This window comes from Schistocerca gregaria, chromosome 8 (genome assembly GCF_023897955.1).
Source record: "Schistocerca gregaria isolate iqSchGreg1 chromosome 8, iqSchGreg1.2, whole genome shotgun sequence".
NCBI classification, from domain to species: domain Eukaryota; kingdom Metazoa; phylum Arthropoda; class Insecta; order Orthoptera; family Acrididae; genus Schistocerca; species Schistocerca gregaria.
In genome coordinates this window covers 455,043,861-456,197,293 of record NC_064927.1, presented here as the reverse complement: position 1 = coordinate 456,197,293, position 1,153,433 = coordinate 455,043,861, and the positions used below count along the sequence as shown (strand labels likewise).

The 1,153,433-nt window shown below is 42.8% G+C and overlaps 7 protein-coding genes, 3 non-coding genes and 1 pseudogene across 12 annotated transcripts in view; 2 read left to right on the top strand and 9 right to left on the bottom strand.

Annotated features, from left to right (window-relative positions):
- Window positions 1–32,287: 32,287 nt before the first annotated feature.
- On the bottom strand, window positions 32,288–32,394 carry LOC126285648 (U6 spliceosomal RNA). The gene has a single exon (XR_007551661.1). It is a non-coding gene; the product is annotated as a U6 spliceosomal RNA (small nuclear RNA).
- A 16,150-nt stretch (window positions 32,395–48,544) lies between these two features.
- LOC126285647 (U6 spliceosomal RNA) lies at window positions 48,545–48,651 on the bottom strand. Its single transcript, XR_007551660.1, has one exon. It is a non-coding gene; the product is annotated as a U6 spliceosomal RNA (small nuclear RNA).
- A 2,006-nt stretch (window positions 48,652–50,657) lies between these two features.
- Window positions 50,658–51,188, top strand: LOC126285241 (uncharacterized). Its single transcript, XM_049984538.1, has 2 exons — window positions 50,658–50,815; window positions 50,948–51,188. The coding sequence occupies exons 1-2, from the start codon at window positions 50,658–50,660 to the stop codon at window positions 51,186–51,188; spliced, it is 399 nt and encodes a 132-aa protein (XP_049840495.1).
- A 51,583-nt stretch (window positions 51,189–102,771) lies between these two features.
- On the bottom strand, window positions 102,772–105,654 carry LOC126284801 (protein lethal(2)essential for life-like). The gene is made up of 4 exons (XM_049983963.1): window positions 105,540–105,654; window positions 104,890–105,108; window positions 104,515–104,736; window positions 102,772–103,174 (listed from the first exon to the last, which is right to left on the bottom strand). Exons 2-4 carry the CDS (start codon window positions 105,106–105,108, stop codon window positions 103,067–103,069), a joined length of 549 nt encoding a protein of 182 aa, XP_049839920.1. The 5' UTR covers window positions 105,540–105,654; the 3' UTR covers window positions 102,772–103,066.
- A 24,988-nt stretch (window positions 105,655–130,642) lies between these two features.
- Window positions 130,643–132,915, bottom strand: LOC126284817 (protein lethal(2)essential for life-like). The gene is made up of 4 exons (XM_049984027.1): window positions 132,829–132,915; window positions 132,231–132,449; window positions 131,853–132,074; window positions 130,643–131,056 (listed from the first exon to the last, which is right to left on the bottom strand). The coding sequence occupies exons 2-4, from the start codon at window positions 132,447–132,449 to the stop codon at window positions 130,952–130,954; spliced, it is 546 nt and encodes a 181-aa protein (XP_049839984.1). The 5' UTR covers window positions 132,829–132,915; the 3' UTR covers window positions 130,643–130,951.
- Window positions 132,916–214,087: 81,172 nt separating this feature from the next.
- Window positions 214,088–214,205, bottom strand: LOC126285636 (5S ribosomal RNA; annotated as a pseudogene).
- A 366,319-nt stretch (window positions 214,206–580,524) lies between these two features.
- LOC126284942 (protein lethal(2)essential for life-like) lies at window positions 580,525–582,399 on the bottom strand. The gene is made up of 4 exons (XM_049984205.1): window positions 582,216–582,399; window positions 581,846–582,004; window positions 581,468–581,689; window positions 580,525–581,050 (listed from the first exon to the last, which is right to left on the bottom strand). The coding sequence occupies exons 2-4, from the start codon at window positions 582,002–582,004 to the stop codon at window positions 580,910–580,912; spliced, it is 522 nt and encodes a 173-aa protein (XP_049840162.1). The 5' UTR covers window positions 582,216–582,399; the 3' UTR covers window positions 580,525–580,909.
- A 23-nt stretch (window positions 582,400–582,422) lies between these two features.
- On the top strand, window positions 582,423–1,104,107 carry LOC126284937 (HIV Tat-specific factor 1 homolog). Its single transcript, XM_049984199.1, has 8 exons — window positions 582,423–583,421; window positions 591,762–592,012; window positions 595,654–595,813; window positions 602,911–603,116; window positions 1,096,144–1,096,313; window positions 1,098,241–1,098,427; window positions 1,099,127–1,099,263; window positions 1,103,559–1,104,107. The coding sequence occupies exons 1-8, from the start codon at window positions 583,064–583,066 to the stop codon at window positions 1,103,890–1,103,892; spliced, it is 1,803 nt and encodes a 600-aa protein (XP_049840156.1). The 5' UTR covers window positions 582,423–583,063; the 3' UTR covers window positions 1,103,893–1,104,107.
- On the bottom strand, window positions 624,819–699,369 carry LOC126284941 (lithostathine-1-like). Its single transcript, XM_049984204.1, has 3 exons — window positions 699,292–699,369; window positions 628,962–629,177; window positions 624,819–627,817 (listed from the first exon to the last, which is right to left on the bottom strand). Exons 1-3 carry the CDS (start codon window positions 699,344–699,346, stop codon window positions 627,369–627,371), a joined length of 720 nt encoding a protein of 239 aa, XP_049840161.1. The 5' UTR covers window positions 699,347–699,369; the 3' UTR covers window positions 624,819–627,368.
- On the bottom strand, window positions 880,518–880,592 carry Trnat-ugu (transfer RNA threonine (anticodon UGU)). Its single transcript has one exon. It is a non-coding gene; the product is annotated as a tRNA-Thr (tRNA).
- A 15,226-nt stretch (window positions 1,104,108–1,119,333) lies between the features above and the next one.
- The window catches only part of LOC126284939 (GDP-L-fucose synthase), a 42,487-nt gene continuing 8,387 nt past the window's right edge, over window positions 1,119,334–1,153,433 (bottom strand). For all 3 annotated transcript variants that reach the window (XM_049984203.1, XM_049984201.1, XM_049984202.1), the window contains exons 3-7: window positions 1,146,636–1,146,750; window positions 1,146,419–1,146,547; window positions 1,140,308–1,140,521; window positions 1,133,516–1,133,653; window positions 1,119,334–1,120,267 (exon numbers count right to left, since the gene is read on the bottom strand). In XM_049984203.1, coding sequence (XP_049840160.1) covers window positions 1,120,029–1,120,267; window positions 1,133,516–1,133,653; window positions 1,140,308–1,140,521; window positions 1,146,419–1,146,547; window positions 1,146,636–1,146,750 — 835 coding nt within the window. In that variant the 3' untranslated portion in view covers window positions 1,119,334–1,120,028. The remainder of the gene's footprint in view (window positions 1,120,268–1,133,515; window positions 1,133,654–1,140,307; window positions 1,140,522–1,146,418; window positions 1,146,548–1,146,635; window positions 1,146,751–1,153,433) is intronic.

The window sequence follows — 1,153,433 nt, the reverse complement described above, 5'->3', positions numbered from 1 at the left end:
AGGTCCCGAGTTCGAGTCCCGGTCCGGTACACAGTTTTAATCTGCCAGGAAGTTTCAGGATACTGATCGTCCATACGCTGCCTGTGAAACCTGATGTGCTCTGCAACGCATGCAACAACCTTCCCCCAGCACGATCTCTGGACTTGTCTCCAATAGCGCATCTGTGGGATGTCATGGGATGAGTAGGGACTCTTGCAACACGACAACCAACAATCCTTACAGAACTCAGTGAATAGATCGAGCGGGAGTGGAATAGCGTATCCCAGGACAATATTCGCCATCTGTACGATCGACTGGATGTCAGAGAGGATGCTTCATCACATACTATTACTGATGCTTCAGAATGGTTCGATATCTGGTACCTAGAACCGCTTGTGCTCTTGATATGTAAAAGTAATCACTTCATACACTTCATATGCCCTGTTGCAACAATAAATCTTGAGTGAATTGGAAACCTGTAAAAGCGTGTATTAATTTCCTTCCAGCAGTGTAGATAGAGCTGTAACCTGGTGCCACCAGGGTATTTAGGCCTTCGTCAAGCTGCACCAGGCAAGTTATGTCCTTTCATGCCTTTGAGAAAGACTTCAGCCACAGTTGTGGTTCGTCAATCAGAAGTCTCGTTAAAGAATCCATCAGTATCTCCGATTCCATGCCACTGAAAGTCACCACCTTACATGTGGTTGCCAGAGACTACCGCAGGCTCCCATAGGAAGCGGCTTCTACACTGGAGACTGCAGAGGACTTTGGTGTCAGCCGTCGGCGTTACGTTATGTTCAAACTTTGCAATTCCATAGTGAACTCATACCTTGACTTTGTCCATTCTTGGGGCTATTTCCCCACTTAGGAACTTGCATGAAGTCAGTGATAATCACGACGACAGCAAATAGTTCTTGTTAATAACTTTCTTCAAAACGAAGCTTTTGTTTATGTATTTTTAGCAAAGTTATTCTGCATCATTTACCTGAGCTTTGTTCTCATTGCGCCTCCTATGGTGCATGACATATCAGGTGGCGACGAGGTATTTGCCTGTAAACCTAATTCTTCAGGTGTGTTCTGCACCCCGTAGACAAGTGTTTTCTTGCATGTAACATCTACACCACGAGTATGCTGATATTGACTTTCCACTAGAGTAAGTCTAACCCACCAGACGCTGTGCCCAAGTACTGCTGCTGCTCCAGAACATGCAACAGGCCATGCAAGTGATGGTCGAGAAGGTGATGGCCATCAGCACAATGCGACCAGAACTCTCCAACCGCCTGTAATGCATCGATTCCGTTGTGAAATTATTCCACACAGTGTAATCAGCAAAATAATACAGCAATGGACAAACCACATGGCCAGAATGAAACAACATTTTCTGGCCCACGTTATCACAGGTGAGCTTCAGCAGCATGCATTAGTTTTAGCATATGCAGTCCGTGAAATTTACCACTTACTGCCGTAGCTCAATTGTAAAGTGGAGCCTCACGCCCACCCGTATGAACATTTGAAGTCTTGCCTCCTCGAATATTCTGATTCCCAAGTATACATCGTGGTAGCCCGTCACGAGTTTTTCAGCTGGTACATGCTCAGTGCACAATCTTGTTGGGAGATGATAGCCAGGTTGCAGGGTTTGGCCAGAGACTGCTGGTTCCAATGCGCAAATCCTCACTGTGCAGAATCTTATGTAACATCCCTAGTCCAGGAGATTACTCTCGGCCACTCATCACATGAAGGACTTCACAATGACCTCTTCAGACTCGAAGATCTTACTTGGGAAACATTCCTCCCCATCATTAGGGCCTATGAACAATCAGTTCAGTCTTTAGCAGCTTTACAGCCACCCCCCCCCCCTCCCCCCTCCCTCCAAAAAATGGTTCAAATGGCTCTGAGCACTATGGGACTTAACATCTCAGATCATCAGTCCCCTTGAACTTAGAACTACTTAAACCGAACTAACTTAAGAACATCACACACATCCACGTGCCCCCCCCCCTCCCCCCACAAGTTTTTGTTTCCTGCCCAACTGTCTGTTCCAGCCCAAATCTCATCCCCACATTGGAGTGAGTCACCTTTCATGGGCAAACCTTTGGCAGGTGTGCGATGCTCATAACGGCTGTCCTCTTGCAGCAGTTGTTTCATAAAGCATGAAAGGCAAAAATGTTACAGCATGTGTAACACAACTGCAATAAGACAGAGAAGAAAGCCCTGACCATTGTTTTTACCCTGTAGAAGTTCCACAATTACATGTATGGCTGACAGTTTACACTCTTAATTGACCATAAACCTCTTTTACCAATGTTCAAGGCTGATGCAAAAACTTCATCCAGGACAGCACATTGTCTCCAGTAGTGGGCATCGTTTCTGTCCAGATACCATTACAACAACAAGCATCATTCCAGGGGTCAACAAGCCAACACATATATCTTCTCCCGACTACCACTGGGACAGGACCCAGAATTCGACTCGGCACTGGAGGTCTGTTTCTGTATGGATAGCAAAGCAGAAGAAGCACTGACCACCTTTCCTTTAGATGTAGCAGTCATCCCCCACCTCTCCTCTGAGGACCTAGTCATCTCATAAGTACTCTGGCTAGTGAACAACAGTTGGCTGACAGATCGCCAACAACTGGACCACCCAGAAGTACAAGCTTTTTGGTACCGTCGCAATGAATTATCCCTGCCTAAAGAAATCCCACCGCTGCAGGGAACACCAATTGCACTCGTGTAGCAGTCCCACATGGCCTCCAGCATTTCATACTGTCAGCACTCCACAAGAGACAGTGAGGATCGTTCTGGTCAATCAGCTGTCTCAGCAATATGTGTATTGGCGTGGGTTTGACACTAACATTCCCAAAGTGGGAGCATCATGCAGCACCTGTCAGAGTAAACAGGCAGATACTGGAAATGTAATCATTATTTCAGGATTTCCTTCAAACACACATTTTTTATTATTAAAATGTTTACTGGTGTCATTTTTTTAAGTTGATGATCTGAAATGTTATCCTTATATGATTAAATTTGATGTGTATCCAACAAAATAACCAATAAATTAGAAAATAAGACAATAAATTCTGTACTCCTGAAATCAGTAAGGAGGAAACGGCAATTGTCCCCCCCCCCCCTCCCCCCTCACCCTACATGCAGACGCTTACACTAATAACCAGACTCTACCGTCAGAGCACAGGTGCCTGAAAATTACAAAAACGAAACTAGACGAAGCATTGCGCTTGTGGTTCCAGAAGAAGAGAAACAAGAAATCAGGAGTTCCTGCAACAAGTCAGGTGTTACCAGAGAAAGCAGAAGGTCTCCATATACTCTGAAGAATGAAGGGAAACTTAATGTTTCAGTAGAATGGCTGACTCGATTTAGACATCGCAACGGCATTGGAGAAATTAGTCTGCAGGGCGAGAGACTTAATTCTAGTAAAAACGCAGGTGATATTTTTTGCAATCATCTCTTCAGTTACTAACACTTCTCTACCGAAACTTTTTACAGTGACGATGAAACTGGACAGTGCTGGAATGGCATGACGTCACAAACTTTGCGTCTCGCAACTGAAATGCATGCTACCATCCATAAGCCTAGTAGAGAAAAGTTAACCGTTCTTTACTGTGCAAATTACACGGGTCAGCACAAGCTGAAGTCATTCGTTATTCGAAAAAACTGACTACCAAACTTAGCACTTAATTACGTGCGTCAGGAAAGAGCCTGGATAGACAGCACAATCTTCAGAGTCTGCTTCCCTTCTGTGGTATAAGAAGGCTGAGACATCCTCAGGTCCGGAATCCCTGAATATGCTCGTGCAATCCACGGTGACGTGGGGTAACGTGAAGATACTAGCAACGGCTCCTTCGCAGAAGAAAACTGCAGCACCTTGCTCTGAAAATAGTCACGCGTGGCGATTGGTTGCAGGATGGCGTGTAACTTGCCATTCGCGGAAAAGCCTGTTTTTATCCGAAATGGCCAGCAATATCTCGAGGGTGGGGGGAGGGGGGGGGGAGGTACGATATCGTTTGACCTCCAGTGGGAGACTACAAAAATTAGCGAGCATGGAGGACACGAACATGCGGATAGGTAGCGCTGTGAAGTCATATGAGTGACCGGGAGTATGCCGAAATAGTCCGCGCATTTGCAATAAACACTGCCAGATGGCTCGATGGTTAACGTAACTGCCTAGTAAGCAGGAAATCCCAGGTACGACTCCCAATCCAGCACACACTCACCAATGATTCTACATAAAGGCCTGATGCGGCTAATACCATGTTCCTTCCTTTTCCTTTCCTATCTCCCCCCTCCACTTGCAATTTAAATAATATGTATCACAATTCCGGATTCTGCCTGGCGTCTGTTCTTTCATGACAGACACCACTCATTGATAGAAATAATCAGATTGTTGGGCGTCGTTATTTGTAGAGCTAATACCCCCGAAGTTCCTCGAAAATATTTACGGTTTGTAAACTCATGTGACAGTAGCTACTTCCGACATTTCTTTAAGTAACACAGTGTAAGGAAATGACAACTTTGTTGGAAGAAACTTATTGTGTTGCTGCAGTTATTACTGTGAGCTACTGTCTCATCCCGTACACAACACGTAACGTTGCAGCAACTCCGATTCCTTCAGGGGGAATCGAAACTCAATAAAGCAAAAAAAAAAAAAAAAATTCTTTTGCCTATCTGCTTCATATGTACTTAATTAGCATCAGCAACCCTTTGACAGACATTTTCTGCTTGTGTCTGTGTATGTGCGGATGGATATGTGCGTGTGTGCTGTCCTTTTTTCTCCCTAAGGTAAGTCTTTCCGCTCCCGGAATTGGAATGACTCCTTACCCTCTCCCTTAAAACCCACATCCTTCCGTCTTTCCCTCTCCTTCCCTCTTTCCTGATGAAGCAACCGTTGGTTGCGAAAGCGTGAATTTTGTGTGTATGTTTGTGTTTGTTTGTGTGTCTATCGATCTGCCAGCGCTTTCATTTAATATAAATATATATATACACTCCTGGAAATGGAAAAAAGAACACATTGACACCGGTGTGTCAGACCCACCATACTTGCTCCGGACACTGCGAGAGGGCTGTACAAGCAATGATCACACGCACGGCACAGCGGACACACCAGGAACCGCGGTGTTGGCCGTCGAATGGCGCTAGCTGCGCAGCATTTGTGCACCGCCGCCGTCAGTGTCAGCCAGTTTGCCGTGGCATACGGAGCTCCATCGCAGTCTTTAACACTGGTAGCATGCCGCGACAGCGTGGACGTGAACCGTATGTGCAGTTGACGGACTTTGAGCGAGGGCGTATAGTGGGCATGCGGGAGGCCGGGTGGACGTACCGCCGAATTGCTCAACACGTGGGGCGTGAGGTCTCCACAGTACATCGATGTTGTCGCCAGTGGTCGGCGGAAGGTGCACGTGCCCGTCGACCTGGGACCGGACCGCAGCGACGCACGGATGCACGCCAAGACCGTAGGATCCTACGCAGTGCCGTAGGGGACCGCACCGCCACTTCCCAGCAAATTAGGGACACTGTTGCTCCTGGGGTATCGGCGAGGACCATTCGCAACCGTCTCCATGAAGCTGGGCTACGGTCCCGCACACCGTTAGGCCGTCTTCCGCTTACGCCCCAACATCGTGCAGCCCGCCTCCAGTGGTGTCGCGACAGGCGTGAATGGAGGGACGAATGGAGACGTGTCGTCTTCAGCGATGAGAGTCGCTTCTGCCTTGGTGCCAATGATGGTCGTATGCGTGTTTGGCGCCGTGCAGGTGAGCGCCACAATGAGGACTGCATACGACCGAGGCACACAGGGCCAACACCCGACATCATGGTGAGGGGAGCGATCGCCTACACTGGCCGTACACCTCTGGTGATCGTCGAGGGGACACTGAATAGTGCACGGTACATCCAAACCGTCATCGAACCCATCGTTCTACCATTCCTAGACCGGCAAGGGAAACTGCTGTTCCAACAGGACAATGCACGTCCGCATGTATCCCGTGCCACCCAACGTGCTCTAGAAGGTGTAAGTCAACTACCCTGGCCAGCAAGATCTCCGGATCTGTCCCTCATTGAGCATGTTCGGGACTGGATGAAGCGTCGTCTCACGCGGTCTGCACGTCCAGCACGAACGCTGGTCCAACTGAGGCGACAGGTGGAAATGGCATGGCAAGCCGTTCCACAGGACTACATCCAGCATCTCTATGATCGTCTCCATGGGAGAATAGCAGCCTGCATTGCTGCGAAAGGTGCATATACACTGTACTAGTGCCCACATTGTGCATGCTCTGTTGCCTGTGTCTATGTGCCTGTGGTTCTGTCAGTGTGATCATGTGATGTATCTGACCCCAGGAATGCGTCAAAAAAGTTTCCCCTTCCTGGGACAATGAATTCACGGTGTTCTTATTTCAATTTCCAGGAGTATATATATATATATATATATATATATATATATATATATATATATATACTAAAAGCTTACTATATTAGCCTTGAAAATATCAGAAAGAACATAACATTATTTCCAAAATAATAGCATAATTTCTGTTGTCACTGGTTTGAGATGATAATTTCATCGTTGTGACATGTATGGACAAACTTCCCTCAATATTTCAGAGAAATATAGGTTGAAAACGAATTAAAAATACATTTTTGGCAGTACATAAAATCACAGTACTTAATTATAGTTATGTTGGTGTTAAATAAATTAAAAACGGTACGTTTTAACTGAAACTAAGAAACAACTCATTTTTAACTGAAACACCCTCTTAGTTCTTCAGCATATTACATAATATGAAGAATGAAGCAATGTCATTTTCAAAAAATTAAAGGATTGAATACTTCATAAAATAAAGAAATATACAGTACACAGAAATACATATTTAAATATCTTTTCTACAAAAATAATAGAAAACTCAATTCCTTTGCATTTGAATTGCAGGAGGATTCAAAATTTTAACAATGTTCTTTTGTGAAGAAACAACTGATGTATCATTTTCAGTAGGACAAAAGAGTTCCTTTTCTTTGTCACACGGTTTTAAAAACATGACCTTAAGTTTATCAGCCACAAACTCTGATTGTCTTGATTGCGTGTGCTTTATTTTCTGATGTTGCTTGATTATCTTCAAAATTAGACACTTCAGAAACTGAATAAACATCAGAAAATTTCAGCTGTTTCTTGAATTTAGTGATCTCCTAAAGGATTTCATATCATGGCATTTCATTGACAGATGTTCCTGCAGCTAAAATATGACGACTGTCATAGTTTCTAAAAAAACTGTTGGAATTTGCTGTAGGAACTGGAGTGACATCTTCCTAAAGCATTGACTGTCTTTTCTTTGTCTTGTCTACGTTACTGCTTGAAATATAGAGAACATGAACTCCATTCAATTTATCACTAGCATAATCATAAAATTCCTTTGCATTATTTACCACCACTTTCCAACTTCTGATACCTCACCAAATGGTTCTCTTCATTGTTCCCTCCTCTCCCATCAACAGCCCCTTTGCCATGTAAAGCGACAAAGAAGTTCCACTCCATTTTAACTCCCAGATGTGATTTGGTGCAGCAGAGGTAGGACAATGTAAATTTACTTTTAAACTGTGCATTGCACTTTTCAGAAAACATATGAATTTTTGTTAAATTTGGATTCTACTGTTTCAGATGCACTACTATTTTTTCAGGAAATCACCAAACTGCAAAACTGTCAGATGAAATGTAACCAGTTGTAGTTGCATTAGAATAAAGCCTTAGACTATCCTATACAGAGCATGTAAATAACGTTACTTGTTTATGGCTTCAATGTGTAGCCTGAATTTCATCTCATGAAATTAAGGAAACATTCTTTGCATGGAATCATCATTCCTTGTAAGCTCTTGCTTACAAGATTCAAGATATTTGACTTATTTCTCCTATACCCAGAAATTCCTTTTAAATGTTGACAACTAGCCCTATAACTCCTCAGTAACTGTTTTCAGTGTTGATATATTTTCCATTAATTTTGGCACTTCACAGTCTTCCCGATGCTTCCATGAAAGAATTTGATCTAGATTTTTGTTAATGAACTACAGTGAGAGGTCATGCTTATACTATCTGCAGTTTCCTTTCATACAATCTCATTCTGTACATCACAAGTAATTTTCTGAAGGAACTCTTTAGTAGAATTAGGAAAATCTGGAATTACATGTGAAGTGCTTTCAGTTAAAAAATTTAAATTTGCGTAGAATTTGCATACGCACACATTATGAGGTGTTCCTGTTCCAGGTACTATGTTATGACTTGGCCTTAGTTGATAAAATGTCTTTCCTAATGGAGTATCAGGATTTGTTTTCTTAAATTCCTCATAGGCTTCACCAAAAGTCATAATTCTGAGGGTTGGAATTTAAATAGTGGAAACTATTTACATGTTTGCACCTGTTACTGTCCTCCAAAGTAGTCACAAGCTTAGTGTAGAACCCACTGCCACCGATGTGAAGAGCATAGTATACCGTTAGCAGAGCCTGTACTGTTGATGGTGCAAATGGGGCGATCTACTGCCTGTCAAATCTGTGGAACAGTTCTGAAGCAAATGCCATGAGGTGGTTCCCTCTTCTTCGGAATCAAATCAAAGTCACAAGGACTTAAGTCCGGGGAGTATGGTCGATGGTACAGTACTCCCCAGTCCCATCGACCGAACAGAGTAGCCAAAGCTTGCACTGTATGCACCCCCGTATTGTTGTGCAAAATGATGGGTGGGTTGCGCAGAAGGTGTCACTGCTTCTTTTGCAAAGCTGGTTGCAGGTTATTTATTAGTCATTATTTGTTGATTGCAGACTTTACAGAAGTGCTTCAAAGTGGGTCCTTTTGTTGTTAACGTATAAGTTGACTCTTTTCAGATCTCTGAAAGCTCTGCTTCAAAGGGGTTTTATGAAACACAATGTGTAAATTAATCCATTAGTTTTTCACATAGTTTGATCACTTGCAAGATAACAAGCATTAAATATTTTTATTTAATTTTATTTATTTGTTGTGAAGCTGAGTAAAGGAATATCAACAGAGAAAATAGTAAATCATGTTTTTATGAAAGTTACTGAATGGTTCACCATAAGAATGATTGCTAACTGTAGATCTATAGATGTCAGTAAGTTAACACATTTTGCAGGTTTCCATTCATTGATATCTTGTGGGATAATCTTCTGTGGTAATTCCTCACTTAAGCAAAAGGTATTCATTGCATCAAAGAAAGTAATTAGAATTATGTGTGGAGTTCACACACGTACATCTTGCAGATATCTCTTAAATAGCTGGAAATACTAACCACAGCCTCACAATACATTTGTTATAAACAATCCACCTGATGTTGGGAGCAACAGAGGTATTCACAACACTAAAAGGAAAACTCATCTGTATTACTCTCTAAGGATTCTAGCTTGGGCACAGAAAGGGGTGAAATATGCAGCTACAAAGTCTTTGACAATCTACGCATGGAAAAAAAATGTCTGACAGATAGCAGCAGTGATTTCTTCCATTGCAATTGCAACAATGAATCCGTTAGTTTCTCACACAGTTCGTTCACTTGCAAAATGGAAACTATTTATTCCACATTGTTCTATTGAATATGTTCATTTAATATTGTTTTGAGATCACTGGAAAAAAACTGAAGCACTAAGTTTCATAACTGCACAAGCCCCATTTAGTAAGTATGAGGTAATTTAAGTAAAAACTTAATAACTTTTCAAAATGGGTGGTTAGTACTTTAACTTTTTCTGTAGAAACTGTTTCCTATTATAAATTAAACACAATTGACTAAACTTAATGACAGTATGTACTTTTTGGTACAATAAATTAATGAACGTGGTGGACTTGTACTGTTATGAAATGCAACTACACAACGTTTGGGTTCCAGTGATACAAGTAGTGAATTAAGTACATTGTTGGTACATACAATAAGTAAACAACACAATAAACCCGAAGACTACAATCTGACAATACTTTTTGATGAATAAAGAACAACAGGTTGAGCATCAGTCACACCTTACAGTAAAACACATCCACATTTTAATCTGAGGCCCAGACTTTGCTTCCTGATGCTTCAACATTAACACTACGAATCTGCCTATATTTTTTCATACGATTTTGAAAGTAAGGACGAAGTTCAGGGTGAACAGAGGAGATATATTTACCAATATATTTCACTTCATGAACTTAGATTGACTCCTTGATTTTGTAAAAAACATTCTTGAAGTCCTTTTTCATACTCTTTTCTACAGCAACAATGTTAACATTATTGGAAGAGTTCATCATCACCGTAATCCTTTTGAGGGAATAGGATATAGTTGTAGGTAAACAATTAGGATTCTCTAAGGTACAGATTTATTAGCACTTCGCTTCTACACAGATACGAGCCCGGAGGCTAACTGCCATTAGTGGCCAACATCCTCCCAAAGCCTTCTCCTAAAGATAGCACACTTACACACTGAACAGATAACAGATATCGATATTTATGGCGCTCTATGCCACACAGCCCCCTACCCCCCTCCATCTGCCCCCCTTCCCCCCCGCACAGTATGGAGTACGTCCCTGTGAATGGGGGGGGGGGGGGGGGGGGAGAAGTTAGGAAGGTAACATACAGTTCTTCCATGTCAGGCAGAAGCGGTCGACTGGTAGGAGACCGGGAGATGAAACCTGGTACGTCGACAGCAAAGTCAGCAAGCGACGCCAGTAGCTGAAAACGACGTCCCGTCCCAGAGAATCACCTTGCCAGAAGGCCTAACAAAGGCACGTAAATTGCCACATGCAGCACTTGTGCTCAATTTAAAGCGGCACACCATACGAGTTTCTGCACTTCCTCCCTCAACATTGTCACATGTGAGTACCACACATACCGTATCGCCATCTACGACAACAGATAATTAGATAATTTATGTATGTCATCAGGGTGTACATTTGTTGTGAATTCCTGGGTGGCACCTGTACGAGCAATGGTAGGGAGGCAAGGAAGTGTGGGAAAGCCATGGCAGGAGGAAGCATATGCAAAGAGGGGGTGGCTGGTGCACTGGACTGCGCAGGCAACAACCTTGGGCGACCAGCTGATGGATGAGGGAGCGTGACCAAAGGCAATGAGGAGCCACCGTGGATTGAACAGCATGACAAAGAGCTGTGGTAACACAATAGTAGAATCCGAGTGTTTGACAGTTCGACGGCGAGGGCTGTGAGGAGTGAAACCTCGAAAATATTAGCCACTTGAATTAGATGAACGTGGAGAAGAAGCAGTGCTCGGCAGAGAAGCATGCTGTGGAGATTCAATACCCGAATGTATGGTATGAGAAGATGGATGGCCGCTTGACGCAGTAGTGGGAGAAATAGGGGCAGAATCAGGGAGGTTCACCTGAGGCTCAATGAAAGCTGGTTTCACTCAGTTGAGTGAGACCGTGGTTACAGAGTCTTTTATGAGGAGATCCATGTTATTCTCAGAGTGTTTGACAACCTTGTAGGGACCAGTGTAGGGCGACTGAAGCAAGGCTTTGATTGAGTCGTCTCTGAGAAACACGTACTCAGAAGAGCCTAGCGTGCGCGGTACGTACACGTGCGGAGGTGTATGAGTAGCCGGAGGTGGCGGCTGAAGTTCCCTGCAGTGCAAGTGCACTCGCTCGAGAAGTAAAGGGAGTTCAGAGGGCCGTGGAAGTGAGGTGGGAGTGACTAATTCTCCAGGCAAAGCCAGAGGTTGGCGATACACAAACTCAGCTACGGAACCCTTGAGGTCTTCCTTGAAAGTCGCGCGAAGGGCAGTGCTTCTGTCCATAGTGAGTCATGGTAATGCAAGGCAGACTTTAAGGTGTGATGCCATAGCTCAACAAGCCCATTGCTTTGGGAGTGGTATGCAGAAGTATGAATTTTGACAATACCACACATTTTACATAAGTCGGAGAAAACTGAGGACTCGAATTGTCGTCCCTGGTCAGTGGTGATGTAAACAGGTGAGCCAAATCTAGAGATCCACGAATCTAAGAATGCTCGACTTACTGTCTCAGAGGTAATGGTTGGAATAGGCACAGCCTCAGCCCACGGAGTCATCCTGTCAATAGCTGTAAACAAGTAACGGAAACCCTCAGAAGGGGGCAAAGGGCCTACGAGGTCCACATGAACATGGTGAAACCGACGTGGCAGTTGGGCAAAACAGCCAAGGGGTGGGGAAGTGCGCCTGGAAACTTTGTTCTGTTGACACAACACGCATGCCCTGGCCCAAGACACAGTCGCAGCGCATGTCTCTCCAGACAAACCATTCAGCTACCAGATGGGTGGAAGCTTTAACACCGGGGTGTGCTAATGTGTGTAATTTGTCAAAGACCTGACGTTGAAGGGGCTTAGGAATGAATGACCACAATGTAACAGTCGATTCATCACACCACACTAAGTCAGATATGCCAGGGAAAGTAGAGCAAACCGGTTGGAGAGAGGAGCTGTGGTCCGAAATTAACTGCATGGTATTGGGGTCTGCCGATTGCAACCGAGGTAGGTCCGTTAAGTAAATTAATGTTGTGACAGCACCAACGCGTGAGAGAAATTCAGCAACCACATTGTCCGCTCCTCAGATGTAGCGAATGTCATTTGTAAATTGCAAGATGTAATCAATGTGACGAAAGCGTCGTGGGGGCGGATCAGCCGCAGGATTTTTTATCGCAGGAACCAACGGCTTGTGATCAGTGAGCACATACACTCCTGGAAATGGAAAAAAGAACACATTGACACCGGTGTGTCAGACCCACCACAGTTGCTCCAGACACTGCGAGAGGGCTGTACAAGCAATGATCACATGCACGGCACAGCAGACACACCAGGAACCGCGATGTTGGCCGTCGAATGGCGCTAGCTGCGCAGCATTTGTGCACCGCCGCCGTCAGTGTCAGCCAGTTTGCCGTGGCATACGGAGCTCCATCGCAGTCTTTAACACTGGAAGCATGCCGCGAAAGCGTGGACGTGAACCGTATGTGTAGTTGACGGACTTTGAGCGAGGGCGTATAGTGGGCATGCGGGAGGCCGGGTGGACGTACCGACGAATTGCTCAACACGTGGGGCGTGAGGTCTCCACAGTACATCGATGTTATCACCAGTGGTCGGCGGAAGGTGCACGTGCCCGTCGACCTGGGACCGGACCGCAGCGACGCACGGATGCACGCCAAGACCGTAGGATCCTACGCAGTGCCGTAGGGGACCGCACCGCCACTTCCCAGCAAATTAGGGACACTGTTGCTCCTGGGGTATCGGCGAGGACCATTCGCAACCGTCTCCATGAAGCTGGGCTACGGTTCCGCACACCGTTAGGCCGTCTTCCGCTCACGCCCCAACATCGTGCAGCCCGCCTCCAGTGGTGTCGCGACAGGCGTGAATGGAGGGACGAATGGAGACGTGTCGTCTTCAGCGATGAGAGTCGCTTCTGCCTTGGTGCCAATGATGGTCGTATGCGTGTTTGGCGCCGTGCTGGTGAGCGCCACAATGAGGACTGCATACGACCGAGGCACACAGGGCCAACACGCGGCATCATGGTGTGGGGAGCGATCTCCTACACTGGCCGTACACCTCTGGTGATCATCGAGGGGACACTGAATAGTGCACGGTACATCCAAACCGTCATCGAACCCATCGTTCTACCATTCCTAGACCGGCAAGGGAACTTGCTGTTCCAACAGGACAATGCACGTCCGCATGTATCCCGTGCCACCCAACGTGCTCTACAAGGTGTAAGTCAACTACCCTGGCCAGCAAGATCTCCGGATCTGTCCCCCATTGAGCATGTTTGGGACTGGATGAAGCGTCGTCTCACGCGGTCTGCACGTCCAGCACGAACGCTGGTCCAACTGAGGCGCCAGGTGGAAATGGCATGGCAAGCCGTTCCACAGGACTACATCCAGCATCTCTATGATCGTCTCCATGGGAAAATAGCAGCCTGCATTGCTGCGAAAGGTGGATATCCACTGTACTAGTGCCGACATTGTGCATGCTCTGTTTCATGTGTCTATGTGCCTGTGGTTCTGTCAGTGTGATCATGTGATGTACCTGACCCCAGGAATGTGTCAATAAAGTTTCCCCTTCCTGGGACAATGAATTCTCGGTGTTCTTATTTCCATTTCCAGGAGTGTAGAAATCTCGTCTCTCAACATCAGTTCTGAAGTGTCTTATGGCCTCGTAAACTGCAAGTAGTTCTCTGTCGAATGCTAAGTATTTCCTCTGTGCGTTGTTTAGCTTTTTTGAGAAAAACTGCAAGGGAGTCGTAACATCATTGTCACTAGTGTCAGTAATGATAAACATTGGGGCATCCGCACATGGGTGAGCAATAGTGGCAGCGCAGGCCAACAGCTGTTTGAGTTCGTTAAATGCCTTGTCCATGTCTGGTGTCCATGGGACCTGGCGGGTGCCAGACGTTTGTGGGCCAGCGAGAGCATCTGTGAGAGGAGACTTCATCTGTGAGAGGAGACTGCACCGCAGAAGCGGCTGGCAAATGTTTACGGTAATAATTAACTGTTCCGATGAACCTGCGTAATTCCCTATAGGTCTGGGGGTGTGTCATCTCAAGAACAGGCTTGATCTTGTCCTGCACTGGTGTCAGACCGTCCAACGACAAAACTTAGGAATGTGATGGATGACTGGTGCAATTGAGTCTTTTTATCGTTCAGTTCAATACCAGCGGCTGCTAAAATATCTGCGCCACTTGAAAATGTTCCTCACTCTGTTCCAAAGTAGAAGCGAAAACAAATATGTCATCCATGTATATGAAACAAAAGTCTAGATGGGATAATGTTTGATTGATGAAATGCTGCCACGTTTGGGGGGCGTTTTTCAACCGAAACGGCATAAATTTGTATTGAAACAGCCTGAAGGGAGTGGTTACGGCAGTCTTTTCAATATCCTCCGGAGCTATAGGAATCTGATGAAATGCGTGCTTACAGTCCAAAACAGAGAAGTACTTTGCACCTACGAGTGCATGATTGAAGTCCGCAATGTGTGGGACTGGGTATTTATCAGTGATGTTGCGGGCATTTAAACGCCTATAGTCTCCGACCATACGCCAAGTACCATCTTTCTTTTTGTCAAACGGGATAGGACTAGCCCAGCAACTGGAAGAAGGTTCAATTATTCCCTTTTGTAATTGCTCATCTAATTGTTCTTTTGCAATTTTCATAAATTCCGGCTTGAGGCGGCGTGGGCGTTGCGATACGGGCGGCCCATCGGTTAGACGTAACCGATGAACTGTGCCATTAGTGACTACTGCAATAGATGGCGCGGCACGACAGTCAGATGTCCGTGAAGCGGAGCAGGTGGCGGCGGACGGGCAAAGCTGTGGTGCTGAGGGCGTGGAAGTACATGTGTGCCAACCGCTCATAGGCTGCGTAAAGGCCGCACGATTGTTAACATGGGTGAGGTTGGTACACTGGTTCTTGGTAGCGGGCTGCACCGCTACGAGTGCTGTAGGCACGAGTGGGCATGGACGAACAGCAGATGGCTGTAGTTCATTGTCACAAGCTTGGGAAGTTAATTGTCCATTCGGAACGCACAGAACATGAGCACTCAGGCATACACTTCATTACAAGAGAGGATGCTGACACATTTTACAGAGTTCACAACATTGTCGTTAAAGTGCGCGGGCACGGGAACACCGGATTGGCACGGACTGACCTTGTCTGTAGCCAACGAGTCGTCTGATGGTAGTGTCGCCAGGCGTTGTTGTGTGGAGGCCAACTCGTGGTGTATGTTGCAGAGGTGCAGCAGCGTTGCCATACATTCCATCCGCAACTTCGAAGACTTGGCGCACTCCACTAGCCACTTGTTTGTCCAAGATTGCAGCTCCAAGGATAGGTTTAAACACTTCTTAGCACATCACACACGTTTGGTGTTAGCCGAACTGTCACTCGGCGGAGCAAAAGGATTATGTTTGTTTAGTGGGGGGTAAAACACAGTATTTTGCACAAAATCTAGTGACAACTGATAGTGCTTGAGGAAATCAATTCCGAGAATAGGTTCTTCAATTGGAGACACTAAAAACGTCCACTCCATCTTGCACTCAGGCGAAAGTTTCACTGTATACAGAGTAGAACCCGAACACTGTAGGGTAGACAAGTTCACTGCACGAAGTACTGTTTTGTGTGATTGCATTTTATTGGTTGCTAGATGAACCGGCAGCAAAGAGACATCTGCGCCAGTGTCTACCAGAAAACATACACCTGATTGTAAATTGCGAACATAGACTCGACCACACTTACTGTTGTTGTCCAAGACTGAATGCGACGTTGGATGATGCCCGTTGTTTACATCGCAGAAGGTGGCACAGCAGCCTACCTGTGGTTGGAGTTTGTGTAAGAACGCTGTGACTGGCATTTGCGAACTTGCTCCCCGAATCTTGCATGGAAGAAACAGTAAGGTTGGGCGGGCCTGTGCTCCTGTGGGTAATTGCTAGGTGACGGAGTATGTGACCCTGAGTCTTCCACAGAGGCCGATGCACTGTCGTTGCGGGGAGTTGAAGGTGCAGGCAGGGCGGCTTGTTTAACAAACTTGTTGTTAGCAGCACCAGACAAGGGCGCGGTGTCAGAAAGCTTCTTAGTGCGGTCACGTCCAGAATGCAGTGCACAGAGCTGACGTTGCCTGGCGGAGTATGCTCTGTCGGCGGCGCATAAACATTCATTTACTGGCCTATCTTCATACTCAAAGATTGCAGTCTGGACAGGCAAAGGCAGCTTTTCTGTCCAGATTTCTGCAAGCGTGTCATCAGGCATAACTTGCTCATCGATGAGAAGACGGTTGCACCGCCACAGCTGGAACGGAGACCTGTCGCCGAGACGCTTTTCGTAGATGAGCTGTCCCACATTTTCTCTCCTGGTTTTCGAGACGCACTCCAGTATCGTCTGTTTCGCCACAGCATACTTCCCTGCACAAGGGGGGGGGGGGGGGGGGGAGGGGGGGTGCTTTGACCAGATTGTAAATTAAATCTACGCGGTCGTGAAGATGGTTCATGAGGCAGGCGAAGTGTGTGTCATCGCCCAAAGCACAGACATTGAATGTTTGCTGAACCAGGTTAAACCAGAACTACGGGAGAGCAGGTTTGAAGTCTGGTAGTTTCGGCAGATTCGGCACTGCAGTCACTGCGGAGGTGCGCCTATTTCTTCGGGCGGAAGTAGAGCATGCAGAAGATAGCGAGTCCGAATTATTCGCATTCTGTAATACGGGTATCACGAAATTCACTTGACGTCGAGGGGGGGGGGGGGAGGAGGGGGGCGGCTGAGAACCAACGGACGCTCGCACAGTGTGAGGATCGTAGTCAAAATGTACATTCTCACTGACGTGGTAGCTCGGAAAGAAGCCACAAATACTTAAGTACGCCGGTGAATGTCCATTATTCACACTGTATCACTCGACCATGAGTGGTGGGGCTGGTTGTAGATGTCCTGGTAATTACTGTCCAGCACAGAATTGTTGACTTGATTAGAAGCAACACAAGGATCCCACAGATGTCCACTAGGATTTACACTTGGTGTGATATTTGCTGTTTGGCGATCATTGAGCACCTGTTGAGTAGCCGGCGCAGAAGGATACACATGTGGCGTGAACTGACTCGAGTTTGAATTTACTACTGGATTTTCCAAAGTAGCAAAACTTTGCTCAATGCCACAAACTGTATTCAATTGTGCGCTCAACACAGGAGTAGGAATGTTCCGAACATTCTGTGGAGAACACGTGCAAAGGTCTAGGCTAACAAAACCAGAGTCTGCGACCGTTGGCGGTTGGAAGAATCTGGTGGCACTCGATGAATTCCACTGCATGTTCGGGCTGAAGGATTCCGAAGAGTCTTGTGGCATGTCCACTACGACGGCAGGAGTGCTGGAGAGATGTTGCTGAAATCCGGGCAGCAGTGAGTGCTGAAAGACCATTGTCTGAAGCTGATCAACGGCCCTCGCGATCGCGAAGAAACCCAACGCAGTAGGCGCGTAAATAACCTTCGGGCGGTAATACAGATTTATTAGCACTTCGCTTCTACACAGATACAATTCCGGAGGCTAACTGCCGTTAGCGGTCAATATCCTCCCAAAGATAGCGCACGTATACACTGAATAAATATTGATATTTATGGTGCTCTACGCCACACTTTCATCTGCATTGTAAACAACATCCTGTTTTTGTTTCTTGTGTTCAATTTGTGCATAGGATCTATCACATGCCATGTAAGAATGCCCTCATATTGGGTACATGTGACAAATATAGTTGAATTAACCCTTTTGTGTCAAATGACTGAAATATTTCACAACAGTGTTATTTCTCTTTTGTGCCACACATACATCTGTAAACACATAGTCTTTTGATATTGAAGTCAATGACATTCATAATGAAGTGGTCCAAGAAGGAGATAACTGTGTGCAATGGAACCTTTCTTTCCAACTAACTCTGTATATGGAAACATTGTAGTTGTTCCATCAGAAAAGCAGTGTATTCCACAAGTGAAGAGTCACTAATGCCTTGCGTAGAACATCTCCATAATAGAGATGTGAGGATAAGGAATATTCTACATAAAATCAAAGACTATAGCTTCTGACATATAATGTTCATTCCATATTTCCCTTAAAACATTTCACATTCCTTCATTGCATAAAAAAATACTTACCTTTAGCTTTATGTACTTGAAGTTCAATTTTTAATTTTTGCCTCAATGCTGATACTTTTTTTTGAATTTCCAAATGAAGTTTTTCACACACAGGACACACATCAACTTTTGGTCTTCCAAATGGATAATTACAATTTTCTTTATAAACTTTTGAAAAATGTCCATACTTCAGTTTTGGTATCACATTTACATTGTTCCCTTTTAAAGCTAGACAGGCTTTCGGCTCATAGATTTGAAGGTGTATCTGCCAGATCTTTTTACACATTCTATTCAAATTTCTCTTAGTTTTCTCATAATAAGCAACTCTTTAGTGAAAATATTTAATATGATTCAACATTTGAATGTTTAGTTCAGCAGGTAAGCCTCTCGCTTCCCATCGACCACCACATCTATCATGTTGGGATGATATTCCTTGCAGAAGTAAGTCAGTAATGCACCATACTCTTCTGTTACAATGCATGTAAAGAGAGAAAAGCAAGCACAGTGGATATACAAAATAGTGAATACAACACACTGTAAAACTATCACAGACATAAAATATAACACTACTTACTCGGTAATGAAGCACAGCAGAATGAATCTTTATTGCTCTGACTTTTCTGTTCCAGCACCTTTGTGGAACTGATGCAGAAATCAAACCAGCTAGGTATGTATCCTGCAAATCTGTTGTAGACATAGTGTAGGAATTCTGAAATATATCTGTTTTAAAGGCTTCAGAGAATGTTGACATACATGTACATCTACACCTGAAAACAACAGAAAATTTACAACAAGCTTTGTAATATTTATCTCATACTAAACAGAATTCCAGCCCAACAATCACAATTTACATTTCTGTGTCGGGAATGGAACCCATTGTGTTATTACATTATTCAGAATTACATGCAGTCTCATGCTGTAATACTCTTTGGCATTTCCTTGCCTACATTGTTCATTACTCATTCACCATAATAAATATTCTTCTTATGTGTATTTGCCTCCCATTCACTTGGCCGTGATTTCTTTCATGGCAGTGTGACATCACTGGCTGAATCTTCCACTGCATCAGGCATCTGATCAACTGCCATCAAACAGAGACGACTGCTTAGTTTTGGCTCCGACTATAATATACAAGGTCTTTGCCTGCCAACACCAGACAATTGCCGTTCAGAGCTCCACTCATGTGCTATTAAGATACACAGATACGCAGCAGTTTTGTATGGCTGGGTGACTTCTGTAACAACACAAGTCCTGCACTTCTGTAGTTTTGTGACTAACTAACACCATAACATATGCTTAATGTTTTAAACTTTTGTTGATTTGATCATCAGTTGTTAGAGCTCAGTGAGACAAATACAGTGTCAAAATGTGGACTTGTGCAGTTACGATACTCAGGGCTTCATTTCTTCCATTGCAATTACAGCACTACTTAGAATACTCCAGTAAGTCTCCAAGCTGACATGGAGTTCTGCTAAATTCAGTTCCAGATGGACTGAGTGATGGCTGCAGCACCATTGTTGAACATGTACTCACTCCACAAATGGTGCAGTATAATTCAGCAGAACAGCGAGGCATCACAGCATCATAGCTCATATCAAATTTTCATATCTTTCTAAAATTCTGTACTGTCACACCATTTTGAACAACTATTCGTAAAATGAATGCCATATAATGCAATCAGTCTGTATAATTTAAGGCTTGTTCTTATTTTGTGTTTCTACTAAAAGGTAGAAGTTTCCCTTGAAGAACTGCATTGAAACTTAACAGTTCTTGCAAACACGAAGAGTGTTTAAAAAGTAAGCAGAAATTTATAAATTTGTATGTTGTATTAGTCCAATTTGCACTACTTTTTTATCACTGTCTTCGTAAACATGCCTCAAAAGTATGTGTACAATGTTATGCATGTTTGGTATTTACTCTTTTGTCAGCTGTCAGAAAGGTTACATGTGTTTTAGTACCATCAATGATTATTTGTTTTGCATAAAAATAAATTACAGAATCTGTATTAAATTTTGTTATAAGAATGGAATAAAGTGTGCGAAATTTTTAGAAATGGTAAATATTGCTTTAGGTGAGTCTGTTATGAGTAAACCAAGGGCAAAGAAGTGGTATAAACATTTCAAAGCAAGCCTTAAGGGACAGCAGTTTTACAAGAATGTATAAGATTAAAAATGCATAGTTAAGAGACCTATGAACTATCCCGAAGAAACAGTTCCTAAAGTGTTTTGGGAATTGGAAAAAGCACTGGCATAAGTGTATACTATGTAATAGAGAATATTTGGAAGAGGATACTATTACTGTAGATTAACAAATGAAGTTCTTACCAAAAAATAAAAAGTAATATGTGAACGCACCTTGTATGTCAAGCTTTTTACTTTGAAGTTCAGAATCAGTCTACATGTTTCGAAGGAAATTCCAACAGTGTTTAGAATAGCTATTGTGCACATGTTTTAAGCAATATGTCTTAGAATCAGGTGAACAGTGACCGAGATAGAGATTTAGTGTTCAATAAGCATCAAAGATTTTATGTGATTTTGAAATTGTCTATAACGTTGGGTTTCCTCCCAAAATTATTAGTTTTCCTTCGTGGCGATTCCAGTAAACCATGCAGCTTATTTTCACGTTCCTTCCTTATGCACCCTATTGGGTGAGGCTGACGTTTGCATAAATTGCAGCCCTTTGATTGGGACTGGTAATATTAGCCGACAGTTCTTTTTCGATTGCCTCTTTAATACATGCTGTAATAACATTAGAGACGATCGATCGCTCGTTACTCCACAAATACCTCCTCTTCTTCATATTCTGCACATTTTCTTGCAATGCTAGACGATTATCCATCACTTCCAGATATTGAACTATATCGGTAAGTACACAAAGTTAACTCACTGACACTGGGAACTAAGATCCCATGGACAGAAACGACTTATATCACTGCAAGCCAATATACACCTGTAGACAGGTAATGGGCAACAAATTTTGGGTATCCCTGTAGGCCGGTGGCAGAGTTCTTCCTGGAAAGGCCACTTCCCCCACCACAAGAGCTGTTCGCTCTTGAGTTTACAGACAGACTATATTACCCAACTGTTCAGGAAACAATGTGTGTTCTTTTTCATGCCATTATCCTGTGGTCATGGTGTTTACCTTGTGGATTAACATTCACTATTTATTTCAATCACATGTGCCTTTTGGATGTAGGTCTGCAGTGCGCATGTCTTTATTGAGTGTATTTCTGCACTATTTCTTTGGTGTTCCCCAGTGTCTTGTTTCTCAACATTCAGTTTGCATATAGACTTTATCATTGTGCACTCTACTGCTCTCTTTAAAATCCCTTACCCCAGAAACTCCAACCCCTCCCAGTTCATTCTGACCTGCTTATAGTTTTATTTCTTATTCAGTCACTCGACGTCAATCCTGTTATCTGACATAATGCAGTTAGGAGATTAAGTACCAGGAAGTATGAATAACTGAAAGAACATGGTCTGCTAAATGGAAAAGAAGTCTTACTCCTCCACCAAGGACCAGGACAATGTCCCATAAAACTTGATGTTCTTTTGTTGTGCTGAAAGAATTCTCCAGCATAATACATTTTGTAAGATGACAGTCCAACATTTGTGGACCTTCCCTCCATTTTAAGTCAGCACAATATCTGTACTTATAAGCCAAAACGAATAGTAGGTGAGCGTCATATTGAATGACTTGTTCATTCATTTTTATTTATTTATTGCACTAACATGTGTTGTTAACTCATATATATTTCACATTATGGAAGGAAAATGTGCTGCTGTCAATAATATTGTGTGACATCCCCAAACCTAATAAAAAACAACAAAATACAAAAACCAGCAAAGAAACTGGCTTTGGTATGAACTTTTTCAATCCACTTTTTGAAGCCAACATATGAGAATTGCAATTGTCAAGCTGTACAGTACTGTGCCCCACATGAAACCAGAAGGTACTTTGTTTTACTCAGATGCTACATTGAGCAATTTAATAAATGTATATCACTCACTAATCCATTATTATTATTTATTTATCAGTCAGCAGTTTTACTGTTTGTTCTACCTTCTTTGGATGTAACACGGGATATCTTGTTGTGTTCACTTTCTAAGTATAACACTACCATCCTTATACCCATCTTCTCTTGTCACCTAATTTTCAATCACAGGGTTGACAATATCATCTTGATCACTCCCCATTGCCAACCTCCATCTTAACATCAGTGTATCATGGTTCCCTCAGAAGCTTCTTATGCTGTCTGAATAGTTTGTTGTTAATTGAAGCCTAGTCTGCCTCAAAGTTTTAATTTTAATATTACAGCATTTTCATTAAACAGTCTGTTTTGATGATGCACTGTTGGGGTACAATTGCAGCCAGACCTTCTGTGCAAATGTAGGGTCAATTATCAGTGTAGTCATGCTACATAGAGAGCATGTAGTGCACTCACAAAGTGAAAGAAGAATTCTAAACAAAACTTACAGTACTTTCGCAGCCACAACACAGTAAGGAGATGATATACCAGACATATCATACACCAATTTTGTTCTTCACTATCAAAACTTGGATCTTGGAAGAAAGGGGAATAAGTAAGGTGCATGCAAGCAAAATGAAGTTTTTGAGAAATTAGATGGGAGTAACAAAAATTGAAGAGATGTTAAATGGATGAAGGCAGCTAACTCATGAGAATGCCTACAAAAAAGGAGTGATGAAAACTGGTTAGAAAGGTATAGGCGCATAAAGAGAACTGGTGAGACTAGGATGTCTTGAAAGATGCACAAGATGAAGGTGGAGAGAGAGAGAGAGAGAGAGAGAGAGAGCAAGAGGAAGGTCAAGTGGAAAGTGATTGAAAGGAAGGTAACAAAGGATTTGGAAAGAGAGAGAAGACTGGGTGAGAGAAGCGACAGAGAAGTAAGGGGTGATGGGGAGCAGAAGGGTATAGAAGAGGATGGAAAGATCTGTACTCCAAGCAGGCCCTGCCAGTGGTGGGAAACTGCACGAGATGATGATGTTGGATCTTTCTAAATAGGGAACCATGTTCCAAGGCTCGTCTCATCTGTACAACAGCAACAAGCTAGTAAAATGGCATATTCTACTCTATCTGGTCATAGAAATGTTTTTGTTTACTAATTACCCCATTTTTGACAAACTAACTAGTGTAAAACTATTGTTCATTGCTCCTACTGTAACTCTGATTTTACAATAATTAACCAAAAAGCTTCATGAATCCTTGCCATATTGGAGCTGAAAATATGCTTCTTCAAGGTCAGACTTGGAGAAATATTGACTATATGTGAGAAACTCTTCAGCACAAGACTATATGTTCAGGCTTATTCAAATGTACCTCCAGGATGTCAGTAGATCACTATGTGAGAACTACAACACGTACAGAAAATAAGACGCATATCAGTTAATCATAGAGGCATATCTCTCCAAATTTTTAACTCACATTACACATGCTCAATATAGGCACAATTTGTGATGTCAGTATGTGCTTTCAATTCTTTGAAGTCGCTGCTGCTGCAGCGAGGTAAGGTGCAAAGATAACAGCCCACTTTGGAAATCTGTTAGTTGGTTGCCTGTCTACAGGCACAAACTAATTTGATGCAGCACTAAAGAGTGAAAGCTTTGTCTACATGCTCTGATACATTGGTGTACTCTGCGACTACACCATAGTGTGTATTACTAATCAAACCATTGAGGGCTGCTCTATCCACTGATACATGTAATTTTACAGTACGTCTTGTAGTTTCCCTTCAGTCATCTTCTGAACTCCCAGAAATACTGAGATAACCCTGTATGTTTTGACAGTAGCGCTTTGACTGTTGCCTTGCAATTTCTGCATATGCAGAATGATCCTTTCTGTTTGTAGATTGTGACGAAAGGGGCAGCCCATTGACTACATGTAATACACTGCAGAGTGCTGATTGAATCTCAGCAATGGAATTTTACTAACACTATATCATGTAGGATGAGCAGACTTATACTATGCTTAGGAGATATCAGAATGAAAAGCAACTTTTTACAACAGCCTAAACTCTGTTCAATCATAGAAGGGAATACCACACAAATGAATACCACCCACAATGAATATTTGATAGAAAAGTAGAGGAAATTGTCAAAATTAAGACCAAAACTGTTCAGCACATCATTATGATCAACACCACTAACCTCAGACAGAATGATTTTTGTAGGTGGATAGTGGAACAGCAGCTGATGAATGTATGTAAAGTAATGAACATCACCGTCAGCTCCATGTCGGTGTTTATTATTTATTTAATTGTGACCAGTTTCAGTGTGGTCTGATTCACTGTCAACAGGTCCCTCTGTGGCAGATACTGGTCATAAAACCAACAGTAACCAACACCACAAAATATTTGAAAATATTGGTGTCTGCAAGCCAGCTCAGGTGTGGTGTATGTAGCACAACCCGTTCGTTTCGATTAGTGTTGGTTTTATGATCATTATTTTCCATATTTTCCATATTTCCATTATTTTCCAAAACCAGTTTCAATTAGATAAATAATGAGTTCAGACACACAGCTGATGTTATTATTCACTGCTTCACATTACACAGAATGTAACAGACTAGCACACAGTTGAGGTACATCACACACTTGGGATGAATAAATTACTTTCGCCTGTCAGAACCATATTGGTTTTTCGAAGAAGAGTGGAGCTAAAGTATGTGCAGATCTCTACAGATACAAACATTGTTATGTGTCCAATGTTGAGTTGAAAAGGGCCTAGGCAACCAGTGAGAGTGGAGTGAAGTTATATAGCATAGGCAAGTCAGGGCTTGGCTCCCACTGATGAGCCTCATGGGTGGCTTCCATCGCTATGGTGTTGATGGCGAAATGCTGCAGTGATTTATGGATGCAAGGCTGAGTCCTAATGATGAAAGGTAGAACTTAGGTACACTGGTGGGGTAAGCTGCTCAAGCATGCTGCTGGAAGCAAGACACATACAGCAGGCAAACAGGCTGCAGGGCTCCTGGTGATGACTCCAGGCAAACTGAGCCAGCTTGAAGGACTGTGTAATGATGAGCTTATTGTCAGGAGAGGTTTTGTTAACTCACATGAATCAGCCTGAATTACTAAAAAAAAATGGTTCAAATGGCTCTGAGCACTATGGGACTTAACTACTGTGGTCATCAGTCCCCTAGAACCTAGAACTATTTAAACCTAACTAACCTAAGGACATCACACACATCCATGCCCGAGGCAGGATTCGAACCTGCGACCGTAGCAGTCGCCTGAATTACTAATCTGGCATGTTGTGCACCAAGAAGTTCCTTATGAGAGAGGCAATATTAAGTTGAACTCGACCAGAATGAATGCAGACAGTTGAGCAATCCTTGCTAGGGCTTTGCAGCTTGGTGGTTAATGGTAAATGTGACTGGGAAGATTATTTTGCACACAAGAAGAACCACAACCACTCTGAGACAACATGCACTCAGTGATCATACAAGTTATGCCATGCAGAGTGAAGTTGGAGAGCTGATTCTGAGTTGTCAGGTTTTGCAGTTGCTGGAAGCCTTGAGGACCATGCCACACTAACTAGTAGTCACAATGATGCTCCGTAATTTGTCCTGCATCAAGCTCATCATGAATCATCACCATTTTCTCCTCCAACTACACTGATCGCTTTAAGTTGCTGTTGTTCATTAACTTCTCCTGCTGTGCCAGTTTGCCTTATCGCATTTTAAAACTGACTATGAACAGAAAATCAAGGGTTGAAACAAAATAAAAGAAAATTTAATTCACTGATTAGCCACTGTGAAGAACAAGGCAGAAGGTGCATCATGTAGAACATGAGAAGAATGACTTTAAATGCTTGTGTGTTGTGTAATTAATCTAATCTTTGCATTGCAGTTGTGGTACTCTTACTTGAAAGGGTATCAATTTTTCCAGAAAGCCAGAAATTCATGGGGTATTATATGTTACCTGGAAAAATTAGGTAAATCTCAAGGAATTCTGTGTTTTAATATAGCATTGTAATTTAATTTTACTGAGATTTATAAGTCACAAATTTTAAAATATTTACTATTTCAGAATGTGTTAATTATATGAATATTATTCCATATAAATTATTGATACTTGAAAACCACAGTTGAACTACTGCTTATTGGCTAGTATATCTCAGCCATGAGGAAAGAAAACTCGTTATTGTAATGTGAGATCTCTCTCTCCTCCAGCCCCTGTTAATTTGTCAGGAGCTTCATATGACGTCATCAGCCTGCAACCTGTAGATCTCAAATTTTGTGTGTGTGTGTGTGTGTGTGTGTGTGTGTGTGTGTGAGAGAGAGAGAGAGGGGGGGGGGGGGTGAGAGAGGGAGGGAGAGGGGGAGGGAGAGGGCTAGTAGCTGTCCTTTTTTATAAGTATTCAGTATTCCCTGCTAGTCCTAGAATTTGGTATGAGTCCCACAGATGTGAACAATCTGTAGGTTAGAACACGCAAGAGTTTTGTAAGCATTCTCCTTTGCAGACTGACTGCATCTCCAAATACTCTACCCATAAATTTAAATATGCCACCTGCTTAACCTACAATATTGAGCCTAAATGATCAGCCTATGTCATATTGTTGCATGCAGATATTTGTATGAGTTGATTGCTTCTAATTATGATTCACTGATATTTTACTCATAAGATACTACATTTTTCTCACATAGCACTTCATTATAGACAATTGCAACTCCTCCATATGGAGTTGAGGTTATTATTAACATTGTCCACCACAAACAGCAAGGTTCCCAGCACACTTCCCTGGGGCACTCCTGCAGTTATATTTTCACATGTCTACTTGTTGGTGTAGAAAAGACATGCTGTTTGAGATACTGTACCATGTTACACTTGAGCTCAGACTCTATGACAGAGGGCTTAGTGATATACAATGATAGTGCTTTGATTACTTCTGCCTCCTTCTTCTAAACACCCGTGACCTATGTTTTCTTCCAAACCCAAAGCATAGTTTTTGTATGAGGAATATATGGTGCATTATTGTTAGAGGGGAGAACTAACTCAGTTGCAAAATCTGACATGCATTCTATAGAGGCCCTGGAGCCTTGTTCGGTTTTAGCAATTTCTATGTCTACATCCAGTGTGAAGTGCAGGGCAGAAAGAGTTTCCCATTGTTCCAGCTATTAGAGCTTCTTCCTATCTATTGACAAATGGAGCACAGGAAGAATGACTGTTTAAATGTCTTTGTGTACATAGTAATTAATCTAATCTTTTCCTCACAACCTATGGGTCCCATACATATGGTGCTGTAGAATATTCCTAGAGTCATTATTTAAAACAATCAGTCAGTGTCACTGATACTATTATCTATATCACTCATCTTTACAGTAGTGTGAGAATTAATGTTGGGGAGTATTCCACTAACTTACCTTGTAATGGAACATTTGAAAATGGAGTTTGCATTTTTACTGTTGCCTTACTACGTTCTGTTTCAGTTCCTGTTTCACAGATTGTCAGTACAGGTGGCCAGAATTTCTTTTAGTATTATGAGAGAACTTTTGATAAGATTCTGCTACACTAGTCACTGATAATGGCTTCACACATTGCCATTTTGACAGCCAAACATGTTTCATTCAGTATCTCCCTATCTAAGCTTTGTTTTACAAGTCTATTTTCCAGTAGTTGCTGTTGCCTTGGACATTCTTGTACAGAGACCTTATGCTTGAACTGTTCTACTAGGTTCATATTTATCAAGCACTTCATCAATAAATCTTTGAAACATAAGCTGTAGTTTCTTTTGACTGTTATTCAGGGAAAAATTCCATGGGGTGTATCACTGGCAGTTAACAACTCTTACATGACACTGAGCCCTGTGAGGTCACACTAGATGAATATGTTGCAGCATTTAAAATGTTGGTTTTCTGGTAGGTAAACGGTGGCTTGCTGTCACTTATCAGTTCATTAGGCTTCTTGTACTTCATAGAGCCATTCAGTGAGATCTGTTCAGTACAGCTTTGGGCTCAGATGGTAGCAATCAAGCTATGTGTGAAATGTTGCACTTGGCTGGTAGACAAGGAACATTGTTGACATTGAGGTTCGAAGTCATCTCATCCATGGGCAACAGGTTTAAATAAGAATATTAATCATGGGAAACACACAAGAACAGAACATTAGAATCATGGGGAATTTGCACTCTTGTCAAGTCTGGTTACGCTGTGCACCGTCAGCATTTTGTTGTGCATTTCACTGTTGCCATGCGATGTGCCATTGCTTGTTTATACGTATTATCAACCGTTCCAGTGGATAGTACGGCTGTTGTAAGCACCAGGTTACTATGTAGAGTTAATCACAGACGACTTGGCTCATGCAGTGGCAGAGTACACAAATGCAGAGATGGCAGATGCGCATTTGATGTATGAATTAGTTGACGGCACTGGCGCTCGCGCTCAGCGTTTGTACCGGGAGAGATTTCCAGGATGAAGGTGCCCTGACAGGAAAACTTTTGAAGCCATTGATCATCAGCTTAGGTTTACATGGGGCATTTCAGCCTGATACTAGTAGACGAGGAGGAGAGACCTCAAAGGACGAGGACACCGCAATGGGAGGCGGCAATTTTTCATGCAGAATGAGATTTTCACTCTGCAGCGAAGTGTTCACTGATATGAAACTTCCTGGCAGATTAAAACTGTGTGCCGGACCGAGACTCGAACTCGGTACCTTTGCCTTTCGCAGGCAAGCCCTTGCCCACAAAAGGCTAAGGTCCCGAGTTTGAGTCTCGGTCCAGCAAACAGTTTTAAACTGCCAGGAAGTTTCATATCAGCGCAAACTCCGCTGCAGAGTGAAAATCTCATTCTGGAAACATCCCCCAGGCTGTGGCTAAGCCATGTCTCCGCAATATCCTTTCTTTCAGGAGTGCTAGTTCTGCATGGTTCTTAGGAGAGCTTCTGCAAAGTTTGGAAAGTAGGAGACGAGGTATGGCAGAAGTAAAGCTGTGAGGACGGGGCATGGGTCGTTCTTGGGTAGCTGAGATGGTAGAGCACTTGCCCACGAAAGGCAAAGGTCCCCAGTTTGAGTCTCGGTCGGGCACACAGTTTTAATCTGCCAGGAAGTTTCATTTTTCATGCAGCTGATGACGACCATAGTGTCAGTACGAGGCATGAACCTGCAACACTGAATGTTGACCACAGGATTGTCTGGCGAGTGTTACACGAGGACCAGCTGCATCCATCCCATTTACAGTGTGTGCAGGCACCACCAGCAGTTGATTTTCCTGCATGAGTAGTACTCTTCTGCAAATGGTTTATTCAACAAAATGTCAACCCTAATTCTAGTGCAACGGTGCTGTTCACAGATGAGGCGTCATTCCAACGAAATCAGATTGTAAATATTCACTATCGGCGTGTATGGGAGAGGTCAGTCCTCACACAACTATTGAAGCAAGTCATCATCAAAGACTTTTTGTCAATGCTTGGGCACGTATTGTTAGTGATGTGTTCGGTGGGGCCACACTACCTTTCACACGGGCTCAATGGACAAAGTTATCATAATTTCTTAGAAAATATTCTACCTGATCTCTTAGCAGATGCCTGTAGCTGTGCGACAAAATACGTACTTTATGCACGTTGAAGCATGTTATTGACTATCGGGCTCTAAATAACAGATTCGGAGACGGATGGATAGGTAGAGATGGACCAACTGCCTGGCCTCCATGCTCTCCGGACCTAAACCTACTGGACTTTTTACTTTTTTGAAAGCTGGTACCTGTGGAACCACGGTACCCGTATTATGGAAGGCAGCAAAACCATACGCAATACCCCAGGGATGCACCAGCACATCCCAGAAACACTACGACAGAGGACTGATACGTAATCAGTGCCTGCGAAGGTCATATTGAACACCCCTTGTGAGGAATTGCATGTGGTAAGCTGGAACGTTCTGTTCGTGCGTGTTTCCCGTGATTAATGAGTTGTAAGATGGAAATGAAGCGTTTCCGGACCAATATTAATATAATTTCTTTGTCTTCGTGTGAGGAATGTGTCCTGCAATTTGTTCCATCCTTTGTTGTTACACCTATTTACACTAGTTTAATCTTTGAATGTGTTGGCCCTTTAATATTACCTTCTTGTTAATGCCTTGACCCCCACCCCTCCTGTATCTGGAGTTGCAGAATTCTCATACAGTTCTAGAAGTAATTTCGTGGTTCCGCAAAACCTCTCGTTTATCCCGTTGTGGCTGGTCGCAGTAAGATAATGTTAGGGCATTTACCATCTTATCTTCAGAAAATGTAATACCAGATTGAACCGCGTATCAGAAGAATGTGGAAAAACTGTCGCTCTTACGTGTCCTGCCCACTTCCTTTATTGCCATCTTCAGAATATTGATACGTTAGCTATGAGGTCTTTCCCGACTGTTGGGGTATCAAATTCGAGTCACAATCTTCTTAACGTAATAAATAATAGCTAAACGCAGCGCTTCCTGGAGCATTGTTTGGTTACATAGAACCGCACGTGCGGTACCGTTGCAGTCCGCTATGCCTTACAACTTTTGCTCTGCATTATCACTTTCGAGGAAGATTACTAAAAGGCTTTTTTTAAAAAAAAGCAACAGTATTCTCATTTATCTCATTTCGTACCACAGACTTTCCACATACAGTGCGGTGTCACTTTAACATTATAGGTATATGAATAAAAATATCTTTTCTAAATGTTTTACTGCTTTATTTCCTAACTTATTGATCATCTTGTTGGATAAAGTCAAGTTTAGATCGTCAAATTCAAAAAATGTGTCACATCCGTAATCATCTTAATAATGCAAAACGGTCAACTTTGAAGATAAACATGAAATATGCTTATCTTTAAAGTATCAAAGTAACCTACCTACCGCGTAACAAATACAGATATTGAGTGGACTACCGTCGATTCCTTGGGCACAAAAACTACCTACAAAATTTAGTTCTTCTGGCACGACTCGCAGAAAAACTGCCCAACTAATTAACATAAGAGCTGGTAATTTTAGAGCCTACCCCCCCCCCCCCCCCCCCTCCACCTCCAATCACACAACCGCCACCCTGAAAAAGTTTTTGCGGATGCCCATGTGTACAATCATTATTTACTATGGAGAAAAACTAACTGCATAAAAACACTCTACGAGAGAAAAATGTGACCTTCTTATGGTATTAGCTCCACAGTCTTGCCACAGTTTCGACTAGGAGTCACGATTTGATAAAAGCATTTTTTCTGAAAAACATGAGGCATTACGGCTGACAAAATCAGTTGTCCGTGGATAAGTGTGGTAGTGCAGGTGACTCCTAGTCGAAACTGTGGCAAGACTGTGGAGCTAATACCATAAGAAGGTCACATTTTTCTTTCATAGTGTGTTTTTATGCTGTTATACAAACTGTGTGAGCCCTTATTCAGCAGTTTGGAGCGAGAATTTCGGCTTTATTTAATGCACTTTATTGTGTTTGCTAATGCAGTATGTGGTACAGAACTGGCAGAGAAGCAGAAAAATTTGCTGTTAGAAAATGAAGGTAACAGGCTTACAAGCGATAAACGTAAGGGATTGTAGCAGAGTATAAATACCTTATTCCTCCAATGTTTCACTGTTTTCGCCATCAAAATGAAGAAAACTCTGTAGTTACTACTGAATACCGCATCCGATGAGTCATACAGTACAATCAACCAGTAAAAGATAGGTAAAAAAGACGTTTCAGGAAACGTACGGACTGTTTTAACATACCCGAATTGACAAATTAGAGTTGTCAAAAAATGTGGAACGCTTCACGATTTTGCGTGTCATCCTTGCGCAGGGGCCATGCTAATCTTCTCTGTATCGTTCCAATTTTAGTATATGTACTGCCGAAGCAAGTACATTTCGGTTATGCAAGCATTTTGTATATATACTACGGCGGACAGTTTCAAATTACATTCTACTCGCTATGTAAATTTTGTTCCATTAAACTCCTTTTAAACTGATGATTAGCTTTGAAATATTGTGTGGTTTCATGGGACGTACTTTTAGGTGTCTATTTTACAGGTCATTAAGCCTATACATAAACACTGTCTAAAGCTATAAGTTAAATTTCTTTTTGTACTGCCCGTACTCACAGGCTATGTCTCGCATCTCCTGCCATCTCGTGACGACCACGTGAACTACAGCCTGTACACAGGCAGGGCATGCCAAATCGCGTGCGCACGCAGTCTGCCGTTCCGTCATTAGGATTGCGGGAAGCGATAACACGTACATCGTTAATGCAAGCAAATTCCCAAATCCCTGTGTTGAAATAAAAAGAACGCAGTTGCTTATTGGCTATTCTTCTTGCTGGTGATTTTGTAGTATTATGAGCAAAAGCTGAAATCATCGTGCTATTGCTGAAAGCAAAAGTGCTTCATATGAAACAGCAGATGTCGTTCACTACCGATTTCCAAAAGATGAGAGAACTACCCACAAATGAGTTTCATGTTGGAAAAGAACTATTTTGTTAATGTGAATAACGCAAGGATTTGTTGAGATCATTTCCTTTCCAAATGTTATGAATGGGACTTTAAAAAAAATGATCTCTTCGGGTTACCTTTGAAAAGGTAATAAAGGGTGATTTTTTGCCATCACAAAAAGTTCCAAATAGACATGGAGGTGCCTCCGAAGTTTCAAGTACCAGCGAGGACCACTTGGCAGACATTTATCCTCTTTAGAAAAACGTTTTAATGTATTATCGCCTTTGGAATTATTCGCGCATTGTTTTTTTCTATGGCTTTGACAAACGTTTCATTTTTGCAACAACAATCATGCTTTTGTAAAATAGATTTGCTTTTATTAATAAGCAAGAAATCGCCGATTTGAAAAGAAAAGAATACGCTGTCTGCGATAAAAGCTTTATCTCCGAAGAAGATTAAATTAGATCAGTCGAACGTAGACGAACAGTCTTGACCTAGACGATACAGATAAACACGGAACAGACGGTTAAAAACTAAAATACAACTGCTGAGGAGAGAAAACCACCTTTTTGAAAAGAAGTAACAGGGTCGTTTAAGTATTCGAAGTATGATGTGGAAGTAAATAAATGTGCTTCTTCTACATCAACAGGATTAGTCTGCAATTTCGCAATTAAGTGCCCGGCAGAGGGTCCATCTAGCTGTTTCTCCCAAACAGAGATCGGGTAAAAGGAACAGTTAAATTTTTCCGTGCGAGCTGTAATTTCTCTTACTTTATTACGACGATCATTTTTCCATGTGTAGGTGGGTGCCAAAAAAATATTATCTTAATCGGAGGAGAAAGTTTGTGGTTGAAATTTCATGAGAAGGTGCTGCTGCAACAAAAACGCCTTTGTTTGAATGATTGCCACTCCAATTCGCGTATCATATCCGTTGCACTCTCTCCGCTATTTTTCGATAATACAAAACGAGCTGCCCGCCTTTGGACTTTTTCGATGCCTTCCGTCAATCCTCTCCGATGCTGCTACCACACAGCAGTACTCCAGAAGAGGGCCCACAAGCGTAGTGTAAGCAGTCTGTTGCATCTTCTAAGCGTTCTTCCAGTAAATCGCAGCTTTTGGTATACTTTCCCGACAACACTATTATGTAATCATTCCAGCATACGTTATTCGTAATCACTGGCATAGGCGGAGGACAGGTGAGTTCAAACTCCTCCCGAAATGTTGGCGAAGTTAAAAAAAATGTGGGGGGGGGGGGGGGGGGAAGTGATTTTGAAGTATATTGCTACATAATCTTGATTTAAAAATTGCGTCGTTTTCAAACCTCCGCTTTTACCAGCATGACGTAGTGCGCAAGGGGATTATGGTCCAGCGTTGGCAACAATATTGGCACCAATGTCGGACTGAACGTAAAAGGAGTACGGTATGTCTGGAGTCCTGGGAAATCCAGTAGCGCTGTCCCTGCGTGGGGTAACCTTAATTGTTGCTGTTACTGATAGTGAGGAGACATTCGTTCGTGGCCGGCCAGAGTGGCCGAGCGGTTCTAGGCACTACAGACTGGAAGGGCGTGACCGCAGCGCGGTTCCGGACTGAAGCGCCTAGAACCGCTCGGCCACATCGGCCGACCGCAACGAAATATAACATGGTACGTGAGGTAGGTTACTTTAGTATCAGTGTCACCTGCTTCCCCGCGGTTCCATTCACGGACAGTAACCGAAAAATAAGACTGCTTTTATGTCTCTGTATTTGCTCTAATTTCTTTTATCTCTTTATAATGTTCCTCAGTCGATTTACAGAGTGGACCACTTTAATCCATAATAAGGAATAACTCGGATAAAGATGAGATACAGCAAAACGTTTCAGATAAAATTTGTAAGTGGCAAGAAGAGTCACGCATTGCTAGTAATGGCGGTGATCTTGAACGTGATTTGCAAGTTGATTTGGAGGTTAAAACGAATTTTCAAGTGGGAATCCCAATATTTTGTTGAAGATTTGAAAAGAGCAGTAAATTTTACGTATAAAATGATACATTATTCAAGGTCATGGGAAGATTCAAATAAGATCAAATAATAAAATATGTTTATAGTACTAGTACGGATTATCTCGGGATAGAGCAAAATACAATGTTAGATACATATTCGAAGGGGCATACCGAGGAACGAGAGGCGAGGGAACTCACTCAGCGAGTTGCAAATTAATTATCTTCTTTTTATTTATTTTTGTTCAGTCTTGCAAATGTGAAAATAACATTATTCGTTGTGCCAATAAATACGTTAATTAAACTTTCAAATTCTGAAGGTGGCAGGGGTAAAATACAGGGAGCGAAAGGCTATTTACAATTTGTACAGAAACCAGATGGCAGTTATAAGAGTCGAGGGACATGAAAGGGAAGCAGTGGTTGGGAAGGGAGTGAGACAGGGCTGTAGTCTATCCCCGATGTTATTCAATCTGTATATTGAGCAAGCAGTGAAGGAAACAAAAGAAAAATTCGGAGTAGGTATTAAAGTCCATGGAGAAGAAATAAAAACTTTGAGGTTCGCCGATGACATCGTAATTCTGTCAGAGACAGCAAAGGACTTGGAAGAGCAGTTGAATGGAATGGACAGTGTCTTGAGAGGAGTATATAAGATGAACATCAACAAAAGCAAAACGAGGATAATGGAATGTAGTCGAATTAAGTCGGGTGATGCTGAGGGAATTAGATTAGGAAGTGAGACACTTAAAGTAGTAAAGGAGTTTTGCTATTTGGGGAGCAAAATAACTGATGATGGGTGAAGTAGAGAGGATATAAAATGTAGACTGGCAATGGCAAGGAAAGCGTTTCTGAAGAAGAGAAGTTTGTTAACATCGAGTATAGATTTAAGTGTCAGGAAGTCATTTCTGAAAGTATTTGTATGGAGTGTAGTCATGTATGGAAGTGAATCATGGACGATAAATAGTTTGGACAAGAAGAGAATAGAAGCTTTCTAAATGTGGTGCTACAGAAGAACGCTGAAGATTAGATGGGTAGATCACATAACTAATGGGGAAGTATTGAATCGGATTGGGGAGAAGAGAAGTTTAGGCACAACTTGACCAGAAGAAGGGATCGGTTGGTAGGACATGTTCTGAGACATCAAGGGATCACCAATTTAGTATTGGAGGGCAGTGTGGAGGGTAAAAATCGTAGAGGGAGACCAAGAGATGACTACACTAAGCAGATTCAGAAGGATGTAGGTTGCAGTAGGTACTGGGAGATGAAGAAGCTTGCACAGGATAGAGTAGCATGGAGAGCTGCACCAAACCAGTCTCAGGACTGAAGACAACAACAACAACAACAACATGCCTTTTTGCACTCTGTTGACCAATTAAATGTGGCTCCTTTCTTCAGTAGCTGTATCATTTGACGCTATATATTCGCATAACCGGCTATAAATCGTCTATAGAAATTTGACAATCCCAAGAATGATTGTGGTTCTTTCAAATTCTGTGGTTCAGGAAAATTCTTTACATCTTCAGTTAATTTTGGATCAGGTCGAACACCTTCACTGGTTATAACATAAGCAAGATAGTTAACTTTACTTTGTGCAAAATGACATTTATATATTGATAAACACAGGTTTGCGCTCCTTATATGCTCAAACACAGCTCAGAAACAGCTGCATCATGTTTTCAACAAAAATTATTATATCATCAAGGTAAACAATGCTTGTATTTGGGTGAGCCCTCATAAAACTGAATCCATCAGGCGCTGAAATGTAGCTGGAGCATTACAAAGTCCAAACAGCATACGAAGATACTTGTATACTCCTGTTGCTGTTACAGATGAAGTTTTTGCTTGATCATCTGGATGCACTGTTAACTGGTGATAACCACTTGTTAAATCACATACTGAAAAAATTCGACATCTGCCCAAGTAATCCAAGGTTTCCACTAAATTTGGTAAGGGGTAAATGTCGGGTGTGGTCACAACTTTCAAAGATCGGTAATCAACACAAAAATGGAACTGTGGTTCTTCAGAAATTGATTTCTTCTTTATAATTACAACAGGCTAACACCACGGTGGGTCTGAAGGATCTCCTGGTTTTATAATTCCAGCTTGTAATTGTTCTTTAACTGCGTCTTCTACCAACTATCTTTGACTGAATGGTATTCGGTAAGGTTTCTGTATGAAAACGATGCTGAACTAAATAAGTGACAGGTAAATTTGCACGTTCTCGAAATAAGTCTGCATACTCCATCAAAACAGGCGCTAAAATCTTCTGTTCGTCAGCTGTCAAATGTTCTATCTTCTTCCAAATCTTGCACTTCAGTTCATTATTACCTTCGTCTTCTCGTTGTAATTTTGCGGTACTGTTACAAAAATCTGTGTTTATAACTGCAGCATTTGTTACCTCATGTGGAATCTGTATTACGTCACTTTTACTTACGCCTGACACTTCAGCAACTTTCGTTCCTCATGTCAAAACAACATCCTCATTGCTCATATTCGTTATTGTAGCCGGGACTTTTGCGACAGTCTGTCTCACAACTGTAGCGACACCTACACTTCTAGCAACATACCAATGCATTGTATCAAGTAACTCACTTTTCTCGGATCGCTCAATTAATAACAAAGTTCCTTCCTTGCATCCTTGTCTTTCCTGCTCCCTTGGGAATTTGCTGAGGCTGATCAATCTGAACATCAACTCGGATGGTTTGATCTGATGCATCGTTTGGGCGGTCCCTTCTCACGATAAGAGTATTAGTGCTCCTTTGAGTACGATCTGAAGAACGATTTCATAGGTTGTAGTTGCTACGGCGAAGTCTGATCTTTCTTTCTGCGACAAATATCTCTGCCTCGTTAGCGGACAAGAAATCAAATAAAAAGAAATGGCTCTGAGCGCTATGGGACTTAACATCTATGGTCATCAGTCCCCTAGAACTTAGAACTACTTAAACATAACTAACGTAAGGACATCACGAGGCAGAAAAAATCCCTAACCTCGCCGAGAATCGAACCCGGGACCCGGGCGTGGGAAGCGAGAACGCTACCGCACGACCACGAGCTGCGGGCAGAAATCAAATCCAAGCACACCGTCATAACGCGTTTTGTTATTTGAAACTACTTGCACCCTTCCTGTGTATTTATCTTTATCTTTGTTTTCACCTACATCTTGGCCTTGGCCAAGAATTAATTCTACGTCAACTTCTCCATAGCTACGTAGTTTTGCTCCGTTTAGCCCTCGCACTTCTAATAGCGGCGGTTTCAATTTATCCCGTTTATCTATGCGACACCATATTAATGATGTCTGTGCTCCTATGTCAATAAGTAGTCTGATGTTTCTCCCATGATATACAGCACCTATCTTGAAGTCATTTTCCGTCTGATTTTCGCTGGAACCAACAGGAATCTCTGTCTGTGGCAAGGGGCGGACTAAGTGGTGGCCCATACGTCCCCGTACTAGTTTAAAGATCTGACATTGTCTGTCGTTCGCATTACCTTTCTTCTCGTTGCGACAATCTCTCGAAACATGGCCCTGCATCCCTCAATGATAGCAGATTCGATTCTCTTTGCAATCCTTATGCATGTGACCCAGCTTATTGCATCTGTAGCATTGTATAGTTGTGTTGAAAACTCTGCGTTCTTGTTTCTGCATCTCATTCAATCGTCTTAGTGCTTCAACGAAACCAACAGATGATTCTACTGCTTACTGAAACGTTTTACATGGTGCCAATCGAACAGCTTTGCTTACTTCCTCTCCGTGAATTTGTCCAAGGCTCTCTGGTCGGCTTCGATCAACTGAATCCGATTTTCCTTTTCATCTTCTGTTAACTCGTACGTTTGAGCGTTGATGTTTCGAATCCTGTTGGCAAACTGCTCGATAGATTCTTCTCGTCGCATTCGCAGACTACAAAGCTGCTCTCTGTAAAATCTGATCGCGTTTTTACGTTTAAACCTCTGAACAACAATCGTTCTAAACTCATTGTAATCTTCTGTTTTCACGCAAGTAGGCTCCGCGTTAATGAAATCTTGTGCCCCTCCTGAATTCTTGATTTGGCAACCACTAGCTTATCAGAATCTGTCCATGATCCTAACAGGCCGGCACCTTGCTGTTTACGAAAAAACACTTTCACGTCGTCTTCGGTTTTCCCACTAAACACTGGTACTGATGGCAATAATGAAAAATTATTTATTGTAGTTGTACCAGTACTGTATGAACTATTATTTGACAGGTCTTTTGGAATGTCACACTGGCTACCTTCTGCTTCTAACTTCCGAATCTCTTCTTACAGTTCACTGATAACAGTTTGTAGATCGACAACGTTACTCTGATTGGATTGCGTCATTTCGTCTAATTTAACACCAATGAGTCACTCAAATGAAAATAAAACTCCATCACTGTCTTTCGTATTCTAGCCAAACTAGAGTAGGCCAACCTGCATTAGAGCGTTGGGTGTCCCCACATAGTCAAAGTTCACGCAGTGCTGCACCTCTTCAGGACTGTAGATTTTCCCTAATTATTCCACTTCTGACACCACTTCTATAAGGAGGTTGTTTGTGTTGTTGCCCCGGATGACAATTAGTCGAAATACACTCCTGGAAAGTGAAATAAGAACACCGTGAATTCATTGTCCCAGGAAGGGGAAACTTTATTGACACATTCCTGGGGTCAGATACATCACATGATCACATTGACAGAACCACAGGCACATAGACACAGGCAACAGAGCATGCACAATGTCGGCACTAGTACAGTGTATATCCACCTTTCGCAGCAATGCAGGCTGCTATTCTCCCATGGAGACGATCGTAGTGATGCTGGATGTAGTCCTGTGGAACGGCTTGCCATGCCATTTCCACCTCGCGCCTCAGTTGGACCAGCGTTCGTGCTGGACGTGCAGACCGCGTGAGACGACGCTTCATCCAGTCCCAAACATGCTCAATGGGGGACGGATCCGGAGATCTTGCTGGCCAGGGTAGTTGACTTACACCTTCTAGAGCACGTTGGGTGGGACGGGATACATGTGGACGTGCATTGTCCTGTTGGAACAGCAAGTTCCCTTGCCGGTCTAGGAATGGTAGAATGATGGGTTCGATGACGGTTTGGATGTACCGTGCACTATTCAGTGTCCCCTCGACGATCACCAGAGGTGTACGGCCAGTGTAGAAGATCGCTCCCCACACCATGATGTCGGATGTTGGCCCTGTGTGCCTCGGTCGTATGCAGTCCTGATTGTGGCGCTCACCTGCACGGCGCCAAACACGCATACGACCATCATTGGCACCAAGGCAGAAGCGACTCTCATCGCTGAAGACGACACGTCTCCATTCGTCCCTTCATTCACGCCTGTCGCGACACCACTGGAGGCGGGCTGCACGATTTGGGGCGTGAGCGGAAGACAGCCTAACGGTGTGCGGGACCGTAGCCCAGCTTCATGGAGACGGTTGCGAATGGTCCTCGCCGATACCCCAGGAGCAACAGTGTCCCTAATTTGCTGGGAAGTGGCGGTGCGGTCCCCTACGGCACTGCGTAGGATCCTACGGTCTTGGCGTGCATCCGTGCGTCGCTGCGGTCCGGTCCCAGGTCGACGGGCACGTGCACCTTCCGCCGACCACTGGCGACAGCATCGATGTACTGTGGAGACCTCACGCCCCACGTGTTGAGCAATTCGGCGGTACGTCCACCTGGCCTCCCGCATGCCCACTTTACGCCCTCGCTCAAAGTCCGTCAACTGCACATACGGTTCACGTCCACGCTGTCGCGGCATGCTACCAGTGTTAAAGACTGCGATGGAGCTCCGTATGCCACGGCAAACTGGCTGACACTGACGGCGGCGGTGCACAAATGCTGCGCAGCTAGCGCCATTCGACGGTCAACACCGCGGTTCCTGGTGTGTCCGCTGTGCCGTGCGTGTGATCATTGCTTGTACAGCCCTCTCGCAGTGTCCGGAGCAAGTATGGTGGGTCTGACACACCGGTGTCAATGTGTTCTTTTTTCCATTTCCAGGAGTGTATTTGTCAGTATTTGTAAGTGGTGGGTTCTTGACGTACGGCAATACGTGAACATGAGAAGTAAGTTTAAACAATTTTATTAACAAAGGCTGATTGTGAAACACTCACACTCTGCGCACCCATCATCACAGTGTCTGACATCCTAATTACGGTCTATCGAAAGGCTCCATGGTGAGCTAAGGAAAGAGACATATTCGCGCCTGAGGCCATGCTAGTTAACGTCACGGCGGCCAATGGCTTACTTACTCCCTGCGCTGCACTGCGGCCGGTCGCTCGTGTACTAACCAAGCAAATTGTCAGCATTCCAGATAAGTCGGCTGGTGAGCGCGTGTTACGTACCATATGGCTGCGTGGAAACCGTAGACCCTTACATAAATAATATTCTATATATTGTCTAATGTATTTATACAATATTCCACACACTTCAACTGAATTCCCTCCAAATGACCGATCAACTGAGTCTTTTTCCTGCCAGTTTCTGGGAAGGAGAGTGGGAGGGAGGGGGTCTACCAGACGGGGAGAGGTCAATTAATTGATCAATTTAAATAAGTAGTCAATCAAACGGATAAGAGTGAGAGGGGCTATTCCAATAACTCAGACCTGAAAGAGTACCTGTAGCAGTGAGGGGGAGGTTTCCTGAGGGATATGAGGAAGGGGAGGGGTGTGGGAACGATAGGTTAAGTGCCTGTCAATCAAGAAGAAGGACCCTTTTAGCAGAACAATAGGTTAAGTATCTGTCAATCTAAGGAGAACACGGGTTAAGTACCTGTGAATCAAAAGAGAACGATAGGTTTGCCCCCGAGTGCTCACCTGCGCCTGATGTAGGTAACCCCCAATAACAAAATGCACCTGTATGAAGATTGTTCCACTACTTGTGTGTAATCCACTTAGGGCTATGACAACTACACAGAGAAAATTTTACAAGAGGATTTCACAAGGGAAATGTGAATGAGCTCCTTTACAAGATCCTCTAGTAGTACTTTTGCTATCATAACCTTGTCCATGGCATTCATTGATGGAAACTGAGTGTTCCACAAGCATTCATTGTATTAAATGTGTAATGTTTCAAAAGTGTTGATCGAACTAAATGTGCAACAGCAACTCTCGTTTTCTGATTACAATTTACGAATTCCAAAAACCGTTCATTTATTTCATATTTAGTAAGTATAAGACAGGATAAATGACGTTTCTTCAATATGACTGGAATCAGGAGTTGCATCGACGAGAATTGAAGAGAACGTCTCATTTTCTCTTGGTTCCAAGACGGCACTCTGACGTGATTGGCTAATATTCCAAGGAAATAGTATTGGATTTCCAGTTTTGTGTGATGAATCTCTTTTACCATGAAATAACGGCACATCAAGTAACAACAGAGTTCCCGTGTAAGCTGGCTGTTCTGCAGACGAACAAATAAGAACATACCTCTTTATTTCCCATCATCAGCATGGCCAGTGCACGTCTTGCATGTTGTTTCATTTCTTCACTTTTACATTTCTTCCAGGACGACTATATACAAATAGAAATATTTTAATTTGAGTTCACTCCTGATTGCAAAATATTTTCTGTGTACTGTATATGGCAAATCTACCAGATTATAACGACATTTCACAGGTGATGGCGTGTACATTTGTTGTGGAAATGTTTTGGTAGGATTTCCAATACCATTTAAAGAAAGCGCATCTTCGGCTCCATCACAAGGTTGTCTCCGTGTACTACATCTAAAGAAAATATTGTGCATTGAAGGTTAAACGCGAAATAGAACTGCATGCAATTGTCCTGTACGATTCATAAAACTGAAGAACGGGAGTGGAAAGGAAAAGATAGTTTAGTTATGCTGGTGCTGGGGTACTGTTCTTTTATTTATTGTGTGATGAAAAATTTGTTTTTCTGAAGCAGTCTGATATTTAACCCTGGGGGATGTGAACTTTGAAACACTTGGGCCCCCCATGAGGCTTAGGCTCCGGGGATTTTGCCCCTGCCCCACCCTCTCGTCGGGGCTGACAGTAGCTGCTTCACTACCCGTGCAATGTGCAGAGGAGCGCCATCGTGCATAAAAATGATCCTTCCCACACATCCACGCTGTTGAAGAGTGGGAATGATGCTTGTGTGCAAAAGACTCTCATAGCGTTTCCCAGGTCTCAACTTCTCAAAACAATATGCTCCTACAATTAACGATGCCGGCAACCTGCACCACACAGTCACCTTTTAAGCGTGAAGTGGTATTGGTTGATGTCCGCGCGGATTTTCCGTTGCGCATATTCTGCAGTTCTGAATTTTGACGTGTCCTTGGAGATGGAAATAGACTTCGTCTCTCGACAGAGTGTTCCATGGCCATTCATTGTCCACTTCAATGCGAGTAAGAAATACAAGAGCGAAGTTTGTGTTGCTAGCAGGTCAGCAGGAAGCAACTCCTAAACATGGGTGATTTTGTATGGACAGCGATGTAGGATGTTTCGTATCATTTTATGCACCGTGCTTGCGGGCATGTCCAACTGAATGTTTACACACAAATGCTCGATCTCTCCTGTAATACTGTGGCCATACTTCGACAGACGTCGGGTAAACTGCTTTCCTCCCTCTGTGGCGCTGCACTTCAAAAGAACCTGTCTTTTCGAATTCAGTAATCATTTACTCTACAGCCTTAGCAGACATCGGACCAATGCCTTTTTTCATACCCTTGAGTGTCTGGAACTTCTGAAGGGCTGCTGGCGCACTATCTCCTTTCTTGTAAAAGAGTGCACGATCCTCCATAGAGACCGTCGTGTTGCGAGCCTCCAAACTGAGGAACAGACATGTGCTGCCTTTCTGTTGGTGCGCATATTTCTGGCGCTTAAAGCGGCATCTCTTGGTCAGTATTTCGTCTTTATTTTTCGCCACACTTTCCCCTGCGTCAATAATTAAGTGTTCAAATTTTCTATCGTGCTTAGCAGTGGTTCTCTTTCTACAGTGTTTTGAGACTGGAACTTAAATAACGAACACCCTTTATGTCCACTAGTTTCTGAGAGCCGTACTTATAGATGTATATAAGAAGGGCGGGAGAGAGTTCGTTTAACACATGCCACCATTCTATGTGCTGAGGCCAAACCTTTGGTCCACCATTTATCCAAGTTCCCTCGTTTCTGCTTCATCACTAGTCATTTAAAGAACTTGAACTCGTTATGTACGACAATTTCATACATTTAAACTGAATTTACCGACCGCATATGCGCTCTAAGCAACCTTCCAAGGGAGAGTTCGTAAACGACTAAACAACTACCGGTGGAGTACACCAGTGCAAGGGACCGGTCTTCCCTCATCAAGAATTTGAGGTCATGGGGTTCTCGCTTCCCGCGCCCGGGTTCTCGGGTTCGATTCCTGGAGGGGTCAGGGATTTTCTCTGCCTCGTGATGACTGGGTGTTGTGTGATGTCCTTAGGTTAGTTAGGTTTAAGTAGTTCTAAGTTCTAGGGGACTGATGACCAAATATGTTAAGTCACATAGTGCTCAGAGCTATTTTTTTGGAGGTCATTGGCGTCTCACAAACATCTTACCCATCCAGCTCGATAACTATTAACCATTCTAGTAACATCGTGAGACTAATGGATGATGGAATTCGTGCAATGGATGTGCAACAAAGTACAGTTATGGCGCGCAAGGGGGGAGTAAATCCTGAGAAGGCCCCTCTCCTCAGCTTTGAAATCGCGTTAGCTTCAACACGCGCTACGCGCCGCGCTGTTCGTCTGACGAAAAACGTCACTCAGACCTATTTTGTGGAAAATTTCTTTCTCTTTGTTTTCATAAATAGTCAGCATTCTGAAAATTGTGTCGTTTCCGAGTTATAAGCGAAAAACAAAAACAAACAATTTTTCGAGTTTTCTGTTTTTGACCCACTTCTGTGCCGATCAATTTTTCGTGTTTTTTTCCATTTTTGACTCATTTCCTTGCCGAAATTTGAAAATTGGGTCTCAACATCCTCGAAAATATAAAGAAAGCTTGTCAAAAAAACTTCTTCAAAACTTCCCGCTATTTGGCCTTTTTGAGCATCATTTTACTGGAATATGAATCCGACAGTTGGAAATGGGCTTGTCCGATTTTGTTTCTCAGTTTCTTTTATGAGAGTATCTTTAGCTGAAATTAGTTATTTAATACGTGTCAAAAACGGGAAATTTTTTGTTTTGAGTTCGCACGAGTTTTCATACCGCTACATATTTTCTCATTCAGTTTGACAGAAGTATTCGTTAAAACACTTGCTCCACAAATACTATAACGAAAAATTATGATAGCAAATAACTTACTGTTGATTACGTGTCTGGCCACATCTACAAATACATGGATACTCTGCAAATCACATTTAAATGCCTGGCAGAGGGTTCATCGAACCACCTTCCAATTCTCTATTATTCCAGTCTCGTAAAGCGCGGAAAGAATGAACACCCATATCTTTCCGTACGAGCTCTGATTCCCATATTTTATCGTGGTGATCGTTCCTCCCTATGTAGGTCGGTGTCAACAAAATATTTTCACATTCGGAGAAGAAAGTTGGTGATTGCAATTTCGTGAGAAGGTTCCGTCGCAACGAAAAACGCCTTTCTTTTAATTATTTCCAGCCCAAATCCTGTATCATTCCTGTGACACTCTCTCCCATATTTCGCGATAATACACAACGTGCTGTATTTCTTTGAACTTTTTCGATGTACTCCGTGAGTCCTATCTGGTAAGGATCCCACACGTACACCGCGCAGCAGTATTCTAAAAGAGGGCGGACAAGTGTAGTGTAGGCAGTCTCCTTAGTAAGTCTGTTGTTAGATTTTCTTTCTAAGTGTCCTACCAATAAAACGCAGCCTTTGGTTAGCCTTCCCCACAACATTTTCTGTGTGTTCTTTCCAATTTAGGTTGTTCGTAATTGTAATACCTAGGTATTTAGTTGAATTTACGGCTTTTGGATTAGACTGGTTTATCGTGTAACCGAAGTTTAACGAGTTCCTTTTAGCACTCCTGTGGATGACCTCACACTTTTCGTTATTTAGGGCCAACTGCCACTTTTCGCACCATTCAGATATCTTTTCCAAATCGTTTCGCAGTTTGTTTTGATCTTCTGATGACTTTATTAATCGATAAACGACAGCGTCATCTGCAAACAACCGAAGACGGCTGCCCAGATTGTCTCCCAAATCGTTTATATAGATAAGGAACAACAAAGGGCCTATAACACTACCTTGGGGAACGCCTGAAATCACTTCTGTTTTACTCGATGCCTTTCCGTTAATTACTACGAACTATGACCGCTCTGACAGGAAATCGCAAATCCAGTCACATACCGGTAACTGAGACGATATTCCATAAGCACGCAATTTCACTACGAGCCGCTTCTGTGGTACAGTGTCAAAAGCCTTCCGGAAATCCAGGAATACGGAATCGATCTGAAATCCCTTGTCAATAGCACTCAACACTTCAGGTGAATAAAATGAGCTAATTGTGTTTCACAGGAACGGTGTTTTCTAAACCCATGTTGACTGTGTGTCAATAGACCGTTTCCTTCGAGGTAATTCATAATGTTCGAACGCAGTATATGTTCTAAAATCCTGCTGCATATCGACGTTAACGGTATGGGCCTGTAATTTAATGGATTACTCCTACCACCTTTCTTGAATATTGGTGTGACCTGTGCAACTTTCCAGTCTTTGGGTAGGGATCTTTCGTCTAGCGAACGGTTGTATATGATTGTTAAGTATGGAGCTAATGCATCAGCATACTCGGAAAGGAGTAAACTGTTCGAATTGTAGCATGAAGGTTCAAAACATTGTTACTTTGTAACATAGTTCAAGTTTTTATTGCATTGGACAGTGAGCTCTAAACGTTAAAAAAAATGGTTGAAATGGCTCTGAGCACTATGGGACTCAACTGCTGAGGTCATAAGTCCCCTAGAACTTAGAACTACTTAAACCTAACTAACCTAAGGACAACACACACATCCATGCCCGAGGCAGGATTCGAACCTGCGACCGTAGAGGTCGCTCGGTTCCAGATTGTAGCGCCAGAACCGCTTATATATATAATATATATATATATAGATATATATATATCATTTTGTTCGCTTTTGTTCTTCGTAAGACATCCGTTTAAGTTCGTTGTTGATCGATTAACTCAGTTATTTTCATTACAGAGGGCAGCTAACCCTCTGACCGAACACGCTGAGCTACCGTGCCGCCATTAAACTTAACTAACCAAAGGACATTACACACATCCATGTCAGAGGCAGGATTCGCACCTGCGACCGTAGCGGTCGCTCGGTTCCAGACTGTAGCGCCTAGAACCGCACGTCCACTTCCGTTGGCTGCTCGCCCACCAGCGGCCGGCTCTAAATATAACCTTAAATGAATTATTATGACACATTTCCAAACTCTCCACAGAATAATATACTAAATCTCTAATTATCAAGGAGACGTTTCGTTTACAAGCGGCGACGTTGCTGCTCTATTTTATTTTATTTATTTTTTTAACCATGGGGAAAAATCTCGACACAAACTTTTTAAGTTTAGGAATGTTTATGCCTACTCAGAGCCTAAAGATACAGGTTTTTCTTTTGACAAATGGCATGAATGAAAAATTTTGGGCACCTTGATGTTTTACACTTTTAGAAAAGGATTTGTGACATCCAAAACTGCTCATCCTGTTATGTCCTCTATGTCCAGTGTTCATTCCGTGATCACACTGTTACGGTCACCATATCACTGGAATGCGTTGCTCCTGCTGTCAGAAACGGCTGTGAATGACTATCTGCATCTGATGCATTCGAATTCTCATCCAATCATTGAACCGAGCGAATTGACACAGTGGTCAGCACATTGGTCATGGATTCCGAAGGACAACGGTTCAAGCCCACGTCAGGCCACGCAGATTACGTTTTCCCGTGAATTCCATACAAAACTCCAGGAAAATGCAAGAGAGTTCCTTTGAAAATGGAACGTCCGCTTCCTAATGGGAGCTTGTTCTCCGTGTCTAATGACCTCGCTATCGAAGGGACGTTAAATCTTAATCCCATTCTTCTTTCGACCAGTCTGTACTGTTTTTGAGATACCGGCAACAGTAATCTTGCCGGTATCTTCATATACGATCAATCAACGACATGGGATACTTCTATACTCATGAAAAGTTTTGCTAGAATATTGCGCCTTATTGATTTCTGTGGTTTTTACTGCGATGACAACATACCTTTGCTCCAGTTGACATCATGGATGTTGACAGTACTTGTAGCTTTCTTGTAGCAGAACATTATCTTTTACAGCGTTTGGTAAGCAGATTTTATCAATTTTTTTAAATTCTTTCAGAAAAAGGAGAAATGTAAATTACAAAAGCTCCTTACTATCACCACAGCTCGCAAAAGTATTAAGAATGACTTAGAAATAAAAGAGAAGTGAAACCACGCTGGTTGAGAAATGAAGAAGGCTATGCTCCTCACATTTTGATTGGAATTAAATATTAGGAAAAAATATGAAAATCTGCAGAGCGCTTCAAGATTTGGAAGTTCATCCTCGTACATAGGAAAAATGCTGTCAGTATTTTTACTCTAAAAGTGATGTCAATTCGCTTCAGTTTGGGGAAAAAGAAGCTATACGTAGTCTCTCTATGTTATTGTCAAAAAATGTGGAACGCTTCACGATTTTGCGTGTCATCCTTGCGCAGGGGCCATGCTAATCTTCTCTGTATCGTTCCAATTTTAGTATATGTACTGCCGAAGCAAGTACACTACAATGAAGTTGAATTTCTGTATATATAGTTACATGCTTCTAGTAGAAGTATGTTCTAAAAGTAGTGAAGTATTATGTATTGGCATTTCTCTTAAAAGTAAGATAATGGTCTAAAAAGTGTAGCGTTTGAAGAGACACACTATGTTCTATGTATTTACTGGAATTTCGTCACATTACTGGAATGTGTAGAGAAATTATTAATATAGATTTATCGCCATGTGCCCCTATATTCAGAGACACTGCGCCTACCACGCCATCTCGTAGTTACTGCGTCACTCACACTGCTTTGTGTCGTACTGTCCGCAACTTGGGAAGAATACGTGACGATAAACATGTGCTTCGAAATGAAGTTTGGATGTTAATTGAACTATTGTTATTAGCTAAACGGAAATTTAACATTTCATTCATTTCACTGTGTCAAGTTACCACCGAAACTGCAAGGCTATTTTAAGAGTTAATTTGTAGGCTTGTAACCTCAGTAATTTCTCTTCTGTTAAACAATATATTTTTTAAACCTATTATTTATTCATCATTCTTTAAGAATCTACATGTAATCGGCGTCAATATTAGCAGTCTAAAAACAAGTTTCTAGAACAGAATATCTGTTAGCATTTCTGCATGTTTTCCAACACGCAAACGGCCACGATAGTTAACGTTTTACACTTGTACAAGTACATGTACACACTAATATATGCATTCACGAGTGATTCTCATTAAACTCCAATGTTCAGATATTCGTATATTTTGAGCCGCTTGAGATTTGGGAGATCACTACCCTCTTTAAGAGTGTACATTGCTTCACAGGGTGGGTATTAATCTGTGTGAAAATATACACCAAAGTGTTAAAAAAGATACACTGTCTACAGATATTTAAAAAAAATTAAAAGGTACATTTCTTCACATAATGGGTATTTATCCAAGAGGAGAGAAACTGACTCGCACTTATACCTCATGTGTTCAGACACACTAGTGCTTATTATGCTAGGTCAGATTCTAAATGTCCAGTTAGTCACAAACAAGGTTTCAGACATTGAGGTTTTGCTAAACCCTAAACTGCATTTTGTCGATGTTCTGTGTTTCTCTGAAAACTGGTTAAAGGGAGATCAGGTTGCTTCATTTACAGTACCAGGCTACACACTTGCAAATTAACACCTGTAGAAGAAAATACAAAAGTGGAGGTACTGCTTTTTTATTTAAAAGTGGGTGGAAATTAAGAGCTAATGATAGTTTTCAGTACCTCAGTACAGAAATAGACTTTGAAGCAACAGTTGTAGAAATCAGTGGTGCAAATACAGCTGTTGTGTGTATCTGTCCCTCTCCAAATGGGATCTTTGAGTCATTTATCTATAAACGAGAAACATTACTAATTATGATACATGTAGGCAAGAAATCAATAGTACTGTGTGGAGATTTCAACACCTGACTTTCTTCAAACAAGCAAGAGAAGGACTGTTGCTCAACCTAACATATACTTTCAGTTTAAAACAAACAATTACAACCCCAACAAGAATTATAAAAACTTCTGCCACTACTGTGGACCAAATATTTGTTAACACATCCTATAAAAAAAAAAGTGTAAATACAAATTTTAATGATCATGAAGCTCAAGTGGTAACCCTCACAGACTGTTTACTACCCATACAAAACCATAAAAGGACTGTGACTGCATGAAGTTTCTACAAAGCATAGACACATTCAATCACTTGTTATCAATAGAAAGCTGGGAAGAAGTTTCTCAGTTGCATGACACCAACAAAAAGTTTGAAAAGTTCTCTGACATCTCCAACTATTATTTTGAAACAGTATTTCCTCTCATAATACAAGCAGTAAGAAACACAAATCTGAAAGCAGAGTCATATATAACAAGAGGCATAAAAGTATCACGCAACACAAAAAGAAAATTGCTCAGTTACAGAAAAAAACACAACAGATCCCCTCTCCTTAACAATTACATCATAAAATATATTCAGGTGTATAGAAAAGTCGTATGTCAGGCAAAAATAATGTCCAATGATAAGTTTATATCAGATTTGGAAAATAAAAGCAAAGCAATATGGAAAGTAATAAAGCAGGAAGGAAATAGTAAAAGGGAAAATATCACACTGAACTGTGACAACAAGAGAATTATTGACCCGCAGCAGATTGCAAATTTCTTCAGGCAGTACTGTGAAGACAATACAAAAAATCTATGCCAACGTGATCCCTATTCATAAAAAAAGTGACAAATCAAACTTGGAGAACTATAGACCAGTGTCATTATTATCAATTTTTGTCAAAGAATCATGTATAACAGGTGTATGGTATTTCTGGATAAGAACAAAATCCTTGATGATGCCCAAGAGGGTTTTTGGAAAAATAAATCTACAACCAAAGCCATATATAATTTCTTGCAAAATGCTGTAGAAGCACTGGATAATAAAGAAAATCCTGCTGATATTTTCTTAGATCTAAGCAAAACTTTAGACATTTTGGACCACAGAATCCTGCTGGTAGAACTCCAAAAGTATGGCATTAGAGGCACCGCATTAAAATAGCTCTCCTCCTACCTGACAAATCTGAAACAAAAACTAGTAATAGCTTATGAACTAAATTACAGCACTAGAACATATTTTTCAGATGCAAGATCCATTCTCGTGCCTATTCCTTTCCTTCTATATATAAATGACCTAGATGTAAACATACAGTTGCAACTAAGTATTTTGTTTGCACATGACACAAGCATCCTTACAAGGGAAACACAAACACAGCTACAAGAAAACATAAATGAAGCTACAGACCAACTAAATGACTGGTTTGGAGGAAATAAACTAATAATAAACATTTCTAAAATAACTGTGCTTAATTTCTGTTTGAAAGGGGAAGCTTGCAACACTTCTGTGACAATAAATGACAGTGGAATTATATCCTCACTGGAAACAAAATTTTTAGTCTTCAAAATGATTTTAAATGGCAGTCACATAAAACAAAAACAAATAAAACACTGAAAAAAGTAGACTACAGTTCATGCTTACTTGCACACAAAGCAAGCTTCCACACTGTTAGAATTGCATACTTTGCCCAGTTCCACAGTATCCTACCATATGGAATTATATTCTGGGGTGACACAGCTGTTAGCCCTGTAATCTACCTGATCCAAAAAAGGGCTATAAGAACAATGAACCATGCAAAACAGACTGACTCATGTAGGGCCCCTCTGTCAGAAGTCTTCCATACTCCCTCTCTCCTGTCTTTTTATTCTAGAAAAATTGTAGATATGTGAGGAAAAATATCAAAGAGGTAAATAAAATCTGTAAAGTACATGAACATAATACCAGGCAAAAAGACATACTCTTTGTTCAGTCAGTAATGACAACAGCCTTTAAAATGTCCAATATAAATAGCCAATACAATACAAATGTACAATAGTCTGCATGTAAAATTAAAGTTATTTCTTCATTTTCTCTGTTTCCCTAAGTGCATTCTTATTAGATCACTGCTTCTATTTAGTGGCAGAATTCTTAAACCATGGGAAGTATGATAGACATGAAGCAAGAATATGCAAAAACTACTACAGCTGCTAAAGCAAGGTCAAATATAATGAATTTATTGTACCATTAAAATAAATTTTGAAGTTATATGTATCCTGTCTGTGTGTTTTAGTGTCATGTTTTACATTGCAATATTGCATTCATTTTATTGTGCTAATATTACTGAAAGATGCTATCTGTCCAGGCATGGCAAGTGAATGACATAGAATTGGTAATAAAGGTAATGTGCCTGCCCACATATATGAACAAGTAGGTGTTAACCATACACCTTTCCAGTTTCAGAATATTGATGTATGTATTATTTGAGTGATTACACTCTATAAGTACACATTATTTGAGTAAATAAGTAGTAAATAATAGATTTGCTAGAACTAGAGCCATGTATTCGCGAATTGTTATTCAAATTACCTTGAAGGAATTCTTCAATTGAATATCAGCAGTACGCTTTTATTTTAACCTAAAATATACATAATAAAATACCACAGGCAAATAATTTATTTATTGCTATTGATGTCAGCACAGTTTGTACAAATTAAAAGCAAGCCAGTGGATGTCTCCTACTACTAGGTTATCGAGTCAAACTCTAGTTCATCCAAACCAACTTTAAAAAAAGGAGATAATAAAGATAAATACTTAATAGAATACGTTACAACATACAAGAAATGTTTTAGGAGTATGATTAAAAATGCTAAAAAAAGCAGTATACTGGACTGGAACTCTGGAAGTCACCACCATGCAAAAAGATCAAAAACTCACTTAGGTTGGTTCCCCATTCTATCTGACAGCAAAAGTGTTAAACATACGGGAATAAGATTATACAATCATATTCAAGCACTAATAAAGAACGTCACAGAGCTAAAAGATTTTAGAACTAATCTAGGATCACTTCCAATAGAATACTGTCTTTACAGCATACAGGAATTCTTAGAATCTGACCTGGTACAATAAGCAATAGAGTGTCTGAACAGCAGGAGACATATGGCTAAGTCAGTTTGTCCACTTAATATATGTGAGAGTCTGTAAATGGACAAATGAATATAAATTTTACAGTTGTATATCAGAGCCTATAAGCAGAGTACAAATATTGGACCCATTTACAATTAAGCTGGGGAGATAGTTTGTCGCCATTACTTTTCAGCTGTGCTCTGGAATACGTTGTAAGGGCATGTTACAAGGAAAATCCTAAAAACATAAGAATTGGAATGAAGAAAGATCAAATAAACTTAAATTGCTTGGAATTTGCAGATGACAGCATTACTAGCTGATAATGTTCAGGAAGCCAGAAACCAAATCACAAAATTAACAGGCACTATTAGTCTAACCAGCATCATGTGGGGACAGTGGCGTATCTATGAGTTTGTGTATTTTACTGTAGCACATCAAAGGGTAACTCCAAAAGCCAGCAAGTTTTCTTCCTTTCGTGTGTGCCTATCAACAACTCAATGCTTCTGCTTTGTGTTGAGCGGTTTTCTTTAATTGTAGAGTATTTACATTCTACAAGAACTTTCCTACAACATTTAATGTGATAATGATATAGCCTGCAGAGTTCAAATATTACTATGTTGTTTATGTGTGTATGTTCTTTTCTGAATGTCTACTAGTTATTTATTTTCTGAACTCAGTAGTGCAGTATGCTTGTCCTCTCAGATAAATAAGTGTTATGTGAAGCAATGTTTTTTATATATATATCAGTTAGTTATGTATTTTATGAAATCTGTAGTATGTATTTTCTCACAGATCAATACCCGTCATGCAAAGCAATGTACAGAGTGCTGGTTAGTCCCTCATGGGAGTGTGTTAGGCCCATTACTGTTTCTCATTTACATAAATGACTTCCCACTGTGGATCACATAACATGCAAAATTTATATATGCCATACTGAGTTACTATTTTACTATTTTTTCATGTACTTTAGTGATCTATCTGTTTAATTATTAACTTTGTCAGCCACTCACTGATCACACAATTTTAGTTGGCCTCTGAACGGAGGAAACTGGGAGCGGAAACTTGCGATTGACTTGTAATCACATTTGGTGCTGAGACAAGCCCTGCCTCCTTTTCCCAGGGCAACTGACTTACAGCATGTGGTGTCACCGCCAGATACCACACTTGCTACGTGGTAGCCTATTAAATCAGCCGTGGTCCAGTAGTATGCGTCGGACCCGCGTGTCACCACTATCAGTGATTGCAGACCGAGCGCCACCACATGGCAGGTCTAGAGAGACTTCCTAGCACTCGCCCCAGTTGTACAACTGACTTTGCTAGTGATGGTTCACTGACAAAATACGCTCTCATTTGCCGAGATGATAGTTTAGCATAGCCTTCAGCTACGTCCTTTGCTATGACCTAGCAAGGTGCCATATTCAGTTACTATTGATATTGTCAATCATGTACCGTCAAGAGCGATGTTTATCATTAATGGATTAAAGTTAAGTATTCCACCAGCTACGTCCATTTTTCTAATTTCCTTGTCCTGTTCCAAACATCACGCCAGCCTGCATGAGCTAAAACATGTGCATTTCAGCCTCCTCCAGTAACACGGTGTTGGCTCTCCTTCCAACCACAACACAGCATGTTATAACTTCAAGTTGAACAAATATATTTCAAGGAAGATGCAATACATGAAAGTCACAGATCAAGTAAACAGAGTAAGATGTATGTACACTTAAACTGTCAAATCATAACTGAGTCCGAGACTAGTGGCCACTGGCTGGCTGGCCGCTTAGATGGCGCTGCTGCTGCATGGCTGGAACACGGCGCCGCATGTAGAGGACATGCGTAACTGCATGGCGGCACTTTGAAAGATTGGCGAATCACAACACTTTTCCCCCCTTTGAAGTTTTTGCACAGGTCTTGAAGGAGGTGGCCTGTAGATTGATAATGTCCATAGGTGTTGTTTGACTGGCTGTAAAGTCTCGACGAGGAGGCTTCCTGTATGGACGGAAGTGTCCCTGATGATAACGGGCCGAAATGGCAGGAGACGTTGGGGTCGAATCTGCTGGGGCCCCATGCACCAATCTACCCGTTGCGGCAAGTCCAGTTGTTGTCACAGGAGACATGGGCGATGTGTCCGCGTCCGTAGGAGAAGGAGATGAGTAGAGTTGCTCCGACAGATGATGGTAATCTGGTTCCTGCATGGGCACATCTCCTGGTGATGTCAGTTCTTGTGCTGGCGCCGATATGATGGTGAGAGGACTGCATTGTGAGTAATGAAAGATTCCAGTATCCTGAGCGTCAGGTAGAGCCAAAGGTGGTGTAGCAGCATATGGAACAGGCGTTGCCGGCACACGAGGTCGAAGCTGGTCCGAATGACACACTGCAACACCCGTGTCCATCTGGATTTCATACAGGCATTGGCCACGGTGTTGTAAGGTGCCATATCCCCATACGCATATATAAAGTCGTCGGCGGTGAACCGGCCAGCGAAGGCACACGCGGCCGTGAGGTGGAAGGCTGCAGAAGGTGAAGTAGCGTGTGGGGCTGTGGGCCATGTAAGAGTTCAGCCAGGTTGTGGTCACCCATGGGGGTGAAACGGTAAGAAGCCAGAAATTGGAGAAGCGCATCATCAGCAGCAGAAGAAGTCAGGAGCTTCCTCATATGAGCCTTAAATGTGCGGACCAGTGATTCAGCCTCATCATTTGACTATGAATGCAACGGAGGGGCTGTGACATCCATGACGCTGTGATGGGCACAAAAATTTGCAAAATCGGAAGGGGAAAATTGCAGACCATTATCAGTAACAAGAGTAGAGGGAAGGCCTTCCAAAGAGAAAATGTGAGCTAGAGCATTGGTGGTTGCCGTGGTGGTAGGCGACATGCAATGGACAATGAAAGGAAAGTTAGAGTAGGCGTCAATAACAAGAAGCCAATAAATACGTAAAAAAGGTCCCGTGAAGTTAGCATGAACATGCTCCCAGGACTTCTCAGGCGAAGGCCACGGTGACAAAGATGACTTCGAGGCGGCGGTCTGCGATGCACAAGGGCCACAGGCATCGACCATGTGTGCAATTTCAGAGTCGATGCCGGGCCAGTACACATGACGGCGCGCCAGAGATTTTGTGTGAGAGACACCTTAGTGCTCTTGGCGAAGGAGGCGCAAGACCGAAGCACGCAAAGACGCAGGTACCACAACATACGGCGAAGTATTTTCAGGGGAAAGGAGGCTAACACCATCCCTAGCCGTGACACGGTAACGCAAAGTGTAATAGTTCCGCAACAGATCAGAAGACTTAGTGGACAGACAATCTAGCCAACCATTCTGAATACAGCATAAAACCCGGGAGAGGGTAGGGTCAGAACCCTTAGCAGCCGGTTCCCGGTGATGGGGAACCCTTCCACAACCCGCTGCTCGGCAGCATCCAGGTGGAAACGCAAAAGTTTGTCCCTATTGAATGACAGATCAGGACCCATGGGAAGGCAAGACAGTGCATCAGCATTTGCATGTTGATCAAGTAAAGAGCCCAACGCTGGAGGTGGTGTGAAGCCTTGTCGGGAAGTGATGTTGATGGATGAAACAAGGAAACAAGTGGTTTGTGCTCCGTAACAAGATGAAATTTGGAATCATAGAGAAAAACACCAAACTTTTGAAGAGCATAAATAATGGCCAAAGCTTCTTTTTCAATTTGAGAATACTTTTGTTGGGCACGCGTGAGTGTTTTGGAGGCATAAGCGATGGGTTGTTCAGAACCGTCAGAAAAACGGTGCGCAAGGACTGCACCGACCCCGTATTGAGAGATGTTCATGGGAAGAACAAGATGTTGGCCAGGTCGATAAGTAGCCAGGCACGGGGCCTGTTTCAGCATAGTCTTCAGTTTCTGGAAAGCCGCAATGCATGACGCGGACCAGTGAAAAGGCACATTTTTATGCAACAGGCGATGCAACGTATGAGCCACCGAAGCAGCAGATGGTAAAAACCTGTGATAGTATGCTATTTTCCCAAAGAAGGACAGCAGTTCCTTAACAGATGTAGGGCAAGGAAGGGCACTGATCGCAGCGACAGTTTGCTGAAGCAGACAAATACCATCCCGAGAGAGTTGAAGCCCCAAGTACGTGATAGATGCCTGACAAAATTTTGATTTCTGGAGATTACACTTAAGACAGGCAGTCTGTAAGACATGAAAAAGTGTGCGGAGATTTTGAAGATGTTTGTCAGCGGTGGAGCCAGTGACAACAAAGTCGTCCGTGTAATTTATACACCCAGGGACAGGGAGCAATAATTGTGCCAAGAATCGCTGAAAGAGAGCAGGGGCGCTGTTACCCCCAATGACAATCATTGGTATTGATAGAGACCGAAAGGCATGTTAAGGACCATAAACTGCCAGGAAGCAGGGTCAAGAGGAAGTTGATGATAAGCTTCTGACACCTCAAGTTTAGTAAAATACTGGCTTCCAGCAAGTTTAGTGAACAATTCTTCAGGTCGGGGCATAGGGTAAGTGTCGATGAGGCATTGAGCATTTACAGTGGCTCTGAAATTTCCACAGAGATGAATATCACCATTGGACTTAGCAACGACGACGACAGGAGAGGACAACTCACTGGAAGTGGCAGGAAGCAAGACCCCTGAAGCAGTGAGACGATCCAGCTCCTGTTTGATCTGATCACGAAGGGCCACAGGAATGGGCCAAGCCCAAAAAAACATAGGCCGAGCAGTGGGTTTGAGCATGATATGAGCTTCAAAGTCGTTTGTACGGGCTAACCCAGGAGAAAGAAGGGACGAAAATGTCGTCGACAAGGAATCCAAGTGAGCATATGGAATAGCATCAGAGTCAATACTAACAGAGTCATCTATGGAGAACCCAAAAACACGAAAGGCATTGAAACCAAAAACATTCTCCTCGTTACTATGGTCAACCACAAATATGGGAACAGTGCGAATGACAGATTTGTAATATACCGCAGCATCAAATTGTCTCAAGAGAGAAAGCTTCTGTTTATTGTACATCCGTAATTGCCTAGTGACAGGTGATAGGATTGGAGAACCCAACTGAAGATACGTCTGAGAATTGATGATAGTGGCAGCAGAACCAGTATCCACCTGCATGTGAACATCTCGACCAAGTATTTGGACAGTGAGGAATAACTTCCCTGAAAGAGAAGAAGTGCAATTGACAGACAACACAGAATCAGTACCACCGTCATGTTCATGAATGTCATGTATGCTGTCAGGTTTGCAAACGGATGACACATGACCCTTTTTTTTTTTTTTTTTTTTTTTTTTTTTTTGCATTTATGACACACGGCCCAATGTTGTGGACAATCTTCTCGTGAATGTTTCGTAAAACACCACGGACATGAAGGAAGTTGCTGTGGGTTTTGCTGCAGTTTCTTAGAAGTTTGTTTACGGTTAGGCCGAGGCTGCACTTGGGAGCGTATTGTGGCCACATCGGCTGGTGGGGACATGCCACATGCTTCGTCAACATCGCACATAGGTTATATTTCCTCGACGTCGCCCCATGGCTCTATTTGCGCTCCAGCGGTGCGAGAAATTTCAAAAGACTGAGCGATGGATGGGAGTTCATCTAGAGTCAGATTTGTCAACTGAAGGGCACGTTGCCTAACTTCTTTGTTGGGCACCGATCAGATTATAGCATCCCGTACCATGGAATCGGCATAGGATTCTTTGTGAACATCAGTAACAAATTGGCACTTTCAACTGAGGCCATGAAGTTCATCAGCCCAAGCGTGATAGGATTGATTCGGTTGTTTTAAAAACGATAAAAGTTAACACAATAGGCTACCACATGTGTTTCCTTTCAAAAATAGACAGACAGAAGTGAGCACATTTCAGCAAAGGACAAAGATGCAGAATCTTTCAAAGGAGCCAATTGTGACAACAACCGATACATTTGAGATGAAATCCATGAAAGGAACAGAGACTTACATGTTTGTTTGTCCGCGACATGAAATACCAAGAAGTACTGTCGAAGACGTTTTTCATAATCAAATCAGTCTTCCGCCGTCTTGCTGTAAGGAGGAATAGGAGGTAGAGACAACGATGAGAGATGCCCCACATTTTATGCAGCGACAAAATCACGAATCGCGTTTGTGAGAAGTGTTTGCTGTTCTATGAGACCTTGCAATAGTTGCTCTAAAGTAGCCATAGAAACTTGTGGGTCAACGATGGAAAAGAAAAATCACTACCTCATCGCCAATTGTTATAACTTCAAGTTGAACAAATATATTTCAAGGAAGATGCAATACATGAAAGTCACAGATCAAGTGAACAGAGTAAGATGTGTGTACACTTTAACAGTCAAATCACAATTGAGTCTTAGTCTAGCGGCGGCTGGCTGGCTGGCCGCTTTGGTGGCGCTGCTGCTGCATGGATGGCAGACAGCGCCGCATGTAGAGTGTAACATTACAAGACATATTGGGACATATTGAAGTATTCAATACTGTAGACTTTTAGGGGATATCGATACAGATATGCAAAATGTAAAGGGAAACTTTGGTGATGTTTAAATATTGTACTGTGTCAATATTAGGACATTTTGCACAGAAAGAACAAAAATAGAATTAATGTAAATATATATTAGTGTTAGTAACCTATTTTCATTCAATTTTGTAATTATATTTCATTTTGTAAAGGAGGGACTCACTGTTTGCTGTAGCTCTGATTAATTGTATAAATTATCAGTTTTGAGCTAAATTATTTCGTATAATATGGACAAGATACTTTTGGGGACTCACCAGCTAAAGAGAAGGTCTGTGGGTGAGCATTTAATGCACACTTCTGGAACTTTCTATGGAGAAATTCTATATTATGATCGCAAAAATACGAAAACTTGTGAAAACTGTTTCATAACCTAATTTCGAAAGACGATTTGTATCAAGAAATATTGCTAAAAAGATTTATTTACGTTTTGAAACACGATTTAAATCATTTTACATATAAATAGTTGCTCTAAATCACTCAAGAAATATCCAGAATCAAATGTCAAGATATTTCTGGAAACATCAGTACAAATCTGGTGGAGGTTATCCAGAAGCTGGTAGAAAAATGTTATAAAATCTATTTGGAAATTATGCTTGTAAGAATTTATATATACTGATCCTTTTACTTACTTTAATCTGTACTAAAATTCTGTAATGTCTAATTTAGTTTTAAGTCGTGAATTGCTATTGTATTGTAAACAAAACATTGTCAAAGACTCGCATTGTTTGGAAAGATATTAATACACCTAGGAGTTGTCAGTTGCCAGTTCGGATATGCAGTGCGGTTAGCTCTGAGAGTCAGTTGTTGAGTCTGTCAGTTCTGTTTGTAAATAAACGTCTGTAATGAAGAATTACTTGTTGTCGTCAATATGAACTCAAGACCTTTTGCACGAAGCAGACACCTCCTAATGCAACGTTTTAATTTGGTGTTGAGGAGCTGAAATGTTATAATTTGGTTGAGGAAGCTGGGATGTTATAATTTGGTGGAGGAACTGGGATGTTATAAGAGGACACATGTAACTGCGCGGTGGCACTTTGAAAGATCTGTGAGTCACAACACAGTATATTAAAGAAATGAACATGTAATGGATTAATGTGTTGCAGAACGGACATGAAAGTTTATAGTGACTCATTTGAAGGACCAGATACAGTCTCTCTACTAATTTTTATAAAAAATATTAACAATCACAATGTACATGGATCAACGCTGTTCAGAACAGCTACTTATTGTTACGGTGCACAATACTATTACATAGCAAAAGTTGGTTATGAGTATAAACATTCCGGATCGGCACAAAGTCACACAATTTCCACCGTTCGCAGAGGTGCACCGTAAAAGTGTGCCACTAGTTACTACATAGTTCATTTATCTTGTAATTACTTTAGTAAGAAACTTTTTGTTGTTATTGTCACTTACTTAAATATGCAGTGTATTTATCTTTCATTATTTTCTTACACATAATGACATTTGCCCAAATTTGTATTACAATAATTATTCTTATTATTGTGCTAACTTTGATGACACCAGTTACATGTAAAGTTGCTCAAAGGTGAAATAAAATATTTGTATTTTGCATGTTTTGTATTTTATTTGTTGATGACAGCAGTATAATAATTACCGGTAGGACACCAGAAATGTTAGGAGTAAAATCTGACAACACCCAACTGGTCAATAAACGATAAGGTAGCCCCTAATATAAAGCAGATAAATAACGTGAACTTCTGTATGTGTAAAAAATCTAATACAACAATACTTAAAGGATATAATGAGAGCATAGAGTGTGTAGCTAACACAAAATTTTTAGGTATGTATGTTGATCATCGGTTAAAAGTGGGAGTATTTGGGATTAGCACAGCATGATTTGCCACACAAATGTTAACTACAGTGTATATTAGCTCATGCCTTAGACCAATATTTTGCATACATACAGTCTATCATCATTTGTAGCATAATATTCTGGGGAGGGGAGGGGGGAGAGGGAATGCTCAGAATATGGGAAAGTGTTCAAACTGCAAAAATGGGCAATCTGAATAATGAGTAACTCTTAAAAGGCCCCCCTGCATTGAGCTACAATAAAATCTCAATTAAATGTTACTTTTGGGGCTAGGGGGCTGTCGGAATGCTAAAAGGTCAGATAATTAGAGGAGGTTGAAACAAGCCATTTACAGGGCACAAAACAGTGTAATAAATCAAAATTAAGTAAAAATTGCATTTCTAATAAAAACAAAGAGAAACAAAATATTAGGTACTGAAAATATATTTAAGAAAGTGTAAAATGCTTTTTGTTTCAATTTCTTCAACTTTGAATTTGCAGCTGCATCATGCCTTCTCTTCTCCCACAATATCTCCATAGCTGTAATGGTTGTCCCAAATGTGTGACGGCAGTCTCAATCACATTCTTTGCTGCAGAGTCACCGATCTTTTTATTTGCTTCCCTATCTCCATTATTTGACTCTTCTTGCTCAACACCATACTGTTGAAAAACAAGTTCAGCAATCTAATCATCGTCAAGTTCTTCATTGGTAGCAGGGGCAACACCACCCCCTCCTAAGTTATTCCCAAGCTCAAACAACTGTGTAAATTGCATCTTTTATGTCGAGGCTTCTTATTGCTTCAAAATGATCACAACCCTCTTCTGATTTCTCTAACAGTGACATATTCCCTCTTGCAATGTCGATTTAACCACTCAATAACATTGTGGGCCATTGGTTAAATTTTGAAGTCTCACGGAGTGGGGCAAAAACATAACTTTCATATCACCTTGTTGAAGTTCAGACTCTGTGGGGTGGCTTGTGGTGTCTAGCAGTACAGTTGTATGGGGTGGTATGTTTTTTTTTTTTCAAGTATTTTTTTAACAGCTGGAACAAATGCACCAAAAGACCATATTTTCAATAAATTACCATTCATCCCAGCATTTTTTTTTTTTTAGATTGATAATAAACAAGAAGTGAGAACATGTTTATTTCTGAGATTTGCCAATTACAAGCAATTTATGGACACTTGTGTTACTGCATGTTGCAACAGTCAGCCTGTCTTTTGCAATTTCCTGCCTGTTACTGTTTCATTCTTTGAGGATAAAATAGCACATAGCCTGCAACTGAACATGCCTGAGGAGCATGACACAAGACAGACATAGTTGTGACAGGATAAAATTGATTAATAAAGTAGGCACACTATTCAGTGTGGAGCATAGATGGATGGTCTGATAATCCAAGGAATCGGTTATTTGAAGGTCGGATAATCAAAGTTCTACAGTATTTAAGAAATGGGATATCTTGTCAACTCCATGTGAATACATTACAAACTACAGTCTTTATATGGCAAAAAAAAAAAAAAAAAACTGCTCCATACGTGATAACCAAACCAGATACAGTGGTTGCTTGTGCCTGGATAGAAACAGTTAAGTGAAGACCGAACCCACTACATTTTACCATGGAGTCTGGCTACATAATAAACTATCAAAAGTGGTCAAAAACATAGGGGAAATGTGTCAATTTAAAACACGTCTTAAAGTATATTTACTTAAAAACTGTTTTCATTTCGTTGAAAATTTCATGCAAAGAAATTGCTGTATTACAGATAAATAATCAGGTTGACCAATAACAAATAAGTCAAAGATGATGATGTATATTTGTAAACAACACAATCCATGTCTGGTTTATAAATTATTCCATCTAAAAACCAAAGTGTATTATTGGAGCAGGTTTGTAATTCATTTTGGTTGTTTGAATCTGGTTCTTTCTGTTTCTTTGATCTGCCTTATGTAATTCATTGATAAATAGCAGACATATGTACATATCATGAATCTTTTTGTTGTGCCTATCGCGACTCAGCATCTCTGCTATATCATGAATTTGTTATGTATACAGGGTGGTCCATTGATTGTGGCTGGGCCAAATATCTCATGAAATAAGCATCAAATGAAAAAACTACAAAGAATGAAAGAGTCAGATATCAACTCTGTGGGTTTTTTTTAATGTAGGAACCCCCATTTTTTATTACATATTTGTGTAGTACGTAAAGAAATATGAATGTTTTAGTTGGACCACCTTTTTCGCTTTGTGATAGATGGCGCTGTAATAGTCACAAACATATGGCTCACAATTTTAGACGAACAGTTGGTAGCAGGTAGGTTTTTTAAATTAAAATACAGAACGTAGGTACATTTGAACATTTTATTTCGCTTGTTCCAATGTGATACATGTACCTTTGTGAACTTAGCATTTCTGAGAACGCATTCTGTTACAGTGTGATTATTTGTAGATACCACATTAATGCAATAAATGCTCAAAATGGTGTCCGTCAACCTCAATGCATTTGGCAATACGTGTAACGACATTCCTCTCAACAGCAAGTATTTCGCCTTCCGTAATGTTCGCACATACACTGACAATGCGGTGACGCATGTTGTCAGGCGTTGTCGGTGGATCGCAATTGCAAATATCCTTCAACTTTCCCCACAGAAAGAAATCTAGGGACGTCAGATCTGGTGAACATGCGGACCGTGGTATGGTGCTTTGACGACCAATCCACCTGTCATGAAATATGCTATTCAATACTGCTTCAACCACACGCGAGCTATGTGCTGGACATCCATCATGTTGGAAGTACATCACCATTCTGTCATGCAGTGAAACATCTTGTAGTAACATGGGTACAACATTACGCAGGAAATCAGCATACATTGCACCATTTAGATCGCCATCGATAAAATGGGGGCCAATTATCCTTCCCCCCATAATGCCGCACCATATATTAACCCGCCAAGGTCACTGATGTTCCACTTGTCGCAGCCATCGTGGATTTTCCAGTGCCCAATAGTGCATATTATGCCGGTTTACGTTACCACTGTTGGTGAATGATGCTTCGTTGCTAAATAGAAGGCATGCCAAAAATCTGTCATTGCTCCGTAATTTCTCTTGTGCCAAGTGGCAGAACTGTACATTACATTCAAAGTCGTCGCCATGCAATTCCTGGTGCAAAGAAATATGGTACTGGTGCAACCGATGTTGATGTAGCATTCTCAACACTGACGTGTTTGAGATTCCCGATTCTCGCGCAATTTGTCTGCTACTGATGTGTGGATTAGCTGCGACAGCAGCTAAAATGCCTACTTGGGCATCATCATTTGTTGAAAGGTCATGGTCGATGTTTCACATGTGGCTGAACACTTCCTGTTTCTTTAAATAATGTAACTATCCAACAAACAGTCTGGACACTTGGATGATGCCGTCCAGGATACTGAGCAGCATACATAACACATGCCCATTGGACATTTTGATCACATTAGCCATACATCAACACGATATCGACTTTTTCCACAATTGGTAAACAGTCCATTTTAACACGGGTAATGTATCACAAAGCAAATACCGTCCGCACTGGCGGAATGTTACGTGATACCACTTACTTATACATTTGTGACTATTACAGCGCCATCTATCACAAAGCAAAAAAAGTGGTCCACTAAAACATTCATATTTCTTTACGTACTTCATGAATATGTAATAAAAAATGTGAGTTCCTATTTTTAAAAAAACCAGTTGATATTCGTTTGACCTATGGCAGCGCCATCTAGTGGGCCAACCATAGCGCCATCTGGTTTCCCCCTTCAAGCTAGACGCGTTTTGTTCTTTGTAGTTTTTTCGTTTGATGCTTATTTTGTGAGATATTTGACCTGGTCACTATCAATGGACCACCCTGTATGTGTGTTTTTTTATTATTCTTTCCTTATCTATCAATGTCATAAATAATGTATATGTAAAAATATGACATTCATGCAAAGAAATTTGTGTATAGGTAAATGAAAAAATTGTTATATCATCTGGTTTCCCCCTTCAAGCTAGACGCGTTTTGTTCTTTGTAGTTTTTTTGTTTGATGCTTAATTCGTGAGATATTTGACCTGGTCACTATCAATGGACCACCCTGTATGTGTGTTTTTTTATTATTCTTTCCTTATCTATCAATGTCATAAATAATGTATATGTAAAAATATGACATTCATGCAAAGAAATTTGTGTATAGGTAAATGAAAAAATTGTTATATCACCCGTGTGTCATGATGTACTTTCTGTACAATGTATGAGTGAAAGCACCAATAAATTGCAATGCAATGTGGTGTAATAATCACATTAGTCATGCAGGTCACATATGTATAATTTTCTGAGGGATGTCACCCTAAAGATTAAAAATTTCAGAAATGAAAACATTATATAATAAGGGCACTATATATTAAGTGGGAAACTATAGATCAGTAGCTCCATTATCCATATTTTCAAAAGTTATAGAGATATTTGAAACATAGAGTAACAAATAACTTTCAGAAATCCAACCTTTTGGCTGTATCTCAGCATGTTTTTTCCAGTGGCATGGGTACAAAATCTGCTATTACTCAATTCATTCAAAATGTTGTAATGGGTCTATATGGAAACAACAATATGATAGGAATAAACTTGGACTTATCCAAGGGATACACTGTCCAATAATGTAAAACACATAAATGAGGAGCTATTGTCACACAAAAACAGCAAAGAAATGGTTTCAGTCATAGCTCCAAAATAGAAAACAGGTAGTCGAAATTACATCAACAAACATTAAAATCTTGGAGAGCTCTGGAAAGATAGATGTCTTTTTTATGTGAGCATCACATAACCACAGGATTAGATAAGTTACACATAAAAGATTACACTCATTGAACTATGACATCAGAACCAGTGTAGGAAAAAGAGGAGTTGTTATATGTAACTTGTGGTTATAATTAAAGTGTAGCTACTTACCGAGGTCCAGAGCATGCTGAAATTGTTGTATGGCAGCAAAACTTGGTAGATATGATAATATGTTAACGCAGAACTGATTTATGCTGGAAAAAAATAGTTATAATTTTGGCTAAGAAGTGCAGATCTGGCGCTGTACACTGTTCATATGATGGTATGGCATCCGTGCTGTCATTTGACAAGCCGTAACAGGAGTGAACAGTAAGGTTATCAAGGAGAGAGACCTTGCGGTGTTAGTGAAACTATTTTATGTGAATGGCAGCAATTACAGTGCTGCATTGAGAGAATATTGCCGACTGAGAGGTCTGAGTAGAGGCCTGGTGTCATTAAATGGTTTAAAGAAGAAGATAATGAAACTCAAAAACACAGGTGATCCTGGTGTGGCACCTGTAAGGGGAAAGTGTCCTATTCCAGTGGAAGTTATTGACAAAGTTGCTTTTGCTGTAATGACTATGTAGCACGCGCCCAGGGTGGTGTTAGTACTTGTTTATTTATTTATTTATTTATTGGTCCAAGAATCAGTTTCGTACACTGTTTGTACATGTGATATAGGACAGAAGTAAACCTAGTTAGTTTACAATACAGTAGTCATTTTGACTACATTGTTGACATAATAAAAATGCATAATAATGTAGGTTGGTGTACTACATTGCTTCTACATGTGATAATAGCGGTTATTAAGTGAGATGACACGATAAGCACAATATAAACTATATTACGAATTGACAGTTAGTGAAAATTGGTAAATGAGGTTTACTTATTATGATGTTCCATAAACTCAGGCAGAGAATAGAAACAGTGGTCAAACAAGAACTGTTTTAACTTTACTTTAAATGCATTTAGTGTTGGTATGCATTTTAGGTAAGAAGGCATATGGTTATATAACATAGTTCCAGAATGATACACTCCTCTTGTATTTACTGTGTAGGTTCATCTTCTGTCTAGTTTCATATGTGTGTATGCCATAGTTGTGTTTGAAGACATTTTCCTTTTGTTAGGATGTTCAGTGTCATGAGAATTTTCCATCCCATGGTCAACAGTACAGAAAGTTTTGCAGTCTATATTACATTGGTACCCATATAAGATCCAGACAGTGCAGTAATTGAAACTTCATGATCTGCAAGTGATGTTCTGAGTTTGCTCTTTGGTTTCTGGCATGTATTGAAGTTGATGATGTGACCAGGCAATATTCTATGGAGTGATGAGGCACAGAGTGCTGCAAATACACAGAACTGCCAAATCTGGGATAGTGTTAAACTGCGTGTTGTGCACAAAGAGGCTTAACACTCACTGTATGTGATTATGTGGTTTCGATTCACAAGCACTTTATTATGCGTCCATTCTTCTTTGAAGAGAATACTCCCAGAGGACTTGTCAGGTGTACCATGACATCTGGACATAATTGAGACCTCCTTGTACAGTGTGTGATTCCTCCTTTGGAAAGCACAATTGTGTGGAAACCACTGTTTCCATGAAGACAGGGCAATACCCCATGTCACTTGCTTGGTGAAATAACTACTTAATGCAACATTCATGAATGTGTTATCTCCAGAGGTTTTCCAGATACATGGCTTACAAAATCTCTTATCAGAATCCACATGACCTTTGGCTCTGGGGATATCTAAAAGGATGTGTTTACCAGGGACTAATTCAGTCTGTACCTGATCTGAAGGCCAATATATAGGAACATGTTGTGCTCAGATTCCACTGGAACTGCTGCAAGCAGTTGTTCACATCATCTTGTGGATACAGCATCTTGTTGACATCTTTGGTGCTTATATTGAACAAATTGTGTAAGCAATGGTGGGGGTGGTAGTAGTAGTAGTAGTAGTAGTAGTAGTAGTGGTAGTAGTAGGAAAATCATCTGAAGGATTTTTTATAAGTAACTGGTTTGAAGAAAACACTGAGTAAGAAATTTATGAAGATCTGTACTTAGACAGATAAAGAAAAGTGAAAAAATTATTTAATGCATTGGAATATAAATGGTGTGAAGGCAGATGGTATCAAAATTGAAGAACTGCAAATTATCCCCAATCAAAGCAAAAATATCAAAGTTGTCTGTTTAAATGAGCATTGGTTAACTAGTGACTCCATAAGAATTTTAAATAAATTGGAACATTTCAACATAGCAAGCAGCTTTTGCAGAAAAGAAAGATCTCATGGGGGCTCGTGCATACTTCTCGATACCTGCATAACATATGAAATAAAGGGAGATTTTGATTATTTAAATGAGGAGTGCTCCTTTGAAAGTTGTTGTGTTAAACTAAAAGACATGAACGCAATAGTCATATCAATTTACTGAATTCTGGGTAGTGCAGTAACTAAAACTTTCTTGTCCAAACTCCAGTGTCTTCTTTATAAATAAGAAAGAAAGGAGGAAAACTATAATCTTAGCAGCTGATTATAATGTAAAAGTGATAAGTCAAGACAGTGGTTCAAAACAGTTTGTTGACATATTTCAGAACTTTGGTTTTAGACTAAATTTTTTTGTGAATTCACTAGAGAAAATGCCAATTCAACTACTTCTGTATACAACATCTTAACAAATTATGTGTTTGACAGTGAAAACCAGTCCTGTTTAGACTTAGGAATTTCTGACCATTCTGCATTGTTTATTCAGCTACCAGAAAAAATAAACCAAATGTTAAGAAATGCTTTATGAAAAGAGACTTCAGTAAAATTAACTTGAACCTATTCAGTGACAAGATAGATGCAGTGAAATTGCCCATAAATAATAGTGTGTCAAGTGCTGAAAATTTTGATAATTTTCTAAGAAGTTTTCTAGAGGTATTCAGTAAATCATTCCCACCTAGGATCTGGCACCAAAATGTTCCAAACTGGATTACCCCAGGCTTAAAAGTATCTAGTGCTCAAAAACAAGAACTACATAAGGAAATGAAACACAATAAAAACCTTAAATTTGTTAACTATGTGAGTTGTTAGAAAGGTGTATTTACGTAAAAGAGCTGTCAAATAAGTTCATTTTGGTGCATAATAAAAGTCTAAAGCAGTATGGTCTGTTATTAAATCAGAATTAGGTTCAACAGTTAACCACCAGGAAATGTCAAATATCAAACAAAACAACAAACAAAATCTGATTTAAATGTAACTACTTATCAAAACAGTGTGAATTTCTTTGGCCTGGGCTAGAACAGTGACTTCCTAGTGACATTTGGTGAAGTCTCAGCTGAAAATGTAAAAAATGCTATTTTGCCCTAAAAAAACAAAAATGCAGTAGGGTAGGCTCAAACACCCACCAAAGTAATTAAATGTGTATGTGATAAAATAGCGCACTCTCTGTCCTTAATAATCAATCAGTCATTTGAGCAAACCAACTTCTCTGATGTGCTTAAGTATGCAGAGATAAAACCACTACACAAAAAAGGATCCAGAGAGGATATGGGAAATTACTGCCCCATCTCAATCTTTCTAGTGCTATCCAAAGTATTTGAAAAAATATCTGCAGTCCAGATAAAAAATTTTATTGGGAGACATGGTGTTATTCTTAAAAACAATCATGGGTTCCAAAAAGGGAAAAGCACCATGAGTGCTATTAATGAATTCATTGAAAAAATCTGCCCATCACAAGACAGATGCAAAAAAGGAGTAGGTATCTTCTGCAACCTTACAAAGGCATTTGATTCTGTGAATCACTCCATGCTGCTTCATAAACTAGACAGATATGGCATCAGACAAAATGCTCTGCAGTGGCTCAGGTCTTATCTGACAAACAGGAAGCAAAAGATAATCGTAACATCTAACACCATAAATTATGCATCTCAGTAGGGTACAGCATCACAAGGAGTCTCTCAAGTCTCAGCCTTAGGGCCAATATTGTTTCTCTTCTACATAAATTATTTACCTCTTAATATCAATGCCCAGCCAGTCATGCTTTTGCTGATGATACTTCAGTACTCCTTGAGAAACAAAATGTGGGAGAAATTCCAGATGGTGTTATAAATTTACTAAACAACCTAGATACATGGCCTTAAACTTAACTTTTCAGAGACCTTGTTTACACAATTTAGAACCAAAAAATCAAAAATCAGTTATGTCAGTATCATACATGAAAATCAAGTTATGGACGATGCTCAATCCATTAAATTCTTGACATTGAACTTGGACAAAAATCTTAGTTGGCAAGCACATATAGATCATTTAACTACAAAATTAAACAGCTTTACCTTTGCAATGGATATACTATCTGGTTTAGCATACATAAACTGCAGAAAAGTGCTGTACCACAGCATAATTATATATGGTTTAATTTTTTGGGGAAATTCAAGGTACATGTCGCACATCGTGCTACTTCAAAAAAGAATTGTTAGAAAAATGTTTCCTCCAAGAACATCCTGCCACCCAGTATTCAAGAACCTGAAAATATTACCTATCCCTGCATTGTACATATTTGAAATTATCATATTTTTACGTAGTAACCCTGAGCTAATGGAAGATAACCATTTCAAACGTATGTGCAACACTAGACACAAAGAAAATTTTGTGCTTCCACAACATCGCTTAAAACTCTACCAACAGACACCCCAGTACATGGGAATGAAAATTTACAGTAAACTCAAGGGTAGAGATGTAATGAGCATGGAGATAGGTTCACTGAAGAGAATACTATATGATGTCCTGGTTGAAAAATGCTACTATTCAACTGAGTAATTTATGAACGATGACATCATCATTTGTATAATGTGACTGTTGTGTATAATATTGTATGCATGTATAAAGATAATGTACTGTTACATAATAAGAAAAACAATTTAATAATGTTACTGTGGCCATCACTTGAATAGTGTGACTGTTTAATATTATAGCATTGTGTAAAATATTCTATACATATATAAAGATAATGTGCTGTTACATCATAAGAAAAACAATTTAATAATATTACTATGTCCAATATAAACCTGTACTGGTAAAAAGTGATGTTAGGGAATTATGTAATTATGTATATCATAAGGCTAAAATTGATGTGTCTTCTGTACAGCATGATCGGATGATATGTAAATGTATGTTATGAGATGAATAAAACAAAAATACAAATACAAAGCTCATGACTAATTCAGTTATTATTCAGAATGAAGTCAGTATTGCAACTGGTCCATAACTTTCAGTGGTTTTTACTTTCTTTAATAAGGGCACAACTCGCGTATGGTGTAGGTGCTCCCGGAAAATACCTGAACTCTAAAGGACTCATTTATCATGTTTGTTAATGGGGCTTGTAGGCTATCTATGCCAGCTGACTTCTAATAATTATTGGATTGTTTTCATGAGTGAAGGCTCTGTTGTGGGGAACGTTACATTGGGCTTACTGTGTAAGTCACTGTGTGTGCTACATGTGTTTTAGGAAGATTTTGCTGCAGCTTCTCTGCAATATTTAAGAAATAACTATTTACAAAATTTGGAAATTCCTGAGATCTTTCTGTTATTCTACCCTCATCTTTTATTTGTTTGTTATTACACTTGTGTCCGCCTTTTCTAGTTTCTGGTTTTATGCCTCACTACTCTGCTTTTATTTCCTACATTATGTATTATTTTGTCATTGAATGATTTTTTTGCAGCAAGCAATACCTTCCACTGTATTTTTTTATACCTCTCATAGTAGATTAGAAACTGTCGATTAGTTTAGCACTTTCATAAAGTACTGAGGAATTTGTGTTCTGGAATGACTTTAAATTATCCACAGTTATCCTTCTGTTTCCATTAGCTGCTGGAGTAGATATGGCTGTTTTTGGAAATGTCTACTGAAAAAGTAATGTAAACAATGGAAGAAGATCCAGGATGGAATGTAACAATATTATGAAGAGGATAGTTGCTACTAACCATATAGTGGAGATGCTGAGTAGCAGATAGACACAACAAAAGACTGTCACAAAATGAGCTTTCGACCAACAAGGTCTTTGTGAAAACAGATGACACAACACAAACACACACAAATGCAGCTCACACACACATGTTGCATTTGTGTGTGTGTGTGTGGGAGGGGGGGGGGGGGGGGGGGTGCGCGCGCGCGCGCGCTATATGGTGTGTAGCAACTACCCTTTTCATAATATTGTCAAAAATTAATTTAAACAATGTGCAGAATTTAGAGTATGTAGCATCTGTATTGTTTTCCATGTACACTTCATCCCAGGTTTTATTTGCCAAAACTCTAGAAAAAGTATGTCTCATACTCTCCAGGAAGATGCTTTTATAGGGCTCCAATTTTGCAGTTTTACCGAATCTGCCTATACCTCTGTAATCTTATAGTAATGACTCAAAAGGCCAGGATTGGTTGCAAATACTTCACAATTTTGCTTGTCAATATCTATAAGAATGTAGTCTAAAACTGGTGCTAAGCTTTTTGATACCCTTGCAGCAATGTTTACCATTTGAGCCATCCCAAAACTGCTCAAAATGTTTAGGGAGTTACTTCCGATTATACCCTCAACTCCTGTGTTAATTTTCTCTTCTCCACATATTATTATGCCAGTTTTGGCAGCTGAAACTCATTCTAGGACGTCAGTTAATTTGTTAATCTGTCTGAATTACCACTAGGTGAGCAGTACACACAGAGAACGATTAACTTCTTACAGATATCTAGCTTTGTTAGTTCAGTGGCTGCCAATTCAAAGAGTTTGTCTACACTAATTGTGATCACATCTTCTGTAGCTTTAAAAATGTGTGGCATCTCTGAAATAAATACATGAGCCCCACACATTAAGACAGTTCTGCAGGAGGAACTTGCAAATTCATGTGATGTTGGCACTATATGCTGCAATTCATCAACTCTTCACCAGCACTCTGTAATGCATACTGCCATACTGTTTTTAAAGATTGTAATTCAGTTTCAGGCTGTTGCACTTTATTTTTAATGGACTGAACATTTTAGTAAATAATAGATAATGTCAAGCAGATTTCTGTGTGTTTGTGGAGTCCAGTGTGGCACATTTTATTTTCTGCATACCCAGTGAAGAAACTTCCATATTGGAAGAGATAATTATAAGAGAGGTGAGCCTTTTGTCATGGTTTATCCTAAGAAAGACCTAGTTCTTCTGCTCATGACAACAGGGATTCGACCATTTGTGGCCCCTTGCCCACCTGCTATACTCTCACTAATCAACTCCATCAACCTCCCTATCCCTGATGATGTGAGAGTTTTTTCATGTTTCTACAAACCTGGAAAGACCTTGCTAGTGACAATATTTTTTTCACACACACTCATATACATTCCAGGTTTTGAAGACAAAACACAGTGTCTTGCACCATTTTCAATTGACTGGATCAAATCTGTTTTTAATATAATCTAAACAATTTCATAGCTGCAGGACTATCACAATGTGTTGGTATGATGGCTATCCAGAAAGTAACAGCTGCTTTGAAATAAAAGTTAACAACATGGAAACCAAATTTTATCATGCACATTTTAAAGGTACACTCTTAAGCCATTTTTCTACATAATCACCATTCAAATTGGGGCACAAATTATACCATGGCACAGGTTGTTCAATAATGTCACTGTAGAAATAAGCCACTTGTGATTGGATTTTAGGAACCCACCTAGTACAAAATTTGTAGTGACGAAGCTTCTCTGCCACAATTTCATGCACCTGTCACCACAAAATTTGGGGGAAATGTTGCAAAAGTTCTATAGTCATGAAATCACAATTTTCACAAATTTTGTTGTTGGTTTTCTTCATAAGTTCATCAGTCACAAGGCTAGGCCAACTTCTGCAGCCTCACCATGAACACTAGTATGTCCATTTTTAAAATCAGTGTACCATTTGCCTTGCCCAGCTTTCACTCATTATTCATTTTCCATATATATAAAAAATGTCATGATAAATTTCCTTTGGTTTGGAATTTTTTTTGCCTACAAAAACCTAAAAAACAGAAAACATCTCACAAATGGCAGGATTTTCTATTGCAGCACACATCTTAACACATCACTGAAAGGAAAGCAGCAGAGACACAGACCACACGCGACACCTGCTGGATCTGTGCTGAGTCTAGGAACATTGCAGCATACAGATGGTGGTTGTAGCTGCAATAGGACCAACATGTCTGTTACTTTATGCATAGCCCTCATATTCAGACAAATCTGCTAAATTGTATACAACCTAAATCCAAAACTTTTGTTTTAAATATTTTGGGAAAGAGATGTGGTTGTGTCATTGCAAGCTGGTCTCACTTTACTACCTCCCTTGTTTTGCAATCTGCCTCCTTAAATTCATTTTATTTTCATTTTTGTGGAATTACCATTAATTTGCATGAGTATAATCTGCATTTCCATAAAAGAGAAAGGTTGGCCCTCAGTCTTAATGACTATAGCACCAGGTCTAATTTTGTGCTTAATTTTGTGTATTTAATTAATTTCCTAATTTTTTTGAACTTTCCTAGTTATCTTTTGCTACAGATCATTGTAGTGTGAAATCGGTAATTGTTTCATGGCTTAGATTCTATTGTTGACTTATAAATAAATGTAAATTGTTTACTAATTATAAACATTTGGAAGGAGAACTACTAGGATTCTTAAAGTATTTATTTGGCTCTCTTTGAAAACATGTTAGCAAAACTGGCCTTGATTAATTCCAAAATAATTACCAGGTTTATCAAAAGCATTGTTTGTATAACTATATCTGTAAATTTCATGATTTAAACAAGTAATTTGGACTAACATTTGTGGTAGAAGGAGCTGCTATAAAGAAGGAATGTTTTGATGTATTCAGTTAATTGAATGAGTTATGTTTTAATTGTGATTTCTGTAACTTAAACATCGAACAATGTATAGCTTGGGTGCCCTTTACTGTGAGCTTATATAAAGGACCGATTTTTGGTCTCGAGACAGTCCATGTTCAATTTTCAGACTTGAAACATGTATTGGTTAGATTAACAATAATGCATCAACTTAACAGTGGAATAGGTGTAACACAAACTGGCCACTTGTTAGAAGAGTTAATGACAATGTCTGTTTAATTTATTTGAAAAATAGTGTCACACATACCATATTATTCTGCAAGAACTGTGAACTGTGTGGTTAGGTTGTTACTGCTCATAGATGTCCAATAGCAAACTATTGTAGGAGTATGCAGATGCTGCCTGCAACCTATTAATGAGGCTTATCAACATTTCCCAATAGTGAACTGGCCATATAATTGTGTAATATTGGAAGGTTGTAAACAGTGACAGTAAAGAACTGTGAAACACAGTTGTGCAACTGTCAGGTACATCATTTACAATAGTCAGTGTTGATCTTCCACCCCTCCGCCCCCCCCCCCCCCCCCCCCCATTTTTCAGCCAGTATAACAATGCAGTACGTCGACACCAAGGACTATCAATGAAGAAATAAAGTGGAGAATGTCGCAAGCTGTCAATCTATAAAGACATTACTTTTACCATACTGAAATATCCTTTTGCTTCATGCATTGCACTAATCCTGTGATATGTGGAAAAATGATTAGGAATAGTATGGTGGTCTAAATGAGCAATAGGACCAGGAAAATGTATAGACATGTGGCAGTAAGTTTGTGGGAGTGTTATAAACTTGCTGTGAAGAGAAATCTTGAATAAGAAATATCTATAATTAATCTGTCTGTAGATCATTTTACAAATTAAGTCATGTATAAGAATGGAAATATATAGAGGGTCTTCACATATAATTAATGAGGATGAGAAGCTGGAATATTTGCAGCTGTGTTTCAAACAGAATGACTTTCTCCATGTTAACCATCTTGGATTTGAAAAACATCAGACATGTAAAAAACACAATCATCACTTTTCTCACATAACATTCTGAAAGATATGGATTACAGAAACCAGGTGGACACCTTAGGCTGTAACATTACAAACAGTAGACCTTGCACATACACTATGTGATCAAAAGTATCCAAACATCCCCAAAAACATACAGTTTTCATATTAGGTGCACTGTGCTGCCACCCACTACCAGGTACTCCACATTAGTGAGCTCAGTAGTCGTTAGACATCGTGAGAGAGCAGGATAGAGTGCTCCACAGAACTCACGGACTTTGAACGTGTTCAGGTGATTGGGTGTCACTTGTGTCATACATCTGTATGTGAGATTTCCACCCTCCTTGATTGACAGAGACAGCTGACAGCTGAAGAGAGTCGTAATGTGTAATAGGCAGACATCTATTCAGACAATCACAGAGGAATTCCAAACTGCATCAGGATTGACTGCAAATACTATGACAGTTAGGCAGGAGGTGAGAAACCTTGGATTTCACGGTTGAGCGGCTGCTCATAAGCCACACATCACGCCTGTCAATGCCAAACGACACCTCACTTGGTGGAAGGAGGATAAACATTGGATGATTGAACAGTGGAGGAAAATCCGACGGCCTGGTGTGGACATGGCGGGTGCCCAGTGAACATAATAATAATAATAATTTTATTGTTGTTCAGCTGATTACAGCAATAGACAAAGTCAAAAGCATATATTTCTACATAAACTACTATATTGATGTAAATTGGTTTACATAAAATAGGTACACATTAGAATACAGTATTTTCATCTTCAAAGAATTCATCAATGGTGTAAAACGGATTGTTCACTAGTAGCTTGTATAATTTAGCTTTAAAGATATTTACAGGCAGTTCTTGAAAGTCAGCACTTAGTCTATTAAACATCCTTAGTCCAAGAACTAGGTAAGAGTTATCCGATTTTGATAATCTATCATATGGTACATCTACAAATGTTCTGTTTCTAGTATTATGACTATGAATGTCACTGCTCAACACAAAATTAGACACATTGTTTCTAATGTACATTAAAACATTGTAGATGAATAAGTTTACTACTATAAGACACTGCAATTTAATAAACAGAGGTTTACCATGTTCTGTTTTATCAGAATCCATTATTATTCTTATTACTTTCTTCTGTAAAAGTAAAATGTCATTTACATGACAGCTACTACCCCACAGTAAAATTCCATAAAAGATGATGCTTTGGAAGAAGGCAAAATATGCTGATCTCACATAGTCATTGGGAACATGTCTTTTTAAATTTCTAATTAGATAAATAACTCTTGAAAGCCTAGCCAATATATTTTTAATGTGTGGTTCCCACTTCAATTTATTGTCAATAGTAACACCTAAAAATTTAACAGTTTCTAATTTCTGATAGTTAGGAATCTCTTTGAGGCTAAAGTAAAGTGTCTGGGTTTTGTTTTCATTTAGCAAGAAGCCATTAGCTTTGAACCATAATGAGGACTGAGCAAGTGTATTTTCGGTCAGTGTTTTCAGTGTACCTAGATCAGAGCTTTTATGTAGAAAAGTTGTGTCATTAGCATACAATATTGTATGAGAATTTATGAATAAAGGCAGTTCATTAATCATTAGTACAAACAGTAAAGGTCCAAGCACCGACCCTTGAGGCACTCCGTACCTAACATTAACCAAATTTGATTTCTCTCTACCAATGCACACAACTTGTTGACGGTTCTCTAGAAAAGACCTGAACATACACTCCTGGAAATGGAAAAAAGAACACATTGACACCGGTGTGTCAGACCCACCATACTTGCTCCGGACACTGCGAGAGGGCTGTACAAGCAATGATCACACGCACGGCACAGCGGACACACCAGGAACCGCGGTGTTGGCCATCGAATGGCGCTAGCTGCGCAGCATTTGTGCACCACCGCCGGCAGTGTCAGCCAGTTTGCCGTGGCATACGGAGCTCCATCGCAGTCTTTAACACTGGTAGCATGCCGCGACAGCATGGACGTGAACCGTATGTGCAGTTGACGGACTTTGAGCGAGGGCGTATAGTGGGCATGCGGGAGGCCGGGTGGACGTACCGCCGAATTGCTCAACACGTGGGGCGTGAGGTCTCCACAGTACATCGATGTTGTCGCCAGTGGTCGGCGGAAGGTGCACGTGCCCTTTGACCTGGGACTGGACCGCAGCAACGCACGGATGCACGCCAAGACCGTAGGATCCTACGCAGTGCCGTAGGGGACCGCACCGCCACTTCCCAGCAAATTAGGGACACTGTTGCTCCTGGGGTATCGGCGAGGACCATCCGCAACCGTCTCCATGAAGCTGAGCTACGGTCCCGCACACCGTTAGGCCGTCTTCCGCTCACGCCCCAACATCGTGCAGCCCGCCTCCAATCTACATCTACATGACTACTCTGCAATTCACATTTAAGTGCTTGGCAGAGGGTTCATCGAACCACAATCATACTATCTCTCTACTATTCCACTCCCGAACAGCGAGCGGGAAAAACGAACACCTAAACCTTTCTGTTCGAGCTCTGATTTCTCTTATTTTATTTTGATGATCATTCCTACCTATGTAGGTTGGGCTCAACAAAATATTTTCGCATTCGGAAGAGAAAGTTGGTGACTGAAATTTCGTAAAAAGGTCTCGCCGTGACGAAAAACGTCTATGCTGTAATGACTTCCATCCCAACTCGTGTATCATATCTGCCACACTCTCTCCCCTATAACGCAATAATACAAAACGAGCTGCCCTTCTTTGCACCCTCTCGATGTCCTCCGTCAATCCCACCTGGTAAGGATCCCACACCGCGCAGCAATATTCTAACAGAGGACGAACGAGTGTAGTGTAAGCTGTCTCTTTAGTGGACTTGTTGCATCTTCTAAGTGTCCTGCCAATGAAATGCAACCTTTGGCTCGCCTTCCCGACAATATTATCTATGTGGTCCTTCCAACTGAAGTTGTTTGTAATTTTAACACCCAGGTACTTAGTTGAACTGACAGCCTTGAGAATTGTACTATTTATCGAGTAATCGAATTCCAACGGATTTCTTTTGGAACTCATGTGGATCATCTCACACTTTTCGTTATTTAGCGTCAACTGCCACCTGACACACCATACAGCAATCTTTTCTAAATCGCTTTGCAGCTGATACTGGTCTTCGGATGACCTTACTAGACGGTAAATTACAGCATCATCTGCGAACAACCTAAGAGAACTGCTCAGATTGTCACCCAGGTCATTTATATAGATCAGGAACAGTAGAGGTCCCAGGACGCTTCCCTGGGGAACACCTGATATCACTTCAGTTTTACTCGATGATTTGCCGTCTATTACTACGAACTGCGACCTTCCTGACAGGAAATCACGAATCCAGTCGCACAACTGAGACGATACCCCATAGCTCCGCAGCTTGATTAGAAGTCGCTTGTGAGGAACGGTGTCAAAAGCTTTCCGGAAATCTAGAAATACGGAATCAACTTGAGATCCCCTGTCGATAGCGGCCATTACTTTGTGCGAATAAAGAGCTAGCTGCGTTGCACAAGAGCGATGTTTTCTGAAGCCATGCTGATTACGTGTCAATAGATCGTTCCCTTCGAGGTGATTCATAATGTTTGAATACAGTATATGCTCCAAAACCCTACTGCAAACCGACGTCAATGATATAGGTCTGTAGTTAAATGGATTACTCCTACTACCCTTCTTGAACACTGGTGCGACCTGCGCAATTTTCCAATCTGTAGGTACAGATCTATCGGTGAGCGAGCGGTTGTATATGAGTGCTAAGTAGGGAGCTATAGTATCAGCGTAATCTGAAAGGAACCTAATCGGTGTACAATCTGGACCTGAAGACTTGCCCGTATCAAGCGATTTGAGTTGCTTCGCAACCCCTAAGGTATCTACTTCTAAGAAACTCATGCTAGCAGATGTTCGTGTTTCAAATTCTGGAATATTCCATTCGTCTTCCCTGGTGAAGGAATTTCGGAAAACTGCGTTCAATAACTCCGCTTTAGCGGCGCAGTCGTCGATAACAGTACCATCGGCACTGCGCAGCGAAGGTATTGACTGCGTCTTGCCGCTTGTGTACTTTACATACGACCAGAATTTCTTCGGATTTTCTACCAAATTTCGAGACAATGTTTCGTTGTGGAACCTATTAAAGGCATCTCGCATCGAAGTACGTGCCAAATTTCGCGCGTCTGTAAATTTTAGCCCATCTTCAGGATTTCGCGTTCTTCTGAACTTCGCATGCTTTTTCCGTTGCCTCTGCAACAGCGTTCGGACCTTTTTTGTGTACCACGGGGGATCCGCGACAGGCGTGAATGGAGGGACGAATGGAGACATGTCGTCTTCAGCAATGAGAGTCGCTTCTGCCTTGGTGCCAATGATGGTCGTATGCATGTTTGGCGCCGTGCAGGTGAGCACCACAATCAGGACTGCATACGACCGAGGCATACAGGGCCAACACCCGGCATCATGGTGTGGGGAGCGATCTCCTACACTGGCCGTACACCTCTGGTGATCGTTGAGGTGACACTGAATAGTGCACGGTACATCCAAACTGTCATCGAACCCATCGTTCTACCATTTCTAGACCGGCAAGGGAATTTGCTGTTCCAACAGGGCAATGCACGTCCGCATGTATCCCGTGCCACCCAACGTGCTCTAGAAGGTGTAAGTCAACTACCCTGGCCAGCAAGATCTCCGGATCTGTCCCCAATTGAGCATGTTTGGGACTGGATGAAGCGTCGTCTCATGTGGTCTGCACGTCCAGCATGAACGCTGGTCCAACTGAGGCGCCAGGTGGAAATGGCATGGCAAGCCATTCCACAGGACTACATCCAGCATCTCTACGATCGTCTCCATGGGAGAATAGCAGCCTGCATTGCTTCGAAAGGTGGATATACACTGTACTAGTGCCGACATTGTGCATGCTCTGTTGCCTGTGTCTATGTGCCTGTGGTTCTGTCAGTGTGATCATGTGATGTATCTGACCCCAGGAATGTCTCAATAAAGTTTCCTCTTCCTGGGACAATGAATTCACGGTGTTCTTATTTCAATTTCCAGGAGTGTATTTATACTGTTGTCATCAAAACCATAGTAAACTAGCTTATTCAGCACAGTGTCATGCTCTACACAGTCAAAGGCTCTGCTCAGGTCACAAAATGTAGCCTGTGCATAGTCCCTAGCCTCGAACATATCTAGGACTAATTTTACGAGGAAGTCATCTGCCAGCATGTGTAGTGCCAAAAGTAAAATTTGGAGGCAGTGGTGTTATGGTGTGGTCTTGTTTTTCATGGAGGGGGCTTGCACACATTGTTGTTTTGCATGGCACTATCACAGCACAGGCCTACATCGATGTTTTAATCACCTTCTTGCTTTCCACTGTTGAAGAGCAATTCGGGGATGGTGATTGCATCTTTCAACACAATTGAGCATCTGTTCATAATGCATGGCCTGTAGTTGAGGAGTTACATGACAGTAACATCCCTGTAATGTGCTGCCCTGCACAGAATCCTGACTTGAATCCTACAGAACACCTTTGGGATGTTTGGGAACACCAACTTTGTGCCAGGCCTCACCGACCGACATCGATATCTCTCTTCAGTGCAGCACTCCATGAAGAATGGGCTGCCATTCTCCAAGAAACCTTCCAGCATCTGACTGATCGTATGCCTGTGAGAGTGGAAGCTATCATCAAGGCTAAGAGCACCACAAACTTGTAAGAATGGAAGCTTAGGGTGAGCGATAAGTGGCTAGCAAATTGTAGTGTAATGGCTGGGCCAGGCAGGTAAGAAAGAGCCATCCAGAAGTCCGAAGGGCCACAGCGAGCAGAGTGAGGAGGTGGACAAGTATCTAGTGCCCCAGTAAGTGGAAGCTGCCTGGGTTTCCCCACAGGGGGAGAGGAGGGGGATGAAGAGAGGAGTAAAACTGCGCCACCATGGATGCTGTACAGCATGGTGAGATTCTGACTATGTCAGAATCTGAAACTCATATATTTACTGAGATCACTTCCAGTAAGTCTACAAAAAATCGGATGACAGCACTGAAACCACAATAAAGAGGTGAAACCAATAAAAATCAGTACCAAACTTGTTTAAGAAATAGCATGAAAGTTATTTATGTTCATCTCTAAAATTATTTAAAACAAAAGCAGCAAATAAAACAGACATATTAAATATACATGTTGAGCACTGTTGCATCCTTGTTGAAATCAGCTGCAAAATGAGAATATTTGAGATTCTGACAAACAGACCAACAACTTGTTATAAATAAAACATTATATTTTTATTACTGAGAGCCAGCACAGAGAATTCTTCACGGTTACATGGAAAGATTAGACTGTACCTGAAGTTTTTTTTTATTGTTGTAATTGTTTATTAATAAGACATTTGGTGATTAACGTTTGTAAGGAAGTCACTTGAGCAATAGTGTGAAATTGGCAAGAAAGAATAAAATAGAACACTTTCCTTGTGATTGCCATTCCAGTTGTGCTACATGTTGATAATATGACAATATTTGACTGTGATAAAATGATATTCATATGCAACTGTTCAAATGTATACAATCTATATATTCGGAATACTTAACATTTACAAAAAAAAAACATAAGTATAAGAGAATGATGGTCAGGCACACAGATACTCTTTGGACCACTGTACTTAGTCACGTGACAGAGTTGAGAAGGAGCAAGCAGAATATGTTTGTGGTACCTTTTGTCACTGATAGTGTGATGTGCATATAGTTTTGGATTTCATCATAACAGTTCACAACATGTGATTGTGTACTCGCTTTGTGCTAGTATAGACTTTTGACACTGAACTATGCTTTTGGTGAATTAGTGATTCAAATGCTCTTGAGTGAAGTCTTAGATGTGGGAACTGGTTCAGATCAATGATCTGGTGTACTGTATAATGCCCTTGGATCAAATTAAATGTTGCTTGTTTGCACTTTGCTTGCCTTGATAGTGCTGCTATTTTAGGACATATATTTGGCTTCACTGTGTATAAAATTAGCCTTTGTAATGTTACCATTCTATATAATATGTTTTATTGCACTAAATAAAAATGAGATTGAATCCTAATACTATTTTCAGGGTACACATTTGTCCTAATAGAATATTCCTATATAACCTTGTTTAATATTTCACACTCGTTCGTGCTTTGGAATTTATTTATTAACTGTACCTTGGCTGGGCTTTAGTTATAAAAATTTAATTAGGGCACTATACAACAGTCCACACTTAGACCCTGAGGTCAGCAGTCAAGCCACTATAGTGATATATGGTTGTGTGTTGGCCTTCTGGTGGTTAGGCAGAAGCAAATTGGTTTCATCTGACAATTAATTCCAAATAATCTCCAGAATAAATGTCCAGTCTCCAGTGGAGTGTGCACTGATTTGAAACTTCCTGACAGTTTAAAATTATATGTCAAACTGGGACTCAAACCTGGGACCTTTGTGTTTTACTGATAAATGTTAAATTAACTGAGCTGTACATGCACAACTCTTGACATGCCCCACAGCTGTACTTCTGCCAATACATCATTCCTATCTTCCAAACTTCACAATAGTTCTCTTTCATATCTCATGGTACTTAGCATTCCTGGGTGTATTTTGCTTCATTTATATGTTGCCATAAACCACCCAGTACTTTGCAATGTTTTGATTTTGGAGCAATATTGACCTGGTTTTTGTAGCCTCTCTCTCAGCAACACCACTCCCGAACACCAAGAAGCCAGAAGTCTAAACAAGAGTGCAGGGGTATTTGCTCAAACTTTCGCATGACAGCACCATTTAAGTTGTGTTAACACACACACATTTATTCTTGGTAAAGTTTGATTTTTAAGAATAGTGACAAGTTTGAGAACTACAAAAATTTATGTAGCACTTTGAACCAGATCAGCAACTGCAGTACCTAACATAATGAAATGAAATGTCAAAGTTAATTATTTAAATGTACCAAAAAATACAGTTCACATTTACACAAAAAAGTTATAGTTCACAGTCAGTGTTGTTTTGTAACAATTTATCAAAGAATGTAATGTAGTAGTTCCCTTAACTCAGTCCATAATGTGAATCTCTATATTTAACAACCACTCATTTCAGTACCATTAATGTTCCATATCACTTGATAATTACAACACAGTTTAGTTAAAGTGTTCATTAATTTAAGGTACATAAATCACTCAAAAGTTTTTAAACATTAATGTTCTCGAGTTCTGTGGATGTTGGCATGAGTATTTTCATGTACGGACTGTGTGTGACTGGCGCGAGCCAACACTGATAGTACACCTGACACAGGTCTTACTTGTGGGCTTTTGAACTGCAAACTGGCAGTTTTGTGACTGAGATGGTCTTATAAAGACTGGCAAAGGAATAAATTGTTATTTTGAAAACTAAATAATGCTTTTAAAAATGGCTAAGTTGGATACTACTGTTGTGGGTGAACTACCAGAATAAAATGATTTTGCAGACAACGCTGTAGGTAGGGGAACCACAGCTATGAGTAGTCTTTTTGGACATTAATAATTGCTTCAGCTGTATTTAGTCCTTTATTATAGTGGATCTCACCCACTATATTGGAATCCAGCTGTTTTTTTTTTTTTTTTTTTTATGACATAACACCCTTTAGCGTTGTTTTGTTCTGACAAATAACAAATGTTGTGTAAAAAGGTTGCAATCTTTTCCAATCTAAAGTTTTCGTCATATATTCAGCTGAAGATATTGTTTTTAGGGACACAAAACCAGCAGTGATCCAATAATAAAAGACTAAATACAAGTGAAGCAGTTATTAATACCCAAAATGTGATTCTGGCGTATAGAAAATGTTGCTGGTCAGAAATTTAGAAAAATGCAGGGACCCTATTATTCTTAAGCAATGTGAGTCCTGTTGCTTACTAGTGTCAGTGCCATATTGCAAATCATAGTAAATTACATAAAATTATTAATTAGTATGTTAATTAATCATTTATGTATGTCACTTTGAATAGAAAGCAACAAAAGTAAGTAGACAAAGTTTGGATGGTTATGAAAAACACTGGAAAACTGTCAATGGCTCTGAACTTCAAGTTTAATTATTTTTTAAGACAATTAGTTTTAGGTAATTTAAAATATACTGTGTAATCAAAGGTATTGGACATCCCCAAAAAAATATGTTTTTCATTTTAGGTTCATTGTGCTGCCACCTATTGCCAGGTACTCCATATCAGCAACCTCAGTAGTCATTAGACATCATGAGAGAGAAGAATGGGATGCTCTGCAGAACTCGAATGTGGTCATGTGATTGGGTGTCACTTGTGTCATGTATCTGTACACAAGGTTTCCAGACTCCTAAACATCCCTAGGACCACTGTTTCCAATGTGATAGTGAAGTAGAAAGATGAAAGCACACGTACAGCACAAAAGAATAGGCCGGCCTTGTCTGTTGACTGACAGAGACCGCCAACAGTTGAAGAGGATTGTATTGTGTAAAAGGCAGATGTCTATCCAGACCATCTCACAGGAATTCCAAACTGCATTAGGATCAACTGCAACTACCATGATAATTAGGTAGGAGGTGATAAAATTTGGATTTCGTGGTCCAGCGGCTGCTCATAAGCCACACATCATGCCCGTCAATGCCAAACGATGCCTCGTTTGGTGTAAGGAGGTCTGGTGAAAGTTTGTGGTGTTGCAAGAAGTCAATGCCTAGTATAGGTTCGTCAATTTCACACACTAAAAAAATCCACTCGAGTTCGCAGTTTATGGAGAGTGAGACAACATGGGAAGTTGAACCCGAGCATTGTAGTTTAGTTGAATTCATGGCCTGCAGTGAAGTATGATGAGGGCGGATGTTCGACAGTGCTAAGGACGTAGGCAGCAGTGAAACATCAGCGCCTGTGTCCACTAGGAAAAGGTACCCTGACGAAATGTCTTTAATGTAAAGTCGTCCTCAATTATCCAGTCATTCCCGGAGAGAATGGAGCACTGGGGGGTGCCTGTCATGTAGTGTGCAGGAGGCGGCACCTGGACCTACCTGTGATTGGCATTTGGGAAGTAGCAGGGTGGTCTGCAGTTCCTTGCCGCCTCACCAAACCGTGTGTGGAAGTAACAGTAAGGGTAGTGTGGTTTGCATTTCCTGTGGAACGTTCATTGCCAGTGGCAGTGGTCGAGGTTCGGTAGATGCAGCAGGCTCGGTTGCAGGAGGGGGCCGTGACCGTGGGCAGAGCTGGTGACATCCCAGTAGCTTGTTTACTGCTTCCTGGAGCAAGCAGACAGGTCAGCACAGTGCAGCCCTGGCCGCGTCCGGTCACAGGATGATGGGCCTGAACCTGAGACTTGTCAGGTAGGCAGTGGCTGGTGAAATAGAGCAGTGATGCATCATGTAGCTTGTCAGCAATTGTCATTCTTTGCTCAACAGATTCGGGAGACCTCTGAGCCAGAGAAAATTGGATGTGAGGAGATAGTTTATCTGACCATATGGCGAGGAGAGTTGTGCCAGAGAGTAGATCGGCGCTGACCAGGGCATGTAGCAGTCTCCAAAGCTGGGAAGGTTTGTCATTGCCTAGTTGCTCGACATGGAGCACTTACCATGTTGCTGCCTCAGTTGAGCGCGCAAGCCAACGTAGAACTGTCTTTTTGACTAGAGTGTACCAGGTAGATGAGTCCGGGGCATCGACCAGGTCAGCAATCAAGTCCTCCTGGTCATGCAGGTGGGTGATGCGGTGGAGAAACCTGGTTGACTCGTCAAGTTTGTAATGGTCGAACACTTCGTCTGCAATTTTGAACCAGGTTGTAGCTCTGTCGGGATGAAATGGTGGCAGCGTCAGTAAGTCTTGTAGAATGTTCGGAAGAACAGGTTGAGTTGAGCTCGTCGGGGCACTGCCTGAAACGAGCTGTTGTTGCTGTAGTATTCCAGGAGAGTGTGCCTCCAGGGGATGTGGCAACGACAGCTCTTCGGGTGGCAGCCTGAAGGTGACACATTGTAGTTGAGCGCGATCCGTTGCGACACAGAAGGCCAATGCCGGTGAGACATCGTAATGTGTCGATTGTGGTTGCAGAAGCTCAACACATTTCGGGTGTGTTAGGATTGACGCGTCGCGGAAGACCAACGTGGATGAGACACCGAGATGTGCCAAGAACGGTAGCAGAAGCTCGACTGGAGCCAGTGTGGGGCGACAGGTGAGAAAAAGTTCAAAGTTTGAGAATGCATGTTAGTCCTTGGAAAGCTTGATGTATGATCAGAGCCAGGGCCACCTGTGTTGCAGGGAGGCTGCGGAGGTGCGGGCTGTCCAGAAGCACACTGTGGGAAATGATGTCGAACGCGGATAAGGTGAATGTCATGGCACAAAACACTGAGGCATAGCAGTGGGACAGAGGTGGAGGTCAGGCACAGATAACAAGTTATTGTTCCTGTTGCAAGCCGAGGTATCGAAGTAGCATGTGCTGATGCTGAACCAAGGCAGGTGCAGGCATGGTCGGATGCTGACGAGGTTGACCTGTGAATGAAGCAGTTCCGACCATGTGGCAGGTATCCGCATAGTACTACATGGATTGCAGGGTGGCAAATCATTTTCCTGGCAGTGGTAGGTTGTCCAACGAACCATTTGCAGACATCGGCATTGATCCTGCCTGCACGGAGATCCATAAGAGGTAACTGCACACAGTCGATGAGGGAGGGCACATGTGGTGGGAACAAAGGCGTTTGATAGCCAGAGTCATGCACACTCCTAACCTCACTTATTGTTGTAGGCTCGAAAACATCCGCCAAAAATCGATGTAATTGTCGAATGAGAGGCTTCATGTTGCAGTCCTGGCGGGTGTACATCGCCCGCAACACAATGCATGTCGATCACAAAATCTGGCATTAGGTGCTGGGCTGAAGTCATTGTTCGAATGCTGTGTCGATGTAATACACACTAAAATAACTGACGCAGACACAGTAAAACGGCGAAAACGGAAGACATTATCACGTCGGGGTCACCAGTGAGGGAGATGTTCGGGTTAGTTACACCAAACAACCCCCATTTAGCAGTAGTTCATTTATTCACCCAAACACAAGCAAGGCTCACAAAGAACTGGACATGATGGAAGAGAGCAAAGACAATCTTATCTTAGTTCAAAGATGTATGCATCGATGTTGTTGTCGATTTCATTGGCGCCACACATGTATTATTCTTTGACTGACCAGCCGGGTTTGCCTTATTATATTTACTCTTATTTGACAATTCTCAGTTTACTGTTTGGCTGTCAAGCTGCATTTGGATTAATCAAGTGAATAAATATTGTTAACTCAAGTCCATGCATGTGTGTCTCTGTATATAAGTATATACTGCTCAAATGATGGAAGCTGCCTATAAATTGGTGCCCCAAAATTACAAAAAAAGAAGATACTCTCAAGCAATGTAAGAGTGAAACAATGACTTTGTGCAGTGATGTTAAACCCAGATAGAAGGATAGTTTTTACACTTACCACAGGACCTTCAGAAGCAGATTATGGATCTGCAAAATCAAATTCCAGCATGAGACAACATCAGGCTACACATTGAATACAACAGAAAGTTTGATGGCTGAGTCTAACCTGGTTTCCACTCTAGAAATGAAAACACAAATACCAAAGCTCCTGCTGGAGAAGCCCGAACTTATAGAAAACAGTGTTACTAGTGATTATACAAAGTTTGCTGTGACAGCCAACAGCTTGGATGCCCAAGCGGTCAATATGGTGTTGACAATATTTTGAAACCACTCTCAGAACAATGGTATCTCCATTTGTAGGATAATGCGGTCAGATGTCTGAATCATTGGAACAAGAAGTGCATCAGTTCAGTTGTATTGGCAATAGAACATTATCTGAATTTAGGCAACATCTGGGAATCATTGTGAAAGAGGATGCAATATCAGATGAAACACACTACACATGTGGCTAATGCAACTATCTTTTCCAAAAAAAACTACAATGGTGACAGGTGGGGAGAGTGACATTAATTCTTAGCAAGCAACATCAACACTGGGACCCCAGCTGTATGGAACAAGCAACAGATGCACACCAACAAGGGGCTCCAAAGTTTGAAATACCACTTGGAAGCAATTCAAAAGTGATTATTGTCACTGGCAATAAATAAGTGGACCCACACAAGGAAAGCCAAAGAAAAAGGGCGTCCACCTGGCCAGCAGAATCAAGCAGATGGCCATATGGTACAAAGAGGACAAAGCCACCAGGTGTGTCAGTACCACAAGCATTTTGATGATCAGGCCATGAGATGCACACCTCCCTGTTCATTTCCAAATGGCCCCAGTGGGCTGCAGTAGGTGCAGCAGGCCACATAGTTCCATAAAAGCTCCAAAGTGTAGATGAGAGAGTTGCTACTGTTCCCACAAACACTGGTGGAGAGATAATCAGAAGTAATCCAAGACCCAGCCCAGTTATTCATGACAAATTGAGCACATCCACACAGACAGTTAAGCAAGTGTGACTGCTCACATTGTCATGCCATTTACATGTGAAAGACAGGAAGGCATATCAGTGCTACCTTATCCATATGAGCTCTGATATAAGTGTGCTGCCATTTGGACAAAGTAAGACTGCACTGGTGAGTGTGAAATGACAATAGATCTAGACTTCAGTGAAAAGTTCAACTGGAGGTTCGTACTGGCAGGTGTTAACAAACCAATATTAGGTGCAGACTTCATATACGACTAACTACTGCAAATAAAGAAAAGTATGGCGCGAATTAAGGTGGTAGTCAAGGCAGAGGTTTGTAGATGAAGTACTAAGGGGCTTGGATTTAGACTTCATCCGCATTGACAATATTTTAATACACAGCTGAATTACATGAGCAATAATTTAAGACTGTGTCCAACAGGGTACATAACTCTTGCCTGGTGATAAATGACCCAAAATATGTTCTGCATCAAAAACAGGTGATATTTCTCAGTCATAAAGTCTCAGCTGCCAGTCTCTGTCCTCTCAGACAGAAGATAGAGGCCATTAAGAACATTCCTCAGCTAACAGATTATCAGCAATTAAAAAGATTCCTTAGGATTGTAAACTTTTGCGACATCACCTACCCAGAGTAGCAGAGATGCCTGTGACACGGACAGACCCGCTGGCAGATAACGATGCTATGGGCAGACATCCCCACCATGGACACATAAAATGCAGCACATCTTTGACAAGTTAAGGGCTAATGTGCAGAAAGCAATTCTCTTATTCCACCCACTCCAAAATGCACCATTAGCAATAATGGTGGATGCCAGCCAACAGGTTTTACAGGCAGCTCTCCATCAATGTGTCAAGAATAGTTTGAAACTTGTGAGGTTTTCCTCCTGAAAGCTGATGGAGGCCCATCTAATTGAGTGCACAAAATCAATGAAAACTTGTGCCAAGGCCAGGATTTGAACAAAGGTCTCCTGCTCACTAGGAAGATGCACTAACCACTATGCCACCCTGGCACAGTGGCTTTTTGCATCTGCACAGACTACCCTAGCATGCTTCCTTGTTCCATCAAAATTCCCATTCATGCCTCAGGTTCCTGGTATTCCCCATAAATTCGAACAGTATTGCAGAGTTTATTGGGAATACTAGTGGGCTGAAGCATGAATGGGAATTTGATTTGAAGAAGCAGGCATGCTAGGGTAGTCTGCTCAGTTGTGCCAAGGTGATGTAAAGGTTAGCACAGCTACCTAGCAAGCAGGAGAGCTGGTTTCGAATCCTACCCACGGTACAAATTTTCATTTGTCTCTTCAGTCTGCATATATACATCATAGATGTTTGAGATGTCTCTGGAACCAAATAGCTTCATTTGAAAGTCTTATAAAGGTGAGTACCTATATGGTAAATAATGTTCCATCTGCACTGGCTCAAGTAGTGAAAGTTTAATTGCAACCACATTGCATACTGAATTATTTTACATGTTCCTTACTGGGGCATGTTGGAGCAAGAGAATGTTTAGCATCATTTTACTTTTTTTATTTAATTTATCCACCCACAGACAATAAATATTGTATGTATGTTATCAATAAGTACATAATTGAAATCAGTTCAGGGAAATAGGACATACAAATATATACATAAAATAGCACAAACAAAATAATACAAAGTCATGCAACACATAGTAAATTCATAGTCTGTCTTTTATAAGCCTTTACCTATGCCCTATGAATGTAAATTCATGTAAATGAATGTAAATTCATAGTCTGTCTTTTATAAGCCTTTATGTCTGTCTTTTATAAGCCTTTACCTATGTCCTCCCCAACCAATCAAACCTTATGTAGACTACAATGATTCAGTGAAGATTTAACATGAGACAACACCTGTCTGTTAGATAATAATCAAATAAGAACAAAGAATGTTGGGGTGCCCAAATAGAAAATCTTTAAACTAGTCTAGAAAATATAACAGTGATAGTTAATATATATTAAAATATATCACTAATAACACCCATCCAGTGGTACTAGCGTAAGAAGAACAACATGAACTAAGGGTGTCTAATGGCTTAAATAAAGACCACCAAATACGTTGTAGCAAGAAAAAAAATCCAAGACTAGCAGACAGGTCAGTATCTGGCATAAGAATACAATATACATATTTTTTAAGTCAATTACCTATTTTAAGGGAAAACATTAGCAAAATATGACTGCAAATTTTTGCAAAATTTCGATATCTTTAGTCACTTTTTGTTTGTCTATTAACATGACACATTTCAGCAGCAAGTTTCCAGTGTCAGATGCATTACAACTGTGTGTGCATTACATTCATCTGAAGCATGATGAGGGTCATTGGCTGGGTGTGACAATGAGATCATGTAATAAAATATAACCATCTATTGCACATAAATGCCATAACATGATTATACAGGATGTACCAAAACTCTACTGGCAAACCATCAGAGAGGTAGTATGAACCAAAACAAGATAAAAATGTCTAGTAAACATGCATACCTTAAGACCTATGAGTACTTGGCCAGTAGAAGCGATGTATTTCACAATAGTGAGAATTAACAGGTGCTCATATTTCTTTAGGTATGGAGTTTGGAGAACATATGTACTAGGATTTTTTTCTTGTTTTGGTCAATACTGCCATCTCTGAAAGTTTGTTGATATAATTCTGTTTCATCCTGAATGTGCAACTAAATTAAGTTGGTATTGGACAACCTCTAACCTTTCAATGAAGCTTAACATTCACTCATTCATTCATACATACATTGTGTTCCATAAATCCCACCATAAAGGAGAACCTTCCATCATAGTGAAGACTAAATTAGTAACAAATGTACATATTGTATCTATACCAAATACAACTAACAGGGATATTGAACATATGAGGTCTAATCAAAAAATTCCAGACTTTGCCCACAAAATTTTTCTGCGCTTACCTTTTACTTATTGTGCATTGTCTCCTTTGTAATACTCTCCTCCACAATTGAGACACCACTCTCAGTGACGTTCCACTTCTGGAAGTAGTCTTGGTACACCTCTTCCTGGATCACACAGAGTGCCATCTATGAATTTTCTTTTATCCCCTCTATTGTTGCAAATCATCATCCTTTAAAAGGGGTTTTCAACTGTGGAAATAAAAAAAGTCTGCAGGGGCCAGGTCTGGAGAGTATGGAGGATGAGTGATCTCATCTTTTGTGCAGTATTCACACATCAACAGGGATGAAAGTGTGGATGCATCATCATGATACAAGAGCCGTGAATTGTCTCGCAACATTTCAGGATATTTCCCTCTCACTTTTCTTGTAGGCATCACAACACATCCCAATAGTACCACCGATTAACAGTTTGACCCTATGGCACAAATTCATGATGAACTACTCCTTCCGTAGATGTTGAAGGGCATACTGAATGAAGGTCATCCTTAACTTCCGTCTGGCCATTTTGATACCATGTGAACCATTTGTAACACCAAGTATGGCTTATGAACTCATCACCATAGGGTTCCTGCATCATTTGCCATGTCTCTATAAAGGTTTTCTTGAGTTTCACACAAAATGTAATGCAGACGCATTGTTCCTCTAACTCTACCATCTTGACATTTACAAACTGTGCAACACACCATTCTTCTTAGTACAACACTGAACAATAACTAACAGATAAACGACCAGTTACATGCTAAACATAGGTGTGTGCAGGGATGTCATCTGCATTTCGCTCCAACACACCATAGTTATGAAATTACAAATGTTCTGGAATTTTCTGAACAGACTTTGTCTGTAACAAAGCACAAATGGCCATAGGCTTCTTTGACACATGAGAGAGTGTAATGGAAAAGCTGAAGAACCTGAACTCGCACACACTTGAATATAGGTGTCATCTATCATATGTACATCTACGTAGAAAGTTTAAAGAACCAGTTTACGTGAGAAATTTAGGTATATATTATAGCCCACTATGTATTGTGTTGTAGGAAGGGGAGATAAGAATCATTACAGTGAGCATAGATGCAATTCAGCAGGAATTCTTCCCACACCTCAAATGCGAATGGAATGATAAGAAATCCTAATATGTGATACAATGGGAATTACCCACTGCCATGCACTTAGCACTGGTTTGCAGAGAATGGCTGCAGGTGTAGAATACATGACAGCTACTAACCTGTACAGTGTCTTAGGATTTGAAACCAACTGCCACTGGATGTAGGTAATGTAATAAACTTGGTAAAACAATGGTATATAAAAGTCAGTGTGGGGATTGTGGCAGTTCTTACTTCATAGGCTACTTTGATGATCTAGCATGTACACTAAAAGGCCGGCCGCGGTGGTCTAGCGGTTCTAGGTGTGCAGTCCGGAACTGGGCGACTGCTACGGCCGTAGGTTCGAATCTTGCCTTGGGCAAGGTTAGTTAGTTAGGTTTACGTAGTTCTAAGTTCTAGGGGACTGATGACCACAGATGTTAAGTCCCATAGTGCTCAGAGCCAGAGCCACTAAAAGTCATTTTAGGTGCTACAGTGTATTCATTATGAACTTATTCTTTTTGAAACTTCCTGGCAGATTAAAACTGTATACCGGACCGAGACTCAAACTCAGGACATTTGCCTTTTGCGGGTAAGTGCTCTACCATCTGAGCTCACGCCCCGTCCTCGCAGCTTCACTTCTGTCAGTACCTCATCTCCTACTTTCCAAACTTTAGAGAAACTCTCCCACGAACCTTGCAGAACTAGCACTCCCGAAAGAAAGGATATTGTGGAGACATGGCTTAGCCACAGCCTGGAGGATGTTTCCAGAATGAGATTTTCACTCTGCAGCAGAGTGTTCTTTTTGTCAGAACCTTTTGTGGTTAATTTTTGTGACTATTTATTAGTCACAGTTCCTCATCTGGCTTTATTCCATTTATAATATATGTTTTATTAACAAACAAAACCCTTCTTTGCCTTTTTTCATAAACCTTTATTATTTTTGTTCAACCTCGGTTTCAGACTATAAACACTTTTTCCAGTACACAACAGCTGAGTACTCTTACATCGAGAACCCACAACTGAATTAGTTACATTTCATAACGGTCTCTGTTAACCTTCCTTTGGTGATGGCTTATGCGAGCTTGTTATATGTTTATTAAGGGAAGTGTATATAATTGCACAATTTATTTTAGCTATAGCCCTTCAAATTATGGCACATCTTGCTGAATATACATATCTTAGCATAAAAAATAATAAAACTGAAAGTTTAATATCTATTTCCCATACATATATGGATAAAACTGGCTTTTTTCAATCCTGGTAACATCGGTACAATGTACATGCAGAGGGAACACACTTCTAGATCTGGATACAATGCAGCTGGGGTGTATTGTGTCACTGCACTGATTGCTCCCATATGGTGCACTGGACAAACTGAGAGTGGCATTGGTACCAGGTTCAAAACACGTCTCAGGATTTAAGTACAAAGAAATACCAACTAAAGTGGCAAATTTCAAATTTTTTATTCACTTGATGACTACTTTCAGCCTAGGACCCACTTTCAAATCACTGTAACAGGTAGTCGGAACCATATTTCTGACAATGCAAGAACCACGTCAAAAATGTGGAAGTGAACAGTTGCAGCACTTCAAACATGCTGGGAGTTTGTGCCTCAGGAATTCCCGCTCTAATCTGCATTGATTACTCATTTTCATGAGCAGAGGCATTCCGTCAGTGATCTTGCCAGTAACTTATAAATTATATGTTGTAAAAATGAGAGACACTCATTAAATGTACTAAAGAAGTCAGAATTATGTGATCCATCGAGCAGCTTCCCCGTTATATCCTAAATGGATAAATGGAATTAAGGCACCACAGCATCTTGGCAAATTTTGACTGTTTCAATAAAAGTTGGTCAACATAGTGCTTGATTCTTCTTTTTCGCCCTTGGCCTTTTCCATTTTCTCCTCCACCCCACACCCCCTCCTCTCTTTCACCGCCTTCCCTTCTCCCTCATCCTCCCTTTTTCCCTTCTTGTTTCTTTTAATATTTTATGTGGTCCTCTATATTTACCAGAGACATTGGTTTAGGTGTTTTACATGCCTTACTTTCAAATACATTAAGAAATTGTTTAATTTTTTATTTAGTCTAAGGTTTTTTATAGGCTCAATTGTGAAAGGCATAGGTTCTGAAAATAATTTTATCATTTAAATTTTAGATTTTTAAGGTTTGTTTTACTGGATGTTATTATAAGTTGCGAGGAAGACTTTCTTGCAAATGCTTACCTTCAGGAGCCAAAATGTGTAATACCGCCATTAGAAACATGTCGAGTGAAAGAGACACACTACCTAGCTTTTAGTACTAATAGTTTCTTTAGTGGGGAAGGAGAGAAGGATGTTAGGGAAGCTTAGAAAAGAAGGGCGGGTCACTCACACCCCAGAGTGAGGGCAGCCCACACAACTCTCATCCTCAATGGTGGGCATTATTGACTTAACTTCCATGGCACTGCAGGTGAGGTGAATATTCATTTAGCAAATCTGAGCCATAAAACTATTACATTCAGTGAATAACTATGCATTTAGTACAAATCTCTTTAGATATCTTGTAATTTAGCAGTTCACTGCATAGATTGCTCAATGTCATTTGTTATTAATGAAAATTGCATTAATTTTAAATGAACTGTGATTTGCACACCTACAATACATGGCAGAATAATGCTTTCCATGTAGACTTTGGCTTCTTTTTGGGGATTTGGAACTAGCAATAGATATAAAGAAGAAACTTTAAATCCTTACAAATTTCAAAGTAAATCACTAACATATCTTGTTATCTACTCTTTATTCAAGCCATATGCTCATATAGAATCAATGAATGAATTTTCCTGTCAGCTTTGTAATACACAGCAATGTTCAGAGTAAATAGCTATCTATTATTCTTGTAGGTAATTGCCACTCTTGATAAATAACAGTGTAATCTTACAAGAAAACTAAGGAAGTAGTATCAGGTTAACAACAGCAGACCAGTATCGCAGTTTAATGACAGTCACATATAACTCAATTCTAGCAACTTCTCCTCTTTGTTAAAGTATGTGTCAACTCATTCCATACCCCTTAATGTTCTCTTTCATGATGAGGATACCATTACCTGGTAAAGTTTTATAGTTGAATGTACATTCAACCACCACCATAAAGGTGTCACAGCATTATGTCAATAGTTGCCACATATTTCTGAGTAGTATGTTTTGTGTGCACATTCCAAGTTGATACTGGGTTGACAATAAATCCCAGATATTTGATACCTGTTTCAGAGAGAAATTATTATTATTATTATTATTATTATTATTATTATTAGTCTTTTAGGGCACTAAACTGCGAGGTCATAAGCACACTCAGAGAAAATGGTATAGGCCTACCTCAGGCAGAATGCTTACAAAACATTACTGCAAATAATTTTGCTGTGACTATTTTCAATCCATTTCTTGTAAATCCATGATTTTATTTATTATTTCACATAATTTGTTCAAGAGATTTTGTAAGGGTGAAAACCACCTGGGATATACAGGGCATCAGAGTCTATAGTACCACTGTGTGATAGGAGTAATGAAATCCTACAGGTAGTTATTTAACTAACCATTCCTGGCCGTTGAATTGTTCAATTAGATCTGCTCACTGATGTCTTGTAATTTCTTTATCCATCTACAGACAACAAATAGCGTATGAATGTTCTCCAAATGTACATGTAAATTTTATGTGAGACAATTACAAAAAAAGAGAATATGCCCTCCACTGCATATAAAAGGACTGCTGTTTGCAGTATATATCAGTCCAGGCAAAATTGGCAAACAGTATTCTCACCTGAAGATGGAGGCCAGTCTGACCATGGAAATATTGTGTTCTGTTGTTGCTTTATATAAACATTGCCTGTAACCATTCTGCAACTGCCTCCACAGCCTAATGATTACCATCGCCGCCTTCCATGCAGAAAGACCTGGGGTTGATTTATAGTACATACTCAGATTTTTTCTGAGGTTGAAAGGTATAAGGGGGGGGGGGGGGGGTCCACTCAGCCCTTCTGAGGCCAAATCATGAACTGCTTGAATAATGAATCAGCGTTATCATCACGATTCATTTACTGGCAATAACAACTGGAGGGATTAGTGAAATGCTGATCACATGTCCCACAGTCATGGATTGCTCCTTATACTGCCTTGCATACAGCAGTCAGTCAGAGAAGTCCTATGGCCTAAACCTAATATTGGTGTTTACTTTCCTTTATAAACGTTGCCTGGACAATGTTATTGGCCTGCATAAACAATTACCAACTAAGAGCATTGTTTTGGGAGTTTGTGTTTAAATTTATTTTTGTCGTGCAATTTTCTGTTGTACAGTTTAACATCACTATCGCACACATGCCTTTGTGCATTAATTCTTTTTGTTCATGCTTCAAGGTGGGCTGTCTTACGTAAAAATTTTTTTGTGTGTGTAGATAGAGAGGAGATATTGTTAGCCCTTTTATCTTTCTGAATATGGGATGCAACATTTCTGTGGAACACCGTGTGTCGTGGGTTGTTATTTGGATAATCCTCTCTTTTGTAAAAAAAGAACAGTGCATTATCTTTCTACCTTCTGAAGTACAAATGTTTGTGATAATTCTAAGAGGAGAAGAGAATGAATTGAGTTTCTATGCAAGTTTTATTGTGTGGTCATTAAAATTTAAGTTTTCATTAACATGAATCTCCAGCAATTTTGTAGATGGTTCTGACTATGGCTTTGTCACCCAACACCAGACCTTCCTATATACTGTAACTTATTTCCCCAAACTATTTTATTTACACTTAATGCAACCTGTTTTTATTAAATCAAAGAGTTGATATACTTGAGGACTTCATTGATAGTTGTATGTAATAATTGCTGTGGCACATTCATCATCACACTAGTATCAACCACAAATAGCATGATATTGGCTGCACTATCTGAGCTTTGTGTCTCATTTATATAGATGATAAATAATATGAGATCTAGAATACTGCCTTGTGGTATTCCTATTTCCAAGATGCCCCTCACTCCACAAAAATAGGAAAAAAAAACTGGTTTTGTGATGCCAACTTACTAGTTGACATCAGTCCTATAATCTGTTTTTTGCAATTTTGCTTTGTTGCTATGTTTCAAACCACTTTTTACCATACAGTTGAACACCTAGAGCTTCCAGTTTTTCTAAGAGGTTGCCACAACTGTCAGAATTAAATACTTGGAGAGGCCTAAGTTAACTTCTGTTAGACTACTGGCTTTTTCTAAATTTCTAATTATTTTTTTAATGTAGCACATTACTGCCATTTCTGTGTTTTATCTGTCTGTAAACCTTATTGATTATTGTTAAGTAACTTATGGTCATTTAGATATTTGTTGATTTGGTGCTTCAGGAATTTTTTCTAATATTTTGAAGACTGCCAGAAGGAGCAATATTGGCCAATAGTTTTCTACATTATTATTGTCACAGCTTCTAAACTCTGGCTTCACTATTGATGTTTTCAACCTTTCAGGAAACTGTCCTTCCCCAAACAAAAAGTTAGCAATATATGCCAAGGGTCTTGCAGTTTGTGGTGCAATCTTGATTGTGACAGACATCAGCACCTCATCTACTCTGTTGACATTGTAGGTTTCAAGATTGTTATCACTTTTAACACATTGTGTTCATTTGTTGGATCTACACTCATGCTGCAAGCAGCTTTTGAACATTCTTGTTTTTCTTGATTTGTGGATTTTGAGCATAATGAAGTTGTAGCTTTAATTGAAATAACTGTTTGTATAATTTGGTAAATTTTCTTAAGTTTCAGTCCTCACAATCCCCCAAATAGCTTTTGACTTATTAGGCTACTTTATTAAGCTATTATCAGCCATAAATTTTGCCTTAGTGATTACTTTTCAATATACTCCCTTGTAGTTCTTACCATCTCTCTAAACTGTGGATCTATGGATGTTTTGATTTTAAAAATTATTCTTTTTAATGTTATACAAAAATTTTTAATGTCAAATATGATCCAGGAATTTGCATTTGTGCTAGTATGGGATCTGATTCTTGGCATCTTCTTTAGGGAGTAATCTCAAAATATCCCATGGAAAGTGAAGAGAAGGAATTATACACATCATTGATAATTTTTTGGGACACAACACCCATCCAGGTCTCACTCCATAGGATATTTACAAAGTCAACACAGTTTTCTGTAGAAAAGTCTCTTCTATATGCATAAAGCGCACTTTTCGCACAGTGGAAAATCCAGAATGTAATAATGAAAATATTATGAATAGGATAGATTGCTATTCACCATATAGCTGAGATGGTGAGTTGCAGAGAGCACAAGAAAATGACTGCTAAGAAGTAAGCTTTCAACCAGAGAGACTTAAAAACTAATCTTTCAGGCTATATTTGTTCCTAAGATTTACACTGGAGTCCCCATGTATGATTATAGTAGTTCCTTCAGTAAATAAAATGTTAAGCAATGTTTTAATTGATTAATAAATATTATGTATCTCCAGTTGGTGGTTTGTCTATTGTAATGACTTTTCCTTGTAGTTAATACAACTGCACAGCAGCTGCTTCAAAATGTTTCTCCACATTCAGAGATTTGGCTTCACACCGTTTGTAATTGATTTGGTAAAAATACATATACCTCTATTTTTGGCATTCTTTCACAATATTAAATTGCCAACTCACAGGGATGGATGTTAATGCCACTTAGTTCAAAATTTCTCCACTAGTGCTCCATAATGTAAATGCATTACAAATTTTCACCAGTCATTGCTATCTCAAATTCTAATGATTTATTTCTAGAGGCACTGAATGTTTAAGCTCAAAAATATGTTGGTAACTAGGATGAGAACCAATTAGCTATATTTATGTTATGTTGTGGCATGTTCTGTCTTGTGTCCTGGTGAGGTTCCAATTATCCATGAGAAGCAGAGGTTTTCTGTATCTTACGGACCATTCATAGGACTGCAGTGACTTTTTTTCTGCTGTTTCCATTCCTGTTGTTGATTATCATGGTGCTACTGTCAGCTGTTTCTGAAGGCTGGGAAATTATGTGTTGTATAAGGTACGTTATCCACCCATGTTCTTCAGATTCTTCTCTGTGGACTGGTTACATTTGAGGTGTTTCCTTGCTCTGACAAAATCTCACGTCTGGCTTGAAATTTCATAGTGTCACTGACATCAGATTTCACAGTTAATTCTCCATATAATCCAAATTTCTTGTCCATGCAAGGTATGACCTCTGTGGCATCATACTACGTATTTCAGATGTCATTTGCTGGTTCTAAAATTTCTGTTGTATCATTTTTCTCTTAGTCTGTGCAAGAAAAAGTCAGTGTGTATTGTGGAATCCTTTCCCCAATCTCTTTATGTTCATGTGTGCTGCATTTTTAAACAACCTACAAATATTTTGCATCTCTGTATTCTTTAATGTGACTCATGCATGTAGCATAGAATTTCATGCCTGGTTTTATTAGACAAGTCTAAGTCCAGATGTTTGTACTCCAAAATTAATTGGCTATATTAGTTGACCAGAATAGTACTGCACCTCAGAATGGGTGCATTTTGGTTAGCTTATTGTGAGTTCGAACTGTGACATTTCATGAGGATGTGATGAGGCACTTGCTAATATATGCACAGCTGTCTTGAAGGTGGTGGTGGTGGTGGTGATTAGTGTTTAACGTCCCGTCGACAATGAGGTCATTAGAGATGGAGTGCAAGTTCGGGTGAGGGAAGGATTGGGAAGGTAATTGGCCGTGCCCTTTCAAAGGAACCATCCTGGCATTTGCCTGAAACAATTTAGGGAAATCACAGAAAACCTAAATCAGGATGGCCAGAGACGGGATTGAACCGTTGTCCTCCCGAATGCGAGTCCAGTGTGCTAACCATGGCACCACCTCGCTCAGTTGCTGTCTTGAAATTATTCACAGTGTAATGTGTTTTCATTAGTCACCACTGTTCTAGTTTACATTTATCATCATTATGCATTTCTGATAATGACCATGGGAAGCCAAGTGCGATTGTGGTCGGGTAATACTTCACCTTGGGTGTTTGCATTTTGCGTAACTTTTTCAAAAAATCTGAGTCTGTAGTCTCCCACAGAAGGAATAATTAATTTTACAAAGTGGAAAACAATGAGAAAGAAAAAAATAAGGTCTCATTGTACAACAGAAATTAAAGACTTTGCTAGGACCGATGACCTCACTGATTTTGTAACAACCAAAAGTTAAAAGAATAATAGTAAATGTTGAATTTTACACAGAGAACAAGGGGGTTCCAATTCCTGGAACAAAAGAATGCACATGTCAGTAGTTTATCATTTCCTTCTATACACTTTCCCTTTCATTAAAAGTGAAAATAACAAAGCAGGGAAACCTGACAAACTTAGTCCCCAATTTGAATAATACCAATATGGAATGTTATATTTGGCCAACTTAATTAAGTGAAATGGGCCTGCAACTATCCTCAGTCCTATGAAGCTTATAATGACAGCTACCCAACAAACAGTTTCACTTTATACAAATGTTGTAGAAAGTGTATAATACCATTATTATAATAAACAATTCAAGCCTTGCAATATAAGCTAACCAATTCCTGTGGCTCCAGTAATAAGTATAATTTTGAAACTGATGCTCCTTGTAAGCTCTGACATTTGTTGCAACATTCATTCCATTATTGTATTGTTTTCTTTATTTCATAAAACAGTAGAGTTGTGTTAACTGTTGCAAATTATTAGCAGACCTAGTGAAAATATGTTGGAAACAGGTTTTTTTTTTTTTTTTTTAATCATCAATTAGAATTTACTGTAAAACGTCCACAACTTTCATTTCTGTCATACCAGTGGTAAATGTGATCAAGCAAGACCATCTTTATCTCATTGCAAAATTGTGTGTATTATGTTTTAACACCTCATCTTTATTAATACTGAATTATTCTGATCAATCTAGCTTTACAGTTCCATTGGATGCTCATGTACATTACCTATCCAAACTTAAGTATTTTTGCCCATTTATATCACCCTTTGCAATTTTAAGATTAAACCTTTAGTTCACAGGAGTTGCTATTTCTTTCAGTAATTTTGCTAGTCAACTTCCACAAAAATAGTGCCATTTCAACTGTAAAATTGTAAACAGGTTTACAAAATGCCCGTGCAATAGACAATGTACTCATTCAGTGTGACATCAAATCACATTAAGTATCACACAGGAATTGTTTGTAATAGGATGAAAGGAGATGACAAAACAGTTAATATACAAAATATTTATTGACCATTTCACAACACAAATACTATCAGTCTTATATTGTGTTCTGTTTCTAGTTATAATTATTCATCACAAGACATTCAAGAAACTTGTATGAAACATAGTATTTAATGACTTACAAATTGTTTTACACTTAAAAGTATCTTCGGCATATGTAAAGCTTATCAGAGACAGACGAAAAATGTTTAAATTTCTTGAAGGAAAAACATATGACAATAAAGAAATAACTAATCAATACAACAATACAAAACTTAGTTTGCACATCAGCGGTGAAAATATCACTGCTCCATCTTCTCTCCTCCCTGCTCTTGCTGGTTAGTAACTGCTGGAACACCTGTTTGCACAATTTGTACTACACGCTCCCGGTCCTCTGCTGGAGGGAGAGCCTGAAAAAAACAAAGAGTCAAATGAGCTCCCAGATGAAGACTTTGGTTTATGACTGATTGGTGTAAAACAATCATCACTACCATATGATGTTTTCTTTACTGTGATTAGCTTCCACACTTACACAGCAATGCTCTATGGAATACATTGATTCTACACATACTGAAATGATTTGCAACACATGTCTTAACTTATCACTAGCTGTACCCAGCCATGACCCTCCTTGTGGAGAATTGATGTTTATTAGCTCAGGGGCAGTTTCATTCCATTTTCCTTTTACCTAAAACACAAATGTCCAACTATATGTAGCAGTTTCAGTCCTGCAGAGGTTTGCTGAACCTGTCACAGTTCCTATAGTGTGGTTACTGTGCCAGGGTCAGCACAACAGTTACCTTTGACGAATTTTACTTCTCTTTGTGCTCATTTAAAGTGTGAAATTTGGTACGATTAGCATGGATTCCAACAAGGACCACAACACTGTAGATAGAAGTACTGAAAGTGCAGTGTGTCTAGTCTAACTTCTCTTGAGCAGCCTTTTACAAAGGTTATTACTTTGAGAATAATCTTATTTCGAAGTTACATATTACTTGCAAATCCCAATGATTAGATTAGATTAACACTTGTTCCATAGATCACGAATACGACACTTCGTAATGATGTGGAACGTGTCAGGTTAATGAAAGATGTCTGTACAAGATATTACAGTACACAAAATATTGCATGACACTAATGCTTAAGTTAGATTTTTTTTCTCTCCCTTAATTTATATCTAAAAATTCAGCCAATGAGTAGAAGGAGTTGTCATCTAGAAATTCTTTTAATTTATTTTTAAATGTTGGTTGACTATCAGTCAGGCTTTTGATGCTGTTTGGTAGGTGACCAAAGACTTTTGTGGCAGCATAATTTACCCCTTTCTGTGCCAAAGTCAGATTTAACCCTGCATAGTGAAGATCATCCTTTCTCCTGGTGTTATAGCTATGCACACTGCTATTACTTTTCAACTGGGCTGGATTATTAACAACAAATTTTATAAGTGAATATATATATATATACTGTGAGGATCCCTAGATCCTTAAACAGATGTCTGCAGGATGACAATTTCCCCCCGTTATAGATTTGTACTTAAGATGACGCTTCAAAAAGTTTTGCCACACATTAACTAAAATTTTGCTTTGTCTTCTGGGCATAATCTTATTCACTGGTCCTTCAATAATGATGTACAAATCATTGCCGGTTATCATCATCCCACACCTATAATGTGTGAAGGTATTCCTACCAAGTTTCGTAACCTAATATAGGTTCTGCAACTACTGCAAGGTCACTAATATTTTCTGACACGTACCTTTTTTGGTGCCGAGATGGTGAGGACGCCGTCCGATGATAGTTGCGTCTGCACCTGGTAGGTCTCGACGTCCTTCGGCAACAAATAGCGACGCTGCATCTGGCGCGAGATGTATCCGTGCTCATCTTTACGCTCCTCATGTTTTGCCTCTACCACCACACTGTCGCCCACCACTTTTACCGTCAGCTCCTCCGGTTTGAACTGCTGGACGTCTAAATTGACCTACAACGAAAACGGTACCATAAGTTCAGCTAGCATAAGCTATTTTCTGTGGTTCTGTACCCATAAACTCCAGGACAAACAAAATTGCTTTTTTTTTTTGCTTTGACGTTATTAACAGCTAAAAGCTGTGTTGGATTAAAGTTGTTCACTTACCTTAAACCCATCTTTGTTATTCTGAATGGTAGATACGCCGGAGTTACGAGCTGCCAAATGACGCCATGGTCTGTAATATCCAGAAAGACTAGGGACGACAGACAGACGAGGGAGAAGCAAATCGTCGTGTGTCAGACCCAAGCCGAAATTTTGGTCGAATAATGACATCTGTCTGTCGACATCGTCAAGCAAGTGGCGGATCATCGGTGTCAGAGCCATCTGCAACAATACATAACTCACTATCACTGTGTTTTACAGTTAAACTATTCCAGCTTACTTTAACTATTCACAGAAGTGCTCAGAACCATTCCGTGTGTGCTTAAGAAATTACGAAGGAAATGTCGCGAATGTTTATCTCCTCCCACCGCACAACACATGCAGCCTCAAAAATTAGTGATTCACCTCTTGAACAATCCAGTGATATATTACAGTATATTATGTAGGAAAAAAAAACTTCATAACGTGACAAAAAGAACCAATACAGTATCACGACAGTGCATTACAGTTACCAGCACTCCCGGTAGTCAAATAATCCACGCAACCTCAAATAAATTCTACTTGATCTCGGTAAGAGTTCAACACCACTTCATTAATTAACTGCAGGTCACTACAACGAAGCAGCAAACACGACATCTTATGTGCGCACTTACCTTTTACGAACGAAAGCGCTGCTATCAACTTCGAAAGATTCGCTCGTTTTGCGCACTTTCCGTACACGGCGGCAAATCGTGCTATTCGAGCCCGTCCCAACTATTATAAAGGCTGATGCCAGTGCTGCCAACATTGTAAGAATGAACGTGACTAATACGTTTGGAATGGACCAGTGATCACTGGAATGGACGGTAGCGACTTCTATAACTGTCGCGTGCGTTCTAGATATTTCGAGTATCAAGCAGACACTGTTAAGGCCAAATCCCATGCCTTTCACGTTACGGCACAAACGCATAGCTGCAGTTTCGTGTCGTCACTTGCACACGTATTACAGTGTCTCAATTTCGTTTGTGTTTCCTGTCAAAGTAATGTGGTGCGAGTTTTATTGATGCACGTTGCACAAGAAGTCGTGCTACAATTTTGAAAAATTATCCTGTTAAAAATCGTTTGTGGGAGCATAAACGTTGCCTATATGAATTTTGTGGCAGAAATAAACGACACTATCGTAATTTGAAGACAGCGATCGAGATTTGTACATTTGTTTTATGGCCGATATCAGCAGTTTATTTAATTAGGTTTTCTTTGGCATTGGACCTACCCGATAATTTGTAGCTGGGAGTGATGGGTGCGTCATATAATTTATAGGAGGGCAGACTACGTCAGATGTAACATTTGCGCTCTAACTGCATTTATCATGTTAACTTTAAATCATACATAACTACAATAAAGAATACAGTATTCCATTTTATAGGTACATAAATGGTTATTCCATACTTTCTGTTACAATATATCAATATTGAGTTTCATTTTTAATACTCATTCATACTGAATATAAGTTTCTGTGTGAGGTACACTTTTTTTAAGCGAGTTTTGAAAATTTAAAAATAAACTTTTTCCTGCTGCATCTGAATTCCTCATTGTTCCTTTCCTCTTGTTTCGTCGTTATGCAGTCTTTTTGTAGATTTGCTCTCACTGATCTATTATTCAGATACTTAGTCAGTACAGTGAGTACAATGTCCTAATATTGTATATAAATGCTTGTCTACATGACTGTCTGGGTGGTATCTTTATAATGCACCTCACTGCTGTTATCCGAACTTCAAATATTCTCTCAGAGTAACCTGTTTGTGCAATTCCGATAGGCCTATGCAAATTGAGTAAGCCAGATATGGGAACACTTTGTTCTGACAACTTTATCACTCATGACTTTTTCTGTTTTGCACATGAGAAAAATCTGTGTATTTATATTTTTACACATTACATGCATGTGTTTCACACAATGTCAAATACTTATCTAGAAGTTTCCAAAAAAAAATTGTGCTCATAATGTCTTTGTCTCTCCACAGTGTGTTTCACTCATATTTGTTTGAAAAACTAGACACACTGTTTTAGACTGATCTATAAAAAGACTGTTTTAGATACTTATATTCATTTTCAATATTCGGGAGTGCTTCCTTTTCAAGCTCCTCCTGTGTCTCAGTTGCATATATACTGGTTGTGTCATCGGCATGGATTGTAAGATTCTGATTTATATAGTGTTGGAAATCATTTATGCAGAGAATAAATAGTATTTGTCCAAGGACAGGACATTGTGGCATGCCATGTCTAACAGTTCTTCTGCTTCAATCATTAGATTAGATTAGATTAATACTTGTTCCATAGATCATGAATACGACACTTCATAATGATGTGGAACGTGTCAGGTTAATGAAAGATGTCTGTACAAGATATTACAGTACACAAAATATTGCATGACACTAATGCTTAAGTTAGTTTTTTTCCCTCCCTTAATTTACATCTAAAAATTCAGCCAATGAGTAGAAGGAGTTGTCATCTAGAAATTCTTTTAATTTATTTTTAAATGTTGGTTGACTATCTGTCAGGCTTTTGATGCTGTTTGGTAGGTGACCAAAGACTTTTGTGGCAGCATAATTTACCCCTTTCTGTGCCAAAGTCAGATTTAACCCTGCATAGTGAAGATCATCCTTTCTCCTGGTGTTATAGCTATGCACACTGCTATTACTTTTGAACTGGGCTGGATTATTAACAACAAATTTTATAAGTGAATATATATACTGTGAGGTTACTGTGAGGATCCCTAGATCCTTAAATAGATGTCTGCAAGATGGCCATGGGTGGGCTCCAGCAATTATTCTGATTACACGTTTTTGAGCAATGAATACTTTTCTACTCAACAATGAATTACCCCAGAATATGATACCATATGAAAGCAGTGAATGAAAGTAGGCATAGTAAGCTAATTTACTGAGATTCTTATCACCAAAATTTGCAATAACCCTAATAGCATATGTAGCCGAACCCAGACGTTTCAGCAGACCATTGCTTCCAGTTTAACCTCTCATCAATGGACACACCTAAAAATTTTGAAAATAATGATGAATTACCCCAGAATATGATACCATACGAAAGCAGTGAATGAAAGTAGGCATAGTAAGCTAATTTACTGAGATTCTTATCACCAAAATTTGCAATAACCCTAATAGCATATGTAGCCGAACCCAGACGTTTCAGCAGACCATTTCTTCCAGTTTAACCTCTCATCAATGGACACACCTAAAAATTTTGAAAATTCTACCTTAGCTACAGACTTCTGTTCAAAGTCTATATTTATTACTGGAGTTGTGCCATTTACTGTACGGAACTGTATACACTGTGTTTTATCAAAATTTAAAAAGAGTCCGTTTGCTGAGAACCACTTAATAATTTTGTGAAAAACATCATTTACAATTACATCACTTAGTTCTTGGTTTTTGGATGTTATTACTATACTTGTATCATCAAAAAAAAGAACTAACTTTGCATCTTCATCAATATGGAATGGTAAGTCATTAATGTATATCAAGATCAGTAAACGACCAAGACCGAACCCTGTGGGACCCCGTGCTTGATATCGTTTGTAACTCGGTTCTGTAATTTATTGATTTATATTTCACACAATAGCGCATCTGATTTCTGTATGCTGTTACCTATTCATAATGCAAGATGTAATTTTGTCACAGTGTTTCTCCTGGATTCCATACTGATACCTTTTCTTCATTAGCTTATAATGATTCACATAGTCAGTTGCTGTAGATAGGTCCATGAAGCTACTGTGGGTCTTTGAATTGAACTCAGAATGTGTTCAGTTAGATCTTCTCTGAAACTGTGTTGTGTTTAATGATTTACAGTTCTATTCTTTACTGTCATTTCAAGATTTTTGCAAAAATTGAGATCCAAGATACTGGCCTGTAGTTTCGCTATTCACCTCTGCTTCTTTTCTTAAATACTGGCTTTACTTTCCTTGCTTTTAGCAAATCTGGAAATGTTAAGGGTTTTAGTATACTTCCCCTACAGTCCTTTATGAGATGTGATGTTACACAACCTAAGCCAGATGAATGGTTGACTGTTAGTAGTTGGTTTACTAGTTTGGAAACTTTTGTATCAGTTTCTGGGATGAATGCAATGAGATAACTGGTATGTGGAATTTTTTGCATTGTATTTACTTTATCTGCTGCAGTTAAATAATATCTGTTAAAGGTGTTTGCTATTCTTAGAGGACCTACATCAAAGTACATTTACTCACTAATGAAATTTGTTCTCCACAACATGGACCAGTTTAAAAACAACAGTGACATTCATGATTATAATACCAGAAGAAAGAGAGACTTACACTGTTGGTTGGTTGGTTTGGGGAAGGAGACCAGACAGCATGGTCATCGGTCTGATCAGATTAGGGAAGGATGGGGAAGGAAGTCGGCCATGCCCTTTCAGAGGAACCATCCCGGCATTTGCCTGGAGCAATTTAGGGAAATCACAGAAAACCTAAATTAGGATGGTTGGATGCGGGATTGAACTTACACTGTCCTTTACTTAACCTATCTTTGGTGCAGAAAGGGGTGCAAGAGCTGACATCTGAGGCATTATTGTAACTGGAGCTGTTAATGTCAACTGCTAACTGTTATTTGGGGCCCTTGCTTTATTTGTTGTCAGACGACATCTGATTTCTTTTGTCAGTTTATGTAAACTCAGAGAATTGCAGATACTGGTTGGACATGTACTCTGCATGACGAATCTCTTCACTCAGAGAGGATAAGTGTTTGTTGTGCATTGTTTGGCATGTGCATTATTGTACCCATATTTTTCAGTCATGCCTTAAACAGTGCCAGATATCTAGAGGACTCTGACTCACTCTATACACAGTTAACAAACGCAAGGAAGCTGTATGCAGTAGTCCAACAAGATGGAGCAACCGCTCTAACATCTAACCAAAGTATGGCCCACATCACTGTGTTCCCTGAAGACAGACTTGGCAGTAGACACTTCCCTCTCCCCCCCCCCCCCCCCCCCTCTCCCCCAAACAGAGCAATACTAGAGAAATCACCCTGCCTGTGTAATTACAGCATGTTGTTGGTAATGTCATCACATGAAGTCAGTGATGCCTGGATGGCCATGGCTTCAACTCTCATAAACAGGTAACTACATGTTTTTTTTTAACATTACCTATCTATTCTCTTTTAGTTAGTTCAATGTTACTTGAACCTCAGGCATGAGACATACCAGTTTTATGTTAGACACCCTGTATTCCAGGTAGCGATCAGTCTTAACATTACCAGGACGATAGGATGAAGTCCCACAGAGAACACTAGCATATTCACCTTTACAGATGTACCACAATGTCCCTTGAGGTGAAAAGGGAGTGGGCTACACCATCTTTTAAACATGTGATAGGAAACTGAACAAGGCAGGCCGCAAAAATTGGTTTTTGGAGCCATAGTAATGTTTATCTTGGATGTCGTAAATCTCATTCGCACCGATTTTATAGCTGGATGCTCCTGAAAAGAACTGAGAGCTGCTGCCTCTGCTTCTTGTCTTTAGATATTTTCCTCAAAGTAATAGCTATTTAGCATCACGCAGAGGACATGTGTGACTTAAGGAATGTCACAGACACAAAGATTCGACACTTTCCTTAAAAGAGCACTTGGCATGAGCATCTTCTAAGCTGAAAAGCCGAAATAACATCCTTTAAAGCTTTGTGGCACTCATTGGGGATCATCAGGAGACACTCTTTGTGTATCAACACTCCAATTGTTATACTCAGCAACAGAGTACTGTGCATCTGTTCAGCTCAATAGTCTATCTGTGAAACATATATATGTGCTACTTAACTCTACGAGCCCTCGTTAAAAACCCATTTGTTGTCAGGATGGCATCATGGAGTGTGGTTGGGCAGGTTGGTTGGCTCGTTGGGTGCTAATGACTCTGTCTCAGCAACCTGCAGAGGACGTCACCCTGAGGAGTCTGGCTCATGTAATCGTGATGTCAGACACAAGGCAAATCTCATTGGCAGCCCTTGTATCCCATACAAGAGGTGTTGCTGTCCAGGACAGCGAGTGTGTATCACTAGAGCACTCTAGTGTACATCAAAGGCATGTGCTTGGGTAATCTCTCAGGAGCTCTACATGGTGTGGAGATCAACAACAGCATAATCTTTCCACTAAGGAAGGCTGGGGATGTCGATGATTGTTTACAGTCACTTTCATGGGCAGTGCAGAAGTTAGCATGCCCCCTCCCCGAGGTAGAAGTCTCCAACTCATAGAAGTTTCCAAGCCTTCTCATCAGTGGTTTAGAGGTTGGCAGATCAGAGCAACAAAGTACAGCAGACCAGACAGGTAGGAGTTTCAAAGGCGGAAGTCATCTTGCTGAACAGTAGCAGCTCATCACAGGTACAGCCTTGTGGCTGGTGTATTGCAATGTAATACATTTGAAGTCTCAGAAGCTGTTCATCTGAGCAATGACATTATGCTTGGCGAGCAATGACCAAATGTGGCCCACTTTACTGGGTCCATCAGCTGTCTTCACCAGCCCTCTGTTGCGCAAGAATGGCTTTCAGAGCTTTAGCTTGTTGTCTTCACACCATATAAAAAGCAGGCTGATACATGTTCTTGCGAAACTTTTACTCTCTCTCATGAAATTAAGCTGTGGTGTAAGAACAACATTATGTCTTCTCCTCACTGAGGTCATGTTGCTGAGTATTCGATTAAGGTCTCTCATTCATGTGAGGTTAAGCAATATCATTTGGGTTTGCTCTGCACTGTCAGGTTTCTGCCTGTTTGTCAGTCTGATTCTGAGACGGGATAGTTGGGTGACTTGGTGCTGGTTGGAAAGAACTTCAAGAAAATTTTACATTTGCTGGTAATACATTTCTTTTGTGTAATATAATTAATCCATGCCGATTGTCAGTGGGTCAACATGATCTGCTTCCACATCACTATGTCAATTCATGTTACAGTTCTTGACATCAAATGGAAGACCGTCCTACTATGTGAATACCAGAAGATGGTTGACAAGCCCAACGTTCCAATATTGAACGATATATTCCCTGTGTAGTGAAAAATGGTTAAGATCTAGATGTTCCACTCTTATCACAACCACTATTATTACTGAAAACCAATTCTATACCATCAATAATGGAATTCTGTTGGCTACGAAACTATCCTTCACAGTGCCTGAAACTGCCATGCACCCAGGAGAAGTACCCTGGATTTGACCAGCATTGTGCAATTTGGACTTCCCTAAATTACATCCAAATGGGCCATGGGAGATTTACAGATACTCTCCAGGAGTGGGGCAAATCATCATCTTCTTGTGACTCTTGTGCTGAATGACAGGCTGTTACCCATTTGTAATAACATTCAGTCCGCCCCTGGTAGCTCTCTCTCTCTCTCTCTCTCTCTCTCTCTCTCTCTCTCTCCCTCCCTCCCTCCCTCCCTCCCTCCCTCCCTCCCTCCCTCCCTCCCCCGCCCCCCCTTTCTTTCAGGCATTCTTTCAAAAATTTCTTGACGGTAGTGAGTGGTGTGTGAATCTATATAAAGACCTTGATTTTCGCCTATAGCTATTGTCATTTGTTTGGTGTTAAGCTGGAGAGCTGTGTTTCAGTAGTGATATGTAGTAATTTAGTAGTCTTTATATTTGTATAGCTGTTCTTGTGCTTTAAAAACTCTTAATGGTTGCCTTACAGTAAATAAGTAAATATAATTCAAACATAGAGGAAGTTGTTCAAAAAGTTCAGAAAATTATTCTTTGATGCATCGCCTAGCTGAAATTTCACCTTTAAATAGTAGCCAGCTTCATTGTAAAGGACTGTTAAAACAGGATATTTGTACTGCACCAAGTGAGTACATTACCAGTCTGTTGTGCATATGGTGGAAAAGGTTTCTCAGTATTTCACTAATAGTTGTATGAATAATCATGGAACAAGAGCCAGTTTGGACTTAAATTTACCAAGAAATTCTGTAAAGAATAAAATTGTATAATAAAATGCCAAATGAGATGAAAAAGATTACTAAAACATGTGTAAAATGGCAGCTAAAATGTTCTTTATAAGTAATGCATACAGCACAATCAAAGATTACTCAGAATCGCGGTTAATAATGAAAGCAGATATCTACGTCACCTTGTCATATTACAATGCTGTCAAGCTTCTGAAAGAAAATCATGCCAAGATCTGTAGTGCATGAGATTAATGTCTTGTCACTCTCCTGAGTTCAACATCTGACTCTTCATGGGGGTATGCTGACTCAGTTTTTCAGGTGGACTGAGGGGAGGACATGAAGATGGACATGGTTAATAGTTACATGTTCACCTGCCTGGAATCAGTTTTCAAAATTGATGGTAGTCAGTTTTCCAAGCAGACTGGATTTGCAAAGGGTACAGCAACAAAATCGTGGTTCCAGAGTCATCAGCTGGGATGTGTCGTGGTCTCTGCAGAAAACAAAACTTTGTTTATACCAAAGACTATTGTACAAATGAAGCAGTGCAGTTGTTACGACACTAACCTCATTTTGGGATGGAGCTTGCACTGTCCACCATCCTGACTTAGGTTTTCCTTGGTCACTTAAGTAAATGCTGGGATGGCTCCTTCATCAAGGCCATGGCCAACCACCTGCCCTATCCTTTTAAAGCATACTTACATATTCTGTGTGTATGTATATTTTGTGAGTTATTTATTTTCATTGTATTATGATGACAAATAATGCATCATTGTAAGATGTTCCATGCCTGAATAAATAAATAAAGCTCTCCCAACTAAATGTACAGAAATTTTTGTTGCGCTCAATCTTAAGATTGAGTTCTTTCATACAATAATCATGTTGCTAAATGCTGTACACATGGGATGCCAAATTCACATTATTACTACACAGTACTAATCAACTGAATGTCTTTATAGCAGTGTGTGTAGCAACAGTGTTTCGGAGATTTACATCACAGCAGTATTTTGCTGTACTCAACTAATGTCGCACAAAGCAAGTGATTTGTATATCCTTGTGGTAATCACCAAAATTTCTCTCAGAAAGTACATTTACATTATTCTTTGAAACACATAGAAACTATGCATGTGATTAATGCACTGAACTAACTAAACTCTCATTTGTATTGTATTGCATTGTATTGTATTGTATTGATCCAGGCAATCATAGTATTGTACAGTTGTACATATGATATTGGACAGATCAAGAGAGCATATTTACAAGTAATTTTTACAAACTGATTTTTGCATTATTTTGTAGTGATGAAATAATCTATCTTAAACAAAACAGTTAATACAAATCATAGAATTGTACGGCTGTACATACGATATTGGACAGGTCAAGAGAACATATTTGCAAGTAATTTTTAATAAATTGATTTTACATTATTTTGTAATGAGGAAGTTAGCTATCTTTAACAGAATAGTAAATACAAATGTTGTCTAGTAAAATACAAACAGCCAATACAAATGTAACAGTAAAATAATCCAGCATATTTCATAGACATGCACAGTATATAATTTTCAGACCTAATTGAACATTTATCATAAAATTGTTTACAATTTTAACAGCTTTCAAAAAAATTATCAACTGCATAAAAGCATTGGTCCAAGAGATATTTTTTTAACTTATGTGTGAAGGCTCTTGGTTTCTTTGTTGCTTTGATTTCAACTGGTAAATTATTATACATTTGTATCCCAACATTTAAAACACTTTTTTGGTAGCAGGTAGTTCTGGACTGAATCATATGTAGGTCAGATTGCTGCATAGTTATGAATATCTCCATTGAATTTTAAGGTACAGTCATTGTTTAACAGGTATGACTTGACAAATGAGACGATATTATAAATGTAAGCAGAGGGCAGCGTCATAATGCCATATGTTTTGAAATGTTGTCTGCATGATTCGTAAATCTTAGGTTTCATATTATGGGTATTGCCTTTTTTTGCATTTTGAAAATATATCTACCCCCAGATGAGTTCCCCCAAAATATGATTCCATACTGTAATGTAGAGTGGAAGTAAGCCTAATGTACATGTATAAGAACAGATTTTGTGACTGATTTTTTGAGTATCCTTAAAATGTAACTCACAGTTGATAGCTTTTTTTGAGATATGATTTGTGTGTGTCTCCCACTTACGACTTTCTTCAAGCCATATGCCAAGAAACTTGACAGAGTCCACACACATAAGCTCTTGGTTATTTAGAATCACACTGGGCATTTCTTGTTTTTGGGATGAGAGTCTGAAGTTGATGTACATTATTTTATGTATATTTATAATCAGTTTGTTCTCATTGAACCATTTGCTGAGTGACGACATAAGCGGTTTAATTTTTTGGTTGTGGTCCTCTGTATCAGTATTTTATTTTTCAGGTGAAACTTACATAAACTTGACTGTTAGTAATGCCATAAAAATTCCTTTGCAAGTTGTGGTTTCCATAAGGTTTTCAGTAATCAAAGACTGCACTTTGTCAGCCGATTATGTATACAAAGATGGTTATATAAGGGCTTCGTTCATCATATGAATTACAAGTACATGAAAAAAAAGACAGAAACAACATTCTAGTTGTTTGGTGAAATTCTGTAATTAAACTAATGTGTGCTATTAAACTGATTGATGTGGTACAGTAGTAATACATGGATTTTCATTTGAAAGGACAGAAGTTCAAATCTGTCTCCAGCCATCTAGATGTATATTTTCTGTGATTTCCTTGATTTGCTTTGAGGCAAATTCTTTTTTAGTTTTTTAAAAAGGACACCGTTGATTCCTTCACTCTTTAAAGCTTGTGTTCCCTCTCTAATGGCGTTAAACTCTAATCTTTCTTCCTTCTTTAATGCTGTCAACAGTTAGTTCCTATAAAGTAAAAGAAGTGTAAAACCTGCAGCAATACAAAAGGGCATGCAAATAATTTCTTGCAGCACACTAATTCCAGTGGAGAGAGCTGCACGATGCTGTTGCAAAAGAGATAAGTTAAAGCGTGTTAATCACATAAAAGGTCCATGCACTCAGATATACATGAGATACTCTAATTGTGCTTCTAAAGTGATTTAATGTACATATTTCTCACTTCTAGGCTAGGCACAATATTTCTTACATGCAAGGCAATTGCTGATAAGGTAACAGCTGATACATTAAGTTTGTATAATCTTGGAAATATAGTAAGCTCAGGCACTAAGAGCATGGAACTCCACTACAATAGATTATGCTATACTCAGAAGAAATGTTATAGATAAAGTAAGTTACTGTAGCCTAGATTTTCATTATTCTGTCAGGTGACGGATACATAAATTTAGCTCTGCCAAAAATAACAAAGGTTGTTCTGCAGAAAGGAACTCTTGAACAGGTCAGATATTAATGCCTTTAAATGCAAACTAACAGGGTTCTTTGTACCAGGTGAGATGGTCTAACAACAAATTGAATGAGCTCTTTTCAATTCTTTAGAGACATTTTTGTGCCCTCTCAGAAAAACTCAGAATGTATTTAACACATTGACTACCACATGCATAGTGTTGGATGTTTCACTGCCAGACCAGGGGATTGTGAGTGAAGCTGTGCTGCGGCCACCAATGGGCACACAGCATCAGGCATAAGGCTCTGCTATGGCTGCCATTGATCTCATGGCATTCAAAATGTTAGGCACTGCCAAGATGCAAGTAATCCTAGACTGAAACACCCACCAAGTCTGATTATGCTGAGCAGAGCTAAGTGTCCTGGAGGTAAATGACAAATACTGTAAGGGCATCAAAATGATGAACATGGAACCATTCAGCATAAAGCATGAGGGTAACACCCTCCATACAGTCCCAATCCCTTCTCATACGATTTCCATATTTTTGGAGCCCCGAAGAAAGACATTTGTGGCAATCGATTTGCTTCAGACAGAGGTGCACGTCTGGGTACAATCATGTTTCTGTAGGCAACGGTAGACATTTTCCCATGACTGCATTGACTGTTTTGCCTCACAATGGAGTAAATCTGTTAACAGTTATCATGATCACTTTTGAAATAATAGTTTACTTACTTTTTCCAAGTGTCTCATTTTCATTTGACTGCCCTTCATAAGTAATATTGAAAATAATATTTCATTACTCTTACAGACCAACCAATCCATATTATAAATGCATGTGTTCAGACCCCATGTCACCTCATGCAGTGTAGTGAATTTGAATTTGTGGAGGTGAAGGAGCTGGAAGTATGTACAGAAAAAAAATTTGTCTGAATGCAGTGGCATATCCAGTGCAATTACTAAAGTGTGCTTGAAGGAAACTCAGAACCTCTAACTACCTGATTAGTTGCAGAATTAGAGGAAACATCTGTCTAGATGTTCTAAAAATTAGTTTGGTGAAACCAGCATATAAAGAGGGAAGTAAGGAAGATATCTCTAACTATAGACGATAGCACTAATTCCCACCTTTAGTAAGATATTTGAAAGTATTATCCTGTACCAGCTAAGTGTCTTTTTTACAGAACACAAACTGCTTTCTCGATTCTCAATATGGCTTTAGAAAAGGGCTTCAAACATGACCATAGCAGTTACACAGTTCCTCCACAAAGAGTATTGTTGGACCAGGTGATGCAAACTGCAGATGTATTTTTAGAAATGATAAAAACAGTAAACCTTAGGTTAATTCTGAAAAAAAACTGAAGACATTCCATATCAAAAATGCACCTGTGCAGCTTGTAATGACCAAATCACGAATAGTTGTCAGAAAAATTAAAAATCAACTGGTAACACATGGAGACATACAGGGCCAGTCATTCCCGACAGTTCAGTATGGGGTCATGTGCATTAAGAAACTGCTGACTTCATGCTTGCTGATTGCGAATTGGCGACAAAAGGCGACACAACCATACGCTATCTATAAGCAAACAGGCCCAAATACAGTATATAGGGGCCACCAAACATCGTTCAGTACAAAGTTTCAGCCAGCACCAAAGTTCAACCCTGCAACCACCTCGGATGTTCAACAGGCAAGAGCAGAAACTATGTGAGTGATAACTGTAGCCTAAAAAGGTCATGTAAATCTAGTCTGTATCCACCTATATCTGTTTATCACTTCCATTGTGACAGAAAGTGTCTCCTTTTTCATAATTCATGACCTGGAGTACCATTGTTAGACATTACTTTGTGGGTCGTATTCATAATAGAATGTTTGGCTAGTGTGGCTGTTTGCTTTACTAACTGGTTACAAGCCTCACCAATGTTTTTTACATTCCCTAAGTGGGTCTTAGGACTCCAGTGATAACCCAGTGTATCTGGTCTCCGGCGTATTCATGTAAACACATAAAGAAGCATTACTTTCATTCTATTATGGCATGTGGGATCATATTCTGGGGCAACTCATCAAACCGAGCAAAAGTTTTTAGGGTGCAAAAGTGTGTGATAAGAATCATTTGTGGTGTAAATTCAAGAATATCATGTAGAAACCTGTTCAAGGAACTTTGTATTCTAATCACTGCTTCTCAGTATATTTATTCCTTAATGAAATTTGTTGTAAGTAATACATCTCTATTTCCAACCAATAGCTAAATACATAGTATCAATACTAGGAATAAGAACAGTCTACATAAAGACCTAAAATCACTTACCTTGGTCCAAAAAGGGGTCCAATATTCAGTAACAGATAGTTTCAATAAATTGCCAGCACCCATTCAGATAAAGCACAGTTTAAACAGAGTTTGAAAGACTTTTTGATAGGCCACTCCTTCTACTCCATGGATGAATATCTTAACAGAGACTGTTAAGCCAGCTTAATTATAAATATTGGTCAGATTTCAGTTTTGACAACACTTGGTCACAGCAGTCAAGATTAGATATTTTGTGTATGATAAATTTATTAATAGTGCATAACAGTGTTTCATTCTGAAAGCGTGTTAATTCTGTAAATATTAGCTGTTCCAGTATTAACCTATTTTGACTATCTCCTAACAAATGGTCAGGGTAGTAAGTATTATATTCAGATGTTTTATGTTTTTAATGTTATACCTTCTGACATGCCCCACACCCACAAGAATCATTAAATTTTTTGGGTCTCTGGAATGAAAACTGAATCTAATCTAATCTAATCTAAAAGCATACCAAAAATCAGCCCAACATCCAAGTCATTTTATACTTCTCCAACCACAAAGACCCAAACTTTTTTAAAAAAAATAAAAAATAAAAAAAAAACATAGTTTGACCCCATCACCATCTCATCCCATGCCTGTAGCCACCAGCATGCCTGAGATGGATACCTCAAATCCCACTTTGTCTCCAATATGATTGTGAGATGCAAAGTTAATGTTTTATGACCCACATCTGCCTATGACAATCTTATAGCAACATACTTGTTGAATTGTAAGCAGTGCACTAAACTGACATCAAAATTAGGTGAAAAATTTATGAACTTCTAATCCACTAATGGACCAGTAACACAGGGATCAATGATCAGTCCCTTTCTGTTGCTCATATATATTAACGACATTGCATAACCCATTACGTCCCAGACTATATACTGCACAGATGACACTTCAGCCTTATTCTGTAGTAGAGAGTGGAATGATTTGAAATACTGTGCTACTAGTGAGGTAAGAGAGTTAATGAAATATTTCAATGATCATGGCCTTAATGTGAATGTCACCAAGTCTTAATTATTAGTATTTAAAAGAGGCAGTTCTCACCACACCAATGTAAATAACATGTGTAACATCTTGGCAACAGAAATGCAACTGTAAACAAAATTAAAGCCAGTCTTGGTTGTAATTTATTCATCTACTGATGGCGCATTTCACCTTTGTGGAGCATTGCTTGCTTATTTAGCATTGTATTATATATTAGTTGATTTTTACTACATCTCTGTGGGTTCATCTGATTCAACACATGCTTCAATCTAGCACGGAGCCCTTTTATGTTTTTTTTCAAATGTTGTAGAAAGAAAATTTTGAGGTCAGTAGCAATTCCTTATCCACATTTAGGATCGTGCAAGCTTGGACCGTACCGTAATTTTTGTTTGTTTAGTTACCCCTATATATAATCTGAAGATTCCCCAAAGAAAAAACATTTAGTTAATTAAAGAATAAATTTCAACCAAGGCAGTTTCAAATTCAAATATTCTACATATGATTTGTGTATCATACGACCTTATGGTATGGAGGAAATTTCACATTTCTTTTGTATGTAAAAAAGAAGTGGCTAAAGTCTCATTAGCAAGTTGCAAATATAGTTCCTAGCCAGACACAAAAACTAATTTAATATGGAATGTTTTACCCCTTTCTTAAGTATGAGACTAAATCGTAGGGCTGTGTAGCTAATGTCCACCTAAAAAGAATGTTGCTGTTACAGAATAAAGCAATAAGATTTATACTTGAGATGGGTCAGAGAGACTCATCTCATGAAGTGTTTGTACAGCACAAATACTTAACAATATATTCTTCATAAATATTTAAATTACTTACATCTTTTATGAGTCGACCAGCTGAAGTTATCAGATGCAGTGATGTACATTATCACAACACCAGAACAAAATATAACTATTTTCAGAAAAGAACAAAAGTAAAAATGACAGATCAAATGCCATATATCAGTGGTGTGATTTTGTTCAACAAACTATCTGAAAACGTGCAAGGGAATTGGTTTGAACTTAATAGATTGGCCACATGAATCAAAGTCAGTTCATTGCCACTCCATTGAACAGTCACGGTACATTTTATTTCTAACGGACATTCAATGGAGTATGACAAAACTTCGATTTTGGCCACTTCAACATCTTTTTGAGACTCCATTATCAAAGAATCAGTTGAGATACGCATTGTGGGAAATCTAATGAACCGTGACAGTGGTTACCAATTGAATAACGCATGGAATCCCGTCATCTCCGAAATTTGCTCGAGGCGAAGACGCCAGAAGACTTCAAGAGCTGTGGCCAGCGACAATACCTACGGCAGCTGAGTACTGCAGTTTCACCAGCGAGGGCACTGCCGCTGGGCGGTGTGGCCCTTCTGCCTCCACAATTGCAACGCATGTGCGGCAGTACTATCAGCACACTATATAAGCTGGAGCGGAGAACATCTTCGTCAGTCCTCATTCGGCTCACCTGAAGATGGCTGGCAGTTGTCCAGCCGAAATATCATGCAATGAAGTTTACGGCGACTGGCTGCAAGCCCGAAATCTTTTTGAACAGTTGATTCGCAGGGAAATTTTCAAATTTTACGACTTTTCTGCTACCAGTTATGATTTTTTTATTCATATTTTACGTGACGCATTTCAGGAAATGGGTCCCATTTTCAAGCGTGTTTTCTCTGTGTACTATAACATTTCTACCTAATGAATTTGATGTGTGAGATTCTGCTTCATTTTGTTGACTTTGTTTCTTATGGTCTATTGAGGGAGGGCAAACGCATCTGAAGTAATCCGTGGTTCAGAAATAAACTGATTTCAACTGTGTATGATCCATTTGTTCAGAGTCTCACACGCATTAAATGCCACACACAATTTTCTGTGCACAGCAGAAAATGTGGATGTATACAGTGCACAGAAAAGTGTGTGATGTTTAATATGTGTGAGATTCTGCACAAATGGATGATACACAGCTGAAAGCAGTTTATTTCTGGAACATGGATTACTTCAGCTGCTGTTGCCCTCAATGGACCATAAGAATACTTAAACTCAACAAAACGAAGCAGAACCTCACACATCAAATACATTAGGTAAAAATATTATAGTACTCAGAGCAAAAGCACTTGAAAATTGGTACAATTTTGTGAAATGCGTTTTGTAAAAGATGAATAAAAGAAACACATGACTGCTGTTAGAAAAGTTATTTATAAACAAACCTATTCTTTTCACAGTCACAGGCTTTCACAAAACCACTTATAATGGACAAAATCAGTGCTCTAGTTGTGCTTATTAGTTCATCTTCCTCCTCCACTATAATGATATTATCATCAGCAAATGTGAACAGTTTCACTTGGCCACATACATTGTCACCCCCTCCATTTCATGTTGCTAGTTTTAGACCCTTCACCAATATCTAATTAAATAGGCTGGGGAAGATGCAGTCCCCCCTGTTTGGCGACTGTCTCCACCACAAAACATCAAAAGTCCCTGTCTTCAACCCTAGTTTTATCAGTGCACATTCTGGGTAGTTTCGAAGGTACCCCTTATTTTTCCATTATCCTTCATATGTTGTTGGTGCATACACTATCATTCCCTTTGTTGAAGGCTGTATACCTCAAGTCCCGACATCTTTTCTTTTTCCTGTCTATGGATGAGTATTTGGTCCCTCATTGGCATGTGTTTCCAAAATACAGCAGCCTGGCACTCTTCAAGGTTTTCCTCTGTGTGGTAAGAGCCTTAGTAAGAAAATGTATGTGTAGATCTTGTATGTGCCACACAGTTATTATATACCCCTGTAATTCTCACACATGGTCCTTTTTTCTCTTTCTTGTATATTGGGCGTATTATTGGTTGTTGCCATTACTTGGGTAACTTTTCATTTATCCAGAAAAGCAGAATAATTCTATATAGTGCTTTCTTATGTGCTTCTCCATCTTGTTTCAGCACTTCTATTGCTGTGCCACTGGTTTTAACACAAAATTAAAATATTTGATGATGAAAAAGTGTTTATATTTGTTCGAGTAATTCTAGGACACTGCTAGTGATTTGAGCCAGTAGCATATCAGCTGTAGAGTAAAAAATAGGTATAAGATGTGACATTTGTGACATGGAACATATTTCGTAGCTGGTAATTATTGTCATATTATCACTTTTTATGTTTGCAATAGCCATCAATGTGCTGGTTCCATACGAATAAAATTAAAATAAATAAAGGAAAAGAAAACATTCTAGCATGTTTATTATATATGAAAATTGCCAGTTTTTTTTCTCCTCTCAAAGAATTTTCAAATATTTATTGATAGGAATGAGAGATGGTCGTGTCTCGTTTCCGTAAGTAATAGTTCACCTTTCAGGCTGTAGTATTTATTTTGAATCAGCTGCCTTTGAGAACAGAATCGACAATTTAATAATAGGACAGGCTCGATATGACCACAGTCCATTTGCGAGATTATACGTATTCCAGCCACCTGGATACTACTCAGCAGATGCAAAATTAACAACTGCTGGATGAATCTGCATTTGAAAATAGCACACGCTTAGTGACTCAGTGCTGGTGACATTGATAGTACAGCTGCGATCTAAAGTACCATGTGACATGAAGTGCGGTCTAGCAGGTAGATTGGCCAGTGTAGAGAGGATAGCAACAGTGGAAGTGATGTGGGGGGGATGGTGGTGTGCCACACAGCTGTCAAGAAAAAACTGTACTTGAATGTCACATGTTCAGCTTAATTAAGACTATTCTACACCTAATATTGTCAGGAGTATTATTTCTAATAATCAGTAGAACACTGTACCAGATAATAGGAATAAATGTTTGGTAGAGAATACAGTTATAGAAGCTACACATGTGAAGCTTGAAAAGTGTACTTGTAGAATAATTAATCTGTACTTTGAATTATAGAAATCAGAGGGTGATGCTTTGCATGTTCTAGCAGACTTTGCAGTTGTGATGGGTAAAAATGAATTAGACATGAGGTGGTCAGGGAAAAGAAATGTTTTTTCTTCACATCAAGTTACTCTGTGATTAAAGATATGTACAAGAACACATTTGAACCTCTTATCACTCATTACACCAATGATTAAAAAGCAGGGTAAAATCACAAAAACAAAACATGAAAGACTGCCAGCAATATCGCCTTTTACCATGAGCTGAAGGAGCTATTAATCCTCTAGTACGCATCTTCCCACATCTGTAAAACATTAGTGTTGACTTATGCATCTCATTTTTTACCTTGTGTGAGAATTGACCGTTTCAATAACAACATGTCTGCTTGATGCTTGGGATAGGATCCACTGCTATGAATTTTGTTACAGGTTTAATATATGCAATGTCTCTCTTTGCCTTGTCATAATAGGCTTTTGATTTAATTTTATGGAAAGAAGCTTTTATAGTAATTTGCTAATGATTTGCTTCACATTCCTTGATATAATGTTGTTACAAAGACTGCCTCACAACTGCTGTTTGCTTGTACACAGGCTGATGCGCAGTTTAAAGTCAGTCAAGCCTATGGCAGCTTCAGCGGTCTGAATACTGGTGAAAAATACATTACAATGCTGGCACAGAGTGCTTGATCAAGAAAGCTTGCCAAGTTTGCTGTTGCGTACATGATCATCTTTAAACAATAGAGTAAACTTAGTTCTCAAAATTTATCTGTTATCACAATGATATGAGGAAGTATAAAAAAAATATATTATTGTACTTCCAAACTAAGTGGCTTTGCCTACTGCTTATAAATAGCACAACAAATATAAAAAGTGTGAAGTCTTCAAAATGTAACTATATGAAGAAACCATCTCTCCATCTTGTAGCATCCACATAATAAACTTGACTGCCAATACATCTGCTGGAAGAGTATTAAATTTACCTTTGAAATAAAGAAGCAGCAAGGTTACACAATATCACCGAGGGTTACACAGTATCACAAAGCAACTCAGTTACCTGTCCAGGTTTATGTGCACAGTGACTGCTTGTTCCCCATGTTTGTGGCCACTCATCATTAGCTTGCAAGCCATTTGGAAAGTCTTTCATGGCCTTGCATCCCATTGCACAAAATAGGTAACAGTTCTCACTACTTATTGGCTGATTATGGGATTCTGTCATATTTACTTAGCTGTTACTTTTCTGTTCCATTGATTACTACATTTGATCCTTGGCTGTACGTTCACACTGACAGTCCATGTGATCAACATTCTATTGTATTGCGCAGAAAAAAATCATTATGAAAATAATCATCACTATTTATACATGACGAGCATAAACTCTTTTCCTGATTACAAGAAAAATTATTTCTAAGGAGCTATGATAAATACAGCTATATGGTTTGTTTCAGATGGTAGCTTAACTTATAATGTTTCTATGGATACTCTTCCACATGTGCTTCATTTGTTGCCTGAAGAATATCTGTAGGTGACACTCAATTTCTTTCTGTGTCTTTGCCTCTACAGCATCTCGTATTCATGTTATAATGTTGTAAGTTTGCACATAAGGAACTGATGAACTGAACAGTTTTACCTTAGTGTATCCCCTAATAATAATAATAAAACACTCAAGAGTGGATCTGTCAGGTGACCATAATGTTGGACAATCTCTGTGATCAATCCATCTACCCAGAGAGCTTTTATCCAAGAACTGGTGAACAAATAACCCCCTGTGTGGTGGAGCACAGGTGTTGAAGCTCAACGCATGAGTGGAAAGCTGAAATCAGATGCTGTCAGAGCACTTTTAAACATATATCCATAAGAACTTTGAGTTCAGGTACTATTGGCAACAAAGTGGATAGCTGTATCTAGGATAGTTCCTGAGACATAAATTTTGGTAATCGGGAATAGACTTTATGTGCATCTTGTACTCATAAGTGTTCATAGAAATTTTTCTGGGTGAGGGGGGAGACTAATATTTCCATTTATTTTTTTAATATTAATTAGTTCGTCAGTTTTGAGATATTTCTTTATATTTGAACTAAATTTTATAGGTGACATAAAGAACTTATTGTATTCCAGAGAATTGATGTTTATCCTCTCACTAAATGAATAAAAACTCTGTACTGTAGTTTCCGGGAAGTAGAGGGGAGTAATACAAGTGCTAAGACTTCCTAAGTATTCTCCTTGCTTGCATATATTCCCTGAAGGTTGTGAGGGAGGAGGATACCGAAGAGAACCTGTGCCCTCGTATACAGTGTGTTGTACAAGCAGTGTTCTTCACCTTGCTGCATTATCACAGTATGTTTGTCAACAAAGAATAATGGAGAGGCATGTATGGTACAAACAGCATGAATGTGAGAAATGCTTATTACTCAAGAAAACAGGTCCAACTAAATGTACGTGCGACAAGTGCCCTAATCCAAATTAATCCTCCAGAAGTTTCGTGTTATTCTTATAGATATTGCATGCTCAAAAACATGCCTCTAAAGTTCCTCTAATACCTGAGCTGCAAAGTTTATGCCATAAAAACTTCCACTCTCAAGACCTTAGTGTGCAGCTGAGGTTTTGAAAATCATTTCAATTGGAGGAATATGTAACATTTAGCAAATTTGTTGCATAGTATATGTATGGACAATTTACCCATCCCGTGATTTTGTCACGTGACATCCTGCAAGCTGTGCAATGAGACGAACAGGTGGATATCCTCTTTCTTGACTTCTGAAAAGTATCACACAAATGTTTGTTAATGAAAGTATAATCATAAAGGGTATCAAAAAAAAATTTCTGGATTGTGTACTTCGTGGTAAGAAGGAGGCAGCATGTTATCTTGGTTGGAGAATCATCAACTGACGTAGGAGAAACATCACTTGTGCCCCACCGACTGTTGCTCCTTATGTTATATATAAATGACCTGGCAGACAATATTAATAGCAACCGCATACTTCTTCCAGATGATGCAGCTACTTATAATTACCTACCCCAAAAAGATGCACGTCAGCCAGATCGTAATAAGATTTCAAAGTGATGCAAAACCTGGCAACTTGGTTTAAATGTTGAGAAATGTAAAATTGTGCACTTAACAAAACACAAACACTTGGCACCCTAAGACTTCAATGTCATACAGTCACAACTGAAGTATGTCAATTCATACAGATCCTGGGAAAATCTTCATTGACATCACTGGTCCACTCAGTATATTTGCATATAGTTTGTTACACAAACACTGTTTCTCATGTTTGCATTGCAACATTATCACGATATACTTATCAACAAATAATACTGGTGCTGAACGTTTGATGCCTCATAAAGAATAGTATGAACATGAGAAACACGTATTAATCAGATACATGAAGGTAAATTCTGCTATGAGTAAAGTACTCTGAAACCCATATTAATCCTCTGAATATTTCGCATCGTGAAACTTTGTAAGTAGACTTTCACAAGACAGTTTATATCTGTGTTCAATCATCTGCCATTTCAGGTCTTTCAGTTTTTCCATTAGGCTCTCTAGGTGTCTAACAAAACTGTGACCATCTGTGCAGCCCTTTTTGTATACGTTCTGTGTCCCCTATTAACCCTATTAATTGTATTTAGTGTTGGTCATACATGTATATTTGTTACTAATTATGTCTTCATTATGATGAAAGGCGCTCCTCTATGGTGGGATTTTTCAGAAGAAGGTGAGTGAGTAGATCAAAGTCATTAACCTGATTTAGCTGTTTCAAATAGTTTCTGTTTGAATGTCGTACAGTCCTGAATCAATATGGCAATCAGAAAAAATCACCATGAGCATTGAGGCAGGTTGAAAATATGCATTGCTGCATGAAGAAGAACGTAACTGCCTGCTGCACCTGCTCGTTCAACAGGAATTATCAACACTTTAAGGCCTTTTTCAAACAACCGAAGGTCTGATAACCCCACGAGGAGAGATTACTACCATAGGGTGGGTGCTTGAGTGTCTCCCACTTAAGTTGCTGTAACTCCCGTGTTATGACATTTGAGTCATGGGGAAGTGCACTGCCATTGAGCAGCACCATTGTTGCAGTTGGTTCTCAACAGATGTGCTCCATCACACACATTCTTCATTCTCTGATGGCTGCCTACTATTGTTCATCCTTCAGCAACCAAGAAAAGAATAGCAACCCGTTGGTCCTATATGGACGCATTAGGTAATAAAGTCGCCATAGTTTGCATTTATTGCACACATGCTGGAAAGACATGAATGCCACACGAATCCTTGCCCAAATGTCAGTGCTTATATACCCATAATGGAGACACACCATGTTCCATATACACCACAGCAGTGCCCTCATATAGAAACTTTTTGTTGACCTTCATATGGGATGGTCGTGAACAGTCTGAAAGACTTGTAAAGGTGTTGCAGGATTGGTTGTTCTGAGAAATAATTGTTCAGAAAAAAAAATGATAATAATGCAAGAGACAGCTTGGGCTCAATCCTTACTACATCCAGTTATTGTATTTCTCTCTTTTTTGGTTTTAGGGAACCAAACAAAGAACACATCACCATGAATTTGTGCACGCAATGGCCTGACTGTCTAACTTCATTGCTAATTCACGTAGAAACAGTGTAATATATCAAATTTTTTTTACTAACAAGTATTTCTCAGTGCAGCCTACCCTGCAACACCTTTACAAGCTTTTCTGACTATTTCTAAACCATCCGATACATTGTACTCCTATACCTGATAGTGCCTCTGATGGTCTTGTATTGTTTATGTCATAAACAGATTGTATACAGGTTTTGCAATTGTGTATCTTTTGTATCAAAGGAAAATTCTATTGACAAAACTAAAAATTATGAAAAAAAATTGCTGGTCATTACTCACCTTCAGTAGCCAAAATGTGTAGTGCTACTGATACGTGCATATAACAGTAAAAGTGACACACTGTCTAGCTTTCTGAACAAATAGTCCTTCATTAGGGAGGAGAGAAAGATATGTTAGGGAAGATTAAAAAAGAAAGGCAGGTCACCCACAGCCCAGGATGCAGCCCACCCTACACTCATCCTCACTAAGGGCAAGCCTTATTGAATTAACTCCCGTGGCACTGCAGGTGAAGTAAATATTTATTCAGCAAATGTGAGCCATAAAACTATTATGTTCAGTAAGTAGCATAAAAACCTATTATAATGAAGTTCCCATTCCGTCCACATCAAGTGACCAGTCCTAACGACAACTTTTTAAAATTATGACAAAATGTCATACTCATTGAGCAGCAATGACAAAATATAAGCAACTCCACACAGCTAAAGTACATCAGCAGACCCAGAAGAAGGCTAGTACATTGATTCCTTCTTGTCAGCTATTATTAACAAGAAGCATATTAATTTTAAACGAACTGTGATTTCCACAGACACAACGCATGTCAGAATACTAATTTCCAAGTAGACTGACTCCTTGTCTACGATTCATAGCTAAGCAGATGTCAAGGGCAAAACTGTCAATCCTTACAAATTCCAAAGTAAATCACTACCATTTCTGATTCTCTCTTCTTTCTTCAAATTATTTACTCATATAGAATCAAGGACTGAATAGTCATGTACTGCTTCCCTTGATAAATACCCACATAACCCTACAAAAAATAAATAACTAGTAGCAGATTAATAGCAGCTGCTTAGTACATTGAGCCCGCACAGTGCAAATAGAAAATCTACACCACAGTTTAACAATAGTTAATTACTGACTCCATTAGTAACAACTGCTTCTCTTTGTTAATGTATTCCTTGATTGATTCCATATCCATAAAGGTTCTCCTTCATGAGACAGAGTGCCATCACCTGGTGAAGCTTTGTGTTTGGACTCAGTTTCAGTCAGCATTGTGTTGACAGGTGCCTCATATTTCTGTGAACCCTCCAAGTTAATATTGACTTGGGGAAATAATAATAATAATAATAATAATAATAGTAATAATGTTTTAGGGCACTACACCATGGGGCCACCAGCACCCTCAGAGAAAAATTGTATGGGACTAGCACAGTTACCTAAGGCAGAGAGCATATAAAACGTTACTGCAAATAATTTTACAGTGAATATTTGTGACACTTCTTTCATAAATCTATACAGATATTTATTAATTTACACATGTTGTGCAATAGATCTCATTAGAGAGATAAACTACCTGTAGAATACAGGGAATCAGCACCACTGTTGTAACAGTAGAATTCGTACATTTCTTTAGCCAAACATTCACATATTGTCTTCATCTTTAGTGCAACATTCCTGGTAGCTGAACTGCATAATTTGTTCCACTCAATAACTATAAAAAAATCCCATTCTTTAGTCTTGAAAGGAAAAAGAGTAATTCTATGAATTTAGGAACAATGAGAAACAAAAATATATCCACTTAGTAAAACAGAAATAAAGATTTAATACCTGTGAACACCATTAGTGAAAAAGAAAGCATAAAACAACTAAATGCTGCATTTTGCATACAGAGATTGGGAGGGGGGGGGTGTCTGATTACTGGAGCAAGAGAATTCAAATAACAGTGATTAGTCATTTTTTTCATATACTTTAGCCGTCACTACAAGTGAAAACCACAAAAAAAAAGCAGGGAAAACTGGCTAATATTATTGCCAACTTTAATGTCAAGATGGTATATTATACTTGGCCAACCCAACTGTTACATAAACTTTTGCATTTGTGTGGGCCTGCAACTGCAACTATCCACAGAGTCTGATAAGGACTCACTACCACACAATGAAAAATACAAATGTTGACAGTTTATAGTGTATAAAACCATTATTATACTAAACAATTCAAGCCTCAAAATACAGCCTAAGTGACTGCTGTGGCTCCAGTAAAAAGTGTAATTTTGAAATTGATACTCCTGTAAGCCCAAACAAAACATAATTGTTAGGTGTGTAGCACAGTCCTTTACAACAATTATTCAATTATTGGGTAATTCTCTTTCCTACATGAATCAAGAAATGTTACCATTACATATTTACAGATTAGTGAAAATACGTTAAACACCACAGACAGTTTTTGTAGCAATTCAAATTTAAAGTGAAATGTTGTCGTACCAGTGGCTAAAGTGATCAGATTGTATTATTCATCTCATTGCAACAGTTTGGGCATATCATCTCTTAGCACCCCTTTTAATGGGAAATTAATCTTTCATTTCAAGAAACATTTCTATTTCACATAAATTTTTCTGTTTTAAATAGGTTTCCATCTAGCCCTGTGCAACAGCCAAGATCCAGCAAAGTCACAATTACTAGAATGAGAGGAGGTTTAAAATAAAAGATACAAAACTTAACATAGAAAAGGTTTATTGAACATCGATACAAATACTATCAGTCTTACAATTGTGAGAATTATGCATAACTACAAATGGTACACAAAATGCATTCTTCTAACAGTTGTGCATGAAAATTTGCTTTACACTTACAGAAAATTAAAGCGATTCACAAATCATTAAATGCAGTCTTTCACATACATAACACATCCATCACGAGAAGCAGAAAAATAAAGTGTTAAATTTCTTGAATGAAAGTACAATGAGAATACAAAACAAATAATCCATACAAAAACTTAAAGTTTTTACACCAGCAATGGATTATATCACTGCTCCATCTTCTCTCCTCCCTGCTGCTGGTTGGTAACTGCTGGAGCACCGGTCTGCACAACTTGTACCACACGCTCACCGCCCTCTGCTGGAGGGAGAGCCTGAAAACAAGAAAAAAAAAAAATTAGTGTCCAGATTTAACACTAGTTTATGGTTCTCTGGAGTAAAAATGAGTTTCTCGGTCATTTAATTTTTCTTTGTTAACAATATGAAGCTTTCATGGTTGTGTGTGAATATTTGACACGAATTGTTTCTATAATATTCACATATTAATCCTGTTCATTTACCACTATATAATTAAAGAATTTACACCATCTCAAATACTTTGGACTGCATTTACTTGTCACTTCCCACACACTTACTCCAGATAAAGACACCGCTAATCCAGAAAATATATGCTCAGTAATTTTTTGTAAGCCCTAAGCATATTTGACCTACATTTTTTTCCTACAGTTTGCCCCATCTCCGTGTTTTTGTGCCAGTGACACCACCACACCACCAAAAATTAACATATTTTGCTGCTACTCTTTGAACAACCCTGAAATCTTTTGCAATCAATATGGATCCCTCGCAGACTTACAACATTGCATCAATGTTCACCTGTTTGCCTGAGGATCTTGTTTGCCTTGGAAACAGTATCATACCTCTTAGTTGCAGATTACTACCAATTGCTACCTACAGGCTCTTACAAATGTTTCCTCTACAATCACTTCCACTACAAGGTCATCAAATTTTCTGTATGAGACTTCTGGAGAAGATGACTACTCTCTGGTTCACACGCCAAATTATCGTTATAACTCCACTTCACGTTCTACAGGAACTTCTACATACAGTTCTGCAAGCAAATATGAACTATAATTTACAGGTAGTTTATCAACGTCATCTTCTGATACATACCTTCTTTGGTGCCGTGATTGTGAGTACACCGTCTGATGACAGTTGTGTCTGCACCTGTTCGGTCACTACGTCCTTCGGCAGCAAATAACGACGCTGCATGTGGCGCGATATGTAACCATGCTCATCTTGACGCTCTTCGTGTTTTGCCTCTACCACCACGCTGTCGCCCACCACCTTTACCGTCAGTTCCTCCGGTTTGAACTGCTGGACGTCTAGATTAACCTGCAACAAGAACAGTGTCGTAAGGTCCGCCAGCGATAACTTTGCTGTCTTGCTCTACCCATTAACCGCAAAAGTAGCAATATTTTTTTCCTTTCTTGGACGCTGCGAATATAGCAGCTCAAAACAGTGTTATGTTATACCGTGACATTCACTTACCTTGAACCCATCTTTGTTGTTCTGGATGGTAGACACACCGGAGTTACGAGCTGCCAAATGACGCCATGGTCTGTAGTAACCAGACAGAGCAGGAACGACAGACAGACGAGGGAAAAGCAAGTCGTCGTGTGTCAGCCCCAAGCCGAAGTTCTGGTCAAATAATGACATCTGACGGTCAACATCGTCCAACAAGTGGCGGATCATCGGTGTCAAAGCCATCTGCAACGATAACGGAGCGATTTAAGTCACTTGTAATATACTAACAATAATTCCCACTGTACTAACAAGAGATACAACTAAACACCCGCATGAGTAAACTAAACTCACTTCTATAGCTACTTACTTCATGCAGACTAACGAATCACTACTGAACAGTTTACTGATATGCTACAGGACCCTTGGTTAACAAAAATAGTCGCAAAAGAAAAATGTTACGTAACCGCAGGTCACAAAATTTCTGGTGCCGGAACTTTCTGTAGCCATATAGTGCACACCTGCCTGATCTCTAAATCAGATCACCAACATTATTTCATTCAAACTTAGGGAGTAAACAAGACAGAACACCATCGCAACAACCACATTTCACTTGCGCACTTACCTTTCACGAGTAAAAACGCTGCGGTCTCTTCGATAACACTAGCTCTCTTCACACACAATCTGTGTCTGCGGTAAACTGTGCTTCGCGAGCCCGCGCTACGGTTTATATACATGCTCATGCCAGTGCTACCAACATCGTGCGAAAGAAAGTAACTTACACGTTTGGAACGAGCGGTAGCGGCGTCTGAAACTGGCGCGCGCCTTCCAGATATTTCGAGTCACAAGCAGATGCTCTTTAAGTGATAACATCGTCTTATCACGCCGATCTGCATACGAGTTTGAATCATACAGGTCTATTACGACGTCTGAATTTCGGTTAAGTTTCTTATGAAACTACGATTTTTTTTTAATGAAAAAACGCTGCATGTACCATGTATGCATGAATTTGTGTGGCTGAAAAATGGGTCGCTATCGTAATTTAAAACCACAGCGATCGAGTTTTGTACATTTGTTTTCTGACAGTTATCAGCTGTTTGCTTTTTTAATACTAAATAACTTCATAAATATTCTTTTCGTAAATAAAAAAGGCCTTTTTCATGCTACAATATATTTTATATGTTCCAGACGCGTTTCGCTTTTTTACTTTAAGGTGTCTTCAGATCTAGAATGATGCAATTTTGTTTTGATATGCGTTGTTTGTAGATTATAAAACAGTTTTTACGTAAATAAGTAGCACAGTTATTCGAGTTTTTGGCTGGCATCTGCATTTCCTCTCATGTAGCATACAATCACAAACAGGAAATAAAATTACCCATGTTAGCTGCATTAACTATGAGATGAGTGTGCCTAGGCGTAATTTGTTCGTTAAGTACTTTGGGTGACGGAGACGGTTGTAATACGTAAATCGACTACAGTACTTTTTTCTACTTAAATAATGTTGTGGTATCTAGTTTAGACTCAGATTATGAAAGTCATGGTAATATATTTCATGCACGTCATAACGCTTGTTCACGCTTAATTTATAGGTCAAATATAGAGCAAGTTAATGAAAAGAGTCAGTAAATTATCCTTTAGTACGTGGGTTTGCTGAAATTTCGATTGCGCACATGATTAAGGTAGAGTTATTTTGTGGAGCAAACTAGATGCTAAATACTATACAACTGCCACGCAAAGTTCGTATTATTGCCATACGATAATTATCTACTGAATGTCCTTATAACAACGTCTACAGCGAGAAAGTTTACATTACAAAACTATCTTGCGGTTCTCTACTAACGTCTGGCATTTCTAGCCTTGTATATATCTTGGCAGTAAACAAAGAATATTTTTCAGCAAATACATGCCATTATTATCTTTGACAATATAGGAATTACACTATGCATGCGATTAAATGTCGGAACCGACTAAAATCTCATTCATATTTCAGGTGAAAATGGTGTAAACGTATTGCTGGCGATGCCAAACCATTTTGTTTGCCGATTTTGACTTTCGTGAATTTTTCAGAAGCCAAAGACATCCACCTTGCCAACCGACAGAAGTCAGAGCTAACGAACTAACATTTATGGTTGGTGTACAAACGTGGTTATATAGGATCTTTGTTCATCAAATGAATTGCAGACACCCGCATGTGTAAACAGTACCTGGTGTTATAATAGAGAGAAAAAAATGGTTCAAATGACACTGAGCACTATGGGACTCAACTGCTGTGGTCATTAGTCCCCTAGAACTTAGAACTATTTAAACCTAACTAACCTAAGGACATCACACACATCCATGCCCGAGGCAGGATTCGAACCTGCGACCGTAGCAGTCGCACGGTTCCGGACTGCGCGCCTAGACCGCGAGACCACCGCGGCTGGCTATATAATAGAGAAAGTTTGGTGAATTTTTTAAATTAGAATACTGCTACAGAAGTGATTGAAGTGGCGTATTGTTAATACACGGGACCCGAATTCGAAAGACAGCGATTCAAATCCGCCTCCAGCCATCTAGATTAGATTTTCCGTGATTTCTCTGAACCGGTAACGCAAACACACAGTTGATTTCCTTTCGCCTTTCAAGCCTGTGTCCTCTCTCTAATGACGTTAAACTTTAAATCTTCCTCCCTTCTTTTAACGCTGTAGACAACAAACTTCTATAAAGAAAACGGACAATCTTCAGCAAAGCAAAAGGGCATTTGCAATTATTTTTCAATCAGCACGCTAATTTAAGCGCTTAAAACTGCAAGGAGTGGGTGGAAAAGGTATACAACACGTTACTGACAGAATAAGTCTGTGTACAAAGACGATATATGAGGCTCTAAGATAAGAAAAGAAGCTGATTTTGTTTTGTGTCCTTAAACATCAGTTCAGCTTTCGGGATGTAGTATTTATTTTGAACCATCTGCCTATGAGAACACAGTCGATTTAATGATACAATTATTAGTTTTCTTGCGCTGGATATTGGCACAGTCCGTTTGCAAGAGTGTATATGTTTCAGGCAGCTGGACACCATTTAACAGAACCAGTATTATAAGGTGCTGGACGAAATCCCGGCTTCGAAAATAGCGCGTTTAGTGATTCGGCGCTGGTGACGTTGGCAGCAGTGCACCGATCTAGAGCCTTCGGGTGACGCGGCGTGCGTTCCGGCAAGCACGCCGGTGTGGTGCAAGGGGAGGGGATAGCAACGGCGGGAGTGACGTCGTTCGAAGAGGGCGTGCCATGCGTTTGCCAGACGCCGGTTTGTTTACATGCAACCCACACTAGGTGTGTAGGCTTAAATACGAGAGCGTCTAGCATTTACATCTAACACTTTCAGGCGGATTATTTCTAGTAGTTAGTAGAACACCGTTCCGGAAAATAAGAATAACTGTTTGGTAGAGAATGCAATATTATGGCTGCCACACATGTAAAGATCAACAAGCGCACTCGAACAATCATTAATTTGCTTTTCGAATTCGTAGAATTGCGAGAATGATTCTTTGCACATCCTGATAGGTTTCACCTTTTGATACGGGAAAAGAATGAAGCAACGTGATGAGAGTCGTGAAACGAAAAACTTATTTTCACATTAAGTTACTCTATGAGTGGAAGATATATCCACGACTAGTACAATTATTTCGGTATCAATACAGAAAAATATCACTCACAACAGCATTAATTGAAAAACAGGACATAATCAAAACATGAGCTAAAACAATACACGAAAGACGTACAGTGGCATTCCGATTTCTCACGAGGTGAAGGGGCTATTAAACATCGTCTCATCTACACCCATCAGTAAAACGAGAGTGTTGACTGATGTGCTATACCTCGTCTCATCCTACTCGATTAATTCCTTCGTTTTTTCCCTCGTGTAGTTGACTTCGGGAGCAGCAATGTCTTTCATAACGACATGTCTGTCTGAGACATGATCCATCGCTACCCATTTTGTTGAGAATATAACGTATGCAACATATCTCTTTGCCTTATTGTGGTAGGCTTTCCATTCAATTCTCTTGAAACTATACACACATGTAAAACATGAGTGTTGACTTCAGTACCTCATTTTTCCCCTTATGTAGTTGGTACTGGGAGAATCAATCTTTTTATTAGCTACATGTCTGCTTTATGTCTGAGACATGATCCAATGCTATGCATTTTGTTGAAAGTATAACACATACAATATCTCTCTTTGCTTTACCAAAATACGCTTTCAATTTATTCATTTGGAGACAAGGCTGAGTTTCAAATACTCCCTTAAACTTTTCCAGTAATTAGCAGCTGACTTGCGCTCACATCACACGATATAGTGCTTCTACAAAGACTGCGTCACAACTGACGTTTGTTTGTACAAGCCTGCATATTGTCAGAACAAATTTCAAGCTTCTGCACGTTGCGAAAATCGATCAAGCCTCAAGCGGCTTCGGAAGTTCGAACGCTTGCGCAAAACTACACTACAGTGCTTGCACAGAGTGCATGATTTTGTATACTTGTCAAGTTTGCAGTTAACGAGTGTGAACTTCTTTAAATAATGGAGCCAATCTGATCCAAAAATGTATTCGTTATTCGAATGACATGAGAAAAAAAGAGAAAATAAGATCATGCTTCCAAATTAAGTGTCTTTGCCTTCCTCATAGAAGTAGCACAGCAAATAATATAAAATATAGAATCTTCAAAAGATAAATGTAAATACATGAAGAAGCCATCTCTACATCTCATGACGACACTAAAAATGATCATGACAACCACTTAATTACAAAAACTTAAATATTAATACAACTGCTAGAAGCAGTACTCAACATGCTGTCATAACAACAAGCAACATGGTTATGCTATTTCAGCAAGCAACACAATTATCTTTTCAACCATAGTGATAATGATTGCTTGTTCCTCGTATTTCTCACCACTCATCGTTAACTTGCAAGCCATTCGAAGTCTAGCGTGGCCTTACATCGTACTGTGCATAATAATTAAGTACTGACAGTACTTACGGGTCGGTGGCGAGTTTCTGTATGTCCACTCAGCAGTTACCTTAGCCTCCCACTGATTACCACGCACTATGTTGCAGCTTACTGAACACAAAAGATAAAACTTTTACTGAAAAATGAGGTTGTTGTTTATATATTCTCATTGCTTATAAAAGGAGCATCCTAGAGAGTTTCAAGATAACGTCGCCATCTAGGTTATTAGAGATGCTACACTGGCTGAGTTGGGAAAGGATGGTGGTACAAAGAGGCAACGTGGTCTCTTTCAGCAACAGCCTTACGCATCGCATCAACTGATTTGGGGAAACGAAGGAAAATGCAAATCTTGGTGTTGGGTCGGATGATACAACGTCTCTCTCTCCTATGTGTAGGATGTTTCAGAATGGCGTTTCCAAAATTTGTGGACAGGTTCCTTACACCAAAACAAGAAAAAAAGTCCAGTAAACATGGCCTCTGAAACGGATACCTATGAACTATGAGGACTTCTTCATTCTGGATTCTGTGGACCACATCTCTTCTAATGCAAGCTATTTGCTTTCCATATGTTGGGAGGAGGCGGTGTGGAGCAAAACAAGAAAAAATGCCCATAAACATGCGTTGTAAAATGCATACCTTAAGAATTATAAGCACTAATTCAGTAGAAGAGGCGAGTTTCACTGTAGCGAAGATAAACAAGTGCTCAAAACTCTTGAGGTATTCGTTTTAGAGCCTCGTTTTTTTCTTGTTTTCATCCATACTACCTCTTCTCAAAATATGGAAAGCAAAGAATTTGCAATAGAAGAGCTGTGGTTCACAACATCGAGGATGAGCAAATGCATTTTAGAGCCCACGTTTACTGGACATTTCTTTCTTGTTTTGGTGTAAGGAACACCTACCCAATTTTTTAACCGTCATCGTGAAACATCCTGCATAGGTTGTGATTTACCACTTACTGTACTTCTGTGTTTCCTATTCTGAACCACAACCCCATAATTGAAATTAGTTACACAATTTAAATGTGCTGAGAGGAGACACTACATTTCTCATAACTTAATATCTAAAATAAAATGATTTTCTTTCATTTCATGGAGGACCACTGATGACGCCTGATATATATATATATATATATAGGTGAAAGTGTTTGGTTAAAACCAACGCAAGCATTCACTTGCAAAAGACGGACAACATTCGTTGTTATCTACAGGGTAAACATAATTGAAATAGCAACTCAGGAAAAATGGCTACAAGTAGTAACAAGATTAATAATGCTATTTTTCACACCCAAAGTCATTATTCAAATAGTCTCAAGCTGTCGTAAAGCAGCCACAATTATGTTTTGTTACGGAATCTGCTGCTTCAAATTCAAGGGGCCATTTGAGCGAGAACGTCGCCGTCGGTCGAGACGTTGCCAGAAATTTCTGTGAGGGATTCCCAGCAAGACTTCCAGTGCATCCCTCTTTGCGAACATTCACTGCAATTTTGCTCCGGGAGGGGGAGGTAGAAAGGGAAAAGCGCTGGCATACAGTGTGTCCCACAAGCAGTGTTCTTCATCTTGCTGCCGGCCGCGGTGGCCTTGTGGTTCTAGGCGCGCAGTTCGGAACCGCGCGACTGCTACGGTCGCAGGGTCGAATCCTGCTTCGGGCATGGATGTGTGTGATGTCTTTAGGTTAGTTAGGTTTAAGTAGTTCTAAGTTCTAGGGGGCTGATGACCACAGCTGTTAAGTCCCATAGTGCTCAGAGCCATTTTTTTTTTTTTTCCTCATCTTGCTCTGTTATCACTGTACGACACAAAGAGCCTGAATATGACAAATGCTTGGTACTCAAGAAGACGAGTCCAAATAAATACAGCTGTGTGCCCTGAAATCCTAATTTAATTATCCTAAAATTTCGCGTTTTCAGTTCAAATGTAACCATATGCAACATTGCGCATTCAAAAACGCGTCGTTTGCTAGCTGCGGAAACATAATCTACCAAAAAATCTTCAAAAAATCATAACACAGCACACACAAACACACACACACACACACACACACACACACACACACACACACACACATGTCCTACTAACAAATGTAAATCCAATTGATGATGGAGGTTTAAACCTTTGAAATGCGTCGTGGACATAAATAAACAGTGACTGGGAACAGTAAACTTGTTGTTTCATTTACGTTATGCCGATTCACACTAGTTAATGTGGGTGTCAGAAAGTTTATGTCAGAGAAATGTCCGCTTTCAAGAACCGTAGTGCATCGTATACTAAACTAAGTTCTTTAAATGAAAGCCGGCCGATGTGACCGAGCGATTCTAGGCGCTTCAGTCTGGAACCGCGCGACCGTTATGGCCCAGGGTCGAATCCTGCCTCGGGCATGGATGTGTGTGATGTCCTTATGTTGGTTAGGTTAAGTAGTTCTAAGTTCTAGGGGCTGATGACCTCAGATATTAAGTCCCATTTAAATGAAACAACAAATTTACTGAAACTTCCTGGCAGATTAAAACTGCGTGCCGAGTCGAGACTCGAACTCGGGACCTTTGCCTTTCGCGGGCAAGTGCTCTACCAACTGAGCCACCCAAGCTCGACTCACGCCCCGTCCCCACTTCTGCCAGTGCCTCGTTTGGTAACAGCCCCCAGGCTGTGGCTAAATCATGTCTCCGCAATATCCTTTCTTTCAGGAGTGCTAGTCCTGCAAGGTTCGCAGGAGAGCTTCTGTAAAGTTTAGAAGGTAGGAGACGAGGTACTGGCAGAAGTGAAGCTTTGAGGACGGGACGTGAGTCGTGCTTGGGTAGCTCAGTTGGTAGAGCACTTTCCCGCGAAAGGCAAAGGTCCCGAGTTCGAGTCTCGGCCCGGCACACAGTTTTAATCTGACAGGAAGTTTCATATCAGCGCTCACTCCGCTGCACAGAGGAAATCTCATTGTGGAACAAATTTACTGTTTCCAGACACTGATCTCCACGACGCGTTTCAAAGGTTTAAACCTCCATCATCAGGTGGATTTACATTTGTTAATATGACGAGGGAGAATTCCCACTAGACAGTGTCACAAGTTCCTCCAAAAAATCATAACACAGCACACACACACACACACACACACACACACACACACACACACACACACACATGTCCTACTAACAAATGTAAATTCGATTGATGATGGAGGTTTAAACCTTTGAAATACGTCGTGGACATAAATAAACAGTGACTGGGAACAGTAAACTTTTTGTTTCATTTAATGTCAATAACAGTCACGGTAAACTCTAATCTAAAATGTTCGCATTCACGTTCTTATTGTTCAGTAAACTCTTGGAAATCATTTTTAACTAAAGGAAAATGCACCTATTGTCAAATGTATCATATTACGCACGGGTTACCAATTGGTTACCAATTGTCGATTTCCTCAGATGACATCATGGAAACCTTGGAACAAGGCGAACATGTCGATGTTTTATTTCTATATTTCTGGAAAGCTTCCAACTCAGTATCAGTCCAACGTTTATGATCATACAGTGTGTTATCATGTGTTGCTGTTATGGACGTCGGAAGACTGGGTTTGGTGCAAATGGCTCTGAGCACTATGAGACTTAACATCTGTTGTCATCAGTCCCCTAGAACTTAGAACTACTTAAACCTAACTAACCTAAGGACATCACACACATCCATGCCCGAGGCAGGATTCGAGCCTGCGACCGTAGCGGTCACGCGGTTCCAGACTGAAGCGCAGGAACCGCACCGCCACATCGGCCGGCGGTTTGGTGCAGCTCTCCGCGCTAATGGCATAGGAACCGATGTTTTTTAACTATATAGATTGAACTGAGGACGCAGAATGTCATATTGGGTGAGGTGTCATCTACTGTTCATGTTGTGTATTACTCCTCACACTTCTTGCACACGAAGCAGCTACTTGTCTGAAAAGGCTGCACAGATATCCAGTCAGATCTTGAAAAGATTTCAAAGTAGTGCAAAGATTGTCAGCTTGTTTTAAATGTTGAAAAAAACTGAGGACTTAACAAAACACAAAAACTTAGTACACTTTGACTACAAAGTCATTTAGTCACAACTGAAATCAGTCAACTTATACGAAGACTAGTGTACAACGATTTATGGGGATATAAAAGAAAACAATTGCACAGACTCCGTCTTAGGTAAAGCAAGTGGCAGAATTCGGTACATTGGTAGGATGCTGGGAAAATGAGGTCAATACACAAAGGGCTTTACTGGAACATTCCGTATGCGGAACACGAACAGGAAAACGTTTGATGATCGTCAACTATTTCGCAAAATCCCTACTTACAATGTTTCAGGCACCACGAAGAACAGATGGTGCTAATAACAGCGCCCTCAGAGAGTAATTTGTGAACAGTCATAGATCCCGTACTCCGTTCGTGAAGGGAAGTCGAAGGAACCCTAACATGTGGGTGACCCAGTGGGAAGTACCATCTGTCATGTGATGCACTTCTTAGTGGTTTGCAGAACATGACTGTAGATCTAGCCTTCTTGAATTATAATCGGGTAACATCTCGTTCTGACGAGAACATTCGCCAGAAGACGACAAGACGGAAAGTTGTTGGAATTCTGTATTAGCAGAAGCTTTTGCTTGTTTGATAAAGCGACGCGGTTTCGTCAGTGAACCATTATCGAAAAAACCTACATTCGTACTGTTATTTACCTATCATAATAGGGTGCTGTTGCGTTCCACATGTGCAGTTGCTCATGTTTCAGGCATTATCAGTTTGCTTACCCAAAAAGAGTACTGGTGTCTAGCGAGAAATAGTGTGTGAGAAATGCTTATTAATCAGGTACATTAATAACTATGAGAAAAGTGCTCTGGAATCCTCCGAAAATTTCGCGTTGCTCTTTCAGACGTAACCATATGCAACACCGCGTGCTCAAAAATTGCGCCGTTTTCTGGCTTCAGAGAATCAATGAAAGCCTGAAATCACCTACGCTCATTGTGATGTTAATTCAGTGTCAGACCCATCGCGTTCCTGTGCCAATGCGTGAACGGGATAGGTTATGCCGGAGGGAACTGTACCATGAAGTCTAGAAAATCGCTTTTAAGCGGAGGAAGAGGTACTATTATTATGCCTACCTCATTACACGTGAGTGGGCTATTTACTGGCAAATTCAAAATTGCAACAGATCGAGCTCTGCTACGTGCGTCAGTGTTACAAGCATATGCACGCTAACCAATGTACTGTGGTACCAGTGGAACGTCTACCAATTGATAACGAAAGTTTTTCGAATTACCATCCGCGTAATTACGATAGAAGAGATTCGTTTCAGAGGTATACGTTTAACTGGTTGTCTGTCGTGGTCGCATAAACAGTAAAAAGTCATATTTTTAAAATTAAAATCGTGTAATACAGAATTACAAGATGAGGTACCGGTGGAAGTAGAGTACGGGTTGTGAGTCGTTCTTTGATATCTCAGGTTTAGTGTTTTGAGTAGTTCTGCGTTAACGATTTGGGCCGCTTATTAGTCATGAAGATGGCAAGAATGTTGCCCAGGAAATGTACGCTCGGTTTCGGATTCGGAAAGGCAATAAGAAATGCACAGTCAAGCTCATTAGAAGTGCACTATTGGATCGTGCAAGTGAACGGAATCGTATCGGATCAAGTTCACAACGCTTACAGTGACAGCGAAATCTGCTGCTTTCTCGTGAAGCTCTTAGCACCTGTGTCGCTGGAAAAGATTCTGCTCAAACATGGAGAAAAAACTGACTTTATCATCGTGACGCCTCGGTGAGTACTCTCTAACTTCAAATGTTGACACAGAGTACAAAACTGTACGCGTATTTGAATGCCTCCTGAGATTGGGAGCTGTTATTTAACCTCAGATTACCAAATCCTCATTTACGATTGCAGCTGGTATAACTTGCGGTTCCCGCCAATATAGGCACATGAGCGGCACGTGCTCCTCAGTACCTTCGTGGCAAACGTTGGTGTTAACAGTGGCTGAATTATGCACTGCCAGACTCCCCCGTTTAGCCGACACCTCAGCTCTTGTCGTGAATGTTTAGTAATAGAGTGCCGTTTCCTAATAGTCGGAATATTTGTTTTGTCGTTGGCATACTGGTGTATTTGCGTGAAGAACGCCCGAGAAGCAGCAGAACACACAACACCCTCAAGGGAGAAAAGTGTGCTTAGTTTGGTCATCGACCAAAAGAAGAATGACGACTTTTCGTAACCACTACTCGAGAGCAAACTATGCAGAACACCGAGCTAGGTCTTGCTTCGACTGCAATAATGTCTAAAGCAGAAGACTCTTTATTCATTTTGTGTGGAATTAACTCTTGGAGTTGAAATAATTATAGTAATTTGTAACTAGTGGATACATAACGTAAGTTATGACTTCTTTTCTAAAAATATTTAGAGAAGTAATATTGTCGTTATAGGTCATAAAACGGGACATTTCATATGTAACGCACCATTAGACATCTAATTGTAATTGTAATTAGCTGGTGCATAACCTATAAATTACGAATTTCTCTGAGCAGTAAAATTTACAATGGTTTAGTAGGAATGTAATACCCCCCTCCCCTTAAGTGCTCTAGAGCGAAGGGAGGTTTTAACCAGCACTCCGTCCTCAGGCCACAAGTGATCCATCGGGACCATCCGACCGCCGTGTCATCCTCAGGTGAGGATGCGGATAGGAGGGGCGTTTGATCAGCACACCGCTGTCCCGTTCGTTATGATGGTTTTCTGTGACCGGAGCCGCTACCATTCGGTCGAGTAGCTCCTCAATTGGCATCGCGAGGCTGAGTGCACCCCGAAAAAATGGCAACAGCGCATGGCTGCCCGGACGGTCACCCATCCCAGTGCCGGCCACGCCCAACAGCGCTTAACTTCGGTGATCTGACGGGAACCGGTGCATCCACTGCAGGTTTTAACCAAATACAGAAAAAAAGGTATGGTGAAGTGAAACAAATCCGTAACGACCGTTAGTATAGCTAGCATTAAGCGTAGTGTTTCAGCGGCATCCGATCGACTGAAATGCATGTCACGCCGAAATTTCCCCGTCATCTCATTGTTTGTAGATACAAGGTAATTGTTACTTGCAGTGGACGGGTAGGAACATTTTTTATCTGTAATGAAAGGGGCCGTTAGAGGACGAATTCCCCAAGACGAGTTTTAGTTATAAGAAATTCGGTAGAGCATCCAGGAAACTAAGGTCAGCTAAACTTGTGACGAAGACCAAGAGATGGATACGGAAAGGTCAAGCTCCATAAAGCTCGGTATTACAACAGGATCCAAAATGACCCACTGCAGGTTTTCCTCCGTTACTCTCAAAACAGGAAGCAGAAAAGCCACACTCTGTACCTCATGGTTAGTGGCTAACGCACATATAGAGATGGCTGTAGTATCGCGTAAACAAGATATAATGTGGCAGTACCTTGGAAGAGCTGTTATTTGTACTCAGGTAATTCGTTCAAAATGCCCAAATGTGTGTGGATTTCTAAGGGACCAATCTGCTGAGGTCATCGGTTCCTAGACTTACTCACTACTTAAACTAATTTATTCTAAGAGCAACACACACACACCCATGCCCGAGGGAGGACTCGAACCTCCGACGGGAGGGGCCAAGGTATTCGCGTGAAAAGATTTCCGACATGATTATAGCCGCACGACGGGAACTAACAGATTTTGAACGTGGAATCGTAGTTCAAAATGGTTCAAATGGCTCTGAGCACTAAGGGACTTAACATCTATGGTCATCAGTCCCTACAACTTAGAACTACTTGAACCTAACTAACCTAAGGACATTACACAACACCCTGCCATCACGAGGCAGAGAAAATCCCTGACCGGGAACCCGGGCGTGGGAATCGTACTTGGAGCTAGGCACATGGGATATGCCATTGCGGAAATTGTTAGCCACAGTTAAAGAGATCCATAATTAAAGAGTGTGCTGAGGATACCAAATAGCAAGCTTTTCCTCCCACCACTGACAATGCGGTGGCTGACGGTCTTTACTTAACGACCGAGAGCAGCGGCGTTTTCGTAGTTGTCAGTGCTAACAGACAAGCAACATTGCTTGAAATAACTGCAGAAATCAATGTGAGACGTACGGCCGACGTATCCGTTAGGACAGAGCGGTGAAATATGACGTTAATGGGCTATGGCGGCAGACGACCGACGCGCGTGTGCCTTGGTTAACAGCACGACATCGGTTCCAGCGCCTCTCCTGGTATCGTGACCATATAGTTTGGTCGCTAGACTCTGGAAAACCGTGCCTGGTCAGACGAGACGCGCTTTCAATTGGTAGGAACTGATGGTAGGGTTCGAGTGTGGCGCAAACCCCACAAAACCATGGATCCAAGTGCTCAACAAGGCACTGTGGAAGCTGATGGTGTCTCCACAGTGGTGTGGGTGGTCTTTACATGGAATGGACTGAGGCTTGGTTATGTTCGGCTACTTGGAGACCGTTTGCAGACATTCATGAGCTTCACGTTTCCAAACGACCATAGAATTTTTATGGTTGGCAATGCACCATGTCACCGGACCAGAATTGTTAGCAATGGGTTTGAAGAACATTTTCGACATTTAGAGCGAAGGATCCAGATTGCTCGACAACAAACCCATAGAACATTTATGGCACATAATTGAGAGGTCAGTTTCTGTACGGAATCCTGCAGTGGCGACACTTCCGCAATTATGGGCGGCTATAGAGGCAACATCGCTCAATATTTCTGCGTAGGACGTGCATCGACTTGAGTCCACGCCACATAAAGTTGCTGCAATATACCTGGCAAAAAGAGGTCCGACACGATATTAGGAGGAATCTCATGACTTTGGTCTGTTCAGAGTATAATGTAACGTACGGGTGTAATATTTATTGATATGGTGCCTATTTTGTAGGGAGCGTACGAACTGCATGTGCTATACTCGAACAAATGACCTTGCAACTGTCTTGAAGGTGTAAATGCTTACGCATAAAGCAGCATGCTTGTAAGATGGTGACTGAATTTAGAACTTCCGACTGGGAAGGGTAATTGCAGGGTGGTAACTTCACATTTAGCAACTGTCCTCCTGAAACGAAGTTCTTCTCCTTTCCAAATGAAAAGCAACGGGCAAGTATACGGAAAGCTTGGATCACGGCACTGAAGACGAACACAGCTGACGGTCAGCAATGGGTTCCTGCGAAACATTCTCGCATTTGTAGTCAACATTTCATCGATGGTGTGCCTCCAAGATAATATGACAACCCAGGATATGTATCCGGAACTGCACATGGCACAAAAGTTATCTTGGCTAGAAGTTGCAACAGGTGATATTGTAGCGAGATATAAGAGAAGGTAAGCGAGACATAGCAGGAAAGAATCTGCGGGGAACTACAGCAACGTACTTCTTCGTGCGTCTGAAACATTCGAAGTAAGTATCCAGGCAGAGTACTGGTACAATAATTTAAAGCATAAACGAACTTGTAGTTTAGAAGTTAACTGTGAGAATGAAGTTTAAATAAAGTTGCATTTGCCACGAGCAGATAAATAGTATATGACGGAGAGTTGTGTAAAGAAAGACTGGTTGCGGTGTTTAAGCTGAGTTAATAAATCGTAACTCATTTGAAGGTCACATGTTCATAAAATTAATGAATAATGAACTCACTGCGCAGCTGGCGTAAAATTGAAAGCGTTTCACAATTTACTTTCATTGTCATCTTGCGTTCACCCAAACTGCATATTAAGCAAAGAGAGTATGCGTCTTCTCTTTCCAATTAAAATGAAGACAGGAATTAGTTTCGCTGCTCTTGCGGTTTTTTTTCTGCCACAGGACAACACTGTTGTATAGTTTCAAATTTATTCTCTACCACTATAAAGAAAGAAAGTGAGGAGTGCATACTGCGGCCTGAAAAATCTAAGATAAACAGAGCGAACCAAATTAATTTAATAGGACGAGTTCCACTTTACATTATGGAAGCAACATAAATTAGGCTTGTGGTAATCGACGCCAAGATATGCACACGAATACGGCTTACCTTTCCGTCTCTGATCTTAAAGTTCTCCGTTCGTGCTGCTAGAGGCGCTCGCAATCACAAATGCATTCCCACGCTCCCTGTAGGTAGGTGTGTGAAACAAGAACTGTAGATCTTCATGAATTCCAACGTCACAGGTTTTTGGCGATATAGTTTGTTTTGGCAGAGCAATTGTCCGCGAAAGACAAATGTCGTACACTCGATTCCCAGTTCGCGAAACAGTTTTAACTAGCCGGGAAGTTTCAGTATTTTATTCAGTCGTAGATTTATGCCGTTATAACAATAAAACAAAGCATCGGAGGAGTTGTGAAGGAGCAAGCACTCAACTTTGCTGAGGGAACTACTGCTGCATTCGCCAGAAGTTACTTAGGAACTTGAGTTGCGCTCCCTTGTTGTAGGGTTGCACCAGCTGGTTGTGTTTGGAAGCTGTCAGCGTAGCAGCTGACTCACCGTCAGCTAACCTAGAAAGGGCAGAAGGTTAGGTAACAGTGCGCTAAACGACCTGTGCCAGCCTGTTGCAGGCTATCGACTTCCGCCAGAGCAGCCAACGTTGCCGGTTTTGTACTTCCCATTCGTCCTGGTACGTAACCGACAATTGTAGAGTAGGGATTGGAATAACCGATCGGTTAAAACCGATACCAGTATTTTAGTTCTAAATAACTGATTTTTGATATTTGTTTGGTCTTTGTTATGAAAAGTATATTTTACCGAAATATCAGTTACTCATAGGAGCAGTGCTAAAATTTTTCGTTCTTAAAAAAACTTTTTTTTAAAAAAAGCGAGTAATTTTTATTTGTAAAATTTGCATTGTTTTAAAATATTGCGTTATTAGGAGGTTGCTGATCTGCTGCCTCTGTACACAATACGCCTTTATCTGTTTGTAGTCCTCGAAAACGGACGAATACGAAAACAGAGTTCTTCAACCTCGGTTTTCACCCTTTAGCTCTGACAATTCTTAACGCCCAGATAGTAGTATGATCCCCAATTATAAAATGACTTTTGAGTATAGTTTCAGAAAATTATAATCAGTAGGCTAATACTGTTCTCTTTTTTTGTAGTATTCAAACATTTATCACTTTTCAAGAAAACGGGTATCGGTGGACGGATTAAGTTTTCTTTTATTTCTCTATTTAAGTTAATATTTTTATTCTATGGATCTTGAAACTGACAGTTCCAAAATTTTTCAATCTTTGTAAGATTTCTACGTTTATTATGGAGTATAATAATAATAATAATAATAACCACTGAAATTTCATAACCACTTCTACAAATCTTTAGATCACATAACATCAACAGATACGAAGAAAGTAAATTGGAAAAAGAAAACACTACATGGCAAGCACCCGTATCATCTAACACAGCCACACATCGATCAAGACGCATCCAACACATGGCTAAGAAAAGGCAATATATACAGTGAGACGAAGGATTCATGATTGCAGTACAGGATCAAACAATAAACACCAGATATTACAGCAAGCATATTATTAAAGATCCCAATACCACAACAGATAAATGCAGACTTTGCAAACAACAAATAGAAACAGTAGATCACATCACAAGCGGATGTACAATACTAGAAAATACAGAATACCCCAGAAGACATGACAATGTAGCAAAAATAATACATCAACAGCTTGCCTTACAACATAAACTTATAAAACAACACGTTCCCACATACAAGTATGCACCACAAAATGTACTGGAGAATGATGAATACAAATTATACTGGAACAGAACCATTACAACAGATAAAACAACACCACATAACAAACCTGACATCATACTCACCAATAAAAAGAAGAAATTAACACAACTAATCGAGACATCCATACCCAATACAACAAATATACAAAAGAAAACAGGAGAAAAAATTGAAAAATACATCCAACTGGCTGAGGAAGTCAAGGATACGTGGCATCAGGATAGAGTTGACATTATACCAATTATACAATCAACTACAGGAGTCATACCACACAATATCCACCAGTACATCAATGCAATACAGCTACATCCAAACTTATATATACAACTACAGAAATCTGTAATTATTGATACATGTTCAATTACCCGAAAGTTCCTAAATGCAATGTAACACATACCGTACAGTTAAAAGGAAGTCACGCTTGATCAAGGTCCGCGTCACTTTCCATTTTCGCCCAGACATAACGTCTGAGCAACGAAAGAAATAATAATAATAATAAAACGAAAATCGATTGCTTCGGAATCCGGTTATTTTGAGCGGTTTTAACAGACAGTTTAAACTGGCGTGAAAAAAAAAGGTAACCGAAAACCGGTTGTTTCAGCCATAGCCAACATCCCTATCCTAAAGGCCATCTCTTGTCACTTAGCGTTCTGTTCATATCTCTGAACACTATCGCAAGCACTACGTATAAACGAAGCTCCCAAATACGGTTTTCATGAACTGGTTTCCCCAATAAAACATCTTGCATGTCATGTAAACAGTAAACACATGGACGGAGTGCTGTGATATAGCTGCTGAATTTCCTCTTCCACAAAAGATATTCGGTACCTTGTCAATGCACTACCCTTATTAAAACGCGCTAGCGTTTGATGCTCCTACTTTCTTTTAAAAATGGCGGCTAATCAACTTGGAGTGACTTTTTGTGCAGCCAAGGATAGTGTGTGCAGCGAAGGAGAAGAATAAATGGACAAAGAATTTAACTTGGTATATTTAATCAGAGACAAATACGAATAGCCCAATCGTGTAAAACAATTGCCAGGCTAGGAAATTCGATTTGGTTCCTAATACGTTAACTCGTAGCGAAAATCTGTCTCCTACTTTAGTTTGTCATCTTCTGGGAGTTGTGCTGCATATAAACATAGCAGTATTGATTAGAGTATTGACAGGGCACACCAGACAGCTGCCTAGGGCTCAGAATTTTAGGGGCAGCAAACGGAGGAAAAAATTAATTTCAAATAAAGCAGCGCAAAAATTGAGCAAGAGCGGTGAAAAGATGAAGAAGTGGAAAAATTTAAACACCGAGTTGCCTTCAAAAGCATACCGGTACGGAATATTTACATTATTAGTCTTTACTTACTTTGACGAAAGAGAACACACTGCGTCTGCCTACGTTAGAACTAAAGCAGCCGCTAATGAGTACAAAACGGAAACGAACATGACCTTGGTTCGTCTTTGTCGAGGACTGGGGCGGGCTATTTGCGGTGGTCTGTGATCATACTGCGACTTGATACACCACCTCCTTCAGTTTCTCATTTTGTTTTTGTCACTGCAGATCATTTGTCAAGTGTCAGTTGTACTGAGTGGTTCTGTTAATGTTTCTAGGTCTATTAGTATTTTCTGTGGATAATAGAACACGTTTTCACGAGCTATGTTTTGTACTTCTCTTTCAACATATATCTAAAAGGAGTAAAAGGTAAGTGCAGTTCATCATGCACCTAAATAAAAATGCATTGGCGTCTGTAAGTCTGCCGCTGACTGTCTGAGACTTACAGCACGAGGAAAGAACTACATTGTCTTTTCTGAAATAAATTAGCTGTCATTTTCTTAAAATTTGACGTACCGGTCTACGCAATTAATAAAAAAAATGGTTCAAATGGCTCTGAGCACTATGGGACTCAACATCTTAGGTCATAAGTCCCCTAGAACTTAGAACTACTTAAACCTAACTAACCTAAGGACATCACACACACCCATGCCCGAGGCAGGATTCGAACCTGCGACCGTACCAGCCCCGCGGTTCCGGACTGCAGCGCCACAACCGCACGGCCACCGCGGCCGGCACGCAATTAATAACCAGGAAGAGAGTGTCATGGCTAATTTATCGATGGTATGTAATTGCAGAGATTGTAGGCCTTGGGCTTGCAAGCTGTTGTCTCAGTATAATTTACATATTAGTGCATACTGCAATCTATATTTTGCACTTTGCTGGCCGTTGCATTTGCATAAGTAACGTGTGAAGGGACATTTACTGCCTTAAAGCACCGTTAGGGACTAGTCTCTCAGAAGCATTTTTATTTTGAACACTGAAACGAATACTCGTAGTAACACTTATGATGTGTTTCGTGATGATTGTCTCAAACCTTTATTAGGTCATTTTCTTGCAATTAAGTAAAATAAGTACTTGATGCCAAATGTAATTGCACCGGTACATTCGATTGAGTTCTAGTTTAAAATGTTCAGCACATTCTTCCTATTTCAATTATTTTCGGAAATTCAAAAATTGAGGACAGAAAATAATGAACTGAGGACATTTGTTGTTCCTCGATCGGTTTAAAGGAATTGAGGACGAAGCATAAAAAAATGAGGACTGTACCCAGAAAATGAGGACGTCTGCTCACCATAGTTTAATGATTTAAAGTATATAGGAGACACGGCACGTTGCAGACGGTCACAATTAAATGACACTCACATATATCTTTCGGCCATAGCCTTCGTCAGTAAAGAGGACAAACGTACACACACAAGCAAGCGCTTGTGTGTGTGTGTGTGGGGGGGGGGGGGGTGGAGACATTTAATCGTGACTGCAACGTGTCGTGTCTTCAGAATGAGATTATCACTCTGCAGCGGAGTGTGCGCTGATATGAAACTTCCTGGCAGCTTAAAACTGTGTGCCCGACCGAGACTCGAACTCGGGACCTTTGCCTTTAGCGGGCAAGTGCTCTACCATCAGAGCTACCGAAGCGCGACTCACGCCCGGTACCCACAGCTTTACTTCTGCCAGTATCCGTCTCCTACCTTCCAAACTTTACAGAAGCTCTCCTGCGAAACTTGCAGAACTAGCACTCCTGAAAGAAAGGATATTGCGGAGACATGGCTTAGCCACAGCCTGGGGGATGTTTCCAGAATGAGATTATCACAGTTTTAATCTGCCAGGAAGTTTCATATCAGCGCACACTCCGCTGCAGAGTGGCAATCATTAAAACAAAGGCGTTTTGCGTTGTGACGTGATCTTCTCGTGAAATTTCAGTCACCAGTTTTCTCCTCCGATTGCGAAAAAATTCTGTTGGCACGCACCTACATAGGAAGAAATGATGATCACGATAAAATAAGAGAAATCAGGGCTCGCACAGAAAAATTTAAGTACTCGTTTTTTCCCGCTTGCCGTTCGAGAGTGGAACGGCAGAGACAGCTTGAAGGTGGTTCATTGAACCCTCTGCCAGACACTTTATTGTGAATAGCAGAATAATCACGTAATGTAGATGTATCCAGTAAATTTATCGCACTTTTAGCAGTTGTTTTGTAAATGTATTTTGCTATGATTTGTTTACTCTGTAGAGTGTCCTTGCTTAAAGTTTAGAACACTGCTTCTATAACGACCGCTTTCTCTTCGCTTGTGTGAAGACGCGGTAGACAAGAGAAGCATCACATATTCTTAAGTGTGGAACGACTAGTACATTACAAGATATGCATTTTATCGTTATAAGAATCACGATGTCAAAAGACAATTATAGGTGAAGGTTAAAGCTTTCTTACAAAACTCAAATTTCCTTTTCTGAACCAGAGTAAAACAGTCTAGAAGCAGAATGGACACTATGCAAGTGAGTAATTTACTTTTACAATCTCACTGATACTTCTTTGTCTATTCCGTTGTATACTTTACCTTGTTAATAACAACTCTACTGAAAATGCAAAGCTGTTGTTCATTGTGCTATTCAAAGGAGAAAATAAAACGTGTTCAATACTATGACTGAGTTATCTGTAAAAAAATATTTCCTAAACAAGGTTGAAGAAAATGAAAATTATGTGAAATAAATCACATTATCTGAATTTCCTCAATTTACGAACATTAAAATGTGATAACCATATTATTAAAGGCCACTGAAAATGCTTCGGAAATATAAGAAGCTAAAAGCATGTGCTAGCAACTTTTTTATATCAGTTTATACAGTAAAAACGAAACGAAAAATGTGCTGCGAAGTTTCGTATATTCTACATTCGTGTATCATTACCAAATACATTCTACTCTTGATGGTTTGAACCTCGATTAATAGAAGTTCTCGATAAATAACTTTTCAAGCCTCTTGGAGAAACATCGATATGTCGAAGAAATCCTGTGTGTTTTCGTACACTCGATAAACCGCAGCCATTGCCGACAGACTGCCCCTCAAACACTCTTCAGTTCAAATTCAGCGACTCTCTAACGCTCGGTAATTCAAACGTTTTCGCCAACTTTTCGGTGTTTCGTCATTCAGCTCTTCGCGACGCATCTTTGTTTTACGAGCAATGTATGACTACCATCCATAAATCAGCAGTAAAAACTACTCGAAAGGCTTTCAAGGCTTAAGACTTTCCCAGGTTATTGAGGTGAGGGAATGTGGAGAAATACAGGCTCTAGCGAATACGTAACGGAATTTCGTGATCCACACTGTCGACAGATGTAAAATAGAAAGACGAGGTTGCTGAAAACGCAACGAAGGAGGGAGGAAGCCTTGAACGATGCTAACCGAATTGCCTTATACTGTGTGGAAGACAAAACATACCTGTGGGAGGTTTTATGCTTTAAAAGAATAATGTTAAATCATTCGCAATTTGCCCGGCCTTGTAGGTTTTGTCGCTTATAGGGATAAATTACTAGCTTTGTAAAAACAACATAACTCCGTTTTTAAGATTTATAGAGGAAAATTTTCATATATATTCTCGGAAATTTTCTCTTGAAATGTAAAAATAATACGTAACAGAATCAACTTCCATTTAATTGGAGTAGTAATTGCTACTTTCTGCTTCCCTGTATAAGTTACACGAATGTTATTGAAAAGACAGTATCATTTTTAGGATTCCGTGAATCAGTCGGTGAAAACGGAACCCTTATACGCCCGCTTTCTTATCGGTCCGTCCGTTTGTCTGTCTGACCGTTCAAAACCCTTTTTCACATGAATGGGTAGACGTTCCAAGCTGAAGTATATGTAATGCACTGAGGTCCATGGTCCCTTAGTTGTGTAAAACATGGAAGCTTCTAAGTCAATGCAATCTATCTAGAAACGCTGTATCTACGTGCAGGAGTCACTCCTGGATATCTGATGATGGATAAATTCCGAAACGCATCGTATGAGCAATCAAGTCACTCCTTGATTGATGCTTGACTTTTACCACGGCGACCCAGTGAGCCTGAATGGAAAACTGCTTACTGTTACAATAATGGTCGCTTGCCTCCTGCATGACTTTCTATCACATTTATATCATTGAAATTGTGCCATCCTCGAAAATTTTGTGGGACCGGTATCTTAGCAATACCAATGCCAGTATCAAGTTTGTACGGAAACCTCGCACCTGGCCAGTTTTTTAACTTCTACTCTTACTTCGACGTTTTCCTGATTCCATGTTCACAAGTTAAATCATTAAATGGAACTCTCAATAATTCGAACGTTTTTAAGTTCCTTAAACTTCGACAACTGGAGAGTCGGCTGTGTGTTGCCACAACAAAAAATATTTTACTGAACGTAGAGCCATCGCTTAATTGAGACGCCTACAATCTGCCAGTCATCGCAAAGGTTTACGCTATGAGGACACGGACAGGCCTTCGCAGTTACGTAACGACGAACGCCTCGGACATCAGAGTATTTTGAACAGCGTCTTCACCTTCCCGGAAGGCTAACGGCCACGCAGCCTACCCCCCTCCACTTTTCTGGCAAGTTCTAGGCCGCTCCACTCGCCCTGACGCAAGCGCGGCGCTTATTTACACAGCGCGGCACGCACAACAGGTTGCTTCCCTGACCTACCCACACACTCACACAGCGCGCTAAGAATAGAGGGACAGCTGAGCGGGCGAGCCCACACTCGTCCCGGTTTCAAAACAAACCCAGCGCGCCAAGATACTGACGTCAAACGTCGTGCTCAGCGCTTCTGCTTCTTGCCCGCGGCTATCTGTCGCTACGCTTACATGCAACACAACTTCCGCAAGACGAAAACCGAACTACGGAAACCGTTTTTCGCTGTCATGGTTACATGTTTAGACCTGAAGCGGTTTTGTTAGACCGGTCAAATATGCAGTCTGGAAATCACCACAATGAGCTGTATGACTGAAAAAGAGAACGTTCTTCCTGAGAAGATTCTCAGAACAAAAGTACATTATATGAGGATGTTCTCAGTTTAGTATCAATAAAAAATTCGAAGCATATTCTCTGACGAGGAAGTTCTTTCTCAGTACCTCCCCTCCTTCTTCAGAAGGTTCTCGTGTGTGTCGTCTGCTGCGTCCGGCACTTTGATACCCTTTATCCTACACTTAATTCAACTTCCATAAACAGGTAAACTGTTCAATGTACAAAATATGGAACTGGACTCAGTGGGTCCTGCAAGAGTTATATACTACATTTAGATTTCAGTTTTACGTGCGGCAACAAATTAGCCAGACGATTACGGACAGTTTACGAAAATGTATTTTCTGGCGTTGTTACTGAATTTTCGACATGCTGGAAATTTTTTTATTGAAATTCGGTGGACATTTCATTAGAACGAAATCTTAAGAATGCATCATGTACTACAAACCGGAAGTATGTCAGAGTTTTCCAACACGAGATAAATTTGTTTAAACATGACGCTTCATGGTACTCATGGGCTTCAAGTACTTAAACGGTCACCCGGGTGGCTTTACTACGGGAAAAAGATCGCTATGTTTGTAATAAACCAATATTTCATTTTCCTGATCTGCCTACTTATTTCTAACGTTACAGAATAGTAGATTTATGCTGCGAGAAAATATGATAGTGAACATCTGATGTCTAGTATGAAAACCTGGGTCTAGTAAATAGCATAAAAATGTTTTCATTTTCCCTCCGTTTGAAAGGTTGCTCACTTTCTTTCATGATTTTTTTTGTAGATGGAAGTTCGCCAGCCAAATAATGTGTTTATGGTTAATCCTGAGTAAATTTCTCTCTTCAGTATTTCCTCGGGATACGTACCTATTTTTTTTTTACTTCCGACCAATATAACTTTTGCCATTTTCACCCAGACAGCTCGGTAGAACTTCTCAGAACAGCTACGGAGGTCGCTTCAAAAAACAGAGAATGTTCTCCGCTTCTGATTGATAGGAAATAAGAGTATGTTCTTTGCATTGATCAAGTTCCCCCCCCCCCCCACACACACACACACCCTTTTACTCAAGCTGAGAACATTCTCACGTGAAGTATACTCCCCGACTCGCCTTATTCATGCCAACCTAAGAATGTTCTCCAAAATTATGAGAATATAGTACATTTTTCGTTCTATTCACACGACCCAATGACTATTTTGTTAAATATTAGTGGTGGAAAACCTCATGCTCAGTCTAATATTTTACTTTGCCCTTCACTGCACTAAAAGTCACTCCGTCCTCTTTAGGCGAAAATTTCTTAAAAACGCGACATAATGTAATAACTCGAGCACTTTTGCAAAACGGTCGTGTATTTGCATGGAAGCGAAAGTTGATTGTGGAAGAGGAAATCCAGCAGCGAGAGCCGTATTTCCAGAATCGGTGCTGGAGTTTAACATGACGAGCCAGAAGCGGTACTGGGAAATTGTTTTGCAAAAAAACTGTTTGGGGCCCCACGTAAACATAACGTGTAAAGGTGGAAGGAAGGAATCGAATAATTTAACCTCCGATCAACTGCGAGGTCGTTATGCTATGATTTAAATTAGAGGGCATCTGACGTTTAACACTAGAACATTAAAGCGGGTAAAATTTTACGAGGAGTGTTTTTTTTTAAGTAAGTACCGTTTTGAAATTAAAAAAAGACGTGCTAAGATATCTCAATTTTATTTTTACGTGAAAGCCTGTACCTTAATCTAATTTTCTACATAATTTCCGTCAATACAGAGGCACTTGTCATAACGTTGTACCAGTTTTTGAATACCCTCCTCTAGAAGTTTGCCGCTTGCCTTGTTAACCACTGCATCACCACTGTTTTGACTTCGTCATCGTCTTGAAGACGCTGACCGCCCGGGTGTTTCTTCAAGTGCAGGAACAGATGGTAGTGACCGTGAGCAAGATCTGGGCTGTTCGGAGTATGATCTAGAGTTTCCCATCGAAAAGATGTGATGAGATCTTTGATCTGAATCGCCACATGCGGACTGCCATTGTCTTGCATGAAAACGATGTCCTTGCTCAACTTCCATGGTCTGTTGCTTTGATTTTGGTGTGACGTAGGCCACCCATGTTTCATTTCCCGTTATCAATTTGGCTTAAGAAATCATCACCGTCGTTGTGGTACCGCTCACGAAAGTCAATGCACTGTCTAACCGTTTGGTTTTGTGCACATCCGTCAACATTTTCGGTACCCAACGTGCGTACAATTTTCGGTAATTCAAGTGCTCGATCACAATGCCATACAAAACACTACGAGAAACATTAGGAAAGTCATCCCGCAAGGAGGAAATCGTAAAGCGTCTGTTTTCTCTCACCTTATTGTCCACTTCCTGCACCAAACTTTCATTAACGACCGACGAACGCCCAAAAATGGTTCAAATGGCTCTGAGCACTATGGGACTTAACACTAAGTTCATCAGTTCCTTAAAACTTAGAACTACTTAAACCTAACTAACCTAAGGACGCCGCACACATCCGTGCCCGAGGCAGGATTCGAACCTGCGATCGTAGCGGTCGCGCGGTTCCAGACTGAAGCGCCTAGAACCGCTCGGCCACATAGGCCGGCGAAGGACGCCCACTCTGTTGTTCTTCATGCACATTTCTGCGGGCACCTTTAAATGCTCTCACCCACTTTCTTACCATTTCATCACTCATAATGCTTTCATCGTAAACTGCACAGATCTCACGATGAATATCGATCGCTTTTAGGCCTGTAGCACTAAGAAATCTTATAACAGCCCGTACTTCACAGTCGGCGCGACTCACGATTATCGGAGGAATCTGAAACATTCAGTACACAACGCTAACAAGAAAGAATCAGACTGTAATGGCGTCAGTGCGTAGATTAAGGTACAGTATTTCATGTAAAAATGAAATTATTGAGATATCTTAGCACGCCTTTTTTTAATTTCAAAACAGTACTTACTTAAAAAACACGCCTCGTACATTGTTACGGACATCGGATCTACTGCTTTCCTCCCTCTGTCACATTACACTTCAAAAGGTCTTGTCTTTCAGAATTCTCTAATATTTTCTTCAGACCCGTACCAGACATCGGACCAGTACATCCTTTCATACCCTTGGGTATCCGAAACGTCTGCAGGGCTACGGGCGCACAGTCATCGTTCTTGTAAATGTGGGACTGTCGGACGAAAACTGAGGAACAGCCGTCTGCCTCTCGTCTGTTGGGTGTGTATATTCTGATGCTTACTATATTACAGGGCCATCTAGTGATCAAATTTTAGTTTTTTTTAAATTTTGTTCCATGACGTTTCTCCCAGCGTCGATAATATGCTGTTCAAATATGACCGTCATTCTAAGCAGTAGTTCTTTCTGTAGCGTTTTGTAACTGGAAGTTTAATTATGGACACCCTATAATCTATATATTCCTTGTGTTTCTATCACGGATGGTATCTCGTAATCTTATTTTCACTGTTCGAGTCTGGGCTAATTGAAGAGGCGATGTGCTGACGTTCCGTCTAGTGTCAATACATCAGAATTTGACGTTGATATTCCGTTGCTTTGACGTTCAGTGTGTATCGAGCTTTACTTAGCAAGGCCTTGTAACCGTCCTGCAGCCGCCCCTACATCGCCGGCTGCTCCCCTGCTCAAAAGATTGAATGGGGTCGGCTGATGTAGGCCTACGTGCTGTGGGGCACGTCCTTCCACAGGGCCGTGTGTCTTTGCAACGAGTCCTGGCTTGCGCGGAAACAATGACTCCCAGCAGTGAACCACATCCTGCGCCACAAGTTTCCTTTACGTAACTAAGGATCTCTCGGTAAAACTGTTCTTCGTTTCCGCAGCATTGCCACAGGTGCTGGTTGGACAGGGCAGGAACGAACGTGACGTGCGAGCAGGGCCTTTTCTACCACTAGGCCAAACTAGGACGTCTAAGGAAGGCAGAATTTTAGAGGCGGCGAAGGGCGGAAACAATTAATTCCAAATCAAACAGCGAAAAAAAAAATGCGAATGAGGAGCAAAATAAAAGTGTAAGACTTTATACACTGAACTAGTTTTCAAAAGCATACAGAACAGTTACTTGACAAGTCTTTACTTTTACGAAAGTAAAGACATTGCTTTTACCTACCTCAGAACGAAAGTCGACGTTACTGAGAACAAAAAGGAAACAGACATGATCTTTATTGGTTCATATTGGTTCAAATAGTTCTGAGCACTATGGGACTTAACTTCTGAGGTCATCAGTCTCCTAGAACTTAGAACTACTTAAACCTAACTAACCTAAGAACATCACACACATCATGCCCGTGGCAGGATTCGAACCTGCGACCATAGCAGTGGCGCTTCTCCTGACTGTAGCGCCTAGAACCGCTCGGCCACTCCGGCCGACTGAACTTTATTCGTGCCTGTCGAGCGCTAGAGCGGGTCACGTGAGCTGACTTACGGTCATGTTGCGACTTGAAACCATATCTCCTTCAGTCCTCTTTTTGTTTTGTCTCTGCAGATCGTCTTTAGACAAACTCAACATCCAAGCGTCACCGGGATTCGAACCCGGACCCATCTCGGACGTGTGATCAGAAACCAATCGCTTGGACAGTTACACGACCGGTGGCGCTAATAAAAGTTGTAGAACTCTCAACAGAAAATGCAACCAAGGGGTTATTTATTCATTTAATCGCAAGAAAGCGGATGCTGAAAAGGAGATTTAAGGCTCATTCTAAAAATAATTTAATTAAAACAGAAGTGAAATAATACCACGCTTATCCATATCACCAAGTCTGATGCTTCGACATGTCTCCCATCAGTACAGCGTAATTTCTGAGCTCAAGGAGAAGTTCATTCGCACCAGAAAAGAGTTCCAAATCTTTATTATTACATTTTCTTGCCTATAAAATAAAATAAACAATTGATGTCAAATTTGGTTGCACTGGCATGTTCATTTGAAATCAAAAATTGAGGACAAAAACAACAAAATTCAGTTTTAATGGAACTGAGGACAAAGTATGAAAATTGAGGACTGTCTCCAGAAAATGAGGGCGTCTAGTGTCATTAGTTTAATGATTAAAAGTATAATAGGAGATGTTCATTGTTATTCCGTTGGATATTGGTTGTGGTAGAGGGGAGGAGGGATAAAAGGGAGACCGATGGTAATTAAAAAGAGGATGCCTCATTTTTCATTCCGCGACTAGGGCGGCAAAACACCTAACAATGGCCTTACACGCGAGGATGTCACATGTCAGCAGTCCGCCAGAGTTCGAAGTAAGATAATGGATAATGAGGCGATAGGAAATGTCACTATCGCATATCAGCATCTTTGGACGTGAGTGGCAGGACGATAGCGTACTGCATGACTTTAAGCAGATGTTATCGTTTGTGTGAGCTTTTCTTGAGCACTGTTAAAATGCATTGTATATGATTTCAAAGTCAGACCCAAGAACGAGAACGAAGAAATTCAAACACTTTGTGTTGTCAGACGTTGTTGTCTCGTGTGTCGAAGAAGCGTTCGGTACATACAAAGATAAACGTGTTTACATCATAGGTGGCTAAACTTCTGTTCATCCTGAAACGATAAATGTGTAAAACAACGAGCAATGGCCAGTTGCGTGTGCGTATGCGGGAGCATTTCACGATGTCAACTCACTCGATTCCACGTTCGCGTCATCAATGACAACCACCAGACAAAACGCACGCTTCACACTTCATAATAAATTGGAGGAACATAACTTCTAGGACGGCCTTGCCCACGACGGCAATGCGAGATTCCGGCACCTATCACCTATTGCTCGTTTAATGACAGTATCTGACATTTCTGGATCAGCTGCTGTAGTGATTAGCGTCGGCCGGAGTGGTCGTGCGGTTCTAGGCGCTACAGTCTGGAGCCGCGAGACCGCTACGGTCTCAGGTTCGAATGCTGCCTCTGGCATGGATGTGTGTGATGTCCCTAGGTTAGTTAGGTTTAAGTAGCTCTAAGTTCTAGGGGATTGATGACCTCGGTTGTTGAGTCCCATAATGCTCAGAGCCATTTGAACCATTTTCAACTGTAGTGATTATGCTTACCATGGTGGAATATACGCAGGGCCGGCGTTAGCCATCCAGGTGCCCCTGGTAGTGCTTTGCAACACGGTATTTGACTGTTTTCTAGAAATCGTCTTAAGTGGTTAATGGCGTCATCTTATGATCATAATATGGTTTTTTTCCATCGTAAATTTGAGTATTTTATTTTTTTAAATGGAAATGAAATCCAAATAATCTGAAAGCCCGCTAAGACGCTCCATGTGAGTCTTGTGTAGCCTGTGACGTCAGTCCAGCATGCTCCTGTCGCTGCAGTAACAGTCAATATAGCAGTGATATATTGTTTGGGCATTCACGTTTTGGGAAATTGTCTAAAAATATTGCGCAGTACTGCACTGTACATCTACAAAAACTCCAGAAAATTGTTTTTGCGTGTGTCAAACAAAGAAAAGATGCGTAAAATGTGGTTGAAACAGGCTCGTATATCCCAAATATTTCTTTTTTTTTCTGAAGCACCCCTGTACTAAAGCGAACAAAACAAAACAAAAATTATTCAAATTGGTCAAGCCATTTCTTTGTTTTGGTGAGACTAACACACAACAATTGATTTTTATATATAGGAGGTGATATGTATAATGAAAAAACACTAATTTTGAATTGGGTACCATATTTTTATTGAATTTAATATAACTGTAAGCCATAAACCTATATTTTCTGTCAGTCATCTGAACACAAAACATATTACGCCTAATGAAAAACAGTTATAAACAACTAAAATTTTACTTTTCTCGCTTTTCTGTCGGTAAAGTCTCTGATCAGATTAGCAAAGTCCAGGTTTTCTGCAACTTCATTTTCAATGGACAGTGAGGCCAAACTGGTTAGTCTTGTTTGAGACATTGTAGACCGCAAGTACGTTTTTATCAACTTCAGTTTGTAAAAACTGCGTTCGCCGCTTGCGACAGTCACTGGTATTGTTAGCAAAATACGTAACGTTATCCAGATGTTGGGATATAACTCTTGAAGATTATGCTTTTTTATGAAGTTTAAGGCTACAATAGGCGTTGCCTGGCTGTCTTCGAGATAGTGTTGCAGGCCTAAAATTTCGTTGCACAGCAAATTTCCATCAATATCTGACTTCATGTTGACAGTTAACTTTTCTTGTAATTTAGAACAGCATTGTATTAGTTCTTCTTTATTTTGATTTTTTTTAATGCCAAACAAGAAACTCCACGTCGCAGAAAATTCTTGCATCTGTTCAAATCTTTCTTTCATGGATATGTACACGGAGTCCAACAGTGCATTGAAAAACTCTACTTTAATATTCTTTTTTGGGTCAGTTATTTGTATCATCAACAGCCCCTTCACCCGGCCTGCGTTTAATACGTCTTAATCGCATTTGAGGCTTAAATAATGGCTGCGTATCAAGATCCGAAGCCAGTTCAGTTGCTGTTACAATAGCTTGTTCGAAACCTGTTTGTCTATATGTTTCCAAATAAGAGCAACATTTGTCAAGGATTCCCATAAACACGACAAAGTTGATTGTGGGTGACTGACTTGCTTTACTCACAACGTTAATTTGAAACAGAACATCGTACCATGTCACGAGAGAAACAATGAAGCTGAAGTCTTTTAATTGTCCTCCTAGTGTTGTCGCTTCGTGTGACACCGCAGCATCGCTTTGTTCAGTAGATTCGGCCAAGAAAACCGAAGCGTCATGCATTTCGCATAATTGATAACGAACCGCTTTGACGCTATCAATTCGAGCTTCCCAGCGTGTATGACTTACATTTTTCAGGGTGTATATCTTCAAATGGTCGGTCAAAATTTTCCATCTATTTACCGATCCAGCAAATAGGTTAAACATTTTTTGTAACATTCCGAACAGTGTCACGGGTTTTACTGATGATTTTGCCGCATCACACAATACCCAATTATAACTATGGCATCCACAAGGCACAAAAAAAGCTAGTGGATTTAACTTCTTAATTCTGTTCTGGACGCCTTTATTTTTCCCCTTCATGTTCGCGCCGTTATCGTAGCCCTGTCCTCTGCAGTCATTAATGTTAAGGTCAAGATAACTCAATGTTTTTAAAATGCTTTCTGTGAGACCTTCTTATAAAGACCTACTTATAAATATTCATGTGCTTTTTAGTTTCTTCAAGAACTTTTTCTTTTTCAGCTTTTATTTTCCGATTTTCTGAACCAGAAAGCTTTTTTTTAATCATTTCCTTCTCTTCTGGCATGGTTTAATAATTTGACAAATTATTGCTTGGACACTGCTCTATTTCGCGACCACAATATTCGATCTATAACAAATAAAGAAATTCACCTATCAGTAGACGTAACTAGAAAAAAAACCTGAACTGAAAGATAAAAATGTTTTTCGCACTTACCACAAAATTAAAATGTTGACACAGTCACGACACTCGTTTCACTCACAATTATTCAGCCACGAAAACATAACCGCTGCCTCCGACTCTTACTGACAATTACTGACATGCGGGTGCAAATCGTAGCGCTGCCAACATATGCAGTCTAACAAACATTGTGTGGCGCTGTATTATTTCAGTACGTTAGGGGAGAATTCTCTATGAATGCAGTGCACGCATTGCATGATCTATTAATTAATGTACATGAATCATTAAATCACAAGTATTCGATATAAATACATTCGTATTAATTAAATCATAATGTAATGTATATTTCACAGTCTGTATTTTCTTTTATTTGGAGCGACCGGTAGTTTCTGTTGTGAACGAGAGATGGTGCGGCTGCATGTGCCCTTCCTTGTTGCAGTTCTTGAAACAAATAAGAGAGGCGCTTTGGTAGACCCCGTGCTAGCCCGAGTCAAACATGGATGGTTGCAGACAACACGAAGATTGCATTCAGCATGATTTCTCTTCTGCTACCCCGAATTCATCGCACATTCGTGAGATTAGCAACGTATGTTGAATGAGATTGAATAATATTTTAGTTTCGCGAAATGGGTGATTGTAAATTGTAATTTTTTTTTTTTTTTTTTTTTTTTTTTTTTTTTTTTTTTTTTTTTTACAAGCGTTTAGTACGTGGCGCCCCTTGGGCCCCGGCGCCTTGGGGGACCGCCCGGGTCGCCCCACCCTAAAGCCGGCGCTGAATATACGTAATTAAGAATATCAATTTAGAATGGTTAATCGAATTTATTGTTAATTAAATTTTGCATTTCAGTGAAATTCCAATCATTGAATGAAATAATGCAGTCGCTACTCGCAAAGTAGACAATTTATTTATGAAACCAATCGGTTATTATGACACATAAGTTCACAGGACAATCAGTAACACGTGTGATGTCGGTTATTAATCGTGGAGGAATAAATTTACGTGCTTAAGACATCATAAAATATTTAGTTAAGTAAAAGTTCGTACTCAAAACTTTAGGATTCTTTAAATTATAATGATAAACCAAATTAAAACTGAAGGGATTATAGTAGTACTGACTTCACCACAGTCTTTACTGTTATGAATTTTGGTAGACAAAATGCCGAAAATATATAGGTTTCACTCTTAATCTTTCTTCATGCAAATGTTAACTATTTCAAAGTAACAGTAAAAAATATCATCATAAGAAGACATCTATACTTTAAATTATCGAAGGTACATAAAATCAACCAACAAAGTGAAGTAAGAAATAAAGTATACTATGATTTGCCAAGTTCCGTTGTATCAACAGCTCATTTAAATATTGCTTTCAGGAGTTAGTCGTTATTGTTGTACTTCTGAAGTTAATTCAAGAAAAAATTTTTTACTTTGTGGCAGAGTTACTGTTTCCATTCATGATGTGACACACAGGACATACGATATCAGGACCTGGACACTGCTCTAGGTACTACTTATTTGGGATAATGACATCCAAGAAATTATAAATAAAGTACACACTAAGCTTATATTCTCCAAATCATTCGAAACACTTGAGGCCATTTGTTGTTGTTGTTGTTGTTGTCTTCAGTCCTGAGACTGGTTTGATGCAGCTCTCCATGCTACTCTATCCTGTGCAAGCTTCTTCATCTCCCAGTACCTACTGCAACCTACATCCTTCTGAATCTGCTTAGTGTATTTTTCCCTTGGTCTCCCTCAACGATTTTTACCCTCCACGCTGCCCTCCAATGCTAAATTTGTGATCTCTTGATGCCTCGAAACATGTCCTACTAACCGATCCCTTCTTCTAGACGAGTTGTGCCACAAACTTCTCTTCTCCCCAATCCTATTCAATACCTCCTCATTAGTTATGTGATCTATCCACCTTATCTTCAGCATTCTTCTGTAGCACCACATTTCGAAAGCTTCTATTCTCTACTTGTCCAAACTAGTTATCGTCCATGTTTCACTTCCATACATGACTACACTCCAAACAAATACTTTCAGAAACGACTTCCTGATACATAAATCTATATTCGATGTTAACAAATTTCTCTTCTTCAGAAACGCTTTCCTGGCCATTGCCAGTCTACATTTTATATCCTCTCTACTTCGACCATCATCAGTTATTTTACTTCCTCAATAGCAAATCTCCTTTACTACTTTAAGTGTCTCATTTCCTAATCTAATTCCCTCAGCATCACCCGATTTAATTTGACTACATTCCATTATCCTCGTTTTGCTTTTGTTGATGTTCATCTTATATCCTCCTTTCAAAACACTATCCATTCCGTTCAACTACTCTTCCAAGTCCTTTGCGGTCTCTGACAGAATTACAATGTCATCGGCGAACCTCAAAGTTTTTACTTCTTCTCCATGAATTTTAATACCTACTCCAAATTTTTCTTTTGTTTCCTTTACTGCTTGCTCAGTATACAGATTGAATAACATTGGGGAGAGGCTACAACCCTGTCTCACTCTCTTCCCAACCGCTGCTTCCCTTTCATACCCCTCGACTCTTATGACTGCCATCTGGTTTCTGTACAAATTGTAAATAGCCTTTCGCTCCCTGTATTTTACCCCTGCCACTTTCAGAATTTGAAAGAGAGCATTCCAGTCAACATTGTCAAAAGCTTTCTCTAAGTCTACAAATGCTATAAACGTAGGTTTGCCTTTTCTTAATCTTTCTTGTAAGATAAGTCGTAAGGTCAGTTTTGCCTCACGTGTTCCAACATTTCTATGGAATCCAAACTGATCTTCCCCAAGGTCGGCTTCTACCAGTTTTCCCATTCGTCTGTAAAGAATTCGCGTTAGTATTTTGCAGCTGTGACTTATTAAACTGATAGTTCGGTAATTTTCACATCTGTCAGCACCTGCTTTCTTTGGGATTGGAATTATTATATTCTTCTTGAAGTCTGAGGGTATTTCGCCTGTCTCATACATCTTGCTCACCAGATGGTAGAGTTTTGTCATGACTGGCTCTCCCAAGGCCATCAGTAGTTCTAATGGAATGTTGTTTCGACTCAGGTCTTTCAGTGCTCTGTCAAACTCTTCACGCAGTATCTTACCTCCCATTTCGTCTTCATCTACATCCTCTTCCATTTCCATAATATTGTCCTCAAGTACATCGCCCTTGTATAAACCTTCTATATACTCCTTCCACCTTTCTGCCTTCCCTTCTTTGCTTAGAACTGGGTTGCCATCTGAGCTCTTGATATTCATACACGTGGTTCTTTCCTCTCCAAAGGTCTCTTTAATTTTCCTGTAGGCAGTATCTATCTTACCCCTAGTGAGATAAGCTTCTACATCCTTACATTTGTCCTCTAGCCATCTCTGCTTAGCCATTTTGCACTTCCTGTCGATCTCATTTTTGAGACGTTTGTATTCCTTTTTGCCTGCTTCATTTACTGCATCTTTATATTTTCTCCTATCATCAATTAAATTCAATATTTCTTCTGTTACCCAAGGATTTCTAGCAGCCCTCGTCTTTTTACCTACTTTATACTCTGCTGCCTTCACTACTTCATCCCTCAGAGCTACCCATTCTTCTTCTACTGTGTTTCTTTCCCCCATTGCTGTCAATTGTTACCTTATGCTCTCCTTGAAACTCTGTACAACCTCTGGTTCTTTCAGCTTATCCAGGTCCCATGTCCTTAAATTCCCACCTTTTTGTAGTTTCTTCAGTTTTAACCTACAGGTCATAACCAACAGATTGTGGTCAGAGTCCACATCTGCACATGGAAATGTCCTACAATTTAAAACCTGATTCCTAAATCTCTGTCTTACCATTATATAATCTATCTGATACCTTTTAGTATCTCCAGGATTCTTCCATGTATACAACCTTCTTTTATGATTCTTGAACCAAGTGTTAGGTATGATTAAGTTATGCTCTGCGCAAAATTCTACCAGACGGCTTCATCTTTCATTTCTTAGCCCCAATCCATAATCACCTACTATGTTTCCTTCTCTCCCTTTTCCTACTGACGAATTCCAGTCCCCCTTGACTATTAAATTTTCGTCTCCCTTCTCTACCTGAATAATTTCTTTTATCTCATCATACATTTCATCAATTTCTTCATAATCTGCAGAGCTAGTTGGCATATAAACTTGTACTACTGTAGTAGGCATCTGCTTTGTGTCTATCTTGGCCACAATAATGCGTTCACTATGCTGTTTGTAGTAGCTTACCCGCACTCCTATTTTTTTATTCATTATCAAACCTACTCCTGTATTACCCCTATTTGACTTTGTATTTATAACCCCGTATTCACCTGACCTAAAGTCTTGTTCCTCCTGCCACCGAACTTCACTAATTCCCACTATATCTAACTTTAACCTATCCATTACTTTTTTAAATTTTCTAACCTACCTGCCCGATTAAGGGATCTGACATTCCACGCTCTGATCCGTAGAACGCGAGTTTTCTTTCTCCTGATAATGACGTCCTCCTGAGTAGTCTCCGCCCGGAGATCCGAATGGGGGACTATTTTGCCTCCGGAATATTTTACCCAAGAGGACGCCATCATCATTTAATCATACAGTAAAGCTGCATGTCCTCGGGAAAAATTACGGCTGTAGTTTCCCCTTGCTTTCAGCCGTTCGTAGTATCAGCACAGCAAGGCCGTTTTGGTTAATGTTGCAAGGCCAGATCAGTCAATCAACCAGACTGTTGCCCCTGCAACTACTGAAAAGGCTGCTGCCCCTCTTCAGGAACCAGGCCTCTCAACAGATACCCCTCCGTTGTGGTTGCACCTACGGTACGGCCATCTGTATCGCTGAGGCACGCATGCCTCCCCACCAACGGCAAGGTCCATGGTTCATGGGGGGGGGGGGGAAGCCATTTACAATGTTAAAAATCGTATCTGTTTAGATGCTGAAGGCTTGGGGCCTGTGGTGCCTCTCACAGCCACAAGAAACCACTGCAAACGCATTCGCCGCACCAGACCCACACACACTCGCGTTTTTACGCTCTCGCTGCCATACAATGTCTTCGTCGCTGTTCTCAGAGACGTTTCATACTCCAAAGCGTTTCTTTTAGCCACTCAACAATATTTGGAAAAGGATAAGTTGTGAGGTGCCGGGGCTAGCAGTGTATTTAACACTAAATTCCTCTAGAATCTTCATATAGAAATAATGCTCTAAGCACCCCCCCCCCCCCCCTTTTCTATCTCCGACTTTTGCTTTTGCACCTGGATTAAGAAGGAACGCGCGAACTGACTGTAATGGACCCTGCAAGTGGAGTAGAAAAGAGTTTGGTACCTGTAATAATTTAATTTGGTAGAAATTAATTTGATATAGGAAAGTTTCATTAACGTAGCGAGAAATGAAAGGGTTGCTTTACCGATCCACAGAATGAAAGTTCTGTCCAAAATAACAATTTGATTGATTATGACTAAATTCAAAATAATAAACAAAACACATGAAACATTTACAATACGTCACATTGGATACTCAAATAAATGCTGTAAAAGTGAAGCTTCCATACACTAGATTGTGACATTTATGACCAAGTGGTATGTGGAGCCAATTCCTTGCCACTCAAATCTTAAGAGAAACACCAAGCCAACCAAACATTAATTGCTGCTACAGTAGTGAGAACTCAGACAATTAACACTCAAGACAGAGCCACGTTAGAAAAGACGGGAACAGACGCGCTCTACTGAGCTCTGATTGTCACATAGCAAAATTCCCTGATTTGCCGGTGCTGCGGACATACATTACCAAGCTGTCGTCTTAACTGCAAAGATACGATCTGGCGTACCGAAGGCGATGGCTGGTTGCTTCGACGTCCCGTCGTGGTGATGATAATGTCGCGAGTATAGCCCAAAACAAATTATCCTGGTCTGGTTGTTCCAGACTAAAGACTTCCTAGCAGCTCAAATGCGCCTCTGAGGGAGACGAAGAAGGCTCGCCACACAATCACTAACCGTACAGTGATTGATTTTAACAAGCGAAGTCACACAGCAACTCTGATACAGTCAACTTTAGCCAAAACTGCCCAAGAGAGACAACATAGGCCGCTTGTACGCAGAACGCTCAATTGCCAACTGCACTCGGAAAGTTACGTTGAAGTCGAAACTTTAGCAGCTTCGTCGAACAGTTACAATTAAATGAAAGTATATTAGACAGCCAACGGAAGGCAGGCTGTCCAGAGCAGCCAGAGCTCAGTCTTGTAACCTACTCCGACCGAAAGGCGAGAGCCGACTCTCTCAAGAGCACTCGCGCAAGCTGAACACAGAACACTCCCGTCCCCACGACAGTGGCTGTGGATAAACGTTCCAATCAGCAACTCGAAAACCGGCGGAAAATTCCACTGTATTGCCGACGCACTACTATTCCGCCAATGGAGATACTTGGAGCAAATTTCTGCGCCGATTTTGCTACGTCACGGAGCTATCCCCTGAGCAAGCCAATCACAGTTATGATTTTGCAGAAAACGCGGGAATTTGCCCGCCAAGACTGCCTGGGAACACAAGTCATTCCCAAGCCTCGCTGGTAGCCGGCCAGAAAGTGTTTTCACTAAGTTTCTGCGAAGTAACGGAATCTCTAGCCCAGCCGCTCAGCCAGGCCCTTGTGGGCGTGTCTCCCCCGTTCTTATGACAATGTCGGTGTCTGGAAAGCATCCACTCGACTCCCTCACACCTGTCAGCTTAACCCTTTCAAGATCAGCAGAACCCACCTATCACCAGACCACCCGGGTGACGAGAGACGCTGGGTGGGAAGTCCGCGTGTGAAGGAATAGCAACTTTTCACCGCATGCAGTTAGAGAGGAAAATCGAATTACTCAGAGTAAGATAGAAATATGAGAGGGGGCTCATGCCACCTCTCAAAGTTGCTGCTCATCGTAAAGGTGACCTATAGAACGAAGAGACTGTTACACATTATAACGTTCGGCCAAAGTCTTCTTCAGCAAGAGGAACGCACTCCCACAGACACAAGCAAACAAACGTGACACACATATGACCGCCACCACCGGCAGCTTCGACCACTCAGACATACTGGACTTAATACTCAAGCTGTCTCTAGATGGTCAATAACGTTACACAATAATGTTGCACAATAATATTGACGTTCTCCCAAGACTACTCAAAAATACTGTCAATTATATTGTTCAGTAATACTATCGTTCGGAATGTTGGACAATAAAGTCGCCACAAGTAAAAAAAAAAGAGGTGGATGAAAAATTGGTTTAAAGAGCCTGCCTTGTGATGGCTGGGTGTTGTGTGATATCCTTAGGTTAGTTAGGTTTAAGCAGTTCTAAGATCTAGGGGACTCATGACCATAGATGTTAAGTCCCATAGTGCTCAGTGCCACTTGAACCATTTTTGTTTAAAGAGCGTCAAAGATCAGTCACGAAAACTTTTTGAGAGAACTGAGGTTGGAGGTACTGCCGTCGCTCCCCTTCCCCCGCAGATAATTTTAAATTTCTGTAGAAGCCCATATCCCCATCATAAAAAAAAACAAAGTAATGCAGTGAGAGACGCAGTTCCACCAAGTCAGACAATATCTATTACGCTACGATTCCGTGCTACTGGCAATTCTTTTGAAGGCTTGAAATTTACAAAGACAGTTTCACCTTACACTATTTGAGACATAGTTATGGAAACCTGTTATGCAGTAACAGTGCACTTCAGGTTAGTAATGTGCGCACAGAGATAAATGTCTATAAACACTTTTATTCATAATTTTGCGTTAATTTAATTTTTTGAAGACGTATTCCTTCATTGCCATTCTCTATCTTTTCTGAGTAACAAATCATACGATTCGTCATTCTTAACACTTCTGTTTTTGTACTCATTGCACTAACATCGCACAACGCCAGCAATGATATATACATTACATTTCGATGCACTCTAGTAACAATGATCTTACGTCTTGTTTTGAACTTTTTTTCCACACAGCAACAACAAATCTAACTTAACCTAACCCGTGTAGCACGTGAGATACTGCCAACGATACACTCAGTAATGCCCACAGACGGCACCACTTTTCTAGAAAGCACGAAATATTTCCAGAAGTTCTTGGTTTTCTCAATATTATTGCGCACTTCCCAATCTTGCTCTCAGATGGTCAGTATTATTGCGCAGCCGGGAATATTGTTAATATTTTTGACTGTCTAGGGGCCGCTTAATTCCTTGACTGTGTAAGATGGCAAGAACTATGCCCCTTACATGAAGTCATTAAAAATCACCGAACTCACGTTGAGCGAACAGTAGGGCTGAACAAAAATCACTGACAAGGCACAGGGCATCGTATAGAGGATATAGTATGGACGTATTGGAATAATTAATGTTGGGTGATGGTTTTAAAGTAATTCACGCGACATGAAAACTTTGTGGAGACGCGTCGATTTACTGGAGGCTAGTTTATCCCAGGGAAGTATTCAGAGTTGACCACGGCGCGCGGCTGGGGAGCGACAAAGGAAAGCGACAATAGGCAGCTTAGGGCGGCTCAAACTCTTGAGAATGCAGTAAAGGAGCGCGGCCTCCAGCTGCCTTAAGATGAGTGACAGTGTGTGTGTGGTTGACCCCATGCTGGTGTACTGGGAAGCAGACGGAGAAGTTGTACACCTGTTGATAAGTGTCCGTCATCCCGTTTTCAGTGAAACATGCGAGAAAGCCGCGCAAAGCTACAGTGGAGGGGTCAACAGAGGCCGAAATATGTGTGTGTGTTACTATAGCAACTTCTCGCTGAATTCACGGTCTGCCGAGTCTGAAGTAAATCAGGTGAAGAGTGACAGAAGGAAATACGCCAGCCTCCGATGGGAATGTAGGACCAAGGAATTTGAAGTACTCTCCTGGGAGTCAGAATTTCGGAAAAACTAGTGTTTTATGCAGATGCTAACCTTGATGGGTGGCCTGGGAGGAGCTAAATAGCAGAAGTTGAGAGGAAGGGAAACTTTGTGGGAATTTGTTCACTTCCCAGAGCAGGCATTGGTCGGCGCTGGGAAGCGACTCATAATTAACACGACTTGCACTGCATTTGGTGTAGGTGATTTTGCTGGAGGGGAAACTACGTCGAAGAGCGGACTGGGAGAAGTCTCCGTAGAAGTTTTTTTCCGTTCCCGGCTTGCCTAGAGTGCAGATGTGGTGTTCTTTACTCAGCTTGCCTGAGAGAGAGGGAGCATCTCTGCAGTTTAGGACTTAGCAAATGGAACGATTGAGCTAGGAGTTAGAACGTTTTCGTTCAGATATGGACTGAGCAAGATAGCTAGGAGTGAATAGATGAGAGCAGCCTTGTAGCACCACGAGGCCGGCTGACGTCCGCACAACGACGACGCCCTGCCACACTGAATTCGGTGATATGGCGCCCACTCCGGCTTGAGTTAGGCCACTGATTAATTTGTTGGATCATGTCAGCAAAGTTTTCACGTGGGTTTGATGGGCCATGTATTGTAGAATTCTTCTTGCACTTCGCATTACGCCTGGGTCAGTCAATAGGAATTAATTTTGATTTATCACGCTTTATTCCACGTAAACGCAATTTATTCCCACTGTCTGTTAGGAGAGTCATGTAATGTGATGATTGAAGGTCGTGAGTTAAAGTAAATTTGTGCTAATCGACTGCATCTGTTTTCAATAAAGTAGTTGAAATCCCAAGTCACATTCTTAATTAATTTTATGTTCAACATTTGCATCTGGTGTTCAATAGGTGAATATAACATCAATGTGCACCCTTTTTTGATTAAAAGGGATCAATTCTGAATCAATTAATGTCAACACTGCCACCGCAGTTCAATCATGAGTCACAGGGCCTTCTTACTTTCTTTGCGTTATCCGACATTGCGGCAGTTTTGCACTCCCTGTTGATCTGTTAGTCAATTAGCTGGGGTGAACACACACCAAAACCAGATAAGTGATGGGTGGGGTGTTACAAGTGCTTGTGTGTCCTAGTCTACAGATGTTTTCAGCGGTTTCAGATAATATTCCATTTTTAACAAATAAATTATTCATGTTTAGTTTGTAACGTCTATACAATATTGAAACTGATAATACACAACAAATAATAAAAAAACGAAGTTATAAAGAAATCTAGACGTTTCGCTGCTTACAGGCCCAATGATATCTGCACAGATACCAGCTTCATAAAAATAAAAAATCGCATTCGTGATGAGAATTAAAATTAAATGTTTCAATAGCGATGCTGTATAACTGAGTTACACATAGTACGTGCTGAACTGTCACAACTCGAGAGTCGCAATTGCTATGATGCCACTAAAGTTAAAAGAAAGGCAATAATTTTTATTTATACTTTGGTAAATTTCTTAACTGAAGGTGGTATTAATCCAAGTAGACTTCACCTGTTTAGATCTCTCCGTTCCGCAAACAGTAAGCTCCAGATCTTTCATCAAGCATACAAGTGGAAGAAAATGGAAGGTCGAAATTTCTAGTCGTTAAAACATCTACGAGGTACGTTCATGAACGAACAAACTGATCTACGAGACAACTAGTATCTCGATAATTTTGGTCACATTCTGTTTATGGGTAATCAAAACAAAAGTAAGTTCCATTCGTAGTTTCCACTGCGGGGTAGAATTATTTATGTCCTCAATACACTGACTGAAATTTTCAGTTTTCAAAATTTTCCCAGTTTGGCACACCACGTCGTTTTAATAATTTTATTTTCATTTTATGTTTTATTGTTTTGAGCTGTGTTACTTTAGGTATACGCTTGAATATATATCAATTGATATAGCCGTCACGCAGATTTATTTTGTGGTCTGCGTTATACTGTTGCACATTTTCTCTCCTTAAATCCACCGACTGTCTGTCAAACGGACGGGAGCACGTCATGTGAATACGTTGCGATTTTCGTTAAGTGTGGCATCTTGTTCTAGGTGACTATCTTCCCCTTACGTTAAGGGGCCCTCACACGCTTAATATTTATTGCAGGAATAATATTGTATCTGTATACAGCGCGAAGGTGCAAGGCCAAGAACAGCACAGTACTATTGCGCAATATTTATGCCCGTTACGCGTCAGTTGCAACTCCGCCTTCGTGGCGAACATGTCGGCGCCGAACTCGCGCCTACTGAGGCTGCAGTCGCTGTGTACTGCGAAAAGAGCAGCGGCGTGACGCGGCGATGGGCGAAAAGGTGACTAGGATGGCGATGTACACGTGGCCATGCATGTGTAGAACTCAGTGCTCAGCACTGAGTATTAAATATCGAGCTTCTGAGAGCCTCTTCAGGTTCTCTCCTTGCCGGACCCGTTCTCTGAACCGCGCAGAGCAAGGACACACAAGGAGACGGTCGAGCGCTTCTAGGCGCTTCAGTCTGGAGCCACGCGGCTGCTACGGTCGCAGGTTCGAATCCTGCCTCGGGCATGGATGTGTGTGATGTCCTTAGGTTTAAGTAGTTCTAAGTCTAGGGGACTGATGACCCCAGATGTTAAGTCCCATAGTGCTCATGGACATTCGAACCACACAAGGAGAAAGGCAAACTGCGGGTATCGATCGAATTGGCAGAATCTGTTGCGCATCACTACAATATCGCAGTAACTTCAGAGAATGTTGCTGTGTATCGGCACACACATTACTTGTTTTGTCGAAAACTGAATTTAACATCCTCGCTGAGTGCTATTACCATTAACTTTTGACTGAAATGAAGTCAACAGTCAGCCACTACTATTTACTATATTTAACAAAAGAGGAAACTGTGAAGGAAACCTTCGACAAATGTGGGAAGGGAAATAAAGTCGAGGGAGAAGAAATACAATCAAGCGCCAAAGAAACTGGTATGGGCATGTGTATTCAAAAGTAGAGAGATGTAAACAGGCAGAGTACGGTGTAATGTTGATGCATTAATTTGTTCTGAAAGCGGTGCTGATATTCAAGACAATAAAAGCGGGTTAAAAGCTGTGAGCTATCTGGGGAAGTTAACCTTGCATTACTGAGCAACTGTTTCACCAGGTATCCAGTCTAGCTTACCAAATTCCCAACCAGACTAACATTAATTATAATCTTTTACTACTCATTTTACGATAACCGGTCATATAAAGAGACAATTTAAATGAAAAGAAATAAATCAGTTTATATTTGGACATTTATTTTAACATTGATCACTGTTCCGTTAAAATTTCAGCGTATTAAACTAGATTCATAACTAAACTGGTGCCTTATGTAGGATTGTGAAAATGTGAGTTTGTAATCTTTCGGAAAACATCAAATATGGAGCCAAGATTGGGAGACTGCATACAACACTGCATTCATAAAATAACACATGAAGAACGTTGAAACATATGCAAGAGGAAGTTAACCACAACCAACCGATTCAATTTTCACCCAAAGAAGTTACGTTCATAGCGCAATCCTGTCCGTCATGAAATTACCACACACTGGTATACTAAATTCATACTAACTCTGTGTGAAATCTTCCCGAAAAGAACAGATGAGGGCTACTTTGATGATTACACTACATGTTCACGTGGTCAACTTGGTTTACACAAAGAGTGTAACTCCACAACAATTTTCATAATTAAAATAAATTACATCGAAACACAAATTACAAAAGAAAAACCTCGAAATAGTTACTATCGTCTTACTATCAACCTTATGGGTCAAACAATTGTATAAGCACGTGGTACTGGTCTCACAAAATACACCCCACGTGTGTTGAACATAAAGAAAAGTTGCTATATTTAAAAATATTGTCATGACGAGACGTTATAATCTAACGCACATTCGCATTTAAGATAGATGATCTTAGTTAGAGTTACTGATCAACACGTGGTTCCACTTTACTCACAAAGTAGTGACAAAGCAACTACTGGAAGACATTCTGAACTTCAAACTCGAATTATTCTGCATTGCAATTTAAGATAACATAAGATATTTTAGATCGAAACCTGAAATAAAGGTGATTAAATTTTCAGTTAGGCTGTACTTAAGAAATCCATTGTCCTAGAGACTTAGTAGAGACGCGCTTAGCTGGAGATCTTACCACTTCAGACGCTCGCCGCGGACAGACTGCCGTGGGCTCCTCCTGAGGAGTGCCTCACAGATACAAACGGAAGTGACCAGAGAGGAAGCTCCCTATACCAACATGACAAGGGACGGACAGGACCATACCAAGAATAGAAACCGCTTTGCTTTCAGAAAGCGTAGCTACCTGTTCCGACATTCGTCCTACTGTTCTCTAGCAGACAGGCTTGTCTGCTACCATCAAGCATGCAACTAGAAATACATTTGCTCATTCATCCTTTCACACAGAAGGGGGATGACAGTATCTTATTATATACAGTATATAAAAGAAAGTGGATGTAGGTTACGTATGAGACTCTGTGACATAAACTGTGTTTTAAAGTGTAGTAGTGTGACAGATCGTTCTTGATTATGTGTAAAAGTAACACGTTCCACTGCTCAGTCTCCTTCCAGATAGTCAGAAACACTACAGTAAATTTAGAAGTGGAATGTATGCCGTAAATGACAAAAGTTTTAAGAAATTAACATGAAATGAATCCAACAGAGACCTTTCAACGGCTTTGCGGTCGGCAACGCTTGGAAGACAAGTGTCTGGCCTGGTTGTTAGATGGGTTACTGCTGCTGCAATGACAGGTTATCAAGATTTAAGAGAGTTTGAACGTGCTGTTATAGTCGGCGCACGAGCGATGGGACACAGCGTATCCGAGGTAGCGATGGGATTTACCCCATACGACCATTCCACGAGTGTACCTTGAGTATCAGGAATCCGGTAAAACATCAAATCTCCGACAACGCTGCGGCTGGAAAAAGATCCCGCAAGAAAGGGACCAACGACGACTGAATATAATCGTTCAACGTGACAGAAGTGCAACCCTTCCGTAAATTGCTGCAGATTTCAATGCTGGGCCATTAACAAGTATCAGTGTGCGAACCATTCAACGAAACATCATCGATATGGGCTGTCGGAGCCGAAGGCCCTCTCATCTACCCTTGATGACTGCACGACACAAATCTTTACGCCTCGCCTGGGCGCCTCAACACCGACATTGGACTGTTGATAACTGGGAACATGTTGCCTGGTCGGACGAGTATCGTTTCAAATTTTATCGAGAGGGTGGACGTGTGTGTGGGTATGGAGACAAACTCACGAATCCATGGACCCTCTATGTCAGCACGGGACTGTTCAAGCTGTTGGAAGCTCTATAATGGTGTGGGACGTGTGCAGTTCGAATGATATGAGGCCCCTGATATGTCTGGATACGACTCTGACAGGTGACACGTACAGAAGCGTCCTGTCTGATCTCCTGCATAAATTCATAGCCATTGGCATTCCGACGGACTTGGGCAATTCCAGCAGGACAATGTGACACCCCACACGTCCAGAATTGCTACAAAGTGACTCCAGGAACACACTTCTGAATTTAAACACTTCCACTGTCCACGAAACTCCCCAGACATGAACATTATTGAGCATATCTGGGATGCCTTACAACATGCTCTGGAGAAGAGGCCTCCAACCCCTCGTATTCTTACGGATGGGTGAACAGCCCTAAAGGATTCATGGTGCCAGTTCCCTCCAGCACTACTTCAGACATTTATTCGAGTCCATGCCACGTCGTGTTGCGGCACTCCTGTTTGGTCGCTGGGGCCCTGCGCGATGTTAGGTAGCTGTACCAGTTTATTTGCCTCTTCAGGTCAAAAATTTTTTGGTTTGGCGACGACGTTGTAATTCTGCCAAAGACCTCTAAGGACTTGGAACAGCAGTTGAACGGGGAGAATACAGTCTTGAACAGAGATTATAGATGACCATCAATGAAAGTAAAACAAAGATAATGGAATGTATTCGAAGTACGTCAGATGAGGCAGAGTGAATTACATTAGGAAATGACACTAAAAGAATTACATGAGTTCTACTATTTGAGCTGGAAAATAAGTAAAGGTGGTCGAAGGAGAGAGGATAGAAAATGCAGACTAGGAATAGCAAGTAACGCATTTCTGAAAAAGAGACTCTGTTAAAATTTAATATCAGTTTAAGTGTTAGGAAGTCTTTTCTGAAGGTATTTGTCTGGAGTCTAGCCTTTTATGGGAGTGAACTGCGGACAATAGGCAATTCAGACAAGAAGAAGATAGACGATTTTGGAATGTGGTACTATAGAAGAATCCCGAAGATTAGATGGGTAGATAGAATAACAGATAAGAAGGTATTGAATCGAATCGGGGGAAAAAGGAAATTTATCGCACAAGTTGACGGAAAGAAGGGATAGGTTCATAGGAGAAATCCCGAAGCATCAAGAAATTGTCGATTTGGGAATGGGAGGAATTGTGAGAGAGGGGGGGGGGGGGGGCGAATTGCAGAGGGGGAGCGAGGCTTGAATACAGTAATCATATTCAAATGTATGTTGGTTGCGGTAGTTATGCAGAGTCGAAGCAGCTTGGACTGGATGGACTAGCATCGGAGAGCTGCATCGAACTCTGTACCTGTTTTACATTCTTTTATTGACAGTGAAGATGTGATTTTCTGTTGCCGGTGTCATGCCGCAATTATGTTGAATCTGGCGTCGTAAAATTCTTTGATGTGAACGCATTTTTTTGCATAGAACTAATCAAGTCGTGTTGAATTATGTACGCTGCTCTGTGCAGGAGATTCTTCGAAAAGCACCGCGAAATAATCAGACCTTCCTTTTTTTACCATCTGCATTATGCAACGTCACAAGCACCAGCGAATATCGATGTGTGTGACATATGGTGCCAGAACACACAGCTATGCTGCTACTGCTTCATTCCAGACACTTCCTCTCCCAGTAGCTGCACCGACAGAACAGCAGCTAAAAGGCTATTCTGCAACAAACTGTGCAGACAAGATGATAGTCGAAACTTTTAAAACGTGTTTTTGCAGAAGAATGCTGAACATGAGACCTTGGATCAGCTGAATAATGAAATACTGAATCTGGGAGAAAAGGAATTTAAAACATAACCTGGCTAAAGAAGGGATCAGCTGAGACGACACATCCTGAGATAGTAAGGAATTATCAATTTGGTAATGGGGCTGGGGGGATGTTTACGTTCGAATGTATGTGTGCTTGGGGGGGGGGGGGGGGGGCAGAGAATTAGTCCACACCACCAAAGTGAGGAACAATCATTATTTTATTAGATTCACACTCAGCTCTGATCATGCTAAAATGCGACGTTGTCAACAATACCAAAAATTATCTCGTATGTCACAGTACAGAAGCAGTTCAAGAGCTTTCCCACATCGCATAACTAACACTACTATTATGTCCTAGGTAAAGGCGTACAGCCGATCAAAGGGAAATGGAGAAGCTGACACTTTGGCCAAGGAAGCTGTGTACCTAGTGAAATACGATAAAATATCACCTGTAGATCTCCTGCATACCATAAGGAATAGAATCAGGGCCAGATGGAAGGGAAACCTCCATCGGCCTTAAGAAATTAAAGGGAGCCATTATACCGCAGTGGTAGCTGATCTCCCATCACGTTCTTGGTACCAAAAATGCAAATACATTGGAAACTATATAGTGACAATGACACCCCTTCGATTTAATCACGGGAGATTTCGGCAACATCTCTACAGCCTCAACGTGATCCCACCTTCTTCGTGTGAATGGGGCGGTGAGGAGAAAGTTAATCAAACTTTCTTCAATGACGACAGGAGATGTTTAAAAAACCACCGTACGTTATAGCATGCGATGTTCTTCGGGACGCATTACCAATGAACATTCAAACTCTTTTAGACAGAAGAGCTAAACGTGAAGTCGTACACGATTATGTAGCGGAAGGACAAGAAGAAAAAGCGTCTTTTTTACTTTGTAATATAGTGACTGGATAAGTATGTTTCGTGGTATTAACCCTCCTTTTATACTAATGAATGTATTTTAATTTTCTTAGGTCATGGAATTAATTTCGAGCAAAACGAATGTAACTGTCAGTTCTTGTATGCTACTTGTACTGCATGTTACCTTTTAATGGTTTCAGACTGTTACACGTTTCAATGTTAAAAAGATCACTCCCAGGCTGGCTGTACGGGTGATGGCTAAAGGCATTCATAAATTTAAAAAATAATGAATCAACACCAATCTGCAAAACAACAAAGAAATAATACCTCAACCGAAGCTAGAATTATGCAGTTCGGACATGATCAAACGGCTCTGAGCACTATGGGACTTAACTTCTGAGGTCATCAGTCCCCTAGAACTACATCTATTCCTGTGGCAGGATTCGAACCTGCGACCGTAGCGGTCACGCGGTTCCAGACTGTAGCGCCTAGAACCGCTCGACCACACAGGCCGGCAACATTCGTGGACTGATAAGCTTTTCGGCCCCAGCTATCAACACAAACAACCATCTCCGGCCGGCTCAGACATGATCACTGTAAATAAAATAATGGGATTCTGCTCCGTAATCATGTGATATAATACGCAGCAACCTTGTTAAGCTTACGTGTAATCAGCAGTGCGATGCATTTGCCGATTCGTGTAGTTAAATTTTGGCTCTGATTAGCAGTGCATTTCCACGAAGAAAGTGTATAAAGAACGTTCAGTCCTTGTCTCCGATTGAGTGACGGTAAAATAAATATTAGCAATACGTCACCCTGACGAAGGTCCCCTTCAATAGTATCAATGTGAGGTGACGCAGTGGTAAGCCATTGGACTCAAAATCTCCAGCCACCCAGATTCTGTGACTTCCCTGTGTCGCTTAAAGTGGATGCGGGGAAGGTTCCTTTGAAAGGACACGGCCGATTTCCTGCAACGACTCTCGCCTGTGCTCTGTCTCTAATAACCTAGTCCTCGACGGGACGTTGATCTCCGATCTTTCTTCCTGCTTTCTTACTTTCAGTCGTAACTGAAACATCTAAAAGCTTTGCAACATTATACGGTGGGACACCAACAAGACTTTTATCAAAATTAACTCCTGTTGCAATGTGTACATACGCTCGAAAACGTAAAATTCCTTTCTTTCCACCTTTAACAGCAGCCTCGATAGTTGCCGAGAAAATCCAACCAACACACGTGTGCCGTGCGATTCATAAGTATTTTGATTGTTTGCCACTCTTCATTAATATTCCAGAAGCGCGCGTTATTTCAACTCTTCTAACGGAACACAGGGCCATATTAAAGCAAATTCGGGAATTTTTGGCACTTGGCAACATTCGAAATTGCTTACGCCCTCTAGTCTCAGCTTAGATAACAAGGGCGTGTTTCTCGTAATAGCATCCGTAGAAGAAAACAGGTTCAAATGAAAATGGCTCTTTTTTTATAAAAACATTTATTAAATAAACAATGTTACACATTCCAAATACATACTAAGTTATACATACATGAAGTTATTTAAACAAAACGGTTTGATTATTTCAATTACGCTGACGTTAAGGAAAGACAACAGAAGATTGTGTTACTGACTAAAGTACCTGAAAAAATTAAGTTAAACATAAACAATTTTTTTTAAGACATTCAAACTTCAACCTGAAGAAGTAAAATCTGCACTTTGAATTACATGAGCTCCAATCTTTACAGACGCACTATTACTTCTTTATGATGGATATCAGCAAGTTGGTGGGATAATTTTAAATATAAAACAGTTTAATAATCATATTAGACAATTTCTGAAATACTTGAGAATGGCGGAGAGGAGATATGTAATAAACTTGCCGACCCTTCCAACTACACTTTCTGGACATTAATTGAATCTTAAGTATCTGAAGTGATCAGATCTATATAGTCAGTCTTTCGCTGCCAAACTGACTTACACATCACAGTGCAAAAATGAACAAGGCAATGTGCCAGCCATTGAATGTTACATATATCAGATATAATCTTATGGTTTTAACCAATCGATAAGGACATTTCTATAAAAACTGTCTATTTCCAAATTTCTAGTTTAAGCCAATAATGCACCTTTAATGTTTTGTGTTTTGACACTGTTAGACACACAATGTCAATGTCACATAAGTTCTGTACATTCGCTTGTAAATTTCAAAAACTGCTGTCTGAAGTAGAAAAAGCACACATCATAAATATACTGTAAAATCTTAAATAGTGTCCTTAAGGTAACTACAATACATCACTGTCAACACAGTCTTCTTTTTTTACATTAGCCAATGCCCATTCTTTCAAATACAATTTTGAACATATTACCGAACTTTTTCTTGTGATTCGAAAACCTTCTAATTTTGTGGAACCCACACAGCATGTGGAGGACCAATTGGATGAAAATCAGTGTGGGTTTAGGCCTCTTAGAGGTTGTCAGGACCAGATCTTTAGCTTACGGCAAATAATGGAGAAGTGTTATGAGTGGAACAGGGAATTGTATCTATGCTTTATAGATCTAGAAAAGGCATATGACCGGGTTCCTAGGAGGAAGTTATTGTCTGTTCTACGAGATCATGGAATAGGAGGCAAACTTTTGCAATCAATTAAAGGTCTTTACATGGATAGTCAGGCAGCAGTTAGAGTTGACGGTAAATTCAGTTCATGGTTCAGAGTAGTTTCAGGGGTAAGACAAGGCTGCAACCTGTCTCCACTGCTGTTCATATCATTTATGGATCATATGTTGAAAACAATAGACTGGCTGGGTGAGATTAAGATATGTGAACACAAAATAAGCAGTCTTGCATATCCGGATGACTTAGTTGTGATGGCAGATTCGATTGAAAGTTTTCAAAGTATTATTTCAGAGCTAGATCAGAAATGTAAGGACTATGGTATGAAGATTAGCATCTCCAAAACGAAACTAATATCAATGGGAAAGAAATATAAACGGATTGAGTGCCAAATAGGAGGAACAAAGTTAGAACAGGTGGACGGTTTCAAGTACGTAGGATGCATATTCTCACAGGATGGCAACATAGTGAAAGAACTGAAAGCGAGGTGTAGCAAAGCTAATGCAGTGAGCGCTCAGCTACGATCTACTCTCTTCTGCAAGAAGGAAGTCAGTACCAAGACTAAGTTACCTGTGCACCGTTCAATCTTTCGACCAACTTTGTTCTATGGGAGTGAAAGCTGGGTGGATTCAGGTTACCTTATCAACAAGGTTGAGGTTACGGATATGAAAGTAGCTAGGATGATTGCAGGTACTAGCAGATGGGAACAATGGCAGGAGGGTGTCCACAACGAGGAAATCAAAGAAAAACTGGGAATGAACTTTACAGATGTAGCAGTCAGGGCGAACAGGCTTAGATGGTGGGGTCATGTCACACGCATGGGAGAAGCAAGGTTACACAAGAGACTCTTGGGTTCAGCAGTAGAGGGTAGGAGGAGTCGGGGCAGACCAAGGAGAAGGTAGCTGGATTCGGTTAAGAATGATTTTGAAGTAATAGGCTTAACATCAGAAGAGGCACCAATGTTAGCACTGAATAGGGGATCATGGAGGAATTTTATAAGGGGGCTATGCTCCAGACTGAACACTGAAAGGCATAATCAGTCTTAAATGATGATGATGATGATGATGATGATGATGATGATGATGATGATGATGATGACGATGATGATGATGATGATCACACAGCATGTGTACCTTGAACTGTACGATGCTATCGGATCCTAATTTGTTAAGGACGTAGTTAGCGAAATTTCCCAGCAGCCAGCACACAGCGTTATTTTTTGGTTCTGGGAAATAGCGTACTTCACGCCTGTGTATCAATGACAGCGATATATACTCAGGGGATGTTCTTGTAATCAGAGCTATTTGCTCCCGGATCCACTTCCAACTATTCATGTGACCACTGCAAGTATATCTATGAATTACTGTGTCAACTAGATGGCATTGTTGACATAAATTTGTTTCACAGAGTCCGATTGCGTGCAGTCTTTCATTGGTGCTAACTATGTTGTTAACTGTCTTGTACCACGACGTTTTTTTTATAAACGTGAGCACATTAGAACTAATGTTTTTCCAAATATCAGTCCACTCAATGTTTGGAAACTGTCGTTCTATTTTGTTCCTTCCTTCGCTTTTCTTTCGTTCCCGCATTATGGCTCTCGATCTTAAGTGTCGGGACTGCCTGAGTTCGACACTGACATAACTAAACTCAACATAGAAAATCCTCACGTGCTGTAAGCGACTGTTGATATTCTGCACGTCAATCGGGGGAAGCAGGCTTGGAGGTTTAATGATCTCGAAAAGTTGGCTGGTTATGCTTTCTCGCGAGTCTTTTATTAAATTAATTTGCCTTTTGATAAAAAGAGCAGAGGCTTTATCCGTTATATCAGTTAATCCTAGTCCACAATTTTTAGGATCTAAAGTGGCTCTGAACTCTTAACCTCTCCACAAAATGTTGGCGATTTTGGACATTATTCTCCTCGCTATCATTCTCGGTATTGGAAACAGCTGGGCAGTATAATAAGCCTTAGCAAGGATGCATGAGTTGATATACTGTGTTCTTTGAACTTGGTTCATATGTGGAGTTAAATTCTCTACAATGGCTCCTTGCAATTTATCTGCTGCAACTTTCCAATTTTCATAGGGCATGCTGTTAGGGTGATTCCAAGTGTTTTATGTTGTCGGATTAATTTTGCCCACTCGACGTTGATATTATCAAAACCTCTGAGATTTAACATCTTACTTTTTTTGCGTTTGCATTGGCTCCAGATGGTCTACAGTACGAACCATCACTGTTGCTAGCGTGGTTACATCGTCATTGTTCCTTATAATGACCCCTATATCGCCAGCATAGGCTCTTATAACTGTTTTATTTCCTGATAATGTTAAGCCTTTTAATCTAGCATGGCCATGTCGGAGGAAAGGTTCTAGCGAAATGGCGAAGAGCGACATGGACAGAGGACTTCCTTGAGGAACACCTCGTTGTATTTGCATCGGCCTGGATTGTTGACAATTCACCGCTATTTTAGCATTTATTCCAGTTGCTATGTTCTTAATCAACTGTATGACCCTATCGTTGAAACCTATTTTCTTCAATGTCTGTAGAAGATATTCATGATTTACTACATCGAACGCTTTATAAAAATCTAAAAACAATAACGCACACTTCATGTTAGTTACAGAAGTTATTGCAATGATATCCCTGAATTCCGCTAGATTTTGGAAAATGGTTCTGCCTTGTTCACAGTTCTGATGTTGACTAATAATTTTATCTGTAAGGCATGAAATTCTCTTGTTTATTATTCTAGCTGTTAATTTATAATCAGAATTCAGCAGTGAAATTGGACTAAAATTATTTAAATCTTTGTTTCCAGTATTTTCTGGCACCAGAACAGTTTTACTCTCCTGAAACTCAGCCGGAATCATTTTACTCCGAATAACCTCATTTACAATGTCCGTGATTTTCGCACCTACTATTGGCCAGTAACGAATGTAAAACTCTGCTGGTAGACCATCCGGTCCTGGGGATGTTTTTGGTGGTGAGGCGCACAGTCTCATACACGTCTTCTTCACTGACAACCACGAGAAAATTTTCGTTGTCATTTTCTGTCACCTGTGGGGCTAGGATGTCAAGGGATTCTTCCAAGGAAGCGTCACTACTTTGATGTACGATTTAAAACACAATTAAAATCACCCTCCAAGTAATAACTGTCTTGGCGATTTCCTTAACAAGTATATCAGGTCATCTTTGAAGAAACGTGTCCTGTCTGCTCGATGAGAACTTCCTGAAGGGGCGTACAAGTTGATGATAGTCACATCATAGACATTCAGTCCTGTTCCCCTTCTGGATTCCAGTCGTTTCACCTCGCTTACTGTAATCCCTTCCCTCACCAAAATAGCTGTTCCAACACATTTATGTAACTGACAAAACCGGGAATTACCAAATCCGAAATTAAAACTTCTTGCAACAGGGCAATATCAGTCGCGGATTCGTACAAAAATTCCCTAAGGGCCGATAATTTCAAACCCGTCGTGATTTTATTTATGTTTATAGTGGTGACAGAATAAGATGGCGTCATTGTGCTGTCACTATGTAGTTGTTTTGATGAACTAATTTAGTCTCCTGTGGTTCAGGGTTCAGTGAAGCTGTAACAGTTTTCTTGGAAGGCTGCACATGGAATAACACTTCAATCAGTTTATTGGTTTCTGTCCCGTTTTTTTCTACTACTGATGTTTTCTCTTGTACCGCAAGCAGACTGATTTCCTGGTAAACTTTCTGATTTTTCCTCCAGTGATTCGTGTACGACCGTTTCGGATTGAACATTCTTTGGGCTTTGGTCGCCCTACCGGATTTTCCCTTCCCTTGGTTACGAGCTACATTCTCATTTGGTTGCGTCGGTATTTTACTTCGCGGCTTATATGGAGCAGCAGCAGACGCTTTCGCAATTTCGGTTGCCGGCGCCTGTCCCTTAGGTGTTGACCGTGATTTCATTTTGGCCACCACTTCCTCGTTATTTATTAATTTCACTCACTTCCTGATCGAGGGAAACAAATGGAGACTGCAGTTTTGCAACCTCTCCCTGAATTTGTTTATACAGATAGATTCTGATCTTTGCAATCGGCTACTGCACCTGTTGTTTCTTGCAAATTAATGCTGCTTACACCCCCTTCATTTTCTGGTACCGTATGTGTATTATCTTTCTGTTCATTAATTTCCATTCGCATTTTGCCTTCAGGTTCCTCTGCCTCGTCATCTCACTGTTTTTGCTTGCGAAGTGAGGGAGTGGGACAAGACAGAGGTCGTTTTTTCGGTTGCTTTCAGTTTCACGAGTAGTGGCAACAGGGTTTCCTTTTGTTGTTAACGGGGGAAATTTACTGTTATCGTGAAGGGAGTCATTAGCTTGGCCCGATGCGTTAACATCCCCAACCAGTTGTTCCGGGCTATTCTTTGGTAACATATCATTTAAGGTAAGCTTCTGACGCTGTATCAAATTACTTTCAAGAACAACAGTTCGCCGCGGACATTCCTGTTTGAAGAGGCCGGTTGGGTTACATATATGACATGTAGCTTCCTGACCTGTATAAACAATTTGTGCCTTATACCCACAAACAGTTACTTGAGACAGAATATTCGTCTTAACGTCCATCTCTACACAGCTGACCCCGTTAAAACAGCGCAGTTTAAAGCGAGGCGACCATCTTTCATTTGCAATTGATTTAACGTCTCCGTAGTTTGAAAGAGCTTCTTTAATCTTATCATTTTCAATTTCAATGGGGAGATTCAAGACACGAACGGTTTTGTAATGAATATCCGCTCTATAGATGGAAACCTTACTTTTATAACCATTTCTATGCACAAAATCTACTTCATGGCCCCACTTTCGTAACACTATATCAACAGTCGAAGCACTGATTAACTTGACAAAAACACAGTATTCTTCCTGATCCGGTTGCCATGTACGGACGGTTTCAGAATTTACACCAATTACCTGTGTAATCCAGTCATCCATTTCCAGGGATGTCGGCTGAACAGGACGGGATTCCTTGTCGAAAGCAAATACCAGAGTATTCTTCCTGAGGTTTGTAGCCATGGTTAATCCAGCGAAGCAATTTCAGTTAAACAACCGAAATTCCAAGTAGCAACAGCAAGACCAGAAAGAGCGATCAGATCACAAGGAACCGGAACGAACACGGAGATTAACGGACGGACGGCACTCGGTGAAGCACAAGTGCAGCGATGTAAACACTGAAGTGCAGCGCAACAGTTAACAGCGGCCACTCGCGGGCGCGGCTGAAACGGAACTGCTCTGAGCACTATGGGACTTAACATCTTAGGTCATCAGTCCCCTAGAATTTAGAACTACTTAAACGTAACTAACCTAAGGACGTCACACACAGCCATGCCCGAGGCAGGATTCGAACCTGCGACCGCAGCGGTCGCGCGGTTCCAGACTGAAGCGCCTAGAACCGCTCTGCCACATCGGCCGGCAGCATTCGTGAACTGATAAGCTTTTCGGCCCCAGCTATCAACACAAACAACCATCTCTTGAGGATGTAGCTGGAAAGGGCTAGAACGAGCGAAACTCGAGTAGGTAATCTCGATAACTGACAGATAAGCAACGCTGTGGCTCGGGCGAAAACAGTTGCATGTTCGTGTTTTTCTGTAGTTTATTATCTGGTCTAAACATAGACATGCACATTACAGATAAAAGAAAGTCGTAGGATAACAGCGGAAGCCTTAAGCAGCTGGGTTAGAATAGAGAGAATCAAGACGTGTACGAAATTCCACTGGATGTCACATTACTTTTTCTGTCAGATGGAGGGGTTGCGAGGGAACAGGATTTCCTGCGGTGATCTGAACAAAAATTTTCCCTTTCGTGCACGCCCACACACATCCCAACGAATTTGCGAAGCAGGTGTATGAGTTGGTTATAGACACAATAAGCACGGAGGAAAAGTGTTTTAAAATAAAACTGGCTGATTCTCCGATGTGCGAGAAGTATGGTGTCACAGCGTTGAGACAGCATTTATTCGTTTGTGGTGAGAAATACCACATTGGTGATTGGTCGGGGAAAAATTGGACCCTACTAATAGGTCCACATGGTGGTGTATAACAGTCGAAATAGTTCTGTTACCGAACTGGAAATTCTTCCCAGTGGCGAAAGTAATGCACTCGCTTTGAATCTTGGCACTCTGAATCTTATACCTTACAAGCCAGAGCAGCAATTCTTAGTGAAGGGAAAGATCACTTTACTTACCAGCATTGGATAATGTATAATAGAATATAAGCCAAGTATAGAAAACACTTTCAAAGATTTGTTCACGGGAGCTACAACCTAAGCTAATCCGACGAAACGTCTTTAGTTTGTCTTCCTTCTAAGAAAAGTTTTAACAGTTTTGGAGTAGAGCAATTAGTTCTTTCCAAATAAGATTTTTATTCAGATTTTTCCGAAGAAGAGTTTTAATCCCTCTGAGAAGATTTTTAATTTTTTCTGTAAGAGGTTATTTTTAGATCTTGCCGAAGAAGAGTTTTAATCCATGTAAGAAAAGATTTTTTTGAGTCTCCGTAAAAAGAGCTTATAGTTTTTTCCGAAGAATGTTTCAGTTTACTCCGAAGAAGACTTAGGATGGTTTTTTTTTTTTTGGAGTAGGATTTCCGATTTTTCAGAAGAAGAGTTTAGTTTTCTCCGTAGGAGGCTAGTTTTCTGAAGAATAGTTTAAATTTTTACAAGGAACACTTTTCATTTTGTCTCGAAGAAGATTTAAATTATTTCTAACAAGAACGGGATCTCATTCCGGTTGCGTCACGGAAGTTGACAGTCTGCCATTAACGTAGGTTTCATCTCTCATCGTTGTGAGTAGCACCAGGAGCCAACGCGGTTCGGATTCCCCGTAAAACTCTAGTTCCCGTTTCCCCTGTTGGATAACATGGGTAGATTAAGGACGCACAAATCGCAGAAGTAACGCTTAATTAAAATACTTTTACCGGGCCGTTGAACCACATGAAATTATTGTTGTTACGAAGGTGGCTTGACAAGTCTGGTAAATTTCCAGAAAAGAATGTAACAATTTTGTTGCGTCTTCATGGTTGGTAAACTGGATTATAAATAATGTCAACAATGTACAGCACACAGTTCAGGTATTGACAACCGCCTGAATTGGTCAGTGTGTCGACAGCTATTGAAAATGAGAAAACCGAGATTCGTGCTGTTATTAACCATTTTCATTTGAAGGGGTGGATTACATTACGTATTAAAACAGAACTGGATGAAGTTCACATGGACACTGCACCATCGTTGAAGGACATTTACTTTTGTATTAATGAATTTAAACGTGGCGGGGCAAGCACCGAAGACGATGCGCCCTTCGGCCTTCCAATTGAGGACAACACAAAATACATGATATGGTAGTGCAAGACCTTCGAATAAAATTTCTTTAGACTGCTAAGGCTGTAGCCTCCTCAACTGGGTGCGTGCATAAAAGCCCGTATGGAGAATGGGCTAGGAAGGAGCTGTATGTGAGGTGGGTGCAGCGATTGTTCATAGTTGACCAAAAGCACACCCGGCACATTTCAGCACAATGTCTGGCGATATTTAATCACAATCCGCAAGAATTTTTGCACCGATTTGCGACTGATGATGAAACCTGGATCCGTCATTACACACCAGAGTCAAAAAGGCAGTCAAAATAAAGGACAAATGCTGGTGAAAGTGGAGCTGTAAGGTGATGACCATTGTTTTTTTTGGGGGGGGGGGATTCCTGAGGAATAATCGCCATAGATTATTTGCGAAAATGCATAACCATAAATGGATGCTATAATGCTTCATTGTTGGATCGTTTGAAACTTGCGTTGGTTGAAAGAAGAGCAAACAGTGCTGTTTCACCAGAATAATGCGGCAACCCACACATACCAGCGATAACAATGGCGAAAGTGGATAAACTGGGCTTTGAATTGGTTCCTCATCGACCCTGTTCACCAGACTTAGCCCCAAGTGACTTCTTCGTGTTCCCTAACTTGATACTTGGGCTTGGTGGGTGAAGTTTGGATCAAATGAGAAGATGATGATTATAGTCAGCTCGCATTTGCAGAGATTGACAGAGCCTAATTTTCCGATTGGATGAAAAAGCTGGAGGACCGCTGGACCAAGTGTGTATCCCTCAGAGCAGCATACGTCCAGAAGTAATGTGAGTTGTTTACGAAGCAAACATTTTTTCTTAATTCTTATCAGACTTATCAAAACAGCCTCATATCTCCACTGCACCTGATACTGAAACGCGAAAGCCTGTTGATTTTGCTTACTTTCACTCTATTATCTCGTATGATTTTATATTTGGGGACAGCTCTGGGTAGCCACGAGAATATTCTTAGCTCAGAAAAGGGCGGTCAGATTGATGTGCCGTGTGTTTCATTCAGATGTCTCGAAATTCTATCTCTGCCAACCTTGTGCATACTTCCATAATGGATCTTTGGATGACAGTATTGAGTCGTTCTGTAGAAACAGAGACATTGTTTCAGTAACGGAATAACATTTATTTACGCACTGTACAAAAGGTGTGCACTATTCAGCATATTTCTTTGGGATTCCAGCAGAATTGGAAAGAAAAAACAAGTATTCTACCCCAAGCGAAAAGGTTTCCTTGTTGCATTCTTCTTCTGTTCTGTACAGGAGCTCCTGGCAGTAATACAGAACTTTTCTTTGTAACGTACCAATTATTCGCATATTCTCTCATATTTTTTCGAGTTTTATTTGTGCTTTAAGTTTTATGTTTAAAACTTTTCTAATCAATGACCATTTAGCTTCAGTTCGCAGGGTCACACGAAACCAGATAAGTAGATAACGGAATAAAATAAATGTAGACGTTTCTGGACAGAATATTGTTTTCAGTACGGGAGTAAAAACATTTATTTGCGAGTTAAGGGCTGCTGAAGTATTGACATTTCCAACCCTCGTTGTACTGCAGCAAAGCCCGTTCCGTCTAGACTACAGCCTTCGTGTAGTTTCTGGAACGTTCGTCGTGCCGCACGTGGCCTCCGCGAGCCTGTAATCGCCACATCGCGCAGCAAATGGAAATAACACACGTAATGACAGCATAGTCGCCTCGGAAACTGGTTCTGACAAAAAGAAGTGCCATTATGGTGGGCTCCAGCCGCACGCGAGGGAATTTCAGCTATGCTGCGGTGAGCCCACAGGTCACGCGAATAATGGGTGGGGGGAGGAATTCAGGGGAAGGGGGGATATGTGGACGAGCGAGTCAGACAGGCGCCTTTCCAGAGTACACTGGCGCCTGTCGGGCAGAGCACGCTGGAGCGATCGATCTCAGGTAGTACAGTGTTCCAGTGGCCCCATTCACGTTGCGTAATGCGGCAACATTAAGTGAAAACCGTGCAACGCGGCTGCAACCAAACCAAGTCAGACACGTCCAACATCGTGCCTTTGCATAACACTAACAAGGGGAAGGCCTCAGTCACGGCCAACGGATTCGGCTTAAATTTGGCAGGTCGCTTGTGTACAACCTAAAACGAAGGAATCTAAGTTATTGTGGGTCAACAACCCCGCGTTTTTGAGAAAATCACCCCTAAAGGTTGTGAAGAGTAATCGACACAAAATTGGAGGGATCGATAGATAATAACTTATATAACTGCCGCTTGTGTACCCACATGGTAAACGCTATTCGGCGACAGCGCTGATAGCGCACCGGCCAAGGTAACTGGCTGGGTCTCGAAGACCCTGGGTTCGAATCTCTAAAGATAGGACACAACAAACAATAACTAGTTACTACAGCATAAACAGAGGAGCTACTTACCACAAACTACATACAGTAATCGTCATATGTTACTTACGGAAGGGCACTTTATTCATTCACAAAACGTATTTCATTCGGTGCGTTAACGATGGAAAAATCACTACATGTATCCTCGAGGTTCGCGGCAGCCTAATGACGGAAAATAACTCTTTCCGATTGACTTCTATAAGGCTCGTGATGGACACCTTCACTCTTCCAGGTTCACAACTATGGTATGACGAGGCAACCGGGACAACTTAACTCTTCGCGCATGCATTCTGTCCCGTGCCACGCTGTAAACAAGTGTCGCGTGGTTTGCTATCTGTGAGCCCTCGTGAGGAATTCGCAGCACTCTTACTTGGAGTTGTTTTCATGTGACAAGGCTTAAAAGTTTAATACTTTACTAACTCTCGGCGTTAGGGAAATTAGTTTGCTTACCTTATTATTAACATTCCTTATTGATTTACGTACCTTATTAACCCTCCTGTCCCTATCAATTGAGATCTGGAAAGATACAAACGAAAAGAATAACATCCGCTAGGCTTCTTCGAGATTCTAACCCGGGTTCTCCCATTCCGAGCCAGTTACTTTAGCCATTGCGCTATCGTTGCTGCCGGCGAAAAGCTTTTTGCATGTCGGTACAGAAGCGGCAGTTGTAAAAGTTTCTTACTCCCATTTCTGGAAGCGTATGCGTTTTCGGATCCCATGATGATGAAAAATGCTCTACTTAAAATTATCTATCGATCCCGTCAATTTTGTGTTGATTGCTCGTCATAACCTTTAGTGGTGATTTTCTCAAAAACGAGGGGGTGTTGACCCAAAATATCTTCGATTCCTTCATTGTTGTACACAAGCGACCTGCCATATTTGAGCCGAATCGGTTGGCCGTGTCTGAGGCCTTCTCCCTTGTAAGCCTTCCTCCGTCTCCTTCTGCATTTTAAGCCTACTGCAGTGGAACGAACTGCTCTGTAATTTGTGCCTTACCCTAAACAACTATATGTTCAGAAGGAGATTATGACTTCATCTGTCGTTATCAGCGTAGCTTCCCTCTCGGCTTATCCCACCTGTTTTCCTTGTGACCAACAGCGAACCAGTATTTCAGTCAGACTGAGGTCTAATCATGCTTCTCTCATCCCTATCTGCTTCTGTTTTCTTTTTTCCATCTAACCTGCTAATTTTAGCCTACACAAGTTTAACAAACTGTTTTGAGAAGCCTGCTGTTAATTAACATCCTTGTAAGATATTTTGCAATAGGTTTTGGTGTTGAAAGGAAAAAATGGGAGAATAATTTAACGGTATTAACGATATACAATGGCGTTCTTGCACAAATGTAAATAAAGATACGTTACAAGTTTAACAAAAGTGTGTGACCTGCCATGTAAAATCTTATGCGGTAGTTAACAGAGTTAACTGTTCTGGCTCTATAAAGTTAAGAAATGAAACGAAAATGATAGGAACAAGAGAAATACAAATGTACCTAAACTGAAATAACTATTCACATAAAAACAAATATTTAACACGAATCGACGATTAGAATTCCCAGTGCTGCGTGCACCTGGTTTAATTCGCCTACATTGCATTACCCTTGTTTTGCTTTTACTGATCATCCTATAACCTTTTTTTTCCAAGACACTTTCCATTCCGTACAACTGCCCTTCGAAATTCTCTTCCGTCTGTGGGTGATTACAGTGACATCGACGAACTTCAAATTTTTATTTGTTCTCGCCGAAATTTGATTCATTTTCAAAATTCGCCCTCATTTTCCTGTAGTGCTTGCTCGAGGTATAGATTGAGTAACATAGGCGATAGTGTATCTTACTTCCCAACGCCTGCTTCCTTTCAATTTCCTTCGAATCTAATAAATTAGCGGTCACGCGGTTCAAAACTGTAGCGCCTAGAACCGCTCGGCCATCCCGGGTTGTTGATAACCTGACGCTCCCTACTCGCGCTACCTTAAGAATGTCAAAGACTGCATTCTGGGCAACACTGTCAAACGCTTTTTTTAAAATCTAGTTATTCTACATATACTGATTGGGCTTTCTTCAGTTCATTGTATAAGCCGTAGTGTCAGTATGTTTCTGCATTTCCACCGAACTCTGACAGATCTGTTCGCGATTGGGCTCTACCAGTTTCTTTCATTCTCCTGCGAATTATTCGTTATTTTTCAGCCTTTACTTTTTAAAGCAAAGGTCCGGTAATATTCACACCTGATAATACCTGCCTTGTTCGGAATTTGTATTATTATATTCTTGTAGAAGTCAGAGGTAATTCTCCTGTCCCATGTATCTTGCATACTATGTGCAATAGTTTTGTCCTAATACGTTCTCGCAGAGATCTCAGTACTTCTGAGGGAATGTTGGCTAGTGTTGTCTTTCAGTGCTCTGTCAAATTCTTCTCTCAGTACCACATCTCCCATCTCTTCTTCATCTACGTCCTCTTCCCTTTCCCGCCGGCCGCGGTGGTCTAGCGGTTCTAGGCGCGGAGTCCGGAACCGCGCGACTGCTACGGTCGCAGGTTCGAATCCTGCCTCGGGCATTGATGTGTGTGATGTCCTTAGGTTAGTTAGGTTTAAGTAGTTCCAAGTTCTAGGGGACTGATGACCACAGTAGTTAAGTCCCATAGTGCTCAGAGCCATTTGAACCATCTTCCATTTCCATACTATACATACAAGTGGTACTCTTTTTAAGTGTGTCTTTTATTTCTCTTTAGGCGCCGTATATCTTTCACGCAGTCTCGCTTGTTTCTATAGTTTAGCATTTCTTCCCTAGCTATTCCTGCTTTGCCATTTTGCACTTTCTGTCATTCTCAGTTGTTAAACGTCTGTATTTTCTTTTGCTTGCTTCATTTGCTGAATGCTTGTACTTTCTTCTTTCGTCATTACCTTCATTATCTCGTGAGTTATCCTACAATTTCTACTTGACCTTGTATTTTTTACTTATTTCATTCTCTGCCACCTCGGCGTTTTCATATCCAAAGGGTAGCTATTCGTCCTCTGTTGTTAACTGGTGACGAGCTTCGCCGAATTTGCAAATGGTATTAATGAATGTGATTTAAAGTGGCTGATTGCTGTGTCTATTTGTTAGCTATTGAGGACCAACAGAGACGGAGCGTAACCATTTCTGATAGTGTCTCTGATAGTCTGGTAGCCAATGATGCCACGTTTTTGCCAGTAGCTATAATGTTTTCTTCGGCTACTACGCTGATTCAACGCGAGCGGTACAGCGATAGTTTGTTTTAACGATCTGCAAATCGATTCCGTGGTTTAAGATTTGTATATGGAAATATGGCGCGTCACGTCATGCAATTGCTACGTCACTTGTAATTTCATTATATGTAATTTTACATCGATAAATAGGTATGCTGTTAAGTTGGATCTGTAGTGTTAGTTTGCAAATTAGATTTTCACAGCAGTTTTTGTAGGCTAAATATTGACAAAAGATGATTTACTGATTACAACTAATATGGTTTACATAATTATGCACGACGTACAACGTTGGCAAGTTATTCCACTATTGGCTGTAGAAGTAAGGATCTTAGTGTTTCCATCAAATAACAGACAGTAACTGTGGACAATACTTTGTTAAACGGAAAGTCAGAAATGGTAAAGGGCGGCAGTATGTTAATGAAGGAATAAAAAAATTTCATGTTGCCAAATGGTCGTCCTATTGTAATCTTACTACCGTAATGCACAAATCGTTAAAATCATTCTTCATTTCGCCCACAGCATAACAATACGCATTTCACGGACATTAATGCTATATTGTGGAATAGTGGATTATGAAACAAGTTTACGTATGATCTGTCATAGTGGATTTAGGACATTCATATATTACTGTTATTTCCGTCACATCTGGCGATGGTGCCACATAACGCAGAAGTGTATGAATTATCTTTCAGTTATTCGAAATATACGTAAGGGAAACAGTTTTACTGATTTCCTCAGTACAACAAAAAGTTACACAATCACAATGATTTATCGAAAATAAACTGCGCAGTGACGGGAGAAGATTTTCAAATCGTAGTAGCTACCAACTTCAACGATGGATATCGCACGAGGAAAAACTAAAATTGCTTCAGTCTCTTTAAAACCTTTAACTGCTGGGCTCTCGTTAAATTGAGAAAGTCGAATAATGTTACTAATCTTTCACTACTTTCTCATCGTTTCTCGGTAGACTGTTTCATTTACTGGTACGTTTAAAAGTACAGGCTGTTTAAAAAGAAGCGTCCGATATTCTTGCAAGAGGTAGTATTGGTAAAAGCTAACATTTCCTGTACTGATATGCCCGGAAACTGATACCAGTTGAGATATGGGCCAATTTGACCTCTCTCCCCACCTGTCTGTTACGTAGAAGTGGATACCATAGGCAGTGCTGGATGTGGTTACCCACGCGTCGTGACACATCCTTCAGCCCTTCTTTGCAGTGAATCACCCAGTCTTTCAAAATGGCTCATTTCGTATTGCGGCACATGCATTGGTAAAACGATCCTGTAATGTTTGCACATTGTCGATGGGTTGCACATACGTGTGTGCCTTTAATTGCCCGCATAGCCAGAAATCTATAAGATTCCGGTCCGATGAACGAGGATTCCATGCTATGGGTACCTACGTCCTCGACCAACACATCGGGCATGAAACGTTGCAATGAGGCACCTTCGCAGTCGTCGTCTTTCTACCAGGATAACATGGTAATTCGTCACGCAGATATCAGTGGTACACAGCACCTGGTAATCTGATTGGTAAAATGTATGGCCGGCCGTAGTGACCGAGCGGTTCTAGGCGCTACAGTCTGGAACCGCGCGACCGCTACGGTCGCAAGATCGAACCCTGCCTCGGGCATGGATGTGTGTGATGTCCTTAGGTTAGTTAGGTTTAAGTACTTCTAAGTACTAGGGGACTGATGACCTCAGAAGTTAAGTCCCATCGTGCTCAGAGCCATAAAATGTATGGCCCTGTAAGTCTGTAACCGACAATTCCTTCCCAAACATTACTAAGAGTAATCTGTTAAATTCGAGTTAAACGAGAAATCATATAACTTTAAAGGATTACCATTTACGAAAAATTCAAATTGTAACGATCACATCGAAAATGTTGTGCGAAAGGTCAACCAAAGACACTGTTTTACTGACAGAGCACTTAGAAGACACAACAAATCTGCTAGAGACACTGCCGACACTACACTTGCCCTATCTCGTCTGGAGTGCTGCTATGCGGTATGAGATCGCCGGCTGGAGTGTCTGAGCGGTTCTAGGCGCTACAGTCGGGAGCCGCGCGGGTTCAAATCCTGCCTCGGGCATGGATGTGTGTGATGTCCTTAGGTTAGTTGGGTTTAACTAGTTCTAAGTTCTAGGGGACTGATGACCTCAGAAGTTAAGTCCCAAGGTGCTCAGAGCCATTTGAACCATTTTGCGGTATGGGATCCTTGCCATATAGGACTGACAGAAAAAAAATGAAGAAGATTAGAGTTTAACTTTTCGTAGACAGCGCAGTCATTAACGGCGGAGCACTAGCTCGGATTACGAAGCGCGGGGAAGGAATTCGAACGTGCCCTTTTGAAGGGAACTATCCCGGCATTTGCCTGGATCCATTGAGGAAAATAACGGGAAGTGTAAATCTGAATTACCGGATGGGGGTTTGAACCGCCGTCCTTCGGAATGCGTCACGTCGCCGGATTGACAGAGGACATCAGAGAAACTAAGAAAAGGCAGGTCGTTTTTGTATTATCGAGATACAGGGGAGAGTGTGACGCGGATATGCAAAGCAAGTTGGTTTGGCAGTCATTAAAGCAATGGTTTTTCCGTCGCGGCGAGATAGTTTCACGAAACTTCAATCATCAACTTCCTCCTCCGAATGCGAAAGTATTTTGTCGACTCCAACTCAACATACGGAGAAATGCCCATCTTGATGAAATATGAGAAATCAGAGTTCGCACGGAAATATTTAGGCGTTGATCTTTCCCACGCCCTATTAAAGAGTCGAATGGTCGAAAGACAGTGTGAAAGTGGTTTTGTGAATCCTATACCAAGCACTTACGTGTAAACTGCAGAGTAGTCATAGATACGATAAAAAATGCATAGACGTATAGAAATATTCAAATGTCAACAGTTTGCTACAAAGAACATACATATAAAATAAATAAATCTATTCTGTGTTTTTAACAAACCTTTATTTCATTTGTTGTCGCATGTATTTTCTTAAATTAAACATAAATATGTTTTTGCGCTGAAAAATGGAAAATGTTCTACTAACAGTTGGATATGAGTATTTAAATAAACAAAACACAATGCTCTAGTACTTGGTTAGTACATCTTGCTTGTGAAGTCCAGATCAATATTATTCTATTCCTGCAGAATAATGTCTTTCACTCTTGTTTTGCTTGTGACGTGGTGTTTCCACAACCTATCTTCCAATTCTTGCCAGATGTTCTCGGTTGGTGGTGTTTTGAGTATATGTGATGTGTTGTAGATCAGTGGTAGTCAGCATGGTCCGTTCCAGCTTTCACGGTATGCGGTAGATTTTAAAAACATTTTCATTATATGATTCTTGAGTTTCTCCCGGCGTATTAGATAATCAAAATATATTCATTATGGAGACTGAAACGGAGGGTAAATTACTTTTCCATGACGTCTTGGTCAAGAGAAGAGCTGACGGCAGCCTAGGTCATGGGGTGTATCGGAAGACAACTCACACTGATCTGTATTTGCACGCAGACAGCTGGCACCACCCTTCACAGAGGAATGGGGTACTTAAAACTCTAGTATATAGGGCGCGCACTATCTCTGACGTAAGGAGTCTACCCCAGGAATTGGAACATCTGAGAACTGTATTTCGAAAAAATGGGTACCCAGAGTGGCAGATTCAACGTGCTCTCCGCCAACCACTACAGCACAACCTGTGGAGATAGATGAAATCACGAGAGAAGAGGTAGGCACTGCGTTTATTCCATATAGAGGCGCACTCTAGGGGAAAATCGCCCGCATTTTGAAGAAACACCGGGTCGGAACTGTGTTTTGTCCTCCGAATAAAACTCGTGCACTGGTGGGGAGCGCCAACGCTGACCTCGGTTTAGGCCGGCGTGTACCAGATTCCGTGTCAATGTGGCAAGTCTTATATTGGTCAGACGATGAGTACTGCCGAGGATCGATGCCGTGAAACACCAGAGGTACACTCGACTGATATATCCGAGCAAGTCGGCGGTCGCTGAACATTGTTTGTAGGAAAATCACGCTATGGAGTATGAACGCACTAGGATCCTGCTACAGACGTCGACATACTGGGGCAGCGTTGTTAGAGAGGCCATCGAAATTCGCACCAATGACGACCTCATAAACCGTGACTGTGGCTATAATATTAGCAAGGCTTGGGAACCAGGGATTGGGTTAATCAAGAGTAAATCGAGCAAACGTATAGTTGTGACGACCACGGCGGACAGAGCCATCACACCGACGTCATCTCAGACGCCGTCGAAATCTTTTCCACCGCACGACCGTGGCGCGGGGCGCGGACAGCGGTGGGAGTGCGCCGCGGGCGGAGGGTATTTAAATCGGCCGCCGCCGCGACCGAACCCTTGACCCAGGCAATCATCGTAGGCAAAACCACCCCTTCCTTCCGTCTCCTTGATTTCTATCTTACCATTTATGGCCGTCCTATTAACCTCACCCCCACCCTCAAGTAGCTTGGCGTCACCCTTGATCGTCGCCTCTCCTGGACCCCTCATCTCCGGACAATCCAAGCCAAGGCACGCTCCCGACGCCGCCTCCTCAAGCTCCTCTCTGGCCGCACATGGGGTCTGGACCCGTCCACCGTCCTCCACACCTATAAATCCCTCATCCGTCCTATCCTTTGTTATGCCCATCCCACCTGGATCTCCGCCCCTCCTACCTTTTACCAATCCCTTCAAATCCTTGAACGCCATGCACTCCGCCTCGCCTATCGCATCCGCCTCCCTTCCCCCACACGGATCCTCTATGACCTCATCCCCTTCCCACACCTCCTCCTTTTCCTCGAACGGATACGGATCCTCTACACCTCCCGCAAGCTTGATCCTCTCCACCCGCTTGTCTCTCCCATCCTCTCCCACCCCAACCCGCTGCCGCGCCTGTACTCCTGTATCCCACCTGCTCTCCATCTTCACACTCTCCACACCCTCTCCCAAGGTGGCTTCCGCCAACTCCCCCTCCCGGATGATGCCCTCCTCCCCTCCATCTACCCCTCCTACCAACTTTGAGCCTTGCCTTCCCTCTCCTCTCCTTATCCTGTGGGCACCCTCTCTCCCTTCTCTCCCTCCCTCCTTCCCTCCCCTCCCCCTCTCCCTAGGCTTCCACACACCACCCCTCCCTCTCCCATCCTCTCCCCATTGGCATCAACCCCTCCCCCATTCCCTCCTACCCTCGCCCCTTTCCTCTGGCAGGTCCCCGGCCCTACTCGTGTGACAAGTGCATCACCAACCGCTGGAGATTGTCGCCGCAGTGCTTATGTGTTTTGTCGTCCTGTTAGTGCTTCCGTGTCTCTTTTTCCGTGCTCCATCGTTCACGTGTGCTACTTTGTATCTCTCCGTTATGTGCTGTGTGAATCGCTTTTAACTTGACTGCTCCACAGTGAACGGCTTCTGTTATTTTACTCTGTTTTGTCTACTGTTTTTTAACCTCCATGTCCCTTTGTATCTCTTACTGCTTGTACTATGTTCATGTCTGTGGCCGAAGAGCGGCTTAGTTACGCCGCTGCTGGCCTACCTATGTATAGGTATAAAATAACGATAAAAAAAATAAAAAAAGACCGAACCCAGTTCCCCCTGAGCAGCCATAGCGTACGGATCTCCGTGCCGGCGCGTTCACAGGAGCTCAGTCCGTCAGTTCACCTGATGATGGCGACATGTTTGATCGCCGAAATATTGTGCCCATTGGACATTGCAGACCGGCAGCACACCCGTGGATATTTTGATTTTCATTATATTTGATAAAATTTTGAATTAAAGTATTTGATAAGTAATTACTATAAAGATTAACTTGATGTAACTCTGCTTTATAAATTTTATACAGTTACCTTCCTATATTATAAATCAACGGTATGGTGGAACAGGTGGGCAGTTAGAAGATTTTTCTATTAACAGAGATACAAAAGTGGGCAGTTGGTGAAAAGGGTTGACTTCCCGTAATGTACATGATCCAAACCTAGCAGGCCGGCCGTTGTGACCGAGCGGTTCTAAGCGCTTCAGTCTGGAACCGCGCGACCGCTACAGTCACAGGTTCGAATCCTGCCTCGGGCATGGATGTGTGTGATGTCCTTAGGTTAGTTAAGTTTAAGTAGTTCTAAGTTCTAGGGGACTGATGACCTCCGATGTTAAGTCCCATAGTGCTCAGAGCCATAACGTAGCAACTTTACAGGTATGCTTAGGACAGTTGTCTTATCGGAACTAAAATTATTCCTAAGATTTTACTTTTTGAGCGCTTGTGTGTAGATATTCTTATAACCAAACTGTAAGAGGTCCATAATTAAAGAATTTGTTGCTAGCGCACTCGAGCTGATGTAATTTCGATGTATTGCTCACACGCTGCCTGCGATATGTAAGCTGTAAGAGAATCTGAGACCAAAGAGCAGTGTTGACTGCAGTAAGAACTGTGTTAGTAGGAGTAAGTTGTTGCTAGCGAGCAGTCGTGTCTGGTGTATCGTGTTGGCTGGGCCGGTCGTGTGCAGCGATGACGGAGCCTGAGCGTTGTAGGATAAGGTAAAAGCAGCCTCGGGCATATGTAGTATTGTTACATCATGTCCCATGTAAATGTTTTAAAAATATCTATTAATAATAATCTTTCTCATATAAAGTAACTTTTGACATTCATCTCAATTTAAAGAATTCACTAATTTCTCCAATCCTTGGCCATCCCTCCAATCCTTGGCCATCCCGATTATTGAAAAGAAAAATCAGTTCTTTCCTTTTATATAAGACAAATCTATCGGCCAGCATTGCACTTAGCTGCACCAGGAAAATTTCTTATAGGAGCAGATATATACTCGTTATCCGGCGATATAATTAAGGTAAGATTTTTCAGTTTATTCAGAATGATGTATCAGGGCCATGACGCAGCATTGCTGACGTCCAAAATTTACCAGGTTAAATCGACTGTCAATTATTGAAAGGTTATAAGGGTCCCCACATTTTTTATTGAGAGATTAGTCACATTTTATTATTGATAGGTTACGCATTTTTTTTTTTTTTTGAGGTTACACTAAATGAGAATATTATTCATATTATTTTATTTTCTTGGGAGGTTACACTTGTCGACAACCGGCCAGGATCGTGTTTTTGTGAATTTCTGCGAAGTAGTCAGTTATATAGCTACTCTTATTTATTTAATATTAAAAGGAGTTTGCATCTGGCGCAACGCATTTACTAATTTGTCACTTTTTCTTTCACAGATCATCGGCAATTTATTGCTCTTTGTTGTAACTGTATTTGTTCCTTTTTTTTGCTTTGTCTTTGTTTGATTTTGTGCTTAACTTTGAGTTGTGAAAATGCCGCGAAAAACTGCTAACAGTACATCGCGAGTCGTAATGAGTGAAAAAGCCGACTTTAATAATTTGACTGATAGTACTGACGACACTCAGTGTCTTGATGATAATCCTCTAATTACAGATAATCAGTGTGTGCCGATCACTAGTAATGATTTTAATGCTAATGATGAGCAAACAAATTGAATTGTGTCCTCTGTTAATTTAACGACAATTGATGACGCGGCACGTTCCGCTGCAATGAACGCTGTCCAGTTTGAAACACCTGATTTGCAAAATGTACGTAGCGAACAGATAATTGTTTCTAACGAAGGTGACCAATATACACAAAGCACGTCAGATTTATTTGATTCCGCTGTAGTGACCAACAGAGCACATCCGATTAGCAAACCTTTTTGTGAATCAGACAATGACCAAATGGTTATACAAAACGTGACACATGCAGATACACCATCACACAGCACAGAGAATACAGCAGCTAATTTTGGCATGGATCGAGTTATGGCATTATTGCTACAACTTAATGAGAAACTAGACAACAATTCTAAACAGTCGAATGAAAAACAAGACGTCAATTTCAAACGACTTAATGAATCGAACAAACAACTTAATGAAAAACTAGACAACAATTCCAAATAGCTTAATGAACAGATTAAAGCCGTTGCCGTGCAATGTCATGATACTAAAGAACAATTACGTGAGAAAATTAAGGCTTGTGCTAGGAATAGTAGTGAAGAAATTAGATGCGTTGCACAAGAATTAAGGAATACACATGCAGCCACAACTAAATTACTTAGAGATGAAAGTAGGGTAGTCGCTAAACATTGTTCTGAAAACGCAACGCAGTTACGCTACGAGTTTAAATTAATGTCATCAGAATTTTCACACACACTGGATGCGAAAGTAGACAAGAAATTAGAACAACAGAAAAGCCTAATTGACGAACGTTTCAATCACCACCTACAAAACAGTGAAAGGCGTTACCGTAAATTCATACAGGAACAGAACAAAGTAAAGAAACAAGTCATGGAAACAATTACTGCAGAGAGACACCAAGAGAAGCGTAAATTATTTACGAAAGCAAAAACATAACGTAGACAATAACATTGCTACAGTATCAGACGAAATCAATACTATTAAACAGTTAAACACCGAATTGCATGATGAAATCTCCGATCCTCCGATCTTAAAACAAAAACACACACACACACACAGTAGACTTTCAGACAGTGACCAACAGACTTGAACAATTAGAATTAATACAGGATCCCGATGCCATTAAAGCAGGCCTTAAGAAATTGAACAAAACTACCCGCAAAATCCAAAAACAAATTAATGCTTGTGACACTAAAAATGATGATCAGGTTAAAATATTGACTGAAAAATTTGATGAATTGGCCAGTCGTATTGACGTTATCGAAAATAACGATGACACCAAATCAGACTATACGTCACCAATCTCTTTCAATCAAACACCCGAATTCCAAAATTTACAGCAGACAATCAGTGAGATAGGTTCGTCCAATAGTACATTGCGTAGAAAATTGTCATCGTTACAGCAAGAAGTGACAGAGATGAAAAATGTTTCAGCCTCTAACACGGCACAGCATACGCCACATTCCGAACATTTCTCACACTCACACAGCCAGTATAATTTAGGTAATTTACAGAGAGTACTTGACTTGGATTCCGGGCAGACACAGACAAATGGATTATCATACAATCCTGAACCAGTTCACACATTCAGAGGCGATAACGTTGATTATAAGCAATTTTTAACCGTGCAAAAATCTAAGGTATTTAAAAATGACAGAACACAGATACATCCTTTTGACTGGATACGACAATTTGCTTTTGTATTTTCACCAGCATTGCCTGTAACGCAGAAACTAAAATTTATTTGCAGCGCGTAAATGAGCTCAGGGGATTTATTACACTTCGATGAATATGTGCCGTAGCGTGCACAGGGCCCCGAGCCTTAGTAGTGCTATTTCATCTTTAGTTTTCTGCACTGCTGCCTTCTCATCTACTATCCTTTATATCTATCAAAACAGCTCTTCAACTATCGATCTATCTAGTATTAGGAATCTGTAAAGAAAACCTGATATGACAAATTTTACCGAAAGTGACAGTTTTCTTTAGACACTCCCGAAGCGACAAGAACTACCAGCGTAATTTTAATAACAGGGCAAAATTGTGATCATCAACATGTACAAAATTTTCAGCAACCGCAGACACATTTTGGCAACAATAGAGGGTTTTCACTACAACAGCAACAAAACCTGCCGGTTAGCATACCAAACCAACAATGTAGTCTGCAAGGTCAACCAAAACCAAGCTTTAATGTTTCGCGGCCTACACGTATAGCGTCGGCTCCACCAAACAGTAACGCACAGCAGCAAGGAAATCACTACGCACAAAAGACACATCATTTCAACTCGTATCGCAATGCGCCCTATAGCAATGATTAATATGACAGACGGAAAAGTAATGAGCACAGCTTTCAGCGTAACAGTCGGTCTTACCAGCAGCAGAATCATCCGCAACAACAGATTATCATGAATGAACCAGACAGTCGGTATCACCCCGAACCTAATACATCAGGAAGAAATAACAGAACAGTACAAATAGTTGAAATGCCACAGCATCCTCCCGCAAATAACAGCACGTCAGAAAGAATTTGACTAGATACAGTACAGGTTCCATCTTCCAACAACGTAAGCACTACTTTTGACACGCAGAATGTTATTCACGAAAATGTTATTACTTTTGACGACATCCGAGACACTCTTTTGCAGGAAAAACCAGTTATTCAAAAAACCATTTCCCACTCTGTCATTGAAGTAAAGACTAGATCATCCAAATTTTCAACAGTAATCGATTCTGGATCATCTATGTCAGTCGTAAATGAAGAAACCTTCAATGAATGTAACAAAGAGAGTATTTATCCTACGTTACCATTAGGTAAAACTAAAGTAAAAGGAGCAGTATCTGGTAAAGGAGTAGATGTAAAATTACAGACACACTTATCATTTTGTATTGCAGGTCATACGTTCCACTCAAATTTTTGGATTGTTCCCTTATTGACAAGACGTTATTTTAGGTACGAATTTTTGGTACAACACGACGCAATTATTGACTTTCAAAATTCCTATTTAATGTTAAAGGATGAAAATGCACAACTGGCATTAGAATTTCAGCACTCTTTATCTGCAGAAGAACAAACAATCGGACAGAGGTCATTTCTGCATCACGTAACATAGACTGTCATTCCACATTGTTCACAGATACGTTCGTACACAACTACAATACACCAGACGAAGCCGACTAGACGTTATGCAAATGATTTCTGAGAAAGTAAAACAAAGCAGTGCAAATACAGGCGTTGAACGTACTCAACTATGCAATATCCTTTTACAGCAAGCTCCATTTTTTGACAACATCCCTGGTACTATGTCCGGTTTCACGTATGAATTTCAAGTTAAACAACACGACACGTTTAAAGCTAAACATTATCCCATTCCGTATATTCACAGACAACAAGTTAAGAAAGAATTGCAAGCTATGCTTGACCAAGGTATTATTGAACAGGCAGTTAGTCCGTACATAAACCCGCTCCATATTGTTAAGAAAAAGAACGGATCACTTCGACTCGTACTTGATTCGCGTCATGTCAATGACATTATTATTAATGAAACAGATCGCCCACAGACACCAGAAGAGCTTCTACAGAAATTTCATGGTACTGCTGTTTATTCCACATTAGATTTGAGATCGGGATTTTGGCAAATTCAGCTCCATCCGAACTGCAGAAAGTACACAGCATTTCTCTGTTTAGGTGACTGTTATCAATTTTGAAAATTACCGTTCGGTTTAACAATTTCTTCAGCAGCATTTTTTCGCGGTTTGAATACTATACTTTCGACAGAATTAAAAGACAGAATCACAACGTATGTAGACGACATTCTTATTGCAGAAGCTAACTGGTCTGAACACTATTTGATTCTGGAACAACTGTTGCAAACTTTTCGTCCACAAGGACTGACAGTTAATCATAGAAAATCACACATTGGCAAAACTTCTATAAAACTTTTTGGACATGTAATTTCAGTAGAAGGCATTGCGCCTGACCCGGAAAAACTTCAAGCTTTACGTGACATTACTGTTCCAACGACGAAGAAACAACTACCCAGCTTTCTGGGTTTAATTAACTTTTTTCGTAAATTTATTCATTACTCTGCTTTAGACACCCCTAGATTATGGCAACTGACGGGTAAAAACACTATTTGGTCCTGGGATAGCCAAGCGCAGTCTGAATTTGTCAATCTGAAACAAGCTCTGTTGAACGCACCACTTTTATGATACCCAGATCTCACTAGAAATTTTTCCATTGCCACCGATAGTTCTAACACAGCTTTAGGGGTACACATTTTTCAGGAAATTGAAGAAGACGGTAATGCAGTAATTAAAAACATCACCTTTGCAAGTCGCATTCTGTCACCTGTTGAACGCAATTATTCTGTTACAGAACTTGAAACATTATGTGTTGTATGGCCATTTACCCGATTTAGGCATTTTCTTTATGGAAGACATACTACCGTTGACACAGACCATAGAGCTATCCAGTTTTTACTTTCCGTTAAATTTACACATGACAGATTAAGCAGATGGAAACTTTATTTACAGGAATTTAATTTTACAATTGTTCACATTCACGGTACACAAAATATTGTAGCAGACGCACTATCCCGTTCTCTCTGCAACAATCAGCAAGACATTGCAAACAACTTCTGCCAAGCAAATTCTAGCGTCATGCATATTCACCATGTCGCATTTGAAAATTTCATTTCATCGTCATTACGAGACATAGCACAAGAGCAGAGTAAAGATAACGTATGGAAAGAAATTAAACACCTTTGGCAAGATAAGAATAACGTTACCATTAGAAACCATTACACGGTACGCAATAACATTCTGTTTCGCCGCTCTCACCCTGACGGCAACAACTGGTTATTATGCATTCCTGACGAACTTGTTAACAAATTAATTTGGTATACTCATTTAAATTACGCACATTATGGAGCCAGAAAATGTTTTCTTATACTGAGGCAGAACTGTTATTTTGCCAACATGGAGAAACGTATTCGACGAGTTTTAGCGTCATGTAAAATCTGCCAGAAAGCTAAATCAGACACGACTTCACATATTCCTCCGTTACATCCCATTGTACCTGTTAAATTGAGACACATGGCCGCTGTAGACATTTTTGGACCGATTCCCAGAACTAATAGAGGTTTTTGCTACATCTTTGTCGCTGTTGAACTCACTTCGAAATTTGTTACCTTCACTCCGTTGCGCAAAGCTACTGCTAAATCTATTTCGAATGCATTTGTAAAACATTTTTTATTTCATGTAGGGCATCTATTGAAAGTAATTTCTGACAATGGACCACAATTTCGATCTCTGATATGGACGCGTATGTTACGACCTAGAAACATTTCTCCGATCTATATATCCAAGTATCACGCTTCTTCGAACCCTTGTGAACGACTGATGAAAGAAATTGGCAAACTGTGTAGAATGTACCGCCATAAAAGACATATTCATTGGGATACACACATACTCTCATTCCAGGATGTAATTAACTCCATACCAAATGAATCTACCATGCTATCTCCGACTGTTATATTGAAAAATGTTGAACCACCTAACAAAATTAAAGAATTAGTATCCTTTCCTACATCTCGTCGACTACGCCACCATGAAATAATTGAGATTGCGCTCAACAACATCAAACGTGCCGCAGAGCGCCGGAGAAGACAGCAAAAACAGGTTTGTACACGCCGTGACTTTCACATTGGACAGAAGATATTAGTATGCACACACTATTTATCCAACAGAGGAAAGAGTAGATGCAGTAAATTTGAACTTCAATACGCAGGCCCATACAGAATTCGCAGCATTCCTCATCCCAATGTAGTACATGTTGAAACTTTGAGAACCAGAAAAAGCAAAGGCAATCACCATGTCTCCAATATTAAACCCTTTATTTAATGAACATACTTTATGATAACATTTGAATTCCTTTTTCCGGTTATTGATATAAACACTTACTGATGATTATCATATTTTTTCCTGGCAAGTGCCCGGCAAGGTAAGGTTAGCAGGTCGCATTTCTTGTCGTTATATATCAGACCGTGCACATTTTCGATTTTTTATGTATGTATGATTGTTTTCCTATCGAAAGTAGAATTTTTGTCTGTATGCACTATCAAATGTCTAAGATGTAACAAACACCAGTTGGCTTTGACGTTTTTCCTTATGATATCTCAATATCTCGACTATCCTACATTTTTTGCTACTACATTATGATACTGTGTGTACATTTTTGCACTTGGAAACTATGTTTTTGACCTAATACGTTTTCTGTCATGCTATGCTGTATGCTTAATTACATGACTAGAAACAAGTTTTTATTTAATGGGTATATGAATTAAATGCAAGATATTAATCCATATTCATCATTTTTCAGAAAGCAATACCGTGTAAAAGAAATGAATTAAACAACCACAGTGGTTTACTATGAAATGGAAATTTTACCATCAGAATGAAGGAAAGAAAATGCAATATCTTGTCATGAAGAGTAAATGGATTAGAATTAACAAGCATTAACCAGAATATACTGTACACATCGTATGATAGCAGTCTTGACTAATTATTCTTTCAGAATACAAGGCGATTGATGCAGACTGTCAGACAGAACTACAGATGTTAATTTTAGTGATGAAATGTGCTAGAAGTAAGAAACTCTATACTATATAAAGGAATGAATGATAATGAATAGCTGTATGGAGTAAATGGTAATATTAATATGCATAATGAAGTGTCTATTTTTTGCAGATGACAATAAATGATGATGAATATTTATATGAAGAATATGCTAATATGAATAATGAAGTTTTTCTTTGCAGATGATGATAATGATGAAGTTTATATATTTACTGTTAGTTAAGAAATGCTATGTAGTTATTTAAGTATTTGTTGCAGTTCCTTTTGACAGTATGTCTTATGTCGCATAGTATAATGACTGAATGTTTTGGAAAAGACAGCTAGAGTTTATACATATTAAGTACACGTTTCATTACCTGTTAATTCGAAGTTCACTATTTTTCAGCATAATATGCATTTCTTCTTTCAGCTCAATAATCCATTTTGTATTTTTTCCAGGAGAAGCTTTTCGTGACATAATATGCTATAAGTAGTTAGTTATTAAACCTGTTCTAGTACTTGCATTTTTTTACCCAGTTGTGTCTATCATTTATGAATGTGATCACATATACTGTACTTATTTCATAACCTTGCTACAGCTGACTCATGACGAATGACGTTAATAATCCTTATTTCCAGCAATAAGTCAAAAGCAGATATTTTCATGCCCCAGCAAATAAATATCGATCCCAGTGCAATGGTGGTGGTGGTGGTGGTTAGTGTTTAACGTCCCGTCGACAACGAGGTCATTAGAGACGGAGCGCTAGCTCGGGTTATGGAAGGATTGGGAAGGAAAGCGGCCGTGCCCTTTCAAAGGAACCATCCCGGCATTTGCCTGAAACGATTTAGGGAATTCACGGAAAACCTAAATCAGGATGGCCGGAGACGGGATTGAACCGTCGTCCTCCCGAATGCTAGTCCAGTGTGCTAACCACTGCGCCACCTCGCTCGGTCCAGTGCAATGCATTGCTAGGAAAAAGTAAATAAATAAATAAATAAAAGAAAATAAAAAAAGATTATTACGAGTCCCAACTATTACCAGTATAAACTAAATAATGCTACCAGTTTAAAGATATGTTTTAGTCCTAAAGATAATGCAAATTTTCTGTATATTGATTCCATTATGTCTATGTATTATTGGTCTACCGACCTTGAGTAATAGTTCCGATGTCTTACATTTAAATATGTCTTATGTCACTTACATGATATCATATATAAACACTAGTAACTTGATGCTACACTCAATAACTCCTGTTTTAAATGATGACTTGTGAATAACACTGAATATGAATACTTTGTAACTGGCCAATGAATGCCACTGATTACTGTAATATGATGACTTATGCATAAATGGTATGCCATTAATCAAGTCTTGCTTTGAATGATGACTTCTGAATAATGCAGAAAAATGTTCAGTAACTAACCAATGAGTGCCAATAATTATTCAAATCGGTTGATACACTAGTGTAATTCTATGATGACTAGCATAAGACTTAATGACCTTCTGGCCTAATTACCAGCAATTACTGCAATATCCGTTTATCCTGTCCATCCTCATGATCATGGCGCACTATATTGGTTTTTGCACTAATTCTACGTTGCTGTAAGAGAATGTACCAGCAAAATAACATTGAATATTAATACAACATTTCAGTGTCTTGGCTACACTGATAAATACTTCAGGGAAGAGAACTTCAGATTGTCTCACTTGGTGTTGTGCTTCTGTAGAAAGATATGGACTTTCAGTGCAGCTATGTACAACCATGATGCAATCCTTCCCATTCCTTTCTTAGTTTTATAAAATGGTAAAGACTTACACAGTGCGTTTAAAATTTTGTAAAACGATAGAGACTTAGACAGTGCGTGTGCACTTCATTTCATTTGTTAACAAGATCAGTTGTCCTAAATATGCTCTACAGAGCGTGTGCACTTTATTCCACTCCTTGATATTTTTATTTGTTGTAAAAATGTTAAAGACTTATACAGTGAGAGTTCACTTTATTTCATTTCTCAATTTGTTTAAATACTTGTAAAATGCTAAAAAACTTTTATAGTGCGTGTGCACTTTATTTCATTTGTTAATGTATTCAGTTCATGTAAATATGCTAAAGACCTCTACAGTGCGTGTGCACTTTGTCATTTGTTAATATATTTTGGACTCATTGCGTATATACTTTGTCATTTCTGAATATGTTTTGTACTGAGTGCATGTGCACTCTATTTAATTTCTTAATATATTCTGCACTTATCAATGATGTATATACTCTGTGACTGTAGACAAAGTAGCTAAATAGATTATAGAAAAATTTGTTGCTCATGGCAAGTCCAATTGACTCACCATCGCTGCCAAATTTTTGCTCCCCCAGTGAAGGGTTATGTAAGAGGTCCATAATTAAAGAATTTGTTGCTAGCGCACTCGAGCTGATGTAATTTCGATGTATTGCTAACGCGCTGCCTGCGATATGTAAGCTGTAAGAGAATCTGAGACCCAAGAGAAGTGTTGACTGCAGTAAGAACTGTGTGTTAGTAGGAGTAAGTTGTTGCTAGCGAGCAGTCTGGTCTGGTGTATCGTGTTGGCTGGGCCGGTCGTGTGCAGCGATGGCGGAGCCTGAGCGTTGTAGGATAAGGTAAAAGCAGCCTCGCGCATATGTAGTATTGTTACATCAAGTCGATGTAAATGTTTTAAAAAAAATCTATTAATAATAATCTTTCTCATATAAAGTAACTTTTGACATTCATCTCAATTTACAGAATTCACTAATTTCTCCAATCCTTGGCCATCCCGATTATTGAAAAGAAAAATCAGTTCTTTCCTTTTATATAAGACAAATCTATCGGCCAGCATTGCACTTAGCTGCGCCAGGAAAATTTCTTATAGGAGCAGATATATACGCGTTATCCGGCGATATAATTAAGGTAAGATTTTTCAGTTTATTCAGAATAATGTATCAGGGCCATGACGCAGCATTGCTGTCGTCCAAAATTTACCAGGTTAAATTAACTGTCAATTATTCAAAGGTTATAAGTGACCCACATTTTTTTATTGAGAGATTAGTCACATTTTATTATTGATAGGTAACGCAATTTATTTTTTTGAGGTTACACTAAATGGGAATATTATTCATAATATTTTATTTGACACCGACATTCCCGTACCATGAAGCTAATGGCCCCATGTCTGAGCGTAGCTCCCATGTTTTTACGATCACACTGAGTATTCCTCTGCCTCCACATCTTTAATCGCCCTTCACTTCTATATCTGCAGCTATACTATGCAAGCCACAGTGCGGTGCATGGCAGACAGTACGTTTCATGGTACCAGTTATTAAAGTTTTGTGCTATTCCAGTCACGTATGGAGCGCGGTAAGAGTGATTGCTTGAATGTCTCTGTAGGTGCAATAGTTATTCTAATCTTATCCTCACAATCGCTGTGTGAGCGATCTGTAGGGGGTTGTAGCACTTCCCTAGAGTAATAATTTAAAGCAGGTTCTTGAAACTTCGTTAATACACTTTCTTCAAGAGTCTTCCAGTTCGGTTCCTTCAGTATGTCTGTGACACTCTCCCACGAATTAAACAACCCTGTGACCGTTCATGCTGCTCTTCTCTGTTTACGTTCAATATCCCCAGTTAGTCCGAGCTGGTACGGGTCCCACACGTTCCCTACGATTCAACCTATGTGACCGTTCCATTTCATATCCCTACGAAGTGTTACACCCAGGTATTTGTATGAGTTGACCGATTCTAACATTGGCATACATTTATCTTGGTTTCACCCAACCATAACACACGATCTAAAACCAAACTCCGGTAGAACAGGCCCTGGGGCCCAACGGTATCGATCGACCGGCCGCCGTGTCATCCTCAGCCCCTATGCGGATATGGAGTGGCATGTGGTCAGCACACCGCTCTCTTGGCCATATGTCGGTTTACAAGGGCGGCGCTGCTACTTCTCAATCAAGTACCTCTCCAGTTTGCCTCAAAATGGTTCAAATGGCTCTGAGCACTATAGGACTTCACTTCTGAGGTCATCAGCCCCCTAGAACTTAGAACTACTTAAACCTGACTAACCGAAGGACATCACACGCATCCATGGCCGAGGCAGGATTCGAACTTGCGGCCGTATCGGTCGCGCGGTTCCAGACTGAAGCGCCTAGTAACGCTCAGCCACTGCGGCCGGCCAGTTCGCCTCACAAGGGCTGAGTGCACCCCGCTTGCCAACAGCGCTCGGCAGACCGGATGGTCGCCCATCCAAGTGGTAGCCCAGCCCGACAGTGCTTAACTTCGGTCATCTGACGGGAACCGGTGTTACCGCTGCGGCAAGGCCGTTGGCATAACACACGATCCCACAACTCATTTTTGTTTGTTACATAGTCAACGGAAAATAATAAACGTTTGTTCATGTTTACTATACTTACATACGGTTTCCCTCAAAGTGTTCTGAAGTTGTACCTAGTACTTTTCAGTATCCTACATACTGTTCTTTAAAGAGACATCATCCCAACATGTTCTTCCCAATGTGCTCTAATTTCCGTTGTTTTTTTTCTGGGATTTTGCTTCACCATTTTCAGCACTTGTCTTTTATCTCTAGTAGAGGTAAGGTGCCTAATATGAGACATACTTTCGTAAACCCATTTGGAAGACCTAAAAGTAACTGTAATTCTTTTTTTATGATGATGATAATTTCTTGCATTATTCACTTTTATCATACAATTACCGTATTTGCAGTAATAAACAACTTTCAGAGTAGTTATTAAATCTTCACAAAAGCACCTCGTAGAAATGAGATCAAGGTTTCCTAATATGAGACATTAATAATATTTTGTTTTAATTATTTTACTACAGAATAACGACATGAATATACAGTTTTTACATGTTCATTCATTTATGTTATCCTTCACTCATTTCACACTACTTAGGTTTGTATTAATGACATCCCGGGCAAACAAAGTTGTCTTCTGTGACACCGCAATCTTGAGGAGCCCAGCGATAACATTTCGTACACTCCCCGTGTTTGTCTTCAGAAAAGTGCCCAGTACAAACAGACGCTCTGCGTCATCGTCATCACTGCTGCCTGAATCCCCGCTATCATAAAGATGGACATCGGATGCCGAGTCACTAGACGATTCTTTTGCTTTAGGTCTACGATTTGAAGATTTTCTACTCTTCTCCCCAAATAACTTTCCTGTTGCTTTCTTAGCTTCAGCTTCTGATTTCTTCTGTTTAGATTGTTGCAATTGCTTCACATAAGGAGTTGTAGTAAGTAACGCAGCAGAGCACGAACGCGATGTTTGACCTATTTGACTATCTCCAGGTGGTTTTGCGATGTGTGGGAGAGGTCTGATGTCTGCCGGGCTGACAGGTTGACCATCACTGTCAGTAGTTTCATTTTCGTTTTTGGCATCTCTTTCTTGAAGAGCGTCAGCATGGCGATGAACTGAAAATTCGTGTTTCCTAGCCAGCCGCGGTGGCCGAGCGGTTCTAGGCGCTTCAATCCTTGAAATTGGAGTAATATTGATCAATTTCTGAGAAAAATACTGCCTTGCAGGAAAGTTCCAGAAAACATTCCAATTTCTGATCATAAGACTAGTCAAAGTAATCCCTGTTTATGATAATTTAATCGAATTAAAATAAACGCAGTTGCCAAAATTTTACTACAATAAATGAATAAAAATATTATCTCATTATAGCAGAGCGTAAATTACATATAACAAATTGTGAGAGGAGTTCCCCCAATATGCCATAGGTATCGTAATATGCGACACTGTCGCGTATTTGGATCCACTTGCTATCGCATATTAGGAATTTCGCCATCTTACAAATGAATCACGCACTTGCTAATAACGTTCGTTGGAAAATGAATCTATTTGTCAATAATTATAGGTAATACCGTCACAAATTACAACAATAAAAGTGTGCAGTAATATCCACTCAGCTTTAAGCTGAAATATTGTCTTAACACCGATGTCGCAACAACTCCAAACACAAGAAATTTTGTATCAACCTCTACGTACTGTGTCCTACTCGCTGTGTCGTCGTCTGGCACGCAATAGACGTGTTTAGGAAACTCTGCATCAGAGTGCAGCCCCTAACGTGGACATAGTTGTGATGTCTCATATTAGGGAACTATCGCATAATAGGTACCTTTCCTCTACTACGTTTTGACGAAGCACCTGTCCTAGGCTGATTCACTACAATGTTCTTCGTTTTGTAGTGCTGGATGGCACATAACACAGTGGACGGATTTCTGTGTACAGCTCCCCCAGTTTCTTTAAATGTCGTAATTTTATTCATGCATATGCAAGATAATTGTTCTCTCTTCTAGGATCGTCCCTTTTCCTTTCCGTCCGCTGAACATGCTTGTATACAATATGGCAGCAGACAGGAATGAGTTGTGAAGACAAACTACTTTGGCTCAAATGGCTCTAAGCACTATGCGACTTAACACACATCCATTCCCGCGGCAGGATTCGAACCTCCGACCGTAGCGGTCGATCGGTTCCAGATTGTAGCGCATAGAACCGCACGGCCTCTCCGGCCGGCACAAACTACTTTGTCTAATGCTGTACCACAGTGCTCATTTAAATACTTGCGTCATTCTCACGAAGTAATAAGTGCTATTGACAGGGGATGTCGAATCGACTACATATTTTTAAATCACCGGAAGACTTTCGACATCTTACCTGAAAAGCGACTTCTAATCGAATTGATTGGCTGTGGACTATCGTCCCGTTTGTGCGACTAGAATCGTGATTTCTTGTCAGATAGGTCACTGTTCGTTATAACTGAGGGAAAGTCGTCGAATAAAACAGAAGTAATATCTGGAGTTATAGGCCCTCTGCTGTTCCTGATCTACCTAATCGATATGGGAGATAATCTGAGTAGCACTCTTAGATTTTTTGCAGATGATTATCGAAACAAATTACAAAACAATTTTGACAAGATATCCGTAAGGTGCGAAAAGCGGCAATTGACTGTAAATAATAAAAAGTGTACCATAGGTGCAACCACAACGGAGGGGTATCTGTTGAGAGGCCAGACAAACGGGGGTGGTTCCTGAAGAGGGGCAGCAGCCTTTTCAGTAGTTGCAGGGACAACAGTCTGGATGATTGACTGATCTGGCCTTGTAACAATAACCAAAACGGCCTTGCTGTGCTGGTACTGCGAACGGCTGAAAGCAAGGGGAAACTACAGCCGTAATCTTTCCCGAGGGCATACAGCTTTACTGTATGATTAAATGATGATGGCGTCCTCTTAGGTAAAATATTCCGGAGGTAAAATAGTCCCCCATTCGGATCTCTGGGCGGGGACTACTCAAGAGGATGTCGTTATCAGGAGAAAGAAAACTGGCGTTAAGGTTAGATATAGTGGGAATTAGTGAAGTGCGGTGGCAGGAGGAACAAGACTTTTGGTCGGGTGACTACAGGGTTATAAACACAAAATCAAATAGGGGTAATGCAGGAGTAGGTTTAATAATGAATAGGGAAATAGGAATGCGGGTAAGCTACTACAAACAGCATAGTGAACGCATTATTGTGGCCAAGATAGATACGAAGCCCACACCTACTACAGTAGTACAAGTTTATATGCCAACTAGCTCTGCAGATGACGAAGAAATGGAAGAAATGTATGATGAAATAAAAGAAATTATTCAGATAGTGAAGGGAGACGAAAATTTAATAGTCATGGGTGACTGGAATTCGAGTGTAGGAAAAGGGAGAGAAGGAAGCGTAGTAGATGAATATGGGTTGGGGCTAAGAAATGAAAGAGGAAGCCGCCTGGTAGAATTTTGCACAGAGCACAACTTAATCATAGCTAACACTTGGTTCAAGAATCATAAAAGAAGGCTGTATACATGGAAGAAGCCTGGAGATACTGACAGGTTTCAGATAGAATATATAATAGTAAGACAGAGATTTAGGAACCAGGTTTTAATTTGTAAGACATTTCCAGGGGCAGATGTGGACTCTGACCACAATCTATTGGTTATGACCTGTAGATTAAAACTAAAGAAACTGCAAAAAGGTGGGAATTTAAGGAGACGGGACCTGAATAAACTAAAAGAACCTGAGGTTGTACAGTGTTTCAGGGAGAGCATAAGGGAGCAATTGACAGGAATGGGGGAAAGAAATACGGTAGAAGAAGAATGGGTAGCTTTGAGGGATGAAGTAGTGAAGGCAGCAGAGGATCAAATAGGTAAAAAGATGAAGGCTAGTAGAAATCCTTGGGTAACAGAAGAAATATTGAACTTAATTGATGAAAGGAGAAAATATGAAAATGCAGTAAATGAAGCAGGCAAAAAGGAATACAGACGTCTCAAAATTGAGATCGACAGGAAGTGCAAAATGGCTAAGCAATGATGGCTAGAGGACAAATGTAAGGATGTAGATGCTTATCTCACTAGGGGTAAGATAGATACTGCCTACAGGAAAATTAAAGAGACCTTTGGAGAAAATAGAACCACTTGTATGAATATCAAGAGCGCAGATGAAAACCTAGTTCTAAGCAAAGAAGGGAAAGCAGAAAGGTGGAAGGAGTATATAGAGGGTCTATACAAGGGCGATGTACTTGAGGACAATATTATGGAAATGGAAGAGGATGTAGATGAAGATGAAATGGGAGATACGATATTGCGTGAAGAGTTTGACAGAGTACTGAAAGACCTGAGTCGAAACAAGGCCCTCAGAGTAGACAACATCCCATTGGAACTACTGACGGCCTTGGGAGAGCCAGTCCTGACAAAACTCTACCATCTAGTGAGCAAGATGTATGAGACAGGCGAAATACCCTTAGACTTCAAGAAGAATATAATAATTCCAATCCCAAAGAAAGCAGGTGTTGACAGATGTGAAAATTACCGAACTATCAGTTTAATAAGTCATAGCTGTAAAATACTAACGCGAATTCTTTACAGACGAATGGAAAAACTAGTAGAAGCCGACCTCGGGGAAGATCAGTTTGGATTCCGTAGAAATGTTAGAACACGTGAGGCAATACTGTCCCTACGACTTACCTTAGGAGCTAGATTAAGGAAGGGCAAACCTACGTTTCTAGCATTTGTAGACTTAGAGAAAGCTTTTGACAATGTTGATTGGAATACTCTCTTTCAAATTCTGAAGGTAGCAGGGATAAAATACAGGGAGCGAAAGGCTATTTACAATTTGTACAGAAACCAGATGGCACTTATAAGAGTCGAGGGACATGAAAGGGATGCAGTGGTTGAGAAGGGAGTGAGACAGGGTTGCAGTCTCTCTCCGATGTTATTCAATCTGTACATTGAGCAAGCAGTGAAGGAAACAAAAGAGAAATTCGTAGTAGGTATTAAAATCCATGGAGAAGAAATAAAAATGTTGAAGTTCGCCGATGACATCGTAATTCTGTCAGAGACAGCAAAGGACTTGGAAGAGCAGTTGAACGGAATGGATAGTGTCTTGAAAGGAGGAAATAAGATGAACATCAACAAAAGCAAAACGAGGATAATGGAACGTAGTCGAATAAAGTCGGGTGAGGCTGAGGGAATTAGATTAGGAAATGAGACAATTAAAGTAGTAAAGGAATTTTGCTATTTGAGGAGCAAAATAACTGATGATGGTCGAAGTAGAGAGGATATAAAATGTAGACTGGCAATGGCAAGGAAAGCGTTTCTGAAGAAGAGAAATTTGTTAACATTGAGTATAGATTTAAGTGTCAGGAAGTCGTTTCTGAAAGTATTTGTATGGTGTAGCCATGTATGGAAGTGAAACATGGACGATAACTAGTTTGGACAAGAAGAGAATAGAAGCTTTCGAAATGTGGTGCTACAGAAGAATGCTGAAGATTAGATGGGTAGATCACATACCTAATGAGGAAGTATTGAATAGGATTGGAGAGAAGAGAAGTTTGTGGCACAACTTGACAAGAAGAAGGGATCGGTTGGTAGGACATGTTATGAGGCACCAAGGGATCACCAATTTAGTATTAGAGGGCAGTGTGGAGGGTAAAAATTGTAGAGGGAGACCAAGAGATGACTACACTAAGGAGATTCAGAAGGATGTAGGTTGCAGTAGGTACTGGGGGATGAGGAAGCTTGCACAAGATAGATTAGCATGGAGAGCTGCATCAAACCACAACAACAATAAAAAGTGTGAAGTCAAAAAAATATTAGAAGGAACCAGCTAAATTTCGGTTACACGATAAATCACACAAATCGGGGATTACAATTCCGAATAACTCAATTTGGTACTATGACATAGATAATGTTGTGGGTAAAGCGAACCAGAGGCTACGATTTATTGGCAGAACCCTGAGAAAAGCAACAGGTCTACTGAAGAGTCTGTTTACACTACGCCTGTCTGCCCTCTTCAGGAGTACTGTTGTTTGGTGTGGTATCCACATGAAATAGCATCGACGTAGGACATCTAAAAAGTTCAGCGAAGGCCAGTTCTTTTTGTACTATCGCGAAATAGGGAAGAGAGAGCCACGAATACGATACATGAACGGGGTGGCAATTATTTTTTTTTAAAAAAAAGAGGCGATTTTCCTTGCGGTAGACTGGTATTACACTATCAAATTTCCAGAATGAGATTTTCACTCTGCAGCGGAGTGTGCGCTGATATGAAACTTCATGGCAGATTAAAACTGTGAGTCTCGGTCGGGCACACAGTTTTAATCTGCCAGGAAGTTTCACTATCAAATTTCTTTGTCAAATTTCTTTGTCAAATATCTTTGTCCAATATCTTTGTCCAATATCTTTGTCAAAGATATTTGATGGTATAATAGGAAACTTTGTCAAATGTCGTCCAATATTTGATCAAATCTAGGGCCTCGCTGTAGATTTGAGAAAGAAGTCGCTTGTCTTCTGTTCACTGCAAATGTAACATGTTACCACAAGGAGCGCTAGCATCGCTGCATTCTGTCGTCTGTAATGTTTTTATAAACATTGTGGGTAAATACAATTGGTGTGCGTCGACAACTACAAAATTAATAGAGATGTATGAAACTGATGAGGCGCTTTACAACGTGAGGCACGCGGAATACAAAATAGATTACGAAGATTCGATACCTGACCTAACCTGTCCTAACCCTCTCCTCCAGCGAGCCTGTCTTCTGCAGATGTAGCAGTTCATAAGTGAATATTGTGATATGAGGATACACTTCATTGAGCACATACAGAAATGTATGCTCATCCATTCTCAAGTAATTGATGTACGACTTGACGTCCTTCACTATTAGCTCAGGTAACAAACTTTGTTGAATGCTTTTATCGTGTCGTCGTAAATCCCACGGCTTCACCCAGGTATGTTTCCTTTTTTCCCCCCGCTTCTCTTCCGCATATGCACACAGTGCAATTGTGGTACATACAACTGCTGCGGTTAATAACAAGTTGTTGTTGTCAGCCATCTTGAACTTTGGCGAAAAATATGATGACAGTGTAATACCACTTCTAGCGCTACGTCAGATATATTTGATCACATCTTTGATCAAATCTTTGACAAAGAAATCTGATAGTGTAATACTGGCCGTAGGATCTTCTCAAGAAATTTCAGTCATCAACTTTCTCCTCAGAATGTGAAAATATTTTGTTGACGCCCACCAACGTAGAGAGGAATGATCATCATAATAAAATAAGAGAAATCAGAGCTCCCATAGAAAGATTTTAGTGTTCGTTTTTCCCTTGTGCTGTTTGAGAGTGAAACGGTGGTAGGAAGTTATTCGATGAACCCCTTGCCTGGGACTTAATTACGAATTGCAAGGTAATCATGTACATGTAAATGTTGATGTAGAGAACGTAACGTAACGTTGTTACGGGAAATCAGATGTTGAATAATACACCTGTACCTTGTCATTCGTGTACTGTGTATGTGTTTGAAACACACAACGCATCTATGGAATTATTCCGCCTTCTGTGACGATTAACTCAACATTTAACGGTGCATATTCATAGATTTGAATACTTGTGTCCGGTATATGCGATCGTCCATTGAACTGAAATTGTTAATAGCCTAGTAATAGCAGTGGTACAGTTCGGTGGGATGACTGAATTTGACACTGAGTTGTGACGACGTTATGTTGTCGCACGTTTATCAGCTGAGGCTAATGTCAGCTTATCGAGAGAGCAGCTCTGCTGAGTAAGCGCAGCGAGCGGAATGCGTGACGCATGCTGTGCACTTGTAGAGCGGGCCAGAATGTGCACGAAGCCGGCCGGCTGGCACACTTCCCTTTGCCCCGCGTCTTGCCGTCTCCCTCCCCCTCCGCCAGTAAAAGCACCCCCCACTTCCAGAAGCTTCACGGCGACTCCCGGCTGCTGCGTCACGCGCCCAACTCAGGCGGTAGCACGCCGCCCTCCACGTGACCTACACAGCGGCAGCTGTGACACGTGGTCCGCCTGCTGCGAACGTAGTCGATAACGCGGCAGCTCGAGAAGCGCCGTGTTTACTCTGGAGGCTTCTGCTGACTGCCCGCCTACGGCGTGCAACATAGGGGTGTCCCTTGTTCTCAACAGTCTTCGTTTTGCAGAACGGAAGCTGAATATATAGTGAAAACCTTTACTGACGTACGTCTACACTTCAAATCACTGCGAGTTTCTCGGCTGAGATGACACCGATTCAAAGGAAGGCTTCGGCGCTTGTTCGTGACGTCACGTCGGCTAGGCACGGCGAACGCCAGGTCTGTTACAGGCATACTCATAATGGTGGTGTCTCCCTCCCTGACACTGGAAAATGTGAAACTATTGGCGGTAGTTGACCGACACACATTGTTCTGAGAAATTTCTGCAATCAATTAATTGTGCAATTCATTACACTTAACAAATAGTGTACTCTTGAACTCAAATTTCCACCTGTTTTAAGGATTGACATACGAAAACAACTTCATGGTCCAACAGCAACAGAATTCGTGCTTCTTTACCTTATTTGTAAATCTGAGTAAGTTATGTTTGTACTGGGTTGCTTTTACGAGAAACTGTAAACATATTGGTGCTCTTCTTTAGGTATCTTGGTTGACTATGGGGTGAGGAGCACTGAATGTTAATGAAATATCTTGCGATTCTACACGTTGGGGGAGGGGGTGGGGGACAGAAAAAATGATTCAAATGGCTCTGAGCTCTATGGGACTCAACTGCTGTGGTCATCAGTCCCCTAGAACTTAGAACTACTTAAACCTAACTAACCCAAGGACATGCCCGAGGCAGGATTCGAACCTGCGACCGTAGCAGTCGCACGGCTCCGGACTGCGCGCCTAAAACCGCGAGACCACAGCTGCCGGCGGTGGGGACAGAAGAAGAGGCAAAACAGATACTTGTTTTATAATTTTTTTTAATCTTGTAAAGTTTCTCCTTTCTCCTCTCCTTTCAGTTGCAAGAGGGGAATATTTATCTTTTCTAATGTGCATGTTTAAAAAAAGTTTAAGCTCAGCAGTATTTTCGATGTATGGAGCTATTTTGTTTCCTGTTTAGAATTCCTTTCGTTCAAAACGACTGTAATCTAATAACTGGCAACAGTTGGACATTTAGACATGTAAATTAGTTCACATTTCCAGTGACGATGTCAAACGAAAATAAATAAATAAATAAAATAAACGAGTTCATTGTAAGGGGGTTGGGGTAAGTTTCGATACCAAAATGGATCAAGTAAATATAGTTACTTGAATGTAAAATTGCCGAAGCTTGCAATGGGGCAAAGCATCTCATATTGACATACGTTTGTTTCGACAGGATTCAGTAATACAGAACTATGATCTTCATTTGTGGCTTTACGATAGTAAGAAAATCTTTTATCTAAATAAAACTGCAGAATCCTAAACAATACCAAACATTTTGTCCAAAAAGAAGAGATTTGTAGTGATAAGCACGCCCAGGCGTTTCTGCCTGCAACAGACCTGGCGTTCGCCGTGCCTAGCTGACGTGACGTCACCGACAAGCGCACGAGGCCTTCCTTGGAGTCGGTGTTGGTTGAGGCCACATTTCGTTGTAGCATAAGAATGCGTTAATTTCATTTCGCAGGAGGACCGTGAGACTTTAACAAACGTTATGTTATTTATTTTACTGGAAGACATATAGCACCAACCAATTTTTAGATAGCTGTATTTATGCAAGAAGTATTTCGGGTTTTCGTCCAGAATTCTTACAATAAAGCAAAAACAACAAGCAGCTGTCATTGGCAAAACGTTTCGTTAAGAAGAAAGCGCCGTTAGCGCTTTCGAACCGACATGTTAATCGTCAGACGGCTGTTTGTTATAAGGCCGTCGTTACAACTATATCAGGAATCAGATTAGTGTTTAACGTCCCATAGACAACGGTGTCTTTAGAACATGCTTTCGGGCTATATTATCCCATCATCAAGTTCTCTAAAATAATGAAACAAATGATTACTATATAATTAATAGAAAACAGCCCTCGGTCACTAATATTTAACGAATTAACCGTGTTTCGACACTGCTAGGAGTGTCTTCCTCAGAATTTACACCAAAGAACGGTCTATAACATGGTCACAGAATTATGACTAAAAATGTATGATACAGATTATAAGTAGGGAATTATCGTGAAAGACTGGCAGTATTTATATGCCATTTATAAAATAATAAATATACAAAAAGAACATTAGTGACACAGATATTTAAGATAAAAAAACTGATGGCGAGCCACTAAGGGCTGCTCGTTACTTGCATGGTGCACGTTGTAAACGTTTACAAGCTGGCCGGAGTAGCCGCGCGGTTCTAGGCGCTACAGTCTGGAGCCGGGCGACCGCTACGGTCGAAGGTTCGAATCCTGCCTCGGGCATGGATGTGTGTGATGTCCTTAGGTTAGTTGGATTTAATGAGTTTTAAGTTCTAGGCGACTGATGATCTCAGAAGTTAAGTCGCATAGTGCTCAGAGCCATTTGAACCAACTTTTACAACCAGTCCGTTTACAACCTGCACCACGCAAGTAACGAGCAGCCCTTAGTGGCTCGCCATCAGTTTTTTTATCTTAAATATCTTTGTCACTAATACTCTTTTGGCATATTTATTATTTTATAAATGACATATAAGTACTGATAGTCTTTCACGATAATTCCGTAATAATTTCTATCATACGTTTTTAGTCATAATTCTGAGACCATGTTATAGACCATTCTTTGGTGTAAATACTGAGGAAGACACTCCTAGCAGTGTCGAAACCCGGTTAATTCGTTAAAAATTAGTGACCGAGGGCTGTTTTCTTTTGATTGTAACTATTCAGGGGCTCTGAACGTGCAGGCATGTACAAAATTTTGTGATCACTATACATACTAACAAACATGTAAAAGTAACTATATTGCCCTTTAGTATAACATACATTAAAACGGATGTGCCATTACACACAGTTAAAAGTAAAAAAGCAATGTCAAACACACAAGACTTTTCCTTGTACGTCTCATGTTGGCATACAACGCTCTCACAAAGCTCACTTTATTAACGAAAGTCAACTTCGTTACTATATGTAATAATACGAAGTTCAGGGTGTTTCAAAAATGAACGGTATATTTGAAACGGCAATAAAAACTAAACGAGCAGCGATAGAAATACACCGTTTGTTGCAATATGCTTGGGACAACAGTACATTTTCAGGCGGACAAACTTTCGAAATTACAGTAGTTACAATTTTCAACAACAGATGGCGCTGCAAGTGATGTGAAAGATATAGAAGACAACGCAGTCTGTGGGTGCGCCATCTGTACGTCGTCTTTCTGCTGTAAGCGTGTGCTGTTCACAACGTGCATGTGTGTTGTGCACAACATGGTTTATTCCTTAGAACAGAGGATTTTTCTGGTGTTGGTATTCCACCTCCTAGAACACTGTGTTGTTGCAACAAGACGAAGTTTTCAACGGAGGTTTAATGTAACCAAAGGACCGAAGAGCGATACAATAAAGGATCTCTTTGAAAAATTTCAACGGACTGGGAACGTGCTGGAAAGGTAGGGCGACCGCGTACGGAAACCACAGAGGGCAACGCGCAGCTACTGCAGCAGGTGATCCAACAGCGGCCTCGGGTTTCCGTTCGCCGTGTTGCAGCTGCGGTCCAAATGAGGCCAACGTGCACGTATCGTCTCATGCGCCAGAGTTTACACCTCTATCCATACAAAATTCAAACGCGGCATCTCCTCAGCGCTGCTACCATTGCTGCACGAGAGACATTCGCTAACGATATAGTGCACAGGATTGATGACGGCGATATGCATGTGGGCAGCATTTGGTTTACTGACAAAGCTTATTTTTACCTGGACGGCTTCGTCAATAAACAGAACTGGCACATATGGGGATCCGAAAAGCCCCATGTTGCAGTTCCATCGTTCCTGCATCCTCAAAAAGTACTGGTCTGGGCCGCCATTTCTTCCAAAGGAATCATTGGCCCATTTTTCAGATCCAAAACGATTACTGCATCACGCTATCTGGACATTCTTCGTGAATTTGTGGCGGTACAAACTGCCTTAGACTACACTGCGAACACCTCGTGGTTTATGCAAGATGGTGCCCGGCGACATCGCACGGCCGACGTCTTTAATTTCCTGAATGAATATTTCAATGATCGTGTGATTGCTTTGGGCTATCCGAAACATACAAGAGGCGGCGTGGATTGGCCTCCCTATTCGCCAGACATGAACCCCTGTGACTTCTTTCTGTGGGGACACTTGAAAGACCAGGTGTACCGCCAGAATCCAGAAACAATTGAACAGCTGAAGCAGTACATCTCATCTGCATGTGAAGCCATTCCGCCAGACACGTTGTCAAAGGTTTCGGGTAATTTCATTCAGAGACTACGCCATATTATTGCTACGCATGGTGGATATGTGGAAAATATCGTACTATAGAGTTTCCCAGACCGCAGCGCCATCTGTTGTTGACAATTGTAAGTGCTGTAATTTCGAAAGTTTGTGTGCCTGAAAATGTACTGTTGTCCCAAGCATATTGCAACAAACGGTGTATTTCTATCGCTGCTCGTTTAGTTTGTATTGCCGTTTCAAATATACCGGTCATTTTTGAAACATCCTGTATGATAGTGTTTTCTCGTGTAACAGATCTTTGTAATACAACAATGAAGTCCCGAAACATATCTTAAATAAATCACACATTTTCTGGTACGTAATAATATCAGTACTCGTAAGAAAACTGTTCACATTTGAAATTACTTGTAAATTAGGCTACATGGTTCTTTGCTATAGGACACCGCCACAACGAAGAACTTTTACCACAACGAAACTTGGACAACTTCACATGTGTAACATAAGCAGTCCATAATTTTAAACGTGAACTGCCGTCTGATGATGAACCTAGTGGTTCGGAACCTGTAACGTCGCTGAAACTTACAGGCCGGATTAAACCTGTGTTTCGGACCGACACTCGAACCTGGGACCTTTGCCTTTTGCGTGGCAAGTTCTCTACCGATGGAGCTATCCGAGCACGATTCCCGGTCCGGCACACAGTTTTAACCCCTCAGGAAATACAGAATAAGCGCACACTCTGCTGCAGAGTGAAAATTCATTCCGCAAATAATCCTCCAGGCTGTGGTTAAGTCATGTTTCCGCAGTATCCTTTCTTCCAGGGAGTGTTAGTACCGCAAGGTACGCGGAAGAACTGTGAAGTTAAGGGGGTAGGAGATGAGGTATTGGTGGAAGAAAGCTTGGGGCGGCGGGATGGCTGATTTGGTAGATCGTTTTCCCGTGAAAGGCGAAGATACTAGGTTCGAGTCCTGATAGAGCACACAGTTATAATCTGCCAAGAAGTTTCAAACGAGCACACATTCCGCCACAGAGTGGAAATTCGTTGCGGTAACGATGTTACTTTATGTTTATGATTAGCATTGTTAACAATGGCCATCTGCTGCTTTTAACTTTATTGTAAGAAATAACCAGTATTTTCACTACGTCACGGTATCACTGTGTCAGTTTTCGACAAAACAACATGGCGCAATACATTTATATCTTCACGAATACAACGCTTTTGATATAAATACAGAAAATTGCAGTCAGTCACTTTTTTGAAATACTTGTTTATCCCATAAACCGATTTTTGAACCTTTTCATGTTCATTTTCAGACGATCTATCGAAGGTTACATGACTGTTTTAAGCGATAATGCTGGATGCTGACTATAACAGAAGTCCTGTAACCTTCTGTGAACCATCTGAAGATGAGCATGAAAAGGTTCGGAAAGTGATTTATAAAATAAGCAAGTATTTCAAACAAATGACTGGTTCCTGTTTTCTGTATTGAACTGAATAGCCAGTCACGGGCTCTTAAACATCCGTAATGGATAAGCTTAATCTACATTTTTCTTACGCTGCAGCTGGTCTATGCAAAATAGTAATTCCTCAGCAACTCAGTTTCCCGAGCAGTACATTTAATTAATAAACATTGTCCAGATGCCCGTCATATTATGGGTGTTCGATGTGTAGGGCAGATCACATTGATCCTAAGCAGGTGCACAAGGTAAGCAGTGTGCACCGGCCTTATTTGTATATTTGAAGAGTGGAAATGGAAAACTTTCTAAATGTCAGACCTCACATTTGTCAGGAGAATGACAAAACAACATACCTCTGTACATAATTGATTTGCGTCCAAAAAAGTTGGTAAGGTATTCTGATAACACAGAATTATCCAGCTCTCGGCATCACCACAAAAAATGAGAGAAATTAGAATATATATACCACATGAAGAACTTTCTGGCATGAAGACCATGGCCCATCTACTAACTCATGTCTGATGGACTTTGTCCATGATTTCACACTTGGATCAAGCATGCTGTCCGCTCAGCTACGGTGGCGGACATTTCTGCGGTTATTTCACGCAGTGTTGTTTGTCTGTTAGCGCTGATAGCTACGCAAACGCCGCTGCTCACGGTTGTTAAGTGAAGGCCGTCGGCCTCTGCCTCTGCCTCTAGCTTCTACTACCATTCCGCATTCAGAGTCGTTAATTCCCATCGTGTGGCCATAATCACGTCGGAAATCTTTTCACACGAGTGACATAAGTACAAATGACAACTCCCCCAATGCTCTGCCCTTTTATACCTTGTGTACTCGATATTACCGCTGTCTGTGTATGTGCATATCGGCGCCCCATGACTTTTGTCTCCTTAGTGTATATATACAACGAAGTTCCCACGATGCAGGTAACGGCGATACACAGCGATGTAGACTAAGTTTAATATCTTTTTATAAATTTTGGTAAACTGCAGGAAAGTCTCCCACAGCACTAAGGAAACATTCGTCCTACCGTTCCAGGGTGTCTGTGCAACGGACATAATTTTATACTGACATTGTTGTCACACATTGTGTGGAATAGTCCGTCTAAAGGTTGTAACGAAAATGGTAATACGCATGACTGTATAATAAAATGTCATTATCAACATAGATCTGGAAGTACACTACTGGTCATTAAAATTGCTACACCAAGAAGAAATGCAGATGATAAACGGGTATTCATTGGACAAATATATTATACTAGAACTGACATGTGGTTACATTTTCACGCAATTTGAGTCCATTGATCCTGAGAAATCAGTACCCAGAACAACCACCTCTGGCCGTAATAACGGCCTTGATACGCCTGGGCATTGAGTGAAACAGAGCTTGGATGGCGTGTACAGGTACAGCTGCCCATGCAGCTTCAACACGATACCTCAGTTCATCGATAGTAGTGACTGGCGTATTGAACCAGTTGCTCGGCTAAAATTAACCAGACGATTTCAGTTGGTGAGAGATCTGTTGAATGTGCTGGCCAGGGCAGCAGTCGAATATTTTCTGTATCCAGAAAGGGCCGTACACGACCTGCAACATGCGGTCGTGCATTATCCTGCTGAAATGTATGCTTCCGCAGGGATCGAATGAAGGGTAGAGCCACGGGTCGTAACACATCTGAAAAGTAACGTCCACTGCTCAAAGTGACGTCAATGCGAACAAGAGATGTCCGAGACGTGTAGCCAATGGCACCCCATACCATCACGGCGGGTGATAGGCCAGTATGGCGATGACGAATAAACGCTTCCAATGTCCGTTCACCGTGATATCGCCATACACGGATGCTACCATCATGATGCTGTAAACAGAACCTGGACTCATCCGAAAAAATGACGTTTTGCTACTCGTGCACCCAGGTTCGTCGTTGAGTACACCATCGCAGGCGCTCCTGTCTGTGATGCAGCGTCAAGGGTAACCGCAGCCATGGTCTCCGAGCTGTTAGTCCGTGCTGCTGCAAATGTCATCGAACTGTTCGTGCAGATGGTTGTTGTCTTGCATACGTTCCCATCTGTTGACCCAGGGATCGAGAAGTGGCTGCACGAACCGTTACAGCCATGCGGTAAAGATACCTCTCGACTGCTAGTGATACGAGACCGTTGGGATCCAGCACGGCGTTCCGTATTACGCTCCTGACCCCCCCCCCCCCCCCCCCCCCAAATTCCATATTCTGCTAACAGTCATTGGATCTCGACCAACGCGAGCAGCAATGTCGCGATGCCATAAACCGCAATCGCGATAGGCTACAAACCGACCTTTATCGAAGTCGGAAACTTGATGGTACGCATTTTTCCTCCTTACACGAGGTATCACGACAACGTTTCACCAAGCAACGCCGGTCATTTGTTGTTTGTGTATGAGAAATCGGTTGGAAAATTTTCCTCAAGTCGGCACGTTATAGGTGTCGCCACCGGGGCCAGCCTTGAGTGAATGCTCTGAAAAGCTAATCATTTGCATATGACAGCATCTTCTTCCTGTCGGTTAAATTTCGCGTCTGTAGCAGGTCATCTTCGTGGTGTAGCAATTTTAATGGCCAGTAGTGTATTTCCCGAATTGAGAGGCTGTCACCCATGCTGTGCGCCTCAAAGCTGCTGTCTTCTGTACTTGCCATCTGATGAATTCATAACTTCTCGCATAAAGTGTTGGAATTCCTGCATGCTACGTAAATAATGGTATTATCTCACGTCAGCTAAGTGTTACGAATACATTTGACATTCTGATACTGTCTCACACACTTCCATGCCTAAGAGTTAGAAGAGGTCACTGAGAAGCGCTCGTAAACTGGACATGGTGAGGAACAGCTCGGTGACTTCGTAAGGCATCTGAACAGCCTCCATGGCAGCATAAAATATACCGTGGAGGTGGAAAAAGGACCAACAGTTACCCTTTCTAGATGTGCTGGTCACGAGGGATGGTTAAAACCTGAGACACTGCATGTATCGAAAACACACACACAACGATACCTGCACAGACTGTCACATCACCACCCGAGCCAGAACAGAGGCATGATTAATGCACTCGTAACGCGAGAGAGACGAATGTGTGAGCGGCAGTACGTCAGACGCGAGATGCAACACTTGGTAAGCGCTCTGAGGAGCAATGGATACTCCACCAGTTGCATAAGAAGTGCCACTGAATCAAATGCTTGACATTGGAAAAAGAAATGTCGGTTACGGCCTTTCTGCCGTACATTCCCAGAGTTACGTACAGAACTGGCCGTACACTGCGAAAACACGGCGTAAAGACTATTTATAAACCGGCGAAGAACATCATAGTGTCTCAGATCGTCAGAGGAGAAACGGGACGTGCTTGCAATGTCGGGAATATACCGCAAACCATATACAGCCGAAAAGTCTGTATTGGAATGACTGGACGATCGATAAACATGAGAATCATAGAACATAAACGGCATTGCAGATTACGGCAGGTGAAGAAATCGGCCGTGGCGGAGTATGCGCTTTGCGAGGCGGACCACATCGTAAATTTGCGCCGACACGGAAGTTCTTGCTCTAGAGCAGACCTGTCACACCCGTTTGTTCAGCTACACTACATTAGAATATCTTCAGCATGGAAGAAGAAAGCCTCAAGGTGAACGGAGCCTGGAATCCCGCGCTGCAGCGAACGACCAATGCAGGCAGCAAGCGGAGAACCGCACCGGAAATGTCCATAGAAAATCCTTGGACGTTGGCGCACCACGTACATATAATCTGTGGCTGCGAGCTCGATTCCAGTCCACCACCAGCAGTGGATTGTTAAGCTTTGACAATGCCAGCCACTCGTGCTGGCGAAACGTCAGGAAAATCATCAAACAAACATCGGCCGGAGAACCCGACGCAGAAGCCAGTAGGAAGTTTGTCAATTCTGTAATGAGTAAAAACTCTGTACTGGACATTCCAGGTGGAGGGGTTGTGGGGAGGGGGTTTGAGGAGAGCAAGTGTCTCCTCTTGCCCGTCCTTGGGAGGCCTGTGAGAGGAAGGAAGCCTGTCAGCCTTAGCCACATGGGCGCCGTGAGCGCAGTTGATCAGTAGCTATGGGATAGATACGACACGGAAGAAACAAGAATTCGTGAAACCACTTTATACAGACGGTCATGTTCAGACACCATAACATTATTTCTCATTGATACACATAACACGAGACGTCGACATGCTTCTAGATATCTGAGGCTGCTAGCAGTCGTAAACAAAAGGCAATATGTACCGATCACAACTTGCAACAAAGCTCTACTTGGTTATACTGTAGATATCTGCAAGTCGTAAACGAAAGACAGCCGACACGAACGTTACCGACATGTAACGATCACAACTTCGGACAGCAAATTATAGTTACGTCGTGATTTAATATACGTGTACTGCAGTGTGTGGCACATAAAACCGTCCCGTAAAGTCAATACACGAACATAAAATGAAGTGTAGTATATTGAATGTAATTACTCATAATCACGGTAGGTGATGAAAGTATCATCCGCCCACTTCAGCACACGTGTGAGCAGGCTTGAGGGGATTCATTTATACCCTTGTCCGTTCTCGTGTTTTGATGACATCCTGGATCCTGGTCTTTAGTTCTTCGATTGTGCGTCGTTTTGTTTCGTATACTCTTCGCTTTAACAGTCGCCACAACTGAAAGTCACAAGTGGACAAGTCTGGTGACCGAGAAAGCCACAAGCCTTTGCCGATTGTCCTCTCTGGTGTAAACATCTAACGCACACGAGACAATGATGCAGCTGACGTGTGGCATGTTGCACCGTCCTGCTGAAAGTATCATAACTGACGCTTCTCTTTTGTCAAGTCCTCCAGGATTCCCAAATACGCGTCACTGTTCATTGTCGTCTCGAAGAATATGGGCCCCATAACGCGTGTGGCGGAAATGGCACATCAAGCGCCAATGTTCTCGTCATGAAAGGGTACCTGGTAGATTGCGTGTGGATTTTCTGTCGACCGATACCGATTGTTTTTGGAATTTATGTACCGAGACAGATGGAACCACGCCTCATCACTGAAGATAAACCTTGGCGGATGCAAGACACCACTGGCAGCAAGCACATCTAAACAGCTGTCAAGAGAAAAGCTCTTCTTCTCCAGATCAGGCGCCTTCAGTTCTTGCACAACGCTTATCCGGTTCGGTTTTAACTTCAGTCCCCTTAAAACACGTCTGCAATTTCTCTCACAAGCATGAACTTGTTGACTCAATCTCCGGTTTGACTTAAGAGGACTTCATGTCATTACCTCCTCTACTTGCCTCTTTAATTTACGTGTGCAGACGGGTGATGGTCTGTTCCCGGGGCCATTTTGAACCGGTGCTGTATGTCGCCATTTTTCAATCGATTCCTGTAAAGTGCTTTTTGCTGGCGCGGAACCTCCTGGAAATTTCTCCTGAAACAAATGCTTTGTTTTCAGAAGAGATCCAGTGCAAATGAACGCTTCAACAATGGCAACACGCTCGGGTGACGAATACGATATCACACACACACACACACACACACACACCAACCCGGCTTCACACAACGAGCGGCTGCAGTTGTCTTACGCAACTACGGAGTTCCGCCCATTATCGGTGCATCAGCGGAAATGTGCGCGACGGTTCGGGCGGCATTTCTCGTTTTACATACTGATGCGCGCGCCGCCACTGGAACGTTTTCGTTGCTATGTCGGTCCGGTTTTACGTGCCGCACGCTGTTTTTTAAATCTCCTGTGCTAACCTGTTCCAGTGTGTCCAAACATAACTCTGGAAGGTACCAGAGGACCGTTCCGGCGCAAATTAAGCCCTTATATAGTGTACGCCCATAAATTCTTCCCTCTATACGTGTTGTTGAAACTCTGTAAGTAGATTTTCGCTCGACAGCTGTTTAGGCTGCACACACTTGTCCATCTGCTGGTTACTCTGGGGTTCGTCTTAATCGTGGACCAGCCGTGTGTGGTTGTCATAGTTGTTAACAGTGGCCATTAATGTCTTAATGTGGGACCTCAATTTTGAAAATTTGTGGTAAGGTTCCATGAGACCAAACTGGTGAGGTTATCGGTCCCTAGGCTTACACACTACTTAATATAACTTAAACTAACTTATGCTAAGGACAACATCCAAACCCGTGCCCGAGGGAAGACTCGAACCTCCGACGGAGGGAGTCGCGCGAAACGTGACAAGGCGCCCTAGACCACGCGGCTACCCAGCGCGGCTGTGGGACGTTAAACTGTGAATATCAGCTTATATTATTACAGGAACTGAAGTATGGAGTAACATAGTCATTGTGGAACAATATGAAATTTGTGGCACTTAATTTATAGTTACGTATTGTTTATCTAAGAATATACAGCCTACAGTTGCAGGTTAAGTTTATCGTTTACCTAGGTTTCAACGATAGTAATAACGTCTTCTTCAGAACCTGCAAAAAGTTAATATTATAATGTGCTAGTAAATTATATTAGATATGGTCATCCTACAGGATGCAACGTATAGTACATACATAAAATATTATTTAAATGTTTGCCTAAAACAAGTCATGTCCTAAGTCAACTTTATAAAACTTGATGCATAACCATAAGGTTTTGTAACTTCTATTAAACAAGCTGTAGCAAATTGACTAAGGCCGTTGTATGGGCCTCGTCGTGTGACTAGAGACTGCAGATCGCGAGGGCTTCGCGGTCTGCCTCACAGAGACGTTATTACTAACTTTGAAATCTAGGTAAGCGATAAAGTTAACCTGCAACTGTAGGCTGTATATTCTTATATAAACAATATCAGTTGCTGTCGCTGCATAAAAATGTTAAAAATTATGAAAGGTATTGTTTATCCACTGTTAAGTGCTTTTAATACTTAGTGACTTAATGTAACGCGTTGATTATCCAGAATCAGCCTCTCAGATTTACACATCTTCATTAACCACGTCATATTCCGCTTTCCTATCGAAGACCCATCACTGAATGAAGTTTAATGGCTTGTAAAACAGTAGAGTGCGAATACTAGAAAAAGACGGGAAGCGGAATATCAGTGGCAATTACGGTGTAACGGAGACATTAAAAGCGAGTAAGATTTCTTCTTCCTTCGTACTTGCAGTCTTGAATTTGAGATGGACTGCCGGTGTATGACGTGTCTCGCAATGAAAAAGGAAAAATAAATAGTTTAGAAAGTGGCCTGCGTCGCTATACGAATGCCGCAGTTACACAGGACGAAGAAATTAGCTTTGCTGCGACGGGGACTCCAAGCTAGTCACAAGATAAGAAGTACAGATGTTATTAATGACATTAGGCGCATTGAAATGTATCTTTAACAGGTGACAGGTGAAAATTTGTGCCAGAGCGGGACTCGAACCTGTATTTTCCGGCGGTCGCCTTTGCCGCTTCGGCCATCCGAGCCCGTTTTGCGTGTGACCCACATTTACAGCCTGTTACTCACTACTGACATAGCGACACCTACCCGTCAGCCTCGTTGACCTGTTCCACACGTATGCACTTCCATTCGGTTCGGTTCGTTTTTGGTGACAACCCAAAGTGAATGAAACCTTTTGACCTGTTTCACATGGCCGGCCGGTGTGGCCGAGTGGTTCTAGGCGCTAGAGTCTGGAGCCGCGCGACCGCTACGGTCGCAGGTTCGAATCTTGCCTCGGGCGTGGATGTGTGTGATGTCCTTAGGTTGGTTAGATTTAAGTAGTTCTACGTTTTAGGGGACTGATGACCTCAGTAGTTAAGTCCCATAGTGTCCAGAGCCATTTGAACCATTTTGTTTCACATGTATGAGGTTCCATTCGGTTCGGTTCGTTTTAGGTTTCAACCGAAAAAAACAAACGAAACCCTTTTGCACATACACGGTTCTTAATTATTACATTTTGTGTTTACTTCTGTGCACAGACTCGTGTCGGTAGTGATGCTGGAGAGAAGTTGTAAGTAGGCTGTTTAGGTTTTCTTATTGGTCACGCCATGTAGCGCTCTGTATGAAGATCACTGGCTGTGCTGTGTGCAGTCTGTGGCTGGTTGGCATTGTTGTAATATTCGCCATTGCAGCGTTGGACAGCTGGATGTTAACAGCAGTTGGAGGCGAGCCGTGGTGGACGTGGCGAGAGAGATGGCGGAGTTTTGAAATTTGTAAGACTGGATGTCATGAACTGCTATATATATTATGACTATTAAGGTAAATACATTGTTTGTTCTCTATCAAAATCTTTCATTTGCTAACTATGCCTATCAGTAGTTAGTGCCTTCAATAGTTTGAATCTTTTATTTAGTTGGCAGTAGTGGCGCTCGCTGTATTGCAGTAGTTCGAGTAACGAAGATTTTTGGTGAGGTAAGTGATTTGTGAAAGGTATAGGTTAATGTTAGTCAGGGCCATTCTCTTGTAGGGATTACTGAAAGTTAGATTGCGTTGCGCTAAAAAAAAAAAAAAAAATATTGTGTGTCAGTTTAAGCACAATCTTGTATAATTGTTCTAAGGGGACTTTTCAAAGTCAAGTTGTTGCAATGTTTTTTTTCCTCTATAGGCGAATAAAAAAGGAAGGAAGAATACTAGAATTCATTGGGAGCAGCCTCTTAACACTTTATAGCAGAATTTTGGACCATTCTACACAATTTTCTCGAAGCAATTTTTTTTAATTAATTCAGGATGTCAACGAAATCATTTGATGAATTACATTGACGCTAAAGGATCGTTTTCGACGCCAAGATACATGTATGAGAGTATATATTCGACCGATTCAGATGTTGGCCGTGATTTTAAGACAATACAATCGACACAATTTTTAAAGGAGTCTCTGTTTTACTTAGATTTTAATAAAAATTGAAATAACAGGTTTTTAAACCATAGGTTGCAAAGAAAAGTGAAGTTAAATGATATTTTACAAATTGTGAAACGCTTGTTCCGAGCTCTCATCGGAAGAAAAACTGTGGCAGTGGAGTACTAGCTGGAGAGGCATATGATGTATCGGATGTAGAGACAAGAGGATGTTTCCGCTGTCTGCTTTTCTTTACAGCTTTCAGCAACTCCATATGAAAATCAAGTATGTTTAATTCATCGAAAGATTCAAGAGGAGGGAGTAATCCTATGATAAGGTAAGGTGCCTATTTTCTGTTTCCGTCAGGGCTGCTATCATTTCTAATTCTTCAGAATCCGTTTCCCGTTTTTTTGATGCAGGTGTTTTGAAAGACGGTCCAGGCTTTTCAGCTGCTGTAGCATCACGCAGTTCTCTTGAAATTGACGGTATAGAATTTTCATCATTTTCAACAGTTACATACGTAACACCACAATCATTGTCATCAATATTTTGTGAGTGGGTGTCCTCTGTTACTCTTTCGCCAAATATTCTATCTAGGATGTGCTACTGACCTGCATGAATGAAGGCTTTTGCTTCTGACGCTTCTGCTCCCGATTTCGCTTTACTTTTCCCAATCGATTTTTTTTACTTGCATAAAGCTCTTCAGAAAATGTTTACCTGGAAGAAAATACGTATTTCGTTAATCACAAGAACTATCAACCTCCCATTTGTTGTTTTTTGAAATAGCTTGCGTTACAATATTTTAATCTAATAGTTTTGTTTTTCTGTTTTAGATATTTGGCAAGTGGCTATACTTTCTCAGATTTGCGTTACACTTATTTCGTCGGATTTCGACTGTAAGCAAGATCATCAGAGAGGTTTGTTTTGCAGTCTGGACGGTATTACGATTGAAATGCATTGCCCAGAAATTTGGAACTATCGCTAATTTTCCGAATTGCTTGGGCGCCGTTGATGGGAAACGTGTAAGGATCGTCCACACTCTCAACTCGAAGCATATCAACTATAAAGAATATTTGTTTGTAGTTCTTAAGACAGTAGCTAATGCAGAATACGGATTTGTTTACGCTAATGTTGGGGTTTGTGGGAAGGACCGCAGTTCTAACGTTTTTGAAAACTGTCAACAGCGGTGACCTATCATTAACGGCACCATTTATCTACTGAGGACAAGAGCCTTCCAGGTAAACAGAACTCTAAAATGGCTTACTACCTACTACCTCATAGGAGATTATTCTTTCGACTTACGTAAGTATCTCCTCTAATCGTACAATGGACATAGTTTGACAGTGGAGAGAAGGATCTATAATTATAGTGTGCGCAGAGCTCGTACGTACGTGGAATGTAATTTTGGGATACTGAGCAACAAATTGAAAATCTTCCATCGCGCAATTAACTTGGATCCTAATTATTCTACGGGTATAGTGAAAGCTTGTGTAGTTTTGCACAATTTCGTACGAGACCGAGATGGCTGTGAAATGGAAAACACGTTGTCCACCTCAGGTTTTCAAGATGTCCCCTCTGGTGAAATAAGGAGAAATAAGGCAAAAATGTTAGCCAAAATTGCTAGAGATGTGTTGAAACATTACTTCATGACTGAAGTGGGTTCAGTGAGTTGGCAGTTTTCTAGAATCTGATTTACCTTAAAACGTACCACAAGAAATTATGTACTGTATTGAAATTTAATGTATTTTAAATAAATGCCATTGATTTTCTTAATTTTCAAATCATTTCCTTTTAAATTTCCTCAGAATCGTGGTGAGTGTACCAGTTGTCTTAATGTAGTACGTTCAAACGGTTCAAATGGCTCTGAGCACTATGGGACCTAACTTCTGAGGTCATCAGTCCTCTAGAACTTAGAACTACTTAAACCTAACTAACCTAAGGACATCACACACATCCATGCCCCGAGGCAGGATTCGAACCTGCGACCGCAGCGGTCGCGCGGTTCCAGACTGTAGTGGGTAGAACCGCTCGGTCACACCGGCCGGCCTGATGTAATACGTCTCTTACTCGACAAACATGAATTTTTCAATACTAACCCAATTCCATTCTTTTAATGGCGTCAGGTTCACAAAGGCGTTGAAAATTTCAACAAAACGACCTTCCATGCTTCCTGCATCTTAAATTTACCTTTATATTTTTTATAAGTTTTGTCCCTACAGCAATGGTTGCGATTGTGCTGCTGAAATTGGCTGATCCACAGCGACATCTGGTAAACCGTACATTTTATCACAAAAACTCCAACGACTACTTTAAAAAAATAGTAATAAGAGATAATTTTTAAAGAGTTGTACTCGCTCTTAGGTTAAATGGAAACTAAGGGAATATTTGGTGCTCGACTGTTCTTTTAGCTACCGAAGAGAAACCGTAGCACCGTTCCACACATGTCGGGAGCGACCGAAAAAGAAGCGAACCGAATGGAACTACATACATGTGAAACAAACCTAACAGATCGGACGTGGTGTGTATCTGCAACGATGGGAACACTGCGCCCGCTAGTACATTGTGAATTATACTGTTGTAAATAATTAAATAAAAAGAGATTAGATGCTACTTTTATTCCATTATTGTTATAATAAGTGCAGCGTAAGCGTTTGTGTCGTCCTAACCCTTTCAGACCAGAATTTTTTCTGGAGGAAGGAACTTTTTTCTATTGTGGTAATGCTCTTAGGTGATTTTTAAGTGAGTTTAGATGTAAGATTACAACAAAAATATGTATCCGTTTTCAAAACAAACTTCGTACACACTAATTACGAAATATTCTCTTTTGTAGCAAATAGTAAAATAAGCATTCAATAATCATCATGCAAAATAACAGTATTCATTTATTAAGAAAATGGTTTAAATGGCTCTGAGCACTATGGGACTTAACATCTGAGGTCATCAGCCCTCTAGAACTTAGAACTACTTAAACCTAACTAACCTAAGGACATCACACACATCCATGCCCGCTGTTCCAGATTGAAGCGCCTAGAACCACTCGGCCACAACGGCCGGCTATTCAATTATACAGTGGAATATAGCGAACCAACAACATCCGTGTATTCTGATGGTTACAAGCTGCTGCACACTGCCACATTGATTTGCCGATATTTTCATTGTGAAAAGTTGAACAGATGTGTACCTGAGGTTGCGATAGGGAAAAAATACTTATGTTGCACCTAAGACACAGTAACAGTTAATGTACAAAAATGTAGTCAGAGGGTCTGAAAGGGTTAAATAACGTAAAACGGTATGAAACGTGCACTTTACTTCTGTTAATTTTAGGCCTAATTCTACGTACGAGAGTCGTACACAAAGAATGTTTTATCTCATCTATTGTTTTTGATTCATCCCATGTAGCATTAAGTCGATCAGTCGTGTATGACAAGTCTGGATGTTGCCACAGGTTAATTTTACAGGACGTCTTTTGAGAAAATTGTGTGTTCCGTGTTCACTGGGGCGATTGCAATGGGTAAAAATATGGGATCTTCTATTGGACTCTCCCACGGTATTGTAGAGGTTTTCAGAAAGGCCGGAACACCGAGGAGTACTACGCGAAGTAATTAAGGGAAACCTCAAAAAACTTAAAGCTAAGTGCCCAGACGGAGAGTGTTCATTGTGCTAACTAGCTCATCAGCTGTTCCTTTTACAATTAGTGTTGTTGGCGTTTGGTATCGAGAGTGGCAGGCTGATGCGCGTCATCTCGTGTGTCAGCTGAGAGCAGCAGTTTCGCATATTTGTCGTGTGTCGCGTAGCGCTGTAGTCGCTACTCCTGCTCCCCCCCCCCCCCTCCCCCCTACCCACTCTTGACGCCTCTTGACAATCTGGTTGACCCCGCTCTTAACGCTGTGACGTAAGGAGCGTGTGCTCTGCTAGTCGCGCTCTTGACCACAGACAAGGCTGGTAGCGCGTCACGCGCTTGAACACGGACAATGCGGCAACACGAGCGTAGCCGGCGAACTTTTGTCTTTCTCACATGTCAGACTTGTTCTATTCAGCAACATCTTATGTTCAGAACGCTCGGAACCCCTGTAAGATCACGATTATTCAACATAAATAAAATAAAAATAAAAAATACCGTAAAGCATTTCATAACTTACAAAACAAACAAAAAAAAAGGTTCAAATGGCTCTAAGCACCATGGGACTTATCATCTGAGGGCATCAATCCCCTAGACTTCCTTAAACTACTTAAACCTAACTACTTAAATCTAACTAGCCTAAGGACATCACACACAGGAGTCGAACCTGCGACCGTAGCAGCAGCGCGGTTCCGGACTGAAGCGCCTAGACCGTTCGGTCACAGCGGCCGGCTCGAAACCACATTATTGACTATCTTATACCCAACGTACAGAAACGGTACTCACAATACGGTACGTTATGATATCGTACAGAAAAAATCTACTTCTACATCGACATCTATACTCTGCGAAGTACTGTGAAATGCATGGCAGAAGGTACAGGATTGGTCGCAGAGTGATTTGTAGGCAATCTCATTAGTAGAATGACCATTTCCCTAGTACTCTACAAATTAACAGGTTCTAAAATATTTTGTTAGGTAATGGTCACAATACTCCTTAGCAACGTCGTGTCTCATATTTTCTTTTTCTTTTTTTAAAATCCAGAACCGTCTTTAAATGATGGCGCTAGGGATACACACTACTGCAACCCCCTACATATCGCTCGCTTAGGGATCGTGAGGACAAGAGTAGATTAATTTCGCCACGCTGAGGGGCCTTTAAGGGGAAACGTTCACATGAGAAACACATTCTATTTAAAAGATACACCAGATCCACAATTTTCAAGATACGGCAATGAAATTTTGTACCATGCTTTATGTGAAATTAACACGCTTACTGATATATTGAATAACTTAATTTTTTAAACAGATTTATAAAGTTTTATATTCATAAAATATTTGTACCTTTTTCTCAGAAACTATTCAAGAAATTGTTACAAATTTTTTTCTGTTTAATCCCTTTCTGGGGGCGTGCCATAAAAAACAAAAAAACAACGTTAGATTCAACGTCCCCCCCTACCTTAAGCAAATCATTCTTCCCGCGTTCCATCCGTGACTGGAACGGGAAAAAGCCCTAATATCTGACACAGTGGGGCGTATCTTCTGCCGTGCACTTCACAGAGGTTCGCAGAGTATTGCTGTAGATGCTTCCGCTTGCTTCAATGCCAGTACAGAGTTTCTTAATAAATTTCCACAGTATGTGAAATGAAATGTAAGCTAATGGAATCACTCGTTCTACCGAACCTCCACTACCGAGATGTAATCCAACACGGTACAGGCTGTGAGAACACCTAACGGTTAGAACTAACCATCAGTGATTGTATGCTTCAATGTGCAAAACCTGTCTATCTGGCCTTGTCCGTGCATCATACTTCCAGTTAGATTGCTTAAAGCCAGTGGTTACGTGACTACCGCACACTCTGTTTAGTTTACTTCATGAGCCACTCGGTACACTTGCGTTCCAGTATCTCTCGTCATAGATTAAGTACCTGTCATCTCTTCGTAATCGAATCGCAAGATCTCACTTTTCTAGTTCCCTAACTACATCCATCCAAAAAATAAAAATCCGCGAACTCCTTCTCTGTAGGTGCAGTGCGTCTGTGAAACAAGCTACTCTGAGCTGTACGCACAATTAAATGCTGTGTTGCTTTTAAGAAGGAACTGAAATACTTCCTTCTGTCACCCTCATAAAATTACCTAGAAATTAACGGATATACACAGTTTTTTCTCTGTCAAAACGTAAAGCAAATACTCCCCTCTTCTACCATCTACGTTTCCTGCTCTTTTCTTTTCTCAGCAAGGCATGCCATTTTGTTTTCTCCTATTTTCATTAACTGTGTTTCTATAACGATCCTCTTTCTGTCCCTCTTCCTACCCTTCTCTCATGGCCATTGCTGCCAACTCTCAGACTTTCAAACTCTTTCTTTATTGACCGTCTCTGTTATATAGGGTTGGTGCATGAGTTCGTACCGTTTTACCGTAAGTTCAGTAAACACAACAGGTAACGTAACAGAAACTTAAGTCACCAATAAAATAGCCTTCTTTACTATTTAGAACAGCGTGCCAAAAGTGAGGTAACTTTTCGAGATTGCGACTGTAGAAATCACCTGGTTTTGAATAACTTGTCGAGCCATGTTCGGAGCGCATTTTCATCCGGAAAGATAGTTCCTTAAAGGTTGTTAGAGAGCAGAAAAGGTGAAAATCAACGGGCACAAGATCAGTTGAATAAGGTGGGTGCGGAATGACTACGAAACCCAATTCTAATATAGTGTTATTTGCCAGTCTAGCAGAATGCGGGAGGGCGTTACGTTGAAATAGCATCACTTCACGCAGTCTGCACCGTCGTAGGTCTTGGACTGCTTCTGCAAGACGTCTCAGTTGTTGACAGTAAATGTCGGCACTGATGGTTACACCACGAGGAAGCAATTCGTAGTACACGACACCGTCGTTGTTCCACCAGATGCATAATACACTACTGGCCATTAAAATTGCTACACCACGAAGATGACGTGCTACAGATGCGAAATTTAACCAATAGGCAGAAGATGCTGTGATATACAAATGATTAGCTTTTCAGAGCATTCACACAAGGTTGGCGCCAATGGCGACACCTACTACGTGCTGACATGAGGAAAGTGTCCAACCAATTTCTCACACACAAATAGCAGTTGACCGGCGTTGCCTGGGCAAACGTTGTTGTGATGCCTCGTGTAAGGAGGAAAAATGCGTACCATCACGTTTCCGACTTTCATGAAAGTCGGATTGCAGCCTATTGCGATTGCGGTTTATCGTATCGCTCCATTGCCGCTCGCGTTGGTCGAGATCCAATGACTGTTAGCAGAATATGGAATCGGTGGGCTCAGGAGGGTAATACGGAACGCCGTGCTGATTCCCAACTGCCTCGTGTCACTAGCAGTCGAGATGACAGGCATCTTATCCGCATGGCTGTAACGGATCGTGCAGCCACATCTCGCTCCCTGAGTCAACAGATGCGCACGTTTGCAAGATAACAACCATCTGCACGAACAGTTCGACGAAGTTTGCAGCAGCATGGACTATCAGGTCGGAGACCGTGGCTGCAGGTACCCTTAACGCTACATCACAGACAGGAGTGCCTGCGATGGTGTACTCAACGACGAACCTGGGTGCACGAATGAGAAAAGGTCTTTTTTCGGATGAATCCAGGTTCTGTTTACAGCATCATGATGGTCGCATCCGTGTATGGCGACATCGCGGTGAACGCACATTGGAAGCATGTATTCGTCATAGCCATACTGGCGTGATGGTATGGGGTGCCATTGATTACACGTATCGGTCACCTCTTGCTCGCACTGACGGCACTTTGAACAGTGGACGTTACATTTCAGATGTGTTACGACCTGTGGCTCTACCCTTCACTCGATTCCTACGAAACCCTACATTCCAGCAGGATAAAGCACGACCGCATGTTGCAGGTCCTGTACGGGCCTTCCTGGATACAGCAAATGTCTGACTGCTGCCCTGGCCAGCACCTTCTCCAGATCTCTCACCAATTGGAAACGTCTGGTGAATGGTGGCCGAGCAACTGGCTCGTGACAATACGCCAGTCACTACTCTCGATGAATTGTGGTATCGTGTTGAAGCTGCATGGGCAGCTGTACCTGTACACGCCATCCAAGCTCTGTTTGACTCAATGCCCGGGCGTAACTAAGGCCGTTATTACGGCCAGAGGTGGTTGTTCTGGGTACTGATTTCTCAGGATCTGTGCACCCAAATTGCGTGAATATGTAATCACTTGTCAGTTTCAGTTTAACATATTTGTCTCATGAATATCCGTGTATCATCTGCATTTCTTCTTGGTGTAGCAATTTTAATGGCCAGTAGTGTATTATCTTTTGTGGATGCGCGCAGGTCTTTGTACGGAAGGCTCAACCATTCCTTTCTTTCCCTTATGTTAGCATAAACACACCATTTATCGTCATCTTAACGATACGGAATAGGAATTGCCTGTGTTGTTCACAAGACAATTGATGACGAGGAAGCAAAGATAATCATATGACCATATATTTGCCATATTTTTGCCATTTTGGCTTAGAGCATGCGGTACTCATACACTCGATTTCTGAACCTTCCCCATTAGATGAAAATGTCACACGATGGTGGAATGATCGATCGAAGTTCATCACATTTTTCACTTCTTAAGTACTCTGAGACGGTTTAATGCGTTTAAACGATCTTCGTCAAACCCCGAAGATCTTCCTGAATACGGAGAATCGCTAATGTCAATATTATCCCCCTTAAAGAGGGAAAACCATTTTCTTGTCGTCATCTGTCAAGTAACATTATCAAATACGCGGCACGAATGTTTCTGGCCGCCTCCGCTGCGGTCACCATTCTACTGAACTCAAACAGAAAAATATGTCGGAAGTGTTCCCATTTCTCCAGTTGGCACTCCATTTTTTAGCGTCCATAGCGCCACTCACTACGTGCAAACGACGATATCGAAACTCAGATAGCAATAGTGAACTGCAAATAAAAAACGACTACCTATAAATAAACCAGCAACAAACTTAATACCAAGATGCAAAAGAAAAACGTTACTAACTTCTGCACCAGCCTAATAGCACTCTTGAACTAATGTAAATTGTGTTTATTTTCTTTCTCATTCTGGACTGTAGTAATCACTAAATGTTTTATAATGTTATTATATTAGGTGTAATTCACAACAAGCCTATCATAAAGAATGTAATGCAAAATATCTAGGATGCCTGTTTAGACGTAATAGAGCTCCTGATGGTCATAATCTTGCCGAGTTAAATAAATAAATCTCTTCGCTAAAACACTGAACCTCCTTCCATTTCGCAGGCATTGCCTACAATGACTTTTTTAAATATCGAGGTAGATCAGAGACATTCGATACAGCAAGAAGACTGAAGAGTTTGTAGAATCATAGAAGAGAACTGGAAAGGCTGCAATAAATGAAATGAAATAGTGAATAGATCTAAATTGTGTACTGCAGCTAAATAGCCATAAAAAAATTGGAAATGGAAATGTTACCCTCTGTGGTTTGTATAGTTAGCTATTTACCGTGTCTTTGTAGTGCAGAGTCCTCTATGGTAGGGCTAACATATTCGGTTACACAGTTTACACTCCCACGTTGCGTTTGGTTCGTGTTGTGTTGTTGCATATCAGGTGGTGAACCCTCTGAGTGCTACTCTTGTAATCTTGTGTCTCACATGTAAGTTTTCCTTTGTCCATTTTCAGTCAATCGTGGTCTCAGTATGGTAAAAATCTGGAAGTATGTCCCCTTTTTTCCTTCAGAGTTTGTAATAGTATTTCGGAAGCGCTGGTGGCGGGTAGCATCAGAGCTGTCCGCAGATCTTCAGTGAGGAAGGATGGCGAACAGATCTGAAATTTTGAAAGTTTCGTGAAATGTGCATAAATAAGTTTACTGGGAAGATCAGCAGCATGCACTGGAAACCATACGTGCCAATCTATAAAATTTCACATATGTATCTCCATATCTATTAGTAAATTAGCTATGCCCTGATTTACATCGCATGACCTCTCTACAGTTTTTTAATTTATTGCGTTCAGAAGTTTCAGGAAATCCAAAATATTTGTTATTAAATACACTACTGGGCATTAAAATTGCTACTCCAAGAAGAAATGCAGATGATACACGGGTATTCATGAGACAAATATGTTAAACTGAAACTGACAAGTGATTACATATTCACGCAATCTGGGTGCATAGATCCTGAGAAATCAGTACCCGGAACAACCACCTCTGGCCCTAATTACGTCCTTGATACGCCTGGGCATTGAGTCAAACAGAGCTGGGATAGCGTGTACATGTACAGCTGCACATGCAGCTTCAACACGTTACCACAGTTCATCAAGAGTAGTGACTGGCATACTGTGACGAGCCAGTTGCTCGGCCACCATTGACCAGACGTTTTCAGTAGGTGGCCAGGGCAGCAGTCGAACATTTTCTGTATCCAGAAAGACCCGTACAGGACCTGCAACATGCGGTCATGCATTATCCTGCTGATATGTAGGGTTTCGCAAGCATCGAATGCAGGGTAGAGCCACGGGTCGTAACACACATGAAATGTAACGTCCGCTGTTCAAAGTGCCGTCATTGCGAACAAGAGGTGACAGAGACGTGTAACCAGTGGCACCCAATACCATCACGCCAGGTGATACGCCAGTATGGCTATGACGAATACACGCTTCCAATGTGTGTTCACCGCGATGTCGCCGAACACGGATGCGACCATCATGATACTGTAAACAGAACCTGGAATCATCCGAAAAAATGACGTTTTGCCATTCGTGCACCCAGGTTCGTCGTTGAGTACACTATTGCAGGCGCTCCTGTCTGTGATGCAGCGTCAAGGGTACCCGCAGCCACGGTCTCCGAGCTGATAGTCCATGCTGCTGCTAACTTCGTCGAACTGTTCGTGCAGATGGTTGTTGTCTTGCAAACGTCCGCATCTGTTGACTCAGGGAGCGAGACGTGGGTGCACTATCCGTTACAGCCATGCGGATAAGATGCCTTTCATCTCGACTGCTAGTGATACGAGGCCGTTGGGATCCAGTACGGCGTTCCGTATTACCCTCCTGATCCCACCGATTCCATATTCTGCTAACAGTCATTGGATCTCGACCAACGCGAGCGTCAATGGTGCGATACGATAAACCGCAATCGCAATAGGCTACAATCCGACCTTTATCAGAGACGGAAACGTGATGGTACGAATTTCTCCTCCTGACACTAGGCATCGCAACAACGTTTCACCAGGCAACGCCAGTCAACTGCTGTTTGTGTATGAGAAATCGGTTTGAAACTTTCCTCATGTCAGCACGTTGTAGGTGTCGCCACCGGCGCCAACCTTGTCTGAATGCTCTGAAAAGCTAATCATTTGTATATCACAGCATCTTCTTCCTGTCGGTTAAATTTCGCGTCTGTAGCACGTCATCTTCGTGGTGTAGCAATTTTAATGACCAGTAGTGTAGCATAGATGCGTACTGTAATGTGTTATTTTTGAATCATTCATAATTTAAAAAACAAATTCAAGAAGTTAGTTAAATGTTTTGTGGAGTTATTCGTCTGTAGTGAAGTAATGAAACAAATCAGCGAAACATTTGACGCACCTCCATTGTTGTACATGGCTTCGAGCTTCTTCCAAAGACGCGTCAAATGTTTTTCCAATCTATTTTATCTTTTACTTTCAGACAAAGCATTTTACAGTACATTTGACTGATTTTGTAATTGTTTTCATTCTTGAAGTTTTGTTCAGGAAGCATGATCTTATTGAGACCTCATTTGCTTTCCTAGCGAAACTCTTGAAATTTTCTGAATCTAGTACTTCATTCGAATGCAGTTAGGTACCACAAGAAGACAGCTTTTTATGCGGAAAATAGCTAGGCTTTCAAAAGATGTACTTTTTGACACTTCATTTCGGTAGCAGCAGCTGTTCGTGAAATATTTTAATTTTCTCTCAAATCATTAATTAAGCTATTTTTAAATATCTTGTGTACTTACAGATAATTACTTTAAATACCAACTGCACAGTGGCCAATTTGATGTCTCATTTGTACCTTAACGACTCTTCGTTTGGCTCCGAAAATTCGAAAAAATCCATTGTGTAACTTACAGGGAGTCTTCTTTTCGCCCCACTCAAACATTCGACCGAAAGTGAGACTATAGAAGCGGTAACACTTTCTTGTTACGTTCCGATACGTCCTTTACTAGCCTGCTGGTGTAACATTCTTAATGGCCAGAAGTACGTTACGAGGGATCACATGTAGTACAAAGGGACCTTAGGGTGAGAGGGGAAGCGAGGCATTGTACGGAGTTTTTTGCAGAACGTAGCTACTCGTCCTGCCCCAACGTCCGGTTAGGTTGCGAACACCAGTCACGGCAAACAGCTGTTGCAGAAACAGGGGCGATATCTTCACAATGCTTCCCCAACGGTCACTCGAACAGGGCAAAGGAAGCTCTTCCGTCAGCAGGTGCTGTATAGCGTCCCGTCGACTTGTAAACCAATCTGCCAAAATGTCAGGTGCTTCCTGTACACTCCTCGTTTAATGCGATTTTCGTGCTTCTTTTTGTGTTTGTGAGATCAAAATGGAAGCAGGGGTCCGGCAAAATCTCACCAAATCTCATTTGAAGGGGCGGGGGGCAATGAAAATTTCACGCCAGCTTCTTAACTCAGACATTATACATTATTGTAACGGATAACATTTTGTTTCATAACATTAATCCCAAACATGGACAATATTAAAGTGTCCGACAATTTTTATGGCGTCACTGAACTGAACCGAACGCTTGACACGTGTGCTTTAACGGGGACTCCCCGATTTGAAACACGTGCCGCACAATTGTTAGATTTCATTCGTAGAGTTCTGACACTGCGTGTCAGACATATGTATAGCCGATGTCATTGTGGTCAACATAAATTTGTGTTGAAACTTTTACGATGCTCATGTTAAGCGACATGTCGACAGGTCGAAACACACGTGCGAGATGTAGTTAATATAAGTTGTGGAACGAAGTTAGGCTGAAGTTCACAGGCCAGAATTCTCCTAGTGATCCTATGATTCAGAGACTGGAAAGCTACGGTATCACAGGGTTCAAAGAAAGGAACAGTTTTGTCTTTCATCTGCAAATTAAGTAAAGGTTCAATGGCATTTGGTGTATGTAATCTAATATACCGTAATAATAAAAGGTCGGCTTTTTAGGTATCCATCAAAACGGTTAATACTGTTCCCGTGGGGCCTTTTTGTCCCTCTGTCCGCCAAAATACTACTCAGGTTTGGGATGCTTAAAATAGTGTTTTAATCGTGTGTTATAAGTACTGTTTAATACACTTTATAAATAAAACATGGTATTTTAAAGCGTTTTAATCAATGTTTAAAACAAAAAGTTTAATTTTTACTTGAGGGATGGTGGGTGCGGGCGGAACGTCTGGGGAGGGGGTTCCCACCACATCTCAACAAAGGGGGGAGAGGGGCTTCAAACGTTGAAGAAAACATCTCACGTAATTATTGAACACACCAAAGGTCTGCTAAGGTAAGCTGAACCCTAACATCCGTTTGAAAGTTCTCGGAAATCTGTTCATGTGTACAACTAAATCTTCTGTTCCTAAATAAATAAATGGTAGCAAAAAGCAGCTCTAGTTGCAACCGTGTTTTAATATAACAAGGCCCGTTACGCCTTAGGACATTACCGAGAGCTAGGCTGAGCACCTCACCAAAGTGTATATTTTCTTGTCGTTACATTCATCAGTCTGAAGGTTGGTTGGATGCAGCTCTCCGAGCAAATCCATCCTGTTCGAGTCTGTTCATGTCTGCACAGGAAGAAAGGAAAGAAGATTGGGCGTCGCGCCTCGTCGACATCAAGGTAATTAGAGACGGAGCACGAGCTCATAGTGTTTCAAAGACGGGGAAGGAAATTTGCCGTGCCCTTCCAATGGAACCATCTTGGCATTTGCCTGAAGCGGTTTAGGGAAATTACGGGAAAGATAAATGTCGATGGCCGGACGCGGTTTTGAACTGTCGTCTTCCCGAATGCGAGTCCAGTGTGCTAACCACTGCGTCACCTCGCTCGGTCAGATCTGGACAGCATCTGCATTCTACACTCATTTGAACCAGCTTGTTTTGCTCAACCTTTGCCGCTTTCTGCAGTTTTCACCCCTAAACTTTCCTCCTTTACCAAATTAACTCTAGCCGAGTTGAGCCATAAAGATTTTTCCTCTGCAGTTCGATTCAGTTCGATTCAGCACTACTTCATTAGTTATGCGAACTACCCATATAATATTCAGCATCATTCTGAACCATCTTATCTCAAACGATTCTGTTACGCTCCAGTTTATATTGTTAGCGTCCACGTTTATCTTATATATCTGTCTACGCCTTCAGACAGACATTCAGAGAAGATTTCCTAGCACTCAAATTTATATTCGATGCTAAAATATTTCACTCTCTCTGAAATTTTTTTTCTAGATATTGCTAATGTCTTTTTTAACCTCTATACTTCTGACAACGTTAGTTACAAGGAGGTGACAGAAATACGGAAACAAAAATAATTACCATCCCTAATACCCTGTAGAAAAAACGTAGGCATTCAAAACAGTTTCCACTGGTCTTAGGATAGATAAATGCAAGTCATGCATGATTTCTAAGGGGATCTTTTACCAATCTTCCTGCAAAATAGTAATGTTCAAATGCGTGTGAAGTCCTATGGGACCAAACTGCTGAGGTCATCGGTCCCTAGACTTACACACTACTTAAACTAACTTACGCTAAAGACAACAGTCATTTTTCCCTCGTTCTGTTTGGGAGTGGAACATGGAGAGAATATGCTAGTTGTGGTGCGAGGTACCCTCCGCCACGCACCGTATGGTGGATTGCGGAGTATGTATGTAGATGTAGAACACACACACCCATGCCAGAGGGAGGACTGGAATGTCCGGTGGGATTGACCGCCCGATTCATGACATGGCGCCTCTAACCGGGCGGCCATTCCGCGCGGTGCAAAATAGTGACAACTTCACTGAACGACGGTGGACATGGATAGCGATCATGTGCCCTTCTCTCCACAGCAGAACACAAAGGCTCAATAAGATTGAGATCTGGTGATTGTGGTAGCCAGGGGAAAGGCGACAATTCATCTTCGTGTTCACAAAACCAGTCCTGGAAGGTGCGAGCTGTGTGGTCAGGGATCCTGTCAGCTTGAAACACAGCATCACCACTGGGGCACAAACAGTGGACCATTGGATGCACCTGATCAGACAACATGGTTCCATAATCCTTGACAGTAATGCGAATTTACGGAGTAACGACGGGACCCATGGAATAACACGATGTGGCTATCCAAATGATCGCCGAATTCCTGACATGTCTCAGCCAATGGGCGTAAACTCGGCCGATGTTAAAAACAGTATTGATTGGCGACTCCATATAGTGCTGTGTGCACAACGACCGTATAGTAAGTAAAATTAGAAGGAAGGTCAGCGTTGGCCGTAATTTTGATCATTTATTAACAGTAAAATGGATTTTCGATTACATAACGATCATCTTCAGTGCTTTAATTTGTAGGCTAAAGCAATGCTGTTAATAAATCATCAAAGTTACGGCCCACGCTGACCTTCCTTCTAATTTTAAAAACAGTATGCAGCGAGATTCATCCGACCAAACGACTTCCTCCTGTTGCTCCATAGACCAGGTTTTATGGCTTCAGCACCACGTATTCGTGTTATGCGAATTTTCATTACTGATGAATGATTCTGGCATTCCAGCTGGCCCTGCAATTCCCTGCTTGTGGAGTTGGTGTTATTTTATTACTGACAGGGTTCGCTAGTGTGACATTTAGTCCTGAAGCCACTTTTGCAGCTGCCGCCATCTTATTTTTCGTCTGAATCCTCTGCCATGACCGTTTGTAACGGTCACTCTATCCACGCTTTCATCCGCGTTGTGACTTAGCAAATGATGTTTTTTCCGATTATCCCGTAAGCGATATCAATCTGCGATACGGCGACTCGTGAAACAACACACACTTCGGATCTCTTGGTTAAAGAAGCATCGACCATACGAGCACCAAGAATTTGCCCACGTTCCACTTTTAGCTTCGACATAATGCACTGACAACCACACAGCACAATGTTCTGACCACGACTACCGTTTGGAAGTTAAACTGGAAGTCAAGGAAGGAAAAATGATCGATAAGCCCTGCAGAGAGGTGATTGGATGTTTGATGTACGCAATGACAGCAGCAAGGCCTGAAAATGGTTCAAATAGCTCTGAGCACTATGGGACTTAACATCTGAGGTCATCAATCCCCTAGAACTTAGAACTACTTAAACCTAACTAACCTAAGGACATCACACACATCAATGCCCGAGGCAGGATTCGAACCTGCGACCATAGCGGTCGCGCGGTTCCAGACTGAAGCACCTAGAACCGCTCGGCCACACCGGCCGGCCTGTGTGTGTGTGTGTGTGTGTGTGTGTGTGTGTGTGTGTGTGTGTGTGTGTGTGTGTGTGTGTGTTGAACCGGGGAACTAGAAACGACGGAGACTTCGTCCCCCCTCAGTGTTTCACAATCCCACAGCAGGCTACAGCAGTCCACTCACCCCACCGCCACCCCACACCGAACCCTGGGTTATTGGGCGGTTCGCCGAGCGGGATTAGCCGAGCGGTCTTAGGCGCTGCAGTCATGGACTGTGCGGCTGGTCCCGGCAGAGATTCGAGTCCTCCCTCGGGCCTGAGTGTGTATGTGTTTGTCCTTAGGATAATTTAGATTAAGTAGTGTGTGAGCTTAGGGACTGATGACCTTAGCAGCGAAGTCCCATAAGATTTCACACACATTTGAACATTTTATTGTGCGGTTCGGCCCGCAGTGGACCCCACCATGAACGTCTCACACCTGACGAGTGTAGCCCCAAATTTTTTCATAGTAGAGTAATTATGGTGTACGCGTACGTGGAGACAGTGTTGGCGCAGCAATCGTCGACGTAATGTAACTGAGGCGGAATAAGGGGAACCAGCCCGCATTCGCCGAGGCAGATGGGAAACCGCCTTAAAAACCATCCACCGGCTGGCCGACACAACGGACCTCGACACCAGTCCGCCGACCGGATTCGTGCCGGGGACCGTCACGTCTTCCTGCTCGGGAAGCAGTGCGTTAGACCGCGCGGCTACCCGGGCGGAAGATGGCAACGTACTCAGGACATTACATAGGTGCTTTCGTGGTCAGATACAACAGCGCGACGTGCAGGCTTGGCTAGTGTCTACATATATTTTCAAGCATACACTTATCGCGGCGTTGCCATATTTTTGTCCAACCCCTCAACTTTACTGCCAAGTAGCAAAAGTCCTCTCATAATTTTTGCCTCTTATTTCCTAATGTAATTCCCTCTGCGCAAGAGAATAAATTCTGCTACACTACATTATCCTTGTTTTATTTTTAGCGATGTTATTATCACGGCTAATTTTGAAGGCACTGTCCATTCTGGTAACTGACCTTCCAACTCCCTTACCACCTGCGCTAGAATTACAATGTTTTTACTTGTTTTTCCTGGAGCTTGATTTCTTTTCAAAATTTCTCTTTATATTCTTTCCTGATTGTTATATATGCAGATCGAGAAACATGGCCCACAACCTTTCCTCACACTCTCCACAATTACTTCGTCCCTTTCATCTCTTTCGACTCTCATAACTGCAGTCCGATTTCGGTACAGTTTGTAGATAGCCTTTCGCTCCTTCTGTTCTACCCTTGACAACTTCAGAATTCCAAAAGGAACGTTCCAGTCATCATTACCGAAAGAGTTTTCTAAATCTTAAAATGCTGTAAACGTGCGTTTGACTTTTATCAGTCCACGTTCTCAGATAAGTCGTAGGCTGAGTGTTGGTCCACATGTTCTTACGTTTCTCCAGAACCTAACTACTGTATATTGCCCACGGTCGGTTTCTACTAGGTGTTCCACCAATGTGTAGATAATTCGTATTAGTATTTTGCAGCCACGGCTTTTTAAAGTGATGGTCCGGCAATACTGACACCTATCAGCACCTGTCCGTCTTTGATACTGGGATCCTACATGCAGTAAGACAAACAAATTTGGTGAAACCCCAGTCTGCCATCAACCTGTCGACGTGACGCGACTTCAGGATCTTACATCTCAGCTTAACTGTTTGTTTATTAGTCAGTTTGGCGTTTGGCCTCATGACGCTGGCAGAACCTCTTTCCAGGCTTTCTTCTCAGAAAAATCCGGCGTTGTTACTCGAAATCTGACAATACAGATGCAGGATCTCCCAAACAATTGGGGTCAAAATTATGCGCATCATAGAGGATTGTAAAGTGGCATGTAAGTATATACTTATGGAAATTTGCTTGCGCCTTGAGCAAAAACAAATTCTTCTTTATTTAAAACTCAAACATGTTTCGGTGAAATTTCACCATTGCCAGCGGGTTCCTTTATTTTTATAGTATCACAGATTGATTTTAATGTAGCTAGAATGAAATTTTCACTCTGAAGCTGAGTGTATGCTGCTATGAAACTTAATGGCAGATTAAAACTTTGTGCCGACCTCAGAACCTTTGTCTTCCGGGTCTTTGTCTTCCGGGTATAAGTGCTCTACCGACTACGCTACTCAAGCGGGACTTCAAGACTCCTGCTCATAGCTACTTTTCCAGCAGCACCTGCAAAATTACGGAAAACATCATCCAGGCTGAGGCAATATCCATTCTTACAGGATGCTACTCCTTCGAGTTTTGCAGGGGAACTTCTGTGAAGTTTGGAAGGTAGGAGATGAGGTACTGGCGGAAGTACAAGCTGTGAGGAGGACCTGTGAGTCGTGAGTGGGGAGCTCGGTCGGTGGAGCACATCCCTGCGGAATACGAAGATCCCGAGCTGGAGGTTCGGTCCGGCACAAAGTTTTTATCCGCCATGTAGTTTCTTTCTCATGTAGCTGTGTGTCATTTGCAGTACAACTGATATTGTGGTCCAGTTTGTTACTTTTTGCTCCTTCCACTTCTTCTTGCCTAAAACTGCACTTCTACATCTACATGACTACTCTGTAATTCAAATTTAAGTGCTTCGCAGAGGGTTCATCGAACCACAATCATACTATCTCTCTACCATTCCACTCCCGAACAGCGAGCGGGAAAAACGAACACCTAAACCTTTCTGTTCGAGCTCTGATTTCCCTTATTTTATTTTGATGATCATTCCTACCTATGTAGGTTGGGCTCAACAAAATATTTTCGCATTCGGAAGAGAAAGTTGGTGACTGAAATTTCGTAAAAAGGTCTCGCCGCAACGAAAAACGTCTTTGCTGTAATGACTTCCTTCCCAATTCGCGTACCATATCAGCCACACTCTCTCCCCTATTACGTGATAATACAAAAAGAGCTGCCATTATTTACACCCTTTCGATGTCCTCCGTCAATCCCACCTGGTAAGGACCCCACACCGCGCAGCAATATTCTAACAGAGGACGAACGAGTGTAGTGTAAGCTGTCTCTTTAGTGGACTTATTGCATCTTCTAAGTGTCCTGCCAATGAAACGCAACTTTTGGCTCGCCTCCCCCACAATATTATCTTTGTGGTCTTTCCATCTGAAGTTGTTCGTAATTTTAACACCCAGGTACTTAGTTGAATTGACAGCCTTGAGAATTGTACTATTTATCGAGTAATCAAATTCCAACGGACTTCTTTTGGAACTCATGTGGATCACCTCACACTTTTCGTTATTTATCGTCAACTGCCACCTGCCACACCATACAGCAATCTTTTCTAAATCGCTTGACAACAGATACTGGTCTTCGGATGATCTTACTAGACGGTAAATTACAGCATCATCTGCGAACAGTCTAAGAGAATTGCTCAGATTGTCACCCAGGTCATTTATATAGATCAGGAACAGCAGAGGTCCCAGGACGCTTCCCTGGGGAACACCTGATATGACTTCAGTTTTACTTGATGATTTGCCGTCTATTACTACGAACTGTGACCTTCCTGACAGGAAATCACGAATCCAGTCGCACAACTGAGACGATACCCCACAGGCCCTCAGCTTGATTAGAAGTCGCTTGTGAGGAACGGTGTCAAAAGCTTTCCGGAGATCTAGAAATACGGAATCAACTTGAGATCCCCTGTCGATAGCGGCCATTACTTCATGCGAATAAAGAGCTAGCGGCGTTTCACAAGAGCGATGTTTTCTGAAACCATGCTGATTACGTATCAATAGATCGTTTCCTTCGAAGTGATTCATAATGTTTGAATATAGTATATGCTCCAAAACCCTACTGCAAACAGACGTCAATGATATAGGTCTGTAGTTAGATGGATTACTCCTACTACCCTTCTTAAACACTGGTGCGACCTGCGCAATTTTCCAATCTGGAGGCACAGATCTACCGGTGAGCGAGCGGTTGTATATGAGTGCTAAGTACGGAGCTATTGTATCAGTGTAATCTGAAAGGAACTTCTTAGCACTGCACTTCTTATTGAGGTGAGTGTCTAATAAACTGTTTATTGAGGTGAATATCTGATAAACAGTGACACAGGGTTGATAGAAAGTGCAGTTTACATAAAGGCAAGAGAAATGGAAAGAACAAAAACTGACAAACTTACGATAATATCAGTTGCACTGTGAATGACAACTTCCTAAACATCAGTCTGTTCTCAGTCAGTTCATAATATTGACCAAAAGTGACCAACCGTCGCTTTGAAGTTGTCTTCGATATATTTTGTAGTCTAAGTAAAAAATTCAATTGGCTCTAAGCACTATGAGACTTAACAAGCGAGGTCATCAGTCCCCTAGACTTGGAACTACTCAAACTTAACTAACCTAAGGACATCACACACATCCATGCCAGAGGCAGGATTCGAACCTGCGACCGTAGCAGCAGCGCGGTTGCGGACTGAAGCGCCTAGAAACGCTCGGCTACAGCGGGCGGCTATTCTAGGCAATTTCCTAATTATTTCTCATTTCCATCCATATTTTATCTGCATCACATCACATTATTGCAACATCTGTCTGATTTTTATTATATAGTTGTGTTTTTAGCCATCGCAATTATATTAAAATTCCTGTAGTAGTACGCTACTGTAGTATCTCAGATTTGCATTACGTTCAAGACTTGGTAAATAGAAGATACCTTAAAAGAAATTTTTTTGTATAAATTATACAATCTTCTCATTCTACCTTGTATGATATTCCTGCGTATTTTAGGAGATTTTTTAAAAAAGAACCAGGGATTTTGGACCAGATTTGTTTCTTTATTGTCTGTAAATGCTTAATTTATGTTAGGGCTTCTGACAGATGGTATCGCGAAACCCAGGAAGTTGACCTTCATTCCATTACATTTTCTTCACTTTGTAACCTAAAATTTCTGAACTCCCTTGATTATTATTTTTTTTATGAAATTTATTCGCAACTGCAGAGTTTTTCTGACATTAGCTTCATTAGGTATGAAGGTATTACGTATTGGTGACACATTAAAATTTGTGCCAGAATAAGTAGTTATTGTTTTCTTTTGGAAAAATAAAAATAATTGATTATATTCAGAGGAGCACTAACTCATCTGGTGAAATGTACGGTGAAAGGTGTAACCGATGACCTCGCTCAAATAATCATCCTGATCCATTTGCTTGACGAGTTTCTGGGAGCTATGGAAATCTAAATTGAGGTGGGTGTCAACATTGTGCTCTAGCATTACGTAAGCCGTAACGCAGCAGATTCATGTACACGCATCTGATGAGGCAGTTCTATTTAAGCTTGGCTGACAGATACAAAAAGCATGTCCGACCAGTGGGAATGTGTCCAAGCGACCGCTTGCTCTGGGCTCACCGCATTGTCGCACGTCTGCCAACTACGGCCGTTTCACGCACGCCAGTGTCTATTCCAGCAGCTGCAGCCAGGAATAAAGCAGATGAATGGGAAAGTTCTAGAACGGCCCGCAGAGAGCAGAAGTAATTGGCGCCGTGCTCTCGGCAAGACCACGCGCAGTTGGAAGCGGCGTCTAAATTTGGTACAGTGTGCTTCTCGACCTCTGGGACGCCAGCCAATACGGTTCCGCTATACTGCGTGGTAAAAAAAGTAAATGGTATGGGACATTGTACCTACTTCTTCGGAATTGGGGGCTATCGCCTGAAGCGAAATTAGGACTGGGCGTAGCAAGCGAAAATATATTACTGGCCATTAAAATTGCTACACAAAGAAGAAATGCAGATGATAAACGGGTATTCATTGGACAAATATAATAGAACTGACATGTGATTTCATTTTCACGCAACGTGGGTGCATAGATCCTGAGAAATCAGTACCCAGAACCTCTGGCCGTAATAACGGTCTTGAGACGCCTGGGCATTGAGTCAAACAGAGCTTGGATGGCGTGTACAGGTACAGCTGCCCATGCAGCTTCAACACGATACCACAGTTCATCAAGAGTAGTGACTGGCGTATTATGACGAGCGCGTCGCTCGGCCACCATTGACCAGACGTTTTTAATTGGTGAGAGATCAGGAGAATATGCTTGCCAGGGCAGCAGTCGAACATTTTCTGTATCCAGAAAGGCCAGTACACGACCTGCAACATGCGGTCGTGCATTATCCTGGTGAAATGTAGGGTTTCGCAGGGATCGAGTGAAGGGTAGAGCCACGGGTCGTAACACATATGAAATGTAACGTCCACTGTTCAAAGCGCCGTCAATGCGAACAAGAGGTGACCGAGACGTGTAACCAATGGCACCCCATACCTTCACGCCGGTTGATACGACAGTATGGCGATGACGAATACACGCTTCCAGTGTGCGCTCACCGCGATGCCGCCAAACACGGATGCGACCATCATGATGCTATAAACGGAACCTGGATTCTTCAGAAAAAATGACGTTTTGCCGTTCGTGCACCCAGGTTCGTCGTCGAGTACACCATCGCAGGCGCTCCTGTCTGTGGTGCAGCGTCAAGGGTAACCCCAACCATGGTCCCCAAGCTGATAGTCCATGCTGCTGCAAACGTCGTCGAACTGTTCGTACAGATGGTTGTTGTCTTGCAAACGTCCCCGTCTGTTGACTCAGGGATCGAGACGTGGCTGCACGATCCGTTACAGCCATGCGGATAAGATGCCTGTCATCTCGACTGCTAGTGATACGATGCCGTTGGAATCCAGCACGGCGTTCCGTATTACCCTCCTGAACCCACCGATTCCATATACTGCTAACGGTCATTGGATCTCGACCAACGCGAGCAGCAATGTCGCGATACGATAAACCGCAATAGCGATAGGCTACAATCCGACCTTTATCAAAGTGTGAAACGTGATGGTACGCATTTCTCCTCCTTACACAAGGCATCACAACAACGTTTCATCAGGCAACGCCGGTCAACTGCTGATTATGTATTAGAAATCGGTTGGAAACTTTCTTCATGTCAGCAAGTTGTAGGTGTCGCCACCGGCGCCAACCTTGTGTGAATGCTCTGAAAAGCTGATCGTTTGCATGTCACAGCATCTTCTTCCTGTCGGTTAAATTTCGCGTCTGTAGCACGTCATCTTCGTGGTGTAGCAATTTTATTGGCCAGGAGTGTGAGACGTGCTTCATGTACACTGATGGGACAGATCATTATCAGCACTTGGTTAACGGGCTGTTGGTCCCCCTTTTGGAACTCAGTGCAGCAGTGATTTTAAGTGACATGGTTTCCACTAGTGCTTCGTGGGTTTCTGGAGGTATGTGACACCAGACGTGTCTGCACATCTCACGCAATCACCCGTCAATTAGAGTCCGCACAGGAGGATACGGTGGCCGATGCTGAGTGACCAGTGCTCGGAAGGGGAGACCGATAATGTCCGACACCTGTCTGCCAGTCGGCGATGCCAGAATCGAGTAGCATTCCCTGCAATTTTTCTCTGACGATTTTACAGAAACTGTTTGTAAAAAAAAAAAAAAAAATATATATATTTTTTCTTTACTTCCAGCTTTCTATGTCAGATTCATCACGATGAGCCCTTCATTTGGTTAATGGTCCAAGTTATTGTGATATTTACGTTGAAGTAAGACAGTGCGTGAAATTCGAAAAAGTTTGGCTTGAAAATTTGGGGTTGCTATGATCTTGCGTTTGTTGCATATTACATAATGTGTTGCTGTATGTGAAATTTAACAAACATATTGAGTTTTTCTTTAGACTTGGGTGGAGAGGTTTCTGTCAGTCATCGATCTCGAGAAAACTGATCTGACGTGGCACACTCATTAACGATCGCGCCGAGCCAGTGACAAGCCCAGAGTGAAATATCCACAATGTTCCTCGCAATTCATAAATGGTTTGAGATATCGAAATGGGATTTTGGCAAATGATAGAAAGCAAAGAAGGGAGCCATATGGTTGCTATGCAAAACTTCATATTCTACTGTGTCATTCCGCTAACTGCGACCTAAATCAGCACACCCTCTACTGTTCGTGATCATTCTCAATCAACCATCACCTGTAGCCCAGTGGATATATCGCTGAACCTCTGACAGAGCATCGAGACAGAATGCATTACAAATACTGGACAGATATATAGCGGTTGCATGAGGGAGCTGCAAATACCGGCTTCATACCGCATTCCTTAGACGAATCACTTTCTAAATTTGCTGATTTTATTACGAGCTTACGCCGTCGGCGTTCTGTAACCGCACCGTTGGCCTGTTAATATACACTCCGGCGACCACTGTATATTATTCAATGTCGAGGTACTTGTCTGTAAAAACCACCTCATTCGGAGATAATGCCTTACTACGATTTATAAGGTTTGTATTGTTTTTAACATGGACATCGTTAGCGATACTTGTGTGCACCTGTAGGACAAAGAGCGCTTGTAACAGTAGCATAGTCGTTACGATCGTGTTTTTAATATCTGGCAGCTTGTAAGACGGTTATGTCTCCCTTTCTTGCAGTACCACTCGCAAGAAAAACTTAAGTTACATGTCCACCCATAGCTGATTTTCACTCAGAATTTTTTCGTATCGCCAGCAATCAGTTATTGGCGAAGTATTATAATTAGTAGGAGGTGATGAGTGATAGGTTCACCATGAGCATCAGGCTTATAAAGTATGCGCGCGCGTGTGTGTGTATGTGTATGTATGTGTGTATGTGTATGTATGTGTGTGTGTGTGTGTGTGTGTGTGTGTGTGTGTGTGTGTGTGTGTGTTTGTGTGTCTTCCAAAATGTACAAAAAAAAAATGATTATGTCCTGTCGTAAGGGAAGGTATGAATTTGACGTGGAATACTGCGAAAGCCGCAAAGGGAATGAAAGATTTTTTTTTTTGCTTGGAAAAGGGTATCAAGTCATAAGAATGGTACAGATATTTCTATTTCCAGAGTCACAGCCGTCAGCAGTATTTCCGATACTCCGCTCATGTCGAATGTCGTCCAACTGAGACCGCAATCGTAAAATTTCATTGTAAAAAGTGTAGCGCCGGCCGGTGTGGCCGAGCGGTTCTAGGCGCTTCAGTGCGGAACCGCGTGACCGCTACGGTCGCAGGTTCGAATCCTGCCTCGGGCATGGATGTGCGTGATGTCCTTAGGTTAGTTAGGTTTAAGAAGTTCTAAGTTCTAGGGGACTGATGACCACAGATGTTAAGTCCCATAGTGCTCAGAGCCATTTGAAAGTATAGCGCTCAAATATCTATGCAGCCGATTTCGTAGCACGAATCTGTACCGGGGTGCGTGGGGCGCAGCGGCAGTGGTCTGTGGCTGGAATGATTCACATTTCTGGCTAACGGCAGGAGCTGTCCGAGTGGAGAGGCCTGTTGGGGTACAGGAATGTACCTGACCTAACTGCGTCGTCCTCTAGACGCTGAATAGCGAACTAATACTCAATGTCCGTTGGGCAGCCTTTGTGATAGTGCGTGTTCTCCGTGGAAATTTGAGAAGATTCATTATGGACCAGTGTTTGCACTGGACCATTATTCCCTCCCATGTAAGTTGTCCGTTTGACTGTTTCTGAACGTCTCCTGTCTTCGTTTGGTTGAGAGAGCATCGATTGTGGTGTGCGCATCTAGCAGGTGTAAGATGGGTGGAAGCCATGTTTGCTGGTTCTCTAGACATGAGGAAGCACCTTTGCTGACTTTGTAAATTATAAAGATGATTTGGAATCTGTTGTATCACCGACATCGGTATTCGTAAGTGGAAATATCAGTTTCCTCTATTTTTTTTCGAGATTTCACTTAAAGATCTTCGCAGATGGGATAAGTCAATGGTTTGCGGAATACTCCACATGTCTAAAGTTCAGGTTTCTAGAGAAATAATTTCCAGTCTATGTCTTCGGAATTATACTGTGCAAGCGATGGGTAGCATTCTGCTATGTACTTGATATCGAAAAGTATCGAGAAAATAGTATGATATTCTGGCAAACCATGTGAAAATATATGTTCTTGTAATTCCAGAGTCTGGAGATGCTTGTAGCAAGCAAGCAGGTAGCAGCCAGAAACAGTAACGCCTTTGTGCCGAGGGTAACCGACCCGGCCTTTGTACAACAGTCTTCGCAGTATATGTATGTGTGTGTGATGGTCGATATGCAGAAGTGGTGATTCTGTATGGCACAGGATACGAATTGTGTGTTTACTACATCGATATGGTATGTGTAGATCGGTTTCACGCTAAAATATTCAAGCTTCTGTCGCTAGTGGCAGTGTATTTGAGGAAGTATCTATCCGTATTTGACCATCTGTAGGCCACTTTTGCAGGGTTCAACTGTCTGTGCAATATGGCGATGTGTACAAAGTAGTTTTGCTGATGAAAGTCTCGTCTGTAGAAAAAAAGGCGGACAGTGCTTCCACACCGTCAGCGTCAGTAATTTGGCGGGTAAATTCAGTAAGAGCCAATCAGAATGCTCCATTCGTTCACAAGACATCCTCTGAGCTGGGACATAGGAGCCTCTACATAGCGATGAGAACGTTTGCCGTTTTGGAGATGTTAGTTGGAAGCCGGACTTCACGATTTTCCACCGAGCGAAGTGGCGCAGTGGGTCGACACTGGACTCGCATTCGGGAGGACGACGATTCAATCCCGCGTCCGGCCATCCTGATTTAGGTTTTCCGTGATTTCCCTAAATCACTCCAGGCAAATGCCGGGATGGTTCCTCTGAAAGGGCACGGCCGACTTCCTTCTCCATCCTTCCATAATCCGATGAGACCGATGACCTCGCTGTCTGGTCTCCTTCCCCAAAACAACCAACCAATCACGATTTCCAGGAAGGGTAACACGTGATGGACGGGGTGCCTCGTTAGGGTCAACAGGAATAATGCAATTGGTGTTATTCTGTGCTATTTTCGTGAACAAGAATTTCCATGCAGACAAGCAGAGACATCACGAAAGCCCCTACAAAAGTGACCGTTAACTTTTTCTGTGGCACTTTACTATTTCTGGGAAGGGTTAATATGTAATGGATGGGCTGTCCTGTTAGGATCGATAGGAGGAATACATTCTGTGCTATTCTGGGAAGCATTCCATAAGATTTCTGTAGCGTATCCAGAGAGAGAGAGACTTGGCCCTTATTTACATAAACTTGTGACGTCAGTAAAACACTGTCAACCTTTTAGCTGCACATGAGATGGTGCATCGCTCGTCAGTTAGATCTTCGCTGGACCACAGGCAGAGAGGCATCACACCAACAATGGTGAACGTGTGCGCAGCCAGAGGCGTCTCACATACAGGGCTACTGTGCTCGCACCACGTAGTAAGCGTGCCTTGGAACCTCTGTAGGAAACACTTCGCTGATACGTTATGGCCGAATTTCATAACGATAGTTCAAAAGCGTTTTTACATGCAATGAGTGTTTGTGCAGTGCATTATTTTCGGATGTTCAATCATTGTCAGCATGTTGGCAGAGCATTATATATGTATTACTTGGACAATTTTACGTGTAGTGAATGTGTCTGTTGCATTATTTTGTGAACAGGTCTGTGGGCTGTGCAATGCGGTATTTCAATAGTGAGGCATTGTTTTGACATTTTACGAGTTGTTTTCGTGCTTGTACATCAGTGTACTGAATTATTTCGGTGATTTATGAGCAGTTTGCGGGTCTGTAGGCTGTGCAGTGCATTATTTAGACAGTTTACTGTTACCAAACGTGTCTACACAGCATTATGCATGCCTTATTTTGACAATTTACGAGTTGTTTTTATGTCTGCACATCGGTGCACTGCATTATTTCGGTGATTTACGAGTTGTTTGCCGGTCTCAATGTTATTTACTGTGACCCCAAGCATATCAGGGCTAGTGTTTTGTATCAGTGTAATAAAAATACTATGTGAAATCCATACCTAAATAAATTGTTCCAAAATAAATAAAGTACAATCCTTCCTCCCCCTAGCAGCTGGACCAGACTGAGTCCTTTTCCCGCCATATTTCCCCCAGACCGCCATGAGATGACAGCGCTTTCTGGTGGCAGTACTGTGTACTAGGTCAGTTGGACTTTGGACCTTAAGGTGAGCAAACTGGATGAAGCTACTGCCTAAGATTACTCAAATTGTTTAAATAAACACTGCATGCAAAATAAAGACTTAGGTCCATTATATCCTGCCACCCATCACAGGCTGCGTCCTCTTCCCATCAGTTCCAAGGAAGAGGTAGTGGTCGGATGACTTAGGTTAGTGGAGGTAGCCCAAGTAACCTATTTTCCCCTTCACTTTCTAAAGTTAGTGGAGGTAGGACAAGTGTCTTTTTTTACCTGCCAAAATTTGAACTTCCCGCCATTTTCGGGGGGGGGGGGGGGAGGTGGAGGGGAGGGGAGCGCTTAGGTTAGTGGAGGTTGTCCAATTGACTTATTTTTCGCCAAAATTTGAACTTCCCACCATGGCGTCATTGTGATGTTGCCGTATCTATCGCAGCTATCTTGGATCCGCCATCTTGAATTAATTTGGCAACAATGCAGAATGGGGCAATGCCCCTCTTGTCCCCCCTATTTCCAGTCTAAAAAAACGGCTCTGAGCACTATGGGACTTAATATCTATGGTCATCAGTCCCTAGAACTTAGAACTACTTAAACCTAACTAACGTAAGGACAGCACACAACACACAGCCATCACGAGGCAGAGAAAATCTCTCTCTCTCTCTCTCTCTCTCTCTCTCTCTCTCTCTCTCCTTATCACTAATGTGGTCACATAATTTTGTTTTTCTTCTTTTAACACTGTAACGGTACTCGCCATTTATCTGCCTTCTATTTCTGAAGGAGTATAAATAGCAGTACTGCAGTAATGCAGAGAAAGCAGAGCTGTAACCTTTCCAGTCATTGACATTTGTTTTCAGTTCCTTGATATTGCTCAGCCAGTTCTACTGCTCTCTGTGCTCTGCATCGAACTGATCATATTGTTCTGTCGCTCCACAGTTTGTAACGGAGAAAAAGATACTTGGGTAATCCAGGAAAATAACGACCATTTGGATTTATTTATTTTTGGACCGTAAGTCTTCTGACTGGTATGATGCGGTCCACCACGAATTCCTCTCTCGTGCCAACCTCTTAATGTCAGAGTACTACTTCACCCTTCGTTCTCATTTACTTGCTGAATGTGTTCCAATCTCTGCCTTGCCCTACAATTTTTGCTCTCTACAGCTTCCTCTAGTACCATGGAAGTTATTCCGTGATGTATTAACTCAAGATCTACCATCGAAGTTATTCCGTGATGTATAACTCAAGATCTATCACCCTGCCTCGTCTTCTTGTCAGTGTTCTCAGTAGGTTCCTTTTTTCGCTAATTTTGCGGAAAACCTCCTTATTCCTTACCTTACGAGTCAAATTCTGTAACGATTTTGGAATGGAATGTTCCGAGTACCGTTAAGCGTTCAAAATCTGTAAATTCCCACTGTTCGGCAGTAATCACATTGGAAACCTTTTACCATGAATCATCTGAGAACAAGTGACAGCCCCCATCAACGCACTGCTGTTTTATACTATCGCCGTCTGTATGTATCCATATCGCTGTTCGATGACTTTCGTCACCTCAGTATGGAGCAGCCATTCTGATTGGGACAGCAGTTCCGCCAACGTTCTCTCTGTGAACGAACACATGCATTTACGGAAATAGATTATCGAAGAAACTAACCTAAAAATAAGGAACGAGGAAAAACGGCGCAGAGAAGTACTGTATTTAGTTTTCGGATGTTTTAATTTCACTGAAATCTGAGGCTTAATCTAATTAATGTACACAAACAGTAGAAACTGTTTTTCAGACTATTAATCTCTTATTAGCTGACACATCATGTATCAATTTCACAATATAAAAACAATTAGTTATATTATTTTTCGTCAGACAGTGTATGTCTTTAGTCCCGGCTAGTTGATTTATCAGTGCGCTTACAGCACCGTATCGCTATTTTGTATGTTTACTCCGACATTGCCAATTAACAAGATTTAAAAGATTTGTTAAAGGTACATTTATTTCTCGACACGCAAAGCGCAGCTCTGTTCTTGCATCGAGAAAGTGATAATAAGTACGTAACACTTAATCACGTAGACGGATGGAAATTTTTTCGCTAACTACAACATGGCAGGAGATGCAGATGGCAAGAATCCAGCAGGACAGTTGCAGTTCTATACTCATAGACTAGAGAGCCTGTATAGGGAGAGTACGGCCATAGGTGAAGTTGCCCGTGATTGTTGATTAGCTTTGGCAGAAAAATGGCGCCAAACGTCTCTCGCGCTTCCTATGTACGCCGTGCTTTTGAGTTGAATTGAAGTTCAGAGGACTTTTGGAAACGATTAAAAGGTATTTTAATTATTGAGAGACATGTCATGCGTTGTGCATGCATGTTCGATTTAGTTGTATATCGTTTTTAGTTTGTAATTAGCGTTTGCGATCTTAAATACGAGTTCAAGTAATGAAGCGTTTTGTGATGAAGTCGATAGGCCTACATGTTTGAAGTAAACACGTTAGTAATTGTACAGTATTGTTTTTGACATCTGTAATTCATTCTGCAGACGTTCGTAAACGATGTCAGGTTGCGCTGCATTTGGTTGTTCCAATAGAGGCGAAGGTGGATTTTGCATGTTAGCATTTCCACGCAATGTAGAAAGACGAAAGCAGGGGGCAGTCGCAGTCAACAGGGCTGACATAAATCAAACAGGAGCCTTGTGGAAACCAACCAAGTACTCTTATCTATGCGAAGTAAGTCGTTTTTGCTTTTTACTACATATAAAACAACTTGCAATATACGTAGTTAAATTTGAAAACAGACCTGTAAATTGGCGGATGAAATTATAACACACTATTCTTATAAACAAAGGCATTTAACGAATGATTTCGCCATATTGTCTTGTGCTTTTGATTCGGTGAGAGTGTATTCCACTACTGGCCATTCAAACGTCCCGCCCGCAGTTTGGCGGAAAAATGGCCGCCGTATCGTCCGGTTGGCCACTCTCTCCCTATACAGGCTCTCTATCGCAGACAAGAGTTCTCTATACACTTAGTGTAGAGGTCCCTGAGCGTCATGGTCTGAGGCTGTTATTTTTGTTTTGGCCACAGTGCGCCAGTTTTCATTGATGGTAGAATGAACACTTTGTTTATGGAGACATATTAAAATAACAAAATGCTCCGATTTCTGCAACAAGAGTTTGGGAAGATGGAAGATGGGGTTTAACGTCCTGTTAAAGGTGACGTCATCAGTGTCAGATCTCTTCTATATCAGTATGCTGACGCCCTTTTCCACTAAACGAGGTGCATTACATCGCGATACAAAAAACCTCGACAAGAAGTCATTTGAACATCTTTGGTGTTACGGCGTACAGGCAGCGCCGTCACACCAGTCGGGAACGACAAAGAAGAGAAGGCCGTGAGAAGAAGTCAGCCAATCGACCTCTTTCCACGACGACAACACTACAGCAGCAGCCTCTACGTGAAGACGACAGAAGCGTCTCGCCCGACTGGTGACGGCCCACTTGGATAGCAGCGTCAACGATACCACTTCGATAGCAGTTCAGAACAGACTTTTGCCAGTTAAGAGATCAGCAGTCACTGCAAAGAACGATTATTTCGTATGTCTCCCTTTGCTTGCGACACAGCTGTGTAATTGCCAAAGTTAAGTATTGCATTTGAGTAATTGTAATAAAACTCATTAATACGAGTTGTTTGATTGTTTGTCTAGCGAAGCGAGTAGGTAGGATTCCTAGACACAACATTTGGAATGAACTACGACGCCGGTTACGAGTGAGATAAACTCGTCCAATAATCCAGCGACAAATGTTCGACATGTGTATGGAGGAATGAAAACAACCTCTGCTTTCCCATTTTAGTAATACTGCTTGCGCTACTGATTAAACGCTGTAATAAAAGACAATGGAGACCCAACAACCTATTTTGTTGTATGTTTGATGTCTTTGTTGCCCAGAGACAAAAAAATGGTTCAAATGGCTCTGAGCACTATGGGACTTAACATCTGTGGTCATCAGTCCCCTAGAACTTAGAACTACTCAAACCTAAGTAACCTAAGGACATCACACACATCCATTCCCGAGGCTCGATTCGAACCTGCGACCGTAACTGTCGCGCGGTTCCAGACTGTAGCGCCTAGAACCGCAGGGCCACTCCGGCTGGCTGTCCAGACACATTTCGTCTTCTGTGGTTCATCGTTCGATTCACTGTAGTAAATTCTCTTTGCTCTATACGTTTTTAATTTTAGCTGTTTTTGTACATGGCTGAGTGCGAATCATGTTGTTGTCGATTTAAGATACGAAACTTGCCTTTTCTTTTAATTTCCCAGACTTGCCAACTTTTGGTTTGATAGTTTTTTTTGTTTTTCCTCTTGAGTTCATTGACAAATGTTCCTTCCGGGAAATGCCAACGGCCTAGTCGCAGTGGTAACACCGGTTGTCGTCAGATCACTGAAGTTAAGCGCTGTCGGGCTGACCTAGCACTTGGATGGATGACCGTCTGGGCCTGCCGAGCACTGATGGCAAGCGGGGTGCACTCAGCCCTTGTCAGTAGAGCAGCTACTTGACTGAAAAGTAGCGGTCCCGGTCACGAAAACTGACAACGGCCGGGGGAGCTGTGGGTAGTCACATTGCTCTCTCATCCGCATTCGGTGGCTCCTATCGGCTGAGAATGGCACGGCGGTCGGTCGGTACCGTTGGGCCTTCCGAGGCCTGGTCGGACGGCGCCCAGAGATTTCGGGAAATTACTTGCCGACCCTCCTCTGATACCACTGCTCCAGTTTTTGAGCGAGTAGCTAATAGTTCTCGTGATTGCCGACTCCGAGGCAGCTCTTGTTGTCGCCACACTGTGTGCAGCTCTGGCAGGTTCCTGCTTCGTCCTTCAGGAGCAACGCAATAGCTTGCGAGGAAGTTCCCGATAACCTTGAGCTAATCTTCCACAAAGAGTGCTATCTCGCGCACTTCTCGGTAGTGTTTACTTCATCCAGATTACGCTATGAACTGGGAAATACGTTTTCCTTGCGGAAATGTATTGGCCATCCATTGCGCCCATGTGCTACTCAAATGTACAAATAGGAGTGCTGCGGCAAAACTGTACGTTAATGGCGTCATTAATGGTGACAATGTCTACGCTGTGGACTAAGATACTAAGATAGCACAATAGTAGAACGCTGACCGTTGAAACTGTAACACAAAGAATGAGAGCGCATAACGAAATTTTATTTATTGTACTTATATCGCAGTGGTTTACAACCTTGGCCTAATTACCTCCTCTGACGATGATGTCCCTAAATCGCTTCAGGTAAATGCAGGGATGGTTCCTTTGAAAGGGCACGGCCGACTCCCTTCCCCATCCTCCCATAATCCGATGACTTCGTTTTTTGGTCCCTCCCGTGAATTTACCAACCCCTCAGGGGTAAAATGGAATTTTCTGAGCGGAAAGAACAAAAGGACTCATTTGTGTTTGGATCACGAAATTAAACGATTCTTAAAAGATTATTACTTTTATCACTATTTATAAGCCCAAACAAGTCCCCAGGAGTAGGCAGCAATCCATCAGAACAACTGACAGCCTTGGGAGAGCCAGCCGTGACAAAACTCTACCATCTGGTGAGTAAGATGTATGAGACAGGCGAAATACCCTCAGACTTCAAGAAGAATATAATAATTCCAATCCCAAAGAAAGCAAAGGTTGACAGATGTGAAAATTACCGAACTATCAGTTTAATAAGCCATGACTGCAAAATACTAACACGAATTCTTTACAGACGAATGGAAAAACTGGTTGGAACACGTGAGGCAATACTGACCCTACGACTTATCTTAGAAAATAGATTAAGGAAAGGCAAACCTACGTTTCTAGCATTTGTAGACTTAGAGAAAGCTATTGACAATGTTGACTGGAATACTCTCTTTCAAATTCTAAAGGGGGCAGGGGTAAAATACAAGGAAAGAAAGGCTATTCACAATTTGTACAGAAACCAGATGGCATTTATAAAAGGCGAGGGGCATGAAAGGGAATCAGTGGTTGGGAAGGGAGTGAGACAGGGTTGTAGCCTCTCCCCGATGTTATTCAATTTACATATTGAGCAAGCAGTAAAGGAAACAAAAGAAAAAATTCGGAGGAGGAATTAAAATCCATGGAGAAGAAATAAAAACTTTGAGGTTCGCCGATGACATTGTAATTCTGTCAGAGACAGCAAAGGACGTGGAAGAGCAGTTGAACGGAATGGACAGTGTCTTAAAAGGAGGATATAAGATGAACATCAACATAAACAAAACGAGGAGAATGGAATGTAGTCAATTTAAATCGGGTAATGCTGAGAGTATTAGATTAGAAAATGAGACGCTTAAAATAGAAAATGAGTTTTGCTATTTGGGGAGCAAAATAACTGATGATGGTCAAAGTAAAGATGATATAAAACGTAGACTGGCCATGTCAAGTGAAGCATTTCTGAAGAAGAGAAATTTGTTAACCTCGAGTATAGGTTTAAGTGTCAGGAAGTCGTTTCTGAAAGTATTTGTATGAAGTGTAGCCATGTATGGAAGTGAAACATGGACGATAAATAGTTTGGACAAGAAGAGAATAGAAGCTTTCGAAATGTGGGGCTACGGAAGAATGCTGAAGATTAGATGGGTAGATCACATATCTAATGAGGAGGTATTGAATAGAATTAGAGAGAATAGAAATTTGTGGCACACCTAGACTAGAAGTATGGATCGGTTAGTAGGACATATTCTGAGGCATCAAGGGATCACCAATTTAGTACTGGAGGGCAGCATGGAGGGTAAAAAACGTAGAGGGAGACCAAGAGATGAATACACAAAGCAGATTCAGAAGGATGTAGGTTGCAGTAGTTACTGGGAGACGAAGAAGCTTGTACAGGACAGAGTAGCGTGGAGAGCTGCATCAAACCTATCTCTGGACTTAAGACAACAACAACAACAACATCAACAGAACTGTTTCTTAAGACTAAATACGGATTACATACACTGATGGGCCAGAACATTATGACCACTTATCTAATAGCCGGTATGTCCACCTTTGGCACGGATAACAGCGGCGATGCGTCGTGGCATGGAAGCATTGAGGCCTTCGTAGGTCGCTGGATGCAGTCGGCACAAAATCTGCACACGCGAGTCACCTAATTATTGTTAATTCCGGGGAAGGAGGCGGTAAGCTCTGACACCACGTTCAGTCACATTCCAGATGTGTTTGATCGGGTGCAGATCGGGCGAGTTGAGAGGCCAGCACATCAACTAGAACGTGCTACTGAATTCCCCAAACAGCTCCATCACACCCTTGGATTTGTGGCACAGCCCAATATCTTGTTGAAAAATGGAACTGCCGTCGGGAAACTAGATCGTCATAATGGGGGAGGGGGTGGGGGGTACGTGGTCTGCAACCAGTGTACGACACTCCTTGGCCGTCATGGTGCCCTGCACGAGTTCCGCTGGACCTATAGATGTCCACGTGAATGTACGCCAGAGCATCTACATCTACATGATTACTCTGCAATTCACATTTAAGTGCTTGGCAGAGGGTTCTTCGAACTATAATCATACTATCTCCCTACCATTCCACTCCCGAACAGCGCGACGGAAAAACGAACACCTAAACCTTTCTGTTCGAGCTCTGATTTCTCTTATTTTATTTTGATGATCATTCCTACCTATGTAGGTTGGACTTAACAAAATATTTTCGCATTCGGAAGAGAAAGTTGATGACTGAAATTTCGTAAATAGATCTCGCCGCGACGAAAAACGTCTTTGCTGTAATGACTTCCATCCCAAGTCGCGTATCATATCTGCCACACACTCTCCCCTATTACGTGATAATACAAAACGAGCTGCCCTTTTTTGCACCCTTTCGATGTCCTCCGTCAATCCCACCTGGTAAGGACCCCACACCGCGCAGCAATATTCTAACAGAGGACGAACGAGTGTAGTGTAAGCTGTCTCTTTAGTGGACTTGTTGCATCTTCTAAGTGTCCTGCCAATGAAACGCAACTTTTGGCTCGCCTTCCCCACAGTATTATCTATGTGGTTTTCCGACTGAAGTTGTACGTAATTTTAACACCGAGGTACTTAGTTGAATTGACAGCATTGAGAATTCTACTATTTATCGAGTAATCGAATTCCGACGGATTTCTTTTGGAACTCATGTGGATCACCTCACACTTTTCGTTATTTATCGTCAACTGCCACCTGACACACTATACAGCAATCTTTTCTAAATCGCTTTGCAACTAATACTGGTCTTCGGATGACCTTACTAGACGGTAAATTACAGCATCATCTGCGAACAACCTAATAGAACTGCTCAGATTGTCACCCAGGTGATTTATATAGATCAGGAACAGCAGAGGTCCCAGGACGCTTTCCTGGGGAACACCTGATATCACTTTAGTTTTACTCGATGATTTGCCGTCTATTACTACGAACTGTGACCTTCCTGACAGGAAATCACGAATCCAGTCGCACAACTGAGGCGATACCCCATAGGCCCGCAGCTTGATTAGAAGTCGCTTGTGAGGAACGGTGTCAAAAGCTTTCCGGAAATCTAGAAATACGGAATCAACTTGAGATCCCCTGTCGATAGCGGCCATTACTTCGTGGGAATAAAGAGCTAGCTGCGTTGCACAAGAACGATGTTATCTGAAACCATGCTGATTACGTATCAATACATCGTTCCCTTCGAGGTGATTCATAATGTTTGAATACAGTATATGCTCCAAAACCCTACTGCAAACCGACGTCAATGATATAGGTCTGTAGTTAAATGGATTACTCCTACTGCCCTTCTTAAACACTGGTGCGACCTGCGCAATTTTCCAATCTGTAGGCACAGATCTATCGGTGAGCGAGCGGTTGTATATGATTGCTAAGTAGGGAGCTATTGTATCAGCGTAATCTGAAAGGAACCGAATCGGTATACAATCTGGACCTGAAAACTTGCCCGTGTCAAGCGGTTTGAGTTGCTTCGCATAATGGAGCAGTGGGCAGCTTGTCTCAGTCTCGCAGTACAGGTGTGTAGGAGATGTTCCTCTGGAAGACGACTGATTCGCGCTCTCCCGTCGGCATGATGAAGAACATACCCTCATGCATCAGATCATGCAACGCTCTGCCACTGCGCCAACGTCTAGCGCCGATGGCTTCTAGCTCATTTCACACGTAGTTCCCGATGTCGTGGTGTTAACATTGCCACATTCGTGGATCGTCGACCGCGGAGGCCCACCGTTAGGAGTGTTTGCTGCACTGTGTGTTCAGACACACTTGTAGCCTGCCGAGCATTAAAGTCCGACGTTAGTTCCGCCACAGTTCGCCGCCTGTCCTGGTTTACCAGTCTGCCGCTCGCTACGTCCGACATCTGTAATGAGGGGTGGATCCCCAACGCCGCGACGCCCGGACGTGATTTCATCTTTGTTTCGCCATGTACTGAAGACGCCCACCACAGCACTTTTCGAACACCCGACGAGTCGTGCAGCTTCCGAAATACTCGTCCCAACTCTCCGGGCCACCACAATCTGACCTAGGTCAAACTCAGATAGACGGCACGCCTTCTTCATTCTAGACACGGACAGGGCGCTCACTGATACTACATGCTCCGTGCGTGTGTCTGAGTAGCAGCCATTCCTCGTCAGGTGCGGTGCTATCGCCTGGACGGGTTTATATCGGTAGAACGTAGGTGGTCAGAATGTTGGATGGTGAGTGTGAATTTCATTTTTTTCCAAATACTAACTTTGAACTTGCGAAATGGATGAATGAACAATATCTTCCTCACATAGGCCACCCACATTACACACATTGTATTTGTGCCGTGCATCTACGCGTAAAAGCTTATATATATCATGAAAATGCCTTCTCTGTGTTGTAGACACTTCCCGTAGTAGACAGAAACTGCTTCATTGTTCATTTCGCAACAGATAAACTAAGTAATTACGGCACAACAGTAACCGCGTAATGGGTTCTACACTGCCGTAGGGCCTGCACATTATTGTTATTGTTGTTGTTGTTATTATTGTTGACGTTGTTGTTCTCAGTAACAGTGGTCAGGCACAAAACATGGCCAGCCTTAAGTCGTACTATTTTTCGCGTTCAAGTGATTTACAAACAGAGGGCCGAACTATCGTGACGCATTTCTAATTTTTTTGACTTTCAATGAGCATGTAGGGCATGGGTCAAGTAAGTGTCTGTAGCGAAAGGAGTGTTTCAGAGGAAGCGTGCTCTGTAAGAAGCGGCTCCCCTCCATGTGGATACTTAGCTTTCTTTTCGTAGAACTGACAACTACTTCATCATTGTATAAAAAAAGGGTGTGAGAAATATGCAGTGCAAATTGTCTCACTGACTCCTTACTTCATCGTTTAAGGGGTGACACCACTGTAATGACCTAAAAAAACCTTTTTTTATAGTTTTTTTCTTGGGCGGAAGGAAAGGTGGTACAGAAATAATAGTTGAGATAGTTACTGAGCAAATATCGAGGCATATTTTAAAAAATTTGTCGGAAAATATTACAGAATGGCAACAATGCAGCAATTCTCCGTAGCCATGTTGCATATGGGGCGATGTGCGGCACGCACTGTAACTGGTGCCAATTACAATCTGGAAAAAAGAAACAAAATCTATGTAATCTACATGAGTATGCTAGCGAACCACGTCGGGGGCTTCAGAAATATTGATTTTTATGTAAATGCTGAATTTTTTAATTAAGACAGTTTTTACGAAAAAAGGACAGTCATTAGCTAATGTTGTATAAATTAACTGATCGAAAATCCCCTATGTGGTTAACTTTGAAGTGTTACATCAGAGTTGTGGTTAAATTTCCAAAAAAATTGTTCAAATGGCTCTGAGCACTATGGGACTCAACTTCTGATGTCATTAGTCCCCTAGAACTTAGAAATAGTTAAACCTAACTAACCTAAAGACAGAACTCATGCCCGAGGCAGGATTCGAACCTGCGACCGTAGCGGTCCCGCGGTTCCAGACTGCAGCGCCTAGAACCGCACGGCCACTTCGGCCGGCTAAATTTTCAAATAAAAAGATTGAAAACTGTTGGGGTTAAGCTGCATGCCGTTTTGAAAAATCAGTTTCTGAGAAAAACACGTTTGAAGTTTTAAAATTTCTTATAGACAGGAACAAGTGAAAAAGCTCTAACTTTAGAAAATTGGTACTATTAATCTGCTTTCCCATTGCTACCGTTGAGATCGAAATTATATCCCATAGTTTATCATTGAGAGTTTGAAATATCGGTTGTGTCAATTCCATGAACGCATGAAACTTTACAATTCCGTTTACCCTACTCCAAACAGGCGCATTGCTAGGACGATTCGCCTGTTAATTACATGCACGTTTCGAATAAACCTACTACTCGGTATGACAACTTCTGGGCAGTTTGGACGAGCAATAATTGTTGTAAAGCCTAAACCTCGAAGAAATCGTTCTTGAAACGCGACGACTGCATTACGCTTATTATATTTCACAGACAGAGAAACGACAAGAAAATTGTAGTCCTGTAGGTCAGTCCGTAATTCATATCAAAATCCTGGTCACTGCCTTTTAGTTGCTTAGTAGGGGCACTGACGCTTTCCTAACTGCTCTCAGCCTCATATCTATTCTTTGGACGCTTTGATCACATACTGCTTCGACGCACGTTGGATACAATGTTATCGTATCTTTTCTGGCCAAGTACACTTTCTTACCACTCATTCTTACTTGAAAGACAGAAGTGTATAGTATACGACTGTGAGGCATCGGCATCGTCTTCACCTTTTGCTCATACTTTTTAATCAACGTAGAACCGTATAAGGCATAAATACACTCCTGGAAATTGAAATAAGAACACCGTGAATTCATTGTCCCAGGAAGGGGAAACTTTATTGACACATTCCTGGGGTCAGATACATCACATGATCACACTGACAGAACCACAGGCACTTAGACACAGGCAAAAGAGCATGCACAATGTCGGCACTAGTACAGTGTATATCCACCTTTCGCAGCAATGCAGGCTGCTAGTCTCCCATGGAGACGATCGAAGAGATGCTGGATGTAGTCCCGTGGAACGGCTTGCCATGCCATTTCCACCTGGCGCCTCAGTTGGACCAGCGTTCATGCTGGACGTGCAGACCGCGTGAGACGACGCTTCATCCAGTCCCAAACATGCTCAATGGGGGACAGATCCGGAGATCTTGTTGGCCAGGGTAGTTGACTTACACCTTCTAGAGCACGTTGGGTGGCACGGGATACATGCGGATGTGAATTGTCCTGTTGGAACAGCAAGTTCCCTTGCCGGTCTAGGAATGGTAGAACGATGGGTTCGATGACGGTTTGGATGTACCGTGCACTATTCAGTGTCCCCTCGACGATCACCAGAGGTGTACGGCCAGTGTAGGAGATTGCTCCCCACACCATGATGCCGGGTGTTGGCCCTGTGTGCCTCGGTCGTATGCAGTCATGATTGTGGCGCTCACCTGAACGGCGCCAAACACGCATACGACCATCATTGGCACCAAGGCAGAAGCGACTGTCATCGCTGAAGACGACACGTCTCCATTCGTCCCTCCATTCACGCCTGTCGCGACACCACTGGAGGCGGGCTGCACGATGTTGGGGCGTGAGCGGAAGACGGCCTAACGGTGTGCGGGACCGTAGCCCAGCTTCGTGGAGACGGTTGCGAATGGTCCTCGCCGATACCCCAGGAGCAACAGTGTCCCTAATTTGCTGGGAAGTGGCGGTGCGGTCCCCTACGGCACTGCGTAGGATCCTACGGTCTTGGCGTGCATCCGTGCGTCGCTGCGGTCCGGTCCCAGGTCGACGGGCACGTGCACCTTCCACCGACCACTGGCGACAACATCGATGTACTGTGGAGACCTCACGCCCCACGTGTTGAGCAATTCGGCGGTACGTCCACCCGGCCTCCCGCATGCCCACTATACGCCCTCGCTCAAAGTCCGTCAACTGCACATACGGTTCACGTCCACGCTGTCGCGGCATGCTACCAGTGTTAAAGACTGCGATGGAGCTCCGTATGCCACGGCAAACTGGCTGACACTGACGGCGGCGGTGCACAAATGCTGCGCAGCTAGCGCCATTCGACGGCCAACACCGCGGTTCCTGGTGTGTCCGCTGTGCCGTGCGTGTGATCATTGCTTGTACAGCCCTCTCGCAGTGTCCGGAGCAAGTATGGTGGGTCTGACACACCGGTGTCAATGTGTTCTTTTTTCCATTTCCAGGAGTGTAGTTCAATCTTGGATTCCGATTTCAAAGAGGACATGAGGCATGAATTGTCACGATATTCGATGGGCGCTGTAGTTTGTTTTTATCTTGATTACAACCTTCTTTAACTGTTTTCGGCACTGTCTAACATTTTTGCGTGTGGCAACGGTTTCTGAAACTGTGTGTGAGGGCTTCTCAACTCACGGTTCTCAGTGGTTTGACAAAGATGGACACTCAAAACGCCCTCCCGGCAGGTGACCTCTGGGCGAGACACGAAGAGTCTGGCGCTCAACGGACCACGGCTAAGCCGCTTATAGCTGAAACAAAAGTCGACTTGTGGTTCCAATTTCGGCGAAGCGCCGTTCGGACGGTAGTGTACTCGAGCAAGAGTGTAAGGCGGGGCGCGACATCCCCGTTAGCCAGAGCGAAAGTGGAGTGGGTGACAGCTGACCTGAACAGGAAACAAACATTCTGCTGCACTTGTAAGTAATGGATTTCAGGTATCAGTCTTCCTTTTTAAATTTTATTGGCAGATCTTGATTTCAGCTAGAAACTAGCCATTCTCAATGCACTGTCATTTTTGATCAATGCATTGTCTTGGTCGGGCTTCATCCACATTTCATTGAACTGTGGAATAATCCCGACCAACAGGCATTAAATGCATTGATCAAAAATGACAGTGCATTGAGAATGGCTAGTTTCTAGTTGAAATCAAGATCTGCCAATAAAATTTAAAAAGGAAGATTGATCGCTGCAATCTATAATTTGCAAGTCAATATAACAGTCGCTGCGTGCAACAAAAGACTTCTGAATGGAAGGTCACCTGATTCTGCTGCACGACTTGCTGGGCAAAATTATATCGTCTCGAGAATATTTGGGGAAATACAGGCTCGGTGTGTACTGTTGGAATGTAGGCGCTTAAAATTTCCGCTCCCGTTTCCAGAAATATTACGAGCGGGTGGAACGACCGCCACACCGTGAGAATCGGGCCAGCCGCCCGCTGGTTCGTGCACAAGCTGCTGATTGGTTGGTCCACAGTTAACACTTCGTTGGGAGGCCCTAAGATTGGCTGCGAGAGAGACTTAGATGGGAAACCAGAGAGTCTAGGACTGGCAGCCTTATTCCGGGACGGCAAGTGACGTGGCCATTCGTGTTTGGATATTAAAGTTTTTCTTTCGGGAAAACAGGTGCTACGATGGAGGGCGGCGCCTGAAAGCACCGCCACTCTAGGGGCAGCCTGCTCACGCCTAATGCGACACCCCGGCGGAGCTCATAGCCGCGCCGTCGGTCGCCACGAACGCAATGCAACGGTGGTAAGACGGCACTGCAGTGCGAGAGACTGGTACAGAAGCGTGGAGTAGTTTGGAGAGGAATCTTTTTGTTAGAACGGTTACATTCATGGGGATTCCTACTATCTATCCAGTGTGCAAGTTCATAGGTGCAGGACGAGCATTCTTGTTCAGTTTTTCTTCTTGTGAGGGTATATAATGTTCTTTTCGTTTAATTTACTTGTCGTATCTGGCAATCTGTCGCAGCAAAAGTCCTGGAACACAGTTACTGTTAAAAATAACTATAAACTTATTTAAATAATTGCTCTAGCGTATTGTTTCATCGGAATTTTTATTACAGTCTCAAAGTAAATAAAAGCATCATGACAAATCGAAAATAAGTTGCATCATACTTACAATAATAATAACAATGAAATGAATTATGGTCGACAAGCTACATTCTTTCTGTCCAAATAGTCACCAAGTATTGACTCCCTTTTGCCAACATGGCTGCAACTATTTATACTTTCTTAACAATCCCGAACAATCCTCGGCATTGTTTAGAATCATTTTTTGATTAATTAACAATTAAAATTGACATATAAAAACTGAAAATACATATATAAACGTATGTTTATTCCAGAACAGCTAGTACACTACGATCTTAGTACATGTCTGTTATTTTATTTGAGGATAACTTCTCGAATATGCGTTTATAATAATACATTTTTTATCAATTACTAGAATCTCCCTTCATGGGAATTGTTCCCTTCATTTACAGAGCTTCTACATATTAGTGTAATTAAGATTCCATGAGTATTTTCTTCGTAACTTTTCCACAAGAACATATTTCCATACAGCTCTATGTCAGAAATTACTGTTCATGGTAAAAATTTGCGTGTTTAAATGGGTTTAAATTAGATGGTTACGTTTCAGCTAATAGTTCGAATAATCACTCATGTCATTAATTAATGGTGGAAATAGCCGCAATGTTATTGATGCTAAACGTAGGTGTCCTTCTCTTCCATAACATACCTGTTGTGGCTTTCGTCTTCTGTTTTTGTTTTGTACTCAATTGTCAGTTTATAAACTTTAATGTACTGCCATTTGTTTAGTGACTGACATTTTGGTATTAATTGTCCAGCGGAAGTCGCTGGACCCATTATTATTTTGTATAATTTTTGTTTTCCTGTTGGACCATTAATTTCACCCTTACTGAATAAACTATGCCTTGCCAGATCTACGAGGCGTGTTTTTTAAGTAAGTACCGATTTGACATTTAAAAAAAAGACGTGCTAAGATCTCAATAATTTTATTTTTACATGAAAGTCTACTTTTCTACATAATTTCCGTCAATTTTGAGGCACTTGTCATGAAGTTGTACCAGTTTTTGAATACCCTCCTCATAGAAGTCTGCCACCTGACTTGGTAACCACTGCACCATTAATGTTTTGACTTCGTCCATCGTCATGAAGACGCTGACAGCCCAGGTGTTTCTTCAAGTGCAGGATCAGATGGTAGTCACTGAGTGCAAGATCGGCGCTGTTCGGAGGATGACCTAGAGTTTCCCATCGAAAAGATGTGATGAGATCTCTGGTCTGATTCGCCACACGCGGACGGGCATTGTCTTGCAGCAAAACGATGCTCTTCCTCAACTACCAAGGACTGTTGCTTTCATTCTGGTGTGACGTAGGCCACCCTTGTTCCATCGCCCGTAACAATTTGGCTTAAGAAATCATCACCGTCGTTGTGGTACCGCTCGAGGAAAGTCAATGCACTGTCTAAAGTTTGGTTTTGTGCACACTCGTCAACATTTTCGCTACCCAACGTGCGCACAATTTTCGGTAATTCAAGTGCTCGGTCACAATTCCATACAAAACACTACGAGAAACATTAGGAAAGTCATCCCGGAAGGAGGAAATCGTAAAGCGTCTGTTTTCTATCACGTTATTGTCCACTTCCTGCACCAAACTTTCATTAACGACCGAAGGACGCCCACTCCGTTGTTCATCATTAACATTTGTGCGGCCATCTTTAAATGCTCTCACCCAATTTGTTACTATTCCATCACTCATAATGTTTTCTCCGTAAAATGTACACATCTCACGATGAATATCGGTCGCTTTTAGGCCTTTAGCACTAAGAAATCTTATAACAGCCAGTACTTAACAGTCGGCGGGGCTCACGATTATCGGAGCCATCTTAAACACTCAGTACACAACGTAAACAAGGAAGAATCAGACTGTAATGGCGTCAGTGCGTCGATTAAGGTACAGGCTTTCATGTAAAAGTAAAATTATTGAGATGTCTTAGCACATATTTTTAAAATTTAGAAACAGTACTTCTTAAAAAAAACACGCCTCGTACAATTTCTTTGATAGTTGTAAGGGAAACCTTTTTACATTGATTGCAACGGGTCCTTCTCCATAAGCTAGCGATTTTTCAAAACCCTACTGAAAATCGACTTTAACTATAAGGGTCTGTAATTCAGCGGATTACTCCTATTTCCTTTCTTGGGTACTGGTGTGACTTGAGCAATTTTCAAGTTGTAGATACGAATTTTTTGTTGAGTGAGCAGTTTTACCTGTATATGGTTGCTACGTATGGAGCTAGTGTATCAGTTTACTCTGAAAGGAATCTGACTGGTATACAATCTGGACTGGAGGACTTCCCTTTATAAAGTGATTTAAGCTGCTTCTCTACACCGAGGATATCTACTTCTAAGTTATTCATGTTGGCAATTGTTCTAGATTGGAATTCTAGAATATTTACTTCGTCCTCTTTCCTGAAGGAGTTTCGGTGTTTAGCAACTCTGCTTCAGTTGTTTAGAAACTCTGCTTCATTGGCATTTCCATCAGTGACACCACCATTGTTATCCCGCAGTGAAGGTGTTGCTTGCACACAGACACTATGTCTAATTTTAATATCCTCAGAATCCCTTTTGATCTGCCAGATTTCGAGACAGAGTTTCATTGTAGAAACCATTAAAAGCCTCTCGCATTGAACCTCGCGCAAAATTTCGAGCTTCTGTAAAATTTAGCCGATTTTGAGGATTTTGCGATGTTTTAAATTCGGCATGCTCATTTCTTTGCTTCTGCAACAGTATTCTGACCCGTTCTGTGAAGCATGGGGGGGGGGGGGGGGAGGATCAGTACCATCTCTTATTGATTTATGTGGCGTATATCTTTGAACTGCCGTCGATACTATCTCTCTGAATTGAGACCGCAGATCGTCTACGCTCACATAAACCGATCGGAAGGAGTGGAAACTGTCTCTTAGATTAGGCGTCAAGCGTATTTTTATGTGCTTTTTAAAAACAGATGAACTTGGCGTTTATTTTTGGTGCGTTTTGATGTTACGGTATATCAAAAATTACTTTTCCCCTATTACTAACTACTGTACAAAAATTGTGTGTCGAGTACACCTAATTCTCCTACTAGCAAACTGATCTTTTCCTATCCTATTTTTAATTTTCTCTTCCATTCGCCGATAACGCAGACGAGTATTTTCGTTGCGTATGTCACTAGTAATGAAGACATCTATCCTCTTTTGCTTTCTTAAGAAGCGTAGTAATTACACTATTGTGGAAACCCGACGGAACTTCGTCAGTTACACGTACTTCATTGATAAGCTTGTAGTTGTTGCTCCCTCCTTTGTCTTGATGACTGAAATAGTTCCGCAAATATTTCACCAATACCTTGTCGTTTGCTTCTTCCAAATTCGTGGAAAGCTTTTTAAAATCCGGAAAACTAAGTATTATCCCACTGTGTAATCATTTTCAGTTGCCGTTAGTTCCTTTGGGAAAACTATGTTCTCCAAGTATTGTTTCCATTTTCGGCTCTTATTATCTGCTTCCAAGACCCATGTACCTTTTTCGTCTCTAATTATCGTGCACCTAGTTCTATACTCCGTAAAGTGCAACATATACGTAACCCTGTTCCATTTATACACTCCTGGAAATGGAAAAAAGAACACATTGACACCGGTGTGTCAGACCCACCATACTTGCTCCGGACACTGCGAGAGGGCTGTACAAGCAATGATCACACGCACGGCACAGCGGACACACCAGGAACCGCGGTGTTGGCCGTCGAATGGCGCTAGCTGCGCAGCATTTGTGTACCGCCGCCGTCAGTGTCAGCCAGTTTGCCGTGGCATACGGAGCACCATCGCAGTCTTTAACACTGGTAGCATGCCGCGACAGCGTGGACGTGAACCGTATGTGCAGTTGACGGACTTTGAGCGAGGGCGTATAGTGGGCATGCGGGAGACCGGGTGGACGTACCGCCGAATTGCTCAACACGTGGGGCGTGAGGTCTCCACAGTACATCGATGTTGTCGCCAGTGGTCGGCGGAAGGTGCACGTGCCCGTCGACCTGGGACCGGACCGCAGCGACGCACGGATGCACGCCAAGACCGTAGGATCCTACGCAGTGCCGTAGGGGACCGCACCGCCACTTCCCAGCAAATTAGGGACACTGTTGCTCCTGGGGTATCGGCGAGGACCATTCGCAACCGTCTCCGCACACCGTTAGGCCGTCTTCCGCTCACGCCCCAACATCGTGCAGCCCGCCTCCAGTGGTGTCGCGACAGGCGTGAATGGAGGGACGAATGGAGACGTGTCGTCTTCAGCGATGAGAGTCGCTTCTGCCTTGGTGCCAATGATGGTCGTATGCGTGTTTGGCGCCGTGCAGGTGAGCGCCACAATCAGGACTGCATACGACCGAGGCACACAGGGCCAACACCCGGCATTATGGTGTGGAGAGCGATCTCCTACACTGGCCGTACACCTCTGGTGATCGTCGAGGGGACACTGAATAGTGCACGGTACATCCAAACTGTCATCGAACCCATCTTTCTACCATTCCTAGACCGGCAAGGGAACTTGCTGTTCCAACAGGACAATGCACGTCCGCATGTATCCCGTGTCACCCAACGTGCTCTAGAAGGTGTAAGTCAACTACCCTGGCCAGCAAGATCTCCGGATCTGTCCCCCATTGAGCATGTTTGGGACTGGATGAAGCGTCGTCTCACGCGGTCTGCACGTCCAGCACGAACGCTGGTCCAACTGAGGCGCCAGGTGGAAATGACATGGCAAGCCGTTCCACAGGACTACATCCAGCATCTCCATGGGAGACTAGCAACCTGCATTGCTGCGAAAGGTGGATATACACTGTACTAGTGCCGACATTGTGCATGCTCTGTTGCCTGTGTCTATGTGCCTGTGGTTCTGTCAGTGTGATCATGTGATGTATCTGACCCCAGGAATGTGTCAATAAAGTTTCCCCTTCCTGGGACAATGAATTCACGGTGTTCTTATTTCAATTTCCAGGAGTGTATATCCATTTCACAGTATCTTTGCTCCATCCGTTCTTTCTTAGCTTTTTCTATATTTCCGGAAAATTTCGTTTCTGAGTCATCTGTAGTGTTATTGTCCACTTTGAACTTTTTTGCATTGCAGTTGATTCCTGATTAATTCTAGTGTCTAATCTGTTTGTCCCTGGTTGCCACTTTTCTTCGGACGTCTTCATCCCAGTACTTTTTCAGCTGCATTGTTGAGAGCCATGTCGTCAGTTTTCCTGACCGGTAACTCCTTCAACTGCCATCACTTGTTTCATCACACTTTCTTCCAAGACAGTCATAATTTTTAGTTTCTTCAACTTATCCGAAAGCTATCATAACACTGTAGACTGTTTTAAATAAGCGGTATTCCATTTTAATAGAAAAATAAAGAAAGAGCTGAGAACATAATGACAAGTATTGTTTGTATTGCTGCTCTGCACAAGCATTCTAAACCAGCGAACCTGGACGTAAAGCATCGCTATTTACCTGCCTGTTAATAAGACTAGCAGCTTCCATCCAGCAGACAAACACATTAGATGCCTTCTTGGAGTAACTTGGCGCATTTCGTAACGACTGTGAGGAAAAGACAAACACCACAGCTTTTTCTTACTACTGCCACAGACCACAGACATTTTGCTGCACCGAAGATACAAGTCTCAAAGCAACTGAAACATAAAGCACATTCGAATACAACGTACTTAAAAGGGAATTGTCGAACCCGACACGGCGATGCTCACCCGGAAATTCTTTACGCAGTAAGAATATGGTGAAAAATGCAGTGTCACAGCCTTAGCTGCTAAGACGCACTGCAAACATTTTTTAAATTGTTGAAGTTACTCGTTTTTGTCGGACGAAGAACCGCGTCTGAGAGTGGTGTGTACAGCCCTTCTTGCCTAGCGCGCAATCGCTGTGACAAGAGAGCGTAGCGCCGCGTAGTGTTAATATCCTGGGCGACACAAACTAATTTGAAGCTCGTAAAGTATAAAACAATTATCACGTATTTTTAATGTGAGATATTGATACGGCGTTGGTCTTTATTTTCAAATTTCAGTGAAGCGTTTCACCTGTGATGGGCATCTTCAGATTAGAGAAATTGGTCGCGGCGCATGTCGTTTACAAATCTGACTACACCATGCGAATACATCGGCAAAATACGATTAGGATATCAAAAAATTGAAAATCCCCAATGCGTGTCAATTGGGTTCCTTATTCGTTGCCATATGTAAAGGATTCTGCACTGATTGGGAACAGATGCACAGCAGAGCTTGTGGTGTTTGCTGGAGGTTTCTAGTGCGATCCTTTAGGAGGTATCGTATTTTGAGAAGTTCCCACATAGACACATGTGTATTACCGGTGGCAGCACATAATAAAGAACAACACAAGTGCATACACTAGTTTCGTATGTGGATTCTGACCAGCAACGAGACAAAGGACCATCACAGGTTGTGTTCCAAATGACTACCGGCAACGGAAATACACACTTGCAGTCTGGTATGGAACGACCGCTGCACACCTGCTAGCGTTTCAGCGATGTCCGAGCAGGCTGCAGTAATACGTCGTTGCATATCATCGGGTGTAGTTGGTATGTCGTTGTAGACAGTGCCTTTAAGCTTTCCACAAAGAGAGTCTCCAAGCGTCAAATCCAGGGAACTTTCCGGCCAAGGTACAGGTCCTCTGCGTCAAGTCCGACACTTTGGAAACATAAGCTGTAGAACTTCGCGCATTAGCCGGCTGGTGTGGCCGAGCGGTTCTAGGCGCGTCAGTCTGGAACCGCGCGACCGCTACGGTCGCATGTTCGAATCCTGCTTCGGACATGGATGTGTGTGATTTTCTTAAGTTAGTTATGTTCAAGTAGTTCTAAGTTCTAGGGAACTGATGACCTCAGATGTTATGTCCCATAGTGCTCAGAGCCATTTGAACCACTTCGTGCATTCCGGGCTGCTCAGCCATCATGTTGGGGCCACAGGTTCGTCCTAATCTGCAGAGGAACGTGTTTAGCATCCGTGGAAGATGGTCTGTTAGGAGGTTGTGATACTTTTGCGCGTTCAGTGTTGCGCCTTTGAAAAACAGGTCTATGGGCTGATGGTTCACTATCCCACACCACGCGTTTGCACTCCATGGACGCTGAAGTTCCACCTGGCGAAGCCAACGGAGATTGCCGACAGACGAATACTGCATGTTTCGGCATTTTATCTGGCCATGATTGCTAAATGTCGTTCAAAAATGGCTCTGAGCACTATGGGACTTAAAACATCTGAGGTCATCAGTCCCCTAGAACTTGGAACTACTTAAACCTAACTAACCTAAGGACATCACACACATCCATCACCAAGGCAGGATCGAACCTACGACCGTACCGGTCGCGCGGTTCCAGACTGAAGCATCTAGAACCGCTCGGCCACTCCGGCCGGTTTTTAACATTTGAAAATAAAAAATACATGAAGGTAGGCGCAGATTCTACGCTTTGCTACCGCTTCACCTTTTCTCTTTGCCTTTGAAGGAAACGAAAACATAAAGCAAGAAATGCAAAAGGCACCTCACGATGCTTATTGCCATTAACAAACTAAAAATAGGCCAAATTTACGGGAGTGGTGTTTGTTGCTGGATTTTAGTGCGAGTCGTTTACGGAATATCATATTCTACAAAGTTTCCTCACCGACACTTGTTTGAGCCATTCAACCTGCGTAGTTGCTAGTTACGACGTTATGTTCGCTTACAAATGGTTCAAATGGCTGTGAGCACTATGGGACTTTACATCTGAGGTCATCAGTCCCCTAGAACTCAGAACTACTTAAACCTAACTAACCTAAGCACATCACACACATCGATGCCCGAGGCAGGATTCGAACCTGCGACCGTAGCGGTCACGCGGTTCCAAACTAAAGCGCCTAGAACCGCTCGGCCACACTAGCCGGCTTGTTCGCTTACAGTGCACTTGTGTGTTCCCAGAGTACACTGCGACTTGCTAGTCATTGTGTGACAGTCGAAGCCGTAGGTCGCGAGTGGACGATGGGATCTACAAATGCAGAAAAAGTCGATATGCGCATGTTGTATGGAGAGTGTAGGAAGAAAGCAGTTCATTCTTGTATTGTGCATTCAGCAAGATACCCATATAGACGTCAGTCATCTCGGCAATTATTTATCAACCTCTTAAACCAGTAACAACATAACAGAAGGAAACAAGTGACGACAAAAGAGGGGAAAACTAATGTTTCTGCTGCTGTTGCAGTTGATCCGGACGTTAGCTCCGGTGCAATCGTACGAGGAAGTGGCGTGAGTGTGACGACTGTGCCACGTATTCTCTTCATCGACATAAGTTCGATCCCGAGCACATATCTCTCCATCAAGAGCTGAATGGAAACGATTATGAGAATAATCGTGTCAACGTCTGTACATAGGCTCTAGATGTATCAGTATCTTGTGTAGCGATGAAGCCACATTTAGCAGCCGGCCACGGTGGCCGAGCGGTTCTAGTCGCTTAGGTCCGGAACCGCGCGGCTGGTACGGTCGCAGGTTCGCATTCTGCCTCGGGCATGGATGTGTGTGATGTCCTTAGGTTAGTTAGGTTTAAGTAGTGCTGAGTTCTAGGGGACTGATGACCTTAGTGTTAAGTCCCAGAGTGCTCAGAGCCATTTGAAGCATTTGAAATGTTAAAAAGATAAGATGTTTTTCCTGTTCCTCGGTAAGAGGAAGGACTCGCTCTCTGTTAATGAAATAAGGTAGACGTAATCGGCGTTAGCCATTTTGATTGTGAGAATAAGTAAAAAGTCTGTATTTTTATTGTGCAAAGGAAGATTATAGCATTATTTTACCAGTGAATTTGTATGAGTCATTATCCCCAGTAGTACTGTAATAGAGAAAAATCCAAGAAGCCCACTTGTGTACTTCGGAGTTATTCTGAAGATCCGATTACAACATTTGGACACGGTCAAGATTTTGTAGGTGGATACGACGATCGGACGCAGTATTATTAATTGGTAATGTACAACAAGAGAAAGACTATTTCGTTTATGTGTAACTAATATGAAAAGATTCTTGGACCACATCAACAACATCCATGACAACATCAAGTTCACGATGGAGATAGAGACAGGTGATGCCTTGCCGTTCCTTGACGTCCTCGTCCACCGCAAAGCAAATGGGTGTCTCAGCCACAGCGTTTACCGGAAAACCGCCCACACAGACCGATACCTGCACGCTAAGAGGTATCACCATCCGTCGCAGAAACGTTCTGTTCTGAGGACCTTACTCCATCGAGCCGAAACCGTATCAGGTTCTGAAAACTTGCCGAAGGAACTGGGCCACTTAAGGAAAGTATTCAAGGAAAACGGCTACAACAAACGCCAGATTTCTCAATCTATCTTTCCGAAAATACGTAAACAGAAAGACTGCGAGGAGGACTCGGAGAAGTCTGTGTTCTTGCCGTTCTGCGGCTCAGTAGCAGGAAAGATAAGCCGGCACCTAAAGAGGCATAAGCCGGCCGCGGTGCTCTCGCGGTTCTAGGCGCGCAGTCCGGAACCGTGCGACTGCTACGGTCGCAGGTTCGAATCCTGCCTCGGGCATGGATGTGTGTGGTGTCCTTAGGTTAGTTAGGTTTAAGTAGTTCTAAGTTCTAGGCGACTGATGACCACAGCAGTTTAGTCCCATAGTGCTCAGAGCCATTTTTGAAACAGGCATAAAATCGATTCGGCCTTCAGGGCTCCAGCAAAAATTCGACAACTCTTGAAACCTGTAAAAGACGATGTAGGCCTCAGTACACCAGGAGTGTATAAAATACCATGAGGGTGTGGGCGCTTCTGCACTACAGGCCGTTATAATTGCTTCACCACGAAGATAGCGTGCTACAGACGGGAAATTTAACCGACAGGAAGAAGATGCTGCGATATGCAAATGATTAGCTTTTCAGAGCATTCATGCAAGGTTGGCGCCGGTGGCCACACCTACAACGTGCTGATATCTGGAAAGTTTCCAATAGATTTCTCATACACAAACAGCAGTTGACCGGCGTTGTCTGTTGAAACATTGCTGTGATGCTTCGTGTAAGGAGGAGAAATGCGTACCATCACGTTTCCGACTTAGATAAAAGTCGGATTGCAGCCTATCGCGATTGCGGTTTATGGTATCGCGACACGGCTGCTCGCGTTGGTCGAGATCCAATGTCTGTTAGCAGTATATGGAATCGGTGGGTTCGGGAGGGTAATACGGAACGCCGTGCTGGATCCCAACGGCCTCGTATCACTAGCAGTCGAGATGACAGGCATCTTATCCCCATGGCTTTAATGGATCGTGCAGCCACGTCTCGATCCTTGAGTCAACAGATGGGGACGTTTGCAAGACAACAACCATCTGCACGAACAGTTCGACGACGTTTGCAGCAGCATGGACTATCAGCTCGGAGACCGTGGCTGCGGTTACCTTTGACGCTGCATAACAGACAGGAGCGCCTGCGATGGTGTACTCAACGACGAACCTGGGTGCACGAATGGCAAAACGTCATTTTTTCGGATGAATCCAGGTTATGTTTACAGCATCATGATGGTCGCTTTCGTGTTTGGCGACATCGCGGTGAAGGCACATTGGAAACGTTCAAATTGGCTCTGAGCACCATGTGACTAAACGTCTGAGGTCATCAGTCCACTAGAACTTAGAACTACTTAAACCTAACTAACCTAAGTACATCAGACACACCCATGCCCAAGGCAGGTTTCGAACCTGCGACCGTAGCGGTCTTGTGGTTCCAGACCGTAGCGCTTAGAACCGCTCGGCCACTCCAGCCGGCTTTGGAAGCGTGTATTCGTCATCGCCGTACTGGCGTATCAGCCGGGGTGATGGTGTGGGGTGACATTGGTTTCACGTCTCGGTAACCTCTTGTTCGCATTGACGGCACTTTGAACAGTGGACGTTACATCTCAGATGTGTTACGACCCGTGGCTCTACCCTTCGCTCGATCCCTGCGATACCCTACATTTCAGCAGGATAACGCACGACTGTATGTTGTAGGTCCTGTACGGCCTTTCTGGATACAGAAAATGTTCGACTGCTGACCTGGCCAACACATTCTCCAGATCTCTCACCAACTGAAATCGTCTGGTCAATGGTGGCCGAGCAACTGGCTCGTCACAATACGCCAGTCAATACTCTTGATGAACTGTGGTATCATGTTGAAGCTGCTTGGGCAGCTGTATCTGTACACGACCATCCAAGCTCTTATTGACTCAATGCCCAGGCGTATCAAGGCCGTTATTACGGCCAGAGGTGGTTGTTCTGGGTACTGATTTATCATGATCTCTGCACCCAAATTGCGTGAATATGTAATCACTTGTCAGTTCCTGTTTAACATATTTGTCCAATGAATACCCCTTAATCATCTGCATTTCTTTTTGGTGTAGCAATTTTAATGGCCAGTGGTGTATTATCTTTTGTGGATGCGCGCAGGTGTTTGTACGGAAGGCTCAATCATTCCTTTCTTTCCCCTGTGTTAGCATAAACACCATTTATCGTCATCTGTAACGATACGGGATAGGAATTGCCTGTGTTATTCACAAGACAATTGATGACGAGGAAGCAAAGGTAATGATATGACCACCACTGATTTTTGCGGTTTTGGCTTAGAGCATGCGGTACTCATACACTCGATTTCTGAACCTTCCCCATTGCATGAAAATGTCACAAGATGGTGGAATGATCGATCGAAGTTCTTCACATTTTCCACTTCTTAAGTACTCTGAAACGGATTAATGCGTTTAAACGATCTTCGTCAAACCCCGAAGATCTTCCTGAACATGGAGAATCGCTAATGTCAATATTATCCACCTTAAAGAGGGAAAGACATTTTCTTGTCGTGATCTGACATCGTATTGCATTCGACGAGACATCTATTACCACACGGACTAACAGTTTTGCGGGTAGCATAATAAAAGAAGCGATCCAAATAAAACCCCTCAATAAAGACGGCGGCCTGCAGCTAAGCACCGCCATCGGAAGGTTGAAGCGGCGCGGCGGCCGCATTACGCAAACATTACCGTATATGGTGCCGGAGCGGGTACCAGTGACGTCACGGAAGGCACGGCGGCTATATAGGGACGGCAGCAGCAGGCAGAAGACAGTACTCGGCCGAAAGCTCGTGGATTTTAAACCACTTGACGCGCCTGCAAGCCCGAGAAACTTTTATTACGTTCTTTAGCCATTAAAAGGCTTAGCTCAGCTTATTGTGCGTGTCCGACACGCCGAGAAATTTATCTCAATTTTTCCATATATATACTTTTTATTTTTTATATTACATTACAGAACATTTGCACAAAAAATACACTTTACAAGTATAATTGCAAATTCTCTATTCGGTTACAATACGAGCCCCTGTCTATCAATCCATTCTGTGAAAACCGCACATCAATAGCCCTTTCCATCACCGCCATACTTGCGGTGCATATTTTAGGTGATCCACCGCTATTAGACCCTGAATATTAGTCATGTTCAGTAGCGACGTGCTACATTCATATATAATTCCTCACTGCAGTCTTCCTCATTAGTGGCCCTAGGTCTACAGATGCACTTGATCTTTGGCCACGCTCTGAATTGCGGCTACTTAAAAGGATGCGCCGACCGACCAGAGCTGCGTGCACTGAGGTCGTATCAATTGCGCCTCCTCTGCGGTGCGCCTGCGTGGCGCCAGCCGACGGAGAACAGCGAGCGATGGATAGGGCGTTGGCGGGAGGTTCAGAAGTGCCCTCTCTCGCATAGCCGTGCGGTCACCGGAGATGCTTTCGATGCCGCAGAAAGAACTACTACCCCACTTCAGTCACTCTGAGTCAGAACTTCTACGCCTATTGTAGCTGAAAAGTGCAATGGCCTGTAAAGCCGCGAAATCCTTGCAACCTGCAACAAACTGATGTACTCGAGGTTTTCTTTTCATTTCTGTTTTCACTTTGAACTCTCCCACATATATCTACTTTCGTTATCACGCATAAGAAGCTGGCCGCCAGTAACACTGTCTACAGATTCCATGATCGGGAGGTGACTACACAGACACGCGGTGTAGCAAGTGAGACCCGAACTCTTGTGTGAACACCGACACGACAAAAATCGTAAACTTTGAGACGAAATGTACAAGCACTTGCGCGCCAGACCATTTAATTGTTTACTGTTCGCCGTGTATATTAATTTCCTAGTATAGTGGATATCATCGAAATCTCAGTGAGGTTGTTCACGGATGACATTGTTGTTTACAGGGCAGTCGCAACGCCAGACAACTGTTCCAAAATGCAGGGAACCCCAGGAAAGAATGGACGCTACCAGATGACCATGAACAGAAATAAACGTAACATATTGGCATTAATACGCAGCAAGGCTCATTACTGTTCGATTATATTATTACAGGTAAGTCATTGGAAATGTTGTTGTTGTTGTTGTGGTCTTCAGTCCTGAGACTGGTTTGATGCAGCTCTCCATGCTAATCTATCCTTCATCTCCCAGTACCTACTGCATCCTACATCCTTCTGAATCTGCTTAGTGTATTCATCTCTTGGTCTCCCTCTACGATTTTTACCCTCCACACTGCCCTCCAGTGCTAAATTTGAGATCCCTTGATGACTCAGGACATGTCCTACCAACCGATCCCTTCTTCTAGTCACGTTGTGCCACAAACCTCTCTTCTCCCCAATCCTATTCAATACCTCCTCATTAGTTACGTGATCTACCCACCTAATATTCAACATTCTTCTGTAGCACCACACTTCGAAAGCTTCTATTCTCTTCTTGTCCTAACTATTTATTGTTCATGTTTCATTTCCATAGATGGCTACACTCCATACAAATACTTTCAGAAACGAATTACAGACCCTTACGTCTATACTCGATGTTAACAAATTTCTCTTCTTCAGAAACGCTTTCCTTGCCATTGCCAGTCTACATTTTATACTCTCTCTACTTCGACCATCATCAGTTATTTTGCTTCCCAAATAGCAAAACTCCTTTACTACTTTAAGTGTCTCATTTCGTAATATAATTCCCTCAGCATCACCCGACTTAATTCGACTACATTCCATTATCCTCGTTTTGCTTTTGTTGATGTTCATCTTATATCCTCCTTTCAAGACACTATCCATTCCGTTCAACTGCTCTTCCAAGTCCTGTGCTGTCTCTGACAGAATTACAATGTCATCGGCGAACCTCAAAGTTTTTATTTCTTCTCCATGGATTTTAATACCTACTCCGAATTTTTCTTTTGTTTCCTTTACTGCTTGCTCAATATACAGATTGAATAACATTGGGGAGAGGCTACAACCCTGTCTCACTCCCTTCCCAACCGCTGCTTCCCTTTCATGCCCCTCGACTCTTATAACTGCCATCTGGTTTCTGTACAAATTGTAAATAGCCTTTCGCTCCCTGTATTTTACCCCTGCCACCTTTAGAATTGGAAAGAGCGTGTTCCAGTCAACATTGTCTAAAACTTTCTCTAAGTCTACAAATGCTAGAAACGTAGGTTTGCCTTTCCTTAGTCTTTCTTCTAAGATAAATCGCAAGGTCAGTATTGCCTCACGTGTTCCAACATTTCTACGGAATTCAAACTGATCTTCCCCGAGGACGGCTTCTACCAGTTTTTCCATTCGTTTGTAAAGAATTCGTGTTAGTATTTTGCCACTGTGACTTATTAAACTGATAGTTCGGTAATTTTCACATCTGTCAACACCTGCTTTCTTTGGGATTGGAATTATTATATTCTTCTTGAATTCTGAGGGTATTTCGCCTGTCTCGTATATCTTGCTCACCAGATGGTAGACTTTTGTCAGGACTGGCTCTCTCAAGGCTGTCAGTAGTTCTAATGGGATGTTGTCTAGTCCCTGGGCCTTGTTTCGACTCAGGTCTTTCAGTGCTCTGTCAAACTCTTCACGCAGTATCGTATCTCCCATTTCATCTTCATCTACATCCTCTTCCATTCCCATAATATTGTCCTCAAGTACATCGCCCTTGTATAGACCCTCTATATACTCCTTCCACCTTTCTGCTTTCCCCTCTTTGCTTAGAAATGGGTTTCCATCTGAGCTCTTGGTATTAATACAAGCGGCTCTCTTTTCTTCAAAGGTCTCTTTAATTTTCCTGTAGGCTGTATCTATATTACCCCTAGTGAGATAAGCCTCCACATCATTACATTTGTCCTGTAGACAAGCCTGCTTAGCCATTTTGCACTTCCTGTTGTTCTCTTTTTTTGAGACGTTTGTATTCCTTTTTGCCTGCTTCACTTACTGCATTTTTGTATTTTCTAATTTCACCATTAAAATTCAGTATCACTTCTGTTACCCAAGGATTTCTACTAGCCCTCGTCTTTTTAACTACTTGGTCCTCTGCCGTCTTCACTACTTCATCCCTCAGAGCTACCCATTCGTCTTCTACTGTACTTCTTCCGCCATTTTTGTCAAGTGCTCTCCTTGAAACTCTGTACAACCTCTGGTTCTTTAAATTTATCCAGGTCCCATCTCCTTAAATTCCCACCTTTATGCAGTTTCTTCAGTTTTAATCTACAGTTTATAACCAATAGATTGTGGTCAGAGTCCACATCTGCCCCTGGAAATGTCTTGCAATTTAAAACCTGGTCTCTGTCTTACCGTTATATATTCTATCTGATACCTTTTAGTATCTCCAGGGTTCTTCCATGTATACAACCTTCTTTCCTGATTCTTAAACAATGTGTCAGCTATGATTAAGTTGTGCTCTGTGCAAAATTCTACCAGGCGGCTTCCTCTTTCATTTCTTAGCCCCAATCCATATTCACCTACTATGTTTCCTTCTCTCCCTTTTCCTACACTCGAATTCCAGTCACCCATTACTATTAAATTTTCGTCTCCCTTCACTATCTGAATAATTTCTTTTATTTCATCATATATTTCTTCGATTTCTTCGTCATCTGCAGAGCTAGTTGGCATATAAACTTGTACTACTGTAGTAGGTGTGGGCTTCGTATCTATCTTGGCCGCAATAATGCGTTCACTATGCTGTTTGTAGTAGCTTACACGCATTCCTATTTTCCTATTCATTATTAAACCGACTCCTGCATTACTCCTATTTGATTTTGTGTTTATAACCCTGTAGTCACCTGACCAGAAGTCTTGTTCCTCCTGCCACCGAACTTCACTAATTCCCACTATATGTAACTTTAACCTATCCATTTCCCTTTTTAAATTTTCTAACCTCCCTGTCCGATTAAGTGAAATGACATTCCACGCTCCGATCCAGTTTTCTTTCTACTGATTACGACGTCCTCCTGAGTAGTCCCCGCCCGGAGATCCGAATTGGGGACTATTTTACCTCCGGAATATTTTACCCAAGAGGACGCCATCATCATTTAACCATACAGTAAATCTGCATGCCCTCGGGAAAAATTACGGCTGTATTTTCACCTTGCTTTCAGCCGTTCGCAGTACCACAACAGCAAGGCCGTTTTGGATAGTGTTACAAGGCCAGATCAATCAATCATCCAGACTGTTGCCCCTACAACTATTGAAAAGGCTGCTGCCCCTCTTCAGGAACTACACGTTTGTCTGGCCTCTCTACAATACCCCTCCGTTGTGGTTACACCTACTATACGGCTATCTCTATCGTTGAGGCACGCAAGCCTCCCCACCAACCGCAAGGTCCATGGTTCATGGGGGAGATTGGAAATAATATCAACAGTATAATATCTATGGCCGGCCGCTGTGGACGAGCGGCCCTAGACGTTTCAGTCTGCAACTGCGCGACCGCTACGGTAGCAGGTTCGAATCCTGCCTCAGGTATGGATGTATTTGATGTCCTTAGGTTAGTTAGGTTTATGTAGTTCTCACTTCTAGGCGACTGATGACAAAAATGGTTCAAATTGCTCTGAGCACTATGGGACTTACCATCTGAGGACATCAGACCTCTAGGACTTAGAACTACTTAAACCTAACTAACCCAGCGACATCACACACATCCATGCACGAGACAGGATTCGAACCTGCGACCGTAGCGGTCGTTCGGTTCCAGACTGAAGCTCCTAGAACTGCACCGCCACACCTGCCGGCTAGACTGATGAACTGAAATGTTAAGTCCCAGAGTGCTCAGAGTCATTTGAAGCATTTGAAATTATCTATGGCTATTAGTGTGGAGCAATCTAAAGTGGAACAAAAATTAGCTATAGAAAAATACCTTAAGGATATTAAATTAGTGGCTTACAAAACATTTACTTGGGCGATACATCAGTGTATTTTATTGCGAAAACAATGTTGCAAGGGATATAATTTTTCTACATACTCTCCCTCGATATCTTGATCCATCGGTTGTAAAACTTCCCGATTCCGTCCTGGAAGGTGCATTGTGGCGACGTCCACAACTACTCTTGCATCACGTCCACAACAGAAACGTGGAGCTACGTCGAGACTGTACGGTCGGCAGATTGTGAATGCACTCCATGAGGACTAGCTTTACCCGGAAGAAAAATTTCACCTTTACTCTTCATCTTGATTTTGAATTTCAGATTTCGCAGTACTTCACAATAGCTGTCACTATTCACCGGTTGACCTTTACAGTGTAATGAATTACCAGGTGACCTTTCATATCCCAAATCACTATCGTCATCAATTTTCCTCGAGAGAATAGATTTGTTTCTGGACAGGTTCCGCCATCGGCAAACATAATTGTTCTTGAAACTTCCTGGCAGATTAAAACTGTGTGCCCGACCGAGACTCGAACTCGGGACCTTTGCCTTTCGCGGGCAAGTGCCCTACCATCTGAGCCACCAAAGCACGACTCACGCCCGGTCCTCACAGCTGTACTTGTGCCAGTATCTCGTCTCCTACCTTCCAAACGTTACAGAAGCTCTCCTGCCAACCTTGCAGAACTAGCACTCCTGAAAAAAAGGATACTGCGGAGACACGGCTTAGCCACAGCCTGGGGGATGTTTCACTCTGCAGCGGAGTGTGCGCTGATATGAAACTTCCTGGCAGAAGTCCCGAGTTCGAGTCTCGGTCGCGCACACAGTTTTAATCTGCCAGGAAGTTTCATATCAGCGCACACTCCGCTGCAAAGTGAAAATCTCTTTATGGATAATTGTTCTTCTCTACTGAAACGTGTTTCGCTGAAGTTACAGAATCTTCAGTGTTTTTTTTTTAATTTTGCTTTCTATCAAATAAAAAAAATGTTTGTACATATATAGGTTCATTTTTTTAAGTAGAGACAACGTGAAAACTTATAAAAGTACGTGTAAAGGTGTTGCATACAAATACATACACAGACACACAGTCTTTGACTTGGAGAAAAATAATGCAAACCACAACAGCTTAACATTCTAGGCGTAATTTTCGATGTAAATAAATTTTCTGTTTTAAGTTCTTTGTCGTTGAAGACAACAAACTAACAAGGAATCTACAATGACGGAAAAATGGCATTACCAAAAAATAATTAATGTAGACTGATGAAATTTCCGAAATACATTTGTCTAGTTAACATATTCAACTGATTAACGTTGCTAGATCATAAGTCGCGAGATACGCCATTGTAAATGTGAAATCCTAGTGCATTAATGTTGAATGCAAGCGTGCAAACATGCATGCATTGTGTTGTACAGTTGCCGGCTGTCAGTTTGCGGCTGGGAGTTCCATGCCTTTTGCACTTGGTCAGTAAATACAGGGACGGTTAATGCTGTTTGTGGATGACGCTGGAGTTCTCGTCCGCTGATGTCCCATAACTGCTCGACTGAATACAAATCTGGTGATAGAGCACCCTTTGGAATGCATTCCGGGTAGAGTCACCAGACTGAGGTACAAACTTGCAGTCAGGATGCGTGGGATTACCACGAGAGTGCTCCTGCTGTCATAGGAAATTGTACTCCTACATCTACATCTACATGGATGCTCTGCAAATCACATTTAAGTGCCTGCCAGAGGGTCCATCGAACCACCTTCACAATTCTCTATTATTCCAGTCTCGTATAGCGCGCGGAAAGAATGAACACCTATGTCTTTCCGTACGAGCTCTGATTTCCCTCATTTTATCGTGGTGATCGTTCCGCCCTATGTAGGTCGGTGTCAACAAAATATTTTCGCATTCGGAGGAGAAAGTTGGTGATTGGAATTTCGTGAGAAGATTCCGTCGCAACGAAAAACTTCTTTCTTTTAATGATTTCCAGCCCAAATCCTGTATCATTTCTGTGACGCTCTCTCCCATATTTCGCGATAATACAAAACGTGCTGCCTTTCTTTGAACTTTTTCGATGCACTCCGTCAGTCCTATTTGGTAAGGATCCCACACCGCACAGCAGTATTGTAAAAGAGGACGGATAAGCGTAGTGTAGGCAGTCTCCTTAGTATGTCTGTTACATTTTGTAAGTGTCCTGCCAATAAAACGCTGTCTTTGGTTGGCCTTCCCCACAACATTTTCTATGAGTTCTTTCTAATTTAAGTTATTCGTAATTGTAATACCAAGGTATTTACTTGAATTTACGGCTTTTAGATTAGACTGTATTATCGTGTAATCGAAGTTGAATGAGTTCCTTTTAGCACTCACGAGGCTGACCTTACACTCTTCGTTATTTAGGGTCAACTACCACTTTCCACACCATTCAGATATTTCTCCTAAATTGTTTTGCAGTTTGTTTTGATCTTCTGATGATGTCCTCTGCAAACAACCGAAGACGGCTGCTCAGATTGTCTCCCAAATCGTTTATATAGATAAGAAACAGCGAAGTGCCTATAGCACTACCTTGGGGAGCGCCAGAAATCACTTCTGTTTTACTCGATGACTTTCCGTCAATTACAACGAACTGTGACCTCTCTGACAGGAAATCACAGATCCAGTCACATAACTGAGACGATATTCCATAAGCACGCAATTTCACTACGAGCCGCTTGTGTGGTACAGTGTCAAAAGCACTCCGGAAATCCAGGAATACGGAATCGATCTTGTCAATAGCACTCAGCACTTTATGTGAATAAAGAGCTTGTTGTGTTTCACAGGAACGATGTTTTCTAAACCCATGTTGACTGTGTGTCAATAGACCGTTTCCTTCGAGGTAATTCATAATGTTGGAATACAATATATGTTCTATCCCCTGCTCAACGATATGGGCCTATAATTTAGTGGATTACTCCCACTACCTTCCTTGAATATTAGTGTGAGCTGTGTAACTTTCCAGTCTTTGGGTACCGATCTTCCGTCGAGCGAACGGTTGTATATGATTGTTAAGTATGGAGGTAATGCATCAGCATATTCGGAAAGAAGCCTAATTGGTATACAGTCTGGACCAGAAGACTTGCTTTTATTAAGTGATTTGAGTTGCTTCACTATTCCGAGGATATTCACTTCTACATTACTCATGTTAGCAGTTGTTCTCGATTAGAATTTTGGAATATTTACTTCGTGTTCTTTTGTGAAGGCATTTCGGAAGACTGTGTTCAGTAACTCTGCTATGGAAACACTGCCTTCAATAGTGTCTCCATTGTTATCGCGCAGAGAAGGCATTGATTGTTTGTTACCGCTAACATACTTCATATACGACTAGAATCTCTTTGGATTATCTGCCAGGTTTTGAGACAAAGTTTCGTTGTGGAAACTGTTATAGGTGTCTCGAATTGAACTCCGCGCTAAGTTTCGAGCTTCTGTAAAGGATCGCCAAACTTGGGGATTTTGCGTCTGTTTCAATTCGGCATGTTTGTTTCGTTGTTTCTGCAACGGTGTCCTAACCCGTTTTGTGTACCAAGGAGGATCAGCTCCGTCGTTTGTTAGTTTGTTTGGTATAAATCTCTCAATTGCTGCCGATACTAATTCTTTGAATTTTAGCCACATCTGGTCTACACTTATATTATTCATTTGGAATGAATGGAGATTGTCTCTCAGGAAGGCGTCAAGTGAATTTTTATCTGCTTTTTTGAATAGGTATATTTTTCGAGGATTTGGGGATTAGAATATTCAGCCTCGCTACGACAGCCCTGTGTTCACTAATCCCTATAACGGTTTTGATGCTCGTTATTAACTCCAGGTTTTGTCCAGCGTGTCCAACACGTAGACAGTTTGGTTACAGGCCCTAAAGTGCCCTCCTCCTAACGGACACGTGGCCATCACTGACACCGAGGCAGAACCAGCTTTCATCAGAAAACACAACAGACCTCCAACCTGCCCTCCAATTAGCTCTCGCTTGACATCACTGAAGTCACAAATGGCTGTGGTTTGGAGTCAGTGGAATGCAAGCTAATGAGCGTCTGGCTCGAAGCTGTCCTCCAAGTAACCGATTTGGCAGTTCGTTGTGTAACTGTGGTGCCAACTGCTGCTCATATTGCAGATGCAGTACAAAACGCCAGACCCATACACTGAATATGATGGTGTTCACTCTCGATAGGTCCCCGTGGCCGTCCGGTGTCCACTCTTCTTGCGACGGTACATTCTCATGACCGTCGCTGCCAGCAATCATGTACAGTGGCTACGTTCCTGTCAAGTCTTCCCGCGGTATCGCGGAAGGAAGATTCAGCTTCTCGTAGCCCTATTACGCGACCTCGTTCAAAATCAGCGGGATGTTAATAATGGCGTCTTTGTCGCCTTAAAGGCGTTATTGACTAACATCAACTCACTAGTCTAATGTCAGACTTGACTAGCGCTCACGGCTGTTAGAGGATGTATTTGAAGCAAACCTGATTTGCATCTGCATAGTGGCTCCACTAGCGCCGCCCTTATGCGACTGGCGCGAAACGTTCTAGATATCGAAATCCGCCTATCAACTTTCGTTTATGTCGCGCATCTCCTTCTTGGTGTTGCAATTTCTTCCGTCAGTATATGTTACTAAGCGTGTAGCGCGGGGCACTTTAATTCGACCCCATTTGCAGGTTGTAAGTAGGCTGTTTAGATGTTACGTTGCTAACGCCACATAGCGCTCTGTAAGAAAATCACTGACTGTGCTGTGTGCAGCCTGTGGCTGGTTGGACTGATTGTTGGAATATTCGCTATTGTAGTTTTGTTCAGTTAGATGTGAACACCTCGTGGCGTTGGGCACTTGGAGGTGAGCCGCCAGCAGTGGTGGATGTGGAGAGAGAGATGCCAGAGTTTTCAGAGGTTACTATAAGCGGACGATCTGGACGTGAGACGGCCAAAAAAAAAGGAAATTTGTAAAGATGCATGTCATGAATTGATAGATATATATATATATATATATGATGACTTTTGAACACTATTAAGGTAAATATATTGTTTGTTCTCTTTCAAAATCTTTCATTTGCTAACTATGCCTATCTGTAGTGCCTTCAGCAGTTAGAATATTTTATTTAGCTGGCAATGTTGACGCTCGCTGTATTGAAGTAGTTCGAGTAACGAAGATTTTTGTGAGGTGACTCATGAAAGGTATAGGTTAGTCAGGGCCAGTCTTTTGTAGGGATTTTTGAAAGTCAGATTGCGTCGCGCTAAAAATATTGTGTGTCAGTTTAGTGATTATCAGAATAAGTAAAGAGAAAACTATTTGAGGGCGTTCAATTTTGCTCAGCTGTCTGAATATCAAATGACGTAGAAGTTTACCAGCACAGTCATTCATAATTTTTCTAAGGGGACGTTTCAAGGTTACTTGTATAACAACTTCCATGGGCAACAAAAAATTTACTTTCAGAATTTCATATAATTACTCACCTAATTAAAAAAATTTAAATGTTGTTTTAGTCTGCTACGTGGAGTTATAGTCTCATGTTCTAGATATAACACAGTAAAACCAATCTTGGGGCAGCGTAACTCATGGCGCGCAAATACCCGGACTTTATTCACCCAGCATTCGTAAATGGAACACTTAGCGTCTTTAAACATAATTTCAAACGTTTTGTAAACTTTTTCTTGCTTACATGCTTACCCGTCAAACATTTAACATTTGCAAAGTATTCAGAAGTTTGATGCTGTTTTATGCATGGGTGTTCGATTCTTTGTAAGAATTTTGAGTTTTACTGGTACGAGTTATACAGCTAAATATAGAAATCCACACAGAAACCACGGTCTTTGTTGACAAGATATAATTTTTTTCAGTTTTTGAGTACTTTCCTTAAAAACTGAAATAATGTATGTAAATATAGTAAAAAGCAATTATTACTGTTATTTCACAGAAATTAGATCAAAAGCCCCACTGAAGATGTTGTAACTTCAGCGAAACATTTCTGGATAGAAAAGAAGATACATCGTGTTTGCCGGATGTGGAACCTATCCATAAGAAAATTTCTTTGTAAGGAAACGCGGACAATAAAAGTGAGCTTCAATCTCAGGATGAATTTTATGGTGAAGTTTGCCTTTTGAGCTCTCTTTCTGTGTCAGTTACTCGGGACCCACTTCCTATCAGCGACTGCTCCTCTTAAAAATGCCTTAAATGTGTGGTGTCGACATTTCCAAACTTTCTTGTTTGTGTTTGTCTCTCACTTGGCGTGGTACCAAACGATTTTAGCGCTATTTTAGAGGTTCACAGACGACTACAAATGCTGAAGCGTGCCTAATGTTCATATCACGGTTAGTATCATCTGTCCTGACATGACGGGCATTTACTCAGATGTCACTATGTTCCTGTACGTTTTTGATGTGCGTGGCTTAGCCGAACGCTCTTCATCGGAGACACATGTTCACTTCAAAGCGATGTATCCATGTGTAAATTCTTCGTTCTCTAGACAACTATCACCATAATGCGACCGTATTGTGGAAATAATTTCACCAGCATTAGACCCTTCAGAGTATGAATCACTCCTCTTATCTTCTCCGTGGTGGATATGGACAACGGGGCAGAAGGAATAAAATGCTCTGAAATTAGTGAGAGGCGTCCTTCGAGTTGATTTCATCCTGAGACGGTATGCAGATCGTGTGCGTTATGGTAACTCGGAATTCTACCAAGAATGCCTCTGATATCACTCCTATACGCAACATCTGACATTTAATCCCTTGCCCCTGTTGAAGAATCACGCCATGTGAGGCTCCACGCCGCACATAGAAGAAGAATCAGTTCAATAAAAACAAAAAAAATAATCCCCCAAAACAATGAGTGGGTTGTGGGAACTGGCAGGTTAATTTTAATTGAAAGCCAGAAATACTGAGCAGAGTGAAATAAATTTTTATTACTACTAGGTTTTTGTAGTAACATCTCAAAATGCAAGATGAGATGGCGTCTGCTGATTAATTATGGCACTGTGTGCACAATCAAAAATGACAACTAACACAAAAGTACTATTTTTCTATCAACTTTCGATAGGAATTGGCACCTCTCCTAGCTCGCACAGTTCGCACGAGATTCTAGTTGATTTACCTATCAGCGCGAAGGTTATTGACACATAGAAGAAAACTACACTCTGAGCACGCACTGCAGTGCATATATGGCCCACAACTAGCCCTTCTGTTCGTATCGCGGCAAGAGCGATTTGTATATTGCCGGAGCTGCTGATTTTTACCCTGTGATGTTTTCTGCAACGTCGAAATCGTAGCACGCGGGCTGCCGGGCGAAATACAAAACTTCGCTATCAATCCTTCTACATCTACATCTACATGACTACTCTGCAATTCACATTTAAGTGCTTGGCAGAGGGTTCATCGAACCACAATCATACTATCTCTCTACTATTCCACTCCCGAACAGCGAGCGGGAAAAACGAACACCTAAACCTTTCTGTTCGAGTTCTGATTTCTCTTATTTTATTTTGATGATCATTCCTACCTATGTAGGTTGGGCTCAACAAAATATTTTCGCATTCGGAAGAGAAAGTTGGTGACTGAAATTTCGTAAAAAGGTCTCGCCGCGACGGAAAACGTCTATGCTGTAATGACTTCCATCCCAACTCGTGTATCATATCTGCCACACTCTCTCCCCTATAACGCCATAATACAAAACGAGCTGCCCTTCTTTGCACCCTTTCGATGACCTCCGTCAATCCCACCTGGTAAGGATCCCACACCGCGCAGCAATATTCTAACAGAGGACGAACGAGTGTAGTGTAAGCTGTCTCTTTAGTGGACTTGTTGCATCTTCTAAGTGTCCTGCGAATGAAACGCAACCTTTGGCTCGCCTTCCCCACAATATTATCTATGTGGTCCTTCCAACTGAAGTTGTTCGTAATTTTAACACCCAGGTACTTAGTTGAATTGACAGCCTTGAGAATTGTACTATTTATCGAGTAATCGAATTCCAACGGATTTCTTTTGGAACTCATGTGGATCATCTCACACTTTTCGTTATTTAGCGTCAACTGCCACCTGCCACACCATACAGCAATCTTTTCTAAATCGCTTTGCAGCTGATACTGGTCTTCGGATGACCTTACTAGACGGTAAATTACAGCATCATCTGCGAACAGTCTAAGATAACTGTTCAGATTGTCACCCAGGTGATTTATATAGATCAGGAACAGTAGAGGTCCCAGGACGCTTTCCTGGGGAACACCTGATATCACCTCAGTTTTACTCGAACGAACCGGAGTAAAAGCGACCGCTTATCTACGAAACCAAAACGCAAGTCCTTAATTCCTATAGCTATCAGTTGGACTTAGCGTTCCGCGTCAGAGCCCGTCCCACAGTAACAATTTTCTCATGAACTACCCCATCACCGTCAGCTGTCCAATCAGCGTTGCTTTTGGGAGGCGCGCGTTGTCTGAGGTCTCTGGTTGAGTGCCGCGCCGGCGCCGTTTTCAGAATTCGTGGAAGGTCCCTCTGCCGCCGTGCGGTGGTGCCGCCATTGATCAAAGGGATGCTTCCGCACAGGATGCCGACTTGGGCGGCACTCTCTGTGGGTGTCAGAAAATCTCCCACTGACTGCTCGGCACCGAGCCCTCTTCGAGTGGTTTCCGGCAGAGAACCCTCCCACGGAAAAGTTCTTCATAATACGTGATTTTTGCTGTAATGCAGCTTGTTCTCACTCTGCGTTTAATAGACCTGTCATAGTTGCATTAGGCATGCGGAACCCTTAACTTGATTCTCCGCACTTTGCTGGTTGCCAGAGCAACCCTCAATGCAATAGTAAAAAGCTTGACGGATAATGTGGGCTTTGCACTTGCAGTGCATGCCACAGATAGGACATCACCTTGTATCAGTACGATTAGAGCTACTCATTAAATACCAAACCATCACAGCTGACACACAAGAAAAACAGTGCGTTTATGGTGTGTCGTTGTTGATCCACCTCTATTAAGCTATGGATCAGAAGAAATGCCCTTACTCATTGACTTGACCTTGTAGTAATTTAGCAGTATGTATACTAGGAAAGTGTTCTGTGTAGACGGAAGTAGTAAACAATAAGGTAAGTAACGAATACCGGAAAGGGAGATCTACCATCTCTCATTTCATTCGATAATGGAAATCAGTATGTATCCTGTTCATTTTACATTTTTATTTGATTTTAGGTTCAATATACCCTTTAAGGTGCACTAAACTGTAACTACACACTGAGTGAGAAAAAATAAATACTTATCAAACTTACACCATTGTACGACTTAGTATCAGGCAGCGTAACATATTTTTTTCTGAAGAGATGAAACGATATGGATTGTGACGAACACATCTACGACTGCATTTAGCGTACCAGTGGATAAAGCTAATTGAGATTCAACTGAATGTAGCCCACAGGTTTTTAAAATTGTATCCTTCAACGATCACTTGTTCCACTGTCCGAAAATGTAGATTTATTTTCGTTCACTGAAATCGTAAAGTTTTCCGATGTTGCGAACTTCAGATTCCGTTTACTGTCGCAATTGCAGAAAGAATGGAAAAAAACTGGTAGAAGCCCATTTCGGGGAAGGTGCTTGGATTCCAAAGAAACGTAGGAAAATGCGAATCAATACAGAGCCTACAACTTATTCTAAAGGAGAGACTGAACAAAGGCAAACTTAAGTTTTTAGCATTTGGATTCAGAAAATGTAGGAACACGTGACCCTACGATTTATCTTAGAAGTTAGACTAAAGAAAGGCAAACCTAAATTCTTTGCGTTTGTAGATTTACGGAAAGCTTTTGACAATGTTGATTGGAATAAATCTAAAGTTGTTAACGTAACAAAGGTAAAATACAAGGAGCAAAAGGTTATCTACAACATGTGCGGAAACCAGACTGCCGTCAACGTGCTGGAAAGAGGAGGAGTGCTTGAGAAGAGAGTGAGACAGGGTTGTATCCTATTCCAGACTTAATGCAGTTTGAACGCTCAAAAGTTTTGCAGTTCACAAAGCCTCGTTCTACCAAGAAGTGAATATTGCTCGTCAGTCCTGGAGCCGCACTAGAAGGGATTGATTGAGGAAACAGAGAAGATCAAAGGAAGAGAAGTGCGTTTCATCGCAGATCCATTTAGCAAGAATGAATACAGAGTAGCCGGCCTTTGTGGCCGAGCGGTTCTAGGCGCTTCAATCCGGAACCACGCTGCTGCTACGGTCGTAGGTTCGAATCCTGCCTCGGGCATGGATGCGTGTCCATAGTGCTCAGAGTCATTTCAACCATTGGAATACAGCGTAGGCAGAGGCGACGTGCTTTGCGGTGTGCTGTACTGTTAATGTTCCGAGAGCGGACTTACCTAGAAGAGTCAACCAATGTATTGCTTTATCTTCTCGCGGAAAGATAGTGAAGGTAAAATGAGAAAGAATAAATTTTGCCCGGGGGCTTACCGTCAGTCATTCCAGGACACTAATCATGACGAGGAGAAGTGAGAGTGAAGAAGGGCAACGTGAAGACAAGAAGAGAATGAGAAGAACACACCACACACCACTCCACAGAAGACTTGGAGGCAAAGTAGGGTCAGCGTCCTAGGAACCCGCCTACCCAGGGGTCGGGGTGCCCCTGATGAAGCCCGGACGTCGCGTCACGTCAAGTGAGAATGACACACGAAGGACCTACGTCACAGCCGTAAGGTGGTTGCAGAGTCGGATGTAGATGTCGGTGTAGCAAGCTATAAAGCGAAGCAAGGAGGAATTTGGAAACGGAATTAAAGTTGAGGAGGACACAAAAACAATTATGATATTAGCCGGTGGCATTTGAAATCGGTCAGAGAAGGTTAAGAAATAGCAGTTGAACAGAACAGATAGGTAGTGTCGAGAAGAGCGATTATAGGATGAACATCGACAAAAGTGAAACAAGAGTAATGAAGTGCTGTGTTATTAAAGGAGGCGAAGCTGAGGGAATTAGATTAGGAAACGATACACGAAAAGTAGTAGATGAATTTCGCTATTTGAGCTGGAAAATAAGTTCAAAAAAATGACTCAGATGGTTCTGAGCATTATGGGACTCACCTTCTGAGGCCATTAGTCCCCTAGAACTTAGAACTAGTTAAATCTAACTAACCTAAGGACATCACACACATCCATGACCGAGGCAGGATTCGAACCTGCGACCGTAGCGGTCTCGCGGTTCCATACTGTAGCGCCTAGAACCGCATGGCCACTACGGCCGGCGGGGAAAATAAGTCATGTTGGCCGAAGAAGACAGGATATAAAAGGCAGACCGGCAGTAGCAAGAAAAGTATTTCTGATAGTGAGAAATTTATTAACAACGAATATTTAATTAAATATTATGCAGTCTTTTCTGAGGTGTCGCAGTGGTTAGCAGAGTTGATTTGCCTTTGCGAGGATTACGCTTCAAATCCGCGTCCGGTCATCCCGATTTAGTTTTCCATGATTTCCTTTAATCGTTCCAGGCAAACGCCGGGATGAATTGAATTCCTGTCTCGCTATCACCTGCATGCGTAGTGTATACAGAAGATGGGTCCAAGTCCAGAGACGGCGCCGGTAGTGTCTATTGGGTAACCCGAAGCAAACGACCAGTCCTATACTAGCTGCGTCCACACTTCTTTGTCATGGCAGCCGAGCTGATTGCCATTTGTAAGCCCTACTATTCGCACAGACAACCAAATCAGACAAGACAGTCATCATCTATGGTAGTATGTGAGCCCTACAACTGATTAAAATCCTCATTCCCCATAGTGGTAGCACTTACGGATTTTTTGTTTCGAGTGCAGAGGAAATATCGCATCATCGCGTTGGTATGGACGTAAATACACTCCGGGATACCTGCAAATGAACAGGTTGATGTCCTAGCAAAGCAAGCATCTCTACATGGAGTTATTAGTTGTGATTAATCCCCTCTCACTGATTGTATACCCATGCTCAGAAAGGAGTTGTCATCGTATTGGCAAGAGGAATGGTTCAGGATATCTAAAATCAAAGGCTGCCACTACGCACTAATTTACGGAGAGGAAGAAGATCCAAACCATGTATTGCTGCAATGTCTTCGGAACACACACCACATAAACATACTTGCAAGTAATCTTCCGAGCTCTTGGTCATCAGTTACCAAGCAGCCTCAAAACCTTGTTGGCATCCGACGATGTACCAAGCTATAAAATCCTGTACGAGTTCGTCAACAGTGCCCACATATCGATATAGCTTCCTGTGCTGCTAACCTAATGCTCTTGGTATTAGAACTTCAGGGGGAGACCAAAGCACAATTAACTGACCATGTGATACTCGCCAGGATACGCAACGCTCAGCTTGTACATGGTTCTCACTACGTACTTCCTGTATGTATGGCTGTAGTACTCAAATCTGGTGCTCGTATACTCTTCCCATGTTCTGTCTAGATGTACATACAGACCTGCACAAATATTCAGTTCTATATTCATAGCTTTTGAAACGATACATAAGGGGCATACAATAGATCATTATATAGTCAGTTTAGATACATACCGATTGGAAAGGAAATATCTCAAATGTGTACCAACTCGATTTACCATTTCTTTTTATGTTAACAGTAGGATTTTTATAGTTTACTACCTCTGTGTATCCTGTAGTGCATTTTCGTCTGTTTTATGTCGGTATCTATCTTTTGTAAAGTCTATGTAACTTCGTACCAGGGTACGACTTAAACTTGTTTGCTATGAATTGTCATATCCAACTGTTGTGTAACATTACCAGTGTTAAGGTGGCTGTACGGACACGCTCTGAAAGCCAATAAACTTTAAAAGAAATTACGGGATGGGGCACGGATGACCGACTTCCTTGCCCATCCATGCAAAGTTCCAAGGCTCCAATGATCTGGTTGTCGACAGAACGCTAAACCCTAATCATCCTTCCTTCCTTCTTTCTTTCTGAAAGTATTCGCCTCGACTGCAGCCTTGTACTGAAATGAAACATGAACAATAAACTGTTCAGACAAGAAGATAAAAGACGCTTTTGAAGTGTGGTGTTACAGGCTACTCCTGAAGACTAGATGAGGAGACCGAATAATTAATGAAGAGTCACTGAACCGGAAAGAAAGAAATTTACCTCTCTTGATCCACTGTGAATATGCGATAGCGGTCGGTCGATATTTACCAAGCAATATTGCCAAATAGCCGTATGTTTTGAGAAGTTATTTTATTTAGACAAGCAGTTTTGGCTTCTCATTAATGCCATCTTCAGGCCCCTATGCACTCCATGCATAGACAGTCAGATTTATTGGTACTTGCATAACTGGAGCCGTCAATATCTGGGTTCTATGAACTCATTTTGGGATTGTTTACGTCTAAGACTTGACAACAGTTGTTATTTACTGCGAAGACTTGACAGTAGTTGTTATAAACTTCGAAGACTTGACAAGAGTTGTTATTTACTTCGTAGACTTGACAATAGTTGTTGTCAGGCCTTCGAAGTAAACGCTCCAGAAAGGAATTCGCGGAATCAACATAGTGATGCCTCAATTTAGACAAGTATCGATAAATCTGATTGTCTGTACATGGAGTGCATAGGGGCCCGAAGATAGCATTAATGAGATGCCGAAGCTGATTGTCAAAATACCTTCTAAATATACGGCTGTTTGGCGATTTTCTTTGGTAAAAAAGAAATTTTATGGCAAAACTTGACTAAAAGAACGTGTATATCGATAGAAAACATCCTGTGGCATCACCGACTCGTCCGTTTAATAGTGAAGGGAAGTGTGGGAGTTAAAGGGAAGCAAAGGCTTGACTATGCAGTAGGAAAGTTCAAACGGTTGCAAATTGCAGTTCTTATGCAAAGATGAAGAGGCCTGCACAGGACTGACTAGCGTGGGGAGCTAAATCAGTATTCAAACTGAATATCACAACAACAACAACAACAACAACAACAACAACAACAACAACAAATGACCCAGTATCTAACACGGCTACGCCTACAGCTACAGTCTTTTAAACTTCCAGCACCATTTCCTTCCTTACCTTGTCTATTTTAGTGCTATCAGACTTTTAAATGGATCAGTGGAAGCTGAGATATTTTCCCAGTTGGTGGGCTGTTTCGGTTCAAAGTGCCGCTTGAGACGAGTCCAGAACGGTCGTCAGCTATCTCCCGCATGGTAACAGGAGCCCAGATGCCAGGGCATCGTTCCAGCGGACTTCCGGAGATAACGGAGACGCGCAGACTCCGCTCTGGAGAAGTCCCGTTGTCTCTCTGACACAGAAAACTTTGTTCCTGTCCTCTCGTGCCTACCTTTTTCCATGATATCATTTAAGAAAGGCAAAGTAGTCCCTTCTTCAGGAAATGAGAGTAAGGGAGCAGACGCAAGAATCCTGCATCGTCGTTTTACGAGGGCATGCTGAAAAATGTCTCCGAATTCTTTATATCAAAACTATTGAAGGTTTTAAAATAAACAAACATTATTAACATTCTAAATCTTTATTCTTCATGTCGACACACACTACTGGCCATTAAATTTACTACACCACGAAGATGACGTGCTACAGACGCGAAATTTAACCGACAGGAAGAACATGCTGTCATATGCAAATGATTAGCTTTTCAGAGCATTCAGACAAGGTTGGCGCCGGTGGCGACACCTACAACGTGCTGGCATGAGGAAAGTTTCCAACCGGTTTCTCACACACAAACAGCAGTTGACCGGCGTTGCCTGGTGAAACGATGTTATGATGCCTTGTGTAAGGAGGAGAAATGCGTACCATCACGTTTCCGACTTTGATAAAGGTCGGATTGCTCTCGTTGGCCGAGATCCAATGACTGTTAGCAGAATATGGAATCGGTTGGTTCAGGAGGATAACACGGAACGCCGTGCTGGATCCCAACGGCCTCGTATCACTAGCAGTCGAGATGACAGGCATCTTATCCGCATGGCTGTAACCAATCGTGCAGCCACGTCTCGATCCCTGAGCCAATAGACGAGGACGTTTGCAAGACAACAACCATCTGCACGAACAGTTCGACGACCTTTGAAGCAGCATGGACTATCAGCTCGGAGACCATGGCTGGGGTTACCCTTGACGCTGCTTCACAGACAGGAGCGCCTGCGGTGGTGTGCTCAACGACGAACCTGGGTGCACGAATGGCAAAACGTCATTTTTTCGGATGAATCCAGGTTCTGTTTACAGCATCATGATGGTCGCATCCGTGTTTGGGGACATCGCGGTGAACGTACATTGGAAGCGTGTATTCGTCATCGCCATACTGGCATATCACCCGGCGTGATGGTATGAGGTGCCATTTTTTACACGTCTCGGTCACCTCTTGTTCGCATTGACGGCACTTTGAACAGTGGACGTTACATTTCAGATGTGTTACGACCCGTGGCTCTACCCTTCATTCGATCCCTGTGAAACCCTACATTTCAGCAGGATAAAGCACGACCGCATGTTGCAGGTCCTGCACGGGCCTTCCTGGATACAGCAAATGTCTGACTGCTGCCCTGGCCAGCACGTTCTCCAGATCTCTCACCAATTTAAAACGTCTGGTCAATGGTGGCCGAGCAACTCTCTCTTCACAATACGCCAGTCACTACTCTTGATGAACTGTGGTATCGCATTGAAACTGCATGGGCAGCTGTACCTGTACACGCCATCCAAGCTCTATTTGAGTCAATGCCCAGGCGTATCAAGGCCGTTATTACGGCCGAAGGTGGTTGTCGTGGGTACTGATTTCTCAGGATCTATGCACCCAAATTGCGTGAAAATGTAATCACATGTCAGTTCTAGTATAATATATTTGTCCAATGAATAAGCGTTTATCATCTGCATTTCGTTTTGGTGTAGCAATTTTAATGACCAGTAGTGTACGTATTCTGCAAAACCAATGCACGGCGTGGACTATGTTGTAGCAGTATTTTCGATTTCTTCCTTCTTTTTGAAGTCAGATGCGTAATGATCGAGTAAAATTTAATGTCTGTATGACTCTGGATATATTTTAATCTCCCCTCTGATCACTAAGCCAGATACAGATTTTTTAATGGTCCCCTTTACTGTACGAGGACTGCCCAAAGAAAATCCGATACATCTGTAATTCATGGATATCGAATGATTGCCTATAATTATGCCTCTGTATGTGTTCTAATCTCCTTTATCATATTCCTACGATCACTAGCTGACAGTCAACAAACCACTATGAGTTCTCCGCTAGAGTGACACCGTGCCAGAAAAAAAAAAAACTGGTACATCTTGTAATGGTACTTGAATTACGTAACCATTACTGCACCTCACCGCAACCTCTCGATACCAGCAATATTCTAATGTGTAAAACAGTTAACATATTTCTGTGACAACATTCAGATTTGATTTCATTAATCTAGAGGTACTTTGATACATCGATATGTTTATATTGCAATGGTATTATTCTTATGTGTATTCTTTCTTTTGTCACTATGATCTTTGACGTACTTGTAACTGTGATTTTTGGGTGCGTAAGCGGTTATTAGAGAGTCAAGTCTTGGTCGTCATGTTGAAAAGACGCAAATTGTAGTCAGTTTATGAAATGTGAACTTTAACAGTGAGGAAGGTATTTTCACGTATGTTTTATATTGTGAAGTGATGTTGCAACAAAAGTAATAAAAGAAGAAGTGTAACTTAAATTCGGAGTGCTGATTACTTTTTTACATCACCATTGTCCTAACTTGCAAAAGTTTAATCTTCAAGAATAGTTTATGAAACACATCTATAAAACTTTGGAATATCGCAGAATAACACCTAGGCCTCTTTGCATCCGAGCTTTGAATCATTACTACCTAGATTTTCGACGATTGAGCCATGAGTTCACAACGAGACCAGCGTGGGAAACACGAAAAGAAGAGTGCCTAGTTTATCCATTATTTCAAGAAATGACTTTATTAACTGTGCTCTAATGACACCAGCCACGTAATATAACTTTGTTGTTGCCCGAAAATGCAATATTTAGCAGCGTGAGCAACAATACAATCATAATTAATTTTTGACCTTTGTTGTGGTAGGGTTGTTAGAACCTGGAAAGGCGACATCGATTTTGCTGCAATGACGATATATGCCACATGGGGCTACTAGATGTACTGATAATGGTTTCAACGTCGTCCACCAACAGATAGTGTAGTGGCGTGGCTACCAGAGCGCCACCTGTGTCTACCCTTTAATAGGAATGCTCACAGCCAGAAGGCTCAGCGTGGTGCAACGTGTGAAGCAAGCAGGGAGCCATGCCACGGAGACGCACTCGCGCTGCCTACAGCCAATTGAGCGAGTCTGAAGGCGGTCAGATGTGATCTCCCGAGTGGTGGGATGGTCCTTTCGGCGAATTCCCACACAAGTAGGACGTCCTGCAGCAGTTGTGCAATGATCCTGGTATCTGCCGTTACGTCAACATTCTGACACCCGTAGATGAAGTTCTCGACATCTATATAGCACAGACGCTTGCAGGGATCGTCGTATTGTGAGGGCAGCAGTGGCAGATCGTACAGCTACCACAGCACAGATAAGAGGCCTTGTGTGCACAGATGTGTCAACATGAATTCTTGCGAACTAGTTATTAGCAGTGGGAATAAGGCCACGCACACCTGCAACCCATCTTCCACTCCAGCCACAGTGACGGAGCGTGTGACTCTACTGGTACCGTCAGTGGATCGCTTGGAAGATGGAATAGCGCGTCACAGTCTTAAGCGATGAAAGCAGACTCTGCCTTTGCACGTACGATGTATCCCTGGTGAGCGCTGTCTCATAGAGTGCATTTGTCCAAGACACACTACCCACACCCCAGACCTTATAGTTTACGGTGCAATGAGGTATAACTCTTGCTCACGTTTTTATGTTTCTCCAGGGGACGCTAACCAGAACTCGGTTAGATTGAAAGGGTACAGTACCGCCCGACATTGAAAATAGGTACAACGTTCTTCGTTATTCGTGTCAGAACAAATTTTTTGTAATAACTTAATTTCACTTAATACACCGAAGCCGGATACCAGTGTAGGAAAGAATGACTATTTATTTAATTGATCACATGTGCACTCCCACAAATAAATCCCTTCATCCAATTTGGTGAGCTCTGTGTAATGAATGAATGTATGGTCGTCTGCTAACCGCAGATAGTCAATGTGCAATATATGATCATCTTTGAGACGGTCCTTTGGCCACCTCTGGTGGAACCAAAGAGATTAAATTTACCTGAGCTTTGAGCGCCTGAAATGTGGCTGACCAATACGGTAGCAAGGTGCTCCCCCACTTCGGCAAAGGTGAGAGATGACCTGAAGAGCGGCCATGTTTTCAGCATTCTGGCGCTGGATCTTGTGTTGGTAAGATCTGTCTTAGGTGTGCTCCGTAAAGACAATAGGGTGGATAGAATGGTATGCATGTGGAATACTTAAGAGTAGTTTGGAATAATACTTTCTCTGTTTCAGGAACTTTTGTGGGGAGAATTAAATGTCAGGTAGGTAATACACTCCTGGAAATGGAAAAAAGAACACATTGACACCGGTGTGTCAGACCCACCATACTTGCTCCGGACACTGTGAGAGGGCTGTACAAGCAATGATCACACGCACGGCACAGCGGACACACCAGGAACCGCGGTGTTGGCCGTCGAATGGCGCTAGCTGCGCAGCATTTGTGCACCGCCGCCGTCAGTGTCAGCCAGTTTGCCGTGGCATACGGAGCTCCATCGCAGTCTTTAACACTGGTAGCATGCCGCGACAGCGTGGACGTGAACCGTATGTGCAGTTGACGGACTTTGAGCGAGGGCGTATAGTGGGCATGCGGGAGACCGGGTGGACGTACCGCCGAATTGCTCAACACGTGGGGCGTGAGGTCTCCACAGTACATCGATGTTGTCGCCAGTGGTCGGCGGAAGGTGCACGTTCCCGTCGACCTGGGACCGGACCGCAGCGACGCACGGATGCACGCCAACACCGTAGGATCCTACGCAGTGCCGTAGGGGACCGCACCGCCACTTCCCAGCAAATTAGGGACACTGTCGCTCCTGGGGTATCGGCGAGGACCATTCGCAACCGTCTCCATGAAGCTGGGCTACGGTCCCGCACACCGTTAGGCCGTCTTCCGCTCACGCCCCAACATCGTGCAGCCCGCCTCCAGTGGTGTCGCGACAGGCGTGAATGGAGGGACGAATGGAGACGTGTCGTCTTCAGCGATGAGAGTCGCTTCTGCCTTGGTGCCAATGATGGTCGTATGCGTGTTTGGCGCCGTGCAGGTGAGCGCCACAATCAGGACTGCATACGACCGAGGCACACAGGGCCAACACCCGGCATCATGGTGTGGGGAGCGATCTCCTACACTGGCCGTACACCTCTGGTGATCTTCGAGGGGACACTGAATAGTGCACGGTACATCCAAACCGTCATCGAACCCATCGTTCTACCATTCCTAGACCGGCAAGGGAACTTGCTGTTACAAGACAATGCACGTCCGCATGTATCCCGTGCCACCCAACGTGCTCTAGAAGGTGTAAGTCAACTACCCTGGCCAGCAAGATCTCCGGATCTGAGCATGTTTGGGACTGGATGAAGCGTCGTCTCACGCGGTCTGCACGTCCAGCACGAACGCTGGTCCAACTGAGGCGTCAGATGGAAATGGCATGGCAAGCCGTTCCACAGGACTACATCCAGCATCTCTACGATCGTCTCCATGGGAGAATAGCAACCTGCATGGCTGCGAAAGGTGGATATACACTGTACTAGTGCCGACATTGTGCATGCTCTGTTGCCTGTGTCTATGTGCCTGTGGTTCTGTCAATGTGATCATGTGATGTATCTGACCCCAGGAATGTGTCAATAAAGTTTCCCCTTCCTGGGACAATGAATTCACGGTGATCTTATTTCAATTTCCAGGAGTGTATTAAGGGGATAGTAGTAATCTTCGTAAGTGACTAGCGGTCACAATGAAACCACGTGTAGCAGTAAGTTGAAATACTTCCGAGGGCTAAAGTTAAGCTGAATTACTGGCGTGTGTACTATAAGTTGGAAATATTTAAGAAATGGCGTGTGCAGGACTTGAAGTTAGAGACGAGCACTTCCACGTGGTGAGTAGTGTGTGAGTCTCAATCCGTGTGTGAGACAAAGGATAAAGAGAAGTACTCGTCCATGGTATCAGTTGAGGACTCGCGTATGTGACGAATATTTTCTTAATATTACTTTGCGTGTTATGTTTCCGTTTGACGCTTGATTCAAACTATAATACTCTGAGAGAGAAGCAAGGTGAGTCAGCCGTCTATCCAGCAATGCCACTTGGCTTGCATTGCACAGGAAGACGTGCATACATCCTCCAGAGTTCATAGTAGGAAAGAAAAGTTACGAATAGGGGCAGTGTCGTGTGAAACTGGGATAAATACTAATTGAAGTGGGAAAGCTGAAAGTGATTTGATTAGAACGTTGTGACTATTCTTTGTATTGTATGTTGCCAGTGTGGTGTATTTCATGTAATTTAAGTATGTATGATTAGCATGGGACAGTAGCAAGATAGGTTCAGAGGCAGTGGGTTATGCATGTTCCTTTTTGTAGCGCTCGGTCTGGACGAAAGTTTCGTGATGATGGTTGTGAGAGTCGAAGCGTGAGATATAGCAAAAGATCCGCCATCCTATCCAGAAAGTGCACTGTAGTGTGAGATAATTACGAGACCATTAGATAGAGAACCACCAATGTAAAGCCATGCCCTCTTGCCGGAGTTTCTAATGTGTAATTGTTGTAGAAAATGTAATGGTGTGTTTAGGTTATAGAATTTACCGGAATAAAAAAAGATAGTGAAAAGAAAAAGATTGGTGGCCTTTTCCTTCGAATAGTATGTTGTCGTGATATCCATAATTTATAATATGTGCGCCATTCATATTCAGTGCGATGGCCACGTGTTGATCAAAGCCGTTGTGTAAGAAAGAAAATGTGGTATTGCCAGTGCGTAGTGAACAGTCAGAGTTGTGTAAATTACTAATAGTCAGATGTGCGTTAACCGTAATATTCAAACAGGAGAATAATTTGTAGCTTAATTGTGAGTACTAGGGCTCACGTTACACGATAAATAAGAATGAGTCCGCTCGCTTGGCAGACCACTCATCTTGAAGGCCTGACTGCTTGATGCCACAGTATGAGCAAGGCATGTGGGTGCCTCTCAAGGTTAGATTAATTATCCATTCCATAGACCCAGAAAAGAGGGAATCCTCCTGGGTGTTGAACATGTCAGATAAACACATTACAAAAATGTAATTATAAAAACTTGTGTTTCATTAATTTTAATGATCCCCAGTCAACAAACAGTAAAATTATGTACATGAATTAAATTTAAACTTCTAATATTTACAGGTTTAATTCTTACATCTGCTTTCATTAAGTCCATCATTCAGACATTTGCTAGTTTCTTGGCTATTACAACCAAATATTGTCACAAATTAAAGTATAATAAATTCTCATTAAAATGGTCTACTGCACTTGTTGAAAAACTCATCGATGGAATAGGAGGAGTTGGCCACCAAAAATTATTTTAAATTATGTTTAAATTGTGCCTTGCCTGGAACTAAACTCTTAATTGTTGCTGGTAACTTATTGAAAATATGCGTTGGTGAATACTAGACTCCTTTCTGGGCAAGGATAAGTGATTTTAAATCTTTATGTATATTGTTCTTATTCCTAGAATTGATACTGTGTACTATGCAGTTAGTTGGAAAAAGAGATGTATTATTTACAACAAACTTCATTAAGGAATAAATATACTGAGAAGCTGTGGTTAATATGCCCAATTCTTTGAATCGGCATGATGTTCTTCGATTCACACTACTCCTTACTCTTATTATACGCTTCTGTACTCTAAAAAATTTTTCTCTGTTTGTGGAGTTACCCCAAAATATGATACCATATGACATAATGGAGTGAAAATAAGCAAAATATGCCAGTTTTTTATATTTATGTCTTCTTTGTCTGACATCATTCACATTGCAAACACAGACTTGTTTAGGCGCTTTAGCAGTTCGTTAGTATGTTGCTCCCAACTGAATTTATTATCAAGTTGTAATCCCAAGAATTTTACACACTCAACTTCTATTTCCATGTCGTCATATTTTATACACACACACACACACACCAGAAGGAAATCTCTTGGAAGTTCTGAATTGCATATAGTGGGTCTTTTCAAAGTTTTTCAAAGTTTAATGACAGTGAGTTGGCTATGAACCACTTATTAATGTCAGTAAAAATTTGATTAGCTGCCCTTTCTAAATTTATATTTGATTTACTATTTATTGAAATGTTTGTATCATCTGCCAATAAGACAAACTTGGCATCTGGTAATGTAACAGATGACAGGTCATTAATATGCGGAATGTTGTTAGACCTATTCTTTTGCTGTTATTGCGACAGGAATAATGCTCACCAACAAAGTGCCAGTGAAACTAAACGTGTTCTGCAGGATGTGCAGTAACTGCCCTGGCCAGAACACACTCTGGACTTGTCTTCAATTGAGCATGTGTGTGATATGATGGGACATTTGTCAATGAACAGTTCTTACAAAACTATGTGAACAGGTCGAGCAGGGGTGGAATAACATATCCCAGAACAGTATTCACCATCTGTATGATAGACTGGATGCCAGTGTCAACAACTGCATTGCCACCTGTGGAGGCTACATTACATACTAATATGGATATTTCAGCATTCCTGCAACCTTAGAACAGCTTGTGCTATTGATCTGTAAATGTACCCATTTCGTGTACTTCATATGCACTGTTGCAACAGTAAATCTTCTAAAAGGGTGTGCTATTTTTTTCTGCGAGTATACAAGAAATATAAATAATTGTGGAGACTGTATGACCTTTACTTGTAAGATTGGTCATGTAAAATAAATAAATGGTGGCATAGAATATCAACCAGCTGCTGTCAAACTGCCGCTGTGCGAACCAGAGGCAACCATGTTGGACACCAAATGGCACCCCATACCACGGTGCCACGTACTGGGCCCATATGACAAAGTTCACTGAACTCTGGCAACATTCATTCTCCTATCAGCCTCAAAACGCACATTTGTCAATCCTGATTATTGAAAATTGGGACTTGTCTGAAAAAATGATGTAGTGGCACTCCCTGGTCCAATGTCGCCGTTGGGCACATCTCTGTCAGCTCGCTTCTCTGATGCCACATCACTGTTCTGACAGTCAGTGGTGGTCCAGAGGTTGTCGCTCTGTCTTCCGTGACGTGCTGCAGACACATTTCCTGCCTCAAGCAACATTGGCTCATTTTCTAAGTACCTGTGCTGCTGCACCTGCAAATGTCTTACTTCCTCTCATTGTGTTTTGGATTACTTATATTCAGAGACCCCCCAATGAACCATGGACCTTGCCGTTCGTAGGGAGGCTTACGTGCCTCAACAATACAGATAGCCGTACCGTAGGTGCAACCACAACGGTGGGCTATCTGTTGAGAGGCTAGACAAACGTGTGGTTCCTGAAGAGGGGCAGCATCCTTTTCAGTAGTTGCAGGGGCAACAGTCTGGATGATTGACTGATCTGGCCTTGTAACACTAACTAAAATGGCCTTGCTGTTCTGGTACTGCGAACGGCTGAAAGCAAGGGGAAACTACATCCGTAATTTTTCCCAAGGGTACGCAGGTTTACTGTATGATTAAATGATGATGGCGTCCTCTTGGGTAAAATATTCCGGAGGTAAAATAGTCCCCCATTCGGATCTCCGGGCGGGGACTACTCAAAAGGACGTCGTTATCGGGAGGAAGAAAACTGGCGTTTTACGGATCGGAGCGTGGAATGTCAGATCCCTTAATCGGGCAGGTAGGTTAGAAAATTTAAAAAGGGAAATGGATAGGTTAAAGTTAGATATAGTGGGAATTAGTGAAGTTCGGTGGCAGGAGGAACAAGACTTTTGGTCAGGTGAATACAGGGGTTATAAATACAAAGTCAAATAGGGGTAATGCAGGAGTAGGTTTAATAATGAATAAAAAATAGGAATGCGGGTAAGCTACTACAAACAGCATAGTGAACGCATTATTGTGGCCAAGATAGACACGAAGCCCACGCCTACTACAGTGGTACAAGTTTATATGCCAACTAGCTCTGCAGATGACGAAGAAATTGAAGAAATGTATGATGAAATAAAAGAAATTATTCAAACAGCGAAGGGAGACGAAAATTTAACAGTCATGGGTGACTGGAATTCGGGTATAGGAAAAGGGAGAGAAGGAAACATTGTAGGTGGATATGGATTGGGAGTAAGAAATGAAAGAGGAAGCCGCCTGGTAGAATTTTGTGCAGAGCATAACTTAATCATAGCCAACGCTTGGTTCAAGAATCATGAAGGAAGGTTGTATACATGGAAGAACCCTGGAGATACTAAAAGGTATCAGATAGAATATATAATGGTAAGACAGAGATTTAGGAACCAGGTTTTAAACTGTAAGACATTTCCAGGGGCAAATGTGGACTCTGAACACAATCTAATGGTTATGAACTGTACATTAAAACTGAAGAAACTGCAAAAAGGTGGAAATTTAAGGAGATGAGACATGGATAAACTGACTAAACCAGCGGTTGTACAGAGTTTCAGGGAGAGCGTAAGGGAACAAATGGCAGGAATGGGGGAAAGAAATACAGTAGAAGAAGAATGGGTAGCTTTGGGGGATGAAGTAGTGAATGCAGCAGAGGATCAAATAGGTAAAAAGACGAGGGCTAGTCGAAATCCTTGGGTAACACAAGAAATATTGAATTTAATTGATGAAAGGAGAAAATATAAAAGTGCAGTTAATGAAGCAGGCAAAAAGGAATACAGACGTCTCAAAAATGAGATCGACAGGAAGCGTAAAATGGCTAAGCAGGGATGGCTAGAGGACAAATGTAAGGATGTAGAAGCTTATCTCACTAGGGGTAAGATGTATACTGCTTACAGGAAAATTAAAGAGACCTTTGGAGAAAAGAGAACCACTTGCATCAATATCAAGAGCTCAGATGGAAACCCAGTTCTAAGCAAAGAAGGGAAAGCAGAAAGATGGAAGGAGTATATAGAGGGTAAGGAGTATGGAAAGCATTGGGTGGGCGTGACAACTAGAGACAATGTGGTAGCCTCATTCTACAGTACTGTGAGTACCTCCTATTTGTTGAGAGCTATGACGAGTACCTCAGCTGATGACTTTAACCCCGTGGCCTTTGTCATGAAATGCCACATTTTGCTCGACATCTCACCGACAAAATGGTTCAAATGTCTCTGAGCACTGTGAGACTTAACTTGTAAGGTCATCAGTCTCCTAGAACTTAGAACTACTTAAATCTAACTAACCTAAGGCCATCACACACATCGATGCCCGAGGCAGGTTTCGAACCTGCGACCGCAGCGGTCGCGCGGTTCCAGACTGTAGCGCCTAGAACCGCTCGGCCACCCCGATCGGCCATCTCACCGACATGCAAATACAAGAAACATCACGGCAGCGTTGTCAACAATACTCTGTCATGCTGCAAGTGCCTCATCTTAAGCCCTGGTTGCGTGTATGGAAATTGACAAAAAAAAAAAAAAAAACAGTTGCAACTCACACCTCTGCTGTAATCCCACGAAGTACAATGTCTCTAAGTGTTGGCAAGATCGTCTCACAGATAGCGTTGCATGTTGCTTATCCTGTATCGACGATGCAAGCCTCTTCAGCCATCATTGGAGAACACAAGACGTCTCCAGTAGTACGAAGCTGGAACTATCTAAGCAGCGCCATGCGCAACAATCGACCAGATCCCATTTGGATAGCGATCTGATAAGACGATTCTATCACAGCTTACGAACATGCCTAAGGATGTAAAGAGAAAGCGCTACTTTTCCAATGGTTACACAGAAGAGCAGATCAGGAAGTGCTGTGTGAGATGTGTAGGTGTTTCATCTCAGCAATTCATGGAGGTAAGGCAGATGTGAGGCATCACATTTCTACGAAGAAGCACATAAACAGATTCACGGTGGCATCAACATCAAAGCCTATTTCTGCATACATGTTTGAAGAAGATACCAAGGAAGATTTGTTCGTTGTTGCTGCACAACTACGAACAGCTTATAAAGCTGTTAAGCATCATCAGTCCTTCAGTTCTCTTGACTGATATTGAAACAAATAGTTTTTGTGTAGATCAGGTCCTTGAAGCATGTACGTGTGAGCTGTTACTGCAACATACTTCTATAGTAATTGTAACAATCTAAAGATCCTCTCAAGGTAACTTTTAGCTATTCATGAAAACTCTTGAGTCATTATTGAGCTACTTGTCAGACAAAAAGAAGCAGTAAGTGGTTCGTGGTTGTTTCAATCTAGTATCTGTTGTAAACTTTCCAACTCGTCTGCAGCAGGATAGTAGGTTACTTATCGATATCATTTTCATAGACAGTGCTCAGGCAGAAACAATTAATGGGTACCCAGTTGTTAATGGGCTATCTGATTATGATGCACAGTTAATGGAAATAAAATTTATGGAACCTTACAGAATTCACAGTTTCATACAAGGCAGGGAGGCTTATTAATGCGAACAGGATACAGAGCTATAATTGCAGCCTAGAAGAGATAGTATGGGATGAAGTATACACAGAAAATGATGCTGTTGCCAAATTCTGTTTATTCCACCGTAAATTTGTCTCAATATTTGAGAGTTGCTTTCCTGAAACGTTGTCCAAGAAAGCCATTACAAAGTCAAGTAAACCATGGATTACTAAGGGAATTAAGATATCGTGTTAGAGGAAGAGGGAAATATATGGACAGGACAGAATAAGTCAGTATCAGACGATACTTGCTTACTACAAAAGATACTGTAATATCTGAAGGAAAGTCATTAAGAAGTCAAGAATCTTATGTGTTCTGACAGAAATTAGTAATGTAGGTAACCATATTAAAACTATATGGAACATTGTCAAACGGGAGACAGGGCAGCCTGACAGTGCACATCATACCATAGCAGTAAAGCTAAATGAGGATGTTGTGAGTGACAATCCACAAGTTGCAAGTATTTTTAACAATCACTTTCTGAATGTAGCAGCAAAAATAGGGTTAAAGGGTTCAGTTGCAGGAGCAAAAACAAAAAAAATTTTAAAATGTGATTCCCCAAGACCTTAGGCCTTTAGAAATAGCATCAACATCCCCCACTGAAATTAAGGGAACTATAAATATACTGAAAAACAAGAGCTCATTTGGTGTTGATGGAGTCTTCAACTGAATTTTGAAGTGCTGTTCTAATTTAATAAGTGGAGTCCTTAGCGATATATGTAATGCTTCGCTGGCACAGGTAACTTTTCCAGACAGATTGAAATACGCAATTGTCAAACCTCTTCATAAGAAAGGGGACAAGATTGACTTAAACATTTATAGACCAATCTCAGTGCTGACTTCATTTTCTAAAATATTCGAAAAATTATGTATTCAAGAGTAGTCTCACATTTAAGTGAAAATAATGTACTCAGTATGTCACAGTTCAGATTCTGGAAGGATTACTCGACTCAGAATGCTATCTACACATTTACCCATCAAATAGTACAAACCCTAAATGAGAAATTATCTCCAGTTGGTATTTTTTGTAATATCTTCATTTGACTGTGTGGATCATGTCACACTCTTAGAAAAACTCGGGTTTTATGGAAATAAATGCTATAGACACAGCTGGTTTGAATCATTCTTAATGAACAGAATGCAAAATGTTGTGCTGAATAACACAAATAATGTTGGAGGGTGGTAAATTCTAGTGAATGGGGAGTTATCACAAAGGGAGTCCCACAGGGTTCAATTTTAGGTCCTCTGGTGTTCCTTATTCATGTGAATGACCTCCCACTTAACGTTCAGCAAGCGGAACTAGTACTTTTTGCAGGTGACACGAGTCTTATAATAAACCCCAGCATCTGTAGGCATTGTTAAGGATGTCTTTCAAAGAATTATTAAGTGGTTCTCAGAAAATGGACCCTCCCTTAATTTTGAAAAAACTCACTGTATCCAGTTCTGTACACCGAATGGAGTCATACCGACATTTGATGTAGCATATGAACAGGGCTCAGTTAACAGGGTAGATTTCTCCAAATTTTTGGGTGTTCACATTGATGACAACTTGAACTGTAAGAAGCATATTACTGAGCTTCTCAAACAACTAAGTTCAGCTTCCTTCACTCTTCGTATAATCGCTAGTATCAGAGGGCATATTATTTATGTAAATAAGGAACATGGGTGGCCCCAACAATGATCCCTGGGGCACCCCCCCCCCCCCCCCCGGGTGGCCCCAACAATGATCCCTGGGGCACCCCCCCCCCGGGTGGCCCCAACAATGATCCCTGGGGCACCCCCCCCCCCCCCACTTGACCGTACCCCACTCAGACCCCACATCACAGCCATTCTCAACACTGTGAATAATGACCTTTTGCTGTCCATTACTAAAGTAAGAGATGAACCAATTGTGAGCTACTCCCTTAGTTAAATCAGAAAAGTACGCCTAGCGATCGAAATCTTTTGTTTGGCCCATCCAGTATCAGAGGTCCCTTATCACTCCAACTGCACACCCCACTCGCCATTACAGAGTCTCCACCAGCTTGTACAGTTCCCTGCTGACATGCGGGATCCATGGATCCATGGATTCATGAGATTGTCTCCACACTCTTACACGTCCATCCGCTCGATACAATTTGAAACGAGACTCGTCCGACCAGGCAACATGTTTCCAGTCATCAGTCTAATGTCGGCGCTGATAGGCCCAGACGCGGCCTAAAGCTTTGTGCAGTGCAGTTGTCAAGGGTTCTCGAGTGGGACTTCAGCTCCGAAAGCCCATAGCGATGATGTTTCGTTGAATTTTTCACACGCTGACACTTGTTGATGGCCCAGCACTGAAATCTGCAGCAATTTGCGGAAGGGTTGCACTTCTGTCACGTTGAACGATTATCTTCAATCGTTGTTGGTCTCGTTCTTGCAGGATCTTTTTCCGGCCACAGCGATGTCGGAGATTTGATGTTTTATCGGTTTTCTGATATTCACGGTAAACTTGTGAAATGGTCGTACGGGAAAATCCCCACCTTCATCGCTTACTCGGAGATGTTATGTCCCATTTCTCGTGCGCCGACTGTAAACACCACTTTGAAACTCACTTAAATCTTGATAAAATGCCATTGCAGCAGCAGTAACCGATCTAACAACTGCGACAGACACTTGTCTTACACAGGGTGTTACAAAAAGGTACGGCCAAACTTTCAGGAAACATTCCTCACACACAAATAAAGAAAAAATGTTATGTTGACATGTGTCCGGAAACGTTTAATTTCCATGTTAGAGCTCATTTTAGTTTCGTCAGTATGTACTGTACTTCCTCGATTCACCGCTAGTTGGCCCAATTGAAGGAAGGTAATGTTGACTTCGGTGCTTGTGTTGACATGCGACTCATTGCTCTACAGTACTAGCATCAAGCATATCATTACGTAGCATCAACAAGTTGGTGTTCATCACGAACGTGGTTTTGCAGTCAGTGCAATGTTTACAAATGCGGAGGTGGCATATGCCCATTTGATGTATGGATTAGCACGAGGCAATAACCGCGGCGCGGTACGTTTTTATCGAGACAGATTTCCAGAACGAAGGTGTCCCGACAGGAAGACGTTCGAAGCAATTGATCGGCGTCTTAGGGAGCACGGAACATTCCAGCCTATGACTCGCGACTGGGGAAGACCTAGAACGACGAGGACACCTGCAGTGGACGAGGCAATTCTTCGTGCAGTTGACGATAACCCTAATGTCAGCGTCAGAGAAGTTGCTGCTGTACAAGGTAACGTTGACCACGTCATTGTATGGAGAGTGCTACGGGAGAACCAGTTGTTTCCGTACCATGTACAGCGTGTGCAGGCACTATCAGCAGCTGATTTGCCTCCACGGGTACACTTCTGCGAATGGTTCATCCAGCAATATGTCAATCCTCATTTCAGTGCAAATGTTCTCTTTACGGATGAGGCTTCATTCCAACGTGATCAAATTGTAAATTTTCACAATCAACATGTGTGGGCTGACGAGAATCCGCACGCAATTGTGCAATCACGTCATCCACACAGATTTTCTGTGAACGTTTGGGCAGGCATTGTTGGTGATGTCTTGACTGGGCTCTATGTTCTTACACCTACACAAATGGACCACTTTATCACGTTTTCATACGGGATACTCTACCTGTGCTGCTAGAAGATGTGCCTTTACAAGTACGACACAACATGTGGTTCATGCACGATGGAGCTCTTGCACATTTCAGTCGAAGTGTTCGTACGCTTCTCAACAACAGATTCGGTGACCGATGGATTGGTAGAGGCGGACCAATTCCATGGGCTCCACGCTCTCCTGGCCTCAACCCTCTTGACTTTCATTTATGGGGGCATTTGATAGCTCTTGTCTACGCAACCCCGGTACCAAATGTAGAGACTCTTCGTGCTCGTATTGTGGACGGCTGTGATACAATATGCCATTCTCCAGGGCTGCATCAGCGCCTCAGGGATTCCATGCGAAGGAGGGTGGATGCATGTATCCTCACTAACGGAGGACATTTTGAACATTTCTTGTGACAAAGTGTTTGTAGTCACGCTGGTACGTTCTGTTGCTGTGTGTTTCCATTCCATGATTAATGTGATTTGAAGAGAAGTAATAAAATGAGCTCTAACATTGAAAGTAAGCGTTTCCGAACACATGTCAACATAACATATTTTCTTTCTTTGTGTGTGAGGAATGTTTCCTGAAAGTTTGGCCGTACCTTTTTGTAACACCCTGTAAAGGCATTGCGACCGCAGCACCGTATTTTGCATGTTTACATATCGCCGTATTTGAATACGCATGCCAATAGCAATTCTTTTGGCGCTTTAGTGTAGGATATAAGTCATGTGGTAAGAATATATTAACCGTCGCAAGTAAAAGTGATAAATAGTGATAGCAGGCGGAATGCCTCATACACTTCTCATAGAAACGAAAATAACAAATAAACGAGTGTGAACTATGTTACAACAAAAGAGTTCAAGAGTGAAAACTTCCACAACGGAACGCAAGAGATAAAATGTGGTAGTTGTGTAAAACAAATAGGAAGCACATGCGTACAAAGATCCCTCCCTTACACCTCGCTGCTGCAGACGGACGTTACACCAGGACACAGACATAAACGAACATATGCGATAGGGACCGGATGTACAGTTCATAATTTTGTGGAAAAAAAATTGGATACGAAAAAGTTTTGAAGGCGAATCTGCCCCGTCCTTGGCGAACACGACCACACAACCACGATGTCGTCGTACTAAGAAATCACGCGATGTAGCACATCTTAAGTTTGGACGTTCACTGTTGCTCGTTTTCTTCTTTTTTTCACAGTTCAGCACACCTTCTTCCCGTTTTCGTACTTTACCTGTATTCAGTTCTTGAAGGGCTATTCACTGGGCCGTTTTACCACTGAATCTGAGGGGGTTGCGATAGGGAGTTTCCCATGTCAGAACGCGATTACTGAAACGACATTGTACCCGATCATTGGATCGCGCTCAAGGGTCCGGATGGCAGAGCTTGTTTCGCATGGCTTCCATGTTCACCCTATCTGATGCCATGCCGTTTTTAGTTTTGGGGGTTCATAAAGTATCATGTGTATGTACCTCTTCTACCACGTGGTATGTCCGACGCAAAGGCCCCCACACACGCTACTGCTTGCTTGCTTGACGCTTGCGCAAGCGTGCTTGTACAAGCTTGGTTGTGCGTGTGTAGGGTAAATTAGCGCAAGCATCAAGCTTGCACTAGCAGTTTGACGCTAGACCGAATTTCGATTATGCGTGTTTGTGCAAGCCTCCAAGCGTGTCCATGCTTGCTCGTGTGTGCCTAGAGTGGGGAGGCTTGAACAAGCATACATCTGTAATTCTGACACAGACTGTGGAGAGAGCTCGTTTATTTAGATTTTGCGTCGTTCCCTTCTTCGTTCTAATGTCGGACCGGGAAGTGTTGGAGGAATTTATTAAGTGCTACGAAAGACACCCTTGTTTATGGAATATTAAAAGAAAAGAATATCACGATTAATGAAAAGAGACGCGACATATGAGTGCTTCTCTCAAAGTACAAAGAAACAGAGCCATCAGCAACTAAAGATACTGTTATTAAGAAAATTGATACATTACGAACGAATTACAGACGAGATAAAAGAAAACGTGACAGCACTTACAAATCAGGGGCTGCAGCAGACGAAGTTTACAGACCGGTTCTGTGATAATTTGATCTTTTCAGCTTTTTAAATGAAGATGAGGCACCAAGATGCTCTTCAAGTAATTTACAAGGAATAGAGATAAGTGAGATAGGATGGTAGTGGCGTTTAGTTACAGTAGCACTGTTACAATTAAGACATATGCCTCTGCTTTTATTTGTTTATACTATACTGCAATACACATTGTTTTCTTTTACATTTTTCTTTACTGCTAATGCACAAAATTATGTTGCCAAGCAACTTGTCCTTCTTTCGCAAAGTAATTCATAAATTCCTCTCACACATGTTTAGCATCAAGTGGAATGTTTCCTGCAGTAGACCTTTGCAATGGTAGCATATTAAAATCCTCTGTTGTTAAGCCATAAGGCGTCATTAGAGTCAAAAGATTCAAATACGTTTCCTCATTCATCCCGAGGTAATTATGCTAATCGCGAGGATCTATCTTCAATTCACTCAGTAAATTTGTATAAGAATACGATTTTCGTTTTTAAGCCACTCTTTACTCCACACATCGCGTTTCCTCTTGTTTTTTTTTTCTCATAAAAAAGGATAGCAAAAAGGCTGCAACAGCAAGGGCATCGTCGTCTGTGCTCGACATTTTCCAGTGTAAACAAACTGATGCCGGTACGTGCGTGCTTGAGTCGTGTGGAGGCACGAGAAATTTGTGCATGCTTGCGCAAGTGTGATTGTCAAGCATGCAGTAGCGCGTGTGGGGGCCTTAAGAAACACACTGAAGCAGCTGTTGCACCAATTACTCCAGACCCGCTGATCAAGGTTCGGCAAGAACTCGCCTGTCGGTTGGATGATTGTCATGTGAAGAGTGGTGCCCACAGTGAACACGTGTAAGAAAACCTGTCTTAGTTCCTCTTACATTTGATGTATTATTTATAATTGTGAGTTGAATGTAGTAAATGCTACAAAGCCTTAAAAACCTCATATTCATTTTGAAACGTGTGGTATAATACTGCCAGCGGCTTTTGTAGAAAACAAATGCGCAATAATACGGAGGAAAAAGGTAGTCAGCGTAAGTATAAGGTATGCTCAGAAGGTAATGAACTAGCCATTATCATTCCTGGCAGACACAATTACCCAGGAGTATTCGCCGTTTCCAACTTCTTGATTACACGTGTTGCAAGCAAATTAAACGCTTCCGCCGAGGACGGCGGTCGGTTCTCGTCAGACGGGTTCTGGGGGCGGAGAGGCCTTGTCTGAGAACGGCGCGTATATACCGGCAGCCTGCTGCTTCAGTTGCCGCGCGCCTGGTAAGGCGCTTAAAATACTCCGCGGCTTGTGTGTTACGAGAGCCAACAACCGGGCGTACAATCTCAGAAATGCAAATGCACCCCTCAGGCGTAAGATGGAACAGTCTATTCTGTCCTTCAAGAAATTTTAGGCCGTACCACCCGTTCAGGCTCCCATCAAGTCTCTCGACCAATACTGCGAATCATTGGCCTCCATTCGTAAACTATATTTGATATTCTGTTATTTACAATCCTAGTTAAATATTCCATCCGCTTTCTTCTCTCATATCACCTGCGATGGCATACTGAAAAGCAATGCCTTCGAATTTTTTATTTGAAAATTCTTAAACCTTTTAAAATAAATCGAACGTTATTAACATTTTACATCGTCATGTTCATGTATATACTTCTCAACATAATCACCCTTAGCGACGAATGAATTGCTTCTAACAGGACGCCAGTTTCCAGAATGAGATTTTCACTCTTCAGCGGAGTGTGCGCTGATATGAAACTTTTCTGACAGATTAAAACTGTGTGCTGGACCGAGACGCAAACTCGGGACCTTTGCCTTTCGCGGGCAAGTGCTCTACCATCTGAGCTATCCAAGCAGGACTCACGCCCCGTCCTCACAGCTTTACTTCTGCCAGTATCTCGTCTCCTACCTTTACAGGAGCTCTCCTGCGAACCTTGCAGAACTAGCACTCCTGAAAGAAAGGATATTGCGGAGACATGGCTTAGCCACAGCCTGGGGGATGTTTCCAGAATGAGGTCTTCACTCCGTAGCGGAGTGTGCGCTGATATGAAACTTCCTGGCAAAGGTCCGGAGTTCGAGTCTCGGTCCGGCACACAGTTTAAATCTGCCAGGAAGTTTCATATCAGCGCACATTCCGCTGAAGAGTGAAAATCTCATTCTGGAAACATCCCCCAGGCTGTGGCTAAGCCATGTCTCCGCAATATCCTTGCTTTTCAGGAGTGCTAATTCTGCAAGGTTCGCAGGGGAGCTTCTGTTAAGTTTGGAAGGTGGGAGGCGAGGTACTGGCAGAAGTAAAGCTGTGAGGACCAGGCGTGAGTCGTGCTTGGGTAGCTCAGATGGTAGAGCACTTTCCCGCGAAAGGCAAAGGTCCCGAGTTCGAGTCTCGGTCCGGCACACAGCTTTAATCTGCCAGGAAGGTTTCAGGAAACCAGTTTGTTGACACCGTCACTGTAGAATCTTTGACCTTGTTGATAGAGCCACAACCTGACCTCCGCCTGTACCGCTTCATCACTGTCAAAGCGAAGTCCTCTAAGGTGTTCTCTAAGGTGAGGCCAAGTCGCGATTGTAAGGAAGATGATCGATGACAGTGAACCCATGGCGTCGGAGTGCAGCGTTCCTGTGTGGTCAGGCACTGACATGTTGGAGCAGAGGGTGGTCCTTGTGTGGACGAAGTCTGAATTCGAAACTTGATTACAGCACGCTGAAAGGTCGTAGTGGAGGTTGTTTGCCATTGCCTTCCTCCAACGGAAATGGGGACGAATGATGATGATGATGATGATGATGATGATGAAGACGACGCAACAACACCCAGGAAAAATCCCTGAACCCTCCGGGAATCGAACCCGGGACCCCATGCACGCTACCGCAAGACCACATGAACAATAAAGGTGTAAAATGTTAATAACGTAATTTTCAGTTAAAAAGCTTTAAGAGTTTTCATATAAAAAATTCGGGACATTACTTTGCACCAAGTGCTCGTACATCCACACCCATACTCTGCAAACCACTGGGAAATACAAGGCAGGGGGTACCTTCCACTATACCAGTTATAGGGCTTCTTCCTGTTCCATTGACTTATGGAGCACGGCAACAATGATTGCCTCTCTGCGAGCTGTAATTAGTCTTAATCATGTCCTCGAACACATACAGAAGTGATTACGTGGGCGGTTGCAGTAAATTCCTAGATTTATCACTTAATGCTGGCTTTCTCGTGATATGACACCTTAATTTCTCCTGGCGTACACAATGCTCAAATAACTTACGGAAATGCAACCAGATGACGTCGTCAATCGCCGATATTTAGACAGGAGATCATCCAGCTATTTTCAGGACAAAACTGCAGCAGGTAAGAGCTGTGCAAGCGAATTTAAAACATCGGTTTTCAGAGAAACTCTTCAAAGATAAAACGCACGCGCACACGCACACGCACGCGCACGCGCACGCGCACGCGCACGCGCACGCGCACGCGCACGCGCACGCGCACGCGCACGCGCACGCGCACACGCACACGCACTGTACTGCCCATAGTGAAATTAATAATCAGCAGCTGAGGTGGCATAAACTCTGTCGCTCTGTCGCTCTGTTTATTGACAAGTGGGAGAGCAGGATTCCATGCAGAATGTAACCAAAACCACCATCTCTGTTGATAACGTTACTTTCTAATTGAATTTCAACAGGTTCCTTAATAATACTAGCCCAATAGCTGGAAGTGCATGCCAGAATCTCCGTATTGTTATATTATACAGGATGACCGGTGCCGTGACAATGTTCCGCAATGGCGGATTTGCTCGGCTGTTGTAAGCTTGTGTGCCGCTTATGTTCAGTACACCTGTCCCCCACAGTCCTGATCGTCTGACTAATATACGACTTGCCACAACTGCTAGGAACACGGTAGACGCCCACCTTACGCAAACCATGGTTATCCTCGACGATGTGACCCAGCTGCATTCCCGGATGTTATTTGAACTTTCTCGTGATAGTTTGTGTCTGTCTTCTAGCGTCTACCAGTTCAGCTTCCTCAGCATCTCTGCGACATTCTCCCAGGGATCAAGCGGACCAGTGACCATTCGTGCTGTCTTTCTTTGTACTGTTCAATATCCCCCAGTTAATCCTTTTTAGTACAGATCCCTCGCACTTGAGCGATATTCGAGGATGGGTCGTATGAGTGTTTACAAAGCAATCTCCTTAGTAAACTGGTTGCATTTCCCTAGTATTCTTCTAATGAACAAAAATACGCTGCCTGCTTTGCCTATGCCTACGTCCCTGACCCGGTGTAAGAGAGGACCTGGTGGCCCTTACCATATCAGTTTAAATAAATAAATATAAAATATGCGATCGTTCCATTTCACTTCCTACAAATTGTTGCACCCTGGAATTTGTATGAGATGGCTGATTTGAGTTGTGACTTACTCATATTGCGGCCTTATGGTACTACACGCTTTCGTGTTTTGAACTGTGCAGTGTTAGATTTGTGAACATTTAAAGGAAGCTGGCAGTCTTTGCACAACTTTGAAATTTTATCAGAATTCAGCTGAATGTTTGTGCAGCTCTTTTCAGGCAGTACTTCATTACATATAACCGCAACATCTGCAAAAAGTTTGAGGTTGTTATTAATATTGTCTGCACTGTCATTAATATACAACATCAACAGCAAGGGTACTATCACAAAAGCGTGGAGTACATCCTAGTAGTATAGCACGACAGGGTGAAGGACGGGTCGACAACGGGCGATGTGTCACTTCCGCTGTATTGTGTCCGTCGTGTCAGGTAAGCTCCGTTTCCAAAACACAGTGACAGACATCGAGAAAAGTTCCCGGTTTTATGTAACTCGCAGCTATGTTCTCAATATGGGCGTGTGATATGATACTCCACAGCTGATGAGCAGTACAGGGCGTCCATAAAGTATGGGTACATAAGGAATTCTAGTAGATAATAATAAAGCACATTTTAATCATTTTAATGTTAATAAATAATAATTTCGCATGATCTCTGTGCTTTTCAATGCATAATTTGATGGGCTTTGGAAGATTAAGATGAACTCCATGGAATAGGTCTGAATTGATGTCGATTTTAGCACACTGATTGCTAATGCGTTCTGTCATGTGGTTTAATTTTGTAACCTTCATCGAGTAAACTTTGTTTCAGCATACCCCAGAAATAGAAATCAAGGTTCAAATGGCCTTGAGCACTATGGGACTTATCATCTACGGTCATCAGTCCCGCAGCGGTCGCGCAGTCCCAGACTGAAGCGCCTAGAACCGCTCGGCGACACCAGTGAGGAAAATTGTCATTCAACTAGTCTCTAACAGCTGCAGCAAAATGGGCAGGAGCCCCATCCTGCCGTAACCAGTCTGGAAGTCCCTCACCCAAACGCTCAATTCGAGGCATCAATTTGCATCTCAGTATGTTCAGGTAAGTCTCACCCACTACATTTTCATCAAAGAAGAAAAGTCCTAGCACATGAGCTTTCCACAAGTCACACCACACTATCACATTTTGACAATCCTATTTTTCGGATGGACTTACCCATTGTGGATTGCCATGAGACTAGTATCGAAGATTTTGTCTGTTCACTTCACCTTTGACATAAAACACAGCTTCATCACAGAACAACACTTTTGTAAAATTGGTAATCATCCAATTTGTCTGCAAACCATTCACACATTTGCATGTGTCTGTGAGGGTCATCTTCATTTAAGTGATGCATTTGTAACTTGTGGATGGCTGACCTTGGAACACCCAATTAAGTGTTGTCCAATGAAGCAATTTATTTGGGCTAGCATAAACCTTGGCCGAGATAGCCTCTTTCGTTCCGCCTGCAGTGTTTGATCGTCTGGAACAGTTTTTGTCCAACACACTGCCTGTTTCTTTAAACTTGGTAACTAATTTCCCGACAGTAAGACAAATAGGTGACGATGAGTGTGTCGAAGGTTAAATTCTTTCGCAACTTTGCGACACTACCATCCTTCTCGTCCTCTTGAGAGTATCAGCTTCACTAGTTCTCTTTAGACAGAGCCATCATTCAGTCTGGAAAAAATAAAATTTGTTGTTGTTGTCTTCAGTCCTGAGACTGGTTTGATGCAGCTCTCCATGCTACTCTATCCTGTGCAAGCTTCATCTCCCAGTATCTACTGCAATCTACATCCTTCTGAATCTGCTTAGTGTAGTCATCTCGTGGTCTCCCTCTACGATTTTTACCCTCCACGCTGCCCTCCAATATTAAATTGGTGATCCCTTGATGCCTCAGAACATGTCCTACCAACCGGTCCCTTCTTCTGGTCAAGTTGTGCCACAAACTTCTCTTCTCCCCCAATCCTATTCAATACTTCCTCATTAGTTATGTGATCTACCCATCTAATCTTCAGCATTCTTCTGTAGCACCACATTTCGAAAGCTTCTATTCTCTTGTTGTCCAAACTATTTATCGTCCATGATTCACTTCCATCCATGGCTACACTCCATACAAACACTTTCAGAAACGACTTCCTGATACATAAATCTATATTCGATGTTAACAAATTTCTCTTCTTCAGAAACGCTTTCCTTGCCATTGCAAGTCTACATTTTATATCCTCTCTACTTCGACCATCATCAGTTATTTTGCTCCCCAAATAGCAAAACTCCTTTACTACTTTAAGTGTCCCATTTCCTAATCTAATTCTCTCAGCATCACCCGACTTAAATCGACTACATTCCATTATCCTCGTTTTGCTTTTGTTGATGTTCATCTTATATCCTCCTTTAAAGACACTATCCATTCCGTTCAACTGCTCTTCCAAGTCCTTTGCTGTCTCTGACAGAATTACAATGTCATCGGCGAACCTCAAAGTTTTTATTTCTTCTCCATGGATTTTAATACCTACTCCAAATTTTTCTTTTGTTTCATTTCTGCTTGCTCAATGTACAGATTGAATAACATCGAAAAAAGACTACAACCCTGTCTCACTCCCTTCCCAATCACTGCCTCCCTTTCATGTCCCTCGACTCTTATAACTGCCATCTGGTTTCTGTACAAATTGTAAATAGCATTTCGCTCCCTGTATTTTACCCCTGCCACCTTCAGAATTTGAAACAGAGTATTCCAGTCAACATTGTTAAAAGTTTTCTCTAAGTCTACAAATGCTAGAAACGTAGGTTTGCCCTTCCTTAATCTAGCTTCTAAGATAAGTCGTAGGGTCAGTATTGCCTCACGTGTTCCAACATTTAGTCGGAATCCAAAATGATCTTCCCCGAGGTCGGCTTCTACTAGTTTTTCCATTCGTCTGTAAGGAATTTGCGTTTGTATTTTGCAGCTGTGACTTATTAAACTGATAGTTCGGTAATTTTCACATCTGTCAACACCTGCTTTCTTTGGGATTGGAATTATTATATTCTTCTTGAAGTCTGATGGTATTTCGCCTGTCTCATACATCTTGCTCACCAGATGGTACAGTTTCGTCAGGACTGGCTCTCCCAAGGCCGTCAGTAGTTCCAATGGAATGTTGTCTACTCCGGGGGCCTTGTTTCGACTCAGGCCTTTCAGTGCTCTGTCAAACTCTTCACGCAGTATCGTGTCTCCCATTTCATCTTCATCTACATCCTCTTCCATTTCCATAATATTGCCCTTAAATACATCGCTCTTGTATAGACCCTCTATATACTCCTTCCACCTTTCTGCTTTCCCTTCTTTGTTTAGAACTGGGTTTCCATCTGAGCTCTTGATGTTCATACAAGTGGTTCTCTTATCTCCAAAGGTCTCTTTAATTTTCCTGTACGAAGTATCTATCTTACCCCTAGTGAGATAAGCCTCTACATCCTTACATTTGCCCTCTAGCCATGCCTGCTTAGCCATTTTGCACTTCCTGTCGATCTCATTTTTGAGACGTTTGTATTCCTTTTTGCCTGCTTCATTTACTGAATTTTTATATTTTCTCCTTTCATCAATTAAATTCAATATTTCTTCTTTTATCCAAGGATTTCTACAAGCCCTCGTCTTTTTACCCACTTGATTCTCTGCTGCCTTCACTACTTCATCCCTCAAAGCTACCCATTCTTCTTCTACTGTCTTTCTTTCCCCCAATCCTGTCAATTGCTCCCTTATGCTCTCCCGGAAACTCTGTACAACCTCTGGTTCTTTTAGTTTATCCAGGTCCCATCTTCTTAGATTCCCACCTTTTGCAGTTTTTTCAGTTTTAATCTACAGTTCATAACCAATAGATTGTGGTCAGAGTCCACATCTGCACCTGGAAATGTCTTACAATTTAAAACCTGGTTCCTAAATCTCTGTCTTACCATTATACACTCCTGGAAATTGAAATAAGAACACCGTGAATTCATTGTCCCAGGAAGGGGAAACTTTATTGACACATTCCTGGGGTCAGATACATCACACTGACAGAACCACAGGCACATAGACATAGGCAACAGAGCATGCACAATGTTGGCACTAGTACAGTGTATATCCACCTTTCGCAGCAATGCAGGCTGCTATTCTCCCATGGAGACGATCGTAGAGATGCTGGATGTAGTCCTGTGGAACAGCTTGCCATGCCATTTCCACCTGGCGCCTCAGTTGGACCAGAGTTCGTGCTGGACGTGCAGACCGCGTGAGACGACGCTTCATCCAGTCCCAAACATGCTCAATGGGGGACAGATTCAGAGATCTTGCTGGCCAGGGTAGTTGACTTAGACCTTCTAGAGCACGTTGGGTGGCACGGGATACATGCGGACGTGTATTGTCCTGTTGGAACAGCAAGTTCCCTTGCCGGTCTAGGAATGGTAGAACGATGGGTTCGATGACGGTTTGGATGTACCGTGCACTATTCAGTGTCCCCTCGACGATCACCAGAGGTGTACGGCCAGTGTAGGAGATCGCTCCCCACACCATGATGCCGGGTGTTGGACCTGTGTGCCTCGGTCATATGCAGTCCTGATTGTGGCGCTCACCTGCACGGCGCCAAACACGCATACGACCATCATTGGCACCAAGGCAGAAGCGACTCTCATCGCTGAAGACGACACGTCTCCATTCGTCCCTCCATTCACGCCTGTCACGACACCACTGGAGGCGGGCTGCACGATGTTGGGGCGTGAGCGGAAGACGGCCTAACGGTGTGCGGGACCATAGCCCAGCTTCATGGAGACGGTTGCGAATGTTCCTCGCCGATACCTCAGGAGCAACAGTGTCCCTAATTTGCTGGGAAGTGGCGGTGCGGTCCCCTACGGCACTGCGTAGGATCCTACGGTCTTGGCGTGCATCCGTGCGTCGCTGCGGTCCGGTCCCAGGTCGACGGGCACGTGCACCTTCCGCCGACCACTGGCGACAACATCGATGTACTGTGGAGACCTCACGCCCCACGTGTCGAGCAATTCGGCGGTACGTCCACCCGGCCTCCCGCATGCCCACTATACGCCCTCGCTCAAAGTCCGTCAACTGCACATACGGTTCACGTCCACGCTGTCGCGACATGCTACCAGTGTTAAAGACTACGATGGAGCTCCGTATGCCACGGCAAACTGGCTGACACTGACGGCGGCGGTGCACAAATGCTGCGCAGCTAGCGCCATTCGACGGCCAACACCGCGGTTCCTGGTGTGTCCGCTGTGCCGTGCGTGTGATCATTGCTTGTACAGCCCTCTCGCAGTGTCCGGAGCAAGTATGGTGGGTCTGACACACCGGGGTCAATGTGTTCTTTTTTCCATTTCCGGGAGTGTATAATATATCTGAAACCTGTCAGTATCTCCAGGCTTCTTCCATGTATACAGCCTTCTTTTATAATTCTTGAACCAAGTGTTAGCTGTGATTAAGTTGTGCTCTGTGCAAAATTCTACCAGGCGGCTCCCTCTTTCATTTCTTTGCCCCAGTCCATATTCACCTATTACATTTCCTTCTCTCCCTTTTCCTACTCTCGAATTCCAGTCACCCATGACTATTAAATTTTCGTCTCCCTTCACTATCTGAATAATTTCTTTTATCTCATCATACATTTCATCAATTTCTTCATCTGCAGAGCTAGTTGGCATATAAACTTGTACTACTGTAGTAGGTGTGGGCTTCGTGTCTATCTTGGCCACAATAATGCGTTCACTAAGCTGTTTGTAGTAGCTTACCCACATTCCTATTTTCCTGTTCATTATTAAACCTACTCCTGCATTACCCCTATTTGATTTTGTGTTTATAACCCTGTCACCTGACGAGAAGTCTTGTTCCTCCTGCCACCGAACTTCACTAATTCCCACTAGATCTATCTTTAACCTATCCATTTCCCTTTTTAAATTTTCTAACCTACCTGCCAGATTAAGGGATCTGACATTCCACGCTCCGATCCGTAGAACGCCAGTTTTCTTTCTCCTGATAACGACATCCTCTTGAGTAGTCCCCACCTGGAGATCCGAATGGGGGACTATTTTACCTCCGGAATATTTTACCCAAGAGGAGGTCATCATCATTTAATCGTACAGTAAAGCTGCATGCCCTCGGGAAAAAATACGGCTGTAGTTTCCCCTCGCTTTCTGCAGTTGGCAGTACCAGCACAGCAAGGCCGTTTTGGTTATTGTTACAAGGCCAGATCAGTCAATCATCCAGACTGTTGCCCTTGCAACTACTGAAAAGGCTGCTGCCTCTCTTCAGGAACCACACGTTTGTCTGGCCTCTCAACAGATACCCCTCCGTTGTGGTTGCATCTACGGTATGGCTATCTGTATCGCTGAGGCACGCAAGCCTCCCCACCAATGGCAAGGTCCATAGTTTATTAAAATTTATTTTGTAATTTATTTATTAATATTTATGGATTATAAAGTATTTATTAGATTTGTTAGAATTCCCTACCCTGCAGGATATCAAGGTTCTTTATGGGTGAGATAACGATCTTATCAAATCCAGTGTCATGTTACACATCCAGTGTCAGGATACCTTCTTGGGCGATTTACATTCAAGGTCATCCCCACTCTCTCTCCCCGTGGGAACGACCAGCAATTCATCAAGGTCACCCAGGGGAAGCCCTCAGACAGTTGTGATTGTGATATGTAAGGTCACAACATAACTAGATACTGGTTACATGGTCTTACCCATCCACCAGATGCAAGTGGACTCAGTACTGGTATTGTGACATAAAAATGGCGGACAATCCCTCTCAGCCAGTGGGAGCACAACAAAATGGCAAGAAACTCAATGGGCGCAAGAAAAGGGCAGCTCGTTTTGTATTATCACGTAATAAGGGAGAGAGTGTGGCAGATATGATACGCGAATTGGGATGGAAGTCGTTACAGCAAAGACGTTTTTCGTCGCGGCGAGATCTTTTTACTAAATTTCAGTTACCAACTTTCTCTTCCGAATGCGAAAATATTTTGTTGAGCCCAACCTACATAGGTAGGAATGATCATCAAAATAAAATAAGAGAAATCACAGCTCGATCAGAAAGGTTTAGGTGTTCGTTTTTCCAGCGCGCTGTTAGGCAGTGGAATGGTAGAGAGATAGTATGATTCTGGTTCGATGAACCCTCTGCCAAGCACTTAAATGTGAATTGCATAGAAGTCATGTAGATGTAGATGTAGATGGACCAATAGGCACTAAGTTTCCCCTCCTCTTCATCCTTATTATCCTTTATTACTAGCTTCATTGTGTAGGTGTCTTCGGTTGAGGTTTTGACATCATGGGAATAGGTTCAGGTTTATTGCATGGACAGTAATTCTTTAGTGAAAGATTTTCGAAATAACAATGATATAAAGAAATAACTTTGTGGCTTATTATTAATGATATCTTTTATTTGCATTCTATTTTTACAGTAATTTTTTGTTGTTGTTCTACAATTTTTTCTTTTATTGACGAAGCTATTTGTTTCTGATTAAATATCACACACAGTCTTTTACAAAACTATTTCATCTTGTACAAAATAATTTCCAAACTATTTTTTACAATTTTATTGTTATACAGTCAGTTTTCTGTCCTATATGTAGATTTATTTTATTTGCTAAGTCACTTCCATTGATGATTTATCAAATAAATTTATGTGCCCTAAAACTCGTATAGAGAAGATGGACTTAAACACTACGTTTTCCATTTTGTTTCATACACCCTTGTTATTCTCTTATATAATATTTACATTTTTCTTTCATTATAATACAGTATTTACATTTCAGTGATTTCTGTTCAATTCAATATATATATATATATATATAAGAATCAATGAGTGGTAACAACAGGTCAAGAAAAAACCACAAACAAACAAACACACACACATTTTATATACACTCCTGGAAATGGAAAAAAGAACACATTGACACCGGTGTGTCAGACCCACCATACTTGCTCCGGACACTGCGAGAGGGCTGTACAAGCAATGATCACACGCACGGCACGGCAGACACACCAGGATCCGCGGTGTTGGCCGTCGAATGGCGCTAGCTGCGCAGCATTTGTGCACCGCCACCGTCAGTGTCAGCCAGTTTGCCGTGGCATACGGAGCTCCATCGCAGTCTTTAACACTGGTAGCATGCAGCGACAGCGTGGACGTGAACCGTATGTGCAGTTGACGGACTTTGAGCGAGGGCGTATAGTGGGCATGCGGGAGGCCGGGTGGACGTACAGCCGAATTGCTCAACACGTGGGGCGTGAGGTCTCCACAGTACATCGATGTTGTCGCCAGTGGTCGGCGGAAGGTGCACGTGCCCGTCGACCTGGGACCGCACCGCAGCGAAGCACGGATGCACGCCAAGACCGTAGAATCATACGCAGTGCCGTAGGGGACCGCACCGTCACTTCCCAGCAAATTAGGGACACTTTTGCTCCTGGGGTATCGGCGAGGAACATTCGCAACCGTCTCCATGAAGCTGGGCTACGGTCCCGCACACCGTTAGGCCGTCTTCCGCTCACGCCCCAACATCGTGCAGCCCGCCTCCAGTGGTGTCGTGACAGGCGTGAATGGAGGGACGAATGGAGACGTGTCGTCTTCAGCGATGAGAGTCGCTTCTGCCTTGGTGCCAATGATGGTCGTATGCGTGTTTGGCGCCGTGCAGGTGAGCGCCACAATCAGGACTGCATACGACCCAGGCACACAGGGCCAACACCCGGCATCATGGTGTGGGGAGCGATCTCCTACACTGGCCGTACACCTCTGGTGATCGTCGAGGGGACACTGAATAGTGCACGGTACATCCAAACCGTCATCGAATCCATCGTTCTACCATTCCTAGACCGGCAAGGGAACTTGCTGTTCCAACAGGACAATGCACGTCCGCATGTATCCCGTTCCACGCAACGTGCTCTAGAAGGTGTAACTCAACTACCCTGGCCAGCAAGATCTCCGGATCTGTCCCCCATTGAGCATGTTTGGGACTGGATGAAGCGTCGTCTCACGCGGTCTGCACGTCCAGCACGAACGCTGGTCCATCTGAGGCGCCAGGTGACTAGCAGCCTGCATTGCTGCGAAAGGTGGATATAGACTGTACTAGTGCCGACATTGTGCATGCTCTATTGCCTGTGGTTCTGTCAGTGTGATCATGTGATGTATCTGACCCCAGGAATGTGTCAATAAAGTTTCCCGTTCCTGGGACAATGAATTCACGGTGTTCTTATTTCAATTTCGAGGAGTATATATATATATATATATATATATATATATATATATATATATATATATATATATATAGGTTGAGTCAAGTCACCTAACGTCACCGCTGCATATATTTCATAAACTACATCAAATACTGAGCAACCGATTCCACAGACCGAACGTGAGGAGAGGGGCTAGTGCAATTGTTTAATACAAATCAAAGAAAATGCACGGAAGTATGTTTTTTAACACAAACCTACGTTTTTAAAAATGGAACCACATTAGTTTTGTTAGTACATCTGCACATATAAACAAATACGTAATCAGTGCCGTTTGTTGCATTGTAAAATGTTAATTACACCCGGAGATATTGTAACCGAAAGTTGACACTTCAAACCTCCGACGTTCAGTTGCGTGTTGTAACAAACACGGGCCACGGTCGGCGAGCAGCATCTGCAGGGACATGTTTACGATGACGACCGTATTTACGAGTGTGGATGTAATGCACTGTTGCGGTTTGGTCTAGCTGTCGCAGTGTCCGCATGTAGCGCTTGCTTCTATTGTTATTCTGCATTCGTCTCCGCACGCAGACCAACTGTAGTACACCGTGTTACCAGACGTCTCTGATAGTGTAGTGTTGTAGGAACTGTGACCATGGTGTATTCGAACTCAGAAAAGGCGGAGATGATACTAATCTATGGCGAGTGTCGACGAAATGCAGCTGAAGCCTGCAGGGTGTATGCAGAACGGTACCCGGACAGAGAGCATCCAACGTGCCGCACATTGCAAAACATCTACCGCCAACTGTATGCAACAGGTATGGTCGTAGCACGCAAACGGGTCCGTAACAGGCCCGTCACAGGAGAAGCGGGTGCAGTTGGTGTGTTAGCTGCTGTTGCCATGAACCCACACATGAGTACACGGGACGTTGCAAGAGCCGGTGGAATGAGTCAAAGTAGTGTCATGCGCATACTGTATCGTCACCGCTTTCACCCGTTTCATGTGTCGCTACATCAGCAATTACATGGTGATTACTTTAATCATCGAGTGAAATTCTGTCAATGGGCATTAACAGAGAATGCGTTGCAATTTTACCTGTTTACCGATGAAGCGGGTTTCACAAACCACGGGGGAGTGAATCTACGGAACATGCATTACTAGTCCGTGGACAATCCTCGCTGGCTCAGACAGGTAGAGCGACAGCGAGCGTGGACTGTAAATGTATGGTGCGGAATCATTGGCGACCACCTCATTGGTCCTCACTTCATTGCAGGGGCCCAAACAGCTGCAACATACATCGCGTTTCTACAGAATGATCTGCCAACGTTGCTCGAAAATGTCCCACTGGAAACGCGTCGACGTGTGTGGTATCAGCATGATGGTGCACCTGCACATTCCGCAATTAACAATAGGCTGATCCTTGACAGGATGTTCGACGGGCGTTTCATAGGACGTGGAGGACGCATAAATTGGCCAGCCCGTTCTTCTGATCTTACACCTCTAGACTTCTTTCTGTGGGGTACGTTAAAGGAGAATGTGTACCGTGATGTGCCTACAATCCCAGAGGATATGAAACAACGTATTGCGGCAGCCTGCGGCGACATTACACCAGATGTACTGCGGCGTATACGACATTCATTACGCCAGAGATTGCAATTGTGTGCAGCAAATGATGGCCACCACATTGAACATCTATTGGCCTGACATGTCGGGACACACTCTATTCCACTCCGTAATTGAAAACGGAAACCACGTGTGTACGTGTACCTCGCCCCACTTGGTAAAGTACATGTGCGTCAGTTAAAAATGAGCAATAAAAAGGTGTTACCATGTGAACGTTATGTACTGTTCCAGTCTCTTCTGTACCTAAGGTCCATCACCGTTCCCTTAGGATCCCTACGTAATTCGGTGCTCTCCGATACACACGATCGAACAGCGGAGGAGTGGTACTAAAGCGTCAACTTTAGGTTACAATATCTCCGGATGTAATTAACATTTTACAATCTTCTAATAATTTCCGGGTATGCAGCCTGATCCCCTCGACATTCTGCCACGATATTTCGGCCCAGAGACGTCCGGCCATCATCAGGTGAGTACACAACTACTGAAGAGCCCAGGCGCAGTATTTATGCCGAATCTCGCGCATGCGAATGTACTGGCATCCTACAGCGCATGCGTCACGTGTTCACATGCGCGACAAGCCGAGTTGTACGTGCTGTCCTCGGTGGTGAAAGTAAAAGATCATCTAGTCATCTAGTCATTGAGTATCGAATGACGCTGTCTATTCCGCTGTGATTGTATAATTTTAATAACAGGATTCCAATTTTTATCCAGTTGAAAGCCGTTGTCACGATTTATAAGATTATCGGCAAGACGTATTTCCACTGATTCCTTGATTACGGAATCCCAAAATCCGGAAACCGGAGCTAAAATTTTTGTTCCATTGTATTCCATTGAATGTCCCAATGAAATACAGTGCTCTGCTACTGCCGATTTTGACGGTTGCCGCAGACGGGTGTATCTTTCATGTTCTGTACATCGTTCATGGACAGTTCTTGTCGTCTGGCAATATATGCAGAGCCACATTCACAGGGAATTTTGTAGACGCGTGCTTTCTTCAGTTGTATATCGTCTTTAACGGATCGAACCATGGCCCGGTTCTTTGCTGGTGGACGGAAGATAACCTTGATTTTATTCTTCTTCAGTAATCGGCCTATTTTCGACGACACATTCCCGGCGTGTGGAAGAAACGCAGTTGATTTAAAGTCGTCATCAGCGTCCTCAGTGCGCTGCTTCTTGTTATGACAGTTGCGCATGGCCTTTCTTATTTGGCGTGAAGTGTAGCCATTCTCTTTAAAAACCTTCTGCAAGTGTTCTAATTCTGCGTGGAGGTTTTCATCATCCGATATTACATACGCTCGATGTATTAAGGTACTGAGAACACCGGCTGTTTGTGCTGGGTGATAGCAGCTTGACGCCTAGAGATACAGATCTGTGTGAGGCGGTTTCCTGTACACAGAATGTCCTAATGACCCATCATTTTTACTGCGTACTAGCACGTCTAGAAATGGTAAAGTGCCATCTTTTTCAATCTCCATCGTGAATTTGGTGTTCTCATGTAAAGAGTTTAAATGATGAAAGAATTTCTCCAGTTCCTGTCTGCCATGAGGCCATACAACAAAAGTATCATCTACGTACCGCCAGAAGACCGTAGGCTTTAAGACAGCAGACTCAAGTGCTTTCTCCTGAAAGTCCTCCATAAAGAGATTAGCTACGACAGAGAACAAAGGGCTCCCCATGGCGACGACGTCTGTTTGTTCAAAGAATTCGTCATTGAATAAAAAGTACGTTGAGGAGAGTATATGTTCAAACAAGGCCGTCATTTCTGCACTGAATAAGTTACCAATAAGATGTAACGATTCCATTAAAGGCACTTTGGTAAACAGTGAGACCACATCAAAGCTGACTAATAAATCCGAGCTGCTAAGCTTAACTTCCTTCAAGCGACTGACAAAATCCTCTAAATTGCGTATATGGTGGCAACACGTACCCACACACGGCTTTAGTATTGAGGCCAGATTTTTGCTGTAGAATAGGTGGCAGCACCAATATTACTCACTATTAATCGTAGTGGGGCACCATCCTTGTGTATCTTGGGAAGACCGTAGAGTCTTGGTGGTACTGCATTGTGTGGTCTCAATCTCTTGATAATTTGTTCAGGTAGAGAACAGTCGTTCAAAAGGGTAGCAGTTTTCCTTGATATTCGGCTTGTTGGGTCCTTTTCAATTCTGCGGTACGTGGAATCATTTAGCTGACAATATATCTTCTCGTTGTAGGCTTCTCTTGTCAGAAGAACTGTGGCGTTACCCTTATCCGCAGGCAGTACGACTGTGCTAGTATCTTCTCTGAGGCTGCGGAGAGCAGCTCTTTCAGCTGGCGAGATGTTACTCCGTTGTGGCGCACATTTCAACAACATTCGGCAAGATTCACGTCGAATTTCGTCTGCAGTATCCGCAGGAAGACGTCTAATGGCTTCCTCAATGGAACTGATGAAATCCGTTAAAGGCAGTGAAGCAGGAGTAGGGGCGAAGTTTAAACCTTTCGCAAGCACTGACATCGTCGCATCGTCAAACGATTTCTCCGTAAGGTTCACCACGGATCGTCCAGAGATAGCTTCTTGCGGCTTTCGTGTTACGAGTTGGCTAAACTTCGCACTTTGCCTGTTCGTACTGTTTCTGTGAGCCCAGTCTGCCTTGGCCCAAGATACACCGTCAATCCAGTCCCAGCTAAGGGAAGAACATCTTGCTGCAATCTTCAGATATAAATAATATAAATTCCTGGCAACAGCGTCTAACTCACGACGCGTAAAACGGATTCGTTCTCTTATTAAAGCCAGACTCGCCTTGCGTTTTATATTGTTGGCGGCCACACTATTAATAAAATGAACAACTCTGGCGAAAGTTGGAATCAAGTTATTGTCTCTACATTTCAGTAAAAAATTTAGTGAACACAGCAATCTGGCTCTTTTTTCACGTAATTTATCCAGTACGTGGATATCCTGAATCATCTCCTCCCCGTAAAGAAGTCACAACATTTTACAAGGCAACAAACGGCACTGATTATGTATTTGTTTATATGTTCAGATGTGCTAACAAAACTAACGGGGTCCATTTAAAAAAACGTCGGTTTGTGTTAAAAAACATACTTCTGTGCATTTTTTTATGGTTGGTATTAACCAGTTACACTAGCCTCTCTCCTCACGTTCGGTCTGTGGAATCGATTCGTCAGTATTTGATGTGGTTTACGAAATATATCCAGAGGTAATGTTAGGTGACTCACCCATATATATATTACAAGCACACATAGTGTGCAATGAGACATTCAAGACATTCATACTCACCATACTCATGCACACAAAAATATGCCAAGCAGTTCATCCAACTATTGAAAAAATCTCGTGATGAGTTGCAGAGTGACTGGCATGCCGCCACTCAGCACCCACTGCAACTCATGACTTCCGGCATTGGGTTGGAGCAGCATGAAAAGTTGTATCCATACCTGTCATCCAGGCTCTACTTGACTCATTGTTCAGATAAGCTAGAGTTACTGAGATTGCCAGAGGTGGCAGCTCTGTGTACTGAATATCGTACCCTGTATACCCCCAAACCGCCTACAAATATAGCAATATCTTTCTATTATTCTGTACACACACACAATCAGACTTTTGCAAGTCTAAAGTCAGGACACAACAAGCTTTGGCAAGTAAAAATCAGGACACCATCAGCTTTGGCAAGTCTAAAGTCAGGACACTGGCAGTTGGGACACTGCCAGCTTCGGCAAGTCGAAAGTTGGGGCACTAACTGCTGCGACGAGTAAAAAGTCCAGACACTGCCAGCTTTGGAGAGTAAACGTCAGGACACTACCAGCTTTGGCAAGTAAAAAGTTGGGACTAAAGTCAGGACACCACCAGCTCTGGCAAGTCAAAAGTTGGGACACTGTCAGCTTCTGCAAGTCAAAAATTGGGGCATTGTCAGCTTTGGCCACTCAAAAGTCAGGACACTGCTGGCTTTGGCAAATCAAAAGTGCTGACATTGCAAGGTTCGGCAAGTATAAAGTCGGAACACTGTCAGCTTTGGCAAGTCAAAAGTTGGGATACTGCTAGCTTTGGCAAGCATAAAGCCAGACTGCATTTAATCTAATGAATCTGTAATTCCTGCTAATGTTCATCATTTTTCAGCCTCACACCACAACTAAACTACAAATACCATACGTGAAGCTTGAAATATTTAAAACCTAATAGTGTTTACCTTATACATTGGTTAACTCAATGTGGAGCTTCCACACATGAAAGTTATACAGTTATGCAGTAGGACACAAAAAAAAGTACAACTGTAGAATTCAATAAAAAAGTAGGGACTTGAGGGTGTGCCATCATACTCATGTAGGGACAAAGCACAGTTACAGAAAGGCACGGGAGATCCCTACAAAGTGTAGATAGGTGGCAAAAATACATATTTGTCGTTGTTGTACATCGTCACTGTTTTCACAGTATAACTCGATTAAATACTCAAACTTACTCTCCAGGCATACTGCCAATGACTTCTTTCTTTTATCTACATGGCTGGTTTTCTGTGAAACGCATTACCTTCGCTTTATTTCTTGAGCTCAGTAAATAGTGATCAGAAGATATTTGAATCAGTTTATGAATAACGAATTGCAGCGTTTCTTCTGCGTCGTCTATTATTATGAAACCTCATAATAATCAAAATATACCCTTGACTGGAAAGAAAAGTGCCGGTTGTAGCCAAGCGTAAAGTAATTTTTGGTGGCCTTGTGAAGAAAAAAGTTCGGCTCCGGTTGGTAGACGCAAGCAGCAGAGGAAATTATGCTGGCGGGAAACGAGGGAGCTGTTGCGAACGTTCAAGCTAGCTGCGCCGGTTTAGAACATCTTGTGCGTCTTCTTAACTGAAATCAGATCTCTTGTTTTTAAAAAAGTTTTACTGTACACGCTAATTGCTGCACTCTGTAGCGACGTTGACGATTTTAAAGTATACATACTATATGGGCTATGTTCAGCGTGTCAGTACAGGAGCATTGCTGCAGTTTGTAACAGAGGGGAAATAAAAATGAAAGACGTGGTGCTATAGAAGTAAGTTGAAAATTAGATGGAGCTGTAAGATAAGAAATTAGGCTGTGTGCAGAATCAGCGACGAGGCGGAACTAAGGAAAAACATTGACAAAAAGGAGTGCCGAAATGACAGGACGTGAGTTAAGACATCAAGGAATAATTTTCATTATACTTGAGGGAGCTGTAGTGGAAGACACTGACTGAAATATGCAGGGGACAGGGAAAATAATGTGAATACCTGCACTTACTTGGGAATTTTTATTAGTAAGGGGTTGGACTCCCATTTGCCTGTAATACAGCTGCGATTACTAATGGAATAATGGCATATAATGATTGTACAGTCTCCAGTGGAATGTTATGCCACTCCTCGATTACAACTTCTAAGTCTTGTAGTGACGAGGGAGGCGGAAATCTGCTACGTAGTCTGCATTCCAATACCACCCACAAGGGTTCGATAATGTTCCTGTTGGCAAGGAAACACGCTGCAGTTCAGTTGCAAGCTACCATTGGTAAGTAGGCTGTTTAGGTTCTTATATAGGTAAAGTCGCCGCCACGCAGCGCTCTGTATGAAAATCACTGGCTGTGCCGTGTGCAGTCTGTGCCTGGTTCACATTGTTGTAATACTCGCCACTGTAGCGTTGGGCAGTTGGCTGTTAGCGGCGCGTAGCGTTGCGCAGTTGGATGTGAGCCGCCAGCAGTGGTGGATGTGGGGAGAGAGATGGCGGAGTTTTGAAATTTGTAAGAATGGATGTCATGAACTGCTATACATTTGCTAACTATACCTATCAGTAGTTAGTGGCTTCCGTAGTTTGAATCATTTATTTAGCTGGCAGTAGTGGTGCTCGCTGTATTGCAGTAGTTCGAGTAACCAAGATTTTTGTGAGGTAAGTGATATGTGAAAGGTATAGGTTAATGTTAGTCAGGGACATTCTTTTGTAAGGATTTTTGGAAGTCAGATTGCGTTGCGCTAAAAATTATTGTGTGTCTGTTTAAGCACAGTCTTGTATAATTTTACTAAGCATCAGTGCAGAAACGCACCCTGCCAGGGTCGCCATATGAAACGTCCCCTTAGAAAAATTATAGAAGACTGTGCTTAAACTGACACACAATATTTTTTTGCGCAACGCAATCTGACTTTCAAAAATCCTTACAAAAGAATGTCCCTGACTAACATTAACCTATACCTTTCACATATCACTTACCTCACAAAAATCTTAGTTACTCGAACTACTGCAATACAGCGAGCACCACTACTGCCAGCTAAATAAATGATTCAAACTACGGAAGCCACTAACTACTGATAGGTATAGTTAACAAATGAAAGATATTAATAGAGAACCAACAATGTATTTACCTTAATAGTCATAATAGATATAGCAGTTCATGACATCCATTCTTACAAATTTCAAAACTCCGCCATCTCTCTCCCCACATCCACCACTGCTGGCGGCTCACCTCCAACTGCGCATCGCTACGCGCCGCTAACAGCCAACTACCCAACGCTACAATGGCGAGTATTACAACAATGCCAACCAGCCACAGACTGCACACAGCACAGCCAGTGATTTTCATACAGAGCGCTATGTGGCGGCGACGTTACCTATATAAGAACCTAAACAGCCTACTTACACATTGTACTGTCCTGGCTGTGTGAATGGGTGCATTATCGTCCTAAAATCTGGCATCATTGTTGGGGAACAATATTTGAATCATGGGGTGCATCTTATAACTGCCCACGTCATGTTGTGCCGACTCCCCTGTAGCTTGAATGGATTTTTAAGTTTGTTTTATAAGCCCGACTTCTACTTTCACCAAAGTCTCCAGTGTTGAGCAGTTATTGCCCGATGACGACACGCAATACAGTTTGTTAAAGCGGAGTTCGCCGTTATTAATTATGTTTTTAAATTTAATTTTATTACTCGTACAGAGATTCAACGTTCCTTTGTTTAACAGCGCGTCGTCAAAAATAAGTATGAAATGCTAATGTCTTTGCAATATATAATGTCGACTGTTGAGTTAAATTTCGTACCCATTTTGCCATTTTAGAGAAGAGAAACCTTAAGCGCTTTTGCTTCTATAGTCTCAGTATCAAATGTTTACTAATTTCAATTTACTTCCTGTCTCAGTTCAGTATTTAACAGAAATTATACATCAATGTCATTTCAGAGATATTACGTCGGTTCCACACTAACGGAATAATACGTCATTGTCATTTAACATCACTGTTATTAATAATCCTTTTTCTTATGACGTAAATGTATATGAATGATCACCATCTAGGAGAAAAGAGGGATTGATCCTAATCATGACAAAATAGCTTTTAATGAGCCCGCAATCGTTAATTAAATAAAAAGTCACGTATAAGGATGATATGGGAACAACTTTCGTTACGTCCGTTTTCACGTATCTGTCAAAACTAATCCTGTCGCCCACAATTCAAATCAACACTGACGTTAACCCCTTTTGTCGGAACATCGAATCATAACTATTACGTGAAAGTTTATTCTAGTCCCCGAATTAATTCCTTTCAGATACGCGCACGACCGGAACGGAACACAAACGACTTGTTTTAACAACCGAACAACGCAATGACGTTACATTACGACAATGTCCGCCAAATGAACATCTCTTTGACTTTGTCTTTTCTACTCTGCTTAATTAAATTATTTCTCATTACAATTTATTCAGCTCTTTAACGAAAACATCTAACAAAAAATAAAATAAATTTACCCCAACGTAAAAGATCCGTTATAATCTGATCACCTAAAATGTTTACATAATCGTTGGCTTTAACACGGTCTTTGAGAGCAATGATGGGACTAGCAGAACACCATGATATGGCTGCCCACACCATCACACTTCCACCTCCATGCTTAACCGTTGGAATCAAGAATCGACATTGTGAGCCTCTTTTGGCGTTTTCCAGACGTAAACCCGGCCCTATGTTGGAAGTAACGAGATCATTCATTCCTCGGACCATATGACATGTTCCCACTGATCAGCCGTTCGGGATTTGTGCTCCTGACACCATGTATTACGCTTCTTTGCGTTGGTTTTCCTCACTGATAGTTTCAGTATACCAGCTCGTTCATGAATGTTCGCTTTATGGAGTTCTCGGCGGTCAGTGTCGATAGATACGATGACTCGAAGATGGATATTGAGCTCTGCAGTCGCTTTAGCTGCCGTAGTTTTGTGTTGTTTTGACACAATTCGTGTTTGCGTACGACGATCTCTGTAATGTAGTTTTGATTTGCGCGCTCTGTTTCGTTTACACGATGATGTCTTTCTGTGTTTTGTGTAAGCTGTCATGACTGTTGAAACAGTCGCTCTTGAAACATTGAATAAGTTGGTTGTCTTGCTTACTGATGCTCCAATGAATCGGGCCCCACAATCTGCCCTCTATGGAGCTCTGTTAGGTCTTTCATTGCACGTCGACTTCGGCCTCTTAATACAAATACGAAATGTGCATTCTCGTAAACAGCCTACACTTGATGCCTCGTCCTTGCTGAAGGCGCACACTCCAGCGCCTTACCTGCGTTGTTGATCGTCAAACACAACCATCCCATTACTACCACTGTTCACATTTTCCCTGTCCACTGTATAAAACAAATAGCTGGGAGGACATTGGACAAGGGCTACAGTGACATGGAGAGGTTGGTACCGCATCAAAACTAAGCAGAAGACTGATGACAAAAAAAAGTTATCGATATTCGCTAATACACTCTTCTTTCTGCTTTTACTGAGCGTTAATTCCGTCTAGTACGGGATCTGCTATACTCAGAGTTTGGCAGTTTATTATATTCATAAATACAATACTAGAAATAAAAATGATCTTCGCTCGTCTGTAATGTATTTAACTTTGACGTGGAGAAGTCTAAAATACGTAGGAACCTAGACAGTTTGCCCATTGAAATAAATCTCAGGTGGCAGGAGCGTTTTCGGTGCGGAGAAGGTTGTTTCTCTTTAACCATTCGATCCATACCAAACAGGTGTTCGTAAATATATGTAAGTAGTCATTTAAAAACCTGTAAATGGCCAAGATGTAGCCTTGTAAATATCGTTTTAATGATCTGCGTAATGTATTGTTCAATGAACACGTTCAACATCAAAAGTTTATCGTGAATACGAGCTACCGAACGAGGAAGTAATGGAATGGAACATTTTGTTTCAGACAATTTAACATTCCCTTGACGATTGACACAAATCAGGGAAAAAGAAAACTGAATCGGGAAGATAGCTGTGAGTCTGAATAGCAAAAGAATCCAAAAACAGGATAAATAGGAAGCATCACAGTGTAATTAGGATGTCCGTGAAACAAAGTGTTTGTCTGATCAACGTCCAGGAGTGACGTTTTTCATGTGAGAAAGGACGCATTGTTTCTTCAAGTTGACACAAATTCATTGGCTCATCGTTGCGAATTATGCCAATAAAGGAAGTTTTTTTTATAAACTACAAATACTGTATGAAGAAGAAAAACAAGCTGAACTCTAAGACTAACTCTGTGTAGAAGAGGTAATATATATTTTTTTGTAGAAGAGATAAAATATATTTTTTTAACAATTAACGCTTTATATCTACGGTATATATGATTGGTTACTGGCATAAAGTACATTGTTGTTGTTGTTGTGGTCTTCAGTCCTGAGACTGGTTTGATGCTGCTCTCCATGCTACTCTATCCTGTGCAAGCTTCTTCATCTCCCAGTACCTACTGCAACCTACATCCTTCTGAATCTGCTTAGTGTACTCATCTCTCGGTCTCCCTCTACGATTTTTACCCTCCACACTGCCCTCCAATGCTAAATTTGTGATCCCTTGATGCCTCAAAACATGTCCTACCAACCGATCCCTTCTTCTAGTCAAGTTGTGCCACAAACTTCTCTTCTCCCCAATCCTATTCAATACCTCCTCATTAGTTACGTGATCTATCCACCTTATCTTCAGTATTCTTCTGTAGCACCACATTTCGAAAGCTTCTATTCTCTTCTTGTCCAAACTAGTTATCGTCCATGTTTCACTTCCATACATGGCTACACTCCAAACAAATATTTTCAGAAATGACTTCCTGACACTTAAATCTATACTCGATATTAACAAATTTCTCTTCTTCAGAAACGCTTCCCTTGCCATTGCCAGTCTACATTTTATATCCTCTCTACTTCGACCATCATCAGTTATTTTACTTCCTAAATAGCAAAACTCCTTTACTACTTTAAGTGTCTCATTTCCTAATCTAATTCCCTCAGCATCAGCCGATTTAATTGGACTACATTCCATTATCCTCGTTTTGCTTTTGTTGATGTTCATATTATATCCTCCTTTCAAGACACTGTCCATTCCGTTCAACTGCTCTTCCAAGTCCTTTGCCGTCTCTGACAGAATTACAATGTCATCGGCGAACCTCAAAGTTTTTACTTCGTCTCCATGAATTTTAATACCTACTCCGAATTTTTCTTTTGTTTCCTTTACTGCTTGCTCAATATACAGATTGAATAACATCGGGGAGAGGCTACAACCCTGTCTCACTCCTTTCCCAACCACTGCTTCCCTTTCATGCCCCTCGACTCTTATGACTGCCATCTGGTTTCTGTACAAATTGTAAATAGCCTTTCGCTCCCTGTATTTTACACCTGCCACCTTTAGAATTTGAAAAAGAGTATTCCAGCCAACATTGTCAAAAGCTTTCTCTAAGTCTACAAATGCTAGAAACGTAGGTTTGCCTTTTCTTAATCTTTCTTCTAAGATAAGTCGTAAGGTCAGTATTGCCTCACGTGTTCCAACATTTCGACGGAATCCAAACTGATCCTCCCCGAGGTCCGCATCTACCAGTTTTTCCATTCGTCTGTAAAGAATTCGCGTTAGTATTTTGCAGCTGTGACTTATTAAACTGATAGTTCGGTAATTTTCACATCTGTCAGCACCTGCTTCCTTTGGGATTGGAATTATTATATTCTTCTTGAAGTCTGAGGGTATTTCGCCTGTCTCATACATCTTGCTCACCAGCTGGTAGAGTTTTGTCATGACTGGCTCTCCCAAAGCCGTCAGTAGTTCTAATGGAATGTTGTCTACTCCGGGGGCCTTGTTTCGACTCAGGTCTTTCAGTGCTCTGTCAAACTCTTCACGCAGTATCGTATCACCCATTTCGTCTTCATCTACATCCTCTTCCATTTCCATAATATTGTCCTCAAGTACATCACCCTTGTATAAACCTTCTATATACTCCTTCCACCTTTCTGCCTTCCCTTCTTTGCTTAGAACTGGGTTGCCATCTGAGCTCTTGATATTCATACACGTGGTTCTCTTCTCTCCAAAGGTCTCTTTAATTTTCCTGTAGGCAGTATCTATCTTACCCCTAGTGAGATAAGCTTCTACATCCTTACATTTGTCCTCTAGCCATCCCTGTTTAGCCATTTTGCACTTCCTGTCGATCTCATTTTTGAGACGTTTGTATTCCTTTTTGCCTGCTTCATTTACTGCATTTTTATATTTTCTCCTTTCATCAATTAAATTCAATATTTCTTCTGTTACCCAAGGATTTCTAGCAGCCCTCGTCTTTTTACCTACTTTATCCTCTCCTGCCTTCACTACTTCATCCCTCAGAGCTACCCATTCTTCTTCTACTGTATTTCTTTCCCCTATTCCTGTTAATTGTTCCCTAATGCTCTCCCTGAAACTCTGTACAACCTCTGGTTCTTTCAGTTTATCCAGGTCCCATCTCCTTAATTTCCCACATTTTTGCAGTTTCTTCAGTTTTAATCTATAGGTCATAACCAATAGATTGTGGTCAGAGTCCACATCTGCCCCTGGAAATGTCTTACAACTTAAAACCTGGTTCCTAAATCTCTGTCTTACCATTATATAATCTATCTGATACCTTTTAGTATCTCCAGGGTTCTTCCACGTATACAACCTTCTTTCATGATTCTTAAACCAAGTGTTACCTATGACTAAGTTGTGCCCTGTACAAAATTCTACTAGGCGGCTTCCTCTTTCATTTCTTAGCCCCAATCCATATTCACCTACTATGTTTCCTTCTCTCCCTTTTCCTACACTCGAATTCCAGTCACCCATTACTATTAAATTTTCGTCTCCCTTCACTATCTGAATAATTTCTTTTATTTCATCGTACATTTCTTCAATTTCTTCGTCATCTGCAGAGCTAGTTGGCATATAAACTTGTACTATTGTAGTAGGTGTGGGCTTCGTATCTATCTTGGCCACAATAATGCGTTCACTATGCTGTTTGTAGTAGCTTACTCGCATTCCTATTTTCCTATTCATTATTAAACCTACTCCTGCATTACCCCTATTTGATTTTGTGTTTATAACCCTGTAGTCACCTGACCAGAAGTCTTGTTCCTCCTGCCACCGAACTTCACTAATTCCCACTATATCTAACTTTAACCTATCCATTTCCCTTTTTAAATTTTCTAACCTACCTGCCCGATTAAGTGATCTGACATTCCACGCTCCGATCCGTAGAACGCCAGATTTCTTTCTCCTGATAACGACATCCTCCTGAGTAGTCCCTGCCCGGAGATCCGAATGGGGGACTATTTTACCTCCGGAATATTTTACCCAAGAGGATGCCATCATCATTTAATCATACAGTAAAGCTGCATGTCCTCGGGAAAAATTACGGCTGTAGTTTCCCCTTGCTTTCAGCCGTTCGCAGTACCAGCACAGCAACGCCGTTTTGGTTAATGTTGCAAGGCCAGATCAGTCAATCATCCAGACTGTTGCCCCTGCAACTACTGAAAAGGCTGCTGCCCCTCTTCAGGAACCACACGTTTGTCTGGCCTCTCAACAGATACCCCTCCGTTGTGGTTGTACCTACGGTACGGCCATCTGCATCGCTGAGGCACGCAAGCCTCCCCACCAACGGCAAGGTCCATGGTTCATGGGGGGGATAAAGTACATTAGGTTTGTATTTTGGCATTCTGTTGTTAAGGATGTTGTAACTGAAAAACTTCTTGTGGCTGATGATGATTAGTAACACTCAAAACTGGTAGTAATAATAAAGGTTATCATTGTAGCTAATAGTGATACAACATGATTTTCGACTTTTGAAGTGACGTGCTTGCATGATGAAGTGTACAGTGTTGAGAACCTCTCTACACAGAGAAATCTTGACACTAAACGTTAGACACGCATTCGAACCAATGCACAAAATTTTATTTACATCGGTAAACTTCGTGGATAAAATAATAATGCGAGTGTGTGCGGAAAAATAAAGCCTCCGAATTTTGTATGTGAAAACTTTTAAAGCTTTTTAAATAAAACAAACTTAATTAACATTTTATGTCTTTGTTCTACACATCTACATATTATTTCTGAACATAGTCACCCTATCGACGAACACGTTTCTCGCAACGAGAGACCAATTTGTTGATAGCGTTATTGTAGAATATTTGTCTTTGTTGCCAGATCCAAAACCTCGCCTCCGCCTGCACCGCTTCAGCACTATCAAAGTGAAATAATCAAAGGCCTTCTCTGAATTTAGGAAACAGATGAAAATCTGATGGGTCTAGGTCGGGACTGTATGGAAGATGATCGTTGACAATGAACTCAAGGCGTCGGGTACGTTGCAGACGTCACAGGGCTTGTGTGTTGCCTAGGATTGTCATGCTGACGGTAAGGGTGTTCGAAGAGTGAAGGAACTCTTCGAATTCCTGCTTTTGGTTTTCTGAGAATCTCGCAGTACCCTTCAGAGTATATGGTGGTGCCTTTTAGACAAGAATTTCAAATGCACCACACATTCAACAGCCCAGAACATTGTTAACATGACTTTGCCGGCTGGTGGGATGGACTTGAACTTTTTTGACGTCGTCCATTCCGAGCTGCCACAGACGTTACGGTTAGCATCACCGTTCTCTCCTTAACTTGCACGAACAACCCAATGTCGCACATTACTGATGTCGACACAGTAATTACTGAACATACGTTTCATTGTTCTCTGATTTCAATTGTAGGGACGTTTTCTGCTGTTAGAAACTTATTTACAGCACGCTCTTTCTCACACACGGACATAGTTTACACACCGCCATGCTACAATTCGGATCCCTCTAGTGGCAGACCGTTGCAACTTGCGTCAGCGAAGAGGATAAGTCGATCGAGTAATACGTGTGACCTGAAATTGATAACAGAATAAAAAATTCGGAGGCATTACTATTCAGCTCGCCCTCGTAATCTACCCTCAAGCTAAAAATTATTATTTTTATGCAGGACGAGTTTCCCACCGTAAATGCACATCATTTCAACAATTTCTTTCACAGAAACTCAAACTGCTGCCGTAGGCGACTGGAGCAGTTATAATAATTTCACAGAGGTGGTCTTTTTGTCGTATGTGAACCTCGTCAAAGAAGCGAAATGGTCTACTAAGTTCCTTGAGGATTAGAACGGGTGTGAAATAAAAGAGACTGAGGTACTGGGCTCTGCTTGTGAACATTCATTCACTAACGAAGAGATAAGCTAAGTGGCAGGGTACAGATCAGCGTAACGTGGACACCATCATTTGTGCTTGAGTGTGCAGGCAACCGACACGGACTGGTTCGCCTTTTGTGGTAGAGCTCAGAAATGAGTCTATCCGTAGTTTCAGCTGTCTGCCTTGCAATGCTCCTCTTCTACTTGGAAGCAACAGCTGTTGGACAACTGGTTTTGAAAGTTAATTTTCTGAAGTAGCTCACGTCGGCTGCGCTTCTTTCGAGCTAGCGTGACGAATGTTCATTTCTGTTTTTCAGGCGCCGGCTAGCATGTTCTTCGTGTTTCACGCCTGACTTGCCCTGTTTACTGCTCACATACCGACCATTTAAAAGATTTATTGCCGGATGATTATGCCTTAGTAATAAAAAGCGAGCAAAACGTCACGACTGCATGCATTTCGAAACATCGTACCTGCCGTGATATGTCAGCACGCTCTAGCATGGCATCAGTTAAGAACCCATCTAATTTAAGACTGGTACTCCGAAAATTTTGAAGCGTCCTCTGAAGATCGTACCATTGTAAGTAGGCTGTTTAGGTTTTCTTTTATTGGTAACGCCACATAGCGCTCAGTATGAAAAATCACTGGTTGTGCTGTGTGCAGTCAGTGGCTGGTTGGCATTGTTGTAATAGTCGCCATTGCAGTGTTGGGTGGCTGGATGTTAACAGCGCGTAGCGTTGCGCAGTTGGAGGTGAGCCACCAGCAGTGGTGGACGTGGTGAGAGAAATGTCGGAGTTTTGAAATTTGTAAGACTGGATGTCATGAACTGCTATATATATTATGACTATTAAGGTAAATACATTGTTTGTTCTGTATTAAAATCTTTCATTTGCTAACTACGCCTATCGGTAGTTAGTGCCTTCAGTAGTTAGAATCTTTTATTTAGCTGGCAGTATTGGCGCTCACTGTATTGCAGTAGTTCGAGTAACGAAGATTTTTGGTGAGGTAAGTGCTTTGTGAAAGGTATAGGTTAATGTTAGTCAGGGCCATGCTCTTGTAGGGATTACTGAAAGTCAGATTGCGTTGCGCTAAAAATATTGTGTGTCAGTTTAAGCACAGTCTTGTATAATTTTTCTAAGGGGACGTTTCATATGTCGACCCTTAGCTGAGGATACCTCACTGGAATCTTCTGATTTTTTTCTTGTAGTTTGTGTAATTAGTGTAGACTTTGTTTAGTGCTGGCGCGTGATTGTAGAGAGAATCTCCTTTGTAGTTGTAGCCTTCCATTGTTGTACAGTAAAACAGTTGTGGCATGCATGTAGATTTGCACCAAGTATTTCGGAGCTGCGCTTGCAATTAACTAGATATTATTTGCTATGTTAATGTGTTCTTTTATTTTTGCTCTTCAAATTGTGTTTTTCTGTGTTGTCGTGTGAAATATTGGGACAATAATGGCGTGTGAAAAACGTAATACTAGGCTCCAATGTAAACTGAGAAATGACAGTGAAGACGAAAGCAGTGTGTTAGCGCCACCATGTAATGAATTAACTAATGTTCAAAGTAGTAATTTGGTAATAGTGCATAGGGAAATGGAGCGGGCTGCAAATAATGGTGTAGGCAGTGAAACAATTACTGAACAGGGAAGCATTATCGATCGATCGGTCGGCAACAGCTCGCGTCAGGAATCCGAAATCTTGCAAATACCGTACATTCAGGTTTTGCGTCCTCACCGTTTTCTCAAATAAGTCAAGACACATTTTCTGCTTGTGAAAATGTGAATGTTGCCGGTGCAAATGCACTGCCGAAAAGCATAGAGGAACAGATTCCCGACACTAATACATTATTAATGCAATTAATGCAACAAATGCAACAAAATCAGAGACAAACACAGCAAAAGCTTCAAAAATTAGACACAATAGAACTAAATCTTTGGAAGTTAGACACCACACTTGAACAAACACGTGAAGATTTAACTACTGAGTTACGTAACATTGAATAGAAATGTCAAAAAGTCTGTAATGACGTAAAAAACACAAATTTGTGAGGATTTTCAACCTATTTTTTCGCGGCATGAAAATGCATTAAAGAATCACGAAGCAGCCATAAAAGAACTGCAAACTATTGTTTGTGAAAATCACGACACCTTGCAAGCTAAAATGGACTCAGTTGCATCCACCGATTCGGTTACGCAACTTGCAAGAACTCAGGAAAACTTAAAGGACACAGTAGATGCGATTTCAACACAAATGGACACTCTGAAACTTGGTTCAGAAAAACACACTGAGGAAATGTGTTCACTATCGGAGAAAGTAGCCGAACTTTCGGATCAGTTCACTAATTTATCTGCAAAGGTAGATGATGATCTGAATGACACAAGACCTGTAGCCATCACTGACACAGAAGAGTATGAACAAATTAAGAAATTCAAACAAAATCAGAATCAAATTAATACGCAATACAAAAGAGAAATCCGGGCAGTACAAGATCAGTTGACGCAGGTAATACAAAAATTACATATTTCAGAGGACACTCGCGCTCCAACACGGGAAGAGGAACTTAGAAATACGGAAAAGCCACAAAATAGTAACACAGGGCATTTCGGGAATCATGAAAGAAATTGGCAAGGTGCACCGAATTTTGAGATGGAACCGCCGACACGACGTAACAATAACCGATATGCTACTCCCCGACACGATGATTTTGACTATAAGCTGTTCATTACTGCACGTAAATTCAAAACATTTAAGAATTCTGGCAACGTCATTTATCCACAAGCGTGGCTCCATCAATTCTCTCATTGTTTTCCTCCCAACTGGTCATTAGAGCACAGATTAGAATTTATGTGTGGCTACTTGGAGAATGAACCAGCTGTAAGAATGCGATCGGTCATTCACGATTGTCACAGGGAAGGAGAATTTTATCATGCCTTCCTCTCAGCATACTGGTCTCAAGCTACACAAGAACGAGTAAAATATAGCATTATTATGATGAAACATTTCGAACAATCTGAATTCTCCAGTCTTGTGAAATATTTTGAAGACATGTTACATAAGGATCAATATCTTTCAAACCCATACAGCCCCTCAGGACTCATCCGCATTTGATTAATCAAATTGCCTGATCATTTACGACATATTATTTTAGCAGGACGATGCAAAGACGACATTGAAGCTTTTCAGGGATTCTTACAAAAATTAGAAATTGACACAGACAGTCGCGGGATGCGAAAACAGGAAAACAATCACTACAGGTCACATCCGTCGCAATTCCGCGATGAAAGAAATAATAACTGGACACGACAAGGCAATTCTCACAACAAACATCGTGACCAAAACAGACACCACCCGTATGACAACCGTTGGCAGAGTAGTAATTATTACAGGGAAAGATCACCTCTCCGCGGTAATGACTATCACAGAGAGAATCAGAGGAACAGACAATACGGGAACCAAAATAAATATTATCAGGGGAGACAGAATAACTTTAGACGCAACGGTCCAGCACGTAGTTACGATTCAGGGAGAAATTCTCCACCACGTGAACGACAAGAAAGAAACTATGGAATCTACCGACATGACGACAGACGATATGATCGTAACGACAGACCTGAATTGCAGCAGAACTGGCGGGATTCAAACAGAGCCAGGCCCTCTCGACAAGGTGAATTTGTAGATATTAGGTCTCCTAATCGCAATAACGACCCACGCCAACAAAGAGATAGCAGACAATGACTCGCACCTCAGGCAGCCACGTGCGCCGGCTGGCTCAGAGAAAAATAACATAGGCGCTAACCTTGAGAAAAACTCCAGTGTTCTTTACCGACGTTTACCGCATGATAATTGCATTCAAGTTGAAACTCTGAGTACTATGAAGAGTAAAGGATTGCACCATATCACCATATTTCACATGTAAAACCGTTTATTGAGAGATAATCTGCCTTTTAACTTAGTCTTTGCCATAAAATTTTTCACTTCACGCTACTAGTACAATTTGTCACACTGAGAAACTGTTAACATGCAACAATGTTTTGAAGTTAAATATCCAGTCTAGAACCTAGGGAACATTTTTAAACAGAAATTACAAATACATTGTTATAGTGAACAGACGACACAGCGTTGTCATTTGTACATTCTTGCTTGTTAGTTGCACGATTACGTAACGACTATCAGGCTTACATACTTAGAACATATACTGGTACTGCTAATGAGATTTTAATGCAACATTTTGGTTTACTTGAAAATACATTCTGGATCTAAAGTACTTTCTGCGAGATACCAGATGACACATTGGTTAGTTTATGTGACAGCTACACGATTTAATCACGACGCTACTAATGAGTGACACAATTTATATTATTGCTTTTGCGGTGCATCTGTTTTATATCTGCACAGTTTTTCTGAATTCTTCTGGAAAGGAAACATGTGTTAGTAGTAACTTTGTAGAATAGCTACAATGAGAGCCTTTTCTGTAGCACAACAATACATTACAGTACAGTACTTACTTCATCACGGCAATAAGCGTAATAACTACGATATCTATGGCAAAGCATTTCACTTTTGTTTATCATGAGGTAAGTACATTGACTTCTGCAGAACTTAGCTTTCGGAGGACGATAACTACGACACTTCCACATTCCACAGAGATTATCTTACAACAAGACGCACAGTTTAGCGCTACAGTGCAGGTATTTGAGTGTTTAATTTTGTAATTAAAACATTTATTTTTAAAGATATTTGAAGTACAATGATACAAAGCTTTTCTGTGATACATTTCATTCCATTGATGTAATCTGTAACACCTGAGGATATAATTACATTAATCCTCAGGGGGTACACGCTTACTTTGTGTACCTTGTGTGTGGCAAGCACAAGGAGCCCTAGCTAATATGGTATCTGCTTATACAACTTTACACATCGGTACTATATTTCTCTAACACAGAATTACACAGCTATCTGATCATTTAACTGAGAGACAAACATTTTTTTACTACATCAGTGACAGATGTTTACGTAATTACACGGTTGGATTACTTCACACTTATGAAGTTGTATTTTGTCTGTACTTTGTGAAATGTTCTTATTTTTTCGGAACCATTGTGATACTATGAGAGCTTTGAATGATGTATCTGGTATGGGATCATGATTTTTAAAGTACGTTTGAGGCAGATGACACTTTTGACATGAGCAGAGAATTTTTTTTAGGTTTTGAAATTATTGGAGGAAGCCATGCCGATTTTGAGATTTGGCTGAGGTTTTATGATGTTATGATGACTATGTGTATTATGCTGTTGCGGTATGTTTATGATCAATAAGCTGATGCTCTATGAGGAATTTGATTATGCTTATGTATTTATTATGATGAAATATTGAAGAAGTGTCTACAAATATGTATATGTGTAATAAGGTAAGGAATAATGAGTAGTGGTTAGGGACTCTGGTTTGTGAAAAAGGTGGTTGGAAACCAAGAATCGTACTTTAAGAGTTATGAAATGTATGTAAATGCGTGAATGTATTACAATGCCGACGAAATTTTTTTGGACACTGTTTCAACAGATTTGTAACGCAAGTTCTTGACCTGTGAAATTTTTTATATGAGACTGCCACTGTAGCGGAAACTGGTGTCGTAAATATTTCGGTAAGACAGTTAAGTGACCACCTGCACGTAATGCGTCGTTTGCACCCAGCTGCGCGACAACCACCTGACAAAAGAAAGCCATTAGTGTGTGCCTGTCAGAGGCACAGGTGAAAAAAAAGGGGGCCATTATCCTCGCTATTGACATTTCTTTGTAGAAAGCATCGCAAACACACCACGCCCAAACTTGAAAACATATGATTACACTGTGGAGAACTTAATTTATGATATTTACTGAAATGAAATGATGAGAAACATTTCAAGTCTATTGTCTTGCTAGCTGAAAGATTGTTTACTGCATGATGAAACGCCATATGGCTAGTGAATGACGTTTCACGCCTTGCTTTGCTTATTTTGTGTAATACCTAGTTTCTAGCTGCACTGCAGTATTGGTTACAATAAAATTTAATGGATGTACTAATATAAATATTTTATGCCTACAGATCTAGTAAATAATAACTTTATGATGTACTTTAAAAAAAACAAAGGAGCACAAAAAGACATTTCCCATCACAGGAATTGCATACAGAATTTTCTTTTCAAGTTCATGGTAATATTTTTTTTACAATAAGTTTTTGTGGTGCACCACTTTAATTATATAGACATTAAGATGTGAATAGACATTTCCCTTATCTGCATTGTTGTTTTTTACTGTAATATTTTTTCTGCTTGCGCTTTGTCATCTTTAGGTATAAGTTATTGCATTTGCTGCTGCTGTTTGCCAGGCATAGTGTTACTGAATTTCTCTTTGTATTACTCTGTTAAGCCAGTTTTACTAGGGATTTATTTTTCTTGTTTGCTGCACAGCGCCTTATATTAGTTGTAATATTGCAATTGCTTTACCAATTTCCATTTTTTGGGTCATTGCTGTTTGTATTAATTGTTTTGTGCTGCTGCATTGCGTCGTCCCTTAGTTTAGCATCTGAGCTCAGTAGGTTTAAGTTAGCTTAGGATGGGTAGACTATATAAGAAACTAACTATGATGCATTGGGAGAAAAGCATTGAGAAGCTATAAGAAAATGGTTTGGCCAAAAAAGTAGTGTACAGTGAAGAAAAACTATTTTTGAAAGAGGATGTGAACAGAATACAGAAAGCGTGCTTGGATGGGATTCTATTTTTTTTTTTTTTTGGCTGGAGCAAATGTTGAAATAAGAGGGACAATCTATGGAATGCAGTTTTGGGCTGGACTGCAGTACCAAATGATACACTGAAAACAAACCCTGTCCTTTCCTTTAGTGTTATCCCACTATGTGTTTGTGTACCCTTGTGTATTTATTTTCTTCCTGTCTCTGTGTACTGTTTCATAGAATTTTTCTCTTCTAATACTAAACTACATTCACTATGATGAGGAATACTGTTATCCTCCAATATAATTTGCATTAATAAAATGTTGTTTACTTCATAAAGTTGTTTACACATTGTTTATTCTGTTTTGTTCTGATGCTCATGTGTGAAATTGATGTTTCAAAAGTTATTCTGATCTTTTATGTATTTACTTATGTCATAACTCATGTAACACTGATGTATTTTTTTTTCAATTCTTTTGTAAAGCCTGTATTACTGCAAATGTTATCTGTACTATTATGTTCTTTAATGATATATTTTGTACCTTTGTTATTGTATTCTTATGTTATAAAATTGTAATTGACACCAGTTGATCAAATTAAGTAATTTGTAAATTAAATTTCACTGCACACGTTTCTGTTGGTCATAGTATATGGACAATATGTGAGAAGAAGAACTGATAGTGTTTGCACGTGTGTTAATAATTCAGCGAGGGACTAGACAACAGCATTGCTGGTTCTAAGGACAATTCCAAAAACTTTGTGCGTACACAAGTGGTGGTTGATGGACTTGCTATATTCTCCGTAAGACTCTTCGATGGTGATTGTGCACCTGCACAGTCGCAACAGAGGGTTGCTGGCTATCTCTACAAGGACTGAAGTGGGTCTACACCTTTAATGACTCACCAATACCATTATTTCTACAAGGACTGCAGAGGGGCTGCACCTCTGGTGACCCACCAATACAGTAATCTCTACCAGGACTACAGTGGGTCTGCTCTGTGATGACCTACCTACCGATAGTCTTCAACGTAGACTGACTCTGCTGTGGCCCATTATCTGTCTGCATGTCAAGAGTCAGCACTGTCTTTCCGTTGGAAGGACAAAACTACTTCTTCAAGACTGCTTAGAAATCCACTACTTCCAAGTGCAATCTATTTTATTGCTCAGACTTTGAGAAAAACACTGCAATTTTACTGTGATGAACGATCAGGACTGTCTTTATGGACTGTGAGAAAATTTTAGCTTTTGACCAACATTGTATCAATAAGTGTGTGCATTTGATATCTTTGTTATTGTAATTATGAATAATTTTATCAAATAATTATTGGCCAGTGCCCAAACCAATTTGTAAAATTTGTTGTGGGCAGCAAGGGGGCTATGTAAGTAGGCTGTTTAGGTTTTTTTTATTGGTAACGCCACATAGCGCTCTGTATGAAAAATCACTGGCTGTGCTGTGTGCAGTCAGTGGCTGGTTGGCATTGTTGTAATACTCGCCATTGTAGTGTTGGGCGGCTGGATGTTAACAGTGTGTAGCGTTGCGCAGTTGGAGGTGAGCTGCCAGCAGTGGTGGATGTGGGGAGAGAAATGGCGGAGTTTTGAAATTTGTAAGACTGGACGTCATGAACTGCTATATATATTATGACTATTAAGGTAAATACATTGTTTGTTCTCTATTAAAATCGCTAACTATGCCTGTCAGTAGTTAGTGGCTACCGTAGTTCGAATCTTTTATTTAGCTGGCAGTAGTGGCGCTCGCTGTATTGAAGTAGTTCGAGTAATGAAGATTTTTGGTAAGGTAAGTGATTTGTGAAAGGTATAGGTTAATGTTAGTCAGGGCCATTCTTTTGTAGGGATTATTGGAAGTCAGACTGCATTGCGCTAAAAATATTGTGTGTCAGTTTAAGCACAGTCTTGTATAATTTTTCTAATCATCAGTGCAGAATCGCACTTTTCTATTTTTACTCTCCAACAATTGCTAGAGAAAGGGAAAGAACATACTTCAGCGACGTATACAGTGGTATTAGATTATAAAAAAGCTTTTGACTGTGTCAAAAGACGCCGGCCGTGGTGGCCGAACAGTTCTAGTCACTACATTATGGAACCGCGCGACCGCTACGATCGCAGGTTCGAATCCTGCCTCGGGCATGGATGTGTGTGATGTCCTTCGGTTAGTTAGGTTTACGTATTTCTAAGTTCTAGGGACTGATGACTTTAGAAGTTAAGTCCCATAGTGCTCAGAGCCATTTGAATCATTTGAATGTCAAAAGACACCTATTGTGGCATCTAATTATCTCTGTAAAAGCTGTTTATAAAGAGTCAAAAATTGTTTTGAAGATGGACATAACTTGTCTAAACAATTAACAGCAACATACGGAGATGGACAAGGATATGACGTGTCTTCGACTCTTTTCAATACCTACGTAGATGACCTAGTCTGGGCCTGGAAACAAAATATCGTCTCTGACTTACCACTTAACACGGAGAAATGTTTTAATGCTCTACTATACACAAATGATCGAATAATAATTCAAGAAAATGGACATAATCTTCGAAGAGCCATTTATCACTCTAATTCGTTGGCTTCTAATTATAACATGAATGTCCCACTAATTAAAGAAAGGTAGTGGAATTCAATGGTTGAAAATCCCCTAAAGATCTAAATTATAAAACATACTATAATACGGAGCAGGTAACCCACTTTCAGTTTTTCCGCTGAGACGCAGGATGAAATTCTAAAAATAAAATGGATAACAAGATCCTAACAGTTAACGCTGTCCACGGGACAATTAGAATTACGCTACAGAAAAAAAAAGCCACGAAAAAGACACAGATGAAGTTTTGCAAAGTCGCGGCAGCACCCAATATGGTCTATAGACCTGAAACTTGTGTTCCCTCGCAAAAGGATATGCGCAGCATCCGGGTTGCAGAAATGAGATTTATCCGATTTGTTAGTCGGTGCACCAGAGAAGATCACTTCAGAAATGATGACATTAGAAATGAATTACGGGTTAATTTAATGCACAAGAAAGTAGATGTACTCAGAAACATGTGAAACCTCCCCTTAGAAAAATTTATGAATGATTGTACTGATAAACTCCTTACGTTATTTGATTTTCAAACAGCTGAGCAAAACTGAACGTGCACAGACATTTCTCTCTTTACTTATTCAGATCATCAATAAACTGACCACAATATTTTTAGCACAACGAAATCTGACTTTCAAAAATCCCTACAAAAGAATGGCCCTGACTAACAATAACCTATACCTTTCATGAATCACTTACCTCACAAAAGTCTTCGTTACTCAAACTACTGCAATACAGCGTGCGCCAGTACTGCCAGCTGAATAAAAGATTCTAACTACTGAAGTCACTAACTACTGATAGGCATAGTTAGCAAATGAAAGATTTTGAGAGAGAACTAAGAATGATTTTACCTTAATAATGTTCAAAATCAGTTAATGATATCCAGTATTACAAATTTACTCTTTTTGGGGGACACACGACCAGATCGTTCGCTCTTAAAATTCTGCCATTTCTGTTCCCACATCCATCACTGCTGGTGGCTCATCTCCAACTGCGCAACGCTACGCGCTGTTCACATCGAGCTGCCCAACACCACAATGGCGAATATTCCAACAATGTCAACCAGCCACAGACTGCACACAGCACAGCCAGTGATTTTCATACAGAGCGTTACGTGGCGTTACCAATATAAAAATCTAAACAGCCTACTTACACATCTGGTAGGAACATGTAGACAAAATTTATGTCATTTATTAAGGTAGGAATGAGGAGGTTCTACGCAGAATCGGAGAGGAAAGGAATATGTGGAAAACACTGATAAGGAGAAGGGACAGGATGATAGGACATCTGCTAAGACATGAGGGAATGACTTCCATGGTACTAGAGGGAGCTATAGAGGGCAAAAACTGTAGAGGAAGACAGAGATTGGAATACGGCAAGCAAATGATTGAGGACGTAGGTTGCAAGTGCTTCTCTGAGATGAAGAGGTTAGCACAGGAAAGGAATTCGTGGCGGGCCGCATCAAACTAGTCAGTAGACTGATGACTAAAAAAAAAAAATTCTCTTTTGCGGAACCTTTCGGACCTTAACAGGGTTAGGTATGAAGATATTACCTGTCGGTGACACATGAACCTATGTGTCTGTGGCAAAAACTTCTGTCCACAAAGCCGCACGGTTTTGGAAAGCATGGCTGGTGCGAACCTCAGCTTGCCGTCTTTTCACACGGGATTCTGCGAACCATGGATGAAGGGTAACAGGCAGGTACCATAGTCCTGGATTTTTGCTAAAGTATTTGACGGGATGGCAGACTGTCGACTGTTGGCTGTCTCTGAGCACTATGGGACTTAACATCTATGGTCATCAGTCCCCTAGAACTTAGAACTACTTAAGCCTAACTAACCTAAGGACATCACACAGCACCCAGTCATCACGAGGCAGAGAAAATCCCTGACCCTGGTGGGAATCGAACCCGGCAACTCGGGCGCGGGAAGCGAGAACGCTACCGCACGACCACGAGCTGCGGACTTGCCAAATGTTAACGAAGGTACAGGAATATGGAATAGGTTTCAAGGTATGTGAGTGACTCAAAGACTACCTAAGTAACAGAATCCACTGCACGTAAATTGAAGGTGGATGTGGGAAGAAAGGAAAGGAATTACTGATGTCAACTATATCGGGACATTACGCGAAATCAGCAGCGAGAACTGATAATGTGAACCGGACTGGGGTTCAAACCCGGGATCTCCTGCTCAGTAGGCAGGTGCGGTAACGACTGCGCCACCCGGGACACTTCACGGTCTATCCCGGCAGGCCTCGCGGCTGACCCACATTCCCACCGAGTGCCACCTATCCCCAGTCCCTGTGCACTTCCTCCACGCTCGCTACTCTGAGATTCCCGCTGGAGGTCGGACGTACTTGTGCATCCACACTGAAGAAGGTGCATCCATTGCCCATCTAGGCTAATCTATTATATGAACGTGTGGTGTCCTATCTTCTTTTTATATTCTTCTTAAAAAACAACAAAATTTTATTTATATTTCAACCTTAAATTATTGTTATTTTGAAAAGTATCATTCTTTGTAAATGTTGTAGATAAAACAAAAGAAAAGGAAACTGTAAAAAGATGAAAAACGAAAACTGTAAGATGTACGACCTGTTTTAAACATCAGGTAACAGGTCTATAATTTGGCAATGAATAAATAACTAATGTCCGTAAGAAAACACACCACGCATTCGTAGAAAAGAATCCACTGTGTAGTCCTCGATGGCGAGTGTTCACCAGGGACAAGGGTGCCATCAGGAGTGCCCCAGGGAAGTTTGGTAGGACTGCGGTTACCTTCTGTAGACATAAATGATCTGGCGGACAGCGTAAGCAGCAGTCTATGGCTGTTTGATAGTGATGTTATGTTGCATGGTAAGGTCTCTTCGTTGAGTGACTGTAGGAGGATACAAGAGGACGTACACAAAATTTCTAGTTGGTATGAAAATATAAGTTAATCGAGATGAGTAGGAGAAACAAACCCATTATGTTCGAGTATAGCATTAGTACTGTACGCCTGATTAAATAACCAGGCGCAACATTGTAAAGCAGTATGAAGTAGAGCGAGCATGTGGCGATCATAGTAGGGAAGACCAATGTTTGACTTCGGTTCATTGGGAGTATCTTAGGGAAGAGTGGTTCGCCTATAATGGAGACCACACACAGGACGCTGGTGCCACCGATTGTTGACGGTTGCCATCTACTAGGAGGACACAGCCATCCTTGCGCAAGACTGGAAACCGTCAAACATTAATAACAGACTACAGACAGCACTCACAACTTGTAACCTCCCCCTCACTTATCGACCTTAATGACAGTGAAAACTTAAACCGCATGTACCTAATGGAAACTTGGGAAAAGCAATCGTCACCGAAGTTAATCTGTCAGTAAAGAGGGAGGAAAGGGTTACATCTAAATGAAAGGAAAAATGCAAATGAAACTGGTGGAAATTAATTTTGAAAAGGGGTAAAGTTAATAAAGAAAGTAAATGTGCGGCCATTACATTAACAATTAACTAGCGGTAATTAGATATTTTAGATTTGGGGAAAATTATGGTCGCCAATCCTATGGACAATTACTATAGTAACTGAAAAAGAAAAGTTATTGCACATATAATTAGCACTAGAAGTGTGGCAACTGAAGGTTGACACGTGTAGTGTGAAAACTGAAAGTTTGTCAGAAGTAATAAACTTCGCTACACTCTGACTTAATTTAGCAAAAGAATTAATAAAACCGGAAAATTGAAAGTTAATTTAGTGACTGAAATTAATAGTGAACTTTGTTTCTGAAGCACTACGAAATTCAATAAAATAAGGTTACTCTTGGGCTACCTCAACAATCATTTCAAAAGCTACTTGAATCTACGCTATTTAGAAATAAGAAATTTAACTTTGAACTTGAATTTAATGATTCTGAACAATTAACGATAGTAAAATTTACTACGTACCAAGCTGAGCTGTAGTCACAGGTAAGCTAAAATATGGTAACAAAACTCGCACTCATAATTTGTGCTTGTGTAATCTAAATATTGTAGTCAGCTATGAATACTGTAACTGAACTTCGAAATTAATGCATTGAAATGGAATAATATTACTTTAATATTGGCGTTTGAGTTTCAACAACACTCGGGTTCATTCCAGAAAAGGAAGGGACCCTGCTTGGTAATGCAATTGGGACAATGAGCAACAAATGTTCATGCTAAGTTGCTGTAATTATAGTTACGAAAATGGAACAGTTTGCAAAGCTGACGTCTGCCATACAGTTCTAAAACTTTACGTGCTTCCAGTCTTCCTTGTTGGTTGATTGAAGGTTTGAAGCCTTGGATCGAGGAGGTGGCGACAGTCACTCATTGTCGGCCGTCGCTGTTGCAGAAGCTGGATGTTGGCGCGCTTTCTTCTCGACACTGCCACCAGGCGAAACGGGCTCTTGATGTGCGCCAGCTAATGCTTCCCGTCCGCGACACTGTGTCAGAAACTATCATAGCAAGGCGAGCACAATTACATGCTGTCCAACCTCGAAAGCGCGGCAACTCGCAGGAGCGTCACACAACACACCTGCTCCACCGCCCTACTCCAGCCAGACTCTCTCTGCTCTGCCCGCGCTCGACACGGCAGAGTTAACCCTACAAAGATCGTAAACACTTTGGTTCTCCACACGACCTATCGATGTAATCGTTCAATAGCAAAGTTTTCCCTAGGCAAGACCCAGCGTAAAAATACAAATAATATTTACAAAACAAACCAATTATACATCGACATAAATGCATATATATAGTAAAACAATTACAATATATAAAGACACAGAAATGTCATATCTTGAGGTAGCAAAACAAGGAAAAAAATTATAGTACAATAGATGGAAATAGGAGGATATGCATTTCCGGCGTTACAAACTGTCGAGCCTTAGTTGGAGAAGTGGCGTATTAAATAAACGTCGACAAGTGCGAGGCAGTTCTATTCACTCGCGGGCCGAAGTTACTGCGCAAACACCAGAATTGCAGACCAATAACACTACACACAAGCTTAATACGCTCCGCTGCGAAAGTCAGATACCTCGGTGTTTGGCTAGACCGGAAGCTAACATGGGGGGGACCACACACAATACATGACCGACAGGGCAAACGCGAGGCTCAAACAACTTTATCCTGTGCTCAACAGGAACAGTACACTGAATAGGAGGGTGTCTAGGACATTATAGATGACTTTGATTAGACCGCTGATGACATATGCAGCTCCTGTCTGGGGATACGTAACGTCCACACACCTGGACCACCTCCAGAAAATACAGAACAAGGTATTACGTATCATAAGCAGTTCTCACCGATACACGTGGACAGCGGGCCTTCACCGAGAATACCGACTGGAGACTCTCCAGGAGGTATTCAAAAAACTCGCCACACGGCTGTACAAGAAATCAAGCCACTCGAACAATCCTCACAGCCTACACTTGGGCAACTACGATCACAACCATAGATGGAAACACAAGCGCCCAAAGACACTCCTTAGGGACTAGCGATCTATGGTAACTTCGTAACTACGCAAACGACACAATGAGGCGAGCCCCTGCACTTCAGCCACTGGCTAGCTTGTTAGCTGAGCCTCTGCCATGAGAAGTGTCAATCGCAGGGAAGCCACACACGACTCACAAACAAACTCATATCACACTGCCAGTTCCTTTGAGGACCATCGAACTGACTAACCTACAACGACATGGCTATGTTACAGGAGCAGCAGCAGCTGGCCCAGGAGACATCGTCGGCCCAGCAGCAGCAGCAGCACTCACCTCCTCGACAGGACTGATCATTCCATGGAAATCTGGCATCGCTTCTATGGTACTGATGCATGATACCCAACCGCTAACATAACCTTACCTTGCGCGATCTGACGCAGATAGCGAGAAACCGCTGCTGCCCTTACTACCAAACCTGACACTGTCGCAGTGGTTTTTTCCATCTGCCCTTAAAACCTCTCTTCTTGACACTGTCGAGCTTTTTCGACCACTTCTGTCATCAAGATGCACCCGTATTAATGGGTAACCCTACCCAGACGTACGGATAACATCGCAGTTCCTCGCTCCTGCGATCTCCTCGATTCTAAATACTAACAATGCAGAGGTGACAGTAGACCTTTTGAGTTGGTCACCATGCTTGTGCGAGCGTGGAGGGGCTCACACCTTTTTTTTTTTTTTAAAAAAAAAAAACAACATTGTCGAGTGTTTGGGTTCCGCACCAGGTCGGATTAATGGTATACATTGAAGCAATTCAGAGGCGCACTGTTAGATTTGTGAACGGTAGCTTTGCACAATACGCAAGTATTGTCAATGATCCATTCGGTTGGACCAGAGGACCCAATCCATTGCATGTGAAAAAAGTTCTCAACATTATGGAGCCACTACCAGCTTGCACAGTGCCTTGTTGACAACCTGGGTCCATGGCTTCGTGGGGCCTGCGACGCTCCTGAACTCTTACCAGCTGTAATCAGGACTCATATGACCAGACCACGCTTTCCCAGTCGTCTATGGCCCAACTGAAATGGTCACGAGCCCAGGAGAGGCGCTGAAGGTGATGTGTTGTTAGCAAAGATACTCGAGTCAGTCGTATGCTGCCACAGCTCTTTAACGGAAAATTTCGCCACACTGTCCTAATGGATACGTTCGTCGTACTCCTCACATTGATATCTGCGGCTATTTCGTGTAGTGTTGCTTGTCTATCGGCGCTGACAACTCTATGCAGACGGCGCTGCTCTCGGTCGTTAAGTGAATGCCGTCGGTCACTGCGTTGCTCGTGGCGAGATGAAATGCTTGAAATTGGTGTTCTCGTCACACTCCTGACTCTGTTGATCGCAGAATACTGGATTCGCTAACGGTTTCAGAAATGGAATGTCGCATGCTTCTAGCTCCAACTACCATTCCGCCTTCAGAGTCTGTTAATTCATGTCGTGCGACCACATTCACGCCGGAAAGCTTTTTCACATGAACCTTAGTATAAATTACAGCTCCATCAATGCACTGTTCTTTTATACCTTGTGTACACAATACTACCGCCATCTGTATATGTCCTGTCGCTATCCCGTGACATTTGTCACCTCAGTGTAAATTGAAAGGACGATAAGAGAAGTAAAGAAGTGTCTCGATGTATGAGTTCTTTACCAGGGACAGTAAATAAGAATTACGCGGTTCGCTAATGTAGCAGCAGCCGCCGAAAGCGAAGAGGAATGAAAGGAACGTTTTTCAGCTTTTGGCTACGTTGTTATTGTGGTCTTAAGTCCTGCAACTAGTTTCATGCAGCTCTTCACGCTATTCTATCCTGTGCAAGCCTCCTCACCTCCAAATAACTACCGCAACCGACATCCATTTGAACCTGCTTTCTGTATTCAAGCCCTGGTCTTCCTGTGCAGTTTTTACCCACTAAACTTCCCTCCGTTTTTAAATTGATAATTCCGTGAAGACTCTGATGTGTCCTATCAACTGACACCTTCTTTTAGTCAAGTTGTGCTTCAAATTGTTTTTCTCCCAATCTGATTCATTCTTTCCCTGTTAGTTGTTCCAGTTGCCTGTCTAATATTGTGCTACAAATTCTTTTCGCCCAATCTGATTGATCCTTTCCTTATTAGTTGTACCGTCTACCTGTCTAATATTCATCATTCAGCTGTGTCACGACATTTTAAAAACTTCTGTTATTTTTTGTCTGAACAGTTTATCTCCCTTGTTTTATTTCCTTAAATGGCTGCAGTACAGACAAATACCCTCAGAAAATACTTCGTCTATCCTAAAATTTACACTCGGCGTTAAAAAATTTCCCTTTTTCTGTAATGCTTTTCTACTACTATTCTGCATTTATACCCGTTCAACATCGTCTTCCATCAGTTATTGTGATGCCTAAATAACTAATCTCTCAATTTAATTCGTTCAGAATCGCCTTTTTTCAATTCCTTTGCACTTCGTCTCCATTTTTTTTACTCTTGTTGGTATTTATAATCCATTTTCAAGACACTGTCAATTCCGTTCAACTGCTCTCCCCAGCTCTTTGCCGCCTCTGACAGCATTACAAAGTCTTTATTTGCTTTTCCTGAACTTAAGCTCCAGTTCCAAATTTTTTCTTGTTCTCCTTCACTGCTTGCTCAACGTACAAGCTGAATAACTTCTAATAATTTCCGGGTATGCAGCCGGATCCCGTCGACATTCTGCCACGATATTTCGGCCCAGAGACGTCCGGCCATCACCCGGAAATTATTAGAAGAACAAATACGCCGGGAAAATTTCAGAAGTCACAAGCTGAATAACATCAGCGACAGGCTACAGCCCTGTTTCATTTCCTTCTGAAGTGCTGCTTCTCTTTCATATACTTCGACTCTTACAACTACAGACTAGTTTCTGTATAATGTGTAGATAAACTTTCGCTCCAAATGTTTTTTACCTGCAGCCTTCTTACTTTAAAGAATTTATTCCTGTCAACATTGCCAAAAGCTTTCTGTGCTTCTACAAAAGCTATAAACGTAGGTCCGCCTTTCTGCAGCCTATCTTATAAGATCGAAGAATGTGGTTCTTACTATCGCAGTATCTATAGCCTCAGAGAACTTCAATCACATCTCATCGTTCCTCAGTATTCCCTATATCCCACTTGTTTGCACACTGATTCTTCCAGATCAGCCTTTTAAACTTCAGCTTAGTCTTCAACTTTACTAAACTGTGATCCGAATATCTATCTGCTTCTGGTTACGCTTACAATCCAATGTCTGATTTTGGAGTCTCTGTCTGAGTATGATGCATCCAGCTGGAATTTTCCCGTATCTCCAGGCCTTTCCCATACCCTCCTCTAGCTGTTTCTGAACACTGCATTCGCTATTGGTATTTGAAATTTATCGCAGAACTCAATTAGTCTTTCTCCTCTCGCGTTTCTACTACCAAACCCATATTCTCCCGTAAATCTTTCTTCTGTTTCTTGTCTTACAACCGCGTTCCAATCTCCCATTATTATTAGATTATCATTTCATTTTATATACTAAATTAGCCGTCCAATATCTTCATATACCACGGTGACTTGATAAGTCTGGTAATAAAGCAAGAAAAAAATTTTTGTTTCGTAAACAACTCACCGGCCTTCTCGATATAGTCTCCTTTGGGGGATATACATTTTGTCCAGCGATTCTCCAGCTTTTTCATCCCATCGGAAAAAATAGGTTTTGTCACACTCTGCGAAATACTCGTTGGTGGCAACTATCACTCCCTTATTTCATGAAATATACTTCCAGGAAAACTAAAGTTCTACGTTAACGAAGAAGAACAAGTTACTTGAGGCTAAATCTAGCAATTAGGGTGGATGAGCAACCAATTCAAAGCCAAATTCATGCATTTTCGACATTGTTATTGGTGATGTATGGGATGGTGCATTTTCCTGGGAGAAGAGCATTGTTTTGCATGTCAGCCTTGATCTTTTTTCGGCCAAAGCAAGTTTCAGACGATCCGTCTATGAAGCATAATAGGGTACAGATATGGTTCTGCCTTTTTACAAGTAATCTATTAGGATTATACCGTGGGAATAGCAGAAAACAGCGGCCATCACCTAATCAGCTGACAAAATGGTTCGAAATGCCTATGAGCACTATAGGACTTAACATTTGTGGTCATCAGTCCCCTAGAACTTAGAACTACTTAAACCTAACTAACCTAAGGACATCACACGCATCCATACCGAGGCAGGATCGAACCTGCGACCGTAGCGGTCACGCGGCTCCAAACTGAAGCGCCTAGAACCGCACGGCCACACCGGCCGGCTGACAAAACGGTCTATGCCTTCTTCGGTGCACTTTCACGAACGTTCGTCCATTGTTTTGATTGATTTTTCGACTCAGGTGTGTAATACTGGATCTCCGATCCGACAACAGTCAAAATCGGCGCAAACATTCTTGCGAATTGCGATTAAGGAGACAATGTATGTGAAATTCGTTGAAATTTGACATTTTCTGTTTTCTATTCCTTAATGTATGAAACCCTCAGACTTCAAGAAGAGTATAATAACTCCAATTCCAAAGAAAGCAGGTGTTGACAGATGTGAAAATTACCGAACCATCAGTTTAATAAGTCACAGCTGCAAAATACTAACACGAATTCTTTACAGACGAATGGAAAAACTAGTAGAAGCCGACCTCGGCGAAGATCAGTTTGGATTCCGTAGAAATACTGGAACACCTGAGGCAATACTGACCTTACGCCCTATCTTAGAAGAAAGATTAAGGAAAGGCAAACCTACGTTTCTAGTATTTGTAGACATAGAGAAAGGTTTTGACAATGTTGACTGGAATACTCTCTTTCAAATTCTAAAGGGGGCAGGGGTAAAATACAAGGAAAGAAAGGCTATTCACAATTTGTACAGAAACCAGATGGCAGTTATATGAGTCGAGGGACACGAAAGGGAGGCAGTGGTTGGGAAGGGAGTGAGACGGGGTTGTAGTCTCTCCCCGATGTTATTCAATCTGTATATTGAGCAAGCAGTAAAGGAAACAAAACAATCAAGTCGGGTGATGCTGAGAGAATTAGATTAGGAAATGAGACACTTAAAGTAGTAAAGGAGTTTTGCTATTTGGGGAGCAAAATAACTGATGATGGTCGCAGTAGAGAGGATATAAAATGTAGACTGGCAATGGTAAGGAAAGCAATTCTGAAGAAGAGAAATTTGTTAACATCGAGTATTGATTTAAGTGTCACGAAGTCATTTCTGAAAGTATTTGTATGGAGTGTAGCCATCTATGGAAGTGAAACATGGACGATAAATAGTTTGGACAAGAAGAGAATAGAAGCATTCGAAATGTGGTACTACAGAAGAATGTTGAAGATTATGTGGGTAGATCTCGTAATTAATGAGGAAGTATTGAATAGGATTCGGGAGAAGAGAAGTTTGTGGCACAACGTGACCAGAAGAAGGGATCGGTTGGTAGGACATGTTCTGAGGCATCACGGGATCACCAACTTAGTATTGGAGGGCAGCGTGGAGGGTAAAAATCGTAGAGGGAGACCAAGGGATGACTACACTAAGCAGATTCAGAAGGATGTAGGTTCCAGTAGGAACTGTGAGATGAAGAAGCTTGCACAGGATAGAGTAGCATGGAGAGCTGCATCAAACCAGTCTCAGGACTGAAGACCACAACAACAACAACAACAACAACAACAACAACAACAATGTACTTTGGACTTTCCTGAACATTTTGGTATATGATACATTAAAATCAAACAATATTTTGAATGTTGACGTGTGACTGTCAAATTTCGAGGCTACATATATACTGCCACAGTTGAGCAGTCATATCTTGGGAACTAACTACACAGCCTAGAAGGCTGTGAATTACTTTGTTTTGCTCCTACTGCTACGTCTCAGAAGTTGGCATTACGAATAAACATATCAGTCCTTTTTTCTGATCCTAGTGTGATTATCTGCTATTTTTGTAGTAAGCTAACTTCTATTGCTTTTTATATGGAAATAAAACGGCTAAGCGTAAAAGTAACTGTGACAATTTAGAGACGATGAAAAGAGATGTGTGGAGCACTTTCTTTCATCGAATATCAACCGATGCAAAGCTATGTCATGCTCTGTGTCCACCTCCACCAAACACTTGGTTTAAATATAGGCAAGCTGAATTTTCTGGCACCCTGCATGAATTTACACATAAACATTCTCTTCCTTTGGCAGTAATGGAGGAAATCAAACCAATTTACAGAATTTTGGCAAATCCTGAGCTACTAAAGAAGTTTTTACTTGGGAAGACCCAGAATGTGAATGAGTCTTTCAATAATGTTGTGTGGTGCCTCTTGCCTAAAAATTTATTTGTTGGCTTTGTGACTCTAAAGTTAGCAGTGTCTGATGCTGTAATAACTTTTAATGGTGGGGTTCTGGAGAAGTTAGGGGTAAGATTTGGACAGAACACAGCTAAAGGACTGCGGAAACTGGATGAGCTTCGTGTATGTGAAGCAGAGTTAGCTGCTCAGAAAATGACAAAAGAAGCGGGAAGGAAAAGGAGGAGGTGAGAACTGGGCTGTTGTGACACTGATGAAGACACAGAATATGGGCCAGGGCAACTCTAGGGCATAAAAGACGCAGAAATGTAAGTCTTTAGAAGAATTTGTAGTAAAAAAAAGTTTTAAATCTCAATCTTTCAGAACTACATTTTTTGCAATAAATGACCGGTGTTCTAAGAAAATAAAATACTGATGGTAGAGACATGAAATTTTCACAGCATGCCAAGTGTGAGATTCAACACATACGGAGCCGGCCGGAGTGGCCGTGTGGTTCTAGGCGCTACAGTCTGGAGCCGAGCGACTGCTACGGTCGCAGGTTCGAATCCTGCCTCGGGCATGTATGTGTGTGTGTGATGTCCTTAGGTTAGTTAGGTTTAATTAGTTACAAGCCTAAGCGACTGATGACCTCAGAAGTTAAGTCGCATAGTGCTCAGAGGCATTTGAACCAACACATAGAGAACTAAAATAATTAAAATATCCTGAGTTGTTTTCTTTTTATGTTCATTTATTTACAAAATAATGTCAAAAAATTGAGTGTTTGAAAAAAAAAAGATAACATGCCCCACAATACAATTTTAGCAATAATTCTAGTTCAGTGTATTTAGAAAGGTGCATTCAATAGTTATGTTGGTGTCGTAAGAAGTTTCCAAGATAATGGATCACAAAATTCGATAACTTAACTTTGGCGGCATAAGATATACAATGTCCCCTTAAACGTCGCGAGACGATGTGTTGACATTTTGTACCGGACGCACGTTTGGTCGACTGTGAGCAGTATATGCACGCGCCTTGCGCACAGCTTCTTCGTAGCCATTCTCCGTGCAGGACCTTATGTACTCGCTCAGTTGCGATGGCTACAGTCTCGCCAATCTCACAAATTTTTATTCGGTGGTATTGCATTACCAAATCGTTTATTTTATCAGTGGTTTCCTTTGTAGTGACCTCAACTGGATGGCTAGCCCGACCACTTTCAGATGCATTAAGCCAAAAGTTAGTGGTCATCAATGATGGTGCAGAATCCTCTAGAACTTCATCCAGTTCTGTTTTCAATAGTGCGGCAGTCGAACCGTTCAAATGAAAATGTTTAGTAACGGCACGAAATTCGGTTTTCTCCTTTTTCAATGGCAGTCGACGCAAGATCAATGCAGACGACTGTCAACAATGAACTTACGTCATCTATCCTTGAAGTTGTTCACACGATTCTCGGAATAAACAAGCATACCAACCACAAACGCACAACAAAAATATTCCAGTCTTTCATGGAACTTTACCAGACTTATCAAACCACCCTTGTACTTTCTTTCTCTCACTTTCATCTTCCGAGTTTGAAGTCTGTATATGTACCTGAACCGTTGTTGTTGCCGTTGGTTTGCTATTGATTCTGATGAGAAGAACGTCGCAAATGAGCTGGTCGCAGTAGCTCACTCTCCGCCCAACTTTCCTACTCGTAACGAATCCTATAATTTCAGGCATGCTCGTACGTTGTGTTAGTTTGGGTTCCCACTAATTATGACGAGCTGTTACTGCCCGGTTATACATTACTTCGCTGTCCCAAGTTCGTTTGTTCTAATGGATGCGCTGCGCTTTCTTTACAGTGTGAACTGGTTGTTTGTCCCGAGGGGGACGTAAATCCCGATATTTGTTTGCACAGGGCATGTTTGTGTGTCTGGACGCCAGCCAGAAGTCGTAACGTTAATTCCAGCACTGGCACCGCGTTATACAGTAGATACCAGTCTGCTCCAAATTCACAGGCGTCACGGCTGGAGGAGAATGTCCAGCTTCTCACACAGGCGCGGATCCAGGTTTGGGATCTGGAGGGGAGGTAGGCGTGGTCACGGTTTCTTACAACCCTCCTCCCCCCCCCCCCACCTCCACCACAAGGTAATTTGCTGTCCCCATTACTTCTGATGTGCCACGGATGCCTTGGATTTTAATGATAATAGCAATAAAATATATGTATTGTTTTCATACAGGATGTCCTAGGATGAATGGTCAATGTTCAGATGATAACAGGAACGATCATTCGAAGCAAAACAGTCCAGTAAACGTTGGCTCTAAAATGCATACCTCAAGAGCTACGCAGACTTCTTCATCTTCGATACTGCAAAGCAAATCTCTACGGCAAGCTGTTGGTTTCCATATTTTGGGAAGAGACAGTATGAAGCAAAACGAGAAAAAATACTCTAGTAAACATGGTCTCTACCTTAGCTGTGAGCACTTGTCAGTAGAAGAGATGTTTTTTAAAGCAGCGAAAATGAACACGTGTTCATAGTTCTTAGGGTGTGGGGTGTGCATTTTAGAGCCCAAGTTTACTGAGCTTTTTTGCTTTGAATGAATGTTCCTGTCATTTCCCTGAATACTCACAATTCCTCCTGGGACACCCTGTATAATAATTTGTTTACATTAGCACTCAGTACATTGCTTCATCTTATCGTGCAAGAAATTTCAATTCAGAAAGTATATATTTTTAAAAACATTTGACCGAAAATTTGAGACGTTCATGTGTCATGGATGGCTGAGTAATTAAGAAGACCAAACAGAGGAACTCATCAGTATATTCACCCCCCCCCCCCCCCTCTTTCCCTTCTCCCAGGGCACAAGCAGTGCACCTGTTTCATCTACGCATAGTGTAAGTTCTGTGAGTAACTGCGAGAAGGTGTTTTTAAGTGTTTGCATAGCGTGTATTTGAAGTGGAACATGGATACCAGCGCAGTATTCACCCAGTGGGATGTGAAAAATAGCAAAAAAAAAAACACTTCCAGGATGGCTAGCAAACCGACACCTTATTGTTAGCCCGCCGGGCGGATTCGATCCGTGGGGAGGTGGACCATTCCACCTCATCCTGGAAGCAGCCGCGTTAAGAAGCGCGGCTAAGCAGGTGGGCTGCAAAAGAGGTTCAAGAACTATAACAACAACATAATCTCGCAACTATGGTGATGAAACAATTGATGCACTGCCCAGTCACATTAATGTGACCGCCTGTCAAAAGCCTCAATAACTACCTTTTGCAGCATAGACCACTGTGAGACGTGCAGGGGGGAGAGTCTGTAGGGTTCCGGAAGGTACTGACAGAGGCGTGGTCCTTTGCCGCCTCCCATGCCGTTGCCAGGTGCGCTAGCTTCCTCGGTTGAGGATCTGTGGCGCGAACAGTCCGATCGAGGTGGTATCGCAGATTCTCGATTGGGTTTGAATCTGGGAGGTTACATAGCCAGCGGAGTGTGGTAAACTTGTCCTGGTGCACTTCGAACCACACACGTGTACTGCGAGCTGTGACACATTGAATTGTCCTGTTGTAAGATGCCATCGTGCCGAGAAAAACAAACTGCATGCAGTGGTGGACATGGCCACTAAGGGTAGGTGCATGCTCATATTGATCCACTGTGCCTACCGGAATCACGAAATCACCCAGGGAATGCCACGAAAACATTCCTCAGACAATAATCCTCCCTCCTCTGGCCTGGACCCTTCCCACTATTGTTGCAGGGCTTTTGCTTTCAAACATTTCACGTCGTGCACGTCAAAAGCCATCTGTCTTTTGAAAAGGCCACCTGTCCGCACACTGTGGACGTCCAGTTGCGCTGTTGGCGTGCAAATACCGGCCTTCGTCGCCGATAATTACAGTCAGCATGGGTGCTTGAACCAGGCGCATGCCGCAGAGGTCCAAGGCCGGTTCCCACTAGGGATGCCGCACGGCAAAACCGCGCGGCAGGGCCTTCTTTGCCGTGGAAACTCGGTTTGGTCGTGTCGAACGGCTGCTGCTGCCGCGTGCCGCGCTGCAGGCCCGCGCCGCCAATCACAGAACGCGCTGAGCGTGACGTCAGGTGCGGAACGCCGGGCTACACGAACTTTCGCCGAAGCGCTGGCGGTGACGCGGCGGCAACTATTAAATACTTCTCATCCGATTCGAAGAAACTATTTGGTGAAAAAATTTTATTCTTCTGCATCTTACAGCTTCATATCTTTGCTCGATGAAGGACTGAATTACTTTTTGTTATTCGTCGTGGTTATACTTGCTGTATCACTTTTAGGGTCAACTGAAGAACGGGATACAACCTGATGGCTTTGACCAATGACGTCATAGGTTACTCATAGATATTATGTGTTTACTTTCGAGCCATAGATAATAAATGGGTTGTCTGCTGTGCATAAGCGCCATCATTGTAAACTGAAAAAAATGGATGAGGTTTTAAAAGAAAGCGCTAGACATTGCATATGGTTTTTTCATTTGCTTTGATTTAAATAATTGGTTCTTTCCAATTCATTCGGCACTTAATTTAATTCTTAGTGAGTTTGAGATAATTTGGATGAATAGTTTTTCATTCAGAAGAATTTTTAGTTTTTCATTTTTGTTTGTAGGTATGGATTTATTTATTCCTATGAATATACACTCCTGGAAATTGAAATAAGAACACCGTGAATTCATTGTCCCAGGAAGGGGAAACTTTATTGACACATTCCTGGGGTCAGATGCATCACATGATCACACTGACAGAACCACAGGCACATAGACACAGGCAACAGAGCATGCACAATGTCGGCACTAGTACAGTGTATATCCACCTTTCGCAGCAATGCAGGCTGCTATTCTCCCATGGAGACGATCGTAGAGATGCTGGATGTAGTCCTGTGGAACGGCTTGCCATGCCGTTTCCACCTGGCGCCTCAGTTGGACCAGCGTTCGTGCTGGACGTGCAGACCGTGTGAGACGACGCTTCATCCAGTCCCAAACATGCTCAATGGGGGACAGATCCGGAGATCTTGCTGGCCAGGGTAGTTGACTTACACCTTCTAGAGCACGTTGGGTGGCACGGGATACATGCGGACGTGCATTGTCCTGTTGGAACAGCAAGTTCCCTTGCCGGTCTAGGAATGGTAGAACGATGGGTTCGATGACGGTTTGGATGTACCGTGCACTATTCAGTGTCCCCTCGACGATCACCAGAGGTGTACGGCCAGTGTAGGAGATCGCTCCCCACACCATGATGCCGGGTGTTGGCCCTGTGTGCCTTGGTCGTGTGCAGTCCTGATTGTGGCGCTCACCTGCACGGCGCCAAACACGCATACGACCATTATTGGCACCAAGGCAGAAGCGACTCTCATCGCTGAAGACGACACGTCTCCATTCGTCCCTCCATTCACGCCTGTCGCGACACCACTGGAGGCGGGCTCCACGATGTTGGGGCGTGAGCGGAAGACGGCCTAACGGTGTGCGGGACCGTAGCCCAGCTTCATGGAGACGGTTGCGAATGGTCCTCGCCGATACCCCAGGAGCAACAGTGCCCCTAATTTGCTGGGAAGTGGCGGTGCGGTCCCCTACGGCACTGCGTAGGATCCTACGGTCTTGGCGTGCATCCGTGCGTCGCTGCGGTCCGGTCCCAGGTCGACGGGCACGTGCACCTTCCGCCGACCACTGGCGACAACATCGATGTACTGTGGAGACCTCACGCCCCACGTGTTGAGCAATTCGGCGGTACGTCCACCCGGCCTCCCGCATGCCCACTATACGCCCTCGCTCAAAGTCCGTCAACTGCACATACGGTTCACGTCCACGCTGTCGCGGCATGCTACCAGTGTTAAAGACTGCAATGGAGCTTCGTATGCCACGGCAAACTGGCTGACACTGACAGCGGCGGTGCACAAATGCTGCGCAGCTAGCGCCATTCGACGGCCAACACCGCAGTTCCTGGTGTGTCCGCTGTACCGTGCGTGTGATCATTGCTTGTACAGCCCTCTCGCAGTGTCCGGAGCAAGTATGGTGGGTCTGACACACCGGTGTCAATGTGTTCTTTTTTCCATTTCCAGGGGTGTATAAGACTTAAAGGAGACCATGGGCGTAGACATGATGGCAGCAATTCGATTTTTGCAAATGTATGGTCTTCTTGCTGATTATGTTCGATGTAGCCGCGCGGGATTAGCCGTGGCGTCTGAGGCTGTGCAGTCATGGACTGTGCGGCTGGTCCCGGCGGAGGTTCGAGTCCTCCCTCGGGCATGGATGTGTGTGTTTGTCCTTAGGATAATTTAGGTTAAGTAGTATGTAAGCTTAGGGACTGATGACCTTAGCATTTAAGTCCCATAAGATTTGCACACATTTGAACATTTTTTACGTTCGATGTCGTGAGTGTGGCCAACATGTGCGCCTGATAAGCGTGTCTGCTCGTCGCACTGGCCATTTATTCGTATGGACGTGTAGCAACGATCGGCAATGGCGCTCTGAGAAATCTAACCTGGCCTTGAGGGATATAATAAAAATTACATACTGTTGGTGTTTGAGGTATCCTGTGCGACTGTGTCGCATGAATGTCGTGTGAGTGAGCGTAACGTTGTAGCCTGGTACTCGTTTTGTAGGGAAGTTTGTGGAGAATATATAAAGTATAGTCGGCCTTTGGGACGGCCGGGTGTTATAGTCGAAATCGATGAGTCTCATTTTGGCAAAACCAAGAACCCCAGGGGGGAATCTGCGGTAGGATTATGGGTTTGGGGGGAGGGGCTGTAATTTTATTGTAGTTTTTAAAGTAGTTCCTAATCGAATGAAGAAAATTTTGGTGAAATTAATTGAAGAGCATGTTGCAGAGGGTTCCGTAGTTATTTCCGATGGTTTTTCTTCGTATAGGGATTTGGGGAATAGGGGATTTCAGCATCGTGTTGTCAATCATAATATTGAATTCGATCTTCATCGATTGGGGCTTGTACCCATAGTATGGAAGGTGATTGGTCAGCCATAAAATCTGTTATGGAGAGGGGAAACGACGGATTTCAGCACTTCAGAATCATTTAGATGAATATTCATGGAGGTGCAGTGTACCCGTTTAAGTGTTTCCTTCAGTGTGTTGGGCAAATGTATCGTCCAAAATTTGTTAGTTCATTTCTGATTGGGATGGGGGTGGGGGTAACTGATAATTAAGGAGAAGGGTGGGGTTTGTCGAGATGGTTAAAATATTGATTTGGATTTTTTGGGATTGATCCGTCCTTCTTCATTTTCTCATGTTACGAAATTTTCTTCTGTGTTTTTATTTTTTATTTTATTTTTTTTTACTTCATTTCCTTGATGTGAATGTGTCTGTCTGTGTATGTATGAGTGTATGTGTGTTTTTTCTTAATGTTGTGTTTTGTGTATATGGGCATGCGATTTTTGTTGATGTCTTTCTAGGCGAGCTTCGGTTTTTTGCGGAATAGTTTGTGCGTGGTAAGTTAATTTTTGTTGTTGTTGTTGTACTAAATTAGTCTATTTTGATGTATTTCGTTGTTGTATTACACTGTTTTGCGTTACGTATAGGTATGTCAACTGCAGTGCGGAATACAAATTTTGCAACTGTTGCTCTTTTTCCCTTTCTCGGCATTAGTATTACTATGATTTTTCGAGTCTATTCTAGCACCACTAAAGGCGAAAAGACCAATATACGTAAAATTTGTTTCCCTACTTCAGTTCACGTGTGTAGGTCAACTGAAGTATGGGATACTAGTGCTAGATAGACGAAAAAAGCGATATTTGTAACAATGATGTGATTTACCTATATAGGTCAACTGAAGAGCAGGATACAAATATTATGTATGGCGCTATTTTTCGCCTTCGGTAGCATTAGATCCTATTCTTCATATGACCTATATATGTCAACTGAAGTACAGAATACGCATGTTATAAATGCCGTTATTTACCATTCGCTAGTATTAGCATTCTATTCTTCAGTCGACCTATACAGCTTGACTAAAGAATGGGATACAAATTTCACTGTTGTTGCTTTTCTTGTCATCGCTAGCAAGACTACGATAACTTTCAGGCGACACTGTTAGTATCCAAGGCAAAAAAATTGTATCCCATATTTAAGATGACTAAAGTACCGGATACAAATTTTATGTGTGTCGTCTTCTTTCGCCTTCGCGTAGTTGAAGTGAGGCACAGGTTGCCAATGTAACGTACATAGATTTGCTCCTTTTTGTTAGCAACAGTATCCTATTCTACAGTTGACCAATAAAGTTTAACTGAAGTATGGGTTACAAATATTATGTATGTAGATCTTTCCGTCTTCGCTAGTAAACTATCTATGTAAGAACAGACTATTACTGGTAGCGGAGGCGAAAAAAACAACACTTGTATAATTTGTATCCCGTACTTCAATTGACCTATATATTTCAAAGGATACTAATACTGATGAAACCGAACGTACGTTAAATTTGTATCCCGCACTGCAGTTAACCTGTACAGCTCGACTGAAGTTCGATATACAAATCATATATACACTACTGGCCATTAAAATTGCTACACCAAGAAGAAATGTAGATGATAAAAGGGTATTCATTGGACAAATATATTATACCAGAACAGACATGTAATTACATTTTCACGCAATTTGGGTGCGTAGATCCTGAGAAATCAGTACCCAGAACTACCACCTCTGCCCGTAATAACGGCCTTGATACGCCTGGACATTGAGTCAAACAGAGCTTGGATGGCGTGTACAGGTACAGCTGCCCATGCAGCTTCAACACGATACCACAGTTCATCAAGAGTAGTGACTGGCGTATTGTGACGCGCCAGTTGCTCGGCCACCATTGACTAGACGTTTTCAGTTGGTGAGAGATCTGGAGAATGTGCTGGCCAGGACAGCAGTCAAACATTTTCTGTATGCAGAAAGCCCCGTACAGGACCTCCAACATGCAGTCGTGCATTATCCTGCTGAAATGTAGGGTTTCGCAGGGATCGAATGAAGGATAGAGCCACAGGTCGTAACACATCTGAAATGTAACGTCCACTGTTCAAAGTGCCGTCAACGCGAACAAGAGGTGACCGAGACGTGTAACCAATGGCAACCCATACCATCACGCCGGGTGGTACGCCAGTATGACGATGACGAATACTCGCTTCCAATGTGCGTTCACCGCCATGTCGCCGTAACTTTCGACTCGCAACTAAACCAACAACATGGTCACTTTGAACACTACATTTTGGTAAACTGCACATTCTTACTATAGTTAACCGCGTTTGTACCTGTTTGAAAATTAAGCAGGCAATCTTACTTGGGCCGGCCGGGGTGGCCGAGCGGTTCTAGGCGCTACAGACTGGAACCGCGCGACCGCTACGGTCGCGGGTTCGAATCCTGCCTCGGGCTTTGATGTGTGTGATGTCCTTAGGTTAGTTAGGTTTAAGTAGTTCTAAGTTCTAGGGGACTGATGACCTGAGAAGTTAAGTCCCATAGTGCTCAGAGCCATTTGAGCCATTTGAATCTTACTTGGTCCAAAGCGTTTATGAAGAAACTGGGGCCTCGCTTTGAAAACAGTTCCGCACTTAGCTTCTTACCTTGATCTACCATTTTGATAGATGATGCTTTCCACTAAAGAGCAGTGAGAGCTTACACCAAACGTCAGGATCAATACTGACTTACCTTGTGAACAATCCTTCTGAAATATAATTTATTACATTCTATAAACGGTCGTTACATCCAGGAGGGACGAATTTTGAAAAAAAAAATGGCTCTGAGCACTATGCGACTTAACTGCTCTGGTCATCAGTCGCCTAGAACTTAGAACTAATTAAACCTAACCTAAGGACATCACACACATCCATGACCGAGGCAGGATTCGAACCTGCGACCGTAGCGCTCGCTCGGCTCGCGACTGTAGAGCCCAGAACCGCACGGCCACTCCGGCCGGCTTTTGGGAAAGGCAGCGTGTTTGTTCAACTTTGAGCAGTTAATGAATTTATTGTTTCATGAATGTGAGTAATGTTTGTCAAAACAGAATCAAACCGACAGACTTCAAATAACTTCATTATTCACGTATTTCTTTAAGAAATTTATAAACTAAACTTACGAAAGTATTGGTCTTTAGGTATCAGGTACCTTGTTCTTGAACTTTGATTAAATGACTTTAAGCCAATAAAAGTCAAACAAAGATTGAAACTATGCGACACTTTAAAGTTATGAGACTTCTTTTCTTAATTAAAACAAAACACCATTGCTTTAAATGGTTTAACTTTCTAACTAGGATTAGTAACATTAAGATAGGATTTAAACCAAATGAAATACGTGCTTGAAAGGAAATGGCGACAATCGTTGCAGTTTACTATGTATTAAATTAAAACCAGTTTTCACACTTCACGCACATACAAGGCGTAGTTCTACTATCCGTTTAAGAGGACAAACAGCCACTTATAGCGGTCTTGGTTGTCACTCCGCCTTTGTAGTTGCCGGGATAACTGGGTTCGAGCCGCTTTTTCAGAAAAGCAACATTCAGTATGTAAATTACGCATGATTTCAGTTTCAGTAATAGATAAGAATTTTCCGTCGAGGAAATGAGTCCAGGCGTGTAGAAACGGCTGCTTCTGGACGACGCGCCATTGACTGGGGAAGATTCTGGATCCATTCAGAACTCCAGCAGTTTGTAGGTGGAGACACGCAGTAATGCGAGAGGATGAAAACGTTACCATTCGATGCTCGAGCGTGTTGAGTCGTGCCACGACATCACAGCAAATGTTTCTTCCAACTTTTTTTCTGAGAGAGGATTTTCGGAACCAGTTTTTCGCAAACTTCTGTCATATTTAATTCGTTATGCACAATTCGTGTTATTGTCTCTTCGGTCGTTCCGCACAATTTCATTAAATTTTCTGAACGTTTGCTTCCGTTTTTGAACTCACAGATTGACCGGGACCTTCATCACTTTCAACCTCTTCCCGATATTCTGAAAACCATTTGTGCCATTCAAAAAGTCGCGCCAGTGATAGCTTTATCACCTAACACCTCCTTTAACAAATGAAAACATTCTGTCGGCAACTTTTTTCAATTTCACGAGAGCTTTGAGGTTAACGTGCTACTCGATTTTTAAGTTCATGCTACTACAGAACAACGTTCTTTACAAGACACAAACGCAAACTAAAGCAGGCAGAAAGACGAAAAGAACAGTGGGTGCTTTTGAAAGTTTAACGCCAACTGCTCTCCAATGCCAACCCCAATGCGGCTGCTCTGTAGGAGATGCGGTCTCGTTATTTACTTGCAACGCTTCGTAGCTTACAGTTGGAATGATGGATAGATCTCAGAGATTATCTCGTGGCCTGGAAGAGGGGCGTGGTTAAAACTGACGTGCGAAAGAATTTAAGTGTTTGGAGATGAAAGAAAGATGGAATGTGCTGATACAGACACGTCAGTAGGTCAGAAAGGGAAATATAATGAAGCGTCCGGATTTAAATTACGGGGGATGGAGAATAGTCAGTGGTGTTGTAAGCGTTTGAGGAGGAGTGGGAACTTTGTGAGCTGGTACAGAATACGGATGAGAGAAGGTAATCTGATATGGAAAGCAATTTGGAGCACGTGTTATTCAGGCATGTGGACGAAGTGGCAATACTTGGAACAAGCAGAGGTTCTTACTACACTTGTACCAGGAGGAGAGGGCGGATGAACGTCGTGTACAAATGTATGATCATCCTGAGATTTAGTCTCCACGTTGTGACCCGGGAAAGCAAATGCGTGTTTGAGATAGAGAATGTACCAGAGAGTGGTCAGGGAATGGTGATGATAGCAATAAAAAGACGGGCAATTTTTAAGATGCAATGATGGACAGAATTCAGCTGAAGTGAGTAGCACGCCGGATATTCAAGTTGTTAATAATGCGACGGCTTGATTGAAATATCGCAAGAGAATCCTCATGATTCTGCCTCTTTTGTGAGTTGTCCCGTTCTTTGTGTCTAACCTACACACGTTCATGTGTTACGAAATCATGTCGCATAGTTCCAGAGGCTGTGGAGAGAGAGCGGAAACCCCGCTTGCCCTTGGAGCTCGCACAGCGAAAAGGGCGCAGCCAAAGAAGCAGTGGGACGCGCGGTAGCGTAGTGTGGTCGTTTCCGTTCCCTGGAGTTCGCTGGACGTTAAAAAATGGCGAGGGTTAATTACATGCTACTACCGTTGTTGCATAAGCTCGCTCAAGGAGGAACGAAGATTTAATCAAGCACCACTCACAGCAAACGGAAAAAACTCTGGTGAGGCAGTTAAGATTGATGTTTACTCTTGCATAATACAACGATGTTGCCATTTAATTGGGGATACGTTCCCTACCGAACATAAAGTGTTGCGAGTATATGAGGTGAAACGAAATAATGCGAAACGTTGAACAGCTAATAAGCATTCAGTCCGGAACGACTGAGACTTCCACTCGCAGCGTGCCATGTCGTTTCTGGAAGAACAGCGGAGGTGGCCCCACGAAATGTGAATGTGTCGTCAGAATTCGAGATAAGCTCTTTAAGTACGCATCTCAAGAACACTTCCGTGGCGCTGCCACCTGCACGAATCAGCAAATGTTCTTGTAAAAGTAGTTCGCACAATCGCGTCGCTGTAAATGCTCTGGTTGGTGTTACGGATAATAAAAGAGAACAAAGTGGGAGTGCATATATACGTGGAAGCGACCAGCGGTTGAGACGAAGGCGAAACATCGGCTACAAGTTATCAACAGAGAATATATTGAGTTCTAAGAAGAGAGTTTGTAAGTAAACGTCGTATAATGGTCTAGCCAGTCACTACAATAAGCTGTAAGCAACAACGTTAGGTAAATCATCTGAAACTGTAAACTACTTCGGTTATTGAGATTTTGACTGCAGATGAAATCCTACTGCGTGGGTGTATTGCTACAATAGTCACCAGTGGAAAGACACAACTACATAATTGTGCCTATCACAAACGGTCATGCTAGTAAGCTCGTTTTCAGATTTTCGGTACGATTGCTGCGCTATTATCAAGCCATATCCAAAGTTTTATTCAGCTACAGTCTAAATTTTCACAACGCGTTTGGTGCTCTAACATGTCCAACTTCCCATGTACACTCCTGGAAATGGAAAAAAGAACACATTGACACCGGTGTGTCAGACCCACCATACTTGCTCCGGACACTGCGAGAGGGCTGTACAAGCAATGATCACACGCACGGCACAGCGGACACACCAGGAACCGCGGTGTTGGCCGTCGAATGGCGCTAGCTGCGCAGCATTTGTGCACCGCCGCCGTCAGTGTCAGCCAGTTTGCCGTGGCATACGGAGCTCCATCGCAGTCTTTAACACTGGTAGCATGCCGCGACAGCGTGGACGTGAACCGTATGTGCAGTTGACGGACTTTGAGCGAGGGTGTATAGTGGGCATGCGGGAGGCCGGATGGACGTACCGCCGAATTGCTCAACACGTGGGGCGTGAGGTCTCCACAGTACATCGATGTTGTCGCCAGTGGTCGGCGGAAGGTGCACGTGCCCGTCGACCTGGGACCGGACCGCAGCGACGCACGGATGCACGCCAACACCGTAGGATCCTACGCAGTGCCGTAGGGGACCGCACCGCCACTTCCCGGCAAATTAGGGACACTGTTGCTCCTGGGGTATCGGCGAGAACCATTCGCAACCGTCCCCATGAAGCTGGGCTACGGTCCCGCACACCGTTAGGCCGTCTTCCGCTCACGCCCCAACATCGTGCAGCCCGCCTCCAGTGGTGTCGCGACAGGCGTGAATGGAGGGACGAATGGAGACGTGTCGTCTTCAGCGATTAGAGTCGCTTCTGCCTTGGTGCCAATGATGGTCGTATGCGTGTTTGGCGCCGTGCAGGTGAGCGCCACAATCAGGACTGCATACGACCCAGGCACACAGGGCCAACACCCGGCATCATGGTGTGGGGAGCGATCTCCTACACTGGCCGTACACCTCTGGTGATCGTCGAGGGGACACTGAATAGTGCACGGTACATCCAAACCGTCATCGAACCCATCGTTCTACCATTCCTAGACCAGCAAGGGAAGTTGCTGTTCCAACAGGACAATGCACGGCCGCATGTATCCCTTGCCACCCAACGTGCTCTAGAAGGTGTAAGTCAACTACCATGGCCAGCAAGATCTCCAGATCTGTCCCCCATTGAGCATGTTTGGGACTGGATGAAGCGTCGTCTCACGCGGTCTGCACGTCCAGCACGAACGCTGGTCCAACTGAGGCGCCAGGTGGAAATGGCATGGCAAGCCGTTCCACAGGACTACATCCAGCATCTCTACGATCGTCTCCATGGGAGAATAGCAGCCTGCATTGCTGCGAAAGGTGGATATACACTGTACTAGTGCCGACATTGCGCATGCTCTGTTGCCTGTGTCTATGTGCCTGTGGTTTTGTCAGTGTGATCATGTGATGTATCTGACCCCAGGAATATGTCAATAAAGTTTCCCCTTCCTGGGACAATGAATTCACGGTGTTCTTATTTCAATTTCCAGGAGTGTATATCTTATAATTAAATGCCATATCATTTCGCGTCCGCATCTCGTTCTAAAAGCACATTTCATACAACAATAGTCTTATGCTAACGACCCGATGTATCTGGTGGTTGAAAGAGATAGATCATTAGTGATCTGAAAGTATTTAGTGCTTACATTTTCCAGTTTAATAAAAAAAAGAAAGAAAACTAAAATTTCAAGAAATAGCCATGACCTTAATTCGTAGTGGCTGAATGAATATGTAGGTTTCTTCAACTAAGAGTTTATTGTCCTGAAGGATAATCGAAACAAGTTGTTAAAACCATTCAAAAGCCAAGATCGCATAAGGTATTTCTTTATTTAAGACAACTGGTTTCAGACTTAATGCTGTCATATTCAGGTCTTAAACATCATTTTCTTGTAAAAAATGTTTATTTTACGGTGAACCTCACGCTCAAGGTGTCAAGCGGATAGATCTCGGTACATTATTAAAGTTTGTCATCGCTAAGATATTTAAAAACATAAGGCACCTTGTCCAAAAGGTCAGGACCATATACATATTGCTCACAGATGCTTATTACACCGGCCGGCCGTTGTGGCCAAACGGTTCTAGGCGCTTCAGTCTGGAACCGCGCGACCGCTACGGTCGCAGGTACGAATCCTGCCTCGGGCATGGATGTGTGTGATGTCCTTAAGTTAGTTACGTTTAAGTAGTTCTAAGTTCTAGGGGACTGATGACCTCCAATATTAAGTCCCATAGTGCTCAGAGCCAGAGCTTATTACATCATACAACACGGTACACAATAGCACATCTGTTTACATATGCTGGACACATACTAAACTGTGCGAATCCACTGCTACCGTGCGTTTCACAAATTCATTTATTTCATTTATTTGGGCTACGAGCAAGGCGAACGTTGTATTTACAGTATCGTCGTTCAAAAAAATTGTTCAAGTAGCTCTGAGCACTATGCGACTTAACTTCTGAGGTCATCATTCGCCTAGAACTTAGAACTAATTAAACCTAACTAACCTAAGGACACCACACACATCCATGACCGAGGCGGGATTCGAACCTGCGACCGTAGCGGTCACGCGGTTCCAGACTGAAGCGCCTAGAACCGCACGGCCACACCGGCCGGCAGTATCGTCGTCTCTAGACATATGAAACTAAAATTCTTCCTTTTTACACCCACTCATCTTATCGTTTACACATTTGACATATAAGAAAAAAAATCCTCAACAATTAACAACATAAATTCTGGAATGTGACTTTCCAGCAGCATAACGTGGAAATTGAAATGGATTAATAATGGCTTGAATAATTGGAAAAGTTGATTGGAGGAATAGTTGGAAAATGATTAAAGGTAATTTATGGATCTGTGCACAATCTTGGGTGAACTGTTACTGATGCCAATATCAGAAGACCTTTAATATTATCACGTTGAAGGTCAGTAAACATAATTTGCACTACGTAGTGCCACTTCCAGTAGTGGCGGTACCAAATAATCACCGCAACCATTGAAATTGTCGATCTGTCACACGAAGTACAATAGAAAACCAAGTTCAACAGGTGCCTATCAAGTTTGAGTCATTGCCTTCACATTAATTCCAGTGTTTAGTCTTGAGTGTGACAATGTCGATGCAGGAACGCTCCTCCAGATACGGCGTTAATTATTCTTGTCAGCACCGTGCCTCTTGATGCAGGATCTCGGCGGCGAGCGAAATGATGAACAGATAGGATTTGAACTTACAGCCGTGCGAATAAATATTCCTTTTCTAATAACTTTTTATAATAGTTTTGAAATGATCGTATGGCATTTATTGGCCGGGATATCCCCTTCGGGGTTCGCCCGCCGTATTGCAAGCCCTTCACTTCGGCGACTTGCGTGTCAGTGATGATGATGGACACACAACACCCAGTCCCCTGTCGGGAATCGAACCCGGGCCCTCTTGCGTGGTAGGCGGTAACTCTACCGCTGCGCTTCGCAGGCGGACTGTAATAGTTTTAATAAACGTTTTCAACAATGCTGGTACGACGGATCCAAGCATACGTCCGTATGCTACCACTTCCCGAAACAAAAAGGGTGAAGATGCTTGAATTAATAAATGATGAGCGTATTTCTCACTTTGTTTCATACAGATATTTAACGGTGTATCAAAACATGATCCTTGCCACAAAACAACTTTACCTTCGCGGTGTCTCTGGTTTATAACTCATTTAGTTTATATATCCGAGGGTCACTCCAAAAGAAATACACACTACTTTTGCAAAAATACAGTTTTCATTCTGCACGTGTGAAAGTTTTAGAGTATGTAGATACATCCTCCCCGCTTGTTTTCAAACTTAGTTCAACCTGTTATCGTGAGTGGCTCCGTCACAGCATGTCTTCAAGATGGCTGCTACACTTGACTTCGTCAGAAGCAACGTGCTGTCATAGAATTCCTGTGCTGTGAAAATGAGGCAGTGGGAAACATCTACAAGAGGTTTAAAAAGGTGTACGGAGATGCTGCTGTCGATCGCAGTACAGTTAATAGGTGGGCAAGCAGGTTACAAGATGAAAGCGGGCACGGCAATACTGAGGATTGTCCTCACAGCGGCGCGCCTCGTACTGCAGACCACTCCAATGTGCAAAGAGTTAACGAATTGGTGACTGCTGACAGACGAGTCACAGTGAACGAATTGTCATGCTACGTTGGGATAGGGGAAGGGAGTGTTTGCAGAATACTGAAAGTGTTGGCGTTAAAAAAAGTTTATTCCAGGTGGGTTCCCAGGATGTTGACAGTGGCTCCCAAAGAAACAAGGAAAACGTTATGCATCGAACTTTTGGAACAGTATGAGAATGGTGGAGATGAATTTCTTGGAAGAATTGTGACAGGTGATGAAACACGGCTCCATCATTTTTTACCAGAGACGAAGAGGCAATCAATGGACGGGCATCAAGCAAATTCACCCAAGAAAAAAAAATTCAAAACCACACCTTCTGCTGGAAAAGTTATGGCTGAGGTGTTTTTCGATTCCGTAGGACTCTTGCTTGTGGACATCATGCCAAGTGGAACCACCACAAATTCTGATGCATATGTGACGACACGGAAGAAATTTGAAGCTCGACAGAGTCGTGTTCGACCACATCGGCAAAAGCAGGAGGTTTTGCTGTTGCACGACAATGCACGGCCACATGTCAGTCAAAAAACATGGAAGCGATCACAAAACTCGGATGGATAAGACTAAAACATCCGCCTTACAGTCCTGACCTGGCTCCATGTGACTATCATCTCTTTGGGAAACTGAAAGACTCTCTTCGAGGAACAAGGTTTGAAGATCATGATTCCCTTGTGCACGCTGCCAAATATTGGCTCCAACAGGTTGGTCCAGAATTTTACCGTGCAGGTATACAGGCACTGGTTCCAAGATGGCGTAAGGCAGTTGAGAGGGATGGAAACTGTGTGGAGAAACGAAAATATTGTTCCTAAAGGGTATATCTACACACTGTAATACTTTCAAACATGTAGAATAAAAGATGTATTAAAAAAATAGTGTGCATTTCTTTTGGAGTGATCCTCGTAGCTTATATATAAGAAAAGAAAAAGGTAATATGATACAGTAAACGGGGAGTACTGTGTGTTCAGTAGGGAAGCTGTAAAAGCAGAATGCGTCTATCAGGAGAGCTCCGTGGCTTCGAACGTGGACCAGTCGTTACATGTCACCTCGGAGTAAAAAATCCATTGGGGGCATTTCCTCCCTTCTTTAGCTGCTGAAGCCGACTGTTGACGATGGTATTATAAGTGAGACATCGTACACTGCAGGAACCGTAATGTCATGAAATCAGCAGAAGGAATCACTTGCGAGTTGCAAAGTGCTACCAGGAATCCAGCTAGAAGAATGACTGTGCGTAAGGAGTGCGAGATAACGGGCTACAGTGGACGAGCAGCTCCTCGTAAGCAACACGTTTCCGTAGTACATCGTAAGCGACGCTTGAGGTGGCGTGAAGAGCGGCACCACAGGACAATGAATGACTGGAAACGAATGGTTTGAGTGATGGATCACCCTACACCCCGTGGCAGTCATGTGGAAGGGTCTGGGTTTGACGAATTCCTGGAGCAAATTACCTGCCACCACGTGTAGTATCGCAGTGAAGTACGGAGGAGGTGGTGCTAAGGTATGTGGAAGTTTTTCGTGCTTAGCGTGTGTCGCCCTTATTGCACTTAAGAAAACGCTAAACGCGGAACGATACAATGGTTGTATCAGCATGACAACGCACCCTGTCACGAAGCAGCATCTGTGAGGCAATGGTTTATGGACAGTAACGTTCCTGAAATGCACTGGCCCCTCTCACAGTCCCGTCCTGAACCCAGTGGAATACTTTTGGGATTGGTTAGAAAGTCGATTTCGCTCCAGACCCCTGCGTCCATCACTATCTTCTCTGGTTTCGGTTGTACAGGAATAATCGGCTGCCATTCCCCAACAGACATCTGGGAACCTCATTGAAAGTGTCACCACCGTAATTCAATCCGTCCTATGGGCAAAGGGTGGACACACACCATCTGTTAATGTCCAATAATAGATGTCAGGGTACTTTTCATCATGTAGTGTAACCCTACATATATCTACAAATACGTACAGGAAATTTATTAACTAATTGGAAAACCGCATTTATATTTTACAATATTTCATATAAAAAACATAGAGTGGGTCAGTCTCCAGCGTTAAACATTATTTATATGAATAACAGTAACTTTGCAATTTCGTAGCCAGTAAAATGTTCGTAACATTCTCTTTACAGGTTGATATTAATTAAGTTTTCGATAAAAATCCCTTTTAATCGCTGGTAATTCTCAGATGTTTTATTGTTTAACTTTAATGATGGTGTGAAGGGGTGGACGTAGGGTACCTCGGGTCAGATGCGCTTTTTATCCAGTGGCTTCAGCCTGAGCTTTATTATTTTGGCACATGTTGGGGGACACCTGATTATTTGTGGAGAGAAGCAAGTCGAGAGAGAGCGTCTGAGGCAGTATTTTAATCTCGTTTGTTGGTGAATGTACTAAATAAACAAATGTACTCTAACTTGTTACTTGTTGTCGATAGGGACGAAAAGACTGCTAATGAAATACAATATGCACAGAGCACAGTTAAGTGAAGGTCATTTGTAATTTGTTTTGTTGTAAATTAAATGTATTTATCTTAAAACGGAAGCTGGAAAGTTCCAAAGTGGACTGCGTCGCATCATGTGAATATTTTATTTCGATCACTTAAGTCAAAGACGTTGCATGCAACTTTCCGCCGTCTCGTTATAAAATCTCGAAGAACTGCAGAAGTTAGTAACACACAAAATGGTACCGAATCTTTTAAACAAGAAAAACAGGACTTTCAAAGAAGACATTTTGGTGTTAGATCTACTGTGACTAATAAAACAATGGTATAAAAACACACTGAAAAGTCTTTTGATTATATTTTCTCTTGATGCACCACGTTAACCTGCCGGCCGGAGTGGCCGAGCGGTTCTAGGCGCTACAGTCTGGAGCCGCGCGACCGCTACGGTCGCAGGTTCGAATCTTGCCTCGGGCATGGATGTGTGTGATGTCCTTAGGTTAGTTAGGTTTAAGTAGTTCTAGGGGACTGATGGCCTCAGAAGTTAAGTCACATAGTGCTCAGAGCCATTTGAACCACGTTAATCTATTGCCGTTATTCAACAATAAATTGTCAAGCGAGGCCGTATCCTGTCTCAGATTCTCCCGACAACCTATTATTTTTGTGCCATTGCAGGTTTCGGGCAGAATTTGACATTGATTTTCATCACATAGTCGGTGTTTTCAGAAACTCTTCTGCTGCTGCCATATGTTCCAGCGATCGATTCTTTAGTCCCTCTATGGTAACGAGATTTTTTGGGAAGTCACACAACTTTTGATTACCCGGTACGAGCAATTTATGTACTTTGTCACACCATTCATAACGTCAGTATTGCGCCTCGCAAACGACATTCGTCTTTGTGAGCCAAAACACTTCTTGTGAAGTACATGTCAAATAGTGTAAGCAGTATAATAAAGCTGTGAAATACTCGTTGGTATGTAGTATGTGTGCACACCGTTCAGTGACCTTAGGCACAAAGTGTGAGAGCGCAAAAATTCCTGTTATAAAGGGGAATTAAAAAGTTTCCGCTTGATAGCACTGCTGCAGCATACTGTATATGCAACATGGCGCGACTCATATACGGGTATATAAACACCAACATGTAGTCAAGGGCCGGCATCTGTGACCGAGCGGTTCTAGGCGCTTCAGTCCGGAACAGCACGACTGCTATGGTCGCAGGTTCGAATCCTGCCTCGGGCATGGGTGTGTGTGATGCCCGTAGTTTAGTTAGGTTTACGTAGTTCTAAGTTCTAGGGGACTCATGATCTCAGAAGTTAAGTCCCATAGTGCTCAGAGCCATTTGAACGATTTGTAGTCAAGGCATTATTGTGCCATTTCTGTCTTTCCGACTTGCGTGTAATAAATGCGGAAACGTGAACTATGGCGACGTTGTTGCCAAACGCGTTCAAACAGGAGGTATGTGCTGTTATTCTTTTCTTGGCTGCTGAAGGACAAATACCGGCAGAAATCCATCGGAGAACGAACAGTGTGAATGGGTGAGCATTTCAGTCGAAAACCGCCGTTATGGAATGGTGCGCCAAGTGGCGGTCGCGATTCGGCACAAAACACACGTCCACATATCGCGAATGTAACACAAAAGTTACGCCAAGTCAAATGGGAGACTCTCGATCAACTACAGTATAGTCCTGATCTCTCCCCATGCTATTACCACGCCTTTGGTCCCTTAAAAATGGCCTTGAACGGTCGACAATTCCTGTGGGACGAGGCTGTGCAACAGGCAGTTACGAACTTCTTCATGCAGCAGGACACTGTGTTTTACCAAACCGGTATCTTCGACCTCGTGCGTCGGTGAAACGATTGTCTCTATGCTCACGGCGATTTAGCCTGATCGGCATACCAAGTCTGGACTGTACGGCCTTGGAACGGAGACTTTTTGGTCGCCCGTTATATCTTGCGAGGAAGGAACTGCGACTGCAATGGGATGAGAGATAGTGGAGTATAGTTCCACATCAGGAGTGTCCTGTGTTAAATTTTAAACAACTCCGCAGTGAGGACACGTGACGGTGACCCGTTCTTCGGATGGGGACATTAAGCTCGGCTGCTCCCATAGTACTGTAAGTGACGAGTATGCTATGTGCCGGCTCTATGTTTCACACTCACCATTCCCTTAATCAGTAACGACTCAGACTCAACACTGCAGTAGTCAACTCCTCATCAAAGCCATCCACACGACATGGACACAAGTCTGACACTTCATAACGGATCAGAAGAAGGCAACGGCGTACAACCTGGACTTGGACCTTATGCAGGACGGAAATGCGCAATTCCCGCATCTGGACACAATGCCCATTTCCGGTAATGGCTTTGTTATTCACGTCATATTTTACTATGCGTTTTAACATTTAATACATATTCACGTACATAATTATCAAATCAATTAGTTTTTTATGGGTGAATGGATATTAATAGTACGGCACCTTACAACCTTCAGGCAGGTTCATTCGAAGCAGTGAGGCTTATTAATGAGAACAGGATACAATGTTTAAATAATGAGTTAAAACGGGTGGTAAGGAATGACTTACATGTAGAAAAAGATGCTAACGTCAGATTCAATTTATTCCATAGTAAATTTATGCCAATATTTGAAATTATCAAGAAGGTCCATTTAAAAGCAAGTAAGCCATGGATAAGTAAGGAAATTAAAACTCATGTGAGAGGAAGAGAGAAATTTACGTAAAAGCCAACGTAAGTCGAGATACGACATTACTTGTATACTACAAAAAATACTGTAGTATTTTAAGGACAGTAATTCAAATATCCAAAGGCGTGCATGACCTTACAGAAACAAGTAATGCAGAAAGTAAGATTAAAACAATAAGGGGTGTTGTTAAACGGGAGACAGGACAGCCAGTCAGTGTGCAAGATTCCATAACAATGGAACTAAATGACATGTTGTGACTGGTAATTCACGAGATGCTAATACTTCTAACAATCACCTTTTAAACGTAGCAGCAAATGTAGGATTTAATGGTTCAGTTGCAGAAGCAACGGGATATATTAAAAATAACATTTCACAAAATTTTTAGCAAATAGAGGAAGCACCAACATTCTTCGCTGAAATTAACACAGTTATAAAATTGTGAAAAACAAAAGCTCATGGGGGTTGATGGAATTTCAAACAGAATTCTGAAAAGTTGTTTCAACTTAATAGGTAATGGATACCCTTAGTGATATATGCAATGCATCTGTGTCATAGGGAATTTTTCCAGACGGGTTAAAATATCAAATTTATTCCAATCCATTGTGGCGCGGTGGTACAGCAACCTTTTATTGTGACTAATATTAAAAAGACAGTCCAGAATGAGATTTTCACTCTGCAGCGGAGCTGCGCTGATATGAAACTTCCTGGCAGATTAAAACTGTGTGGCAAAGGTCCCGAGTTCGAGTCTCGGTCCGGCACACAGTTTTAATCTGCCAGGAAGTTTCAAAAAGACAGTCCTTTATTGCAGAATGCTCTTTATTGGCTCAAAAAGACGCGTTTCACACGCTTAGGGCTTGACATGATAAATAACTGGGCGTGGTCCTATGATGAGTTGCTGTACTCAACAGTGAAAACCAAAAACGTAAATATGTAGGACGTAAAGAATAGGAAAGCACTAAAAATGTTATAATTACTGCCAAAAGGCATTCGTCAAATACGTCTAAAAAGCAGCGAAAAGATCGTGGAAAACATCGTAAGAGGTGGTATAAAAACCACCAAGAATAAACCTGAAGAGGAATTGTTAAAAAGTGTAAGCATTGGCTTACCTAGTGTGATGTGGGTCATCAGTTATAGCAGCGCTAAGACCACGCTGATAAGCTGTAAATAAGGCCGATCTGCGCTCCCCCAGCGTATCCACAGTATTGATAGAATCAGAAACGCGATTCTGTACCAGTATACCCATAATGAGCGACCCTGTGAAGATACATGTGTCGCTTCTGGAATATATTATCTTGGGTGAACGGGAGTAATGCAGCTTACGTAGGTCAGACGGGAAGGGCCTTTAAATTTATAGAGTCCAAGACCATATGCTCACAAGGAGGGGGCAGGTAAAACATAATTCGGCCTTCGCTGAGCATCTCTGATCTATTGACCACCAGACACCCGGGCTCGGGAACATTATGATTTTATACCGCGGTCCCAAGGAAAAAGACTTAGCCTTCAGTTGGAAAGACCACATAGATAATATTGTGGGGAAGGCGAGCCAAAGGTTGCGTTTCATTGGCAGGACACTTAGAAGATGCAACCAGTCCACTAAAGAGACAGCTTACACTACACTCGTTCGTCCGCTGTTACAATATTGCTGCGCGGTGTGGGATCCTTACCAGGTGGGATTGACGGAGGACATCGAAAGGGTGCAAAAAATGACAGCTCGTTTTGTATTATCACGTAATAGGGGAGAGAGTGTGGCAGCTATGATACGCGAATTGGGATGGAAGTCATTACAGCAAAGACGTTTTTCGTCGCGGCGAGATCTTTTTACGAAATTTGAGTCACTAACTTTCTCTTCCGAATGCGAAAATATTTTGGTGAGCCCAACCTACATAGGTAGGAATGATCATCAAAATAAAATACGAGAAATCAGAGCTCGAACAGAAAGGTTTAGGTGATCGTTTTTCCCGCGCGCTGTTAGGGAGTGGAATAGTAGAGAGATAGTATGATTGTGGTTCGATGAACCCTCTGCCAAGCACTTAAATGTGAATTGCAGAGTAGTCATGTAGATGTAGATTTAGATGGAAGAAATTGAAATCATTAAGCATTCATATACTAAGAAGGATGTCCTACTCAGTGATCAATTGGCCAATGACAAATAAGTTTTTTCTTTACTCAAAGTTCCCTATCTTTAAATAATTTTTGGGTTCCTACAACGATGTTTAATCAATAACGCTTATTTTATGTTTGTATCTCTTCATGTTTTTTCTTAAAATAAACATATTTTGTAATTCCATAATCTCTTTAGTATACTTAGGGTTCGTAGTTTGTCTTGTTTCACCTTGAGAGTTCCTATTATTAACAACACAGTCTTGTGATAATTTTAGTTTATAAATTAGGCGTATAAGCCTGTCTATTCTTCACAAGCATAAGTTACTGGTTTGCCTTTAGTCATTTTACTTAATTTTTCTGATAATGCGCTCCCTTTTGTGTGCCTCCCAGGCCGTCCACCTGTGCATCATATTTTATTATGAGAGTAGTGTTTCGTCGTAGATTTCTGTTACGGTTTTACCTTAAAAAATTCTAGTTTTGTATTTATTTTATATTTTATAGAATACTTGAGGTTTTCAGTTTTGTCTTGTTATACGAGGATTTCAAACTAATTGTGTTTGAGAAGAACAGTGATCTACATACCTACAGCACTAGAGGGGAAAATGACCTTTATTACTCTTTCTTAAATCTGTCAGTGGCTCAGAAAGGAGTTCAATATGGAGCAACAAATATATGTGAACATTTGCCCAATTACATAAAATGTTTGTCAGGTAGCGACGCTTGCTTTAAATCTAATTTAAAAAATTTCTCCTGGCCAACTCGTTCTATTCCACTGACAGGTTCGTCTTAAAATTAGCAGCAAATAAAAAAATAAAAAATAAAAAACAATAAAAATAAAATAATCAACTCTCGCATGTAAGGTTAGGAAGAGGAAGCAAAAAGATCGAAATCAACTGTCTTGCATTTGCAGCTGATTTTGCTATACTTTCCGAAAATGCAGCATCTGCTATAACACAAATAAATCTTCTGGAGAAATAGTCAGCAGAACTGGCCTAAGAATTTCTGCAGAAAAAACAAACTTTCTAAGAAACGTTAAGGATGCTCCAAAATTCCTGAAAACAGAGTGACCAAATAAGGAGGGTAAAAAAAATTCAAATAACTAGGGGAGATAATCCAAGTAAATGCTTTGGAAAAATCTGCAATAGAGGAAAGGTTGCATAAAATGGGGAGAGCATGTGGTATCACGAAAGACCTCCATAATAAAAAGTGCCTATCCAAAAACGCAAAAAGTAAGGCATTACAACACAGTACTGAAACCAGGGTACCTGTATGCAAGCGAATGCTTGACATGGAAGTATAATTTAGATAAATTAGAAGTACCAGAAAGACGAATTATAAGGAAAATATTAGGAGCGCAAAACACAGTATGTGACTGGAAATTGCGAAGTAATGCTGACATATACCAAAATATAGAAAATATTTCAAACGTAGTGAGTAAAAGAAGAATCACGTTTTTTGGACATTTATTTAGAGTGCAAGACAGTAGATTAACTAATAAGATTTTGAAATATTTGTGGGGTAAGAAGTCCACAACAAGCTGGATCAACGAATTAAAAAAGAATTTAGAAAGAAAGAATATAAAACAGAAGATATAAACAACAAAGTGTCCTTTCGGGAAAAAGTATTGAAAATTGAAGGATTCCAAGGCAGAATAGCTGAAAAGACTGGTTCAAAATGGTCTGAAAACAAAAAGAAGAAACATAGTGAACAGATGAAAGCATTGAAATTTGAACGTGGTCCTCAGATGGCATATTCGTAGTATAAAATACATAAATAAATAAAAATTTTGTGTATTTGCATGAGCATGGCTAAAAATAATAATGCCTTCATTAATGTTAACGCTAATCATGTATACTTATCCTGTAACCTGACCCGTTCCAGATTATTTCGATAAAATGTTCGTTCACATTTTCTATGGAATATGTCACTAAATAACTAACTAACTATGACAGTACTGTAACATTAAAAACATGCAAGTGGACAGTCCCACTGTGCAGAGCAGAAACATGTACTGCTTGGATTTCGATCATTCAAGTTATCCTCATTGCTGTATGTTGCCTTGCATCTTAAGGCGTCAGACTGCAAACCACAGGACATTCTCTGGAACTGCCGAGTGTTATGAAACACTGCAGAAAGACTTTCTCATATCGAGTCCCTCCAACTAACGAGGTGTTCCTCGTCATTTAGTAGCATCAGTAGCCCGATGTATTTCATAAAGCTCTTGCTATGCTTAGGCAGTGCCATTGCGGACTACATCTGAGTGCGGTGTGGTACTGGTTAAGGGTGAAGACTCGTATTCGCGAACGGTTACTTTCAAATACTTGTACAGCCATCCTGATTTAGATTTTTCGTGGTGTTCCTAATAATTTCAAGCGAATGATGGGATGGTGCTTTCTCACAAGTCCTTTATGTCGACCAGACTTCTAAGTCTCACATACTTTTCTCTGCAATCTTGTAGTAGTACGCCGTCGGTCTCCACCTGAGGTTCTTAATTGCCCATGCCTCACTGATTCCTTCGCCCGACTGCGGCTGTATGACTAGCTGGAGTAATTGAAAGAAATAGAGTCACCAGATTAATGTCGCTCGGTGGTCCCTCTGAAAGAGTAAAGGCGCACTTCAATCGAAACAGAAATGCTCTGTCTGAAATGGCAACGGTTCGATCTTACTTGCAGTGTGTTCGATTCCAAAGGTTCAAGATGTGTTTAGGGAGCAAAATAGGAATTAGTTTTTGGCTGGGTATGGAAACGATTTTAAAATCAGAGGGAACCTTGTAAAAGCTGCATAGATTCTTAAAATATTTCACTGCACAAGCTACAATTATCAAAACACACATATCTGCGATGAGCGTGTGAGAATACAGAGAAACAATTGCGCCATTGATCTGCTTCGTACGGAGGGTTTATGTGTTTACCGCAACGTGAGTTGGTGCGGCGACAATGACCGCCAGAGCCGCTCGGATCAGGCGTGGAAAAGCAGTCTCATAACTCAATTCTCTAACAATAACTCCTTGTACGAAACTGTCGCCTCTAGATGATGGTTCGCTCTAGCTTCATGCAAATAAGCGAGAGTGATTACAAATTCTACGGGGGTGTACTGAAAAGTAAAGCCTGCGAAATTTTTATGTGAAAACTATTAAAGCTTTTTAAATGAAACAAATTCTAAACATTCATGGTGGTGTCTGTTTATACTATATCGTGTCTCCCTACCACTTTCGCGCAACCACGCTCTGAGCGTGTTTTTTAGGGAACTAGTTTGAACCTGGGACCTGTTGCTGGTAAGGAGACGCCAGACCACACATGACATGTAGAATTCAGAAGAGTTCAGTGAGACTAGCGATGATATAATCAAATACTAAATGATCTCAGCGTCAGCTCCACTGCACTCCCTGTAAAAGAATCTTAATTCTAACTAAATATAGTGGAAAGGGTTCAAGGCTTTCCTATTTTTATTTAGCTGGTAAAATAACGTCGAAAAAGCAGTTAAGTTTACCATTGGAAATTTATTCTAATCACAAAACATCGTTTATAAATTGCACTATTGATAAAAGGAAATGTTTTAATACAGGATGGTAAAAACCAACAGCGTTCAACAAAAATGTGAACGAATATTCCCTAAATGGGTTTCCAAGTTCTACAATCGATCGAAGGATGACCTATGCCATATCACATCTATAATCTAGGTTTAATTTAAGTTTCACAAAAGAGAAAACTATCAAAATGGTCTACAGTGACCCTCAATTATCTTTAATAACTTATCTAACTTGTCGTAAATTACAGTGGCTGATATGGCTTCTCAATAACTATATAAAAGAAAAATCATCGCGTTTCAGATCTGTTCTTCAAGTGGCAAATGTGAACACCATGAGTTTTAATTAACGATCACCATTAGTTTTACGGAAAAAAGGAGTGTAACAGATGAGACTTCTGCAGTTCTGAGTGAAGCCTTATGCGCTCAAAAATGCGGCATCGCGTGCGTTCATTACCTTGTCGGTGTCTAAGCAGCGTCAGGGCGGCAGCGGCTGGCGCAGCAGCCATTCAGCCCGCTGTCTCGGAACTAACTCTACTCTCGAACTTCTCCTTACTACAATTTACCGAAGTTAGTTTAAAAAAGCTATCTGACTGTGTTTTCATCTGACCAATCAGGGTAACACTTTTTGTGTTATCGTAAGATCTATACTGCTTTTCTGGAGGGCTCTAGCTTTTAACATGGGCTGGGGGTTGTCCTTGACATACCTGAGACGCGAAAAAGCCTGACGCTAAAACGTGCGGTTTGTATAGTTGTACAGGTAGGCTCGTGGCGTGGGTGCCCAGCCCCTCCCCACGGTTCTGCTCTCGGTTTCTGTCCTCGTTTCTCCCCTCGGAACTGCGTCTGCCTCACGGCGGGAAGGTACGACATGCATTTAGGCATTCTTGTGTTAGTCTGTGGTATTCCATTTGCTCACTCGTTACTCGTATTACTTTGGTTAATTTAATGTCACAATTTATTCGGAGCTATGTGACATACTACTGGATTTGCTTATCACGTCAGGGTTTTCATGTAAGGTGTTGGATTTGCCTGACACCTTACAAGTTTATTAACATTCTACGTCTTTATTCTTCATATCTATATATTTATTTCTGACCGTAGTCACCAAGGCGACGAACACATTTCTCCCAACAAGAGACAAGATTGTTGACACCGTCGCTGTACAGAGCGGATGCGGAGCCCCCGTACCCCTATAAGACCCGTTTAGAATCGAATGTTGTAGTGCAGGTTGGTACCTATATTACTTCGTATTAATTGTTGGAATTCATGTTTAATTGTTTTCGTAGTCTCAGCCGAGTCTCAGTTTGTAGCCATGGCAGATGGGACCGGTCATAGTTACACTACTGAGAAGCGCCTAGTGACAGGTGTGTGGGTGCACGAACAACACTACAGGGGCCAGACAATGACAGATTATGCGAGCTTTCCACGAAAGATTTAATAGGGCTCCACCGCGAAAAACAACACTTCTGACTTCTGTATTGTTGAAGGCCGCGGAATGGAGGAACGGCGACAGGAGAAGAAACATGAGACGGAGTCTCTGCTTCGCTTGAACGATCTGCTGTTAAGTCGACACGTAAACGTGCTTCGGAACTCGGTGTGCCGAGGTCAACAAAGCGAAATCACATGAAAAACGAGCGTAAGGTCAGGCGTTTTAGACCGACGCTCGTAATCCAGTTGTCTGGTACAGGCTGGAATGAGCGCCTTTTACCATGCCGTGCTTTATTAACTCAGTTTACAAATGCAGTGAATCGTGCCAAGGTTATGTTTCAGATTAATATGCCATTTATCGCAGCTCGCGGGCCGGAAATATTCTCGTTCGGGTCAAAGAGAATCCTCATTATGAAGTCGAATGAGAAAGGACCTCGCATGAGGTAATGATATGGGTAGCGATGGCATCACAGCATCTGCTTTCACCGTACTTCTTTGAAGGTACTGTCAATGGCGCAAAATTATTTACGCATGCTACAAACATGGGTAATAACTGAGATTGGGGAAAAGGGCTTCACAGAACGCATATGGCTGCAGCTGGACGGAGCGCCTACTCGCTACGCTCTTACAGAGCGCGAGTTCCTTTCCAGGACGCTGGATAGGTCTTGGTTCGTCAGTAACTCCAGCTCTCTTGAAACGACCACCAAGCAGTTCTGACGTCACCGCCCCTGACAACTCGTTACGAGGAGTTCTGCAACAAACGGAGAACTGCGGAATACTGTTGAGGAAGCTTTTCACACTTCAGTACCGAACATACTGAAAAATATGTCAACAAAATCGAGGAGACCCATGGAAATTTGTTTAGAGCATGAGGGCGGAAAACTGAAAGTGGAAAGAACACATAGAAAATGTCGTAGGGAAGGCAAACCACAGACCTCGTTTCTTGGCAGAACACTTAGAAAATGTAACAGATCTCTGAAAGAGACTGCCTACATTACGCTTGTCCGTTCTCTTTCAGAGTACTGCTGTGCGGTCTAGAATCCTTACCAGATAGGATTAACGGAGTAACCGAGAAGGTTCAAAGAAGAGCAAGACGGTTTGTATTCTGGTGAAATACGGGGGAGAGTGACGCTGACACGATACAGGACATAGGGCGCACATCATCAAAACAAAGGCGTATGTAAATATTGGACTCTTAATACGTAAGGAAGTACGTGTGCTAAAACAAATGAAATCAATTAGCATTCGATACTAGGCGGTACGTGGACTTCTCACCCACCCAGTAGAACGTGTCGTGGGAGCCACAACCTCACCTTTGCTTACACCGCCTCACCGCTGTCAAAGCCAAGTCCTCGAAGGCGTTCTTGAAGTTTTGGAAACAAATACCTACGGGATTGTCCACTCCGAACTGTGTCATACACCTTAATACTACTCTTTCCCTCATTACGAGCATGAACAAGCCAACGTCATACATTGCTGGTGTCGATACAATCTTTACCGTATACAGCTTTCATTCTTCTATGGATTTCAATCGGAGGAACGTTTTCCGCGTTTCGAAACTCGGTTACAGCACGCCGTCCCTCAGGCACCGACGTGGTTACGTTACACACCGCCATGTTCGACGTTAGACGCTACATTTCGGAGCAGTGTTGCAACTTGCGTCAGCCAAGTGGGAAAGCTGACAGTGTAATATGCACGACATGTTATATCTCAACCTATATTAAGAACGGCCTAAGAAATTGGATACATTACTTTTCAGATCGTCCTCATACACTGTGGACTCACCCTTAGCTTTGTTTTGACCAATTACGTGGCTTTTGTGCGATACAGAATGTCGATAGTGCAGATCGGCAACGAGCCACAATTTGGCTGTGGTTTACTTCATTAAAAAAGCACCGATGTCGCGTCAATACCTCGCCTGGCACGACTAATTTCCTCATTTAAGTGTGAAACCGCATACTCACTCAGTTCAACATACTGTAACACCTTAGAAAGTAGTCACGAAAAATGGTCCAGATGGCTCTGCGCACTATAGGACTTAACTTCTAAGTTCATCAGTCCCCTAGAACTTAGAACTACTTAAACCTAACTAACCTAAGGATATCACACACATCCATGCCCGAGGCAGGATTCGAACCTGCGACCGTAGCGGTCACGCGGTTCCAGACTGTAGCGCCTGGAACCGCTCGACCACCCCGGCCGGCGTAGTCGTGAAATTTCGATGGAAGAAACGCTTTTAAATCTGCACTTTCTGAAAATTTTATAACTTACACACGTAACATTATTGTTTCCTTCAAGACGTTGTAATGCAGGGTGTTTTTTAAGCTACAGAAGAACCGAGATGCGAAATCGGACAAGTCCTCTTTTTGGCTAAAGACCTTTTTGGAGGAGGAGGAGATTCGTGTGTAACGTCCCGTCGAGATCGAGGTCAAGCTGGAATTAGGGAAGGATGCAGAAGGGAATCGGCAGCGCCCTTTCGAAGAACCTGTTGCGCCGTAACATCGAGCGCCGGCACGTCGGCCTGGAACGTCACTGGAGAGAGCGCTGTGAGACGACGTCAGCCAATAGCGCACTGACTACGACGACACCAACACCGGAGCGGCCCCTATACCAAGAGAATATAAGCGCCGCTCCGCCTACCACTCGGTTAAGACAGCAAGAGAACTCCGCTACCACTGTCACCCTAGCAACAAACCAACCAAACCCATTACACATCGCCCAGTGGCATGAACTCAACTCTAAATTAAGACATTGTAAAGCCATAACACGTCAGTCCACACCCATACAAAATTGTTAACCCAACCCCAACCCCATTCCCACTCATGCCACTGATACCAAATAATTTAATAATGTATCAACAAAATTCCATAATAAGAAAAATGTTACTAGTTTATAAGTTAGCACTAAGTCCAGCAATAAAAAAACCGTGCATCAATGTTAGTGTACAAGGAAACAATCATGTATTATTAAAACAACAAAAAAGTTACTTAAGAAAAATTTTAATTTGTTTGTAAGTTAGCATTAAGTTCAGCCCAAATAAAGAAAATAAAGAAAACCAAAAAAGAATAGCCTCATCTGTGGCCCCATTAGAGCAATAAGCTCTCGAGCGGTCCATCCGCATCCCTTCAGGAGCGGAAATGGATAACTTAAAAAAAGAAAAACAAAAAAAACCAGCGGCCGCTTTAGAAGACGAGCCGTCATCCTAACGCTTTAGCTGTGAGTTGTGAACTGTATTATTTGCTTGCCTTAAAATTATGTATACCAAAGGACATTGATTATTTGCATATCACCAATTGCTTGCGACACTTCTTTGTGAAAACGCAAAGTATAGCCCATTTTACTTACTGTCATAAAGTCCATTAATAAGATTTGCTTGAATCGTTGTCTAGCTAACCGAGAAAACAGCTTCCTAGCCACCCCATATTAGGCGAGTGGCCTGGATATGGCAGAACCCGTCCCGGCATTTGCCTTGACCGATTTAGGGAAATCACAGAAAACCTAAATCAGGATGGCCGGACGCGGGTTTGAACCGTTGTCCTTCCGAATCCGAGTCCAGTGTGCTGACCACTTCAGTACCCCACCCGGCCGACCTTTCTATATTATCTTACACCAAAAGGACGCAGTCTTCCATTTAAGTCCATGAAACATAACGAAGAAAATTTAATATAACTGCAACATTACGCGAGGGACAATAGCTCTAGCAATTTGTGGTTTGTTACAGGAAAAATACGAAATAAGTCGATATTCTCGAACTTTGTGTGTGTTTTACGTCTCACATCTCCAGTTCTCTTTATGTAACGACCGCAGACAGTTGCAACATGCCGTGAGAACCAGGGGCGACGTCTGGGCAGCAACACACAGTGCTTTACGTCTAGCGGTCTGCCTACCTCTCGGTACCACGGCCCGGGTGCGGCACGCAGCAGGAAATCTGCTGGTGTCGCCCTTGAACGACCTTGACCGTCAGTTTACGCGTCGGTAATCTAAAAGTGCAGCGAATGACAAAGGAAGACAGCGATTAGTGGCAGCGCAAGCAACCAGCGTGCCTCCCTCCAGTCCAAACGACTGCCCACCACGATGAATCATGGAATAAAGTTCGCCGCCGGTTGCATAACATTCCTAAAGAGCAATACGAGGAGACATTTATCAGAAGGATTCCTGAAAAAGACGCTAATATGTATTTACCGCAATCCGTCAGTTTACAAGCATTAATAATCTTATGACACTACTTTGTTAGTAAAAGATTTCGAGCCACAAATGATTATCATCAATTATCAAGACATAGAAATCACTTACATATTATTTACTCTACTGATATTAACTAGCTTAATTTCATTCGTTTTAATATACGTCTTTAGAAAGTTCGCTACTGTTGTAACGTCCCCTTAGAAAAATTATGAATGACTCTGCTATTAAACCTCTACGTTATTTGATTTTCAAACAGCTGAGCAAAACTGAACGTGCTCAGACAGTTCTCTCTTTACTTATTCTAATCATCACTAAACTGACACACAATATTTTTAGCGCAACGCAATCCGACTTTCAATAATCCCCTCAAAAGAATGGCCCTGACTAACAATAACCTATACCTTTCATGAATCACTTACCTCACAAAAATCTTCGTTACTCGAACTACTGCAATACAGCGACCGCCAATACTGCCAGCTAAACAAAAGATTCTAACTACAGAAGGCGCTAACTACTGATAGGCATAGTTAGCAAATGAAAGATTTTGATAGAGAACAAACAATGTATTTACCTTAATAATGTTCAAAATTCATCATATACAGGGTGAGTCACCTAACATTACCGCTGGATATATTTCGTAAACCACATCAAGTACTTACGAATAGATTCCACAGACCAACGTGAGGAGAGGGGCTAGTGTAATTGGTTAATACAAACCATAAAAAAATGCACTGAAGTATGTTTTTTAACACAAACCTACGTTTTTTAAAATGGAACCCCGTTAGTTTTGTTAGCACATCTGAACATATAAACAAATATGTAAATAGTGCCGTTTGTTGCATTGTAAAATGTTAATTACATCCAGAGATATTGTAACCTAAAGTTGACGCTTGAGTACCACTCCTCCGCTGTTCGATCGTGTGTATCGGAGACCACCGAATTACGTAGGGATCCAAAGGGAACGGTGATGGACCTTAGGTACAGAAGAGACTGGAACAGCACATTACGTCCACTTGCTAACACCTTTTTATTGGTCTTTTTCACTGACGCACATGTACATTACCATGAGGGGTGAGGTAAACGTACACACGTGGTTTCCGTTTTCAATTACGGAGTGGAATAGAGTGTGTCCGACATGTCAGGCCAATAGATGTTCAATGTGGTGGCCATCATTTGCTGCACACAATTGCAATCTCTGGCGTAATGAATGTCGTACACACCGCAGTACATCTAGTGTAATGTCGCCGCAGGCTGCCATAATACGTTGTTTCATATCCTCTGGGGTTGTAGGCACATCAAGGTACACATTCTCCTTTAACGTACCCCACAGAAAGAAGTCCAGAGGTGTAAGATCAGGAGAACGGGCTGGCCAATTTATGCGTCCTCCACGTCCTATGAAACGCCCGTCGAACATCCTGTCAAGGGTCAGCCTAGTGTTAATTGCGGAATGTGCAGGTGCACCATCATGCTGATACCACATACGTCGACGCGTTTCCAGTGGGACATTTTCGAGCAACGTCGGCAGATAATTCTGTAGAAACGCGATGTTTGTTGCAGCTGTTTGGGCCCCTGCAATGAAGTGAGGACCAATGAGGTGGTCGCCAATGATTCCGCACCATACATTTACAGTCCACGCTCGCTGTCGCTCTACCTGTCTGAGCCAGCGAGGATTGTCCACGGACTAGTAATGCATGTTCCGTAGATTCACTGCCCCGTGGTTTGTGAAACCCGCTTCGTCGGTAATCAGGTAGGACTGCAACGAATTCTCTGTTAATGCCCATTGACAGTATTGCTCTCGATGATTAAAGTCATCACCATGTAATTACTGATGAAGCGGCACATGAAACGGGTGAAAGCGGTGACGATAGAGTATGCGCATGACACTACTTTGACTCATTCCACCGGCTCTCGCAATGTCCCGCGTACTCATGTGTGGGTTCATGGCAACATAAGCTAACACACCAACTGTACCCGCTTCTTGTTTAACGGGCCTGTTACGGACCCGTTTGCGTGCTACGACCATACCTGTTGCATACAGTTGGCGGTAGGTGTTTTGCAATGTACGGCACGTTGGATGCTCTTTGTCCGGGTACCGTTCTGCATACACCCTGCAGGCTTCAGCTGCATTTCGTCGACACTCGCCATAGATTAGTATCATCTCCGCCTTTTCAGAGTTCGAATACACCATGGTCACAGTTCCTACAACACTACACTATCACAGACATCTGGTAACACGGTGTACTACAGTTGGTTTGCGTTCGGAGACGAATGCAGAATAACGATAACAGCAAGCGATACATGCGGACACTGCGACAGCTAGACCAAACCACAACAGTGCACTACAGCCACACTCGTAAACACGTCCCTGCAGATGCTGCTCGCCGACCGTGGCCCGTGTTTGTTATAACACGCAACTGAACGTCGGAGGCTTCAAGCGTCAACTTTAGGTTACAATGTCTCTGGATGTAATTAACATTTTACAATGCAACAAACGGTACTGATTACGTATTTGTTTATATGTTCAGATGTGCCAACAAAACTAACGTGGTTCCATTTTTAAAAAAAACGTAGGTTTGTGTTAAAACACATACTTCCTTGCATTTTTTTATGGTTTGTATTAAACAATTGCATTAGCCCCTCTCCTAACGTTCGGTCTGTGGAATCGGTTGGTCAGTATTTGATGTGGTTTACGAAATATATCCAGCGGTAACGTTAGATGACTCATCCTGTATATACAGGGTGGTCCATTGATAGTGACCGAGCCAAATATCCCACGAAATAAGCATCAAATGAAAAAACTACAAAGAACGAAACTCGTCTAGCCTGAAGGAGGAAACCAGATGGCGCTATGGTTGGCCCGTTAGATGGCGCTACAATAGGTCAAACGGATATCAACTGCGTTTTTTAAATAGGAGCCAATATTTTTATTACATATTCGTGTAGTACGTAAAGAATTATGGATGTTTTAGTTGGACCACTTTTTCACTTTGTGATAGATGGCGCTCTAATAGTCACAAACGTATAAGTACATGGTACCACGTAACATTCCGCCAGTTAGGACGGTATTTGCTTCGTGAGGCATTACCCGTGTTAAAATGGACCGTTTACCAATTGCGCGAAAGGTCGATATCGTGTTGATGTATGGCTTTTGTGATCAAAATGCCCAACGGGCGTGTGCTATGTATGCTGCTCGGTATCCTGGACGACATCACCCAAGTGTCCGGACCTTTCGCCGGATAGTTACGTTATTTAAGGAAACAGGAAGTGTTCAGCCACATGTGAAACGTCAACTACAACCAACAACAAATGATGATGCCCAAGTAGGTGTTTTAGCTGCTGTCGCGGCTAATCCGCACATCAGTAGCAGACAAACTGAGCGAGAACCGGGAATCTCAAAAACGTCGGTGTCGAGAAAGCTACATCAACATCTTGAAATTGATCTCGGTGAGGTTACCTGTATTGCACAGGATCGTCAGCATAATGAAAGCACAGATTAAAATAAACAAATGTGACTGAACATATTTATAAGATTTTCAGTAATGAAAAGTCGCTTGTTTAGAGTCCTGAAGTTGAGCGAAATGAGTTACATGGACAACTTTTAATTAATCTAGTTTATTTCGTTGATGTAGAGTATACAGTGGAACCTGATGTCAATGATACCGGTAAAGAAAATAGAATTTCTTGTAAGAGTGGTTTAATAAGAAAAAGTTTGTTTCAAACTAAAAATCATAGATTCTTAACAATCCACGAAACGCCAACAGAGAGTTGTACTTTGGTGTGCAACACCGTTAAACTGATTATTAACAAGGAATATTCATAAATAAAATCTATTTATCAAACGAGACAACTGACTACAGCCGGCCGCGGTGGTCTCGCGGTTCTAGGCGTGCAGTCCGGAACCGTGCGACTGCTACGGTCGCAGGTTCGAATCCTACCTCGCGCATGGATGTGTGTGATGTCCTTAGGTTAGTTAGGTTTAAGTAGTTCTAAGTTCTAGGGGACTAATGACCACAGCAGTTGAGTCCCATAGTGCTCAGAGCCAACTGACTACACACCAATTATTTGTGAGCAATTGAAACTAGCAACAAGGAAGACTTCATGTGGCTTTCTAATAGGTCTGAGCAGCTCACAAATGCAATTAAAGAAAACAGTCGAATAATAAATCCAACTCCGAAATAATATAAGTGCTACAAGTTTGCGATTTACAGGACGCTTAAGTTGCGAATTGCTCAGCGATACAAGGACTGTGCACCTGCAAATTTGCAAATCGCAAGAGAGAAACTGCAAAAACACTTGGATAGCGCACACTGTGTATTCCGTAGTTGTCCGAGGATTGCCACACCAACTGTAATACCGCAGTCCATTGGGTAAGCCAAGAATAGGGGAGGGCGGCTGTTGGAGCCCCTGAATACGAAGAGTTCTCACGCTATGGAGCACAGAATGGCGGAGTCGCTTACTTCAGTGGCCTGCCGAGAGAGCAGGTCCGTCACGCTAGCGGACACTTCCGGGACTCGATGGAAATCGCTGACTTCAAAGGGCGCGCTCTGCTCTGCCTACGTACAAGAAAGGTCGCAGGCATTCTGTGCGTTCTTAGAATTTCGCGGCTCTTCATAGGCGCAGGGAAAGAGCCCTGTGTTCCGATGCGACCAGCCTTCTCAGACACTAACCATGCCGGCACGCCTGAACTGTTTTACTCAAGGGAAAATATCGTAACTTGCCTCACACAGTCGCTGCATGTCTCCATTTTCCAAGAACAGTTAAAGAAACAGAGCTGTTTCACTCCAGAATAAAGGTCGCGTGACGAGATGTAACAGCTATGTTACAATATTAACTAAATTATCATTAATTTGTTGTGTTGTCAGTGTCTTCATTAGTTCCAGATCATGCGGATTCCTGCATAGAAACGGAAAAAAAGGCTGTTGTATTTCGTGTGGAAAGACGTGTTGTTGTGTAAGTGTTTTTGGTGATACACCGCTGGTGACTTTTGCATGCAGTGGTCAAACATCTTTCCTCGTTTTGTAGCAGTTTTATGGCACTTTCAACAATGTTTTTGAAATGAGTATCACCCAGCAAAGTGTACTAGAACGTAATTACTCGATGCATATGCACTCCCTGTAGAAGATAGTACGATATATTCGGTACAAATCATACAATATTCACACAAGATGGCCGCCCTATGAAGGTGTTATAGATTGCCAGAGATACTAAAACATGTCTGAGTGCCAAATACATTTTCAGAGCATCGAGCCTTTATATAGTGCCTGCTTGTTTCTTTCAGCTTGTGTGTACACCCCAATATATTATTTATTATGGCGAAGTAATGAACAATCTTTCCGCTCTCCCTTCTTTTCGACATATCTTAATGGTATTGTAACTTACTGTGTTAAAACTTGTTTTCTACCAAATAACATAAAAGTTACCTCTTCTTTTGTGTGAAGAAATCTTCCAAAATGCCAGATGAGACTTAATTTTTCTACCACATACATACAATATGAAATTCTGCGTCCACTGTAAGTCACAATAACGAAACAGACTGCGAGAAATCGCATTTGCCAGTTTTAATAATGCATCCTCCGTCTAATACTATGCAATGAATCATTAACTCTTTTTTGTGCTTCATGCCCCTCCCAACAAAACCGTTCACAGCTAAAGCAGCAAGTGGCTCTTATTGAAAAGAAACATTGTCGTTCACGTGGGGCTCAGTTTAACAGTTATTTGATTTACAATCAGAATTTTCAATTAACAAAAAATAGATCATTTGCCATAAACGAAATATAATGTTTGTGGTCCGAAAAAAACTTAGGTAGAGCTAAAATAACGAAGCACAAAACATGCTTCTGACAACAACAGAACAAGGTCGTTGTTGTTGTTGTGGTCTTTAGTCCTGAGACTGGTTTGATGCAGCTCTCCATGCTACTCTATCCTGTGCAAGCTTCTTCATCTCCTAGTACTTACTGTAACCTACATCCTTCTGAATCTGCTTAGTGTATTCGTCTCTTGGTTTCCCACTACGATTTTTACCCTCCACACTGCCCTCCAATACTAAACTGGTGATTTCTTGATGCCTCAGAACATGTTCTACCAACCGATCCCTTCTTCTGGTCAAGTTGTGCCTCAAACTTCTCTTCTCCCCATTCCTATTCAACACTTCCTCATTAGTTATGTGATCTATCCAACCCCATAGAAAACAGGTGTTGACAGATGTGAAAAAATACGTCTTGCTCACCAGATGGTAGAGTATTGTCAGGATTGGCTCTTCCAAGGCTGTCAGTAGTTCTAATGGAACATTGTCTACTCCGGGGCCTTGTTTCGACTCAGGTCTTTCAGTGCTCTGTCAAACTCTTCACACAAGTATCGTATCTCCCATTTCATCTTCATCTACATCCTCTTCCATTTCCATACTATTGTTCTCAAGTACAGCGCCCTTGTATAGAACCTCTATATACTCCTTCCACCTTTCTGCGCCGGCCGCGGTGGTCTCTCGGTTCTAGGCGCGCAGTCCGGAACCGTGCGACTGCTACGGTCGCAGGTTCGAATCCTGCCTCGGGCATGGATGTGTGTGATGTCCTTAGGTTGGTTAGGTTTAAGTAGTTCTAAGTTCTAGGCGACTAATGACCACAGCAGTTGAGTCCCATAGTGCTCAGAGCCAGTTGAGCCACCTTTCTGCTTTCCCTTCTTTGCTTAGAACTGGGTTTCCATCTGAGCTCTTGATATTCATACAAATGGTTCTCCTCTCTCCAAAGGTGTCTTAAATTTTCCTGTAGGCGGTATCTATCTTACCCCTAGTGAGATAAGCCTCTACATCCTTACATTTGTCCTCTAGCCATTCCTGCTTAGCCATTTTGCACTTCCTGTTGATCTCATTTTTGAGACGTTTGTATTCCTTTTTGCCTGCTTAATTTACTGAATTTTTATATTCTCTCCTTTCATCAATTAAATTCAATATTTCATCTGTTACTCAATGAGTTCTACTAGCCCTCGTCTTTTTACCTACTTGATCTTCTGCTGCCTTCACTACTTCATCCCTCAAAGCTACCCATTCTTCTTATACTGTATTTCTTTCCCCCATTCTTGTCAATTGTTCCCTTATGCTCTCCCTGAAACCCTGTACAACCTCTGGTTCTTTCAGTTTATCCAGGTTCCATCTCCTTAAATTTCCACCTTTTTGCAGTTTCTTCTGGTTTAATCTACAGGTCATAACCAATAGATTGTGGTCAGAGTCCACATCTGCCCCTGGAAATGTCTTACAATTTAAAACCTGGTTCCTAAATCTCTGTCTTACCATTATATATCTATCTGATACCTTTTAGTATCTCCAGGGTTCTTCCATGTATACAACCTTCTTTCATGATTCTTAAACCAAGAGTTAGCTACGATTAAGTTGTGCTCTGTGCAAAATTCTACCAGGCGGCTCCCTCTTTCATTTCTTAGCCCCAATCCATATTCACCTGCTACGTTTCCTTCTCTCCCTTTTCCTACTACCGAAATCCAGTCACCCATGACTATCAAATTTTCGTCACCCTTGACTATCTGAATAATTTCTTTGATTTCATCATACATTTCTTCAATGTCTTCGTCATCTGCAGAGCTAGTTGGCATAGAAACTTGTACTACTGTAGTAGGTGTGGACTTCGTATCTATCTTGGCCACAATAATTCGTTCTCTATGCTTTTGTAGTAGCTTATCCACATTCCTATTTTCCTATTCATTATTAAACCTACTCGCGCATTACCCCTATTTGATTTTGTGTTTATAACACTGTAGTCACCTGACCAGAAGTCTTGTTCCTCCTGCCACCGAACTTCACTAATTCCCACTATATCTAACTTTAACCTATCCATTTCGTTTTCAAATTTTCAAAACTGCCTGCCCGTTTAAGGGATCTGACATTCCACGCTCCGATCCGTAGAACGCCAGTTTTCTTTCTCCTGATAACGACATCCTCTTGAGTAGTCCCCGCCCGGAGATCCGAATGGGGGACTATTATACCTCCGGAATATTTAACCCAAGAGGACGGCATCATCATTTAATCATACAGTAAAGCTGCATGCCCTCGGGAAAAATTACGGCCGTAGTTTCCCCTTGCTTTTAGCCGTTGGCAGTAGCAGCACAGCAAGGCCGTTTTGGTTAATGTTGCAAGGCCAGATCAGTCAATCATCCAGACTGTTGCCCCTGCAACTACTGAAAAGGCTGCTGCCCCTCTTCAGGAACCACACGTTTGTCTGGCCTCTCAACAGATACCCCTCCGTTGTGGTTGCACCTACGGTACGGCCATCTGTATCGCTGAGGCACGCAAGCCTCCCCACCAACGGCAAGGTCCACGGTTCATGGGCGGGGGGGGGGGGGGGGGGGGGGTTCACGCTATGGAAGCACAGAATGGCGTAGTCCCATATGTCAGTGGCGTGCCGAGAGAGCGGGTTCGTCACGGTAGCGAACACTTCCGGTTCTCGACGAACTCGCTTACTTCAAAAAGCGCGCGCTCTGTCCTGCCGACGTACAAGAAAGGTCGCAGGCATTCTGTGCGTTCTTAGAATTTCGCGGCTCTTCATAGGCGCAGGGAAAGAGCCCTGTGTTCCGAAGCGACCAGCCTTCCCAGACACTAACTAAGGCGGCGCGCCTGAACTGGTTCACTCAAGGGAAAATATCGCAGCTTAGCTCACACAGTCACTGCATATCTCGATTTCCCCAGCACAGTTAAGGAAACAGAGATATTTTACGACAGAATAAAGGTCGCGTGGCGAGATGGAACAGATATGTTACAATATTAACTAAATTATCGAATGATTCAAATTGCTCTGAGCACTATGGGACTTAACATCTGTGGTCATCAGTCCCCTAGAACTTAGAACTATTTAAACCTAACTATCCTAAGGACATCACACACTTCCATGCCCGAGACATGATTCGATCCTGCGACCGTAGCGGACACGCGGTTCCAGACTGAAGGGCATAGAACCACTCGGCCACACTGGCCGGCAAATTATTATTAATTTGTTGTGTTGCCAATGTCTTCATTAATTCCAGATCATGCGGATTCCTGCTTAGAAATAGAAAAAAGGTTGTTGTATTTGTGTGAAAAGACGTGTTGTTGTGTAAATGTTTTTGGTGATACACCGCTGGTGACTTTTGCATGCAGTGGTCAAACATCTTTCCTCGTTTTGTAGAAGTTTTATGGCACTTTCAACAATGTTTTTGAAATGAGTATCACCCAGTAAAGTGCACTAGAACGTAATTACTCGATGTATATACACTCCATGTTGAAGATAGTACGATATATTTGGTACAAATCATACAGTATTCACACAAGATGGCCGCCCTATGAAGGTGTTATAGATTGCCAGAGATACTAAAACATCTCTGAGTGCCAAATGCATTTTCAGAGCAACTATACTTTATATAGTGCTTGCTTGTTTCTTTCAGATTGTGTGTACATCCTAATATTTTGTTCATTATTGCGAAGTAATGAAAAATCTTTCGTCAACCCTTTCTTTTGAGCATATCTCACTGGTATTGTAACATACTGTCCTAAAACTTGTTTTCTCCGAAACAATATCAAAGTTACCTCTTCTTTTGTATGAAGAAACCTCCCAGAATGCCAGATGAGACTTAATTTTTCTACCACATATATACAATATGAAATTCTGTATCCACTGTAAGTCACAATAACGAAACAGACTGCGAGAAATCGCATTTGCCAGTTTTAATAATGCATTCTCCGTCTAATGCTATGCAATGAATCACTAACTTTTCTTGTGCTTCATGCCCCTCGCAACAAAACCGTTCAGAGCTAAACAGCTAGTGACTCTTATTGAAAAGAAACATTGTCTTTCACGTGGGCCTCAGTTTCACAATTATTTGATTTACAATCAGAATTTTCAGTTAATGAAAAATAAACCATTTGTAATAAAGGAAATATAATGGTTTGGTCCGAAATAACTTAAGTAGGGCTAAAATAACGAAGCACAAAATATGCTTCTGACAACAACAGAACAAGGTCGTTGTTGTTGTTGTTATTGTTGTTGCAGTCTTCTGTCCTGAGACTGGTTTGATGCAGCTCTCCATGCTACTCTATCCTGTGCAAGCTTCTTCATCTCCCAGTACCTACTGCAACCTACGTCCTTCTGAATCTGCTTATGTATTCATCTATTGGTCTCCCTCTACGATTTTTACCCTCCACGCTGCCCTCCAATACTAAATTGGTGATCCCTTGATGCCCCAGAACATGTCCTACCAACCGATCTCTTCTTCTAGTCAAGTTGTGCCACAAACTTCTCTTCTCCCCAGTCCTATATTCAACACTTCCTCATTAGTTATGCGATCCACCCATCTAATCTTCAACATTCTTCTGTAGCACCATATTTCGAAAGATTCTATTCTCTTCTTGTCCAAACTATTTATCGTCCATGTTTCACTTCCATACATGCCTACGCTCCATACAAATACGTTCATAACGACTTCGTGACACTTAAATCTATACTTGATGTTAACAAATGTCTCTCCTTCAGAAACGCCTTCCTTGCCATTGCCAGAATACATTTTATATCCTCTCTACTTCGACCATCATCAGTTATTTTGCTCCGCAAATAGTAAAACTCCTTTACTTTTTAAGTGTCTCATTTCCTAATCTAATTTCCTCAGCACCACCCAACTTAATTCGATTACATTCCATTATCCTCGTTTTGCTTTTGTTGATGTTTAACTTATATCCTCCTTTAAAGACACTATCCATTCCGTTCAACTGCTCTTCCAAGTCCTTTACTGTCTCTGACAGAATTAGAATGTCATCGGCGAACCTCAAAGTTTTTACTTCTTCTCCATGAATTTTAATACCTATTCCAAATTTTTCTTTTGTTTCCTTTACTGCTTGCTCAATATACAGATTGAATAACATCGGGGAGAGGCTACAACCCTGTCTCACTCCCTTCCCAACCACTGCCTCCCTTTCATGTCCCTCGACCCTTATAACTGCCATCTGGTTTTGTACAAATATTAAATAGCCCTTCCCTCCCTGTAGTTTACTCCTGGCACCTTCAGAATTTGAAAGAGAGTGTTCCAGTCAACATTGTTAAAAGCTTTCTCTAAGTCTACAAATGCTGAAAACGTAGGTTTGCCTTTCCTTAATCTGGCTTCTGAGATAAGTCGTAGGGTCAGTATTGCCTCACGTGTCCCAGTATTTCTACGGAATCCAAACTGATCTTCCCCGAGGTCGGCTTCTACTAGTTTTTCCATTCGTCTGTAAAGAATTCGCGTTGGTATTTTGCAGCCTTAACTTATTAAACTGATAGTTCTGTAATTTACACATCTGTCAACACCTGTTTTCTTTGGGGTTGGAATTATTATAATCTTCTTGAAGTCTGAGGGTACTTCGCCAGTCTGATACATTTTGCTCACCAGATGGTAGAGTTTTGTCAGGATTGGCTCTTCCAAGGCTGTCAGTAGTTCTAATGGAATGTTATATTCTCCCGTGGCCTTGTTTTGACTCAGGTCTTTCAGTGCTCTGTCAAACTCTTCATGCAGTATCGTATCTCCCATTTCATCTTCAACTACATTCTCTTCCTTTTGCATAATATTGTCCTCAAGTACACCGCTCTTGTATAGAACCTCTATATACTCTTCCCATCTTTCTGCTTACACTTCTTTGTTTAGAACTAGGTTTCCATCTGAGCTCTTTATATTCATACAAATGGTGCTCTTTTCTCCAAAGGTCTGTTTAATTTTCCTGTAGGCAGTATCTATGTTATCCCTCGTGAGATAAGCCTCTACATCCTTACATTTGTCCTCTAGCCATGCCTGCTTAGCCATTTTGCACTTCCTGTTGATCTCATTTTTGAGACGTTTGTATACCGTTTTGCCTGCTTCATTTACTGTATATTTATATTTTATCCTGTATCTGTTAAATTCAATATTCCTTCTATTACCCAAGGATTTCTACTAGCACTCGTTTTTTTACCTACTTGATCCTCTGCTGCCTTCACTACTTCATCCCTCAAAGCTACCCATTCTTCTTCTACTGTAGATCTTTCCCCCGTTGCTGTCAATTGTTCCCTTATGCTCTCCCTGAAACTCTGTACAACCTCTGGTTTAGACAGATTATCTAGGTGTCCTCTCCTTAAATTCCCACCTTTTTGCAGTTTCTTCAGTTTTAATCTACAGTTCATAACCAATAGATTGTGGTCAGAGTCCACATCCGCCCCTGTAGATGTCTTACAAGTTGTCAGTCTCATCGTGAGTAACTACAAATTAATAATTTCTATCATTTTACATTTCTTTTTAATGTTTTAAATGCCATACCCAGTAATTCATACCACTATATGAGTGTTGAATTATTTAACCGATAAGATGAATACGAAGAATCAGCATAGCTCAGAATTTCTTCAATGATCAGTCAGGAGTAGTGGCAGAGTTACTATGCAAATGCCTTTCAAAGTGGCAGAGCTTGAGTATCAGCTCGCAGATATTTATTTAAGGAGCTGTATATGTTCACAGTACCTTCACAATACATGTTACCCCTTATGAAATTTATTATTAGTAATCTGCATTTGACTCGGGTCTGGCTCAGTGCCCCGTCTCACATGCCATTTCATTGTGCTTTCAGCTATACTAGCAGCTCCCTGAGAAATATCACTGTTCTCTTCGGATATATTTAGTTGTGTCACCAATATCTGTTGACCCCGACATTGCTACTTTGTGTAACTCACTATGGTACCAGTTTCAACTGTATTATTGCATAGGTGTCCTGTGGATGCAATACCTCTTCTGTGGTTTTAGAGATTCTCTAACAATAATTTCCTTTTTATGCAACAGATGGAAGACAGGTTGGTTAATAGGATGGTACTACAACAATGTGAACTTCATATATCTCAACTTTCCGATTGTCAAAGTTCTTTACTGAGTAGTAATGCTGTGCAGATACAGACTTAGTCTGCACTGTTGCTATATTTCCTCCTCCCCATCGTGTTACTGAGGAAATCATGTATTGCTGCCGTATTTCTCCTCCCCCATTCCTATGTCCTCATAGCTCAATTTTTCTGTGTATAAAATGGCAGGGTATGCAAAAAATAGTGGGAAATTCAGTTGCTCTATTGCAAGGTTTTTACCCATTTTTATGAAGTCACAGTTCAGATCCTAGTTGTCGCAACACTCAGTTGCCCTGGAATTAAAAAATCCAGTATGAGCAACTGTCTTGTTGGTGTAAAATCCAAAAACCCAAGGTGCTGATCCAAGATGGCGGGATGAGGATGGCCTCTGTGACGTTAGAATCCTAGATGGGGACCTGGAGATATGAGGACAGCCTCTATGATGTCAGATCCATGATGGTGACCCAATATAGCGGCCTCTGGTGCAACCTGCATGCTTGTCACATTTCACCATCTCTGTGACGTAAGAATCTGAGATGGCAAACACTGGGATAATAGTGCAGCTTGCATCGTTGTCAGCTGTCATGTGTTACAAGTTTAGAATCCCACCCTAAGTGTAAAAAGGTGTAAAATAATAAATCATTGGTTTTCCCCCATTCTTATGATGTCACAGACATCTTGCCCTAAGTTAAAGAACGATACAGCCTGCATGTTCAAACAATTTAGTCTTTCCCATTTACCGTAAATTTGGAACCCAAGAGCTGATTGGTTCTAAGTTTAAAAATTTATGGTATAGATGCAATAAAGACAATTGGCCTTTATTTAAAGAAAATGCGGAAGGGGCTCTTCAGCACACATCACAAAGTTCAAGAGTGTCCATGTAGGCCTCTGCCCCATGTGCCAATTCCATCCACCACCTGTCCACACCAACCCACCCAGCTTGGGCTCTGATCTCTCCATCAGCCTCCTAACCATGCACCAAGAATCACTCTATAGAGCTAGTGCTATATCCACTGGTCCATATGATGTTAAGTGTGGGTCATCATATGGCAACCCTTTTAATGAAGCGTAAATGCATATCTTCTTATACAAAAGTTGCAGGCAATGCAGATGTGTCCACCTGTCAATTGCAGTAAAAAACTCTTAATGAAGTGTAAATGAGTCTCTTCTTATAAAAAAGACACTTGCAGTGCAGATGTAACTGCGCATTGTAGACAATTATATGCTGAAAAGCCAAAGAAACTGGTATACCTGCCTTATATCGTGTAGGGCACTCGTGAGCAAGCAGAAGTGCGGCAATATGACGTGCTGAAGGGAATTGACACATGAATCCTGCAGGGCTGTCCATAAATCCGTAAGAGTAGGAGGGGATGGAGATCTCTTCTGAACAGCACGTTGCAAGGCATCCCAGATATGCTCAATAATATTCATGTCTGTAGAGTTTGGTAGCCAGCGGAAGTGTTTAAACTCAGAAGAGTTTTTCTGTAGCAATTCTGAACGTGTGAGGTGTCGCATTGTCCTGCTGGAATTGCCCAAGTCTGTCGGAATGCACAATGGACATGAATGGATGTAGCTGGTCAGACAGGATGCTTACACACGTGTCACCTGACAGAGTCGTATCTAGACATATCAGAGGTCCCATATCACTCCTACACCACACGCCCCACACCATTACAGACCCTCCACCAGCTTGAACAGTCCTCTGCTGACATGCAGGGTCCATAGACGTATGAGGTTATCTCCGTACCCGTACACGCCCTTCAGCTGGATACAATTTGAAACGAGACTCGTCCGACCAGGCAACATGTTTGCACTCACCCACAGTCTAATGTCAGTGTTGAAGGAGAGGCGTAAAGCTTCGTGTCATGCAGTCGTCAAGGGTACACGAGTGGGCCTTCGACTTCGAAGGCCCACATCCATGATGTTTCGTTGTTGATGGCCCAGCATTGAAATCTGCAGCAATTTGCGGGAGAGTCGCACTTCTGTCACGTTGACCGATTCTCCTCAGTCGTCGTTGGTCCCGTTCTTGCACGATCTTTTTCCAGCCGCAGCGATATCGGAGCTTTATGATTTACCGGATTCCTGATATTCACGGTACACTCATGAAATGGTTGTAAGGGAAAATCCCCACTTCATCGCTACCTCGAAGATGTTGCGTCCCATCGCTCGTGCGCCGACTATAACACCACGTTCAAACTCTCTTAAGTCTTGGTAACCTGCCATTGTAACAGCAGTAAACGATCTAACAACTGTGCCAGACACTTGTTGTCTTATACAGGGTGGAGAAAAATTTATGTCACGAAATTTTATCCCTGGATATCTGATGCCAGTAGGAACCAAAATTACTAATGTTGTGTAGGTTGACAACGCACAATTTTTAAACTACGAAAACGTGACGCCACGCGCTCCGATTGGCCATGAGATTGCCCAGTTGCCGTTCGTCCGTTGACCCGCAGCGCTATGGTTGTTGGTTCACACATACAAACGTCCCTCGCCCCGTCACTCGCCAATGTGATATTCACACGTGTAGAATAGGTCTTGCTATTTGTCTCCACCTCACGTCAGAGACATTAACACGAAATCTTCACTTCGGAGTACACGCAGGTCACCGGCAATGTAGTCATACAGTGGGCATGGCGAGACAGTATTTGTTTTAAGAACGACGAGATATGGTTTTTGCTTATGGACTAGCCGACGGTAATGCACATGAAGCTCGATGGTCGTATGAGGAACTGTACCCAGCAAGACGCCACCCACCCCCACAAACGTTTACAGTAATTCACCGACGACTTGGTGAAACAGGCTCGTTAGCGGGATATCATGGTGATGCAGCAAAACCTCGAACACGATGGGATGCTGCATTTGAAGAGACTGTTCTCGAGCGTTTCGAGAAAGCACCTAGGACAATTACTCGAGCGGCTGGACACGACATGGGGTCACTCATCGTTTAGTCTGTGAGGCTTTGAGGGATGATGGCCAGCACCCATTTAGTTTCCACCCTGCCCAAGACCTAAATCCTATGGCGGACTATGAAGCAGGCTAGGATGTTGCTGGTGGTTTCTGCGACGTGTTGCACGAGATCCCCACTTCCCCGCCATTGTGTTGTTTACCGACGAGTGCACCTTCCATCGGCATGGCCTTTACAACCATCGAAGCGTTGATTACTGGCCAATGGGATATCCTCACGTCATGTACGTCCACGGACCAGGAACGATTTTTGCTCAGCGTTTGGGTAGGCATTGAGAGTGACCATCCGATTGGGCCGGTCCGTCTACCTCCTCGACTTACCGGGGCCAATTACCGTCACGTTTTGCAAGAAAATCTACACAGCCTGCTGGAAATGTGTTCTCCTGGACATACGGCTTCACACGTGGTTGCAGCATGATGAAGCGCCCGCACATAGCAGTCGTGCTGTGCGCGGATATATATATGAACTCTCCGACGACTGGGTAATTGGCAGAGGTGGTTGTAGGATATGGCCCCCGCGATCACCAGACCTCAAGCCACCAGACTCTTTCCTGTGGGGATTCTTCAAGGTTCTATTTCACTCACCTGGTCGGGAACCACCTAGAAACGAAGAGGAATTAATGGATCGCATTCAACATGCCACCGATCACATCAGGGCAATGCCTGGGATCTTTGAAAGAGTTCGTCGAAAGACCATTAGACGTTACCAAGCTTGTGTCGCGTCAGAGGGTCGCCAGTTCGAGTAAACAGTGTCCTAGCTACAAAAAAGGGCCTTTTCGGGCCCACACAATTTGTAAAAGACTTTCTGTACGCGAACTAACAGCTGTTGATGAGTTTGTTCCCGGTACGTCTCATCATGAAACTACAATGGGTGTCTCGGGCCCGCGGCGGATTCACCCACAGAGTGGAAGGCTACCGCGCTACCACCGAGCGTGCGAGCCGCCTTGGATACATCGCGATCTCTGCATTCGCGGAAATGCATTGCCCAGAGCATCCGGCAACAAGGAAATCCCGCTGCCAATCGGAGCGCGTGGTGCCAAGTTTCCGTAGTTTAAAAATTGTGCGTTACCGACCTACGCAACATTATTAATTTTGCTTCCTACTGGCATGAGCTATCCAGGATTAAAATTTCGTAGTGACCCATGTATGGGCGTTGCCGACGGTAGTACCGTATTCTGCCTGTTTACATATCTCTGTATTTGAATATGCATGCCTATACCAGTTTCTTTGGCGCTTCAGTGTATATGGCAGGTTATATGTCGACAGAAAGAAAATTAGTAACTAGAGTTTAACAAAGAAGATCTATTTCTAATATGTTTTTTCTTCAAAATCTGTCAAATATGCTTTCTTTCAAAAAAAAATTATACGTCCCACAAGTTCATATACTTAACACTTCAAAATGTATGTATCACCATTCAACAGTTCAAACACTGTACAATGAAAAACAAGGCACGAAAAGTGTGTCCACAGTATTTACAAAAAAATTAATAGTGTACAGTAAAAAAACATATATATGGATCAAAAAGCCTCGAAGGTTTGAGCAGTTTCACAGATTGACAAAAAAAATGGTTCAAATGGCTCTGAGCACTATGGGACTTAACATCTATGGTCATCAGTCCCCTAGAACTTAGAACTACTTAAACCTAACTAACCTAAGGACACCACACACATCCATGCCCGAAGCAGGATACGAACCTGCGACCGTAGCAGTCGCGCGGTTCCGGGCTGAGCGCCTAGAACCGCGAGACCACCGTGGCCGGCACAGATTGACACACTTATATATTTTCAGCACTCTTAAGCATAGTGACAAACAGCCTGATGGGCTTACATGTTTTTGCAATGCTTTTGCAGATGACTTTGACACAAGTGTATATTTTTTTAATCATATTTACAGTTTACGTTGTAACACACAGGACACAAAATATTCACAGTTTGCCTGCGAACCATAACATAAATAAACTAAATACGGTCCCTAATTGTATGGCCAGCAGCAGTGAAACTAAACCTAGTATGCAAACAACATATATGATGAATGAGAACTCCGAACTCCACTGACAAACTTTCAGAGGTGGCAGTATGGACCAAAGCAAGAAAAAAATTGGCCCTAAAATGCATACCTCAAGAACTATGAGCACTCGTTCACCTTCATTGGCGTGAAATACATCTCTCCTATTGCAACAATTTTGCTATTACGAACGACTTAGAGAATGCAGTGAAGAAATTAGGATACATTCCTTTGCTATTGTTCTTGCTTGTCCAGCCAAAGGGGGCACCGTTTCATAACCTTTTCGTGGGCCGTGAGGGATATACTTCCCACTAGACGCATTTCTTTGTAGCGTTTAAGGGAGTATGTGTCGTCACTTCCGTACGCCATCTAATGGCAGTCCGCTGTACCAGCTGTAGTTTCTGTCTGTTGTGAAATGTAGCCTTCAGGACTGTGGGGAGTATATATCCCACCAAACAATAGTGTTTTAATGGTTATTATAAAGTATGGTTACCACCAATGTAGTTTCTGGAAGGGGCTTGGGAAGTATACTTACCACAAAGTTAATGTCATTTGTGGTTCTTGGAAAGCATACATACCACCAACTTCGGGGCATCCCAAAGCTTTTGGGAATACATTTTACAACCTCCGTCTATGCCTGGCATCTTGTGGTGGTACACTGCACCAAGTGTATGAAAACTGCTACAACAATCAATTCCTGTTTGTTATGGTATCACTACTGCAGTCGGAACAGAATGCTTCGCTTCTGCACTGTACATTATTGTGACCTGTGTCAGCTCATAGCTTTATGGTACAGTAAAGTTTCAAGGACTGTTTTCACATTGTGATTAGTAAACTTTAACATCAGTAACAAATATTCTTGAAATAAAGTAAAAGAAAACAGAAAATAAAAACAGAAAAATACTGTTCATTATTTTTTGTGTGTAATGGCAAAACAAAGAAGCACACAAAATGGAAGTGGGAAACCATTTTACCGCCAGATTTAATATCTCACAAAGGTACTGTGGTGATGTGTGTACCAGCATAATTTTTGGTCCTAAATCACAAAAATAACATTATCACAAAATGAATATAGTCAGTTGATCACATTTATAATACAGTAGCAAAAAAATTATCTGCACTGAGTTGCTACAAAAAATACGCCCTCGAAAGGAATAATGGGTGATATGTGGTTCATGCATGAAAGAGCACTAGCCCATTTACTCCAAAATGTCCTAGAAACGCCTTACAAAAACAGTTAACGGTCAATAGATTTGTTGGAAAGTCTAGTATATTGGCCAGCATGTTCCCCTGATCTTAATCTCTTGAATATACATTTAAATCATCAGTGTCACATGTGCTGTGGGATACTTGACCAACTGTACTATCTGTAAATTGCAGTTTGATGCCCTGCTGTGCTCTAATTCAATCAACACAATACTCCAATCCCATTTCCTTAATTCTATTGGTGGAAACTAATCTGCATATAGCGCCAGCGACTACTCTTTTAAAGTCAAAGTATAAGACATTGCTTCTCAAGCTCAACTGAAGCACTGGTTTACTTGATTATTGCTTTCATATCTTCTTCAGTGTAGCTGTCAGTTTGATATTGAGGTAAAAATGACCACACTGGTGTGTACTAAAGTTTTGGTAACAATGAAAGTTGTAGAATACATGGTTGCTGGTAATTTAGCAGGGTAATTCTTCTGCTGGCTATAAGTCGCCAGATGAATCAAAGTAGTAGATGCTGTGCAGGATTATTATTCTAACATACGCCACACAGAGTCCCAGGTCCTCCCTCAATGTTTAAATTAACAATTCCACATTCATTAGATTTCGACATAGTTTTTGCATATATTATCCATGAAACCTTGTAATAGAGATTGTTTCATGAATTTATGTTGGAAGTTTGTAAGTGGCCTGTCTGCTAGTATAGTTAGTTTTTTATGGACAGTCTAAGACCATTAACGCCTTTAAGTGTAATTCTTTCACAATAACACGATTTCCATGAACCTGTTATGCCTTTTTGCTTTGTCAAGCCACCATTGTGTGGTTTCCACATTTTTCATTGTTCTGGCTGCAGCTGCAGTGCTGTCCCCTAAAGACTCCATTGTTGAAAGTATTGACAGAGGTGCAGTCATGAATGAAACGATCCCATCCAGTTTTCTGGACACTGGTATTACTGTATTTGTTTTAATGAGTTTTCCTTTTGAGGCTCTTTCAACTGATGCCAATGACAACTGAATATACACTCCTGGAAATGGAAAAAAGAACACATTGACACCGATGTGTCAGACCCACCATACTTGCTCCGGACACTGCGAGAGGGCTGTACAAGCAATGATCACACGCACGGCACAGCGGACACACCAGAAACCGCGGTGTTGGCCGTCGAATGGCGCTAGCTGCGCAGCATTTGTGCACCGCCGCCGTCAGTGTCAGCCAGTTTGCCGTGGCATACGGAGCTCCATCGCAGTCTTTAACACTGGTAGCATGGCACGACAGCGTGGACGTGAACCGTATGTGCTGTTGACGGACTTTGAGCGAGGGCGTATAGTGAGCATGCGGGAGGCCGGGTGGACGTACCGCCGAATTGCTCAACACGTGGGGCGTGAGGTCTCCACAGTACATCGATGTTGTCGCCAGTGGTCGGCGGAAGGTGCACGTGCCCGTCGACCTGGGACCGGACCGCAGCGACGCACGGATGCACGCCAAGACCGTAGGATCCTACGCAGTGCCGTAGGGGACCGCACCGCCACTTCCCAGCAAATTAGGGACACTGTTGCTCCTGGGGTATCGGCGAGGACCTTTCGCAACCGTCTCCATGAAGCTGGGCTACGGTCCCGCACACCGTTAGGCCGTCTTCCGCTCACGCCCCAACATCGTGCAGCCCGCCTCCAGTGGTGTCGCGACAGGCGTGAATGGAGGGACGAATGGAGACGTGTCGTCTTCAGCGATGAGAGTCGCTTCTGCCTTGGTGCCAATGATGGTCGTATGCGTGTTTGGCGCCGTGCAGGTGAGCGCCACAATCAGGACTGCATACGACCGAGGCACTCAGGGCCAACACACGGCATCATGGTGTGGGGAGCGATCTCCTACACTGGCCGTACACCTGTGGTGATCGACGAGGGGACACTGAATAGTGCACGGTACATCCAAACCGTCATCGAACCCATCGTTCTGCCATTCCTAGACCGGCAAGGGAACTTGCTGTTCCAACAGGACAATGCACGTCCGCATGTATCCCGTGCCACCCAACGTGCTCTAGAAGGTGTAAGTCAACTACCCTGGCCAGCAAGATCTCCGGATCTGTCCCCCATTGAGCATGTTTGGGACTGGATGAAGCGTCGTCTCACGCGGTCTGCACGTCCCGCACGAACGCTGGTCCAACTGAGGCGCCAGGTGGAAAGGGCATGGCAAGCCGTTCCACAGGACTACATCCAGCATCTCTACGATCGTCTCCATGGGAGAATAGCAGCCTGCATTGCTGCGAAAGGTGGATATACACTGTACTAGTGCCGACATTGTGCATGCTCTGTTGCCTGTGTCTATGTGCCTGTTGTTCTGTCAGTGTGATCATGTGATGTATCTTACCCCAGGAATGTGTCAATAAAGTTTCCCCTTCCTGGGACAATGAATTCACGGTGTTCTTATTTCAGTTTCCAGGAGTGTATCTTTTAAGCACTACAACATGGCCTTATTCTTCTGCCTCTTCTTAGACTTGTGAATGTAGCAGCAAAAGTAGGGTTAAAGGGTTCAGTTGAAGAAGCAAAAAATGTGTTAAAAATGGCATTCCCCAGGACTATAGGCCTTTTGAAATAGCAACAACATCCACCGCTGAAATTAAGGGAATTATAAATATACTGAAAAACAAGAACTCATATGGTGTTGATGGAGTCTCTAACAGAATTTTGAAGTGTTGTTCTAATTTAATGAGTGGAGTCACTGGCTTTCCTGGCACAGGGAATTTTTCCAGATAGATTGAATGTCAAACCTCCTCATAAGAAAGGAACAAGAGTGACTTAAATAATTATAGACCAGTCTCACTTCTAACTTCATTTTCTAAAATATTCGAAAAAGTTATGTATTCAAGAGTAGTCTCCCATTTAACTGAAAATAATTTAGTCAGCATGTAACAGTTTGGATTCCGGAAGGGTTACTCGACTGAGAATGCTATCTACACATTTACTCATCATATTGTACAAACCCTAAATAACAAATTATCGCCAGTTGTTATTTTTTGTGATCTCTACAAGGCATTTGACTGTGTGGATCATGTTACACTCTTAGAAAAACTCAGGTTTTATGGAATTGAAGGCTACACACACAGCCAGTTTGAATCACACTTAATGAACAGAAAGCAAAAAGTTGTGCTGAATAGCACAAATAATGTTGAGAGGGTGGTAAATCCTAGTGAATGGGGAGTTATCTCAAGGGGTTTCCCACAGGGTTCAATTTTAGGTCCGCTGCTGTTCCTTATTCATGAGAATGACCTCCCACTTAACGTTCAACAAGCGGAACTAGTACTTTTTTCAGATGACCCAAGTGTTATAATAAATCCCATTCCAGAAAAAGTAGCTGAAGATATTGTTAATGATGTCTTTCAAAGAATTATTACGTGGTTCTCAGAAAATGCAGTCTCCCTTAATTTTGAAAAAAACCACTATATCCAGTTCTGTACACCAAATAGAGTCATACTGACTATTGATGTACCATATGAACAGGGCGCAGTTAACAAGGTAGACAGGGTAGATTTCTCCAAATTTTTAGGTGTTCACATTGATGACAACTTGAACTGGAAGAAGCATATCACTGAGCTTCTCAACCAACTAAGTTCAACTTATTTTGCTCTTCGTATAATCGCTAGTCTTGGTAATAAACAGATCAGCCTCGTAATGTACTTTGCATTTTTCCACTCAATAATGTCTTATGGAATAGTTTTCTGGGGTTACTCACCACTTAGGCATAAAGTATTGATTGCACAAAAGAGAGCAGTGAGAATAATTAGTGGTGTTCACCCAAGGACGTCATGTAGGCACCTTTTCAAGGCGTTAGGTATTTTAACTGCACCATCGGAGTACATATATTCGCTAATGAAGTTCATTACAAATAATCCATCTCAATTTTGCTAATAACAGTGATGTTCATACTTACAACACTAGAGGGAAAAATGACCTTTCCTATCCGTTATTGAAGCTGTCAGTTTCTCAGAAAGGAGTACATTTTTCAGGAACAAAAATCTTTGATCTTTTGCCTAACAACATAAAGTGTCTGGCTGGTAGCAGATGAAGTTTTAAATCTATCTTAAAATCATTTCTTTCCACTCCATGGACGAGTTTCTGTTTCAGAAATGGTAAAAAATTGTACCTCTAAATGTAGTTGCATATGTAGAAATAAAAATTTTAGTAATATTAATATTAGCTCTATTCATGTATGTATATATATCTTGTAAACTGACTTGTTTCACATCATATCGATAAAATAATTGGGAAAATTATCTACAGAACATGACATAACTAAAACTAAAACTAAACTAAACTTCAACGGATGATGAGCTACATACACAACTTGACTCAGCTCTAACCCCATATCTAATATAAGTTTCCCACACATTGATATATCTTGTGCAAGTGTGGTTGTATGTTGGCCAATACCAGTATCGCTTCTTGTACGTAAGGGGAGATCAAAAAGTACAGTATAGAATCGGTATGCCAATCAGGTAAAATCGCCATGAGCGTTGATGCAATCGTCCCACTGACGCACCAGGTTGAAGATTAGAGTTTGAGAAAACACCATGTGCTGCATGAAGAAGTCCATAACTGCTTGCTGCACGTCATCATCCGACAGGAATCGTCGACCCTTCAAGATATATCTTAACGGTCTGAAGGCGTGATATTCACATGGGGAGAGATCAGGACTATAGCTAATGTGACCAAGTGTACCCCACTCGTGTTCCACATTACATTTGCGATATATGAATGTGTGTTATCATGAAGCAGCGTACCCCTAGTCACACGGAATGTGGCGCCTCATTATACAACAGTGATTTTCAACAGACGTGATGTCCCATACATTCTCTCATGTATGTCCTTAGGTACCCAAGAAAAGAGTAACAGCATGTTGGTCCTGTTTGGATACATGTGTTAATAATGTCACTGTAGTTCACTTTTCTACATTTACTGCGTCCTGGTTGGAAAGACAGTTGTTGTTGTTGATGTCTTCAGTCCTGAGACTGGTTTGATGCAGCTCTCCATGCTGCTCTATCCTGTGCAAGCTTCTTCATCTCCCAGTACCTACTGCAACCTACATCCTTCTGAATCTGCTTACTGTATTCATCTCTTGGTCTCCCTCTGCGATTTTTACCCTCCACACCGCTCTCCAATGCTAAATTTGTGATCCCTTGATGCCTCAAAACATGTCCTACCAACCGATCCCTTCTTCTAGTCAACTTGTAACACAAATTACACTTCTCTCCAGTTCTATTCAATACCTCCTCATTAGCTATGTGATCTATCCACCTTATCTTCAGCATTCTTCTGTAGCACCACATTTCGAAAGCTTCTATTTTCTTCTTGTCCAAACTAGTTATCGTCCATGTTTCACTTACATACATGGCTACACTCCAAACAAATACTTTCAGAAACGACTTCCTTATACATAAATCTATATTCGATGTTAACAAATTTCTCTTCTTCAAAAACGCTTTCCTTGCCATTGCCAGTCTACATTTTATATCCTGTCTACTTCGACCATCATCAGTTATTTTACTTTCTAAATAGCAAAACTCCTTTATTACTTTAAGTGTCTCATTTCCTAATCTAATTCCCTCAGCAACACCCGATTTAATTTGACTACATTCAATTATCCTCATTTTGCTTTTGTTGATGTTCATCTTATATCCTCCTTTAAAGACACTGTCCATTCCGTTCAACTGCTCTTCCAAGTCCTTTGCCGTCTCTGACAGAATTACAATGTCATCGGCGAACCTCAAATTTTTTACTTCCTCTCCATGAATTTTAATACCTACTCCAAATTTTTCTTTTGTTTCCTTTACTGCTTGCTCAATATACAGATTGAATAACATCGAGGAGAGGCTACAACCCTGTCTCACTCCTTTCCCAACCACTGCTTTCCTTTCATGCCCCTCGACTCTTATAACTTCCATCTGGTTTCTGTGCAAATTGTAAATAGCCTTTCGCTCCCTGTATTTTACCCCTGCCACCTTTAGAATTTGAAAGAGAGTATTCCAGTCAACATTGTCAAAAGCATTCGCTAAGTCTACAAATGATAGAAACGTAGGTTTGCCTTTTCTTAATCTTTCTTCTAGGATAAGTCGTAGGGTCAGTATTGCCTCACGGGTTCCAACATTTCTACGGAATCCAAACTGATCCTCCCCGAGGTCCGCATCTACCAGTTTTTCCATTCGTCTGTAAAGAATTCGCGTTAGTATTTTGCAGCTGTGACTTATTAAACTGATAGTTCGGTGATTTTCACATCTGTCAGCACCTGCTTTTTTTGTGATTGGAATTATTATATTCTTCTTGAAGTCTGAGGGTATTTCGACTGTCTCATACATCTTGCTCACCATATGGTAGAGTTTTGTCATGACTGGCTCTCCCAAGGTCGTCAGTAGTTCTAACGGAATGTTGTCTACTCCGGGGCCTTGTTTCGACTGAGGTCTTTCAGTGCTCTGTGAAACTCTTCACGCAGTATCTTATCTCCCATTTCATCTTCATTTACATCCTCTTCCCTTTCAATAATATTGTCCTCAAGTACATCGCCCTTGTATAAACCCTCCATATACTCCTTCCACCTTTCTGCTTTCCCTTCTTTGCTTATACCGGGTTGCCATCTGAGCTCTTGATATTCATACAAGTGGTTCTCTTCTCTCCAGAGGTCTCTTTAATTTTCCTGTAGGCAGTATCTATATTACCCCTAGTGAGATAAGCTTCTATATCCTTACATTTGTCCTCTAGCCATCCCTGCTTAGCCTTTTTGCACTTCCTGTCGATCTCATTTTTGAGACGTTTGTATTCCTTTTTGCCTGCTTCATTTACTGCATTTGTATATTTTCTCCTTTCATCAATTAAATTCAATATTTCTTCTGTTACCCAAGGATTTCTAGCAGCCCTCGTCTTTTACCTACTTGATCGTCTGCTGCCTTCACTACTTCATCCCTCAGAGTTACCCATTCTTCTTCTACTGTGTTTCTTTCCCCCCATTCCTGTCAATTGTTCCCTTATGCTCTCCTTGAAACTCTGTACAACCTCTGGTTCTTTCAGCTTGTCCAGATCCCATGTCCTTAAATTCCCACCTTTTCGCAGTTTCTTCAGTTTTTATCTACAGTTCATAACCAATAGATTGTGGTCAGAGTCCACATCTGCCCCTGGAAATGCATTATTGGTTAAACTTACAGGCTGAGTTCCCAGCATATATGGTTTTCCCTGCGTACTCCAAATATGGTGTGTTCCGAAAAGAATATACGTATTTCGAATGCATATAGTTATTAAACTTTAAGACATACGAATATGAAACTTTACACGCATATTTACGAACCTCTCAAGTTCAGATTACAGATGTTTAGTATGTCTTCCATCGGCGACACGAACAATATGACATCGATACTCAAATTCCTCCCGTACTCGGGCAGGCATGCCGTTCGTCACTGATGTTACGGCAGTATGGATCCGGTTCTTCGACTCTTCCAGGTTCTGTGGGAGTGGTGGTACATAAACGGTTTCTTTAACGAAACCCCACAGGAAGAAGTCAGAGGGTGTCATATCCAGTGACCGTGGAGCCCAACTGAGACATGCTAAGTCGCCAGCTCCTTGACGACCAGTCCAACGGTTTTGCATAGTTTCATTCAGATATTCACACACTTGGCCACTCCTGTGAGGGGGTGCCCCGTCTTGTCTTCGTGCAGCCTCGGAAACAAACAATTTTGAAACATAGCGAGATACTGCTGACCGTTAACCATGTTTCCATCAAAGAAGAATGGGCTGTAAACAGGTGATTGGGATATCTTACAAAACAGACTGACTTTGGGCGAAACACCGACATGTTCAATGGATGCATGTGGGTTCTGTAGGCTCCACATTCGAACATTGTGTTTATTTTCCTGAACACTAACATGGAAAGTCGCTTCATCGCTGAACACGATGTACTGTGCGAAAGTGTTTTCATTGGCAATAGCATCAAGAATCTCGTTACAAAATGCCACAAGTTTGCTTTTGTAATCAGGACGCAGAGCTTGTAACAGCTGTAACTTGCACGGCCTCATAAACCGACGTCTCAAAACACGCCAAATTGTTGTTGTAACTCCCGACTGGCACGACGAGTTGATTCTGAGGGACTACGTTGGAAAGCAGTTTGAATTCGTGCAACATTTTCTTCAGGAACACGGGGGCGGCCAGGACTATTTCCTTTACATACACATCCTGTATCGAGAAACTGCCAATACCATCTGCGAATGTTCCACTCATTCGGAGGATCAGTTTGGTACGACAACCAGAAACGTTTTATCAGTGCAGTCACGGAATCGCACTTCGCAAACTCGAGAACACAAAATGATTTCTGCTGCGGAGTAGCCCTTTTTAAACATATGACGATTACCAAGAAAAACAGAAGACAACTGACATCTAGCGGCTATTCGTTTCTCCAATGGCTGAAGCCAGGCGCAGCGATCGATACGTTGGAGAAAATAATACTTTATAATACGAATATTCTTTTTGAAACACCCTGTATTTTATCTGACTATTACTGTAATGGTTAACGGAACCCCTAGTAGCAACTTTGGCATCATTTGCCTTCGAGACTCATTCAAGAGATTCAGCAACAAGCCCAAATCTATTTCTGAGCGAGTGGTCTCTTTCCAAATTCCCTAACCTCAGCGATCATAGTTTTGCCTGGACACCCTCACGTGATAGCAACATACTGGCAAAAACACACACGCACACACTCCCCCAGTTTCAGCTATCATTCAGTTGCCAAAAAGCTGTAGTAAAGCTCCACATAAAGTTGTAAATTCCTTGAAAGACATGTCGGCTCTTGCTTGTACCTGTAAAATATATTTTAATTTAATATTATCTCGTTTGAAGGGAACAATAAGTTTTGCATTTTCTGTTATTGGTTGCTTTGGGATGCTAAAGTATGTTTGATTTAGGTAAAAGATATCACCACTCTATGTCAACCAAAGCAGAAGTATTTTCGTGTGTGATCTTGATTTTACATCGCTACTTCATCAAATATGAATGCAATATTAGATTTTACTCCTTCCGACAGCAGGATATCGTCTGCTTTAGTGAAAATTTTGCACATAATACCGTCAGTGTATGACAGTGTCTCCTCCAGTAGTTGGCATTTGGGCTGGAATAGTGCTTTTGGAAATACATATACAGTACATTCTCGAGGCGAACACCGCCTGAGTGTATTACCAGAGACATGAGGACATTTGTCCTTCCACAGTCCGATGGGTAACAGTTATCGAGCTGATGCTATCTGGCAGCAGTAATCCATTCTGATTGTGTTTTTCTGCAGTACAGCCTGACAAGTCAGTTATCACAAAACGCTTATGAAGTGCGTGTGTCATCCATTCACTCATCGTGAAGTCTGCATGATTACACTAGTGCACATAGGGTTTCGTTTGAAAAAAAAGAATGCAGATGTCATACACACATTTCTTTTATCTATTATAAACTCATATACGTCGCTAGATATATATATACATATCCAAATAGGATTGTAGTTTTATGCCTTCATCAAGTACTGTGTGCTCATGTCCAGTACGTGTCAGAATATTGGGCTACATTTTCTTCTGTGGGATTTAGAGTTTGCCATAACAGTTCCGTTAAACTGGTGCATGAAGTTTCTTAGAAGCTATAAACGTAAGGCTACAGCTCAGACTCTGATTGAGTGCATGTTGTATGGCATTACTAATGTACATCAATTTCTTGAAGGTCTGCTCTTGCATGTTAGTGGATTCTATTTCATTGAAGAGTTTAATTGTTCATGGGAAGTCACCTATGCTGACCTCGTGACCATCCATTAACACTGTGGATGTTTAAGTATTTCGAGCAAACATGCCTACAATCGCAATTGAATACCATGCATCCAGCACCACTGTGAAGGGGACAATAGCTCTTTAGTGCCATAATAACACGTATTTTCAAAAAATTCAATTGGCCTAAATTCATGTTCAGACATTGTGTCAACGGTGATACCTTTACTTAGTCTTGATTTAGGTAGAAAGATGTGTTGAAAATGGATATGTGCTTCTGATCATAGAATGAAGGCTTTCACGGCAGGTGTTGTCATCACTTAACACTTCCGTTCTGAGATGCCTTGATCCATACATAAGACACTCCCCTGACGTTTCGCCTTCTACTGCGGAAGGCATCCTCCGAGGGATGCTTATATATACGGCGCTCACTCGTGCTGTCGTTGCAGTTCGCCGATTGTCCTCGGAGGATGCCTTCCGTAATCGAAGGCGAAACGTTAGGGGAGAGTGTTATGTATGGACCACGGCATGTCAGCCCGGAAGTGTTAAGGGGATATGTGCTTCTGTTAAAGCAACTTCATTAATGGGTATTTCACAGCATCATTTGTATATGAAATAAATGAGTTAAGCCATGCACAATCTTTCGTGCAGAGTTCTCTGGTTTTTGTGTAATCTGCCCGACCACTTAGTGCACAAGAAGTGCTCTGAAAAGGAAAGTATAAAGCTTGTGAGCTCAGGCCCTGCAAGGTAGAGAGATCCCAGACACGCCCACTGTTAGACATGAGAAGAAAAATTGGCGTACCTAAAATATGTCAATGAGGAAGAGGACCTCTATTTTAAACACACAGTCTATTCTTGTCCATGGAAATTTGTATTACATAAATTACCATATATACTTGTGTTGAGAAAGTCAAAATGGTAATCCTAGGAAAATCCTGTACAGTCTAGGAAGATCCCGTGTCAGAAATATAAGCAAGGAAAAGTAAATTCATCAAATTTAACAAAACTTAATACGAAAAAATACGACAAAAGTGTAAGTAGAAATCTCAACTGAAATTTCCATCACAAACATACACTCTGACAACATTAACTAAACTACTGCAGCTGGGCAATGTTTGCTATTACCTGTATGACTTATCCGAATTTAAACCTGTGCATGATGTGGCTGTCACGAACAAGAGGGAATTCTAGCTATTACTCCAAGCGTACGCAGTTCTGAAATGAAAGCACGCTAGTGACCTCAACATTTTAGTGTCCCAGCAATGCAGTGGTGGCTAGCTGTTGCATGTGACGTGTCTTGTACACTACTGGCCATTAAAATTGCTACACCAAGAAGCAATGCAGATGATAAACGGGTATTCATTGGACAAATATATTATACTAGAACTGACATGGGATTACATTTTCATGCAATTTGGTTGCATAGATCCTGAGAAATCAGTACCCAGAACAACCACCTCTGGCAGTAATAACGGCCTTGATACGCCTGGGCATTGAGTCAAACAGAACTTGGATGGCGTGTACAGGTACAGCTGCCCATGCAGGTTCAACACGATACCAAAGTTCATCAAGAGTAGTGACTGGCGTAGTGTGACGAGCTAGTTGCTCGGCCACCATTGACCAGACGTTTTCAATTGGTGAGAAATCTGGAGAACGTGCTGGCCAGGGCAGCAGTCAAACATTTTCTGTATCCAGAAAGGCCCGTACAGGACCTGCAACATGCAGTCGTGCATTATCCAGGTGAAATGTAGAGTTTCGCAGGGATCGAATGAAGGGTAGAGCCACGGGTCGTAACATATCTGAAATGTAACGTCCACTGTTCAAAGTGCCGTCAATGCGAACAAGAGGTGACCGAGACGTATAACCGATGGTACCCCATACCATCACTCAGGGTGATATGCCAGTATGGCGATGACGAATACACGCTTCCAATGTGCGTTCACCGCGATGTCGCCAAACACGAATGCGACCATCATGATGCTGTGAACAGAACCTGGATTCATCCGAAAAAATTCGTGCACCCAGGTTCGTCGTCGAGTACACCATCGCAGGTGCTCCTGTCTGTAATGCAGCGTCAAGGGTAACCGCAGCCACGGTCTCCGAGTTGACAGCCCATGCTGCTGCAAACATCGTCGAACTGTTCGTGCAGTGGTTGTTGTCTTGCAAATGTCCCCATCTGTTGACTCAGGGATCGAGTCGTGGCTGCACGATCCGTTACAGCCATGCGGATAAGATGCCTGTCATCTCGACTGCTAGTCTAAGAGGCCGTTGGGATCCAGCACGGCGTTCCGTATTACCCTCCTGAACCCACCGATTCAATATTCTGCTAACAGTCATTGGATCTCGAGCAACACGAGCAGCAATGTCGCGATACGGTAAACCGCAATAGCGATAGGCTACATTCCGACCTTTATAAAAGTCGGAAATGTGATGGTACGCATTTCTCCTCCTTACACGTGGGATAACAATAACGTGTCACTAGGCAACGTCGGTCAGCTACTGTTTTTGTATGAGAAATCGGTTGGAAACGTACTTGAAGTATACTGTATGACTGAATGTGTAAGAGTGTATGTGTCCTTAGGCTACGAGAAAATTGCTCTGGACATTCGCCAAGTCTTGGTGACCTACACAATATTGCCCTCAAAGTTCTCGCAAGAGCGTGAACTAGAACGACTTGTCTCGTTTCCTCCACTGTGGTGTTCTACGAGGGATTCAGCACAAATACGGATGAAATAGAGCCTAGTGAACCTAAAATGTTCACAGAAAAACCTCTCTCTGCGTCACCAGAGGGCGTTAAGCTCCCTGTGCAACACTCAATACCTGTTGAGAGAAGAGAGCCTCAGTTATCCATAAGCAAATGGCTATGTTCTCGTGAACTTCCACCACTGAACCGCGGCCTTACCTCGCACCAACAATGGTATCGGCCAGTTTGAGCGGCCGGCACATGCTGCACTTGCCTGTTCGAGACAATCAGAATTTTTCTAGCAAACATATATGTCAGAATATCGTCGGCTTCTCCCTCCTTCTCTCCCTCCTTGTCGTCCGAATTTTTGTTATTGCGTTTGCCGGCCGGAGTGGCCGAGCGGTTCTAGGCTCTTCAGTCTGGAACCAAGCGACCGCTACGGTCGCAGGTTCAAATGCTGCATCGGGCATGGATGTGTGTGATGTCCTTAGGTTAGTTAGGCTTAAGTAGTTCTAAGTCTAGGGGACTAATGACCTCCGATGTTAAGTCCCATAGTGCTCAGAGACTTTTTTTTTGTTATTGCGTTTAAGTTTTGCCATGGCAGGTGTCTTTACGTGTGAAGCCTACACACTATCCATGACAGGATCATGTGATCCAAGTGTTTACTGAAACTGCGTCGTAGACAGCTTTTTCCACGCACATTTACGCGCATGCAAATTAGGAAGGGACTGTTAATACCGTGAACATGGAAGTTCCATTTGTGCCCACTGCTGATTGCATTCTTGATTATGCAAATTAAGCTAATTACGTCCAAAGTGAGGAGTGTGCTGTATCAGTTGAATTGACATATCGTGGAGTATCACATCTGAGTTGTTAAAATAGCTTGCTACCTTACAACACACACTACACACATACCTAAGCACATTGACGGTACTTACATGATGATGGCAAAGCAGCTTGACACTTAATGGAGGCGATGATAACTCTTGAGTTGCTCATTTCTAACTGAAACAGTTATTTATGGTGGTGTATACAAATACATATTGTTTTCACACTACACTGTGGATAACTTCTGAATAAAAGGGTGTGGCCACTGTGCATTTACCTGTGGGGACCTACTGTTTGCATCTTTGATTTGAATCTGCTACACAATCTCCGTAGTACCTACCATTTGAACCTAAGGAGAGAACCTACAACTAACTATAACACTATCAACTTTGCAACAGTTACTACAAATCTTTAGTCATTTGTAGGTGAAAGATGTTCTAAGAGGAAGGCTGTTAACGTATGACTATCATCTTCAAGTCTATCTACTTGCTGACAGAATTCCACCATTTTTGGATCAATTTATTCTTTGGTTACCACATTGGAAGATTTCATTGGAAGTTTTGTGAACTTTATTTATTATTTGAATAATTTTCTTGTACCCAAATTAGTCCATTTTGTGTGTGTGTGTGTGGTAATTTGTAACTTGAAACTCTAAAACTCTGATGTTCAAGAAATTGCTCTAATGTGTAACGCCCACCACGATCATCTTGTACACATCTGTTTAAGGAACTGGGCATTCTGACTACTGCTTCACAGCATATTTCTCCCCTCATGTCAATACTCCACTACGATTCAGAAGGAACAGTGAGGTACATAATTCCAGTACCAGGAAGAAAACTTATATTCATTTCTTACATTAAGTTTGTCTTTAGCACAGAAAGAGGTGCACAATGCTGCAACTAAAATTTTCGATTACTTATCCAGAGATATAAAATGTCTGACAGGCAGTAAAGTAAAATTTGAAAATAAACTGAAAAAGTTTATCCTTGACAACGCTTACTATTTTTTTTAAATGAAGAAAACCGCAGGACAGTTTCTTAATAAGACTTTTGTAGGCACAAATGATGATGGACTGATTAAAAGAACTTTGTCACTGACGTTTTCCTTTCTCAAGGGCTACGCGCTTGCTGTGTTGCCGCTTTTGTAGGTACATGTAGAGCTCTATCATGTAAGAATTCCATTTACATGTTCACTCATCAAATGTTACAAGCATTAAATAATGAAACAGCGCGGGTTGCCACTGTACAGTTGCTACTACACCATAAAAAGAACTCTTTTGGACAACTCTACATCTATATCTATACCACATCTATAACTCCTATTTCGTAGAAGAATTATTGTTGTTGTAATGCGTAAAAGTGGTGCGTAGGAACTACACTACTGGCCATTAAATTTGCTACACCACGAAGAAGACGTGCTACAGACGCGAAATTTAACCGACAGGAAGAGGATGCAGTGATATACAGATGATTAGCTTTTCAGAGCATTCAAGAAAGGTTGGCGCCGGTGGCGACACCTACAACGTGCTGACATGAGGAAAGTTTCCAACCGATTTTTCACACACAAACAGCAGTTGACCGGCGTTGCTTGGTGAAACGTTGTTGTGATGCCTCCTGTAAGGAGGAGAAATGCGTACCATCACGTTTCCGACTTTAATAAAGGTCGGATTGTAGCCTATCGGGATTGCGGTTTATCGTATCGCGATAGTGCTGCTCGCGTTGGTCGAGATCCAATGACTGTTGGCAGAATATGGAATCGGTGGGTTCAGGAGGGTAATACGGAACACCGTGCTGGATCCCAACGGCGTCGTATCACTAGCAGTCGAGATGACAGGCATCTTATCCACATGGCTGTAATGGATCGTGCAGCCACGTCGTGATCCCTGAGTCAACAGATGGGGACGTTTGCAAGACAACAAGCATCTGCACAAACAGTTCGACGACTTTTGCAGCAGCATAGACTATCACCTGGGGAGACCGTGGCTGCGGTTACCCTTGACGCTGCATCACAGACAGGAGTGACTGCGATGGTGTACTCAACGACGAACCTGGGTGCACGAATGGGAAAACGTCTTTTTTCGGATGAGTCCAGGTTCTGTTTACAGCATCATGATGGTCGCATCCGTGTTTGGCGACATCGCGGTGAACGCACATTGGAAGCGTGTATTCGTCATCGCCATACTGGCATATCACCCTGAGTGATGGTATGGGGTACCATCGGTTATACGTCTCGGTCACCTCTTGTTCGCATTGACGGCACTTTGAACAGTGGACGTTACATTTCAGATGTGTTACGACCCGTGGCTCTACTCTTCATTCGATCCCTGCAAAACCTCACATTTCAGCAGGATAATGCACGACCGCACGTTGCAGGTCCTGTACGGGCCTTTCTGGATGCAGAAAATGTTTGACTGCTGCCCTGGCCAGCACAATCTCCAGATCTCTCACCAACTGAAAACGTTTGGTAAATGGTGGCCGGGCAACTGGCTCGTTACAATACGCCAGTCACTACTCTTGATCAACTATGGAGTCTTTTTGAAGCTGCATGAGCAGCTGTACCTGTACACGCCATCCGAGCTCTGTTTGACTCAATGCCAAGGCGTATCAAGGCCGTAATTACGGCCAGAGGTGGTTGTTCTGGGTACTGATTTCTCAGGGTCTATGCACCCAAATTGCGTGAAAATGTAATCACATGTCAATTCTAGTATAATATATTTGTCCAATGAATAACCGTTTATCATCTGCATTTCTTCTTGGTGTACCAATTTTAATGGCCAATAGTGTACTAACTCTCATCAATATGTTTGTTTTTTTTTTTCAATGAAAGAGAGAAACACCTATAAACGTTCAGCATGTAGCAATATTTACTGTTAATTTGCGATGTGGATATAAAATGACCCGTTGCACATCACTACGATTTATCGTGCAAAATGATCCATGGAACATGCTACTGTGTGGCTGATTGCACGCTGGCAGCACTGCCCCTAGCCACTGCAATCTGTCAATCACAAACATATTTTATTCGCGCTATTGTGGTTTTAGTATTTTCAGAGTGTTGTGGGCTTTTTGTCGCATGGTTAGAAGATGCTTGTGCCACAGTCGAGAGTCAAATGAAGAGTTTTTAGTTGTGGATAGCGAGATGGAAAGAGGAATGTTGACAGCGAACAGAAAACTTTAAGTGTTGGCGAATGTCATTCGATTCAATCGATGCAGCCATTCCCAACAGCCTTCGCGCTGTGACTGCTCTAAATTGCGCAAAATATAATTCATCGAGTTATTTTATGGTCGCGATGTTAAAGCGAGGTAACGGCGTAGAAACTGCCTAGTTTAGCGTGGAAAACAGCCTAGAAATAGCTGCCTGGCGTCTCGCCACGCCCTGGCCTTGGTTCGATGCATCTAAACCACACCTGTTCATTCTATAGCAGTGCTTCGCCAACTGTGCTACGGCGATCCTTACAGTTATGCGAAAGATGTCAGAGGAAGACTGACAAGTAAATTATTTGACCAAAACTAAGTTATTAAATCTCATAATCTAGGATTAGAAAAACCGTTTTGCCATATCATTGCCATCATGCTACAGCGATCACTTAAAGATTCAAGTATAGGATGTTGTCAGGACTCTGAAACACATCGCTGCTTTCGTATTGGCGCCATGGCCGAGGACATCACAATTTAGTACTTTCGAAGACGAAGAGTGGCATTAGCCTATTCATTAGTTTCAATGCAAATAAAAATCATGAGTATAGGTCACGTAGGAATGAGATAAATAGGAAGGTCAGGGAAGCGAAGGCGATATGTCAAAAAATCTAGTACCAAGGGCTCTTTGTGTAAACGGAAAGGGTATAAATCATACCAAGACTGATTTTGGTATTTAGCTGTAAGTTACCAAAGAAGTAAATGTATAAGCTGTTCCTGTGATCTAAGTACAGTAAGTCAGCTAAACGAATCCTTCAAATATCTATCGATATGATGTGATTCTTGAGTTTCTCCCGGCGTATTTGATAATCAAAATATCCACGGGTGTACTGCCGGTCTATAGTATCCAACGGGCACAGTATTTCGGCGATCAAACATGTCGCCATCATCAGGTGAACTGACGGACTGAGCTCCTGTGAACGTGCCGGCACGGAGATCCGTACGCTATGGCTGCTCAGGGGGAACTGGGTTCGGTCGCGGCGGCGGCCGATTTAAATACCCTCCGCCCGCGGCGCGCTCCCTCCGCCGTCCGCGCCCCGCGCCACGGTCTCGCGGTGGAACAGATTGCGACGGCGTCTGAGATGACGTCGGTGTGATGGCTCTGTCCGCCGTGGTCGTCACAACTATGCGTTTGCTCGATTTACACTTGAGTAATCCAATCGCTGGTTACCAAGCCTTGCTAAGATTATAGCCACAGTCACGGTTTATGAGGTCGTCATTGGTGCGAATTTCGATGGCCTCTCTAACAACGCTGTCCCAGTATCTCGACGTCTGTACCAGAATCCTCGTGCGGTCATACTCCATAGCGTGATTTTCCGACAAACAATGTTCAGCGACCGCCGACTTGCTCGGATACTTCAGTCGAGTGGGCCTCTGGTGTTCACGGCATCGAACCTCGACAGTACGCATCGTCTGACCAATAAACGACTTGCCACATTGACACGGAATCTGGTACACGCCGGCCTTCCTCAAACCGAGGTCATCTTTGGCGCTCCCCACCAGCGCACGAGTTTTATTCGGAGGACAAAACACAATTCCAACCCGGTGTTTCTTCAGAATGCGGGCGATTTTCCCCGAGAGTACGCCTGTGTATGGAATAAATGCAGTGCCTACCTCCTCCCTCGTGACTTCATCCATCTCAACAGGTTGTGCTGCAGTGGTTGGGCGGAGAGCACGTTGGATCTTGCACTCTGAGTACCCATTCTTTCGAAACACAGTTCTCAGATGTTCCAATTCCTGGGGTAGACTCTCTGTGTCAGAGATAGTGCGCGCCCTATGTACTAGAGTTTTAAGTACCCCATTCCTCTGTGAAGGGTGGTGGCAGCTGTCTGCGTGCAAATACAGATCAGTGTGTGTTGTCTTTCGATACACCCCATGACCTAGGGTGCCGTCAGCCTTTCTCCTGACCAAGACGTCAAGGAAAGGTAATTTACCCTCCTTTTCAGTCTCCATAGTGAATTTGATGTTGGGGTGTATGGAGTTTAGATGTGTAAGGAAGTCAAGGAGCTTATCCATACCATGTGGCCAGATGACGAACGTGTCGTCCACGTAACGGAAAAAGCAAGTAGGCTTCCATTCGGATGACGACAGGGCTTCCTCCTCGATGTTCTCCATGTACAAATTCGCTACCACCGGTGAGAGTGGGCTACCCATGGCGACTCCCTCCGTTTGTTCGTAGTATTCTCCATTAAAAAGAAAATACGTCCGTCAGTTCACCTGATGATGGCGACATGTTTGATCGCCGAAATATTGTGCCCGTTGGACACTATAGACCGGCAGTACACCCGTGGATATTTTGATTATCTACCGATATGTTATTTTCACAGATCGTCAGTCACAAAGGGCTATGAAAATAGTGCTCTCCACCTACATCTCCTTCTACACCATTACTATGTAATTCACAATTAAGTGCTTGGTGGAGGCTTCATTCAACCACTTTCTATTTTCGAACAACGCGAGGGAAAAATGAGATCTGATTTCTCTTATTTTACTATGGTAATCATTTCTCCCTATGTAGGTGAACGACAACAAAATTTAACTTCTTCTTCCTTCTCGTAGTCAAAACAAATGGCATGCTTGGAACAAGAGTGCCATAAGGCTGTTTAGCCAACAGTCCTGTACTCTCGGCAATACTCCACGTCTTCCAAGCAAAAATGTTAGCATCTGGAAATGCTTCGAGACCACCATAATCTGCTTGATTGCCCCATACAACAGCAAGTGTTAGCCAGGTACTACCCCCAAACACTGCTTGTACATCACAAGTAAAGTTCAGATGGAGTCCACGAAAAACATTTGGACCTCCAATCAATTGCTGTTTATTAAACTGTCCAGCCAAGTCAATATCAATCGCCTTCAAACTGCGCCGTCAGCGACGACCGTAATCACGTCGCAGAGGCATTGCTGTGGCACGTTAACACCGTCGTCGATGGCGGCGCGGTGTACCTGTCTATCGCAGTTTGAAGGCGATTGATACTGACTTGGCTCGTCAGTTTAATAAACAGCAATTGATTAGAGGTCCAAATGTTTTTCGTGGACTTTACTTGTGATGTACAAGCAGTGTTTGGAGGTAGCACCTGGCTCACACTTGCTGTTGTACGGGGCAATCAAGCAGATTATGGTGGCCTTGAAGCATTTCCAGATGCTAACATTTTGGCTTGGAAGACGTGGAGTATTGCTGAGACTACAGGACTGTTGGCTAAATATCCTTGTCGTACTCTTGTTCCAAGCATGCCATTTGTTTTGACTACGAAAAGGAAGAAGAAGTTAAATGTTGATGAGTACCTCTTTTTATGGGCTAAAGTTGGCAATGGCAATTGTAAAATTGGTGATGGGAATTTCATGAGAATATCCCGCCGCAAAGAAGAAGTCTTTAATGATTGCCACCCCATTTCGCGTATCATTTCCGTGGCGCCCTCTTCCATATTTCGTGTTGATACGTATCCTTCTTTAAACTTTTTTGATGTGCTGCCTCAATACTATCTTATGTGGTTCTCACCCGCACGGCAATAATCCAGAAGAGTAGTGCAAGCGGTCTCTTTAGTAGACCTGTTGCCCTTTCTAAGGGTTCTGCCAATAAATCGCAGTCTTTCGGTTGCTTTCTACACAACATTTTCCGCGTGATGGTTACAATTATTCTTAATTATAATCCCTAAATATTTAGTTGAATTTAAAGCCTATAGATTTGTGTGATTTATCGTGTAACCGAAATTTAGCGGATTTTAGTACTCATGGGGATGACTTTACACTTGTCATTATTTAGAGCCAATTTCCACTTCTCACGATACAGATATCTTGTAGAAATGATTTTAAATTTGTTTTTATCATCTGATGGTTTTACAGGAAGGTAAATACAGAATTATCTGCAAACAAGGGCCTCTCAGATCGTCTCCTAAAACGATTATGTAGATTAGAAACAGCAGAGAACGCCAGATATTACTTCTGTTTTACTCGATGATTTCGTCAGTTACTACGAACTGTGTTATCGAGATACTTAAGCTACATCAACTTTGTTTTGTGAAATGTATGCTAGGTTTTCGGCTAAGAGGTTCGCGACGAGAATAACTCAGTAACTCAAGTAGTTCATAAATCTGGAATAAAATTATGATGGAGTGACGCCGCTGAAGTTTTGTTTTTCGGGGTACTTGCGGTAGCTTGTAGGACTCATTAGTGTGTTGGATCTCAACATTAGGTGGCTTCAAACTGGTGGGGAGGTGGGGGGGGGGGGGGGGGAAGAGGCAGATCGTGGAAAAATTATCTAGATTCTGTGATGGGTGGACCTAAATTCAGCCGGCCCCTGTGGACGAGCGGTTCTAGGCGCTTCAGTCCGGAACCACGCGACTGCTAAGGTCGCAGGTTCGAATCCTGCCTCGGGCGTGGATGTGTGTGATGTCCCTAGGTTAGCTAGGTTTAAGTAGTTCTAAGTTCTAGGGAACTCATGACCTCAGATGTTAAGTCCCATAGTGCTCAGAGCCATTTTTTGACATGAGATATGCTGGGATTGCAAAGGGGGACACCGGGCAGGTCACAGATTGCGCGACCCCTCCCGCCGTAGGTTCGAGACCTCCCTCAGGCATGGGTGTGCGTCTTGTTCTTAGCATAAGTTAGTTTAAGTAGTGTGTTAGTCTAGGGACAGATGACCTCAGCAGTTTGGTCCCAGAGGAATTCACACACATTTGAACATTTTTTTAGCCAAATCTGAGGTTAATTCCCGATTCCGCAACTGTAGAAATCACCTGGTTTTGAGGTGGAAACTTGTCAAGCCATGTTCGGAGCCCATTTTCACCCGGAAAGGAAGTTCCTTGAAGGTTTTTCGATAAAGGGTGGAAAAGATGAAAATCTGAGGGTGCAAGATCAGGTGAATAAGTTGTGTGCGGAATGACTTCCCAACTCGACTCCTGTATAGTGGTTATTAACAGTATGAGGGCGGCAGTTACTGTAGAGTAGTATTCTTCCTGGTCGTCGTTATTGGATTGCGCCTGCAAGACGTCTCAGTTGGTGACTCAAGTGGCTCTGAGCACTATGGTACTTAACATCTGAGGTCATCAGTCCTCCAGAACATAGAACTACTTAAACCTAACTAACCTAAGGACATCACATACATCCACGCCCGAGGCAGGATTCGAACCTGCGACCGTAGCGGTCGCGCGAATTCGGACTGAAGTGCCTGGAACCGCTCGGCCACTGCGGCTGGCAGTTGTTGACAATAAATGTCAGCAGTGATGGTTACACCTCGAGAAAGCAAATCGTAGTTCACCACACCGCAGTTCCACGAGTAGTGTAACATAGTTGTTTGTGGATGCACGCAGTTCTTTGTACGGGGAGCTGCTGCTTTGTTTGGGCTCGACTATTCCTTTCTTATTCTTATGTTAGCATAAAGACATCATTTATGGTCACCAGCAACGATACGGGATAGGAAGGGTCGGTGTTGTTCAGGAGCCAACTGATGAGAGCATGTAGAGATGCACGTGTGACCACCCACTGGTTTTTGTGATTTTGTCTTAAAGCATACAGTATCCATACATCCGATTGTTGAACCTATCCCAGTGCATGCAAATGTCGCACGGTGGTGGAATGATCACAGTTCATCACAGTTGCCAGTTATCCAGTACACTGACGTGATTCGTTACGGATTAAAGCGTTAAACGACCTTCATCAATCCCCAAGAGGTCTTCCTGAACGTGGAAAGTCACTAATGTCAAAACGATCCGCCTTAAAACGAGAAAACATTTTCTTGTCGTGCTGTGTCCAATGGCATTATCCCCATACACGGCTCAAATCTTTGTGGTTGCCCGGCCGGGGTGGCCGAACTGTTCTAGGCGCTACAGTCTGGAACCGCGCGACCGCTACGGTCGCAGGTTCGAATCCTGCCTCGGGCATGGATGTGTGTGATTTCCTTAGGTTAGTTAGGTTTAAGTAGTTCTAAGTTCTAGGGGACTCATGACCTCAGACGTTAAGTCCCATAGTGCTCAGAGCCATTTGAACCATTTTGAACTTTCTGGCTGCCTCCGCTGCTGTCACCCTTCCACTGTAATGAAACAGAAGAATATATTGGAAATGTTCCGATTTCTCCACCTGGCAATCCATTTTCTAGCGTCTACAGCTTCCACTCATCATCTCAAAATGACGTTATGTAAACCCAAGTAGCAGCAGTGAAAAGTGATCCACAATAAAGAAAAAAAATTACAGCCGATAAACAAACCCATAGCAACAGGAATGCCAAGATGCAAAGCGAAAACGCTACAAACTTACGCACGAATCTAATACATCTCTCTCGATTTGTCTCCAAATGAGTGAAAAGGACATATCCCCAAGTGTCAACCTCGATGTAACTTGGGGAGTGTGTAGAGCAGACAAAATAGTGTAATGCGTATTTTGTTGTTTGTGGCCAGCTTCACTTTTAAGGGCTAAAACTCACCCTCAAAGGTAAATTGGTATTTCACGTTTAGAACAAACATCTACGAAACGATGATATATAAAAAATTTTAATATAAAGGTTGATGTGTCATTAATTTCTTGAAAACTACATAGTCACTATTGTAATAATTTGAAATTTTGCAATATACTTCACCACCATTAATAAATTTTGAAAAATGAAAACTTTTGCTTCAACAGAAATTAAAGAAGGTTTCATTATCGTTATGTTATTTGGACAGAGTCTTGAAGGGAGGATATAAGATGAACATCAACAAAAGCAAAACGAGGATAATGGAATGTAGTCGAATTAAGTCGGGTGATGCTGAGGGAATTAGCTTAGGAAATGAGACACTTAAAGTAGTAAAGGAGTTTTGCTATTTGGGGAGCAAAATAACTGATGATGGTCGAAGTAGAGAGGATATAAAATGTAGACTGTCAATGGCGAGGAAAGCGTTTCTGAAGAAGATAAATTTGTTAACATCGAGTATAGATTTAAGTGTCAGGAAGTGGTTTCTGAAAGTATTTGTATGGAGTGTATCCATGTACGGAAGTGAAACATGGACGATAAATAGTTTAGACATGAAGAGAATAGAAGCTTTCGAAATGTGGTGCTACAGAAGAATGCTGAAGATTAGATGGGTAGATCACATAACTAATGAGGAGGTAATGAATAGAATTGGGGAGAAGAGGAGTTTGTGGCACAACTTGACTAGAAGAAGGGATCGGTTGGTAGGACATGTTCTGAGGCATCAAGGGATCATCCATTTAGTATTGGAGGGCAGCGTGGAGGGTAAAAATCGTAGAGGGAACCCAGAGATGGATACATTAAGCAGATTCAGAAGGATGTAGGTTGCAGTACGTACTGGGAGATGTAGAAGCTTGCACAGGATAGAGAAGCATGGAGAGCTGCATCAAACCAGTCTCAGGACTGAAGACTACAACAACAACAACAACATTTGGTTTTCATCATACTTATTATTTTCAATAATATTCTGATAGCACATTCCGTACAGCTTATTTTCCAAAAAAAAAAAAAAAAAAAAGAAATTCAGAAAACAGGTTTATTGCACAGGGATGTATGAGGCTTGATAGCTTCTATAATTTATGTTTTAAGAGAAGTTTTCATTTTCAAAATTAATTAATGATGGTGAGGAAGCTTGCAAAATTTCAAATTATTACAGGCGAGTACACAGTTTTCGAGAACGTCAATTACACGTCAACTTTTATACTTAAAGCATTTTTTTATATATCATCGTTTCGAAGATGTACGTTCTAAAAGTAAAATGGCAAATTACGTTTCGCTATGTGTTTTACCGCTCTCAAAGTGAAGTTGGCCACAAACAAAAATATCCGTATTCCACTATTTTGTCTCCTATAGACTCCCGCCAAGTTTCATCAAGATAGATTATAAATTTGAAGTCTGGTGGAACCGGTAGCCACGCCTCCCTGTGACGTCAGCGCTCGCTCTGAGGTCGGCTGGGACAGGAACGGCCGTAAGAGAACGTATAAAAACGCGATGTGGAATACGCAGGTCCAAAATTTAAAATAGTTCCCGCCAGTCACAAAGTTCTCAAATCCCGGACATTTCTACGACCACAGAGATTACACTGGATGGCGTTAAAAAACCAGGACCGTCCGGGCTAATTGCGGACGTATGATAAACCTATACAAAAGCCAATCGAGTAAGAACGCAACCATTGTGCTTATTTTACATTCTGTCTTGGATTCGTTTTTATTTGAAGGAGAATGAGATGAGCTGAGGTTTAGGAAACAATGTTGGCAACATGTGTTATCTGACCCACGACTGGCGCTGGGAATCACTGCCTCGGGAATTGATCGCAGTCAGGGAGAAAGCAGAAGCGGCAACATGGGAGAGGACGTCTGTCACAGCTTCCATGCGGGCAGCTGGCTGTTTGACGGCTGGTACGGCGATGCCAACTTCCAAACTTCTTTACAGCTGCAGCAGTAATACGAACAAACACACGGCCTGTCTTCGGCTACGTTTTTGTCGTGTGCAAGGAATTTCTTGGTAAACGATGCACGCACAAAAAGGAAAAAAACAACAATATCGCAGTACACTAATTCACTTCCTACTAAAATTTATTTTTTGTAGGTACATACCGCACATTGAAAGTCAATACACGGTACATTGCTGTTTTTTTAATGTCTATTATAGACTTTTCAATGTTTTTTCAACAGCAAATTTTCGACAAATTGTTCGCTATCGTCCATTGCTTTATTCTTTTCACCGTCGCAATGCGCATCAGAATCGATGGCCGTACTTTTCAAGATGTTCCACATTTCGGAAGCAGTGGAACAGGAGTTGCGTTGTCATAAACTTGTCGTCTCCTGCATTCCCTCTTTTTAGCTGTAGACGATCTCCAAGACAACGCTGGCAGACAAAAAGTAAAGTACCCACTAGACCTGGCGGATGTCAATGTAGTTTCCGACACGCACACGCCGCCGGCGGGTATGTAAGTGATTACAGAGTTGCATATCGCTGTGACACACAGAACGGCCACCATAGTGCATCAGTGTTGTTCGTCTTTACTGTTGTTTACCAGGGCTGGTAGGGTATAAAAGGGACACGAGCAGCGTCAGATGTTGAGTGATCACTGTGCAGGACACGGAGATGCCGCATACTCGTGTGAGACAGCGGTATCAGCATGTGCCAAAGTTTGGAAGGAATCTCACTGCGGGTTTCCATTTGGCTGGCTGGTCGAACAGTGCACAGAGTTGCATATCGTTGTGACACACAGAACGGCCACCAGAGTGCATCAGTGTTGTTCGTCTTTAATGTTGTTTACCGGGACTGGTAGGGTATAAAAGGGACACGAGCAGCGTCAGATGTTGAGTGATTACTGTGCAGGACACGGAGATGCCGCATACTCGTGTGAGACAGCGGTATCAGCATGTGCCAAAGTTTGAAAGGAACCTAATTGCGACTTTCCATGTGGCCGGCTGGTCGAATAGTGCAACATCCAGATTTGAGGGTCATTCGGATGTGGCAGTGGTCCGATATTGGTCTGCTTGCGAAAGTGAGGGCAGCCGTACTCGCTGTCAAGGTTGCCATCGAGCGCGTCTGGCCACCATTAGGGAGAAACTGATGTAGTCCACCAAGCACATTGTAATCCCTTCACATCGACCTTGGAGCAGCAGGGCTAAGGAATTACCGTCCCAAGTGTAGAGCCGGCCGGTGTGACCGAGCGGTTCTAGGCGCTTCAGTCTGGAACCGCGCGACCGCTAAGGCCGCAGGTTCGAATCCTGCCTCGGGCATGGATGTGTGTGACGTACTTAGGTTTAAGTAGTTCTACGTCTAGGGGACTGATGACCTGAGATGTTAAGTCCCATAGCGCTCAGAACCATTTGAACCAAGTATAGACTCTCATAAACACGACAATACAAAAAGCTGTGTTTGGAATGGTGGCGTAACCAGGAAGCATGGACTGCACTACCCCGAATGACCATCGTCAGGGAGTATGGCGACACATTGGACGTACCCACATACCGCGGGAGGTGGAAACACGTAATGCGTTCAGGAACATTGTCGAACATGATCGTTTTGGCAGATCTGGTGTTATGAGATGGAGAGGGATTAGGGTGTATGGACATACTCTCCTCGAAATCTTTGAACACGGTACACTCACTGGTCAGTGTTATTGCACCGCTGTACTCCTTCCCCATGTTCGTCTTTTCAGGGGTGCATTCGGCCCTGACTTCATTTTTATAGATAATAATTCGCGACCGCATGGAACTGCGAAGACGGAGGAGCCAGTAGCACGAGAGGATATTTGACGAATGTACTACCTGCCCATTTCCCCGTCTTACATCCCATCGATCACGTATAGGATGCGTTGGGCAGACATTCATAAGCACGTCCACATGCATCAAAGACCACCCAGCAGTTGTCAACCGTGTTGGTGGAGGAATGCAACGTCCACCACAAGAACTTATCAACGTTGAGGCAGGGTTGGGAGCTCGTTGCAGAGCATGGTTTGCCGTCTGCGGTGATCACACACCCCATTAAGAACCATGTCGCGCCTTCTACATCTACATCTACATCCATAGTCCTCAAGCCACCTGACGGTGTGTGGCGGAGGGTACTTTGAGTACCTCTATCGGTTCTCCCTTCTATTCCAGTCACGTATTGTTCGTGGAAAGAAAGATTGTCGGTGTGCCTCTGTGTGGGCTCTAATCTCTCTGATTTTATCCTCATGGGCTCTTCGCGAGATATACGTAGGAGGGAGCAATATACTGCTTGACTCCTCGGTGAAGGTATGTTCTCGAAACTTCGACTAAAGCCCGTACCGAGCTACTGAGCGTCTCTGAGAGTCTTCCACTGGAGTTTATCTATCATCTCCGTAACGCTTTCGCGATTACTAAATGATCCTGTAACGAAGCGCGCTGCTCTCCGTTGGATCTTCTCTATCTCTTCTATCAACCCTATCTGGTACGGATCCCAGACTGCTGAGCAGTATTCAAGCAGTGGGCTAACAAGCGTACTGTAACCTACTTCCTTTGTTTTCGGATTGCATTTCCTTAGGATTCTTCCAAAGAAACTCACTCTGGCACCTGCTTTACCGACGATCAACTTTGTGTGATCATTCCATTTTAAATCACTCCTAATGCGTACTCCCAGATAATTTATGGAATTAACTGCTTCCAGTTGCTGACCTGCTTTTGTAACGTCCGCGGAACCATAATAAATCCCAGTGACTACAACGTAATAACTGTCTTTGAAAAAAAAGTGCTGTTACTGTTCGTCTCATCGTGTATTTCTTTCAGTTGGCTTCTGTGCTATATTGCAGCAATTCATTCTGTACATGGTCCTAGCTTCATCGAGCTATGTTTGTTGACACTGACAGTCATGCCAAACTTACTTGCTCCCTTAATCGTGCGTACCAGTATTATTATTCTCTGTGGATGCCTTGGCAGATGGAGGGAATATTTTGAAGAGTTGCTCAATGTAGGTGAGAATACGATCAGCAATTTTTCAGATTTCGAGGTAGAATGGGATAGGAATGAGGATGGAAATAAAATCACATTTGAGGAACTGCAGAAAATGGTCAGTCGATTGCAGTGCAATAAAGCAGCTGGGGTGGATGAAATTAAGTCGGAACTCATCAAATACAGTGGAATGTCAGGTCTTAAAGGGCTACACAGGTTAATTGAAATGGCCTGGGAGTCAGGACAGGTTCCATCAGCCTGGACAAAAGCAGTAATCACACCAATCTTTAAACATGGAAACAGAAAAGATTGTAACAACTACAGAGGTGTCTCTTTAATCAGCGTTGTAGGTAAAATCTTCTCAAGTATTGTTGAAAGGAAAGTGCGAGTATTAGTTGAGGACTAATTGGATGAAAATCAGTGTGGGTTTAGGAGGCTGTCAGGACCAGATCTTTAGCTTACGGCAAATAATGGAGAAGTGTTATAAATGGAACAGGGAACTGTATCTATGCTTTATAGATCTAGAAAAGGCATATGGTCGGGTTCCTAGGAGAAAGTTATTGTCTGTTCAACGAGATTATGATATAGGAGGCAAACTTTTGCAAGCAATTAAAGGTCTTTACATGGATAGTCAGGCAGCAGTTAGAGTTGACGGTAAATTGAGTTCATGGTTCAGAGTAGTTTCAGGGGTAAGACAAGGCTGCAACCTGTCTCCACTGTTGTTCATATTATTTATGGGTCATATGTTGAAAACTATAGACTGGCTGGGTGAGATCAAGATATGTGAACACAAAATAAGCAGTCTTGCATATGCGGATGACTTAGTTGTGATGACAGATTCGATTGAAAGTTTGCAAAGTAATATTTCAGAGCTAGATCAGAAATGTAAGGACTATGGTATGAAGATTAGCATCTCCAAAACGAAAGTAATGTCAGTGGGAAAGAAATATAAACGGATTGAGTGCCAAATAGGAGGAACAAAGTTAGAACAGGTGGACAGTTTCAAGTACTTAGGATGCATATTCTCACAGGATGGCAGCATAGTGAAAGAACTGGAAGCGAGGTGTAGCAAAGCTAATGCAGTGAGCGCTCAGCTACGATCTACTCTCTTCTGCAAGAAGGAAGTCAGTACCAAGACTAAGTTATCTGTGCACCGTTTAATCTTTCGACCAACTTTGTTGTATGGGAGCGAAAGCTGGGTGAATTCAGGTTACCTTATCAACAAGGTTCAGGTTACGCATATGAAAGTAGCTAGGATGATTGCAGGTACTAGCAGATGGGAACAATGGCAGGAGGGTGTCCACAATGAGGAAATCAAAGAAAAACTGGATGAACAGGCTTAGATGGTGGGGTCATGTTACACGCACAGGAGAAGCAAGGTTACCCAAGAGACTCATGGGTTCAGCAGTAGAGGGTAGGAGGAGTCGGGGCAGACCAAGAAGAAGGTACCTGGATTCGGTTAAGAATGATTTTGAAGTAATAGGTTTAACATCAGAAGAGGCACCAATGTTAGCACTGAATAGGGGATTATAGAGGAATTTTATAAGGGGGCTATGCTCCAGACTGAAAGCTGAAAGGCATAATCAGTCTTAAATGATGATGATGATGTTATTCCCCTTGAGAAGAGTGTATGAACTTGAGCCAATTAGAGCTTTAGTTCCTTTTATTTCTTCCCAAAACCTCGACATTAATTCACTATGTTTTTTCTTCCTTTCCCCTCTGTCTATTTTTCCCTGTCGTTTCTTTGTTGAGACTTCTTAAAATTTCTTGTTTTTGACTTTATAATTGAATTATTTCAGCTTCTGAAATTTTCAGTCTTTGCAGGTCTTCTTGTATTTCTTTCATGCAGCTGGTCTTCTCCAGGTTACTTGCATTAACTATGTTAAAAAAAAAAAACTTAGTGAGTCTGTTTTCATACATCCAACATAGGTGCCCGTAAAATTGTAGGCGTCTTTTCCTAAATTTATCTGTGATGTTGCCTGTATGTTCGTAGATTTCCTTTGTAAGTCGTCGTAGTTTTTTCTAAGAGTTTTTCGTTCTTACTTCTTGTGTCATGAATCCTTGTCGTCCGCCTCACGGCATGGGTGTGTGTGTTGTCCTTCGCGTAAGTTAGATTAAGTTACATTAAGTAGTGTGTAAGCCTAGGGACCGATGACCTCGGCAGTTTGGTCTCACAGGAACTTACTACAAAATTTTGTCGTCCCTCTAATTACTGTGACTTCTGCCCCATAGATGGCTTCTGGTAAAACAACAACGTTTTTGTCTCGTAGTTTTGCGTTACGAGATATTGCTCTCTTGTTGTAGTGATTCCATGTTAGTTTGTACACCTTTTGCAGTTTTGAATATTCTTTCTGTGTTGGAAATTGTGTTCAGTCCTGTGAGTGGAATGGTTTCTCAAAAAAAAAAAAAAAAAAAAAAAAAAAAAGAAAAAAGAAAAAAAAAAAAAGATTCCAATGTCTCTGAGCACTATGGAACTTAACTTCCGAGATCATCAGTTCCCTAGAACTTAGAACTACTTAAACCTAACTAACCTAAGGACATCACACACATCCATGCCCGAGGCAGGATTCAAGCCTGCGACCGTAGCAGTCGCGCGGTTCCAGATTGAGGCGCCTAGAACCGCTCGGCTACTTAATGGTTTCTCCTAAGTAACTGAACTGAGTGACATCTGAGATTTTTCTCCATGCTGTGTTTTCAATGGAAGTTTTTCTGTTGATTTGCTGTCCGCATACTGAGGTATTTCACAGGAAACTTCGAGTCGGGTTTTACAGGAGATTTCATGTTTATCCAGTGCTAGTTTGGTTTCGTATTGGTTTCATATTTGCTGTTAGTTAACATAGGCAAGTCATTTGCAAAGACTGATCATTCCAAAGTGGTTTTTTTCCCTTTCTCTTTCCAATTTGGACACCTTTGACGAGCTTTTACCACTCTCTCATTATTTTTTTTCTACTGCTGCGTTCAATAAGAGTGGCGATAAATCGCCGCCTTGTCGGACTCCTGTGTGATTTGTGAATGAGATTTCTACCATGAATTTCACTTTTGAGGTGGTTCCAGATAAAGTTTCCTGGATATTGGCACTGGCTTTTCTACCGACCCCTAATTCGTCTAGGCTATTAAACAGCGTTCGTCTGTGAACATAATCGAAAGCTTTTTTGAAATCAAGCATTATATCCTGTGAATTTTTGTGCGTTATGTTTTTCTGACCCAATTTGTATAATTCTGCAATAATTCCATCTTTCCCAGGTGCTATATTGCGTTTTAATGATTTGATTAATTTCACTATTTCTTCGTGTGCAAGTAGAAGCAGATCAGGATTTTGTGCTGTTTTTGCAAATAGGAGTTGTTCAGATGGCTCTTCGCAGCTGATCATTTACTGAAATATTTAGCAAGAATGTCACAATTATTTTTTTGTAATAGTTTCCAGAATGAATCAGTTCGTCAGTAGCCAGGTAAATTTTCTCTGAAGGTCTTGTAAAAATTGCTAGTGTTAAATTACGGTATGTTGATAATTCTTGCATTTGGACCTCCTACTACAACTGAATGAAACACAATTTTCATGCCACATGCTTTGCCTTTATTTTTTTTCAAGATATCTTCTGTGGCCTGGAGTATGTACATATTTTTAGTATTTAGTTTGCATGTTGGAACCATGTTTATATAGGTTATAAACAGTTCCAGTGGTTGGCTTTTCTGTGGCGTAACAATATCTTAAATTCCAGTTAAAGGTTCCGTGGGTGATGTTCTAAATACTGTGTTTTTGTTCCATTTTTGGTGTTGTTCTTCTTCTTATAATTGCTATCTGAGTTTATGTTTTCCAGACTCCACACCAGTATGAATTGAAAACTTGTTTTGAAGCTATGTTTTGGTTTGTGTAGCCGGCTGTCGAATGTTATTGCCAGGTTTTGAGTGTAAATTTTGAAGTAACTGTGTTGTGTGTGTGTGTGTGTGTGAGTGTGTGTGTGTGTGTGTGTGTGTGTGTGTGTGTGTGAAATGGCATTTGGTTAGGTATGCTTTTTTATTTATTTACATATAAGTGTGTTTGTGTGTGTGCGTTTGTGGGAGAGAGTGAGAGTGCGTGTTTTCGTAGTTCGTATGATGTCTGAGAGGAGAGATCATATTACAATCTGCCGCGGTGAAACAATTTCGTATTTAGCCTTCCCTCTGTCATTTTCCGTTTCGGTGGCATTACAGTCACCGTGTGACTGAATAGACTGCTACGACCGGTTACTGATTTTGTTGTTGTTGTTGTGGTCTTCAGTCCTAAGACTGGTTTGATGCAGCTCTCCATGCTACTCTATCCTGTGCAAGCTCCTTCATCTCCCAGTACCTACTGCAACCTACATCCTTCTGAATCTGCTTAGTGTATTCATCTCTTGGTCTCCCTCTACGATTTTTACCCTCCACGCTGCCCTCCAATACTAAATTGGTGATCCCTTGATGCCTCAGAACATGTCCTACCAACCGATCACTTCTTCTGACCAAGTTGTGCCACAAACTTCTCTTCTCCCCAATCCGATTCAATCTTCCTCATTAGTTATGTGATCTACCCATCTAATCTTCAGCATTCTTCTGTAGCACCACATTTCGAAAGCTTCTATTCTCTTCTTGTCTAAACTATTTATCGTCCTTGTTTCACTTCCATACATGGCTACACTCCATACAAATACTTTCAGAAATGACTTCCTGACACTTAAATCTATACTCGATGTTAACAAATTTCTCTTCTTCAGAAACGCTTTCCTTGCCATTGCCAGTCTACATTTTATATCCTCTCTACTTCGACCATCATCAGTTATTTTGCTCCCCAAATAGCAAAACTCCTTTACTATTTTAAGTGTCTCACTTCCTAATCTAATTCCCTCAGCATCACCCGACTTAAATCGACTACATTCCATTATCCTCGTTTTGGTTTTGTTGATGTTTATCTTATATCCTCCTTTCAAGACACTGTCCATTCCATTCAACTGCTCTTCCAAGTCCTTTGCTGTCTCTGACAGAATTACAATGTCATCGGCGAACCTCAATTTTTTTATTTCTTCTCCCTGGACTTTAATACACACTCCGATTTTTTTTATTTTTATTTTTTTTTGTTTCCTTTACTGCTTGCTCAATATACAGATTGAATAACATCGGGGAGAGGCTGCAACCCTGTCTTACTCCCTTCCCAACCACTGCTTCTCTTTCATGTCCCTCGACTCTTATAACTGCCATCTGGTGTCTGTACAAATTGTTTATAGCCTTTCGCTCCCTGTATTTTACCCCTGCCACCTTTAGAATTTGAAAGAGAGTATTCCAGTCAACATTGTCAAAAGCTTTCTCTAAGTCTAGAAATGCTAGACACGTGGTTTGCCTTTCCTTAATCTTTCTTCTAAAGTACGTCGTAAGGTCAGTATTGCCTCACGTGTTCTAGTATTTCTAGTTTTTCCATTCGTTTGTAAAGAATTCGTGTTAGTATTTTGCAGCTGCAGCTTATTAAACTGATTGTTCGGTAATTTTCACATCTGTCAACACCTGCTTTCTTTGGGATTGGAATTATTAATGGTTCAAATGGCTCTGAGCACTATGGGACTCAACTGCTGTGGTCATCAGTCCCCTAGAACTTAGAACTACTTAAACCTAACTAACCTAAGGACATCACACACACCCATGCCCGAGGCAGGATTCGAACCTGCGACCGTAGCAGTCGCACGTGGAATTATTATATTCTTCTTCAAGTCTGAGGGTATTTCGCCTGTCTCATACATCTTGCTCAGCAGATGGTAGAGTTTTGTCAGGACTGGCTCTCCCAAGGCCGTCAGTAGTTCTAATGGAATGTTGTCTACTCCCGGGGCCTTGTTTCGACTCAGGTCTTTCAGTGCTCTGTCAAACTCTTCACGCAGTGTCGTATATCCCATTTCATCTTCATCTACATCCTCTTCCATTTCCATAATATTGTCCTCAAGAACATTGCCCCTGTATAGGCCCTCTATATACTCCTTACACCTTTCTGCTTTCCCTTCTTTGGTTATAACTGGGTTTCCATCTGAGCTCTTTATATTCATGCAAGTGGTTCTCTTTTCTCCAAAGGTCTCTTTAATTTTCCTGTAGGCAGTATCTATCTTACCTCTAGTGAGATAAGCCTCTACATCCTTACATTTGTCCTCTAGCCATGCCTGCTCAGCCATTTTGCACTTCCTGTCGATCTAATTTTTAGACGTTTGTATTCCTTTTTGCCTGCTTCATTCACTGCATTTTTATATTTTCTCCTTTCATCAATTAAATTCAATATTTCATCTGTTACCCAAGGATTTCTACTAGCCCTAGTCTTTTTTACCTACTTGATCCTTTGCTGCCTTCACTACTTCATCCCTCAGAGTTACCCATTCTTCTTTTACTGTATTTCTTTCCCCCATACCTGTCAATTGTTCCCTTATGCTCTCCCTGAAACTCTGTACAACCACTGGTTCTTTCAGTTTATCCAGGTCCCATCTCCTTAAATTCCCACTTTTTTGCAGTTTCTTCAGTTTTAATCTATAGGTCATAACCAATAGATTGTGGTCAGAGTCCACATCTGCCCCTGGAAATGTCTTACAATTTAAAACCTGGTTCCTAAATCTCTGTCTTACCATTATATAATCTATCTGATACCTTTTAGATCTCCAGGGTTCTTCCATGTATACAACCTTCTTTCATGATTCTTAAACCAAGTGTTAGCTATGATTAAGTTGTGCTCTGTGCAAAATTCTACCAGGCGGCTTCCTCTTTCATTTCTTAGCCCCAATCCATATTCACCTACTACGTTTCCTTCTCTCCCTTTTGCTACACTCGAATTCCAGTCACCCACGACTATTAAATTTTCGTCTCCCTTCACTATCTAAATAATTTCTTTTATTTCATCATACATTTCTTCAATTTCTTCGTCATCTGCAGAGCTAGTTGGCATATAAACTTGTACTACTATAGTAGGTGTGGGCTTCGTATCTATCTTGGCCACAATAATGCGTTCACTATGCTGTTTGTAGTAGCTTACCCGCATTCCTATTTTCCTATTCATTATTAAACCTACTCCTGCATTACCCCTATTTGATTTTGTGTTTATAACCCTGTAGTCACCTGACCAGAAGTCTTGTTCCTCCTGCCACCGAACTTCACTAATTCCCACTAGATGTAACTTTAACCTATCCATTTCCCTTTTTAAATTTTCTAACCTACCTGCCCGATTAAGGGATCTGACATTCCACGCTCCGATCCATAGAACGCCAGTTTTCTTTCTCCTGATAACGACATCCTCTTGAGTAGACCCCGCCCGGAGATCCGAATGGGGGACTATTTTACCTCCGGAATATTTTACCCAAGAGGACGCCATCATCATTTACACATACTGATTTTATGTAAGACCAAAACCTCTTAGAGGTTTGAGTCAAATCGATTAACAAAATTTTAGTTTCAGAGTCATTGAACACTCTCCTCATTGCTCTCCTTGCTGTTCGCAACTTCTACAAAACGGTAAAGAGAGGGTAGTTACAGATATCTGTGGAAACTGTCATAAGAAAGCTGGACAGGAGCAGAAATGTTTAGCAAACAAGTTAAAACAACAAACAGAAGATGTAGTTGCACTTCTCGAAGCACGCGAAGACTCATTACAAATAATGCAGCAAGCAATAGAGTCCAGACCACAATATCAACAACCAAGAGGCTCCCTAAACTGAGCTCGAACGATAATGTCATAGCGAAGAGTCCCCAAGCGCAGGTGGGGTGTCTCGCTGCCACCAGCCATCCTATATCATGGCGAGAGAGGGCGCTCGTAGTACAGAGCTGCTGGAGGCGTGGCTCAATGGACGTACACCGCTGGGACCGCCAAATCCCACGCAACCGCTATCGCCGTCTGGTGGAAATTTGCAATTCCATTGACGACGCACGTGGGATGGTATTGATGTGTAATACTACATCGCTGCCCTCCAAACCCCTAACTGTAGTGTAGTGACGATGGGCGAATGAAGACAGGGCAGGGCTGGATGCAGGCGGCAATATAAAGACAGGACCTGAAACTGATACCAGTGACGAGCTCCCACCGGTGCTGATGTGTATGCACTGAGCACCGCTGGTGATAGTCCGTTGCATCGCTGGGAGAGGTGGGAAGACAAGCATAGCGACAGAGCTTGGTCCCGTGTGTGGGACGCACAAAGTTTGTGCATCCGTTACTTATCATGTTCGTACAGAGCGTTTAGCTTCACTGTTGGATTGCTGGTGGAACGGTATACGTGTGATGTGGCTGATGCTGGAGGTGGTGCAAAACTGTTCAGACTTGGTGGCAACAAATTGAGGTCTGTTGTCAATCACTTCAGGCAATCCATCGAGCCAGAAGATAGATGACTAGGCCTGGATTGTGGAATGAACCGTAGCAAAGGGCATAGGGAAATTTGGTGAAGACGTGGGCTAGCATGAGCCAGCGTCTATTCCGGTTGGGACTCACAAAATCCAAGTGTAAATATTACGAAGGTGGTTGAGGTTTGGGCCCTTCAAAGACCTGCTGAGGTGGAGCTGACTGATGTACAGCACAGGCTTGGTACCGACAAGTCTACTGTTCAATTTCCACAGCCAGATTGTACCAGTGTAGAGACGTCGCACCAGTTGAGTTCTAACGACACCGCAGTGGCCAAACGGTGCACGTCAGGCTGGAGAGCCTGGGGAACCACAACACGTGACTGGACATTATTGCTGCGAAGCAAAATGGCACCTCCTACATCTACATCTACATGGCTACTCTGTAACTCACGCTTAAAGTGCCTGGCAGAGGGTTCGTCGAACCGTTTTCATACTACTTCTCTGCCATTACACTCTCGAATGGCGCGTAGCAAAAAGGAACACCTAAATCTTTCCGTTTGAGCTCTGATTTCTCTTATTTTATTATGATGATCATTTCTCCCTGTGTAGGTGGGTTTCAAAAACATATTTTCGCATTCGGAAGAGAAAGTTGGTGACTGAAATTTCGTAAATAGATCTCACCGCAAAGAAAACCGCCTTTGTTTCAGTGACTGCCACCCGAACTCGCGTATCATATCAGTGACACTCTCACCCCTACTACGCGATACCACGAAACGAGCTGCCCTTCTTTGCTCTTTTTCGCTGTCCTCCGTCAGTTCTACCTACCGCGCAACAATTTTCCAGCAGAGGACGGACAAGTGTAATGTAGGCTGTCTCTTTAGTGGGTTTGTCGCATCTTCTAAGTGTTCTGCCAAGAAAGCGCAGTCTTTGTCTCGGCTTCCCCACAATATTATTTACGTGGTCTTTCCAATTTAAGTTGCTCGTAATTGTAATTCCTAGGTACTTAGTCGAATTGACAGCCCTTAGATTTGTGCGATTTATCGTATACCCAAAATTTATCGGATTTCTTTTAGTACCCATGTGGGTACTTTTCTTTGTTTAATGCCAATTGCGACTTTTCGCACCATACAGAAATTCTCTCTGGATCATTTTGTAATTGGAATTGATCGTGTGATGATTTTACTATACGGTAAATTACAGCTTCATCTGCAAACAATCTAAGGGGGTTGCTCAGATTACCACCTAGATCATTTATGTAAATCAGGAACAGCAGAGGGCCTATGACACTACCTTGCGGAACGCCACATATCACTTCTGTTCTACTAGATGATTTACCGTCTATCACCTCTCTGAGAGGAAATCACGAATCCATTCACACAACTGAGACGCTACTGCATATGCACGCAATTTAACAGGCGCTTGTGAGGAACGGTATCAAAAGCATTCTGGAAATGTAAATATGGAATCGATCTGAGATCCCTTCTCGACAGCACTCATTACTTCATGGGCGTAAAGAGCTAGCTGTGTTGCACAAGAACGATATTTTCTGAATCCGTGTTGGCTATGTATCAATAAGGTGTGATTCATAACGTTTGAGTACAGTATATGCTCCAAAATCCTACTGCAAATTGAGGTCAGTGATATGGGTATGTAATTCAATGGGTTACTCCTATTTCCTTTCTTAAATATTGGTGTGACCTGTGCTACTTTCCATTCTTTAGGAACAGACCTTTCGTCAAGTGAGCCGTTGTATATGATTTCTAAGAAAGGCGCTATTGTGTCTGCTATTGTGAACTGCGAGGAGTGCCAACGGCAAAATATCAGCAAACCACAGAGCCACGAATCTGTCTGGCTGGAGGTGACCAATCAGTGCGGATGTAGTGCAACAGAATTCTGGTATCAGGATTCTCTGCTGTGGCCTGGGCAGTTTCCCGGTAATTAAGCGGAAAGGTACGCAAAGCATCTGTGTCCTGTGCATCAGAAGCAGAGTACTCATCAAATGTTGAATTTGTGCGAACAGAGACGCGAGAAAGAGCGTCTGCATTGGCATACTTTGAAGTGGGACGATACGCAATTACATATTGGTAAGTTGACAAAAGAAGAGCCCACTGTTGCACTTTCTGCGCTGTGCACGAAGGGACTCACTGAGAAGGCTTAAATAAAGAGTTTAGCGGTCTATACTTAGTCACCAGGTAATATATTCCGCCAAAAAGATACTGGTGAAACTTAGAAAGTGGCGAATGTCTCCTTCTCATTTTGTTAATAATTACGATGGGCTACTGTACGTTCAACAACTTCAAAGCAAAGGTAGTTGGCCTGTCAACAGAATCAAATTTATGCGAAAAAACTGCACCGAGGCTGTAAGAGGAAGCATCCTCAGCCAAGATCACAGGTTTGGCATCAATCACTATGCAAAGCGCCTTTCAACTTCTGGAATGCAGATTGACACTCTTGCGACCAAACAAAAGGAACATTCTTCCCACATAAGTGATGCAAGGGAACCGCAATTTCAGCGGCATTAGGAATAAATCGGATGTAATACGTGAGCTTCCGCCGTAACACAGACTGGAATTCCCGTACATTGCGTGGGGGGTGGACAGGATGCAAATGTTATTGCAGTGGGTGAACACCATGGCTATTAGTGATATGTCTTAATTACTCAAGTTCTGCCTGAAAAACATACATTTGTCTGTGTTACATTCGAGACCAGTTGCAAACAACAGAGTGCGAAGATGGTTCATGTGTTCTCCAGCAGTGCGACCGGAGACGGAAACGTCATCTAAATAACTTGAGCAAAAATGAACTTTTGCAGTCAGCTGCTCCAGGAAGCGCTGAAATATGGAGGGTGCTGAAGCACAGCACAGCCAAATGGCAATCTCAAAAATGTGAAGAGACCCAGATGAGTATTAATAACAAAGACTTGTTGCGACTGTTCATTCGGAGGTATTTGCAAGTAAGCGTCGCGCAAATCAGTTTTGGAAAAGTAACACCCGGCACTCAGTTTAGTCATCACATCTTCCAGGCGTGGCAGGTGATAACTGTCAATGACTGAGGATTCGCAGTTTTCGTAAAATCTGCACACAACTGCAGTCTAGTCTACTTCTGTAGAATAAGAGGAGGGAACAGCCAAGGACTGGCAGCAGTGGGTTCTGCGATCCCACCGTCTTGCAAAGCAGTAAGTCCCTGAGACACTTGGTCACGAAGAGCATGAGGAACAGGACAGGCTCTAACAAAACGTGGTTGTGCACCATTAGCGAACAAGTTAAGACAACAAACAGAAGATTTACTTAACTTGTATTTTTTAAAGTGTACAAAGATCACTTACAAACAATGCAGCAAGAAATAGAGTCCAGCTCTCAATGTCAGTAAGTAGGAGCCTCTCTCTGAACTAAGCTCGAACGATAATGTAGTGAAGACGGTCCAAGTACTAGTGGTCGATCTACGCCACCGGCCATCCTACACTACTGGCCATTAAAATTGCTAGACCACGAAGATGACGTGCTACAGACGCGAAATTTAACCGACAGGAAGAAGATGCTGTGATATGCCAATGATTAACTTTTCAGAGCATTCACACAAGGTTGGCGCCGGTGGCGACAGCTACAACGTGCTGACAATGCGAAAGTTTCCAACCGATTTTTCATACACAAACAGCAGTTGACCGGCGTTGCCTGGTGAAACTATTTTGTGATGCCTCGTGTAACGAGGAGAAATGCGTACCATCACGTTTCCGAGTTTGATAAAGGTCAGATTGTAGCCTATCGCGATTGCGGTTTATCGTATCGCGACATTGCTGCTCGCGTTAGTCGAGATCCAATGGCTGTTAGCAGAATATGGAATAGATGGATTCAGGAGGGTAATAGGGAACGCCGTGCTGGATCCCAACGGCCTTGTATCACTAGCAGTCGACATGACAGGCATATTATCCGCTTGGCTGTAACGGATCGTGCAGCTACGTCTCGATCCCTGAGTCAACAGATGGGGACGTTTGCAAGACAACAACCATCTGCACGAACAGTTCGACGAAGTTTGCAGCAGCATGGACTATCAGCTAGGAAACCATGGCTGCGGTTACCCTTGACGCTGCACCACAGACAGGAGCGCCTGCGATGGTGTACTCAACGACGAACCTGGGGGCACGAATGGCAAAACGTCATTTTTTCGGATGAATCCAGGTTCTGTTTACAGCATCATGATGGTCGCATCCGTGTTTGGCGACATCGCGGTGAACGCACATTGGAAGCGTGTATTCGTCACCGTCATACTGGCGTATCACCCGGCATGATGGTATGGGGTGCCATTGGTTACAAGTCTCGGTCACCTCTTGTTCGCATTGGTTCAAATGGCTCTGAGCACTATGGGACTTAACATCTTAGTCATCAGTCTCCTAGAACTTAGAACTACTTACACCTAACGACATCACACACATCCATGCCCGAGGCAGGATTCGAACCTGCGACCGTAGCAGTCCCGCGGTTCCGGACTGCAGCGCCTAGAACCGCACGGCCACCGAAGCCGGCACTTGTACGCATTGACGGCACTTTGAACAGTGGACGGTACATTTCAGATGTGTTACGACCTGTGGTTCTGCCTTTCATTCGATCCCTGCGAAACCCTACATTTCAGTAGGCTAATGCACGACCGCATGTTTCAGGTCCTGTACGGGCCTTTCTGGATACAGAAAATGTTCGACTGCTGCCCTGGCCAGCACATTCTCCAGATCTCTCACCAGCTGAAAACGTCTGGTCGACGGTGGCCGAGCAACTGGCTCGTCACAATACGCCAGTTACTTGTCTTGATGAACTGTGGTATCGTGTTGAGGCTGCATGGGCAGCTGCACCTGTACACTCCATCCAAGCTCTGTTTGACTCAATGCCCAGGCGTATCAAGGACGTAATTAGGGCCAGAGGTGGTTGTTTTGGGTACTGATTTCTCAGGATCTATGCACCCAAATTGCGCGAAAATGTAATCACATGTGAGTTCTAGTATAATATATTTGTCCAAAGAATACCCGTTTATCATCTGCATTTCTTCTTGGTGTAGCTATTGCAATGGCCAGAAGTGTATATTGCAGCGGCAGAGGCCACCCGAAGTAAGGAGCCGCTGCAGGCGTAGCTAAGCGGGCGCTCACAACTGGGCCACCAACCCGCGCGGCGCTATCAGCGGCTAACAGAAACTTGCAGTTCCCTTGCCAACGCCGCGATGCCCTCGACGTCGTGTCGTTCGGTGATACCACACTCCTTACACTCATTTCCGCTTCGTTCAGCTTTTGTTTGTCAGCTAGGGTTTGACTTCTGTTGAACCTATGATGGAGCTCTCTTTGTTTATGCAGCGGTTTCCTAACATGCCTATTAAACCACAGTGGATCTTTCTCATTTCTTAAGATCTAGCTCGGAACGCACTTGTCTAGCGGATATTGAACGATACCTTTGAATTTTTTCGATTCGTGCTTCACGTTTTCATCGCCAGCACTCGATATTTGATGGAGACTCTTAAGATACTCTGTCATTTGTTTCCTGTGACTCTTGATAAGCAAAAACATTTTTCTACCTTTCTTAACATACCTTGTAAGACCGGTAGTCATAGACGCTATCACATCCTGATACCCCTATGTTACGTTAACTGATTACAGAAGTTCAGGCCTTTTCGTTGCTAGGTCTAAGAGGTTACCTTCACGAGTCGGCTCTCTAATTATCTGCTCGGAGAAATGTTCGGACAAGACATTCCGTATAATGTCACACGAACCTCCGTCTTTGGCACTTGGTTCAACTGCTTGATTCTCCCAATCTGTGCCTAATTCACGTACGGAATCCGCGATAATCTTGCTTCGGCGATAGGCACTAATGTTCGTTTGTAACTGATATGGCTCTCTAAATTGCAATTGCAATTGCGTTCAATGTTTTGAGATAACAACCAGTTTGTGAACGTATAGTCTTTCATTTATTCCAGCCTTTCATTGCTTTTTACCGAAGCGAACTTGTCGTCTTCTACTAAAACTGACAATAGTATGCCGGCCGCTGTGACCAAGCGGTTCTAGGCTCTTCAGTCCAGAGCTGTGCTGCTGCGGTCGCAGGTTCGAGTCCTGCCTCGGGCATGGATGTGTGTGATGTTCTTAGGTTAGTTAGGGTTGAAGTAGTTCTAAGTCTAGGGTACTGATGGCCTCAGATGTCAAGTCCCATCGTGCTTAAAGCCATTTGAACCATTTTTGACAATATTAGAATAAGCATTTGCTTCCAAATAAATTGCAACTGTTTCCTTACGGATTCGTTGTGATATTGATAACTAAAATTTCGACGAACAACAGCGTCGAAAACCGGCTAAGGAAAGTACGGTGTTACTACAGAAAAGTTGGAAATCAGTTTGAAACAGTTACATCATGGAATTTAAGGACTAAATGAGGAGTTAATCATCTCAACTATACAAATTTACAGAAACTGCATGTATGTCTCTCTCTTAAGTACTTATTGTCTACGGCATTATGCACTTAGGTATCTTCATTTCTAGTAACGAACAGGCTACATGAAGTAGCATCGTTAGTCCGTTTATGTCCAAACAACTCGAAGAAAAAGAAAACTTTGCTCGAAAAATCACAGCTGCCTTTTCTTAAATAATGCACTGAAACAGTATACGAATAGATCGCGTGCTACACGTATCGGGTTTCGAAGACCACAGAGACGAATTCGAATAAGCCGCTTACGCAACTTCCGTGACACACAACTCACTCATCTTCCTCTCTCCTCTCCCGCGAACCGTCAATCACTTCAAGTTAGATATTACGGAACTGAAACATACGGCCCGTTATATAATATTGTTGCCTGTACAGATTTACGAAATAAGTATAAGTGCATCCACTTTGCGTTGATGAAGCTGTCCTTGTAAGCACGCTTAAATTTATAGTCCCGATGGTAAATATCGTTTCAACGAAATGATTTCTTAAAATTATCATTCACAGACATAGAGGAAATCCCCCGGCCACAAAATGGTTCAAATGGCTCTGAGCACTATGGGACTTAACATCTGAGGTGATCAGTCCCCTAGCACTTAGAAATACTCAAACTTAACTAACCTAAGGACATCACACACAGCCATGCCCGAGGCAGGATTCGAACCCGCGACCGTAGCGGTCGCGCAGTTCCAGACTGAAGCGACTAGAGCCGCTCGGCCACATCGGCTGGCTCCCCGGCCACAAAAATAGAATTATAATTCTGGAAGTCTATGACTACAACTGCAACCGTTTATATTATTGTTTAGCAAACGGAACCGCAAAAAATAATTCCTCACATCCGTTGAACTCGGAGTAATAATGAAGATGCTGTTGTGTATTCCAGATATCGTTCAGAGAAACGAGTGTAGTTTATTTAATTGATGGAACAATTTGTGAAAATTTTTCAAGCGTTTATCACAACGGCACTTTCTCAAAGTAGCGCTACGTATCCCTTTTTGGACATAAGTAAGAGGTATTGGATGTTCTTCGAAAGTGACAACGTTTTGTAAGTGAATTTCTCTCTCATTTTATACGTTTATGTGGGGCTCCTAAATCCGGTAGCCGTACACTGATTTCTCAGGACAAGTTTTGGATTGTCGTGTAAACACTCCAAAGTCGGTTTTGAAAATCGAGTTCTGGCGGCCAGATTTGCACTTCGAAACCCGATGTGCACTCACATGTAAACGCTCTACTGTCTTTGAACCATTTTTGCACTGTAATGTTCCGTCTTCTTTTTCAAAATGTCTATTGATCTGAGCGGAGTGGCTTCCTGTACAGCGAAAGGAGGAAGAAATTCCATACTGAGAAAGAAATTACCATCTCCTAAATTTAATTAAAGAGAAACAGCCGTAGGTACTCGCTAAATCGGAAAACAAGACAGCTGATTTTTAGAGGCTTTCCGTTCAGAACAGCTGACGATATGAAAACCGATGTTTGCCCGGGCTAGCAATAACTATTCGAGCTTTACCACGTAAACTAGCCATTAAAATCAGTATCCGACATTCGGTTTTCGTCTTCCGGAAGTTGTGTTGTGTTTAAAAGTAGCAATTGGAAGACAGAGTCTGCATTATTACATGAAGAGTATTTTATGATGACTGACGCAATATAGCGAGTGTACGATTGTTTTCTCTTCTCTTTTCTCGTTAAAATTGATACACTGTTGACTGTTACAAAAGAGCATTATGCTGATTCTGGGAATATACACCCAAAATTCTGCAGAATCGGCCACAGCAGTGTATGTGCTGAAATAACAGCTCGTTACGGCAGACATGAAACGCTGTTCCCGTCCCGCACGTGTGGAACACGAATAGGCAGGGACGTTGCATATCTAGATGGAGGGCTAGCAGCCCGCACCAGAAGAATTTAAAAGAATGTCTGTGGTGCAGACGTATTATAATATTATAATATAGACGTAATTATTTTGTAGGGAGATTATTCGGTTCAATTTCTCAGTGAACAGCTGACGCGAATTAAGTCGGCATTCATCTCTCAAAGGCAGTGTTCTTGCATCTCAATTTTAGAGTGGCACGGAATTGGTCAAATCGCTAACACACGGAAAAGAAAGGTCAACGGAATTTTGGTAGTTTGAAGTGACTATGATTTCAAATCAGTCTCTGTTACACTTCATTTCACCTAAACCAGAATTATACAAGCTGTAAAGGGGATAAGTACAAATATTTTTATATGTGCTACCTCAATATGTACACATAACGATATATTGATTGTTTTTTCCATGCATCGAACAGTCTTCCCTCAAACACGCCACGAATTTTATGCCCTGATATTTTCTGCATGGTCGTAACTATACCATTAAGAGCTCTTCGCCTGTCATTATAGACTGATCTTTTTGCATCCACATGTCCGCACCGCAACACCTGACCGGCTGCCCAGGGGAAAATAAATATTAATGGCTTTCTCTTGTCTAGAGCTGTAAAATTATAGTAGACTATCATAAGTCAGTGTATACTTCAGTAGCTTTCCTAGTGGTTTTGGTCAGTTAAACTCGTAACTGCGTTACTTGTGTGTTCGGTGTTTTGCGTACCATTTCGATTGCTTTGCGTACGTGATCAGTTTCTTACTAGGTTCCCCTAGAAATGGGTAGTGGTTCAAATGGTTCAAATGGCCCTGAGCACTATGGGACTTAACATCTGAGGTCATCAGTCCCCTAGAACTTAGAACTACTTAAACTTAACTAACCTAAGGACATCACACACATCCATGACCGAGGCAGGATTCGAACCAGCGACCGCAGCAATCGAGCGGTTCCGGACTGAAGCACCTAGAACCTCTCGGCCACCGTATAAAATAGTGCATTTTTCTTCTACGTAATTATCCTCGAAAATGTCAGTGTTTAATTCAAGTTTTATTCCAAAATTGTTGATTTGTAACGTGAAAAAAAGGAATGCTGTAGTAAAAATAAAAAACACAGATTTATCATCTTGTGATCTTCAGTCCGAAGATTGATTTGAAGCAGCTTTCCACGCTACTCTATCCAGTCCGAATAACTGCTGCAACCAACATCCTTCTGAATCTGCTTATTATATTCATCTCTTGGTTTCCCTCTAATATTTTACGCCCCCCCCCCCCCTCCCACTTTCCTCCAATGCTGAATTGGTGATCCCTTGATGCCTCAGCATGTGTCCTATCAACCGATCCTTTCTTCTAGTCAATTTTTTTGTCCCCTCAATTCTATTCAGGACCTCATTAGTTACGTGATCAACCCATCTTATCTTCAATATTCTTCGGTAGTACCATATTTCGAAAGTTTCTATTCTATTTTCGACTAACTATTTATCGTCCATGTTTCACTTCCCTACACGGCTACACTCCATACAAATACCTTCAGTACATATTTCCTAACACTTAAATCTATATTCGATGTTAACAAATGTATCTTCTTCAGAAGTGCTTTTCTTGCCGTTGCTAGTCTGCCTCTTATATCCTACCTACTTTGGCCATCATCGGTTATTCTGCTGCCCAAACAGCAAAATTCATCTACTACTTTAAGTGCCTCGTTTCCTAATCTAATTCCCTCAGAATCCCCAGATTTAGTTCGACTACATTCCATTATCCTTGTTATGATTTTGATGTCGTTCACCTTATATTATCCTTTCGAGACATAGTCCATTCTGTTCAACTGCTCCTCCAAGTCCTTTGCTGTTTCTAACAGAATTACAATGTCATAGGCACACCTGAAAGTTTTTGTTTGTTCTCCCTCGACTTTAATTCCTACTCCAAATTTTTCTTTGGTTTCTTTTTCTGCTTTTTCAATGCTTCCCTTTCATATCCCTCGACTCTTACAACTGCCGTCTGGTTTCTGTATAGGTTCTGAATAGCCTTCTGCTTCCTGTATTTTACCCCTGCTACCCTCAGAATTTCAGAGAGAGTATTCCAGATAACATTGTAAAAAGCTCTCTGTAAGTCTACAGATGCTATAAACGTAGGTTTGTCTTTCCTTATCTTCTAAGATTAAGTCATAGTGTCAGTATTGCCTCGCGTGTTCCTACATTTCTCCGCCAACTGAAACTGATCTCTGAGATCAGCTTTCACATGTTTTTCCATTCTTCTGTAAAGAATTCGTGTTAATATTTTGCAACCATGACTGCTTTCTTTGGAATTGGATTTACCACATTGTTCTTTAAGACTGAAGGTATCTCGCCTGTCTCATACATCTTGCACATCAGATGGAGAGTTTTGTCATGGCTGTCTCTCCCAAGGCAATCAATGGTTCTGACGGAGTAACTTCTCTCCCCGCGGCCTTGTTTCGACTTATACGTTTCAGAGATCTGTCAAATTCTTCTCGCAGTATCACATATCCCATCTCCTCTTCCTCAACGTCCATTTCCCCTTCTATAACATTGCCTTCAAGAACACTTCTTCCACATTTCAGCTTTCCCTTCTTTTCTTAGGACATGTTTTCCATCTGATATACATACAACTGCTTCTCTTTTCGCCAAAGGCCTCTTTAATTTTCCCGTAGGCAGTATCTATCTTTCCCCTCGTTCAATGCCCTTCTAAAGCCTTACATTTGTCCCTAGCCATTTCTGCTTAGCCACTTTGCATTTCCTGTTAGCCTCGTTTTTTAAACGTTAGTATTCCCCTTCGCCTGCTTCATTTGCTGCATTTGTAAATTTTCTTCTTTCATCAGTTAAATTCAGTATCTGATGTGTTATCCAAGGATTTCTACTAGGCCTTGTCTTTTTATCTATTTGATGTTCTGCTGCCTTCACTGTTTCAGCTCGTAAAGCTATCCATTCGTCTTCTAGTGTATTCCTTTCCCCTGTTCTATTCAGCTGCTGCCTAATGCTCGTTCTGAAACTCTCAACGAGCTCTGATTTTTTCAACTTATCCAGGTTCCATCTCCTTAATTTCCTGTCTTTTTTCAATTTCTTCAATTTTAATATACAACTCGTAACCAATAAATGGTGGTCAGAGTTCACATATGCCCTTGAAATGTCTAACAATTTATAATGTAGCTCTAGAAAACTCAGTTTCCTCCAAAAAAGGTAAAATAAAAAGGCGCAAGACAAAAACATATCAAACATCACTTCAGAATTTCGTCGATCTACATAAGACATGCTTCTGTTATTCGTGAACAACTTTCGCATTTACCAGTAATAAGAGGAAGTTCTTGTTGTCGATCATGAAGAAGAAAGTTGTACTGAGTACAAAATAACAACAATAATTATGTATATTATTTTATGTTTGTGCATGTAAATTGCACCTGCATTAAAGTAAATGTTTTGGTTAAATAAAAGCGCAGAAGTTACGCAGTTTCTAATATTTGTGAAATGCAATTCATTCTTTATAAGGATATAAACTACTCACTGGACTAACACTGAACGATTTGCAGTTTTAATTATGTTCAAGAGACATACAAAAAAAAAGAGAGATCGTCGGCTCCCAGTTTCTGTCCCACACATTCAATGTTAACAATGCAATCAGTATTACCGGTAATCCTGCCACTTACTACGTCATTTATGTAGTGTACCAAAACTACCGAACCGTTGTTTTGGCAGAGCGCAACTCTACACTTCCCACACATACTTGGAAGTTCAAAATGTTTAAATGTGTGTGAATTCCTAAGGGACCAAACTGCTGAGGTCATCAGTCGCTAGACTTACATACTACTTAAATTAACCTATGCTAATAACACACACACACACACACACACACACACACACACACACACACACACACACACACACACACATGCCCGAGGGAGGACTCGAACCTCCGGTGGGAGAGGCCACGCAGTCCATGACATAGCGCCTCGAATCGCACGGCCATTGCGCGTGGCATACTTGGAAGTTCTAACTAAGCTAGAAACATAGGACTTGTAATAGATACAACTGTTAGTCTGCAAATGACGTAAATATTGACGTAATGTTGTTCAGTACACCGTCCTCAGTGACGAACAGGAATGTGTGCTTTTATACCCGTTACATCCTGTATACATACATTACTGCCCGACAAAAACGCCGATAACGCAGTACTCATGGTCGGATGTCGAATAACTTCTTGTACACACACACACACACACACACACACACACACACACACACTCATACACGCACACACTATCCGCGAGAATGTAAATTATTGGAGTTACAATTTTGTGTGGCAGGCAAAACGGCACCCAAGTGCCTTAGTGTTGTTCATGTTTAATGTGTGGTAGTGTGTATGCAGGGTGTGAACAGTATCAGATGCTGCATGCTTCCCTGAGACAGCCTTATCAGCACCTAGCATAGTTTGAAAGAGGTCTCCATTTGCCCGGCTGTTGAATCGTCCCATATGCAGACCTGTCGGGCATTTCCTAAAGGTTCCAGTCGACCACACCTGACCACCGCAAGGTAGGATCTCCTTGTTGTGTGCCGTGCTCGTCGTAGCCCCTTCACGTCATCGCCTGCCACCCGAGAACAAGTTATGGACTCCCTACAACATTGTGTCATACTGCACCATTGGTAGGAGACTGGCAGCAGCCGGATTAAGGAATTACCGTCCCATGCGTAGACTCCCGTTAGCACCACAACACAAAGGGCTGTGTTTTGAGTGATGACGTGACCGGGAAGTGTGAACTGCTGATGAATGGCGTCGCATTGTGTTTGAAACGTCCCCTTAGAAAAATTAATGAATTACTGTGCTGATAAACCTCTTACATTTTTGATTTTCAAACAGTCGAGCAGAACTGAACGTACTCAGACATTTCACTCTTTACTTATCCTGATAACACTAAACTGACACACAATATTTTTAGCGCAACACAATCCGCCTTTCAATAATCCCTACAAAAGAATGGCCCTGACTATCAATAACCTATACCTTTAATGAATCACTTACCATACAAAAATTGCCGGTCGGAGTGGCCGTGCGGTTCTAGGCACTACAGTCTGGAGCCGAGCGACCGCTACGGCCGCTGGTTCCAATCCTGCCTCGGGCTTGGATGTGTGTGATGTCCTTAGGTTAGTTAGGTTTAATTAGTTCTAAGTTCTAGGTGACTGACGACCTCAGAAGTTAAGTCGCATAGTGCTCAGAGCCATTTGAACCATTTTGAACTTACAAAAATCTTCGTTACTCGAACTACTGCAATACAGCGAGTGCCAAACTGCCAGCTAAATGAAAGATGCAAACTACTGAAGGCTCTAACTACTGATAGGCATACTTAGCAAATGAAAGATTTTGATAGAGAACAAACAATGTATTTGCCTTAATAGTGTTCAAAAGTTATTATATATATATATATATCAATTCACAACATCCAGTCTTACAAATTTACTGTCTCTGATGGACACACGTCCAGATCATCCGTTCTCAAAATTCTGCCATCTCTCCTCACACATCACCACTGCTGGCGGCTCACCTCCAACTGCGCAGCACAACACGCTATTCACTTCCAACTGCCCAACACTAAAATGACAAATATTCCAACAATGCAAACCAGCCACAGACAGCACACAGCACAGTCAGTGATTTTCATACAGAGCGCTACGTGACGTTGCCAACATAAAAACCTAAACTGCCTACTTACATGTTTACCGATGGATCATATTAATGCACTACTCACATGACTGTCGTCGGAGTGTATGGTGGCGATCTGGAAGGCTAGAGCCTTCTGGAGAGGCAGTGTGGCGTTACTCCAGGCGTCATGGTGTGGGGAACCAGCTGGTATCACTTCACTTCTGGCTGGTAGTGGTTGAGAGAACTCTGACAGCACAAAGCAACGTCACGGACTTCTTTCGTCCTCGTGTATTACGTCTCATGTGATAGTATCGTGGTGCCATTTTTCAGCGGGATAATGCTCGTCTACACACGGCACCTCCCGCTATGAATTGTCTTCGTGACGTTGAGGCATTTCTATGGCCAGCAAGGTCCCCCGGTTTGTCCCTAACATGTGTGGGAGCAGCTTGAATGTCAACCTTGTTCCAGAGCCGGTATCCACGAAATCCAGGATTGCGGGCCAAATTGCCTTAGGGGAGTATTAAATGGCCTTATGACAACCTTCCCAACAGACTCAACATATGCATCCAGGCCAGAGGGGCTGCCACGACATATTGATAAGTGGGCTCATGCTGTCAAATTCTCTGTGGATTTCACTAAATTTTATAATCACTGAAGTAACATCATATATCCCGCCAACCCCTGAAGTTTCATTCCGTTCCTCCTCCTCCTCTCTTCAATTATTTTTTTGTTAGGCAGTGGATATACATGTTGGACCATTTTAATCTATAATGGTGAATAACTGGGGATACAGATGAGATACAGCAAAATGTTTTAATTAAAAGAGAGTCACACATTGCTACTAATGGCCGTGACTTTGCATGTGAGTTTTCAAGGCGATTTAGGGGTTAAAGTGATTTTTTAGAATGGGATTCAAGCTTTGAAAAGAGCGGCAAATATTATTTATATAATGATACATAATTCGAGGTCGTGGCTAGATCTCGAAATTCCTGTTGTAATTTACAAGATATTAATTATTTTGTATCAAGTATTGTTAGTCACATTTCTCAAGCGGAATTTCGGTACTAAATCTGAAAAGCAATTTTAGACATCACATTTGTTGTAATCGATCATTCATTATCTTCAAAATTGTAACTGTAATTTCTTATGAAACAACCGATTGTAATTGTAGCTCAATTAATGTGACTTTGTTGAACAATACTTTCAAAGAACTTGTATCGTTAAGAAACTATACAAGCAGTGAGCCTTAAGAGCTCTGGTAGTGGCAGTAGGGAGCAGTAGAATGGTAGTTGTTTTCATTTAACTCGAGCACATGATCTGTAGAATCAGTTTCTTTGAGCTGTGCATTGTATGAATGTTCTGGCACAATATGCAAACTATGAGTTGGTGTAAATTATTTAATATCATTGGCTTTTCACGTTGCCTCCTGGGATTTCTGCAGTGAAGCTATTAACAATATGCACCCCAATTAACATTGAACTGGAGGAGAAAAGTCATCGAAACCAACAAGATAAGTGCACAGTCAAAGCATTTCATTGAACATAACACAGACTCGTAATCTACGAGTATGTTAATCGAACAGTTTTAGCTATAACCTGGGAAGAAAAATTCGGAGTAGGTATTAAAATCCATGGAGAAGAAATAAAGACTTTGGGGTTCGCCGATGACATTGTAATTCTGTCAGAGACAGCAAAGAACTTGGAAGAGCAGTTGAATGGAATGGACAGTGTCTTGAGAGGAGTTTATAAGATGGACATCAACAAAAGCAAAACGAGGATAATGGAATGTAGTAGAATTAGATTAGGAAATGAGACACTTAAAGTAGTAAAGGAGTTTTGATATTTTGGGAGCAAAATAACTGATGATGGTCGAAGTAGAGAGGATATAAAATGTAGACTGGCAATGGCAAGGAAAGCGTTTCTGAAGAAGAGAAATTTGCTAACATCGAGTATAGATTTAAGTGTCAGGAAGTCTTTTCTGAAAGTATTTGTATGGAGTGTAGCCATGTATGGAAGTGAAACATGGACGATAAATAGTTTGGACAAGAAGAGAATAGAAGCTTTCGAAATGTGGTGCTACACAAGAATGCTGAAGATTAGATGGGTAGATCACATAACTAATGAGGAAGTATTGAATAAGATTGGGGAGAAGAGAAGTTTGTGGCACAACTTGACCAGAAGAAGAGATCGGTTGGTATGACATGTTCTAAGGCATCAAGGGATCACCAATTTAGTACTGGAGGGCAGCGTGGAGGGTAAAAATCGTAGAGGGAGACCAAGAGATGAATACACTAAGCAGATTCAGAAGGATGTAGGTTGCAATAGGTACTGGGACATGAAGAAAGCTTGCACAGGATAGAGTAGCATGGAGAGCTGCATCAAACCAGTCTCAGGACTGAAGACCACAACAACAACAACAACAACATTTTAGTGAACTTTGTATACTTAACAGCAACAACTGGGAAAACGCGGGTTCCCACCTTAATTACTATTCAGACAGAATCTGCTCTCACCTGAGAAGAGCTCGCGACCCCATTCGTCGATAGTTCAGTCACTACATTTTTGCCGCCACCGATGTGCGGGTATTAGTGAACACTGGGTGTCTAATCCCACCCCGGCGGTCTCGACGTAGGAACTCTGTGGTCCACTTAAATCACTTGAGAATACCAAGATGGTTTCGTAAACAAGATGATCCCCACTTGTCCACCTGGGCTGCTGCTGCCTCCCTAATGGCCACCGTTCACAACGTACAGGTCGTCGGACAGAGAGATGGCGCACATTCAGTCGCCTGAGACTGCGTACTTTGCTGTCCCGTTAAATGTGGTCACAACTGCACCCGCTGTAGCGGCCGTCTGCTGCTGTAGTTTACCAGTATTGGCCACCTCCTCGCCTTCGGGAAACAGTGCTGTGTGCAATACCAAACTCGTAGGCTACACTAGTCACACGCCGTCCTTCCAGTTTCCAGATAAGTTTTCCACATGTCAATTCACCCAAATGTCGTCTCCGGGGCATATTTCAAGGAAGAACCCTAACAGTGCACTGTAACTGTTCTCTGACTGACACACCCTCTCTTTTCCCGTTCCTTCAACTGCCTCGTGTTCCGGGGACGGCCCCATTTGGCGCTACAGTCGCGCTGACCTCATGCCATGAACAGCTTTTGGCATGATTCGTACGTCGATAAGTTGTAGAATTTTGGAACACGTATTATGTTCGAGTATAATGACTTTTCTGGAGACTATAAATCTACTCTGTAGGAATCAGCATGGGTTTTGAAAAAGATGATCGTGTGAATCCCAGCTCGCGCTATTCCTCCACGAGACTCAGATGGCCATAGACACGGGTTCTCAGGTAGATGCCGTGTTGCTTGACTTCCCCAAGGCGTTCGATATAGTACCCCACAGTCGTTTAATGAACAAAGTAAGAGCATATGGACTATCAGAACAGTTGTGTGATTGGATTGAAGAGTTCCTAGATAACAGAACGCAGCATGTCATTCTCAATGGAGAGAAGTCTTCCGAAGTAAAAGTGATGTCAGGTGTGCCGCAGGTGAGTGTCGTAGGACCGTTGCTATTCACAATATACTTGAATGACCTTGTGGATAACATCGGAGGTTCACTGAAGCTTTTTGCGGATGATGCTGTAGTATATTGAGAAGTTGTAACAATGGAAAATAATACTGAAATGCAGGAGGATCAGCAACGGACTGACGCATGGTGCAGGGAATGACAATTGAATCTCGATGTACACAAGTATAATGCGCTGCGAATACATAGAAAGAAAGATCCTTTATCAATTAGCTACAATATAGCAGATCAGCAACTGGAAGAAGTTAATTCCATAAATTATCTGGGAGTACGCATTAGGAGTGATTTAAAATGGAATGATCATATAAAGTTGATCGTCGGTAAAGCAGGTGCCAGAGTGAGATTCATTAGAAGAATCCTAAGGAAATGCAATCCGAAAACAAAGGAAGTAGGTTACAGTACGCTTGTTCGCCCACTGCTTGAATACTGCTCAGCAGTGTGGGACCCGTACCAGATAGGGTTGATAGAAGAGATAGAGAAGATCCAACGGAGAGCAGCGCGCTTCGTTACAGGATCATTTAGTAATCGCGAAAGCGTTACGGAGATGATAGATAAACTCCAGTGGAAGACTCTCAGAGACGCTCAGTAGCTCGGTACGGGCTTTAGTCGAAGTTTCGAGAACATATCTTCACCGAGGAGTCAAGCAGTATATTGCTCCCTCCTACGTATATCTCGCGAAGAGCCCATGAGGATAAAATCAGAGAGATTAGAGCCCACACAGAGGCACACCGACAATCTTTCTTTCCACGAACAATACGAGACTGGAATAGAAGGGAGAACCGATAGAGGTACTCAAGGTACTCACCGCCACACACCGACAGGTGGCTTGCGGAGTATGGCTGTAGATGTAGATGCAGATGTAGAAGGCATTATTATTTTTAGCCATGCTCATGCAAATACACAAAATTTTTATTTATTTATTTATTTTATACTACGAATATGCCATCTGAGAACCACGTTCAAATTTCAATGCTTTCATCTGCTCACTATGTTTCTTCTTTTTGTTTTCAGACCATTTTGAACCAGTCTTTTCAGCTATTCTGCCTTCGAATCCTTCAATTTTCAATACTTTTTCCCGAAAGGTCACTTTGTTGTTTATATCTTCCGTTTTTATATTCTTTCTTTCTAAATTCTTTTTTAATTCGTTGATCCAGCTTGTTGTGGACTTCTTACCCCACAAATATTTCAAAATCTTATTAGTTAATCTATTGTCTTGCACTCTAAATAAATGTCCAAAAAACGTGATTCTTCTTTTACTCACTACGTTTGAAATATTTTCTATATTTTGGTATATGTCAGCATTACTTCGCAATTTCCAGTCTCATACTGTGTTTTGCCCTCCTAATATTTTCCTTATAATTCGTCTTTCTGGTACTTCTAATTTATCTAAATTATACTTTCATGCCAAGCATTCGCTTGCATACAGGCACCCTGGTTTCAGTACTGTGTTGTAATGCCTTACTTTTTGCATTTTTGGATAGGCACTTTTTATTATGGAGGTGTTTCGTGATACCACATGCTCTCCCCATTTTATGCAACCTTTCCTCTATTGCAGATTTTTCCAAAGCATTTTCTTGGATTATCTCCCCTAGTTATTTGATTTTTTTTTACCCTCCTTATTTGGCCACTTTGTTTTCAGGAATTTTGGAGCATCCTTAACGTTTTTTATCCACGAGGATAAAATCAGAGAGATTAGAGCCCACACAGAGGGATGCCGACAATCTTTCCTACCACGAACCATAAGAGACTGGAATAGAAGGGAGAACCGATAGAGGTACTCAAGGTACTCTCCGCCACACACCGACAGGTGGCTTGCGGAGTATGAATGTAGACGTAGATGATATGGTGACCTCTGGCAAGGTATTTCTTTCATTCATTTCCACAGAACAGTCAGTTATATTATGTTTCTTTAGCTAAGTCGTCCTTAATTTTGCAGAGCATTGTGTATTATCTGTCTAGCATTAAATGTTTTGGAATGGCTTCGATGAAGTAGCTTGTTGAATCTGTCCTCTTATGCGGAAGACTGTAGTGAAGGGTGTCCATGCGATAGCTTGTAGGAGGACCTGTACCTGTGGGAGTGGAGTATTTTTAATGTTTGAGCAGACGAATGTTGACTCGTAAGTAGTTATAACAAAAGTTCCAGGTCCGGCCGTATTGAAAACCTGCATAGTACCAACATTTAAATAATTTTCTTCAGAGGAACACCTGGCTGCGCTATATTTTTTCATTTCTACGAGAGCAGAGGGTCGTGATGCACCCCGCCCTCCGTGCCACGGGTATGGGCGCCCTTGACTGCAGTTGGAGAGATTTCCGGACGGCGCGCTGAGGCTGCAGGCGCGGCGGGTTGCAGGATGCCGCGAGAGCTGGCAGCAGTGGACGAGATTTTCCAGGCGACGTCGAGATCAGCTGGAGGAAGGAGGCAGCTGCGCGCACTTGTGGCTCCGCCAGATTCACGTGACAATAGCAGCACTGTAGATTCACCAATGACAGTAGACGGCTGAAAACTGTTATGTGCTGATAGATTCGATTACAGTCTTTCATTCGTAGATCATGTACCTTTCTTTAATAGACACGACTACTACTACTACTACTACTACTACTACTACAACTACGTGATCAGGCGCAGTGTACCGCACGCATCTACAAGTTTCCTCCTCCACTGCATTCTGTCCATTGCTGCTATCCGCCATCCGTTCACATCTATTGACACTTGGTTTAAATCTTCGTGGAGTCCATCCCTCCAACGCTTCTTGGGTCTCCCTGGCGGTCTCTTTCCTGTAGGTGTGAAATCCAGGAGCTTTCGAGGCCATCTGTGATCCTCCATCCGGGCCACATGGCCGGCCCACTGCATTCGTTTGGCTTTGACAGTTCCTGCTATGTTGGTGGGCTGCTGGTATAGTTCCTCAAGCTCTTGGCTGTGTCTGATCCTCCATTCCCCTGTATCTGCATCCAGAACCGGACCGAAGATCTTCCGAAGCACTTTTCTGTCAAAAACAAGGAGCTTATGGAAGTCCTGTTTCCGAATACTCCATATCTCACAGCCATGTAGAACAACAGGCTGGATCAGGGTTTTGTACAGCCAAATCCTGAACTGTCTGGGTCTGGAGAGAGATTTGGACCGAAGCAGAATAGACACAAGTATGAAATTGTTTCCCTTGACATCAGTTGCAGAGTAAAGTAATTACCGTGTTGTCCGAATATAGGTGGCATCCTCCATTTTAATATGGGGAGGGGGAGAGGGAGGGAGGGAGAGAGAGAGAATGACAATCGACTCACGCAAATGGGCGTACGCAGAAATTTATCCATGAGGGTGCAAAATTCCAAAATTAAGATTTCATTTTGTTGTTCGATGAGTCATAGAAACTACCGTGCCCCAGAACTAAATTTCTCGTAATAATCTTACTGTATCCCAAAAGTTTACTATTTCCCTCACAATTCATTTAAGGTAGATTGCTTAGGTACCTTTATAGTAAGCATATTTCACTAAAATGTCTGAAATGGTTCTGAGCACTATGAGACTTAACATCTGTTGTCATCAGTCCCCCAGAACTTAGAACTACATAAACCTAACTAACCTAAGGACATCACACACATCCATGACCGAGGCAGGATTCGAACCTGCGACCGTAGCCGTCCCGCGGTTCCTGATTGAAGCGCCTAGAAACGCTCGGCCACCGGGGCCAGTATATTTCACTAGTAAATGCAAAGTACCGCTTTTATGTTTTTAATACGAATATGGACCCAACCTTTTTGAATTAGCATTCTGAAATTACAGCTATATATGATTAAAACTATTCGCAATAGCTATTTTTATATGAAAGGATGGTCAGAAACAGTCTGAAAAGTTAGTAACTGTGTTGCAAGGCAGGCTGTGCTGAGATGTAATTGTTAAGAAAAAAATTCGATACGATGCTCCGCTTCCGAGTTATTTAGTAGTTGAAGTTAGCCAATGAGGTCGTTGCACGGGCAAATTGAAGCAATTACACGCGCTAAAAATGCGGTAGTGCACAGACATCTGTGCTTCCGTCAGTTACCACTTGTTCAGATGCTCATGCTCAGTTAAAATGTGCCTTTTTCGGAAGTGATAAATGTAAGTTAGGAGAGCAAAAGCTACGTTTCTTCGGCTTGAGGAAACCAAACTAAGAACAGACCTGACGATACTGTCGGTGACAGGGGTCTTGAATTTACGCGCGCTACGTCATGATTGGCTAACTTCAGAGCTAAAGAACTCGGAAACTGCGCAACATATCAAATTTTTTTTAATAATTATTTCTCAGCACGATCTCCCTTGCAACATCCTTACAAGCTTTTCAGACTGTTTCTGACCACCCTAAATATGCACCAATAGTACTAGGTTGATTTAGAAAATTTAAAATTTGAAACAGAAAAAAGTTAGTCGACTGATGAAATACCCGCAAAAAATGACACTGGCTAATACTCCTCAGACTGTGAAACAGGAAGCTTCAAATTACTTTTATGCCATTTATAGCACTTTTTTCTTCCAGCAAAACTTAACATTTAATTATTTTGATGTCTTATGTTTCTTGATGCTGACAGACAATAAAAACTTTCGTCAAATAAGATTTGAAAGTTAAATTTTTTTGGGTTGTTTCGCTGAAGTTTAACGCATTCGACGAGATGAGTATGGAAATCCTTCCAATGCAATCTTCAGAGTTGCTGGTAAGACCAATCTTTAACAGCCTAGGCCCGAACGTAGATTGTTCTCAACCGTCCAGGTTGACATTTTATTATGAAGCCATGCCAGATGGATTGCAGAATTTTTAATAGTATGATTGCATGTTCTGTTGTGTTGCTCTCCATACAGTTAGGAATTTTTCCAACTCCTAGAGACATCACACTTTCGTCCTTGAAGTTTCATAGATTTTTTCCTCTATTCCACTGTATAAAAATGCATTTTTGATAGCCTCATTTCGGTCCATACATGAAGTACACATGAACGCACCTACAGTACAGCATGGCGGTGTTCTCCACGGTCAGTCTGCCTCGATTGTAATCTCAGTACACCTAGATGGTCTCCTTTGTCCGCAGAGAAATGGTAAACTACATTTTTGATTAAATTATACGGCAAGGGATGGGTAAATTGGACCATGTTTACTTAGTGATGGATGTTGAACTGTCCCTTTCTGCAAACTTGATGAGGGGTGTACGAGGAATCGACTGAGATGACATTGGACACTCTGTTTCGGCAAATTTCTGTAAAGGATTACGACCATCAAGACTGAAAAATAGAGTGAAAACGGCTGCCGTGACAAGAAAACAAATTGCTCTAACGTAAACAGCCTGACAACCAAACAAACCCATGTTGTTTAGTGCTTGCTAAAGCCACAGTGTTTTCCTTAGCATTCGGTTATGCTAAAAGTTGTAGCCGAATCAGAGACAAAATTATGCAATGAGTAAAGTCTGTAACACAGACACTCCCTCCTCTTGCCGTCCGCTCCCCCTCCCCCCCCCCCCCCCCCGTCCCTCCCTTGCGGACGCCTCTGTGCTCACACACAGACTTGTTGACGGCTTTTATATCTTTCCAGATAGAGTTAATGCACGATCCCCTTCTAAAGGCCTGTCAGAATAGTGTTATTTGGGGATGGTCTTCAAATGGCTTGTTTAAGACGACATCAGACAGCTGCAGCTTAGAAATGTCTCCAGGCATAACGACTAGGCTGGCATAATCAGGGTTGCCATACGTCCCTATGCCGTCAGTGTGGAGGACCTCCATGTCCCGACATCCCAACAAGACCCCATTTTATCCCTGTTTTCCAAGCTACTGTTGCGTCCACGGCTCAACTACTGAAGTAACGCCATCTGTTAACACAACATGCAAATGCAGCTTCAGTTAGATTTATTTATGTCAAAAAGTTCATGTTGACAAGGTCGTCTCACAGCGGCGTTGCATGTTGAGTATCCTGTGTATTGGCGATGCAAGCACTTTCTGGAACTAGCGCCGTCGTTCGAGAAAATACAAGGCTACTCCAGTACAATGGGAATGGAGTTGTTAAGCACCACAACACTCCAAAATCGAGCAGCTCCCATTTTAATAGCGATCTGATAAACAGTTCTTTTCCTTTGTTATCCCAGTCACGCTTAGATATCTCCCCCTCACCCCCCCCCCCCCCCCCCAGGACACACGCATATTCTATAAGTCCCTCCAGATCCTCGAGCGCCATGCACTCCGCCTCGCCTTCCATATGCACCTCCCGTCCCCCACACGGACCCTCTATGACCTCATTCCTTTTCCCCATCTGCTCCTGTTCCTCGAACATATCTGCGTCCTCTACACCTCCCCCTGACTTGATCCCTCTCATCCCCTGGTTACGTCTCTCCTCTACAACCCCCACCCCCTGCCGCGCCTTCACTGCTGTATCCCCCCTACCCTCCATCTCCACACCCTTCATCTCCTTCCCTCCCCCTCCTGGATGTTACCCTCTCTCCCTCCATTTATCCCTCCTATCAACTCTGATCCTCACCTCCCCCTCCCTTCCTCTGTCCTTTTCCTTTGCTCCCTCTCCCCCCCTTCCATCCTGTTTTTTTTTTCCTGCCTACCCTCTCCGTGCCACCATTCCCTCCTCTGCTTTTCCCCATTCCCTCCCACGTCTGCCCTGCCTGCCCTCCCCCTTACGTGTCCTCTCCCTATGTTGGTTCCCCCCTTTCGTTTTCCCTCTCCTCCCCCCTTTTTTCCCCTCATCTGCCCTTGGCTATGGTGTGTCATCTTCGTGCCGACTTTTTAGTGCAGTGTTTCTAGTGATTGTTATGTTTGTGCGTCTTTTCCAACGTGTTGCGAACGGTCATCATACTGTTGCTGGGTGTGAACAGAACAGAAACCAGACTGTCGCCGTGTTTTTTTAATTGCCTATTTACTATTTTACTACTCTGCTTCCTCTGTATTTTATTGGCATCTTCCACTCTTTGTTTTATGTTTTAACTTCCCACAATTTTCCGCCGTTTTACAATTGAGGGGGTTAAAGCCGAAGTGGTGTAAGTCACGTTTTTAAAATTATTGACTTAAGTGCTGCAATACAATTTTGAAATATAGATCTGTTAAATGGAAGAATGGTGTAACTCACAGTTTTGTTCTTACACCCATAGATGGCGTTAGCAGTTTCACTTGTGAATGAAACGGCCGCTTTGTTTACAGGCATTGCGGTGCAAGTCTGACTTACGCCATTATTCCTCTAAGTGCTTCTTAGGTGTGCTTTTGTACTGTGTAGTTTACGTGTTTTGGTAAAGATGGACCCTCAATTTGATGAAGACACAAGTAGCGAAGCCAGTATATTGCAAAATGAAGGATCTAGTGATGATTATGATCCTTCAGAGGCCAATTACGTTAGTAACACAATGTCATGTCTTTGAAGTTTAACAATGACTGGCCTATAAACGTAATTTCACGGAAAATAATAGCAAACGTGGTGCACGAGCCTAAACGATTTAGCATAATTTCTGCAAAACAATTCGTAAAAATAATAACAGTCTTGATACACAACCTCAAAACGTCGTAGCATAACATTCGGAAAATAATTATGCGTGTTTGTTTGGTTGCAGAGGAAGAAGTGGAAATAACACAACATGAATTACCACATCGAAGTAGAAAGAGGTAAAGAAGGGGGAGTACGAAGCAGGAAAGAAAGAACAAAAGAACTTTGGGTCAGGCACATGAAACTAATGAAGAGAGAAAGGTTCCTGAAGAGACGTTCTCAAACATAAACTGTAACTGCAGATTAAAATGTATAGATAAGATATCAGAAGTGGCACGCAGAAGTTCATTCGAAACATTTTGGAATTTAGGTTCTTTTTCCTGTCTGGATGCTTTTCTACGTGGGTTAATTAAGCAAATAAGTCCTCAACACAGGCGTCCTAGAGATGGGCCAAGGTTGCCAAAGTCAATCAGCAATTAATTTTATATTCAAGTTGATGGAATTAGTGTTAAAGTATGCAATAAAATATTTCCATCAAACATTCCAAATATCAGATGGACAGATGACCAGCCCTGTACCAAAGTTGAAAATGGGAGAGCAACTGGGATCGGACAAATGAGGAAGTGGGATACCCGTGAACAAAATCTCTGATGAAAGACTGGATATTGTCCGGAAGCATATTTCATCATTCCCCTCATACCAGTCTCATTATACAAGAGTTCAAAATCCAAACAGAAAATATTTATTCCTTGACCTTAATGTACAAAGAATACTGCAAAGAGAAAAAAATCTTACCTGTTAAGGAGCCCATTGATCGCAGATGTTTCAGTCATGACTTCAACTTGCACTTTGATGCTCCACGTAAAGATACCTGTGTGAAGTGTGACAAGTACAAAATACAGATGTCCAATTTAGAGGATGCAATAGAAAGAAATAACGTGTATGTACAATACGAACTTCATCTTCGAAAGGCGGAGGCTGCTAGAATATCCATGAAATTAGATAACGAAAAGTCACAGAAAGATAAATTGTATTATGCTTTCACTTTTGACTTGCAGAAAGCTCTACCATTCCCCAAACTGACCACTTCTGTGGCCTATTATAAAAGAAACATGTACTTATAGAATCTTGGCTGTCATGAGTTGTCAACTGATATTGGCTTTATGTACTCATGGGATGAGACAATGGAATCACGTGGGTCACAAGAAATAGGTTCTTGTGTTACAATACATATTACTACAAGAGCTTCAGCTTTAAAACATGTCATGTATAGTGACACTTGTACAGGGCAAAATAGGAATTTGAAATTTGCGTTTTGTCTCATGAAATTGCTTCACACCACTGTTAACATCGACATTATGGACCATAAATTTATGGTTAGTGGCCACTCCTATCTCCCTAATGATACAGATTTTGGGTCTATAGAATCCTATGGAAGAGGTAAAACAGTTTATGTTCCTGCTGATTGGTGCTCCATAATCGCAAAATCAAGAAGAAGGAAAGCTTTTATTGTTATGCAAATGTCACGTGAAGACTTCAAGTCTACGAAGAATCTTGAACAAGCTATTACAAGGAGAGAACAAAATGACGCTAAAATACCAGTGTCGTGGCTTAATATGCAGTGGATTCGTTTACTGAGGAACGAACCTTTTATGCTCTAGTACAAGGAGACTCTTAATGAGGATTTTCCATTCTCCGCTCTATGCCTCAAGCCAGCCAAACCAGGAAGGCCAGTTTCACTTGGACGTATTGCTATGGAAAACCTATACCATGGACCAAGACCTATAAACAAGGAAAAGAAAACAGACATGCTAGATCTTCTACCATACATTCCACCCATCAACCATGCTTACTTCCAGGGACTTACAACAGCTGAAGCAATAATAGCTGACGCAGGCCCGCTGGATGTTGTTGATACTGAACGTGACTGAACATTGTCATAACTAAGAAAGGATATTTCGTTGTACTGCTCTTAGTTATTTCTGAAATATATCGTTTGTTATTAAAAATACCTTTCGGTTTTATTTCACTTTATTGCAAATACAATATTGGTTAAAGGCAAAATGGTGTAAGTCATTTGGGCCCTTCAAAAGACACATTATTTTGTATTAAACCGTTTTCAATTATGAACACTTTGAAACAATGACACCTTCCTGTGATGTAAAACACAAAAAAGTGGTATTGATTTCTTGTGGAATTTATTATAATGCTTCTCACAAAACCTTCTGTTTCTCAAAATGCATGAAACATGACTTACACCACTTTGGCTTTAACTCCCTCAATTTAAGGCACCGTGTTATCGCCTGCTTTTATTGTTTCAGGCTGAAGAGAAGCGTACTAAGCTGCTGCCAGCCCGCCCCCTTCGGGGGGAATCGAAATTCAATAAAGGAAAAAAAAGAGGACAGTTCTTTCGTAACATAATGCGAACGAGTGCAAGTCAGGAATGTTTGAAGTGTTTACTGCGGGTGTGTAAGGTGTGAAGGGTATAGTGACGTGTACTTCGATGACTAAAGTGTTATTGTCGACAGTTTTCCGTCTAATAAACTTACCGTAGCTTACGAAAATGCCTAAGGATGGAAAGAGAAACTGTCTCTTTTCGGATGATTGCACAAAAGATTGGTCTTCTGTCAAGAAAAGACGTACGGATCAGGAATCATTGTCTGAGATTTGCGGCTGTTTCATTTCAGTAACCCACGGAGGTAAGGCAGATATGAGGCATCACGTTTCTGCGAAGAATCATACAAACAGATCCGCGGTAGCATCAACATCAAAGCCTATTTCTATATTCATGATTAAAGATGTCTAGACACATCAAGACAAGTGCAAATTCTATTAGATAAACTAATAGCTTTTGTGGAGATAATACCAACACCTACTTCGGAGGGCCTCATCAACGCTGCCAGCGGAGTGTGTTTCACCAAATTACAGCAGAACTAGCAAAAATTGTATAAGAAATTGGGTGCCCTGCCCATATTCTCCACAATACTGTATCAAGCACTAATGGAATATTAACTGTCCACATTAAAATAATTGTCATGAAAATATTTAATAATTTTTCAAAATACATCGTAAGGACAGAGACACTGAAAGAGTTCTGCTTATACGTTTATGTCAATCATCTGACTCTCCTATCTCACTCAAAGACACGATAGCTTTCGTTAATGCCCCTAGTTGAGAGAATTCTCAATCTTTGGATTACATTAAACAATTTTTTGACGGCGATCCCAAACCAAGTAAAATAATTTCACATTTTTTCTGTAGTCCGATCAGTGAACTTCACTTCATGTTTCTGCAGTCAAATTTGGCTCTGTTTGAAAAAAATATATGAAAATCATGGAGAAGACTAAAGCCTCGATAACTGAAATAAGAAATATAGCAATCGACACTTAAAAACGCCTGAATGAATGGAAGACTGCCAATTTTATTGGCAAGCAAACAATATGAAGCTGAACAAATTGAAAGATGAGAATCCTAACAAAGAAATAATTAATTTGATTTCGAGATTTGAGAAAGAGACACTGCCTTGCTATACCATAGTATTTGATTACTTAGATAAATGGGCTATTTCCATAAAATAATATTTGATAGGATCACGCTGTATGAAACCCCGGATTGGGTGAAAACACTGTTATGTACCTGACTAAAAATGGTGTCCAGATTTCAGGCGACTATTGTTTTCAGGAATATATGTTTCTGAAGAGCTTTCTAAAAACCAAAAAAATGGTTCAAATGGCTCTGAGCGCTGTGGGACTTAACTTCTGAGGTAATCAGTCCCCTAGAACTTAGAACTACTTAAACCTAACTAACCTAAGGACATCACACACGTCCATGCCCGAGGCAGGATTCGAACCTGCGACCGTAGCGGTCGCGCGGTTCCAGATTGTAGCGCCTAGAACCGCTCGGCCACTTCGGCCGGCTTCTACAAACTAAAATGGCCCAGAAAAATGGAAGTCTAAACACTCTGTGGAAGAAAGATGGATTTACTTTCTAAAGGAAACTGAAAATTCTGAACGCAAATCCAATTGCTTAAGTTGAGTGAGTGTTTGTTTTCTATTCCCGCACACAACGCCACTGTAGAAAGAGTATTTTCGCTAATCTCGATCCAGTGGACTGATGAAAGAAATCGACTGCTGCCAGGGACTTTGGAATCAATCTCACAGTGCCAGGTTAACTACAAACTGACATACATGGAGTTTTATATATACGTGAAAGGGAAAAAATACTTGTTGAAAAAGGTGAAATCTTCCGAAAAATGTGGTGTACCAACTACTTCTTCCGCAACAAGTTCCATGTAATTATGATCTAAATAAAAAGTAATTGTATTAAATATTTTTTTTTCTTCATTTCTCCACTTCCATCTCAGAGTGTCCCGACAAGATCCCAGCTAGATATGGCTAACCAAGGTAGGTATAATGGAACAAAGGACACTTTAATATTGAATGCGATGGCTCAGTTTCCTCCCTAATGAAGTGCGTTATTATACTGGGATTCCTGACCGGCTGTCTTGATGTAGGTAACCTGCGGTCCACCTAAATCACTTTGGAATACCGAGCTAGTTCCGTAAATAAGATGATTCCAATTGTCCGTCTTGGCTAGTGCTCTCTCGCTAATGACCTTAAGGCCAAAGGGACGTTAGCATCGTACAGAGCTTCCTTTCAACATATTCCTAGACAGTGCATTGTTTGGCTGTTCCAGCTGTGGTATGTTTACAATGAATGTAAGCTAATCAGGGAATTAATTCTGCAGCACTCTCGATTAATATTTCAAGACAGTACATGTGGCAGGTACATTTAAAAGATGTTTTCAAAACATTCTCAGGAGATGAATCTACGAGCTCACCCATACCACAAGTGCAAAAACTGTCGTAACTGATACACAATCGGATAAAATGTCTCGATTTTGGAGCCGCGGAAGATGGAATAAAATTATCGAGCTTTCGACAGGCGTGGCTGCCATTGTCGTGGGGACAAAGAGCGCAGTTTGCGGCTGTTAGAGAAACAACGCAACTGCCATTCTTCTGAGGCCGCTGGCCACGACAGCTGTCGAAAGCTTGAGGATTTTACCTCAGGCGAAGCATTTTGAAAACCGAAAACTTTTTACGCAGTTATGCCGCAAAATTCAGAAGATGCATGATGTAAAGCTGAACAGAAAGCAGATTTTGGTGCGACTTAATGTTTAGAATAGAAAGTTATCGGAACTTTCAACCTCTGTAGCGGCCTCGTCGCTTTCACAGAAGCAATTGCAAGTGACAGAGATGCCGTAAAAGTGCACTGTGTGACGACTGAGACGCAGAACATTTGTATTCTAATTTTATTCAGCATGCTGTGGAATATTCCAGGGCCCCTGTTGTCCCGTAATAGTCTTTTGTTCTCCGTGGGAGGGTCCCCCACCTGTTTTTGTTTCCATTGTGTGGCCACGAATATCCCAAACCAAAATTTCTCCTTTCGCTGGGCCTTGAAAAACGTGTGCCATTCATTTGAGATCTTTCTTACTCTAGGAAGGAAACGTAAGTTAAGAAATTTTTATAATGTTTATGTTTTATTTATCTACCCATGCAGTAGTGTTCTTGACGAGGGATTTATACATACATAAAGAGGGTAACTATAGTAACTATATGACGAAACGTAATGGATTAAATAAAGAAGCAAAAGACACCAGGGTACATAAGACTGAAATTGTGTACCAGCTCTCCAAGGATATATACAATAAAATAATCCATTGCATTAGATGCAAAAATGACGCATTACACAACTAAAAGGTTTTCAAGCACTCTTCACAGCAGAATCATTGCTTTACTCGAAGTAGAAGAAATACTGGTTTGACATACACTCCACTACGCTCTATACGTTGGCATCCCTTCGCTCACAGCTGCAATCGGCGCTGACTTCGGTCGCGCAGCTTGAGGCTGTTGCCAATGGGCACCACTGTGGGGAGCCGGACTTGGGTATCACGGGAATGTCAACCTCGTCCCGTCTGTCCCCAGATCGGTCTGCCGCTGTGGTTGCCCCGGTTGCTGCCCGCAGTGGGGCTGAGCCCTCGCCTGTGATTGATTGGGAGGTCGTTCCAAGGCGTGGCAGGCAGCGAAAGGCGTCCCCGGAGGCTGATCAGAAAGCCTCCCCGGTGCGTCTGACAAACCGGTTTCAGGCACTGTCTCTGGCTGAGCCAGATGCAGCTGCCTGCCCTGTTTCAGAGGATCATTCTCAGCCTTCAAGGTCCGGGCAATCGCAGAGGGTGGGCTTACTGGTAGTTGGGAGAAGGAGGGGAAGAAATCCAGTGTGCACTCCATGTGCATTCCGGGAGGAGTCATTCCTGATGTGGAAAGGGTCCTTCCGGATGCCATGAAGAGCACAGGGTGCAGCCAGCTGCAGGTGGTGGCACATGTCGGCACTAATGACGTGTGTCGCTTTGGATCTGAGGAAATTCTCTCTGGATTCCAGCGGCTATCTGATTTGGTGAAGGCTGCCGGTCTTGCTTACGAGATGAAGGCAGAGCTCACCATCTGCAGCATCGTTGACAGAACCGACTGCGGACCTTTGGTGCAGAGCCGGGTGGAGGGTCTGAATCAGAGGCTCAGACGGTTTTGCGACCGTGTTGGCTGCAGATTCCTTGACTTGCGCCATAGGGTGGTGGGGTTTCGGGTTCCGCTGAATAGGTCAGGAGTTCACTACACTCAGCTGGCGGCTAAACGGGTAGCGGAGGCTGTGTGGCGTGGACTGGGCGGTTTTTTAGGTTAGAAGGCCTCGGGAAAGTACGGGGTGGGCTGCAATGTCAAAGGGTGCTTGGCAATTACAGGACGTGCTAGGATCAAGGAACAGTCGGAATTATAGTTGTAAATTGTTGTAGTTGCGCTGGAAAAGTCCCTGAGCTTCAAGCGCTAATAGAAAGCACAGAAACTGATATCGTTATAGGTACAGAAAGGTGGCTAAAGCCTGAAATAAGTTATGCAGAAATTTTTACGAAGTCTCAGACGGTGTTAAGGAAAGATAGATTAGGCAGAATTGGTGGTGGAGTGTTTGTGTCTGTCAGTAGTGGTTTATCTTGTAGTGAAGTCGAAGTAGATACTCCGTGCGAATTGGTATGGGTGGAGGTTATACTTAACAGCCGAATTAAGTTAATAATTGGCTCCTTCTACCGACCCCCAGACTCCGATGATACAGTTGTGGAACAGTTCAGAGAAAGTTTGAGTCTCGTAACAAATAAATACCCCACTCATACGGTTATAGTTGGTGGGGACTTCAACCTACCCTCGGTATGTTGGCAAAAATACTTGTTCAAAACCGGTGGTAGGCAGAAAACGTCTTCCGAAATTGTCCTAAATGCTTTCTCCGAAAATTATTTCGAGCAGTTAGTCCACGAACCCACGCGAATTGTAAATGGTTGCGAAAACACACTTGACCTCTTAGCCACAAACAATCCAGAGCTGATAGAGAGCATCATGACTGATACAGGGATTAGTGACCACAAGGTCGTTGTAGCTAGGCTCAATACCATTTCTTCCAAATCCATCAGAAACAAACGCAAAATAATTTTATTTAAAAAAGCGGATAAAGTGTCACTAGAAGCCTTCCTAAAAGACAATTTCCATTCCTTCCGAACTGACTATGCGAATGTAGACGAGATGTGGCTCAAAGTCAAAGATATAGTAGCAACAGCAATTGAGATATTCATACCTCATAAATTGGTAAGAGATGGAACGGATCCCCCGTGGTATACAAAAAAGGTCCGAACGCTGTTGCAGAGGCAACGGAAAAAGCATGCGAAGTTCAGAAGAACGCGAAATCCCGAAGATGGGCTAAAATTTACAGACGCGCCAAATTTGGCCCGTACTTTGATGCGAGATGACTTTAATAGGTTCCACAACGAAACATTGTCTCGAAATTTGGTAGAAAATCCGAAGAAATTCTGGTCGTATGTAAAGTACACAAGCGGCAAGACGCAGTCAATACCTTCGCTGCGCAGTGCCGATGGTACTATTACCGACGACTGTGCCGCTAAGGCGGAGTTGTTGAACGCAGTTTTCGAAATTCCTTCACCAGGGAAGACGAATGGCATATTCCAGAATTTGAAACACGAACATCTGCTAGCATGAGTTTATTAGAAGTAGATACCTTAGGGGTTGCGAAGCAACTCAAATCGCTTGATACGGGCAAGTCTTCAGGTCCAGATTGTATACCGATTAGGTTCCTTTCAGATTACGCTGATACTATAGCTCCCTACTTAGCACTCATATACAACCGCTCGCTCACCGATAGATCTGTACCTACAGATTGGATAACTGCACAGCTCGCACCAGTGTTCAAGAAGGGTAGTAGGAGTAATCCATTTAACTACAGACCTATGTCATTGACGTCGGTTTGCAGTAGGGTTTTGGAGCATATACTGTATTCAAACATTATGAATCACCTCGAAGGGGACGATATATTGACACGTAATCAGCATGGCTTCAGAAAACATCGCTCTTTATTCGCACGAAGAAATGGCCGCTATCGACAGGGGATCTCAAGTTGATTCCGTATTTCTAGATTTCGGGAAAGCTTTTGACACCGTTCCTCACAAGCGACTTCTAATCAAGCTGCGGAGCTATGGGGTATCGTCTCAGTTGTGCGACTGGATTCGTGATTTCCTGTCAGGAAGGTCGCAGTTCGTAGTAATAGACGGCAAATCATCGAGTAAAACTGAAGTGATATCAGGTGTTCCCCAGGGAAGCGTCCTGGGACCTCTGCTGTTCCTGATCTATATAAATGACCTGGGTGACAATCTGAGCAGTTCTCTTAGATTGTTCGCAGATGATGCTGTAATTTACCGTCTAGTAAGGTCGTCCGAAGACCAGTATCAGTTGCAAAGCGATTTAGAAAAGATTGCTGTATGGTGTGTCAGGTGGCAGTTGACGCTAAATAACGAAAAGTGTGAGATGATCCACATGAGTTCCAAAAGAAATCCGTTGGAATTCGATTACTCGATAAATAGTACAATTCTCAAGGCTGTCAATTCAACTAAGTACCTGGGTGTTAAAATTACGAACAACTTCAGTTGGAAGGACCACATAGATAATATTGTCGGGAAGGCGAGCCAAAGGTTGCGTTTCATTGGCAGGACACTTAGAAGATGCAACAAGTCCACTAAAGAGACAGCTTACACTACACTCGTTCGTCCTCCGTTAGAATATTGCTGCGTGGTGTGGGATCCTTACCAGGTGCGATTGACGGAGGACATCGAAAGGGTGCAAAAAAGGGCAGCTCGTTTTGTATTATCGCGTTATAGGGGAGAGAGTGTGGCAGATATGATACACGAGTTGGGATGGAAGTCATTACAGCATAGACGTTTTTCGTCGCGGCGAGACCTTTTTACGAAATTTCAGTCACCAACTTTCTCTTCCGAATGCGAAAATATCGTGTTGAGCCCAACCTACATAGGTAGGAATGATCATCAAAATAAAATAAGAGAAATCAGAGCTCGAGCAGAAAGGTTTAGGTGTTCGTTTTTCCCGCTCGCTGTTCGGGAGTGGAGTAGTAGAGAGATAGTATGATTGTGGTTCGATGAACCCTCTGCCAAGCACTTAAATGTGAATTGCAGAGTAGTCATGTAGATGTAGATGGCTGGGGCCTCCCGTTGGATAGACCGTCCGCCGGGTGCAGGTCTTTCGATTTGACGCCACTTCGGCGACTTGCGCGTCAATGGGGTTGAAATGATGAGGATTAGGACAACACAACACTCAGTCCCTGATTGGAGAAAATCTCCGACCAGACGGGAATGGAACCCGGGCCCTTAGGATTGACATTCTGTCACGCTGACCACTCAGCTAGCGGGAGCAGACTATACGGTGGTTTGCGGGGTATTTACAGGGTGTTTCAAAAATGACCGGTATATTTGATACGGCAATACAAACTAAACGAGCAGCGATAGAAATACACCGTTTGTTGCAATATGCTTGGGACAACAGTACATTTTCAGGAGACAAACTTTCGAAATTACAGTAGTTACAATTGTCAACAACAGATGGCGCTGCGGTCTGGGAAACTCTATAGTACGATATTTTCCACATATCTACCATGCGTAGCAATTATAAGGCGTAGTTTCTGAATGAAATTACCGGAAACCTTTGACAACGTGTCTGGCGGAATGGCTTCACATGCAGATGAGATGTATCTGCTTCAGCTGTTCAATTGTTTCTGGATTCTGGCGGTACACCTGGTCTTTCAAGTGTCCCCTCAGAAAGAAGTCACAGGGGTTCATGTCTGGCGAATAGGGAGGCCAATGCACGCCGCCTCCTGTATGTTTCGGATAGCCCAAAGCAATCACACGATCATGGAAATATTCATTCAGGAAATTAAAGACGTCGGCCGTGCGATGTGGCCGGGCACCATCTTGCATAAACCACGAGATGTTCGCAGTGTCGTCTAAGGCAGTTTGTACCGCCACAAATTCACGAAGAATGTCCAGATAGCGTTATGCAGTAATCGTTTCGGATCTGAAAAATGGGCCAATGATTCCTTTGGAAGAAATGGCGGCCCAGACCAGTACTTTGTGAGGATGCAGGGACGATGGGACTGCAACATGGGGCTTTTCGGTTCCCCATATGCGCCAGTTCTGTTTATTGACGAAGCCGTCCAGGTAAAAATAAGCTTCGTCAGTAAACCAAATGCTGCCCACATGCATATCGCCGTCATCAATCCTGTGCACTATATCGTTAGTGAATGTATCTCCTGCAGCAATGGTAGTGGCGCTGAGGGGTTGCCGCGTTTGAATTTTGTATGGATAGAGGTGTAAACTCTGGCACATGAGACGATACGTGGACGTTGGCGTCATTTGGACCGCAGCTGCAACACGACGAACGGAAACCCGAGGCCGCTATTGGATCACCTGCTGCACTAGCTGCACGTTGCCCTCTGTGGTTGTCGTACGCGGTCGCCCTACCTTTCCAGCACTTTCATCCGTCACGTTCCCAGTCCGTTGAAATTTTTCAAACAGATCCTTCATTGTATCCCTTTTTGGTCCTTTGGTTACATTAAACCCCTGTTGAAAACTTAGTCTTGTTGCAACAACACTGTGTTCTAGGCGGTGGAATTCCAACACCAGAAAAATCCTCTGTTCTAAGGAATAAACCATGTTGTCCACAGCACACTTGCATGTTGTGAACAGCACACGCTTATAGCAGAAAGACGATGTACAGAATGGCGCACCCACAGACTGCGTTGTCTTCTATATCTTTCACATCACTTGCAGCGCCATCTGTTGTTGAAAATTGTAACTACTGTAATTTCGAAAGTTTGTCCGCCTGAAAATGTACTGTTGTCCCAAGCATATTGCAACAAACGGTGTATTTCTATCGCTGCTCGTTTAGTTTTTATTGCCGTTTCAATTATACCGGTCATTTTTGAAACACCCCGTATGTACAAGTCGTTGTAAAAATTCAGAAAATAGAGAAAAAGAAAGAAAAGACCTTCGACAAATTCTGGAGCCAAAACATAATGCAGATGGGTGACATACAGTAAGAAAGAGCTCACACGGTTCAGCCGCGAGGGATTACCCGAGCGGTGTAAGGCGCTACAGTCATGGACTGTGCGGCTGGTTTCGGCGGAGGTTCGAGTCCTCCCTCGGGCATGGGTGTGTCTGTTTGTCCATAGGATAATTTAGGTTAAGTAGTGTGTAAGCTTAGGGACTGATGACCTTAGCAGTTAAGTCCCATAAGACTTCACACGCATTTGAACATTTGGTTCAAATGGCTCTAAGCACTATGGGACTTGACATCTGAAGTCATCAGTCCCCTAGACTTAGAACTACTTAAACCTAACTAACCTAAGGACATCACTCACATCCATGCCCGAGGCAGCATTCCGACCTGCGGCCGTAGCAGCAGGTCGGTCCCGGACTGAAGCGCCTAGAACCGCTTGGTCACAACGGCCGGCTGAGAATCAGCAAATATCTCCTATAACTCCAAAAACTTTCAAACACATTTCGTAAAACGGATACCACTTTCTTTGGCCGTATGAAAATGTGGAGCAAAACAGGTTAACTAAACAAATATTCCTCTGCTTTAACAACAAGAAAAATAAAAATAACTGAATTTGTGAAACTTACAAACAACTACAAATGAAGAAAAACGAATACCACTGGAAATCCGTGGAGTTCGCATGTTATTTACGTATGTAAACCGGTTTCCAAATTTTCCGTTGTGTGGGAGCACGTGTGTCATATAGGTCCTATTGAAAATTCTATATTCTGATATTAGTTTTAGTGTCTTTTTCATATAATATTTCATTGGTTGTATCAATACTCGTGAGTACCCTGAAGTATTGATTATTTTCGAACATTTGCGAATGTCGCGAAAATCTCCTATTATATCGTAAAATGTAAACGTAATCTGCGATTTCGTTCCGTAATTTCAATGAATATTTAAGTGAAAAACGGCATATTTTTGAAAATTATCGGACGCTTGCAAACGTATATTTTTGAGAATGTTAGTAAGTAGCAAATGTTGTGCGTAACTTATTCAACAACTGTAATTTACTGTTACTGTAAATAACCAACACATTACGTCTTTAAACGGGAGTGTAAATTATCTGCATTAATCGTACATTGACGCCGTTGTTGAATTAATTAGCGGTCATAACCATGCAAATTAATGCAGATGAGTAGGGGAAACAAACTCATAATGTTCGGATACAGCCTTAGTAGTATTCTGCTTGACACAGTCACATCGTTTAAATATCTAAGCGTAACCCTGCGAAGCGATTTGAATTGGAACGAGCATGTGATGATTGTGATAGGGAAGGGGAATGGTCGACTTCTGTTTATGGGGACAACTGTAGGAAAGTGTGGTTCATCTGTGAAGGAGACGGCATATACGAAGGTAGTGCGACTTATTCATGAGTACGGCTCAATTGTCTCGCCGCATTTCAGGACGTTTCCTTATTACAGGAAACATGGAACATTGCTTAAAAAAAGAAGAGTTGGGGTCCTCCACCGACAAACTGGTAAAAATTTGGTTTTGCTGAAAGTTTTTTTGGTAACTGTTTTGGACTTCAGGGTAAAAAATGTAAATTAATAAATAATAAGACGCCCATTTTAAGTTAGATAATATTTATTGGTTTAGGTAGTAAGATACACTACTGGCCATTAAAACTGCTACACCACGAAGATGACGTGCTACAGAGGCGGAATTTAACCAACAGGAAGAAGATGCTGTGATATGCAAATGATTATCGTTTCAGAGCATTCACACAAGGTTGGCGCCGGTGGGGACACCTACAACGTGCTGACATGAGGAAAGTTTCCAACCGATTTCTCATACACAAACAGTAGTTGACCGGCGTTGCCTGGTGAAACGTTGTTGTGGTGCCTCGTGTTGTGGGGCGGCGAAGAAGTTGTCGAATGAGTTGTTTGAATGTTCATTTCACGTAACAGACTATTGCCGATGCAACATATGTGGGACGGCGAAGAAGTCGTTGTTTAATGTTGAATGAAAGTTGAACATTGCCACCTTAAATCACGCGAGCCTGGCAACTAATTTGGTGGCCAGTCAGAAAGCGAAGGGAAACTTACTGGCCTTAGTTCCCAGTCTGCACGGCCACATTCCTGTACAGCCCAGCTAAACGAAAAATATCCATAGTTCTTCACGAGATTAGGGCTGCTTCAATAAAATTTAAAGTTCCAAACAAGATTTTATTATCTTAAAGGCTCACACAAATTACTCGAAACTTCTGAAAATGCTAAAGACATTAAATATTGTTAATTCAGCCAATCGTTTAATAGTTCAGAGGCGACTTCTACAGCAAGTTCCTCCCGAATAGTTCATTACTCTAACTAACGGTGCTCTATTAATAGTTCGCAATAATGTTAAAAAAAAAGATTAATGCTCGCCTTAAAAGTGGAGTTAGTCACCACTTGCCACGCGGAATTATACTTCACACGGACGGCACAATAACAGTTTGTTACCGAAGTCTAAACGATCCAGGACGGTGTACAGTCCTCGCGATTTTCAATGTCCGTTTACATTGCTAAGTACGCGCATGTCACAGCCCGCTATGACGTCACCCGAGGCGAGGCGCGATCGGACGTTAAGCTCGCGTGGACTAGGCGTTGGTCTAATGCGGAGTGAGCTTACTACTGCCTCTGCCGCTCTTTTCATATAGCTCCGGCGCGTACCGCCAAGAGAGCATCTGTTCTTTCCGTTCCTATGCAGATGCCTGCAGCCTCCAAATGACCGCTATCTCAGGCACATAATCTTAAATATCACATTTAATAATAGCTTTACAAACTTCTCAATTTTTGTATACATACATCTGAGCAGTACAGAAGCACGTAGAAAATCTCAGCCCGCTAAAATTAAAACTTTACTCTCTAGAATTTTTACAGTGGAACTAACGGTAGATTGTTACCTCTGAACCATAGCTTTATCAAGACTTGTATCAGCTGTTAATTATGCTACAAGACTAAAACTTGGTGTAGCTTTGTTAATTGTCCTATCTGATCATTGGTCTTAAAGAATTTGTTTTATCATTAAAATTTAAAGTACTTAATCTATAATGCTTATATACATTTTACTCACAAAAGTAGTTTTTACTAAATTACTAAAAAACTAGAAGAGGTAACTGATTGTGGTATTTCCATTATTATTATTAGGGTGAACTGAAGCATCCTACCAATTTTCAATATTGTAGCTCTATTATTTCGCGCCTCTGATTTTTCCGAAAAACGCGGATTCTGGAGTCAATTTTAGTTTTATGGTTTTGGAAACCAGCACCACTCATTAATGACTTCTTACTGCACCTTCTCACCAAATTTTGGCTTCCTAGCGTCATTATTTAGCGCCTCCTATTTTTCTTTCAAAACGTGAATTTTACGTAAACTACTAATTTTATAACATTAAGATTTGTTACCTGAAACATTATTACATAGAACTATACTTTAACAAAGTTTTACACACAAAACTTTTATGTTAAATGTGGTGCAATACTATATGCAGGCGCGTTACGATGACGTGACGCTACTAGCAGTGAACTAGGGTAAGTCCCGTGCACTCGCTCGCCTCTGTATCTTATACATGATACAGCGCTTGCTTTGCTTCAGTGTAAGGAGGAGAAATGCGTAACATCACGTTTCCGGCTTTGATAAAGGTCGGATTGTAGCCTATCGCGACTGCGGTTTATCGTATCGCGACATTGCTGCCCGCATTGGTCGAGATCCAATGGCTGTTAGCAGAATATGAAATCGGTGGGTTTAGGAGGGTAATACGGAACGCCGTGCTGGATCCCAACGGCCTTGTATCACTAGCAGTCGAGATGACAGGCATCTTATCCGCTTGGCAGTAACGGATCCTGCGACCACGTCTCGATCCCCGAGTCAAGAGATGGGGATGTTTGCAAGACAACAACCATCTGCACGAACAGTTCGACGACGTTTTGCAGCAGCACGGACTATCAGCTCGGAGACCATGGCTGCGGTTACCCTTGACGCTGCATCACAGACAGGAGCGCCTGCGATGGTGTACTCAACGACGAACCTGGGTGCACGAATGGCAAAAAGTATTTTTTTCGAATGGATCCAGGTTCTGTTTACAGCATCATGATGGTCGCATCCGTGTTTGGCGACATCGCGGCGAACGCACATTGGAAGCGTATTCGTCATCGAAAATGGTTCAAATGGCTCTGAGCACTATGGGACTCAACATCTTAGGTCATAAGTCCCCTAGAACTTAGAACTAATTAAACCTAACTAACCTAAGGACATCACACACACCCATGCCCGAGGCAGGATTCGAACCTGCGACCGTAGCAGCCCCGCGGTTCCGGACTCAAGCGCCAGAACCGCACGGCCACCGCGGCCGGCATTCGTCATCGCCATACTGGCGTGTCACCCGGTGTGATGGTATGGGGTGCCATTGGTTACACGTCTCGGTCACCTCTTGTTCGCATTGACGGCACTTTGAACAGTGGACGTTACATTTTAGATGTGTTACGACCCGTGGCTCTACCCTTCATTCGATCCCCGAGAAACCCTACATTTGAACGGGATAATGCACGGCCGAATGTTGTAGGTCCTGAACGGACCTTTCTGGATACAGAAAATGTTCGACTGCTGCCCTGGCCAGCACATTCTCCAATTTAAAACGTCTGGTCAATGGTGGCCGAGCAACTGGCTCGTCACAATACGCCAGTCACTACTCCTGATGAACTGTGGTATCATGCTGAATCTGCATGAGCAGCTGAACCTTCACACGCCATCCAAGCACTCTTTGACTCAATGCTTAGGCTTGTCAAGGCCGTTATTGCACCCAGAGGTGGTTGTTCTGGGTACTGATTTCTCGAGATCTATGCATCCAAATTCCGTGAAAATGTAATCACATGTCAGTTCTAGTATAATATATTTGTCCAATGAATACCCGTTTATCATCTGCAGTTCTTCTTGATGTAGCAATTGTAATGGCCAGTAGTGTATTTGCCGCTCTTATTCTTTTGTTAAAATGTTCAAATGGCTCTGAGCACTATGGGACTCAACTGCTGTGGTCATCAGTCCCCTAGAACTTAGACCTACTTAAACCTAACTAACCTAAGGACATCACACACATCCATGCCCGAGGCAAGATTCGAACCTGCGACCGTAGCAGTCGCACGGTTCCGGACTGCGCGCCTAGAACCGCGAGAACCACCGCGGCCGGCTGTTAAAATGTATTTGAAATAATTGAAACCTATATTGCTACATAATTATAAAAAAATGATTGAAACTGTTGGAGTAATATATTTGCTGATTTCTGAAGCCATTTTTTTACCAGTGTAATATGATACTCCATTTCCGGAGGGGGGGGGGGCTATAGCCCCCATAGTCCCTGATTTCTTTGACGTTTCTGACATGAGCGTAGTTGGCAGACGTCGAAGGGCGTTCGGAAGGAGGGCCATGTTTATTCCGTGTGCCCATTTTTAAGCCGTGCGAACCATTCGTAACACCGAGTACGACTTAATTACTCATCACCGCAGGCTTCCTGCATCATTTGGTGTGTATCTGTAAAGGTTTTCCTGAGTTTTACGCAAAATTTAATCCAGACGCGTTGGTTCATTAACTCTGCCATCTCGAAATTCCGTAAACCGTGAGACACAGCGCTCTACTCAATAAAACACTGACAATAACAAACGCACATACAACAGTGAAACTTCTGGCAGTTACACATTAAACACAGGCGTGTGCAGGGATACCAACCGCATTTTGCTCCAGCACACCATTGGCGCGAAATCACGAATGTTCCAGAATTTTCTGAATAGACTTCGTATACGAAGATCCCTCGAACAAAAAACTGTGCCCAAAGAATGGAAGAAATCACGTCATCCACACTCATCTACAAGGAGGGCAGCAGAAGTGTTTCACAAAAGTACCTTCCTCTATCCTTGACATTCCTTTGTTATAGAATCTTAGAACATTTTCTTTGCTCAAACATAATGAGGTGTTTCGCACAGAACGACCTCCTCCGCGCCAACTTCCATGGATTTCGAGAACATCGATTATATGAAACCTAATTCTTGCGTTACTCTCATGACATCCTGAAAGCTATAGATCATTTCAGTCAGACAGATGCAGTGTACTCGACTTCAGAAAAGCATTTGACTTAGTACCAGACTTACCCTTATTATCGATAGTACACTCATATAGGGTAGCAAGCGAGATCTGTGACTACGCTGAGGATTTCTTGGTGGATACGACACAGAAAGTTATTTTGGATGCAGAGCCATCGACAAATGTAAAAGTAACTTTAGGTGTATCCCATGGAAGAGTGAGTGTGTGTGAGTGTGTGTGTGTGTGGGGGGGGGGGGGGGGGGAGCTTGCTTTTTTCAGAAAATAACAACAGTAACCTCAGACTTTTCGCAGACGATGAAGTTATCAACATTGGGGTTGGGTTGTTTGGGGGAAGAGGCCAAACAGCGAGGTCATCGGTCTCATCGGATTAGGGAAGGATGGGGAAGGAAGTCGGCGGTGCCCTTTCAAAGGAACCATCCCGGCATTTGCCTGGAGAGATTTAGGGAAATCGCGGAAAACCTAAATCAGGATGGCCGGACGCGGGATTGAACCGTCGTCCTCCCGAATGCGAGTCCAGTGTACTAACCACTGCGCCACCTCGCTCGGTCGAAGTTATCTACAACGAAGTGCTGTCTGAGAAAAGCTGTACAAATATTTGGTCAGATCTTGATAAGAAGTCAGAAGGGTGCAAAGATCGGAGACTCACTTTAAATGTTCAAAATGTACGATGATCTAGCCTTAGTCGTAAGTGAAGCAGGTAGCAGACTTTAATGTATTGGTGGAATACCAGGGAAATGCAATCGGTCTAGAAATGAGATTACACATAAAACACTCGTGCGACCCATTCAAGAATATTGCTCAAGTATGTGGGACCCCTGCCAGATAGGACTAACAGGGTATAATGAAGAATACAAAAAAGGGTAGCACCAATGGGCACAGGGGTGTTTAACACATGGGAAAGTGTCACGAAGATGCTGAAGAAACTGGGTTCCCAGACAATGATAGACACTAATTAATCCATGAGAACTTGCTTACAAAGTTTGTAGAATCAACTTTAAGTGATGAATCCACTACAGCCGCCTACGTATTGTTCGCGTAGGGATTGTTAAGAAAAGGTTGAGATTAATTACAGCGCGTACAGAGGCGTCTAAGCAACCATTCTTCACTTGTTCGACAAGTGAATGGAACGAGAAAAAGCCCTAAAACTGGCACATTTGGGCGTACCCTCTGCCATGCACTTCAAAGCGGTTTACAGAGTATGGCTGTGTATGTAGGAATTGGAAAGTGTGAATAACTGTTGTCGGTGGTCTCCAGTTATTGAATGCAACACAGAAAAGAATTTTTACATGATGCTAAAATTTCGACTAGAAACTGCAACACAGTTACAGTTTCATTTCACCACTCTCGTATCGTAAATTTTAGTATTACAACAATACCATCCACTAGGACCAACCCAGATGCTGAAGACCGAAGTAACGTGAATATGATGGTTAAAACATTGAAACGGGTCGTGCGATATTGATAAATTCACTTGCGAATGTTTACGGACTTCGATTTCGACTGGTTACGGACTTCGATTTATTTTTGACTCTCTCGTATTACGCTCTCACTGTTGGCCTAACCTCAAAATGTCTCCGCAAAATATACGTTTTATTAGCATCCTGAAGAAAGTAGTTCAACTATCTAATATAGACTGAGACGAGAAAAACAGTGGGATAGCGATATGCACATATACAGATAGCGGTAGTATCGCGTACCCAGGTATAAAAGGGTTAGTGTGTAACCTCCCCTTAGAAAAATTATCAAAGACTGTGCTGGTAAACCGCTTATGTTATTTCATTTTCAAACAGCTGAGCGAAACTGAGCGTACTCAGACATTTCTCTCTTTACTTATTCTTATCAACACTAAACTGACACACAATACTTTTAGCGCAACGCAATCTGACTTTCAGTTATCCCAATAAAAGAATGGCCCTGACTAACAATAACCTATACCTTTCATGAATCACTTTCCCCACAGAAATCTTCGTTACTCGAATACTGGCAGCTAAATAAAAGATTCTAACTACTGAAAGCACTAACTACTGATAGGCATAGTTAACAATGAAAGATTTTGATAGAGAACAAACAATGTATTTACCTTAATAATATTGAAAAGCCATCATATAAATATATCAGTTCATGATATCCAGTATTACAAATTTACTCTTTCTGGCGGACACACGTCCAGATCGTCCGCTCTCAAAATTCTGCCATCTCACTCTCCCCACATCCACCACTGCTGGCGGCTCACCTAGAACTGCCCAACGCTACGCGCTGCTCACATCCAACTGCCCAACACTACAACAGCGAATATTTCAACAATGCCAACCAGCCACAGATTGCACACAGCACAGTCAGTGATTTTCATACAGAGCGCTACGTGGTGCTACCAACATAAAAACCTAAACAGCCCACTTAAAATTGCATTGGCGGAGCAGTCGTTTGTACAGGTGATTCATGTGAAAATGTTTCCAACGTGATTATGGACGCATGACGGGAAAGAATAGACTTTAAATGCGGAATGATAGAGCTAGACGCGTGGGAGATTCCGTTACGGAATTCGATATTCCTTGATCCAAAGTGTCAAGAGTGTGCCGAGAATACCAGATTTCAGGCGTTACCTCTCTCCATGGACAACGCTGTGGCAGACGGCCTTCACTGAACGACTGTGAGCAGCGGCGTCTGTGTAGAGTTTTCAGTGCTAACAGACAAGCAACATTGCGTGAAATAAGCACAGAAATCAATCTGGGACGTATAATGAACGTATCCGTCAGCACAGGGCGACGAAACTTGTTGTTAATGGGCTATGGCAGCAAACGACCAACGCGAGTGTCTTCGGTAACAGCATGACAGCGCCCTCCAGCGCCTCTCCTGGACACTTTACCATATCATTTGGTCCATGGAAAACTGTGACCTGGTCAGATGGGCACATGTTTCAGTTGGTAAGAGGCGATGTTAGGTTTAGTGTATGGTGCAAACACCCGAAGCCATGGACCCGAGTTGTCGACAAGGCACCCTGCAAGCTGGTGGTGGTCCTGTAATGGTGTGGGCTGTGTTTTACTGGAATGGAATGGGTCTCCTGCTCCAACTCAAATGATCGTTGACAGTATTTCGTGACCCACACTGTCAAGAGCTTACCGAGCACATTTTTCGGCTGCTAGAGACCACTTGAAGGCATTCATGGACTTCATGTTTCTTGGGAATGGTGGAGTTTTTATGGATGGCTGTGCGCCATGTCACCCGGCCACAGTTGTTTGCAGAGCATTCTGGACAAATGATTTGACCACCCAGTTTGTCAGACATGAGTGGTTCAAAAATGGCTCTGAGCACTATGGGACTTAACATATGATGTCATCACTCCCCTAGAACTTAGAACTACTTAAACCTAACTAACCTAAGGACATCACGCACATCCATGGCCGAGGCAGGATTCGAACCTGCGACCGTAGCAGTCGCGCGGTTCCAGACTGAAGCGCCTAGAACCGCTCGGCCACACTGGCTCGCAAACATGAGTGGCATCAAACATTTACTGGACATAATCGAGAGGTCGGTTCGAACATAAAATCCTGCACCGGTAACACTTTCGCAATTACGGATGGCTCCTGTTTCTGCATGGGACTTGCTACGACTTGTTGAGTCCGTGCCACGTGGACTGGCTGCACTAACCCGGGCAAAAGAAGTCCGACACGATATTAGGAGGTATCCCAGTGTTGTTATGTCTGTGTCGCTGCAGTATATCGTATATGGAACATAAAACACAGTGTCATTTACTGGAATGGCTTGGTGAGGAAACAGTACAGAAAGAATTTGTTATAAAAAGTATGTTATCTGTGCACTTAACGTCTGTGGGTGCTATACATGATCGTACTCTATGACCGGAGCGAGTTCTACAAATTAAAAGGAAAAGAGCAATACCAATCTTTATTAAGAAATTTGTTGGGAGATTAAAACTGTTTGTCAGACCCGGACACAACCCGGAACTTTGCCTTTCAGTGACTATTTTCTTATCGACTGAGATATTTAGGTACGCCACCTCCACAGCTTCACTTCTGTAAAGATCTCTCTCCTACTTTCCAAAGTTCACACAAGTTCTGTCAGATTCCTTTGGGGACTCTCACTCTTGCAAGAAAGGACATAGACGAGAAATGGCTTAACCACTGCCTACGGGATGGTTTCCAAAATAAACCATTCACTCGGCAGCGACGTGGGTGGTGTTTTGAAACTTTCTGGAAGATTAACATTGTGCACATTTTCCCTGTTTTGGTGTAGAGCATCCTTGAGCACATTACGTTTGAATATAAAGTTTATTAGTCAATGACCAATAATTTTTTTTATTGGCTACGTCACTTTCTACTCTTACATCATTTTCAGTCGTCCGTAATGCTACTGAGGCGTCGGCTGTGTCAGAACGGAGTAGAAGTTAATATTTCCTCAATCTTCCTCCTAGAGATGACCACGTCAGAACGGATCAGAAGTGAGTATTTCCTACTAGAGACAGCTGCATGAGAACAGAGTGAGCATTTCCTCAACGCTCCTACTACCAGAGGTGCCTCCGTCTGAATGGAGTAGAAGTGAGCGTTTCCTTACGACTCGTGCAGAGGATGGTTGCATCGCAGTGCAGTAGAACTGAGTATTTCCTCAAGACTCCTACAAGAGATGCCTGTGTCACAACGGAGTAGGAATGAGCACGTTCTCAGGGCTCCTACTATAGATGAATGCGTCAGACTAGAGTAGAAGCAAGCATTTCATCAAGGGTCTCACTACAGACAGATGTCTGCATCAGAATGGAGTAGAAGTGAACATTTTCTCAAGGCTCCTACTAGAGATGGCTGCATGACAGATAGGTAGGAGTGACCATCTCCTCAATGTACCTAATAAAAGATGGCTACATCTGAATGAAGTAGAAGTGAAGGCTCCTACAAGAGGTGGCTGTGTCTGCAGTAGAACAGAGCATTTCCTGGAGCGAGGCTCCTACTAGAAATGGATTTGTCAGAATGGAGTAGGAGTGAACATCCCCTGTGGCTCACGCTAGAGATATATGCATCAGAATGGAGAAGTGACTATTTCCTCAAGGCTGCTACTAGTTGGATGTGTCAGAACAGAGTGGAAGTGCCCATTTCCTCCAAGTTCCTACTAGATATGTCAGCATCAGAACAGAGTAGAAGTGAGCATCTCCTCAAATCTCATCCTAGAGATGTATGTGTCGGAATGAAGTACAAGTGAGGATCTCCTCAAAACTCGTGTCAGAGACAGTGCATCAGAACTGAGTAAGAGTCAGCAGTTTCTCAAAGCTCTTACTAAAGATGGCTATGTCAGAATAGAGTGGGACTGAGCTTTTCCTCGAAGCTCCTACTAGAGATGTCTTTATCAGAACAGAGTAGAAGTGAGCATCTCCTCCAAACTTCTGCTAGAGATGGCTGCACCAGAATGGAGTAAAAGTAAGCATTTCCTCAATGCTCCTACTAGAGATGGCTGTGACAGAATTGATTAGGAGTAAACATTTCCTCAAAGCTCCTGCACATCTGCAGATCGGCTGACAGCCTGCTGTCTTATAGGAAATTAAATACTGAACTTCGATTTGGTGTGTACTAAGGTACATCTGAAGTTGAGACGTTAAGTCTCGTAAACTATCATGGAATAAATATGTTATAAAACCATCCTTGCAGTCTGAAGCTATATTATTTATCGTTATCATCTTTAGGAATGGTATTGTTATGCCTAAAACACACGCTGTCTGGATCTAACATTCTGCGTGGTGTCTGTTTGTTCTAAGTCGTGTCTCCTATCACTTTCGCGCAACGATGTTCTGAGGGTGTTTTTAGAGAATTGACTAGTTTGAACCTGGGACCTGTTGCTGGTAAGGAGACGCCAGACCACACATGACATGTAGAGTTCAGAAGAGTTCAGTGAGACTAGCGATGATATAACCAAACACTTAATGATTTCAGCGTCAGCTCCACTGCATTCCCTGTAAAAGAATCTTAATACTAACTAAATTTAGTGGAAGAGGTTCAAGGTTTTCCTATTTTTAGTTAACGTCGAAAAAGCAGTTACGTTTACCATTGGAAATTTTATTCTACTCACAAAGCATTGTTTATAAATTGCACTATTGATAAAAGGAAATATTCTAACACAGGATGATAAAAACCAACTGCGTTCAACAAAAATGTGAACGAATACACCCTGAGTGGGTTTCCAAGTTCTACAATGGATCGAAGGATGACCTATGCCACATCACATCTATAATCTAGGTTTCAATTAAGTTTCACAAAAGAGAAAACTATCAAAATGGTCTACAGTGACCCTCAATTAATTTTAATTACTTATCTAACTTGTCGTAAATTACAGTGGCTGACAGTGGCTAGACACTGGACTCGCATTCGGGAGGACGACAGTTCAATCCCGCGTCCGGCCATCCTGATTTAGGTTTTCCGTGATTGCCCTAAAACGCTCCAGGCAAATGTCGGGATGGTTCCTTTGAAAGGGCACGGCCGACATCCTTCCCTTTCCTTCTCTAATCCGACGAGGCCGATGACCACACTGTCTGGTCTCCTTCCCCATACAACCCAACCCAACCCCAACAGTGGCTGATGTGGCTTCTCAATAATTATATAACAGAAAAACCATATCGTTTCAGATTTTAACTTACATAGCAAATGTGAATACCATGAGCTTTAATCGACGATCGACACTAGTATTACGCAAAAAGGGGGTGTAACAGATGAGACCTCTGCAGTTCCGAGTGAAGCTTTATGCGCTGTTATGTGGCATCGCGAGCGTTCATTACCTTGTCGTTGGTTAGGCAGTGTCAGGGGGCGGTGGGCGGCGCAGCTCCATACAGCTCGCCGTCTCGGAAGCAACTCTCTCCTAACTTCTCATTACTACAAATCTCCGAAGTTGGTTTAAAATAAAACTATCTGGCTGTGTTTTCATCTGACCAATCAGGGTCTCAATGTTAACCTTAAGCTCCGCCTACAAAAATTCTGTCTATCCAATGAGAAACGTTACACTTTTCGTGGTGGGGCAATGTTATTAAAGTTTGCAACGTAGCACAGACGCGAAAAAGTCTCACGCTAAAACTTGCAGCTGGTGTGGCCCTTTTAGTGTTATCGTAAGATCTATACTGTTCTTCTGGAGGGCTATATCTTTTAACATGGGCTGGAGGGTGGTCCTGGCGGTTACTTTTCGTGGTGGGGCAATGTTTTTAACGTTTGCAACATAACAGAGACGCGAATCAGTCTCACGCTAAAACTTGCAGCTACTGTGGCTCTTTTAGTGTTATTGTAAGATCTATACTGTTCTTCTGGAGGGCTCTATCTTTTAACATTACTGGGGGGGGGGGGGGGGCTGGTCCTGGCGATTGGCTGAAAACGTGGGTGTCCGTCCCTTATCGTAGGGCCTTCTAGCTTAACACGCTTCTGCTCTCGGCTTCTGTTCTCGTTTCTCCCCTCGGAACTGCATCTGTATGACGGTGGGAAGGCATGAAATGCATTTAGGCATTCTTGTGTTAGTCTGTGGTATTCCATTTGCTCACTCGTTACTCGTATTACTTTGGTTACTTTAATATCACGATTTAATCGGAGCTATGTGACATACTACTGGATTTGCTTATCATGTCAGGGTTTTCATGGAAGGTGTTGTATTTGCCTGGCACCTTACATGGAAACTGATATGAAACTATACGTCTTCCCATCGAATCCCACATATGATCTAAGGCGTTTTGTGATGTGAAATGCAGTGTGGCTCTTGCATTGTTCTGCTGAAATGTGCCACTTTGGCGCCCTGGTCGTAATGAGTGTGACAACAGGGTTTACTGTCTTGCCACACGCTGTCGAGTATTTAGCGTGCCTTCAGCAATTACCAAATCAGTCCTTTTGTTATATCCAGTAGGTCCCAGGGCATGATTCTAGAAGATGCAGAGATATGTGTCTCCAGAATCACTACTGCATGTGATCTTATCAGAGGTCACCTACGCACATGTTCGCATCGATCTGACCGCCAAAAACAGCAATGAGTCTCATCACTGAATACCGCATAAAGCCCCTCAGCATACCATTTGGCTGTCGCTGTACACCGTGTATATCTGTGTTTGTCCTTGTTATGGTGTCCGCGGTAAACAACGCATGGCGACTGGAGTTATCACCCCAGCGTCCAGTAATGTGAACCTGACAGTTCATGGTGACAATCTGCCTGTAATCACTGCCCAGATTTCAGCTACTGTCGTCTATATATTCGGCTGAACCAATCAAACAACCCTGTTATCCTCTCATGCTGTACTCCTCCTGAAACGACCCATGTCGACTCTTCTTGCCACACTGTTGTCCTGAGTCCTTCTCGTTACCACTCGTTCAGTTACAGCACAACATCCAACTGCCTATGCAATAATGCAGTGTACACTGAGTTGACTAAAGTCATGGGATACCGATATGCACATTTACAGATGGCGGTAATATCGAGTACACAAGGTATACAAGGACAGTGCATTGACAGAGCTGTCATTTGTACTCTGGTGATTCATCAGAAAATGTTTCCGGAGTGATTGCGGCCGCACAACGGAAATTAACAGAGTCTGAAAGCGGAATGGCACTTGGAATTAGACGCATGGGAAAGAGTATGCCGAGAACACCGAATTTCAGGCATTACTGTACCTCTCACCACGAACAACTCAGTGGCCGACGGCCTTCACTTAACGACCGAGAGCAGCGGCGTTTGTGTAGAGTTGTAAGTGTTAACAGACAAGCAATACTGCACGAAATAACCGCCGAAATCAATGCTGGACGTACGACGAACGTATCGGTTAGGACAGTGCGGCGAAATTTGGCGTTAAAGTGCTATGTCAGCTGACGACCGACGCAAATGCCTTTACTAGCACGACATCGCGACAGCGCCTCTCCTGAGGTAGTGACCATATTCGGGATCAAATCTGGAAAACCGCGGGCGGGTGGACCCTAAACTTCTGGAAAACCGTGGGCTGATCGGATGAGTCCCAGTTTCACTTGGTAAGAGCTCATGATAGGATTAGAGTATGGCGCATACCCCACGAATCCATGGACCCAAGTTATCAACAAGGCACTGTGCATGCTAGGGGTTGCCCCATAATGGTGCAGGCTGTGTTTACAGGAATGGACTGGGTCCTCTGGTCCAACTGAATCGATCATTGGCTGGAAGTGGCTGTGTTCAGCTACTTGGATATCATCTGCGGCCATTCATGGACTTCATGTTCCCAAACAAGGATGGAATTTTGATGGATGAAAATGCGCCATGTCAAGCCACAATTGTTCGTGATTGGTGTGAATAGTTGGAGAGTTGGAGCGAATCAATTGGCGACCCGGATCGGCGTAATCGAGAAGTCAGTTGGTGCCCATAATCCTTCACTGACAACACACCATCTGTAGAGAGGCAGCATTGCTCAGTATTTGCGAAGGGGATTTCCAGTCACTTGTTGAGTCCATCCATGTCGAGCTGCGGCATCACCCTGGAGGTGTAAAACTACATTAGGAGGTGTTCCGTGACTTTTATCACCTCAGTGTAATGCTTCCGTGTCCTTCATGGCAATGATTCGTACCTTGTCAAAAGCTGGAAGATGGCGATAAGATGGACGTGGACGTCCTCTGGGCGCACTGTGTTGAAAATAATTCGTATCTGGGATAATCTCACATAAAAAATACACGTTTTCAGTATCCAACATAATCCGTTGGCTCAAGTTTCAAGTAAAAAGGATGTTAAGAATCTCCAGTGTTGAACCCCTAACAATGTTCAGACGTTTTGAACTTTGGAGTTGAAAGAAAGAATTTTAGCGGGCAGCCCTGATATGGTCTCATAGTGTTGTGTTGGTGCAGAAGGTAGTAGTGTTTTTGTTTTGCATGTTACAATACCAGTTGCTGTGATTCTTTTTATCGACTTCCACTTTTTATTCGTAGTTCACTGTCGCTATTTTTCACTGGGAGGTAGTGAATGGAGCTGTGGACGCTAGAAAATGGGGTTCTAAGTGGAAAAAAATCGGAATATTTTCGACATTTTATTCTGAATGAGTTCAATACAGAACTGACAGCAGTGGCGGCTGCCAGGGACATTTGCACTGTGTATGGGGAAATTTTACAGGACGAATTATGGCAAGAAAAAGATTTTCTCGTTTTAAGGAGGCTCGTTTTGACATTACCTCTCGATATTCAGTGAGACCTTCGGGGTGTCATGAAGATAATCTAAATGCATTGATCCACAATGACCCATGTCACTATGCGAGGAGCCGGGGCTAGCAGTGTATTTAACACTAAATTCTTCTAAAATCTTCATATGGAAATGATGCTGACCCCCCCCCCCCCCTTTCTGACTCCGACTTTTGCTGTTGCACATGGATTAAGAAGAAACGCGAACTGACTGTAATCGACCCTGCAAGTGGAGTAGAAAAGAGTTTGGCACCTGCAATAATTTAATTTGATAGAAATTAATTTGATAAAGGAAAGTTTCATTAACGTAGTGAGAAATGAAAGGGTTGCTCTACCGATTTACAGAATAAAAGTTCTGCCCAAAATAACAATTTGATTTATTATGAGTAAACTCAAAATAATAAACAAAACACATGAAACATTTACAATACGTCAAATTGGATACTCAAATAAATGCTGTGAAGGTGAAGTTGTCCATAAACTAGATTGTGACATTTATGACGAAGTGGTATGTGGAGCCTATTCCTTGCAACTCAAATCTTAAGAGAAACACCCAGCCAACTCAACATTAATTGCTGCTACAGTAGTGATAACTCAGACAATGAACACACAAGACAGACCCACGTTAGAAAAGACGGGAACAGGCGCGCTCTGCTGACTCTGATTATCACATAGCAAAATTCCCTAAACTGCCGGTGCTGCGGACATACATAACCAAGCTGTCTTCTTAACTGCAAGGACAAGATCTGGCGTACCGGAGGCGATGGCTGGTTGCTTCGACGTCTCGTCGTGGTGATGATAATGTCGTGAGTGTAGCCCGAAACAAATTATCCTGGTCTGGTTGTTCCAGACTAAAGACTTCCTAGCAACACAAATGCGCCTCTGAGGGAGACGAAGAAGGCTCGCCACACAATCACTGACGGTACAGTGATTGATTTTAACATGCGAAGTCACACAGTAACTCAGATACAGTCAACTTTAGCCAAAACTGCCCAAGACGGACAACATAGGCCGCCTGTACGAAAAACGCTCAATTGCCAACTGTACTCGGGAAGTTACGTTGAAGTCGAAACTTTAGCAACTTCGTCAAACAGTTACAATTAAATGAAAGTATATTAGACAGCCAACGGAAGGCAGGCTGTCCAGAGCAGCGAGAGCTCAGTCTTGTAACGTACTCCGACCCAAAGGCGAGAGCCGACTCTACCAAGAGCACCCGTACAAGCCGAACACAGAACATTACTACCCCCACCACAGTGGCCGTGGTTAAAACGTGCCAATTAGCAACTCAAAATCCGGCGAAAAATTCCACTCTATTGCCGAAGCACTACTATTCCACCAGTGGAGATACTTGGCGCCAATTTCTGCGCCGATTTTGCTACATCACGGAGCTATCCCTGCTCAAGCCAATCACAGTTATGTTTTTGCAGAAAATGCGGGAATGTGTCCGCCAAGACTGCCTGGGAACACAAGTCATTCCCACGCCTCCCTCGTAGCCCGTCAGAAAGCGTTTTCACTAAGTTTCTGCGAAGTAACGGAATCTCTGACCCCAGCTGTTCCTTCAGGCCCCTGTGGGCGTGTCGCTTCCGCTCTTATGACAATGTCGGCGTTTGGACAACACCCGCTGGCTCTCTCACACCCTTTCTCGTAAACCTTTCAAGATGAGCAGAATCCGCCCGTTACCGGACCACCCGGGTGACGAGAGATGCTGCATGGGAAGTCCGCGTGTGAAGGAACAGCAACTTTTCACCGCATGCAATTAGAGAGGAAAATATTCATATCTTCTGAGTTCTCAATGGTAGCGTTGTAATGACCATACTCGGCTATACTTCCCCAAATCGAATTACTCGGAGTAAGATATAAATATGAGAGGGGCCAAATCACTGTGTGCATCGTAAAGGCATGCCACCTCTCAACTATACTCGAGAACTGGCAAAAGTGTTAACTGTGATCATTCCACCTTCGTGCGAAATATTCATGCACTGGGGAAGGCTTAAAAATCGGTTGTAAGGGTACTGCATGCTTTAAGCCAAAATCATAAAACTTTGCAGGTACCGGTATGTGCTCATCCGCTTGCTCGTCAACAATTTGCTCGTGATAAACACCGACGTTTCCTATCCTATATCGTTACTGGTGACGAGTAATGGTGTCTTTATGCTAACATAAGGAAAAGAAAGAGATGGCTGACCGCAAACAAAGCAGCAACTAGACCTGCGCGCATCCAAAAATAATAATGTTATGCATCTGATGGGACAGCGACGTGTTGTTTCTTTCCAGAGATGTAACAATCACTGCTGACATTTATTGTCAACAACTGAGACGTCTTGCTGACGCAATCCAAGAACAACGATCACTAAGGCTGTGTGGAGTGATGCTACTCCACGATATGGCCTCTCGCATTCTGCTAGACTGAAAAAAAGGCACTATACAGTAGTTGCATTTGGAAGTTATTCCAGGTCCACCTTATTCACCTGATCTTGCGCCCTCAGATTTTTCACCTTTGCCGCCCTCTGTCGAACAACCTTCAAGAAACATCCCTTCCGGATGAGAATGTGCTCCGAACATGGCTTGACGAGTTCTTCGCCTCAAAACCACGTGATTTCTACAGCCACGGGATGAAAAGTGAAACCAGCGTTGACAGGTTGTTGCAAATAGTGAAGGAGATAATATTATTGATAACCGGTCTCTGTTGTGGTTATTTACTTACGGAAAAACGCTACAAACGTATGCAGCAACCCAGTACATGCCAGTTCCCACAAGCGAAGGAATCCATTAGAATCATTTTGAGTTCTCAGAAAGATTTCACTCTGAAGCATTGTTTGGATGGGTCCATCGGTGCTACAACTGGAAATCTGACACCTGTTTCTCACAATTCTCTGGTGATCCTCGTGCAGAGCGTATGTCTGAATGTGAAGACGGCAACAAACGACTGCTGAAGTGTGATCCCAGTGTGACTGCAGACTGAAGCTGGTGCCCCACTCTGAAGTCCCATCGTGTCAGGCGAGCGGGGTTAACGCCTGCGTCAGCCAGAGGGAGCGCCAAGGTCAGTTGTTATCTGGCTTGCGGCGCCTTTGAGCTACTTCTGCGTCGCTGGGGTTTGAAGTTTATAAAAACGGCACGAACTCATTGTTCATCTGCTGCTGCATTTGTTTTGCTTTTCGCGTAACATCAGGTTGTCTGTGTGCTGCATCGCATATCGCATATTAGCTCTTCGTCAACGGAGGCGACCCCCCCCCCCCCCCCCCCCACCACCAAGAAACATAGTCATACTATGGAACAGTTTGCTACATCGTGGCCTAGCCGCCTACTGTCGGAAGCTCTTCGTGACAGTTTCGTACCTTCCGGTCATTTATCTAATGGAAAAAAAACACGTGCATGCGAAAGAAAAAAATTAGGAAGTTAGTAAATGAGGTTAGTTCTGATATGATGTGATTACAGCACGTAGTGTCATCGTCAGGATCTGTCTATATTTCTGATACAATACTGATAAATATACTGTTGTAAAAAAAATTAGAAAACCTTGAATGGCGATTTTGATACAATTATAGAATACACCACCTGAGGGATAGTAGATGAGGAGATAACAGCTTCAGCGTCATCCGCCAGCAGATGGGATACGGCATGGCCACTTAAGGGGTATCTGTGTGCACCCTTTAAAAGGGAATGCTTTTGGCCATAAGGCTCAGTGTTACTCTCTCATTAATGAGAACTCAAGTGTCTCTGTGGAATGCGGGTTTACGGACCTACAGATGTTATATTCGACCTATAATGGCTTCTGCTACTCCAGTATGGGGTCTGGCAGCGAAAAATCGAGAGACTTTGGAAGCAACATTTCGTAGTATCTTTCATGTACCCAGGGATTTCCTGTCCAAGTACCTTCATGAAGCTGCTTGTGACGCCACAACACAAATGTTACATTAATTTTTTTTCCACTAATTTCCCCAAAAATCATCTAACCATGTAAAAGTAAGAATGCTGATTTTTTCTATAACTGAGGAATTTCATCTGAAATTGAAACCCAACAATGTCATTCTAATGTGAAATACGTATTTTAAAAGAAATTGTAACAATATCGCAATTTATGTAAATGATTGCTACAATGGGTCAACGTTGTCAGGGAAACAGTCCGGAAGGTTTAGTGAAAGTAGGTCTTTTTACATTTGCCAGAGAGTAAACTGTAGTGGTATCAGCGTACTTGGGCTCTGCAACTGTAACGTCAGCGAGTGCGTGTGAGAAGTCGATCCGTGTAAGACCGAAACGCAATTTAAGAAACACAGTGAGAGCAACGCAAGTGGGCAGATGAATTAAGCTCCAGCTAACTCCGAGATCCTGCCTCATAATCGTTTGGAACTAATCAGAGTGACGTAATAACTGGAGAGAATGGATCACTGTCACCAATGCCAGCACCGTCATCTCAACACAGTCGAGAATCCGTAAGACTGTTCACATTTCGATTGGTTTAGAACTTTTTTAAAGGCGTATCCAGTTACAGTGCAGTGATTTCCTTTGAATTTAAATAATAATGTTATTTGCGTAAAATTCTGCCTCCCTGGTCTTGTCATTAATCCCAGTCACTTTTACCTACACTACGATCCTGTATCTTTTCCACTTTAGTGCAACCGAGTTCGGTAATTTGTCAAAGGAAGAAAAATTATAAAGCAGAACCTATGCCAATTTCGCTTTTGTCGAAAACGAATCAGTTAGTTTGTTCAACTTAACAGCCAGGAACAGTACATATAATTAGACTTTGAATCAAAGTGAATAGTTAAGTTAAATAAAACAACAAAGGCAAGACTAAGATTAAAACTAAACCTGTAATTTAATGAAATTTGCTTTTCAAGATTACTTTGTGAAAGTATTTCTGTTTGGATTGATACGCAAATATTTTCCGATTTCACCTCGACATGAACTGCCACGTTAACGTTGGCGGGGGAGCTTTGTGTGCCTCAGTGACCCACGGAGCACCAGGGCCACCCATACTAGATTGATCAGTTAGTGAGATTCCAGACAAAGTGTAGTCCACCTTTTGGTAGTATGCGGGTGGCGGGTATTAGCTTTCAAGGCCTGAGGATATCTTTCATTTTCATTTTCCATCTGTAATGGTCAAACATTGGTAAGAGGTCTCCGAGTCTCTTCAGGCTACTCTGAGAAACGTCCAATGAAATTTGATGAACGACTCAGACTTTGAAGAACTCAAATCAGCTCTGCTCGTTGTGTAGTCAACGGGAGAAGATGAAAGGCGAGAATTCTGGCGACTTTAAATAATCAGAACATATCGGCTAAGCGAGATAAACCCGAAATAAAATCCTGTCCTCCTGGAAAGGGGGTGAGCAGATGTCTGGTAACCATCTGTCGGAAAACACTCACAACTATTAATGCCCCAAGGAGCCTCGCAAACAGAACGGTTTCAAAGATCGATGCCTAAGCTGTGAAAAAGGACAAACAAAAGTGGGTCAACGGATATATCAAAGTAGCAGCAGTGGATTTCAGAGGAATTTACCCAAAAGAGATAGAACTAGCAAATATACTAAGAGACACGAATATCGATGCTGTAGTAATCACAGAAACGAAAATATGTTGTCGATTATATTGTGTTCTATAGTGGAGACGAACAAAATGAGAGTGCAACAAAGCTGTGGCATTACTTCTGCATAAAAGATGGGAAACAGAGATCAAAGACTGCACATACATGAGCGAAAGAATACTCACTGTCAGACTGAAACTGAGAAGAGGCAACGCCACCATTGTAAGCGTATATGCACCAGAGGAAGGAAAAAAAGAATGAGTCTTATCGTTCTATAAAGAACTAAGAAAGGTTTTGAATAAATACAGTGCTACTGATCAGATTAATATAATGGGTGATTTTAATGCCACAATTGATAATAACCCAGTAACGAATATTATAGAGTCTTTTAGAGAACCGATATGTAATGAAATTGGAAAAATACTAATAATCTACTTACAATAATTTAAATATAATGAGATATAAATAAGAATACTTGGGCCAGCAGAGTTCTTAGATCAATAATTGACTACGTTTTAGTAAATGGTAAGCAAGTAGTTGAAGAAGGGATACAAGAGTTTGTGGAGAACAATATACAGTAGCAGATCATTTTCTACTATTCTAGCGGTGCGGTTAGCAAAAACAAAGAAATCCGTATTCGGGCACAAAGAAATGACATTCGTGAGACGAGTTAAAGGTTGCACAATAGAAGACAGATCAAGGAATCAAGATATTAGAGAAGAACTAAATTTTTTCGTTCAAGCGATAAAATTGTAGAATATAACACGACACAGAAGGCACACCTAGAAAGAATGGAGAGTGACATACTCTCCTCAAAGGCTAGAAAATATAAGTGTCAAGAAAGAAGAGAAGAAGAACAAGAAGAAGAAGAAGACGATTTTCAGGTTTCGTAAAAAAGTTTTATTTGAGAAGTGAGGCCACCGTAAGCAGATTCCGCCATTCTCTACAGTTTTTCTTGTTTGACATGATGTTCTGTTTTATGACCCATTTGTAAATATTTCGCTTTGTACACAACTAAGTGCTATCTGGAACGATATATTGTTAATTTTTCAGTTGCAGAACTTTATGTTGATTAAAATGCTATGTATTTTTAGAGATATTTGTGTAACAAGTGAACAGTTAAGCCAGACTACGTCGGTCGTGCACCATCTTGAGACCTGGAAACAGAAGAAGCATTTTTTTTTTTTTACCGTGGAATGTGTGGTGCTTGCAAATGAACCGTGGTTCTTTTATGTCTTAAGAGTTTTAACTGTCTTAAAAATGGAAATTTGAGTTAGTTTTCATTAGGTTCCGTTTCAAAACCTGTTTAACTTGTAACGTTTCAAAATGTGTTTAACTTGTAACTGATGACTGCTAATACATGTGCTAGTTTCATTTCGCTTGCTGATTATTGGTGTGTAGTAGAGTAATAATATAAAAGACTGACGATTAAATACAATACTGACAAGATTTTATCGATTGGAAAGCTTATAAATTTCAGTAGAATAAATTTTGTTCATGGGTGCATGGTGAGCACGGAGTCAGAAAATATTGTTCGCGAAACACAATTCGCTCTTTATTCTCACGTAGTAGTGAGTGCTGGCGACGGGGGATCTCAAATTGATTCCATATTTTTTTACCTCCAGAAGGCCTTTGACACCACTCCTCACAAGAAACTTCCAGTCGAATTACATGCCTATGTAGTATCGTTTCAATTGTGCAACTGGATTCGTGATTTCCTGTCAGAGACGTCACAGTACGTAGTCATCGAGAAAAACAGAGATGCCCGAAGGTAGTGTTGTATGCCCTCCGCTGGTCCTAATCTATAAGTACGATTTAGGAGACAATCTAAGCAGTCCCCGTCGATTGTTTGCAGATGATGGCTGTTGTTTATCGCCTGGTAAAGTCACCATAAGATCAAAATCAGTTGCTAAACGATTTATATAAGATATCTGTATGGTGCGAAAATTGACAACTAGCCATAAATAATGAAAAGTGTGAGGTCATGCACATGAGTACGAAGAGAAATACGTTAAATTTTGGTTACGCGATAAAGCGCACAAATTTAAATATAGAGGAATCAGAATTGTGAACAAGTTAAAATGTAACTACCAGACGGAGAATGTTGTGGGGAAAGCAAACCAAAGACTGGGTTCTATTGGCAGAACACTCAGAAGATGCAACAAATCTACAGTACGCTTCCCATCGCCTGCTAGAGTGCTGCTGTGCGGTGTGGGATCCTTACCAGTCAGGACTGACGGAGGACACCGAAGCAGTCCATAGAAGGGCAGCTCGTTTGGTATCATCGCGAAACAGGGGACAGAGTGTCACAGATATGATAAGCGAACTCGTGTGGCAATCATTAAAACAAAGTCGTTTTCTGATACGGTGAGAACTTTTCACGAAATTTCAGTCAGTAACCTTCTCCTCTCAATGTGAAAATACTTTGCTCTCACTAGTCTACACGTGGAGAAGTGATAATCGTAATAAAATAAGAGAAATCAAAGCTCGTACAGAAACATTTAAGTGTTCATTTTTCCGATGCGCTGTTAAGAGAAATGAACGGTAGAAAAATATTCTGAGACTTGTTTGAAGAGTCCTCTGTCAGGTGTGAACTGCAGAGAAGTCATGTAGCTGTAGATGTTGTACCTCGGAATATTTTCTCACATTCGGAAAGAGTTTAATTTTTCTGATTTCAAAAAAATGTTGCAGCACATAAAAATTGAATGCCATCATTTTCAAATAGAATAAGAAAATTTTTATTGTTGTCTGAAACGTGTGCCCAGGTACAAGATTCCCCCCTACTGTTCTGGTAAACAACTTGTTAATGGCGACCGTGTTTAGGAGTAACTTCACTGAATGCTGTGGGCTACTAAAATTTCGTTCTACCTTTTCGTTGTACGTGTTGTGTGTGATTTTCACTGCTTTATAAAGTTTATTCAGAATAAACGTAATTAGAGAGTGGAGTAAATTATCTGTAGAAATAACATGTAGACTTTTCCCCATTAATCAGCTGTTTACCTCGGCAACGAATGCCGTAAATTTTCTGGTACGATCAGGCTCACGCTATCATGGACATATTCGCATAGCCGATTAGAGTGGATAGAGGTTACTGGTGATGGAAAGAATTAATGACTGTGGCAGTGAGGCACCAAGAAACCTTTACCAGGCGAGTAGTAGGCAATAGCATGAGGCATTACAAACACACGGCGCCAACCCACCATGATAGAAGGAGCGGACAGCAGCGTTAGACTGAGTTTGATGCAGGTGTGTGGAGCAAGCAGGTACCGTACTAAGGAGACGCACTCGTGCTTCTCACAGCCAGTTCACCGAGCTTGACACGGGTCAAATTGTGGCCTTTTGAGCGGCGGGATGGTCGTTTTGGAGAAATGCCATACGTTGGACGTGCCACGTGAGTTTTGCAGTGACGCTGGCAACCGTGGACATGTGAGCATTCCAAAACGCATACATCTACATTTATACTCCGCAAGCCACCCAATGGTGTGTGGCGGCGGGCACTTTACGTGCCCCTGTCATTACCTCCCTTTCCTGTTCCAGTCGCGTATGGTTCGCGGGAAGAACGACTGCCGGAAAGCTTCCGTGCGCGCTCCAACCTCTCTAATTTTACATTCGTGATCTCCTCGGGAGGTATAAGTAGGGGGAAGCATCCAGAAAGGCACCCTCTCGAAATCTGGACACCAAGCTACACCGCGATGCAGAGCGCCTCTCTTGCAGAGTCTGCCACTTGAGTTTGCTATACATCTCCGCAACGCTATCGCGCTTACCAAATAACCCTGTGACGAAACGCGCCGCTCTTCTTTGGATCTTCTGTATCTCCTCTGTCAACCGACCTGGTACGTATCCCACACTGATGAGCAATACTCAAGTACAGGTCGAACGAGTGTTTTGTAAGCCACCTCCTTTGTTGATGGACTACATTTTCTAAGGACTCTCCCAATGAATCTCAACCTGGCAGCCGCCTTACCAACAATTGTTTTTATATGTTCATTCCACTTCAAATCATTCCGTACGCATACTCCCAGATATTTCACAGAAGTAACTGCTACCAGTGTTTGTTCCGCTATCATATAATCGTACAATAAAGGATGCTTCTTTCTACGTATTCGCAATGCATTACATTTGTCTATGTTAAGGGTCAGTTGCCACTGCCTACACCAAGTGCCTATCCGCTGCAGATCTTCCTCCATTTTGCTGCAATTTTCTAATGCTGCAACTTCTCTGTATACTACAGCATCATCCGCGACCGCATGGAACTTCCGACACTCTCTACTAGGTCTACGAAGTTCTGGATGTCCACGCCGCACAGACGGCCACCATGATTGTGGTATTGTATGGATAGCGGTGGCAGATCGTACAGTTTGCACAGTGCAGACAAGATCAAATGTTGTGACCCCACAAGTGAAACACGGACTGTGTGAACCGGTCACTAGCAGTGGACCTACAGGTTCGCACACCTCTAGTCGTCCTCCACTCACATCACAGCATCGATGTGCACGCCTCCACTGGTGCCGACAGAGACTCACTTGGTGGATGGAATGGAGTGCCGTGGTCTGCAACTAAGAAGAAAGATGTTCTACTGTGAAATGTCTTATTCGTCATATCGCTGGAACTTTGAGTTAACCGTCACGACTCGAACGTATTTGTGAATAAACGTCATATAAAGCGATAACTTGTATTGTCGTCACAGAGGAGTTTATCAGCATCAGATGCTGTATATTTATCACATTTCATGGATAAACGCAAGTTAATTTTGACGTCGGAAACATTACAAGTCTAGTTGAAATCAATGTTAGAATCAATATTAAGATGCTGAAATTGTAGCTCATAGTGTCTATTTTTTTTCAAGTTGACCGTTGAAATAATAATTTTAAAAGACGTTCTTGATCACATACGGAAATTGGACGGAAAATACTCAGTTTGAGACTGAATCATTTTATCCATTATAAAGGTTTTTTGTCTTGAAGGCCTGCAACTATGAAAACACCGGGTTTGTTTCTGCTACCATTCACGTTTTTCTTTTATTCATATTTTGCACGACGCGTTTTGGGAAATGAGTCCTGTTTTGAAATGTATATTTCTTTGTACTATGCGATTTTTATGTAACGTTTTCGAGGTGTGAGGCTCTGCTTTGTTTTGCTTATTTTACTGCAATATATATAAAAAAGAAAAAAAAATCTACAACAATAGCACGACGCAAGCTGAAGGACTAAAAGGCAAACAGCTCCCCCAAGATGCTCAGTTCTTATCACGTAACATTACCAACCTCTGCTCAAACAGACCCATACAAGAAGCTGTAACAGTAATCCAAAAGAAATTTATGAAACGTATGAAACTTGCATACACAGAGATCATTGAATTTATGGAACTCCTCCAGCTAGCTCTAAGTTACAACTACTTTACCTTTAATGGCAAAATTTCTAAGCAATCAGATGGCCTAGCAATGGTATCATGTATATCAGGTACCAGGTACCATGGCTGACAGATACATAAATCACTTGGAACGAAAGTTATTTAACAACCAAGAACTCTGTCTAAAGAAAGTTGAATTTTATAGGAGGTATGTAGATGACAATTCCTGTTAGTGAAAAGGGATGCCACAGACGTAACAGACATTGTGAATTGCTTGAATAATCTACATGAGAAAATTTGCATTTACAGTGGAACATGAACAAAACAAAACTATCAATTACCTGAACCTAAATATTACAAGAAACAACAACGCACGTACATTCAAAATTTACAGGAAAAATACAATGAGTGACACCGCAATCCGTGCAACCTTATGTCACTTGGCCATCCATAAGGAGGCAGCATACAAATCAGTGCTACATCGGGCAATTAAAATACCTATGAATAAAGAAAACATGCAACAAGAAATAAGTATAGTGAAACAGATTCAGTTGCTAATGATTATACCGCTTCCATGGTTGTCACAGTCCTAAACAAAGTGAAGAAAGGGCCAAAGACAAAGTGCGCCAGAGAAGGAAAAGATAAAAACAAACGTATATCTAGCATCCTATACATTGGCAATATATCACAGAGGATCGCAAATATTTTCAAAAATCACAGAGTAAAAGTTGGATTTTCTACATCAAATAAACTACAACAAGAACTAATACATAACATAAAGTGTAGTCATGATCCATACTCAGACCCTGGCATATACAAAGTAAGAATCCAGGAATGCTCCATGTTCTCTGTAGGACAAACGGGCCGAAATTTCAGTACCGGGTACACAGAGCACATTAAAGCCTACACACACGTAACAGAAACACATCAGCAATAGGTGCACATATACATAACACAAGACACCTATTTGGAAAAGTAGAGCAAAATGTCGAAGTACTCCAGCGACTAAATAAAGGGCAAAAATGGATTTTTTAGGACTGGAGGTATATACACATTACAGAAAATATTAAGACAAAATGTGAAACGAAAAACTTGAAACTGAATCGGCGAACTTCTTCAGATGCTTCGACAATATACTTATATATACGCAGTAACACATAGAAATAAGCACCATTTTAAAATAGATGTAAGCAAATTAGAGTCCACTTCGTTAAGATAAATACCTTGTGTACAAAAACATATCTGTGGAGGACCTAAAGTATCATCTCTGTCAAATACATTTAAAAATATCTTTGAAACTCTTCTTTTATCTAAGTTATTCTCGATGTGTACTGTGCACTGAACGTTGTGAGTGACGTTTAACATGTGTGACACTCGGCACAAATGGACCAAAAGGAAATTTAAATACAAGTGCTTCCCGATTTCGCCACTAACTACGTATAAAAATCGATAACTAACTAAAAATTGCGCATTTTTTTATTTATTGCAGTAAAATCATCAAAACAAAGCAGAACCTGACACCTCGAAAACATTACATAAAAATGGCATAGTACACAGAAATACGCACTTGAAAATGGGATTCAGTCCCCGACAGGTTTCGTGTAAAATCTGAATACAAGAAAATCGTGACTGATAGTAGAAAAGTTATTTATAAACAAATGTAGTTTTTCTTGCTTAATTTTATAGACAAAATACTATTTATATGAAGACCTCCCGAAAACAAATTATATACATAAAATTAAGAAATAAATAAATTGTTTTCAGAATAAATAAAATCATAAGCCTTTTAAGGTACTCTTTTAACAAATCGGATTTCCCTCCCCTTTGAACAAAATCCTGGCTATGTCCTTGTGACCAGGCGAACCAGTCGGTTATTTCCTCGAGACGTTTGTGACGTAAACTGTAGTGCGGCATCCCTCACTACATTGCTGAAATATACCTTTTGGTGCCCTTATTATGAAAAGAATGACAGTTGGTTTATCATTCGAGTCGCAACGGGTGAGCATTCAGTTTTTCTTCACCACTAACCAAAACAGACCTGCTACAGTGCCGCCATACCCAATAACCTCTCCATGCTATGATTCCAGGAATGGGAAATGTACGGTGCTCAGTAGTGTCTGTTACCTTCGACATTTCAGCAGGACGTTTACGGACATCGATCTGATCGCCCACTAACAGAGGCCAGACTAGCAGCTGAACACTCGTGCAAAACTGTTCGTCTGTGGTTAGGTAAGCGACACAGGGCAACTCGAGATCTCAACCAGCTATCACTAATTTGTCCGCGACAGTTCGTGGTGACACTCTGCCTGTAAGCTCTGCTCGGATTTCAGTTGTCGTCATCTGTCCATCCAATCAGACGAACTTATTTTCTTCTCGACTTCTGGGAGGATGTGTCGCAACTCTTCTTGCCTCACTTTTGTTGCGAGTCGAACTCGTCACTACTCGTTCTGCAGCCATATCTGTCGATATGATGCCTCAATATAAATCGTGCCACTGATTATAACTTTCTCAAAGTCCGATGGATGGCTACAGACTGGACTTGTGCGTCCTCTGGACATCACTGACTCACACCATTCGTCACCTGTAGGAATGGCTTCTATTTGTTCCAAAAATAAAAATGATTTTTAATAAAAATGTCAGTCTGGAATGGAAATATTAGAGTATGCATTTGGACAAGGTGTTACTGATGTAACATTTTTCATTTCGTCACAAAGATTTTTCTTTCGAAAATTACCTTGAGCAAGGTTTTCGAGTTCGATTTCCGCCTGGCATAGAGTTACAGTCTGCCACGAGGAGTCAGATAAACACACATTGCTGCATAATGAAGATAGGTTGTACTTTGAGCATTTGCTTAGGCAACCAACGTCAGAAGGAAAACTACTAAACTCACTACGCTCAAACACGCCAAAATTTTTAAACCAGTGAACATAGAGATAAGGATAATAACTACAAGGCTGTTTTAGCGTTATTAATCACTATTATGAACGAAAAATTAAGAAAGGTACAGAAATCTTTCTGCTTAATAAAGATGACAAAAAAAGGAGAATGTACTTCAGCATCCAACAGCACACGTTCAGCTTTGGCTCAAATTTACGTTCACTGTAGGCCATGTGCTAAATGAGTTTGTGCTGAGGAAGACAGTAACAGATGGGAAGAACCCACCATAGTTAAACAACAGTATTAGAAATTTTCTGTGAAAGTAGGAAGTTCTGCATAGCATATTCAAGCAGAGCTAAATCATCACCGACAAACAAAACTCGAAAATCACGCCGGCCACCATGGCCGAGCGGTTCTAGGCACTTCAGTCTAGAACCGCGCGACTGCTACGGTCGCAGCTTCGAATCCTGCCTCGGGCATGGATGTGTGTCATGTCCTTAAGTTAGTTAGGTTTAAGTAGTTCTAGCTTCTGAGCGACTGATGACCTCAGAAGCTAAGTCGCATAGTGCTCAGAGCCATTTTTTTGGAAATCACGAAGATCAGTCTAGGGACATCTGAGCGAGAAGTAGGTATTGAATGAATTCGAAACGAATATATGAGATGCTGACCTACAAATAACGTTAAAAAAACTTTGAGTCTAAGTAAAAATCAGTTAATGGAATAAAGTCTTATGTCAAGACAATAATTCTGCCAGATGAAGCTGTAACAAAATGTGATAAAATCGAGGCTAAAATGTTAAATTCCTTCTTCTGAAACAGTTTCATCGAAGAATATCACAACACAGTGTAAGTAGGCTGTTTAGGTTTTTACGTTGGTAACACCACGTAGCGTTATGTATGAAAATCACTGGCTGTGCTGTGTGCAGTCTGAGGCTGGTCGGCATTGTTGCAATAATCGCTATTGTAGTGTTGGGCAATTGGCTGTTAACAGCGCGTAGAGTTGCGCAGTTGGAGGTGAGCCGCCAGCAGTGGTGGATGTGGGGAGAGAAATGGCGGAATTTTGAGAGCGGACGATCTGGACGTGTGTCCATCAGAAAGAGTGAATTTGTAATATTGGATATCATGGACTGATATATCACTTTTGAACACTATTAACGTAGATACATTGTTTGTTCTCTGTCAAAATCTTTCATTTGCTAACTATGCCTATCAGTAGTTAGTGCCTTCAGTAGTTTGAATCTTTTATTTAGCTGGCAGTAGTGGCGCTCGCTGGTTCGAGTAACGAAGATTTTTGTGAGGTAAGTGATTTGTGAAACGTATAGGTTAATGTTAGTCAGGGCCGTTTTTTTGTTGAGATTTTTGGAAGTCAGATTGTGTTGCGCTAAAAATATTGTGTTTCAGTTTAGTGTTGATCAGAATAAATAAAGAGAGTAATGTCTGAGTACGTTCAGTTTTGTTCAGCTGTTTGAAAATCAAATAATGTAAGAGGTTTATCAGTACAGTAATTCAATAATATTTCTAAGGGGACGTTTCAATTGTTTCTACATTCTGTGATGCCACCATGGATTATTAGAGAATCTTGAACAGGCGACAAAACATAATTTTTCATTTTCTTTCGCTTTGCCAGTTTTACAGGATATTTTACAGCGTACCACACTGATCGAAACTATTGAAAAATCTCAAAACATACAAGGGTCCGACGAAAACATGGAAACACCACGAGAAATGGGTGCTTGAACATAAGTGCAGATGCTAGGCAAGCGAACAGGTTGCGCTGTTGTATTTGACCACTAACGGAGCTGTGCAGTGTCCTCAATACCTTACAAGTGACAGTGCTGGCCAGTACAGTGTGTTCTGTGGAATTGTGAGTGCAGTGTGTGTGAATTCGAAGGTGAGCAAATTGTTGATGGGCTTGTCATGGATGCTTCCATAATCAAAATAGCTGAAGTTGTTTGTGTTGCAAGAGGCACCATATTGAAGTTTTATACGGGATACAGGGAAAGCAGAAAAACAGAAGTCACAACGCAGATGAAAGTGTGTGCTGAGTGAACGCGACGGTCGTTGAAGAGGATTGCGATGAAAAATAAGGGGACGACAGCTGCAAAAGCCACTGCAGAACTGAACGTTGCACTCGCGAATCCTGTCAGCAAGAAGAATCACGAATGGAGCTCCACAAACTGGGAACTGCAGGGTCAGCTGCAATCCCAAAGCCACTCATGAGGGTGCAAATGCCCAGAACAGGAAAACGAGGTTCCTAAGCCGTAAAACGTGGACTACGGAGCAGACGTAGAAAGTCATTTGATCAGATGAGTCTTGTTTCGTACTGTTCCCAACCTCTAGTCGAGTTTTCATCCCAAGGATGAAAAATGGCGAGTCTCGCTCACGATTTGGGCAGTCATATCGTGGTATTCCATCTGAGGCCCATGGGTGCTGTGCAAAGTCGCATTAATGCCAGGGACCATTTTGGCTGATCAGCTACATCCCGTGGTACAGCATTTGCTCTGCATTGGCAATTCTGTGTTCCAAGAGGACAGATCCATTGTTCACAAAGCTCAAATACTCCAGAACTGGTTTTGTAAGCAAAAGGATGGAATATCGCATCTCCCATGACTACCACAGTCACCAGATCTCAATCTTATTGAGCCTTTGTAGTCTGCTCTGGAGAGAAGAGTGCGTGATGACTATCCACCCCCATATTTGTTACCCGAACTTGCCGGTATTTTGCAGGAGGAATGGTGTAAGATGCCCTTGAAAATCGCGCAGGACCATTGGAAGCCGTTCCGAATGCGAGCGATTTTCCTATGTTATACTGGGTGATCAAAAAGTCAGTATAAATTTGAAAACTGAGTAAATCACGGAATAATGTAGATAGAGAGGTACAAGTTGACACACATGCTTGGAATGACATGGGGTTTTATTAGAACCACAAAAATACAAAAGTTCAAAAATTGTCCGACAGATGGCGCTTCATCTGATCATAATAGCAATAATTAGCATAACAAAGTAAGACAAAGGTAAGATGATGTTCTTTACAGGAAATGCTCAGTATGTCCACCGTCATTCGTCACCAATAGGTGTAGTTGAGGAATAATGTTGTGAATATCACTGTAAAGCATGTCCGGAGTTACGGTGAGGCATTGGCGTCGGATGTTGTCTTTCAGCATACTTAGAGATGTCGGTCGATCACGATACACTTGCGACTTCAGGTAACCCCAAAGCCAATAATCGCACGGACTGAGGTCTTGGGACCTGGGAGGCCAAGCATGACGAAAGTGGCGGCTGAGCACACGATCATCACCAAACGACGCTCGCAAGAAATCTTTCACGCGTCTAGCAATATGGGGTGGAGCGCCATCCTGCATAAACATCGTACGTTCCAGCAAGTGTTTATCAGCCAGGCTGGGGATGACACGGTTCTGTAATATATCGGCGTACCTCTCACCGTCATGGTAGCAGTTACAAAACCAGAATCACGCATTTCCTCGAAGAAAAAAAGGCCCGATAAAGGTAGATGTGGTAAATCCAACCCATACCGTGACTTTCTCGTCGTGGAATGGAGTTTCCACGACAGTTCTAGGATTGTCGGTAGCCCAAATTCTGCAGTTGTGGGCGTTGAAAGACACTCGGAGCGTGAAATGAGCTTTGTCGGTCCACAACACGTTACTCAACCAATCGTCGTCATCTTCCGCCATCTTTTGAAACGCCCACACCACAAATGCCCTCCGCTTCGCTAAATCGCCAGGTAACAGTTCATGATGCCGATGGATTTTGTACGGATAGCATCGGAGGGTACGCCTCAGTGCCAACAAAACAGTAGTGTACGGAATGCCGGTGCGACGTGCGACTGCACGAGCGCTGTTTTCCATTTGTTCCTGAACTGTCTCAGCAGCATTACGCCTTGTGCTCGGTCGGCCTCTACGGGGTCTATCGTCTAAACAACCTGTGGCTTAGAACTTCGAAATCATTCTCGCCACAGCTGCATTTCTCAACGGACATTTACCCGTTCGAATCCCTTTCCCATGGCGATAGGATTGTAACGCTGAACTAGCACATTCCCCATTCTCATAATACAGCTTCACTAAAAGCGCCTTTTCAGGTAACGTCAACATGCTGCGACTGCTTTCGCATCTGATTCTCTCATTACAGCTCCTTTTATACACGCTGGTCATGAGCAGTCACTGACGTTTTGCTGTCCAGCGTCATCTGTCGGACATGTTCTAATAAAGTCCCATGTCATTCCAAGCATGTGTGTCAATTTTTACCTCTCTATCTACATTATTCCGTGGTTTATTAAGTTTTCACATTTATACTGACTTTTTGATGACCCGGTATTAGATGTGATAAAGTGTTGTGTTTGTGCTGTTGCCATATTTTTGTCCACCCACTCTCGGTCCAGAAACAAAACCTTGTTATGATATTGCTCAAATTTTATTTGTGTCAAGAGAAGTCAGTTTTCAGTTGTAGAGCTCGTGCAAAACAAGGTGGCACCTGTGCAGAAACGCATTCTCATGCTGAGCGCTGGGCGAGTCCATCCATCCCTACGTTCCGGAGGGGTGGCCGTCTCAGCTGGCTGACGCCTGCCAACTGGCGCACTCCACGGTGTTCTCATTGCTGTCTCTTAACTAACCAGCACCGCGTCGCAGTCTTTGCGCATTATAGCTGCAGAGGAAGTTCTCCATATTCGGGCAATTGTATGCAGCGCCATTATATTTTTGTTTGACGAGGCAACCCAAGAAGCAAAATTCTCCTTATAAACTTTGCTTGAGGGGGCCAGGAAACACTAAATATTCCAGTTGCGCAACAGGAGAAAAAAGAAGGGAGAAAATACAGCTTAAGTACTTCCCAAGGTTTATTACTTCAGAGAGTCTCAGAAGAAGGGGGGGGGGGGGGGGAAATGTTTTTAGATAATTACCAAAAGGACATCAACAAAAAAACGAGGATAATGGAATGTAGTCAAATTAAATCGGCTGATGCTGAGGGTATTAGATTAGGAAATGAGACGCTTAAAGTAGTAAAGGAGTTTTGCTGTTTGGGGAGCAAAATATTTGATGATGGTCGAAGTAGAGAGGATATAAAATGTAGACTGGCAATGACAGGGAAAGAGTTTCTGAAGAAGAGAAATTTGGTAACATCGAGTATAGATTTAAGTGTCAGGAAGTCGTTTCTGAAAGTATTTGTATGGAGTGTAGCCATGTATGAAAGTGAAACGTGGACGATAAATAGTTTAGACAAGAAGAGAATAGAAGCTTTTGAGATGTGGTGCTACAGAAGAATGCTGAAGATTAGATGGGTAGATCACATAACTAATGAGGAAGTATTGAATAGAATTGGGGAGAAGAGAAGTTTGTGGCACAACTTGGCCAGAAGAAAGGATCGGTTGGTAGGACATGTTCTGAGACATCAAGGGATCACCAATTTAGTATTGGAGGGCAGCGTGGAGGGTAAAAATCATAGAGGGAGACCAAGAGATGACTACACTAAGCAGATTCAGAAGGATGTAGGTTGCAGTAGGTACTGGGAGATGAAGGAGCTTGCAGAGGATAGGGTAGCATGGAGAGCTGCATCAAACCAGTCTCAGGACTGAGGACCACAACAACAAGAACACCAAGGGAATTGTCGGAGGACTGACATAATTTCCGTGTGACACATTTTCTTTACTTTACTGCTGGGTTCGCACTGCCTGTTGCTAAGAAAGTGATTGCTTTCGGTGATATGACTTGCAATAACGACTGCGCGAAACGTTGCTATCTCGTTCGGGGTGCTACGGCAGACACCCCCTCCAGCACCCCGACGACTACTTGAGCCCTCGGCTGTGATGGGTTTCAGGCCGTCAAAAGAACTATCGTGTGTGCATGTGCGGACCAGAGAAAGGTTGTGCAAATTCGAGTGAACAAGGGTGGACTCAGCGTCCGTCGTTTTCGTAGTGTAGCGGTCATCACGTCTGCTTCACACGCAGAAGGATCCCGGGCGGAAACACTGTTTTCCTGCCTATGTCGTACCCCACTCTAGTGAGTCACGTCATGTGTGGATCTTCTGCATGTACCTTCGTTATGCAAGTACCGCATTTTTTGAATTTTTATGTTACGATGGCAACACCATCACAAGTTGTCTGTGAAGTAAGGTGCACAGAAGCAGTTTCCGCGGTGTAGCGGTTATCGCGTCAGTCGGCTCCCAGCCGTGGCAGCGTGCGGACGGCGCTGCGCGCGCCTCCACTGCTCCGCTGCAGGCGTTGTTTACTGCCGCGTCGTCGCTTTAAGGCTTGTGTCGAGCGCTTACCGCCGTGCGACCCTTAAGGTTTCCTTCCCAGCTGAACATGCGCGACCTCGTGCACATGAAGTTGAAACGTTCATACGTGAAGAAATTCGATCACGAGTAATATCGTTTATATTAAAATGACACACACCGAGGTGTGTGAAGATGTTATTCGCCGCCATGCCAATGGACTTAAGTTCAAATACTCTGATGGTCACGTCGGAGCTGTAACACTTGAACTCGCAGAGTACGGTCAACGCACGATTAGGGTGTTTTGAACTACCTTTTGAAGTGCCGAAGGACGAAGTTGTCTCTGCGTTACAACCATCGGTTATGTAGAAGAAAAATGCAAACCTTGTACGTCAGGTCAAAATTGAACTGAAAAAACATATACCGTCATACCTGACAATTGGCGGGGTGCGAGCCATTGTCATGTACGACGGCCAACCCCGAACATGTGCGGGTTGTGGACAAGAAGGCCACGTCAGATCCGCCTGCATGCGACGCCGCCTGATCCAAATGCCGGTCGGCGAGGAAGCGTCCCCAGCGGTGATCACTCGGATCCCTGTCACATATGCCAAGGTTGCCCAGGAAGGTAGCACCTCTACACAGGGTCTTCCTACTCCGTTGACGTCGTCTGATCAGGAAGATGCAACCGCTACTGAGATTCCTTCTGAGATGCCACAGACGCCAGATCCTGACATGCCGCCAGCCGCGGTGGCCGTGCGGTTCAAGGCGCTGCAGTCCGGAACCGCGGGACTGCTACGGTCGCAGGTTCGAATCCTGCCTCGGGCATGGATGTGTGTGATGTCCTTAGGTTAGTTCGGTTTAAGTAGTTCTAAGTTCTAGGGGACTGATGACCTAAGATGTTAAGTCCCATAGTGCTCAGAGCCATTTTGAACCTGACATGCCGAATCTTCGCAGCACTGTGACTGAAAATGCTACTGAGATGGACGTTGATTCGGGAGTGGTACCTACTTCTGCTTTCCTTCGGACTGGTGCGGAGTCAGAAGAAAGCCACCCGCAATCAGACTCTGAACGACATGTTCGAAAACAAGGGTCGACACGAAAGAGAAAGAAACGTAGCTGTACATCCCCTGATGAATCCATTCTACGGATGGATACCAGGGATGCAAACCCGAAGATGGACGACAAACCGCTCTATGATGTCCAAACGTCTGATGCGAACGACCCGCCACAGGCGACCACTGGCAACGATCACCCCTCCTTACTGGCGCCGTCGCCCCCACAAGTCGACGTTGAAGAAAGTCTATATGCTGAGCCGAAAACTACGTCTCCTCTTCACATGGATGATGTACACAGTCGGTACCCCACCGCAGTATCAGTCTTCTGGGCAGACGACGTGGAGATCGAAGGGACTGGGGTGGACGGTGCTGATTATGGGGCGCCCCCATCGGTTGCGCCCGCGCCCGCAAACTCTCCACAATAGCAACCTCTTCAGCGGGCCGGCAAGATCGACGACCTCTCGCTCCTGAAGAAGCAGCCCCACCTGTGCCTGTGGGACTCCAACACCAGCATTATCGTGTCGCAACGATTAACCTCTCGACCATTCGTGCGCCCCACAAACTAGCGCTGCTCCGCGATATGATTTATGATGCGGACATAGATATTGCGCTTTTTCAGGAAGTGCATGTCGCCGATTTTTCACCACCACATGGCTTCACGGCGCATCTTTCTCCCGCTTCGGACACCGGTAGTGGTGTTGCCATCATCTTACGAGAAGGTCTTCCTGCCGAAGATGTCCTATACCTCCCCAACGGCAGAGGTATGGCCCTTACTCTCTTTGGTGTACGCATGGTCAACATTTATGCGCTGTCGGGATCCAGCTACCGTCGAGAACACAATGCCTTCTTCACGAATGAAGTTACACCCCTTTTTATGGGACCGCACGATGACTGGGTCATGCGTGGAGACTTCAACTGCACCCAGTGACCTGAGGATCAATTGCAGCGTCACTCACGATGCGCAGCTCTGGAAACAGTCGTGACGCGGCTACAATTTGTCGACACGTCGTGACATGTTCACGGTGATCTTGTGGGCATTACGTACTACAATTCACACTCCTCTAGCCGACTGGATCGCATCTACATCTTGCGATCCCTAATTCAACACACTCGACAGGCTGAAATCTGGCCTGTTGCTTTCTCAGATCATGAGGCTTACTTCTGTGACGTTGTTCTCACAAGACAGGCAGTATGGAACGGACGTGGTTTATGGAAACTGAACACGGCACTTCTTAATTCACCTGACTCTCGACTTCTAATAGAAGAAACTTGCATCACATGTAATAGACGCCGTCCCACGTATCCGTCTACCATATCCTGGTGGATCAAGGGTGCAAAATCTGCCCTTCGAAAAACTTTAATCCGGTATGACAAAGATGTTGTAGCCTGGAGGAACAGCACTATGGACTTTTACTACAGGATCCTACGAGAATGCTCCACGATGGCAGCCTCTCCTGAGCGCCGTACAAGGATGAACCATGCTAAGGCACAAATCTCCAATCTCATGCGGAGGCATTTGGAAGGAGCGATAGTACGATCTCGTACTGCTGATCGCATGCCTCATGAACATCCGTCGATGTACCATATCATCCAAGAACGCCAAAGTCGACGCCGAAAATTGATTCACGTCCTAACAGACCAAGAAGGGCGTCGCTACGTAACCCAATCTGTCATAGGGAATGAGCTTCACGCCCACTACCAGCAGCTCTACGCCGCAATTCCACATTCCCCAGAGGTGATCGAGGAAGTCTCAACTTCGGTGGTATCCCAGGAGATGCGGCGATTGGCTTGATGTCAGAGGTGACTGATGATGAAGTCCGTGGGGCATTTGCACCATGATGGGAGATGCCTACCTTCAGATACTTCATGATTCTGTAATAATCTGATGTCTAATTGGAGCACAAATCGGATGATATGAACGAACCCACTGCATTTGTTAAGACTTTAATACTAAAACTATGATGGAAACTACAGATCTTAGGTGATCACAGTAAATACAATAATCACTGAAAATTATTAACTGTTGAACAATTCGTCACTGAGCCACTGAAAATGTTTATCTGTTGAACAATTCATATTATCATAACAAGCAAGGTGTTGGATGACAGCCTACAGCTATCAGAACAGTAAGGCACAAACTTGTACCTACATTATTTATCGCAGTATTAAATAATGTAAATATTTTAATTATATAAATATATTAGATCATCATATTCCTTCCAGTAACACAACAAACGAACACCGTATGGCATTTCGCATATCTCTCCGTACATAACTATATTACATTTGTCTGGATCATTATCATTATGATGACGATGATTATTATTATTATTATACATTTTTGCCTCTAGGGCAGTGATTAACTTGAATGTTACATAATTATTCATTTTCTTCAGGTTTCCTTGTTCTGTTTCTCTTCCCAAAACCCCTTCATTCTTCGTGCCCCTGTTTCCTTTGCTCCTTGCATATTATGCATGTTTTCTTCCTTTCTTTTACTTCAAATTTCACGTTCATGATTTTGTTTCTGAATTTGTGTCTTTCATCTGTCATTTCAATACTGATCCCTACGTTTCTAGTTCCTATTATTATTATTATTATTATTATTATTATTATTTGATTTATTGAATTAAAAATCAATTCAGACACTATTAAAAGTATTTGTACCGGTAGCATAGAAATGATAAGTTATTCGTATGATTTGATACCAATGCTAGGTTGAGTGTCAAAAGATGGATCAATTGAGCAGGCGAAGTTTATTATTTCACATTTTTTAATACGTATCCCTTCTTATTTGTCATAAGCACACTTGTGATACAGCCATGATTAATTATTTCGAAACTTTTATTGCAAAAATGGTTCAAATGGCTCTAAGCACTACGGGACTTAACATCTGAGGTCATCAGTCCCCTAGACTTAGAATACTAAAACCTAACTAACCTGAGGACATCACACACATCCATGCCCGAGGCAGGATTCGAACCTGCGACCGTAGCAGCAGCGCGGTTCCGGACTGAAGCGCCTAGAACCGCTCGGCCACAGCGGCCGGCTTTTTATTACACAGTACTGTGTTTAGTCTCAATATAAACGAAGAGAAAGATCCTTCAACTACGTCATATTTCAAATTTGTATATTTGTTATTCAAATGTGGTCCAGTTTTGTATTTTAAATAAGTTTGTGCATTTTGGTGAGGGAACACAAGATCTCGTTGGCGCAAGCGAAGAGATGCTTATGCATTCTGGGTCGTGGAGTGGCTCTTTGGGGGGGGGGGGGGGGGGGGGGACCGAGGAAAGACTCAGGAGGGGGTCGATTTTGGAGACACTTCCATGACTATTACTAAATCGCGTCTCAGAGAGTATTAGTAGAAAGTAATAAGTTCAGGTAAGTCACAAGCGTGCGGATCTCGAATTGTGCCATTCTCCTCCAAGGTTGCCTGATACCGATATTGGTTCTTTTTTTTTGTTAGTATTTATGGAAGTCTCAGTTGTCAAGTTTGAGGCACGTAAGTCTCCAGATAAGATGCCGAGCACCTGATAGAGCAGTAAATTGTTGTGTTGGGTGACAAGCGATCGCACAAATACTATAATATTCACTGGTGTTTAGTTAGTAGTGGGACTTCAACTCTGTGTGTTACCGAGAATTTTAACAGTTCACGATCATCATAATATGTACACTGCAGAACTTTGTCGCTTACTTTCTGTTCTGCGATTATTTGTGCCTAATTCAAAGTATGTGACTCCGTTCTTTTCGCGAACCAGCGATGAGTCAATGATATCTGGGATCTCTGGCACCATTCAGATTACGTATTCACCAAGCTTAACTGCAATTGTAGATTTTCTCAATTTATTTCTCGTTCAAGTGAATTAGTGTACAACTGTCATTTCTACATTTTCTTTCAAATTATTAACAATAAATTATCAGTTAGTTTAATTTAAGTCTTGCGATGTCGTCTGCATCATTTATCAGTAAATAGTAACCCGTTTTGTTATGTTATTATTATTATATTTCATTGTCATTTGCTATTATTTAAAATTTGCTTAACTTGCCAGTACTTAAAGTATTAGACAGCAGCATCGCAAACTAAAACTCTTTCTTCGGCTATATTAGCTAAAGGACATCAAATCAGACGTGTACTGCTCGACCCTCTGACTGTACCGAGTCACTGTTTCAAATAGAGCCGTACATCGCCCATCCATGTCTCTTGCTAAATCGCGTCTCAGAGAGTATTAGTAGAAAGTATTAAGTGCTGGTTAGCCACAAGCGTACGGATCTCGCACTGTGCCGTTAGCCTCCAAGGTCGCCTGATCTACTTCTTTTTCCGTCTGTGTTTATGGAAGACTCCATAATGTGCTTCCCCTTTCAAAAACTTGGTGATGTGTACGCTGCAGAGCAGCAGCGCTAAATGTTCACAAAAGTACTGGACGAATTTAACTATCGTTTGGATGTTTCTTGTGCGTTCGGTAGAGGTCACATTGAATATTTGCAAAAGATACAGGAAAAATTTGATCCTAAACGTATCTCAAGGTTTAATGTGCACGCACATAAAATACCTTCCCTTGTAAAATCGGACGATCATATTAAGAAAAAAAAGTCCTTCCCGTAAATTAAAATTCGCTCCAAGTGCCTGTCTTCATTTATCTACTTACTTACCTATGCAGTGCCGGCCGGTGTGGCCGTGCGGTTCTAGGCGCTTCAGTCTGGAACCACGCGACCGCTACGGTCGCAGGTTCGAATCCTGCCTCGGGCATGGATATGTGTGATGTCTTTAGGTTAGTTAGGCTTAAGTAGTTCTAAGTTCTAGGGGACTGATGACCACAGATGTTAAGTCCCATAGTACTCAGAGCCATTTGAACCATTTTTTATTTTTTTTATTTTTTTTATTTTTTTTTGCCTATGCAGTGGTCACCGTCTTTGCAGAGAATGCGCTGCGTCAAGAATCACTGTATTCTGACCATTGATACTTCCTCACAACTGCACATTGTCTTTTCGTTGTAAACTGAGCAGTGAGAATTTGCTTAGGAAATCTGGTCTGTGGCTTGCAGATTACATGACTCGCCCATTGGAGTCGTCTGCTCTTTTCATGGTGTAAAACGTTGGGCTGGTTAACGATCTCATAAATTTCATTAGTAGACTTTATTTCAAAAATTAAAAGCTTTTATATCTTCCGTTTATTCGGTGTGCAGAGTTTTAAACCGTGGAGGACATTGGGGGGGGGGGGGGGGGGGGGTATAACGGCACTGTAGATCTTCATTTTCGCAGAATGTGATATGACTTTAGACTTGAACGTATTTCTGAGGGTATATACACATCTGAAGGCAGCAGAAATTCTCCCTTTGACAACATTAGGTATTCCATTATAACAATTGTGTCATCTTCTCAGGTACCTGAACCGATCAACGGACTTGAACACGCCATCGTCAGTTGCGAAGTACCGTCGTGCTTTTTTAGTTTTCTTACTTGCATATGTTCTGTTTTTCGTTTACCATTGAGTAATCCTGCTTTACTTGCTGCAATGGCAACCCTTCTGTATATCACCGCGAGATTTTGTGCGCCCTCGCTTACCAGCAGTGAGAAAAATCCGAAACTTGTCTCGTTCCATTCATCGCCTATCATACTATTAAACTTTTCTCTGTCTTTCGACTTTCTCCAAGGTGAGATTAAATAGTAAACATGACAGCACAGTTCTAAGGGGAAACGTTGTAAGTATGCCCCTCCCATTCGTACTATCGCCCTTGATTCACTCAGATATACTCTAATCGTTTACATTCACTGGAACGATTAGAATCTGCAAAAAAATGTAACCTTGTGAAACTGGATGAAATTTTTTGGAAACACCCTGTACTGTAGTTGAACTACCATTAAACAGCCTATTCATGAATCATCCCTTCTGTTTTTTATAGATACCTAACATCCCTTACAGCGTTAACTACAAGCAGGTATTGATGTCACTGAGTCCTGTTTCACACGACAGCTTGAGTCCAACCTCCACAAGAGGAAGGATATGAAAAATTTACACTGTTGGAAAGAAAATCATCGTTCAACTTGGAGTATCAAGGCCTTAGTAGGAGCCTTAGTTTCCTGATCATCTGACTTCATAACCTGGACACACTTGCCCCCCTTCTAACAGCCGTGTACCGCAAGTCTCTAGAGGAACGTAAGGTTCCAAATGATTGGAAAAGAGCACAGGTAGTCCCAGTCTTCAAGAAGGGTCGTCGAGCAGATGAGCAAAACTATAGACCTGTATCTCTGACGTCGATCTGTTGTAGAATTTTAGAACATGTCTTTTGCTCGAGTATCATGTCGTTTTTGGAAACCCAGAATCTACTCTGTATAAATCAACATGGATACCGGAAACAGCGATCGTGTGAGACCCAACTCGCTTTATTTGTTCATGAGACCCACAACATATTAGATACAGGCTCCCAGGTAGATGCTATTTTTCTTGACTTCCGGAAGGCGTTCGATACAGTTCCGCACTGTCGCCTGATAAACAAAGTAAGAGCCTACGGAATATCAGACCAGCAGTGTGGCTGGATTGAAGAGTTTTTAGCAAACAGAACACAGCATGTTGTTATCAATGGAGTGATGTCTACAGGCGTTAAAGTAACCTCTGGCGTGCCACAGGGGAGTGTTATGGAACCATTGCTTTTCACAATATATGTAAATGACCTAGTAGACAGTGTCGGAAGTTCCATGCGGCTTTTCGCGGATGATGCTGTAGTATACAGAGAAGTTGCAGCATTAGAAAATTGTAGCGAAATGCAGGAAGATCTGCAGCGGATAGGCACTTGGTGCAGGGAGTGGCAACTGACCCTTAACATAGACAAATGTAATGTATTGCGAATACATAGAAAGAAGGATCCTTTATTGTATGATTATATGATAGCGGAACAAACACTGGTAGCAGTTACTTCTGTTAAATATCTGGGAGTATGCGCACGGAACGATTTGAAGTGGAATGATCATATAAAATTAATTGTTGGTAAGGCGGGTACCAGGTTGAGATTCATTGGGAGAGTCATTAGAAAATGTAGTCCATCAACAAAGGAGGTGGCTTACAAAACACTCCTTCGACCTATACTTGAGTATTGCTCATCAGTGTAGGATCCGTACCAGATCGGGTTGACGGAGGAGATAGAGAAGATCCAAAGAAGAGCGGCGCATTTCGTCACAGGGTTATTTGGTAACCGTGATAGCGTTACGGAGATGTATAGCAAACTCAAGTGGCAGACTCTGCAAGAGAGGCGCTCTGCATCGCGGTGTAGCCTGCTGTCCAGGTTTCGAGAGGGTGCGTTTCTGGATGAGGTATCGAATATATTGCTTCCCCCTACTTATACCTCCCGAGGAGATCACGAATGTAAAATTAGAGAGATTCGAGCGCGCACGGAGGCTTTCAGACAGTCGTTCTTCCCGCGAATCATACGCGACTGGAACAGGAAAGGGAGGTAATGACAGTGGCACATAAAGTGCCCTCCGCCACACACCGTTGGGTGGCTTGCGGAGTATAAATGTAGATGAAGATGTAGATGTATTGATAAACAGCATGACAAAAGACGCGCGATTGCAAACTATAATTGTACGACAGAGAGTAAGAATAAATTCTGACATGCAAAGACCAGACATCCGGCTAAGGGGGAAAACAGTGAACGTTTTGTAGATTTTTTAAATTTTTTACACTGCCTGACAAATAAATCGAGGCATCCAGAAGGTAAAATGGCAAATGAAATGAAACTTTATGGGTGGAAATGAAATGTGATGTTATTTCAGTGATTTCAAAATCGAGTCAGATATACAAAGAACTTGGCAGCATGAGTCCACTTATTAGTACCATGTTGCATCGTCTCTGGCCCGGATGCAGGCACTGATTCGGCTGAGAAGAGTGTTGTAGAATCGTTGTATCATCTCCTGAGGCAAGCTGATCCACATCAGTTGCAACTGCTCCTTGTTTTCCTGGCTACTGGCTCTGCAACAGAGTCGATGTACGAGCTGATGACAAGCATGTTGCAATGAGGACAGATATGAGGATCGTGTTGGCAATGGGAGTGACACCTCATCCCTCATAAAAACACATTCCACATGTTGACAGGTACTGTCCTTTTGAAAAATGGCACCACAATACTGTCGCACGAGAGGTAAGACATGAGGACACAGGACCCCTGTGACTTACTGTGGTGCCATCAGAGTTCTCTTCATCACTTCCAGCAGTGACCTTAAGTCATAGCAGATTGCGCCCTACTCTATGACGCCTGGATGAACTTCGCTGTGCGTCTCCAAAACATTGGAAGAATGGGCTATCTCCCGAGGTCACTGCCACACTCCCTGACGATTTTCGTCTGGGATACTGCAGAACCGCGAGTCATTGCTGAACAAAATGCTGCGCCATTCTCCGGGAGTCCATGGCTCCCTGATCGCGGCATCACTCGAAATGCAGCTGATTGAGTTGTGTTGTTAATGGCAGCCTATGCATTGTGTGGCGGAACGGGTTTATAGTATTTCGTAACTTTAATTACTTATAAATGATATTTCAGGTAGATCAAAAAAATATAAAACCAGTTACCTATTGTCAGCGTAACAATTCGTTTGATCTCAAAAATGATTATCCCGGCTAATATTTATTACTCTGCTAAAGAAATCTCCACTTGATGTCGTGTAGAAATGTTGTCTGTAAAGTCGTGTGAGTGGCACTAAACTGCATATAATTTATCAGATTTTACACAACTGTTAATTAAGATGGAAGCACTTTTCTCTAGTAAAGGAAAGATTTAGTCACAAAATACTACCCGCGCACAACACTGACGTATGTCTCCTATTAAAATATTTCGTGTAAATCGTCAGAAATAATTAGGCTTCATAGATTAGCAAATAAGAAATTGGTACTACGTAACGTGCTGAACACTATTTTCAAAGATTCAATCTAAGTTGAATTCTGTCTTTTAAAGTAGATTTGGGACCACAGGTGCACATTTATTTCCATTCATTTATTTCTAACAAGATTTATGTTTGTTAAAATTCTCGATTCAGAACTGCCGCGGAGATATTTTTGCTAAGATGGCGGCAGACAGACGATAGTCAATTTGTCTATTGTTATTCTCGATTTGTGTTATCAAGGTAATATATTTAGATAAAACTCTGTAAGCCTTTTATCTTTATTCTTTACCATTTAAAATCATTTTCAATGATAAATACCAACATATTTTTATACCAGCTACTAGTAAACTCCACTAGCGTTAATGGCTGCGCTCGTAATTGCGGAGCTGAAAATAAACACTTAAAACATTAATTAGATTGGATTACAACTGAAATAAATACAAATCCACGTCTAGACAATAGCGACTCTATTTTTCAAATTATAATTATCAATATATAGTTACAGGTTTTCTCTTTGCAGACCTCACGCGTGGTACGTCCGATCAGTTCATTCGTTAGCACAGGAAGAACAACTGAACCACAATTATCACAGATGACAAAAACAGATTATAATTGTCGTTGTCTATGAATGTAGTTCTCTGATAATGGTTTTAATTCACGCAGAAATTAAATTATTACATAAATAATGAAATAATTATCGTCATTTTTACACGATACAGTGTGTTTATTTGTAGTATCAATAAAATACAGGGAGCGAAAGGCTATTTACAAGGGAGTGAGACAGTGTTGTAGCTTATCCCCGATGTTATTCAATCTGTATATTGAGCAAGCAATAAAGGAAACAAAAGAAAAGTTTGGTGTAGGTATTAAAATACATGAAGAAGAAATAAAAACTTTGAGGTTCGCCGATGACATTCTAATTCTGTCAGAGACAGCAAAGGACTTGGAAGAGCAGTTGAACGGGATGTAGTGTCTTGAAAGGAGGATATAAGATGAACATCAACAAAAGCAAAACGAGGATCATGGAATGTAGTCGAATTAAGTCGGGTGATGTTGAGGGAATTAGATTAGGAAATGAGACACTTAAACTAGTAAAGGAGTTTTGCTATTTGGGGAGCAAAATAACTGATGATGGTCGAAGTAGAGAGGATATAAAATGTAGACTGGCAATGGCAAGGAAAGCGTTCTTAAAGAAGAAAAATTTGTTAACATCGAGTATAGGTTTAAATGTCAGGTAGTCGTTTCTGAAAGTATTTGTATGGAGTGCAGCCATGTATGAAAGTGAAACGTGGACGATAAATAGATTAGACAAGAAGAGAATAGAAGCTTCCGAAATGTGGTGCTACAGATGAATGCTGAAAATTAGATAGGTAGATCACTTAACTAATGAGGAGGTATTGAATAGAATTGGGGAGGAGAGGAGTTTGAGGCACATTTGACAAGAAGAAGGGACCGGTTGGTAGGACATGTTCTGAGGCATCAAGGGGTCACCATTTTAGTATTGGAGGGAAGCGTGGAGCGTAAAAATCGTAGAGGGAGATCAAGAGATAAATACACTAAGCAGATTCAGAAGGATGTAGGCTGTAGTAGGTACTGGGAGATGAAGAAGCTTGCACAGGATAGAGTAGCATGGAGAGCCGCATCAAACCAGTCTCAGGACTGAAGACCACAACAACGACAATCGATAATATTGCTTGAAGTTTGTACACTTAGTGCATTTTAACATCTCGTGGCTAGAACATATTGTCGTGGATATTACATTGGGATGGTAATTCTCTAGTCCAGCTGCTTCTAGTCTCTGACAAATGGTATGGAATGATGCTCAGCGTGCAATACAATGATCCTCCCTTGTGGTGGTGAGACATGGTGGAGCGGAACCTCGATGACAGGGTCACCCGCCCTCACGTCCCCAATGCAATCCAGCATCAGGCCAATGTTACATCTGAATTCCCGACCAGAATGGATACTGCAAAATATGACCAACTCGCCAAAAGGCGACCCACAATGAGGCCCCATTCAAAACCATTTCAGTTCCTGATAACACTGCCTCATATAAGAACACGGCAGGTCTGTGTCCTTGACATTGATCACTCAGCATCTAGCGCTTTTCACGCCACTTGTGTACCCAACGAGGCCTGGTAACAACAGTAAACACGAACAGCACTAAATCACTTTGGTACGCGCCCTGCATCTCACACACAACTGCAACTCTAATCACTTACAAACTCCCTGATGGTGTGTACATGTATGAAGTTACGTTAACATCTTACCTCATCCTCCAGGAGTTCCACTTTTTTTTGTCTGGCAGTGCAGAAAAATTATCCCAGTAGGTGAAGTGACAGCAAGTATTTTTTCTTATTGCAAAACGATCAGGAGTTGTCGAACCATTACAGCCGTGGCCGGCAAGTGTTCTGATGCGTTTCTGCGGTCGGCCAGGCCGCCTGTGGTTGCGCCACCTCCTTTGTTCTCACTGCTGGACCCGCCTGAGCTGACACATTTCCGGCTGGTCGGCTAGTGGTCAACCGCAGGCAGTCGCCAACCTCATTACCGTTCCACTGGCCTTGACGCTCGCATGAAGAAGTTTGTGCCCGACAACTGACCCTCCCCACCCCCGTCACAGGCGAGGTCACAAATGCACTCTTGTGTGGTGGAGTTAAGACTGGTGGATAGCCAGTTCAAATCCTCGTTGGTATTTGGCCAGCAAAGGAAGTAGAAATGGCGCCAGACCAGGTGCCAAAGTCCTGGGTTAAATAACAAATCTCTCCGTAGTGTCGCTACACCGCACACGGCATAGAGAGGCCAGACAACAAAGGATGACACGCAGCAAAGGATGATACGCAACTCCATTAGCAATCCAGAGAAGTGGGGAGACCCAGACAGAACAGGGGACACTATTTCAGAAGTATTACAAGAAGAATATTCTAGAGCAGGGCATCCCAACCTTTTCAGCTGGCGGGCCCCTTCTTCTGCAGAAAATCCACGGCGGGCCCCTAGTCAGTCAAGAGCACAGTAACTTTAAATTTCAGAGCAAAACCCATGGGAACTGAAAGCTTCTTAATGCAAGTGCCATGTTCCCAATGATCCACTCCCTCCCCCCTCCCCGAAGTATCAATAGTCTTTGGTTTAGAAATGAATTCCCACTGTGTCCAGACACTTACTAGTGGATTTACTCCCTTTGTTCAACACACTATAGTCTGATTAAAATTACTTGGTAATTGACATTTCACACGTTGGATCTGCCTTCCTCCAAGAGCAATCGACGTCACGTCCAAACTGTTCGCTGTTGACAAGCTGCCGCCTGTGGTCTGTTCACTTCCACTGTATGGCTACTGTTGTGTAAGGAGCATGCTTATTTCGTAACAGTCGTGTGTGTTTGTGTGTGTGTGTGTGTGTGTGTGTGTGGTTTTTCGTGAAATCCGAAGAAAAATGTTCAAATGTATGTAAAGTCTATTGGACTTAACTGCTGAGGTCATCAGTCCCCATTCTCACGCACTATTAACCTAAGTTTAACTTCCGCTAAGGACAACACACACACACACACACACACACACACATGCCCGAAGGAGGACTCGAACCCCCGACAGCGGGAGCCACACCAATGTTTTGGTTTGTGTTGCCGACTGTCAAATATTATTGCCAAAGATCGAATATTACTGCCAAAGATCGAATATTCTTGCCAACTTTCGAGTGCTATACACATGTTTTTCACATGAAAAAAATAGTGGTGAATTTCATTTTCACATTTTTCTTCAATAATTTTACTCATTATTTTAGACGATTTGGTGAAGGGTGGCAGCGGAACCCCTAGAAAGAGCCGGCGGATCCCTAAAAGGTCCGCGGATCACACGTTGAGAAGCCCTGCTCTAGAGAGAGGCCGTACAGAGCCACACCCAGATACTGTAAACTGGGGTTACTTTTTATATTTGGCAGGTAAGCAAAGGATAGAGACAGAGAGAAAATATCAAACACATATTGTTAAAGACTCGGACCATGACTTAAAAAAGTGTTAAACAAAGTACATCGCATCTGTTGCTGGAGTACCTTTAAAAAGAGTTGACCAGTGTTTCCTGCACTCGGGGCTACTTTGACCCATTCAAGTAATTTCTTCACGAATAATGGTGATTAAAGATGGGACAAAGTAAACGAGTATCTCTATAGGAGAAATTCAGGGGCGTTAGGGACAAATAAAACACTAAATTTTGAAAGCAATAACAGGGAATACTGAACTTAATTCAGAGAGTGATACAGCAAATATATTATACCATTACTAGTTAATTTTCAAGTTAGATGTTACACTACTACTTGCAACGAGAATACATCATGTGTTATGGATACTGTACTGTACGAATACGAGCCTCATTATACAAATTACTGAAGCTCTGGTACTTGAAAACAACCACGTTTCGTTAGTCGTGTTGGACTGACAATTCTTATCACATCCTCCCAAGGATAAAATAGTTTACCTGTTCTGGCCATTTGCAGTACGACTTCATCTTTCCCATACAGCTCACTTTAGCACCATCAGTCCGAATTCAGGAGTATTCGGACATCATCTTGTGTATCAGAGAAACTTTCAAATCACCATCATATTCTACCATCACTTCTTCTTATTTTGGGATTACTTTGGCCCTTGGCTTAAGCAATCCAAAATTGTGCAGAAATGTGTACAATTTTACAGAAGTGTGAAACATCCCCTTAGAAAAATTAATGTATTACTGTGCTGATAAACCCCTAGGTTATTTGATTTTCAAACAGCTGGGCAAAACAGAACGTACTCAGACATTACTCTCCTTACTTATTCTGATCATCACTAAACTGACACACAATATTTTTAGTGCAACGCAATCTGACTTTCAAAAATCCCTACAAAAGAATAACCCTGACTAACAATAACCTATACCTTTCATGAATCACTTACCTCACAAAAATCTTCATTACTCGAACTATTGGAATACAGCGACCGCCAATACTGCCAGCTACATAAAAGATTCTAACTACTGAAGGCACTAACTACTGATAGGCATAGTTAGCAAATGAAAGATTTTGATGGAGAACAAGCAATGTATTTACCTTATCAGTGTTCAAAAGTCATAATACATATATCAGTTCCTGACATCCAGTATTAAAAATTTACTCTTTCTGGCGGACACACGTCCAGATCGTCCGCTCTTAAAATTCTGCCATTTCTCTCCCCACATCCACCACTGCTGGCGGCTCACCTCCAACTGCGCGACGCTACGCTCTGTTCACATCCAGCTGCCCACCACTACAATAGCGACTATTCCAACAATGCCAACCAGCCACGGACTCCACACAGCACAGCCAGTGATTTTCATTACAGAGCTCTACGTGGTGTTACCAACATAAAAACCTAAACAGCCTACTTACAAGTGTTAAATATATTATGCAAATTATATTTCACACAAACGACAGTTTCTCTTCTTGTTACCTAATACTGGCGGAATGCAAAATTACACTCACCGTATTTTCAGCCTACCTATTGAGGACCATCCAGCCAGTCGTTATTCGGGTGTGACAGCTGTTAAAACATTTTCGAACAACACTGCGTCCAGTGCTGCCAACATATTATTACTTCATGGTACTCACAGCCCTCTAGATGATCGTAAATGCATAACTCGATGACTCCTCTTCGAATCCTGGCTTTTTGTCAAATCTCACAAGGAACTGGCAGAAATAACTGCTATAATAATTGTTTTTAAATATATTTCGTAAAGTCTGTAAGCAGAGACCGGTTTTAGTTGCCTAAAGGTCACTTCAAGACTCAAAGTAATTGAGATCATTCACCACACATTGTATGTAACTTCTACAGAGTGACTAGCTCGTTTTCTGCAAGGGTCACTTAAAAATAACATTACAATTAATCAGCTGAGCTTAGTGCCACACCATCCTCATCACCACCTCCTTGGCTTTGCCTCCTCACTGCAACCCTTTTACTGCCTTATGCTGAGCGTTTAATTTCTGCGTACTGTTCGAATTTAAGTCCACCCATCACAGAATTCAGATGATTTTTCCACCATCTGCCTCTTTCTTTCTTCCCTAAATACTTTCTTTCCAACATGGTGCTCAAAAATTCGTTGTGACGTATTATGTGGCCAGTGAATTTCATTTTCCCTTTTTCTATGGTAGTGATAAATTCGTTGTTTCGTCTACTTCCCTGAAGGACCACTCGCTCAACTTTTCCTCTTTCCACATTTTTTTCTGCATCCTCTTCCACAACCACACTGCCATTGCTTCCAGGCTTTTTATCTGCTGTTTTATTAGGACCATGTTTCACAGATGTATTAAAAAGAAACATTGCGCCCCGTGTTCGAAACCGAATTATTGTTTTTATTTTATTTTATTTTTGTTGTTTTCATATATCTGCCATATCCGTAGAAGGTTTTCTTCTCAGATTAGAGAATACAAGGGCGTTATATTAATTACAAAATTACAATGGTATTTCACAATAAGTGCCATACATTTATTGTATAATATACACTGACGAGCCAAAACATAATTTACCACTGCCCACTGCGAAGCTGAATGCCTCCTGTTGTTGTTGCGGGCACGTGAGGCAGTAAAGAAAGAATGTAAGCGCAAGAGAGACGAATGGGCAGTCATTATAGCGAAGATATGGCCGCAAATGCAGAAAACCACTGATATAAGCTGTTTTGACAAAGGGGATATTGTTGTGGCGTTGCGACTAGAATTGAGAATCTTCGAAACGGCAGAGATGGTCGCCTGTTGGCGTACTACTGTCTTGAGCATATATAGAAAGTGACTAAACGATGGTCAAATAACGAGTAGGCCATGTGGTACTGGACGACCACATCTTATCACAAAACATAGAAGTCGGAGGAGCCCCAACGGTGTAATCCAGGATAGGCAGCGATCTGTGGCAGCGCAGACTACCTCGAGTAAAACTGAAGTGATATCAGGTGTTCCCCAGGGAAGCGTCCTGGGACCTCTGCTGTTCCTGATCTATATAAATGACCTGGGTGACAATCTGAGCAGTTCTCTTAGATTGTTCGCAGATGATGCTGTAATTTACCGTCTAGGAAGGTCATCCGAAGACCAGTATCAGTTGCAAAGCGATTTAGAAAAGATTGCTGTATGGTGTGTCAGGTGGCAGTTGACGCTAAATAACGAAAAGTGTGAGATGATCCACATGAGTTCCAAAAGAAATCCGTTGGAATTCGATTACTCGATAAATAGTACAATTCTCAAGGCTGTCAATTCAACTAAGTACCTGGGTGTTAAAATTACGAACAACTTCAGTTGGAAGGACCACATAGATAATATTGTCGGGAAGGCGAGCCAAAGGTTGCGTTTCATTGGCAGGACACTTAGAAGATGCAACAAGTCCACTAAAGAGACAGCTTACACTACACTCGTTCGTCCTCTGTTAGAATATTGCTGCGCGGTGTGGGATCCTTACCAGGTGGGATTGACGGAGGACATCGAAAGGGTGCAAAAAAGGGCAGCTCGTTTTGTATTATCACGTTATAGGGGAGAGAGTGTGGCAGATATTATACACGAGTTGGGATGGAAGTCATTACAGCATAGACGTTTTTCGTCGCGGCGAGACGTTTATACGAAATTTCAGTCACCAACTTTCTCTTCCGAATGCGAAAATATTGTGTTGAGCCCAACCTACATAGGTAGGAATGATCATCAAAATAAAATAAGAGAAATCAGAGCTCGAACAGAAAGGTTTAGGTGTTCGTTTTTCCCGCTCGCTGTTCGGGAGTGGAATAGTAGAGAGATAGTATGATTGTGGTTCGATGAACCCTCTGCCAAGCACTTAAATGTGAATTGCAGAGTAGTCATGTAGATGTAGATGTAGATGTACACTACTGGCCATGAAAATTGCTACACCACTAAGATGACGTGCTACAGGCGCGAAATTTAACCGACAGGAAGAAGATGCTGTTACATGCAAAATGATTAGCTTTTCAGAGCATTCACACTAGGTGTGCGCCGGAGGCGACACCTACAACGTGCTGACATGAGGAACGTTTCAACAGATCTCTCATACACAAACAGCAGTTGACCGGCTTTGCCTGGTGAAACGTTGTTGTCATGCCTCGTGTAAGGAGGAGAAATGCGTACCATCACGTTTCCGACTTCGATAAAGGTCGGATTGTAGCAAATCGCGATTGTGGTTTATCGTATCGCGACGTTGCTGCTCGAGGTCCAATGACTGTTATGGAATCGGCGGGTTCAGGAGCGTAATAAGGAACGCCGTGCTGGATCCCAACGGCCTCATATCACTAACAGTACAGATGACAGGCATCTTATCCGCATGGCAGTAATGGACCGTGCAGCCACGTCTCGATCCCTGAGTCAACAGATGGGGACGTTTGCAAGACAACAACCATCTGCACGAACAGTTCGACGACGGTTGCATCAGCACGGACTATCAGCTCGGAGACATGGCTGCGGTTACCCTTGACGCTGCATCACAGGCAGGAGCGCCTGTGATGGTATACTCAACGACGAACCTGGGTGCACGAATGGCAAAACTTCATTTTTTTCGGATGAATCCAGGTTCTGTTTACAGCATCATGATGGTCGCATCCGTGTTTGGCGTCATCGCGGTGAATGCACATTGGAAGCGTGTATTCGTCATCGCCATACTGGCGTATCAGCTGGCGTGATGGTATGGGGTGCCATTGGTTACAGGTCTCGGTCACCTCGTGTTCGCATTGACGGCACTTTGAACAGTGGACGTTACATTTCAGATGTGTTACGACCCGTGGATCTTCCCTTCATTCGATCCCTTCGAAACGCTACATTTCAGAAGGATAATGCACGACCACATGTTGCAGGTCCTGTACGGGCCTTTCTGGATACAGAAAATGTTCGACTGCTGCCCTGGCCAGCACGTTCTCCAGATTTCTCACCAACTGAAAACGCCTCGTCAATGGTGGCCGAGGAACTGGCTGGTCACAATACACCAGTCACTACTCTTGATGAGCTGTGGTATCGTGTTGAAGCTGCATGAGAATCTGTACCTGTATACGCCATCCAAGCTATGTTTGACTCAATACCCAGGCGTATCAAGGCCGTTATTTCGGCCAGAGGTGGTTGTTCTGGGTACTGATTTCTCAGGATCTGTGCATCCAAATTGCGTGAAAATGTAATCACATGTCAATTCTAGTATAATATATTTGTCCAATGAATACCAGTTTATCATCTGCATTTCTTCTTGGTGTAGCAATTTTAACGTCCAGTAGTGAATTTTCTAGTGAGAGTAAATATAACGTATTCGGGTCGAATGGCAGGCGATTGGCGTAGCGTAAGAAGAATGCGGAGACGCCACGCAATCTTGTGCCAGCGGTTAAACACAGTGGCAGCTCTCTGATGGTATGGGGCTGTATGAGTGCTGCAGGTGTGGCAAAATTACATTTCATAGAAGGTACAATGGACCACCATATGGATATCAACATTTGAAAGGACAATCTGAATTCTAGCGTCGAAAAATTAGGCCTGCAAGGAAATTACATTTTTCAACAAGATAACGACCCAAAGCATACGGCTCTAATACAAGGCTGCGGCTCCTGTACAATACCCAAAACAACTTAACACCCCACCTTAGAGCCCAGACATTAATCCTATTGAACACCTTTGCAAAGTACTGAAAGATAGCATCAGAAGAAGACACATTTCTAACAAGAGAGACCTAAAAGAGCACTTCAAGACGAATGGGACAAAATTTCAGCCCCTCTGACGGCAAAATTGGTCAAGTCGATGCCCAGATAACTATGAGCAGTAATAGCTGCAAAAGGAACCCCCACTGAATATTAATTTTTGCAATTGAAATCATATTTTCAGATTGTAATTTTTTTTTAAAAAAAATGAGTGGACGAATACTTCTTGAAGTAGCCCTTGAATAAATTCTACGTTTTGTCAAATTTGTTATCGCTATGGATGTATTCATTTCCTTATCCATCAATAAAAATGACTTACCAAGGTTCGTTGCATGTGACTGGATGTTCACATTTTATATTCCCTTCCTTTCACGCGACATATACTTAGTTTCTTTTTTTAAAAAAAATTACAAACGAATAATTTTTGGACTCACTGTACGTGGAGTGTACACAATCCGCGCCACATCGGTAACAGATTACGAAGGTTTTTGAACAGACGATTTCAAGGACGACAGATGGGACGTTTCGATCTACGTCGATGGCCAGCACGCAGTCCTGGTTTAACTCCACTGGATGTTTCCTTTTGGGGCCGTATGAAGGACTCATTTCTGCTCAGCAAGTAAATAATGTGGACGAACTTACACTGAGGATTTTCTATGCTGCCAGTACCATAAATGGAAATGTGCACGTGTGTGAACGAGTGCGACGAAACTGGGTTCGCCGTAATGAACAATATATCGAATCGAATGGTGGCCATTTGGATCCTTTATTGTAGTATTGGTGTGACAGGAAACAAAGTAAGTTAGGTTTCATTTTCGTAACGGCACTTCGATACTTTCTGTAGTAGAAAAGGAAAATGGCATTGTTGTAGAAAGAGGAAACAGCTAGTTGTAATTAACGCACAACAAATTACGTGATGATTGGTTGATTTTGTAGTAATGGAAACACATTTGATGTTAGCTTTTCTTTACTACCACGAACTTCGTTATGGAAAGTTGTAAGAGGAAACATCTGGTTGTAATTACTTCACTGTTTACGTAAAACGAATCCAATGACTGTTTGTTTCGGCAGTACCTAGACGCCGCTTCGCGTCTTTGTACACGTCCAATGTTTACATGGCTCTGGTTCGTCCTACCTTTCTTTGACCGCTGCACCGATGTCGGTAATATGCAAGCAAGGTCGTGTGCCGTCAGTTGACAATGTAAACAGAAATGCGTCTAGAATCAAACCTAGAAATATCTGTCCTTTAGTAATATAAAAATAAAGAACGTTATACAACGATATTTCATTAGACTTTTTTGACAAGCACACCGAGATGCAGGGTCTTTATAATGTTGGCAGCTTATACCGTTTACACCCTGTATGCCCTACACTGCTGGTACTGCGTACTTTGATTGGTTATTGCACGTTAACGTCGCACATTGTGACTGGATCGTTAACTCTCTCTTCAAGAGCTGAACAATTGCTGCTGCAGGTAAGTGTTTGATTTATTTGTAGCATTTTATTCAAATGGTACAAATGGCTCTGAGCACTAGGGCCTATGGGACTTAACATCTGAGGTTATCAGTACCCTAGACTTAGAACGACTTAAACCTAACTAACCTAAGGACATCACACACATCCATGCCCGAGGCAGCATTCGAACCTGCGACCGTAGCAGCAGCGCGGTTCCGGACTGAAGCGCCTAGAAGGATAACAGTTTAAATTGAAGTTTCCTATTTTTTTTATCTTGGTGTGCAGAATTCATAATTTATCAATTTATCTTTGTAGAAAATCACTTAATAGGTTTCACGTCATTATTACGACGATAAGCTGCACTTGTTTTGTTTATCAAGCAGTAACTAAAAGGATATTTCGAATGTGTGGTGCATATTGTCACTCCATACGGACACTGACTCATATATTATCTCGATATACATGGTGATCAAAAATTCAGTATAAATTTGAAAACTTAATAAAGATAATAATAAGGTAGAGAGATAAAAATTGACACACATGCTTGGAATGACATGGGGTTTTATTAGAACAAAAAAAAAAGTTCTTAAAATGTCCGGCAGATGGCGCTGGACAGCAAAACCCCATATTGCTAGACGCGTGAAAGATCTCTTGCGAGCGTCGTTTGGTGATGATCTACTACATCTACATCTACATGACTACTCTGCAATTCACATTTTAGTGCTTGGCAGAGGGTTCATCGAACCACAATCATACTATCTCTCTACTATTCCACTCCCGAACAGCGAGCGGGAAAAACGAACACCTAAACCTTTCTGTTCGAGCTCTGATTTCTCTTATTTTATTTTGATGATCATTCCTACCTATGTAGGTTGGGCTCAACACAATATTTTCGCATTCGGAAGAGAAAGTTGGTGACTGAAATTTCGTATAAACGTCTCGCCGCGACGAAAAACGTCTATGCTGTAATGACTTCCATCCCAACTCGTGTATAATATCTGCCACACTCTCTCCCCTATAACGTGATAATACAAAACGAGCTGCCCTTTTTTGCACCCTTTCGATGTCCTCCGTCAATCCCACCTGGTAAGGATCCCACACCGCGCAGCAATATTCTAACAGAGGACGAACGAGTGTAGTGTAAGCTGTCTCTTTAGTGGACTTGTTGCATCTTCTAAGTGTCCTGCCAATGAAACGCAACCTTTGGCTCGCCTTCCCGACAATATTATCTATGTGGTCCTTCCAACTGAAGTTGTTCGTAATTTTAACACCCAGGTACTTAGTTGAATTGACAGCCTTGAGAATTGTACTATTTATCGAGTAATCGAATTCCAACGGATTTCTTTTGGAACTCATGTGGATCATCTCACACTTTTCGTTATTTAGCGTCAACTGCCACCTGACACACCATACAGCAATCTTTTCTAAATCGCTTTGCAACTGATACTGGTCTTCGGATGATCTTCCTAGACGGTAAATTACAGCATCATCTGCGAACAATCTAAGAGAACTGCTCAGATTCTCACCCAGGTCATTTATATAGATCAGGAACAGCAGAGGTCCCAGGACGCTTCCCTGGGGAACACCTGATATCACTTCAGTTTTACTCGATGATTTGCCGTCTGTTACTACGAACTGCGACCTTCCTGACAGGAAATCACGAATCCAGTCGCACAACTGAGACGATACCCCATAGCTCCGCAGCTTGATTAGAAGTCGCTTGTGAGGAACGGTGTCAAAAGCTTTCCGGAAATCTAGAAATACGGAATCAACTTGATATCCCCTGTCGATAGAGGCCATTACTTCGTGCGAATAAAGAGCTAGCTGCGTTGCACAAGAGCGATGTTTTCTGAAGCCATGCTGATTACGTGTCAATAGATCGTTCCCTTCGAGGTGATTCATAATTGTTGAATACAGTATATGCTCCAAAACCCAATTGCAAAACGACGTCAATGATGTAGGTCTGTAGTTAAATGGATTACTCCTACTACCCTTCTTGAACACTGGTGCGACCTGCGCAATTTTCCAATCTGTAGGTACAGATCTATCGGTGAGCGAGCGGTTGTATATGAGTGCTAAGTAGGGAGCTATAGTATCAGCGTAATCTGAAAGGAACCTAATCGGTATACAATCTGGACCTGAAGACTTGCCCGTATCAAGCGATTTGAGTTGCTTCGCAACCCCTATGGTATCTACTTCTAAGAAACTCATGCTAGCAGATGTTCGTGTTTCAAATTCTGGAATATTCCATTCGTCTCCTGTGGTGAAGAAATTTCAGAAAACTGCGTTCAATAACTCCGCTTTAGCGGCACAGTCGTCGATAACAGTACCATCGGCACTGCGCAGCGAAGGTATTGACTGCGTCTTGCCGCTTGTGTACTTTACATACGACCAGAATTTCTTCGGATTTTCTACCAAATTTCGAGACAATGTTTCGTTGTGGAACCTATTAAAGGCATCTCGCATCGAAGTACGTGCCAAATTTCGCGCGTCGGTAAATTTTGCCCATCTTCGGGATTTCGCGTTCTTCTGAACTTCGCATGCTTTTTCCGTTGCCTCTGCAACAGCGTTCGGACCTTTTTTGTGTACCACGGGGGATCCGTTCCATCTCTTACCAATTAATGAGGTATGAATATCTCAATTGCTGTTGCTACTATATCTTTGAATTTGAGCCACATCTCGTCTACATTCGCATAGTCAGTTCGGAAGGAATGGAAATTGTCTCTTAGGAAGGCTTCTAGTGACACTTTATCCGCTTTTTTAAATAAAATTATTTTGCTTTTGTTTCTGATGGATTTGGAAGAAATGGTATCGAGCCTAGCTACAACGACCTTGTGATAACTAATCCCTGTATTAGTCATGATGCTCTCTATCAGCTCTGGATTGTTAGTGGCTAAGAGGTCAAGTGTGTTTTCGCAACCATTTATAATTCGCGTGGGTTCGTGGACTAACTGCTCAAAATAATTTTCGGAGAAAGCATTTAGGACAATCTCGGAAGACGTTTTCTGCCTACCACTGGTTTTGAACAAGTATTTTTGCCAACATACCGAGGGTAGGTTGAAGTCCCCACCAACTATAACCGTATGAGTGGGGTATTTATTTGTTACGAGACTCAAACTTTCTCTGAACTGTTCCGCACCTGTATCATCGGAGTCTGGGGGTCGGTAGAAGGAGCCAATTATTAACTTAATTCGGCTGTTAAGTATAACCTCCACCCATACCAATTCGCACGGAGTATCTACTTCGACTTCACTACAAGATAAACCACTGCTGACAGACACACACACTCCACCACCTATTCTGCCTAATCTATCTTTCCTGAACATCGTCTGAGACTTCGTGAAAATTTCTGCAGAACTTATTTCAGGCTTTAGCCAGCTTTGAGTACCTATAACGATATCAGCTTCTGTGCTTTCTATTAGCGCTTGAAGCTCAGGGACTTTTCCAGCGCAACTACAACAATTTACAACTATAATTCCGACTGTTCTTTGATCCAAGCACGTCCTGTAATTGCCAAGCACCCTCTGACATTGCAACCCATCTCGCACTTTCCCGAGGCCTTCTAACCTAAAAAACGGCCCAGTCCACGCCACACAGCCTCCGCTACCCGTGTAGCCGCCAGCTGAGTGTAGAGAACTCCTGACCTATTCAGCGGAACCCGAAACCCCACCACCCTATGGCGCAAGTCAAGGAATCTGCAGCCAATACGGTCGCAAAACCGTCTGAGCCTCTGATTCAGACCCTCCACCCAGCTCTGCACCAAAGGTCTGCAGTCGGTTCTGTCAACGATGCTGCAGATGGTGAGCTCTGCCTTCATCTCGTAAGCAAGACCGGCAGCCTTCACCAAATCAGATAGCCGCTGGAATCCAGAGAGAATTTCCTCAGATCCAAAGCGACACACGTCATTAGTGCCGACATGTGCTACCACCTGCAGCTGGCTGCACCCTGTGCACTTCATGGCATCCGGAAGGACCCTTTCCACATCAGGAATGACTCCTCCCGGAATGCACACGGAGTGCACACTGGATTTCTTCCCCTCCTTAGCCGCCGTATCTCTAAGGGGCCCCATTACGCGCCTAACATTGGAGCTCCCAACTACCAGTAAGCCCACCCTCTGCGATTGCCCGGACCTTGAAGGCTGAGAATGATCCTCTGAAACAGGGCAGGCAGCTGCATCTGGCTCAGCCAGAGACAGTGCCTGAAACCGGTTTGTCAGACGCACCGGGGAGGCTTTCTGATCAGCCTCCGGAGACGCCTTTCGCTGCCTGCCACGCCTTGGAACGACCTCCCAATCAATCACAGGCGAGGGCTCAGCCCCACTGCGGGCAGCAACCGGGGCAACCACAGCGGCAGACCGATCTAGGGACAGACGGGACGAGGTTGACATCCCCGTGATACCCAAGTCCGGCTCCCCACAGTGGTGCCCATTGGCAACAGCCTCAAGCTGCGCGACCGAAGTCAGCGCCGATTGCAGCTGTGAGCGAAGGGATGCCAAGTCAGCCCTGATCCAAACACAGCAATTGCAGTCCCTGTCCATTCTAATCGATGTGTTACTGAAACACGAGTCCGTGCCTAGATAACGCAAGCGAAACACGCAAAGAATGTATCAACAAACCTGTACAAATGCCTAACGACTGCGCTACAATCTGCTGAATTTACGATTACATTAACTAAAACTCTAAATTGCACCTCCTATACGAAACTCACACGCAATTTAAATAAGAATCTACCAAGTAAACACTAAAGCGCGATGCTACAACTGTCAACTACTATAATACGCCCGAAATATATGAATTAAACAATGCAAGTACCCAAAAACACGCAAAGAAATTAATTAAATTATCTAACTAATAAGTAAGCTAGGGTTATACGACTTGCTGCTGCAGCTGCTTATCCAACGGCGGCAGGGAGCTATGATCGTGTGCTCAGCCGCCACTTTCGTCATGCTTGGCCTCCCAGGTCCCCAGACCTCAGTCCGTGCGATTATTGGCTTTAGGGTTACCTGAAGTCGCAAGTGTATCGTGATCGACCGACATCTCTAGGGATGCTGAAAGACAACATCCGACGTCAATGCCTCACCGTAACTCCGGACATGCTTTACAGTGATGTTCACAACATTATTCCTCGACTACAGCTATTGGTGACGAATGATGGTGGACATACTGAGCATTTCCTGTAAAGAACATCATCTTTGCTTTGTCTTACTTTATTATGCTAATTATTGCTATTCTGATCAGATGAAGCGTCATCTGTCGGACATTTTTTGAACGTTTGTAGTTTTCGGTTCTAATAAAACCCCATGTCATTCCAAGCATGTGTGTCAATTTGTACCTCTCTATCTACATTATTCCGTGATTTATTGAGTTTTCAAATTTATACTGACTTTTTGATCACCCGGTACAGAATTGGGTGTTGCACTTATCTGATGACCGCACCCGCGGGGTTGTGTTTGCCTTCCACGGGAGACGCGTAGGCCGGTCGAATGGCTTAGTGGCGCACTACGCGCCTTTTCTCCGAGTATCATGAAACAAACATCACGAATGTAACAGTGAAGTCAGAGAAAGCAACGGTTGCAAGACTGAATTAAATTATTCAATTTCACAACGAAAGTATATTTACGATTCATGTGCGCATGCTGATCCACTCCTATCATCCGTAGATTGTTTGAACAAAAGTTTCCAGGTGTTCGAATTCCAAATCGTCATAAATTCATAAATTAGTGAATAAATTTTGTGAAACGTGAAGGAGGCTTAAACAACGACATACATTTCTTACAGAAGCTCATCTCGATGACATTCGTATACCGCCTAGAAAATTCCCCTAAAAATTCTCTTACACGTCTTTCACAGCAAACGTAAATTTCTTGCAACTCTGTTCAAAGAACTGCTGAGTTACTTGGGCGAAGGCCCTATAAAGTAACAGTAATGCAAGAACTTAAACCTGGAGATAACGCATACGGGGTTAGCTCTTGCAAATGGTTTTTGAAACAAGCGCGCGACGGTGAAATGGGTCCTTAACTCTTCTATTTCCAAATAAGGCTTGCTTCCAATTACACGGGTATGTTAATTCCCAAACCTGCCGACATTGGAGCACCGATAGATCTTTTCTGCTTCATGAGGCAGGCCGGAGTGGCCGTGCGCTTCTAGGCGGTGAAGTCTGGAGCTACGGTCGCAGGTTCGAATCCTGCCTCGGGCATGGATGTGTGTGATGTCCTTAGGCTAGTTAGGTTTAATTAGTTCTGAGTTCTAGGCGACTGATGACCTCAGAAGTTAAGTCGCATAGTGCTCAGAGCACTTTTTTGTTTCATCAGGAACCCCTTCGCGATGAGAGAAAGTAAAGATGTGGTGCGCAGTTAAGTGGTGACAGAATAATGACACAACCGACAGTCAAAGATACGTGCGAAACATTTTGCAACCGTTTTATACTGAGTTGAGTGGAAGAGAACGAAGCTTCGCGTTTTTTTTTTTTTTGTTTTTTTTTTTTCCCAGCACGACTCGTCAAGGGCTCATATGGTCAATGTTTCTTTGCACACCATTCACGACGTGTTCTACGACAGAGTCGTTACGAAAATATCTGGCCCGCTCGAAGTTCCTATTGAACCCCGTGTGATTTCTATTTGTGGGGAGCACTAAAGGAAAAAGTGTATAGAACACAACAGCACTCGTTTCAAAAACTCAAGGATAATATACGCGAGGCAATGAATTTAGTTTCTCAAAGATAATTACATCATGTGATACACAGTTTCTAGAGCAAATGTCAGAAATGCGAGAAAAAGCGTAGCAGACAGTTCCAGCATCTCCTTGCGTGACATGGGCAAGAATAAAATACATTTGCACATTATATTTTAAATTTAGTACTGCGATAGTAGACGGGCGATACGGCATCTGATTCGCCGGGCAATGGACCACTCACTCCGGCCATCATCTGCGCAGGGCGGCGGCCATCAGATACATGGAGCAGCTTGTAGATTGACTGTATGGTGCATCGCTCCGAAGGACAGATCATTTATACACAAATAGACATAGCATTGTTTACCAGTGACTACATTATTAAGGCCGGCCGCTATTGCCGAGCGGTTCTAGCCGCTTCAGTCCGGAACGCGCTGCTACTACGGTCGCAGGTTCGAATCCTCCATCGGGCATGTATGTGTGTGACGTCCTTAGGTTAGTTAGGTTCAAGTAGTTCTAAGTTCTATGGGACTGATGACTTCATATGTAAAGCACCATAGTGCTCAGAGCCATTTGAACTACATTTTTAATGCAAATTCACTGGAGGCTGTGAAAATAAAATCACAATTCGTGCGATGCAGTGCGAGTCACAGGAATTTCACGAGTTAGAATATTTTTTTCTCGCAGACAGGTGGAATAAAGGTTTAACCAAATACTGCAGTTAGGTTAGAACACTTAAAAGTTAAAATTGTGAAATTTTTCACGCGTTCGTGTTTGGGGACGTAAGTGATGAGTCGTTCACACCAGCTGCAAGAGCAATTCAGATCGCCTATTGAATCAGTAGGGCTACATTTAAAATCATTGACATAATCCTGAACATTAAATATTACCTCCGATTCGACCATAGCTGGTGTAAAAAGGGAACCATCGAGTGCACTGCCGATGAGTGCAAAGGAATGGTCAGACTTGTCATGTCGAAACCTGTGTTGCTTTTTTTTACCACTGTGAGTTAACATTGCAAGTAGTCTGTATGCAGAATTTTAGCTGCTGTCATGACCTGGACGTCTGTAAACAATTTTATGAAGTAAGACATTATTGTCGCATGGTTTCCGCGCTTATAACTGCCTCTTGTACAACCCTGACCTCTCTCGCTACGTTATACCAAACCCATCTAGGGACAAGGTGGCGTTAGCTACGTGCCGCTCTCTTGCCACAGCAGTGAGAGACCTGATTCCCCCGGTGAAAGCGATCGCATGATAATTAAACATTCGTTGACAAATATGGCTGATATGTTATCTACAACATTCTTTCCAAATAGCTATGAAATAGACACAAATAAATATACGGTTTAGAAAATGTCCAAATATTATTTCTTGTAATTACCGCAAAAATGCGAAATATTGATACAATGTTCAAAACATAGGTTTTTTGTGCACCAAGAACATACAAGCAAAGACGACATATGACAGCCCTGCGAATCACAGACGTTGTTAGATGTCCGTAGACAAAACTGGGCAGGTGTTAGAAATGAATCAGGCCTAGTGTCAGTATATTTCGAGAAATGCCACGCGTATTGAATCAGATTCTGAAACCGTGGGGAGGAAAATTGATAATGTACTACTGATTGCAACTTGAGAATTTTGTCACGATGATGGACAGGAAATTGCAGTGATCTGCACACCATATTTTTCTCTGTTAGTTTTCTGGAAAATGTCTTCCACTGACGGAAAGGTTGAATTACTTTCGTCGTGCCGGGTGGAATCTGAAGTATCTCTACTTCTTTGTCAGGGTGGGCTCGAAATACAGCTTTTAATGAATCAAACCTTTTATAACCTGACCACGAATCTAGAAGGAGAAGAGATTTGTTCCCGCAGAACGGAAGAAAAGCATGACGCATGAAAAGTGTAACGTTTTCATTTCCCATTTTTCCAGACTTCGATGCGTCTACCACAAGATTGTTTGCGTAGAACATTGTTCTTTTGACACGTGGTCCAAAACGTCCAGTTGGTTCTTGAAGACAAACATATAGTTTAGGCAGCAATGAACCATCCAGACTAATTATGGGAATTATAGTGGGTGAGTGCAGTCGTAGACTGCGCAATCGCCTCAATATGTTTTTCCCCTTTGAATGACAGTGTTCTTTTCGCACGCATTTCTTTTTGAAAACCTGACTGATCTGCATTGTACACGTACGATTCACTAAAACTAGAGATCTTATTTTTTGCATTCGTAAGAAAAGCTTCTATCATTTCGACTTGTCACTTCATTTTGCGACCTGTTTCTCGATGCAAATTTTGTAATTTTTCTTGCCATAATTGTATGTGATCTTTTGAAGCGACTAATCCAACAGCTGTATATTCTTTAGCGCCTATCGCGTTGGCAATCTCTAACGCCCAATCACGCAAAGTTGTATCGCTGACACTAAATGACTGTTGTCTGGCATCGGTAAATAGCTCAAAAAGTAGCGCATTTATCTCCGTCGCAATTTCCAGTCGACTTTTACGTCGTCTAGCGACTTCCTTTTTCCATCTATACAATTCACGTTCAGAACGGACAAAGCGATACTTATTTTGAACAGTACTGACACGTAGGCGCTTCTTATCACTTTCGTTCAAGCAACACTTCACCGCTTTTTCTTTGTCTGATAAGGTAATTGTAATTTCTGGTGTTACTTTCGGAGATTATTGATGATGGTACGTGGCACTAACACTCGAAGAGTCTTCATGAGTGCAACTTTCGTCGGTGTCTTCGCCGTCTGTAGATTCACAGTCTGCAATATGGAGTGTTTCAATTGTTCCAGCCACATGTCTGCGCCATTTACATGCTAGTCTATAAGTTTAACAACCATGTCGCAGAACACATAGCCTTCACACGTGTTTTCTGTTGATTGCGTCATTTGGCGTCTTTGGTATATCTCCATGGCAAGCAGCAAAACATTTACAGGGTTCGCCATCACCTGTGAGGGGAGATTGAATGTTCACCGTAAAGTGGCTTGCGGAATATAGATGAACATGTACAGAACGTCTTTCACATCTCTAACTAGTTTCGAAATACGTACCAGAAATTAAAAGGACGTGAATGCCAGGAAACGAATATTCATTTCCCCTTTCCACCAGAACCGTGCAGCGACATTCCTCTTCAGTGAACGCCGCGATAAGACGGCCGCACAACGCTCGCGACTCGCCATTTCCAGGGGTGGCCAGCCGTCACTGCAAGCGCCAAGCAGGAAAAACAGCCATGTTCGTGAATTTTTTTTAGGTGACTTCCAGCTCATGTCAGCAGCTACAATTTTGCATACGGACCTTTTGCACAGTTAAATAACAGTGCTAAAAAAAGCAATACATGTTTCGGCATGACAAGTCTGACGATTCCCTTGTCAGATCATTAACCTGCCACATTATTTATGATGTGGGACAGGCTGTCTTATGCAGTGCCTCGTACTGTCGCAGTACGAAACCAGCAACTAGGTTCCTTTGTATTCAGTTTTGAGAAGGCTCTGTGAGGAAGAGCTGTGTCAAAATATTTGACTTGATCGACGTCAGATTTTCATATGAAAGAAACACTACTTCTTTTTATTAGCGATTAACTAATTTCACCCTCTTGAACATTATGAAGTGTTCTGATGGGGACAACACTAAAAAAATTTATGGATGGCTTCAAGAAACTCAGAAATTAATAAAAAAAAACAAGTACACTACACTTCAGATGTTTATCACACACAAAAGTATGACATAATGCTTCCAGTACGTCCTTCATGTTCCGCACAAAGGCATGGAAAGAACATCTAAAGGTGCCCGTGTATCAACATATAACGTACTTTGCACTAAAGAATAAAAAAAAAGTATAGTTCATCTGACAACATATTATCTTCGAATAAATAATTTCTGTGTGATGTAAGGAAGTGAGGAGCCGGCCGGTGTGGCCGTGCGGTTCTAGGCGCTGGAGTCCGGAACCGCGCTCCTGCTACGGTCGCAGGTTCGAATCCTGCCTCGGGAATGGATGTGTGTGATGTCCTTAGGTTTGTTAGGTTTAAGTAGTTCTAAGTTCTAGGGGACTGATGACCTCAGATGTTAAGTCCCATAGTGCTCAGAGCCATTTGAACCATTTGAAGTGAGGAATATTTTTTATTAATACTTGTACTTGTGAATTTTAAAATATTCCCCGGCGAATTGACTGTTCAAACAAATTTCGGGCTTGCACCCGGTCGTCGTTCAATACTTCGCACGATTTTCAACTGGGCACCTGCCAGTCATCTTCAGGTGAGCCCGAAATTTGTTTGAACAATACTGGCACTTGTTTCCATTGAATCTGTTCGTAACTTCCGTTATTGTTCTCACCAGTAGGACACTAGACAATGCTCAAGGGGGCGAAACTGACTTCAAATGGTTCAACTGCAACATAGCGTCCCACAACGGTGACACGTTACAGCATATTTCTCTATGCTGCGTCACCTTACGCCTTACACTGGATTTATGTGCGTATTTTACATGAGCAGTCAGTATGGGGTGAAATAAGCTCACAGAGACAAAACTCATGGTCGTAAGTAATGAAAACATTGCAGGAGTCAACTTAGCAATAAACCAAATCACTATAGAAAGGTTCAAAAATGGCTCTGAGCACTATGGGACTTAACATCGGAGGTCATCAGTCCCCTAGAACTCAGAACTACTTAAACCTAACTAACCTAAGGACATCACACACATCCATGCCCGAGGCAGGATTCGAACCTGCGACTGTAGCGGTCGCGCGATTCCAGACTGCAGCGCCTAGAACTGCTCGGTACCTCTGCCGGCTCTATAGGAAGGGTAAAACAATATACATACCTTGGAACCATAATAAATGAAAATTGGGGTAACTCGCAAGAAATCAAGATTCGCATCGGCAAAAAAAGAAATGTGTTACAGAAAATGAGTGCTGTCTTCAATAGCCATAACCTAACTCTAAGAATAAAAATCAGACTTTTGCACTGCTATGCATATTCTGTCTTCCTATGCTGTGTAGACACATGGACCTTAAATAAAAACATGGAGAAGAAGCTGGAGGCCTTTGGATTTTGGCTGTATAGGCGGATCCTGAGAATACCTTGGACCTAGAGAGTGTCAAACGTAGAAGTTTTGAGAAGAAAGAACGCAACACCTAAATTAATCAAGATATCTAAATGCCGAAAGTTGCATATCTAGGATATGTCATGGGCAACACAAATAGTTATGATTTGTAATTTTTAAAAAAATCAAGGGAAAATCATCAGCAAAAGAGATCCTGGAAGAATACGAATGTCTAGGTTTGACGACCTTAGGTGCTAGTTCAGTATGTCATCAACAGAACTATTCCGCGCTGCTAGCAACAGATGAATAGCCATCATTATCGCCAACGTCCGACCCGGATAGGCACTGAAAGTCGAAGGAGGAGGAGGAGGTGGGTTACTTTCAACCTCTGTACTCGGAAATGCTTAAAGGCATCACGAAAATTTTCACGGTTGTTCGAGATCGGGATCTGAGGAACATGTGGTAAAATTTTGAGCCATTTGGAGTGCATAGCCGTCTTGGAACCCTTGACTAGGTTTCGGTAAGAAAAAATTATAAAAAATATATTTTTGGGGTTTTCTAAGGGACCGCCCGCTCCAAAGCACCCAAAGGGCCACTGTATATATCAAATACACACAGAACCAAACGATTTGTTCCATTTACCTAAGCAGGAGGAAGTCACACTAACACGATCCTTTTGTTGGGTAGACGAATGGTCCCTAGCCTAAGGGCTATCCAAAACTCTTGACCCTACCTTTACATCACCAATAGCACCCAAGGTATGAAGCCAGAAAGAACCCAATTTTTATGTGTGGCATTTTGGAACGTATTGGGAAACCCATGTTGTCTCATACACACCGATTAATTTGTAATATTGTCGGCTAGGGTTCGTGCTTGAGATTTTCTGAGAATACATTAAACATCCTTTCAAAGCCACGACACTAAGAGCGATCTTGCAGCGAGATGGGTTAACGTTACCGTATAGAAAGTTTTGCCTTGAGTTATTCTCACTTACTATAGAAATACCTCTGAGGGCTTCACAAAGGTAATATGCGCATTATTAAGTGGGTATTTGATTTTTTTTTGGGTAATGTATACTGCAACCTGAGTTTACAGACTGCCAGGTGCTGACTTCGTCGTGCTTAAAAGATGGTTGTACCACATCAGACGTTTGTCGAACTACTCCACAAGGGAGTGCTGGATTCAAAAGGGAGGTCACATTTTCTTACCGTCTGCCCACCCCTCACAAATATTATTTGCCCTCATAACTTCCTTTACTGATGGCAGTAAAAAGCCGACGAAACCAGGAGGCGTTTATTTTCCAACTGGAAATAACGTTGATAAAGACCCAAACATTGTTGCAATGGCATCCAGTTGGAGTGTAAACAAGTGCGTCATTGAAGCAAAATCTATCACTAGACACAAACCAAATACAGACGTGAACAAGCTGATAGACGAAAACTCTCCAGGAGACATAAATTCGAACTACCAGAAATGAACAACAAGCGGGGAGGCGGAAGATATTAAATTGTGGCCAAACAAAAAAACGATCTTGTCAAAAGCATTACAGACAGGAAAAGGGCATGAGCTGTCATACATAACTGTACTATAAATGGAAAAGCTGATGAACAGCGTGCTTTGAAGTCTACTATGCAAAGTTTGGAAATATCAGTACTAAAAACAGAAGTACAGACAACAGGTACTGGTGGCGAAAAATGAATGCTGTATGGTGACAAAATAGCCTGGTTCCACCTTAGCGGATTAAGAGGTGGCACTGCAGCTGAAACAAAGTAACTTTTTATGAAACCCTTTTCCAGATCACAGAAGTTTTACAGTTGATGAACTGGAAACAAAGGGAGGACTGAATAATAGTTTCGAAATTAGTGCTGATTTTGAACTAAATGGGACACGCAATATGTGGCACAAGAATGTTGTGATAAAACATTTTTTATTCCAGAGGATGCCCAGTGCTCCAGTACAATAAACTATGAAGCCTGAGACTATTCAAGTATAAAAGGAAATGATAACATTGAAGAAAATTCAGGCTTAGTTATAGAAAGGGCAAATGTGCAATGCTTCAGGACAAAACTTGATACATTTTCATTCTTCGTTGAGCAAGTGAGACCTGATGTACATGTAAACTCTACCTAGTCCAACTGGAAACAGAAAACTACAGACATATTGAATATCTGGATATGCCTGTGTATGCACATAATATGCTCAGGGTCAAGAAAATTGATTAAATAACTTCTGCGTAGATTTAAACCTAGAACTGGCTGCTTTGGGCTGCCGGCAGCTAACTCAATTGTTGTTTCTGTGTACTGTTCTGCAGATGGCAGATCTGAAAATTTCATCAACTAATTATAAAACTGTTTGTTTTCATCTAATGCACCTATGAGCAAAGATTGCATTATGTGGAGATGTCAACATTCGTATTGGAGAAGAGGAGAGCTTTTATGAACTTAGCAAGCAGCTGTGTACTATCATCAACAAGATGAGGTGTTTACCTTGCATAACTGTCACAAACATAAATAGCTAGGACAGCAAAGTAAGTGGGTTGACACTGTGCTTGCAGATCATAGTACAGTAATCATGATCTTGTAGCAAACCCAGTGAGTGCACTACAAATTTCCAGCTGGCAGTCAAATTGTGTGGTCGGAAACAGGGTTAATGCAAAGAAGAGTTTAGATGCTTTCAATGATGCACCATCTTCTATAAATTGACACCATATATTTGAAGAATTGCCATTAAATGAAGCATTTGGTTACATTTTCCAGATGTTCAAAGTCCAATGTCATGAATAAAACTAAAACCCGCCTGATATCCAATCGCCGAATCAAAATAAACACAGGAAACAGCCCAAGTACGGAGGTGATATACTCCTAATGAAGCTAAAATAAAATGCATACTATAAAGTCAGAGCAGCTACAGATAATGGCAGCAAATGGCTCTACAGAAGTGAAAAAACAAAGGAGAGCAGTGTTGGATTTACTGATGAAGCTAGCAGTTCTTGCAAGGCAGTGTGATATCTGGTTAACAAACACAGGAAAAGGCTCGCTTCTTGCTCTAATTCTTGCAGACAAGTTGAATATAATGAAAATTTTATAAAGCTAGTGGAATGCACAGTGGGTGAAAGATTTCGGTGAAATTTGGACATAAATGCAGTACAGTGATACTATTGAAGAATGTGTATCGAAAAGTTATAAAAAAAATTGTACAAAACTACAAACCTTGAACGAGTACCAATATTTACACATGTCATTTACTGTGTTAAAAAGTATAATCCGTGAAACTGCTCAACCTCTGACAGAAGTAATGTGCCTGTGCTGGGGAATTTCCAGACCTTCTAAAAGTGGCTTACACAGTACCACTTTATGCAAAAAGCCACAAGTAACAAGGCTTTCTGTATCTGCAATACCAGTTCTAGCTAATGTTTTGGTGTGTACAATGACATACCAACAATTAAATTATTTTATAGGAAATAAAGTGCTATGATGCACAGCAGAGCTTCCAGAAGGACAGGTCAACAACCACAGCACTACTTCATTTAATTATATGTATCTAAGGCAGGATTTGAAGACAAAGAGTTAGTTGCAATGGTACTTAGTGACCTTAGTAAGTCATTTGATAGTGCCCACATTACGGTCCTGCCAGCAAGCTAAAACCATAGGTTTTTGGGGGAACTGTTCTGCACACTCTTGAAGCTAACTTGAGTAACAGATGACAGGTTGTAACAGTATAAGCAGCAGACACAGGTGAAAAGAAGTTACAACACATTGTGTCACTGGGATCCAAAATAGGGCCTCTGCCCTGATTTTCGTTAATGACATGAAATAAAAAAAAGAGCACACCTTGCAATATGTAATCTTGTTCGCAAAAGCGAAGGGAGTCATTTAGGCTGTCCAACAATCTGAGGCTCTATTCAGTGAGACCAAGGCATAGCTTATCATGAACAAGATGTAAATTAATGAAAACAAAATGCAGAGGACGACATGCAGCCTCAGTGATACTACAGCACAGCATGAAACAGCAGCAGCTAAACTTCTGGGCTGTTTGATTGATACTAAGTTAACCTGACAACAGCACGCTAAACATGTATGTACCAAATTTTCAGAGGACCTGTTTCTCTTGATGAAACTAAAAAGTGTAAAATCAGAACAGTATCTACTAACAGTATACTATGCAGTGTTCCACAGCTACATCAACTTGGGCTGTTATTGTGGGGCTACTCTGCAGGATGCAAGAATATGCTTTTATTGCAAAAGAAAGCAATGCAGACCCTATCGTCAAGGGGGGCAAAAAATTGCCAGCAAATATTTTCCTATCTAATCAGTTCTGACTTAAAATGAGACTTCGAGACAGAGAAGTAAAGTTCATCCACACAACACTCGCAATAAAGAAAGGCTAAGTTGTTGATTAACAGATAAATGAAACAGCTTCCCAATGGTGACCTTAAAATTATTTAGTGCACTACATCATGATATTCAGTCATTACCAGTGGAACAATTGAGCGGTAAAATTGTGTGTAAATTGAAGAGAGCAACATTTTTACAGTACTGAAGTATTTTTGCCGATGACAGAACAATGTATACCTGTGCTGTAACTGAGTGCCATTACAACAGCAGCAACTCTTAAACACTATATTCTACTATAGGTTCTATAGCTGTGTCATTACTGTAAACTATGTTTGAATTAAGTTCCTAATTTTAATATGTTTTATAGCACCCATTCTAGTACCATAGTTTATACTGCAGTATTGTATTAATTTTTTTGTGGTCATATCTTGACAGTGTGTGCCCAGCCATGACTGGTGAATCACACAGTATTTATAATGAAGGTAGTAATATATACACAAAATGTTTCAATATAATAATAGTCTCACCACAACAACACACTTTACTACAATAATTTGTTTATGTTCTAGAGAAAAAGAAAGTTTGGAAAGCAAAAGTTGAAAAATTTGAGAATTTGGCTTATGTGTGTCATGCAATTAATCCAGGACTTACAAGAGCAACCAATTCTAAAACTTGACAGCAACATAACTTACACACTATAAAATCAAAGTGCACTCTCGCCATTATCATTAAGTCACCAAACATTACGACAGTAAACACAGGTCTACATACTGTGGCTAAGTGAGCATATGTGCGAGATTGTGACAACCCTCATATAAGCAACTGTAGCTTCTAATTCCTAGAATCATTACCATTTGAGACTCAGTTTTCATACTTTTTTTAGTCTCTAACATTATCTGTAGCATATAAGATTTTTTTTTTAATCCACATGGCTACATCAACAAACACTATAAACTGTTCACAGCTGTAGCCCCTGGATCAAGATTAGATTAGATTTACTTGCATTCCAATTGATCCGTAGTGAGGAGGTCCTCCAGGATGTAGAACATGTCAGAAAAACAATACATGACAAATATTCACAACTAAAACAAATACACTAATGTACCATTCCACAGGTCCCAAGGGGAATGATCGTCATTTTTTAATGAACACTGTATGAAAGAGTCATTTTACAAATACTAATGCACTGAATATAAAATAAAAAAGACTTTTTATTTATTTATAAGGTAATAAATGTGCAAAACTACTACTATAATACTTATTTACAATGAACACATTACTGCACTGAAATGGTACAGAAGTTACATTGTACTTACACAGAGTGCTGAAGTTATAATATCACACACAAATCAGTTAGTTCTACTGAGAAATTCATCAATGGAGTAGGAGGAGTTGGCCACCAATAAATCCTTTAAGCTTAGCTTCTCTTAAACTGAATTTCATTGGTTGTTAAGCTTTATATGGCTGCTGGCAAGTTATTGATAATGGGTGTTCCTGAATAATGCACACCTTTTTGTACAAGACTAAGTGACTTTAAATCCTTTTGAAGATTATTCTTATTTCTAGTATTGATTCCATGAACTGAGCTGTTGGTTTGAAAAAGTGATATATTTTTAATGACAAATTTCATTAAGGAATAAATATATTGGGAAGCAGGCTTCAGCAGGATGTTCTTGAGTTCACACCACATTTAACTCTTACTACACACTTTTGTGCCCAGAAAACTTTAGCTTGGCTTGATGAATTACCCCAAAAAATAATCCCATATGACATTAGGGAATGAAAGTAAGCATAGTATGCCAGATTTTCCATTTTTATATCCCCTATGTCTGACACAATTCGCATTGCAAATTGACATTTGTTAAGACGCTTCAGTAGTTCTGTGGTGTGCTCCTCACAATTGTTATCAAGCTGTTAGGCATATACTCATGGGACACCCATTACAAGTTCTTAATTGCATGTAGCGTGTTTTTCAAAAGTTTAGTGATGAAGAATTGGCTAGGAACCAGTGACTAATGTCCACAAATATTGTATTAGCTGATCTTTCTACAACTACACTTGATTTGCTGTTTATTGCAATGTTTGTGCCATCAGCAAACAAAACGAACTTGGCATTGGGTAATGTTACTGATGACAGGTCATTGATATACACAAGAAAATCAAACTGTCTGACCTACTTCAGAGGGTACTGGTGGAAAAAAAAGCTCCTGTATTTGCACAAGGTGGGTACGGATTTGTGGAAGATCATGGCCACAGAGACTAAATCAGTGTTGCATACAGTTCTGGCTTCCAAGATTTCTCTGAGAGTAGAGAAAGAGTTGGCCAACTTATTACATCCATCATAAGCAACAATGTTCTAGCCCCACTACCAATACAATCATCTCTTTCATGATCTTTAGATTGCATTTGCTACAAAAGAAGCTCCTGCAGAACTATATAAATCTTAACACTCATCAGGGATAAAGGAATCTCAAACCTCTTCAAACTGTAATATATCTATTGAAAATTACTGTAACTTGCCTTAAGTATTTTTATTCTCCACAATATTATCAGATTCCAAGAAAAGTTTTTTTTCCAACTACATATACTTTTGGAATGCTTTCTTTCATGAATTCTCAACAATGGTAGAGAATATTTAGGAACAGGTTGGTAATTCAGTAATGAAATTCATGACCACTACTCAAGAACAACTTTTATTATTTTCCTTTATTACAGTAATTCTCCTACAAAAACGAAGTGCAGTTACAAATATAATGGAATGAAACGTTTAGGAAAAAATACAAACGATGTTATACTTCATATTGAAAAGGTGAAGTTCTATGGCAAGTATTTATCTCTAGCAAGATACACATGAAAAACTCCATGTTGTGTACGTAAATGAGAATACACAGAATCACATTTGACTATTATCTGAATACATAACTTAACTGTTAACTGTTTACAAAATTCATGAAATTAATACTTCTAGAGGGAAAATAGTATCAGTCTTAAGTTTAACACGCAACAGCGTTATTTTAAGGAAGCTGTTACTACAATCCTGACGCTTAAATTTCGTTTGTCTTTTACTTGGATGATGTATCCTCTGTTGCAGCTGCTCCCTCCTGCTCAACTTTCGAAGGTTCCGAAACTTGTTTTACCGCTGGTGCAGATGATCTAACTATTGGTACTATCCTCTCATTGGCGTCCGGCATGGGCAATGGCCTCTGGAACGTAATGTTAATAATTGGTAAAAATGTCGAAGCAAATAATTAACCTAAAAGTCTAGAGCAGTGGTTTCCAACAGGTGGTCCGCGAACTCCCAGGGGTTCGCGAGCTATTCCTGAGCGGTCCGCAAGATGCCATTAGAATAAGAAAAATATATGTTAAATATATTTCGTATGATATCAGATTTTTTGTTTTGGCCGCTCAATAATTTTTCAATAATTAATATGTCAGTTTTTTCAAAGACAAAAAATAGAAAACGTATAAAAAAAGACTTTTAATTTAGCTAGGCACTTGATACTGTGATGTGACAAGGTACCAATCACGATCGATGAGGGGGTCCTCAAGAAAATTTTGTTGGAAACCCCTGTTCTTGATTATTTGCGAAGGAAAGTGAACCTTTAATGAAAGTTACTCACTTTCTTCGGTGCAACAATGCTAAGTACGCCGTCCGAAGACAATGTCGATGCTATTTTATCTGCATCGGCGTCTTCCGGTATTAAATAACGACGAGTGAAACTACGAGAAATGTATCCATGCTGGTCCTGTCTCTCCTCGTGTTTAGCTTCTACGACGACAAATTTGTCAACGACCTTCACAGTAACTTCATCTGGTCTGAATTGTTGCACATCGAGATTCACCTGCAAGCGTAAATATTATGTTAATGTTATACAAAAACACTTCAACTACCAAATAGACTGTTTAGCTAACTCCCAGTCTCAACAATGTTGACAATGCTTTGAACGAACTCCAATAAGAATTGTAACAATACCTATTTATATAGTGTTCATCCTTACCTTTAAGCCATCATCTCCGTAGTACTGGGCTGCGCCAATTTCTTTCTGTGCAGCTTCCAACTGACTGAGAGCATCGAGGAGCAAGTTACGAGAATACCGAGGGCTAATCCTCGGGCTCGGATACTCTATTTCACCAAAAATCAGTGGCAGCAACGACATCTGCAATACCGAACCATGTGATAAGTGTAAAGAGCACACAAAGATTTTTATTACTTCATCACTCTATAACTGTCACACATTGGTCGCTTCACAATGCTATTAACACTTTTCTCTACAAGCACGAATTTCACACAAGCACAAGCAACTGCGCCAAACTCGATAAATTATTTTAATGTCAAAGCTCACATCCACGAGACGGTTGCTCACTTACCGTGTTGCACGAATAGCGCAGGCGTTCCTTAAATCCACGTATCACTGTATTGCAAGTGCTCAGCGCAAGTGCACAACCCGGCTCCTGTCACGTTTATATACTGAAAGTTGCGCGCTATGGAATGATCTGGGGTGTTCTCAGTCGACTACGTTGACATCGATTCTATACCGTAGAACTTCTCGAACTTTCAGGAGTGTTCCAAATATGCAGTAGCTGCCATCTACTGGTTGAAGTTTGAACGAATACAAAATTCTAACTAGAATAGTTGTTATCCCACAGAATAATAGCTGCACATTTTTTGTATTTGACTGAGTAATCTATTTCGTTTTCAAAAACAAGTATTAGAATGAGCTTAGAAATGATACAATATATTAATTAATAGAAGGAATTTTTATTATTTACAGCTTTAATCCCATGTTGAAAATAGTTTAAGCAGTAATAGTCGACGCAAAAGATTCAATTATTAACACAAAAACATTTTGATTTACAAATTTTTGAGTAAATAATTTTTGGAAAAAGGTATCTGTGCCTCTTGACATTGTTTGGAAGAATGGAGCGAAACACAACATCTTTCTATTTAAGTCTTTGAGTTGTTATTGTTTTGTGTTGTGGTTTGCGTTTGAAAAATGTTGCGAGTGCTGCAGCTTCTTTCGTTCGATATTTTCACCGTATGAAAATATGACAGATTAGTTAAAATATGGAAATCTCAGGGAGCGGACAAAACAAATATAATCGCAGTTGGAAGCCCTACGTATTATTCTTAGTCGTGTTTGATTTTTCTCATGTTATAGAAGTGGCGTGCTATATAATTGTAACTAAAGCCTCAGTTGTATTGTGAAACTGGAAGAATGGCAGACGGAAATTCTGGGGAGCGCGATTCAAAAGATGTGCAACTGACAGAACAGTATTCACAAGACGAAACCACGTTAAAGGAACATGGGATGAATGCAGCAAATGTACATTACGAAGGTGATGTGTGCGTTTACACAGACCCAGAATCTTCGTTTCAGTATGAATGGGATGGAATAAAAAACGAATGGGTCCCAAGAACAAAAAATGCAGAAGAAATGAAAGCTGCTAATGCTGAAGCCGCAGAAAGTTCCACTGGCCCTACGACTTCTAAATGCATCGCGCCGAAATCTTTAGTATCGCCTGAAGAATACCAGTTTGATGGAGAATCGTATATCTACAAAGATTCTCAATCAGGTTAGCCTATACTTTTCCTTTCAATTAATTTCACATTTTGTCTATATTTGAGTGTATACTTTTGTATTGGAGAAAGTGGCAACATTTTGTTTGATTTTTGCCTTATGTTATTGCATGAGCCCGGAGGGTTTCGCTGATATTACAGTTGTGGTGGAGTATACACCTTTCTTTGTATAAAAGATAATGCCATCCTTGGAAACTATGGACTTCCATAGTAAAATCTTTAAAAACAAAGCATTCTAGTGGTTACGATAAAATATCAACAAAGTTAATTAAGGCATGTTCTTGTGAGTTTAGTACAATTCTAACTTACTTGTGTAACCAGTCAATTATAACTGGAACATTTCCTGACTGGCTGAAATATGCAGATGTTAAGCCTCTATTCAAGAAAGGGGATAAAGAGATGCCATTAAACTACAGACCAATTTCACTTTTGCCAGCATTCTCGAAAATTTTAGAAAAAGTAATGTACAGGCAGCTTCTCAACCATCTGTTGGATTTCTGAAGGGTTCTGATATTGAAAAGGCTATTTACACCTATAGTGAAAATGTACTTAATTCATTAAATAACAAGTTACAAGCAGCAGGTATTTTCTGTGATTTGTCAAAGGCATTCGATTGTGTATACCACAACGTCCTTTTAAATAAATTAGAATTCTATGGTGTCATGGGTAGTGCTGCAAAATTTTTCAAGTCATACCTCGCTAACAGGAAACAAAGGGTGTCAGTGCAAGGGACTAGTGAATTAAGTCATCAGTCATCATCAGAATGGGAAGAAGTTACATGTGGTGTCCCACAAGGATCCATCTTAGGGCAATTGCTTTTTCTCATGTACATTAATGATCTCTCATCAGTTACACTACCAGAAGCAGTGTTCTTTTTGTTTGCATATGACACAAGTATTGCAATAAATAGTTTGTCGAGTGTAGTTCTAGAAAGATCTGCTAATGATATTTTCATGGATATTAATAAATGGTTTAAAGCCAACTCACTGACATTCAACTTCGAAAAGACTCACTTTATGCAATTCAGAACCTGTAAGAGGTTTCCACCCAGCATATGCATAAAGTTCGAAGAAGAGCAGATAGAAGAGGTTGACAGTCTTAAATTCCTGGGTCAGTGATAGTTAAGAGAAAGCTGTTACATATTAATTCAACCATGTTAATGCAAAATTTATATGCATTAAAGTCAGGCACCACAATCCAAATGCCATGCAGCACCTATATTACGAAAGACTGAGCCACACTAAGATACTCATTATGAAATGAGGTGCAAGGGTCATACAAAGGTACTGTATTGCCACACACAAGCTGATGTGTCATTCCCTGGCTACAGTTGTTTATTAACTGCTCAAGGACCATATGGGTCATTCAGTGTCAAGTGGTCTAAATTTAGACAAGCTCCTCACTCGACAAAAACCAATTTTGATGAAATTTTTACATGATGTACATATAGACCTTACAAAGCACTGCCAAATTACAGCTTCATAAGTAGTATGGTGGGGCCAGTAGCCACCTTCTTGTAAAGGCTCATTTTTAACATTGTGACTGAAATTTATAAATTATCAACTTTGTTTTACCATTGTTCAGGATCTAAGAGACCTGTCATGCTGAAACTTTGTGATCCTGTTCAACGTTTTGGGTACAATAGCTTAGTTGTAGTACAGAAGGTCAAACTGTGATAAATTCATCATAGTGTGCTATCAGAGTGGCGCATAATTCTTGTCGTACCAAATTTTGGCTATACTTTATTGCCTTGTATCTACTGAAAGAGTAACTTTCTGAAGCTAATACTTTAATTATCTGCAGCCTGCGCCAGCATGTCATAGATGATAAAGCTCTGCAAGTGGCGCCCAGATTGCTCAAATAATAACTGAGTTATCGAAGTTCAAAGTGTGCTAAAAAATTTCATCAGTCAATTTTGGCTCACTTTCAAAAGGTCATATCTCAAAAGGGATAACTCAAACTTGATTTTTCTCCGCACCATTGAAAGGAGCTCACTTTGTTTGGTCATAAAAAGTTGTTTTTGTTTTGGAGCCTTTGCATTTAAGAACAAATAAACTTATATTTTCATTACATTACATTTCTTGACATTGTGACTTAAATGAATAAATGATCAACTTTTGTTTACCATTACTCAGGATCTAAGATACCTGTCATGCTGAAACTTTGTGATCCTGTTCAACATTTTGGGACAATATCTTAGCTGTAAAACAAAATGTCAAACTATGGTAAATTCATCATAGTGTGGTATCAAAGTGGCCCATAAATCGTGTCATACCAAATAAACTTACATTTATATTACATTAAAAAATACATGTACCAGTCAAGCCAAATATTTCAGTTCTTATTCATTCATTTGCTGAAATTGTTACTAATAGCAATTGCAGTTGATTCTAACAAGCTATAATGTCGGCCCATTCTTGTTGCTGATGGAGCTGAAATTACAGAAATAATGTGTTGCTTTGGAATCCAACAAGCATCCTGCCTAGCTGGCCAATAGAATGAATGTGCAGGTCCATTGGGGTGCATGAAACTGACTAAAGCATCATTTTCTTCTTCTGAAACTTCAGACACATTACCAATCTACTATTTCCCATCATATATACAGGCAATGTATTGGCCCAGTTGTAAGGCTGTAATATTTCTGAATGAAACTGTTGCTTGACTTTGGTCAACATTTGCCACAAAAAAATTGTATCATGGGATACTCTTCTAATATAAACTTGCTTTTCATTTAATGGCCCAAAATGGTGATTTTCTCTTCTTCCTGATACTGTGCAGCCATTTCTGAACCTTGCTTCCTGCCCAGTTTTTAATGTATCAATTTCTTCTTTTGAAACAAAAATAAATTGGATTCCTCTGATAGTCTTTGTACAGTATTTAAACAAATCAGTTGGTGTCAAAATCTGGTCCTCAGTTGGTCTTTGAAGGCTTGCTCTTGCTGCCAGGCACTTTACAGTTCCTCCAATTCCAAAAAGTTCCATTCTGCTGATATTCCAAAGTCATTTTGATGGTGGCAGAGATACAGAAAATTTTTGAAGTTTTTGTACTGCACTGCTGACCCATCATTGAAGTAGTAAATGTGTGTGATTTTTCCAAGGAGACACTTTACACCATCTATTAATTTCACTATAAAAGCATGTATAGTGATTTCATCATGTTTCAGGCTGTCACTTATTTTACACTAGCTGATGCTGCTGATGTCCAAGTTATTTCTGAAGTACACAACAAATGGGTGTAAAGTTGCTTGGCTGTTATTCCATTGAAAACCTTGAGGTGCATCCTGGACAATGAAGGAATAATTTTCAGCAAAGTCCATTAATATGATCAGTTCAGATGGCTTACAGCTTTCTTTTATGCATTTTAGGTGCTTGCTCTGGTGCTTTGTAACATACTGATGAGTGGAAAGTTTGTCAATTTTTGAAATCAAATCTTAATAAAATCCTCGGTGGTCATCCGCTTGGTTTCTAATATATCTCTATAAGTGTGCGCCCACTGTTTGAACTCTATGGTATCATCTGGATCACTGTCTTCAAAACTACTAAAACTGTTCCAGTAGTTCTTGTCCTGGAAAGATTTCACAGCGATTAAGCATGCAGTCTTTGGATTCGAAATCACACACTGTTTTAGCAATCGGATACTTATAATCTTCTTTAATTGGAGTGCTTGCAAGCATCAATTTCACATTTTGGTGTAAAGTGCACACACAGACTGAGTGGGTTCCTGCAGCTTCCACACCGATGCACCATTTTGGCCTCAATTCACAAAATTTGGAAAATCCAATTTCAGGCCCATGCTGAAGTCGATATGCAGCAAACATTTCTTTCATTATTCAGAAGAAGGCATTTTTGCAGAAGAACTTCCTTTCCTTCTATTCTAATTTATACACAGTCTTTTTTACCTAGACAAATTTGGCTAAATTCTTCATTCTGAAAAAATGTTACCACTCTTTCTTTTACAGCAACTGGAATCTTCTTGCCACACTTGTTCTTTGGCGGAGCTAATGCATCATTTTCTGCCTGTAACTTCCTAGCTGCTTTTACCATCCTCTCTGAAACACCAAATAATTGCATTGTTTCTTTTATAGTCCAGCTTTGTGGTACTAATGACAGTATTTGCAATTTTTCAAGCTGCCTTGACAATTGCAAATTCTCTTTCAATTCTTTAATCAGCTGCTTATAATCTTCACAATCAGGACATGTCTTGCTTGTACTAGGTGTTTGAAGATCTTTTGGGGCAAATCCTCCAGCAGCAGCAATGTTATTCATTATTTCCTGTTGAGCTTCACTTATTTCTCATTTTGCATAACTCTTCATATCTCATTTTGACGCTCTCTGAAATTTTAGAGGGGAGACCCCAAAAGCAGTTAGACTTGAATTGATTGAGACTTCTGGATATGCTACATCTTCTGACTGGTTTGAAGTTGACTGTGATTTTTCTGCTTTCTTTGCTAAAAATTGTTTTCTGCAAGTTGGACAGATCCTCTGACCAGGTTTCACATTGCTTTTAGTTATGGCTTGCAATTGTTTTGCTTTTTCCGTATTGATAATCCGTAAACCCTTTTTAACAGAAAAGTTCTTTGCACCGAAAGAATTACAACAATATCTCTGTAGAAAGTTTTATTCGTCCACAAGTATTGCTTTGTGCATTTTCAGTAAGACGTATCTCACTTCTTTGGTTTATTAATTCCTGTTGCACTACTGAAATTTTTTTGATTGGAATCTACATCTACATCCATACTCCGCAAGCCACCTGACAGTGTGTGGCGGAGGGTACCATGAGTACCTATATCGGTTCTCCCTTCTATTCCAGTCTCGTATTGTACGTGGAAAAAAGGATTGTCGGTATGCTTCTGTGTGGGCTCTAATCTCTCTGATTTTATCCTCATGGTCTCTTCGCGAGATATACGTAGGAGGGAGCAATATACTGCTTGATTCTTCGGTGAAGGTATGTTCTCGAAACTTTAACAAAAGCCAGTACCGAGCTACTGAGCGTCTCTTCTGCAGAGTCTTCCACTGGAGTTTATCTATCATCTCCGTTATGGCTTGTTGATGTGTGTGTGTTTTCAGGTGACTTGCAGAATTATCTGCAAGGCCAATGACATATGGTACTGAAACCTCGTTGGTATCCATTACACTACAATTAAATTTATGCTTCCAATTTCCATTTGTTTCAATATTAGATAAAGTAGGAGTGGTGTATATTTCCAACTGAAAAATATTAAACAATCACATATAATGAGAACTTCCTTGAGAATACAACAGAAAAAAGTTAAATAACCTGATAAACATTTCTAAAGGGTCACCCCGTACCTTGAAATAACTTTGAATTACCAAAAAAAAGATGTTTAGCCAGTAATGACAACGAACTTTACATCATTTAAAAGGCACATACAACATCTGAACCCTTTCACTGTGCAACAGTGTGCTTCAGACTGATTGTTGAAGCATGTTACCAAACTCCATTGATGACACTAAACTGGTCTGTCTCCAAAATAAAAACAACTTTTTCTGTTCAGACAAGGTGAGCTCAGATAACTTAGTTATTATTTGAGCAATCTGGATGCCACTGGCAGAGCTTTATGACATACTGACATGTTGCAGATAACTAAAGTATCAGCTTCAGAAAATTATTCTTTCAGTAGATACAAGGCAATGAAGTATAGTCAGAATTTGGTATGACAAGATTTATGAGCCACTTTGATAGCACACTATGATGAATTTACCATAATTTGACCTTTTTTTTTTTTACAGCTAAGATATTGTACCCAAAAAGTTGGACAGGATCACAAAGTTTCAGCACGACAGGCCTATTAGATCCTGAACAATGGTAAAACAAAGTTGATCATTTATTCATTTCAGTCGCAATTTCGAAAAACGAGCCTTTACGAAAGGGTGGCTAGTGGCCCCACCGTATTACTTATGAAGCTGTAATTTGGCAGTGCTTCATGTAAGGTCTATATGTACATCCTGTAAAAATTTCATCAAAATATGAGATTGTCAAGTGGGGACTCTTAGGCCACTTGACATGGAATGACCCAATGTAAATGATCATCCATTATATGTCTAAGAAGCAGAAGTAGTTCTCTTTGGAATAGGCACTGGACTCCTGTTCGGAAGGATGATGGCCCAAATCCCTGTTTGGTCATTCATATTTATATGTCTCACATTTTGTTAATTAATTAAGGCAAATGCTGGGATGGTTTCTTTGAAAGGACGCAGCTGCTTTCTTTCACCTTCCCTCCATATGCAAGGTTGTGCTCCATTTCTAAAGACTTCATTCTTGATGGACATTAAATGTACTTCCTTGGGAAAGCTGAAATGTAGGCCAAACCACACGTAATGAGACAGCAGTAATTTAGTTTGTTTTGTAGATACCTGTCTTCAACATAAGAAGAACTTTCTTTTCGTAGGTAGCATTTAGGAACATTCATTCATGGAAAGTTTTCACAATAGTATCATTGTTGCATAAAGGTAAAACTGCAAATAGAAATCACATGTGTATTTACCTTTTTTACCTTTACATGACACTATTGTGTTGACACTGTTTAGACGAAGATTTGTAAAAGCTTTCCCTGCTATGATAATTATTGTGTGAAAATATTTTTATGGTGAAACATATACCTTCTAATTATTTTAAAACAGTGCTTTTACATTATGTATGGTTTGACCTATGTCATAGCTTTCCCATGTTGAATATAACCATGGTCTCATGTCTAATCAGAGATAAATACAAACTAAATAGTGAGATACTACACAGAAAATACCTGACTGTTTAACTATTCTCCCTTCTTAATGTTTTAAAAATCCTCCTTGTCATCATCATAGACCAGCTGTGGAAGTCATTTGTAATAATGGTGAACTCTGTAACAAGTCATGTGAATCTCTGGATGGAATAAAAATAATAGTATCAGAAAAAGGACCATTTGCTGTATTGAAAAGAATGTTGAACACAGTAGATCATCTTTTGTAATGTTCTTCTTTAAACTAAACACAACTCTCTTTCTCTGCCTTTCTGTTTTTCATGTGTGTGTTTGATGTATCTGATGTTGGAATACTCACTTTCATTCTGTTATGTCATATGGGATCATATTCTGGGGTAACTTGTCAAACCGAGCAAAAGTATTTAGAGTGCAAAAGCATGCAATAAAACTCATTTGTGGTGTAAATTCAAGAACATCATCTAGATGTAGATACCTGTTCAAAGAACTGGGAATTTTAATAATTGCTTCTCAATATGTTTATTCCATAATGAAATTTATTGCAAATAATATGTCTCTATTTTCAGCCAATAACTCAATACATAGTATCAACACAAGGAATAAGGACAATCTACATAAAGACCTAAAATCACTTACCTTGGTCCAGAAAGGGATTCAGTATCCAGAACACACATTTTCAGTAAATTGCCAGTGATCATTAAAGCTTGGTTTCAGATAAAGCACAATCCAAACAGATACACTGGTACTTATCATAAAGAAGTCTCTCTTCCCACCTGTACATTACTAACTACTACCTCTTTCCCACCCTCTCCAGATTGCCGCTTGCATCATAAACAATAGTTGCATTCTGGTCTGAGATGCCAGGGTTGGCTGTCATGTGTTCATGAGGTGTGCTTGCTTGTGTGTGTGAATGGTGTGTGTATCTTTTTCTGATGAAGGCTGTAGCCAAAAGACTTACACAAGTGTCATTTAAATGTGCCTGTTGGCAACATAACATATCTTTTTTATGTCAACTAGAGTCTGTCTTTTCCTACATTGTTGATGTTCCTAAATGGAATTTCTATTGTTTGACAGTTTAAACAGAGTTTGAAAGACTTTTCGGTAGGCATCTCCTTCTGCTCTATAGTTGAATATCTTAACATGGACTCTTCAACTGGCTTAAATAAAATTGTCTTGTTAGATTTCAGTTTTGACAACACTTGTTTACAGCAGTCAGTATTAGTTATTTTGTATATGATAAATTTCTTAAAAATGTATAACTATGTTTCAGTCTGACAGTGTATTAATTCTGTGAATATTAGCAGTACCTTGACATCCCCTGACAAATGATCTGGGAAGTGAGTATTGTATTTGAATGTTCTATGTTTTTTTTTTTTTTTTTAATACTTTCTCACATGTTCCACATCTGCAAGAATCCATTCATTTTTGGTTCTATGGAACGAAGAATGATCCTAATCTAATCAGTTAACAGAAGCTATTGTTTGATGTACTGGTAATGCAGTGCCATAGTATTGAGTATATATGTTAATTCCTAGAAGTGATAATACTGAAATATTTCTTCACTACTTCAAACAACCAGTGTTCATAAGTTATGAAAAATTTTGTTGATATTTTCCAGGTGTGACGTACAAGTATGATACAGGTAAAAATTCATGGGTAATTAAGGCTGACACTGATTCAGTGGTTAAAGAAGCACCAAAAGAGAAAGAGGAACATGAAACAGACTCAGAAACTGAAGAAGTCCAACCAGTTAAACAAGACATGACGAAAGGAACTTATGGCTTTGAAGGTGACACCCATACCTACACAGATCCTACTGATGGATCAGTTTACATCTGGGACCGCGAAAAGAATGCATGGTTTCCAAAGGTTTGTTAACCAGTTGCACACACTTTTCACTCACCCACAGATATTATTTGTAGATTACAGTAAGTTTCAGTGTAATTGAAATCTAGCCATATAGTGCTTATGTTAATTTCTTTAACATAATTTAGAGATCAAAAGTCACATTTTTATTTATTCATTTGTCCAGGAACCATTTCACAATGACATAGGATTTGTCATCATAATACAATGAAAGTAAATATATACAGTAGTCGCGCAAGGTTTTTCAGGAGGACTTCTATGAAGTTTGGAAGGTAGGGGCTGAGGTACTGGCAGAAGTAAATCTGTGAGGATGGGTCGTGTGTCGTGCTTGGTTAGGTTAGCTGGTAGGGCACTTTCCCACAAAAGGCAAAGGTCCTGAGTTTGAGTCTTGGTCTGGCACTCAGATTTAATCTGCCAGGAAATTTCATATCATTGCACACTCCTCTGCAGAGCGAGAATTTCATTCTAGATCCAGTGTACATACATGTAGAATATATACAATATTATGAAAAGGAAAGTTGCTGATCCTCAGATAGGCATAACAAAAAGACTGTCACAAATAAAGCTTTTGGCCAGTAAGGCCTTTGTCATCAATAGTCTCAGGCAGCTGAAACCACACTGACTGAATATATACATAAGTTTATGAGGATAGAACAGGTGGCTCCCCTTGGCCATGCTGGAGGAACCACCTTGACACTTGCCTGAAATGCTTTAGGAAAACCTAAATCAAGATGGCCGAACAGAGCAAAATCCATCGTTCTGAGTACAAAGCCCGTGTCTTAAGAACTGCACTGTGTCATTCAGTAGGTCCTTACTGTGTAGTGTTCTCTTTACCAGTCCGCAGCTTGTGGTCTCGTGGCAGCGTTCTCACTTCCCTAGCATGGGGTCCCGGTTTGATTCCCGGCTAGGTCAGGGAGTTTCATCTGCCTCAAGGTAACTGGATGGTGTTGTGTCATCTTCATCATCATCATTCATCCCCATTACACTCAGAGGAAGGCAATGGCAAACCATGACCGTTAGGACCTTGCCTAGTACAGCGGTTCGGGTATCTCGCATCATTCCCTATGCTCTGTCAAGGTGTATGGAACTTGCTATCACCACCATCTCTTTACCAAACACAATTTGCACTAAATATCTTATAATAAAGCATAGCTTGCTGCACTGCACACACTATGGATGCTTGCTGGTGACTCCAGGACCATGAAGTTGTACATCTCCATGTTCTCCCTTCAGGCATCTGTAAAACTGAGTCTGTATCTCCCCTGTTGTGTCAGATGTTGAGCCCAGGATAATGAAAATGCATTACTACACGAAAATAATTACTATAATGCAGATTGTAGAAGCATTACATTGTGATTATGTATTGTGATGTGACAGTGTTATTAACTTCTGCTTCAAGTCCTCTAAGTAACCTTTAAGTATGTGGTAGCCTATGCATTACTCATTAAGCATATTTTAGCTTCTTTTTCAAATAGAGGTATTTTAGTTATCTCTTTGGGCAATCTATTTTACAGTTTTATTCGTTGGCAGAAAATACTCTTTCAAGTTTTTTGTTTGTTATTCTTGGCTCTTGTTCCATGATTACGTATAGAACAGTTGATGAATGACTGAAAGCATACTCAGTTTTTAAATAGTTCTTTGCAATAAGCCCTACTGCTCCTTTTAGTTATTATTCTTATGATCCTTTTGTGCACTTTGGAAATTGTGCCGACATTTTCTGCCTTTCATCCTCAGAAAAAAATACAATGTCTGTGGCTTGAGTGTATGCAAGAACTGTATGTCATCACAAAGAATTGGCTGTTACAAATCTTTTCTAGAACCCTAAGAGCATAACATGCTGATGACATTCTTTTCGCCAGTATCTTTGTGTGTTCATTCTCATTTAATTGACAATAAATGTTCATCCCTAAAACCTTTGTACTTGTTACTCGATCTGTACATTTATCAACCATGCTAAATGCGACATAGTTGTTTTCCCTCTTTGTTCTGAAGTGCATGCTGTTTGTTTTCTTTGGGTTCAGTGTTAATTTATCATATCTACCCATTTATAAACATCCTTGAGGGTTTCATTTGCCTTCTTTATTAGGATTTCTGGTGTTTTCCAGTGACTATGAAGTTGGTGTGGTCACCAAAAAGAACTTTTATACTGTCTGGAAAGTCATTGATATATATCAAGAACAACAGTATTGAATACAGTATACTACCCTCAGGCACACCTTTGTTAATATGTTTCTTGTCTGACAATTGTTTTACCAAAAATTTATCACTAGCAGATGTGTGGACATTTTGCACTCTGTTTCCCAGGTTTTTTTTTTTTTTTTTCCTCCTCTTAATGCATCCCTTAATGTACTCAGTGAACCAGAACTCCACCAACAAAATGTAGGAGGTTGTCCAGGGATATTTCATGAGTGTTTTTTTATTTGGGGCCCTTTGTTTCTAGTGGCTCGTTACAGAGTTGTTTCATTTAGTTTGAGTTCTTACACTCGTTTATTGTTATATCTGTAGTACAATGAAAATGTCTGCACAACAGTATAAATGGCAACAGTATTCACTGTGTGTCTTGCCACTTCGCCATAAAGCTTGCATTGAGTACCACTTTCTCTTATGTCTCAAGTCTGTTCTTCTGGCAGTGCTTGTTGCATGTCTTGCCACTTCGCCATAAAGCTTGCATTGAGTACCACTTTCTCTTATGTCTCAAGTCTGTTCTTCTGGCAGTGCTTGTTGCATGTTAACAGTGAGACCATCATTATGGATAGAAAGGCTTAAATATGAAGGCTGCAATACACCTCGTTATGGGTTGACTGAATGCAGCAGCAGAATAGCACAACAATGCTATGCTGAGCTGCTCCTGCCAATGTGATAACCATATCACAGTAGTTTTGCATCTCTGAGGTTTTGTGTTACTCTGTAGTGTCTTTTATATGTTTTTATGACTGCATATCACTGGCTTTTTCACTGCTGTGAACACTGTTTCACAAAAACAAAAGTAATTGGAGCAAAAAACTGAATAAGTCTTTATTTTATTATTATAATGGGCCACTGAAGACCACATGTCCCATAAACCAAAATATTCAGAAAATACCCGCAAACAACCTCTGAAATTTTGTCAAAGGAGTTTTCGTTCACATGGTATAAGAAACAATCATTACAGTAAAAAATATGTGCTGGTAATTTTTCTCATTGATTATTCTGATTCATTATGTCGCTTTATTCTATCTTACATTCCTTTTATCCACACCACTAGCAAAATATCTAAAATGTAATGAGGGTGTTTCACTTGTACTATCTTCATGGTTTAGTGATAAGCTTTGCTAATAACTGACACCGGTGTTCTGGATTATCGTAAAGTCCTATGTCCATTCACCCTTACGAGAAGTGACACAGACATATAAGCTGTGGAAGTAACATTAAAATGATAGACTCAAACATGACATTTTGCTATATAACACTGAAACTTCTTTTCTATAATATCTTAGAGGAAGAGGCCACCATACATTATGGTGGAAGACCAAGGTATTTGTCTGTGAACAAATTAATGTTTCTTGTGTTTTCCTGCCAGTGCTGCTGTTGCATTTTCCAATTGCTTATTGGTAGGTATTAAATTTCTTACAGCTTTCCTTGAAGTTTTTCTTTTATCTTTATAGGTGGACGATGAATTTTTAGCTCGATATCAGCTAAGTTATGGCTTTACTGAAACTGCAAAACCTCCAGAAAAATCAGTAGACGAAGAAGAGAAAGAAAAAGAGGCTGCTGATAAAGCTAAGCAGGAGGCACTGAAAAGAAAGGCAGCTCCCCAGGAACCAAGTATGTTTATGAAAAATTCAGGTTTTTTAACTATTTTACACGTTGTTTATGCCTACAGCGTTTTATGCTTTCTGCAGAGGTGCTCTTCCTTTTGTGTGTGTGTGTGTGTGTGTGTGTGTGTGTGTGTGTGTGTGTGTGTGTGTGTGTGTTTTGCATGTAGAAACACACAACAGAAAACAGTATGTACACCAGCTTCCTTCTACCAAACCCGCCAACTCTTTTGTAATCCCCTTAGCCAGTCTCATCCCCACCAACAATTATTGCACTTTCGAAGGCCAAATCTGTAAACAAATACATGGCACTCCCATGGGTACTTGCATTCCATGATCCTATGCCAACTTATTTATGGGTCATCTGGAGGAATCCTTACTACCCACTCAACATCTAAAATCCCCCACCTGGTTCAGATTCATTGATGACATTTTCATGATTTGATCTCTTGACAGGGACAACCTTTGCTCTTTCCTCCACAGCCTCAACACCTGCTTCCAACCCACTTCATCTAGCCGTACTCAGTTCAATAAGCCACTTTCTTAAATGTTGATCTTCATTTTTCAGATGACTCCATAAAAACATCTGTTCATATCAAGTGTACCAACCACGAACAGTACCTCCACTTTGACAGCTGTCACTGGTTCCATGTTAAAAAATATCTTCCTTACAGTCTTGCCACCCATGGGCACTATATCTGAAGTGGAAAGTAGGAGTCATCCAAATATGTCGACAACCTTATTGTAGCCTTTCTTGGCAGACAGTGTTCTATCCAGCTCATCCAATACAAACCTCACATTCCCTCCTCCTCTAAGACAGTTTGCCTTTCAACTGACCAGCACTCCTCAGATCACCTAGTACACCCTGGCCTTGAAAAGCTCAACCACGTGCTTCACCAGGTCTTTGACTATGTCTTCTTGTGACCTGATATGGGGGAATCCTACCAAAAATCGTACCCACTTTACCCAAAGTTGCGTTATGCCATGCACCAAACCTACAGAACATCCTTGTCCAACCCTATTTCATTCCTGCAGTCCTTGGGTCATTTTCTTCTGGATGACCCAGGTGCAAGACCTGTCTCCTATATGCACCCACCGTCCCCTACTGCAGTCCAGTCACAGACATTTCTACCCGATAAGTCAGGAGCGCGTGTGAAGGAAGCTACAATGTAATTACTGTGCAGCATTCTGTGTGGGCATGACAAGTAACCAACTCTCTACTCATGTGAATGGCTGTCGCCAGACTGGGGCGAACTGCATACTTGACTGTCTGGGTTGTGTATACGGTGCACATCACAACCAAATGACTTCAGCGTGTGCTTCATTATGCGAGCCATTTGGATATTCTCTTCCAGCACTAATTTCCCTGAACTACACAGGTGGGAATTGTCTTTCCAGCATATCCTGCACTCTTGTAATCCCTGACTTAAACCTCCACCTTTTGTCTTCTTGTGTAACTGCTGAGTGATCTGGTGAAAGATCTGCCTCAAACTATCCTCCTACCTGCTCTTCGCTTGGCGCATCCTTCCCTAATGCATCTCCATCGATAATCAACAGTCAGCCTTGCCGTGGATGTGTGTGTGAGACTGTTTGGTGTCTGTGAATGTGTGTATTTCTACTAGAGAAAGAGCAAGAGTTCAGAAGCTGGTGTAAATACTGTTTTCAGTTGTATGATTGTGTATGTCACGCATCAGTCAGCTGCAGGTGAGTGGTTGCCTTTCCTTTATTTTATATATTATTCCATCCAGAATTTTCCATTGTTATCATGCCAGATTAAACTGAACATAATTTCTTCACAATTATTTGTTGGTGTATTTTTATATGCAAATGTTGAAAGTACGCCCACAGCCCTAGTCTGCTGAACGTATTTGTATTTAAAAAGTGGCACCAATGAGCTTAACACACTGTGTATTAGTATGTTTTTAATATTTTGAGAAAATCTGCTGCCGTTTCCTCATTTGTACTGATTAAATGCTGTTTATTTATTACTGTTTGCGTAATGCTAACATTGTGACCCTGATTGTTGTCAAAGATCTATCTACATGATATAAAAAATAGCAATCTGTATGCAGTGAATAGTCATACTCTTTAAGCTGCCAGTATAACTTTTCGTACCTGGGTGTAACAATTTGTAGGGATATGAAATGGAATGATCACATAGGCTGAGATGTAAGTAAGGCAGGTGGCGTACTTTGGTTCTTTGGCAGGATACTGGAAAAATGCATTCCATCTACAGGGGAAACTACATACAGATCACTTACATGTCTCGTCTTAGAGTATTGTTCAAGTGTGTTGGGCGTATTCCAAATAGGACGAACAGGGGATATTGAACATGTACAAAGAGAGCACCAGAAATGGACACAGGTTTGTTTGACTGATGGGAGAGCGTCGCAATTATCTTAAAAAAAAAAGGGGTGGAAATGGCAGATGCTTGACGATCAATGCAAATTGGTAGATGAAAGCCTACTAACAAAATTTCAAGAACCATCATTAAGTGAAAAATCTAGATATGTTCTTCAGGCTTATACGAATCGCTGCCTTAGGCAATGATGGAAAGTACAGGTTGGAATATCAAAAATTATGAACAGGATATATTGATACTCACCATAAAGATAACAATTTGTCCATTTTATTTGGACTGTTGAGCTCCGTGGCCGTGGATAATGATATTTCACTGAAAAAATACAGCAACCAGCCACTTTTTAATGCGTTTTTATTTACGCCAATATGCATTTTGGGTGTGCACCCATCTTCAGCTGGCAAATTACATGGATCTTCAGTTACTACAGTAGTACAATCTCGACAGCAGTTTGGATGCTGCAGCAGGCCTGTGCAAAAGCAACGATTCCAATCATTTACTTCAATTTCGCGAGTTTAAAGTCACACACTATCAGTTGTTCATTTTACTTACATTCTCCTCTCCTTGCTTTTTCTTGGCTTTTCTTCTTTTTTGCAACAACACAAACACTTTTTATCACGTATTTTAAAATAAAATTTCAGTGAAATATAAAGATAACACATTGAATTACAGACAAGCACAATAAGAAGAGTGTTACATACAGAAGCAGGCACACCTCAAGCACATATAACCACTGTCTCCAGCTGCTGTGTCCAGGGTGCATGTCTGGCAAGAGAGGCCATTGTTAGCAGTCATGTGTGCATGAAGTGTGTCTGCTTCTGTGTGTAACAGACTTTTTGTTGCACCTGTCTGCAGCTCGTCACGTCCTCTTTATGGTGAGTAGCAACCTATTTTTTTTCATAATTTTTGATATCCATTTGGGAAATATGGAGAAAAAAATAGACTTCACTAATTACACCACACATGGACAAGCAGTCATCGTTCCTGCTCCCCATACATGAATGGAACAGGAACAAACCCTAACATGTGGTACTATGCTATGTGGCCTCTGCCATGCACTTCACAGTGGTTGACAAAGTATGTATCAGGGCGTAGAGTAAAATTTTAATGCTCTTTTTTAAATTGCTGAGAGTCTCTGATTAAATGCTGTTTGTTTTTATCTGCTGATAGCTTATTGAAACTGGTTACCGCAGAATATATTGTTTATAAAGTCATGCTAGGATTAGATTGTGTGTTATTACAGGATAGATTAAAAAATGCATTCAGCAGCAGTGGCGGGAGTAAACTCATATAAAAGATATTGAAAAAAGCGAGCTTTCAGAGCCAGTGACTACTTCTTGTGGCAGAAGAAGGGGAGGGAAGAGGGATGAAGGAAAAGGGACTGGGGAGGTTTAGGAAATTGAACTATTATGTGGTATTAAAAATACAGAGTGGTGGTGGCAAGAGTAATTAAAAACATTTTATTTTTAGGAATGCTTGACATACTGTCAAAAGAAGAAACCCACAACTAGTGCATTATATAATAATGTCTTTTATTATAATCAACTGTCACACTTTTTTCACAATGATGAGTAGGGACAGGAAAAATTGTTTTATTTTATATCCTGTTTCAGTGTTATTTTTGGCAAAATTCATTTTTTTTTCTATATTCGGTGTTATTTTTTACCAGATGTGGTGTTGTTCTAAGACAGATTCTGTGTTACCTTTATTCGCTTAATTCAAATTTACCATTTTTGCAAAATTCACAGTATATTTCTGTCAAATTCGTTTTTGTCAATTTCGGCATTTTCTTGACATTTTTAGTGTTCTTTACCAATTTCTGATTTTTGTGCCAGTTTCGATGTTTTTTGCCAAATTTGGAACATTTTTGTTGCTTTTGTCAATTTCGTATGTCTCTTTTTGGTTTTATTTTTTGTCAAATTTGGAGCTATTTTTTCACTAAATTCTAATTTTTTTGCCAAATTTGAAGCTTCTTGCCAAACTGGAGTTATTTTATGACAAATTTGGTTTTATTTTTGCCCCCCGTTTTTTCCAGTTTTTTTGGATAATTTGCTGCTGTATTTAGATAAATATGGTGCAATTTTTTGCTAAATTTGCTGCTATTTTTACAAAATTTGCTGCTATTTTGCTAGATTCGGTGTTTTTTTCAAATTTTTATTTATTTATTTTTTGTTTGTTTGTTGCTTTCAGTGTTATTTTTTCCAAGTTCTGTGCTCCCCCCCCCTTTTTTTTGGAAATTCTGTTATCTTTTTGGCCAAAATTGGTGCTACCTTTTTTTTGCCTAATTCAGGTCTTTTTAACAAAATTTGATGGATATTTATTCTTATATCAGTGTCTTTCTCTAGTTTCAGTATATTTTTCGTTTTTCACTGTTATTTTTTCCAATTACAGTGCCGTTTTTTTTGCCACTTTTGATGTTAATTTTGACAATGCTGCATAGTTATGCGGGAAAAGATAATTCATTTTAAGATTATACATGGACCTCAGACTTGATAAAATAAGACGTCAAAATGCAATTTCAACATTCTGTAATTAGTAGTTATGAAAACTCACATACTACCGTTCTCAGATATATAACAGTTTTGAAATGAAAAAATGACAAATTTCTTGGGTTTTTAAAAAATTGCCGATTTTATGATATTTCTTAAAAACCAGTGATTCTGCAACATTTTGTTAAAAATTGCCAATTTTGCATTATTTTTCACATAAGCATTTTCGCAAAATCTTCATCTACATCTACATTTATAATCCGTAAGCCACCCAACGGTGTGTGGCGGAGGGCACTTTACGTGCCACTGTCATTACCTCTCTTTCCTGTTCCAGTCTCGTATGGTTCGCGGGAAGAACAACTGTTTGAAAGCCGTTGTGCGCGCTCTAATCTCTCTAATTTTACATTCGTGATCCCTCGTGAAGTATAAGTAGAGGGAAGTAATATATTCGATACCTCATCCAGAATGCACCCTCTCGAAACCTGGCGAGCAAGCTACCGCAATGCAGAGCGCCTCTCTTGCAGAGTTTGCCACTTTGAGTTTGTTAAACATTTCCGTAACGCTATCACGGTTACCAAATAACCCAGTGACGAAACGCGCCGCTCTTCTTTGGATCTTCTCTATCTCCTCCGTCAACCCGATCTGGTACGGGTCCCACACTGATGAGCAATACTCAAGTATAGGTCGAACGAGTGTTTTGTAAGCCACCTCCTTTGTTGATGGACTACATTTTCTAAGGACTCTCCCAATGAATCTCAACCTGGTACCCGCCTTACCAACAATTAATTTTATATGATCATTCCACTTCAAATCCTTCCGCACGCATACTCCCAGATATTTGACAGAAGTAACTGCTACCAGTGTTTGTTCCGCTATCATATAATCATACAATAAAGGATCCTTCTTTCTATGTATTTGCAATACATTACATTTGTCTATGTTAAGGGTCAGTTGCCACTCCCTGCACCAAGTGCCTATCCGCTGCAGATCTTCCTGCATTTCGCTTCAATTTTGTAATGCCGCAACTTCTCTGTATACTACAGCATCATCTGCGAAAAGCCGCATGGAACTTACGACATTATCTATTTTCCTGTCCATAATGATGTCTGCTTTTGTTCAGTTACAGAACATCTTCCCATATAGTAAAAGTAAGCAGGAGACATTCTAAATTTGATCATATGTAACTAATGTAATGCAGTGCACACACGTGTTAAAGAAAACAGTGTGTATGATACCAACAGTAGTTGCAAAGCACCAGTTAGTTTCATATGTTGTACACAATGTCTGTAAGTTACTAAGATACACTAACTAAAATGAATGTACTTATAAAAGGACAGAGTTTTATTTTTTCTTATATCTTACGTTTCACATTTTGTATAAGCACGTATTATGTGTGTTCGTAAGCTGTACGTTCATTGCTGTGTGTTCTGTAAGTAATGATATGACAAAAACAGCCAGTCAGGTGTCAAGCAACAGATAGCAGTAGTTCAGCTTTCAAGCTCAAATTCTTTGTCAGAGGACATAAATAGAAAAGTGTATTGCTGTCATGTGTCACTAGAACAGTTGCATTCATCTTCTTCATAGTGGGCATCACAGCTGTAAATTTTTTAAATCAATGCAGCATTTTTTCTGTTTAGGCTGGATTTCTTCAGGCCTTTTCTTCATTTAACAGTTAACTTCAGCTTTTGAAACTGTTATCAAATGTTTTTAACCAAAACAAACAGAAGCACATCAAGTGAATGTGCTGCAGTTTTGATATGTATCGCACCTTGTTCTATCCAAAATGCTCGATAATGGCGTAGAAAGATAGAAGTATTATTTCTCAGCTTTGACACAATTGATTAATTGTGTGCTCCTGGCTGTTCAACCAAGTTGTTGTTTCCATTTAATGCTTGGTGGAACACCCAGAAAGACACCATTAAGTAACACTAGTTGTAGAATGAAGAAAAGAACTAAATATGTACAACCTAAATGGAAAAATGATGCTGTTGTGCAATTTCATTTCTGGTAAGCGTCTTTTATGTTTGAAATCAGCTTTAGCATTCAACAGCAGTATCTCTAACTTTGCATTGCATTAGTCAGACATTGTAAATGGACACACAGCTGCTGTTTTTGGTTTAAGGCACCATGCTAATGCGCTCATTTTGTGTGAGTAATTGTTTCCATTTACCCTTAACAAGAGAGGTCTTTTTGCATTCTGTTCTATATGTTGATAAAAGAAAGTTGTGGAAGACATAAACAATTTACTTTTTTTTACAGCTTGGTTTGAACTAGATGAGCAGCACAATACCAAAGTGTATGTGAGCAATCTTCCATTAGACATCACAGAGCAAGAATTTGTAGATGTAATGCAGAAATGTGGATTGGTGATGCGTGATGTTGACACTGGCAAGATGAAAGTGAAGCTGTATACTGATCCTGTTTCTGGCGAACTTAAAGGTGATGGCCTCTGCTCCTACATAAAGGTAAGAGCACAACAGTTATATTAGTTTGAATATCCTCTTTGTGTATTATAGCTACAGGAGCCATTGTGAGAGACTGTTTGTAGACATTATCTGCTCTGGCTTCACTATGAGAAGATTTAGTGTAGTATGATACTGAAATGCTTCCACAGGGTCCACCCCCTCCCTTCTCATCTTGTGGCTTCACATTCTGTGATTTTCATCTGGTTGCTGAATAATTTATCCATCCTTCAGTCATCTTTTCATTTCCTTTCTCTTGTGTTGACCTTTTTTGTGTAACCAAAAGGGTCACAGGATGTGTAAAATATCAAATCATTTCCCATACAAATCACCATTCGTGTACAGTAGCGAAGCATCCATTAAGGCTCTAAGGCTGAGCCTACCCAAAAAAAAATTCCAAAATAATTCATCCAAATTGAATTTAATCCAATCTGATCACGTACCCTTGTAAATGTTTTCAAATATTTTATGTTTGAACTTCGTATATGCAGCTGCCAGTATACTGCACCATTCCTCTAGCTTTTCAACCAGTAGTAGCTCGGAATTCTGTGCTTGTTATGAGCATGTGCAGTAAGCTCGCTTCTTTCACGTGGCAGACTGGAGCTTCTACAGTGTGGATATGGTTTTTAAAAACTGGTGTTTGATTTGTTTCTACTTATCATCAGCAGGTGAACACAGGCCAAAGTGTAAGAACAAATCTTTCAGCAGTTCCCTAACAGATAACGCTACTTCGCATTGTCTTGCATGCTAGCAGCAAGCCGGACAGAATGAAAAACCATTAACTATTGAATTAACCATTTATTTAAAACACAAAGAACAAGAAGACATTCATCATAATTTATACAAAATTAGTGTGACATAAAATAAATGTGAATGCACCATCAGATGCTGTAAGATGGCAGGAAATAACTTACCTATTTTCGTTGTTATTCAGATTCAAATTTATTAGCCTTACTTATTTTAAACATTGGTAACTCTGTAGTGTGTCTGTAGGTTTTCATATCAACATTACTAAATGTGCTTACGGTGAAACCTTTTGTTGTTAAAATGTAGTAACCAGTAGTAGTGATTAACTGATTAGTGAAGTATATTTCGGTGTGCCCTGTCACTTGTGAGGAGTTATAATCAGTCTGACTTGGCATTGCATTGTTGAAAGGAAATCTGTAAGTTGTCTAATATTGAAATCATTATGTTGCAAAGCGTGGTATTTCTGACTACTTCAAACTCCCATGGACACGTTTATTTTATCACAACACCTACTGAATTTTTTAAACTGAAAACCTTGCATTCTTCTCTCATCTTTCTTTAGAAGATAAACTTAACATCTGAGGTCATCAGTCCCCGTTTATTTACAGCAGTGGGGATGAACTTCTAGAGCCTCAGGACCTCCTTAAATCCCTTTTAGACAATGGATTGAAAAAACATGTTCTCTGAATGTGTGAAATTACTTTCCTTAGTTCTTGTGATTCCAGGAACCACTGTGTCTTACAAGAGAAGTATGAGTACATTAAAACATGTTAAGGGACACCTTCGCAACACAATAACAAACAAGATACTGTCAACCTTGGCTATTTTGGCTATTGACAAGGGAATTGTGAAATCTGTAACCAATCGGCAGGATTTCATATCTCATTTCATTGATGTTTACTCTCAGAAAAAGGACAGGAGGGATGAAACAATTTTATAAGAAGTGTAACGGTGCTTTATTGTGTGTTACATTTCTATGAATGTGTAGCTGTTTGCTATTTTTATGCCCTTATTTATAACCATTTCTGTAGTAGTTTCAATTTTAGTAACAATATGTAACTAAGTTACTTTTGCAGTGGTTCTGTTTCACAAGATTTGTTTTCTTTTTTCGAAATTCGTAATTCTCACTCTACCCTACAAAAAAATGGCACACTTCGCTACTGTTTGTGAATGATTGTTCACATGACATACTTTACTAGATGTTTATGTTGATGGCTGTCACACATAATGTGCTACATAGACAGTATGTTCTTTCAGTGACACATACATCTTGTGACCAAACGTGATTTATTTCAGAGGTAGTCCAAAGAATGGTCATGGTTCAGAACTCTAGTGTTTCCGGGCACTTGGAGACTGATCAGAAAATTTAATCCGCTTTATTTCACTTATAAAATGAGATACTAACTTAGACACACCTTTAAGTGTTATTTGATCTATTCTGAATCTTGAACTTAGTGGCCATTAAGGATTGTTGGTAAAGAATGCAACCGACCAGAAATACTTTTAAAAAGTGGTGTGTTTAGTATGTGGTGTTTTTTATACCTCAACACTTAATGCACCATCCTGAAAGGGCAGCAGGACCAGATCAGGAAGGAACACCGACAATTAGAATGGACGTAAGTGTATATACTTCACATCTTGTCTGATGCAGGCACATTGACATGTTTTTGTTATCCACACAACATATAAAGAGGCAGTAAATACTTAACTATTGTTGTGGAGTGCAGAAGCAGACAGGACTGTGCTGGTGAATAGAGTACTGTAATTGAAAATGTCAACCATCTGAAGGTGGGCACGACAACTCGCAGCTGGTAATGGCATTAAAATAAAACTTTTTAAAACTATCTGTGGCTGGTTGTGTTCTTCACCAACACCTTTAAGCGGGTGGAATCTTCAAAATAAAGTGTTGTAAGTAATGGAGATGTCTCTTGCAGCAACATTGACACCTGACTAAAAATGACTTACTAGTTCATGGCGCCCTCCATCGGTAATGATGTAGTTCAATATGGTGTTGGCGCACCCTTAGCCTTGATGACAGCTTTCACTCTCCCAGGCATATGTTTAATCAGGCACTGGAAGGTTTCTTAGGGAATGGCAGCCCATTCTTCATGGAGTGCTGCACTGAGGAGAGGTATCGATGTCGGCCGGTGAGGCCTGTCATGAAGTTGGCATTCCAAAACATCCCAAAGGTGATCTATAGGATTCAGGTCAGGACTGTGCAGGCCAGTCCATTACAGGGATGTTATTGTCGTGTAACCACTCCACCACATTCCGTGCATTTTGAACAGGTGCCCAGTCATGTTGAAAGATTCAGTCGCCATGCCATAATTATTCTTCAACAGTGGGAAGCAAGAAGCTGCTTAAAACATCGATGTATGCCTGTGCGTGAGAGGGCCACACAGGACAACAAGGGGTGCAAGCCCCCTCCATGAAAAACATGACCACACCGTAACACCACCGCCTCTGAATTTTACTATTGGCACTACACAATCTGACAGATGACATTCACCGGGCATTAGCCATATCTACACCCTGCTATCGGATCGCCACATTGTGAACCATGATTCATCACTCCACACAATGTTTTTACATTGTCCAATCATCCGGTGTTTACACTCCTTACACCAAGCAAGGCTTATGAGCAGCCGCTCGACAATGAAATGCAAAGGTTTCTCACCTTCCGCCTCACTGTCATAGTACTCTGTCAATCACCAGATGAGGTCGGCCTGTACACTTTTGTGCTGTACATGTCCCATCACGTTTCCACTTCACTTCACTATCACATTGGAAGCAGTGGACCTAGGGATGTTTAGGAGTGTGGAAATCTCGCATACAGACGTTTGATACAAGTGACACCCAATCAGCTGACCACGTTCGAAGTCCAAGAATTCCGCGGAGCACCCCATTCTGCTCTCTCACAATGTCTAATGATTACTGAGGTCACTGATATGGAGTACCTTGCAGTAGGTGGCAGCACAATGCACCTAATATGAAAAATGTATGTTTTTGGGGGTGTCCAGATACTTTTGGTCACATAGCATACCTTAATTAAAACTGGAAAATAGCTTTATTATTATTATTCAACTGGGGAGCTAAAGAAGGATACTGTGATGAATATAATGAAGCATACTCCTGAGGCTCACCCGTGTCTATTTCACTACAACTGTAGGGTAGCATTATGTTGATTGGTGTGTGAACAATATGATTGAATGTGTGGGATCACAGGTGCTCATACTTCTAATAAAAGACACTTACGAGCCTGGAAGTTAGTCGAATGGCAAGTCTGACTGGTATACTAGAAGCACTGCAAGGCAAGCATATCCACCAGTACACCATATTCCCAAGCATTAGGAATAGTCCCAGTATGCACATTATCCCACTTGAGATATGGTGCACCTGTTAGCAGGTCACTGTCCAAACCCCAAACATCTGCTTCGAATAGGATGTAGGAACACACCAGTCTGTGAATGGGGAGAGGGTGGTTCCACTATCACATTGCTCTCAGTTGTCCCCATTTTCAGGTGGAGGGAAAATGCAGACAATTAAGATTGTGATCTGCAAATAGCTGTAAATGATCAAACTTATGAACTACAGTTAATATGATTAAACATTGGATATTTGAAAACAGATGTTCAACTTTCAAATTAAGTGGACACTTTGAATATCAAAATAACAACAGATCTGAAGAGCAAATTAGAAGACCAACAAAAAAATGTTTCCTCCATAATAGAGAATGATAGGCATGAATAAAATATAATTAAGAGAAAATGTGAAATAAATAAATAAATAAAAATCGCAATATCCCCTCACACAGATATGTGTAAACTCGAGGATTGCTGAGGCATGTGCATACCAGTGGGGACAGTGTAAAATAGTGTAGCAACAATAGATTTAGGTGTAGTTGTATTTGAAGCTAGTCAGAAAATCTCTAGATTGTGTGAGACTGCTGCTAACAGACCTTGTAATATAAGTTGGGAGTTTAGCATTCATTGCTATCAACATAATTTATAACTATTTATATAATGGAAAGCAATATATGTTACCATGGGTACTGAAAATGTATGACTCATTTATAATTTGAAGATAAAAGATGTAAAATTCATGACAGTAATGTAGCTGTAGTATTCAAAACACTTTGTTTATAATTGTATGTGGTTCATGGTATGGTATCTTAGTGAAAGTTGGTTGTAAGATTAGAGTGCTAAGTTCCAGTCTCACAGTAAAAGTCAGTGTGCTGACTGCCTAAGTGGGTAAGTGTCAGACTACAATTAGGAATGACAAGGGCCCAGTTCTCTATCAGGCCTGTGAATTTTTTTTCCTGTCATTTATTGCCTCTTTCAATGGCAATGATTTGTATATGTGAAAAATATCAAGTTACACTGTAGTTTGGAGTCCACATTAAACTGTAGATCAGTTAGACGGTTAGAGGAAGCCAAATGCATACCACTCCCAATAGAGCTATGCCTAGTGAAGCACTAATATGTTCAGACTAAAACCTTTGGGTTAATGACACCTGTACCTTAGTAAAAGTAAGTTTCTCACTGGTAGCCAGTGGAATGACTTCCCAGTTATTGTAACAGTACTGAATTAAACCTGAATATTGGTTCCTGCATACTACTGTGTTTTCCTCATATTGCTCCTCAGTTGTTCTAACATTAACTATCTGGTATGTACATACATTGTATGTAATAACGGTTCTAGCACACCACATGTGGCAAACCTTCTGGTGTCATTATGTGACTAACATACTGAATCATGTTTGTAAGATGTCTTCAGGACAATTACATACTTGTTTTCCTGTACTAGGTGAAGTGCAGAACTTTTCAGCTTTAAAGAAGTGAAAAAGACAAAGAATTAACATGGCACTGTTGCCTTGTGAATGGAAAGAATGAGCTGGGTTTCATGTGATTAGTGCTTTTGGAATATGTGTTGATTCTTAATGAGAAATTTAGAAGGATAGATGATTGGATGATACCCTAGGGTTTCACAAATCTGCTGTGTCCCCATCAGACACTTGCAGTTCAGCTCAGTAATTTGTGCAAGCAGACAGGACTATTTAATAATGTCCATTGAGATTGAACATTGGTGAGGTGTATTGTTGGTTCCAGCACATTCATCAGTTTTCAGCAGTAAAAAAAATTATTTCTGGTGTTCATGTGCTGCAAAATTTGTGCTAACCATTTTTGGTATTGTGTCTGAAGTATCTTGCAATATTCTTAAAAATAAAATGACCACAGGTATTTTGCTTTTTCTTTCTTGACAGTTATTTTATTACAACTATTTGCATTTTGCTGACTAGAGGATGCATCTTCATCTTGAAGTAGACAGTACTGATAAAAATGATATATCACTCCTTCATCTGATGTCATTGTACAGCAAGAACATCTTCATCTCTTTGTTTCTCAGTTTCTTTTCTAAGTAATTTATTTGTAGTATGGTAACTCATTTTCTTGAAAAGCGTGATGCCTGCTGCGACTAATACCACTGAACCTTTAGCTGACCATTTCTATTCATACGGCAAACTTACATAAGATGACAGTATGAGAGACATGTAATTTGGAATGGAGACAACTTATGTTTGAAAGATTGTGACTAATTCTCTCACTGCAGCAGTTCTTCAGTATCAGCTCCTTTCCTAATTTTCCTTCATTTGTTGTTGACAAAAAGCTTGGTCATACTTTTTGTTCGGTAACTTCCAGAAAATGTTGCAAAATTTGTTGTTTGCATCAAGTTTATGCTACCAAAAGCCTTATTTGTGTGTATCGGTTCACATTAACTATTAAGTCAAACTTGAATTACTTTTCATTATGCAAAACTGGACCAGGAAAGTATTGTAGGCAATCTTATTTGGTTTGAATAAAATGTTTCTTGGTTTTGCATCACATCATATTATAAAATTGAATCAATGTTTGGCATTCTGTCACAAGAACTGTTGTCCAAAAGTCAGCTGAGGCCTTGAGAACAACTCTTGCAACAGAAGCCAAAATATCAATTAAATCTGATAATGTGAACACCAAAGAATTTTATTCTTACTTCATATAATATTGTTTGATACTTGTGGTGCAAATAACTCATAAAAATCACTTTCATACATAATCCACTGTGTTTTCTATATCATTTTATATCATTTTTATTTGTGCAGAACATTTTGGCCACTACTGACGTGTTGGATCATGTAGTCCACAATCAAAGGTGAATCTGTGAGAATGCAGCAAATCCATCACTGGACAAAAGATAAGATTAATTCTGCCATCTCTGATGTGGACTGCAAGGGGGATGTGAAGCTGCTCTGATTCGGGATGTTGCAGAGTCCCCAGTGTTGCTGTGGCTGTGTGGATATATGCATTTTTTTTTGACACAGTAAGATTCCTGATTAGTAGTCCTGTCACTTCTGTGAATTGCTGATTTCAGTTTCCCTTGCCACAGGATGAAATGTTACACTGTATTTTATTTTTCTAACTTCCTTTAAACAATTCACATCTTTTTGAAAGAGTGAGTCTGCATTATGTGTAGGACTGCCATTTTGATTTTAGCTTTGGATGTTGCTAATTCAAGCTTTATGTCATGGTTCTCATTTGTAATGAGATTTTCTGTCTGTAGATGGGCGTAGTGGCTCATTTAACTGAGCTATAGTCAATTTCTTCTCCCATCTTTGCCCTGTTGAGTTAGACACTAATGACTTTACAGTTAATCCGATGTTAATCTGTAAACAACTTTCACTTTGGTGAGAAATGTTTGGTGTGGAAACTCATGACATACAAGATCACCTTTCAGTACTTTTTCGAATATTTCTGTTTATAGTCCTCCTGCTCTTGAATATTATTGTTGTTCATCATTCTATATGTGGACATTCTGCATAAATAAATTTTCTTCAAGATCTGCTTCTTATTATCCTATATTTTCATAAGAGAACCCCAAGATTTACTGGTGGACTGAAGTTAAATACTGTAGTATGCACACACAGGCTGTGCATTATGATTTACATTGGCTTCCTCCATACTGTAATATTCCGAAACCGTGATTCCTCTCTGCTTCAGTCTTATGTGTGCTGAAAATATTATCAAGATATTTATACTTTTGGTAATAATGAGCGTAAATCTGCTTTTTTTTGTGAAATGGGAGACAGAGATAGCAATACACAATACTTGTAGGAAAAAACAAAAATTAACAGTAAGGATGAAAAATAATATGAAGATTAAATATGCTAATGGAAAGTCCTTGATGAAATAGAAATGATGGAAGTCTGGTGTACCGACCTGGTGAGTCTAAAAGCCCGCCAGAAGGTGTGGACCTCGATCACAGCTGATAGACAGCACTGCTAAAATCTGCGAGTGCTGCTGTTGGCACTACAGCACTGGCTACGGAACCACGACTATCAGCACTCCGGCTGTCCTGTAAAGCTAGCAGCACAGCTGCTCTATCAGTTGTGGTTTCACTGCACTCTTGTACTGATCTCACTACACATTGTTTGGTTCTAGATTCACTTCATCTTAGGTTTTCAATCATGGTTTACTTGCTGGACTTGTTATTCCATTGTGCCAAATCTTTTGTTTGTCTTCCTTTCATTGTTGTCCATTTTTATACCCTCAGGCAACTTGCTGTTGATGCCATCATTCAGCCGGCTAGTTTCTGTAGGTTCTCAAGTCGTTCTAGTGATGTCTGCTCCCGGCCACTGTAGAAAGGAATAAAGGTGACGACGACTCATTGTATAGTTGTGGCATTGACTTGTCAATAGACACATAAACAAGATGGACAATGTTATTAGACTTCCAAATCTAACAGTAAAATCACACACACACACACACACACACACACACACACACACACACACACACACCTGTTCAGCTATATTGCTCTAGTCAGCCACTTTTTACTAGCACTGCAGTGTAACTAGGATGAGGAGTTGTACGTAGGGACCTCAGAAAGAAAGTAACACCATCATTCCATTCTAAGACCATTGTGCAGCTAGAGTGGCATGTTTTCAGCAAAGAGGACATGTTCCGGGTTTCCTGCAGAAACAATTCTGTTTTGTAAAATGTAAACTTTCACGGCCGGAACTGTCATGATTAATAAAATTCTTTTCCGGGCTATTATGCCGTGGTCTGATGGATTTCGCATTGTAAACCAACGTTTTGTCCCCATCTGTGGAGGACATCTTCAAGGGGGTTCGTGGCTTCTGTTAACTTCCGAAACACACACTGTCTCACTACTGACTACAGCAAATTTTTGTTTTCGCGTGCTCCCGCACATAGGCGTGACGTCACATGTTTTGAATACGCGAGCGCAATTGGCCGTTGTCGGTTGCCGCCGTCCGCTGTTGCTATCATCCCATGGCGGAAGACTGGTACACATCTTCTTCAGCACCGGCATCCAGATGTCATTCAATTTCACGCCCTCCTCCTTCCTATTAAAATTCCTGGGGTGTTTCATAATCTCTATAGCCTCTCTGTAAAGCCTTTCATGATATCCGCTTGTGGCTGCCAGTACTTGAGTTCTATCAAAATAAATGTGGTGGTCTCCTGACTGCAAAGCGTGGTCCGCAACAGCTGATCTATCAATCTCTCCCCTTCTACAATTGCCCTTTTGCTCTTCTAGTCGTTTTTTGACCATTCTTTTTGTGTTACCCACATATACCTCCCCACAACTACACGGGATCCTGTAAATTCCTGCTTTTTCCAGCGGTTTACGAGCATCCTTAGCCAATCTCAGGTGTTCTTGTATCTTCCGGGTAGGTTTGTAAATCACCGCGATATTCCGTTTTTTCAATATTTTCCCTATGCGGTCAGCGACGTCCTTAATAAAAGGCAGGAAAACTTTCGATTTTGCAAGCGCTTGTGCATTGCTATGATTTTCACGCGGCGGTCTTAACGCTCTTTTTATCTCAGCAGCCGAGTAACCATTCCTGAGTAATGCATCAGTGAGGTGTTCCCGTTCCGTATCCAGTAGCCCAGGTTCACAGATGTTCCTCGCTCTATCCGCCAACGTTTTTATTATGCCTCGCTTTTGTTGTGGGTGGTGGTTCGAATCCCGGTGTAGATAACGATCCGTGTGCGTGGGTGTCCGGTAAACTGTATGGCCTAAGCTACCATCCTGTTTCTTGTAAACTAGCACATCCAGAAAATTTAGTCTCCCTTCTGCCTCCTCCTCCATGGTAAACTGAATCTTCGGATTAATACCGTTTAGATGTTTGTGAAAACGGCCTAGTTCCTCTCTGCCATGCCTCCACAACACAAACGTATCATCTACGTAGCGGAACCAGATATTCGGTTATTTGTTGGCAATTTCTAGAGCCTGCGCCTCGAATTTTTCCATGAAAAAGTTAGCTATAACCGGGCTTAAGGGGCTCCCCATTGCCACGCCATCAGTCTGTTCGTAGAACTCATCATTCCATTTGAAATATGTGGTCGTAAGGCAATATTTAAATAGTTCTGCAATGTCGGGAGGAAAAATTCTATTCAGCTGTTGCAACACCTCATTGAGAGGAACCATAGTAAATAGCGATGCCACATCGAAACTGACTAACATGTCCTCCGGTTGGACCACTATGCCGCTTAATTTACTGATGAAATGTGCAGAATTCTTGATATAGGAGTCCGATCGTCCCACATGCGGCCGTAATAGCGTTGTCAAAAACTTGGCAATAGACCACGGCATAATAGCCCGGAAAAGAATTTTATTAATCACAATTCTGTTTTGTTACGGATAAGAAGCATATCACATTGTGGGAGTGGAATAGTGTAGCAACTGGAAACATACTCCAAAATTGAAATACATTGAACAGTACAATTCTTGTGGACAAAACATTTAAATTGCTCACAAATTCACCTTTGAGATTCTGTTAGTGTATGGACCAAAAATCAATGCTGTGTGCAGCCATAATGCAATGGTACCAACTATGGTATAACCCCGCTTTTACATTCCCGGAATTAACATTTTCCTCATTTTCCTGCTGTTTACGACAATTTTTATAGTTCCCGTCAAATTTCCTATGTCGACAATGTTGATTTTTCACCCAATTTTACATCAAAATATGTATAATTTTCCCATGATTTAAGCATTACAAAAAAATTATCGTGGATAAAAATAACACTGGCAGGGTGTTGACCGTCCAGTAGTGTTTACAAATATTACATGGTTAACTTTCTTGACACCAGGGCACTCTACTCAATGGATTTGATCTGGTAAACATATGAAAGTTGGAACAATTTGTACCTTATCTCCCGCTGTTGCCAAGCATTATTTGACTGATGCGAGTAACCAGGTTCGTTCAAATAAAGATTCTTGACCAACCACAACCATTTCAAAACTGTCTCTACTGCGCAAATGCAGTTATGTGATTGGTGAGATCATGGTGATACCTTTGTCGAACCATATTTAGCATGTATCAGCGTGATGTTACACAAAAAAACAATGTGAGTGATAGTTTATGTCTGTGTGGTTTTCCACATAACTGAGAAGGACAGTACCTGATAACCTCAGAAAGACAACTACAGTGCAAGAGACACAGAATAACACATAATCAAACAGCGTACAAAATACTTATGTGCATATTTGCACTTGACAACGAGAAAAGATTCTCGAAACACATCATGCTAAGCATGAAAAAATACATAACTAGTGTAGTATTTCATTATTTAAATAATGAATGACAGCTTTAGGCTTTCAAAAACATCGACTATGACATAGGAAATTGAGTCCAATGTCCCTACTTCCCAGACAGTTATCAGTTCCAGTTACATCAGTGGTTCTTATTAGATAATAAACCTTTATTAGATAATAAAGTAATCCCTGACAAGTCTTTTGATACCTGTTATGTACATATATCACACATAAAGTGCGAAAATGCAAAGGGGTATCTTATACATAACTTTTACAGCTTAAACAGTGATTTCCCACATTGTACATTTCCCCATATTTGACACGTTTTTCTTTCTTTCTTTCTCCCGCCCTTCCCCCCCCCCCCCCCCCTCCTTTTTATGTGTGGAAGATAGTGTCATATGTCTATGCCACATTGAAGCATAGTGCAGCATTCAGTAAAGGTTAGTTGGTCTACCATAATAATTCATAACTTATTATTTGAAAGCTTTTGGGATCGCTATCAGGTCAGATTGAGGAAGGACATAGAAGCAGGCAGGCTGCAAGGTTTGTTACTGGTAGGTTTGATCATCACGCGAGTGTTAATGGGAGAAAAGAGACATGGGATGGAGGGTTGGAAGACAAGGAGAGGCAACAAGTTCACAGGATTGTCCGTAGTGTGTTCCTCGTTTTTGGGCAAGATCATAAGCAGTCAAAGTCCTGGCAGAAGATGTTGTTAAGCTGTTCCATTATGGGGTGATATTGGTTAATGAGGTTTGCAGTTCGTTTCTAGGAGTGTTTTGAGAATTAGTGAAGTATATTAATGTCTACTTTCTTTATCTCTTGGAATCGAGAAGTTAACTTCCTTGGACCATTTTCCAACCTTTCTCATGGTTACATGTTCCACCCACCACCTCTTTGTTTTTATTGCAGTAGTAGTTACATCTTCCTCTCCATTGCATTCTGTGATCTATTTGTTTGTTTTCATGACTCTTGTAATAATTCCCAACATGCATCTCTCCATTACATGGTGGGCAGCCCTCAGTTTTTTATTGTTTCTCTGCTGTAAGTCAACACTGGTAATAAATACTGTGTATATAAACTTTTCTTTTCAGTCATATCGGAAACTTAGTTTTGAAAACCATGTTTATTTTACTAGAAGCATTCTAGACCCTATCTGTGTGTCTTTGTATTTATTTCGCAGTCTTTCAGTAGTTGTGTTCAACTGCCCTAAATTAAAAAAAAACTTACTATGGTTCGATAACTACATTGTCAATTTGTAGTATTTTTTTGTGGTTTTCATTATACAAGTTTTTATTCTTATTCTAGTTAATATACAGGCCTACATTGAAACTTGTACTATTAATTTCTTCCATTTCTTCAGGGTGTTTATGTACACTAGAGGCAAGCAGAATCATGTTATCGAGAACAATGGGGTTATTCAGATATGATTCATTAATGTGTATTCCTTCTTTTTCTTAGTTTAAAGACTTCAAAAGTTCCTGTAAGACTGCTGAGAATAGTTCAATTAAGTGGGTTCCATCTGCGTGACTTCTCTTACAGTTCTGAATTTTTTGCAGTCTTGAAGCAGTCTGATGACAGTTGTAGTATAGGCATTTGTATTTCTGAATTTACTAATACATTTTTCTTACAGTCTGTTAGTACAGATACTGTGATTTTGTTGACACTGAACCAAAGAATTGATAAGGAAAGACTGTTAGCAGGGTGTGGTTGCCAGCAATAAACTTCAGTTTTAAGTAATTTATTCACTGAAGAAAGAACATTGCTAGACACATTTTAGAACAACACATACATATGAGCTCAAGATACAGAACAAGCCAAAGATAATTCATGACCAAAGGTGAATATACAGCAAACAAATAATTAGGAACATAATATAGAACTGCTGTTCTTTCACTCTGTCTCAACTCTGTGTAATGCTAGTCTACAACCTAACATTTTCCCAATCCTTGTGTCAATGTTTTAATTTTTTATTTGCACAATGATTTTGTAAAAATGTCAGTTAATTTATTTTCTGTGACAATGTATGTAACATCTATTTTCATTTTCAAACATCAAGTCTTTGACAAATGCATGCGATATGTGTTTTAGTCTTTTATATTCCCATTAACAAAGACAGACAATACAAGAATGACTGTCTTTGTAAATTACAAGTTTTTCATTTTTCAAAATTTTTAGGCCATGAAACAGCTTAAACCACAAATGTTCTGTAGCACAAGTTTCAAGCGATAAGACATTTTGCAGTATTGCAAAACTATTATTTTTCAAATAAGTTTTCTGGCTCAAAATTATTCCATTCTCTTTGATTCATTAAATGCACCACAGTCTCACAGAAGACTGTTGAGAGTCTTAATTTACTGAATTTGCAGCTTTTATTACAGTTGGCTATTTTGTATCCAAATAAAACACAGTTGTGACATTTAAAACAACTATTTTTGTGCAGCTGAGCTGTACTTCTCAGTTTTGCTGAAATTCACTAATTTCTTTTCCTGTTGAATTCTCCCATGACTGAAACTTTTCGTGGATGCATGTGTGTGGCCCTGAGTCTACAGCAGGTTTCTTCTTAGGCTTTGCCTGCTTACTTTGATGATCTATGAGGCTTACCTTCAGACTTTCCGTTGATAATATCTCAATTGCTGTTACTATGTTATCATATTTCTTTGGTATTGTTAACGAAGATTATATACAGCAACAGTTTCCTTAACTGCTAAACCTGTTGACTGAAGATCATACATCAAGTTGTCAAATTTTAAGGACTTCTCACCCATTCTCGTTTTTGTCATAATGAACTTCAATCACACTAATTGTTTATGAGTAAATAACTGACTAGCGATACTTCTTTCTTCAACTACATTGCACAAGTTTTTCTACGTTAAAAAAGCACTGCTGCTGTCTGTCATGTATACCTGGTGGCTGTTTACAATTTTTTCTAGTATTTTTGGATGCCTCTTTTTATCATCTTTCATGAGATTTTTGAGTTTCTTGCCTTCCTCAGTTCATTTCATTTCGATGTCACTGTCTGAAATCTTCACTAATTCTGTGTATTTTTCTGCAGTGGGATGCAACAGACTAGATCATTGAGCTTACCTTGCATTCAAAATTCCCAGTTTCTGAAATTGTTTCCATAGAAAAGTGGAACTCATTATTTGCTTTCATGTTCTTCTTATATCTTGATGTTCCAAGATGATGAACCAGTAATACAAAAACGCTTGTGCAGCAGTTTTATTTTAAACTTTGAATTATTGACTTTCTGTGTTTGGGCCAAGAACCTATTGAAGAAAAGCTGATAGCAGAGCTTGTCTGCAAACACGAAACTATACTCCTTGCTGAGTGAGCTATTTTCTGTGCCTGATTAAAACCCAGTATTTGTTGTGTTAGGCTGTTGATAAATTTGGTGGTACGTTATGGAGAGGAGATAAATAGTTGCATATTTTTTGTCTTGTCAGTCTCCTTTCTTACAAAATTAAATAATTATCACAGCATTCCAGTTTTGAAGAACTGCCTTTCTGTGGAGACGTTCTGCAAATAATTTTATAAGTTCCTTTTGCATTGTTTCTCCTCCAGTTTTTTAAATAATTTCTTTTGAAACCCCATCACTGAACATCACTAGTGTTATCCCTTTCTTCATTCCCTGAATGGCTTTTACTCATCACCTGGCGTTATTGTGGAAACTCATTATTTTAAGTATTATCTACATGTGTTTCTAATTTGTGTCTTCATGTATGCAGAAACTGAAATAGCTCTGTAGAAGTGCTTGTACAATTTTCATTGTAAATTGTACTAATGTAGAGCCTCCGTTATTTCCAGTGCCATCCCAAAAATGCCCGCAGAAATATTGTTGTTCATGTTTCTGTTACCAGATTTTGATTGTATGTTATTACACCCACTCCAAGACATTTACAAACATTTTTGTTTAATCCAATATGTCCTATCATGTTCCTATTACCATTTGTGTTAAAGTATATCCTTAACTATATAGCTGCATTGTTCCATTTAATATTTTCATTTCTTTTGCTTTCTCTGTTCCTCAGACTTCTTTTCTTGTTTGCAAAACTACCTCAGACGAATAATTTCACATTTTTATCTTTGTCGATATAACATTCGTTTTATAAGATGCTACATTTATTACTTAAATTAATCTGGTAAACCTTGTTTTCAAATAAAATCTCATAACGTACATTTCTGCTTTTAAGTAAAATCTTATACTGTACGTTTCTGCGTTCCTACCTGATGAGTCTGTTTCTTTTTAACTTCACATTTATTGGTGCTCTACATGTTATGAGTCTATGATCACTTGAAATTTTAATGTTGTTTAGGGCCATCAAATGTTGTTCAGTTTTGTTGTTGTTTCAAAGGAAAACTCATTCAAGGAAACTAAAAAATTATGGTACAGAATTCTGTGTTATATTTTACAATTTCTTTATTGTTTGATTGAATATGGTCATTTCAATTTTAGTGCCATTTGATCCTCGTCAAGTCAATTTCCTAATTATTTTTTTCTGGAATAATTTGTTGAGGATAAACATGTTGTACTCATTAAATTCTACTAATATATCACCTCTGTTCCTAAAGGCTACACTGAAGAATTGTTCTTTAGTTTTTGTCCCTTATAGTGCGATTGTCTGTCATTTGTTAGTTTCTTTAACTCTTCTTAGCAGTCCTCTGCCTCCTCATCAGAGAGTGAGCATACTTGTGCATTCTGTCTGAGACTCCTTCAATACCTGTAATATCATTTTTAATTTTTTATTTTCAGTAAAGCCTGTTCTGTTCCTCTGTAGTGAAACAAAGTTTCTGATTTTAATTCTGTTTGGTCTTAATTTCTTACTGCACTTCTGATTACTGTAATGTCTCTCATTCTGTAAATTTTTAGTGCTCTACCAATTTCACTTGACTATTTTCTGATCCTAAAGTTCTCCAGTTCACTGTTTCAAAAAAAGAGGAGGCAATTTGGTGGCCAAGATCAATGTTATTTTCTTCTTCTTTTGTTAAGTTCTATGCACGTGACAAAGTAGCTGAGCATGCCCCACAATCTGAAGTCAATGCCTAAGTTCCCTCAGCCCCTTACTCCCCGTATTATTTCACCTCAGCCAGAATACAGACATTCGAGAACTCGCACATTGCACTAGGCCGTCTGTCATCCCTAACTTTGTACACTATCTTACCAGATCCCGAAAGAATATGGCGAGAAACAAGTTCAGTGTTCAACGCTGGCAGAGCACTGCTCGCAGCCAAGACCTGCATACTTCTGTACACTATTAACAGGCTCTTCCTTTGTGGTGGTAAGCATGTACTACCATTGAATGCTTTGTGTTTAGTGTGTATCCACTTTCCGATATTATTTGGATTTATCATTCTCAGCTTTCATTGTTAACCACTCCATTCAGCAGGTATGTCTCTATAGGATGTGTGGTTGTAGTAGTATACTTGTTCCAGGGGGCCTGCTCTTTCCATACTTTTGTTACAACTTCCATTATATTAGCAGATGGATAGTAAGAAATACAGTGAAACCTCTTTATAACGTTCCTCCATACAATGTTTTCCTCTATGTTACGTCTGTTTTTTTGGTCCCGACTAAAAGCCCATATAAACAATGTTAAATTTTCCTCTTTACTGTGTTTCCTCTATATTATAATTTCCTCCATGTAATGCTCATATTTTTGGCACCCTGGTCAATTATTTACCTCTTTATAATGTTTAAGTTAGAAGAGGTTTCTATTATTAAAAAAGTGGAGGTACCACCTGGTGTGAGCCGCATGGAGCTAGCAAAGCAATTTGAACTGGCCTCTTCAACACTATTATGAAAAACAGATTGTTGATAATGGAAGGGTTTGAGAACTGTGGAAATTCGAAACATATTCTTTTGAAACCATCGACTTACAACAAAATGGGTTTCAGCAAGCATGTCCTGTAAATGTTCCTATAAATAGAACTATTTTGAAGGAGAAGGAGCTTCAAATATCACTGCAGTTAGGAATGGACACTTTTAAACTGTCCAGTGGATGGATTGATAAATTTCGACAGCGTCATGGTGTTGTATACAAAGCGGAATGTGGAGAAAGTAAAAGTGTGGATGAACCAACTGTAGCTCAGTGGATGCAGACTCTCCCTAATCTGATACATGGCTATAAACTGCGTGACATTTATAACGCTGACGAAACTGGCATGTTTTTCAATTTAATGCCGGATAAGACATGGGGGTAAGAAGAGCAAGGAACGTCTTACTGTTTTGTTGTGTACAAACGCCGATGGCAGTGAAAAACTGAAACCTTCAGTTATTGGGAAGCCAAAAAATCCGAGGTACTTCTAAAACATTTCCACGTTTCCATGCAAATATACAAACAATGCCAAGGCATGGATGACAAGTGATATATTTTTACATTTTCTCTGAGAATTTGATGCCAAAATGGGGAGTGCTGTAAGAAAAGTGCTGCTGTGTGTGGATAGATGTGAGGCACATCCACCTGACGTATCCTTTCTGAGAAAAGTGAAAGTAATTTTCCTGCCACCCAACTGCACCAGCCATTTGCAACCTTTGGACTTGGAAATAATACACACCCTTAAGGTTAATATAGGACAACCCTTGTAAAAAAAGGCCTTGAATTTGATGGGCAAAAGAAAACCGGAAAGCCAGCCAGCCTTACTCACAACTAAAGCTGAATGTTTTACAGGCAATGAATTTAATTATGTGCTCGTGGAGGGAAGTGAGTGCTGAAACTGTTAAAAACTATTTCACAAAAGCGGGATTCTGTGAGAATGAGATGGCAGCTCCTGTGGAAGATGTTGCAAGTGATTTGTAAGAGTTTCAGGAATTAATAGGCAGTGATTCTGTCACTTTTGAGGACTTTGTGGCTGTGGATGACAATGTGGTAACCACCGCAGTACAAGGTATTGAGGAGCTGACTGCAGAGAGAAGCTTGGAGAATAATAGTGGTAGTGAAAGTGACAATGACAAGGAAGACGACCCTGTGCCCTCATATACTAAGGCAGCTGAAGCCTTTGAAACATTCAGGAGATAAATGGACCTTAGACTTGAGGACAGAACAGTAGTTCAACTTGTTCATTTGGAGCAAGAAATGATTACCATAGAGTCTAGGAGAAATAGAAAACAAACATGCTTGCTTGAATATTTTAAAAAAATCATAGGTATGTGATTTTCAGATTGCATAGGTTCCTAGAGTTTTGTGCAAATCTAAGTTCAATTTCATAATTTAATTATTAAAGTAATTTTTTGGAACTAGTTCTTTTTTAATCTGTACCATTTACTGTTTTATGTAATATGTTTAGTATATCATAAACAAAATTTGGATCATACTCTATAATTGAGTCAACTGAAGAACGGGATACCACCTGTCAGCTTTGGACAATGATGTCGTATCTTAAGAATCTGTTATAACTTTTTACAGTACAAACTAATCATTTGATGCATTGATCATTTGCAATGAATATCATATTACAGTGTGGCACCATTTGTCAAAGCTGATTAGTGGTACCCCAATCTTCAGTAATGCCCTATAATTATTATTTGGAAACCTTCCTCTTTATAGTGTTTTCCTCTATACAGTGTTCAGAATTTGTGGTCCCTTGAAAAACGTTATAGAGAGGTTTCACTGTATGTACTTAAACAAATTGGGGAGAAAAGAGATTTATTGCACTGCTTATCAAAAATGAAGGATAGGTTTTTAGAACACATCCAAATCCATCAAAGAGGAGATACATTTGTAATGAAGGGGGATTGGAGGGGGGGGGGGGTGAGGTGTATAAATTGTTGGTTGATGTGCAGTTCCCAACTAGTATAGAGCTGCAGTAGTAATGCAGAAATGAAGATACTTATACTGGATAGACCAGCACAGAGAGATGTGTCAAACCAGTCTTTGGGCTAATGAGTATTACAACAACAAGACTTCCTTTGTTTTACTCTGTATACAAGTGAGGACATTTTCTTCCTCCAAAATAACTTACCAAAACATTTAAAATAGAAAGAAACTTCCACATGGGAAAAATATATTAAAAACAAAGATTCCAAGATTTACCAAGCGGGAAAGCGCCGGTAGACAGGCACAATAAAATAAAACACAAACACACACACAAAATTTCTAGCTTTCGCAACCAACGGTTGCTTCTTCAGGAAAGAGGGAAGGGGAGGGAAAGACGAAAGGATGTGGGTTTTAAGGGAGAGGTTAAGGAGTCATTCCAATCCCGGGAGCGAAAAGACTCACCTTAGGGGGGAAAAAAGGATAGGTATATACTCGCACGCGCGTACACACACACACACACACACACACACACACACACACACACACACACACACACACACACACATCCATCCATACATATACCTATGGTGTGAAGTAAATTACGTATTATTGAGTATATGTATGGATGGATATGTGTGTGTGTGTGTGTGTGTGTGTGTGTGTGTGTGTGTGTGTGTGTGTGTGTGTGTGTGTGTGCGCGCGCGAGTATATACCTATCCCCCCCCCCCCCCCCTCCCCTCAAGGTAAGTCTTTCTGCTCCCAGGATTGGAATGACTCCTTACCCTCTCCCTTAAAACCCACATCCTTTCATCTTTCCGTCTCCTTCCCTCTTTCCTGAAGAAGCAACCATTGGTTGCGAAAGTTACCAAAACATTTGAAATACGTGAGTAATTGATAGTTTGTTTTGACATATACAGGTACAGTGGTCAAAACATTCCAATAGACAAGATATTGTGTTAGGAACAGTTTGGCATGCAAATTGTGCAATATCTGTAGCAACAGTGTAACTGATGAGTAAGAAATTATGTTTTTTATTTCTGGAAATTGACAAATGTTGGTGTTCGTGTTCAGTTTGGCATGAGTCCTAGCTGCATGGTTTACTTAGATCCATGATGTACACTTCCATTGGTAGAATAATAATTCCATGTGGTTTAACAGTGTGGTACAAATCTTTAAATTGGACATGACCTCTGTAAAATGCCTGCTTGTCCCTAATGTACCCAAGTAACACTACTGGGGAAAGGGGACCTACAGTTTAATGTGGAATCCCAACCATTTGTCATTTACATGAGTGTTCACATTGTTTAGGCGTGAAGGCTGAGTTAAAGCAGACAGAAATATTCTCTGGTCTGACTGAGATTCGATCCCATGACTGTTAAATTTCCAGGTACACACATTACCACTAGATCACCAGGTCCAACATTGATTGGGTGGAAGGTTATCCAACAGGGTCTGAAAGTGTAACTTCACATTTGTGGGTTTATTTTTGAGCAACAGAAAGTATTTGAAGATCAAATCAAGTCGTCATCCAGGAGCAACTGCTATCAGAGATAATTAATTGTTACTTTTTGCTCACAGCATAATGTGACTGTAAGAATGCGTTTCATCTGCATTGAGCCTTGCAATCAGTAATAGGAGGTAGAATGGCTAATCAAATGTTGACAGCTGTCAGTATGAATGTAACCTTTATTAAAATGATCACCAGCTGTTCTAGATATGTGATTACATTTAGGGTATTGTCAAGCAATCAACTATCCAGCTCTTTACGCCAGTATGTGACACAGAAAAGCTACCCTTTTTAAAAAGAGTTGCCCTTCATTAGGGAACTCCTGTGACCACCAACTACCACATTTTGCAACCCATTGGCCAGTGCCTGGAGGAATTTCACATAGGTGGAGTTGCCATGGTGGTCCCCTATTTTAAATGAGACAACCACAGCATCCATGAACCGAATTCAAGCCATAGTGCCTAACACAGCCTGTGAATGACAGTTGGCCAGACATACTCATTGTCAAGCTCAGGTCCAACTGTGCCATAGATAATGAATTTAGGTAATTCACTTCCCAGACCTAAATCAACAACATGGCTTCACATGTTCTTAGCCTGCTAAGCACAAAGCCCATCTCCTGATACTCCCAGAGGTTCAGAAGTGGGATGAAGCTCTCCTCACCCTCCCGATTTCCCGCCTCTTGTGGCAATTGTCTGCCTCAAACTTGTCCAGCACAAAGAAGTGTCAGTCCCCCTGCATTTGTGAGATTTCGGACAAGGGTCATAAGCAAAGCAACTGAGCATCAGTCTGCTGCCCCAGGCCTTGTGGTCCAGAGCCATTTATTTGGTCATAAATAGACAGCCTTATTCATCATCCTGTCCTCCAATGTGAGAAGTTACGTTGTTGGGAAGTGGTTATTGATGTAAATGAATATTTTGTTGAGTTTGACAAAACCTTTTTTCTGGTGGGATGGGAAAAAAATGAAATTCTCTGGACCAAATATGTAGCTATGGATATACTTCTCTTTCCATACTTTGATGCACACCCTCACACCATTCTTATGAAGGCTGCATTCATATGCAATGTTAGGATAAAAAATGGCCAGCAACTTCTCATATGTTCATAACAATAGTATATTATATTTTATCTTCTTTTTGTTTTATTCATGTTATCGGGGTAGAATTGTCTCTGTGTCTGCCAGTAGAATTAATATCCCTATTTAGTAGTGTTTTTGAATACATTTCTTACCAGGCTTCTCATTGTTTCCCAAGAATTAGCACTCCCAGTGAAAAACAGGTTGTATTGTAGAAACACTGCATCTTCAGTTGTGCCACATTTAACTTGCCGACATATCACTTTTGTGTTCATCAACAGAAATGTGTCATTTAGCATGGGTTTATTAACAACATTTAAATGAAGTCTGATACAGTAACTGTACCCATGGTTCCTCTTAACTGTAATTCTTTATGCAATGCACACATGATTTCTATAACAGGATAAAAGCAATGTATTCTTTTCTCATAAGTATTCTCATTTAATAACTAAAATGTGTACAAATGAGACATTAAAATTTATTTGTATAAAAACTTTGTGGTCCGATGTTACATATATTCTAATAATAAGTTCAGTGACACTTTAGGGATACATGTTTTTTTATTCCTCTTTTTGTTTTTCTTGAAATGTTACTACATTAAATAAATTTTATAGAAAATACTATAGCAATGGCAGTGATTGTTAAGTAATACTGAATAAAAACATTACTGTTCTGATATTTTATATTAACATTTAAGAATATTTTGTTCTGGACTGAAACACCAAAAATGACTTAGTCATAGTTGATGTTCCGTAACTTAAAAATATTGTACCTTGTAGTACTGCTATTTACTTTGCCTTTGCAAATTGTCAGTGAATCACCATCATTCCAAGTAGCAAAATAGTAGTATTGTTTTAACATGTGATTTGTTTCAGTCTTATATCTGTGATGAAACTGATGCATATGCATATTTTAATGTGTTTTTGTGTAATGAAATGTGACTGAATTATCTTCTTTTGGCCCTATGTATTATATGGTTTCAATATTAATTTCGTTGTCTGTGACTGGGCAGTGATTGTTTCATTAATACTGTTGACAGAGTGCTTTGCAAGCACTGAATGGATACGTGGCAAATTCTATAACAGTTAACAGTAATGACATTCTCTGTTGACATATTTATCTGTCACATTGTTATAATTCTACAAATAAAATAAATCTTGAAAATGTTAGATGTATTAAATTCGTACTTGTAAGCTGTACACACACACACACACACACACACACACACACAGAGAGAGAGAGAGAGAGAGAGAGAGAGAGAGAGAGATTTAAAGAACAATATAAAATGCAAAATATATAACAGCTTCATATGAAAATATTTATCAGCCTCCTTTATTATGTGCTGGTTATAAACACCCTTGCTGAAGTTCTGAGAGCAAATATGCACTTATAGAATGTTTGTAACTTTCTTAAAAGTGTATTAGCATTTTTATTTGCCATCTATATATTTAAAAGTGTGATTTCATATAATTTAACTGTGTACGTCTCATTTGTTCTTATCACTGTAGAGTGAAAGGGATTTTGTTACAAGCTTACTAGTATATGACTTAAGAAAAGTGGAGAAATTGATTACTTGGATTTCAAACTCCATTTAAATATTTTATTATACTGAATGCTGTTTATATATAATTGCTGAATGAGTATTGTTATTCCTTCGAATATTTAGTATTAATGTATCTCAAATATAATACTCTGCAAATGTGTATCATCATTTGTCTTGAAAAAGTATCTCATTTCCTGTGTCAGCAATTTTGCATTGGATGTTGAACTTTGAACAAGGTAATTTTCTTCATATGATATGTCGTGATCCTCCTCCATTGTACTGACCACTACTAATTTTGAATATTTTACATGGCAATTAGCCAACAACAATACTAAGCTGAGGTTTTTTGTCATGAAATTTCAAATCCCAGTAGATCTTTTTATGGCGTTAAAAACAGTTATCTGTATCATCCACTTAAAGTTCACTGAAACCAAATGAGATAGATAATTTTGTTAATCAAATTAGAAGTTCTCTCCTACAATATTTATTTGCTCGATAGGAACTTTGCACTGCATATTAGTGATGAGGATGAGTAGTTAGAGATTATACATCATTTTCAAAAAGGGTTGACTTTGATGATAGACGCAAATGTCTTCTCGTGGGCTATTAAATATTTTTTTGCAAGTCTGTACACAGTAAATGGCTTAAAATGCCAGTAATCTTACAGATAATTACGTTGTGGCTGTGGACATCTCAGCCGTACGACCCATCGAGCAAGTTTGCTTAATTCTCATTAGTTTGCACACTTGCTTTGTATCATTCAAAGTTTTCTCATGCCTCAAGAAAGGGTAAGGCACGTGAAATATAGTGGTGTATTGATGCCCCTCTTGACTAGCACGAGCCACTGACTAGAGTAGGTCACCACATAGCACAGTCTGTCAATGACACTGGAGCAGGTCGGCCATTTAGCGCACAGTTACCGGTGTCCACTGTCGAACTAACCAGCGGACTGTAGCTGTGATGACACGTGCAGACTGCTACCCTGTGCCGTATAACTGTGGAAGCAGCACTGCCGCCCTTTAGGCAGTCCCAGCTACAGGTTGTTGTCGAGTAGTGGCCTCACGGGGACAGGGGAGAGGGTAGTCGCCGTCTTGCGCCTCCAGCTCTGCCTCCCCTGGTAGCGACCGCGGCCGCGCCCTTGGCCCCGCCCCTGCCCCCTGCCTCTTCCGCGACCTCTCCCTCTACCCCTCCCTCGTCCCCTGCCGAACGGTTTGTCGGTGTCAGGAACTACTGTTGCTATCGGCTGAGGTGGCTTGATTTTCTTCAGCGGCGTTTCACAAATGTAGTGCTTCCGTGCGTAGCAGTTGCGTGTGCCCCATTTGTAGAACATGGTGGGATCGAGAACTATGCAGTGCCACCGATGATTTTCTCCGGGGCGTCGTCTGGAGAAGCCGTGGTATACCACACGCTGCCCAGTTGCACCCCATATCCACATGCGTGACTCCCAGTCGTAAATACCTCCTATCCAGCGTTCCAGGCGTGCTGAAACATTTACATACAGTAATTTACTAAATACCAAATTTTTTCACTTTTCTTAATGTAAGAGAAATTGCAGCATTACAGCTTGAGAAAAGTTGGTCTGAAGACATCTAAGATTATGACTTAGTTCCTCACGCACAATTTATAAACTAGAGAAACTGTAGTCTTACTAAATAAATATATCCTAATTTTCTTAGCTCATTTGCTTCTGTTTCTGCTGCAAAGATGAAGCTATTTCTTTGTGAGGCATATTATCTATTCAAATGGGGCTGGAATTTGTAACTGATGAGGTTGCCAGATGTACTGACTTTATGAGGGACAAGTTATTGCGTTACTGGATTGCTGTCCTGAGTATGGAACCTTGTTTTGATAAAGAGTTGTTTATTTTTATATTATATCTGTGTCTTTACATTAGTAAGTGTGGTAGATGATCATTCAGTTCCACAATAAAGACTACGCTGTCTTCTGGGCTATGTCTTCACTGTGGATATGTTGATGGGGATTTAAAGAAGTGTGTGTGTGTGTGTGTGTGTGTGTGTGTGTGTGTGTGTGTGTGTGTGTGTGTGTATATGGAAACATTCCACGTGGGAAAAATATATCTAAAAACATAAACAAAGATGATGTAACTTACCAAACGAAAGTGTTGGTATGTTGATAGACCCACAAATAAACACAAACACACACACAAAATTCAAGCTTTCGCAAGCCACAGTTGCTTCATCAGGAAAGAGGGAAGGAGAGGGAAAGACGAAAGGATGTGGGTTTTAAGGGAGAGGGTAAGGAGTCATTCCAATCCCGGGAGCGGAAAGACTTACCTTATGGGGAAAAAAGGACAGGTATACACTCGCGCACACACACACCTATCTATTCGCACATACACAGACACTAACAGACATTTGTAAAGGTGAGGAGTTTGGGCAGAGATGTCAGTCGAGGCGGAAGTACAGAGGCAAAGATGTTGCTCAATGACAGGTGAGGTATAAGCGGCGGAAACTTGAAATTAGCAGAGGTTGAGGCCTGGTGGTAACGGGAAGAGAGGATATACTTAAGGGCAAGGAACTTGTTCTGAATTCAAGTTAATAACTTAAAATGTAAAAATATGTTCAACCTTTTTTAAATGTTGTTTGGCAGTTACATATTTACTTACCAAGTTCAGTCCTGTTGAGGTAGGCTCGCATGTTGCGATCTTCCCACTTTTTCTCCAAGCGAGCTAGTTGGCTTCCCATGTCACGGCAGTTAAAATGGGCATCGTGCCAAGTTGCCATAAATCGACTCAAGTAGTAGCAACTGTTACCGTTGCGGACAAACATATCTGGGCAGACGTAGCGTCTTTGGCGAGATCCTGTCACTGAGGTGACTGATCCTGCACAACAAATAAACAAAACTATAAGTAAAAGCATTAGAAGGCATGACATCTACTCATTAAATTGTTTTAGAAATATTTCTTCATTTGATTACTGGGTTTTAATTTAAAATCGGATCTGCTGTTCGCCTCTGTTGAACTAATAAAAACTGGTACTTGTACAGGACTGCTATGTGGTCTAGATATGTATACATACACACTAACAGCAGGCCTATGCAGGTGTGATTAGAATAGGAATTGAACTTAGACAGGAATCACAAACAGTGACTAGTATTTACTAATACATATGAAATGCTTGCTGACAGATAATGTAATAATTATGCACTAATTGGCAGCCAAGAACTGGAAATATTGATGACTTTCATCTTTCTTCTTTGTTGGTAAATGCATTGCTTGATTTGTGACAGTATGCAGTGGTACTACATACTGATACCTCTGATGAAAAAAGCAGAACTGCAGATTTTGAGATAGGGTACAGTAGAACTTTATTTTTCACCAGTACATATGTTGTGTTTGCACTTTTAAAATTCACAGAAAGTGTTAAAATAACATTTTAAGAAATTTCAAAAATATCCCCCCCCCCCCCCCACACTTTTTTTTACAAGTCAAGTTCTGGATAAATGAAATTACTTACTGTGTTAACATTTAGGAGACTGGCTATTCAGAAGAATATAGGGCCTTGGAAACTGGCTGTTTATGCCCGTATTTAAAGAGTTACCGACACATATTTAACTGATGTATCTTCGTGATTAATACATATTAAAAAAAGACCATGCTTCAAGCTTTATTTTTCATATTTGCTTTAGTTCTTTGATAGAGTACAAATTTTAAAATAACTGTGACAGGAACCATAATTATCTATAAAAAAAAATGTGAGGTGAGTTATTGAACAATTTCTTCCTTTAAGCTTCCATATCATGATGTATTTGTAGCAGAATTACAGCACACTGCAAAACCTAATGAGTACACCCACAAAATTACGTCATTGCAATCTTATTGGCTCAGACAATCATGACAGCAGCTGTTATGTTCGTTAATGTTTCTTTTGAAATAATTCTAGAAATTGACAATACAAGGCAGCACCAATCAAGGGACAGGTAGCAAATGTCTGTAAATTGTTCTCATATGCAATGAGTGCAATTTTTGAATGATAAATGGCTCACGCGTGAAGAAAATTGTGGCTCGACCTATGCATTGAGCACAGTCTCTATAACAAAGTCGTGGCGTGAGCTACACTATGTGATCAAAAGTATCCGGACACCCCCAAAAACATACGTTTTTCATATTAGATGCATTGTGCTGCCACATACTGTCAGGTACTCCATATCAGTGACCTCAGTAGTCATTAGACATCGTGAGAGAGCAGAATGGGACGCTCTGCGGAACTCACGGATTTCGAATTTGGTCACGTGATTGGGTATCACTTGTGTCATATGTCTGCACAAAAGATTTCCACACTCCTAAACATCCCTAGGTCCAGTGTTTCCGATGTAATAGTGAAGTGGAAATGTGAAGGGACGCATGCAGCACAAAAGCATACAGGCCGACCTCCTCTGTTGACTGATAGAGACTGCCGACGGTTGAAAAGGGTTGTAATGTGTAATAAGCAGACATATATCCAGACCATCACACAGGAATTCCAAACTGCATCAGAATTCACTACAAATACTATGACAGTGAGTTGGGAGGTGAGAAAACTTGGATTTCATGGTCGAGCGGCTGCTCATAAGCCACACGCCGTGCCAGGAAATGCCAAATGACGCCTCGCTTGCTGTAAGGAGTGTAAACATTGGATGATTGAACAATGAAAAAAGGTTGTGTGTAGTGTCGGATCATGGTACACAATGTGGTGACCCGATAGCAGGGTGTGGGTATGGTGAATGCCCAGTGAACATTATCTGCCAGCTTCTGTAGTGGCAACAGTAAAATTCAGAGGCAGTGGTGTTATGGTGTGCTCATGTTTTTCATGGAGGGGGCTTGCACTCCTTGTTGTTTTACGTGGCACTATCACAGTGCAGGCCTGCATTGATATTTTAAGCACCTTCTTGCTTCCCACTATAGAAGGGCAATTCGAGAATGGCGATTGCATCTTACAACGTGATTGAGCACCTGTTAATAACGCACGGCCTGTGGCAGAGTGGTTAGACAACAACAACAACCCTCTAATGGACTGTCCTGCACAGAGTCCTGATGTGATCCTGCAGAACACTTTCAGGATGTTTTGGAATGCGGACTTCATGGTAGGCCTCACCGGCCGACGTCAGTACCTCTCCTCAATGCAGCACTCTGTGAATAATGGGCTGCCATTCCCCAAGAAACCTTCCAGTACCTTATTGAACGTATGCATGCGAGAGTGAAAGCTGTCATCAAGACTAATGGTAGGCCAACACTATATTGAATTCCAGCATTACCGATTGAGGGTGCCATGAACTTGTAAGTCATTTTGAGCCACGTGTCCGGTTACTTTTGATCACATAGTGTTTGCTCAGGCTTGGTCTACAAATTTTTGAAAGAATGAGGCTGAGCCCTGTACTCGGATGTGGTCCCCGTAACACAAAGTTGTGATGTGAGCTGTGCTCGCGTGTGGTTTGCAAAGTGTTAAAGGACTGAGAAATATTGCGTGAATACAGGTGATCTTTGCAGTGTCAGTAACAACTGCTTGTAATTTATTACTGTATTTATAAGTGGTTCTCAAGACAATCACTATTTGTTTATTGTAAGTCGTGAGCTGAAATTGTGTGTCATGTTGGTATTCTTACCCAAATACTTGCTTTACGAGGGCACTCTGCTAACAATAGTAGATCCAATGCCTGACAGATTGATTCAAGGCTTCACCTTACCGTAGTTTTCACCTTGTGCATTCCAAATCACACAGAGGCTTCCCCAGCATACTGTTAGCCTAGTACTCCAAATAGAATGAATAGAATTGGGATTGGCTTCTCTCTACAATACCTGTTCCACTGACAGTGCTATCCCTCAATATGCAGCAATGACCCCATTTAATTTGGAGATTAGAAGAGAGGAACTGACAGATTGAAGCTTTCTAAGTAGGGCCATGCTGTGTTCTGAAAGACTCTTTAAGAGTCTTACTCCCAGAAATTAAAGATCTCACTTACACACCTGATCTAGTGCTTGATCATAATCTGTGAAGGATCCTTACAGCATACATTCTGCTGCAGAGTACAAGATCCACTCTCCAGAATGACTTTTCTTGTCACATCCTTGTATATAGATGACAAGGAATCCTGTTGTCTCTTGCATGTGACATGTATATGTAAATATGTTTGGCACAAGGACAATGTCATCTTAACACAAATGCACTTCATATTGAGCTATTATGCAGTAATGGTACAGGGGCTGAAATTACAATTGTAAATAAATATTTTAAATAAATTTAATTACAGTCTGAATGGACTGTGTCATTTCTGAAGTACTGCATGATTCTGTACACAAGTAAACAGAAAATAACCTTAATTTTTTTGATTATACAGGGTGTACGTAAAGTGCGGAAACACATTCAATTAACCACGAGTGACCCGACAGACGTCAGTACGGTAATCGAGTTCTTGCCGTACCCGTCCCAGAATAGCATCGTCGACTGTGTCAGTCGCTTCCCGTATTCTCTCCCGGAGCTCTGCTACATCACGTGGTAGAGACGGCAGGTACACCAGATCTTTAATGTGTCCCCACATAAAAAAGTCACACACAGTGAGATCTGGTGATCGGGGAGGCCATTTTGTGAGACAGCTGTCCCCTTCTGTAGCCTTTTGTCGAACAGCTTTCTCCGCACCTGAATTCCCCACGTTTGCAACTAGCGCTGGGTATCGGCAAATTACCAAACTATGCTGTGGCAGTATAAGTGAAAAAAAAAAAACTATCAGGATTTCTCTTCAAAGTGACATATGTATGATATCTGTACAATGTTTTGTTCTTGTGCAATAAATAACTGAACGTGTTTCCAGACTTTATGTACACCCTGTGCATTCATGCACCTAAAAGTGTTTGGAACCACTCTAAAAATGTGTCGGCCATAGAAATACCTCATTGAACAATAAAAGAAAGTTATTTTTCATATTCCTTAAACAGAGAGTGCTCACCCAGGTAGGAGACTTCACAAAAGTGATACTGATGCTCTCACCCCCTCCACATACAGACAGTGTGCTACATTTTTAATTTCCTCAAGGATCCCCCATCCCTCCCTCTCCAGTGGGAAACTACTTTCCTACATTGATTTTCTACACAGACAGAACAAATTTTATAAGGAGGTTTAATATAAATTGTGTAAACTTAAAAAATATTCCTTTTATGAAATATGTTGATGAGAATAGTGCAAAACAAACAGTAAAACAAAATCTTTCTTTGTGGCTTCTCTATGCCTGTACCATTCGAAGATGCCAATCTCATCAACCCTTTGTTACAGCACTACACCCAGACTAAATAGGTAGCAAAGATCACTTTACATTTGTTTTCTTCTGGGTAAAAATCAACGCCGATGATTTTTTAATAAAATCGGAAATTAATGGAAAAAAAAGAAGTTATAAACAAAATTGTTCCAATACTTGTGACTGTGGATCTCCTCTACTGGAAGCTCTTTGCTTTCCATGTTTTGGGAGGAGGTAGTACGGACCAAAAAAAGAAAAAAAATGGTGTAGTAAACATCAGCTCTAAAGAGCTTACTGTATCTTAGGAGCTATGAGCACTTATTCATCTTTGCCGTTCTGAGGTGTACCTCCTGTACGAAACGGGTGCTCATAGCTTTACGGTAGCTGTTTTAGAGCCCATGTTTACGAGACAATGTTTTTCTTGTTTTGGCCCACTTCCACAATATGGAAAGCAAAGAGCTTGCAGTAGAAGATGCCCACCGTCAGAGGTATCAGAACAATTTTAGCTTATAACTTTCAACTCAGCGGTTTCCGGGTCGGAATCCCTTACCTCAAACTAATACATTTACCCACCTCTACCATCCTTGGAAGTTTCAATCATCATCTAGGACTCACCCTATGTATCTGCATCAGCAATGAAATACTATGGGTGAAAATACGGGCATCAGGCTAATAGGCGAGTGAAAGTTATCACCTGTATTGGATCGAAACTTTGACTGACATAAATAATCAATTACAAATATAAAATTCTCGCGAGTCTGCTGAAAAGACGCGAGATTTCGACGAGTCTTCAATCATCTCCGGCTGGTAACCAGAGATTTTTATACCAGTTCACCTAGCGGAGAGAGAATGGAATCAAAATCTGATTGCGTGTATAAGACTGGTAATTAGAACTGGATACCTCTGTCGTAATATTCAATATATTTCAAGTGTAGCGAAGGTAGCATAGTAGGCAGGCGGGCTGTGTTCCATTGACGGGGCGAGATATTTTCAAGGCCTAGATTTGGTGGCTGCTTAAGTGGTGCCTGTCATAACGTAGCTGGCGGACGATATTTTTAGGTGCGAGAGGTTTTGGGAGTTGCTTTCCCCCGTGAGCTGCTTTCGTAATACAAGAGGCTTCCTTTTTAAACTCAGTACTGTTTTAAAAGAAAAACACAGTACATTAAACAACTTTATGTTTACGCGAAAGCCAGGACATTAACGTACTTTTCAACTGAATTTCCGTCTGTATAAAGGCGCTTTCGCATCACATGACCAGCTTCTGAATCCATCCTCATAGAGATCTGCCGCCTGACTTTTTGTCAGTCTTGTACTGACGTGTTGATATCGTCATCATCCTTGTAGACCTGAGCGGCAGTGTGGTTCTATTATGTTCAATGAGTATTATTGGAACGGGTTTTATGGTGCAGTAAAACGATCTCTGTACTGATCGTACCACGCCCCTTGTTTTGAATTGCGCGGCGCAGAATTGTCTCAAGAATTGTCAGCATTGACTGTGCTACCGTGAGACAAAAAATTGACAAGCAAAGCACCTTGCCCGTCCCAAAACACAGTACACATGGGTTTTTTCGAGTTGAAGTTGTTTGCTGGAATTTCAGTTTCTTGGGGAATCAATGGACAGTTTTTTTTTTTTTTTTTTTCGGTGTTACGAGAGCAGCCAATATTGCGCAACAGTGGCAGTAAGTCTTAAAAACTTATTCACTTCGACTGAGTACCAGAGGAGAAAAAGGAAAGTTATTGCTCTGGTCAGACGATTGATTTTGTACAACTCAGCATTTTTGGAAACGCCCTACTTCAGATACTGTGAGCGTTATGTCACATTTTCATAAACAACACTTCTTGCAACGTGAGATAATTATAAAAATCGTGTAGCACCTATCATCTCTAATAATTTTTATCGCCTTTTCCTCAGTGTCATATGTAATTACGGATGGTCGCCCACTTCGTTTCTCATAGTACACATTTGTTTGACTATCTTTAAATGCTCTACAGTGGTCATCAAAGTGCAGCCCGCAGGCCGCATGTGGCCAGATTTTATCAGTCGAGTGGCCATCTACTCTCAGCCGTATTTTATAATAAAATGCGTCCAGCAACTAACAGCCGAATCCAAAAACGTCAGATAGCTTTAAGAATTTCTTAAGAGTATAGTTATCCTTTTCATTAACAAAGAAAAATACTTACAGAGAAGTAATATTTAAAGATGTGCTTGGCGTTGGTGAATTCAACCATTAGCTAAGTAAAGTAGTCCGCAGGGTTATAAGGGTTATAAGCAGATTCAGAAGGATGTAGGTTGCAGTAGGTACTGGGAGATGAAGCTTGCACAGGATAGAGTAGCATGGAGAGCTGCATCAAACCAGTCTCAGGACTGAAGACCACAACAACAACAACAACAAGTATAAGAAGGGGGGGGGGGATGTTTTATTGTTTGTCTTCCGGTACTGACATTCATGGGCGCGCGTGATACGTACGGAACTGCTACTGTGGTATACTTATTTTTTGCAAGGAATATGACATGCAAAACATTTTATAATGAAATAACACAGTTTCACAGACTTTATTTGTCTGATACAGATATGATTTTATGTATTTACACTGAAGTGGCGAGTGAAAATTTGTATCAAGGTCAGGAGTCGAATCGGGGTCTCCTGCTTACTGGGCAGGCGCGTTAGCCACTAAGCCACCTTGGCACATTGGTTTACACAGTTGCACGAATTACCTTGGCGCGCCTACTTACTCAGTACACATTCTCACTGCCACCCCAGTTTACTTCTCATTGCATTACGCATTTAAATTCAAATACAATTACTGTAATTAATCCTCAAGCTCTCCTCCATTTAGCCTGAAGTGGTTTGAAGAGAGACAACACAGTATTTTGATTAATGCGCACAGTCTTTTGTCTGTGACAGAGATTACAAACGAAGCAAAGCAAGGGCATTTTTCCATAAGTTTTACACGAGGCTGTTGAGCCAACTAAAGTTATGGGCGCATTCCGTGTAATACCAGTGCATACAACTGACTTCTTTTGTTTTAAAGAACATAGTTGTCAATGCAGGTACATAACATCTCCAAATGTAGTATGAGCAAAGTGTCTCGTACTGATCCATCATAAATAGCTACATAAATAATTCTGTCCCAGTGTTCGAAAGAGAAAAATCCATATACTATGACGTACTTAATTTTGAGGGACCAGCCATTTTTATTACTTCCAAAACAGAAAGACCCGTTGACGATGTTGCCATTTCTGCAGCAACAGCACAAGGAGTTTTACAGTAAACGTTACAACATCTTATCCAAAGAATGAAGTTGTTTAATAAACAGTAGTCGATTATTAACCTTTTTAAAATTTAGTTTGTTAAAAACGAATAACAAAAGATTTAAAATATATGTGAAATGGTTTTTGTTGAATATAGTTGAACTAGTTAAAATATTTCTGCTTTCTGTTTGTACTTGTATTATCGCAAATAAAACGTAGTGCCACTGTTTTAATGGCCCTTGGAACAAATACTTTGTTATTGGCACTTAGAACCAGTCACTTTCCTGGTGTGGCACTTTGAACATTCTTAATAAATTATATCTTTTCTAATTTGTCCAACTATTTTTTGTTGTGATGAGGTGGACAGTGTAAACCTGTGGTATCAGGATACCTTCTCAACATTTGTATACAAATTAGTTCTACACAGGAAGAGATATGTTGTTTTATTCTCCTGGCATGCGAGATTTCGCACGTAGAACGTATTCTACTTCCAGTCATCAATTAACAATAAGATGGGTACATACGCGGCCCGTTGTACCGCCCCACAATGTCAGCAGTGGCTTTGAGCAGAAAAGTTAGACGACCGCTGCTCTGCATCATTTTCTAACCACTCCTGTGCTAATAGCGTTTGTCCCGTGCACTTCACTAATCTGCCGAGAAATTTCGCCAGGTTTCAGGCCTCCTGCGTTTAAGAAACAAATAACGCCGCGGAGTTCGGCATGTTTAGTCGTTGACCTATTTTAAAAACGTATATATAAACTTTCATGAAAAGCAACCTTAATAGCGTTTGTGGATAGTCGAGAGTTGAATGTAGTTTGCGATCATGCGCAGTACGGCGACTGCAAAGCTCCAACGGCCATGTTTCAAAACTATTTACTTAAAATCACGCCTCGCAGTTTTTAAAATTGGAGTGATTCTAAGCATTGGCACTATGTTTACATGGGTTCACATATCGTGAACCGATATCTCAATGCCATTTCTGGTTGGTCATGAAAACATTCCAATATCTATTTTTTAAATACGCATTTGAGCTTTCACAATGAGTTTTCACATGGAGCAGACGACTAGAAAGGCGTGTACCGTGTAAACGCTCTTCCGTAGTTGGGCCGTCTGTCGCGTGGAGCGCTGCAGTGGACGACTTTCTTGTTCCTGTTGCAAGCCCCGTGTGAAACGGGCTTTAGAGTAACCGAGTTATGAAAACATGACTAATATTTATTGAATTAAATTTATTTTATTACCTTCCTATATTGTTTCCCTAATGAAATTTTCACTCTGCAGCGGAGTGTGCGCTGATATGAAACTTCTTGGCAGATTCAAACTATACGCGCCGGACCGAGATTCGAACTCAGGACCGTTGCCTTTTGCGGACAAGTGCTCGACCGATTGAGCTACGCAAGCACAACTCGCGACCCGTCCTTACAGCTTTACCTTCCAGACTTCACAGAAGCTCTCCTGTGAATCTTGCAGAACTAACACCCCTGGAAGAAAGGGTGCTGCGGAGACATGGCTTAGCCACTGCCTGGGGGATGTTTCGAGAATGAAATTTTCACTCTGCAGCGGAGTGTGCGCTGATATGAAGTTTGGAAGGTAGGAGGCGAGGTACTGGCAGAAGTAAAGCTGTAAGGATGGGTCGTGAGTCATGCTTGGATAGCACAGTCAGTAGAACACTTGCCCACAAAGGGCAAAGGTCCCGAATTCGAGTCTCGGTCCAGCACATAATTTTAATCTGCCATGTAGTTTCCTACATTGTTTTCAGCCGTTCTATTATAACGCCATATATTGCGTTAGTATTTTCTAATATTTCACTATAATGCTTCACCAATATATGTCAACAGAACATGGAGCAATTGAAGTTGGTATACTGTAGCTGCGGTATTTTATACATCGTACAATCATCGTGGTTGTCATCATGGAAAGAGCAATTTGCTCGTGCGCCTTTCACTGAGCTATCGCCAAACCGGTTGCTTTAGCGTTGTCTAGAAGGGGAGAGGCGTCTTATAATTTTTGTAAGCTTAACGGGGCCCCTAACCAGTCAATAATATTGACGATATATTTCGGGTGCGCAAAAATATTAACCGTCTCAGATTGAGAGGTCGCGCATTAATATTGAGAACACCAGAACCTTTGGAAGTACATAGCGCTTCATGGAAGTGTTCTGCCGTCGGTGGGCTGTATTGTCAATATTCTTGAAGTCTGTCACGCGCCCCACAGACCGAAGTGGTTAGGTTTTGTTGTTTGGAAAACGAGTTCAAAACAAGACGAAAGTATTGGAATGCATCAGAATGCCGCATCATTGCCGGCCTTTTGGAATATTGGAGCAGATGAGTACAAAAATAGAAGTGGTAAATGATGAAACGTATGATTTGTTGTTCAGAAAATTTAGGGTACGGCCAGGAAGGAAGATGTTTTTAAAAATGTAATTAGTGCAAACTAATGAATAAAAGTATATATAGATATTTATTTTTGTGTACATTACTTACGCGAATATAATTCTTCAATGGACGTATTATTGCACGACAGGTTTCCATAACTGTATTTCATACACTATAAGGTGAAACTCCACTTGTAAATTTCAACTCTGAAAGAATTGCCGATAGCAAGGTGTCGTGACGTAATAGATAAGCTCTGACTTGGTGGAACTGCGTTTCTCATTGTATTATTTTGTTTTTTGATGATGGGGATTTGGGCGTCCACAAGAAACTATCCTGGAGGCGAGGGGGGGGGGGGGGGGAGGGGCTATATGGGGAGAACTATACCCAAACATGTTTTAAATGTTTGACCACAAGACACAAAAAGTTATGGTAATCTGTTCTGTCTTTCAACCTCCATTCTGTCGGTAAGTTTTCGTGAGTAACCTTTGTTGCTCCTTGAACTAATTTTGCATCCATCTTTGCCTGCAAAAAATAGAGCAATTTTCACAGCAGCAGCGTCTTTGTCCTCCAACGTTCCGAACCAGAGTATTATTGACCAATATAACTGACAATTTTCTTGAGAAGTTAAGAGAGAACGTCAATAACGTTGCATAATACAGTGTGTACATAGAGTCCGGGAACACTTTCAGTTATTTATTGCACAAGAACCAAACATTGTACAGATATCATACATATGTCATTTTGAAGAGAAACCCTGAAAGTTTTTTTGTGTGTGTATACCGTCACAGTGTAGTTTGGTAATTTGCCCATACTCGGCGCTACTCGCAAACACGGCGAGTTCAGTTGCGGAGCGAGCTTTCCGTGTGTTGTTTCATGAAATGGCCTCCCCGATCACCAGATCTCACTCCGTGTGACTTTTTTCTGTGGGGACACATGAAAGATCTGGTGTATGTACCGCCTCTAACACGTGATGTTGCAGCAGAGCACCGGGAGAGAATACGGGAAGCGACTGCCACAGTCGACGATGCCATGGCTGGGACGGGTATGGCAACAATTCGATTACCGTACTGACGTCTGATCAGCGATTCTCTTCAAAATGCAGCATGTATGACATCAGTACAATGTTTAGTTCTTGTGCAATAAATAATTGAAAGTGTTCTCAGACTTTATGTACACCCTGCGTTTATTGACCGTTTAGGGGCCGCCTAAGACACGCTGAGAGGGTCTTGACATCGCTAAAAGTCACGACATCTGAGAAAAATAGAGACATGTGGCAACACAACTGAAGAGGTATTAACCCTATATTACTAAACCCTTGTAAAATTTACGGTTGCAGTTGGTACCAATTCGCAGTTCCTGCCAGTCTGGTAGTGTCAGTAAAGGGTGTAAAACAGGACATTTTGTACTTACTTTGTATGTAACGTACCGTTGTAGACTTTATAATTGTAATTATTTATTGCATAAACTATAAATTATGACTTTCTTTGAATACGATATGGAGTAGTAATGGTTTAGTAACAGTGTAACATTTTCCTCCTAAGCGTTACACGTAAAAGACGGTTGCTTGTGATGTCAGTATGGAGTTTCCAGTAGCTGTTTTGGCGGAAGGCAAAGCCGGCGTCAAGGAAAGTCGCGAAGAGTGCGTGAAAGTCGAAAAGGAATCAGTTGCGGGCAGGAGGGAAGACTTAGCACGGAAAGTCTCTGGTGTAGGGCACCGCTGTCTGTTAGCTCGGCCCTGCCCTCACATTTAATTCTACTGCTATTAATACTGTAGCGTCGTAAATTCTTGCGTGTGTGATTCTACTGCCCAAATAGAATCTTTCGAGCGTTTTAGGCGTTGTTTCCTTTCTCGGTGCCCTGAATCTGTTGAAATATTTAAATAGCCTGTGTGTCATTGTACAAATTGTCCGTTACTGACTGCGACATAAAACGCTTTGTTGCAGTCGACTCGTGAGGCATTTGTCCGAGTTATGACGTTCTTAACTTAACCGGGAAGCTGCGCTCTGTCGATGCGTTCTGTGCTATAAATAAGAGGCGCCACCATTCTAAAGGTGTCAGAACGCTGCCAAGAGGTGCCAGACTAGAAAGTGTTTGCTGTTGATTTATTCCTGTCCACGAACTGGTTGACCGGCTGTGGCCGAATTCACTGGCTCTCGCCCCGTGCGATTAGTGGCAAGCAGGAAGTAAGGCGAAGGCCGGGATTGTTTCTTTGAAAGAGCGCGGCCGATTTCCTTCCCTAATGCGAGCTCGTGCTTTGTCTCTGATCAGCTTGTCATCGACAGGACGTTAAACTCTAACCTACTTCCTCAGCAACAGATTGAAGTGTTCTCCCTCATGCCATTAACGGCTCGTCTGGTTTAGCTTCAAATGCGCTACTGGAATTGGATAGTGCTTGACAAATTAAATGAAATACCTTTCTGGCATCTTTAGCAAGTGGTTATTTGTGTCAATAGATAATTTTGACGATAGTTAGTAGTGGTGGGGGACAAGTCTGATTGTTGTTGTTGTGGTCTTCAGTCCAGAGACTGGTTTGATGCAACTCTCCATGCTAATCTATCCTGCGCAAGCTTCTTCATCTCCCAGTACATACTGCAACCTACATCCTCCTGAATCTGCTTAGTGTATTCATCTCTTGGTCTCCCTCTACGATTTTTACCCTCCACGCTACCTTCCAAAATTAAGTTGATGACCCCTTGATGCCTCAGAACATGTCCTACCAACCGATCCCTGCTTCTAGTCAAGTTGTGCCACAAACTGCACTTCTCCCCAATCCTATTCAATACCTCCTCATTAGTTATGTGATCTACCCATCCAGTCTTCAGCATTCTTCTGTAGCACCACATTTCGAAAGCTTCTATTCTCTTCTTGTTCAAACTATTTATCGTCCACGTTTCACTTCCATACGTGGCTACACTCCATACAAATACTTTCAGAAACGACTTCCTGACACTTAAATCTATACTCGATGTTACCAAATTTCTCTTCTTCAGAAACTCTTTCCCTGTCATTGCCAGTCTACATTTTATATCCTCTCTACTTCGACCATCATCAAATATTTTGCTCCCCAAATAGCAAAACTCCTTTACTACTTTAAGCGTCTCATTTCCTAATCTAATACCCTCAGCATCACCCGACTTAATTCGACTACATTCAATTATCCTCGTTTTGCTTTTGTTAGATGTTCATCTTACAACTTCCTTTCAAGACGCTGTCCATTCTGTTCAGCTGCTCTTCCAGGTCCTTTGCTGTCTCTGGCAGAATTACAAAGTCTGATTAAGGGCCACTTTTCGTTATTTACTTTTGTAAATTGGTCTCAGACGGCAAATTAGTGAAGTAAAAATTATTATTTGCAGTTGTCGCAACTTTTCGCTTCCAATTTGCTACCTCTCTGCTCAACGAGTCTCTTCTGGCCGTCAGTGGCTCAAAGACACCTTCTTTCCACGCTCTTGTTTGGTGTCCCCTCTTCTTTCTCCCTTGTCGAGTCCATTCCCTAACTTTTTGGCCACCTGTCGTCATCAATTTCTGGATGGCTGTAACCACAACAGCTGTTTTGTTTCTGCTGCATCCATTATCGTATTGCTGGCTCCCATAATCTCTCTCATTGTATTGTTCAGCACATGCTGCATCCTCTAAATGCCACAGCTTCCTCTCCAGAAGTCCATTTAAAGTGCCAGTAGAATCTCGCCCCACCTCACATTCAGCTCTCATGACTTCCCCATGTGGAGCAGTACTCCAACAATAGATTACACACGTTTGTTTCGTCTTTTTTTATATTGCTGTTACGGAGAAACGAGCTGAGTTGCCTTGTTGCTCTTTTCCCTTGGCATATTTTGTTACTTATGTCAACTGTGCTTCTGTTATTGGATGACTGCGAGACTCCCAAGAATCCTTTGCTCTTTTTCGGGTAAGTGCCTCGGTCTCCGACATTTCTGTCTTATACTACTAAACTTTCAGTTTTCTGCGTATTAATTGTGAGACGCCAGTCTTCGAATTCTCCCTTCAGTTTTCGCAGCATGTAAATCCAACTACAATAACCTAATCGTCAGCAGATTGAAAGCTATATGAAGTTTTACGTTCTGTGGGATTTTCCATTCTGCAGCACATCTTTTTCCCCAGATCTGAGGGATTTCCCCTAACAAGTAGATTCTGAATGATGTTGGCGCCAGTAGAGCACCCTTGTTTGTGTAGCTAAAACATGGGTGTTCGACATGCCCGTATTTCATAACGCTGGTCCACAGAGTACGAGTATGTGTGTAATGCTTTAGTTGGCTACTTGCAGATCCACATAGGCTTAATAAATCACGACACCCTAAGCTGTTTGTTTTCCATGAGATATCTTAATGGAAGAACCTCGTCTAAGAATGACATCCCGTATAAATACTGCCTGCTCTGTACACCAGGCAGTTTCACTTTTGCCTTAGTCCAACCTCTGGATCTGACTAACCTAGCCAGTTATAGGGAAACGTACAGTTTATCGTCGACTGTTAAGTACGGTGAATTGTGACATTTTTTCACATTGACAGATGATTGTGAAATATAGCTGAACCGAGCTTGGATCAACTGGAGTGTGAACAGTGGACTTCGGGTTTAATGTAAAACTCAGCCAGCCAACCACTCTTATCTGCTGCAGAGAATTGTGTTGTTAACATCTGACACAACTTGTAGGTTCAAAGCACGAGGATTTTCACTCGTAGGTGGTGTTTGGAGGAGGAGACATGTCTTGGCTTCTGTGCAGGCTATAATCTTTTTCGTGTTTCTATTTGTTTGCGTGAAATATTTTCGGTGCCCCTGGTGGAAGCTGCCAGTTTGCAACTGGATAGCGTGCCAGCTTTTCTTTTCGCGTTTAGCTGCGTTGTTTGAAATGGAGCTGGGATCGCTGAACTCAGCTCGCGAATCGTAAAAATGCTAATCATCCAATACAACTTCTACTCGCTTGCGTGTGCAGCCGACAAAATGACGTCTGAACAATTGAGGCTTCACAAAAATATGTGACTTTTGATGCAACAGTTCTTTCAAGCGGGATTCGATATTGATGGTGATGACACTAATAACAGTAAAACCAGAAGTAGCCTTCATACTTCAGTCCCTGGCTGGCCCTTCGCTATTTTCTTTTTCTTTAAATTGTATGCAAGATACACTTAATTGCCAGAAAATAGCGGTGAAACTATGTGATGGAAGAAGCAAGAAAGGTTCAGTAAACACGGATCCGCAAACGATCCGTTTTCCGACATTTTTACGAATGTGTGGTTACGAGAAGCCACTGACTCCAGTATGAAACAATGTAGTTAATACAAATATATCTGTAAAGAAAAGTTTTCTATTAAGCCCCCGTATAACAGCGCTGAAATTTCATCCATAAGGTACATTAACAAGAAAAGGTTACTATGTTTCAGTTTACTGTACACTCGTACCTGTTAACCCTTTGAGTACCAGTGATTTCTGCCTGAAATCACCATTTTATTATTATTTTTTAAGTACCTTGTCTTTCGCCTGAAAGCACCGACGCTATTGCACGACTTAGACATCTAGTGGTGTACTGAGGTACTTCTATGAATGTAGCGCATTGTAGGAGTAACTTAACTTTCAAAGCAACATGGATACAAGATTTATTAAATTGAAGGCCGATTTTTGCTTGTTATTTTGGACTATAGTTTGTTTTACGCATGACGAGTTCATCAAAGTTTCGAGATGTGGGATTGTGTCTAGGAGAAATGCGAATTTACTTTGAAATATAGTTGAAAGTTGTATGTCGTAGTGGTTCCCAAATCTTGCTGCCTCCATAAAACAACTGACTGACGTCCCATATGTAGTCCCTGCATTTGGAAACAATACCGTTCTCTTCAGTGATTTACGAAAAATAATAAGAAAACGGAAGTTCTAAACACTTCACTTTTGAGATGACCCCATAAATATTATACAGGGTGACTCAAAAGTCCTTTAACATTTGAAAATTCAGTACCTCACAGAATAACATAGGTAGAAAGGTAAAAATTTACATACATGCTTTAAGTGATAAAGATTTTTCCTGAAACCGAAAAAGTGCACAAAATGACCAATAGATGGTGCTTGATATGATTCAGAAGCAGTAATTAGCACAATAATTGATTTTAGCTAAGATGTTTTATGTAACTAATGCTCAACAAGTCGTTCGTCATTCATTAATAATACTTGTGAGTGAACAGCGCTGTACAACTTATCAGTAGGCATTGTGAGAAACCGCCGTCCACCGTTGGATGTTGTCTTTTAACATCCCTAATAAGGTCGGACCATCGCGGAAGACATGGGGCTTATGGTAACGACAAAATCAATATTAGACGGATTGAGATCTGGGCACCTGGGAAACCAAGCATGACGGATGTGGTGGCTCAGCACACGATCTTCACCAAACGATGTGCCGAAGCGATCTGTCACACGTGTAACAGTATGGGATGGAGCGCCATCGTGCATAAAAGCCGTGCCTTCCAGCAGGTGTTTATCAGCCAGGCTAGGGATGATACGATTTTGCAACGTATCGGCGTACTTCGCACCCATCATGCTGACAGTTTGAAAAGCAGCGCCCAGCTGTCCAGCGTCGTCTGCTAATCGGTTTTTGCACTCGCCATTTCAGGCATGTATGTCAAATTTTGCTTCTCTACCTACATTATTCCGTGAGTAGTACATTTTCAAATATTAACGCACTTTTGGGCCATACTGTATTTTTCCAGTTTTCTTGATTTTATTATCTGGCAATACTTCGAGTACTTGTGAAAGTTAAAGTTTCAGGGTGACTCGGATCCCACATTAAACTGTAATTCACAATTTACCACGCGGGTTTGCGACGGTTTTGAGGTAGCAGAAAGTCAGGAACAAACGAGGTTCAAAATCTCTTGCATATAAAACCACTGTGCTGCTCAAATCAACCGTGGACTTGAGGATTACTCCAGTTACTGTTGCAAGACATGGTACCATCTAGCTTTTTCTGTCTGAAAATGTTCGTAACTTTCACTTTCCCATCGATGACGACACAGCTGAATAGTGACAACATTTCATTTGTTTTTTATTTAATTATCCATCATTAAATGTTAATGCTGGTAATTTGATAATGCATTTACGCAGGATAGAGGGCACTTTTGTTCCACACGAGTGCGGTGGTCTCTGTAAGTCACTATACGCGAATGACGGGAACACTCCTTCATCGTGAAACCATTCTCATTCCATTTGAACTAATGCTTCGCCCCAAGCATTTTTAGACGGTTCTTCCAGCAGTAACCGTTCTCCTCTCAAGTTCTATTATTGTACAAGATTAAAGCTCTAATGACTTTACGATGCTGGATGACGCATTTTGGCGGGCGAGAGCGCGTGCAGAAAAACAGTCAAGCTGAAGGCGTTTCGCAATAGCACCAAATGAAAAGAGTGATGCAGCGGATTAATTGCCCTCACCACGCCTCCGAGGTTTGAAGAATGGCCTGACGTCTATCATTTCAGGACCAGAAAGCCGGCGACCCCATTTTGAAGCGGCCTGTTCTTAATTTGTGCCCACAGTGAGCTCTTTCATCAGCAGACATAAACTTACTTGTCCCTGTATTTGTGTTACTGACCTCAGCAGCCGAACTGGGGATTGCGTGGGAGGGTGCCGGCGCCGATGTGAGCGTCAACCGTATCCTAAAAAATAGTGTGAGCTGGCAGATCTCGAGGTTATCGTGCCGCACACACTGTGAGGAGATCATTTAAATAATCGAAGTTGCCGACGTAGGCGTAAATGCACACCGTTGTAGACGACCTAGCATCACCCTGTGGGTTGAGTTCTAGTGTTGACTATCAGAACTGGAAAAGGCTCGCCCGGATTAAGTTGAAATGTATTAATCAAAGAAAACTAAAATGCACAGAAAATTAACGGAGTGAATTGGGATAAAATGCAGCGTTACTACAGACGATTCAAGAGCTCGCACTAATTTGCAGCAGCTGTCTTGCCCATTCTTTAAATATCGTATCTAGTCAAGTTCATCCCTCCAACATTTTAAATGTCAGTCTGTTCGAAGACACTGTTGAATTGAAATAGTAGATATTCTAATAAAGATGGCACGAACACTACACCTCTCACATCGCACGCCTAAAAAAATACCGAATAGGGTAAATCGAATGAGCGTTGGAGTCCATAGAGGGATTTCCGATCGTTGGCCGCCTCTCTCCCGTGATCGATCCATTGGTTTCCCGGTGTTTTAGAACTCACAAACATCGAAATGAAAGTTACCCGCTACCGGATGAAGTCCACTCCATCCGCCTTACGGTTGCATGAGCCAGTTTTGCAGCATATCCAGATATAGGTGTTCTGGTCAGCGAGCACACAGGAACCACAAACTTTAAAATCTGAGTTCGCAAAGAACGCATTAACTTCTGGTGAAATGTAAAGTTGGTGTGCGAGGGTGCATGGAGTGTATATGCCTCGGATAAGCACATTGTGTCCCTTCACTGTACCATTTAATTTTTTAAAAAAACCTCGCTTCTTCATTAAAGACAAGAATCTCGTAAACAAACATCCTCTTATGAATGCTGTTCCTTTCACGTAATAAGCTAAAATCAATACATGTTATTCTCGGGCGTCAAAGATAAGTTGGTTGATTCGGCGGGGGGGGGGGGGGGGGGGGGGACCAAACAGCGAAGTCGTCGCTCCCATCAGATTAAGGGAGGATGGGGAAGGCAGTCGGTCGTGCTCTTTCACAGGAACCATCCCGGAATTTATGTGAAGCAATTTAGGGAAATCCCGGGAAACCTGAATCAGGATGGTCGGACGCGGCTTTGAACCGTCGTCCTCCTGAATGCGAGTCCAGTGTGCTGACCACTGCGCCACCTCGCTTCCACAAAGCTTGTAACAGTTGCAAGAGAGGAGAGGTTTCTGCCTCGGTAGTTAGATTCTAAGATCTGTCAAACAGGACTATTCACTTGTTCTGTCCGCTGACTTCTGTGTCTTGATTTCCATTTCAGAAGCAAGCTGTCTCCGAAAACATTACATCTACCGCCGAGCTGGCATACATTTATTTTTGTGTAACTTGGTTGTGAAGTATCATTGAACTTGGTTGTGAAGTATCATTGCAGTGTTGCAAGAGATTGGTGCTAATGAAATTTGAGTACAGAGTAAGATATCTCAGCACAGTTCGGCACCCTCCCAACTGTCTCTGCGCTTTGTTGGGAGCAGACAAAAACTGTTACAACAAAGAAACGTTTTTACTTTTTTCGGTATTATTTCAGTGTTACGTCTTATCTTGCCCAAAAATAGTTACACGTGAGAAACCGATTCAAACATTTGTAATGATCGTGGAGGATAAGCAAAGAAAGAAGAATTTAGCAAATTCTTTTCCGAAGAGGAAACACGTCCGTTTCACGTGTGCTGCCATAGCATGGAGATACGCATATGTAAAATGCATGGTTGAGTGTACATTAATTATTCTAGATTTTAAAGTTACCTCCAGTTCCATCGAAGCCAGAAGCTTATGTTTTTAAGAATGTGTGCGAGTGATTTTTAGTCCATGTTTTATTCTCACGACGTTTTATAGGAAGGCCTCTGAAGGTGGTGGTGAAATCACAAATTTTAGCGGGAAAACTGATTCATGCAATTTTATTTAGCACGTTGTTGCGAGATATATACATCTTTTTTCGAATGCCAAAGCCTTCAACGTTTCAGTTACACACACACACACACACACACTCTGCCTCTCTCTCTCTCTCTCTCTCTCTCTCTCTCTCTCTCTCTCTCTCTCTCTCTCTCTGCAAACAAACCTTTGACCACTCGCACTTTCTTCCTGATATCGTGGAATTATTTTTTTTTACCGAACGACGGCACTTACCCATGTTAAATCGCAGCAGTTGTGGAAAGTTTTAGGTAGCAACCACTACTGCCTACTATGTCATTATTCACGAAATCTTCGTTCTCAAACGTGGATAGGTATTAGACTACATAATGTGTTGTGGTTGCCTCTTACTCTGGAAATGGAATGAGTAATCAGGGCTCAAAGAACTAGGAACGACAAAGAGTGTGTGTTATATATTAAAGGCGCAAGTTTGTAGAACTCGAACCAGTTGAGAGACGATGACTATAGAAAGAATACGAGGCACCTCAAAGTAGTTATCGTATGAGAAGAAAATTTATGTGACTGCTTCTCAATCTTCTACTAATTGAGTATGCTAGCTCTATAACTTCCCGTCGTGACATATTAAGACTTTTATTTCTCTCGTAAAGTTTTATCTTTCCTTTATGCTTACTTAGCTTGTTAGGTAAGTTCTTTTTTATTGCAGTTCATCTTGATGGACGGTATGCAGTCGGCAATGCCTTCTCAGTACTTTAACGGTTTTCCAATGTTTTCGTAGTTTTATAGGGTTTTATTTTCCTTTCTCGCCGTGCGTCTGCCCTCCTGCATCCTTTCCACGCTGTTCTCCAACTTCAGACCAGGAAGATTGGCCTTAAACATTCCGTCGACAGTGACATTTTTCTACTTTCGAATGTACCAACAGTTTCCATTTACGAGGAGCCCATTTGGAATCATCATTGAGCCATCCTGTTTTAAGTTTTTACTGGTTTTCCTAAATCACTTATGGCGAATGCCAAAAAACTTAAGGTATTTGCTGCCATTTCTTTCCTCATCTTTCTTCGGATGACTTAACTGCTCTGTCTCAGGATCACTTTCTATTTGATGGTTGCTGACGGCTGACAGCTATCCAGAAGCTGATTTCTTCTTTCATACTGATATAATTCCTTCATTTGTATAACGAGAAATTCCTTTCAGTAGTTACACAAGCATGCCAGGGAACACGCTTTCTCGACTCGTTGCTGAAAAGCAGGTTAGTATTCACGACGGGTGTGATAACGTTGTGTTGACGGACGCTGTGTGTTATGACGTAACCGTGATCTGTACATCCGGTAACATAAGCGTTAGCTTTCCAGTTGCCAGCTGGAGGAGGATTTCGCGTGGAATACTGCCGTCATTTTCATTGCAGAACTCTCACGTCACCTGTAAATTAGTTTCGATAGGTGGAAGGAACATTTGTCATTATGTTTAAGAATGTTTCTGTTGGTAAGTCGTACAGCAGACAACACACCTATGAAGACACAAGTCAAAAGGCCTACTGGCTACATATTTTAATGACTTTTCTGCGCTCATGCAGGTTTATTGGGTTGTTATACTATTATTGTGGTCTTCAGTCCAAAGAATGGTCTGATTCAGTCTCCCATCCACATTATCCTGTGCGAGCCTCGTCGTCTCCGAATAACTTTTGCCTCGTACATCGATTTGAACCTGCTGACTGTATACGTATCTCGGTCTCCCTCAACAATGTTTACCCTCCACACTTCCCTCCAGTACTCTTTTAGTCAAGTTACGTTACAAATTTGTTGTATCCCCAATTCTGTTTGGTACTTGATACACTCCAAGCCCTTCAGAAAAGATTCTACGTTAACAAAGTCCTCTTCCTGTGAAGCACTTTTCTTTCCATTGGCAGTCTACATTTAATATCCTCTCTGTTTCAAGCTTCATCATTTTATTCGCCAAATAACAAAACTCTTCCACTATTTTAGTGTTTCATTTCCTAGTTATTCCTTCAGTATCACCTGATTTAATTCTGCTACAATCCATTACTTTTGTTGGTGTTCGTCTTTTATCCTCATTTCAAGACTGTCCATTCTATTCAACTGGTTTTCTAAGTACTTTGCTGTCTAAAACCACAAAATTTTTATTTCTCCTCCCTGAACTGAGATTTTTTTTATCCAGATTTTGTTTGGTTTCCCGTACTCCTTGTTCAATATACAGAGTGAATAACTTCGAGGATAGGGTACAACCCTATCTCACTCCCTTGTTAACCACGCTAGTACAATAAAAATATCTCTAAGTAGAAGCGTGTAGAATCGATGACAGGGAAATCCCAAGAGATGCTTGGCCGCTTAATTATAACGGTTTGTTCGTACACAACGGCACCATTCATTTACGAAACGTTTTAAGTGCACCTGGAGAGTATGGACGCCTGTGATGACTGAGTCCTGTTTGTGATACTGATGCTGACGGGAGAGAAGGGAGAAGGAAACCCGGTTCCGACACATAACCTTCTCCTCTGGAACTGTTCCAAGGCGACAGCCGAGCTTAACGTCACCACCCCACGGACAGATCACCTTCAACTATAGCACATGCCTTTACATCGTGATACACTGCGACGAGTCTTCGAATTTAAACCGAGACATTGGCTCAAAGTTTGGTGATTAGGAACTGTATACCGCCATCTCTCCTTCCCTCGCCGGCTCAGTACTGGCGCTGAAAATTTCTTTCTCCACCAGAATTCCGAGTAGCTACCTCCGAGCCGAATGCCGGCGCCAAGCGTGCTGTTGAAGACCTCAGCTACGGAGTCTGGTAACACTAATCGATTTACAGGGATTGGGCGGACTGATATGATTATGGACCACCTTTGACATCACCGATCGAGGTCACACTGTGGTTAAGGCAGTCTGCATCAGAATCTATACTCCCCAAGGCACCATGCGGTGTGTGGCGGAGGGTACTTCTGGTACCACTATTTTTTCCCCTCCTTCCATTTCCCCCCGCGAGTAGTGATTGAAAAGAATGGTTGTCGGTATCTCCGTATAGTTGTAATTCGTCCAATTTTCTCGTCGTCGTTTTTTCGCATGACGCGTGACGAAGGAAATATGTTGCCCGACTCTTCTTGGAACGAAAACTCTGGGGATTTCACCTGTAAATCTCTCTCTCTCTCCGTGATGCACAAGGCCTCTTTTGCAGCGTCTGCCAGTGGCGTTGTTTAGCATCTACGTAACCCAACCATCCAGATTAAGGTTGATTTAGTTTCCCGAAACCGTTTAAGGTGACTAACGAATGAAAAGGGCACGGCGGATTTTATTCGCCAGCCTTGTCCAATCCGAGCTCGTGTTCCTTGGCTAATCACCTCGTCGTCGACGGGACATTAAAACGTAATCTCTCTTCTTAGAATGTTCCAAACAAGCAGAGACCATCAGTTCGCATTGGTAGTCTTGTAAAGCCCGACGTGACGGAAAATGAACACATCATCCCCGATAATGATAGTGTCTACTTCCTCCCAGAGTATTGGCGGCGCCACATACGCGCTGCAGGCAGCGAGCACACCGCAACAGGCTGGAGACACGGCCTCCTTCGTTACGTGACTCGCGCCACGTAGCTAGATCCCGTGGTCTTCTGAGCGGGATGAGGTGTCTGCACAGCGACAGGACAGCGTCGTATTCAGTTTACATTCTTACAACATGGCTGATAGCTACTCTCTTGTTGACGAATCACGCTGTGAGTTTGGAGTATACGTGGTTTTGTGCCTGGCTGGGTTTTTCATAGCAGTACAATGGTCATGGGCTTCATTCGCGACCTTTCAATATTTACAGTGTTTATTTTATGCTAATCTACAGCCAAGCAGAAGTTTGTGTTGCGCCGAACTGTCAATCTGTACCGAACTTGTAAGCAGTGTATTTGCTCAAATAAAAAGAACGGAAGCACTGTTAGAACGATCACCACGACTACTGATATACTAGCAACTCAAATCACTTCCAAAGATGCTATTGTACTAGACGGTAAAAAGGGACGCCAGTGTTCTATTGAATCTGCACATAATATAAAAGTGCATGTGTGTGTATGTATATTCCACATCTCCTCATAAACCACTGGATCTGTTTTAACCAAACATAATACACGTATCACTTACTGTCTGGAAAGAGCCACCTATCTCTCAAAGGGGTTTGGGGGCAGAGGTGAAAAAGAAGCATAGCTCACGATGCGCAGGTAGCCATACTATACTCACCGAATATTTGAGAACGAGAGTCCTTATTGATTTGCAACCAACTTCACATACAGTTTCAGACCTTTACGAGACTTTTTTTTTTTCAGTGAAACCCCCCCCCCCCAAAGGGGGGAAAAAAGTTATCGCCTACTCCATTTTCGCTGCTCAAGCTGTAAAACCGCATCAGGCATGATGTTTTAATTTATTACTTACTTACTACTAACTCTATTTTCTGTGTATTTTGCAGACATATACTACTGGGTGTACTTGCTAAAATATGTCTTTGTACGAAACATATTTAGGAGATAAGATGTCATAAACATTAAGTTACATGAAAACCAAACTGCAGGACAAAATTCGCTAGAGATACATGTTACGTACGTGTACAGATATGAATGAAATAAGTGAAATATATGTGATGTATGTGTGACATGTCCATACGAAGGCAAAGCTATGGGTAAAAAGCTTGTCCAAAACGCCTGGATCGATTCCAACCAAACTTGGTATAGATATTACTTACTGCGTGGAAAGACGTACTAGTGAATAAAACCAGCAAACTCCTCTCGGTTTAGGAGTAATAAAGTGGAGAGAAAAAGGCAGAGAGTGGCAGGCAGAGAGAGAGGCAGGAGGAAATGTATAGGGGAAGGGAAGAGGAGGAGGAGGAAATGAACACGGGCAGGGGGTTGGAGGAAATGAACTAATGGAAGATTAGAATGAATACATACCTGGGTAACACCAGGTGCTAGCTATACTTTCTTTAAGAAGCCATATTTTGAGGGTGTTTGTACAAGGATATATTGTTATGTCTAATCTTTGTAGATGTGAACTTTATTACTCAGGAATAAATCTTTCATTCTCCAGTAAACTGTGCTCTATACTGAAACTTCCTGGGAAATTAAAATGGGAAAAAGGACCATCGCATTTTGTGGGCAGTGCTCTTACCGAGTGAGCAATTCAGGCACTATTCACAACCCGTCCTCGCCGCTTTAATTTCTGCCAGTAGCTCACTCCTCTCTTCCCAGCTTGACAGAATTTCTCCGGCATAATCGAGCAGCAGGGTGAAAGGCTGATTCTGGAAACTATACCGTAGGCTATGACTAAGCCATGTCTGTGCAATATTCTTTCTTCCAAGAGCCCTGGGTTCGTCAGGTATGCAGAACTACTGTCAAGCCTGGAAAGTATTTATTTATTTACTCAAGATAGGAGCATACACATAGGAGTCTATAAATTTCTAAGCTCTGGTAATGAAATAGAAGAAATTTATATATACAAACATACACTACATCTGTAACTGTCTGGTTGTCACAGTTCGCTAAAACTCTGAACAGCCCTCCTTTAAATCGACAGTCCTGCAGTGCCCTCCAGGGTCAGAGGTCGGGACACGGTACTGTAACTATGTCGAGAAGAAAAGACTGGCAGAAGACGTTGATGTCACGGTACGGTGACGCTCTGGGGACGAAAGGTCGTAACGTGAGGCTCCGTTCGGTCTGCCAGATTTACGATTCTCGATGTACCCAGTCGTTTCGCGAAGCCTCCTTCAGCCCATTTTATACGATCGACTTTCTAGGCTGAGGTAACTACTCGAGACAAGTGAGTATACTGCAGCGCCCCTAGCGTTTTGTTCCTGTGCTGTCTCTCGTCTATTCCGAGTATCATTTTCGTTTACAGGTCAGCGCCGAAACTGCGTATGTTGTGAGAATTGTCATCTGTGAAGTTCTGCACCTGAACGATGGAAGTGAGGGTATGAGGGACCATCTTGAAAAAATAGAAATAAAGTTACAAAATTTAGGAAGAAACAATGATAATAGAGTTTATTAATGAGCAAACAGAGTTCATAGTGGAAGTTCTTGTCAAAGGTCGTGTGGTAAATTCTAGACACTTCAGAGAACAGAAATAATAGGAAAAATGTCATCAAAACATTTCAGAATATTTCATTTATTTGCTCGCGAAATACTTGCTAACATATGAAACAGTTTCAGGAGCGCAGTAACTAACACCTTTTTGCTTTATCCTTATCACGTTTTCTTACGAAGTGCCAAATAACATCGAAAATTATTTTTTTGTCGAATAATTCTGGCATTTAACTGGTGAAATAATTTTCATTAAGACATATTAACCTATTTGCGTTCTTGTTTGTACGTATTGTAGGCTTTTTCTATGTAAAAAGTAAATACCTTTTTGCTTTCAGGTATTTCGCCTCTCTTTTAGAACACTAGCAGGGAAAAATACGAGGACCTTGTGTAAATTTTCAGTGTGACACGAAAATAAAACAAACGTAATAAAGATTGAGAAGGCATAAATGACAAAATCCATTTTTATAACAGGAGGGAGCTCGGCCAGAAATGGTGTTAACACTCGCTGCCGTAGAACTCCAGACAATCTATAGTTCATTGACGACATAGACACACACGCATCGCGGTTGACTGCTGGTTTTCACGCGTTTTAATGAGTAAGCGCTTCATTTTTAACGACCTCGTCCTAGGCAGGATCTCAGACACGAGTGAAATGTTGAACGTACGGCGGAGACGTACTGACGACAAAGGCGGCCGCGGTAGGGCTCTGGGAGACAGCCGGGGCCCAGCGGCGGACAAGCTGTTTGTATGCAAACCGTGGGAGGCTGCTTTGTGGGCCGATCACGGATAACACACACACCACTGCTCCACTTCCTCCGCACATTCGGCGCTGATTCTGCCCGGCTGCGGCTGGCCGGTTTCCTTGTACTGTCGCCAAAAGCAAAGAACACAACACGCGGATCACAGATTTGTTACGACGTCCCCCATACCCACGTAGATTTTCTTCTCGTCCTTCTACTGAATCACCATTACTCTCCGAGCATCTTCGTATCTGGTAACATGTTGATGTTAAAGTCCACCACTTGAGATACACTTACACTATGTGATCAGAAGTATCTGGACACTTGGCTCTCCATCAGTAATGCTCGAATTCAATATGGTGTTGGCCCACTCTTAGGCTTGATGACAGCTTTCACTCTCGCAGGCATACGTTCAGTCAGATGCTGGAAGGTTTCTTGGGGAATGGCAGTCCATTCTTCACGTAGTGCTGCACTGAGGAGAAGTATCGATGTCGGTCCGTGAGGCCTGGCACGAAGTCGGCGTTCCAAAATAACCCAAAGATATTCTGTAGATACAGGTCAAGAATCTGTGCAGGCCAGTCCACTATAGGGATGTTATTGTCGTATAACCACTCCTCCACAGGCCGTGCATTATGAACAGGTGCTCGATCGTGTTGAAAGATGCAATCTTCATCCCCGAATTGCTCTTTAACAGTAGGAAGCAAAGAGGTGCTTAAAACATCAATGTAGGCCTGTGCTGTGATAGTGCCACGCAAAACAAGTTGTGCAAGCCCCCTCCATGAAAAACACGACCACACCATAACACCATTGCCTCCGAATTTTACTGTTGGCACTACACAATCTGGCAGATGTCATTCACCGGGTGTCCGCCATACCCACACCATGCCATCGGATCGCCACTTTGTGCACCGCGATTCGTCACTCCATACAACATTTTTCCACTGTCCAAGCTCCTTACACCAAGCGAGGCGTCGTTTGGCATTTCCCGGCGTGATGTGTGGCTTATGAGCAGCCGCTCGACCATGGAATCCAAGCTTTCTCACCTCCCGCCTCACTGTCATAGTACTTGCAGTGGATCCTGATCCAGTTTGGAATTGCTGTGTGATGGTCTGGATAGATGTCTATCTTTTATACATTACGAATCTCATCAACTGTCGGCGGTCTCTGTCAGTCAACAGACGATTTGACGGTACGGCTCGCTCATACGTCTGCGAAGGATCTTGCACGTCTGATCAAGTCATACTGATCCATTATCTTCGGTTTATAGCGACAGTGAGAGCCGCAGGGCCATTATATCGGTAGGTGATGTTGCGCCGCGATATCGAGGTTGAAGGTTGACCTTGAACCCGCAGGCCGACATGGTTCAAATGCTAGTCATTTCTGCAGAACATACTAATGTAAACATAGTAATGTACGTGTCCTGTGAATATGAACGTCTTGTCTCTAGCCGTTCAAAGTGTCCTGTTTTTTTTTCTGAACATGGGTGTACTAGGAATTAAGAGTTCTAGTCCTCCACACTTCACTGTTTCAAAATTTCTTGCGGAGTTAGTTCAGATGGCTCTGAGCACTATGGGACTTAACATCTGAGGTCATCAGTCCCCTAGAACTTAGAACTACTTAAACCTAACTAACCTAAGGATATCACACACATCCATGCCCGAGGCAGGATTTGAACCTGCGACCGTAGCAGTCGTGCGGTTTCGGACTGAAGCGCCTAGAACCGCTCGACCACCGCGGCCGGCGCGGAGTTAGTCATTGGGTTCGAACGCAGGGCTACGACGGGCATACCCGAAAAGATTCCACCCGAGATTCAGAATCTTGTAGATAATAAATGAAAAGCACCAGTTTGCTTTTGTTCTTATAGATAGTACGGGCGACAGTTTGTGGAAGTATATTCTTGTGAATGGAACTTTTCACGTCGTCTTTTCATATGGCACAGTGATGGTCCAAACTGCCCTCCAAGTATTATTGTTTTTTTTTCCGGCTCCCTTCAATTAAACGAGAACGTAGTTTCGTGGTTTGGTTGCATGTGTTTGAACGTTCTCGCCTGTGGTTAATTTGAATGACTGCTGCATTAATTACTCTTTAGCTTCACACTGACGTAAGAAATCTGTCTCAATCATCAGTGACCCTGCAAGGAAAAGCTTCTCTTCATTCGTTCGTTTTGCCAAAATACGCAGTAGCAGATGTTATTCTTTGTGTTTTATGAGTGTGTTTCGACATTCCTGACGTTCATGCCGCACACAATTTTCGATAGTTTAGGTTCTTGGAAATAATTGCGCGCAGTGTTGGCAGAGGCAGCCGCAGAAATCTCGTAGCAGGTTGAGAAACTGCAGAGCGACGACTTTTCAGCACAGCAGTAGATTCTATCGGCCACTCATTCCCTCATAGCGCACATTTGTGTCATCTTCCTAAGTGCACAACACAGTTCTCTCATTGCTGATGCCCACAGATTTCACGCAGCTCACGTTGAATTACAGCCAATTGTGTTACTTGGCACTGGCCGTTATTCGGATGCAGCTGGATTATGTATTAACCTAAAGAAAAGAAAAAAAGAGAAGAAAGGGAAGGATGTGGACGTTTTCGGAGAATTTGTGAATCCTACTATACAAGCGCAAGCTAATTATTAGTCAGTCATATTTTGTAGTCGATTAGCACTTGCCTTTGGTACGCCTTTGATGTGAAAAAATCATTCCTGGTGCATTGACGTACGGCTTGGTGCATAATGATTTTGCTTGGAGTCAAACTTCCTTTAATGGATCACTATGGTGAAGCCTAAGTTTTAGCATGGCTACCTTCCTTACGTTGACAATTTACCGAAACACACATAGCAGTGAAGATCGCTCCATATCTTTAAAATACTCATCGAAGTAGCCACGATTCTCTGCGTCTCCGTCACGTTTATTATTTCCTGGATGCTTTCTTAGCGTGATGCAAGCTTCCTTTTGAACGCTTGCCGGATATTTAACTCGTCTGGCGCGGAAATTCTCAGTTTACAGATTGTTGTGCCACTAGACAGCGACCCTGCAGTGGGGATGAAAGCAGAGAAAGCCACTAGTGGCGTTAGTGTGGACGAGTGACGGGTAGAGTGCTATGTAGGAGAGTTGATAACCACGTGGTCTGCTTTTTGGTTCAAACGAAAATACACTGAAGCGCCAAAGAAACTGGTATAGGCATGCGTATTCAAAAACAGATATATGTAAACATGCAGAATAAGGCGCTGTGGTCGGCAACGCCTATATTGGACAAGTCTGGCGCAGTTGTTAGATCGGTTACTGCTGCTAGAATGGTAGGTTATCAAGATTTAAGTGAGTTTGAACGTGGTGTTATCGTCGGCGCACGAGCGATGGAACACAGCATCTCTGAGGTAGCGACCATTTCACGAGTATACCGTGAGTATCAGAAATCCGGTAAAACATTAATTCTCCGACATCGCTGCTGCTGGAAAAAGGTCCTGCAAGAACGGGAGCAACGACGACTGAAGAGGATCGTTCAAAATGAGAGAAGTGCAACCTTGCTGCATATTTCAGTGCCGGGCCATCAACAGGTGTCAGTGTGAGAACCATTCACCGAAACGTCATCGATATGGGGTTTCAGAGCCGAAGGCCCACTCGTGTACCCGTGATGTCTGCACGACACAAAGCTTTACACCTCGCTTGGGCCCGTCAACACCGACGTTAGGCTGTTGGTGACTGGAAACATGTTGCCTGGTCGGACGAGTCTCGTTTCAAATTGTATCGAGCAGATGGACGTGTACGGGTATGGAGACAACCTCATGAATCAATGGACCCTGCATGCCAGCAGGGGCTGTTCAAGCTGGTGGGGGCTCTGTAATTGTGCGGGACGTGTGCATTGGAGTGATATGGGACGCCTGATACGTCGAGACACGACTCCGACAGGTGACACAAACGTAAGCATCCTGTCTCATCTCGCAGGTTCGAATCCTGCCTCGGGCACGGATGTGTGTGATGTCCTTAGGTTAGTTAGGTTTAAGTAGTTCTAAGTTCTAGGGGACTGATGACCACAGATGTAAAGTCCCATAGTGCTCAGAGCCATTTGAACCATTTAGAGCCTGTCTGATCAGCTGCATCCATTCATGTTCTTTGGGCATTCCGACGGACTTGGGCAATTCCAGCAGGACAATGCTACTACACCCCACACGTCCAGAATTGCTACAGAGTGGCTCCAGGAACACTTCTTCTGAGTTTAAACACTTCCACTGGCCACCAAACTCCCCATTGAGCATATCCGGGATGCTTTGCCATGTGCTGTTCAGGAGAGATCTCCACCCCCTCGTACTCTTACGGATTTATGGACAGCCTTGGAGGATGCACGGTGTCAATTCCCTCTAGCACTACTTCAGACATTATCGAATCCATACTACGCCCTGTTGCGGCACTTGTTTATGCTCGGGGGGGGGGGGGGCCTACACGATATTAGGCAGTTGTACCAGTTTCTTGAGTGCATTATGAAAATCTTATTGGTCTTGATCCAGTCATTATATCGTAGTTTTCTGGATTCATTATGTACATAGAAATGACAGCTGTTATCAACTGAATTTGTCAGGCATTTGTGTGAATCGAATGGTAGGAAGTGAATTGTAAGCTACCTTAGTACGATGCCACACCTTTCGCATTTGCATCTTCCGGATGTAGAGGAGTAGCATGTTTTGAGACGCTAGAGCCCTGTTGTCCATTAAGCAACGAAGCTGTGGTGAAACCGGTTTGAGGGTTACTGGGCGAGGTCAGCGGAACAGGCGCGAATCTCGCGCATGACGTCACCGACAGTGCTCCCGCCTGTGAGTAATAACTGCCGGGAAGCGGCAGGTGGTAGCAGGGAAGTATCCTCAGCCTTGACCGATCGCGCGCTGAGCTAATCGCCGCAAGGCAGCGAGACTGCAGTGCAGGCGGCAACATCGCTGTATTTCACAGGCACCCCGACCTCTTCACAGTCTGAGTCTCCCGCACCCTAATGGAGATTCATAGGAGTGGAGTAGTCATTCAACTACTGCCTGTTCTATTTCCTGACCTGTCCTCAGCCATGCATTCCGACCCGAAAAAGCTGTCCCACTCTGACCGCACATGTTTATTTTCATCACACTTAATGGCGCAGTGCTGTAAGACACTGGATTCGCATTCTCGAAGAGGGCGTTTCAGTTTCTTATCCAGATTTAAGATTTTCCGCAATAGGCTAAATCGGATGTCGTGTTGCTTCCGTTGATAAGAATATTGTCATTTTTTTCCGTAATCTTCGGTTGTGTTACGTCTCTAATGACCTTATCGTCGATGGGCCGTTAAACCCAAATGTTCCTTCCTTTCTTGCTTGCAAAGTGGGCCCTGGACGGTCAGTATATTGTTCGATATTATTGATGGTCTCACCAAACTGCTCAAATAAAAGTGCAATAGTATCGTGCGGTATTTAGTCAGGTTCGTAATGTTGGAAATCAAGAGCGTGTTGGCTGTGATAATTCCTCTGATTTTTTGCAAGCAGAAGAAAAAAAAGCGAATGAAAAATTTGAGTGAAAAATTCTTGAATTTTGTTCTTAGGGAAATGCATTTTTTGAAAGACGTTCTCTTCCTACCGTAGAGTTACCGCTCCCATCACTGTTTTATCTTTACAGTTTCTCTTCTGTGGCATTAAGTGATTTGGTTACGTTTATAACACTGGATCGACAGCAGTTGTATAACATTGTATACTCGCACTTAGATAAGCAAACGAGAGATTTTTTTCGCGCATGATGCCGCCATCCAAGAAACCTGTCAGCAGTTAGGATCTGGAACACGAAACGGAAGAGGATCAAGTCGCCTTACTGAAACCCGTCTTTCGGCAGTAGACGCGGTCGATCTTTCGGATCGCTTAATAGCAGCAAAGATTGACACTGCGAAGCCCCCCCCCCCCCCCCTCCCCCGTTTGTGTGTGTGTTTGTGTGTGTGTGTAATGCGAGAGGCAGGTGAAGAAGTGTGAGGCATGCGTAAACACGTTTCTTTTGACACTGACGACCTGTTGAAACGCTCGCCCATACATTGGATATTTACGTATTCTGACACACGTTTCGTGGCAGTTGTCTTGCGAAGCCACACGCATAGTGGTTGGCCATCTGTTACATCTGGACCACAACCTGTAACACTTCTGAGGCACACGTCGCGTTCAGTGAGGTGTTCCTTCGTTGAATTTTTTCTTGAGCTCTAAAAAAAACGTATTTAGAGCATTTATTTAAAAGTAATGGGGTTTAGTCTGCTACCGCGTACTACTTATACATTGCTTCCTATTACCGGAACTTACGAGCGTACATATTGGAGATTTTAGACATTGCTCGAATTTAAGCTATGCCCTCCGTAAAACTAAACATCTGTATTCTTTCTCTGTTTAGTTTGCTACCTGTACAGCGTTTTTGAAACGTCCTTATTGTATAGGCTATACAGAAGTTGAACAGGGATTATGATAAATTACATTCTCAGTAATTCCGTGGTTTCCTGATATTGCCTCTAAACATTTATATGATGTGACCTACTCTACAAGTTTATCAGTCATCTCGCAATCAGTTACTATCAGTTTTTTGCCATAATTATAATTATTATCTCGTATTTATCCACGTTTAAAAATAGCGCCATTCATTAGACCAAGTAGAAAGTATGTCCAGTCCAAGTCTTCCTTAATATCGGCCAAACACCGATACTCCGCTGTACACAGCAGCACCGCCAGGGAACAATCTGAGATTGCTGCTAAATCTCTCTGATAAATCTTGTATGTACACTGTAGCTAAGGACGAAAGTAACTGTCGCATGATTCGCCACTGCCAACTAACATAGTTCGATGAACTTTGCCTCATATGTAGAAATAACTGCTAGTGTAGTACAGAAAGTAACTGGAAACAATACACAATAAGACAAACAGAAATGACACTTTTATCGCAATGACCGCGATTTATGATGGTCCCCTGGAGTTACAAAAGCCGGGACATTGTTCTTAATAGCATGTATGAGCATCAGGGGTGGCAGTGCATGCTCTGCAATGTGCTCCCGTGCTAGCCACTAGCTGGGTAAGGATTTCTTGGGGCAGGCCGTTCAAGTCCTCCGCTAGCGTGGCTGACAAATGTGGACGTGCTGCTATGTCTCCCTGACGCATCCCACACGCGCCGATGGACCCGCAGTGGGAACGGCAGGCTAGTCCAGTCGCCGAATAATCCTCTCGAACCAAGAGCCCCTCCACCTGCATAGTTCGATGCGGTCGCGCATTGCCATCCATAAAAACGAAGTCAAGGCCGAATGCATCCCTGAAAAGACGAACTTGGAGAAGGGATGCAGTGCCATAACAACGCTGTCGGTCGGTGAGCGTACAATTTACAAAGATTGGGAGGTCAGTACGCCAATGCAACATTATGCCCCCCTGCACCATAACACTGAACCACCAAAACGATCATGTTCGACTTTGTTCCTGGGTGCATTACGTGTTTCCGTTTTTTGCCAGATGCAACACCTATAGCGCCTCTCGGTGTTGAAAAAACAAAAATAACTGTCAGATTAGCTCCCATGTCCTTTAATTATCAATTCACAAAATAACCCAAGTCCCTCCACAAGTAGTAATTACGAAAAATAAATAAAACACAAAAATAGAGGGAAATATCTAGTATAGGAAGCAAAAGAAAAGAAAAGGAAAATTTAATTAAAAATTTTAGAAACATGGGAAGGGGGGAAAACAGTAGAAAATATTAAAATATTATTTATTCCAATACGTAAGAAAATCAATATTATAGTCGTAGAATGTAGGTCTGGGACACCAAAGATAGTGTTTATTAAAGTACAAATAGCCACACGTTGTAATTACGATACTCCAGTCTCTAGTCTGTTCTAGTTTGGAAGTTATGTAGGACGTACAGCTTTAGAGAACAACAATTGAGACTTTATTAAACGGGGATCAAGAATAGATCGTGACGAGATCGTTTTCGAGGATTGTCAATTCAAGACTTTAATTTGGACATTTATCAGATTAGATAAACGGGAAGGTGAATAGTAATCTCTTTGGATTTAATGTCAATTAGTGTGAATATTTAAACGCTTTACTGAATTGAGAATTTTAAACGGATTCGGACTTAGAATTGTGACAGTGGGAAACTTTAACTTCACGCGACTAGTGATCATAGTTAATGACAGTTTGCGGATATTAAATAGAAATAACTTATTTACCGAAAGTGACAGGATATTATCTAACATCTCTGATGCTAGCGGGAATCCTACTTAGACATATAATTAAAGAACTTCTTTGAATGAGATCGTATGAGTGAACCCATTTATTAATAATTCTTGTCAGTAAACTGACGTTGTTAATTTGAAACATAATACAAGTCTGGAACATTAATTTTACTTAGATTAATACACGTTAAGGTTATGTGATCTATGCCAAGAACAAACTAGCGATTCGTAACTAAAACAACTGAAAGAAAGGTTAAAGTATCGTCGTTTGTAAACATTTGTAGTAAATCTACTACAGATTTTTTTCTCTCAGAGTTAGTAAGACTATACGTGTAATGACCCACGTTTAACATTGGGTTTTAAAAGTAATCAAACTGATACTTAGCCGGGACAATAATAAATAAAAGTAAAACCCTTCAATGACAGTCAGTGTGTAAAAAAATAATATCAAACTTTCACCTATTAGACGAAAAAGCGAAAATAGAAAAAGGGCTGCTACACATAATACAAAGGTACGTCGTCGAACGTAATCGTTTTCGTGGTCAAGATCTTATTGAGTGGCCAGGCATATGTTTCAGGGTCGTACTGACCTCCAGCTCTTTGAACACAGTACACTCAGCGTTCAACGTCATTGTGACACAGTGTTCCTTCCGTGTCTGCATCTTTTCAAGTGTGTTTTCGGCCCTGACCTCATTTTTATGGATGACAATGCGCGATCGCTCCGAACAGCGCAGGTGGAGCTGCTCTTGAAACCAGTTGTCCTTTCTCGCGACCTAAATCACATCTAGCGCATGTGGGGTGCGTTTGGGGAAATGTATTGTGGCAAGTCCGCTTGTACCAACGACCATCCAGGAATTGTGAACGCCCTGACAGAACTCCTTAGCAGCCGTGTGGCCGTGGTGATCACTCACGCGATTAAGGGCCATTCCCGCATTTTTAATATCCAAAGGACCATCATGAATCGCGAAGCATTTATTGTAATTACTGTCTTTTAATACAACTGTCATTTTTACTCTTCTCATTGTGGGTTTCTTTCAGTCACCTTCTGTGCTGTACTGTAGTAGTTCTTTCTATGTATGGTACAAGTTTCATCGAGCTATATCGCTTGGCAGTGACGCATTATGCGAAAGTTACTTTGGTCCTTCAGTTTTGTACACCAGTGGGGGTTCTATAAAACTTCTGTGGATACCGCGCGCTGTTTCTTGTATCTGATAAATATTCCCCGTTCAATGTATCGTACTGAATTCCGCTAGTTAAAACTTCATCGACCTAATCAGATATTTGGAAAGGTACTCCGAATGGTCCTATCTTGCTTATTAGCTGCCGCTTCTACGCTATGTAGAGCGCCCAAGGAAAATCTAGAAAGGAAAAATGTGACAGTTCATCTGCGTTTACTATTTTCACGATACTGTATCGCCGTTACGAGGGATGTGTTGCCGTTGGCGAGCAGAGCGGTTCGTGCGGTCTTGACCGGGCGTCTGTGTTGGGCGACGTGCAGGTATAGCGGGCAGGTATCTGGGTCGGACACGCCTGTCGTGTTGCACGCTTCGCTGACGGCCTGTCCCCGGAACAGGGCATATCCCTTCACCTCTGGACTTCGTTGCCCGTCACTTCGAGGTCAACTCCAGTTTAGGAATGATGTGTGCGTCCCGGCTGATATTCGACACGGCGATTTCATCACGGAAGTCGTGCAAGCGTAAACGCCTGTAATGCTGCCATCCTCTTGACGAGCAGACGAGGAGAAGAGTGACAGCACGGACAAGGAAAAAATCGATACGTAATTTGCGGCTACGACATCATGGGAAACCGTAGACGAAAATGTTGCAGGGATCGTAGACGTGTGCGCGACTTTCCAGAAGAGACAGACAGGAGACTAAAATTTTTTGTTCCGATGGATTGTAACAGAGGCCAGAGAATAGTGTGTTCATTTCGGTTGATTCTGCTATATACTTCTACGATTTTCCACCTCGGCCAGGCGTGATTTACTTGAGTTGTGACGTAGTTGAAGCAAAATTCGCAGTGCTCCAGGTCAGGAATTTTATATTTATTGTTATTATATACCACATGATTTTGTACTAGGTAATTAATTGCCATATATGATGATCATCTTCAAGAACTCTGTACAAACAGTTTTTCTTTCACATGGAGTCAACATATTTAAATATGGCACACTCTGAAACTAGTAGACTAAAAAAGCTTTGTCGTCAGGGCTTGAAGATGGTTATAATAGATCGAAATTAATTTTCTGGTGTAAAATGTTGTAGTCTGTAACTGGAATAAATAGACATATAAAAAGGCATGATTTAAATCGATTCAGGACGAGGCGGTCAGCAGTGATGCGAATTTGAAACAGCTTAGCCACTTGTTAATAACCGGTGAGAGTAATTTGGTCTCTCTACATACATACCAAACTTACATAATATTTAGCTCCACGAACTAACACTGTTATTTCTATTCCTTGTGGAGGAGAGTTTACAACTTCGATGTACCGTCGAAAAGGCGTCCGATAAAATGCGATTTACCGTGTTAAGAAAAGCCATTCCGGCATTCGCTCCATATTAAGCGGAAATCTAAATCAGGATAGCCAGACACGGATGTGAACCCTGCTTCTTAATTCAGTCTAGTGTGTCAGCAGTTGGACATCTTCGACCGGTTCCCAACAAGTCATTTATCTTTAGCTGATACCAAATCGCCTCTGATGAATTCACTGTCTGTCGAATGTCAGATTAGTAGAAAGGAAACAATACGGATAGTCTCTTTTATTTATGTGAGCAGAAACAAAAACCAAATTGGATTTCAGACATTAAAAAAGGCTTAAATGCAGACAGATAGGAGCAGCAGAAAGAAATGTTTCCCAGGCAGCTGCGAATCCAAGGGGGGCGAATAGTCTAATATGAATGTTGAGTGCCAAATGTGGTTAGCTATCTCATATTGAGTAATTTTCTATAACAGGGGTCAGTGTCGCACTGTGTTGGAGGTTATCGGCGTCCGAGGAACACCTGCTCTACGTAATAACCCCCGCCCATGATCCGTAGGCTATTATTTGTGACGAGTGTGAGTTGAGTTTGACGTGATCGGTGTTTTGCGTATCCATACTGGTTATAGTTGAACTTGGAATGTGCTCTCGAATTCTGCTCCAGATTGTGGCGAGTTATGTTGAGGGGTTAGGGATCCTGATAGTTTTTTGTTTCGGTGTGGGAGTGGTGTCACGGGCGGCCACACTCTCTGATCTGATCTTATTTTAGTCTCGGGCGTGTCGGAATTTGTTCAGCAGACGTAAGATCAATAGACTTGTTGGCCGTGTCGTGGAGATTACGCAACGGGTGCGATTCGATTCCGCCGTGGTTGCCTTGCGCCTGTCGTCGCGGGTCTTAGACTACCCGCACAGCATTCTAGCTAGCCGACTGTGTGCTGGTAACGCGGGCAGCCCGAGATGCCGTAATAGCAGGCCTGTCGGCGAGAGACGAAGCCGCAGGAAGAGCGAGGAATGCGGCCACGCGGACCTCCCACGTGGTTCCAGTCGCCACACCCGCCTCCACAGCCGCCCAAAACAAATTTGGAGTAGTGCATCACCAGGCCGATTTCCCCAGAGGTTTCGCCAATAGCTTAAAATAGCGTTCAGATCTTTAATCGCGAGCTGGCGAGTTTTCTGCTTAAGCAAGAGGTGTCCCAGTCCGAAAAGTATGCAGCATGGTGTTTGTTTACGTTACTGAGGTCGCTAAGTCACGTGTTGTCTTTGGCTCCAGTCTCGGAATCAGCCATTTGAATCCAGTGAGGAAAGAAGGCTTTGGCATGTGACCCGGTGGATAGCAGATATTCTAGGATAGAGGCTGTAATACGACGGCTCAGAATTGAAGACCACAGCTCCATAATCTCTTAAACGAATGTTTGAGGCATGTACCACTGTTAGTAGTGTATGCTACCATTACGTGCTATCTTCTGCTACATCCTAGTATAGGTACATGAACGAACTTGAAATTATAAGTATTACAGACCAGTATTGACTGAATTTGGAAGTAGAAGAGAAGATTCGAGTTAAGGCCGACTACAATGTCATTAGAGGCGTAGCGCAAGCTCTGATTTGAGTGGTTGGAGAAGGAAATTGTCCGCGTTATTCTCAAAGGGGTAAAAATCGTAGAGGGAGACCAAGAGATGAATTTACTAAACAAATTCAGAAGTATGTATGTTGCAGTAGGTACTGGGAGATGAAGAAGCTTGCACAGGGTAGAGTAGCATGGAGAGCTGCATCAAACCAGTCTCTGGACTGAAGACCACCACAACAACATTCTCACAGGAACCATTCCAGCTTCCACCCCCAGCGACATAGGGAAACCACGAATAACCTAAATACGAATTGCGTGTGCAAATTATAACCGCTGTCCATCCCTGTCCAATTCAAATGGCTTTACCACTTCGCCACCTCACTCGCTAGCTGCCTTTTAGAATTGATTATAAGGTGAAACGTCCAGATGCATGTGTTCTCCAGAAATATCGTTGCGTGCGGGTCGTACATGAAGTCCAAAACGCGAGACTCGTCCGAGAATGCCAGCAGCGGCGTGTGTTTACCTGTAGTTGTGTGAGGATTTGTGATTTTTGGACAGTGGGAATCGACGCAATGACACACGTGCTCCCAGTCGAATGTAGACGGCGTAGAGGCGTCGGACCAGGTAGATCCACATCGATTGCTAGTGCTCCAGCGTCGAGCCAACACAGCATATGAAGCCATACAGTCGGGACAACATGGTCGCCATTCATTACCATTGAAATATTGCTTGGTCCAGTTACCGACCGTCTCTGCTCTGCCTACTGCCCTTTGTGTCGACTGGTTCGTCAAGCGCATCATTGCCGTAGCAGCGTGCCCTGTATGAGCAGTAATGTCACTGTATTACAAACCCATTTCATGGAAACTAGTGAGTCAGATCTCCTGACTTTCGCGGATGTCCCGTGTTTTAGAGTTTCCAGGAATGCTGCCAGATCTAATTTGCAGACAAACGGGACTTAGGAACTGGTCATTTAAAGAGTGTGAATTCCTAAGGGACCAAACTGCTGAGGTCATCGGTCCCTAGACTTACACACTACTTAAACTAACTTATGCTAAGAACAAAACACACACACACACACACACACACACACACACATGCCCGAGGAAGGGCTCGAACCTCCGGCGGGAGGGGCAGCGCAATCCGTCACATGGCACCTTAAACCGCGCGGCTGGTTTAAAAAATCAGTCGTACTGTGACCTATATGTCAGATCATAAAAACGTCGTAAAACTTCAGTTATTGGATAAATATTTCTGGTAGTATATTATGAACAAAGGTACACTGCTGCAACTGTACTCAAAAGTACTGTTCTGATCTTTTGAAGTACCCACTTCAGGCGAACTAAATGTACGCCATATCTCTTCTGCCCTGACGGTATCGCTGGTGCACTCTTATACGCTCCTACCAAATTTGGATTCATTCGCGTCATTTTTACTTTTTGTTGCACTTTTCACGAACGATATTGTTCCTATTGAGCTCATTGGTGGTACTTCACAAGAGTATGTTCTCGCCACCTCACGATCTTCTTAAAATTTCATTCCCACTTACGGTAGAACAAACAAATGTTTAATATTAACGTTTTTATAAGTGGAATATAACATGCACGCCATTGACACAGTTATTAATGTGCTGGATTCACATTCGAGAAGAGCTGGATGTAATTTCCTGACCTGCCATCCAGATTTAGGCAGTCTAGTGTGTCTAAATCACTTCAGACAAATGCCTGGATGGAGAAATTCTTTGTCCATCATTCTAGGTGTTACATTTTCAGGAACATTACGCTCATGAAGCTCCTTTTACGAACATTTTTTCTCTAATTCTTATAGTTTTTATCATCTTATGCTCATAGATCGATATCAGTGCACTGTGGGATTTGATTACAAGGCGGGATAAATGGCATTGTATTCCCAGCGTCGTGAAGTCGTTTAGCCCAGCGCAGACCTCGGACTGTGACACAACAAAGAACTACGTAAATCCTTCTGGCCTTGAACCGAAACCGTATTTGTCCCACATGACCGTAACAAGGTGTGGAGAATAGGCGCAAGGTTTGGAGAATATAAATTAGGAACGTGGACGGCGTCGCGCCTCCGTATCGGAGCGTTACAATTGGGCCCTGCAGACGATCATTAGAGGCATTGTATGTGAGCCGTTGTGCGTAGCGGGGCTACGGTTACTTGAGGTCAGCACAGTCCTAAAGGCGAACACGGAACAATGGCCTATTATTCCTTTGGCAGCAGATTGTTGCAATTATAAACAGTATGACGAACGGGCCACGTGCTACTTCTCTAAGTAGCGTGACAAACGTTTTCTCACACAAATCATTACAGTCGCTGTTTTGTCGCCTACACGCCACGCGAAATTACGTTGCTGTACGACCACGAAACCCAATTGTAGAGACATACGTCTGATTCACTGCTCTGATCTGATTCTTGTCAAGATGGTATTCATAAATGATATTTAAACAGAATGTAGAGACGTGCATTTTAGCAAACTGCTGAACATTCCTTTCGTGGTTCGGTCCGTAAACGCTACCTTGCATATCCAGATGTTCAAAGTTCGGTGCCCTCTTAGTTATAGGACTTTTTCTGGTCGTTAAGATGATTTTCACGTATGTCGGTTGGTCGCCTTTGGGAAACCTACTTGCATAGTGATTGAGATTACATGTAAAACTGCAAATACAACGGTAGAAAAACAACCATGAATATGCACTAGAAATCATACTGGTATTTTCGCGCAGTAAATTGGTCAGTTTACTTCAGAAACGGCATTCGGAGAAGACTCTTCTTGATCGCGTTTCTCTCTCTGATTGTTGAAGACAGAATATTTCGAATTAACGTCCCGTCGTCGACTAACTTGTTAGAGATGGAACACAGGCATGGACTGATTGGCAAGGGAAATACGCGGTGTCCTTTTCGAAAGGACCAAACTGGCGTCTGCCTAAATCGATTTGGGAAATCACGGAGAACCTAAAACTGGCTGGCCAGACGCAGAATTGAACCGCTGTCATGTCGAATTCGAGTCCAAGTGTGGTAATCGCAACGCCACCGCGTTCGATAAAACTTTTTTGAAATTTTGCTTCCTTAGCACCGATTCTCGTAGCTCACTGAGTCACCGGAGACCGGGGAAACTGCTTGATATGGATTTGACGGAGGAGTCCTTTAGTAATCTGTGCCCGTTTCATTAAATTATGTTGTTTACAAGGAAATATACTGCTCATTTAGTTTATTTCCCTGACAAATTGTATTCCATGAAGCTCATGTGTCGGCAAGAGATATCTATCACCTTACACAGATGTGAATTTACAGGAAGGCACAGTATGTTGGTGGCATTGTATCTGTTGAATGCTGTTTCCACCTAAACGAATTACTCATAGCAGTAAAATTGCTACCTCAGTTTTCCCAAGCTGCAGAGAAAGTAGTTCTATCTAATGCTTCGACATTGAATACGAAAGTCCTATTGGACTTTGAGAAAACAATGGTTAAGCAGAGCGCTTAAATTTCTCATAACGGTTATCGAACTGCTGAAATAAAAGTTATAAGTAACCACCTTGCGAAGTAGTTAAAACTAAAGGCATACGACTTACCTGCCGTATGGAAGGAACTTCGATGAAACGGGATCCGAATCTAATTCTGAATGAATGAGCAGAACGCCGGCCGCGGTGGTCTCGCGGTTCTAGGCGCTCAGTCCGGAACCGCGCGACTGCTACGGTCGCAGGTTCGAATCCTGCCTCGGGCATGGATGTGTGTGATGTCCTTAGGTTAGTTAGGTTTAAGTAGTTCTAAGTTCTAGGGGACTGATGACCAGAGATGTTAAGTCCCATAGTGCTCAGAGCCATTTGAACCATTTTTGAATGAGCAGAACGAATTTAGTCTCATTCTGGGAACTTCGATGAAATTCATCGCGGTACTATAGAACCAAGGGATCAACTTAATGAATGTGCGGACCTCCTAAATAAAGACGCAGTACTCAATGGGCACATATTTAAGAAGAGTTAAATGTATTTTATCACATCGCTAAACTTTCAGTAAGTGTAGATAAGTCGTGGGGTGATAGTCCGAAGAAATACGACTACACAGAGACCACGAGTGCTATTTGTTTTCCCAGAAGATGGCAGTTTACGCATTGAACATGTACATAATACGTAACTGCCACACCTCAAATCACCTTCACAGAACAGGCGCCAGAGGTTCTGCAACTTGCAACTTGTTCATAATACTCCAATCAGAAGGTGCTTTAGATCTCCCATTATTTCCAAGTGGGTGGTATCGCAGTTAGTAAGTAACTTTGTGCAAAAAGTGTCAGTGTTCGTGCAGACAGGATGAAATTCAGTGACTGCAGTAAACAATACACATACGGTAAGTGGGGAAGACCTTTGAAGTCAGTTTCAGGGAGCACACATACTCTTCAAGCAAAACAGCGTTTGCGGCATATATGGCAACTTTGAAGTACTCAATTATGAACATCGAGCAAAGTGTGGATATCGCACACAACAACTCAAAACGGACGATACCTTAACATCTCGGCGCAATTTGAAATTCATACTCACAAAAGCAAGATCCGAATCTAATTCTGAATGACTGAGCAGAACGAATTCAGTCATAACGCTTATTTCAACATTTTATGACGACTTTTACTGAGGTTGTGATTGTTGCATTGGGTGTGCGAGGTGATAGGTTAGAGGAACTATGCGACAGGACAGGTGGAACTTGTATACTGCAGCTGACATCTGTGGAGGGCCCTACTGCGTGGCTCTGTGTCCATGGCAGCAGGCAGCAGACGATGGATCTGCTCCCGGCACACCACCAATACAGCGATCACGCCACGACAAAGACAATCCTACAGCAACGCCATCGATATGGACGCAGCCCATATTTCAAATTACTAAATGATTTTAGACAAAACTGAGATTTTGATTATGTATCTCCAAGAACAGTAATCCTACCATAGAAACAATTATGATTAATAACCCAAAGTATGTGCATAACGACGCCACCTGTTGACAGTAGCCCTATGAACTATATTAATCACATCGGTTCTACCAAACTGGTATCTTATTATGTGACGTGGCATGTAAATTTTTCTGATAGCTGGGCGGGTTACTCCAGTAATCGATACAGTCAACTGTGCCATGCTACATGTTATGTTTGAATCTACAGCTATATTCTGCAAACCACCGTGAGCGCATGGCAGAGGGTACGTTTCATTGTACCAGTTATTAGGGTTTCTTCCCGTTCTATTCACGAATGAGCTCGCGAGGAATGATTGTTTGAATGCGTCTGTTCGCGCAATAATTATTCTAATCTTATCCTCACAGTCCCTGTGTGAGCGATACGTAGGTGGTTGTAGTATATTCCTAGAGTCGTCATTTTAAGCCGGTTCTTGAAACTTTGTTAGTAGACTTTGTCGGGGTGATTTACGTATAGCTTCAATAGTCTTCCAGTTCGGTATCTCTGTGACACTCTCCCGCGGACTAAATAAACCTGTGAGCATTCGTGCTGCCCTTCTTGGTACACGATCAATATCCCCTGCTAGTCCTATGTGGTACGGGTCCCACAAGCTTGAGCAGCATTCTAGAACCAGTCGCGCGAGGGATTTGTAAGCAATCTTCCTTTTAGACCGATTGCACTTCCTCAGTTTTCTATCAATAAATCGGAGTCTACCACCTGCTTTACCCTCGACTGTGCCTAAGTGATCATTCGCTTTCATATGCCCACAAAGTGTTACACGCAGTTATTTGTATGAGTTGACCGAATACGACTGTGAGTCGTCGATATTATACTACGTTTTCTCGTTTTGTGAAATGCACATTTTACATTTCTGGCATAATTTGATAACGTTTTCTATTGTCGTAGAATATTTGGTGATTATTTGTTGTTGGAGTTTTTTTTGCTGTTGTCTAAAGATCTGAGGATGGTTAATGTTGAACTGAAACTGGCCATTTTAAAATACTGATACAGTCAAGATGCATTAAAAAAATTTTTTAAGTGACTTTGTGCGAAAGACTGATCAAGTACTTGTGCGGTCCGCGGTTCTCAACCATATTCAGTGATCATAGGTGCCTAGCAGCAGCCAAACTTAAAAACGAAAACTGTCGTTAGGAGCTTCTAAAGAGTGTAGTTTTCTTGCCGAGTAACAGAAAAAGTTACAGATACGGTAATTTATGAACATACCGAATTTTAGTTGACGTTAGTGAATTCGGCTTTGATCTTAGTTAAGATGGCCGCTAACCGTTGGGCAGAGGGACTTGTAGCACGGACACTGCAGTGTTAAAGGTGTGAGAGACAGGAATGTTTTATTGCTTGTCTTCCAGTACTGGCAACACAAGGGCGTGCGCGACTTGTACCCTTTAGCTGCTGTGGTATAAATTTTGACACCTAAGTAACATGGATTCATGAATGCGCATTATAGAGACCGTCACCCACATATGCGGTACATATTTGTAACAAGGAATGTGAACATAAATGACGGCTGTAGTAAAACAAAGCAATCAAACATTCGTGAGCGTGTCTGAAATAGCATAGTGAATTTGAATGCAATTACTGTTATTAATCAGTTAATCATCCGCTCCCGCAACCAACACAACACTTTGTCAAACAGTTACAGTGTTACAGTTTTCAGGTCACGAAGGTTTCCAGCGATCTGAAATAGAGGATAGTCGACGCGAAGTGTTCTGAATGGTGCTGAACTTTAACAGTCAGTACTTACTACAGCTAGTCTACCGGTATCTCATAAATTACTAATTTTTATAGGTTATCAGTAAATTAGAAGATCGTTACGTATGCGCCCGAGGTGCCGCTCCACAATGTGAATATCGGCTCGTGAGCAAAAAAGTCAGACGAGCAATGCTGAAGAGCATGTGAGCTGCTGTAATTCTCACGGTGCGTGGCTGTCAGGCAACAGCGTCATATCATCAGTACCTTGTGAGCGCCATCGTATAGCCGGAAGATATTATAGCAGTTTACTTTCAGTACGAGGTTATCTACAATGTTTTTTTACCATTCTGCCGTCAAAAATCTAAAACAAAATTGTATTTGTGACCAGATACCATGATTAGTTGCTATAATCAGGTATTATGCTCTCTGTATTTCCTTACGTGGGCGTAATTATTATTTTTGAAACGTCGGACGTTGGTCATAATTATCTAATAAGGTGCTGGCTGCATGGTATTTGAATCTAACGGCTGTAATAAAAGGAATTATGATCGTAGACAACGGATGTGAAGTTGTATATGTAGCAATATGTCAGACTTTGTGTTCCGCCTGGAACTCAGCTCTTGCGCATCTGGATGAGAAGCGAAATGACAGTAGTGATTTGTATCACATGTGTTGCGCAAACTCTTCAGTGTGGCGCTGCTCATACGAAAATTATTGTTCAGTTTGATAGCTGCGCTTTGTACAAGTAAAATAGTGGCAACGACTTGTCTAAAACCTGGTTAGAAATTTCTGCTGACAAAGCTGATGTTGTGTAACGCACGTCGATTGTTATTCAGAGATGCATGTCCTGTGTTTAGCAGCCGAAGAAGATACTCATTTATTGACGTATTAGGGTGAGCGTCCTTTCGAAGCACGCGTTGCGCACATTCGCTGCAGGCCGTGAGCGGAGGCGGCAGAAGTGGCACCTGTTGCGTGCTAGTCGTGCAACGCAGTGTCGAAAGACTCCAGCGAATGCCGACAGGTGGGGGCCAAGGTCTCGAGGCTGCCCGCGTGCTGCAAGCGCTCCTTCGTACAAACGTGAAGCCGAGTACGAATAGCCTCGGCTGAAGCATTGTGAGTACACTCGCTGCTCTGCTCCAGCCTCCCGCTCGAGACGCTTGAGCGTGAACTCGAACGTCAACTTGCTACGTGGTATAGTTCTGACGTCACATCGTGCAAAACGCGCGTTACCGGCTGTTTCCGGACGAGGAGAACAATATACACTGAGAGCACAAGTCATGAGGTAGCGATATGCACATAACACAGACGGCGGTACGATCGCTTACGCAAGGCATAAAACGGCAGTGCATTGGCGGAGCTATCATTTGTACTCACAAGGGAACCTCCCCATCGCACCCCCCTCAGATTTAGTTATAAGTTGGCAAAGTGGATAGGCCTTGAAAACTGAACACAGATCACACGAGTAAACAGGAAGAAGTTGTGTGGAACTATGAAAAAAATAAGGAAAATATACAAACTGAGTAGTCTATTCGCAAGATAGGCAACATCAAGAATAGTGTAAGCTCAGGAGCGCCGTGGTTAGCGTGAGCAGCTGCGGAACGAGACGTCGTTGGTTCAAGTCCTCGCTTGAGTGAAAAGTTTACTTTCTTTATTTTCGCAAAGTTATGATCTATCAGTAATTGTTATTTAGAATCCTCGAATAAGGTACTCTGTACTCCTAAAGCACTGAAAAGTGGAAGCATATACAGGACGTTCACAAACCGCCTCCAGTAACAGAATCACCACCCTACTGGCATAAAAACACGAGTAAGCAGGAATAATAATTCGTAGTTGGCTAATTCTCACCTAGCACAACCTATAAAAGGTCCAAGACAGTAATTTTAAGCATCATCGTTGACAAACGCTACCTTCCTCACTTAACTCTTTAGGTTATAAGCTAGGCCTAAAATTTCCGATTCAGATTTTGCCTGTGTTGCAGAAGACACGCGGCATTAAGTATACTCATGAGACTATAATGGCTACACTGCTATGGATCATGCATAATGTAATACAAGGTTACATTCAGTTACTTATTATTAAATTTTGAAGTTGTTCGAAACTTGTGGTTTCCAGTAATTCATACCATAGACTCCGAGACACGTATCTTTATTACTGTACTGGCGCGAGCTGTGGGGTGTAGTGTTTAACGTCGCTGCCTTGCATGCTGCGGGTTACCGGTTCAAACTGCACAACTAACAACTATTTACTATCTCATACTTATCACTTCTGGAAGATTCTTGAAATATCTTATGTTTGGAATGTTTGTTATCTGGAGTATTCGATATTTGTATAGTAACTACATTTTCCGTCCAGGAGATCAGTTCTCTTCAGTTCTCCGAAGTTGGGAAGAGTGTGAAACAAGACTTATCCGACCAAGTGATTCTTTCATTGCTCCATAGGGCAGGTTTTGTGGCGTCAGCACCATGTTTTTCTCTTTCGGACATTTGCGTGACTGATGTGTGGTTTTGGAATTCCGGTTAGCCCTGCAATTCACAGGTGTTTTGGTGCAGACGGGGTTCGTAAGTGCAACATTCAGTTCTGCAATGATTTTTGAAGCTTTCGTCAAAGTCTTCAATCACTGTCTGTCACGATCAATCAACGCACACTTTCGTCCGTGTTGTGACGTGATGGGTAATATTTTTCTGCTTTACCTTTATGGGCTAGAAATCTATTATACAGTGCCTCTTGAAATACCAAACACTTGAGCAACCTTGATTACGGAAACATGCACCATACGAGCACCAGTAATTTGCCCTCGTTCGACTTCATTCATCTCCGACATAACGCCTTCACAGCTACACAGAATGCTGTTCTGACCACGAATGACACTGGCAACGTATTGAGGACATTGCACAGGTGCAGTTCGTGGTCAGATACAACACAACAATTTGCAAGTTTGGCTGACGTCTACATTTATGTTCAAGCATGCGTTTCTCGCGGTGTTTCCATATTTTTGTCCGACCCGAGCGTATCCTATAGAGTGAAGAGCGTATCTGGGTTGAATTAAGGACAAAAACTGCAGACCATCAGACATCACCAAGAATTTTTCCATACTTCCACACAGTTGTTTCTCTGGAACAGGCTCGACTGCCAATATAGTTCTCAAAGCTTGCCCTGTAGAATACGCCACATCGCCGCCAAACTCTTACTGAAAGTGGCCTCGCAAGGCATCCTGTGTCCTAGTGTCTCGCCTCCGCCTCCTTTCTCCCGTCCCTAATCTGAAAGACCACAGAATTGTTCAAGAGGCCTTGTGTGCGGTGTTCGTATTACTGCCTTATCGTCTGCTCGGCACGAAATGTGTTGTCGCAATTTGCATGTGTCGGTTTGGCACGCCCGTAACGTGAGCTGTTAGTAGGTGCAGCCGCGTCTTTTTAGCATAACTTGATCAGAGGGCCGCGTTTGTTGTTGTTAACTCAGACGCACTGAACGAGCTGTGACAGAGATAAATGTCGCGCTAAATGTCCTTTAAAAACCTGGCGTCTGCCATAATTTGTCGCTGCCAGCTCATCACACCCTGTTTCAGCGTTTGCTAGGTGATGGAAACTGTATTTGATGACGCCAAGGTCTCTTACGAAGTAAGGTTTGCACCACTGAAAGCGTAAGACGTTTCAGTCTCCGGTCACGGATTGTGCTTTCCTTATATGACACCTGTGGCGTATATCATTTTCTTTAAAAAAAAAAAAAGAAAGAAAAATAATTCAGCGCTCCTAGAAAAGGAAAGTTTTAATTAGAGACTCAGCACAAGCTCGGATAGGGAAGGAAATCGGTTGTATACTTCCCGAGAAAGTGTCTCATCTCGTCGTAAGCGATTTAGCGGACCCAAGGAAAACCTAAATCTAGATGGTCGTAAGATATATGAACCGCCGCCCTCCCTAGTACTAATTGGCGTCTACATCCACACTCTGCAAACCACTGTGAAGTAAATCCATGGCATGGTACTTGAGGGTCTGCCAGTTATTAGGTCTTTTATTCCCGTTGCACTCACGTGTAGAACGTGGGTGTTCGCCAGCTTGAACGCTCTGCGCGCGCTGTTGTCTTTTACTGGCCCTGCGATCCCCACAGGTGTCATACGAAAGGTGTCGCAGTATATTACTAGGTTAGCTGCTTGATACCGACCTCGGAACTCTGTAACCAGGATTTCGCAGAGCGTAATTTGTGTGTATCTCCGAGAGTCTATAAATTCAGGTTTTTCAACATCTCTCTGACACACTCCAGCGAGGCAAACAAAGCTGTCCTCTGTGTTAGTTCAGTGTCTGCTGTCAGTGCTACTTGGTACGGGTCCCACACGCTCGAGCAAAATCCTAAGACTGGTCGCACGAGTGTTGCGTAAGCAATTCCTGTGTATACTAATCCCGTTTCCCTAGTATCCTATCAATAAACCGTAATAGCCACCTGGTTTACCTACGACTGAGCATATCCCTTCAAATTGTTACATCGGGGTATTTGCATGAGTTCACCAATTCTGACTTTTACGTCGTGCGATCGGACCTCGGTAGGCCCAAAGGAACCGACCGACCTTCGTGTCATCCTCAACTATAGGCGTCACTGGATGCGGATAAGGTGGTGTCTTGTGATCAGCACAACGCTCTCCAGGCCGTTGTCAGTTTTCGTGACCGCTACTTCTCAGCCAAGTAGCTTCTCAATTGGTCTCACAGGGACTGAGTGCGCGCCGCTTGCCAATAGCGCTCGGCAGACTTGGGCGGTCACCCGTCCAAGTATTAGCCAAGCCCGACAGCGCGTAACTTCGGTGATGTGACGGGAAACGGTGTTACCACTCCGGCAAGGCCGATGGTAATTCTAATTGTAACTAGTTGATTTTATAGTCGTAGGATACTACGTTTTTACGTCTTGTGAAGTGCAAAATATTACACTCCTGAATATTTGAAGCAAGTTGTCAATCTTTTCACCACTTTGAAATTTTATCAAAATCTGACTGAATATTTGCGCAGCTTTTTTCAGACAATACTTCATTATAGATACTATTGGAGACAGTCTGAGATTATTATTAATGTTGTCTGCAAGGATATTAATTTACAGCACGAACAGCAAGAGTCCCAACACACTTTCCTGTGGCACACCTGAAGTTTCTCGTACACCTGTCGATAACCATGCAGCCAGGATAGCACGCCGCGTCCTCTCTACTAGAAAATCCTTAATTCAGTCACAAATCTTGCTTGGTACCCGTACGATCGTACTTTGGATAATGAGCGTATGCGATTTTTGTCTCTTACCACTGCGCCATCCCCCTCGATAGTGTTGCTAGAGACCAGGATTTTATTTATTGTTCTAACAGAGCAGTGATTTCCTTTCAGCTACATACAACTAAACCGTTATGGTTACTGAAAACGTAAACAATAAGCAGTTGTTTCTTAGTGCTCCGCCCGCCTCCCTGCGAATGCGGATAGGTGCTCGCACGTATTAACACAGTGCAGTTTGGTGGAATACTATACTTTTTGGTACTGCAACAGCAAAAGAATTGTGAAGCACCTCAGTAAAATAAAATTATTTATTGTTTAGTGGATAGTAGGGCTCTTTTTAACCGCTAGATGTAGAGTCATACTGCCGGCCGTTGGTGACCGAGCGGTTCTAGGCCCTACAGTCTGGAACCGCGCGACCACTACGGTCGCAGGTTCGAATCCTGCCTTGGGCATGGATGTGTGTGATGTCCTTAGGTAGGTTAGGTTTAAGTAGTTCTAAGTTCTAGGGGCCTAATGACCTGAGATGTTAAGTCCCATAGTGCTCAGAGCCATTTGAACCATTTAGAGTCATACTAAGTAATTAATTGAACAAGAATGTCCTCATAAGGATACAAATATAATGACTCTGCGCCGAATAGGAATTCGAAGCCAGACTCTTGTCTTTCACATGCGATGCAGCTACCAGCTGAGCCATACAGCCGGCCGCGGTGGTCTCGCGGTTCTAGGCGCGCAGTCCGGAACCGTGCGACTGCTACGGTCGCAGGTTCGAATCCTGCCTCGGGCATGGATGTGTGTGATGTCCTTAGGTTAGTTAGGTTTAAGTAGTTCTAAGTTCTAGGGGACTAATGACCACAGCAGTTGAGTCCCATAGTGCTCAGAGCCATTTGAACCATTTGAGCCATACAGGCAACACTCACGATATGTCTTTACAGTTGCAGCTACTCTGAGAGCTCCCCGCCACCTTAACGGGAAGGAAGTTCTTTTTCTACCAACTGGCCTAGAACTCCCTGACAAACACAACAGAAATCGCGTATGATAATAGCGTTCATATCGGAGTTTCCAACGATGATAAAAATAAATAAATTTCTAACTTTGAGGTGCACGCAGGCATCCTTTGTGTGAATGATAGTGTTGACCCCTGTGTTCTAATTGCAAAGTTAGAAGAAGAAAGACCGGATGTAATCGGATGACCCGCGACATGCGTCAGTGAAGCAGTATGTCGGACGTCCCTTCGGGGCCAGATGCCGCATACAGCTCAGACAGAGAATTATGCGTGACGGTTGCGTAACAGGAGCGTGCGCCAGATAGCGCTCCCTTATCTGGCCGCCTCGCTGACCACTCAACGATGTGCTGCCCACACCACACTCCCTGCTACTCTCCGGGCACGTGCTCAACAGCTCCAACAACTTGCCTCTCTCAAAACTAGCAACTACCGCGTGTTATGCATTTCAGTTCTGAGCAGGTTATTCTACAGTTCTGAGCAGGTTATTCCACAAAGAAGCAGCGTTCGAGTTTAACGCCTCATCGACGTCTGTGCCTTCTCATATCCTCACCGAGCCTATTTGCTCAGTTCAGGTGGCTGCTTGGTCTCTGAGAGGCAGTATCTGGGGGAAGGAGGCGTTCTCCAGATGAAGTGATGAGCAGGTCTTTCCCTAAACGTGTTGTGTCTGGACCCCACATGGCCGGCGTAAAGTTCTGTGATTTCTCTGACACCCGTCCAAGAAAAAGCTGTAAAAGTCCAACCAGGAATCAGCACCTTACACAAGCTCTGTCAGCGGGAGAAGGAAACGATCAGTGAAAACGCCTACATTCTGCTCCTGATTCTAGTTGACTGAAAAGGTCTCAAAGTTAAAAGGTTTCGGGAAGTGGTCTTGAGCTTGCGAAATCGACGGATGTAGAAGTCGTGTGTCGTCCGGGATAGAGGCGTAGGTAACAAGATGTGATAGTGTGATCAGCCTCGTTATTTCCTACAGTAAAAAAAAAAAAAAAAAAAAAAAAAAAAAAAATTGTTTCCGGAAGTACGTTCACGAGCGCGCTCGTGTATTTCAGGTTGAACTTTCTTGTGTTTCAGTACAGTGTTGCCCGTTGCATGGTACGCAGAGTCCTTACATTCGCACCGCGGAAGGAGTGACTACTTGGACGGTAGTGTTTCAGTGAATGAGAAGGACTTGGCGAGGTTTAGTGGAAGCCAGTAGAGTATGTTCGTTTCAGTGGACGTTTAAGAATGATATTTTCGTGTAACGCTTTCCCTGTTGACTTTGAACTGTGCTCGTGTTTTGTTGACCTAGTGACTAGCGGTGGAAGTAGGTAGCAGTTAGTTGAAGGCGGCGTATTGGACTATTAACAGCGAACATACGAGGAGTGCTCAGAAAGAGACCGAAGTTCTTCTGTAAAACATTCATTGCTTATTATGCAACATTTTAAGTAGTGTCCACCTCAGAATAGGCGCCTCTATAGGCAATACACCGCTCCCATCGTTCCTCCCACTTTCGGAAAAGCTTTCTGGGATGCCGCACAGGTCTCGTGTGCCATTGGGTCGTGTGAATAAAACGTAGAGTATACTTTATACTCGAAATTTCGGAGAACATTCTCAGGTTCGCGTGAATGAAGAGAATCTGGGAATATACTTCACCTAAGAATGTCCTCAACGTGAGTAAAGGGGGGAGGGGGCGGGGGAATTGCTCAAAACAAATAACATTCTCCGATTTCGTATGAATAAAACTACAGGAGCTTCTCACAAGCGTTTTTTGAAATGAGCTCTGTAACATACTTCGATCCGAGTAAGGTCTTTTGAGGTTAAGTTTTACCGACTTTTTTGGTAGTAATTGCAGAATTTATGTTGCCAATAAGGCAGAAAAAATACGTAGCCCGAAGAAATACTGAAGAGAAAAACTGTAGAAGTTGACATGAGTTTAACAATAGAAGCATTATCTGTCTGGCGAATTTACTTCCAGAAAATCTTGAAAGAAGATAGGCCGACCTTTCAAATGGTGTGAAAATGAAATTAAAACATTTTTGTTGCTATTTAGCAGACCCAAGTTTTCAGGCTGATGCACGAAAAAACTTAGGTATACACCAAACAACTGTTTCACTGACATATCCAGATGTTCATCATCACGACTTTTCACAGTATAAACCTTATATTTTGTTGTGTTGGAGTTAAGTAGGCGGATCAGAAAAATTAATAACTGGTTTATTAGAAACCTAAGGATCTGTTTCTCGTAACGAACCGCACGTGGGACCGCTTTCGTTCTCGACACGCGAGCAGACCATTATGCGTTGCATGTAACCAAAATTATTTCGTGATAGAAAACTCTAACAGAGTTCCGGTTTAGAGTAAATGAAAATGTCATGCAATCTTAAGATTTATTTCGCATTATAAAAAAGTATTCCGCATGTCGAAAATTCGATAACATCGCAAGAAAATGCATTTTTGTAAACTGTCCGAAATCGTCTAAATAATTTGAATAATTTGCTGGCGCACATAGAAGTAAAATAACATTTTCAAGGAGGAGGAGAGGTTGTCAGAAGGAACTTACTCGTCAGAGAACATGCATCGAATTTTTTATTCACACGAAATTGAGAAGTTTCTCAGAGAATGTGCTATTGCTCTGAGAATCTTCTCCGTAGAATGTTCTCATTCTTATTCATACATCGCATTGTCCCGAATCTCTATGGTTTGGAAACGACGTCTTTTCAAGGTGGTTTTAAGTCTGGGAAGCAGGTAAAAAAGTCTGCAGGGACTAGGTCCGGAGAGGACGGTGGATGTGGCACAACAGGAATGTGATGTTTTTTACTGGATAGCTGCGTACAAGGAGTGACACGTGAACCGGAGCATTGTCATGATGCAACATCCAAGACTGGTTTTACCACAGTTCAGGCATGTTTCAGCGTGTAGTATCCGTCACGCGCTCTGGGTTTCGTCAGCAACTACTCCAACACTTAAACGACGATTTCTGAGGATCACTGCACAAACCCTCTCGACATGGCCATCATCTGTGGATTTGGCAGGTTGCCCAGGCGTCGAGTCATCACCGACCGACGTTATGCCCTGTTGTAAACGCTTAAGCCAGTCATAGCACCGCGTGCAACCTACACAGTCCTCCCCATATGGTTGACTCGAAGCGAAACGCGGCAAAAGGCATTTTAGGCAACGAATCTGCCGCTACGTGGGCTCTGTAGCCTCAGTGGGCTCCCTCTGCCAGTTGCCGCGTTATTTCAAAAGCTCGGTTTCTTTTTCAATACATCGCGTATTCCAGCCATGTGGTCGGATCTCGGAAACTTTGCTGAAAATAGTTGAATAACTACAGGGTTTTTCATTTTTGATTTCGGAGTTGTGGCAAGTTTAAAAATGTCTCACGGATCAAAACGAGTCTGCGCGACCCGTATCTAGATGGTTCGTAGTGTAGCAGAGCAGGAAGTTAACCCAGGTACGCGAATACACGTTTCCGATTAAAACTACGGAGCGTAATTTGTCTCGCGCGGCGCTCATCGCCAGGAATGCGTGAATACTGGCCGCCATCACGGCGTGATTTCGCACGAAGGCTCTGATGTACGGACGAGAGGAACGTGACACGACGAGTTCATTTAAGGCGGATCGCGAGTGCGGGTATGGCGAAGATGGGGAAAGAATCGCCCGTGTCCTTTCCGCGATAATTGAATTTGGAAAACCAGAGAGTATATAAGGGGGCGATCAAAAAGTTTCCGCTCGAAGGCCGTACAGCCCAGAGTTGCTATGCCAATCAGGTAAAATCGCCGTGAACATTGAGGCAATCATGTTACCGACGCACCATATTGAAGCTACCCGTTTCGAAGAACACCATCTCCTGGTGCGTGAAGAGGCCCGTAACTCCCTCCTGCACATCCGCAGGAATCGCGACCCCTCAAGGTCTTTTTGAAGGGACCGGAGGTGCGAGATCAGGACTACAGGGCGGGTGCTCGAGTGCCTCCACTTGTCCGTAGAGGATGAGGCTGGCCTTCCATAACGACCGACGTCTTGTGTTGAACCGCGGCCAGGACGGAACTTGACGCAACGTTCCAAAACGGCGACTTTCGACAGACATGCTGCCCCTACACACCTTCATTCTCGCGTGCATGTCGATCACTGTTTTTCCTTCGCCAGCCAAGAAAAGAATAGCAGCACTTTGGTCTTGTTTGGACGCATCTGGTAATAACGTCGCCACAGTTCACGTTTCCGCATATACCGCACGCACGTCGGCAAGGTACGAATGCCACACTAGTATCTTGTCTGCATGTCGATGCGTGTGTAAGTGTATAACCGCATCAGAGTCGCGCTGCGTTGCATCTACGCTACTGCAAAGCCCTCATACGAAAACCGTTTGATCACTTCTTATTAGTGTAGATGATTAGACGGGTACTTGAAACCGGATTGCCCCAGTCCAGTGCGTGAATCACTGCACCATATAGACCGCTGGTTATTCAAGAGGGAAGATTTTGCGGAAGTTGTGCGTTCTCATTTCGATCACCTGGGGTAAGTGTTTCGCTGTTCCGCTAGAAGCATTACTAGCACATACTGTGATACATTTTATATAATTCATCGCTGCATTATTTATCTGTGGATGGAATTCAAGTCAAAAATTACAGTTTAACGCAGAGATTACTTTTTTAAATGTGCACCTTATAGACTTTTTACAAGCAGTACAGGAAGAGACCAATGTACAAACTAGATTAGCAAGAACAGTCTCAACCCATTTCGTAGAAAAAGAGGAAAGAGTCAGCCGTTGAACAAACGACGGAGTGACGCACTGGTCATCAATATTTAACATTCGGAACTTTGGTAATTGTATAGTCGGAAATTTTTCGTTAGACGGACAAACAGTAGTTTTAGACAAACACTTAAAATGGAATTACTTCTTACTTTTAAAAAAAGTAGAAAGTGACGGAAGCAATCGCAAAGGATGTCTTGATGGCCGGCCGGTGTGGCCGAGCGGTTCTAGGCGCTTCAGTCTGGAACCGCGCGACTGCTACGGTCGCAGGTTCGAATCATGCCTCGGCCATGGATGTGTGTGATGTCCTTACGTTAGTTAGGTTTAAGTAGTTCTAAGTCTAGGGGACTGATGACCTCAGATATTAAGTCCCGTAGTGCTTAGAGCCATTTGAACCGTTTTTGATGCCTTGATATGTGTTAACAACTGGTAGCAGTAAACTGTACTGAGCAAGGAAAAGAAGATACAGGGAGAATGAGGACTAAGTGAGAATGGGAGCAGAGTTTGTCACAGGGAACTCTCTGAAGTTACGCTTTCATATCAGAAGTTCATTGTGGATAATTTCTCAAGGACGCATATCTCCCTCTGACTTGTGATGATGGCATCCAGTTGACGCATTCGCCTTGCTCGGCTTCGGCGTCTTTTTTTTTCCAGTCGTATTTCCTAACACACTTCGTCGGCACTATTGCTCTTTTACCCTTCTTGTCGTCGTAAATCGAATGGCGTTGACAGCAAGCCGTCGTACATTTCCGCTATCACTTTGCTAGTGCTGTGAGGGGAGTGTGATACGATCGCTCCCGTTCTCCAGGCACATAAACGATCTGTCGCATAGGGTCAGTAACAATCTGACACCGTTTGCTAATGACGCTGTTGTATACGAGAAAGTGTTGTTGTTGAGTGTCTGCAGGAGGATGCAGGATGACTTGGACAGGATTACCGTTTGTGAGATGAATGGCAGCTTGCTTAAAATGTTGACGAATGTAAGTTAATGCAAATGACGAGTAGAAACATTAATGTAATGTTCGAATAGGCTGTTAATGATATGCTTCTCGACTCAGTCACAACTTTTAAATACCTAGGAGTTACGTTGTGAAAGATGTGAAATATAACGTGCACTTAAAGTCGTTTATAGTAGTAAAAGGGATTGCGCAGCCCGGTTCATTGGAAAAGTGTGGCGCACCTTTAAAGACTGGATTCAGAAAGTTTGTAAGACTTGTTCATTTGTACAGCTAGTGTTTGCTATCTCCATTAAGTCATATTAAAAGAGAACGTCGAAGTAATTCAAAGGCTTGCACAGATTTGTCAAAGATCGCTTCGACCTCCATGAAAGCGTAAGGGTATTTTTGTTCCGTCGTCACAATTACAAGAAAATGTGTGTATTTCTTTCTTCATGCGATTCGGTGTATTGAAGTAAAGCATCATCAGTGGTCTGTAATTAAAGATATTTACAATTTGATTTCTATGTCTAAAGACAATTCGTTGGCAAATTGTTGGTTCCTTTCTTCGTTAGACACAGATAATTGTGGTCTAATTTTACGCTGCGATGCAGAACGTTTAACACGCCGCAATTTCATACTCCTCTGTTACTGTTTATTTGTGTACTTCTAAGTTTGTATCGTGTTTTGTAGTGTTGCCAAAGAAAAACTAGTGGCAACGTTGGCAACACTGTAAAACACGATACACGCTTAGAAGTATACAAATAAATAGTGAACAGTGATGTACGGAAGTGTGCTGTGTTGAAACGTCAAAAATCCATAGTTCTGCATAGCAGCGTAAAGTTAGACCACTATTATCAGTGACTAACGAAGACAGGAACCAGAAACGTGCTAGCAGACGGTATTTCCTGATGCAGGAGAAAAATCGAGCAGAAATGAGCGTGAATAAAAACCAACAGTTTGTTAACGAACTGTTCTTGGATCTAGAAAACATATCGAATTGCAGACCACTGATTATGCTTTACTTCAATAAAGCGAAACGCGTATCGTGAGAAGAACACACATTTCTTTTAGTTGCAACAACTGAATAAAAACACCGATCGGAAATTGTAAAGCAACTGCGGGCAATATGGCTATACAAATGAATTTAATTTACAGCATGAAAGTGTTACGAAAATATTTCATGAAGCTATGTGGGCATCCGTGGAAGGAAAGGAAAATAATTTTTCACAAAATGTTATTGAGGGGATTTAGGGAAACAGCATTACCGACATAATGCAGAGCGATTCTACGGCCTTCCGTCGTTTATCTATCGTGAGGACGGAATAAATGGGATTGGGGCTTCTACGGAGGAACGGAGGCAATAATCTTTCCTTCGCTGTATGTGCTAATGGAACAGGGAAGGGAAGACATGCTGCAGCAAACGATCCCTGGCGGGATAGGGAGTCGTGTGGACATTTGATCACAAATGCGTTCCAAACGCACTTGGAGATAAAAGACTTCTGACAGTATCGGTTTCAGTGACTGAAAGCACGCACGAGAACAAGTGGAAATGTTCTGTCTGTACTTGTGTTTTAGCTCAACACTTAAGAAGACAGTGAGCTAAAGCACCATAATTTAGTAGCCACATCATCCTCTGTACCACCAAAGGCACGTGTTCGACCACCGGGAGCAGGGTCACCCGCGAGGAGGGCTGGTATTCCTCGCCTGTAAGGCTCTGTGGAAGGGTGACTGGACCAACGATGCCGTTGTCGATAATCCCCGCCCACATATTTGTAGCAGAGCTGATGGTTCTCTGCCATCAGGTAGTGGGGATTCTCTGTAGCCAATGGGTGGGTATTGTGGAAATTGATAATATCCCTCATAAAGGTAGTTTCATCCGTGAATATGCTGGATGACGGAAATCAACGACAAAATTGTCAGATGAAACTATATGGTTCCAGAGAAGTTTTCAAGTCTCAAACATCTGTGATGTATGTATGCAGGCTGTAGTGACGAATGAAAATTTGTACCAAGGCCAGGATTTGATCCCAGGTCTCCTGCTAACTAAGCAGATGCGCTGACCGCCATGACACAGTGGCTTTGCTCAACTGGACGGGCTACACTAGCATACCTCCCTCTTCAGTCCACATTGCTATTCACGCCTCAGCCCGCTAAGTAATCCCCCTGTAAAGGCTCTCGTACTGTGTTGGAGTAGCATCTCAACATTGGATGAAACGAGGGATCCTGCATGAAACCCAAGCATAGGTGGTTTAACTAAATCAAACTGTATTGTTCTAGGGGTGAAACTGTCGCCGCGGAGGAAGTTCCATAGGTAAAAAGGCCTCAACGTGTAGTTAGTGATGCAGATAGTGGGCAGTTGTCGTGGAGAATGTTCCGCACGGTCGCCTGTTTTACCCCATGCTGACGGGCTCGTGCACGGTGCTGATACCGGGGTCATGTTCTACAGTGTCCTGCACCTTGGCTCTGCTCCCTGAAGTGGGTGTACTTCTCTGGGAACACATTTCCGGCCACATGGCTGTATGACTTTTGGTGCATCTTGTCGCCACATGGGTCCTTTCCTGCAGTTCGCGCACCTCTTTTAAGTAATATACCGTTCAACCAGCGTGGCGTGACATCTCCGCATCTGAAACTGTCACCAGGCGTATTCTAACCTATCTTTAGCAAATTATGCAACGAAAAATGATTACCATCCTCCCTTCCGCGTGAAAAGGCCATTAGTCGCGCACACTGTCGCGTAATTTCCGCGGGTAATGAGTGGTTTATTCGGCGTTAAGTGAGACGCTGTGCCGTCGCGGCCTACGAGTTAATTAATAGCGCAGCGTGGAGCTGGGGCGTCACGCCGTGTGAGTCACAGGACACGCACCGCCAACCACCCCTGGCCCGTGTACAAAACCAGCAGGCCGCGGGCACACCCAGCTGACAGCGCACGTGTCTCAATGTAGCCGTTTCCACGTCTGTTGCGCGGGCTAGGGGCGCAACAAAGAAACTCAAGGGGACGTTACGAGGGTGGTTTGATGAAAGCAACAAAAAACATTTTTTTCGTAAACAGCTTACTGTGCTTTTCGACATAGTCCCCTTTGAGAGATGTATACTTGGTCCAGAGGTCCTCTAGCTTTTTCGTCCCACCAGAAAAACGGGTTCTGCCAAACTCTTGACAATACTCGTTGACTGCAAGTATGACTTCCTCATTTGATGGAAATTTCTTCCCAGCAAGCCAAAGTTTCAAGTTAGGGTAATGGAAGAAGTCACTTGGGCCAAATCCGGTGAACAGGGCGGTTGAGGAACCAATTCAAATCCCAGTTCATGCACTTTCACTGTTGTTATCGACGATGTGCGGGATGGTTCATTACCCTGGTGAAAGAGAATTTTTTTGCGTGCTCCAACCTTGGTGTGTTTTAGCCAGCGCAAGTTTCAAACGATCCAGCAACGAGCATAATAGGGTCCAGTTACGGTTCTGTCTTTTTCCAAGTTATCTATGAGCATTATTCCTTGGGAATCCCAAAAAAACGGCGGCCATCATCTTACCATCTGACAAATTGATCTCTCCCGTCTTCGGTGCACTTTCAGCAGCCTCTGTCCATTGTTTTGACTGTCGTTTCGATTCTTGTGTATAATGATGGATCCAGGTTTCATCAGCAGTCACAAATCGGTCCAAAAATTCTCGCGGATTGGAGTTAAACATCTCCAGACACTGTGTTGAAATGTTGTGTCGGATGCGCTTTTGATGGCCTGTGAGCAATCGCGGCACGCATCTCGCACACGGCTATTTCATAGCCAATTCTCCGTGCAGGATACTAAGCAATCGGTCATGTGAGATGACTACAATCTCAGCTGTTCACGAATTTGTATTCGTCGGTCTTACATTACAATATCATGAATTTTGTCAGTGGTTCCCTATGTGTGGACCTCAATTGGACGTCTGGAGCGCGCTTAATTTTCGGTGCTTGTCTGTCCACATTTAAATTCATTGATCCATAAGTAAATTGTCGTAAATTATGTTGCAGATTTCGCGTCAGCTTCATCCAATTGTTTCGATTTGTGTAGCATTTTAACTCTTCATATGAAAATGTTTAATACCAGCACGAAACTGTTTTCTCCATTTTCAATCGGAGTCACAAACTGACTAACTCAGACAGCTGTCAGCACTGAACTGTTCGCTCTACATTGTTGAAATTTCGTATACGATACTTGGAATAATCGAGCTTACCAACCATGAAAGCGGTAGAAATATGTCCCATTCTTTCATGGAAATTCATCATTGTTGTCAAACCATCCTCGTAATACAGACAGCGTTTCTGACGACAGAGGGAAAAAATTTCATAGTGAGAGACAACATGCAATGCTGAAACGGGGTGAGGAGAGCCATATTAAAACTGCCTTCCCGAATCAGCTCCAAAGGCTCGATAGTGCTTTCAGGACCGCTGTTTACTGTCCGTGGCTACGGGGAAGCGGTGTGGCCGAGCAGTTCGAGGCGCTACAGTCTGGAACCGAGTTTCATGCGGCGGTGGTTCGCGTCTTGCCACTTCCAAATTTTGTTTCCTAACATTCGCGTTTTTATTGTGTTCTGATACTTTTTTATTAGTTTAATATAAGTATATACTGTAATATTTGATGTTATGTAAATATCAGTTCACCTTTTTTTGGGGGGTGACTTATTGCGATTGGCTTAATCTAAAGGACAGCTTGCGCTACTTGTATGAAGATATTTTGCTCCTTTTTCTTTTACGCTTCGTAATTCACATGTTGCAAAGATTCTGCTACTGGGTAGGAACACTGATCAAATAAGACTGACCTTGGGGTTTTTACTAAAATGTGGGGATGATGAAATAATGTTTATTTTATGCGGTGAAGTATTCCAGATTTGTACCGCACTGTTTGTAATGGAACTTTTATAAGGCTGTGTCCTCATTGATTGGACATGGTACTTTCCTTTTCGTGGACGATGGAGGAAATGTGCGTTTTAATAGAGCTAATGCGGCAATTTTACGCGCGCCCGTTGAGTAAACAGTGTGATTTACGAACTAGAAACATCCCTCAACTGCCGCTGGAGTGCGTTGCGATCGCGTATACCACGTTGGGGCCCGCGTACCGTGTGCACAAGTCGTATCGTTCCTGAGCGTTCAGCAGCGCGTTGAACTTGGCACGCTCAACGTTAACGTTCGGCAGCACGGTCTGTGTGCCGACGGCTTCAGGGAGGAGCGACACGGGCGCCGTGGTCGCGCTTGTCGGCGAGTCGGGCTGCGTGGCTGCGTGCGCGAGAGACGAGAGGAGAGGAGAGCGGGAGGAGACGCGGAAGAGGCGGCCACAGCGCGCCACCTGCAGGGGGCGTCGCCCGGCGCGGCCCACGCCGCCACGCCGCCGGCGCCTCCCTCGTTTTCCTCCTCCCCGCGAGCACCGCGCCTAAAAGCTGCAGAATGCGCTCTGGTGTACGAGCACAACAACCGTTCCGCTATTGGCTGTTCAGAAAGGTTCAGAAGTCGGGTTACAATTCTGGGTCAAAAGACATCGACGGTAGGATTCCCCGATGAAAGTGTAGAATAAGTACAAAACCTCTTTAACTGAACTGTTTAAAGGGAATAAATTGAAAGTTAACTGAGTAAAGACGAACGTGTTGGCCAAAGCAGAAGTATAAAGGGGCAGTGAAGTGAAAACGAAACAGAAAGAAAAAAGAAGTAAACAGTTTAGTATTTCAAAAGTAATCCTCATAACTGTGTATACATTTACCTCGCTATGAGACAAGACTGTTAGTTCATGGAGAAAAATGTTTGCGTTGCCTACAGCACTATGACTGTACCCAGGAGTGCAACTCTGTGCCAGAAGTCAATCGACGGCCACGAATGTCTTTTTTCGGGGCTCCAAAATATGGAAAACACATGGGGGGAGATCTGGACTATATGCAGGGCTTTGCGGCGAAACTTCTGCGCAGTACTAGAAAAAAACCTTGGAAACATGTGGGCGGGCCCACTGCAGAAGTTTCGCAGCGAAACCCTTACACATCCCCATACACTGCCTATCCCTCTCCATGCCATTTCTATATTTCTGGAGCCCTGCTACGGTCGCAGGTTCGAATCCTGCCTCGGGCATGGATGTGTGTGATGTCCTTACGTTAGTTAGGTTTAAGTAGTTCTATGTTCTAGGGGAATGATGACCACAGATGTTAAGTCCCATAGTGCTCAGAGCCATTTGAACTTACTTTTTGCCCCCAGTCTCGTTTTCGTTTGATTGACCCTTTAATTTAAGTGGAAAAGTTAGCATCATAATTGGGGATCTTGTAGTGGAGAAAGCGATGGAATTCTGTTACTTTGGAAGCAAAACAACACGTGACGTATGAAGTAAGGACGACATAAGGAGACTAGCCAAAAGTCTACTAATGTCAGAGGTAGACCTTAACTTGAGAAAAGAAATTTCTGAGCACACCGCTATGTGGAGGTGATTCGTGTACTGGCACAAATCCGGAAAGGAAATGAATCAAAGCGTTTGAGCTGTGGTGCTACAGAAGAATCCTGAACAGTAAGTGGACCGATAAATTTTTTTTTTAAAAAAAAGAGAGATTTTTCTACAGAACTGACGAGGAAAGGAATATGTGGAACACACTATAAAACAAGAGGTAACGACAGAACCTTAACGCATCTTAAGACATCATGGAGTAATGTCCATGGTACGAGCGCAGAAGTGAGTACGTTCAGAAAATAATTGAGAGTTTCGGCTGGGAGCTCTACTAATGAGTTGAATAGCGTGACGCAAGAGAGGAAATCGTGACGACCGAGATCAAGCCAGGCAATTGACTGGGGGAAAAAAACAATATATAGGCCCGCCCCACACTGACAGAAGATAATCTTATTGATGTGGCTGTGGAGTGGAAACGGAAAGAAACAACCACACCTTAACCAAGTTTTAAACTGAACGGGGTACAGTGGTCGGTCGAGCATCTCGTCATACGCCATACATTTCTGTAGTTAATTGTAAGTGTCGCTTGAGGTGGCGCAAACAGCAACGCCAAGGGAGAGTGAATGCAGAGTTCAAGTCGCCATAAAGACGAAGGGTGGACACACCCCGTATTAATTTGCACTAACAGGTGTGCGGAAACTTTCGATAAGATTGTGTAACTGATAAAGACCGGTATATACAATTGAATTGAACTCAGAGACGTGAAATCAATGGAATAAATGGGGGAAAATGTGAGAATGTTCAGTGTGATGAAATGACTTCTTTGAGTTAAAACTCAACTGATACACGGCAGGGTTAGCCACAGCTCTCAAGCAAAACTGTGTTGCTGTTCCTGCGTACCGCGCAATGTAAAAGCAGCGAAGCAAAATTAATGCTCTCAAATTTCGTACCTTTCATTGCAGGATAAGTGCATTTTGAGAAAGCTTGATGACCAGTAGCTGCATTCAAAAAAGACATTACAAGCGGACCTGAAAAGGAATGCAATTAGCACTGGGTACTATTTACTTTGGTGCTTCAAGACAGTTGTTGTTGTGGTCTTCAGTCCAGAGACTGGTTTGATGCAGCTCTCCATGCTACTCTATCCTGTGCAAGCTTCTTCATCTCCCAGTACTTACTGTAACCTACATCATACTGAATCTGCTTAGTATATTCATCTCTTGGTCTCCCTCTACAATTTTTACCCTCTACGCTGTCACCCAATACTAAATTGGTGATCCCTTGATGCCTCAGAACATGTCCTGCTACCCGTCCCTTCTTTTTGCCAAGTTGTGCCACAAACTCCACTACTCCTATTCAACACTTCCTCATTAGTTATGTGATCTACCCATCTAATCCTAAGCATTCTTCTGTAGCACCACATTTCGAAAGCTTCTATTGTCATCTTGTCCAAACTATTTATCGTCCATGTTTCACTTCCATACATGGCTACACTCCATCCAAATACTTTCAGAAACGACTTCCTGACTCTTAAATGTATACTCGATGTTTACAAATTTCTCTTCTTCAGAAACGCTTTCCTTGCCATTGCCAGTCTACATTTTATATCCCCTCTACTTCGACCATCATCACTTATTTTGCTCCGCAAATAGCAAAACTCCTTTACTACTTTAAGTGTCTCATTTCCTACTCTAATTCTCTCAGCATCACCCGACTTAATTCAACTACATTCCATTATCCTCGTTTTGCTTTTGTTGAGACTCGTAAGCTGCATATTTAACATTGACAAAAACGGCTTTATTTGTAGCTTGTATATTACGCCATTTAAGACGGAATTGACGAATCTCGAAACTGTGTCACGCTGATCGGATTGGGCACCACAGATAAGAAACGTTCGCGTTGGCCCGCGTCCCCGCCGCCGTGTTGATCCAGACTGTTTGCTGAGTTAACACGGACGAGAGCGACGCCGGACGCGTCGAAGGACCACACTGTTCGCAGATTTCGCCCGCGGCCGCCTCTGAAACGAGGCCGCTTTCATCTGCCGGCGCAGCCACGGGCAGCAAGTGGCTCCACCGCGCGGGACAGCGGAGCATACTGGCTGACCGCTGCGTTCTCGCCCGCAGCTTGTGCGAACACCCGTATTCTTACTCGTCAACGATCTCTTGCCAGCCTCGCGCTGAATAGCTGCTCACTCGAGACCAACTCTCTTGTCAGAAAGAATGCAGGCGTCGATACACCGACGCCATTTCAACCCGCGTTCTCCGGAAGTACAATGTATGCCACTAGCTCTATGCCATTTGGTAGCGTTGCATCACGACGAAAAAAAAGCAAGTACAATACGTACCGTATCTACAGTCAGCAGTTAAAACTAGATGTGATTCTCCATTGTGGCAGAGGGAGAACCTGGCTGTCGTTCATGCTGCCTAGTTCTGGTAAGGAATGTTTGACGGACTTCTCTCTGTCCATTTGCCAAATTTACGGTTAAGAAACTTGGCATTATTGTTAGTTCGTCGAAGACACACATTAATTAGCGAGCCACCTTTTTTGGGTAATACGGAGGTAACAATATAGTTCGCAAATAACACTATCGAAATTGGAAGCTGCGTTGTATCCATAGCAGTTTCAGCTAATGTGACATGTGTTCGTTAATCACGCAATCGATTCTGTACAGCTGATTCTTTTTCCGGGAAGAAAGCAGTACATCTTCTGCAACTTTTGGGTCTCCTTTCGCAATCGTATCGTAATGCGATCGTCGTAATTACTGGCATTATGCCAGTAGCAGAAATGCAGCGTTCGAAAGATAAGCTGACGAACTCTTATTTGTCTTGGGTTCGCAGGCTCGTTGAAGTTTTGAACATTTCCGCCATGGAGTGCAGTATTTATAATAATGTCCACAATAGCAGTTTCGACTTTAAAAAAAATTCAAGTGGTTAAGATGCTGAAAACACAGCAGTTGTCGACATTAATAAAATAAGCAAAAGGAATTTGAGATTTCGTGGCTAATGCCAACATTCACAAATATACCGTCGATACGTTTTCGACCAGTACGGTGTTCGTCACTGACATGTGTCGGAGTCACGAGTCCTGTTTCACGAGATTTGTTTCTGTCTGTTACATACCGATGGTGCATGTAACGAATGCTGACATTCGCATTTTTTTAAAATTTTACTGATGTTGACAAGTGCTGTTTTCATCGTCTTAACCACGTCGAAACTAAACTTGCGGAAAAACAATACGTAGCGCAGAGCGAGGTGGCGCAGTGGTTAGCACACTGGACTCGCATTCGGGAGGACGACGGTTCAATCCCGTCTCCGGCCATCCTGATTTAGGTTTTCCGTGATTTCCCTAAATCGTTTCAGGCAAATGCCGGGATGGTTCCTTTGAAAGGGCACGGCCGATTTCCTACCCAATCCTTCCCTAATCCGAGCTTGCGCTCCGTCTCTAATGACCTCGTTGTCGACGGGACGTTAAACACTAACCACCACCACCACCACCACCAATACGTAGCGCAGTCCATGGCGAAAATGTTGTGCAAGTAAATGACAATCTTTATTCAGTTTTCACATACTCTTTCTGTCTATATTTAATCATATTTGTCGATTAATGAAATTGCTTTGTTCGATTTACTAAGAAGAACTGGTATTTTCTTGAAACACGCATGTTTGTTAGAAAATGTGACATCTGTCGATTCTTAGTACACGCCCATTGTATTGAGGCAGTATCACCCGGTAATATTATCGCCCAATTTCGTTTCTCTCCAGTACCTGAGTGTCATTACGCGCGGCAGTCATCTGGCGGTTGTTTCGTGAAATTGCATGCGCTAAGAGATCCGACTACGGCCAAAAGAATAAACACCTCCAAGTGCACATGCCTTGTGCAGAGTACAGGGCGCCTTGAAGACTGAAATATCGAAAGAATACTCGTGCGCAGATTATACTTACGGTTTCGTTAATTGTCACATGTGAATTCCTGGACATTTCGTTAACGTATTGCAGGGCGTTAACCAATTGTAGGACTGACACTTTCTGTAAGTGAATGACGTATCTGGTACTTCATTTACGACTGTCATCTGCTTGATACCGGCGTCGGTCCACGTCGTTTGATCTAGTGTCTTTAAGGCAATTGTGGAGGTGGTCGAGTAATTCAGTGAGGAACTGTGTGCCCTAATATATATGAAGTTTAAAAATTTGTGGTAAGTTCCTATGGGATCGAACTGCTAAGGTCATCGGTGCCTAGGCTTACACACGACTTAGTCTAACTTAAACCAACTTACGCTAAGGACAACACACGCACCCATGTCCGAGGGAAGACTCGAACCTCCGGCGGGGGTTCTCTGAAGTGTGACGCAGCAGACTGAACGCGTGTGATTCGGCTGCATTGTGGTTTTCATTAGACAGGCAGCTAATGGTATTTTATTTGGACGTCACCGTATTTAGAAAAGGGTTTACCTGTCGTAGAAGCAGGCCCAGTATTGCTCCTTTACTAAATAGGAGTCACGGGTTGGAGGAGTTTCTACGCCTCGAGTGTGAGTTTAGATGTGCTTTTACTGTGTTAGATCTCTAAATAAACAACACTGTAATTCATGGCATACACTTACTCGAGTACCTTATTTAATTTTTTCCGTAGCTGGAATGTTTATGATGACACACCAATCGCAGTGAAACACGCCTTCTGTCACAAAATGTTTAATATTGCATTGTGGATTTCAAAACTCTTTGGGTTGCTCTTCAGATACCATTTAAAGTTCTTACATCAGTACTTCGACATATCTATATCTGTTACACTAATGTTCTCAAATTTCTGCATTTTCGTCTACCTTCATAAAGCAATTGAAAATGTACTGTTAAAGATTTTTGTGTGAAATTGCAATTAGACTAAGGGCAAATACTTATAGCGACACTTTTATGTAAATATACAGATGTAAGACTTTCAAACATCACCTGAAGGTGTAAGTACAGAGTTTGAAATGCATGGTAAAGTAATAAACATTTTGTCAGTGAAGGGTGATTTCATTCAGTTCTGCGATTTCGTATCCTCTATTCTCGAAATACCTTTGAGTGTAGTTCATTAGAAGCGAGCACCAAATGCTGGAGTTGTCAGTGGGTAGTTTTCAGAATAAATCTCTCTGCGGCGGACTGTTCGCTGTTGTGAGGCTTCGCGGCAGATTAAAACTGTACCCCGGGCTGGGACTCCAACCCGGAACATTGGCTGCCAAGGTAGCTCCGTCGGTAAGGGCATTGCCCGCGGAAGGCAAGGTTCCTAATTCGGGTCCAAGGTCGGTACACGGTTTTAATCCGACAGGAAGTTTGAATGGACAATTAAAAAGTAATAAACACACGCGACAAGCACGTTTGGGGTGTGGAGAATCCTTAACCTGAAGGAACACTGAAACATAGTTTTGTTTAAGAGAGAGGTGGCTGTGTTAACGCTAGTCACACAACTAGGCCTAACCTCCCTCCGATCATTTCCGGTTTAGGTTTCTCCGGGTTCTCTCATATCACTTTGGCGAAGTCCTAGGATGATGGCGAGAGAAGACTTCGACAGATGTACGATACGAGTTTGCAGTGCCTGTTGTGTTCAGAAGTACGAGCGTTCCTTCGGACTTCCATACACGTCCGAAGGCACACACTGCGGCAAATACAGCCGTTACGAAATACATGAAATGTATTCACAAATGCGAATATGGACAACTTTCAGTTGTATAATGGAATGACGACAGTGAAAATTTGTGCCGGTGTGGGACTCGAACGTGGATTTCCCGCTTATCTCGAGCGGTCGCCTTACTGGTAGGCGGTCAGATCGAAACTTCCGTATTGCGTCAGCCACGTGTCTACGACCTGTACTCGTACACCCATTATGTATATTTCCGTATAAGGGAGACATTGTACTTGAAAGTCGCCTGCCCGGTGTCTCGGATGAAGGCAGTATTGCAGTGATTTCATTCAGAAATACGATGCAATGTCCCTTCGGACTTGCAGACACCTGGCAAGCGACTTTCAATTAAAACGTCTCCCGTGAACGAGGATATAAATAATGGAGGTACAAACACAGGTTCTAGACACATGGCGGACGACACATGGAAGTTTGTGTCCTGATGCGCTGGGTAGACTAATAGCAAGGAAATCCGGGTTCGAGTCCCGGCCCGACACAAATTTTCACTGTCATCGTTCCTTTACAGAGCTGAATGTTGCCGATGTTGACAACTACGAATATACTTCATGCAGTCGACAGGTGTTTTCGCACCACCGCCCCTCCCCCCCTCCCTCCCTATCCTTACTCGAAGCCCAACTTCTTTATCGCCGGGTCATTAAACTGTGACGACAACAACAACAAAACCGAATACAGTTCTGCGTACACTTGTAGAGATGCGGGATGGTTACGGAGGTGAGCCACTGGTATTGTTTCACAAACAGCTACGAGTTTCGACGAAATCTTTGCGACACTGACGAAATAAGCGAGGCACACGGCCCGCCTCCACGAGGCGGAGTCAAGCCGTGGGCGCTGGACGGACGTGCCCGTCAGACGACAGAGCAGCGCACACGTGTCGGCGCGCGCACACGCTGCCGTGTCGGTTACCTGCGGCGCGCGTGGCCAGCAGCAGCGCCGAGACGAACAGCGACGACGGCCACATGTTCGCGGCGAGGCGTCGGCGGCGACTGCGGCGGCGGCGGCCGTGGCTGCGGCTTCTGCTACGTTACCCCCCCCCCCCCCCCTTCTGGCTGTGCGTCTTGTGGTGGGGATGCGGGCGCGAGCTGGCCGGCCGCCAGCACTATTTACAGCACGAGCAAAACTGCAGGCACAGCCGCGCCACCACCATGGGGTGCCGCCGCCAGCACCCGAGCACTGTGCGAAAACGGGCCACGCGCCTCTCCGATAGGGATGTTACATTAATTTGTCCATTTCACTGGTTGTTGACCGTCGTAACTGTCGATTATACTATTTTAACTCCTTGATTACCAATTTCATTTCAAAAACATTAATGTGTGGTTATTTTAATTAATGTATTAGTCAGAAGTAACAATATGAATAGTATACACTCAGTCGCAAAAGCATTCGGACGGCACGTAACGGGGCATAATTCTGCAGTTTGCCGCATGAACAAATACAGAAATTGCAGTTTGTAATGTATTTGGGACTCTGGGTACGATGTCGCAACGTGAAACACGCGTCAAATACGAAGAATTGTTGTTGGACCTGTGTCTGTTACGTAATATTTCCTGAAAACGGCATGGGAAGGTGCAACAAAAGTATTCGGACAAAGGGGGACAACGTGAGAGAATAGTTCATTCCGAGACGCACAGAGGGTGAAGCGACTGCAGTGTGTCCGACATTTCCGCGAGACGATAGCGATGATTAGTAAATACGTATCGCGAGCCTGTGCAGGTCGACGATGGGACGCAGAGGGAAGTTCAAATGGCTCTGAGCACTATGGGACTCAACTGCTGTGGTCATCAGTCCCCTAGAACTTAGAACTACTTAAACCTAACTAACCTAAGGACATCACACACGTCCATGCCCGAGGCAGGATTCGAACCTGCGACCGTAGCAGTCGCACGGTTCCGGACTGCGCGCCTAGAACCGCGAGACCACCGCGGCCGGCGCAGAGGGAAGTGTTCTACATTCGAGCAAAGGCAACTTGTCGTTTATCATCGCGCGAAGGGGAAAACCTGCAGGGAAATTGCCGCAAAACTGAACATGAAGAAAAGTACAGTTCACGACATTAATAAACGGCTCGAGAAAGAAGACCGATTGGAATTCCGTTGCAGTACAGGACTACCACGTACATTTTCACAGAGAAATGAACGTGTGATTGTGCGAAAGGTACAACAGAATCCGAAAATATCTGCCACACGAATTGCAAGTGAGGTGGAGGGAGACCTTGGTATAAAAGTTCATCCCGAAACCGTGCGGAGATTACTAAGACGATCGCAGTACCATGGTCGAGTGGCACGGCGAAAGCCATTCATAAATGCAGTGAACCAGAAGAAACGTATGCAGTTTGCGAGGCAATACGCCGAATACGATCAGGGTTGGTGGAATCGGGTGATATTTTGCGACGAATGTAAATTTACATTATTGACAAAGCGACGGAAAGGCAAACGTGTGGCGAAAGACCAATGAAGAGCTGAATCCCAGGAACCTCAAACCAACAGTAAAGGTTGGAGGTGGGAGCTTCATGGTGTGGGGATGCATGTCCGGCAGTGGTGTGGGTGATTTAGTGTTCATTGATGATACGATGAACAAGGAAGCGTATTTGAGTATACTGCGAGGACATTTGATGCAGAGTGCACGACATCTAGGTATTGCGAACAACTTTCATTTTTATCAGGATAATGATCCCAAGCATACCGCGCATATTGTACAAACGTGGTTGCCCTTCAAGTGCCCGAAAGTATTGCACCCCCCCCTCCCCCCAATCACTAGACCTTAACCCAATCGAACATTTGTGGGATAAATTGAAACGGACCCTCCGCGCGGACAATGTCTATACGAAGGAGACCTTGAAAGAGAAACTGCGCCAAGAATGGACAAATACAGGCTCAGATTTCACGAAAAAACTCGTGGAAAGTATGCTTAGTACATCGGAGGAGGTATTGAAAATGAAAGGTGGACCCACAAGGTATTGACATTTTCGTCGTCCAACTTATGAACATTTATTGAACAGTAAAACTGAAGTGATATCAGGTGTTCCCCAGGGAAGCGTCCTGGGACCTCTACTGTTCCTGATCTATATAAATGACCTGGGTGACAATCTGAGCAGTTCTCTTAGACTGTTCGCAGATGATGCTGTAATTTACCGTCTAGTAAGGTCATCCGAAGACCAGTATCAGCTCCAAAGCTATTTAGAAAAGATTGCTGTATGGTGTGTCAGGTGGCAGTTGACGCTAAATAACGAAAAGTGTGAGATGATCCACATGAGTTCCAAAAGAAATCCGTTGGAATTCGATTACTCGATAAATAGTACAATTCTCAAGGCTGTCAATTCAACTAAGTACCTGGGTGTTAAAATTACGAACAACTTCAGTTGGAAGGACCACATAGATAATATTGTCGGGAAGGCGAGCCAAAGGTTGCGTTTCATTGGCAGGACACTTAGAAGATGCAACAAGTCCACTAAAGAGACAGCTTACACTACACTCGTTCGTCCTCTGTTAGAATATTGCTGCGCGGTGTGGGATCCTTACCAGGTGGGATTGACGGAGGACATCGAAAGGGTGCAAAAAATGGCAGTTCGTTTTGTATTATCGCGTTATAGGGGAGAGAGTGTTGCAGATATGATACACGAGTTGGGATGGAAGTCATTACAGCATAGACGTTTTTCGTCGCGGCGAGACCTTTTTACGAAATTTCAGTCACCAAGTTTCTCTTCCGAATGCGAAAATATTTTGTTGAGCCCAACCTACATAGGTAGGAATGATCATCAAAATAAAATAAGAGAAATCAGAGCTCGAACAGAAAGGTTTAGGTGTTCGTTTTTCCCGCTCGCTGTTCGGGAGTGGAATAGTAGAGAGATAGTATGATTGTGGTTCGATGAACCCTCTGCCAAGCACTTAAATGTGAATTGCAGAGTAGTCATGTAGATGCATGTAGATGTGTCCGAATACTTTTGTAGCAGTAGGGTGTGCAGGATATTTCATTTTTGTTGTTAATTTTTCTATTATTTATGTTTTGGAAACGAAATAATACAATAATTCTTTTGTAATTATTGTTGTTACGCATTTATATTGCTAATAAATATGTTTGGGTTTCATAGTCAGTGTTTCTCGAGCACTCATTGTGAAACTTCCCACTGTCCGAATACTTTTGCGACTGAGTGTATTTCTCGCTGTTTCGTGTTCTGAGGGGTTTGGAAGGGGGGGGGGGGTTAGGAGATACAGGGTTATCCATAAGTATCTCCAGGGCTTCAAAAGACGACGGCCTAAGAACTATAAGACATACTGAAAACAGATACACCTCAGGGGACAGAGCATATCTCTAAGTTTGTAACTCAGTCTACGGGTCCTCAGTACGGGCTTCGTTTGTGATGTGGCAAGCTTTAATTCGTGGGTGCGATGTGTCTGGGACGGCGTGAAGGCAGCACACTTTGCGAATCGGGTAATTGGTTAACCTATCTGCAAGTGCGATTCAATTCGATGTGACAATAAGCAGAGAAGGGTTGCCAGCCATATATTCGGGGCAATCAACGGACGTTGCTGTTTCTACAAGAGAATGCCACTGTTGACAGATATATTTTTGGAACACAACCTACCACCAGGTTAGAGACAGAAGTGATGACACTTCCTGCAGTCCCTTGACTTAAGCCCTCGTGAGTTCAACTCGATTTCTAAACTGAAGGAAGCACTTGACGGTATTCGCTTAAGAACTGCTACAAATTCGCCGGGCAGTAGACCGCGCCGCACGAACTGTCAACACAACTGGCACTGCTAAGAGTATCCTACGACTTCCACGTCGCTGGCAACGGGTTATACACAATTTTGGTGACTACTTTGAAGGTAAGTAAAACTTTCAAACGCGTATCTATTTTGTACGAGCTCCAAATAAATAGTTGCCACTATCAAAGCTCCAACCCTCGTATTTCAGTTGCTATAACGAATGGAAGCTAGCTCTAAATGTAAGTTAATGCGGATGAGTAGGAAAAACAAACTCGTAATGTACGGAACGGTGTTAGTAGCCTCCTGCTTGACATAGACACTTCGTTTAAATATCTTGGCGTAACATTGCAAAGCAACATGTGATGGAACGAGCATGTGAGAATGATGATAGGGAAGGCGAATGGTCGACTTCGATTTATTGGGAGGATTTTGGGAAAGTGTGGTTCATTTATAAAGGAGACCGCATGTACGACGCTGGTGGGACCTATTCTTGAGTACTGCTTAAGTGTTTGGGATCCGCACTAGGTCGGATTGATGGAAGATGTCAAATTAGTTCATAGGCGGGCTGCTAGATTTGTTACCTGTAGTTTCGAACAACACCGAAGTGTTACTGACATGTTTCGGGAACTCAAATGAGAATCCCTAGAGGAAAGGCGACGTTCTTTTCGAGGAACACCAGTGGGAAAATTGAGAGAAATGGTTCAAATGGGTCTGAGCACTGTGGGACTTAACATCTGAGGTCATCAGTCCCCTAGAACTTAGAACTATTTAAACCTAACTAACCTAAGGACATCACACACATCCATGTCCGAGGCAGGATTTGAACATGCGACCATAGCGGTCGCTCGGTTCCAGACTGTAGCGCCTAGAACCGCTCGGCCAGTCAGACCGGCAATTGCGAGAACCGTCATTTAAAGCTGACTGCAGAGCGATTCTTCTACCGCCAACATACATTTCACGTAAGGGCCACAAAAATAAGATACAAGCAATTAGGACTCATACAGAGGTACACAAACAGTCGTTGTTCCGCCGCTCTATCTGCGAATTGTACGAGGTACCCTCCGCCACGCACCGTACGGTGGCTTGCGGAGTACACATTTAGATGTAGACGTAGAATTGGGTTGTAAATCGTTTCTTTAAATCACCAGTGACAAATGCGAGGATAGTTTCTTTGGAAATGATACGGTTGATTTCCTTCTCTATGCTTCCTCAACCGAATCTTGTCTCTAATGAACTCTTCGTGGACGGGGCGTTGAACCCTAATCTTCCTTTGTACTGAATCCACTGACTCTTCCGTGTAATTCCTCTCTGTAACACTCAGTGCACGTATTTAATTTTCACCTGTCTCTCTTTGTGGGGCGGTTTAATAATTTTTGATTGGAGCTCCTTTATCAGTGATGCGGCACAAAAGGACCGTGATGGACGTTGCGCGTAGACCGGATCTCGATAAGTCGGCAGGCCCCTTGGTTCATGTTTATGAAAGAGGAAGCAGTGAAGGCCGTAAAATTTATGCTCTTCCCGGTGCCGCAGCCACGGCTGGATTTACACGCTTGTAGAGCCAACTTCCGTGCCCGCTGCGCTCACGCAAGGCACCCCAGACTGCACTAGCGGGCGGGGTGCGTGTCCTGGCCCCTTCTCGGTATTTACTTCAGTCGCGTGGCCGCGCTTAGCTGCACTTAATTTGAGCGCTTTGTACTCGTCTCTCCTCGCCGCTTTGTATTCCGGACAGCACATCACATGCTTTATTACTGGCCTGGCGTGCATGAATAGCTGAACGCATCTAGATGTATTATGAATAGCTGCGTCCGACGAGACTCGGGACGCAAAGTCAACTGCACTTTGACAGGAAATATGCTGTTTCTTTCTTATTCAGTAATCTACAAAGAAAATAATTATTACAGTAATTTACACTGAGCTGACAAAGGTGATGGGATAGCAATATGCACATATACAAGTGGCGGTAGTATCGCTTACACAAGGTATTAAAGGGCACTGCATTGTCGGAACTGCATTTGTACTCAGGTGCTTAGTGTGAAAAGGTTTCTGGCATGATGATGGGCGCACGACGGAAATGAATAAACGTTGAATGCGGAATAATAGTTGGAGCTACACGCGGGAGACATTCCATTTCGGAAATTGTTCAGGAATTCAGTATTACGAGATCCACAGTGTGAAGAGCGTGCCGAGAATACCTGCGTTCCAGGAATGACCTCTCACAGTGGCAGAGGGCCTTCACTCAACGACCTGGAGCAGTGGCGTTTACGTAGAGTTGTCAGTGCTAACAGAACAAGCAGCACTGCGTGGAATAACCGCAGGAATCAATGTGGGACGTACGGCGAACGTATCCTTTAGGACAGAGCGGCGAAATTTGGTGTTAATGGGCTATGGCAGCAGACGACCGCCGCGAGTGCCTTTGGTAACAGTACGGTATCGCCTGCAGCGCCTCACCTGCGCTCGTGACCATGTTGGTTGGATTCTTGGCGACTGGCAAACTGTGTGCCGTGGACAGATTTCAGTTGGTAAGAGCCGATCCTAGGGTTAGAGTGTGACGCACACCGCATGAAGCTATGGATCCTCCTCTGGTCCAGCTGAACCGATCATTGACTGGAAACGGTTATATTCGGCTACTTGCAGACCATTTGCAGCCATTCGTGGACTTCATGTTCCCAAAAACGATGGAATTGTCGCCGGGCCACCATTGTTCGCGATTGGTTGGACAAGTGGAGCGAGTGATGGCAGTGGGCCATGTGACAGGGCCATGGTTGGTCGCATCTGCTTTGAAGAACGTGGTAGAGAATTCTAGCGAATGATCGCCCGACGTGAATTCCCTCGAACATGTATGGGGCGTAATCAAGAGGTCAGTTCGTGCACAAAATCCTTCAGCGTCAACAGTTTCCCCGTTATGGGCGGTTATAGTGGCAGCATGGCTCAGGGGACTTCCAGTGACGTGTTGAGTCTATACCACGTTGAATTGCTGCACGACGCGGAGCAAAAGAGGTCTGCCAAAGGAGGCATCTCATGATCTTTGTCTCCTCAGTGTATTTGCTTCATCGTAAATATTTTAAGAATTGAATTAGATTTGATTGATGAAAAGAGTGCATAATGGGTATGATATTAGTGACGATGTTTTCACATAACATACCAGGAAAGTCGCTAAGAAACGCTGAACCTGCGAAGAAATAAAAATGTAGGGATTAATGAACATTTGTGACGGCCTGGAAGTCAAAGCAGGATTTCCAGTTTTCCGCGCGCAGTCGCCTTAACAATAGGGTATCCGAATACGCAGGTTTCCTTAGTGACGATATTTTCATTACAATGCAGCCTCTACATTTCGACAAGTTTTCGCTGCTATCATTTCACATCATTGCATTTTCATTGATGCCATCGCCACTGATATATCATTCATTTATGTTTGGCGAATCTAATTAAATTGGAATGTATCCTTAAAGAATGGTAACCCCCTGTCCTCCATTGACTCCGTTCTCCCATTGGTGCTGCATACGCACCCAGTGACTGAACCTCTGCTTGTAGTGCCCGGCAAGACACAGGTGGAAACATCAGTGACTACGCAAGTTTGAATCTGGCTTGTGAGCGTGCTTAGAAAGCTTCAGTGGTTAAGGCGACTGCTGGCGTAGACTGAGAAATCCGGGCTCGAGTCGATGGTGGTGGTGGTGGTTAGTGTTTAACGTCCCGTCGACAACGAGGTCATTAGAGACGGAGCGCAAGCTCCTCCCGAATACGAGTCCAGTGTGCTAACCACGGCGCCACCTCGCTCGGTGGCTCGAGTCGCCATAGTTTTCATTGATGATGAGGTCCCATACTCCGAGGAGCGTAGGGGACGATGCGGGAGACCCGCACCGCCGACTAGGCAACGTCCTAGCCGAGGTGGTTTGCCATTGCCTTCCTCAGACCGTAATGGGGATGAATGATGATGACGACGACGACAACACAACAACACCCAGTCATCTCGAGGCAGGAAGAATCCCAGACTCCGCCGGGAATCGAACCTGCGACCCCGTGCGCGGGAAGCGAGAACGCTACCACAAGACCACGAGCTGCTTACTATAGTTTTCATTAATCACGAAATATCTTGCTATAAATGATTTGTACTGGTTAATTTTTATTTAGATACGGGTTGTTTCATAGCAGCACTTCTAGTTTAACTCATTGTAACTGAACTGCTGATCCGTAAAATGTACGTCGATTTGAAACAGGATTCTGGAAAATAGTCTGTGTTCCAACATTATGAACTACTTCGGAGAGTTGATACATAAGGAGCATGGATTCACAACATATCGTTCTTGTGAAACGCAGCTGGCTCTTTTACACGAAGTTATGAGAGCTATCGACAGAGGATATCAAGATTCCATATTTCCAGAATGTTTTTGACAGTACTCCTCCCAAGCAGCTATTAATCGAATTGGGTGTCTGTGGAGCCTCGTCCCAGTTGTGCGACTGAATTCGTGATTTACTGACAGAAGGGCAAGTTCGTAATAAATGAAGGAAAGTCATTTAGTGAAATCAGAGTGATATATGAGTTTCTCGAAGGAGGTGTTATAAATTTTCTGCTGTTCTTAGTCTGTATAAATGATTAAGCATATAACATAAGCACCCGTCTAGATCCTTCTGCATCCATACCTAACCCGAGCTTGTGCTTCATCTCTACCATACATGCACTCCAAGAAAACTCTTGGCACAATGGATGGCTGAATTGATAGAAATTGAATGACAGTGACCACTGAGTTTTCCATCGACAGTAACGAACAAATAATAATGTTTTCAAAGCACCTATATCTAGGGAAGAGAAGCGATTTGAAGAGTAAACAGTCAGTTGATTGTTACGTATAATTGAATTTGAGAGTAGTTTATTTATCGATATGTTAGCTGAATAAACTCTGTGTGCTAATTGATGTTTGTAGTGATTAGAATGCATTCGGCACTGGTCGGTGTCATTTGATTTCTGTTTATTCCTGCACTATCTGCTTCGATGAGAGTCTTCATGAAGTGGTCACATTGTAATGACCTCTTTGTTAATGGGACGCTAAGTGATGATTTCTTGAAATAGGAGACCCTTGTGAAGACGAAATTTATCAGAAAAAAATTTGTAACATTAATACGTAATTAGATTTGATGCTCTTTCCGCAGATTGCGATTGAAGTAACTGATCCTCATGGGCAGAGTAAAGATAAAAAAAATATTGGAACACCCTTTCATTTACAAAGTAATAAAATAATTGAAACTTTCTGGCAGATTAACATGTTCTACTTGCAAGGCATACAGGAGATCTTCTGTTGAATTTGAGAAGATCAAAAGTAATTGCAAAATTGTTTGGAGAAGATACGTGCATGGCGCGAAAAGTTGCGATTTACCATAAATAGATAAATTGTAAAAAGTGGGAGGTCCTCCATGTGGATGCTGTAAGAATCATTAAATTTCCGTTACACGACAAATCACACAAATTTAAAGGGTCTCGTTTCAACTAACTACCTAGGAATTACGTTTATAACAACTTAAATTAGAACTTCACGTAGAAAATGTTGTGCGTAGGCGAACTAAAGACAGTGTTTTATTGGCAGAACGCTTAGAACAAGCAACTGGTCTGCTAAAGAGAGTGACTGCATTACATTTGTCCGTCGTCTCGAGGGTATTGCTGCGTATTATGGGATCCGAACCAAATAGTATTGACGCAGGACATAAAAAAGTACAGGAAAGGGCAGATCGTTTTGTATTATCGTGAAATAGGGGAAAGAATTTACAGATATGGTGAGTGAGTTCGGATGGGACTTATTGAAATAAAGGCGTCTTTCGTTCCGGTGAGATCTTTTGTTGTTGTCCCCCGCCTACGTGCTGAGAAGTGATAATCGTAATAAAATAAGAAAAATCTGAGCTCTCACGGAAAGATTTAGATGTTCATTATCCCCAAGTGATGGTCGATAGGGGAACGGTTGAGAAATAGTCAAAAAGTGGCTTTGTGAACCTCCTCACAAACATTTAAGTATGAATTGCAGAGTAGTCATGTAGATGTAAATACATTTTCTTTAGTGATAAGTAAAAATTGTAGCGTGAGCACGTATTTTCTCTCAAATTTTTTATGTTTCTTTTTTCGTTTCAGGTAAGTGACGAATAACAAACTGGTGGTAGTTCATCGGTGAGTACATAACATGGTTTTTTATGTAAAACTGTGGACTGTTTTGTTATTTTAGTTTTCATACATTTGCCGAATGAATGTGTTTTCATTCCCTATTTACAGATCCAGCAATTTTAATTGCGGTAGTAGTACTACAACTTGTATTTGCTCGTAAAATCATCGAGGAACTTAATGCCTGGAGTGAAAATGATGGAGTAACAAATTAAATAAAATTTCCTTCTTAAGCTATAAACACGAAAAAGAGTCGTATTAAAGTGATCATTTGAGCAAAGAACCATGCATGTCCCTTGATATATCAGGTTGCCTTCCGTGCCTCAACGATTGCTTCAGCGATAGAAATAGCTGTACCTTAGAAGTAACCAAAACAGGGGGGTATCTTTACAGATGCCAGACAAATCTGTAGTTGGCGAAGAGGGGGCAGTAGCCTTTTCAGAAGTTGCAGGAGCAACGTATTGGATGATTGGCTGATGTGGCCTTGTAACATAAACGAACAGCTGAAAGCAAGGGGAAACTACAGCAGTTTTTTCCCCCGAGGACATGGAACTCTGCTGTGTGACTTGGTTAAGTAGTCGCCGGTTCGGGTCTTCGAGCGGGGACTACCCAGGCAGAGAAAAATCTAAAACTGATAAATGGTTATGTTAAGGCTAGATGTAGTGGGAATTAGTGAGGTGCGGTAGCGAGAAGAGCAAGACTTCTGGTCAGGACAGTACAGGGTTGTGAACACACAACCAAGTGGAGGTAATGCAGGCATAAGTCTCTTAATAGCTGAGAATGCTGCTAAGCCTACAATAAACAACATAGTGACCACATTACCATAATCAAGACAGATACAAAACCAAAACCCACCACAGTTGTAGAAGTTTATATACTTATTACTTCTCCCGATGGACACACTTCCCTGGGGCACACCCAAAGTTCCCTCGACGTCTGTCGATGACTCTCCGTCCAAGATAACTCGCTGAGTCCCTCCTACCAAAAAATCCTCAGTCCAATCAGAAATTTTGCTTGATGCCCCATACTATGGCACTTTTGATAACAAGCGTAGATGTCGTACTGACTCAAATGCTTGTCGGAAATGAAGAAATACTGCATCTACCTGATTGCTGTGGCTTTCAGTATGTCATGTGAGAAAAGGACGAGTTGCGTTTCAAATGTTCTGTGTTTTCGGAATCCATGCTGGTTGGCATGGAAAAGGTCATTTTGTTCAAGATACGTCATTACATTTGAGCTCAGAATACGTTATAAGGTAAGGTTTTGCACAAATAGCTGTCAAGGGAGGATACTGGGTGATAGTTTCGTGGATCACATCTGCTACCTCTCTTACGGACTGGTGTGACATGCACTTTCTTCCAACTTACGGACATGATTTTTTGTTGGAGGGTCCTACAGTAGTTTACAGTTAAAAGAGGAGCTAACTCCGCCCTAAATTCAGCACAGATTCTGATAGGGACTCCATCCGGCCCTGCAGCTTAGCTTCCTTTTTTTCCCCTCTTACAGCTGTTTCTCAACACCACTGACAGTAATCTCTATTTCACTTCTCTTTTCAGTGCTACAAGAATTAAATAGGGGCAATATTTCAGAGTTTTTCGTTGTAAAGGAAATTTGAAAACGGAGTTAAGCATTTCTGCTTATGCTTTGCTACCCTTAATTTCAGTGCCTGTCTCGTCCATAAGTGACTGTAAACTAAATTTAGGCCCACCAAGAGCCGTGACATACGACATAATTTCTTTGGGTTTTTGAAAGGTCTATCGATAATTTTCTGCGACGGTAGTAAATGAAGGCTTCGCGCATTGCTTTCTTGACACCTCAAAATAGCTATGAGCGCTATAGAACTTAACATCTGAGGTCATGTCCCCTAGACGTAGAACTACTTAAACCTAACTAACCTAAGGTCATCACACACAGCCATGCCCGAGGCTGGATTCGAAGCTGCAATCATAGCCGTCGCGAAGTTCCAGACTGAAGTGCCTAGAACCGCTCGGTCACAGCGGCCGTCCTTCTTGACAGCCATTCAGCATCTTTCTAAGTATGGCCCTATACGTCGGTTTTCACGTATTATGTAATAATCTCTCTCTAAAGAAGTTTCATTGCAGTGACAGTGTACCATGGAGTGTCCCTTCAGTCACGAACTGTTCTACTGGGTACATTTCTATCCAGCGCATGCTCAGACATTCTTCTAAACTTGTTCAAGTTCCACACCGAGGTATGACACTACAGCTTGTTTAGTTTACTGCATATATAAATCTTACTGCCTGTGTTAGTTGCCCTTTGTTCTTTGGTAATGGTCACTGGTAACAGTTTTGACGTGGACTTCCTCTAAGTGTGTTTGTTGGCTTTAGATCTAAAATATTTCCATCATGAGTGGAGTTCCGAACCTTCTGTTGTAGTAAGTTTTCAGGGGAGGCGTTTAGTGATGTATCAGAGGATGTCTTTTCACACCACCACTAACGAAAGTATAATTCTCCAGTTGATAACTGGGTGAGGAAGTCACTTACCATATGATTGGGAACTTACGTACTGGTGAACTGAGGTTTTCTCTAAAGTTTTCAGTTACATCGGCAGATTAATCTCGTGGGCGATAGAAGGATCCAATTTTTATTTTATGACCACTCCTGATACCGAGCCTTGTCCAGACAATTTCCCATACAGCTTCAATTTCTGTCTCGGTGGATTTGAGTTTCTTGTCTACTGCGACAAATACACCACTTCCGTTTCCCATTTGACTCTCCTTTCGATATACACTTAAATTTTCCCCAAAAATCTCACTGGTATCAATTTCATGTGTCAACCAGCTTCCTTTAGCTAGTATAATGTGAGGTTCAGTTCCTTTCAGGACCACTTCAAACTCTGGCATTTTGTTGCGAATGCTTCGTCAGTTTACCATTAGGATTTTAACACTCTCACGTGTTGGACGCATTTCTTTCGATCTTACACTGATACGTCTGGGTTTCGTATCTGGATTGGATGGAGAGTCGCCAAATATAAAAAGCCCTCGTGTGCACCCCACACACAGTCAGCTACCTGAGCAGTAGCCCCCGTTGTGTAGTGATCACCTGATCCATTTAAGGTGACTCTACAGTTCGTAACCCTATGGCGCAAATCCAGGAAGTCGCAGCCTAGCTTATCACAGGACCGTCGAAGTCGCTGGTTCAGTCCTTCCACTTGACTCAGAATCAAAGGGTCATGATCAGTTCTGGGGACAATGCTGCAAATTGTGAGTTTCCTTGAAACTCGATACGCAAGACTGGTCTTCTTACTCTTCTGTGCCAATCACTGGAGTGAGTGAAGTATGCCCTCAGAGCCCAGTCAATAGGTATTATTTTTTCTAACGTGCGCTAAAATCTGCAGTTGGGAGCATCCTGTTCCCTCAAAGGTTACCAGAACAGCCTATTCAGCATGTTGAAAGAGCCCCCCAGGCATACACACTGAGTGCACCTGGTGCCTTTTCCTGTTGCTGCCTTTTCCCTACGTGATAACGTCATTCGGCGCACGATTAAACAGCCGACGATTAATGAGCCCTGCCATTTTGTGTTCGCGTCCTCTTTATACGGGACTCACCACGTTTCCCAGCAGGTGAAATGAGTCTCAGTTGGCTCAGTGGACAGCACCTCGAAACGAGCTATCCGTGGTCCCTGCCTCCCCTATACAGGACGCCTAGATCTACCATTGGCAGACCATTCGCGGTCAAGTAGACGAGTGACAATAGACCGAGTATTTCCTGTAGAAGAGACTGTATTCGCTGGAGCGAACTGTACTTACGGCTCTCTGTAGCCCTTCCAGCACAGCCATTTGCAGCAGCTTCCAATCGCTTGACGGTAGTCAGGGCTATTTCCAGATGCTTGCGAACAGCAACTATCTCATACCGTGCGGAAGAACAGCATTCGCAGTGAGACTGCATTTATTCTGGCACAGTATTTTACAGAACAGTTAACTAACAGCTTTAAGCTAAGCTTGATGATTACCTTGTATCATTTACGGTTCTAATAGACTATAAATATTACCAGTAGGCTTTTAAAACTGAAGTGATTATTATCTGTTGCGACAACGGAAAAACTTGGTACAAAACTTACTGCTTCTTTGAAACGTTTTTCAGGCTGTGGTCGCTAACACATACAACAGTAGCGTTAATCTGCGATAATTGCAAGCAGTGTAAATTCATGTTAAAAGAGAGAACTAATGTGACACAATATGTTAATTATTTACGGTAACTGTAAATCACAAACGCCGATTGACTAAGAAATAGCTTATGCGCGACACACGCAAATTAAGATCGAAAATACACGTTCGCAAGAGTCAGAAAATTCTTAAGTATGTAGATTTTTTCACGTAAATGTCCAGTGAAATCAGGGAGTTAATGCTTTTCAATGAGAATACTGTGGCTAAAAGTTTCTAAAAAGCACAAATGAAGGTTACAATTGACAATATGAGTTTTTCGCTGCGGTATGAAAATTCGGAAAACACAATATTCACGAACGCTGACACAATCAGTGAAACAACACGAACAGTAGCATGTTAGAATCTAGAATTACGAATCGGATCTGTTTAGGCGCAAGCGGTCTTAAACAAAGGAAAATTCAGAAGCTAAGTTGTGTGTGTAAATAAATGTGCGAATTGCACGATTTTTAGTTACGAATTTATGACGCCCTCTACAATGGCATTCCAGAGATGAACACAGCTGTGTCAGTTTATCACAGTCAAAATTTCGAAAATTTAGAGCACCAACTAAGAATGGTGCCCATTTGCGGCGGCTAACAAGTGCTGTGCAAGATCAGAGCAATAACAAGTTTTGTTTGTTCCTATTCGTTCTTCTGTAAGAGCTATTTGACACAAACTTAGTTTCATAAAAGATTTCATAGCGTTGGATTTAAAATCACGAACACAGTGGAATAATGAGAAGTCATGGATATACTTCGTGTGAAGTACGATTCGGCGAAATACAGAAGTGATAACAAGATAGGCTTTGGATGTACATAACTTATGGGAGAGATGAAAGTGACTTATAACTAGTAAATATAAAGAGTAAGCTTAAAATTGCTGCTGTGAAACACTTCATATCTAGATCCTAACAATTAATTATTGAGTCTTGTACCGTAGGAATCAAGGGAGATGATGATGTTTGGTGGCGTGTATTCTCTTTCTATAACAAAACTGCACCCATGTATTGACATGGTTCTTTATTTATATAAACAGCAAGCTACTTAACTTTAAAGAGTCCATGAGTTGTGGTACAAGCTCTTCGCTAACAGCCCACGTTAGCCTCAGTGCTGGCCAAGTACAAGTCCTGCTAAGCGATGATTTACAGATGCCGAACTAGGATGTGAATTAGTGCGCCAGTGACTGAGTGACTGCGCCAGTGTGTGAGACTGAGACCTCCGGTCAGCGACTATCTAAATGCTTGCTGTCGAGAGGGCGTTGGCGGCATGTTGCTTGCGAGTTTGTCTTTGGCCTCTCTCCTGATAGGCGCCCTTGACCCAGCGCCTACTATTGATCTTCTTGCTACATATTTGCCGACCGGTGTGCTGCCGACAGCTTACGCCAGCACAATGACGACAATAAAAATCATATTCTCTGGACCTTAATTGGTTGAGTGAAATTTGATAAAAACCATCAAGATTAAATGGACGAGTAATAGTTTTTATTATCAGTAACATGCACATCATCCAGCTATCATCTGAAGTAGTCTGGCTGCAGATGTTAAGAATATGCGACAGCAAATATTGGACAGTCATGTTACTCATGTTACCTCTGCCCAATATTTTCCTGTGGTTCACACTTAAAGATGAAGAATCTGAAAAGTGTGGCGTCTTTCAGTAAAGAATGGTCTCTGTATCGGTTTAGTTTATTAATGCGTTGAGCCTGGAGATAGTGAAATGCTTTCCTTGGTCACAGTTTGTGCTTCATTTCATCAGATCAATGGCTGCGGTTTAGTCTTTGTGACAGATTTTCCTCTTTTTTTTCCCTCGGTAATTCACGTTTTAGAGTTCCCGTGCACGCTTTTAAATACTGTCTGACACTTACATACCTGATGCCACAAACGACGGTTAAACGTTTCCAAGAACATTTGGAAAATGTTTAATGCTGCAAATAGAAAATGGACTGGAAAATGGATACCAAATACGAAACTACTTGTACAATTAGCTGGCTGACAACATTTTAAGCTACAAGAAACACCTATGAACATATATTACTTACGAAATTTTTGCTATATTAATGAATCATTTGTGGTGATGAAAAAAGGCATTTAAATTACAGGAACAGTACCTGCATTAATACAGTATTTATGCAGAAACAACAAAACCATCCCACCAGAAATGAAGGTACCTATGACTGTACATTGTATTTGCACTTGAGTAGGCACAGGGATGATAGCGAATATCTTCTATTATGCGTTTAACGCATTAGGACGACAGCGTAGTGAGTAGTTTCTGCATCTAATAGCTAGCTTCCGAAACATAAAAGTGGTCGTTTCTCTGTACGGTAGTCATTCCAGCGTGATGTAAAACGATATTGTGTTCGTGAGGTATAAAACACTCGATGGGCGAACGTTACGAGCTGAGTGATTCATTGCACCACGAAGTGACACTAATAAGCGCACATCAGACGTTCCTGAGGATCATAAAGTAATAATCACAACCGCTGAGAACTGGTTGCAGACGCAATGATGTGCACTGGAATCCAGAACCGAATAAAACGTCAGCTTTGCAGTTTCTTTCCCGGTTACGTTTCCTGGGGAACATAGCTCTTCTACCCTTGCCTCAAGGCTAGGCAACTGAATTTTGAGTCGGAAGAAGGAAATAAGGGTTTAACGTTCCGTCGGCAACGAGGTCATTGGAGATCCAGCACAAGCTTTGTGAAGACGAAGTTGAAAACAGTCGGTTGTGTGCTTTTCATACGAACCTGCCCGGCATTCGCCAAGATCGATTTAGGGAAAACGAAATTTGATTGACTGACTGGGGATTTGGAAACAGAGACAAGAGTATTGTCAGGAGTGCTCCAGGGAAGTGAGACAGGAGCGCTCGTATTCTCTGTGTGATCGGAGGGGCAGGGTGAGCAGCAACCTGAGGCTGTTTGCTGATGATGCTGTGGTGTACAGGGAAGTGTAATTGTTGTGTGACTAAAATGACAAAGGGTGACTTGGACAGAATTTCTATTTAGTGGGGTGAATGGCAACTTCCTCTGAATGTACGAAAATGTCAGTTAATGCAGATGGGCAGGAAAAGCAATCCTGTAACGTCCGAATACAGTATTAGACGTGTGCTGCGTGACACAATCACATCGATAAAATATCTAGGCGCAACTTTGCATAGAGATATTGAAAGGAACGAGCATGTATGGTCGGAAGGCGACTGGTCGACTCGGTTTATTGGGAGAATTCTAGAAAAGTGATTGTGCACAGAGTACTAGTGCGACTTATTCTTGAGTATTGTTCGAGCGTTTCAGATCCCCGCCAGGCTGGATTCGAGTATGACATCGAAACAATGAGGGGTGGGTTCCAAGATTTGTTCCCGGCAGGTTTGATCATCAGGCGACGGTTACGGAAATGCTTAGTGAACTCGAGTAGGAATCCCTAGAGGGAAGACGACGGTTCTTTCTGCGACACATTGTTGAGAAAACTTCTCCATCCTTTCATTTGCGAGTGGAACAGGAAAGGGAATAGCTAGTAACAGTACAAGTTACCCTTCTCCATGCACCGTGTGGTAGCTTGCGCAGTATATAGACGTAGATGAACCCTGCTGCTTTTGAATGCGACCACAGTGCTTTAAACAGTACTGCACGCACCCCGATCGATTTAACGTGTTATTTTAAGCAATGCTTTCATCTTTACATTTAAATCATAAAGTGTTTGCGAATGTAATCATTCAAGCTAAACATACGTGAGAAATAACATGCACAGTTTCAGGAGTCCAAACGAGCAGGGTTAGTTAAGTGGCCTCGTATTCGGAAAGAGAACGCGGTTCAGATCTGCATCCGACCATCCTGGTTTGGGATTTCCGCTCTTTCTCTAATTCTTTTAAGGCGACTGCAAGGATAGTCCCTTCGTAAAGGACACGGGTAATTTCCTTCCTCTGCTTTGTATCTGTTCGTGTGGCCGTCACTAATGATTTCATCGTCGACGGGACGTTAAGTCCTAATCTTCCGTCCTTTGTTCCTACTTTCCTTCCTTCGTCCATTATGTTTTCTTTTGAAAGCGGTTCTAGCATTGATTTTGGCAGAACTGGCTGTCTGCTTCCAGTCCAGACCGCGCGCAAGAAACATTGTGGGTAAGACCTGTGGAAACCCCCTTATCGTTTGGGTGCTGGGAACAGTGTCTTCTACTAAATGCTCGACTGTGGGCTTAATTGGTCGCAGTTGTAACGGGAAGTACGGCAAGGGCTTACATTTTTGCTGCATGGTATGCTTCCCTTAATTTCCTACGCTTTAGTGCGGAAAAGTCAATACAGAATCCACGTAGTTATGCGTCTGCAGTAACAGATCTATAGTTACTGCCTTTTGAATGTATCTCAATTACTACAGCGAACAGTCTGGAGCAGTGGTCAAAACGCTGGTTCAGATTTTGGAACAGCGGAGCTTCCATTCCCTCTCTGGCCGTCCCGGATTACGATTTTCGTCGTTTTCTTAGATTAGTCACATCCTGGGACGCTTCTTTCGATAAGATAGTGGCCCACCAGTTCCCACCCGTTCTGCAACTGCTCTCATTTTCCGTCTCGGGAGATCTCGTCCTCGACTATTTCCTGCAGAATTACTTAGTTCTGTTAAGTCCAGCGCGCCCTACATGCTAACCGACGGCCTCGAGCTGCAATGCAGACCAGCGACTCGGCGCTAATCTCGCTCTCTCGCAGTGGAGTTGGGTTGCAGCAGGACTTCCCGTGGCAGCTGCTGCTCTGTGTTCCGCGCACCTCTCAACTGTGTGAGGCGTAGCAGCGCCTTCCAGGCGGGAAGCCTGTGCTTTCAGTATTGATTACGCCATAAGTGACGGGCGTTTTCTTTGTTCCCCAGGCGCTTCAAGCTTGTTATTTAGATTAAACTTCTTGGAAGATTAAAACTGTGTGCCAGACCGGGGCGAAACCGGAACCTTGCAATCCCGGGCAGTGCTCTTACCGACTAAACTATCCAGGCGCGACTTTCGACCTGCCCTCACAGTTTTAATTCCGCCTGTATCTCTCTCCTACATTCCAGACTTGCCAGTAGTTCTGCTGGATACCTTACGGGACTGACACATCTGAAAGAAAGAGAACTGCGGAGAAATGGCTTAGCCATATCCTAAGGGGATTGTTTCCAGAATGAATCTTTCATTAAGCAGCTGGATGTATGCAAGGTTCTGGTTGTACTGTAGTTGATAAAGGTGTAGTATTTATTTTTATTTTTGTAATGAGATACACCATTTGATCCAAAGTATCTGGACACCCCTATGTAATGCGGATTTGACCACAAGATGTCAGGAGAGGCGAACCCGACAGTGTAGAGGGAGGCGGCGAGTATTGCGTCTTCAGTAAAGAAGCAAGAACAGCAGGATGGGTTGGCCGGGAGAACCAAGAGACTTCGAACGTGGGCTAGTCATTGGATGTCGACTGATGGTGAGGCGATAGTGAAGTGGGAACGCGAAAGGACAGCCACAGCTAAACAAAGAGCAGGCGGAACTCGTGGGACCACCTCGGCGACACCGGCCGTTGTGGCCGAGCGGTTCTAGGCGCTTCAGTCTGCAACCGCGCTGCTTCTACGTTCACAGGTTGGAATCCTGCCTCGGGCATGGATGTGTGTGATGTCTTTAGGTTAGTTAGGTTCAAGTGCTTCTAGGTCTAGTGGCCTGTTGACCTCAGATGTTAAGTCCCATAGTCGGCTGACCGACTGTTCCATGTAAAAAGGGTCAATAATGCGTCTACTGCATACTGCTGTGCAAACAGTACTTATGGGAAAATGCGGTGGTTACACAAAATCACGAAAAGTTTTCAGCTATCCAGAAAAATATTTGCTTTATTATAATTCCAGTCTTGGATCACAATGTGTAATTGTAATCAAGTTATTAATTTTGATCAGTAACGACCATCTTCATACCTGAGTAGAAACGTGTTGCGTTATACTTACCACACCAGTACATGTGATGATGCTGTCGAAATCATTAGCCGCTTCGGCTTCGTCAAACAAATAAAATTCTGGTACGTTAAGAGCACCATTGAAGCGTACATTGAGATCCAAGACTGGAATTATAATAAGCAAACGGTGATTTCGTTTCACGCAAATGGGGATTTTCGGAATCCAAAACCGCCAGTTTTGTTTATGCACTACTCCATTCAGGTGGAAGTGCGCCTCAGCTGTGAAGTAGATGCAGATAACATCAAATCCTTCATTATCAGTCATTTTGGGAAACTAGTTCGGAAAGTCAACCCTCCGTCGCACAGCTCGTATTGGTTATTATTATCGTTGTTATATTAATTCTGGTGGCTTTGGATTTTGAATGGAAACATGTGTAGGCCATTTGTCAGTATTTTCTGCGTGCTGGAGCACTTCAAACCCGTCTCTGCAGCAATTCTTCGGACGGAATTCGTTTGATTTTGCTGAATAATTTCAGAAACCGTATCGATATTTACAGCCAGCATTCCCCTTTAGATCATCATCCAGCGTGCCTGTTTGTTGGAATTTGGCGAAGAGCTTGCGAATCGTTTTGGCATCGGGTACTTTCGGAACATTAAATCGTGTTAGAAAACTGTGCCTTGTTGCCGTAGGACTGTGTTCTAACCTGTGTTATTCCAGTAACAGAAAAGAACACGTTGTTCAGTGGAATACATGATTTCATTCTCCTTTCACGTTTCAACGATGGGACTGATTCCTCTGAGTTGCGGCGCTCTACGTATTGCGATTACAGCTCCAGCTGTTAGTAGCTGTTCGAACTATTTGGGAACTTATATATTACTTCTGTAGAAAATTCTTCCAGCTCTCACAATAAACCTACCGATTGTTGCGCTCGTCTGTCAACCTTAATTTACGAGATATTTAATTTTGAAAAGAGGGACTCCTGTACATTCGCTTCCGAGCGGGTATTTTCTCTCGCAAAGTTCCTGCGATCTTCCCTTTGCATGATTCGTCCTATGCAGATATAACTACAATCCTACGCAACATCTCTGCTCGTACCTGCCGTACCTTATTCTATAATTTTCATTCGCGAGTATCATTCGTGGGGAAGAAGACGTAGCGACTCACGTCACTGCTCCGGGATGGTATGTATCACCAAACATTGCGCCCTTCCATGTCCCATTCCTGGTCGTTTTTATTTTGGGAACGAGGCCAACATTCCGCTTACAGGCGTATTTTTGACTTAATTTATGTTAGTCATCGGCTTCCTAGGAATGTGAGAGTGTAGTGAGGTATTCGTACGCTCACTTAAAAGAGAACAACCGTGGATAGTAAAGTGGTCCGCATCCGTAACTGAGCGGTCAGTTGGCTGATTGCCATGTGGGAGACCTGGGTTCGGTCCCCGGTACTGACAGGACTGACGGTGGTAGGAGTGGATCGGTTGTCGCTCAGACTCATTTTGCCGATTGAGGAGCTGCTTGACAGACCAGTAAACCTATACAAGGGATACACTTCGACTTTGGTCGGGTTTGAATATAAGAGACAGACTAATTAAAGACAATGGCTGCGATGGGCATTGGTGTAAATCAGTGGGGAAAGTTGAAAATTTGTGCCGGACAGGGATTCGAAACCATGTCTCCTGCTTACTAGACAGTTGCTCTGGCCACTGAGCCATGCGGACACAGTGGTCATCGCCAACTGCACGGGCTACTATAAGCCGCCTCTCAACTCATCCACACACCACGTACGTAGCGCCTCTTGCCCATTATCCTCATTACTAGCGGGATTTCTCAGATTCCCTTAAAAGTTCCAGCCTAGTCTGCAACCGCACTGGAAACATCATTGGCCGTCTTCACCTTAATTATATATGTCCGAAAGAACAGACGCCACATTTATATAATTAAAGCTTGGAATATTTCGTAGTGTAGAACAAAAGAAGAGAGAAATATTGTCTTATACGTGCCCATGCGGCCCTTAAAAGGGTGAAACACCCCCTTGGAAAAAAAAGAGCTTAATATTTCTGAAACGGTAGCAGGTACAAAAAAAAATTTAAAAAAACTGCAGTTACCTGCAAAATTAAAATCATTCAGTATTTTTTTCACCCGAACAATTTTGCGCTCTCTCATTATCGTAGACATTTACAATACTGTTACAACAATAATGTACAAATAATTTCAAATATAAAATGCTACATCTTGAATTTGAAAAAAAGCACCAAATGTGGAAATGCCAGTACAACAATATATATATATATATAGGAGAGATATTAATCAACTCGATATGACCATTGGCATAGAAGCGGGCTTATATAGGGCATGCTTATAGCGATATAAGGATATTTCTGGGTTATTTCTGACAAATGTGTCTTTAGAATAACAATATATCATATATGAAGGAATATGGAATTAGTGATACTATATGTTTTCCTTTTAGTCAAATGTCTAAATGAAAAGCAAAATAATGGGAAGGGAGGGGGACTTCCAAAAAAAAGTCTTTTTCGACAGATCTGAGTGCAACGTTGTAACGTACGTTAAAAACCACAGAACTTTAATTTGAAGTTCTTTTTGTATCTTTTGCCGTTCCAACGGTATTTATTCAGAAATATTAAACTGAATTTTTCTGAGGGAGGTATTTCAGCTCCTTAAAGATCGTATGGGTACGTACAAGAAAAAGTGGCTCTTATTTTGCTCTACACTACAACATATTCAACGCCGACCAAAATCGAAGTGTATCCGTTGGGTAGATTTACTTGTGAGTAGTAGCGGTTCCGGTCACAAAACCTGGCAGCGGCCGGGACAGCGGTGTGCTGATTCCACAACCCCCCCACCCGTACAGCATCCAAATGACACCATTGACAGAGGACGATACGGTGGTGGTCAGTCGGTCCCAATTGGCCCGTGTGTACCGAGAACGGCATAGCTTATTATTATTTATATTATTATCGTTGTTATGTTAGTTCTGGTGTTTGCGTGATAGCAAATTCCCGCTTCCGTCATTTCATCATTCTGAACCTTGCTGTTGTTATACATTGCCTTATAATTAATGATCAGTTATATCTTTGAATGAAAGACGACTGTTCCAATACGTCACTTTCAAACGTCAAAATACTACACAAGACGGTGCTAGCTCGAGAGAAACAGTTAATAATTCCAGCGTTTCAAATGGACTTTCGACAGAAGATTGGTTGGCTCTGAGCACTACGGGACTTAACATCTGAGGTCATCTGTCCCCTAGAACTTAGAACTACTTAAGCCTAACTAACCTAAGGACATCACACACATACATGCCCGAGGCAGGATTCGAACCTGCGACCGTAGCGGTCACGCGGTTCCAGACTGAAGCGCCTAGAACCGCACGGCCACACCGGCCGGCGACAGAAGATTACTCCGGCTGAAGGAGACACGATTGTAGTGCACACGGACTAGGTAATTCCATCCAACTATTTCAATCCAATAAACTTGACTTAATATTTCAGCTACGAATACTGTTGTGCTATATTGCGGGCCCATCGAATCTGTATGCGCTCTATTACCTCTGCCTCAATCTATGCGGTCCTTGGGAGATGTTTATGAAGAGACAACAAAAACTCAGAATTTTAATTGTAGCCTATCGCCTGTTGCACTGAGGCCTTGTCATCTTTTTCAGTTTCTTCCCCTAGTCATTCCGACTTGACAATGATGTGATACAGCGTGTAAAGCGTGTTGGTCTCCTCTAGGCCTTTTTTGTCCTTATTGGTCAGTCTTGTTATATGGTACAAGCTGGTAAGGTCAGAAAGGGTCATAGAGTGACCGTCACTGCACGTAGAAGCTACTACTTTCAGATTAATTGAATGATTACAGTCGATCTATGGCGGCTCCCAAGACAACTTAGAAATTTATACAGCGTTATTAACTGTGAAGAATGTGCTGGTTCTCTGAGGAGTGCCGCGTCACTGTTGTACGAGAAGATCGTGCATCATTATGAGAAAGCGAGAGAGGGAGCGAGGATCGATTAACTGCAGTTGGTGATCCGTCTGTACAGTCACCGAGACAAATTCAAGTCTCTTTCGTTCATGTCCGCACACGAAATTCTTTTCTCGTGCTTTTTCCCAGTAGTAACTTGTACCTTTTAAAAGATTTCGTACTGCGTAAAAACTTTTCTTACAATTAACGTTATTCGATTTGCCACTGTGATTCGTATGTTGCGCATCAGAGTAGTAGTGTGTCAGAGAGATGTTTAGTTTTTAAAATTAAGGATGCAATGCGGTTTTTTCTGACTAAACTGTATTGCAATTCCTTCAACCACGTCAGATTTGTAGCGATGTTGGAGGCAGTAATTTTGACAGCTTGATGTAAGAAACATATTTTTATAACAAAAGGGTTTAACATTTGAAGAGTGGAAATGTGGAAGGCTCTAACTGCTATAGAGTTTGCACTTACGCTTCATGTAATTAACTTCGACGCTATACTTTGCATCAGCAGGATGTTGCACCTTTGACAAGGCCTTAATGCTGAAACATTTAATGAGTAAAGAAATATCATAAAGAGCTGTGGTCAAGACAGAAGGTTTATTGTAAGTGCAGAATATGACCGCTATGTCTCACTAAGCTTTTATGCTGTATGTATTAAATAGTTTTAGAATTCGGTACACCAGTAGTGCTGTTCCTAGCTCTCTCCTTGTTGCTCACTTCCCCCCAGTGCCGCACCACGCCGTGAGAGCGCGACGAGGGGAAAAATGCAAAAACGCCGCATTTAGATGGCAATGCAGTCGCACTGCATACAACATCATTTCATATTTCTCAACAACATAGATCGCAAACAAAACAAATTTTCAGTTATTTTTGACGCTCGCCAGCATAGACCTCCCGGACAGCTTGATCGTAAATAATTAGCCTTCTAAACCGCAATTACATTGGAGATCAGTCAGCTCCATCGCCACATATACAGGGGAACTTTCAACTAAAATGACTAACGGCTCGAAAAAATTTGTAAGATTAACATTGCTCTCAAAACGTTCGGAAAACTACCTTACAATATTTTCAAGGCCACAATGAATCTGCATCTATATCTACATAGGTACTCCGTAATCCACCATATAGCGTAATCCACCCATACCACTGCTAATTTGCCATCCTACTCCATTCGGAAATAGAGCTAGGGAAAAACTACTGTCTACATGCCTCCTTATAAGCCCTAATTTCTCGCATATTGTCTTCGTGATCCTTAAGCGCACTGTTCTGCAATCTGCTTCACAATCCGGTCCTCTAAATTTTGTCAACAGTGTTCCGAGAAAATAACGCCAGTTTTCCTCCAGGGGTTCGCATTTCAGTTCCCGAGCATCTTCTTAGTACTTACGTGTTGTTCGAACCTGCCAGTAACAAATCTAGCATCCTTGGTCTGAATCGTTTCGGTGTCTACCTCTAATCCGAGAATCCCAAATATTCGAGCATTACCTAAGAATAGGTCGCACTAGCGTCCTACATGTGAACCACACTTCCTAGAATTCTCCCAGTGAATCGAAGGCGATCACTCAACTTTCGTACCGGAATCCTCACATACTCGTTCTATTTAGTATCGCTCTGCAGCGTTACGCCTAGATACTGAATCGACGTGAGTGTGTCAAGCAGGTTATGGGTTTGTTTTTCTTACTCATCTGCATTAACTTCGATTTTTCTGCACTTAGAGCTAGCTGCCATTCATCAGACCAACTCGAAATTTTGTCTATCTTGTATCCTCCAACAGTCATTCAACTTCGACACCTCACCGTAAATTTACATCTATATCTACATCCATACTCCGCAAGTCACTTGACGGTGTGTGGCGGAGGGCACCCTTAGTACCTCTATCAGTTCTTCCTTCTTTTCCAGTATCGTATTGTTCGTGGAAAGAAGGATTGTCGGTATGCTTCTGTGTGGGCTCTAATCTCTCTGATTTTATCCTCATGGTCTCTTCGCGAGATATGCGTAGGAGGAAGCAATATATTGCTTGACTCTTCGGTGAAGGTATGTTCTCGAAACTTCAACAAAAGCCCGTACCGAGCTACTGAGCGTCTCTCTTGCAGAGTCTTCCACTATGTTTATCTATCATCTCCGTAACGCTATCGCGATTACTAAATGATATTGTAACGAAGCGCGTTACTCTCCGTTGGATCTTCTCTATCTCTTCTATCAACCCTATCTGGTACGGATCCCACACTGTACTGTAACCTACTTCCTTTGTTTTCGGATTGCATTTCCTTAGGATTCTTCCAATGAACCTCAGTCTGGCATCGACGATTAATTTTATATGGTCATTCCATTTTAAATTACTCCTAATGCCTACTGCCAGATAGTTTATGGAATTAACTGCTTCTAGTTTGCTGACCTGCTATATTGTAGCTAAGTGATAAAGGATCTTTCTTTCTGTGTATTCGCAGCACATTACACTTGTCTGCCTTGAGATTCAATTGCCATTCCCTGCACCATGTGTCAATTCGTTGCAAATCCTCCTGCATTTGAGTACAATTTTCCATTGTTACAACCTCTCGTTATACTACAGCATCATCCACAACAAGCCTCAGTGAACTCCCGATGTCATCCACAAGGTCATTTATATATGTTGTGATAGCAACGGTCCTGCGACACTCCCCTGAGGCACACCTGAAATCACTGTTACTTCGGAAGACTTCTCTCCATTGAGAATGACATGCTGCGTTCTGTTATCTAGGAACTCTTCAATTCAATCACACAATTGGTCTGATAGTCCATATGCTCTTACTTTGTTCATTAAACGAGTGTGGGGAACTGTATCAAACGCCTTGCGGAAGTCAAGTAACACGGCATCTACCTGGGAACCCGTGTTTATGGCCCTCTGAGTCTCGTGGACGAATAGCGCGAGCTGGGTTTCACACGATCGTCTTTTTCGAAACCCATGCCGATTCTTACAGAGTAGATTTGTAGTCTCCAGAAAAGTCATTTACTCGAACATAGAGCACCATCAGCAAGCATTGTTCGAACTTCGCGTTTTTTTTAAAAAAACCCATTGTGATGTTTTTTGCACATTTTGTCCCCTTCGCAATGCGATTTTCTTTTTGAATGAATACCCGTCAAATCAGAAATAAGTTCTTTCTTACTTTGCCACGCTTTACTGTGGGCAGTGTGGAGTCAAGTCCACCGAAACTGCGAGGCCTGGAATCCATTCCGTGTGTTCTAATTTTCGTTCCTGCTCTCCTCCTTCCCCGTTTAATTCAAAAATAGCGATATTTAAATCGACAGATCTTTCCAGGCATGCTTCTTGACGTAACCAGTAAAGTAACGACTCAGCACGTCGCTCATGGTCGACTGCTGGTTGCCATTTGCTGGGAAGGGGCAGTGCGTGTGATCTGCGACGTTCACGCATAGTATGACGTTATGCGAATGGCACGGCAGCAAGAGATTCGTTCGACACCGGCCATAAGCCTACCCTGGTACTGTGAGAACGGTTCGACAGAAAGCAGTTTGACGCTCAGCGAAAGTTACCGCGTTAGAACTACTGCAAATCGTCAGCTCGTCGACAACTTTCCCGCACGGCTGATACTGGTCTCGCGCCACGTGTTGCGTTGCTATAAGAACAGAGTATAATGAGAACGTGTTTACAGAGGTGGGAGCTAATTAAATCAGTACGTGCCTCGGTAACACGTGCATTGAAGGACATGGATGCCACGAAATGGCGGACGAGAGGATCACGCGGGCGCTGAACCAAGGATGATGGGCTATTGGGCGGATGGGAGCCAGACAGGCAATCTGGCGCCGGAAGCTTAAATGAGGGCGGATCGGGCCTCCGCTGATTGTTTCCCATCCCAGCATCCGTCCATGCCAGAGGATAGTAGCTCCTTCTCCGTGGCCAGCACCGAAAACTAGTCTCCCCCTGTTTCTTATCTCCCTCTTCTCTCTGCTGGCACTCATTTCAGACTGTGGTTCGGTAATTCCGTGCGTATGTGGCTAATCACACGATCATTAAAACGCTCGCTAAAGCGATTTGGAAATGTTTCCTGTATTTGATGTGGCACGAGGTGCAGTATTTCGTACAGAGAGTAAGCTATTGTGAGATCGACTAGTAGAATGCTATTCCTTACCGGTAGTGAATCATGGGAAAAGCAGAAAACAGTTATTAAAAAAAAAACCTCGTGTTCTGCCTTACGGCAGGTCTTGTCATGGGGGAAGCCTCGTCAGAGAAGTCCACCGCTTGAGCGTCTGATTCCAGTGGTGGTTTCCCGTTGCCTTCCACTGGTGATGATGAAATTATAATGAGGACAACACCCAGTCCCTGAGCGGAGAAAATCTCCGACCCAGCCGGGAATCGAACCCGAGCCCCTTGGCGTGACAGATCGCCGCGCTGACCACTCAGCTATCGGGGCGGACTGAACAGTTATTAGGGATGGAAAAATAGGTGAACATCTGGGAGGATAAACGAAGCATAACATTTGTTGGGAAACAACTTCGTTTAACGTGTAAATATTCGTTCTGAAATCGTTTGAGAATAAACAGAGACAATTACCGATTTGTACTGGACCTTATTGCTAATCGTGGATACCAAGCACATAGCCAGCAAACGAAGTGTGCCAAATGAAATGTTTAAGGTAGCGAGCAGTATCATTTCGTGCACTACTTATCTCTGGACTTCTTGTTGTCACTCTTTTTAAAAGTACTGCATACATTGTTTAGTGCTTATTTATATTTATTGTTTAGTTTGCTCCTGTAGCTATAGTTTTCGGCTTTTGGTGTTACAAAGACCTGACTTCTGCTCGTACTGTTCAATGAGAACATTTTCGTGGTCTTTACGCCTCGTTGCCATGTTCTGGTTTCCTTTTTCCTCGAAATCGGTTCGCCGGCGCTACGTGGAAGCTGTAAGGGCGCTGGTATAGCCTGTGCTCCGTTTCCGCCCTGCTTGAAAGCAAAATGTGACGAAGGCTTCGGGTTGTATTGGCAGTATTTGTATATCTTCGGTTGCGCTTTGACGCAGGGATATATACTTGCTTTCATTTCCTGCCTGTAGCCTGCCATAGGGAAGTGTGTTAGCGCCACTTCTCTTCAACATCTACATCAATGATCAACCCCTCCCTGCAGGTACAAATAGCTGTATGTATGGAGATGACAGGGCAATTACAGCACTAGGGTGAACATGGTGAACATACGAGCAGATGGAACAATGCCTGAGTAAGGCCCAGGTAAAACTAGATCTGTATTACAGAAATAACCAGTCAAAGCCAAATCCGACGAAAACACAAGGGTGTGTCTTCCACCTTCGGAACAAGCAGACCGACAGGAAACTACAGATTCGCTGGAAAGTGGTACTGTTAGAGCAGTCCCCTAACCCTAAATACCTGAGCGTAACACTAGATAGGGTCCTGACATACAGTCAACACTACCATAAGACCAAAATAAAAGTCAGCAGAAGAAATAATATTATTCGCAAGCTGATACTCTAAATGGGGAGCCAAGCCCAGAATCCTTAAAGCCACAGCACCCGCTCTGTCGGCGACTATGCGGTCCAGTATCTCAACTGGAGAAGAATTGTCTTTAGTGACGAGTCCCATTTCGAATTGAGCCCCAGTGACTAGCGAAGACGTGTCTGGAGACGCCTCAGACAGCAGTGAGATACCAACCTGACTTCGCCCACCATATGACCCGACAGCCAGGAGTGGTAGTCTGGGGTGCCAGTTCATTTCGTAGCGGAACCCCTTTGGTTGTCATCCACGGCAGCCTTGCAGCACAGCGGTATGTCAACGATATTCTACGCCCCGTTTTGTTGTCCTTCACGGCAAGCGGTCCTGGGCTTACATTTCAGCAAGATCGTACCAGTCCTCAAGCGATAAGAGTGTCTACTGCTTGTCTTCGAGCTTCCCAAACCATACCTTGGCCACCAGAGTCGCCGGATCTCTCCCCAGTTGGAACCTTTGTAGCATAATGGGTAGGGCCCTCCAACCCTCTCGTGATTTTGACAATCTAACTCACCAAATGGACAAAATTTGGTGTGATATCCCTCGGGAGGACATCCAATAACTCTGGTCAGTTAGTGCCAAGCCGAATAGTTGCTTGCATAAGGGTCAGAGTTGGACCAACACGTAGCTAGCTGCTCTGGCCGAGCGGTTGTAGCGGCTTCAGTCCGGAACCGTGCTGCTGTTACGGTCGCAGGTTCAAATCCTGCCTGGGGCATGGATGTGTGTGATGTCCTTAGGTTAGTTTGGTTTAAGTAGTTCTAAGTCTAGGGGACTGATGACCTCAGATATTAAGTAGTGCTTAGAGCCATTTGAACCTTCTTGGACCAATACGTTATTGACTTGCTCAATTTGTAAAGCTCTCTCTCTTGAATAAATCATTCTATTTTTATGAAATTGTAATCATTTGTTTGTCTGTACATGTACATCACATATACCGATTTCCGTCCCATTCGGATAATTGCTTTGTGGCGCGTCCTTTCTTTGGGAGTGTATGTCATTATCCTTAAGAGAGGCAATCCAACTTATATCATCTGTCCTGCCCTGGATGTGGATGAAGTAACTCGGGTTGTCTAATCGCAAGGTGCGTAAAATATTCCCGGACCAGCTTCATTTTGCTGTCAGTTACTTGTGTGTGGCCACACACTTCCGGTAACTGTTCGGTGATACATACGAGCATCCGATGTGTCCATGCAGCATCCGCACATAGAGACAGCCATAAATGATTCCTTTTTCACGGACTCCAGGTCTTCGACAACTGTCTCTGATCCTTCAGGGCTGTGACATGTATTTTTGTTGACAGTGTCTTCACGAAACACATCATACGCCAGGGCGCGAGTCTGTGTCATATTATCGAAATCTTCTCGTATGGCTACCACGTAATAATCAACCGTCGTTCAGCTGCTGCATTATCAGTCCACTCTTACAGCAGTTAAATGTAACTTTAATCGGACACATGTGAAAATCACCACGTGATCAACAGCGGTATAGCGTTTGCTGTCTCTTGTTTATCTCCTGCTATACCTGGCGATGCCTCAGATGGACTATTTAGTGAACTATCTGTAAAAGACTGAAATAGCCCAATGATGTCTTTCGTTCTGATAGTGTTTCAGACACAAAAGTGACACAGACGCCTGCCTTGATTCGCGTAAATACGAGCCAGTAGTGCGTCTATAAGGGACGTTCAAAAAGAAACGAGCTGGAGTCAGGAATGCGCAGACCGGTGACAGGAGGGTGATATCTTGGCTGTTGCGCACGCGTGCACTCGCAGCAGCATGCATCAATCATCCAACGCTGCCAGTCGCATTGCAGACAGTGACATGGAGGCGTCAACAGAAGCGCAAAGAGGTGTCGTTCGTTTTCTGACAGTGGAAGCAGTAGGAGGAACGGACATTCATCGACGAATGTCACAAGTGTACGGCGAACACTGCATGGTCCTTGCAAGGGTCAAGGTGTGGCACAAGCGCTTCAGGGAAGGGCGGGTGTCGTTAGCCGATGATGCACGGCCTGGAGCACCACACAGCATTACCGATGACATCGTCCAGCTGGTGGATGCACTCATTACCCAGGAGCGTCTGGTGACAGTGAAAGCCATAGCCGCCATGGTCGGATTGAGCGTCGGAAGTTTTGACACCACCATGGAGTAACTACTGCACATGCGCAAAGTGCGTGCCCAATGGGTGCCCCACAGTCTTCAACCACACCAGGAAGCATGTCGAACGGCCCACTGTTTTGCTCATCTGCAGCGCTATGCTCGGGAAGGAAATGCGTACGTGGCATGAGTGGTGGCTGGGGATGAGTCATGGTGTCATCACTCCTGCAAGAATTCAAACGGAGGTTCTCGGCGTCCCTCCATACAGTCTGGACCTCTCTTCCTGTGCCGGCCGGTGTGGCCGAGCGGTTCTAGGCGCTACACTCTGGAACCGCGCGACCACTACGGTCGCAGGTTCGAATCCTGCCTCGGGCATGGATGTGAGTGATGTCCTTAGGTTAGTTAGGTTTAAGTAGTCCTCACACAGTCACTGAAAGCATTGTTGTCCGCTGCGGCCACGTGCCACTTCACTCTTGATCCATGCGTGTTGTTCGTGTTTCCTAAACATATTTTTAGGGCGTTGGAACTGGACTCCAGCACTTCTAGTCAGCCACACTGCAGCTGACCCAAACACAGCTATTGCCACTCATTGCACTACTTCCACTGACCTTCTAACAGGCAGCACGAATACCATTGAATGCAAATCCTTCATGTTACTACTTTTTATCCAACGCTAGTATCTCGTCCTTGTTTTGCAGATTTGCAGAGCGGTGTAATTGTCAAACACATGGAAGCAAAGAATGATTTCTTTTTTTTATGAAATCACGAAAAACTAAATGACTTCGGATATATTACCACTCTCGTGTACTGCTAATCAGATCCCATTCAGGACTACCAATAACGAGGTGTAGCTGCTAAAGCCTAAGCCCCAAGTTGAATAGCCGTCATATCCCCAGTTGTTAACTTGCCCATCGTCAGTTAATTATGATTGCATCTCGGAGGCACTGCTGAATTTTTTTGTATCGTTCCCCAGTGTAATATTCTCTTTTACCGTCTGGACTGTGGACTTAGTGGATTGTTGGGTTCCATATCCTCCAGTAGTGTCTACGGCCCTGGTAGTTGCAGCACCTTCTTTTGTCTGTTTTGTTACATGTGACTGTACCTGGAGTGTTGCTTAGTTCCGTCGTCACGCAAGTGCGTCGTTCCATTAAGAGTATCACGTCTCATTGTTACCGACGAGGCGCTCGTCCGCCCAGCCATTTCAAGCTGTATACCTGCTTATTTTCGTACTTAATTCACAATGAAGTCATGGAATAGCGATATGCACATACAGTATCGAGATGACGGTAGTATCACGTATAAAAGGGCAGCGCAGTGGCGGAGCGCTCATTCGCACTTAGGTGATTCGTGTGAAAATATTTCCGACGTGATTATGGCCGCACAACGGGAATCGACTAACTTTGAACGCGTAATGGTATTTGAAGCCATCTTTTACGTTGGAGCTAGACGCTTGAGACATTCCACTTCGGAAATCGTCAAGAAATTCAGTATTCCACAGTGTCAAGAGTGTGCCGAGAATACCAGATTTCAGGTATTACCTCACCGTGGACAAAGCCATAGTCGACGCCTTCACTTAACGACCGAGAGCAGAGGCGTTTATGTAGAGTTGTCAGTGCTAACATACAAGCAACACTGCGTGGAACAACCGCAAAAATCAATATGAAACTTACTACAAACGTATCCTGTAGGGGAGAGCGGCGAAATTTGGCATTAAACCGCTGTGACAACAGACGACCGACGCGGATGCCTTTCCTAACAGACCATCGCCTGCAGCGTCTCTCCTGGGCTCGTGACTATATTTGTTGGACTCTAGACGACTGGGAAACCAAGGCCTGGTCAGATGAGTCCCGAGTTCAGTTGGTGAGAACCGATGGTAGGATTCGCGTGCGGCGCAGACCCGACGAAGCCATGGGCGCGAGTTGTCAAAGAGGCACTTTGCAAGCTAGTGGTGGTTCCGTAACGGTCTGGGCTGTGTTTACGCGCAATGGACTGGGTGCTCCGGTCCAGCTGAAGCGAACATTGACTCGGAATGGTTACGATCGGCCAAGTGTTGACCATTTGCAGCCAGTAAAGGTCTTCATGTTCCAAGACAACGACGAAATTTTTATGGATGACAATGCGCCATGTCACCGGGCCACAATTGTTCGCGATTGGCTTGAAGAACTTTCTGGACCATTAGAGCGAATGATTTAGCCATACAGGTCGCAGTACATGAATCCCGTCGAACATTTATGAGACGTAATCGAGAGGTCAGTTCGTGCACACAATCCACCATCGGCAACATTTTCGCAGTTATGGACGGCTGTAGAGGCAGCATAGCTCAATACTTTTGCAGCTGACTTCCAGCGGGTTGTGGAGTCCGGGGCACGTCCAGTTGCTGCACTCCACCGGGCGAAAGGATGTCCGACAAGACATTAGGTGGTGTCCCGTGACTGTTGTCACCTCAGTTTCAGCAACACGGCTGCCTGCTCCATTACAACAGATCATAAACACCTCGCAATTGCTTGGTTGACTCTGTCTCGTAATTATGACTTACATTTCCCAGTTATATTTTTTATGTAGTTATTCCTGTTAGTAATGTTACCCACAGGTTACGAATTTTAGACGTATTTAATCTGAGTCGTTGGTCACTACGTCACAGTAACAGTATCAGTACCTTAGCACTATTTCATGTAAGAAGTTGACGTAACGAAACATCTTGGCGGCGTCAGCCATTGCAGTATTCTGGGAGAAGCCGTAACAGGTGTTTTATTATGTCGACTGTAGTTCACTAAGTCCCAGTCACAGAGCAAAATAGAAGCTTGGCTCTCGGCTCAGGCCCCGTTAATATACGGCAGCGTTACGTAGCGGGTATTACTATTGCACAACTGTGTTACTTGCCTCGTCTACTACTGCTGGCACGGATATGTGTGTGTATGGCGACGGAAGCGAATGCTGAAATGTTCGCTCTAATAGGGTCACGGCCGATTCCTTGTCCCGTCCTCCGCTGAGCTAGTGGTGCAGGACCTCGAGCGTTTGTCCGTTCATCTTGATGTACGTGATAATGGGCTCATTTATTCTGCCCTGTTCGTTCCATTGTCGAGTGACAGGTACAACAGGTCTCGCCAAGAGCCTCCAAGAGAAGCCTCACTCTGCTCAAATGAATCGTACTCTTTTTTTTCTCCCTGCTGTCTCACGAGAACACTGGGAATCACTTAAAAAGTGTTAATTAGCTCGCTGGACATACATCACTGCCCACTGTAACGGGCTACATGCAGTAACACAATCTGTACCATTGCAAAAAGTCACGCACACCCAAAGTCCCAAAAACAGACAAGCAACTCGAGATTTTGCTCAGTAGCGGGATTGAATAGAGCTCGTGAGCTTAATTACAATAGCTAGTTATGCATTGATTTTCTTATTGCAGGATAAAGAACCGACAATGCGTTTGTAGTGGAAAAAAAACTGAATACTGAATCCCCCACCTTTTCACTCTGTTTGATACCTATTTACACATCAAGCTGAACGTCCCCATGTATCGAATAGTAATTAGGTTGAGTTCGCAGTATCGATCATTCCTGGAAGCACAAGTTTGTTCTTTGTAGACTACACATGACACGGAAATGACGAAAGGCATGTGTTTCGATAGCTGCTGATGTACCTCTTAACTCGTGCTGTAATATACTTCGATACGGTATTGAAGTTGTCTTTGGTGATGGACACGAAGGGGTCAAACACTGTAGGTGGCACAACGGCTCTCCTGCAGCGTTTTCGGTGGGAAGTGTTTGATCACCAGCCACACAGGCCGGACTCGGTACCCTCTGATTTCCATCTCTTCATTCACATGAACTAATGCGAGAACAGCATTTTGGTCCAGGCAACGAACTGCACACCAGCGTAGGGAATTAGCTGAAAGCACAGGCGGCTGCCCTCTGTGACGTGGGTATTGGAAATTTGGTAGCACACTACCACAGATCCACTGGTCGGAGCGGCGACTGTGTAGAGAAGTCGTTGGAACGTTGCAGATAAAACCTTTTTGACAACCCTAGTCAGCAGCAGAAGCAGCAGCAGAAGAAGAAGAAGAAGAAGAAGCTGTCTTTCCATTTCGCTACGGATCGGAGGCTGAAGGGAAAAAGTAGCCCTCGTACAATGCCAAAATGTGGAAATTTCGCCTTTGGAACATCTGCCTCGGCTGCTGCTCGGGCGTAACGTGGCAGGTAACCTGCAAACACTCACTCCCTCCGTGAAAGCGGTGACCGGTCCAAACTGTACGGCGCAGTGACTTCAAAGCGGCCGTTGCTTGTTTGCGCCGTGGCCGGCATTACTTTTCCGCTCGCTTTCAGAGGAGCCCCGTTCACCGCTACGACATTTTCTTTTGTGCTCGGCCATCTGGAGCGAGACGCCAGCTGGCCTGCATTTCTCACGCCGCCGCCCAACCTCTGTCGTCCAGGATGTGCCAACCGGGAAACTTGCTCTACGTTTACATGCGATGCAGGACGAAAACCGAATTTTGTAAACCGATTTCGCTGTCGTGTTTACGTGTTAGGCGTGAACTGATTTTTCTAGCACGATCAAATACAGCGTGGCCAGAAACAATTTGAAAAGCTTGTGAGGTTGTTGCAGGGTAGGTTGTGCTGTGAAATAATTGATACGAAAAAAAAAATCGATACGTTGCGCCGTTTCCGAGCTAGTTCGCATTGAGGTGAGCCTAGCATTGATGTGAGCCAATCAGGCCTTTGCGCGCTCAGATCCAAAGAACCGACCAGATACAATTAGAGTCAGTTACCCTCATTGCGTAGACGCTCGGGTTCGATCCTTACTACCATCCCACCTCCAATTTTTGTATCGCTGTCTTGTTCGGTTTTAGGAAACGAAACGAACAACATATTTGGCGAAACCGTGTCTGGTGGGCCGATTGAATTCGCGCACGGAACGGCCTGATTTTATAACTTCATTGCTGAGTAATTCGGAAACGGATCAACGTATCTCATTTTTTTCCTTAAGAATCATTTCTCAGCACAATCCACCCTGCAACATTCTTACAAGCTTTTCAGGATGTTTCCAATCACCCTGTATAGTATTTGCAAGTGCAGCATTTGACATAAGCGAAGTTTCCTTAATATATTGGGACATATGGGACGGTTACGAAGAGGAAACACTTAGGGTGACTTATGAAGTATATTGGGACCTAAGGACGGTTACGAAGAAGAAACACTTGGGGTGACGTAATTCACATTTATTCTTCAAGACAAGTGGTAGCCATTAATCAATAATGACGGTCTGTCAGAGGAAATATTCCTATTACACACGAGAAAATACTCACAAAAATATTAAAAAGGTGGAAAGTTCGTTTACTCCGGCCCTCACCATGTTAAAACGAAACGAAAAGACAAAATAACTACCATGCTTCTCTGGGAAACAAACAAGAGATTCGAATTTTTCAAATGCACTCGGGATGGAAGAACTACATGGTGAGAGAATAAGAGTTGTTCACTAGCCAAGAGAGTTCCATAGATAAGTTGCAAGAGGACAGAATAGACATTAACCACGTATAATTAAATCTCTTATTTACATCCTGTCATCCTGATGATATTATTTACCGTCTAGTAAAGTCTTCAGAAGATCAAAAGCACTTGCAAAATGATTTAGGAAAGATATCTGGCAATATGTGGCAATTCACCCTAAACGATGAAAAGTTTGTCATTCACATGGGTATTAAAACGAATCCGTGAAATTTCGGTCACGCGATAAATTACACAAATGCAAAGGTTGTCAGTTCAGCTAAATACCTAGATATAACAATGACGAACAACTTAAATTGGAACGATCATATACTTAAGGTGGTAGGGAAGCCGAACTAAAGACTCCGTTTTATTGTTCAAATAGTTCAAATGGCTCTGAGCACTATGGGACATCTGAGGTCATCAGTCCCCTAGAACTTAGAACTACTTAAACCTAACTAACCTAAGGACATCACACACATCCATGCCCGAGGCAGGATTCGAACCTGCGACCGTAGCGGTTCCAGACTGAAGCGCCTAGAACCGCTCGGCCACACCGGCCGGCCGTTTTATTGTTATAACACCTGGAAGACGCAACAGATGCACTGAAGGAACTACAAAAACTGCGCTTCTCCGTCCTCTGCCAGAGTAGTGCTGTGCGGTACGGGGTCCGTACCATGTAGGATTAGCGGAGGACGTCGATAAGTTCAGAATAGGGAGTTCGTTTTGTATAATCGCCAAATAGAGGAGAGAGTGACACGGATATAATATGCGAGTTGGGGTGGCAATCATTAAAACAAAAACGTTTTTCGTTGCGGCAGGATCCTTCCAAGAAATATCATTGTAATAAAATGAGAGAAACCAGAGCCCGCGGGGCAAGATTTAAATGTTCGTTTTTTTCCGCGCGTTGTTCGAGAGAGGAACGTTAGAGAAAAATAGAGTGAAAGTGGTTCGATGACCTCTCTTCCAGGCAGTTAAGTGTGAATTGAAGAGTATTCATGTAGATGTAGATAGTGAGAAATCATTCTTCAAAACTTTGGACTGTACTTGTTACCCAGCGGTACCCTACAGTGATTTCACACACAACGCGGTTATCTGACAAATGGCTGCTGCAAGTACCATGGTTTTAAGGCCCAAGCGACGCAAACGGCCTCTTGGGGACGCCAGGAGCTCCCTAGTGCAAAATGCTCGGAAGGCCCGACGGTACCGAGGGATCGCATGCCGTCATCGGATGCGAAAAGTGAGGGGCATGGAGTCTGCACACCGCTTTCCCAATCGTTGTCAGTTTTCGTGACTGGAGCAGCTGCTTCTCGGTCAGGTAGCTTCTCAGAATCACGAGGCTGAGTGCTCCCCGGTAGGTCAATAGAGCGTTATGGTCCAGGTCCCCCACCCAGGTGCCAACAACGCCCGGCGGTGCTTAAAATCGGTGATCTAGCGGAAACCGGTGTATCACCCGCGGCACGGTCGTTGACCAAAACCTGTATACAAGGTTTAGCATACGTGGTAACGAAGAGTGACACGGATGAAAGTACGTGACAATAAGAGCAAAAAGATTCTATTAAACATGTGTCTGAAAACCGCGACGCGTTTGGGAGATAATTGCGAATACGTTGTTACGACGCGCCACTGACTTCATTATCAAATATTGCCCTAGCTTGTATAAATATGTTTGAAATGAAATCTTTCCGGTTATATCCCCATCTAACAGGTCTCAAATTTCACCCAAGGCCTATGTTAACAAGAAATATAACACTACTTCAGCACTTTACATGTTACTAAGTTATTGTTGAATTTTCTTGACATCTGACATACGACTAACAAAGTTAAATAATGCCCTACGTTTGAAACGTCATTATTATATTTCCGACCTACCTTTTTACGGTGGAAGGTGAAGTAATGTGTAAATTATAGAACTCAAAAGTTCCATTATTAACGTATTGCCTGCTTGGATTTTTCATTATTAAGCGGTGGTCTCGCGGTTCTAGGCGCTCAGTCCGGAACCGCGCGACTGCTACGGTCGCAGGTTCGAATCCTGCCTCGGGCATGGGTGTGTGTGATGTCCTTAGGTTAGTTAGGTTTAAGTAGTTAAGTTATAGGGGACTAATGACCACAGATGTTAAGTCCCATAGCGCTCAGAGCCATTTTTTTTCATTTTTAAACTAACAAATAACAGAAGTTTTATATTTGCGTTCTGCCCAGTCAATTATGTAGGTGGCACATTTTTATCGAAGGTAGAATGCGACAGTCTTTAGATTTCACTAAAAGCTTTTTAAATATCTCAATAATTAGCTTAAATGAACATGAATCGTTTCTTCTTAATATTTAGCTCTGGAATAAGATTCTGAGCTTTAGTTTTGTTGCAGAGGTGTATATATTTAGTACTTATTTTAAGAGGATAAAGAAACCATTTCCCTAACACTAATTATAGATTTATTTTTAAAAGCCATACAGAGAGCCAAGTGACAGACAACTAACCCGCCCCAGTCTCTTGGCTGATGGCGTTTGCTGCTCCACCTGTTGACATTTCCTAGGATTCAAGTTTTTCCGTGTGGTGTGACGTGGCCGAAGGACTCGAGAATTCCTGTTGGTGTAGCTGACAGCCTTGTCCGGATACTGAGCGCCTCTGGCGTTGAATTATCAGAGCGGGAAGCTCCGCGAGGAACGTGAAGCGCCCCAGTCACGTCCCACATTTCTTACGCTTCGCTTTTTACACCCTGCAGAGCGTAAAAGAGAAGCAAGAGGATGTGTAGGACAAGAGGCAACATGTTGTCTGCATCAGCATCACGTAAGAGAGAGCTGGTCAGGAAAAACCCACTTTCTGGAACGTCGTTTTCCGCCATTCCACTGAAATAATTTAGGAAACAATATGTTGAGCCCATTTTTCACCACTACAAAGACGTACTAAAATTGTTGCAACCTGAAATAGATCTGCAGATAGCCAGCGATGGGTCAACACCTTTTTTCCAATATTTCTGTTTGATGTTGTTGTTGTGTCTTCTCTCCGAAGACTACTGTGACGCAGCTCACCACTCTAGCCTATCATGTGCGAGCATCTTAATGTATGCATAACTATTGCAACCTACATTTGTTTGAACTTGTGTATTGTACTCTAGTCTTCGCCTCCCTCTACAGTTTCTACCCCTACCCCACCCTCAACTCTCATTCCATTACAAACTTAACGATTCCTTGATGCCTCGGGATTTGTGTCCTGTCACCCAATCCTTTCTTTTAGCCAAGTTGTACCATAGATTTATGCTGTGAATGTAGTAACTGAATGCAATTAATAAGCCCAAACATCCATCTACATCTACATGACTACTCTGCAATTCACATTTAAGTGCTTGGCAGAGGGTTCATCGAACCACAATCATACTATCTCTCTACTATTCCACTCCCGAACAGCGAGCGGGAAAAACGAACACCTAAACCTTTCTGTTCGAGCTCTGATTTCTCTTATTTTATTTTGATGATCATTCCTACCTATGTAGGTTGGACTCAACAAAATATTTTCGCATTCGGAAGAGAAAGTTGGTGACTGAAATATCGTAAAAAGGTCTCGCCGCAACGAAAAACGTCTATGCTGTAATGACTTCCATCCCAACTCGTGTATCATATCTGCCACACTCTCTCCCCTATAACGCGATAATACAAAACGAGCTGCCCTTTTTGCACCCTTTCGATGTCCTCCGTCAATCCCACCTGGTAAGGATCCCACACCGCGCAGCAATATTCTAACAGAGGACGAACGAGTGTAGTGTAAGCTGTCTCTTTAGTGGACTTGTTGCATCTTCTAAGTGTCCTGCCAATGAAACGCAACCTTTGGCTCGCCTTCCCCACAATATTGTCTATGTGGTCTTTCCAACTGAAGTTGTTCATAATTTTAACACCCAGGTACTTAGTTGAATTGACAGCCTTGAGAATTGTACTATTTATCGAGTAATCGAATTCCAACGGATTTCTTTTGGAACTCATGTGGATCATCTCACACTTTTCGTTATTTAGCGTCAACTGCCACCTGACACACCATACAGCAATCTTTTCTAAATCGCTTTGCAGCTGATACTGGTCTTCGGATGACCTTACTAGACGGTAAATTACAGCATCATCTGCGAACAGTCTAAGACAACTGCTCAGATTGTCACCCAGGTCATTTATATAGATCAGGAACAGTAGAGGTCCCAGGACGCTTCCCTGGGGAACACCTGATATTACTTCAGTTTTACTCGATGATTTGCCGTCTATTACTACGAACTGCGACCTTCCTGACAGGAAATCACGAATCCAGTCGCACAACTGAGACGATACCCCATAGCTCCGCAGCTTGATTAGAAGTCGCTTGTGAGGAACGGTGTCAAAAGCTTTCCGGAAATCTAGAAATACGGAATCCCCTGTCGATAGCGGCCACAGTAGCAGAACATTGTTTCCCATCCATACATTCTGTAGAACATCAGCTCTGACATCGCTGCGGCTGGAAAAAGACCCTTCAAGAACGGGACCAACGACGACTGAAGAGAATCGTTCAGCGTGACAAAAGTAACTCCCCCCCCCCCCCCCACAAATTGGTGCAGGTTTCACTGCTGGGCCATCAACAAGTGTCAGCGTACGAACCATTCAACGAAACGTCATAGATACGGGCTTTCGGAGGCGAAGTCCCACTCGTGTACGCTTGATGACTGCACGACACAAAGCTTTACGGCTCACCTGGGCCCGTTAACACAGACATTGGACTGTTGATGACTGGAAACATGTACGGATGGACGTGTATGGGTATGGAGACAACCTCATGAGTCCATGAACCCTGCATGTCAGCAGGGGACTGTTCAAGCTGGTGGAGGCTCTGTAATGGTGTGAGGCGTGTGCAGTTGGAGTGATATGGGGCCCCTGATCGTCTAGATACGACTCTGAGAGGTGACACGTACGTAAGCATCCTATCTGATCTCCTGCATCGATTCGTGTCCATTGTGTATTCCGACAGACTTGGGCAATTGCAGTAGGACAATGCGATACTCCACAGTGCAGAATTGATACAGAGTGACACCAGGAACTCACTTCCGAGTTGGAAAACTTCCGCTAGCCATCAAACTACCCAGGCGTGAACGTTATTGAGTATATCTGGGATGCCTTGCAACGTTTAGGCAGCTGTACCAGTTTCCTTGGCTCTTCAGTGTATAAAAAGTAGCATATATTGAAAATATGTTACAAATGATATTTAACTTTGGTTCAGTTTGATGCCTGGCACTTGATATCCTACAGGTAATACGATGATATCTAAATAACTTTACTGCCTCATAGCAGTCTGTGATACTGTCGCTATAATAATTCATAGGACAGTACTGGGCCGACACTCTGTTAATGACCGTAGTTCTCTGTAAACTGTGACTGCTAAGTCGAAAGGTAGTCTTCAGAGCACTGTAGTCCACAGCAGACTGCAGGCACTGAATTGAACTGTCAAACTGGTAGTTTGTTCGAGGTGTGTGAGAAAAGTAATGAGACAGATTTTTGATGTATCAAAGTTTTAATTTTTTTTTTCTTCAGACAACAGTATTGTCCCCTTCAAAGTTGGTCCTTCTGGCAGCTGCATACAGGCGGCGGCGTCGTTCCTACTTCACTGATGGCACTCTCAAAAAATCACGTGATCGCTGTATGGGGCTGAATCTCGGACTGCGCATCTGGAAGGGATGAACACACTAGCCCACACAAGTAGACATAGCGTTGCCAGAGCGCTCTCATTGTTCTAAGTGTAATTACTTTCCTCGCACGCCTCGTAACTGTCTGAGTTTCCGCGGCGCGTAGTGTTCTGCTCCTGTCGACGGAAGGATTTCCAGTTCTGCCAGTACAAGCCGGAAGCCAGGTAGTCCGGAGCTGACAGCGCTCCGTATGGCGGATGTCCACGCTATGGGCGGTCGTATACGACGCGATGGAGGAACTGCCGCGGAAGAAACAAGAGATCACTTCAGTCAGGGCTTGTGAAAGCCATCTGGAGGCGGCTGCACTGAACTGAGAGACACCAGATAGTGGTTTGATTGTTTGCGTGTGTGTGGGTGGTGGCGACCTCTCGCGGTGTTCGTTGTGTTACCTCTTGCTTGGCACAATTTCTTTCTTCCTCAGTTGGTTTCCGTATTTCCCCATTAGTTATTCGTTCTACCTGTCTAATCTTTTTCATTCTCATGTAGTACCGCATTTCAAAAGCTTCTATTCTCGTGTTGTCTGAACTGTTTACTGTCCATGTCTCACTCTATTTGTAGTGTTTCATTTCCTACTCTAATCCTATCAGTATCACTTGTTTACATTCGCCGGCCAGTGTGACCGAGCGATTCTAGGCGCTACAGTCTGGAACCGCGCGACCGCTACGGTCGCAGGTTCGAATCCTGCCTCGGGCATGGATGTGTGTGGTGTCCTTAGGTTAGTTAGGTATAAATAGTTCTAAGTTCTAGGGGACTGATGACCTCAGCAGTTAAGTCCCGTAGTGCTCAGAGCCATTTGAACCGTTTTGTTTACATTCCGTTACCCTTGTTTTACTTTTGTTGTAGTTCATCTTATTAGCGCCTTCAAGACACTATCCTTTCTGAAACTTTGTGGCAGATTAAAAGTGTATGGCGGGACCTCTGCCTTCCGCGGGCAAGTGCTGTACCGACTGAGCTACCCAAGCACGACTGACGACCCGCCCTCACAGTCTTTAATTCCGTCAGTACCTCGTCTCTTACCTTCCAAACTTCACGAAAGCTCTTCTGCGAAGCTGTGGAGCCTATGAGGGCGGTCGTGAGTCATGCTTGGGTAGCTCAATCTGTAGGGCACTTACCTGCGAAAGGCAGAGGTCCCGAGTTCGAGTCTCGGTCCTACACACAGTTTTAATCTGCCAGGAAGTTTCATATCAGCGCAGACTCCGCTGCAGAGTGAAAATCTCATTCTGGCCCATCCAATCTGTTCAGTTTATTTTCAAAGTCCTTTTTCGCCCCCGACAGAATCACAGCTGTTGACTGGGGTCGCGTAGTGTGTTACGATTTTGCCTCTTTTCTGTTGATGCAAGGCGTCCAGTGCACGGATGTCCCAGAGTGGCGCTAAGCGACAGTGTGCTAAAAGGGGTGTAGTTCGTGCTGGACGTGGCAGCGGAATGTTTTGGGGGTGTTTTTCGCCCCATGACTTGGGCCCTCTCATTCGTGCTACGGTGAACTCTTGACTAGTCCGTCACACGCGAATGGTATTGGAACAGCGGCAGCCACGATACGGCGGTTACGTTTGCCGGCAGAGCGACCGCCCCCGCGCTTCGCAACCTCGACCTTTGGTGCCGGCGCGCGGTCCGCTGACGCGACGAGACGAGACGAGACGCTGACCCACTTCGCTGCAGCCGCTGCCCTGTTTCTTTCACTGGCGGCGGCAGCAGCAACAGACACACATCTCAGTTCCTCCGAGGAAGCGCCGATGTCGGGCTGCATCGTTTACCCTCTCATTGCAGGTTGCTCGACTGAGAATGCCATTTATATTGGATTGGTCCACAAGCTCGTAGCGTTTTTCCATTTCTTTCATAAACACAACACATCCACATAACAAAGACTTGGCCACGACATCTTGGTAGATGATTGTTACAGTGTCTGTGTGTTTATGCGTTTCATTTTTTCGTATGACTTGTCAAGCCAACGGCAGCACGGCATCTCTTGCCGCAATTGTCCCAAGTGTATCTGGTTGCTGGGGCAGGAGCAGTGGTAGCATTGCGAAGCTTTTTCTGCCTTAATCTGTCTAACAAGCCTTCATCATGCTTCGACATTCCAGATGATATACCATCACGCCACTCTGGTCTCATGCTAGCCCGTGCCTTCCATCTGTTTGTGTCGATTCCAAAGCTCTCCATACCTCGTTTACAGGAGTCCTTCAACCTCAGTACAGGACGTCCTACAGGTCTTTTCGCTATAGAGATCTCTCCAAGCATCACCTCACGTGGTAATCTGTCAGGATACATACGGTGGACGTGTCCCAGCCAGCAGAGTCGTCTCTGCTTCAAGATAGCTGAAATACTGTTGCAGTTAGTTTTAGATAGTACTGCTTCGTTGGTTACTTGGTCCTTCCGCTTTACTCCGAGGATGGATCTCAGGCACCGCATGTGGAAAGCATTAAGGCGATGTTCTTGTTTGGCATAGGTAGTCCATGTTTCCGATGCATACAAAAGGATGCTGAGGACGCAAGTTTGATATACAAGAATTTTGGTGGTCAGAGAGAGTTTGTTATTTTTCGAAGCACGTGTAGAGAGTTTGCGAAAAGTTGTCGCAGCTCTTCCAGTGCGAGCATCAATTTCCTTGTCAACAGACATGTTTGATTCTATAGTAGATCCAAGATAGCAGAAGTTATGTACGACTTGCAGAGTAGTGCCATCTAGTGTGATATTCGGCTTTGTGTTAGTATCCTGAATCATAATTACGTCATCAGTAATAGTGGGTATATCAAGAAGAATCATCCGATTTGGCACGTATGTATTTCTCAAACTAATAACCTCATACAATGAATTTTGTTTTTTGATGAACGGGGAAACTTAAAAGTTTTTTCTCTTCATAGCATTTCATAGCTATACAATATGCCTCCCTTCAGATGCACGGCATATGTCAATGTGGTATTCAAATTGTTCCCACACTGCAACGAGCATATCTTGAATTACAGCTTCGACAGCTGCTGTTATGCGATGTCGCAGTGCACTCATATAAACGTAGTCTTTTATAAACCCCCCCCACAATAAATAATCACGTACAATCAGGTCTGGTGACCTCGGAGTCCAGTAATGTAAGGCTGAATCATTTAGTCCAGAGCTACCGACCCATCGTTCAGTTATCCTTTGATTTAGAAATTCTCGCACTTCCAGATGCCAGTGGGGCGGTGCCCCATTCTGTTGGTAAATGAAGTCGCTCGACTCAGTTTCCCACTGTGGGAAAAGAAAATTCTCAAGCATATAGCGATAAGTTCTTCCTGTAACAGTGTTCTCGTCTAAGAAAAATGGACCATACAGCTTTTCCCGTGAAACTGCACAACACACATTAAATTATGGAGAGTCCCTCTAATGTTGTACAACTTCATGTGGTTGTTTTGTACCCCATATTCTCACATTCTGACGGTTCACCATTTCCATTTAAATGGAACGCTGCCTCGTCACTAAACACTAAGCGACGAAGAAAACTGTCATTCTCCATCTTGCCAAGAACAAAATTACAGAACACCACACGTTGTTTGACACCACGAAGAGCTTGCAGTAGATGAATTTTGTATTGTTTCGTGTGTAAACGTCGACGCAACACACGCCAAACGGTCATCGTGGGCATGTCGAGCTGTCGAACTGCACTGCGAACGGATTTCTGCGGACTGCTTGTGAACTACGGCTGATGCGTTCGACGTCTGACACTCGGGGACGGCCCGGCGATTTGCCTTTACACAAACAACCTGTTTTTCGGAATTTTTTATGCCGTAGTTCAAATGTTTGTGAAATCTTATGGGCCTTAACTGCTAAGGTCAACAGTCCCTAAGCTTACACACTACTTGACCTAAATTATCCTAAGAACAAACACACACACCCATGCTCAAGGGAGGACTCGAACCTCCGCCGGGACCAGCCGCACAGTCCATGATTGAAGCACCTGAGACCGCTCGGCTAATCCCGCGCGGTAGTCCTGTGCTGTGTGCTGGAGGAGGATCCACCCATACCTATTAGGAAAATCATGCAGAACAGTTATTACTGACGCTCACTGCGCAAAACGTAGAACACAAAAGTCTATCTCTTGTCCCGGCACCATTTTTATTAGAACTGAAGTGGGCGCACACTGCTTTTACCTAGCGGGAACCATGTAAAACTCGAGAATTTGCTCTTCCCAACGGTACGCTGTTCACGCACATATCTCAGATAACATAATAGTTCTGGTTTTTTTTTTTTTTTTTTTTTTTTTTTTTTTTTTTTTTTAATCGGAAGATTCCTTTTGATACACCCTGTACAGTCTTCACTATTTGCAACAGTCTGCCAACGCCGGGGCAACTTTCGATTCCGCGCCTGACGAAGTCGCATGGTTTTGATGCGAAGAACCCGTCGAGTTATTTTCGAAGGGCGATTTCATCCGGAAAGGAGGTTCCTTGAAAGTTATTTGACAGAGAGCGGACAAGGTGAAAATCTGAGGGTGCAAGATCGAGTGAATAAGTTGCTGTATACGTTATTGTAGTGCCTATGCTATTCTGAATTACGGTGCAAAGTGGCTTTGGATATGCAATGCATGTCTGAAGGACCTTCGTATCGTAATTCGGAATAACAGAGGCACTGCAATATCGTATTTATCTGCCGGCCCCGGACAAGCGTCTTTCAAGTAAAATGTCTCTCCTGTACGGGAATATGAATAATGGGTGTACGAGTACAGGCTGCAGACACGCGGTTGACGTCGTCTGGAAGTTTGGGTCTGGCCTCGAATCGTGCTCGGGTGTAAGGTTCTTAATATATATTAATGACTTGCCATTCTATATTCACGAAGATGCAAAGCTGGTACTTTTTGCCGATGATACAAGTATAGCCATCACACCCAACAGGCAAGAATTAACTGGTGAAACTGTAAACGATGTTTTTCAGAAAATCATTAAGTGGTTCTCTGCAAATGGGCTCTCATTAAACTCTGACAAAACACAGTATATACAGTTCCACACAGTAAATGGAATGACCCCATTAATAAATATAAACTTCAATCAGAAATCGGTAGCTAAGGTAGAATATTCAAAATTTCTACGTGTGTGCATTGATGAAGGGTTGAACTGAAAAAAAAAGCACACTGAGGATCTGCTGAAACGTTTGAGTTCAGCTACTTATGCTATTAGGATCATTGCAAATTTTGGCGATATACATCTCAGTAAATTAGCTTACCACGCCTATTTTCATTCTCTGCTTTCGTATGGCATCATATTCTGGGGTAAATCATCATTGAGTAAAAGAATGTTCATTGCACAAAAGCGTGTAATCAGAATAATTGCTGAAGCTCATCCAAGACCATCCTGCAGACACTTATTTAAAGAGCTAGAAATCTTCACTGTAGCCTCACAATATATATATTCACTTATGAAATTTGTTATTAACAATCCGAACGAATTCAAAAGTAATAGCAGTGTTCATGGCTACAACACTAGGGAAAGGATGATCTTCACTACTCAAGGTTAAACCTAACTTTGGCTCAGAAGGGGGTAAATTATGCTGCCACAAAAGTCTTTGGTCACTTACCTAATAGCATCAAAAGTCTGACAGATAGCCATATAGCATTTAAAAGGAAATTAAAAGAATTTCTTAATGGCAACTCCTACTCATTAGATGAATTTTTGGATATAGTAAGTGGGTAATTTCCCAACCTCCAATATATATTGTCATGTAATATTTTGTATAGACACTTTTATTAACCTGACACGTTCCACATCATTACGAAGTGTCGTATTCATGATCTATAGAACAAGTACTAACCTAATATCTAACCAAATCGTAAGGCAACCGCTCGCGATAGGAGGGAAATCCAGGTTCGAGTTCCGGTCCGGGGCAAATTTTTCATTGTCATTTCATTATACAGGTGATGGTTGTCTATATTTACAACTGCAAATACGTTTACTGCTCAACTGCTGTATAGTGTTTTCTGTCAATCTAGCAGACTGCCGCCGGCCGTTATCGTGGACTAGCATCGCTTCACGCAGTCTTCCTGGTCGTTGTTGTTGGATAGCGTCTGCAGGACGTCTCAGTTGTTGAGAATAAGTGTCAGCAGTCTTGGGTACACCTCGGGGAAGCAATTCGTAGTACACAGCTCTGTCGCTGTTGCACCAGATGCATAACATTATCTTTTGTGTATGCGCGCAGGTGTTTGTACGGGGTGTTACAAGTTTGTTTGGCCCAAACCATTCCACTCTTTTCGTTACGTTAGCATGGAGACACAGGTTCTCGTCACCAGTAACGATACAGGATATGATTGGTCGGTGTTGTTCACGAGCCAATTGATGGTGAGCGAGCAGAGCTGCACATATGGCTGCACGCACAATTTTGTGATTTTGGCTTAGAGCGTGCAGTACCCCTCCACGCGATTTTTGGACCTTCCACAGTCCGTGCAAATGGCGCACGGTGGTGGAATATCACGTTTCACAACATTTTCCAGTTTCCGAATACACTGACATGGGTCATTGTTGATTAATCCGTTTCAACGATGTTGATCAAACGCGAAGGACTTCCTCAACGTGAACGTGGAAAGTCATTAACGTCAAAATGATCCCCCTTAAAACGAGAAAACGATTCTCTCGCCGCGCTCTGTCCAATGGCATTTTCCCACGCACGGCGCAAATGTTTTTGGCTGCATCCGCTGCTGTCACCTCTCTATTGAACTCAATAAGAAGAATCTGTCGATATGTTCCGATTTCTCCATTTCTTAGCGTCCACACGTCCACTCACTATCTCAGAATGACAATACGTAAACTCAAATAGCAACATTGAACTACATTAAAAAATGAAAATATATAAATAAACTCCTTAGCAACCGAAATCCCAACATGCAAAACAAAAATGCAACGAATTTATACGCCAACCTGGTACTTTCACCCCCTACATGTTATAACTCTTCAGTAATAAAATATCGCTAACTGGAGTTTTTTCGTGATCTTTCAAAGACGTGTGAAATTGGTGGCTTTACACACAGGTGCTCTGTCATATTTAAGAATCCAAATGCAAAATGTTGTGGCGAATAATTCAAACAACGTTGGAAGGAGAGAAAATTTTAGTGGCCGAGGAGAAATAGAAAGAGAGCCGCAAGGTTCAATTCTAGGTCAAGTCCTATTCCTCATATGCTGTATGTGAATGACTTTCCATATAACATACATCATACAGATTTGATACTTTTTGCACACGATACAATTGTTATTATAAATCCCATTGGAGAAAGGGAGAATTATTCAATGGTTCTCTGATAATGGGCTTTTCGTAAATTTTGATGAAAAGTTTGCTGCAACAAATAGTCATACGAACTATGAACAGGAGTCGGTAAAAAGTGTAGAATACTCCAAATTTTTTGGAATACATGTTGATGGAAGCTGTAATTAGAAGAAGTGTGTTACTGGACAATTAAATTCAGCTTGTTTGCTCTCCATATAATAACTAGTCTTGGAAACAAACCTATCAGCCTCCTGCCATATTTTACATATTACCACTCAGTAATGTCTTAGTAATATTTTTCTGTGTAACTCATCACTTAAAAAGAAAATATTGATTGCACAAATGCGAGCTATAAGATATGTGTTCACCCGCGACTATCTCGTGTGCACCTTTTTTAACTGCACCACGACAATACACATGTTCACTATGAAATTCGCTATAAGTAATCCAGCACAATTTGGGAACAATCCACACCTATAACACTAGAAGAAAAAATATCTTTGTTACCCGTTACTGAAACTCCCAGTGGTTCAGAAATTAGTTAAATATGCAGCAAGAAAATGTTTTGATCATTTTCCAGTAATATATAATGTCTGAAAGGAAACAAAGTAAGTTTTAAATCTAATTGAAAATCATTTCTCCTGGACAACAACTTGTATTCCATAGACGAATTTTTATGTGAAAAATGGTAGCCTGTAAATAAAAAAGCTAACCTAATTTTTAAGTGTAGTTTCATGAAAAGTGGGTCACATATACATATCCTGTAAACTTGCTACTTTCACATCATTTCGATAAAACAATCATTGAAATCATCTATGGGCCTTGTAACTAACAAACTAACTGTAACACTACCTCATATTCTTTACGCACATACAGATATTTCTTACTTAATTATCCTTTTGAATGAAACTTGCAAAGTAATTTTGTAAAAGAATATTTTGTATTAATTAATGGAAATTATTTATTATTTCTGCATGTCCTTTTTTACCATTAATGCGATTCTGCTGATCCATGTATAAAGTTTATAGGCAGTAGAAGCAATGGAGCATTAGGAAAGTATTAACAGAGGCTTGCCCCTGTGCTTTTAGTAGACGCAAATGCGCCAAAAGAAAAGGTGGAGACCGCACGAAGCCCGCTCGCATTTCGGGAACGCTTTTCGAAACATGAGCCAGTATCATTCAAGATCGCTGTCTGGATCAAAACTTGAGATGAGCAGGTGCCATATTGGAACACAGTTTGCAACTCAATTGCCGTATTTCGTTGTTTGTATATTAAAAAATCGAAGTACGAAAATGGAGGACACATTAAAAAGTGCCATTTTTGGTACGATTTCTTACACTAATATATTGGTAAATAGTATGTCAGTGAAGTACTGCCTTACCTTAAAGTGAAAGCGTACAGGATGGGGATACAAACGTGTAGAGATCATTTTCTCAACCGATATCTGTGTTCGTTTTCATTGATTAGGTACAAATATGTTCTTAGTTTTAAATTAACTTGGAAAATATGGACGCAGTCAAATTATTAATACAATTTTTGATAACGTGTGGTGTAATTAGTAATTTCTCAATGTTGGAGTACTGTGTTCAGTACCGGCACGGATACAACATTTGAATTTCTCGCAAATGGTCAAAACTTACTTGTTCAAACATAATTAGCAATAGTATATTGTTAGGGAGTAAATAGAATATTTTTGAAGATATGTTTTCAGTATGTTACACGCATTTACATCCATTGACACCTGCACACTTGTTAGGAAAACTCTACGCGTTTCTTTGAGAATCGCTAATTAAGATACCGCAGCGATTTCAAACGCGTCCACGTCCTTTTTAGCATTGATGTCTCGTACGAAGTTCGCTTAAGCGTGCTCTGTGGTCTCCGGAGGGTATTGGGTGCCAAAGTCGTAGTGGAGGTTCTATGCGGTTGGCTTCTCCCGTACGTGGATTATACACCAAATGAGTAACTATATGGTGCGAAAGACTGTGAAGGTTGCTTATTGTGTTTTTTGTGTTACTTTGTAAGAGTGTGGCAAGAGAGGAAGGCAGAGGTTGAAACTTGGTGCCGACTGCCCACTGACCATTTGAAGTCAACCAAAACCGTATATAACATGTTCGTCATCCATGACGGTGTAATTAGATATTTGATGTAACAGTTATTGTTATATACATTTACAGGCAGTGTGTTTTCTGCGTTGATCGTTATCGGCTTATGCGTACCTCATATTTAAAACTGCGACAAAAAGAGTTACATGTGCTATGACGATAATTTGATTGAATGAACTTGTGTGAATTAGATTAGGCCACATGGCGCTGCCAGTGCTTAGCAATGTGAGAGTATTTAAGTATTACGTACCTTTTTAATCAGTTTAGTTGACGATTCCTGTGCGTTATTTTTTTTAAGTACGAAGTTTCATTCGTGAACCTAGGTCTTTTTAGTTGTTAGTAAATTCTCCGGGTTGTACGCTCATCATCCATGAGACTTTTATTATTCCTGATGTTTCGTTCATAGCTGCAATGGACATCTTCAGAGGTGCTCCTGCTTCCTTTGAGTCGTGACAATTGACGGATCGGACGTCTAGGAGAGACATAAATACAGTGTAAAAGATGCAAGATAGAGTATGACACGTAATTAGTGGAGATAACCTTGGTCAAAAATAAAATTTAACTATTGGATTGTCGCCTGTAAAAGACAAAAAACTTATCTATCGATTCTGTAGAGCTACTGTCTGTATAACTCTAAGTTTCATGGCTTCTTCTTTTTTGTTAAAACTGACCCCATATTTATGTAAGGGGACGATCAAAAGTCTGAGGGCGTTTTTTCAGCGTATATACAAGATACAGAGACTCCGATGTAGGCAACAGTTTTGTGTGGCATTCGTGTCTTTTCGTCGTGCGTACTGTTAATGCGGATATGTGAACCGTTAGGGGACTGATGACCATAGATGTTAAGTCCCATAGTGCTCAGAGCCATTAGAACCATTTTATGTGAACAGTGGCGACGTTATTACTAAATGCGTCCAAACAGGAGCAGCGTGCTGTCATCTTGTCTTGGTTGGCGAAGGACAAACACTGGTAGACATCAATCGGAGTATCATCATCATCATCATCATCATCATTATTATTATTATTATTATTATTATTATTATTATTATTATTCTTTCCTTTCTCAGATGTTATGTCTGGTTAAAAATAGAAAGTGACGCGGACCTTGATCAAGCTTGACTTCCTTTTAACTGTACGGTATATGATTCATTGCATTTAGGAACTTTCGGGTAGTTGAACAGGTATCAATAATTACAGATTTCTGTAATTATTATTATTATTATTATTATTATTATTATTATTATTCTCAAGTCAGAAACATACAAATTTACAGTAGGCGCGCGCTCACACACACACACACACACACACACACACACACACACATTATATATATATATTATATACTTTGCTACCTCCAAGGCGCATGGAGTGGCGTACAGGAGATCATTCTTCCGCAGGATGTAGGCCACAAAGGGCACTGAAGCATGTGGCTTGTAGTTTGTCGTTGTCCACAATCACAGGTCGTGTCTTCTGTTATGAAGCCCCGTCTCTTCAGGTTGTCTCTGGATCGTCCAACTCCTGATCGTAATCTGTTTAAAGACTTCCACACCAGCCAGCTTTCATTGTGTCCAGGTGGTAGTTCTTCAGCTTCTGGTATCCTTCCGCGCAGGTGCGGCGTCGACTTTTTCCATAACTCCAGCCTTGCCTTCTCTGGTGAAACGGTGGGCTTCTCGGATGTCTTCAGGAAGCTATTTCGAGAGCTCAGCCGTTGCTGTGGTGGATTATGACCATGCAGTGGATGGGCACTGTCCTGTTCCACTTTCAGCCTCTCCTTGTTGGCAGCCACTGCTCTGCTTACCCATGGTGGCGCTTTCCAGCCAGATAGTAGAGCTTATCAGTTGGGGTAGGTCTTAAGCAACCTGTGATCAGCTTGCATGTTTAGTTGAGAACAGTGTCTACTTGTCTGGCATGAGATGACTCTTACGAGACTGGGGAAGCATATTGAGCAGTAGAAAAGCACAGTGCCAATGCAGAAGAGCGAATAGTTTGTGGATGCGAAGTACGTTGTTTCGAGTGGAGATATTCATTTTGGTGTTCTTGTAGTGGGCTTTGAATATCAGAGTTCTACCGAGAGTCACTCCCAGGCATTTAGGGGCGTGATGATGCTGCAGTTGGGTGCCTGACCATTCAACATGTAGCTCACGATTAGTTTCCCTGTTCCTTAGGTGAAAGGCACACACTTGTGTCTTCGAAGGAGAATGAAGAACGTGTATGGTGGCGGCGGGATATCTACCGAAAACCGCGGTTGTGAAATGGTGCGACAACTCCCTTGCTGATCTCGGTTCGACACAGGACGGCGGTCAGCAGGAGTTAACGCCAAATCAGGTGGGAGGGACTCTAGCACGCACCCTTCAATCCTGACCTCTCCCGATGCAATTATCGCGCCTTCGACCCCTTAAAAAGAGGCTTTGCAGAGTCGACGATTCCTGTCAGAGGAGCAGCATGCAGGGCACGGGTATCGTCTACCTCGCGCATCGGTGCATGCGTACAGCAAGTTTGCCTGTTTTGCATACCGAGTCTGGACTTTGCGGCCTTCGAACGGAAACTTTTAGATCGCGCCATATACACTAATGGAAATAAGTATTGAAACACTAGAGCGTGGAAACGTAAACCGCCTTTATTGACAATACTAAACCAAAAACACTAATTGGATATGCACTATCCATATTGGCCAGTCGCCAGTCGCCAATGCAGCTATGCTGGTATATACAACGAGAATGAACAAGCCTTTACAAAACCAAGTTCTCTACTGCGCTGGGAATGAAGTATTCATACACCAACAGAAAATGACATTTCTAACAAAGCCAGAACATGTTTAATACTTCGTATGCATACGCTTCCGTGGCATGGAATGGACCAATTTTCTTGTAGTTTCCGACGTGATACCTTCCCATTCTCGAAGGAGCGCCTCTTTCAAAGGGGCCTTACTACGGATGTCGTGTTTTCTCACTCGTGTTTCCAGCTCACTCCACAAGTGCTCGATGGGATTCAGGTCCGGACTCTGAGCTGGTGTTTTAAGAGTGTGTGGAGTGTTGTAGAGCATCCACATCCGGACAATTTGCGCCTTGTTTGGGATCATTATCCTGCTGGAAGTAATAATTTCTAGGAAGACCCGAAGCGTCAACACTCTGTTGTAAGTTCTGTTTGAGAATGTTCATATACACCAATCTGTCCTGGTACCTTCCAGAAACACTAATTTTCCGACACCGGAGGCTGGCATACAGCCTCATACCATCACTCAACCACCTCCGTGCTTCACCGTGGGTTGAATGTTGTTTCGGTCGAGGTCTGTATTCGGTCTTCTCCAGACCAAGATCCTACCATCATCGTGCACGATATTAAATTTGCTTCCATCGCTAAACAATACAGTATCCCAGAAGTTTGCTGTCTTGGATACATGCTGTTTCGTGAATTCCATCCGCCACTTCCTGTTCTTTTTGCAGATGTAGGTCTTTCGTCTCGGGACCCTGGCTCTGTAGCCCGAACGGTTAAGAACGGTACGAACTGCCCTTGGAGTGACATCCTTTCGTAAGTGGCCATGCGGATATACATATTCGGATAGTGCCGACGCTGTCGTTTTCGGGTTTTTCTTGATGACTCTTAGTAGCATTCTGGTCTCTCTTGTTGTAAGCTTCTGTGAACGACCGTGTCGTTCTCTGTTTGCTACTACATGCCTGTCCTTATATCGCTTGATGATAGATTGCACAGTCGCTCGGCTTTGTCCTATGATGATCGCAATTTCGGCATACGACTTGTGTTGAAGATATTGGGCGACAACGATGTTTCGTTCCTCAATGGTCGTTTCCTTCCCCTTGCGGCCCATTCTGCTGTTCCACGGTACCCACGTCCGACGTGCTGTTGCTTCACGGCCGCCACAAGACTACGCAAGTGTGGCATGCACTCCGGGGCTGCCTCAGCCGTTTGTTTTGTTGAAAGTAGTCCGCTGTATGAATACATTTTGCCCTGTCGTAGACCGTGCGGAGTATCACATATTTTATTTTCCCAGAATAGATTCATGGTATACGGGAAGCTTCATTACCAATAACATGGTTATCTGACCTTACGTCATCGTCCGCAGCTCGTGGTCGTGCGGTAGCGTTCTCGCTTGCCACTCCCGGGTTCCCGGGTTCGAGTCCCGGCGGGGCCAGGGATTTTCTCTGCCTCGTGATGACTGGGTGTTGTGTGATGTCCTTAGGTTAGTTAGGTTTAAGTAGTTCTAAGTTCTAGGGGACTGATGGCCATTGATGTTAAGTCCCATAGTTCTCAGAGCCATTTGAACCAACCCTACGTCATCGTTCGTATTCGTATCGGTGCTGTGGGTGATTTACTATTCCAACACACCATCGTAGTTTATTTCCATGACTGTATATTTCGATGTCTTTTTCTTCAATAGTGTTTGAAACAGAAATGAATGTACTGAGATTACGTTCGGACCTTACATTTGAACTGGTTTTCTCAGAAATCCGTTGGGAGAGGATGGGGGGGGTTGCAGGTAGACTTAGTCCACCGTTCATGGAATCTGTAATATTTCTTTCAGCGTTTTAAGGTACATGCTGTTGTAAATAATGGCGACAAGCGTATGATGCTTCTTACTACATATAAAGATCGGCTACAAGGAAAATATCTTGAGTGACGTTATACGTGGAATTCTAGTGGGATTTGCCGTTACGTCTTCGCCACGAACTGTGCGACTGAATGGAGGGATAGAACACTCTTGGCGGATGACGCGAGAACGCTTCACGTACGCATGTTGACTCACCCCGTCCTCTTACGTGTTTGTTTGGCGCGCGTTGCGCCAAGATCCATTCAGTTCCGTAGTCATGGAGCGCTTGTAAGTCTCGTACGAGCACGTTCCGCGAATTGTGCTCACACTGCGCACCCTTCCCCCTACTCGGTGACGTTTGTCATTGGCCACGCGGCTTTAACAGCTTCCGCGAATTCCTTCCCGTTTGTTTTACGGCGCTGTCGAAGGACAGGGGGAGCCTGGCCACGTTCTCCGGTTCGGGCAGGTCCGAGGCGTCGCCGGAACGCCAGTGCTGCTTGAAATTCCTCCACGCGGTGCCTATTCTGCTCTCCCGTAACGCGGGATTTCATAAATTACGAAAGTCGTTATCTGCTGCGCGCCACCCGCTGCGGAGGCTTTACAACGGTTATCTTTTGTTTATACGCGTTAGCTTTTAACCCCGCTGGAACGTCAAGATGGAAGATACGAGATAGTGGACTGTCTCAGACAACGTCACACAAGCGTGTGTGTGTGTGTGTGTGTGTGTGTGTGTGTGAATGAGTACATTCACGCATTTCTCAAGCCATCGTAATAAATGCAAATTACCAGAAACGAGCGATCCGAGTGTAGACGGTGGCCGCAGTGTAAAGTTTCAGTGCCTCTATAATTTTCGTGACAGGGCATTAACATAAATTAAAATAATGCCCGTCTAACCCTAACACATTGCTAAGTTATTACTTCACAGGAAAGTGCTTGGTAAACGTAGTCAGTGGTGGCAATGGAGCCAGCTAATTGGCAGATGAGACAAGTTCGTGTCAGACACGTGAGTGAGAAGAAGCTAAACGTTCCATCACCGAAACATACGCTCGATTCGATTTCCACTGCTTTAGAACAAGCATGACCCAGAGCTTTGTTAATCTTTATTATTTCTACCGTTTTCCGTAATGTACCACATTTTCGGTGTGAAAAAAGTAATATTACTCACATGTCATTACAGTTACTGACATGGAAAACCACATTTTTAACTGTAAACTGTTCGTAACTGCGTATCTTTAGCAAGAGTAGTAAACGTTCTAACGCAGAATAAGTGATAACCCTTTAAAGAGCAGTTGTGCATCTTTAGCAAGATAGTAAGTGCTCTAGAACACAGTAAGCAATGATCCAGTAAACAGCGGTTGATAACTGATCGTAGTGCACAGTTATAAAGGGTGTATCCTTAAAATGTGGTTTTCCTTGTTAGTAATTGTAATGAAATGTGAGTAGTTTTAGCCTTTCTTTTTCATACTGAGAATATCGTATACTACCGAAACCGATGGTAATAACAAAGAAACAACTCTGTTTTGTGCATTTTCTAAAGTGTGTGATTGCTGCTGGAAGCCGCCTCAGAAAAAAAATGCAGGTTTCGGTTGACTGCTGTGGAAATTATAGTAATGAAACGGTAGCGTGTTTACTTGCTTCACTAATTCATCTGAGAATGTGTTGCGAGTGTATAGTAATGAAGTCGTTGGTAAATAAATGAAAGACAAATTACTTGCTGTGATGTTATAGCATTAGCAAGTCTACCAGATTAGCACGTGAAATGTAAGTTGCAGCGTTTAGCAAAAAGGTCTCACTTTCAAAAAATGTAAAAATACTGAATGCGCCAGCACTAACATCTGTTATCATAGAAAGAGAAAGAAATAGTGGAAATTAGGCATCTACGCATTGTGTAGTATCACTATAATTTCCAAAATGACATATGGGAAAGAGTGCAACAAGAGGGTAGGATAAAGACAATTAGGAACAAACTTAGCTAAAAAGAATTAATATTGAGTGAAAGCTGACAAAGGTTCTACTTTTATGATTTGTTTTATATAACATGCTTGTTACGGTTTTTCAACCTGATTTGAAAGTACCTTTAAGTTTATATTTTAGTAATCAGGTACTGTAAAAGTTGATTTTTCTTTTAATGAATTCATTTACATAGTAAGAAAAACAAAATAGATTATTAAAATGTAGGTACTTTCTTCAGGAGTATAATGTTTTTGTTATTTTATTGTACTCTAGTCGTACTATACTAATCTCGTTATGGAGAACCTCAGACTATTTTGTAGGGTAAGTTGCGACAGGCCTCTCCGTCTATGAACCAATTGCAGGATAGAGGCGTGAGGTTTATGAGTAAGCCCTGATAAATCCGCGGCTGTGTAAAGAAAAGAAAAACTTGTGCGTTTAAAAAATGTATTTAGTCAACATATTCCCCCTTGAGCTCTACACATTTATGGTCTCTTTGTTCCTGCTTCTTTAACCAATAAAAAAAAAGTTTTCGATTGTGCTGCAAACCATTGTTCCGTCGCTTTCCTGACTTCCTCATAGGTCAGAAATCGTCTTCCCTCGTGTTTTTTTCTAGAAGTTTGGAGCCAAGTTATATGGAGAGAGTGGATGTTTGAGGATTTCCCAGTGAAGATCTACCAGTCATCTCTCTGTGATGGCTGCCTTGTGAGGAGGGGTATAGTCTTGCCGAAATAAAATTCCCTTTCTCAGCTTTCCTCGACGTTTCTAGACCAGTTGTTGCTTCAGACTGTCGAGAAGTTCAGTATAATATTTCGCTGTGACAGTTTTGCCAAGTTATAAGTAGTTGATAAGTAAGATTCCATCTTTATCCGAAAAGACTTTCTTTCACGATGGATTCTCTATTTTCTTGCGCCGTATTCACTTCAGGTCCTCCACAGAAAAATAAAAACCAGTGTTAATGCTGAGCAATTACTATATCATATAATGTAAAGAACAGGGTTTAGTGCCAAAACATCGTAATTTGTCTACATTAATTTTAACTAGAAAACACCAACGACTTGTCAGTAACTCCTCCTAAGTAGTCATGCGTTAAAATGTTTCTTCTTACTCATACGTCTCCCGAGTCAGTTCAGACTTAAAGGTCATTTGAAACTACTTCCCAAACACTTCACAAACATAAACTGAGTGCCGATTAGGAAATTATGCATTTTGTGATTTTGAAGCGTTAGTGATAATTATTTGCTACTTTGAGCCAAATCAGTAGCCACAATAAAGTTGCATTCTCGTAATATCCAATAGACGAATATTCACTTCTCATGTTTTGATAGCGCGTAGCTGTTGGTTGCTTACCCTGTCGCTCCGACTTCGCAAATGTTGAATATTTGTAACACTTTTTGAAGAACTTTAAAAATATTGGTTTTCCATATATTCTTACCTGCCGCTGTTTTGTGCGGGTCGTATACCTTGTGATTGCTCACAAAATGATGTCCAGCGTTCTTCTTCTTCTTCTTCTTCTTCTTCTTAGGACTAAGCAGTGCAAGGCATTTGTGATGATACTGTACAAAGAAACCAAGTCTTTTGCACTAAGGAAATGAACTATTTCAGCCAAAATATTCCGAAATGCTCGCAATTTAGGCGCGAGTTCGAGTTTCAGTTTGCGTTTAGATGGAGGGGAAACTGGGAAAGTTGACAGGACATATAGAATGAACTCTTAAGGTAACCTTTCTTTTTACATAAAAATTAAGATTTGCATTTGTTTGAAACTATAATTCGTATGTGTAAATCAGTGGAGTAATATTCCAGACCGCTCACTGTGCGTCGCATGTAAGTAAAAGCGAAACACTGGATGAAGTAATGAATATCTCAGCACAAAAAAGTAGTTTCTGTACAAATTAATATTATAGTCGCTTCGAAAAATAGTCACTGTACCAAACATTTTTCCTTGACTTCATTGCATGATGAGCACACACTTCTGTTACCTGTCTCGAAGATCATTACGACAACGATTTTTCACCTTCAGTAATCGTATGACAGCCCGAACCTCGTACTAAGACATGTTTGAAAGCGTGTAAGAAACAAATTTTCGTCCGCACCGTGTCACCTGTTGGCTCAGACTGAGCCAATGCGATGGAGGGTAGGATGACATGTGGGGGACCTACCTCTGTTCCTGAACTCAAATTGAGTTAGCTTTCAGTACGACCATCGTACTAGGCGTAAACTACACCTGTTTTGCGATCTCCGCGTCGTAGACAAGAAGTTGAGCCAGTAACAGCACAACTTGCACCCGCTACTGCAGTGAAACAATTCCAGTGTTTATTACCCGTGTCTCGAGAGTCTGTGCTTGGCACAGTGGCAGACAGGTAGTGTGCTCCGAATGTTAGCCGGGCGCCTTTTAACGAAGGTCCCTGTTCCAGCGAGATATCATACGGCCGACGGTTTTCTTCTTCTTCTTCTTTCCCTGGCTCATATCGCTTAGCGTGCGTACACAGGCCAGGCCGGGCATCGCGTGAGGTCTGTCGTTGCGGCCCCTCTTGTGCTGTTCTCCCTCTCCCGTGGGGGACGGGGCGTGTTACATTACGAGGGTACCGCCTCACATGACGTGCCCGTCGCGTTCGTTTTGTTGCTGCGCCCGACGTTTCTTCTAAATTATCTCTAATCAGTGCTATTAACGCAGCCGTCCTGTCGCGCCACCAGAGTGAGGTTTTTTTTTAAAGCCTGCCACCCGTGTGGCGCTCAACCAGTTGCAGCAGTAAATCCCGCCTTATTTCCGACTGGATGTATTCTGTGTCTTTTTTTTAATGATACACGTTCCTTCTTCTGCCGCAAATCTTTTATCTCAATTGCCTATGTTCTAGTAGCTGATAGCGTTTTGCTACCCAATGTACTTTCACTAATACGGAGAGACCGACACTCTTGTAGCTTCAGAGGTCTCGTGAAAATTCGACCGAGTGTCTTTAACGACAGAATTGTAGTTTCCTGCCGAGTGAAGCAGCTCAGTGCTTGACATATTTTTTCACATATACGAGGAATGTACAACATACTTTTCAGACCGAAGCATTCTTTACACCAAGCCTTTTCAGTGTGTATTTTTACGCCCGTTACTGATTTTTCGTGTATTTGTAGCGAAATAAGGCTGATGCATATCGTACTTACTCGTTACTGTGTAACAAGTTTCTACGAGACTCGCATTACCGATAGTATACTCCTAAAAACGATTCATTACTTGCGTGGTGTATACGTTTCCGCTGTTGACAACACACTTCTAGGCTAGCATATTGTGTCGCATGTGACTGCCACAGAAATACCTTTATTTTATACACGCCAGAGTAAGAAGACTGTTTTCTGAATTTACCGGGGAAGTGAACAAGTGCTTCGCGAAAAGCTATTAATAACATGCATTTTTTAAAGATTTTAACGAAATAAAATATTTTTTTTTTAAATTTATTACGATTCCAGGTGTGTTATTAGTTGCGATTTAAAATTAAAGTTACCACTGAAAAATCAAGTTATTCTCGTTTTTTTAAAAAATTTTATTAACCTTCAAAATAAAAAAGGCGTTCGATCAAAGTACCAGGACTCTCTAAGTCTTGCGTCAGGGCAATAGTTTCTGAGCAATTGCGATAGAGGAATTGTACTGTGTATTCCGTACGTAAAATCAATCACGCAGGCAGGTCATTAAGGTTACGACTGGCCTCTAGAGCTGACACTGAATGATACGGTATCTGCCTGACCTGTAACCACTAACGACTCCACCAATAGAGCACCTCCAACCTCAGTGATATATAAGAATTCACAATAGAAGTATGCGACTAAATTTTGTTGAGGATCGTGGCTTTTATCTTTTTTTTACCCTTAACACATCGCGCGTGTCGGTAAACTTTATCTTCGAAATAACTATAAAACTGAAGAAGTATATGAGGTCAGTCTGCTCAAAGCAGTCACTTGATGAAACTTTTTGAATGTGTGAGCCAACTCGGCACCCATATAGCGCAATATTGCTTTGAGCTTATTGAGCTCCTGTAATTGTTCGATTTGATAGTTATTCTGAAGATAATGTTTATTGAAGCGTCACGTGTCTAAAGAAAAAAAATCGGCGATAATTACTATCCAAAGTATCACTGAATCGTCATCGCTATGTAATTAATACAACCTAATCGTGAACCACAGTCACCGCACTACGGCGCATAAACTCATACGAGAGCGTGCTGAAATGTAACACCTCCAAATTTTTCATGTGAAAACTTGAAGCTTTTTAAATAAAATGAACTTAAACATTCTTCATGTCTACGTATTTATTTCGCAACGTAGCCACCTTGGCGAAGAACACATTTCCCCCAACGAGAGACCAGTTTGTTGAACAGTCACTGTAGAATGTTTGACTTCGTTGACTGAGCCACAATCTCACCTCTTCGTGCAAGGATTTATCATTATCATAGTGGAATCCTCGAATGTGGTCTTTAAGTTTTGGAAAAAAACATGAAAGTCGGATGGCGCTAAGTCGAGAGGGCATGGAGGATGATCGATGACAATGAACACGAGGCGTCGGATTGTTGCAGATGTCGCAGCGCTCGCGTGTGGTCTGGCATAGTCGTGTTGAAGGAAAGGGGTCTCCATATGTAGAGAGACTCTTCGAATTAGAAAGTCGATTACAGCACGCTGTTCGTCACGCCACGCTACAATTCGGAGCCCGCTATTGGCAGAGAGCTGCAGATACATTGCCGAAGGGGAAAAAAAAAAAAAAAAAAAACAATATTGGTCCACCCTTTTAGACGTCTCCAATTCACTCTAGATTTATTATTGCAACAGCGCATACGGAGTACATCAAATGACTACGTTTACAGATCAATAGCACAAACGGTTCCGAGGTGCAAGGTATCGGCCCATGCTGAAACACCCGTATCAGTACATGGTGCAGCCACTACGTACAGTAATGCAGGTGCTGAATGGCAGCCAGTCGATCGTACAGGTGGCGGATACAGCCTGGGATACGTTATGCCACGCCTGATCGACCTGTTCACGTAGTTCTGTAAGAGTTGTTGGCTGACGAGTCGCATGAGTCACTTCTCACCCCATCATATTCCATACGCGCTCAATTGGAGACAAGTCTGGGAAAGTCGCTGCGCGCCTCGCAGAGGACGTTATGTTTCACAGGTAGTGTGTGGGCGAACATTATCCTGTTGCAACAATACATCACCTCCCTCTTGCAAGAACGGCGAAAGAAATGGTCTAACCACATACTGCACACACTGAACGCTGGTTAGCGACTCTTATAGAAACACCAAAGGCGAACGAGAGTTCTAGCTTATCATACCCCAGACCAGAGCATAAAGCCTGGGGTGCCGCCAGTGCGTCTTGGATGAATGCGCTCTCCAAGGCAGCGCTCGCCAGGTCTATGTCGTACGCCAAAACGACCATTACTTGCGTGCAGGCAGGATCTGCTTCATTGCTAAAGACCGCGGCACACCATTCTTCCAAGTGATCCTCTGACTGGACCAGTCGGGCCCCCGAGTCGTGCACGTCGATGCTGTGGTACGAGTGGAAGACTGTCCGGAGGTGTGCGTTTCTGTAGTCCCACTGCTAATAACAGGCTCACAACAGTTCGTGTTAACACGTCTGGTGTCTCAAGCCCTCTTATCTGTTCTATGGTAGGTGTACGATCTACCACAGCTGCCCTTACAATACGATAATCCTGTCACGTGTGGACGTTCAGAACCTCGTCTATAGGTGTGAGATTGTTCACATCACCACTGGCACCAGGATCGGTGGACAACCGACGCTGCACGTAAAACTTGTGTGGCAATTCTTCGAAAGGACCATCCCACTACTCGGAAAGCCACAATTTAACTGCTTTCAAACTCAAACTCGCTCAGTTAGCTATAGGAAGCACGAGTGCGTCTCCGTGGCATGATTGCCTGCTTAATTCACACGTTTGCATCATACTGAATCTTCTTGCTGTGGGAGTTCCCTATTAAAGAGTAGACACAGATGGCGCTTAGTAGCCATGCCTCTACACTATCTGTTGTCGGACGGCGCTGTTATCATCAGTACATCTGCCATACCCCAGGTGGCATATGCCGACGTTGGATCAAATCGACCTCGTCTTTCCAGGTGTACTAATTTTTCCTGCAGTGTATGTCGACATGAAGAATAAGATGTAGAGTGTTAGTAATCTTTGTTTTATTTAAAAAGCTTTAACAATTTTCACATAAAAAATACGGAGGCGTTACTTTTCAGCGCGCCTTCGCTTTTGGCATATCAAATGTGAGGTACCTCGACGTCTTCCCAAGTATCCCTTGCTAAGTATCCCGAGATATGCTAATATGAGTAATAACGGAACTTCCTAACCGACGTTACGCGGCCAGAGATCGAGCTGCTCGTGCTGAGAAACCGCCTTGCCGTAAGCTGCATTCCATTTACGGAGGTCGTCAGTGGTTGCGACGTGGAGAGCAGGGCGTGCCATTAGCGTCGTTACTTCCATTAGTCACGCTCATCTGGCGTTACGCAACTCATTTAGGCAGCTGCCTCTGTCCCTGATGCTCGTTGATTGCTTATAGAAATGTCGGATTGTCTCTGTCATGCGGGGTTAATACGTTTGACGGGCGCTGCATTGTCAAGTTCCGTGGGAGCAGTGCCGCCCGGCTTCTGAGATGGCTTGGAGACTAAAAAACTCACTGCTGCGGTTGTTAAAATGTACTTAACACTACGGCTCTAGCCTGGCTCGCCATTTGACGAGACGCGTACCTGTGCTTTCGCTAGAGGCCGCCAACAGAAACTCCGAATAATTAATAAATACTATGGGCATTCAGTAAGTAATGCAACACTTTTTTTTCTGAAAGCCGGTTGGTTTTATTCAGGATTCCAAAACTCCATACTATTCCCCACCCTTTTGGCTAAAAGCTTTGGTTTTCAACATAATCTCCGTTCAGTGCGACTGCCTTACGTCACCTTACTGGGAGGGCTTGTATGTCCGCATGGTACCACCCTACTGATCGATGTCAGAAACAGGTATAAGTCCAAAGGTGCGAGATCCAGCATGCAGGGTGGATGACGAAGAATAACCAAGTGAAGTTTTCTGAAGTCCTCTCGGGTGGGCAAACATGTGTGAGGCCTCGCGTTGTCGTGGAGAACAATTTTTTGTGTAGCAGTGAACACACCGAAGCAGTTTCTTCAGTTTCCTCGGGTTAGCACAGTTGTGGGCAGCCGGCCAGCACGCGGAAAATCAGACAGGTTTGCGCGATCTTGTCGGGGTGATGAGAAACACCTTGCCCATCGACTCAGTGTGCTTTTGTTCACTGTCAGCTCTCCTCAAGCGCCTACGAATATTTGCAATGCGCCTGTGAGTATCTGCTATGCTCTGTTTTATCGCAAACAAACAAAAAAAATAAAAAACCAATCTCAGCGTCAGCTCTTTCCTTGAAACGCACCTTCGTTGCAGACGCCATTTTGAAAGCAACATATAGCGCCGCCACCTATCGGAACTTCATGAAATTAGAGGGAACGAAATGGAATATTCCACGACAAATTCCACATTTTTTCAACTGAGGAAAAAAAAATGTGTTGCGTTATTTACTGAATGCCCCTTGTATCACTACAGATTCCGGGCCCATCCGTAATGAGTGTCTCGCTCGTAAAGTTGTTAGCGGGTTATCAGTTTATTTCGAGGCTCCTTAAAGTTTGAACACAAAGTAACCCCTTATTAAAAAATACAGGTATAAAACAGACCATAATGCTTGTGTGTTGCAGAAGGAACAACACCGTGTTACTAGTGGAGGCCGAAATGCACGCGTTTTAGCTCACGCAGGCTGGCGTGAGGAGGAAAGAACTATACTGACGTGAGGTCTGGAACATGACAAGGAATTAGTATTCAGAAAGCGGACGTAATTAGTTTGATACTTAACTTTAATCCATTAATGATGAACGTCGCTCTTGACAGTACATGATTCACAATATTATCAGTTCAGATTATAGTACCTGAATATGGCGCCTTGCTAGGTCGTAGCAAATGACGAAGCTGAAGGCTATGCCAAACTGTCGTCTTAGTAAATGAGAGCGTATTTTTCCAGTGAACCACCGCTAGCAAAGTCCGCTGTACAACTGGGGCGAGTGCTAGTGAGTCTCTCTAGACTAGACCTGCCGTATGGCGGCGCTCGGTCTGCAATCATTGATAGTGGCGACACGTGGGTCCGATGTATACTAACGGATCGCGGCCGATATAAAGGCTACCACCTAGCAAGTCTGGTGTCTGGCGGTGACACCACAATGCTGATGTACTTCAGAGCAGTTTTGCCAAATCCGATTTCGAATGCAGTCGTTTTCAGAAGATTTAATTATTTGCTCAAGATGGCGGCAACCGTTAAATCTAAATAAAAATTAAAGCTGCTTTTAGTCTTCCTTGAGGAGGTGCAGTGCTTCAGAGTCAACGTGTTTTAACGATTGAAGTCAATGCAGGATGTGAAACGTCCATGGACCGAAGACGGCGTCGGTTCTGTAAGTCCCAGCAGATAGTCATTGGCCACTGCCCTTCCTAGCAGTAGAGCGTACCCTTATTTGTTGGTGTCATAACACACCTGGGTGCGGTCACCCTAAGGTCATGAAACATCAGAGCACTGCCGCTACGGCACAGTCAGATCGACGGTAGCAGCAAGACAACTTTAACTTTAATGCCCTATGCTCCTGCCACGGCACTTGCTGCCTTGTGTCACATCACAGTTTGCCTGTTAATAACCTGGAACAGAAGATATAACCCGATTAAAATTACTTGACAGTTGAAACTTCACGCGTTGAAGTTGGTTTCCTCAAATTAGAACACTCGGCGTCACGCCCGAAACGTTCGCCGTTGCCACACTGCCACAAATGGTCAGTTCACTTCCAGTTCCTTGTCTGGCTTTTTTCCCCCTTGATTTTTTTGGATCCCGTATCATCGTACTGGCACTTTTATTTCGTTTTTCATCACAGATGATAACCACACCAAAAACAACTCACACACACGGCGATCCTAATGAAAGATACGCATTTCATACACAACTCTAACCAAACGCTACTGGATACTTCCGCACAAGACGCGATACAGCGTCGTATATACACTTATCGTAATCACAGAGATCGGGTTACATAAGATAAGCTTCGCACGACATTGCGTGAAACTGAATTTTTGAAGGCTGTAATTCACTGTTGCGGCTGGATGACCGCAGTTATATTGTAGTGGCATACCATAGTAATATAAATCTGACGTGCAGAAACTTGCAGGTTCGAAACTCGTCAAATGTTCCGAAATTTTTTTATCTGTAAATCTAGTGGAAAGAGTTTGATTATTACTTGTATTCAGTTAATTGAGTAAATGTAATTTTTTTATTTCTAATACAGTGCTGCGTCATTTTAGTCATCGTATTGACTTTTTTATTTACTATTATTTTGCTTCTTTCAGTCTTTTTCCGTTTTGAACTTGCCTGTGTCGTCTGTAATCTGCAACAAAGTGCCAACGAGAACTGCTCATCGGTTGGTAACGCGGCAGCTCGTGTAACTAGTGAGAGGATAGTTTTTAGGTAACCAATGATAGCAAGAAATTAGTTTCCTTTCAGCTATAAAACTGAATTTTTTTCTGCCTTGAGTTTGCTCAGAGGTTAGCTTTAATCGCCGTGAACCAAGAGATTGTGATTCTAGTTCTGCTGGCCATTGTTGACCGCAGTTTTCTCAGATACATTACGCATCACGAGGTGGTTGTTAACATAGAACAAGAACTTAAATTCAGGACCAGAAAAGGGGTCATCTGCCGCAATTCACTCATCGGCCAGTTAAAGCCAGTCCGACAAGAGCATCTCGCAATTCTGTCATACCTCGCGACTGCCAGTTCCGATATTGCTCCGCGCCACACGTTTATATATATATATATATATATATATATATATATATATATATATATATATATATATATATATATATATATATATATATGTGTGTGTGTGTGTGTGTGTGTGTGTGTGTGTGTGTGTGTGTGTGTGTTCTACAACTGCGCGGTAGCCGGCATCCGATGTGGCAACACAGTAGCGACACGAGTCAGTCGTTAGCTATCAAGTAATTTTAATCGGGTTGTAGTAATATCACTCATATAGACGGTACCGTTTTCACACGCCGTATTGTGAAACGTCTTCTGCTATTTTGTTAGCAGTGATGGCAGCCACCCGCGTTTGTCACCACAGACGCTTCAAAAAAATGGCTCTGAGCACTATGGGACTTAACTGCTGTGGTCATCAGTCCCCTAGAACTTAGAACTACTTAAACCTAACTAACCTAAGGACATCACACATATCCATGCGCGAGGCAGGATTCGAACCTGCGACCGTAGCAGTCCCGCGGTTCCGGACACAGACGCTTCAGTCTGTAGAATATTTAGATCTCTTACGAGCATTGAACTCTCCCAGCATATTAATAATCCAAGTGGCCTCAAGGTTTTTGGTAATTATACGTGTTAATTCCAATAGCCGATTGTTTCCCTCGTATGTAACTAGCATTAACACTCAACTTTACGCTGCACTCGGCTATACGGGATGCTCCTCCCCGAAGGTAGTCAGGTGCATCTATCCCGGAAGGACCCCTTCCTAGAGCTACCAAAAAACAATACCACAAGCAACACAAACAATATTGAAACTGGTCACTGTGTAGCAACAGGGATGAATTGCAAGTAATCAGGGACACGCAGAACCCAGAAGCAGCAAAAAACACGTCGTCCACTGAGACGATTCACCAACCAACCGACCAACCAACGCTCGTTCCCGCTGTAATCAGAGGCAACGGAAAAGGTTGCAAGTGAATCGCCGAGTGACAGCTTGCTACCAAGAGGTCAGTTCGACGGACGGCAACACACTTTCGATGGAAGACCAATAGCCGTCAGCAGCTCGAGCGACGGTGCCTTTGCTCAATTCCCGCACAATCGGCCGGTCGCTTCAGTTCGGAGCCCCAACTTCCTCCCAGCGCTGTCCAAACAAGACTCACACGCCGCGAGGATTCGGCCAACACTACGAGACGACTGGAGGAGAAAACAAGCAGAGGAAATCGCCTGGAAGAGAAATCGATGCGGCGCTATCGCACTAGGCCCATATGGAACGTAAAATTCCCATTCAAAAATAATTTTCTTTGTAATGGGAAACAAACCGACGCTTTCCGTCGGCCCTGGGCATGGCATGTAAGACGTAATGAGCATTGCTTGTCTGGGTTGACTCCAGCTACCCACTGCAAAAACTAAATTGTGAATATCTACTGAAACATCAGCGAAAATGTGCCTGACGATTCTTAGGAGGGACACCCGGTATGTGGATTCTTGTAGTACATATGTCATTACTGCATTTTAATTCGTTTTTTTACTTTACTATGTTCATAGCTCTATTTTTAGAATCCTCGACAGGGAAGGGAGGAAAATTAAAGTTTGTCACGTCTACGACGTAGTTATTAGAGACAGAGTAAATGTTCGGAAGTAAAAGAGTAGAAAGTGAAATAAGACCATTACCTTGTCAAAGGAATCAACCTGTCATTTGCTTTAATAGTGTTACAGAACCCACAACACGGAAATTCCTTGAAAACCATTTGTGGCAACGGATGTAATTAATAAAAGAACGAATTTTGGAAAAAATTGGTTGCTGCTCCGCCGTAAGTTGCATTAAGAAGTATCTTTTTCATTTCTTGATGGTGACTAGTTTCCGTTTTCAAACCACCCGTGTCGTAAGTGTGACAGTACACGCGTAAGCGTACAAAAATTGCCCCTGCAGTGACAATCAAAGCGGTATTATGGCCGACTCAACAACAGTAAACAGACCACGTAGGGCAGACACTGGAGAACTCCAGTCAGGGGAATTATAGGCGATACGAGGGTTTGCCAATAGTCGTCGTCTCCAAGTACCATTCACAACTGGAACGAGGAAGGTATGAAGAGAGAGCACTATCATAAATACCGTTCAAAATGGCTTTAAGCACTATGGGATTTAACATCTGAGATCATCAGTCCCCTAGAACTTAGAAATATTTAAACCTAACCAACCTAAGGACATGACACACATCCATGCCCGAGGCAGGATTCGAACCTGCGACCGTAGCCTTCGCGCGTTTCCAGACTGAAGCGCCTAGAACCGCTCGGCCACTTCGGCCGGCCATAAATACCGTCCGTCACTTGCTGTGAAGTGGCTTGTATAGTATCGAACTTTGTCTTAGAAACTGTGTACTCCATTCTATCGCCTGCTTGGTCCTTCCTGTGACACGTAAAGCTATCTTGCAAAGCATTGTTCCAGGTTGCTTTGCACATTCTCAAAATTTGACATTATGGATCCCTCTTTTCATTCTCAGAAATGCTTCTAAATGTGTGCATTCAACTTTATAAAATGGCAAACAGATAACCACCACCTCTGCGCTCGCAGCTGTAGTTAACTGCCTGCGCCGTATCGCCGGAGTGGCCAGCCAATCTCCTGCCAGCATCCAGTCCACTCCACCGACTGATCTCCATTAATGCCGCCGGTGGTATTAGCTGCCCTCGCGCAGATTGCGGTCTCCCGTTAGCCCTGCTCCTGACCAAATCACCGTGCTAATGGCAGAAAATCGGGCGAACGAATCTCCATTCATAATTCCAGCCGGCGGCAATGTTTCAACGTTGAATGGGCGAATATAAAACAACCCGTGTTTTCCATTGATCCCTCTCCCGGTGGCAAGATAGTATCTTTCATTTAATGTACCCCGTAACGGTACAGTAATCCATCATCTGCCAAGGACAAAGCAAGAGTTCGAAGACCCTCACTCTCTGTACGGAACACGTGTAACGTGAAGTACAATCGCTTTACTGAACAACGAATCGTTTCGGACATTAGGACACGTTACGTTCCGGAAGCTATGCGTGTTATATTGTCAGAAATTCTTCATTTCATGCGATCTCTTTACAGTTAACAGTACATTCCGTAAGAAAAACTGTCTACTCGCATTTGTAATTTGCTGTGGACACGTAGAATTAGTACAGTGTAGCGTTGCTTGTTAGATCCTCCGTGTCTCAACTGCTATCCGGTACTGGTTCAGCGTAAAATGGCATCACGCTGTTGTAGCAAGGTTCGATCGTAACATATCATACGCTGGGTGTTAATGCGCGCACCTGAACATCAGTCTCGTCGGTGTATCCTGAAGTAGTAAATTTACTACTTAACACAACAAAATGAAACTCCTTGAATTTTTGTAACGTCGCCTGTCCATGTATCTGTGTTTCCTGTGGACAAAGTATGACCAAGTAGCTAGAAACCTAAAAACCGCAGTGGTTGAGAAACTGGACTCGCATTCAGAAGGACGGCGGTTCAGATTCCCGTCCAACATTCAGTGTTTAAGTGTTTCGTAGTCGCATAAGATGAGAGCTAGGGTGGTCCTTTCCCAATCCGAGTTTGTGCTCCGTCTATAATCTTTCTTGTGTGTATTTGGGTGGTGTCTGTTCTGTCGTACATCCGACAGAACCAGTCACCGTTCAAAATCTATGAGAGAGCGACGGCTCTTTGACATTTGTTTCAGTGCGGTTGCACTAATATCTTCCGAACCCCTATGGGACTCAATGATTTGCGAGTAGGGGTTAATGGAGAGGGACGCTCCATTGCAGCGTGCGATAAATTTGAAATTTGAGTGGGTCCGGAACCGTGTGCGCGTCGTCGAAGCGGTTAAGTCAACCGCTCATCAGAAGCGGTAAATCGGGGCTCCAGTGCTGGTACAGCACAAATTTTCAACTTTCGTCGTTGCATTACCTCAGTGCCCTTTGCGGCTGGAAGTCACGAATTCCCGCCCATCCCTTCCCTTTATTCCCCTATTCTGTATTTCATATAAATATAACCACTCCTCTTGAGGAACACCCTCCTTCCACAGAAACCACGTCGCCCAGCAATGTCTTTGACAATCACGCTCTACTCTAATGGCAGCAGCTAGGAAAATGGGCTGTGCTATGGAGGCATTGCATTTCTAGTGATTGTGCTGCCATCTTCGGTTAGATCAAAGTACTACGTACTCGCAACTGTGATGATGAATGAATGGCACACCATCAGTGACGGGGAAAAATGAAGTGTAAATCAATGTGGAAAGCCTCTCGTAACATACGTCCAAAACCACCACCCTTCAAACTTCCATAGCGTTTAAACAACGTCAAGGAGATGTACCTTCAGATATGCCTCTGTACATACATGTAGCATTACCAAACGCAGTGTCCGAAATGCTCAAAAGTCGTGACCAGTGTAAGTTTCTTTTTGAGCAAGTGTGGGACATGATAGGACGGTACCTGGAGCGTTCCGCACAAACGGCAACATTTCTCGAGATGCTGCGGAATCAAATGGACGTAACGCGAAACTTTATTCTCCAAGGTGACTCCTTTGTGATTTTTTTCAGTGCACAATGCCGGTGTGTATTATAGCTGGAGGAGGACGTACCCGATACTGAAGGTCTCGCCGCCTCTAGCCTTGATAATGCCCTCAGTATATAGCTCAGATGATAGGAAAGAGAAGTCATTATTGCGGTACGCTGCCCCCACCGCCCCGCTCAACACTATTCTCCCTTAATTTATCAGGAGCTTCCTGACACCATCTTTCTCCTTACATATGAAACTCTCGGGGAATTTTTTTGCAAGTTTGAGCAACCACCCTGGTTAACTATGACATAAGCAGTTGAAGCCGTATCTTGATGATTAAAACCCGTAGAGCTACCGTATTGAAGGTCGTTGTTTGCTAAGTTTCACCCCCTGTTCCAAAAAGTTCCAAATATTTTCTGTTGCTTTAAGATAGGATGATTCAGCAGCCCTATCGAAGTGCGGCAGGATGCCTGAGTATCGGTCAAACCAGAAATGTATCCGTGCAGCCCTGTGAAGTCGGCACTTGTGGTGGGAGAGTGTTGACAGCTGACACGTAAGAACATATAGAATAAAAGGTAACACTTGCTGAAGTAAACATCCTAGTTCATTTTCACGACAACCTGGGTAAGTGTGTCCAATTCGCAGTGCGATTAACGCCTCGAAACATCACTGCGATTACCTCTAGTCGGAACTACATCATCAAAAAAATGGTTCACATGGCTCTGAGCACCATGGAACTTAACTTCTGAGGTCATCAGTCCCATAGAACTTACAACTACTTAAATCTAACTAACCTAAGCACGTCACACACATCCATGCCCGAGGCAGGATCCGAACCTACGACCGTAGCAGTCGCGCGGTACCAGACTGTAGCGCCTAGAACCGCTCGGCCACTCCGGCCGGCAATCATCGGACCAGACTACATGCCTCTAGTTAACTGCTGCTCAGTTTCTGCGTTGTTTGGTCCGTTGCAGATGTGCAGCTTACGTGCCACTGTGAGCCCGTGGCATCTTGCCAGGGTTCTCTCGGACACTGCTTGGGTGGAGCTGCATTCACTGCCAGCAGCGCTCGCTTCCTGTCTGCTCAGAAACCGACTGTTGCTGCCGAGGAGGCGCGCTCTGTGCACTCGTGGAACTTCAGTCATGGTGTGGTCGCGGGCACGTCCGAACACGGTGGCTTCTTTTCAGCAATTCTGCCACGTCTGCAGGTCCACCCACCAGTGTACCCTTTTAAGGTGGTGACTATTGTTTTGCCCCGTAATCTTGTAAATATCTCAGGAAAGCCTCAAACAAAATCCAACGAATTTGGTACGTGTGTGAGGAAAGCATACTTTTGCAATAACAAATCTGTACCACCCTTAGGACCACAGAGCGAGTATTCAGGGGGTTGTTGTTGTTGTGGTCTTCAGTCCTGAGACTGGTTTAATGCAGCTCTCCATGCTACTCTATCCTGTGCAAGCTTCTTCATCTCCCAGTACCTACTGCAACCTACATCCTTCTGAATCTGCTTAGTGTACTCATCTCTCGGTCTCCCTCTACGATTTTTACCCTCCACACTGCCCTCCAATGATAAATTTGTGATCCCTTGATGCCTCAAAACATGTCCTACCAACCGATCCCTTCTTCTAGTCAAGTTGTGCCACAAACTTCTCTTCTCCCCAATCCTATTCAATACCTCGTCATTAGTTACGTGATCTATCCACCTTATCTTCAGTATTCTTCTGTAGCACCACATTTCGAAAGCTTCTATTCTCTTCTTGTCCAAACTAGTTATCGTCCATGTTTCACTTCCATACATGGCTACACTCCAAACAAATATTTTCAGAAATGACTTCCTGACACTTAAATCTATATTCGATGTTAACAAATTTCTCTTCTTCAGAAACGCTTTCCTTGCCATTGCCAGTCTACATTTTATATCCTCTCTACTTCGACCATCATCAGTTATTTTACTTCCTAAATAGCAAAACTCCTTTACTACTTTAAGTGTCTCATTTCCTAATCTAATTCCCTCAGCATCAGCCGATTTAATTGGACTACATTCCATTATCCTCGTTTTGCTTTTGTTGATGTTCATCTTATATCCTCCTTTCAAGACACTGTCCATACCGTTCAACTGCTCTTCCAAGTCCTTTGCCGTCTCTGACAGAATTACAATGTCATCGGCGAACCTCAAAGTTTTTACTTCGTCTCCATGAATTTTAATACCTACTCCAAATTTTTCTTTTGTTTACTTTACTGCTTGCTCAATATACAGATTGAATAACATCGGGGAGAGGCTACAACCCTGTCTCACTCCTTTTCCAACCACTGCTTCCCTTTCATGCCCCTCGACTCTTATGACTGCCATCTGGTTTCTGTACAAATTGTAAATAGCCTTTCGCTCCCTGTATTTTACCCCTGCCACCTTTAGAATTTGAAAAAGAGTATTCCAGTCAACATTGTCAAAAGCTTTCTCTAAGTCTACAAATGCTAGAAACGTAGGTTTGCCTTTCCTTAATCTTTCTTCTAAGATAAGTCGTAAGGTCAGTATTGCCTCACGAGTTCCAACATTTCGACGGAATCCAAACTGATCCTCCCCGAGGTCCGCATCTACCAGTTTTTCCATTCGTCTGTAAAGAATTCGCGTTAGTATTTTGCAGCTGTGACTTATTAAACTGATAGTTCGGTAATTTTCACATTCAGGGGGTTAAATGTAAAAATAATCGAAAACTTACTAATATTAGTTTTGTGAATGAAAATGTTGTCGAAGTAGGCTATAATCTGTTAATTATCCGTGCAGTTGGCCAATTTCAAGCGTCCGTCATTTTCAGGCTCATACTTTAAGCTTCACGGTTCATGATCCAAGGTTGAAATCGGCCGGTTGTACGGGTAGTAAACACATTACAGCCTACTTAGACCATGTTTTTATTCTAAGAACACATTGAGGCTAATATTAGTGTCGAAAGTATGGTATTCGGGTTTACTAGGATGATTGAGGTATTACTTGATGACAACTGAATCGTAGCGCTACCCTCCCTGGCAACGCCATGTAATCATCTAATATGTGAATAAAAAGCGATTAAAGTTACCCTTACTCCAGAGTGTTCATTCTCTGGTAATGTATATTCCTCATCGGCCAATCTCTGCTGAGATAATAACGTACGGTTTTAGATAGAATCTCACGTTTTGAAGCAATGGATTTTTTAGTGTAAAATATTCTTGGCTACAAACGACAGGGAAAGACATCCCTCCAATGGACACTGTCTTCACGTGCAGTGCCCCGCCCCTGGGACCTGTGCGGCCGCGCTCTCTGTGTGGGAATGGACCAGGGGACGAGGCGGCCATCTGTCGATCAGCCATCAAATTAGCATAATGAAAGAGGCGGCGACGCGTGGCCCGTTAGGCGCGAGTGAGCTGTCCTCAGCGCCGCCCACCTGCTCGGGATGCGCCGCGTCGAGCCGGCGGTCGCACGCTACGTAGTCCTCCGTCCCTCCCCCCGCCGTCCCCTGGCTTTGGCCCTTCCCATCCCTTAAAACCCGCCAACTCTTACCGAGCTTACCACTCTGGACTCGCATTCGGAAGGACGCCGTTTTACAGTGCCTTCCCTAGATCACTGGAGGGAGAGACGAGACGACGTTCACGAAATAGACAGAAAAAGTCATTTTCAATTTATTTTTTAATTATTTGTACAACTCATAAGACAGTAAGTTGCCAAGGTTTGAATGGTGAAATTGCCTTCCAAGTGCCTGAAAAAAATTAAATGTGTCACTCGAATTTCCTGCCGTGGCACCACTTTCTTGAGCAAAATTTCAATACTAACTCGATGAACATTTTTCAAGCAAACTTGCACGGGGTGCACCTACAACGCTGTGTTGTATACTCTTTGGTTTTATAAACCATCCGTGTCTCTAAAAATAAATAGCTCTGAGCACTATGGGACTTAACTTCTGAGGTCATCAGTCCTTTAGAACTTAGAACTATATAAACCTAACTAACCTAAGGACATCACACACAGCCATGCCCGAGGCAGGATTCGAACCTGCGACCGTAGCGGTTGCGCGGTACCAGACTGTAGCGGCTAGAACCACTCGTCCACACCGGGCGGCCATCCGTGTCTCTATTCCGTATATTGTCAGTGACATTAAGGGCAATAAGTTGGATGGCTGTCGGACAGAACATATCCAGTGTAACTGCCGTGAAAAGTGCAGTATGGGCTACATATTTCCACGTGTTGTCAGCAGGTGAACATCCCATTCATCGTCTGTCCCACATTAGCTGACATAAATGTCTAGAGGCCCAGAAGGACAACAACCCCTGTATTACAAGGATAGGCTTCCAAATTGTATCCTGGGTGTTTTCATGCCCACTTGCAACTTTCTGGCCTATCCCTAACATCTAAACTGAGTTTATGGCAAAACCCAGAATTGAAATCAATCTCTAAATTCACTCATATGGAAACGGTGCCCTAAAAACACATTTTCATCTGCTACAGTTGTCAGAATTGCAACTTACGAAGCAGTGCTTCTATTTAGGTAAAGGAAAGACGGCAGGAAACAAGAAGTCTTGAAGGCAAGGAGGACTGTGGGTACAAATCTGGGACCTTCTGAAGAGGTTTAACTTTGAAATGCATTTCCTGACAACTATGTTTTTTAAAGTTTGCCGGCCGCGGTGGCCGTGCGGCTCTAGGCGCTACAGTCCGGAATCGCAGGACTGCTACGGTCGCAGGTTCGAATCCTGCCTCGGGCTTGGATGTGTGTGATGTCCTTAAGTTAGTTAGGTTTAAGTAGTTCTAAGTTCTAGGGAACTCATGACCTCAGATGTTAAGTCCCATAGTGCTCAGAGCCATTTGAACTTTTTTTTTTAGTTTATGTACCTATTTCTCAAAATCTATGAAGGCTAGAATTCTGAAATTTGGTACATTTATTTCTATAAACCAAGTAAATATTGTCCTAGAAGTAAATTTTGAAATTTTGAGTGCTAGCTGAGATATGAGGCAAAGTGTTTGAAGTTTAGCATAAATTTTATACAGACTTTCCGAATTATACTTAAAAAATTATTAAAATTCTTCTATCGCGATATTTACGAAACCTCATGAGAGGGGGTTACTATAAGCAAAGCGATTAAACAGAGAAAATCTCATGAATAGTTTGTGAGAAAAGGTACATATACTATATTTGAAAATAAAGTTTTAAGTTCCATAAGACAAGCTAAATACATATAATCCAAGGAACTTGACGGTAAGTGTGTTGATGTCATGTCAGTCATGGTACAAAATTTCACTGTCTTATATATGTTCAAAATTGTGGAGTTAGTGCGTCTTTTAAATAGTGTGTCTTTTTCATGAACGCCCCCCCCCCCCCCATATCAAGGCAAATGCCAGGATAGTTCCTTTCTAAGTAGCATGGACGACTTCCTTCTCCAGTCAAAGTTGTGCTGCGCCTTTGTTGATCTCGTCATCGACAGGACGCAGTCTCTTAATATTCCTGTCTTTGCTTCCTTACTCGCTTCTGATGGGCAAATAGTAAGTCATGCTGCAACATGCAACACACACTATACAGAAAACACTGGAGTGCTCCTTTTACTTACAGTGCACGATTCGATGAAGGATAGTTTCTTGTACGAAAATGTAGTGCATAATTTACTTTTAATGTTGATTTTTTCGATATTATATGAAAAGAAAAAACGAGGACTTCCATTCTGCACACACTGAGCCAATGAGGACCGACAGACCGCCGTGTCACCATGTGCCAACAGCGTCGTTATATACGGTCTGGAAGGCGTGGGGCCATCACACCGCTCTCCCTGCTGTTGTCGTCTTTCTTAGCCTTGGAGCCGCTACTTCTCACTCAAGTAGCTCCTTACTTGAGTCCACCCCGTTCTAGTATTAACACCGGAGTAAAAAATCCCTGGCAGTACCGGGACTCGAAGCCAGGACCTCTGCATGTCAGCCAGAAACACTGACCACTGAGTTACGGATGCAAACTGAAGTTATATAAAGGTGCGCTACAGTTTCCCCAGCAAGTAGTTTTGGATTTCACTACACATCAGGGCAATTACCCTATGAGACCAGAATCCTCCTAACACACTACAATCTGTGACAGTTCAAGTTAAGCAACCGAGTAAGGCATTGTTTGCTACACCCTCGTGTCGTATAATTTGGTCTTAATTAAATTACATTCAGAGATGAGTGCTCCTATTACAGACGCCCGCATGTAAGAGGGTTTAAATGGGTGGTGTTTGCATGGGGCTATGAGTAACGGCAGACTGGGGCTTCCACGTGGTCTAACTAGCAATGTGACCCGAAGCACAGCCTAAGAGTCATTTGCGCGAAGTTACCACTTTCCTACTTATCCGCCGTAAAAACAGGATAGACAAATATTGTCGTATGGCATTGTTGGCTTGGCGACCCCAACTGGGTTGTCAGCTGCTTTCCCTTCCAGTTTGTCTATAGTGTATCTGATCAGTTAAAACTTTCTTTCTGAGAGACCGTGCTCGATTTATAAAGCTATTCACTGACGTGTGTAAGTGAAATGTAATGAATGCTCTGATCATACGCAGACTAATTTCGTCGCGCAGTATATTTTCTGGTTTAACGTGATTTGGAAAGAATTTGTGTGTGTCTGTGTGCGTTCGCGTGTGACTTGCTGACCGAAGTTGGTGCACTTCGTTTTAGAAAAATTCCTATAATACAGTGGAAATTCAACCGGTAACATTATTATTGATGACGTGATAGTCAAGTAACTGGATTACCGAGTGTGTGTCAGGGTATTTAGCACGCCGTCCTGCTTCGGGAACGTCGCCGACTGTGCAGCTATATATAGTGAGACTAGCCAGCACCCCTGCTTCTCGTTTCAGAGAGCCAACAGCGGTCCTGTAGCCATTCCAGCGGAACGGAGCTCCCCAGAAAGGACATATTTGAATTTCAGTTTAGGACTTACGTGATGTTAAGACAGATCCGGTGCCCTTTGATTATCTTCTAGACAGTACTTGGTCGCTTTCTTCGTGTAATTCTCACATTTAAGTATTAGTGCCCAGTTGTCGTCAGAATTAATCCTTGTCGTTGTTGTTGTTTGTGTTGTTGTCGTCTGCAGTGCAAAAACGTGATGCAGCTCTCCACACTAACCAGTAAAGTAGATAGAAGGTGCATCTTCTCTGGAAATGTAACAGCACGGTTGTTCTCAGTGCCTACATAGCAGCCGGCCGGAGTGGTCTTGCGGTTCTAGGCGCTACAGTCTGGAACCGAGCGACCGCTATGGTCGCAGGTTCGAATCCTGCCTCGGGCATGGATGTGTGTGATGTCCTTAGGTTAGTTAGTTTCATTAGTTCTAAGTTCTAGGTGACTGATTACCTCAGAAGTTAAGTCGCATAGTGCTCAGAGCCATTTGAACCAACATAGCAAGACTATGTTGGCTTATGTTACCAGGCCGGGTCATTCATTCATCTAGACCGGTGCCCCTTCAATACAGCGGCTGCCGCCGAAGCCATGATGTATTTGCGCGTAGCGGCGGACTGATAAACCCCCCCCCCCTTTTCCATGCTCCACTAACTGCCAATTATTTCTTTCTTATTCGGACCCAGGTAGAGTGAGTGTAAAGACTGGCATCGAACACAAATGTGTTTCTCAATATTTGCTAAGGACATCCTCGAAGAACTATAAATTACATAGACGTCTACAGCACGAACAATCTCAGTTGTGGTGCTCCCATGATAGAGTGTTACAGAAATGCTAAAGGAAGTGTAGTGGTACTCACTTGGAGGCAGACACAAACCATCCAGAGAAAATTTTCAAGAGGTAGCTTAAATCATGAATCTAGGAATATACTACAACCTCCTACGCATGTCTCCCGTGGGGATCGCGAGGATAAGATTAGATTGATTACAACGTTCTCCGTGCTCCATACGTGAACGTAACCGGAAGAAGTCGTAATAACTGGTACCATGGGAAGTACTCATTGCCATGTACGTCACAGTGGTTTGTAGAGTATGTATGTTTGTAGATGTAAATGTTAGGTTAAATTCAGTTGTCGACCTAAGTGTTTCCATGCTTAATTCAACAATAGCTATGAATTTTCACTATATTACTGCAATGTCAAGTTCACCGCTTCAAAACTAAATATGATGTATGGCTTTTGAAGTGTACTTGTTCGTGAACTGTTACGCTAATACACAGCGGAGCATGTCTCGCTACCCGCAGCTGTGTTCGCAGTAGTGTGGCGTAAAGAGTCATTTCGGCGGAAATGACATCACAATACGGGTTTTTTAAAACAACGGATCACATGTGGAGTCCGTTACACAGAAATTTGCATACTCATTTGAAGACAACAATAGGGATGTACGGGGGGAGTAAAACAAACAAAAGGTAACGGAACAAAACAGTTGTGTCGTGCGTGAAACAATGGAAATTGTGGGCACAGTTCTGTTCCACACCTACGAAATACGTCAGCTCAGTGAAGCCTGAAGTGAGAGCTAAGAACTGAAAAACAAGACTTTCAGCCAGAAACATTTTTTAAATCACTGGTAACAAATGGACGATTAACTACGGGACTGTGTAGACCCTGTTTTCATAGCAAAGACTGCAGCACGGGTAGTGTGTTTATTTTCCCAAGGAGCACGGTAAAATGCTATAACTGAAAGTCCCAACTGTTTACGTCTTCGCGGCTGATGTACGAATTTGCAGCTACCGAAATCGTGCTCGGATGAGTTTAAAAAAGAATTCTTGGAACTGTGACGTATCAGCAGGAGTCGAAGAGGAAAGGTTTGATAGTAAGGAGGCTCTCCTTTCTCACGGCTGGTGCGTCAGGCATTGTGCAGACAGAGAGCATACTGGCGGTGCCACAAGGTACATTACTGTTTGCTAAAAGGAGGAGCCATGCGCATGTCCGAAAGAACACACAACATACATATACGATATATATGCACCTAAAGGGATCTCAGTCTTTCAGTTCAGAAGCACAGTAATGTCCGACCTCTCGCGGGAATACAGTAGGCTGCGAGCGAAGGGGAATAATGGACATGGGACACTACTCGGTAGTGTGCAGTATGTGGAGATTCGGCTCGGACGGGGGACGTGCTCGGATAGCCGAAGCGCTTAAGGGAAATATCTTTCGTGAAGTGAATACACAAAGGATTAGGAATGCAGAACTGTACATTCATTTTGACCGTGAGAACTCAGTGTGAAGCCGCCAAGTGCTGCAGTCAGTTTCCTAACATTGTGACTTGGACTCAAAGAGGGCCTGAATATGGTACTGGGGAACACAATGCCAAGGATAGGACCAGAACGCTCAAACCAGAGGAGCAGCAGTAACCGTCGTACTTGGAAAAAGGCTTGCACATTGTTCACCACATGTGGCGGGGCATTGTCCTGCTGAAATATGACATTTGGAGCTGCCTACGGGAGGGGCATTACCTCGGGCTGATGTCGCGCTTGCTGTTCACGTTGCCTTCAGCATGTAGAAGGAAAAATCGTGTGTTATAGCCAGTTATGGTCCAAACCATAACTTTTGACGTGTATACGCTATGCCGCTCAACTGTGCTGTCTACGATGGCGTTCACAACGGGCCAACACATAAGCAGCCAAGTGTTTTGGACGAGGTCAGCACACGGCTGTTGTGGTGCTCCACCATCGAGCCAAAACTGTGGACGCAGCTGTTTTGTCGGTCACTGCCATGTGGGCAAGATGGCGGTCATCCCGCGCTGTGATGACGTTGTCAGGTACAGTACGTGCTGGTCGCTGTGTACGACCGTCTCCTATTCGCTGGTTCCACACGGGCATCACTGCGTAGCAGCGTGCCCCGTGCGAAACGCAATGTCACATTGCGAGAAACCGGTTTCCTGGAGAACAGTCATTCTACCCCTTTCGAACTGACTAACATGCTGATACACTTTGAGGTCGACGTGGAATACGCTTACAAGTTTCCAATTCTTTCGCCAGCTCTGCGCCCACTGAGCGTGTTATAAGACTGGCTTCTCCGAATACTGAAAAGAGGTCGCTGCTGGGCATAAGTATGTCATCTCCATACAATCTTAATCACTTTTTAAGGTTCTACTGTTCTACATAGGCTCCGATTTCCGAGTGATTCATACTGATCGTTACGGCTGTCGCAATTTTCACTGACAGTAGTGTATTTTACGTCGCTCTATGCAGACTGGATGAGGCAGCCGCCTGTGGATTCTGGCCACGACCGCTAGCGACTGCACGATTCCGTGGGAGTTCCGAGGTGGACGAAAGGACAGTTTCAGTTTTTCTTTCGCTTCTGTGCTTCAGTGCTATTCGGGAATGTAAGCGTCCTTTCATACACCTCCTTAGTCTCGAGAGGTATATATATACCGGGTGATGAAAACGTCAGTATAAATTTGAAAACTGAATAGATAGAGAGGTACAAATTGACACACATGCGTGGAATGACATGGGGTTTTATTAGAACAAAAAAAAAGTTCAAAGAATGTCCGACAGATGGCCCTTCATCATCAGAATAGCAACAATTAGAATAACAAAGTAAGACAATGCAAAGATGATGTTCTTTACAGGAAAAGCTCAATATGTCCACCATAATTCCTCAACAATAGCTGTAGTCGAGGAATATTGTTGTGAACAGCAGTGTAAAGCATGTCCGGAGTTATGGTGAGGCATTGGCGTCGGATGTTGTCTTTCAGCATCCCTATAGATGTCGGTCGATCACGATGCACTTGCGACTTCAGGTAACCCCAAAGCCAACAATCGCACGGACTGAGGTCTGGGGACCTGGGAGGCCAAGCATGACGAAAGTGGCGGCTGAGCACACGATCATCACCAAACGACGCGCGCAAGAGGTCTTTCACGCGTCTAGCAATATAGATGGAGCGCCATCCTGCATAAACAGCGTACGTTCTAGCAGGTGTTTATCTGCCAGGCTGGGGATCATGCGATTCTGTAACATATCGGCGTATCTCTCACCCGTCACGGTAGCAGTTCAACCAGAATCACGCATTTCCTCGAAGAAAAAAGGCCCGATAACTGTAGATGTGGTAAATCCAACCCATACCGTGACTTTCTCGTCGTGCAATGGAGTTTCCGCGACAGTTCTTGGATTTTCGGTAGCCCAAATTCTGCAGTTGTGGGCGTTGACCGACCCTCGGAGCATGAAATGAGCTTCGTCGGTCCACAACACGTTACTCAACCAATCGCCATCCTCCACCATCTTTTGAAACGCCCACACCGCAAATGCCCACCGCTTCACTGTATCGCCAGGTAAACAGTTCATGATGCCGATGGATTTTGCACGGATAGCATCGGAGGGTACGCCTAAGTGGCAACCAATCAGTAGTGTATGGAATGCCCGTGCGACTGCACTAGCGCTGACTGCCCCCGTACATAGACGAACCCGCTACAGTCTCCATTTCTTCCTGAACTGCGTCAGCAGCATTACGCCTTGTGCTCGGTCGGCCACTACGGAGTCTATCGTCTAAACAACCCGTGCTTCGAACTTCGAAATCATTCTCGCCGCAGCTGCATTTGTCAACGGACCTTTAACTGTTCGAATCCCCTTCCTATGGCGATAGGATCGTAACGCTGAACTAACACATTCCCCATTCTGCTAATACAGCTTCACTAAAAGCGCCTTTTCAGTAAAGTCAACATGCTGCGACTGCTGGCGCATCTGATTCTGTCTCTCATTACAGCTCCTTTTATACACGATTGTCATGCGCAGTCACTGGCGTTTTGCTGTCCAGCGCCATCTGTCGGACATTTTGTGAACTTTGTTTCCTTTTTTTTTGTTCTAGTGAAACCCCATGTCATTCCAAGCATGTGTGTCAATTTCTACCTCTCTATCTACATTATTCCATGGTTTATTAAGTTTTCAAATTTATACTGACTTTTTGATCACCCGGTATATAAGAGAGGATTTCGTATGCTAACAAGCTGACTGACGGATATCGCCGTCTTGTTCGCCCGACCTCTCATTTACGCCCCAGAACTTGTATCCATAGCGCGGCCTTCGAGAGCGTGAATTCGGCCAGGAATGCGGTCAACGAGATTCAGAGTGGAAAGTGTGCCGCTGTGGCCAGCCGGCCCGTCTTTATCCGATACAGTGCGGCCGCGGTTGTCACAGCATTAGGCCGGCCGGAAACACCGCGGGAGTGCCGGTCGCTGACACGCCTGCTCGTGTTGGCATAGAAGGTTTCGTCCGCTCACTGTCGCTCTGGCGCTGCCAAGGTCGCTACGGAGGAATAGTATTTGTGTCCTCCGGCTGCTGGCGCGTTTGTTTATTTCTTTGTTTGCTTATGCTAGACCGCGCAGGTCTTAGCGCTTAAGTCAACTAACGTATTGCGACATCACCCTGCTCCCTCTCCACCCCTCCTCGTCTGCCCATCAGTGTTAAAACCGCCGCTACTCGCACTACAACCTTACCGATTAGTCTGCGACAGTCACGAATATGGAAACGGTCATTATTTGCACGTGAAAACTGATCAGTATGATCTCGCTGTTTTACGACGAGTCGCAGTCGCTGTCTGTTCGTGTTGAAACACCTCAGTACACTGTAATGCCTTGCTCTTCAGCTTCCTTGCGCAAATTGTGACCCATACCATATTTCAGATTTCAACACTTTTGTGGGTTTGCTGTTAAAAGCTGATATTTTAAGGGAAAACTGCGCCGATATCGTTCAGGTGGTTCTGAGCACTATGGGACTAAACTGCTAAGGTCATCAGCCCCCTAGAACTTACAACTACTTAAACCTAACTAACCTAAGGACATCACACACGTCCATGCCCGAGGCAGGATTCGAACCTGCGACCGTAGCGGTCGCGCGGTTCCAAACTGTAGCGCCTAGAATCTCTCGGCCACCCCGCCCGGCACCAATATCGTATTTTGTGCTACGTTGAACGAAAATTTTCGCAATAAATCGTAAGATACGCACTGGCTCAATGATACTCAGTAACATGCAACAGATGTTCAGTTAATCCATGAGATGGTCGTCAGTTAATTCTGCTTCTGCTGTGCAGTCAGCACCAGCTCTACTGATTAGCCGGCACGGTAGCTCAGAGTGTTCGGTCAGAGGGTTAGCTGCCCTCTGTAATACAAAAAACTGAGTTAATCGATCAACAGCGAACTTAAACGGATGTCTTACGACGTCCCCCCCCCCCCCCCCCCCTCGAGCAGATGGAAACAACGAAAGCGAACAAAATGAGACTAAAAAAAAGAAAAAACTGATCCACTCACGTCACTAGGCTCAACGTCTGGTTGTAGAGACAGTGTCAATGTTTACATTTAGTCCTTACCATAATTTAGTTTTATGCAGTTTAATATGTAAGAAAAACACTGTCACTAATTTATAAAACAAATGCGTGGACAGTAGCACTTATTGTTCGAGTTGGAAACAACTAATTTCGTTCTAGAAGTGTTCTAAATTAGCATCTGGCAACGGTCAACTGCCCAGTGATCCTTATCGCTTACGATGAGTCACCGAGAAGCCCAGACCTGACTGTAGCACCGGCCCGTGTAGGTAAACAAACACCGGAAATGGGACGGTCATACTAAGCGGGGAGTCGGATGACCCGAGGTCGGATTAGCGAGGTTCAACTCTTTCAGATAAGGCCACTCTATGGGTTTGTATTGTGTATCCATAAAAGTGTGCATGTGACATGACAAAGTATTGCACATAGATTACAGCTGGTGTAATGGTGACTATCGGCAAAATTAATTAAAACAACTTATGTGGGGTATTCCGCGTTTGGATGTAGAGATTTCTGACTGTGTAAGTTTCGACATGCACATATCAGCCAGAACATTCTGAACGCCTACCTAATAGACGGTATGTTGACGACCTTTGGCACTGATAACAGCGGCCACCGTCATTGCATGGAAGCAATGAGACCTTGGTAGGTCGCCGGAGGGAGTTAGCACCAAATCTACACATGCAAGCCAGGTAAATCACGTAAATTTCAGGGGGGGGGGGAGGGGCTATGCGCACTGACGCCACGTCCTATCACATCCCAGATGTATTCGATCGGGTTCAGATCTGGTGAGTTGGGGAGGTAGCACATCAACTGGAACTCGCCACTGTGTTCCTAGAACCACTCCATCACTCTCCTGGCGTTGTGACATGGGCATTATCTTGAAACATTTCACTCCAGTCGGAAAACATGATCGTCATGAAGGAGTGTACGTGACCTAGAACCAGAGTACGATACTCCTTTGACGTCATGGTGCCGTGCACGAGCTCCGTTGGACCCATGGATGCCCACAGGAATGCTCCCCAGAGCACAACGGAGCCGCCGCCAGCTTCTCCGCCTCGCAGTGCAAGTGGTAAGGAGCTGCGCCCCCGTGAAACGACAGATTCGCGCCCTCTCATCAGCATGATGGATAATGTTTCAGGATACGACAGACCACGCAAGCTGTGCCACTGCGCCAACGTGCAGTGCCGATGATCTCGTGTCCATTTCGCTCGCAGTTGCCGATGTCGTGGTGTTAACATTGGCACTTGCGTGGGTCGTCGGCTGCGGACGCCCAACGTTATGAGCGTTCGGTGCTCTGTATGTTGAGACTCGCTCATACTCTGTCCATCGTTAAAGTCTGATGTTAGTTCGTGCACAGTAAGCCGCCTGCCCGGCCTACGATGTCCGACATCGCTAATGAGAGGTGGCCGCCGATCCCCACGACGTATGGATGTGGTGTCACCTCGGTTTTGCCGCGTGTTGAAGACACAGCACTCCTCGAACACTCGACAATTCGTGAAATGCTTGTGCCGAGTGTATGGGCTATCGCAATCTGCCCTCGGTCAAACTCACATAGCGCGCCTTCCCTATTCTACACGCGGACAGCTAACCCACTGAAACTAACTGCGCCGTGCGTATGTCTGACTGGCAGTCATTCCTCGCCAGGTCACGCTGCTATCACATGGGAGGTTGGTGGTCATAATGTTCTGCCTGATCATTGTACTCGCATGTCGTCCCAATTGCTTCAGTATTACTGGAGGGGCGAGGACATGGCGTCTCGGACGATAGACGGGGCGGGAGGGCAGACGAGTGTTGGTGCACTACAGGTTCAGTGTTCTCGTGAGCGGCGACCATGCAGTAGGGCAATACTTGCGCGGTCGCTGGTCCCAGGGAGACGACCGGTCTTCTCAGAAGAGGAAACTTGCAGCAAGTGCGCACAGCCGGTTCCAAACAATGCCGCTTCACGTGCCCCGCACCAGACGTACCGCCAGTGCGAGCGGTTGCTCCACGCCGCTTGGCCTCCGCAGTGCTTCTCAAGCTATTCAGGACGCCTTATGCTTTATACAGGCTGCTCTAAAATTCCCCTAACAATCTTCTAGGACTTTTAGACGGGATTGTGTAGATAATACCGGGTGATCAAGAAGTCAGTATAAATTTGAAAACTTAATAAACCAGGGAATAATGTAGATAGAGAGGTAAAAATTGACACGCATGCTTGGAATGACATCGGGTTTAATTAGAACTACCCCATATTGCTAGACGCGTGAAAGATCTCTAGCGCGCGCCGTTTGGTGATGATCGTGTGCTCAGCTGCTACTTTCGTCATGCTTGGCCTCCCAGGTCCCCAGACCTCAGGCCGTGCGATTATTGGCTTTGGGGTTACCTGAAGTCGCAAGTGTATCGTGATCAACCGACATCTCTAGGGATGCTGAAAGACAACATCCGACGCCAATACCTCACCATAACTCCTAACATGCTTTACAGTGCTGTTCACAACATTATTCCTCGACTAAAGCTGTTGTTGAGAAATGATGGTGGACATATTGAGCATTTCCTGTAAAGAACATCATCTTTGCTTTGTCTTACTTTGTTATGCTAATTATTCGTATTCTGATCAGATAAAGCGTCATCTGTTGGACATTTTTTGAACTTTTGTATTTTTTTGGTTCTAATAAAACCCCATGTTATTCCAAGAATGTGTGTCAATTTGTACCTCTCTATCTACATTATTCCGTGATTTATTCAGTTTTCAAATTTATACTGACTTTTTGATCACCCGGTATTTGGAATACCGTTTCCATGCCAAAACCATGTTACAACATGTTGACAACGCGGTCGCTTTTAGAAGTAAGACATTATACGTGACTCAGTACATCACTTATTTTACAGTTCGATCATTAATAACCAAAGACCTGCTTCTCGTTTACGTGTCCTCTTCAACAGGATGCAGTACGGCCTCTTCCAGTTCGGGTCTGCGGGGTCTCCCTGGAGCACCAAAGTCACGCTTGCTGATTGTGAAGATACTCTTTTTTTCGAAGCCGTTGAGTAACTGTGGCGGAAAGGCTATACGATGGAGGCGGACGTTGTGGACAAGGATGTTAACGAAGGCGACTAGAAGCTCTTCCGTTACCTTGAGCTTCGCCGTACAGAAAGATCATGTCGGTGTATACTGCATCCGTTATTCAGCCATGGTGCTCTAAGACCACAGACACGTCAATGAGGCTCGAACCTGATCTGAGAGGTAGGATAGACGTCAAATGGCATCATTCGATCCGAAGTAAGCAACCACACCATGACTAACCTGTTGCATACCTACCTAGAAAACACGTTTGACATGGGTTCCAATTCAAAACATTGTTACTGGGTCCATCTACAAGTCATAGCAGTGAAATTATTGGTATTGCAAGTATATTAGAGATTTAACTCCATCTCAGGCCGACCACAACGGTCGCAGGTTCGAATCCTGCCTCGGTCATGGATGTGTGTGGTGTCCTTGGGTTAGTTTGGTTTAAGCAGTTCGAAGTTCTAAGGGACTGATGACCTCAGAAGTCAAGTCCCATAGTGCTCAGAGCCATTTGAACCATCTCGGGCGAATAAATATGGGGTGGCAATAGAATGCAGACTCGTTGGAATGTCCATCCTAAGCTTCATTTGAAATGACCTAGGAAGGTACTAAAATCCAAAATTTAGATGGCAGGACGATAATATGACCATTAAGTCTCCTGAAAACAAACGAAATGTTTTAACGATTACAGTACTCCTCTCTGTAATATTGGTTTCGGTGCTGTCATTTCATTTGGAATGAGCTGCAACGGCGCGGTGTAAATGTTGTTAGTGCTACAGAAAACTGCCCAATCACCTTTCGGTGATATCTTCCTCAGCAGTCCGGTCCACATGCCTGAGCTGTTACAAAATGAGTAATGTTCTTTGGCTAGAGGAAGCTGTTGGGGAAACTAGCGGCAATGCACGCCTCTATAGGTAGCATCAAAATGTTTTCTTAGTATCAGGTCAACTGTGCGGTTAATTGAAAGGTAGTTGGTGAGTGAAATCTTGGATATATTTTCACTTGTTTGATACAGAAACATTGCTAAGCCCGTTCTAATCTTAACTTACAGAATCGATATTTACACCCAATGTCAGTCACTCGTAATCGTCAGCTTACGGCAGTTAACCGGGCCTGTTACGGAAAAGGTTACAAAACGAATGATCCGTGACCGAATGCTCGTCCGGATATCACACTAGTTGACCGCCACGAATGTTCATTTTGCGGTCACGACTTGTATAACACACCACGCTTGATTAATTCACAATTCACCATTTACAAATAAAAATAGGAATTTGCGTGTTCCTCTTTCTCACACGTTCACATTCACTTTACGGCACTCGACGGTCAAGCTTTTCTTATTATTCCGCAAAACTATTACATCTATTCAGAGCTCCTTGTACCTGCGCCCGAGTATAATGATGTTTCAGTGCCGAACTCATCTTCAGACGTCACAAAGACATTCTTTAGCCCACAAAACAAGCACGAACGTACGGTTCTCTGGTTGGCTGAAACAAGTCACAGTCAATCCCTTATTAGTATTAAACCGCGGAAACCCGCGTCTTTTACATCAGACAAATCACATCTTAATAGCCGTTACGAGCAATTCATTAAATAATTATAAAAGCCACAAATATGGAAATAACTCAGTCTTTAAATAACTGAATTATCGTAAAGTGTTCCTTGTTTTCCCAATCTCGTAAACTGGCTAGTTGCACGTTACAAATTTCCCCTGACAGTATGATTCAGTATCTCTGTACAGCCAGCTCTCACTGTAACGAATACTCAGTTAATGTACCTAAGAATATCCATATATTATATTACTTTCCATTCGATACATCATTCACACTAATAACTTAAGTTATTAAATCAACAATAATTTATAATAAACGTAATATTCACGGAACATACATTTTTGTTTCCAAAATATACTAGTTTAACTATGTATTATTTAGGTCCGTAACATCTTTCTGCCACAGCAGAAACTACTTTGAACTGCTGCTGTATCAGAGCGCACGTCTGTCATGTTAGAACCATGACTGCTATACGAAGCTGTTTGCTAGCAACCGTCCGGCTTCCATGAGCGCAATACAAAGCGTCGCAAACACTGAGCAAGTTGTGTAACGAAATTGCTGAAACCTGAGCAACGTGCGAGGTGAATCGGTGGTAAGTCAACTGAACTCGCATTCCGGAGGACGGTGTGGCGATTCAAATCCGCGTCCTGCTGTCCAGATTTAAGGACAAACTTAGCTTGTGCTCAGTCTCTAATGAACATCATCGTACAAGGTACGTTGGACCTTAATCTTCCTTCTTTGGAACTTGTGCCTGCCGCATGTACGAGGTACACTGAGGTGACGAAAATAATGGGATAGCTATGTGCACGTATACAGATGGCGGTAGTATCGTGTAGACGAGATATAAAAGGACAGTGCATTGGCGGAGCTGTCATTTGTACTCACGTAATTCATGTGCAAAGGCGTCCGACGTTAGTATCGCCAGACGACGGGAATTAACAGACGTTAAAGGCGGAATGGTAGTTGCAGCTAGACACATAGTACATTCCATTTAGAAAATCGTTAGGGAATTCCATATGCAGAGACCCACTTTGTCAAGACTGTGGCGTTACCTCTCACCTCACTTAACGACCGAGAGCAGCGGCGTTTTTGTAGAATTGTCCGTGCTGACAGACAAGCAGCACTGCGTGTAATAACTGCATAAATCAATGTGGGATGTACGACGAACGCTTCCATTAGGACAGTGCGGCCAAGTTTGGCGTTAATGGGTCTTGGCAGCACACGATTAACGCGAATGCCTTTGCTAGCAGCACGACATCGCCCGCGGCGCCTCTCGGGGCTCTTGACCATATGGATTGGACCCTAGACGACTGGACAACCACGACCTGGTCAGATTAGCCGTTTTTCAGTTAGTAAGAGTTGATGGTAGCATTGGACTGTGACGCAGACCGCACGAAGTCATGGACCCAACTTGTGAATAGGGCACTGTGCAAAGTGATGGTGGCTCCCCAATGGTGTGGGCTGTGTGTACATAGAATTGACTGGGTTCTCAGGTCCAACTATGCCGAATTGACTGGAAATGATTGTGATCTGCTACTTGGAGACCATTTGCAGCCATTCATGTACTTCATGACCCTAAAGAACGATGCGCCATGTCACCGGACCAAAATTGTTCGCGATTGGTTTGAAAAACATTTTGGAGAATTCGAGTGAATGATTTGCCCACCCTGATTGCCCGACATGAAACCCCTCAAACATTTATGGGACATAATTGAGAGCTCAGTCGAGTTGCTGGACTACGCTGAGCGAAAAGAGGTCCGGCACGGCATTAGGAGGTAGCCCATGACTTTTTCGACGTTAGTGTGTTGCGTAAATATAAAGGCGTAGTGCAGTGAAGAAGTGCATTGTCTTAGTAGTTTGCCTTTTATGAAGATTTTGAAAAGTTGAACTGCAGAACTTTCCGCAGTCGCAATACCATCTTACAGCATGCAACTTCACATATAACACCGAAATGTCAGTGTGAGGAGACAGAATACTGTTCCGTCAGTACTTAATGATATAATATAGTGGAGCCCTGGTTACACTGGTAAACGTCAGACTACAAATTGGAAAAGGGCCGGGTTTCGATTTGCGGTGGGTCATGTCCTCTGAACTCCATATTCATATTGTGTCGTTTGTATATTTTCAGTTTGGTGTTTAACCTCCGCACTAGTGTAAACACAAACAGGAACTGCAAATCAACACTGGTTCGACTACATGATGCCTGTGACCGATCCTCAGAAGGCATCTTTTGAAACATTTGGAAAATCAACTACGCTTCCCTCTTTCATTTCTCTCGTCCTGCTTCTCCGCTGTCATTTGTGAAGGACAACCGCTGTCAGTTATATTAAGTACTACACAAACACTGTAATATGCTAAAAGCAGGAATTTTTTGTTATACTTGATATGTGTAACATCAGCGCGGAGATTTGATACTACTCGGAACGCGCCGTGCCGGCATGCTCACGAAATCTCTCTCTCTCTCTCTCTCTCTCTCTCTCTCTCTCGAAATAGCATCACGCAGCAGCTAGGTATTGTTTCCGATACCACGTGCAGAAGGCGTATCGTCTCGGCCAACGTTGGCTTGCTGCCAGACCGTGACTGTATGAATACAGTGGTAGGAGAAGCAACTTCTGTAGCCAAAGGCCTTCGGATTCTGCTGTGATGCTCTCGGCAGTACACGGGGCTCTCTACTTGACCCTAATATACCTTGCTACATTGCTGCTGCTACATTACTTCAGCTCTTTGTAGTCGATGTGGATTGTTAAAAGTCTCAACTGTACAGTTGCATGATATTTCCTCTAATACGGTTGGTTCGAAGGTTTGTATGGTTAAGTACTTCATAAGATCAGTCGAAAGATTTGGGTTTCTTAGGATCTTTTTTGGTGGTGGTGGTGGTGGTGGTGGTGGTGGTGAGGATTCAGCAAGCGAGGCATTAATACACTCCTGGAAATGGAAAAAAGTACACATTGACACCGGTGTGTCAGATCCACCATACTTGCTCCGGACACTGCGAGAGGGCTGTACAAGCAATGATGAGACGCACGGCACAGCGGACACACCAGGAACCGCGGTGTTGGCCGTCGAATGGCGCTAGCTGCGCAGCATTTGTGCACCGCCGCCGTCAGTGTCAGCCAGTTTGCCGTGGCATACGGAGCTCCATCGCAGTCTTTGACACTGGTAGCATGCCGCGACAGCGTGGACGTGAACCGTTTGTGCAGTTGACGGACTTTGAGCGAGGGCGTATAGTGGGCATGCGGGAGGCCGGGTGGACGCACCGCCGAATTGCTCAACACGTGGGGCGTGAGGTCTCCACAGTACATCGATGTTGTCGCCAGTGGTCGGCGGAAGGTGCACGTGCCCGTCAACCTGGGACCGGACCGCAGCGACGCACGGATGCACGGCAAGACCGTAGGATCCTACACAGTGCCGTAGGGGACCGCACCGCCACTTCCCAGCAAATTAGGGACACTGTTGCTCCTGGGGTATCGGCGAGGACCATTCGCAACCGTTTCCATGAAGCTGGGCTACGGTCCCGCACACCGTTAGGCCGTCTTCTGCTCACGCCCCAACATCGTGCAGCCCGCCTCCAGTGGTGTCGCGACAGGCGTGAATGGAGGGACGAATGGAGACGTGTCGTCTTCAGCGATGAGAGTCGCTTCTGCCTTGGTGCCAATGATGGTCTTATGCGTGTTTGGCGCCGTGCAGGTGAGCGCCACAATCAGGACTGCATACGACCAAGGCACACAGGGCCAACACCCGGCATCATGGTGTGGGGAGCGATCTCCTACACTGGCCGTACACCTCTGGTGATCGTCGAGGGGACACTCAATAGTGCACGGTACATCCAAACCGTCATCGAATCCATCGTGCTACCATTCCTAGACCGGCAAGGGAACTTGCTGTTCCAACAGGACAATGCACGTCCGCATGTATCCCGTGCCACCCAACGTGCTCTAGAAGGTGTAAGTCAACTACCCTGGCCAGCAAGATCTCCGGATCTGTCCCCCATTGAGCATGTTTGGGACTGGATGAAGCGTCGTCTCACGCAGTCTGCACGTCCAGCACGAACACTGGTCTAACTGAGGCGCCAGTTGGAAATGGCATGGCAAGCCGTTCCACAGGACTACATCCAGCATCTCTACGATCGTCTCCATGGGAAAATAGCAGCCTGCATTGCTGCGAAAGGTGGATATACACTGTACTAGTGCCGACATTGTGCATGCTCTGTTGCCTGTGTCTATGTGCCTGTGGTTCTGTCAGTGTGATCATGTGATGTATCTGACGCCAGGAATGTGTCAATAAAGTTTCCCCTTCCTGGGACAATGAATTCACGGTGTTCTTATTTCAATTTCCAGGAGTGTATTAAGCTTCAGTTAATCAATAGCTGCAAGTACTGGCACAATTTGTGGAAATAGAGTATGTGTTAAAATGAAAAATACAGCTTGTTCGTGTGCTCTGCGGCATCACAAACTAGTAATTTTTCAAATGGGAACCCTTGTCATCGACGTTTAAAAACGGTGGCGTCGGTGTGTCTTCATATTGTGCTTAGTGTCAAATTTAGCTATGCAGGCCGTGAGGCACGAGTGTGAAGTGAGCACACAGACTGTTCCGAAGAAACCTCTCGTATGTTGAGCAGGACTGGTCGTTCCTGAAGACGGAACTCATGTCCGAAATCCATTGTTTGGGTCCTGTGAGGCGCTGATGTTCGTACATCCACCTTATACTGATGGCTAATGGATTGCGTAACTAATCAGGATTTCATATGTAATCCGAAGAGGCCACAGCTCTCAAACTTTAGATCTCTGAGCAGAGGATTTCTGAGTAGAGGATTTCTGAGCAGATGATTCGTCTTGAAAAATGACAAACATTGGTTTCAATTCATTGTGTAATTGTAATCTTCACTCTGACATAGTGTGTCATGGCATAGGCTTCTTTAAAGAGCTTGACTCTCCTCTTCACCGCCCCACTAGGAAATCGGGTCCGCAGCTCGTGGTCGTGCGGTAGCGTTCTCGCTTCCCGCGCCCGGGTTCCCGGGTTCGATTCCCGGCGGGGTCAGGGATTTTCTCTGCCTCGTGATGACTGGGTGTTGTGTGATGTCCTTAGGTTAGTTATATTTAAGTAGTTCTAAGTTATAGGGGACTGATGACCATAGATGTTAAGTCCCATAGTGCTCAGAGCCATATGAACCATTTAGGAAATCGGTTCGACGCTCTTCATGTGGTGCACTCTTGCTGTGAGACGGGAGGTTTCATCTCGGAGGCCTCTGGAAGACGTCCCTTAAACTTTACGCTCTTCATTGGGAATTGGTGACCACTTTGTGAATGTTGCTCGTTCGCATTTGTATTTGATGACAGACAGTTTATCTGTAACGTTGCTGCATGCTATCTATCTATCGCTTGAGCCTTGTCCCGCATTACGCAGGGTCAGCCATCTTTAATCGGATTTGGCATGTTAATGTTGAAGGGGTGGCCGGATGCCCTTACTGCCGCCACCCCGTACCCCCTGGAACGGAATTAGTGTACCGCAACTGTCTGCGTCGAGTGTAATCCATGGAATAGTGCGAAGCGAGCCGTGGAACTGAGGCGGAACATGGGGAACAGCTCAGTATTCACTTTGCGGAATGTGGAAAACCGCCTAAAAACCACATCCAAGGTGGCAGGCATACCGGCCCTCGTCGTTAATGCTCCGGGCGGATTCGATCCGAGGCCGGCGCGCATACCCGAGTCCAGGAAGCAGCGCATTAGCGCTCTCGGCTCCCCTGGCGGGTAACGTCGCTGCACGCTAATGGTGTTGTTAATCGAAATAATGGAAGCCTAGCACTTCCATTGGTTTCAAGTATACCATAAAGATTAGATACGTTTCAGTCCTGTATATTGCGAGCGCAGAGCGTACTGTGCAGCTGTCAAAGAGAGTGCAGGATTTTGTGCGGTACAGGCACATCATTTCGAACGTACTAGTTGTACAAAAGCTTATTACATAATGTGGGCTTCTTTTTGGCGTTTCTTGAAGAAAATGGTTCTATTCAAAGCTCATCATTATCATCAGGCATTTTACATTCACTGGCAGTTAAAGGTTATTGGAGCCTTCACCTATCTTCTTCTTCTTCAGGGATTAAGCTTTTAAACCTGTTCCCCCTTCACAAATTCCTTCCATCTGTTCTTAAGTCTTCCGATATTTCTCCTACGGTATGGTTTGTAATCTAAGCTACTTTGGAAGGTCCCTTAGTGCCCATACTTGACACGTTTATCTCTGTTGAAGCGACGCTTATTTTCGCCTGCTCTGCTTCCGCCTGTAGCTCTTGCCGTATTGTCGTATTCCTTACACTTTGTGCTTTGGACTGATCTCTTGTTCTAAGAAATTTGAATTAGGCACTTTGCAATTCGACTTCTTGTTTCAGCCAGGTCTCAATGCCATGTAAAGGGAATGGGGAAGCCCTAGTTTTTGTTATTTAACTTCTTCTTAGTAGTGTCACTTTCATATGCAAGCATTTCGCTCCTACATACCTTCCAATGTAGTCAACCCACCTTTCTTTAGGTGGTCACTTCGGTCTCCTGGAATCGAGTGAAGTACTTCCTTGATCCATCTGCCTTCCTTCTGCCCTATTACATGTCCGCCCATCTCCATTTCAGTTTGATTCCATCCATTTCGCCTAGTGATCAGCATAATTGGTTCGGTTAAGACTTAACTGTATAATACATAGAGTCTCATATGCACGACTCGACACCTGTTTGAGAAACGAAAGATATACAGGATGGTCCATTGATAGTGACCGGGCCAAATATCTCACGAAATAACTATCAAAGGAAAAAACTACAAACAACGAAACTCGTCTAGCTTGAAGGGGGAAGATATCAACTGCGTTTTAAAAAAAATAGGAACCCCCAGTTTTTATTACATATTCGTGTAGTACGTAAAAAAATATGAATGTTTTAGTTGTACCACTTTTTTCGCTTTGCGGTAGATGGCGCTGTAATAGTCACAAACATATGGCTCAGAATTTTAGACGAACAGTTGGTAACAGGTAGGTTTTTTAAATTAAAGTACAGAACGTAGGTACGTAGCCATACATCATCACGATATCGATCTTTTCCGCAATTGGTAAACGGTCCATTTTAACATGGGTAATGTATCACGAAGCAAGTACCGTCCGCACTTGCGGAATGTTACGTGATACCACGTACTTACACGTTTGTGACTATTACAGCGCCATCTATCACAAAGCGAAAGAAATGCTCCTACTGAAACATCCACATTTCTGTACGTACTACACGAGTATGTAATGAAAAATGGATGTACCCATTTTAAAAAAAACGCAGTTGATATCTGTTTGACTTATGGCAGCGCCATCTAGCGGGCCAACCATAGTGCCATCTGGTTTCCCCATTCAAGCTAGACAAGTTTCGTTCCTTGTACTTTTTTCGTTTGACGCTTATTTCGTGAGATATTTGGCCCGGTCACGATCAATGGACCACCCTGTATAACTAGGCAAAAGAAAGAGGAGACAGGCAGACTAATGTCGTAGGTTATAACGTGGTTGACACGAGAACCGGTGAAAAAAGATGATATGTCGCCTTGGTGTCGTGATACGCCTGACGTATCTAGCAATTCACAGGACGATTCCGCATGTCAGGAGCCACTCGAAGAAGACAACGAGGAACGTCGTCGAAATTTGGCAGAAGGAAGCGCCTACAACCTTAGGAAAACTCAGTGCAACGTCGCTGGCAGGCTGTAGTAGCGGCCTAGAAAAGAACTCGGCAAGAGCAGTGCGTGTGGAGTTGGCGCGCGTTGCCAGGTGCGTGGTGAGTGTGTCTGGCGCCGAGCCACGCCAGACGCCGCCGTCTGCTCGTCGCCCGGTGGACGCACGCTGACGCCAGCCCTCAAACTGTCGCCCGCACTCCAGCCTATTACGTGTCATAGTACGACACCAGCTCCTGCCGGATGTGGGCATAAGGGGTAACAGCTGGTGATCCCCGGGAGATTTCACGGTAATACTAACGATGACTCTAGCCTTGATAATAGCCTGGAAGGCTGTAAAATAAATACAATGGTTTCGAAATCTCTACAACTTGGAGATAATGAAGAAGACAGTCATATCTAAAACTTACCTGATAATTAAAACTCCTCGAAATATGTGCACATTGACTGGTTTGCAGACTAGCAAAATTATGTAGCACTTGTTTCATAAAAATATAACCGTACACTCATATGAGTTATCTGTACAGTATTAACTTTTTTGCATAATGTCTCGATATTTTTCTACACTTAAAGCGGCTGTTCCTAGTATGATAACTATGATTAGACCGTTATCGTACTTACTTATGGAAAGTAACGTCTCGTCCTTCGACGTATTTCGATTGCATCGGTAACAGCAACAGTTGTTCACCACTACGATTACTAATAAAGAAATGTGTAAATAGACGATCACTAAGCAGAATATTAAAGTTCCAGTCTTCGGTCAACATTTAGACAGCCCCTCTAGGCAGCTGCGCCGTCAGCGCGGCGGATTTAAACCGAAGGGGCCCGTGTTCGATTCCCGCCCAGGTCGGAGAGTTTCTCTGGTCGCCGACTGCGTGTTCTTTTGTCCTTACGTTGGTACCGTCATAATGACATTTCATTCTTGAAATGGCTATATGGACACGTCCCGGAAGCCAATGAAAAAAAAGCAGATAGCACTGCACTAAAGTGACATGACAGTTCTGATTTGATGGTGGTGATAACCTTAGCACAGCAATGAGCACTGTGGCAATTTCAAACACCCCAAGTTTTTCTGGCGAGATCTTGGTTGAAGTTGTGGCGTACCTTTTCCCTGTGGGAGTGCCGAGTGAGGGGAGTAGTCATCTGATGCGGACAGAAATTTTACGTACTTATATCGGTGTAAATAATAATAACAGCAAAAAAAAAAAAAAAAAAAAGACTTCAAATAGCTCTGAGCACTATGGGACTTAACAACTGAGGTGATCAGCCCCCTAGAACTTAGAACTGCTTAAACCTAACTAACCTAACGACATCACACACATCCATGCCCGAGGCAGGATCCGAACCTGTGACCGAAGCGGTCGCACGGTTCGAGACTGAAGCGCCTAGAACGGCTAATAACAGCAGCACCAGTTGTTGTGACATCGCTATCTGGACCAGAAAATCCATCACTGTAAACTAAGGAAGAGTTAACGTAAGCTAACAAAGAAATCGAATTACCAATACACAAAATGATCTCCCAAAATAAATAAGTATTGAAAGGTAGCTTATAGGTGCTGAAACAATGTTAGGTGGCCAGAAGAGGACAATGCGAGCACGTGATAGCGTCTGGAGGCGAGCGGTAAGCCGAGAGCTGTGCTGCATAATGTTGCCTTGCGCAAACAATGTATTCGAGTCACGGTGCCCGGAAGTCGGCGGTATCTCGACAGCTCTTTGGACTGCGAGCGATCACGGCCGCTCTCCTAGCGGCAACTTTCGGACACGAGAGATGTGAGATAGCGACCGCGGCGGCGACGTTAAACGGCCCTAAACCGCGAGCCGTGTAGATGGGGCCGCAGATGCGGCTTGCAGCGGGCAGGTTCGGCGGCGTGGGGAGCGCCAGGGCCAGCTCGTGGCCGGGTTTACGAGCGCCGCGCCGCGCCGGCCACTTTTAACGAGCCGCAAGCGGCCGCCGTGGATTCCAGGCGGGCGCGAGCGAGCCGCTGTCGCGACTGCGCTTTCTCCGTCCGCTTCCATCTCCTCTCACTGTCCGCCCATCAAATTATACCCCAGTGCTGCAACAAACACGGCGCCGAGGCAACAATCGCGTAATAGTGAGACAATACTGCCGCAAGGTAGCGGAGTGTCCGAGTGAGAACTCAGATATTACACAGGTTGGTCCTAGATTATACTGAGTGATCAAAAAGGCAGTATAAATTTGAAAACTGAATAAATCACGGAATAACGTGATGGCGCTTCATCTGATCAGAATAGCAGTAATTAGCCTAACAAAGTAAGACAAAGCAAAGATGATGTTCTTTACAGTAAATGCTCAGTATGTACACCATCTTTCCTCAACAATAGCTGTAGTCGAGGAATAATGTTGTGAACAGCACTGTAAAGCGTGTCCGGAGATATAGTGAGGCATTGGCGTCCGATGTTGTCTTTCAGCATCCCTAGAGATGTCGGTCGATCACGATACACTTGCGACTTCAGCCAATAATCGTACGGACTGAGGTCTGGGGACCTGGGAGGCCAAGCATGACGAAAGTGGCGGCCGAGCACTCGATCATCAACAAACGACGCGCGCAAGAGATCTTTCATGCGTGTAGCAATATGGGGTGGTTCTATTAAAACCCCATGTCATAATTTTACCTCTCTATCTACATTATTCCGTGGTTTATTAAGTTTCCAAATTTATACTGAATTTTTGATCACCCTGTATTTCAAAAATGTAACGGAAGCTAGAGGGGACCGAGGTAAGCAGATGGTCATACAGGAATGTGTGTGCTGTAGAGAGTATTGATTACTGCAGTGTGTAAAAAGCGCTTGGCTAGCTGGATTCATCATTTCTGCACGGATCTTGAGCAGCGTGCATCGTTTCACCAATGCGGAGCTGGCCGACATGCATTGCATGTATGGGGCTGCACAAGGAAGTGAATTAGCTGTTCAAAGGATGTACAGGGAGGAACTCCCGGATAGGAATCAGCCGGTTCGCCGAACATTCGAGTGTCTTCATCGAGAGTACCGCAGAACTTCTGCAGTGGAAGGAAGAATACTAAACACAGCAGAGGATCATCCCTCGAGAAGTTCGAGAGCTGTAGGACGTGCTTTGGGTGATGGCCTTCATGGTGTACATCTACATCCATACTCCGCAAGCCACCTGACGGTGTGTGGTGGAGGGTACTTTCAGTACCTCTATCGGTTGTCTCCTCTGTTCCAGTCTCGTATTGTTCGTGGAAAGAAAGATAGTCGGTATGCCTCTGTGTGGGCTCTAATCTCTATGATTTTATCCTCATGGTCTCTTCACGAGATATACGTAGGAGGGAGCAGTATACTGCCTGTCTCCTCGGTGAAGGTATGTTCTCGAAACGTCAACAAAAGTCTGTACCGAGCTGCTGAGCGTCTCTCCTGCAGAGTCTTCCACTGGAGTTTATCATTTCCGTAACGCTTTCGCGATTACTAAATGATCCTGTAACGAAGTACGCTGCTCTCCGTTGGATCTTCTCTATCTCTTCTATCAACCCTGTCTGGTACGCTTCCCACATTGGTGAGCAGTATTCAATCAGTGGGCAAACAAGTGTACCGTAACCGACTTCCTTTGTTTTCGGATTGCTTTTCCTGAGGATTCTTCCAGTGACTCTCAGTCTGTCATCTGATTCACCGACGATCAACTTTATATGATCATTCCATTTTAAATCACTCCTAATGCCTACTCGCAGATAATTCACGGAATTAACTGCTTCCAGTCGCTGACCTGCTGTATTGTAGCTAAATGATAAATGATCTTTCTTTCTCTGTGTTGGCAGTATATTACACTTGTCTACATTGAGATTCAATTGCCATGCCCTGCACCATGCGTCAATTCTTTACAGGTCCTCCTGCATTTCAGTACATTTTTCCATTGTTACAACCTCTCGATATACCACAGCATCATCCGCAAAAGCCTCAGTGAACTTCCGATGTCATCCACAAGGTCATTTATGTATACTGTGAATAGCAACGGTCCTATGACACTCCCCTGCGGCACACCTGAAATCACTCTTACTTCGGAAGACTTTTCTCCCTTGAGAATGACATGCTGTGTTCCGTTATCTATGAACTCTTCAATCCAATCACGCAATTGGTCTGATAGTCCATATGCTCTTACTTTGTTCATCAAACGCCTTGCAGAAGTCAAGAAACACAGCATCTACCTGGGAACCCGTGTCTATGGCTCTCTGAGTCTCGTGGACACATAGCGCGAGCTGGGTTTCACACGATCGTCTTTTTCGAAACCCATGCTGATTCCTACAGAGTAGATTTCTAGTCTCCAGAAAAGTCATTATACTCGAACATAATATGTGTTCCAAAATTCTACAACTGATCGACGTCAGAGATATAGGTCTATTGTTTTGCACATATGTTCGACGTCCCTTCTTGAAAATGGAGATGACCTGTGCCATTTTCCAATCCTTTGGAACGCTACGCTCATCTAGAGGTCTACGGTACACCGCTGCAAGAATGGGGGCAAGTTCCCTCCCGTACGCTGTGTAAAATCGAACAGTGTTTTGCGGATTTCACATGAAGTGGTAATGCATCCGTATCATGTACAGAGAGTGCAAGCAATGACCCCCGACGATTATCTTCCACTTCTTAGCTTTGCTCATCGGTACAGGTACCTTCCCTGCAGATGTTTTATTTACTGATGGTGGTACCGTGACGCGGTCGGGTATGTTGAACATTCATAATCCTCGCCTGTGGGCTCATGGTAACCCACATAGCACAAAATCACACTCGCACCAAGAAATATTTTCCATTAATGTTTCGGCAGCATTGTGCACGATAAATTAGTGGGACCGTACATTTTACCCAGCCGTTTAACCGGCTACACATACATCTTCGTACAGAAGGTCTTACCCGAACTTCTGGGCCATGTTCCTCTAGCAGTCCGAAGACGAATGTGGTTCCAGCACAATGGAACCCGAGCTCACGTCAACCGAAACGTCAGGAATCACCTGGACGCTGTCTTCGCCCAGCAGTGGATGGGACGGATTGGTCCAGTTCCCTGGCCAGAACGTTCCCCCGATTAAACCTGTGTGGAGTTTTTCTTGTGGGGTCATACGAAAAGCCTCGTGTACGAGAGTCCCGTCACATCTGAAGAAGATGTAGTTGCCCGCGTGTCTGTAGTTGCTGGATGTGTGATCGACGTGCCTAACGTCTTTTCTAATGTACGCCGATCCATGCGCCGTCGCTTTTAATCGTGTATCGCTGTGGGTGGTCGCTCTTTCGAGCACCTCTTGTAAACTATTGATAAATTTCTGATGTCATTTGACGGTACATGCCCATTCAGTTTTCTGTGCTTCATGCTGCTGTACATACTAGCGCCCTTATGTGTCGCTACCGCACACACATTCTTATATGATATCCTCATGTTCAGGTCCCCTCTACATGCCTTTACATTTTTGACATATAATTTACGACCACCCTGTATATCTGACATTGTCCAACCGCTCCCCGAACAACCATTAAATGGTGTTTCAGGCGTCACCACGTCAACATGCTGGGGCGTAAATGAGCGACGCTAATCACATGTTATTTGTGTGTCCTCGACATTACTCAAGTCAGCGTGCCGAGCGGTTCTAGGCGCTACAGTCTGGAACCGCGTGACCGCTACGGTCGCAGGTTTGAATCCTGCCTCGGGCATAGATGTGTGTGATGTATATCTGACATTGTCCAACCGCTCCCCGAACAACCATTAAATGGTGTTTCAGGCGTCACCACGTCAACATGATGGGGCCTAAATGAGCGACGCTAATCACATGTTATTTGTGTGTCCTCGACATTACTCAAGTCAGCGTGCCGAGCGGTTCTAGGCGCTACAGTCTGGAACCGCGTGACCGCTACGGTCGCAGGTTTGAATCCTGCCTCGGGCATAGATGTGTGTGATGTCCTTAGGTTAGTTAGGTTCAAGTAGTTCTAAGTTCTAGGAGACTGATGACCTCAGGAGTTAAGTCCCATAGTGCTCAGAGCCATTTAAACGATTAAGTCAACGAGCGCGTTGGCGCAGTGGTTAGCACACTGGCCTCGTATTCGGGCCATAAAAATTTAGTTTTCCGCGATTTGCCTAAATCGCCTGGCAAATGCTGCGGTGATTCCATCGAAAGGAAATGCCGGTTCTCCTGAGCTTGCGCTCTGTTTCTAATGACCTCGTCGTCGAAAGAACGTTAAACTCCGATCTTCATCGATATGATCAATTCAGTCTTACAAGGATGTTTGGTAATGTGAAAAATAGCATGTTTGATAGTGCTTCGCGCTCCACGTTAAACTGTACGTTCGCCTTTATAACTGGCTGGATAAGTCACTTTAGAGGTCAGAATAAGGCAGTGACATACCACCTCCAATCGGGCACTGCCTAGTAAAACACTGTGGTTTTCAAAAAAACCTTTTGTTGACATTAGCTTTAAGACTTTTTACGCATATTTTACGTACATGCCCGTCAAACCTTGGGGTTCGTTCTACAGTTACGTCTAGGGTTCAGTTTTCATTTACCTTTCACAAATGTTCATTGTGCGCTGCACGGGACTCACGACAAACATCCAGGCAGATTAAAACTGTGTGCCTGACAGAGATTTGAACTCGGGACCTTCGCCTTTCTCTGGCATGAGCTCTACCTACTGAACTAACCAGGCATGACTCGCGATCTCTCTTCACACCTTTACTTCCGCCAATACGTCATCTTCTACCTTCCGAACTTCACAGAAGCACTCCTGCAAAACTTGCAGGACTAGGACTGAAGTTTCGGATGTAAGAGATGAGGTACTGGCGGCAGTAAAAAGTGTGAAGACGGCTCGTGAGTCGTGCTTCGGTAGTTCAATCGTCAGAGCTCATGCCAGAGAAAGGCTAAGGTTCCGAGTTCAAATCTCGGCCCGGCACACAGTTTTAATCCGCCAGGAAGTTTTACATGAGCGCACACTCCGCTGCAGAGTGAATAATTCCTTCTGCATCCAGACAATGCTCGTCCTATATTTTTGCGAGCATTCACCCGAAGTTCTTTGGAATGGGAGGCAGGCACATAGACGGGGCTTTTTTTAAAAAAGTTTTGCAATGAGAGATGCGTATGCCCCTTACGGTCGTTGAGTTAGGTCATTCTTAAGAACTGCTGTCACATGCAGGCGTGATTACGATGGTGCTCCCCCCTGCACTATGCACACGTATGCTTTTGCATTTTGAATCTATCCAAGACTATTTGATGTATATCCTCAACAATCACATTGTCGGAACTTGCAAGAGGTACTTTTTTCGCACCTTCTTTACACTCAGCATTCACTGTCTTAGGCAAGTTTGCTCCCAGGTAAATACGTTAACAAACAACTTCTTCGTTTCTGTATTCGCGTGGTTGTTTATAATTACATTTTTCCTCATTTCATAGGCTTTCTTTGTTAATGACCAGTTCTTTTACTCATTCAGTTCATTTTATGACCTCAGTAATAATACCACGTAACCGTACTTTTTACTTCAGTAATCCTGAAATTGTGTAACTCTACGTTTTCGTTCGGTTTGTTTTATGTTTCTTTAAATTATAGATTTAATTTTCTTTAGATCAGTTTTCAGCAGATATTCTCCAAGAATTGGGGAGAGTATTTTGACCACCCTATTACTAACTTTGGCAGAATCTGCCAAGAGTTTAGTATCATCTAAGACCATTATGCACAGTGTGTTCTTGTTATTGCTCTTGATGCTCTTTGTGTTCGTTGTCACCTTCAGTACAGCTTCTTGTAGAAGTAATATAAATGGACCTTTTGATCACTGAGATCCAGTTTCTTTATTTTCCTCTAATTGCTCTAAAGTAGAGAAGCGACTGTCTGTGAGGTCAGTACCCAGTTTCTTCATCGTACCAAAAATAATTTGAGACATTTCAAACATATGTCGGTCACTGATGAGCTGAAACTGTAACGTAGCGCCTTATAGTTTCCACATGCTGGCGCTTAGAAGTAGGTCTTCACTGGAAGAGGCAAGTAAACTCCCACATTTATGTATTTCGTCTCGCAGAGCATGTCTGTGAGATTTGACGCTGAGCTTTTGTTGGGACAGAAAAGGCGTGGGGGAAAGAAGATTCACAAGGAATTTCTTCCTAGAATCCTGTTTGTAGCCAGGTCTACCCGTTGAACCGGTCCTAATAGCACCTAATGCAAACAGGGAAATTGTGCAACCTGCGTGGGTCAAAGCTCTGGTGATGCGAATGCCGAAGGTCTCAAGTGTGGCGGCCGCGGAAGGAGGCGCCGTCCTTCGCTGAAACAAAACGCAAAAGCGAGAGTTTATGAAGCGAGGATTCATTCCTGTCTGAGCTGTCATCAACATGAGTCGTACGTCTGCTGGAGAAAATCGAATTTCTTGGCTGTAATTTATTTCCACTTTATTCCAACCGGTTTATCGACCGAAAAGTCCTTTCTCTGACCGAGGGAAAACTCGGCTTATGCTGCAGTATGATTGAACACTTATCTTGGGAACGCAATAAAACAGACTTGATCGTTTGGAAGATATCTTTCTCACTAATTAAATGCCTGTCAGGTGCCCAACTGAAGACGTTCTCTTCATTGATTGCTTTCTCATAAAGTTCAGAACTGTCGCGTTCCATTTCTTCTACACTCATATGTGTGGGAATCGTAATAGATAGTTCTGAATAATACAACAAATAGCATAGATTGTTTCACATGTTTCTATATATGACGCTTAAGCGAATGAAGGCTGTTAAGTGTCCACGCAGTTGTACTGGCAAACAGCAACGACTAACAACTGTAACTCCGTTTTCATTGTGTTATCTCTCACAGGACTGAAGTTTCTGGGAACATCAGCTCAATTATTTGTGGTACAATGTCTTGACCAGCAACCAGTTTTATCTTCGATTCAATAGCCCTATAAAACGTTGCAGTGTCTATAATGCTATAAAGAAAACTGTACAATGAAGAGCAACAACCTTTTGTTATTTTTGGTGCTGTTTATACTGTCTGTTACTTCTTATTTTTCTGGACAAGGTCCTACGTTTATAACAAATGTTCAAAATGCTGTGATCTTAGCTGTTATAGTCACACCAAGTTGAGTTGTATAACCCGGTGGACTAACCCCGATGTTTTCGGACGACGTTACATGTAACAAGAGGTCGAACTAGTTATCTTCTTCATACTCGACACGTGCCTCGTACGTTACTTCTCATTAGAGTCGACAAGAAGAAATCAGGTGTCATCCGATCAGATGAACGAGGACCACCTCTTCCTATGAGCCATCACGGAACGTCTGGATGCACGCGATGTGCAATTAACTAGGCCTCCGCCATGCACGAAGATTAAAGTTTCTGGGGTGCATCATAGTGGAGTTTCTTGTCGCCAAACGTCATAACATGAGCCCACGTGTTGAACAGGTTTACTTACACTTTAGTGTTTGTCCCACATCGGCGCAAAGTCAAGTACCCTGTCGCCACCCCTCCCCCCACCCTCCCCGAAGGAAAGTGTACCCCACTTGTCTGCGTGTAACGCCATTCGCGTGAAAGTGAGCGGAAGTTTTTTAAATGTTTGCGAGTCATGTAACTGAGGTAGCACTTGGGTACCCGCCCGGTATTCACCTAGTGGGATGTGGTAAACAGCTTCAAAATGACGTGCATGCTTACCGACTCACCGCCCCCTCGTCGTTAAAGACACTGGACGGATTTGATCCGGGGACGGCGCTGCGTTTTAACGTGCACGGCTATCCGGGCGCGTTAACAACCTTGTATGTAAGAAATCAGTTTATTACATTGTACAAACAACGATTCGTCGGTTCTAGTTCTCCAGTAGCAGAGTTATCCAGCCAAACGTTTGGCTCCGTAACGTTCGATTCTTTCGTTACTGGACTACGGTTCCCTTTGTCAAATTACCACATTTCTCACTCTGCATTATCTCTGGTAGGTTGTACTACCGTAACGGTAACACCTTTTATATGGCGAGAAGTTTGTCCACAGTGTCATTAATCATAGTTAGCCGCCGCGTAATTGAGCTGTGGTCTGCCTGTAGTCACACCGAGCGAGGTGGCGCAGTAGTTAGCACACTAGACACGCATTTTTGGGGGACGGCGTTTCAGATCCATATTTAAGTTTTCTGTGATTTCCCGAAATCTCTTAAGCCATATGCCGTGATGGCTCCTTTGAAAGGGCACGGGCGATTTGTTTTCCCATCATTCCACTACCCGAGCTTGTTTTGCGTCTCTAATGACCTCGCTGTCGACAGGACATTAGACATTAATATTCATTCATTCCCGCTTAGTCAAAGCACGATATGCGTAAATCATGTTTCAGTCGTTTTGCTCCAGTTGCCTTTATTGGAGCGAGAGAGGAGAATACTGAATAAGATATTGCCGCAGGTAAATGAAAAATGTTTCGTAGCTGTAGTATCGTGTAGATCAGGATTTAGTGTTGTATTAGACATAAGGAACTCTGAAGCAGATGACAGGGTAACGATTTCATTTATTGTTATTATTGACACTTCCTGACGGATTAAAACTATGTGTCGGACCTAGAGTCGAACTCGGAACCCTTGCCTTGCACTTGCAAGTGCTCTACCGACTGAGCTACCCAAGCACGACTCACGACCCGTCCTCAGAGCTTCATTTCTGCCAGTACCTCGTCTCCTACAAAACTTGCAGAACTTGCACTCTTGGAAGTAAGGATATTGTGGAGACATGGCTTAGCCACAGCCTGAGAGATGTTTCCAGGATGAATTTTCATTCTGTTGCGGAGTGTGTGCTGATATTATTATTATTATTATTGTTATTTTCATCCATGATTGGGCCTTACTGGGCTACGAGATGTACAACAAAGCACATTTTCAGAGTTGTGTTGTAGTTTTTCTTTGTATCTACATTACTTTCAATCTCTCAGTGCTGATGCACACGAGGCTCGAACTCTTACGGGAATCGGCGAAAAGCCACGAGTAATGAGGATAATGGTAAGGGGCACTACATTCGCAGTGTGTGGATAAGTAGATAATTTGTGTCAGACGGGGGGCGTGCTGGGTAGTCCGTCCAGCTGCGATGACCACTGTGCCCGGATGGCTTAGTTGTCGCACCATCTGCCTAGTAAGCAGGAGCCACTAGTTCAAATCACAGCAGGTACGTACTCAGGTACCAACGAACAAAATATCTGAACCTATACCCTTAATACTGTGCTCTTTACGTAAACATTAACGAAAGCTTGTTGAAATATTGTGAATAAGTTTATACAATTTGCAGTTACCTTTCTATTTACATCGAATGTGAGTATTAATGTATAAAATGACATTTTCTTAAACAGTAGTTCTGTGTCTCTAAGGCGCTGCAGTCATGGACTGTGTGGCTGGTGCTGGCGGAGTTTCGAGTCCTCCCTCGGGCATGGGTGTTTGTGTTTGTCCTTAGGATAATTTAGGATAATTAGTGTGTAAGCTTAGGGACTGCTGACCTTAGCAGTTAAGTCCCATAAGATTTCACACACATTTGAACAGTTCTGGTTCGGCCTTTGTGACCGAGCGGTTCTAGGCGCTTCAGTCCGGAACCACGCAGCTGCGGCGGTTGCAGGTTCGAATCCTGCCTCGGGCATGGATGTGTGTGATGTCCTTAGGCTAGTTAGGTTTAAGTACTTCTAAGTCTAGGGGACTGATGACCTCAGATGTTAAGTCCCATAGCGCTTAGCGCCATTTTGAACTAGTTTTGTCTGAAGTGGTTGATTTACAAATCAAAATATCGATACCGAGCGTTATCAGAGCGTTGATAACGTGCGCTAGGCTTTTTGACCCTCGAAACACAGTATAAGCCGGCTTGCGAAATATCGATGCAGATATACATTGAAGCGCCAAAGAAACTGGTGTAGGCATGCGTATTCAAATACAGAGACATGTAAACAGACAGAATACGGTGCTGCGGTTGCCAACGCTTATATAAGACAAAAATTGTGTGGCGTAGTTGTTAGATCGGTTACTGCTGTTGCAATTGCAGGTTATCAAGATCTGAACGTGATAGACAGCGCACGAGCGATGGGGCAGGGCACTTCCGAGGTATCGTTGAAGTGGCGATATTCCGTACGACCATTTCACGAATGTACCGTGAATATCAGGAAGTCCGTAAAACATCAAAGCTCCGATATCGCTGCGGCCGGAAAAGGGTCCTGCAAGAACGGGACCAAAGACGACTGACGAGAATCGTTCAGCGTGACAGAAGTGCAACCCTCCCACAAACTGCTACATTTTTGACTGCTGGATCAAAAAAGTGGTTCAAATGGCTCTGAGCACTATGGGACTTACCATCTGAGGTCATCAGTCCCCTAGAACTACTTAAACCCAACTAACCTAAGAACATCACTCAAATCTATGCCCGAGGCAGGATTCGAACCTGCTACCTTAGCGGTCGGGCGGTTCCAGACTGAAGCGCCTAGAACCGCTCGGCCACACCGACTGCTGGATCATCAACAAGTGTCAGCGTGCGAACCATCAACGAAACATCATCGATATGGGCTTTCGGAGCCGAAGGCCAACTCGTGTACCCTTGATGACTGCACTACACAAAGCTTTACGTCTCGTCGGGACAGGTGAACACCGACATTGGACTGTTGGTGACTGGAAACATGTTGCCTGGTCAGATGAGTCTCGTTTCAAATTGTATCGAGCGGATATACGTGTACGGGTATGGAGACAACCTCAGGAATCCCTGTACCCTGCTTGTCAGCAGGGGACTGTTCAAGCTGGTGGAGGCCGTGTAAAGGTGTGGAGCGCTTGCAAGTGGTGTGACACCCCTGATACGCCTAGATATGACTGTAACAAGTGACTCGTACGTAAGCATTCTGTCTGATCACGTGCATCCATTCATGTCCATTGTGTATTCCGACGGACGTGGGGAATTTCATCAGGACAGTGCGACACTCCACAGGTTCAGAATTTCTACAGAGTGGCTCCAGGAGCACTCTTCTGAGTTTGAACAATTTCGCTGCCCACCAAACACCCCAGACATGAACATTATTGCGCACATCTGGGATGCCTTGCAACGTGCTGTTCAGAAGAGGTTTCCATTCCCTCGTTCTCTTACGGGTTTATGGACAGCCCTGCAGGATTTATGAGGTCAGTTCCCTCCAGCACTACTTCAGATACTAGTTGAGTCCGTGCCACGTCGTGTTGCGGCACTTCTGCGTGCTCGCGGGCGTGCTACACGATATTAGGCAGACGTACCAGTTTCTTTTGCTCTTCAGTGCAGATGCAGATGTGGCATTACGTGTGCCACCTGTTGTATGTAACTGGAATCATACTAACCGCATATCCCTACTGCAAATCATTCTATGATTGCTATCAGTACCACATGGAACGTCGTTCATGGGTTCAAATGGCTCTGAGCATTATGGGACTTAACTTCTGATGTCATCAGTCCCCTAGAACTTAGAACTACTTAAACCTAACTAACCTAAGGACATCACACACATCCATGTCCGAGGCAGGATTCGAACGTGCGACCGTAGGGGTCGCGCGGTTGACTGTAGCGCCTAGAACCGCTCCACCACAAACGTCGTTCATGACACAAAATATAAAATGTCAGCAAAAATATCTGAAATGTAACACCAGTTCGTCTGTAGACACCCCAGTAGTTCCTGGTGCAGTGAGGTGACCCTCCCAGAGTCGGTACATCACACGTACAGTAACTACAGGAGCAGTGCCCTGCCAGTGCCTAGCTGGTCACTCCATTCCTCGTGGGGGTTTCGTATCCCAGGGCGAACGCTTCCGGCGCCGAACAGTGGAACGACTGCTGTACTGGACGAGGCGCGGAGAGACAAACGGCACGCCAAGTGTGAGAAATGAGCCAGCAGCTGCTAACGACCCCCTTAAAGCTGTGTTTAGTGGCCGCGCGCTTTAGTAGCCGCCGACAGGCTAACGCCGCAGCCACGGAGACAGCCGATCGGCGTCACGTGTCCCGCGCGCGAGACCGACGCGCCAATAGCAGCCGTGTCATCGCCTCTGTCGCCAGCGGCCAGTAGCTAGCGGGTGGACCGCCGGGCCGCAGTTTGTCTCTAGAGGTCCGTGCTGGCGGCATTTTAAGACAGTCACTACTTGAATTTGCGTCGTTGTAGTTTTGATTTGTTGGATTCCGTGCCTCAGTCTGTGAAAACGAAACCCTTTCGGAACGCTTTGTTGTCCGTCCTCCTTTTTCAGTCCGATCATTAACAACCTTTTTTCTCAGGAGCGGGAAGAAGTTGTTGTTGTTGTTGTGGTCCTCAGTCCAAAGACTGGTTTGCTACAGCTCTCCATGCTATGCGAACATCACCTCTGAGTTATTACGGCAGCTTTTATCCTTCTGTACCTACCTGCTGTGTTCATGCCTTGGTCTCTCTCAACGATTTTTATCCATCACACTTCCCTCCAGTACTAAATTGATGTCTTAGAATGTGGCCTACCAACCGACCCCTACTTCTAGTCAGGTTGTGCCACAAATTTCTTTTCACCCAAGTTCTACTCGTAATTAGTAGCTTCTCATTAGTTATGTGATCTAACCGTCTAATCTTCAGCACTCTTCTACAGCACCACATTTTAAAATCATCTATTCTCTCCTGGCCAAAACTGTTTATCGTCGTTGTTTAACCTCCATACGTGGCTACACTCCATACAAATACTTTCAAAAAGAGTTTTTGACACTTAAATCTATACTCGATGTTTACAAATTTCTCTTTTTCGAAAACGCTTTCCTTGCCATTGTCAGTCTACATTTTATGTCCTCTTTACCTCGACAATAATCAGTTTTTTTGCTCTCTAAATAGCAAAACTCATTTACTTCTTTAAGTGTCTCACTTCCTAATTTCATTAACTTAGCATCACCTAATTTGATTCTGCTACATTCCATTATCCTTGTTTTGCTTTTGTTGATGTTCATCTTGTATTCCCCTCTCAAGACGCTGGCCGACCAGAGTGGCCTAGCGGCTCTAGGCGCTTCAGTCTGGAACCGCGCGACCGCTACGTTCGCAGGTTCGAATCCTGCCTCGGGCATGAATGTGTGTGATGTCCTTAGGTTAGTTAGGTTAAAGTAGTGCTAAGTTCTAGGGTACTGATGACCTCAAATGGTAAGTCCCATAGTGCTCAGAGCGATTTGAACCATTTTTCAAGACGCTGACCATTCCGTTCAGTTAACCTTCCAACTCCTTTGCTATATCTGACAGAATTACAATGTCATCGGCTAACCTCATAGTTTTTATTTGTTCTGCCTATATTCTAATTCCTACTTCGAATTTTTCTTTTGTTTCCTTTAGTGCCTGCTCAATATACAAATTGAATAACATCGCGGATAGGCTACAACTCTGTCTCATTTCCTTCTCAACTACTGCTTCCCTTTCGTCGCATCAAGTTCAAATTTATGTAACATATTAAGGTCTATAGTCCTTTGGAGGTGTGAAAATTTTAAATTTTTAAGTCAATGCTGTCAAAACATTTATGTCTCATTTTGATATTCGAAAGCACACTCACCAAAGCCTATAGGGTACTTCCCTTTTACCTAGAGTCATGAAATTCGCCAAGAAGCAAGGTTTAACAGTACAAGTAAAGTAAAAAATCTGGAACTTGTTGAATTTCAGTAATATCACATAAAAATATTGAATAAAAGGGGATAGACCACAATCCTATCTCACTCCGTTCTCAGCCACTGCTATCCTTTCATTAAATGCTCAAAAATGTAAAATTGTGCTGGTCCCATACATTTGTGATATATGCAGAAAGAAGTATCTTGTGCATAAAAAGACCAACGAGTCACATTCGGAATCGTTTAACTCAAACAAATACCTGGGTGTCACACTTTGTACGGATATGTAATGGAACGACCACACAGACCCAATAGTGGATAAAGCAGGTAGCAGACTTCGGTTTATTGGTAGAATACTGAAGAAATGCTATCAGTCTATTGAGGAGACTGGTTACAAACTACTCGTACGACCCATCCTAGAATATTACTTAAGCGTTTGCAGCCCGTACGAAATAGGACTATCGCGGAATATTGAACGTACACAGAGAAAGGCACCACGAACGGTCACAAGTTTGTTTCACATACGGCAGAGCGTCACAGAGATTTTGAAAGGACAGAACTGGCAGAGTCTTTAAGGTAGACGTAAACTATGCTGAGATCGTCTTCTTACAAAGTTTCAAGAATCGACCTTAAATAATAACTGTAGGAATGCGTTACAGCTTCACACTTATCGCTCCCATATGGATGGTAGGGACAAGAGAAATTTAAAAATCATTGTTCTTGCGCACCATACGTGAATGGAGCGGGAAAAAGCCCTAATCACTGGTACAGTGGGACGTACCCGCTGAAGTGCATTTCACAGTAGTTCGCAGAATATAGATGTAGACTAGCAGAAGTTCCTTGTGGTGTGCGTACACACCATCAGATTATTTGACTTGTCGCTCTAACGAAGTAGGCGAGTGTCAGCAATATGTCTCGTGTTCTTATCGTGGCGTGTTTATCTTCTGCCGTTATGTCAGACGATAGAAATGCCGCTTGCACGCTTAGAGTAGCAGATTGACGGTGACCAACTTTAAACATAACTTGATTAATTTTCACACACATTTATTAAAATAATAAAAAGCATAGATATACGTACCTTGATTCTGGATGCTGTTTACAATTGACAATCTGAAGTTCCTTTGGTCTTGGTACGTTAATCTTATTCTCACATATCTCTGATACTTGACAAAGTGTCTATTCATTTATCTTCATGGTTGTGTACAGCAATATGGTATTCTTATAAGGCGCAGACTGAAACTTGACTATAATTGGTACAGACTAATGCAGACTGACTAATCGGAGGTCTGTACACTCGTTATAATACCTCGAGCGTTCAGATATCACTGCGCGAGTGTGATCCGCGAGCAGAAAAGGTTCTACGTTAGCAGCAATCTCACTGGCTGCGTTACATATTAATATGCGGATCGGCGGAAGCAGAATTTGGTCCGTCTTTATGGCAGCACCATCTCGTAGAGCGGAGACGGACGAGCGCTGCGCCTGCACTGTTGTGCTTAGCGGGGCGCGCTCTAGTGGGCAAGTTGTGTACGCGGTGACTACGGTGAACTATGTACACAACATTCCTTTAAATCACAGTCATCGTTATCATAATCTTCTTCGCTCCGGAAGTGTGCACGGGTAAATCAGCTTGTTCGTCGCTGGTAACAGTAGTCCTCAAAGATAGTTTAAGAGTAATCGCGCTGCAAGTTACGACACGAGAGAAAAGTCACAGTGTTGAGCTGCCGTGGACACAGGTAAATCACGCTTACTCGTGCATTAGTCAGCGTTCCTGTTCTCGAAGGCCGAGAGCAGAGCAGAGCAGAGCTGAGGAGGTCGCAGGACCAGCCGTCGGAATGCCGCCCGCTGTCGGCCACGCCCTGCTATCCCATTGTCATTGAGTGATCTAATGGCCTCTAAATTGTCTGTTTACAGCCGGATCGCTTCATATTGTCTGGCGCCGAGCACAGCCCAGCGCGCGGCGCCCCACCATCTGGACTACGCGTCATTTTCTCCGTTGATTGCCGTGCAGCTGGTCTGGAAACCTATCCCACTCGAGTGGCATGTGCCGCGCGGGAAAGCGTGCCACAATTAATTCGTGTGAGCGCGCGCTTGCCTCACTCTGTAATACGCCGATGAGGTCACAGAACGGGCCGAGCAATTACTCTGGCCCCACTAATCATGCCTTATTCATACGCGGCGAATAAACGTAATGCCTGCGTCGCGCGGCGATTAGATCGCCCGTGGCCGGATGCTCGTTTATTTGTTCTCGCTGCGGCGGTTAAGACGTATCTCTTAATGTAAGCTCGTCTGAATGCCCAGCCTTTTCAGACACGTAAGTTATGCTTTCCGGTGGAGGTAAAGTGGAAAGAATGCGCCAAAAGCAGCAAAACAAGTGTTATCTCAATGAAGCTGTGGAGGAAGCTAGGCGTAATCGCGAGGACTTGCCGTCGAAAGTCAGCAAAAGGAGAGTAAAATTAGTACAGGCGTAAGTTTTCGTGTAACGAAAAGCATGATTCAGTTATTTCATACGAGGGCACTGTTGAAAAAAATGTTCAATTGTGTGTGAAATCTTATGGGACTTAACTTCTAAGGTCATCAGTCCCTAAGCTGACACACTACTTAACCTAAATTACACTATGGACAAACACACACACACACACACACACACACACACACACACACACACACACACACACACATGCCCGAGGGAAGACTCGAACCTCCGCCGGGATTAGCCGCACAGTCCATGACTGCAGCACCTTAGACGGCTCGGCTAATCCTGCGCGGCATACGAGGGGGCTTCGAAAAGTAAGTTACACATTATGATGACAGGCCAAGGAACTTTTATTGAATGCTCCGCTACGTTTGAATCGGTAGTTTGAAGAGTTCTTATCTTTAATTTTGTCTTTACAAAAGAGTGCAGCTCGTGGTCGTGCGGTAGCGTTCTCGCTTCCCGCACCAGGTTCCCTGGGTTCGATTCCCGGCGGGGTCAGGGATTTTCTCTGCCTCGTGATTACTGGGTGTTGTGTGATGTCCTTAGGTTTAAGTACTTCTAGGTTCTAGGTGACTGATGAGCATATATGTTAAGTCCCATAGTGCTGAGAGCCATTTCAACCATTTTTTAACAAAACAGTTATATGAGATTCTTCTTTACATTAACCTCCTACCTCAGTACCCTGGAAGGATGAAATGGATTGTCCTGAAGGACGCATCTCGATATTAAAAACAGGATATATGATCCCTTCTACAAACTGGTTATGGATTTGGCATTCAAACATCTTGTTGCATCAGGAGTAGTTACATTTCCACAGAACGTTCGTAACATAACGTATACAGAAAACGTCGTTACTTCTCACGCATTTTGGAAGCACTTTATGAAATTTACTGTAAAAACCACTACTGTCCACTGTGTCTCCCTCGATTGTGCCCCCACGCCGGTGACGTGGGACGGGCGAATCCATTTGCTCTGAGGTAAGGCAGGTATGTCAACAACGTGTGCTATCAGCGACAATAGTAGATTCCATTGCATAGTGTCTCCTGAGCAGTGTTGCCACTATTTAAGTTCCAACCTACTTGTGTGCAGTCTGTTCGAGTTCAGGGAGTATACCAAGCGAGCTGGGGGGTGAATGGGAACGTGGATTGATGTGGCAGACACGAAAAAATCAGTGCACCCCGATAGGTTCATTTAATTAAAGCACCTATGTCTGCGTATGCGGCAGGATCAACTGTTTAGTTTCATTCAGTGCTGTTCTAGTAGGGTTGGAGAGCCTCTGTAATGCTGTTCGAATTTAGGGGTAACATCAAGTGGGCTGAGGCGTGAATGGGGATTTGGAGTGGGGAGGGAGGCGTGCTAGGGTAGTCCAAACCCACTGTGCCAGGGTGGCGTAGTGGTCAGCGCATCTGCGTAGCCAACAGGAAACCTAGTTTCGAATCCAGGTCTTGGCACAGATTTTCGTTCAGTCTGATTATGTGTGTTTGTAAGCATTGTGGCTGGCGGTTAGTATATCCATCATCAGACCCCACAAATAATGCACTTCTGAAATCCCAAAATATGATATCATGCTTGTTAGCGATTGGTAGCCTGTGGTGGTGATGATGATGATGTGATGTTGTTGTCACGTCACCAAGGAAAGGTGTCATCATGCGAGAAGGAAGAACACTTTTCCAGTTAGGCAGTCCAAAAACTTCTCAGTTTCTCTATGATCCGTGCTGATTTTGCACCTGCATCTTCAATTAATGAAAAGCCGCTCCAGTTGCTAATAAGAACTTTATTAAGTCCACGACCGGTTTCAGCCTTTATGTCAGGCCATTTTCGGATCCCGTTGAAAATGGCGTGACATAAAAGCTAAAACCGGTCGTGGACTTGATAAAGTTCTTATTAGCAACTGCAGCGGCTTTTCATTAATTAACAGTTCAGAAACCCCTTGCGGTTTACAGCCAACGTGGCTACCTTACCTGCAGACAAGGAAACTCGTCTAGAACAGCAAGATTCGAACCGAGCAATTTTGTGTATTTCAGGAATAAAAGTCTATTTCCTTTATCTGTCTTAAAGTCACAGTAGTGCTACGTTCTTTTAGTTTTGTGTTTATACATTTTTATTTTGGGTTCATTAATGGCAGTGGTAAAATGTGGCTGTGTTGTGGCTATTTTCATCTCAAGAACATTTTTTTTCCATCACTTTAACCTAAGTCCACTAAAGAGACAGCTTACACTACACTCGTTCGTCCTCTGTTAGAATATTGCTGCGCGGTGTGGGATCCTTACCAGGTGGGATTGACGGAGGACATCGAGAGGGTGCAAAGAAGGGCAGCTCGTTTTGTATTATCGCGTTATAGGGGAGAGAGTGTGGCAGATATGATACACGAGTTGGGATGGAAGTCATTACAGCATAGACGTTTTTCGTCGCGGCGAGACCTTTTTACGAAATTTCAGTCACCAACTTTCTCTTCCGAATGCGAAAATGTTTTGTTGAGCCCAACCTACATAGGTAGGAATGATCATCAAAATAAAATAAGAGAAATCAGAGCTCGAACAGAAAGGTTTAGGTGTTCGTTTTTCCCGCTCGCTGTTCGAGAGTGGAATAGTAGAGAGATAGTATGATTGTGGTTCGATGAACCCTCTGCCAAGCACTTAAATGTGAATTGCAGAGTAGTCATGTAGATGTAGATGTAGGAGTTACCAGACTTTTTGTCATTGCATACCACCTAATTTTGGCGAACGACTATAAATTGTTTACTTCTTAACGAATCCTGAGGTGGGGGAGAGAGGGGAGGGGGGCGTACTCATTGTAATACACAAAATTGTAATACACACATTCGCGTTCCAGACGGTAGCTTCTTCGTATCACGATGCCATTTAACGTAAAGCCCAACTAAGCGACAATAATACTACACCGTGAGTTGTGTAATCGTAATTCTTCTGGCTACCATTGGGGGGCCATTGTTGGTTACCCATTTTTTCTCGGCATAGTGTGTTGTTTTTTGGAGGAACGTTCTTTGGTTACTTCTCCAGCACAAACGCGGGAAAATGCGACACTGGTCTCTGACGGTGTTCTAATAATAGCGGAACCGAAACATCCCTAAGAAAATCCCGGCAGAGCGGTCGAAACCTCGATTATTTTAGAAGTAAATATGACATGGCCTAACAACCCAGACGATTTTAACTTACCTTTTTTCTTTTGACCATACCTTTTTTTGCGCCTAGGTGCATCGTTAGAAGGCAGCGAGGATTTCTTGTGCAAAATTGACTTTTTTTCCTACGATATAACAAAATGTTCAAGAATTTTCTGATTTACGAAAATGTCTTCATTATGTACCTGGTCTTTACATCTTACTTGGAGAATGGTATTTTTGTTTATATTACTACTTAAGGTTCTGTGTCATTGATATGTGACATACTGAACGCAAATTAAAGACAAGTTGGCGGACACTTGTGTGTACGTCTTACGTCAGATCAGCAGTTATGTTATACCGAACAACATGAAATAGCACATTACACGGCAGTGCTCAGTGGACTGAAGATATTCCGTTGGATGTTGAAAGTAACCTACTAGAAGTTAACACAATTAAAATGACATCGGATAAATCTGACATCATCAGTAAGCTTTACAGCAGCATTAGAAACAAATACAATTACAAAAGTAGCCCCGTATCTACAACAGGCAACACTGTAGGATAGTTATCCCCCCCCCCCTCAACTCTGCTAAATATATTTGCATGTCCTATCAAACTTCAAACTTGTTCCATGATAAAACTTGATTAGTTTCACCACAAATAATGAAATGAAAAATAAACTGATTCATAACTTAAATTTAAAAATTGAAGCACACAACAGATCTGGTATTTATAAAATGAATTATTCTACGTGCCCCAAAATTTTATATTGACCAAACCGGAAGTAGTTTCAACATAAAGTTACAGAGAACACACGAATGCACTCTAGCTAAACAGCTTAAATGTGTCAACGTCTGCTGGTCACATAGCCAACACGCAGACACCATATAAGATTGATGAAAACTTGCGAATATTACATTTAACTGAGAAAGAAGTACAGTTTAGTTTGGTGGAAGAAATAGAAATATACAGCCAGTCACATCACAACAAACGCGACTCCATCTTGAATGACCAACTAGAGTTAAGAAATCAGGTATACCTACGAAATTTCATGTAAGTTCTATAACTGTTGTGCTTATATATGGGATACGTGTAGTGTCATAGCTTAGTGAGTCAGTTTGTTGAAAGAAATAGAAATATACAACCGCAGTCACGACAAACATGAGTGCATATTGAATGATCAACAAAAGTTAAAAAACCAGATATACCTAAAACATTTCAACCATATTCTAGAATTGTTGTACTGATAGATGGAATATGTATTGTATACTACCATAGTTAGCTTAGTTAAGTAATAAAAAAAGCAAACAGTTCTGCAAATAATACTTTTACTAACGATTGCCACTATTTTACAAGTTATACGTATACCTTCCATCATGATCTAAGCTATCAAGAATATTAGCGATAATGTACATCATACGAGTAGTTCTAAAAGTGATTCTTTAATGTATCATTTTGCTCGCTGGTACAGCCAACCAATCACTTGCAGACGTGACGCCAAACAAGTATGCATGCACGAAGGATTAGACACTGCGGCGACTACAGCTGCTGTGAAAGACATGAAATGTACTCGCAGTTGCAAGTATGAACCACTTCCATATCTTTTCATATCTGTATCGTTAACAGATGTGTTCACAATGTTGTCAATACCGTATGTTCAGTATGTCACATATTAATGATGCAGACTCCTGCAGCAATGCGTAAAACGAAGTCTTTTATTCGGATAAGTGAAATATAAAGACCTTGTATATAATGCATGAGTTTTTCTAAACAAGAAAATCTTGAATGTGGTTGGCAAAAATGTGAAATTTGTAAGAGAAATCCTCGCTGCCGTCTGGCGATATTATTTACAGAGAAACGAATAATTCATTCAAAAAGTCTGGCTGGTTACAGTTTTTCCTTCAGTAATATTCATAAAAAATGCGCGGACTTCTCTAACCATCATGAATAAAATTATTTTTGCATATATTTACATGTGTGTATTCTGTGGGGGATGTCCGACGCAGCCGGCGACTGTGACCGAGCGGTTCTAGGCGCTTCAGTGCGGAACCGCGCGACTGCTTCGGTCACAGGTTGGAATCCTCCCTCGGGCATGGATGCGTGTGATGTCCTTAGGTTAGTTAGGTTTAAGTAGTTCTAAGTTCTAGGGGACTGATGATCTCAGATGTTAAGTCCCATAGTGCTCAGAGCCATTTGAACTTTTTTTCCGATGCAACAGACTCCCTGTTGGTACTGTGACCATAAAGACACTATATGACGAGAAGTCTGGACTTCAGCCATCTACAGGCATTTAAATAAATAAATGGTGAAGCCTAAAAATTCGTGCCGGACCAGAGCTGGAACCCAGATGCTCTAGAACTGTTGCCTTGAACCGCTTCGGCCATCTGGACACGCTTCCCGTAATACCCAAATTCTCAACCTGACACGCGCAAGTAGCGCTCCCATCAGTTAGACCCACTGCTCGTATCGTTCGCCAAGTCCCGCAGGTGCATCTGCACTGAGAGTATGAGCGAGGAGGGCCGTAGGGACTTCCAGTGCAGATGCATCATATCTTCTAAAGGAGCAGCCAGGTGTTCGTGTCCCGAACCGGCACAAATGTTCAACGTGCACTACTGATTTATTTCAACGCCTGTAGGCGGCTGAAGCCCTGAATTCTCTTCATTTAATTTTAGCGTAGTTTGGCATGACACAAACTATTAGTTTAATAAGTCAGACCTGCAAAATACTAGCGCGAATTCTTTACAAACGAATGGAAAAACTGATAGAAGCCGATCTCAGGGAAGATCAGTTTGGATTCCGTAGAAATGTTGGAACACGTGAGGCAATACTGACCCTACGAGTTATCTTAGAAGCCAGATTAAGGAAAAGCAAACCTACGTTTCTAGCATTTGTAGACTTAGAGAAAGCTTTTGACAATGTTTACTGGAATACTCTCTTTCAAATTCTGAAGGTGGCAGGGGTAAAATATAGGGAGCGAAAGGCTATTTACAATTAGTATAGAAAGCAGATGGCAGTTATAAGAGTCGAGAGACATGAAAATGAAGCAATGGTTGGGAAGGGAGTGAGACAGGGTTGTAACCTATCCCCGATGTTATTCAATCTGTATATTGAGCAAGCAGTAAAGGAAACAAAAGAAAAATTCGGAGTAGGTATTAAAATCCATGGAGAAGAAATAAAAACTTTGAGGTTCGCCGATGGCATTGTAATTTTGTCAGAGACGGCAAAGGACTTGGAAGAGCAGTTGAACGGAATGGACAGTGTCTTGAAAGGAGGATATAAGATGAACATCAACAAAAGCAAAACGAGGATAATGGAATATAGTCGAATTAAGTCGGGTGGTGTTGAGGGAATTAGATTAGGAAATGAGACACTTAAAGTAGTAAAGGAGTTTTGCTATTTGGGGAGCAAAATAACTGATGATGGTCGAAGTAGAGAAGATATAAAATGTAGACTGGCAATGGCAGGGAAAGCGTTTCTGAAGAAGAAAAAAAAGTATTTCTACGGAGTGTAGCCATGTATGGAAGTGAAACTTGGACGATAAATAGTTTGGACAAGAAGAGATTAGAAGCTTTCGAAATGCGGTGCTACAGAAGAATGCTGAAGATAAGATGGGTAAATCACATAACTAATGGGTACTGAATAGAATTGGGGAGAAGAGGAGCTTGTGGCACAACTTGACAAGAAGAAGGGATCGGTTGGTAGGACATGTTCTGAGGCATCAAGGGATCACCAATTTAGTACTGGAGGGCAGCGTGGAGGTTAAAAATCGTTGAGGCAGACCAAGAGATGAATACACTAAGCAGATTCAGAAGGATGTAGGCTGCACTGGGAGATGAAGAAGCTTGCACAGGATAGAGTAGCATGGAGAGCTGCATCAAACCTGTCTCAGAACTGAAGAGCACAACAACAACATTGGCGTGAGACCATGTATGAAAGAGGTCTTATTGGATATTTTTCAGAAATATGCGTCGTATGTTCTTGAACTTGAGTGTTACAGTAACTGGTCAAGCAGTTTTCAGAAATTTCAACGATTCCGTGTAATGGTTCGACTGTTTCAGTGCGTCCCGCGCGAAACCATTATAGATTCGTTATAAAGAATAGGACACCTTAGCGACGGCGACTGTGGGGGCAAATAAAAAGTTGAGACAAAATGGTAACATAATGGTGCCTTGCTCCCTTCCGAAGCTGACGCTCGTACACTGTCGGAGGTGCGGCAGTTTTACGGCCGCAGTGAGTTAAGGCGCTGGCCTCGCAGCCGCAACGCTGATTGCGCTTTCCCAGAAGCGGGGGCGGCGGCGGCGGTCGAGTCGCGACTTCCCGACCTGCCGCACGCGGCCGCGCGGCTTTTTCGGGCCCCCTAACGAACGGTGAGCCGATGCTATCGGCTATCCACGGGTCTGGAGGCGCGTTAACACGCTGCCATCACGGGCCGCCGCTTATCTCCGCGGGGCCCGTCCCACGGAGATCTCTATCGCGGCCGCGGGAGACAAGGCTCCCCGGAGACGGCTTTATGTGCGGGGACGTTATGCGCACAATAGCATCCCGTTGAGAATCCCTCTCTTCTTCGAAACATGACTCAGGTTACGGGCTCCGATAAAGCGCTTTCGGGGCGGAAGTCGCGTGTACGATGTTCTTTTCCACGCTCATCTTCTCCTCTCCACATTAATATTTCCAGAGTTATGCTACTGCCTTCTGTAAATAAATAAAAGACCTGGATGCTTTGTGTAAGAGATGTTGTTTTTACGGCCTTCGGTCTGAAGACTGGTCTGATGAAATTCTGTACGCTGGTCTACCATGCACAAGCCTCTTCTTTTGTGCGCAGCCATTGCAACCTACATCAGCTTAAACCTGCCACAGCACTCATGCCTTGACATCGCTCTACAATGTTTACCCCTTATAACGAATCAATAATTACGGCACTTCTTCAGATAACAAAAATTTCCAATACTACCTTCTTTTCACTGATGTTTTATCTCAATTTCAGCTATAAAATTATGTCACTTCGCTTTCAGAATCTTTAGTTACATATTAGTATTCCTGGTAAACCTTGCATCGTTCCAGATAAATCAAATGGCTCTGAGTACTATGGGACTGGAGTACCCATTGCCCTTACGAGCGCTTTCCAGGTTTTACATCTCGCAGTAATATCAGAAATTGAGTCCGCCTTGATGCAAAACACCTTGTTATTCGTTTATTTATTTGTATCAGGAAGTCCGCCTTGATGCAAATAAATAACCGAATAACAAGATTTTTTGCATCAAGGCGGACTCATTTTATGATATTACTGTTTTTCTGTGCAAACACGGACCAAATGGAAGAGTTCCAAGATAAAATCATTGTTTACATCTGGCGTCCGAAGTGCTGCGGCTCAAAGTGGTTCAAATGGCTCTGAGCACTATGGGACTTAACATCTGAGGCCATCAGTCCCCTAGAACTTAGAACTACTTAAACCTAACTAACCTAAGGATATCCCGCACATCCATGCCCGAGGCATGATTCGAACCTGCGACCGTAGCGGTCGCGCGGCGCCAGACTGTAGCCCTTAGAACCGCTCGGCCACTCCAGCCGGCCCGTTCCAGATAATAATAATATACGTAATTCTCGTTCTTAATTACTTTTCGGTTTTCTCTACTACTTCTCGAGTTATTAATTGAATGGCGTGAGGGAGAAGCTACAACCTTGGATTTGGATTGGATTGTTTGGGGGAAGAGACCAAACAGCGAGGTCATCGGTCTCATCGGATTAGGGAAGGAAGTCGGCCGTGCCCTTTCAAAGGAACTATCCCGATATTTGCCTGGAGCGATGTAGGGAAATCACGGAAACCCTAAATCAGGATGGCCGGACGCGGGATTGAACCGTCGTCCTCCCGAATGCGAGTCCAGTGTGCTAACCACTGCGCCACCTCGCTCGGTTACAACCTTGTATCATTCTCTCATCAGCTACTGATCTCGTTTCATGTGCTTCGATTTTTGTAATTCCAGTCTAGTTTGTGCACAAACTGTAGCTATCTTGTACTTCATGTGTTTTACCTCTATCACTTGTAGACTTTCAGCGACTGTACTCCAGTCAACATTATGAGAAACCTTTATCTAAATCAGCATATGGTTTAAATGTAGGTTAACCTCTTTCAAGTCATCTTGTAAGATGAGTCGTGCGGACAGTATTGCCATGCATGTTCCTACATTTCTCCCGAATCGAAACACATCTTCTCTGTGATCTAATTAAACTGTTCTTTCCATTCATCTGTAAATAATTCAATAATATTTACACTTGTCAACACTGTTTTCATTGGAATTGGGTTTATTATGTTCTTCTTCAAATCTGAAGTTATGTCGCCTTTTTCATATCTTGCATACCATGTGGATTAGTTTTCTCACGGCTACTTCTGCAAGCATGTCAACAATTCCGAGGGAATGTCGTTTACTCTAGGTGCCTCATCTTTGTCTACTTCCTCTCTTCTTGCTATAATATTATCTTAAAGTTTATATCCTTTTGTGTATCTCCTATAAATATTCCTTCATCTTTCAGAGTACTCCAGAAGGTTTTTGCATGAAAATCGATAGATTCGTGAGATCCTGTGAGAAGAGACATAAATATCAGAATTATTAATTACAAGGATAATACGTTGGAATACTGCTGTTCACTGGAACTCTCAGTACACGTGGCGGCTGAAAACTACTTTTAGTTTTCCCTCTGGGAATCGACACCCAACACTAATATGGCCCCACTAGTAGACCCGACTCCCGGCTCGTCCACCACAGACGGTGTTTCATACAGAGCGAGGTAGCGTACTGGGGAGACACTAGAATAAACATTTACAATGTGATTAAAATAAATTGCGACTTTTGACAGTTCGGCACAGAACCAATGGAGGGGAGCGGTGCTGCCAGCGCTAGTTGGACGCGACACACGTGAGTCGTTGACGCTCGGTAACACGTGTTATAATGTTTACTAACGTAGTGATAACATAGTGCCCTGTACCGATTTAACTTTTGCGACGAAGAAGGGTAGCTGGCTTACCATTGACTTTAACGGGGCAACGCCGTCATCTCCACTCCTGCGATACAGACGTCAAAAGCAAGTATTTACGTCGTGCTGTGTATGCACCGCCCCTGAATCTGAACAGTAAGTCTCGTTAGACTTCCTGATTTGTCTGCATATGGGTATTTCATACACATTTTCTAGAAGATATTCTTGAAGGAAGGAAGATTAGAATTTAATGCCGACCGGAGTGGCGGTTCTAGGCGCTTAAGTTTGGAACCGCCTGACCGCTACGGTCGCATGGATGTGTGTGATGTCCTTAGGTTAGTTAGGTTTAAGTAGGTCTCAGTGCTAGGGGACTGATGACCTCAGACGTTAAGTCCCATAGTGCTCATAGCCATTTGAACCATTTTTGAATTTAATGTCCCGTCGACAATGACGTCATTAGAGACGGAGCAAAAACTAGGAATAGAGAAGGAAGGGGAACGAAGAAGGGCCGTGCCCTCTTTCAAACGATCTCCGGCATTTACCTTAAGCGATTTAAAGAAGTCACCGTAAACCTAAATTTGGATGACCGGTCGGCGATTTGAAACATTGTGTCCCTGAGTTCAGTCAGCTAACCACTGCGACACCTGGCTCTATCGTCCTTGAACTATGTAGGGCTGTCTGCAATGATACATAAAATATGTGCACACGCAACAGGTAAATCTAAATACGTGTCCGCACGGTGAATCAGAGACTTGCGTGAAAATTATTGATTCCTTCGGACTAACCTTTAATTACATGACAAGAAAATACTAACTACTGTTTGATTTCATCGAGATCAGAACCACCTGAGTGTCCTCCTTTGAAGCTACTCTCAGATCTTTCATTCAGTGGTATTATGATCATTTATACTGCTTCCAAGCGCTGGAGAGAATACCCAACGATAACACATTCTCAAGCCTTGTTCCACCATCAGATTACCAACTGGTAATTTCATTCGAATACATTGTTGTGTAGCGATTGAAATTCACTTGTGTTGCAGTCAATTTGCGGCCAAACTTCCCTGCGTTGGTTGCGCTGGCGTTGATACTACAGAGACCTTTTGATCGAGATAATGTGCGTAATCACCAACTGACGCCGCCACATAATTTGTCTTGTTGGTTTCACATTAGAATTCTTGCCTGACACGGGTGTTGACAGCCCGAAGGAGGCAACTGCGAGTGAGCGTAGTACACAGAGATTTACGGCGTGTAATCTCTGTTCACCGTAAGACCGACGCCACGAACTATAATTACACGCCAGAACTACACAACGGATTACTTTGTCTGCGGGCCTTGAGTTGCAGATTACATCCTCTTCCCTCGGCAGCGCACGGAAACAAGCTGCCCATATCTGTGATGAACACTTGTGTAATAAAGCAAAAAAAGTCGGAAATCGCAATAAGCCCAGCGCCTGTGTAGATCCTGGCCGTTAGACCATAGTAAGAGATAGTGTTTCGACCGTGTGCGATGGTAATTGTAGATTGGCCTGGAGGTTTATCAGAATGCAGTTCTACCGAGAATGTCAAGAAAAAGTGACAGTGAAATTGAAATCTTTTTACTTCCTGCAATATATTAGACAGGCTACCGAATGTGACAAAACTGGATTAGGACCGGGCTCGGACTGGGCTGTCCATCTAGCGCAAGCAGTGCCCTTACAATCGTTCTCCCAGAACGCCTGAAAGTTTCAGCGTCATCTCCTCCTCCTACACTTGACGTCTTAGGCAGTCGTCTGTTACAAAATCCGTATTTTCCTTGGTCTTTCTTGACTCCTTCTCCTTGTAGGTTTGTATCTTATGACTTTGAGAGGTAATAATTTAGCTTCTCATCCTGTTGATGCTGGGTTTTCATTCTCATTCATGTCCTTTTATTCCCTTGCGTCTGCGCTAGGCCACGAATAAAAGAAGTCTCATACCGACGTTCGTATAGTCACTGCTGTCCCGTTGTTCGTAGCCGTATTTTTTAAAGAGTGGGCGCAGAGCTCCATCCACAGGCGTTTCCACAGCGCTAATCCATTATTCATGATAACTATTAAATGCTCGTCAGATGAATTACCGTTTCAGACTAAAAGTAATTATTCGAGGAGGGGACAGTTGATAAATGAAAAGAAACATTCAGGGACTTGATTAAGACAGAATGATAAGAAGTCTTGAGAGTTTCTCAAATAAGGTTATTAACATTCCAAACCGAATGTAAAAGCACTTGAGGAGCTGACTCCAGTTCCCTAGCTTCAGTAGACGAAGCCATTTGCAAAATCGTCCACCGACAGAAGCAGTGCTATTTCTGGCGGATAATAACATTTGTCCAGAGATTGAGATCTGCTTCTGCGTAGGAACGCACACGTATGATTACTCTGGTGGACTTTCCCTGTCGGCTTGAAAAAGCTCAAGTTTATAGAGTGACAGCACGAGAAGAAACCGGAGTTTCAAGAAAAAGTATAAAAAGCGTTTATTACCTGAAGAAATACAGCATCCATCTACATTTTATAAATTTAATCTACAGCCACGGAGCTCGACCATCATTATCGTGGATAAGTTAGCGTTTCTAATTTTTTCGCTGTCTTCATTGATATGACGCAGGAGGATACAGTACAAGCAGCTGCTGAAAGGCGTATTCTGTGGAATGTAAACAGTAAGACAAATGGCCTCCTCCGGAACTGACATCTTCTTCACTTGGCGGTGGCCTCGCTTTGTAGTGTAATTCACAAAGTGAAGCGCGGTCACTACATTACTGTAGTTTGCTTTATTGGTTGGGAGAGGAGGGGGAAGTGGGAAAGAGACGCGATGCAATAAATCCTACAATTTCGTTTCCTGTTTTTAAAGTGGAGAAGTGTTGCATTCCAGCCTTGGACTGATTTAACCGTGGGATGTCGCAACCGGCACGCGCTCCTCATTGAGAGATGAGGCGATAAAAGTCGGCGGCGAAGCGGAAAGCAACTGTGCCACGCGTCGGGGTCGGCATTGCTTGAGAGAGACTCACGAGGCGGCCGTAGGAACTTCCCCTCACTGATTTGACTCGTATTGACAAGGTGTGTAGGGCACGAGCAGCTCTTCTCAACATGTGTAAGTAGGGAGACGCAACTTTCAAAAGCTTTCGTGACCGCAGCTGAGAGGGTAAGTGCTTAGTTTAGTAAGCGCGAGGCCTTCGGATCGAATCTCGCTGCCGGTGCTGCATTTTTTTTGTGAGTTATGTGCTCCAATATTCGGTGGTACGCTTCGATCTGCGTAGAACACCACGATATTGTGTGACTGTCGAGAACAGTTTATGAATATTGTCAAAGAAACTTTATTTACAAACACATTGAAAAAGAAAACCGTGAACATATAAAAATTCGCTGTTGCTTACATCTGCCGGATGTTATGAGTTATTGTTTAAATGGCTCTGAGCACTATGGGAGTTAACATCTGAGGTCATCAGACCCCCAAAACTTAGAACTACTTAAACCTAACTAACCTAAGGACATCACACACATCTATTCCCGAGGCAGGAATAGCGCCTAGAACCGCTCTGCCTCTGCGGCCGGCGATTTATTGTTTTTCGTGTTTCTGCTATTAGTATAATTCGTGCAGTGCTGTACGGTTTACACATTACATTTGTCACAAATGGAGATACTGTAATATAAATAAAATGATTACACGGAGTTGATTGAAAGTTCTCGTGTATCCTCCTTGATTCCCCCCTCCCCCATCCCTCTCCTTAACACAATAAAAATTCTCCTTTTTCATGTTAAAGATTAGGAAAAAAGTAAATGAATAAAAGTTATAATTAGATAGTGATACTTTTCACTGTCATAAATTTGTTATTAGAATTACGTACGATTGAAAAATACAGGGTGATTCAAAAAGAATACCACAACTTTAAAAATGTGTATTTAATGAAAGAAACATAATATAACCTTCTGTTATATATCATTACAAAGAGTATTTAAAAAGGTTTTTTTTTCACTCAAAAACAAGTTCAGAGATGTTCAATATGGCCCCCTCCAGACACTCGAGCAATATCAACCCGATACTCCAACTCGTTCCACACTGTCTGTAGCATAACAGGTGTAACAGTTTGGATAGCTGCTGTTATTTCTCGTTTCAAATCATCAATGGTGGCTGGGAGAGGTGGCCGAAACACCATATCCTTAACATACCCCCATAAGAAAAAATTGCAGGGGGTAAGATCAGGGCTTCTTGGTGGCCAGTGATGAAGTGCTCTGTCACGGGCTGCCTGGCGGCCGATCCATCGTTCTCGGCCGTCCAAGACTTTTCCCTTTGCACAAACACCCATTCTCTGTAAACTGTTTATATCATCGTTTAATACACCACCTATCAGGAGGTCTAACACCATACTTCGTTCGAAATGCACGCTGAACAACTGTCGTCGATTCACTTCTGCCGTACTCAATAACACAAAAAGCTTCCTGTTGAGCGGTCGCCATCTTAGCATCAACTGACGCTGACTCCTAGTCAACAGCGCCTCAAGCGAACAAATGTACAACTAAATGAAACTTTATAGCTCCCTTAATTCGCCGACAGATAGTGCTTAGCTCTGCCTTTTGTCGTTGCAGAGTTTTAAATTCCTAAAGTTGTGGTATTCTTTTTGAATCACCCTGTAAATTACCAGCAGTGATATTCGGCCCAGATACCTCGCACATATGAAACTAAGTGCTTATTCGCTCGGATGCGGTTCCCGTGAATATTAGCGGACATACAAAGCATACTGCATAAGCACGCCTATAGTTTTAAAACTCATTGTTCTCAGAAACTGTTGGAAGTTGCATCTTCCCGTTTACATAAATTCGACTCTTAGTCTTGCCCTACACATGCTGTCAATATGAACCAAACCTGTGAGGATAAGTCCTTAACGTCTCCTTGCCAGCCGGAAAGGAAAGTCTCGGTCTTCTAAGGTCTAAATTTTGTACATCCAGACTGGAAGTGACTGCATGTGCACTTTGTGTAACGAGGGAGCCACTCACACACGTATCATGGCAAATCTCTCAACGGAGCGCTTTGTCATTGTCTCCTTTTGCCTTAGTATTTCCCGCATGAAGTACTTCTTGCCCCCTACATTTACCACACTGGACTCAAATCCCCTCCTGGCCATCCAGATTAAGGTATTTTGTGATCTCCCTATACCACATTTCACATTTGCAGAGCATCGATCTTAGGGCGATCCGCCTTCTTCATCGTCCAGTTTCTTCTGCATGGGTCACGATAGGCAAGATAATAGTGCGGACGATGGCGCGCTTCGCCTTGGCGGTGATGGAAGCGCCCTTCCACGTGCGAGCAAGTTCTGCTGTGGAATTTCTCGCAAGTGAAATGCGCCTACGGATCTCAGGCTCGCACTCTCCAGAATCAGCGACAATAGAACCTAAATACTCGAAGCGACTGACGACCTCGTAGCCAGTAATTCATGTCATGTCAAGTAGTCATCAGGGCGAACTCAATCACCTTGTGTTGTTGATTCCAAGACTGTATTCTCAGATTCCTTCGGCCAACCTTTGTATGATGTTTTCCAGTCGGTGTTCGTCTGTTGCAATTATCAGAGTGTCATGTACGTACCTGAGATAGTTAATTCTTCTGTCACCTACAACGATGACGTCATGCCAGTCCTCAAGAACCTCCTCATACCAGCCGTCAAGAACCTCGGTCATAGTACGCTCACTGCATGCATTGAATAATAGTGGAGAGGGAACGCAACGCTGTCGCAAGCTGGTATGAGTAGAAGAGATTTCTGCGAAGGTGTTATTTCTTCATACTGTCGCTGTGTTCGAAAAGTACAGTTGCCGAAATACAGTTGCCGGATCAGATATACCAGATGTCTCGGCGTATCTCTCTCAATGAGAATACGAGGTGCGACAGTGAAGTAATGAGACTGATTTTCTTTGCAAGATGTGGCAACCCTGCAGGCTTGCGTAGGCACAATATCTTTGACCTTGGCCTATAAGCTGCTTCTAGTCCAAGCGGCACATCGATGCAACTGGTACGTCGTGAGTTGTGCTGTAATAAGTTAACACGTGTTTGCGTCTTTCGTCACGGAAATGGAACCGCATAATATTGCGCAACGGTATGCCATTTCTTTTTGCGTTAAATTGGGTGAAAACGCGACGACAACTTACGGTAAGCTTCAGAAGGCTTTTACAGAGGAGGTTATGTCAAGAGCTCAAATTTTTCGTTGTCATAAAATGTTTAGTGAAGGCAGAACGAATGTTGAAGATGAAGACCGCAGTGGACGACCGTCAACTTCACCGATGGATGTCAACTTGGCCAGGGTGTGGGAACTCCTGGACAAATAGTTAACCAATATTACTACAACGAAATTTTAGAGAGACTTCGTAAAAGAGTTCTTCATGTCCCTGCCAGCATTGCTGATAATTGGATTCTGCATCACGCAAATGCACCATCCCATACTGCTCTGTCAGTACAGCAATTTTTAACTTCAAAACAAATTTCAGTACTACCACAGCCATCTTATTCACCAGTTATGACTCTGTGCGATTGTTTTCTATTTCCAAGAGTCAAAATGGCGGTCAAGATACACCATTTTCAAACAACACAAAATGTTCAAAAAGCTGTGACGAGGGTCTTGGACGATATTACAGAACATGAGTTCCAGAAATGTTACCATCAATGGCAAAAGCGCCGGAAAAAGTGTGTGCAGTCGGAAGGGAACTACTTTGAAGGAAACAAAAAAAACTTGACTAAAACGGTAAGCAACATTTTTTTCACATCAGTCTCATTACTTTATCCGCACCTCGTAGTCCCTAGCTTAGACCATTTCACCTTGTCGAAAGCTTTTTTTGTAATCCACGAAGCACGTGAACGTCCTGTCCTGATATGATGTACTTGTTCAGTCAAGAGAAAGAGTTTCCCAAATTAAGAAAATCAGTAACTCGTTGGCCCACCTCTGGCCCTTCTGGGCAGCTGTTCAACTTGGCTATGATTGAGAGAGTTGTTGGATGTGCTCTAGAGGGGTATCGATCCAAATTCTGTCCAATTGGCGCGTTAGGTCGTCACGAGATGGTGGGATACTCGAAACGTTTTGAGTTGGGGACAGACGCTGCGGCCTCGCTAGAAGGTTTTGCGAGGTACGAAGGCAAGCAGTAGAAACTATCGCCGTACGCGGGCGGGTATTATCTTTGTGAAGTATGAGCCCGCTATGGCTTGCTATGAAGGGCAACGAAACGGGGCGAAGAATATCGCCGACGTATCGCTCTGCTGCGAAGGGCGAAGGGCAACCAGAGGCCCTTGCTACGAAAGGAAATGCCACCACTGGCCATCACTAATGGTTGTCGGACTCTATGAGGCGTCTCCAGACACGTCTTCGGGCTGTAATGTCATCGTCTGGAGTAGAATTGTCTCCAGTAATGAATCCTGCTTTGAACTGAGCCCCCCTATGACCAGTGAAAACGTGTCTGCAACCGCCCCGGACAGTAGTGGGATACCAACATGAGTGTCGCCTGCCATACAGCCCTGCAACCAGGAGTGATGGTCTGGGGTGCCATTTCTTTTCAAAGCGAGACCCCTCTGGTTGTCATCTGCGGCACTCTTATAGCAGAGCGGTACGTAGACGATATAATAGACCGCGTTCTGTTCAATAAGTAATGCCACGCATTTTTCTTTCTCAGCCAATTTCGGTTGAAAAACTGCGAAAATTGCCGTGGGACGTTGTGGCATATTCCCGCTTCAGCCCCTACAGCTTCATGAAGTTACGACAGATGGTACCGATATACGTAGGTTTCAAAATGGCGTCTGTAACAGAGGTGTGTTCCAAGATGTCGGAGTTTCTTTCGGCGGGAAACCCGAGCACCACAGATATTCATTGGCACTTGCAGACTGTTTGCTGAGACCTGACTGTGATCGAAAGCTCGGTGAGTCGTCGGGTGAGGTGTCTGCCATCGTCGCAAGAATGTCGCGCAAACCTGTCCGATCAACCGCGTGCCGACCAGCCGCACGCCGCCGTGGTTCCTGTAACGTTGGAACGTGCGGACACCCTCATTCGAGGTGATCGACGGATCACAATCGAAACACCTCACGGCAAGCCGTCCTGGGCTTACATTTCAGCAAGATAATGAGCCGTTGCACACAGCAAGAAATTCTATTGCTTATATTTCTGCTTACTAAATCCTACCTTGGCCAGCAAGGTCGCCGAATCTCTCTCCATTCGAGAATGTTTGGAGCATTATGGGCAGGGCGTTCCAACCAGATCGGGTTTTTGACAGTCTAACGCGCCAGTTGGATGGAATTTGGTACGATATCCCTCAGGAGGCCATACAGCAACTCTTATCAGTCAATGCCTAGTCAAATAACTGCCCGTAAGGGCCAGAGTTGTACCAACGCGCTCTTGATTTGCTCAATTTGTGAAGCTCTTTCTCTTGAAGTTATCCAATGATTCTGGACAAGTACAGGGCGATCAAAAAATCAGTATAAATTTGAAAACTTAATAAAGCACGGAATAATGTAGATAGAGAGGTAAAAATTGACACACATGCTTGTAATGACATGGGGTTTTATTAGAACAAAAAAAACACCCCATATTGCTATACTCGTGAAAGATCTCTTGCGTGCGTCGTTTGGTGATTATCCTGTGCTCAGCCGCCACTTTCATCATGCTTGGCCTCCCAGGTCCCCAGACCACAGTCCGTGCGATTATTGGCTTTGGAGTTACCTGAAGTCGCAAGCGATCGACCGACATCTCTAGGGATGCTGAAAGACAACATCCGACGCCAATGCCTCACCGTAACTCCGGACATGCTTTACAGTGCTGTTCACAACATTATTCCTCGACTACAGCTATTGTTGAGGAATGATGGTAGACATATGGAGCATTTCCTGTAAAGAACATCATCTTTGCTTTGTCTTACTTTGTTATGCTAATTATTGCTATTCTGATCAGATGAAGGGCCATCTGTCGGACATTTATTGAACTTTTTTTTGTTCTAATAAAACCCCATGTCATTCCAAGCATGTGTGTCAATTTGTACCTCTCTATCTACATTATTCCGTGATTTATCAGTTTTCAAATTTATACTGACTTTTTGATCTCCCGGTACATCACGTCTACTGATTTCCGCCCCATTCGGATAACTCTTTCGTGGTGTGTCGCTTATCTTTTTTGGTTTAGAGTATATATTCTCTTGCCATCCTTTTGAGCTGCCAGATGTTCGGTATCTGTTCACAGGTTCCCTTGCCAAGAATAAACCCAGTTTATTCATCTGATTTTTGCGGAAGTAAGAAGGTCTTGAGCATTTCATTTGCTATAGTGATCATTGTTTATACTGGCAAGGGAAATAAGAAATCTCGTTCCATAGTTGGCACAGGCAAGTGGAGAACCTTCCTTGAACAGTGATACGAAAATGGGATGGCACCATTGGTATGGCCAGTTTCCAGACATCCAGTGTAGCATGTCCGCACCAATGTTACCCATTTTAGGACTTTAGCAGTAATCCTACTGGCATGAAAATACTGGAGTACAGTTTGGTGGCCCTCAGTTAAGGTGTTCATGGTTTATCAGTTTACATTTTCATACGACTGTATAAGATTTGTACAGAAGACCCTCCGTATTAACGTCTGAAACGTTTAAGCTACGTTACAAAAATATAGATGAGAACAGACATTCTGGTGTGGCAACGTTTCATCTGGCGTCAGCGCCTGTGAGAGCTGTGCGGGTATCGACACGTTACCTCATCCGCCGGTCCTTCACGCGCTAAATATTTGCTCGTGTAATTCTCGGCTGTGTGGTCGGCCTGTTTGTCTGCATTTGGTAAACCAAACAACCAGACGCGGGTGGCCGACAGCCCGTTCCGCACACCACTGAGCCCGTTGGAGACCTCCAAGGCGTTTCGTGCCTACTCTGCCGTAGCGTTTTTGATGTTTTACACTATGTACTGTGGCGTGTGATGTTAATGCGTATCAGCCATAAAATACCTTCCTGTCTTTTTGTTCAGAAACAGAGATTTGCTACTACCCAGCCACCTACAACTTAAAATGGCGCTATCAAGAAACTCGTGACCACGGCTGCATTAGAACAGTTTATTTACTATTGGTTTCTGTTTAAAACCATCGTCTGGTACGAAAAATTGGCCAATTCAGATCACCCGTCAATCGTGTGAAAACGTAAAATTATATTAAGTGTCAAGCTTAAGAATAATAGCAGGCAAGGCAATGATATTTCAGCATCAGCAGTTATCATCACACACACACACACACACACACAACACACACACACACACACACTTACCCAGCAACCACTCTGAATTACACAAAATGAATTACAGACACTGGCTGCGAGCAGCCTTTGATTGAAATTAGTGGTGAAAGTTGAAAAATTGTGCCGGACCGGGTTTTAAACTCTGGGCCTCCTGCTCGCTAGGCAGATGCTCTGACCACTAATCCATCCGGACACAGTGGTCACTGCAACCACAGGGACTGCAGTATCAGACGTTGGTCTTAGATCGAAACCGGTAGTAAATAAATGGTTCTAATGCAGCCTTGTGACATGGGTTTCCGGAAACATATATCCGCTGTTGATGACAGCATGAAAAAAGTATTTACACTGGAACTCTCACCACGGCGTAAAAGGATTTGTTTCACGTACACGAAGTGCTACCAAGATTTAAAGTGTAGACGAACCTGCTCCCCCTTCGAGGCCGCAAATTTTATGGTTCAGTGGCAATGGTAACTCCATACCTGCTTCTGCAGTTGCCCATTGTCGTGTTCTTATAGACTCGGTTACAGAGCATGCGAGCTGTCGACTGTACTTGAACAGTGTTAAAGACATCGGAAGCCTGGCTGCGTGTCAGTACAACCTTCCCAGAGTGTCGGTGACCTGTAGAGAATACAAGAGCCGCAGCATATTCTACAAAATCAGCGTGCATTATAATTTCGTACTCGTGCGTGAAGCGTTACTAGTTTCATTTAATCTCTGCTCAGAATATTGGTACATTACATTGCGAGTAGGGGTTTTGTAATTTTCACAAAGTATTAGATACACCTCGTTTAGCGTCCACTAGTTTGGATTTTTCACCACATTTGTGAAACTCCCATGAATTAAAAGAAGTTTGTCATTTTCCCCGGTATTCTACTTTGTATTCGCCACATGGCTGCTGCTGCAACGGTCTCAAGTGGGGCCAATTACTAGAGTTGGTTCCAATATAAGTCTTTCAAGCGTTTCCTGCTAGCAGTTGGCGTCTGAATGTTAATTGGTATGACTTAATGTGAGTCCATTCAGATTGTTAGAAGTGCATGGCGGATTAAATATGCTTACTGCTGGGTGACTCCACCGTAAACTGCAAAACTACGTATCAGATGTCTTCTGTTTGATCTCAGTTCAGTACTGCGATTTTTATATGTGATTCATCACTTCTTTGACGACTAGCAATGGCTAATAATGCGAGAAATCCGAAGTTGCATTGTGATTCGGAATCGACGTTAAACTGTAGGTCCCTCTGTGTAAGCCAGTTAAAAGTTCGGAGGAAGGAAGCAACACAATTCCAAGAGGACCATACCCAGCAAGCCAACTTTCGGGTTTATACTAGCTTTACCTTTTTTATCGCTAGCAAATCCCATGCTCAGTGAGGAGATTCGCACTTCCGTTTTCGTTGCAGCCATACATATATCTTCTTATTAGTTACTCTGCGAACATAATCTTGTTAACTACAACAGCTGTTTCTCGGAAACCTGCAGTGTTATTTTGTTCCCATGTTGCCGCGTATGCAGTTATTTCGGCGCTGTCTGACTTCTCTGAATGACGATGGACGGCGGTGGTTCGCATGCAAGTTAACGATACGTCTTCAGAGGACATTAAACGGTCTTCTAACACGTTACCTCAGCATCTCGTTGCATGCGAGATGAGGCCGCGCGATCTCGCAATTATAAAAACTGTAATGGGGAAGAAGCTGTCATTATTTGCCCCTTCACTGTAGCAGGAACTCGTCGATTGCTATTAATATGGACACGAGAGGAAGGTAACGAATTGACGTCTTGAGAAAACCCTGATGAGGGCTAAAAGGCCAAGTGAGCGCTCTAAGTTATGTAAGGAAATCCGTTTCCTTCTTTCTGCAGTCAGACTTCCTGCTTCTTGTCCAGTACCTTTTCTGAAACGGCTAGGCGAAAATTATGCAATAAAACCGCATCCTCTTCTATCCCAGTAAATACTGTATAACGTCTTGCTTCTTAGCTTGCCATTTGCCTGGGGATGTTGAGACAGTGACAGTAACAAATTGGTGGACTCTTGTATACTCGGCGCAGAGTTTAATTCTGAAAAAAGAGAAGGGACTATTTAGTTAACAGTCATGGAAACACGGCAGACGAACTACAAGGGGTAGTCAAATGAAAACGAGAAGGATGGAAAAAATAAGTAAACTATCTATTATTTCAAAAGAAATCGCCGTAATTCTTAATACACTTATCGCACTGTGAGGCAAGACGCTCAGTGCCTTCATGGAAAAGAGTTTGCGGTTGCCCACGGAACCGTTACTGTACCCATGCATGCACCTGTTCGTCCGAAACAAATCGGCGGCCACGAACGGCTTTCTTCGGGGCTATAAAAATACGGAAATCGAATGGGGAGAGATCTCTCACAATACTGACAGAGGGGTACACAATTAACGTTAAGGGGAGGGGGAGGGAGGGCACAGGAAGAACATCCAGCCACCATATACCACTGACATTGGCAAATTCAGTTTAACGTGCCGACCCCGTGAAGATACCGGGTGCAGATCAGGTAAAAGAAGTAGCACGAGAAGATTTCTGAAAGCAGATTGGTTTTAGTCAGGATTCCGGTACACCGTATTATTCCCCATTCTTTTGGGTACAAAAACGCAGATTTCAACTAAATCTACGTTCAATATGACGGTCTTACGCCACCTTACTTTGGGGGGGGGGGGGGGGGCTGTACGGCCGCGTGGTAACACTCAACTAGTTGAGGTCGGACCCAACGTCTTCCTGCATGAGTAACCTCCCTATCATCCACGTACTACATACATGTATTTCGTATGCGTACAACAAATTCATACATTATAGAATAATTTGGCCTCTATAAAATTTACAAAATAAAATACATGGAACATTATGTACAGTATAATAAAATATTATGCAGTCCTTGCTTCGTATCTCATTCTTCCAGAAGTCCACATATGCCCGCGCTGTTTCGCTGCACGCCATCAGGTCTTGGGCCGTGCACGCTCTTAAATGGTTTACTAGCGGACATTGAACCAGGTGGTTCATGGTCTGGATGTTCCCACACGGACACAAAGCATTTTCACTAATTCCCCACTTGTGCGGATTCTTGTTACATCTGCCATTCCGGAACGCAGCCTGTTCAGGGTTTCCCATCTCTCCCACTGAAGTTCGGCACCTGGTGGCAGCACTTCCTCAGAATCGTGAGCAGATTCTTGTTGTTCCTGTCACAGTCTTTTTCTAGTTATTGCTGGATCTGTGAGTGGTTCGGTTGAGTGGAGAAAACTACTTCTCGACTTAAGGCGTGTTGGTACCATTTGGTACCCATGTAGCGGAACATGTTGATCTTGAACCTGTATTGTTCGTTCAATTGTGCTCTGTATTGAACGTCGGACATTTGGCGGAGCAATTCCTCATAAAGAGTATAGGTGTTCTACTCGTGTTGTCTTAAGACAGCCAGTAATATGTCCACACGTCTGGTTCAGGACAGTGTCCAACTTGCTTGCGTGGCATGACCGTTCCCAGACAGGACTTGCAAACTCAGCAGCAGAGTGACAGAGTGCCATTGCGGTGGTGCGTAAAACGTTTGGATTAGCTCCCCATTTTGATGTTGTTAGCTTGCCAAGTAAGTTATTCCGCGATTGGACTTTTCCCCTTCTCTTCTCAGTGTGCCGCTTGAATGACAGTGTCCTATCAAGAGTAACTCCCAAGTACACTGGGAAAGGGCAGTGTGTTAATGTTGTGTCATTCCACCAAACGTTCAGTTCTCGCTTCGACTCTCTGTTGTTAAGATGGAATAGGCAAACTTGGATTGGGTTTCAGCTAATTTTTATTGTAATAGTTGGTATTTCCTGAATATCCTTGTAGTTGGATGCCTGAACTGCTATTGTCCTATCATCAGCATAAATGAAAGATCTTGACTGGGGACTAATAGGCTGGTCATTTGTATGAATATTGAATAGCATGGGGGTAAGAACACTGCCCTGGGGAAGCCCACTTTTTTTTGTAGTCGCCATCTGCTCTTGATACCCTCGTACTCAACAAAGCATCTTCTGTTAAATAGATCCACGTACTGCTTCCAACGGAGTACATACTTCACTGGGCCAAACAGAATCCTTTAGGGAGGTGCGAGATCCGGGCTGTAGGGTGGCAGAGGAAGAAAAGTCCAGTGAAGTTTTGTGAGCTCCTCGCTATAGTCGATTCTTCAGTTTCCCGAGGGGAGCACAATACACTTCTGAGTCGATCGTTGCACCATGAGGGAGGGCAGAATAACCCCCTCAGAGCTCTAAAAGATCGTCTCTCTGACTTTACTGGCTGAGGGTGCAGCTTTGCAGCTTTGAACTTTTTCTTCGGAGGAGAGCTGGTGCGGTGCCACTCCACGGATTCCCTTTTTGTCTCCGGTTCGAAGTGATGAATCAACGTTTCGATGCCTGTGACGATGATCGACAATAAATTGTCACGATCGGCCCCATAACGCGAAGCAATTTCGCACTGCTGCTCCTTCGTTGCTCTTTATGGTCTTCTGTTACATGGCGAAGAACCCAGTACCCCAGAGATCCCGGCTGAGGTTCGAGTCCTTCCTCGATCATAGGTGTGTGTGTTTGTTCTTAGGATAATTTAGGTTAAATAGTGTGTAAGCTCAGGGACTGGTGACCTTAGCAGCTAAGTCCCACACACATTTGAACATGTTTCGAGTATCCCAACTTTGTTCACGAGTGTGTCAGCACTACCAACAGAGGCGTGTAGTTGAGCTGCGAGGTGTTTCGATTGTGATCCGTCGATCACCTCGAATGAGAGTGTCTGCACGTTCCAACGTTACAGGAACCACGGCGGTGTGCGGCTGGCCGGTACGCGGGAGATCGGACAGGTTTGCGCGACCTTCTTGCGACGATGACAGACACCTCACCCGACGACTCACCGAGCTTTCGTTCTGAGTCAGCTCTCAGCAGACATTCTGCAAGTGCCAATGAATATCTGTGGTGCTCTGGTTTCCCGCCGAAAGAAACTCCGACATCTTGGAACACACCTCAGTTACAGACGTCATTTTGAAGCCTACGTATATCGGTACCATCTGTCGTAGCCTCATGAAGCTGTAGGGGCTGAAGCGGGAATATGCCACAATGTCCCACGGCAATTTTCGCAGTGTTTCAACCGAAATTGGCTGAGAAAGAAAAATACGTGCCATTACTTATTGAACGCCCCTCGTAATAGGTGAGTGTACTGTAACCTGTCTCATAAATCTCATCTGCCGTTCCTTCGCCACCGGCGCCTGCTCGAAGTTCAAAAAATGGTTCAAATGGCTCTAAGCACTATGGGACTGTACATCTGAGGTCATCGACATGGTTCAAATGGCTCTGAGCACTATGGGACTTAACATCTCAGGTCATCAGTCCACTAGAACTTAGAACTACTTAAACCTAACTAACCTAAGGACATCACACACATCCATGCCCGAGGCAGGATTCTGACCTGCGACCGTAGCAGCAGCGCGGTTCCGGACTGAAGCGCCTAGAACCGCTCGGCCACATCGACCGGCCTACTCGAAGTCAACCGACAGATTTGTCCCAGGGGCACCGGCCCGGGGTACGTTTGAGACGGCCGGTAGGGGACTCGGTACTGAGTGTGAGGAGGCGTGGGCAGCGCATTACGCAACGCACCGGCCGTGCGCGCCGCCACGCCAGCTGCCGCGTTCCGCCCATTCACAGAGCGCCTGCCCTGACCTTGCGGCCGCACCCGATGTGGGTCGCGCCGCCAGCGCCGCTCCGCGGACACCGCGCGAAGCGCGCCGGGTCGCCAACCGACACGGCCCACTACGCTTCCTAGCGCTGAAGATGTCTCTGCGAGCGAAACGTGGATAGTGCACTACTGGCCATTAAATTTGCTACACCAAGAAGAATTGCAGATGATAAACGAGTATTCATTGGACAAATATATTATACTGGAACTGACATGTGATTACATTTTCACGCAGTTTGGGTGCATATATCCCGAAAAATCAGTACCCAGAACAACCACCTCTGGCTGTAATAACGGCCTCGATACGCCTGGGCATTGAGTCAAACAGAGCTTGGATGGCGTGTACAGGTACAGCTGCCCATGGAGCTTCAACACGATACCACAGTTCATCAAGAGTAGTGACTGGCGTATTGTGACGAGCCAGTTGCTCGGCCACCATTGACCAGACGTTTTCAATTGGTGAGACATCTGGAGAATGTGCTGGACAGGGCAGCAGTCGAACATTTTCTGTATCCAGAAAGGCCGTACAGGGCCTGCAACATGCGGTCGTGCATTATCCTGCTGAAATGTAGGGTTTCGCAGGGATCGAATGAACGGTAGAGCCACGGGTCGTAACACCTGTGAAATGTAACGTCCACTGTTCAAAGTGCCTTCAATGGGAGCAAGAGGTGACCGAGACGTGTAACAAATGACACCCCGTACCATCACGCCGGGTGATACGCCAGTATGGCGATGACGAATACAGGCTTGCAATGTGCGTTCACCGCGATGTCGCCAAACATGGTTGCGACCATAATGATGCTGTAAACAGAACCTGGATTCATCCGAAAAAATGACGTTTTGCCATTCGTGCACCCAGGTTCGCCGTCGAGTACACCATCGCAGGCGCTCCTGTCTGTGATGCAACGTCAAGGGTAACGGCAGTCGTGGAATCTGAGCTGATAGTCCGTGCTGCTGCAAACGTTGTCGAACTGTTCGTGCAGATGGTTGTTGTCTTGCAAACGTCCCCCTCTGTTGACTCATGGATAGAGACGTGGCTGCACGATCCGTTACGGCCATGCGCATAAGATGCCTGTCATCTCGACTGCCAGTGATACGAGGCCGTTGGGATCTAGCACGGCGTTCCGTATTAACCCCCTGAACCCACCGTTTCCATATTCTGCTAACAGTCGTTGGATCTCGAACAACGCGAGTAGCAATGTCGCGATACGATAAACCGCAATCGTGATAGGCTACATTCCTATCTTTATCAAAGGCGGAAACGTGATGGTACGCATTTCTCTTCCTTACACGAGGCGTCACAACAATGTTTCAGCAGGCAACGCCGGTCAACTGCAGTTTGTGTATGAGAAATCGGTTGGAAACTTTCCTCGTGTCAGCACGTTGTACGTGTCGCCACCGGCGCCAACTTTGTGTGAATGCCCTGAAAAGCTGATCATTTGCATATCACAGCATCTTCTTCCTGACGGTTAAATATCGCGCCTGTAGCACGTCATCTTCGCGGTGTAGAAATTTTAATGGCCAGTAGTGTACTTATAGACGAGCCCGGTTGAAAGTTATGCCACGCCCGTAGGTCTTATGCACAGTCCAGTCACATTAATTTGACTACTGCCCATGTTCGACGTCACCGTGCATCAACCACCCGCAGAAGGTACGCGGCAGCACCATCAGTGGAGGGTATACAAAGCGTGTCGGGGCGACGCAGAAAACAGTGCAGTCGTTTCTGTAATACGGAAACGCAGCAATTTACCAGAAGTCCAAAAGTGGCACGATCATTGGCTTTCGTTGGTTGGGTTGGGTTGTTTTGGGGGAAGAGACCAAACATCGAGGTCATCGGTCTCATCGGATTAGGTAAGGATGGGGAAGGAAGTCGGCCGTAACCTTTCAAAGGAACCATCCCGGAATTTGCCTGGAGCGATTTCGGGAAATCACGGAAAATCTAAATCAGGATGGCCGGACGCGTCGTCATCCCAAACGCGAGTGCAGTGTGCTAACCACTGCGCCACCTCCCTCGGTCATTGGCTTTCGGGCAAGCGGTGGAAGCATTTCCGAAACTGCGAAGTTTGTAAAATATTGGAGGTTCCGCCGTAGCTGAAGTATAACACGGGCGGCAAAATGGAAAAAGCCAAACCGGCGCCGCCTGTGGTGCATCACGGTCCAAAGATGACAGGGGCGAACGACGGCTACAGAGATCCGTGCGGGCGAATAGACGTGCAACTGATGAGCGACTGACCGCCCAGATGGACCGAGGGGCTGACAACAGTGACTCCTGAACGACTGTTCAGCGAACGTTGCTGCATGTCGGCCTCCGTAGTTGGCGCCTGGTCCATGCACCCGCGCTGAGTGCTATTCATCGGTGACGAAGGCTGGAATTTGCACACCAGTACCGCTTCATTGGCGCGTACCGCGTGAAACATATGAAATCATACACCCTGCAACAGTCGTCGGAAGGGTGCAGGCCGGAGGAGGGAGCGTTATCTACATCTACAAGGATACTCTGCAAATCACATTTAAGTGCCTGGAAGAGGGTTCATCGAAACACCTTCACAATTCTCTATTGTTCCAATCTCGTATAGCGCGCGGAAAGAATGAACACCAATATCTTTCCTTACGAGCTCTGATTTCCCTTATTTTATGACGGTGATCGCTTCTCCCTATGTAGATCGGTGTCAACAAAATATTTTCGCATTCGGAGGAAAAAGTTGGTGATTGGAATTTCGTGAGAAGATTCCGTCGCAACGAAAAACGCCTTTCTTTTAAAGATGTCCATCCCAAATCCTGTATCATTTCTGTGACACTCTCTCCCATATTTCGCGATAATACAAAACGTGCTGCCTTTCTTTTAACGTTTTCGATGTACTCCGTCAGTCCTCTCTGGTAAGGATTCCCCACCGCGCAGCAGTATTCTAAAAGAGGACGGACAAGCGTAGTGTAGGCAGTCTCCTTAGTAGGTTTATTACATGTTCTAAGTGTCCTGCCAATGAAAGGCAGTCTTTGGTTAGCCTTTCCCACAACATTTTTTATGTGTTCCTTCCAATTTAAGTTGTTCGTAATTGTAATTCGTCGGTATTTAGTTGAATTTACGGCTTTTACATTAGACTGATTTAACGTGTAACCGAAGTTTAACGAGTTCCTTTTAGCACTCATGTGGATGACCTCACACTTTTCGGTATTTAAGATCAACTGCCACTTTTCGTAACATTCATATTTTTTTCTAAACCGTTTTGCAGTTTGTTTTCATCTTCTGATGACTTTATTAGTCGATAAACGAGAGCGCCATGTGCAAACAGCTGAAGACCGCTGCCCAGATTGTCTCCCAGATCGTTTATATAGATAAGGAACTGCAAAGGGCCTATAAAACTACCTTGGGGAACGCCAGAAATGCCCGCATTTCGTGGTCGTGCGGTAGCGTTCTCGCTTCCCGCGCCCGGATTCCCGGGTTCGATTCCCGGCGGGGTCAGGGATTTTCTCTGCCTCGTGATGGCTGGGTGTTGTGTGACGTCCTTAGGTTAGTTCGGTTTAAGTAGTTCTAAGTTCTAGGGGACTGATGACCATAGATGTTAAGTCCCATAGTGCTCAGAGCCATTTTTGAACGCCAGAAATCACTTCTGTTTTACTCGATGACTTTTCGTCAATTACAACGAACTGTGACCCCTCTGACATGAAATCACAAATGCAGTCACATAACTGCGACGATATTCCATAAGCACGCAATTTCACTGCGAGCGGCTTGTGTGGTAGAAATCCCTTGTCAATAGCACTCAGCACTTCATGTGAATAAAGATCTAGTTGTGTTTCACAGGAACGATGTTTCCTAAACCCATGTTGACTGTGTGTCAATAGACCGTTTTCTTCGAGGTAATTCATAATGTTCTAACGCAATATATGTTCTAAAATCCTGCTGCATATCGACGTTAACGATATGGGCCTGTAATTTAGTGGATTACTCCTACTACCTTTCTTGAATATCGGTGTGACCTGTGCAACTTTCCAGTCTTTCGATACGGATCTTTCGTCGAGCGAACGGTTGTATATGATTGTTAAGTGTGGAACTAATGCATCAGCATACTCGGAAAGGAACCTAATTGGTATACAGTCTGGACCAGAAGGCTTGGTTTTATTAAGTGATGGCCTGTGGAATGTTCCCGTGACATTCCCTGGGCGATCTCGTCTTTCTGGAAGGCACAATGGATCAATGCAAATACACATCTATGCATCTATCCTTGGGGACCATGTCCACCCCTAAATGCAGTTTGTGTTTTCTCGTCATAGTTGCGTCTAGCGGCAGGACACAGATCGCAGTGTACGCGCGCGGTTTGAAGAACACCTGGGTGAATTTACCGTGCTCCCCTGGCCACCAAACTTCCCGTATTTAAAGCCAGTATAGAATCTGTGCGACCACATCGATTAGGGTGTTCCAGCCATGGGTCTTCAGGCGATGAAAGTAGCGTATCTGACCACGGCACTAGAGTTGGCATAGCTCCACGCCGTGTCGATACCTTCCAGAGCCTCATTAACACTCTTCCTGCATGTCTCGCATCGGTCTGCAAAAGGTGGTTATTGAGGCTTTTGACAGGTGGTACATTAATGTGACTGGATAGTGTAAATTCAGCAATATGGATCATAGTCTTTTTAAACTTATTATTGTACGTTCATACATACCGAAGTTAAGCGCTGTCGGGCTTGGCTAGCACGTGATTGGGTAACCGTCCGGTCTGCCGAGCGCTGTGGGCAAGTGGGGTGCACTCAGATCTTGTGAGGCAGACTGAGGAGCTACTTGATCGAGAAGTAGCGGCTCCGGTCACGAAAATTGGCGACGAATGGGAGAGCAGTGTGCTGGCCACGTGCCCCTCCATATCCACATCCAGCGACGCCTATCGGTGGAGGAAGACGCGGCCGTCGGTCGGTGCCGTTGGACCGTCCGAGGCCTGTTCGGACGAAGTTTAGTTTAGTTGAACACTAATTAGCCTTTTACGAGTAACGTCTCTCCGTAATACAACATGAAACAGTATTTTAGAACACTGCCTGCTTAGTCCGTGTAATCGCTGGAACTGGTCATGTTTCAGCATTCTCTTTTGCTTTCACTAAGCGGTGAGGGTAAGGCTACCACTGTTCTAGGCTTCTACCGCTGCTCAAATTTCCAGCAAGCGGAACTGACAGTTGCCCGCCGATGCGTGTGCTGAGTTGCACAAACTGTCTGGAAATTTACTTTAAATTATTAGAGATCACATTAAAAAAATAAAATGCTGTGTATTGTGACATTATAAAGTTTAGGCCCTTTGGTAGAATAAAATTTTGCGAACACTCCGTAGTTCTATGCCACACAGTAAAGCTTTGCGATACATTAGTTGGGAAGGACTGACACATCGCCCTAAGCAGTGGGAGCTGGAAACCTCACACTGCGACGTTCAGTGGCCGAGAATGGGCACACTGGCTTATCTGCAGTGGTTAAACATTGAAGCATGACAGAAATGCATTGAAACATGGACAAAAACTTACTTTTCAGGCATAGTAGCAGAACATAACCCTTTAATGAATAGTGTAGCTGATCAGCTACAGACTTCATTTCTTCGATGTATCCTGTACTGAGCAACATATTGTAACAAATTCGTTATGTAGTTAAGTGTATATACTCCACTGCAGCTGCTAATGTGCTAGTAGCTCTTCATAGCGATCGTAAATGGCAGGATGAACTGAACCAGTTCGACAATCAGCTGTGTGGATGTACTGCCGCGCGTGTGTTTTGGCGGAAAGTAGAGACTCTTTTTGGTGTTTGTGCACTGATTTGTGGGTTTGAAAATTACTTTTTTTATTTTGAAAACGTAAGTAGATATGGTGTACACAGTTAATTCGAATGGCTTTACGTTAGATTTGAAATTAGGTCTGTTTTTGTGTTTGTAGCGATTATCAACAATAATGCTTTGTTAATTTAATTTAAAAAATTTCCATATTTTTTCGTAATGTAGGCATTATATACTAAATATGGTAATTCTTACAGCTTGAAACAGAAAATCATGCTTTTAAGGGTTAAAATTTGTGAATGGATCGTAAAACAGTGTCTCAAAACGCCACTAAGTGAGCCCGACTGTGATAAACCGTAATTTAAATCAGACTCCAACAGAATCTTTTGCACCAGAACAGAGTCCAACAGAATCTCTCTTTATATTATATATTATAATAATGGATGTATTTATGTGTGTTCCACATCTGCTCCTAAACTACAGGATCGATTTCAACTAAACTTGATACACACACCACGTGTTATCTGGGAATAAGTAATATGGCGATAAGAGCCACTTCCCATTGTCGTGGGTATGAAAACTGAGCGACATAGATGGTCAGACAGAGGGAGGAGGCGATGCAGAGAGAAAAGATGGATTAGGAGATGGACAGAGAGAGGGGATTGGAGGGGGGGGGGGGGAGGAGATGTACGTGCAATATGTGAGACATACGCGGGCGAAGCAGCTGTTAAAAGGTAGTACGTAAAAGAAATTCTTGTAATTAGGAATGTGCAAATTTTCCTGGTTAAGCACCAGCGAGACTGAAACATTTATCATCTCTCTTAATGAGTCGACAACTTCCCTCTGCATAAAATTCTGCCGTCTGCGATTGTAGCCATTCCGTGACAGCATCTTTGAATTCTTTATAGGAGTCAAAGCGTTCACATCAAAACCACTTTTTCATGCGCACGAAGAAGTCACTATTCTCCTCACTAAGAATTTCTCCTTCCGCGTCCTAACGAAAAAGAAAATTCAGAGTAGCAGTCATCTGTAGAGTTTTGTGTGGCTTTCAGAAAGTAGTTTTGGAATCCGACGAGTACAGAACTTGTGATACCCTAATTCATTTGTCGGTGTCTCATGAAGACACTCGGAGGATATTGCGGAAAGTTGTATGGGCGTTGAGATATCGTGAAACGTCGGCTGCTGTGTCTACTTCGCTACTTATTTTATCAGATTCCCATTTCTCATCGCGACGCTGAGTGCATTCCGTTGCAGACGGGAAAATCTGAGGTGGTCACGTCCAGTGGAATCCGAGCCATCCGCGTTAGCAGCCAGCAACTTCAACTGCTACCAGGGAGGCGGCTTCTTGGGAATCATTCCTGCTGTAATCGTTAAAGTAACCGGTGTGTTCAGACGTAATTGTCTGCTTCATAGCCTCCAAGAGATGGAAACGGTGGCTCATAAAAAGGAACAGTTAGGAGAAATACATCGTAAAGGCCATCTCAAATGAAAGGTGAGAAAGCCTAACGAGCTACGTGAATCATATAATAGATAACGTCGAGAGATAATTGCGTTTGACTAGCCGGCGCGTAAGAAACACTTTAGTAGTAGTTTGGAGAGCCCGCCAAGGCAAACCGCTTGCTCTGGTGTGTTCTCTGTTACTGTCCACGGCTCTTATTCACGTCAGACGATATGGCACACACAACTTTCTTTCTTTAAATCAGATGTACTTTCAAAATATTGTTCAGCCTGGGAAGAAGCTCTGACTGCGCGATGCGTAGTCTTTTAAGTTCGGTACCACCTCTCAGGAATAATGGAGACGTTCCTTCATTCAAGCAACTAGCAGTTGTACTCGTATATCAGTTATTATTTTTCCGTTCCATCCTTGCGGCTGATACAGCAACAAGTGTAAGATTTGAAATAAAGATACAGTCTTTGTCGGGAAGGTTTTTATTTTCAAATTTCAGTGACACGTTTCGCCTGTGGTAGACCTCTTCAGATTATTTACAGTGCAAAAAATTACAAAAATAGGTATAAGGAAACGTAGTGATCCCATCTTCTGCGAGGACGTCCTCTACGGGGATTAACGATTTTCAGCTTTGACAGCCTAATCGCATTTTGCCGATGTATTCGAATCGCGTAATCATTTTGTTGGACGGCATGCGCCGTGACCAGTTTCTGTATGTTATCCGTAGTGTACGTTCTTTCACAAGAAGGCATCAAAACATTTCCTTGAACCTAATTCTGCAATTTTTTTATGTAGATAATCTGAAGGTGCCTTCCACAGGCGAAAAGCGTCACTGAAATATGAAAAATAAACCCTCGGCAACCAAGAATGTATTTTTATCTCATTTTTTTCTCTCTTAAGCGTATTGCAGTTTCAAATACTGTTGTACGAAATGGGTTTCGCGTTGATTTACAAAGCATCATCAGTGGTGAATTGCGTTTTTGACTCATTTTTACTTCTTTTGAAGGCGGCATAGTTAGCAGAGATTGTAATCGAAGAAACTTGGTCACACTCTCCCCATCGTTCGGGGTTTTTCAGATTTTAGGAACCCACTTTTTCTTTTGCTGCACCTGCCTTTTATCCACTTCACTTCACTTTTGTAAAATTAACACATCTTACGATACGATGTTTCAGTGCATGCGTTGTACAGAAGTACGATACTATCTTCCTACGGAACAGGCACTGCGTCTATTACAGCCGTTATGAAATACATTAAATGTATTCCCAGTTGCCGGCCTGGTGGCCGAGCGGTTCTAGGCGCTACAGTCTGGAACCGCGTGACCGCTACGGTCGCAGGTTCGAATCCTGCCTCGGGCATGGATGTGTGTGGTTGTCCTTAGGTTAGTTAGGTTTAAGTAATTCTGAGTTCTAGGGGACTGATGACCTCAGAAGTTAAGTTCCATAGTGCTCAGAGCCATTTGAACCATTTTTTATTCACAGTTCCGAATGAGGATGACCATCAACTATGTAATGTAATAAAGAAAATGAAAATTTTTGCCGAACTGGGACTTGAACCCGGACGCATGCTTGCATGTTCGAAGGAATATCGCATCGTACTTGTGAACAACGTAGGAACTGCAATATTTTATTTATCCGCCGCCTGCGGGCATGGGACTTACAAGTAAAATGTCTCCCCTTTACAGGATTATACATAATGGATGTACGAATGCATGTTGTAGACACATGGTTGATGACACTGGAAGTTTGGGTCTTGCCGTGAAGCGTTCACGGATAGCCTAATGGTAAGGCGACAACTCGCGACAAGTGGGAAATCCGCGTTCGAGTCCCGGGCCGGCACAAATTTCCATTGTAGTCATTCCATTGTACAGCTCTTAGTTGTCCACATTCGCGACTACGATAAATTTTATGTATTAATACAAGTTGTTTTCATCTGGTGTGCTAAGTGATGAATGCAAAACAAATTAAAGTAGAGCAAAATTTCTGTGTAGACGTCTTGTGTGAAGGAGACTTCCTGGCACTGTACAACTGTGTGTCTGATCGGGTCTCAAACCTCGGACGTTTGCCTTTGGTGGGCAAGTGCTGTACCAACTGAGCTATCCAAGCACGCACGACCAGTCCTCACATGGGATACTGACAGGCAGTGAACTAGTGAGGACACCTCGTGAGTCGTGCTTGGATAGTTCAGTCGCTAAGGCACTGGCCCTCGAAAGGCGAAGGTCCAAGGTTTGAAACCCGATCCGACACACAGTTGTAGAGTGCCAGAAAATTTCATATCAGCGTACACTCCGCTGTGGAGTAAAAAATTCATTCTGGGAACTTTTGTGAAGTCTTACAAAAGTGAAGTACAAAAAACACAAATGCAGCAAAAGAAAAACCGCGTTTCTGAAAGTTGAAGTACGACTTCGAACACTGCCAACGACGAGGAAATTGGAAATGATGGCATGCAAATAAAATCGAAACGCGTCTAGTATAACACTCTCTCAAACTGCTTGGTGCAGAAGGCAGAAAGAAAAACGATAAATAATAATTGCTAAACAACAGGTACTGCGCAAGACGGATATCCAAACAAACATATTACACTACTGGCCATTAAACTTGCCGCACCAAGAAGAAATGCAGATGATAAACGAGTATTCATTGGACAAATATATTGTACTAGAACAGACATGTGATTACATTTCCACGCAATTTGGGTACATAGATCCTGAGAAATCAGTACCCAGATCAACCTCCTCTCACCGTAATAACGGCCTTGATATACCTGGGCATTGAGTCGAACAGAGCTTGGATTGCGTGTACAGGTACAGCTGCCCATCCAGCTTCAACACGATACCACAATTCATCAAGACTAGTGACTGGCGTGTTGTGAGGAGCGAGTTGCTCGGACCGAGCGAGATGGCGCAGTGCTTAGACACTGGACTCGCATTCGGGAGGACGACGGTTCAATCCCGCATCCGGCCATCCTGATTTAGGTTTCCCGTGATTTCCCTAAATCACTCCAGGCAAATGCCGGGATGGTTCCTCAGAAAGGGCACGGCCGACTTCCTTCCCCATCCTTCCCTAATCTGAAGGGTCCGATGACCTCGCTGTCTGGTCTCCTTCCCCAAAACAACCAACCAACCAGTTGCTCGTCCACCATTGACCAGACGTTTTCAGTTGGTGAGAGATCTGGAGAATGTGCTGGCCAGGGCAGCAGTCGAACATTTTCTGTATCCAGAAAGGCCCGTACAGGACCTGCAACATGCGGTCGTGCATTACACTGCTGAAATGTAAGGTTTCGCAGGGATCCAATGAAGGGTAGAGCCACGGGTCGTAACACTGTTCAAAGTGCCGTCACTGCGAACAAGAGGTGATCGAGACGTGTATCCAATGGCACCCCATACCATCACGCCGTGTGATACGCCAGTATGGCGATGACGAATACACGCTTCCAATGTGCCTTCACCGCGATGCCGCTAAACACGGATGCTACCATCATGATGCTGTAAACAGAACCTGGATTCATCCGAAAAAAAGACGTTTTGCTATTTGTGCACCCAGGTTGAGTACACCATCGCAGGCACTCCTGTCTGTGATGCAGCGTAAGGGTAACCGCACCAATGTTCTCCGAGCTGATAGTCCATGCTGCTGCAAACGTCGTCTAACTGTTCGTGCAGATGGTTGTTGCCTTGCAAACGTCCCCATCTGTTGACTCAGCGATCGAGACGTGGCTGCACGATCTGTTACAGTCATGCGGATAAGATGCCTGTCATCTCTACTGCTAGTGATACGAGGCCGTTGGGATCCAGCACGGCGTTCCTTATTACCCTCCTGAATCCATCTATTCCATATTCTGCTAACAGCCATTGGATCTCGACCAACGCGAGCAGCAATGTCGCGAGACGATCAACCGCAGTCGCGATAGGCTACAATCCGACCTTTATCAAAGTCGGAAACGTGATGGTACGCATTTCGTCTCCTTACACGAGGCATCACAACAACGTTTCACCAGGCAACAGGTCAACTGCTGTTTGTGTATGAGAAATCGGTTGGAAACTTTCCTCATGTCACCACGTTGCAGGTGTCGCCACCGGCGCCAACCTCGTGAATGCTCTGAAAAGCTAATCATTTGCATATCACAGCATCTTCTTCCTGTCGGTTAAATTTCGCGTCTGTAGCATATCATCTTCGTGATGTAGCAATTTTAATGGTGAGTAGTGTACTTAGCGAAATATCCAATTAGGGAGACTTGAAATTTCAGAATGCTTGAATAACTGTCTACTCGGAGTTCGGCGAATTGTTATTGGCTTCATATACTACAGTAGTATAAGTTTATATGCTAACTAGCTGTGCAGATGACGAAGAAATTGAAGAAATGTATGATCAAATAAAAGAAATTGTTCAGATAGTGAAGGGTGACGAAAATTTAATAGTCGTGGGTGACTGGAATTCGGTAGTAGGAAAAGAAATGAAAGAGGAAGCCACCTGGTAGAATTTTGCACAGAGCACAACTTAATCATAGCTAACGCTTGGTTCAAGAACCATAAAAGAAGGCTGTATACATGGAAGAAGCCTGCAGATACTGACAGGTTTCAGATAGATTATATGATGGTAAGACAGAGATTTAGGAATCAGGTTTTAAATTGTAAGACATTTCCATGGGCAGATGTGGACTCTGACCTCAATCTATTGGTTACGACCTGTAGATTAAAACTAAAGAAACTGCAAAAAGGTGGGAATTTAAGGAGATGGGACCTGGATAAACTAAAAGAACCAGAGGTTGTACAGAGTTTCAGGGAGAGCATAAGGGAGCAATTGACAGGAATGGGGGAAAGAAATACGGTAGAAGAAGAATGTGTAGAGCATAAGGGAGTAATTGACAGGAATGGGGGAAAGAAATACGGTAGAAGAAGAATGGGTAGCTTTGAGGGATGAAGTAGTGAAGGCAGCAGAGGATCAAGTAGGTAAAAAGATGAAGGCTAGTAAAAATCGTTGGGTAACAGAAGACATATTGAATTTAATTGATGAAAGGAGAAAATATAAAAATGCAGTAAATGAAGCAGGCAAAAAGGAATACAGACGTCTCAAAAATGAGATCCACAGGAAGTGCAAAATGGGTAAGCAGGGATGGCTAGAGGACAAATGTAAGGACGTAGAGGCTTATCTCACTAGGGGTAAGATAGATACTGCCTACAGGAAAATTAAAGAGACCTTTGGAGATAAAACAACTTGTATGAACATCAAGAGCTCAGATGGAAACCCAGTTCTAAGCAAAGATGCGGAAGTAGAAAGGTGGAAGGAGTATATAGAGGGTCTATACAAGGGCGATGTACTTGAGGACAATATTATGGAAGTGGAAGAGGATGTAGATGAAGATGAAATGGGAGATACGATACTGCGTGTAGAGATCGACAGAGCACTGAAAGACCTGAGTCGAAACAAGGCCCCCGGACTAGACAACATTCCATTGGAACTACTGACGGCCTTGGTAGAGCCAGTCTTGACAAAACTCTACCATCTGGTGAGCAAGATGTATGAGACAGGCGAAATACCCTCAGACTTCAAGAAGAATATAATAATTCCAATCCCAAAGAAAGCAGGTGTTGACAGATGTGAAAATTACCAAACTATCAGTTTAATAAGTCACAGCTGCAAAATACTAACGCGAATTCTTTACAGACGAATGGAAAAACTAGTAGAAGCCGACCTCTGGGAAGATCAGTTTGGATTCCGTAGAAATGTTGAAACACGTGAGGCAATACTGACCTTACGACTTATCTTAGAAGAAAGATTAAGGAAGGGCAAACCTACGTTTCTAGCATTTGTAGACTTAGAGAAAGCTTTTGACAATGTTGACTGGAATACTCTCTTTCAAATTCTAAAGGTGGCAGGGGTAAAATACAGGGAGCGAAAGGCTATTTACAATTTGTACAGAAACCAGATGGCAGTTATAAGAGTCGAGGGACATGAAAGGGAAGCAGTGGTTGGGAAGCGAGTGAGACAGGGTTGCAGTCTCTCCCCGATGTTATTCAATCTGTATATTGAGCAAGCAGTGAAGGAAACAAAAGAAAAATTCGGAGTAGGTATTAAAATCCATGGAGAAGAAATAAAAATGTTGAGGTTCGCCGATGACATCGTAATTCTGTCAGAGGCAGCAAAGGACTTGGAAGAGCAGTCGAACGGAATGGACAGTGTCTTGAAAGGAAGATATAAGATGAACATCAACAAAAGCAAAACGAGGATAATGGAATGTAGTCAAATTAAATCGGGTGATGCTGAGGGAATTAGATTAGGAAATGAGACACTTAAAGTAGTAAAGGAGTTTTGCTATTTAGAAAGTAAAATAACTGATGATGGTCGAAGTAGAGAGGATATAAAATGTAGACCGGCAATGACAAGGAAAGCGTTTCTGAAGAAGAGAAATTTGTTAACATCGAGTATAGATTTAAGTGTTAGGAAGTCATTTCTGAAAGTATTTGTATGGAGTGTAGCCATGTATGGAAGTGAAACATGGACGATAAATAGTTTGGACAAGAAGAGAATAGAAGCTTTCGAAATTTGGTGCTACAGAAGAATGCTGAAGATTAGATGGGTAGATCACATAACTAATGAGGAAGTATTGAATAGGATTGGAGAGAAGAGAATTTTGTGGCACAACTTGACCAGAAGAAGGGATCGGTTGGTAGGACATGTTCTGAGGCATCAAAGGATCACCAATTTAGTATTATAGGGCAGCGTGGAGAGTAAAAAGCGTAGGGGGAGAACAAGAGATGACTACACTAAGCAGATTCAGAAGGATGTAGGTTGCAGTTGGTACTGGGAGATGAAGAAGCTTGCACAAGATAGAGTAGCATGGAGAGCTGCATCAAACCAGTCTCAGGACTGAAGACCACAACAACAGAAATTGAGCTAAGAGCATGTTGCTAAAAGTGCGAGGTTATTCCAAACGAGATGTACACCTATGCAGTGTAATGCGGCCCTCCAGAGACGATCAGGGGCCTCAAACGTGGCGTAAAGGGGAGGTGGCTGTCGGTATTAATGTGTGGGGACGGGCTGCCAGCTATTAGTCAGCACGTTTGTTGGCACCACGGCCCCCTGGCTGGGCGACTTGTCAGAAGCGACGCTGCGCCGGCTACTCCCCGCTCTGGCTGTTTGGCAGACACGCTCCACCGCGTCCTTGTGAAATACTCAGCTGGCGCTTCAGACACCATCCTCATCTCCTCCGCGTCCCACCCTACCTATCATCAGTCCATAATTTAAATTTCACATTACAAACGACTAAAAACAGGGGGTTTGCACTACCCACATATTACGAGCGCTCGTTGTGGTGGGGGGGGGGGGGGGGGCAGGGAATCATAGAATGAGTAAAAAAAAAAAAACTTTATGTGAATTAAAAAAAACCTGCCGGTTTGGCTGAGCAGTTCTAGGCGCTTCAGTCTGGAACCGCGCGACCGCTACGTTCGCAGGTTCGGCTCCTGCCTCGGGCATGGATGTGTGTGATGTCCTTAGGTTAGTTAGGTTTAGCTAGTTCTAAGTTCTAGGGGACGGATGACCTCAGATGTTAAGTCCCACAGTGCTCAGAGCTATTTGAACCATTTTTAATTAAAGACAAAACTGTAACCTAATGAAATATCAATCTGTTAGAAGGAGCGGAGCACATCTGTGAAATCAAAAGGTGCTGATGGGCAACATTAAATACACTGGGGGGGGGGGGGGGGAGGGGGGGGGGAAGACGACGTCGATTTTGATCTGATGACAGTATATGTCACTTGGGGTGTAGTAGATGTACTGGTAATGGTTTCAGCGTCGTCCACCAACAGGTAGCGTAGTGGCATTGTTACCACAGCGCCACCTGTGTCTACCCTTTAATAGCGAACTCTCACAGCCAGAACGCTCATTGTGGAGCAAACGTGTGAAGCAAGCAAGCAGCCTTGCCAGAGAAATGCACTTGTGCTTCCCAAAGCCAACTGAGCGAGTTTGAAAGGGATAAAATTGGGCCTTCCAAGTGATAGGATGGTCCTTTTGGGGAACTGCCACACGAGTTTGACGTGCTGCTTCCGTTATGCAACAATGTTGGTATCATTGGTGACGTAAACATTCTCACGCCCGTAGACTAGGTTCTGGACGTCGACACAGCGCAGAGGCCCGCAAGGATCGTCTTATTGTAAGGGCAGTATTGCTAGACCCTACAGCTACCACAGCACATATAAGAGGGCTTGTGAGCCCAGACATATCAACACGACCTGTTGCGAAATGGGGCACAGATACCTCTACTCTACCCCATGTTCCACTCACGCCACAGCATGGACGTGCACGGCTCGACTGGTGAAGTCAGAGACTTGGAAAATGGAACAGCGCGCCTTGCTCTTCAGTGGTGAAAGCTGATTCTGTCTACACGCAATTGATGGTCGTTTGCGCGTACCACGTAGACCTGGTGAGCGCTGTCTCATACAGCGGACTCGTCCAAGGCACACTGGCCCCACCGCAAGCTTTATGGTCTGGTATTGTTTCTGGAGGGGACGCCAGCGCTCGGTACGTGCAGAATATTCTTAGATCTATCTTTTGGCCGTTCTTGTATCAGAAAGGTGATTAGTTGCCTCAACAGAATAATGATCGCCCACACACTCTTCGATCAATCATGCTATTACTGGTTCCCAGTTGATAACAAAACACTCTCCGCCTCCTTTCATACTGGCGGATCCGCCTCCCGTGGCATCCGGTGGTCACTCCCCCTTTATATACGGATATCCCCGCATACGTCCGATCGGACAGTGTACAGTGTTGTGAAGCTTCATTCCCTGCGTTTCACGGCCAATTAAGACGTCCCACGCTTAAGCAACTGTGATACTATCGCTTACACCCACGTAGCCGAATGCCAACGCTGCCTGTTTCGTCGCAGACGCATGGTTCACGAGCGATTTAAAATGATACAGCAGAAGGCGTTAGCCCTGCGCCAACGGATGGCAGACACCTGTTTCAGCGCTCCTGTGGGGTAGGAAACCTGCTTGGATGGAGTGGAACAAAACTTGGCACAGCCATTGGCGGTCGTCCAGGGCCGCCCTTTAACGTGGCGTTTTATGCTTCTGTGATGGCGCCAGCTGCATATGCAGGCTCCGAAAGATGCTGGAGCGGTGAGTAGGAGCTCGTGCGTATGTTTGCCTTGTGATGTCATCCCTCGCACCAATCCCGTTTCTAAGTTTATTGCAGCGATACAGATCTTTGAAACTTCAAGTCTACCTAACTGAGTACTAGTCACAAATAGTTCGGCGCTTCTAAATGTATCATTATGACCAACTTGCCTTGACGATACTCAGGGGACTATGGCAGACACTGTTCACAGCAGCAGTGGTATAGAGAACAACTCCATCTACCTCGTACATGAGCTACAAATGGCAGTGACAAGTCTCTCGCCAAAAGACTTAACAAGAAATATAGATCATGAAATATAGCAAAAATAATTAATGTAGAGTAGTGAAATTCCGGAAGACATTTGTGTAGGTAACTTATTCAAGTGATTAACATTGCAAGATCACAGCGTAATGTAAGCACGAGACGAGGCATTGCAAAATTGCAAATGCTGATACACTAATAACCAGTGTATGTGCCAGATTGTTGAGTGCCAGCATGCAAATGTGCTTGCATTGTGGTGGAAAGGTGGTGGATGACGTTTTGTGGGACGCAGTTGCATGCCTGTTGCACTCGGTCCATCAGTACAGGAATGGTTCACTTTGTTTGTGGACGATGCTGAAGTTGTCGCCCGATGATATCGCATATGTGCTCGACTGGAGACATATATGGTGATCGAGGAAGCCAAGGTAACATGTCGGCATTTTGTACAGCACGTTCGGTTACAACAGCGGTGATGTTCTTAGGTTAGTTAGGTTTACGTAGCTCTAAGTTCTAGGGGACTGATGACCGCAGATGTTAAGCCCCATAGTGCTCAGAGCCATTTGAACCATTTACAACAGCGGTATGTGGGCGAGCGTTATGGTATATTGGCAAACACTACTTCCCCAGGGAAGCGTTCTGGGACCGCTACTGTTCCTGATCTATATAAATGACCTGGGTGACAATCTGAGCAGTTCTCTGAGACTGTTCGCAGATGATGCTGTAATTTACCGTCTAGTAAGGTCATCCGAAGACCAGTATCAGTTGCAAAGCGATTTAGAAAAGATTGCTGTATGGTGTGTCAGCTGGCAGTTGACGCTAAATAACGAAAAGTGTGAGATGATCCACATGAGTTCCAAAAGAAATCCGTTGGAATTCGATTACTCGATAAATAGTACAATTCTCAAAGCTGTCAATTCAACTAAGTACCTGGGTGTTAAAATTACGAACAACTTCAGTTGGAAGGACCACATAGATAATATTGTCGGGAAGGCGAGCCAAAGGTTGCGTTTCATTGGCAGGACACTTAGAAGATGCAACAAGTCCACTAAAGAGACAGCTTACACTACACTCGTTCGTCCTCTGTTAGAATATTGCTGCGCGGTGTGGGATCCTTACCAGGTGGGATTGACGGAGGACATCGAAAGGGTGCAAAAAATGGCCGCTCGTTTTGTATTATCACGTTATAGGGGAGAGAGTGTGGCGGATATGATACACGAGTTGGGATGGAAGTCATTACAGCGTAGACGTTTTTCGTCGCGGCGAGACCTTTTTACGAAATTTCAGTCACCAACTTTCTCTTCCGAATGCGAAAATATTTTGTTGAGCCCAACCTACATAGGTAGGAATGATCATCAAAATAAAATAAGAGAAATCAGAGCTCGAACAGAAAGGTTTAGGTGTTCGTTTTTCCCGCTCGCTGTTCGGGAGTGGAATAGTAGAGAGATAGTATGATTGTGGTTCGATGAACCCTCTGCCAAGCACTTAAATGTGAATTGCAGAGTAGTCATGTAGATGTAGATGTAGATCATGTAGATGAATGCTATTCATGAATGGCAGCTCAACGGGTCGAATTAAAAGACTGACGTACCATTTTCTAATCTGGGTGCCCGGGGTAACCAAGAGAGTGCCTCTGCTGTCATACGAAATCGCATCCCAGATCATAACTCCAGGTGTAGGTCCAGTGTGTGTACCACGCAGACAGGTTGGCTGCAGGCCTTCAACTGCCTTCCTTCTAACAAACACACAGCCGTCACTGGCACCGAGGCAGAACAAACTTTCATCAGAAAGCATACACACCTTTACCTTTCTCTCCAATGAGCTCTCGCCTGGCACCACTGAAGTCGCTAATGGCGGTAGCTTGGGACGACTGGCGTCTGTCTTGGAGCTGTCCCTGAAGCCACTGATATGTAATAATTCGTTGTGTCACTGTGATGCCAACTGCTGCTGCAGATACTGTACGATCCGCCAGAGCCATAGGCATACTATGGTCTTCCCTCTCGGTAGTGGCTCGTGCCCATCTGGACCCCAGTCTTCTTGCGACCGTACGTTCTCGTGTCCACCGCCGCCAGCAGTCATGTGCAGTGGCTTCATTCTTGCCCAGTCTTTCTGCAGTGTCGCAGAAGGAACATCCAGCTTCTCGTAGCCCTGTTACACGACCTCGTTCGTACTCAATCAGCTGTTGGTACTGGTGTCTTTGTCGCTTTAAAGACACTGCTGACCAACATCAACTCACCGCAACCAATCTCAAAGGTAACTAGCCTAGCGTTCATAACCGTTACAGCGTATATTTAAAGCAAACCTACTTTGCATCAAAAATGGTTCAAATGGCTCTGAGCACTATGGGACTTAACTTCTGAGGTCATCAGTCCCCTAGAACTTAGAACTACTTAAACCTAACTAACCTATGGACGTCACGCACATCCATGCCCGAGGCAGGATTCGAACCTGCGACCGTAGCGGTCGCGCTGTTCCTGACTGAAGCGCCTAGAACCGCTTGGCCACACCGGCCGGCTGATTTGCATCCTCAGAGTGGCAGTACTAGCGCCTCCCTCATGCGACTGGTGCGAAATTTGAATGGACGTCATCTTTCAGATGTAGAAACACGCCTAACAACTGTCGTGTATGTCGGACAATTCGTTCTTGGTGTCGCGGTTTTTTTTTTTTTGCGATAATGAGTATCCCGTTTGCTGGGCGTTACTTTTATCAACAACGGGCTTTGGTCACCAAATGGAAAAGCTATATCCACAGAACTCTGAACTCATTATTTGTGACAAATCAGAGTTTCCTACCGGACGAGGCCTCGCCCCTGGACATTCACCTTTCTCAGGGAGTGATCTCGCGCTTGATCCATCTGAGCAAACTGAGGCTTCCAGTCGATTTTTGAGGCGCGCTCGCGTGTGACTGTCGGGAGGGAACTTCCTGCGTGTCCTACTGGGGAGAAGAGGAGTTTGTGGCACAACTTGACGAGAAGAAGGGACCGGTGTGTAGGACTTGTTCTGAGGCATCAAGGGATCACCAATTTAGCATTTGAGGGCAGCTAGGAGGGTAAAAATCGTAGAGGGAGACCAAGATATGAATACACTTAGCAGATTCAGAAGGATGTAGGTTGCAGCAGGTACTGGGAGATGAAGAGGCTTGCACAGGATTAGGGTAGCATGGAGAGATGCGTCAAACCAGTCTCAGGACTGAAGACCACAACAACAACATATTTCGTTGACTACATAGCTCTAACGTAGCACGTATGATTGATGTACGATGTGCTGAGTTGCAGAGTGAATGTAGCTTCACACTTGAGCTGTCTGCTCGACACGATGCGACACCTAACTCATGATTCAAGACAAATGTCAAAATTAATCTTCTGATGAAATGTGAACGTAAAAATGTTGTCTGCGATCTCTGCGCACTCTTCTACCTATTCCCATGTTAAATTATTGCGTCTGATGTATATGGCGAAAAGAATTGGGCTAAATGATATATTATTTATTATAATAATATACTCATCCGTCGAGAAGTTGCTCATTTTCCTAGGTAGTGTGACGTGCCTTAGTTGCAGACAGAACACCACACGTTGTTTGATTTATTTACTTTCTATGTTGTTAGCGGCTAATCGCGAGTTTTCACATTTCCTTTAGAGGAGGAGGAGATTAGTGTTTAACGTCCCGTCGACAACGAGGTCATTGGAGACGGAGCACAAGCTCGGATTAGGGAAGGATGGGGAAGGAAATCGGCCATGCCCTTTCGAAGGAACCATCCCGGCATTTGCCTGAAGTGATCTAGGGACATCACGGTACACCTAAATCAGGACAGCCTTACGCGGGATTGAACCGTCGCCCTCCCGAATGCGAGTCCAGTGTGCTAACCACTGCGCCACCTCCCTCGGTTTTCCTTTAGAAATTACATATAGTTACAATAGAAAGTGACAGTGAAAAAGACTTCACACTCTGCCCCCAAAGAATATAAAAAAAATCACACCACGATACGCTGGAAATGAAGCGCGACCGCTACTACAAAGAAAATCTATCCCCGATTATTTTCAGGGAATAAAAGAACCAAAAACTGCTTGCAGAGAAATGTAAACTATTTGTTTCTGTGGAATGCAAATTACGAACTAACTCTTCACGCGTTTTTTACTATTATTTATAAGGTATGTATGAGCGCTAGAATATTCTGGAAACCTCCATCGCCATATTAATTACTGAATTAACATCTACGATAATGATTGAAGCAGAATTAACGTCTGTTTCTCTTAACACCAAAAATTTGGTAAAATTGTGTGTTTTAATGAATGAAAAAAGTCTAAGAGCCAAAGTAGTTATAAAAGATATGTTAAATAACCCTGAATCAAAATTCGAAGTTTTCAGAATATAGCACTTGTAAAAGTTTGCTTACGTTTTTAATACTGTCATTTTATGTCAAATGAAGTTGTTCGTGAAGTTAATTTCATCGCGTAGTAGTAAGATGCCTAGTTACCTAATGAACAATAAATTTAAATCTGGCACAAATTAAAAACCCTTTGAAGATTTTATAAATGTACGTGGTATTTGTTATTACTTGAGTAACTTAACTGGAAGCAAATTATATTATTTACAGATGCTTGGTTTTAAGGGAAATTGTTAGGGTGACTACCTCATTGAGATTTCACGTTTGCAATTTCTAGTATGCATATATGTTGTTCTCATTCTTAAAAAAATAACGCAAGTATAAGAACTGAAAATACTCCCCGGTACCGCGAACTACCATAAAAATCATGTATCGTGTATTTTAAGACTAAGGTGATATCCAGCGCTTCAGAAATGAAAGTGGTACGGAACGATTCATTTTGTCTAATTAGCCTAAATCTTGATTTGTTGCAATTCGCACTCGGGAGTATGGCGTTTCAAATCCCACTCGGTCAATTTATATCTAATTTTTCCTCGGTTCCCTAAATCGTTTAAGGCAGACCCTGGAACGGCATCCGTGACTAGGACACTTTCGATTTTCTTCTTCAGTCCATCTCTGACGGTCTCACCGCCGACGCGTTGTTAAATAGAATCTTTGCTGTTCGTGATGCTTTAACTGAAATACGAATGTTGAGGGTAGTAAATAAAGTTACGAAATGTAAAACCTAACCTCGCGCTATGCTGGATGTTACCCTTTTAGAAGTGACAGTTTTCGCCAGCAGTGACAGACAAGGACCGCCAAAAATCGCAACACTGAGTTGTGCAGCGCAGACGAAAGTTGGTAAACGTGTTTCTACACATGAAAGATGATGTCTATTCAGATATCGCGCCAATCGCATTAGAGTGGCGCCAGTACCGCCACTTTGAGGATACAAATCAGGTTTGCTTTACTCACTTTAACGGTCGTGAGCGTTAGCTACCTTTGAGAGTGGACGTGGTGAACTGATGTTAGTCAACAGTACCTTTAAGGCGACTTAGAAGCGTGTATCAGCGCATCACTGAGTGTAATAGAAATTTCAGCTGCAGTTGGCACCCCAGTGACACATCGGACGGTTGCAAATCTGTTACTTCCAAACGAGCTCTGAGCCAGACGCCCTGTAGCGTGCATTCCACTGACCCCAAACCATCGCCATCTGCGACATCAGAGATGTCAAGCGAAAGCCCACTGGAGGGCAGCGTGGAGGTCTGTTGTGTTTTCTGATGAAGGTGGTTGTGCATTTGGACATACACTGGAATTATGGTCTGGGGGGGGGGGGACTATTTATTACGACAGTAGGAGTACTCTTGTGTCTGTCCCACGACCCTGACTGCCAATTTTGTGTCAGTCTGGTGATTCGACCTGTTGTGCTGCCTTTCATGAACAGTATTCTAGAAGGTGTTTTCCAACAGGATAACGCTCGACCATGCACCCCTGTTATAACCCAAAGAGCTCTGCTGAGTGACGACATGTTGCATTGGCCTCGAACACATATGGGACATCATCCGACGACAACTTGCGTCATCCGCAAACAGCATTAGCCGTCCTTGTACTGACCGACGAAGGGCAATGAGCATGGAACGTCATCCCACAAACTGACATCTGGCACCTCTCCAACGTAATGCATGCACGTTTTGTTGGATGGTTGATCTGGGGGGGGGGGGGGGGCGGGACAAACAGCGAGCTTATCGGCCCCATCGGATTAGGGAAGGATGGGGAAGGAAATCGGCCGTGCCATTTCCGGTATTTGCCGTGTGCGGTTTAGGGGAATCACGGAAAACCTATATCACGATGGCCGGCCGCGGGTTTGAGTCGCCCTCGTCCCGAAAGCGAAACCAGTGTGCTAACGACAGCGCCACCTCGCGCCGTATGCACATTTTCATGTTTGCATTCAACCTTTTTGGCAGTTACACCGGTTAGTAATGTATCAACATACTTATGGTGTTGCAATATTAATCACTTACCTATACAAATGTATTCCCGAAATTTCATTGCTCTACTTTAATTATTTTTTGGTGTTGCGAATTTTTCTGTTGGTGTGTACCATCTTCCCATTCTAATTACCAGTGAACGCAAAGTTTAAGGCTGTATCCAAAAAAAATGTGTGACTCGCTGGTTCTTCGCTATGCCTTCCATGACCTAAACATCGAATTTAATTTCGGAAAAGAATCGTAAGATGGTATAGAGTCTGACTTCGGACCCTTTGGGTCTCTGTTGTCAGACCATTCGGCACAACAGTACGACGTAAAAGAGGAATCAAAAGGCGCCGAATAGCAAAGCAAATATGTTGATCAAATCAAAATGGTTCAAATGGCTCTGAGCACTATGGGACTCAACTGCTGTGGTCATTAGTCCCCTAGAACTTAGAACTACTTAAACCTAACTAACCTAAGGACATCACACACGTCCATGCCCGAGGCAGGATTCGAACCTGCTACCGTAGCGGTCGCGCGATTCCAGACTGACGCGCCTAGAACCGCTCGGCCACACCGGCCGGCTATGTTGATCATTCAGCGATTGACGTATGTAGTGCATTCTGTTCCATGTCTCAGTTGCCCTTCACATCTTCTGTAAATATCAGAAAAAATACTGAAACACTAGTGTAGAAACTGTGCCCATGTGGGTGTTTTCAAGATGGAAAACTCTCACGCTCACGCCCATCCTGCTGCGATTTCTCGCTTAAAAGATGAAAATTCTGCTACAGCCCACCTCCCTAAATAGTAAGGAATGAAAACGTAGCATCTGTATCCAGAGCTATTTGTCGTGAAATTTTGGCATTCATCGCGAAGCTGACATGAGTTGTCTCTCTGCCACACTCCGCAGCTCGGATTCTGGGTACGCTATTGAAAGTTGTTTGAGATGACGTTTGACACTTTAAAAAAGTTTCCTCATAGACAAATATAAGACGCAGTCCGCAAAAGCTCGCGTATAGAGTGCACGATAGAAACGGGAGCCTGACGTAAGACTCTGAGGGACTGCGGTTCGCTAAAAGCCGGAGATGGATCAGTGCCATAAAAAGCGGCGATACTGATTCGTGGAATCTCTGTACTAGCAGACAAGGATGGACTCTGAGAAGGGAGAAACGCCGTCGCCGTGTGCCGGCAGACTCTAAAACGTCACCCACGCACATCGGGCCACCGACGTCACGCGTTATACGACCCGCCATGACGGATGTGTCTCGCACGTGTTGCCACTGGCCAGCGCCCACGCGGCACATATACGTTCCGGAAGAGCGGATTTAGACGCGCCGTACCTTGACACCAATTCTAGGAAAATTCCTGTGCTCGTTAGCAGACATGGCAGCGCGCGTTGATCTATGCGGGATTGTCTAAAAGTTGTTCGTCAGCTGCTACGGAAATATCTTGATGCCACCGGTGTGCAGCATTCACATAATTGATTCGCCTCGATGGGCAGTGAACCCAGCACATTCAGTGCGGATGCTCATTTTCGTCTGACCTCCTGTGGCATCTCAAAGTAGTGAGCTTGGAGGACATGGGCGCTGTGTTGGGAGTGTCAGTCGGCCGATAAACACTGTGTCCGGGTGGCGCAGTGGTTAACACAGCTGCCAGGGGGTACCGGGTTCGAATCCCAGCCCGGCACACATTTTCCTCGTCGCTGCTGATGCCACACAAAGTTCTGGAACAACTATCATTATCAATCCCTTTCCTTTATTTCTCTCCCCTCCTTCGTCAACTGACAGAATATGCTCCAGTACAACTATCGTGACCTTGCGAGAAATTGAAACACCAATTCTCCCTTACTCCTCCGATCGAAATAGCTACAGCGTCATACAGCTGCGTCAGAAATAAAACTGTCTTGTACCATACATTTTGCATTAAATTAGGTGAGGCTACCTGGAGGATGATTTCAACACCGCAGTACTTTACTTGGGATCGTCCTATCGGAGATGGTACTTGCAAGCCTTTCAACGATTTTGAAGCTGAGTTACCCACCAGTTATAAGTGAGCCCCGAAGCAAGGTGCAACTTGACAGAGGAAAATTGTAGGATCGAAAGAGAAACGAAATCTTTACTTTTGAATTTGTAGTCTGACTGTCTTAGCCAGCAAAGTGAGGAACTTCATTGTAAATAAGAAAATTAAAAAAAAATTATTTCAGATATTGAAGGAATCTCAGACTCAGATCTTTTAAAAATAAACAAATTCTGCCGAAATCATTCAACTCTGTGCTCACATTCTTATGAAGAGGTAGAATACAATTTGAAAGTATAGGCAAATTTTTTTTTAACCTCGTCCAGATGTCAGCAGAACGTGGTGACACAGGAGGGAGTGGCCGCTACACACCTTCGCAGCCGTTGTCCACCCCTGTGATCTATGGCCCATGGTGCACCACAGGCCGGTTTTGGATAGCACCATTTTGCAAGCACGCGAACACTTTACAAACCTAGCCGTTTCGGAAATGTTTCCAACCTTGGCCCGAAAGCCATTAATACCTTTACCTTTCGGAAGTCAGCCAGTTCGCTCCGTTTCCACTTTAAAACGACGACTGCGCCGTGTTCCGCGGCCCCCCGACTTGCTTTATATGCCTTCCAGTGATTCCACCTGCCGTCGGTGAGTGGTTACTGCACGTTGACGTCGAAAATCGCTTCCCGCGCCCGGGTTCCCGGTTTCGATTCCCGGCGGGGTCAGGGATTTTCTCTGCCTCGTGATGACTCGGTGTTGTGTGGTGTCCTTAGGTTACTTAGGTTTAAGTAGTTCTAAGTTCTAGGAGACTGATGACCGTAGATGTTAAGTCCCATAGTGCTCAGAGCCATTTGACGTCGAAAATAGGCGGTGGTCACATAAAGTGACTGGACCGTGCATTGTTTTAAAATCAAGTACTGCAGAAGTGTTGCCTTCGCTTAAGATTCTAACAGTACATTTGCTGATTATTATAATCTGTATGCAGCCCTCATTTACTTGAAACATGTTTCGAGCGGACATTTCCTGCTATGTATGTGAAGAATAGTTGTATTACTGCCGCAGGCAATTAAAGTCACTGTTATTGCAGTATGGTATCAGATAGCGCTAAATGCTCGATGATGAGTATATTGTGTTCGAAACTTATTACAAAAGCATGAAATACATAATTAGTGCTGTTGACCGTAATGTGTACGAGGGAAAACCATAACAGACGCAGCACACTTTTATAAACGGCAACACTCGGTAGAGCCGTATGCCTAATAGTTTTTTGTCTCGCCAAACCCTTTGACGTATTACCATGGAATGAAGTCACACTCTCACAGAACTCTTTGTTCTGTATTTTAAAATGTGATAAGTAGATTATGTTCCTAGCGTTACTTTTACCATTCTGTCTAATGCAGCTGATGATCCATCTGACATCATTGGTCTCAAGTATCTGTGCCTCCAGTATGTGATAGTGGCCCAGCAGTTCTAGGCACTTCAGTCTGGAACCGCCCGACCGCTACGGTCGCAGGTTCGAATCCTGCCTCGGGCATGGATTTGTTTAATAGTCCTTAGGTTAGTTAGGTTTCAGTAGTTCTAAGTTCTAGGGGACTGATGACCATAGACGTTAAGTCGCATAGTGCTCAGAGCCATTTGAGCCAGTATGTGATAACGGTGCACATCGCCAATGAATTTACTAATTTAAAATCAGTGACGTTTCAAAGAACATTTCATAATATCCTGTATTATGATAATGGTAAATGAGGAGTATAAACTCAGCTTTGTATCTAGAAAAAATTGTTCGTTTTAGTGTAACTGGGTAATAAATCTAAACGACTGATCTCCGTTTTAGGTGTGTGATGAACGACTTTATCTCCTTGCTCATTTTTAAATGTTTCGTGCTAGTGATACGTAGATAAGCTAGTTAATTAAAGGCATATTGTAAAAGTCACGATGTCTTTGAAAGTAATATGTGGACGATTTGCCAACCAATCAAATAAATACTGTATAAATATGTCTTTGGACAAATGGTGTTTTCAGGTCGTTGTTCTTGTTGTTGCAGGTAAGAGGATTTTTCGTTGGGCTTCTCATCACCGATCGCGGGTGTGGTAAGTTATGGTGAATTATTATGTAGATCTCGTTAGCGTTAGATTGTATGGCTTTCGTAGCCTTTGATCGGAATTCTTAGAGTGTCGACGAGCTAATTCTTTGTCCACTTTGTATCGCCTGGCATCGTGAGTCTCCGGAATAGACGACGTTGGTTGGTCGTTCTTTACCGAAGCTTCCTCCTTTGTTCTTGTGTCTAGTGGCTGTCTTGATTTTCTCGTTCTTCAGCACAAAAGAAATTCTAGACATCGTAAATATTACTTGACCGAGAGAACTTTCTAAGCAAAACAATACCATTCAAGATCTATTTTACTGCAGCGCACAGAAGAATATTTATTCTGTGGAGAGGAGTTATTTCAGTGGCCGCTGTAGGGCGTTGACTCTTACACAGATTTCCTGCAAATATATTTTTACAAGACCTCAGTTTATCTCTGCTGCAGTTTCCGCCGCCTCCTATACCTGCATGCCTTGACCACTGCTGACTGTGCTGACCTCAGAGGCTGTCGCGCTCCACGGAGGGTAAGGTGATATCCTAAACCTGTACCTGTCACTCCACCTGTCTTCTTCGGAAGGCCATTAGAAAACTGGTCGGTGTAGGAGAGCCGTGTTCTTTTTGTCCCACACGTCCTTCGACCGTCATGTCCATCCAGCACTGTCACTGGGCCATGGAAAAATCACGAACTGCGAAACATTAAAAAAAAAAAAAAAAAAGGTAGAGGCTTTGTGAGACGAAACACCAACCCATGCAACATTATCGCATGGCCCGCGCGACATTATCTTATGGCCCATGCAACTTTATCGCTTGTCTGTAGGAGAACCACAAACAATAAAAAAATTTAAAAATGTTTTTTGTTGTTGTTATGATCCATCAGGGCGTTGTTTTTGTTCTCAGTTCTTCCACGGTCATGCCAGTGATTTTTTTTGATGTCCCTTATCAGTCCTCTCCCTGGTTTTCCTATACTATTTTGACCTTCCATTCTTCCGAGAATTACAGTTTGTTCTAGTGAGTCATCTCATGTACAAGTAAGCTCACCCAAAGTTGTTGTAAGGGGATGCATATAGACGGAGTCTTTCACAACATCCTCCTCTCCCACAAAAGAAATAGATACTGTGAGAGAATGCGATCTCGAAGTTTGATAAAGAGAAACAGTATCTCACAGTTATCAAATATTTACGCTTGTAAATCGATGTAGTAGTATGTTCCTTTTTATCCGACGCGTTGATTTGAACGGTACATCGGGCGCAATGTTTTTAGGTCAGCGAAGGCCGTGAAATCGCACGTTACGTTTGGAGGAGCCGTGTTTTGCGGGGCCACTGTACCATTAAGGAAATTGTTTGGCGCCGGTTTTAATGTTCATGACGCTTGCAAGGGGAGCTACGAGGGGTAGCAGTCTGCTATTTAAAAAAAAACCACCTCACACCGTCGTGACCACTTTCAAAACACTGAATGTTTGTCGGCTAGACTATATGCCTATCCAGATAACGAGCACATTCGGGACTCGCTGCTCGTCACGAAGACGGCTTGATTAGTCGTAGTAGTATTGTGAAAGAAGACTAGAATCGTGAAAAGCTTATGGGGAAAAAAGCTCTAGTTAGTATACATCAACGTTACAGTTTGCATTAGACTTTGTGAGACAAGTGAAAAATTTAAGAGTCAAGCAAAGGGATTTGATGTCAGCGAAACTAAGCTCAACAACCTTAGAGGACAAGCTGAAGGCAGGGATGAAAATCGGTCATAATAAGACTAAAATAGTGTAAAAATGAACTACATCCACTTGACTGCTTCGTAATTCACATTTCAAGTATTTGGCAGAAGGTTTGTAGAACCAGTTTCAGACTATTTCTCGTCTATTCCGCCCTCGAATATCACTTGGAAGAAATGAACACCTAACACAGAACATAAGACGTGGAGGAGACATTATCCAGCAGTCTGTCAGATTGAAGAGAATGATAATATACCGGGCGGTTATAATTAAAGTGCAGTTACTCACGGACGTCCAATTTGTGCCGCAATTATCGTTTGGCAGCGAAACTTGGTAGATATGCTATTGCGTTACTGTGGAACCGCTTTACGCTGAAAGAAAAAACATTAGTTCCAGTTGTGACCACCAACTGTTTGTATGACGGTATGACATCCGCGATGTCATTTGACAGTCTATAACGTGAGAGAACAGTATGGAAATCGAGAAGAGAGATCGTGCCCTGTTAGTGAAACTGTATTACATGAATAGCACCGCTTACAGTGCTGTGTGGGGACAGTCTCGCCATATGAAAGTTCTGAGGAGAGGCCCAAGTTATTACATGGTTTAAAGAAGAAGATGATGATGATAATGAAATTCGAAAACAGGGGCGAGCGTGGTGTGTCACCTGGAAGAGGAAGGCGTCCTATCCCGGTGGAAGGTGTTGACGAGGTTGCTGTCGCTGTAAATGACTATGCAGCACGTGACCCGGGTAGTCCTATTGTTCGTGCAGTGTCACGAGAAGTGTCCATCCCATGGTCAACAGTATGGGAAGTTTTGCGGTCTATTTTTACACTGGTACGCGTACAAGATATAGTCGGTGTAGCAACAGAAGCCTCATGATCCACAGCAACGTTCTGAATTAGCCTTTCGGTTTCTGGCCCGGATCAAAGTTGATGACATGTGTCCGGGCCATAGTCAATGGAGTGACGAGACACATTCTGCACCACAGGGTTTGCTTAATGCAGCCGTCCACAAACGTGCTGTCTCCAGAGGTCTTCCAGAAGCAAGACCTGCAAGATCACCTGATCTGAGTGTGTGTGACTTTTGGCTCGGGGTTTATCTAAAAGAAAACGTTTACTGGCGGCACGTTCGGTCTCTACGTGATCTGAACGCCAGTATACGGGAACACGTTGCACAGATTCCACTTGAATTCTTGCGAGCAACTGTTGATCAGGCCTTTTTACGGGTGCAGCATCTGGCCGACACGTCTCCGTTGCTAATATTGAACAAATTGTGTAAGCGGCGGTTAATAATAAAATCAACATTATGCCGTTGTTACGTCTTTAATCTTTTCTGCCCATGTGCCTTTCCTAATCTGTTACATATGGAAACATTTCAATACGCGTTTCTTGCATTCAGAGCGCCTGATTTGCACCTGGTAGTCAAAATTTGAACAAATTTTCCTGCAGTATAAATCGGTTCCACATTGACGCATAGGTATATCTGCCAAGTTTCACTACCATACGGTAATTAGAGCCCACACTGGAATTCTGTGAATAGCTGCACTTTAATTAGTGAGTGGTATGTTGAGGAAAAAATTATAATAAGCAGGAAAATCATAAAAAATGGCGTGCTTGGAGGGAATCACATGATACATCAAACTGCGAGTCTTTTCCTTCACTTTTCTATTTTCACCAATTTCTGGCTAAAGGCAAGCTGTAATACCATTGTCTCTTTTACAAGATATTTTAATTTTCAATGAAAAGGCTGTCTTTTTAACTGATCAGCAGCTAGATATGTCACTACACAATCACCCTTATCCATGGTATAGTTCCGACGTATAATGAACCAAAGAAAATCATTCTGTCATTGAGATGAAGAGAGATCGCGATTTGCTAGCAGTGAGGCAGGTGTTTACATGGGGAAACAATATGTTTCAAGATGTGCACTGCACAATGTCTTTTGAACTGTATTTGCACTGACTCCATAGGGCCACGGATTCTATTGTTTGATCGTTAACAGAGGTTCCAATATCCAGATCACCGTAAAAATAATAACACAATACCGCTTTTGATTGTTCATATAACCACTCCAATATAGATTCAGATAATGTGAATTTGGTTCCCGTTTGTCTGCTATCGCAATCAGCAATCCCTCTAGATAAACGTTCTACTGCATTTGAACCGGTATGGGACGTACTAGGTTGTTATTCGTTTCCGTTATTCAACTGAAGGAATTGCATTATACGCTGAAGAGCCAAAGAAACTGGTACACCCGGCTGATAACGTGTAGGGCCCCCACGAGCACACAGAACTGTCGGAACACTATGCGACATGGACTTTGACTAATGTCTGAAGTAGGGCTGGAGGGAACTGACACCATGAATCCTGCAGGGCTGTCCATAAATCCGTAAGAGTACGAGGGTCTGGGGATCTCTTCTAAACAGAACGTTGCAAGCCATCCCGGATGTGCGCAATAATGTTTGGTGGGCAGCGGAAGTGCTTAAACTCAGGAGAGCGTTCCTGGAGCCACTGTGTAGCAATTCTGGACGTGTGGGGTGTCACGTTGTCCTGCTGGAATTGTTCAAGTCCGTAAGAATGCATAATGAACATGAATGGATGCAGGTGAGCAAACAGTGTACTTACGTTCGTGGCAACTGTCAGTGTCGTATCAGGGCTCCCATATTACTCCAACTACACATGCCCCACACCATTACAGAGCCTCCACCAGCTTGAACAGTGCCCTGCTGACATGCAAGGTCCATGGATTCATGACGTTGTCTCCATACCTGTACACGTCCAACCGCTAGATACAATTTGAAACGAGACTCGTCCGAAAAAAATGGTTCAAATGGCTTTAAGCACTATGGACTTATCATCTGAAGTCATCAGTCACTTGGACTTAGAACTGCTTAAACCTAACGACATCACACACATCCATGCCCAAGGCAGGATTCGAACCAGCGACCGTAGCAGCAACGCGGCTCCGGACTGAAGCGCCTAGAACCGCTCGGCCACAGCAGCCTGCTACACTCGTCCGACCAAGCAATATGTTTCCAGTCATTAACAGTCCAACGTCGGTGTTGACGGACCCAGGCGAGGCGTAAAGCTTTGTGTCGTGCAGACATCAAGGGTACGCGAGTGGGCCTTCGGCTCCGAAAGTCCATTTCGATTATGTTTCGTTGAATGGTTCGGACGCTGACATTTGTTGATGGCCCAACATTGAAATCTGCAGCAATTTGCGAAAGGGATGTACTTCTATTACGTTGAACGATTCTCTTGAGTTGTCGTTGGTCCCGTTCTTGCAGGGCCTTTTTCCGGCCGTAGCGATGTAGGAGATTTGATGTTTTACCGTATCCCTGATATTCACGATACACTCTTGAAATGGTAATAGAGGAAAATCCCCAGTTCATCGCTACCTCGAAGATGCTGTGTCCCATCGCTTGTGCGCCGACTATAACACCAAGTTCAAACTCACTTAAATTTTTATAATCTGCCATTGTAGCAGCAGTAACAGATCTAACAGCTGCGCCAGACACTTGTTGTCCTACATATTGGCGTTGCCGACCGCACCGCCATATTCTGCCTATTTACATATTTCTGTACATGAATACACATGCGTATACCAGTTTCTTTGTCGCTTCAGTGCATCTGTATTAGATGTAAAGAGACACATAAATGCAAGAGCATTTGCAAAATTATCAAAATTTGATTGTTATCAATAGTGCATTATTCAGGACTGGCTAATTTGGTAAGCTGATTCGTATGTTTTAGATGCGAAATCTCTTTTACACAGTCAGTATCTTGCGTTAAGACGTTCACTAGTTCTGCGCGTAGCAGTAGGAATGAGTCTTTCACTGATATGGAAGTTTCTTAACCATTTCGAGTCTCAAAAACGTTGGAATGCAGTTTAAAGTTCCTGATCACATGGCGCTTCGTGGTTGGCATAGATGTCATTTTGTGTGAAGTACATCGTTGCATTTGAGCGCGGAATATGTTCTGGGATTTTACTACCAGGGGCGCTCAGTAAGTAATGCAACACATTTTTTTTTATAGTATTGCAACACATTTTTTCCCTGAAAGCTAGTTCGTTGTATTCAGGATTCCAGTACAACATATTATTCCAGACTCTTTTGGCTGAACAATCCTGTTTTTTAACATAATCTCCGTACAGTGCGACGGCCTTTTGGTACCTTACTGGGAGCGCCCGTACGCTCGCCTGCTAACGCTCTAGTGGTCGAAGCGAATGTCGTGCTGCATCAGAACCTCCCCATCATTCAGTGCTTCTGGTGTAGTGCGTATTTCTTTGAGCCATAGTTGCAGATGGAAGTAAGAGAGTGCGAGGGTCCTTGCTGTAGGGTGGATGAGGAAGAACAGTCCAATGAAGTTTTGTGAGCTCCTCTCGGGTGCACAGACTTGTGTAAGGCCATGCGTTGTCGTGGACAAGGAGAAATTAGTTTGCATCTTTGTGGCGACGAATACGCTGAACACGTTTCTACAATTTCATGAGGGTAGCCAATACACTTCAGAGTTGATCTTTGCACCAAGAGGGCATCAAACAGCATACCCCCTTCAGAGTCGTAGAAGACTCTACCGGCTAAAGGTGCGATTTTGAACTTTCTTACTTCGGAGGAAAGGTGGTGTGGTGCCAGTGCATGGATTACCTTTCTGTTTCCCGTTCGAAGTGATGAACCCGTGTCTCCGTGTCTCATCGTCTTTGACGATGTTCGGTAAAAATTGTCGCGATTAGCCTCGTAAGACGCAAGCAACGCTGCATAGGTAGCTCTTCTGTTAGACGGTGAAGAATCCAGCGGGCATGCATCTTTGAGCACCCCAACTGGTGGAAGAATGTGTCAGCATTACCAGCAGAGACATCAAGTTGTGCAGCGACGTGTTTGATTGTGATCTGTCGATCACCTCGAATGAGAGTGTCTGCACGCTCCATCACGAATGAGAGTGTCCGCACGTTCCATCACTGCAGGAATCACAGCAGCGTTCGGCCGGCCGGCACTCAGGATATTGGATAGGTTTGCATGACCTGATTACGATGATGACAGACGCCACGCACAACGACTCGCCGTACCTTTGTGCCCTGCCAGGTCTACGTAGGCATTCTGCAAGCGCCTATGAGTATCTGCGCCGAAAGAAACTGTATGACAGCTCTCTACTTGGAACGCACTTCCGATACAGATGCCATTTTGAAGGCTATGTGTAGGGACACCACCTATCGAATTTCATGAAACCATAGGGCTGAAGTGGGAATCTTCCAGAATGCATTTTCTCAATCGAAATTGGCCGAGTAAGAAAAGAGAGCTGCATTACTTATTGAACGGCCCCCGTACAATCCCGCCAACGCCCCCCTGGTGAGTACTACCTCTGCGTCGGAACGGTGGCCGTGCGGTGTTTGGAGGCGGGGCTGGGGCTAGAGATCGCAGGATGCGCGATATTTGGCGTACACAGAGCGGCGTGACCGATATAGCCGCGGCTGGCCGGCCCGGACGCTGGCCAGAGGCGTGACTCACCAGCGGCCAGCCTGCGTGTGGACTGGGCAGACGCCGGCACTCGCCGCTGCCGCCCTCCCGCCGGCCACTCTCACAACCCAGTTCCTCGTCGTTTCGGCTACCCGGCATCCGCAGCAGGCTGCGTGTTCGCAGTTGTTTTGGTCTCTGTATGACGTATGGCCGCCCGTCACGGCTTCGCTCCCTTACGGGAGCTTTTCTTTGGTTACACGTGATATCCTCTACTCATTGTACGAGAGTAGTAATGAAGATTAGATTAGTACTTGTTCCATAGATCATGAATACGACACTTCGTAATGATGTGGAACGTGTCAGGTTAATAAAAGGTGTCTATACAAGATATTACATTACACAAAATATTACATGACACTTAATGTTTTTAATTTTTTTGTGGGGGTTGGGAAATTACCCACTTACTACATCCAAAAATTCATCTAATGAGTAGAAGGAGTTGTCATCTAGAAATTCTTTCAATTTCCTTTTAAACGCCATATGGCTATCTGTCAGACTTTTGATGCTATTAGGTAAGTGACCAAAGACTTTTGTGGCAGCATAATTTACCCCCTTCTGAGCCAAAGTTAGATTTAACTTTGAGTAGTGAAGATCACCCTTTCTCCTCGTGTTGTAGCCATGTACACTGCTATTACTTTTGAATTCGTTCGGATTGTTAATAACAAATTCCGTAAGTGAATAAAAAAGTGGTTCAAATGGCTCTGAGCACTATGGCACTTAACATTTGTGGTCATCAGTCCCCTAGAACTTAGAACTACTTAAACCTAACTAACCTAAGGACATCACAAACATCCATGCCCGAGGCAGGATTCGAACCTGCGACCGTAGCAGTCGCGCGGTTCTGGACTGAGCGCCTAGAACCGCTAGACCACCGCGGCCGGCGTAAGTAAATATTTGCATCAAACGAAAATATTTCAATCTAAATCAATTACTATAATTATTACATTAACAATATGAGTATTTATTATATCAACATTAATTATTCTAGATATAACAATATTTATAGACTTTTTCAAAAATGCTGAAACTATAAATATTGAATATTCAATTAATTATCAAGAAATAACAATATCTTTAGAAAAATTATATAATAGACCAACATTCATTATCACAATAATGATAATGATAATTTATTTAGTTTTAGCACTACTAGCAGTTGTTAAAATCACTAATATTAATCAGGGACCTGAGACTACAGTGAAGATTTCTAGCTCTTGTGTGCAGGATCATCTTGGATGAGCTCCACCAATTATTCTGATTACACGCTTTTGTGCAATGAACACTCTTTTACTCAATGGTGAGTTACCCCAGAATATGATGCCCATACGAAAGCAGAGAATGAAAATAGGCGTGGTACGCTAATTTACTCAGATGCATATCGCTAAAATTTGCAATGACCCTAATAGCATAAGTAGCTGAACTCAAACGTTTCAGCAGATACTCAGTGTGTTTTTTCCAGTTCAACCCTTCATCAATGCATACACCTAGAAATTTTGAATATTCTACCTTAGCTAACGATTTCTGATTGAAGTTTATATTTATTAATGGGGTCATTCCATTTACTGTGTGGAGCTGTATATACTGTGTTTTGTCAAAGTTTAATGAGAGCCCATTTGCAGAGAAGTACTTAATGATTTTCTGAAAAACATCGTTTACAATTTCACCAGTTAATTCTTGTCTGCCGGGTGTGAGAGCTATACGTGTATCATCGGCAAAAATTACCAGCTTTGCATCTTCGTGAATATAGAATGGCGAGTCATTAATATATGTTAAGAACAGCAGAGGACTCAAGACCGAACCTAGCTGCACCCCATTCTTGATTGTTCCCCAGTTTGAGAAATCACCAGTTTTTTGTTAATCATCACATTAAAAATGATTTCGCACTGCACGAGGGTGGTTCGATAAGTCTGGTAAATTTCCATGAAAGAATGGAACATTTTTTGTTGTACCTTCATGGTTGTTCAACTTGGCTCGTGTAAAGAAGTTCAACAACGTACAGCGTCAGTTCATTGTTGACAGCCGCCTATATTGGTCATTTTATCGACTGCGATTGAAAATAGAGAAAGCCGAGTATCGTGCTCTTATTAAACATTTTCATTTGAAGAGTTGAACTGCCGCACAAATCAAAAGAGAATTGGATGAAGTTCACACGAACTCTGCACCATCATTGAAGACCATTTACTTCTGAATTAATGAGCATAAACGTGGTCGGACAAGCACCGAAGAAGGAGGCCGCGCCGACCGTCCTATTGAAGTCACCACTAAGGAAACCATTCACAAAATCCATGATATGGAGAGACTGCTGAGACTGTAAGCATCTCAACTGTGCGTGTGCGTAATTTCCAGGACAGACGATTCGTTACGAAGAAGCTGTGTGCGAGGTGGGTGCTGCGATTGCTCACAGACGACCAGAAGCGCATCCAGCACAACATTTCAACAGAATGTATGCCGATGTTTGATCGCAATACGCGAAACTTTTTGCGCCGGTATGCGACTGTTGATGAAACCTGGATCCATCATACACACCAGAGTCAAAACGGCAGTCAAAGCAATGGACAAAAGCTGGTGACATCGAAGAAGACAAAGACAGCTGGTTAGGTGTCGGTCACTTTTATTTGGGATTTGCAAGCAATAATCCTCATGCATTACTTGGAAAAAAAGAGAACCATAACTAGACCTTATTATGCCTCATTGTTAAATCGTTTGAAACTCGCCTTACCTGAAAAAAAGACAAAGGCCCTCTCACCAGGATAACGTGCCATCCCACACATCTGGGACAACAATGGCGAAAGTGCACGAATTGGACTTTGAATTGCTTTCTCATCCACTCCATTCACCAGAGTTAGTCCCAAGTAAGGATGGCGGTTATCCATGAAACAACCGGTTTTCGGTTATGTCAATGTTTTTCAACGCCAGTTTAAACTGAGTGTTAAAGCCGGTTTCTGAAATAACCGAAGGGGATGGGAACTGGGAAGTAGTGTTTGACAAGTTGGGAATTTGGGTTGGAGGGAAAGCATGCTCGTATAGCCAAAACCATTAAGGAGACCGGTTGCGTAAAGTGGAATGTCCGGGTTCGAGTTCCGTTCTGGCACAAATTTTCTCTTATCGCCATTAAATTATTTAAGTGTCCTCATCCCGCTGAAGTCGGTATTTCTCCTTCATCGACTATTTATTAGAAGCAAAAACTACTCGCGGATTACCCCTTAGGCTGTTCCAAGTGGCCGACTCCTGCCTACGAGGCAGCACGGGGAGCGATCTATGGTCGTGGGACATATAATTAACAAGTCGCCAATCCCTCCAGCCGTTATTACCAGTAGACGAGTCCTTGTGACGCTGCTGTTTCCTTACGAGTCTGAGGAGATCCCTTTCCTGACCTCCGTAGTGCAGAAAAAAAATGAAGAGGTAGTGCTAATCGAAACGGGTCCTTCAGCACCGAAGGCAGCGTCGCAGACCATTCGGCTACGGAGGCGGTCTACTGCATTTACTCAATGTGATAATGAAAACCGTATGACTAACGCACAACGGTGATTGACCGAGGGTAGGCCTTACTGTGTGTTACTAGCAGGAGCTCTGTCCTATTCCATTCATGTATGTAGGCTGTCTGTATGCGTCATTACATGCACTTTTTTCAGTTTTAAATCCTCTATCTTTCGACTGGTTTGGCGCTCTCATCCATCTCTGTCTTGTGCTAAGTTTTTATCCCTACATAACCCCTGCATCCGGTATTCTCTGTGATCTGTGTTGCGTCTTATTAATCTTGTCCACCCCTACCATTTTCCGTCTCTGTTGCTCCTTCCAGCGCTGTGTTAACTATACATAGAGAAAATTCGAGAAATTATATCTAACACAGAGGCTTTGTGACTATCATTCTTCCGACGCGTCGTTCGCGAGTGGAACAGGGGAGGGGAGAATCAGCTAGTGGTACCAGAAGTACCCTCCGTCACACCGCTACGCTGCTTGCGGAGTGTGATTTAGATGTAGGTCACAAAGTTATTCCGGCTTTCGCGGCTACTTGGTGACATACTGCCTGTTGTCTACTGTCTTGGGTTCTTCGGCTGACGTTCGTCTGACGATGTTTCTGGCGCTTCGCCAGCACGCGTGGCTGGCATGTCAAAGCTTCACCATCTTTTGCTGTTGGCGGACAGATTATCTGTACATGTCTCGGCAACTTTTTTTTCCCGTTACGGCTGAGAATTTCTTCTTGGTCCCTTCATCCGTTGTTCTCAGCAACAATCGAACCGCGGCTCAATCAACCTTGAAGCTTCCCTTCTCCTTGTCTTGTTTGTGGGTATCCATGGCTTCCCTGAACAAGCGGGCGTGGTAGTCCTTCTCCGCAGCGAGAACATCCCCGTCGGGGAATATTACTGTATGATCGGTCTCACACATCACGTGCTCCGCCGCGCCTGATTTCTCCACGCGTCCCCGTTTATGTTTGGTGATCCTTGTGTTGATTGATCGTCCAGTCATCCCCACACAGACTTTTCCACATATACAATATGTGCGGTATATTCCTAGCATTGCGAGTGGGGTCCCTTTTGTCCTATACTGATAAATAAACAGGCTTTACGCGACGTTTGCACATTATACGACCGTTTCTGTCCGTTATCCCGGGGATTTATGGCAGAAATTCTGTAATGAAACGATAATTAAATGGACAACCCTAGCTGCAAACAGGCGTTGATGTACTTCATTAGGGACATGTTGAAAATGTGTGCCCCGACCGGGACTCGAACCCGGGATCTCCTGCTTACATGGCAGACGCTCTATCCATCTGAGCCACCGAGGGCAGAGAGGATAGCGCGACTGCAGGGACTTATCCCTTGCACGCTCCCCGTGAGACCCACATTCCCAACATGTCCACACCACTACATTCGTAGTGCGCCTAAGAGATGTTTGCCCATCATACTCATACTAATGAAGTACATCAACGCCTGTTTGCAGGTAGTGTGTCCATTTAATTATCGTCTCATTTCTAGCAAAGCTGCATGGTCATCTACGGTAACTGTTCTTTCGGGAACAGATACTATCGTCATGTATAGAAATTTCGTACGCGACTGACATTTCTTTTTCCGACGTGTCACTTCGGCGAGCGTTAGATTTCGTGACACCTCTTATGCTACTGCTGGAGTAACCATTACCCTTACTAGCGCTTTCCAGGTTTTACATCTCGCGCCCGAAGTGCTGCAGCTCACGTATTCATCTTGTGTCCGTTCCGATGGTATTATATATTGCTCTTTTTTTCTGAAGTGAAGAGCATGATGACTTGATAGTTTGTGTAGCTATCGATCCGTGTGTGTCGATTTCCGATTCACGCTGTGTCAGGTTTTCACCATTCCTCGTAACCAGTATATCTGTATTTCCTCGCTTATTCCTTGTAGGTATACCACCTCCAACAGGACCGTCTCTATTAAAGCACTGTGATGTTGAAAACAATCTACGATAGAATAAGTTTCACTTCCTCATAGAATTCGTTAAGACGGCATTGTTACAAAAAATGGTTCAAATGGCTCTGAGCACTATGGGACTTAACTGCTGAGGTCATCAGCCCCCTAGAACTTAGAACTTCTTAAACCTAACTAACCTAAGGACATCACACACATCCATGCCCGAGGCAAGATTCGAACCTGCGAGCGTAGCGGTCGCGCGGTTTCAGACTGTAGCGCCGAGAACCGCTCGGCCACACGGCATTGTTACACATAAACCAATTATTGGATAAAAGATCACAATTTGGTACGATTGTTTTGACTTATATTCAGAAGTTGGTGATACATGAAGCTGAAACTTTGCATCTTCGTTTTTGGTATTCTACTAAGAGGTGGCGTAGATGTCTGTATGAGGCTGTTTCGTTTGGCGCACCCAAGGATTTCACGTTCGTTGGTAGCTCGTTTCCTAACGGCACCACTTCCTGCAGTAATTTCGTGGTCTTGAACTGTATCCGTGATTAAATGGAAGGCATGATTTTGTCACTTTGAAGTTTATACTGAAATTACTTCTTTCTAAACGAGAATGCTTCAGCAGTTTAGGGATGACGGCTGCTTGATCTCGTGCCTTATTTTCGGACAATAGGTGTAGCTCGTCATCATACTCATTAGTAATTTGGCTCCCGCCGAAACAGAAAGGCGTACGATGGTAGTTTGTCGCATTTCATTGGTGCGGATTACGCCGCTTCCTGAGCCCAACCATCGCTATGTTCATAAGTACTGTGTTATGAAATTTTCGCGGCGGGGCGAATTTAATGTTTCCGCGGGATGGAGTTTGTCCGTCAGTGGGCTAGAGAGTGCCCGTGATTCCTACTAGGGAAGCGGAAACAAACGCAACGCTCGTAGCGAAAGACGAAGTGGGGCGACGCCTGAACCTGCCAAAGAAACACCAGTGTTTGGGAAACACTTCACTTCACGGACGGGGGGCACGCGTGTGTAACGGCTTAGAGCTGCAGCTTGTTTGTTTTGCTTATCGCCCCGAACAGCTACACAGAGTAAGACGGCGAAAAGTCTAGCCCGTAACGAAGTGCCACGATTTAATCGAGGACCGCCAGCAACGACTGTACTTCTTACGTAAAACAAACTGCCCCACTTGTTGCTATGCTACAACAAAGACAGGTGTGTGTGTGTGTGTGTGTGTGTGTGTGTGTGTGTGTGTGTGTGTGTGTCTGTGTGTCTGTGTGTGTGTGTGTGTGTGTGTGTGTGTGTGTGTGTGTGTGTGTGTGTATGTGTCTGGCGGGAGAGAGGGGGGAAAGGGGTGTTAGATTAGATTAGATTCAGTTTTCGTTCCATAGACCCAAAAAATGAGATGATTCTGGTGGGTGTATTCGAGGCGAGGAATAAGTGAGCCCTACAGTGTTTTGATGCTCTGTAAATACAGAAATATACACGTATACGGATGGACTCTCTCTTTTCATTTACCAGTACTTTGTGAAAAATGACTAAGTGTAATCGTATGTCTGGGTTGGAGGCACCTGTTGATGCTTCCTCCGCCTTTATGAATTTAGGTTTTTAAGCTCTGATTTCTGCAAAACACAATGTATTTCTTTTGTGTATTTAGCCAAACATGTTTCGATCCCTGTGTGCCGTCCTCTGTCGGTCTCGATTTATTTCTGTAAAAATATTATGCAAAGTTCATGGCTGTTCTTCTGTAAAGTACGCAATTTTATGTTGTTTTCATTGGTCCTTCGAAGCTACCTTAGTGGTGAAAGCGGATTTCTACAGATCGGCGTGCTTTCATGCCTTCTTATGGTTGGACTGTATGCCTTGCACAAAGTAGTCGGAAGAGTTTGCTTAACGAGTTATTCATTTCGAAATACTTTTTCCTGGAATAATAGCGGTATTGGTTTATGACCTGTACGTGCGTTTCCTGTCCTGTTCTGTATCTTTGGTGCTTAGTTACTACCAATAATAGAATCATACTAATCGGAGTCATTACACTCGCTTCATATCTCTTACAGGTGATGATTGTTGTGGTTTTCAGCCCGAAGACTGGTTTGATGCAGCTCCCCGCGCTACTTTATCCTTTGCAAACCTCTTCATATCCAGATAATTACTGGAATCTACATCAATTTGAACCTGCTTACTGTATTCTTCTCTTGGCCTCCTCTACAATTTTTACCCCCAAACTTCCCTCCAGTACTGAACTGATGATTCCATGATGTGCCAGAACATGCCCTACCAACCGTTGCCTTGTTTTAAAGAAGTTATGCCACAAATTTCTTTTCTTCCCAATTCCCCATACGCGATACACCCATTGTGCTGCTACTGCTAAGGTCCGTACACCGTCTTAAGTATACTTACCGTGTACTCAACGAATGTGACGAAAAGAGTGTAAGATTTTACCACTTAACTTTACTGATATTTACGCCCGGGCCAAGAGCTTGAATAGAGCACTTATTTGGCGGAGCGGACACAAGAAAAAATATGTGGGACTTTCGCAAAATAATTCTCTGAACCCTGATTATTCAGCAGCGCGCGAATCACCGCCTTGTTAATATAGGATTGCATGAGGTACTTCTAGCATTTGTTAAAACTGAGGTCTACGTGGAGCGTTCATACTGACAAAAGAATAATAAAAACAAATCTCAGGGACTGTACTTCGTGTTACCACATTAAAATATTGCTGCAGTATATCTTTACTGTAGCGAAATTTAATTAAAAGGAACCGTGTACTGAAAGAAAGTATTTCCCTTTTTCTTAACGTAATAATCTTCGTCTTGCCGAGAAGCGGCCAATATCTGAACTTAATGGAATGTTCTTAGTTTTTACTTCCACACAACATAAAATAGTATATTCACTTTCTTTTCCTTAATAATTATCGTGCAAGTCTTTTAAAGCGTCCTTTGATGACGGAACGCAATGAAATTTATCCTACGCAAAATGTCTGCCATGAATGGTCGATTGGTCGACCGTTCTTGTTGTTTATCCAGCGTGCTAAAAACCTTACAAATAATATTTTTATTTCTGCATGAAGGTCACTCGGCATATGAAGGAAAAATTACATAATCAGCATAAATTATATTATTTAAAATTTACAACTTACAATGCCTAATGGCCGCCTTACCGTGGGTTAGCTTCGAGACTAGAACAGAGAGTTAGTAATAACGCTGTTCTTTTTAGTTAATCTCTTTATCATAGAGATACTATATAGTTATCTTCCAGAGCCTGTTTGTACCGTTATTAATTCATTTTATTATAAATAACCATTATGAGAGCTAATTGGGTTCAAATGGCTCTTGCACTATGGGACTTAACTGCTGTGGTCATCAGTCCCCTAGAACTTAGAACTACTTAAACCTAACTAACCTACGGACAACACACACATCCATGCCCGAGACAGGATTCGAACCCACGACCGTAGCGGTCACGCGGCTCCAGACTGTAGCGCCTAGAACCGCACGGCCACTCCGTCCGGCAGATCTAATTGCACGCACATTTTCAGAGTTTTTTACAATTTTCATTTTACTTTGTTTTGTGCCTGACATTTCGTCACACGTTTTAATACTTTGTACATTATATCGGTACACCATGTAACTAATCTTCGGCATTCTTCTATAACACTACGTGTCAAAAGGTTCTGTTATCGCCTAGTCTGGACTTCTTATCGTCCACTTCCTTACAAGGCTATATACCGAACAAATATCTTGAGAAAACACCTCCTAACAATGAAATTTATGACCGCGCGGGATTATCCGAGCGGTCTGTGGCGCTGCAGTCATGGACTACGCGGCTGGTCCCGGCGGAGGTTCGAGTCCTCCCTCGGGCATGGGTGTGTGTGTTTGTTCTTACGATAATTTAGGTTAAGTAGTGTGTAAGCCTAGGGACTGATGACCTTAGCAGTTAAGTCCCATAAGATTTGAACAATTAAATTTATATTCGATGGTAAGAAATTTCTCTTCGTCAGAAACGCTTTTGTTGATATTGACAGTCTGTGTTTTATTTCTTCTATACTCTGGCCGTCATCACTTACTTTGCTGCCCAAACAGCAAGGCTCATCTAACTGCCTTTATCGTCTCATATCCTCCTTTCGAGACACTGTCTGTTCCGTCCATCTGCTCTTCCAAGTCTTTTGCTGCCTGTAGCAGAATTACAATGTGATCGACAAACGTCAAAGTTTTTATGTCTTCTCTCTGAACTTTAATTTTTCCTTGGTTGCCTATACTACTTGCTCAGTATGCAGATTGAACATCAGATATAGACTACAAGACTGTCTCACTCCCTTCTCAACCAACCGCTGCTTCTTGTTCAAGACCTTAAACTCTTAAATTTTCATTCTTCTCAATCTTATGTAACACAGTCCGTACGGTCCATTCTGTTCAGTTTGATGCTAAAGGTGTGTCTATTCAGGAAATCTTACCGCCCTCCGCTTTTAAGCAGGGTAGAGTTGCGGTGTACCAAAACTACTGTTCAGTTGTTTTGGTATATAAATGACGTAGTAAATGGCAGGATTACTGGTAGTATCGGTAGCATTGATAAGGAAAGAAACACAAGTAAATGTGTGTGACCTAAACTAGGAGCGGAGGACTTCTCTTTGTTTTTTGTTTGTTTTGCAGATAATTAGAACCGCATATCGTTCAGTGTTAGTCGATTGAGTATTTTGTATCGTCACAGAATATAAATTGCATTTCATAACCAATAAAAATTATTGATTGCATAACTTCTGCGCTTTAATGTAACCAAAACAATTGCTTTTGATGCAAGCACTGTTTACATGCAGTAACATAAAAAGTGTATATAATCTTTGTTAGTTTGTACTCAGTAGCACGTTCTTTATCATGATCAAATTATAATGGTTCAAATGGATCTGAGCACCATGGGACTTAACTTCTGAGGTCATCAGTCCCCTAGAGCTTAGAACTACTTAAACCTAACTAACCTAAGGACATCACACACATCCATGCCCGAGGCAAGATTCGAACCTGCGACCATAGCGGTCGCGCGGTTCCAGACTGTAGCGTCTAGAACCGCTCGGCCACTCCGGCCGGCATCATGATCAAAGGTAAAAGTATTCTGTTACTACTGATAAGAGCGAAAGTGTTTATCAATAACAGAAATTCATTTTATAGAAGCTCGACGAAGTACTGAAACGATGTTTGAAATATGCTGGTTTTGCAGTTATTTTTATTTTACCTTTTTGTGGAGGAAATAGCGTTTTCTAGTGCTATGTGATAAATTTTTATTGTTTTCTTTATTTTTATCACAGCATCTCCCCCTGTCTCACATTGCAAATCAACAATTATCGAATAAAGCGAGACTTAAACATTGACAATTTTAATTTTGCTGTACATACCGCTACATTTAAGTAACAGACTGGAGGATAGCTATATAGAGCAAACATGTTATGTAAGTTACACAGCCCTTTCTATACCCTCACTCAGTTTCTAGATGGTTCACCGTTTCTGGTTTCTAGGCGAACCAAGCAAGAGACTAGTCGCATACTGATACAAAACGATCGAAATGAGGTAACGCCCGGTAGGTATGCAACACACCTCACGTACAGGTACCGCGGTTACTGGGAAAACAACCGTAGTCAACGCTTTCTCACGGTAGTCAACACTAGCCTACGGTAGTTTTAGTAGGGTAGAGGAGAGCCGTTCTCCTAGTGGCTAGAACTGCAGAGCCCTCCGGCTGCGGCGCTTCCTTCCGCATGTGCTGGTTGCTGGCTCGCCGCCCCTCGCCATGGCGGAATGCGGGCGGCGGCCGTGCCAGCGGCTTCCGGCCAGACAGGGGCAACGGCCTTTTATACACCCAGCTGCACCGGCGCAGGTGGCGCTCGCCTTGACTGACCTACGCCGCCACGCGCTCCGCCCTGGCAGACTCCGCTGACCCAGCCCCGTTCTACACGAGCAATTTTCTGGTCTCACGAGGAGAACACGGCCGATTTCCCAAAAAATTGGCTCAGTGGAAGAGGACTGAAAGTAAGCGAATCCCTAGATAATCCATAGTTTCTGAGAATACGACCGTCAAAATTTTCGGCCTTTTAGGGCGCTTCAAGCTCAGGCTAACTATTGTCACAGCGGCTAGCGTCGCAGCCTCTCACTTTCGCGTCCCGTGTTCGAACATGATAAAAATCACTACGTCAATGTTTCTTATCAAGTTAGAACTTACATTAATTGCAAAATTACAACTGTGTTTCACAGAAAGTGTCAGACATTTGTTATACATTATATGTTTTGTGATATGTTGCCGCGCGGGATTAGTTGAGCGGTCTCGGGCGCAGCAGTGATGGACTGTGCGGCTGGTCCCGGCGGAGTTTCGAGTCCTCCCTCGGGCATGGGTGTGTGTGTTTGTCCTTAGGATAATTTAGGTTAAGTAGTGTGTAAGCTTAGGGACTGATGACCGTAGCAGTTAAGTCTCATAAGATTTCACATACATTCGAACATTCAGTTAAGTCCCATAAGATTTCACACACGTTTGTACATTTGTGGTATGTTGAGATGTTACAATCTTTATAATTGTCGCATTCTTATATTTCATTCTTATCTCAGTTCTTAATTCTTATATTTTATTCTTACGGTTATTCTTCAGGAAGATTTGGAGCATTTCCTTGGATGATACCGGTCATAGGAACATTCGAAACATAGAAATTCGTAAAAATACGAGCATCGCGCGAAGACAGATGTGCCACAGCGACATTTCTTCGTATGATTCTCACTCGACAGAGAAACGTCGTTAACATTGCTGAAGATTGGCAATAATTTCGTGGCAAACCACGCATGACGAATCAGTTTTTCGAAAACTGGCGCTAGCAGTTGATTATGAATCAAACTACATCACAGGAATGCACCGAAAATAATTTCAAATAATTTTTCCATTCATTTACTGTCTTTTTTCTTTTTAATTCATTCATGGTAAAATAGTAGACGAATAAGGACAACGTTATTGCAACAAACATTGAAAGACATTCGTATAGTAATCTTCTCTTGACAACGGTTGATCAGTCAAAAACGAGAATAAAAAAATAATAATGTGGTTTCGAAAACGGGGCGCAAAAGTGTGAGGCCGGGACGCTAGCCATTGTGCTACTGCTACCTACTAGCAAAAAGGCACATACACTTGTGTAATCAAAAGTATCCGGACACCTGGCTGAAAATGACTTACAACTTCGTGACGCCCTCCATCGGTAATTCTGGAATTCAGTGTGGTGTTGGCCCACCGTGATTTGGGACCGTTACATTAGCACGTCTTCGGTAAACCCAAGGAATCCCCTCGCTGAACGAGATTTGAAGATGATTATTCTCTCGTGACAGCTGATAAACAGTGCCTCAAACGTTCTGAACCTGACTTGTGCAGTGACGGTATACACGCCTGAGTTCCGCGGTTGCGTAACGCACCTGAAAGGGACAGAATGTGTAGGGAAATGACATTTTGTCTCCCAAGAATGTATCAGCAGACTGTTAAAATGTGAGAGAATTGAAAATAAATTAAAAGAAGATAGTGGATTTCTTTTGTAGTGGCTTTCGTGCAAATTTATCTGTTCACGCTGCGTTCGCTGATGTTTTAGTAATGCGTTTTGTTTCTTCTTAATTTGTATTGTGTTGTTTGCTTTGTTGTCATGGCGTATTGAGAAGGTTGTGTGAGGACTTGATGATTTTTCCGATTAGCATTCTCTCATATGAGAGAGCAAAATTCTCAGAACGAAAAATGTTTAGTTTTTATAGTGCCAGGACAAAGAAGGAGCCTACACTGTGCATAAATAAAATGCAAATATTTTGAACATGGCTGCACTGCAGGAACAGATACAGGGTTACAGAACAGCAAGTATGAAAGACAGCCAACCAGTTGCAATAAAAAAATTAAGGCCCCTAGAATCAAGGCCTTGCCACATCAGTAAAACCAATCACTTAAAGTAAGAGACCATGGTAGCAGCTACGTGACATGTGTCGGAATATAACTACTAACTTGGTCTGTTATTTTAAGTGATTGGTTTTACTATGTAACAAGTCCCTGATTCTAGCGGCAGCAATTTTCACATATAGACATGCAGACCGTCGCCGAGCATGTTATGTGGAGACAGCTTTTACTGAATGAATTACTGATGTGAAATTTGTTTGTCCTCCTTAAGAAGACGGGCTTAAATCCGTCGAAACCCCGGTAAAGTTTATTTGAAAACCACCATTTATGGCAACTGGTTGGCTGTCTTGTATACATGCTAAAATGCAAATGGATAAAAACCTGAAAACTGTTTCAACAGTGAAAACATTCATGAGAGAAGTAATGTCGATTCTTATTTATTACTTAATAAGAAAACAAGATAAAGAATAAAATAGAAACTCGCTATGTACTGGCTTCTAAATATTGTTTGACCAGTTCTTTATGTATACATTTTGTCGAGCATTTTTGAAACACTGGGAGATGGTTTGCATTGCGTTGGCTATTGATGGAGAGGGGCCTCGTATTACAATGTGAAGGTTTTATTTAATTGGAGGTCGAGGACTTCAGATGTTTTGATTTTCTTCCCTTATTTCATTACTAGCAGGTAGGCCCTACCTAATTTCGACGCCGTAGGAATTGCCAAAATACACCAAAAATTGTTACACTTACAACATATCATGTTCCACACAGCATTGTGGAAGAAAACAACATGTGATGGCTGCTGCATAACGATAGCACGCACGGGCACAACTATCGCAGCTCTGCAGTCGAAATGTAAAATAAAGAAGTGCAACCCATTGCGGCTTTTCCCCTGTAATGCGGCAGCGCAGTTCCAGTGGCAGCCATCGTATTACCTTATTGCTTTGTATCTTTTTCTGAAACCGGTATCTCCAGAAAGTGAAAGACGTCTTACATGGATGCAGTTGCTTCAAGCTTCATCCTCCCCCCTTTTTTTTTTGTCGATTTCTGCACCTCTCTTGCTTGCTGCAAAGCCTGGAGCTTTTTTCCCCATCTTGTTTTAGTATGTGCTAAATCAAGCTTGCTTCGAACGCTGAACTTGTGTGGAAATTTATTGACGGTAGTTTTAGAGCTCCAGAAAATAAATTTCGATTTTTTATTACTACTTGCCGTGGAAACGTGTTCTTTAAGTTCTCTTGGCTCGAAATATGTTTTTTTACCTCCTTGAGTATTCACACGCACATTGCCTTATAAGCAGACTTTTCCGACACGTAACAGATATTTAATTTATGTTTTCGGAATTAAAAGTAGAGACTCGTCTTTTCTACGGTGCAGCCTTTTAAAGTAACACATGTGGCACTTTTTTTTAAATTTTCTTTAAAGAAAGCTGCGTGTTACTTAAGCGGTATTAAGTGTGAACTGAAGCTTATCCGTTCGTGATCTGTCCATGCTGTAAGTAAGTCACCCGTCGTTAGTTAAAATGGACAGTTAGAGCCATATGTCATAGGAAGAGTTACCAACCACTATTGAAATGGAGTGTAGCACCAGGCAGAACACATTGAAGGAAGTCAGTAAATCCTTTATATCACGAAACAAAACAAAACAATCTGGTCTTATTCTTTAAAAAATTGCATTAAATCATTTTCTCTGTTCCTGTACCAAGAGAGTAATTCTCCGGCAGATAGAAGCTGTTTGGCTTTCAGATTTGACCCAAGTAATTCGTTGGCATGTTTTACCAGATTCAGGTCACAAGTTAAATCATTTGTTCGTTTTGGCGTAATGATTCTGTTGCAGAACCTTCCTCCGGTTTGTAATCGCACTTTTCCTGAGCTGAAGCAAACCTTCAAGAATGGTAGCTGGAATTGGAGCAGGAAAAAGAGATTCATTACGCGTACTGGTCATAAGGCCGTAGAAAGAATATTTTATATCCTCTTACTTTTTTGTGTTATGGCTTTCGACATTAACCATGTGAAAATTAAAATCGTATGATTTTGCTGCTCATTCCAAACAGTAGGATTTGCTAAGGGCATTAATTTTCTCTTCCCACTTTTCCACAGTCTGAGTCCTTCAACACATGCACGGCATACCTTGTGCGGCGTCCAACTTTTGTGTTGATCACCAAGCTTTGTACCAGAGTAGGTGTAGTAGGCATTCTTCATGAAACTATTAATGTCCTGTCTTTACTTAGCAGCCATGTAGCTACCACAAACATACAGAATACATGTATGCGTGGCGTCTGTTCGCTTGGACAGACACATTTTGTACGTTTGATCCCGCAGTCGGAGATGGAATATGTTCAGAAGGGAGAAATTCCGATCTCTGCCGCATTCGGGCAGTGAAAGAAGTCATCGGCGACATGAAAATTTGTGCCAAGGCCGGGGCCTCCTGCTTATTAGACAGATGCGTTATCCAACCACGCCACCTTGGCACAGTGGCTAGACGCTATGCACGGACTACCCAGGCACGCCTCCCCCCTGTATTCGCCGTACACTACCAGAGTAGAGTCCCCTCGCCCATTTTTCCTCTCTTCGCTCGTCGCATCACGCGAAGTCCCGCTCAAAGTCGAGCGAAGAGTGTTCTGCGCTGAATAGTCATACTAGCCTTCACGGCGCATATACACTCCTGGAAATGGAAAAAAGAACACATTGACACCGGTGTGTCAGACCCACCATACTTGCTGCGGACACTGCTAGAGGGCTGTACAAGCAATGATCACACGCACGGCACAGCGGACACACCAGGAACCGCGGTGTTGGCTTTCGAATGGCACTAGCTGCGCAGCATTTGTGCACCGCCGCCGTGTCAGCCAGTTTGCCGTGGCATACGGAGCTCCATCGCAGTCTTTAACTCTGGTAGCATGCCGCGACAGCGTGGACGTGAACCGTATGTGCAGTTGACGGACTCTGAGCGAGGGCGTATAGTGGGCATGCGGGAGGCCGGGTGGACGTACCGCCGAATTGCTCAACACGTAGGGCGTGAGGTCTTCACAGTACATCGATGTTGTCGCGAGTGGTCGGCGGAAGGTGCACGTGCCCGTCGACCTGGGACCGGACCGCAGCGACGCACGGATGCACGCCAAGACCGTAGGATCCTACGCAGTGCCGTAGGGGACCGCACCGCTACTTCCCAGCAAATTAGGGACACTGTTGCTCCTGGGGTATCGGCGAGGACCATTCGCAACCGTCTCCATGAAGCTGGACTACGGTCCCGCACACCGTTAGGCCGTCTTCCGCTCACGCCCCAACATCGTGCAGCCCGCCTCCAGTGGTGTCGCGACAGGCGTGAATGGAGGGACGAATGGAGACGTGTCGTCTTCAGCGATGAGAGTCGCTTCTGCCTTGGTGCCAATGATGGTCGTATGCGTGTTTCGCGCCGTGCAGGTGAGCGCCACAATCAGGACTGCATACGACCGAGGCACACAGGGCCAACACCCGGCATCATGGTGTGGGGAGCGATCTCCTACACTGGCCGTACACCTCTGGTGATCGTCGAGGGGACACTGAATAGTGCACGGTACATCCAAACCGTCATCGAACCCATCGTTGTACCATTCCTAGACCGGCAAGGGAACTTGCTGTTCCAACAGGACAATGCACGTCCGCATGTATCCCATGCCACCCAACGTGCTCTAGAAGGTGTAAGTCAACTACCCTGGCCAGCAAGATCTCCGGATCTGTCCCCCATTGAGCATGTTTGGGACTGGATGAAGCGTCGTCTCACGCGGTCTGCACGTCCAGCACGAACGCTGGTCCAACTGAGGCGCCAGGTGGAAATGGCATGGCAAGCCGTTCCACAGGACTACATCCAGCATCTCTACGATCGTCTCCATGGGAGAATAGCAGCCTGCATTGCTGCAAAAGGTGGATATACACTGTACTAGTGCCGACATTGTGCATGCTCTGTTGCCTGTGTCTATGTGCCCGTGGTTCTGTCAGTGTGATCATGTGATGTATCTGACCCCAGGAATGTGTCAATAAAGTTTCCCCTTCCTGGGACAATGAATTCACGGTGTTCTTATTTCAGTTTCCAGGAGTGTATATCTGTGTGAGTGGTGTCTGATCTTTCGGACATGCCCGATCATTCACTGGAAATTGTTATGTTCGGCTGCTTGGAGAGTATGTGCGGCCCTCTTTATCTTCCCAAAAAACGGTGCGCCGTGTCAGAGGACCACAATTGTTCGCGTTTGGTTTGAAGAACATTCTGGACAGTTAGAGCGAATGATTTGACCACCCAGATCGCCCGACATGAATCCAGTCGAACATCTATGGGATATAATCGAGAGGTCAGTTAGTGCACAAAATTCTGCATCGGCAACACTTTCGCAGTTCGGAAGGCTGGTTCAATATTTCTGCACGGGAAACGACTCGTTGGTTCCATGTCATGTCGAGGTAATGCACTATCCCGGGCAAAAGGAGGTCCGACACGAAGTTAAGAGATATCCCATGATTTTTGTCACCATAGTGTATTTTGTAAGTTACAGAGGCATACACTTTATCTGAAACTTCCCGTATATGTAGATACAGTATAGCGAAGTAGATACAGTGAAGAGCCGAAGCAACTGGTACACCTGCCTGATATCGTGTAGGGCCCCCTCGAGCACGCAGAAGCACCGGAACACGACGTGGTACCGATTCGACACTATGAGTCCTGCAGGGCTGTCCATAAATCCATGGGAGTACAAGGGGATGGAGGTCTCTTCTGAACAATAAGTTCCAAAGTATCCCAGATATGCACAATAATGTTGATGTGTGGGGAGTTTAGTGGTCAGCGTGTTTAAACTCGGAAGAGTGCTCCTCGAGCCACTATGTAGCAATTCTGGACGTGTGCAGTATCGCATTTCCCTGCTGGAATTGCTGAAGCCCATCGGAATGCACAATGGGCACGAGTGGATGCAGGTGATTCTACAGGATCCTTACGTACGTGTCTCCTGTCAGAGTCGTATCTATACGCATCAGGGGTGCCGCATCCCTCCAACTGCACATGCACCACACCATTAGAGAGCCTCGACCAGCTCGAACAGTCCCCTGCTGGTTTGCAGAGTCCGTGGATTCTCTCCATACCCGTTCATCCGCTGGATACAAATTGAAACGAGACTTGCCCGAACATGCAACATGTTACCAGTCATCAAAAGTCCAATATCGGGGTTGCGGGGCCCAGCCGAGGTGTAAAGCTTTGTGCCGTGCAGTCATCAAAGTTACACGAGTGAGCCTTCGGCTCCGAAAGACCATATCGATGATGTATCGTTGAATGGTTCGGACGCTGACACTTGCTGATCACCCGGCATTGAAATCTGCTGTAATTTGCGGAAGGGTTGCATTTCTGTGACGTTGGACGATTCTCTTCAGTCGTCATTGGTCCCGTTCTTGCAGGATCTTTTCCCGGCCACAGCGATGTCGGAGATTTGAAGTATTACCGGATTCGTGATATTCAGTGTACACTCGTGAAATGGTCGTACGGGAAACCCCCACTTCATCGCTACCTCGCAGATGCAGTGTCCCATGGCTCGTGCGCCGACAATAACACCACGTTCAGACTCACTTAAATCTCGATAACCTGCCGTTATAGCAGCAGTAACCGATCTAAGAACAGCATTTTTTCCCTTTATTGTCCTTTTACACCTTACTCGAGGTGGGCTGGCAGCGGCAATTTTACGCCGCTCTTCAGCCACAGGCAGTACAGAGAGAGAAAAAACAATGAAGACACAGAAGTAACATAACATAACGGTGGGCAAAAAACAGTAGATACAGTAATTAAAAAAAACACACGCGAAGAAAAACAAAAGAATGTCAGCACTGTGCACGAACACTGATGATTGAGACGACTGATCTCCGGCGCGCTAATGTTCACGTGACCTGTGCGAGTCCGGGGACCTGCCAAAAGGGGAAAAAAGGTGGGGGAGAAGGGAGAGTGGAGATACCAGGGGCAGAGGAGATGGGGGGAGGAAAGAAGGCGTTCTAGGATTTGAAGGGATTTGTAAAAGGTAGGAGGGGTGGAGATCCAGGCAGGGTGGGCGTAGCAGATGATAGGGCGGATGAGGAACTTGTATGTGTGGAGGATGGCGTAGGGGTCTAGGGGTCCAGATCCCATGTGCGGCCAGAGAGGAGGTCGAGGAGACGGAGTCGGGAGCGTGCCTTGGCTTGGATTGTCCGGACATAGGGGGGGGGGGGGGGGGGGGGGGGGGTTCCAGGAGAGGCGACGGTCAAGGGTGAAGCCAAGGTAGTTAACGGTGGGGGTGAGGGCGATAGGTTGCACAAAGCGGTGAATCGGACAAGATGGGATTGGAGAAGGTGTTGGGAGCGCTACAGGGTGGGGGCGAGGACAAGGAAGGCGGTGTCATCGGCGTAAACAACTGCGTCAGACACTTGTTGTCTTATATAGGCGTTTCCGACCGCAGCGGTGTATTCTGCCTGTTTACGTATCTCTGTATTTGAATACGCATGCCTATACCAGTTTCTCTGACACTTCAGTGTAGAACGTAGAAGATAGATGTAAGAAGAAGAATATTTAGAGAGAAACCATTTTAGCTTTTGCTATTTATGACATGTTTTCTGGCAGTGCTTACATTTATTTTACGATCAGTCAAGTCTCTTGATATTTTACTAGCGCTTGGGGCCCCATAAACGTAGTAACCGTTTCGTAGAAAGGTAATGAAGAACAGACAATCTTGCGGCACACGAGGAATGCCTTTGTTGCGCTGCTGCGTCCCCGGCTGTCAGACGACGGCGAGGGCGGCCACCGCGCCACCAGCACTGCGCGTCCGTCAGCCGCTCGCCGCTCCCAGAATACGCTCCGTCGCGACGCCGCCGCCGGCTATTGGCGTCCTGGCCCACCGCGAGTCTGCCGCCGTATTTCAGCCGCGCCGGCGCCCGCGTCACCCGCGAATCGGCGACGGCTCCATCGCTGACGTATATTTAGCTGCGATCAAAGGCGGCGTTCGGCGCGCGGAAAGCGGCCCTCTGTCCGACCGTGCGCTAACGTCGTTTTCCGGCTAAAAGCCGGAATAACATCTGCCGCCAGTCATCGGGGCGCGCTGCGGGTGTTCCGCAAAGCTCAGCTTGTGAGCGGGATTTCCCGCACGCGGAGCCCCAAGTATGTCCGTGGACCGCTCTGATCGTCAGGCATCTCTGAGCGATGAGAGCAACTCGTGTGCCCCGTCGGGTGTGGGTGAGTCGGGCTACAGTGATACGTAGAGCCTACAAAAATATTGGAAAAAGCGTTCCCGTACGCGGGCGTGGATTTTCACTCGGGTCATTTTTATGTTCGCTTGCCGCGCGTCGCGATTTGGTGAGCGAGAACTTGCTCGGTATGTAGACGCCTTTAGCAGAGCATAGATACACTGGCTTGTTGGAAGTGTTGTTGGCGAAAAGTAATTGAAGCCAGTAAATTGCTTCTGGATTCGCATATACGCTGCCTCATAAAAAAAAGTGAAGCACCGAGAAATTACAGATCAATATCCTCAACATAGGTTTGCTGCAGTGTCGTTGAACATATTCTCCGTTTGAATATAATGAATTTCCTTGACAGGGAGAAGCTTCTCTCCACAAATCAGCGCCGGCCGTGGTGGCCGAGTGGTTCTAGGCGCTACAGTCTGGAACCGCGCGACCGCTACGGTCGCAGGTTCGAATCCTGCCTCGGGCATGGATGTGTGTGATGTCCTTAGGGTAGTTAGGTTTAAGTAGTTCTAAGTTCTAGGGGACTGATGACCTAGAAGTTAAGTCCCATAGCGCTCAGAGCCATTTTTGAACTACAAATGAACAATTTAGAAAACATCGCTTGTGGGGAAACTCATCTTGCCCTTTTCTCACATGACATCCTGTGAGCCGTGGATGAAGGGCAACAGCCAGTTTCCATAGTTCTATAATTCCGGAAAGCATTTGACACGGTGCCCCATTGCAGGCTGTTAACGAAGGTACGAGCAAATCGAATAAGTCTTTTCTGGCGTAACCGCAGGTGCCGGAACGAAAATGAAGAACGCAAGGGAAGAGAAGGCGGTGAGAGGACGTCGGCCAGTGCTGCTCTGAGTAGGACGGCAACACAACGGGAGCGGCCTCTACAAGGAGAGGAGATAAGCGTCGCTCCTGCCAGCCCCTGCCGGACAGTAGTCGCACAGTGCTCATGTCGTTTCTGAAAACCCAGAATCTACTCTGTAGGAATCAACATGGACTCCGGAAACAGCGATCGTGTGGGACCCAGCTCGCTTTATTTGTTCATGAGACCCAGAAAATATTAGATACAGGCTCCCAGGTAGATGCCATTTTCCTTGACGTCCGGAAGGCGTTCGATACAGTTCTGCACTATCGCCGGATAAAGTAAAAGCCTACGGAATGTCAGACCAGCTGTATGAAGAGTTTTTAGCAAGCAGAACACAGCATGTTGTTCTCAATGGAGAGACGTCTACAGAAGTTAAAGTAACCTCTGGCGTGCCACAGGGGAGTGTTAAGGGACCATTGCTTTTCTCTGTGTATATGTTAATGACTTAGTAGATAGTGTCGGAAGTTCCATGCCCCTTTTCGCGGATGATGCTGTAGTATACAGAGAAGTTGCAGCATTAGAAAATTGCGGCGACATACAGGAAGATCTGCAGCGGATAGGCACTTGGTGCAGGGAGTGACAACTGACCCTTAACATAGACAAATGTAATGTATTGCGAATACACAGAAAGAAGGATCCTTTATTGTATGATTATATGATAGTGGAACAAACACTGGTAGCAGTTACTTCTGTAAAATATCTGGGAGAATGCGTGCGGAACGATTTGAAGTGGAATGATCATATAAAATTAATTGTTGGTAAGGCGGGTGCCAGGATGAGATTTATTGGGTGAGTCCTTAGAAAATGTAGTCCATCAACAAAAGAGGTGTACTTGAGTATTGCTCATCAGTGTGGGATCCGTACCAGGTCGGGTTGACAGAGGAGATAGAGAAGATCCGAAGAAGAGCGGCGCGTTTCGTCACAGGGTTCTTTGGTAAGCGTGATAGCGTTACGGGGATGTTTAACAAACTCAAGTGGCAGACTCTGCAAGAGAGGCGCTCTGCATCGCGGTGTAGCTTGCTGTCCAGGTTTCGAGAGGGTGCGTTTCTGGATGAGGTATCGAATGTATTGCTTCCCCCTATTTATACCTCCCAAGGAGATCACGAATGTAAAATTAGAAAGATTCGAGCGCGCACGGAGGCTTTCTGGCAGTCGTTCTTCCCGCGAACCATACGCGACTGGAACAGAAAGGGAGGTAATGACAGTAGCACGTAAAGTGCCCTCTGCCACACACCGTTGGGTGGCTTGCGAAGTATAAATGAAGATGTAGATGTGCGAAAGAGGTATTTCACACCTGTACGAAGGTGGGCTGGAGAACCACCCTGCATAAAAGCCGTTCCTTCCAGCAGGTGTTTTATCAGCCAGGCTACGAATGATACGAGACCTTAACGTGTCGGCGTAGCTCGCACCCGCGGCGTCGCTGACGTCTTGCTGTCCAGTGCCATCTGTTTGCCAGTTTTTGCACTCCTTTCTCATTTCCAGAAAAGCCCATGTCATTTCAGGCTTGTGTGTCGAGTTTTAGCTCTCTACCTACATTATTCCGTGAATTAGTGCATTTTCAAATGTTAACGGACGTATGGGTCAGCCTGTACGTTAACGGCTTCTATTGTCTTGCTCATTTTCGTTCTTATTCAACGATGCGGTAGTGGCGTACATGAAGAATAATTTTAACTGAGACATGAATCAGCTACGATTTATATCTCATCTAAGATTTGTATTTTCTGAAATGTTTATTTGTCCGTAGCTAGCTTCCGAGCCTCAGATGGTGAGGTTAATGGTAAACTGTCCTAAACCCGAAGGTTCCTTGAAAACCGCGGTGCTTTCCTGGTAGTATTAGAAGAAAGGGCGACCAATTTTAACATCCCGTTGGCGACAAGGTCATTAGAGACGGAGCACTAGCTCGGATTGGGCCAGGATGGGGAACGAAATTGGTCCGTAGGTCCCATCTCGGCACTTGCTTTAAGTAAACATGGCAAGGGTTGCCATAGGGCAAGAAAGGTCCAGTAATCACTCGAACGATAGTATGCGAGGTACCTCCTTAGTGGACGAATTCTGGTAGTGAATTTCCGCCTGCCAAGCCTACAAATAGGTGTACGTGGTTCTCCCATCTAAATCAGTGCTGTCCATTCTCCTAGATATTTTACGGCTATGAGAGTTTTCATTGATTGATTACCATTGGTTTGATTAAGCATTAAATTGTCCGCTGCAGAGTGAAAGAATCTCTTTGGAAGTAATGAGTTTCTACCTATTTATGGTCAATACGTCACAAGTTTACTTTTGTGTCAGTTGCCATTCCCTACAAGAAGAGGCTTTCCTCCCCCACTCTAGTTGCTTTAAAACACAGAAACATCGTCCTCTAACAATTTGGAATTTTCAACATTGGCCACCAGGTCATTGATATGCATCGTTAGTAGTAGAGGTTCATATTTGAGTAGGTGGCAGACTATACATACAAAAATTTGGGCTTCAATCATCGATCTTAGTTTTTTTTCTGTAATGTGTGGTTTCTTTCACCTCTGGCAACGTGTGAAAAAGAAGGAAGGAATATTAGGGTCGTACCGTCGACATCGAGGTTATTAGAGACGGTGCACAACATAGAATTGTTTCAAGGATGGGGAAGAAAATCCTCCGTTCCCTTTTAAAGGAACCATCACGGCATTTGCCTGGGCCGATTTAGGAAAATCACGGGAAACCGAAATCAGGATGACCGGACTCGGGTTTGAACCGTCGTCCTCCCGGGTTTGAGTCCAGTGTATTAACCATTGCGCCACCTCGCTCGGTACGCATGCGATTGAGAGTCAGTTTTAAACTGTAAGACGCCGTATAACTGAATGAGTAAGTCAGATCAGTGATCGGAGGAAATCGAGGACAAGGGCAGTTCCAATAGGCCCATGGATGGTAAACTCCGCTGTGTTGAAGCAAACTTCCGAGATGGAGACAACTTTACCTCATAACACTTGGTTGGGCCTGAAACCTATCTCATCCATATGAAGAATGAAGCTTTGGAGTATTTTCGATATGTTGTTGTTGTTGTTGTGGTCTTCAGTCCTGAGACTGGTTTGATGCAGCTCTCCATGCTACTCTATCCTGTGCAAGCTGCTTCATCTCCCAGTACCTACTGCAACCTACATCCTTCTGAATCTGCTTAGTGTACTCATCTCTCGGTCTCCCTCTACGATTTTTACCCTCCACACTGCCCTCCAATGCTAAATTTGTGATCCCTTGATGCCTCAAAACATGTCCTACCAACCGATCCCTTCTTCTAGTCAAGTTGTGCCACAAACTTCTCTTCTCCCCAATCCTATTCAATACCTCCTCATTAGTTACGTGATCTATCCACCTTATCTTCAGTATTCTTCTGTAGCACCACATTTCGAAAGCTTCTATTCTCTTCTTGTCCAAACTAGTTATCGTCCATGTTTCACTTCCATACATGGCTACACTCCAAACAAATATTTTCAGAAATGACTTCCTGACACTTAAATCTATATTCGATGTTAACAAATTTCTCTTCTTCAGAAACGCTTTCCTTGCCATTGCCAGTCTACATTTTATATCCTCTCTACTTCGATATAACAGTTCAAAAATTAAATAAAAAACAAATGAGAAAAGAGAAACTTCGAAGGAAAAAGTCATAACATAAATTAGTAAGCGTTTGGTTTGCTCATAGGGCAACCGCTGCTACTGAGATAGTGACTTGAATTCCTCCTTGCTCGTCGCTTTTTTATGATTAAGTGTCTACTTATTTTATCTCAATCGCTACAAATGAAGAAAGTGGCAACAGCGAGAACAGGGTTGTTTCTTTTTTGCGGTATGTCTGAGACGAGGAATGGGCTTCAGATTTCTCATATCCGGAAGAGTTGTAAATCTGTCTTCTGACTTCACGAAAGAAATAATGGGTGACCGTGACATTTTGCGCGCTTTTCATGGAAGTAATGTGGACAATTGGCTCCTGCTGACGCAGCAATCAGAAAGTGGTTCACTGTTAATGAGAAGGTGCTTTCAGTAAGTGATACAATTGGCCTGTGGCAAGTGGTTCAATCGACGCTATACATTACCAACCCTGCGAACACAGCTCGTGATTTCAAAATCAATCGTGGCCCTGACGATAAAATAGCGACGCCGTTGAAGTTGATAGAACAGCACAAGTGATTGCCAGGAGGTGCAAGTATCTGCCTTTTACGCTGCAAAACACCGAAAATTATCGTTGAGTCAGTGCCGTTTCTTCAGCCATCCACTGTTCTTCCGATAAAGGCATTGTTATGTAACACTCAGTAATATCAGAGACCGTTAATGAGCGATATGCCGGTGCGATCGAAGAACTATTGTACAGGAACGTTATGCGGCATCTGCACGGGGGCTACACATCATCCATCAAAACATCTGACAGGGATGTATCGTCTGATGCAACGGAATGAAGTAGCGTTCCTGTAAGGCACTGCAGTCGCACTCACGATGGCGGTTCAAACCCCTCCACCGCTCGGCCTTCCACATTTAGCTCTCCCGTGATTTTCCTAAATCGCTTAAGGCAAATGCCGGGATTGTTCTTTTGAAAAAGGCAGCACAGATTTCCTTCCCATACCTATCTCAGTCTATATTCGCGCTCCATCTCGAATGACTTCGTTGTCCATGAGACGTGAAACTTTAAACTGCCTTCTTTTAATCTACGTTTGGTAAAAATCGGTCTGAAATTTGCTCACTAAAGTCTTTAGAGGTACCTGAATAACTTGGAACCCCTCCAATTCCGCACGTACATAGTGACGATCCGAAGGTTCTACCTCACTCCTGCCACGTATAGAGTTAGTAAGCTATTACCGAAGTTCTAGAGTACTTGTGCGTGATGTCGCATATGTGTCTGAGATGGTACGCATATGAACACAGCCATATGTAGGAGATAACGAGTGTGAGAAAAGACCTAATGGCAGATAGAAAAAGTACTCGGGTGATTGACGCAACGAAAGTTATGTGCAACTCAAAGAAATTCCGTATTGAAGCCTCTGGTGCGTCAGGCAAAACGTATTTTACGTCATATTTTGATATCTTGGCTTTTTTTACTACGTAGTCGCCGTTCAAATTTAAACATTTTTCGCAATGCTCCACAAACTTTCCTGTGACTTCTGCATATTCAGTTACCGCCAAGTTATCGAACTCACTCAAGTGCTCTTTCAGTTCGTTGTCATTACGTGGGGCGAGGTCCAGGCATAAGTTGGATGTTCAAAAACTTACCACTTAAACTGCCGAAGCAGATCCTTCATCAACCAAGCAGAATGCGGGCGAGCGTGTTCGCGAAGAAGCACAACTGACAACGATCCACGCCATTAGTTTCGCACGGCGCAGCGTAGTCTATGAAGAGTCTGACAGTAGTTCCTGCTTTTACGGTCCCTCCCCTGCCCATAAAGTCGATGAGTAGGACGCCCTTTCGGTTCCAAAAGACTGTGGCCATAATTGATTTGGTGCACACAATTTCTGTGACTTTTAGTGGTCTTGTTGGGGATCGTGGATGATGCCATTCAGTCGACTGGCACCTTGTTTGTAGACTTTTACGCAAAACCCAAACGCGGTCATCAATAACAATGTGCTTCAAAAACTCTTCCGCCGTCCTTACCGTACCAAGTGAGAAAGGTCAGTGCAGCTCTTTTTTTGGGGGGTCTGAAAAGTGGAGGGAGCCCATCCCACACACGGTATTATGTAGCCCAAATCACCACTAACAATTTGGTACAGAACTGGTCGTGAAATTTCAGGAAAGCTCATGCTCAGTCCTTCGACAATGAAATGTCTGTCCTGTTGAAATTTTCGCAGGCTCGAATGCTGCCTCGGGCATGGATGTGTGTGATGTCCTTAGGTTAGTTAGGTTTAAGTAGTTCTAAGTTCTAGGGGACTGATGACCTCAGAAGTTATGTCCCATAGTGCTCAGAGCCATTTGAACCATTTGTTAAATACGGAGCACTATTTTCTAACTCAAGCTTCATGTTATATGTCCATAAATTGCGATAGAGCGGAAATTTTTGCTGTCAGAGAAAACATTGTACTGAGAACCTCACACTTGACGGCATCTTTAATTTTGTCACACGTTTTAAAGTAGCACAAATAAACAGTAAACGACCGTTCGTGATCGCTTTAAGCATCATACTGTCGCCGACAATTAAGGTCTATTACACGGCGGCTCGTCAGGTCAAAATGTTCCTTACATGACTGGTACAATGACAAGAATTGCTTTGTCCTGAAAACAGTTTCTATACCTTTTATAAGAGATGGGGCCCCTTCCACGCCCGCACCAACGTGATAACCAAACCAAAAGTTCTACTGTCACCCCCGTAAACATGTTAGTTATCTAGTAAGTGGATCACAGGATGCCGGGCTGTGATGTTATCCGTGCGTCTGGGTAAGACTATGCATTAACACGGTCCATCAGGTGATAGATAGTGGACGAAACGCGAGTGAGGGTAGCGATTTGAAGAGAAGAGAGAAAAAAGTGCCATGGCTCGTGCCGTGGGAAAAAAACCTCTGCGAAAGTGGGATGGGCAGTAAGGGCAGTAGTGGCTTACTAGCTGCGATAGTTCATGCGAGGTTGTATTTGTTAGTATGGGTATCATGCATCATTACCGTGGCCAGCGATGGTGATGTGTCCCAGTTGCTGCAGCCGCTACATTCCTGGAACAATCAAGATGGTTATACAGTAGTGGGAGATCGGCCATAGATCATCTCACTGTGTGGGGGACGTGTGGAGCTTGTCTGCGTGCAGTGTACGGTACGGCTTCCCTGCGTGGTGCCAGTTATTCGGCAAGTGTGTTCCAGCTGGATATCCAGTAATGGCGTCTGATTAACAGGGGCTCGCCTGTACCGTTATGTTTGCGCATGCTTGGCTATAGATGTTAGGTTCTTACAAGTATGTCTTTTGGTCTTTCATGTTTCCATCTATGGTTGTGGTCGTAGCTCCCCAGATTCAGAATAAACGGGTTCTGCGAATGTCTGGAGTTTCTGTATAGACTTGTGATGAGTTTGTGGATTACCTCCGTGAGAGTCTCAAGTCGGTATTCCCGGTGAAGGTCCGCGATTCGTGTGCATCTTGGAGCATTGCTTATGATTTTGAGTACTTTGTTTTGTATGAGGTGCAGATGACGCAGGCGTGTAGGCGCAGCGTATCCCCAGACAGGAGCTGCGTAATCATCAGGGGTCGGATAAGTGTCATGTACATGGACCTCGACACCCTCCTGTTCAGTGTGCTACGCCTTTTTAGTATAGGGTAGAGCTGTTTGAGCCTCGCGCTAGCTCGGTTGGTCATGTGTTGTATGTGGTCCCGACGCCAGAGAGGCTGCGAATTCCGCTTTCGCTTCTTTCTCTTCCCGGTACTCGGACAATACTTTTTTGGAACATCTCCCCCCTCCCCCCCTCTCTCTCTCGCTCGCGCGCGCGCGCGCGCGTACACACACACACACACACACACACACACACACACACACACAGCTTTTTTTTATTCCCAAATTTCTGTGCTAAACAGCCTGTTCGTTCCATTTAACACTTGCACTAAATCCTTCTTACTTTGAGTTATTGTATATATCGTAAAAAAAACAAGTTGGCTGACAACGCCAACTCTGCAAACCGCACACTCGTGCTCGGCCGCGAGCCTCGCAGCGGGAAGTAAACAAAAACAACGGAGGTTAGCGGGGTTGCGACCCTGGACGGCCCGGGCCGGCGGTCCGGTTCTTTTTCTGGGAAGGCGGCTGCTTGAGGCGTTAGTCATGTCCGAGATGCAATTAACTCGGGGGAGGGCCGGTCAGCGCTTGTCGTTTGACGGAGCGTGGCGTGACGCAATGCGGCCGCCTCGCCTCTTCTCGTCTCGTGCTGTCACGTCGGCGGCGCGCGCCGCTCGCTACACGACTGCCTGACTGCCTGTCACGGACGACTGGCGTCCCGACGCCGGCGCCGGCGCCGACGCCAGAGCGGCGGCCGGTTGCCGTCCCTCTGAAGTGCGGTGCGTCCCACGGCAATTGCCGACGTGAGCTCACCGCCCGCTGACAGCCGTTTGTTGCCGCCCAAAAAGTGTGCTTCTTCCTTCGCCAATTCCCACGTTACCCCAATTTGGAAGAAGGTACGACCCTGCCAGCTCAGAGTTTTGCCGAAGAGTTCTTGGTACTGTGCGCTGTTGTTGTTGTTGTTGTGGTCTTCAGTCCTGAGACTGGTTTGATGCAGCTCTCCATGCTAATCTATCCTGTGCAATCTCCTTCATCTCCGATTACCTACTGCAACCTACATCCTTCTGAATCTGCTCAGTGTATTCATCTCTTGGTCTCCCTCTACGATTTTTACCCTCCAATACTAAATTGGCGATCCCTCGATGCCTCAACACATGTCCTACCAACAGATCCCTTCTTCTAGTCAAGTTGTGCCACAAACTTCTCCCCAATCCTATTCAATACTTCCTCATTAGTTACGTGATCTACCCACCTAATCTTCAGCATTCTTCTGTAGCACCACATTTCGAAAGCTTCTATTCTCTTCTTGTCCAAACTATTTATTGTCCACGTTTCACTTCCATACATGGCTACACTCCAAACAAATACTTTCCGGATCGACTTCCTGACACTTAAATCTATGTTCGATGTTAACAAATTTCTCTTCTTCAGAAACGCTTTCCTTGTCATTGCCACTCTACATTTTATATCCTCTCTACTTCGACCATCATCAGTTATTTTGCTCCCCAAATAGCAAAACTCCTTTACTACTTTAAGTGTCTCATTTCCTAATCTAATTCCCGCAGCATCATCCGACTTAATTCGACTACATTCCATTATCCTCGCTTTGCTTTTGTTGACGTTCATCTTATATCCTCCTTTCAAGACACTGTCCATTGCATTCCACTGCTCTTCCAAGTCCTTTGCTGTCTCTGACAGAATTACAATGTCATCGGTGAACCTCAAAGTTTTTATTTCTTCTCCATGGATTTTAATTCCTACTCGGAATTTTTCTTTTGTTTCCTTCACTGCCTGCTCAATATACAGATAGAATAACATCGGGGATAGGCTACAACCCTGTCTCACTCCCTTCCCAACCACTGCTTCCCTTTCATGCCCCTCGACTCTAATAACTGCTATCTGGTTTCTGTACAAATTTAATACCCTTTCGCTCCCTGTATTTTACCCCTGCCACCATCAGAATTTGAAAGGCGTTGTATAGTCGCATTATTCTCTCACCTGTACGCAAGATATATCAGATAGCCCAAATGACCTCAGAGTTCAACAGGAATGTAATACTTCCCATCCCAAAGAAGGAAGGTGCTGACAGGTGTTAATATTACCGAAATATCGGCTTAATAAGTCGTCGTTGCAAAAATATTGACTCGAACTGTTTACAAAGTAATGGAAAAACTTGTAGAAGCATATCTCGGGGAAGATCAGTTTGGATTCAGGAGAAATATAAACGCACGCGAGCCGTACCCTATACAAGGAAAATCCAGAATGAGATTTTCACTCTGCAGCGGAGTGTGCGCTGATACGAAAATTTTCCTGGCAGATTCAAACTGTGTGCCGGACCGACACTCGAACTCGGGACCTTTTGCCTTTCACGGGCAAGTGCTGTACCATGTCAGCTACCCAAGCACGACTCACTCCCCGTCCTCACAGCTTTACTTCTGCCAGTATCTCCTCTCCTACCTTGCAGTCTCGTTCCGGCACACAGTTTTAATCTGCCAGGAAGTTTCGTATCAGCGCGCACTCCGCTGCAGAGTGATACTCTCATCCTGGAAACATCCCCTAGGCTGTGGCTGAGCCATGTTCAAATGGTTCTGAGCATTATAGGACTTAACTTCTGAGGTCATCAGTCCCGTAGAACTTAAAACGACTTAAGCGTAACTAACCTAAGGACATCACACACATCCATGCCCGAGGCAGGATTGGAACCTGCGACCGTAGCGGTCGCGCGGTTCCAGACTGTAGCGCCTGAACCCCTCGGCCATCCCGGCCGGCGGCTAAGCCGTGTCTCCGCTATATCCTTTCTTTCAGGAGTGCTAGTTCTGCAAGTAGTGTTTAAATGTAGATGCGTGAAGTACTTTCTTGTAGACAGAGGTAGTCCCGAAACTTCTTGATATTCTCTCGTATAAGAAGGTAGGAATTAGGTTACGTTAACCTAGCATGTTGTAAACGGTTGTCCTACTGTTGCGCGGAGTGCATCTGCGTGCCCTTCGTTACTGGAATCCCGAGTCGCAGGTCACGGACCCGCTCTGGTAAACGTTGGGTGCGCCCCATCTACCCCCGGCCGTCATTCTGTTGACTCGGCTGGTTACAGCTGTCACAGCGTCACTTCCCGTCACTGCGCCCGGAGTGCAGCAGCGCACATGCGTCGTGCTCGATATCTCGCAAGCCGACTGTTCCCGGTCTTCTCTAACCGTCCGATTCGTCGTACCATACACTGCCTGGAATGTCTGTTTTCAGTTTCACTGGGGCAGTTTGTATTATTCACTATGTAGGTATAAAACACATCATCGTAAGACAGTACTGTGTACTACTGTTAGTGATTTCGGGATCTCGTAGAGATTTCTTGTGAATAATACAGTCTAGATTGCTTAGAATACCAGGTGATTCAAAAAGAAAGAACAGATTTCAGCTGTTTATTACAGACAAATTATGAAAGATAGAAACACACTGTGCGTGTCACTAGATAGGTGTAGTCCACAGTTTTGACACAGCTGCGCTGTTGGTAAATGTAGCGACATGGCAACTACACCACAGGAGAAATCACTTTGCGTGTTGGAGTTGGCACGAAGTGAATCCGTGTTGAGCGTATCGAGATGTCTTCACACGGAGCCCTCGGAAGCCCACAGCCCAGGAACTTCAACCTCATCTGGTGGCGTGTTCTGAAACGACACCTGCATGTGAAACCTTACATTTTGCAGTTACAGCAGCAGTTGCGTCCCGGCGACCATAACAGAAGGTACAAATTGTGCATTTCAATTCTCCTGGTTATGGCAGAGGACAGTTTTCCAAGCGTCTCATTTTCTCGGGCGAATCGGCATTTCATCTCCCGGGCAAAGTAAACCGCAATAAGGTAAGAGTTTCGAGGTCACAAATTCTGGCGTCGTCGTCGAACACGAAAGACATTCAACGAAACTGTTCCCAAAGTTTATGGACCTTTTTGGGGCAGAGGACTGTGACAGGAACGTCATACCATGAACATGCCGCAAAATCGGGTATTTCCTTAACTTCACGGAGATTATAATGATTTCATTTTTATGCATGACGGCGCCGCACCTCTCTTTCACCTTGAGATGCGGCGTTATCTTAACTACACCTTCTCACAACATTGGATTGGAAGAGGTAAACGCCGGCCTGTGTGGCCGAGCGGTTCTAGGCGCTTCAGTCTGGAACCGTGCGACCGCTACAGTCGCAGGTTCGAATCCTGCCTCGGGCATGGATGTGTATGATGTCCTTAGGTTAGTTATGTTTAAGTAGTTCTAAGTTCTAGGGAACTGATGACCATAGATGGTAAGTCCCATAGTGCTCAGAGCCATTTGAACCATTTTTTGAAGAGGTAAACAACCAGATCTTCTTCATTGCTTTTGGCCTACCAGATCACAAGACCTTACACCTTGCAATTGTTATGTGTGGGGGTACACAAAAGACAGCCTTCATCCCATTTGTGCAGCTACTCTTCCAAGAGCTGAGAAATCGGATTATTGAAGCTATCGATTCAATAAACAGGGACCTGTTGATTCGTGAGCGGACTGAAATGACTACCGTTACCATGTTTTTCGACCAACCCATGGTTCTCATGTTGAGTGTATGTGTCTGCGCGAACTTAAAACTCAGAACCTTCCTTTATCCAATGACACATGCAATGTCTTTCTGCCTTTCATAGTCTACCTCCAACAAACAACTGAAATCTGTTCTTTCTTTTTAAATCATCCTGAATATCTTTATTTATCATCATAAGATGAAAACTTAGAAGTGTCAACTTGGACAGGTGAGGCATAGGTTTTATTGACACTGCCACTGAGCCTTGTTTTACAAGTTCTCATTTCTGATCTGATGTTGGCAACAGCTGAAACGACATGATAAATGAAGAAATATAGTAAGCGATCCAAACCGTTCTATTCAGAGGGTATTCACAGTGATCGTGGAATCGTGCAAAAAATTTACTCCCTTGACTAATAAAGGCTCGATGAGATTTTAACCGACGGACCGTGGACAAGCGCTCTAGCTGTTGGCTTTGATAGCATTTCAAATTCTGCCATCTGCTGCGTCTTTCAATAGTGATTTGGAAAATAAGGTGTAACGTGGTGACTAATTGGGCAAGCGTTGCAGAACAAATTCAAGCGTCCGGGCTTCATTCCTCTGTCTGTCTTAGGACTTTTTTCTGTAACTTATCGCATCTTTTGATCCTTGAAAACGATTTGATAATGTGAAAATTGACAGGTTAGTGCGTGGTCCGCATTACACTAAGGATTCTCCTGTATCTGGTTGCGTAAGTCGTTTCATAGGTCTGAGGAAAGCAGGGGCATATCACCTCTGATAGGACAATGTGTACTAAAGCTCTGCTGTGTTCAGACGGGCTTCCAGTTCAGGACAGGTTTACTATACTTCAGTTGACACCATTTCTTGAATGTGCATGTAGCTGAGTGTTCAGCGTGTCTGACCGACCTGCGGAGGAATTGGGTTCAACGCCCAATACTGCTCGGTGTGTTTCCTCCATGGTAGGCATGGAACGGGCTGCACTTAGCCTCTGGATGCTAACCGAAAAGTGACGCGAATGTGAGTAGCCTCTACAAGACCAACAATGACCTGGAGAGCGGTCTGAGGTCATCGGTCCCTCTTAAACCTAACTAACCTAAGTACATCACACACATGTATGCCCGTGCCGATCCCATGCCCTTCCATACTGCATCCGAATGACGTCATAAGGCAGAGAATGACATGGCGACCAGTCGGAATCGTGCGGCTCCCCCGGCCTGCTCATGAAGAACTTTAATATATATATATATATATATATATAAAGACTTCATTTTCTTTTAAGATACTTTGTAGATTTCTCCATATTCAATGTTGTCCATATTTATGACAGAGCGCAGTAATAACTAGTGATACTTAGACTAATGAGGCTTTCGAAACCAACACACACACAGAAATTGTATTCACTTGCGGGCATAGTTCTGCCCGGTATCAGAGAACGAAGCGGCCGCTAATATAGAGGCGCAAAAGGTTTGTAACATGTTAGCCCATCCCCTCATAAACATCAGCCACCACCCCGCTCGCCTAAAGCCCAGGAAGAGTTTCTTACAGTCTTCTACTCCACTTCAGTCCGATCCAAGAAAAGACAGCGTTGAACTATATAACAAAAGTATTGTGATCACCCGGAACGTATCAAAATTGAAGAAGCGTTGTCACCTGATCACGAAGCAGGACAGTATACGTCGAAGTCAAAATGGTTCAAATGGCTCTGAGCACTATGGGACTTAACATCTGAGGTCATCAGTCCCCTAGAACTTAGAACTACTTAAACCTAACTAACCTAAGGACATCACACACAGCCATGCCCGAGGCAGGATTCGAACCTACGACCGTAGCAGTCTCACGGTTCCGGACTGCGCGCCTAGAACCGCGAGACCACCGCGGCTGGCACGTCGAAGTCCTTAAACAGTCTGCGCACAGGCGTTTTAGGATCCAAGAACAGCATCAAGAAATGGAGCATCGATAGAGACCTACTGCGAATGCGGGGAGGAACAAACTTCTAGTCATCTCATGAAGTGCCACACCTTTGTCTGGATTCGTGCTCAGGGTTGGAAATGACACTGGCTCAACGCAATCTACATCTACGTGATTACTCTACTATTCACAATAAATTGTCTGGCAGAGGGTGAACCACCTTCATGCTGTCTCTCTACGGTTCCACTCTCGAACGGCACGCTGGATAAACGAGCACTTAATTTTTTCCGTGAGAGCCCTGATTTCTCTTATTTTATCGTGATGATCATTTCTCCCTATGTAGGTGGATGCCAACGGAATGTTTTCGCAATCGGAGGAGAAAACTGATGATTGAAATTTCATGAGAAGATCCCGTCGCAACGAAAAGCGCCTTTGTTTTAATGATTGCCACTCCAATTCACGTATCATGTCTGTGACACTATCTCTCCTATTTCGCGATCATACAAAACGAGCTGTCCTTCTTTGTACTTTTTCGATGTCATCCGTCAGTTCCACCTGATACGGATCTCACACCGCACAGCAGTACTCCAGAATAGGGCGGACAAGCGTAGTGTAAGAAGTCTCTTGGGTAGACCTGTTGCACCTCCTAAGTGTTCTGCCAATCAATCGCAGTCTCTGGTTTGCTCTACCAGCAATATTGATCGTTCCAATTTAGGTTATTTGTAATCGTAATCCCTAAGTATTTAGTTGAATTTACAGCTCTCAAAGTTATGTGACTTATCGCGTAATAGAAATTTAGCTGATTTCTTTTATTACTCGTGTGAATAATTTCGCACTTTTCTTTATTCAGGATCAATTGACACTTTTCGCACCATACATATATCTTATCTAAATCATTTTGCAAGTTGTTTTGATCATCTGGTGGCTTTACAAGACGGTAAATGACAGCATCATCTGCAAACAATCTAAGACGGCTACTCAGATTGTCTCCTATGTCGTTAATATAGATCAGGACCAATGAGGGTCTGTAACACTTCCTTTGGGAACGCCGGATATTACTTCTGTTTCACTCGATGACTTTCCGTCTATTACTACGGACTGTGACCTTTCTGACAGTAAATCACGAATCCAGTCGCACTCCGTAGGCACGCAGTTTGATTAGAAGACGCTTGTGAGGAACGGTGTCGAAAGCCTTCTTGAAATCTAAAAATATGGAATCAATTTGACATCCCCTGTCGATAGCACTTATTACTTCATGAGTATAAAGAGCTAGTTGTGTTTCACAAGAACGATATTTTCTGAATCCGTCCTGACTATATGTCAATCAATCGTTTTCTTCGAGGTACTTCGTAATGTTCTAATACAGTATATGTTCTCAAACCCCACTGCAGATCGACGTTAATGATATATGCCTGTAATTCAGTGGATTACTCCTACTTCCCTTTTTGGGTATTGGTGTGACTTGAGCAATTTTCCAGTCTTTAGGTACGTATCTTTCTGTGAGCGAGTGGTTGTATATAATTGCTAAATATGGAGCTATTTTATCAGCATACTCTGAGAGGAACCTGGCTGGTATACAATCTGGACCGGAGGCCTTGCCTTTATTTAGCGATTTAAGCTGCTTTGTTACACCGAGGGTTGTTCTTGATTGGAATTCACGAATATTTACTTCGTCTTCATAGGTGAAGGAGTTTCGCAAAACCGTGATTAATAACTCTGCTTTAGTGGCACTGTCATCAGTCACTTCACCGTTGTTATCGCGCAGTGAAGGTATTGATTGTGTCTTGCCACTGGTGTGCTTTATGTATGACCTGAATCTCTTTGGGTTTTCTGCCAGATTTCGAGAAAGAATTTCGTTGTGGAAATTATTAAAATATGTCGCATTGAATTACGCGCCATATTTCGAACTTCTGTTAAACTTTGCCAATCTTGGGTTGGTTCAAATGGCTCTGAGACTATGGGACTTAACATCTGTAGTCATCATTCCCCTAGAACTTAGAACTACTTAAACCTAACTAACCTAAGGACATCACACACATCAATGCCCGAGGCAGATTCGAACCTGCAACCGTAGCAGTCGCGCGATTCCGCACTGAGCGCCTAGAACCGCCCAATCTTGGGGATTTTGCGTTCTTTTAAATCATCAGTGTAGCCAAATACTGGTCACAACTTGTATAAATATTCTGTGTAGCGGAAGTATTTCATTGGTCTTCATTTATGTTCTGTTTAGCACCTACAGCCGTCTATTTCTATCCTTTATATTTAATATCTGTTTTGTATGGTACTTGTGAGATGAATAGAGAAGACTGTTCTTTATCCTTATTCGTACATTCATATGCCCGTATCTCTTGGTGATCGACAGATTTGTAGATTTTCGCCTGCTCTGTTTATCTCCATCTCATCCCTCATTAACTCAGCGAGTTGTGTTAAACTCGTATCTGAACCGATACTACTGATTTGACTTTTTTGGAACCTTCTTGTATTGGATTGTGAATCTATGGCGAATCAGCTGTCTTAGACTTGTTACATGGATGTGTATTAGCACATCTCGAGCTACCAGCGAAGGGCTCAACTAAATGTTCTCTTTGCAGGAATTGCCGTACTCTGCAATACCAGTGGCATCTCCCTGTTCAAATAAATACTGACTAAGGTTATTTGAGGATTGCCCTCCTTAAAAATAAAAATTTGGCCATGACGGAAGAGTTTGCTTTGCGCGCTGCGCGCTGTGTTTTTACTGACACTCGGCCAGCAGCGAGTTCTGCAGCCGTATGGTCCTCGAAGGTCGACGGCCTGATCTTTTGAGGCGCACTTGTGGTCAGGGGATCACGTTGTCTAAAGAGCTGTGCCGCCAGGAGCCTGCTCGTGCTCCAAGGCTTCAGTAGTGAAGTTCCTTGCCCGCCTCATGGTTTGAATGGGTAAGGAATTCGGGTAGTATTTCTTCGCAGTACTTCTAGCCATAAATGGACTGTTGTTGCAGTCTTCGTTCTGAAGACCGATCCGCTCCAGCTCTCCGCATTAGCTTGTTATGTACATATATCCATCTGATCATTGCACCCTACATCCATTTGAGCCTTACTATCCCCCCCCCTCCAAACAAAAAAAAAAATTGAACCGTCTTACCCCAGTGACACACAACCGTCTCTTCCCCCCCCCCCCCCCCCCATTTTCAAGTTAACGTTTCCATTATGTCTCAGGGCGTGTCCTGCCCTCACCTCTCTTATTTTGGTCAAGTTGTACAATACATGTCTGTTGTCCTCAGCTAGATTCAGTACCTCTTAATAAGTTACTGATCTTGAGCGTTCTTCTACATCTACATTTATACTCCGCAAGCCACCCAACGGTGTGTGGCGGAGGGCACATTACGTGCCTCTGTCATTACCTCCCTTTCCGGTTCCAGGCGCGTGTGGTTCGCGGGAAGAACGACTGCAGGAAAGCCTCCGTGCGCGCTCGGATCTCTCTAATTTTACATTCGTGATCTCCTCGGGAGGTATAAGTTGGGGGAAGCAATATATTCGATACCTCATCCAGAAACGCACCCTCTCGAAACCTGGACAGCAAGCTGCACCGCGATAGAGAGCGCCTCTCTTGCAGAGTCTGCCACTTGTGTTTGCTAAACATCGCCGTAACGCTATCACGATTACCAAATAACCCTGTGACGAAACGCGCCGCTCTTCTTTGGATCTTCTCTATCTCCTCCGTCAACCCAACCTGGTACGGATCCCACACTGGTGAACAATACCCAAGTATAGGTCGAACGAGTGTTTTGTAAGCCCCCTCCTTTGTTGACAGACTCCATTTTCTAAGGACTCTCCCAATTAATCTCAACCTGGTACCCTCCTTACCAACAATTAATTTTATATGATCATTCCACTTCAAATCGTCCTGCACGCATTCTCCCAGATATTTTACAGAAGTAACTGCTACCAGTGTGTGTTCCGCTATCATATAATCATGCAATAAAGGATCCTTCTTTATATGTATTCGCAATACATTACATTTGTCTATGTTAAGGGTCAGTTCCCACTCCCTGTACCAAGTGCCTATCCGCTGCAGATTTTCCTGCATTTCGATACAATTTTCTAATGCTGCAATTTCTCTGTATACTACAGCATCCGCGAAAAGCCGCATCTATATCATCACATTTCAAAAGCTTCTATTCTCTTCCTGTCTGTACTTCTAACTGTCCACGTTTTACTTCCTTATAAGGCTACATTCCAGAAAAAACTGTCTAATATGTAATTTTATGTTCATGTTTATATATTTCTCTTTTTCGGCAAAACTCTTCATACTGTTGTCAGTCTATATGTTAATACCTCTTTGTTTCTGCTAAAAACTAAAACTAAACTCCGTCCGAACATGCCATAAAGGCCCAAGGGCACCGACCGGCCGCCGTGTCATCCTCAGCGCACAGACGTCACTGGATGCGCGCATGGAGAGGCATATAGTCAGTACTCCGCTCTCCCGGCCGTATGTCAGTTTAAGAGACCGTTGTTTCTGCAGCCGCCAGGTCTTTGCTTCCGAAATAGTGAAAGTCTTGTACTATTTTCTGTGTATCGTTTCTTAATGTACAGGACGGTTATACTCAAACTTTCGCTACTTGAGAGGGCTCCCATGAAAAACGAGTGATCGTAGGACAACGGAAGTTCGTGGACACATTTCTGAAAACATGCGGAAGAGAAAATACGAATGAACCATTGAAAGAAACACATTTTAAGTTCCACATACGAGGGCTCGATTAAGGAAACTTTAATTATAACCAGTGTCATCTCGCGTAATACGACTGACATCCTTTCCGTCGTTATAATTTTATTTAGGTTCATCTTTTAACCTTTTTTCAAGGCAGTGTTTATTCCGTCCATCTGATCTTCCAAATCCTTAGCCATCTCTGACAGAATTACAATATCACCGCACAAACCTTACTGTTTATATATTTTCCATGAACTTTTCATTCCTTTTGGCTGCTTGAAAATACTTCGTACGTAAGATGTCACTCGTACAATCTGGTGATCTATCGAAATCGGGTGGCGCCATGCTGTGATTCCCGTTCGACGCTGCAAGACCTTATAACACATCTTTTGGGATAAAGAGTCACTATAGCAGAAGTTATCGGCCACAGCCGCAGTGATACTAGAAGTATTGAAGAGGAAAATTACTTTTTCAAGAGAAACAGAGGATATGGTTGTATGTTCCTGATCAGATTATACGCCAGTGTCTTGAGTTAAATTCCGGGCCTGACTGCAGTGTCTCGTGGAATTATGGGGTGCGGATGGGATGCTGATCCGCCCATGAGCTGGAGGCGTTAAATCCCGCTATTCGAGAAGATTAGACTGTGGAGCAGTATCAGGTGTCACCTTGTCAGCTTTCCTGTCGTCCCATCTACCTCCATACAGGATAAGCACGGCATTACACTGCTAAGCAGGTCATTCGGGTCCGCCACGTATTACAGACACGAGCTTGAAACCTCAGAACAGAGCAGAGGAACGCGGTAGCAGTTTTATCTTTTCCCGACACACAATTCTGGGTTACCACATTGTGCTCATGCTTACTAATGAGCGCGGCTCTAGAATTTTACAGAAGTTTGCTTACGTATTATTAAGTGCTTACTTGGTTATAAAATAGGCTTCTGGAAAATGAAATCTTTGTGATGTTCTACAACCTTCTATTTTATGCTAAAATTACAAGGAAAATACAAAGACGCAAGAGATTAATGGGAATATAGAGACAGGCAAACAATTACTGTTCCTTCTTTTGTCCGCGAATTGATCCAGAAATTTATCACGAAATTTTTGTTAAGGACTTGGACGGATACGATATGAGCCAAACAATTGAGTGTCTTCGGGACTAAAAGTAATACAGTCGCTGCATAAGTTTCATAGACACGGAAAACATGCGGCAACATGCTGACCCATGACAGCTCATCTGCCGGCCTCTGTGGCCGAGCGGTTCTAGGCGCTTCAATCCGGAACCGCACGCCTGCTACAGTCGTAGGTTCGAATCCTGCCTCCGGCATGGATGTGTGTGATGTCCTTAGGTTAGTTAGGTTTAAGTAGTTGTAGGTCTCGGGAACTGCTGACCTCAGAAGTCCAATATTGCTCAGAGCCATTTGAACCACTTTGATAGCACAACTGCCGGCCGCAGCTCACGGACCGAACGAGGTTGGTGCAGTGGCTCCCTCACTGGACTGTCTTTCTGAGGGGGTTGTGTTCAAAGCCAGTCTGGCCAACCTAATTTCGGATTTCCGTGGTTTCTCTAAATCAGGTAAGGGATAAGCCGATATAGTTCCTCTGAAAAGGACACGGCCGATTTCCTTCACAATTTTCTCACTATCCGAGCTTGTCCTTCGTCCACAACGATCTGGTCCGCGACCAGACATTAAAATAGACCTTCCTTTCTTTATTACTCATCTCACGGAGATTGGTCAAAGCAAGGACGCACATCTCAGACACGACTGATGAAGGCACTGGTCTCATGACTTTCGGGAAGGCCGGAGCCCGGATTTCCTATCGGACTCCCAGGTTTAGGTTTTTGGCGGTTTCTTTAAAACGATTGTGGCCATTGCTTGTAATAATCCCTTGGAAAATTTCACGTCTTATTTCGTGTCCATCCTTGCCCAATCAGAGTTTGCGCTCAATCTTTAACTGCTTTATCGTCGACGGAACGTTCATACTTCCTTTTGGATGGGCCCATTGCCTTGCTGTGTCTACAGTTATCCACTGACAAGGAGACGGCGCGACCGTGGGGCTGATGATACGTCCGAAATTTTGTGTGGTGAAAGAGGACCCCTAAGACCTCACGTGGTTAAAATATTAGGACGGACTACTCGGAAAATCTCAGGAAAAATCGATCCAAAGTTTCTTAGTATACAATGTTAGTCCATTGCCGAACCGCCGTTTGGCCTAGACGGTTAGGGCTCGGACTCTTTCGCCAGATGTCGCGGATTCGATTCCTCCTCTGGCACTTTTTTTCTTCTGTTTCATTTTCTTTTATTATTCCAACAATTATTCAAAAAGTTTTCCAAACCTACATCATCTTTAACAAATTAGTGACGTTATTGAATAAAAATTATTTTCTTTTTGTCGAACAACACAATTCGTGGTGTTGGGTTTTCCATTTTTCATTGTAAAGTATATGAGGAGAAACATTGGGTTTTTAATCAGAATAACAAAGCCGAGTGGGAAACATTCAATTTTTATACATATAATAATTATAAACAAGAACATAACATCGCCAGGGATTTCTTTCGAAGATGTCGATGCTATTAAATTATTTTCCATCAACAGCTTTTCATAATACACCACTGCGTCCTTCAGTCGTAATTTTGATAGATCACTATGAGTGGATTCTTCAGGAATTTCTTCTCCTATTCCAGACGAGCCAGCAACTTCTTCAGTCGACGTGTTTAACCCCGGACCGGAATAATACGTTCAAATTTGAAACAGGCACGTCTGTTCACGACGAAATCGAAAAACAGACTGCCGTTTACTTCTCACGGCTCGTTCACAGTCCTAGGCGCAGATGACCGTTATAATCCCAAGAGGATCCTTACAAATCCCCTTTAAACCTTGAAACCCCATGTAACGAAATAGAACAACGAGCACGAATATTTTTGAGTGAATGGAAAACCTCACGTTCTTGAGCTAAAATAATGTTTTAAAATAATGTAGGTTTGGGAAACTTTTTGAATAATTGGTGGAATAACAAAAGAAAATGAAACAGAAGGAAAAAAATGCCGGAGTAGGACTCGCACCCAAGACATCTGGCGTAAGGGTCCGAGCCCTAACCACCTAGGCCAGACGGCGGCTCGGTCATGGATTAACATTGTATACTCATAAGGCACCTAAGAAACTTTGGATCGACTTTTCCTGAGATTTTCCGGGTAGTGCGTCCTAATATTTTAACCGCGTGAGGTGTTAGGGGTCCTTTTTCACCACACGAAATTTCGGACAAATCCCCGACACCACGGTCGCGCCGTCTCCTTGTGAGCTCCAGAGGACGAACAAACTGGTGCATACGACATGCAAACGTATCCGTGTGACGCCCGTCTGCTAGGGATGTTGACAAACGTACCGTGGGCCTCACTTCGACCATGTCAACATTCCTCGTAGGTAGTGATGCAGAAAACAGCTGAAATGAGATGAACGGATATGCTGATTCGCTCTGTACAAGGAGCAGTGGGGGCGGCTGTATGACTCGCTGTTGACAAGTAAGCTGAGCCGAAATCCAAGCCGTGGCGTCGCTCTCGCAGTTTGACGAAACTGAAATTGGACAGTTCTCAGCAGCACATGGAAAGCGAGGAGGCGTCTGGACTACTTCCAAAGAGGTGGCCTTTCTTCATATTCGCTCTCATACTTGCCCTCTTGCGAGCCCTAAATTTTAATGTCACGTACCGCAGTGGAAACACTTAGCCACATTAGATGCCTTGCTTGTATGACAGAATGCCGTCATCAGTAGAGGAATGGGACGGGTGACAACAAACACAAATCGTGCATTAACCCCGCGACATTTAAGACTGCCGCCCTGCTAACATCTGCCCACAAAAGCTCAGAGCGGCATCGCGCCATGTGTGCCAGCACAGGCAGCCGACGCGGTAGGCTGGTGCGGTGGGATCCAGATGAACTGGCGTACCCCCAAGCACAGATTTCCCCAAGAGGGGAAACGCTGTTCTAGTTCTAGTTTACATATTCCGCACACTGGAGGCATTGGCTTGAGAGAGATTCTCGGATCGGAGTATCAAGAGGATATCCGCTTATAAGATGTAATTTCTTTCCAGTTAACGCACAAAACGCGTCCTAAAATGAAACTTGTTCGCTGTTGACAACAACGTGGGCGCCCCGTATGAAACGACAGTGGAGGTGAATCTCATTGTGCAAACAATCACAAAAATCTGGAATTTATACCACACTGGCATTTATCCCGTATATAACACAGCACTTGAATGAGATTTTCACTCTGCAGCGGAGTGTGCGCTGATCTGAAACTTCCTGGCAGATTAAAACTGTGTGCCGGACCGAGACTCGAACTCGGGACCTTTGCCTTTAAGCACCTGTTGCTTAAAACAAGGCCATGTCGTAAACAATTGTCAACTGGTAATGCTAGATAGACGGGAAAAAAATCGTACTTATAGTTTTGTTTTGTTTTGTTTTGTGTCGGTCGAGGAAGAGTTAATTCATACAGTTGCAGTGACACGGATGCTTCACTTTTAATTAAGAAGTATAGGAAGAAATCATCCACAATTAATCTTATAACTTTTAGAGCCTTTGACGTTTATTTCCTGACTAACAAAAATTAAAAATTTTTGATTGTGTTAGGCAAAGCTTAATATTAATTAGCTACCTGTGTCCAGTTTCAAAGAAGTATTTCAGTAAATGCCAAATTCTTTTATCGGCTGATAAACAACGCAGCGAGAGGTGTGTCATAATCACATTTTTACCTGCTGTACACAATGCGCCAATCCTATCTGCCTTTCACTCGTAGCTAATGAATGGACTGTGCGTGCAGAAACCAACAAACGGTAACTGTACGGGAACTAGTGCAATGAAAGTAACAGCTGTTACTGAGCTTTGTAACAAATACAGACACGGCAGAGTGAACACAAAGGACCAATAGACTTTGTTCACCAATAAAAAATGTAGCAAGTTCATTGAGGCGACAGAATGATCCAAAAGGCGGATAGTAATCGTATACGGATTATACTGCTGTTCATGAACTAGGAATCAATGAACACGTCGAGATGTATCCACTTACTTACGAAAGCGCTTGTTCACTTTAGGGCAATAAGGATTATTTAGGAGACAGGAACTCGTAAGGTAGATAAAACGGAAAGAGCTTTTTCCATCCGTCACGGAACATAGAAATAACGGTGAGAACTACCAGCAAAGTGTAACTGCGGGCGCCAAATAAAATGTAACAGTTTTAAATACGAAGGGAGACAAACAGTGATGTGTAAAGGATACTCATTAGTTCATTGCAGTGGTAAACCTTGGTGTTGGTCGTCGCTGATGTTTAAGTGCCTCTGGAATCGGAAACACTCTTCATCTGGCTTAGTAGTTTCGCACACGGATGCCAAATGTGGAATTGTGTGGGGGAAACTGGATTTAGAGTATAACTTTGTTTCCATAACAGCATAGTGATGCGAAGCACACGTTGAAGGAAACTGCAATGTCGATGTCGTTCAAAGCCATTTAAGACGTGCCCGCAAAATGGTTCAACTGACTGACCACTATGGGACTTAACAGCTGTGGTCATCAGTCCCCTAGAACTTCGAACTACTTAAACCTAACTAACCTAGAGACAACACACACATCCATGCCCGAGGCAGGATTAAAACCTGCGACCGTAGCGGTCGCGCGGTTCCAGACTGAGGCGCCTAGAACCGCTCGGCCACCACAGCCGGCGACGTGCCCGCAATTTGCTGCTTTTAATGCGGGCACAATTTCCAGAATATATTAGGACTTCGCGTCAGGCATCACAACGTTTGAGATCAACTGAAGAACACATTTCAGAAAGAAGCAGCTAAGACTGAGACATAAACTCATAGAACCATGTGGAAATGTGTCTGCTGGTTTCATATTTGGACGACGCAGAAATAGCTTTACGTTTGTTACTAACGTTTGCGCTTATATTTTGTGCAGTACAAATGCATGATTATTTATTATTGTACTTTATTATAATTGTTGTTTTATTGTGCTTGCTGAACTATGAAATTATCATCAGACAATCTGAACGAATCAATTCGCCATTCACACGAAGTACGCCCACAAAGTAAATTCCGTTTGGTTATATAAAACCAACGTGTGCAGATACAGAAAAAGTATTTATTGTACAAATATCTTACAACTGTTAAACTAATTTTCCACGTAGCTTCCTAAATTTTGTAGGCCCTTGTCATAGCGTGGCTTAAGTTTTTCTATGCCTTCTTAATAGAAGGTTGCCGCCTATCTGTTCAACCATGTGGTAACATGTTTTTTCAGCTCACCATCATCGTTGAAGTGTTGACCACAAAGGACAGATTTAAGGTGTAAGAAGAGATGAAAGTCGCTAAGACTTTTTGTGCTTAATCTTCTCTTCAATTGTGTGGACCAGTTCATCAGTAACCACAGACCGGGGTCCACTTCGTTCTTCATCGTGCACTTAATCACGTCCTTCATTGAACAGTCTGACCCATCTTCTAACCATTGACTCTCTCATAGTATTTTGTCCGTAAGCCTCGCAATTGGCCTGTGAATTTCCTTTGGTTTAATGTCCTTTGCATTTAGAAAACGAATCACAGATATGATTTCACACACGGCAGCATTTTCAATTACGGCTGACATTATAAAGAAGCACTACAAAGCACATGTCAGCAGCAGCGATCTGAAAATGGCGTACATGTCTTCTCCTTGAGTCAGAGCAACTGCCGCGCATGCTCGGAACTGCGATTGTAGCGCTGCCGCGGATAGAAATAGAAACGGAACTTACTTTGTGGACGACCCTCGTATTTATCGTAGCACAGTAATTCGTCTTCATGCAACCTTAGGAACAAAAATTTCCGTTCCCAAAACAATCTTTTTTTGTGAACGTACACGTTTCGTTCACATTTGCCCAATAAGTTGCTAGAAAGAGCCAGACTCATAAACCTCAGCCGCTTGAATATTTCTTGTAAGTGTACGAATACTGTTTCATTAACGTTACATACATATACAAGGTTATTCGTAAGTACGTCCATTGTTTCAGAGGCCGACTTCGCGAAAACCACAATACATACAGGAAAATGACACCTATTAGTGGATAGAGCATTTCTCCAAGATTCGGGTCGTAAAACGTGCTATTAGCGTAATCGTACTAGAGGACACGTATGTTAAAACATGTAGACAAATCATCCGCTCCGTATTGTCGCATCGAATTAGTTCGCACCTGCAGATAGGCAACCCAATGAACAACTTTCCGAGGCACCTGTTGTAATTGCGCCTTTCCGTGTAAATGGAGCTACTTCGGTGAATTGCAAACAAGATATGGACGTTGACGACGTCAGAAAAGGCTCCCATATTGAATACGTGGAGTTAAAAACTTGGGATGCTCTGTCCACTGGTATTTGTTTATTTTCTACATGGTTTTTAGTTTGTATACAGTTATCTTCCGAAACCGCGGACGTACTTACGGACGACTCTGTACATTGGCTGGTATTTGCGCTTTAAGGTGTCACAACAATAGTTGGGGACTATGTGTTCGATATTTGCGTGCAGTTCAGTTTACAGTCTGTTGTAATGTGGCGACGGAAGTAACTTTGCCAACGATAGTCTTCGGCCTAATATGAGTACATTTACAGAAGTAACATCACAGTGTTAATCTTTTCCAGGGATCTCTAAGACTGAAAAAGTGTATCATTCCACTTTTCAAAAAGCCGTAATTGCTTCACTATGACGATGAATAAAAAAAGGCGCAAATTAATGATGCAGCCTTTTTCGGACGTGTCTTGTCAAAAACATTGTTTGCACAATTCGAAACGTTTATGGAATATATGGGTGTCTACAACACTTTAATGTGTGTTAATTTTGTAATTTTATGTCCTGCACTTAAAGCATGGAATATTAGTCTCTAAAACTGTACTCGTGTTTTTCGTTAGCCCAGTGATTTCCAGATAAGCTTGAAAGTGTAAACATCTAAATGTAATGTCTCTTACGCTGATTTTGTATGCAATGTGGTAATACCATACAGATACTTAGTGTTTTAAATGTGTAAAGATCGATCCGCACGGGACGTCAAAACATTACAGAACACTCTTCAGTGGTGGCATTTATGTAGGGCGTAAACAGAACGAAATATTAACATGAGGCATTATGGAGAAGAAAATTTTAGCGTTGACAGGTGTAGTGGACAGTGGTGTCGTCTGCTAATATCGGAAGTCAACTATCGCTCACTCATGGAAATTGTTGTGCATTTTGTTCTTTTGTGCCTCCTTAATCTCTATTATTGTGTGGGAATTGGGTTACGTTACCAAGTGTGTTCTTCCACAAAGAGATCAAATATTTCAAAGTGAAAAATGATGAAAGCCTTAAATACGTGGACGGAGGAGAAGGCTACACTGCGCATAAAGAAGAACGTAGGTAGAAGAAAGAATTTTCATTGATAAACATTTTTTTTAACAGCGAAAACTTGAGCTTTTGTGAAGGAGAAAATTATAGCTTTTTTCATTGTTTGCTACTCAGAAAGAAAAGAAAACAATCGATAAAGTGAAAAAGGCGCTTTCTATTGTTTGCTAAATATTGCTCGTTGTATTTGAGTGCATGTATTTTTGGAGCAAATTAATGTCGATGTTTTGGAAATGTTTGGACTATACTTTTCCTGTTCTTTTACGTCTCAGCAGTGTGGAAAGTTTATCACACCACATTTCTCCATATTAGTAAAAAGTATTGTGGCATTAATGAACTGTACTGTAATTATATGTAAAACATTCTCGGTATTCTTGCGTCAGTTCTGGATAAAATGTCGAGCTTTCGACGATTACCTCCATCGTCATCGTCAGGAGCTGACTGTCTTCGCTGCTGCTGTGGTAGCCTTTTTATAGCCCGTGGACGGCTTCTGATTCGTCGGCGATTACGTACTGCCGTCGCAGACAATGTCACCACGTGCGCCGGTGGCGCCACCGCGTCCGTTGAAACGTAAACTTTGCCCGTAACGTCAATGCTGCTTCTCTGCATCAAGCGCTCGTTTCCATGCACAGCTCAGATGGTATCCGCTATCGCGGTTAAAGTTTTTTTGGCTCATTCTTATTTCAGCAGCCTTCTTAATAAAAGAATCCCAGTACGTGTAGGCATGGGACAGAATTTTTAGTTGTCGAACAATATTTTATGCTAGTTCGTGAGGCTGTGCTCCGCAATTGCCGATTTCTCCAGTTCTCTATTTTTAATATGGCGTTGGTGTTCTGCACAGCGGTCGGAAACGGTAGGAATCGTCTGACCTAGACGCGGCAAGAATACCGAGAATGTTTTACATATAAGCGCCGTCGCGAAAAACTTCGTTCCCATGTAGTGCCATTGCTAGTTTATTTAGTAATGCCCGGTACAATTCGTCCAACTCATCTGTGTAGTGGTCTGTTCCCGACTTCTTTACAAGACGGATGGTATGTCAGAACCTCACTTGCGCTAATCAGTGCTGACTTACGAGACTTGCCGTCGCGTCGACTTCGTGTAGGCTCTAGTGTGAACGCAACGCATTTTGATGGTGACGTTCCATTGTCGACATTCTCAAAGTTTCTCGGTTAGGCTTTGGAAGGAGTAACCTTGCAGGAGACGTGAATGCTGTGGTTCTGCATAGACCGCGTTTCCCGCGGAGGGAACATTACGACCGTGTGTCACGGGCAGTCTCAGCGATTCGCAGCGGCGGATGCGGTCGCGTTTTACGCCTTTCCCCCTCAGTATGCGGCCAGGCCGCAGACCGCTGCCGTGAAATTAGGCGGCGAGTTTCTTGCGCGTCTGCGGAATTAGAGGGGTGCCGTCGGCCACAGCGGAATTCTGCTTCAGCTGTCGACAGATACTGCCCTGCCCGACGTGAACTAAGTAGGGCACAGGCCGTAAGAGACCGTGTCAGTACGTAGGGCGTTGGACACTCAGCAACAAGTGACTAGATCGTGCTATTACGTTCGAATTTAGGGCACGGACAAACCGTTTATTTCAGTATGAGCCTAACTGTTGAAATTGAGCTCAAACTGAAAAAGAAATTTCTAAAAATGTAAGTACTGGACAGAGTAGTAGACTAATACATCTGTGTTCAGCTGAATAGAGTTTTTAGTAATAATATTGTTATAAAACTGTTTCCTTTTATTCACATGATTCATCGGTGGTATGATATGTGGACAGCGATGAGGACATGTATGTTTCAGTTTGGGCTCAAGTAAGACACACAAACTGTACAAATGTGTCTGTTATATTTTCCATACAAGAAGTTCGAATTATTGTCTTAATTCATGGCCACAGTTGACTGCGCGCACATTACTGCGCTTCTTTACAGGATCATTTAGTAATCGCGAAAGCGTTACGGAGATGATAGATAAACTCCAGTGGAAGACTCTGCAGGACAGACGCTGAGTAGCTCGGTACGGGCTTTTGTTGAAGTTTCGAGAACATACCTTCACCGAAGAGTGAAGCAGTATATTGCTCCCTCCTACGCATATCTCGCGAAGAGACCATGAGGATAAAATCAGAGAGATTAGAGTCCACACAGAGGCATACCGACAATCCTTCTTTCCACGAACAATACGAGACTGGTATAGAAGAGAGAACCGATAGAGGTACTCAAGGTACCCTCCGCCACACACCGTCAGGTGGCTTGCGGAGTATGGATGTAGATGTAGATTTTATAGCTCTTCCTGTTTCTTGTGCGCCTAGTATTTTCAGGTTTTCGGATTATTGTTAATGCGCATTCGAACCTGCGACCGTAGCGGTCGCTCGGTTCCAGACTGCAGCGCCTAGAACCGCACGGCCACTCCGGCCGGCCAAAACTTGTCTGAGCAAAGCGCAAACGCATACAGAGTGCATAACAAATCCGAAAATAACGGAGATACAGTTCAGTCCTTTTCACTAGTCTTGAAAACAATGTTCCGACACCGAAAAGCACTGTGAACATGCAGTAGGATTCGCAAGAGATCCACAGACGAAACTAACGAGTTAGTCACGTGCGATTTCACGTATGGCATCTTTGTATGTCGGTTTCATATCCTGCCTGCGGCCAGGTGAAGACTGGCGATAGGGAGAGCATCCGGCCCCAAGAAAAGTAAATTAATAAATAAATCTTTAATTTGACGATTCATTAAAACAGCGGTCTCCGTACGACGCGATAATGATTGAGAAAGAGAGATGTCTAGGTATAGGGTATAGAAAACTTGCGAAATGAAAATTTAAGATGGCTCTGAGCACTATGGGACTCAACTGCTGTGGTCATCAGTCCCCTAGAACTTAGAACTACTTAAACCTAACTAACCTAAGGACATCACTCACACCCATGCCCGAGGCAGGATTCGAACCTGCGACCGTAGCAGCAGCGCGGCTCCGGACTGGAGCGCCTAGAACCGCACGGCAAAAATTTAAGATGAAGTAATCTTGTTGCTGCGTGACACATCACACGACTGTACAGCTGATGTAGCGACTGAACGGTGCATTAGAGGTGATTACTGTTCTGCAAGTTTCTCACGGAGAAAAGACGCGTTCTCGAGGAAGTGTAAAGAGCTGTATGCGTAAACAGCGACGGCGCATAGGCAGTGACTGGCGTGTATCTGGCAGCCGCTGCAGGAGAGAGAACACGTCTTGTGCTCGTAGGCGCAGATGGGAAGGTAATAGTTTCAGGATGGGAGCCGATGCGGGCCACGTTGTATCAGATAATCGGTGGACCGCTTTTAATCAAACAGGGTTAACGGTATAATGTAATGGCGCGGCTACCACGATTACGAGCGCGGCGACACGCCCGGCTGTCGATACGTATCTAAACTACGGCACAACCGGTCCGGTCCGGTGCGGCCCGGGGACGGCCCAGTCGCCACCAGCCCGGTGGCCCTGTTGCCCGGAGGTCTGGCCCGCCGGCCGCTGCAGCGCTTTGTTATTCCACGGGATTAAGTCGCTTGTCACGGCTGCCACGCTGTAATTACTTCCGAGAAACATCTCCTAAATCAGGATTCGTGGAGCGACGCGATATTTCTCTCGGTAGCAGGGTTCTAAGCGGCCTTTCCTATTAACGAGCCTTCGGCCTTTAAACCGCGTAGAAATGTTATTTAGATTCCTTAACAGAATCGCTTGATTTTAGGTTGAAGATGCCCCACGCCAGCGTTCCCATGAAACTTTAATTTTGCAGCAGCGTGACCGCCGTTTCGATATTACGCACATGTCGTGTGGAACCTCTTGCTTGTCAGACAAGAATTTGATTAAAATTACTTGATAGTGGACACTCCACGCGTTGAAGATAGTTTCCTCCAAACAGAGGGCTGAACGTCATGCCCGAGTTGTTCGCCTTCGCTAGACTGTCACAGCAATTGGTTAGGTCACTTTGAATTTCTTGCCGGCATTCTTCCTTGATGTGTTTGGATCACCAACCTCGTTCGGTCCGTGAGCTGCGGCCGGCAGTTGAGCTATCAAAATGGTTCAAATGGCTCTAAGCACTACGGGACATAAATTCTGAGGTCACCAGTCCCCTAGAACTTATAACTACGTAAACCTAACTAACGTAAGGACATCACACACATCCATGCCCGAGGCAGGATTCGAACCTGCGACCGTAGCGGTCGCGCGGTTCCAAATTGTAGAGCCTAGAACCGCTCGGCCACCCCAGCCGGCCGAATCATGGGTCTGACACTTTTATTTTTTATTTCATCTTTCTCTGCCTCGTGATGACTGGGTGTTGTGTGATATCCTTAGGTTAGTTAGGTTTAAGTAGTTCTAAATTCTAGGGGACTGATGACCATAGATGTTAAGTCCCATAGTGCTCAGATCCATTTTTTTTTTATTTCATCGTGTATGATAAGCACACTACAACCAACACACAAACAAGACGATCCTAATGAAAAATAAACGTTTCATATACACCAAACACTATTGGATACTTCCGCACAAGACGCGATTCAGCTTCGCATATGCAGTTATAGATAGCACAGAGATTGGCTTACACTAGATAAGCTTCGCACGACATGGCGTGAAACCGAATTTTTGAAAGTTGCAATTCATCAGTGCAACTGGGTGATCGCAGTCAAAAATACACTCCTGGAAATTGAAATAAGAACACCGTGAATTCATTGTCCCAGGAAGGGGAAACTTTATTGACACATTCCTGGGGTCAGATACATCACATGATCACACTGACAGAACCACAGGCACATAGATACAGGCAACAGAGCATGCACAATGTCGGCACTAGTACAGTGTATATCCACCCTTCGCAGCAATGCAGGCTGCTATTCTCCCATGGAGACGATCGTAGAGATGCTGGATGTAGTCCTGTGGAACGGCTTGCCATGCCATTTCCACCTGGCGCCACAGTTGGACCAGCGTTCGTGCTGGACATGCAGACCGCGTGAGACGAGGCTTCATCCAGTCCCAAACGTGCTCAATGGGGGACAGATCCGGAGATCTTGCTGGCCAGGGTAGTTGACTTACACCTTCTAGAGCACGTTGGGTGGCACGGGATACATGCGGTCGTGCATTGTCCTGTTGGAACAGCAAGTTCCCTTGCCGGTCCAGGAATGGTAGAACGATGGGTTCGATGACGGTTCGGATGTACCGTGCACTATTCAGTGTCCCCTCGACGATCACCAGAGGTGTACGGCCAGTGTAGGAGATCGCTCCCCACACCATGATGCCGGGTGTTGGCCCTGTGTGCCTCGGTCGTATGCAGTCCTGATTGTGGCGCTCACCTGCACGGCGCCAAACACGAATACGACCATCATTGGCACCAAGGCAGAAGCGAATCTCGTCGCTGAAGACAACACGTCTCCATTCGTCCCTCCATTCACGCCTGTCGCGACACCACTGGAGGCGGGCTGCACGATGTTGGGGCGTGAGCGGAAGACGGCCTAACGGTGTGCGGGACCGTAGCCCAGCTTCATGGAGACGGTTGCGAATGGTCCTCGCCGATACCCCAGGAGCAACAGTGTCCCTAATTTGCTGGGAAGTGGCGGTGCGGTCCCCTACGGCACTGCGTAGGATCCTACGGTCTTGGCGTGCATCCGTGCGTCGCTGCGGTCCGGTCCCAGGTCGACGGGCACGTGCACCTTCCGCCGACCACTGGCGACAACATCGATGTACTGTGGAGACCTCACACCCGACGTGTTGAGAAATTCGGCGGTACGTCCACCCGGCCTCCCGCATGCCCACTATACGCCCTCGCTCCAAGTCCGTCAACTGCACATACGGTTCACGTCCACGCTGTCGCGGCATGCTAGCAGTGTTAAAGACTGCGATGGAGCTCCGTATGCCACGGCAAACTGGCTGACACTGACGGCGGCGGTGCACAAATGCTGCGCAGCTAGCGCCATTCGACGGCCAACACCGCGGTTCCTGGTGTGTCTGCTGTGCCGTGCATGTGATCATTGCTTGTACAGCCCTCTCGCAGTGTCCGGAGCAAGTATGGTGGGTCTGACACACCGGTGTCAATGTGTTCTTTTTTCCATTTCCAGGAGTGTATAAATAGTTGGCTCGATGATGTACTTTAGCGCAGTGGTTAGCATATTAACCTGCCATGTTGAAGGTTATACGTTCGAATCTCGTCAACTGTGTGACGTCTTTCTTTCTGGATCTAACCGAAAGAGTCTTTTTATGCAATTAAATGATTTGATTGTAATTTCTTTATTTGAGTGGTCAGCGTGACGGAATGTCAATCCTAAGGTCCCGGGTTCGATTCCCGTTTGGGTCGGAGATTTTCTCCGCTCAGGGACTGGGTGTTGTGTTGTCCTAATCATCATCATTTCATCCCCATCGACGCGCAGGTCGCCAAGTGGCGTCAAATCGTAAGACTTGCACCAGGCGAACGGTCTACCCGACGGGAGGCCCTAGCCACACGACATATTTTTTTAATTCTTCGACACATTATTTTCATTATCGTATTCACTTTCTTATTTGGTCTAATTTTTCCCCCTGTAATTGGTTTTTCATCTGCAGTCTGTCTATAATCTGCATCCAAGTGCCAACGAGGAATACTCATCGATTGTGTAACGTGGCTGCACGTATGATCAATGAGAGGATAATTTCAGGTAACCAATGATAGCATGAAATTACAGCTTCCTTTTAGCACTGAAACTAAACTTTTTCTTTCTTGAGTTTCCTCGTAGAGGTTAGCTCTAATAGCCGTAAATAAAGCTATCGTGATTTTACACTGAAGAGCCAAAAAATAAACAGGTACACCTGCCTAATATCGTGTAGGGCCACCGCGAGCACGCAGAAGTGCTGCAGCACGCCGTGTCATGGACTCGACTAATGTCTGAAGTACTGCTGGAGGGAGTTGACACCATGAAAGCTGCAGGGCTGTCCATAAATCCGTAAGAGTACAAGGGGGTGGAGATCTCTTCTGAACAGCACGTTGCAAGGCACCCAGATATGCTCACTAATGTTCGTGTCTGGAGAATTTGGTGGCCAACGGAAGTGTTTAAACTAGGGAGAGTGTTCTAGGAGCAACTCTGTAGCAATTCTGGACGTGTGGGGTGTCGCAGTATCCTCCAGGAACTGCCCAAGTCCATCGGAATGCTCAATGGACATGAATGGCTACAGGTGATCAAACAGGATGCTTACGTACGTGTCACCTGTCAGAGTTGTATTTTGACGTATCAGCGGTCCCACGAGAACATCCAATAGCGTGAACATTCCCCTGCTGACATGCACGGTCCATGGATTCATGAGGTTGTCTCCATACCCACACACCTCCAACCGCTGTATAAAATTTGAAACGAGACTCGTCCGATCAGGGAACATGTTTCCAGTCATCACCAGACCAATTTCGATTTCGCGTTATGTCACACAAACCTGAAGGTTGTAAATTCTACTTATTATTTAGGGATTACAATTACAAATTACCTAAATTGGAACGATCACATAGATAATGTTGTGGGTAGAGCCAATCAAGACTGCGATTCATTGGCAGAACACTTAGAAGGTGCAACAGACTGGACAGCACGCTTGTCCGCCCTATTCTGGAGTACTGCCGTGCGGTGTCGGATCCGCATCAGGAGGGAATGGCGGATGCCATCGGAAAAGTTCAAAGAAGGGCAACTCGTTTTGTATTATCGCGGAATAGGGGAGATAGTGCCACAGACATGATACGTGAATTGGAGTGGCAGTCATTAAAACTAAGGCGTTTTTCGTTGCGACGGGATCTTCTAATGAAATTTCAATCACCAATTTTCTCCTGCGATTGCGAAAACATTCTGTTGACACCCATCTACATAGGGAGAAATGACGATCACGATGAAATAAGTCCTCGTTTTTCCCGCGCGCCGTTCGAGAGTGGAACGGTAGACAGACAGCTTCAAGGTGGTTCATTGAACCCTCTTCCAGGCACTTCGTTGTGAATAGCAGAGTAATCACGTAGATGTAGATGTTGGGGAACACATATTCCATTCTGGGGTTGCGACAGGAATGGCATCTGGTCCTCCCTTAAACTAACGATACCAAATTCTTTAACAACCGCGCCGTAAAGGGACAAAGGCAGAAGAAGAAGAAGAAGAAGAAGAAGAAGAGTGCTCCAGGAGGAATGGTTAATATTCACGGGTATGACAAGGATGATCATTCGAAGCAAAAAATTCTAGCAAACATGGGCGCTGAAATGCATACCATGAAAGCTACGTGTGCTTGTTTATCTTCATTACTGCCAAACATATCTTTTCTACTGAACAAGTCCTCGTAGCTCTTAAGATAAGCATTTTAGAGCCCATAATTACAAGACTTTTCTTGCTTCGAATGATCATTCGTGTCATATCCCGGAATACCGACCGTTCCTCCTGGGACATCCGGTAGACCCAGCGCTTGTTTTTCAACCGTTCCGAAGCGATGCGTGACAGGCGCTTGAATCCATCCCAGTATGTAGATGCGCTGTCGGCTCTGTTAACCTTGTAGAGGGCGTTGTGAGAGAATCGGAAGTCTTCGTCCACTGCTGTGTGGACAGCAGTCTCCGTCTGCACACATTCCTCCCGTGGTCCTTTGTTGCGAAGGTTATTTGACTGGCCCTAGGGCGCGTTGCCACATCTGATGTGGACATTCGCTGACCAGTACTTCAGCGGCGCTACAGTTGCGGTAGTAAGGGGGGAGCCTGTCGAATCAGATGCTTATGTGTCATCAGAGGCTTTTAGCAATGTTCTCCAGTTTATGACAACTTGACTAGTGACACAGAATCTCCTTAACATCTAGCGTTCGATGTGTAGTCATCTGCTGTACAACACTACCCACGTCCATTTACTGAGGGCAGTGTGCTCTGGAGCGCCTTCTCTGCAAGGACATTCGTTTGTTTCTTTCCTTCTGATTCGATATAAGTACATGGCTTATGAACTGTGGTCAGTCTATTGATGGGAAGAAGTTTTGGGTTCGCCTTCCTGCTCAGACGCTACGCCAGCGTCCTTGCCAGAGAAGGATATCCAAGTTTCTTCATGTTCCCGGTCTGTGACCTGCACTCCAACGAGATTGTGAATTTGATAGTAGTCATTCTTCCACAACTAGTACGTTGCTGCCTTCTTGGATATTTGCAGGACAAGTGGACATGTCCCAAGTATCACTTGAAGTTTCTTCACAGATATGGTATTGGAAGCTCCTGACAACCTGAAGAATACACCTCGTTGTAATCTGTTTATTGTTGTGCAGCTCTTACCCGTAGCAGCCTAAGAGCCCTGATCCTATCACAATCACCCACAATAACAAATGAAATTAGTCTCGTGATACTGCTGTATCCTTTACGTTGTCAGTTTATAATTTCTTGTGGCCAAGTGAGACCACGTGTACATTGCCAGAAATACAGAAAGTAATGACCAAACAGGCACTGGGCAGGAAGCCGACGGAGGTTTATCGGCTTTGGACTAGGTAGATAGCAATTACTAGATCAGAGAACAGTCTTAGGAATCCTACAGTTTTTTTTATAGGCTTGTACATGGTAAGTAATTATGGCGACAACCTTTGCGGCCAGGTGTATGCTATTAGCAGTTGTACGCGGATGGCTAACTTAATGATGACCACATTCTTAGTAACCAATAACCTGTAGGAAAAAGATTCTCTTAATCGCTGCCAATAGTCGCTGCTTAATGAAGGCATTGAGTCATCTTTTCTTTTTCTGTTTCCAGGTGAGTGCTTCAGTAAACTCGTTGATGGCTGCAGCGCGACAGGTAACGCCAGCATGACGCTAACTGAAATGATTACTGCATGAAATCGACACATTTAAAATGACGAAACTGTTGTTAGTCTTTCTTCGTATTACTCATTATTGTATTAATATCGAGAATATTGCCACAGATGAAATTCCAGTGACTGCGTGTTACGTGATGTTTTAAATTTTTGTCACACTCCAATACAGATAAAACTGGCCAGCAGTGTTTTCCGTACGGGACAAAATGTTAACATTTTCTTCAGAAATGTCTCCTTCGGCCACTCCAGGTTTATTATGTAAGCTAAATGCAATTTTATCTCTCAGATCATTTTCCTTTTTTCGGTGTATTTGGTGTGGACCTTGTAATGTGCAAACTGTGAGGAGGCCGAAGTACGAGTGTAGTTAATGCTGAATTACATAAAGTACCCCTATTGTAGATGCAGTTGCAGAGAAATACTGCTCCACCGACAGACCTGCTTGACACTAGTAGGAAAAATACTTCGAGAAGATACAAGTAACTGAGTGTGCTGTGTTGTTAGAACCTGAGCTCTGCACAGACTCTTTTAAGCTGTCCTACTTGTGTCACTCACTCAGTTTTTGACGTCGTAATTAGTTTAGGACGTGCAGCCCCCAGCTGGAACACACATCTTTCATGTGTCTTGAAGATTGACGCTTGACGTTACAGAAAAAGGTGCCAATATTGCGGAGGTTAGTAGAGATCATATATCAACATGTCACGTGTCACGATTTACGGAGTACGAATTGTGTGACAAAGCCGGCCGTTGTGGCCGAATGGTTCTAGGCGCTTCAATCCGAAACCGCGCTGCTGATACGGTCGCAGGTTCGAATCCTGCCTCGGACATGGATGTGTGTGATGTCCTTAGGTTAGTTACGTTTCAGTAGTTCTAATTCTAGGGGACTGTTGACCTCAGATGTTAAGTCCCATAGTGCTCAGAGCCATTTGAACAATTTTTTTTGTGTCAGAAGTAATGACACTGTTTTTTTATCTACCAAAGTTTTCGTTGTTTTTTTTTGTTTTTTTTTTTTTTTTCGAACAACAATGTTGACCCTTCAAAGTAGTTCCCTTCGGCCAGTGCACACTGGTGGAGTCGTTGTTCCTAGTCTTGGCAGCAGCGCTGAAAGGCTTCAACTGGTGGGCCCTTTAAGTCCCTCACATTCTTTTGAATGTCTTCCTAAAAAGACGTTTTTTAAAGAATTTTTCAAGAAAAAAGTCACAATGACTCAGATTAGGTGAATACGGGGTCTGTGGAACAACGGGAACGCCTTTTTGATGTCAAAAATTCCGTGTGACATGCGACGTTGTCATGATGCAGCACCCATTTGTCTGCAATGTCCGGTCTCACTCGATTCACCCTTTTGCTGAGTGTTTCAAGGACATCTTTGTAATACACTTGGTTGACAGTTTGTACTGGAGGAACAAATTCTTTATGCACTTTACCACTATTGTGAGAAAAGCAAGTCGGCATTGTTTTAATCTTTGCGGTGCTCATTCGAGCTTTTTTCGGTCGAGGAAATGTCTCGGTGTGCCACTCCTCACTTTGCCGCTTTGTCACAGGATCGTACTCAGAAATACATGACTGATCACATGTGATCACACGACTGTAGCATTGGTGGCTATGGGCAGTCCTCAAGAGGATTAACGCACTCGTTTCTTCGATTGTCCTTCTGCTGAGTAGCGAGGTTTCTCGACACCATGTTGGAACCAACCTTTCGCGTGTGCAAAACTTTGATCAAAATTTGGTGTACGGTGAAAGGTTTATGCTTATAAAACGTCACCCAGTCAACCTCATTGTTAAACGTCGGTCTGGTGTCACGAGAGCACGCACACGTTGAACGTTTTCATCGGTTTTTGAAGTTGAAGGTCTCCCTGAGCGAGATTCGTCTTGAACGTGTTCTCGGCCAGCCAAAAGTTTTGTGCGAGCGATAACCATGTGCTCTTGATAAGGACTGTTCCCCATAGGCCTTTAAAATATTTCAGAGGTCACACTCGCAGATTCCCCAAGTGTAACATAGAATTAGATGGCGTAACGTTGCTCTAAATTCCGCTGTCCCATTTTCGTAACAAACAACAACAACAGAAAAACACTGCTTCATTGGTGGCTCTAAAAAGTCACGTGATGACTGTACGGAGCTGAAACTCGGATTGAGCATCTGGAAGGAATGAACACAGTGGTCTACACAGCGTTGGCGGATCGCTCGCATTGTTCTCAGTCCCATTACATTTTCTCACACTCCTTCGTTTTTCTTTCGCCACCTTTTTCTCATTGTCTTCCCAAGACGTATTTTAGAAGAAACCAGCCCTAAGCAACAATTGCCGATGTTAACCCAAGAGGAGAATGATTGGTTTTGCACTCACGAGGAGAAAATCGCTCAAAGCGTTAAGTGCGTCATACGGAGCAAACACAATGATGACAAAGCCCCATGCTACGGTACAGAGGAAACATGCAGTATTCACGTGATACATGGTTTACTCTATTATTCTTCCATTGATGATCCAGTTCTTGTTCTGGTACTGCAGAACGGTCTAGCATTGGGGATATTTCTACGAAATGAATTGGTTGATTACAGAAGTAACAAATATGCTATACAACACGTTTTAAATTTTTCTCTGCTCTGCGGATAAAATTATTGTTTTTCGCTTGTCGTAGTGATGGAGATTAACGATTTGACGAAAAGAAATCCTATCACATACATTTTTCCAGAACTAGAGGTTTTATTATTTATGAAAAATACACAATTTTGAAAACTTGGAAGGTTAAACTTTTCACCTAAAGATAAGTTTAGAAGGACAGTTTGGTTGTTTCCGTTTGTATCCACGTTCCGCAGTGTCTCTTAGGACCAACAGTAATCTGCCAACGTGGTGCAGGTCCATAGCTGTACAAACCGCTTTTCCATCAACACAGTGTCCTGGTGAAAACGTTCCCCGTGTTCATCTCTTGCATCCTAAAACGTTCTGAGGGGAAAAGTCAAGTAGTTACCAAGGAAATGTAACTTTGGTGACGTACAACACTTTATACGTTGGAAACATCATATTATGTTGCCCCCTCTTTATGAGTTTTTTGATTTCTAAGAAGATGCATACACACTGACTTGAAGAAATTCCATGCATCCGTTTCAGTCTCACTTAACGAGTTGGTGAAGTCTGTATGTTACGTAAGCTGTCGTTTTTGGGAACCAATAAATACTCTCTCTTTAGTCTTTGCACCGCCGATATTAGCAAACTTTGTCTTTAGGCGTGCAAATGCTTCCCCTTCTTTGTCCAGCGCTTTTACAGATACCTTCATTAATCCAATCTTAATTTCAAGGGATGGGAGATTTAAATATTCAGGGTTTACTAAAGGTTCATACGGCAGACTCATTTTACCTGGAATGTAGGCGTTTCGCTTGGGGCCTCTCTTTATGCAAGAAGTGTATTGTCTTGTTGCTGCTATCCCATTCTCGCAGAAAGCAGCCGTACTTCGCGTAACCTGATGACATACCAATCAATAGCCATATTATTTTCAGATCTGCACGATTATTGTGCAATACGTTATCGCCGGCCGCGGTGGTCTCGCGGTTCTAGGCGCGCAGTCCGGAACCGTGCGACTGCTACTGTCGCAGGTTCGAATCCTACCTCGGTCATGGATGTGTGTGATGTCCTTAGGGTAGTTAGGTTTAAGTAGTTCTAAGTTCTAGGGGACTAATGACCACAGCAGTTGAGTCCCATAGTGCTCAGAGCCATTTGAACCATTTGAACCAATACGTTATCAAATGATTCAAATGGCTGTGAGCACTATGGGACTTAACATATAAGGTCATCAGCCCCCTAGAACTTAGAACTAATTAAACCTAACTAACCTAAGGACATCACATACGTCCACGCCCATGGCAGGATTCGAACCTGCGACCGTAACGGTCACGCGGTTCCAGACCGAAGCGCCTAGAACCGCTCGGCCACACCGGCCGGCAATACGTTATCAACATGAGTAATGAGGCAGTCCTATGCCTACCTCGTGAGTCGCATACAGTGCCTCCCATAGGCCCACTGTTGAAACGAAATCAGAGCTACGTAGCGATGCTCGCAAAATTGTATTGCGCGCGATTGAATGTTGCAAAACGGAAAGGGAGCAGAAAGAATTACTCAGTTCCATCTACAAGTCTTCCGTGAAAGCTGCTAAGTACACAGTTCAAAGCATGCTTAGCATTGGGATGTTCAAACTGTTTCCAAGAAACACGCGAGAGAATGACCGAAAACGCGTAGGAAGAAAAGATGAATTTCCATTTCAGATATCTTGTTCGATACAGTTTTGAAGGTACCCTCTGGTTCGTCCGAATTATTTTATATTATACTTTTCATTACTGTCGTATTGCTTTGTATGGAAACACCACTAGTTATTGTATTACTGTATTTTTACAGTACAGTCCCACTGTCTATGAAATTATCATTAATAAAGCCACATCACATGTAATAGAGGAAGAATCACACACAACGGAAGATCATGGCCGTGAAAGCGACTGGACACATAGTTTGAAATACTTTTGTAAAAGTATGACAACTTCAATAAACGCAAAAAAACTTTACCATTTAAAGTGTCGTGAGTTTAATTCCTGTTTCATAGTGTTTTCTTTCCTAGCGATAACTGTACTTAATTGCTGCAGTTAGAATCTTTATTAACCATGTTAAAAGACGATTTCAGTTTCGTTTACGAACAATATTTAAAGCGATTTTTACTTTCGCGGAATCACGATGCACTGCAGGCAGATCGTGGACGTGCCCTGTCTCCCTCCCCCCCCCCCCCCCCGGCCCCCCACCCCCAGCAACCCAGCGTCCGCCTTTTCGGACTTGCTTCCTCCACTCCCCTCTATAATCTGTGATTTCTGCTATCGTATAGTTAACACACAGTAATAAAGCTGGTGAAAAGTAAACTTGCTATGTTTTTTCTGCTTCCCTTTGTATTGACATAGCAGTACCTTTTTATTAACTTGTAGTTTATATCGACTTTTTTCCGTGGTTTCACCTTGATCAGTCAAACTCACGTTAAATCGAACACGCAGTCACGCAAATTTTCGATTGATCCGTTGAACTTCGTACTATCGAGAGTCGGCCATATCTGTATGTTTCTCTTCTCCGAACATCCCCCACAACAAGTATCAGTGTACGTAAGCGTGTATAGTTGAGGGTGCAGCAACGGCTTCACACATCGGCAGGGAAAGCTGACTTGCGGAAGGAGCGTGTCAGGAGAGTGGACTGTAGACTTGGCCACTGTTTCTATGTTTCGATACAGTGTATCGATACGTGGAACTGTTTCAGTGTTTCGGAACGGCTACGGTTCACTGTTTCGGAACAGTGGTGTTTCATTCCACCCCTGTCTCGGATAACTGGACCAGATTCGGTCTCTAGCCAGACACAGAAACCGTATCGTTGTTTCAAAATAAGGCTGTTTCAGTCCACCAGTGCTTGGAACGGACAAATTGTATCGAAACAGTGATGTTTCATTCCCCTCTGTGTCGGACGAGATGCGGGCTCGGCACAGGTACTGAAACACATGTAACATACCACTTCATGAAACACTTTCAAGAGTGTCGAAATCTTTTTGACAAGCAATAGCATGAAGCTTAAGATATCCGAAAATAAAACTTTGTTTCTAACTGACTGTCATATTCCGAAATGGCGTAACATCTGCTTTATAAACACTAACTAAGCAATAAAACAACGCACACTATTCACATAAAAATAATAAATGTGTGAAAATCATTCAGTTGAATTACACTTTTTGGTAACATACGTATCTCTGTTCATGTACAGTAACCATATTAAGAAACGTAAGTAAGCCTACAACATTTTGAATAAAAAAAAGGCGTAGAGTGACAGTTATTAGACATATACATAAATTTGATGTAGGTATAATTGCAAGCAAATCTGTTTGACGTATCACTGATAGTGTAATGGTGAACGGGAAGGACTAGGAAGCATGGTGAATTTATAGTAACGGTTCGAAACATCTTGAAAGACAAAATTGTTTTCTGTTATATTTTGTTGTTTATTCGAATTATTCGGCGTTATTTGTGAGTCTATAGTCGCTGTGCCTATTATCCTCGATGATTCCCTTTGTGTGCATGGAAATTAGCAGGATGGGTATATTACCCATATTAACGGAATGTAGGATTCCCAGTAGCATATCCGTTGTTGCTCCCACCTCCAGTTTCGTTCGTGTTGGCTCTTCTGTCTTCAGCTATGGCTGTCCTCAGCCAATTGAAAAGTATGAAAGTCACACGACACGAAAGCAGCGCATTTGCTGCAGAAATACGAAACTTCCAAGACGCCTAAGTGATAATTTCATAATTTCTGCGATATGATTGGCGCTCTCGCACCTCATTTGTGTTTATGTGGACATACTTATACAGTAGACAGTCAAGATGATAAAATGTGTAGGTTAATTAGATTACAAAACACAAACTGTTTCACTGTTTCGAAACAGCGTATCGAAGCATTACATTGTACTGTTTCATTTGTTTCGAAACAGTTACGTGTTTCAGTTTGCCCATTTGTAGTGGACTGGGAATTGTCGCGTACGACGACTGGGGGATTCCCCCCGGAGTTGTGGAGCGATGTTTACGTTCGGCGCCGCTCAGCGCCGCTGCCGTCGCTGGCGGGCGTCCAGGTCTTTGTGGCGCCCTCGCGGCTCGCATTCCGGCGCCTGTGGCCGTGTTGTCCCTCCCTGCTTTCCGGCTCGTTGCTTCCCTTCTCCCGGCCGGAATTCTGTTGAAACTGTCGTCCGCCTGCCGCTCCAGTACTCCGGCACGTGCTACGGTGCACGCGTTTTCCTCTTCTTTTCAACTGTCTCTCTCGCTGCCGTACACAACAGTGGCCGCAGGAAATACCTCTTGCCTATTCTGTCTCCGTACTAGCGCAGCGATGCATCTTTTCAGTACGTGACAACCGTCAGAGTAACTCCTCTATACTCTTCCGTCATAAACAAATTAAAATTATGGGAAGAGGAATGGCATCGAGGATAGGGTGTAAGTGCTACTGTGAGATGAAGATATTGGCACAGAAGAGAATCTCGTGGCGGCCGGGTCATACCATTCAAAAGATTGATTAAAAAAAATTATTAAACTTCTCAAACAACCAAGTTCAGCAGATTTTGGTCTCTGCATTATTACTGCTTTTGAAAACAAGCTAAGTTGGGTTGTTTTGGGGGAAGAGACCAAACAGCGAGGTCATCGGTCTCATCGGATTAGGGAAGGATGGAGAACGAAGTCGGCCGTGCCTTTTCAAAGGAACCATCCCAGCATATGCCTGGAGCGATTTAGGGAAATCACGGAAAACTTAAATCAGGATGGCCGGACGCGGGATTGAACTGTCGTCCTCCCGAATGCGAGTCCAGAAAACAATCTAATGAGCATCTTAACGTAATTTGCATGTTTCTATTTACTAATATCTTACGGTATTATTTCAGCAGTAAATCGTCGGTTCTGACGACAGTCGAGAATAATGCATGTTAACTGCAGTCGTCTTATAGAGTCTTTTTCAAGGAATTAGGGATTCTAACTTAACCTTGCAATAATAATAATAATAGTGATTATTATTACTATTACACGGTTTTCCTAAAAGAACTCTGGGAGTTTTGAACAATTGCTACAGAAAAACTGTTGAAGGTAATAAAACGATTTAAATGTCAAATTGTAGAGGAAAAATAGTTTTTTTTTCCTAACCTAATATGTTTCGTATGTGAGCTCCATTTGTTGCACTGCAGACATCAAAATATATTAGATTTCACAACATGTCTTTTGTAGCTTCTCTTGTGTTACAGTCGTAGTGACTATCGAAATTCGCTCCCATAGATACCGCAAATTTCGAACTTTTTCTTCATATTCAGTGTTCTTTACGTAGCCCCAGAAAAAGAAGTCCAAAGTGATGAGATCAGCTGGAGGCCAGGGGAGTAGGCGTAGTCCTGACTGTCCAACCAGTTGGTTACAGCTGCTCAGTGTGCTGCGCACTTCGCGATGGTTATGAGGCAGGGCGCCATCTTGCGCGAAAATCACACGTTGAGCAGTTTGTTGTTAAATTTCTGTTATTTGAGGAAACACGAACAGTTGAAGCTTATCCAAATAAATGATGCCTATCACGGTGCTTTCGGCGATAACAGAAGGGCCTTTAACATGGTCATGAAGTAACCCACAGCACACGTTCACTTTTGGCGAATCACGGATATGTTTGTGCACAATGTTAGATTTTTCTGAATCCCATATCCGTCACCTGTGACGATTAACACAACCATCTGTGTGGAATGTTTCTTCGTCTGAAATCACCGCCTTTTGAACCATCCTCAGCAGCCATAATCGGATGCAGTATGGAGAAGCACTGGGCAGCAAACCGCTCTCCCAGCCGTTGTCCACGTTTCGACCTTGGAGCAGCTACCACTCGATCACTTCGCTCCTCAGTTGGCATCACGAGGATAGTCAGGTTATATTCTCACCTGTCTGCTCATGCTTCCATTGGAAGTGGAATTAATGCATTTTTTGTTAAAGTCTGAGGCTATTTCGCATATCTCATATATCTTGCACACCGCGAGGAATAGTTTTGCTAGCCCAATGAATCTGCCGAGTATCTGCTACTACAAGGGCCTGTTTAGACTGACGTCTTTAAGTGCTCTGTCCAATTATTCTCGCGGAATCGTATCTCCTATGTGATCTTCATTTACGCCTTCAGGTTCATTGCCCTTCTGTAAATCCGTCCGAACAGGCATCGGAAGGCCGACTGGTACCAACCGACCGCCGTGCCGTCCTCAGACGATAGGTGTCACTGCATGCGGGTACGGAAGGGCATGTGGTCAGCACATCGCTCCCATGGCCGTTATGGGTTTTCGTGACCGGAGCGGCTACTTCTCAATCAAGTATCTCCTTAATGAGATTTTTCACTCTGCAGCAGAGTGTGCGCTGAGATGAAACTTCCTGGCAGATTAAAACTGTGTGCCCGACCGAGACTCGAACTCGGGACCTTTGCCTTTCGCGGGCAAGTGCTCTACCACCTGAGCTACCGAAGCACGACTCAACGCCCCGTCCTCACAGCTTTACTTCTGCCAAGGTTCGCAGGAGAGCTTCTGTAAAGTATGGAAGGTAGGAGACGAGATACTGGCAGAAATAAAGCTGTGAGGACCGGGCGTGAGTCGTGCTTCGGTAGCTCAGGTGGTAGAGCACTTGCCCGCAAAGACAAAGGTCCCGAGTTCGAGTCTCGGTCGGGCACACAGTTTTAATCTGCCAGGAAGTTTCAAGTATCTCCTTAGTTGGTCTCCCAATGGCTGAGTGGACACCGCTTGCGAACAGCGCTCGACAGTCCCCGGCGGTCACCCATCTAAGTGTTAGCCGAACCCGACAGCGCTTAACTTCGGTAGTATTCCGTCCGCCTTTCTACAAGTCTTTGCATTTTTGTGTGTATAATTTGTGTTAGGAGCTTGGCTTTCAGAATGACCCTCGTATTGTGAAGTTATGTAGCAACTTGCATAGTCGTTAATCAGAGAGCGCTGCGAGTTGTTTACATTCTAATTGTGAAGACTTAATTAATTAGCGAGTTATCTGAGGCAGATACGCCGGCAGCGAACCTAGTCGTCGATAGCTGACCGGCAGAGGGCTGTTACGTCACAGCTTTGTCGCTGGCTGCCGTGTGGGGACACCCGACGGGCATCATGGAGTGCTTCGCAGCCCAGCCTTGGCATTATTGGCGGGAGGCTGTTAAAAGCGTGCCGGCTGCTCAGATCGCGTCGGAAGCAAGTCGCTGTAGCTGCCAGATGGTCGCGTCTGACGCACCGCCGGTTTTTATCCGGCGCTCAAAATACGATGGCGTAATCCTGCACTCAGGGCGAGTAGAGTGGCGTAATGACGCTGCTTCCGTATTGAAGCTGAGGGCGCCGGGTTGCTCAGTGAAACAAATGCCCGCCGTAAAACTCTACGACGCCGACTGAGACGCGATACGGGCACGAGCAGTTGGCAACAGGCGCGCGCGACTGCCGTCATGTATGGCAACACGTTTCTTAAATTCAAACATGGTTGCGAGTCACGAGGTCCTCAGTAAATAATTTCGAGTCCCTCACGTTGACAAAAGTTTGCAAACCCATTGTGAAGTCCAGAACAGTGTAGAAAGAAAAGTGTTGTAAGCCTGTGTTCCCTCATGACATCACGACTCGGAGTAGATCAATACTGATTATATAAGGCCGGCCAGAATGGCCGAGAGGTTCTAGGCGCTACAGTCTGGAACCGCGCGACCGCTGCGGTCGCAGGTTCAAATCCTGCCTCGGGCATGGATGTTTGTGATGTCCTTAGGTTAGTTAGGTTTAAGTAGTTCTACGTTCTACGGGACTGATGACCTCAGAAGTTAACTCCCATAGTGCTCAGAGCCATTTGAACCATTTGGTTATATAACCCTCTGCCCTGCATCTTGAAGTGCAGGCGGATCTGCTGCGAATTGACGCATGGTGCAGGGAATAGCAATTGAATCTCAATGTAGACAAGCGTAGTGTGCCGCGAATACATAGAAAGAAAGATCCCTTATCATTTAGCTACAATATAGCAGGTCAGCAACTGGAAGCAGTTAATTCCATACACTATCTGGGAGTACGCATTAGGAGTGATTTAAAATGGAATGTCCATATAAAGTTGATCGTCTGTAAAGCAGATGCCAAACTGAGATTCATTGGAAGAATCATAGGGAAATGCAATCCGAAAACAAAGGAAGTAGGTTACAGTACGCATGTTCGCCCACTGCTCGAATACTGCTCAGCAGTGTGGGATCCGTACCAGATAGGGTTGATAGAAGAGATAGATAAGATCCAACGGAGAGCAATGCGCTTCGTTACAGGACCATTTAGTAAACACGAAAGCGTTACGGATATGGTAGATAAACTCCAGTGGAAGACTCTGCAGGAGAGACGCTCAGTAGCTAGGTACGGGCTTTTGTTGAAGTTTCGAGAACATACCTTCACCGAGGAGTCAAGCCATTTATTGCTCCCTCCTACGTATATCTCGCGAAGAGACCATGAGGATAAAATCAGAGAGATTAGAGCCCACACAGAGGCCTACCGACAATCATTCTTTCCACGAACGATACGATACTGGAATAGAAGGGAGAACCGATAGAGGTACTCAAGGTACCCTTCGCCACACACCGTCAGGTGGCTTGCGGAGTATGGATGTAGCTCTAGATGTAGATGTAGATCTTCCTACGTCTACGGAAGTCAGAACCGCTAGTGAATACGCACGTCACGTTTCCCAGTCTTTGCTTTGGCTCAAGTGGAGACCACAACCTGTAAACGTCTCCCGTTGGGGATCCTTGGTGCTGATGGCCATCCCTCCAAAAGCCTGCTCGACAACCATCTCCTCTACATCTGCGTCTGTCAGGCCTCCCTCTTACGGTATGTGGCAGAGGGTAATTTTTGTGCCATGATCACTCCCACCCTTTTTTTCTGTTCCAGTCGCGAATGGTTCGCAGGAAGAACGATTGCCATTAAGCCTCCGCATAGGCTCGACTCTCGTGGTCTGTCGCGAGATATACGTAAGAGGAAGCAATGCATTGATTGACTCTTCTAGGATGGTAGGCTTTCAGAATTTCAACAGTAAACCACACTGTCACGCAGAACGCCTCTCTTGCGGCTTATGGTACTGGGGTTGGTTGGTCATTGCGTGACGACTTCGCGATTCATTCGGTAAATGAACCTGTAACGAAACGCGCTGCTTTTCTTTGGACCTTCTCTATTTCTTATGTCAATCCTATCATCAGTTATTTTGCTTCCCGAATAGCGAAACTCATCTTCTGCTTTAAGTGTGTCATTTCCTAGTCTAATCCCCTCAGCATCACCTGATTTAATTCGACTACATTCCATTATCCTCGTTGTGCCTTTGTTAATGTTCATTTTATATCGTCCTTTCAAGACATCCATTCCGTTCAACTGCTCTTCCAGGTCCTTTTCTGCCTCTGACAGTATTACAGTGTCATCGGCAAACCTCAGAAGTTTTCCTTCCCCCTCCATGGATTTTAATTCCTACTCCAATTTTTTCTTGTTTTCCTTTACTGCTTGCTCAATATACAGATTGAATAACATCGGGAATATGCTACAACCCCGACTCATGCCCTTCTCAGCTGCTGCTTCCCGTTCATGCCACTCAACTCTAATAATTGCATTCTGGGTTCTGTACAAATGGGGTAAATAGCCTTTCGCTACCTGTATTTTACCATGCCATCATCAGAATTTGAAAGAGTTTTCCAGTAAATATTGTCAAAAGCTTTCTGTAAGTCTACAAATGTTAGAAACGTAGGTTTGCGTTTCCTTAATCTATCTTCGAAGATAAGTATTGCCTCACGTGTTCCAACATTTCTACTGAATCCAAACTGATCTTTCCCAAGGTCGGTTTCTACCAGTTTTTCCATTCGTTTGTTATGAATTCGTCTTAGTATTTTGCAACCATGAGTTATTGAACTGATAGTTCGGTAAATTTCATATCTGTCAACACCTGCCTTCTTTGGGTTTGGTATTTTTATATTCTTCTTGTAGTCTGAAGGTTTTTCGCCAGTCTCATACATCTTGCTCGCCAGATGATAGAGTTTTGTCATGGCTGGCTCTCCCAAGGCTATCAGTAGTTCTAATGGAATGTTGTCTACTCCAGGAGCCTTGTTTCGACTTAGGTCTTTCAGTACTCTGTCAAATTCTTCACGCAGTATCGTATCTCCCGTCTCATCTTCAGCTACGTCCTCTTCCATTTCAATATACTGCCCTCAAGTGCATCGCCCTTGTACAGACCCTCTATATACTCCTTCCACCTTTCTGCTTTGCCTTCTTTGCTTAGGATTAATTTTCCATCTGAGCTCTTGATATTCATACAGGTGATCTCCTTTCTCCAATAGGCAGTATCTATCTTACCCCAAGTGGTATATGCTTCTACATCTTTACTTCTGTCCTCCAGCCATCCTTGCTTAGCCGTTTTGCACTTCACATTTTTGAGACGTTCATATTCCTTTTCGCCTGCTTGATGTATTGCGTTTTTATATTTTCTCCTTCCAGCAATTAAATTCAATTATTATTATTATTATTATTATTATTATGCAATTCTTCATTATCCCCTTAGTTGAATAAAATTCCCGTAGTAAGGAGGGAAACCATATTAGGAGGCTGTTTGACACCGGTTTTTGGGATATTTTTGAGTGGGAAGAATTCTGACATTTCATTCCTATTTAGAACAGTTTTTGTGAGTGGTTTTTTTTTTGAATAATTTCAGCGAAAAATAACAAAGTTACGCTGTGATGTCCGCTGAAGGTAGTGAGTATAGTTTTGCAACTGCATGCAGTGTAACCGTTCCGATTTTCATATGAAATCAAGAAAGTTTTGATTTTACATTAACAACGTATTTTCAAAGAATATGAACCTCAGTGCCAGTGAAAATAATGAACATTAAAAATCATGCACGTGTTGGTACTGTTTACTTCGATTTTTTTCTGTAATTATGCAAAGAAAAATACCCCTAAAATCACGATCTCACAAGTTGGTTCATATAGTTCGTAATTTTGTAAAGAATCATACTATGAATTTTCACAATGATCAGTTCTATAGTTTATGAGTTAGACTGCACGCAAATGTGAAAAAAGTCGTTTCGAGATATTCGCGTTTGAAAAATAAATTCTTGGAAACTAGAAATTCAGGGAAGTGAACAATAATGTAAAATGCTTACCGATTAATCTGCGACTCCAGCACCGTACAGTAAACCTTCTTCCTCATATGCTTCGTTTAGCGCTTGCAGCTGTGCATTCCGAGATTTCCGACCTTCCTTCGATTCCAATGAAGTAAGTCGATTCTGCCGGCTCACGCGCTGGTTATCCATTTGTTCGGCGTAATTGAAACTTTGCGTGCCTACTACAGTTTCTTCCTTGTTCATAAACATCAGAAGGGAAAGAATTAACTTCATTGAATAAGCCCGCTGCTAAATACAACGCCAATTCAACGACTTTTAGTCCGGCGTGCAAGTGTTCAGGAGCTAATCGCCAAATAATGGAATTAAAACTTTCAATCACATCTCTCCAGCAATATATCCCTTGATAAATCTTCACGTATTTGAAGAACTTGGCCGGCTGCGGTGGCCGAGCGACTGCTACGGTCGCAGGTTCGAATCCTGCCTCGGGCATGGATGTGGGTGATGTCTTTAGGTTAGTTAGGTTTAAGTAGTTCTATGTTCTAGGGGGACTGATGACCTCAGATGTTAAGTCCCATAGTGCTCAGAGCCATTTGAACCATTTGCAAGAATTTCCTTCTGTACGTCGGGGTGCAATGGAGTAGGGTGTGGTTCATGTTCCATTCCAAGGGCTGTTCGTTTCTGCCACTCGCACCATCTGTCTTCTCCCTTTGGGCAATAGACGTGTCGAGGATTTTCATCCGTGGAAATCATATGATAGTATCTGCGTTCGAGCCTGTACCCGATGTGCACTCTGTTCTATGCTCACAAAATCTAAACGAATGCGAATATTGCTTTGAAATTTTGACTGAGTATTCATGGATAGTTAAGCAAACGAATTAAAAAATCGGATTTTTCGAACCTCCTAATGTGGCTTCGCCCCTTAACACTTTAGTTACCAAATTATTTCCAGAAGTTGTAGACTTTTTATCAGCACTTTATTGGGCTAAGAAACCATTCATAAAATCATAGTTCAAATCTTGAAAGTGCATTAGCCTACGAGTATAAAAAAATTTGTGGTAACTGTTGTTCCCACCGAACTCTGGAGTAACTTCACTTGCTAATTTAAAAAAAAATTATATCCTTTATTTTTAGTACAAAAAGCATGTTAAACATTACATTTATATTTGTATTAGTTCATATTGTCCTTTGAGTTCACTAAGGTGATGTACTATGGAACTTAGAGAAGCATGGCGCTACACACATAGGTACACGACAGTTGTACACATTATTTTTGTTATCTTTTCTTTGTTCTTGGTGCTACATTGGCGGCATCTTCTATCTGTTTTATCATTTGTAGGCAAATGAGTTCCAACTTTCTCGAGATGAACCTCACCTGGTACTCCAGACACGCCTATTTTTGGTGTTTGAAAATGAACGGGCCTTCCTCTTCGCTTATCTAATACATCTTCTGGTAAAGCGTTCAAAATTCTGAAAACCTCATCTGGCGTCTGTCCACACAATCTAAACAATACGAAACAAACAATAATTACGATGCCTATTGCACAGCCATATGCATTGCACTTCACACAAGTTCAGTGGGAAAAATAGTTTCCACTAACTTACCTTGTATTATTTACATAAGTTTCAGTCAAATCAAGCAAATGTACACGAATACTATCTCCCTCGTAAATATGAAAGTAGATAAATACAACACAAGTAATTTTACACCCAAAAGGAAAGCACACTGTGCAAAAAACGCGTTAGCGGTCGAAACACTGGCTCGTTTTCACACGGAAACTGCGCTTCTGCATTGATTGACTAACAAGGTAGTTTCGCACACCCGTTGACAATCTACATGTATTTAGCATACTCTAATAGAGATGACAGCACAAGTTAGAAGTGGGAAAACAGGTTACCACTGAACTTACAGCGAAAACAAATAAGAGGGAACTATAGTTCCCACTTGTCTCTAAAGGGTTAAATGGGGAGGGACACGCCAGATGGGATGGCGCCTTTCAGTGTAGTCTTCTTTTCTAGGTAGTATAGAAGTGGTAGCGTGCGAGGAGAAAAAAACGACACCGCCTTGTGCAAACCCCGGCTGAGGTGAAGCTCACCAGAGCGCAGCCGCTGCACCAGCGGTTACTGTTTGTTGTTTGTTGCGCCGGCCGCGCGACACAAGGCGTCTGTCGGCGGCTGCGCACGGCCAGCAGTTTGTGTCACGTGACGTGTCAGGTGGCGACGCATCTGCGGGACGCACGGCGGGCTTGTCAGCGTTACAGGCGCAGCTTTCCTCTGCCTCGCTTTACCCCGCGCTCACAGATCCTTTCACGTTCACGATATGCGCAACATTAACACTTTCACTTTGTGGCCAGAATACCTATCTTACCGCCACAGTGTTCAGTTAACCCGCGCGTGCTGCACTTGTTTGTGCTTTGTCTAAACTTTGTTCTGTATCTTGTCGTACTTCAGCAGTTACCGTTTCGTGTTTGCAGAGGCGGAAGTTCCAGCGCTGTGTTTTCCATCGATTGGTAACCATAAAGTTTTAACTATCAACTTCAAAAAATTTTTTATTTTGATTGGCGACACCATGGAGTGTTCTGTGCACGACGACCAGATAATTGATATAATTGGAAGGAGAAACAGCCTTGGTCGTATTTTTTTGTTTTATTAACCGCAAAATCGATTTTCGGTCACGTGGTGACCATCCTCAGTGCTAGGAGTTAAAAATTTCACATAAAGATCAGAGAGTATAAAACAGAAAATCACGACCACACCTGCGTATGAACATAACAGTTGGTAGGGACATATCTGCAAGATACAATTAAAATTGTTAGGCACTGGCATTAACAAGCTTAGAGCGATCACATAAACTGAGGCCGCTGTTTACATGCAACTGTTCAGCAGACCCACGCCAAATGGTGGGTGCTAAGTTTTATAGTAAGCAACCGTGTGTATTTGAAGTCATGTATGTATGGGTTCTGACCCAGTGCTTATGCGGTAGCGTATAACCACTGTTATAATAATGGTAGCGTGTCCAAAGGGACAAACGAGATGTACGTCATCATGTCGGTTAAATATGATAGCAAAATTCTTTATCGACACCTACAAACTTCTTTGTAATGAATATTATGATTCACGGCATTTTAATTATTACATAATGGCAGTTTCGTACTATTACTATTTTTTATGTATTTGACTCCTTACGCTTAACGTAACTTTTTACGTAAATCACGAACGTTGTACTTCTAACTTCCCGCGCCAGATGGTGGGTATTATGTTTTTTAAAACCTGTGTTATACCTCATTTTATGTTATTCATATATTATTCTTTTTCATTTTCATTTTCTATTTTACCTGTCGTGCACTCTGATAACTTATTATCGATCTGTTTTATGTTATGTAAGTTTGTTTTTAAAAAACAATTCGCCAATGTATTTTAGATGTTTCCTTCCCCATTCGTCTGGTATGTGTTTTAGGTACATTTTAAATTTGAATTACTTCATGATTCACAAATGCACAAGAGTTATTTTGTGTTAATATCTCGCAAAACCAGTAATATTAAGTTTTCACGTGACACATGACACATAGAGGGCGTTCCAAGGCCGGCACACCGAGGTCTGCTGAACAGGTGAATGTAAACAGCGGCCTCAGTTTATGTGATCGCTCTAAGCTTGTTAATACCAGTGCCTAACAATTTTAATTGTATCTTGCAGATATGTTCCTACCAACTGTTATGTTCATACGCAGGTGTAGTCGTGATTTTCTGTTTTATACTCTCTGATCTTTATGTGAAATTTTTAACTCCTAGCACTGAGGATGGTCACCAAGTGACCGAAAATCGATTTTGCGGATAATAAAACAAAAAAATACGATCAAGGCTGTTTCTCCTTCCAATATTTTTTATATGTTTGTTGGTACACAACTGCTAGCCTGATCAACATAGGAATCCCCACGATGTAGTACCGTAGGACACCGCCAGAGGAGCGAGAACAAAAGGGCGCAGCATATTTCCACGTCGTCAATGAACTGCGCTATTTTGGTTTCGCTCCTCTATCGGCATCCTACTTCAATTTATTTTTTCTATGTGGTAGTTAAAACTTCATTACTACCACTCGAAAATGAACGTTCTGAACCGTCTACAATCTACATCTACACCTACACCTACACAGCATCTACATTTGCACTGCACGATTCACGGAGTGGCGTTTGGCGGAGTTCACGGTGTGGGGTTTGGCAGAGGGGCACAGTATTAGTTTTTCCTCAAAAAATGGTTCAAATGGCTCTGAGCACTATGGGACTTAACTTCTGAGGTCATCAGTCCCCTAGAACTTACAACTACTTAAACCTAACTAACCTAAGGACATCACACACGTCCATGCCCGAGGCAGGATTCGAACTTGCGGGCGTATAGTAATATGTCAATTTTTTTATTGTTTTAGTCTACAGCCGCACTTTCATTCTGGCGAATGATAAACGTTTTCGGTACCTAGCTGTATTTTACGGACTATAAGACGCACTTTTTTTCTTCGAAAAATTGTCCCCAAGATTCAGGTGAGTCTTATACTCGAAATTAATATAAAAATGTGTGTTTGATTTACAGTTCCCGCCAGTCTTAAAAATGGCAGTATATTCGATACCGCGGGAGACCTACGTCTATGTGGCAACAATGGATTCAGTTGGCAGCAGCAGTGCGCCGATGCAAAGAACATCGAGTTGCAGCCAATTACAGGCTTGAAAACACTATCTCCCTCTACCCGCGCCATCACAATAAAAGGTTTACATATGATGCGGGCTATAAATTGTAAGTAATAGCGTGTGCAGAAGAACGTAGAAACAAAGCAGCTGAGCGATGTTTCGGGCCTCCACCAACAGAAAAACCATTCGTGATTGGCGGGCTAGTAAAGAAGAACTGAAAGAAAAGACGAAGACTAAATGTGCAGACAGAGGACTGAGTGCAAAATGACGACGATTTTCACGGAGTTTAAAGGGCGGTCGGTTTTATAAACCAACAATTTTTCTTAGTCTGGCTTTGCAGTCTAATGATAAAAATGGTAAAAATGTTATTTAAAAAATGGTTAAAAATTAAGGTGCGTCTTATTTCTGTAAAACACGGTACCATTATCAAGCCATCCTACAATCAGAAACTGGACAGAGCACAATTTAAATGCCCTTTAAGAAAGATTTGTAAAATAATTTTCTGTGTGAAGATTTTCGACCGTCTGTAATTCGCTAATGATAGAGCTGCATACGTGTCCTGGACTCGATTCAGTACAGAGGCAAATTTTTAAACAAAGGTGCATGTTGTACGAGCATTCCCCTGAACTGTAAAATAAATAGAGTTGAAAAAGATGGTGGCATTCCTAGACGTATCACTGGTTAGAATCTCATTTGGACCATTATTTTTCCTTTCAGTTGGTATACCTACGTCATTTAAATATAAGATTCATCGAATATATGCAGTTGACAAACGTCTGTGATCTTTTTATGAAAATGCACATTTTGTTATGTCTAATTACTCATTGCACTCAAACTTTCACTTTTCGCTGCGAATACAAATTCTTAATAACAAATCGTTTTTAAAAGACTTTGAATAAAAATTGTTTAAATGAAAAATTACCAATTAAATTTCTGGAGAAAAAAAAGAAAACTCAAACACTCTACTTGAACTGTGTGCTTTGTTTTATTCCACAGTTGCGGTCTCACATGAGCCATAGTGATAAGCGTCGGGAGGAGAAAAAAAAAGAAAAAAGAAAAAAAAAAACGGAAAAATAACTTTCACGGGATCGAGCGCGCCATACAAATGCTACAATTCTAATGCGTTACCCCTCAACTCACGTGCAACTTTCTTCAAAACGACAATTAGATGTGTTAATTAGCATATATTTGATGAATTATACCTTCAAATGACGCAGGTATTGTAGCTGAACGAAAAAGAAACAAGAAAATAATGACCGGAACGAGACACGAACCAGCGATACGTTATAAACTCCACCAATTTTGTTTCATCTTTATGTATTTTTATGCTTAAGGGAAAACTTGCATCTTTGTTTATAAACTTGCCTGTGAAGAGAATCAAGAAATCAGGCTACCCGTGCAGCAGTTACTTTTAGTCTATTGAAGACGCTCGGAAGTGTTGAAAGCCGATTTTCACGAGAATTTTAGAGATTTGCGTGGAATTGCTTTGGGTGATTGGTGTTTAAGTTCTGAATCACACATGTTATAAATATAAAAATTTGCAAAAATCCGATTGCCGTGTGGCACGCTTATAAAGCATAAGTAAATCGAGAAAAGGAAGAACGAACAAGGAGAGTTGACGTGCAGGTAGAAAAATTCTCAGAAGCGGTGTGTTTCTACATCTGACCATTGACTCTGAGGCCAAGGCTCGTGCAGAGAGCATTTGGCACAGGCAGGCGCTACACGGGCGAGGAATAGCGATGAGCCGGTGGTCATCACAGAGGTCCATCTGGGAATGCAGGAGGGAGGTCGGGCCACCTACTGGGGAGGGAAACACGCTCGCCAAGAACCACAGACTACTCCAGCAGCTGCTACAAACAGCGGGCCCACAGGACGATCAGTAAGCGAGTCCATGAGTGTTTTCATTTTTAGGCTCCCGCGCCCCAATCTGTAAAAACGGAATCTTCATAGAATCGCTTTATTCTCTCTCTCTCTGTGTCCTCTCTGTCTCTCTCCCTCCCCTATCAAGAAACTTTTTTCTCCCGAACGGGTAGACATATCAGTATTCATTTCACATACTGAAGTCTACGGTCCCGTGGCGGTGTAAAACGTTGAAGCTTCTAAGTCAGTGGTTCCCAACCTTTGTTAAGCCAGTCAGACATTAGCTAGTACCATTATCACCAACTTTAGCACGTAACTGAACTATAGACGGAATGACTTTTCTGGGAACACTTTTATTGTTAAGGTTAAAGATGAATTACATTTAGTTTATGTGTGTGTGTGTGTGTGTGTGTGTGTGTGTGTGTGTGGAAGTGTGTGTGTGTGTGTGTGTGTGTGTGTTGTAGAATGAATGACGAAGGTATTAGTGGTGCACCGCAAGTGCTACCCATAACTCGTTCTCAAATAAGAAAGCTACCTATCCATAGTGAGGGTAGACACTTGTTACAAAACATCTCTCCATTACTGCACGCGGTTGACCTGAAGACTGCAACCACATTTAAAATCAACCGCCGGCCGGGGTGGCCGAGCGGTTCTAGGCACTACAGTCTGGAACCGCGTGACAGCTACGGTCGTAGGTTCGAATCCTGCCTCGGGCATGGAGGTGTGTGACGTCCTTAGGTTAGTTAGGTTTAAGTAGTTGTAAGCTCTAGGGGACCGATGACCTCAGCATTTAAGTCTGCTCAGAGCCATTTTTTAAAATCAACTAAGTTAAAATGCGCGCAGAATACTGACTGTTGGTAAATTGCGTGATTGCTGCACTCCTTGCTTCTGAACTGCGGCAAATTGTAAGACTTCAGGCTGGTGACGCTTTGTGTATGACCACAGCCACTAATAGTAATATCTGAGTTCATCAGTCCCCTAGACTTAGAACTACTTAAACCTAACTAACCTAAGGACATCACACACATCCATGCCCGAGGGAGGACTCGAACCTGCGACCGTAGCGGTCGTGCGGTTCCAGAATGTAGCGCCTAGAACCTCTCGGCCACCCCGGCCGGCAGTAATAATACTGTGTACAGCACTATAGTAGCCCTTATGTAGTTACTGCTGTGACGTGCTGTCAATTAATTCATTTGTCTGTTTCTAAGCGAGTAATAAAGCAATTTCTAGACTACTGCAGGTACTATCTACAACTCGGAGAAAACATTTTCCTGATATATTTAGCATTTCTCACGTTTGTGTCTCACTTTTATCAGCAGCGATGTACCGGACGAAGCACAACGTACGTGTGCAGTCGGTTGACTATGTGAGGAGCCTTTAACTTCTACCGACCAAATACTACTAACTGAGAAAAAAGTGGTTATTGGTAACTCATATAATCAACATTAAAGTCTTAGAAAATTGCGATGATAGTAATGATCTCTTTGAAAATAATTTAGTTTCGTGACTGAAATAGTATCGAATCCTTTAGTTTTTACCCTCAGAAAATTTCATTTTACCTCTCAGGGTAATTACACCAAGTTCGGAAACACTGTTCTAAGTCAGTACAGCCCAGAGATACTGCCATTTATGTCACATATTTTGATACTCGCAAACTGTGACTCGTTAAACGCCGTAAGGTACCTACCGTTGACCTAAAATTATGAAATTTGACAGGAAGCAAGGTTTCAGAGTACATGCAAAGGAAAAAAATCCGAAAATAGTAATTTGTAATTATATCTCACAGAAATAGTTGTCATTTGTTATCCGATTTCAAAATTCTTGAAACATTACCGAATATGACGACGACAGGAACATCATAGGACGATAAGCACGCTGAAAGAACGATATGGCTTTTTCGTTCTACAGAGTGGTCAGAAACTGAAAAGGTTGTAAAGGTGTTGCAGGGTAGGTTCTACCGAGAAATATGGTTAAGAAAAATATTCGGTACGTTGCGCCGTTTCCGGGTTACGTAGCTTTGAAGTTAGCCAATCAGGCCGTTGCACCCGCCAGAGATGGTGTTCATCATTTGGTTTCCTAAAACCGGACAAAAGCGTGATATAAAAATCAGACCTAGGACGGTAGTAAGGATCGAACCCCATCCAAACGCTGAGCAGTCTCTTGGGCTATCATCTATGTGATGAGAACAACTTGACAATAATTGTATTCGGCGGGCCTCTTAATTTCGCGCGCAACTGCATGATTGGCTAACTTCACTGCCAATTAACTCGGTTCTGAACGTTATTTGCCAGAGCAACCTAACCTGAAACACACAACTATTCTGACTGTTTCTGAATACGTTACAGGACGTCCTGGATAGAGACGTAGCTACACCGAAACGAACCACAATGTTTTCTGATGAATAAGTCCTTTTTTCTCACTACTTCATTTTCGGATTACCTGTATTTGAGGAAGAGGAGCTCCCGCAGTCCTGTTTTCCACCGCTCTCTTTGATGTCTGTGTGTAACGATATGTATCTCCACCGGCACTGCCCCCTTTCATTCCGGAGCAATTGCTCATTAGTCGCTGGATCCCTTGTCTGCGTAACAACTATTATTACAGCACGCCTCGCGTACTCTGTAATTGCGCCTGCAGGCTCTGGCATCCGTGCTAATTATATATTTCTTGCGTGATAGGTGACGCGGCAGCAAAATGATGAGCTGAGATTGGGATCGCCTCTTCCATTTTGGGACCCGTTCCACGGATGATGTAATTCCCTCAGCAGGGCCGCTGCTGTTGTAGCTCAGAAATGTTATGAAAGGCTGTATCATGACGTATGACATGAAACTGTAGAATTATCAATGCCGAGATACTGCACCACTTTCTTCTGACCGTTGTCTGTGACTAACATACGTAACTCCTACACGCAGTCGTCCTTGTGGATGTATTCTCCCTTACTTCTGCAAGGGATTCAGTTATCGGGACGTTCCAGTAAACAAAATACACTCCTGGAAATGGGAAAAAGAACACATTGACACCGGTGTGTCAGACCCACCATACTTGCTCCGGACACTGCGAGAGGGCTGTACAAGCAATGATCACACGCACGGCACAGCGGACACACCAGGAACCGCGGTGTTGGCTGTCGAATGGCGCTAGCTGCGCAGCATTTGTGCACCGTCGCCGTCAGTGTCAGCCAGTTTGCCGTGGCATACGGAGCTCCATCGCAATCTTTAACACTGGTAGCATGCCGCGACAGCGTGGACGTGAACCGTATGTGCAGTTGACGGACTTTGAGCGAGGGCGTATAGTGGGCATGCGGGAGGCCGGGTGGACGTACCGCCGAATTGCTCAACACGTGGGGCGTGAGGTTTCCACAGTACATCGATGTTGTCGCCAGTGGTCGGCGGAAGGTGCACGTGCCCGTCGACCTGGGACCGGACCACAGCGACGCACGGATGCACGCCAAGACCGTAGGATCCTACGCAGTGCCGTAGCGGACCGCACCGCCACTTGCCAGCAAATTAGGGACACTGTTGCTCCTGGGGTATCGGCGAGGACCATTCGCAACCGTCTCCATGAAGCTGGGCTACGGTCCCGCACACCGTTAGGCCGTCTTCCGCTCACGCCCCAACATCGTGCAGCCCCCCTCCAGCGCCACAATCACGACTGCATACGACCGAGGCACACAGGGCCAACACCCGGCATCATGGTGTGGGGAGCGATCTCCTACGCTGGCCGTACACCTCTGGTGATCGTCGAGGGGACACTGAATAGTGCACGGTACATCCAAACCGTCATAGAACCCATCGTTCTACCATTCCTATACCGGCAAGGGAACTTGCTGTTCCAACAGGACAATGCACGTCCGCATGTATCCCGTGCCACCCAACGTGCTCTAGAAGATGTAAGTCAACTACCCTGGCCAGCAAGATCTCCGGATCTGACCCCCATTGAGCATGTTTGGGACTGGATGAAGCGTCGTCTCACGCGGTCTGCACGTCCAGCACGAACGCTGGTCCAACTGAGGCGCCAGGTGGAAATGGCATGGCAAGCCGTTCCACAGGACTACATCCAGCATCTCTACGATCGTCTCCATGGGAGAATAGCAGCCTGCATTGCTGCGAAAGGTGGATATACACTGTACTAGTGCCGACATTGTGCATGCTCTGTTGCCTGTGTCTATGTGCCTGTGGTTCTGTCAGTGTGATCATGTGATGTATCTGACCCCAGGAATGTGTCAATAAAGTTTCCCCTTCCTGGGACAATGAATTCACGGTGTTCTTATTTCAATTTCCAGGAGTGTAGAAACGGAACATCATCGTCATGGTCCAGATGTCAGCTGATAAATGCGTGTCGCGGTTTGTGTTGAGAAATGAATGTGGCGTGTAGCTGTATCTTCGTACATTATGAAATAACTTCTTTGCAAGAATGCATAAACAAAATAGTATTGTACGATGGGAATAAACAGAACAAGTTCGCGCTTTCGTTGACAGACTGGCCTTATGTTTTGGGAGGTGGACGCTCAAGTACTCCTGCGACCATCGCGATTAAGATTTTCCGTGGTTTCCCTAAATTATTTTAGGCAAATGCCGGTATGATTACTATTGTAAGGGCACATTCTTGTTAACCTGGACATGTAAGCATGTAAATCCGTGTACGAATCCATTATATTATTTATTTTTAATCCTTGGCAATATTTTCGCTAGATTGCTGTTAGGGATATTGTACAGAATTTATTACGTGATCGATTGCGACAGACAAGGTATTTCCAAGTGGATTTGGAACCTCTTAGCACATGTCATAGTCAAAAATTACGTACATGGTCGTACACAGGACCATCAAATGGAATTCTTCCCGTGTCCTCAATCGCTACGCTGTAAAAGATAAAAGTATCTATGAGAAGTCATCGTGCCTAATGTACAGGAAAAAGAAACAATCGCAGTAAGATTACGGAAGATCGAGAACATTTCCCCCACAAAAGAGGTTTATAGTGCAAAACTTATTCTGTAGAAATGCGAAATCGAAATCAGAAGACTATAAATTGGTGAGAATGCGTACATGCATCAAAAATATTAATTTTAGAGCTAGTAATAGAAAATTGAGAAATCAGAAAAAATCAAAGAAAAAAATGTGAAAAAGACACTAAGAATAGAACAACAGTAGAAAAATGTAAATTAAGATGTACCACTGAAGTATACAATCGTGTAGAAAGAATTACAGCCGAAATTAGGAAAAGAAGACAAATATGTTGTGTGGGCACATCCTAAGAATGAGTCCCATCTGAATTGTACATTTCGAAAAAGTAAAAGGCAAATCTCACTTGCTTAGCAAAGTCCACGAAGACCTAGAAGCAATTGGCATAAATAAGCAATAAACCGAAAACGTAATGAGATATAGAAACAGAATTATTAAATGAGAAGATCTCAAAACACTCCAGTTGCAAGAAGACAGTGAAGGAAATAGAGTGAAGAAGAGAGGAAATAAAAACAGTGAAGAGATGGATTATCGGAGAAAGTATGAAAGTAGCTTCGTGGCTTAAACATGCTGCTTAGCTGTCGTGTAGCGAAAGAAGAAAATGCAAATGAAGAAAAAGTAGTAGTTTAAATTTGCCGGTGTTGTGTGGAATTTCGAAATTTATAGAGTAATACTTGCTCAGTTTGTCACATTTACGAGGGCTGAATGAAAAGTGGTGCCTTCACCTTCGTTAATTGGGTTTGGCTGGGAATATTTTAATAAATCAAACGCAGAAATAATTCTTAGAATGTGATCTTTAATTACCAATGTTCTCTTTCTCACATAATAATCAGTCAATTGGATACACGTTTGCCAACGATGAACAAGTTTTCTGAAGCCGTCGCAGAATAAGTCGATACTCTGCGCAACCACAGTCTCGCAGTACTCTCAGCGTCTTCATCAGAAGCACAATGATGTCCTCGCAGATCGTCTTTCATTATCGGGAACAGATGGAAGTCAGACGGTGCTAAATCTGGAGTGTATGGAGGATACCGTACGGTGGCGAGATTCAGTCTCTGAAATTCTGCTATAGTGGCCTGTGAAGTGTGCACAGATCTTCCGATAGTTAATCAAAGCAATATTGTGACCCACACGTTCTTGTGAAATGCCGATTGTGCTTGCAGTTTCTCTCTGAAGCATACGACGATCGCCCTGAATTAATCTGTCAACATTTTGCTTGTGAAACTCGGTGGTTGCCTTCACAGTACTCACATCAACACCATCACCGTAAACTGCTTTCATTCTCTGATGAATCTGCTTCAGGTGACACCTTCTGCTGTCAAGAATTCAATGACTGCACGTTGCAAAAAACGCATTGACCGACCGTCTGTGCAGGTTTCCATACTTTACATAATAAAAACACAACCGTCAACTGGAGCTGTAGAGAAGAGGCTACGGAACGAGCCAATACCTGGCGCATAGCAATGCTGCCAATTGTTGAACAGTTACGAGGGTGTACGCATTACTTTTCAGTCAACACTCGTATTTTCCAGTATTTCACGGCACGTCACATAGCGTCCACCATCAGGTGCCTAACTGTCAGTTATACTTCAGTTTTTAATTACAGTTCCTATGAAATGCGAAACGAATTTTCGCTAGATGTGCCTCCGAGGTTACGTTCCGAAATACTGTTAATCCTGTCAAGATCAATTAATTTATGCTGCTGTGCACAATTATGTGTGTGTTGGTTCAGATCGAAGACTGGATTGACGCAGCTCTCCAAGTTTTTCTGTCCCCTGCAAGCCTCTTCATCTCTGCATAACTATTGGAAACTACATCCATTTGAACCAGCTTAACGTACTGAAGCCTTCGTCTCCCACCAAAATCATTGCCCCCACATTTCCTTCCATCCTACCAAATTTACGATTCGTTGATGCCTCAGAATGTGTCCTGTAAATTGGTCTCTCTCTCTCTCTCTCTCTCTCTCTCTCTCTCTCTCTCTCTCTCTTTGTCCGGCCTCGGTAGCTGAGTGGTCAGCGCGACAGAATGTCAATCTTAAGGCCCCGGGTTCGATTCCCGGATGGGTCGGAGATTTTCTGCGCTCAGGCACGGGGTGTAGTGTTGTCCTAATCATCGTCATTTCATCCCCATCGACGCCCAAGTCGCCGAAGTGGCGTCAAATCGAAAGACTTGCACCCAGCGAACGGTCTACCCGACGGGGGGCCCTAGTCGCACGACATCCCTTCTTGTAATCAATTTCTCCTCCATTCGATTCAGTACCTTCCCATAAGTTATTCGTTGTACCCAGCTAATCTTCGACATCCTTCTGCAGCGCCGCATTTCAAAACCTTCTACCCTGTTGGTGTCTGAACTGCTTATTTTCCACATTTCCCTTCCGTACAAGGGTACGCTATCTACCCGTAACTTCAGAAAAGACATGCAAACATCTAAATTTAAGAATGAAATTTTCACTCTACAGCGGAATGTGCGCTGATACGAAACTTTCTGGCTGATTAAAACTGTGTGCCGGACCGAGACTGGAACTCGGGACCTTTGCCTTTTGCGGGCAAGTGCTCTACTAACTGACCTACCCAAGCATGACTCACGCCCCGTCCTCACAGCTTTAATTCCGCCAGTACCTCGTCTCGTACCTTCCAAACTTTACAGAAGCTCTCCTGCGAACCTTGCAGAACTAGCACTCCTGGAAGAAAGGATATTGCGGAGACATGGCCTAGCCATAGCCTGGGGGATGTTTCTAGAATGAAATTTTCACTCTACAGCGGAGTGTGCGCTGATATGAAACTTTCTGGCTGATTAAAACTGTGTGCCGGACCGAGACTCGAACTCGGGACCTTTGCCTTTCGCTGGCATGTGCTCTACCAACTGAGCTAAGAAAGGATTTCAAAAGTGCTAGTTCTGCAAGGTTCGCAGGAGAGCTTCTGTGAAGTTTGGAAGGTAGGAGACGAGGTACTGGCGGAATTAAAGCCGTGAGGACGGGGGTGATTCGTGCTTGGGTAGCTCAGTTGGTAGAGCACTTGCCCGCGAAAGGCAAAGGTCGCGAGTTCGAGTCTCGGTGCGGCACACAGTTTTCATCTGCCAGAAAGTTTCATCTAAATTTAAATTCGATGTCAACAAATTTCTCTTTTTCAGAAGAGTTTTTCTTGCTAAAGGCATTCTATATTTTATATCCTCTCTGCTTCGCTCATTGTAAGCTATTTTGCTGTGTAACTAGCAAACCATAATGACTGCTTTTAATAGCTCATTTCTAAATCTAATTCCTTACACGGGAACCTCCCCATTGCACCCCCCACCCCCCCGCCCCTCAGATTTAGTTATAAATTGGCACAGTGGGTAGGTCTTGAAAAACTTAACACAGATGAATCGAGAAAGCAGGATGGTGATGTGTGAAACTATGAAAAAAATAGTAAAATATACAAACTGAGTAGTCCATGCGCAAGATAGGTAACATCATGGAGAATATGAACTCAGGAGCGCCGTGGTCCCGTGGTTAGCGTGAGTAGCCGCGGAACGAGAGGTCTATGGTTCAAGTCTTCCCTCAACTGAAAATTTTACTTTCTTTATTTTCGCAAAGTTATGACCTGTCCGTTCGTTCATTGACGTCTCTGTTCACTGTAATAAGTTTAGTGACTGTGTTTTGCGATCGTACCGCAAAACCGTGCGATTAGTAGACGAAAAGATGTGCCTCTCCAATGGGTACCGAAAACATTTGATCGCAAGTTCATAGGTCAACCGATTCCTCCACAGGAAAACACCTCTGATATATTCTATACGACAATGGTGACTGCATGTGCGCCACATGACAGGAGTATGTTGTCGACGCACCTAACTTGTACGCAGCGAATGGGTAAAAAGATTCTTCTACCTTTCCCGATTTAGGTTTTCTTGTGGATGTGATAACCACTCCCAAAAAAGTGATGAAAACATAAGAGTTTGTCATATAAACTGAATATAAAAAATTAAACTTTTCACTCGACGGAAGATTTGGACCTAGGACCTTTCGTTCCGTAGCTGCTCTCGCTAACCACGGGACCACGGCACTCCTGAGCTCACACTATCCATGATGTTGCCTATCATGGCATGGACTACTCAGTTTGTATATTTTACTAATTTTTTTCATAGTTCCACGCAACTTCTTCCTGCTTTCTCGATTGATCTGTGTTCAGTTTTTCAAGGTCTATCCACTGTGCCAACTTATAACTAAATCTGAGGGGGGTGCGATGGGGAGGTTCCCTTGTTAGAATCGCCTGATTTAATTCGTCTGCATTCCAGTGCACTAGTTTTACTACTGTTGTTCTTCGTCTTATAATCTCTGTTAAGGACACTGCTCGGTGTACGGGAGGCATCCCGCCGGGGCGTGTCCCGCGCCACGGCGGCGCCGGCGGGGCTGCTGCCCCGAAATTTACGCCGACAGCCTCCGTCGCTGCGAGCCTGGGCGCCGGGCCCACCGAACAAAAGCGCTCACGGCCGTAAATTACGCCGGTATCGAGGTCCGCCACGTAAATCATACGCCAATGAGTATCGAGACGGCGCGCCCTGTACTCGGCTGCACGTTCAATGCTTCGGCGGGGGCAGACGTCGTCTGTGGCGACTCGCCGGCTCATGTCTGTGAAGTGCCGCGCTGTTTGACTGCCGCGTATCTGATCCTGCCGCGCTAATTTGCAATAATTTCCTCGTAACTCACCGCTCTTCGCTGGCGATCGTTGTGCAGAATTGCGGCTGTAGATGCCTTGGTCTTTGTGCGCCGGTCGAACCTCCCCCTCTTTGCGTAAGGGCACTAATTTACGTTATGCACATTTAGTTGCAATAATTTATTTGTAAGACGACATAAATGTTCTGTAATAGCGATCAAGGAAAAAATAAATGCCGAGTGATTCATAGGCTGGTGCGTGCCTTTCCATTTGAAGCCTCCCAGGCGACTTGCTTATTTATTCGTCCCGCTTCTCAACTGCACCCAGTTCCAGACCTTTCCAGCGCGGAAAAACTCACTTGATCACTAGGAATCGACTGCGAGACCTCTGGAACAGTACCCAGCAACGACAGCGACTATATCACTCCGGCTGACTCCGAGCATCGTTGTATTATTTGCAGAGGTTAACAGCGATTGATGATCTCGGCCGATTTATTCGTCTGCATCTGTACTCCGCAAGGGGCGGAGGGTACTTCGTTTGCACCAGAGTCACTTCCCTCCTTCCTCTTTCCTGTAGCTAAGCGCCCTTGGAATTGTAGCAGTAACCCACATAGTGGAACACAAAGCCTTTCTTATAGCGTCTGCCACAAGAGTTCGATGAGGATCACCGTGACACTTTTAGGCTTACTGTGAAGAAACGCATTGCTAGTTTTGGATTTTCCCTCCTTCCTCTATCAACCCTGTCTGGTACGGATCCCAGACTGACTAACAGTACTGAAGTATCGGTCGAACGACGGTTTTGTGAGTTACCTCTTTCGTTGGCAGACTACACTTCCTTAGGGTTTTACCAGTGAATCTCAGTTTGGGAGTCCGTCCCCTTAGCTGAGTGGTCAGCGTGTCTGATTCCCATGCTGCGGGCGAGATTCGCGGCCGGGTCGGAGATTTTTTCCCCTCGCTGACTGACTGTTGTGTTGTCATCACCATTTCATCACTATCGACATGCAGGTCGCCCAATGTGGCATCAACTGAAAACACCAGCAGCTCAGCTTTCCCACGTCCACATTTGGGGATTTTGGCCATCAGTGCCATACGATCATTTCATTGTTTTCAGTCTGGCATCTGCTGTTTCTATGACTAGTTCCAAGTGTTCGTTCCACTTTAACTTGCCTAATTCATGAATGTGATTCCTCCAAGTGATAGTTCGGTAATTGTGTAATGATTTGCGCGCCAAGTTGACCACACTCCAAAACTACCCACCGCCAACCGCTGGCTTTTGGGTCTGGCGATACCCATGGTTTCCCTGTTGAGCACTATAGTGGTCGCGCGGTGGGCGTCTAGATATAATTGATCGATGTGGTCGCCATCGAATCATGGTTGTCACCAATCACATCCTGTAGCTTTTACACATTAATGTATTTTTTTTTTTTCAAACGAAAAATCTAGATTGATCTATAATGTTTTCGAGTTACTATCAATATCACGAAAGATATTTTAGAATGTTATGGCCTACAACGAAAATAAAATCGTCTTAACTTTTAGTTGATAAACGTTAAGGGAGATCTAATAGAGAATAATGTGTATGTGCTTTTACAGAGAATCTCTAACGAAACCAGTTAGTTGATAAACATTGAGGAAGATCTCATAGTCAGTAACGTGTACTTTTACAGAGGATCTCAAACGAAGAACAGTTTTGTGAGCGAACAAATTAGGCTTTGTCGTGTGGTGACATCGACAAAGGCGTACCCAAGCGGTTAAGTCCTCTCTCGCTACGTTTTCCATTTTTTGCGTAACGTTGCAAACGAGGAAATGTCACGTGATCCATTTGATGATCCAGTGTGTACAGCCATGAAGTATGTCTCTGGCAAATATTTTGGGGGATACGGATTCCATCTTAGAACACACCATATAACTCCCCACTTTTTTGACTACGAAACCCAGTTTCTCAATAAAATCTCCGTTCGGAGCGGTGGATCTGGCTCCCCACGTGGTGCCACTCTACTGGCCGTCGTCGGAACCAACGTGTTGATGCATCAGTAACCTCCCCATCTTCCACGTACTGCCTCCCGCGGAGTGTATCCTTCATTGCGCCAATCAGATGGAAGTCGCAAGGTGTGACATCCGGACTGTAGGGCGGACGAGGAAGAACAGTCCAAAGAAGTTGTTGTGAGCTCCTCTCGGATGCGCAGACTTGTGAGAGGCCTTGCATTGTCATGGAGAAGTTCGTTTGCATGTTTGTGTCGACGAACACGCTGAAGTCGTTCCTTCTATTTCCTGAGGGTAGCACAGTACACTTCAGAATTGATCGTCGCACCACAAGGGAGGACATCAGACAGTATAAGTGCATCAGAGTCCCAGAAGACCGCCGGCATGACTTTACCGGCAGAGGGTGCTGCTTAACTTGTTCTTCGAGGAGAGGTGGTATGGCGCCACTCCACGGATTGCCAGTTCGAAGTATCGAATCTATGTTTCACCGCCTGCGACAGTGCTGGACAAAAAATAGGTACCATCAGCGTCGTAAGGCGCAAGCAATTCCACACAGCTGGTCCCTCATTGTTCTCTAAGGCCTTCTGTTAGTCGGCGAGGGACCAAGTGGGCACACGCCTCTGAGTACCCCAGCTGGTGGAGAAGTGTGTCAGCACTACAACCACAGGCGTCCGATTGAGCAGCGGGGTGTTTCTGGTCTGTCGATTACCACCTGCAAACTATCTAGCTTTATTAATTTAAAAAGGAAGAGTTATGACACATGCATCATGCCAGCAGTAACATACGGGCTCGATACTGATACGACAAGCAGTGCATGTCAACTCCGAGTAAGTAAAGAGCAATACTTGGAGTGAGTCTGAGAGACAGGATCAAGAATGAACAGATAAGAAGAGCAGGATAGCGACACTGAAGTGGTATTGGGCAGGCCATGTAGCGAGGAACAACTTCAAACGGACCAGAACGCCGATGCAGTGCGCCGTCCGAGGTTCAAATGGCTCTGAGCACTATGGGACTTAACATCTTAGGTCATCAGTCCCCTAGAACTTAGAACTACTTAAACCTAACTAACCTAGGGACACCACACACATCCATGCCCGAGGCAGGATTCGAACGTGCGACCGTAGCAGTCCCGCGGTTCCGAACTGAAGCGGCTAGAACCGCACGGCCATCGCGGCCGGCGCCGTCCGAGGGAATCAAAGAGACGTGTCGGACGTCCACTGGCGAGATGACAACCGGCAACACGCAGGATAAAAACTGGATCCAGACCGCCCAGCAAAGATCGACATGCAAACCTTTGGAACAAGTCTATGTCCAGGAGTGGATCTCTAGAGGCTTAAGAAAAAGAAGGAGAAGAAGTAGTATCCTATCGATGAACTAAACTCTTCCATCTGCTTTAGCGTATGTGATCATTTCATTTCATAACCCTACAAATTGATACTGCCAAATATTTTTTTGAGTCAACTGATTCCAGTTGTGGCTCATTGATATATTAGTCATATGATACGTATTTGTGCTCTATGCAGTTTTCAGTTAAACCTTTTTGATCAGTTAGACTGCAAAACTTTGCAGTAGTTTCAAATTTTTCAAGATTTCATTGAATATTTATGCAGCTTTTTACCTTCCGTATCTCAGTCGGTAAAAACGGAACCCTTATAGGATCATTTTCTTAGGAAGGGGTAAACGTATCAAGTTGAAATTTATGTCAAATACTGTAGTCCGTGTTCTGTTGGCGGAATGAAGCGTTGAAGATTCAAAGTGAATGCTACCAAAGATACGGCCATTTACGTTACATATTTTGGATACAAACTCACTAATAAAAATGTGTAGGTTACTTCCCATTGACCTACAATAATGAAATTTGGCAACAGGCAAGGTTGCACAGTACAACTAAAGGAAAAAATCCGAAATTTGTTGACACTTAATTTTATCACTCGAAAAAATGTGTTTTTGTCATTTGCTACATCACGTCAATCGTGAAATTAAATCTATCGGTAGTTCTGCATGCAGGTTGACGGGGTTGCAGTGGTAAAGTCAGACATAAAGCGAGGGATGACTTTATTGTTCATATGTTGTGTTTCGGAATTTATCCGTCCTCAGATATCCAGGAGCGATTATTGCATGTAGACTAGCCTGGAATGCTTGTTTCACATACAACTTCAAACGCCGTATCTACGTAGAGTAAGCGCTCCCTGAATATCTGATCACTAGGGCCCGGATTTTAATTACGTAAAAAACCGTGAAATATGCAAGCATTTATGACCTAAAACTTACATAAATATGACCTTAAAAAATAAAATATGACTAAATAGAAGTTTATTTATAGCATTCTTGTTTGTTTATTTAATTTTTTATTCGCCATGAACTAATACAAAATTCACTTCTCAAAATATTGTAAGTTTAGTTCTTTCTTTCTCTAGGATTTATGGGTAATTTGCACCTATTTTATGAATGTCTGAATGTTTTATTTTCTAAACACAAAGTACATTGAAAAGATCATCTATCGAAACAGGAAAACAATGTTTTTATTTCTACATAGTATTTAAAGCGTTTCACATTATTTATACTGTATGTCAATATTCAGTGTCTGCAAGGTTGCACTGGATCACAAGGTGCATTTTCAGGTTTTCCATTGTCAAAGATCTACGATTATCGCTGAGGATAGTTTTGTACCTGGAAAAGCTCCTCTCCACTTCACAAGACGCCACTGGAGCGTATTTGAAGGCAGCCAGGTCATTGGAGTTCAGCTTTGTTTCAGTATCTTCAAATGTTGCGGCATTCCCTGAAAGATTGCCACTCATTTTGCACAGTGTAGAATAACCAGGATTCAGTTGGAGAACACTTTGCAATTTGGTTTTCACTTTGTCAGCCACGTGACCACGAGCTCGACCCAACTCACTCTGCACATGTTGCACAATACTCAGGCCCTCACATAGCTGAGTGCCAAAGCTTCCAGTCGTTTGATGGCTTTTGATTCCACTGAAAAACTGGCGTTGATGTATGGCAAGTTTCGAGACAATGTATCTGCAAAACCTTCTTTCACAATTTGGATAGCACTTGATTCATCGCTATCAAGCTCACAGAAGATTGTCTTTATTTGGGTGTATTTGGTGTAGTAATACTCAGCTGCATTAAGCCAAGAACCCCATCGTGTAAGAACAGGTTTAGGTGAGAGGGGCGTTGGAGGTGCTTGTTTCTTGAATTTCTGCACCCATAGCGGAGCCTTCACATAGATTTTCTTGCCACAGGAAATTAATTTGTTCACGTCAGCGTAATTTGATCGCACCTCTTCGGCAACTCTGTGCAAGGCAAGTGGCGTACACCATACTGGGGTAGAGAATGTGAAGCCCTTTGGCTGCTTTATCCATATATGAAGCACCTGTTACAAGCAGCGAAACGTTGTCTCTTTTCACACCATCCGGCCATTGTAGCTTCAGAAAGTTGTGAAACAAAACAGCAATCGTCGAATTGTTTACTCTATCGAGAGCTTCACACGTTAGTAGGAACATATCTCCAGGGCTATCGACTTTTAGAAGACCAACAACATCATTTACAATATATTGCCCACTAATATCCGTAGTTTCATCTATCGACAGCCAGATCTTTTGCTCAACAATAGTAATTCGTATTTTGTTGAGCACATCATTGTAGCTTACGGATAAATAGTTCTTTCTCAGTGCAGATCCATCTGGAACTGGATGTGTTGTGTACTTCTCCAAGAACCGTCTGAAGCGTGGATTCTTCAGCTTTTCTAATGGGATGTTGCAGGACACCATCATCTCAAACAAATCCTTGCAGAATGATTGCACGGTTGACGACTGACCTGTCTGTTCAAATAACAGCGTTTGCCTACTGTTATTTTCAGCACTTCGTTTCACACAGCTGCTGTGGTTTGCGGTATTACAGCGTTGTTGCACATTTAAGTGCTTATCTGCTCTAACTTAAACTTGACACGGTTTACAAAATAATATTTTTCCACAAGTACTAAAGAACTTCTCTCCAAATTCTCGAACATATCCTCGCAACTTGACGCTGTCGGAGCACTTTACTTTAGGCATGTTGAACAAGGCAGAGGCTGTATTCAAAGTGGTTACTGGGAACACCTGAGCGACTGCGATGATTATTACGGCAGAAGCCGCCTTCGTTGGCTCTGAGAGCGTATTGTCGACTCTGCGCAACAATGTTATAGGTTCGTACTGTTGTTGTACACCGATTGTCTGCTACAGTCCTGAGAAATAAAGCTGTGTACTAATGTATCTGTTTATCTTTCATAATTGCACGTTAAATATTGTCTCGTGAGCAACATAATCATTTTCTTATTCGTGTGTCCTGTAAGACACGAGAAAACTGTATATGCATTTTTGGCAAAAGTTAACAGAAATATGACCTATTATATTAAAAGTTAGCCGCAATACGACCTATTACTAAAATTTGTTGAAATATGACTTTATATGCACAATCAAAATACATTTTTCGACGCTAAAATGCCTAGATTTGTGTATAAATTGTTCTAAAATTTACGCTGTAGTTCAGAAAAAAATATGACTTGTCATCAAAATCCACGGATAAATTCCAAAACGTGTCATAAGAGCAATAAAGTCATTCTTGCCTGATGTTTGACTTTCGTCATTGCGACCCAGGCAAACTGAATGGATAACTGCTGATTACTATAACAGTGGTTGCCTGCCTCCTGCGTGTCATTATGTGACATTTATGTTACTGAAATTGAACATTCTCGAAAATGTTGGAATCCACGGGACCGAGTTCTTGCTAGTTTAATTGTCGATAGCGGGAAAAAATATCGACTTCCCAGAATGCATGGATTGTTTTCAATGCTGCAGTGTGGAACCGCGAATCCTGCCTCAGGCATGGATGTGTGTGTGTGTGTGTGTGTGTGTGTGTGTGTGTGTGTGTGTGTGTGATGTCTTTAGGTTACTTAAGCTTTGCTGCAGTCTGGAACCGCGAATCCAGCCTCGGCATGGATATGTGTGTGATGTCTTTAGGGTACGTGTGTATGCCTAGTTAAGTTTGGACGGAACGCTCAGTGCGCGAGTCCTACTCGCACCTGGCCAGTTTTGTCAGGCAATGCGTCATTATAGACAACCGCCTGCGGAAAATGTGAGGTTAGTATTACGAGTAATGTTGTCAGTCAGGTCTTTAGTATTCAGCAATAGCAGCAAGGGTCCCAACACAGTACTCTGGGTCACTTCTACATCTCTTCATGACTTCTATGAGAGCAGAATTGCAGATTAATTCATTTTGCGGTGTGCGTCGTAACTGTGAGGCTGAACGCGTGTTTTAACGGCGGCATTCCGCGTAGAGAGAAGGCAAGGTCGCATGTGGTAGGACTTTGGCCTCCGCGGGCCGCGTGCGTTATCAGCACAGGCGACACGCACCACACGGCTGGCAACGCGACACGCACGGACGGCGCGCCCTCCGGCGCCACGCACCGCTGCCGCTTCCTACGGCCCAGCTCTCACTCGTACACATGCGGCACAGCGGGGCCAGGGCCATACAGATGCCGCGCTCACCGACCACGTCTCCCGTCCTACTGGCAGGCCGCGCCACGCAAGCCCGCGCACCACGTCACTGAGCGCGAGCCGCTGTAACGAGTGTGTCGTGACACAGGGATTCGTTTTATGCCAGCACAACAGACCAAACATCCGCAGTCCTAAATCCAGTAGATCGGCGCACTTAGTTTCTCCAATTCGGCGCCTTTTTGTTCAGAAAAGATTTCCAGATACACTATCTCGTAAAAGGTCTGTCGACACCGGTATACAGGGTGTTACAAAAAAGGTACGGCCAAACTTTCAGGAAACATTCCTCACACACAAAGAAAGAAAATATGTTATGTGGACATGTGTCCGGAAGCGCTTAATTTCCATGTTAGAGCTCATTTTATTACTTCTCTTCAAATCACATTAATCGTGGAATGGAAACACACAGCAACAGAACGTACCAGCGTGACTTCAAACACTTTGTTACAGGAAATGTTCAAAATGTCCTCCGTTAGCGAGGATACATGGATCCACCCTCCGTCGCATGGAATCCCTGATGCGCTGATGCGGCCCTGGAGAATGGCGTATTGTATCACAGCCGTCCACAGTACGAACACGAAGAGTCTCTACATTTGGTACCGGGGTTGCGTAGACAAGAGCTTTCAAATGCCCACATAAATGAAAGTCAAGAGGGTTGAGGTCAGGAGAGCGTGGAGCCCATGGAATTGGTCCGCCTCTACCAATCCATCGGTCACCGAATCTGCTGTTGAGAAGCGCACGAACACTTCGACTGAAATGTGCAGGAGCTCCATCGTGCATGAACCACATGTTGTGTCGTACTTGTAAAGGCACATTTTCTAGGAGGACAGGTAGAGTATCCCGTATGAAATCATGATAACGTGCTCCATTGAGCGTAGGTGGAAGAACATGGGGCCCAATCAAGACATCACCAACAATGCCTGCCCAAACGTTCACAGAAAATCTGTGTTGATGAAGTGATTGCACAATTGCGTGCGGATTTTCGTCAGCCCACACATGTTGATTGTGAAAATTTACAATTTGATCACGTTGGAATCAAGCCTCATCCGTAAAGAGAACATTTTTACAGAAATGAGGATTGACACATTGTCGAATGAACCATTCGCAGAAGTGTACCCGTGGAGGCAAATCAGCTGCTGATAGTGCCTGCACACGCTGTACATGGTACGGAAACAACTGGTTCTCCAGTAGCACTCTCCATACAGTGACGTGGTCAACGTTACCTTGTACAGCAGCAACTTCTCTGACGCTGACATTAGGGTTACCGTCAACTGCACCAACAATTGCCTCGTCCATTGCAGGTGTCCTCGTCGTTCTAGGTCTTCCCAAGTCGCGAGTCATAGGTTGGAATGTTCCGTGCCCCGTAAGACGCCGATCAATTGCTTCGAACGTCTTCCTGTCGGGACACCTTCGTTCTGGAAATCTGTCTCGATACAAACGTACCGCGCAACGGCTATTGCCCCGTGCTAATCAATACATCAAATGGGCATCTGCCAACTCCGCATTTGTAAACATTGCACTGACTGCAAAACCACGTCCGTGATGAACAGTAACCTGTTGATGCTACGTACTGATGTGCTTGATGCTAGTACTGTAGAGCAATGAGTGGCATGTCAACACAAGCACCGAAGTCAACGTTACCTTCCTTCAGTTGGACCAACTGGCGGTGAATCGAGGAAGTACTGTACATAAAATGAGCTCTAACATGGAAATTAAGCGTTTCCGGACACATGTCCACATAACATCTTTTCTTTATTTGTGTGAGGAATGTTTCCTGAAAGTTAGGCCGTACCTTTTTGTAACACCCTGTACGTAATGCAGAATGCGCTACCATTACTTTGTCGCGTAAGGCCGTAGCGTTCATAAGTGCGTAGAGGTTTTGTTTTTGCATGTTGGTATCCCGGCTGCTAAGGGTTTATTTATCCGTTATCTTTTTTATTTGTAGTTGACTGTTGCTGTTGTAGTTTGCAATTGTCATTTGGAGAGAGTGAGTGGAGCTGTGGACGCTACAAAATGGAGTGTCAGGGGCAGAAATCGGAACGCTTCCGACATATTCTTCTGTTTGAGTTCAGTAGTGGGGTGACAGCAGCAGAGGCAGCTAGAGACTGCGCCGAGTATGGGGATGTTGCCATTGGACAGAGCGCAACCAGCAATGGCGTGGTGTGCTACGAAATGCTTCCCCGAGGTGTAACCATCACTGCTGACAGTTACTGTCAACAACTGAGACGTGTTGTAGGCGCAGTCCGAGAAAAACGACCAGGAAGACTGCATGAAGTGATGCTGCTACACTGTACAGACAAGTAACACCATACAGAAGTTACGTCGGGAAGTCATTCCACACCCACCTTATTCATCTGATCTTGCGCCTTCTATTTTCCCCTTTTCCCCTTTTCCCCTTTCTGTGCAACAACCGTCAAGGAACTTCCTTTCCGGATGAAAATGCGCTCCGAACATGGCTCGACGAGTTCTTGACATCAAAGCCACGTGATTTGTACAGTGCGGAATGGATAAATTACTCTAGCATTGGCAGACTGTTGTAAATAGTAAAAGAGAACATATGTGTCCTGTTGTTTGTGTTTGTTAAACGTATGGAGAAACCCTAGGAATTTTTGCACCAACCCTGTAGCTGTCACTAGAGGCAGACCCGCCAGGGTAAAAGGAGGCGGCGAGTATCGTGTTGTCAGTAGAGAAGCAGGAACAGCTGAATGTGTCGGTCAGGAGAGTGCAGTGACTTCGAACGTTGACTAGTCACTGGCTGTCACCTGAATGACGGTTACATCCGGGACATTCCAAACTTTCCAAAGCTGCCCTCTTCGACTCTTGGTGGTGTGGTGGTATTACCCACATAGCTTTCATCTGGTTTCATACCCACTAATCCATCGAACCAAACTAGCACCGCTCTTGGCGTGGATTTTACCAAACACTAGCTGACTTGTCAAGCGTGAAGAAGGAAGTAGGCTATGGCTCATAAGAAGAAACCATTCATTCAGCGCAGAAAGCTTTAATCTGGCTGACCTGACATGAGTTTAAAAACAATTCACAGCTAACAAAAACTACGTCACCAAATTCACAAACATCGCGTAAAACTGGCGAGAGAACTGATTCGTCATGGTCTCGATTGCACATCTGGATATCGTGTGTTCTTAACCATGGGATGAAATTGTTAGATTTTTAGTGGAATGTTTTGCCTAAACCGCCATTTCTACGGAGCCTACCTTCCACTGCTTATTATTTATCGGGGCTATTATAAGAGTTCTGTCGCATTAATAAACATTGTAGGATGAATAATTTCACAACTTCTTCGTCGATAAGCGTCTGATGGATTACGTATGTGATGTAGTGGAGTGTTAAAAATATGTCAAAAGGTCGCAGATAGCAGCCGATATATAATTGCCTGGAAGCTATCTTCTGCTGTTAATAAATTGTGTTTCATTGAAGACTAAAAAAAGATGATGGAACTTATTTATAGAAGGGCAGTGTGATTACGTGGAAAGAAATTAGATTTATGGAGCAGAATTTTTCTCGTATTCTGTTGACACTGATATCGCCAGAACACGTCTAGCGAATCGCGTCTGTACGGCTTGACGACGCCCTATGCGTGATTTCTTATAGCCTTCCTGTTCTGGCGGCGCAGGCGCAGTGGAGATCTTCAGCATCAGTTTGGAGTTAAGTGAATATCCGTTGAATATCGTTCACGTTTCATCGAGCACAAACGTGGCTCCCATAATAGGCCGCTGTAGCAACATAGATGTGTGACGTGGCTAAGGTCGCTAGTTCTTTGTTGAGGAATATTTTGATTGCCTCCGATGTCAGAGGAACTGAGGTGCACGGGCTGGCATAGTGTACGTTGTTTACGGAAGACGTTGGCCGCTCTCTGTGATCTTTTACCGCTATAGGACAGGCTCGTGCCCTCATTTCACCGGCGATGAACGCTTTGCTTGAGGGTAGCCTTTGTTACACGAAGTGCCTAGCATACATGCTTATCTCTGGTGTCAAAGTATGCACTTCGTGTGGTGCGTATCTCAGGCTTGAGGACCTAAAGAAATAGAGTTTCACTCGTCAAAGTTGATATGCATTTCAAAAATGTTCAAATGTGTGTGAATTCCTGAGGGTCATCGGTCCCTAGACTTACGCACTACTTAAACTAACTTATGGTAAGAACAATGCACACATCCATGCCCGAGGTAGGACTCGAACCTCCGGCGGAGGGGGCAGCGCAATTCGTGACATGACGCCTCAAACTGCGCGGCCCCTCCGCGCGGACGATATGCATTTCGTCATAAGTTTATCATTTACGCAATTGAGACGTATTACTTCCAGATGCCATTACAACCATTTTCTCTAATCTAGTCATACAATGCTGCTATACTCCACGATTTTGATATTTTCGTTGGTACGTTAAACTACATGACTTAAAACCGAAAAAGAACGAAGAAAATGCCTTTGGCTTCCAAAGCCCCCATCAGGCGCTTCTCAACATAAATAAATATAAGTGGGCCATTGGCAGGCACCTGTACTCAGTATACAAATGCGTTACTAGGGACCGGTGGAAGAATCGTTTAGCATAAAGGATTTAGTGACATATTACTACAGCAGGAGCAGAATGTGAGAACCGTGAAGTGATACAGAAATGCGAATCGTGATTTCTATGACTGAGACTGCTGTTTAGTGTGAATATATTCGGAGCAAAAGATACACGAGGTAGAAGGAGATACAGGACCGTCTGCAGGGTGAACCCAAACTTCACCGGCAAAATTTCGGAGTTTTTTCAGGGAAATTTTGTGAGAGTTTTTGGTACAAGGAATCCGTGGTCTCCGGTGTCTCGTTATAGAGTAATACTATGTAACTATTACTTATTTGTCTGGCATGTTATTCGAGGTAGCTTCGTTTCCGTGTAAATACCTTCGCAACATTGAAAAAGCCTGTAATATGCATTCACCTGTGACGTCAGAGCAGAAAATGCAGCGTAGTGCAGCAACCCTCAGAGGCAAAATTACTGTTAATTGGTCGCCGTTGCTGCGGGAACAGCTCAGAATAGCGGTGTCGTGCCACGTTTCCATCGTATACAGTGAACCCACACACAAGGTCGGTACCGTCAAGCTCTCCATACGTAGACCATCCACACTATCGGAAAAGCAGACCCGAAACAGAACCGAGCAGCACTGGATGCAAGCCTGAGGGCGAAGAGTCCGGTGGGCGTTACTGTTGTCAGCAGCGAGTACCACCACTTAATGGGACAAGGCTGTTTCCATGTAAATACTCCGTAACAAACCACAGGAGACAAAGGGTGCCTTATACACAAATACTCCATGTCTCCGAACAACCTCTGAAATTTTGTTGCTGGAGTTAGAATTGTAGATCTGTGTAGTATTGGGGTGGGGTGGGGGGGGGGGGGGTGGGGATAGAGTGAGAGAGAGAGAGAGAGAGAGAGAGAGAGAGAGAGAGAGAGAGAGAGAGAGAGAGAGCGACGCAAAGGGCGAGACGAATCCACCTACAAGAAAGAAAACAGTGGCGCAGTCAACAAATCTTACCCAAGAAACGGAGCAGCGGCAAGGCAGGCAGGCGAACGAGCCGTAAACAACGAGGCAGTCAGAGTTCCCGGAATGCCATCTCTGTTAGATCGGTTCAGGTACCGCAGGACGTTACCCAGACGTCTCTGAAGGAGCGACGACAGTAATTGACGATGGACCCAGATGCGTAGCTATTCTTGGTAACCAATGTAGCTCTTGTTGTGGCGCGCCCTTCTGACATGCTTCTAATCACCGTATCTTTCATTATGCGTTAAGTTATCGGCACGTCTGAAAAAGTTTTTCGAGCGAAATGCCGTAGCTGTGAAGTGGTCCGGCATTTGCAAGGAGCGGTGTTCAGTTTCCTGCCAAGCCCACCCGTCTCTGACTACACAATAGTCCCGTGATTAAGTCATCGATGTTAACGAGAAGCTGATCTGCGGACTGTCTTTTTTGCCCTTTTAAATCAGTAGTAAATATTTCCGTGTTAAATAAAAATACAACGCACTGAGATGTTTAAATTGGCTAATTCAGGCAGTTGATTGGCATTTCGGATGAGCGGTTTTCATATCTTCTTCGTCGTTTCTCAGTCGTCAGTCTTTTGACTGGTCTGACGCTGTCCGCCATGAGTTCCTCTCCTGTGCTGACCTCTTCACCTCAGAACAGCACTTACACCCTACGTCCTCAATTATTTGCTGGGTGTATTCCAATCTGTGTCTTCCTCTACAGTTTTTACCTTCTACAGCTGCATCTCTTGACAGTCGTCAGAGAAGTACTGAGAGCTGCGGACTCATCACCGTCACCGATGCGACGTGTGACCGCAGCTTCGGTAACCACAAGCACCATTAATAGGCGGCTCACAGAAAGAGGGCTGAGCTCACAGCACCTCTTGCGGTGACTACCATTGACCTCTCTACACCAGCAAGCCCATTTGCTGTGGTGTCGGGCACATTCGACCTGGACAGCACAGCAATTCGTTGATGATATTCTACGCTCCGTGTGGTAGGTCCGCTGTTGTTTTCTATCTACATAAATGATCTTTTCGATAGGGTGGATAGCAATGTGCGGCTGTTTGCTGATGATGCTGTGGTGTACGGGAAGGTGTCGTCATTGAGTGACTGTAGGAGGATACAAGATGACTTGGACAGGATTTGTGATTGGTGTAAAGAATGGCAGCTAACTTTAAATATAGATAAATGTAAATTAATGCAGATGAATTGGAAAAGAATCCTGTAATGTTTGAATACTCCATAAGTAGTGTAGCGCTTGACACAGTCACGCCGATTAAATATTTGGGCGTAACATTGCAGAGCGATATGAAGTGGGACAAGCATATAATGGCAGTTGTGGGGAAGGCAGATAGTCGTCTTCGGTTCATTGGTAGAATGTTGGGAAGATGTGGTTCATCTGTAAAGGAGACCGTTTGTAAAACATTAATACGACCTATTCTTGAGTACCGCTCGAGCGTTTGGGTCCCTATCAGGACATAGAAGCTATTCAGAGGCGGGCTGCTAGATTTGTTACTGGTAGGTTTGATCATCACGCGAGTGTTACGGAAATGCTTTAGGAACTCTGGTGGGAGTCTCTAGAGGAAAGGAGGCGTTCTTTTCGTGAGTCGCTACTGAGGAAATTTAGAGAACCAGTATTTGAGGCTGACTGCAGTACAATGTTACTGACGCCAACTTACATTTCGCGGAAAGACCACAAAGATAAGGTAAGAGAGATTAGGGCTCGTAAGAGGCATATAGGCAGTCATTTTTCCCTCGTTCCCTGGGAGTGGAACAGGGAGAGAAGATGCTGGTTGTGGTACGAGGTACCCTCTGCCACGCACCGTATGGTGGATTGCGGAGTATGTATGTAGATGTAGTTGCCCTTCATGGCAAGCTATCCTCGGCTTATGTTTCGTTGGTAATGCCCGCCCTCACACGGAGCGAGTTTCTAGTGCTTTTTTTCGTGCTTGCCAGACCCTATCTTGGTCAGCAAGGTCGCTGGGTGTCACTCCAATTGATAACTTGTGGGGCATTTTGGGCAGGGCCCTCCAATCAGCTAACGCGCCAGTTTGACATAATTTGGAACGATATCCCTCAGAAGGAGATCCAACAACTCTATCAGTCAGTGGCAAGCCGAATAACTGCTTGCATAATGGCCAGAGGTGTACCAAAGCGTTACTGACTTCTTCAATTTGGGTGGAACTCTTTCTCTTGAGTGAATCATCCAATTTTTTAATAATTTGTTTGTCACATCTACCGAATTCCGTCACATTCGGATAATTCCTTCGTGGTGCGTCTTGTTTTTTGTCTGTGAGTGGGTTTTTTTTATGTTTCCCACCTGCACAATGGCGATCGTAGTATAATAAGAGAGATTAGAGCTCTCCTAACGAGAGTGGAGCGGTAGAAAAATTGTAAGCGTGAGCTGGAAATTGCTGGAAATCAGCACAACACCATGAGGAAGGTCGAGAGAAACAGGGCCAAACCGTTGGAGAATTTCACATATTTACACTGCGGTCACATATCTTGAAGAATTTTATTGACGGTAGCGAAATTGTGTGAAAGTGGTTCTAGGCACCTTTTACCAAACGCTTAAATGTGAACTGAAGAGCATAATGTAGATGTGGGCAAATAAAATTCTCCGGAGAAATATGTACAGTAACGCTAATGAGCGCACCAGACATCGTGAACCAAACACTAGTCATGATTACGCTACTTCAAACTACTTATGGAGATTTTTTTGATGCATAATTTTGCGTATTATATGAGTTTAGATGAACCAGGCCTCATCTGATGGAATGAAAAATTGAAGATCCAGAAGTCCTGATTCCAATTCAGTCAGAAACCACTGGCAGAACTCAGGATGTCAAAATGTGCCTGGATACTTTAACCTGTGCACACATTAAATTTCTAAAGATACAGATCCATGTCCTTTCTGATAATCTTTCGACTTGACAATCCACACGCACAGGTAAACGGCGTTGAAATGTTGTTGGACTTTTTACCGGGCTTTTTTCACTCGAGCAGTCTTTTCAGGTGTTCGAAGTGTTTTCAGATTTTTACGATTTTATTCGCTACAGGGCCCGTTTCACGCCATTTTGCCGCTAAGTTTTGCATTACAGACTTTTTGGATGTTTTGCCAAAACACATCCAGTCTTGCGCAAATACTTAGTCCACGTGTGCTTCCCATAACACTCGCGAGTGAACACCTGCTTTTTTAACGTGAGTACACTTTGTCTTGCATTCAACTGGTCACAAAACACACCATCGCATGCGCATGTTTGTGAAACTACAGTTTGGTGAATTCAGGTCGCGGTTTCCAGTATTTTCCGCGATGGGCAATTATCTTTTTCATTAACAAGATTCAGTTTCTCGTTGGCCTTATAAGTATTTTCTGGGTCAGTTTTATTTCACCTGTCGTGTAGAAGCTGTCGGAGCGCTCGCCGTAACACCTATTCTATACGAGTATTGAATGGGTAGAGAAAGGGGATATCTTTCTTATCGCTTCATTACGCCATCTAACATCTGTTATTATCGCAATTTCTGTGCGAGATGTACTGTATGATGTGGTACCGAAATTATCTCACTTTCTGCAGTTCTCTAAAACCACGCAGTAAGTTTTCGTGAGACCAACGATGCCTTGCTTCCAAAGATTGCCATTAGAGTTCTATGGACAGCTCTGTTACACGTCAGGATCTTAACAACTCGTCTCCGAATTCGCTCGATGTGTGGTGCCATACTTACTACACAAGGACACCAAACTATGGAACGTTACTCTAGAATACGACGCACTAGCGTCCTATATCGCCTTTACAGATCCGCTCCAGCTCGCGTAATCCTTCCCCAGAAATGTAATTGTTCCATTCGTCTCCTCCATTGTTAACTTTACGTGTTCATCTACTTTCATATCGTACCATAATATTACAAGAACTCTAGAAGCTTTCCACTAATCTTATAATCGAGTACTGTATGAGTATCGCGTCGATGCTGATTTAATTAGAACGAATATTTTTCCTTTGCAGATCTAAATTTCTGGTTAAAAAGATGTGGTTGAAGAAAACATTTACACGGAACTGTATAGCGATGCCTGTGAACTGAGATTTGAAGGGGATATAGTGAACGAAATGTGTTTGGTAGGACCAGAGATTGAAGACGGGCAACCTAGGAACCCGTTGTCACGAAGACACTGGCACTGAAATGCATTGATCTGTTATTAGTGAGTGCAGGAGAAAATTTGACTATACCAGTATTTTAACTTTCTGGAAAATTTTCTTATTTTCCGTTGCCAAGAAAAAAGTGAATGAAAATCTAACAGAAAAAGCTGAAAATTTTTTTCTCGAAAGTGAACTGAAGCGGATGGTACGCAATACTGTATGTCTTAAATGGAATTTTCCAAATACTTTTCCGGCGAGTAACGTGTAACTAATACGGTGGATTTCAAATCTGACATATAGAATATATTGCGATAGTAGTTTCAGGTAAAAACGTGTGTACTTTGAATTAATCATGTTTTTCGGTTATACGTGTAGCGTTGGGACCGCATTAGACTGGGTTATCAGGAGTTCGCCGTGCTTCGGTTTCTTGTCGAGCTGATTGGGTTTTCAAGAGGTTCTGCAGTGATTATCTCAGAATAAGGAAAGGAAAAAGAATGTAGCACATACTGTTGCTTCAAACGTCAATTTCATTCTGAAATTATTTTAATATTTATGTTTATGCAACCTCTGTCAAGTGAAATAGCGAAATAGTTTTTTACTACACAGTTGCCATGATGCGATTTTTGCAGCTTTAGATCGTCAGAAGAGGACGACTCTGGGTAAACTCTGACGAGTGACGTCATCCGCTGGCTAGGAATAGATTCCGACGCGAGTGTATCATTGACACGCATTTTTGTAGTACAAACGCCGTCGATCAAAGGACGGGATTTTAAGACCGTGGTCGGTTACTTTGAAATACGAAATATCCTTGTAGCAGTCAGTCTGCCAGAACAGCCATCTGAATTTTTTCCGAGGAAAAAGATGGAACATCGCGAGTTTTATTCGTGACACCCTTTCAGGCCTTCTAAAATAAGAGCGACCACGTGACAACAGGAATACGCAGCTACGTCACAATTTTATAAAACTTTGCGAAAGGATCATATATACCAGAAGGGCGTATAGAGTGTCTGTTGCGGAGCATTGGTTTCTGGAGACGTGGAGCTATATCCTGCTAGTAGATAACACTATCTGTACTTTGTGCACTATTCACTTCGTTTAGACTAAAAGAACGGTTGTTAACGAATTATATCCTCACTCTGTTGTGGAGTGTTCTGTGAAATGAAATTTACTCACAGATTAAATGATTACGTCGGACTCGGATTCGAACCACTGATTTTGCAAAAGTGGGAGTAAGGTAGGAGTGTACATAAAGCCCTGAGACATATTCAGATGGCCTTGTTGGTTAGAGCGTTGCCCCTCGGACTTTCAGAGTTTAGTACAATTGTAGAAAAACGCGGGTTTGGTTGGTTGATTTGAGGGGAGGGGGTTCGAATCATGCCTCGGGCATGGATGTGTGTGATGTCCTTAGGTTAGTTAGGTTTAAGTAGTTCTAAGTTCTAAGGGACTGATGACCACAGATGTTAAGTCCCATAGTGCTCAGAGCCATTTTTTGAGGGGAGGGGACCAAACGGCGAGGTCATCGGTACCATCGGATAAGGGAAGGGTGGGGAAGGAAGTCGGCCATGTCCTTTCCAAAGGAACCATCGCGGCATTTACGTGAAGCGGTTTAGGGAAAAAACCGGAAACCTAAATCAGGATGGCCGGACGTGGGTTTGAACCGTCGCCCTTCCGAGTGCGAGTCCAATGTGCTAACGCTGCGCCACCTCGCTCGTTAAACGTGAGTTTACTTGTGAATAAATATCCTTTTTATCAGTAGTGTTACATATTTAAAGTTTGGCGTGCGTTTACATCTTTATTCAGAAGTAAAGGCTTAAATGTTTTCGCCTGTGCTGTTACTTCAGCTCCTATGCCACGTCTGAAAAATTTACAATTTGTAACAAGTGTGATCCAGCCTTAATGGGTGTTACCAGAGGCAGCTGGTAGGAAGTACTTTAATCCGCGTGGGAAAGAAACTCCTGGTAGACACAGATCAACATCGTTTCATCCAAGCAGTACATGAACAATAAATATGCCAAGCGTTGCCAGACTCAGAGCACCAAAACCATTCCGAAGCTCATTTGACTTTCCACGCAGGTCGCAAAATTCTTTGTTTCTCTTTCTCTGTTTTCTCTTCTAATGTTTTATTGTTTCAGAGTCATCTTGCCTTGTTTAGAACTCCTTAAAATGCTTCGGTGTAATTCCACAGTCTAATGCAAAAAAGAAGTTGTATCATAATGGAGCTCATTCGTTCTCCTGATAATGTGATATCTGTTTCTCAAAGAAACGAAATATTTCTCGTGGATGAGCTGTGTTCACCAGCGTCCACAATGGACCTTTTGAGACTGAATGATCTGGCAGAGGAAATGGATACATGTGTATGGTATTCCTTAATGTCCATCTTATCCATATCATCGCGTCATAATAAGATAACTGTAATGAAACTAGAATCACGTACCTAAGTATTTACATTTTTGCAGTACGAGTATAGGACAGTGTTCTTCGGAGGCATAATACCCAGGAAGTTTCTGTATAAATAGAGATACAGTGTGATTTAATTAACATTCAATCTGTGAGAACATCGTAAATGATGACGAAAATGACCATATTTCAGTTTTCATACCTGAATTGTACGTAAATGTTCACATACGCCTCTCATTTTTCTTGAATTCGCCCTAGACCCTAATGCAGAAAAATAGTGCCCGATAATGCGAAGATAAAAATGAATTGACGGCAGATAGTGAAATGCAATTTGCTCGACAGGAGCGACTATCGATAGAAATTCTACCATGAATTGCGTAATCTGCTACACAGGATGGGTGGACGTCGCAGGATCCTGCGAGAAACACCGGAGAACAGCGCGCTTCAGTCCCCTGGAAGAAATTGAAGCGATGGAAGCCGAAGTTGGGAAGATGTTTTGTGGCGTTTTCAAGAACCGTAAATCTACATAAAAGGCTTTTATACTGGTTCGAGTTTGAAATTGACTGTCTGACATAACATCCACGCGGTATTAAGTGGTTGCTTTCAGTGAAGAGGATGGAATCTTCCTGCGTGACGGGGAGTTTCTTGTACTACTGCTTGTCATTCCCTGCGCTGCTCCACTCGAAAATGGGGCCAGGGGGAAACAGCTGTCTATATGCGTCCTTACAAGCCCTGGTTTCGGCCGGCCGGGGTGGCCGAGCGGTTCTAGGCGCTACAGTTTGGAGTCACGCGACCGCTACGTTCGCAGGTTCGAATCCTGCCTGGGTCATGGATGTGAGTGATGTCTGTAAGTTAGTTAGGTTTAAGTAGTTCTATGTTCTAGGGGACTGATGACCTCAGATGTTAAGTCCCAGAGTGCTCAGAGCCATTTGAACCATTTTTTTTTGTTAACTCCCAAAAAGTGCTTGAAATGTTGTGTGATATGGTTGGCGACTGTGAAGGACTTGTTTTGGTACAACGGTGTTTCCTCTCGACAGTTTTCATGTTCCTGGCTGTACAGCGAACACCATCTCGGCTTGTTCCCGAGGTGAATACCGAACAATCCTGCTACTTAAAGTAGGCTGCGTCAACCACACAGCCTGCAACACACAAGGAACACATGACACGTGATCAGAGGAACTGTCATTTGTCAGCGCCATCTGCCGTGGCAACGATGCCTTTCCGCTCTCATGTTCATACGACCTTTTTTCCTCCATTTCCAGTCAGGAATTCGCACCTGCAGTTTTGTCGGTTTTGTTAATGTTTACTCTGTACAGATGAACTACTCTTTGCTAAAATTTCTATCTGTTGCAGCCGACCTTACTTGCTCGTTCAGCCGCGCGGAGTGGTCGCCCGGTTTCAGGCGTCATATCACGGATTGCGCGGCCCCTCCCGCCGGATGTTCGAGTCCCCTCGGGCATGGGTACGTGTGTTGGTTCAAATGGTTCTGAGCACTATGGGACTTAACATCTGAGGTCATCAGTCCCCTAGAACTTAGAACTAGCTAAACCTAACTAACCTAAGGACATGGCACACATACATGCCCGAGGGAGGATTCGAACCTGCGACCGTACAGTCGCGCTGTTCCGGACTGGAGCGCCTAGAACCGCTTCACCACACCGGCCGGCTACGTGTGTTGTTCTTAGCATAAGTTAGTTTAAGTAGTGTGTAATGACCTCAGCAGTATGGTCCCTTAGGAAATCACACACACACACTCACACACACACATACGCGCGCGCGCGCGCGCGCGCGCGCTCGTACACACACACTTGATCATTCCATTACATGCCGCTTTCCAAAGTTGTGCCTGGATATCTAATCGACGTGACAGTTCGAGCAGCACACCACTAACTACAGTATTCGAACCTTACATAATTGTTTTTCCTTCTCATCTACTTTCACATACATTTTGCCACGATTTAGAACTTAGAGCAAGCACCGTACCGCCCACCGGGCGGCTGCCCCATTTGACGGCTTGGAGCGCGCTGCAGAGGACGTCGCTCAAGACAGCCACTACACGGGACGGCACACCGGCTGAATCAGCGACGCATCGGGCGCGTGTTTTTTTACGGCAGCGCTGCTACTGTTTACGGAGCGGCCCGGAAATTTGGGCCCCCTGTTTGTTTTGCCGTGTTTTTAAAGGCGGCGCCCGCCTTTTAATGACGCAGCAGAAGCGGCAGCGGGCGGGCGAGAAGACCGGGGCACGCGATACGTCGGGCATCGCGTGTCGCTCTCCTCCCCCCAGGCTGCACTGTACGTCTCCGCCTCCCGGCCCGTTGTGTGCCCACACTCCCACTAATGCGGGCCGCGACGCTTTGATTCTGAGTGACGGACGTCCCCCACCCACTGTCTCATTTCTGGAGTGCTTTCAAAGTATACACACAGAAGCACTTCCAGAATACACCTGCGACATCTCCTGTAGATCGTGGCGTAAGATAAATATGGACCTAAGGGAAGGGCACGTCAGTGTGACGTCAGCAATGTGGTGTTAATGCCGGCCGGCACAAACGCTTTAATCCTGGGACCAGTATCACACTGTCGTCACACTTCTTTCATCAAACTACAGGGTGTCCAGAAAGGGCGCTCTGATTTCAAAATTAAATATCTCGAAAACAAAGATAGATAGAGGAATGCAGTAAACGGTATTTTTATTGTGAAAGCTGTAAGAAGTTTATACAGCAGTTTGAAATAATAGTTACAAAAGCAGTTAACAGATGGCTCTGTACGCTGTACAGCTCATATCAGCATACATAAGTGAAATAATCGTATGAAAACAATCTTTGCAAACAGTCAAATCACAATGTTTTCAAAATGTTCACCATTGGCACTACAGAGGTGGCGCAAACGAAGAATGAAATTCGCCATCACATTTCGTAGTGTCTCAACCGAAATGGATTCACATGCCACAGAGATCGCCGATTCAAGCTCGTCCAGCGTGGCGGCATCCTTCGGGTAGACCATGTCTTTCACTGTGCCCCACAAAAAGAAGTCGCAGGGAGTCAAATCCGGCGAATATGGAGGCCGATCCACTCCTGCACCAGTAAATTTGGGATATTCCAAAGCAATGACTCGTTTCCCGAAGTATTCCTGAAAAAAGCGAAATACTTGTTCGGTCCGATGTGGTCGGGCTCCATCTTGCATAAAGCATTCAGTACCTGGTCGATCCTCTAACGCTTGCTGTGTGGCGACAAATTGTTCCAAAACTGCAACGTAACGTGCACCATTGACCGTTTCTCGAATGAAAAAAAAGGGCCAATAATGCCTCTGCTGCATACTGCAGCCCGCACAGTAACTTTAGGAGAATACAGGGGTTTCGCTTCACACCAAAATGACTTTTCGGAACCCCAAAATCGCCAGTTCTGCTTATTCACGTATCCATTCAGGTGGTAGTGTGCTTCATCTGTAAACCAGATGCAGCCAACATCAAATCCTTCACTATCAATCATTGTGAGCATCTGATTAGCAAAGGCAACCCTTTGTTGCACAGCTTGTACGGGTTTGCGTTTGAATTTTGAATGGAAACATGTGTAGGCTCTTTCTCAGTATTTTATGCGTGCTGGAACGCTTCAAACCAGTCTCAGATGCAATTCTACGGACGGATGACATTGGATTTCGCTGAATAATTCCAGAAACTGTGGCGATATTTTCAGGCGTAACTGCGGTTTGCTTGCGGCCAAACATGCCCCACTAGATCCTCAGTTACGCTGCCTGTTCGATGAAATTTTGCGAAGAGCATACGAATGGTTTTCGCATCGGGTCCTTTTGGAACATTAAATCGTGCTTGTTAACTTCGCCTTGTTGCCCTAGGACTCTCTTCTAACCTGTGGTACTCTAGCACCAGAAAAACGCGTTGTTCAATGGAGTATATGGTTTTAATCTCTTCCTTCGGTACGCTAACCTCGTTTCACGTTTCAATAGTGTTAACTGATCGCTCTGGGCTTCGGATCAGTGTTTATACAAGGCATTACGTATGGCGATTACAGCGTCATCTGTTAGCAGCTTTTGTAACTATTATTTCAAACTGCTGTATAAACTTCTTACAGCTTTCACAATAAACATACGGTTTACTGCATCCCTCTATCGATCTTTGTTTTCGAAATATTTAATTTTGAAATCAGGGAGTCTTTTTCTGGACACCCTGTACTTCACTGAAGCTATTACACTATCTTAAAATTTTTCATCGTAGTTGTTTGGGAATGGACGCCAAACAGTTAATCAAAAATGGCTTCAAATGGCTCTGAGCACTATGGGACTCAACTGCTGTGGTCATCAGTCCCCTAGAACTTAGAACTACTTAAACCTAACTAACCTAAGGACATCACACATATCCATGCCCGAGGCAGGATTCGAACCTGCGGCCGTAGCAGTCGCACGGTTCCGGACTGCGCGCCTAGAACCGCGAGACCACCGCAAACAGTTAATCTCCCGTACAACAGCATAATTATGTTGGCGACGAGCGTATTGCTTGAAAAGAAAGAGAAATGGAAACGATTTTAGGTGAAACCGTGGATAAAGGGATGGAAAGCTAGAAGTGCTCACCAGAATTTGCTTCTTGAGCTACGTTGCGAGGACATAGAGAACAACGAAAATTATCTGAGAATGGGCGAACAAACATTTCAATTCGCACAAAATTGTTAATGCTTTCGTGGCCACTTGCTGACAAGCTGCCTTTTTACTGCTCTGTCGGGTTGCGCGGCCGACGTTTGTTTGATGATTTTTCTGACGTTTCGCCAGCACGAGCGGCTGGCATTGTTAAAACTTCAGCGCCCGTTTGTTGGTGGTAGACAAGTCGAGTTCGCTGCCGCAGATCATATGCACCTGGCGCACCAACGTCCAAGGACTTTTCCGTGGTCGTTAACGCTGCGTTTCTGCCCTTGCTACCTACAATGGTCGTTCGCTGCAGCACGGGAATCCTGGATCCGTTCATCTTGAGGTTTTCTTCTTTCTTGTTGATGCTATTGTCATCTTTGTGTATTTCTATACATTCTCTGAACAATCGGGTGTGATAGCTCATCTCCACAGTAGTAACTTTCGTGGCAGCTAATTTTTTTTTTAAAAAAAGAAGGTTCAAATGTGTGTGAAATCTTATGGGAGTTAACTGCTAAAGTCATCAGTCTCTAACCTTACACACTACTGAACCTAAATTATCCAAAGGACCAAAACACACACACACACACACACACACACACACACACACACACACATGCCCGAGGGAGGACTCGAACCTCCGCCGGGACCAGCCGCACAGTCCATGACTGCAGCGCCCAAGACCGCTCGGCTAATCCCGCGTGCAGCTAATTTCACTATGTAGTCGATCTCACACAACGCTTGCTCCGCCACGGCCGATTTCTCCCCCTGTCCCTGTCTGCAATACCGCTTATGTTCTATGTTCTGATGTTGATTGACCGTCCAGTCATTCCAACATAAACGTTTCGTCTTTTTAGGATTCATAAACAATCCTCAATTTGCTATTACGGAACTAAATAAAAAAAGTGTGTGCCGAGAACGCAAAATTTCAGGCATTACCTCTCACCATGCACAAGCAGTGGCTGACAGCCTTCACTTAACGACCAAGAGCAGCGGCGTTTGCAACACCGCAGAAATCAATGTGCGACAGACGACAAACGACAAACGAATTACAGTTGATAAGAACTAATGGTAGGGTTCGAGTGTGGTGCAGATCTCACGAAGCAATGGACGCAAGTTGTCAGCAAGACACTGTACAAGCTGGTGGTAGCTCCACAATTATGTGAGCTGTGAACTGTGCTTACATGGAATGGCCCGTGGCCTCTGGAATGGCTATGTTCGGCGACTTGGAGACCATTTGCAGGCATTCATGGATATCAGGTTCCCCAATAACAACGCCATGTCACTGGGCCACAATTGTTCGCGATTGGTTTGAAGAACATTCTGGACAGTTCGAGCGAATGATTTGGCCACCCGATTCGCTCGATATGAATCCCATCGAACATTTGTGGGACGTAATCGAGAGGTCAGATCGTGCACAAAATCCTGTACCGACAACGTTTTCGCTATTATGGACGGCTGTACAAAGGCAGCATGGTCAGTATTTCTGCAGGTAACTTCCAATGACTTGTTAGTTTCATGTAACGTCAAGTTGTACTACGCCAGGCAAAAGAAGGTCCGGCACGATATTAGGAGGTATCCAATGACTTCTGCCACCTCAGCGGAGTCCGCCATTAAACGAAAAGAACTTTCTGACGGGAAGGCTCAAAACCCATTGTTTTTACAGTCACAAGCTTTCCAAAGAATGAAATGTTATGTAACCGGAAATCTGGGAAAAAACCCGGAGATCTTTTCATCCGGGAATTTTTTTAGAATTCAGGAGATTTTTTATTGTTGTAGTTTTCAGATAAATTTTTCTAGTTTTGACTGGTAAGAGTTGATACTCCAACAGAGGATTTTACTTTAGCCCGCTACTGCAGGATAATACCGCAGCAGTAAAACATAAACGAAAGAATAACTCCGAAATAAAACTTCATTTGTAAAGAAAATGTGCCATTTACAACACAACACAGTGCGCACACAAGAGTCTGCCGACAACAAAATGTGTCTAAGACTATGCAATACTTCGTAACAACAAAATGCTTGTGATGTGTCTTTATCGTGGGCGTTGTTTGGATGTCCATGATGTCACATCCGTTTACATTTCTAACTGGTCGCGGTAAAATTGCGAATGGTGATTTGAGAAACGGTACTTTGGAAGTAAATTTCCTTTTGCGCAAGATGAAGTATGTTAAGTGTGACAGTGATTAATGAAAATCTTAAACCACTAGAGCGTTAGACCTCCGTTCAAATAACACTAAGGACAAGCCACTAAGAAAAATTTGCGGCTCAGGAGTCCAGGCGTTTAATTAAAATTTTACTGTCGCCTATGTGTTTGATATACCTTAAAGGGTAACACCCGCTAAGAAAGACCAAGTTTCAGGTTAGTTTTTCATATTTAGTTTTGTCCTTTCATAGATTACAAATTAAGCAGTAACGGTGGCAGAAAGAATAATAATCCCTCAAAAAAAAAAAAAAAGGAAGTTAGTTCTTGAGCAATTTCACACGTAATTGGCGTTTCTATGGGAAAATCGAAATGATCGACGGAACATGTATTCAGCCAGGTAACCCACGAAATGCTTGTTGCACAGCAGTGAAATTTATAATCGTGCTTTGAGCGGTCTAAGGCGCTCCAACCAATGGACTGTGCGGCTGGTCCCGGCGGAGGTTCGAGTCCTCCCTCGGGCATGGGTGTGTGTGTTTGTCCTTAGGACAATTTAGGTTAAGTAGTGTGTAAGCTTAGTGACTGATGACAGTCCCATAAGATATCACACACATTTGAACATTTTTTTTTATAACTGTACTTTCGTGCTTGTCAGAAATATTCAGTTGCCGCAGTTTTAAGCTGTGCGCTTAGGTTCCTGTGTGACCATACCCTATGGGGAAAAAATGGCGACCTATATTACGAGTGAAGGCCAGTTTCTTGTAGTTATATTGTGTGTTTAATAATTGTCATTAACTTTTTTCTATTTGTGTGCTACTTAACAATGGAAATGAAATGAGCGCATGGCATTGTTGGCCAGGAGGCCCCATCTGGGGAAGTTTGGCCGTAAAGTGATGAGGATGAAATAATGATGAAGGCAACACAACACGCAGTCCACGAGCGGAGAACATCTCCAACCCTGCCGCGAATCGAACCCGAGCCCGCTGCATTTGAGGCTAGCATATTATCGCCAAGCTAAGCAGGCGAACTACTTACTTAACAATGATGTTGCTATATTGGGTGACCACATCTCACGTGTCCTAAGCCCTGAATATTTGATGTCAGTGGCTGCCGAGTTTTGCAGCTCCGAGAGAAAGTATATTGTCATTCAACACGGAAAAATATGCTTTCACTAGGGATGTAGTAGATTTCACACGGGAAAATGTTAATTTCACCCGAGAAAAAGAGTATTTTTAATAGAGAAATCTGGAAAAACCTGGGATTCTTTTTTCTCGTCCGAGATTATGGAATAGGAGGCAAACTTTTGCAAGCAATTAAAGGTCTTTTCATAGATAGTCAGGCAACAGTTAGAGTTGACGGTAAATTGAGTTCATGGTTCAGAGTAGTTTCAGGGGTAAGACAAGGCTGCAACCTGTCTCCACTGTTGTTCATATTATTTATGTATCATATGTTGAAAACAATAAACTGGCCGGGTGAGATTAAGATATGTGAACACAAAATAAGCATTCTCGCATATTCAGATGACTTAGTTGTGATGGCAGATTCGATTGAAAGTTTGCAAAGTAATATTTCAGAGCTAGATCAGAAATGTAAGGACTATGGTATGAAGATTAACATCTCCAAAACGAAAGTAATGGCAGTGAGAAAGAGATATAAACGGATTGAGTGCCAAATATAAGGAACAAAGAACAGGTGGGCGCTTTCAAGTACTTAGGATGCATATTATCACAGGATGGCAACATAGTGAAAGAACTGGAAGCGAGGTGTAGCAAAGCTAATGCAGTGAGCGCTCAGCTACGATCTACTCTCTTCTGCCATAAGGAAGTCAGTATCGAGACTAAGTTATCTATGCACCGTTCAATCTTTCGACCAACGTTGTTGTATGGGAGCGAAAGCTGGGTGGATTTAGGTTACCTTATCAATAAGGTTGAGGTTACGGATATGAAAGTAGGTAGGATGATTGCAGGTACTAGTAGATGGGAACAATGTCAGGAGGGTGTCCACAATGAGGAAGTCAAAGGAAAACTGGGAATGAACTCTATAGATGTAGCAGTCAGGGCGAATAGGCTTAGATGGTGGGGTCATGTTACACGTATGGAAGAAGCAAGGTTACCCAAGAGACTCATGGGTTCAGCAGTAGAGGGTAGGAGGAGTCGGGGTAGACCAAGGAGAAGATACCTGGATTAAGAATGATTTTGAAGTGATAGGCTTAACATCAGAAGAGGCATCAATAGGGATCATGGAGGAATTTTATAAGGGGGACTAGGTCGCAGACTGAACGCTGAAAGGCATAATCAGTCTTAAATGATGATGATGATGATGATGATCATGGGTATACACCCTGACGTTACATCAGGACCGACGTTTATTAGTGCTCAGTTTTCATCCGAGGCAAATTATAATAGATTCTCTCGGATTTACGAGATTTACTGGAATACGTGTTCGGTTGAAGTGTACCATAAATTTCTTTGTACTTTAGGAAACAGTGAATGGTGTGAGAACCGGAAGGCGAGAGGACCTGTAGGGAAGCAGCCTACTCACGCCTTATAAAATTCACATCAGTCTTTCCATTGTGTGCCAGCCAGTCCGCTGTAACTAGCTCTGACGTCATAAATGTTGCGCAATACTTTAAAAATCAAGTAAATAACCCGAAACATTTCTAGCATGTCAGAAGTAATACTAAATCAATATGTGTTGAATATCAGTTCAATAACTTTAACCATTTTCGAAATTTGGACATTTTTCTGTAAAAATCATTGGCGCAACAGAAAAGAGCTAGAAACTTAAAAATTTATATTTAGATTCCTTTTTCATAATAATTTAGTAGAAACAGTATTCTGGATCTCACAAATTAACATTTTAGTTGAAATTCATGATTTTCTGGTTTTTATCTTAAAAATTAAGGAAGCAAGATAGATTAAGTAGGCGAATAAATAAGGCTAGGATGTTTAAATTTAAGTAGAAGGGAGATCCACTATAATCATAAAGATGTGAGAAGTTTCAACTGAATAACTATAAAACTATAGCGATAGGGCAAGTTCAGAGCTCGTCTACTGCATGTAGTGTAATTAAATTAATTCTCTCGCCCAAAATATTTGACTTAGGCACGTCAGACATTTATTATGATTACTTACCTGTGTGCTGATTGCACATTTAAATTGAGAGCTTCATCGGCCATCAGCAAAGGAAGCAATGTTTATTCGATTACTTAAAGTGGTGCATTACTAGCCCAGCGGCTAGTCGGGAGAGCGGATTTGATCAGGCGTTCCCTTAGCGGTCCGCACCGCGGCTTTATATGTAAGAAGGCTGCGCGAGAAGAGCGAGCTTGCGTGCATAACGCAGTTAATGGTACGCTAATACCAGAAAGCAAATTGTAGTGACCCACATAGGGCGAACGTAGGCGAGATTCCTCTGGAATAGCCAGAGGAGGTAGGGATGGATAGCTCAGGGCAACCTGAGGCACCAGGGCCTCCTCCCCGGGCGGAAGTTCAACCAACGAACATCCCCCTGGGCGGGGTACGTCCGCGCGCCTCCAGAAAGGATTCAAACCGTAGGGCAAACTCAATTTCCGCGGACAGGGCTAGGTCTGAGTCTGTGAACCCCCACTCTTCACGCCGCAACCCCGATCCGACGAGACAAGATCAACCGCACACGTCGCTGGAACGCCGCAGCGACACGACACACCAAGCCAGCGTAACACAGCACGCCAAATCCACCACAAACAGGGACGACAAGATGGCCACCAAGCACCGGCAGGAGCTAGCGCGCCACAACATTACCGACAACGACGCTCCATACCACTCAGACAGCGATGACGCGGGCAACCCGCAATTCTCAAGCGACGAGGAAATGGAGCTCGACGATGGCCAGGGCGAATTCCAGCTAGCCAGGAAAACGCTGAAGAGAAAAAAGTCACTGGAATCCGAAGCGCCGAACAAGTTCGCCGTCCCAACGGCGAACAAGTACGACGCGCTGAATGACAACACCACCAATCCGGACGTTGCCAGCAATACAACAGCGGACACAAACGCCAGCACCCAGACCCACAATCCGACAAACGGCAATGCCCACTCCAGCAGAAGCCAACCGAATGGGAAGAAGAAACTGGGCAACTCTTCCACCACAAACCAACAACGCCACAACCACCTCCAACAACAGCGGCTTAGAATCCATCCTAAGTTTTGTAAACCAATTAAAATCACTGTGGGACAAAGTCCAGACCTCAAACATAATACAACAAATATTAACCATCATCAATAACTTTACTCAAGCACCGGACATAATGTCCAAGATCACAACCGTCATCGGAGGAGTGATGACTATCTTCAGTACCTTCAATGGAATTTAGGCCCCCGAAGAAGAAACACCTTCGATTTTGCAACTTCAATGCAAATGGAATCGCCAACAAAAGGGAAGTACTTAATTAGTTCATTGAAGAACAGAAGATAGACGTCCTTCTCGTCACGGAAACCCACCTGCAACAAAACGCAACCTTAAACCTCCGCAACATGATTTGCCACAGGACAGACAGACGAAACAGGCGGGGAGGTGGCACCGCCATATACATCCGCCCCTACATCACTCACCACCCCGAAATCACGCCACCGATGCACTCACTCGAGGCCACAATTGTGCAAGTAGAAACGGCGCAAGGCAAAATAGCCCTAGGAGCCGCGTACCTCAGCCCCATAGCAGAATATGAGGAACAAGACCTTACGTGGATATTCGACAACCACGAACGGGTCCTCCTATGTGGTGACCTTAATGCCAAAAACGAGGCCTGGAATAGCAGAAGGAGTAACGCAAGAGGTGACAGATTCCATGACCTACAAGGCCGCCTCAACGCAGCAATAACAGCCCCAACAGACATAACATACATCCCTTTCAACAGCCTCCACCGGCCAGACGTACTGGACATCTGTATCACAAAAAATCTAGATCCAGAACTGAACGTACAAGTACGAAATACACTAACATCGGACCATCTTCCGGTAATAGGCCACATCGGTGATGCATTGGAACCCCCACGACCACGGCAAACCATCAACGTCGACAGGGCACAGTATGAACGGTGGTTAAACAACAATGTCACGCCCACAGCAGCGCTCAACACCGAACAACAAATAGAAAAGCCATCAGCACCATCACAGATAAGATAACTACAGCATATAAACGGGCATCCTGCAAAACAACATTCCTGGAGGTCAAATATAACACACTCCCACCGCTAATTCAGGACCTAAAATACCTGAAAAACCAGGAACGTCGCAGATGGATCCGAACCAGAGACCCGCAAGCAAGGAGAGAATTCAACAGGCTCACCAGGGAGATCCACAAAAGAGTGAAAAGCAGAGGTCTGGGAGGACAGGATGGCGGCACTGCAACTGCGCCTGCGAGACGACTGGAAGCTAATAAAGAACCTACGGACACCAAAACAACACAAACCGGCCCTCAGGGATGAAAATAACATGGTTTTTGACGATCTCAGGCAGGCTGAACTAATTGCCTCCACATAACAATTACAAAACAGAGTGGAGCAGAGAGCAGCACAACTACCTGACGAAGAGGAGTTCAACTGGAGAATCCGAACAACTATTCAACAAATAAGGTCGAACCCAATCAATGACGCAGCAGAACTAACAACCACTGCTGAAGTCCGTACGATTATACGGCGACTTAACAACAACTCCGCGCCTGGACCAGACAAGGTATCCAATGAGCAGCTCAAACAACTGCCGCGCAAACCGCTGGTACTGCTCACCCGTATAATCAACGCATGCCTCCAAAAAAGTCACTTCCCTGACGTGTGGAAAGTGTGCAAAATCGTGCCCATCCCGAAGAAAGGAAAGGACCTCACAAAGCCGGAAAACCACCGCCCTATAAGCCTGCTGCCAACGATGTCCAAGGTGCTGGAACGTGTAATACTTCCGAGAATCAGGCAACCACTACTAGCCAACCATGTCATACGCAGGGAGCAGTTCGCCTACCAAGAAACCCTGTCAGCGGAACTGCAACTCCTGAGGATAACTGAGTTCGTAACAAAAAACATGAATCTCTCCAGATTCACGGCGGCAATTCTCCTGGACGTGGAAAAAGCGTACGACAAAGTGTGGAGAGATAACCTCCTAGTGAAGCTATATGAGGACACGGATCTCCCGCGCTGCTACCTAAAACTCATCGACAACTATCTAACAAACAGAAGATGCTTTGTGGCCATCAACGGGAAAAGGTCAGAAATAAAAACCCTCCACGAGGACATCCCACAAGGGTCAGTCATCTCGCCCACACTGTTCACAGTGTATGTAAACGACCTACCAACAACCCAGGACACAGTGCTGGCCCAGTTCGCCGACGACACGGCGCTACTGGCCAGCAACAGAAGACTTGACACCACGATCAGAAAGCTGCAAGAGCAAGCCGACCTAACAGAAACATGGGCGAGACTAAACCGGATCAAAATAAACGCGTCAAAAACTGAGGCCATCCTATTTACAAGACGGCGCCCTGAACTCCACGACAGATTAGAAATCAACGGTGAGCGGGTCCCGTGGAGACAAACAGTCCGCTATCTAGGGGTCACCCTAGAGAGCAAAATGATCTTCAAGACACACCTGGAAGATAAGAAAATAAAAACCACAAAAGCCATCCATGCCCTTTACCCCATCTTGGCCAGCAAGGACATGCTACCAGCAACGAAACTAAATATATACAAATCCTTCATACTACCGGCCATCCTATATGGATGCTCCTCCTGGGGCATCACATGCAGAACCAACCTCGTAAAGCTCCAGACGCTGCAAAACAGATGCCTGAAGTTGATCCTGAATGCCCCTCCATGGACAAGTACTGAGCGAATCCACAGAGAACTCGAGATGCCAAGGATGGCTGAACTTGTAAAGGAGGCAACAACCAGACTAGTGGACAAGGTAAACAGACTCAGACCTGAGCTTAATCAGTTAGAGGAAATAGCTGTTTACGAACCGGCACCCTGGCACAAAATCAGCGTGCCCTTGACCATCATTAGAAACTAGGATGACCACCATAGATTAGCATGGAAACATCAAGAGTGCCAGGCCGCGATCTAGGTGGAAACATCAAGAAAGTGTAGGTAGTTCATTGGTAGAAACATTAAACAACTGTAGTTAAGATATAGACTAGAAACATCAAGAAAGTGTAGGTAGTAAATAGGTTAGAAATATCAAGCAAATAGAGTTAGTACATAGGTTAGAAACGTAAGACAAGTGTAAATAGTACTTAGGATAGAAACATCACGATGAGCTAGGTTAGAACTCGCAAAACAGGAACTAAAAGTAGCATAGACACATCAAGAATGTTAGGATAGATAATGTAAAGAGAAGTATAAATGAAATAGGCCATGACCAATTCAAGACCACTAACGAGGCCCTAAAGGACCAAATCAGTGCTCAAAGGGACCTCTAAAGAGTCAAAAATGGTGCCCCTATTTATAAATAAATAGTGACCCCAAATAAGTAACCCTACCAGCACACATGAGGGACCAATCGCCTCAGGCGATAGTACCCTTGCCTTCAAAAAAAAAAAAAAAAAAAAAAAAAAAAAAAAAAAAAAAAAAAAAGCGAGAAGAGCAAGGCTCCAGTTCTCTCCAGGCGCTGATTAGCGCAGCACCTGTACTGGGAGTCGCGTGGCGTCGGTATCATTGCTATAAACAGCCTCGGATGCCGTAATAAGTTACTTGGGATACGCGTAACCATGAAATCGTTTTCGAGTGAAGTGTTAATTCTGGGATGACTTTAATGATCTATCTTCAGTTTGCGTATGTCGTATTTTCACGTGCCGCCGCGGGACAGACATCCTACCATTATTTAGCGTGGCGTTTGATGAACATTATCATCAAATTATGGCGAGCATTCACTTAAACATTTAATTTGAACAGTTATAGTTGCATCAGCGCATTAGACTCTGAACTGCTCTGGTAGTTGGATTGTGTGAATTCTTTTTGGTCTGTGACTTTCAGAATATAGTGAACATTTTAGAGAATCGTTTTTGATTACGAATCCCGGACAATCTCCTAATTCCTCAGAGCTATAAGCTGTAGCTATAAATGTATTTCTCAGATGAAGTGGGCACTAGGAATTCTAATTACAGGCTTCACGTTTTGCTAATCACTTTCTGGTTACCAATATTGTAGTTAGGGAGCCAGTGTTGAGAACGGCAAACAACAGCATTAAATAAATAATAGGAACATTTTATATAACAACTAATTCCACCCGCCGCCCAACAGACCCCCGAAGAGCTGCTCGCTGAAAAGGAGCAGTGAGAGCGTCTCGGGCGTAAAGCTGTCGCGCGGGGAGAACGGCCAGGTCACGCCGACACTTCCCTCTGGACCATCGAGTCTGGTTTTTTCTGCCGCTGACGCCCGGGACCTCCAACAACGCCGCCTGACGGATCGTCCTCGATCTCGGAGACGCGCTGTGGCGCTGCGCGCGTGACCGCGGGATTTATAAAGGGCCCGCCTCAGTCCACGATATTATAATGCCTGCTGGCGTTCACAACTCACTGCCGCCTCCAGGAAATGGATTATCAGTCGGCTGCGTCACACAGCTCTGACATACAATTCAGCTGCTGAATGCGTGGCTCTTCCCCATTGATATTCCGATTCTCTTCGTAACCACTTCTTTTCGTGTCACAGCGTCTTTCTTTCCATCACGACGTACAATTCGTTACATACTCTGTAATCTCGTTCCCTCCCCGCCCTCTACATTTACCTTCAATTGGAACAGCTTTCTTTGCGTCGAACGGACATGAGTGAGGGATGTTGAACCCTCCATACGAAACCTGACTGTGTTGCCTAAAACTAAAACGCGTCCTTTTTTTATAACTATTAAAGTGCTTCAATCTTTCAAGTGAAAAGGTTGCTTTGAAAGGACAACAGTTCATACCATTTATTTCGTTCATTGAGTTAGTAACATAATTTCTAACACTGGTTATAACCAACCATGCTCATATTGGATGTTAAATTTAGTTCCTCTTTCACACTGAGATTTGCTGTTGCTGCGTTGTTCTTCCAAATTAAACTGTCAGCTGCAATGCAGTACTTTATGGAGCCTTAACAATAGTTCAAATAATAATATAGCCAGCTACCGATGTGTGTAGTTACATACACCGTCAGCGAATAAACTCTCCGTTGTCCTACAATTCGAGGAAACATTTCATTCATCTTTTATCAACATCTGCAAACTGTTGATATATGCCGCGCGGTCTAAGGCGCTGCAGTCATGGACTGAGCGGCTGGTCCCGGCGGAGGTTCGAGTCCTCCCTCGGGCATGGTTGTGTGTGATGTCCTTAGGTAAATTAGGTTTAAGTAGTCTAGTCTAGGGGACTGTGGACCTCAGATGTTAAGTCCCATAGTGGTTAGAGTCATTTCAACCATATTGTAGATGGTCAAGATACGAAATATGAGTATCTTTCGACAACACTCTTAGAGAACTTGTAACACCCCCTTTTTTTTGTTTAAGTAGTCTCTAGACTACCGGACGAATTAGAGAAGAGAATTAGTGATTATACGCAGATAGGTAGGCGGATGTTGTATCATACTGTGATCCTAAAACAAACCTACTCATTGCTTCCAAAGATTATAGGTAGCCATACTTAACGATTTTCTTGAAATGTTAAAAATCACTCTCAGGTTAGTCTCAAGGCAAGAACTATCCCGTAAGCAGTCTCATGTGGGAGTTCACAGCTCTCACCCCGTCTAGCCACAACGTAAGCTTATCTGACTGTTTGATCGACAATTTAACTCCCTCCCAGATCCGATAGTATCAGCTGTCACTTCGGTATAGTTGAAATACACACTTGGCAGTTCGTGGCGGCAACACACGCACTATTCAAGACATTCCAATACATTTCACAAAACTTGTTCCACATTTATGGCTTTATTTCCTCCGTTCACTGAACTACTCAGGATCTTAATCATACGTATGATTCTTCACATTAGTACTAACCGATCAACCACTAGGACCATCTGACAACCGTAATCATTGGTCGCTCGACCCACACTGCTCGTGCTACTCACGCAGCTGTCTACCTCAGTGTGTGATGTAAGGGGGCAGAGGGGGTTCTCCAGTCAGTTGGCGCGAACCGTTATGTGCTGGAAGCTTTTAGAAGGACAGCGATATGATATCCACCGGAATCGATTATTTGGTAAGGGTATTGACAACAGTTCTCTTACAATCTGGCGTTCGACATGTAGTTTAGACAGATATCACTGGCACTATTCACTGATCAGCCAGAACCCATGACCACCGACCTACTATAGATTTAAACGCGTCCAGGCGAAAGCAGCGTCAGATGGCGAGGAGTGACTGCTGGTGACACACACGCACGGTGCATGTAATACGAGGTCTATCCACAAAGTACATTACGTTTTGGAATTAAAAATAAATAAAGTATTGGAATTTTTTTTATTATTTACAGATGAAAGCCACACTTAAATACTACTTTTCTACATAGTTGCCATTTAAATTAAGGCACTTATCGTAGCGATGGACGTGCTTGGAAATTACTTCGTCGTAAAATTCGACCGCCTGCGCCTTCAGCCACGTGGTTACCTCTTCTTGAGGATGTGCGTCGTCATCAAAACGCTGCATAGCCAACCACTTCTTCATTGCTGGGGATAAGTGGAAGTCGCTCGGTGCCAGGTGGGGACTGTTCGTCGGATGAGGAAACAACTCCCACTTAAAAGATTCGAGAACTTCACGAGTGGCATTTGCCGTGCGGGCCCGGGCGTTGTCGTGAATCAGCAAGATCTTTGAGCCCAACTTTGCCCTGCGCTTGTTTTCTATTGCTCTTCTGAGGTTGTGCAGAGTTTGGTCATACCTTTGAGAGTTTGTTGTAGTTCCTCTTTCCAGGAAATCCACAAAAATCACACCTCTTCTGTCCCGAAAGAGGTAACCACGTGGTTGAAGGCGCAGGTGGCCGAATTTTACGACGAAGGAATTTCCAAGCTCGTCCATCGCTACGATAAGTGCCTTAATTTAAATGGCAGCTATGTAGAAAAGTAGTATTTAAGCGTGGCTTTCATCTGTATATAATAAAAAAATTCCAATACCTTATTTATTTTTAATTCCAAAGCGTAATGTACTTTGTGGATAGCCCTCGTATTATTAGTGAGCGTGCTGTCCGTGTGTAGAATGGGGGAGACGTGCTGTCTGTCTGAGTGTAACCGAGAGCAGGCTGTGATAGCCTGGTGGCTCGGCAAGAGCGTTCCGGAAACTGCAAGACTTGTCGAGTGTTCGGGGAGTGCTGTGGTGTCTCCAACACGTGGCGAAACCACATCCCAACGTCGTGGGGTTGGGCGGCCACCCCTCATTACAGATATGGGACATCGTATATTGGGCAGACTGGTAAAACAAGACAGGCGGCGAACTGTGGCGGAACTAACATCAGAGTTCAATGCAGGGCAGAGTACAAGTGAGTCTGAAGCACTTGTAAAAGTGTGCCTGTACTGCGGGACGGAGACAAGCTGGCGGCGGCTCCATTATGCTCTAGGGGGAACATTCACGTTGGCATCTTTGAGTGCAGTGGAGCTCGTGCAAGGCCAAGCAGCAGTGAACGGCCAAGCAGTCTCTCACACGTGCTGCATTCCGCGTTCACCCCTTCGTCATGAACGTTCCGACGGCAGTGGCATTTTTCAACACGGTAATGCGCCGTGTCACAAGGCCAGGAGTGTGATGCAGTGGTTCAGGGAACATAGTGGCGCCCCCCCCCCCCCCCCCCTCCAACTCGCCTGAACTGAAACCGATCAAACACATCTGGGATGTGACTGAACACGGCGTCAAAGCTCATCGCCCCCCTGCCTGGAATTATCGGGAATTAAGTGACGTGTGTGCAGATCCGGTGCCAACTCCCTCCAGCGACCTGCCAAGGCCTCATTGCTTCCATTCCACGACGCGTCGCGGCTGTTATCCGTGCCTAAATGTGGACATACCGGCTATTAGGTAGTTAGTTATAATGTTCTGGCTGATCAGTGTACTTCTGTGTGATGCCGTTACTGCTTCCACTGTCAGTTGCTTTCGTGACGAAGGCAGTCATTGTTAGTGTCGAAAGCTCGATCTTGCGTATACAGGGTGTTACAAAAGGGTACGGCCAAACTTTCAGGAAACATTCCTCACACACAAAGAAAGAAAATAGGTTACGTGGAAATGTGTCCTGAAACGCTTAATTTCCATGTTAGAGCTCACTTTATTACTTCTCTTCAAATCACATTAATCACGGAATGGAAACACACAGCAACAGAACGTACCAGCGTGACTTCAAACGCTTTGTTACAGGAAATGTTCAAAATGTCCTCCGTTAGCGAGGATACATGCATCCACCCTCCGTCGCATGGAATCCCTGAGGCGCTGATGCAGCCCTATAGAATGGCGTATTGTATCACAGCTGTCCACAATACGAGCACGAAGAACCTCTACATTTGGTACCAGGGTTGCGTAGACAAGAGCTTTCAAATGCCCTCATAAATGTAAGTCAAGAGGGTTGAGGTGAGGAGAGCGTGGAGGCCACGGAATTGGTCCGCCTCTACCAATCCATCGGTCACCGAATCTGTTGTTGAGAAGCGTACGAATACTTCGACTGAAATGTGCAGGAGCTCCATCGTGCATGAACCACATGTTGTGTCGTACTTGTAAAGGCACATTTTCTAGGAGGACAGGTAGAGTATCCCGTATGAAATCATGATAACGTGCTCCATTGAGCGTAGGTGGAAGAACATGGGGCCCAATCGAGACATCACCAACAATGCCTGCCCAAACGTTCACAGAAAATCTGTGTTGATGACGTGATTGCACAATTGCGTGCGGATTTTCGTCAGCCCACACATGTTGATTGTGAAAATTTACAATTTGATGACGTTGTAATGAAGCCTCATCCGTAAAGAGAACATTTTTACTGAAATGAGGATTGACACATTGTCGAATGAACCATTCGCAGAAGTGTACCCGTGGAGGCAAATCTACTGCTGATAGTGCCTGCACACGCTGTTCTTGGTACGGAAGCAACTGGTTCTCCCGTAGCACTCTCCATACAATGACGTGGTCAACGTTACCTTCTGCAGCAGCAACTTCTCTGACGCTGACATTAGGGTTATCGTCAACTGCACGAAGAATTGCCTCGTCCATTGCAGGTGTCCTCGTCGTTCTAGGTCTTCCCAAGTCGCGATTCATAGGTTGGAATGTTCCGTGCCCCCTAAGACGCCGACCAATTGCTTCGAACGTCTTCCTAAAGGGACACATTCGTTCTGGAAATCTGTCTCGATACAAACGTACCGCGCCGCGGTTATTGCCTCGTGCTAATCCATACATCAAATGGGCATCTGCCAACTCCGCATTTGTAAACATTGCACTGACTGCAAAACCACGTACGTGATGAACACTAACCTGTCGATGCTACGTAGTGATGTGCTTGATGCTAGTACTGTAGAGCAGTGCTCGCATGTCAACACAAGCACCGAAGTCAACATTACCTTCCTTCAATTGCGCCAACTGGCGGTGAATCGAAGAAGTACAGTACATACTAACGAAACTAAAATGAGCTCTAACATGGAAATTAAGCGTTTCCGGACACATGTCCACATAACATCTTTTCTTTATTTGTGTGTCAGGAATGTTTCCTGAAAGTTTGGCCGTACCTTTTTGTAACACCCTGTAGAATTAAAGGGACAAGCGCACCGGGAGCTGTTAGTGTATGAAATCTTACTGCGTCTCTGGGTCTAGAGCTCGCAGTAAGGGGAGCGGCGGCAACACACAGGCCGAGCGCTGAGCCGACGCCAGCGGCTGAAAGCGTCCATTCACGGGCAGCACTTGCGACCCGGAGACCGCCGGCAGCGCTGCGAGCCGGTCTACCGCAGCCGCAGCCACGGGCGGCCGACAGAGGCGTCCCTGTGTGTGTGTGGAGCAGGAGGAAGCTGCACGCCTTAAGGCCGCTGCTGTTTACACTGCTAGCCGACGCTGCCGCCCGCGCTCCTACAACCGTCGCTTGTGTCTGGCTGGTTGCTGTTTCTTAGCTCCTCTGCACTCATTTAAAACGGCGGCGCAAAATAATGGCAACACATGCGTGTAATATTTGAGCTAGTACCCTGTGCTGTAGGACAGTTACAGTAAGTCGATCCTGCTGCTGCGTATACAAACGACGCCTCGCCTAAGAGCTACCCAAAACACCTGACCCTGCCTTTCTATCACCAATAGAACTCCAGGTATGTGGCCCGCAAAAATCCCGCTTTTCTGCACTGCGTTTTGGAAGATACTGCCGTATGCGAACCGATTGTTGTTATCTCCTTGAAGATGTGGTGCGTCTTAGCAGCTAAATCAAAAATGGCTCTGAGCACTATGCGACTTAACTTCTGAGGTCATCAGCCGCCTAGAACTCAGAACTAATTAAACCTAACTAACCTAAGGACATCACACACATCCATGCCCGAGGCAGGATTCGAACCTGCGACCGTGGCAGTCGCTCGGTTCCAGGCTGTAGCACCTAGAACCGCACGGCCACTCCGGCCACCCCAGAGTGAAATCAGGTATCATCTGGTAACCTCCCATCCCCCTTTCTTCCCCCAGCCTGTGATCAACATTAGCTACTAACTAAACTGTAGGCATAAATAATTTTCTTTGAAGACTTTTACATTCTTTAAATGACCAAAGACAAATGATATTTAATGATAATAGGGTTTTATTAAACCACGAACTAACGAGTTAATGAGACAATTAGTATAGTCTGTCTGTAAACTGAAGAGCGAGCAACGCTTTTGGTGGGGGAAGTGGCCTTTCCCGGAAGAACGCTGCCACCGGCCTACAGGGGCACCCAAAATCTGTTGCCCGTTACCTGTGTAGCGGTGTAGATCGGTGTGCGGTGATTACGTCGTTTCTGTTCGTGGGATCTTAGTTGCCAGTGTCAGTCAGTTAACTTTGCATACTTACTGATATGCTTCGATATCCGGAGGTGATGGATAATTCTCTAGCATTGCAAGAAAATGTGTAGAATACGAAGAGGAAGAGGTATTTGCGGAGCAACGAGCGTTCAATCGTCTCTAATGCTATTACGGCGTGTATTAAAGAGGCGACCCAAAAAGAACTATAACTATAATATTATTACCAGTACCAATCAAAGGGCGGCAATTTATGCTAAAGTCAGCCAAGCGCAATATGACGCATAAGGAAGGAACGGGAAAATAGCCGCATAGTTTAATGGAATCGCCACGAAGGAAAACTAATAACTTTGGGAAAAAACCCATCGTTAAAGACAGTTATAGACAGTGAAAGCTTTGATGCTTATAGAACACTAAATCTCTATCTCGGTCACTATTCACGTGATTTTAAGGCAAATTGCTTAAAACATATGCCCAATAACTATTCCAAACACTGCTGAAATTTTCTTCGAAACATGTACACCGATTCTGGACTTCTAAGCAAAAAGCTTGACCTACGACGTGAGTTCACATATTAATTTTTATTTTTTAGTAAGAACTTTATTTGTTAATCTACAGCAATGTTATCCTCTTCAAAATATTCCTCGTCACATACTGTACCCTTACGCCACTGCTTGTTCCAATTCCCGAAACACTTTACGAACTATTTCTTCGGTATAGTTTATAGGTCTCTTAACTGTGCATTTTTAATCACATCCATGCTTGTAAAGCCGCCGAGCTTTGAGATTTTTGTACCACTTGTATGCCCTTGGTTTACTCGTAACAGGTTCACCAAAAGCAATATTTAACATTTCTAAAGAATTCATACACTTCATTCATTCTTATAACAAAATTTGATCCAGGTTCTCTAATCTATTTTTATACAAAACAAATATTCGTTGATGCTACCACAACACATGTAGCCTTTTTGACAGCCGACAACAGAGTAATACACATAGCACTGTACACATACTTTTGAGATATGCTTACGAAGACAATGCTAAAAAAATAGTGCAAATCGGACTAATACAACACACAAAAATATAAATTTCTGCTTACTTTTTAAACACTCTTCGTGTTGCAAGAATTGTTAAGTTTCTATGCAGTTCGGTTGGAATAGGGCTGTTTGGGGGAGGAGACCAACAGCGAGGTCATCGGTTTCATCGGATTAGGGAAGGACGGGGAAGGAATTCGGCCGTGACCTCTCAAAGGAACCATCCCGGCATTTGGCTGGAGCGATTTCGGGAAATCCCGGAAACCTACATTAGGATGGCCGGACGCGGGATTGAACCGTCGTCCTTCCGAATGCGAGTCCACTATGCTAGCCACTGCGCCACCTCGCTCCGTTTCAATGCAGTCCTTCAAAGAAAACTTCTACCTTTTAGTAGAAACACAAAGTAGGAACAAGCCTTAAATTCTACGTATTGATTGCATTATTTTCCAAACGAAATTTCAGACACTGTGGTCAATTATGTACTGGAAGTGCTTCTGAAAAACACCAAATTGTATTGCGTTTGGCGGTGATAACGCCGATGTCAATTTTGGCGGACTAGAACGTTCTGGTTCCAACAGTGTGTACAGTAAACTGAAGAAAGAATGGGGGGGGGGGGGGGGGGGGGGGGGCAGGGGACATTATAGGAAGTGGCTGTTCATACCATATTATATACATATTGCTGGATCAGGTATTCTGAAGATGGATGTAGAAGTTATTCTCCCATTTTTCAGTTTGTACGGACTGAAAATAAGGTAATACTTTCTCATAGTAAGACAAAGTGGCTATCAGTTATGCGCGCAATTAAAAGAATTTTACTTCACGCCTGAAAATAATTTCCCACTTACAATTACGCTTTGCCTGGAAAATCCTCTGGATGAAGGATACCTATGGTTCTCCACAGTGTCTTCACAAACAAATAATGCGCATTGAAAGTGAGAAGTCTGAGTCTGCAGGAGAGGGCTAAAATACTTCGTTCCCCTAAAAGTAAAAGATGTGCTCTCTAAATATGACGGTGTCCAGCTTATAATGTGTTCAGAAGAGATATGAATGGTTTTTTACTCAGTTTGTAGTGATTACATTAGCTAAAGGATGAGACAACACTATGAATTAACTATGTTCGGTTGTTGTAACAAACTCTGTAGCCTATTTGAGAATTAGAAATTTTCTTGTGGATGACAGTGAATTGTCTGATGAAGTGAGACGTGAGTTTCTCCTGGCGTATACAACTTTCAAATAACTTCCGGGAATTCATCCAGGTAACACTTTCAGTGACCGCCGATATTTCGGCGGGAGAACACCCGGCCATTTTCAAGGCAAACTGCAACGGACAGGCGACGTGGGTGTTCTCCCGCTGAAATATCGGCGGTCACTGAAAGTGTTACCTGGCTGAATTCCCGGAAGTTATTTCAAAGTTGTCTGATGAAGTAAATCGCCCAAAATAAGTGAATATCTTAAATCGGAAACCTGATCAACATTTTTAAAGAAAACTGTATCTGATAGGTGGTGTGATTTCGTGAACAGTCGTTCAGGAGATGAATATCTTGAAAATTGTGGAATACTTTTTTTGCGATCCCTGCCCACTGTGATATTTTCCGTATTAAACACACAATGGACTGATGAAAGAAGTATACTTTCTGTATAATGTGTAAAAGATTTCTTGAGCATCAGTTATAACAGTTTAAGTAAAATCCCCCCCCCCCCCGATTTTTTTCATTTGGAAATATGGCAACCCTACCCTATGTCCTCATAAACTGAAGAACCAAGAAACTGGTACACCTGCCTAATATAGTGTAGGGTCCCTGCGAGTACGCAGAAGTGCCGAACACGACGTGGCATGGTCTCGACTAATATCTGAAGTACTGCTGGAGGGAGCTGACACCATGAAAGCTGCAGGGCTGTCCATAAATCCGTAAGAGTACAAGGGGGTGGAGATCTCTTCTGAACAGCACGTTGCAAGGCTTCCCAGATAAATTCAATAATGTATACGTCTGGGGAGTTTGATGGCCAGTGGAAGTGTTTAAACTCGGAAGACTGTTCTTGGAGCCACTCTGTAGCTATTCTAAACGTGTGGGGTGTCGCATTGTCCTGCTGAAATTGCCAAAGTCCGTCGGAAAGCACAATGGACACGAATGGATGCAGATGATCAGACAGGATGCTTACGTACGTGTCACCTGTCAGGGTTGTATCTTGACATCAGCGCTCCCACATCACTCCAACTGCACAGGCCCCACACAAGTACAGAGCATCCAATAGCTTGAACAGTCCCCTGCTGACGTGAAGGATCCATGGATTCATGAGGTTGTCTCCATACCCGTAGACGACCATCCGCTCGATACAATTTGAAACGATACTTGTCCGACCAGGCAACATGTTTCCAGTCATCAACAGTCCAATGTCGGTGTTGACGGGCCCAGGCGAGGCGTAAAGCTTTGTGTCGTGCAGTCATCAACGGTACTCGAGTGGACCATCGGTTCCGAAACCTCATATCGATGATGTTTCGCACGCTGACAGCATTGAAATCTGCAACAATTTGCGGAAGAGTTGCACTTCTGTTACATTGAACGATTCTCACGATGTCGGAGATTTGGTGTTTTACCGGATTCCTGATATTCGCAATACATTCGGGGAATGGTCTTACGGGAAAATCCCCACTTCATCTCTACCTCAGAGATGCTGTGCCCCATCGCTTGTGCGCCGTGAATAACACCACGCTCAACCTGCCAGCAGTAACCGATTTAACAACTGCGAGAAACACTTGTGTTATATAGGTGTTGCCGACCGCAGCGCCGTATTCTGCCAGTTTACATATCTCTGTATTTGAATACGCATGCCTATACTAGTTTCTTTGGCGCTTCAGTGTTTTGTTTACTGGTACTTGTGTTACTGTCCATGTTAACACCCCTTGTAGTTGTCTCATCAAATACTGTTCGTATTTTACTTTGCTCATTTATTTAATGAAAACTGGTACACAGTCACTGCTTTGATTATAATGTTAAAATGCAATACCACCACACTCCCAAACTGTAGGTTCTCTCAAACACCTCCATTTTCCTGCATTTATTAATTTCTGTTTATTTTATTGATATTGCTTAAGTTCCTTATGTATTCTGTATTTACATTGATAACTGTCTCTTCTTTTAATTGGTTGTGTATCACTCTCCATGTTTCATATCTCCTGATGCAGCATTGTCTAGTACTTATTTTATTTTATTTTATTAGTTTTGTTTATTAACAGAAACTGTTATGTAGGCATGCTATTCCTATTTTGTGCTAAAGGTTTTCCTGCCTACCCCATTGTTATTGATGTACTGTTCAGTTTTTACTTTTTCATTGCAAAGATGTTACTGTATGTTTCTACTTCAGTCTAGATGTGTTACTTCTCTTCCAATTTTGTCTGCTAACATTTAACTTCTTTGATGATAATACTCAGTAAATGTCTGAAGATGGCATTGCAAGCCGAAAACCGGTTAGCAATAAAAGTAATATTGTAGAACAAAAGCAAACTGGTGCTTTTCATTTATGGTAATACTAAAATTGTGGCCAACAATAGTATAACGCACAATGTTCGAAAGGCTCCCCAACGTTTACCAACGGTTGTTCATGTAATCCTATTTCTGTGCAATTAAATGGGAGCTTAAGTAATAGTTCCTCTATGGAGTACCAAGAAAAATAAAGAATTACCAGTATCAAAAATCACGTCTGCTAGAGGCCCTTATTACGACGTGTGCTCTACCCACTCGTTTTGTTGTTGTTGTTGTTGTTGTTGTGGTCTTCAGTCCTGAAACTGGTTTGATGCAGCTCTCCATGCTACTCTATCCTGTGCAAGCTTCTTCATCTCCCAGTACCTACTGCAAGCTACATCCTTCTGAATCTCCATGTTTCATACCTCCTGATGCAGCATTGTCTAGTACTAATTTTATTTTATTTTATTTTATTAGTTTTGTTTATTAACAGAAACTGTTATGTAGGCATGCTATTCCTATTTTGTGCTAAAGGTTTTCCTGCCTACCCCATTGTTATTGATGTACTGTTCAGTTTTTACTTTTTCATTGCAAAAAGATGTTACTGTACGTTTCTACTTCAGTCTAGATATGTTACTTCTCTTCCAATTTTGTCTGCTAACATTTAACTTCTTTGATGATAATACTCAGTAAATGTCTGAAGATGGCCTTGTAAGCCGAAAACCGGTTAGCAATAAAAGTAATATTGTAGAACACTCGTTTTATGGATGATAATTTTAATTTTTTTATCGACGGACACTTTTGACAACTGGACGAGACTGGACGTCCTATTGACGACAACATAAAAGCAGGACGGTATACGTGTTACTTTGTAGGCAGCGATGTAGTTCTTTGTAGGCCGCAGACACTGCACCTGGCGTTGTCACAAAGACGGCACAGAAGCGGCCTGAGTGACGTGTTTACAAATCTGATCGGCAAACATCCTGTTGTGTACCCGCTGAGAGCTACACTCCACGCACCTGGTATGCTGCGTACCCTGTCGTAGCCTTGACCGCTTTCTTCGGTCAGAGGGGCCAAAGCGGCCCGTGGCATCTGGGGAACGTATACGACGAAAGGCCACGAGGGGCCACATTGTTTGGCCAGCGTTCAAGGTGGGCCTCACTACCATATGCCTACGGTATTTTAGCTGTTGCTTATAAACATAAAACGTATGTAATAATCACTGTGCGCTTGACATACTTCGCATGTGCTTTCTACTCCTAGATTCGAGGCGCATTTGTAAGATAAATACCATTTTAAAATGAAATAATAAAACAAAAACGATATTACCTTTACTTTATTTTTACAGCAAATCCAGGACATTAATCTGCTTTCAAACATAATTTACACCTGTATTAAGGAACCGCATCGTATGACCAGATTCTGTAATCCAACCTCACAGAAATTAGCTGCCTGAGTTTTTAACCAGTACTTTACTGACGTTTTGACATCGCCATGTTCTTCGTGACGCTTATCGACAACATGTGTCTGTAAGTGCAAAAACAAATTATGTTCACTTGGTGCTGGACCAGGAATATGACACACATGGAGATGGGCGTCGTCGTCCACTTAGCATGCCACACGTCTCTCTCTCTCTCTCTCTCTCTCTCTCTCTCTCTCTCTCTCTCTCTCTCTCTCCCTCCTTCTCCCTCCTTCTCTCCTCTCCCTCTTTTTTGTGCATGGCGCAGTTCCTTTATGTCCTCACAGTAACTCCGCTACGCCGAGGAAGAAAGTGACATGCAGAGCAGCCTGGCCAACCCAAAGCACAGTGCACGTGGTTTTTCGGGCTGGCATTGTTTGCCGGAGCTTCAGTCTCTCGGGGGATGTTGAATACCTCCGTTCCGAAGACTGTTATTTTTTTCCGGTGTAACGTGAGCGAACCATGTTTCGTCACCAGTGACAGTTTGGCTTAAAAACTTATTTCCTTCTGCTCAGTACCCGTGGAGAGAAGTCACTGCACTGGGTAAATGACTGGTTTTGTGCATCTTTACTGTACGAGGTCCAGATTTGTTCTATGACGTTACCTTCTTTCCCCTCTTCTTCTCCGCACTGGAGTTTCTCAATTTTCTCTTCTAAGTGGCACTCCGGTCGACTTAATTAATGTTCTCTACGGCACCGCGAACAGTGCGAGAGGAACGTTGGAACGAGTTTCTTTACGAAAAGCCGCAGCCGCTTCCTATCTCGATCCATCATACCTGACGTGAAATGATGCGTATCTAATGCAGTCAGTGTCGCCGAGGCGTTAAACATTAATTCTGTGCCGCGGTCGGAACTCGTCTGCCATGTTGTCGACGCATGTTCATCTGTTCGACCCGCTTTTGTCTCTCTCTTCCAGGATGAGCAGCAGGCTACGGCGTTGGGCGGCCCAGCTCTTTGAGCGGTATCGACGGCGACCGAAAACCTCCGGATCCCATAACTCACGTCCGTTCACAGCGAGCGGCTCTTTGATGGTGCGCCGCGGGTCATACCCGCAGCTGCGACCACCAAATTGACCGCGAGCCATTTGTCTCCATAAAGGTCGCCCCTTAAACCAGTCCTCTGACGGTGCGCACAACGGCACCGTACCTGACACAGCAATGTTAACAGCCCGCTCATTTTCGACGGTCACCCATCCGGTACTTTATCGTTTGCGTGCAGCTCCGAAATTGTTTACGTTCTGACGCCAACACTTTTTCGTAATTTGCCGCCATCTGTATCGGCAATAACTGTTCGCCAGGACATCCAACTGAATACCCGCCTGAATAACCGCATGCTTCCTGGATTCGGATCGAATCAGCCCGACAGATGAACGACCAGAGCTAATAGTTTTTAGGCGGTTTCCCACATCCAGCCAGGTGAATGCCGGGCCGGTACCCACGTCTCCCAATTTCTCATGGGTTAACGCTAGACGCAAACAATGGGCACACAGATTCTGTCCGAGGGGAATAATGGGGACGACAGATAGGGCACCCGGGCACCCTCTGCTCCTAACCTTGTCAAATCCAGATTTACACACTGACACTGTGCACGTACGGGATAAGATCAGGCAAAAGGAGAGGACAACCAGCTGGAGCGACGAATTTGCGCCTAGAAAAGAAGTAAGACTTCTGGAAGTAATAAAGTGACCTACTTTTTTATATACTTTCCATCCTTTAGGTGGAGCGTGTCGGTCGAGTAATGAGCGACTGTAGAGTGAGGCCACATGCGGGGTCGGCTGGTTGTGGAGGGGGGGGGGGGGGGGTCCCCAGTTGGGAATAGTTGGAGGGAAGTTTCCCGTCCCGGCGTTTTCCTTGCAGTCAATGGAAGGCTGCCGCATACCTTGCTTGGAACTGGAAGATGCGAACAATTTTTAATGTGTGACGTTTAAGTCGCAAACAATAAATATGAAAGCCTATCGTATATGCAAGTGTATTTGTTTATGAGTATGTAAAAAACATGGTTTAAATGGCTCTGAGCACTATGGGACTTAACATCGGAGGTCATCAGTCCCCTAGAACTTAGAAATACTGAAACCTAACTAACCTAAGGAGATCATACACATCGATGCCCGAGTGAGGATTCGACCTTGTGACCGTAGCAGTCGCGTGGTTCCGGACAGAAGCGCCTAGAGCCGCTCGGGCACCGCGGCCGCCTATGAGTATGTGAATTCGGTGACTTGCACAACGTGTGCAGTGTTCCTACTCCCCTGCCGATCGCAGGTACTAGTGTAATTATGTGCACAACATGTTTTGGTTCAAATGGCTCTGAGCACTATGGGACTTAACATCTATGGCCATCAGTCCCCTAGAACTTAGAACTACTTAAACCTAACTAACCTAAGGACATCACACAACATGTTTTATTTCAGCATTAAAATAACTGCGAGTATTGTGGACAAATACTGGAAACGTTGTGTTCTGGACATGCAGTCATTCGACGAAAGTGATTCATTATAAATCAATCGTACTATCCATCGTAGAATATTACTCAAGTGTGAACTAACAAAGGTGTTGAAAGTTTACAGAGAAGAAAACCACGATTTCGTACAGAGGTTTTTTTTCTGTAGGAGAGCGTAGCAGAGATGCCGAAGAAACGGAACTGGCAGATACTTGAAGATAGACGCAAACTGTCGCGAGAAAGCCTACTTCGGAAGTTTCAAGAACTAGCTGTAATCGATGACTCTAGGAGTATACAGGGTGTTTATAAATAAGTTACACAAAAGTAACTTGTAATTGATGAAAACGTAAGTAACTTACAGAAGTGTTTGATACAGCACTGAATGCAGTATATATTCCAGTTTCATTTTCTTAATTGATGCGTCTGTGTGATCCGGCCTCCTATGTGATACACAAGACAGTTTCAGCGAAACGATTGTACCAGTTAATAACAGTTTGTCCTTGAGGCGGTGGCTGGTGATGTTTAGTCCTGAATTGTCCCTGAACTGTAGTAGCAGATTTGGATTTATGAAACCATAAACAACGCTGCCCACTCTCTGCCTGATGACCGTAGGTATAACTCATTCACGCATGCCACGTAACGGGAACTAACAGTGTCAGGCGGGAAGAAAACTTGAAGATATATTGCCTTCAGTGCTGTATCAAAACGTTTCTGTAAGTTATTTACCTTTCTCACAATTAAATATCTATGAACACCCTGTACTACGACTCCCTTAGTATCGCTCCCATGGGATCATGAGGATAAGATTAGATTAATTACAATGCGCACAGAGGTATTGAAACATTTTTCTCGCGCTCCTTACGTAAATGAAACAGGAAGAAACCTTAATAACTGGTACAAACACTGAATACATTATTTTGTAGATACACAAAAAGAGATTACTTGCAAATGGCTCCTACGAGCCATCCTAGACTATTGTCACGGGATGTGCCGTCTGCCATGTACTTCACAGTTGTTTGTAGAGTATGGATGTAGATGCAGGTGATGTCCACTGTCTCGGAACTACACTCATGAAAATTATGTAAATTTCAAGCGCATACATTTTTCCAACGTCTTTTAACCATACACTTTCAATCCATTTCGTCTGCTAACAGTAATTTGAACCAAAAAAATTAAAAAAAAACTTCGTTTACAATGACACTGTATTTCAACAAATTTTCATTTACATCTGCATGTAGACTCCGCAGCCTCTATACTAGATGGCTCATAGGATTCGTAACGTAACTGTATTTCCCCCAACCCCTTCATATTCCATTCAAGAACAGTGTAGTCGTTGTTTTTGTTTTCGCTGTTGTTGTTTTTGGTGTTGTGGTCCTCCGTCTGACCGCTTGTTTTATGCAATATTTCACTCTTGTTTATCCTGTGGAAGGTCTTCTCATCTCTGCATAACTATTCCAACTTCTGTGCATTTGAGCCAACCTGGTGTAGGCTAGCCTTGGTCTCTCTGTGCAGTCTTTTCCCTCACCCATCTCCACAACTTCCTCCATTAGGAAATTAATTGTTCCTTGATCCTACAGGGTGTGATTTGTCAGCCTATCCCTTCTCGTAGTCAAGTTGTGTCATAAAGCTCTCTTCTCCTCATTACTTACTCAATCTGCCCATCCAATATTCAACATTCTTCTTTCAGCACCACGTTTCGAAGTCTTGTATTCCCTTCTTGACACTCTACTTTTTGTTATCCACTTTTCGCTTCCATGTAAGCCTGAACTGCAGACGTATACTTTAGGAAATGTCTTCCTTCTGCGAGTAAGGCTCTTCCGTTAATCCAACTTGATAAGGATTCCAGACCGCGGAACAGTACTCAAGAGTTGCTAAAACGAGGAGTTTGTAAGCGACCGTTTTCATGCGTGAATTACATTTTTTTTTAAAATTCTTCCTGTATATTTCAGTCTGACACGAAACAAATCAGACAGTCGCTTCTGGAGATAAGAATGCAGATCTTCGTAACGTGTCAAGAAATAAGTAAGTTTATTATGACTTGTCGCCTGTTGACTGTGAAACAGAACGAAATTATGTAGGAAGTCCTCTCCTCCCATTCGTAGTTGTTCATACTAGGCGTGTAACTGCCGGACAGTCACTTGTAATTTCTGTAGTGGCGAAAGAAGCTTTTCTGTTTCGTAGCATTGTTGCCACCCCCGCCCCCCTCTGCCCTCTTACCATGGAATGGTGTACAGCTGCGCGCTGACCTGCTCGTTCAGCAACACACACAGCGTCTGAGGTTTAGAGGAAGAGTTCACCGTGGATTAACAACCGTTCGTCTGGTACACCAGTCTTAGAAAGCTCGTCGTAGGTCGCAAGTTAATGTGACAGTGTGGTGACGGGAAGGATACAAAAATAAAATTATACTACGTATGTGGTGTCTTTTGTTGCGGACATGTCCGACGGAACAGACAACCATTTTGATCCAGCAGCCACTATGAATTAAAACACGAAGGAATTGCAGACAATGGGTGCGAGTGGGCATTGATTAAAATCAATGGGGAAAGTTAAAAATTTGTGCCAGACGGGGTTCGAACCAGGGCCACCTGCTTACTGCCATCCGGACACAGTGGTCATCGCAACTGCACGGACTACCTTACCACGCCTCCCGTCAGACCCAAGTTCTCAACTTATTCACACAAGTTGAGAGTTTGGGTGTGACGAGCATTTGCCAAGTAAGCAGGACAGCCGACTTCGAATCCTGAATCGGTACAAATTTTCAGCTGTCCCCATTAATTTAAATCAAAGCCCACTCGCAGCCAATGTCTGTAATTCCCTTGCGTCTTAAAACGATACTAAATTTCAGATGAGATCAAGGCCATTCAAGCCAAAAAGGAAAGTATGAAAGACAAAACTACGTATGACTCCCCCGTATTACACATCTTTCACTGCTGTACTTTTTTTTTGTCGCACACTATGTTGGCTTTCGGTCTGCAGCCAAGTTGTACTGCGGCCGGGAAAGAAAAAAAAACTCTTTCTTTTACCAGTTGAGGTAACGTCACTTTCTGCGAGTGGAAAATAACGAAAACAAAATTAATTACCGTTCCGGTTAGTCTGTGCTGTTTTTTCTTCCTTTCCTTTCCTGGAATGTTTTCGTTGGAATATGAGTGCTAAATGATTTTTAGGACTCATATCATGAAGATTGTAAGCTTGGGGGGGCAGCAGCTGATTTGCTGACCAGATGGTTGTTGTTACCGCTTTCAGCAGTGGGTAGTGGGGGAGCCGAGTCCCGTATGCAAGTTTGCTTGTATAGTAACGTGAGGCACATGATGTTAAGCGTGAAGAAAGCATTGTTTGTTACGTGATTTATTGCCAGCCGGAAACGTTCGCTAACGCTGTCTTATGGAGAAGTCTCTTTGTCCTCGCTGTACTTGCAAACACCGAGCGAGGTGGCGCAGCGGGAAGCCAATGGACTCCCATTCTGGAAGGACGGGGGCTCAATACCCCTTACGGCCATGCAGATTCAAGAGTGTCTGTGGTTTACGCAAATCGCATAAAGGAAATTCTGCGATGGTTCCTTCGAAACATGCACGGATAATTTCCTTCCGAAATCCTTCCAGTGTTTCGGTATGGCGCACAATAATGATCGACAGCTGATGTAAAAACATCTCATTCTTTAAGCAACAACTGGAGATGAACCGGTGTAATTAGAAATGCGTAGCCCGCTGATAAATGGACTTAGTGATTGTAGGCGTCTTTCATTTCTTAGTGAAGTGCCTCTGCTGCACTTCCAGTGAAGATAAGAGTACAGTGCCGTACTGGAGAAGCGAATCGCGGCTGAGCGCTCTTGATCCAGTTTAGGATAACAGTGCAGCCCGTTATAGACGGCGATAAACTGAAGGTTATGTTCCTTTGGCGCCATGTTAGTAAGCAGACATCTCCGGCTGTTTTTAAAGGACAAACTGGTTACACGCTTGCTTCACGGGACAAACGACACCCGTGCCTTCACGGACTTTTTGGCATTGTTGATACAAACAATGTACACGTGTCTCACTGTGTACGTACGCATTTCAAACAAGTGGATCGTATAGATTGATGTTTTGCTGGATTAGCCGAGCGGTCTTGGGCGCAGCAGTCATGGAGTGTGCTGGTCCCGGCGGAGGTTCGTGTCCTCCCTCGGGCATGGGTGTGTGTGTTTGTTCTTTGGATAATTTAGGTTCAGTAGTGTGTAAGCTTAGGGACTGATGATCTTAGCAGTTCAGTCCCATAAGATTACACACACACACACACACACACTTTTGTTTTTTTAGCTGCACTATTGGTAGGTGGTGTGTGCGTGGATGACCGGGCCTGAAAGTTCCGAACTACACTCTTAAGGGAACAAAAGAAGAACGACGCACCAAGAAGGAATTATCATAGTGGCACGGAAATCGATGGATTGGATGTACATCTACAGGCAGGAAAAATGATTACAGTTTCAGAAACGTTTTCGTTGGCCATCACTGAGGACAATTCTACTGCAGGCAATGAGATTCTGGTGACGCCTCAAACGGCGGTGGGATACCAGCGTGACTTTTTCCCGCCATAAGGCGCGACAACCAGGAGTAGTGGTGTGGGCTGCCATTTGGTTTCATAGCAGGACCGCTTTGGTTGGCGTCTGCGGCTCCCACACAGCGTAGTGGTGCGTCGACAATGTTCGTGGGCGTACACAGCGAGAGTTTCTACTGCTTGTCTTTGTGCTTACCAAACCCTACTTGGGCCAGTCGATACCGTTCGGAATATTAGGGGCATGGTCCACCAACCATATCGCGATTTTGATTATTTAAACGTACCAGATGGACATAATTTGGCACAATATCCCTGAGGAGGATATCCTACAATCAATGTGAAGCTGAATGATTGCTTGCAAAGGATCAGAGGTGGACTAACGCTCTATTGCACTGCTCAATTTGTAAATCATCCAATTCTTCTGAAATTGTAATCATGTGTTGGCTGTACATGTACGAGTACAACACGACTGCCTATTTCGGTATAATTGGATAATTCCTTTGTGGTACGTCTCTTTTTTTTTTAAGTGTACGTGAGGTGCGTGCATTCCTTATTCTTTTATGTTCCTTGTACTGGGAAGTAAGGGATGTTAACTACTTCCTCATCTAGCTCGATTCCTTTTGCATAGAGGAGAATACCACTGAATTTCATGCGTTATAGCCATTATTCCATTTTTCTCGCTTTGTATGAGTACATGAACAAATCGTCTGAATCACAAGAATTTAAAACTTCGGCCTCATTCCTTCCTTTCTGAAATGCATCACGATATGTGCTGTACTTACCACTCAGCAAACTGTTGGGTTTGTCGGGATATACGTATAATAGCAGACGTCACAGTCTTTGCTTTACATCTCAGTTTTTGGGAGAGTTCCTCTTGGTCGGAAGTTATTTTTTGAGATGCATCAACGGGAAGTGCTAGGTTGCCAATGTGCCCTGGAGCATCAGTTATCCAGATGATGCTGAGATAAGAGTGACGAAGCGCTGAATACTGTCTAAATCCCTAGCTCTTTTCTTTTGGTTGATATCTTAAGAAGATAAATTAGCTTGCTTTCCTGTAATGGATGCTAAATATTTATTACATTATAAGTTAAGTGGTTGGTTTGAGCATCTTATGTTTTCTAGGCACGGTCCTAATGGAAGGAATGAAGACAAGGATTTAACAATACATCGATGATGGTCGTCTTGAGGTGGTATGCCCTTGCCTGAGGTGGTATGCCCTTGCCTCCCTCTGAATAGTGAACTGGAGCACCCAGATCACACGAATGAAGTTGGGGAGGGGGAGGGAAACATATGCATGAGTGTTGAATCTCTATCACGGTGAAGCCTGAAAATTTTCCCAGACACAAAAGTTAATAAGATAGAAAGGTTACTTTAAACTGCGGAAAAGAACCTCGGACGAAAATTAGTTTTGCTGCATAAGCATTTGTAAAACATTAGTAGTTTTCTTTTGACATAATCAGGGCGCACTTTGAAGAAGGAATTCGTGCAGTGCAGTACTTTGAACAAAACTGAGCTCGTAATAGAGATCTTATGACAATAATATTTACAAACTACATTCAGGAAAAAGACTGTCCATACATTTGAGTGTCAGAGTATAATTTCATTGCACTATAGAGGCCTCGTAAGAGCTCCACGTTCCACCCACGGATGCGTGTGAGGAAGTGACTGCCACAGGAGCTTCGTGTAGGAAATTGCACACACACTTCTCGAAAAACTGACTCTTGAAATTAAATCCTTTGGAAGAATGTAAGAAGTAGTATCTCGGAAGACTGCCTCAGCAACAGAGGTCGCCAGATTTAATGAGGAGGAATAGGTAACAATGTCGCGGTTGTTCGTGGTGCGGTTTCGCTTATTCTTCCTGCAGCTACGTTTGTACCCGCCAACTGTTGTCTGTTTTTGCGAGCATTGAACCCTTTACAAGTGATCCATATCGAACGAAATCCTACAGTAGGGAACCTATTTGAAAGAACCCTAAATTAACCCTCCTTTTCGTTATTCTCTGCCTTTACCTACGCTTCTACATCTACATGCTTACTCGGAAATTCACACTGAAGTGCCTGGTAGAGGTTTCATCGAACCATTTTCATACTACTTCTCTACCACTCCACTCTCGAATGGCACGTGGGAAGAAGGAACACCTAAATTTTTCTGTTCGGGCTGTGATTTCTCTTATTTTATTACGATGATCATTTCTCCCTACGTAGGTGGATGTCAACAAAATATTTTCGCATTCTGAAGAGAAAGTTGGTGACTGAAATTTCGTAAATACATCTCGCCGCAAAGAAAACCTCCTTTGTTTCAGTGACTGCCACCCCAATTCGCGTATCATAGCAGTGACACTCTCGCACCTATTGCGCGATAATACGAAAAGAACTGCCCTTCTTTGCACTTTTTCGATGTCCTCCGTCAATCCTACCTGGTAAGGAACCCACACCGCGCAGAAATATTCCAGCAGAGGACGGACAAGTGTAATGTAGGCTGTCTCTTTAGTAGGTTTGTCGGATCTTTCAAGTGTTCTGCCAACAAAACGCAACCTTTGGTTCGCCTTCCCCATAATATTATCTATGTGGTCTTTCCAATTTAAGTAGCTCGTAATCGTAATTCCTAGCCGGCCGCGGTGGTCTAGCGGTTCTAGGCGCTCAGTCCAGAACTGCGCGACTGCTACGGTCGCAGGTTCGAATCCTGCCTCGGGCATGGATGTGTGTGATGTTCTTAGGTTAGTTAGGTTTAAGTAGTTCTAAGTTCTAGGGGACTGATGACCACATATGTTAAGTCCCATAGTGCTCAGAGCCATTTTGTAATTCCTAGGTATTTAGTCGAATTTACAGCTCTTAGATTTGTGTGATTTATCGTATACCCCAAATTTATCGGATTTCTTTTCATACACATGTGGATGACCTCGCACTTTTCTCTGTTTAGTGCCAATTGACACTTTTCGCGCCATTCAGAAATTCTCTCTAGATCATTTTGTTATTGGAATTCAACGTCTGATGATTTTACTAGACGGTTAATTACAGCGTCGTCTGCAAACAAACTAAGGGGGCTGTTCAGATTATCACCCAGATCATTTATGTAAATCAGGAACAGCAGAGGGCCTGTGACACTACCTTGCGGAACGCCAGATATCACTTCTGTTCTACTCGGTGATTTATCGTCTATCACTACGAACTGTGACTTCTCTGAGAGGAAGTCGCGAATCCAGTCACACAACTGAGACGATACTCCATATGCACGCAATTTGATTAATAGTCGCTTGTGAGGAACGGTATCAAAAGCCTTCTGGAAATCAAGGAATATGGAATCGATCTGAGATCCCTTGACGACAGCACTCATTACTTCAGCCCGATGACTGGTGAACTCGCTCATACTTTCTCCCGTCATGAAGCTAGGTGCTCGAAGCTCCCATATTTTTCTCTCGCTTTAACTTTATCCGTAAATTCTTGTCGTCTCCGTCGTCTTCCCGCCACTATTCCCCCATTCAGTGCAAAGACTGAGGAGTCGGGTGGAGTAGCTGCGTCCTAGCAATGACTCGGCGCATTCTACCTGGTGCTCTTGTCAGCACTTCTCCGTTTTGCACTGCAACGTATTATTTACACCTTGTCATGCTAGTGTGGCTAAAGTGCGAGAGCTGTAGTTAACGGGATACGGAGGTGAGTCAGCCGATTCGAAACCGCGGGTCGTATTAACGACGTTGATCTGGTACATTTGCCAGTGTGAGAGCAGTTTTTAGGCGATTTCCCGCACTCGTATAGCCAAAACTCCAACAGATTCCCCACCTTCGTTTGGGAATCACAAACAGTGGAAATGCAATAGCACACACACCAAAGAGTTTACACGATTAATAGACCGGTGGCGCACACATATTTCCTCTTTTAGGAGAACCGACGTCTGTGGTGGCAAGAAAGGCATCCGATCACAGAGTTAAAAATAATTCTTAAATCAGATAGGGAAATTCCACGGTTATTGGCGTGCACGCGCGCGGGCAGAATTCGAACAGCAATAAGAATGATACAGTTTTAATATTGTTATCTTTATTAGTCTCCACACCAACACAGCCAGTACAAATTTACAGAGCTGCCTTTTCACTAAAGGATCAATCTATCTTTTGCAATATAATAGTTGCATCTAATAATATTATAAATAAATACAAAAGGCTTCCTAGTGGCTTAAAGAGAGTTCTTTCTAAGCACAGAAAATTAGAATTCAATTGCATATGATTTAACATATAGCATACATGGAATGTTTGTGTCAAAGTTGAGTGCGCCGAAATATAATGGATCCTGTTAAGTACATACGCTCAGACTTTCGTCAGTTGTATGTTGTAGTCGACCGATGTGGCCGAGCGGTTCTAGGTGCTTAAGTCCGGATCCGCGCGACTGCTACGGTCGCAGGTTCGAATCCTGCCTCGGGCATGGATGTGTGTGATGTCCTTGGGTTAGTTAAGTTTAAGTAGTTCTAAGTCTAGAGGACTGGTGACCTCAGATGTTAAGTCCCATAGTGCTCAGAGGCATTCGAACCTTTTTTTTTTTTCGTATGTTGTCACCACAATCCCAGCGACTAACTGAACATGGTACACACTAACATGTAAATACGCACATCTGATAATGACCCTGCAATAGGTCCGAAACTGGCTACTGCGACGCTAGAAAAAGTAAAAATGCTGTGAAGTGAGTGGCTGCATTATACACGGAAATAATCCGCTATTTAGTCTCAGTGCTCAGCGTCAATAACGCTTCAGACAAATAAAATTCAAATTACACCTACTCCTACATATGTTGGCTTTGAGAAATACAGTCTCCACCTAAGGGTCTGAGAGGCCTGGAGAAATCTACTTAACTCGTGGCATTTGCACTGCGTTCATAAGCCTCGTCTTCTTTTTGGTCCCTCGTTTGATCCATCCTCCTCCCCTCACCCTTTCCAGTCCTCACCTACACACACACACACACACACACACACACACACACACACACACACACACACACACACACACACGAGATTGCCTGTAGAGTCGGCGAGCTTCCGCGATTAGTTGCCGCTGCCAGCACGCCCTGTGGAGCAAGCTGCGCCGTCCGGCACGACGTAAACATGCATTCCGGAGTTACGAGGGCGGCTGACGTAACCACTGGCTACTAGGCCAGTGGCGACAAGGCGAGGCGAACCCACGCGTGTCCGACCTTCAGCTGGGTTCTGATGCTAAACTCTTTGTCATCAGCAGTTCAGCTAATGTGCTGCAATCACCAGCGTTCTGCTGCTGCATCTGTTCTTCTGAAAGCCTTCGTTGTTGCAGTCCGGGAACTAAACAGACAGACAAAGGTTCTGGATGTCTGTGATCCCTACTAGAGAAAGTGTAATCATCTGTCGGGGCCTGCGGGACTTCAAATGGTTCAAGTGGCTCTGAGCACTATGGGACTTAACATCTGCCCGCATCTCCTGGTCGTGCGGTAGCGTTCTCGCTTCCCACGCCCGGGTTCCCGGGTTCGATTCCCGGCGGGGTCAGGGATTTTCTCTGCCTCGTGATGGCTGGGTGTTGTGTGCTGCCCTTAGATTAGTTAGGTTTAAGTAGTTCTAAGTTCTAGGGGACTGATGACCATAGATGTTAAGTCCCATAGTGCTCAGAGCCATTTGAACCATTTGAACTTAACATCTGGAGTGATCAGTCACCTAGAACTTAGAACTACTTAAACGAAACCAACCTAAGGACATCACACACATCCATGCCCGAGGCAGGGTTCGAACCTGCGACCGTAGCAGACGCGCGGTTCCAGACTGAGGCGCCTAGAACCGCTCGGCCACCGCATTCGGTTGAGTGACTTCATCTTCCCACTTGTGGTACAATTCATAAGCCACCACATCAGCGCCAAATCACACCTGTGTATCATTTTAGATAGTATTTGTGATAACCCCCCAAAGTCTTTGTAATAGTGTATTTTGGAAACTTATCGAAAAATAAATTTCCGCATCAGCTCTCTCATATATTTAGACTCATCTAATGAGACAAAAAAGTAATTTTCAAACTGAAAAGAGTGTAAAGCAAATCATATTATGAAGCAGACAATTCTCGGGACGAAAAAACCCGAGGAAGTAGAGAAAACAACTGTGACTGGAGTGTCTGAAACGCGGTCTGTGAAACGAGTATCGTTGTCTAAAGAATACGTTATTTGACTATACCATTAATCGCTGTGTTCAGGAATCAACAAATATCTAGGAAGACCCATCTCGAGAGATTTAAGGTGGAAAATCCTTTCAGTTTATTTGTGGGGAAAGCAGATGTCAGACCCAAATTATTTGTAAGTGTATCAAAGTTGTCTTATTCACTTACGCTAACGATTAGTTACGAAATCTCTCATCCTGTCAATTTTTGAGCATTATTGTGCATACTGGCACTTTAACCAGTCTGGATTAACGGAAGAAGAACGGAAGGAGAATTAGGGTTTAACATCCCATCATCTTCGAAGCAATTGGAGATGGATCTCAGGGTTGGGGGTGGTAAAGAGTAGAAAATGAATCAGGGCTTTTAAAAACGTGCCACTGATGTGTTCGCCTTAAGTAATTTGGATTAAATGGCAAGCCAAAATCTGGTTGGTCGGACGGAGATGCTCCTGATTCAGTGTTCTCGCCAGAGGGAGAGGTGATGACCGATTTGCTATAGGTTTAGATACTCAGCCAGTCAGCGCCATCAAGAAATGCTCAACAAATTCCAGTGGGGTATGAACAAGACCTTGTTGGTCGGACGGAGATGCTCCTGATTCAGTGTTCTCGCCAGAGGGAGAGGTGATGACCGATTTGCTATAGGTTAAGATACTCAGCCAGTCAGCGCCATCAAGAAATGCTCAACAAATTCCAGTGGGGTATGAACAAGACCTTTTGCATCACGAGAAGGCTTGCTAGCGAAATTACGAGACTAATGTCCGAAGTCGAGTTAAGTTAGTATACAAGGTGTTTCTGTAAGCTTGACCCAATTTCACAAGACTATCTCTTCTACAACAGTGCTTCCCACAGGATAAAATGTGATTTTCTGAAGGGTAAAAAACAAAAGGATTCAGTTGTGTTTCAGTCACAAAATTGAGTTATTTGTAAAAGATCATTATCTTCACTATTTCATAAGACTGTAATATCCATTACATAAGTTACCAATAACCACATTTTTTTTAATACTAGCGGTAGCACATGACAATGTGATGGAGATTACAGCTTGTGGGATCAATGTATGAACATCTTCCTCACATATTCCACTCACTACACACATACATTTTACTTTGTGCCATGCATCTATGACAGTTAAACTGAGACATGCACACTTTGTGAACAGAGGACAGAATACTTAAAAAGGTATTAAAGAGAACATCTTACGGTAGTATAGCTCGGAAGGCCGAGATATTACAACTGTTAGAACGCTCCCCAACCTTGCGTATTTAAAACTTCCGCCTCGTTTATCTTAAGTATTTTACCAGGGGTAAACTGGGGACATTTGAACTGTGGACACAGGATTAGTCAGCCAGTTTGCTTTACCCGGGAGATACCACGACCCGACTGACTGATTGTCTTCAGTATTCGCCAACGGTATCATAACTAAATCATCAGTCAACAGTCACATAATTAATAAACATTAAATCATCGGCCGGCTTCTTCTGCCGTTCCCGGGGCAAAATCACTCCTGAATGTTCGTTTGTCTGCTTGCCTCCTCAGCAGAATCTCCACAAGGCTGTAGACGAAAGGTACAATTAGTTAGATGTAGATATCATTGTTATCGTTAGTGCTCGTATTTTCACGTACCCGCTGTCCACACGATAGCGGTGCTCCGGTATACTGTCTCTTGCAGGGCGATCGGCAACCCCTTACACACTTCTTTTGTGGTTCTGTGGTGGCGCTACCCGCGGAGGCGTGCCACTTCCTCTCCAACAGGTCAGTCCAGAATTTTACCGTGCGGGTACACAGGCGCTGGTTCCAAGATGGCGTAAGGCAGCTGAGAGGGACGGAAATTATGTGGAGAAACGAAAATATAGTTCCTATCTACACACTGCCAAACTTTCAAACATGTAGAATAAAAGATGGATTTAAAAAAAATACTGTGCATTTCTTTTGAAGTGGCCCTCGTAATATGTGATTGTACTCTGAAAAGTTGGGAACCACGGGTCTACAAGAGTGAAGGCAGAAACTTAGGGTGATTTTTGACTCATGCGTCGCTAAAAGTTTACCGTGGCGTCAGTTTTAATTTAGTGGCTTACGTGTTTGCGTATCAGAGGTCTTCATAGGTGCACCTAGCTCGCTTGCACGATCGTTCACTTACCTATTTCACAGTTGCGAGAACGCACCAAAAATGTTGATTTTCAAAAGGACGGAGCATCAACACGCTGATGCATCTATGCGAGAGCATTTATCAGCAGTGAGCTGCCTCATCTATGGATCGGGCGTAAAAAGAGTACGGAGCTCGCGTTGTGCCACTGTCCGCTCCCAGGGTATGTGATTTTTGTTTGTTTGCTTACGAAGGACTCGGTCCGTGTGCTTCCCCTTCTAACGAGTCTGGGTACATTTTCAAGAGCACGGCGCGACAGAGAGGCGGTGATGGGCGTTTGAAATGCCAGCGCATCGCGCCGGACCGCACCTCGGCAGCCAGAAATGCGGCTCAGCTGTTGACCCCGCTTAGCAGGCGGCCGGTGCTCGCTAATGAGCCGCTCCTCTGCTGGCGCTCGTGCCACAGCTCGCGTGCTTCACCTGCGTTTCGGAGGGGCAGGGTCTGGGTTCAATAGCCCGTCCAGCAGTGCAGACTTGCGGTGGGCGGTCATAAAGTGTTAAGAATCACCTCGAAGTAACCGAGCTGCGACCGTCAAATGTGGCGGTGGCGTCAGTCTACATATTCTCTCTTCAATGTGGCACATTGTTCTAACGCTGGATGACTTAATGACGAACTCCTGTATCTTCATCTACATGATTTCTCAGCAATTCACTCTTAAGTGTGTGGCAGAGGGTTCATCGAACCACGTTCGCTCTATTTCTCTACCGTTCCACTCTCGTACAGCTTTCGGTAAAAACGAACACTTTAATGTTTCCGTGCGAGCTCTGATCTTTCTTACTTTATTACAATGATTATATTTTTATATGTCGCTACATTTCAGCAAAATATCGTATTGGGAGGAGAAAGTTCCCGCGAGGGAAAACACCTTTGTTTTAATGACTGTCACCCCAATTCGCGTATCATATCCGTGGGACTGTTCCACCTTTTGAGTGGTAATACAAAAAGGGCAGCTCATCTTTGAACTTTTTCAATGTCCTACATCAATCCAATCTCGCGAGTATACCATACTGCACAGTAGTACTCTAGCAGAAGACTAACAAGCGTAGTGTAGACAATATTTTTAGTAGACCTGCTGCGTCTTCTAAGTGCTCTGCCAATAAATTGCAGTCTTTGGTTTGGCTTCCCCACAACACTCTGTATGTAATCGTGCTAATTTAAGTTTTAATTGTAATTCGTTGTTACTTAGTTGAATTGATAGCCTTTAAATTTGTGTGATTTACTATGTAAGTGAAATTTAATGGCTTCCTTTTAGTACTCATGTAGATAGCCTCCCACATTTCATTATTTAGGGTCAGTTCCCACTTTTTAGCATAATTCGGATTTAGCAGTTAGCTTCGATGTTCTGATGACTTAACTAGACGGTAAATAACAGTATCATCTGCAAATAGTCTAAGAGGGCTGCTCAGATTGTCTCCTAAATCGTTTACGTAGATTAGGAATTTCCTCGGGGAACGCCAAGTATCAGTTCTGTTTTGCTCGATGACTTTGTCAGTTACCACGAACCAAGATCTTTCTGACAGGAAATCACAGATCCTGTCGCACAGCTGAGATGATACGCCACAGGCACGCAATTTGATTACAATCCGCTTGTGTGGAACTGTATCAAAAGCCTTTTGGAGCACTAGAAATATGGAAACGATTTCAGATCCCCCATCGATGGCACTCATTATTTCGTGAGAATGAGGACGTACTTCGTTTTCACAACAACAATATTTTTTTCTGAAACATATCAAATGAATTCGCAATTGCGAATTTTGAACAACCATCAGCTGTATAATGGAATGACGACAGTGAAAATTTGTTTCGGACCGGGACTCGAACCCGAATTTCCCGGTTATGACGAGCGGTCGACTTACCAGTAGGCTACCCGAGCACGGCTCACGGTCAAACCCAAACTTCCATATGTCGTCAGCTACGATGGAATAACACAGGCACTGCAGTACAGCAATACTTCCTGAGTTCGTGCTGACTGTGTGTCAACACATCATTTTCCTCGGTTGTGTAGGTCTTCATTTTGTTTATTCAGGAAACGTTTTAATCTAATCTCGTCGTCATTTTGTAAATGCCCGCCTCACAATTGTTTCTTCATTCGAGGAAAGAGGAAGAGCCACTGGGTGGCATGTCAGCAGAATATGGGATGGGGGGAGGGGAGAGAGAGTAAATTTGACGGCCCAGAGTAGCAGAATCTGTGACAGAGTCATGTGCACAGCGAGCTGGGGTATTGTCGTGCACCCAAAATACCCCTTCAGACAGATTTTCGTAACGCTTCGTCTCGATGGACTCCACTAACATCGTCAGAAGATTTCGGTAGCATTAGCCTGTTGCGGTTTTCCCTCTTAGGAGCATAATCTATTAGTTCCACATCATGGCAGTCCCAAGAAACCCTCAGCTATACCTTGCCCTAGGATGGTTGTGTCTTCACCTTTTTCGGTGGTGGTGAATCCACACGTTTCCACTGCTCACTTTGTTCGTTTGTCTCGGGGTTGTGCTGATAGATCCCGGCCTCATCGATGATGAGGCGTTCACAGAAGTCTTTTGGAATAGCCTGACACAGTTGCAAAGTTCCCACTGCTGTCTCAGGTCGGCGGGCTACTTGAATGACTGTGTGCAATCGCGACCTTGCCGTGTTCGAAATATCGTGTAAGATGTTGAAAAATGATCCATGAAAGATTTCCACTCTTTCCACTGTTGCTTAGATCGGGTATCGGCAGTCTTTTGTGACAAGCAGGCCTGATTACCGTACCGTAACTTAAGCTCGCTCGCGGCCTCGTCAGGTGACAACAGCGCTCCTAGCACACAAAGTCACAACTATAGCGTTCGTGACGTTAACGTTTATTAGGTAATGCAACAGTATGAATGGCACCCGTTTCCTGACAGGGCACGCCAATAAATTATGCTTCAGAACGCTCGTTTTTGGACTACGTTCGCCGCATCTTCGATGGTTTACATACATTTACTCGTCGTGAAGCGACGTTTTACAGAAGCTGTGTTAAAAACATCCACAACAAAATTCTGCAACGCCATTAGTATACGATTAATGTTCACAACACGTAAAGAAATGTAAACATCTGTAGATGGTATGCGAGGCATTTTGAAATATTATTATGGAAGAGCAAACGCATGAGCCGACAACAGATATCTAGTTTGTTCACCAAGTTATGGCCCCTGTTGCCGATGATCAAATCGGCACGTTTTGCGAGTAGTCGGTAATTTTCGTGCCATTGTCGCCTACTACTAAAGTTTTCAATCTATCAACGCGTAGCACAGACGTATGTGTGCTCTCACCATTGATGCAGAGGCGAAAATACTTCTCCCCGTATACCTTCGCGGTAGGGAGCTGTTTCCTCGCTCTTCGCACGCACTGAGCACACGGGCCGTAACTTCGAGCTCAGACTAGCGACGTGTTTCCCTTTGTTGTTCAAATCCAGCGGCGGCGAAATGGCACTATACATGCACGGAGTAAGCAAAACTTTTTTTTTTTTTTTTTTTTTTTTTGCGCCGTGAGCTGCAAATCCGAGGCGAGCAAGCGTCGGTAGAAACAACCGAAAATGAATCCCGGGCAGAGTACAGTGCGAACGGCTCGCACCCTCTTCCTCGGACGGCGCCCGCGGCAGGCCAATCACGGGCCAGACGCCGTCTGCGGGCCGCCCGTTACCCACCCGTGGCTTACATTGTGATAACGCCATTCATCTAACACCGGCGCCTCCACTTCTTTTCAGATTCCCGGTTCGTCACAGAAAGATGACCTGCCACTTCCTTCTTCGTCATTCAGACGTATGTGACCACACAGGAAGTATCTGCTGCACCTAACCATTGTTTCACCTGATGGCGGACACATCCGACAACTCAGCACGGATTGTTGTGACGTTGTTCCCCTTCCAATGTAGAAAGCGAATTTCAGCACGGTTCTCACCGGGCTGAACCATTTTGTTTTGGCTTTCGAATGGTCGTGCCAGGGTACTGTGGCGCGCGGTATTCGATGTGTTCCGTAACTGTAGATATGTACATGATAATATACAGGAACTGAATTATTCAACTTTACTTTTTCGAAGTAACATTTAAAATTTTATAACTGTCTCTCGTAGGTGTTCCGTCACTTCCCTGCTGTAACGAATAATGGGAGTTAACTGCATCCTATTAAAGCTATCCGCTGTTTGGGAGGGTTGCACTTTTTCAGAATATTCTCCGCCGTGTTAATTACACATATCTGCACAGTGTTGGAAAGCGTAACGAATATGCGGGTTGCAGGAGATGCCAAGTGTAACAATCGAGTTTTCATACCAATTACAGCTTCGTGGTAAACGCATATTGTAACCCTCGTACATTGCCCAGTGGTTTTCCAAATGCAAATCTTCCCATTAAAAAGATATGCCAGTCGTAGACATCTTCGCGACTGCTTTCTTCTCCGCCGCCCGCGGACACTAACGTGCATGCAGATAAACAGTTCATAACGATGTGACAAATCGGGAACATCTCAGTTCAAAAAATGTTCAAATGTGTTTTAAATCTTATGGGACTTAACTGCTAAGGTCATCAGCCCCTAAGTTTACACACTACTTAACCTAAATTATCCTAAGGACAAACGCAAACACTCATGCCCGAGGGAGGACTCGAACCTCCGCCGGGACCAGCCAAACAGTCCATGACTGCAGCCCCACAGACCGCTCGGCTAATCCCGCGCGGCGAACGTCTCAGTGCTACTATAAAATAAAATTACGAAATATTGGGATGCCACTTTTTTTTCTTTTATTGATAGAATCACAAAAGCAAGAAAACTATTCCGAGTACTACTCCGCTATTAATGCTCTTAACCAAAATTTACGGATACTAATTATTTCCATTGCACCGTAAAAAGCCACAGTAAAATGTTCCACACGATACTAGAATTCACAAGAGATCGCACAAAACGCTTCTCGACGGAATTTTTAGCAGATCGACCTGTATTTGTGCGAAATCGCGCGTCACACAATAAATCACTTGTTGCCTCCCCAGAAACTGATCTTAGACTAATTAGATCAACACAGGGTCGCACAAGTACGTCATCGGAAGCAACTACAATGAACTATTCCGCCTTTACTTTAGACCACATTTTATACTCAGATTCTTGGATTACCTCCTCGGACACAGATTGCAGAGCTGTATTAAGAGCTTCTGATTGGTTCTTAGTGTCTCCCAATGACCATCAATACTAACTGAAAAATCTCTGAATGCGAAATGAAAGTTATAGAAAATATTGGTAACTAGTTCTCAGTTCAAGTAACGTGAGCAACACGGTTGGAGTTACACATTGACATTTAAACATCAAATATAAATTATCAAAGATACGCTTCTGCCCGCCCTGCTTCCCAAGTGAATCACCGCCGATGTTCTGTCCCCCGACACTATATAGCTTCCCCTCATTCCACCGTTTTCACGCCCTAAAACGATCTGGCGGGTGGCAGAACGGGTACGCCTAATAATCCTATCTTTTTGTCAGCTGCCAGCAACGAAAATATTTGTGCACTGTACGTTAAAACTTAAGGACAAAATGAAGCCAGAGATGTGGCACAAATGCCACACTATATCGCTTAAGATAAATGATGGGGTGGATTCCTTGAAAAGGACTTGGCTGATTTCTTTCCCCATCCTTCTCCAATGCGTACGTTTCTCGGTTTCTAATAAAATCATCATAGACGGGATGTAAAACACTATGATTCTTTCCTTTTTTACGCACCTGCCACAGACGAAACACGTTTTACTCTGCGGCTACATAAAACCTGCTCACATGTCTTTCTTGCCTCGAATGTGTTATGACGTCCTAATAGTGCTTTTCTTGTCTGTTTCAGGTAAGAGGAAGCGTTCTGTTGCACTCCTTAGTGGTAAGTCCAGAACGAAGTTTAATGTTTTCCGTTGCACGACACCATTCCAGTGGACTGTACAACTGCCTTGTGGTTTTATACGCATTTTAATTTGCATAAAACACACACACACACACACACACACACACACACACACACACACACACACGGTATTAAAGAGAATTTTATGCCGCGCCAGGTTGTCGTGATGTAAAACGCAGCTGTCTTCTCTTCCTTGTTTCCCTCGCCTTTGTATACTGTCACTGTAGTGCTTCCTGGTTACATTCTGCCCAAGGCTCGCAAGCTTTTCGTAAACTATCAGGTACTTTTATTTTGCTGGTAAAACACGATTCGGCAACAAGTATATTTTATTTCATCAAAAACATGTAACACTCACACTTAAAAACAACATGTTGTCGGTGATGCTCTTCTCCGCAATCATTTTTTCGTGTACGATTTCTTTTTGTCAGGTCAAAAAAATCATTTAGAAATAGTCCGCATAAACCTTCGTTGGAAGAAAGAGCTTTCTTGCACACATATGGAACGAACGAGATGATGAAAAGTCGTAGACCACACCCCACGTCACCAGATGACGCCAGTGAGGCAAGCTTCACGCTGTGGCGAGTAAGTGACATAATCGGCGATGCGCCTTGTACCTGTGGTTACCAGGCTGTATCGGAGCGATCCGGGCTGCCTGTTGCCGTCGTGTCGCTGCTAGCTAGCATCATGTCCACGTCTAATTTGTTTCGAAGATGAGTCAGCGAGCAAACTGAATAGCTACGTGCTTCCCACAGTACTCGTATTGCAGATTTCGGAGATGCGAAAACAGTCATTCCGCCTCATCTTGCGCCATATAGGCTTCTCGTATTTTAATTTAGCAGAAGGTAGGAAAAAAAGTACGCAGGTAAGACACGCAAGAGATCAAGGTCCACTTTGAACCCACCAGAAGGGGGAGCCGCTGAAGCCTCCAATGTGGGCAAGCAGCCCAGTTAGTACATTTGCTAACATCCAGCCATCAGTGACATCCTCTCTACTGGACGTAGCGCTGTTGGTACAAGGGTTGGACAAATAGATGCAAACACCGCGAGAAATGCGTGCTTGAATACAAATGTAGGCGCCATTCATGCCTGCTCGTTGCGCTGTTGTATTCGACCACGAACGGCGCCTTTGCAACATTATCGACACGTCGCAAGTGTCAGCCCCACTCAGAACAGTGTTCTGTGTAGTTGTGAGCGCATTCTGACGCAGCTAAGTGGATTCGAACGTGGACATATTGTTTGTGCTAGTATGGTTGTTGCTTCCGTAATCAAGATAGTCGAAGTGTTTATTGTTTCAAGTCACATTTGTACCACAAATATACGGGAGAATATCATCCGCTAAATCACCACACGGATGGAAGTGTGCGTTGAGTGATCGTGACAGACGGTCATTGGAAAGAGTTGTGGCGAAAAATAAGGAGACGCAGACTTCAGAAGTTACTGCAGAACCGAACATCGCACTCTCGAAAACTGTCACCATCAAAACAACACAAAGGGAGATGCATAAGAAGGTAACTGTAGTCGGGCTGCAATTACAAAACCGTTCATCAGTGATGCAAATGCCCATAACAGGAAAACAGGATACCGAAGCCATCAGACCTGGATTATGGAGCAATGGAAGAAAGGCATTTGGTGCGATGAGTCTTGATTTCGCACTGTTTCCAACTTGCGAGCGAGTTTCGAGAGTGAAACTTGGTGCGGGTTCCGTGGGCATCATGGTTACTGTGCAAAATCGCATTACTGCCAAGGTTTATGTGGCCATTTTGGCTGGTCAGGTCCATCCCGTGGTACAGTGTTCGCCAATGGTGCTGCTGTATTCCAAGATGTCGGGCTCACTGTTCAAACAACTCGCATCGTCGTGGACTGGTTTTGCGACCACAAGGATGTGTTGTCCCATGGCCCCTGGCCACCAGACCTCGATATTATGGAGCCTTTGAATCTATTTTGGAGAGAAGGGTGCATCATCGTTATTCGCCTCCATCATTACCTGAACGGGCCACTTTCTCGCGGGCAGAATGGTTAAGATTCCGTTAACAACCATACAGGACCTGTGTTTATCCATACCGAGAGACTGGAAGCCGTTTTGAATACCAGCGGTTTTCCTACACTGTATTGGGCGTGGTAATACGTTTCGTTTTAGGTGTTGACACAGTTTTCAGGACCCCTGTAGATGGCGTGCTTTGAGGAACTACTTGTGCGTGTACCCGTGGTTGTTAAACGCTGTACTGAGGGCTAAGTATCAAACTGTAACACTCTTTTGTTTCTGCAGTATCGTAGGAGCCCATCCACAGTTCTAGGGGTGTATTGTTTTCGATGCTGGGTGGACTATCATTGTTCGCCGTGTGTCTAGTTGCTCCAAATGGTCTACAGGTCCGAATTAATTTATTTCTTTACTGTGTATGAATGTCTAGCGTTAAGCAAGCGTCTCCACCGGTGAGATTAACACCTGTTTATACGAAGGAAAGAAGATTGGGATTTAACGCCTCATTGACAACAATATCATTAGAGACGGAGCACGAGCTTTGTTTTGAAGCAGATTGGGAAAAGAAATTGGCACTTGCCGTAAGCGATTTACAGACACACTGGAAAAACTGAATATAGATGCTCGGACAGCATTGGAACCACCCTCCACCTGAATGCCAGTCGAGTCTGCTGTCGACTGCGGCAGCTCGCTCGGTAGTAGCTGTTTTGCCGCCGTTGACGCGTTCCTGAGCTTGACTCTTTAGTGGGACGAAGATTCCAGCATCCATAAAGAAGCCGAGCCCAGTTGTTGGTGTACAAGACGGGTAATGGCAAAAAAGACGAACGCAGAGGCAGCCGCAGGGTACGTCAGGAATAGCAATAAGAGCAGATAGTTGCGCAAATGACGGTCCACCTTATTTCGAAGACGTCTCTCCGTGGGAAGGTATTTGAGACGTGACGTCGGTCGCGATCCGAGAACACAATTACGCGCTTCCGATACTCCGAAGACTCTCGCGATGAATAAACCAACGATGGCCGTCGGCCGCTCTGGATGCAAATGGCGCATTTTGCATAATCTGATACGGCGGCGGTATGGAGGGCGGTAAGGCATGGCGGGAGCCGAACCGAGCGAACCATTGCTGGGTGCCAGAGGAGGGCATCGGGACCAGCTCTGGCGGTGTTCGTCTCCTGTGGTATTTTTCCGCGATGCAGGTCTCCGGAGGGAAACAGTCCTGAACTCGATCCAAGTTCGTGAGACAGAAATAATTTCATACCGTCACGCTACTTTACATACATTGTCGGCCCTTAAAACAGCAAGTAGTATTTTCCTTATTGTGTTTGCGCAGTATGATTACATTTTTAGGCGCTTTGGTGTCAGACAGGGTGCAAAAGTAGTACACACACTGCCATCTGTGGCAACGACAATGCTTGTAGCCGTGCCATAATCGGTTTGGACTAAACGTGGATGACCGACACTGGTACGTTATTCCATGCTGCTCCAACTGTATGCCACAGTTAGATGGTAAATGGAAATGAGCGTTTGGTGACAATCTGAGCAGTTCTCTTAGGTTGTTCGCAGATGATGCTGTAATTTACCGTCTAATAAGCTCATCCGAAAACCAGTATCAGTTGCAAAGCGACTTAGAAAAGATTACTGTATGGTGTGGCAGGTGGCAGTTGACGCTAAATAAAGAAAAGTGTGAGGTGATCCACATGAGTTCCAAAAGAAATCCGTTGGAATTCGATTACTCGATAAGTAGTACAATTCTCAACGCTGTCAATTCAACTAAATACCTGGGTGTTAAAATTACAAACAACTTCAGTTGGAAAGACCACATAGATAATATTGTGGGGAAGGCGAACCAAAGGTTGCATTTCATTGACAGGACATTTAGAAGATGCAACAAGTCTACTAAAGAGACAGCTTACACTACACTCGTTCGTCCTCTGTTAGAATATTGCTGCGCGATGTGGGATCCTTACCAGGTGGGATTAACGGAGGACATCCAAAGGGTGCAAAAAAGGGCAGCTCGTTTTGTATTATCACGTAATAAGGAAGAGAGTGTGGCAGATATGATGCGCGAGTTGGGATGGAAGTCATTAAAGCAAAGACGTTTTTCGTCGCGGCAAGAGCTATTTACGAAATTTCAGCCACCAACTTTCTCTTCCGAATGCGAAAATATTTTGTTGGGCCCAACCTACATAGGTAGGAATGATCATCAAAATAAAATAAGCGAAAACAGAGCTCGAACAGGAAACTTTAGGTGTTCGTTTTTCCCACGCTGTTGGGGAGTGGAATGGTAGAGAGGTAGTGTGATTGTGGTTCGATGAACCCTCTGCTAAGCACTTAAATGTGAACTGCGGAGTAATCATGTAGATGTAGATGTAGATTGGCCGGGAGGCCCCTTACGGAGCAGGTCCGGCCGTCTTGGTGCAGGTCTTTTACATTCGACGCCACATTGGGCGACATGTGCGACGGATGGTGGTGAAATGATGAAGAATACAACACAACACCCAGTACCTGGGCGGAGAAAATCCCCGACCCAGCCGGGAATCGAACTCTGGCCCGTAGGACGGCAATCCGTCACGCTGATCACTCAGCTATCGGGGCGGACACAGTTTGATGGTAGTGGCTGGCAACTGATGGCATGACAGTCTCTCGGCAATCCACGATCAGTTGTTTTCAATTGGTGACACATCTGGAAAACGCACGCTCTATTTGTTGACTGCTTGCCGTCTTGCAGATATCTTCATCTACATCTACGTAATTACTCTGCTATTCACAATAAAGTGCCTGGCAGAGGGTTCAGTGAACCAGCTTCATGCTGTCTCTCTACCGTTCCATTCTCGAACGGCTGTCGGGAAAAACGAGCACTTAAATTTTTCCTTGCGAGCCCTGATTTCTCCTATTTTATCGTGATGAATTTACAGCCCTCAGATTTGTGTGACTTATCGCATAGTCGAAATTTAGCTGATTTCTTTTAGTACTCATATGAATAAATTCGCACTTTTCTTTAGTCAGGGTCAATTGCCACTTTCCGCACCATACAGATATCTTATCTAAATCATTTTGCAAGTCGTTTTGATCATCTGATGACTTTACAAGACTGCAAACAATCTAAGACGGCTACTCAGATTGTCTCCTATGTCGTTAATATAGATCAGGAACAATAGAGGGCCTATAACACTTCCTTGGGGAACGCCGGATATTACTTCTGTTTTAATCGATGACTTTCCATCTATTACTACGAACTGTGACCTTTCTGACAGGATATCAAGAATCCAGTCGCACAAATGAGGCAATACTCCGTAAGCACACAGTTTGGTTAGAAGACGCTTGTGAGGAACGGTGTCAAAAGCCTTCTGGAAATCTAAAAATATGGAATCAGTTTGACATCCCCTGTCGGTTGCACTTGTTACTTCATGAGAATAAAGAGCTGGTACTTCATAATGTTCGAATAGAGTATATGTTCCAAAACCCTACTGCAAATCGACGTTAGTGATATAGGCCTGTAATTCCTACTTCCCGTTTTGGGTATTGGTGTGACTTGAGCAATTTTCCAGTCTTTAGGTACGGATCTTCCTGTGAGCAAGCTGTTGTATATAATTTCTAAATATGGAGCTATTTTATCAGCATACTCTGAGAGGAACCTGACTTGTGTTCAGTCTGGACCGGAGGCCTTGCCTTTATTAAGTGATTTAAATTGCTTTGTTGCACCGAGGGTATCTACTTCTATGTTTCTCATCTTGGCAGTTGATTGGAACTCAGGAATATTTACTTCGTCTTCTTTGGTGAAGGAGTTTCGGAAAACCGTGTTTAATATCTCTGCTTCAGTGGCACTGTCATCAGTGACTTCACCGTTATTATCGCACAGTGAAGGTATTGATTGTGTCTTGTTGAAATATGACATCACGGAGACCTCGAGGATGGGAGACAGCACGATCGTTAACGCGTCATAAATGTAACAGCTGCTGTCGAAATTATCGGTTGTGCGCACCAGAGATGACCGTGTTGTGTACCCAGCGGCATTCCGTGGCCCTCAATGGTGAATGCATTCCGACAGTATCCTTTCTCTTTGGAACCACTGCGCACGGATGCGTCCATCGTGGTGCGGTACGCAGAACCGGTACCCATCTGGAAAGACGACCTTGGGCCCCTGCACTGTGTGAAGTGTGGTTGGGCCGACCACTGTCGGCGCATCTACCTGTGCAGCCGTGTCGAGGAAAGCCGAAACAATGGTCGCGATGCTGACAGGTTCTTTGGAGCTCCAGACGTCGTCACACAGTCCGCGTGCATACTTATCTTCTTCCAGACAAGCTCATTTCCCAATTCAAGCTACGTGACGTGGCTATCCGATCGCGCAAGGCCGAGCGAATATTTGTCTGTCCTCTCGGGCGCTAGTTGCGTGGGGTGGTTGGGATACCACATAATCACGGAGTACACTTCGTGCCAATTTGACGTTTGTTGCGCACCGCCTTTGTGATGTTGCAGAAATAAAGGCCAGTAGTGTACCACCTGTCATCATATAATCTGTTAGGAATATAGTAGACATTAATGCCTAACAACTCCCACCACAACCTCTTGCGCAGGCCAGCCAGATTACGCTCGAACGCGGTCACAAATATATTAATTGGGTTTAAAATATTGAGACTGTGGTGTCAGTGTTACAGAATGCTCTTCAAACCAAACATGCGCAGTTTAAAAAGAAGTAACGTAGCTGTGGCTCTAAATAAAATTATTAAGAGATTTTTAAGATTCATAGAGTCACTATTGATATCTACAATGCACGTTGAATTTCGGATTTTCGATTTGATTTGTATACGGTGTAGAGACTTTGAAGGCATATTCTAGCTCTGCGAAAAGCGGAGCTCTGTGGAGGCTGCCTGCAGACATTACTTGTCGCAACTTTGGCCCATAATCCTTTGAGACCCAACAACATAAAAAAAAAATTAAATTTTTTTTCACAGAACTGACCTTTATCATCGCAATAAGCTGGCAAAGAGTAAACAATAAATTGCTTTAAGGTGGTGGTCTCACCTTGGAATACAGTTTTAAATTTTTTAGCGAAGTTAATGTTTATTATCACAGCAAGCAACGATTTCAAGAAGAAATTGACAATTATTTTAAAGTTATGGTTTCACTTTGGAACCACTGAAACATACAGTTTTCAACCATTCATCATTTCAAACAGATATATTTGAAAGCAATTTCCCATTTTTCCTAGACACAATCGCGAAACTTCCATGAATCCATAATGCCTAAAACGAATTATAGTCATTAATAACAAGCAAAAATGGGCCTAAAATGTAATAGATTTATATCAAAAGTACAAATTATACGCGGTGGCGGATGTGAGCGGCTGTAAATGGGAAATAGCTTTACGGTCGCTCCCATCAACCGCCTCACCGAGTGTCAACATAATTTGTGCGTACGGTACTTCTCTAGTGGTTTAATTTCGAAACCACTCACAACAGCAATAGTACAAACTCAGGTTTACATTACAATAACTTGAGATTCACTTCCTTTCATTGTCAGTGATCAATGTTGTACAGTAACGTTGCAGAACCTCCGCACCGACAGTTGCTTTGATCGCTGTTAACAGACTGCTACAGTGCACTATAGTAATAAAAGTACGTCAGTCCACCACTGTACTTCTATCTCTGCCCCGCCATAGCATCGGTGGTTTCATGCGAAAGGCACTGGTATTTAAAAATAAATTTTAAAACTGTGCTTTCAGACAGAAACCACTGGTCCTCAAACTGCTGAGTGTTATGATGTCAACTAATTTAAATCAGACTGTAGGGTCTGCGGTCAACGCAGTGCCTCTCACAAATCACACACCGCCATTCGCTGACGTGTCTTGTCTTTGATTCCAGCACATAGTTTCTGCATTTTTTGTTTCCGTATGCCTTAAGACTCAGTCCCCTTCGAAAGTAGGAACAAAGATCGTCAACGTACCCTTGTAATAGCGTCCTTAGGTGAGCCTTCTCCATCTTATTTTGAATGAAGATGACTAAACACTCCGCGTGCTCTCGCGATTAGGTTTTAGAATCGTGGTTTACTTTGTCCACTGATGGGTCCTTGGATCTCAAGCGCTAATCGTTGGTGATTAAAATGTGTGCCTGGACCTTTGCACCACATATCTCTCTTACAGTTAATGCTTCATATTTATGGTTGTAGATAAGATATTTATTGGTGCTTCTGATGCAGTTAATTAATTACCATTATTTAGTGTCTGTCAACGAACGCAAAAAAGTACCTTAGGATAAATGGGACGACAAACGAGAATTATTCTCACTCTCTTCTCATTTCTGTAGTTAATTGATTGATATTACTGAGGAAGCCCAATGTGTGAATATGTGTATGTATTCTCATTTGTTTATGAGTGTATAACTCATGATTATGTTTAATTCAGAAATGATGTATTGCTAGTCGGGTTTATAGTATTATGTCTCAAAAACCGTGGCAGTAACACTGATCTTTTTACATGTGCGAACTTCGAGGTTTTTATTTATTTATTATGTTTTGGACTGCTTTAATAATTTCTTCTGATTTCCTTCTCAAGAGGATGGGGAAAAAGGGGTGTGGTCAGTTGCATTCAACAACATTACTCAATACATATCTTTCTTACTAGCCGTTACGTGTTACGTGGTTCCAAATGACGTGGATTTGGTTATCAGTTGCTACACGTTTTCTAGTTTTGTTCCGATATTTGGGACTTGCGATCACTGTGTTAAGGAGTGAGACGCATTATAACCATAATAAATCCGTTCTGACATGCAGCTCGCCCTGTTATTGTAACTCACAACTTTGCAAAAACAGACATAATGTCTTATGGGACAACAGCAATCAGTGTATAACTGTCTATGATTCTAGTAAGGCGAACAGGCAACTTAAAAAGTATGAGGAGACCCTTTGCTAGTTCCTTGTTGCACGCGGTTTCTTCAGGATGAACCCAAATATTCTGTGTCTTTTACCGTCCCAGAGCTTTGCATCGAAAGATTAGGTGTGATGCGGTTTCGTCCCCCTCACCACATAGTCGTCACATACGGGTTATTCCCCTTCACCCATCGTGTATATCCGTCTCTTAAAGTTCCCACGGCCAGTCATGAGTCCTACCACGAGTTTAATCTGTTTCCTATTCAAGTTCAGCATTGCGTGACTTTTCTTGAAACATGGCTTAGGCGCCACTAGTTTGCCTGTTTTTGTTTCTGGACCGAGTCCAATATTGTACATGTGCTGCCTCCTGCTCTAGCTACGTAGTTTTGATTTTACCATCGCCTAGGACAGGTTACAGCCCAATAAACGGAATCGTCACGCCTGTCCTGGCCGACTGACAACCATACTGAATCAAAGGATCTTGCTTTATCAAGGGATACTAACGTTACTTTGCAAAGCCAGTGGTGGCGGTTTTTTGTCTCCGGGCAACACAAAAGAGTATCACTACATACGAATGGCCGACTAATCGATAAGAAGAATTCGTGTATGAATCTGGACAGTATGATACACGCAAAGCTGGATCCCAACGTGGAAATCCAGCGATCGAATTTCAACGCAAAGAGAACTCTGTTGTATCATGATAACCTAAGTCTCAAATATAGGAACAAATTACTAAAAAAATTGTAGTTAGTCAAAAATGTTGCATGACGCAGGAACTTCGATATTAAAATCTGCTTGTATTAAACGACATGTACATCTATGCTCCCGAAGCAACCTTACGGTGTGTGGCGGAGGGTACTTTGGTACCAGTGCCACTCACCCGCTTTCCTGTTCCAGTCGTGAATGGCTCGCCGGAAGAACAGTTGCCGGTAAGCCTCCGTGTAGGCTTGAATACCTCTGAATTTATCTTCAATGTCATTTCACGAAGAATGTGTAGGAGGAAGGCATGTGTTTGTTGACTTTCAAGGATCGTACACTTTCGGAATTTTAACAGTAGACCACACAGAGATGCAAAATGACTCTCTTGCGCGCTTATGCCAAAGGAGTTGGCTGAGCACCTCGGTGACGCTTTCGAGCGTACTCAGAGAACCTGTCACAAAACGCGCTGCTCTTCTTTGGATCTTCTTCTGTTTTCTCGATCAACCCTATCTGGTATGGATCCCATACTGACGAACAATATTCTAGTATTGTCGGACGGGGTTTTTAATAAGCTACCTCCTGTGTGGGTGGATTACCCTTTCTGAGGTTTCTTCCAACGCATCTGCATTACCTGCATGTGGTGGTTCCTCTTTAAATCGCTCCGTACCCATATTCCTAGATATTTTATGGAAGTAACTGCTTCCAGTAATTATTCTGCAATTTTATGATCATACAATAAAAGATCTTTCTGCCTATGTATTCGCAGCAAGTTCCATTTGTTTATGTTTAGGTTCAGTTGCCAATCACTGCACCAAGCGTCGATTCTTGCAGGTCTTCCTGCATTTGGGTATAGTTTTCAAGCGTTTCAACTACCCTAAGCACATCCGCATCATCCACGAAAAGCCTCATGGCACTTCGAACATTATTCACTAGGTCATTTATATAAGCTATGAAAAGTAATGATCCTAAAACACTCATTGGTGTACGCAAGAAGTTACTTTTATGTCTGCAGACTCCTCTCCGCCGAGGAAGACATGCTGTGTTATGTGTGACAGAAACTCCTCAGTTTCATCTCGCAGCTAGTCAGACACATTCTTATTTTGTTTATTAGAAGTCAGGGCGGAACTGTATGGAACGCCTTTCGGAAGTCAAAGAACACAGTGTTAACCTCGGCGCCGGTATCTACTGCTTTCCGGTTCTCGTGGGTGACATAGAGTCTCTTACAATGTGGTTCCTCGGGAAAAGAATGAACAGGGACTCGTAACTGTGAGCTTTTCTCTCCGCAGCGAGGGTTACCATAGTGACCACAATTTTCGGCGGTCAGGTAGGGCACATATACTACTGGAAATGATAAATGTGGCCAAGAAACCCAGCGCACACCACAATAAAAATCGTTATTTCTTTTTACTTTCTTGGAAATTTCAATTCGCTGACGGCAGCTGGCTATTTTTTCTTGTTACTTTATTTTCTCTTATTCAGGGAACCCACGGTCGCTCGTAGAGCATGATGTCATTCTGTCATTGCGTTCCTTATACGGAAGCCAGGCGACGTTCTGTGCTGTAGCGGTGAGCTGGAAGGAAAACCGATCATAGTTCGACGGAAGGCGCAGAGGCGTTGTGCAAGCTGTTTACCAGTCTGCTTGTGATTCATTTCTTCCCTGCCGCTCGTGCTGTAAGCCGTGACGTCAGATTTCAAGGTTAACCGATTTGCGTGTAGAGCGTGTGAGATCGTGGAAATTAATTTTGATGAAGGCGATAGCCGATAAATTACATTATGAAACTTCCGAGCCGCCCTCTCGCTTTTAAAACGTTGTGACCGTGCCGTAATCTCCACATCTACAAGCTAGGAGTTGATCGAGTACACTCACAAATCGCAGGGCGCTAGAATTCGGGTCACATTTGTCAGATGCTTCGAAAATCAGCCTTGAACGTCCCTGAAAACCTGTTCGGCGTCCTTACCCGTGAGTGACTAAGCGAGCTAACGTAATGGTTAATACACTGGACTCCTATTGTATAAGAAAGGAATTCGTATTTGCTTCCGGAACATCTTGATTTAGGCTTATTGTTTTTTCATCACATAACTTCAGGCAAATGCCAAGAGTGTTCAAGGTTCTAGAAATTTATTCTCCGTTTTCAGGGTTGCATTGCCACAGTCTGTAAAAACGGAAACCTTATAGGATCGCTTTGTTGTATGTATGTCCATCTGCTAAAAACCCTTTTTCGCAGGAACAGGTAGACAATTTCAAAAATATGCCATACGCTCTATGGTCCCTTAGAAGTGTAAAAATTTGAAGCTTCTAAGTGAATTCAGCCAAAAGATACGGCCATTTATGTTTTATATAACTCTCTCATCAAAACCTATTTGATACTTTCCGTTGACCAGAATCATGAAATTTGCAAAGACGCACAGTTTCACACTACAAGGAAAGAAAAAAAATGCTAGTTCATATCATCACACGAAAATAATGTTTATTTTTTATCCATCTGTCTGGTTGTCCGTCTGTTAAGACCTCTTGTTCTCCGAAACGGGTCAGCATATCAAGTTCAAATTTATGGCACACATTAAGGTCTGTAGTTAACGTGGGATCGTAAAAAATTTAAGTTTTTAATTCAATGCAATCAAAAGATTCGGCCATTTATGTCACTTATTTTGATACTCGCAAACTCACTCATCAAAACCGTTTAGTAGAATCGTGAAATTTCGCAAGAAACAAGGTTTCACTGTACAAGTAAAGAAAAAAACCTGAAAACTGTTGAATTGTAATTACATCACGTGAAAACTATCTTATTGCCTTTAGGACGTACATTGCGTTAATCATCCCTCAAACGCATAATAAACGAACATTATTGCATACAAAAAAATTGTAGTTATGTTTTAGAAAGGAAATTAAAAGTATTTTTTAAATCTTCTTTATCCGCATATATAATCTGATGTCACCTGCTCGCTTCTTTTTGTATATTCGGGCTAGTCTGAACACTACTGTAGAGATTTTGAAACGGTCTTGGAATTCCCGGGACCGAAATCTTGCCAGTATGTACTGGGTGATCAAAAAGTCTGCATAAATTTGAAAACTGAATAAATCAACAATAATGTAGATAGAGAGGTACAAATTGACACACATGCTTGGAATGACATGGGGTTTCATTAGAACCAAAAAAAAAAGTTCAAAAAATGTCCGACAGATGGCCCTTCATCTGATCAGAATAGCAATAATTAGCATAACAAAGTAAGACAAAGCAAATATGATGTTCTTTACAGGAAATTCTCCATATGTCTACCATCATTCCTCAACAGTATCTGTAGTCGAGGAATAATGTTGTGAACAACACTGTAAAGTATGTCCGGAGTTATGGTGAGGCACAGGCGTCGAATGCTGACTTTCAGCATCCCTAGAGATGTCGGTCGATCACAATACACTTGCGACTTCAGGTAACCCCAAAGCCAATAATCGCACGGACTGGGGTCTGGGGACCTAGGAGGCCAAGCATGACGAAAGTGGCGGCTGAGCACACGATCATCACCAAACGAGGCGCGCAAGAAATCTTTCACGCGTCTAGCAATTTGGCGTGGTTCTAATAAAACCCCATGTCATTCCAAGGTTGTGTGTCAATTTTCACCTCTCTATCTACATTATTCCGTGGTTTATTAAGTTTTCAAATTTATACTGGCTTTTATGATCATGCGGTATATGGAGGACAGGCAGAAATCGTCGAGATCCTCGGCTCACAGGATGGATGGCGCAATATTTTCATTGCAGCATTGTTTCTCATAATCAACATTTTAAGCAGTCGTGGGTGTTTTAGGCGCTTTCAATGAAAGACCTAGCTGTTTTACTGAGCGTGGCCCTTTGGTGGTAATAAAAGAAAAAAAAGCGAAGAGATCTGCGTTAGTGGTGCATTTACACAATGAAAGAAATGTCTAGATTGCGCTGTATTTATCCACACGATTTTGGCATTTGTACATAGTAAGTTCTTGTATATGTTACGATTCAGTACAAAGGCCCACCTGGATAGCCGTGCGTGTTAAAGCGGCTGCTCCGGGTCGAATGAGGTGCACTGGTCCCCGGTTGAATTGCCCGACGCATTAACGACGAGAGTCGGTGTGCCGCCTAGAATGTATGTGGTTTTTAGGTAGTTTTCCACATCTCACTAGGCGAATACCGGACTGGCACTCAGTTCTCGCCTCAGTTACACGATTGGTAAACATTTAGAAAACTTGTGCTGACCTTCACATGAGTAACACTACACGCAGACAGTTGGGATACACACATTCCGTGCAGCGGTTAAGGGGTTGGTGACAGGAAGGGCACCCCGCCACCCTTAAAACTAACCACGCCACATCCGTTAAATACCTGCACTGACGCGGTACAATTGCACGAGAAAAAATAAGTTGCGATTCAGTACAAAATTTGATGATGTATTGTGTATTGATTATTTCTTTCTCCTTGAATCTGATGACTGCAGTCTACGGAAGCTTGTAGCTCATAGATGGTGAGGATAAATAAAGTTACTTCATTGTATGTGCCCTTTGGAGGTTATGTGAAATGATTTACCCGGACAGTTGTAGGGAAACCTACAGTTCAACAACGGGCTTGTCGGCGCACTGGTGAAGGCATTTGACTCGCACTCGGAAGGAGAGGGGTTCAAATCCCCCCCCCCCCCTCTCTCATACACACATACATCCAGATTTAGGTTTTCCGTAGTTTCCATAAGCCGCTTAAGGGGAATTCCAGTAAGGTTCCTTTCAGAAGGAAGTGGCTGATTACTTCAGTCTCTAATGACTCTGTCGTCGACAGGACGTTAGTTTCTTTCGCAATCTGAGCTGTGGTGCAGCTTCTTTTTTTTTCACATACATAAAGCATTGGCAGATCGGTTATTAAAGGCAGTATAGACAACGTAAAAGAATATTAAAAACTATCGAACCGCCCCATTTTCGCACGGGTAGGATGACTTGTCACGCGTAGTGAATCAGCCCGTAGAGTTACGATTAAAATTCGGTTAAAAATAGTAGGTAACTTAATATTAACTCCAACTTCTGTATAACTTAAGCGATTTAAGCAGCGCACACCAGGAAAGTTTTCACGAGGCACGACTTAATCGGCAAACATCGCCATAGTTCAGCCATTAGCGAGAATAAATTATATACAAAAACCTTAAAACCTTCCTCGTGTATCAGTCTGTCTGTTAGTGAAAACCGTATCAGAATTCCTTCAGCAGTTCCTGGGATTAGGCTTCGTTGTAGTCAGGAAATAGCGGTGAGGGACTTAAATTTGTAATATGTATATAGATGTAGTAATGTAAAGTTCACAGGCGACATAGCACCCCCGGTTTGAAGTAAGCGAATTGGGGCTTGTCGAATACAGTGGAGATTTACTTAGCGCTGGCTTTCAGTTAATGATAACGAAATTGACACGAAAGTGATGTAGAGTGGGGGAAAGGTGAATCGCGAATCGATGAACATCGAAGCTGAAAGAAAGGTGTGATAAGAGAGACGAAAAAATTTCCTATATCGGAATGAATACTGCGCAGTATGGCTGCAGTAACGGGCGCTTCATAATCAGATTGATGTATACGAACAAATCTAAATAATTCTACTGGCGTCAATTTTTCGCATGAAATTGAAGTATCCGTTACTGAACGCTTACAGTTCGCTCTCGTCCTTGTATAAAAATGAAATATAGACCCGTAGGAAACCAGAAAAGAAGCTGGAAGCATTTTAAATGTGGTGACACGGAAGGATGTTAGTAGTTAAGTGCACAGATGAAGAACAAAATGAAGTTATACTAGAAAAATAACAGGTGAGGGAAGAGTTCTGTGGCTAACTTACCACCAGAAGAAGAGGCTTGTTTACTGGGTGTTGGGGGATTTCCTACCTTGGGGTTTCCTGTCGTGTGGTTTCCTACGAGCAGTGGCACACTAAACCTGTCAGAGGCCCGGGCCGGCAAAACAAATCGAGGCTCCCCTTGCCGCCCCCTCCCACCCTCCTCACCACACAGGATTTCTCCGAGAGTTTCCAACGCAAACGGAAGGATGTCGCACATTGCTTATCATCTTCTTTTTGTGTCGTGATAATTTAAAAGCGTAATGTTATTTTACGTAACATTTAAAGTGACTGCTCTCGTAATCTCGTTACTATTATTTAATAGCTATGTTGGCCCTTATACGACAGAAATAATTACACGATTTCTGTTGTTCGAATCTATTATTTATGTTTCACAACTAAGTCGGCATAGAGCGAGCGGGGTGTATAAAAGTGAATTTCTATTTCCCCAACCAAGAGGAAGGTCACTGTCTACATAAAACTTCGTTCATTGCATGGTGGAGGGTACTTTACTTCCGGATTTCAACAAAAGCCACAGTGTTGCTCCGATCTTGATGAAATTTTGTACATTTGATCTTCAATACAACGGGAAACTCATCGTCTACGTGAAGTTTCATACGGTGTATGGCGAATGGTGCCTTACAACAGAATTACACACCGTTTGACTGATCAGCTTAGGAGTTGACTCGTGTATGTATGTTTTCGTGGTGAAGGCATTTACACAAGCCAACGTATGCTGGATGGCAGATGGTTGGCCTACCTTTAAATAAATTCAACATCGTCTCGTCAATCAGCATCGAACTTGGCAGATATACGTATTTTTTCATAAACGGGGAAAGAGGAGATGGCATGGCGGAGGCGGAGGATGAGATATACGGAGAGAGGAGAACGTGATAGGGGCTGGGAGGGGGGAGGAAGTGCATCCAGAGAAGTGAGAGAAGCAGATTAAAATAGAGAATGAGCAGCAGGTAAACAGAGAATGGGGGAAGGTGATGAATGACTAATGGAACACAGTAATAAATACATAAATTAGGGGTGTTATTGTGAATGTGATGTACTATTAGAAAAAGCGGAGGAGGAGGTGGACAGAGACGGAAAGATGGATGGAGAAGAAGAGGAGGAAGTGTTGTGAGAGAGGAGGGCAGATGGAGGAGATGGAAAGAGAGACGGATGGGCGGAACGATAGAGAGACGAGATAAGACTAAATGGACAAGAGAGATGAGGGAAGAGGGGATGAACTGATATAAAATTGGAATGAAATATTCGGGCAACGCCGGGTTTACAGTTAGTAATTAGATAAAGATTTACGCGACAATTGGCGTGTTCATCCGGAAGAAATTACAGAATATTTCCCTATGGTTAGATGCGGCGTATAAAGTAGATAACTAGAGTGTTGTTCTTGATGTCTACAGATGATAAAATTCGTTGCTTAATATAGATGACTCCACTAAAGTTCATCTAGTTGGAATTTCATCTTTGTAAAATGAACTACATAATTACAGCTGAAAAATGCTCCTGTTAGAGCACATTAAAGGCAAATATGATCGTGTTTAAAAGTCTCTGTGGGCAACCAGCTGTCTGAATCCTCATTCCGCCTTCCTTACATAAATTCTGGAAGTTTCACAGGACGAGTGACCATGTCATGTAAGAAATTTACCAAGTAAAATTTCAGTTTTGTTGAGATAAAAATTCAATAAATAGCAGATTGTGTATTAGAACTTTAGAAATACCGTTAAAAGCGTACTTTTGTGAATGAGATCCGCCAAATACAAATAATTAGTTTTGTATGACATGTATGACGAAACTCCAGAATCGACGAGTTAACTTTGCGAAATTATTGATGCTGATCGACGACGACACTGTCTGAGAAACGGTGACAACAGCTGCACTGAGGCTGAGCGACTGGGGTAGGCAAGCTGTGGGGGAGGCTCAGTTCGCAAACACCTCTTTAGGGAACCGGTTGCTCTGGACAGCTTCGCTACCTGCAGCACCCTCGTAGAAAACCCCACGATAGGAAACCCCACGATAGGAAACCCCACGTAGCCGTTTACTGGGCCAAGGCACCCAGTAGTAGTTAATTCGGCATAGGAAAGAATGGGAGAGGATTGGGGCAAGAGACAAAGGTAGAATACGTAAAGAGATTATCGAGAGTTTTGTGCACAGTAGATGTTACAACATTAGAAAACTTGGGAGGACATGAACACAGTCGATAAGAAACTGTATGTGTTCAAACTTTCCAAAATATTGGTAGCATTTTGAAATATTACAGTCTGTCTTCGCCACGCCAGTGTACACCAAGCAGTAGCATGTTTACGTAGGAGAACTGCATCGGAGAGAGTGAGGCGAGGTACATGTGTCTGGCTTTACGAAATGCGTTGCTGTGACAACTTGGGCTAAACGTGGCTTTACGACAAGATCCAGTTGTCAGTGCGGTCGTCGCTGCGAGTCAGAACGCCGTGAGGGACGGCAGCAGCTGGCCCCCGGCGCCTGGCCAAGCAGCAGCCACGTGTCCACTTGTCCGTACCACACCGAGGCCGCACTCGTCCGAGGAAAATGTTGTTCGGGCTGTGCTGTAGTGCGACTGAGGCCGGCCGATGAAGCGAGGAACGTCCGACACACGGACAGGCGCCGATCAGGCGCTAGGCAACTGAACTGAGGAGTTATTGGTGAGACCATTCCCTGTGTCGAAACTTGGACCAATGCAAACAACTTTCATCCAGTGTCGTTCTAAGATTCTACGCGGGTTATAATGTATGTTTGGAATAGTGAGTAGTAAATGCAGATTTCTGCAAAAAAAAAGTATTGAAAACGGTAAGCCTGATATTGGAACACGTGAGGCAATACTGACCTTACGACGTATCTTAGAAGAAAGTTTAAGCAAAGGCAAACCTACGTTTCTAGCACTTGTAGACTTAGAGAAAGCTTTTGACAATGGTGACTGAAATACTCTCTTTCAAATTCTAAAGGTGGCAGGGGTAAAATACAGGGAGCGGAAAGGCTATTTACAATTTGTACAGAAACCAGATGGCAGTTACAAGAGTCGAGGGACATAAAAGGGAAGCAGTGAATGGGAAGGGAGTGAGACAGGGTTGTAGCCTCTCCCCGATGTTATTCAATCTGTATATTGAGCAAGCAGTGAAGGAAACAAAAGAAAAATTCGGAGTAGGTATTAAAATCCATGGGAAGAAATAAAAACTTTGAGGTTCGCCGATGACATTGTAACTCTATCAGAGACAGCAAAGGACTTGGAAGAGTCGTTGAACGGAATGGACAGTGTCTTGAAAGGAGGATATAAGATGAACATCAACAAAAGCAAAACGAGGATAATGGAATGTAGTCGAATTAAGTTGGGTGATGCTGAGGGAATTAGTTTAGGAAATGAGACACTTAAAGCAGTAAAGGTGTTTTGCTATTTGGGGAGCAAAATAACTGATGATGGTCGAAGTAGAGAAGATATAAAATGTAGACTGGCAAAGGCAAGGAAAGCATTTCTGAAGAAGAGAAATTTGTTAACATCGAGTATAGATTTAAATGTCAGGAAGCCGTTTCTGAAAATATTTGTATGGAGTGTAGCTAGCCATGTGTGGAAGTGAAACATGGACGATAAATAGTTTGGACAAGAAGATAATAGAAGCTATCGAAATGTGGTGCAACAGAAGAATACTGAAGATTAGATGGATAGATCAAATAACTAATGACGAACTATTAAATAGAATTTGAGAGAAGGAGAAGAGGAGTTTGTGGCACAAGTTGACTAGAAGAACGGACCGGTTAGTAGGACATGTTCTGAGGCATCAAGGGATCACAAATTTAGCATTGGAGGGCAGCGTGGAGGGTAAAAATCGTAGAGCGAGACCAAGAGATGAATACATTAAGCAGATTAAGAAGGATGTAGGCTGCGGTAGGTACCGGGAGATGAAGAAGCTTGCACAGGATAGGGTAGCATGGAGAGCTGCATCAAACCAGTCTCAGGACTGAAGACCACAACAACAACAACAACAAGCCTGATGATGATGACATTATGCTCGAATGTGTATATGCTTCTTACACAACTTTGTAATTGAAATGGCGGGGGAAGAATCAGCAGCTGCATTCACTTGCCAGCTAATGCAGTCGACAGAAGATATGCTTCTGTCGGTGAGAACCGTTCTGCCAGTGCAGTGCAGTGCATTCCATCCGAGATAAATTCATGACGCTGTTTTTCTCAGAGGGAGTGTACGAGTGAAAGCGGCGAAAGGGCTGTGGAGGGTACCATTTACATTGGTTGATCGTATGGTTGAAGGTGTTCTTCTCAGTTTTGAATTTAAACATATTTTCTAGAATTTTTTAAAGAGTTTTATTGACTGGAGTGTTTGCAGTCGACCTTTGATGTACAAAAGCAGCAGAGAGTTCAGTAGAAAAATATCACAATATTTGCTTTTCCTCAGATATGTACTGTTTCTGCCATCACGCCTCACTAGGATGATTTGCAGGACGTTGTCAAGACTGGATTTTCGAGCGTCTGTAGCTTCTTCCAATTCTGTTTTTAAATGGAGTTTGTAGAACTTCTTTAAAATAGTGTTATTGAATATACACTGTATGACACGTCTCACACATTCAGATAATCTGGTCCTAGTGTATTATGTGTTTTTGCTACATTATCGTATCCACTTTTCTTCTACACTTATGTCCTCCGCAGTTTTCAGCCATAGTTTCCTCTGCGAGTGACGGTGGTGATATCGCTTGCCTCGCATATTCCGCAGTGACCTGTTCTCATTCATAAGAATTACAAGCTCCTCTAAGTCCTTAGTTGGTAATTAAGTGTGAAACTCACCCAGACGCAAGCAACAGCACCAAATACGTCCGACCAGCCCCATTTTACCAGCGATGCATCTGTCAACCGACCGTATACAACCATACGCGGCCGACTTTGTACTGTGCAGTGGACCCTTGCCAATACCGCAAAATGTCGCGGGATTAGTCGGCTGCGGTGCGGTCGTGTACGGCTGTCCGACTAGTCGGGCGAATAAGGTTCCAGTAGACGCTCAGCCTTAGAGTTTCTGCCTTCAAAGAATGTCCAGAGAAAGTGCAGGAAAAAATTAAAAACCGACTCAATCAGTTTTCGCCTTTTACAGTCTTAAGCAGAAAGTAAAGGAGTTTAAGCTTGCCGGACAAAACATTAATCACCTCCTTGAAAGAAAACTTATAGTTTTGGAGCTCTGTAGATGGTCTAAACTGCCACCGGGCGTTCGTTTGAGCCTCCACCACTGACGTAAGTCACGGCAGTGATGTGTGTGTGTGTGTGTGTGTGTGTGTGTGTGTGTGTGTGCGTGCGTGTGCGTGTGTGCGTGTGCGTGTGTGTGGGCGCGCGCGCGCGCGCATGTGTGCGTTCGACAGAGCCAGTCGATTTTGCGGAATGAGCACAGTAAGATTTGGAGACGTGACCGAATGGCAGAAAGGAGCTCTTACGTGCCCGTAACCACACTGTGAATGAATATTTGTCCGTCTATCAACGCGGACTATGCAAAGTGTGTTGAAGGAATGGTGTGCCACTCGCAGCCCTGTAACACGACGAGAGGACAATGGCGGTGAAAGATCCTAAGCGACAGCGACCCGGGCCAAGCATATCTTCTTTTCAGTGACGGTCGGTTTCAAACCCGCCAGAACTTGCTGTTTTCAAAATGGCTCAAGTGGCTCTGAGTACTATGGGACTTAACTTCTGAAGTCATCAGTCCCTTAGAACATAGAACTACTTAAACCTAACTAACCTAAGGTCACCACACACATCCATGCCCGAGGCAGGAATCGAACCTGCGACTGTAGCGGTTGCGCGGTTGCAGACTGAAGCACCTAGAACCAGTCGGCCACCACGGCCGGCTGCTGTTTTCAATGAGTGCAGGTCATCTCAACCAGTTTCCGTGAGAACACTGCGAAGCGAACTGCATGCGGTGGACATTTGGAGCCTGGTAGCCTGGAACCTCCCAAGAGGCCACTGCTCGCAGCAACACGTAAGCTGTTCGTCTGCGCTGGGCCAAACAACGCAGAAACTCGGCAGTACTTAACTAGAGGCGTGTCTTGTGGTCCGACGAGTGGCGATTTTGCCTCTTTTTCGAATGATACTCGGTGCACCGATTGGACCAGTAAGAAGTTAAAACTTGCAGTATATGGATGGTATAGCTCGGGCCGGAGGTGATGTTTTTCGTACCCTGACTTGGGCACCACTCATCCAAGTTACCGTGAACACGAACTGTGATGTTTACTTCAGCGTTCTCAGTGATAAATTCTTACTTTTTCTTCTACATTTTCGTGATTTGTTTCTTGTGTAACAACCCCCTTCTCCCCCTCCCCCTCCCGCCCCACCCTAGCGCATACGTTTCTGTTTTGATCAACCCTCAGGCATCCTACCGCAACTCGGTTTGCCGTTAGATGGGGCATTTTCTCGGATGGCGAAGGAAGTCTGCCAAACCATTCCGGCGTTTGTCTAAAGCAATTTAGGGAAACAACCGTAAACCTAAATCAAGATGCCCTGACGTGGATTTGAACCTCCGTCATCCCAAACGAGAGTCCAGCACCATCTCGCTCGTATCTCGGTCACAGATGCATTTTGGTCACCACAAACAACTCCACAGTATTGAACCGTTACAAGAACCCTAACATATGATTTCATGTTGCCAACAGGATGCCGTGACGGCTAATGCAAAGAACCAGAAATGAAACGAATAAATAAAGGATAACAATAAATCCTGATATAAAGGCATTTATTAGTTATTCTTGAGGCATCAAAATATGTGTCAGCATCAGGAATCTAAACTAATTTCCTGCCTTTCGTGAGAATTCGTCTAATGTCCTGGACAGTCCGAGCATGCCTCCAGGACCTACTGAATTTTCGCTCGGTGGATTCCTTCTAACTTCAGAATTCGTGCACAGAGGTTCTATGGACACGGAATAGCACCGCTGCGCAGATTAAACACGGTCGCTGAAATGAGCAACGAGCTTCGCGGAATTGAAACACACACACACACACACACACACACACACACACACACACACACACACACGCACGCACGCACACACACACACACACACACACACACACACACACACACTGAACAGTCGTTAAACTGTATGAAGGACGACTGGTAAATAAATACGAACGTTACTTAAAAGTTTATAAACTTAGCAAGTGTTTTTACAGTGGGGAAGCTGAGAATACATATATACAATGTATATGATGTCACTTAAGAAGATTAAAGGCAAGGTCAGGCTCTTCGTCAAACTGCCTTTGGCTGCCAAAACCTTTATCACATCTGCACCAGTTCGTCATCGTTATGCGGCAGCTCTACCTTATTTGCCCGAATCCAAGCATTGACGTTCCACGCTGAGGAATATACTGCTAAACTTTAAGAGTTCAAATATTTTACTTATTGATGGCATGCTAAAGTAGTATTCTTGACGTGATGCATTATATCTGTTGTATTTATTTCAGATTCTGATGATGGCTTATCCGATACGCAGGATAGTTAATCCAGTTACAGTGTTGTTTAACGCTTGTGTAAGTGCATGCTATCACCGATAACGTGATTCAGCAAATTGCAGAAACCAATTCCTCTTTTAATTTGTGCTCCAAATTTGACAGCCGGCCGCGGTGGTCTCGCGGTTCTAGGCGCGCAGTCCGGAACCGTGCGACTGCTACGGTCGCAGGTTCGAATCCTGCCTCGGGCATGGATGTGTGTGATGTCCTTAGGTTAGTTAGGTTTAAGTAGTTCTAAGTTCTAGGGGACTGATGACCACAGCAGTTGAGTCCCATAGTGCTCAGAGCCATTTGAACCATCCAAATTTGACCTCATGCTACTTATTTCTCTTCCTAAGTTTGGAAAAGAAAGTTGTCACTTAGAGCACCAATCGTGCAGACAATTTTAATCTCAGATTCGTTACTAACGTTCCATTCTTCCTGACTGTGTGAATGACCTCTCGTTATATATTTTTGATCACCAAACTCGAAACCGCACTCCTTAACAGAGCAGTACTGATGAGATCTTGATGGCATTTTAAAAAACGTTTTTGAAACAAGACAACCGTCTCGTAGACTTTTAAACTAAGACCACGCTCCGAGAGAAGGAACGCAGTTATTACGGTGCTTAATTTGACGCCAGTAATCACGACGAATTAATAGAGTAAGAATGGGCAGTAAGTAGGTCCAGGAAATAAAACTGAGCACACTGCAAAAGAATTTCAAAACGGTAAACCTTTTTCCCGTTTCTTCGTGTCGTCTAACACCCTTGTAAATAGAACTGCATAATGCCACTAGTAAAATAAAGAAATATGTGTAGGAAAGCGCTGTTCGCTATAAAGACGTTCAGTGACTGAGAACTCGCTTGCAGCACCTTTGTAATTTTTATTGGCGACGATGATAACTTTTATTTGAAAGCTGTTGATTGCACACTCGCTGATCATTTTTTTATGTGGTCCACCTTGCAACGTACATCAAGAGAACCGCCTCTCACTTCTGTAGCAACGGATTGGCCTGGATCCAGCGAGATTGCTTTACGTGGCACGAGTGCTCTTAAGACGAGCACTTGAGAGTGCATGTTATCATGAAAGAGGGCCAGACGCCCATTGATTTCGCAGCGGTAAGGCGCACTCGTCCTGGTGCTCTGCTTCTGGTGACGGTTCAAGGTTTTGACCGTGCAGCCTTCATAACCACAATTACTGCGCCGGGAAACATCAAAACATATAACGAAATATCAGACACTAAGGTGATCTGAAGATACTGTTAATAGAAGACGTACTGTCCTGCCAAGTATTGGATCCGATTTACAAATTTCAGCTTTCGGTTCTCCGAAAATTTTTGAATAAGTAACAAGAAAAAGATGTTGAACGTTTGTATTGGCCAGGTATTGAAAGGGTGGTTCGGATATTGCAGCACACGTTTATTATGAATGACAAAAGCTTCGTCAGAGATGTTACTTGATGTTACGATAGTTTTCCCACAGTATCTGATCTCAGTTTATCTGGACAGCCTTTGTAATGTCGAACTGATCACTAGATGTCACGAGAGGAAACCCGCCAGTATAATACGCTTCAGACGTTCTACAGCTGGCGCAAACATCGGCTGTTGATGAAGTGATTGTGTAGTGGAAACGCGAAGGAATCACCAGAGATAAACAAAGACCAGGCGGGCTTAATGTGGTGACGGACAGGGACCGTCGAGCACTGCGGAGGGAGGTTATGAAAACAGCATGACTTCCACGGAAGTAATCACTCGTGAGTTCGAAAGTGCTACCAGAAGTCCAACTAACACACTGATTAGGGGTAGCGAGTTAAACAGGGTGGGGTGCAATGGTCGAGCAGCTCCTCAGCATTCACACATTTCTGATGTAAATGACGCTTGAGGTGGTGTAAAATGTGATGCCACTAGACAATGGATAACTGGAAACGAATGATCCGGAGTGATGAATCACGCTACACCCTGTGGTAATACGATGGAGGAGTTTGGGTTTGGCGAATGCCCAAAGAACTTTGCCTTGCATCATATGCACTGTCAACGGTGCAGTAGAGAGGAGCCATCCAAAACCACTACATTCTGTGATTTCGACTCTTGGGAAGAATGGGGTGCCATCCTCTACAGACATTGTCCTCTCACTGAAAGTGTCCCCAGCAGAGTCGTGAAGACGATTGGTGTCCAGATACTTTTCATCAGATAGTGTGTATATAACCTGTAGACCCTTGTAATTAAGAGTCGCTCTCTAATGTATTAAAGTGACCTGACAGGTTGGTAGAAAAATACATAGTTACCATAAATCGAATAAATTTGCCATTGTATATTACTTAACTCGCCCGCTTACGCAAGGACGCTAACCCCTGCTACTCTCTAAGCCATGTGGCTCTTTGCTAAGACAGTGGACTCGCATTTGTGAGGACGGCGATTAAAAGCCCCGTACAGCTATCCAGATTTATGTTTTCGGATCTTTCCTTAAATCATTTGAGACAAAGGCTGGCATGGTTCCTTCCGGAAAGGCGGCTACTTTCGTTCCCCACCCCTCCCCATTCCTAGCTCATGCTCCTTCCCCTCTCCGTCGGTATATTAAACCCTAATCCTCCTCCTTTCTTCCATATTAATAGTTGGTTCTACCAGGCTGTGGCCGGTATCGATCTTGAAGATGGGAAATATTTTCATCTGTATTTCGACGATAACGGGAGAAGTGGTGCTTGGAGCACTATACAAAGCATCATTGTCGTGGGTTGAATCTTAAACTTAAGGACATCACACACATCCATGCCCGAGGCAGCATTCGAACCTGCGACCGTAGCGGTCGCTCGGTTCCATACTGTAACGCCTAGAACCGCACAGCCACTCCGACCGGCTCTGCACTTTCAGTCGATAACTGTAATGAATAGTCTGCCCCTGGTAGCTGAGTGGTCAGCGCAACGGAATGTAATCCCCAACAGCCCGGGTTCGATTCCCCGCTGAGTCGGAGATTTTCTCCGCTCAAGGACTGGGTGTTGTGTCGTCCTTATCATTTCATCCCCATCGACACGCAAGTCGCCGAAGTGGGGTCAACTCGAAGCCTTGCACCAGGCGAACGGTCTACCCGACGGGAGGCCCTAGCTAGCCACACGGCGTTTACATTTACTGTATAAATATAAATTTATATTCATCTTTACATCTCTCCTTCGTAGTGTGACTTTTTAGCTGGAGAAAAATCCTATAAAACGTAAAAGCTGTTCACATAAATGGGATTCGAATTAAACACTAGACGTTCAAATCTGGATTATCATTTCTCATTTTTTGCTTAGTTATTACTCGTGGTGGATGACCAGTTTTTCCAGTGTTTCTTCTAAATCGTTCTTGAAGAGTGCCAGTATTTCCTTTCCTCTCATTGCGCGACTGCGCTATTACACCGTCTCTAATGACCTGACCGTTGACTCCACGTGAAATCCCATCCTTCCATCCTGTTGGAAAGAAGCGTACTATCTCGTCGGTAGCATTACTGGGAAACGGGAAGTCAGCTTGTAGCATAGAGCTGCAGCAAGCACTGCTTTAAGTTTTTATGTAACGCTTCGTTGCGAGCAGGAGTTAGTTGATATGTTGATAACGGGATCGCGGAAGCCGATGCGTTGGCGGATGGAAAGATAACCGATGATGAGCGAGGTATTCATGACTCAGCCGGCACCGCGAGTGGTTTCATTCAGCGAGCTGCCGGCTGTCGCGACAGAGGAGAGATGTACTCTCCGCTCTGCCACACTTTTTATTTTAGGAATGAGGCTGTTTCTTGTGGCGGCTGCAATCTTCCGCCCGACGCCTCTAATAGCCTCTTGATCTTTGTCCCCCATCTAAACTTTTTGCTTAATCGCGACGTACCAGCAATCACGCGAGTGGGTCGGTTGCGATTGGATCTTGTGCGGACCCGTTACATTTGCCAGACACAGCTTCCGCGCAGTTTGTTCTTATAACGCCTTCGTCACAGTTTCTCAGCGATGAGAACCGTAGACCCGAAGACGTTAACGTGAGGTTAAACTAATTTAGCGGCCTGGATACACGTAAGTCCAATTTCCACACCATTCCCTTAAATCATTTCACACATGCAAATGTCTTTTTGAGCCCTATAATTTATTAAATTATTGAACCTTAGCTTTCAAAATATATTTAACAGTGAAGGTAATCTTTATAACAGATTATTTCTATCCGCCCCCCCCCCCCTCCCCCCCCCCCCACCCCCACCCCATCTCTCTCTCGTGTTCATAGAAGCTCTAAACGGCGAAATGGCTTTTTGTTCGATGTTTATAGAGACATAAACGTATCTGGACACATGTTATTCCATTCCTTGTCATTTTCAAGTGGTATTCATAGAATTGTTTGTTTTTTTTGTACCATTACTGTAGATCATTAAGTTTCGGGGCATTGTTATGTTTCCAGCGAATGCACACTCAACTGTCTTATTGCTTAAACATTCGTGCGCATTTTATTTTTCTACAGTTGATACAGTAGTTTTAGTCTTCACTGTGTCTACAAATATTATGCATGCCTTGGTAATATTTTTTCCGGTAGCACCGTTGTTTATTGCAGTTTCTTGCACATGCCAAAAAGAAATACATGTCTACTTAAATGGCAAGACTTAACCGATTATATTGAAAACTAGGTTTTCAGCTAAAAGATGTCAGCATAGTAGGACTACCTACTTCCACACATGAAGCCGGCTTGTTTTAATCCACAGAACTACTAGCCACTCATTTATCTGTTTCATTCGCGTATGGAACGAGGGTCTCTGTATGGGCCCTACATTCGTTTATTGTAGTCACGTGGTGCTCGACTCCTTTCTTGCGATATGCAGTCGAGGCTGCGGAATTGCTGCCGCTCGCGAATGCGAGTGAGAACAGTGTTGCCTTTCTTTCAGTGATCCTCATTTCAGTTCGCATGTTCCCCTTTCTGTCGACTACGCTCATCCGTTACAATCGAAACACTGTGTCTCTGAATGTATACGTCGACTTGATAAGGGCTCTAAACATTGAAGCAGTACTGTGCTGTACATCACACTAAAGTCTAATATGCAATTTCAAATCCACCTTTACTCCGAGTCTACATTTTACCACTGACCTTAATATTCGTTGCACTTGGCATCCCTCGTATAGGGAAAAATGAATTTAAACAGCTGCAGATTTCAATAGGATGCATTAAACCTTCAGTATTGATTACACAACCATCCGATAAATCGTCTGAGAACTGTAGTTGTCCTTTGACATTTTGTTGTGGCCTATCCTTGTCTTTCTGTTCAATTTTCCATTATCAGTTTCCGGATCTTATCAACCAAATTTTCTGGAGCTGGTAAGTCGTTCGGTCATATGTTTGTTACAAGTCAAGGGTGTGGTACTGTGTCGAGGTCTAGTGGGAAATCTGAGAAGACGAAATCTTCAACTTCTTGAATAATGAAGGCTTCTATTAGTTTTGTATGATTGCTATAATTACGCATTGCATCTAGAGTACATAGTGTCAGCAAGGGCGACAACTGAGAAGTCTTAAATGGTGGCGGCAAAACGGGAAAGGAAGGAAAGTCTTCACAACAGCTTGTATGATAAAACAAGATTTTGTTCAGCTGCGTTCGGGTGCTCAACTGCAATTGTATCTGGACATTTTTGACGCTCTGTATGCCATTGTAAATATACCACGTTGAGTCGGCGTGCGTCGGCTGATTTACAATTTGGCAAGACTGTGAGGATCATTTGTCTTGTGGAATTTACGAGCTCATTTGAGGCCCGGTGGTGGTCTGTCGGCAATCGACTCGCTGTTTTCTTCCAGTCACGCGCAGCTACTCGGTGCGAGGAGCATCCTAATGGGCGCCACACGCGCGACAAATTTATTGCCCCCTTGCACCACCAGCGGCGCAGGCGTCACCCGCCGGATGACGACGCCTCAGCCCAGTTCGCTCTCTGCTTCTCGGTTGCTAGGGAGGAGACCCGAGTGCCGGGAAGGCTACCGTCATCTCCCTCTTATACCTGTCTCCACGTCATCTCCTGGTGATTGTCGTCTTTCTTCATAGGCCACCAAGAGCTGTGTGCACTACGCATCTTAACGTTCCGTTCAAGACCATAGTCAATACACATCTTATCTAATTTCGTTTTTGCTCTCCGCAGCATCTAGGTGATACCTTTGCTACATTTATTGGTTCGAGGGGCGTTTTATAAGTAATGCCACAGTTTTTTTCTAGGCCAGTTTAGGTTGAAGAAAAGCGGACTTTGTGGTCGGATGTCGTGGAATATTCCGGTTTCAGCCCCCTGTACTATCTTGAAGTTCCGATAGGTGGCGGCGCTGTATGTAGCCTTCAAAATGACGTCTGTAACGGAGGTGCAATTGAAGCAGAGAGCTGTCATTAAGTTTCTTTTGGCGGAAAAACAGAGCATCGCAGATATTCATAGGCGCTTGTAGAACATCTCCGGAGACCCGTCGGGCAACAAAAGCACGGTGAGTCGTTGGGCGTTGGGCGAGGCGTCCGTCGTCATCGCAACAAGGTCGCGCAAAACTGTCCTATCTGCCGCGTGTCGGCGGACCGCACACAGCTGTGACCCTTGCATTGTTGGACCGCATTGACATTCTCAATCGAGGTGATCGACGGACCACAAAGAAACATCTCTCTGCTCAACAACGCTTATCTGTTGGTAGTGCTGACACTCTCGTCCACCATTTGGGGTACTCATATGTGTTTGGCCACTGGGTTCCTCGCCGCTATACAGAAGACCATAAACAGCTTCCATCTGTTGGACCCAGCGAAGGATACAATCCGCGGGAAGCAGTATGTGAATGTTCGAAAGCTATTGATATACCAAGACGTTGGTTCCGACTTCGACTAGTAAGAGTGGTATTATGCGAACATACAGGTCCTCTCAGTAAAGTGGCGTAAGGCCGTCTTATCGAACGGAGATTAAGTTGAAAAATAGACTTTTGTGCCCAAAGGTGGGAAATAATATGGTGTATTGGAATCGTAAATAAAACCAACCTAAAACTTCCTGGCAGTTTAAAGCTGTGTGCCGGACCAAGGCACGAACTCGGGACCTTTGCCTTTCGCGGGCAAGTACTCTGCCAACTGCTGGCCGTGGGGCCGAGCGGTTCTAGGCGCTTCAGTCTGGAACCGCGCTGCTGCTATGGTCGCAGGTTCGAATCCTGCCTCGGGCATGGGTGTGTGTGATGTCCTTAAGTTAGTTAGGTTTAAGTAGTTCTAAGTTCTAGGGGGCTGATGACCCCAGATGTTATGTCCCATAGTGCTTATAGCCATTTGGGCCATTTTGCTCTACCAACTGAGCTACCCATGCACGACTCACGCCCCGATCTCACAGCTCTAATCCTTTCTTCCAGGAGTGCTAGTTCTCAAGTTTCGCAGGAGAGCTTCTGTGAAGTTTGGAAGTAGGAGACGAGGTACTGGCGGAAATTGAGCTGTGAGGATGGGGTGTGAGTCGTGCTTGGGTAGCTCAGTTGCTAGAGCACTTGCCTGAGAAAGGCAAAGGTCCCGAGTTCGAGTCTCGGTCCAGCACACAGGTTTAGTCTGCCAGGAAGTTTCACATCAGTGCACACTCCACTGCAGAGTGAAAATTTCGATTTGGAAAAAAAACCAACCCATGTTCAGAAAAAAATGTGTTGCTTTACGTATTTAATACCCCTCGTATTTATCAACCGGTGTGTTTCCTACAGCCGGCCGCGGTGGTCTAGCGGTTCTAGGCGCGCAGTCCGGAACCGCGCGACTGCTACGCTCACAGGTTCGAATCCTGCCTCGGGCATGGATGTGTGTGATGTCCTTAGGTTAGTTAGGTTTCAGTAGTTCTAAGTTCTAGGGGACTGATGACCACAGATGTTAAGTCCCATAGTGCTCAGAGCCATTTGAACCATTTTTTTGTTCCCGACACGCTGCAGGATCCTAAACATAACTTGATGCACATGCCGTATCAGTGACTATCTTTATAATGGCTTGCACAACGAAGGAAATACCTTTGATGCTTTATTTGGCCTCATACTGTCTCGGAAAGTATCCTCGGTCTCCGATTGACACATTGAAGTGAAATTCATAAACACTGCTGTGTCCTCTGAGGCTGGAATCAATTTTAAACAAATGAGCATACTCTGCTGAAAACACACACGAAATTGTTGGTAATATAAACGTGTACCGTCCAAAAATCTGAAAAGAAGAGAATCATAGTTTTTGAGATGTTGTGTTACTTGTGGACGCTGAATATTACATGAATTGATAAGAATACATGTCTGATTCCATAGAGTGGTCAATGTAGATGACTACCTTGCGGTGGATGCGAGTTCGTTTCCCCGATATTCCCAAGGATTTTTCCTTGATGGTAGGAGTAGAGGGGTCACACAGCCTTGTGATGCCCATAGAGGAACAGCTTGAATGAAAAGAAGTGGCTCCAAGGTCTGCAAGGTCGGCAAAATGGCCGGGAGTGCGGTGTTCTGATCACATGCCCATCCATATAGCACCGAGTGACGCCTCAGTGCAGAGGATGACGCAGCGGTCGGTTCGACATCCCAGGGCCTGGTCGAGGAGCTCGATTATAGAACCTGAGAAATATGCGAACTCTTTACAGACGATAGCGTCTGGCTCTCCGTTTGTCGTAAGTGTTTCCGGGAATTGGACACTTACGAGGGTAGTCATAAAGGTAATTGTTAACACAAAAAATAATCAAGCTGCCACCATCATATTTGGCATTAATCCTTCTCTGTCTTTTCTCTCCTCAGTGTGACGCATTTCCCCCAACAATGGATGTGTTGGCGGAGGCTTTGGTTGTTGAAATGTGCATTTTAGCTGTTCGGGAGACGTTCGTCCTCTAAAATCACCCTGTCGTCAACCCTGGAAATGTCTAACACGCAATGGTTTCTTTATTCGAGGAAAGCCACGTCAGGTGAATTCGTGGGACGAGGAAATATTTTGTAGCCCAAAGAAGCAGCTTGTGTAACTGTGTCCTGTCCTCACTGAGCTGGGACGTTTGTCGTGGAGCAAAAACAGTCTATTGGGACAGCTTCTCGTTATGCATCATCTTGACAGTCACCCGTTACCTAGTCAGAAGCTTCTTCTTTCCCAGTGACGGTAGTGTCTTCGCCTCTGAATCCACTGGTTTCCACTGCTTGCTTTAGTCCTTCGTATCGCGGCCACAGTGACACCAGCACTCGTCCGTGGCGATCAGGCGGATCGGTAAGTCATCTGCATGGGCTTGACACAGTTGCAATGTTTCTGTTGCTGTCCGGGTTGGCGTAGGATTTCTGAATGGGCACGTGCAGTCGCGGAAATGTGCGGGGCCGGCCGGAGTGGCCGAGCGGTTCTAGGCGCTACAGTCTGGAACTGCGCGACCGCTACTGTCGCAGGTTCGAATCCTGCCTCGGTCATGGATGTGTGTGATGTCCGTAGGTTAGTTAGGTTTAAGTTCTAGGGGACTGATGACCTCAAAAGTTAAGTCCCACAGTGCTCAGACCCATTCTGGAATTCCGCGCAAGATGCTGAAAAGTGATCCAAGGCTGATATTTACTTTTTACACTATAGCTTCGATTGTGATTTGTTCGTCTTCTGATTTCAGGGTCTTCTCTTGCAGAGGGAGACTGTCTGCCGTAGTGACCGCCGTCATTCACACTTATTTCGCCCAGTGGAAGCGCAATCGCCACCTAAACACTTTGTCATATGATGGATTATCGTCGCACGTTTTCACCAACTCAGCGTGGACTGTTGCGACGCTGTTCCCCTTCAAAGACAGACAACGAATTACTGCACGAAACTCTAGTTTATCAGTGGGATACGCCATTATTGCCAGTACATTTAGAAGGTACAGCAAGTCTACTATTTGGATTGCCTACAGTAGGCTTGCCCGTCCTCTTCTGGCGTTTTGCTGCACAGTATGGAATCCGTACGTAATAGGATTGACGGAGGACATCAAAGATTTCTGAGGACGGCAGCCCGTTTTATTTTATCGCGAAATAGGGGAGAGAGTGTAACGGGATATTATACGCGAGTCGGGTTGCCAGTCATTACAATAAAGGCCTGTTTCACTGGGGCGAGATCTTTTCACGAAACTTCAAACACCAACTTTTTCCTCCAAATGCGAAAATACTAACGCCCACCTACATAGCGAGAAACGCCCATCGTAATAAAATTAAAGAAACCAGAGATCGCGCGGAAAAATTTACATGTTCGTTTTTCCCACATGCTATTCCAGGCTGGAAGGGTAGAGAAATAGTTGGAAAGTGGTTCGATGAACCCTGTGCCAAACACTTAAGAGTGAATGAAGGAATAGTCTTTTAGATGTGGATGAACGAACCATTTGGGCTCACCGCACAATTGCAGAAGCGATCGTTCTCGAACCGTCCGGTCCTAGGGCAACGTCCTGGGAGCCAGCACAGCGTGTGACCGGAAGTGGTGACCTGCAGATATCAGGGGTCGACCCCGCCTCGTAGCCCATGCCCTTGGCGCCTGTGCAGCGCGCTTTCTGCACCAAAGATCGCACTTCCGCTTTGTTTGCTCGCGCAGCAGTTTGCTCGTTCCCCGCGCTTTCCAGCTCCGATATAACGACCACTTCCGGTGTAAATATAAAGGCTTTGTAGTGCGAGAGTGGCTGCTCCAAATTTTCTGCATCGACTGTACAAACTCCGCACCAAAAGCTGAGGAAATTTATTTTATACAGATTTTTCTTCCTTTAACTCCAGCCAATGATGACAGATTGTGGTCAGACTATCGATTTCGGTCCGTATGACCATCTTCAGATCAGTGCGAAAAAGGAAGACGAAAGACAACTGCTGGACATAACGCGTCTCGTTAACAAGCAATTCTTGGCGCTGTAATAATTACAGAATGACCTGTGTAATGAGTCATATCCTCAAGTGATTCCTTAAAGTACTCCATTTGGGAATGTACCGTAAAGGTCAGGAGAGTATTGAATTTAGGAGTGGTATCGGGACTCTGGAGACGTTACTCAGTCTTCAGGTATTGATTCAGTGATTTCGTGATGCTTACGTCGATGTATATGCTTATTTCGTTGATTATGAAAACAGCTTTTAACACTGTTAAGTATGACAAAGTGCTGCATATCGTATGTGAACTGGGGCAGGACACTTGTAACATCTGAGTGATAGAAAATCTGCACTGGAACCAAGATGCTGGTTTACGTGTCGGCCGTTAGCTGTGGGAAGTAGTATCGATTAAGAAAGGTATTCACCAGGGCTACATTCTCTCCCCACTACTATTCAACATTTATTCTGAAAAGATTTTCCGATGTGCTCTTAATGGTTAGTATCAATGAGCGGTGGTTAATGGCGATGTCCGATATGGTGATATCTTACTTGCAGCCAGGCTGGAAGATCTGCAAAAACTGTTAAACTGGGGTTACGTTTAAACGTTAAGAATACAAGATAGATGGTCGGCAGCAGCTACCGAGATGAAATTCAGGGGACCCCTGCAGTGGGTAACGGTAAGGTCGAAACGCTAAGTATCTGGATTGCAAATCAACGATAACTGGGACTGTTCTCAAGAAATTCGTTACGAAATTGAACAAGCTAGACGTTTTTTCCCAAAAAGTTAATGACTAGGCACGACGTAAGTATTACGATTCGCAGTCGACTTCATCGATTCTTCATGTTGAGCATCCTTCTCTATGGAGATGAATCATGGACACATAAGGCGGTATTCGGTAAGAAACTGGAGGCATTTGAAGTGCAAGCGTATCAAAGTATTTTGAGCATACCATGGACAGATTTTAACTTGTTGCTGTTGTTCTAACCACTTGATAGCCGTCACCAGGCAGTGAAAGTCTTCCGCACTGGTTGGCCCGTAGCAGCTCGGCCGCTGACTCTGAGACTTGTCTTCGTAGTCACAGTTGAAGTTTCAGAAGCAGCAGTGATGGAAGGGCGGGAGAAACCGCCTAAATGACTAGTTCAGCAGCAGCAGAACTATTACATGGCACGTGCGCAAATTTGATTCATCCGAGTTGATCTTATTATCTACACGAGGTTCTATTTGCTTTGTAGAACTTTATTTAGTCCACTACTGGCTTTTTCCTTTCTGTTAACCCGTTAAAAAAAAATAAAAATAAAAAAAGAATGCTGTACAGGAGCGTAGTCCAGATGATGAAATTTGCAGTGTTGTGGATGCCCAATGATACAGTGAAAAATATTTCTCGCAATATCATTGGGCACGTAAAATTTTAAGTCCAGCAGAATGGTATTTTTTTTCCAGAATGAGATTTTCACTCTACAGCGGAGTGTGCGCTGATATGAAACTTCCTGGCAGATTAAAACTGTGTGCCCGGCCGAGACTCGAACTCGGGACCTTTGCCTTTCGCGGGCAAGTGCTCTACCATCTGAGCTGCCGAAGCACGACTCAAGCCCGGTACTCACAGCTTTACTTCTGCCAGTATCCGTCTCCTACCTTCCAAACTTCAAAGAAGCTCTCCTGCGAACCTTGCAGAACTAGCACTCCTGAAAGAAAGGATATTGCAGAGACATGGCTTAGCCACAGCCTGGGGGATGTTTCCAGAATGAGATTTTCACTCTGCAGCGGAGTGTGCGCTGATATGAAACTTCCTGGCAGATTAAAACTGTGTTCCCGACCGAGACTCGAACTCGGGACCTTTGCCTTTCGCGGGCAAGTGCTCTACCATCTGAGCTACCGAAGCACGACTCACGCCCGGTACTCACAGCTTTTGGTATTTTTTTATCGTGTGGACCTTTCTTCTCGACTGCATACGTTTTTTTTTTTCAGAACCACTTGAAAATCGCTTAATACAAACGCGGAAGTCAGTAGTGGACAAAAAAGATCAATAGAATAGATAGAGCGATCTCATATTAATTAAACAAAACAGATGCGGAACACAGGGACAAAAGAATAAAGCGAGGTTTCGTTCCGTCGGTATTCGGATAATCAGTACTTTACTTTAGAAGTGTTTCATTGCCTCCTGATCACTGATCCTGTACGGGAGTTAATTCGCCTCCTCATGTGTGGCAGATGCCCCGCGGACTCTTGTTAGTCGCGCGGCCGTGTTCCCGCTGCACCGCTCGGCTGTGCTAGGCCTCAGCTGTCGACCATTAACCAGCCTGCTACTGCAGACACAACAGCGCCGCACCTGCCGCTGTTCGTTACGTGGCATTTGTTTACGGCGCACGTCACCGCCTTTTGCGTAATTGCTGTCGCCCGGTCCAGACAAATGTGCGGGCTCGCCGCCAATACACAGCGCGGCAGCAAGGTCATTGCCTCCTCACTGTCCGTGCCGCAAACGCTAACTTATAGACTGTACGTTCACTGGGAGCGAAAATGGTGGTTACCCACGGGACCACTTATGTAAATAGTGCGTGCTACGAAATACACTTCCTCGATTCCAGGGTAGGTTTTAGGTCGTGCAGGGCCATTAGTAATCTTGAACTGTTGGGATCACTTTCAGAGATCAAATGTGCGAATGGCATATTTGATTGGCAGTACCCATTCGGGGAGTCCAACGCCTTCATGCCTTGCGCGTCGATGATGATGATGAAAATGAAAATGATAATGATTATCATGATCATGAAATGATGATAGAGGACAATACAGACCCCGTTCCAAGTGGAGAGCATCTTCGACCCGCCCGGGAATGGAACCCGGGGACCCGTGATTGAGATTCAGCACCGCCAACCGCAAGACCACCTGTTAACAGTTCCACGCTGAGGTGACAAAAGTCAGAGGATACCTCCTATTGTCGTGTCGGCCCTCCTTTAGCCACGTATGGTGCAGCAAATTGGCGTGGCCCATTAACGCCAAATTTCGCCTCACCGTCCTAACGGATACGTTCATGGTACGTCTCATATTGACTCCTGCGTTTATTTCACACAGTGTTGCTTGTCTGTTAGCACTGACACTACGCAAACGCCGCTGCCCTATGTCGTTAAGTGAAGGCCCTCGGCCAATGCATTGTACGTGGTGAGAGGTAATGCCAGAAATTTGTCGCACCATGCGTGATGGGAATATATAAATCAGTATCCTCGTACATCCTCTGTGCATCGGCCATCACCATTTTTTTTCTGTTCAAACAGGAAAACTGATCTACTATTGTTAATGCCTCATTTCGTAATCTAATTCCCTCAGCATTACCTAATTTAATTCAACCACATTTCATTACCCTTTTACTATTGTTGATAGCCATCTTAGCCCGCATCTCGTGGTCGTGCGGTAGCGTTCTCGCTTCCCACGCCCGGGTTCCCGGATTCGATTCCCGGCGGGGTCAGGGATTTTTCTCTGCCTCGTGATGGCTGGGTGTTGTGTGATGTCCTTAGGTTAGTTAGGTTTAAGTAGTTCTATGTTCTAGGGGACTGATGACCTAAGATGTTAAGTCCCATAGTGCTCAGAGCCATTTGCACCATTTTTTTGATAGCCATCTTATACACTCTGTACAAGATATTGTCTACTCCATTCGACTCCTCATACAAATCATTACAATCTCGTTGACAAACCTCAGAGTTGTACTTCTTTTCCATGAAATTTAATTACTTTTACAAATTTCTTTTGGTTTCCTTTATTGCTTGCTCGATTCAATAACATCTAAGATAGGCACCCTTTCTCATACACTCCTCATACGCTCGTTCGTTTTTATGTTATTCCCTTCTTATAACAGGAGACTTATTTCTGTACTACTAGTAGATAACGTTTCACTTCATTTGTTTTATCTCCGACACCTTCAGACTTTCGAACTCGCCTGTCAAAATCTTTGTCTAAATCTCCAAGTACAATAATTGTAGGTCTGCCTATCTTTAACAGTCTTCTCACGCTTGCCGTAGGTCAGGACTGCTTTGCGTGTTTCTACATTTTATCAGAACCAAAACTGATGTTCTCCGACATCGGCTTCTACCGGTTTTTATATTCGTCTGTGTATAATTTGTGGCAGTGTTTTGCAAGAATTACTTATTACACGATAGTAAACTATGTCCAATAATTTTTGAACGTATTATTTTACTCCCAACTGAAATGTGGAGGTAATGTCCGACGAAGAGACTTTAACTTAATTAACAGAAGTAGGAGAGACAGTTAAGAACTTAATTAATTTAGGCTCTAAGAAACCCTGTGCACTTTTATTTTTGAACCGTTATTTAACGAACGTAGCAAACGTTATTGAAGACACTAAATCTGTTCGTTCCAGTCGACTTTAATTAGCTCCGTTCACATAGAAAGGATACGTCGCTGTTCGGACAAATACTTAGTTAAATGTCGCCCCTCGTTTTGCGCCCCTTCCCAACAAGAGAGTCGTTACCCGTCGAGGAGACAACGCAGTTACCTGTCAAGACCGTCAGATCGTGGAGACACGTGCTGTCTGGATTCGATCCCACGGTCGTTTCCAAGAATTTCTGACGGTCTGCCTGAGTGTGTTACTCGCACCGACTAAAATCTGGTGAATTTGATATGCGCCGTATATAATCAGGGGAAATATGAGGGAGCATATCCACTTTAGAACACGAAGTCGCAGGTTGATTTCAGTCCATATATCCACCTGTAGGTTTAACCATTTGTCAAGCTATTTAACTCTTTCGATACCATTGGGACATGGGTGTCCCACGATAGGTTATCAGAGTACCAGTGAGAATTTGCTCTATGATATTGCCATGATACCGCTGTTAAAGGGAAGCCTGCTAATGTTTTGCTGTATTCTTGTAAGTACAGATTGCCTCTGTAGATTGTGCTATCTTACAGTTTCATTGTTTATGCTCTGCTCCATATTGTCGCATCGAATTAGTTCGCGCCTACATGTAGGCAACCCAATAAACAGATTTGCAAAGTGGGTTGCTGTCGTGCCTTCCCAGACAGTTCGTGTCAGTGAATTGAACGCGCGTATTGACGTTTGCTGGTTTACGAACGGTACCTGTGTCCGCTTCCGTAGCGTAGCGCTAGCGTTATCGCCTACCACGCAGGGGACCCGGGTTCCATTCCCGGCAGGGGACTAGATGTTGTGTGTCCATCATCATTGACTCATCATCATTGACTACCCGAGCACGCCTCCCCTCTCTATTTGCCGCACACAACCAAAGTAGCGTTCCCTAGCCTCTCTTTGCTCGTCGCATCACGCGAAGTCCCGCACGAGGACGGACGAAGATTGCTCTACCCTGAGTGATCTTATTAGCCATCACGGCGCATGTATATTTGTATGATCTTTGGGAAAGGCCCGAAAGAATACACGCCACTCATACAGAGACGTTTCGTAAGTGTTCTTCTTTTCAGAAAAAAATATACAGACAGTTTGCATCGACCCATAGTGTCAAATTGATAACTATACACGAAGCCCATTAGTAATGCGCAAATAATCATAAAAAGGTTTTTAGTTTTCTGTTTATAACTCCGAAAAAACGAGAAATTGTGGTTGCAGGTCCACTGACAGCGCATAACACATAGCTCGGAACCCGTGGCATCCGCTACGTATGATGTATGTGTAAATAGCCTCTGTCTATTTCACGATTTCCACCGCGTTTGTAAATAAAGTTTTTCTTTAGATCAATTTACTTTCGTACTTGTACTGAACTTGTATGTAGTAACTGAATATTTTGTTGAAAACTGATGTAGCTAGACAAGTTTAGAAATGAATTCAATTGGAAAAGAACTTAGTTATTTATGTAAGGCTTACTCATACAAGTTAGAATTACAATTGCAGTGGGAAACGCGGTTGAAGGCAATACCTTATGTGATGCTCGCTTAAGCAAAGCTCAAATGGTAATGTAACATTTAATGTTGGACATATATATCTCAGTTATGAAAGTTTAGGATAATGCGTTTTTACGTAGTTGAACCGAAGAAAATGTGAGCTTGGCGATCAGGGCAGCAGTGTGGCGTATAATGAGTCGGTGAAAAAAGATGAAGTGATTCAGGGAAAATATGAAATAGGACACTACGACTGTTTACATTCTGTGTTGTCTCCATAATCTGCGGTGGAGTAAAGCAGTAAGGAAGAAAGGCCGTATGGGCGTACTGCACCTCGAGTAGTTCAAAATGCAAATTTATCCTTATCCTTCCAGGTACAGTGCACACGTTACTTATTCGAAATGTTGTTGACGTTTTCTAAAAGAGAGAGGACGACGACAGACAGACAGACAGACAGAGAGAGAGAGAGAGAGAGAGAGAGAGAGAGAGAGTAGCAAAATTGCAGCAACTTTGTACTGGGTTGTGTATGAAAAGAAATTACGTTCGAGATGTTAGTACTGTCACAGTTTTGATCTGCACATTAAACGGTTTGCCTACACACGATTGGTAGTAGCATGAGGCGCTGCGAAGATGGCGGTGACATCCATATGATGTAATAAACTGGCTGCCGATATAAAATCGTCAGTAGGTATGACATCCTACCTTTTTAAAATTGATTGAAGACACTTGATTTCGGAGGCCTACAGCTAACTTTTTAAAGTCAGCTTTCTGCCCCCCCTTATCTCACCTCACTGTATTTAGGTCATCAACTTCTTAACAATTGCCGAGTCAACAAGCCACTACTGCTTTGGTTATCACGTACCATCATATTTCAACGTCTCCAGTTCGTCATTTTTGACAGCTGTTTCTGCTTCATTGGTGTACTCCCCTTGACCTTTTTTCACTCAGATTAGGCCATTTGTTTGCACACGATCGAACTTTCAGGATTTCTGGGAACACAGTCAGTGACGGCATAAAAATTCCATTAAAATCAGCACTGTAGTTATGGAAGAAGTGGCTATAATAGGGATTCAGGAAGGCGCTACCTCAGGGTGTGTCCACGATCCCGCTCCAAACCGCTCTTCTACGTCATCACACTCAGTTCTTGTCTATTTTATTTATTTATTTTGTTTCTTGCATTGAATTTCAGCTCTCTCATTCTCGCGCTCGTAATTATCAAGCAGCAGAAAACCGTAACTATAATCCGATTGTAAATGATCGTCAACTACATTTGATCGTGTGTTCACAGCCACACGTACAGCGACGTGAAAAAAATCCTGGAATACCTCCTAATATCGCGACAGACTTCTTTTCTCCCGCATAATGGAGCAACTCGACGTGGCAAGGACTCAACAAGTCGTTTGAAGTCCCCTGCAGAAATATTGAGCCGTTGTGCGCCTATAGCCGTCCATAATTGCGAAAGTGTTACCAGTGGTGGATTTTGTTGGCGAACTAGTCAGTTCGGCGACATTTTATGTTCCATAAATGTTGGGTAGCTTTCATTTCGGGCGATGGTGGATGGTCAAATCATTCGCTCGAACTGTCCAGAATGTTTTTCAAACCAGCCACGAACAACTGTGGCTCAGTGACAGGGCGCATTTACATCCATAAAAATCCAGTCGTTGTTTAGGAGCATGTAGTCCATGAATGGCGACAAATGGTCTTCAAGTAGCCGAATGTACCCGTTTCCAGTTACTAATCACTTCAGTTGGACCAGAGGACCTACTCCATTCAATGTAAACACAGCTCACACCATTATGGAGCCACCAACAGCTTGCAAAGTGCCTTGTTGAAAACTTCGGGCGCTGATATCCCCGGCGTTGAATGCCCGTAAGTTCCAACAACTTGGGTCCATGGCTTCGTGGTGTTTGCGGCACACTCGAACCGTACGATAAGCTCCTACCAACTAAAATCGAGACTCATACGACCAGGCCACGGTTTTCCTGTCGTCTAGGATCTAACCATTACGGACACGAGCCCAGGAGACTCGCTCCAGGCGATGCCTCGGGTATGGAAGTGTGTGATGTCCTTAGGTTAGTTAGGTTTAAGTAGTTATACGTTCTAGGGGACTGATGACCTCAGATGTTAAGTCTCATAGTGCTCAGAGCCATTTTATATCGTAACTAATATGAGTACAGATTTGGTTAAAATCGTTGCAGGGGCTTACGATGAGCTTTCTAGCCGCGACTTTGCCCATATACACACATGTCTAATATATTTAACACGTTTTTGTGCACACTTTTCACCTGTATCTCTAGTGAATTAGGTCATGCAGTTTCATGTTCACCCAGCCTAATGTTTATGACGTCCTGTCTCCTGAACCATGTTCTGTACAGTGATATAATTTTGCAGGTACGTCCTGTGGTAAATGAGTCCACTGTCTGCGAAATGTACTATGCATTGCTGCACCATCTGTAAAAGCTTAAGAATTCCATCTGTGTGTGCGCACTTGGGTGACTGCTTGTTTGTCCCGTGGGCTTACTACTGTGTGCCGGCTTATCATTCCTCCTACAACACTTTTCAAAACCATCAATTCAAGATTAATTACTTCCACAGCCACCCCCTCCCCCCACTTGTAATTTTATTCTGCCGCTCACCAACGTTTTTCTTTACATCTTACTAGCTTTATTACGAGGAGCGTTCATTTCTTTCTAACACCAGGCTGGTTTTATTCAGGATTCCAATGCACCATATTATTACCCCCTGTTTTGGCTACAAAATCCTATTTTTCAACATAATCTTCGTTAAATGCGACGGCCTTACCCCACCTCACTTGAAGAGCTTGTTATGCCCGCGTGTTACCACTCTAATGGTCAGCGTTGGAGCCAACGTCCTGCTGCATCAATAACCTCATCCACGTACTGCTTTCCGCAGAGTGCATCCTTTATTGGGCCAAACAGATGGGGCATGCTGTTCTTCAGTATCCTGAGGGTAGCACAATACTCTTCAGAATTCATCGTTGCACCATGACGGAGGCCTAAAAGACCGGCTGAGGGTGCTGTTGTTTCCAATTAGAAATGATGAACCCATGTTTCATCGCCTGTGACAATGCTCTACAAAAAATTGTCACGATCAGCACCGTAACGCCCAAGCAATTCCGTGTAGATGGTTCTTCGTTTCTCTTTATAGTCTTATGTTAGGCGACGAGGAACGGAGCACCCCAAATGTGGGCGAGTGTGTCACCACTTCCAACAGAGACGTTCAGTTGAGCAGCGAGGTGTTACATTGTGATCCGTCGATCATTTCGAAAGAGAGTGTCCGCACGTTCCAGCATGCAGGAATCACACCTATGTGCGGCCGGCCGGCACTCGGTACATTGTATAGGTTTGCACGACCTGATTACGATGATGGCGGACGCCACGCCCAACGACTCGCCGTACTTTTGTGCCCTGCCAGGTCTACGTAGTAATTGTGCAAGCACCTATGAATATCTGCCATGCTCTGATCCCCTGTAAAAAAAGAAAAGAAAAAAAAAAGAAAGAAAGAAAAAGAAACCTCAGAGACAGCTCTGGTCTTGGGACGCACCTCCGTTACAGACGCCACTTTGGAGATTACGTATAGCGCTGCCAGGTATCGGGATTTAATTAAATTATAGGTGCTAAAGCGGGAATATTCCTTCATGTCCCATAGAAAATTGCGCATTTTTTTTCAACGGAAATTGGTCAGAAATAAATGAGCCGCATTACTTACTGAACGCTCCTCGTGTTTGATACAGGAAATTCTGGCACCAGGCCGCACGAGCAACGCCTCTGGCAGTTGGTTTCGGCAGCGGTCCGCAGAGGACACGTGTGGAAGTCGGCAGCTGGGGAGCGGTGGACGCCCGCGTATCGGCGCGTCGCACTCAACCAGCTGGGAGCCAAGTCACGGCCCTGTCGATGACCAGAATGTAGAATCTGGCCCGAGCTGGCGGTTGCTCCACAACGCTGAGTGCATAGAGATGATTTGTCGAGTAATCCAGAAGGCATCAGTAATTTTATGGCGCAATTAAAACTTTGTTTTGATAATGATCTGTAGGTAATTCGTAGTTGCAACAGAATATTGGAAATATTGATCAAACATGTACGTCTACCAACATACCCTGAAAATAGCCATAAAATGTACGACAAAGGGTACTTTGCATACGGAGCGCGGGAAGAACACTTAAGTTCCCGAATGAAACATCCTAGCAGATTAAAACTGTGTGCCGGGCCGAGACTCGAACTAGCGTCCTTCGCCTTTCACGGGCATGTGGTTACCAATTCAGCTACCCAAGCACGACTCGCGACCCGTCCTCACAGCTTTACTTCCGCCAGTACATCATTCCCTACCTTCCAAACTTAACGTGACGCCATTGAAACTGCGACATTAGCCGTGATCGAATCGGACATTGAAGTAAATGGAGCAGCAACAAGTGAAAAGTTGTCTCGTTCCGGGACTCGAACCCGGATTTACCACTTTACGCGCGGGATCGCTTTGGCTATCTGAGCACGCTTCCCATCCAACCCAAATTCCCAAATGGTCGCACACTACATACGTAACGCTTCCTGTCCATTACCCTGGTTGGTTCCCGGAAGAGGTCGGACGAAGAGTGCATCCGCACTGACTGATCATTAATTGCTGTCAAGGCGCATATACTTACTTGAGTGGTGTCTATTCTTTCGGATATGTTATGGAAACAGATGTAAATCGGATGGCGCTAAGTCGGGACTGTATGGGGGATGATCGATGACTGTGAACTCAATGCGTCGGATTGTTGCAGATGTCGCAGCACTCGTGTGGCGCCTCGCATTGTCATGCTGAAGGAGAGGCTGCTCCATGTGTGGACAAACTCTTGGAATTCAGAACTCGGTTACAGCATGCTGTTTCTCACACACTAACAGATTTAGGCTAGACGCCGCGGTCTGAGGCGCCTTATCATGGTGCGCGCGGCTCCCCGTCGGAGGTTCGAGTCCTCCCTCGGGCAGGGGTGTGTGTGCTGTCCTTAGAGTAAGTAAGTTTAAGTTAGATTAAGTAGTCTCTAAATCTACGTACCGATGACCTCAGCAGTTTGGTCCCAAATTTAGGCAAGACAACGCAATGTTACACGCTACGATCTGGAGCCCTGTAGCGGCAGAGGGCTGCAAATTTGTAAACACGAAGAATAAATATGTACACTACTGACCATTAAAATTGCTACACCAAAAAGAAATGCAGATGATAAACGGGTATTCATTGTACAAATATATTATATTAGAACTGACATGTGATTACATTTTCACGCAATTTGGGTGCATAGATCCTGAGAAATCAATACCCAGAACAACCACCTCTGGTCGTAATAACGGCCTTCATACGCCTGGGCATTGAGTCAAACAGAGCTTGGATGGCGTGTACAGATACAGCTACCCATGCAGCTTCAACACGATACCACAGTTCATTAACAGTAGTGACTGGCGTATTGTGACGAGCCAATTGCTCGGCCACCATTGACCAGACGTTTTCAGTTGGTGAGAGATCTGGAGAATGTGCTGGCCAGGACAGCAGTCAAACATTTTCTGTATCCAGAAAGGCCCGAACAGGACCTGCAACATGCGGTCGTGCATTATCTTGCTGAAATGTAGGGTTTCGCAGGGATCGAATGAAGGGTAGAGCCACGGGTCGTAACACCTCTGAAATGTAACGTCCACTGTTCAAAGTGCCTTCAATGCGAGCAACAGGTGACCAATGACACCCCGTACCATCACGCCGGGTGATTTGCCAGTATGGCGATGACGAATTCACGCTTCCAATGTGTGTTCATCGCGATGTCGCCAAACACGGATGCGACCATCATGATGCTGTAAACAGAACCTGGATTCATCCGAAAAAATGGCGTTTTGCCATTCGTGCGCCGAGATTTGTCGTTGAGTACACCATCGCAGGCGCTCCTGTCTGTGGTGTAGCGTCAAGGGTAACCGCAGCCATGGTCTCCTAGCTGATAGTACATGCTGGTGCAAACGTCGTCGAATCGTTCGTGCAGATGGTTGTTGTCTTGCAAACGTCCCTATCTGTTGACTCAGGGATCGAGACGTGGGTGCACGATCCGTTACAGCCATGCGGATAAGATGCCTGTCATCTCTACTGCTAGTGATACGAGGCCGTTGGGATCCAGCACGGCGTTCCTTATTACCCTCCTGAATCCATCTATTCTATATTCTGCTAACAGCCATTGGATCTCGACCAATGCGAGCAGCAATGTCGCGAAACGATCAACCGCAATCGCGATAGGCTACAATCCGACCTTTATCAAAGTCGGAAACGTGATGGTACGCATTTCGTCTCCTTACACGAGGCATCACAACAACGTTTCACCAGGCAACGCCGGTCAACTGCTATTTGTGTATGAGAAATCGGTTAGAACCTTTCCTCGTGTCAGCACTTTGTAGGTGTCGCCACCGGTGCCAACCTTGTGTGAATGCTCTAAAAATCTGATCATTTGCATATCACAGCATCTTCTTCCTGTCGGTTAAATGTGGCGTCTGTAGCACGTCATCTTCGTGGTGTAGTAATATTAATGGCCAGTAGTGTAGAATGTTGATAACGCTAGTTTTATTTAAAAAACTTTATAAGATCTTTCACAAAAGTTCGGAGATACTACATATTGCAGCTCGTTTTCCTGAATCCACCAGGAGATCCGATTTTCGGCGTTTGCGGGCACATTTCACCTAAACACTTCACTCTCGCTGCGCGAGATGGAAACTGTTTGCGTATTGTGTGTGTTTACTGTTCCTAATGTTGCCAACCGGCACTGTTTGTTTTCGGTCGTCTTTTGATTGCCTTGTGAAGACAGAATGGCTTTTGATATTCATTTGTTTGTGTGTTTGTGTGTGTGTGTGTGTGTGTGTGTGTGTGTGTGTGTGTGTGTGTGTGTGTGTGAGAGTGAGAGAGAGAGAGAGAGAGAGAGAGAGAGAGAGAGAGAGAGAGAGAGAGAGAGAGAGATTGATAGGGGATGCTGTGGCAAAAGGAGGAAAAAGTGGAGCGAATCGCAATTTTAACGAACTGACAGTGGTGAGAACATTGAATAGGTTATTTTAATGTGGTTACGCCCTACATCTCGGGTTGTTATTGTTTCTGAGGATGACATGATCACAGAGTTGTTACTTATATTCAACTGTTTATTTATTTATGTCTTGTTGATTGGAAGGGCACTTTTCAAGTGAGAGTTTTCTTGTAATGTTAAGAGCTTTCTGTGGTCATTGTTCATTGCAATAAATTTTATATCTTTTCCATGTTAGATGGTTTAGGCCCATGCTTTGTTAGGTGTTCAGCGAAGGTTGAACGGCTGTTGTCACACTTCCTCCTTGCTATGTGTTCTTTGTCTGTAATTTTAAAATTTCTGCCTTTCCGCTGGTGTGATGTGCATTTCTAAAACCTCCGTTAACGCAGTGAAAAGAGTCATACTACCATTTGTTACTGTATCATAACAGTATATAATTCGTAGTTTTATCATTTGACAATAACATTTTTATATTTCGCCTTACATGATGTTGTGAATACTTTTATGAACTTGATTGTGGCCAGGCACCTGAAACTTGTTGTGTAAATAAAAGTATTTTACGAGCAGCTCAAGGCGGTAATTTAACATTTTTCAAATATACATGGTAATGAAACTTCGTGGCACATTGAAATTGTGTGCCGGACCGAGACTAGAACTCGGGACCTTTGTTGAGCTACCTAAGCACGACTCACGACCCGTCCTCACAGCTTCTATTCTGCCAGTACCTCGTATGCTACCTTCCAAACTTCACAGAAGCTCTTCTGCGAATATTGCAGAAGTACCACTCCTGAAAGAAAGGATATTGCGGAGACATGGCTTAGCCACAACCTGGGGGATGTTTCCAGAATGAGATTTTCACTGTGCAACGGAGTGTGCGCTGATATGAAACTTCGTGGCAGATTAAATTTGTGTGCCGGACCGAGACTCGAACTCGGGACCTTTTCCTTTCGCGGGCAAGTTCTCTACTACCTGAGCTATCCAAGCACGACTCACGACCCGTCCTCACAGCTACAATTCTGCCAGTACTTACCTTAATCTTCCACGAAGTTTCATATCAGCGCACACCTCGCTGCAGAGTGAAAATCTCATTCTGAATACATGGTAATATTAGTGAAACCGATAAATTGCAGTGGCAGATTCCGGACTAGAAATGGAGGAAAAAAGGTCCTATGAACATGTGGTCGGAAACGGATGGTGTGCGTGCAACAACAAATAGTTTCGGAACACAGTACTGAGCTGCATCGCATCCGCATCTCAACAGATGTCAAAAGTGGCCTCTATGGGATTGCCGGTGATAGGGAGAGTAGCGGTTGTCATGAAGGATACACATCATCGTAATTTGGCTTATCCCTTATTGGCGGGCCACTTGGCTGGAGCTAGTACTACGGCTCGTTTCAACATCCGGTAAAACACGGTCCTCCAAATCTGGTGTACGCACAGTACGCCGATTCGCTGCACGTTCGTCTGGCCGGTCTGTGTGGCCGTGCGGTTCTAGGTGCTTCAGTCTGGAACCGCGTGACCCGCTACGGTCGCACGTTCGAATCCTGCCTCGGGCATGGATGTGTGTGATGTCCTTAGGTTGGTTAGGTTTAAGTAGTTCTAAGCTCTAGGGGACTGATGACCTCAGATGTTAAGTCCCATAGTGCTCACAGCCATTTGAACGTTCGTCTGTGTGAAAGAACCCAGGATCACACAAACGCCCAAAAAGGGCTTGAAGTGTCGTGTGACGTGGTTGGTGTTCTGTGGGGGTACTTGTTACGGCATAGCTGTGCTGCCTGTCGACAGTTTCCGTCTGCTTGGCCGTAAACAAACACCATCTCGGCTTGTTCCCGACGTGAATGCCGGACCATTCTGCTGCTTATAGTACGCTGCGTCAATCACACAACCTACAACACACAAGGAAACACACGGCACGTGGTCTGAGGAACTGTCATTCGTCAGCGCCATTTACTGTGGCATGTCGAGGCACGTGTCCGTGGGACATTTTCTCCTTAATTTCCAGTCAGGAATCAGCCCCTGCAATTTGTCGGTTTTTTTAATGTTCAGGCTTTGTAAGAGCCGTGGGGTACCAGCTGCTGAAAAATGTTGTTATATAAATTGCTTTTGGTTATGAGCTGCATTGTGTCTTCTAATTATTTTTCATAGTTTTCACTGCTGATAGTTATAACGTCATATGGCGGAAAGGACAGGTGCAAGTCTACATCTACATCTACATCCATACTCCGCAAGCCACCTGATGGTGTGTGGCGTAGGGAACCTTGAGTACCTCTATCGGTTCTCTCTTCTATTCCAGTCTCGTATTGTTCGTGGAAAGAAGGATTGTCGGTATGTCTCTGTGTGGGCTCTAATGTCTCTGATTTTATCCTCACGGTCTCTTCGCGAGATATACGTAGGAGGGAGCAATATACTGTTTGACTCCTCGGTGGCGGTACGTTCTCGAAACTTCAACAAACGGGCGAACAAGCGTACTGTAACCTACTTCCTTTGTTTTCGGATTGCATTTCCTTAGGATTCTTCCAATGAATCTCAGTTGGCATCTGCTTTACCGACGATCAACTTTATATGATCATTCCATTTTAAATCACTCCTAATGCGTACTCCCAGATAATTTATGGAATTAACTACTCCCAGTTGCTGACCTGCTATATTGTAGCTAAATGATAAGGGATCTTTATTTCTATGTATTCGAAGCACATTACTTACACTTGTCTACATTGAGATTCAATTGCCATTCCCTGCACCATGCGTCAATTCGCTGCAGATCCTCCTGCATTTCAGTACAATTTTCCATTGTTACAACCTCTCGATATACTACAGCATCATCCGCAAAAAGCCTCAGTGAACTTCCGATGTAATCCACAAGGCAATTTATGTACAATGTGAATAGCAACGGTCCTACGACACTTCCCTGCGGCACACCTGAAATCACTGTTACTTCGGAAGACTTCTCTCCATTGAGAATGACATGCAGCGTTCTGTTATCTAGGAACTCTTCAATCCAATCACACAATTGGTCTGATAGTCCATATGGTCTTACTTTGTTCATTAAACGACTGTGGGGAACTGTATCGAACGCCTTGCGGAAGTCAAGAAACACGGCATCTACCAGGGAACCCGAGTCTATGGGCCTCTGAGCGCGAGCTGGGTTTCACACGATCGTCTTTTTCGAAACCCATGCTGATTTCTACAGAGCAGATTTCTAGTCTCCAGAAAAAGTGGGCAAATGTCTACAAGGTACAATACATATGTAGAATTGTGGACAGTTGGGAATGTGAGTCTCACAGGAAGCGTGCATGGGATAAGCCCCTGCAGTCGCGCTGTTCATCTGTGTCCTCGATGGCTCAGATGGATAGAGCGTCTGCCATGTAAGCAGGAGATCCCGGGTTCGAGTCCCGGTGCACACATTTTCAGCTGTCCACATCGAGGTGTATCAGCAACACCTGTCGGCAGCTGAGGTTTTCAGTTAGTCATCATTCATTCCAGGGAAAAGGAAAAGCTGCATGGTCGTCAACAGTAACTGTTCTTTCGAAAACAAGTTACTGTCTTAGTATATAAAGTCACTATACTCGAACATAATACGCGTTCCAAAATTCTACAACTGATCGACGTTAAAGATATAGGTCTATAGTTCTGCACATCTGTTCGACGTCCCTTCTTGAAAACGGGGATGACCTGTGCCCTTTTCCAATCCTTTGGAACGCTACGCTCTTCTAGAGACCTCAGGACACCACTGCAAGAAGGGGGGCAGGTTCTTTCGCGTACTCTGTGTAAAATCGAACTGATATTCCATCAGGTCCAGCGGCCTTTCCTCTTTTGAGTGATTTTAATTGTTTTTCTATCCCTCGGTTTCTCTGTCTTTCAGTTGGACGACACTTCGGCGACTTGCGTATGGCTAACCAAACGGGACTTGGTATTTCCAGGCGGTCACCTGTCCTAGTAGTAACCGGGCCCGAAGTTGCTTAACTTCGGCAATCGAGCGAGAACCGGTGTATCCAACGTAACAATGATCTGTGAGACTTGAACTGTTAAATGTACTGAAACGTTGAAATTACGGGAGTAACTGAACGTCTTAAACCGGAATTTTATACTCGGCCGGTTTCGTAGCATTGCCAGCGACGACAAGCGTTGTGGGTGACGCTTCAGAGATGCGGTAGTCGGCAGGACACGCAACAAGGGCGCATTCCGCGAGCGCCGCTCCGTGCTGTGTGGGCGCCAGCGTACACTGGCGCGGCGCCCAGCTTCGGAAGCCTTTGACTCGGCGCCGACCGCTCGAGTCTGCGAGGGGCCCGTCCTTAATTACGGCTAGTTGGCGGCACCGCGCAGGCAGTCACCTGTCAACAGCTCGTGTTCACGCAGAGGCGCGAGTGGTTCAAATGGCTCTGAGCACTGTGGGACTCAACTTCTGAGGTCATTAGTCCCCTAGAACGTAGAACTACTTAAACCTAACTAACCTAAGGACATCACACACGTCCATGCCCGAGGCAGGATTCGAACCTGCGACCGTAGCGGTCTCGCGGTCCCAGGCTGCAGCGAGAGGCGCCAAGCTAGGAAGAACACGCGCAAGGCTGGCGCAGTTATAACTAACCCGCCTCCCCTCTGAATGCGAACTTCTGAAATAGAGTAAACAGCCACAACAGTGGGCAGTTTTATGCAGTAATCGATTGTCAGCATGTCAGTTTATTTCATCAGTGAAGTTGCACGTGTCTCTTTGCGAACTGCGAAATTACTCTTTCGATAGAAGAAAGAATTGAAATTGTAGAAGCAAGTGTGAAAACGGGTTCGATTAAGGAAACTCGCGAAATTTTCGGTGTCAAGTATTCGGATAGAGACTACCAGCATAAATTTGAAAACTGAATAAATCACGGAATAATGTAGATAGAGAGGTACAAATTGACTGACACACATACTTGGAATGGCATGGGGTTTTATTAGAACAAAAAAATACGAAAGTTCAAAAAATGTCCGACAGATGGCGCTTCATCTGATCAGAATAGCAATAATTAGCATAACAAAGTAAGGCAAAGCAAAGATGATGATCTTTACAGGAAATGTTCAATATGTCCACCATCATTCCTCAACAATAGCTGCAGTCGAGGAATAAAGTTGTCAACAGCACTGTAAGGCATGTCCGGAGTTATGGTGAGGCATTGGTGCCGGATGTTGTCTTTCAGCATCCCTAGAGGTGTCGGTCGATCACGATACACTTGCGACTTCAGGTAACCCCAAAGCCAATAATGGCACAGACTGAGGTCTGGGCACCTGGGAGGCCAAGCATGACGAAAGTGGTGGCTGAGCACACGATCATCACCAAACGACGCGCGCATGAGATCCTACACGCACCATCTGTTGGACATTTTGTGAACTTTGTTTTTTTGGGGTGGTTCTAATAAAACCCCATTTCATTCCAAGCATGTGTGTCAATTTTTACCTCTCCATCTACATTATTCCGTGGTTTATTAAGTTTTCAAATTTATACTGACTTTTTGACTCCCTGTATATAAAAACTGGCGCACCTACGGATCTGTGCAAAATATAAAACGGCAACGAATGCCTTCAGTTCGCACACCAGAAGTTACTGTAGACGTTCGTCGAAGAATTATTCAGAGCAGAAAGAAGTCTGCACGTAAATGGACGAGTTGCCAGCGGTTAATGAAAAGTCTTCACTTGAAGCCATATCTTGTGACAGTTACGAGAGGATGGCGAACAGAAACGTGTGGATTACTGCTCGTGGCTTTTGTATAACATCATCGATGGTTTTTGTGCCGCAGTTGCGAGGGATGACAGTCAGAAACTTGTATATTACTGCACGTGGCTTCTGTATAACATCAGCGATGGTTTGTTAGACCCTTTCCATTACATCGTGAGTAATGAAGCGTGTCTTTCCATTCATTTGAATTCACGGAACGCAAGGTACTGGGCAACGGAGAACCCTAACATTGTGTGTCAGCAAACACTCCACGGAGAAAAAAATCGGCATGTGGTGCGGTGTGACAGGAACGCGCATCGTAGGACCTATATTTTTTGACACCACTCTCAACATGGCTGCGTATGTGAAAATTTTTGATGCATGTTGTGCCCAACTCGCTGAATACGAAAGACAATACTGCTTCTTCCAGCGCCGGCCGATGTGGCCGAGCGGTTCTAAGCGCTAAAGTCTGGAACCACGCGACCGCTGCTGTCGCAGGTTCGAATCCTGCCCCGGACATGGATATGTGTGTGATGTCCTTAGGTTAGACGTCCTTAGGTTAGTTGCCATCATAAGTCGTGCCAACGGTGGAATACGTAGAAGGTAGTGCTACGGTATAGGAGTGGTTAAGTTGTGGCCGCTTACTATGCTTACGAAAACGTTGACTCCTCCAGGATAGGAATAATTTCTCAGTATTGTGTACTGCACACAGTAGGGAAACAGTGGGAAGACGGTGATTGTTTGTGTCAGCATAACAATGCACCCTGTCGAAAGCAGCATCTGTGAGGCAATGGCTTGTGGACAACAGCGTTCTTGGAACGAACTGGCCTGCCCAGGATCCCGATCTGTTCCCAATGGAACACTTCTGGAAGGAATTAGAACGTTGACTTCTCTCCAGACCGTAGCGTTTCTCTGGTTGTGCCATTCCTCCACAGAAATTCTGGCACCTCATTGGAAAGGTTCCCAGCAGAGTTGAATGTTGGCGAAGGGTGGACACAACCTCGTAATAATGTCTGCTGGTAGGTGTCCGGATACTTTTGATCAGATAGTGTATTTGCCACCATTAGGCTTCACCGTCTCTCTCTCTCTCTCTCTCTCTCTCTCTCTCTCTCTCTCTCTCTCTCTCTCTCTCTCTCTCCCTCCCTCTCCCCTCTCCCTCTCCTGTAGCAATCAACACACAAAAGTGTTTTGTAGTCGCACCCATGGCAGCCACTTGTACCGGAGAGACACCTCCAAGTTTCCGCCAGACACGGCTGCGATGCAGCTGAGTACTACACGATGTGTTGTGAGGGCCTGGAACGGTGGCCAACCTCTGGGCGCGTCCCAGGAGGCGGATCGTAGTCGAGGCATCACTCCAAAGAGCCCGCCAGTTGGCGTATTTTCCGCACGCTGAAGTATGAGCTGCACATGTACACTATAGCCGTTGCCACTCCTAGGTCACTCCTCCCTGTTTCTGCAACGTCCTCCATCGCAGTCCAGCGAAGCAGTCGTTCTCATATACACTGATGGAAAAAAGCAACAACAAAAAATAATTAATCTAGAGTAACGAAGTTTGGAGAATACATTTGTCTAGGGTAACCTGTTTAAGTGGCAAGATCACAAGTTTATGTGGGCACGAGATAGCCATTGCAGATGAGAAATGCTGGTAGACCAATAACCGGCGTAACCCTAGAATATTGAATGCAAGGATGCAAACATGTGTGTATTGTGGTATGCAAGTGTCAGATGCAGTTTGTGGGGTGGAGTTCCATGCCTGTCACACTTGTTGGGTCAATACAGGAACGATTAATGCTGTTTGTGAATGACGCTTGAGTTGTCGTCCGATGATGTCCCACAAGTTCTCGACTGGAGACAGATCTGGTGATCGAACAGGCCAAGGCAAATTTCGACACTCTGTAGAGCATGTCGGATTACAACAGCGGCATATCGGCTTATCCAGATGGGAAATACCCCCTGGAATGCTGTTCATGGCCATGGTTTGGGGCCAGTGGAAAGCACGCTAGAGGAGGTCTGCCTAGGAGCTGTCATTAAAGTCGCCGATTTGTGACTGCTCGGCGTGCCACTGTGGTGCTAGCTGCTGCTCAAATTACTGCAGCAGATGCAGTCGGATACGCCAGACCCATACGCCGAACACGAATGGTTCAGATGTCTCTGAGCACTCTGGGACGTAACTTCTGAGGTCATCAGTCCCCTATAACTTAGATCTACTTAAACCTAATTAACCTAAGGACATCACATATATCCATACCCGAGGCAGGATTAGAACCTGCGACAGTAGCGGTCACGCGGTTCCATCTGTAGTGACTAGAACCGCTCGGCCACCCCGGCCGGCAACACGAATGGTCTTCGCATCCCAGTAGTGCAATGTGACCGTCTGGAGCCCATGACCTTGGGACCGTACATTCTCGTGACCAGCGCTGCCAGAAATGCTGTACAGTGATTACATTCCTGCCAAGTCTTTCGGTAAAATAGCTGAAGAAACATCCAGCTGCTCGTAGCCCTATTACATGACCTCGTTCAAACTCAAGTGAGGTGCTGATAACGGCGTGTTTGTCGCCTTAAAGGCATTCTTGACTAACACCAACTCATCACGTCCAATCTCAAAGGTAACAAACGCTCACGAGCGTTACACCTTGTATTTAAATCAAACCAGATTTGCATACTCATAGTAATGTTACTAGCGCCATTCTTATGCGACTGGCGCGAAATTTGAATAGACATCATCTTTCAGATGTAGAATCATACCTACTAATTTTCCTTTGTGACGCAAATCTCCTTAGCGTTCCATTTTTATTCCGTCAGTGTACATTTTCCTCAACTTCCAAACAGTATTTATGATGGCAAGGCTGCGTCCATTCCTTGGCTTATTCATTTCCAACCAAGTTAGTGTTGCACTTGTAGCGAAGTCTGTGTCGACACATTCTTAAATCGTAACAAGCAAAACGAAACATTTTATTCGAAAGGACCTCCTGTGCGGAACTTATTCGAACGATAGTTCAGTGGCGCTTTGTTCGTTGGCGATGAAATCTTCATCACAGGCATTTGGCTGGCGCGGAGAACAGATTCTCGTTATTAGATTGTACTGCAGTCTTGGGTCCGATCCCAAACCTCTCCGCAGAGTATAATGGAGGGAACAAAAATGATGTCGCAGATGGTGATCCGTCTGTCGGATGGACCACTCGATGCTTCTGCCCCGTAGTAAATACAGCAGCGGTCACCACAATCATCTACACTAACCAGGAAGTCCGTATAACAAAGTCCACGCCCGCACAGGCTTTGTGACGTCACAGAAGTTCCACTGTCACGTCTGCGTTTTTTAGTTTTAATAGAGGAGTTCACAGGATGCGTGTCTTTGATGATATCCGTGTGTTTGGGGAGGATTACTAACACGGGCCCATCGAGGTGATAGAAAGTAAACGAAAGCGATTAAAAAGTAGCCACTTTAAAGGCAGAGAAAAAGAGTGCCAAAATCTGTGCGACTGTCCGGTCGAGTAGTAAGAGCAGTAGCGGATTTTCTTGCTTGCTGCGACAGATCGTGCAGGGGTAAGGTTATTGGTGGTTGTTGGTTATCATGCAAAGCTTGGTACCAGTGCCACTGCCTAGGTTCGTCGTAAAGAGCACCAGTTCGACGGTCTCCTGGGCCAGCTGCAGTGCCAGCGTAACTGTAATGTTCCATGGTTGTCATATGAATGGTCGATTTGTCCTGTGCGGCTGGTCCCGGCGGAGGTTCGAGTCCTCCCTCGGGCATGGGTGTGTGTGTTTGTCATTAGGTTAATTTAGGTTAAGTAGTGTGTAAGCTTAGAGACTGATGACCTTAGCAGTTAAGTCCCATAAGATTTCACACACATTTGAACATTTTTTTTCGATTTGTCGTAAATCGAGCGCACGGTGTGAAGGTTGTGCGGGTTTTGTGTGGAAATTGACTTCCCCGCTATTGTCATCCGCGGATATTTGCACTGCTTGTGTTTCCTTAGTCTGCCGTAGGTGGTTAAGAGCCCCTATTGAAGGGTGTCTTTGGGCAAGGATGCTCCCACCTATGGTTGTGATGCCAGGGAATCTGAAGACAGTACGCTTATTTCCACTTGGCCAGACGGACTGCCGCTCAGGAAAGCCAGCCAAGAATGCAGTGTGAGTCTTCTACATACACATACAGGTACCTACTACGCAGGCCACAGTATGGTGCGTGGCGGAGTGCACCTCGTACAGCGACTAGTCATTCCCTTTCCTGTTCCGCCTGCCGCTGTGGCCGAACGGTTCTAGACGCTTGAGTCCGGAACCGCGCTGCAGCTACGGCCGCAGGTTCGAATCCTGCCTCGGGCATGGATGTGTGTGATGTCCTTAGGTTAGTTAGGTGTAAGTAGTTCTAAGTCTGGGGGACTGATGACCTCTGATGTTAAGTCCCATAGTGCTTAGAGCCATCTGAACCATTTTTTCCTGTTCCCCTCGCAAACAGTGCGAGGTAAACACGACTGTCTATATGCCTCCTTATCTATATGGTCCTTACACGAAACGTATATTGGTGGCAGTGTAATAGTTCTGCAGTCAGTTTCAAATGTCGGTTCTCTAAATTCCTTGGAAAAAAAACATCGTCCTTCCTCCAGGGATTCCATTTGAGTCCTTAAAAAATAAAAGCATCTCCGTAATAGGCCTTCTTGCCTCTTGATCGAACTTAGCGCAACAAATCTAACAGCCCGCTTCTGAATTGCTTCCATACTTCATTTTATTATCTCCGTTGTTATAGACATTTTAATTTTCAGGTAAAGGTAGATAAATAACAATTACAGACAGCGCATTTATGTTCCAGATGAATCTTATTTCTTGCTAATATGAGTTTATTTGACATTTAGTAAACTAATGTATACCAAAATGAATGGAAAAGAGTAAAAGATGTATTGATAAAATAACGAAAAGACAGGTGAAAATACTTTATGTAAATTTTAGATTGCTGTTTTTTCTTGCTTCTTTAGCAGAAGTAACTCAAATACGACATAGCATTGCACTGCAGAAAACATTTCCAGCATTGCGCAAGGTAGAAAGTTATTCTTTCAGTATCTCGATAACATGCATCTGTACGTGATCAGTGACCCGGGGTGCCGGGACGCCTATCGACGCGTATCACGGCTCGTTACGGAAATTTGTCAAAATACGTATAATATATTGCAAGGACGGCAGATAAAGGCCACAACTAAGATATTTCCGCAGAAAAGAAAACGGCCAATATAAAAACATGCCCGCGTTCTGAGGCCTCATTAAACATTATCTCGGTCACACCAGCGTCGAGATGTTTACGAGTGTTCCCCTCTCGGTCAGGCGGCACTAATAATAAAATAAGGCAGCGCGCCTTCTGCTGACCAACACACACACACACACACACACACACACACACACACACGCTTGTCACTCTCTCTTCACAGTCGCCCGGCTGAGGCAGCCTTCACGGCCAGAGGTGCAGGCGACGACTTTTTTTTCTCTCAGAAGAGTTTCACACTAAGTGATCTGTTAGTTATCTTTCACCAGCAGTTCACAGACACTCGCTTACGGAACGTTAAGGCGTCGTGCATGAAAGGCGCACCACTAGGTAGCTACGACGTACACGTTGATCCAAACATGCCAGTAAACAGTGACTCTAGTTTAACCTTTAACTGTTAACATTGGGTCCGACAGATTCCCAGCGCATTTAGTTTAGCTAAATTTATATGAATAAGGTTGGCAACACTGCCTGCTGTCTAGCAATCCTGTCTCACATCTGTTTATTTCCGGTCACCAGTTTTTCATTCTTGTGCTGCTCATTGTTATTAGCGTCTGACAGTTATATAGCGGCTGGGAAGTTCCTAGATCCCCACATTAACACCTAAGTTACGAGAGTAAGTCAGTTATTACCTGCAAAGTAGTTATAAAATTTTATTGTAATCAAATAGGAAACTTACTAGAACATAATTTTTCGACATAGTCTCCTTGCATTTCAACGCACTTGGTCCATCGTTGCACAAGCTTCCTGGTGCTGTCATAAAAGGTTCTCTGTTGAGCTGCGAGCCACGAATGCACCGCTTCTTTCACTGATTCGTCCGAGGCCAAATCGACGGCCCCCTAATGCCTGTTTGAGTGGACCAAACAGGCGACAGTCAGAAGGGGAAAGATCGGGACTATATGGAGGATGATCCAGTACTTCAAATTTGAGTTTCTGGAGCGTTTCAGCAGTGTGGGCAGCAGTATGTGGACGGGCATAGTCGTGCAACAACACAACACCTTTTGACAGCAATCCTCGGTGTTTGCTTCGAATTGCAGGTTTTAGCAGGCAGTAAGCATCCACTGTAGCGTACACTGTTAATTGTTGTGCACCTTTCCCCATAATGCTCCAGTACTGAACCTTGTGCATCCCAAAAAACCGTAAGCATCAGTTTTCTTGCGGACGGTTGGGTTTTGAAATTTTTCTTGCTCGGCGAATTTGGATGTTTCCAGTCCACACTCTGCCGTTTACTCTCCGTCTCGTAATGATGCATCCACGTTTCGTCACCAGTAATGATCCTGTCTAAGAAGTTGTCCCCTTCGTTACCGTAGCGATCCAAATGTTTTTTGCAGATGTCCAAACGCGTTTGTTTATGCAACTGTGTGAGTTGTTTTAGGACCTATCTTGCACAAACTTAATGAAACCTACGTCTGTTGTGGATGATTTCGTAGGCAGAACTGACTATTTTGCTGACGATGTGCCACTTCGTCAATAGATAATCGTCTGTCTAAGAGAATCTTTTCACGTGAATGCTCAATGGTTTCTTCATTTGTAGCGGTAAACGGTCGTCCGGCTCCTTCATCGTGCTTAACACATGTGCCTCCATTTCGGGATTTTTCCATCCTTTCGTAGACACTCCGTTGTCACAAAACACTGTTCTCGTACTGTGCCGAAAGTCTTCGATGAATTTCGCCCCTGATACGCGATGAATTTCGGCCCCTGATACGCCTTCCGACGACAAAAAACGGATCACTGAACGTTGCTCTTCTTTTGTGCAAATAGATAGCGGAGCAGCCATGATTAGCAGCACGGCAGCGACAAGAAAACTAAGCTAGCAGCTTGAAAATTGCAAAGATATGGCAACAAATAAACAAAGCATATACGTCATCAACGTAAAACGACAGTACTACCAAAATAAACAAAAATATTTTTCAATTAATAGCAAGACGTACATGTGGAGTTAACCTGTATATAATAAGTAACATCGTATTTTCTTTATAATGGTATGTTTTCTCACCTCTATTAACTTCGATTTTATGTATTTTTTTCCCCCTAAATACGCCGATGTGGCTGTAGAAATCTATCTGGAATTGTCAGGTAACATAAAAACTGTGCATCGGCGCAAAGTTTGATGTGTACTAAGATACGTGGGACTGTAAAACATATTTAAAAATAAAACAGTTTTAACGATAAATTAATGCACTTCAGAGAGGCTACTCTGTCTTGCTGCCAGAGTTGCAACTTAGGTGAGATTTTGCTGTTATTAACGGTAATTAACGTCATTATTTAACTTTTCATTGTAATTAAGCCTCTAACGATGGGAGTAGCCGAAGCATGGCGTGAATTCATCTAATTACTAAAAAAATAACAAAGCGTTGTAAACAGTATTATTCGTATTATTTCGGAAAACCTGTAATTTGGCCCTAACGATTGAAGCATTTTACTCGGGATAGTTGTTCTGTGAACTGTTTGTTTTCACAGATCCAATTGGGAAGCTACATGATCAAATGACTAACTCTTTCAATATCTGGCATACGACGGGTGCTGTGCATCTTATCAAAGGGTAGCTGCATTAAGTGACTTTTAAAGTCGATCAGCGGTTGACGCCTGGAAGTTATGCTGCAGTCTTTGCGCTGCACCGACACTGTCGGTGGGGAGATCGCTGCCGCATCTGTATGTTCTCTCCATTTTTTTTCTCGCCCACGTTATCCAACATCAGGAACACGCCATTCAGCGGCATTTGTGTCTTTTCTCCGCTCTTTCTCGTCCTTGTTGTCCATCACCAGTCAGACGCCATTCAGCAGAGGAATCTACCGAGACTTCTGCTAATAGAGTCTGAGAGTTGGACAAAAAGTAAGTTCATAAGACACAGAGCGTGGCTTTGTTCTTTGTTGCAGACGCTCATTGCCGCTGCCTTCTGGAAATACTGTTGCTTGCAACTCTTTCGTGTCGATGGCAAACCTTATAACGCTAAGTCCTTGCATTTATGCAAATTTGGGAAATTTTGTTACTGAACGGTAAATATCATTATTGTTTGATCTATTTAGCTGAGTTGAAAATAGCATAACCGTCTTCTGACTTCACAGTTCTGGCTACAGACCGCGTTTCGTGTTTTTATATGTTATTTTATTTGATTATTTTCGGTATCGTGCAAACTAACCAGCTTGACGAAACTGCATTACACTGGGTTGGCAAAAGTCATGGTATAACGATATGGACATGTACAGTTGGCCGTGGTACACAAGGTATAAAAGGGCAGCGCATTGGCGGGGCTGTCATTTGTACTCAGGTGAAAATGTTTAGACGTTATTACGGTCGCACAGCGGGAAACAGACTTTGAATGCGGAATGGTAGTTGGAGCTAGACGCGTGAGACCTTCCATTTCAGAAATCGTTAGGGGGTCAGTATTCTGAATTACACAGTGTCAAGGGCGCGCCGGGAACACCAAATTTCAGGCACTGCGTTTCACAACGGACAACACGATGGCCGGCGGCCTTCACTTAACGACCGAGAGCAGCGGCGTTTGCGTAGAGTTGTCAGTGCTAACAGCAAATAACACTGCGTGAAATAACCACAGAAATCAATATGGGATTTACGGCAAACATCCGTCAGGAAAGTGCGGCGAAATTTGACGTTAACGTGCTGTAGCAGCAGACGACCGACTCGGGTGCCTTCGCTAACAACTCGACATCGCCTGCAGTGCCCCTCCTGGCTTGTGACAGTATCGGCTGGACTCGAAAATCGTGGCCTGGCCAGATGTGTCTCCAAGTCAGCTGGTAAGAGCTGATGGTAGTGTTCTAGTGTGGTGCAGACCCCGCGAAGGTATAGAGCTATTATGCAAGCTGGTGGTGGCGCCATAATGACGTGGGCTGTGTTTACATGGCATGGATTGGGTCTTCTGGTCCAACTGAACCAATCTTTGAATGGAAATGGCTACTTGGAGACCATTTGCAGGCATTCATGGACTTCATGTTCCAAAAAACGATGGAATTCTTATGGATGACAGTGCGCCATGTCACCGAGCCGCAGTTGTTCGCGGTTGGTTTGAAGAACATTCTGGACAGTTGGAGTCAATCATTTGGCCACGTAGATCGCCCGACATGAAGCCCATCGAACATTTGTAGGACATAATCGAGAGGTCAGTTCGTGCACAAAATCCACCACCGGCGACAATTTGGCAATTATGGACGGCTATAAAGGCAGCATGGCTCAATACTTTTCCAGATGACTTCCAACGACTTGTTGAGTCCGTAACTACACCGGGCAGAAGCAGGTCCGACACTATATTAGGAGCTTAATTTTTTCGTAATTACCTAATGAAGTATGTGTAGTTTTTGCAACTTTGTTGTCTTGTTTGCGCAAGATGACGCGTTTATTTTGGCATCTTTTAAAACCAAATTCCATGGCGAGAGCAATGTTCTTAGTTTCCTTGATTGTCTTTCAGTCCACTGCTGCGTGACAAAAGCTGTGTAGTTTTCGCACAGTTGCCATTTCTTTGTATTGTTCACAATATCGCAGAAATTACTGCCTACTAATACATTTATCCGTATCATCAACAGCGTATTTGTTGTGTGCTCTTCGCTTCGGTAAGAAGACTGGTGTGCAGAATTTAAGGATGAAAGTAAATTACGCTTGATGTGTCACTACCAAGTAACATACCTCGATGAAATTTGGACCATACATAGAAAGAACTATTACAGCATGCAACTGAAACAAATACCCAGTGAGACGGACAGAAATGACACTTTTATTCAAAGACAGTAATTACACTGAAATCACCGCAGTTCCTGATGGCCGCCTGGACATTCTAAAAGGTGGGACTTGATTCTCTGCATGGTATGCTGTCACCATGGATAAGTGCTCCCGTGCTGGGTACAAGGTTATTAAGGAGTTCTTGTGGTCCAGTCCTGCACCAGTGCCGTTTAAAACTGTTGGGTGGTCGTTGGTGCATGTGAACATGCAGCAATACGCCTCTCCTATGTGTCACAGGCGCGCTTTATGGGATTTAAGCCGGGGGGGGGGGGGCAGGCAGGCACGTCTATTCGGCAACTGCCCTCTCGTTCCAAGAACTCCTCCACCTGCGCAGTTGTTTGATGCGGGACATGGTTGTTAACAGGATGTATGATCACCACAGACAGCAATGCAAGGCTACAAGGTTGGTAAGGAGTTCAAGTGGTAGGGAGTTCCAGTCATACACCAGCACAATTGACAACTGCTGGATGGTCAGAAGGGGTGTGGACGGGCGAGCTGCCATATTCCTCCCCAACACATCCCACACGTGATGGATGGGATTTAAGTTGGAGGGGGTGGGGGGACGAGCAGGCCAGTCCATTCACCAAATATTCTCCTGTTCCACCTGTGCTGTTTGACGCAGTTGCACATTGTCATCCATAAAAATGAAGTCAGGGGTGGATGCACTCCTGAAAAGACGCACATGGGAAAGGACTACAGTGTCACAATAACACTGACTGGTGAGTTTACCATGTTCAAAGATTTGGAGGTCAGTACGCCCATGCAACATTATGCCTTCCCATACCATAGCACCTGGAGCACCGTAATGATCATGTTCAACAATTTTCCAGGGGCATTATACATTTCCACCATTCGTCATTGGAGGATATGTTTAGGATCTATGCTTGGACACAACCTGCTGTCATCCGAGAAGAACATGCAACCCCACTCCTCATCGTCCAGTCTCTCTGCTCTTGGCATCATCACAAACAGTTCCACCAATGTGCAGACATCAACAGAATGCACCGTACTGGTCTCTGGCCAAAGAGACCACCCACAGTCGCCGTGCCATTGTGGAAGTTGTGATAGTGTACATTGCAGTCCCATTAAATGTGGTTGTGATTACACCCATTGTTTGATGTTGGTCCCTTCTTCCCTGTTTCACAATGTAGCAGTCGTCTGCAAGTGTAATTGACTGTGATTGGCCACCTTCTCTCCTTTGGGTAGCAGTGCCCGTAGTTCGGAACACTCACCGTGCACGTGAAACGGTGCTCTGAGCAAAACCAAACTCCTGGCTTACACCTGTCGCACTTCGTTCTTCTTCCAGTTTCTGAATGATTCTTGGCTGTGTGAAGTCATCCAGATGTTGTCTCCAGGCCACGTTGTAATGATTAACACGACCACAGTGCTCGCTGATTGACAACGCACTATTTTATCGTGTTCCTGCAGCTGGCTCGTGTTGTGGGGCCACCCCTGTTTGGCACTATAGTTGTGCTGATTTCACACCGTGTAATGTCGAACTTTACATGGACTACTGGGAGATGTGGCAGCATGCTGCCACGGACTCATTCGTTGTCACCAAATAGTTAATATGTTATGTTACTGTACCTATCTTGTCCGTAAGTTTTGCTGAGCAGTGTACATAGACACACAATTTGATGAGAAGGTGCTTGTGAGAAATGGTGAAGCCTCCTGGAAATCTAGAAATACGGAATCAACTTGCTACCACTTGTTGATAGCAGCAATCATTGTTTCGTATGAATAAAGATCCAGCTGTGTTGCACGAGAACAATATTTTTGGTTATGTGATAATAGATCATTTTCTTCTAGGTGTTACATAGTGTTCAAACACATTATATGTTCCAAAATATTTTCAACTGATTCTTTGCCTTGACGATAAGCTGTGCTTAGCAGTAATGGATCTGAAGGTGATTTGTATCACAGGTCAAAATTGGTTATGCTAATAAAACATACCAAGTGATATGGATGATGTTTTACTTCATTATAAATACACTTGATCAAGATTCCATGAAATATCACGTCTTCAGTTATGAAATTTCAGATTGGTGTATGTACCATTGTTCAGCTGAAATGTACATGATTAATGATCTTGAAATTACTTGTATTAATAAATAGTAATCTTCAGGCATTTTCATGAATGTGACTCATGGGCATCTCAGAATGGTGTAAATGTGGCTTGCAGTATAACTTCAGGCATTGGGTAGATGTGGATATTTATAAGGAAAATAGTATTGAGTATTGGTCAGTCTGTGGACTTGCATCTCACAGATCACACAGCAGTTATGTGGTGTGTGGTGTTGCAGGTGGAGTCCGTGGACCTGGCACTGCAACTGCTGGATGGCTACGAGCTGCGCGGACACCGCTTGAGTGTGGAGCGTGCCCAGTTCCAGATGAAGGGCGCCTACGACCCCAGCCGCAAGCCCAAGCGTCGCCGTAAGAAGGACAAGGAGAAGATTAAGAAGATGCAGGAGAAGTGAGTATTGTCCCGGAACCACATACTGGCAGATGAAACACTGCCACAGTTCCTGACACCTGGCTTTTTCTCTGTGTTGCAAAAGATTTCCAGTTTGATTACTGAGGCTTTCTAGGTATAATTGTTAGAAGGTTTTAGGGTATCTAAACAGAGTAAAAATAGTGTTATTCTACACAATACTCAGATTACTGACCTAATGGTTTTCACCACACAAGGGTTTTATACTAACAGTGACCTTGGATGTGCTCACTGCCTGTATAACGATTCCGAGTGGCTCGACCATACTCTGCAGTTGTGGCATTAAACTTCTGAGAAATCGTGTGGTTTCATAAAATGAAAGGAACTGTAATTAAAGATGTCACCATTATCTGATGTATAAAATAGTCAACCGGTCACCTATAGTTGGCTGGCGTGTGGCACTTAAAACACACAACAGAAAACAGTATTCACACGTGGTTTTGAGCTCTTCGTCTTTCACTACCAAAAGTACACACATTCACACACTACCACAGCTGCGGCATGACACACCGGCCAGTTATAGGTGAGTAGTTGCCTTTCTTTTATTTTATGTATTATTCCATCCAGGAATTTCCATCATTATCTGCTCTTAGAAGTAAATCGGTATTGTGTGACTTGTAATTTTTTCCTTGGAAATCAATCCTCTGGAGGTGAACAATGCTATGAAACTGTAAGAGTTACTACAGTCAGTAGCTTTATCAATGTGCTTAGATTTTCAGCCATGAGGAGCATTACATGAGTTTCTCCTTCTTGATTTGTATGAAGAGACATTGGTTCACTTTGACCTTAGTGAGGCAGGAATTTTTAGTGTGCATGATTTAGTTACTCTGTTGCCAGTATTTACTTATTCTTCATACAAAATAAAGCAAAATAATGCACAACATTACTAGGCAGTACGTAGTGGGAGTCATTGTTGTGCCTTAAGTTGTTGCGGTTTGTGCCTGGAATTCTGTTGTATAAAAGTAATTTAGTAGATTTGCTAGTTACTGTTCAACACAGGTGGTACAGACCCATGTAAATCAAATCTGCATTACAAATGTACAGCTGAAACAGTACCTTTGATCATCTGCGATATATGCAATCTAAGTTATGGCCTATGCTTTGCAGTTACACTGAATACCTGTTACATAAGTGCAAATATGCAATGAAGGTAGTTGGTGAGCATTTTTTCTGAATATTTATAAGCAAAATGTTTTCCACTGTTTTACAATATCTTGTCACTAATTAACCATTGTTATAACAGCAATGTTAATTGTTATTGATTCTGTTATGTGCTATGTGTAAGATCAGGAGTGTTTATAGGCACTACTTACAACTCTTCAAACAGGTTCTGAAGATAAACTTTCATGCTGTTAGTCTACCATTTGAATTCTACAGCTAAAACAGTTTTACTATACAAATTTCATTTTAAGTTACAGTTTTAGTCTGTGGGTGTAGAAAAGCATTTGCTGCTGTCATATACATATAAGCTTTTACTTTTCTTGTTATTGCGGTAGTTTGAAATAGAATGACTCTCTTTTTCAGCAGCTTCCTGTTCTCAGTTTATAACAGATTTTATATTACAAGTTAAATTTCCTCATTTTTAAATTTGTGCCATTGTTTTATTATCTTCTCTCTTCGAGCCTCCTGCATATTGTGATGCGTAGCATAAAGAAGTTTTCTCTGAAATATAAAAAGTACTGGAAAAGTGAATACTCCATATGAATAGACATGTTTCTGATTCCTTTTACCATTGAAAATGAAAATTTGAAAACTAGTTTTAAAGAATCAGATTTTAAAAATGTTTCTTTTGTGCTAAAATGTTGCAGTAATGTGAAACTTAACTTATAGTATAAAATTTTGCAATCTAGTCTTAATTCGTAGTTTTATGGCAACAGCTTTTTTCCATTTGTTTTTTTTTCCCACATAGGTTGTTTGCATGGCAGCCAGACAAGCTGAGAGGAGAGAGAGCCAAACATGAAAGGGTTGTCATAATCAAGAACTTATTTGAACCACAGATTTTTGATAAGGAAGTATCACTGTTGTTGGAGTACCAGCAAGAATTACGAGAAGAGTGTCAGAAGTGTGGTGATGTGCGCCGTGTTGTCATTTATGATGTGAGTATTCACAGTTCTGCTCATGTACATACATTAAAGAGTACAAGCAATACCATTGTGGTAAGGAAACCTTATGTCACTTATGTGATGAATCCGTAATTCAATAAATTCACTTTCTGAGAATCACTTCGTGAGTGTGTGCACTATTTTATTTAAACTCTACAGATAAATGTGTCTTCATTGACAAAAAAGTTAAAGCATAGAGCATCCAGCAAAATACTTGCTCAAAATGTTTGTTCCCTGTATTGAATCACTAATGAGGTATAACAGGTTCCTTCAGCAATGTTTTGTGTTGTATACACACTAAATTCTGTAGTAAAGTCTGCATTACTTTTTAAGAAAATTGTAGTCATATTTTTCCTTCAAATAATTCGCTATATGAAATACCTGTTGTGGAATCCACAGTTATGTGGCAGATGTGGAATGAGAAACATTGTAAAATATCAATGCCTTTTTATGTTACAGATATGTTGTAGACTTGACTAGTTTTGGCATGTGGTTTTCAAATAACTGTTTACATCTCTAGTAGTTTTCACACTGCTTACTGTATCAACTTAATTAGTTTTTTATTTAATTAACATTTTTTTCCTTTTTATTGTTTACTATGTATATTGAATGTTGTATCTGTTTTCACAGTTTTTAAAATACACATGCTCTTGCAATCACAGATTTTTTTTATAGCTTCCACTCCTGTTTCAGAGACATCCAGAAGGAGTTGCACAAGTAACTTTTAGGGAACCAGAAGAAGCAGATGCCTGTATTCAGTTACTGAATGGCCGATGGTATAACCAGAGGAAAATAACAGCTGAAACATGGGATGGGAAGACAAAGTACAAGTAAGTACACCAAGAGGTTTGCCTACTAACAGTACCCTTTAGATTGAAGAGAGTAACAACTCTATTTTCAATTTGGATTATATAAGCAAGAGTGTAATTCTCACAAAGAGCTATTTGAATATGGTGATTATGAATGGTGGTGTTCTCTTGAAGTTAGTATGCCTTTGTGTCCTGTGATCTACGAACCAGTTCATCAACCCGGTTGTAGAATCTGAACAGGATGTGACTTGTTATTTATGCCAATATATAAAAATGACATGTGCTAACACTAAGAGAAACTTTTCCACGTCTTGCCCCATCACAACATAATCTTTGGTTGAAGCATTGTCAGCTGTCAAAAATCTTCAAAAGCTTCTTGCTGCTTTAGATCACAGAGTGAGTGTGACATTATTGAAAGACTACTCTCCTTTTCCATCTTCTGGCAAAGTACTCATATTTTGCAGTCCATCTCATTATATAGGTATTGGTGGCTTGGGCATTTAAATCCCACAATGGCCGCTTCACAACAGTTTAACAACAGCCCAGCTGATTATGTAGCTGGCAACTCACATCTGGCATGCACCATTGCCGTACACAATCCAGGCTGCTGCCTATCCCGTCTCATTGTTTTAAAGCTGGTTGTCAAGCTGTGCTGAGTGCATACCCCGTACCTCGATTAACAGTATTTGTTGACACTCGTATATTTCCTACTGAATAATAATGTCCTAGAAACCATTATCTGAGTAGATAACAGATTTCTTTTCAAAATCAGACTTGATTTTTCACTTAAGCTGCATTGGGACCATTTCAATTTTATTTTCCTGCCCAAGTCTTATGTTATGTATACATTTCATGCAACATAGGGAGACATACTGTACTGCTGCATTTTTCCGATGTAAGATATTCCATTGATATGTCACAAAAACCTTCATAGAATATAGAAGTTTTATGATAATTGTGTCCATAGCCTTTGTGAAATTTTTAAATGAAATCATTACTGCTTTTGGCTGTTAAAACATTATTTATTCCAATTGCAATTTTATCATGTTGTCATTTTCAAGCATTGTGGGATGTTGTAACTCACTCAATAATACAAAGCTGTGCCATTCTGTGTAAGAGCATTTGCATGAGGTGTTGTAAATTTATCAGCTAGTCCATATAACACATATGTTATGGAGCTGGTGGAATAATGATGTAAACATTGAAGTTTAAATTTCGGGTAGTAGGTGTGGTAACTAGCTGCTTTTGTGATCCAGTTACCTCTCCTACTGAACAAAATTTAAACTTCAGTGTTTACAGTGCTGGTGAAATAATAATGTAATGTATATGTAAATGGAACAGCTGATAAATTTACAGATCTTACACAGCATGGCACGACCTTATATTATTGATTGGGTTGCAACATCCCACAATGCTTGAAAATGATTATATGGAGAAATTTCAGTTACAATAAATAATGTTTCAACAGCCAAAGCAGAAATGATTTCATTTAAACACTTCATAGAGCAGCTATTCTTCTGGGTATTTATAGAAATACCTGAGTACCTACTGAATACAATCAATATTGCAGATTGCTGCTATCAATCAAGGTGTAGTCACATAGTAGGCCGGAAAAGAATGTCCCCCTCCCCCAACTGGAACCTAATGGGGAAAAGTGATCCACATAAATTAAATTACAGTTCATGTACCACAGTTATAATGACTGCATGATGTCTGTGCTTTCAACCATTTGTGTTTAATAGAACTTTTTTTTATTTCTTAAGCATCTCCCCAAACTGCTATAATTTCTTACAGAATATTTTCTTTCCCCTTTCTTTGGTTTCTCAAATTTAATTCAAGGCTGCAAAAGACTCATCATTAGTAGACTTCAAGAAGTTGTTCATTTGTTTATTGAACTTATTTAATACCTAAATCCCTCTTAAAATTTAAAAGTATTTCCAAGGTACTTAAATAAGTCAGTAGGTCAATTATGTTAAATTCATAAAGGGGGGTAGGACGTCAAACAGGCTGACTTGGAGCAGGAGAGGCACCACAGGACATTTTAATTTCCACTGTCCATACTTTTACAAATAAATTCATAAAACATTGTCAGCATGACGAGGAAGGATTCAGAATTCACACTCAAAGCAGTGGAAGTTCGAAAAGATAACAAAGTAATTCTTTTTACATGTGAAATTTCATCATTTTTTTCACTTACTAATGGCAGCATTTGTTGCTATAGGTACACTTTTCTTCATAAGTAAGAGAGATGGTTCAATGAATTTTGCACAACATACAAACCATACTTAAAGATGTATGAAACTCTAGAATTTTCCAAATCTATTAAAAACATTGGTAAAAATTGAGGTAATTAACTACAAAATTTGTGTTGTTTTTTTTTCTAAACATGGAATTTAAAATGCAACAGATCATTCGTTTTTTCATAAATTAAATAAATCCTAGAGTTTCATACACCTGTAAGTATGGTATGTATGCTGTGCAAAATTCATTGAAGAATCTCTCTAACTTGTGAAGAAAAGTGTACCTATAGCAACAAATGAAGCCATTAGTAAGGGAAAAAAATGATGAAGTTTCATACGTAAAAAAAATTATTTTGTTATGATTTTGAACTTCCTCTGTAATCAGTGTGAGTCCTGAATCCTTCCTGGTGATGCTGACAAAGTTTTATGAATTTATTTGTAAAAGTATATACACTGGAAATTAAAATGTCCTGTGATGCCTCCCTTGCTCCAAGTCGGCCAGTTTGACGTCCTACACCCCTTAAGAAAGTGCGAGTTAAATGCAGTAGTTTACTTAACTTCAATTAACCTCAAGTAGCTTATGGATCCTTAAGTAGAAGAAAAATCAAAATAGGTCTAGGAAAGGAAAAAGAATTAATAAATGTATCCAGAGAGGTGAAAATAATAATGAAATGTAATTACTTCGTGTTCATCCTCCATTTAAGATACCAAATATGTTGCACTTAGATGTTGTCTCCATTTCAGCACCTAATTATCAGTTCTCACTAGTTTCAAAAATTATGTCAACTTTACATTTAAGGAATGAATTGTGTGCATAGTGTATGTACGAGGTTTGGTCAAAAAAGTAACAGGAATTTTTGTTTTTCTAAGTTATCTTTATTCATCAACTTTGTCCCCTTCAGGGTAATCCCCCTCAGATATAATACACTTGTGCCATCACTTTTTCAATCTGGGAAGCACTTCTAGATCTGTCCATGTTATGGTTTTCAGCACTGTCACCAATTCTGTTTTTGTCTCATCAGTGGTGACAAAACTTCATGGTTCTCTTCAGCCTCGGGAATAGAAAGAAGTCACAGAGGGCTATGCCTGGCAAATATGGTGGCTGAGGCAACATAATGTTTTTTTTTTTTTTTTTGCCAAAAAAAATCACAAACATGCATTGAGGTGTGGGGCAATTTTCACAAATGGTTTTCCCACAGTTCTGATGGCTTTCTTCAGATTGCTTCATACAAGCAGCACATATCTTCTAAGTAGTCTATCTTATTGAGCATGTGACCATCAGGTGGTAACTCATGATGGACTATCCTAATCAAAGAAAACAGTGATAACAACCTTCACATAGCATTGAACTTGTCCTCTTTTTTTTTTTTTTTTTTCCCAGTCTTGGCTTCTCGGACAGTTTCTATTGGAATGATTGGGCCTGGTTTTAACATCATACTTGTGTACAGATATTTTGTCACCTGTTATAACCCTCTTTAGATGTTCTGATCTTCACTCAGCAGTTCCTGAGTGACACCTAAGCGACGTTGTTTTTGGTCAAAATTCAACAATTTAGAAACACACTTTGCTGCTACATGTTTCATCCTCTTTGATGGTGATCTGGTAATTTTTCTGAACCATTTTTTCCAGTTATTACACAATGTCATCAGTAATTGATATACTAGGGCCTCCAGGGCAGTAGTTGTCTTCAAAGTCTTCTCGATCTTTTTTTAAATTTTTTTTAATGTTTATATCACTGGTAAACTCTTGTCTTACTCATAGTAGATTCACCAAAAGTGATATTCAATGTTTTCAAGCAAAATTTAATGCAAATTCTTTGATCCTTCTTTTTCAAAAGTAAAAATTCGCTGACCACACAAAAACATGTATAACCAATTTGACTATCAACAGTAAACTAAATATTCAAAACATCTGAAAATGCAAACATACATCAGGAACATGTGTACCAATAAGATAAAAAAAAATTCAAAACTTGGCATATAAAGACCACAACTTTAATTGCCATTAGTTTTTGATCACACTTCATATCTGTAATCAGTAGATACTGTAAACTAACATATGTACCGTGTATTACAGAATTGTGGAAACAGAGGAAGAAGTGCAAAAACGGTTGAAGAAATGGGAACAGTTCCTGGAGAGTGAGGAAGGTAAGAAGGCCTCAGGTTCAGTCACAGACACAAGCTCTGACAATGAAAGTACTGCCGCCAGTAAAGGAAGTGACACCGATGATAAGGTGACATGCCAAGAGGAGGAAAACAATGAAACAAAAAATGAAGAAAGCACTGGAGACAGGCGCACTCAGGAGAAAAGTGACCTCAATGACAGTTGTGGTGAAAGTGATGCTGATACTGAGGGTGAAGATGGTGATGAAAGTGAAAGTGTAAAGAAAGCAGATGGCCGTAGCCATTGATGATGTAATAATGTTGGCTTCGGCTGGTTGCATGGTAGTGTAAAGATTGTTCTTTGGAAAGTAAGTTATATAGTTTGTTATGTAAAGATCAGTATCCATATGTTAAGGGCACAATGAAATGTGCTTCATGTTGTCAATTGTGAACTATGTAATTATGTGATCTTACTGTACAAAACTACCATGTTCAATAAAGTACAAGATTATTAAAGAAAGAACCCTTGTCTGTCTTAATATTCCTTGTTTTCATTGTCAAGGGGGGTATGGTACGTCGTTATTACTGAACTTTTATTATGGAGACTTTTGAATAAAGAACAAGAAAATAAGAATTTCTGTCTCAAAATAATTTCAGGAAGGCCCATTTCAAATTCTATACACACAGTCCAAAAGTCTGCCAATTCTTAATGATGTGTTTGTTTGTAAGTTGTTCCCATCCTTTGAGATGGTTACCGCTGATTGTAATCAGCTGTCAGTAACGCCCACGCCTCTCCCCTGCCGCAACCACCACCACGACCATCTTCAACATTAGCACCTAACTACACTTCAAAAATGAAAATAATTTTCTGTGAACCCTTTCATTTTTAAGTGAAGAAAATTAAATGATATTTAGTTTTTGAAGATGTTTTAAAGACTTTATTAACTGTTACTGCTTATTTCTAATTTCATTTTTAAAATAACAATGGAGCAATTCTCAGTTCTTTACAAGTGCTAGCTCCAACTCCACTAATAATAATAATAATAATACAGTATAAGCTGTACACCAGTGTAGTACCCACTACATAGTTACTGTTGTGTTCTGCTGTCAGTTTGTTTATTGTTGCAAAGTGAATAAGGAAGCAATTCCTGGTGTATTGTGATAACTACACGCACCTCAAACAGGGCATTTTTATGAGATTTCTAAGCATATGTGACGTGTGTGTCTCAATTTTACTGTCATAGGTGCTTGGTACAGAGAGTATGCATAGGGAGTGGACTATGTGAAGATGATGATGTTTGAACACATTTGTTTCATAAACTGAAACCCCACCGCATTGGGTCATGCTTTATTGCTAGTATTTAAAAAATAAATTTATTGGTGACTTTTGTAATCAGTATTACAAAACAGTGCTAATAGCTGTCATAATGGAGGTACTGTTGCTTGTTGGTGGGTTTGATGTGGACGGATGTGTGAAGCTGGCCATTGGGCAGATGGAGGTCAACATCAAGGGAAGTGGCATGGGATTTGGAGTAGGACCAGGTGAATCTGATGGAACCAAAGGAGTTAAGGTTGGAGAGGAAATTCTGGAACCTCCGCTAATTTCAAGTTGCTGCCGCGCTCATACCTCACCTGTCTTTCAACAACTTCTTTGCCTCTACTTCCGCCTCGACTGACATCTCTGCCCTTACTCTTTGCCTTTACAAATGTCTGCTTGTTTCTGTGTATGTGCGGATAGATATGTGTGTGTGTGCGAGTGTACACCTGTCCTTTTTTCCCCCTAAAGGAAGTCTTTCCGCTCCCGGGATTGGAATGACTCCTTACCCTCTCCCTTAAAACCCACATCCTTTCGTCTTCCCCTCTCCTTCCCTCTTTCGTAAAGAAGCAACCGTTGGTTGCGAAAGCTAGAATTTTGTGTGTATGTTTGTGTGTCTATCGACCTGCCAGCACTTTTGTTTGGTAAGTCCCAACGTCTTTGTTTTTAGGTATATTTTTCCCATGTGGAATGTTTCCCTCTATTATATATATATACAACACACACATGCACACAATTTAGTTTTATGATGGAAATACAATGGAAACTTTTTGTTTTTACACCTCAGAAAATTACATCTTACCCCTCACGTGGTGATTGCCGCCAAATTGGAAACCACCGTGTTAGAACCTATCGTTGACAATTAATATAAGGTGTAGATATAAAGGTTGCTGGGTAGAGTAGGGTATTAGTAAGACATTCCACAGCAGTATTATATTTCCCGCATACTACATCATTCTTTAGTGACCATTTTTTGTGAGTAAAAAAACACAGTCCACCTCAAATTGAATGGCCAAAGGCAACATGTATTTTTATTTCCCAGTAGTGCATAATGCACGAATAGCAACCGTGTCTATGAATTTATATGAGTGAAATTCTAACTGTCATATTCAACACAACGTATATAAATGGAACACAGTGCACCTGCAATAAGAAACTTCAGTGGAAGGTGCCAAGTGTCTGGGACACCCTTCCTCTACAGAAACTTATGATGAGTAGGATGGGCTACAAATATATTCCATGTTTCCTGTTAACTTGGCTCGTTAAGGATAACAATGTTCATCAATTGTTTTTCTTGTTGTTGTTGTTGTTGTTGTTGTTGTTGTGGTCTTCAGTCGTGAGACTGGTTTGATGCGGCTCTCCATGCTGCTCTATCCTGTGCAAGCCGATTCATCTCCTAGTACCTACCACAACCTACATCCTTCTGAATCTGCTTAGTGTATTCATCTCTTGGTCCCCCTCTACGATTTTTACCCTCCACGCTGCCCTCCAATACTAAATTGGTGATCCCTTGATGCCTCAGAACATGTCCTACCAACTGATCCCTACTTCTAGTCAAGTTGTGCCACAAACTGCACTTCTCCCCAATCCTATTCAATACCTCCTCATTAGTTATGTGATCTACCCATCTAATCTTCAGCATTCTTCTGTAGCACCACATTTTGAAAACTTCTATTCTCTTCTTGTCCAAACTATTTATCGTCCATGTTTCACTTCCATACATGGCTACACTCCATACAAATACTTTCAGAAACGACTTCCCAACACTTAAATTTATACTCGATGTTAACAAATCTCTCTTCTTCAGAAACGCTTTTCTTACCATTGCCAGTCTACATTTTATATCCTCTCTACTTCGACCATCATCAGTTATTTTGCTCCCCAAATAGCAAAACTCATTTACTACTTTAAGTGTCTAATTTCCTAATCTAATTCCCTCAGCATCACCCGACTTAATTCGACAACATTCCATTATCCTCGTTTTGCTTTTGTTGATGTTCATCTTATATCCTCCTTTCAAGACACTGTCCATTCCATTCAACTACTCTTCCAAGTCCTTTGCTGTCTCTGACAGAATTACAATGTCATCGGCGAACCTCAACGTTTTTATTTCTTCTCCATGGACTTCAATACCTACTTTCAACTTTTCTTTTGGTTTCCTTCACTGCTTGCTCAATATACAGATTGAATAACATCGGGGAGAGGCTACAACCCTGTCTCACTCCCTTCCCAACCACTGCTTCCCGTTTATGTCCCTCGACTCTTGTAACTGCCACCTAGTTGCTGTACAAATTGTAAATAGCCTTTCGCTCCCTGTATTTTACCCCTGCCACCTTTAGAATTTGAATGAGAGTATTCCAGTCAACATTGTCAAAAGCTATCTCTAAGTCTACAAATGCTGGAAATGTAGGTTTGCCTTTCCTTAATCTATTTTCCAAGATAAGTCGTAGGGTCAATATTGCCTCACATGTTCCAACATTTCTGCGGAATCCAAACTGATCTTCACCGACGTCGGCTTCTACTAGTTTTTCCATTCGTCCGTAAAGATTTCGCATTAGTATTTTGCAGCTGTGACTTATTAAACTGATAGTTCGATAATTTTCACATCTGTCAACACCTGCTTTCTTTGGGATTGGAATTATTATATTCTTCTTGAAGTCTGAGGGTATTTTGTCTGTCTCATACATCTTGCTCACCAGATGGTGGAGTTTTGTCAGGACTGGCTCTCCCAAGGCCGTCAGCAGTTCCAATGGAATGTTGTCTACTCCCGGGGTGTTGTTTCGACTCAGGTCTTTCAGTGCTCTGTCAGACTCTTCACGCAGTATCGTATCTCCCATTTCATCTTCATCTACATCCTCCTCCATTTCCATAATATTGTCCTCAAGTAAATCACCCTTGTATAGACCCTCTGTATACTCCTTCCACTTTTCTGCTTTCCCTTCTTTGCTTAGAACTGGGTTTCCATCTAAGCTCTTGATATTCATACAAGTGGCTCTCTTTTCTCCAAAGGTTTCTTTAATTTTCCTGTAGGCAGTATCTATCTTACCCCTAGTGAGATAAGCCCCTACATCCTTACATTTGTCCTCTAGCCATGCCTGCTTAGCCATTTTGCACTTCCTGTCAATCTCATTTTTGAGACGTTTGTATTCCCTTTTGCCTGCTTCATTTACTGCGTTTTTATATTTTCTCTTTTCATCAATTAAATTCAATATTTCTTCTGTTACCCAAGGATTTCTACTAGCCCTTGTCTTTTTTATCCAGTTGATCCTCTGCTGACTTCACTACTTCATCCCTCAGAACTATCCATTTTTCTTCTATTGTGTTTCTTTCCCCCATTCCTGTCAATTGTTCCCTTATGCTCTCCCTGAACCTCTGTACAACCTCTGGTTCTTTCAGTTTATGCAGGTCCCATCTCCTTAAATTCCCACCTTTTTACAGTTTCTTCAGTTTTAATCTACCGTTCATAACCAATAGATTGTGGACAGAGTCCACATCTGCCACTGGAAATGTCTTACAATTTAAAACCTGATTCCTAAATCTCTGTCTTACCATTATATAATCTATCTGATACCTTTTAGTATCTCCAGAGTTCTTCCATGTATACAGCCTTCTTTTATGATTCTTGAACCAAGTGTTAGCTATGGTTAAGTTATGCTCTGTGCAAAATTCTACAAGGCGGCTTCCTCTTTCATTTCTTAGCCCCAATGCATATTCGCCTACTATGTTTCCTCCTCTCCCTTTTCCTACTCTTGAATTCCAGTCACCCACGACTATTAAATTTCCGTCTCTCTTCACTAACTGAATAATTTCTTTTATTAATTGTTTTTACAGTTCTAGAAGTAACTTCCTTCATCGATAATTTACACTTTCTCAGATTTCTTCTAATGTAACTCAGTTTGGGACCCATCTCCCTAACAACTAGATTCATGCTGTCACCCCAACTTAATTACGTATTTTATGAGTCACTACCACAATACCACATTCTGCTGTATTTATAAGTTACTACCTTAATTTTATTTAAATATGACCACATGCTGACCATTTACTGACATGTTCTCTTAACAGGAATCTGATTTTAATGAAAAGTAATGAAGGTCATTTCCTTCTTATAGTATTGTAGTTATTGACATCATTACTTCTTATGAACTCTAATGAATTAGTTACAACAAATTTAAATGCCGGGATGGTTCCTTTGAAAGGGCACGGCCGATTTCATTCCCCATCCTTCCCTAACTCGAGGTTGCGCTCTGTCTCTAATGACCTCGTTGTCGACGAGACGTTAAACACTAACCTCCTCCTCCTCCCTCCTACAACAAATTTCAGGCGGTGGATATGCACTGTGAGGGTGCAATTAAAATTCCTGATTCCTTAAGCAGTGGTCTTTTTGACAATTATGGATGAACACCATGTGTTATCATGAAAGCAAACTTTTGTCTAATGAAAACTTTCTTCCTGAAAGATGAATTAAACCACTATGTAAATACCATATCACATTAGTGAATGAAAATAAGCCACATTTGTTAACAGACAAAGTTACAAGAAGACAGAATGACCTACCATTATTTAACTTCATTAAGTGCCATTCCTGGCACAGTTAATAGAAGTATCCAAAATTGGAAAATAACAATTGTTGCTTTGCAACTTATGTTTCTTCTTCGGGGAGGAAAGACTGGGTGAGAGTAAGTCAATAAAACTCTAGGTTGAAAGGGATTCACAGTTTGTGAATATTTTGGAACTGCTTTTTCGCTCACAACACTGCATGTTGAGTCATCAGGTATCAGCGGTCTTGCAGCAGCAACTGGTTAAACTGTATCCACCAACAAACAATCCTTACCTGTGGTCTTTCAGGTTTCCCTCTTGGTGTGATTCATTAATTTGTACTTCGCAATGTGCCAAGTTATTGTTTCCACTCTATGAAATGGAAACAACTCGGCAGAACATCCGGAAGCACACCACTAATAATCTTTGCCTGCTGATGGTGTTTGCACTGCATGTGTTCTGGGAACGATATCTGAATTACAAACAGTTGGTTGGTAGCACTCATAAGGCTCAGCCAAGTCAAAAAGTGACCCTTGGGCTAACGGGAGCAAAATTGCATCTTTCAAGATTATGTTTGGTTTAATCATTCACATAGTGTGTACAGTATATGTAAACATTCAGTGTGAAGCAATTCATTAGGTCTTTTGTAACTAATATTGCAGTCTTATACAAATACTACATGAAGTTTTTCTAATCATATCCATGCTATTTGGTGTGTCTTAATGTTATTGGCTGTTCAACTGATCAGGTGCAGATCAATGGGCAGAGCTCTCTCAATATAACCCTATGGTAGCCAGCAGCTGCTGACAAGATCTTCTTGCACTTACAATGGGTCCATGCTTCATCTCCACGCAACATCAGTGGGATATACATGACATTTTTATTTATCTTCTAACAATGTTGCTTAACCATCATTTATAATGAATAACTGTATTATTTCTGGCTTACATGACTGTAACCTGTTGCCATACCACAAAAATCATCACTATTTGAAATCTGAACTGACTCTTTGTGTTGCATTACGATACAAGATTGCTGATGATCCAATTATTATTTCAATAATTCATTAGGCGTTGAAACATACAGCATTTTTTGAATCCAAATGCAATTTCAAAATTTTGTAGAAAGAAAAATTGTAACAATAAAAAATACATTTTTTAATCTTTAAGTATTTCATGTGCGTCACAACTTTCACTATCCGTACCAAAACCCACTTCTTTATGATCTCTTACCTGTCATTGGACTAAGTTAATACACTGCATCAATTAATGATGTCTGACTGGAAAAGAATAACTGAAACAGAGGTGTAGAGAAGAGGAAGGGTAATGTAACATCGTCACTGAAGTGGAGTGCGGTGTTACAAGCTGTGATACTAATCTTTAGATTAGTTTCCTTCCAAAAACTGTATCCTCTGAAATTCAGAACTGTGCATGCAGCAGGCCTTCACATCTAATAATCAACAGACATAAATTTGAACAAATTGAACAGTTCAAATTTCTGGAACAAAACCAGAGACAAGTAGAAGTGAAAATGAGACTTCAAAATGCATAAAAAAGCTTCTAGGCTCTAAACTACTGACAAGTAAAACCAGAAATGAAGCTATATAACTTGATCTTCCTACCAGTCCTAACCTCTGGAGCACAAATATGGAGTTTGATTAAAAGGGAAGAACAATTAGAAGTATTAGACAATGAAGCTTGTAGGAAAATCTTTGGTCTGTACTATGATAATGAATTGCAAAGCTGAAAGAGAAGACACAAAGCCACATGCTATCACTATAAGCAACAATAAGAAGTTTCAGAAGACTTCGATGGGCAGGCCAGTCGGTGAGAATTAAAAAAGAACAAGTGGTTTCAAGAATATTCATGTAGAAGTCATTTGGTGAGAGACCAAGGGGGAAACCTTGGTGTACATGAGTAAACGAAATTAAAACACGAATTTGTTCACGTGGCCATCCTCCGCAGCAAGCACAGAAATAGTTGTTTTATTTACATAAAACAAACAGATGTGAACTGTTTTGTAATGTATAAATAACACATATCAAAACAAAACTGTATCATTCTAGCTCCCACTGATGATGTCTTAAAGTGAAACAGGCAAATTGCATCTAGGAGAAATAAAACACAGTGCAGCAAGAAAAGGCAGTTTTTATTTACAAAATATATGGAAATTAAAACAATGGGCATGAATAATTGGCAAGAAGTAGCAGAGGAGGCATTTAGAGGCAACATGTGAGACCAGCATGGGAGCTTTGAGTCCCTTATATGGCATGGACGAGGAGGAGGAGGAGGAGGAGGAGGAGGAGATGGTGGTGGTGGTGGTGGTTTGCAGAAAACCTGTCAATAATGCTTTTACACACATTATTTGCAATTTAATCTGTTACTGTTTGCCTACTGGGATTATTATAGTATAGTCAAACAGTACAGGATTTTTAAGTATGTTGAATTACATTAATTTTATGAATTCAGCTTTCAATATTTGCAGCTGGTGCTGATTATATGGAAGTCTTCGTGTATATTTTAGTTTTCTACCAATGCCACCTCTGTTCTTGGGTGCTGTTTTACTATAAACAGAATGACCATAATTATCCAAGCCATTAAGTCATTTAATAAAAAATATCAATACTAATGGTCTTATCATACTTTTATGGGTACATGCAATGCTGCTTACTATTCTGACACTATCTCTCTATTGAATATGGCAGTTATTTGGTTTGTTCTGTCGGGGAATTTTGTTCCTCTCACTTGGAGCTCTCGTGCATTTTATTTTGATAATGCCAACAACATATGATTTTCTCAAGAGCCTGTTTCACCAACATACCTGCATGATGGGAGAGAGACGGAGGGAGGGAGGGAGAGGGAGAGAGGGAGGGAGGGAGAGAGAGGGAGGAAGGGAAAGGGAGGGAGAGAGAGGGAGGAAGGGAAAGGGAGAGGGAGGGGGGAATTATTCATTGTCTTTCCTTTAATGTATATTTTATTTCTGATGAATGCTACTGTAAAAACTTAAATCTGTTCTTGCTTCTCTCACTGCTGTAACAACACAGAGAGTATTTGTTCAGTAAGTTGAAAACAGTACCTTCACAACTGTCCCTGGCAATAATTTTGAAATATTATTGATAAAATTGTTTGCCCAAACAACATTGTAACCAACATTTTTGTCAGAAGTGAGAGCGTTGGAATAGCATTGTTTCTGGCACCATGCATATGCTGGTTAAATTTTTTCTGCCTTGTGTTATTTTCAGTACAGTTGTCAACCCCACAGAATTCCTCTTGTGGGAAACAACATTGTGAGTGAAGTCATTGTGGGTGACACAGTGAATGTTGTGGTAGAGAGCAAAGCCAAAAGCAGCTGAATACAGAAAGGAAACAAAGTTAACATTTGTGAGTGGAAGGACAATAATGGCTAGCCACTGAGGGGCCATGGATGCCCTTATATATTGAGGATAAGTAATCACATTCCTGGAAAATTGCAATCTGATGGAGTGAGTGAAACAACATTGTAACTGCTACTCACAATGAAAAAATGTTTCTCATAATTCACATAGCTAAAAAGTTGTGTACGTTAAATATTTACAGAGTTCTATATAATAGTATAACAGTCAAAACTGGAATGTTTGAATCGTAATTCCTATTTCTCATATGATTTTCAGTCAAACATAAACCTAAATATCACAGGTTTTGTTAGCCATATTCAAAATATTAAGGATGGAATTTAGTTCTTATGTAGAAAAGAAAATGTAACTGGCAGTTTACATGTCGAGATTTATTGGAAAAGGATAAGGCACAGCTCTTTTGGAGATTTTACTCACTCAGTTACAGGAATCGGACACAGTTTTTGGCTTTACAGAACAATGAGATAGCTGATGGGAAGAGATGAACACCAGAAGCGAGAGAGTCATCATCATCGTTTACTTATATATCACTTACCTTTAGAAATCAGTCAAGTACACATTTGTCAAGAGACACTATGTAATGTTTTGTGTATTACACCTTGTAAAGTGCAAATTTTGATCAACAAATTAAAGAGCACTTCATTCCTCAAAGACAAAAGACTAAAGCATTCCATATGTCTCCTCAGTATCAAAGATCGTGACAGACATTGTGGAGAAACAAGAATCGTTTCCAAAGCAAAAAGTCACCTCCAAGCATACAAGTGTTGTGTTACTATTTAAGTTCAGATCTAAGCGTGCACACAATGCATGTCCTTTCCCAGGGAATGCAGCCTGAAGTAACTGCTTCTGTGTGCTTTCGGCATTCTTATCCGTTTCACTCCACTCAAAGACGATTAGTTTCAGAATTTGATAATCTGGTGAGAGTTGCATTGGGCAGAATAACTGACAGACGACTTCCTTTTTTCTAGAATCCGATTTTCCAATAATTATTTCATATCTGTAGAACAGAAATTAGTTACTGGGAATAGTTTACTGCCACATGATAGGGACATTGCTCCTATAGAGACTAACATATGATAGTTTCATGCACTCAGATGAGTGGCAGTATTACTCAGATGAGTGGATCCAGCCTTTGCCCATAACAGGGATAATGAATTAATTGTCTGCAAGAAAGAGCCAGAAGATTTCAAGGGTCTCGGTGCAGGAGACCTAGGGTTGAGTAGAGGCTCATTCAAAGTAACTCTGTTCCATACTTCTGGCTACATATTTTATCTGATGACACTACTACACTAAGGAGAAGAAAAAGTTAATGTCCTTCAACTGTGGTCGTTGACAAAGTGTTATAAAGAAACAGAGAGGTATTGCAAAAATCAAAAAGAAATCTGCTGCTAGCTAACATTTCAGTTTTCCTTATCTTATATGATGAAATTTTGCCAATCAAAATTGCCAAGAGGAAAGACTTGATATGTGTCAATGTACCCCAGTTGAAAAGTGGGATTTCTATCAGCACTACCAAGTGAATATCTAATTTGCGCATTTGTTTGGCAAGAGCCATTGACTGAAGACTGAAAATGTAATGGTGAATGTACATGTTTAGTGTAACTGAAATAGGAATAGTTAAGATTTTTCAGTATCTTCCTCTACTGCAATGAACACTGTGTTTTGATCTGTGTTGTTCTAATTTCTCAAAATAAGCTTTCTATTTCTGCAACAACATAGAAAAACAGTGTTTCAGCAGCACAAAGTTGTAAGTGCAAAGATACATGCTGTCCGGGTCCATTACCTGCGGTTCTGGATGACTTTTCCCAACTCTACCCCTTTTCCTAGACTTCTCCAGTCCTTTTTCTTCGCCCCTCTTCCTTCTCCTTCAATCCTTCTGCCCAAAGAAGGAGCCACTGGCTCTGAAGGGTTGCCTAATTGTAACCTTTTTGTGTGTTCTGTGGCAAGACCTTTAACACTTACGAATGGTGTCTGTTATGAAAGTTTTTGAAGGATCTGGTTTTGGACCCAAAACAATAGCCAAAGTTCTGATTGTGGATTGTGCTGTAGTTCTTTTGGCTGTGGCAAAACTGAACAATGCCAGTGTATTAAATGCTGTACAGACTCCATACTGTCATCAGAAACACTGTGTTCCAGCATATATAACAGTATCATAGGGAAATGAGCTCCTTCAGAATATCAGAGGGAAGTGAGCTCCTGAAAACATGATTTCTTTTTAAAGTATGGTTCAGTGTTGCACAGGACACCTGTCAATCTTCCGAAGCAACAGTCTGCATACAGGTTTTCATTCACACACAACAAGGTGTTTTGTTTGGACACCAGATACGTTACTCCTCATTCTGCACACTCATACAGCCTTTGTTAAATGCAACATGACATTGCTTTACTAATCTTTTACTTAATGCTGGAGACTAATGAAAGTCTCAGTTCTGAGAATTTTCACTATGTTGTGCTCTTTTACACTGAGAAGCCAAATCACTGAGTGTAGTGCACGTTATAGAAGTATATAAAATCCTAGATCAGCAAAAGAAAGTAACCATACACATGTGGTCACTGTACATGGAATAAGCTAGCTACTTCAGGCTATCATATTTTCTAATTAATCAAGCCTTAAATTTCGAGATGGATCTCATGTTAAACAATTCACAAAGCTAAGATTATGAAAGCAATCAATACTGATGTGTTTCTGACACTGAGTTACAGTGTATGCCTCATACTTTCAAGATGTACAAAAGAGCTCTTTGTTGAATGTACTGATATGCAATACTGAGTGAGAATCACTTTTGTTTCCATTCTTTATGCTGTATTTTGTTCTCACGCAATGTAATGCCATTTTGAACAGCCATTTCTGCACATTACTAGAATCTTTGACCTTTCTGTAGAATATGAAGCACTTCTAAGTAAAATGCTTGCTCAAATCTCATCCCAAAGGTCACTTTACCTCTCTTCTTGCATCAACCTTAAAATTATTTTGGCTCTCTTGAGAATTTTGTGCCTCACTGGTGCAATAAGTGCAGATGCAAACAAAAAATGTATCCCATACCTTTCATTTACAGTTTTATGTTCTTTTTTGTATCCGTTGAATTAGTTACCCTTTCCTTAAAAAGAACCTTCTTTCTAAATGTTGAGATATCTTGAAACACCAGTTTTCACACATTTCTACATCAATTTTCTATGCCAGTTCAATGATGAATACAAACGGACACCCACTTCTATCACTATTTTAAACATTGCCTTTCGACTCTTAAACAAGTGTCATCACTTATACCCAACACCTATTCTCACTCAATGAATTCAGTCTGCATACAGCACAAATTTTGTGATGAATGGCAACAACTTTGAGACTGCAACCAAAACCAGTCCATAGAGCAGATTCCACATTTGGCAGTATTTTCAATTGTAACATTACTTTTGAATCACTAGTGTAGCCAATGAAAAGCAATGCGACTTTCTCACTACTGATATTGCAGTTCTAAGCACACTGACCTACTCTACGAGTCCGTGTTACAACTTTTGAATCCCCCCCTACTGAATGGCTTCCCATGCTACATCGAAAAAAGGTTATATTCTGAATAGTCTTTGTACATTGGCTGTGTAAGTTTCTGCACAAGGAAATACAAAATGTGTTCAAATGGACGGAAGGTTGGTTAGACTTTCAAGTCACATCAACATCCGATTTGGAATACAACAAGAATCTGCAACTGGATAAGGAATACAGATCGAACTCGCCATCACTTTAATACAGAAACTATTCTGATAATCCATTACAGTGATTTAGAAAAAACGCGCAAAACCTTTATCAGCATCACATGACCGGTATTTGAATTCCTATCTTTCTCTATTAGAGATCAAAGCCTCAGCCACTGTGATCTCATTTAGTCCAGATGTGTTATCAGCCGATGAACTTGGAAATCTACTGTGCAAGAAGTCTTTTAAGAAAGTGGGCAATGGTCTGCAACATAATACGAGGTGCATTCAAGTTCTAAGGACACGAATTTTTTTTCTCTGGACTGGAAAGAGATAGAAACATGCGCATTGTTTTAAAATGAGGCCGTGTTCATTATCAATACGTCCCAGAGATGGCAGCACCGTACGGCAGATGGAATTTTACCGCCAGCGGCGAGAATGAGAACTGTTTTAAATACTTAAAATGGTGACGTTTTCCTTACTTGAACAGTGTGCAATCACTCGTTTTCTGTGGTGTGAAACCAATTGAAATTCATCGACAGTTGAAGGAGACATGTCGTGATGGAGTTATGGATGTGTCGAAAGTGCGTTCGTGGGTGCGATAGTTTAATGAAGGCAGAACATTGTGTGACAACAAACTGAAACAACCTCGGGCTCGCACAAGCCGGTCTGACGACATGATCGAGAAAGTGGAGAGAATTGTTTTGGGGGATCGCCGAATGACTGTTGAACAGATCGCCTCCAGAGTTGGCATTTCTGTGGGTTCTGTGCACACAATCCTGCATGACGACCTGAAAATGCGAGAAGTGTCATCCAGGTGGGTGCCACGAATGCTGACGGATGACCACATGGCTGCCCGTGTGGCATGTTGCCAAGCAATGTTAACGCGCAACGACAGCATGAATGAAACTTTCTTTTCATCGGTTGTGACAATGGATGAGACGTGGAAGTCATTTTTCAATCCAGAAACAAAGCGCCAGTCAGCTCAATGGAAGCACACAGATTCACCACCACCAAAAAAATTTCGGGTAACCGCCAGTGCTGAAAAAATGATGGTGTCCATGTTCTGGGACAGCGAGGGCGTAATCCTTACCCATTGCGTTCCAAAGGGCACTACGGTAAGAGGTGCATCCTACGAAAATGTTTTGAAGAACAAATTCCTTCCTGCACTGCAACAAAAACGTCCGGGAAGGGCTGCACATGTGCTGTTTCACCAAGACAACGCACCCACACATCGAGCTAACGTTACGCAACAGTTTCTTCATGATAACAACTTTGAAGTGATTCCTCATGCTCCCTATTCACCTGACCTGGCACCTAGTGACTTTTGGCTTTTTCCAACAATGAAGGACACTTTCTGTGGCCGCACATTCACCAGCCGCGCTGCTACTGCCTCAGCGATTTTCCAGTGGTCAAAACAGACTCCTAAAGAAGCCTTCGCCGCTGCCATGGAATCATGGCGTCAGCGTTGTAAAAAATGTGTACGTCTGCAGGGCGATTACGCCGAGAAGTAATGCCAGTTTCATCGATTTCGAGTGAGTATTTAATTAGAAAAGAAATCGGAGGCCTTAGAACTTGAATGCACCTCGTACAGAACTAAAGCTGTTATGGATTTTTGTGCCACACACCAGGTGAAACACTACTTTCCTAGCAATGTAATAATAAAATAATTGGATAGATTAAAAAAATCTACTCGCTGAGAGGTGGCAGTGAAAGACACATATAAAGGTTAAGGGCATGAGCAAATTTTAGGAGCCAGTGGCTCCTCCTCCTGGTGGAAGGGTTGAAAGGGAAGGAAGAGGGATGAAGGAAAAGGACTGGTGAGGTTCAAGAAATGGGGACAGTTCCGAAGAGTCACTGAGAACCCCAGGTCAGGGAAGGGATGAGAAGGAAAGACTGACTGATTCTTGGAGACTGCACTGGATGACATTTGAAAACCTGAGAGCTTAAAGGTGGAAGACAGGGTAAGAAGCAAAACAGAAGTTACTGACAAAACATCATGCAATAATTAATAAGAGTAAAAAGCTAAGAGTATTATGTGTGGTATTTATCCCACAGTGAGACAAGATGGTCAATGCCTACACGGAAAAATGTGCGCGGTTGCCTACAGTACCACGACTGAACCGAGGTGTGCACCTCTTCGTCTGAATCTAACTGATGGCCAAGAACGGCTTTCTTCATGGCTCCAAAAATATGTAAATCATACAGGAAGAGATTGGGCCTGTACAAAGGATGTGTAAGGGCTTCCAAGTGAAACTCCCACAGTGTACTCTAAACAACTTTGGCAAAATGTGGCCTGCATTGCATTGCATAAGTTTTATTGGGAAGCCCTTACATATCATCCATACAGTCCCAATCTCTCCCCATATGATTGACATATTTTTGGAGCCCTGAAGAAGCCCATTTGTGGCTATTGATTTGCTTCGGATGAAGAGGTACTTGCCTGGTACAACCATAGTTCTATAGGCACCCACAAACGTTTTCCATGAAGGCATTGATCATCTTATCTCACAGTGGGGTAGAGGTATTAACAGTTATGGTAATTACTTCTAAAATAATAAATAGTTTATTTACTTTTTTCCCCATATGTCTCGTTTTCATCTCTCTCTCTCTCTCTCTCTCTCTCTCCCTCTCTCTCCCCCCCCCCCCCCCCCCCAAATATAAGTGTTTGTTCCTACTATAAAATACTATCTTCATTACCAATGCAGTAATAAAAATTTGAGTCAGTCAGCTGGTATTTGGATGAAGCATTATTTTACTACACGATACTGTTGGGTTATTTAGAGTCCATATTCTACACTAATCAAAGTCAACAGATTAACAAAAATATTTATTTACTTTTGCCAGAGAAACTGTTCACATAGTTGCACAGCCTCATAATGGAAGAAGTGTATATAAGGCTCAAATATGATTCATTACAAAATATACACAATTTTTCTTCAAGAAAACTACTGTAATACAATCTCCAGATCCTCATGATATAAACTCTACTATTCTGATTTCTTTTATTTATCTTCTTGTGATCTGTTAAATCCATTACAGTATTCAGATAACAATGGATTTCTGACGTATTACACATCTTGCTATTCACAAAATGCAAAGTTCTCACAACTGACACTAAGTCTCAAAGCAAAGTGTTCTCCATTAAATACTAGTAAGGAACTTACTTGATGTCTTTCAGTGAAACAGTGGAAAACTAAAACTGAAAATATTTGAGAATGTCTTCAAGTGAGAGTCTTCAATCATTCTCAGAATTTTCACTAAGGAAGCAACAAAACCATGGTGATGATGGAAATTAAGTTCAATCTAACATGTAGCTGCTTTCAATTTTAAACTTAAAATTCAGTAATTGTTAGGAAAAGATGCAGTTAAAGGCCTTGGATGTCTCCCTTATCACCTCCCTCCCCCCCCCCCCCCCTTTCTTTCTCAGAGTTAACTTAATGCCATTAGCTTCCAATTTTGAAACATGTGAACAAGTGATATGTAACAAGTTGATAAAGCCTGAAATTTGCCTACAAACGAGCATCTCTTTTGTGATTTTCACGGAACCACTCAACAGTCTGCTGAATAGCATCAGAAAATGGAGTAAATTTGAAATCAGGTAGGAAGCTGCGAAGTTTTGCATTGCTGGCTGTCTTCTTGTGTTGACCATCTGCCTGACTGGTGTCATAGACGAGGCGGCCGCGGAAGTCCCAAGCTTTAGCTATGGTTTCTGCAGCTTTACTTATTGTTACTTCATCTTCCTCATCAACTGAAACATCAAAGGATTTCCTTTTACAAACAATTATTAATAATTTTTCAAATACACAATACTGCACATACAGAATTTTACAGCTAAGATCCGCCACAATCCACACATTTATACAGTGTAACATAGAATGGGAAAACAACAAGGTGGGATTTCAGCTACTTAATTAAGAAATGATTCATTATTGAAAGTAGTCATCTCTTGACCAAATGGCATGGTGGCAGATTGCTGGTAGTAGATTGTGGAGGGTGAGTGAGTTGCCTTTCCGGAGGTGGGAAACCAGGAGATTGGATAGTTTTTTGAGGTGGAGGGTGGCATGCTGTTCTAATTTGCGCTTGGCCTGTAGGAGGATGCTATGAACAGCCGGTGTGGATGTGGGAGAGGAAAGATTGAGGACTTTGATTTGGGATAGGAGTTGACGGGTGTGTTCATTGGCCGAGTCGATGTATAGGTCAAGGATTAGGCGGATGAGGGCTATGGATTGTGCAGTTTGGAACTGGTATAAGGACTGATGGAAAGAAGGATTGCAGCCAGAGATGGGAACTTTAAGTGTGAGGCCTTTGGGGGTAATGCCAAATGTCAGACAAGCCTGAGTAAATAAAATATGGGAGCGTAATCTGGCTAGGGTGAAGGCATGTTTGCGGAGGGAATGTAAATAAAATTTAATTGGGTCGTTGTAGGGATGTTGTGAGGTTGACATGGTATTAGAAGGTGGAAAGGGTAATATGAGGTTAAAGTGAATATATATATATATATAAAACAGAAAGAAACTTCCACATGGGAAAAATATATTAAAAACAAAGATTCCAAGACTTACCAAGCGGGAAAGCGCCGGCAGACAGGCACATGAACAAAACACACAAACACACACACAGAATTACTAGCTTTCGCAACCGATGGTTGCTTCTTCAGGAAGGAGAGGGAAAGACTAAAGGATGTGGGTTTTGTGTGTTTTGCCACGAAGGCCTGGCTGTAGGGAAGGGACCGTTTGATATGGAATAGGTGGCAGCTGTCATAATGGAGGTACTGTTGCTTGTTGGTGGGTTTGATGTGGACGGATGTGTGCAGCTGGCCATTGGACAGATGGAGGTCAACATCTAGGAAAGTGGCATGGGATTTGGAGTAGGACCAGGTGAATCTGATGGAACCAAAGGAGTTGAGGTTGGAGAGGAAATTCTGGAGTTGCCTTCGTGGCAAACGAATCTGCTCCAGTCCTGAATCCCTCGACCATTACACCAACAACCTGAAAACAGCTTTCGCATCCCGCAACTACCCTCCCAACCTGGTACAGAAGCAGATAACCAGAGCCACTTCCTCATCCCCTCAAACCCAGAACCTCTCACAGAAGAACCCCAAAAGTGCCCCACTTGTAACAGAATACTTCCCGGGACTGGATCAGACCTTGAATGTGGCTCTCCAGCAGGGATACGACTTCCTAAAATCCTGCCCCGAAATGAGATCCATCCTTCAGGAAATCCTCCCCACTCCACCAAGAGTGTCTTTCCGCCGTCCACCTAACCTTCGTAACCTCTTGGTTCATCCCTATGAAATCCCCAAACCACCTCCCCTACCCTCTGGCTCCTACCCTTGCAACCGCCCCCGGTGTAAAACCTGTCCTATGCACCCTCCCACCACCACCTACTCCAGTCCTGTAACCCGGAAGGTGTACACGATCAAAGGGAGAGCCACATGTGAAAGCACCCACGTGATTTACCAACTGACCTGCCTGCACTGTGATGCTTTCTATGTGGGAATGACCAGCAACAAACTGTCCATTCGCATGAATGGACACAGGCAGACAGTGTTTGTTGGTAATGAGGATCACCCTGTGGCTAAACATGCCTTGATGCACGGCCAGCACATCTTGGCACAGTGTTACACCGTCCGAGTTATCTGGATACTTCCCACCAACACCAACCTATCCGAACTCCGGAGATGGGAACTCGCCCTTCAGTATATCCTCTCTTCTCGATATCCGCCAGGCCTCAACCTCCGCTAATTTCAAGTTGCCGCTGCTCATACCTCACCTGTCTTTCAACAACTTCTTTGCCTCTGTACTTCCGCCTCGACTGTGTATGTGCGGATGGATATGTGTGTGTGTGTGCGAGTGTACACCTGTCCTTTTTTTCCCCTAAGGGAAGTCTTTCCGCTCCCGGGATTGGAATGACTCCTTACCCTCTCCCTTAAAACCCACATCCTTTCATTTTTCCCTCTCCTTCCCTCTTTCCTGACGAAGCAACTGCCAGTTGCGAAAGCTCGTAATTCTGTGTGTGTGTTTGTGTGTTTTGTTCATGTGCCTGTCTGCCGGCGCTTTCCCGCTTGGTATATATATATATAATAGAAAGAAACTTCCACATGGGAAAAATATACTAAAAATATATTAAAAACAAAGATTCCAAGACTTACCAAGCGGGAAAGCGCCGGCAGACAGGCACATGAACAAAACACACAAACACACACACAGAATTACTAGCTTTCGCAACCGATGGTTGCTTCTTCAGGAAGGAGAGGGAAAGACGAAAGGATGTGGGTTTTGTGTGTTTTGTTCATGTGCCTGTCTGCCGGCGCTTTCCCGCTTGGTAAGTCTTGGAATCTTTATATATATATATATATATATATATATATATATATATATATATATATATATATATATAAATAAAACAGAAAGAAACTTCCACATGGGAAAAATATATTAAAAATAAAGATTCCAAGACTTACCAAGCGGGAAAGCGCCGGCAGACAGGCACATGAACAAAACACACAAACACACACACAGAATTACAAGCTTTCGCAACTGGCAGTTGCTTCGTCAGGAAGGAAGGAAGGAGAGGGAAAAATGAAAGGGTCCTTTCATTTTTCCCTCTCCTTCCTTCCTTCCTGACGAAGCAACTGCCAGTTGCGAAAGCTTGTAATTCTGTGTGTGTGTTTGTGTGTTTTGTTCATGTGCCTGTCTGCCGGCGCTTTCCCGCTTGGTATATATATATATATATATATATATATATATATATATATATATATATAGGGAGAGATAAAGGTGTGAAAAAAGTCGAAAAAGTGTTTGTTTGAGATGAGCTATGTTGATCCTGTGCTGAACTTAGGTTGGTGTGAAGGTTAGGTAGTTGTGTTGTCTCCAAAACACGTTAAAGGGTGGGGAAATTCAAGAAAATTTATAAAAAACTGCATGTAAAAGTATTCAAAGGACTGGTTATGTACCGGCAGATTATGAAAATGAGGCTAACAATTGTTTGATGAAGAAATAATGTTCAAACCTGTGGGAAGCTGCTAAAAAATGATCAGTTATGTGGGAAAAACGGGAATGGAAATAAAACAAAAGTTGTTGGAAATAGCTCAGATGGCTGTTTAATGGGTGAAAGGAACTGAAGCTGTGAAATAGTATTCACAAGTTTACACGAAATGTTTGTAAACTTGAATCAGTGGATTTTATAGCAGCGGTAATGTTGAAAGCGTTCTCAGCCTTCAAGGTCCGGGCAATCGCAGAGGGTGGGCTTACTGGTAGTTGGGAGCTCTAATGTTAGGCACGTAATGGGGCCCCTTAGGGATACGGCGGCTAAGGAGGGGAAGAAATAGAGTGTGCACTCCGTGTGCATTCCGGGAGGAGTCATTCCTGATGTGGAAAGGGTCCTTCCGGATGCCATGAAGCGCACAGGGTGCAGCCAGCTGCAGGTGGTGGCACATGTCGGCACTAAAGACGTGTGTCGCTTTGGATCTGAGGAAATTCTCTCTGGATTCCAGCGGCTATCTGATTTGGTGAAGGCTGCTGGTCTTGCTTACGAGATGAAGGCAGAGCTCACCATCTGCAGCATCGTTGACAGAACCGACTGCGGACCTTTGGTGCAGAGCCGGGTGGAGGGTCTGAATCAGAGGCTCAGACGGTTTTGCGACTGTACTGGCTGCAGATTCCTTGACTTAAGCCATAGGGTGGTGGGGTTTCGGGTTCCGCTGAATAGGTCAGGAGTTCACTACACTCAGCTGGCGGCTACACGAGTAGCGGAGGCTGTGTGGCACGGACTGGGCGGTTTTTTAGGTTAGAAGGCCTCGGGAAAGTGCGGGATGGGCTGCAATGTCAAAGGGTGCTTGGCAATTACAGGACGTGCTTGGATCAAGGAACAGTCGGAATTATAGTTGTAAATTGTTGTAGTTGCGCTGGAAAAGTCCCTGAGCTTCAAGCGCTAATAGAAAGCACAGAAGCTGATATCGTTATAGGTACAGAAAACTGGCTAAAGCCTGAAATAAGTTCTGCAGAAATTTTTACGAAGTCTCAGACGGTGTTCAGGAAAGATAGATTAGGCAGAATTGGTGGTGGAGTGTTTGTGTCTGTCAGTAGTGGTTTATCTTGTAGTGAAGTCGAAGTAGATACTCCGTGCGAATTGGTATGGGTGGAGGTTATACTTAACAGCCGAATTAACTTAATAATTGGCTCCTTCTACCGACCCCCAGACTCCGATGATACAGTTGCGGAACAGTTCAGAGAAAGTTTGAGTCTCGTAACAAATAAATACCCCACTCATACGGTTATAGTTGGTGGGGACTTCAACCTACCCTCGGTATGTTGGCAAAAATACTTGTTCAAAACCGGTGGTAGGCACAAAACGTCTTCCGAGATTGTCCTAAATGCTTTCTCCGAAAATTATTTAGAGCAGTTAGTCCACGAACCCACGCGAATTGTAAATGGTTGCGAAAACACACTTGACCTCTTAGGCACAAACAATCCAGAGCTGATAGAGAGCATCATGACTGATACAGGGATTAGTGATCACAAGGTCGTTGTAGCTAGGCTCAATACCATTTCTTCCAAATCCGTCAGAAACAAACGCAAAATAATTTTATTTAAAAAAGCGGATAAAGTGTCACTAGAAGCCTTCCTAAAAGACAATTTCCATTCCTTCCGAACTGACTATGCGAATGTAGACGAGATGTGGCTCAAATTCAAAGATATAGTAGCAACAGCAATTGAGATATTCATATCTCATAAATTGGTAAGAGATGGAACGGATCCCCCGTGGTATACAAAAAAGGTCCGAACGCTGTTGCAGAGGCAACGGAAAAAGCATGCGAAGTTCAGAAGAACGCGAAATCCCGAAGATGGGCTAAAATTTACCGACGCGCGAAATTTGGCACGTACTTCGATGCGAGATGCCTTTAATAGGTTCCACAACGAAACATTGTCTCGAAATTTGGTAGAAAATCCGAAGGAATTCTGGTCGTATGTGAAGTACACAAGCGGCAAGACGCAGTCAATACCTTCGCTGCGCAGTGCCGATGGTACTGTTATCGACGACTGTGCCGCTAAAGCGGAGTTATTGAACGCAGTTTTCCGAAATTCCTTCACCAGAGAAGACGAATGGAATATTCCAGAATTTGAAACACGAACATCTGCTAGCATGAGTTTCTTAGAAGTAGATACCTTAGGGGTTGCAAAGCAACTCAAATCGCTTGATACGGGCAAGTCTTCAAGTCCAGATTGTATACCGATTAGGTTCCTTTCAAATTACGCTGATACTATAGCTCCCTACTTAGCACTCATGTACAACCGCTTGCTCACCGATAGATCTGTACCTACAGATTGGAAAATTGCGCAGGTCGCACCAGTGTTCAAGAAGGGTAGTAGGAGTAATCCATTTAACTACAGACCTATATCATTGACGTCGGTTTGCAGTAGAGTTTTGGAGCATATACTGTATTCAAACATTATGAATCACCTCGAAGGGAACGATCTATTGACACGTAATCAGCATGGCTTCAGAAAACATCGCTCTTGTGCAACGAAGCTAGCTCTTTATTCACACGAAGTAATGGCCGCTATCGACAGGGGATCTCAAGTTGATTCCGTATTTCTAGATTTCCGGAAAGGTTTTGACACCGTTCCTCACAATCGACTTCTAATCAAGCTGCGGAGCTATGGGGTATCGTCTCAGTTGTGCGACTGGATTCGAGATTTCCTGTCAGGAAGGTCACAGTTCGTAGTAATAGACGGCAAATCATCAAGTAAAACTGAATTGATATCAGGTGTTCCCCAGGGAAGCGTCCTGGGACCTCTGCTGTTCCTGATCTATATAAATGACCTGGGTGACAATCTGAGCAGTTCTCTTAGATTGTTCACAGATGATGCTGTAATTTACCGTCTAGTAAGGTTATCCGAAGACCAGTATCAGCTGCAAAGCGATTTAGAAAAGACTGCTGTATGGTGCGGCAGGTGGCAGTTGACGCTAAATAACGAAAAGTGTGAGGTGATCCACATGAGTTCCAAAAGAAATCCGTTGGAATTCGATTACTCGATAAATAGTACAATTCTCAAGGCTGTCAATTCAACTAAGTACCTGAGTGTTAAAATTACGAACAACTTCAGTTGGAAGGACCACATAGATAATATTGTCGGGAAGGCGAGCCAAAGGTTGCGTTTCATTGGCAGGACACTTAGAAGATGCAACAAGTCCACTAAAGAGACAGCTTACACTACACTCGTTCGTCCTTTGTTAGAATATTGCTGCGCGGTGTGGGATCCTTACCAGGTGTGATTGACGGAGGACATCGAAAGGGTGCAAAAAAGGGCAGCTCGTTTTGTATTATCACGTTATAGGGGAGAAACTGTGGCAGATATGATACACGAGTTGGGATGGAAGTCATTACAGCAAAGACGTTTTTCGTCGTGGCGAGGCCTTTTTACGAAATTTCAGTCACCAACTTTCTCCTCTGAATGCGAAAATATTTTGTTGAGCCCAACCTACATAGATAGGAATGATCATCAAAATAAAATAAGAGAAATCAGAGCTCAAACAGAAAGGTTTAGTTGTTCGTTTTTCCCGCGCGCTGTTCGGGAGTGGAATAGTAGAGAGATAGTATGATTGTGGTTCGATGAACCCTCTGCCAAGCGCTAGCATGTGAATTGCGGAGTAGTCATGTAGATGTAGATGTAGAAAAAGTTTTTAGGTTATGGTTTGGAAGTAAATTACGTATTATTGAGTATAATTAGGCAGGATAAAATGTATGGTAGATTACGGAAAAAGGGAAGATGAATACAAAGTGAAACTACTTGTACAAACAAAAAGAGAAAGTAAGATGATAGAAAAGATTTCGAAATGCAACGGAGACAATAACAAATGTAATTGTTGGGTTCAAATTAATGATGTAAATAAAATAGAAAGAAACTTCCACATGGAAGAAATATATTAAAAGCAAAGATTCCAAGACTTACCAAGCGGGAAAGCTCTGGTAGACAGGCAGAATAAAATAACACACAAGCGCACACACAAAATTACGAGCTTTCGCAACTGGCGGTTGCTTCGTCAGGAAAGAGGGAAGGAGAAGGAAAGATGAAAGGGTGTGGGTTTTAAGGGAGAGGGTAAGGAGTCATTCCAATCCCGGGAGCGGAAAGACTTACCTTAGGGGGAAAAAAGGATAGGTATATACTCGCGAACACACACACACACACACACACACACACACACACACACACACACACACATATCCATCCATCCATCCGTATACAGACACAAGCAGACATATTTAAAGGCAAAGAGTTTGGGCAGAGATGTCAGTCGAGGTGGAAGTGCAGAGGCAAAGATGATGTTGAATGACAGGTGAGGTATGAGTGGCGGCAACTTGAAATTAGCGGAGATCGAGGCCAAACGCAAATTAGAACAGCATGCTACCCTCCACCTCAAAAAACTATCCAATCTCCTGGTTTCCCACCTCCGGAAAGGCTACTCACTCACCCTCCACAACCTTTCCAACAAACCTCAACCTCCTCTCATTGCACACAGACCCAGTCTCTCCCATCTACTCAATCTCCCACTTCCAGCTCTACTCCCCCCAACACCTCAAAATTCTAGTCAACACAATCTGGAACCACAACACCCCAATTCAGTAGTTAACCTTTCCTCCAAACCTCTCTCCCAATCTGAAACCTCTGTCCTATCCAAAGGCCTCACCTTCAGCCCCACTCCCAGGTTCAACCAAACTGCCCTTGTCAAACATTTACTGTCCTACACTCTTAGTACCTGCTGGAAATATCACTTTGCCACAAAGAAAAATAATCCTGATCCCACTCCTAATGATCCAACTCCCCAAGACACTATCCAAATTGAATCCTGCCTGGAACAGTTCCATCCTCCATCACAGCGGGACCCACCCCCTCTTCCTCAAAATCACCCTCTCCAAACCTTCCAGGAATTTCTCACTTCCAGCCTTGCCTCTCAGTCTTTCTTGAAAACCCTTAATCAAACTCCCAACATCACCACAGCCGAAGACCAGGCTATCCGTGATCTGAAAGCTGACCGATCCATCATTATTCTTCCGGCTGACAAGGGTTCCACGACCGTGGTACTTGATCGTCGGGAGTATGTGGCTGAGGGACTGTGTCAGCTTTCAGACAACTCTACATACAAAGTTTGCCAAGGTAATCCCATTCCTGATGTCCAGGCGGAGCTTCAAGGAATCCTCAGAACCTTAGGCCCCCACAAAACCATTCACCTGACTCCATCAAACTCCTGACACCGCTGCCACCTCGCACTCCTACCTTCTACCTACTTCTTAAAATTCACAAACCCAAACATCCCGGCCGCCCCATTGTAGCTGGTTACCAAGCCCCCACAGAATGTATCTCTGCCTACGTAGATCAACACCTTCAATCCATTACATGCAGTCTCCCATCCTTCATCAAAGACACCAACCACTTTCTCGAACACCTGGAATCTTTACCCAGTCTGTTACCCCCGGAAACCATCCTTGTAACCATTGATGCCACTCCCCTATACACAAATATTGCGCACATCCAGGGCCTCACTGCAATGGAGCACTTCCTTTCACGCCGATCACCTGCCACCCTACCTAAAACCTCTTTCCTCATCACCCTAGCCAGTTTCATCCTGACCCACAACTTCTTCACTTTTGAAGGCCAGACATACCAACAATTAAAGGGAACAGCCATGGGTACCAGGATGACCCCCTCGTATGCCAACCTATTTATGGGTCGCTTAGAGGAAGCCTTCTTGGTCACCCAAGCCTGCCAACCCAAAGTTTGGTACAGATTTATTGATCACATTTTCATGATCTGGACTCACAGTGAAGAACAGCTCCAGAATTTCCTCTCAAACCTCAACTCCTTTGGTTCCATCAGATTCACTTGGTCCTACTCCAAATCCCATGCCACTTTCCTTGACGTTGACCTCCATCTGTCCAATGGCCAGCTTCACACATCCGTCCACATCAAACCCACCAATAAGCAACAGTACCGCCATTATGACAGCTGCCACCCATTCCATATCAAACGGTCCCTTCCCTACAGCCTAGGCCTTCGTGGCAAACGAATCTGCTCCAGTCCTGAATCCCTGAACCATTACACCAACAACCTGAAAACAGCTTTCACATCCCGCAACTACCTTCCCAACCTGGTACAGAAGCAGATAACCAGAGCCACTTCCTCATCCCCTCAAACCCAGAACCTCTCACAGAAGAACCCCAAAAGTGCCCCACTTGTGACAGGATACTTCCCGGGACTGGGTCCAGCAGGGATACGACTTCCTAAAATCCTGCCCCAAAATGAGATCCATCCTTCACGAAATCCTCCCCACTCCACCAAGAGTGTCTTTCCGCCATCCACTTAACCTTCGTAACCTCTTGGTTCATCCCTATGAAATTCCCAAACCACCTTCCCTACCCTCTGGCTCCTACCCTTGTAACCGCCCCCGGTGTAAAACCTGTCCTATGCACCCTCCCACCACCACCTACTCCAGTCCTGTAACCCAGAAGGTGTACACGATCAAAGGCAGAGCCACGTGTGAAAGCACCCATGTGATTTACCAACTGACCTGCCTACACTGTGACGCTTTCTATGTGGGAATGACCAGCAACAAACTGTCCATTCGCATGAATGGACGCAGACAGACAGTGTTTGTTGGTAATGAGGATCACCCTGTGGCTAAACATGCCTTGGTGCACGGCCAGCAGATCTTGGCACAGTGTTACACCGTCCGGGTTACCTGGATACTTCCCACCAACACCAACCTATCCAAACTCCGGAGATGGGACTTGCCCTTCAATATATCCCCTCTTCTCGTTATCCACCAGGCCTCAACTCTGCTAATTTCAAGTTGCCGCCACTCATACCTCACCTGTCATTCAACATCATCTTTGCCTCTGCACTTCCGCCTCGGCTGACATCTCTGCCCAAACTGTTTGCCTTTAAATATGTCTGCTTGTGTCTGTATATGGATGTGTGTGTGTGTGTGTGTGTGTGTGTGTGTGTGTGTGTGTGTGCGCGCGCAAGTATATACCTATCCTTTTTTCCCCCTAAGGTAAGTCTTTCCGCTCCCGGGATTGGAATGGCTCCTTACCCTCTCCCTTAAAACCCACATCCTTTCATCTTTCCTTCTCCTTCCCTCTTTCCTGACGAAGCAACCGCTTGTTGCGAAAGCTCGTAATTTTGTGAGTGTGCTTGTGTGTTATTTTATTGTGCCTGTCTACCGGCGCTTTCCTGCTTGGTTAGTCTTGGAATCTTTGTTTTTAATATAATTATATATAATAGCGGGAAACATTCCACGTGGGAAAAATATATATAAAAACAAAGATGATGGGACTTACCAAACAAAAGTGCTGGCAGGTCGATAGACACACAAACAAACACAAACATACACACAAAATTCTGCTTTCGCAATCAACGGTTGCTTCTTCAGGAAAGAGGGAAGGAGAGGGAAAGACGGAAGGGTGTGAGTTATAAGGGAGAGGGTAAGGAGTCATTCCAATCCCAGGAGCGGAAAGACTTAACTTAGTGGGAAAACTCGCACACACACACATATCCATCCGCACATACACAGACACAAGCAGATATTTGTAAAGGCAAAGAGTTCGGGCAGAGATGTCAGTCGAGGCGGAAGTACATAGGCAAAGAAGTTGTTGAAAGACAGGTGAGGTATGAGCAGCAGCAACTTGAAATTAGCGGAATCCAAACTGATCTTCCCCAAGGTCCGCTTCTACAAGTTTTTCCATTTGTCTGTAAAGAATTCGCGTTAGTATTTTGCAGCTGTGACTTATTAAACTGATAGTTCGGTAATTTTCACATCTGTCAACACCTGCTTTTTTTGGGATTGGAATTATTATATTCTTCTAGAAGTCTGATGGTATTTTGCCTGTCTCATACATCTTGCTCACCAGATGGTAGAGTTTTGTCATGACTGGCTCTCCCAAGGCCGTCAGTAGTTCTAATGGAATGTTGTCTACTCCCGGGGCCTTGTTTCGACTCAGGTCTTTCAGTGCTCTGCCAAACTCTTCCCGCAGTATCGTATCTCCCATTTCATCTTCATCTGCATCCTCTTCCATTTCCAGAACATTGTCCTCAAGTACATTGCCCTTGTATAAATCCTCTATATACTCCTTCCACCTTTCCGCCTTCCCTTCCTTGCTTAGAACTGGGTTTCCATCTGAGCTCTTTATATTCATACAAGTGGCTCTCTTTTCTCCAAAGGTTTCTTTAATTTTCCTGTAGGCAGTATCTATCTTACCCCCTAGTGAGATAAGCCTCTACATCCTTAGTTTTGTCCTCTAGCCATCGCTGCTTAGCCATTTTGCACTTCCTGTCGATCTCATTTTTGAGACGTTTGTATTCCTTTTTGCCTGCTTCATTTACTGCATTTTTATATTTTCTCCTTTCATCAATTAAATTCAATATTTCTTCTGTTACCCACGGATTTCTATTAGCCCTCGTCTTTTTACCTACTTGATCTTCTGCTGCCTTCACTACTTCATCCCTCAGAGCTACCCATTCTTCTTCTACTGTATTTCTTTCCTCCATTCCTGTCAATTGTTCCCATATGCTCTCCCTGAAACTCTCTACAACCTCTGCTTCATCCCTCAGAGCTACCCATTCTTCTTCTACTGTATTTCTTTCCTCCATTCCTGTCAATTGTTCCCTTATGCTCTCCCTGAAACTCTCTACAACCTCTGGTTCTTTCAGTTTATCCAGATCCCATCTCCTTAAATTAGCACCTTTTTGTAGTTTCTTCAGTTTTAAACTACAGTTCATAACCAATAGATTGTGGTCAGAGTCCACATCTGCCCCTGGAAATGTCTTACAAATTAAAACCTGATTCCTAAATCTCTGTCTTATCATTATATAATCTATCTGATACTTTTTAGTATCTCCAGGGTTCTTCCATGTATACAGCCTTCTTTTATGATTCTTGAACCAAGTATTAGCTATGATTAAGTTGTGCTCTGTGCAAAATTCTACCAGACGGCTTCCTCTTTCATTTCTTCCCCCCAATCCATATTCACCTACTATGTTTCCTTCTCTCCCTTTTCCTACTGACGAATTCCAGTCACTCATGACTATTAAATTTTTGTCTCCCTTCACTACCTGAATAATTTCTTTTATCTCATCATACATTTCCTCAATTTCTTCATCATCTGCAGAGCTAGTTGGCATATAAACTTGTACTACTGTAGTAGGAGTGGGCTTTGTGTCTATCTTGGCCACAATAATCGTTGACTATGATGTTTGTAGTAGCTTACCCGCACTCCTATTTTTTTTATTCATTATTAAACCTACTTCTGCATTACCCCTATTTGATTTTGTATTTATAGCCCTGTATTCACCTGACCAGAGGTCTTGTTCCTCCTGCCACCGAACTTCACTAATTCCCACTATATCTAACTTTAACCTATCCATTTCCATTTTAAAAATTTTCTAACCTACCTGCCCGATTAAGGGATCTGACATTCCATGCTCCGATCCGTAGAACGCCAGTTTTCTTTCTCCTGATAATGAAACCCTCTTGAGTAGTCCCCGCCCGGAGATCCGAATGGGGGACTATTTTACCTCCGGAATATTTTATCCAAGAGGACGCCATCATCATTTGAGCATACAGTAAATCTGCATCCCCTCGGGAAAAATTACGGCTGTAGTTTCCCCTTGCTTTCAGCCGTTCGCAGTACCAGCACAGCAAGGCCGTTTTGGTTAGTGTTACAAGGCCAGATCAGTCAATCATCCAGACTGTTGCCCCTGCAACTACTGAAAGGCTGCTGCCCCTCTTCAGGAACCACAAAATCCTCTCAGGAAATCCTCTTCAGTAACAACAAAATCAAGGAAAGCAAATTTAGCCAATAGCAGCAGGAACCAGGGTGGGAGGGTAGGGGGTGTTAATTAATAATGCCAGGTGGAAAAAATCTTATAAGCTCATTAACAAAATGCATAAACCCCAATAGCAGCTGTTACTTGTAGCTACGAAAATTAGTTACCAGATAAGATTATGGGATCCACATTGTTGTACTCTCGTAGTACCCACAAGAAAAGTCTTGCTAGATCCAATGAGAAAATGAACTGACGCAGTGGTTTTCCAGTGCCTAGCACAGTGAATGTTGCATTTTCCGAATTATCTGAAAAAATAAATGTCACTGTTCAGTTAATACATTTAGTGAAGATATAATATTGTTTAATATAAAAAACTTTTAAAACTGTAGCTGAAAATAACCTAAGGCTGAAATTTCACTATAGTGTACACTAAAATTAGCAGTTGCAGACAATGTTCAGTCATTAAAAACGATATTTTAGCAGTAAATAACACAGAACATCACGCAGTTTTTTAATTATAAATATATTTCCATATTCTGTGTTTGCATGAATCAGTGTTTTCTCTGAATTTTGCTAAGTGATATCATCATGTTGGTAAAACATTTTTCACGATAATTGCACTCCAGAGAATATATTATTCTGTGAACAATAGTTTTCTCAACTACTTTTAAATGTAGTACAACAAAATGACTTTCATCCAAGACAATGCAGTCAAGAGCAATGTCTTTTCATAATTATTTCCTGCAATGTAAAGACTGATATAACAGTAGTAATAAATGGGGAAGACAGTTGAACTATTCAAACTGACAGCTGAACTATTCAAACTGAGGTCCGAGGCAGACTATTTCTACTGTTTAAAAAAAACACCACTACAATCATAATATTACAATGAATACCTTGCACAGAGACCACTTACCATGTGTACAGCTGATAAAAATAGCAAATTAATGGTAACTTTGTAGTCTGTCACCAATATTCACAGATGTTTGTTTCCATACTGCATGTAGTGTGACTACCAGCTGCTAAGTGGTGTTTGGTGGAGGATTCAAATTATGCATGAGAAACTTTTGGGTGTAGTCTTCCAACAGTTTTAACATTTATCTTATGTGTTACAAAGTTTTCAGTAATATTCCAGTTGTTGTGGGAGAGAAAATCATTAAATATGTGAGTAAGTGGCTGAAAATTTCACAGCAATCACTATAAGCCAAAAGTCTTCTCTCCAGTTGTTAACACTAGTTCAGTTTATGGTATTAGTAACTTCATTCATGGGTAGGTTACAACCAATTCACGTCTGCCTGTGACTAAACCGGAATAGTTTTTGCTGCATGGGTGCATAGGACAGGTCTAACTCCATCATCTTCCACAGGGTTGTACACATGACAAGGACTGGGGCAGGTGTGATATATAAAGATGGACTAGAGTATTTTGTAAACTGAATGAGTGGTGGAATATCACTTTGGAGAGTTGGGAAGGATTGTGGGTAGAAAGTTTTCGATTTCTGGGAACAATGACAGGTAGTTGAAGCCCTTGCGAAGGATGCAGTTTAATTGTTCCAGTCCAGAGTGACACTGGGTAATGAGTGGGGGCACTCCTTTGCAGTTGGTCTGTGAGAATGTATATGGGAAAGGATATCTGTTTTTAGGACAGAGTCTGTGTGTGAAGACTTTTGACCTCCAGCACATTGGGCAAAGGATAATCCATCCCGCAACTGTGCCAACCACATGTCATGTGGCCTCCCTGTATGGGAGATATGTTCTCATGTGGAAGGGATGATAGCTACCAGAATGGGAGGCACAGTCTGACAATTAATGGGCTTTATATAACAGATATTTTTATGGAGGCAACAGAGAGGTGAAGGTCAAAATCCAAGGAGGTGGCATAGTGGGCTGAGGAGGACCAGGTGCAATGGATAATAGGGAAGGTAGGATTGGCAAGTTTAAGAAACAAAGCTACAAGACTTTTGACCTCCAGCACATTCGGCAAAGAATAATTCATCCTGCAACTGTGCCAACCACATGTCATTCTGGAAATGTCAAATCAATACTTTTTTTCAAAAAGGAGTAAAACTACAATTAATGTGTTTCTCTGCGGTGGAAAAAGTATAACAGAAGTATAAACCAGCAATAAAGGAAACGCATTTACTGTAAGATGGGAGCAGTATACCGGCTGAAAATGTCAAATGCCAGGGGCATGTCAGGTGGCAAGAGGCACACTTTTTACTTTCGAGTAGCAGGTCCCTGATCATTATAAAATATTGGTGACAGAGTCAGATCAATAAACTGGTGGGAATAAACACCCCCTGATTAAAATGGTGAGGGACATAGAAGGATAGGTGAATTAAAAGGTGGGCTTATGGCAACCCACTAGCAAGGGACAGTCAGAGGTCCTCTGGGGCTGAACCTACAATGGAAGGTGACTTGCCATCTGCCCAGATGCCAACAATACTACACTGTCTGACCTTAAAATAAGGTTATACAGGCTGTGCTGTTGGATAAGGTGTAAAATTAGGCTCACTGCTTTGATGTCATCTGCAGAAATTGATGATAATGAGTACAGGGGCTGGTCAAAAATTTGTAAACACCAGGAGAAATGTATGCTTCAACATAAATGCAGATGCTAGCCAAGCCTGCAGATTGCACGAGTGTATTTGATCACAAATGACACCTGTGCAATGTCATCAATATGTTGCAAGTGTTAGTAGAATCAGAACAGTCTTCAATGTAATTGTGAGTACATTTCTTTTTTGAAGACATTGCAAGTTGGTAATTGTGAGAATGCTTTTCCCATAGTTGACACAAATCAGTTATTTTCCACATAGTCTTACCATCTAATGATTGACCACAATCCCCACAGAGTGGGTCATTCATACAGCACGATGATGTATGCATTTAATATATCACATAGGGGGTGATGCATGTGGTTTTACATCACACTGATACCAATTACCTTTATTTCCTTGGAAGCATGTTGTCTTTACAATGTAATGCATTTTACATAGGTATATAGAGGATGTCACAGTCACATTGGATCTCTCAATGAATGTTACCTTTAAAACATCTTGCTATTGTACAGTCACCTTTCCTGAGTGTTCTTGTGATCCAGTTAATCTGTCCCACATCTATGCATGAACAGCTTCTTACTATGGACTTCATTTTCTTGCAGACTGGTGCTGTAAGAATGTACTAACTCTTCTGAGCTACTAAATGAAGTCAACTCTTCCATAAAAACTTTACTGTGTTTTAACTCTTCATCTCAGTAATTGACAATCCAAAATCAAATAGCTCATAAATATGTTATCTTAGGCTTTCCTGGCGAATTAACTGTTTGTACTGTTCTCGCGTCTCCAGCCGGGTGCAGTCGTTTTCAAACCACAATATTTCGACAGTGTTCCTTGCCATCATCTTCAAGTCATCACCTGAAGATGATGGCAAGGAACACTGTCGAAATATTGTGGTTTGAAAATGACTGCACCTGGCTGGAGACCCAAGAACAGTACAAACCGCTCATAAATAGTGTTACAAATTAACTTCAACATAACATATACAATGTCTGACCCAAGTTTTACATCAATGTTAGAAGTGATACAGAAATTCATTTGTTTGGGTTCCCTGGTGACACTGTCAGCGGAACTTTTGCTCCTATGAATTCCTGACATCAAGTCATGGCACCAAAGCATAAATGAGCCTGTACACCAAGTGAAACCTTCTACCTCACATCACAGCTTACCATTGCACGTGTGCTATTGGCACAAAACGCACATCAGAGCACACACAATAGATGCTTCCCATTTACAAACTATTTAATTAGTTATCAAATGACATGAAGATCTGTAGCTGTCCTGAAGGCTAATAGTGGAACAAAGTATTCGTAAGAACACCATGTTACACTACATCATCCAGTGCCAAAATGAATACAGCGTTGTCTGTTCCGTTAATCTTCAGACCTCATTGTATATGGTGAAAAAAATAACTACTTCCTCCTAAGTTAGTCCATAATTCTTCATCTGTTTGTAGTATAAAAGTCCCTTGCATTATGCTGAACCTCTTACAAGGTGAAATTTTGACTGGTATATGACCAAGTTTATTATAGAGGGTGTTATAATATTCTGCTTTAATATTCTCCTTACAACCTCATACGGCTTTTAGAGAGAACTGAGTAGATAATATTTTTAATTGGAACTCATGTCAAGAAATTTACCATTTCTGGGTTACAACCACCTGAAAACATGTTGGTAACACTGCCACTTTTACAAATAATTTATTAGGTGTGACCCAGTGAGACACTTGTTTTACAATTCCACTGCTCATATACTCATTGATGGGGTCTCTTTAATATGAAGCAGTACAGCATCTTCCAGTTTGGGTGGGCAGTGTATCCTTGGAGCAACACAGTCACACTTGCCGACAGTGAAGGTACCACTTGCTCAAAGCCATTGCGTAATTGTGGTGAAAAGGGTATGTGATGGAAGCAGATGTTGTGGATAACAATCTTCTTAAAGACGACAAGCACTCAACCATGTTGCTCTAACACTCAAAGGCACATGAATGAGACTTAACCAGGTCATACAGGTAGGACAGGCGTCAAACGACATCAGTTGATCCGATGTAAGCACCTCTCACCCCCACCATGCTACCCTTTGGGGAACCTACCTAGGAAAACATGTTTTCAAATGGCTGTAGCAAGAAATGGTACATCTTCAGACACAAGTTCCAGTTCAAAATATTGTTTACTCTGTCCACATTACAAGTCCTAGACGCTCCGTAAGGGGAATTTTGGAGCACCCTGTATATGAGAAGGTTCCACAATTGGATGCACTATGACATTTGGATTAATATCAATCTGATTCTCATTTTATTTATGGGCACTAATTCATCATACTTAACTTCAAGTTTTCACATTCAAGAAATATTTAAAATCTGTTATGGAACAGACTATGTGTTGATGAGAATAATTTTTTCTTCGCTTCTTCAATATGTTTTCCTACCAGACCATAACCAACACGAGAAATGTCTTACGATCTCGTACCTCTCAGCATTGTAACTATTTTATCTTTCAAGAAAAACTGCGAGAGTGTGGGGGGAAGGGGGGGGGGGTGTATGACCACCAGCTTGAGACAGTTAAGATCTGTTCATTGTCTGCCTTGGTGTCACCACACACTCTGACCTGGGGCTCTTTGCACGGGTACCAACCCCACCACAGCAGTGGATACCAGGCATGGGTAACCACTGCCAAGTGTTTCCATCTCCCAAACATGATGACCATATACTCTTAAGAATACAAAGCTTACAACACAGGCCCCACCAGTGTGATACGTTTGCAATCAGGGGACTACAGCTGTGCAGATACTTGACTCCCACCCTCGCATGATGTGCTGGCTACCATGTTGGATTTTGGGCACTTTGTGCATATCACACACACACACACACACACACACACACACACACACACACACACACACACACACACACACACACCAAGGGAGTAAAGTAGAACAGCATATTTTGCATGCCACAGTGGGCACCCTTTCATACATAGCCTGCACTATTGAGAATATTTTGAAAAGTGGATGTTCAATCTCACCAATGGGGGCCGTGCACAATTAGCTGACTAGAGAGGTAAGATATATGCTAACGGAGTGAAAGGGTGACCTCTTGGCATAAGCTCAGTCAATGTCAAAGGAGTCACTACAGTTCAAGAGTTACATAGGAAGGACAGTCGTAGAGTGGGAAGGGGGAAACTTCAGTGTGGGGTAAGAAGAAATGCTGTAACGGCTTGGGGGTCACATACTTGCTCGCAGAAGAGTTATGAGCCACTTGAGGAGAGGAGAGAAGGAGCTGAGAAATAATTATGCAGTATTTTGGTCCAGGGTTCAGATCATCAATGAACCTGAGCCAAACAAGGGGATAGGATCTCATAACTAACAAGAGTTCCTCTACATGGCCCACATTCAAATTGCGATGTGTGTTTTAACGATCATGCTGTAAATTTGTTTGCACATCCCCCTATCCCCCACCTCATAGGAGGGAGCCACCTAGTTGCTTCTACCAATCGCAATACCCTTCCAAGATAAATATTGCAAGAATATTTTTGTGCCTGCTACTCTTGGTTCTACTGTTTCTACTCACTATGGAAATGATGCAGTGAAGCATGTAATAAACATTAGTCACTTCTTTACTACTATCCAAGTGAGTCTAAAAAAACAGCTTCATTTACTTTTCTTATTAACAAAAGATTTCTACATTTTTGGATGCTCTTTCACCTTTGGCCAACACACTATTTTGAAGAGTTTATTCATGAAATAGATTTATGGTTTGTCTGGTTACATACAAATGCTTTAGCTCCTTTTGATTATGCTTCAACATTTCTGAACATTACTTTGGAATACTCTTTCTAGAACTATTTTGATAGCAAGTACACAAATGTTGCACAGTGTCATATATTACTTTATCCAGCTATAAACTGTCTTGTAATGATGCAGAGCATCCATAAAGTTCCTGCAAACCAGTCTGTGTCTGTAATGAAGTTAACTTTTCTAAATAAAATGATTTACCATTGCACTATATTCCATCCATTTCTCTGAGGCATTTGACACCAAACACTTACAATAGTTACCAGCAAATAAAAGTATGTTGGGTTAGCATGTGAACAAACCAAGCAAACCAGTAGTTAGTACATACAAATTTAGTAGGTTTTCAATCCACACTTCTTATAGGAGCAGCCAAATCTTGTAGAAAGAAGGGTGTGCAATTCATTGTGTATCAGTCTTAGGCTCAATATGGCTATGTTCCAATTGAGAAGCATCTTAACAATTATAAATTACTGATGAAATAGTTCAAAACTGTCAAACAGAAATATCTGCTCAATTTTTTCACTGGTTGGCAACATAGCAATAATTTCACTGTCAACATTCTGCCAGAACTTTCCATAGGACGATTTTATTGAGCATAATTTAAACACACCTTTCTGTATTTGGTCATGCATCTTGCGAATGAGAGCAGGAATAACATGGCTAGACTCAAGGCTGAAGTTGTCGTGAGGTCCAAACACATTGCATGGTATTACAGAAGTAAAGCAGCAGCCATGTTGTTCGTGGTATGCTCTATTGTAAATATCAATCAGTCTTTTTGCGTAACTATATCCAAAATTGGAAGGATGTGGTGGCCCATTGTGGACCTGCAAGAAAATAAGTCCATTTTCACAACCATGATGGTGACAGAATGCTCAAAAACTTCAGGAAAACAATTTTTTATTAAATGTAGACTTATCAGGTGTTATTTTCTATGCAATCACTAATGTCTAAAAATGCCATTATTATCTATCAAATGTTTTAAATAAAACAATTTGTATTATTAAATGGGATGTTTTTAAGCTATTCTTTTTCCACTGGTTTCAGACAACTTTCAGGCACTATGTTATTTTACAGCAAATTATGTACATACACTGACATCATCATTAAGAAATTACAGACTCATCACAGATGTTCAGAATTCATGACATAACAAAATAAATTGTCTATAAAGAAACTTAAGTATCTGCAGAAGTGTATGACCAACTGACTCTTAGTGCATGTTGTACTGAAGCTGTTATCAGTCTGCCAGCTGCTTAAATGAAATGTAAGTAGCGGAAAATTACAGTTATCAGTTTCATGTTACTACATACGATTTTTCATGGATGTGGAAAATAGTGTTTCACAAGAATTGTGTCAATCTTACTACAGCAAAGCAAGTTTCGACTCTTTTCTTTTTACCCACAGTAATTTCAATTGGAACTATGACATCAAACTGTCACCTGTAGTTTTATACAAAAACTACGTCATGTCATTCTAAGCAACTGAAACAGATCATTTAATACTCCAAACTGGCCTTACTACTAAACTAACTGTACAACTGGAGCTGTACCTCATTCGTCTAAAAGTTGCAGGTCTAAAAAGATTGTGGGGGGGGGGGGGGGGGGGGGGGGAGGGTTAATTCTACACGACAACCATAAGGAAAACGCAATACGTTTGCCAAAGGAATAGGTTGAATTTATGATTCTACGAGATTCAAATAACTCAAGACTCTCCAATAATTCATAACACTAGAGGTTATGCATAGCATAAGGGTATATTTATTAGTTATGCAAACCAGCAGAAAATCGTGCAGCAATATGGAGCTGAACACGACACACAGCAGATCAAAGATCGAAACCTATATATAAGCTTGTGAATTATTTCAATTTGGGAATATGAACATCTATTCAGTTTATAACATGCCACCTGATGTAAATCTGTTCAGTAGGCTTTCAAATACTTAACAATTTTGTGTGTGGAAATGTTTATAGAGAATTTCTACATACACTTAAAAAACTGAGTGCACATTGGATGTCAAATTGTTGCCATTCTTTAGCTATTTTGAGCTCACCAGACAAAGTATAAATAATTTAGGAGTGGAGAAGACCACTCACCAAAGAGCAGAAGAGTTGCGAGTAATCGACAGACCTACAAAAGCTGATAACCCCCCCCTCCCCCCAACCCCTCTCCCCACCTCTCTCCCTCTCTACCCACCCCACCAAACATAAAACCTACCCCACCAAACCCATCTGCCAAAATGCAGCATTGGGACTTTACACCCAGTCAGTGCTGTATAGGGGCATGTGCACGTGTGTGCATGTCCTATATCTAAGAAAAGGATTACCCCAAAAACTGGAAAGTTTTCTTTCTGCGTAATTTTTTTTTTTTTTTTTTTGGCTCACTTGGCATGTAAGATTTGGATAAAATTCCAAGCTTTCAATGATACCCTCCATCATTATCGTCCTTTTCATCAGGGACTAACTGTCATGAATTGGTGAGAGTCTCATTTTTATAACCACAGAATGGCATCCAATTGGCTGATTTACGTCTTGACTTTGTGTACCAATGTGGTGACCTCAACACCCATAGATTTTTTTGCATGCTCTATCTAGCATTGTGTATTCACTATAGCTATAGCTGTTTTTTTGAACTGGATGGGGAAATCTATGTATGTTGAGATACAGATCTGTGTGTGTAAGTTTTCTGTACACAGAAATCAGACCAGTCTTCTGGTCACTCAGAAAAATTAAAGAAATTCTGCAATTGGTTAAAGATAATATAGGCCTGAGAGTGCACTTAGCAATGCATGGAAATGTGCACTTGACAAGGAAAAAACACAGAGGAATACTTCCCGCAGTTCACTGCCTAATGTCATGGATGGCACTGCAAGCAGCATTAAATAAAAAGCGCAAGCAAAATCCATGGGCATAGAGGGCACCACATCTGTATGAGCCACCATGATGTAATTCAGCCAATCAGATGCCATTCTGTGGGCATAAAAAAGAGAATCTTGTTAGTTTGCAAAAGCCAGTTTTAGAGTCCCTGATGTAGATGGAGGATATCATTGAAAGCTCAGACTTTTATCTGAATTTGATGCAGCATATGAACCAAGAAATTTTTACGGAAAGACTCTGTCATGAAAAACTTGTTAACAATGTAAGTTCTCTTTCTTTTTGTAATTTCCTGTTGACAACTCAATGCATCTGCTTTCCAGTGGGTGGTTTCGTTTTTCCTTGAGTATTTACATTCTACATGAACTCTGATGAACCAACCGAACTACTTGAGTTTGATGAACCAGTAACAGTAGACCCAGAATATCCTCCACCCACCACTGAAGAGATAAGGAACCAGATTAAAAACCTTAAGAATGGTTAAAAGTCCAGGTGAGGACGGTATTCCTGCTGAACTTCTCAAGGCTGTTTCAAAATCCACAAGCTAATCGAGCAAATTTGGGTAAAATATGAAATACCAGAGGAATGGAAGGTAGCTGTGATATGCCCCATATATAAAAAGAAAGACAAATCCGTATGTGACAACTACAGGGGCATAGTGCTACTCAACACCTGTTATAAGATCTTCTCCAACTGCCTATTAGAACGAATAAAACCTCTAGCAACAGACATAATTGGAGAATACCAAGGAGGTTTCCAGGCAGCGCGATCAACCACGGACCAGATTTTTGTCCTAAAACAGGTCTGTGAAAAAATGTACGAATACGGACGAGAGATACATCTCCTGTTTGTAGACTTCAAGAAGGCTTACGACAGTATACATAGACCTAGTCTGATTAGAACAATGACAGAGTATACCAAAGAAGTTGGTCAAACTGGTAGAGGTATGCCTAAATGACACAAAACTTAAGTTTAAGGTAGGCAATCAAATGACAGAAAGCTTCCAAGCTGTAACAGGATTACGCCAAGGAGATGGGCTATCACCTGTCCTCTTCAACCTGGCACTTGAGAAGGTAATGCGGGATTTCAACAAAGAATACATCAAGGGCATTCAAATTGGTAATGAACACATTACATATCTGGCCTATGCAGACGACATTGCACTATTAGCATGCACACAAGAAGATCTGAAGAGAAGTATCCAGACCTTGGAGTTATTGGCAGCTAGGATTGGTCTACAAATTAGCTCTGAAAAGACAGAGTATATAACCATAGGAAGAAAGATCCAGAACTCTCAAGATTTAATTGTGAACAACACCAGGTATAAACATGTGGAAGAGTTCAAATACCTTGGATCATTTTTTACAGAAGTAACATCAACTGAAGCAGAGATAAAAGCACGACTGCAGGCGGGAAACAGATACTATCACTCTCTAGACCCTATATTAAAATGTAGAAGTGTCTCTCAACAACTAAAGCTATGGTTGTATAAGACATTAATAATGCCAGTAGTACTTAACGGTTCTCAAACCTGGAGCACTCGAAAACAAGACCTTAAGTGACTGCTAACATTTGAAAGGAAAGTCCTCAGGAAAATATTTGGACCAGTCAGAGATCAGACTACTGGAGAATGGAGAAGACGCCATAACACTGAATTAGAAGAGCTGTACAAGGAGCCTAACATCTTAGGAGTGATGAGAAGCAAAAGACTCCAATGGGCTGGACATGATGTTAGAATGGAGGCAACAAGATGGCCCAAAATCACAATGGACTAAATCCCGTCAGGCAGCAGACCAGTGGGAAGACCTAGAAAGAGGTGGATCGATGGAGTGAGAGGAGACCTGTTGCAGCTGGGAGTCACGGAAAACTGGAGACAGATAGCAGAAGACAGAGACGGATGGAAAGCTCTAACTGTGGCGGCGCGCGGTCCTCTGGGCCTGATCGCGTGAATTGAATTGAATTGAAATTTACATTCTACCACAACTTTCCTACAGATTATATCACCACATAAAATATTACTTATCTCCTTAAAGAAACACATTGCTCACTTTGGAGCACTGTACATTGCTTGGAAATGATACAATGTGGTCAAGCGACTCTCCACCTGTCATGGTAGTGAAGTATTGTTTATGTGCCAGCCACTATGGAATCGGTGCAATAAGATGGGTCAACCCAAAATTACGACAGAATGGCATAAAGGAGCTACTGTGTTTGGGTGACCACAAAGTGAATGAAGTTTCCCAATTTGTTGGTGTATCCACATCTACTGTCCAGTGTGTCTACAAACAATTGTATACCACTTGCAGCCATGTACAGATGATGATCATAAAATGCTCACACCACATCATTGGCAATTTGTTTCAAACCCAATAATAACTACTGCCATCAGTGAACGCAGTTGCATCTTTACAACTTTATGAGCAAACCACATGACGAGAACTGCACACAATGGACATATGGTGGCAGGTGGGTATCTTTATTCATAGTGGCAGATAAAAAGGTTGCAAATTTTCAATGGATTAAACACAGAAATTGGACAGTAGCTGATTCGAGGCATGTACAATGCTTCAGCAAGTTATGATTTTGCCCTTTTCAAATGATGCAAGTCATTGAGTGCAATGAGTCTCTATTTCAACATTCTCAGTGACCAAGTGTTGCCCATTCTTCTACAACTTACTGGTGCATATGTTTTAGATGCTCTTCCAAGATGATGAGAAGTGTTCACAGGGCTGCACACATGCATCCTGGTTTGAAGAACACTTAGATATCCTATACTGCATCTCGGCTGGCCCTCTAAAACCATATCCTATCAAAAATATATAGGGCTAACAGGAGCAGCCAGTGCAATATAGCAATCATCATATATACAATGTGGTAGCTCTATGGGAACCTTAACACTAATGAATGGCTTCAGCTGTGTATCCACTTGATAACTGAATCCTTCTATTGTCCACCGGGCTCATCTCCTAATGTAACCAAAAAAATTGGAAAAACCTGAGTTCGCTTGTACATAAGTTCCCAAATCATACTGTAATCATCAGTGAAGACTTTAATCCTCCAACTATCAATTGGGAAAATTACAGTGGTGGGCATGATAAGGTATCTTGCGAAACATTACTAAATGCCTTCTCTGAAAACTACTTAGAACAGACAGTTCAGAACCCCACTCATGAGGGAAATATATTACATCTAATGGCAACAAACAGTCAGTGATCATGATGTGGTTGTGGCAACAATGATTACCAAAGTACAAATGGCAACCAAAACAAGGACAAAGATGTATAAGTTCAGTAACAGTGCACAGATTTGACTGCCAGCTGTTTCTTGACCTACGGTGAATGCACTGGGGTGAGGTGGTGGTACAGGGTAGGGTGAGGGATACAGAGAGGCGGGAGGCAGGGAGAAGGTTGGGGAAAGTGTGTAACAGGTTGTGGAAGAGTGGGGAGCCGTCTGTTGGCTAGCTAGGGACACCGGTGGCAGACCCCCCCCGGAATAGGTAATTTTTTGTCTGTTGCATTACTGAAACAATATCTGCACAGAAAGCCCTGCATTTACTTTAGTCTCTTTTGGTGCTTGACAGATCATGGTTACAAAGAGGAAAAAATCCTCCTTAGCATTCGACACCAAATAAGTCATCTACTGATCGCATAAGACACCAAGTACAGGTTAGAGACTAAATACAAATTATTGCAGAATGTGAAGATGGTTTGCCTTTTTTGTGCTTGTTTTGCATTTATTTACTGTCGCTCTTTATAATTTTCCTTGTATCTTAATACTTGGAAATTGTGACAGAGCTTCATTTGTATATCAAAATTATGCTTACTAATTTAATAAAATTCAAGATAACTTACCATGCTTTCATCTATAGGATATGTTGTTTTGTCCGGAAAAATGCATGTCGAGAGACATGAAACTACTTTCACAACACCAGTTTCAAAACTAGTCTGCAATACATTGTCATTAATATGAATATTTTTCCTCTGAAAAAGGAACATACATCACAGCTTGAGCAACACTGTATCACTTTGCTACATTAGATCTACTACATAATTTTTCCTCAGTACATACCAAGAAGTCCAAATTGTGGGACATATTGTGGAATAAGCCACCCACCATGGCAGCAAGATGGATAACATGTGTTGGACGGTATTTCTCAAAAATGGCTTTGGTTTGTATCTTATCGCTGGAAAAAATTAAACAATTAACATCTTTGCACATGACTGTTTTAGAATAAGAATGTAACTCCTCATTTCATGTATGTAAGCTCCTATACTAACCACATAGCAAATGTGGAAACATCAAAGACATACCACAGATTATAGGTCCTGAAAAAAGTGAGCTATGTTTGCGAGATATTCTTGGAGAAGGGGCAACAGTCTCTCACAAAAACGGTCACATTTATGAAACTTTTATGAAATGGAATTTCAAGTTCAGAACTGTCTCTGTTACTTGAAAGCAGTTTTAGAACAGTCTGTAAATAAATTTCAAAACAACGCACAGTCCACTGCGGAATGATAAATTAATTCTAGAAATAATATCCTAATCCAGTAACATACGCAGGAGAGTTTTTGTGATATTTGGAAAGTAATTAAAAGGTACTAGGCAGAACTGAAGCAGTTAGGGTACATTACAAATCGTGCCCAGACAGATCAGTACCTAACAACACTGTCTCTGAAAGACAAGATTCTACTCATGAGGCCAAGTCTCTCTTTTTCACAGGAAACAAAGAACCAGTTCAGCTGTCCATACATTGTCACCAACATTAGTGGAAAAAAAAAAACACAGAATACCACAGTAGGCAGCAGAGCCAGGAGGAGGGGGAATTCCACCTTAATGTTCATTACTGTCTGTAAGTTTCCGTAACCCAACTTACGGTGGTTCATTGCGCAAGATAAAGCTATGGATTAATCTGATGTCACTGATGTGGAGGTGAAACAGGATTGTAAATTCCTGTCTTGAAGGATGTGTTACAAGCTATAGTCTCCTAGATAGTGCAGCATTTATTAGAGGAGGGGGGGAGGGGGCACTAGGCTACCATATGATGATCTACCTCCGAGTGAGTAGTGACCTTACCTGCACCTTCAAATCTGCACCAGATTTCCAAAGCAGATGTTGGGCTAGTAACCACAGCTCTAGTTAGTGAGCCAGTTCATTCACCAGGATACCCACATGACTTGGAAGCAAGAGAAAACAGTGGAGCAGGCAGGATGACTAAGATCAGACAGAAGCTCACAAATACGCAATGTCACAGGTCACAAGCTACATTCCAACTGGGAAATCCACAGAGGGTGAGCATTAGGGGTCAACACCCCCTGCATGAAAAAAAGAACTGGATAAGATGGATGATTAGGAAATTGTCATATGGCGATTACATAAGGGAGCAAGAGTTGGTGACACTGGAATGGCAGAAGTAAGAGCCCACTTCAGTGAGGAGACTCTACAGAACTAGTGTAGAAAATGCCAGTAGCCAGTTTTACTCCATGATGGTATCCTGGGTCCAATAACTTCAAAGTTGAAGGTGCCACTGTACTAACAAACATGGCAACTTAGCCCAATGAGGATGAGATCAGGTCCCAGTAAATAAGGAATACAATGTAAAGTGCAACTTGACAGGTATGAGTGAGGAAGCAAATATCTTTAATCTTTTGTATAAAGTCAGGCTTAACCCCGTGCCATACTACGACAAGCCTGACGAGTGATAAGTTTGGACCAAATTTGAGTATCTCTAGTCAGACTCATGGAAACAACTATGGACTAAATGTAAAGATCACAAGTCTAACTCTTGAGAAAAACATTTGTCCGTTACAGTCATGCGTCAGTTCTTACCATTATGTTGTGAGATTGGTCACAACTTATTAAGTTTATGTTACAAAGCACGCATGCTAGACGTTTGTACTTTCATTTTTGAAGAAAAAAGTAATAAATCCTAATATAACGTTAAGAGAGGGGTGCTTATGTGGATGTAGTGATGAAGAATCCAGTGATAAACACACAGTTGTACAAAATAAAAGAAGTATAAAATGTTTAACTATAGACAACGAGAGTGAAGAAGAAAATTCAATACCTGAACCACTTCTATCAAGAATTTGGCATGATGCGAAAAATACATCAATCATTTGGATATATACTGAGACTCGTGGTTTTGTGTTGGCAGAAGAGCCAACACCGTGTTACTAGTGGAGACCGAAATGCACACTTTTTAGGTCACGCAGGCTGGCGTGAGGAGGGAAGGACTATACTGACGTGAGGTCTGGAACATGACAAGGAATCAGAATTCAGAAAGCGGACGTAATTAGTTTGATACTTAACTTTAATCCATTAATGATGAATGTAGGCTCTTGACGGTACATGATTCACAATATTATCTGTTCAGGATACATAGTAACTGAATATGGCACCTTGCTAGGTCATAGCAAATGACGTAGCTGAAGGCTATGCTTAACTGTCGTCTCTGCAAATGAGAGCGTATGTAGGCAGTGTACCATCGCAAGCAAAGTCGGCTGCACAACTGGGGCGAGTGCTAGGGATTCTCTCTAGACTAGACCTGTTGCGTGGCGGTGCTCGGTCTGCAATCACTGATAGTGGCGACACGCGGGTCCGACGTATACTAACGGACCGCGGCTGATTTAATGGCTACCACCTAGCAAGTGTGGTGTCTGATGGTGACATCACATGTGGCAAAAAAGCATCTGTTTTGAATCATTTTAAGCGACACACACAGGATTATTAGAATTATTTTCTATTATGTTTTATGACATATTTTGGAAAATACTTGTTACAGAAACAGATCTCATCACACGTCAGATAACAAAAACAAAACAGAAAGCTGATTCACCTTTCCTTACTTTCGATGAATGAAAGGCCACTATGAACTATGCATTTTGATGCTTCAAATCAGAATACCAAATATCCAAGACCAATAGTAAAAATGCCAAAATTTAAAATGTAATGCCTTTTAAAGGGTTTCAACAAATTTTGACATCTTACGTTTTTGCAGTAATGAAACTGCTGACATTTCTGACCGGCTTTGAAAGATACGAACCATCATCAACTTTTGGAGGGAGGAATTTAAAGACATTTACACATCAGATGAAAATGTCAATATAGATGAATCCTTAATGAAATATAGTGGAGTTTAGCACATAAACAATTTAATCCGTTGAAAAGAGTGAGATTTTAATTAAAAATTTACAAACTACATGAAGCAAGTACTGGTTTTTGTTATGGTTTCCAAATATATACAGACAAGGACAAAACTGACTCGAGTAATAGTGCATCAGAAAATGTCGTGGACTTGTTTCTTGACAACTGGTAGTACCACTCCAACCTCTTTTTAAAATTACACCAGGAAAACACAAATGTTAACAGAATAGTATGCAGCATCAGGCAAATATGCCAAAAATATTTTTTAAAAAAAGCAAACTTTAAAGGAAGGAAAATGTTTATGTGAAAGTTGTAATAATTTGTTGGCTCTGATATGGACAGACAAGTGTGACACGTGTATGATATCAAGTTAACATGGAAGTGTGGAGATGATTGAACACACAGATGGAGTTTAGAAAAAACAATGAAGCCCAAATGTATCCTTGAATACATTAAGGGAACGGGTGGAATCGACTGTCAAGATTAGATGTTGGCCTCTTTCCCACTCATGAGAAAGAACCTCAAATGATACCAAAAACTTATTTTCATATGTCGGACATAGCTCTGTTCAGTACATACATTATCTATGAAATAATAAACTGTCAATGAAAGGAAACGTGTTGATTACTGAATAAATATAGCAGAAGTAAAATAAAGAACAAACCGCCTTCAGTCACAAGTTGCATTTATTTATTGCACTATGCATTTCGAGCCCTGGAGGCTCATCTTCAGGTGCTTTTTACTGACTTTGCTTCATGTGTTTTAGTTGTTTGCAGTTAACATTGTATACTGTCTGCTTCCGTTGTCCAGTAGGTATACACAATACACATCTTTAATTTTACGGTACATACTGGTATATATAGATATTCACACACTTTTTTGCACATTGTTCTGCTAACACAATGTGCAAAAAAGTGTGTGAATATCTATATATACCAGTATGTACCGTAAAATTAAAGATGTGTATTGTGTATACCTACTGGACAACGGAAGCAGACAGTATACAATGTTAACTGCAAACAACTAAAACACATGAAGTAAAGTCACTAAAAAGCACCTGAAGATGAGCCTACAGGGCTCGAAATGCATAGTGCAATAAATAAATGCAACTTGTGACTGAAGGCGGTTTGTTCTTTATTTTACGAAAGTAAAACAGTCGCGGACGAAACACTGGTAAACAATGGATAAAATTAAGATAGCAGAAGTAATTTTTAAAAAAGTCCAACTACCAAACCTTCGCTAGGTGAAACAACTCTGACTCCAAGAGCAATATTGGGCCCATTTTCCTATACATATTGATCTGATGCCTAAAAAAACACCCAAGAAGGGTGTTCAGAGTTTACATAAAACACAAAGTATGAAGTGAAACGATGTGATATGATATACAAAATAATGTAATGCATCCTCCATATTCAGAAACCCAATATACCATATAATGACACTTTTCTTAATAAAGTAAAACAAAGTATAGGGCTACAGGTAGAGGGGTGCTGAATGAAACATGTCTGGCTCTCAGAGTAATACATGAAGCCTTCAATGGCTACCATTGCAGAACATTGTCAAATGAGCTTTCACAAAACTCAAAGAAATGCTATATGAAGATGGTATCTGTTCTTTCGGACACGTCCAAAAGAACAGATGCCATTGGTGACCGTGCAGCTCTCTAGAATGAAATTACAATTAAATCAATACCATTAGCTGCTGACAGGCATTGATATACATCAACCAGGACAGTTGAAAATGTGTGCCCCGACTGGGACTTGAACCCAGGATCTCCTGCTTACATGGCAGACGATCCATCCATCCGAGTCACCGAGGGCACAGGGGAAAGTGTGACTGCAGGAATTTATTGCTGACGTGTTCCCCGTGAGACCCACATTCTCAACATATACATTCATAGTGCCCCTGCCATTATACCCATTACTCGCGGCAGACAATCCACCGAGTCCCATAAGAGTTCAGGCAGATCGTGTGCATCCGCACAGGAGGAGGTCATCAGCCTGCTAGCCTTAAACAATATGAAGATGGCATCTGTTCTTTCGGACATATCCGAAAGAACAGATGCCATTGATGACCATGGCTCAGATGGCTAGAATGTGTGCCATGTAAACAGGAGATCCTGGGTTCGAGTCCTGGTCGGGGTACACATTTTCAACTGTCTCCGTTGATGTATATCAACGCCCATCAGTAGCTAACGGTATTAATTTAATTGTAATTTCATAGAAATTCTGGTGGTATGTAAAGGCTGTTGGTAGCACCAAAATTAGTGTTCAGCCCCTAATGAATGAGACAGGAACTAAAACTGAGGATAGTAAAGTAATAGCCAGAATGCTTAACTACATTTTCAAATATTCCTTTACATAGGAAAACACAGGTAAATTGCCCCAATTTTGTCCCAGTACAACTGAAAAGATGAATGAAATAATTATTAGTGGTGTTGAGAAAAAGATGAAATTGTTAAAACTGAACAAAGCTCCAGGGCCCAACAGAATCAATGTCAGATTCTATACTGAATTTGTGGCCAAGTTTGCCACTCTTCTAACTGTAATCTTTTGTAGATCCCTCGAACAAAAAAACCTTCCACAGTTCTTGGAAAAAAGCACATGTCACACCCATCTACAAAAAGTGTAGTAGAAGTGATCCACAAACCTATAGTTAAATATCCTTGACACTGATTTGTTGTAGAATCTTAGAATATATTTTGACCTCAAACATAACAATGTATTTTGAACAGAGTGACCTCCTTCATGCCAACCAGCCCGGATTCCGAAAACATCGATCATTTGAAACTCAAATCACACTTTTCTCATATGACATACTTAAAGCTTTGGATCAAGGTAGTCAGGTAGATGCAGTATTTCTCGATTTCTGAAAAGCATTTGACTCAATACCACACCTACAGTTATTGTCAAAAGTACAATAATTGTATCAAGTGAAATTTGTTACTGGATTGAAAACATTTTGGTAGGGTGGATGCGGCATGTTATCTTGGATGGACAGTCATTGTCAGATGTAGCAGTAACTTTGGGTGTACACCAGAGAAGTGTGTTCTTGTTGCTTATTAATGACCATGTGGACAATATTAATAGCAACCCAGACCTTTTGCAGATGATGCAGTTATTCATAATGAAGTACTGTCTGAAAGGAGCTGCATGAATAGTCAGTCAGATCTAGAAAACATTTCAAAGTGGTGCAGAGATCGGCAACTTGCTTTGAATGTTCAGAAATGTACAACTGTGCAGTTCATAAGACAGTTCATAAGATGAAAAAACAGAGTATCCTATGACTATAATGTCAATGAGTCATAGTTGGAATTTGCCAACTCATATAAATACCTGGGTGTAACAGTGTGAAAATGAAATGGAATAATCACACAGGCTCTGTTGTAGGTTAAGCATATGGTAGACTTCGGGTTACTGGTACAATACTGGGGAAGTGCAATCAGTTTACAAAGGAGATTGCTTACAACTCACTTGTGCAACCCATTCTTGAATGTTGCTCAAGAGTGTGGGACCCATACCAAAAAGGACTAACAGAGGATGTTGAACATACACAGGGCAGCATGAATGGTCACAGGCTTGTTTGACACATAGGAGAGGTTACAGCGATGCTGAAAAAACTGAATGGCAGACTCCTCAAGATAAGCATAGACAATGCCAAGAACGTCTACTAACAAAGTTTCAAGCACCAGCTTTTAACGATTACTCTAGGAGTCTACTACAA

Excerpts from the sequence above, each read along its gene's own strand:
- LOC126284941 (XM_049984204.1), bottom strand. The coding sequence starts at position 699,346 with ATGTGGCCGTCGTCGCTGTTCGTCTCGGCGCTGCTGCTGGCCACGCGC. Across the intron at positions 629,178-699,291 it reads GCTGGCCACGCGCGCCGCAG|GATCAGTCACCTCAGTGACA; the intron begins GTAACCGACACG and ends TTTGTTGTGCAG. Across the intron at positions 627,818-628,961 it reads CCTCAACAGGACTGAACTTG|CACGCCTGGAACGCTGGATA; the intron begins GTAAGTAAATAT and ends TAAATGTTTCAG.
- LOC126284942 (XM_049984205.1), bottom strand. The coding sequence starts at position 582,004 with ATGTCGTTGCTGCCACTGATTTTTGGTGAAATAGAGTATCCGAGCCCG. Across the intron at positions 581,690-581,845 it reads ACGGAGATGATGGCTTAAAG|GTGAATCTCGATGTGCAACA; the intron begins GTAAGGATGAAC and ends TTACGCTTGCAG. Across the intron at positions 581,051-581,467 it reads GCATTGTTGCACCGAAGAAA|AGGCCATTGCCCATGCCGGA; the intron begins GTGAGTAACTTT and ends ATTACGTTCCAG.
- LOC126285241 (XM_049984538.1), top strand. The coding sequence starts at position 50,658 with ATGTCCAATGATAAGTTTATATCAGATTTGGAAAATAAAAGCAAAGCA. Across the intron at positions 50,816-50,947 it reads ATTGCAAATTTCTTCAGGCA|GTGTATGGTATTTCTGGATA; the intron begins GTACTGTGAAGA and ends CATGTATAACAG.
- LOC126284937 (XM_049984199.1), top strand. The coding sequence starts at position 583,064 with ATGGCAGACGGAAATTCTGGGGAGCGCGATTCAAAAGATGTGCAACTG. Across the intron at positions 1,096,314-1,098,240 it reads ATTAAGAAGATGCAGGAGAA|GTTGTTTGCATGGCAGCCAG; the intron begins GTGAGTATTGTC and ends TTTCCCACATAG. Across the intron at positions 1,098,428-1,099,126 it reads GCCGTGTTGTCATTTATGAT|AGACATCCAGAAGGAGTTGC; the intron begins GTGAGTATTCAC and ends CTCCTGTTTCAG.
- LOC126284817 (XM_049984027.1), bottom strand. The coding sequence starts at position 132,449 with ATGGCTTTGACACCGATGATCCGCCACTTGTTGGACGATGTTGACCGT. Across the intron at positions 132,075-132,230 it reads ACAACAAAGATGGGTTCAAG|GTTAATCTAGACGTCCAGCA; the intron begins GTAAGTGAATGT and ends TTCTTGTTGCAG. Across the intron at positions 131,057-131,852 it reads CAATCACGGCACCAAAGAAG|GCTCTCCCTCCAGCAGAGGG; the intron begins GTATGTATCAGA and ends TCTTGTTTTCAG.
- LOC126284801 (XM_049983963.1), bottom strand. The coding sequence starts at position 105,108 with ATGGCTCTGACACCGATGATCCGCCACTTGCTTGACGATGTCGACAGA. Across the intron at positions 104,737-104,889 it reads ATAACAAAGATGGGTTTAAG|GTCAATTTAGACGTCCAGCA; the intron begins GTAAGTGAACAA and ends TTTTCGTTGTAG. Across the intron at positions 103,175-104,514 it reads CCATCTCGGCACCAAAAAAG|GCTCTCCCTCCAGCAGAGGA; the intron begins GTACGTGTCAGA and ends TGTTTTTTTCAG.